Source organism: Aythya ferina, assembly GCF_964211825.1.
Source record: "Aythya ferina genome assembly, chromosome: 12".
In the NCBI taxonomy this organism is placed as follows: Eukaryota; Metazoa; Chordata; class Aves; order Anseriformes; family Anatidae; genus Aythya; species Aythya ferina.
In genome coordinates, this window is record NC_140308.1 from 1,412,892 (window position 1) to 2,532,729 (window position 1,119,838).

Consider the following 1,119,838-nt stretch of genomic DNA (forward strand, 5'->3'; position numbering starts at 1 on the left):
CTACACGGGGCGCAGAGGGGGGGGGGCCCTGAGGCGCCGCCACCTCACGGCGCTGCCCCCCGGTCCCTCCCACCCACCTGTCACTCACAGCCCCCCACCAATGAGCACCGCCGCCGCCGAGCTACGTCAGCCAATGGCGGCCGCGCTGCGCCCCTCCCTCCCCTTTTCCCCCCCCCCCCCCCCCCCCCCCCCCCTCACCCCCCCCCAACCCCACCGACGCGCTGACGTCGGGCGCGCGCGGCTCGGCCAATGGGCGGCGGCGACGCGGCGGGCCAATGAGCGGCGGCGTCTCAGCCAGCGGCTCGAGCGGGCGGCAGCGCTGCGAGCGGGGCCGGGCCGAGCGGAGCGCAGCGGGGCCATGGAGCGCGGGGCCGGCACCGCCACCGGCACCGCCACCGGGACGTGCGGCCGCTGCTGCCCCCCCCCGCCACAGCAGTAGCCCCCCGCCGCCCCCCTGCGCCCCTTTCAGCCGCCTCTTTCTCTCTCCTCTATGCGGCGGGGCCGGCGGAGCCGCCGCCAGGCCGCGCTCCCCCCCGCGCCGGGCTGCCTCAGGCCGCTGAGAGCCGGTAAGGGGCGGGGGGGGGGGGGGGAAAGGGAACCGGGGGGGGGGTTTTGGGGTTAAGGGGAGGGTTAAGGGTTAAGGGGGGGGTTGGGAAGGGGGGAGGGGGTGATTGGGGGGGTCTCCGGTGAGACCGGGGGGTGCCCGGTGGTGTGGGGGGGTGTCGGTAATACCGGGGGGTTATCGGTAACGGGGGGGGGTTATCGGTAATAACGGGCGGTTATCGGTAATGGGGGGGGTTATCGGTAATACGGGGGGGTTACCGGTAACACGCGGGGGATCCCCGGTGATACCGGGGGTTACCGGTACCGGGGGGGGGGTGGGCTCATCGGTAGGCCGGGGGGGTCCCCGGTGATCCCGGGGGTTACCGGGAGGGGGGCAGGGAGGGGGCCGCCACCGGGGGCTGCTCGGGGCCGGGAGCCGCGGCCGTTCCCTGCCCCCCCTCCCTCCCTTCCCCCCGTTACCTCGGGGGGCGTCGTGCTGCGGGGAGGGGGGGGGGCAGCACCGGGAGGAGAAACGGGAGGGAAGGGGGGGGGAAAACAATGCCCCGGGCCGCCCCTCTCGGTAATTTCCGCTTCCCATTTCATCAGCCCGGGGAGGCGTCAGAGCCCCGCGCGTGTGCGTGCAGCCCGGGCTGAGCCGCCGCCAGCCGGCCGGGCCCGGTCATTTATTTATTTATCTATTGCATTATTTAATTATTTATCTATTTATTTCTTTTATTTATTCATTTATTTATTTATTTATTTACCCCCCCCCCCTACTAGCTTCATCCAGCCTTTGTGCCCCCCGGCCCTAACCCTCACCCCCACCCCCACCCCCCCTCCCGGTGCTGCCGCCGCCCCCAGCAGCTGCCCCGCGGTGGGGCCGGGCCCGGGCCCTCCCCCCCCTCCCGTTCTCCCTTCCCCTCCCTCCCCGCGGAGGCTCCGGGGGCCGCATGTGCGAGGATTGGCTCGGGCCGGCGGCCCCCGGGTGTGTTTTGCTCTCCGGTTGCAGGGCTGGGATCCTCCCCCCGGCCGGCTCCCCGCACAAAGTGCTCTCTCAGCGCCGGGGGAGCGAATTCCAGGCAGGGCTGGGGGAGCTCCAGGCCCCCCCCCAACCCCCCAGCACAGCTCCTCGAGGGGCTGAGCTGGGGGCAAATGGAAGGAGCCCGGAGCTGCGCGGCTTTGGCCTTCTTCTGGTCCCTTCCCAAGACCGAAGGGCTTTATGTAATCACAATTCCAGCCTTTTTTTTTTTTTTTTTTTTGGGGGGGAGGGCGATTCACTCCCGCGCGCTTTGGGACGGCCTCGGTGCGCTCTTTTGTGCGTGCTCCACCAGGAGCTAAATATTTGCCTTGATTAACTTAAAAAGGAAAAGTTGGCGCTCGTGCAGCATGGCTTCAGCAGCACGTTCAGGGTGCCTCCTGGAGCACTTCTCCAGGCCGTGGTGGGACAAGGGCTGGGAAACCGTGGTGTGGAATTGGGGCCGAGCTCCATGGGGGCTTCTGTGAGCTGGGGGGGGAGTGTTGGTGCTGCCCCCAGCCCCATGGGGTGGTCCCTGCACGTGGGCACACGCTCGGGGCTCTCTGTGCCTCCATCCCCAAGCTGGGGGCTCGGCTCTTCCAGCACATGGCTGCTGCGTGCCTCCTCCCTGCCAGGTGCTGGGAGAACCGGGGAGGTTTGGGACTTGCCTCTAGGAGAGCTCAGGAGCTTTGGGACTTGCCAGGGCGCATCTTTGCTGGGTTTCAGCGAAGTTTGCTGCGAGCCCGTGCCGTCGGGCTGGCTGGGGCTTGCATCACCCCCAGCCCCGTCTGGGTGCGTGGCGAGGCTCCGGCTCGCAGCAGCCTGGGTCGCCTCTGCAGCGAGTGCTGTTAGAGCGTGGCTGGCGTGTGAGCCCTGTGGTTTCTGCCCCCGACTCGCTCCGTTCCCAGCTGTGTGTGTGCTTGTGCCTCCTCTCCGTGGTGGCTGCGGAGGCCTGGCCCTGCAGGCTGGGAGCTGGAGGTGTGGAGCGAAGCGTTCCCCAACTGGTTCTGCCATCCAGCGCTGCTCTTAGAAGTGAACTCTTGTCCCCGTCTCCATTTCATGAAAATGTGGCTCAGGGTGAATTGATTTATTTTTTTTACGTGCTGCTTTTTGGTTTTACGACGTTGTTACAGCGTTTTCTCAGGGTTAAATGTATGGGCTGTCCAACGTGGGGATTGGGTTTGGGGGGGGAAGAACACTCAAGCCAAAAAAAGATCACCAAAAAAACCCCCAAACAAAACCCCCCTTGATCAAAGTGCTGGCCTTCGGTTCTTCCTTCCTGTGTGGCAGTCGACCCGTTAAGCTTATTTCATTTTCTACTTTTGTTTTAATTGACTAAACCCCCCCGCTCCCAACGCCGTGGAACAAAGCGGAGCGTATCGCGGTGCCGTGCGGCGCGCTCTCTGCTCAGCAGAGCAGACAAATGTATTTCTCTGGGGTCAGTGCAGACCGGTCGTGTTAATCAATACTGCACCAGCAGCGCTCCGGGTGAACCAGATGGGCTGCCTACAACTGGCGCTGATTATTTTAACTGTGTAATTGTAACATGGCTGCGCGCTGACAGCGTTTCCTGCAGATACTTCAAAGCCAGGTTCCTGACGAGTCTATCTTGGCGGCGTTTAATCCGCGCTCTTTGTCTGGGTGTTGTGGCTTTCGGACACACGTTTGAAGCACTACCAGGTTTTCACCCTCCTGCTTTTTTGGAACGTTAGGGGAAAGCCCTGCCCTGTAATGAGGAGGTGGCTGGGGCGAGGGGATGTGAGCAGGGCGGCTGCTTCCTGGGGGCTCGCGGTGCGGATCCTCGCCGTGAGTAAGAGGAGGAGGAGGAGGAGGAAGAGCGCCGAGTCTCCGGGAGGAAATGGCGGTATTTATTTCGAAAGGGCGCCTGCTGCCCTCAGCGGCCTTGGGGGAAACGTCGGGGGCGGCGTGAGTGGCGGCTGGGCCGGCCTCGTGGTGGCTCGCTCAACTCCTCCTGCAAGGAGAGGCAGGCAGTTGGCGGGACCGGAGCTGCTTAATTATGTTTCATGAAATTAACGAGTGGCAGCTTTCTTGCGAGGCTGGCCCCACGTCTCGAGTACCTGAATTTCCGGCTCGGCAGTCTGCGCTCGCACCGCAACCCTGCCCTGCCGCGAAGGCTTCACGCGGGGAGGCCCGCGGCAAGTAGGGGCAGGTACCGGCGCTTCGCAGCGGGGCCGGGTAAACGATACCTGGGAGCGTTTCCCCGGTGCCTTTTGGTGCCTCTTCTCATCGCGTTGCCCTGGCAGGGCGCTGTGTCTGCTGCCTCCGCCGTGACCGGGAGCTGCGCGCGTCTCCGTTGGAGAAGGCTGCCGGGAGAAAGCGGTGTCTCCATGGCGAAGGTCTCGGTGTTTCGTGATAAACTTGCGTGTATTTTTACCCCGTCTAATTTAAACAGTCTGCACGACGCTTGGCAGGAATGATTTGTATGCGGCCTTTAAATATTTTCTCTTCCCCGCGAGAGAGATGAGAGGCGAGGAGCTGCCTTCGCCGAGGGCACGAAGCCCTTCGCTTCCCAGCCAAGTCTTATGTAATTTGTATGCCGCTGATGCGCCGTGAGAAGAAAATACTCGCGTGAACGTGAAAGGGGAGCCTTGTGGCCAGCTCTCCGCAACGGCAGCGCCCCGAACAGTGCGGGTTTGTGCAGCTCCAGCCTCAATAAAGCCCGCTTGAGCTCGGCGCTGTCCCGGTGCCCCGCTGTGACGCGGGGTAGGAAGCGTTCGGTGCCCGTGGGCCGGAGGCTGCTTCTCTGCGCCCCTCTGCACCTGTGATTTTCTGCCTTTCCCACGTGAGGACGGGTGCTGTGGGGTGGCTTCTTCAGCAGCTTAATTTGTCGGAGTCTGGGCGGCGGTGCTGGCTTCGTCTGTGACTCGTTGTAGGTGATGCCAATTTGTAATCCTTCGCAAGTGCCTGAAAAATAAAAGCAAAAAAGGAGCTTAAATGCTAAGAGCAGCGAAAAATCTGTTCGGCATGCAGCGTGCGTGGAGGAAGCGGGCGCATGCTCTGCGCTGCGTAGCCTCCGTCAGCCGGGCTGAGGGCTTTCAAAAATCTGCTCTAATTTTGATGCCGCGTGTGGAATGGCTAATCCCATAAAAGCCTCGCACCTTTGGCCAGATGAAACGCTGCCGTTTCTTCCCTTATTTCAGCAAAATATTTTTATAGACGGCATTAGCGCCGTGGCTCCAAGGGCAGCGCAGCCCTTCCAGGAGAAGGATGGCGCTTTGATCTGGCAGCTCTCAGGATCCATTTCCAGTCGCCGCGTTCCATTAGCTCTGTTTATAGCGCTGCCCTCGGACTCGCTGTGTTTATATGGCTCTTCGGGGTGTTAACGTTCCTGCGTGTGTGAGTTCTTTAATAAACTGGGGGAATAATTGGGGTCAGCAAAGGAAGCAGTCCTGTTCGAGGGCCCGTTTGGGTCTGTTGGGGGCTTCCCCTCGTTCCCGGGTGCCCCGTGAGCTGAGTGGTCGGGTGCAGGGAGCTGTGGGGTGGCCCCAGAGCAGGGCTATGGGATCCCATTGCCGTGTGGATGAGCTCTTGTGCTCCTTGTGGTTCTGCTGCTGCCTACAGAGGCCGAAACCGTGGTCTGTGGAGGAGAGACCCTGCCCCAGCATGAGCAAGTGGCTGGGGTAGCCAGAAGCCAGCGGTGTTTTTCTGGGTCAGGGTTGAAGGCGCTGTCGGGGCGGTGATGGAGCGCGTCGTGCCGTCTGCGTCGCCCGGCCATATGGACGCGTGCGGTGCCGGCGTTCCTGCGCTGAATTATTTATCTGCCCCAAATCTCCAGGCAGACTCGAAGAAAACCAAACTTAGCCCGTTTGTAGTTTCACAAAGCTACGGGTTGTGCACCAGCTCGGTGCTGGTAAACCCGAGCTGACGGCATTGGACACCTTGTGGGAGCGTTGAGGTGTCCGCTATGCTGCGTGAGACACGGCGCCCGCTCCTTGTGCGGTGACCAGAGCTTGGAGAAGAGCGTGGAAAGGGAAGGGTCGAGCACTTGCCAGCGTGTGTGAACGCAGCCTTGTCTCCACGAGGTTGGGAGGAAGCTGATGTTTTTGTTAGGTGTGAGCAGCGAGGAGGCCTCTGCTCTCCTCTTGCGTTGGCTTTACCTTGTCCAAGACAAGTTCTGTGCGTGTCCCTGCCTGGAGAGCGGTGCTGGAGGAACTCGGGGAGACCAGCAGCTGTGTGGGGGCCCAAAATCAGCTCCCCAACAACAACGTGAAGCTGTTAATGTTGTGTCACAAACATGGCAAGGTAGGAAGGTGTTACCCTCAAAAAAAAAAAAAAAAGAGCTCTGATTTGGAGGCAGCGGGTGCTGGGGAGCTGCCACCCCTGCGCAGCAAGGGGCTGGGTGCTGGTGATGCTATGCTGCTTGGGGCACCTCCCAGGGAAGTGAGAGTGCAGTCAGGAGCACTATTAGAAAAAAAAACACCATAGAATGGCTCTGAAGGAAAACGAGGTGAATGGAGACGTTGCTATCAACGCTAAATTCCTTAATTGCAGTTCGTGGTCCATCTTCGCCTTCAGCAGAGCAGACACGAAGGTGCCCCCTGCCCCCGGGTGAGCAGTGCACCCAGCCTTATCAGCTTATCTGGGCAGGAGTTCAGAGCCGTAAAAACCATATCCTGCTTGCACCTTCCAGCCTATCCTGTGACCTGCTCTGTGTAAACAAGCTGTGCCAGGAGCCCCGCGGCGCTCGCTGCCTTTCTGCAGGCCGGCTGGAGCGGGGGGGAGGCGGCGAGGTGGGGTCCCGGGGGCTGCGGCCCCGATGTCCCGCTGGCACGGGGGTCCTACGAGGAGCAGGAATTCCCTGCTGGACTTTAACCCCTCGGGCTGCCCTCTGCTCTGCGAGCTGGTGGCTGCTGCTGATGGATCCCAGGTGTGTGGGATCACTCAGCACTGAGTGCTGCTGGCTCGGGGACACGGTGATGGGGCCGCCCCTTCCCAGTCCTGCTGCTGGTGTGCGGGGTGCTCTGGGGGAGCACATCCTGCTGGTGCGTATAGCTGTGGAAATGCCACTGTGCCATTTGGTGTCCTGGGGTGGGTGCTGGGTGCGTGAGGACCCGTCCTGCCCCGCTGTGTGTCGGCAGGCCCGGAGCCAAAGGCGCGAGCTGGGTTTGGAAACATAAACCCTGCGCGCCTTGGAGGCTCGCCTTTGACTCCAGCTCGTGCGGCTGCTTGTCCTGCCCGCTCGGAAAGGACATCCGAGAACAGGCTGGGAGGAGGAGGGCAGCTGAGAGCTGCTGTGTCTCCGCTTTCCTTCCTCACCAGAGGCTCCTGGCGTGCTAGGGGCTGCACGGAGATCTCCTGGCCCCTGCTGCTCTGCTCTTCTGCCCCGGCCTGGGGTGCCCTGCGCTGCCCGAGCTGCTCTGCTGTGGGGCACGGCTGAATTCAAGTGCCTTCCCTGTGATTAGCGCTGGTGCTGGGGTGTTAAACGTGTTCTGTGGTGAGCTGAGTTGCCTTTCAGCCCTCCCTTGTGCAAGGGAGGAGGGGTTGGGGAAGAAGGCAGCTCTGTGGCTTTTTCCAGGCGTGCTGAGCAGTGCTGGTTGGTTCGAAAGCCCTAGGTTAGAGTCTTAAAATGCTGAATGTACTTCTGCAGCCCGTTCCATCTGCTGGCTTCTCCTGCTTCCCTCGCCATCTCCCTTCTGCCTCTCCCTCTCCTGGGATCTCCTCTCAGAGCTGCTGCGCTGCCTCCTCTGGCCCTCCTCAGCCAGAGCCCTCGGCTCTAATTTTAGCCAGTCTGCCTTTTGATGTCTCCTCGCTCCTCTTCCTGCCTTTCTGCTTCTCTGAGCTCATCGTGCGTCGCCGTCTCCCTGTCGAGATCTGGGCTGGGCCTTGGCGTGGTGGGAGGAAACGGCTCCAAAATGGGGTGGGCAGCCCAGGGGGTGAGGGGAGAGGGGTCTGGGGGCTGGGGGGGCTGCTGCTGTGCACAGCAAGGGGCAAAGGCTGCTCTGCACGGGGCTGTGGTGCCCGGCCCGATGGTGCTGGTGGCCTGGGGGGCTCAGCACCCTGCGGGCACGCTGCTTGTGCACATAACGGGTGCAGAATGCAACCGCGTGCTGGGGCAGACGTGTGGCCTGCTTTAAAGTACTTTGAAAGCAACGTTCAGCCCCTCTGCTGCTGCAGGAAGGAGCTTGGGTAGGGACGCAGAGATAGCAGCTACCGGAGGCTTGCGGAGGAGCCTAGCAACTGCTGCTGTGCTGTGAGCTGCAGATTTCTCCGGGCTGAGGCTGGCGGCTGTTCTCTGCGGTGTGTGGGGAGAGCTGCGTGCCTTGCTGGGCTGGGATCAGTGGCTGAATGAGCCGAAAGGAGAGCAGTAACGCTGCCATGGGCTCTGCACCAAGTGGTCCTCGGGGAGAGCAGAGCATGACCGGAATACACCTGGCTGTGTGCGGGGTCTGTGGGTCACCAAGCTCACCTGGAAGGATTCTCCTTACCCGGCTACTTCCTGACCTGCCTCAGTGCTGTCAGCAGTGGCAGCGAGCGATGAACGCGCTGCTCCCCCGGCGTGGCTGTGTGAAACGTTAACGCGCTGCCTCGCTTTGCATCAGCGTCATGATCCGCACGGGGCCCGGAGCCGGACTTCAAAGGAGGGAGTTTGCTTTATGGCTGAACCTCTGAGCAGTTTTATGCGCAGGGTGGAGCGAGCTCGCGGAGAATATTGCAGTTTTCCCACCGTCATAAAAAGTTATGATCCTCATGATTCAGGCGTTGTGCTGGAGGTGGAGGCAGGAGACAGGCTGCGAGGTCAGAGGCAGCGCGCGTGGAGCGAGGTTGGACGTGCCCATGCAGGGGACGCTGCCTGCCATGGTCCCAGCTCGCTGTGTGGTGCAAGCAGCACCTCGTGTTCCTCTGCCTGTCCCCGAGGACCTGGTGTTTGCCTTCCTCCCAGGGCTTTGTCCCAGTGCAGAGCCCCGAGCCGTCCCCATGGCGTGGGGGACACCGTGCGCCAGTCCCTAGCCTGATCGTCTTCCTCGGGCTCTTCTTTGGGCACGAGCCAAGGGAATTAAAAAATAAATAAACGGCTGCCAGTGAACTTTGCTCATGCTTCAGAAGATGCCCAAAGTCTCAGATAGGTTCCCCGGCAAGAAGGGCTGTGGAGGAGCGTGGGGTCACCTTTCTGAGCCTTAATGCTGAAAACCGAGGGCTGGCAGCGCGCTCCCGTGCCCTGGGCTGCCTCTGAACCGCGGCAGGGTGCGAGCGCTGCGAATCCTGGGGTATAAAACCCCCTTCAGCGCTCCGTCAGGAAGTTAGAGCTGATTAAAACAAGTCACTATTCCAGTCCCAGTCAGATCTCTATAAATATTCCGAGGGGCTTAGCCGCTCGTTTCAAACCTCCTCTCCTGGGATGAGGAGGCACAAACGCGCCCTTTGTTTGCAGCCCGGGAACGGAAGGATCGCCACGCTCGGAGGCAGTTCTATCTGCTGGAAAACCGCTGCTCTCAGGACCTGCCCCGTGTCCAAGTGCACACATACCTGCATTAAGGTGGCTCGCTTTGTTAGCAGCAAGGATTTTATTCTAAATACGTGAAAACTTGAAAAAAAAAGGGCTGGCTGCGATCCCCGGCTCCGGGAGATCCATTAGCTGTTACATCTCCCCTTTATTTATTTCTGTAAACACATGTGTGAATGTAAACACTCTTATCCAGAATGGCTTTGCAAATCTCCCTGCATTAACATATATTGTCATGGAGAATAATTTTCATTTAACCGTAATTTGCTTTATATTTTCCTCCCCGGTTGCTATAGAAACGCAGGCCGATGTGGCAGTGCCGACTGCCAGGAGCTGGGTTATGCGGTGCCTGTATAATGGACCTCTGCTCATCGCGCCCAAGGACCCGCGGTTACGTGCAGGAGGCTCTTGGTTTGGGTGATCTGGGAGGTGCCTGGGGTGCCTCGGCCCCAAATTCGGAGCGACCCAGGGTGCTGCTCTGTGCCGCAGAAGTTTTGTCGTGAGGACCGCCTGGGTGTTCAGAAGACCGGAATTGATATTTGCTGCTCTTGCATCAGCTAGGCTTCGTTTTCAATTTTCATTTTGTTTGCTGTCACAGCCTGGTTAGCATGTGCTTTCTGTGGCACCCGGTTCAGCTCCAGACCTTCAGCATTGAAACGCCGCGAGGAGATGTTCGTTAGCCTTACTGCGCGTAAAGATGGGCTCCTGGTAACAACGCGTGTCCTTCTGCTGGCTGCAGCCCCTCAGGTACCCGTTCCTCCACCCCACGCCCGTGGGGAAGGTTGGGGAGCTCAGCCTGCAGGGTTATCCCCGAGCACTTAGCCCTGCCTGCAGGGACACACGCTTTGGCTAAGCGTGGATAAGCGGGGCAGACACAGACTTAGTTTGGCTGTTGTGGGGTTTGGGTTCTGCACCCCTCCGTTTGGCCTCCTCGTGTCTGTCCCATGCTGCAGTTGCTGTTCCTCTGGACTCTGCCTTTCCTCTTGGTGGCATTGGGATTGGCTCAAATGGAGCTCGCCGTTCTGCTCACGATTCATTTTTGCTCACTGGGATGAGCTAAAGGAGAGGGGATCAGCCACCTGGGAGTTCCTTTGGTCTGTGCTCCCATGGCCGAACCCCGAAATGGTGACTCGGGAACATCAATTTCGCTTGCCTCCAGAATCAGATTCCCCCAAATGCGTGTTTGGTTGGGATTTAGGTCTTAAGGAAGATTTGTACGTTGGCCCTTTCCTTCCTCCCCTTCGTGGGCAGGCGCCAATTGTCCCTTACGTAACGGCAGATTATCCCGGCACGTGGATGCGCTCGGATGCATATGGGCTCACAGTCGGTTCTTGGTGCTTTACGGAAAGAATTGAGTAACATTTTGTTCTGTAATGCAGTATGAAGAAACCGAGCATTTTTCTGTAATGGCGTATAAACAAGTAGTGATAACATCCTATTTAAAGCCTTCGGAGGAGGTAGGGCTGAGGAGGGGAGGCAGGGCTGAATCAGTCCCTGTTTTGCTCAGTCCTACACGCCAGCTCGCAGCACGGCTCGCAGCTGTCAGGGAGGGCGAGCGAGTTCCAAAGGAGCTGCCGAGGGGCCTGGGCTGCTTGGGGAGCTGGAGGTGGGGACGGGGGACCCGTGGTGCTGGTGGAGCTGCTGCTGCCCTGGCTGCAGCCTGCGGGCTCTGCTGGCCGTCTCACCTCCGCCCCGCCGCTCGCTTCCCTGCCTTGTGCCGTGCCGGCGCTTCCTGCTGCGTGCCGGAGGCAGGAGTGAAGCGTGGTCAAAGGGCAGTCCCCGTGGAGTGGAAGGGCTGGCAGCGACGTGGCTGTGAGCAGGGCTGTTCCCTGGGATCTCACGGAGGCTCCTTGGTGAACTCTGCTCCAATTTTGTTCAACTTCAGCTACTCAAAAAGCGACTGTTCCACACCAAATGCTTCGTAACTTGCGATTATTTTACTCGAGAGTTGAGCAATGAAATAATAACACAGGGAAATGCTAGGAAGGGAACCGTGAGCTGGTGCTGAGCTGAGCTGTCTGCTGGGGCTGGCTCTGCGGTGTCGGCCTGCCCAGGGCTCTCAGGAGCTGCTTCCAGCCAGAAACCTTGAGCACGAAGGCAGCTGCCTTCCTTGACTCCTGCCCAGCTCTGGGGCTGGTATCGGAACAAATCTTCATGGTGTTTTTTTTCCCAAAGGTGCAGTGCTGAAGGGCTGCGTGATGAGTTGCACTGTGAGCACAGCCCTGTGTATAACCGGAGCGTGTGGTGGCTGAGTTACCTGCTGTGGGCTCCGTGGATAGGCTCTTAGCTGATTACTCTGTTAAACATTCATTCGTTACCCGAGAGAGCGGAATGGCTTCGGTGGCAGCGAGTATTTGACTTCCTGAAGCCTCGCTTTGAAGCTGGAAATATTTTCAGGTCCACTTGTTTGCGCTCAGTTCGGGCCTGACAGCTCGTCCGTTACCGTATCAGCGCCGCGGAGAAGTGTTAATCGCAGATAAAGCTTCCTAAAGCCCAACCGTCCCCTGCTCCCTGCTGCTCGCGGGCACCGGGGGTGACTTGGAGCCGGGGGGGAGCGCTGGGGGAGATCAGGGGAAGCGGGACATCGATGGGGAGAGGGCGAGCTGCGGCCTCCAGCTCCTCGAGCCCCGGCTTCTCCGGGGTGGCAGGAGGGAGAAGCCTCCCCCGGCGAACTTCAGCCTGGGAGATTGCCACCATATTGCTGCCTTCAGCTGCCTGCAGCTAAAAATACCCGTGCTGCCGTGCAGCAGGCGCTGCGAGAGTCTGCTCGGCTTTCCTCTTGAAGGAGGAGAGCTGCCTGACCGTGTGAGGTGCTTGGGGAATCGCGCGTTTGCTGAGCCGCGTTGCCATTTTGCTTCTTCCAACCCCCCAAAAAAAAAATAGGAAAAAAAAAAATGTGGGAAGAGTTGCTCTGGCTGGAGTTCCCTTTCTGACAACAATAGCAGAGCCGGGGTGGGGTGCGCTGAGGACTCGTAACGATGCGAAGTGCCCGAGGATCGCTCTCCCGAGCTGCGCAGACGTCCCCACGTGATGTGCTGGTGCTGTTTAGTCTTCTGCACGGCCAGCAGCGTTCCTGCGACGGGCTGTCGAAATAGTTTTGACCACTTCTGTCTCTCGTAAGCAGAAGTGATTAAGAATGCTTTGTCTGCACCCCATGGCGTTCGCTCTGCTGCATTCCCTCGTTCAGCCGTGCTCGTTTGGTTGTAATTTAGCCCTTTTTCTCTGGCTGAGGAAGAATGAAAGCCTACCAGACGAGCACCTATAAACAGTAGTTAGAGTTATTGCTACCTCTGCGCGCCGTGATTCATCGGGGAGGCAGACAGCTCGCAGCCCTGCCATCTCCCTGCAGTTCAGACACACTCGGATGTTGTGCTTCAGCGGCGCTGGCGGAGAGGCCTGGGCGGCGATGCGTGGTGCTGGGGAGGCTTCGTTTCCAGGTAACTCCCGCGAATATTGCGCGGCAGCGCGAGGGCTAGTTGGGGCACGGCGCGGGTGGCTGCTGGTGAGTTCACTGCCTCGCGTGGAACAGCTCGGGGGCTGGTGCCCTGGCAGCGAGCTGGGACTTGAATCCCTCCTGCCCCTGCCAGCGGGAGGCTGCGCTGGGTGCTCGGGCTGTGGGACACGCTGCTGGTGTGCGGTGTGGGGTGCAGCGCTCGCTCTTCTCCCCGTGCCAGCTCCTGCCTCACGCTATTTGGGATTTGTGGTGTTTGTCTCCTTCCGTGCCTGCCTTCACCTCGGCTCCCAATGTAGGGGCTACGTGTGCTGCAACTGCCTGTGCTTCTGAGGCCGTATCGGTGTGAGGTAGGGACAGGGCACGGGCACACTGAGCAGCCCGTGAGGAAACTGCCTTTAAAACAGGGACGGCGTGAGAGGGACTCAGGCTTAAAATTAGAACCGCTCGTGATGCGCGCTCGTAGTTGTTTACCTTGAACCATAATTATCTTATTTCCTGCGTTAAAATGTCACGTCAGCTCGCCGAAGCAAGATTTGATGACAAAGGGATTGTTTTTAGCCACCAGCAGAGCAAAGAACACTGCAAGCGTGCGTCCAGGGCTGCTTTTATAACCTAAGTGCTGCACGCTCGGGGCCCTGAGCTGGCTCTGGAGGCTGCGTGGGCTCACGGGTAGGCCGCTTGGCCGGGGATCAAGGGACTCCGCTCTAATCCCAGCTCTGTCCTTTTGTCCTCTGCGTGTTTTCCTTGCCACCCTCCGTGCGGCTTGTTTGCTCCGGGGCGGGCCGTGTCCACATTCCCCGGGCGCGAAACCCCTTCCCCAGGGGTTTGAGCACATTTTAACGCTCACATTTTTCGTGTTGCTCTGTGCAAGGCTGTGGGGGTGGCCGCAATGTGCTGGGCAGAGCGGGTGACCTGTCCTGGAGAAGCTGCCCCCGTTTTCTCCCTTTTTCCTCTCTGTGTGCGCTCTTGTAGGCAGGACGGTGACTCCCCCGACTCCTCCTTGGCTAATAAGTGTTTTTTAAGAAACGCCATGCCTGCATCCTTCTCACAAATCAGCTTTCAGGAGGGAAATAGTTGGGTTATTAATAGCAACCTGGATCCCATTTGCCACCGAGTTGCATGGTTACAAATACGCGACGCTAAAAGGTGACAAATGTGGCTGGCTCTTTTTTTTTTTTTCCTCGAGAATGCTCTGTGTCTTCTCAGCATGTTAAAACTGAGCAGGGAGGAAGAGAAATTGCAGACTTGTGTTTTTGAGGACAGTGGCAGTGCTCCTACCCTGGCAGCCTTGTCCTTCGCTTAGGACTTCCAGCGGGAATGGGAGTGGAGTGGGTGAGTGAAGGGCTCCTGGGAGAGCTCAGGAAGGAGGCGAGATGTGTGTTTGTCCTGCCTCACTCTCGTGTCCAAGAGGAATGAGAGAATGCCCCTGAAGTGTGCCCCAGCGGTGATCTAACTTCAAATTGCCGGTTTAATTGCACGGAACGCGCTTGTCTTCATTGCGTTGTTGGAGGCCGGCGTCGTGGAGCTTAACTAGGGCAAGGCAAAGCTCCCCAGAGGATTTTGTTTGGCTTCCTTGGGTTCAGTTCAGCACGGTGAGCTGTGTGCGTGCGGCAGTGCTGCTCTTCAGCTTCAAAACTCTCCTTTGAGCGTCCCTCCTGGTGGCTGTCGGCGTGTTTATTCCGCCGCTTACATTTTGGGTGGCAGCAGTTCCCCTGTCACGGGGCTATCGCTGCCCGCACGCGGTGGGTAGGGCTCCCAGGGCCCTGACAGACGTCAGCTGGAGGAGCTGGCACCAGGGCTTGTTTGCCAGATGAAGCTGTTGCAACGCTGTTGTAGGTACTCGTGGACAGGGGTTGAGTAATCTGCTGGCCGCTCTTTGGTACGGGCTGAATTTCTGCAGCCTTCTGCTACATGCTGTTTCCTAGTGCTAGATTAATTCTTTAGTTTTCCCATAAACCTTTCTAATTTGTCAGCATCTGGGAGTGCTATTGCTCATGCTGCTGACTGTAGTAGCACTGTTTTTCCTTCTTTTTTCTTGTTTGTGAGCCCAAGAAGAGCGTTTGTTGGCTTTGCCTCCTGCCTTTTACTTGAACTTGGTTTTTGCCGGTGTCTGCGTTGACCTGAAAGTCTCTTCCTGGGAAATGCTTTTTACAGTGTTTGCTTTTTGGCTAGATTATGCCCTTCGCTTTACCTGCCCACATGTATGCAGCTGTGTTTAAGCTTTTAAAAAAAAAAAAAAAAAAAAGTGCTATTTATACCAGCCTGGTGATTACCTGACTGCAGAATAATTGGCTTGGAAACTTACCCTTCAGATGGGGCCCGGCAAGTGTGTAGGACACGGGAGTTGCAATTTCTTCTCTTCGTTTTCATGCGAACTAAAAATAATCGCGGAGCAGTTCTGCTTTGAGAAGGCTCGCCGTGGTGCATCCCGTGCCTCTCTCCGATGGCTGAGGAGTTGACAGCGTGCTGCATGTGGAAATAACCAGCTGGAAGCTCCGTAGGCTTCGGCGTTGAGTTCTGTCTGGGTAGCTGACCAGTCCGGGTTAGACGACAGCATGTGATAGTGCTGGGTGTGTTTTTTTCCCCAGAAGGGCTTGCTCACAAGCGTAGTGTGTGCTCATTTCTCTGCTTGCTGCTAAGAAGTCCTTCAGAGCACGGCACAGGCTCTCTGAGCACATGGCACTGGAGCAGGCTCAGCCCTTTAGTAAAGAAACGAACCCGGATGCGCATCCTTTGGAAGAAATTCAACCAGGTTATGAAGTTGAAATTGGAGCTCTAAAAACAAAAAACGGTGAGGGTCTGGGGGGTTTTGGGAAGCACTGGGGTTGTTCTACTGGGACGTCTGCAGCTTGGGAGGCTGCTGCAGTGCCGGCACCCAACCTCCACCTCCCCATCACTCGCTGGAAGCTAGAGCTGTGCCAAAGAGAGTGGCGTTAAGGCTCCTTCGTGCACTTGCTGAGGGCACTGGATGATCTTTACGGTGCTTTTATGACTAGCAGAGTTTGTTTTTCGCTTGTGCAGACGAAATCACAGCATGGAAAGCGGCGTGTCCTCCAGCCCGGCGGAACGAGTCTTGTCTCTGCTTGCTGGTACAGAAGGGCAAGCTGGAGCCTTGAGCTTCGGCCCAAGGTTGGTTAAGGAAATTGCAGGAGCTGTATTTTGACTTAATACTTTCCACTCATCAGAGAAGCCACAGAAGGGTGGTAAGGGTGAAGGAGGAGAGATGAGAGAACGAGCTTGTGTGTTTCCAGAGCTCTTAATTGTGTGCACAGAACTGAAAAACCTGGTCCAGTGGAAACTGTTCAGGCTTGCTCTGCTCTTCTGCCACATCACTCCAAGAAAAAAAAACGAGTTACTTACAGTTAACTTTTTTTTTTTAACTCTGCCAAATACCTCTCGGGCTGCTTGCATGGATCTTTCCAGGAGGAACCGGGGGGTGGTTATGTAACCTGGGGGGTTAACAGTTCCTCCGTAGGGGTAGGGGATTCAGGTGTCTCACACTGGTTGTCTTGTTTCTTCATAATAAAGCTGCAATGTCAGGTAACTCCAGAGCTTGTTGCTCTGCTCGTGTGGTGGTTGCAAGGGTTAACGCCAGTGAGGTGTTAGGGGAGCCTTTTGCTGATAATTAGTTTTTTAGTCTAATGCCATTTCAACCCAAAATTGAAACGTTTCTGCACTATCTTTTGACCTACTGAAATGAATTGCAGAATTTTTATTCGAACCTCCCAAGTCTTATTTCTATAAAAGGGAACACAGAAATGTACCGTACACAAACGCCTGGGCACGTTCTCCTTCTGAGCGTGGTGCTCACGGTATTTATAAAGCAGCCAGCAGTGGTGCTCAGGCACTCCTCGGGGTCACCCCAGAGTATTTGGTGCTGGAAGCTCGCTCAGGCGTCTGTAACAGCGCGTAAATACTGGGAGTAGTGCAGCTGAATGAGCTGAAAACACCCAGGTCTTGAGGAGTACCCAAAACACATCAAAACTGGTTATTTGATGCCCCAAATCCTGTTTGTTTCCCTTTCATTGCAGGCCTGTAAATAACTCGGTGCTTCCTGAATTTAGACTGGTGTCAGCCCTCAATTTCTTGGGGACGGCGTTGTCCCTATCAGGCTTCCAGTTAAAATGCTGAAAGGACAACTTGGTTCCGCAGGCCGTGATTCAGGAACCACATCTTTCCCTTCATGCTTTTTTTTATGGGATAAATTGAGCCTTAGGCTCCTCAGCCCACACGTAGGTAGCTTGTTTTGCTCTTGAGGACAACGTCAACTTATTTTGTGTTTTTATCAGATGGCAAAGATGGCAGGGTTTTGAGCAATGCAGATGTAGCGTGCTTATCTGCAGGGCAAAATAGAGGAACTTGGAACCCAGGAATACATCGTCTGCTTAGCTTCTGAAAGTAAAATGCAACTCGATTGCTTAACGCTGGAGCTCTTCCCGTTTTGTCACACTTGAGCATACTGAAGGGTGTTTTCTTTTTCTGAAAAACAAAAGCGCTGGTGGAATGCTCTCTGCTTTGCTTTTCCACTTGAGTAATCGCTGCTGCGTGAGCATCGCTGGGTGCCTGCCGAAAGGCTCGCTGCCGCACGGGTCGCGGTGGAAGGCAGCGTGCACGGTGCATGGCCCTGGGAGCCCTCTGAGCACGGTGGGGTGCTCAGCCTGCCTCAGGGTGGTTCGTCTGTGGGCCACTGATAGTGCATGGGCAGTTGGGTTGAGGGCACAGCATTTATCTCTGATTCCTGCCAGTTCTTTGGGATCGGCTCCTGCCCTGCTCTGAGCGCTGCCAAGGGGCTGGCAGTGCCCTGACCGTGCTCTGCTGGGCCTGGAGGTCTGCGGGAGCAGCGGGACCCTCAGGGTGAGCTCTGGGCAGAGCAGGGTGACCATGAGAGGCTCCTTCCTCAGCACGTGGTGCTCCATCCAGAGCTCCCTTCTTGGGCTCATCTGCCACAACCAGGCAGGAGCACGGCCCCGCTGCAGGAGGTGGCTGTGGGTGTTCCTGGGAGCAGCGTGGGGTCTTGGTGCTGCCTGCTCGCGGGTTGCCGACTTGTAGGGTGCCTTTATCACTTCTGAAAGCGAGTCCTTCTCATCCCTAGCAGTGAGGAGGACGGGTGTTTGCAGGCGGGGTGCTGTGTAAGGCTGGGCCTGGCCGAGTTGCTCTCTGCCTGCCCATGGAGCGTGCGTTTCTGGACTGGTCACGGCCCTCGGGAGGCTGCGCTGTTGGACGTGCTCCTCCTCCTGCTCCCCAGCTCAGGTACTGGAGCTTATCTCAGAGCACAGCCGCATCGGTGTCGTGTGTATTCCCCGGTGTATCTTCTCAGTGAAGCCCTTGGAGAGATCCCTCATTGAAATTCTGTCTTTTCCGTAAATTATGTTGCGGGAGGCAGCTGCGAGCCGTGGAGCAGGGCTCTCCTACTCTCCGGGGATTTCTTCATTCACAAGTTGGCGTAAGCCAGGATCCGAACCTAATGCCGATATCATGCCACGCTGCTTAGTTCTGGATCACCACGGAGCCTGAATTACTGCAGGTCTGCTTTCAAAGCAAAATGCACCTCTTTGCTTCAAAGAAGTGCTAATATGGAGAAACAGACCTGCTTGCTTGCCGGGTCGGCCTCGTTTGGTTGAGAGGAGGCTTCGGGATGCGGCTCTTACTGCCTGCAGCACGGGGATTGCAAGGAGAACCTTCCCGCGTTGTTGATCACATTCAGGAATAACTGGGCTTATAAACCTATGAAAAGTGATTAAAATTGACCAGTGATCCTTTAAGTGACTGCATCAGTACGGAGGGGATGTACTTTCATTCTTCCTTGCGGCCACCAGCCTGTGAAGCCGCCTCCTGCCCAGCGTTTGTGGCCCTGCTGGCGCTGCTTGGAGGCAGCTCCGCGTACTCCAAGTGTTTGGTCCCTTTGGGTTCACATCTTGTGATTACATGGGGCTTGTCGACTTCAAACACTGACTTATCTCCTGTACAGACACAAGATAACCTTTTATTAAAGAAGTCTGAATTACTGGATCCCCAGTTTTTTCAGTGACTGCCAGCAGAAGCGGTGCTGCGGGTGAAGTTACTGATCTGCCTGGGAGCGCAGCGGTGATCGATAACTAATCACGGGGAAACTGCTGAGGACAGCACGGGCAGTGGCAAAGAGCAGGAGCTGGGGGGAGGCCCCACCACCCTGAGTTTCTAATGGTCCTGGCTCTTACCCAGGTGCCAAATTACTGTGTGCTAATCTGAGAGCATCACAGGCCTCGAAAAACTCGGCTGGTTTGGAGCTAAAATCTGGTCTCGTGGCACACTCAACCACTCGGTGCTTGTACCAGCACTTCAGCACGAAGGGAGACGTAATGTTGGCCGTGTTGTGTGGTGGAAAGGTCTCGTGCAGCTGGCTCAGCACTCACCCGAGTGCCCCAGCCGTGTGGTGAGCTCGCAGGAGCAAGAGCAAGTGCCCTGGTGGTGTTTTTGGGGATGCAGCTTCATCACTCCAAGGCGGAGAAGTCGGATGGGCAAATCATGAGTTGTGATTTAGGCTTTCAGAAGTACAGGTTGCTCAGAAATGCAAATTGCCCCTGATCCATCTGCAAGTGGGGTGCTGTCCACTGGAGTGTCTGCAGCACTTCATGGCACGTAGCTTGAAGCCTTGGACGACTTCATTAAAAAAATACACCTAATTGCACAAGCTTCTTGGCTTGGATGCGGTCACTGGCTCCATGTTACAATACCTAATGTATGTTTTGTGTCAGTTATGTAATGAGCAAAATCACTGTAGGCTGGGCAGCAGGTGTAAATAGACCTTCAAAACTGTATTGGCTTATTGTGGGATAGGATTCCTGTAGCCTTTTGTTCGCAATTAGTCCTTACCCACCAGCAAACAGCACTGCTGATCTTCCAGATAGCGCAGCTGGAGGTTGAGCTTCATTTTTCCCCTTTGGTTTATTATCTTCTATACCTGTTCCAGTGGAGAGCTCTGCCTAGAGCTGTGACTTTTTTGTGGACAAGAGTACAGAAAGTGTGGTAATGGTGCTGGAGAAGGTGCTGGGCCAGCGTTGTCATGGTGCAAAGAAAGCCAAACCGGGGACCCCGTTGGTGCCCCGCAAGTCGCTTTCCTTGGGAAAAGCGTGAGGGAGCTGCATCTCCCTTCATCTCCAGGGCTTTCCTGGCAGAAAAGCATCAAAGATTGTCCTGTGTGTCCTTGTGGTTGTCTGAACCAGTTCACCTGCTGCAGGATTTCCTTTCTCTGAGTGTTCCCTGGTACGGGGTGGGTGAGCTGCGCGGGCTGGGGCCCTCTGCCCTTCACAAGGAATGGGAGCGAAGGAGTAAACGCGGTGCTTTGCCTTGCTTTTTTATTGGAAAGAGCACACTTTGTACTTTGTAGTACCCAATTTGTAACTTTATATCGTGCCTTACATAAAATTGCTTGTTGGAAGTTCTCCTTTTAGAAGGAAAGGTAATTTGGAAAGACTCCGGGTTTTCCACTGCTGGCCGGAGCGGCGGCTCAGTCGCGTGGCGCGGAGACCTGGCGATGCGATGGGGTGGGATGGGATGGGGGATTTTGGCAGAAGGCAGCGTGTGCAGTTGGTGCTGAAGCCTTTACCCTGCCTGGGCAGAGCGGCACAACCTGGGGGAGGAAGGCCCAGAGCCCAGGCTTCGGGCTCTGCTTGTCCGAGGCAGACCCTAGCAGTTGGAGCCTGCAGCGTGCCGCCAGCTCCCTGCCTCCTCCAAGTTCCTTCCTGAGCTCTATGGAAGCGTAGCAGGAGCCCTGACAGCGCTGTTACACACCCAGTGCTCTCTGAAGCTCTGTGTTTTTCCCTCGGAGCACGCTGGTTGCTGCGGACCGAGGTGGGAGCAGAAGTTGGGGACGAGGCGTGCTGCACGCGGGGCTTTGCCCCAGCCCTCCCGTCCCCCTGCTGCCAACCCTCAATGCTCACAGCGGGCATTCTCCCTGCAAAAACATCCTTCAGCGGGGCAGCGAGCAAGAGCTGTTTAAAAATACTGAAGGAAAAGGTTCAGCTTGTAACAGATTAACTGCCCCTCGCAGGCAGGATCCAAAGGTGTGCTCCGAGAGGCGGCTGCAGCCCGCGGAAGCTGCCCGGGAGGTGAATCAGCACCAGTGCATGCAGGGCAGGTCCTGCTGGCCCCACGGCTCCCAGCACCCCCACGGCGTGGGGACCGGCCCTGCTTGGCCCCACGAGGCCCCCGGGCTGCTGCCAAAACCTCGGGAGCAGGGAGCTGCCGTGTGTGATCCGAAGGGTGGCTGCGGCTGCGGGACAGGGCTGGTGCTCTCAGCAGCTTTCTGTGGTTGTTTTCCTTCTGTTCGTGCAGACTTGTTGTCAGATTACTTCTGGATTAGACGAGGGATTTGTACTGAGCGGCCTTTGGGTACTCAAATGTAGCGTGATTGTATTTTGAATGAAATTAAATTGCATTTTTTTAATTTTTTAATGAAATAATTCCTGTGTTTTTCAGATTGCACAGCGTTTTTGGGACACACCTCTGTTGGATTTTAATATATGTCCTGCTAGCAACAGCTTTCAACTATGGAATCGGTAAATATTTGCCTTGCTTCTGTCCAACTCTTCTCTTTTATTACTTAATAAGTGCTTCTGTCCGTGCTGATGTTTTTTTTTAATTGTCTGTAATTTGTGTTTTCTGTGATTTGAAGCAAAATATTGCAGCTTCCATGGAGTAACTTATATGTGCTGCTAACCAGGATTATTTTATGAAATGCTCTTAGTTGTAAGATACCCTCAGATACCCTTTCGTTTGTGTCATTTGGAGCGTAGCACATCTCCCTTTGGATGCAGTGAAGGCAGAAGCTCCTTTCCTGCAGGGGCGAGCCCAGCTCTGGCTGTGCGGCAGCCCGTGGGGCTCGGCACTGCTGGGGCTGCTCGGTGTGGATGTCCTCCTGCTTGTGGTCTATCACATCCACTTTTTCTCTTTGTGGTCAAAATGTGTTTCAAAGAAAGCTGTTAGAGATGCCAGTTTAACAATGTTAGTCTCCTCACGATTAGTATACTTGAATCAGGTGGTGTCTGTTTCATTTCGGGCAGGGGAGCCTCCGGATGTGCTGAGGCTACACCTTATGGTCAAGATTAAGATCCCACTTTTTGGTGGCATTAGCAGATGTAGAAAGAGTAGGTTATCCCTGACTGGAATTCGGGGAAAACTTGTGGGTTTGGCCTGAGTGCTGTGCGAGGATGAGGGCTTGGTGCTGTCCTCCGAGCTGGTGGAAGCGCTGCTTCTGGTCCTTGCATTGGCGGCGCGGGGCCGGGTCCTGCTCTCCTGCACCCTGGCTTGTGGTGTGGGGCTCCCTGGAAGGGTGTCCTGTGCGTGTCCTAAGCGTGGTGGGTGGACAAGGCTCTGAGCTTCTGCCCTGGTGCTTTGGGTGCTCGTGTGTCCCCCCAGCGCGTGCTGTGATGGGGCTACCGGTGGTGCAGTCTGTACGATGCTACAGGCTGGTGGAGGCGTACAGGTCTGCTCCATCAGGTGACTTCACAAGCTGTAGGCTTCTTTTGTCCTGGGTTTTGAGGAAAAACCACTGTATTTAGTTTATCTATAATAGTTCAGAGGTATTCCAATGGAGACAAGACATTATTTTAGCGTCCCTTGGTGAATATTAGCAGTGGTAGAAGTGTTTCATGGCAAAACCAAACAGCCGAGGCACTGTGACCATCCCCTGCTGCCGCGCAGTAATTAAAGGGCATCGGGTGTGGGACCCTGTGCTGCAGCGTGTGCTCACTCTCAATTTAACGAGTGCTCTGCAGTTCCCTGGAAAACACAGCTGAATCCCAGCGCTGGTGGCTTATTACCCGTTGTATTTCAGAGTTTGGTGCAAAGAGTTTTTGGTCCGAGTTTCAGCCTAAGTGGTGTTTTGGTTATGGAGCACAAACCATCCTTTTCCAACAGGATAGTGTTAGTTACTGTAACTTTCATTTAAATTTACTAAATACGGACTAAATGACTTGCCCTGATGGATGAGAGGGCTGGGCTGTGCCTCTTGGGCCTTCTGTTGGCATCACCGACCTGCTGCTTGGCCACCAGCAGCTTCTGGGTTCTTACTGGGAGCTGGAGTCCTGCGCTGCGTCCATGCAGTGGCTGCCCTCGAGATGAGTGTGCCACACGAGCTTTTTCTCCACCTTCAGCCCCTGCTCACTGCGTGGTTTGTGCTTTGCTGGCATAAAGCCGTGCTCTGTTGCTTGTGGGTCCTGGAGAAGCCCGGTGGAGGAAGGCCGGCGATGTGTCGCGACGTGCTGTCGCGCGGCGCAGAATGGGAGCGTTGTTCGAGCTCGGGTGTTTCTCCCACTTCTGGAACAAAGAACGATCCTGCTGTGCGGGTTCCTGAGCCCTGGGAGATCACGGTTGAGTGACCTTTTACAATAAAACCAGCTTCTATCTGCTGCTCTGCAAAGGCAGACGATTGCATTGCCTAAAACATGTGTTGGTCGGGGTCTCGCCGCACTGCTCTTGACCTGAGCTTCTGGGATGAGGGAGATGGTGGGGCTGGTGTGCTGAGCTCTGAGTCCATAACCTGCTGCTGCCTCCCGAGGAGAGCTCATGCCCTGTGCTTGGCTTCTGTCCCTGAGGCTGCTGGGGGGACACCTGTGGATGGAAATGCAGGGGGCACAAAAGCAAATGTTACGAGGTTGTTTTGCTTAAAGCACCGTGTGCCCTAGCGTGTGCTGCCGAGGGCATTGAGTGGGCTCCCCTCTGCTCCTGTGGCTGTTATGATGTTGTGCTCTTAACCTGATCACCGAGGTACTCTGCTCAGACATCCAGAGGTTTGCAGGGATTGTGTGGGGCAGTTGGAGAGCAAGCCCAGCGTGCTGCCTCCAGGGAGGGGCAGGGGGCCTCTTCCACCGCAGGAAGTGTGATGAAAGTCTGAGATTTCTCCATCGTGGTGGACGGCTCCGTATTGCAAAACGCAGGGGTTGCTGCAAACCCGGTACCTTCGGTTCTCTAAACGACGCTCGGTTTCCTCAGCGTCCTGTGGTGATAGAGCCCGTCGAGATGGAGGAAGGGAGCTGGGTTGGGTGCCTGAGGTGCTGGCGTCACAGAGCCAAAATATCAGAGCCCCAACAAGGAGGCAGAGCGCTTCCTGCTGAACTCCTCTGCTTGGAGCAAGCGAGGTTCCCCACGTCAGCTTCTGGCTGCCTGTTTACAGCAAGGACTTGCTGCATTACACCAGGAGACCTCGGGGGCTCGGTCCCCACGCAGGAGCTGGCAGCTGGAGCCATTCACACTCTGCCTTCACTGGGGCAGCAGAGGGTCAAGGCTGCCGCAGAGACATCGCAGGGGCTTCTGGTGGCGGTTCTGGCGCTGGCATTTCACAGAGTTCGTAATGAATACGTAGGTGTGCGATTAAAAGGATGAATAAGGTAGTGCTGCTAAACAGAATTGCTTTTCAGAGCTGGAGCCTTGCCTTGTTCTGACCTCCCGAGAAGGATACAATTGTAGAGCCGAGGCCGGTAGTGGAAAAGCAATTACAGTACATGCTTCCAGAATTGAATTGTCCTCTGAAAGTCAGATGCTACAATAATGGCAGCGTTGTTTAGATGGAATGTGACTTTATTTAACTGCTTCAAAACATAAATACAAAACTCAACGTGATGATGAACAGTTCCCAGTTCTGGGGGACCCGAGAGCTCCCCTACGCTGACCTCCCTGCCTGGGGTGGGTGGGTTCTGTAGCCCCCGGCCCTTCCTGCACCCAATAATGGCCAGCACTGCGAGGAGATATGCACAGGAGTCAAATTCAAGCTCAGTGCTTGGAGTCCTGTCTTTGTCATAAGCTGAGGTGGCTCTCTGTGAGCCGAGGTTTCTTCGTGGGTCACAGGGAGGTGGGCGTCTGGACACACAACGCTGCTGAGGCCCGCAGGAAGGAGCTTTGAAATCCTTCCCTGCCCCAATGAAAAAGCTGCATTTTCAGATGTGATCTCAGCACAAGCATTTGATTTGAGTGTTTGAATTGCTGCTGTTACAGTTCCCTGTGTTTTATCAGGATTTGTTAAATTGCGAACGTTACTCACATGCCATTTTTGGCAGCTGCCACCTACGTGCCCTCAATTTGAGCGCACCTTTTCGGAGCAGTGTAGGTAGGGAGGCTCCTCTCTCGCGTGTCAGATGTTGGTGAGCGGAGCGCTTGCATTAATTCCCTCTCAGTAACCTTTCCACTGCTAATAAGCTCGCCTGGCACGCGTGCGTAGCAGAGCATCTTTAATGATCAGGTTTGAACCGAGCAGGAGCCTCTGTGAGAAACGCGGTGCTCGACTTGTTCTTTGGGTGCAGTTCAGGTCTGTGCGGGCTGTGACACAGAAGGAGGCTCTAGCAAGAGCAACCCACAGCCAAATACAACACTTCTTTCTTCCTCGTGATCTGTTTTGAGCTGGGCAAAGCCTTTGCCGTAAATACTTAGAGAATGAAAATAGTTTTTTTGACTCTACTTGGTTTTGAATAATTTTATTTTCGTGAAGGGGCTGTGCTCTGACTGTGATAATCCTCATTTTAAAAAAAAAGAAATACACTTTTAAGTTAGGATTTAGTAGCTTTATCAGCTGATGTGCTCTACCCTTAGGGATCACAGCTGTGTTCAGGAGCACGTTCATTACAGCAAGCTTTTAACAGGGAGGGTGCACAATTTGTTACCTCCAGAAATGAGACCACTTCTTCCACACAGGAAAGCTCCTGCAGGCTGCAGGGGCCCGGTGATGCATGGCGGCAGAATTTTGGGGAGGTTCTCAGCATGCAAAGCTGCCGGTCCCCACTTCCATTGTCGTGCTACAAGTGATGTTCTGGGCACGACCCTTCCAAAAGCAGGAGCTCTCCGAGGAGCCTCCCGCGCTGCAGCTGCTGCATCCGCTGCCGCCTCTGCTTCTCACCTGGTGTAGTCCCGGCGCACGTTCAGGAGCACCGTTGTGGTCGGTGCCCTGCGAGGTGACACTCTGGGCGTGAGCTGTGGGGCTCTGGAGTGGAACAGCAGCATTACACCAGGCTGGAGTCGCTTGTTTGCAGCAGATATCCATCACGCCGTGATGAAGTGCAGATGATGCGTTCGGCAGCGAGAGGTGTGCAATCTGTTCCTCCCCTAAGGAGCCCGCTGATAAGGCCGGGCTCCCTCTTGTATTTCTTGAATGAATAATGGCTCGGGGTGTTTGCCTTCCCTCATCTTTCGCTCTTCGAAATAATAGTTTAGTTGTTTCCTGGGTGGATTTGCCATTCAAAGCCCTCCGTTCTGTAAATTCTTGGCGTTCTGGGCTACGTGTTGGTGTTGTGTGCGTGCCGAGGGACTCGGGCACGTTGAGCAGAGCGGCCGTGCCCCTGATGTGCTGGTGGTCCTCGTGCCGTGCTGGGGACTGGTGGGAGCCTCGTGTGCGAGGGGCTTCGGCTGGGTGTGGGGGGTAACAGGCAGGTGCAGCCCCTCCGCCCCTGCCTGCTCGTAAAAGGGGGGGGTTGCTGTTGTTGTAAGCAACGTCGTTATTTCTGTTCCACAGTTAAATTCTTGACGAAGCTCCAATTGTAGAAGAATGGGACAACAGGGGCTGAAACCTGCAGGCTCAGCCTAATTCATTGCTAGCTTAATTAGATGCTGGAGATCTCAGGTATTCCGACGGCTTTTCCAGCTCCGTGTGTTATCCCTGTGTTTGAGCAGCTTGGACCTCTCCAAGAAAGCTTCGCTGAGATCATCTGGCAAGCGAAGGCTGCGATTGCTGCTTTGAGTTTGGGCTCAGCCTGGCCGGGCTGCTGCCTTCCAGCTGCGGAGGTGGCTGGGAGCAGGGGCTGGGGGCATCTCGCTGGGGTCCCTCCTGTCCTTGGAGGTGGCGTTGTCTGGGTGGGCAGGCACCCGACCCGGGGACCTCCTGGGGCAGCAGCCACGGGAAGCAGCAGCAGCACGAGGGGGCACAAGTGAAGCTGGGTGGGTTTGGAAGCCTCGTGGCACCAGCTGGAGCTCCCTGCTCGCCCCAGAGCGGACGTCTCGGCTGGAGCAGCTTCAAGTCTGGAGTTTGCAGCAGACCTCAGCAGCTCACCTTTGGTGGTGGGAGCCTGCGGAGTTGTCAATACCACTGTCTGTAGCCATCTGTTCCTGCCGCCAAGTCGCTGCAAGAATCACTCATGTTCTTTGTGTTTCGGAGGAGCTGGGGTGTAAATCCTCTCCCTCGTTTGTCCCTTGCGACGAGGGAGCACCGAAAAACGGCGTCTCCAGTGCTGGAAAGGCAAACCTGCATTCTTTAATCTCTCATCTAAATGTATTTGGAATTTAAATTCAGATGGTTCCCGATATTTGAGGTTACTTCAGAGCACAATAGCTATTTCGGATTAAGTCGCTGCGTGGGTCTCCCGTATCAAACAGGAATGTTCTTGTGCAACTTCACCTCGCTGGGGTAACTGCTCCTGAGAGCGAGGAGACGGTCGGCGTGCCTACGACTTATTTTAGGAAATTGCCACTGCAAATGAACGTTGTTTGCAAGGAAAACTGGTGGTGGCTTTTCGTGTTCCCTTATTTTTTTTTGTCTAAGTGAATTAATAACTCCCGTGGGCTGGATTTGTAGCTCTGGTGGCAATGAGGGTCGTGGGGACAGCAGCGTGCCGGGGCTGCTGCCATCCCAGAGAATGGGGACAGGGGAAGGGGTCTCGGGCAGCTGGCCGTGTGCTGCACCCCGTGTCCACAGCTGGGGCTTTGCTTCCAGGGTCAGTCAGAGCAGGCTGACATCAAATAGCCACACGATGGTATTTGGGACACGAGGTCCTACTCTCTGGGGTTGTCTTCAGCGCTGTCCCACGGCCGGCGGGTGACACCGTGTTTAATCCCAGAGGACTTCTCAGCCTGAGGACAGGTGCTCCTCAGGGCTTTTCCCCTCTGCCCTCCCGCATCGCTGGCATTCAGCGCGCTCCTTCTGCCTGCCCAAACAGCAGCGCCTCTGTCTGAGGGCTCTGGCCAGCAGCTGTGCAGTTCCCCAGCCCTGCACCCTCTGCTCAGCAGCCATCCCGACTGCTCTCCAGGAGCAGGAGCTGCCTCTGGAGCTTCAGCACGATGCCTGTGCGTGGGCTCTCACCGTATGATGCCGCACGGGGACGTGTACCCACGGTGTTCTGGCATTAGCACATGAGCAGTGCTCATGTGGAAGGTCGGTGTGGAAGGGCTCTGGTTCCTCTCTGTAGGTCCCAGCCTTGCTGCTGGAGCCCTGTAAGAGCTGGACTTCCTTTCTGTGTCACCTAGTCAGAAGAAAATTATTTTGTTGTCTTCAGTAGTTTCTACCTCATTCTTGTAGTCTTGCCAATATCCTGTATTTGTTTTGTGCAGGAAGCCTCTCAACTTTTTCTTAATTGGAGTTAAGTGCTGCGATAGAAATGCACATTTTGCTTGGAGATAATGTAGGAAATAAATACTCACAGAAATTTATTTTAAGTTAGTGGAAAAACATTCGGTGGAGAGCTTTGCTTTGGAGCTCGGAGCTGTGAGATTTCTCATGAAGGCTTCCCTTGCTGTTGGGCAACTGTGAAGGAACCGACTCTGCTGCTCCCGAGCTAGCTTGAGCAACCAGCCTCAGAGGCTGACAGTAAGCCGGTCGGTGATGTGTTGTAGATGATATTAATTAGCAGCATGACACAGATTTAATGCTGTACGAGAGTTATGAGGAACCAGAGAACCAAATGACAACAGGTAGTAAATAATCGGGCAAAATAAAATCACGAAAACAAAGATATGATGAAGAAATCCTGCGTCGTCTTCCTGGCAGCAGCTACAACTGCACCTGGCCCCAGCAGCTGGCCAGTGCTGAGGTTTTTCTTTTTTTCCTCCAATTTTTGATGGTGCTTTTAGACTGCTTACAGGGAGATCTGTGTCTAAGGGAGCTGGTAGCGGGGAGGCAGCGGCAGCTCTGCGGGCAGCGTGGTTCTGCGTGCTGCGATTCCCTTTCTGCTCCAGCTTCTTGGGTTCCCCGTGCTGTGATGTGAGGAGGACCCAGATGTGAATGCTGCTTATTTTGCTCATGCTGGGAAAAGAAAACAGTGGCGTGCCCTTTGGTCTGGTTAAAGGTTCAGTACCCGTCCTCCTGCCCTTGACCCCGTGATCTGCTGAAGGTAGGGAGGCTTCAAAAACACGGCACCAGGCGCTCGCGGGCAGCTTGGCGCGCACACACGGCTTTAAACGGCTGCTTCAAGGGCATCTGCGCCGAGAGCCGCGGCAAAATATCTGTTACTGGGGCTTATTCCCGTGGTCTGGAAGGAATGTGGGACGGGGACCAAGAGAGGTTTGCATCCGAGTCCCGCGTGGCACTCGGTGTCTGCCGGGGTGAGAGGAATGCGGGCTGACACCTCCCCTCCCACAGCAGTCCTCGGAGCTGTTTAATCTATTTTTCATACTTGCGAAACCGCACCAAGCTCTGAGACACTCCTGCGTGAGCTTAGGCTGTGATGAGCAAGAGGATTAATTAGATCTTCGGGACAGATAACTAGAGCAATGGGTTGTGCATAATAGCAGCCTGGAATTCCAGTGACGTGTTTGCGAGGAGCTGTGCAACGTGCGTGCCTTGGCTGCAGCGCCGGCGTTTCCCAACCTTGCGTGCCCAAATGCCCCCGGGCACTGGGGCAAAATTTAGTAAGCAAATCATGTGAACAGCAAGCTCGGCTCGCTGGGCGTGCGCACGCCGAAATAGCCGGCAGGGCGCTCAGCTGCCCGCCTGGTCGCCTGCTGCTGGTGGCTTCCACGTGCTTGGGTACCTCCCAGGTGCTGCTGCCGACCTGCTCGGTGTTTGCTGGTGCTCAGCAAAGAAATATCCGGGCTCAAACTACGAGGAGAGGGAGCTCTTGCTGCTGTCACACAAGCTGCCCGCTCCCAGTGTGGCCACAAAAATTCTGGCTCCTTGCAGAGGGCCACGGCGCTGGCTTGAGGCTGGTGTCAGTGCAGGGAATGCCCCTGCTCAGTGAATATTCCCTTAAAACAACAACAAACCCCACACAGGTGTAGTGTTCCCCATGCAGAGCTCTCCCTTCTCTGCAGAACTAGTTCCCGCATCCATGTTTAATTTACAGTAGCTCAGAGGAATGAAGAAAACACCGGGCTATTTTTGTGTAGCCCTCGTTAAATGTCTTTGGATCAACTCTCGGATAAAAACGAGGAGGACAGAGTGTACTGGGCAGAGAAGTCATAGATTTTTGTTAAAACCATAAGTGCTCATGGCTTCAGCATCCGAAGGTGAAAACTGGAGAGGTCTGACAGACACCCTCGAGTGACTGCAGTCACCGTTTGCACATCCAGTTCCTTTTCTGCCATGGTTTGTTGTGGCTTTGCCCCTTGATACAGAAGTTTTTATTTTAAAAATCTGCGTTTCTGGTGCTGACCATAAAGGGCTGCGCTCTGGAGCTTGGGAGGAGGCCCGGTTGGTGCTCAGGCCACGGTCCCGTGCAGGCTGTAACTAAAAGGTGTTGGAAGAGGGCTCAAAGCTGGATTTTTTCCTGTTGAAAATTTTGGGGATCCCAGGGAAAGGGACTCGATTTGGGTGCTTTCTGCCAGGTGAATGGGAATTGAAGGCTTCACCTCCCTGCGTTGGCCTAGTTATGAAGCCCTTGCCTGTAAACATCGACTGAAGCAGCTGAGAGTCCAGAAATTAATTAGAATTGCAGAGCAGCGTATGCTTTTCTGCAGAGCCACCTTGAATTTAGACATTAAAGGATGGTGATAAATCAGATAAACTGGGCAGGATATATATTCGGCTGTGCTATAAACCTGCTTTATTACTCAGGAATTAATTGATGACTTTTGACTTTTTTTTCCTCCTACTCAGCCATACTTTCACAAGGTATAATTAAAAAAAAAAAAAAAAAAAAGCTATAGTTTTACTTTTTGTTAAACTCTGCTGTTGTTGAACTATGTGTGGTTTGGACTTCAGCCCTCCAGAATGTTGGCAGGAGTTCCTGTCTGGAAATAAACGGTAATTCTCCCGGGGTTGAAAAACGGGGAAGGAAAGATCCATGTGCACGGAGATGATTTAAAGCAGAAGAAGTCAATAGACATGTTGATAGATCTATACATACACACCCCAAAGTTTAATATAGAATGTCCCTAACTTTTATTCTTGTCGGTTTTACGTATTTTTAGTTTATTGTAGAAAATCCTGTGTTTAAACTTCTCGTGCGAAGTTCTCTGCAATAGCTAAAACTGCAGCAATTGCAACCACCAAAACGTAAATGTTGTATTTGAATTCAGCTGCAAGGACGGGGAAGTGAACTTCACACCAGCTGCTCTGCTTTTTGCCCAAAAGCCTGGGTGCAGACCAGGTTACCCCGTGCCTTCCCTCCTCCTGCTCGTGCCCTCGCAGGGCTCGGAGCCGAAGGCACCGCTCCGCACATGTTGCTGCGAGGGCAGGGCTGAAATTTGGAGACCGTATCAGCGCCGTATGTGTGAGCTCTGAGCTGCTGCACCTCTGGTGCTGGCTGCTGACGCATGCCTCTGATGGTGTTGGTGTCCCGTAAGGGGATGTGAGCCGCTTGCAGCCTGTGAAATGCTTTTGGGGTGAAATAACCCCAACGCAGCAGCACCGGGGGCTCGGTGGCAGCGCTCTGCGGGGCTGTGCTCGTGCTTCTGCTTTTGTTTCCGCAGCAGGCGTGTTTATGGAAATAGATGCGTGCGGACACAGGCTGAAAAGGGAAATGTCTGCTGCTTTGGGCCAGGAGAACTGTCTTTGATCTTTTTCCTGGGCACGTTAAGGCTTTGCTAACAGCGGCCTTACAGCTCTTGTGCCGGGAAGGTCGATGCCTCGCCGGCGCTGGAGATGAGCGTGCATCCATCACCCCTTCAGGCTGGGCTCCCCCTCTCTGGGGCCGTGCTCAGCCCTGGCTCCATCCCAGGGCTGAGGGGTGTCCTTTGGGGCTGTGATGGCCCCGTGTCCTCTGCACGCCCTGGAAGCTTGCTCGCGGGTTAGATGCGAGGCAGCCGGGGAGCGATGGTCACGTCCGCATCTGTTGGGCATTCCCCGGCAGAAGCACAGACAGCGGCGCTCTCAGCTACTCATCTCAAAGGAATTACGTTCTTGTGGGAATCTGTGCAAACGCAGGACCGAGCTCCTAGCCTCGCAGTGCTGACTGTGTGCTGTTTAGTTTTGTTCCCCAGGCAGAGCAGCTTTGTTCCCCTGCATGGGTGACCGGGGCACGGCGGTGTCCCCGCACGTGCGGTGCCTGCAGCCGCGCTCCACTCACAGCAGGGCTGGGGGCCTGCAATGGGTCCACAGGAGAAGCAGCTTCACAGAGGCTTTTTTTTCATCGTTTTTCAGTCCTGCACCATGGGGGCTTGCTCCTTTTGGAGAAAGCAGATGTGAAACCGCTGGGGAGCGTGAGATCAGTGTGTGTATGTCCGTCAAAACGGGGAAAAGTTGGAACCTGCTTTCTCTGTAAGGACTTGAGGCCAGTAGCTCTGGGCTAGAACCATTTTAACAACCTCTCGGGCAGGGCAGAGCTGCAGATGTCCCCGTGGTTTGGGTTTAGTCGCCCCCTTTACACCTTCGTGACTTCAGGCAGCCGATGAGGCAACGCAGCACTGGAGCGCTGAACAAGGAATGTGTCTGGAAGTGGCCAGTGGTCATTCTGGCAGATCCTCGAGACCAAGGCTGCTATTGTTTTTCTCTTCGTTAAACAACAGTCAGGCTCATGCTGTGGCTTTTTTCTTCTCGATTGCAGTATAATGTTAGCTTTTATATATCCCGTGGGCCCACACCCGGGCGTGTGGTGGGCCAGCACACAGATGCATTGTTCGGGGTCCGGCATTCCAGGGAGATCAAATGCTCCGTGCCCCGCATCGGCTGCACATCTGAAACTGCTAAATCCCCCGGCCCTCCCGGATCCAGGTGCCATGCAATTACTGGGTTAAAGGCAGCAAGAGCTGCTGCTTCCAGGTCCTTTCTGTTTAATTCTGCCTGCTTTGATTCACTACAGCTGGTGGAACAGTTAGACTTGGTTCAGGCATGTGTGGAAGAGAGCTCATTTCATGCTTGGAATTGTAATTATGTTCTTTTCTTTCAAGCTGCCAGCAGTAAAAGATGTCTTCCAGTGTGTATTATCTAAATAAGCTGTAGTGTTTAAATGTTTTCTTATTTCATTTTAAGAATGTGGCAAAATAAATTGTGCTTACTCTTCTAGTTTTCGTTCTGGAGCAGCTGATCCCCGTAGCCCCGTTCCGCCGTGCAGGCGCGCTTGGCCCTCAATCATCTGTGTTGTGCTGCCCGTCCATGGACCTGCGGGCACTGCCCCGACTCACCTGGCTCTGGTTTCCCCTCCTGGGCACACCGAGGGCAGTGGGAACCTGGTGGCTGCGATCTGAGCCACCCCACTCACCTCCTGTGCTTGTTCTAACATCAGCTGGTGGGTTTTAGCGAGCTTGAGACCGCTCGATGCATGCGAGCAAGGGAGCACGGTGAAGACATCGGGTCTTTTTGTGGTGGCCTTTCTGTGCTCAGGTTTGCTGTGCTCATTGAGCCTTTTCCATGTCCCCATCAGCAGCAGGTGCTCCCTGGTGACTTCAGCCCGCCGGGAGGCCGTGGGTGCGATGCCACAGGGAGGCTTCCACGCCTTGCTCCCAAAATGCTCAGCTGTGTGCGGGGAGCACAGAACCCAGCCTGAGCACAGCTGGTTTTTAGCTTGTGCAGATGTATCTGCACCTCGGACCTCAGTGCCCTGGTGCTCAGCACCTGTTGCCTCTCCTCTCTTCTTCTAAACTTCATTTTTCACAGGGTATCAGGGCCTTCCCTGCAGGACTGTGCCTTGGGAGCCCATCCTCCTGGTGCTGCAGGCAGGAGGAGCGTGTTCCTGCTCCCAAAGGCAGCTTTGTTCCTCTCCTGGGCTCTCTGCGTGCGCTGTGACCCAGGCAAGTTGCTTTAGAGCTGAATTTGTGCCCTGGCCCTGGGCTTTTGACTTCCTCGCAGAGATAAACGTGGTTCTTAGACCCAGCTGTGGCAGCTTCCCTCTGATTTTGGGTGTCTGGAGTCAGCACTCAGAGCTGCTTTCCCGAGTCTCTGGAGTCCGTCTGCTCATCTTGTGGTCTCGAGATGAGTGCCTGATAGCCATTTCGGTGTCTGTGATTGACTGGAAGTCACAGTGGATAAATCTTTCATGATTGGAAACCACTTAAGCCACGAGGTGGCTGATGATCACTGGTTATTAGTGGAGAGGTTCTACCAAACAATCAGGGAGATTTGAGTGGCGGGGCGTGTAATTTATGACTTCATCCCAGCACCGTGGGGCAAGTCAGTGAGAATCGAAACAGTGGAAGAATTATATCTGACAGATATTTTAAAGAATGGCTCCAGTTAGTGTCATTTATTGCTGGAATGTGTGGACAGATCCCGAGTCAAAGCCAGATACGAAAGAGCATGCAAGAAAATGGAAATGCGGTATGCGGCCAAAGGCTTGCGAATTTTCTCACAATGGGCAGAAAGAATGCTCTAAGTTGTTCGCTTTTTTTTTTTAAGGCATTCTCCTTTGATAATGAAGTTTACAGATCCTACTTAGTGTTTGTTGAAATCCCTGCCTGAAGGGGGTTTGTTGGAGCCCAGAAATTGAGGGGCCTCTGCTGTGTCTAAGGCGCTATCGACACATGGAGAGCAGTTAGAGGAACTTCTGGAACGTTCTGGAAATTAACTTTCTTGCATCTTAATGAGTGTGGCAATGACCTATGGAATTGTCTCTGGGTTTACCTTTAAATTTTTGCCTAGCAGTGGCACGGCACGGGAAGGGGCTGTTGCCCTTTGCTCTTAAACGTACCTGGGCAGAAGTCTGCCCGCTGCTCAGTGCGGTCGGATCCTCCTCCGTGCATGACTGTGAAAAACTCCAGAGAACTTTTGGAAAATTCCCTTTTTTCAGGTGTTTCGTGGTGGTAATACCTCTACAAGTGCCAATCTCTTTTGTCACCGTTTGGCACTCGCCCTGGGCTCCCGGCAGGGGTTTCTCAGCTACTCCCCGTCTATTTTGCTGTACCTTGCATCAGTTTCTGAGCACAGCCCGGCACCTTTTGGGGGTCTGTGCCCACTTGGGGCACCCCAGAGGCCTCGGCACCCGCCTGGGGGTTACGGTGGGGCAGCTGGGTCCCTCGGGGTGCTCCTGCAGCACCCCCCGTGCCCGTCGCTTCTTGCAGCGGGCTGCGGCTCCGCGCTGCTGCCTCGCGGCCCTGGGGATGGGGAGCTGCTGGGTTCAGATGCAGGATTTCCTGACGTGAGCAGCGGCTTTCAGAGGGAAGCTGCAGATGTTCTCACTTCAGCCCAAGCATGACAGCTACTGGGGGAGCAGCTGGCTCCTCGCTGCCGCTGTCCCCAGCCGTGGCTGTGCTTGAGAGCCTGTTGGAGCCAGGTAAGCTCGTGCACGGCGTGACTGCCCGTGCTGGGGATGTGGCTGGGCCTGGTAGCTTTGTCCTGATGGAAGTTGGAGTCCTTGTGTTGGAAATGGCTGCGTGAGATCGCCGTCCTTGTGTTGGAGTCACTGCGTGAATAATTGCTGTCCTTGTGTCTGTGAGGGCTGTCCCGAATTCGCCTCCTGCTTCCTTCTGTGTAAATACGCAAAAGCTTTGGGTAAAAGGAAGAACTCCAAACTTCAATTTTTTTTGTGGTACTTGTCCTGTTGCTCACCCTCACGACCCATGCACGTGTCCACGTTGTGCACACCAGGGCGCAGGGCTGTGGGCCTGCCTTAGGGCTGTGTTTTGGGCTGTGAACGCATCGCGGTGTGGACCCAGGTGGTGCGGGGTGAGCAAGGCTGCTGGTGTTAGTCCCAGCTCCAGAACTGAAGTCCTTAGGGACTAAAGTTTGCTGCCAAGTCAATGGAAGACCCACAGGGGAGGAGAGAGCCTTCAGGAACAAAACACTTGATGACTTCTTGTTTTGTTGCTCTAGACTTGTAGGAACGGTGCAGAAGTTTTCAGAAGCAGTCGCGTTCACCTGACGCTTTCCAGGCTCGGTCTGCACGCAGAACCTGTCCCTGCTGTGCCTGATTCGTGCTCGATTTTTCCATCGCAGCAGAAGCTCAGATCACAGGTGATGGTGGAGATGCCCGTGCTCCCCCGCAGGCAGCACCGTGTGCGTGGCAGGGCTGTGGGCTCAGCCCTGCGCTGGGACAAGCCACATGCTGCTGCTGCTGCTTCTCTCGACACAAGTAAACCCAAAGTTTGGTGTGCTGAGGCAAGACTTCGGCCTCAATTTGGGGAAGTTTTGGTGCTGTTTAAAGAGAAACCCTGAGAAACGCCGTTGGCAGCCATGCTCTGGAGAGGAGGGGAGCACGTAAACTTAGTCTAAAGATAATTTATGGTTTCTAAAGCTGCTGCTGAGTAAAACTTTCCAAGGCTGGCTTGTGACCTAGCTATCATCAGTGCTAAAACTGAGAACAGTCATTTTAAAGTAGCATTTTTAGCTGTGTTGAGGGGAAGGAGGAAAATAGGCTACCTTACTTCTTAAGCGTTTAATCTGCTTTGGTTTTTGCAGCGCGTGTGCAAATTCTTTCAGGCTTGAATCACGGGGCAACTTGGTTAGCTGAGCCTCGGCTGGTTGAAGCCCCGCTTATCACCTGGTGTATCTTGTGTTGTTGCTGGGTTCGTTTTCACAGAAATGTGGTGTCAGGCGTGCACCAAACCCCTCCTCAGCTGTCTTCCTGCAGCAGAAAACCCGCGGTGGCGCAGGAGGGAGGACTTTGGGTCGCGTCGGGTTGAGCTGTTGGCAGCGGCGCCGCGCGTTGGCAGGAGCTTTCCGAGGGAGATGCTGAAGAGCAGAGGAAGACTTCTCCTCGTTTTGGCAAATCAGCAAACGAAACCCTAAATAAGTCACTAAACTTGGTTCCCTTCTGTTGGGTTAAGAGGAGCAGCGTGCTCCGAAACCCTAATCCTGGGTGGCCTGAGCCTGCTGAGAGCACCTTCCCTCCACCGTGGGCACTGCCCCTGTCTTGGCGTTGGCTCGCTGGCTGGCAGATCACTTTTATAACACTTAGAGGCTGTATAGCTTTAGGAAAACAGGATGTGTGCCCTGCCTTATGTTTTGGGTTCTCTTTCCAAGTATTTTTTTAGGGCTGCTGGAAGTGACAAAGCAGAGGAGCGCAGGAGCCTTCAGGGGTGCGTGCGGGCTCTGCCTGGGGCTGGCTGCAGAGCGGTGCCAGAGGCTGCTGGCAGCAGATAGAGACACCTCGGGGCTCCTGGCCATGGGGTGGCTGTGGGGGTTCCCCAAATTTGGGTTTATTTGCAGGCAGACAGCAAGGCAGGCGCTGATACGGTGGCTGGGTAACTGCCTTGCTTTCTGCCAAGGCCAAGTTCTCTATCAGCTCCTCGCCAGGAGTGCTGCTGAAGCCGTGTTCCAGTGCTGTCCCCCTTCCCCTCCCAAGCTGGAGACAATTAGGTTTTCATCTTTTTATTGAGCTAATTAATATGGCATTTCCTTCCCACAGAAGATTCTGGATTTTTGTTTAAGAAACTCTGTATCAGTGCTAACTGCAACCCAGGCTCTTCTGGGTTAGAAGATGGCTTCTGTTCTTCCTTGTGTCCTTCCTGCTGATGTTTTGCCTGTGACTTGGCATTTAACTTTTTTTTTTTTTTTCATTTCAGTTTCCCATGAGCACGGTGGCAGTGGCAGGAGAAATGTAGGTCAGGCTGAAAGTCCCATTCATGGCCCTGTTGGTCGGAGGCAGCGCTGGCAGGCAGGCGGGTGGCTGTGTGGAGGTGCCCGTGGGAGCAGGGCAGCGTGTGGGGTGGCTCAGCACCCCGAGGGATCTGTCCCACCACCCGTGGGGATGGTTGTGAGACCCATGGAGGGATCGAGGCAGGGAGAGCATCTCTGATGCTCCCAGCTGTGGCGGAGAGGTGGCTGATGAACGTGTGGGCAGTGGTTATGAGGGTGTTTTGCTCTTTTCTCGTTCTCAAATGCACCAACTGGAGAGAAACACATTGGGTTTCCTTCCTGGCAGTAACCGAATGCTCGGCTGCTGATGTACCTGGGGCAGCCTTCATCGTGCTTCGTAGGAGCTCACAGGTGAAGCTTTTCAGGCACGGCAGCTCTTAGGATGTTTTCTACACCTATTCTCAGCGGCTAGTCATAAATGAGCAATGAGTGCAGAAGAACTCGCAGGGTGGTGGGTGCCCTTGTCCCCCGGCCCTGCCTCTCCAAGGGCAGCCTCCTGCCTCAGCTCACGTTTCCCTCCCTGTCCTGTTCCTGCCTTTAAATAGTGTTTCCCTGCCTTTGAGCACAGCCACGTTACACAATGCTTCATCTCAGCCCGCCTGTGACCCTCAGAGGGCACCCGGCAGCGAGGCTTCTGGCCCAGGGACTCTGCTGGCCCATTTCTCTGTTGCTTTTTATTTTCCTTTTTTTTTTTTCCTCACTTTCTCCTTCTCCCATCCGCTCTTTTATAGCGCAGAGTGACAAGTTACTCGAGCTCTTTGCTATGTGTTGTGATTTCTTGCTTTCAGGGTTTCGCGTAGAGAGCACTTCAGCTTTTACAGTTCCCCGAGGAAGCGATATGGAGTTATTAAAAATAAACCAGAGCCGCCTCACGGCGCGGGGCTCGGCCTTGGGCTGCTCGTCGCAGGGAGCCTCGAGGCGGCCGCGGATTCTCCATGCCCGAGCCCTGATCCTTGGGAAACTGGGCTCAAAATGCACGTGGGTTTGAGGGAATGATGCACATTGCCTGTCCAGGGCAGCTGTGTGCAGCCTCTCCCCGGTGTTGTGCCCATCCTTCAGGCTGTGCTCAGCGCAGGCACTTGCTGACAGTCTCTAATTCCCCCTGTTCCTTTCCCTGTGAATCGTGTTTATCAGTCTGTCTCATAAACACACACAAAACTGTGAATCCTGCCCTAAACTTTAGGAATCTTTGCCCCAAATCTTAGCTTTCTTGCCGGTGACACGAGAACATCCCGGCCACCTGGGGCTTTCTGTAGGGAGCACAAAGCTGTAACGGGAATCGGAGGAGCGGACACAGGCTATTAAGAGCTTATCTTTTAATGAAGATTAGGCACTTTTTTTTCTCCTGCCTCGCTGGCTGTGGGCTGCTCTTTGATTTGAGCATCACCAGCAGAGAGCTGTGTGTGGTTGGGCAGCGCCGTGCTGCAGAACCAGAGCCACCCGTGGGTGCCAAACCCGTTCCAACAAGAAGCTCCAGCCCTGCTCTGCTTCCAGCTGGTGCTGAGCCCAACGCTCCCCAGCCGCTGGGATGGTGCCCGTGAGGAGCCCTGGAGCGAGGTGGGGGGCTCCAGCACAGCCCCCACCTTCAGGCACACCCCTGATCCCCAAATCTCCCTGCACAGCCCCTGGGTTTTGGCACACAGTTGTTAAGTCCTTTGGCTGGTTGGTGGCACGCTGGGGACCCTTGGTGGCACAGAGGCAGCCCAGCTGGCCCCCCAGTTTTTCTTCTGCTACCTTAAGTATTTTTAAGCTTTTGTCTCTTGCTTTATTCTAAAAGCAGTGTGGAGTTGAGGTAGGAGTCTGGAGCAGGGGCATGTCCCTGGGCACCATCACCTCCCGGTGGCTGCCCTCGTCCCCACCACGGGCCCGGTGTCACCGGTGCCACCGCCACCAAGAACCGAGCCTGGTGGAACTCAGCGGGGCTGAGAGCAGCGCCTGGAGAAAGTTAACGTCTGGCCATTTGAAGGTCCCCTTTGAACAGCAGAAGCTTGGTTTCCTTCAATTACTGACTGAAAGAAATGACCCAAAGTATGGCTGTGTTCTTTCCTAAAGCGCTTCAAAACATCCCACTGAAATAGTAGACAAATTGAAGCTGAAACATTACATTTTTTCCACAAATGTGGACAGGCTCCAGGACCATAAAAAGAGCTTGGAAAGGCTGTAAAACACATGTTAAACAATTTCTTACTTGAGGCACCTCTAGAAATATTTCTTTTCAAATAAATTAAATATTTAACTTGAAAACCCATCTTTTTTGAAAGCCTTTTTTGTAATTAGAAGCAGAATGTTTCTTCCTTAGCAGATGCGTATTAAGAGGGTAACACAGCAGCACAGCGAAGAACAGCTCGAGGTCCATAAAACAATGATTGTTCTTAGGGCTGGTGTTCCCTTCAGAAAGCAACTGTTTGACTTCACCGCTCGTCTTTCTTTTTAATTTTGATTGTGCTATATATCCTGAACTGCCATTAGGATGATAAATGATGGTAGGGTTTAAGATCTATGTAAAAAATATTGGGCAACGTAGAGGCTGTGTTGCTTTGGGGTCTAACTCCTGGTCTGATCAAAGAACCTGAACTTACGAATTGGTTGAAGTATCAAATAGTGAAGTCCCATTGTGCTCCCGTACCGGGGATGAAACAAACGTGGCTGATAATGCATATACACGATGATTAAAGCTTGAGAAATTAAAAAAAGTGCTTAAGCATTGGGTGGAAAGGAAGATAAACCAAAGATCTCGAGATGGGATGTATTAACCCAGCCGAAATGCTGAGGCTGGGGGTCCTCCCCGAGTTGCAGTCAAGCTGTCTTTAAGATCAAGCAGGGATTCGGGGGGGGGTGCTTCCTAACTGGAGATTGATTCAAGCTGCAGAAATGCCAGGGGTACGTCATGCGCTACGTATGGATTATTTTTGGGTTTTACAGAGGAGTCAATTTTGATATTTAAACTTTTCCAAATGTCAATTGTTTCTGTGCAAAATCTCCTCGCCTCGAGTGCTCGGAGCTGCAGCCCAGCCAGGGGACTCGTCCTCGTGCTGCAGCCTCCTCGGAGCCCCCGTGGTGCCCGGAGCCGCCCTGATCCGTCAAGCAATACCTTTCAGCATCTTCCACAACCACCAGCTTCCATCCGCAGGCACCTTGCGAAGAGGACAAAGTCCTGTCCTCGTTGCCTTTTCCCCCATCGCTTTGTAATGCTGGGGCTGCTTCCAGATGTTGGCACCTTGGTGCCTGAGCAGGGAGGTATCCCCACTCCCAGGGGGACCGTGCTGCTTGCTGCTCATCCTCTGCTCCTTGCAGTGCCCAGCTGCTCAGCATTCACCAGGTCGTGCGCTCTCTTTTTCCAGCGGGTTTCATCTCCTTGTCACTGTGGATTTCCTGCGAGGAGGGCGATTACTTAAACATCGCCGACTCTTTCGGTGTCGTCTCTCTGCTGTAGAGCCAGGCGCTGTTATGCCGGGTCCTGACGTGACAAGCAGGAGAAGTTCTCGGGACGTTCAAGCGCAGCTGATTTTAGGATAATTTCTAATTTCTAAGAAAAATCCCCAAATCATTCCCACCCCTTGGTGGAACAGGCGCTACCGCCGTGCCGGGGCTGGGCAGAGGAGCACCAACACTGGGTGCTCCTCCGGGGACCTCGGTCCCTCACTAGAACAGTGCCTGGCTGCTACTGGCAGGCGGTGTGGTCATGGGGCTGGTGCCTTCAGTACTTTTCCTAAACCCCAGCAGAACCTGGTTGACTTAATCTTTAATGGAAAAGCCGAAAACAGCAAACCTGCTGCTTTATATAGCAACCAGCCCGACCAGTTGCCTTGTCCCACCTCCTGGGAGGCATTGCTAAGGAGCTCGTTAGGCTGGATGCTTTCAGGGACGGTATTTAAGGTGTAAATGTGGTTAACCTTTTACACATGAAAGCTTGCTTTTAGCCAAAAGAGTCTCGTTGCACGCCCAGCAAGGAGGGCAGCCTGGAACTGCCCAGAGGTTTGTTCCCAAATGAACTGCTGCTTTGAGAAAACGAGTTGGTTTTTCAGCCCCTTTGTTTCTGAACCATCTGGTTTTTGGGTGAAACACAGAAAAAATACTCTTATGGGCACGGGGTGTTGTGTGTCTGATAGCAAGGGCTTTTATTCCTGTTTCAAGGCAGGAGGTAAGGGACTGTGCCCAGGAGCGGGCTGCTGCTCTCCAGGGCAGTGCCATGAATGTTCCTGCCAGCTAGCACTCTGCATTTGGGTCATAAAGCTGAACTTCATGTATTTTCTCCATCGGGATGTTATCTCAGGACTGATGGAGTGACCGTGACCCACGGCTGTCTCGTGGGGGGCTGCTGGGCTCTGCAGGCTGTGGCTCTCTGCCCGCGCAGCCCGAGGCTGCTCGTGTGGCACCGTGGGCATCGCGGTGCCCAGCCTCTGCCACCTTCGTAGGAACGGCTTTCCGTGGAAATTCTGCTTCGTGTAGAGCTCAGTTGGGGGCTGCAACTGAAAAAACACCAAGTTAGGGTGCGAGAGTGCTGCTCGCTCTGGTGGACGTGTCTTCAACATCTTCAAAAACTGCCCCAAAGCTCCTGGCGCAGCCCACAGCCAGGGCATGCGACTGCCGGGGAGATACCCCTGGCTCAGAAGGAAATGGTTTAATGGTTTTTTGAGGTTAATTTTGCAGGGAGCTGCCTCTAAGCATTGGCTCGGTGTAGTTGTGGAGCTCACGTTGAAATCCCAAGTAGCACCAGGCCTTGCAGAGGCACGGGGACTGCTTGCTGGGGGAACGTAATTTTGTCTCATGGAAAAAGCAGCGCAGAGAAGGCACGGGCAAAGAGTGGGTGCAGCAGGGTGATGCTGGGGCGAGGGCTGCTGCTCCTCCTGGTGCTTCTCCCTGTCTGTGGTGCCGTGTCCTGGCTGCACTGGGGCTGTCCCGATCCCAGTGGGGTCCTGGCCTGTTTGCTGGGAATGCTTGGGCTGCATGCAGCTCGTCCTGGCTCCCCTCCAAGCAGGAGGCACACGGCCACGCATGTGGCGAGCTGCTCGCTTCCTGCTCCGTCCAGGAAGCCAAAGCCGAGGAATTTCTCATGGCTGTTGATGCATGTAAATATACATACACAATATTTAAAGGCAGAGCAGCTTTTCTGTGCATTCAGCAGGAGCCAACCCGTACCTCCGAGTGCCGGGCTGGACGAGCAGCCCCAACGTGCAGCTCCCTGCTGGGCACGGGCACTCCTTGGGCTCCGTCCCTCCGCACCTGGCCGCCCGTGGCAGCTTTCCTGGCAGCGCAGCCCACGCCGTGCCCGTCTCTTCTCCGTGAGTCACCTTCAGCTGCTCCAACACGTTCCTGGTCCCTGGCAGAAAACGGCTCCGGGGCTGCTGGAACGCTGTGCGAGGGCCGCGGGTGCTTCCCTGCACCAAAACCTGCCGAGCTTTGGTGATCCTGCTCCTGCCTCAGCAGCGGTTGTAGAAATTCGTGTATCGGGGTGGAGGCAGCGAAGGCCTTTTCTGCACGTTGCAGTTCCTGGCACCAGTCTGAGCGTTTAATAGGCTTAGAGAAAGCTCAGTTCCATCTGGTTTTTCTGCTGCAGCGCAGGCTGAAATGCTGCTCATGGGTTGTGCTGGCACAGCTGCCCGTGGGCCTGGCGGGGTTGGGTTGGGGAGAGCAGGCTTTTTTAGAAAGAAAAAGGGGAGGGGGCTTTTTGGGTGCTTTTTGGGTGCTTTTTGGGTGTGATCTGCAGCGTGGCAGGTCGGTGACGGGCCAGAAGAGCTTGGAGGTGTCGCTTTGGGGCAGAACCTTTGAAGTTTGCTAGCAGGGGCTTTAACTCTTGGGCAGGTACTGAACGCCGGCTGGGGCTTGCCGAGGTCTTGGCTGTTTGCTTTCTGCTGAATGATTCACGCAGCGTGCTTTCAAAAACAAAACAACCCCCAAGGTATCGGAAGAAATCAGTGACGCGGGGCCCTGGTGCGGCAGCAGCGGGAGCCGTGACCTGCAGGGTGCTGGCACGCGGTGCTGGCGGTCAGCTGGGCTCTCCTGGGCTCAAAAATCCCTTATAGGGAAAATGGAGCAAACCCAGAAGGAGCTTCTGGGGATGCGGCGACAGAAATAGCAAGCGTTGGGCTCGGGAACTCGCTGGCGAGCGCGGGATGTGTCTGCGCTCAGCCTGCAGGGCTTTCCCCCCTCCCCACAAACGCTCCTCGCGTCCTCTTGTTCCGTTTGGACCATGGGATTTCTCTCTCCAAACGAGTCCCCGGGGGCTGAAGGCTCCCCTTTTTCCCCCCTCCCCGAGGGGTGTGCGGGGGCTCGGTGCCGCCGGGAAGCGGGGCAGGCTGCCGCTGCGCGCGCGTTCCCAGCAGCCGGCGGCTTCTCCCCGAGCAGCGAGGCGATTTGGTAAGCTTCCCTGCACCTGTCTGCTGCACTTTGCAGCCTCGGCGTCACAACGCCGCTCGTCATTCAGCCGGGACAATGTCCCCTTGTGTGCGGGGCTCCCGGCGGGGAGGGGACGGGGTGGATGCCTTGGGGCTCGGCCCCGCTCGCCCGGGGGCTTCCCGTGTGAAATGGGATGGGAAAACAGCTCCTGCCAGGGCCTCGTGGAGCACGGAGAGGGGTGTGAAGTGGGTGAGGAGGAGAAGGGGCTCCTGCAGAGCTGCTGGGCTCTGTCACGGTGCCTGCCTCTCCACGTGGTGGCTCTGCCCATGCTGAAATGTGACTTTGGGGCTGATTCGGTGCAGGGGGGTGGCACAAGGGTGGCTGGCACCCAGGTGGCCATGGCCGTGTGGTTCTCACCCAGGGTTTCTGTCCTGGGGAGATTCCCCGCTGGCTGCCCTCCTCGTGGGGACCTCCTCAGCCTGAACGTGCCACGAGGCCGGCACGTGGCTTGTTGGGAACAGAGTAACACCGGGGAGTGATTGGAAACCAAACAGAGGAGATCCTGATGCTTTTCCACGTTCAGTACGTCTGTCCTAAAGCACAGCAACGCGGCATTCCCAATTCTCCTCTGACAGCCAAGTGCTGGTGCAGCTCAGGGCTTTACATGAATGAGACCTTGGCGTTTGCTGGAGGGAACACGAGAGGCAAAGCCCAGACCCACCTGGGTCCTCGGCGCCTCCGCAGAAGCGCAGGTATTCCCACAAGCCGTTCCGAAGCTCATTAAGTAAGAGCTTAACGATCGGTAGCACAAGCTGGCATGCCTTGGGTAGTCAGAACGTTATTAATTAGCGTGGTATTTCTGGGTGGAAATGGCGATGGAAACCACGGCTGTGGAGCTCGCTGCTGGCTCTCGCCTCGTGCTCAGAGCTGGTCTGCGAGCGGTGGGGCCCCGACAGTGGGTACTGCAGTGAAATTTTAACACTCCTTGTAAGATAAGGAACCTTTCCCTTCCTAGCTTGTTCTAGATAAAGGAAGGAATAGCATTCAGCTGGCTGCCCCATGAGGAAATGGCTGAAGGAGAAATATTCCCATTTTCTTGCACCCTGCAGCCCCTCGGGTACGTTGCTGTGGGGCAGGGGATCCCCAGCTCGGTGCAGGTTTTAAATTCCTGGTGTGGAGCTGCAGCTGGGGGCTCAGCCTGCCCACGTGAGGGGCGAGGGAGGCTCTCACCCCGAGGATATCCAGCACCTAAGAGGTGAAGGAATGGGTGACGTGCAGCTGACGGAGGAGCCGTGGGCATTACCAGCTCCGGGGCGGGCTGCCCGGCACCCCGATGGCTCTTGGACCACGGTGGTCCTGGTGCAGATCCAAGCAGAAGCCTTCAGCCTTGGTGTCCACCAGCGGGGTGCTGCTGAGGTCACCCGGGGCTGTGGCCACAAGGAAGGGGCTCGCTGGGTGCTGGTGGAGCTCGGGGCACGTCCCTGGGTCCCCGGGTCCCCGGGTGGTGCTGCTGGAGGAGGAGGCGCGGGGCGGAGCAGCCCCGCTGATGCTTTCTGCCCTCGGGCCAGGCAGGGGATCCTGTTGTGCTCAGCCCCGGGGAGTTGGGAGGTGCTGCTGTGCCTGGGCTCCTCCAGCCGTGCCGTAGAGCCCCTGGCTCCTTCCTCGAAAGCCACCAAAATCCCGGTGTTGTCTGTGCCCCTGGAACAGGCAGCTGCGTGCTGCCACCGCTGCTCCTGTGCGAGCGAGGGCTGGAAATGGGCATCAGGGGGTGTAGCACGGGGGGCATCGTCTCTCATGGGGTAAAATCAGCTCTGTGGCTTGCTGATAGTGCGCAGTGGCACTGACAGAGGCTGTGGGATAAGCCAGGCTCCGATGTGTTGTGCCAGAGACCCGAATTTCAGTGCCAAACCCAAACCAAGCAGGAGAGCTCCCCAACCCCCAAGAAGAGGCGAGCGGCGCGCTTCTCCCTGCTCGCGTTTTGGCTCAGGAGGACTGAGGGTGTGAAGCTTCTCCTGGTGCTCCCTGAAGTTTAAGAGGCTGCATCAAGGGGCTGTGTGCACAGGCTGGTGACAAAAAGCCCCCCGAGCCCTCTCCGTGCTCCGGCTGCTGCAGGGGAGCCGCCTGGGCTGAGGGCTCCCTTGGTGCTTTGGCTCCTGCCGTAGAAAGCAGGGGCCGTGCCTGGGCGAGGGAGGTTTGAGGCTGCCCACATCACTGCGTCCTTAGCAGGAGCTCGTAATTGTGCCTGGCTTTCTGGATCCGGGTTAGGGGGGAGGAAGGAGGAAGGGGAGGCTCAGCTCCGTGCACAGCTCGCTTCCAGGCGCCCTCGGGGAGCTCCTCCAACCCCTGGGGGGTTTGGGGGGAAGCTGACTCCGTTGGCAAGGCACATGGTGCTGGCAGAGCATGGGGGCACCCAGCTGGGAAATAAATCCCCCAAACACCAATCCCACAAAGCTTTGTAGCCCAGCAGGGCAGCACAGGGGGTAGAGGAGGCTGCTGGTGCTGCTGGCTGGGAGGAGGCAGCCCCGTGGAGGCCAGGAGAAAATGGCTGTGCTGCATCCTCCTCGTGCCGGGCAGTGTTAGGGGGTGAGGGCAGCCCCTGGATGCCAAACACACAAATATTTTTGTACCCGGGCCCTGGGGGGGCCGTGCGGAGGCGGTGCCGGGGAGAAGGCCGCGGTGAGAGGATGGAGCAAACACAATCTTGGGAAAGATGAAAAAAAAAAGAAAAAAAAAAAACGAGTGGGTGGCGATGAGAAGGAAGAGGAGGAGACAACCCAGACGATGAAGGAAAACAGGATCCTCTGTGAGAGATGGGAACGCTGGAAGGGAGCCAGGAAGGAAGCCTGAGAAAATGGAGAGAGAAGCAGGCAGGCCAGCGCTGCGCCGAGCGTGTCAGCAGGTATTGCTGGCACCCGGCTGCACGCAACTGCGAGGGGAAAAACTGGTGACGTGCCTGGAGTAATTGGGAGATGTTTATTGGAGCCGAGCTGTAATTGCTGTTTGAAAAACTGACATTTTGTGAGCAGAGCTTTCCTGCGGGCTGGTGGCTCGTCCGGGGAGCTGGGAGCTGAGCTGGTGGTGGTGCAGGTGGCTGTGCTCAGGGGAGCTCCGTGCCCAGCGACTTGTGTTTGTGTTTTCTTCCCCTCCCTGCCAAAAAAGAAGGGAAAAAAGCCGTGTGGGAGCTGTGCTCGGCAGCGTGGGCAGGAAAGCCCCAGCCCCGTGTCCCTGCCTTCCTCCAGCCCCCAGTGCTGCTGGGCACAGCCCGGGGGAGAGCAGCAGCTCCTGCTTGGGCATCCCAGCCCCTTGGTTGGTAAAAAAAACCAACAAAATAACACAACAAAACCCAGATGGGTGGGAGGTTAAAGGTGATTCCTTTTTCTAGCCTCGCTTCTTGCAGCGTTTAAGCCAGACGGAGATGCTTAATGGAGCCTTTCCCAAGAAGCTGAAGCAGCGGGGCTGCTGCTGGGCCGTTTGGTGAGGTGGGGCCTGGGTGGCTTCATGGGAGGTGCTGCAGGGATCCTCTGCTCTGTGTCGGGCTGCCATGGGTGCTGGGTCGTGGGTACCACCCCGAAAAACTTGTGGGGCACCCTACTCCTGCTCGTGAGGAGCTCAAACGAGCCTCGGTGCCTGGGGAGGCTTGGGGCAGGCTGCTGAGCCTGTGTGGGAAAGGAATTTGCAGGTGGCTCCGCGCTGTTTGACTCGTCCCGGCATCACTGATAGTGAGGAAAGAAGCGGTAGGAGCAAAAACTTGAGCAAGGTCGAGATAAAGAGAATTGGCTGCGGTGTTAAGGATGAGCTCTGGGCAGTGGCCAAGTGCTGGCTGGCTCCAGGCGTGTCTGAGGGTCTCTAACCCATTGTATGACAGATTGGGGCGTGTGGACAGCGTGTGGGGCTACAGGGAAAGTCCATGTAGTGGTGAAAAAGAGGAATAAAAGTCTCTTCAAGAGCCTTCAGGAGTCCGTGTCTTGCATCCCTTCGAGCTTGGACTGCTGCGAGCTGGGATCTGTCTTCTCTTCTGTTCAAAATAGAAGACCGGAGCATTTCTGGTGTAGCAACTGAAAAAACAACGTGAAGTTCCCAACAGTTCTGTTTTCAGCTTACTCAGCCTGCAGCTTTCCTGCGCGGGGGATTCACAGCAGCTCGCGGCGTCCCTCCTGGAGCTGCTGCCCCACGGCACGTCGTCAGCGTGCGTGCACACTGCAAGTTCACTGCTGCAATTCAGAAACTCCTGAAATCTGCTTGTTCGAGTGCTGTAAGGATGTCTTTATAATAACTCTGGTTAACGTAGCTGCTCGGTAGCAGACACACGTGTGACTCGGGAGCTTCCCAAGCAGCTCCTGGGCTGCAAGTATTTGTATGGGCTCACCTCTCCTTAGAAAAACAAACACAAAATGAAAACTCCTTGACTAAAATGAGGGCCTGTTACTGGTTGTGCATTGCCTTACATTATTCGAGGTGTAATGATGGCAAGGAGATAAAGGTGGATGCTGAGGGCTGTGAGCTACCCAGTTAATCCCCATGCCCTCCGAGGAAGCCGTGCGTCGTGCAGAGCCTTCCCTCCCCCTGCAGTCACTGCTGGGCAGCTCCCAGAGCTCCGTGCTCATCCTCCACCATCCCAAAACACGACCGTGTGCTTGGCCTGAGCAGGGCTCGAACTGTTTGAGGTCCTGGCCCAGCGTCCCCGTGCCCTGGCAGCCACCCATGGGCGGTCGTGCGGTGCCGGGGCGCTCCTGGGGCACCCTCTTTCTCTCCCAACACAGCTCCTACAGCCTCGGCCTCTCTGCCCCCTTCCCGTGGTGGTGGTGTGATGCTGGGGGATCCAGAGGGCCGTGCCGGGCTGGCAGAGCCCTTTCCCTGAGCTCTGCTTCTCACCTCCCTCCCCACCTCCGGCTTTCCAGGCGGTGCTGCCCAGCCCGGGGCAGCAGCTGGGGGCTGTGCGCTCGCACCTGCCCTCGGCTGCCTGGCTCAAAGAGCTTCAAAATTAAAAGTTTAAGGAGCGTGCGTTAATTGGAGAACTGCTTTGGAGCTGGAGGAAGTCAGCTGGGAGAGCAAGGAGTCGGTCCTCGTTGCTGGTCCAGGAAAACGTGCTCGTGGAGGGCACACGAGGAGCCGGCACGGCGTTACCCTGGCCTGCGGTGGCCTCACAGCCAGGCTCCAGCATAACTTCTGCAAACTGTGCTGTCTGTCTGTCTGTCTGTCTGTCCGAGGGCTGCCCTCCTGTTCCTGATCCTGTTTTTTATGCATTTAATGTGCCAGCAGCTTTTTTTAATTGCTTCCACCTGGAAACAAACAGCGAGCGCTTCGGTGGAGGTACAGCGCGGCTGCGTTTCGGTGGGAGCCGGGGAATCTCTGGGTAAATAAGGCGAGCAGCTTCAAAGCCCTGCAGCTGAAAGGCATTGTTCCTCGCACCCTAATAAAAGTGGAAAGCAGGCAGGGGGTGGGGCGGCAGCGCGGGCTGCGAGGCAGGGATCAAAAGGACAAACAGCAGCAGAAGGCGGCGGAGGGAGGCACAAAGAGCCACAGCTGAGCGCGGCGATCAGGGGAGCGAAGGAACAATGGCACGGCCACGAAGCCGCCCTCCACGGCACCGCTGTGTGTCCCCAGCTCGGGTGCCCCGTGCCAGCCCCTGGCGGTTGTTCCCCCTTGCCCTGTGGTGTGGCAACGCTCTCCCCAGTCGGGGTTGCCCTGGGCTGGCTGGTGGCAGAGCCAGGGGACCGGGGAAGCGGAGACGCCGCCACCGGCTGCGTTCCCTTCAGTCCCACGAAGCCTGGGCTTCTCCAGCGGAGGGAACCCGTTCTCACAGCCCTCCTGCAAGCCCAGCTTTGTTGGTGGAGCCTGGAGGCTCGTAGCGTGAGCGTTTGCTGTAACGATTTGTGCTGGCTGAGGAGCTGGGAGCAGCGTTGGGGTGTGGAGGCAGCCGTGTGCGCGCCGCTGGGGCCACCCCTGTGCCGCCCGCCCCGAGCGGGGCCGCGGGCAGGTCCCAGGAGGAGCGGGGTGCCTGCTGTGGGGACGATCTGCTTGGGCTGTTCAAAGCAATTGCCACCAAATCCAGCCTGTGAGTGCTCTAAGGCACTGCCTGCATGCAGGGAAGGGCTGGCTTTGCCGGGCAGGCAGCTCCCGGGGCCCTGAAGCCTCCGCTCCGGCCGTAGGAGTTTCCAGACCTCGGCGTGATTGCGAAAATAATAGCTGGGCAGGTCACTGCGGTTGTATCCTGCTCCTCCCTCGCAGCCCGTGTTTGCTCGCCTTTGTTTGGGTCTCATCTTGCTCCGACTTGCCCCTGTCGGTGCTGCTGGCTTTGGCTTTCCAGAGCCAACGCTTCTGTGCGAGGGGCTGGTTCCGAGGAGCCCGGGCGCAGCCGGAGAGGCCTCGGCTTTCCCGGCCCACGTCTTGCGTGCCGGGAGGCTCGCTGGGCTGGGGCTGAGGGAGGGAGCTCAGGAGCAGCTGAACAGCCGCTTGGGGCCCAGGGAGCCACGGGTCGGGAGGGGGAGGGAAGCCGAAATGGATGCTGAAATGTGGAATCTGCTTCTTAAATTTCCTCCCTTCCCCGGAGAGGGCGAGAGCGAAGCCGAGCGCCGAGTGTTTGCCTTGGCTGCGCGCTGCCTGCTCCGCCGCCGCCTGCCTGGGGCAGAGATGAAGGGCGGAGGGTTTCTCCTGGTGGGAGCGCTTTTCCCTTCAGCAGCGTTCGCTTGTTTGTAGTCGAACTGCATTCAGAAAAGAATCCCGCATTATTGAAGGAGTGGGCGAGGAGCTGCATCAACTGCCATGGTAACTCCCAGGGCTTCACCCGGTGCTGCCTGCTCGGTGCCGCACCGACTCCTAACGTGGAAGAGTTTCCAGGCTCTTTCATTATTTTCTCTCCTCGTTTTAAAACAAACCAACCCCCAGCCCTCTGAGCTCCCTCTTCCCCGAGCTCCCTCTTCCCCGATGCTCCCCGTTCCGACCCGGGCACATCGGTGCCAGCCTGGTGCCTGCAGAGCGTGCTCCGGGCACTGCCCCTCATCGCACCGCCTGCTTGGGGCGATGGCACTGCAAACCCTGCCCTGCTGCTCTCTGCTGTGCCAGCGGGGAGAAAACACGGGCATAGGGGCACCGGGCTCTTGCCAAAACGCTGGTGAATTGGGATGAGAGACGGGCAGCTGGCTTGGGGCAGGGCTGCGGGGTGGCTGCAGGGCTCAGCACCTCGCTCTGCCTTGGGGCTGGCGCTGGGGCGGCCCTGGGGACCCCCGGGTGGCCCCGAGGCCTGTCCCTGGGTGCTCTCGGAGCGTGGCCACCAGAAATTTGGGGCTGCTCTCCAAGCTGGCTCCTTGCTGATGCCGGCGATGCTGCGAGGTGTCGGAAGGAGGCGAGGGAAGGAGGCGAGGCACGCTGCGTGCCGAGGGCTGGCCGCTCTCTGTGAGCAGGCGCAGGTTGCTGGTGCCGTCCCTCGCGGCTTCCTGCGCGGCACCACCCATCTTAGCTTCGCTCAGCATCCCAGCAGAGTTTAAAATGGTTTCATTCTGAATAATTTATCTCCCGGGAAAGAGAGAGGGAGGGAGAAAGGGAGAAAGGGAGGGAGGGAGGCGGCGGTGAGAAGCACGGAGCTGTTGGCCGGGGCCTGGGCTGTGCCTGCCCTGCTGCCGGGGGGCCGCGAGCCCCCAGCCCGTCCCGCGGAGGCGGCGAGCGCCGCGTCCCCCCCGTCCCCCCGCAGCTTTGTTTCTCCCAGCGTTTTTCTGGCAAACAAAAGCGCCCGCGTCCCGGGGAGAGGCCCGGCTTTGGGAGCCGTCCCGACCTCCTGACCCGCCTCTGCCGAGGCTCAGCCGCTCCTTTGTTTTTCGGGAGGCTTTTTCAGGGGGCTCCCCCACCCCTTTTTCCCCCCTTTTCCCCCTCTGCGGGGGCGCTCGTCCCCTAATGGTCGCGGCGCCGGCGAGGAGCCTCAAAATGGAGGCGGCTCTCCTCTCGCCACCTCCCCGTCCTAGCGCGTGGGCCTGCGCTGCCCTACTTCTGCTCGGGCTCAGGCAGCTCTTTTTGAAGCTGCACAAAGACGTTTGAATGCATTAGTTTACATGGAATTAATCTCCAGATTCCAAACATGCTTTCAAGCCGGTTTGGCCTTATTTCGCTGCGAAAGGAGGCCAGCTCCACGTTGTAGGCAGTAACTGTTGTAAGCGAGAGCTGAGCTGGAACGGTGAGAGACTAGCACAGGCACCACATTCAAGCCATTAAAAGGAATTTTTGGCTCACAGACAAAACAAATTGAAAAAAAAAATAAAAAAAATCTCATTCTTTGTGCACCACATCAGCGGTGACAGAAAAACAGAGCGAGGCTGCGGGGCGATCCTTCTAGTAACTGCAGGAACCCGCCGCGAGGGCTCCGAGCTGCAGCTCCTTCGCGGGAAAATGATAATAAAGAGTTAAAGGGCCCCAAAATAATGCCTCGGAAAAGCTGGGGCGAGGGCAGCGCTCGGAAGACGGCGCTGCTGAGGGCGGCGGGAGCTCGGCCCGGGGTGGGGGGGAGGCACCCCTGCAACAAGTGGGTCCCAAATCCCCGTCCCTCCGTCCTTGGGCAGCCGTGGTCCTGCGGGAGGGAGCAGTTGTCTGGGGGTGGGGAGCGCCGCCTTCAGAAGTGGGTGAGGTGGAAGCGAGCCAGAGCCCTGCGCCTTTCTGAGGAGCGCCAAACACTGATTTCTTTGAGAAGAGGTCGGTGCCTTTCCTTGCGAGCGCAGCCCCGCTAGGAGTGTGCTAGGAAATGGAAACTGCTCCACCAGGCAGGTTTTTTTTTTTTTTTTTTTTTCATCCTTTAACCAGGCAAAGATACACAAAGATGCTTATTTTGGGAGATGGTGGAATGTTTCTGTAATAATTTCAGCAAATTTTGGTTCACATAGAGCATCTGTAAGAGCAGCACACCCACAGCTTCATGTAATATGTTCTGTTTGTTAAAAAAAAAAAAAAAAAAAGCTTTCCCTTGAATTGGCAAGTGGTTTAACCCAGAAGAATCTATCCCGTGTTTATTTTTCCTCCCCGCTCGGTGTCTGAAACCTGCCAGGTTCCCGCTGCTCGTCTCGCTGACGGGCTCGGGGCGTTGCTGCCCGCTCGCAGACCCCGTAGGGAGCAGGAGCTGGAGGAAAACGATGGGAACCCGATGGGAACAGCACCTGGGGTGGCTCTGAAGAGGGAAGGGTTGCCCTGGATGCGGGGACACCCCTGCAGGGCCCCCGCGGCGCACCTGGCGGCCCGCTGCACAGCCAGCACCTCGCCTTGGGGAGGCTTCCCTCTGCTCTGACAATTCCCCCCCCGTGTTGGAGCGTGTAGGAGCACGTCGGGGCTTGAAACCCAATATGCAAAGCGCCGCCAGTAACCGGCTCCATCACATTCCCGGGCTGCAGCTCGGCCGCCTGCAGCACGCCGCCGCTTTTACGAGCTCCCCGTGCGAGCTGGCACGGGGCGGCCGGGGAAGGGGTGAGCTGGAGGCACGGGAGCGCGGGCGGCTCCTGGAAGCAGCAGCGTTGGGGCTGGGAGCCCAGGGCTGCTCGCTGCTTCCCAGCTGGTTTTGCACCGCCGTGCGCCTTGGCACCGTGGCGCATTCGCTCCTCGGAGGGGCTTTGGGCACGCGAAGCCCCCGCGAGGCACCCCGAGGTGTCAGCTGGCGAGCGTTTGGCCGGTTGCCCGTGGGCGAGCAGGAACCGGATTTGTCCTCAACGGATAAGCAACGGCAAGAAAACCCCAAGGTGCGCCTCGCTGCCTGCAGAAGTGTATTTTTCCTGTAAACAAGGCTCGTTGCAAGAAGCGTCTGCTGTCAGATCAACGGCGAGGAAACCGAGAAGCCAGGCAGCCAGAATAAAGTTTGGCTTTCTCAAACGGCAAACTGCTCTGCCGGGTTAAAACCAATAAAAAATACATTCAGGTCAACAGCGGTGCTGGACTGGAGCGCAGCCTGTTCGCTACGTCTATATGATGAAAAAGCCACCAAAATAGAAAAATTTCCTCATCGCTCGCAGGGCGGGCAGGAGCCGAGCGCACGCAGCGCGTGGCTCGGAGCGGTTGCAGCGCTGGAACAGGAAGCCTCCCTCCCCCTCCCCGCCTCGTGGACAAGCCGTCTGCGGAGCTGATCAAAAGGATGTAAAACTTGTTTACAAGATGTATGCAAAATATATTTGGGAAGGAGCGTGCGGGCTGCCCGGGCCGGGACGCACACGAGGGATGCGCGGCGTGTCCCGGTCGTGCGGGTTGGGGGTGTGGAGCCCGTGACCCCCCGATGCCGTAGGGCTGGGGAGCGAGGCAGGAGGAGCCTTCCTCTGTCCTGGTGCACCCGCTGAGCTGCCTGAACCTCGCCGTGTGCCGGCTAAAGAGGGCACAAGATGTGAAAGGCGAACGGTGCCCGAGGGACGCGGTGCCCCCGCGGCGCTGGGACCCATGGGGTTGTGCCTGGCCACGCGTTCGTAATCGTGGTTCTTAGAGTCAAAGCTGGGAGCGTGTGTTTGGTGTTGGAGACGTACACGGTGCCCTGTGGTCCTTCAGATTTTGGAATAAATGGCAAAAGGTATCTCTGGGTGGATGGTGGATCGGTGACAGGCCAGCGCGTGCCCGCCTGTGCGCTTCTGCTCCGGTTATGGGGTTGCTTGCCTTCCCCTTCAGCCTCGCTCACCTTCCTCTGCTTCTGTAAAAGCAGCACTTTCCTACCTCACAGGGAGTCTTAAGGCTTAATCCATTGTTTGTAAAGCTCTTTAAGATCCTTGTTTGGAAGCACTAGAGCCTGGAGGATTAAAAACAATTTATTTTTGTGTATCTTGTATAATGGGCGCCTCAAAGACTTGCCAGAGAAGAGGAATTGCCGGAGATGGCAGGTCTGCAAGGTAACCAGGAGGGAGGAAGAACAAAGAAGGCCAAAGCAGCGAGCTGCTTCCCCGCTGCAGAGCCTGCCTCGGTGCGAGCAGGGCGACTTTCCAGCCCCGGAGGAAGGCTCTGGACGTCGTCGTGCCACCGTCCTCCTAATCCCACTTAAGGACCCATCTGGTCGGTGCCGCTGCCTGGTTGTGAAGGGCAGCCCGCAGACCATCTCTGCCGTGCTGCTGCCCTTTGATCACACGGAGCACCAGCACTCCTTATCGTCTCCTCTGTTCTGTCCCCTCTGCCGATCCGGGCAGGATGCGTGTGAGGAGCTGGAGAACCATCCCGTGAGCCGTGGCGTCACCAGGAGCTGGCCCCGTGGCCACGCCAGAGCCCAAGAGCCGTTTACTTGGCCACTCGTGGCCGCAGCCTGCACGGCATCCGCGTGCTGAAGTGCATCATCGGGGCACCCCGTGAGCCTCCCGCTGGAAGTGGCCACGGGTGCTGGTGATGCGAGGAGCAGGCATCAAGGCAGCGGCCTCCAGGTGATGGCAAGGCACGTTCAGGACCCTCAGTGCCTGGTTTTTGTGGGTGGCTGCACGGGATGCAGGCTTCATGTCTGCTGTAGCCGGTTTGCATCAGCAGAACGTGAGAGAAGACAACCTGGGGAGTCCTGGTGGGCTGGTGGCTGAGATGATGGCAGCAAATCCTTTCGGCCTTGGGAACGATTGATTTTATTAATTTGAATTATTTCCTATTTTTGCTGGTTTTGCTTCAGTTACCTCCATTGAGGCTGTGTAAGACTTCCTAAGACTCTCCAAGGTTTTTTCACCCCAGGACATGTAGGGTGCAGCCCTGCTTCCCCCAGCCCCATCCCCAGCTGCTGCTCCGCGGGGCCCTTTGTGCCACCGGAGCCCCAGCAGGATCGATCCCCTCTGAACGAATTTCTCCTTTTGTTCTGCTCGATCCCGTGACTGTTAAGCAGTTTTAAACCAAGATTATTTTTAGGCTCCTGCAGCCTGAGGAGCGAAGCACGGGGGCTTTGAACTGGCACCAGGCTTCCTCCAGCAGGGCAGGGAAACGGTTTCACCCCCGACAAGCCCTTTCCCTTCCCGCTGTGCCACCTGCCCTGCCCCGAGCCCGCCTGTCCCCGCGGCCACCCGCAGCATCAGCCCGGGGCGCGGGGGATCAGCGCACAGCTCCAGATGCGGTGGGAGCCGAGCAGTTGAAGAAAATGTTCCATTTGTCAGGGTTAATCCCAGGCACATGCAAAGCCGTGCCCGAGCTCTGCCCCGTGCCTGCTGCTCGCAGGGACTGCGCCCTTACAGACCTCCCCCGCGGGCAGGGGAGGCTGCGGGGCGCAGGGATGGAGAGCTCGGAGCTGGGCACAGCTCCCGGCCCCGCACAGGATGAGCAGTCGTGCTGCGAGGCTGGCACCTGAAGGGGTAAATTACAGAGAGTTCGAAGCCTCTGCTCAGCGCGTGGTGGGAATTGGAGCTTTTACAACATTTAGCATTTCTTTCAGCAGGGGCAGGAGGACGAGCGGCGTCCCAGCGCCACCTGAGCAGCCGACGGTGCGGTGCCACCGTCCTCAGGCTCCATCCAGCCTCTGGTTACCCCTGCCTGGGGCAGCCCTGGGTGCTCCCGGGGGCTCTGCACCTTCCACAGGGGCTGCTGGAAACTCCCCACGTCCCTGCAGGGCTCTGGGCTTCGGAGGAGATCCCTGGCTGAGCAGGGGGGCTCTGGCTGCTTCGGCACCGCCGCTTGGTGCCGGGGCTGGTGAGCTCGTCTCCGAGGGTCCTGGCGGAGCCCTGGGTGCGCAGGGCTGGTGGCAGAGGGGCTCTTCCCCTCCCGAAATGTCTTCCAGCTCCAGCCTGCGCTGTGGCGAGAGGGGGAGCGAGAGAAGGGAACAACAGCATTAGCGGATGTAGAAGTAGCTGGAATGAGAAGCTTTTGTGCCATTAATAACAGCTCTGGCTGGCAGCCAAGGCTCGGAGTGTGGGATTAGCCTGAACAATCAAGACTGCAGGATCAAAACAAGGAGGCAGGAACAGCGAGGTCACGCTGCTGCCATCTGCGCTGCCGCAGTGGTGGGAGGGAGCGGAAGAGGGGGCTGCGCTGGAGGAGCGCGGCCGCCAGCGCCCCGAGCCCCGAGCCCCCAGCTCTGCCACGGCCACCCCGCGCCCGACGCTGGCTCCTGGGGTGAACGGCTCCCAAAAAATCCCCAGGCAGCCCCCCCCTAGGGCTTGGTCGCGCTCCTCTTCGCCCAGACCTCGTTCCAGCTCGGGGATCTGGCCGACTCCTGTGGCCCCTTTGTTTTTGGCGATTGTCTTCCCGCGACAAAGCCCGCGGCCTGCCTCCAAAGGAGTGTCACCGGGGGTGTCACCGAGTGTCACCGGGTGTCACCGCTCTGCGGGCTCTGACTGGCATCTGGTGACCCGGAGAGGGGGGGGGGGACACGGCCGGGGCTCAGCTCTGGGCTCTCTGGGGGCAGCAGCACCGCGGCTGAAAGCGCCCTTTGGAAAGGAGCAGCACGGGGCTGCTGCTGCAGGGCGACTCCGGAGGCAGAGCGAGGCCAAGCTGGGTCTGTCTCGCCCTGGAGTCGAGCAGATTCCTCTGAAAATCCTTCCCAGAGCGTCAGAAAGCAGAAGGATCGGAGCCGCGCACGCAGCTTCTCGTCTCTCCTTCCCTCTGACCTAGTAAATCTCAACTGTCCTGCGAATGTAAATACAAAGGCTGAATGCAGCGGGAGCAAGGCAGCGTCCCACCAACAGCCTCCCAGCTCTGGCTAAAAATATCTCGGTGCGGTGCAGTAACTCCCAGGCATTCTTTTGTCTGGCTGCTTTTGAATTCCCTAATTGAAGTTGGTTGGAGGGCAGTGCACCAGTTTCCTGAATAGCTTCGATGGCGATTGTGAGCTAAAAAACAAGAGCAAAATTGTTTTTCCTTTGTGCCGCCGCACTTTTGTTTACCTCCCCCCCCCTTTTTCCTAATCTCTGTCTTTTTCCTCACGATTTTATTTCGCGAGACGAGCGCATTCAATGCATCTGCGGGGCCGGGAGGCGTGGGCAGGGGGCCGCCCTTCCCCACCCGTGGCCCCACGTGCGCCGCGGGGCTGCGACGGCCGGGCTGGCGCAGGGATGCGGTGCGAGCCGAGCTTAACGTAGTAGGAAGCGTTAATAATGGCTCCTAATTGCCTACTAATAACTAAAGCTGGGGGATTTGGCAGCGGCTGGGATAGAGTTTTCTCCTGCAATCTGTCTGTTCCCTGCAGAAGGAACAAAGTTGCTTTGCAGCGGGGCATCTGCGCCGCGCCGCAGGCAGGGGGGAGTCCCGGCCCCGCGCCGGGCACGCGAGCGGTGCCGGGGGCGAAAGCTGCGGCGTGCTCCGGCCCCCCAAGGTCTACAAGAGGAAGAAGAACGCCACCGGGCCGTTCTCCTCTCCAAATCTGTGTTGTTCTTCATTTCAACTTGGAAATAGAGAAGCCCGGGCTTGCTCCAAGCCCTTGGCGGAGCGCCGCTGCCCCGGAAGGCGCACGCGGGGCCGAACGCAGCCGGGTCCCGGAGCTGGCGGGGAGGAAACGGCTGCGACCCGGCCTTGCGAGAGGTGCCGGCCAGCACAGGCAGCTCCCCGCTGCTTATCTGCTGGGGAAACGTGATAAACCGCCAGCACTCCGAGCTCCTCTGCGGCTGGCAAGCGCGCCGATGGCGCTTTCACTCCAGCCTCCGTAAATTCAAGGTCTTGAAATTGCGACGGGGATGGGGAGGGGGAGGGAGGGAAGCTGCTTTCAGCTGCTTTCAGCTGCTCCGGGAGCCGGGGTTTTTATCCAGGCTCTCCGTAGCGGGAGATATTTCCTAGCTGCTCAGCAGCAGCAGCGGAAAAACAAGCACAAATTTTTCTGTCTTCAGGGATAACTGCAGTGAAGCGTGCGGGGGGGGGGGGCACCGCGGCGCTCGCTGGTCCCGAAATACCTCCCCATCCCCCACGCACGTCACCAGGCCCCGGCACGGCCCCAGCGTGCGGTGCGGGGCCGGCACGGGGCCGGGGCACCGCCGGCAGCCCCTGGCCGCAGACGTCAGCACCTTCCTTAAAAATGGAGAATCTCAAAAAAAAAAAAAAAAAAAAGATAAAATACGGCACACGGGTATGAGCTGGCAGCCTGCACGCTGGGTTTTCTGGCTCCTGCTCTGTCACGGTGCAAAACCAGGGAGATGTTCCCGGGGGAGCCTGCGGCACGCGTGGCAGCGCAGGGAGCTGCACCCTGCTGCTCGGGGGCTCCGGCTTCACCTCGCTTCCTGCCCCATCCTGCAGCCCCCGGTGGGTGCTGTGGGTGAGAAACCCTCGTGGTCGGAGCCTTTCCTCCTCTCCAAAGTCGTGGCGTGGGCCTGAGCATGGTGCCTGGCTGGAAGCATGGGGCTGGGGTGCTCAGGAGGCAGGGCCAGGTCGCGGTGCCTCCATCACGCACCCGCTGCTGGGTCAGGTTTGTGCTGCTCGTGCCCCAGCTCCTCGCGCTGCCGTCGTCACGGGGGCGTTGTGGGGCTGTGGCTGGGAACGAGGAGGGCTGCGGGGTTATCTGCCGTGCAGGAATGGCAGGAATTTCACGGGGGAGAGGCGAGCTTTTCCCTTCCCAGCGCAGGGAAAGCCCATCTCGGTGGGTTACACCGAGCGAAGTGCTTCGTATGTGCCGGCGGCTCCCTGGCCCTGGGAGTCTGGGTGTGAAGTTTCCACCTGCCCCAAACGTTTTCGCTCTGACTCTGAACCTTAGAGGGGAGAGCTCTGGAATGGAAAAGTTGACGCAGCCTTATCTGCGGCGCAGCAACGGTGCTGGGGAGGAATCCGAGCCCTGGCTTATGTCAGGCTTGAAGCTTTCCCCTTTCTTTCCAGCAAGCTGCATTCCGTTGCCTTGGAGCCTCCCTTCACCGGGGGCGCATCCTTCGGGGAGCGTGGCTTGGGCAAGAGGAGAAGCCCGGCTGCGCTTCCAGGCGGCGCCGAGTTCCCCCATGGCCACCCCGGGAGCTCCGTGCAGCAGCCCCGGGTCCTTCAAAAGCTGTCACCCTCCCGGGAGGCAGCCACAGGCCCTCTCAAGACGTTAACCCTCACCTTCAGCAGGCAAATATTATCCTTGCAGGAGACAGCCAGGTCACCCGCTCCCCTCGTGCAGTGACACTGCTGCCAGTGGCTGATGCCCGGGGTCACCTTACCGGCACCGGGTGCCCTGCGGTGCGCGCCGATGGCCCTTGGAACTTCCTCCCTGCTCCGCTGCCGGCACTCCATTAGCAGGAAAAAAAAAAACAGCAATGCTAGAACTCGATTTGCCAGATGTGCTCGGAGCCCCTCATGCCCGATCTTCCCCCTGCCGCGTGCCGTAGGTGCGGCGCCGTGCGTCCCGCTCCGCTTGGTGCCGTGACCCCGCAGAGCGACCCGCGGCGGCGGCTGCGGGGTCACGCTGACATTGGCACGGTCCCACGGCTGCGAGCAGGAGCTGGAGCAGGAGCAGGAGCAGGAGCAGGAGCAGGAGCAGGACAGGAGGGGAGGGGAGGGGAGGACGGAGCCAGGCGCGCCTCGAGCCGCGGTAAGAGTCGCCCGCAGGCTGCGTCCACCGCCGGTCTCGTTCTCCGGCGAGACGCTGCCAGCACCAGAGCCAGCGGCTGCAGTTAATTGCTGCAGGGCCATCGCTCCCTGGTTTCCATTTGTCGGAAGGCAGGATGCATTTGCGGATGAATTTTGCAATTATCTGAGCCGAGGATCAAATGTTGTTTTTTGCTCTTTGGCACCGAGCGTTTTGCTCCCTGGCTGTGTGCAGCGGTGCAGAGCTGCGTGTGGAGTCGGGCTGCAGCTAATGTTACAGTTTCCTTCCTGCCACTAGCTACTGTGCTCTGTGCTCACGCCTTTCTGGAAGCCTCCTTTAGGGCTAGATATTCCCTGCTTGGTTTTGTGCTAAAGGAACGTTTTCCTGTGAAGGTTGGGAAAAAAGATTTTCCTTTTAACGTTGGGTAGATGAAGGAGGATCACCACCTATTAAAAACAACACGAAGTAGACCAACGTTTCAGAGGCTGAGCCTGCTGCAGTCTCGGCCTGCACATTTCATTGAGGAGAAGGCATTTCCCTGCATTCAGAAGCGTTTGCTGCTGTGACAGGTTGTGGGGTTGGGGTTGTGGGTTCAGGGCTGTGGGTTCCTGCTCGGGACATGCCCCTGAGCTTCTGGTGGGGCAGGGACCCGCTGGGGCCATCGGCCGGATCCTGCACGGCCTGAGCTGGTCCTCGCCCTGCCCCTGGCTGTGTGCAGACGGGGCTGGGGCCGGCACACCCCGGTGGGCACAGCTCTTCACTCGTTCAGATGGAAATTTACCATTTCGGAATGGCTTTGATTATCGTACGGAAGAATTGTTTACTGAGTGTACATATGCTATGCTGTCTCGATTCCGTGCCTTGCTAAGAATAGAAACCCAAGCATCACTCTGCGTGTCCTGCAGCTGTGGCTGCCGAAGATCTGACTTGCCCAAACGTTTTGTGCATTCGTGGCTCAGCAGCCAAGGGAGCTGCGGCTCCGAGCTGCCTCCGCTGCGCTCACACCGCTCATCAGCATCGCCTCTGGCAGGGCTACGGGTGCTGCGCGCAGGCCGAGGCTGCAAAAATAAACTTTTCACAACCTTCCTCTGTTTTTCTGCCTCCCTGGACTTGCAGATCCCCAGCAGTATCTCTGGGCACTCCCAAGGCCGTCTGCACCCTGGTGTTCTCCGTTTAATTGTGAGAGCCTCCCGGAGCAGCCTTGAGCCCCCGTCGCCGTCTCACCGTGAGCGGGGCCGTGGTACATCTGAGAGCTGCCACCTTGGTGCCCTGCCACCGTATTGCCTTGCAGGAGGCTCAGCCTCATTTCAGATTAGGACTGAGAAAAACCCAGGTTCCATTAGGAACCATGGCAAACGAGCTCGCAGGTTGTTCTAAGGTAAATCAATAATGCAGAGAGCCTCCCCGGCCGGCTCGAGCCAGCAGCTCATTTAACCGCTTCTTTTTAAAGCCCTCTGCAGATCATTCCCGTGGAGGCTGACCGGCATCTTGCCCCGAGTCCACACCACGCTCACCAGCAGCGTTAGCTCCTGGGTGTTTCCAGAAGTCCCCTGATTCCCCCGTCCCTCCCCGTGGGTGGCATCGTGCCCCCCGCTGCCGCGGTGCCGAGCGCGGTGGTGCCGGTGCCGCGCGACGGAGGAGGCAGCGACACCCGGTGCTGCGCATGGCCCAGGAGGGCTGGGCTGCAAATGATGCCTTTTCTGTGCCATTTTGGGGTGATTCGATGAACTTTTGCACTAGCTAACCGCCTCGTGGCACGTGGCAGTCCTCGCTTTGGCTGTGTAGTAGGTGCTGTCAGACAAAGTCTGTCATCCCTCGGAAACTCAGCCCTGCCGAGCGGCCCTTGGACTGGTTAATGGCTCCTACATGGGGTGAGGCTTGGCTTGATATAGGGCCGTGGCCTTAGGACATCTGTGACCTCCCCCCCTCGCTATTACGATCTGATTTTTCTCTTCAGCCCTGCTAAGGAGGAGATGGAGCTGCTAGAACATAATCTATTTTGATTACTAAAAATCTTCGCGCTGCTAATTTAGTCAGCTCGTACGTTACAAATGTAGGTTCTGTGTGTTCAAACTGTTCTTGGTTTTTTTTTTTTTTTTTTTTTTTTTTTACTTAATAAGTTCTCAAGATAGTTGCCATGGAAATAATCCTGGATTCGGAGCATACGTACAGCCCCACACGAAACCAGCCCGGTGGGAGCGGAGCCCGGCTGCCTCTCGCGGGGCTCGGCTCCTGCTCGGGAGCTTTATTCCCGATGTGGTGCTGCTCCCGTGGCTGGTGCAGCTTCCTGCAGCTCAGAGTTTTGGGCAGAATTCTCCCGATTCAGGTAGTGCAGAAGGGCTGTTGTCCCCCCTTCACTGCTGGAGCTGCTCTGCCCCCAGCCCAGCTTTCTGTGGCCGTCGGTGCCGTTCCTGTGCCGTGCCGGGGCTGCTCGCGCTCTCCCCGTGCCCAGCAGCAGCTTTGGGGTTGGGCACGAGGCTGGAGCTGTGCAGAGCCCTTCTGCAGCTCCTCTTCGTGCCCCAGCGGGGCAAACAAACCCGCTTCCTCCGGGCCTGTGCTGGCTTCTTTCTCAACAACTTCCTTTTTGTGCAGCGGTGATGTTTTTCATGAAATCGCTGTGTGGTGTTTTCAGATGTCGTCATCAGAATGGTCTTCTGCCTCTGAGCCAACTCTGGATGCTTCTCGTGGCTTAAAATAAGACCTCCAGGCCAGACCTGAGAAGTGCCCCGTTGCTCAGGCTGGAGCTGGGCTTTTCTTGCAGGAGGCACAGGGCAGGTGCCGGGGTGATGTGTGGGATGCCGACCGGGCTGCTTGGTGGACGGGCCGAGCGCTCTGTGCGCCGGGGCTTTGCCGTGGAGATGTCCTGGGGACACGCCGTGTTCACAGCGAGCTGATTCATGGTGATGCCCACCCGAAGGAGCAGCCTGTTTGAAAGCAGCTTCCAGAAGTGGCCCTGGTAAAAAGTTCTGTGGGGAGCAGGGGAGGAGGCGTGCTGGCGAGCTGGAGCCTCGGGAGCCTCCCCGAGCGGCTTTCTTGTGTGTTGGGTGAAAATGCGATGATTTTAGGGATAGCAGCTTGCAAGGCTCTGAGCTGGGCATGGAGTGCGCCCGTGCAAGGCAGGGATCAGATGCATCGTAGCAAAATCTGAGTTTTTTTCCTTTTCTTGTCCTTTTCTTTCTGGGGAGCCGAAGTGAGCCTTCTCCATTTCCCCTCGTGACGCACGGCATCGAGTGCCCTGGCTGTGGGACGCAGCGGGCACACCACGGCTCGGCCATCCCATGGCACGGGCAGCCCCAGATGGAGGTTTTGGGGGCTGGGTCCGTGCCTTACCCGGGGTCACAGCTCCCCACGGATCCAGAGCCTGCCGAGAGCTCAGCTCCGTGTGCCAGCGAGGGGAGGGACGGAGCGGAACAAAAATCCTGCGTCCTTTTACACTGCTCCGAGCGTATTAAATTAGCGAGCAGAGTGACAGCTGGGCAGGAGGCTGGGAACAATGAAGATAAAGTTAGCTTTCAGCGATGTGACCCTCTCCAGGCTGCGCGCCAGAAGACTATAAATAATTGATAGGAGCAACCACCCCAGCCAGCACGCTAATGTACCGAGCGGCTCACGGCGCGAGGCGCTGCAGCGCCCATTACATCACCGCCGCTCTCAGCCCGGGCTCTCCTATCAGCAATGTAATTTTACTGCTTTTAAATAATAAATTGCGCTGGGAGCTGAAACGCTCCTTCGCCCCATTCAAGCCTACCGGGCTGTGCAACTGCACGGCTGAATTTGACATCTGGTGAAATGCGTTTTTGAATCGAGCTGAAGGAAGTTGCTTGCAGCGAGGGTTTTGCCCCACGGTCTGCTCGAACGTGGGTTTGGGGCTGTCAGGGGCAGCCCGTGCCGGCCGGTGACTTTTGATCCGGTACCTGGAAGGGTTTTGAAGCTTGACGTGGGGTCAGTGGCCAAAGTTCACTGCTAGGGCCTGGGTAAAGTTCTCCGGTGTTGCAAGGCACAAAAATCCCCTCTGCGGCAGCGCGCGGCCCCGCGGGGTTCGAGCTTTCGCTTTCAGCATCGCTTGTTTTCGAGCTACAACCCAACGGCTGGTGTCCTTCCCCCAAGCCTTCAGATAAGTTTTGCAGCCCCTGCTGCTCTGTACCTGGGGGAAAATCCAAAATGTGCTTTGGCTCTTCCAGGGTTGGGGTTGGGATGGGTTCCCCTGTGATCGTGGCGATGCTGTGTGCGCTGCTGCAGCTTTTTGTGCCCATTTGTGTGGGTAGCAGCAAGGCTTTTGAAAACACAATGCAAAAAAATTAATGTAACTGCTACGGCAGAATTCGGAAGCATGAAAGGCTGTCCAGAAACGGAGAGGGTTGTATCTGGATGGAGGAGTTTCTCTTGGTCTCTTGGTCTTGGCTTCAAGAGCAGTGCTCCCCTGCAAAACGCCCTCTGCGTGCTCGGCACCGAGCGAGGGGTGGGTGGGAGCTGGGACCCTCTGCTGGGCATCCACTCACCTGCGTGCGCCCCTTGCGGGTCCCCAAATCTGTGCAGGGTTCCTGTGGGGCTGGCGGTTTTCACACCTTTCCGAGCACGACGTGGAGAGCTATTATTTCCGAATCAGGAAGTGAGCAATGTCACCGAGCTACCTGAGGAAGCGTAAGCTGCTTACGGCAGATTAAAGTGCCCGGCCACGTCGCTGTGCAATCAGACGGGGCGATGCTGCAATAAGCCCTGGCTAACTGGCTTACCTGCCCCGTGATGTCCCTCCGCTCGGGCACGTGCGCCCCAGGGTGCGCAGGGCAGGGCGGGTGCTCAGCCTTGGGTTTTGAAGGCTGGGCTCAACTCGGACTTGCAAACTCTCTAGGAGGGCTCTGACAGGGCAGGAGCACATAAAATGTGCACATAAAATGCGTTAAATCGTTTGTTGGTGCTGCCCGGTGGCTGCGCTCAGGGACCTCTGGTGCCTGGGGACGGCTCGGTCCCTCCCTGACCTCTGCTGAAGCCACCCGGGTGGCACTGCTGGCCCTGTGGAGCTGCGGTGCCAGATTTACTTTTTCCCATCCTGAGAGCTCTGCCTCATCGTCCCGCAGCCCAGCAGCGTCTCCTTCACATCTCAGGGATGGAAAGCTTAGAAAATGCTTTCAAAACGCTGTGAGATTTTGGCCTGCTCCTCTTCAGAGAGGGGCACAAGCGGGCTGCTCGCACCCAGGGAGAAGCTTGGATCCCACCGAGCTCCGTGGGTCTCAGCCATGGGACTCCAGGGGCTGGTCACTGCCTCGGGGACGGGACGAAGCACCTGGCACTGGTCACCCCGCTGGCACGGCTCCTTCTTCCCTGCCCCATGCAGATATCTCCCTGCCCAGGCGTTTGTCTTGCAGGGCAGGGGGGTGCACGTGCTGTTCTTGGCACCGAGGCAGAGCCGCTGCTGCTCCAGCACCGTGCGTGGCAAGGAGCTGGGGAGTAACCATGGCAGTCGCTGCTGAAATTGGTAACCATGGATTACAGAAATTAAGGGCATAGAGCAAAGAGCAGGATTATCTTGTGCTTAGCGGTTTTTGTGCTGATCAGAAGGCACTTCCCGACTTTCTCGTTTAGGTGAGCCGCAGTAAATTACCTGTAGTTAAAAAATAATGCTAATTAAATCCACGCGCAGTAACGATTAACACTGCTGATCCCGATTCTCTGAATTTCCTTGCAACTCTAATTGACAGGAAAAAAAAAAAAAGATACCTATAGACAAGAAAGGAGGGGGAAGTTTTTGCTGCTGGCTCCTTGCTGCATCCATCTTCTCCTGCAGCTGTCAGGTTTGGGTTTGCAGCTTCCCTTGACTCTTTTTTTTTGTTTTATTGTCAATTTAGGGCACTTCCAGGGAAGGGGAGCTTGCTTGGCCGTCCCTTTGCAGGTGGGCGCCTCGTTTCACGAGCACCCTGCTTCAGGAGCAGCTCCCTTCTGGTTTTCTGAGCAGGCCAAACACACACACACCCCCCTCAGGTACATTTGGGGGCCTTCACCATGCCTGGCGAGGGATTTTGGCTCCTGCTTTTCTTCATGTGACGACCCCAGCCCCCAGCTGTCCCCACGGAGGAGCACTGCCGGTGCCCGCTTAGCATGCAGGCCGTGTGCTGGGCACAGCAGATTTGCTTTGGAGTTCAGCGAGTGCTGAGGCTCGGCACAAATGGGCCTGCTAAAGGTATTTTTTGACATTTGGAAACCCTATTAAACCCGTTTCTCCCCCTCCTCAGCTGCCAGCTGAACGTGGAGGTGCTGCAGAGGCTCCTGGCGCTGCCCAGGCCACATCCCTCAGAGCGGATCGCAGAAGTAGGGGTTGAACAAAGCGAGGGAACAAAAGTTTTTTGTCCCCATGTCCTACCCTGATGGCTGGTAAAGGACTCCCTGAACGGGCAGCACTGAGCCAAACGAGGTACCGAGCGTGAGGCCAGTGGGATGCGCAGCCCCATCACGCTGCCCATACAGCCTTAGAGGAGCGAGCTCATCCCGTCCCGTCCCATCCTGTCCCATCCCGTCCCATCCCGTCCCATCCTGTCCTGTCCCATCCCGTCCCATCCTGTCCTGTCCCATTCCATCCGATCCTGTCCCATCCCGTCCCATCCCGCCTGCTCCTGCTTCTCCTCCTCTTGGCCAGGGCATGGGGCCTGCAGCACGACCTCGAAACCGAGTTCTGCCCCAGCTGCTGTTCACGCAAAGCAGTCGGAGTGCGGTCATCAGCGATAAACACCAGGAGCACCCTGTTTGTTTTTCACCAGCCCAGGGGAATGGCTTTATTTACACACAGCTCTGGTGAGCTGTGGGTACCGCTCACGGGCCGTAAGCAGGCGGTGCGTGATCCACCCGGCTCCCCTTCAGCCTTCTTCGTGCTGGTGGAGCGCTCTCCGGGCTCTTGCACATGAAATTTGGAGGTGGGTTTCCACGAGGCCCGAGCTCCTGGGATATTCTTTGAGGTGTGGGCAGCCGGCGCTAGGACAATGAGCCCGTTGTGCCGTGAGGTGCGTAATTACCCAGGTTTCGGGGGAGCGAGGACGCAAACAAGTTTGCATACATTGAATTACAGGCAGTGCTTTAATAGTACGTTTTTTAGGCCTTGGCTCCCCGCCCGTTTTTTTTTTTTTTTTTTCCTTTTTTTTTTTTTTTTTCGTGCTATTATCCTCTATTTACAGCTTTCAGCACCCAGCTGATGTCACCGCACATATGTTTAGAGCCGTTGCCACGGTGATCAGCTTCGGGATTCGGCAGCGCCCACGCGGTCCTGGGGACCGGCTGCGGAGCTGCTCGGCAGCGTCTGTTCAGCTCGGCGCATCGGCGCTTTCAGCTATTAAGAACCAGAAAACGACATTACCCAAATTTGGGGTAAACACGTTGGCCTCAGCTGGTCATCGGGCAGGTTTTACAGGAGCAGAGGCTTTATCTGGCGCGTTGAACCAGGTATGAGGACATTCCTCACCGAGAGTTCAGAGTTACCCGGCGCACAGTTGCCACGAGCCTGTGCCACTGCGCTGTGCCCATGATCCCCGCTTCGCCCTCACCATCTCGTGCCTGTCCCCGTGCTGCCGGGCCACCAGCCCGTGTGGCTGCGTGCTGCCACTTGCCAAACCTCCTGCTCCGTGGCCAGCCCCTCCGGTTCCCCCGGGAGCCCTCCGGTTGCTCCATGGTGGACCCGGGGAGCTCCAGGCGGTGCCGGCGGGGACGCACGCGGCCGCTCTCCAGCTGAGCCAACGCCGCCTCCGTTCCCTCGTGTTCCGCTCCAGGTGCCCGGCTCACGCCGCGTGATGTGTTCCGGTAGAAAGCACCCATCTTCCGAGGAAGCCTGTCCTCTGTAATAGAAATTAATTTACCTCCCTCTCCCCTTTTAGCGAGCGGCGTCAAATTGCCTTTACCGGCAGGGCTGGGATCCTGTTACCGGGCGTGCTGCTGCTTCTCAGCCGAGCAGAAGAAGAGCTCTAATTCATGGCAGAGCGACCATGAAATGGAATCAAGTTGCCCGCAGCCTGCACCAAGAGCTGGCCACCAGATTACATTTTAAGAGTGTTATAGGTGGAAACTCCTTTTGGGTTTGGGATGGAGTAAGAAATGCGTGTGGAGAAATCTCTCTAGTCCAAGGTACTTCGGTGTCCCTTAAACTGAAAAAACCCAACACAATGTGTGCCATTTGAACTGTGAAAAGATGTGGATATGTCTGTATAAATACGTATTTTTTTCTGGTCGCCCAGTGCACGCCAAGTGTTGTAGCTGACAACAAACATTTTCTTCCCCGGGAGATCACTTCTCCCGCTGATATTTTTCCCCTTGTTTTAAAGGATGCTTGCTAGCGCTTGACCTAGTTTGGCTGTCATTACCCCGTGAAGCGATGCGAGTGTTCACCTAACACAGCTACCTACATTTCTGTTCCCTAAGCAGGGCAGCACCACGGCGCAGCCGTGCGAGCCACGGAGCCACCCGAGGCACAGGAGGGAGCCGTGCAGGACCTGCCCCTTCCCTGCCCGCTCTCCACCGCGGGCAGCTGCGGGCTGGGAAGGGTGGGAGCGGGTGTGCGGGACTAAAACCCCGGTTACAGCTCCCACACCCTGCTGGAAGGAAGAGATTTAGCTGATGGCACAGGTGTTCAGGCACCGCCGCGGGAAGCAACTGCCTGGGTAGCTAATTTTAGCATAAAATATAAATCTCGTTAATTACTGACTGTGCGAGAAACACTTAGGTCAGGGCTGTGAGAAGGCGCTTGCACCGCCTCGCTGCCTCCAACCCACCTGCAGCCCGACGGGCTGTGCGAGGTGAGCCTGGAGCTATGGGGCCGTGCTGGGCACCCCACAGGGCTCCAGTGCTCTTTGGTGTCTTCTGGGGTGTCCCTGTGGGCTTGGAGAGAGGGCATCCCGAGCCCTCACCGTTCCCAGCACGCGATCCCCGGGCTCAGACAGGTCCATTTGCACCATTCCTGGCGCTGACTTTCCCAACAAGCACTCAGTCACCTTTGGATGGTTGCAGTCTTGCTGCCTGGCTTCCCGCGGGGTGGATCTCCGCTGGTCACCGCCGATGTTTCCAACGAGAACAGGGCAAAACCAGGCGGGCGCAGCGTGCCGTTCCTACAACCAGCCCCTACAGCCCTGCCTGTGCCACCGGGATGCCCCTGGGCCGGGGGCAGCCGCAGCAGCAGCAGCAGGGGCTGCAGAGGGGCCAGGAACAAAAGGGATCTGTGCCTTTCTCTGCGCCTTTCTCTGCGCCTTTCTGCGGGGCCGGAGGGGCCGGGGACATTGATATGCAGATGCGGCGTGGCGGAGCACCGCGGCCGCATTGTTGGGAAATGTCCACATGTCGGGTTCATGAAGCGAGGGATAAAAGGAGCTAAGTGCACTACGCTGTGCTGTACCACGGGGTGTGAAATGCTGCCGTGATGTAGCAATTTTCTAATACAACCCCACTGCCAGCAGGCCATGACCACTAAATTGCGCTGCTTCTATAAAATCTTGCCACCTTCCCAGCCTCCTGATTTCCCAGGGTGTGTTTTAAGGGGATTTTGTTGATGGTCTCTCCTATACTGCGAGAATGATACCACAAACGTGGGGCTGATGCGAGGGTGACTTCTGTCCGGCTCTCCAGGGCCAGGCTGGCGTGCACAAAGGCGACGGGGGCTTTGTCACTGCCCAAAGCTCTTCAGGCGAGGTGGTCACGCTTTGCCCTCGCCCTGAGAGCCTCCTGGCCCCGCGTGAGCACTTTGTGTTGCCTCGGCTTCTGCGGGGCGAGTGCTGCTACGTGAGCAGCGCTCCGGTGATGCTGTGAGCCAGGGCTGAGCCTTTATTTGTTGCCCCAGGCGGATCGCAGCTCTCCAGGGCGTCCCACGGGAAAAACGCTTTGCCCATCTCCTAACTTATCAGAAGAAAAAATGCAGCAAAAGGGAGGGAAACTCGGCAGGCGGTGCCGGGTGCGCGCGGCCACCCCGAGCGAGCGGCTCGCCGGGGTTTTGGGGTCGGTGCTCCACGTACGCTGCTCCTCCAGCTGCACGGCCACGGCCGGGGCTGCCTGCCAGCAGCAGGCTGAGCAGGAAAGCTTGACGGCTGGGTAAAATTAGAAAAGAGCTTTTTTTTTTTTTTTTTTAAATGGTGCATTGAGACGTGTGATTAGAGCGCTGACCTGCCGCCTCCGCCTCTGCTCCGGTGCAGGTACGGGGCCGCGCGCCCGGCTTCTCCCCGCGGGGTCTGTGCCAGGGGAGCCTTGGCCGAGGGCATGGGACGTGGCTGGGGAAGGGCAAATCCCACAGCAGCGGGTTGCCGAGGTAGAGCCGGGTGGGTTTGGGGGCTCAGGAGGCGATGAGTCCGGCATGGATGGCATTTTGTGTTGTGCTGAAATGGGAAAAACTCCGGTTCCTGCGTGTGACACAGCTCCACGCTGCCAGGCACATCCCTGACGGCTGCACAAGGAGGGAGATGTTGCTCTTGGTTTGCTCCTTCTAGAAAATCCTTCTGTCCTGCCCTGGGCCCAGCGCTGGGCTCCCTCCTGCCTGCTCCTAACAAAAAGCTGCCGCGGCTCCCGACCTCCCCTCCGCCGGGTGGCTGCAGATGGGACCCGCGTTCGGGGCTGCAGCCCTGCACAGCCGCCTGCAGATCGGAGCTTTTAGCCTGGGAATCTAAATATAGGCCCGTGTGATCAAGTGCTCAGGACGAACTCGAGTAATCCATACTTGGGGCAGCTCCAGGGCTTAAAATTCTTAATAGCCTCGTTCCCGGGCTCTGCAGCGGGCGCTGTGCTGGGCGTGTTTCGGGGAGTCAAGGTCTTTGCTTCTGATGGTTTCCCTCGGACAATGAGCAGCGGTAACAGCAGCGTTTTATTACATTCGTTTCACTCTTACTTTCCAAAGAATTCTTCTGATGCATTCAAGCCACCGGCCCTTTGGATGCTAATGGACTTCTGCTGGGATTTTGTTGTTGTTATTACGTAGCACCAGGGCTCCCATTCGCCGGGGCTTGGTATGAGGAATGCTGGGCCCTGAGACAATGCGCCCATTCAGGGCCCTGATACAATGGGGGTGGACCGCTTATAATGGAAATTAGCATGCAAAGCCCCGGCCTAATCAATGCCTTGTGCTGGGTGTCTGCAGGGCCGGGAAGTGCTGAGCTGTTCGGTGGGTGCTGCACATCACCGGGCTGCATCCAACGCGCTGCCCAAGCCGTGCGTCCAGAGCAGGGAAAAATCCCCTCTCGGAGCAACGGAGAGCCACGCTCTGTGATGTCCACAGCTCTTTCTGCTCGTCCTTTTTGGAGGGACAACCACCAGAAATGAGGCCCCTGCTCCCCTCCTTATCTGTGTAGCCCTGAGCAGAGCGGGGACACCGGGAGGCTGAGCCCAACGAGCCTGGTGCCGTGGTGTCACCGTGCTGTGTGGGGCATCGCTCGCCATCCTAGGGGCTGCTGCACCAGGCTGGCTGCGACCCTTTGGATTTCCTTGCAGCCCACGCGTGCTGCCCCTTGCTGCTGAGCGTCGTCACGAGCCCTAATGCCCTTCTGGGGGAGGACACACAGTGGGTGGTGGCACTGGGGGGCTAGGGAAGGCTCCAGAGCAGCGTGGCGAGGAGCAGGTTTGGGTCCTCCAGCACCCACATGTGCGGCACTCATCGTTCAGGTGCTCCTGCTGCTCTCCTTACCCCATCAGAGGGCTGGGGCGGCTCCATTTGACCAAATACCACGCAGATAACCTGTCCTGATGCGTTGCTTCAGGCACGGCACCACCAGAACTGCTCCTGCTCCTGCTCTGGGGTGGGAGCTGGCCCTGGGGACAGCTCGGACACATTCACACGGTGCCATGCGCCCGCTGATGGCCCTGCCGGCTGGGGTGGGCTCGCAGCTGTGCTGCGGATAATCTGCAACCTGGATAATCTGGGAGCGGGCAGCCAGCCTGATCAGTGAGCCTCGGGAGAGGCTGGAGGCTCTGGGGAGCGTGCTGCAGGAGGAGAGGGGACCGGCAGGCTCCCTCGCAGCGCAGTGCCGAGGCCTGGTCGGGTCGCACCGCGCTGCCACTCTCGGATGGAGCTGCACCCGTTGGCCACGCCGCCGAGATGACACAGGAGCCACGTCGTGGCCTGAGCTGCTGCCTGTGCGGTAATGCCAGCTACCAGAATATCCCCGTGACACCCCCACGATAAGCCTGAGAGTGCAGCTGGGCTTCAGAGCGCGTCCTCACCCGGCGGGGCCGTGCCCCGAGCTGCCCTGTCCATGGCAGTGCCGGCGCCTGGCCACCCTCTGGCATCTCCTCGTCCCATCAGGGCGCTGTGAACGATCCTGGGAGTGGTGGTGACAGAGGGAGCAGCTGGCACCCCGAGCCGTGGTCACCACCAGCAGTGATTTTGGTGACCAAGCACCTACTGACCCGACCTGGTGTTAATTTGGGATATGCTGTGGGGCAGGAGCTGGGTGCTGTGGCACCGGCTGTGTCCCCGCGCTGCTGCTCTCCATGTGCACAGCATGGCTGGGGTGCTGCAGGACCTGGCTGGGAGAAGAACAGGGGAAAAAAAATACAAAAACGTTTTAAATGTGGATAAATTCCTTGGTCTGCGTGGTAGTGGGTGGTTGTTTTGGGACAGCTGATGGAAAGGGGACGGAGCCACTGCTGGAGCGGCGGTTTGTGAGAAACAGAATAAACCTCGGCACCAGTGGAAAGCAGAAAAGTGTTAAGAAAAGAACTGGAGGCACCTGAAAACGTGCAGCATTGCTGTAGGCACTGAGGATCACACAGCGAGCTGAACTCGGCGTTAAGGTGTTGTGTAAGTTTTTAAGGCTCCTTAATGGAAGCAGCTGTAGCGGGTGGCTCTCAGCGGTGAGTAATGGGGAGCGTGACAGCCTTCCTCGTCTCCTCGCCTCTTACTGCGCGGGAGAATTTAGCAGAGAAATAAATGGAGAGCTATGAAACTCAGAGCCAGGAAATTTCACAGCGACAAGGAGTTTTAGGGTGCTCAAATAAGTAAATAATGCCCATTTTCCTAAAACAGCGCCAGGCGGTGGTCTCTACAAAGGGGCTACGTTGGGCCTGCCCCTGCGTTGGGCTGCGCCCCGGCACGGCTCGGGGTGCGTGTCCGTGCCGTGCGTGCTCCCTGCACGTGTGGTCGGGGACAAAATGTCATGGCCCGTCACAGCTCGAGATGGGGGGGGCTTTATAAAATGAGGAGAAAATGGTTTTCTGCATGACGGAGGGCTCTTGGCACCGCGCTCTGCGAAGAGCGGCAGCGTTGTCGTGGGTGATCTTTGGTTCCGTGTTGACTAAGACTATGGGAAGCTGTAGTGGTGATTTGAAAAGAAAAGAAAAAGAAGAAAGGAAGGCAGGCTGGATTAAACCTGCTGCTTAAAGCTCTTCTTCAAACCACGGTGGCTGCTCCGGGGTCCGAAGGGGCGGAGTGGTGCGGGGCAGCCCTGGGGAATCTTTTGTTCCGGGGAGGCCGAGGGGAGAGGGAGCAAGGAGAAAACACAGCACAGCCCGGAGAGCTAATGCCAGAGGAGCAGGTGACTTCCCTGAAATCCTTGGGCTTAGCGAAAATGCGCTGTGATCAGCGCGGGTCACGGGGGAGCAGCCTGCAAACAGCCCCGCGGCCCGGCAGGGCCTCTCCACGGCTTTCTCTTAATGCCCTGAGGTCTGCTGCCCTCCACGCAGCCCCCGCTGCTCTTCCTGACGAAGCCGAGTCCCCCCCCAGCCCGGGGGTGCCGTAGGGCCCAGAGAGATTTCTAAAAATCGGGGTAATGCCCCGAATTCCCCGAGCAAAGCCTCCAGCTCTGTATTTATGGCTTCGCTCTGTGTTGGTTGTGTGTCGGTGCGGGGAGGGGGCTCCCACCCCAGACCTGCGGCGTGGATTAAGCGATTTTGTGCCCCGGTGTCGCTAAATCTCTGCTGCTGCTGTCCGGGTGTGGGGGCGGGTTGCCAGTGCTGCTGCTGAGCTGAGGGCTGGCTTGAATCCCGAGCAAAACAGCAGCCGCAACACCTGGGCTTCACCCAGCGCCCAGGGCACCGTGTGTGTTCCCAGCAGGTCCCAAAAAACCCATTTCTGGGTGTGAATGGGGTAAAAAAGGGCAGAAAACGCCGCTTAGGAGCGCGCCTTCTGCTCTGAACGTACGAGGAGCTGGTGAGCAGGGTGTGGGGTGCTCCGGCCGCTCTGGCCTCCCACCCCTGAGGGTTAATTGCGAGTTAATCATTGCTGGGGTGCACTTTGAGGCAGGGGAGTTGCCCTCCCTCCTCGCCATGTGCAAGGGCAGGTCATGAAATGGTGTTAAAAAAGCGTGATAAATACACATAAATGCACACGTTGGGTATGCTGTCACAAAATGGTAGCTCTAATGCACGTCGTCCTACCGGCTGCGTGGGGAAGAGGCCGTGTGTGCGGGCAGCTCATTAAGGAGAAAGTTAATCAGGGCTCGGGGCTGTGAGGAGTGGGGCCGAGGCCCTGCAGAAGCGATCTGTGCGAGCAGGCCCCGCTGTACGGCTTCTGCTGCTCCCGCTCTGCTGGCAGCTTCGACGACGGCTTTGTAGAGAAAATTGAATTTCCCCTTTACAAGAACACGCTCGTTTTGGTAAGCGCCTTCCCGTGCCTCTACACAGAGGAGATCACCTTCAAAAGCGCTGCGATGCGAGAGATGGAGGCGGAGGGAGGAAAGAGCACGGCTGCAGATCGGTGAGGAATTAACCCCGGTTCCACTCCGGGCACGCAGCAGCAGAACCGCGCCGTGCCCAAACCTGCCCTGCCTCCACCGGGCAGCGGGCGGCCCCGACACCTCTCCGGGGTCCCTGGCAGTGTCGGAGGGCAGGATCCCAACAGGAGGCACCGTCAGCCCCTTCCCTGCAGCACAGCACGTCCCGCACCACCACCACCAGGATGAACTGGGATATCTGTGCCCATCCTCGGAGGGCGCGGGCAGCCGGCTCGGGGCGCACGCGGTGCCGTGGAGCCCAGATGTGTGCCACAAACATCCCGCAGCATCCCAGGGCTCTGAACCCAGCTCCGAACCCCACCGCTGGTCACTGTGCTCAGCACTTCATGGGGTGTCTGCAGCAGGGCTCCCCGGGCCAACCGAGCCCTGGCCGGCGACGCAAACCTCACACGCCCCGGGTTCTTCTCCCCCAGCTTCGTTTCGTGCTTCCAGACTTCAGTGTGAGCGACGAACCAAGCTTTCCCGTCTCTGGAGGGGAAGCATCACATGAGCTGGGTGTTCCTGCCGCAGCACAATGGGTCTGCAGCTTTGATGCATTGTCCTGAACTAGTTCTCGGCGGCGGAGGCTTTGGCTGCCCTACCTTGTGGTGGGCAGAGCCGCCTGCGAGTGCCGGAGGTGGGAGGGCTCCGTACAGCCCCGGGACTGGCGCTGGAGAGGAAAAAAAGCCTGCAAACAGGAGCCCGGGGCACCGGGGTCGCTGCTGCCTGTGAGGCTCGAGGTTGTCTCCTCTCAGGTTTAGGGACACGTTTGGGTTGGTTGGGGTTGTAAAAGCCGGTCTTGGTGTTGGACTTCCATACGCTGAGGCATGGAACGAGGTTGGACAGCACCGGAGCAAAACTGCTGTGGGGTTTCACTGCGGTGCGTGCCTGGGCTCCGTGCGTGCGTGTCCGTGCACGTGTGCGTGTGTATACACAGAGATAAGTGCTAGCAGCGTGTGAGAGTAACTTATTTAAATAAAACGACCCAAACTTCGCACAGCTGGCCCCAGGCAAGCTGCAGAACCCTCCCGAGCCTCCCGTCCGCAGACGAGCAGCAGCTGGGCTCACGCAGCACTGCTGTGGAGGACGTCAAAGCGCGTGGATTGTGTCCTCCTCCGAGGGGACACCGAGGTTTGGAGAGGTCTGTGGGCACATGGTCAGGCAGGGCAGGAGGTCCTGGACCCGGCAGCTGGCTCGGGCTCAAAAACGTGCGTGTGCATGGGTGGAAATGGTGTGTTCCTGTCCCGCAGCTCGGGGCCGGGGCGGCGAGGCTGGAGAGCCACGCACGGAGCCCGCTGGAGGCCGTGGGAACTCGCGGCCTCCCCGGGTGTCAGAGCAAAATAACATCTTGCCGTTGTGAAACACATCCCTGGCCTCAGCCCGGCCGGTTCCAGGCGAGCCTTTATCCCAGGGAGCACCCAGAGCTGGGCTGTTCCTTACGTTTTTTTACCCAAATAAATCGGAGAACCCACGTGCGTCCCTGCCGGAGGGACCTCCGGGAGAGGTGGGACCGCGGGGCCGCGGTGCTCCTGGCTGCCTGCCCGGCTGCAGGCACGGCTCCTGGCTCCTCTGGCTGCTCAGGGTGAGCTGCCTGGCTGGGGCTGCGTTTTTTCCTCCCAGACACGCAAAACCCTTCTTGTGCAGCCTGCTTGGAGTTAGCTCTGCTGGTCGCCGTCGTTACCCCGTGCTGTTTCGTGCAAGTCCTCGGGACTTTGGTTAAGGGAGATGGGTTTGGGCAGCAGCCTCCCTGCGATCACACCAGGACCGTGGGCAGCTCGTGAGCAGCTCCTGCACCGCGTGGAGTGGGGCGGCGGGGCCGAATCCGCTCCCACCGTCCTGCAGCACCTCCTCCGAGGGTTTCCCACCGCTGCCGATCCTGCTCCGAGACCGCAGCTCGCAGAACCGACTGAAACTACGGTTTTGTAACCTTGGCCAGAACCCAGCTCATCGGCGGCATCCAGCAATGTAGCAATAGCGAGAGGCAGCTGCACGGAGATAATTGAGGGAAGGGTTTGTGGGAAAAGCTGCTCCCGGAGAAACCGCACGGACAGAGCAGTCGCTTGTGGTTTCGGGCCAGGGCTCGCTTTTATTTCAGCGCCGTGGATCCTGAGAACGGGCCCGTCTGGAATATTCTGAATCCCAGGGAAGCCGGGCAGAGCTTTCCAAACGTAATCTGGTTGAAGAGCAGCACGCGGTGTAACAGCACAGCTCGGGGCTGTCACCGGGGTTGCAGCCCAGTGCCCAGCATTGGGGCTCTCACACAGGACACGTGGGGTTGTGCCTTGAGCTAGGAGGGGTCGTTTTGGGTAGCAAGCTGTGGCTGGAGAACCACTGAGGAGTTCAGCTCCTCAGGACAGGCTCTGAGCATCCTCCTGGCTGAGGCCCTCGGGGACGTGGGTGCGTGTCCACAGACCCACACCGCTCGGCACACTGAGCTTTGGGGCTGCTTTGCTTTATTCAGGGGCCTAAGAAACGCCAGGAATTTATCCTGCAAGTGATCAAAATGCTGATAGCTGCTTTAGTTCTTCTTGCTAGAAGTTCTTCTTGCAGGGACCGCCAGCTGCGAGCAGTTGTGAGCACATTGGGAGGGGTGACCCCACTGCCACGGTGGGGCTGGCACCATGCACGTCTGAGAAAGGCAGAAGGAAGGAGGTTATTTATGGTGGGGAGCGGGCACTAGGAGCCAGAGAAGGGACGAAGAGAGGATAAAAGATGTTCCCGGTGTAAGAGCCCTTGATAAGGAGCAGCATCCCCGTGCGAAAGCCAGCACAAGAGGTACCGAGCGTCCCGGGGGCAAGCAGGAGGGAGTTGGGGGCCCGGGGGCTTTGGGACCGGGGTAACCCCGATGTGACAGCCGGTGAGCTTGCTTCCAGCCAGCTGCCATCAGAACGGGGGCGATGCCGAGGTCTCGCTGCTTTCCCCGTCGGGCAGTGGCCGCACGGAGCCGCGCACGGCGCTGCGGTGCCTTAATCATAGCTAACCTGTGCCATCCCCCACGGCGAGGCTGCCAAACGAAACGCACACCTGTGTTTGCACTGCCCGGCTCGCCGGCCTCCTGCTGCCCCCGTGCTCGCCGCGGATGGCAGACGAGCTCGGACTTTACTCTCCCTGCACGGGAGGGCAGCACAAAGCGCGATTGTTCCTCGGCCCGGAAGGCGCGCGAGGCAGCTGGAGGCGCTCGGCACGAACCGTGGGGCCAGGGGGCAGGGGAAGGACCAGCACCGGGCAGCCAGGAGAGCTGAGAGCACATCTGTGGAGCAGCGTGAGCAGTGCTAGGACCACAGGATGGTGATGGCTTTTGGGCACGCAGCCGGCCAGCGGTTCTGGCAGCGCTCGGATCAGGAGGGCGATGGAGAAGCACCGTGAAAGTCCTCGCCTTCTGGTCCCGTCCCCACGCTTCCCAGCAGGTGGAGGTGTCAAAATCTGGATGTGATCTCTTTGAATTGTCACCTTACGGCGATTTTTAAAGATTTGAGGACACGTGTTGTTGTTTTTTTTTTTGGGACAGAGTCCTCAAAAGGAGTCTGAGTTTTAAAAATCTCGTGTTTCGACAGGGCTGGTTCCTCTTCCAGCCCTTCCAGCCCAAACAAATGTGTTGGATTTGCGCAAATAACGTCTGCGCCTCTAATTCCCGTCCTTGTGTTGGGAGTTTTTCTGTAGTGGGTAAGAGCCTCCAGCCAGCTTTTTTTCTTATTGTCTGGCATTTGAAGAAGTCGGCACAATCTTCCTTACCCAAGGCTGGCAGGGGATGGGCGAGCTCCAACGCACGGACCCCGGGTGGGAGATTCCTCCTCGTGGCTTCGGCTGGAAGTGGCCGGAGCCCGGCTGAGCTGCACGGGGCTGGCAGGGGGCACAGGGCACGAGGCTGTCCCGGGGCCAGCACCAGGAGCTTTGGCACCGTTTGCATTTTCTCTTGAGTGTCCCCGATACGAGCGTTGCTCATCTTTGGCCATGAAGACCTTGACCCGCGTGGCTCTGCTCGCTGTGCTCCCTGGGGGTCTCCCCTCCTGCGGGGCTCGGGGGCGTGTGGGCTGCTCCCATCGCCTCTTCCCAGCTGCCCCCCACCGTGTCCAGCAGCCGGCACGGCCTCCCCGAGCGCTGCTCCCCGTGGTGCAATGCAGGGGGGGGTGGACGGCTCCCCCCCACCCCCTCCTTCCTTTCCCTTTTGGGACCAGCGCTTCTGAGGTCCTCCCCAGACGCCTTTGGTCTCGGTGTGTGGCTTTGGGCTTGGCGTGCCCCGGGCGAACCCAGCAACATTTCCAAGGCTTCCTTGCCCCGAGAAGGGGAGAGGAGCGCGCGGCCGTGCGTGCGTGCCGTGAGACTTCGGGGCTGTACCTGGGGCTGCTGCCCCTCTCTTCGGCGACCCCAAGGGAGATGTGGGGGACCTGGTATTGAAAGTGACTTGCAGGACATGCAGGAGGGGCTGTGAGCGGGTCGCAGGGGCTGTTGGCACCGCGTGCAGCACACGGGGCTCGCACCCTGCCGAAGGTGGAGCGCGGCAGCGCCCTGGCCACCAGCCAGAGGCAAAGAGCTCCTTTGTTTTCCCGGAGAAGTGCGAGGGATTATATTCCGTTGAGCTCACTTGGTCTCCCACTTCTTATTGTGCGGCAGACATGTAATCATCTCGTTCGAGGAGCTTAGTTAATTGTTGACAAAATAGAAGCGGTGGCGATGGGGAGGGAGGCTGGGGGGGTGCTGGGGTTGGCCCAGCTTTGCCGAGGGGGGGTCCGGGGCCGTGCAGCCCCCCAGCCCGGCAGCGCAGCGCTCACCTCCCCGCACCTCCTGCGAGCAGGGAGGCTGCGTTGGTAATTGTTGTGCAAATGCAACGCTCCCTGCAAGCTGTGAACCAGGCCAGGGCTCTGTTTACACGGAGAGGCAGCCAGCTTTCCAAGCGTAATGAGTCAGCTCGCGGAACAGAAGGGGCGCAGAATTAATCTGGCATCCGTCTGGCCTTTTCTCAGCTGAGCAGGTTGCCGGAGCTCCACGTGAAGGGGTGGCTGCCCCGGCTGCAGGGAGCCACGCCGACAGCGAGAGCGGGCAGAGGCTTCGAGAAGGCGCCGGCGGCGTGGGGCTGGGTTTTGGGGTCGGCTGCTGGAGCAGAGCGAGCTCGTGGAGGGCAGAAAGCAGAGCTGTTGGCTTTGAGGCTCCTTGACCGAGTGCGCTTTGATCTCCAGCGCCAGGCTCAAGGCTTTGGAAATTCCACTGCGTGGACTTTGGGTGGCTGCTGGAGCAAATCCCTTGGGGTGGGCGACGGTGGCTCGATGTGATGAGGAGCAGAAATGCGGGGAGGCAGATTTCGCCTCGCCTCCTGCTCGTGTGAGAGCCAAGGGCTGGGGCTGCTGAATCTCAGCACCGCCTGCAGCAGGGGGACGTGGAGAGGCCTCGGTGCTGCAGGAGGAGGAGGGCGCCCAGCCCCGGGACTCCTCGCGCTGGCTGCGCCGCGCTGCGGGGCTGGGAGGGGGCTGGGAATCGCTTCTGAAATCCCTTAAAAAAAAAAAAAAAAAGCAACAACGCCAAAAAAACCCAACCCACAAAGCAACCCAAAGGGCTCTGCAGGCTGTGAAGCGTAAATGAACCGCCTGAACGACGGCGGGATTTCCAGGGCGCTTCTAAAAGGCAGCGCTGAGCAAAACACTGCTCGGGGGGACCCCCAACGCCCGCCCCCCTGCCTGCTGTCCCCGTGGGGCACCCGGTCCCACATTTGGGGCTGCCCCAGCTCCGTGGGACCCGTGGGGTCCGGGCCGTGGTGCCCAGCCCGAGCAGGAGGCTCCTGCCTTCCCCCTGCCTTCCCTCTGTTTCCCTTCCCTCTGTTTTCCTTGCCTCTCCCCGCCCCCAGGATTCCCAGTCTTGTGATGCCGCCCTGCGTGACTTTGTTCCTGGACAATTTCCTGCAATTGTAGCCGTGCAGAGAGCCAGCCGCTGTTCTCAGAAGTTAATGGGCGCAATGTGCAGCCTCGTCAGGTGGCGATTAGCTGGGGAAGAGTTCCCCAATGCTCATTGCTTGCGCTGCCTCGGTGCGGGCGCAGCCAGAGCCGTGCCGCAGGAGCTGCCGCGGGTCGCGGCGCCGCGCTCCGCTGCCGCACCGCTGCTTTTTAGCCCCTGCTCTCAGGAGAGGAGATATTTTTGTTCACCTAAAAAGGCCTCGCCGGCCTTGGCTGCAGCCCGCCTTTCTGATCCCTGTTCCAGCTCATGCCTCGCTGTATTTCAGCTGTCAGTTGTCTTTTCAGCCCTGTAACCAGGCAACACATGGCAGGAGCCGGGAGCGCTTTGTTACTCCCCGAACCGCCCGTACCTAGGCCAAGGCGCCGCGGCCGCGCCGGTGCGAGGGCGAGGAGCCCGTGGCCCACGGGAGCACTCTGCCTCGGGGCGTTTTTGAACCTCATTCCGAGAAGAAAGCACAGAATTGTGTTTGGGGAGCAGGTTCGGGAATCCGGCGAGGTGCGGAGAGGTGCGGGCGGCGCCGGGGGCTCAGCCGACACAGCCGGGCTCTGTCCCGTCCCGCGGCCGTGCGCTCGGGGCGATGCTGCAGCAGAGGAGCAGGAGGAGGCTGCTCTGTCTGGGCACTGTCCTTTCCAGGCCTCCCTTGCACGTGAAACAAGTTGGGTTTGCAGCGACAGGTCCCAGCCTGCTGCCGCCCGGCGGTGCTTTTACCCGCGTGTAGGTGCTCGGCCATCCCGCTGCTGCCCGGGGAGAGCTGGGTCCATCCCCCGGGACGTGTCCTGCCTTTCTTTCTCCCCAGTGGATTATCCCTCTGTGATGTCTGACTTGTCTTTTCCTCTCTCCAAACAGACGGTTGATGATGAGGCGATGGCAGCATAAATGAAGATCAAGTAAGGAAGGCAGAACGATGCCCAAGGGTGGGTGTTCTAAAACACCACAGCCAGAAGATTTCTCTCTCAGCAACGACATGGTGGAGAAACAAACGGGGAAAAAGGTAGCGTGGCTTCTTGACTTGCCTTCCTGTGGGGATGCTGCCCCTCGTGCCTGATGTCTTCAAGCCATGCCGGTGTTTCAGATGGCAGCAGCTTGCCTTGGGCTGCTACCCCCTGAACCCAGCCTGGTCAGGTCCTGGCTGGGCCTGAGAGGAGGCTGCTGAAAGGAGACCTGAGTCTAAGGGTAAATACATCGTGCTTCTCCCCTTCTGTCCCACCCCCCGATGCTCATTTAGTTCCCGACCTGCTCTGTGCCTCCCCTCGCAGCTTTTCCAGGCCCTTCCCAGCATAGGGGTAGCTCCCGGTAACCACTTAGACCTTAAAACACAAATCTAAGCCCACCCCTTTTGTGTTCTGCTATAGAAACAAACGCCACCCCCTTCCCTTTCACCCCCTTGCTCCCTCTCCTTGGCACTCCCCGGGGAGTGTTTGGCATCCCTGGCCGTGGCGCTGAGCTCTGTCACAGCAGCGGTGCCACAGCTCGTGCTCTGCCCCTTCCCCCAGCTCCGACGGGTGCTGCTGGCAGCGCTGCTTCTGTGCTCGGGGCGTGAGGTCGTGTTATTGACGGGAGGAGGGAAATGACAAACAGGCGGCGGGGAAATCCCAGGCAGAAATGCAGGTTTCGAGCACGCTCGTGGCATCGGCCCCGTTCCCCTTTCTGCTGCCGCGCGTGCGTGCAGATCTGCTCTGGGATCCAGGCCGAGGGGTTCGCTGCTCCCACCCGGGGAGGCACCTGGAGCCCAGGGAAGGCAGATCCGGGCTTTGTGGTGCCACGTCAGGAGCTTTTTGTGGGCGCAGGTGCGTCGGGAGGGAGCGGATCGGTGGTGCTGTGAGTCAGCGCCCATCCTCCTGCGCCCGCAGCTCGGAGGCCGCGCGTTATTTACGGGCAGGGAGCTGGAGAGATCCTCCGGCAAAATGACTCGGGCACGAATAACATCCTGCTTAACTTCGAAAGGCCTCAGCAGGGATGGGGAGCAGCCCTCCTGCTCCTCGGTTCCGCTCTCAGCAGAGCTCGCAGGGTTTCTCCCCCAGCCCCCGCGGTGCCGTGGCGCAGCGCCTCGCCCCGTGTCCCGCTGGCGCTGGGCTGCGGTGACTCAGGGCGAGAGCACGCGGCCCTCGGCCCTGCCGCTGTACCTGCCTGCCACAGAGGCCACTGCTCTGGATTTATCTCGCCTTTATCAACACTCACAAAAGGCCGAGTTGGAGACTTGGCACGGGGGGGCCCCCGGGCTCTCCTTCACCACCACCTTAGCGCGGGCACGGGACGGAATTGGCACGCTTGGGCCCTGCCCCTTGGCACCGGATCCTCCGTGCCTCTCCGCTGGAGAGCTGGGGGCGAGGGCAAGCCCCTCCTGGCTGTCAGGGCCCGGGGGGGCCCCGCTGGTGGCCTCCGCAGCCCGGCGGGGCCTTATAAGGGCTGCTGCTGTGCTCAGCCCTGCCCGGCCCTCAGCCGCCGGCTCCGGCACGGCCCAAAGAGCTGCTGAGAAGTATGCGCGCCTTATATGAGTAATTCCGCGTCTGCCGCGGCTCCGCAGAGCCCCAGCGAGGACGAGAGCCCTCGTCGAAACCATTTCCTGACGTGCCCGGGTCCCACACAGCTCGCTGTGGGCTGCGGCAGGGGATTTCTGTCCTGGGGGGGGAAATGCTTGACGTGCGCCTTCGCTGCAGGCTCGGACTGAACACGGAGCAGGACGGTGCTGGGCCTGGGTTTGGGGTTTGCTCTTTTTCTCCCTCCTTGTCCTGCTTCCAGCAGAGGAAGGGGAGCCTCCCTGCCTCCCTGCCTGCCTGCTGGGGCTCCTGGCGCCGCACAGAGCGCGGGGCACGCGGGTGCTTTGAGCCAGATGTGGGTGAGGCCGAGCAGCCCCCTGTGGCTGGAGGGGACTCGGCTCCCGCCAGCCTCCCCGAAGGAATTCAGATCCAGTCCTCTCCACGCTGTGAATGCTTTGTTGCAGCCTCAATCGTGACGTGTTCAGACTGCCTGAAACTTCACAAGCCATCCCCTGGTTTTGGAAAGGCCCCCGGGGACGCGGTGGCTCCACCACATCCCACACGTCCTCTTGGTGGCCAGGTGAATTCTGCCCGTCCCCACGCATACTGCAGGGCACGAACCCTCCTCTGCTCCCCGGTGGGACTGGCTGGGAAACGACGCTGTGCTGCTGCTGTGTGATGGCAGGAAAGCTCCCAGCATCGCGTGCCTGCTGCACGGCTGCGTGTGCTGGGCACCTCCGGCAGCACGCGTGGTCCTCCCGGCTTCCCGCGTCGCCGCTGCCTCTTGTCCTGCTCGCTGCTGGCTTGTGCAACCTGAAACACTTTCAACTCGTTTTGGAGAACAAAGGGCGCCGGGGATTTCCACGCAAGGCTTTGCATAAGCGGCTGGGATGTGAGTCAGGTTCTGCTGGTGGTGCCGCGAGAGCACAGCACGGGCGCCGCGCTCGGCAGCAGAGGCAGCAGTCCTGCGGGTCTGCAGGCACCGACGGCACCGCTCTGCTGAACGGGCAGAGGAGGAGGAGGCTGCAGGTACCTGGCCCTGCCTGGAAAGCCAACTGTGGACTCACCCCACTTCTCTGCTGGGCGTCCACATTGGCTTGCACAGGGTTGTGCGTGGCTCTCCGAGAATTTTGCATCTAAAAGAGCTACGTGGTTATTTTTGCCCTGAAAAAAAACTGAGTTTGGATAGTCAGGAGGCCTAGAGTGAGCCGTGCATGAGGATAGAAAGTGGCGTTAGTTCATATATGGCACAGATGACCCGAGCAGACTGTGCTGATCGGAGATGTTTGGGAGAAGAGGAGCCAGCACGGTGCTGCTGAGCGCCCTGCCCTCTGCTCCAACGCGTGGCGCCCGGCAGCAATTCGTGGTGCACCCTTTTGCTGTAGCAAGCCTGTCTCGAGGTGGCTCCACGTCGTAACTCCTTGTATTCATACAGTAAATCTTACTAATACCGTAACGTGGCGGTAGGGGATTTCTCCTGAAGTCACGGTCTGCTGTGTCCCCTTTTCAAGGTGTCTTTTCTTAGCAGCGACAAAGGGGAACCTGCTCTCGTTGCAGAGCTCTCAGCCGTGCCCCCCGTGCCCCCAGCTCCCTCCCCGGCCACCAGCAAGAGGCACCCGACCGCCGAGAGCCTGTGTTGCACGTGGGTGCTGCTACTCATTTCTCTGCAGCATCGATTCATTTGGATTTGTTCCTTCCGTGAAACCCGATTCTTGCACCTTTCGGGTGAATCACAGCTTAGCCGAGATGCGAGATGACCTAAAAGTGAAAACGGCTTTTACTCAAGAAAAGAACTGCGTTCTTCGTTACGAGATTGGAAATAATTACAGAAGTAAAGCTTAAAATAAGAAAACGAAAGCAGACATTATCTTCAGGAACGTTCCTCTCCAAGCTGCCTTCATTCCTCCGCGGTGGCTTCGCTGCAACCCCTGCAGGCTGCCTCAGCCGGCCACTGCTTTCCGGGGAGCAAAGTTTGGATCTTCCTTGCTCCGACTAGAATGAAAGGTTACCATCATGCTGCTGAACAAATTAATCTTCAAAGCGGGGCCGGGACTGCCGCCGCTTCCCTGGTTCCTCGTGGTTAATTCTGCCGGCCTGGCTGGCTCAGCAGCTCTGCGCGTGAGGGCGAATGCAGATGGAGCGCTGCCCGAGCTTGCCCGGCGTCGGGACTCACGCAGCCAGTTCCATTTCCACGCCGGGCTCTCCGCGTCTGGGAATGGGTTTTTTGCCCAATTCCCTTCTTCTTTGTGTCTCCTCTACTGGGGAGTTCTTAACAAGGTTGCAATAACTTGGTAGAATGAGCTGCATTTTGACCTGGGCCGTGCTTTTTCTTGTTCCTGAGCGTGCAGAGCTCCCACTCAGCAGTCATGCAGCGAACAACTGACCCAGCTTCTAGTCCCTGCAGCCCCCCCGCCTGCAGGCTCAGGCTTTAGCACCTCAGCAGCGAGCAAAGCCCAGCGGATTGAGGGAGTTTTAGAGCAGGTAGGCTTTAAACAGGTTGTTGCCAGTAACAGTTGGCAGATTTCAGCTTGCTTCTGCCACGCTCCTTTTTGCGCTTTGCTCCTTTGGCTCCGTTTGGTCCTTGCAGCCTCCTTGCAGCCTCCCAGGGTGGGCTGCGAGCCTCCCAGGCAGCGGAGGACACGGCGGGTGCGCTCCAGCTGCTCACCCTTTGAAGGTTACAAACAAAAGAGCCGCGGTTTTTGTGCTCAGCACAACTGACCTCTCGCTGGAGTTCTCACCGTGGAGCTGACGTCTGGGAGAAGCGCGCGGAGTCGAGGAAATCCCGCCACGGGGTGCCAGGGGCTGGACTGCATCCTGGCCTCCTGCTGCAAAAGCAGGCAAAAGGTTCGTTTGTACTTAAATACCGGGTGGGAAAAGCAGCCTGAAAGGTCTGGGTGAGGAACAGGAGCTACAGACAGCGAGCACAGCTGCCAAGGTGCTCAGCATCACCTGAGAAGCGCCAGATGTGACCGGTACCTTTGGAGCCCTCCAGAAGTACCTGCCTCTCTGTGAGCTGCCACCACATGGACCTGGCCGACCAGAGCCATCGGTGTTGGGCACGAGACTCCCAAATTGGCCTTCAGCAGTGGAAGAGGTGCTGGGAGTGCAGGGCTGCTGCTGCTGCTGCTGCTGCGTGGGCAGCCCCAGTGCTGCGCCCTTGTCCCAGCCCTGCCTGGCAGGGGTAGAGGTGCTGGGCTGGGGAATCCTGGAAGTGCCGTGGCAGTTTCTGAGGTGCACGCTGGGGCCGTGCCCTTGCTGTTGTTCCCACCCGGAGAAGGCAGCTCAGCACCACTGCTGAGCCGGGGATGCGCAGTTGCTGTTGGAGCTTGCGTTGAATTGGGGAGGAAAAGGGCAAATCGGCCTCGTTGCATCAAGGCGTTCCTGGAAGGTGGTCGGTGGGAGGGCTGGCTGTGGGCTTCAGATTGATGAGGAGGAATTTGGGGAGGGGCTGCGGAGAGGCCGACCTCTCCCCGTTCTCTCTGGGTTCTGGCTGCGAGCCGCTGCCGCTCCCTGGCCTCGTTGCCCTGCCCGAGCTGCTCGGAACTGGTGAGAGCAGCGGTGCGCAGCCGGCACCTTCGTGGCGCAAACCTAGTTTTGTCCAGGTCAGAAAAAATCAGACGACAGCACTGGAGCACGTGGTGTTCAGATGCAACCTGGGGCAGCTGCGTGAGGAAGAGGAGGAGGACGGGCGGTGGCGGTGCCTGTGGTGGAGCGTGCCCGGCTCCAGCCCCGCCAGCCGCTCCGCCAGCAGGAATCGGGCTGCTGAGCTCTCAGCTAGGTCCCTTTAGCTTGCTTTACCAAAAAAGGGATTCCCAGCCCCATTTTTTCAGGGCTTAGCTTTGCACTGGAACGTGGATGAGGAGGCTGAGCGTTGCGAGTGCAGCCGAGGAGGAGGAAGGAGCGATGTGTGCGGTGACGCCGTGGCCTCGTGAAGGCTGACGCAGGAGCCACCTGCCAGGAGTCGGCTGCAGGCAGCCTGGCTGGCGTCTCTAAATGCAGGAATTTCTGCTGGCTGCCAGCGATGCTCTTGTATGATCTGAAACATTAAGGTTCTTTATTTCATCTAACTTCGTACCTAGAGCCTGGGGTCGAGGTTTTGTTTGAAATCACGGAAACCGCTCGGTTTGGCCTCGCTTTTAGAGCAGCGGCACAGGGGTGAAACTGGGAGCGGATGCCTGAGCGGATAGCTTCTGAAATGCAAAAGCTGCAACTGCGTGACTTCGTCTGTGCGCGTTCTCAGCGCGTGGAGCCCCAGAAGTTTCAGTTCTGCACCAGCTTTCTCACTGCTCCCCCGCCGCCTGCGTCGCTTCCCGCGCCTTCGTGCGCGCTCGCGGTGGCTTTGTGCTCGAGGTAGCTTTTCCTCTTAAAATCCCAGTAGGAAGAAGCTTAGCATTAAGCAGCTAAATCCTTCAACCTGTGCTGCCCTCCCTTCAGAAGCGGGTTTACCTGCTGGGGGGCTCAGAGCAGTGTCTCAGCCACCACAAACCATTTTTTGGTCTCGATGAGTGGGTAGAGGATGGGGCTGGCAGTGCTGGCTGCTGTGCCAGCCCTCGGTGCCCTTTCCTCCCTCTCCTTTCCAGAGGACAAAAGCCATTTCTTTCCCCTGTGGCTGCAGGGGGGCTCGTTTCTGCTGCATGCACACCCCCAGCCATGCGGGAAGGGGAGGAAAAGCGTGTCAGGAGGTTGGGGTGGCAGTCGGCCCCTCCACGGTTTGGGGAAGGCGCTCGCTAACACTGCTAACCTGCTGTCTGCTTTCTCTTCCCAGGATAAAGATAAAGTTTCTCTAACCAAGACTCCCAAGTTGGACCGGAGCGATGGCGGCAAAGAGGTGAAAGAGAGGGCCACGAAGCGCAAGTTGCCTTTCACTGTCGGAACAAATGGAGATCAAAAGGACTCAGATACAGGTACAGGAAGCGCAAACCCCGCCGTGGAGACGGGAGCAGTGGGGCTGGTGGGATGCCCGTGGCACCCGACGTTCACCCGTCCGTACTGGAGCGCGGCTCCACACCTCCTGCGGTTCTGTAACCGGAGGGAAAGGTGCTGAGCAAGAGGAGAGCTCCTGAGATGTCAGGAGCTGAGCGGATCTGGGCCCTCGTGTTCTCAGTAGCACACCTAACGGCACCGGGGATGGCTCTGGGGGGCAGGAGAAACCCCGTCCTGGGCTGGTGGTCAGCTCTCTGCTGGTTCTCCCTAACCCAGCTGTTGAGCTGTGGCTCCAGCTGGCCGAGGAGCAGCACTGAGCCTTGCAGTGCGAGCTTGGAAATCAGGGAACAAAGCTGAGCTCCCTCTAAAAGCAAAAAAAAACCAGTTTCCTCCAGTTTGGAAGCTGGGAGGGCAAATTTGGGAAGGTCCCGAGCGCTGTCGTGGCCGCGCAGCTCCCGCGCTGGGCAGCGAGGACACGCGGTGGTGGCGGTGCGTCCCCGGGGCTGGCCGAGTGGTAATTCTCCTGTCAGCTGCTGAACTCCGTGTCCTGAGAGAAAGCTTCAAAACCTGAATTCGCGGAGCTGAACGCCAGCTGAATGGCATTTGTCCGCGTGGAGCATCACGGCGGTGTTCTTGGTGTGCGGATGGGCGAGAGCATCACGGGGTGAAAACACCACAGCGTGAGGCTGTGGGATGGAGGGCAGCCCCCAGCCCTCTGGGACCAGAGGGAGCCTGGGCTGGGGGCCCCCAGCTCGCTCCCCAGGGATGCGCAGGGGCACAGGGAGGTTTTTGGGTGGGGTTGGCTCCGGTGCACAGCGCGCTGTGCTCCCTGGGTGCGTGCAGGAGCTTTGCCTCTGGGTGCCGGGGCACGGCAGCGCTGATGTGGTTTCTGAACCACGTGCAGCACTCAGTGGAGATTTGAAACCCAAACTCACTTCATGAAGGGCTGCCTGGCCCTTGCGGTCACCGGGATGTCATGGCCAGGCTCTGCCAGCCCGCTTCCTGGGGGACCAGCAGCAGGTGTCTGCTGTGTAAAGGGCTCGGGGCTCCTTCTGGCTGTGGAAGTGTTAGAAATGGTGCTGCTGGAGGCATCAAGAAGGAAAAAATGGAGAAGGAGCAGGCGGGCAGGGACAGCCCGGTGCTGCTACCAGGAGAGGGTCGTGTCAGATGCATCTTCCCCGTCCCCTCCGGGGCTCGGCCGAGCCGTGGGCAGGGGAGCTGGGCTCGAAGGCACGTGAAAGACAAACGGGGGCTCGACAGAGGCTGGCAAGGTGTGGGCGAGTCATCAGCAGCCGATTCGGTCGAGACCAGAGAGAGGAAGTGACTCAGCCCCTGGCGAGGAGATAGCGGCGGGGAGCTGCAGATGCACGGCACGCAGAGCCAGGCCGATGCTGAGCAGGAGCTGCTTGCTCTGCTCCGAGGTCTTTTCCTCCAGGATCCAGATGCCTGAGGTGGGAGAGGCTCCGCGGCACCGTGCTCCCCTCTGGCACCACCCTGCTGTGACCGTGGGGTCCTTCTCGTCCTCGGATGGGCTCGAGGAGGGCTTTCCCTCAGGGGAGAGGCCTGTTTGTGGCTGCACAAGGGTTGCCCACCTCACACGGGGCCGGAGAGGTGCCCCCAAGCCTGTGTGGGGTCAGTCAGTGTCCCACAGCACCCCCCAGCCACGTCCTGCTGGCACACAGCTGGAGGACGAAGGACAAAGCTTTGGTCTCGAGCAAGGGGGCTGCGCCCCGCTGCCCCGAGCAGGGGCTGCTTTTTCTCTTCCCTTCCTAAACTTCGATTTCAGCCGCTGTGAGAAGTGGGATTGCAACATCAGCCCTGGCCGTGCCCGTTGTGGGGCCGACCGTGGAGGATTTGTGCAACGCAGCCGCGCTTCCTGGGCCTCCGCACGCGGGCTTTCGTGTTTGCCTGAGGACGCTTTCGCTGGGCTGCTCCACAGCCACGTGAAATTCAGCTGTAAGGATGTGGGAACCGGGAGAGGGCTCCTTTGCCTACAGTAGGATTTTTTTTTTCCCCCTCTTTAAATGTTTAAGCACTACCATGAAGCCTTGCCTGGGTTTCCTGCGGCGGCTCGACTGCCCTAGCACCGTGCAGCCGCTGTCCTCGTGGGGGAAAAAATTTTACATGAGTCTTTAAGCCTCCAGAATGCATGTTTCGGATCCAGCTCTGTGGGAGCAGCATCTCCTGCCTTCCTCCTCTCCCTTCGTGCAGCATCTCCCCGCATCCAGACAGCGCCGAGAGCCTACGTGCTGCCTGGCAGCAGCCAGACGAGCTCAGCCAGCTTCTCCCCAGCACTTCCAGCAGCCTGGGAGGCTTCGTGCAGCTCCTCGTTTCTGCGCCGTGCCAAAAGGAGGTTAGACATTAAAATAAACACGCACCAAAAAAAACCCCACAGTTATGGATGTGCAGGGTGCCAGAGTCCGTAGTAGGGTGCTGGTTGGACCCGGTGGTCGTGAAGGTCTCTTCCAGCCCTAGTGATTCTGTGATTCTGTGTCAGCCGTAGTGGGGACGGCCTCTTTAGCTTGATTTCGGGCTGTCGCTCGAGTCCCTCGGCTTCCTGTAGGGTGGAGCTGTGGTCTCCGGGCTTTTAGTCATCGTGGGGGAGAGGTAGGGCTTCAGAAAAATCTCCAGGGCGCTTTGAGTTAATTTTGGCTTCCGCGAGCTGTCCGGGGAGCTGGAAAGACCTGGGTGAGGTTGGGTGTGCGGGGCTGTGCTGCTCCCCCTGGGTGACCCCCGGGGAGGGGAGGCAGGCGCTGGGCCTTAGGGTGCCCCTTAGGGTGCTGCTGGTTCCTGGTGCCTCCAGCCCCGCTGCCTCCACGCTGCCCCTTGGGCCTGGGCGACAGCTCTGGGGCAGGTTTCGCACATTTGCTGGCAGACTCAGAGCACGGGTTTGCCCAGATCGTGTCCAAACCCTGCCATTGCTAAATAACACCCAGATTTGATTCCACTCACTCAAAATCACAGGCGGAGGAGCCGTCCTGTGCCTGTGCTCGCTGGTGCAGCCGTGCACTGAGTGCAGCGTGTGCTGCTCCGTGTGGGAGCGCATCACGGCTGAGCTGCGCAGCCCTGGCCTCAGCGGCGTTGCTGCAGAAACAAATGCCTCACTTTTAAAGTTCCCCGAACATCAGAGAAATTCTAATTTTGAACCGTTTGGTCACGCAGACTTCGGTTTCTCTGGCAGCTCTCGTGCTGGAGCCGAGGGCTTTGCGCAGCTGAGCTCTCCCCACCGCCTCCTGCAGGGGGAATGAGGGCAGCCAGCGGTGGAGGGGGGGACAGGAGGGGTTTGGGGGGGGCAAAAAGGGTTTGGGGGGGCAGGAGGGGACTTGGGGAAGCAGGAGAGGATTTGGGGAAGCAGGAGAGGAGGGTGCAGGGGCCGGAGGGGTGCCGGGGCAGGAGGGATTTTGCATTCCTCATTGCTGCCTCCAGCGCAGCTCCCGCTGCTTCCAGCTCCTGGCCAGGCCGGGAGGGGTGGATGCCGTGTGGTTTGGTAGCGCTGTGGCTTTGGGTCATGGGATTTCTGAGCACCCCTTGGTGTTGGTGTTGGTGTTACTGGGGTGTGAGCTGAACCAAGCGGCACCGCAGGCAGTGCTGGTGGGGACGGGCACGGCGCGGGTCGGGGTCCCGGTGCGGTGCCGGGCACGGAGCAGGAGGTGGCTCCTGCCCTGGAGGGGGGCAGCAGCAGGTTGGGTTCCCTCCCGTGCTATCAGGGTTAAAATCAGTGCCATCAGCCTCGGCTGTGGTCTGGTGGCATTTGGCATCTCAGCTTTGTGGGATGGGGGAGCACAGGCAGAGGGCGGGTGCGGAGAGTGTGGGCTGAGAGGCCCCGGAGCAAACAGCCCCATCAGCTGCATCCGTCCCCTTCAAAACCCAGACACGAAAGCAGCATCGTGCTCCCGAGGTCCTGAAGAACGAGGTAGGGTCCTCCTGCTGGAGGGAGAGCCCCACCAGCACCATCCCATGATGGAGGGTGGCCATGGGTCGTGGTGGCGATGAGCATGAGCGCAGGATCTGGCCTCGGAGCCTCCTTGGTGCTGATGAGAGCAGGGTACGTGGTGCTAATTACCGGGCTAACAAGCCCAATCACCCGGGTTATCAGCCGAGCCAACCCTCCTGCTCCATCCCTCCTGGACGTGGCGCTGGGCTGGCGAGGGGATCCGTGAGAAGCGAATCGCTGGCGGCTTCCGAAACGCATCTGCGTCCCCAGGCGCTGTTTGTGTGCGCCTCTGTGGCTGGCTTCGGGCGGATGTGTGCAGCTGGGGGGGGACTCGAATGGGCTGCGCTGCATCGGGCCTTTCTTCGGCTGCATAATTTCAGCCCTTTTACTAAAATAGTCGAGAAACTGTTCTCACCTAGCAACCGGGGAGAGAGTGAATGTCAGAGCTTCTCCGCTTCTCGCTGGCTCCATAATGCCGGCACAGTGCGCCGGGGCTGGCACACAGCAGCCTTCAGATCACCCTTAGAAACTCCCCGTGTGCAGCAGCCATCTGGGAGGTGCCGTGCGGGAAAGCAGGTCGCTCGATGATGGGAGCTGCCATAAATCTCCCTCCTCCCCCCGCCTCACCTCCTTAGCATGCAGAGGGAGAGGCTGCAGTGTGCTGGGTCTCTGTGAACCCAAAATCTATCAATGATGGCTTTTTCTCTAATACAAGAGCTTTTATCAGCGCTGTCTGCGGAGCGTCCTGCCCCCCGCTCCCGGAGGGGGGCTGCGCGGGCGAGCCTTCCTCCCCTCCTGCTCCTCCTCCTCCTCCTCCTCCGGTTCTTTCGGCCTCGTGGGAAATGGAAAGCGTGGACTTGAATTCTCCCTCGGAATTACTCCTGTTTAACACGGAGATTGCTCTAGCTGATAGAAGCCCCGGGGGTGAAGCCTGTCAGCCGATGGCCACCCCAAAAGCTGCGTTGACCCCCTTCTGCGTGGTCTGTGGCTGGGGGTGAGGGTTGGTGTTTGGGTGGCCGGCTATCTGGGGCATGGCATTAAACCTCTCTGCCTGAGCGATGCTCTTAAAGCTGCCGAGGCCACCGGGGGCAGGGCCTGCAGCTGCTCCGTCACCACTGAGCTGGGGCTGGGCGCTGGGGGTCCCTCTCCATCCTTGGGGCACCCCCCTGCCGTGCTGCCAAAGCAGACCCTGCTATGGCTTTCCCTCTCAGCTCCCTCTTGGCTTCCACGTGGCTGCCGTGCCACATCCCCTCCCGTCTCTACCCGGGGATGTTCACACTGCAGGGGCTGCAGCACGTGCGTGAGCTCCCTGGTGCAGAACGTGCCTCCTGCCTGCGTCGGATGAACCCAAATACCGGGTTCCTCTGCTCGCAAACCACCACATTATGGTCTCGGTGCCTTCGTGCCCACCCTGCTGCCCTCCTGCTGCCACCTCTCGCTGATCTGCCCGTGCCGCTGCTGTTCAGCCTGCTGCTGTCCTCCCCGTGCTGCGTGCCGGTCCTCAACTCCCGGGGCACCGCTCACACCACGCCGCCTTTCTCTCTGCCCACAGACTCAGGAAGCCCTCTCTGCTCGTGCTCAGCTGCCAGCAGCGTGCAGAGCCCGGGCGTGCAGCGTGCGAGCAGGGCTCTGGGTACAGAAGGTGTCTGCGTGCTCCGGCTCGGCGCTGCCCGTGCGGGGCCAGGCTGCTTCCCCTCGCTGGAGCTGGCGTGCGCCGAAACATCTTGTGCCCTGTGACTTCTGCAGTAGAAATGAGTCACTCTTACGCATGCCAGGCTGTGGATCAGGAAGGCAGAGGCTTGTGCGGTCTCTCGGGGGTGCAATGCAGTCTCCGCTGCTGTCTGTGCCGTTCTAATTTATTCTCATTGATCTGCTGTTTGTGTGCTCGCTCCGTGAATAAACTCCCAAATCCCGACCCGGGAGCGAGCCGGCCGGCAGCGTCCCCGCGCAGCGCTCAGCTCTGCGTCCCGAGCTGCTTATTTGGAAATGGTATTTTTCCTCCGGGTGCCACCTTATTTGCCTGTGCTGTCATGCCGGAGCCGTTCACACGGATGCTTTTTGCATTACAGGGTGCCACACACGGCAGTGGGGAGCGGGAGCTCGGCTGCAGCTCTCCGCGACGCCTGCACCGCGCGGCGCGCCAGCCAGCAACCTGCGAAGGTTTTCCCCTCGCGCCGCTCCCGCCTGGCTCCCGGCCTCGTCCTCACTCCCCTTCTTTCTGGGGCCGAGGCTCAGCCCTGGCTTTGCACCCCCCGTGGAGGCAGCGCCAGCGTTGCGTGACCTGGAGCTTAATTCGGACACGGGAGCCACCCGCGGGGCTTTGTCCTGGAAGGGCGCGCAGCAGAGCGGCGTTTGTAGCCCGGGAACAAGGAGCAGTTCCCCGGCTGAGGCTTGGCCCTGTGACGGAGAGGGAAGCAGGCAGCAAGGAGCTGATCTCAAAACGGGTCCCTGGTGGCAGGGCTCGTGCAGAGCCCTCTGTGCTCGCCCCTCCGGCGGGGCACACGCGTGGTGCCGCTGCTCGCACGGCCCTGCGCTCTGCCTCTTGGGGGGGGGCTGCCCTGCACTGCCTTTCCCAGCCTTAGCACAGCCTCGCTGAGGGGTTTCAGTGCCAAACAAATGTTTCACTCCTGCCTGCCGAGGTGTGAGTTTCCCTCGGCTTGCTCCACGCTGCTGCAGGGCATTGCAGAGAAGCGCTTACTGCTGGGAGCAGCCTGCAGGAGCCACTGACGCCCGGAGCTTGTGAGCCGAGGTCTTCGTGCAGGGTCCCCACGGACACCTGGTGACAGCCAGGCTCTGAGTGAAGATTTCCAGGCTGAAATAAAGCGGGCTTGCAGCAGGGCAGGGCCAGCGAGGGCTGCTGAGAGCTGTGTCACTGAGCGGGGCCACGTCCTGCATTCCTGCTGCCCCTGAGGCTGGCTGGGTGCTGCTGGAGCATCGCCTCGGGGTCGTTTCTCAGGGAGCACCACCAGGAGGAGGAGGCAGGGAGCAGGGAGGGATCCCCTGGTGCCCCCGTGGTGCCTCCACCCCACAGGGCACCGTGCTTGAGCCCAGCTCCTCGGCTGCTGCCTCAGCCCTCGGCACGGCGCGAGCAAGCGGGAGCGCAGCGATCGCTCCCCGGTTTATTTCTGTCGCCTGGATCACATGGCTTTAATGCTAAATGTTGTGTGGAGGAGGACGATTCTCCAACTGTGGAGCTAACAGGAGTTTAGAGGTTTGGGGTTGAACTTCGGAGTCGTTTTTTGGAAATGGCAGGCTCCTGCTGACTACCCGCAGCCCCCGGCGTTGCTGTTCTGCCCGGGACTCCCCTGCACACCCACACGGCCCCTGCCCCGTGGGGCCCTTACACACGAGCTGTACGTGTGTAAGGTGTGCCCCGTGCTGTGGCAGGGCTGGATGTGGCCGGGGCCTCTGCCACTGCTGGGATCAGACAGGGGCTGGCGGCACACACGGCTCGGCCGCGGGGCTCGGGGAGCTGCCCGGGCTGCCTGGTTTCCTCCCCGTAAGCACGTTGGGTTTAATTTTATTGTAAGCCATTCAAAAGCTATCCACTTGCCTGTGATCTGATTTCATCTCTAGCTCTGCTACCGCTGCCTGGGTGACCGAAAGGTGGCTTTGGAGGATCAGGCAGGGGTTCTCCCTCGGTGCCTGCGCGCGTGGAGGCGCGGTGCGTGCCGGCTGGGGCCAGGGCGGCCTCGGGTGCTGCTGACCGGCCCCGCTGGTGTCTGGACCCTGCACCCAAGGGTGCCATGAGAGCCCAGGCACTGCATGGCACCTGCAAGCACCCAGGGGCCAGCAAAGACACGGGTGGCTGATGTAAGCAGAGCCTGGAGTTGTGCAACCGGCTGGTTTCCGTAGCGAAGCGGCTCCCAGTTAGCGCGGTTCAGGTGCGTGGCTGGCGACTGGCGTGGGCCCAAGGCTGTTCCTGGTGCTGGGCTCCAGGGGATGACGTGGGGCAGCCGCGTTGTGGCTCCAGGGGGAGGTTTGGCACTTGTCTTCATGCCCAAACCCTGCTGGCTGCCTCCATCCAAACCGGGGGTGTGGGTGGGGACGGGCTCACCGTGCAAGGAGCCTGCACGCAGCTGACGTGAGTGGTGAGCTCTGCTCCAGGCACTGCGTCCCCGTTACACCACGGCAGGGGCACAGAGGAGGTGTGAGCGTGGTTTGCTCTGGCGTGGTGGCCGTGATGGAGGGGAGGGAGTGCAGGGAACGGGAAGCTCCTGCCCGTGAGGCTGAGGTGGTGGCACAGGAGGTCTGGGGTATTTGGGCTCAGTGGTTTGGACTCTGTGCCTAAAAACAGAGAGTGAGAAACGTGCAGCAGCGTGAGTTCCCATCCAAGCTGCTCGGGGTTGAAGCCCTGTAAATTGGAGAGGGTTATCAGGCATGTACTTGTCTGCAGATGCTGCTTTGAGACTCCTGTGTCCCCCCACTAACATTTCCTGGGATTCTCACCTCCAGCTCAGTGATGAGCGTGTTTAGATTCAGACTTCCACGCAGAGGACACGCAGCCACGAGCTCCCTCACCGACCGACCCGGTGCGGCGTTGTGCTGCTCAGGGTTCTCCAGCAGCATCTGAGCAGCCCTGGCTCGAGCCCACGATGTTTGAACCAGGACCTGCTCACCTGCACCGACAACTTCTGCACGTGTGGCCCCTGCGAATGCTGTTCCCGGCCCTCTGCACGCAGCGGGAGCCCTGCAGCCAGCCTGGCTGGGAGCGAGCTGTGCCAGCGCTTAGAAATCGACGGGAGCAGCGTTGGATTTTCCGCTCACACGCACCGTATCTTCCTTATGCTTTTTTGTGGGTTTAGGACAGTTGCCTGGTAGGAGGCACGCAGCTCGGCTCCTTGGCAAGGGATCGCGGTGCTGCTCTGCAGATCCGTTTGCTGTCTCTTTGCTTGGCTGGCTCCACGAAAGGAAACTTTCGTTTTTGTTCCCTGAGCTGCCACCTTGGAACTCGGGGACGCGTCCCCGCAGCGGTGCTGAGCAGCGTGCGGCAGCTCGCCGGGCAGGAGCACCGGGAAGGGCTGCCAGCCCTCCTTGCAGGGGGAAAAGAAGTGAGATTTGCATCGAGAAAATTGGGAAATGCTTTAAAGAGTCGAGCTGCTCGTGGGGCTCTGGCGTGTGGGCCAGCAGGGCTGGCAGAGGCAGCGCGGTGCTCACTCCTGGCTGTTTTGGGAAGGATGCAGCCGAGCAGCGTGTCGGCTAGGGGTGTGAGCAGCATGCCAGGGGCCCTGGGGAGGAGAGGACAGGTCCCCAGCTCCATCCTGGCAGGGCTCGGTCTGTGCCCGTGGCTCGGGTGCAAAGTCCTTGTGCTGCAGGGGTGAGGTGGCAGCGTTGCGGAGCTGTCGGCCCCTATCTCGTTAGCACTCTCTGTTGATGCTTTTAGATGCCTCCAGTTCAGTCCATGCTGTGGTGGCATAAGGCTGCGTACGCTCCCCGAAGCACCATGGCATGAAATGGAGGCTCCTAGAAGCAGGATGGAAGGTACAGTACCGGCGGTGGCCCCACCACGGAGTCGTTTCCTCTGCCCCTTGTGCTGCTGTTTGCTGGGGGGAGAAGGGAGCGGGGCAGAGCCCCCAGGAGCCAGCGCCAGGAGAGGCTGTGGTGGAGGCGGTGCTGCTCCTGCCCCAGGTCTGTCCTGTCCCATCCCGTCCCGTCCCATCCCGATGCATGGTACCAGAGCTGGCGGGCAGCAGGAGAGGGTGCCAGAGCTCCCACCGCAGGGACGTGTCCTTCACCAGAGGCTTTTTTATCCGTGAGAGACCGGGACGGACTCGGAGAGCTGTGAGCGCTCTGCTCGGAAAGGAGCATGGTTCCCGGGCGCCGCGATGCTCACGGGTTGTGTTTTTGTGTCTCGTTGCATCACAGAAAAGCAGGGTCCAGAGCGGAAGAGGATTAAAAAGGAGCCCGCCACGAGAAAGCCTGGCTTGCTGTTTGGAATGGGCCTTTCAGGAATCCGGGCAGGCTACCCGCTCTCCGAGCGCCAGCAAGTCGCTCTTCTCATGCAGATGACAGCCGAGGAGTCTGCAAACAGCCCAGGTGAGCGTGGGGCCAGCCCCGTGCTGCTGCTTCGGGGAGATGCTGCTCGGGGCGAGCTCTCTCCTGCCTGTTTCTGCCCCCTGTGCGAGCCCTCGTGGACATCTCCTGCTCCAAAGCAGCGAGCAGCGTGGCACAGCTGGGTGCAGGAGGGCGGCTGCGCTGCTGCCGGGGTCTGCCAGGCTCCGGGGTGCTGGGTGTGGGAGGGAGCGGTGGGAACCGAGGCAAAACAGCAGCCTCTGGTCTTTCCGTGTTCCTTCTGGGGAGAAGGATAAGGCTGATGATAGCCAGCGCGCACTGTAACGTGAGATGCAGAGCAGCTGGAATGTGTTTACCATGGATTTGGGATTTGGGTAATTTTTATCTGTTGCGTGACCCCCCCCTCTGGGGTTTTCAGAGGCGCAGCGTGCTGTCCGTGTGTGTACATCTGCGTCCTACACACACACGCTGCAGCTTTTAGCCGCCTGTTTTGTTGTTCTTAACGCAAATCTAGCTGCTTATGTTGCTCTTACTTGAAAACCAGCAAAAAGCTGTGTAGTCTTCAGAGCATTCAGCTGTTCCCAGAAAATGCGCTCCCCTCCCAAGGCTGTCAGACCTCACATGTGCTTGGTAAAAGGCCACTTCCCTTAGGAAATGAGGTTTTAGGGTAAGGAGCTGCATTGTCTACTCCTAAATCATGGGATTGCCTACAGTCTTTGCAAGGACTGCAGTTCTCTCCAGCGGGCTTTGGCAGCCTGCAATTAATATCTGTATTACACACACACAGGCTTTCCTCTGTCTTCACATCAACTTCAGAGGCTGTTAACTCTCAGTGCCTTCTGGAGAGCGTTTTGGTGGAGAGGCGAGATGAAACGCGTTGCAACAGCTCCCTCTAAGGGTTTGCATCTTGCTCTGAGCTGCACTTCTGACTCTGTTCTCTCCTCCTCGCAGTTGACACAACACCAAAGCATCCCTCTCAGTCCACAGTTTGTCAGAAGGGAACTCCTAACTCTGCCTCCAAAACCAAAGATAAAGTAAATAAGAGAAACGAGCGAGGAGAGACTCGGCTGCATCGAGCTGCCATCCGAGGAGATGCCCGGCGCATCAAGGAGCTCATCATCGAGGGTGCGGATGTCAATGTGAAAGACTTTGCAGGTAAGCAGCCCCGCACCAGGAGCTCTGCCCTTTGCCCTCGGGTTGGATGTGCCACCCACAGAGTGGCTCCTGCCAGGGGAAGCTGTTTCCTTACCACACAGGTTCGCTACTTGGAAAGGAGAGATTAACCAAAACCAATGAATTTGCCTTTAGGGGAGGAAAATGTCTTGCTGTCCTTTAAAAAAAGGAAACTACAGATTTCTAAGAGTAAAAAATCTTTGGAAAACATCCGCTCCTGTGTTGGAGTTTGGCAGCTGAAGTCTCGGGCTGTCCCGGCTGCACCCACCCTGCTCCTGCTGGGCTGGGGGTGCGGATCCCTGCTCCCCCCGGGGCTCTCTTGGCTCTGTGCTCTGCAGCGGGACCGGGACCCTCTGGGCCGTTTCTTGTTCCACACACGTGATGCCTGAGAAGTCTGGAGGAGGATTTGCAAAGGCTGTTTTAGCTCTTTTTTTTTTTTTTTAACTTAAAACGTAACAAACGTGCATAAAGACATGAAAACATTGGGTTTGTGGAGTCGGCGATCCGGAATCAAATGGTGATGCTGTCAGCTGCCTGGGTTTAAATACTGAATGTGGGGTGCTGCTGAGAGGAACCAACACCGCTCCTGCACTAACGAGGGGGCTAAATTAGCACGAGGCAGCCTCTCTTCCGGCACGTCCGAGAGCTCGGCTTTGCTCTTTGCTGTTCCCTTTGCACGATTTTTTGGCTATAAATAGCTGTGCGTGTTCCTCTGCCTGGGTGATTAATGCCAGCGCTAGACGGAGGTATCAGCTGTGATTAATTCCGGGCACAGGTGCCCCCTGCTCGTGCTCCCGGTGAAGGTAACGGGCGCGCTCCCACGGCGCTATCAGCAAAACACCCAAGGAGCCGCGCGCCTTTGCTGGGAAACTTCAAAACAGCTCCTGCTTAAAAATAGTCTGTTTGAACATGATAAAATACTGCATCCCGTGTTCTTCAGGGGTTTGTTTGAGAACGAGAGCCGCTGTTACTGTGGAGATGGGCTGTTTGGTTTCTCTCCGAGATCAGGGCCTGTTTTTTGGTGGCATGGCTGCTTGCTTTGGAAAGCACACGGAAAATATTTGTTAGGTCTGTGTGGGGGATGCTCCGGGGCAGTGTCTGTAGCTCGGAACTCAGCCCTGCTGTAGGAGGCCGTGTTTCTCTTCCAGACAAGTTGGAAGGGGAAGGGATTTGAGACCTGGCTCCCATACGGCATCAGCAAGCCTCCCAATTTCCTATCCAGAACTTTGCCCTCAGGTTTGCCAGGGCTGTGCCATTTCTAGCAGGCGGTCTGACTGCCCGTGGTGCACCCCGAGGGGAAGGTGGGGCTGGTCCTGCAGAGCTCCCCGAGCTGCAGGGCCGGGCTGCAGGCTCCTGGCGCAGGCAGCCGTGGTGGATGGAAGTTGCTTTTCTCTGTGTCTGACCCTCTCCATGAAGGTGATGCCCACCTCTCGGTGTCTGTTTGCTTGCAGGCTGGACGGCGTTGCACGAGGCATGCAACCGGGGATACTACGACGTGGCAAAGCAGTTGCTGGCTGCAGGCGCAGAAGTCAACACCAAGGGGTTGGACGACGACACCCCGCTGCACGACGCAGCCAACAACGGGCACTTCAAGGTTGGTTGTGGCTGGATTCCACGGCTCTCTTTCAATGACCTTTTCCTTCTCGTGTGCCAAGCAGCCACCTGTGCGAGTGCAGAGATTCTGGTTGTTTTGTTATGGTTTGCTGCTGATAGCCCTGTAGCGGTGAGAACCTCCTGCCCCCGTACTGCTCAGCATTGTACTTGCACAAGAGTTCGTTCTGGAGCACAGGGAGAGTGCATGGCTTTGCAGCTGGTTCTTCTCCGTGTTTTCCTGCCCGAATTGATTCATGTTGCTGGCCTTTGTCTTCTTACCGATGCCTGTTAGTGCCACAGGGCTTGTCCTGTGGCTGTCAGCAGGCTGCTCTCCAGCTTGAGCATGTCCCCTTTTTGTTTTGTTATATGTGAAAGATTACCAAAAACACCCCAACAGATTCAGTAGATCTTTACAAACACTTAAAGTCTCTATTTCCGTTTCCAGGTGGTGAAATTGTTGTTGCATTATGGAGGGAATCCTCATCAAAGCAACAGGAAGGGGGAGACACCTTTAAAAGTAGCTAATTCTCCCACCATGGTCAATCTGCTCCTGGGGAAGACGACGTACCCCTCCAGCGAAGAGAGCTCAACAGGTGAGGCTGACCTTTTTGTGCACGTAGGAGCGATGTCTATGGCCTGCAGCTGTCTGTTAATACAGAGACATTAGGAGGACAGGGAATTTAGGCTGTTTTCAGAGTATCGGCACGCTGCTGTCACAGTCAGGAGCCCAGCTTTAGCTGCACTGCAGGCGCCTGCCCCGCTGGTGCTGCTGTTGTGCCTGAGCCAGGTGGGAAACATCACAGGCTTCATTAGTGCTAATTGGAGGAAACGTTCCTGTCTTATGGGGAGTCTTGGCCTTACCCTATTTGCAGTCATAATCCTGTTAGAAAGTTTTTCCCTTGCTCCATGCTGGATATTCTCAGGAGCACGCCTCGCAGGGCTGAGAGGGGCTGACTGTTCCCTAAGAGGTCTTCCAGCTCGGCGTTTCGGGCTGGCAGCTGCAAGCTGAGCAAAGGCTGGGGGAGGAAAGGGGTGGCAGGGCTCCTTGCAGGCCTTAACGCATTGTTTTTCGCCCTCTGCAGAGACGTCAGAAGAGGAGGATGCCCCGTCCTTCGCTCCCTCCAGCTCTGTTGATGGCAATAACACAGACTCAGAGTTCGAGAAGGGTTTGAAGCACAAGCCCAAGGCCCAGGAGCCCCCCAAAACCATCACCCCGGTGAAGGATGAGTATGAATTTGATGAGGATGATGAACAGGACCGGGTCCCGCCAGTCGATGACAAACATTTGCTGAAAAAGGATTACAGAAAAGAGACTAAAGCAAACAGTTTCATTTCCATACCCAAAATGGAAGTGAAAACTTATACTAAAAATAACACAATTACACCAAAGAAAGCTGCCCACCGCATCCTGTCGGACAGCTCGGACGAGGAGGAGACCAGCGTTGCTGTGGGGACGGGGGAGAAGCTGCGACTTACGACCCACTCGATATTGCCCAGCAGCAAGATTCGGGAGCCTGCCAGCACAAAGCCGCAGAAGGAGAAAAGCAAAGTAAAAAAGAAGCGGAAGAAGGAGACGAAAAGCAAAGAGGTTCGATTTGGCAAAAAAAATGACAAATTTTGTTCCTCTGAATCAGAGAGTGAAAACGTGGAGAGTGAGGAGGATGACAGAGACTCTCTTCAGAGCTCTAGCTGTGTAAAGGACTCCAGGCTAGTGCTAAAAGAATCCTCCTTGTTTAACTCTCTGTCTGCCTCATCGACCTCTTCTCATGGGAGTTTAGGCTCCCAGAAACATAATCCTAATCTTACAGAACAGCACTCCAAGCACTGGAGGACGGACAATTGGAAAACCATATCTTCTCCAGCTTGGTCAGACGTCAGTTCCTTATCGGACTCCACAAGGACGAGGCTGACGAGCGAGTCAGACTACTCGTCCGAGGATTCGAGCTTAGAGTCGCTAAAGCCAGTCAGGAAGAAACCAGAGCACAAAAAGAAAAACAACCCACACAACACTGTTTCTGAGAAAAAGAATTCATTCCATAGCAATGTGGATGGAGCAATTCCAAAGCTGGACAAGGAGGGGAAGGTTGTTAAAAAACATAAAACAAAACATAAACATAAAAACAAGGAGAAGGGACAGTGTCCCATCAGCCAAGACATTAAAATAATCAAAACTTTTTCTTTTGAGTTTGAGGACTCTAAACAAAAGCCTGAGAAAGGCTTGATAGTAGAGACAGAAAATCCAGTCGAAAACAAATTGAAAGTGTTAAAGCATGAGCGAGAACACTGTAAGAAGGAAGAAAAACTCCCCAAAGGTAAAGGGGAGGAGAAAGAGTGGTTGTTTAAAGATGAGACTGGAAAATCCTCTAAAGAGGAGAAATCACTAAGAAAAGTCAAAGAGGGTAGTAAAGACATGAGCAAATCCTTCAGAGAAGGATTGAGTAAATCAGAAAAAGAGAAACCTGTAAAGGAGAAGTCTCCCAAAGAGGAGAAGCCAAGAATACACAAGGAGGAGAGAAAGAAGAAGTCAAAGGACAAGCAGTCAAAATCTGAGAAGAAGAATGAGCTGAAAGAGGAGAAAGTTGCTAAACTAGAGAAAGAAAAATCCTTCAAGGAAGAGAAGGAAAAATGCAAAAAAGAAAAAATGTACAGGGATGAGTCTGGCTTTGATGAGTTTAATAACAAAAACCAATTTCCCGAGAGCGAGGACACAAAGTTCAGCCTCTCGGATGATCAGCAAGAGAGGTGGTTTTCAGACTTGTCTTCTGATTCCTCCTTCGATTTCAAAGGCGAGGATAGCTGGGATTCTCCGGTCACAGATTTCAGGGAGATTAAAAATGACACCGTGGCAAAACTAATCATAGAGCCGGTGAAAGAGGAAATTAAAGACAAGAAAAAGGAAAACAAAACGAAGGAGAAGAAGGAATACAACGAGAAGCGTAATGAAAAGGACGCTTTCTTAAAGAAGAAGGACAGAGACTATGTGGACAAAAGCTCCGACAAGAAAAAGGACCAAACAGAAAGACACAAAGCTGCTCCTAGCTATTTGCCTGAAAAGGACAAGAAGAGGAAGGATTCTGCAGAGAGTGTCAAGGAGAGGAAAGAAAAAGATACAGGTGAAACCAACAAAGACAGAAAAGATTCCTCTGATGGCTCTAAAGACCGGAAAGACAGTAAAACAAAGCAGGAGGAGCCCTATCGAGATGACTTCAAAGAATATGGCTGTGAAACCTTCTTCAAGGACAAGTCTGATGCTGAGTTCAGTGGCAAAACCCTGGAGAGTTGGGAGCGGCACCATTCTGGGAAGGAAAAGGAGAAGAAAGATGCTCCCGACAAGGAAAAAAAAGAAAAAGTGAAGCCAGAGAAGTACAAGGAAAAATCCAAAGAAGGCGACAAGGAGAAAAGTGAAAAAGCTGCACCGGAGAAAATCCCAAAAGACAAAGAACTCGAAAAGGGTTTCAAAGAGAAAAAGGAAAGTAAGGAAAAATACAAAGACCTGCACAGCAAAGACAAAGAAAGGAAGAGCTCCTTCGACCAGGTCAAAGAGAAGAAGGAGAAAAACTTCGTGGATCGAGAGGACTTCTCCGAGAAAAAGGATGAGAAGAAAGGCAAGGAGAAGAGCTGGTACAGCATCGCAGACATCTTCACAGACGAAAGCGAAGACGAGAGGGATGATTACAGCCTGACTGGGTTCAAAGTCAGCGAATCTGTTGGGGGCGAAATGCACCGGCTGGACAGCCTGCAGGAGAAGGACGAGGGCGCAGCGGCTGAGAAGGAGCTGTACCCCGAGAAACACCGCAAGTACTCCTCCGACCGGCAGCACTCGGGAGAGAAGCAGAAAGATAAGGACTCCAAGGAGAAGAAGAAGGACAAAGGAACATCGGAAGGGGGGAAGGAGAAGAAGGAGAAGAATTCCTTTGAAAAACACAAAGAAAAGAAAGAGAAGGATTCCTCGGAGAAGTACAAAGACAGGAAAGACAGAACATCCATAGATTCCAACCAAGAGAAGAAGAACAAGCAAAAGCTCCCGGAAAAGGTTGAGAAGAAGCATGCCAGTGATGACAAGGTGAAGAACAAGCATAAGGAGAAGCTGGATAAGGAGCATTCCAAAGAGAAAAAGTCTTCGAAAGGGGGAGAGGCAGAGAAGAGCCTGTTGGAAAAATTGGAGGAGGAGGCTCTGAACGACTACAGGGACGACTCCAACGACAAAATCAGCGAGATCTCTTCTGACAGCTTCACAGACAGAGGACAGGAGCCGGGACTGACCAGCCTCTTCGAGTCTTCGAATCTCTCTCTTACCGATGCCTCTGAAGAAAAGTTCAAGGACGCCCTCCCGTTACCCTGCTTGCAGGACAAACTCAAGGAGAAGGAGCGACACCGGCATTCCTCATCTTCATCAAAGAAAAGCCACGAGAAAGAAAAAGCAAAGAAGGAAAAGACGGAGAAAAAGGAAAAATCAGATGAATTTAAGGACTCCAGTAGCAGAAAGGACTCCAGTCATTATGAAAAAGATTTCTCTGTGGATGGGGAGGCTTTTAGCACTTCCTACAACATGAAGGCAGAGCCTGATGAGGAACCAGAGAAAAGCATTGATTACTTATTTTCTGAAAAGAAAGACAAAAATGATTCTGAAAGAGAGCTGTCAAAGAAGGCGGAAAAAGAAAAGACTTATGGTTCCAGCGCCATCAGCACAGCTAAAGAGAAAAAGAAGCGAGATAAACACAAGGAGAAATGGAAGGAGGAAAAGGAAAAGCACAGAGACAAACACACAGATGGCTTCTTTAAGCATCACAAAGACGAGCCAAAGTCAACACTTAAAGAGAAGGACAGTCCTCAAGTTACCACCTTCAAGGACAAGTCAAAGGAGGAAAACCTCAAATTTGGTGAAACCAAACTCAAGGAGAAGCTCAAGGAGAACCAAGAGAAAGACAAATCGGAGTCAATAAAAATAAGCAACGGCAATGAAAAAATAACCCTTTCCAAAGACAGCGGCAAGAAGGATGCCAGGCCCAGGGAGAAGCTGCTGGGAGACGGTGACCTGATGATGACCAGCTTCGAGAGGATGCTGAGCCAGAAGGACCTGGAAATCGAGGAGCGCCACAAAAGGCACAAGGAGAGGATGAAGCAGATGGAGAAAATGAGACACAGGTCCGGAGACCCCAAGCTGAAGGACAAAATTAAAAGCTCGGAAGATGTTCGCAAGAGGAGTCTGGATCTGGCAACGAAGAAGCCATTAACGCTGGACACCCAGCTCAAGGACAAGAAGCTCAAGGAGCTGGGCCCGCTGACCCCCATCCTGTCACCAGAAAACAAGACCCAACCCGCTGTGGGCACGGACTCCAAGGACTGGATCACGGGCCCTCAGCTGAAGGAGATCCTCCCGGCCTCCCCCCGGCCGGATCAGAACCGGCCGACGGGCGTCCCAACCCCGGCGTCCGTCGTGTCGTGCCCGAGCTACGAGGAGGTGATGCAGACGCCCAGGACTCCTTCGTGCAGCAACGAGGACTACACCGACCTGATGTTCGAGTGCGCGGACTCGCAGCACTCGCTGCCCATATCCACCATGTCCATGAACGCCTGTTCTCCATCCTTCTTTGACAGATACGCCAACGTTTCGGGTGGCCTCCCCGAGAACCCGAGTCAGACCCCGACCCGCACCATACCCTCCACGAACCTGTATCGCTCCATCTCTGTCGATATCAGAAGGGCGCCCGAGGAAGAGTTCACCGTTGGAGATAAATTTTTCAGGCAGCAAAGCGTCCCGGCGACATCGAATTATGACTCTCCGGTGCAGCATTTAATGGAGGAAAAAGTTCCCCTTCCTTCTGTTCCCACCGAGAAGTTCCAGTGTCTGTCCCCTGGGTATTACTCACCGGATTACGGGGTTTCGTCGCCAAAAGTGGAGGCTTTGCACTGTCCTCCAGGGGCTGTCAGCGGAGTCGCCCAGTCTCCTGAAAGTGTCTTTTCTGGTTTACAAGCAAAATCCTCCCCTTCGCACAGAGACGAACTGCTGGCTCCTTCGGTAGAAAGTGCTCTTCCCCCCGACCTCGGCATGCCGTTGGACACCACGGAGGAGCAGCAGGCGACCGCCTCCATCATGCCCCCAGAACCCACCTACCTGCCACCAATCGAGGAAAACCATTTCAGTTCGGGTATACCAGAACAAAACAACATAGACTGGGATAACCCTCCTGCCAGAAACCCCGAGGCCGCGATGCCTCCCAGCCTGATGGCTAACGCAGCCGAGCACTCTGTCACCTGGTCCATGGGCTCAGAGCTTCTGATGAAATCTCCCCAGAGGTTTTCCGAGTCCCCCAAGCCTCCGCTCTGTTCCCTAGAGCCGATTCATCCTCCACCAGTAGCCTTCATTCCCACAGACACGTCCTACCCCGTTTCTCCGATTTCTTACCCTCTGTCAGTGTCCGAGCCGGGGCTCGATGAAGTCAAGGAAGATGCTGAGGAAGCGGTGCCGGGGGAAATAGCGAATGCTGAAGAGCAAGCACCGTACATGTCCCCCACGAGGTTAGACACATTCTTCAATAACTGCAAGCCTCTTCCAGAGGAAGCACCCGAGATACCTCCGGAGCCCCCCTGTGTGCCAGCAGAACCTCAGGCAGAAGCTGTTAGCGCGCCAGAGAACAACTATTTGGAAAACAACACCGCCGCCCCGGCAAACACAGAGGAGGCGGTGACGTGGCCCGATCCGTTCACCAACAACGAAGATGATTTGGACCTCGGCCCCTTCTCGCTGCCGGAGCTGCCGCTGCAGCCCAAGGACGTGGCGGAGACGGAGATGGCCGAGGCGGAACCAGTGGAAGAAAGCCCGGTGACAGCTTCAGAAACCAGCGCCGGCGTCATCAAAGCTGGCGCGCCTGCAGTAGCTGCCGGGGACGCGGAGGAGCCCCCGGGCAGCCAGGCAGCCGCTGCCCTGCCGCTGGAAGCAGAGCCGCAGGCGGAGGAGCAGAAATCGGAGGCGGCGGCGCAGGAGGCCACCTCGGAAGCGGTGAGCGGAGCTGAGGAGAAAGGTGGGGAGGACGCAGAAGCGCAGCCTCTCCAGCCGACCTCGTCGGAGTCTGCTCAGGCTGAGAGCAAGGAGGTGGAGGCGGTGCAGGAGGAGCTGTCCTCCTCCGGCGGGGCGCCGGACAGCAGCTCCCAGGCCTGCCCCCCGCCCGCGGCCAGCGCCGAGGGCAGCGCCGTGCCGGAGAGCGCCGCGGCACGCGCGGGGAGCCAAGTCTCTTCCTCCCAGCCCGACGCGCCTCCAGGGAACGCGCAAGCAGAAATTGTTGAACCGGTACAAAAACCGGTAGCAGAAGCTCCCAAACCGCCCAAAATAGAAGAGATTCCTCAGCGGATTACCAGGAACCGGGCTCAGATGCTCGCCAACCAAAACAAGCAGAACGCCGCGTCTTCTGAGAAGGAATTTCCTCCTGTTTCTGCGCCTGCCACGCGTGCCAAAGGCCGCATTACGGAGGAGGACGATTCCCAGACTCAGCACCCGCGCAAACGCAGGTTCCAGCGCTCCAACCAGCAGCTGCAGCAGCAGATCAACACGTCCACCCAGCAGACCCGGGAGATGATACAGCAAACTCTGGCAGCTATCGTAGACGCTATAAAATTGGACGACATCGAACCTTACCACAGCGACAGATCCAACCCCTACTTCGAGTACCTCCAGATCAGGAAAAAGATTGAAGAGAAGCGGAAAATCCTCTGCTACATTACTCCCCAAGCTCCTCAGTGCTACGCTGAGTACGTCACCTACACGGGCTCCTACCTGTTGGATGGCAAGCCCCTCAGCAAGCTCCACATCCCAGTGGTGAGTCGCCTCCCTGCTTCTGCAGCAGGTGCTTTAAAGCACAGTGTCGGGGGCTCTGCCCTCCCTTGCTGCCACGAGCACAGCCAGCTTGTCCCCTCGTGCACCCAGGGCGCGTGCTCACGATGGCAAAACCAAGCCTCAAGCCTCGCTAAGTGGATGGCTGCGTGGTAAATGCATCCTCTGAGATGTGTTTTTGCAGAGGAGACCTTAGGCTGTGCTTAGGAACCTGAGGTTTGTTCGGGCTTTAGAGCGAGTTTATATGAATCCACTGGGTTTGAGGCCAGAAGGCAAAATTGCTTTTACAGGCAGCACAGTAACTGGATAAAGAACCTAGGAGACTGCAGGAAAAAGAGAGCTGCCCTTAACTCCTGCCTCCCTTTTACCCAGCCCCGATATTTGACTTGCCGATAGCCCTCACTCCGTGGCAGTGGGATCTGTGTCTCGCTGCTGTGCCGCATGAACGGGCCTTGCAGACACAGGTGCATCAATAAACTCGGTGCTGCAGCCACAAATCCGGGCTCCGGCTGGAGGAGGAGGGTCAGGCCCTGCTCTCCTCCCTGCTGCAGCCCCTATGAGATACCCAGGTCTGGCAGGGTTCGTGTTGCTCGTTCAGAGCAGCGGCGCAGTCCGAGCGTGGGTTATTGTCTGCGTGAGTTCAGCCCCAATTTGCCTGCCACAGCACCGTGGTGGTTGTAGCCCGCGGTCCCTTCTGCTCCTGCCGGTGTTTCTCTGGCAGTCTCACCCCCTTGGTTGGACGTGCTCTACCCCCTGCCCTTGCTCGTGGCCGTGCCCTGTGCTGCCGTACCCCCAGCCCTAACCCCGTGCTGTCTGCCCGCAGATCGCCCCGCCACCATCGCTCGCGGAGCCCCTGAAGGAGCTCTTCAAGCAGCAGGAGGCCGTCAGGGGGAAGCTGCGGCTCCAGCACAGCATAGAGCGGGTAAGGCAGCGCTCCGAGGAGTCCCTGCTTGGGAACGGGTCCTGAATTTCCTTTGCTGGGGAAACCCAGGCTGCCACGCTCACTGCTCTGTTTGCTCTCCCCAGGAGAAGCTCATCGTCTCCTGCGAGCAGGAGATTTTGAGAGTTCACTGTCGGGCAGCGAGGACTATCGCAAACCAGGCGGTGCCCTTCAGCGCCTGCACCATGCTGCTGGACTCCGAGGTCTACAACATGCCTCTAGAAAATCAGGTCAGTGCCTGTCTTGGCGGCGAAGGAGCCTCTCAGAGGTGCTGTACACGATCCCGGGGCTGACGGGCTTTTTCAGATGGAAAAGATGGCTCCCAGCTGCAGGACTCGCTGCCCAACACCTCCCCTGCACGTGCCCAGCTTGGCCAGGCTGGCTCGGTTCCTGGGGGCTTGAGCTGCATTTGGTGGGCGTGCAGGGGAGGGAACACATCAGGAACACGGTGACACGGGGAGCACCGTGTCTCTGTAGAAGCAGAGATGGCTCACGTTTATCAGGGAGTCTCAGGACGCTCTGCCCTTCTTGATCAGGATCATTGCACATTTGAGGGATTTATTTTACTGCACTCTGGGATATCTTTACCCGCCAAATAACAGGGAGAGAGCCATTAAATTAACTCGTATCCAAATACCGGCTTTGGAAGGGCCAGACTGACGCACAGCCCACAGAACAAGAGGAATTTCTTCCTCTGCTTTCATGTGGTTCTGTGCCAGAGCTGGGAAATTGTGCTGGGTGCTGCCTGTGAGAGCAGAGGGGCGCAGCCACGGCCGTGCCACCCCGCCAGACCCTCTGCAGCCCCGCAGTGCAGGAGGGATCCCGGGCAGCAGCAGCATCGTGGGGTTCAGTGGTCACCTGGAGCCTCGATCCAGGAGCCTTGATTTATCCCTTGGCCATTTCCCAGCCACGAAGCGCCTGTGCTTCTCCAGCGACGTGCTCTCAGGTGTGAGTTGGAGATGGAGCGGTGCGGGTGCAGGTGCTGGGCTGGCACAGGTCTGCATGGAAAGCAGAAGCCAGCAGTGCCTGTGTGCGTGTCTGTCTGTCTGTCTGTCTGTCTGTCTGTCTCAGGCTGCAGCCCCTGGCCAAGGGCTGCAGGAGCAGCTGGGAGCAAGCAGCGCGCTGTTCTCCCTCCCTGCAGGCTCCTTTCTTACTTCTTCAGCCCTGTTTCGTCAAGCGTGTGCCGTAAGAGGGGTCTGAGTATGGCCTATTACACCTTTGACTGTTTAAAGTGAAAAAAAAAATATAAACAAATCTCCATGCAATTCCCTTTTGATGTCTTCTGCTTAGGGAGACGAAAACAAATCGGTCAGAGACCGTTTCAACGCGCGACAGTTCATTTCCTGGTTGCAAGACGTGGATGACAAGTACGATCGGATGAAGGTGAGAGGCGCAGGCGTGATGCTGGGAGCAGGTCCTGCTGCTCGGCGCCCCGCGGAGGCTTTCGGTGACAGCAGCCCCAGCCACGGGGCTGGCAAAACACTCGCTTGGCTGGGCTGGGCGCTGCTTTGGGAAGCTGTGTTTTTTGTGGTTTCCAAAAATCTGCTGGGCGCAGGCATCCCTGGATGGTGTGGGCAGCACAGCTGGTGGGAAGGGCTCTCTCCTCATCTTCAGGGGCAGCGATGGCAAGAATTGAATCCTGTCCTGGGACCTCTGCGAAGCAGTGGGGGCTTCCCAGATGTCCCGAGTCCTGGTTCCCTTTCCATGAAGCCGTGTGGGGTGTCCCTGGCTCCACGTGCTGCGCTGTTCCGTGTGATCCCTGCAGGTCCCCAGCCTTTGCTGGGTGTTACCAGCAGCGGGAGCTTTTCCTGCCCTGTCCCGCTCACCCCTCACCTCTGCCTGTTTTTATTTTCCCCCATCCAGACGTGCCTGCTCATGCGACAGCAACACGAGGCTGCTGCCTTGAACGCGGTGCAAAGGATGGAGTGGCAGCTGAAGGTGCAGGAGCTGGACCCTGCGGGGCACAAATCCCTCTGCGTGAACGAGGTGCCCTCGTTCTATGTGCCAATGGTCGACGTGAACGATGACTTTGTGCTCTTGCCGGCATGACAGTTCCAAACCAGGAGACATCACTGAAAACTGGCAAGGACGGGAAGCCCTCCGAGGTCGGGCGGTCGAGCTCACATTCACCCTTACCGCTTGCTGATGAATCCCTGGTCAGAGGAGGAGGAAGCAGCTATCGGCAGAAAACAAAACAATAAGAAAAAAAAAAAATTGCACTTTCTTCACAGCGCGTCCCTCGCTCCCGGACTGACGGCAGCTCCGCCGGGCAGCGGGCCGGGGCGCATCTCCTTTCCAACCGGCTGCTGCGGCAGGGAGGCAGCCGGTCCGCGCGGGCAGCGAGCACTCACCGGCGATGGGACTGGCAGAGGCGTGGAGGGAGGAGGCCAAGGACACCATTTGTGTGTTGCAGAAGCTGCTGAGCGGGGCCAGCAACCACGTTGATCCATGTACTTGTGAACACAGCGATTTCCAGCTCTCTGTTTTCCACCGCTCTGCGGATCTGCGCGCAGAGAAGCTGCAGTAGGAAACAATGGGGGGAGGGGGGGGTGTTTGAGTTTCTGTTCCATCCTGGGTATGTCTAAAACGAAACAAAAACGAAACAAAACAAAAAAAATGAAACAATTAGAAGCAAAAGACAGCGTCCGAGTTGGGCAGACGCGGCTCTGAAGGTGTGGACGGCGCCGGGAGGAGCCCGGGGGCCGCGGGGCCGCCGCTCGCCACCGCCCGGGAAGAGCGGAGGAAGCGGCGGGCGCCGCGTGCCGGGGGGCACGGGGGCAGCGGCGGGCGGGAGGTGGCGACGCAGAGAAAGGACTTTGCCAACTGTGTTTTTAATGGAGTAAAATCCATGTGGTTTATATATTTTTTTTTTCCTTTAATCTTGGGCATTTCGTTTCTCTTTCTGAGAACATAACTTGAAAACACTACAGAGCCAATACTCATATAAAGAAAAATTGTATCCCATAAATGCTGTACAGTTTTTATATACATTAACAATGTACTTTTGCTGCCTTCTAGATAATTTATTTTGCAACACATTACTGCACAGTTGTAAATAACTTATGTACTGTAACATCACTTTCAGTTATGTGTAAAGAAATAAATAAATTAATTAAAATTATCTTTGTATGTATAGCTCACCCCAGGCAGCACTCTGAAGGAGCCAGGAGGTGCTCAGTGGTGTTTGGAAGCCTCTCTGACGCACCCGGGCTGTGCACACAGGTCCCCTGACTTCAGTTCGTGCTGCAGAGACCCCCAGAGGCCAATTCCTAACCTTGGGTGGCTCCTAACCCCGTGGTGCTGCTCCTGCTTCAGTGCAGCCGGGTGCTCTGAGTCGAGGAGCTGCTGCTTTAGGGCTGCAGAGCTCAGAGCAGGAGCAGGAAGGGGGGAGCCCAGCACTGCCCCGGCCCTGCCATGGCCCCGTTGGCTGAATTCGCTCCTGCTCCTGGGGCCTCTCCGTAAGGGGCGAGGGAGGGAAGGGGCACGCGGCGCCCTGGCTGTCCCTCCTGTCACCAGCCCTGCACCGCTGGGGCTGTCCCCACTGCATGCTCTGTGCTCTGTGTGCCCGTGTCTGTGCCGTGGTGTTTGCAGGCAGCAGCCTGGCTCACATCAACCCATCCTGCTGGCAGCTGGGCCTCGAGCACAAGTGCTCAGCACCAGAGCTGGAGAGGTTCAAGTGCCTCTCCCACGGCCCCTGCGCCCTGCTTGCAGCTGCCGCCCGCCCTTGCCTGGCACGCAGGAAGCCTGGCTGCCCCCACCCGCCTCTCTGGCTGCCCCCACCCGCCTCTTGCTTTCTCTTTCCAGTTTTTCCAGGCTCAGACGCCTCGGCTGCTGCTTTTGGAACCAGGGAGGAGTTGAGCACGACGCGGCTCCAGAGCACTGCTGGGCTCAAGGGCATGGCGCAGCCCAGTCCTCCCCAGTCCTCCCCAGTCCTCCCCAGTCCTCCCACTGCAGCTCGGGCTGTGCCGGGCACACACAGCACGGGGGAGCGCCCACTGTGCTGGGACAGCCGTGCACGGAGCCCCCACTGCCACCAGCGTTGTGGCAGGTCGAGGAATCACCGGGTTCCTGGGGCCGGGGCCCCAGTGTTTATGGGTGCTGTGGCCTCACTGGATCCTAAATGGTTTTGACCCCAGCCCAGTCTGGGGTTGCCGTGTTGGGGTGGGCGATGGGCACCAGCTGGGGGGGCTGCTCCTGCTCCCTGGGGTGAGACGGGGCCTGGGGCATCTTCACGCCCAGCTGATCCTTTACCTAATGCCCAGCCCTGCCCTTTCCTTCGACAAATAACTGCAAAGTGCCCTCTGTAAGCACGGAGACCTTTCATCCACCAGCTAAAGCCACAGCACAACGCGCTCCCCTGCAACCCATGGGGGTCGGGAGCCTCGTGGTGAAGCCCCCCGGGGGTCCCCCCAGTAATTCGTGCCCCCCAGCCTGGGTGGCACAGCCTGGAGTGGTGTCGTGGCCGCCTTGCCAGCAGCACACCCACCTTGGGTTTCTCTCCCCATTTTTAAGTCCCGTCCTCGCTGTCCCGTGGGGGCAGGAGGTGGCTGCAGCTGCTCCCCAGTGCCTCATCCCAGGGCTGCGCAGGGGGGAGCACAGAGATAACGGGCACAAAGAAATTAAGGAAAAAACAAAAAGGCTCCTCTGGGGGCTCGGCTGCCTCCTCCCCCTTCCCCCTGCGCTCCCCCTTGTAGGGTTTTGTCCCGGAGCCCTCCTGGGGGGCCCCCAGCCCCTGGAGGCTCAGCGGGGGCCGGGAGCACCCATGGGTGCTGGTGTCCAGCCCGGAGCAGCTCTCGGCCCCCCCGGACCCCCGGGGAACAAGCGGGGTGCGCACGGGGAGGCTGAGCCGGGCAGGGGGACGCGACCCGGGCTGAGCTTGGGGGGGGGCGCACAGGGGTCGGGACGTGGCTGGGGGGATCCGGGGCTGGGATTCGGGCCGGGGGGGGTGGCAGAAAGGAGGGGGCAGGACCTGGCTCCGGGGGGGGGGGCGGTGCCGCGGAGGGGCCGAGCCGAGCCGAGCCGTGCGCGCCCTCACCTGCCCGGCCCCAGCGGGATGGAGGCGGCGGGGGCAGCAACCGGGGCAGGAACCGGCACCGGCACCGGCACCGGGGGGGGGGCACGGCCTCGGGGCCGCCGTGCCGCGGGGGGGTGGGCTCCGTGCTTGGCGCTGGCGCTGGGCTGGGCGCTGGGGTGGGCGCTGGGCGCGGAGCCCCCCCACCGCTGCCGCCCCGACGCCGCGCTCCTGCCGCCGCCGCTGCGCCGCCTGGCGGGGGCCGCCCTGCTCCGAGCCGCCGTCCCCCGCCTCCGCGGCGGCTGGAGCCCCTGCCAGCTCTACCGCTACCGCCACGGCCCCCCCGCGACCCCCGGCACGGTCCCCGGCACCGCCACCGCCCGCCCCGACGGCACCGGGCCCTGCACCCGCGGCTGGCATTACGCACTGCCCGCCGCCGGGCTGCGCTCCAACATGGTCACGCAGGTTGGGGGGGGGAATTTGGGGAGGGGGGAGGTGTTTGGGGGTGGAGGAGAGGGGTCCTGGGGATGGGGAGGGGGTGGGGAGGAGGGGTGTAATGGGGTTCCTGAGTTTGGGGTGATAGGGGAGGGGTCCTGGGGATGGGGAGGTTTGGGGGGTTTAGGGGGAGCCCTAAGTTTGGGGAAGGGGGTAAGGTTTGGGGTGGGTCTGGGGGTGTTCCCTGTGTTTGGGGAGGGGGGTCAGGGGGTGTTTTCCATGTTTGGGGAGGGGTTGAGGGGATCCCTGAGTTTTGGGGAGCTGGGGCACTCTGGGGCTGGGGGATCCTGGAGCAGGGTGGGGGATTCTGGGGAGTCCTAAGGGTCCCAGGGGGGTTGAGGGGTTTTGGGGTGTTGGGAGGGTTTGGGGGGGTCCCCAGGGTCTGAGATGGTCGGGAGGGGGGGCAGAAGGGGCCTGGGTCTGGAGGTCTCGGGGGGGCACCAGGCTGGGGGAGGCTGGAGGAGGTCGGGGGGCCCTGGGATCGTGGGTGCAGGAGGGGTCAAGGGGCGGCTGTGGGTTGGGGGGGCTGTGGGGAGGCCTGGGGAGGGTGTGAAGGGGACTGGGGGGTCCCTGGGGGACAAGCTGGGGGCCCCAGCGAGGGAAAGCCCTGGCTGTTCTGGAGGGCCTGGGGGAGAAGAATTTTGCTTGGGGGGTCCTGGGAACAGCCAGCAGACCCCCTTGAGGGGGGGGACAAGGGGTGGCTGTGGGGTGGGGAGCTCTGCTGTGCGGGGGGGACATGACAAAAACAGGGCTCTGGGGGCCACCAGCACCACCACGCTTCTGCCTGGGGGTGGGGGCCGCCCAGAAGCCCCCTGACAAAGCGTGGGGCTCGTGACCCCACCGGCGCCGTCCGTCCCAGCCCTGTGGGCAGGGGGGACTCTGCCGGGCCCCCCGTGCAGACACATCCCCGTGGCCCGCAGTGGGACCTGGTGTGCGCCTCGCGCTGGAAGGTGCCCCTGGAGCAGACCACGCACTTGCTGGGCTGGACCCTGGGCAGCGTCGCCGCCGGTCTGGCCTGTGACAGGTAAAATTGGGGGGTCCCTGGGGTGCTCCCCCCATGGGGCACCCGGCCCAGCTCACGCCCGGCCCCGCAGGTTCGGCCGCCGGCCCACCTTCGTGGTGTCCCTGGGGCTGGCGGTGCCCCTGGGGCTCGGCGTGGCGCTGGCCATCAACTTCCTCATGGTCCTGGTCGCGAGGATGCTCTTCGGGGCCGCGCTGGCGGGCGCCTTCCTCTCCCTCTACGTGGCACGTGAGTACACTGGCAGGGTTTGGGGTGCCGCGGGGTTTTGGGGTGCCGCGGGGTTTTGGGGTGCCGCAGGGTTTTGGGATGCTGCAGCATGCAGGGCGCTGTGGGACGCAGGATGCTGTAGGGTGCCCCGTGGCCATGGCACCCACGCTGCACCCCTTGTGCCCCCCCCAGGGCTGGAGCAGTGCGACCCCCCGCACCGGCTGGAGGTGACGATGGTGGCCGGCTTCTTCTGGATCGCCGGGGAGCTGCTGCTGCCGGGGCTGGCCGTGCTGTGCCGGGACTGGCGGGTCCTGCAGGGCGCCGTCACCATGATCCTGGCTCTGCTGGCTGCCTGCTGGTGGTAAGGACCCCCCCATTTTGGGGCTGGAGTGCGCAGGGGGCCAAGCCACACCAGGCAGCGCCCTGTCCCGGCACACCCTGCCCGGGGCATCAAAGCCGCCGGGGCTCTCCATGCTCCCCGGGTAAATGTTTGCTCAGGTTTGAAGCCGAGGGTTTCCAGGCACAGTGCGGCTCTGAGCCAGGCAGGGGGAGGTGGTGGTGGTGGTGCTGGGGGGGGGCCCAGCCCCCGCGGACACCCCGTGACACCGCCACTTGCCCCAGGTGCCCGGCGCTGCTGCTGGAGTCCCCGCGCTGGCTGCTGGCCACGCAGCAGCTCGAGAGGGCCAGGAAGACGCTGCAGGCGCTGGCCGAGAGCAGCGGCCGCGGTGCCGACGACCAAGGGAGCCTGGTGGCGGGTGCGTGGGGGGGTGCCTGGTGGGCTCCCCCCTTCCCAAACCGGCCGTGCTGGGGCTCCGTGGGGCTGTGCCGGCTCTAACCCGGTCCCACCGTGCGTGCAGAGCTGGAGACGCTGGCGGAGGGCTCCCCCCAGCCCCGCTACCACGCCGTCTGCGAGATCTTCAGCACCAGGGTGATCTGGAAGAACAGCGTCATCCTCGGCTTCACCGCGTGAGCAGCCGGGGGGACAGTACTGTGGGGTGGGGGGAGCGGCCCCAACCGGCCCCCCAACCCCCTTGCTGAGCCCCCCCCCCGTCCCACAGCTTCATCGGCTCCGGCATCCGGCACTGCTTCACCCGCAACCTGGCCCCGCACCTGCCCCGCTTCTCCTCCTACTTGGCGCTGGTGGGCGCCGAGGCGGTGGCCTGCCTCTTCCTCTGCCTCACCGCCGAGCGCTTCGGGCGCCGCGCCGTGCTGCTGCTCTGCACCGTGCTCACCGGCATCTCCTCCCTGCTGCTGCTGGCCCTCACCCAGTGTAAGGCTTGATGGGGGGGGCACAGCGGGACCGGGTGCTGGGGGGGTGGTGCAGGGTGAGCCCCCTGATGATGTCTGCTCCCCCCCCACCCTGCCCTCTCCAGACCTGCTGGACCTCATCGTGCTGACCCTGTCGGTGGTGGGCATCACGGCCTCGCACGCCGTCACCATGCTCAGCATCTTCTTCGCCAGCGAGGTGCTGCCCACCGTGGTCAGGTGAGGGGGGAGCCGCCCCCTCCCCAGGACCCTGTTTCCTCCCCCTCCTTCTTTTCTGAGTGCTTTTTCCCCCTCCCCTCCCCGCAGGGGCGCCGGGCTGGGGCTGATCGTGGGGGCCAGCTTCGTGGGCAAGGCGGCCGCCCCCATCACAGCCATCCCCAACAGCCGCGGCTTCTTCCTGCACCACCTGGTGTTCGCCTCCTTCGCCATCCTCTCGGTGCTCAGCATCATGCTGCTGCCCGAGAGCCGTGGCCGCGGCCTGCCCCAGTCCCTGCAGGACGGCGAGAGCCAGCGCCGGCCCCCCCTGTTCCACCGCCCCCCCCGCGAGGACCACCTCCCCCTGCTCGCCCCCCGCGGCATCCCCCACGACTACTCCCGCCTCGTCTCCTCCGCCAAGCGGGCGCTGGGTCCCCGGCACAGCCCCACGGACGCCCCCCCAGAGACGTAGCCGTGCCCCCCTCCCTGCTGCTGGAAGGGCTGGGGCGGGCAAGCATCACAGCGCTGGGACCCCCCCGGTGCAGCGGGTCCCCCCCCGTCCCCACGTGGCCCTGGGCGCAAAGCTCCGGGCTGCGAGCGGTGGTGGGGCTGGGGGCTGTGCGCCCACCCCCCTTGGGGCTGGATCCTGCCCCAGGAGGAGCTGTGCTGGGAGTCCTGGGGTGGGGGTGATGCCCCGGGGGGGGCTGCAGCTGCCAATAAAAGTGCCTTGTTTCTACACGGGTGGCTGGCGAGGCTGGGGTCCCGCCGGCCCCCTTGGTTGGGGTTTTTATTGGGAAGGGACCAGGGGGGAGGCTCTGTGGCCTCCCCCCTCCCCGCTGGCACACTGCTCGCACCATCAAGGCTCTGCTGGGTGTGGGGTCCCTCTGCTGCTGCTCTGGGTGGGGGGCACACGGGGGTGCAAAGACCCCCGCGGCCGGGCACCTGGTGCGTGCACAGAGCCTCCACCTTCGGGCACCTCGTGTGTGAGACCCCAAATTCCCCAGCCCCCCCTCCCGGCCCCTCTACTGCCCGTAGAGGTCAGCCAGGCGCCTGAAGCGGGGCCCCCACTCGCTCAGGTAGTCGTAGTCCTGGTCCTCATCCGTCAGGCTGGAGACAATGGAGCTGAGCGGGCTGGCGACGGAGCCCGAGCCCTCGTAGTCGTAGATGAGGGCGGTGTCGTAGGGGGGCACGCTGGGGTCGCTGTCGGCCGCCTCCAGCCCCTGCGGGGACAGGAATGGCATCAGCCCTGCTATGGAAAGGGAAGCAGGGGGGTGCTGAGCCCTTTCCCACCTCATTGATGAAGTCCTCGATGTCCGAGGGGCCGCTGGGCAGCTTGCGGGGCGCCGAGGGGGTGCCGGAGCGCAGCGGGGCGTCCCTGCGCACGGGGGGCTTGGCGCGGGGCTGGAGGAGCTGGGGGTGCCGCAGCTGGTTGATGTCGTAGGCATCCTGCGGGGAGCGGGACGTGTCAGGGCTGTTGGGGGCTGCGATGAGCCCCCCCAGCCCTGCCCGGGGTGCCCCCCATCACCTGGTCCTCCTCGCCGCCGCCCTGCTCGTCGTAGTTGAGGATGTTGTCGCGCATGTCGTCCCGCGAGCGCTGCAGCAGCCCCTTGCGCAGCGCCCGGCGGCGCCCGCGCACCCGTGCGGCCCCCAGCAGCGCCAGCACTGCGGGGGGGAGCGGGTGGGCATGGGGCTGGGACCCCCTCGGGGGGGGGACGGGGTGTGGGGTACTGGGCAAGGAAGGGACGGGGATGGGGCTGGGGTGGCGTGGGATGGGGATGGGATGGGGTGGGGTGGCCAGGACCGGGCTAATTTGATTTGGGGCATGGGATGGGGTGGGATATGGTGGCCAGGACCACGATAGGGTGATGAGGGACGTGGGTTGGGATGGGATAGGGTGGCCAGGACCGGGATGGGGCAGCGGGTTGCGGGGTGGGACGTGGCGATGGAGCATGCTGCTGGGATTTGGGTCCTGCACCGTGAGAAGGGGTTGGGGTACCCAGGAGTGGGTGGGGGGGCTCTGGGGGTGTCACTCACGCAGGAGCAGGGTGCTGCTGCCGAGGATGACCAGGAGAGCCTCCAGGGTGATGCCGACCCCGGCGGTGGCAGCGGCCAGGACGCCGTCCTCGCAGGTGCCGTCGCGGCCGCAGGGGCACACCGAGACGTTCAGCAGCTGCTGCTGCTCCCGGGGGGGGGTCCCCGAGTCCCGCAGCAGCAGCGGCAGCGAGTAGAGCCCCTCGGGCAGCTCCACCAGCACGGCCAGCACCGCGTGGGTCACTGCAGGGGGGGGCACAAGGGCTGGGGTGAGCGGGGACCCCCCCAGGCGACAGCGACCCCCCGAACTCCAGCCCTCCCTCACCATTGAAGCGGGTGATGCTCCAGTTACGGGCGAGCTGGGGGTGCTGGGGGCTGAGCTGGAAGTGGAAGGGGGCTCCGTGGGGGGGCCGGTCGTCGTCGGTGGCCCCCAGCAGCAGGCTCCCCCCGCGGCCAGGCCGCCCGCACACCACGCCGGCCGGCGGCTGCAGCAGGGGCGCGTGGTCGTTCACCTCCAGGATCTCGATGGAGAGTGTGCCGGTGGCGGACAGCGGGGGCTCGGCTGGGCAGGGGCGAGGAGCAGAGGGGTCAGGGGGTGCCGAGGGGCACGGGGGGGGGCTCAGGGAGGGCAGGGTGCTCACCATCATCACGGGCGAGCACCAGGGCGATGTACCAGCCGCCCTGCAGGAAGGCCGAGGGGTGCCGCAGCTCCCGCTTGGTGCGGACGGTGCCGGAGTGCGGGTCCAGCTGCAGCCAGCCCGCGGGGTCGTACAGCAGCGCGTAGCTGGGGGCACAAGGTGGGGGGTGCACCATCACCACCTCCCCTTCCCAAAAATACCCACCGCCGGCTGCACACCCGGCTGCCCAAACGCAGCGGGTGCCCAAAACGCAGCACTCACGTGAGGGTCTGCAGCTGGCGCGTGTCGGGGTCGCTGGCGGTGTAGGTGGTGATGGGGGTGCCCGGGGGGGCCCCCTCTGGCACGCTGACTCGCCGCGGGTTCTCGCGGAAGACGGGCGCCTCGTTCACGTCCCGCACCCGCACCTGCACCGTGGCCAGCGCCCGCGGGCTGCCCGGGGCCCCCGGCTCCAGCGGCTGCTGGTTCTGCACCGACACCGTCAGCTGGAAGCGGTCCCGCACCTCGTGGTCCAGGGGCTGCCGAGGGGTGGGGGGGACACACACATGGGGTGAGCGGAGCTGCCAGCACCCCCATCCCCGTCCCCAGCACCCCGGGTGCCCCCCTGGGTGCCCACCTTGGCCACGGAGAGCACGCCGTCGTTGGTGTAGGGGTCGGTGTGGATGGCGAAGGCGCCCTCGGGGTCGCCCTCCAGGATGGTGAATTTGGCCAGCCAGTTGGGCGAGCCGGCCAGGTCCTTGTCGTGCACCAGGACCCTGCCCACCTCCAGGCCGGCCGCCTGCTCCTCCACCTCCATGGAGAACTGGGGGGGAGCAGCACGGGGCTGGCACCTACCCCCCAGGATCCAATGTCCCAAATTGTGTCCCCCCCCCCCAGCCCACCCTAACCGCTACCTCCTCCTTGGTGAACTCGGGGGCGTTGTCGTTGATGTCCTCCAGGTAGATGACGGCCGTGGCCGTGGTGGTGAGCCCGTCCCCGGACATATCAGCCGCCTGCAGCGTCAGGTTGTACACCCCCACACTCTGCGGGGGGACCAGGGGAAGGCGCTGAGCCCCCCCAGCACCCACGGGGACGGCGTGTCCGCCCCTCACCATGGCTGGCCGTGCGCATGGACCAACCCGTGGCTCCTCCAGCCCCGGTGCCCCCATTTAATGCCCCCCCAGTGCCCTCTACCTCTCTGTCGAGGCCGGGCCGTGCGGTGCAGATCTCTCCCGTGGTGGCGTTGATGCTGAACATGCCTCCTGCGCCCTGCTCCAGGATGGAGAACCGCAGCGCCGCGTTGTCCGTCTCGGGGTCGTCGGCGTCGGTGGCCTCCACCGTCATCACGCAGGTCCCTACGGAGCACCCCCGGTGGGTGCCGGCACACGGGGGTCTCCTCGTGCCCCCCAAACCCCGGGTGGCCGCGGGGCCCCACCTGGCTCAGCGCCCTCCACCACGCGCCCCGTGAAGACGTCCTGGCGGAAGAGCGGCCGGTTGTCGTTCTGGTCCACCACGATGATCTCCAGGTCCGTGGGGTCCTCCAGCGTCACGCCGCCCAGGTCCAGGGCAAAAGCCTTCAGCTGGGGGGCACGAAGCAGGTGGGTGAGGGCTAAAGGGGGTTGTGGGGGGGCTGGGGGCTATGGGTACGCATGGCCAGGCCATATCCTTACCCGAAATCGGTCGTTCTCCTCCCGGTCCAGCATGGCGTTGAGGAAGACCTTGCCGCTGAACTTGTCGATGGAGAAGATGCCCAAGGGCTCCTCGTCCACCCCCGGCCCCTTGATGCTGTAGATCACCCCCCCCGGCTGCTGCTTGTCCGACTTGATCTGCCCAGAGGAAAGCAGGGCTGGGGGCTGGGGGCTGGGGGCTGCCCCCTGGACCCCTGGGGTTGTGGTGGGGGGGGTGCCTCACCCCCAGGGCAGGGTGCTTGGGGTGGGGGGGTCCCTGCACCCAGGGGAATTGGGGCTCCATCCCCTATGTGCTACATGGGGATCCCCTCGCTGGGGGGCCCTGTGCTGCCCCCCATAGGGTCCCCCCCCCCCAATTTTTTCCCCGCCTACCTGCACCAGGAGGTGTGGGATGCGCTTGTGGTTCTCCGAGACGCTGATGGGGGGGATCACCCAGGCCCTCTTCACCCGCCGGGGGCCCTCGTGCTGCCGCCAGCCGGGGGGGCTGCCTGGGGCTGTGCTGGCACCCTGAGAGGGGGGGGACACACCGTGCTGCCGAGCGGGACACGGGGGCTTCGTGGTGGCCACCCCCCCATCGTGGTGATGGGCACCCCAAGAAGGGGGCAGAAATGCCTGGCACGGCCCCAACCCATGTCAGCGTCACCATGGGGGGGGTCCGGGATGGGGTGGGGAGCACGGAGCTGGGGGGCTGCGACCAGGGCTGGGCTGGGGGCATGTGGGGAGACCCCCCCTGCTTCCCGCTTATCTGGGAGGCTGCTGGAGCTCGGGGAGGGCAGGGAGGGGGTGGTTGGATAATGGGGGGGTGGAGGGGGGGTCCCCGGGGGTCTGCTTGCCTTCTTTCCCCCCCCCCCCAAAGCTGTGGGGCCCAGGCCAGACCCCGACAGCCCCACACGGCTCAGGCCTGAGGCCGCGGTGAGGGGCACGGGGGGGGCTGTGAGTGAACAGTGGGGTGGGAGAGGGTCGGGGGGGGGGAAATCCGGCAGTGCTGCTGGGGGCGGTGAGGGGAGCAGCGTGTTTCTGAGCACCAGCCCCCCCCAATCCCCCTCTCGCCGCTTTCCAGCCCACACAGTGTGCCGGAGGCCCCCCCCTTGCCCTGGCCACCGCCACCATCTGTGGGGTGGGAAATGGCCCAGGAGGGGCGCGGAGCCTGCGACACCCCCGTCCCCATGCCCGACACCCCCCTCCCCATCCCCAAATCCCCCCTCCCCATCCCCAAATCCCCCCTCTCCATCCCCGACACCCCCGGAGACGTGCGTCCGCGGGGCCTGGGCCCCATCCCAACCACCCCCCACCCCAACCAACCCATTTTTTAGGGGGGTGGGGGTAAGTTTCAGCCCCCCCCCCCCCCCAATCCCTTACCCTGGCGCAGAGGGGGGCGAGCAGGCAGGCGAGCAGGAGCGGGGGCCCCATGGCCGAGCGGGCGCAGTCCGAGCCGCTCGCCGGCCCCGAGCTAAAATAACCGCGGGGCTGGCTGAGTGACAGCACATGTGCTGCCGAGCGGCCCGGGCCCCCCCCCGGCAGGGCAGCTGGCCCCACAGCCCCCCCCCGCCGCCCCCCGGCCCGGCCCGATGCCGCCCGGCTGCGCGCAGGGGGCCCGACGGGGCGAGCGGTGCGCACGGGGAGACCGGGAACAGGGGGGTCCGAAGGGCTGGGGGGGGTCCACGAAGGGGTCCCCGGGGGTGCTGTGTGTCCCCCCCCCTCCTCCTCTGCACGGCACTTTGGGGATGGGGGCTGTGCCCCCCTCCCCGCCCCGGGCAGGGCGCTGGGAATGCGGCAGCTGCCGCCGGGTGCGCCCCGGGGATGCCGCGACGGGGCGGGCGGAGAGCCCCGGGCCCGCTGCTCCCCCCCCCGAAAGCACGGCCCCGGCCCCCGCCCGGCATCGTCGCCCCCCTCCTGCTCTCAGTCTCCCCCCCCCGGGGGGGCTCTGCTCGCCCCCCGCCCCGCCGGGCCCCCGCGGCCGCGTTCCGGGGCAGGTGCGGGGCCATCTGGGCTGGCGGCGGGCGCTGGGCGGGGGCCAGGGAGGGCTGCGAGGGGGGGGCAGCGGCAAGGCTGGGGCCAGCACCAGCCCAGCACAGTCCCAGCCCCATTCCCATGCCACCCCATACAGCTCCAACCCCATCCCATCCCATATCCCCATCCCATCCCCATCCCATATCCCCATCCCATCCCCATCCCCATCCCCATCCCCATCCCCATCCCCATCCCCATCCCCATCCCCATCCCCATCCCCATCCCATCCCATCCCCATCCCATATCCCCATCCCCATCCCATCCCATCCCATCCCATCCCATCCCATCCCATCCCATCCCATCCCATCCCATCCCATCCCATCCCCTCCCGCAGCACCAGGGGGCAGCATCGCCCCGGCCACCGGCTCCGTGTCCCCGCACCCCGGGGGCCGCACCGGGGAGCGGCCGGGGGGGGGCCGGGCTGCAGCGGGTGCCTCCCTCCCCACCCCATCCAGCCCCGTTCCCTTCCCTGGGGACCCCCCGGTTCCCTCCCGCGCACAGCATCTGGAGAGCGCTGCGGGGCTGCTGCAGGGGGGGCAGCCCAAAGGAAAAAAGGCTGGGGGACACAGGGGGTCTTCTGCCCCCTCCCAGCTCCTCACCGAAGCCAAGAGGTGGCAGGGCTTCAGGTGGCCAGGGGACAGCAGAGGGGACATGGAGCCGTGCCACGAGTGGGTGAGCATCGGGCACCGGTGACCCCAAGGCACGGCTCAGCCCTGTCCCCATCCGTCTGCCCGACCCCATTTATCCACCCATCCTCCTGCCCTGCCACCCCACATCAGTGTCACAGCGGGGAGCAGCCCCGGTGGCCGTGGCTGGGGGTCCTGGCAGCTGACCCTGACCCTAATGCGCCGTGGCAGCGGGGCAGCCGAGCAGATGTTCCCTGCCACCGGCACCGCGGCGCGGGGGCACGGGGCGCAGACGTGATGGGCTCTGACAAGGTGCCAGCACCAGGCCGTGGGCTCATCCCGGTGGCACGGCTCCGTTCCCAGCAAGGCAGCACAGCCCCTGACCCCCCAGCCCCCAAAACCTGCCCCTCGAGCCCAGCCCAGCACAAGAGTTTTGGGGCTTGTGCCCAGCTGCGTCCCCAGTGCGGCACTGGGACCAGTCCTGCCCTAACGTGGGTGCAGTGGGGGAGCGAGCAGCCGGGAGCGTGGCGCTGAGCAGCGAGGTGCCAAATGCCGGCGCAGCAGCCATAAAGCCACCGGAGCTTCGGTTTTATACGGCCATAAAAGATAATGTCAGCCATAAAGCGTGAGCGTGGGGCCCGACGTGCCGAGCCGTGCTGAGCCCAGGGCAGGGATGAGTGGATGGGAGCACCCAGGGGACGGCCCCCAGCTCCCCGGGGACACCCCAACAAGGGGTGACCGGCACCGCAGGGTGCTGGCAGCTCGGGGCAGTGGGCCCATGGGTGCCCTGGGGTGGCTCTGGGCAGGGGGAGGCTGCAGCGGGGTCGGGGACGCTGCGGGATGGCCCCGTTGGTGGTGCCCGAGTTGGGCGGGCGCATTAAGGAGGCTACTTTGGGTTGTTGTTGTTGTTTTAATGGTTTTATTGCACGGTGCCGGGCCGGGCCTGGCAGGCCTTAATGAAGGAGATTGATGGCTTAATAGCCTGTAGCCATTACGGGGTAATTGAATGGTTGTGTACATATGATCAGACCGTCAGCGCAGACGTGGCTCGCAAGCAAAGTGACTGGAGCATCCCCGACGGATGTGGCACAGGGGGTGCAGAGCCCATGGCCTTGGGGACCTCCATTCTGTCCCCAATGTCTGGGCTGTGCTGGTGTCCCGGGGCCGCATCCAGCAGCGTGGGGAAGCAGCGGGGTCTCCAGGTTCCTCCAGCGGCACCAAGGCACCCAAATCTGTCCCTGGCCAACACAGCTCCAACCTGGGGCGTGGGGCACGGTGACCAGGTGCTTTAACGAGGCTCTTAATAAAATGCTGCCATCTGTAGGGAGAAACGAGCTGGAGGGGCTGGGAGCCAGACGCTGATCCCAAAGCCGGGGGTGCTGTGGCCACCGACCACCCTCCCTGCAGCAGCCACCCCCGGGGAGGGGACCCGGCGGTGCCACAGCCAGTCCTGTGCCGGGGTGCGAGTCACACTACTCATTTCAGTGTGTGACAGCCAGGTGTTTTACAGTATTTGCTACCTGTGATCATCCATCAAAGCAATCGATAGCGTTCCTGCAGAGTTTTATTAATGATCTTGTCACCAGGCTGGTGCTGGGTGCCTGGGGTTGTCGAGAATGATAGATCATTAAGAGCTTTTGCTGCTATTTATTCTCCAGTGACCTTGTCTCTCTCCATTGTTGCTTGCTTAAGAGTTATGAATGTGAGACATGATAATTTGATATTGATCTATTTGCTAAGTTAAAAAATTTACTGCATCGGTGATGTTTTAACAAAGGATCCGCTCGGTCCCTCCGCGGACCGGCGAGGGCTGACGGAGCTGGGCTCTGACACCGCAGCGCACGCTGATCGCCCTCCCAGGTGCTCGGGGCTCCGCCGACCCTAACGAAGATATTTAATCAATTACCCACGCTCCCCATCCCTCCCACCCTTCCTGGTGCCCCGTGGCTGGCAGGGTGAGCTGTGTCCCCCGCCCCGTGCCGGGGATGGAGCCGCAGGGCACGGCCGTCAGCCCCCGCGGTGACATCGATCCGGCAAAGCGTGCGTGAAGTCAAACAGGGACAAAGCTCCGTTTATGAAGGTAGGATCTATCAATACTGCCTGTCCTCCAGGAAATCGATGACCTTCAGACATGGGCGTGCACACACAGGCGTGCACGTGCAGTGTGATTTGTGCCACAGCTGCTCCCTGTCCCCACAAGCGGTGGTGCCAGCACCCCGTAATCGCCCCGTGCTGGGACCCGGCTGCTGTGGAAGCACCTTTGTGGTAGAGATGCTGTGGGTTATTCAGCACGCCCTGTATTTATTTGTGCTTCTCATTGCTGCTTCAGTTCCGTGGGGAAGCGGGAGGCAGCATTTGTTGGAGGCTGGAGGCACGGGGCGCTCGCTCGCAGCGGGTTATGGGGTGTCCCAGGGCACCCAGCCCCTCCGGCTCCCCCTCTGTGAGCCAAAGTTGGTGAGCCCGTGGGAAAGGGCAGAGAGGGAGGCAAAATCACCAGGCACTGCCACAGCTGGCTGAGGACAGGGGTTTAATGTGAGGAGTGATTTCAGCTGGTGACGAGCAGCACGTGGCCCGAGGCAGGGCTACAACAGGAATGGGGACGAGCACCCAGCAGAGGTAACGGGGAGCCTGGAGCCCTCCCAGCAAGGGTTTGGGGTGTCTACGGTGCAGAGAACCGAGCCCCACGCTCAGCCCTCACCTTTCTGCTTCTCACCTGTCCTACACGTGTGTTAAATGGAGCAGCTCTGTCCCATGAGTGCCTGCTGGCAGCACTCAGACAAAGGGGCAGTCCTGGCCTAGGATCCCCCCAAAATTCACCCCATTTCACTTCTGTGGGCAGGACAGCCCTGGTCCTCCTGCACGAGGGGTGAGCATTGCAGCTCTTCAGCCAAGGAGAAGAGCAGGCAGGGTGAATCTCGCTTTTATTGGGCTTGGTTTCATGGGCAGGAGCGCAGAGAGCCCAGACCTGCCCCTGCTGATCCCTGCTGGCACCCCACCAGCACCATTTCAGCCCTGGAAATGAGGTGGCAGTGAGTGGAGCACCCCCAGGCTCCTGGTCCCGTCCCGAGGCCGTGTGCTAGGCCGGGTAAAAGCGCTGCAGCAGCTCCTTCTTGTTGACTTTTCCCATCTGGTTACGTGGGATCTCCTCCACCACGATGAGCTCTGTGGGGATGGTGTACGGTGCCATGGTGTCCCTGCAACACAGAGGTGCAGACCATCAGAGCTGACCGAAAGCTGTGCTTCCAGCCCCTCCTGAGGCCTCACAAACACTGCTGGACCCACAGGGGATCTGCTCCGAGGCTTTGCATCCTGCCTGCTGCATCCAGCCCCATTGGTGTGGGCTGTGTGGGATCACCTTTGGTGCTCACACCCTGCCCATGCCCTAGGATGCAGCAGGTACCATGCACCCCAGCAGCACCCCAAAACCCTGCTCACCCCTCGCAGGGTGCAGGAGAGCCTCCAGCAAGGAGGCAGTGCTGTTAACGGGGACTCCTCAACCCTCCCCATTAGATGTGGCAGGGGAAAACAGCACCGTGGCACTAAATTGCTAAAACCGTGCCTGTCCCTGGTCCTGTCCCTGGTCCTGTCTCCGCACAAAGCCCCCCGGAGGCCAGCTTTGGGCTATGCTGGTGGCAGGGTGCCAGGCTGTGTGACAGCCCACAGGGCTCTGCCTGCTGCAGGAGGGAGGCTGAGCTCGGCGTGCCATCCCCGTGCCCTTTGTGGCACGCAGGGGGAGGCTCTCCTGCCTTCCGTGCCATGTGTCACCAGCCTGGGGCCGTGCCCAGCCCCAGCACCGCGCTGGCAGCGGCTCTAAGGCGAGGTGCCAAGTCTGCAGAGCCCTCACCCGCTGCCACCAGTACCCCCAGTACTCCCAGTACCCCCGGCCAGATGGACGTCTCCAGCTCGGGGTGGTGCCGGCAAGCGCGGCTGGGGGCCAGAGCTGTGAAATGAGTCACGCTGAAGGGGGACATGTGTCTCCTGCCAGGATGTGCGAGAAAAGGGCCAGGAAAATGTTAAGTGGCATAAAAAATAAAGGGGAGAGACAGGGAGAGAGGGAGAGGCAGACGGGGAGAGCTGGAGAAGTGCCTGCAGGGAGCAGGGCTGGTGCTGGGCGCACAGCGCCGTGGTCACCTCCTCGTAGCCTCGAGTGGGTTTTGCTTAAAGGGCTCTGGGGACTGCCACAGCTCCAGGGGTAACGAGGGCCATGGCCACAGAGTGGGGATGAAGGATCTGCCGGAGACCCCAACGTCCTTGCCGTGAAGCTCAGGGGTGAGCAGCCACCGTGGGCGCCGCATGGAGAGGCCACGGTGGCATCCACACCAACCCAGACAGACCGAGCCTGGCCACGAAGGGGAATCTCCGCTTGCAGGAGGACATCAGCATGAAGAAATAAAAGCTGCTGCTGGATTTGGCTGCCTTGGAGGAGCAGGAGCCCCGGAGAGCCAGCAGCCAGAGGGTTAAGGCGTGCACAGCACGCAGGGGTGGCAGCAGGAGGGACGCCCGGTGGGGTCCTGGCCCCTCTGCCCAAGCAGCGCGGGCGCAGGTTTGGTTTCTTTGTTCGCTTCTCTTCCCCCCACCACGCAACTGTTTAATCAGAGCAGCAGCCGGCCAGCTAGCATCTTCCCTGCATTTGCTAAATCGCAGTCCCCCAACTGTGATTTTTGCAAATCCAGGGGAAATCTTTAATTGGCTGGCTGTGCAGCCCCTGATGAAACAAGTGCTCCTGCCGCTTGCAAAATAGCGCCAGCCTCGCCAAAAATATCCGCAGCCTGGAGGAGGGAGTTGCCAGGAAAAGAAAGAATCTGCTATTAAATATTTTGCTAATGGAATATTAGCGATAAACCTGGTGATTCTGCTTCCTGGCTCCAGCTTGTGCTCTCCTCCTCCTGCAGCTGATGCCCCAGACCTCGTAGCTCTTGGACTGGTGAGCGATGGGGTGTGCCGGCTGACACTGTGCCGGGTGGCCAGCTGCTGTCTGTGCCCTGCTCTCCAGAAAGGCTCCGTGCAAGGCCAGTGAGCCTCGGTGTCCCCCCCATCCCCAAGCCCCTGGGAGGGGTTTCTGGGGTTAGCTGGGGCCCATTTATTCCCATTATCTCCCACGCTTTGCAGCCTCCTGGTAGAAGCTGCATTTCTCCCGTTCCCAGGACCCAAGGCACAGCGTCACTGCTGCCACCCCTTGTTCCTCCTCTGACACATCCCCAGGTGAGGGTGCTGAGCCCTGAGGTGCTGTCCTGGCCCTGCTGCCTGCCCCAGCCCTGCCTGCAGTGCCCTCAATGTGTGCAGCCCCGCTGCCTCTCACCTGGCCCACTCCTTCAGGGCGCTCACCGAGAGCATCTCGCCCCTGCGCAGCTGCACCACGGCGCTCACCCGCTGGCCCCACACCATGTCTGGGGGCCCGATCACAGCCACGTCTGCAGAGAGAGCACAGGACTCGAGGTGAGGAGCATGAGCAGGTCCTGGGGGCAGGAGGGGGCTCAGCACCACGGTGTGCTGGAGGAGCAGCGTGTGGAGGAGGATGGCATGGGATGCTGCGGCAGGAAAACACCAGGGGCTCCTCTGCTGCTGCCATTTCCAGGAGCAGAGCTTTGCCCCATGGAAAGGCAAGAAGCCTCAAGAAAAGCAAGAAGCCCCATAGAAAGGCAAGAAGCCCCACAGAAAGGCAGGAAGCCCCAGGGTTGGAGTGATTTGGAGTCAGCAGGGGGATGCGATGCACGCAGCGGTGTCGAGCCAGGGGCACTGCTTCCACCCCCTCGCACAGGGTCAGGCACAAGGTCAGCACAGATTTAATTACAGCCTCATTTCCAACCTCAGATGAGAGCTGCTGCTGACTTGGCACCCAGCGGTGAGCTCCGTGGCTTCAGCCCTGAGAGATGACTGGGGGCAGGTTTCAAATCCCGCCTGCTCCTCGCCCAGACACAGGGCTAATGATGGGAAGGCAGGGCAGCAGCCTCGGGGCACGAGCCCTGGGGTGGCCCCGTGCCAGCACCTCGGGGCCAGGACCCCACACAGCCCCGTGCTCCTCATGGGGCACAGCCCCGGGACCGTCCCACGGGGTTCCCACGCGTACCTGTGATGTGCGGGTGCGCGAGCAGCTGCCGCTCCACCTCCAGAGCGCTGATTTTGAACCCTCCATTTTTGATGATGTCCACCGAGGTGCGGCCCTTGATCCAGTACACGCCGTCCTGGTAGGCTGCTGTGTCCCCTGGGAAACAAAAGGGGCTGTGTCAGGACCGTGCCACCACCTGCTCTTGTTTCTGTCACCCCCCCATCCCGCACCCCAGGCTCAGATGGTGGCACCGCACGCAGGAATCGCGCTCAGCATCTGCAGAGCCCCCCGGGGTGGCTGCCAGCCTTCCCACCCAACAGCCTGCACCCCGGGATGCATGGAGGGGAGCAGGCATTACTTTTTTAGCCGGGGGAAAGGGAAGAAAAAGGCTGTGCAGCCACAAATCCTTTAACATGGAAGCAAAAAAGGAGCCAGCACCGCAGACGGACGCACGTCCCAGCGCGCTCAGCACAGCGCACAGCAGCAGGACCAGACTGTCCCCAGCTCCTGCCCGGCTGCTGGTGACACAAAATAGGGTGGGGGACGGTGTCAGGAAGAAGAGAGGGCCCGAAGTGAGACTTTGTCCTTCCTGCGGGGCGGGAGGCGGGGGAGAAGGCGCGTGGCAGGTGTGCTCTGGTAATTAGCCGCTCGCGCCGAAGCTGGGAAGATTGAGGAGAGAGGTCATGTCAGCACAACCTGGCTAAATGCTTAACAAGCTGTTGCACTTTGATAGCTCCTTAAGATGATTACTCACATCCTGCTAATAGAGCCTTTGCCAACCGGGGGGGGTGGTGGTGGGGGCTCGGGACCTCGCATTTCAATTTCAGAGCCTTGATGGCAGCGCCGGGGGGCCCTCGGCACTGCCCCGCGCAGTCTGTGTGCCCTAATGACATGCACCACCTCTGTGTCCATGCACCCGGCATGCTTCCCTTCTGCAGCTTTGAATGCTGCTGGCTGGGGCGTGCAGGCACGGCGACGGCTCTGGCAGTGGGAAAATTGCTCCCAGCAAAGGGTCTGTGGGCACCACAGGGCTGCGGCGCTCACCCCGGAGCTGTGGGTGCTGCAGGGGGGCACTGAGCCTGAAAGACCCCTGAGGCTCTGGTTAGGGTGCAGGCTGTGCAGGGAGCACGCCAGATCACTGGGTGGGCTCCGGGGCAGTCGAGATCTGGGGACTTTGTTGGGTAGCCCAGGGAAAAGCCTCCCCAGTGCCCTTCTGCTCCCTGAGCCCTGCGTGCTCCCCAGTCCCCCTCTCTCAGAGATGAGCTCCCCTCTCCTCTGGGGCCTCACGGTGTCACCCCACAGGTGATGCAGGTGCCCACTGGCTGTGCAGCTTTACAAATCTGCCTCCCAGCTCACCTCTGACACTCCACAAGGACTGCACGTGGTGCACGCAGAGGCAGCGAACGCTTGGAGCTTTGCGGTGGCAGGGCAATGAAAAATCACAATCAGTTCTGAAATTTGGGCCGTTCCCCAAAAGTCGTGTCCCCGTTCAGCTGGCACATGCCAACTGCCGAGCAGCTCCTCTCGCTCAGGTCAGCCAGGAAATGATTAATTGTTTGTGTAGTTGCCTGCCTTCCTCTTGGCACTCACGCGGCCGTGGATGTTGGGAGCTGTCTGGAATATTTTAAAGTTGTGAGAGAGTTCGAAACCAGGACTCTCTGGGTATTTGGCTGCTTGGGGTTGAAAGGAATTCGTGACTGCTGTGATAAACTGCCCTCTGTGTCCGGTATCACTGTGGCATGTGTGACTGACACAGGGCTGGAGAGCGAGCATTAATTAAAACGTGGGACAGGGGAGCCACAAGCTTTCAGCAGCGAGCTCGGGAGCTGCTTATACATGCAGAGGAGACAGGGAGAGGAGAGGGAATTCAGCGCTGCTTCAATGACATACAGTGCCCGTGCTGCTCTTCAATATTTAAGCACACCAAAGCTGCCACATTTGCATTTTTCTCCATGTCAGGGTGGGCAGAATGGCCCAAGCAGCGGGCTGGGCGCACGGGCGGTGGAGGTGTCCCCACACCAACCGCTGTGGCTACCCGGTCGGCTCACTCCCCCACCTTTCCTTACACCCAAATTCACAGCTGCACGCCCTTGAGGGGGTGGTCTGTAGGTGAGGTGTCAGCCACGGCTGATTTCTCTGCTTTTTAAAGCAAGCTGCTGCGGGAGCAGCTCGGGCACCAGGGTGGCAAACATCTGGGGCCGTGCGTTTCACCGCACAAAGCGGCACGCGCGACCCCGTGCACCGCCTGGCTTCAGGCACTATTTCCAGCTCGGGAAGTCTCCGTGTTTTGCTCACAGCAGAGGGACCCCGGCAGGATTTTGGGGCACGTCAGCACCACAGCAAAACCCCCGAGCTGGCAGCAGCCTGAGCTCCCAACCCCGCAGACTACCTGCGCCGGCTGTGCCGCGCGAGGCGGGCGCTGTGCCAGGGGTGGCGCAGGAGCAGGCTCGCTGTGCCGGGCGCCGTGCCAGGCTGGCTCAGCTGGGCAGCAGCTGGCTCCGGGCTGGCTGATGCCAGCATCCCTGCACGGCTGTCCCCTGCTGTCCCTGGCACGAGCACGGGCAGGGGTTGGTGGCAGCTGCCCCCGGAGGTGTGCGCCCTGTGCTAGAGGTGTGCCGCTGCCGACTGCCAAATGTGCTCCCTGTGCGCTCCCCAAGCTGTCACATCCCCCCCAAATGTTCACTGTGCAGCGAGGGGAGGTGACAGGTGACAGGTGATGGTCACTTCGGATGGAACATGGGAAGGGGGAGCTCAGCTCCCATCTCACCTTGGTCCCTGTGGCCCCCCAAACGTGGATGCCCTCCAGCCCCATCTGCAGCACTCCCAGCCCTCAGTGCATGGCAGGCGCCTCGTATCATTACCGTGCTCACGGGGAGCTCCTGGATGAGCTCTGTACCCCCCCTGTCTCTCGTTTTCTGTCTCCTCTCTCCTGCCCTCCGAGCGCCAGGGCCCTGCTGTCAGTCCTGGCACTGACAGGAGGGAGCTGGCTGCGCGTGGCGCCGCAGGGGCCGCCGTCCGCCGAGGACAGCCCCATTACCCTCTGCCCTGCACCATCTGCCACCAGCCGAGCACACCAGGACGGCTCCAGCGCTGCGCAGCCGGAGCGACAGAGCTTCCAGGCCAGCAGGGACCTCCCGTGCCAGCCAGACTGGTTAAAAGGATGCTGCTGTTTGCTTAATGGCTCTCCCCCACGTGCTGCCTCTGAACGGGGTGAAGAGCAGCGTTTCCAAGCCCGATGCTGCTCCAAAGTGCCGTGGCAGGAGCTGCTCGCTCCCCCCGGGTGTCTCCGTGCCCGACGTGCCCAGCCCCTGCTGCCAGCATCGTGCTCTGTCCCCACGGCTCCCCGCGTTATTCTGCTCCATTATGCAGGCTCCTGGCTCTGCGGGGCTGCAGCTTGCTGCTTCTCACCCCGCAGCCTCCAGGCGTTGTGTGGGTACCTCCTCCCGGGCTGGTGGGGGACACCGGAGGGGACGGGTGGCGTTTCTGAGCGCAGGATGGAGCTCTCCTGTTGTGAGACCACACCGCCTTCCAAACCACCTTTCTGCTGACCCTGCTTTCCGCATGTGGCTCCCAGCACGGGGACACGAGGGGTGCATGGATGTGGTTGCTAAAACACCGGGCTCAACACCTGCGTGGTCCTGCTCCTGAGCCACCCGTCACCTCTGCGCCCATGCGGCTGAACCGCTCCCAGATCCTCTCCTTTCCCCCCAGCCCTGCACAGGGATCACCCCGAGCAGCACCCAAACATCCCCATGCCCAGAACCCCCCCCAGCAGGGACACAGCAGCAGCCAGCTGCACAGGGAAGGAGCTTTTGGGTGATGAGACAGCTGCAGCCTGTGACACCACCACGTCTCCACCTCTGCTCCCCCGGGACACCTCCGCCAGGCCCCTTCCACCCAACAAAGCAGCAGTAGGAGCCTCTGTGTGCCGTGCAGTGCCAGCACCCAGGCACAGCTGATGCTGGCGAGGCCACGGGATTATTGTTTCCCTGACAGCAGCCGTCACTGCTACCTTTGGATGTGTTTCAAGACGCCCAGCGGGCATCTGTTCCGCGAGATGTTAAAGGCTGCGCCGAGCTGCATGCAGAGGAGGCTCCTGCACCAGTTGAGCCGTGGTGGGTGCCGTGGCGGGGCGGTCAGAGGGTGCTGTGTGTCACAGGCTGCAGGGCTGGGAGCCACCGGGAGGGACGTGCCCGCTGGCACGCTCAGGAGCCAGCTGTGGACATCCCCACCAGCCCACAGCCCGCGCTGTGACCACCTCGCACCGGCACGGCTCAGCCCTTGGGGGCCACGATCTGGCACAAACCACGCCACTGGTGCTAAGAGGCCTTTCCCAGACTGCCTTTGTCTTAAAAATGAGGCTTTTGGGTAAAGCATTTCTATTTATAGGGAAGGGCTGGCTACGGAGAGTCACTTGGAAATGTTCCTGCACTTCAGATGTGTGCCTTGCCCAGGCAAACTCTCCGAAGTGGCCGAGCTGCAATGAGGACCCTATTTCCCAACCCCAGCCCCAGAGATTTCTGCAGCGTTCCTTCAAGTTGCAAAATCCTTGTTGCAAAGACCAAAGAGCCCTTGTGGCCCTGCCAGCACCGTCCTTACAGCCTTCGGTCTGCTCACCTCCTCCTCCTCAGAGCGGAGAGGTCTCAGTGGCTGACCCGGAGCCCGGGCAGCCTCCCCAGGACACGCTGAACAAAGGCTTTTTGCTCCCAGGAGAGGAGCTACAGCAGCAAACGCTCCCCAGAGTTTCTGTGCTAACACCTTGGCACACTGGTCAGCTTGTTCCTGGCAAACACCGCAACGCTTCTACATCAAAGGTGTCCAGAACAAACATTTGAACTAACTATTGACCAGGAGACCGCTCGGAGCAATGAAACACTTAGCGACCTGGAGGAGTTCTGAGAGCAGGAATGCACAGGAAAAAAAATGAGAGGCTTCAGGTTAACACGGAGGACGGCGATTTAAGCCCATGCTGGATGCAGAGCCAGGACTGTGCTGGGAAAAAAACTGATGCTGAGGCACAGGCACTGCAGAACAGCGGTGGCATTGCCCTCGTAAGGGGTCAGGCTCCGGAGAGGAGAGGTGCTTGGCAGACCTCAGCCCTGCAGGTGGGTGCACAGAGCCCCTGGGGACAGGAGAGTGAGCCACCAGGGCTCTGGTCACCAGGGTGAGGAGGGTCTGTGGACGCCCCTGCCCCTCCTGCTCGCCGTGCCGTGGCGCTTTGCAGATCAAGGGCAGCCCTCTGTAACCCATCAGGAAACAGCAAAAGGTTTTGAAAGGGGATTTTATTTTGCTGAGGAACCAGAAGTGGGTTATTTCACCCTCCTGCCACGGGGAGCTGCAGAGCCTTGATCAGCTGCCACCGAGCGTCCCCCTGCGTGGGGCACAGCCCTCGCCCCGAGCAAATTGTGCTCCACGGGCCTCCTCCTCCCACCCCACGGTACCTGCGAAGTGATTTGCTCCTGGTGGAAGGTGCCTGCTGACCCAGCAGGTCGGAGCTGCTTGTTTAACAGTTTCCTGGCTGCCCGAGTGGCTCCTCCAGCTTGCAGAAGTGGCTGCACGCAGACGGCAGTGTGGAGAGCCCGGGAGGAAAGCAACGCCTGCAGGACCCCGGGGGTGCGGGGAGAGGGCTGGCAGGCTCTTCCCTGCCAGCAGGAGAGCGGGGTTTGAGCACTTTCTAATATTAATTAGACCTTTTCCTGTTAAGGAATCATGGCAGGTTTTGCAAATTAGCCTCGCCTTGCTGACACTTTGTGAAGAGCCCGGGCTGGTGCTCCTCGGAGAGCGCAGGGACTTCCCAAAGCCACTTTCCATGAGCCACGGACCTACAGGGACACAGAAGGGACGGGGACAGCCCCCACACAGTGCCCCTGGATGGGGTGGGATTGTTACACCCCGCTGCTCGGGGCGAGGAGTTTGCTGGGCTGGTGGCAGGGCTGCTCCTGCCCGAGGGCTGCCCGCACAGCCGGGCTCACGTCCCAATGCCAGCTGCTCTGCAATCCACACCCGCTCTTCAAGGAGCCTTTCAGCCTTTTTTTTTCCAATCCAAGGGAGGAATCCCCTGCCTCTCCTGCACAGCAACTCCTGATCCTGAGAGAGGAAGGGCAGAAGGAGGCACTCTGCCCCCTGCGTCCCCCTGCACAGCCCCGTGCCTGCAGAGCCGCCGTGCCACAGGGACGGGCAGGGGCCAGGCTGCAGCCCCTTGGGAAGCTTGAGTCGAGGCAGGCAGAATAAGCAATCTTTGCCCTTCTCTGGTGCCTTTCAGCCAAGGCTAATTAGGCAGAAACGGCACAGCTGGCAGGACAGCGGAGGGATGGGGGGAGCAGCCCTGCTCCTGTGCTTCTCAGGGTTGTGCATTGGCTCTGCTCTGCCTGGGAGTATCTCCCGCATGTCTCTCCCTCCACAGAATGGCTGTCGATGCTCCTGGTACATCCCAGGCCAAGGCAGAGCTCACTCTCTGGCAGCCATACATCAGTGATTAACCCGATGATTTATTTCCCAGGCAGCGAAGAGCCCGAGCTCTAATCCTGACACCCTCATCGGTTTGGAGAGCAGAGCAAAACCTGTGGGCTCACATCCCCTTGGCCTGAGCCGTGCTTTGCAGGCAGGCAGCATGGAGCTCTGCCCCAGGGCAGGACTTTCAGCAGAATGAATGCAGCCAAACGCGCACAGAGGCACGAAGGGGCACAGCCAAGGCTGTCGTGGCCATCCTGCAGCCGTGGGAGCAGAGCTGGCAGGCAGGGTGCTGCCTCTGGGCACAGCTCTTCTGGAGAAGCTGGGCAGGATCAGGCTCCTGCCCATGGATCAGGTCCATCCATGCTCCTTCCCTCTCCGACCACCAAGCTCCTGGCTTTGGGAGCATCCTGCAGCAACGAGGTCCATGCGCTCCTCGTGGACAAGCATTTCTTTTCTCAGGTTTCAGGTTTCCCTGCTCTTCCCAGGGCAGCTCAGCGTCTCCCAAATTCATATCACATGTTTATGTAGGTAAGGAAGCTGCAGAGCACGCAGTGACACCCCCTACCCTTTGTGCCATGCGCCAAGGAGAGGCAGGAGGGATCCTTCCAGCCCTGCCGGCACGAGCAGCCTGCACAGCTCCAGCCCCAAATGCTCCGAGAAATGGTGTCTTCCCTCTGCTGCAGGCTTCCCGTGGTTGGGAGAAGCCGTGGGAGGAGATACGGGGTGGACAAACACGTAGAAGGAGAGTGCTGAAGGACATCTATAGGCATTAGACAACCCGTCCTCCCTGCAGCGAAGCGCCCACCTTGAGGGACGGGGGGGAGGCTGCACGAGACGCGTGCGTTGCGGACACAAACCCTTCCCTCCCCTCCACACAATGAAAACCGCATCAATAGGTCCCCCATCTGCTCACATACATCACACACTTCACTCCAGTTTATTAGCTGGAATAAATCATAAATATTTCATTATACATCAACGACGCTCGACTCCGGGAAGGCGCAATCCATCACCTCGACACTCCTTGCGACCTGCCGCCATGCAATAAGCTTTCCAGTCTATTAAACAAGATTGATACAGTGTGCTGGGATGGACTAGGGGAATTTATTTATGGAGCGCTGGGAGAGGGAGGGCACCGAGCGCCTGGTGCCGCACGGACAAGCAGGAACCGCTGCCATTAGCCGCTTGGACCTGGGCAAGGGTGGGGAGCCGAAAATCTGCCCCCTAAAATCTCTGCTCAGCACCACCACGTCATCAGCATCATGAGAAGGGCAGTTCCTGCTTTTCTGTGGTGGTGCATGGGTTTTTCAGTGTTACAAGGGCTGTGTGTGCCCAGAAATACTTCCTGTAGTGCCAGGGTTTTGCTGCTCTGTGTGGCCTCTGGCTCCTTTTAATGCCACCCCTTCTCCTTTACTTATATGTGAAAATGAGATGTTCAACAGCTCCGTGAAAGCCAACAGCAGGCAGAGCAAAGAGCAACCAGGAGCAAGCCCCTCTCGGCCTCAAATACAACCTAAACACAACCAAGCCTTCCCTTCCCTATGTGCTGCTGCTGTTTCCACGCTGGCGCTCACGGAAAGCCCAGCACCAGCCCCGCAGAAACCTTCCCTGATACGCACCTTGCGTGCAGCTGCAGGTCAGCCCCCAATTTGGGGACTTTTGGGGACTCAGTCTGATCTACCCGGGGGAGATCTCCCCTCTCTGAGCCTCACCTGCCCTGGGGAGCAGCAGCAGCAGCCGTGCCCGTGAGGCCGTGGCAGAGGCTGACGGATGCTCAGCACGGCGCTGCCTCGACGCGCGGCGAATCCCCAGCCCCTCGGCGGCACGCCACGCTGCTGGGATTGATCGGAGGCAGCCTTCCTCCTGAGGGGGATTGACACAGCCTCAGCAAGGATGATGTATGCGTGCGTATCTATTTAATGAAATGCTAAATGATAGGCTAAATAACGGAGGCAACTTTAGCGTGATTTATTGCGGGGGGATGGATAACGTTTGTCACTGCTGACAGCCATCTTGGCTAGGAGCAGGCTGCTCCCGAGGTCACGAGCGCAAATTGTAGCTAATTAACGGCAATTAGCACTCCTGAAATTCTGGATTTTGGCCCGGTTTGCCTGCTGAGCAGCAGTGTGTGTCCTGTCTCACGCAGGTATCGGCCCTGGGCGCAGAAGGCTCTCCGCTCACAGCCCTTACACCCGCTGGGCCAGCAGGCAGGGCAGAGCATGGACAGAGCCCTGCAGCATCCTGCCCTTCCAAATGTGGAGCAGAACTGCCAAAAGATCAGCAACCGCAGCAGAGAAGAACTGGAGGATCGAGATAAAGCACCCCAAAAGCCAAGCAAAGAGAAGCCAAACCACCAAAGCCAACCACAACCAACGCCCATCCCTACTCTCACCGTTGTTTCCTTATGTCCTTGGACTCTCTCTTGAGCTATAAGAGGCCTCCAAAAGTTCCTGTTCAGCCTGATCCCCTGTGCGAAGTTCAAATCTCTCACTTCTGCTTTTTGCAGACATTTTCCACCCTGCTCAGAGCTGCTGAGTTCCCGGGGTGCGGCTCGCTGCAGCTGCGGGTGGCTGTGCGGAGCTGGCTGAGCCCATTTATCCTCACCCCTTTGCTTCAGCTGGTGAAACGCCTTCCCCATGACCAAAAATAAATGAGCTGCCTCTGCACGAGGACTTGGCGAGCTCCAAGGCACCGCTCTCGCCTCAGCGTACCGAGGGCAGCGCTGGGTTTGCGCCGCCGTCATTAATAAAGCATCAAATCAGCCGGGGGGGGCACGGGGGGAAGACAGAGATGAAGAGGGAGAGTTTGAAACTTCTTTAAAAAAAACATGCATATTAACAAAGCACCAATTCTTCATGAGGAAGCCGTCTCCCCTCCCCAGCACCTCCCAGGGCTCCTGTTTGCCTGGGCGAGGCACGAAGCCGTCGCACCGGGAGCAGGTTTCCGCAGGGAGAAGTGCCAGCACCGCGCTCCTCCGACCACAAACCCTGGGGGTGGCACAAAATCTGCAGTCAGGAGCAGCATCTCTGCTGGCACCGGCAGCCCTGACAGCCTCAGCGCGCTGGCTGGCAGCAGCCCTACCTATTTACCATCCTTTTCGCTGCCAAAAACCTCCGGCGGACCCGCAGAGCGGAAGAAAGGAGGGCAGAGCAGCAGCTGCAGCTCGGAGATACGTTTCTGTGGTTGAGAGCAGGAGAAGCAGCTTTCAGGAGCTGGCTGCTCCACTGCAGGTCCTGACCATAGGTACACGGTGTCAGGGAGCCCCAGCACTGGTGCTCTGGACACCCCCTTGATGGATCTCCTTGCAAAACCCATCCCAGAGCCTCCTCCAGGTCCAGAGCAAATCCTGAAGCTCTGCTTCACCCCCCTGAAGGCTTCACCCTCTGCTTGGAGGAGCTGCCCTGAGGGGTCTGGATGGAGACTCCTTTTCCAGAGGTGGCTTTCACATTCCCCAAGCTCAGCCCAGCACCGGGAGGCTGCTGCCTGTACTGCAAGCAGGATCTGGCAGGGTGATGGTGGGAGCCCTGGCGCAAGGGGCAGACATCCAAGGTTGTCCTTAAACCCGGAGCACGATGCAGGCTGCTCACAGCCTCCCCCCGAAGCAATACCTGAGAGTAAGAGGTGGCTGTCACGCTTTGCAGGCCACTGTCCGCTGAGGCAGAGCGAGATTTCGATGCTGCTACAGCTTTGTACCTGCATGAAATCTGGAGGTAATTTAATGGCTCACAAGAAAGGAAATAAATCTATTAGAACGGAATCGCTGTTTGTTTACGTATCTTGCCATGAACATCACCACGAGCAGCAGCAGCAGCAGGTGTATGTGCAAGCACCATTTATTTACATAATAAAGTTGCCAAGTAGATTTGTAGCTCAGGGGCATCCTTGCCTCTCCGTGCACGCGCCTAACTCCCATTAGCACTAATGGCAGCCGCTGTGTGCTCAGCAAGCCGAGCACAGACCCTCCGACTGCCCTAACGGCTCGTTCGAAGAGATGTAAGGCTGCAGACATCTCGATGTGTGGGCTCCTGTCCCCCTGACTCTGCCAGGTGATGGGAATTGTGAAGCAGCTCGGAGATGTTTCACGGTCCTCCCCATCTGCGAGAGCTGGCAGGGCCGCTGCCAAGCTGCATGTCCCGGGAGAGGAGAGGTTAAGCAAACGCTTCCCCTCTCTCAAAACTTCTGCAGAGACCCCTGGAGCATCCAGCGCTGGGGAAAAAAAAAAAAAAAAAAAAAAGAAAACCAGAAAAAAAAAAAGAAAAAAAAGCCTGGAATGAATTCCTGTCATGCTCTGCACAGGGAAGTTTGTTTGTATTCCGCACGCAGCAGAGCTGAGCCTGCTGTCAGAGCCACGCTGGGAGAAAGGGCAAAACCCTGCCGAGATGAAAGAATGCGAAGCACTGGTACAGCCTCCCCTGGCATTTACACCTGGAAAAAAAAATCACTCAAGGGCATCTCACAAAGAGCTGTGCTAATAAGGCACCGCTCGCTGACGTGCTGGGTGGCTGTGCAGCACGAACGGAGCTGTAGCGGTGCGGGGAACACCGGCAGCATCTCCAGGTACCTGGGAGGCGAAAGCTGCAGATAAGACAAATTTGATTTCCAACCAGAAATCCTGAGCCGTGCTCTCCCCCACGCTGCTCCCAGCCAGGGGCAGGGGGAGTCAGGGACCTGCTGTCGGACCGACAAGGAGCGCAGCTACTCCTTGTCTTGGCTGATAAATCAGCGATACCTTCACCTCTTGGCTGGGTTTTTAAAGGCTTCCTGAGCTTAATGCATCTCCCCGGCAGCAGGGCGAGAAGCCAGGATGATGCTCAGTGACCCTGTCAGGGTACCCTTGTACATCTCAGCTCCTTCACTGTCCTGAAGCCCATTCACTGCCAGTTACCCCTTGTGCCGTGCCCTACAGCCCCAACCCAACTGCAGGTAGTGTGCCTTGTGTCATCATGCAGATCTGCCTCTGCTCACCTGGGGACTTTTCTCCTGGAGCACCTGATTGATTAGAGCACCCTGCTTGGCACAGGAGAGAAAGAAAGACAAAGGAGAAGAAAGAAAGACAATATTTGCAGGCAGGGGTGGACTGACCTGCGGTGTCACCGAGTCCTGTAGCACCACACCTCCACAGGATTCACCCCATGGGTGTTTTTTCTGGTAACTCTATTTTGAAAGAGCAGATGTTCCGAGGAGAAAAAAGCACAGGAATGATGCAGGTCAATTTTTGTCCACTTTGAGTGAAAATCAGCTCTAAACACAGCTGTGGGAGTGCACCCAGGGAGTTGTGGTGGACATACAAGGTGGACCCCGGGTTGTACACCCAAGTGTGAAGCCTCGGGCTGTGCACTGGTAAGTCGAGGCTGTAGGAGGGCTGCTGATGGCTCTCACCAGAAATGCTCCTCACGCCCACGCTGACCGCAATGGGCAGGGGATGGGCGCAGCACTCACATGCACCATCCTTCTTTGTGCCCCGCAGTGCTCACCCGCTCCCAGCACCACCTCGTGTTTGCTGACGGACTCAGGGGACTCTCGGTAAACTCGCCAGGCTCATCTGAAGCTGGCAGCTCTCTAAAACCCGCAGATGAATAGACCCAGCAGCTTCAGCTTCAGCTGCAGACACGCTAATGGAGCTTGGAAAGCATCACCCACTGCGCCTCCTCCAAATTCAAAACCCTCTCCCCCCCATTGAGATGGGCACCCCAGCGGCTCCAAATGGCCAGCGGGCTTTGGCCGGGGAACACAAAGGCCCATCTCCAGACTGTTGTTTCGGGGCCTCGGGGACTGCTGCATATGGTCCCTGTTCCAGCCTTGGGCTGGCATCCGACCTCGTTACACGACATATGCCAGCAGACAAAGTCCTGGGCACCAGCTTTCGGCAGGGAGAGGAGAGCACCAAAAGGATTAGCAGGAAAGCCAGAGCTCAGCGGGGTTTGGTGGCCTTCTGAGGCCCATCTGCCCCTTCTCATTTCTGGGCCTTCCATGTCTGACTGCCTCAAATAAGGGGAGCAGTTTTGGGAGGGTTTTGGGGCTGGGACCAGGATGGGTGCACACAAGCACGGTGCTCCTGAGCGCACGGGAGCCCGAACACACCGATGGGCCTCACCGAGACACCCACGATGGTCCCAGTTTTGGGTGGTGGGACATTTCTAGTGCTTGGACCTACTGAAGGGACTTGTCCACGCTGCCCAGCTCCATCAGCTGGTCCCCAAAGACCTCACTGCTTGTTCTCCCCACCCCGCTGTGACTCTTGCACCGCCACCACCAGACCGCGGCTGCACGCCCTGCTCAGAGGGCACCACATCTCCAGGACAGAAAGCAGCAGATAAAACAGCCAAACCTCTGAACGCTCCCGCAAGCCAGACAGCCAAGACTTTGTAGGTTCACTCGTCATTAGCAGGAACTCATGGGTGACTGATATGACACAAGTAGGCTGGGCGGAGGGAGCCCCCCCGCTGCTTGCAGCCAGAATTACTGCAGATGGGTTTGCCCAGAGGACAAGCCAGAAAAGAAAATGGGTAAGTAAAAATGAAAAACGTTTTTTTTTTTTTTTTTTTTTTTTCGCATTAGCATTTAAATATTTATAGAAATCCCTGCAGACAACAAGATGAAAAAGAAAACTCAAAGAGTAATAAATAAGTAAGTGCTCCAAGGTGTGGCAGCCCCGCTGAACACGGCTGCCACTCAGCTGGTGGAACTTTGAAGAGCACGGCAGCCATGCGTGCATGGCTAAAAATAATAATTGTAATAATGAAAACCTTAGACTAAACCCCTTTGCTTTGGCTTCTGCCCTCTGCAGAACAGCTGAGGGATCAATTACACCTCAGCCAAAGACAGTACTACCTCTTCTTCTCAGCGCGGTGACCCGTCCCAGTCTCTCGTGAAACGAATTATTAAATAAAGCGGAGATAACGATGGGAGGATGTTGACTAAGAGAGGCAGCGGTGGGATACGGGGAAGGATATCTGCCTTAAATTGTTTGCTTAACTATCCAGGAGCCCATACTTTTGCTTACAGCATGATGCCATTAGTCGTAAGTAAATATGCTCTCAGTCATCTCGAGCGAAGCCCACAGGGATGACTTGTGGAAAGGAAAGAGCCCGGAGCGATCACGTCCTAGGATGCTCTGTCCCGGCTAACAGAGCGGGTGCAGAGCAGCAGGAGCCAGAGATGCTCAAAGAAAAGATGCTCAGCCCTTCTTCAAGCGTTACGGCCAGCCTGAAGTACAAACACCGACAAAAACATCACCACTTAGCAGAACCTGGGCTTGGGTCGTGCTGAAAATGAGCCCTCGCTTTCCTGGGCTGGGGAAAGAAGGAAATCGGGCTGCTGACTGCCCGGCTCACCCTGTAATCAGTTTGTGTGATTCCACCACCCTGCTCTGTGCTCTGCCGACGGCGAGGCTGGGGTATGTAAATCAAAGGCCAAAAGTGTTCAGCAAGCTAAACAGACCGCGTGGGCACCAGCAGAGTGCCTCAAGCAACAGGAAACAAGACAAACGAGGGGCGAGAGAAGGCCGGGGACACAAATCAGGCTGAAAAATGATAAATGGGCCGGGTGGAAGGAAGGTGTGTTTTCGACAAGCTTTTGAAGGGCAATTCCACCTCTGCACGCACCGCCAGCTCTCCTCGGCAGCACGGAGTGGCCAGGCTGCCCTCTGCAAACCTGAAAAGAGGTTGGATTTGGGGTGATCGCTTCAAAATCTTGTCTCTGTCTTACTCCTTTCCTACCCCGATGCTCTCCACTGGAGTTCTGTAAATCCACCCCCTCGGTCAGCTCTGCAGACAGCTCGGCAGTGTTCACCCTTCCTGCTGAAGGACTTCCCAAAGCCCTGTGGTCACGGCTCGCTGTGACAGTGAAGACACAACAAACCCTCCCCTCCCTGTGCCCGGTGCCTGAACCATGAGCACGGATCCAGTGAAAATCCCTGGGGCCCCGTTCCAGCCACGCTCAAGACGAGAGGGGTTTTGACACCGCCTGTAATAGGACCACGTCCCGACCTCTGCCGACTGCTCGGGGATCTCGCTCAGATGCTTTGACGCTGACCTTTCCCTACGGGGTTTTTAATTTGCCCCGGAGGAGACACGCTATTTATACAGCAGTAAGTAGCCACTCGAACAAAAGCTTTGCCAATGAGCCAGGAGGGTCTGCCAAGTACCACGAGGAAGATGATTGTTCAGCCCATTTCTTCCCCACGTCCTGTGCTCTCTCCTGCTGCCACAGACTTCCCCTCTTCGCCCCCTGGCAAGCCTGCAGTCCTCTTGCAGGAACCTGCTGTTCCCACGGACTTTCAGGTGGGGTGCAATCGCTCCACGCCGCTGGAAATCGGACTCGGTGCACTGGAGGTTCTCGAAAAAGCGCAGGGTTGGCATCCACGATGTTTGATAAAACTGGAGCAGGGCTTTGTAGGAGAGTAAACACATTCTGTGCCAAAAGCTGCTCTCATTTACAGCTACAAAAATCCAAAGTCACTCCGAGCTGCTGAAAATATCGGTCTTGCAAGCAGTCAAGGAATTACACGGGCTGTGTTTCACTGTGTTTGAATGATGCTTTGACTTTTAACCATCAGACAAAACTGACAACGTTGTCTCCTTATTGCTCAAGAAGAAGGAATAAATGTCTTTATGCTTTTACTTACAGAAACACCTTTTAAATGAGGACTGGGTGGGTGTGATCCCACCTCGCTGCTGGCCTGACTTCACTGGGCAGCACGAGGCTATCCCGTGGGTGCCTGCAGCCTCTGGCCCCATCCCATGCAGACCCAGGGGGATATCCTAAATCAGCACAGAGAGATGTGTTTGGGGTAGGTTTGGGATTTTTTTTTTGGGTGTCCTTTCATGTCCCTTCATTTGTGGATCCATCAGTGAAAAGAGGAGATGGAGCCTCGCACGCCTGACTCATGGGCTTAAACTACAGCACGGCTTAAAAAGAAGCTCCTTAAACCCAGCCTCAGAGGGAGCCAGCGCTTCATCCGATGGGCTTACCGAACTGATAAGTCACATCATCTGCAGCACATTATAATTAAGGCATCGTTTTCTTTAAAAATAGAATTTGCATTAACTGAATTTATGACTAGGAGAGACACTGCAAACAAACAGAAAACCTGCAGATTAGGATGCTAATGAGATGCATTTCTATTTATAACCTGCCTTGATCAGGCTAAAGTATTTCTGTTTCAGGTGTCAGTGCTACTCCCACAAATGTAAGCAATTCCCTTGGCAGGGAAACACCTGCTTGTCTCTGGAGACAGGCAAGTGCCAGGTACAAAAGTCGGTGCCAGAGGGATGAGGTGGGAGCTGCTCGCTGCTGCTCCTGCCCCTCTCCTTGCAGCCTGAGGGCAGGAATGGGTCTGGCCATCAGCTGCCCAGGGTGTTTCCTACAAACACCAGATTTCTTTGGGTGTTCCCCTCTGCCCGTGGGGAGTTCAGCCTGAAGGCAGACACCAGCAGGTCCCTGCAGCCAGCCCGAGAGCTGCTGGGCTTCTTTGCCTGCTTCGAGGGCTTCGATGCTGCAGCAGGAGCAGCGCCACGAGCCTCAGCACTCCGCACGATGCTCCCAGCTACACCGAGGCTTTTCCTGGCTGCTTGAGCTTGTAGAGCATCGCTGAGAGGCCTGAGCTGAGAGAAAGGTGTCTGCAGCAAGCACAGACACATGCAGTGTGCTGCTGCCCAAGCCTGGCAGCATTTGAAAGGCTGCCAGGACTGATGGGCGCTTCTCGTTTCTCCTGGTGATGTCTTACTCCAGATTAATTTCTTTCTTTTTTTTTTCTTTTTTTTCTTTTTTTTTTTTTTCCCCTAGATCTCCCTCTTTCACTGCAGAAATCCAGAAGGAATAAAGATACAGAAATAAAGGTCTACCCTGCTCTTCAGCCTTCGACAGCGCCATGTGGGAAGTCTTTGGGGCAGTAGGGATTCTGGTTAAAGTGAGCCTGGAGGTTTCGTGACCTGCACAAGGGGGTCTAGCCCAAATTCAGTGATAAAACCGGACTCGGCAATGGGAAAAACAGCCACAAAGTTGTTTTTTTTAAATGAGGCTTAAAGAAAGAAACTTAAAAGACATGAGTCATCATTTTGAAGTGTGCATCAAACAAGTTAAATAACTCTTACTTTCTTAACGACATATTAATCAAAGTGCATTGATTCCTGAATCAGATGCTGTGACCAACAAGCTTTCTATCTTCTCCATCCTGATGCATGCATTAAGAGAGTTTTACTCTGACAGATACAATATAGCAATCAATAAAATCTTATTATATGGGGCTGAGATACATGGATTTGTTGCAGGATTTATGCACTGCTTTCAAGCCTGGTGCTATTTCATGTCTCAGCCTTAACCTGTAATTGAAAATAAATCTCCCTGAATACACCAGATTCTAATTTTCTGGATGTGTGGGCAAACGTGAATGGAAGCTGGCCTTCCCTGGGGGAGCAGGCTGCTCTCTGAGCCTGTCGTTCCCTGCTGAGCACAGCACCGTGCTGCCAGATTCCTCTGCAGGCAATGCTCAGGCTCCTAAATCCTCCGTCCCCTTGTTCACAGCTACAAGCAGCTCGCTGCCTCCTGGGCAGGAAAAACTCAAAACCTGCCAGCACCAGAGCCTGGCAATATGATGGGACAGAAGAACAAAGATTGGGGATTGGGATGACCGCGGTGCTGGGAGCTGGTGTTTGTCTGCTGCCTTCCTCCAGCTCCCCGGGGTGTGCCCGGTGATGCCTCAAGGGCATCCAGGTTTGCTCTGAGATCACCTCCTGCCTTGCAGGACAGCTGCAAAGGGGTCTCAGCACAGCAGACAGACGGCTGCAGGCATTTCTCCTCCGGGTCTGCCTCACCCTCAGTGCTGCGGAGATGCACGACAGCAGGTGGATACCCAGCAGTCTCCCTGGAAATGGCCGGAGGGGACTTTGATCCAAGCAGCTCTGTCAACAGCGTTAATACAATAAAAATAATCAAATTCACTCGAATGGAAATGAGAGCCACGGAGAGATAGGCAGACGACGGTGCGAACCCAAGGAAATAAAGGGGAAGGGAGCAACAGTAAATCACCGATGCCACACCAGGAGCTCGGGTGCTTCTGAGAAGAGCTGAGATCTTGAATTCATCAAAAGGTCACGGCAGCACCATGCTGCTTTTCTTCCTGTAACACACACACACATATTTGGTCCTCCTCCAACTGCAGGCACGGAGCAGGCACATTGGCAAAGGGATCTCTGCACAGGCTCCCTGCTCGAGGCACACGTGGTGTTTGCCTCTGGTCCCCAGGGGGAGGAAACAGGTCTGTGATTGTTTCACCGAGCTCCTCGTCTCTCCCAGATTTCCCCAGAAGCAGAGCAGGGTGTGAGTGCTGGTGGCCAGAGCCTGCCCCATTCATTTTTCCTCCTGTCACGGGGGGGAACGGCCATCCCCAGTGCTCAACCTGATGTCGCTTCCTTTGGTAAGACGGTTTCGTGGGAGAAAAAGAGATTTTAATAAAAGAGCTGTCAATTGAAAAGGAAAATGACTGCTGCCATGCGAGTGTTGGGTCTTTTTTTATTTTGGTTCATGTATTTTCTGAAACAACACTCGATGGCTTGATTTACAGGAACTGCAACCAGAAACAGAACTGGCCCGAGGAAGGTACCGGGAAATAGATGGTCTGCAGCCAGAGAGGACTTAAAAATGAAAGATCCCTTTGTGAGTCTGAAACTGCAGAAAGCAGCCTGGAAAATGACCTGATGGAACACTTCAGGTGGTTTGCAAGTTTTGAGCATGACCTGTCACTGCGGGAGCACGCCTGGAAGGGGAGGAAGAGGCGATGGGGGAGGCAGGGAACGAGCTCTGGTGATGCATTCTTGGCTCTGTGTGTGTGCAAACTCTGAGTGGAGGTGCCCCAGGGTGCTGACCCTCAGGAAAAGCAGTAATACGTGCCCCACGTGTGGCCCTGGACCTTCCCAGATGCTGGGCACCCTGCCCTCGTGCCCCGTCCCCGCGCGGTGCCACAGCAGCCAGCAGCCTTTCTGGTGGCACAGGCACCACGAGGCGCAGCACGAGCAGCGCTCGTGGTTCCCTTGCAGTAATTACTCTTCATTTGCTGACCCGCTGCTTTTTCGGAGTGCCATTAGCAATCAGCAGAGTGCTAAATTCCAGCTGGGGAGTTACCCACGCTGCCTCCAAGCTCGCTCTCTCCAAATCTCGTCCCTGGTGCTGAGCGCGCACCTCTCTGTCCTTGGGGACCTGCACCCTGCCAGCTTGGTCCCCTCTCCAAAATTAACCACCTGAAGGCTGCCGGCAGGGCTGGGGGCAGGCAGGGCGAGCTGGCAGGTCTCTCTCAGCACCACCAGCCTTTTTTTCTTGGAATAAAACAGCCCTGACGGCCTGGCAGTGAGGAAAGATGGAGCAAGCAGTCAGGAGAGAGGGGAAAAAAAAAAAAGAAAGAAAGGCAAAAAGAGGGGGAATAGGGTGGGGAAGAGAATGAAGAGGCTGTCCTCCTCCCGAAGCTGCTACCAGGGGTACCAGAGGCTGCCTGCACGGGGGCTGCTGCCTGTGGTGTGTCCTCAGCACCCTCCAACCTGGTCCCAGCCCCAGGCGAGTGCCTCCGCTCCCCTCTTTATCCCCAGCTCTGCGTCTCCGCTCGGCGAGCGAAAGGGTTAAGTTTAATTTATACTGATTTCTATTTAATATCATTCTCTCCCCGTAGGAGCCGGCAGCTGTGAGCTGATTGTACTCTCTCATTATGCAGTCTGTATCACTAATGGCCTGTGACAAAGGCATGCCATCTTCCAGGCCTTACCCCCGAGAGCCAATTAAACACACATACTCCCTTCCTGTTTGCAGCGCATTACAATGAAATTAAACTGAATTTCAAAATCATTTTCTCCTAAAGACATCTCTTTGCAATAATTAATGCATGCTATTCCTTTGCATCTGAAATATTCATCAGGAGCCTTGACTACAAAAATTTTTAGAGCTGATTGCCCCGCACCCGGTGCTGTCTGCCCCTGCTCCGGCACCAAACGTGGCCCTGGCCTGGGATCAGGACCTGCGGTGACACCCCCGGCAGGGCAGCCCCGTGTCTGGTTCAGAGCAGCCGTGATAATAAATCACGGCGTTGTCACAAATTCTCAATAAATACGATTACAGAGCGGGCATCAGAAATCCACCCCGGTGCCCCTGGCTCGATGGCACCGCTAACGCGGGGTAAAAGGGGAATGGGAATGTCAGGGCTGCTTGTCCGTGAGGGCTAGGCGGACAGCAGGCATCCCACCCTCCTGCACTGCCAAGATTAGGGGACGGTTGGGCTCAGCACCACCAGACAAACGCGCTGCGGGCGTTTATCCCAGCGTCCAAACCGCTTGTGGCCGGTGGCAGAGGTGGCAGGAAGAAGGGTGGCCAGAGATACGAACCGACCGCTCAAACGCTGGGACCAGAGCCTGCAGAGCCATCTCAGGGCACCGCCGTGCTCGCTGTGGGCACAGGGCTAGTTTATAATTTAATCCAACTCGTAGAGTTGTCCCAGGGGATGGGAACCTCTGCCCGAGGAGGCCAAGCTCTAGCGCTGTGTGCGGCGCGCTGCACGCAGAGCGGGAGGCGTAGATCGAAGCACATCACTTATTCATGGTCTGTCACGTCTGTTCCGCTTGGGAAAAGCCTTCAGCACAGCATCCTCCTGAATTTGTTATCCCACATTACGGACAGGATCAGCCTCAAGAGTTCCCCTTCGAGGCCTTGCCGCCCCAGCCAGGGCTGCTGCAGGTAGGGGCAGTCGGGGCTACACCCGCTGCCAGCAGAGCTTGGGCATAACAGGATGTTTTTTTTTTTCTGTTTGCAAACATTAGATAAAATCTACCAAGGTGTGCCACAATATATATCATTGCTATCTGGATATTATCTTCTGGTGAAATCTGGTGAAATTTGATCCAAAGGAATCAAACACCAGAGGTGTTCCCGTTCCTGGAAACGTTAAATGTCTCAAAACCATTCCTTATTCCCAGTCCAAAGGGCAAACCCCAGGAACACCCAGGAAAATAAATAAATGAATAGATAGATAGATAAATAAATAAGTAAATTAATTAATTTCCTTTGCAATTCGGAAACATACCACGTAAAATAACATGAGCCCCAGATTCAAAACAGAAGGTCTCTATTTGGAAGACGCAGACCTTTCACTCAGAAAACTTTCAGAAGGTGACATCCTGGCAGTTCTGACACCTTCCCAAACTGTTCCCCAGTTGGGGACACTCACCATGATTCTCCTCCAAAAAGCTCATTTAAACTGGGCCACACCACGACCTGTTGTCAGGTGCTGAGGGGCAGGGCTCAAGCCCCCAGGAAGCGTGGTGCCGCTGCGCTGCGTTTCCAGCAGCAGCCCCGAACATCCCCCATTCCTTGGCTGAATAATTAGGGCCAGTGCACGTGAAGAAGCGAGGTGAACCCAGATCCCATTCTCCAGATACAGCACAGAAAACAACCCACCTCCCTGGTCCGGGCAGGGCAGCACAGTACCTGTTTTGAACCAGCCATCGGGCGTGAAAGCGTCTTTTGTTTCCTGGGGTCTGTTCCAGTACTCGCGGAACACCGAGGGCCCCCGGACGAGCAGCTCCCCTTCTTGGCCTTCAAGACCTGGAGTCACCTGCAACAAAGCAGGAGGGAATGTGAGGGAATTCAGCCAGGGAAATCAACCCATGTGGCAGCCCTAAAAATCCCCTGTCTCTGCTCGCTGCCCTGGAGCCCAGCGTGGTGCAAGGAGAGGGATGCTGGCAGGGGATCAGCAGCACGCAGCGTGGTTTGCAACCTCCAGGCTCCCTGTTTGGGGCATGCACCCCGTTGGGAGCCCTGTGGCCATCTCAGTGACAAGACCGTCCCTTCCCGTGGCAATTAGGATGAGAGAAAGTCACAGAGGTTTCATCCTGAAAGGCTCCCACGTCCCAGACAAGGACACGTCCCGTCCCCAGAGCTCTGCTGCCCTCCAGGCGTGTAGCTCCAGCCGTGACAGCAGCAAGCCAAGGGTTAGTGGCCGGCTCAGCCTTGGGAGTAGCAGCCACAGGGGACGTGGCCACCAGCTGCAGCACTTGGCCCTTGCAGCAACCTGTGGCCGGGCTGGCAGCGGGGACAACCCCTGCTCTCCCCGGGGGAGGCAGCACAAATAGATCCCCTGCTGCAGAAACGGGCTGCGGCGTGGCGAGGGGAGGGCAAACCCAGGCAGAGCTCCAAAGCGAAGCCAAAACTGAGCTTCCCGGGGAGCTGCTTCACCAGCCGAGGGAGGGTTTGGCCTCCCCAGCTCTTCTAGAAATATAAAATGGGCTAAAAATGGGCTACAGGCTCAAAGTCACAGCTTTCCCGCAGCAGCTGGGAGATCGGGTGCTGGTGGTGGCAGCACGAGCGCCTCGTGCCCCTCGCGGCTCAGCACCGTGCTCCTGCAGGCAGGAGGAGGCAGCAGGACGAGGCACAGCTTCTGCTGTGTTGATAGAAACCTTCGCTTCCCCAAACTGTCAATCTGACACTATTTATTTATTTTTTTCCCGAGGAGGTGGCAGGAAACACCATCTGATTTGTTCTCCGGGACGCGCGGCATCTTTCGGGCGCACTGCGAGGCGGCGGCTTCTAGTGACAGCTCAGCACCCTGCAAACCTGCACGAGGAGGTTTTCTATGGCAACAGGACCGAATCTCCTGCTGTTATGGAAACTAGAGAACCACGGGGAGGTCGCAGACCTGCCTGACATGGCACGGTGTTCCTCTCTCCTGCACGTAATCTGCTCTGCAGTTCCCAGGCTGGGAGATGAGGCAGTAGCGGCGCGGGTGTAGCAGTGCCTGTGGGACCGTGTTAACCTCAGATCCTTTGAAGGGAAAATGTGCAGAAACCCCACTGTGAGAGGTCACTGCAAGAGCTGCTGCAGCCCCTCGTGGAGCAGGTACCTAGCGGCAGCTCCCTGCCCCTCTGCACTGGGGCTGCTGCAGCACCGAGGTTCCTCTGGGACCCCGGAGTGAGCGGTGCCAAAAACGCGGCCACGAGGGAAAGCAGTAACAGCAGTGCTGGAACACCAAGCGGAACCACGGATCTTTGTATCTCTGCAGTCTTTGATGGGAACAAAGCTTTCCTAACGGAAAATGCTCAGAAAGCTGCTTTTAAGGCACCGTTTGTGCTTTAAGTCACGTCGTCCTGATGTGCTGTCTTGGAGGACGCGGTGACACGGGGCTTTCTGCACCAACAGCCCGGGCACTCCGCAGAGCTGCCACCTCCTTAAATGCCAGGAGCCGGACCAAGCCCCCAGAGTCCTCGCTGGGTTTTATTTCCACCACCTAGGAGATGCTGCAGGATAAAAAGCCTGCTACTGCTGATGAGGGGAGCTCAGCTGAACCATGGCAAGCTGATGATGGTGCCGGACCAGGGAGCCTCAGGGGACCTTGGAGAGGGAGCCTGAAGACCAGACGATGCACGGGCACAGAATCACTTGGGGTCTGGAGAGCCCAGGGCCAAACCTTGGCACCTGCATCCGCAAAGGGGCGCAAGGCACAAAGTCTGTGCCAGGGGGCTTGCAGGAGCCGCAGTGGATGGGGCATGCCAGCTGTTTTGCCACGTGGCCCTCCTTTTCCTGCTGGCCTGGCCATGGCACCACAAACCAAGCAGCTTCCCTGAGCAATTCTGTCAGCCCGGTGCCACCGGTTTCAGCTTTTCCCCCTTGGGAAGCACACCTGGGGAGCACTCCCCAGGCCAATCCCACCCCAGGCGCCCTCCAGCAAGCCCCCCTGCACCCCACTCACTGCACCCCAGCTGGAGAGGACACACTTAAATCCTCCTCACACCGCAGGCACTTTAATCACCAGTGTGAGCCCCAGCACCATTCCCTGGAGCCATCAGCCTGCCTCCAGCTCCCCAGAAAGGGCTGGGAAGGGGGGCAGCAGAGGTAAGCACCCGCGAGGACCTGCCGACAGCTGCCTCGGATTCCTCCACATGCCCTGCCAGATTTGATGTCTCGCTGAAGGCGAGCAGGGATGTGAACGTGGCCATGCCGAACACCTCTGTGCCCCCAAGGCAGGGCACGGCACCACCACTGCCCCGGGGACCAATCCTGCACGGCGTTTACCTGCCCGCCGCCGCTTCTGCTGTGAATCAAACCTTGAACGAGCTCCAAATTCCCTGTCAGATCGACTCGAATTTTGGCAGAGGCTCAACCCACGTCTTATCTAGAGCAGAGCTCCTTGGCAGCAGGCACCTCCCTGTTGTGTAATTTAATGATGTTATGGCTGGCTTGCAAACAGTAAAACAGAAAGGCCGTGACGTTATCTTAATAGGATTTTGCTCGCTGAACTCCGAATGTCACTGGCATTGCTCCCCGGCGTAGCGGAGAGGACACAAACCGCCCCAGTGCCAGCAGCCCGGCTTGCCTGAAAACAGCATCGGTAAAAATTCAGGGTTCGAGGCACTTTTCTGCTACAGCCTCTCGCCTCTGATCCCTGCTAGGACCACGGGTACGCCCCCAGCCAGCCGGCTGCATGGCAGGGAAGCGGGCGTTTCGGCGGCAGCGGCGTGGCTAGCTGGTTTGTTTCCTTTCTCCTCCAAATCTCAGCGGTCCCCGTTGTTGATACACTGCAACCGCGTCACAAGCAGCTGCTGAAAAGCATCAGCTTGCTAATTGCACTGATATCCTGGTCTCCGAGTGCCACATCGCGATGCACGTTTCGACTGCTTCCATGCACTCGAGCAACTTTAAAAGGGAGCCCCCCCACCCTGTGCCCCCGGCAGGCTGCTGCTGCCCCAGAGCTTTCCGCTGCAAAATGCACCCGGCGAGCTGAGCTGGGCCAGCCGGAGTGCCGGATAAGATTACATTTTCCACGCACGAAAATAAAAGGTTGTAATAAACCCTTTGAAGGGGTAAATCCGGGCGATTATGAACTGCAGGTTTTCGCCGCTTCCATTTTACCTCTTCATTAGCAGGAAGCGAGGGTGGCTGGTAAATAGCTGGGAATCCCCACTTGGCAAGCAGCCCTGCGATTTGTTCAAAGTGGCCATTTGTTTTCTTGTGGTCTCTGATCTGTGCTGTGCCCCTCTCCTCCGGGAGCTGCAGGAGAGGAGTTTCTAATGGACGGTAATGGAATTAGTTGCTTTTATGGAGGCAGACGTACGGCAGCACGGCTTTCGCTGGGAAGGAGGGGAGGCACGGCAGATGCCTGAGCAGAAACATGTGGGAGACAAAGCGAAAGTTGAAAGGCAGGTCTGGAAGGAGAGGTAATAACTTTTTATTAGACTGATAGAGCGGGGAGGAAGACAGACACGCTTGTAGGGAAAAAGAAAAAACAAAAACAAAAAACCTTCTTCAGGATGGAAACAGCAGCAGGATGCCACCGGTCGGCGTCTGGAGGAAACGGCCAACTTCCACCAGACCTCTCCTTCCCCCCAGCCCCAAAATAATTACCTAAGCCTCTTCCCTGGGTGAGCACGGAAGGCTCAGGGCTGCAGATGAGAGCACCTGCTCTTAGGGGTGCCCACCAGGGATGGCACAGCCCTCACCGAGGGGAAGCGCAGGGCTGGGTGGGGTGGGGGCAGGAGGGCAGCGCACGGGGACCCTTCATGCCCTGAGGGTCTTGCATCATTTTCCTTTCATTCCTCCCTGCTTTTCCTTCTATCCTTGGGTCTCCACTCCGTGTTTCACCCCTCCTACCCAGCCAGAGCCTGGTTTTCCTTCACAGCCCTCTTCCTCCACCAGCAGGGCTGCCAGAGCAGGAGGGAAGAGCCCAGCGCGCACGGGCTGGGCACCGTCACTGACACCAGGAGGAAAAGCAAAATCATGGACATTTGGGGGGAAAAATTGCTTTTGCAACGCTGCCTCCTCTGCCACAGCCGGTACCGTGCTCCTCAGCTTGGAAATACTTGGCGCTTTCCCCACCTTATAAATAAGTGATTACTGTAATCAAAATAATTAAGCAACCCAGCCTTTTAAGTGACTAATAGAAGACAATAATTTATACGTGCGAGGTTTATGGAAGTGATGGAGCCCTTTCAGCAGTTCTCACAGAGCAGTAACTTTTTTAAAAGCAAACAAGCAAACAAAAACCACACCAAAGCAAGGAAAATAAGGGAACAAATCCCAGAGGAGCAGCAGGAGATGGTCTCACCCGGGGGCACGCTTGGCACCAACTGCTCCCATTTTCGTGGCCACTTCTGCCTGCTCAGCTCGATGCTGGCAGCCTGGGGAGCGATGCCTGTCCACAAGCCATAGCTTCACGAACCCACATCCTATTTTTTCCCTGTCTTTCGCCACGCTCAGCCAAATCAACCGCAGCGCTCGTGCACGGCTGGGGAAGGCGGAGGATGGATGCCGTGCCATGTCTCGCCGCCTCCGAAGCCACCAGCAGCATTTCCAGATGTTCTCTGTCCCTCCGAAGACCCCTCACTCGCTCCCTGGGGATTTTGGTGGCCACGAGAGCCCTGGTGACACAGCAGAGCCTTGCCACAGCGCAGCCTCCAGCAGCTCAGCCCCCATAAACCAAATGAACCAGGGGAGCTCCTGCTGGGACCCTGCTTTTCTTGGTGCTGTGCCAGTCCGGGCCTCTGGGACCAGGGAAGTGAGGATGTGTTTACCTGCCTCCCAAAAGGAGGCTGGAGACCAATAATCTGCTCGACACCCCCTTTTAATCGCTGTCTCCCTGGGTCACATTTGTATGGATGTCCTCGAGGTGCGAGGCTTGCTAGCGCACTACCAAATTACCAGGCAATCTGATCTCTCATGCACATTCATAATTAAAAATTCCCTGCTAAGTTGCATGTTTTTGTAAAAGCATTATCTTTCCTATGAGCTCTGTGTCCTGCAGCATCCTGCAGAAGGCAAGCAGGAGGCAATTTAGACACAGAACAATTTTCCTCCTGCTGGAAAAAGGCAGATTTCTGCTCCTCAGGGACACGGCGCAGCGCAAGAAAAATAAAAGCAAAAAACAAAAACCCCAAGCCCAGACTGTAATCTACAAGGCCACATTGCACATCTGTTTTTGTAACGTTAACTTTTATAAAAGGGCTGGGAATAACACAATCAATTTACTTTTCATTTTGGAAGGTTATAAATTTAAAAGCAAGGCTGGTGCACGGCGGAGCTGGAACGCTGAAAGTTATTCTCAAAAAACCCAACCCTCTACTTACAGCAAATGCTGCTCCACTGAAAACGAAACTGACTGTATATATTTTGGGGCAATACCAATTTTTTAAAGTTACCACGCTGATTAAGTCCAGATGACTCCAAAAGAACCACGGAAAGCAACCCAAGTTTGGGAGAGGTCAGTCTTCCCTGCCGTTGCTCCACGGATCCCAGACTTCTTGCTCTATATTCACACCATAAATTAGCAGCGTAACGCCATTCCAGAAATGCCAACAGCTCTCCACTCTGCTGCTCTCATCCCTCTTGTTTGCAGGCCCCAGAAGATAATAAACGAGGCGAGATGTCAGCACATCTTCCCACTCTCTCAGCTCTGTTCATTAGAGGCAGGTTCCCGACGTGCATTCGCAGCGCCCGCTCTGATTCCGGGCTCGGGGGCAGGCAGGGTACCAGGCAGGGATTCAATTAGTGTCCCACCTCTGCTTCGTTTCTCATAAACCTCACTCAAAAGTCGAGGTCAGCGAGGCTGTGACGTGCTCGGACTGCAGACGGCCGTGCTGCCCAGCAGCCTCTAATTGCTTCCTGGTGCTAAGCAGCCCCGAGGCGGCCGCTGCCTCTCCTCCTCCTTGGCTGGAAGCTCTCTGGGGCACAGGCTGCCCCTTCTGCTGGGCTTCTTCAGCATCTCCCCCACCTCGTCCTTCAGCAGACGTCCCCGAGATGTGCTGCAGCAGCCACAGCCTCTGCAACCTGATGGAGAAATACAGCACGGGACGAGGCAGGAGCGCAGCCCCTTAGCACGTGGCTGAGCCCACAGAGCAGAGGGATTCGGGGGTGAGGCTGCAAAAAGGGAGCAGACACAGGCAAGGGGCTGCACGGGCAGAGCTGCTTCCATCCCACATCTCACAGCATGGGAACAGGAGCTCCCCAGCTTCCCAGGCTGGCCCAGTGGCAGACGGCTCTGATACAGAGAGAGAGAGAAGGGCTGAAGGCCAAAAACAGCCACGATGGGAACAGAGAAGAAGCCAGCCCTCATCCTTCATGCTGGGACAAGCAGGGTGCCAGCCTGATGGAGGGGACCAAGGAGACATCCCAAGGCAGTGGGAAGCCAGGGAGAAGTCCTTCTCCCCCTGCAAGGGGGAACGGATGCATAAAATGGTAATAAAGAGATTAATGGACAGCTTGAGGGTGCTGGGACCAAGGTTAGCCCAAAGGAAGCACTCGTGGAAGGAGGGTTGTTCCTGACAGATGGACTCAATTTGAATGCAGGAGGAAACAGCCTCCTGGGATGGAAGCTGCTCCTGTGATAAGAGGCTTTCAGCTGAGAAACGCAGGGACGTGGTGCTAGCGTCATCTCTACCTCCACCTTTACCACCAGGAAAAAGAAAAATACAGCTGTGGCCTCAAAAAAAAAACCATCAGACAGACAGGGAGGAGGCAGGAGTATAAATACCAGCAGGAAGGCAGTCACCGACTGTGTTGACTAAGGAACTGGATGTGGTCAGTAAGGAGCAGCTCAGATGTTTACGCAGTACTGAAAGCAGCCCGGGTAACCAAACGGACACTGGGGGGATGAGAGGAACACGGGGAAACAGAAATCATGGCTGGAGTATACAAAACAAGCAGTGTCCAACGCTCGGAGGGCTCTGGAAGGAGTTTTTGGAATAAATAAGGGCAAATGGAAAACAGGATAAATGTAGTGCTTGTTTACCTAAGGTGGATTGTGCCAACGACCTGAGGACTGATGTTCCAGCTGGAGGAAAAGCAGCAGACCTAATCCCAGCTGCCTTCCACAACGTGGTCCCCACACCGCCTGCCTGGGAGGTGGTTCCTGGTGGCAGAGATCACGACCTGAGGGCACGGTTTGTCAAAATGGCAAAGACCTAGGCGGGGAGGATAAAGCCTGAAGCATCCTGCGAGCCCCCGTGGTGGCGAGGCAGCCTCGCCAGCCACTGTCTGCAGCTCAGCCTGAATTTCACCCAAGTCCCACGCAACAATTTGACCCTTGGTGCAAGCATCCTGCAAGGCTTCAGCACCGTACAGCCCATCCTGCACAGGCAGCAGCAAGCCCCTGACAGGAGATGGAGGTGGGGTGCTGCAGGTGATGCCCAGCACCTTGGAGCAAGCCTGACTTTCCCTGCACCTCGGTGGTGACCACGCACATCCCTGCTGGTTCTAGGAAGGTCTCAGCAAACCGTGAGAGAGGTGGAGCCGCTCCTGGTGCCCTCTCCAGAGGATCCCCAGCATCTCAGAGCCCTGGCCCTGATATAGGGTGAGGGACTGGCTGTCCCCACGCCGTCGGTGGCACGGAGGGGCTGGCGAGCAGCAGAGAGCTGCTGGCAGATGGCGGAGACGCGGGGGGCACGGGAAGGAGGGGCAGGGAGATGCTGGTGGCTGCGGGGAGGAACGGCCGCAGCAGAGCCGGTTCCCGTCCAGGACGACAGCTTGCATATGGATAAACAACGAGATAATTACAACCTTGAAGGAGGGGGACGAGGGAGGGGGGGGGTGGAGAAAAGCCCGTGGCTGCAGCGTCCTCCTGCTGCCAGCTCCTGCAGCCCATACGTCCTGCACGGCTCCCCTCGCAGCCTCGGCGCGAGGAAATTACTCGCCATAAAAGCCCTGGCTGGAGCACGGCATCAGATACAGCTGTGAAACCATTTATCTATTGATAGACCCCTATTGTCGGGGACTGGGGCTTGGCTTTCGTGCGAGCGAGCAATTTGGAAAAGCGAAAAATAAATAAATAAATAAATAAATAAATAAAAAACCCAACAAAAATGACAACCCCCCCCCAAAAAAAAAACCTAGCAGCCAACAAACAAACAAATAAAGAAGGAGAGAGAGACAATACCCAACAGCTCGCAGGGTTTGCAGGCCTCTGCCAGCTGGGAAGCTAAGCGTATGAAATATGCATCGCACTGAACAAAGCGAACTGAAACGCTCAGCGCCGGGAAGCTGTAACCCTTTCCTGCGTGCAGGAGCTGGGCACGAGGTCCCGAGCTGGAGCTGGGATTCCAAAAAGTGAAGGGGAAAAAAGGTGAAAGGCATCGGGGTGGTGGGTAAAGAGGGGTGCTGATACCTTGCTGTGCTCGGGCTCTGGGGTTAAATACTCACTGGGGTGCCTTTATGGTCAAGTTTGGTGTTTAGGGACTGCTTCTTAGTGAGCTGGGGTGGCTCCGAGCAGGCGAAGCTGCTGCTGTCCCCTGATGCCTGCTCCCACACCTCCCGGCTCCCCAGGGAAGCAGGGGAGGAAACGCTTCTCTGAGCACTTGAAGAATGGGATCTCATCTCCCCAGGGGACCTCGCTCTGCACTGAACACCCCAGAGCTGCTCTCAGACTGAGGTGCAGCAACAATTAGCAGGTATTTGGCACGGCAGCACCTAAAAAAGCCTGAGCAAACTGGGAGTGAGCGAGCACGGGGCTCCTGGGTGCTGCAGGGAGATGGGAGGGCTGGAGCACGTGGGTGGGAGGCATCCAGCACTCTAATCAAGGGACGGGGAAAAAAAAAAAACGAATTGAGGCGCAAAGAGCTCCAGCAAACTTTCAGCTAAGTAGATTATTGATCTTCGGGGCATGCCAGGAGCCAGCTCTGCAAATTGCACCAGTCCCCTGCCACGAGCTCGCACAGTTACCGGATGGTGGGGCACAAAACGCTCCCCGCCTCGCCACCGCCACGTCCCCGGGGTCCTGTCTGCACCTGGCTGTGCAGGATGGCGACGTGCCCCAGGGGTGGCACGTAATGGCAAGCAGAGCTGTCCCAGTGCTTAACGGGAAAGGCGGCGTGAGCAGCTCGGAGCGGGTCTGTTGTGTGCTGCTGTCAGGAGGGAGCAGGAGGCTGAAGCCTCAGCCCAACGCGAGCGGGGAAGGCGCTGACCTTGTGAGGCTCTCGCTACAGCTAAGCAAATAATTTCCTTGGCAAACGCAGGCGCTCGCAGGAAGAGGAGGGGGGTTTCTGGCTCCTCGCAGCCCAGGCGAGGTGTGAACGCCTCGCAGATTGCCCTGACAATGTGCCTGACCCCGTCGCCGAGATCAGCTCCTCGTCACCGAAATCAGCTCCTCGCGGGAGCCGCAGGGATGCTGCGAAGAGACGGCTCAGAGCTCAGCTCTTGGCAAGGTGCTCAGCTCCTCACCGCATCCCGCAGGTCCCACCACGCTCCTTGGGGATGGCCTGCCCCAGAGCATGGCCCCGTGTCCCCCCCCACGGCCAGGACCTGCTCGGTGCTGGCAGTTTCGTTATTATCTGGGCAGGAGGAGCACAGATGTGCACCGCGCTCCCTGTGTACGGAGAGAGGTCCCTGCCCTGAAAGTGGTGTAATTGAAGCAGACGGCAGGCGTTTATTGCGCCGGCCGGGCTGCTGGGAGGTGTTTATTTCCTACAGGGGAACCAGCAAGCCATTACGTGACATTTGGTAATTTTTCATATCGTCGCTACCAAACCACACAGAAATGCCCGGAGTGGGGACACAGCCACAGACACGCTTATTGCAGGGCTGTGTACGTCCAGCCCCAACCCTGCTGCCACCTTCCTTCTTCCACCAGGACCCTTCTTCCATGGCAAGTCCACACCGCAGCTCTCACAACCTTAACCACTGAGCTTTAAGCCTTGGAGCCCTCCTGCAGGGGAGGTATGACACGGTGTGAACTTCTTACACCATCACCCACCGCCCTTGCACCATTGCCCTCACCTCCCGCCCCGTGCAGGGAGCTGGAGCACTTCAAAGGCTGGGGAGGAGGGAACTTTTTGTGACACGAGCAGAGAACACGGCTGAGCACTACCTGTGTGCCGTCTTCATCTCCCCGAGCATGGATGGTGTAGGAGCGACCACCACTCCTCAAAGTCTCGGTGGCAATGCACACCTCCACGCCAGGCAGCGGGGTCCCCACGGAACCTGTGAAGGCAACAGAACACGAGTGAAGCAGTGGACGGCCCCTGGGGAGCAAAAAGGATGCAAAAGAGCAGCTGCTCTTCTATCCATGGCATCTGCAGCCTGCGCTGGCACTAGAGAACTCCCTAGCAGGGGGTTACCCTTCAGGAAGGCTTCGATCACATCGTGTATGTCTGCATGCAAATGTCACGGCGCTGCAATCCTCCGTTTGGTCGCTGAGCAGGCAGTGCTGGAAATGCCTAGGAAAACAAATGTGTCTGCAGCCCTGAACAGTCTCTCTTGGCCAGCCTTTGAAGACATGAGCGCAGTTTCGTAGCTCAGTAATGAAGCTGTCTTTAAAAAAAAAAAAAAAAAAAAAAGAAAAAAAAAAAAAGAGAGAGCACCGTGAAACCTACACAAAGATGAGAAAAGAAAGAACACAATGATTGCTACAGTGGCTCACTGCTTCCCTATAGCCAGGACCTGACAGAGAAGGCAAAGGCTTAACGGGGTAAGAATTGCAAGGGATTATCTCAGTTTTATGAGGCATCAATACACTGTATAGAAAACATCACAGGAAGAAAGCAGAGATCAAAGCCACCACATTCTTCCACTGGGTTCAATTCTCAAAGCCAGGGTATCTGACACGGTGGCACAAACAACTGCTATTAAGCTCCAAGACAGTACTGTGACCACAGGCTCCCAAACCTGCATCCTGCAGGGCTTCCACCCTTGCTTTCATGTATGTTCCTCGTAGTAGGCATCTGAAGACCCAGCCCAAGGGGCAGCTTTGTTCCTGCCACCTCTGTGTGCCAGGGGGCTCCAGGCACAGCAGCAGCCAAGAGTCTTGGGCATCTGCTGGCTCAGCAGGTTTCACTCCGCATCTCCATGGCACAAGGTGGCTCTCGTGGCAAGATGAGGCTCGTGGCACTCATCCCTTTGAGATCAGCCCCAGTGAGCGTGCAAACCCGCACCGGGCACAGAGCATCAGCACCGAGCAACCTGTGGCTTGGGAGAGCTGGACAGGTTAAACTGGGAAGCGTGCTCTTTATTTTGAAATGATCAATGTTTCCATCTGCTTTCTAACTCTGCTCATCAGGCAGCACGTTCAGCCCAACACAGCGTGGTTGGGAAGTCCCTAGAGCAAGGTGAGCAGGACCTGGAGCCCGGCACTGCCTGCCCCTTGTTACCTGCATTTAAGGTGTTTGGGCTCAAGGGGCATTTTCCGTGTCCTGGTCTTGTTCTCCCATTCAGGCCCTGGAGGTCTGGTGTCTGACATCACGGTTTAGTGTTTGCTACATTGGTCAGTTGCCATGGAAATAGATGTGTCGTCGTAGCCCAGATTTATGGCATCCCTGCAGGATCAGCTAAGAGCAGATGGGCTATGAGGGAGTGAGATTTTATTGCAGCGAAACTACCCTAACAATTAGCAAATCTGGCAAGAAATAAACAGAAGCTACATGGCAGTTCCATGATGTGTGTCTGTTCAGCTCGAGCTTGCCTTCATCATTTGGGTCAGCTAACACGGACGGCCAGGTCCTTCCCCTGCCGTGAGCCTCACTCAGGCTGCTCTAGTACAGCCAGAATTGCTGCCAAAAGTCCAAGACAGGCAACTGCAGCAGAGCAGGGAGGGAGAGTGGGCTACATTCTTCTCACCAGGAGTTAAGTGCCACCTGAGGTGCCGTGGAGAGGTATTTATGTATTTTAAAGAGTCTGGTACCAGCCATGAGACTCCAGGACGACTCCAAGCGAGTTATAATTCATGGAAAACGAGCCAAATGTTTGCACGTCGAGCTTGCCAGAGCCACCTTCTAGAATTCTATGGGAACATTTTCTCCAGTGTGAAAAATACCTTGTGCTGACAGCCTCAAACCTAGCTGAAAGACGCGGCAAGGGACAGCAGGCAGACACGGCAAGTAAATGAAGTCAGGATTGCAAGTAAATGAAGTCAGGATTACAAGGCGCATGGAGGGGAGCAATAGCCAACACAGTGAACTGCCACAGATTTGGCAGCTCTGGAAGCCTTCAGATCATGATCAGATAGATGCAGCATCCTTCTTCACTGTATGCAGCTATCCTCCTCAGTGCAGAAAGGCGATGCTAAACCATCAGTGACCGCTGCTGGTCTTGGTCTTTGAGAATCAAACGTCAAAGATCAGCCAATGCTTTCAAACACACTTGAAGCCACAGAGAAGTCAACATATCCCCCATACAGCGCAGGGCTTTGGATCGCATTTACAAGTACAGCTCCATCAATTCATTTCTTATTTGGCTAAAGTAAAACCAACATGTAAAATAAGCCCCTCGTGGGGAGCTGTTTCCGTATGTTCTGTCTGGAGAAGTCTTTTCGGTAGTTAGGAAAAATGACAAACTTGGAAATTGACATCTGTAAAGGCTGAAAATGCTCACAGCATTGACTAGAGCTACACGAGCCTGACAGTATTAATAAAAACTGTGCAAAGGCAACGACTAGAGCTCCTCAAGCCCTCTGACACGTTAAAACACACACCACGCTGACTCCAACAGGTCGGTGCTTGGCTGAGCGGGTCCCAAAGGCACAGCCCCAGAGCTCCTGTCTTTCTTGAGACCTGAATCAAAACAGGGTCAGAACTCAGCCCTGCCTTCCTTCTGTCAGCAGCCACAATTCGGGGGGGGGGAACTAGGGAGAAATCCCTGCTTTCTCCTCTGGCTCCCTCCCCCTGCCCTTCCAGCTCCCTCCAATTTGCGCGCTGCCGAATGTTAAGAAATGCTGGCGGCGTGCCCACGGTGTCAGCTCAGCCAGCCTCCGCCGGGCTGCAGTCAGCAAGGAGTGACACTATTATTCTTCCACCGGTTCTCCTCTGTTTAAAAAAGTTGTCAGCTCTTCCCAGATAAATTTAATTGGCCCTGCGGTCTGTGTCCTTCGGTATCGGGGGACCTCGATGCTGTTATGTGCGGTGGTGTCCTGGGAGAATTGAAACAGGCCAACGATAAGGCACTCAACGATCTCACTGTCAACAATACACGGAGTCCCCGCTGTAGGAGCTATTAGCCGCCTCTGATCTAAACCTCCAATTAAAGTGGTGATTAGGCCCAGCGAGGCATTCTCTGTCCATGAATTATTCATCTCCCTTCACAGTAACAGCACCAGGGGGATTAGAATGAGAGCTGGTGAAAACAGAGGCATTTTAAGCAGGGTTTTAACCGTATACAAGCAAACATTTATCTTTCGAATCTTTCATCTTTTCTTCTTTTGGAAATTAAAGGCTCCCACCCTCCCCTGCTCCTTCAGATCCGTGCTCCGGTAGTGCCCCATTGTCCCGTGGGGACGCGGGCGGGCGCTGAGGCCTCTGCCCTTCCCCAGCCACACCGAGCGGGTGTAAGAGGGCAAGAGAGGCCCCAGGCCTCTCCTCGGAGGCAGGAGCTCACGAAGGAGAGGAGCAGGACCATGAGAAGACGTGAAGAAGAGATCACTTCTGCTCCGAGTGTGAGGATCTTTACCCCGAGACCTGCCTCTGCAGGCCGGGATGGATCACCGCTGGGACAGGCACTTGGAGCACAGCCACGTTAACTGCTTGGGCTGCCCGGTGACAGGCAGTGTCATCGTTCTAAGACAAATTTCTGAGCTGTCCACAGTCATCCCCGTCAATTTAATTATCTATTTGCTGGCCCCTTCAGCATGGTTTAAGGCACCGAGGGCTGCTGAGGCCCAGCCTCCACCACGGTGAGCTGCTGGCGGAGAGGGGCGGCCACCAGGCTGCTGCAAACGAGGACTCCTCTGCTGCTTAGCCACATTTATGGCATTATTTTTTTTTAAATAAAGCTTTGGGCAGCGCATGGGGCTGCGGTCAGCCACTGGCTAGCAACTTTCCTGTAACACTCAGTGTTGTCTGAGGTCTTTTTTGCAGTAAGCTCACTGTTCCTCCTGCTCCAGGCGCTGTCCCCAGCTGACTGCTGTATTTCTCAGCTGAGTCGTTCACACTGGGTACTCTGCTGTACCTGGTGACCTTACATCCTAGTCTCTAATGGGGTACTATATCAAAAGCTTTTCACAGCTCTGGTAAATTATGCCTCAGCTTCACCCATCTGCTTCCCAACTGACAATTCCTGAAATAAATTAATCAAGCCTATTCAATTATAGCCCTCTGCCTGTAAGGTCTCTGGCTGATCCACACCTTTGTCAGATTCTTCCCTCTCCCTTCTGAAGGAAGGGCAACCTTTATACCCAGCCCCTCTGCTCACAGCTCTATCAGGTTATTTGTCCCCAGGTCCCGTGCAGACCCCAGTACTGCCAGAAACTATGCACTGGCTTTGCTTGGGAGCACATGGACCCAGCTCCAGAATAAAGAATTTCCTGCCCTTCCTTCATTTCTGACTTGCCACCTTCAGTCTTATTTGCTTTCTTCCTTTGTCTCCTGGGAAATGTATAGAGCCTCTACTCATTGCCCCTACTAAAGATAAAGAAAAAGCAAACATCACCAGGCTGTGGGGACGTTTGAATGATCTCAAACCACACCATGACCCTGCAGCATGGGGTCACAGAGCTCATGCCTGTAGGAATTGAATTTTACCTGTCTGCTGCCTTCTCCAGCCTGCAGCAAGCACTGGCTGGGCTGGGGTGGGAGCGTTACAGTCACTCTGCAGAAGTTAACTACAGTTCATATTTCATGCTGCCCTCAAACTGTTCTCAGGTTCAGAGCCAGTGCTGGGCAAAGCTGTGGCTTCTCCTCACCCTGTGCAATCCCTTCAGGGGCACAGGTGCCACAAGCAGTCAGGACAGGAGTGCTGTGGGAAGCCACAAGGCACAGGACAGGCCCCCCGGGTAACAACAGTCCCCTGAGAGACCAAAACGATGCATATGGTGCCATGCGTGTGCAGACAGCATGTGGGGAGGAGAAGGTGGCATAGTGGTGGGCTGGGTTGCTTGGCAGACAGATGGCCACGTTTTTAACCAAAGGGAGGGTGGGGGCATTTTATATTTTTAATGTTTTAGATCAATTTATTTCTAGGTTACATAAAACTACAGATATTGAGGAGTCACCAAGTGTAGCTAGGAGAAGTGAGGGAAGACAAGGAGAGAACAGAGCCAGGGTGTACAACGAGGTGTGACAATTTCTAATTCTTGAAGAGTTAAGGCACTTGCACTAAAATAAGAGTGAGCAGACATCCTATTTTAAATGTTCAGTACTGATTGGTAGGACATGAGCTGCTCTGTGGAGAACCCTGTGTCAACACCCCACACAGATACAACTTCATAAAGCAGAAGCTGCAGACGCAGACCCATCACCGTGCTTGAACTCACGAAGACTTTGGAAATCGTAAAGCATCCAATATGGACCCTGCTTCTAGAACAGACCTAGCCTGGCTGGTTGGGCCGACTTCCACCACTGTGAGCTCTGCACGCACAGCTTTGCCAAGGCACCATGGGCAGTAATCCCAGGGAAAGCTGCCAGCCGCTTCCCACACACTCGTGGCCTCTCCTGGCTTCCCAGTGCCAGCTCCTCTACCAGCGCCATTGTTCATACCATAGCCCACTCCTGAATTATGGTAAATGGTGAATAATTCACAGCAAAACACCTCTGAACTGAGTCACCCTCTTGAGACTCCTACCTGGGACACGGACTCCATGCAAAGGGTTGGAAAGCGCCATCCCAATCTCCGTCATCCCATACCTCTCCAGCAGCGTGTGCCCAGTGATGCTCTTCCACTTCTCCAGGACAGGCACAGGCAGGGCTGCAGAGCCTGATACCATCAACCTGCACAAGAAACACCACGTAAGAAAGCATCCAAGATGACCTCTGCTCCAGGGAATTTGCATTCGAACACAAGGCTACATGAAGAACACTCCTACATAAAACCTTAAGACACAAGTTCCCAAAGCCTTTAACCAGTACCAAAGACATTCCCCACATACAGAAGATTCTCTGTCTGATACGGATTTAAAATTTAGATGGGACTGACTCCTAAAAGAGATGCTGCAGCACAAGCTTGGTTTGCGGGATGAAGTCCTTACTTCTGTGTTACATAGGGTGACACATACAGTAAGCATGCAGACCCCTTCTGGCTTTATCATGCATGAGTGGCTCATAATTAAATAATGTCACCCCCGTTCTTGTCAGGGAGACACTAAAGCACTCCAACCTGCCTGGAAGTGCAGAGAGGTAAAGCCAAAGAGAAAATTTGTAGACCCCCTGGTACTACAGCCACCAGCAGCCCCTGCCGGGTGCAGAGCTGAGAGGTGGAGGTGGTGCAGAGGGGCAGCGCTCACCTACCTGATGTTCTCCTGGCAAAAGGCACGCACAAAGTCCTGGACCTGTGGCTGAGAGAAATGCTTGTCGTAATACTCTATCAGCTTTGCATAGATGGTGGGCACTGCCATGAAGACGTTGACACGGGGAGCTTGGGTGCTTAGGAACTTCTTCCAAACCTAGAAAGGAAGCAAAGACATATAAAAAATGCACCTCGATATCAAATACAGAGGGAAGTGATGGTCATGGTGATTCCCATTTCATGGGAAATGAAATACAGGAATGAACAGACTTGTCCACAGCAAAGCCACCCCGGGCTGGTCAGAAACAGCCAAACCTCTGACCCAGGGTGCTGCCGAGGGATTCTGGCAAGTACAAATGTGTGTGCCAGGCACCTCACCCACAGCCAGAACAAAAGGAACCGTTCCCAAAAGGAACGGTCCCTGTAGGACCAGTTCCCCAGCTACAGCTCCTGCTAAACCTGCAGGAACCATAAACTGGGTCAAATTCCAGGAGCCAGCTCTGCTGGAGAGGAATGAAGAACCAGTGACCCCTGGCCCCTGCGCTGGCTGAGCAGCTCCACCTGGGAGCAGTCAGCAGCAGGGAGCGGGCATAAATATTGCAATCAGGCCTATTTCTTCCACACACCGTCGCTCTTCCCCCTAGGTAAGCTCTCCCCAGGACAGGAACGCTGCAAAGCCATCAATAAATAAAAGGCTACGGCCCGCTCAGCCTCAGTGCTAGCTGCCTCCTTCCCTTCTCCCTGCTCCTGCCCCGCTGGTGACAAATGTATTTCCTAACCGCTCCTGACACCGCGGCCGCCTCTCTCCTCCCTCCCGGCGCACGCTCAGCTGCACACAGGCACGTGCGGCGGTGGAAAAAAGCCTGAATTGATTGAAGGTGAACAAGTGCTTCTCCTTCATGCTGTCACCCTGGCTGCTGGTGCGCTCTGCCCCTTTCCCCTCTGTCCTGCTCGCTCGGGCTCCATTTCATCGCTTTCTACTCCACCGCGCCGGCGCCTCCTCTCCCCGCGCGCCCTCTCTCCCCGTCGTCTCTCACTTGGCTGCTTCAGAACAATCAGCTCCTGTGGAAACCCGCCAGCACCACGGTGTTATTCTTAATACAGCAGGACACGTCCAACAAAGGCACCATCCCACCCAAGAGGGGAGCGCCTGCTGCCTCCCAGCCCAGCTAGCCCCCGACGGGACCAAATGGCACGGGTTGGGAACCCACCAGGCACAAAGGGCCATGACCTAAGGGCACCTCCAGCCCCTTCCAGAGTCCCAGGAGCTGGGACACAAGCGGTGTAAGCCCTGCTTGGCATCAGGGAAAGCAGAAGAGGGATGCAATTTGCTCAGGTTGATGGGGTGACGTGCCCAGAGGGGAACATCGCACTCCCTGTTGGAGACGCATTGGCGCAGCCGTGCCCTGACACTGCAGTGCTCCCGAGCTGGGAGCTGTGGGATCTTCAGTGCAGAGCACCATGGGCTGTGGTCCTGAGCTCCAGCAGCAAGGCCTGCTGCTTTTCTTGCTCCGGGAACCCACAGGGATGGTGCCAGGCAGTGCGTTTCAGAGCATGAGAGCAGCTGAGAGTGGCTGGTGCTGGCAGTGGGCTTGAAAATACCCCACCTCCCCAAAACATCCCCTAAAGCAAGGCAGAACAGGCAAAGCTGCATTTAGAAGGATCCAACGCCTGCTATATTCCTTCCAGCCTCTTTCCCCAAAGATGTTTTTCTCTTCAATCCCCCTGGTATTTCTCCCATCTGAGGCAGCAGCACGGACAAGGACGTCTCCAAAGCTGGGGGCTGAACTTGGGGACCCACTCCACTCCCCCTGGTGGTCCCGAGAGCCTTGCCTCGGGCAGGGAGAGACAGGTGATGGCAAGCAGGGATCAGGACCGTGCCAAAGGGAGACAGACACTTGGGGCTGTTCGATCCTCACCGTGTGATTTGCCTTCAGAAGCTCAGAGCAGCTGTGGGGAGAGCGGGCAGACTTCCAGGCTGCCTGGCCACGCAGCAGAATTATTTTCGCATGCGTTTGGATTTAAAAAAAAACAAAACCACACACAAAAACATCACTCCAAAATACGGCAGACCTCTCCTGCACCCCAGAACTCCCTGTCCTCGCACATCTGCTCAGCTCCTGCCCCAGATAAAATCCTCTGTAGGCCCCCCCAGCGATGGGAGCAGCTCCTTCTGTGTCAGTCCGGCTCGCCCCAGCAACAGCCCCTTCCTGAGGATAAGCAGCTGCCTTTGGATTCGTGCCACCAGCCACTGCTGGGGCGATCTGCTGACAGCCAAACATCTCCACCTGTTCTGCTGCTGCTCAGCCAAATCTGGATCCCAAGCATGTGTTTTAACGGCACTAATCACCACGCCGCGGTACAAAGCTGGCACTCCCGAGCCCTCCGCAGACCCAGAGGCGTCCAGAGGCCTTGTCGCTGCCCAGCCAGCTGAAACAGCTATTTCTGTTTTATAACTATAACTTCACGGTTTAAGGGAAGGATCTGGGAAAGCCTCGTTACCTGGGACTAATCAATCAAGCCTGGGACTTGGACGGCCTCCAGCGAGAGGCCAGCTCTGCCCTCCCTGCACGCGGCACCCTCTGACGCTGTCAGGTCTGGAGCAGCACGCTCCATCTCTCCCTCTCCGTTACCCTACGTGTCACTGTCACCACATCCATTACCTGTGGATGGGATATTGGCAGCCCGTCACTCTGTTTTATTTTGCTCACCTGATACTCTCTGCTCAGAAATGCCAGCTCCAGCTGGACGCCCACCAGCCTGGGACCGGGCACAGCTCAGCGGGGTTGGGACCGGGGCTGCAGCTTGGCAGAGTCCTCTGGCCAAATGCTGAGCCTTCAAAACCATCAGGAGAGCCTGACGTGCAAGGGAAGCACCAGCCTTCAGATGGAGGATGTTCAGGAGATGGTGCGGAGCAGACCAGAACTCTTTTTATAGTTAAAACGGGCTATAAAACAAAATTTTTCTCACTGCAATAAAGGGAATAGCTCTCTATCAACAATAACAGGAGCAAAACCCCAAGGCAGGCACACAGCACTGTTGGCTCACAGGTCAGGGCTGCCTGAGCCAGCAAAGAAGCAGAGGACCTTCTGTTCCCAAGAGCCTCCTGACATTCCTGATTTTCCTCCCCTCCCACTGCACAAAAGCATATCTGGGCGATTCCATGGGCTGGCCAGTGGGATTTTGCCATCAGTAAGTGAAAAAAAAAAAAAAAAAGAAAAAAAAAAAAAAAGAGAAAATGACACCAGCGGGTACAAAACAATCCCAGGGAGGCGAAGCTGCAAGATTTTCCCACGTATTTCTTACAGCACGCAGATGGCACGATGGTGAGTGAGGCCGGAGGAGCAGGCAAGCTGCTGCTCCAAGAGATCGCCCTTCGAATGGGCTTAAGTTGAGCCAGGGGAGTTTTAGGTTAGATGTTAGGAAGAACTTCTTTACAGAAAGGGTTGTGAGGCATTGGAACAGGCTGCCCAGGGAAGTGGTGGAGTCACCATCCCTGGAAGTCTTCAAAAGACGCTTAGATGTACAGCTTAGGGATATGGTTTAGTGGAGGGCTGTTAGCGTTAGGTTGGAGGTTGGACTCGATGACCTTGAGGTCTCTTCCAACCTAGAAAATTCTGTGATTCTGTGATTCTGTGATTCCCTACAGCAGCCTCCCAAACCTGTGTCCAGATCTGCCAGCACCACCTGAAGGAAGAGATGCAAACAGGGTAGAAAAGGAAGAAAATATTTTTTTCTTCCTTCACGGAGCCCTTGCCTTCAGAGGGAAATGTGCAAGCACAAACTAGCCAGAAAGCACCAAATCTGTCAGTACCTGGGCACCTTCTAATGGTGGCAACGACCATAAAACGTGCTAAATCCAGCCAGACTTTGCCTGGTACAGGGCTCCAGAAGAAGCTGGCAGAGATTCACACAAAAATGCCTAAAAGCTGAAAAGAAAGTGACTATCAGCATGGATTTTCCCATCAACCCCAAGCAGATATCAGACAACGTGTGCCGCTACCTCTATTGACACAAACGGCAGCTCCCCTTCTATAAAATTACGGTATCATTTTTGGTTGTTATCGGATTTTTTTTTAAACCTTTTCAGGAGTAACAATATCCCTAATGCAAGGTTCAATCGTCCCTTTGCTTCCCTCTCGAGCTGGGAGCTGGCTCTGTGCTCCGCATCGATCCGTGCCGCGCCAGCCCACAGCCACATCCACGCGACCCCGGCCCTAATACCGGGGGCACAGAGCTCCCCCCCGAGCCTGCAGGGGCACGGGGAAGGGAAAGCAGGGCTGCACAGCCCCATCCGACACCGCTTTCCCCCGAGTGGAGGGCAGACAGATGCAGCAGAAGCCCGGAGAGCAGCGGTGGGAGCTCTGCCTTCTCCCCGCCGCCGCCACCCGGGCTGCGCAGGAGCAAGGTGCAGAACGGGAAACGTTCCTCTCTTCAAAGGGAAATTGGGCCCTCGGTGGCTTCAGCTCCTGTTTGTTATAACCCCGAACTGTTTGCGCTCCGCATGACTCTGGTTTTAATCATTTATTCATCAGCGTGGCTTGATGGCCCCTCTGCATTCCAGTCTGAAGCTTTTAAACCCTCACTACGCTGTAGGCATACTGAGAGGAGCAAGTGCTTTCCCTGGGACCCGGGAATATAAGTAAATATGACAGGCTCTGGTTCCATTTTTTTTTATTTTTCCCCACACACATCAAAAGACATTACTCCGTAACAGATGCTGAGGACAGACGGCAGATCTGGGGAGACGTGAAGAAAAACTATAACTTTTTAAAGCCAGGTCTGCGCGAAGCGATCAAACATAATCCGTTCACCAGTGACCCGCTCCTCCCTCCACCTACTCCTCTTTGAGTCTGCAATAAAATTACTCCTCTGAAGCCTCCGATTAATGGATGAAAAGACAATTGCCTTCCTCCAGCTGAAGCAGGAGGGAAAGCACAACCCCCAGCACCCCGAGAGCACCACCTTTTCCGTGCTTGGTTACTGGAGACGGGCGTCCTGTGCTCGGAGTTGCCTTGATTTTAAAAATAGACTCGGGAGGGCTGATGCTTGCAGAAGTGACAGATCCAGGGGAGAGGCTCGGTGCTGTGCTGTGTGCTTCTCCCTGCAGGCGACGGTGACTGCCGTGCTCAGGATGTCCCCGCGCAGCCCAGAGAGGCTTCCCCTAATCTGGTTGGCACGGATAGCAGCAGCTAGAGGGGCAGCACCCTGCTCACAGCTGTACCAGCCCGCTGGGCTTCAGGAGGAAGTCTGCAGGTGTCCGAGACAGGGCGTAACCCTACAGTGCTCCAGTGACCCCGCACACAACGCAAAGCCTCAGGGCATCGGGGCTGCAGCACCCTCCCACCGCGTGCGGGAGCTGCCACACGTGAACGCGTCGCGGGGGACGCAGCCCCAAACCGAATTCACAGGAAAGATGCACGATTTTGGTGGCTTTGCGTGTGCCAGCGAAAAGCAGGACAGGATTTTCAGAGGGCTCGTTCCTTGGAGGCACCTTAAGTCAGACGTGCCGTGGTGCTGGCACCGAACCAACAGCCCCTCTTGGAACTGCAGGGTGAGAAATTTGCATCCCGGCACGTTTACCAGCCCAGTGGCTGCGGGGCACAGCCACGGTTGTCATCCTGCAGGAGGCACATTGCAGCTCAGAACCTGCCCAGCAGAGCCCAGCGGGCAGCCCACACCACCACGAGGTCACGCAGAGTTGAGGTTTGTAGAAGCTCACTGGAGTATGCTTTTTTTTTTTTTTTTTTTTTTTTTTCCGTCGTGGTTTTGAAGATTTTTATTCCACCCCTACGCCGAAGACTGAAAAGAGCCACCAGGAGCTGAACTCGAGCTCAGCACAAATTCCTCCGAGGCTGACTCAGAGGTGGCCCAAGGCAAAGACAAAAAGTTTCTGTTGTCCAAACCCGGGATGGATCCTGCAGAGCAGCAGCTGCAGGATCTGTGGGGGGGGATCTCTGGGGAAGGGGTGCTCTGGTGCCTGCCGGGTGCAAACCCTGAGTGCAGAGAGGTCTCCAAGGAAGAGTGCGTGCTCATGGTCCTCCCCTGCTGCCCGGTGGGCAGCAGGCTCGTGGAGAACCCATTCCTTCAGCACAGACATCAGTAACCTCCCTGCTCCTCTGGCCACCAGTTTAGAGACACACAGAAATACCAGTGCCTTTAAATTTTCTAGCCCTGCACAACACAAACGGGGCAGGCCTTTGAAAGTGGGAAACGCCGGCTGCCTGCAAACAGCACGGTGCAGCTGGAGGAGTAAACTCAGCCTGGAAGCCAGTTCTGACGGGAGGGAGGACCGTTTAGGGCTGCTCAGGCTGCAGCCCTGGCTTCAAAGCGCGTTTCTGCCCTCCCGGTTCTCACGCTTTGCCGAAAACAAAAATAACACCAGAGCTGCCTCTGCCCCACACAGCTGCTGGGAGGAACGAGCTCTCAGAAGCCGCTCTCCTGCCTGCTGCCAGTCCACGTGCCCACGGCAGCAGAGACGTGGCCGTGCTCTGTGATTTTGGGTGATTTTGGGGTCGGGGCTGCCCTTTTTGAGCAGCAGACATGCTCCAGAAGCACTGGGTGCTGCTCCCACGGCCCCAGGGGGCACCCAGCAGAGGCACGCTGCAGCCCGAGCAGCACCAGAGGACTTGTGCACCACGTATGAGACTGTTGGAAATTAAGGGTCCATTTACAAGCCCGTTATTAATAAATGATTAATAGATGCCGCCGTATTTTTTAATAACTTACAATAAAAAGATGCTGCAAAAAGCTTAAGCAAGACAGTCCTAACAGATGGTGCTATAAAGTGAATTATAACATGTACAGTAGCTGGTGCAAAGTAATGGATGTCCTCATTTAATAAAAAGAATCTGATTTTATGCAGCAACTTTCACGCTTGAGGCATCTCAATACGCTTTAATGAGCCCTCGTGGCCTCGGCAATAGCTCGCATGCAGCCTTGGACATCAGGTGCTGTTTTAGCATGAGAGCGGCTGTTGGTCAGGACTCGGGGGTTATTCTGCAGTCTTGCTTTTTAACCTTTCCTTGGACGGCTCCCAAAAGCAGCCGGGACTGCCTGAAAGATGCCACCTCCTAACACTGCGCTGCAGGGGACGACAAACAAGCCTCGGTCCGGGGCTCGCAACGCCTTCCAACTGAGAAAAAAAAAAAAAGAGCGCTGTTACCGCCACCGAAACCAGACTGGCATCTGTATCTGCCTATAAGGCACGCCACAAATTATGTAATTTAATAAACACTGTAATAATAAAGTATTTATTTTGTATAATGAAGTGTTAGTGATTAGAAACCAAACACACATTGGGCATGCTGCTGCGGTTTCTCTTGAACCCATGCCAGTATCACTCAAGGCTAAATATGTCTGCAGCAGGTTGAGAGTAAGTTCCTAGCCTTGTTTTGATCAGCCTGTCAAGTGTTTTAGCTGCCATTCGGGTTTCTTTATATCACACTATAATTGGCTGCTTTCTCAAGGTGCAACGAAGAGAAAAAGCACACAGCAAAACTCGGGCTCCTTTTGCAAAATCCTCCACTGAAACTCCGCTGCCTTTCTGAAAGCTGATTTCGGCAGCAAAGGGCATTTTGTAAACAGCTGGTGGAAATAGACTGCAACTGAAAGGCAGCTTGCATTAAACTCCACAAGAAAGCCTTATTTACCCTCGTGTGCTTTCTTTGTAGTGCCGATCAAACCACTTTCGGCTCCCAGGGGAGGCCCTCGGAAGAAAAATAAAGGGAATTAAAAAAAATAGAAAAGCAAGTGACGTCCTTCGGAGCCCGGACGCACCCGAGAGCCCTCGGCACGCTGCGGTGGGGGCGCTTACCCTGCGCCCTCCCTGCCCAAGTTCATCCCCCAGGGCCAGCCGGGCTCCCTCCAGCTCTGTCCTCGCTCGCCCTTGGCTGTGGGTCCGGCGGAGATGCTTTGATCAGAGGCAGCTCGCAGGCATCCCGCTCCCCATCAGGCACCTGAACCCATCCTTCAACGTCAGCTCATTGATTCGCAGATGTCAGGGAGAGAGCAGAGAAAAACACAAGGGGTGGAAGGGACAATCCATCACCGGTGGCACAGGACGTGGAGAAACGCGCCCTCCAGAGGGCTTGGCTTTGCTTCCAGGCTATCGGCACGCTCCTCCGCCACCACACGAGCTGCCTCCGAGCATCGATGGGGGTGGACAAGGCTCTGAGCCCTGGGTTTGGAGGGGCACACACACCTCCCTGCTGCACCCCGGGCTGCGAGCACGGACAGGGCTTCTTGGGCTGACACCCTAAAGATGAGGGAAGGTAAATGTGGTGGTGACTATCGAACAGAGAGCACTTGCTGCCAGGAGACCTTGCTGCCCTCCTCTACAACAGCATCCTACCCAAAAAAAAAACATAAATGCAGGGCTGCCCCTCAGGGATCCTGGGGCTGCTCCCCTCAGAAGGACCGCTGCTCAGCCAGCAGTGGGGTTTTCAGGTGTCAGGGCCATCTTGCAGCGAGAAGGGAAGCATGCCTTTTCTGTGGTTGCTTCTCTGAGAGGCAGAAATAAGCAACCAAGAATCACGTGGCCCTGCAGCCGCTCAGATCAGAGCCTGGGCTCGCTGTAGAGCACCATCAAAGGCTTCTGGGTGTATCCTTCACACTTGCACTTTGTCCCTTTGGCGTGACAAGGCTGCCTGGCACATGAATGAATGTGAACAGGTAAAGCAGCCTGTTGAGTCACAAAGCACGGGATCTTCTCGCTTTTCCAAGCAGTTCTGTACCAACAAAGGTTTCCTTTCTGCTGCGAGGTGGCATCAGCACCCAAAAACCCAACTGCTCACCTGTGACACCACTCAGCTCGGAGCAAACTCCAGCATCTCTCACCACCATCAGCACCAGGAGACACAGCGCCAGATCCCAGGGGCCAGCAGCTGTAAAAGCTGTTCTCCTTCTCTGTCGGCTGCCCTGTTTCCAGTCCCACTTCATCCTCTCTTTAGCTCAGCTATCTGCTGCCGTGGGCAAGGAACAGAAGGGAAGCAGAGCACCAAGCCTGGAGTTTCCTGCCTCAGCTGGAGAACATTCAGTGCAGCACAGGCGTGCTTATACGTAAGGTTTCCCTCCTGCCACCTTTCCTTCAAAGCTGCAAGCAGCTCTCAATTTGCAAACTCACACTTCTATTGCCGTGCCTAAATTGACAGATCTGTTAACACTTGTACCTCTGTAGATGAAGAGCAACATTTCTACGTTGACAAGTATTAGTATTTCTCTTACCTGGGCTGCAAGAAATTCTAAAGCCCGCGTGCTGTCATGTAAAGTAATACAAACATTGAGGACAGAAGATTGGAATGGAAAACGCAAGCTACTAAAAATGAAATATCCAACAAACAGCATAGCTCCAGGCAGCACGGTGCCAACATGCAGGGGAAAAATCCAATATTTCCAGCTTTCTTCTCGGTGCTAGAAAATTAACAAGCCCTATTCCAGGTGCTGATGCTCTTAGCGGGTGTCTGGAAGTGCCCCCCCACGACCCAAGACCCCCAGCACATCGAGGACGGGCAGCGCGGCGTTACCATGACGTATGTCACACTCAAACAACTTGTAACCTCCAAAGAGCGCGTTTACCCCAGACCGAGCATCCAACTGAAAGTGGTTTTTAACAGTTTGTGAACCGCACGCAGCCGGTAGCTAAAGAGACTGGAATTGTTTAGGAACTTATCTCCAAAGTTGCTCTAATTACAATGCATGGGGTCTTGCTGCTGAATCTCAAAGACAACACAATCCCTCCAGGCTTACCATCTGTGCGCTGAATTCGGGTAACATGATGCATGTCGCTCCCACCCAGAGAGGACAGAGCAGCTTATTGATCACCCCGTGGACATGATGTAAAGGCAGCACGTGCAGAATCACATCCTCCTTCTTCCACTCCCATTTTTCAACCAGCCCCGTGGTCTGCAGAAGAAGACATACAAGGCAGCGTCAGGGCAGGACAGCCTCTCCCAGCCACGATCCCCTGTGTGCAGCTGGTGGCAGAAACCCCAGAACAAGGCTCAGGCACAGAGATTTATTCGTTAGGGTCAGCAGGAGCAAAATTACCACCACAAACAGAACACCAGAGGAACAGCTTCTGCATCTTTTTGTTATATGTGTTAATTTACATCGATGGCCTCCCTTGCTGCTGAGGAAGATAAGTTGTAAATGCTCCAGTAGGACCCACAATATTATTAGCCTGCTGCTGCACAGCCAAGGATGGCAGAAACATTAACCCAAAACCTAAGTTTTCCAGAATGCAGCTGACATGGCTTGGACACTGATGACATTGCTCTTCTAGCATGTGTAAGGGATAACTAGTGGGAGCAGGAAATCAGTGTCTCAAAGAGAAAATAGGCTCCGTGTTAGTAAAATAATAATAAATCAAACGTCTAGATAATTATCCCTTCATAACAGGGCATTTTAAAGTGTTAGGCCTCACGCTTCTGGGTAGAACAACGTCCTTCAGAGCCCAACATCAGCAACTGGAGAGCTTATTTCCAGCTCTCTAAAAATAAAAAAAGCATTCAAAGGGTGGAATTCAGCCGTGCCATTCACAGCCCTCTCCCACAGGGCAGGGAGCAGGTTTCAGCCTCTCCGCGAGGCAGCACAAAAGACGGCTCTCGCTTCGGCTGCCTCCCAGATGATCAGCATATTTGTGAGGGAAGGGATTCTTCGCCCAATATAGCCGAGTGCTGCCTCTATCCATCAAGGCTCTCCCACCACGCCCGGCGCTGCAGTATCTGCATCCGGAATGGCGCGAGCTCGAGGACGTGTCCGTGAGGCCCGGTGTATTCCCTGCCCTTTTTCCCTAATGGCATGAGCCTCTCTGTTGCAGGCAGCGATAACAAACTGGTGAGGCAGTCAGCAGGCTCGTTCAAACTTTTAATTCCTCTTGGCTCGGAGAGCTAATGGATTTTTTTGCCTTGGGGATATATAGCTAAATAATGCACAGACTTCACGCGGTACGGTGCTGGGCTGGGCTAAGTTATACCCCAATTATGGGCAAAGATACTTTCCTAGTCACAGGGAAGAAAAGAAAATTGCAAAGAAAGCAGTCCTTCTACAACAGGTCTCACCCCTTCTGCTTTCCAGGAAAGGAGGGAGGCCTGCCCCTGGCTGCAGCACGAGGGTCAGAGCCTCAGGCACCAAGCTGCGTGTGCTCACACCAAAAGCATTAAGGATTTTGAAGACACAGCCCCTGTGCAGAAATTAGGTCACACTCGGGTGTTTTGTGCCTCACAGCCCCAAATCACCTGTGAGGGCCAAGGCCTTTGCAACTCAACATGAGCACTGCAGAGAGAAAGCAGCACTCACCACGGCCTGCACGTTCTCATGGGTGCTGAGGACCCCTTTTGGTCTTCCCGTGGTCCCACTTGTGTAGATTATCATGGCTCCCCTGTCTTTCCAGGAGGCACAGGACGCCAAGGGCACGTCTTCCACTGCTGCGTGACTTGCAGACCCATCGCCACCAGCCTTAGGAAGTGGCAGAAGTGGGACTCCCAGCTTCTCTGCACTGGGGGCTATTTTCCCCACGTATTCCTCTGCTGCGATGACGAGAGCGCTCTGCGAGTCCTGGATCACGTACTCCAGCTCCTGCACGGGGTGCTTCTTGTAAAGGGGCACGGCTATGCCTCCGCTCATCCAGGAAGCCCACTGGGCAACCACGTACGAGGCATCATTGGGGCACAGAAACGAGATCCTCTCCTCCTCCAAGTCTCTGCTGGAGCACCCCAGGACCCGACAGATCTCCTGCGACAGGCGCAGGCTCTGGTGGAAGAGGTCCCTGTAAGTGTGCTCACCGTGTTGGTCAACGATGGCGATTTTATCGCCAAAAGTCAAAGCCCTAGTGAAGACGGGGGCAGCGTCACGGCTGCTGGCTGCCCGTGAGGTTTGTAGCCCCCGGTGGGGACAGGCAGCCCCCTTCTGCCCACGCAGCCACCACCGGCACCGCTGCAAGTCACGGCCGAGGCGTCGGACGGGCCAGCTCGCCGGGGGGAAGAGCAGGGAGCCCAGCATCCTGCCAGCAGCGCTTGTTTTGAAGTGATCCTGCAGAAAGCAATTATAGGAACAGATAAGTCTGAGCAGCAATTACCCAGGGGTTCATTCCCACCGAGGAAAAGTGGCAGCCTTCATTTGAATAATACCCACTGTATTATTAATGCTTCTGCTTCAGCCTGCTGGATCCCCAGCGTGCTAGGCCCTGCCCAGATGGAGCAGGAGGCAGAGCCCCGTCCCTCCGCAGCCTCCACATCCCCAAGAAACACTTTAACTTAAATTATGAAGCAGTTTTCATCAATCAGTAATATCAGAACACTGAATAATGGCTACTTGAGGTGCCGTCCTAACTCGATTTCACCAACATTTAAGGAAATTAAATTACAGGATTAATCAGCTCTCAATTGGCACTTTTCATTGTTTTTAGTAAACCAATGCCCGGCTCAAGTGCAGCAGCACAGAGCCAGAGAGACAAAATCCAAACCTCCTAAATTCTAGCAAGTGGAAACTTGCTGCCCTCAATTCACACCGAGGAACAGGCGAGCGCTCGAGCCCTGAGACCTGACAGCTCATCCATCACAAACGCCGCTTCAGCTCGGGAGCTTTCTTACCCAACAGTCCAACCAAGAGGTTAAATTCACGGGCAGCAGGAGCCCTCGCCACGCAGCTGGTGTTCCCAGCAAGCAGCAGCTGCAGGTTTGTCACCGCGCTGCTCACCGTGCAAGACTTGTGGCATTCAGAGCCTGGCTGAGCATCGGGACATGCTCAGCCACGGCACCAGCTCCAGCCAGAGCTCGACCCAGGCACCCAGCCTGGCCTCTGAGCCACAGCAAGATTTATCAATGGCGAAAATCCCCAGAAGTTAACTGGAGGGAGAACCGGTGCTGTTAGAGGCTGATCTTTATTAGAGGCCTTCCTTACAGGAAGATCAGGGGCTGGCACAAGTGCTGTGCGTCCTGCCTTTGTGCAGAGGCATCGATCTGCTCGTGAGAGATGGTGTAACTGGGGAGAAGCGCTCGAAACCTGCTCTTCACCTCTCTTTTCACCATCCCCTCCCTTTCCAAGGGAAAAGTCTGCAATAGCATCAAGCTATTGAGCGACAGAGGGCTGAGGAGCTGCCTCAGAAGAATCTCAAATACCCTCTGCACAGGGCCTGGAGCTCACCCAGAGCAAGCAGAATAATTCGTTTTAGCTAACACATCTTCACCATACAGAGACTGTCACCACCACCAGCAGGGGAGCAGAGAAGGGGAAAAGCAGGGCCGGAGCAGAGGTTTTACCCCGTTGTTTGTCCAGTGGCTACAATTAAACTCCACCACTGAAGTATATCTCGAGAGGTGCTACGAGGAAATAGCCAAGGACGACAGCTTCTCCTTCCACGGACGCCCTGGTGACAGTACGTGGTGTTTCCTTGGTGCTGCCAATCGTGACTTGATTTTCATAAAATTTTGATAAATATCTGTTAGTGAAATGGCTCGACTCGAACAGCCTCCCAGCTCAGCTTCCCACCATGGGGAGGAGCTGAAACAAAAAGGATTCAGAGAGCCGGCAGCTCCTCAGGGAAGAGCTGGGAGCAGCTTTGCTGAGCTCAGGCTGCTCGGATGCCTCCGCTGACAGCAACAAGTGTTGGCTTGTGCAGAGACGTAGCCGTGAGACCCGCAGACTCTCCCATCCACATTCAGAGCATTTCTCCCATCGGAAACTGCTCTGCACGTATTTTCTTTTGCATATCAACCTCAATTTCTGCTTCTGCAAAAGAAACTTGTGATTTACTGCGGAAACGTGGGGGGAAAAGCTTTAAACCCAGAGGGTGTTAACCGTGTGTACTCATGACTTGTACCACCAGGATGGAAAAAAACAAAAAGGTCATGACAAAGCTAGCATGACATCTTTCCATTTCTCTGCAGAGACTAAAATATAAAATAGAGAACACGGCCTGAAACCTCAACCGAGTCACCTCCACCCAAGCTGTGCCCAGGGCTGGCTCGCTGGCGAGACTTTCACGTCCCGGACGTTTAAGAGGGGCACTAATGGGAAGTGACCGAGTGCCAGGACCGCGCCGTGCTCCAGGCCAGCGCAGCTAAGTGCACTTGGCACGCTCGCTTTTCCTCGCCAGGCTCCAGAGCAGGTGTTAGCTGCTGCTGCTTCAGAACGGCGGCTTCCAAAAATTGCATTATCCCTGTTCCACCGCAGCGCCAGTCCAGATTTAATGGAACAATAAACGGCAGTGCCTTCAGCCGGGCCTGGGCATTTAGGGGCTTCGCAGAAGTGGTGCTGACTGCGTGTGTGTGCACAGCGACAGGCGCTCGGGATGGCACAAGGAAGGTCGCACTGGGCCTTCTTCCTTCACTCTGCTCAGCAATAATCAGCAGCACAAACGTTCCCTGGCTGTGAATATGTGAATTAGGCACCTGCCACAGATGGCAGAGGATGGCTGTAGCACAGCAGACGGGCGTTTGCTGCCCTAAAGAAGTCGGCTCAGCCCCAATCCCTCTGGGGTGAGGGCAGGGTGGGGAGCTCACGGCACCGTGCAGCCGCTGCTGGGAGCTGTGCTGGTCTCCAGGCTCTGTAGGTGGCAGGGCTGGGAATAAAACCCCAAACCCTGCATCTCCTCCAGAAGGGGAGCACATTACACCTCCTGCACCCCAATGACGACCTCTTCCAGCACTCTGGGAGAACCCCCCCACCTTGCCCCACGGTCCTCCAAGAGCAGAAAGGGGGGGGGAATTAAATCCCACCGCACACAGCCAGGACCAGCACAGGGCCCGGCCTCACCCCACGGGAAGCCCTGAGCTGCGGGCAGGGATGGGGGCGGTTGTCACGGTGCCATTAACGCCCCGCCACCGGCAACGCTGTGCCCGCAGCCACTTCCCGAGCGGCACCGGTGCACCCCCGCCTGCAGGCCCCGACCAGGCCCAGGCCCTGTGCTGCAGAGCGGGGCTGTGCCGTACCGGGCCATACTGGGCCATACTGGGCTGTACTGGGCTATACTGGGCTGTCCCCCCGTCCCCCCGCAGCCCCTGCGAGGCCTCACCTGGAGGCTGCGGCCCCGCGCCCCGGGGGAGCGGTCCGGTAACGAACGGGCGCCGGCGGAAACACCGCGCCGCAACCCGCTCGTTCCGCACTTCAAACGTTCCCCCCTCCTCCCGCCCCGCACCCGTTTTATGGCGATTTGACCCCAAAACATCCCCGGGGGGGTGTCACAGCGGGGCTCTAACAGCACCGCGTCACCCGGTGCTATCAGCACGGGGCGCGTGATGTCATGGCGGGGCCGTGACGTCGCGGCCTGCAGGCGCCATTTTGCGCAGGCCGCGCGAGGGCTGGGACTGGGGAGCAGGAGCGGGGCTGGGGTGTGGGGTGGCGTCGGCGGGGGCCCTGCAGCTCCCCCCTGGGGCCTTCCCCTGCGCCACGGGGCCGTAGCGGGCAGCGGGGCCGACCCCCGCCCACCCCCAGGTGTGTTTCCACCCGGGGGCCGCAGCGGAAGCCGGGCTCCCAGTGCTCGGCTCCTCATCACCACACCAGTCGTCACCACACCACCAGTTGTCACCACACCAGTTATCACCACACCAGTCACTCCTTTTTGCACAGCCCCTTCCCCGCTGCACAGCTCCCTCCTCGCCGTGCGGCCCCCTGCCCGCTGCGTAGCCCCGGCCCCGCTGCACGGAGCCATCCCCGCTGCACGGCTCGCTCCACGCAGCGTGGCTCCACGTCACGCAGCTCCTGAGGGAAAAATCCCTGCCTATTGCACAGCTCCCCATTGCAGGTCACCTTCCCCAGTGCACTGCTCCCCGTTGCACGGCTCCCCAGTGCACGTTTCCCTATTGCACGGCTCCATAGTGCGCAGTTCCGCATCGCACAGCTCCCCATTGCACGGTTCCGCATTGCACGGCTCTGCTTTGCACATCTCTCATTCCATTGCACGGCTCTGCCTTGCACAGCTCCACGTTGCACGGCCCCACGTTGCACAGCTCCCCATGGCACAGCTCCCCACGGCACAGCTCCCTTCCCATTGCATGGCTCCACATTGCATGGCTCCACGTTGCACAGCTCCCCATCGCACAGCTCCCTTCCCATTGCACAGCTCCGTGTTGCACGGCTCCACGTTGCACATCTCCCCATCTCACAGCCCCCCCTGTGCAGCGATGCTGCTGGGGGGCCCCAGCCACCTTCCCCCCATCCCGGAGGGCTCACAGCCACCATGCCCACGTGCCGCCCTGCATCTGCACCCGTTCCCCACCACCCCGGCCCTGCCGCCTTGCCTTCATTCTCCTTTCTGTACTCACCATCTGTCACTGCCTTCCCTCGGTCCCCAGCCACCGCACGCTGCAGGGATTAACCCCCCTGACCCAGGGAAACAAAGGGGGGGCTCTGATGGCACCAGGGTGCTGCTTGCCCCAGCATCCCCGCGATGGCACGGACAGGGTGCACAGCACGGGGACAGACCTGTGGCAGCCGTGGGGATGTGCACGGGGCAGGACATTCCTCTGCCCCTCTGGTTTGTGCAGGGACCCCAATTCGGGGCGGGGGGACACAGCCAGCTGCCCACACGCACAGCAGATGTCCACCCCGCGCCACCCTCTGCTGCTCCATCCCCCGGCACCTGCTGGCCACCAGCCATCTGGACCCCCAAGTCCCTGGGGATGATGCTCAGCGCTGTCCACCCACCTCCACCCCCACTGGGGGCCCCGTGGGACGTGTGGGGATTTTCAGGGACCGGCCGTGTCCCCATGCAGCTCCGTGTCCCCAGGCAGGCGTCCCCGAGGCCACCACGGTTCTCCCCACCCTCCCCGCGGTGGCTGGGGCTGAGCCGCGCACCCCGCGCCAGCGGGAGCATCCTCCCCATCGCATTAAGCAGCTTGCTGATTAATTATGGATCCAGCAGAAAGCTTTTATTACATTAGAGTTTACTTGTGGCAACATCCGTATTTATTAAAAAAAAAAAAAAAGGAAGAAAAAAAAAAAAAAAGGAACGTAATTACTAATGTGGTGTAAACAGCACTATTTTACGGGGAGGTTAATGCCTGGGGGGAGCTCTGCGGGCTGTGCTGGCTCCAGCCCGGTGCCCTGTGGTGGGGACGGGGACACGGGGGCACAGGGGGCTGCCACCGCAGTGGTGCTGGGGGTGAGGACGAGCTGCCCCAGCTAAAATATGGAGAGGAGGGGGTCAGACACACATCCCACCTCGCTGGGATGCCCTGCGGCCACGGGCACCGTGTCCCCAACCCGCGGGGGGATGCCCACGAGTGCCAGCGGGGCTCCCTGGGGACGGGAGCAGCGCGGAGCCACTCGGCGTGAAGTGCAGCCGTAAGTGCCTCCCGCGTCACGTGGAGAGGATAAGTGCAAAATGGCCCTATTATGATAATTGTGCGAAATTATGATTGATGGAGATTAGCTGCTTATTTGAGGAAATGGCAGGCGCACGTGTGGCGTGGCCGGGCTGCAGGGTGGGAGCCGGGCCCGGCAGGCACCGGTGATGGGGACACGGGGAGGGGGGGCGCAGGGACGGCCCCTGGGGCTCTGCCTGTGGGATGCCCCGGCCCCACCATCCCAGAGCTGCTGTGTCTGTGTCCGGTGGCTCTCACCACCTCATTAAATACATCCCCAATTAGAGGGAGAACCCGTTCAATGGGGATGGCATGCGGGAGCTGTGCTGTGGGGCTGTGCCGGGGGGCTCTGCAAGAGCAGAGAGCAGTGGGGCAGTCCCAGCACCTCCATGGCCCCCAGTATACAGGAGCTCCCAGTAAAGGTGGCTCTCAATAAATGTTATTTTCCATGAAGCCAACCAGGGAGCTGTGCTGGTGCTGGGCTCCCAGCCCATCCCTGCCCGGATATCCTTGAGCGCGCCCCTCGGCCTCGCGTGCTGAAGCCACGCTCCCGCTTGAGCCTCATCTCTCTTCAAAACTACACCAAGATTAGGAATTTAGGGAAGAAAATCAAAAGCAGAGAGGTGTGGAGGGCTGCAGTGCCATCACCTGCCCTGCTGAAGGCCGGGCTGTCCATCCCAGCTGGGGCACAGCTCGGTGCCACCCGGGGAGCAGCACGGGGACTCCACATCACACCAGGCCGCGGTGGCCGTGCAGGAAGGCACACGGCCAAGGGGACCCCAAAGCTGCCCACCCCTCGGCGCCGAGTCCCTCCTCCGCTCTCCCCTTCCCAATTTCCCGGGCCCCCCTCTCGCAGCAGGCGGATGCTGGGTAAGAGGTGTGTCTGCAGGATCCATGCTCGCCACGCAGCATCGCCGTGCCGGGGCTGCCGGCGTCGCCTCCCGCTCCTCGGGAAGGGCTCGCCCGCACGGGATGGGGATGCGGGTGGGGACACGGGGACAGACGGGGCCCAGCCTCCCCACGAGAGGCAGCAGGGCCGCAGCAGGGCCCCCGCACCCTCCACCAAGCGACGAGGACGTGGCAAAAGGAAGGGTCGCCAGTGGGTCCCCCATGGCCGGTGATGGCGGCGCCGCCAGATCCTTTCTCTGCCTTTTTTTTTTTTTTTTTCCCCTTTTCATCCCCCCCTCGTTTGGCTTTTGGCAGCGGTGCTGGGGAGGGCTGGCGAGCGGCAGCAGCCCCCCACCGCCCCGGCCCCGTGCCAGGGCGGGTGATGGCAGAGGGGCTCCGCTCAGCTGCGGGAACGTCCCCGCGCCGCACTCGCTGCCAATTTCCCTGCGAGCTGGCACCGCAGGCGGCTCCGGAGGCAGCGGCGCAGAGGCTGGGGATGGATTGTGAAAGGGAGCGAGGAGGAAAGGAAAAAAAAAAAAAAAAAAAAAAAAATGGACACATGCCATCGCTGGAGCGGCGAAGCTGCCAAAATGCCAGCAGGCAGCGTGGGGCCGAAACCCGCCGGAGGGGAGAGGAGGGTCTGAAGCCCGTCCCGGCGCGGGTGGCGGTGCATGGAGGACGGGCAGAACGGCGGAGGCGCCGCGTGGCTGGGGCAGGACAGGTGTTGGACGGTGAAGCTGGCGAGGAAAAAGGTATTTGCCTTCATTTTAAAGACTGCTCGGTGCATGCGTGAGGGGCTGGGGTGCCGTGAGGGCTGCCCGCGGCCTCGCCGCCCGTCCCGCGGCGCTGCCTGCACCGTGTGCCTCCCGGTGCCTATGGAGGCAGGCGAGGGGCCCCGGGTGCCGGGGGATGGCTGCAGGATTTGTCGTCCCCTGGCCGTGCAGGCGGGGAAGCTGCCCAGGGGCCGGGGCTGCGGCTTTGTCTGGTCGGGCTTTGTCTGCCGGGATGGAGGCGGCAGGGCTGGGACACGCGAGGGGCTGGCTGGATCCTGCCTGGCCGGGAACAGGGCACGACAGGAGGCAGGAGGCTTTCCCTGAGACATTTGGGAAGGGGGAGCAGGGCGGTGAGACCCCCTCGGCCCCGAGAAATGCAGCCCAAAGGGTCTCTGGCACCCAGCGAAGCTCTGGGCATCGCGGAGGCAGCGAGTCGGAGCCGGCTGCTGGGAGCAGGGCAGCACGTGCCCCAGCAGCGCGTCCGCTGTCCTGTGGGAGCTGTCCCCAGTTCCCAAACTGGGAGCAGGCTCAGGAGGGAACTGGAGAGCAGAGCTATGAGCCCTGGCAGAGCAGAGCCGTGGGGATGAGGCTGAGGTCCCCAGCCCAAAGGGGACGGTGGCCAGGGCACTGCCCTCACCCCCTGGCCAGGCTGGGTTTGGGGCCACGGGGTGGACGTGTCAGGGCTGCGGGTGCGTGTTTTGGGGTGCGGGCTGCGTGCCGGGGAGGGGGCTGCAGCACCGATGCTGCCTGGTGCTGAGCCCCTCGCTCCACCCTGACTTTGCCTGATGCTCTGCACCCACGAAGGACCCTGGCTCTGTCCCCTCCGCTCACACCCCACCAGAACAACCTCCTTCAGGGTCCCCAGCCCCGAGGATGCCCCATGCGAGCCTTACGGGGCCATTGTTCACAGCAGGATGAGGCTGCGAGCCGCCACCACGGGGCTGAATCGCGCCCCATGCTGCGGGACGCCTCCCCCGTGCCCCCCTCTCCCTCGTTTTCCTCCATATTTCACAGTTCCTGCTTCCTGCACAAGCCGGGGGTCTCCAGGGACTCCAGCCAGATGTTCTCTGCAGCACACCACATTGCTTTCCTAATGAAATATTCATGCAGCCTCGCCGCCTTTTGCCATGAAAGCCTTCAACAGCTCCCAGCCGTGGAAGCCCGGGGCAGGCAGCGCTCCTGCCACGTCCCCGGCTCGGCGCTGGCCCCTTGCTTCATCCCCTCCATCCTCTTCCTCCTCCACCTCGGGCTGAGCCTGCTGGCACAGGGGCTTCATCCCCGCTCCCCTGAGACCTTGCAGCAGGGCATCACCGAGGGCACTCTGCCGTGGGAACAGCGGTGTCCCCAGCCGGGGTGGCCCCGGTGCCGGGTCCCCGTGGTGGTCACCAGCCACGGGGCAGGGTGTGGGGGTGCCCCGGGGTGAAAAGGTGGCAAAACGGTGGCAAAACAATGGCAAAACAGTGGCAAAAGGGGGGAGCCAGCGCTTTGTCTGCCCCTGCTGCTCCCCGGCAGCCCGCAGCATTAGCGATGCCGTGCGCTACAATCCAATCAGGGTGTTTATGCAAACAATCAGGTTTTATGTTTGGGTTAAAAGCTTAAATAACCTTAATCAAAGGGGAAGAGCTGATATTGTCACCGGCGGGGTCTGCGGCTCGTCAGGACACCCTGACCTGCCTGTCCCCAGCTCCCCAAGGGGCTCAGCCCCAGCCAGCACTGGGGGCGCAGTGCTGGGCCCCCCCTGCCCGCAGCCACCCATGCAGCGAGCCTGGCACGCCTGCCCCTTCCTTCCCCTTGTCCAGAGATAATTAACTGAAACTCCAGAAGCGTTAATCAGCTGCGGATGAGCAGGTCTGCCCTCCTATCTGTCGGCACCCAGGCAGGGCCGTTAGCAGCGTGGTCATTGTGGCTCCCATCGCCCAGGGAATAATCACCAGAGCAGGGAAAGGGCCCGGCTGGGAGCATCCCTCTGCGCCCAGCACGCCAGAGGAGCAGCCTGCAGCTCTCGGGGACACCATCCAGAGACACATTCACCCACAGCCTCCCTGCATGGTGCCCAAGGGCTCATCAGCACCCCCATCCCGTGCCTTGTGCCATGCCACGCCGCCCTCCTCCGCTGCGCCCTCCCCAAATTCCTTCTTGGAGAGCACCCAGCGCCGCCACCATCCTGCCTCGTGCCACCATCTGGGCTGGACCCACGGCACCAGAGCCTCCTGGTGCTGGGAGAAAATCCCTGCAGCTCCAGCTGGTGCCTCGGGGGCTGTGCCATGCCCCGGGGGCTGTGCTGTGCCATGGGGTCTGTGCCATGCCACGCTGTCCCTGCGCCTCGCTCTGGAGGGCCGTGCCCGCCGGCGCTGCCTCCCCGCACACCCCGAGTTTGTCGCGGAGTAATAAGCTATGCATGTAGTGTAGAAATAAAACATGTTCTGCAGAACAAATGATGTTAATTTGCTGAGAGGCTCTGAAGCTGAGTATTAGCGAAATGCCTTGAGGGAGAGAGCGGCAGCTGTGCTGGAATTAATGGCAACGTGCCGAATTAGCACCGCTATGCATCATAGTCAGAGGGAAAAATTACCAGAGAGAGGGGGAAAACAGCCCCCCCCGCACACCAGCCTGGACCCTGCGAGTGCCACGGAGTGGAACCAGCCCCAGTGGTCCCGGTGCCCGCGGTCTGCCCTTGTCCCCAGCCCACCCAGCACCACCAGACCCGACAGCCTGGCCCAGGGAACCAGCAGTGAGCTCCTGCTTGCTCTGAGCTCCTCAGCTCCTCTGTGAAGGTGTTGTCAGGAGCTCTCAGCATCCCAAGGGATGTGCAACATCCCCCCGGGGTGCTCAGCATCCCTCTGGACCAAACCGAGCCATTGCACCCTCCCCAAGGGACCATCCCCAGCAGGGTCTGCACCTCTGCTGCTCCCCCACCCCTTCCCCTCCTTCCTGGGGAGCTGTTTCCTTCTATTCCTCATCTATTTCCTTCTATTTATTCCTGGGGGCTGAGCACCCAAGGTCTGTAGGTCCCCACTGATCACTAAGAGCACATCTGGCTCGTGGAGCTGCTGCAGCTCCTCCAGGCCATCCGTCTTCCGTCCGCCCGGCGTGCCCCGGCTACCAGGAGCACGCTGCAAATTGTGCATTACCTCCTAATGGACGGTTCCAGTAAAATCCACGCCTCTGATGAATATTTAACACCCACATCCGCCTCTGCTGCCCGGCAGGGGTTTTGCTTCGGGTATTCCCTCGGCGGCTGCCAGCCCAGGGCTGCAGAACTGGGTGCCAGGAGCACCCCAGAGCCGCTGTGCCCACGCTCCTGGGGGTCTCATGGGGATACCGGGCTGAGGGAGGGGAAAGTCCCCATGTACCCGCTGTGCCAAGCCCCTCTCCTGCACCACCACCTGGGTTTATCCCCCGCAGAGCTGAGCTGCAGCCCGTGTGTGTCCAGCTGTGAGCCTTTGGCCAGGTGGACACCGGGGCTGGTGACATCCCCTATAAACCACCTGTGTCCATCACAGCCGCACGATGCTCATCCCCAGCAGCTCAATAAATTCTTGCCCTGTTTTTGTCACCCTGACCCTTTTCTTTCTGCTTTTTGGTCCGCAGATCCCCAGCCCCGTGGGCACCGCCTCCTGTGGACCAGCCCCGCTGGATGCAAGAGCCACATCCTGGCCCTGGATGCCACCGTGCCACCAGCCCCGCTGCAGCCCTGGGGTGGGACATTTCCAGGGCAGGGGCTTGTGTCCCCTTGTCTGTGTGTCCCCCAGCCCGAACAGCAGCAGCAGCATCACCCAGCCATGCGAAGGACTACGGAATATGATGGAAGTGCCACCGGTCTGGTCCTTGCTGAGACGTGCCAGCAGCCACCCGTCACCAAACACGCTGGGACCCGGTGACAGCAACTGGAGCTCCCCTGCCATGAGCTCATCGGGTTTCAGCATCCCCAGGAGCGTGTCTGGACAGAAGGAGAGGCTCACCCACCCACCACACATGGAGCTTTACCACGCATGGCTGTCTTGGCACAACGATTTGTCCTGGGGACGATGCCAACAGGAGCGTGGAGGCTGAGAGCAGCGTCCCCCAGCGCGACCAGCCCGAGAGTCTCCTACCCCGTGTCCCGGTGATGCTCGGGGGTGGCCGCCCCATCCCCACCTCACCCAGGAGCTCGTTGTGCTCAGCTCCACGGCACCGGGGCCATCCCGACCCCGTACATCCCAGGACGGGGCTGGAAAACCGTGTGGCACCGTGTGGAAGCCGGTGGGGCGCGGGGCGCCCGGCCGCGGGGGCTGCCGGTCACTGCCAGGTTACATCTGCCGGGGCACGCAAGAGTGACTCCAGATGCATTAGAAGTGCCGTGCTCGAATTTCAATTTCATCGTCTCACAATCATTTTCAGGCTCCTCTTAGTGCCACATTAACGAAGCCTGCTCGTTTGAATGCATAATTAGCCCGAGCATTCTACCTCGCTAATTTCGAAGCAGGAGCAGAGAGTGGGGGGGGGGGGGAGGAGAGGGGGGGGGGAATTTGCATATTAATTTAGCAGAGGGAGAGAAAAATTGTTTACCACTTGCTTCTTGCTGTTGATCACAGCGGACTTAACTCTTTCCCGGGTGCCATCTGGAGCTGCGGAGCCGGGCGCCCGGCCGGCACGTGGGACGGGACGCAAAGGTCACGCAGCAGCAATTAATTAAATCCTCCCCGCGGCGCCGTGGCTGCCCGGACCACCCTGGCTGCTCTTGCTACTGGGAGCCAACTGGGAGCACTGGGGCTGCAGCCTGGCTGCTCCTGGAGGGGTGGCTGGGATGGAAGTGCGAGCTCCAAGCTGTGCCCCAGCACTCCTCCCGGAGCAGCTCTGGGGGGGAAAGCGTCATTGTCACCTCCCCAGGAGCACCAGGGAGGTGACAATGTCCCTGCTGTCCTCAGCATGGTGCTGGGCACACACAGGGGTGCCCAACAGCAGCACCCATCCTGCCAAGGGTGGCTGGGTCTTGGTCTGTGCCACGGACACCCTGTCACCTTCATCGTGTCCCCTCAAGGGGATGTCTCTGTCCTCATTTTTTAGCATCACCCACGCCGAGCATGGAGCTGGATGCTCACAGCTGCTGTTGGACATCCCCAAAACGTGGATCTGCCCTGTGGGTATCTCCATGCCCGTGGGCATCACACCCACAGCCTGCACACCCGTGGAGCACCCACGGCACGGGGGGAGCACCCTCGCCGAGCGCGGACAGCTCGCTGCACCGCCGCGGGCTGCCTTTGTTCGGAGTCTGTGGGCGTCTTGAGCCGGGGCTGGAGGTAATTTGTCTGTCTCCTGCAGCGGGGCTGTCATCTCGCATCTGCGAGCCGGTTCCATTTGCACTGCCATTAAAAAATCGCAGGTCTGACAGGTAGCAAAAAAATAAAACAGGGAAGAAAAGCCTAAAAAAAAAAAACAAACAAACAAACACACACAACAAGAGCATCGTGCGCTCGCTATATCTGGAAACAACCTCAAATCCAGGTATCGCTGGATTTGAGGATAGTCCCAGGTGTGGCAAGCCATCCTCTGCTCCTTGGGTCTGTGTCCCCGTTCCACCTGGGCTCCCCAGAAGGGTTTGGCCACCCCAGAAGGGTTTGGTCACCCCAGAAGGGTTTGGTCACCCCTGGAGAGCCACTGCCCAGGCCATCCATGTGCTGTCTGACCACACGGAGCCCTCCCAGTACACCCCATTTGGGGAACACCCTCCACCACTGGCATCGGGTCTGGCTCCAGCAGCACTGCACGGGGAGGCACTCGTGGGGATCACCCCACCGAGGCCAGGGGACGCCCTCACCATGGGCGTGGGGTCCCTCGGTGTCCTTGTGGGGTCCCTCGGTGTCCTTGTGGGGTCTCCTGGTGTCCTTGTGGGGTCTCCTGGTGTCCGTGTGGGGTCTCCTGGTGTCCGTGTGGGGTCCCTTGGTGTCCGTGACGCCGTGCTGGTGAGTCCCACATCGCGTGGGGCCGGCCCGCAGAGGGTTAACAGCTGATTACAGCCTTTGTCTCTGCATCAGTGTACATAATGCGCCCCGCATTTGCATACTGCAGTGTGCGCTCAATTAAAATGAACTTTTAATTTCTTCTAAGTAAATTACTTCTTCCCGGTACGTGACGCGCACAAATGTCAGAATAATGGGAGAGCCTTAATGAGCTGGGAATGAGGGGTGGGGAGGGGAGCGCGGGGCCCCGGCCCCCCGGGCCATGCTGCAGCCCGTGGTGTCCCCGAGGATGAGGATGGGGACGGATCCTGCTGGGGGACGGGGCCTTCCTCTGCCTCCCGGGGCCATCCCTGCTGCCACCACGTCCCCAGGCAGGGCAGGCCCTGGGTGTCCACCTCCTCAGCATCCCTGCAAGGCTGACCTTGGGGTCCTGCTTCTCTCGTGGCGCATGCTCACCCTGGAGCATCCCCAAAATGTTCCCCTGGGCAGTTTCTACACGGGGTGCCCCCAACGTGGGTGCCCCTGACCCCCTCTGCCCTCCCCACCATGGCTTGGGGGATGCTCGGGGCGATGCTTGGGGTGGTGCTTGGGGCATTGCTTGGGGGGATGCTTGGATTGATGCTGGGGGGATGCTCAGGGAGGGACACCAGAGCCCTGCATCCTGCCCCTGCCCCCTGCACGGCTGCGGGTCCATCCTCCCGTGTCCGAGGGCCGCAGACGCAGGGCCATATGGCAGGCGAGATTACTGGAATTTGATTTTCAGATAAATCACAAACCTGGATGAGCGAGCGCTGCTCCAGATGCATTATCCATAATCCCCTGGAAGGGAACCCTTTTGGAGGAGACGGTCCCGGGGCCAGCTTGGGAGCAGCTGGGTAATCCCAGCGAGGGATGCGGGGCTCTCCGCGTACACCCCGGTGTCACCGCGCTCGCCTCGACCCACATTTGGTCCTGCCGAGCCCGGGAGGGAGCAGATGGGGCCAGATGGAGTCACACCAGGAGCAGGCGGGCAGCAGGGCCAGCCCGTGCCGGGGCGCCCACGGGGCTCCGTGCTGCTGGAGGAGGCAGGAACGGGGCTGGGGGAGGCAGGGGGGTGCTGACAGAGGCCCTCCCGCTGCCAGCGGTGCCCGGAGCATCCCCACGCTGGCCCTTTTGGGGATGTGGGCACCATGGGGAGCCCCTTGGAGCATCCCCACTGTGCCTGCACATCAAGCCAGAGACACCTTTCTGCTTGCTGCACCTATTAATGCCTGGGCTTGGTGCACTTGCTGTCCTGGATCCATGCCCTGGGGGCACGCTGAGCTTTTGGGGAGCCTGGGTTTGGCTGCAGCTTTCCCAAACCCCAGGACTCCTCCTCGCCTTCAGAAGCAGCCCCCTGGAGCTCCCCTTATCCTGCAGAAATTCAGATTTAGGGACCACACAGCTTCTTCAAATAAACACCCCCCCTTGCTGGGGGAAGACGCGGAGCCCCCTCATCCCCGCTGTTTGGGTACGAAGCCACCTATTCCCCCGTGCTGCTGCTGACCCCGATTTCCAGCCGCAGCACCGGGTCGCGCTGGCCCCAGCCGGGCCATCCATCACGGCTGCACCACGGCGGAGAGCGAGCTTAACCAGGGGCTGGTGCCGATCGATAGGCGCATTAACCTGCGCCCGCGCTCCTCCTCCCCGGGGGCCGAAGGTGGCCGGGGCAGGCAGCAAATATTAATTCCTCCCTGGCTCCCGGAGGAAGGGGAGATGGGGAGAGCGAAGCTTTGTCTGGCCGTGCACTGCTGACCCAGTGCCGCTCCTCCGAGGCCACGAATTTCCCCCCACGGTGCCTCCCCCGGGGCTCGGGGCTCCCCCCGGCCCCTGCTGCTGGCGTGGGAGCACGCGGGAGGCGAGCGGAGCCGCGCGTTCCCCCAGCGCTGAAATTTACATTGAGCCACAAATTAATTTCATAATTTTTTCCTCTCTAATTATGCCAACATCTGCTGCGAGGCCCAAGCTGTGCACATGCATTTTAATACATCCCTCCCCCCCTGCCCACCCCCCCACACCCCCCCCGTGTCTCTCCCAGCACTGAACTTTTCGGTAATTATCGGCAGGAGAAGGGCTCCATCCGCGGGAGGGCGAGGCAGAGCGCGGGGAAGGCTGCGCCCTGCCCTGCTCCAAAGGCTTTGGGGCTCCTGCGTGCCATGGTGCAGGGAGCTGCAGCTTTTTAGGGGCTTTTCCTGCTTGTTGGGGGCTGTTTCCATGGCTGGGAGAGGGGAGGAGGAGGAGGAGGGGGTGGCAAGGGGAGGCAGCACTCGGCACGCTGAGCCCCGAGGATGCTCCAAGCCAAGGCAAGGAGCCCCGTGGCCACTTGTCCCCTTCCCCTCGGGATTCACCAGGACACCTCAGTCCTGTTCTCACCCAAATACCTCCAGCTGTGCAGCGGGGTCATGGGGTGGCCCCCCCTTTACCTGCAGCACCCTGGGGTGGTGCCTGGGGGCTGGGGGTGTCCCTGTGCGCAGCCCCCTGTGCTCTGTCCTTGTCACCGGCCGGTCTGGGTCACCCCAAAGCCCTGGCAGCCCCCTCCTCGTCCCGCTGCACGTCTGCTCCCACTCGGGGAGACATCTCACGGCCTCGCCAGCAGGTGCAAAAGGTCACTGGGATACCGAGTAATTAAAACCTGGCAATTACCAATTTCCAGCAGCGAGCTCCTGGCCCGCCGAGCGCTCAGACCATCCCCTGCGAGCTGCAGGGGAAACACGGGGGGGAAAGGGGGAACACGGGGCAGGCACCAGGGAGGGGACACGGGGATGCTGGGGCTTCACCTCCAGCACAAGCAGCTCGGGAACACCACCAGAGATCTCCTCACGCCTTGCCTACGAGGCAGGGGCTGTGCGTGACATTTCGGGGCGCAAAGCCCCCGCGCAACCCCAACCCGTTTGGGGACCCACGCAGCCGAGCTCCCCCCTGGGAGCTTCCCCTTCCCGGAGCGAGCCCACGGGTGGCGGCTCTCGCAGCAGCCCAGGTGTGACAGCAGGAGTGGGGCCGCGTCAGCCCCGTTAGGCTGCTGCCGCCCGCCTGACTCGCAGCCGGGAACAGATGGCAGGCGACAGAAGCTGCCGATGAATAATCCGCGGCTGATGAGCGCCGCTCCCAGCCGCCCGCGCTCCCCGCGCTGCCCCGCGCGCTCCATCTGCGCCCGACGCCTCGCTCGGGGCCCCACGGAGGGCGCCCCGGCCACCCATGGGTGCTGCTCCATAGCCGGGGCACCTCATCATGCTCCTAGCACCCATGGGTGCTGCCTTGTACTCAGGGCACCTCGCCATGCGCGTGGCACTCATGGGTGCCGCCCCGTACTGGGATGCCACCCACTACATGTATGGCACCCGTGGGTGCTGCCCGTATGGGGATGCTCCCAGCACCTGCACGCCCCCACGCTGGGGTTGTCCCCACTGCTCCATGGGTGCTGGGGCAGCAGGGTGGCCGGGGAGGGTGCTGGACCCACCCATGGAGGAGCCAGGCTGGGAAGGGGCTGCGCTGTCCCACAGGACCCTGGTGTCCCCGTTGTATTGGTGCAGGTGACTCAGGGTGGTGTGGTGAAGGAGAGGGGGCTTCCCTCCTCGTCTCACTGATGAGGTCCCGGCTAATTAGGGCTCAAGGGGGGCTGCTGCTGGGAAGGCAGCATCCCTTGGAGCCCCGAACTCGCTCCTGGTGAGCAGCACGTGGACAAAGTCCCCATCGCCCCTCTCCTGGGATGCTCCCGTGCCAGCTCCACAGGCCCTGTGCCCCCAAATCCTGGTGCCCAGCCTGGTCCCCGACCACCAGCACCATCCTGCAGCTCTGAGCCACCCCGGTCCTGCCGGGAAGGGGAGGAGGAGGCCAGAAAACAAAACGGTGATGGATGGCAAAGCTATTGAAGCGCCGGCGAGTAAACTCCATATTTTTAACGGCATTTAAATGCCTCCAAGCAGATTAATAAGGTCTAGGTAATAGCAGAACCAGTCTATATTTATTCTATCTTAAACGCCAGTTTGTCAGGCTGTATTAATATTGATGGTAAGGCTTGGATTGAGGACAGTAAACGCTGGGACTTCACTTTATCTCTCCCAAACAGGCTGCCTCAGACCCTTTATCAGGGCTGCGGCTGCCGCAGCAGCTGCCTCTTCAAGGGCTCAGCGCATCCCCTCTCCTCCCCCCGCTCTCTCTTTTTAATCAGAGGAGGAGAAGTTGCTGGCTTGATCGTTCCATTTTTATCTCTTTTATTTACTCCATTTTCATGTCTTTCAGTGCATATTTTATTCCCATCAAGGCAGGACCATTGATAGCTTAAGCTGTCCCCCCCACCACCACTCCTCCCCACACGGTGTGACAGGGAAGGACGAGGGGGAATCACGGGGGACTCGCCCCTCTGCCCTCCCCTCCTGCCCCTTGGAGCATCTCAGACCCACTGCCTGATGTCCCCAAGCACCCAGAACCACTTCCACCACCCGTGCTGACCCCCCAGCACGGCACGGGGCACGCAGGCACCCCAAAAAGTGCTTGGCGAGGAGCTGCAGCCCCGCGGGGCGCACCCACTGTGCGCGGTGGTGGCGATGGGACGAGGGGAGGCTGACAGGGGCCTTTCCTTGCGCATTCCCCAAAGCCCAGACTCCTGCCTGGCTGTTCCCTGGCAGCATTTGAAATTCAGGGCGTGCTCTGCCTCGATTATTTATACAAACCACCCAGCTGGGCGGCCGAGGGCAGCGGTGCCTCCCTGCTCGCAGCCCCGTGCGCGCACCTCGCCCGCTGCGCGCGGCACAGGGGAAATTTGCACGTCGGCTCTCAGCTCCACTGGTAATGAATGCTAAACCATCACAATAAATGCTAATCGCACGAGGAGGGCTGCAGCCTGCCACAGGTTTGGAGAGGATGTTCTGTAAAATGGTGTGGTGCTGGGGGGGCTCCGTTCCGCTCCCCGGTCCTCGCCCCGTGCCGGCGCCCGCAGCCCCTCGCCCGCCGCAGTGCCCGGGAGCAGCCAGCAGCCCTGCCAGCATCAAAGGGCCCCTCTGCTGGAAAACGAAAATCCTCATTAACTAATAAAAAGCCCATCGCTCGCTCTGCCTTTAATATAATTAACGGCAGCCAAGACTTCAATTAAGGTTTTATCCAAACTTCAAGACGCCACTCTCGCTCCGTAATTACGCCGGGCGGGCGCAGCCGCTGCAGCCTTTGCTGGGGCTCCCCGGCCGTGCCCACGAGCACTGGGGCTGCACGGAGCTGCTCGTCCCAAATAGGAAATGTTTGTGTGATCTCTCCTTGGCAGGACTCGGCCGCTTTGCCGGGCTGCTCTGACTTCAGCAGGGAAATATGCTGCCGGCGAGGGGAGGTGGCGCGGGGTGCTGGGAACGGGCCCGTTCTCACCGCCCTTGGGGCCGGGTGGGAAGGGCGAGGGGCTGGGAGATGTGGTGCCGAGGCAGGAGCAGCCCCAAATTTCCCAAAATGAGCAGCAGGGTTTGGGTGTACGGGGTTGAGCTCCTGGTGCCCGCAGGAGGATGCTGTGGTAGGGTCAGTGCCTGGCTGGGGCTAACGGCATCGCCTTCGTTAGCGCGGTGGGCAGGGGGAGCACTGGGGGGGGGGAAGTTCTGGGGTGCTCAGCCTGTTCCCTCCCTCCTGTCCACTTTTTTCCAAAGGTGGCACCTCTCAGGGCAAAGAGCAGGGGCTCTGTGGCTGTGGCACCAAGCAAGCCCCCAGCCCACACCCTCACACCCTGCCCGGCTCTGTGCCAGCGCTGCCATGGCCACGGTGTCCTTTTCTGTCTTTACTGACCCCAAAAAAGCATCCCTGGGTTTCCCTTTTGCAGCACGAGGCATTGCCACGCTACTCCCCCAGCCCCACACCGGTGCCACAGGCTGTGATTTGCAGTGCACGGGACCCTGGGCTGATTTTAGGGCAGGATCCGGGAACCTCACCCATTTTCCCCACGCAACGGCCTCAGCGCATCTCCGGGGATGCCAGGAGCCCCGGGGACGTGCAGGGACGCTGGGCACTGTGCGGTGAGCAGGACAGCACGGCTCCTGCCCCACGTGGCCACGGGCCCCTGAGATCAGTGCCACTGCCCCGGTGCTGGCCGCAGGCGAGGGAGAAGCCGGGCCAGGAGACGGCCACGCAGATGGCAGCGCTCTTGGAGAGCCGGGGACGGTAATCCTCCCTCCGGGCCCCATTATCATCTCTATCTGGTGAAAAAACTCCCGTCCTGGATGCATCTAATCCTAATCGCTCCCTATCGCACGGGGCCACTTCAGACGGGCCAGACGGGCAGACGAAGCCCCCCGGCCCTGCATATCTGCACAGGCAGCCCGCGGCCGGGGGGGGGGGAGAGGCCACCCCTCTGCTCCTAATCCCTCCGCGAGGGCTTCATTTAAAAGGGGATTTGCTGCTTATTCCCTCCGCGGGCTGAGCGATCATTACAGGGGTCAGCATCTGATCTGGGCGAGCCTTGTTAAAAAATAATAACGGCACGTTAATTTGGGGGGGGGGGGGAGGGAGTGGGGGAAATGCACCGGCGAGTTTCCAAGCGCAGAGGTTTTCCGTCCCGAGAGCGTGGCTGGGGCTGCACGAAGGGCTCTCTGGGGTTGGGGACACTCCCCAGGACACACATTTCCCCCCCTGCAAGCATCCCCACCTGCACGTTTTGCTCAGACCTCTCCGTGTTTATGGGGGAAGCCAATAGGGCCGGCACGGGGAGGTCTCCCGGCCCCGCCGGGTGCCTGGGGCTGCTGGGGGCTGGCTGGGATTAAATCCAGCAGGGAAAATATCCTGCAGCAGGTGCAGCTTGCGACAGGTCTGAACGGCTGCCAGCCGGCTCTGAAATCCCGAGCACATCTGCGCTCCTCACTTGGACACCAGATGGGCCCCGCTTCGTATTTTTGGGACGGGGTTGGCTCCAGGGGGGGTGCTGGGGCGACGATGGGGTCTGGCTGCCCCGGGACAGAGGCAGGGCACGCCCTGGGATGCTCACACACCGCCGGCATTCCCGGGTATACTTAGCCCTGTATTTTTAGCCTGTTTTGCCAGCTGGAGGCCAGACACTGGCTCAGGGAGTGGGGCAGCTTGGGGCTGCACCACAGAGCCCAGCGATCCCCGACAGCCTCCGGGTTCCCCTGAGCCCCGAGGGCACCCCACATCCCACCCATATCCTCACCCGGACGGGGTCTCGCCAGGCTGAGAGCTGCAAACCCTGCAAAAGGCCTGAGTCAACCACACCCTCTGCACCCCAACCCCGTGAACCACAGCCCCGTGCATCCCAACCCCAATGACCCCAGTCCCACAGGGGACCCCCAGCCAGCAGCCAGCCCGTGGCTGCTCCGCTCCCTGCCCGCTCCCCGGCGCAGCAGACGCTGCTCGCCAGCCTCCCAGCTCCCAGCTATTTTTAGGAGCCTGTCGGTGGCTAAATCTGGCACCGTGTGGGCCCGGGGCAGCCCCGGCGGCGTGACGGCTGCCGCCCTGCTCTCTCGGGGCACGGTGTTTCCCGGGGTTGAAGAGCAAGCCCTGACACTAAGCATGGGCTTGACCAAATTTTGCTGCAGGGTATTACCCCACCTGGGACCTGCACACCACGAGGAGAGGACGAGGAGGAAAAGGAGGAGGAGGAGGAGTTGCCTTCCCCCAACCCTGTCCATACCCAACAGGGCTGAGCAGACAAGCCATAGGACTACAAGGGGCCTGCTCCCTACATCACCCTCCATTCCCACTGCCCACACTGACACAACCCTAATGCTGGTACCCATCCTATCCCATCCTATCCCATCCCATCCCATCCCATCCCATCCCATCCCATCCCATCCCATCCCATCCCATCCCATCCCATCCCATCCCATCCCATCCCCATCCCCATCCCCATCCCCATCCCCATCCCCATCCCCATCCCCCTGCCTGTCCCTGTCCCCATCCCCAGCTCTTTTCCCTGTCCCAAAGCCCCACAGACCCCAGCGCAGCCCCTGGGGACGCTCAGGGTCGGTCTGTCCCGGGCGCAGAGCCCATCCCAGCACCCCGGCTCAGGGTGGCTGTGCATCCCCAGGGCTCACGGCAGCGTTTCTTCTCCTCGTTCCCCCTCCCCTCTCTCCCCCTTTCTGAAAATTGATAATTAACCTTTTGTCCATGTGGCTGTTGTGTTTATTTGGTGCAGGCGGCTGCAGGACGCTGATATGGAAATCGCAGCCGGCAGGCAGCTCCGCGTCCTCTGCGCAATCTGCAGCCGCGCACAGCCGTTGGGCAGAGATAAGCAGGTGCTTATTCACAGCCCTGCAGCTGCCTGCGAGGGCAGCCCTACCTGATCACTCCAATCTCAGTGAAAAACTACTTGAGGTTAGGCTACCGTGATGGAGAGAGCCGATAGGGACCGCGCGAGACAGCTCCCCCGGCTCCCCGACTTCGCCTCCGCCTGCGCCTCCTGCCTCCCGCTCCCCGCGTCCTCTCCACTCCGTGCGTCTCACTGCTCTGTCTTCCTCTTATCTCCCTCTCCACATCCCTTTGATTTTTTATTTTTTCTTAAAGAATTCGTCTTTGTGTTTCATGTGAACTCTCGGCGGCTCCCTTCTCCCCGGCTCGGCCACGGCTCTCCCTTTCATTCCCAGCTCCCTGCCTCGGCTCTCGCTTCCCCTTCCTCCCGTCCTGCACCCGTGTTTCCTCGGGGTGAAAGAGGCTGATACAGGCACGGGGGGGGCACAGCAAAAAGCCCCATCCCCTCACCCCCCTGCTGTGCCCACCCCAGGAAACGGCTGCATCCGGAGAGCGCGCGCCCATGGCCCCGCGCACCCTGTGCCACCCGCCTTGGGACGCAATCACCGCCTTGGGGTTGAGAAGATGTTATTATTTTGCTCATGGGTTATGGCTGCGGCTTCCTCTGACCTCGGGTTTCCCAGCCGGGGTGGCCCCATCGCCCCCGCCGTGTGTCACACCGAGGGGACAGCGTGCCGTGCCGTGCCGTGCCGTGCCGTGCCGTGCCGTGCCGTGCCGTGCCGTGCCGTGGGGGTTTCTTGCTTCCCTTCTCACTCCTGCTCTGAGTGTCGGGGCGGGGAGCGCCGCGCCTGCTTCTCCTTTACCACACGGGAAGTTTCTTCTCGGCCCCAAAAGCTCAGCTCTGACTCAGACAGAAAGCACCCAGCAGCACTGTGAGGCTCCACGGGAAGGGGTCACCTGCGCCGGGCACAGCCCAGGACCCCCGGGGTTCCCCCGGGTGGGGGCAGACCCCAAGGCCCCGCGTTGGGGCATTCCCCACGCTGCTGCCCCATGGCCCCTGCAGCTGCCCAGCAGGTGCCTGCTGGAGAAAACCCTGCTGCTGCAGGTGACGTGGGGGACACGGGGCCGCAGCTGGCGGGGATTTTTCTTGCTGGCCCTGAAAGCCTCTGGCTTTGACTCAGTGCCCCGGCACGCGCCCCGGGAGCAGCCCCTGCTGTGTGATCTCCCGCACGCTTTCGGTCTCTCTTTGCCTGTGCCCTGCCGCAGGGCGCCTTGGCAAACCCCCCTGGGCTGCTGATGCCGAGCCCACCTGGGGCCACAGGAAATAAAAGGGGAAGAAGTGGGAGCCCGAGAAGGGGAGGGAAACCCTCCGGCCCCAGCATCGTGCCCCACGCAGCCCCACACCACCGAAACCTCAGGCAGCCCTCAGTCCCCACGAGCTGACTGCGCTGTCCCTCCTGGCAGACCACGGGCATCCAGGGGGGAGCAGGATGGAGCTGAGCCCCCCGAAATCATGGGATGTGGGTCCGGGGCTGAGGCTGTGTCCCCCTGAGAGGCAGCAGGCTGGGTGCACGCCGTCCTGCCTGCCATGGAGCTGTGTGTCCCCTTGGCCCCGTGCTGGGGCTTCCCCTCACCCCCCAGCAGCACGCAGAGCCACGTGCACCATCCCCTGGGGCGCCCAGCACCGCAGTGCTCAGCCCTCCCCGCCCCGCTGGCAGTGATGCTGCAAACCAGTGGCTTCCCCTTCACCCTGCTCTGTGCAGCCCCAGGATCCTCCTCCCCATTTGCACCCCACCGTCCCCTCCCTGTCCCCCCCCCGGCGGCCCCAGGGCTGAGGGGAACGGAGCGGGGAGCCCCGGGAGCCATCTGCGGGAGCCCAGGTGGCCGTCGAGACACGCCATCTGCTGAGCCACCTTCGGGGACCGTGCAGGCGCTGCTGTATTTTTAGGACACGTTTCCTCCCTCCCACCTGCAGCCCGGAGCAGCCTCTCGGTTTTCTAACAAGTCGCTTCTCTCGCTTGCGGCTGCTCTGCCCGAGAGCGGCTGTTGGAGAGCCCCAACCCCAGCACTGGGGGGGCTGGCCTGGGGGTGCACGGATCCACGGCGCTGAAAGGGGGCTCAGCACCCACTGGGGGGGTCGTCCTGTGCAGAGAACAGGCAGGGAAGTGCGTGGAGCAGGCACCAGGATAGAGCACACACCAGGATAGAGCAGCCAAGGGAGATCCTTGTCCCCACAGCCAGGCAAAGAGAGCAGTGTGCTGCAACGGGGTGAGCCCCTGGTGCCACAGCGTGCACTGGGCATGCCGTGCCGGGCTGCACCACGCTGTGCTGGGCTACACGACGCCGTGCCAGGCTGCACCGTGCCATGCCGGGCTGCGCCACGCCGTGCCAGGCTGCACCACGCTGCCTGTGCCGCCGTGCACCTTGCTGGCCGTGCCGTGCCACGCCGTGCCATGCTGTGCCGTGCCTCGCCACCCTGCTGCGGTGCTGCCCATGCCGAGCTGCACCGCGCTGGCCCCTCGCAGTGAGGAAGTGAAGCCGGCGCGAAGGGGAAGTTGTTGGAAAGTCAGACCGGAATGGCTGATAGGGAAGGCAGAGCTGGGCTTGGTCGCAGATGGTTCCTGTTGGGGAAGGACACGGGCGCAGCTGCCCGGCCTCCCCCCACCCGCCGCATTATCACTGCCCGGCAGCTGTTCACCTTCCCCCTCGCCATGGGACACGGCGCTGCTGCCACCCCGGCCCCGGCAGTCACATGAACGGCCCTCACGGCAGGGCAGGCACCGTTCGGGCAGGACGCCCCGCACCTCACCGCGCCGCACCGAGCACGACGGTGCTCAGCATCCTCTTCCCCGGTGCAGAGACTCGTGCCTGCCCCAGGAGCGGGCTGGCTGTGCTGGGCACCGCTGATCCCACACCCCTGGGATGCCCGGGGGCCCCCCCAGGCCCGACAGCCACCCCTCCAGCACCAGGGCACCGGGCAGGACCGGCCAAGGTAAGGCTGAGGCAGCGGTGGGAGCAGGGAGGCGGGGGGCTGTGGGCGACCCACATGCACGTGGCGCGGTGCAGGTGACTTGTCCCGATGTCACACGCAGCCCTGGGGCCAGGCAGGTGCTGCCCAAGTGGTGCGTGGGGGTCCCCAGTGGGGTGTCCCCATGGGGCCGGTTGGAGCTGGCAATAGGGCAGGGGGTTGGGGCACAGCCGAGCTCATAGCACCAGCAGGATGGGGCACGGGGACCCGTCCGCAGCCCGCTCTGCAATTAACCTTTCTGTAATGAGCAATCAGCCGCGATTAGGTTTTATTTGCAGGGTTTAAATCCCCTGTTTACCCAGTGCTTGCTTTCATTATTGGGTCAGCAGCTCACGTGTGGCTCGGGAGCACATTCCCACGCTCGCTCCCCGGCAGCAGCCAGACCCTGCCCGCAGCAGCTCCGTCCCACCACGGTCAGGATGCGGCCCCGAGGGCTCCCCAGCTGCTTTTGCTGCTCCCTTGCAGCGTGACAGCATCGGGGCCAGCTCTGGGGGTTGGGACATCCCCATGCCCTGTGCTGGGCATCCCTCGGCACCCCGTGCAGGGACCCGGTGGGGCCGTGCCGGGCGCGGGAAGGAAAGCGGCGGCCGGCTGAGTCACCGGCGTTTGTCTGCCCCGAGCGAACAATGCTGGCCCTCTGCCGTGCTTCCCCTCACACACCCCTTCCCCTGGTGGCTGCGAGCCCTGCGGCACCATGCACCGGGCACAGCACCCTGCCCCACTGCCCAGCCCTAATAGCCACCGTGCTGGATGGGGATGCGGCCAGCTTGGGTTTGAGGACAGGGTTTGGGCAGCGTGGGGACCTCCCAGGTCCCCATCCCGGCTCCATCCCTTGGCAAAGGTGGCGTGGCCGGGGGTCAGGATGAAGCCCTCGCTGCTGAGCCTGCATGCTGGGCTGGGGACAGGGACATGGGGTGCTCCCAAGCTCCTTCTCCTGGGTGCACAGCAGGTGCCAGCGCTGTGCCCCTCTGATGGGACACCAGCACCCGAGCTCCTATTTGAGGCAGAGACACCCAAAATGCTGACACCTGGGAGTGATCCCCTTGTGGGGACACCGGTCCCTGCCCCGTGCCAGCACACAGCACCCCGCTGATGCCCCCAGCCCCACAGGGCGAGGGGAAACCCCCGATAACACGCGGGGCCAGCGGGCGCCGTTGACCGGAGGGGCGCAGCGAGCGGAGCCGTGCAGATTGCTGCGGGCTGGCGGAGGTGCCGGTTAGGTGCTTGGCAGGAGAAACGTTTATTTTGTTGGCCAAATATCTCGGCAAACTTCCTGATTTACTCGCAGCCAGCGAGGCAGCGATAGGGTTGGCGAGGCCGTTGCCTGCTCCTCGCTCCGGCTTCAGCGCGGAGAGCTGTTATCTCAGATGCACAGCGGGCAGGGAAGAGGTGGAGAAAGGGAAATGAAATACAACAGAGGTGGCACATTTTTTGCTCTTGATAACAAGCCCTGCTTTTAGCCTGGGAACTTGGAAACGATGCAGGTGGCCAGAGGCAGCCGCAACGTCCCCCGCTGCCACAGTGCATCTGGACCTTGTAACGAATCCCAGACCTCTGGGATGGCCCCGCCACGAGGCTGGGGCTCCCCATGGCGCGGCGCGGCACGGCACGGCACGGTGTGGCACAGCACCAACACCCTCCTGGTGCTGCTGCGCTGTCCTGGACAGAGCCGGAGCAGGGGCAGGCTGTGCTGGCCCAACTCCTGCTCGTTCCTATTGATTTTTGCAGGGACCCAAGGTGCTGGAAGAGCAGTGCAAACTAATTAAATTCCCACCGTTAAAGAGCACGGCGCAGGCAGCTGCAGCCCGTCGGGCGGGGAGCTCTGGCAGGCAGCCGGTACCTGCGGCTCAGCCAGGGGAGCAGGAGCAGAAACTGCACAGAGCTGGAGATGGGAGGGCAGCCGTGGAGCTTCAGCAGGGCCAGGAGATGCTTTCAGCTCCCCAGGCCCCTCTGCTGCAGGGGGGTTTCGCAGGGAGCGCAGGGACCCCACAAGAAGGACGGGGCTCTCGGGGAGGCTCAGCTCCTTGTGCCCCCTGTCCGGTCAGGGGACGTCACCGGGACAGGGAGCGGAGGAGCTGAGGGATCCTGTGCTGTGCTCCCAGTGTGCTGCGTGTGCTGGGCACCTGCTGGGGTTCTGCTCAGCACCTCTGGCACCTTCCCTCAGGCCAAGAAGGGGACGTGCTGCTGGCCGACTGCTGCTTACACCAGGGTGGCAGCGGTGTCTCCGTGGCACCCCCAGGCACCAGGAGGCAAGGGGCACGAGGCCGTCTCCACTTAGGACAGTTTCCAGGCACCCCGTGGCAAAGAAAAGCTGCAAACACGGCCCCAGCAGCCCCAAAACCTGGAGTTTTAAAGCATCCAGAGGGACGGCGACATATCCCAAAGCCTCCCAGTGTCTAAGCCAGGACGGAGATTTTTTGGAGGCTGCGGTGCAGGGCGCGCCGGGATGATAAGCAGTAGGGCCCGGTTTCCCTTTGAAAGGGAAGCAGGAACGAATCTGTCAGCCAGGAAAACATGATTTTTTTTTCCTTTTCATGTTCATGGAAGTTGTGCAGAAGCCGCAAAGCCCTCAGCTCACTCCCCACAGGCAGTGACAAGCAGGGGCTGCTCCCACCAGCCTTCATCCCAGCGGCGGCGAGGGCCGGGGCGGCAGCGGGGCGGGGGGCTGCGACGCCGGGAGCCCCCGCGAGCGGGCGCAGGGGGAAGCCAGGCACAAACGAAGCCCCTTTCTTAAGAAAAGCTGGCGAGAGGCGCTTCCTGAGCAGCAGATGTCCCCACGGCGGATGCAGCTGCGGCGGGCGATAGCCGGCGCGCGGGCGAGCTGTCTTCCCCGGCCGCTGGCTCCCCACCAGCCCCTTATCTCCCCCGCGCATTCCCTGCCAAATTGCCCTGCGGGGAAGGGGAGCACCAGCCTGGGCTCCAGCTGCAAGCAAAATGCCAAGGGGAGAGCGCTAGGGGCTGCAGGGGATGGATTTAGGAGCTGGGATTAAGGCCACCACCTCCGTGCATGCAGCCAGGGTGAGGGGCTCTGCATCACCAAGGGCTCACTTGGTGCTGCGCCGGGCTGGCACCCCTGGCACGGCCAAAGCACCGCAGAGAGGCACCCCGGGGATGCTCAGCTCCCTGTGAGGCTGCGTGTAGAGACGGAGAGACCCAGACGGGCAGCCAGACTCCTGGGGGTGACACAGGAAACCTGCGGCACGCCGGGGCTGAGCGCGGGCACGGCTCGGTGCCTTCGCCCCCAGATGAGCCCCGGCGCGGCGGAGCAGGTCTGCGCGGCGGCACGGGGATGACTCACGGCACGGCGAGGGGGAAGGTGCGAGAAACCAGCAGCGAGGGCTCTCTTACAAGGCTTGAGGCTTGGGAAGGGGGGACATCCTCCTCTGTGCACCCACAGCGGGCAGCACCTGCGAGCAGAAGCGGTGCCCTGCGGTGCCATCACCGCCCCAGGGGACCGCGGCACCTGGAGGGCAGCGCTGGTGGGCACAGGGCTGGTGCTCAGCGGCAGGAGATGCCATCTCTTCACCACAAAGGGAGCATAAATTGACACAACACGTGTGCTTCATCCCCATGCCAGCCGGCTGCACGCAGGTCTCGGGCTGCTGCGGGACCCACGCGTGTCCGTGGGGTGCGTGGCAGCGGCGGGGAGGGCTCCGGAGTGGGCTAAGGGGCACGAAGGGGTTAAGGCGGGGAAGTTTGCTCACTCTCGGCAGTGATTTAAACCAGACAGAAAGGTTCTGTCATCCATCACGCTAACAGCCAGATCATTGTGTTTTAAAGTGTCTGTAATTGCAGCAATACAGAGACTGGGAGGAAGATAAAGGCTGGGAAGATGCAAATGCGGAGGGGAAAGCACCAGCCCCCAGCACCAGCACCCAGCACCCGCTGCGAGGGGAACCCAGCCAGGGACAGGGCAGCCCTGCGCAGGGTTGGGGCTGGATCGGAGCACCTGGGGGTCACCTCGGTGCCCCCCTGCCCTCGCTGGGGACCGTGCAGCCCAGGGAGCACCCAAAAAAGTACACAAACTGACCCAGGGATGAGCGCAACGCTTTTGGACATGCCGCAGGTTTCATCCCCAAAATATCGCATTTTTTTGAGGTGGCCTCGCCGCCAGCTCCATCGTCATCCCCGGTGTAGCACAAGGTGACACTTCCCTACCCATCTCCTGTCTGCTGGGCTCCAGGGATGGCACAGGACGGCAGGTGACAGCCTGCTGCAGGCGAGGAGGTGGCACGGGCACGGCCACGGGTGCCCGGGTCTGTCCTGGCGGCCGAGGCCACGTGCGAGCGCGCCGGCAGGGCATTATTAACATTCAGACGAGGCCCGCCGAATAAAGCGAGCTAACACAAATGTTTATTTTCTCAGCGGTGAATTATGACTTCAATAGACCAAAATTACAGGCTGCGCGCACGGAATAGAAACGAGGCAGACCCTGCCACCCAAACGCCGCCGGGGGGGACGCGGCAGGGTCCCCCCCCTGCCCATGGTGCCCTGTGCACGTCGTGGTGCCGCTGCCACCGGCTCGTCCCACCATGGGACTCAATAGCATCCTGCATCTACACCCAAAATGAACCAAAGCTGGCAAGGTTGTAGCTGGTACCTGCAGGTCACTGGGCGCGGAGCCAGTGCTGGTCACCCTTGGGTTCTGGCTGGGCTTCACCCGCTGGACATTTACTGGTGGGTTTCAGCATGAATTTAACAGCTTGCAGGGCGTGGGGCGCACATGCAGGACAGCATATTTGGCTGAGAGCGTGGCCACCCCCACAGCTCCCTCCTGAAATTGGGGTTCAGCCTTGGGAAGCGCTGTCGGGATGCCTGGGTGCTCCAAGAACCGGGGACGTGTGCGCCGGGGGGGTGTTGCACCATGCACCACGTGCCCAAATTCACCCACGCCGTTGCATTTGCATGTGCCAGCCGGGGCTGCTGCTGCACGGCGTGCAGCTGTGCGCGGGGGCGGATGGTGCTGCGCCCGCGGGGCCTCGATGGTGGGGCCGTGGTGCTTCCAGTGAGGGGCTCCTGGGGCAACCCCAGTGTTCGGGGCAGGGAGATGCAGGGCAGGGAGATGCAGGGCAGGAGGAGGGCTCCGTGCACGGCAGCAGGAGCTGGGAGGGGGTGACCCTGCCAGCACCTTGGGGTGGGATGAGGCACCATCCTGCGACCCGAGGTGATGCAGGTGGGAGCTTGGACACGCAGTGGTTGTTTACTGGCCATGCAGCATTATTTACTAGCCACACAGCGGCCATTTAATGGCCACGCAATGGTCGTTTGGCAATTGCACAACGGCCACGCAGCGACCATGCGACGTGCACGTTGTGCAGAGCCTGTGCCCTCTGCAGAGGTGGTGCCATGAGTGCCCCGGCAGTGCTGGTGCCCCAGTGGAGCCCCATTGCCCGGCAGGGCCCTGCCGTGGTCCCCAGCGCCCTGCGCCCCGGGGAGAGCAGCGGATGAGTAATGCAACAAGCACCCGGGCGCAGGGGCTCCTGGCGGCAACTCGCAGAGGGAAGGCAGCTGCCAAGCCGAGTAATTACGCAAAGAGGCAGGGCTTCAGCTCGCAGGGAAATTAGCAGGGCTTGCGCTAGCCAGCAACAACATTGTAGTAGGGTTTGGGGGGGGGAGAGGGACGCTTTTAGTGCCCCCCCAGCCGGCACAGGGCACGCAGGATGGGTGTGCCGGGCACCCAGCGTGGGCAGGGAGCCACCTCCGTGGGTATCCCCGAGGTGCCGGTGCTGTGCGGCCACCCGGGGCAGCCTGGATGAGGCCGTGTGGGGTGGGGGGACCCCGAGGCCAGGCTGCGTGGGTTGCGGGGTGCCCGTGGGGCTCGCCCTACACAGACGTTTTGGCTGCACGTGGGGCTGCTCCCACTGCAACCCCGGCCCGTGGGCATCCCCGGGGCAGCTGGGGACGGAAGCACAGCGAGCACAGCCCCAGCCCCTCGCAGCCCCCCCAGTCCTTGGGGTGCCAGCCCCCTGCCAGCCCAAGCCCCACGCTGACACCTCCCAAACCCTGCAACCCCCAGCCCCAGCCCCTTGTTGCCCCCAGTATCATTTACACCCCCCAACCCTCATCAACCCCCCAACCTTTCCCACCCCCCAACCCTCGGCATCCCCCCAACCTTCCCCACCCCCCCGCAGCCCCCAACCCCCGCGCACCCCCTCCCACCCCCACCCCCTCTACATCCCCGTGTCCCCGCGCAACCCCCTCTCCCTTGTCCCCCCTCCCTCCCCCTAACCCCGGCTCCCACCGCCCCCTCCCCGACCGCGCACCGGGGGCGCTCCCCCCCCTTCTCCGGCGGCGGCGGCGGGGCGCCCCCTGCCGGGATCGGCTGCGGCTCGGTGTAAGGCGGCGGCGGGGGCGGGCGGCGCTCACTCCGGGGCGGGCGGGCGGCGGGGCGGCAGCGGGGGCTGCGGGCGGCCCGGCCCGGCACGGAGCTCGGCCGCGGGCGCCCCGGGGCCGGGGCGCGGCGCCGGGGGATGCGCAGGGGGTGAAGCGACCCCCGCGGCTCTCCCCCGGGCTTCTCCGCCCTCCCCCTTCCCGGCGGCGCCCCCCCTTCCTTCCCTTCCCTTCCCCTCCCCTTCCATACCCACCCCTTGGTGTCCGTCCCCGGGGGGGGCAGCGCCCCGACCCCCCGGGCTGGCGGCCCCCGGCGGCGGTGGCGAGGGGCGGCGGGCAGGTGCCGGGGGCGGCAGCCGCCGCCGAGGGGCCGCGCTCCGGTTCTGCCGGCCTTAACGGGGCCGGGGCCGTCGCCGCCGCCGGGGGCCGCCGCCGGTTCTGCCCGCACCGCTCGGCTCTGCCTCGGGACTTAGCGCACGCCGCCGCCGCGCCACAGCACGGTAAGGGCCGGGCACGGGGCGCCGGGGGCGCGGGGAGAGGGGACCGGGGGGCTGCCGGTGGTGTTAGGGGGCTGCCGGTGGTGTTAGGGGGCTGCCGGTACCCGAGGGATGCTGCTGGTGTCGGGGGATGCTGCCGGTACTCGGGGGTGCTGCTGGTATTCGGGGGTGCTGCCGGTACCCGGAGGTGCTGCCGGTGCGCGGGGGACCGGGATGCTGTCGGTACCCGGGGGTGCTGTCGGTGTCGGGGCGCTGCCGCCGCCTGCAGAAAGCCCCCGGTGCGCAGCGCTCGGGGGATGCTGCCGGTGCCCCGGGGGTGCTGCCGGTGCCCGGGGAACGCTCCCGGGTGCGCAGCGGTCGGGGACGGGGACGGGGACGGTGCCGGGGAGGCTCCCGGTGCCCCAGCCCGCTCCGGTCCCTGGCAGGGCAGCGGGGCCCGGCCCGGTTCCCCCTCCCCGGAGGCGACAGCAGCCGGGGCGAGGGCGCACCGCAGCCTCCGGCCGTGCCCGGGGGGCGCTCCCCGGGGGCAGGGGGCGGGCGGGGGGCGAGGGTCGGCGCTGCCCCGCTGCGAGCTGCGTCCGGGGGTCCGGGGGGAACGGGGAGGCTGCAGTTAGCCCGCCGCGCCCAGGGCTCCCCCCGCGCTGCCCCCGTTCGGCTGCTCACGGGCACCTTTTGCTGGATTTTTCTTTTTTTTATTATTATTTTTTTTTATTATTTTTTTTTCCCGTTAGCCGAGAAAAACTTTGCAACTTCCCTTCGGTGCCGGAGAGCTGCCGCTGCTGCTGCCGGGTTTCATTTTGTTTTTTTAATTCGGGGTCACGTGCGCCTTGACAGTGCCTTTGGATCTAAGCGATGGTCTCGTCTCTCGCTTAGAAGGAGCTCCGGAGCTCTTCCCTCTGTTGTTTTCTCTCTGTTCAGGAACAAAGAGATTTTTCTGCCTTTAATTAAAAGGAATATTAATCCCACGCTCCTTTGTCGAGCGACTCGAAGACGCTCTGCAGCCGTTCGCCTGCTCGGCACCTCGGTGGGGTGAGCTCTGCTGCGTTGCACGGAGGCAGCCGGGGCACGGAGATGCTGGGGATCCATCCCGAAAGCGCACAGCGAGCGCGGAGCAGCAGCCGGGCAGGATGCTGAGGGCCCCGGCGCCCGCCGCCCCGCGCTGGTGCTCGGGTGAGGAGCAGCTCGTGGCCCCGCGGAGCCCTGAGGCGCACGGAGAAGTTTGGGGGCTTGCTTTTGGGGAGCCTTGGGAAGGAGACCGGAGATGTGCTGAGCTGTGTGCGGCTTTTTCCCCTCCTGCTGCCTCCCGGCAGGCCCAGCTGTATGGGAGATGCGTGGCTGCGGGCGTTGGGGTGCAGGGAGGAAAAGCCTGGGGGGCACGGGCAGCAGGGGCCGTGCTCCCGTGGTGCTGGGTGCTGGCGCGGGGCTGGCCGCTTGTTTTGGGTGCGGCGGCAGCCAGGCCTCGCGTGGATGCAGGATTTGCCTCTTACAGCGAGGACTTGCAGGGTGAAGGATGCAAAAACGCTCTGGTGTTGTGTAGGTTCTGTGGGTTTGGAGGGTCGAGCAAGCTCCAGGCTCTGCCTGTTTCTGTGGCAGGCGTGGGAAGGGGGCTCGGGGCTGCGCTGGCAGCTCGGGGACCCCGCGGCGTGGCTGGGGTGGGCTGCGTGCGCCTGTCCTGGGTTTGCCGTGGAAATGGGCTCTCGGCTCTGCTCGCTGCATGCAGGCAGCTCAAATCCCCCTCGGGCTCTCGGGGTGGTGCGGCTCCCTGCCTGCGGCCGTGCAGCCTCCCTGCACCCCGGGGAAGAGGTGCGGGGTGCTGTGAGACCCCCAGGGCTGAGAGGCACCCCGTAAACCATTAAATATCTCTTAACGGGTTCAGGGCATTGCTGGCGAGCTGGACCCGGAGCACAGGGATACTGGCGAGGTGTAAGCGTGTGCTGGCAGCGGGATGTGTGCTCCTGTCCCCACGGCACAAGGGACACCAACCACAGCCACCAGCACTGGTTCTGCCCCCGGCCGTGCTGGCGCAGTCGCGGGGTGCGCAGCATTCGGGCAGATCAGGGCCTGATCCTGCAGCCGGGCTGGGAAGGAGCAGGGAGCTTGGTGCAAAGACGGGGTGAAATGGGGCGACCCGAAGCGGGGGCACTCAGCAGGGGCTTTGTGATGGACTGGGAAGGGCGAGGCCGGGCTGGGGCACAGAGGTGAGAGCCCACCGGGTGCCGAGCTGGCGTTAGTGCCCCTGCCCGGCTCTGGGCTTATTTTTAGATTTCCTGAAGCTTGTTTTCTGCCTTCCCTCCCCGCTCGCTCAGCCTCCCCAGAGGCAACCCCACCTTGACAAGCCCACAGCTTTCCTTCGGAAGATGCTGACCAATGTTTCCAGAAAGCATCCGAAGGATTTCCTGTTTATTTTTCAAAATTCTCATTAATATTTTTTTTTTATTTTTTTTTTTGTCTCCTGCGTTATTGCATTAAATCTCGCACGGGCAAAATTGCCTTGAAATGGAGCCTGTGGTTAAAAAGAGACAAAGAGTCAGCGACGCAGCAGCCCGGAGGCTGTGGGGATGCACCGCTGGATTCGGCACCCCCTCGGAGCCGTCACCGTCCTGGCGCCTCCGGGGCAGGATCTGGCCCGGCGTCCCCGGGGAGCCGGCGGTGCCTCGGCGTTCCCACGCTGCAGGGACCTGCACGGAGCTCCCCGCCAGCTTTTGGAGAGGGACTGCTTCCCTTCCCAACTGCTCCGTGTTTCCAAAGTGCCCCCAACCCCCTTGTTGCTCGTGCCACTTGTCCCTGCGCGAGGCCACCTCCGGACACAAGTGTCCCCGTGCATACGTGGCTGCAAAAATGGCACGGAGCGTTTCAGCCCGGGGCTCTGCCTGTTTGAGGAGCGCGTGGCTCTGCAGCTTGTGCAGGAGCCTGGTTTTGGGGTGCCCCTCCTGCAGCTCGTCACCAGATCGGTCGCCCTTTCGGCACGGACGCCGTGGCCTGGTGGCCTCATGGCACGCCGCTCGCTGCTGCAAGGAGGATGTGTGCGCACAGCAGGGCAGCCCCGAGCCTCGCGCCGCCCTGCGTGCCCACGCAAAGCCTGGTGCTCAAGCCCTCTGTTTGCTCGCCGTGTTTGGAGAGCATATTTAATTTCCAGGTGCGCGGGACAGCTGGGGAGCAGCGAGGGCGTGTGCGTGCCCACCTCCTCCCGCGCCCGCGAGCTGCTGGTGGGACGGGGCAGGCACAAAGCTCATGGTCGTGAGCCAGGATCCATCCTGTGCTCTCCCAGCACCTGGGGAGCGAGTCCCACACTCAGAAAGATGTAGAGGGGACGTGGGGACCCCACTCGTGGCTTTTCTCCCTCAGGCTGTCCGGTGGTGTTGTCCCACGCCGCCGTCGGCTTTTGCGCCCCGGCGCTCGGTCCCGAGACGGTTTTACAGGCAAGGCTGAACTGCACAAAATGTTCGACTTGTAAAATATGTAGCGTGAGAAAATAGCCTTTTCTGCTCTCCTCCTCGCCGCCGCGGCTCCCCCTGCCCCATCTGCTTGCTTGGAAAGCTTCCCGCAGCCGGGGAAAGAGGGAGGGGGGGGGGGGTGTGAGGCCGGCGCAGCTGACGGCACGAGGGTCACCCGGCGATCGCCGCCGGGACGGCCGGGCTGCAGGATGGTGCTCGCCCCGTGGGCATCGTGGGCACACCCAGGGTGTGTTTGGTCCACGATGCGCGGGCAGTGAGTCCTCTGCAAGTGGCCGTGTGGCTCCGGGGGCTGCTGTCCCCTGGGGATGCGCCGTGGGGACGGCACCGGGAGAGGTGGCCGGGCTGTGCCGCGGTCCCGGAGCGATGCAGGCACCTCTGGTGGGGTTCCCAAAATGGGGGGCGTCACGGGGAGGGCAACGGGAAATACCCCTGTGAGGCACCCGGCCGGGGGCGGGGAGGGAGCCGAAATCCCCGGAGCTGGCGACGAGCCATTGTTTTCACCAGCCACCTTAATCCATCATTATCTGGGCATATTTCGGATCCTTGCCAAGAGCAAGGTGGGAAGGGGGGGGGGGGGGCTGTAAGCATGCTTTCCCTATTCCCCTGCCATCCTTTTTGCTGCCTGTGTGTAATTAACAGAGTAATTAAAAACAGGATGAGTTAATTGGTATTCATTTATGTGGCAGATGTTTTTAATTGAGATACGAAACAATTTACCTGTTTACATAAACAATAGCAAATGAAGGCTTGTAAAACAGAGAGGGCTTTTTTTTTTTTCCTTTTTTTTTTTTTTTTTTTTTTGAGGAAAATCAGAATAACCTCCCTCTCCCTCCTTCTCCCTCCACCCTGGCTCCAGCTGACCGGCAGCTGATGGCTGTGGCCCTGGGGGGGCTGCAGGTCCTTGGGGGGCTGCTTAGGGCAGCGGGCAGGGCTCTGGGGTCCCTGATTCCCCGGGGAGCGCGGGCACCCCTGCGGTGCCCACCCAGCCAGGGGCTGCAGGGAAAGGGAAGGAAATTGGGATGTGCCAAAGGGAAACCCACCGTGCTCCCTGCGTGGGGTGGCTGGAAGTGTCCCAGGTTAGGGCACGGCTCAGGGCACCCATGGGTGAGGGCTGCCCAAATCCACCGGCTGCGTGGCGTGGTGCATGGCGTGGATTTTGGGGGAGCAGGGAGTGTGCTGCCCGTGGTGTGAGCATCTCTGAGAGCAGGGGATGCCCGAGCACCGTGGGGTGCCCGCAGTGCCGGGTGCGTCTGTGTGCTGCCCGGCTTCCTGGCGGTGGTGGCTCTGCAGCCACAGCTCCCCGTTTGCAGGGCGCCTGCAAGTGCCTCGCCGGGCCTGGAGCTGCCAGAGGCCAGGTTTCGTTTACATCTTCTGCAGAGGCTTTAATTAATTTGATTTCCTTTTAAAAGGCTTCATTTGTGCTGACTGGTGCTGGGGCTTGCATCGCTTCCCCGCTTCCCCCCCCCACCAACTCCTCCCGCACCCTGCAGCCCGGCTCCCCAAAATGTGCTGCTTCAGGGAAACCTCAGAAAGTTGTCAGAGCGAGGAGGAGACACCGGTGCCACCTGTGTGGGGTGGTGGGAGCCGTGTGGGGTCCCCGTTTCCTCCTGCACCCCTCGGCTCTGCCTGGATCCAGCCCTTGGCAGAGCAGCCTTCCCTCAGCTGGGCACTGCCAGCACCTCGCCGTGGGGTTCCCCATGGGTCCAGCGCCCCAGCCCCCACTGCTGCTCCTTCTCCACCCTGTCACCTCTTTCCAAAGCCCCCTGGGGACATGGGACACCCCGGCCGTGGCTGTGTGATAGGCCTGGAGGTGTGCAGCATCCTTCTGGCACACCACCATCCTGCTTCCCTCCCCTTCATGCGCAATTTGGGGGGAGCCACATCCTCCCCCACCGTGTTCCTGCCATCGTCACCATGTCCCAGGGGTGGGGACCTCTCCCCACGCCGGGGCTGTCCCCAGGAGCTGACAGCAGGGTGCTGGGGAGGGTTTGTCCCGTGCGCCATGACCCCGGGGCGCACGGCTCCGGCTGCTCCTTGGGGTGCCCACGCTGGGATTTGGGGCATGGGCACCCCCACAACACCCCCGTTCTCTGCTCCAGGAAGGCACCGGGGTGGCTGGCGCTGCGTGTGCCCACCCTGGGGTGCTGGATGGAGCTCGGGGGCGCCGGCGCCCTGCGGTTTTCCCCCACCCGTGCCCGGCTCGCACACGTGGGAGCGCGGCCGCCCGGCTGCCGGCGCAGAGCGCTGCCCTAACGCGGTCCAGATGGAGCGGCTCCGGCCCTCGCGATCTTATCGGGGAGTTGTTCTTGGCCCCCGTGGCACCAGCAGCTGAGCAGCAGGAATGCTTTCCTTTGTTTGGGAGGCAGCCTGGCTTCGGGGAGACGTCGCCTCCAGCATCTGGATTTCATTTGTGGCCATTTGGAGAGCATGAAGGATGCTGTTCTTTTAATTCCCTTTTAACCCCTTCCTCGATGGCAGAGCCTCGCCGGGAGGCTCGCAGGCAGCCGGAGCTTTCCGACAGCCTCTGCTGCACCGGGATGGCTCCGTGCCCACGGGAGCAGAGCGGGCACTGCCTTTGGGTGCCACGCAGCCACACAGGGGCTGGCATGTCCCTGTCCTTGTCCCCAGACACCCCAAGGCCTGGCTAAAGGGTGTGCAGAGAGCAGGGGGCACAGCAAGGGGATTTGCACCCCCAGGCTTGGGAAGCTGGCTGGTGCACGTGGTGCCCTGCTTTGGCACCCGCAGGGGTGGCAGTGGTCACGGTTGTGGCCGTGTGGCACCAGTGGGCACTGTCCCCAGCCAGCATGTGGGGGGTTAAGGCCTCTGGTGTGACAAATCGGGGTCGGGGGGTGCGTGGGGTTCGGCATCTGATTCCCACCGGGAGGCAGGGCGGGGTACGGCCCCGCTCCGGCCAGCGGAGGAGAAAATACTAATCCTTTTATTTTTATATTATTACTTATTCATCTGGGCTGCACAGGCCTAATGGAAACCAGATGTAGGAAAACAGACACAGCCCCGAGCGGCTGGGACAAATTACCCCAAAGAAAAAGAAAAAAGAAAAAAAAAAAAAAAGGGAAAAAAAAAAAAAAAAAAAGGATTCCAGTGGAGTTTGAGCGGTGCCGGGGAATTGGTGCCACGCTCGGAGGCGCTGCCAGGGGGGGCAGAGCCTGGGCACGGGTTGGCAACCGCCTGCCGCCGACGGGGAGGGAAGGACGGACGGAGGGACACGTGGCAGGACAGCAGGACACGGCCAGGCTGCTGTCACCGGTGCTTCAGAGCCTCACAGGAGCTTCGTGGGGCTGGAGGCAAAAGCTGGGGCTTCCAGGGTGGTTTGGCGAAGCGAGGGGCAGCGCCCTGCTGCTGGCACGTGTGACGCCGCGGGGACGGTGCCACCGGGGCGCACGGGTGTCCCAGCAGCCTGGCTCTGTTTGCTTTGGGCTTTTCTGGGCTTCAGCACCAAGAAATCCAGCCGTTCGGGGGCTCCTGTGCCCGCGCGGCGGTGTTTGGATTGCAAACGCAGCAGGAAAAACTTATGGCTTCAAGAGATGGAGGAGGAAAAAAAAAAAAAAAAAAGTGAGAGAGAGAAATAACACACCCAGACGCAGTTTCCCCTGGTGTTTGTTCAGCTTCGTGGAGACTTTCCTCCTGATGGGAAGCTGCGGAGCAGCCGTGCCGGCGCCAGGATGAGCGGATTTGTGCTTTTTCCCCCAAGCCCAGGCAGAGCCAGGCCCCTCTGCTGCAGCCCCTTGGAGCCAGATCCATGCAGGGAGAGTAGGGCAGGTGCCGTGGCACAGGGTCCCCAGGGTGCCACCTCCTCACCTTCTCCTCCAGCTGGATGAGCCCCGCGGCCTCCGTGCCGTGCCCCTGTTTGGGGGGATGCTGGCCAAGGGGAAGGATGCCCGGATCCGTGCTTTGCCAAGGGGCAGAGGGTGATGTCCAGGGGTGCTGAGCCGAGGAGGGTTTGGCTGTGCCCTGTTGCATGCTTTATGGATGAAGGGACTGGCTGTGCTCACACCCACCTCGTGGTGGGCTCGTGGGGGCCACGTGGACGGCAGCCCCCCGGCCGTGCCAGGGCTCCCCCCTGTCTCCATGCATCCTGGGGACACTCGGCAGGGGCTGGGCTTGGCAGCAGCATGAGGGCACCCGTGGGATGTGGGCTGCAGGCTGACCTCTCCTTGTCACCCTTTTTGTCCTCGGGGCCGGATCCTGCTCTGCTGGTTGGCACAAAACCCGTGCTCTGCATCCCTTCTGGTGCTGGAGCCTCGTGAGCCTGCGGACACATCTCCATGCGGGCAGCCAGAGCTGATTCCAGTCCGAAGCACTGGACCCACCACCTCTCGTGCCTCCCCCATGCCGGGGCTGTCCCTGGGGCTGTTACACCTGGCGTAAAGCTGCAGAGCCACACAACGGGCCCAGGAGGTGGGAGGGAGGCTGCAGGTCGGGGTGCGAGCCAGGCACCTCCCGGCATCGTTCCCAAACCCCCAGCATCTTCCAACAAGTCCCTTCTGTCCTGCCTGCAGGAGCCGTTCCCGAACCCCGTGGCAAGGAAAAGCAGAGGTGTTTTTCAAAGCATCCCGTTTATTTTGGCAGAGCCCGCAAACAAACTGCTGCTCCGTGGCAGAGGTGCTGTTTAGCCTTGGGGTTTCTCCTGTGGCTGGAGAAGGGAGAAGGGGGCGCAGAAAGGCAAAGCCCAGCACGCAGTGCCAGGATGGCCCTGCACACCAGCCAAGGACACTCACGCAGTGCCAGGGGTGCCGTGGGACCGCGGTGGTGACCTCCAGCCCTCCTGGCTCCCCGCTCCTCCCCACGTGGCATCAGCTGCAGGACGAGCCCTGCTAGCATCTTGCTCGGGACGAGGCCCCGATTTTATTTAGCCCGGACCACGTGCTCTCGCCGGGCTCGATTAATCTCCCGACAGTTGCAGCGGATTAGGCATGCGCGTTAGATGAGCGGGTAGCAGCCGTGCCTGGTGGCGAGCCCGCTGCGTGCAGCGGGGACCCTGGCCAGGATGGTGACAGACCTGTGCAGCTGGCGTGCTCGTGGCCACCTGGCATGGCACGGCATGGCATGGCACAGCATGGCACGGCAGCCTCTGGGCTGTGGGTGACACAGGGAGCAGCATCGTGTGCCACCCGTCATGCACCCAGGATTTGCTGCCCGTGCGCAATCCCTGCCCGGCACCACGATGCCCGCAATCGCCCTGGGGCTGGCGAGGTGCTAGCGGGCAGCCTGGGCACGGGATCCCCGAGGTCGCTGCTGGCAGGCGGGTGGCTTTGCAGGGATGGCAGCTGTGATAATGCTGTGATAATGTGCCCAGGCTGTGCTGTGTGCAAGGTGTGGAGCTCACGTGGCACAGGGCAGTGCCTACAGAGCCGTGCCCTGTCCCTTGTCCAGTGCCACACATCCGTGGAGGATTCAGGGCACCGTCCCCACCACCCCACAGCGACACAGGGCACCGGGCACCGTCCCCGCTTGTCCCCGCGCTCCCTCTCCACCTGGGGACCGGCGACACCCGAGATCCCCGAGGCCTTGACCCGCCGGGCAGGGGCTGTCCCCCGCGGCGCTGCCCCGCTCACCGCGCGCGCCCTGTCCCCGCAGATCCCGCGGCGAAGCGGGCCGCCACCATGCCCGACTCGCCGGCCGACGTCAAGACGCAGCCCAGGTCCACGCCGCCCAGCATGCCGCCACCGCCGCCGGCCGTCACGCAGGGAGCCACGCGCCACCCCTCCTTCACGCCCAGCACCAGTGAGTACGGGGACAGGGAGGGGATGGCGGGCAGGGGGGCTGCCCGGCTCCCTCGGCCACGCGCTGCCTTCGGGATCCGTCGCGACCTCGTTGCGCTGCGCGGTGCTGGCCGTGCCGTGGGGTGGTGATCCTTGTTGGTGTGCTGGAGAAGGGATTTGGGCTGCGCGTGGGCTCTGCCTGTCCCCAGCGAGGTGCTTGGGGACAGGGACGCCCTGGTTTCCTGATGCGTGGTCACCAAACGGGAGCACGGAGCAGCTGGAGGAGGCTGCAGGGCTCGGAGCTGGGCACGGCCACGTGGGTGCGTGTGGCACCGGGCGGTGCAGGGCAGTGTCACGGCTGGCTGTGGTGGTGGGGACCTGCTGGCTGTGCCCAGGTGACAGAGTGGTGGCATCAAGGTGCTCTGTAGGGACTGCAGGTCTCTGCACGCTGGCTGCCGCGGCCCTGCTGCGCTCCCAAGCAGATGTTCTCTAATTAGAAATCGGATTGTGCTCTCTGCGCTCTGATGGGTTTTGCTTTTTAATCCGAGCCCTGCAGCGGATGCAGGGCTCTGGGATCCGTGTGCGGGGCTGGTGCGGGCGTCCCCATCCTGCCGGTGTGGGCACCGCGTGGGCAGCCTGCTGCCAGCCCCACCAGGGCTCGGGACAGAGTTTTGGTTGTTCTTGGTCTCGAGGAATTTCCACAAGCTGCCCCTCCAGCTGGGGCTGGGCAGGGACTGTACGAGGAGGGGGGCATCCTCGGAGCCTTTCCGTGGGCTGTGTGGGGTCGATGGACCCGGTTCCATCCCCGGCACGTCGGGCTCCACGCGGCTTCGCCCGCAGGACGAGCGGGCCGTGCCCAACGGGACCCCCGGCCGAGAGCTGCCGCCTCTGCTCTCTCATCATAGCGTGTTTTATTTTGCTTGCAGATCGAGACGCTGGCCCTCCGACGTTTCTGCCTCGCGGCCGTTTTCATGGTTGCTTGAAATGGTCGATGGTCTGTCTTTGTAAGTAAAATGAAACGTACGCTCTAATGAGAGACCCGAGACGCAGCCTGAGCCCCCCTGGCCGGTGCCCCGGGCAGGGCTCTGCCCCCCCAGCCCCTCTCCTTGCCCCGTCCCAAGGATGCAAACCCCGTCCCCGGCCCGGCCGAGGGACACGTGCGGCGTCTAACTTAGTCACCACCTGTCGTGGGAATAAAAGCAGTTGTGGCCGGGGGTTATTTTCGGCACCTCTTTAGCGGGCGGCTGGGACCGGCCGGCCGGAGAGCGAGGGGGAGCCCGTGGAAGCAGCCAGGGCAGGCAGGGCTGCAGCACCCCGCAGCACCAGTACCACCAGGTCAGGGCGATGGTGGGAGCAGCACGGTGCGTGCCCGGGTGCTGGCGGAGGGGTTCGAGGCTGTTCTGCACAGGGGGGGACGGGCTGCAGGGTGCTGTCACCCGTGCTGCCCACGGAGAGGTCGCTGTGCCGAGGGCTGGCACGGGAACGGGGTGCGCCCTGCTGTGCGCCGGGGTCCTGCCCACCCCCTGGCGCTGGGTGCTGTGGGCAGCATCCAGGTGAAGGCTCCTGGATGGGCAGCGTGGGGAGCGCACAGCTTCTGGCAGCTCTTGGCTGCCGGGATGGCAAGGAGCAGGATCAGGCCCTCACCACAACCCGTCCACCACCCCTGCGCCTGCCACGCGCTGCCCCAGGGGCGCAGCAGCACCCCTGGGCACCCCAGGCCAAGGGAGGACACTGGTTTCTCGGTGCCCAGCGGGATGCTCGGGTCCCCCCAGCCCAGCGCCGTCCCCGCAGCGCCGTTCTCACCTCCCCTCCTCTCCGCTCGCAGTGATGAACGGCAGCAGCCACTCACCCACCGCCATCAACGGGGCCCCGTCCACCCCAAACGGCTTCAGCAACGGGCCGGCCACCTCCTCCACCGCCTCCCTCTCCACCCACCAGCTCCCACCAGCCTGCGGCGCCCGCCAGCTCAGCAAGCTCAAGCGCTTCCTCACCACCCTGCAGCAGTTCGGCAACGACATCTCGCCCGAGATTGGGGAGCGGGTGCGCACCCTCGTCCTGGGGCTCGTGGTACGTTCACCGGGCGCGGGGAACAGTTTTGGGGAGCCCCTGGGGCTGGCGGGTGATGCTCCAGCCGTGTCGCCGAGCAGGGCTCCTGGTTTTTAATTTGTGGATGGAGGTGATGCTAAATGGGGAAGAGGAGCCTCTTGGCGCTGGGTTGACTTAAATTCGGGAAAAACGGGGGCGTCTTGCAGGGTCTGCATGGTTCCCAGGGTGGGAGATGGATGGAGGGGATGCCACCAGCGTGGTTGTGGTGTGGGGCTGGGTCCCCACTGCTGGCACCACCAGCAAACCCTGCGGGGTTTTCCCAGAGCCGGTGGGGAGCAGAGCAAGGGAGCAGCACCAGGGGGCACAGGGTGGGCTGGGGGCTGCGTGCGGCCGGCGCTGAGCCCGGGCTGTCCCCGCAGAACTCCACGCTCACCATCGAGGAGTTTCACGCCAAGCTCCAGGAGGCCACCAACTTCCCACTGCGGCCCTTCGTCATCCCCTTCCTGAAGGTGGGTGCCCTGCACGGCCCCGGGGCGCATAAATCCCCCCCCCCCACAGGCAGTCCCGTCAGGCCGAGGCGCTCGTGGAGCTGTTTGCAATAACACACGGGGTTAGGCCCATCTGGAAACCATTTGCAATTCATTAAAAATCTCCCCCCCCCCTTTTTTTTTTTCTTTTCTTTAATTTTCCTTCTGATTTCGTGCTGACTCTGCACTGCCACCCTGCTCCGGAGGGATTCGCTGACTGCTGGCACTCCTGGCACCACGGGCACGGGTGGCAGATGTTTGAGCCTGGCATCGCTCACCCCTCGTTAGCAGAGGAGTGAAAAAAAAAAACGTGCCCCCAGCCACCTTTGCAGCCCTTGCAGCAGGAAGCCACCCCGCAGGGAAGGCAGAGCCGAGCAGGGCTGATCAGGGGGGGCACGGAGCCCCCCACCACCTCGCCAGGGGGTGTCCCCGAGGCCAGCAGCACTCCCCGTGCCGCCGGCCGCCCCGGCACCCTGCTCCAGCTGCTTCCACCTTGGGCTCCAGCTGCTTCTCATTACCCTAAGTGCAAGCAGCCGGGCGCGGCGTGCTTCCCAGACTCAGGGGCTTTTTTGGTTTTCGGGGTCGTTCCCTCAGCCGGGGAAGGGGCGGGAGCTGCAGCGTGCCTCTCCTCCCCGAGCGCTAACGCGTCCAACAGATGGGGCCTTGGCTGCCGATCAGCTGCCTAAAGAGAAAAGCAGAGCTGGCAGCAGCAGGGCCCGGGCAGAAATGTGTTTCTGCTGCTTCAGGGACAGCACTGGGGGGGGAGCGCACGGGTGCGTGGGCAGCTCACGGCACCCTGGTGCCCCGTGGGTGCCAGGAGGGTTGGGGGTGGCCCCGGTGCCGAGCGCGCACCCCAAAGGGCTCCCCAGAGCTGGGGGCTCAGGTCCCCAAAGTGAAAACTGGAGGGATGGGGAGATCGAGGGTGGCTGGGGTGGATGATTTTTGGGGAGCGTGGCTGTGCCGTGGTGGGCTCTGGACTCCTGCTCCCCTCTCAGGCCAACCTGCCGCTGCTGCAGCGCGAGCTGCTGCACTGCGCCCGCATGGCCAAGCAGAGCCCGGCGCAGTACCTGGCGCAGCACGAGCAGCTGCTGCTGGACGCCAACGCCTCCTCTCCCATCGACTCCTCCGAGCTGCTCCTGGAGGTCAGCGAGAGCGGCAAGAGGAGGACACCAGACAGGTGAGGGCCCACGGGGCGCCGCTTTTCGGGGCGCACCCCCCCGGCACGGGGCGCTGGACGCGGGAACGGGCACCCGGGCGCGGAGCTGCGCACGGATGCTCGGGGACCCCGCGGGGACCGACCTCTTCTGCACCCCCCCCTCCCCCCCAGGACCAAAGAGAACGGTTTGGACCGCGACCCCCTGCACCCCGAGCACCTCAGCAAGCGGCCGTGCACCATGAGCCCCGCGCAGCGCTACAGCCCCAGCAACGGGCTGAGCCACGCGCCCAACGGGCTGCCCCCCCCCGCCGCCCCCCTGCCCCAGCACTACCGCCTCGAGGACATGGCCATGGCGCACCACTACCGCGACGCCTACCGCCACGCCGACCCCCGGGAGCTCCGCGAGCGCCCGCGGCCCGCCGGTGAGCTCAGCACCCCCCGAGCCCCCTGGTTTGGGGAGGTGGGGGACACGGCGTGGGGTTGGGGGCGATGCCGGGGTGACCCCCCCTAATCCTGCGCTCATCTTGCAGCGGTGCACGGGGCGCGCCAGGAGGAGGTGATCGACCACCGGCTCACCGACAGGGAGTGGGCGGAGGAGTGGAAGCACCTCAACAACGTACGTAGAGCCCCCAGCCTGCCCCCCCAAATTGCTGCATGCACGGGGCAGCCGTGCTGTGCCCGCCCCGCTTTGCTCCCCACTCCCACCGTGTCCCCGTGTGGTTTTCCTCCCGAGCATCCTCCGCTCCCACGGCCCCCGGCACCACCCTGCAAGGCCCAGATTTCCCCCCAGCGCCCAGCATCGCGTCCCCCAGCCCCTCCGTTGCCCCCCCCACAGCTGCTGAACTGCATCATGGACATGGTGGAGAAGACGCGCCGGTCGCTGACGGTGCTGCGGCGGTGCCAGGAGGCCGACCGCGAGGAGCTCAACCACTGGATCCGGCGCTACAGCGACGCCGAGGACATGAAGAAAGGCAGCCCCCCCTCCGCCCGCCCCCACAACAGCTCCTCCAGCTCCGAGGCACCCCAGTTAGGTATTGACCCGGGGGGGCTGCAGCCCGGCCCCGGCCCCTCTCCGGGGTGCCCGTGCCGTTCCCCTGGGACCGGCTCGGCCGGCGGGTCGGGTCACGGGGGGGGGTTGCCTTTTGCTAACAGTGTTGTCATCTCCCCCCTGGCTCCTTCGCAGATGCTCACCGGGACTTCGCACCGCGGCCCCTCTCCGGTTACATGCCCGAGGAGATCTGGAGGAAGGCTGGTGAGTGTGGCCCCGCCAGCGTGCCCAGCCGGCAGCGTCCCCGCTGCGTCCCCTCCCCGTGCCCGCGGGGCCGGAGGGGGCTGGGAGCCCCCCAGGGTCCCTGCACGCCCCGTGCCACGCTCGCCCGCCTTCCTTCCAGAAGAAGCTGTGAACGAGGTGAAGCGTCAGGCCATGTCCGAGCTGCAGAAGGCCGTGTCGGACGCCGAGCGCAAAGCCCACGAGCTGATCACGACGGAGCGAGCCAAGATGGAGCGAGCCCTGGCCGAGGCCAAGCGCCAGGCTTCGGAGGACGCCCTGACCGTCATCAATCAGCAGGAGGACTCGAGCGAGGTGGGGCTGGCGGGCACGAGGCCGGGGGGGGGACGGGGTGGGTGCTGGGGACCTGCTCAGCAGCACCGGGGTGGCTGCAGCACCGCTGGTGGGGATGGGATGGGGAGCGTGGTCTGGCACGGGGTGTGCGTGGTCTGGGATGAGGACGCATGGTCCAGGATAAGAAATATAAAGTCAGGGATGTGGCACACGGTCCAGGATGCTGCTCTTGGTCCAGGATGTGACACAAAATCCGGGATGAGGTGCACGATCCGGGATGGGTTATGTGGTTTGGGCTGTGGTGCACGGACAGGGTTTGGGTACGGGGTTTGGGACGTGGTGCACGGTCCAGGATGGGGTGTGTGGTTTGGGATGTGGTGCACGAACTGGGATGGGGTACATGGTCCAGGATGGGTCGCACAGTCCGGGAATAAGTATGTGGTTTGGGCTGTGGTGCAGGGACTGGGTTTGGGTACATATTTAGGGCTGTGGTGCACGGTCCGGGATGGGGTATGTGGCTTGGGATGCGGTGCGCAGCCTAGGTACGTGGTTAGAGCTGTGGCACACGGTCCGGGATGCAGCACCCAGCCCAGGAATGGGGCTCTGCACGCCCCAGCACTGAGGTTGGCCCCCCGCTGTCCCCGCAGAGCTGCTGGAACTGCGGGCGCAAAGCCAGCGAGACCTGCAGCGGCTGCAACACCGCCCGCTACTGCGGCTCCTTCTGCCAGCACAAGGATTGGGAGAAGCACCACCACGTCTGCGGGCAGACTCTGCAGGGGCTGCCGGCCCCCGCCACCGCCCCCACACTGCCGGGGGGCTCGGCGCAGCCCGAGGGGGTGCCCCCCATGGCCAGCAGCCCCAGCGAGACGGGCTCGGGGGCCGCGTCCCGCGCCGGCACGCCGGCCACCCCGGCCCCGTTGGAGAGCGCGTCCCGCTGAGCCGCCCCCCCCTCCCCGCTGCCGCCACCGCCGCGGCGCGCCAAAAGAACCAGACTGCACTCGATGCAATTTCCTCAGCTACCTGACTCGTGTGACCTCCAAAACGACCTCTCTATCTCTCACAAATAATCCTCACGGATCCTCAAACCGGGCTTTAAGTGGAGTTTAAGGCAAACGCCGGTTCTTCTCTGTTCTCTCTTCGGTCTTTTGTTTTGGCTCTTTTTTTTTTTTTTTTTTTTTTTTGGTTGGTTTTCTAGCGTTTGGGGGATTGCTGTTCGTTGCTACCGGGTGTTTTTGTTTTTTTTTTTTTAATATATATATTTTTATATTTTTATTTTTCTCCTCCTTTCTGGATGAGGGGTTTGCCGCAGGCTGGCCGCGCCATGCGGCGCTGCCCAGGAGCTCGCTCGCAGGAGGAAGGAAACTTCTTTTCTTCGTCTCTCTTTCTCTTTTTCTTTTTTTTTTTCCTCTTTTTTTTTTTTTTTTGTAAAAAAAAAAAAAATAAAGAAAATAAAAATGAAAACGTCGGACTCTTTGGCTTTAAGTAAGATATTGTAAAAAAAAAAAAAAAAAAAGGAAAAAAAAAGAAAAATAAAAAAAAACAAAACAGACACCGCCAAGTCAAGCGGCGTGCCAGAAGCTCACCTGTAAACTACCTTGCTAGCTAGCCAAGAACAGACCAGACTCACCTCTGCTCCAAAGGAAATCCAAAAACGAGAAAGATCCAAACGTCTCTCCACTGCCAAAGTTCGTTTCGTTCTGTTGTCGCTTGCTCCGACGCTTCCCGTCCTCGCTGGCCGGGGGGAGCCCGGCACGCCTGGGGGTTGGACGAGTTTCTATCCTAAAATAAAGCAAAAAAAGAATTTTTTTTTGTTTTGGAAATAAACAGAGAAGCGCTCCCCAAGTGGCATGGGGGGCACGGGCAGGAGCCCCCGGGTTTCCCTACCTCTGCCCGCCGCCGGAGGAGAGGAACGAGGAGCGCGAGGGACGAATTCTGCTGCTCTCCCAGCCCCCGTGCGCCGACACCCCGGGGTTTTTGTCCTTTTTATCCGCTCCCCGCGTTGGATTATAATTTTTAATATTTTTATTTTTTTTTTTGCAACGATTTCCAGGAGGCAAGAAAAAAAATAATAATAAAAAAAAAGGCAAGAAGGCACCACCTCCTCCCTCGCAGAGGAGGCGGACAAAGACGATGTAGGAGATGCTGTAACTTCGCGCAGCGTTGTACGAAGCGCAGAGGACGGGAGTGCAATACGGAAAGTCCCACGGCTCCGGGAGGAGGGAAGGAAGCCAGAGCGTGCCCCGGCGCGGCCGGGCAGGAGTGCTGTACGTTAATGTGAATGTAAATAGCGTCCGCAGAGGTCCAAAAATAATAATAATACCGACGGCGATAATAATAAGAGACACTTTGCCAAATAAAAGGGTGATGAGAAACCACGGGAGGATGTGGTGTGTGTAGGAGCTAGGCTGAACCGAGAAGAAGTCGTGTGCTCGATAGGAGCTGTAGTTTTCCGCATTTGCAAAAACCATCCTGTGTGTTTGCTGGAGGCAAGGCGGGAGGAGGACGGGCTCGGGGCCGCTCGGATGGCATCGCGGGTGCCCTCGTGCCGCCCTCCTGCAGCAGGAGCTGACGTGGGGCCGTGCCGTGCCGTGCCGTGCCGCAGCAGGGCCCGGTGCACCCCGAGGTGACGTTTCCTGCCCCGTGCCACCAGCACCGAGCCCTGCTGCAGGTCCCTGCGCACCCCGAGACCTCGGGGCGTCCCCTCGGGGAGCGGGGTTCCCGCGCACCCCGCGCTGGGAGCGCTTGGCCGGGTGCCCCTCGAGCGAGCGTTGGCTTTATTTATGGTGTGACATATGTAATATTGTCTATTTTTCTTACGTTTCCTGAGAAGAGGTAATATATAAGGGTTTTGCAGATGCTCCTGCTGCGGGGCCGCCTGCTGCCCTGGGTGTCCGTCCCCTCCCCGCCGCGTGCCCCCTGTCCCCCCCGCACCGGGACCCTGCCTCTCTACCTCCGCCTCGCCGGGAAACCGCAGACGAGAGCATTTACACAGAGTCTGCTCTCGTTTCCACTCCTTTCTGTTTTGCTTTTATTTTATTTTTAATTTTTTTTTCTGTTTTCCTTTGTGTTTTGTTTTTTTTTTCTTTCTTTCTTTCTTAATAATAAAAATACCCTAAAGAACCTTGCATTGAAACCAAAAGCCGAGGGAGGGAGGGGGCGGGCGGTGCGGCGCTAGCAGACGTCCAAACCAGAATGACAGCTTTAACGTGTGATATTTCCAAAAAATAGCGGTGCGGGGAGGACGGTGGCCGTGGTGGCGGCCGGGGAGGCTCTGACCGGGTGCTTCCATGTTTTTTTTTTTGCCCCACACCGGTGCTGGGACGTGCACGGGGCTGGGGCGTGCGTGCCCGACGCGATGCCCAAGCCTTGTTTTTGGTGGCTTTGTGGCACCGGGTGCTGGCAGAGGGATGTGCCGCGTGGTCCTGGTACAGCTGCAGGGCTTGGGAACACCCCGGGTGCTGCGGGGCAGTTTGGGGACACGGGGGACAGGGTGGCACAGCCCTGTGCCGGATCAGGTCCCCGTGGCCACCCGCAGCACCCGTCTTGGGTTTCCTGGTGGGGGGACAGCCTGCCTGTGGTCCCCAGGCATTCCCAAATGGAAACCCCAGCTGAAACCAAAGTGCTGCCTCCCGGCAAGGCTCTGGGAACCCCAAATCTCCCCGGAATGACCCCTGGCACCGCCTGCCACAGCCGCCCCTCGCCCACCTCCTCCAGGGCATCCCCAGCTCCTCGGGGGTCCGTGCGCCCGGGTGGGTTTGGGGTTGGGGACACGGCGTTGCCTTGCTCCCGGAGCAGCTCCCGGGTGCTGTGCAGGGTGTTTGCAGTGGCAGGGCCGCCCGCAGCACCCGGCAGCACCCTGGGGTCTCCCCCGATGCCACCAAAAGGCACAGCCCCGGCAGGGAGGCATCGAGCCCCCGGCCCCCTGATCACGGCTGCGCGGGCAGCACCGGTTCCCAAACCCTGCCAGCCCTGGGGACGGGGACACCGGGGTGCGGGGGTCCCAGGGGCTGGGGGCTGGAGAGCAGAGCCCCCACCAAGGGCCGGGTGGGTTGGGGGGCGCCCACCCTGCTCTGCTGCCTGGGTTTGCAGGGCCAGCACGGAGAGATGACGCGGTAGGACTTTCCTTCGGCATGCTGTCCCCCCCCACCCCGTCCCACCCCAACCCCTCTTTGCTGTTTCCTGCTTTCTCTAAGTGTACTGTATGTTTGACCTGTGGAAGATGTAAACTTTATGATTCAGGTTATGTCTGTTCTTTACTCTGTATCTGTGTAATAAAGACGATTTAATATCAACCCCAGGTCTCCCTAGCATGCATGGGCTTGCGCTGGGTGCCCTCGCTCCTGCTGCCGGCAGCACCCTGCTACCCCTGTCCCAAGCCGGGCACGTTGGACCCTGGGGTCATGCAGTGGCCCCCACCCAGCCCTGGGAAGGGGGGTCCCAGCGGGGTCCCCCCCCAGTTTTGCACCACGCAGCCTGGGGCAGGCAGGCAGAGCTGTGCCCCATCCCCAGCGGGGTCAGCGGACAGGAAGGGCCGGGGGTGTCCCCACACCGGGAGGGTGTCCCCAAACCCATGGGGGTGTCCCCAAACCCGGGGGGTGTCCCCAAACCTGGGGGGTGTCCCCAAACCCGGGGGGGGGGCGCCACGCATGGCCGCAGCCGCCCGCGGGACTCGAACCCGCGGCCTCGGGGTCCCAGCGGGGCGGGGCGGGGCCGCCCCCTCCCTTCCCGCCCAGCCGGCGGAGGGCGTGGCCCGGCGGCGCGGCGCGGCCCGCGATTGGCTGCTGATGTGTGAAAGTGGCGCGCCGGCGGGAAAAGCGCACGTGGCGGCGGGGCACGGCGCGAGGGCGAGCAGCGAGCAGCATGTTCGCGGGCAGGGTCAGGTAAGGGGCCGGGGGCTGGGATGGGGCTGCCCAGGTTTTGGGGGGCTTGTCCCGGGGTGTGCCTATCCCTGGGTGTCCCTGAAGCACAATCGAGTCGGGGTCTGGAGGGCTGTGGGTTTTCCCTTCGCTCTGTGCAGCCTGGGGGTGATGCCTGTAGGGTAGGTCCTCCCTCCTGTTCCTTTTCCTTGGTGAGGTTGGGGTGTTTCCCACTTTTTTTTGCCTGTGGGAAGCTGCTCCCAGGTCCTCTACGTGGTTCCCTGAGCTGGGCAATGATTCTGGGATCTGGGATGTCTCAGTAGTTCTCCCTATTGCAGCTCTGGGGTTTTGCTGCGAGCCTGCCTGCAGCATTGAGAGCTTTGCAGGTGGTTCCTCCTCCTGGAAGTAGCCTTAAAGCCTTTGTGGGGCTGGCATTCTGTGTTGGCTTCTGTGTTACGTGGCTGCCTGTTGAATTGCTTTTTACCTCTGTTCCTGCCCAGTCCTCTCTTCCTGGACACTTCTGGGATCTGGTGGCAGGACCCGCCATCCCTGGCAGCAGAGGAGGCATCGTGGGGCATGGCGGGGATGGCAGCTCCGCACAAAGCTGTGGATGAAGACTCAGACCTGAGCCACCTGGAGGGGGACAGCGCGGAGGAGCTGGGCGTGCAGGACCCGGTGAGCATTGGGCTAAATGTGGAACTGCTTTTCCCCCTTTCCATAAGGGAACAGGAAACTTTCTACAGCTCTGTCCAACTGCAGGGCTGCATCACCGTGGTCTGCGGGTGTCCCCACGCCGTGTGCTGCTCACACGAGTCGTGCTTTGGGTTTCAGGAGCTGGAGGCCATCAAAGCCCGAGTGCGGGAGATGGAGAAGGAGGATGAGAGGCTGAAGGCGCTGCAGCTGGAAGCTGAGAGCCGCCTCATCATGAGCTCGGAGGCAGGTATGGGCTGTCCCTGGTCCTAGGCTGGCATGGGGCTGATGCAGGTCATACCCACTTGTACCTCCCACCTTTGCCAGCCAGCTGAGATGCACTGAATTAATTAAAGTCAATTAAGTAATGGAGTTTAGCACAAAAGCCCTATAAAGCAGTCACCTGGTGTCATTCTTTTTGTATGGAGAGATAGGGCAAAGGGGTGGAGGAGGCTGGAGTGGTGAGGTTTGGAAGTATGTGATGGGACTGTGGAGCTGGCAGTATGGCCATGCACCAGCTCGGTGGCAGCTGTGCTGAGAGCCACCACGAGCTGGTCCCTCTGCTGTGGTTCCATCCATGGTGACCTCATTTCTGCAGGTCTCTTCCCAAAGACAACAGAGGAGAAGATGGAGGTCGACCAGCGGTCCATCTACGTGGGCAATGTAAGTGGGACACCCTGGGGCAGCACCCACTGCCCTGCTCCCTGCCCCGGGGACCCGTCCCATCTCCCTGCTAGAGGCTGGTCCCAAACTGGATGCTTTGCTCCTGCTCAGCCCACACAGGGAACACGGCTTGAGCCTCGCAGCTCAGTGCCTGCCCGTAATCCTCAGCCACTTGCAGGTAACATGCTGCAAGCATCAGCCACCCCAAATACCCCGCTGGAAGCTGTGGGTTGTGCAGTGTTCCTTGTTCCCTCAAAGCGGGGCTCTCCCTTGGATTTGGGGTTTGTGGGCTGGGGGATTCAGGTGGAAGAGTCTCCTGAACCTCAGGAGATGGTGAGGCCGTGGTGGCACAGAGTGTGGCCCCTTGCTGGCTTGCCGAGGTGTGATGGTGAGCAAGGAGCTCCCTTGAGGTGCTCATGAGGCTGTGGTTGCAGGTGGACTACGGGGGCACGGCGGAGGAGCTGGAGTCTCACTTCAACAGCTGCGGGCAGATCAACCGCGTCACCATCCTCTGTGACAAGTTCTCGGGGCACCCCAAAGGGTCAGTGCTGGGTGTGGGGTGCCGAGGTTGTGGTGGGTCTCAGCCTGGCTGCCCTGCAGCATCGCTGCTGGTCATGGTGGAGGACGTCTCCTCCAAAGCCAGTGGCTCTGGGACTTGGCTGAAGCTCAACTGGAAATGGGTGCAGGGAATGGGTGGGTGGTGAAGGGGCATTCAGGCTGGGAGCTTGGCTTCAGCCCTACAGCAGCATCCTGCAGGTGCCTGCTTCCTAAAAACACAGAGGATGGGGCTGTGTGTGCAGAGAAGGCAGGGATTTATTCTATTCTTGGTGTGCCCTCAAGAAGGATGCTGCTGTCCCCAAGCAGAGCCCGTGCCGGGCAGCACGATGTCCCTGGGGCTCTGCTCACCCCTTCCCCTTGCAGGTACGCCTACATCGAGTTCGAAGAGAAAAGCTCCGTGAAAGCTGCTGTGGAGCTGGATGAGAGCTTGTTCAGAGGCAGAGTCATTAAGGTAGGAGCAGGATGAGACCCTGGGATGTCCGTCTGTCCCTGCCCTGCTGTCTGGGGCTTGTGCTGAGCCCCTGCTGCCTTCCAGGTGCTGCCCAAGAGGACCAACATGCCAGGCATCAGCAGCACCGACCGTGGGGGCTACCGGGGCCGCTTCCAAGCCCGGGGAGGGCTGGGGCAACGAGGGGGCTTCTACGGGGGGCAGCAGGCGAGGCTGCGAGGGAGGATGTACAGGTGAGGCTGGGGGGGTGTCCTGGTGCGTGGGGGGATGGAGAAGCCCTCTGGCCCTAGAGGTACCTGGGTTTGGTTGAGGTTAGCTGGGGCCAAAGGGTAAATATCTGCTCTGAGGGGGGCTGTCAGCAGGTAGCCGTGCTTTTTGGCAGCACCCGACCCCTGGCACCTCGGGCTGAGCGATGCCCTGGTGCTCCAGGACACCCTTTTGTTCCTGTCTAGGGGTCGGGCAAGGCTGTTGCCTTGGTATTTTCCATACTAGAAAGGAGGACTGCGCTGCCCCGGAAGATGCCAATGGGACTGGAAGGAAGAGATGGGATTGGAGAGACTTAAATGTGCCTACCCGAGCCAAAAAAAAAAAAAAAAAGATTAATTTAAAAAAAAAAAAGCCATCTGCCTGGCTGTGAGGATTACTGGCGAGGCAGCTGTGTGCTGTGCAGCTGGAGCTGGGCTGCCAGGGGGAAGACTGGATCTGCTCTGTCCACGCTTCGGCCGGATCCCTGCTGGCATCCCAGGAGGGGCTTAGGGGATGGGGTTTGTGTGGAGAAAGGCCCTGTTCCAGGGAACAGCGTGCCCTGGGATGGGAAGTGCTTCCCCAGTCCTCCCTTTCGTCTTTATCCCATGGGGGCAGAGCTGTGTTGGGGGGTTTGTAAGCCTTGTTTGGGTTTTAGGTGCGTGAATGCTGTGCACCCCGCAGCGGGGGGAGTCCTGTCCTGCTCGGCCCCTGAAGAACCCTGCTCTGGGTGCTTTCAGATCCTCCAGCACACGAAGCTTTCCTCTCTGGCACTTCCTTCCTGGCTATTTCTGCAGCAGCCGGGCCCTGTTTTCTCTTGCCCATAAGAAAATCCTAAAGACCTTTCCAAAGACCCCAAATTGGCGGGGAGAGCCTTGGGATGCAGCTCTAGGTGTGACTGCCAGGGAGCTTTTCAGCAGCTGGAAAGACTCAGAACTGGAAAGACCCAGCACTGTGGATTTCTGACCTCTTGGGAGGAAGATCGAGCCTAGTGATGCGTTTTGGGGTCTAGTTTTTTGTCTTGCTAGCTACTCCACCTCTTAAGAACCAGGGCAGGGAGAAGGCACCCCTTGCTGTTTGCCTGGAAGCCTCCCTCTCTCTTCTTTAACCAAGACCTGGGTGTCAAAAAAACAAACCTTCCCCCTCCTGCTTTGATTCCAAAGCCACAGGGATCAAAGTGTGCTGCTAATGCATCCTTTTGCTTCATTCCTAGCAATAGCAGCATTTCAAGATGGTCTGTTTTTGCAGATTTGGCCTGATCTTGCTCTTTATTCCTGGCACTGTTCCTGCTCTCTGTTTGGGATGGGTGTGAGCTCACCTGAACTCGAGGCTCAGCACTGCCTGGCCCTTGCCCTTCCTGCTGATCTTGTGTTTCTGAGCTCTGAATCTGCTTGTTTTTAAAGGCAAAACTTTGTTAAAAGAGGCGGGCTGGGACACCAGCAATCAGCATTACCGCGTGAAGTTCTGCATTGCGATGGGTTTTATTACGTAATTCTCACGCTAATCTTTCAGGATCCTTGGTTAGGGTTCCCCTAACCCAGATGCAACTGACTCCTAAAGCAGCTTTTCACAGCTCAGGGGGCACTGCCAGACTGAAATCCCACTGCTTTTCTTTTTCCTTTGGACCTCAGGATTTTTTTAAAGCTCGTGGCCTTAACTCTTCAGTTGATTTTTGCCCTCTGCCCAGTGCGGGCTGTGCTGCCGAGGCTGGCCTTAGTTTCTCAATCTGAGCTACCCTTGGGCTCAGGCTACAAAACTGGCTTTTTCTCAAGGGCTTTAAACCTTCTATGAGTAGCTTTGTAAATTACTGAGATTTAATTTTTAATAAAAATTACTTTGGGGTGTGCTTCTAAGTGGAAAAAAATGAAGACTTTTTATGTGGAATTGTTTCAGAGTAACAGCATGCAGCTGTGCCTTGTTGAGATGCTGGGAGGGGCTCAGACACTTCCATCTCCCATCATTTGGCAGGTTGTTGTTGACTAAATGTATTTCTGTTTGAGAAAGAATTGTCAATGTCACTTATTTTTAAAAATAAATGATTTTGCTGTGTGAACTTGATCTGCAGTGAGAGGCTGGCTGGGAGCTGACACACCATACTGACCTGGCTTTCTCCAGGTTTTTTGTATCCTTTGGAGCTTTGTAGCTATTTTTTTTTAATTATTTTTAATTGATTAGGTGCTCAGAGCAGACTGCTGTGTGCTGCTGGTGGAGCAGCCTAGGTTGCTGTACTTCTGATCAGGAGTGTGTGCTGGGAGCTGCTGGGATTTGCAGATAATCTGGCAGAAAACTTGTCCTGTTGGGCAGCTCTGAATTTGCTGTAGCTGCACAGCCTCACTGAGTGTACTGTACAAGTGATTGAGAGGCTGGGATGACCTTCTAGTCTACTTTTTAAAATATAAATACCTGCTATTGATTTGATAGTCTTTAATTAGATCAGCAGTGAGCTGCAGGAGGAGGAGATGTTAACAGATTAGTTTGGGATGAGCCAGGCATCTGCAGTCCTGATGTCTTCATCTGGGTGTGGGTTTATCCCAGCTGCACTACCTGTGCTCCCGGACCTGGCCCAGAATTACTGCTCAGTGTGCCTGCTCTGTTTCAGGGAGTGATAAAAGCAAATGCTGTCAAATCTGAGTCACCCACAGATCTTCCCCAGGAAGGTAAGATCAGTGCAGGGCTCCATCAGGTGCAAGGTGGTGCTGTGAGAGCAGCTGTTTGTCTGCCTGCCAGATCCTCCTCAAGCATGTAAGCAGTGGCTGACTGTAAAGAGACCTGGAGCCTTCTGATCTGTGCAACTTTCTCTTTCCAAGAACTACTGAAGTAAGTACATGCAGATCTGAGTGTTCCCAGTTAAGGCAAAACAGGACGAGGAGGCCACGTTTTTGAAATAAGCATTGCTTCGACTGTTCCTGACAGAACTGAACAGTCCTGAGCAGCAGCAAAGGGGGCTGGCAAACAGCAGAAGGGCTGCTGCTGGTGCTGTGCTCCTTCTGCATTAGGGAAGTGTTCTAAAACATGGGTACTTCTGAGGAACAGTGTCACCATCTCAGCTGACTGAAATCCAGGCTGACCCCAATAACAATCTCTTAGCTGTCTCTCGTGCAGCTGTGCTTGCTCTCATCACAAGCACAGCAGGAACTGCTGTTTTTCTACAAAGCCCAATTTCTACAGAAACATCTGAGTTACAGAGGAGCACAGCTGTGTACATTTCTGTGGGGAACAGGCCTCCTCTGATGCTGCTGACCTTCCTGAAGGAAGAGCTGGCTACTGCAGGGTACCTGAAGGCACAAGGAGTTGAGCAGGGACTTCTGTGCTGTACTTTGGTTTGCTGGAGTAGGAACGCACGCAGCGCTTGCAGGTGCCGAGTTTATTTTACATAGAACAGCTTTAAAATATGACACAGAACAAAGACCATATATACATCACTTTGTAGGGTGCGTTCCTGTACACGGGGGAATGCTCTCAACACTTGGGTGAGAATGGGCAGAGCCTCAGCACACCTGCATCATCATGGAGTTCACCATGTTATCAAAAGCCCTGGGGAAGGAAACGAACACAGCGTTAGAGGAAGCAGCTAGTCCTGCACACCAGCCCTCCTAACAATGCCAGCAGCTAACAATGCCTCTTGCTGGTTAATGAGCTGGCTTTCCCCAGGCTGAATACGTAGTTTCACTCTAACTACAGCGTGTTCTGTTGAGTAATTACTTTAATTAAGCTGAAGTAAGGACAGGGCTTATCCTGGCAAAGCGTAGTAGTTCTCTTGCCTAGGCAATGCAGACTCCCAGCATTATTAAAATTCCCTGTGAGATTTCAGCTTAGAATTGGGGAGCACTGGCCCTCACATGGGGGAGTTACAAGTGTTGAAGATCCCAGCTGTTGTCACTCCAGGATAAACCCTGGCCAGCTGCAGTAATTTACTCCATTTAACCCCCTCTATTTACCAAAGTTCCAGCTAATCAGGTAACTCTCTGCCCCCAGTGACACCATTTTCTCTGTTTTTAACACCAGTTCTGAAGTGGCAGTGAGACAGCTCTGTGTGACTTCTCAGGGGACTTTCAGAGTTTCCTATTAGGCTGTAATGACCCAAAACCAATACAGCTGCTCTCCATCTGAACTGGTCAAGCACAGGGGTTATGTTCCTGGTCCTGTTACACCACAGGTGTGCTGCAGGTCCCAGAGAGATGACACAGGTCAGTGTCGTCATCCCACACTTACCTGGAATGGATGCGGTCCCCGGGGTTGTAGAAAGGGTTGCACATTATGTCTGTGTATGAATTATGCAGCTTTCGGAACATCTGAAAAGGGAGTGCAGCTTAATTAATATTTTTTTCTTTTTGGTTCTCAGCACTTTATGAATAAGCGGAAGTAGCAAAAACACGGATGGGGCAAGTTGTGCTCCGATTTCCTGCACTTACGCTGCGGATCTCATTGTCTCGGAGCGCTGTGTTGGAAGAATCCACCACCATAACAAACTTCACCTTTGAGTTTGTCACGTAGCCGTAGCTGGGCAGCTGTTAAGGACCGTGCTCCTGACACACCAGAGGCTGGCAAAGCAACCAGTACAAGGCAGGAATACACTCAAAAAAAGCTGAGGAGAGGAAATATCTTGCTCTTACTGCACCCAGCACAGAACCAGGCCCAGGTGAGGTAAGCAAGACACCAGAGTGCTCCCTCTCCACCTGATTTCTGCCCCCTTTGGTAACTCCTGATCCCATTTGCTCCTCTGCTGGCCAGTAATGATGCCTTGCATTTTGCAGACAGCCCCATGTTAGCTGTTTGGTGAGGGTTTCTCTCTTCTGAAGAATGGTTTCATTGACCCAGCCACCTTATCCTCATTCAGGAGGCCGCAGTCAGAGGCCTGGAGGCCCTTTTAATATCAGGGACCCCAAAAGTTAACCCATAAATAAGGGCTGTTAGAGCAGATAACCTCTTAGGCACTCAGAGAACAAGCCAAAAAGCATTCAAAAGGTCACATTTTTGTGACAAAAACCCTGGGACAGCTGTGCCCCTGGGTGTGGATCTGAGAGAGGCTGCAGGGTGCACCTGGGACCTTGGTCCTGAGAGCTGACCCAGTGACACCACCATGCTCCTGCCACATTCATTAGTGCTATTAAAGAGTCCCAGCCTTGTTGTCGTTACTCACCTGCTTTAATTAAGCAGAGAATGAGGAGAAAGAACCATGTTTATGAAATGGTGCTGCTTGATGTAGGCCGAATGCCCATAGGGGTGAAGCCTGGCCACCCTGTTAGCAACAAACAGCAGCAGCAGCAGCAGCCAAAGTGAGCAAGGCACCGAGCCCAGCCCTTGAGGTGCCTGCGAACAAGGCTGTGAACCTCCTGCTGCTGCCTTTAAGGTGGCACCAAACAGCAAGAGAGCTTCCCCACAAGGTGCAGGCATGGTTTGGTGAATAACAGCACGTGGTGTGACTGCAGGGAGAGCGTGCCACGCAGGGGTTAGATCAGATGGTGTTGTAAAGATACACTTGGAGTTATAAAGATACACTTTGTAGTCCTCAGTGGGGTAGAGGAGCCCCAGGTACAGCTCCCTCTGATCCACCAGGGCCTTGCCCATGGCGGAGATCTTCTCATCCACCACATCCAGGGAGGTGTGCACCGTGTAGTGGAACTTCAGCTCGTTCTCCGTCGGAACGCTCCGGATGTAGAGGGGGTAGTTCTGAGGAGGATGACAAATTGTGCTCGTGAGGACAGGCTGCTCTGTTCTGGTGACCCTCTCAGGCCCCACAGCATGACCTAGACCCACAGCCTCTCTTAGGACCCATGTTCCCACCTGGCCCCGCTATCCTGTTGCCCCTCTCAGATCCCGTAACACCACCTGGCCCCACTGCACCACCTCTCAGGCCCTACAAACAGCCCTTCTCACCCCTGCTCTGGCCCCACAACCCCTCTGAGGCCCTACAGTCCCACCTGGCCCCACAGCCCCTCACCCCTGCTGGGCCTCCATAGCCCCACCTGTGCCCCACAGCCCCTCTGAGGCCCCATAGCATCACCCTGGGCCCCACAGCCCCTCTCCCCAGGTTGGGCTCCACAGCCTCTTTTGGGCCCCACCTTGAGCCCCACAACCCCTCTGAGGCCCTATATTCCCACCTGGCCCTATAGCACCACCCTGAGCCCCACAGCCCCTCTCCACTCACCCCTGCTTGGGCTCCATAACCCCCCAGCCCCTCTCAGACCCCACAGCACCACTTTGAGCCCTGCAACCCCTCTGAGGCCCTATAACCCCACCTGGCCCTACAACCCCTGTAAGGCCCCATAACCCTACCTGGCCCCATAGCCCCACCCTGTGCACCCAGCCCCTCTCTCCTCACCCCTGCTCGGGCTCCACAGCCCCACCTGAGCCCCCACAGCCCCTCTCAGACCCCACAACCCCTCTGAGGCCCTATAACCCCACCTGGCCCTACAACCCCTGTAAGACCCCATAGCCCCACCTGGCCCCATAACCCCACCCTATGCCCCCAAACCCTCTCCCCTCACCCCAGCTCGGGCTCCACAGCCCCCCCGCGCCCCCCCATCCCCCCCTTGAACCCTTAAATCCCCCAATATCCCCCCAAAACCCCCTCCCAGCCCCCCCCCTCCCCCTTCGCCCCCACCTCCTTGGCGATCACGGCCACGCACACCGCCATCTTGCCCCGCCCCGCGTCACGTGACGGGGGAGGGGGGTCACGTGAGGCGGGCGGGTCACGTGAGGAGGGCGCCGTTGCCATGGCGAGGGCGGTGCTGGGGCTGCTCTGCCTCTGCTGGGCCCTGGGCCGCGCCGCCCCCCCCAACCTGCTGCTGCTGCTCATGGACGATGTGAGGGGGCCGGGGGGCTCGGGGGGATGTGAGGGGATGTGGGGCGGGCGGTGGAAGCCGCCTGGAGGCTGTTGTGGGGCGGGGGGGGGCGGTGCTTGCCTCCAAGGGGGTGTTTGTGGGGTTGGGGGGGGGCTGTGTGGGGCCAGAGGGGGTCATTGGGGGGTCTGTGGGGTCGGGGGGGCCTGTATGGGGCCAAGGATGGCGTTGTGGGGCCGGAGGGGGCTGTATATGGGGCTGAGGATGTTGTTGTGGGGCTGGGGGAGGGGGTATATGGGGCTGGGGGCGTCTCTGTGGGGTCCTGGGGGTGTATATGGGGCCGAGGGGGGGTCATTGGGGTGTCTGTGGGGTCGGGGAGTGTCGTTGTGGAGCCTGGGGGCCTGTATGGGGCCGGGGAGGGGTCATTGAGGGGTATATGTGTGGTCCCATATATGTATATGGGACCGAGGATGTTGTTTTGGGGCAGGGGGAGGGTGTATATGGGGCCAGGGGGGTTTATATGGGGCTGGAGGAGGTCTCTGTGGGGTCCCAGGGGTGTATATGGGGCCGGGGGGGGGGTCACTGGGGTCTCTGTGGGGCTGGGGGATGTCTATGGGGACAGGGGGGTCTCTGTGGGGCCAGGGGATCGTTTTGGGGCTGGGAGTAGGGGTCTGGCAGGCTGGTCCCGATATCCTGCAGGGATAGGACTGGGGAGAACAGCTTCAAGTTGTGCCAGATGAGGGTCAGGCTGGAAATGAGGGGCCGTTTCCTCTCAGAAAGAGCTGTCAGGCATTGGGACGGGTTGCCTGGGGGGGTTGGTGGGGTCACAGCACCCGGCCCCGATCACTCGGCTGCTGTGCGGGGCAGCAGGGGGGCAGAGGCAGCGTCCTGAGTCACGGCCACGGGGCCGGGATGCGGTGATTCAGGCTCGTGGGTCGGTGGCACGGTGTGGAAAGGTTTGAGTGGAACAAGCAGAGCATTTCAGGGGTTGGAAGAACTTACCGAGGGATCTGCCACGCTCGGCTGCTTTCCTTCTCAAGTCCTTTCCCAATCTTACGTAAAAAAGTAAAAAAGATCTGAAGGCCCTGCCCTTCCCGTGGGGCACAGCTACCCCAGGGGACGTTTTAGTCCTCATTTGTGGATGTCCTGAGGGAAACACATGAGATTTCTCAAATCTTTATACATTTGAAAGCCTGCATTGAGGTCTTGTTGCTTGCCACCCTATGCCCCTTATCAAGAAGCTAAGTCGCCTCGTCAGCCCGTTCCTAATGACTGAGCAATTAAACCAAGGACTGGCCGTGCAGCTTACAAAAAATAATTGTCCCAACACCTTCTAATACTGGAGATGGACGTGGTTTCGGATGGGGAATATTTCCCCTGAGAATCTGTCGAGATGATCAGCCCGCTCCAGGAGTGTTGGGGGGGCACGGGTCCTGGTGGGGCTTCCGCGGGCTGTTTGTGGATGTGTACGCTGCTCGTGAAACCTGCAGCTCCCTGCTCTCTTGTCTTTGATCCCTCAGTAACTCCCGTGTGAATCAGAGCCCCCCAATATTCCTTTTTTAATTTCTTTCATGTCGATAAAGACACCGAAGAGGTGAGAGCCGAGGGCTGATCCATGGAACCCAATTTAACTCCACGCCCTCCGTCAGGTCCCACTGTTTAATTGCCCTTTTTTCAAGCCTCAAAATCGGGCTCTGCAGCTCTCCAGGAGTTTTCTTTTCCAAACTGGAAAAGAAAGTGCAAACGGGAGGCTCTCAGCTGGGCCCAGGCAGATGGTTTCCTACAGTTCTGGATACATCACCCCTCTCTGTTAGCTGCTCACCTGACACACGCCTGCGTTAGAGCCAGCTTTTGCGCTTTTTAAAGCACGATATAAGCTCTAGCAACCGTGGGGCCTAATTGCTCGTTAAGCTGTTCCCTTCCAGAACCTTCTGTTTGAAGTCGCTGGCTGTTATTGGTGCTATTACCCACTGGCATTCTCAGCAGCGAGCACAGGCAGCACGGCGGTGGCTTTACGGCCCTCCTGGGTAGGGATGCACGACCCTGCTGCGCTGGAAAGGCACAGGATAAAACCCCTGGCTCGCACACGATGCCCCCAGCAGGTTTTTTTTACAGCTGGCTTTTAAAATAAGCATTTTTTTTCCTTTCTAAGCTTTTCCTTGCCTCCATAGTTGAGTACACACGGGTGGACAGGCAGAGTGCTGGGCTCCAAGACAAAGACACGTGGCCAGGGACTGAGCAATTTGGCTTTGCAGCTGTGCAACACTGAGCAGATCGGGTGCAACTTCCTCCTTGCAAGTCTTCGGGCACTGCAGTAAGAGAGAAGACGTTAGGGTTCCTTATCCAGTTCCTCTGCAAGCTTTTAAATGTCCTCCAGCAAGCCGGTTATCTCACATGTGCCTCAGTTCCTTGTTTGCCAGTGAAAACTCGAATAGTTCCCTGCTTCATGGGGCTGGGGGAGAGCATTTTTATGACGTTGGTGAAGTGCTCCCTGAGTAGGGAGATGAGCACTATAAAGACAGAAGTGAAGGGATAAAATAAAGGTTTTATGTGAGCCCAGAAGCACTGGCATTTATGGAGGAGTAAAAGTACTTTTACGTCTTGTGCTGTGTTCTTTTTTTACAGATGGGTTGGGGGGATTTGGGAGCTTTCGGAGAGCCTTCGAAGGAAACTCCTAACCTGGACCAGATGGCTTCGGAAGGGATGCTTTTCATGGACTTTTATACTGCCAACCCCCTCTGTTCGCCATGTAAGTATGCTAGATGTGAGGATGCCACCTTCTGAGAAGCTTGGGATATTTGCCAGCCTCTGCCTTGAACTAGCAACCAAACCAGTGATTACCCTGGGGGCAGAGTTGGGGTTCAGTGCTTTGATCTTTTGTTTTGCCTCCTTTTTCTTTACTTTTTGAGTGGGAAGCCTACAATCGTAAGTTCATTCAAAGCGGTGTTGTAGTGATCGAATCAGTGCAGTTAAAGGATTTTATAAAATATTCTGGTTTGGTTTTCTAGCCTCAGTCATTGCATTTTTAGTTCTTTCTCATTCTGGAACAGACCAAGCAGTATTTAAGTGATTGCTGAGCAGAAAGGTACGAAGGTTGTCTGATTCCACTAACATTGGTGAGACTTCTGTGCAAGGAAGGCAGCAGGTCCTGTCCTGTTGTTGACCCCCATGGCTTGTGAGATTCCTGGGGAAGGGACAAGAGACGAAAGAAACAGTTCAGTTTGGGAAATAAAGGTTATTTACTTTTAATCCTTCCTTGTGTGTGTGTGTTCCCAGCTTTATTGGCAACCAAGAACTGAAATGAAAATGAGGAACAGAGGCTTTCTGTTTGGGTTTTCATTTAGCAAATCATTTGTCAACGTGCTAATGACTGTCCTTACTCAGAACAGGCATTTAATATATGCTGCAGTCATGCTAAGTCCAGTAGTACTTCAGCATCTGTTTAAGTGTTTGCAGAGTTCAGGAGCTGATTTTTATTGTCAAAGCTGGACAGCTTCTTTTTGTTCACTACTACGTGGCTTCCATTCAGGCAAGTTTGAAAACTTAGCCTTAGATATGAGCATGTAATTGATCTGTGCTAGGATTCCCTCTTAAATACACACACCAGGTATTCCTTTTTATTAATTTTTTTTTATTAATTACTGGGGTAGGAGGGCTGCTTTGGTTACAGCTGGAAATGATAACTTCTCAGCAGTGGGTAAAGTAATTTAACAGAGGGGCCAAATTTCAGTTGGGTTCATCCTGGCATAACTAATGGTGTTGTATCACAACCTGGCCATCACCTTGGCTCCCTTGGGAAGGGTTTGTTGTTGAGTTCTGATGTGAGTGATCTTAGCAGCTGGCTGTGGCAGGACACTGACACGCTTTGGTTGTTGTGTCCTCAGCCTGAATACAATAGTGCTAACTGTAACCAGAGTGCATGGAAAAAAAAAAAAATGTTTTTTGTTGTTGTTTGTAGCAAGGGCAGCGCTGCTGACGGGCCGTCTCCCGGTCAGGAATGGTTTTTACACCACGAATGGACATGCCAGAAACGGTATGGGCTTCATTCCCGATTCCTCTTGAGATTTCTCTCCGTGCTTTGTGCAAAGTTTTGCTTTGAACAAAGGCTTGGCTCGGTTATCTTCCCTTATGGGTCTTCCAGAGTGGCACAAAAAGATTACCATGTTAACTGCTGGTAATAAGCGTGAAATTTATTGCTTCCTCCTCATCAAGCAGAAAACCTTCTCAAATGAAGAGACACAAACAAGGCTGGTTGATCCGCTTGCTTCTGCTGGCAGAGAAGTGTTTCCTCTGCTTGGTGTAATTGGTGTCTGGTTAAAGAAAATCACACAGGGTGTGTGCTAACGCCCAGAGTAAAGAACAAGCTGCTTACAGTTTTATTCAGCATCTGGTTTTCTGCCCGTTTCAGAAAGGGCACTTTTATAGCCCCGTGGTGCTCCCAGGAAGGATTACCAGTACATAAAGTCTCTGGGTTGATTTTTGGTTCTGGAATGCCAGAAGCTGCGTGAGACCACGCGTGCTTGGGCAGGAGGCAGCAGCTGCGTGTTGCTTCACACACAGCTCGGCCATCTCCACCCTCACCAAAAACACACCAGAGAGCTGCAGACTGGGAGAGACCTCATTTCTTTCAGCTCTTGCAGCCTGAGCAAGTGTGTCAATCGTTTCATCTAGGAAAAAAATGCCTTCGTTTTAGGAAATATAAGGCAAATTTGCAGAAGTAAAGGCAGCTCCAGTGGATGCTTAAAGCACTTGTTTTCTTTATGATCCTCACCCCTCTTTCTGCCCTATTCATGGGCCTTGCCTTCCTTCTGTGATAGCAGCTCCTTTTTTTTATTGGTCGTGGTGTGTAGGCAGATGGAGATTTCCCTTTACTTGAGGTGTGTGTTTGCTGAATCAACTTTTCCTCTTCATCTCCTGGTCCGGGAAGACTTCCAGAGAGCGATATTGCTGGAACTTCAAACTAATTGCTATTTCTGATCCAGTAATAATGCTTCTAATGCTGGGTGGCCGTGAGCTGTTTGCTGTAGTGCTCGTAAGAGACAGAAAGACTTCTTGTTTGTTTGTTTTACGCAGCGTACACACCACAGGATATAGTAGGAGGAATCCCAGATTCTGAATTACTGCTTCCGGAGTTGCTGAAGAAAGCTGGCTACGTCAATAAGATCATTGGCAAATGGTAAACTTGTTTTAAGATCTCTTGCTTTGAGATTTCAGTACGTGTGTGTATGTATCATGAAAGAGCAGCAGGGCAACCAGAAGCGTAGGAGAAAGCCTGTTTTGAAGTTCAGACGTCTGCCTTTTGAAATTTGTGGTGGATCTTCCCCCCTGCTGTGATCAATTTCCAAACTGAGTGTTACCATTACAAGTACACGCGTAGATCCATGCTTATATATCAAGCCTGCGGCTCTTTGTGCTTTCATCCATGTACCACACTACTTAATGTTATCAAGAAGTGCCAAGATGTTTTCTGTTGGAACTTGCCTTCAGCACCTATGTGCTTTTTGTCTTTGGCAGGATGAGTGTATGGTACAAAAACAGAGATGCAGATGCTTGAGGACGAGCGGATTGATATCAGAGCTATGCTGAAGTCTGTTCACCTGCTGTAGAAGATCAGGGCGGGTAGGGAGGGACTTAATGAGGACAGCTGATACTTCTGGGTGTTTTAAAAGAACTAGAGGGCTGAGCCAGTACTCTCTGAACGTCGTCCTTTGGCTTTATTGACTTGCATGATAGTACGATAAAATCTTTGCAGATCTTGTGCAATGGCTGCGAAGGATTGGGAAGGAAACGCCTGAGAGGTATTCAGTTCAAACAAAGACCGAATTACGGGTGTAGTAGTTGAAGCTGGTACATTTGTAACATTCGAAATTCAGATGCGCTCGTGGGCTGTAATGGAATCCCACGGTGTCTGGAGATCTCCGAACAGTTAATTCACAGTTTGGAACAGTGCTGTAATAAATAAATGTATAAATAGCAACTTCAAAACTACATAGACCCCCGACGAGTACTGCTTGGTTAACAGAGTAATTGTTAATGAAGAGGCTTCAGACGGGATTAGTACCAGGGGGATACTGTTTAGGAAAGTAATGGGATACATTTTATTTAGCAGTTTTGCTAACAAGTTAGAGAAGAGTGAGATTGAATTGTGGTTGGATTCACCCATGCTGCTGAAATTGGAAAGAAAGCAAACTAACCTAAGACAGTGAATTATTTATTACCACGAATCCAAACAGCAGAGTGGCCATGAAGAATCGGATCAGTGGGCTGAATGCAATAAGATGCAGTTCAGTGCTAATAAATGCAAATTCATACACCCAGGGAAAAGAAATAAACAACGCAAATACAGATTGGTTCCAGGCAGTTATTTGGAAAACAGCAAATCTGGAAAGACCTGCAGCTGTTAGCAAGCAGCAGCCTAAATATGGATGTGCAGTGTGCTATCATTACAGACCCAAGAACTGTTGTACCGGAGAGGACTGGGGAATGATACCGTGCAGCAGGAGTCTCTGGCAGTTGTGAACATCACCTGCTTCCCAGAAAGATGTTTAAAAGAAAAAGAAAAAAAAAAAAAAAAAGGCAGCGTGCAATAGTTAATTTGGAGTCTCATCCCAGCTCCCTGTAGAATTATGGAGCTTGTAGAGATCTTAAAGTTTTCTGGCAGAAGATTTTGTATCTTTTTCAGCATCCCTTTTAAAAGCATCTCAGAGTGACAGTGAGTTCCACAGTTAAATTATACGTTTGCAAGTCAAGTGTTTTCCATGACCTTTTTAGAATTTGTTGCATCTATTTATTTTCATATTGTAAAAGGGAGAGAACAATCTACCTTCTGTATCTCAGTAATTATTTGATATGTTTTTCATGTTTCTTCCTTTCTAAGAAAGCCCTAAGAGAACTTACAATATTTTCTCTTATTCCCTGTTCTTGTGGAAACAGCCAGGAATAGCTTTGTAGTATTGTGTATATAAATGAGGAAACAGGAGAGTCCTGTACTGGAGATTTGCAGTTTTAGTTACATCACCAAGATACGATCATAGCTGGAATGATGATTATTTTATGCTTTAACTCATTTTGGAATAGCTCAAAATGACATCACGGATCGCTTTAGTTCAGGTAATGCATTTTATGTCCCTTTTGTTCAGAAAGCGTGCAGACAGCAATAGCACAAAACGGACAGGTTGCGAATGCAGGCTTGTGAGTAGAATCTGCAATGATTAAATAAACACTTGGGTACGAAGATCTAGAGTCTGAAAGGACGGGCATTCTTTCTTTTCAAGACAGAGAATTTGCAATTGAGAAATTGGGGATTAGAAAGGAGCGTCAGCTTGAAGTTAGGAGCGTTTTCAAGCAGCATAGATGAATGCAGCTGTCATTAGGAGTAGCTAAGTGTGCTTTAGGTTCACGTGTGTGTGTAAAGAACTCGTTCTCATTTACATTCAGGTCTCTCTCTACCGTTTTGGCCACATAAAGACTCCATAAAGGGAATGCAAATACAGTGGTATGTTTCATGAGTTTTCCCGTGTGTTTTTTACAGCTTAGTGGTATAAAAGTGACTTGTAGATCAGAATCCTCCACAAAACATTACGTACAGCGTTGCGGTGGCTTTGAGCAGTGTAGTCCATCAGTGCAGATCATCAACACAGCATGAGAGAAGGCACTGATAGAAGCAAATAACAGAAAACAGACTGGACAGTAGGCTAAAATGGGATGCATGGGTCTGGCATGGTCTGCATGGGTCCGTTTGCAACAAGTAAGATCAAGACAATGCTCTGCAGTCATTTATTTAATTAAAATGCTTGAAGTTTTTCTTCTTGGGCAAAGATTGTTTTCTTGCATGCCATTCTGATGAGATTACGGCACTGAAGCAAAAAATAGAACTTAAATTCATCTATTTCTTTTGTTCCTAGGCATCTGGGCCACAGGCCCCAATTCCATCCCCTGAAGCACGGGTTTGATGAATGGTTTGGATCCCCAAATTGCCATTTTGGACCTTATGATAACAAAGCAGTCCCCAATATCCCTGTGTATAGGGACTGGGAAATGATTGGCAGGTAATTCAGCTGCTTGCCTGACAGTTGTTTTCCAAAGCGTGACCTCGTTGCTGGTAATGCTGCTCTCCTTGCTCTCCCTGCTGATACTGCTGTGTTGGAATACAAGTACTGGCATAGCAAACCAGTTTCAGTGAAAAAGTGTTGGCAAAACCAGAAGCTGCTCCAGAATCAGGCAAATTTCCGGGCTTGGTTAGATGGCCAGTGACCTCCAGATGCTTCACCCCGAGCAGAGGACTTTTAGAGCATGTCACTTAGATCACATCTGAAGCAGGATGTTTTTAATAAGATGCTTACTACTGAATGCCCCCTCTGCTCTGCAGCTCAGCAGTAAGCTGATGCAGAAAAGATGCTTGTAAAAGCTCATGAAACAGAATGGCTCTTCAGAGTCCAGCACAAAGCTGATTTAATCCACTGAGCTCTGCAACAGCTACCTGCAGTGGGTACCTAGAGGAGGGGTATAAGAAAACAAACATGGAATCGTCTTTTTTTTTATGTGGCTGTCCATCTTCCTGAACTGAAGGTTGTCTCCAGGTCTTCAAGTTTAATAGCCACTGCTTAACATCCATGAACTAATCTAAGGATGGTCATTTCCATTGGAGCTAGGGCAGAAGGGGGAATACCTTGTGGAAAAATGCTCCAGGTAGATAGAAACAGGAGTCTGAGTGCCAAGCCCAACCTGCAGGTTGCACACAGACCGTGTAGGGATTGTGGCTGCTCTAGAGAACCTCTCAGAGATGTTTGCTTATCCTGTTGTGCCCTAAAGGCTTCCTGTGATGATTTCATTCCACTACTTCTCTTGGAAACTGGTTCCTTTCTGTACTGAAAGAATGCTTTATTCCTCCTCTTTGTAGTAACCTTTTGTCTGTTTGCCTAATACCATCCTAGGCTCCAAGCGTGCAGTATGTATGTACCATTCTCACCCATTTGGTTTTCTGCTTGGTGTCATCTCATTTCACATACTGTCATTCTCACGAGGTCTGCAGCCTGCCCTTCTTTGTGTAATTGATGTCTGAAGATGCTTCCAGCACGATGTTCTTATGGCAGCCCAAGTTCTGATTCCAGGGTTGCTCTATCTCAATGAAAGTTTCTGTGCTCTTCTGAAAATATCACATACCAAACAGCTCTCTATTGAGGGAGCACTGCCTTATATCCATGTTCTAATAGCTTAATATTGAAAAGCTAGTGTAGTGGCTCACATTTGTCCAAATCTTGCAGTTGTGATTCATTCAAATCTGGCCATTTCACTGCTTTCTCCCATAAGAGAAAAATAAGATGACATTCTTTTAATTATCTGAAGAGAATTGGCTTGTTACATAAGTTATGTTTTCACCTTTTTGCTAAGTAGCAACAGTGCCTTGCTTATATAAATAATGGGGGCAGGGGCAGCTTTTTTGTGTTGTGTATTCCTTAAGTTTTATTCTTTTTTTTCTCTCTGATTCATTTTATCTTAAGATATTATGAAGATTTCAAAATCGATCTGAAGACAGGTGAAGCCAACTTGACTCAGATCTACCTACAGGTACCATTTATTTCAGTACTGGTTTCTGACCCACAGTGACTTTATGCTTCTTTTTTTTTTGGAGAGACTTAGATGGCAGAGGATGATTCTGTTAAATTCATTTTTACTGTTGTTTACAGGAAGCTCTCGATTTTATTAGCCGGCAGCAGGCCAGCCAGCAGCCATTCTTTTTATACTGGGCAATTGATGCTACCCACGCTCCTGTTTATGCCTCCAAACATTTCCTGGGCTCTAGTCAGAGAGGACTGTAAGTCTTGTTTTTGTGTGTTTTGGTGGTTTTTGTTTATTATTACTATTTTATTTATTTATAATTAATATCTCATGCTGGAGAAATGGAAAATCTAGGCTGCATTCATTAGATCCAGCTATATAGATCAGTTCTCAAAGTGTGGGCTGAAGTACATGACGATATATATTAGTTAGTGAGAACTTTGGTTCTTTATTTTTGCTATAATCTGAAATGAGGATCATGAGACCGAAATGGAGGGGAGAAATCTAAGCTCCTTTGCCAGTTGTGTGAGTAATGAAGTGCTGTATGTGGCATAGATGAAGTTTTGGAAGCTCTTTGTATGGTTTGTGCCTGTTGTAAAAACTTATAAATCAGAGGGGCGAGTAGAAAAGCATGCACGAAAAATGCAGTTTACAGAAGGCAAGAGTAGCTCTGTAGGTGCTGTGAGCCTTGCTTCTGAGAGCGTGATTTCAAACCAGCATCTGTAAGAAAAATGGTGTAATTTGCTTCAAGACAACGGCAAAGTGGCGTTGCCTATATCTGAGAACTTTATAGCTAAACTTTTATCCATTGCTGGTCTCTGTCCAAGCGTAGCTCAGATCTGAACAAATTCTGACTCCTAGTATCCAGGAGAAGTTGCTCCATACAGGAAAGAGGTTTTGCAGTGACCCTGGCAAACTTTAATATGGTACCTGATGCATATGAGAAGTATTTCCTTCTGCAGGCCAGGTGTAAATTGTGTTCACTAAAAGCATTGTGGCTTATTGCAATACATTATGCTGCATCAGATTGTTCTTCTTTTGCTGCCTTTAATGTTTTTCATCTACTTTTGCCTCAGATATGGGGATGCCGTACGGGAAATTGATGATAGCATTGGAAAAATCCTAAAACATCTTCAAAAGCTTGGTATCAGTGAGAACACTTTCGTGTTTTTCACCTCTGATAACGGGGCTGCTCTCATTTCAGCTCCTAAACAAGGTGAGTCTCAAATGAACAAACCTGGACTGGGATTGGGAAATCTAGGTTTATATTTCCATGTGTGAACGGGGGGATGGAAAGAGACCTGTACCTGTTTTTTGGTGGGTTTTGTTTTTCTTTCCTTATCCCCTGTGCAGTCAGGAGAAGCCTCAAAGTTCAGAGCTCTCATGTGTAGAGTTAGCCTGATGGGTCTATTTATGTTCATTACTTCTGGCCACTGGTGGAGGAGGTAACTTTGGCCAACTGGACTTTGGCCTAACCTGGTGTAGCTGTTCACCTGTGTGCATTTCCACTTCGTGCTCCTCTGTCAGGGGGTGAATGTTTTTTTTTATTTTATTTAGGCCCACCCAGGCACAAAAACTTCATAGGATTTTTATTCTCCAGCTGCCAAACGCATATCTGAACTTTAATTACAGTTTGAGTCTCTCCCTCTTTAGATCTCCTGAAAAGTTATCAGGAAGAAATAGTATTTTTATTGTTTCTACTCACGTTTTCCTTTGTTTAAATGATTTTTTTTTCTCTCAGAGTCATTACAAATTGATTTTATAACCCACTCTCTTCTCTTTGGAGGCAGGCTGTCTAGTGGTTATTAGACCACAAAGCAGGGAGTATCCTGAGTTCTGATTTCAGCTGAGCCACTGTGTTTGACTTTGTGTGACCTGGAGTCAGTCATAGCCCTTCCCTGTTTGCTCTTCAGTAAGCTCAGCTGTAAGAGTGGCTTAAAAACACCAATATTCTTGCAAAAAAAGCCTTCCTAGCTCTGAGAGGGAAACATTCAGGGAATGTATAACTTATTTTTTTCATTCTCGTATCTGCATCTCATACTGGTCTGGTACTTTAAAAGGTTATGAAAAAAAAAAATACTATTTCTTCCTGAAAGTGTCAGATTTCTCTAGTTACAAACAGCAGTTAACATCCATAAAGGGAAGGAAAATGCTGCAGTCTTATCTGTTTTGTTTGTTTTGTTTTGTCTTTGTCCAGCTGACAGCAAGTTGTGTTTAATTGTCAAGTTTCTCTCTGTACTGAAAAGACACTCTTAAAATTCATCATAAAGGAATATTTAAAGAAAACAGCTCTGGACATCTTACTTGAAGTAGGATTCGTGCACAAATGAAAACTCATTTAAAACTAGCTTAAAATTTTTGTAGTTGCCAGTGTCCCTTTGAAATGCGTTATTGGCATATCATGGGTTTTATGGGTTTTCTTCTTTCTCTAGGAGGAAGCAACGGTCGTTTTCTCTGTGGCAAACAAACCACCTTTGAAGGTGGCATGAGAGAGCCAGCGATTGCTTGGTGGCCTGGACATATTCCTGCAGGAGGGGTGAGTATCTGCTTTTAATGATTCTGATCAGTCGTGAGTGAGCTGAAATGAACGGAAAGGTTCTTGCTGGATTCAGTGGGCTTTGGATCTGACTTTTAACACATCAGTCCAGCCACTTGCCTAAATAAGGAGCTGAATGCTACCCCTCAGAACAATGCCATTTCTGTTCATTAGCACAAATTTGCATCTCGAGTGTCTGTGATCAGCACTTCTGTGAATACCACACAGCCTGGTCGTTTTGTTCTCGTGGTCTAAACCCTTTACTCTTCTGGACCACAGTATTTTAGCGGGTTACGTAGCTGAACAAGTAGAAGTATAAACACAGATGTGTGTCCCAGTGTGGAGCAGGAGCGTGGTGAAAATGCACTCTCTGTGCTTTGAAGTATCAAGTGATTTGACCCTTGCAGCTCTTGCTTTGGTGTTCAATAAAAGTTCCTCTCGGGGAGGTCTAGATACCAGAATATTGCTCTTTCCTGCCTGTAGACAAATTCAGATATGATCCCTTCAAAATAATCCTCTGGTGGTACTACCAGCCTCTTGTCCCAGTTCTCATTAAAGAAAGATGCAATCAATTCTTCTGCAGGGAGGGCTCATAGTAAATAACACAGATTCCCTCCCCTTTGTGAGCACCTCTCATCCCCGAAGAATGTGATACTTCATTAACTGGGCACTGTGCTTAAGATTGCAAACTATTCATAAATAAAACATTTATTTTTCTGAGTTGCATTCCTTTTCAGTGGTTTAATTGAGTCAGGATAATGATAATTTATCATTTGCATTTAGGAGAATACCGTCAGATATCTTAGATCTGCAGCTGAGGGTACGATGGTAGTTAGGTTTCATCGCTTTTTAGAGTCCACAAAACCTACTAAGGATATTTTATTATTTTTTTAATTTGAAATGAAAACAATCTTTTTGTTTAAATTTAAACATTTCCATAAAGTCTTTACAAGCCAAGTACAACAGCCTTGGGCTAGCATATGAGAACATGAAACTGAAGCCGACTGTTTTGTTTTCCATGTCCAAACTGAATAATGTGCTAAAAGTAAACATGCATTATAAATGAGGACAAGTAAATACCAAATTTTTAAATTCTTTCCATTGTAGTAACGCTAATGGTAATTAGGAACATGAGCAGAGAAATCCGTGTGCCTGTTCATTTTCTGACTGTAACTTGCTGGTACCACTCTTACAGGTAGCCTTTTGCATGTAGCCAGAGTGTAGCAGATGAAGCTTTGTGTGGTGAGAAACCTTCTCGGTAGCTTGGTGTGATGCATGGCTTCCTGCTTGAGGTTACAGCTGAAGCTGCTCTCTGAATTTCTGTGAAACAGTCATTTCTGTGCAGAGCTGACGTGTCTGCATATGCAGATGGACTGACCAGGGCTGTGCTGTGAGGACCACGTGCATGCTCAGCGGGCTGGAGAGCGTGCGTAAGGCTTATGGGGCACGAAATTCCCTCCTGCACCACCGTTGGTATCATCTTTGGCACTTAAGCATGTGCTTAACTCCAAATTCTTCCTATCCTGGGCTCCAGTTTGTGCCTGCCAAGTGCCTGCGTGTGCAGGTGTTCGGATCCCAGGTGTCCTCTTGGACTTGGCTCAGGTACCCTGGGAAGCCTGTTCTGAACCGTGGCCCTGGGATGCGCTGCTTTGCTCCGAATTGAACCCCCAGTGTGATGCTCCTAACACGAAAATATGTAACAGCTACTTACATGTCTTTTCTGCTTGTATTCTTGCTGTCGAGGCTCCAGCAGTGATACCCACAGCAGCACTGACTGCAGGTGAGAGGTATGGCATTGCTTCTGTGAAATAGTTTTTGCTTCTCTAGCATGTAGGGTGCCTGGGGTTGCTGCTTCTTAATCTCCTCTTTGGACCTAGTAAGTGAGGAGACGTGTTTGCTAGTACATTTCTGGCTTCTTTTTGATATCTTACGGAGTCTGTAGCTTCAATACCTTCTTGACTGCAAGTTAAAACTAGTCTGTCTAAGTGGTGCGGAGTCCAAGTAGCTGTAAAATGTGGGAAAACTGCTTCAAAGTGCCTCGTTGCTTTTTCTTCTCGAAAGAGTTGATGGAAACAAAGGGTTGGGTGCCCCGAACCAGGGTGGAAGCACAGAGCTTCTCAGCACTGCCAGATGCAAAGCTTGAAGGGTCAGCTCATCCCTCCTGCACTGGGGCTGCTCCATTCCAGCCACAGAGGTTTTGGAGCCACGGAGATTTTGGAGAGCAGGCAGTGGGCCAGCCCCCATTTCAGCTGGCACAGCTGCAGCCAAAAAAAAAAAAAAAAGAGAATTTTGAGGCCAGTGAAATCCAGTTATTGGCTGGAAGGCTCATCCTGCTGATGGGACTTGGCAGCCTGGTAATAACCTCATTGATGTATTTATGTTTTGTTTTGTTGCTGTTAAAGGGTGCGTGAGTTTATTTGAAGGAAGGAGCATCTTTTTACATAAACAAAAGAAGTCAGGTGGCAGGACCATGAGCACTCGACAGGATATCGATAGAGGGGAAGGATAATTGGTGCAGTCGGCTGACTTGCAGTTATTTTGGGGAGAGGGATGCCTCGGGAGCCTGTGTTGCTCTTGGCATCAACATTGAGTTAATTCTGGTCCCCCGTCAGGAATATTTATTCGCACACAAACAGCCTTTCTGCAGTTTCTTCCTCGGCTGTGTTTTCCAGGTGAATTCACAACAAATCAGCATTTCAGCATTCCCCACATCACATCTGCCTTCTGGAAGGATCCAGCTGGAAAAAAAAGAAAAAAAAAAATCATATTCTGTTGGTATTTGAATCCTCCTCCTCCTCTTTTCCCTCGCCCTCCTCCCCTTCCTCTCTCGTGCCTGCTTCCTGAAGGAGAAAAGAACATATCAACCCAAAGACAGCATTGCAACCTTTTCTTCGCTATCTCCCATGGGGCGCAAATTGAAATTGAATTAGACAGGGATATCAGGTCTGCTCGCTGTGATAACTGTAAAAGGATTTTATTTAAAAACACCCTGACATTTGTTCACCCAGTTTCAAATATTTAGCTTTCCTCCTTTCCATTCCTGGCGGGGGCGACTTTATTAATTGTCGCCTTTGATTCAGAGTTAAAGCTTGAAAGCACTGATAACAGCAGTGGTGACTATTTCTTCTAGCGACGTGGCCCACAGCAAAAGGATTTCATTTTCTTAAAGACGTTATGTGTATACTGAGAGTTTATTAAAAAGAAGGGGGGGAAGGAGGGGGGAAAAATCCGTTCTTACGTGCGTAATACCGGCTGTTTCTCACTGATACGAGCAATATCTGATCTCACTCTTTTTTTATATATTATTTATTTTCTCTGGGCTGTTGCCCTCTCTGGATTTTTATTTTTCTTTAAGAAAAGAAAAAGGAGGAAAAAAAGGGAAAGGCAACTAGAATGAAAGAGCACTGTTGACAGGAGAAAATGGTAATTTTTTTATTTTTCTCTGAAAATACTTCAAAGTTTTATATAAATATTAACCTTTTTTCCCCACCCATTCTTCAGCGTGGTGCTGCAGAGCACAGATAAATCCAAGTGGCTGTGGCATGGGCATTTAATTTCCTTAAGAAGTTTTCTCTGCTTCATGGAAAAATGTTGTCTGAGACCAGAAACGTAATTGGATGATTAAAGAGAGTCATCTACATCTGGTTATGGTTAATAAGGGCCAGTACAAGAAGACTGGGGTGGCCCCGCAGGATTGTCACAGCGCGCTCTATAAATTAGGTGATATTAGAGGCACGAGTCTCAGGTCAGTGATTGCCTCTCGCAGCTTGTTATCAGAAGATTGAGGCGAGGGAATGGGGTGACAACAAGAAAAGTGCCTTTTGGATTTGCTGTCTGAATTGTGAGAGGCCTAATTACAAAAAGTCTCGGGCACCAGCCTGCCTGTGCCTGGCGTGGCAGGAACCAGGGAGCAGGCGTGTGCCGGATCTGCTCCTTATTAGACTCCGAGCTCTGCATATGGTGTTCTGCTGACCCCACGGCTCTCCTAAGACATGCTTGGGGGAAATTAGCCAGCAGATGAGCCTGCGAGGGACTGAGCATCTTTGCTGAGACCCTGAGCTCTTGTAATCCCCTTTGACTTCAGGCAGAGAGAAGCGCTCCCAGCACCAGTGTTGTCCTGAAGCTGTCCTGCTGTGAAAGGAGCAAGCTGATTTATTTATTTTTTTGGAACATGTGTGCACCGATTTGTAGGATTTCATTCTTTTCTGAGCACGTGCCCAAGAGGAGCCTGTGTAAGGAGACAGTGGCAGGAGCACGCAGCAGTGTCTGTGTCCCATGGATGATCCAGCCAGCTTCGGTTCAGTTTGGTTTCCCCCCTGGAGGGCTCAGTTGTGTTTCTTCCCCCACAGCTGTAAATCAGAAGATCCCGATCCTCTTCTGCACATGCAGAGAGAGAATTTCACGTGTACATCTGCTTCTTGTGAGGGATCTGTGGGTTCATCTCTGCTCATTGCTGCCTGATGCAGCAAAGCCCATGAACAAGGCTTAACTTTTAATGCCCAAGACGTTCCCCAAGACTATTGATTGGGGTCCACTGATCCAACTGCCTTCCTGGGTAAGGCTTTTCGTGGTCAGGGCTTCCTCTTGAGCTTCGAGCTTTGCACTTGGATTGCTTCGTAGGAGTTGTGAAAGCATTCTTACATGCAGCTTTAATATTGTGTGTTTCTGCCAACACTTTTTGATGAATGAAAGCCATTACAGTTTGAAATTGCTGTAATCAAGTAATGTGATATTGTAATGTTAAACTTGTAATCAGTTCCCTGCATGTTGCTCTCTCCAGGTTTTTTTAACTTGCTAATTCTTCCTTTAAGTATTCATTTTGTTCAGCCCAGCCCCTTAATGAAAGGCTTAGTATCCCAGCAAAAATAGCATTTTCCCTTTATTTTTTTTTTGTTTCTCTAGAGCGAGGGAAACAACATCTTGCCAATACTCATTTATCATGTTATCAGTTGTTATCATTTTCTAATAATTAGTATCAGCCTCCAGGCTGGGGGGTCTGTTTGTGACTAGAGAGAGGATTCAGAGATAAAAAGACTTTGATAGTCTCAGCGTCGTAATGTTCACACTGACATTAGCGAGGCTGCTGGTAGGACTTGGATTTCACTCAGAATGTGCTTCTGAACTTACAGATGTGAGCTCGTATCAGATGGCTTCTTGTCTCTGAACAAGTGGTGTGGCTGAAAAGGCTCTTTTCATGTCACATCTTGTGCTGGTGCATCCTGGTGCTAAACATGCTTGCTCTTGCTCTTGATTTGAATGTATCTGCTTCCATTTACTGTGTCGCTGGCTAATTAAACATTCTACTGCAGATAACTGTAGCATACCCCAAGGAGGATGGGAGCAAAGCTTCAGAAAGAATCAGAAGAGAGTTTTAGGTTTTTAAAACATAAATAAGACCAGAGAGATAAGTATGGCTTCCAATTAAAGCAAAAAACAAACAGGAAAACAACAACAACAAAAAATCTTTGTAAATCTCCTTTGGAGCCAAAACCAGATGTTTTTCTCCCTTATTAAAATATATACTAAAAATACCACAACTTTATAGTCCTCGAATTGTTGGAAATGGTTTGCAGATGAAGTCATTGGGCTCTTTTTGTTGTTATCCATCTATCCTTGTGCTTTCTGCAAACCCTCTCAGGGTATTTTGGACTACAGAGATGATCTGGTGAGGGAACAAATCAAGGACTTTTTTTTTTTTTTCTTTTTTTCCTTGTTTTAAATGTTGATTTTTCAATTCACAAGTGACTCAGAATTTGCTAAATGAGGTTGAACTCTGCAAAAAGATGCTCTGGTAGGTGGCCACATGGAGAGAAGTGAGAGGAAAGAGAAAAACGAAACAAAATGCAAATGCTTTTTGGAAACGAAGAAATATTAATCATCTCCTTTCGTTTTTCTTTTAATGTGAGGTTTGCTGGTGACTGCAGAGGGAGGTATTCTTAAAAGATGCTTAGCAGGGAAGGCGGATCAGGAAGCAATACTGCTGCCTGGGAGGAAACCAGCCTCTCATTATGGCTTTTACCGAAGGTCTTTTTGCAAAAAAGCGTTTCTGTTGATGTTTCAGGTCAGTCATCAGCTGGGCAACGTGATGGATCTCTTCACTACCAGCCTCTCCCTGGCGGGTCTGCAGCCTCCGAGTGACAGACAGATTGACGGCATCGACCTTTTACCTGCCATCTTGCAGGGCAAGCTAATTGACAGGTTAGTTACGAGCCCAGAGCTACGACCCTTGCCTCCTAACTGAAGTGGTGCCAAAGTTTGGATTATTTAAAAAAAAAAAAAATTTACAGGAATATTTAATAAGCTGAGCTGACACATATTTGCTCCTACTCAGTGAAGTGAGGTAGCACCAGAGATTTACCCTGTGAATTAATCCTCTGCTGGAGCAAGCGGAGGTGACATTTCCTGACACGCAGCGTATGCCATTCAGTGGAGCCTGGGGACAGATGCAAATGTCAGGGGGTTAGCAGGGATCCCTGAAACAGCATATGGCAACAAGGGAGATAGGTCTGGGAACTGTAGCCAGGGTAGGGGCAAAGATATCAATTTTAATACTGGAAAAACATCCAAGACTTTGGCTCTTTGCAGAATATAATTCCAGTTTGAGAGAGGTTGAAGTTAAAGGCTGGGCTGCTGCAGGTAAGCCAGAAGCCCACTTCTTCCCAAGGTCCTGGTTCTTTGGTTGCTTTTAGAATCAGAGAATCATTCAGGTTGGAAAAGATCTCTAAGGATATATTCGGATTAGAGACCTGGGATCTTTATGAGCATGGAGAAGTACTGTCAGCAGTTGGGTAGACACACTAAGATTTGACAGCAAATATCCTCGATGCCCTCTTTGAAAGGTTTGGAGGTCAAGCGAAATCTTTTAGTTCTGATTTTGGTAAGTAATTTGGCACCCTGGAAATCTGAATACAAACATATTCTTTGTCTGTGACACAACAAGGAAACATACACATGCAAAATGTTCTTTTCTTTGTTGGATGTGAGCCTTTGTTCCGTAAAATTCCTCTTTGTTAAAGCAAGGAATGTGTGCCAGTTACCTGAGAGTTCGTCCAGTGGCTGCTAGGAGGTGTTGCATGTTCCTCAAACACAGCCTATCACCATCTTTACATCCGAAAGTTTGTGGAGCTGCTGTGTCTTATAAAAGAGAATTTCACTGCAGCCACCAATCTCTTGCAACAGTGCCATTTGTGTTACAATAATAGTCACTCAAGGGCACGATAGCTTGCTTTTTTTTTTTTTTTTTTTTTTTCCCAGACCTGAATGGGAGGTCACAATTCCAAGAGCCCCCAAAACGTTGCAGAGGATGCAGTTGTAGTGTTGTGTTTTTTTTTCTTTTTTTTTTTTGAAGTTTAAAAGGTTAAAGCAATCAAGGAAAAAGAAATTGGTAACAACAGAATTTTGAGTATAAGGTGTAAGCCTCTGTCAGAGATGGATTTTTATTTTTTTTTAAATGCAAACCTAACCCCCACACCTTCAGTTCCATGGGTACATACAGCTTGTCACACAATCAGTATTTATGGCAATAAAAAAGGAGACTAATGTGTTTTCAAGCGTGGCATATTTGTTTGGACACTTTATTTTGTTAATGGGCCTGGTTTAGATCAGGTTCTGCATTTTGTCACGTTTCTCAAGCAGTCTTTATTTCACAGGCATTTCAGGTGTTAGGATGCAGGACTGGGCACTGTGAGCAACAGCATTTCCCCTTTCTTCAGGAGCAGTTCCTGCTGACAAAGGACAAAGGCTCATTTTTTGTGCAAGGAACCTGCAGGGGAGGCCGCAATTTTGCAATAGAAGAGATCTAAGGCCACTCCTGTCGTTCAGACGTGGAGATTTTAATCTTATCTTGTGTGTAGGGACTGTTTTTTTTCAAGGTGGCATCACCGGAGAGGAGTTTTTGCTTAGTGCCATCTGAATCAAAGACGAAGATGCCTGCCCTTACCACCGTGATAAGCAACTTTGTGGTCTCATCCTGTCAGCAGCCTGAAGCAGCCGGAGAGAGCGATGTCTGATGTCCTTGTGTGAAGAGCTGCAGCAACAAATCAAACCTCTCTCCTGCAGATAGCCCATTTCTGTAAAATTTTTTACCGTTCCCTCAAAAAAACGAGAGCACGTTATCAGGAAAACCAACGAGTGTGGTGCTGGGATGCCCAGGTAGTGCCCGTACTTGGGTGCAGACTGTGCTCTGCACAGGGGATCTGTAATCAGGAGAACTGTAGGGAAGAATTTGGATGTTTCAGTGATGTGTTTAGGTGATGCAAAGGGAAGTTCAGGGAAAGCAGACGGACAGGAGTTCAGTATGGCTGGTTGCCAGTTTTTTTCACATGGGATTTTTCTGAGCTGACACCCAGAGCAGGTCAGCAGCTGGTGTCCTCCCCAGCCATCCTGTCTGTCTGACAGCAACGGCATAGATCTCGGTGTTGCCATAAAGAGGAGTCTAAGCATTGCATATTCTGTGAATCCCTGTTTTTTTTTCACTCTCTGGCAGACGCACGCCACTTCTGAGACATTTGGTGTTTAAATCGGCGTGCTCTATAGGAAATAACAGGGTCTGATAGTTCAAGGATTAACAATCACTGGCAGCCAAGCTGTATAATGTTTCATTCTTGCGCCGTGTGAGCTCTCAACTTGATGAACACTTTAAAAAATGTTAATTGAAAACCTTGCAGTGGAGACTATTAGGAGGCAGCCTGTTTCTGACTGATAGCTGGATCGGAAGTCAGACGCCATTAAAGTGTTTGTCTCCCTTATCAGCAAGGCTGCGGCGGCAGCTGCCCAGGCCCGGCGTGTTGGTGTTTCTCATGCAGTTCTGCTCTCCCTTGCAGGCCCATATTCTATTATCGGGGCAACGAGATGATGGCCGTGAGAGTCGGGCTTTACAAGGCTCACTACTGGACCTGGAGCAACTCCTGGGAGGAGTACAGCAAGGTAACAGGACGCTGACCCTTGTCTCGTTCCTTTTCCCCTTCCCTGCTCATTCTCCTGGGGGGAATAACCTTTTACAGAGGAGTTTTAAACTGGGGGATGTCACAGAGCTCTTGCAAACCAGCCTTTTATCAACAGCTTCTGAAGAGCTACCAGATCTAATGGTACTGGTGTCACCAGCACGCCAGTACTGAAGTCAGAGACAAACAGAGGAAAATGAGCAAAGTCTTAAGTTGTTTTATGTGGCACTCACTTTTAGCAGCACTTAAATTTCCTTAATGTTAAGCTTCTTTCCCTGCTGAATTCTGAACTTTCCTGTGTATCCTTACAAAGTCTGGAAGCAAATTGGTCACGTACCTTGCAATATCTGGTGGAAAAGACTGAGTGTGCCCTGAACTATACAAATGGAGTAGGGCTGTGATTTGTGGTTTAATTTTGTTTGTTTGTTTTGGTGTTTGCTTGTTTTTTGTTCCTTTTTCCTAAATGGGAAAAGGAAAGCTGTAGGGACCATGCAGTGGAAAGAACAGCAGTCACTGAAAACAGTAGAGTACATATGTTTAATCTATTACCAGCACTCTTTGCAAGCCCGTATCACTCTAGAAGATGTTTTATATTTTGTTTGCCAAGTAGGCACTGCTTTTGTAATTTCCTCGCTGATCTTCTCACAATTAGATGTTAAGCGCTGTTATTTTTCTTCTTTTGTGTCTTTCTTGCCTCAGACTTGGGTACTAAACTCTGGGGCATTTCTTGAAAGGCAGGTTCACACATGTGCCTTGCTGATTATACCGTTAGCCATGAACTAAATGTATTATGGCACAGCTCTCAGCAATTTTGACAGCAGGCTGGTATTGGGGAGGAATTGTTTGTATGATTTATTTTTTATGTCTTTCTTTTTTTAAAAAAAACTTACGGTGGCTCCTCAAGGCATCACAGGTGCAGAAATAAGTGCTGATGACATTTATAGATGTAAAAGTGCGTGGTTTCACTGGGAAGTCCTGGAGGTGGAAGGAAGCACCAGCTCCGAGGGAATCATTTACACTCAGGGCTGTAAACGTGTGTGTTTGTCTTTTTTAGGACTGTATTGCTCCGGGAGTCAAAGTTTGTTTTACGTGGAGTAGGAAGGAAAGTTGACTCAAAATGCCTTGCACGCTCTGTGTCAATGCTAATACTGCCCGGCTAAAATGAGATAATGTATTTGTTGAGGTTTGTACGTGAGCAAAGCCCACGTGTCATATGTGGCTCAGCGTGGAGGATTTTCCTGGGTGAGAGCAACTGGGAGCTTCTATGTTCGTGTGTGTGAGTGTAGGAATGGCTCAGGCATGCTTTTCCCATGTGCCTGGAAGATAATGTCACACATGACTAATTGCTTTCTGTTGTAATATATGCACATACACACACCTACACACCTAGTTTGGAAATAAATAAATGCCTGCATTGATCTGAGCTTATTTGTAGATGTCTGGGTATGTGTGTGGCTGTGATAATGGGGAGCGGTTCCTCATTTCCAAAGCTCTCCTACTGCGAGAAATGGCAGTTGTGCAATTAAGGAATATTTATTTCTTTCTGAGTCTTTGTTTAACTGCTGTCTGATAAAAGTCAGCAATTATACTGTACATCAGAGAGATGATTAAAAATTCACTTGCTTTCCTGCAGCTTGTATCACATGTGGTTGATGCGGGTAAAATTGGAGCACATTAGTGGACAGACTAGCCATTAACAACACGCAGAGGAAGCTGAGGCTGAAATTTGTTCCAATTCTCCTCATGTCCTCGAGCCATTAATTACAAGCCTTGCAAGTTTAAAAATAGAAATAAATCAGAATGCAGAGCAGCTCCACAGTTCTGAGCCTTGGTTGAGGAGTTTTGTAATCTCACCTTATGATACGGTTGCCTCTCTCACTGCCTCGTGTTCTCGGCTGTTTTGGTACTGGATTAAATTATTCTGCCAGAATCAAAAAGGCCGATTTGTTTGCTAACCAGTGAGTTTCTTTTGACCAGTCACTTTTGACCAGTGGGTTTCAATCCATGCACGTGTGGCATTAGAAATTCTGCCTGTCGTCAGGTTTGCCGTTCGATAAATTTGATTTGCCATCCCATTAGAACTCCAGCTAACGAGACCTCGTTAGTTGTGTGATCTCCATGGGTGCTTATCTCGGTGTAAATCCAGTTTAAAGATTTATTAAACTTTCAAACGTAAAATTCTTCCTGTCCAAAGGGTCCCAACTCAGAGCTGGGATAAATAGCTGTATCTGGCTGGCAGGTCAGTCATTGGGAAGAGGGCTGGAGTTGGCCAGATGTGTCAAAACAGCTGTCTGCAGTTTTTTTCAAGGTTTGTTTTATGGGTAGTTGAGTATCTAATTATTTTGATGGATACAATGCACGTTTTAGCCAAACCTCCTTTTGCTTTCAAATTCCCTTGTTAATTGGCAGTGTGGGAAATCGGTGATTGATACAGAAATCGCGCACTGGTTTTAATCCATGCACTGTGCATTTTTGTGTGACTTTTAGATGAGATTATACCCTGAAAGCATCCAGAATCACATTTTCGTGTTGATATTGGAAAAATGTGAAATTGTTGCATGCCCTGGGTCTGAGCACAGTCGTGTCACTTTAGGACTACCAGACCTTTGAGGATTAACTAGAAAGAATGTGTGCAATGTTGGCCTCTAACCTGGAAAGCTTTGCACTCAAATGTGGTGCAAGTTCATTAAGTAATAAAGTATGTATGTACAAATAAAAACTCGACCAGAGAGAAGCAGCTTATAGAAAGCAAAGCCTTGGAAAGCATAACAGGCATGTGAGTACTTCTCTCTATATGGCACGTGGAGTATTTACACTGGAAAGGTCCCACACGAGCAGTGCGCAGGTTTATGGTCGTCCCACACTCCCATGACATTAGCATGCCCTTACTGGTCTGCGTCCCCTGCCTTATGGCTTGGGATTAAGATCTGTTATCTTTCACAAAGCTGAAGTGTTCTGTTCTGTTCCTCCTATTTCTTATTTTTTAACCCCCAAGCGATTTTTCCTAATTGACTCCTCTCATAAGCTCTTGCAGTCTTTCTCAGTGCTGGAGGACGCCCTGGTGCCATCTTTCCTGCTGCCTTAACGTGATTACTTAGGCAACTTGCGTGCTTGAACGGTTTGTCTCCTGGAAGCATGAAGGGAACACTCTTCAGAAGTGAGAGTAAGCGCTCTGTGGGGCATTGTTCCAGCAGATTTTGGGACAGGTGTGTCCTCCAGTGTTCAGGAAATACAGCAAAGACCACAGCTGTATCATAGCTTCACACTGCACCCTGGCAAAATTCAGTGATGTGATCGGTCTTTTCCCAGCACGGGGCAGAAGGGAACACAGAACTAAGGATAAACCCAGAGAGCTCCCCTCCTATACAGCACAAGACATGTGAGCCTCTTACTGGGGTGCAAAGGGGGTGACAAATAACGTGTGTGGACCTGGTGTTTCATGCACTGCTGTTTTATCGCTGCTGGTGCCCGCAGCAGTGATGCTGGGTGCGCAGCTTCCCGTTCCTAAACTTTTTGCTCAGGGTTTCCATTGTTTTGTCCATCTGATGGAAGGGAGAGGGACGTTTGATCGTCCTTGTTTGGACGCTGGGGCCTGAAAGAGGAAAAACTGGGTGTTCTCTGTGGCTTTACCCACGAGCCAGCAGAAGAAAGGAGATCTCCTCTCTACCTGCCACAGAGATTATCCAGCAGAGAATAGCTCCTGTGCCTTCCAAGAGCAGTGATGCACGAAGGAAAAAAAAGTAAATTAAAAAAAAAAATCGTGGTAAAAGCCCCCTGGTTCATTGGAGAGTGGCTGATAACATCAACCTTGCTGCCGTCAGCTGAGGATCTTGTCAGTAGTCGACAGCGATTTTTCAGAAGGGCCCCTGTGTCTGTAAGTGCTTGGGGTAGGTGCCGGTGAGAAGACCCCATTGTTTTAATGTGAAATGCCAACGGGGTTATTCCTGCACGGTCTGTCTGATTGCCCTTCTCGGCAGCGTGAAGGGATCGATAAAGCCTTTTCTGCAAGGGGGATGTGAAGTCAAGTAGAACCTCACAAATAATGACATTTGATTGTGGTCCTCCGAGCGCAGGAGCTGGCCATTGATCGCTTCTGCTTGGAGGCTCGCCGATCTGCCCATCTTCTGGGGGCTCTTCCAGACGCTTAACACATTAGGAGCAATTTTTGTTCGACGGGGTTGAAACTTGGCAGTCACACTCGGAGGTGTCTGGTCCGTCAGAGCTCCGGCCTGCGAGGCTTTCGCTGGGAATTGCCAGGGGAGCGAGAGCGGCCGCTTACCAGCGCCGTGGCGAGCAGCGAGAGGCAATGTCCCTGGCTTTAATTAACTGTTCTCTCCCTCTGATATGAGCACAGCTCTGCCGCTCCAGGTCTCGTGTGGTGGGACGAGGAGACGTGAGCAGGAGACGGACCCCGGATTTGCTGCGCCGCTATCGAAATCCGCAGCCGCTCGTCGAGTCAGAGCGATCTGGGATAGCGCCAGGGTGACGAATTGCCAGAGGGCTGACGTTGACACAAGTGGTGATTCCATCGCCTGGCGGAGAGCCCAAACTGGCAACCGGCTGTATTTGTCTCATGTCTATATTGACATAGCATCTGTGGTCCATTTGCTCTGGAAATTAAAGCATAAGCTGTGCAACCGATTGCCACTAGGTCTTACGAACGGAAAAACGATCCAGGTTACACAATTGCTGGGAAGAAGAGCAGAAAGACGTGCTCGCTGAAAGGTTTACCTGATGTGCAAGGAGTTTTTTTTATTTTTATTTAAAAAAAAAAAAAAAAAGGATTGCTGGAATTTCTCCTACAGCAAACAGCTCTGCACGGTGGTGCAAAGCACTGCCTGTGCGAGAGCTCTGGTGCAGAAGCCGAGATCCTTCTGGTTGCCATCTGATGCTCTTTTATTGGTTCCCGGAGAAGCAGAGCTGATGTGCTTTAGATAGGATCTTCTGGTTTGGCTTTCATGCTTTTATAGCTGAGGAGGAAAGCTCCAAGAAAAGCTTAAACACAGGGTGACCTTTCTACTTTGTTTGATCAGTGTTACTGTAAACATGCAAATTACCTTGGACTGTGTGCAGAGTGAAATATTAGGCATGTGCTTTAACTGGCTATTGATCCCCTGCATATTGTTATTAACAGCCTGCCAAAGAAAGAGCTTTGAGTAAATAATAACGGGCAGAGTGGGGTTTTGTTATCCTGGTGGGCAGGCAGGCGTGCCCACCTACCTCTTTGCTCTTTGCCACATAACATAACTTCACTTTTGAGGGAAGTTTGCAGTCCTGCTGGCAGTGATAGAGAAACTGAGCCAGCCCCTTGCCGGTGTAAATCAGGGCAGTTCCCCTGCTGCCCGTGGAACAAGGTGGCTTTTCTCCAGCTGAGAATTTGGTACATCTGTGTTTACTGGTAAAGCCTGAAGTGTCCTCAGAGGCTATTGGGCATGTCGGAGGAAAAAAAAAAAAAAAAAGGGAAAAATTTTAAGGAAGAGCAAGAAATGACTGAGAACGTTGATGTGATTTAAAATGGTCATCTAGTGACCATCACCAACAGGAGGAGACTGCCCTCCCTCACCAGGTCTGTTGTCCTCCACCCTTACAGGGGAGCAGAGCTGGTTTCCCTTCTGCCCTGCTGGAGGGCAGCTCCAGCTCTCCCAGCAAAAAGGGCTTTGGCACATCCCTTCCCCATCTCTCAGCAGCACCCGTGGCCAAATCTGCACGCTTTCCAAGCAACTAGAGGCATTATCCAGATGCTCCGGAGTGTGGGTTGTCTCATCGTTAAATGCTGCTCACATCTCGGGCAGCTTTAGTGTACACTGGTTTGGCTCCAGAAAATAAAAGCAATCCAGACTCGAGGATCCCAGACTTGCAGCTTGCTGATGGAGCTGACTTCTCTTTCCATCCTGAGAACCGAAAATGCTTTGAGATAAGAATCAGAAGAGAGTAGAGCTTGTGAATGATAAATTAAATGTTCTTTTCTGTCAAATGGGCAGAAGACCAAGCTCCACCAGCTGAGGCTCAGTGCGTTGCTTCCTGGGATGCTGGGCAGTGCCTTGAGAGCAGGGGAGTGAGGGTTATAATTTTATATCTTGTATTTTGCTCATTTGCCAATGACTGACTAGAAAGCATGTTGAGCTGTCTCTGTCGGTTGGATATTAGCAGCCACACACTACAAAAAAATAATAACAGCCTGTTATATTTGTGGAGATGAAGTTGAAAAGCCTCGGAAATTCAAAGTGTGGTTCCAGCAGCGCTTGAGGAGAGTTATTTCTGCGTCACAAAACAGTCGGTTTGGTTATTGCTTTCCCCAGCAGCCTACCTTTGAGCAGGGCATTGGCTGCTGGGGTTAGGGGACAGCTTTTGGCTGGAGGCACCAGGCGAGGAGTCGCAGCACCTTTCCGAGCATCCCCTGGGACCTGGCCTGGGCCGTGTTCTGGAGCCTCAGCCACAGGGAGCAGAAGAGGAAATGCAAACAGAGCAATGGATAAACAAATACCCAGGAGACTGAAATCTTTCAGACTAACGCATTTGCAGCTGAAGAGTATTGTACCAATTAGCAGGCTCTTAATTAAATTGCTTGTTTGATTTGCATCCAAATTATAATTTGGATGTTATGTAGGCTTTGATACCTTTTCATTAACTGTTCCTTTTGGAAGAAAAAAAAAACAAAAATCTATTTTTCACTCGGTTTCAGGGGCCTGTGGCATCAGAAGGTGGGAAGGTCAATCATTTTTGTATCCATTTAAAGTCCATTATTGGTCGGTCACTACAACCTATCAAGCAACTCTCTTATTTTTCCAGTCAGTGAGTCAGGAATCTATAGCTGTGTGCAGATAAATGGGATTTTATGGGCTTCTAACCTTCTTGCTTTATTGAAAAGCAGAATATTAACTGCTCCACTGACCAGCTGTCCATTAAAAACACGGGATATTTTTAGAAAATTGTTTGCCAATCAAATCCTACCCACATCTGTAGAGAGCCTTTCAGTTTGTTTGTTTTATAAGCAAATCCTGCAGCTGCCTTCCCACCTCCATTGAAATATTCCCACTTACCTTCTCTCCACGTCTCTGTCCGTGTCTCGGGGCATTTTGAGGCATTGTAAGGGCGCAGCGTGGCAGCTGGAATTGTAAAACCCAGCTTTAACAAGTCCGCTCGGTGCTAGCCCGTGCTGGTCTGTGGGGCCCCCTGCTTTATTTGCTGTTCAGTGAAATGAGCGCTTTACATTTTTTGCAGTTCCCAGGGCTAAATGAGCTCTGTTCGCCCCCCAGCCCAGGCTCGGGGTTATTAGGGAGCTTGGCATCTGGCTAATCACCCGCTGGAGCTGGGGAGACGCAGCCTGGCGAGGCGTGCGAGGGCAGATCTGCATCTGCTCTGGATCTGGGAGCAGACAGCTCGCTCTGTCCCTCGCCGAGCACTTGAACCTGTTGCTGCTGGCAAGCAGCGAGTCCCAGCCCTTGTGCCCTTCATGCTGCTGGGGAAATCCCAGCCTCTCACCCTGCAGACTTAAATGTTAGCAACAGGAATCTCTCCAGGCATAACGGGGTTCTTTCAGCACAGCTCTCAATCCCAGGTGAGTGCCTCAGTGCCAGCTTTGAGATGCTGCAAATCAGGTCAACAAATGCACCCCCATTTCTTTAAAATTAACTGGATTTTCTCTGCTCTTCAGTGAAGCAGATCCTTCAGGCCTGATGGCACGACAGGTTTTCAGGGAGGCTGGTGGGTGCCCACTGCCTCTCAGGGCGATGCCCCTCAGTTTGGCCAGATCTTTCCCCTGGGAAACTGCTGCTTTTTGGTGAGAATTGCCACGTGATCTGAATCCCTGGTTATTTCCAAGCCATGGAAAACCAAAGAGAAGAGATGCTTTCCCCATGAAAAATTCTTATGATTAAATGGTTTCATGTTTTTCGTCTTCTGTTGTGCCATTTCATTTTAATGAATATTTTATAGAGATTACTTTTTTTATAAGGCAAAACTGTAAGGCCTGCTTTAGCTTTTATGTCAGTACAGTGCCAATGTTGTCACCTTGTTTTACCTCATCAGATCAGAATACGTTTTGGAGACTAGAGTGGACTCTCTGGGTTTAAACCAATTCTGGGGTTTGTGGCTGTGTTGGAGTAAGATGCTGAAGAGAAAGCAGCACCAGCTAAAACGTTGCTCCCTCACCTGCTTCACCCCCGATGACCTCTTTTCTCCTCTTCACTGCAGGGCATTGATTTCTGCCCTGGGCAGAACGTCTCTGGAGTGACAACGCATACGCAGGAGGAGCATACCACGCTGCCGCTGCTCTTCCATCTGGGGAGGGACCCTGGAGAAAAGTACCCATTAAGGTGAGCAGTTAACAAAGATGTGCAAACCCTCAGCACCATCAGCGTTTGCTTTATGTGATTCATTTGCCTCAATAGCTGTTTTTTACAGTCTGCTTGAAAACTGGCCCAAGAAGCTATCGCTAGTGAGAACAGTAAATAAAAAGGACCAAATATTTTCAGTTGGTCGAGCTTAGATGGATGTGCATGTGTCCGTGGCTCCGCTTGTGAGTCTTGTTCTGTGTCCTAGCACCCCTGATGGAGAAGGCAGAGCATTTGCTTTTGGATAGAACAGAGGAACTAAGTGAAGGGCAGGTGTGGAACGAAGCAGTGGTAAGGAATACGTGCACTTGAGCTAGTCTTCTGCAATTCCCAGTGTGTTTTGGGGCTAGGGAGGAAGCATCTAGTGATCTTTCTTGCCATGGTGTTTTTTCTACACGCTGCACTGGAATCTGGGAAGGCAAATTGGGTAATCTTCCAATTTCCTAGCCCCTGCTAGAGGAGCTTCTCCAGAGAGTCTTTGCAAGAGGACTTTCTGCCCAATCCTTTTCCCTCTCTGGACTCTCCTGGCTATCTAAATCCATTTTCCTATAAGCCTACTATTGTAATATTTATCTCCAGCACACACCATGCCCTGAGAGATTTCTGTACGGATTTATGTAGCCATCAGCCAGCGCAGTCGACACATCAATCTGGCATCTCCAAAATAGCTGCCAAGGTGTCCCCACCTCCCTCCCGCCTTCTGCTGGCTTCAGTTTTACCCTCTGGCAGAACAAGATGCAGCCAGAGGCCTGCAGCCTCGTCCCTCACTAGTGGCCCTGCCTCAGGGAATGTGGAAATAAATAAAGGGAAAACCAGTGCTGCTGTGCCTGCCTGTGCAGAAATGGTTTTGTGCAGCAGCTTTACCAGAGAGATGTTTTCGGAGCTGACAGGGCTGCAATTACTCAACTGTTTTAAATAATTGAGTGGATAGACTCGCTCCATTACTTCCAAAAAAACTGAGCCTGTGCTGTCCACTAAGTGTTTTCACTAGAGAGAGAAGGGGAGGAAAAATATTTTCACTTCTCTCTCACTTAACAGACGAGCACCCTAGAGGTACATTATACAGCGTATAAAGCTCTTCAGAAGCCCAGCACGTTAGCTCTTGCTTTCTATTGCATTTCAGCACTAATGAATAAAGCAACTCTGCAGCTCCTGTATTTTAAATTCAGCTCAGTGAAATGATGCTACTGGGTTGAGATTCCAGATGAGATTATGCTCTATTCAGTTTAACAGCTATTTTATTTTAGGAAGATGGATGGATAGAGAAAGACCTCTTTTTCCTAAAATCAAACAAATGGTAGTGTTAAGTAAACTGTAGTTTCTCTTATTTGTGTACTCTCAAATTCTCCCAAATGTGAGGGAGAGGAAATCTTGCTTAAAGGGTGTTTGCAGGACACATGCTTCCCTCTTATTAGCTGTTCCTTACAGCGACCGTGGGCTGAGCATTGAAATAAATTCCAGTGTTACATCTGCAGTCACTTCTTATATGGCTTCATTGATTATTTTTTTTATTATTATTATTTTTTGGACACTCAAAGCTGTTTCCTTGATTGAATTTTTTTTACCAAGAAGAATACACGATTGTGGAGAGCTGCGATGTTGGTTAATATACAGACCGTAATAGAAAGCTTCTTCTAGTAAATGAATCTTCCTTTCTGCAGCACGTTATGTTGCTATTGTCTCCTCTCTGGTCACAATGGAAAACTCATGGGAAGTGGGTCTCCTATATCCAACGCGGTAATTAAATTATCCTCATTTGTGGAGCTGTTTCTGTTGTGTATTTTTATTTAGCTTAATTATCCCCCTTGGCAGCCAGCCTGTTGGGAGTCCCGACACTGATGTTTCTCAGAAGGGAATCCAGCATTCCCCTCCAAGCATGTATCTGTCTGTCCGTACATGCTGGCTGTATTCAGATCACTTCAGCTCCTGCCTAAGGTTTTTGTGTGTTCGCAGTCCGTGTTGGCCCCGCTCCTCCCTTCGTCCTCAGGCAGCCGTGGAGGAACAGGGCGTATCGTACAGCTCTTCCACCAGCGTGGCTCCTCTGGAGAGTCATTACGTTGCCAAAGCATTCAGAAAAAATTGTGTCGCATCCCTGATTTCTTGGTACCTTCCTCTCTTCTATTTAATTTACTTTTACTACTTTGCCTCGTGAAATCCACACTGGGTTTCGTTATTTTATTTTTGCTGCTGTTCTGAAGACTGGGAAGAGGCAGCACGGTACACTGATTTCCTCTGTTTCTCTGTCTGCTTTCAATCATTTATTTATTTATTTATTATTTTAGTGCTACCTTTCCTTCTCCCAAAGATGATTTTAGTCCTCTGCTATGTCTTTTGGCACAGGGTCGCATGCAAAACCACCTGTAAAGAGGTTTCATTGCTTCAGCTGAAGGACAGGTGTCTCACACACCTCCAAAGAGATTCTAGTGCTTATATATTTGGGCTCCTTTTAGGATCTTAGGAGATCTCAGAGCCAGGGCATCCTGGAAATCAATCAGATCAGTCAGCTGTGGCGACGCTCTTGGCTTACACTCAGGCAGTCTCATTTGAACAGGCTTTGGGTCGTGACACTGCGCACCAGGTACTGTGTGGCTTTTTCTAGACTTTGATTTCAGTTCATCTCCGAACGTGGGGATTAGCTTTTTCAGTCTTTCCTGGAGAACTAAAGGGATCGCTGCAGATTCAAGCCCTTTGAGATCTAGGGACAAGACGTCAAGTTTTCAGCTCTCTGGGTCTTGTGGTGAAGCAGGACAAGTCCTTCCTCTTCCTGACACAGCTTGCTGGATTTCCTGGAGTTTGCCTGGAAACATTATCAGCAAAAGCTTCTCTCCCCCAGGAGCACTTTTCATGCGGTGGAAAAAATGGTCAGGCAATTACAAGCAGCCCCTGTCATCATGTTGAGGACACGTCTGGCAGTCCGGGGCCATATGGCACCCTGCACTTCTGTTCCTTGACGTGTAAGATCGTGCACGCATCCCTGTGCATGTCTCTTCCTTCCTGCTCCTGCCCCTCTGTTTTGGGCTGGATCACCTCCAGCATCTCGGCTGCTGCCAAGGGGCATAATTGTGTTGGTCCCTGTTGCCTTGAAAAGATAATTGCTGACATTTCTCTGTCTGGTTTGGGACTTCACCCCGGCAGCCCAGCAGCTCCACCAGCTTTGCGTGTGGTTAGTCAGAGCTCACAGCAATGCCAGAAGCACGTTATGAATTCTCACGCTGCCTGAGCTTGCCCAAGGCATATTCACATCAGCACATCAGTGGGCTGCATGGGGCAGGATCCCTGTCCTGGAGCTGACCTTCAGGACTCATGTGTTCAGCATTAGCATCAGAGACATCCACTACCAAGCTTTTATCCCCCTCTCTTCTGCAAGGAGGAGGATTCTTCTGACAGCTGTGGGGTTCTGGAGTTGAGAGGAGCTTGGCAAGCTCTACGTTTGTATGGCTGCAGGATGAGGTAGGGCACGAACATGTCTACAGGTACTGATAAGGCAAAATTGACATCTGGAGAGGTACCTGGAATAAGAACACCTGCAATCTGAAGGTATATGTGGGCAGTCTGTTTCAAAGAAGGGTGGTTACTGGTAAATAATCTTTCTTTTGGTTGCCAGACATGGTAATGTAACTCTTATATAAGTAAGTTACCTTGTTATCTAGTCCTTGTCTAGAGAGAAATGAACTTTGTGTGTCTTGTCATCCAAGACATTGACTAGATCTGCGTAGGCTGTGTGATAGAAGGGTTTTTTTCCTCGTTTGTTTTGTAAGCTCTCAGCTTTTAAATCTAAATGAGATTGTGCGTTAAGCACCACACAAAGCAGAAGTGTTTCTGTAAGCCTAAGCAGTATTTTGCTCCTTCCCTAGATGCAGTGTTTGTTTGGTTTTCTCTTCGTATGAAAGCACTCCAACTGCGGGGTGCCTCTGGTACCAGATTTACCGGAATGCAGGGCTAAAAGATCTGATCACTGCCTTTCTTTACCAAAGTCTGTTACGTTCAGGGGATTGTGTGGCCCCTAAATCACACACAGGGAATTTGTTTCTCCATCCAACCTGTATTTGAGAAATTCAGTCAAATTACCTGTTGGTAGCTTCACAACCCATTGCCAGCTTTACTACCCACGTCAAATATTGTTGGATTTATACGCTTTTAGTAAAATACTCCATGCCAGTCAGGAAGAGGACAAGCAACAATACCTAGCAAAATCTGGCATGGCTAAAAATACAGTTACCAAAAGACACCACACAAACGGAAGGACAAAGTGCAGTTCAGGTCAGACTCCGAAGCTGCCAAAGGAGCTCATACCAGAAAGCTCTGAAATTGTCAGTTTGCACCAGAGGTACAAAACAAAGCCTTGATAACAATTAAGTGCAGCTCACACCTTGCCGGTACTCCAGCTTAATAGCGACTTCTGCTTTGAACTATTGGCTCTGCTCAGAACCGAGTTTAATAAATTGTGAATGTCAAAATCCCTATATTTTACTTAGGGCAATAGATTTTACTATTATGGAGGAAAAAATGGAAGTGATAAGGCTTGGTTGATGAACATAATGATTTTAGAACACATTAATTAACAAAAGAGCTCACAAGTGCCTATTTTGAGCAGATGGAAAATCCTGAAAATCATCAGAGAGGTAATTGCACTGGTTATGGAACCAGAAAAGACGGGGAGAAGCTCCTGAAGGGAAGCTAAAGGGGAAAGGATCTGATAGGAAAGCTGCCAGTCTCACCTTACCCATCAGGGCAGAAACCTCTCTGTTGAGAAAAGAGAGAGAAGGTGCAAAACAGGGAGAAAAAAAAAAAAAAAAAAAGTGTAACAAAGCCGGAATTTTGCCCAGGGGAGATGCTGACTCCTCATCTTGTTGAAAACAGAAGGAAATGGCAACAGCTGCATTGCAGGAGCGAATTCACTGCTGCCACAGGAGAGGTGGCTTCGAGGAGAACTACAACTGTGGAAACCGTGGTGAAGGGTGGATAAAAAGCCTCAGCAATGAACCTGCTGTCCGGTGCCTTACAGCATGGGCTACCCCGTGCTTTTCTATTTGATTCCTTTTTGTTTTTTCTGTGGCTTTGAGTCTCTCCAGTAACTGCAAGTTGCCACGTTCTGGAGTCCTAAACCTGTTGTCTGTGTCATCTATTGTACAGACTTTACATTCCAGATAAATTTAATAATAGGAAAGAGGAACAGAGGAAGACTGAGTAATGGGACAAGATCAAAACTTGGATACCATACTGCGGAGCAGCCTCACAGCACTGATAACAGATAAAACCAAATTACCTGAGCCTGGGCGTGAGTATTTCACAATTACAAACCAAAGTTTAATTAAAATAATTCAGTGAAGAAGGAATTAAAATACACAAATCGTTAGCCAAGTTTTGTGCTCTGCCCTGACTTCACGTGTGTCTGGTGAAACATGCTGCAAATCCGAAAGCTGCTGTGGAGAGCCCGCTGTCAGATTTCAGTGAATTGCTCTGCAAAATAACCACTGGTACGTTCTTCTGAATAATAACGTGGTTCTGTCACTGCCAGGGCCGAGATACGGTGTTGTGCCCCTATATGAATCATCAAGAAGAGCTAGAAATTAATACATCAAGATCTAGATTTAAAAAATGCTGAAAGCGCTCTTTGATTTCCTGTGGTTTGGGTGTATTCATTAGGTGGAGAATCGCCCTGTCCTCCTCCTCCTCACAGCTCAGGATGTCAGAAGACCTAAAGGCAGAGGACTGAGACGCTGCTTCAACACCGGAATCAGGGTGTCAGACAAACCCTTCTCCTTCCAAACCCGAATTTCACCGGAGGACATGGTGGGGTTAATAGCCGAGCAGGTTACACTCGGAGCTGTTTGGCGAGGGAGGAGATGGGAGCAGATTGCCAAGGCACAATTACACTAAATGAACTAAGCACAGGCCACACCTGTGCCTGGGACCCCGCGCTCGCCATCCAGCCCTGATTGGCTCCCCAGAGACTTCCCGGAGGTAAAGTGTCAATTAGTGTAATGACCCTGGACTTTGTCCACCCTGTGCGCTCATTCTGAGCGTGGAATAATTCTGTGTGCGCTGGGGGATCTCTTTTAGCAAACTCCTCACAACACCACCTGCTCACCCGCGCTGCTGCGCTCTCATTCTTCCAGTGATATTCCCAGCTCTCCTTCTGCAGGATTGTCGAGCTCAAATAGAAAGCACGGCGTGCCCTGGAGGCAGCGAGGTCTGGATCCTCGTTCAGGCAATAATGCCTGAACACCTGTATAGAGAATATTATTTTTTCTTGTCGTGGAGAATGCAGCAAGCCCTGCCCTTGCAGCCCAGTTCGTATGCACTCAAGGAAAGGATGGGACTCTGGTGTAAGAAGAGGAGAGGTTCTCGTCTCCATTAACAACTCAGACTGATTACCATGAAGCAATTATCCCCATCTTACATGCAGATTAAAGGCGTTCTTCCCTTGCAGATTTTGTCACGAAACGCATTTCTTTCATAGGGCTGGAGACAGCTTTAACCCACTGCATGCAGTCAGTAAATAATTCACAGAACATTGCGTGGATGCTGGGGCTTGTGAGGCGTTGTGGAGCTGAACAGCTTGGTCTGAGCAAGATCCGAGCTCCTCAGAGTGAGGAACGGGGACTCTCCAAGTGCTGTGATCCTTCAACAGCAAAAACAGCCACCAGCACTGTTTCATCTCGATGCTGGCTCCAGTGTCACTGCAAATGCAAGCCTCGGGTGAGTGCCATCCTGCAGGAATCGGAGACCAGACGTGCCTCTGGGTGAGAGGCACAGCTCCTGTGATTAACTGAGCCATCTGAAGCCGATCTTTGGTGATCTCCCAGCCTTGAATGACACCTTACGGCACTCTGTCGCTGCTGTGTACTCGGACACCAGGAAGACAGCTGCAATCGGATATGTTTTAAGCTAGTGTCAACAGGTTTAGTCAGCTTAAGAGCATGTTAAGCCCTACGGAGACAAGGTTTATAGGTTAGCAGTGTGACTCGGAGCATAATCTATACATGTTCTTTAGCTTGAGCCAGCTTTGTGCTTATGTGAGAAGTGCAAGTCTTTTATACGTGCCAAGCCATTTCTAGCATGCTTTGGGGAAGTCATTCAGCCTATGCTAAATGCTCAAATAATCTAAGAGTGGAGGAGCTGCAGGGGAGAGCAGTTGAAAACCACCAGGAGCTGAGGTTAGGCCAAGATTTCCTGTCGCTGCTGAGCTAGCTGAAACAGCCGGGAGCATCCCCAACACAGGAATTAAAGCAAGAGGATGATTTAAATGACGTGAGCCTACTTTGTTATGCTGCAGCGTTCACGTGGCTTAGGTTGCTAATGAGCAACAATGCTGTGAATAAATGTGGTATTCAAGATTACAGCAAAAAGATTTTATTTTTTTTTTTGCACTGCAACAGGACTGGCATATTTGGAGCAAAAACCAGCAGTCATGACAACATATTGTTTATCGTTCATCCAGACCACAGCTGTGTTTTCCAGTGGTCTGTCCAGATTATAGCTAATTTGGAATCGTATGTATGAAAAGCCCTTTCGAAGGATGAAATTGGGCTCTTTAGCACTTAAATATTTGCAAAGATGCTGTGGAGCTTAATTAGTTAGCAGCAACACTATCTTATGGGTCCACTTCCAAAAGATCTTAAACGCTGGAGAGATGACACGAGTATGTGACAAAAATACACACGTTAGGTGGTTACAAGAGCAGCAGCAGAAGGCATTAAATGATCAGATATCTGCGATATCTGTTAGACTCCAACAATTGATTGAAGTCTGTATTAATTCACATTAATCCTTAATACGAGGATTTTAATGAAGGGTGATTAGCGAGGGCTTGGAAGAGCTTCCCAACCCCGAAACAATAAGTGCGTTAGAAAATCTGAAAACGCTGCAGCACGCGTGTCTCCCTAAGCCACGTTTTATCACCATTTACATCCCTCGAGCGTGCAGGCTCTGAAATAAAGCCCGTGGCACCCCCGTTTCCTCCGGTCTCAGCAGAGCAGGCTGCAGCTCCCATGTCCAACGCACTGCGTCCACCTCTGGTACTCGCCCTGGTTTTGGGTACGCTCCCTCGGCGTGCGTGCCTTTGTTGCCTTTTCTCTCTGCACGCAGGCTCTCCCCTGTTGGCCGTCCTCTGTGTGTCACCAAGGGTTAGCTTGAAATGCTCTCCGCCTCTTTGAAGGATCTGTTTTGATTTTTTTTTTCCCAAGCGTGCTGCTGCGCTGGCAGTCCTGCGCATCTGAAACGCGAGCGGAGGGCTGCCAGATAAAATCTTGCCGAGCCGAAAGGCCGTTGTGCCACCAGGATGCAACGCTCCCACCTCACTGAGCCAAGCCACTGCTGCCTCGAGTGTCCTCAGCAAGGGCGTGAGTCACAGCTGGTCTTTGGCAGCTCCCAAACTTCTGCAGCCCTCCTTTTTTCAGCTGCCTGCCGTGGGAGCTGAGGTATGGGATGCACGGGAAGAGGAGCGCGCAAATTCGGGAGCTTCGCCGCAGCGATCTTTTAGGGTGATCCACGGGGATCTGATCCTGGTGATTCCCTCTCCCTCAGGATCCAGCCAGCTGGGTGTGAGAGCAACAGCTTCGTTTGCTGGAGCTTGTCATTTCCAATTCCCTTCCGCTTCTCTATCAGCAAAGCTCAGGCCCATCCCCGCAATCAGCTTCTCCCTGGACGGCTGCCGAGATGCGATATTTATAGGGCTTACTGGAAACTGTTGGCACATTGCTGGGCTTCGAAATGTGATTGTTTTTTAAAGAAGGAAATTAGCTGGAGTATGGGGCTGGTGGCCAGCTTGGACTGGAAGCAAAGGGAGCCTGAGGTCAGGACCAGGCTGCATTGTTCCTCTTTTATCTTCAGAAGCAATTTGCCGCTCTCTGTTTTTTGAAGTGGCTCTGAACGTGATGGGCAAAATGAGATCATTGGGAAGCCGTCCTCTGTTTTAGGAATACTTGAAATATTAGCGGAGTGCACCCCGAACTGCTTAAACAAGTGCCTACCGGGGTAAGAGTTTGGATACAAAGCTGGCAATTTATAACGTGGTATGAGGGCTTGGAGCATGACAGATGGGTCCCAGCTTGGAATAATAAAGCCCAAATGGAAGAATGTAGAGGGGCAGAACCCCGGGGTGGATGTTGCGAAACGGAGGAGGTATTCTTGTCTTGGACAAGTAACTTCTATTCTTCTCCATCTTCCTGTTTGCATAATGTTAGTTCTTTTTACTCTGTGTTTGTGAAGTTTTACTGGCTAATGGGTGGTTGCGTTTGAAAGCCTTCGCTTAAGAACACTCTTGAAAAACCAAGCATTGACATCGACTCCCTTCCCTTCCCTAAATGCCTCCGTGCTACAGAAAAGCCCTCGAAAGAGCAGAGGATGAAAATATCCAGAACTGGGTGACCTCACACGTGGCACAACCCCAACACCCTTCCTTGCTAGTGGCATCCCCCAGGGAATCAGGCATTTGGGGCCGTGGGGCAGGCGGTTTTCCAAGCTGAAGCCCCAGGCTGATGATCCGCGGGGAGCCACGTGCCTCTGTGCTGTGCTCCCCCGGGCTGGGCAGCTCAACCCTGCAGCCTCCAGGCCCAGCCAGGATGGATTTTGCCAGCTCAGATGCTTCATTCCCCCATGGACCCGTGGGCGGTTAGCGTCGGCTGCGTGTTTACAGGCTCTCCTTCTTTGCTATGGCCCAGAAAAAGGCTGACGTAGCTGAGCGATGTGGACGCTTTAACCATGCTCTGTCTCCAAACAGTTGCATTCTGGAAGCCCCGCTAATAACTTCCATCGGTTGTTCACGTTCTAGTTTTGCCAGTGAAGAATACCAAGGAGTTATGGAGCGAATATCGGCCGTGGTGCAGCAGCACAAGGAGACCATGGTGCCAGGAGTGCCACAGCTTAACGTGTGCGACAAGGCCGTCATGGTGAGTAGCTGAAACATCGAAAAAAATCTCATCTTAAACTATATTTTGCATTTAAAAACGTCACCTGATGTCGGGAAGGGATGGAGAAGAAGGAGGCTGTCCTTCCACAGAGGGGAGGGCTGGGCAATGTCTGCCAAGTCCCTCAGCATGCTGTGATAAACTGTGAGTTCCTTCCTTCGAGATATCACGGTATCGACAACTGCAGATACTTCTCCTTTCTAGTCCCCCCTCTGCAAATCTCACAAGTCCTCTACATTTCAAGTGGTGGGACTGAGACAGAGCCTCTTGTCTTTTTTTTGTGCTGTATCAGCGAGTATCTTTGGTGTAGCTCAGTCCTCTCCAAGTCCACCTGTGCCTGTCTTTTCCAAAGTCCTTCTGGCTTGAAGCAGGCCAAATGTATTTGCAGTTCTGCAGGCCAGTTTGAATTAAACACTGGAAAGTCACAGTTTACCTTTCCTATCAAACGCCACTTGCTTTGTTGTGAACCTGGAAAAAACCTGGATGGTCCATAGGAGATAAAGCTGTCGGATGACAAGAGGTTGTGTAGTTTTAAGGGGATGTGCCTGTAAAGACTGACACGAAATAGTAACAGGCGAAGTCTTCCTGACACCGAAATAATCTCCTCAAACAAACAGTGAGTACCCGCTGCTTGGGGTCTGCCTCCAGCCAGATAGAAAAGTGCAAAATGTGGAGCTGTCTGTTCAGTAAGAAGGCAAAGATCTTTTTTAGTTTAGTAACATCTTTTATTTTGGGATGTTAAGCAGCAAAAAAGATTTGAAGTACCATTGTTCCTGTGTTATTTTGTTATTCAACATTTCCCTTAACAAGCACTGTTCTGTGCACCTCTGGGACTTTCTGGGTTCAGGGACTCTCCCCAGTGCCTGCCAGACCACTTCACTGTAAGGGCATTTCTTCTGGGTGGACTCCAGCTCCAAAACTGCTTCATAAAGTGTAGGCATACACTGAACATCTCCTGGACTTCACCCCAAATCCCCAGCTCTCAAATTGGGGCTGCTGACGGTCAGTTTTCTCCCTGAACATACCTGGGGCAGAAGTTTTGCCTTTCCTCTCACCAGACCACAAGCTGCCTCTTCTGCTTTGGCTGTGGCAATGTCCTGGGCTGAGCCTAGGCCAGTCGTACCTGCCATCTATAAGCAAAAGAGGTTAAAGACTGCATCAAACCAGGTCATTCAGGCTGTCTGAGGGGGAGAGCCCTCCCCAGTGGGCTGGGTGATGCTCTAATCTCGGTAGAAATGTTCAAATCTCAGCAGGAAGCTTTTTTACATCACAGATTTTCTATTCGACGTACACTTCTAATTGGCTGATGACGCAGTCACAAAACTAAAATAAACAGGCACCAAGTTATTGTCTGCCTTTTGAGACCAGAATTAAAGGTAACCAAATCTTCTTGGAGCACCAGGATTGGTGGGGTTGGCTGGGCCCTAAACCTGTCTTTGGGGGGTGCTGGGAGATAACCATCGTTTCTTAATGCCATGCCCCAAAACGTCTTTGAAATTCTGCTGGCCCATCCGTAGCACAGCCCACCAGCAGTGGAGATGGAGCTCCTGGGGCTCTTACAGCCCTGATCCACAAAAGCTGACTTAAAGTGCAGAACTGAAGCAGATGCAGTCTGTTTTTTCCAAAAAAAAAAAGAGTATTTTCTTTGTTTCTTTGAATCTCTGTTGCTTCTACAGAGTGGTCAAGCATCTGAAATTCCCAGTGGTGCTTGCGCGTTTTAAAATTGAGGAGCAGAGTTAGAAATCAGCATTAATTGCTCCTGAATCATCTGAAGCCCTTCACGCAGCGCTGTGTGCTGCTCTGCCTGGCAGATAGCTGGTGTCTCACTGCCATCTGTTGTCAGCTAGAGGGAACAGAAACCTGCTCCGGCATTTTTTCTGGGGTTAAGCTTTCCTTTCCCTCCATAGGAACTTAATCCCACGCAAATGTAAATGACTTGAAAAAATAAATAGAAGGCGATGGGTCAGGGCTGAACGGACCTTTAGTAGTGATAAAACTCGCCCGTGGATGGGTAGACCTGAAGAGGAAGAGGGTCAGAGAAAGACCATAAAAGATTTCTGAAGGCAGAATGGGAAAACAGAGTTCCACCAAAACCTCATGATCTGTTTGCTCCTACAAGAAAGAGAGGAAATCACCAGAGTCCTGGCAGGCTGCATTTGTACAGGAGAGCCCACGGTACCCCAGCAAAGGGAATCGTCTGCTGTGTAACCATTTGAAGTCCTTCCTAAAGCCTTTGTGAACAGGATTTGGAGTTGGAAATGTGATGAGCCCAGCAGCATCAGTTGTGAGATGGGTTTTATTTTTCAAGGAGGACATAAGAGCATCTTTGTGAGAACTGAAAGGGGTCACTTAGGGTACAGGGCTTAGCACATACCTGATATGAATGCTTGACTTCATTTTTCTCTATATTTTGTTTGTTTCTAACAGAATTGGTCTCCCCCAGGCTGTGAGAAACTAGGGAAGTGCCTGCAGCCACCCGAGTCGAATCCTAAGAAGTGCTTTTGGCCTCATTGACCTTTTATGCAGCCCTCAGGAGCTACTCAGAAAAGCCATAACCAGCTGGACACGGCGTTTACAATGCATGTCTTCTCATGTTGGCACTCCTGTTTACACAGGAAGGGTGTGATGTATATGTGATATCATCATTTGCTCTTCCAAAAGGGCCAGTGTTTATATCGCTAGTGCTCAGGGTTTAGCCTGTACTCCTCTCTTGTTTTAGTTCTTTCCGTAAATGGTAAATTCTCAGTGAAGACTACTTCAACTCTAAAAGCTCTCTGGACAAGCACAACTTTGCTGTTAGCTCAGAATCACCACGGATGCACCTTTCCTCTGGCTCCTTCCACCCAACCTCTCAAATCAGTGCTCATGCGGATGCCCCAACGGCGGCCACGGGGTGCAGGAAATGTACAGTAGCCAGAAAACCCTGCCCAAACTCCCCGTGTTTTCTTTGCCTATCGCTTGTTGTTTTAACATTCGATTTCCATTGTGCACTCTTTGGACACCAGCCTGTTTTTTTCCCCGTTCTTCCTAAATTTGCAAGTACTGGGTGCAGCTTTACTGCTGAGCATCGCTGAGTGCCCACAAGTGCTCCCTCCTGTCCTCGACCAAGGGGTTGGCTCCAGGGACAACGCACACCCTGCGTTCGTGCCATCTGTAGCTGCAAACGTTCACTAGGTCAAGTTGTAAAGAAATTTGAAGACAGTGTTCCTGTAAGTATTGCCTTGTCGATGGCATGCAGCATGTTCTTGGGGAGCTGCGGGGCAGTTGTTCAGTTAAGGGGGTTTCTTCGTTTCCAAAAATCTAGGTCCAAATATGGTTTAAGTCACGCTTCTGGCCTCATGATCTGGGCCCAGCCCCAACTGCAGGCTCAGAAATGCCCGTTTACACCAGATGTTAACTCTTGACCCTGTTTGCAGTCTATGCTCTCTGAGGAATTCTCCTTGTGCAAACTTTCCAGGGCCTGGGTGCAGCACTTCTCTAAACAGAGTTCACGGTAAATGCAGATTCTTCGCATAACTTCACACTGCAAATTTCTCCTCTGATTTTGAGCCGTTTTCGCACTCCTCACTACTGCTAATAAACATCTCTTGGACAGAACAGAACCTAGCCAGGTTATTGCGGGTCTGCAAGAATGGCCAGAAGCAATCATGAACGCGCCGTTTGCACCAGTGACGGGTTCACTTCCAGCCCTCCTGTGTTTGAGACAGGACACATGCCCTTTCTGCGTGGCATTTTGCTGCCTTGGGACTATAAACAGTCCTGCTTCCATCCCAAGCAAAGCCTGGGGCTGGCGTGAGACGTGCTGAGAGCTTGTGTTAACCGCTGCGTTCTGCCTGCTGCGGGCTCCTCCACTTTGTGTTCTTACCTGCCCTGTAATCCCAAACACTCTTTCTCCCCGTTCCCATGATTTATGCTACCTGTAATCTCCTCGGCAGTAATTCCTCGTGTACGTCTGATGGAGCTGGATAATCCTGTAAGATTGCAATGAGTACAGCCCCTGAGTCAGCTCCTCGCACCCCATCCATCAGAATCCCAGCCAGCAGCGCCGGCTGCCAGCCCCTCGGAACCTCGCTGCCTGCTCATCTGCAGATGACATTTGTTTGCAGTCCAAGCGTCTTAGCTGCTCTGCCTCGTTCCTAATTGTCCCCGCTGGCATCTCAAGGCATTTTTCAGTTCACTCATAACATTTCTCCCTGTTCTGGCAGGGTGTCATTAGTTTTGAGGCTCAGCTCCCCCTGTTCTTGGTGGTGCTATTTGGTAGGAGGGCTGGCAGCAGCTGTGTGTCTGTCCACACACGAAACCCCCAGCTTTCCATTTTCAGGGTCTGAACCTCCTCTGCGTTAGTGCTTGTGTCACAGAGACGTGTTCAGAGCCCTGTTATCAGCAGATAAAGATCCCACCAGACGAGGGAGTCCGTCACTGCAGCTCCCTGAGAACTGCTGGCAGCTCTCGCATAGCTCTGCCCGTGTCTGCTGCAAACTGCACCAGCGCTTTGTCTTTCCACATGCTGCTTATTGAGAGATCCCAGCACAGGCTCACAGCTCACCAGAGCACTAGCCTGGACACGTTTCTTCTTCTTACCACTTGCATCGTGCACATTGTGAGCATACTGAGCGCCTGTTGCCCCGTGTCCCCTGCCTGCCACTTCATTCACTTCATTCTTTTCTTTTTCCCAGCTTGCAGTTTTGCAGCTAGGGCTTTTCGCCCCGTCTGCAGGGCTTGCTCGGACAAGCCGTCCTGTTCTCAGCCTGCTCGGTGTTTGTCTGGTTACCCAGCACCCGAAGTCGTCGTCCCCTGCTGACACAGGCGCTCGGTGCATGGGTGCTGGGTGTAAACTTTGCGCTTCGAAGGCTGGCTGCTGCCACAGAGCTGACCCGGTGCTTGTTTACTCATCTGCTTTGTGTTCATTTATTATAAAAGATCAAAGCTTCGCATGAAGAAGCGACTGCTTTAAATTTAAATAAGCGTAGTAGTTTTACAGCTGGATGGCTAGGAATTTTAAGTCCGTTCCTTTCCCAAAGATGTACAGATTTTAGAGTTGTGAGATAAGGAACTGATGAAAATAAACTAACTTATCAGCAGTGCACGATGTGGTTTGTCTGCACACACCTGTAAAACAACTGACTGACACCCTGCTTCGGGGTAGATTCACGGATGTGCCTTGCAGGTCACGGGACTGACTTGGGTTTAAAATAACTTGTTTTGTTTTCCCTGTATTATTTTTACCCTGGATCAATTTCGCAGCCCACACAGCTGCCCGAGCACAATTGGGAGGCTGGTGTGGGGACCAGGGCACCGAGTGGCTGCCAACAGCAGCACAGCCGCAGGGATAAACGCCTGGCAGCCTGCAGCTCTGCTGGGGGGCAGCTAAAAGCCCCCCAGGCACACCCTGGGGGACGAGGCAGCCAGCACGTGTTCCCACATCTGCCCTTAATAATTACCCAGAGCCCCTGATCCGCAGTTGGTCCCGTTTTGGGGGCATCCCAGGGGCTGCCTGGGATTGCGCACACGATCGCTGTGGGTCTGGCAGGATTTGCTGACCGACAGCAGTGGCTTCCTTCCCCGAGCTGCAAGATATAGGGGCTGAGGGGAAGATGATGTCAGCCTCACTGCTTCTTTGTGGCATTCCTTCCTTTGTATTTAAATGCATCTCCAAAATGCTGAAAGCTTAATATCTGCTCGGGCTGAGAGTCCAAGGAATTCCTCTCCGGCCTTTAATTTCCAATTAGCTGAGCGACTCTCCCTCCTCTGCCCCTGAGGCTGTGTTATCATCCAGCCCTCCACGCGGAGAAGCTCCTGAAATTGATGTAACTAATAATCGTGGCCAAAGTCCCCCTGCATTTACAGGCTGTGGCTGCAAAAACGGAGCCCTGATGTAAAAACCGGCAGCGACAAATGGATTATTTCGGTGGCAAATTAGTCTCTGCGGACCGGCAATTTGGGGATCTGAACAGTGGAATTGGAAAGCAGAAGATCAATTCCAAACACTTAGAGCCGAGGTTAATGCCCTTCAAGCAGCATTGAGTGCAGCGATGAGAGATAACGCGCCTTTGCATTTCAAGCGCGGAGCTGGGGAGCGCGGCTTGAAAAGTGAAAATGGGAAAGTTCGGAGCAGAACAAGAGCGGGAGATGCCCCGTGGTTGCTAATAAAACCTTTCGCAGTGTCTGGGGACTGAGTTTTCGGGCAAGTATTGAGGATGCCAGCGGGCTTTTACTAAAGGAAGTGGAACTAATGGTGCTGAGAAGGAGGTTGTGGAACTGGGGACGGTGGCTGCCATGCAGAAGCTTGGCAAGCTTGGCGCTCGCAGCTCTCAGTACCTGCTGAATCGAGCCTTGCCCAGCCGTGGTGGACGGCTTCCAAAAGCCTCCTGGCTTTGTGCAAAGTGAGGCAGCTGAGACGAAGCTCTCCTGGAGGTTTGAGAGCGCTCCTCCTTCCGCTGAGGGCATCTCCACAGCCGTCACGCGAAGTAATTCCAGCAGCTGAAGGAAAATGTTTGAAGGTGAGAATGGTTTCACTCGGGGACTTGGGGGGGAGCCAGTGCTGGGAGGCAGCTCGGTGCAGAGCTGCAAGCAGCCTCTCCAGCACTGCTGGATGAGAATCGCTGAGAATCTCTCCCCAGGGATCCTGCTGTGGTCCTCAGCACTGGGAAGCTTTACAGCCTGCGCTCCAAGAGTTACTCCGAGTGCTTCTTCGTACCCAAATAACTGTTTTGCAGCTGGAGTGCCTTGTTTGCCTTTTTTTTGACAGTTTTAATACTTGGAAAAAAACTTTTGCTTTTGTTTTCTGATGCTGTTTGGTGTTTTTCATTTGTTATCAGAAAGCGACACAGTGGTGCCTCTTGAATTAAACTGTTAGTATTAAAGAGCAACTGCAGGGGAAGGACTGAAATCCCATTTTTAGGTCCCTTCTTTTCGGTGGAAAATGTCTATTTTAGACACGGCGAGAAGCCCCTATTTGCTGGTTTTCTTCATATCCCCTGCCGCAGTTTAGAGTTTTGTTGTTGCTCGAAGTCTAGTTCGGATTATATAAATCCTAAATAAAGGGGGAGCCCTAGCCAAAAGCCTGTGGTCGCTTAGAAGAGCAGAAAACCCTCTGCCATCCAGCTTCTCAAGAGCCAATCTGGCAGCTGACGTGCGATTCTCTCTGCCTTTTTCCCTCCTGGAGTCACTTAACACCCTTCTGGGCGATACAGGGGCTGGTGGGACGATTCCCATCCGAAAGGGATGGGGACAGAGAAGCCCTGGGCCTCTTTGCCAGCGCAGCGAGGAACGCGTGCCAAATCCATTTGCTCTGGATCGGGCTCCAAACCCCCTCCTGGCCGGCTGGGGAAGGGAGATGAGCTCTGTGCCTTCTCCCAGGGCCTGATCCTGCCTCCTGCAGCGGGCAGGGGGTGCTGGGCGAGGATGCTGCGGAAGGGCAGAGCTGGCTGGCGGCGCCTTCGCCTCTGCTGGGGGAAACGAAGCTCGCTGCTCGGAGCTGGAGCGTCGGTCCGGGGAGCTGGCTGGGGAGCCGCATTCTTGGGCTGTTGAAATAAGATATTTCAAATTTGATTTAAAAAAAAAAAAAGAAAAAAAAAAAAAGAAAAAAGAAAAAATGGTTTTAAAGTGCATGCGTTTCTCAAGCTGAAATTGAAATCAAGCGTTCCAGCGGATTTGAGAGGAAAGTTGAGTTCCCGTTTCCCCTTGCGAGGCGTGTTGAAATTTCGGGCACTTTGTTCCACTTCACGCTGAAGTTTCTCAAAATCCCCTGACGGAACAGAAACTTCCGCGCTCAGCACAGCCCCGCTGACTGCCGGGGTAAGAATTAGCTCCCCAGCCTTCACGCACCCCCTTTCTGTGCTCATAACCTCAGTACCATCTCTCCCAGCAGGATCCCAAAGCCCTTTTAATCTCTGCATCAGAAGGAGAGGCAAGGACGGCGTTTCCCCTGCCCTGGAGCCGTGGGGGGGTCCGGCTGCGAGGCTGCGGTTCCCTGGCAGGCACCGAGCAGCCCTGAACCTCCCCGAGCCGCAAGCGGATGCTGACACCTCCCGGGTGATATTCCAGAACTGGAGTCCTTTGACATCACATTTGGAAATTGGTTCTAGGAAAGTTCTTTTTTTTCGGATGGAAAACTGCGGTAGGAGTCAGCGCTGCTGTTTGAAAGGTTGAACAATTACAGGGAAACTAATTTAGCTCGGATGTTAAAACCAGTCTGTGCTGGTAGGCGCAGTCCTTCGAAACGGGGGATTAACGAGGTAAAGTCGTGACAAAAGGTTTGAGGAGAGTTTTTAAACCTGAGCTGGTGTGTGAGGTAACTCCTGGCAGCTGAAGCCTTACAAGTAGGACTTGGAGTAACCTCTCACGGGATGGCTCGGGGTGGAAGGGACCTTACAGATCACCTCATGCCAACCCCTAGGGATGTCTCCTACTAGATCAGTGATCCTCTCTCTGGCAGAACTGAGGTGTTGGAGATTCCCCCCAGCTCCTCCTTCACCCAGCTTTGGGACGCCAAGGGAGCGGTGGGAGCCCTCGGCAGCCCGTGCTGGTGAGAGCTGCTGGTTTGGTGGGGTCAGGAAGCACAGAGCCCAGGAACCTCGCTTAGAAAACCCGGTGGTGGCTGCTAATAACGGTGGTGGCTGCCTAGGAGGGTGACAAAAATGAATTCAGTTGCATCTCAGAAAAAAAAAAGCATGATGAAGCCCCCAGCTCCTCCAGGGGTGCGAGCAGAAGGCAGGGCTGCCTGGCTTGGTGCTCCGGGAGGCTGCAGAAGGGCCCTGTCCCATCTCCTTGCTCATTTCCATGGGTAGGCAGAGTAATTCCATCGCTTCCAGCCGCCAGGAAGACGAGGAGCTGCTGGCCTAGCTCGCTGTCCGGTGTTGTGCTTGGGAAGCTCACAAGAAAATCCCTTCCAGGTCCGCGGGAGCAGGGCCGCGGTGAAGCCCCCGTTCCAGTGGACGGCCGCGTGCCTCAGCTGTGGCTGCTTCTCTGGAACAGCTGTCGGGATTCTTCTGGTGCCAAAGAGATAATCTGACTTCAGGGAAAATCTTGCTTTTGGAGGGAATGGTTGTGAAAGGAGGCACGCTGACCTGTGTGGGCTGGCTCTGGCAAGAGAGCCTGACGAGAGGGAACTGCTCTGACCTTCGGATGGCTCCTCAGCAGCCGTCCCTTACGCAGGTGCCCCGTGCCAGCAGGCCAAAGAGACCCACAGCCACCTACAGATGGAGTGGGAAGGAAAAAGAGCAGCGGAGGATTCGGCTGCAGCGAGCAAAGAACCGGAGGCTGGCACGGAAAGGGATGTGTAGGGGGGGACAGGCAGGATCGGGTGCCTCACAAACGGTGAGATGTGCCCAAGCCCGTGGCAGATGAGGTGTGGAAGAGGCCACCTTCCCCTCCTGTTGGCTGCTCCTGCTGTGCCTGACCTCATCTGGGAGCTGGGGGGACCCACAGGGTGTTGGGGGGACCCGCAGGGTTTTGGGGGGACTGATCCAGATGGAGCAGGGGAAGGATGCTGTGTCCCTTACCCCGCACACAGCCCTCGGCACCCAACCTGTGGGGTCTGCACCAAATCACTCCAAAACGGCAGCTGCTGGCTCGTCACCCCGTGGGACACACAGCACAGACGGGCCCTAACGGCTGTCCCAGGGGACGTGGAGCTGAGTTGTCCCCTGGCTGTCCCCAGGGACGTGGAGCCCAGTTGTCCCCACGCAGCTCCCAGCAGCGGGCACCCAGCTCGGCCCTTGCGGGACCTTTGCTGCAGCAGGGGCTGTGCCCAGCTGTGCCTGGAGCAGATCCAAGCCCCAGCTGCTGCCCCAGGAGATGTGGAACCGTCCTTTAGGGCTCCCGACCGCAGCGCAGGGCGCAGGGGAACACGGGGAGCACCCTGACCTGCCCCACCAAAGCCGAGCCGCTTATCTCCCCCGCTGCCAACCCAAACCACACACAGGCTTTACAAACACATGGGAGACAGAAAAAGCAAAACAACCCAGCCCAAAAAAAAAAAAAAAAGGTGCTAACCGGGCAGGGGGAAGGGGCTGCAGGGGCTTTTTTGGGCACGGGACCCCCTCCGGAGGGTCTCGGCGCGCCGGCTCCCGGGCACAGCGCGCAGGGGCTGCGCGCCCTGGGGCGCACCGGGGCGCACCGGGGGGCGCTGGGGCCGGGACCCCGGGGAAACCCGGCCCGATCCTGGGGAAATCCGGCCCGATCCCGGCGCAGCCGCACCGGGGAAGGCTCCGGGAGGGGGCACCGCCTGCAATCGGCGGCGGCTGCGCAGTGCTGGGGAGGCAATGGAGGAGAGGCTGAACGCTGTGCGCGCACGGGTGCGCTCCTTCCCCGACTTCCCTGTGCCCGGTGTGCTGTTCCGGTGCGCGGAGGGGCTGGGGGGGAGGATAAAGGGGTTGGAGGGGGAGGAAAGGGGTTGGGGATGGGGCAGGGGTTGGAGGAGAGGGGCTGGAGATGGAGCAGGGGGCCTGGGAATGGAACAACGGGGTTGGGGATGGAGCAGGAGAGCAGGGGGTGGAGAAAAGGGGATGGAGGAAAGGGCCTGGGGAGGGAGTAATAGGGCTGGGGAGGGAGGAAAGGGGCTGAGGATGGAGCAGGAGATAGGGCAGGGGTTGGAGGAGAGGGGCTGGAGATGGAGCAGGGGGCCTGGGGATGGAGGAAAGGGGCTGGGGATGGAGGAAAGGGGCTGGGGATGGAGCAAGGAGCTGCTTAAGGGGTGATTCAGCAGCATGGCAGGTCTGGGCGTGCTTCGTGGCTGCGGCTTTGGTCCCTCCCCAGGAAACCACAGATGCCTCTGCAGCAGCCCCGCTACCCATCTTCCCCCGTGCCTGCACGCCTGCTCTGCTGGGCACGCTTCCCCTGGGTGCAGCAGCTCCACCACGTGCACCTCTGGGTGCTGGCTCAGCGCTCTTCCTGTCTTTGCAGAGACATCAGCCCCTTGCTGAAGGATCCCGTGGCCTTCAGGGCTCTGATTGATCTGCTGGAAGATCACCTCAGGGCGTCTGTGCCCCGCATCGACTTCATTGCAGGTGGGTGTTCACTGGGACAGAGCACGGTGTGCTGGTGCTGCCCGGGTGGTCGGTGTGGGGAGACGCCTCCCCGAGGGGCCAGGAGATATCGTAGCCCTCGGGTGTCATCCGAATTACAGCCTGTATCATAGGTAACACCAGCAGGGGCTCTACCCTTGCCCCAGTACTGTGGTTTCCTGAAATACTGGTTTGGGATGTGGCAGACGTCATCTGATGATGCTGCAGTGCCAGTTTTGTAATTCAGTCCTTCCCTCAATAAGCAAAGAGGCATTCACTGAGCACCAAAGCCCAGTGTGCCATGGCTGGAAGGTCTCACGCAGTCCCCAGGGCACGGAGCTCCTGTTTCCAGCATGTTTTCCTTCTCAGAGGGTTTTATCAAGCCAACTGAAACAGGCTTTGTGGTGATAACACACTGCAGCATGCATTTTAAAGAGGCTGAGAATGAAAGTGCTCAGGAAGGTGCTGCTTGGACTGGGCGATAGCCCAGGGCTCGGGGAGCCTCAACCAAACCTAGCCAAGTGGCTCCTGATAACCAGGCTCTGCCCCTGGAGGTGCAAAGTCCCTGGGTGCGTGGCCGGACTGATAGCGGGGCTGAGCTGAGCTTGCTGCTGTAAAGAAGAGCTGGGAGGGAGGCAGAAAGGGCTGCCGAGCTGCTGGGGGAGTCACTGCCGTGCCCCACGGGTCCCCAGCAGCCCATCTGGGTGAGCATGGTGCCGTGGTGCACGTCTCAAACCCCATGAGGGCAAAATGCTCCTGCAGTAATTGTAGATGGCTTGCTTGCAGCACGGGAGGATGAACCTGGGGTGTCGCACGGTGGCTCTCAGGCGTTGGCTCTGCTGAGTTTTTCCTGCTCTGCCCCCCAGGTCTGGACTCCCGCGGCTTCCTCATAGGCCCCCCTCTGGCTCAGAGGCTTGGGGTGGGCTTTGTGCCCATCCGAAAGAAGGGGAAGCTTCCCGGACCGACCGAGTCCGTCTCGTACAGCCTGGAGTATGGCAAGGTAACGCCCGGGGGGGAAAAAGGGTTTTCCAGGCTGTGGTTGGGGCTGTGAGTAGAGGGGGCGATGAGGCTGGTGGAGGATGCCCCGGCCAGCCCCGATGGGTGCTGAGCCCAGGGGCATGGCACAAATTTTGGGAGCTCCCCAGGGCTTTGTCTCCACGCCACGCACCCGGGGTTGGTGTCGGCGAGCCGTGCTGTGGGTTTTTTTTGGGGGGAAGGCAGGATGTGGGATAAGAGTCGGTGCTAAATTGCTTTCTTTGGCTTGAATTCAAGGGCATGACCATCGAGCTCCCCCTCTTCCAGTAAGTGCTCTGGGTAAATGCCTTTACTGCATGGCTTCGGGGCCGGGCGCTCACCCCGTAACACCGCACCCCTTTGGGATGGCAGAGCCCTAGGCCCCGTAACCCGCTACGGCTGGTAACTAACAGCAGCAGGAGCTCCACGCTGCCACTACTCACGAGGTCTGTTTGGGCCAAGCCCCAAATTCATCCGACAAAGGACGTGCCTGCAGCTTTTCCCCACACCAGCCCTCTGCAGCGTGCGTTTTGGGGCTGATCTCGCTGAAGACGTGTCCGCGTTCCTCGCCGTGTGGGAGGTGTTTCCCTGGGAGGCAAGGCTAAAATGAGGCTGCTCTTTCCACCCTGCAGGCTGAACTTGAAATCCAGAGCGACGCCGTGGAACCGGGACAGAAAGTGGTAATCGTGGATGACTTGCTTGCGACTGGAGGTGAGCGAAACGCGGGCAGAGGGCACGGGGAACGCGCACGAGAGCTCCACGTGCGGGTCTGCCTGCCATCGCCCTGATTTCCCCCCGGGGGAGTGACTTTAACCGAGACTTTGTGCATGGAAACTGCCACCCCGTAACGCTTTGCAACAAGGGAGAGGGCAGGAGCAATGCCTGTGGTGGTTAAAATCGTTGTGGGTGCTAAAACTTGGGCTGTGCGAGGCGCAGGAACGCGCTTTGGGGTTAGCCCCGGGTGCTGCTCCTTCTGCTGACCCTGTGTGTCCTGCAGGTACGATGCGGGCAGCCTGCGAGCTGGTGAAGAGGCTGAAGGCGGAGATCCTGGAGTGCCTGGTGATCATAGAGCTCAAATTCCTGAAAGGGGTGGAAAAGCTCGAGTCCGTCCCCTTCTTCTCCCTGCTCCAGTACGACTGAGGCTCAGGCCGCGGACGGAGGCTGCAGGGTGCTCGCTGCCAGCCCCGGCCCCCTCCTGCGTTGGAGTTGTCGCTGGCTTGATGCCACGAGGGGGTGGGCAGGGGGGAACCTACAATTTCAGTCTGAACTCTGGGCCAGATGCTCCACGAGAGTAAGTCCCAGCCGTTTTCCAAGCCACAGATCAAAGCATATTCAGCGCATGGATCCTTTTTTGGGTTCATCCCGTTGGAAATAGGGAACAGACTGCCTGGGGGGACGGAGACCACAAAGGGGTAGATTTATTTTTTTTTATTATTATTATTTTTTAGGATACCAAAGTGAAAATGTTGCTGCTGAGGCAGGGCAGGGCTGAGAGCTTTGTGGGGTCCAGCACATGCTGTTGTTTGAGCCGTACCTGGCCAGCCTCCTTTCAAGGGGTTCCTAAAAAACTCAGAAGGTGGGCACAAGGTGATGATTTGTCTCAGGGGTGACCTGATGTACCTGCCACCGGAGGAAAAGCTGCCAAAGCACCAGCTGAGGCAGCGTGATGGACTGAGGAGGGTTCAGCAGAGCCCATCGCATGGTTCGGGTCAGCCCCAAGAGCAGGCAGGACTCAACGTGCCAAAATTTGCACCACTGAACACAGCACAGCCTGCGGCCCCGCCTCAGCAGGGGCTGAACCCACTGGTAAAATAAACATCGACTTCTTTTTATTTTTTCTAAACGGTCTCAGAGCTCTCCTTGCAGTAGCTGAAGCTGTTCCATACCCTCCTGAGCATCTCCCTCCGGTCCAAGCCATCAGCGGAGGCTGTGGTGTGCGCTCCCCACGGCCACCCCAAATGCTTGGAAGGAAGCACCAACCAGGGAGGCAGGATTTGGCCCTTCCAGGTATTTTTTTTCTCCCCACTCTGGCTGCAGGAGGGGCACCCAGGCTGATCCTGGTGGGCTTTCACGGAAATAATTTCCCTGCGCTGGGGATGGAGCGCACCCAGCCCCGTGCTTCCAGCTGTCGGGACCATGGGGGCTATTTTTTATCCCCGTTTTCCTGAAAAGCCACTTCAGCGCTGCTCAGGGAGCGCTGAGGAACATCAAACATCGTTCCCCCCCCCCGGGGGAGAAACCTACCCCAGGGCACTGGGATTTACAGCCAGCCCCTGCGTGGAGCCGGGCGAGGCAGAGCCTCGCACGCATTCTTGGCACGAGGCTGCGGGTCCCCGCTGCGAGGCAGAGAGGGGAAAAAAAGTCGGTTCCACCCCGAAGAGCTGTGGAAAAGCAGCTGCTCACCGTGGAAGCGAGCGCGAGCCCCGGCCGGTGCCAGGGCTGGCAGCGTGCGAGGCCAAGGGGTGACATCAGGGAACGTGGGGACACTGCCTGCGCCTGGGCGGGCAGGGAGAGCCCCCCCCTTGGTGCAGGCAGGAGGAAGATTTTGGGTCCCAGCGGCAAACGGGAGTTCCCAAAGGGGGTCTTGTGCTGAGCCCAGCCCCATACCCTCACCCCACAGCCTCTGCAGTGGGTTTAAACCCCCCCTGTAAGCCCCCAGGGTTGCTCCTGCTGGGAGTGGGGCTGGCTGCAGGCAGGGTGCTGGAGGAGGCTTCCTTGGGGCATCACAGCCAGCAGGATGAAGGATGGGCACCTCCCTGCTGCTTCTTCCACCTTTTTAACCAAAACCTGCGATTCTGAGCAGCCGAGGTGAGCAGCACCAGGCAGCCCCCTCCTGCCCCACAGCAGCTCCCCAAGCTGGGTGCACCCCGGGCAGGCACCTCTTGCTGCAGCCGGGACCCTCCTCAGAGCACCCATCCCTCCTCCCCAAACCCTACAACTGGTCCCCAGCAGGAGCAGCAGGAGCTGGGACCTGCCCCAAACCAACCCCCCGCTGCCTCCAGCCCTCTCCCAGCTCCCGTCCCGTCCCTGTGCCGCCCGGGGCCCTATTGACAAAAGCTGCATTCAGCTCTCGGCGAGCCCACGCTCACTTTTTCCAGTCAGTTTTTCCCCAGGAGTTGGCCGAGGACCCGGCCCTTCCCTGCGTGAGCGGCCGGGGCCCGGTGCCACGGGAGAAGCGCGGGGCGGCCGAGAGCCGGCTCGATTTAAAACATTTAATGCAAAGATGTTTGGACAAAAGTCCCGTCGTCGTTTCCAGCCGGGGCTGGAGATGCGCGTTGCCCTCGCCCTTAAAAACACAACAAGGCCCCGGAGAGCCAAAACAGCAATTGGGGACTTCTCCTCTCGCTCCTTTCCTCCTCGTCACCCTCTCTCCCCCTGCCTCCAACCCCAACACCGGTCCCTGGGGGGAAGCTCCTGCCTCGAGCCTTCAGGAGAAGGACCAGGACAGGTCAGAAACTCCTCGTCACCACCCCAGGACTGCCTGCCTTCACCTTGGGGTCAACTACAGCCCCCCGGGGACCCTGGCAAAGGAACTAGTTACAATTAATGCCCGCTCTCCTCTTCCTCAACCACCCCCGGGGCTCGCTACACCTACGGAGGTGATTACACAGGGGAAAAGCCCGGACCCTTATCGGGCTCAGAGCGCTTCAGCCTCCTTGGCCACCTTGGTGAGCCTCTCCACCACGAGCCCGAGCTCCTTGTTCTTGTCCAGCTTGATGTAGGTGTCCGTCCTGATGGCGTGGATCCCCACCCAGTCGGGCAGCAGCTCGGCGAAGAGGCGCAGGTGCTTCTCCATCTCTCCTACACAGGAGGGGGAAAGCAAAGCAGCCGGCTGAGATCTCCGCACCCCATCCCACCCCAAACCAACCCCCCCGGGAACCATCCCGCAGCCCCGGTGCGCTCCCCGTTTCCTACCCGCCGTCATCTGCGTGGGGAAGCTCTCGGCCATGCGGGCGCACGCCACCTCCAGGGGCAGCGCCGGCTTCTTCTCGGCCACGAAAACGTTGCGCAGGACGCGGGCCATGGCCGGCAGCCTCCCCAGCAGGGCCAGCCGCTCCTCCTGCCCCGCGTCCCGGGTCATCAGCGCCTGCAGCCTCCTCGCCTCCTTGGCACGGATCTTGGGGGAGGAGGGGAGAGAAGGGAGGAGAAGGGGGTCACAGGTGCAGGCAGGACCCCTCCGGCCACGTTTTGGGGCCAGGATGGAATTACTCACCCGCTCCAGCAGCTCCTGGGACACCCCCTTCAGCGCGCTGGAGGTGCTGGCAGGGGACGGTGCTTTGGAAACCACCGGTTCCCCCGCACCGGCTTCAGCGGTTCTCAGGGCCAGGTTGGCAAGAGCTTTTTCCATCTGCTCATGTGGAAGAGGGAGGAGGAGTTGGGTTGCAGCTGGGAGGAAGGAGAAGTTTCCCCTCCGCCGCCCCCACCTCCAGGGGCCACCCTGCAGCAGCCCGGCACCCCCCCCACACCCCTTTGACCCATCCAGGGGGACAGTTTGGTGTCCTCCATCTCCTCTCCCAGCCCAAATCAGCTCCTCCAGCCCCAAAACAGCCCCAAGGTGGTGATATCCAAGCTGGGCTCCCCCCTGCCTCCATCTTCCAGCTCTCCAAGGCAACCCTTCCCCACTCCTACCCATTAACATCCTCCCAGAGGAACCAGTTTGGGGTCTGGGACCCCCCCCAAAAAGGCAGCAGTTGGAGCCAGACCCCATCCCCGCTCACCTTGGGGATCATCATGCCCCGAGCTGTGCTCAGCAGCTCCTGGGCCGTGGTGATCCTCTCCTCCTGCGGTGGCCGCGGCAGCTCCACGGGGCTGATGTCCGGCACCTCGTCCACGTTGAAGCGGGGATGCCAGCGGGTCAGCTTGTCCTCGGGCACCACCATGGGGGGCGTCAGGCCGGCCAGGAACGCCTGGAGAGGGGGGCAAGAACGGCATCACTGCACCCACGGGCTCGTGGCCACGCCGTGCTCCCAGGAGAAACCCCAGGATTTTCCCTATTCTTCATCCCACAACACTGCCTGCCCGCCACGAGCACCCACAGAGCCCACGGCCCCATAACATCCTTCATTTTGGGTGCCACCCCAATGCTGTGGGTAGCACCCAGAGCCCCCCCGAGGCAGAAGGAGCAGGGGCTCACCGCGTGGTGCTGCTTGACGATGTTCACCAGGCTGCGGTTGAATTCCCTCCGGCGCTCCAGCAGGCGCGACGCCGAGAGGTGCGGGCGGCCGCACAGCTTCTCGTCTGCCAGGAAGAGGGGAAAGCATCACCTGCAGCGCGCCCCCAAAAGCGTTTTCCAGCTCCAGCTCCTCGGTGGAGGGAGCACAGAGCGCTCCGGACACCCGCAGCTCCCCCCCCGGACCCACCTTCCCCCAGCACGGGCTCCAGCGTGAGCTGGTAGTCGGACTTCTTAATGCCGCTGCCGAAGGTGGGGATGTTCTTCTCCTGGCGCAGCCGGTACGAGGTGGGGTACACCGCCTTGATCTGGCCCACGTGCCGCTCCTCAAACTGCCTGCAACGGCAGCAGGGAGCTCAGAAACCCCAAGGATGACACCAGGGAGCTCCGAAAGCCCAAGAGATGACACCAGGGAGCTCCAAAACCCCAAGGGACGACACCAGGGAGCTCCGAAACCCCAAGAGATGACACCAGGGAGCTCCAAAACCCCAAGGGACGATGCCAAGAAGCTCCAAAACCCCAAGGGACGACACCAGGGAGCTCCAAAACCCCAAGGGACGACACCAGGGAGCTCCGAAACCCCAAGAGATGACACCAGGGAGCTCCAAAACCCCAAGGGACGATGCCAAGAAGCTCCAAAACCCCAAGGGACGACACCAGGGAGCTCCAAAACCCCAAGGGACGACACCAGGGAGCTCCAAAACCCCAAGGGACGACACCAGGGAGCTCCAAAACCCCAAGGGACGACACCAGGGAGCTCCAAAACCCCAAGGGACGACACCAGGGAGCTCCAAAACCCCAAGGGACGACACCAGGGAGCTCCAAAACCCCAAGGGACGACACCAGGGAGCTCCAAAACCCCAAGGGACGACACCAGGGAGCTCCAAAACCCCAAGGGACGACACCAGGGAGCTCCAAAACCCCAAGGGACGACACCAGGGAGCTCCAAAACCCCAAGGGACGACACCAGGGAGCTCCAAAACCCCAAGGGACGACACCAGGGAGCTCCAAAACCCCAAGGGACGACACCAGGGAACCAGCCCCAGCACCTAAAGCTGGGAGCCCCAAAAAAAACATCAAGACGCTCTCCAACTCACTTGCGCATCATGTCCTGCACCCCCTGCTTGACCTTGGCGAAGGTGATGGTCTCGGCGCGGTTGAAGAGCATCCCGGCGATGGTGTCCACGCTGCGGAACATCTCGGCCAGCACCTTGTACTTGTAGGGCAGCGTGAGCCCCGGCGGCTGGTCCTGAGCGAGGGCGTGGAACCGCTGGTACGCGGGGAGCTTCTGGCCCCTAGGGGAGGAGGAGAGGTGTCAGGGCACCCCGCTCTGAGCAGGCGCAGGGAATGGGGCACGGGGACAGCCCCGAGCACGCACGGGGGGGACTGAGACCCCCTGGGATGGGACTGGGGTCTTGGAGAGCACCCCGCTGCCAGCAGGGCTGAGCTCGGAGCCGTGCGCCCACCCCGGTTGGGGCAGGTCCCCTCTGATCCCGTTGTCTGAGCACCCCAACGTGGGTCACAGCCTGCCCTGTGCGCCCTGGGGACGGGGTTTGGTGGTGGGGAAACATTTTTTGTGCTTTTTTTTTCCCCCAAAAGCCTCTCCTCACCCATCTCCTGCTGCTGCCGGAGCTGTTGTCTCCTGTGCCTGTGCTCCGCTCGCCGCCGCCTTGTCGCGGAGCCGCAGCTCCAGGCCCCGCAGGGTCTCCAGGCGGCCCCGCAGCTCAGCACCGGCCCCGGCGGGGATGGGAGGCAGCTGGGACGGGGCCTTCATCTTCATCTTCATCCTCTGCAGGCGGCTCCGCAGCGCGGCCAGGTCCTCCTGGGGGTGTGGGAACGGGGTCAGGACGGGCTGGGAAGGGGGCAGGGGACGGACAGGGACCCTGAACCCACCCACCCCATAACCACCCCCATCCCAATCCCAATCCCAATCCCAATCCCAATCCCAGTACCGGCTCCATGCGCGGGGCTTTCCGTGGCACGGCTCCACCGTCCTCTTGCTCCCGGTTGGGGGATCGCGTCCTGCCCACCGGGGGGGGCTCAGCCGGGGGGGGGCTGGCAACCTGCGGGACACCGGGGCTGCGTTAGGGACCGTGCAGGGAACCCCCCCGGGACCCCCCAGCCTCACACGGGGGGTGCCGTGGGGGCACACCGGGGGTGCTGCCACCCCCTTCCCGTGTCCCCCCGTACCGCAGGCAGCTCCAGCCTCTTCCGTGCCGATTTCCCCCCGCGTTCCCCGGTGCCGGTCCCGGTCCCGTTCCCGGTTCCCTGCTCCGCTTCCATCTCCCGACGGCTCCGTTTCCTGCCCGCCAGCCCCGGCACGGCCGGGACAGCGCCGCGGGACGGGGTGCGGGGCGATGCAGGCAGCGGCGGGGGGGCTCCATCCTCTGCCTCCCGGTGCACCGGGGCTCCCCCGGGGGCTGCCTTCAACCGGGAGCCGCCGCCGCGCTTGGCTGGGACGGTGGCGGCCGCCTTGGCACGGCCGAAGAAGTCGGTGAGGCGGAGCTGCGCCATGGCTCCGGTGCCGCTCCCGGTGCCGCTCCCGGTGTCCCGCTCCCGCTCTCCCGGTGCCGGCGGCGCGCGCGCGCCAAATCCGCCGCTCTTGGCGGGAACCCGCGCGCGGCCGCGGCTCCGCCCCCCCCCCTCCTCCCAAGCGGGTCACGTGGGGCGGAATTGGCGCCACGGGGCTCTTAAAGGCGCCGCGCTCCCCGCGCTCCGCAGGGGCTCCACGTGGGTGGGTGGGGAGGGGGCTCGGCGCTGCGCAGCGCGTGTGGGGTCGCGGGGGGCTGCCCGCTCGCAGCCCCTATAGGGTGGAGGTGCCCAGGGCGCTGGGTTTTGGCCGTGGGGACCCCCCCCAGGGGTGCTGCCACCGCTGCAGGGGTGGGTGCTGAGCTGGGTGCAGCAGGGGTGCGTGCCATGGGGCGCAGCGCATGGCGAGGGTCTTGCCCCAAAATAGGGCAGGGGGCCCTCAGCCTCGTTCCTTCCCCAAAACTCATAGGGAACCAGCCTGTAAAAGCTGCTGCTGCTTGGTGGCTGCGCCCCATAAGCAGCCCTTGGTGCAGAGGCTGGCTGCGGGGTCCCCATCTGCATGGATGGGAATTAATTATGGCACTGCCCGGACACGGAGCAGCGTGCGCGCCCGGAAAGCTCCTTGCCGGGCACTCAGGGCCGTGCCCGCAGCTCATTACGGGGCCGCTCTGCTCTCAGCACGGCTCTTAGCACCACGAGCCAGGCCGGCAAAGTGGAGCGGGGCCGGATTCGGCTGCGCGAGGCAGGGCTCAGGGGTGCCGTTCCCTGCGCCCATTTACTCCCGCAGCCTCCGCTCGGGGTGCTCGGGGCTGGGAGCAGGGGGCTGGGGTGGGCACCGTGCGCCGCCCCTTCCAGGATCTGCTGCGGGTTTGGGGACGCAGCCTGGGGCTCGTGCAGCGCTGGTCTCCAGTGCCATGGCCGTGAGATTTACAGCCTCGTGGTTTGGTGCTCACGAGGGTTTTATTTGTATGAGTGAATTTTTCTGGGTGCCAGCCTCAGAGGTGGCTCAGGTGCCTGCAGCCCACCCCAGCTCCCACACGGGGCTGTGCCCACGCCGAACCCATTTAGGGGGGTCCTTGGCTCTGTGCTGCACATGGTTTGGGGGCTGTAGTGATGTCCATATGGACAGGGCTCCTGTGGCAGTGGAAAGAGCCCCAGGGGAGCCCGGGATGGAGAGTGGAGCCCACCGAGGCAGGGAGCGGGTCGGCAGGGAGCCAGCTGGATGCCCGGCCATCGAGCGAGCGCATTCGGAAAACAGAGGCGGCGAAGCCAAAGAATGCAGAGAATTTTACGGGCTGATGCTTCCTGCTCCGGGCAGCTTCCAGCACTGCCTGGGTGCCGCGGTGCTGCCCTCGTAGCTGGGTGCGATGGTGGGACACGGGACGGGGCACCCGGCCCCACGGGGACACGGCTGCTCGGGGGTCCCGGGGGCTCCTGCCCCAGCTCCAGGACCCTGCACGGGCATTCCCAAACCCCTGTGCAAGTCGTTCAGCCTCAAGAATCCCTGATCGCACATTTTTTTTTATTATCATTACCCCGAGGAGCAAACGGGAGCCGCGTCTTTTTGCCGTTTTCACCCTTTTCTTGCAATTTCCCCGCTGCCAACGCCCCCCTACCCGAGGGCTGCCTGCGGGGCTGAGCCCGGCCAACTCGTGCCAGCGATGTCCGGGGGCTGCAGTGCCCACGGGCGGCGCTAGGCGGAGCGGGACCGGGCCGAGCCGTGCCGGGCCGAGCCGTGCCGTGCCGGGCCAGCCCGCCGAGGGGGCCGGGCGGCGCCGCTTTATAAAGGCGGCGGGCGCGGGGCGGGGGAAGCGCGGCCGCTCGCAGCGCTCCGGGACCGGCCACCGGGGCCTTGCCCAGCCCCGGCGGGGCGTGAACGGCACGGAACGGCACGGCTCGGCCCGGCACGGCTCGGCTCGGCACGGCATGGGCCGTCCCGCAGCCCCCTGAAGCCATGGAGCGGCGGGCGCTGTGCGCGGGGCTCTACTGGCTGCTGCTGCCGCTCGCCCTGCTCGCCGGTGAGTGCACGTGCGCCGCCCTCCGCGCTTCATATTTTTTTGGGGAGGGGGGTCCCCAGCTGATGGGGGGTGCCCCGATAAAGGGGGAGCTCCGGGGGGGGTCCCTGTCCCGGCTGGGTGCCGCGCGGGGGCTGCGCTGTGCCTGGAGGTGCGCTCCCCCCCGAGGGGTGCATGGTTTGGGGGGGGCGGGTGGTGGTGCCCCCCCTTTGCCCCTCGTTTTAACCCCCTCCGGTGCGGTTCCCACGAGAAGCCCCCGGGTGAAGCGGGGCCGGGACGCTCCGGGGTTGGGTTGGGTTTGGGGGGGGTGGGCAGCACCTCGGGGTCCCCTCGGAGCGGGGGGGAGCCCCGATCCCCTTCCCCACAACTTTTTTCCCCCCCCCCCTTCGGTACTCCAAGAGCCGCGCTCGGCTCCGCGCAGCCCCGGGGGCGCGCCCGCTGCTGCCGGCCCGGGGAGGGGGGGGGGGGGGGCGGAGGTTGGAGCGGCCTCCGCGGAGGGGCGAGGATGGAACCGGGCACCGGGGACCCCCCCCGTGTACCCCCCTTCCTTATGCATCCCCCCGTGGGTTTGGCAAAAGCCGGGACCTTTTGGCAGGGCGGGGGCCGGGAGCGCCACCGCCCCCCTCCAGGGCCGGGCAGGGGGCGCGCACCTCGGCTGCAGCCCCCGGTAGTGCGGAGCCGGGAGCCGCCTGGCTGCTGGCCTGGAAAATGCCCGTGTGCCGGGGGCTCTCCCCGGGCAAAAATCGTCCCTTTGAACCTGGGAAGCGTCTTCGGGGCTCTCCGTTTACCTTCACGTAGGCGCAAAGGAAAAAAGAAAAACCTCGCCGGGCTCCGTAAACAGGATTGTGCCACGGCCTCCTGGTGCCCGGCCGCGGGCTCGTGCCACCCGGAGAGCTGCGAGGAGCTTTTTGGGGGTGTCACCCGCTGCGGGGACCCCGGGACGTGTGTCCCACCGGGGTCACCTGCAGCCGAGCAGCTCCCGTCCCATCCCGGCTGCGTTTTGGGGAGCCCGGTGAGGGCGCACGGGGTCTCGCCGTGCCTCCAGGGGAGGCAGCCCAAATGGGGCGAGCCTCGCTGGCAGAGGAAGTCGGCGAGCGTTGAAAAAAGCTTCTGTATTTGCTCTCCCTTGCGAGTGACTCAGTGCATCGTGCAGGATGTGAGGAGGTTAATTATAACCCTGCCTGCAAACCGGGCTGGGAAGGTGGCCGGGCGCTGCTTGCACAAGGCCCTTCCAGCCGGGCGCATCCCCGGGGGGGGTGACACGTGTCCTCTTGGGTGCCACCCCGGCGCCGATGGCCCTCGTGCCCTGCTTCTGCTGCTTCTGCCCCGTGCTTGTCGCCCTGCTCCCTCGTGGCACGCCGCACCGGGGCCGGCCAGCTCCTGCAGCCACCGGGGGGGCATGGCACGGCGTTCCCTCTGCCGCACGCTCCGGAGGGGGGCTCGGTTAAATTTGGGGCCCCGCTCGGGCAGCGGCTGTCCTAGGAGATGAAACCCGCCCTGCTCGAGGCGCGAGTGACTCAGCGGGCGCCGGGGAAGTGGCCGTGTCCCAACGGGTCCCGTGCCGCAGGGGAAACTGAGGCACGGGGCTGGGGCTGCTGCCCCCCGGCTGGGAGGAGAGCCCGGAGGCTGACCTGCCTCCGGCCCTGCTGCCTTCCTTCCCCTGCAATTAGGCTTTTCCCCAGCGTCCGGAGGATGTTTGCTGGCGGCTCCCAGCCAGCTCCGTGCGGGTGGAGGCGCCGGAGCTGGGCCCCCGCGGCACGGCTCGGGGCACCCCCCAGCTTCCCACGGCCCCCACCTCGCTCCCAGCTGTGCCTTGGGCCAAATCCTGCGCGGCGTGGGGACGCAATAAACCTCAGCTCCATCCTGCCTGGCTGGGGTGGGTGGGGGGCACAGCCTGCTGCCCCCCCTCGCCATTTATCCGGCTGGTGCTGCAGCGCTCACTGTGCCGGTGGGCCCTGAGGCACCTAGGGAGCACGTCCCTGGGGGTGTCCCCCAAAAATTGGGGGTGCTGGGCTGGGGTGAGGCGAGGACACGGCCCCTCCTGCCCAGCTGAGCCCCCCCCCATACCCAGCACGGGGTTTTGGGGGTCCTGGTGCTGCAGGGAGCCGGTGCCCAGCTGGGCGCGTGGGCTGCAGCCAGCTGCCTCCTGTGGTCAGGTGCTTTTTTTAAATGAGGGGAAATAAAGGGAAGAGAAAAAAAAAAGTAAAAAAAACACACACACAGGAAAAAAAAAATGCCACCGATGTCTCCAAGAGCAATAACTCCATTTCCTCCCAAGGGCAGGCCGGGGGCTGGGCTGCGCAGGGGCTGGCGCGGAGCCTGTGCGGTGCCCGCGCTGCCCTGCGGCTGTGGGGTGCTTTGGGGGCTCCCGGGACCCCCCCACGCAGCCCCGTGGGGAGCAGCATTGGGGCCTGCTGGTGTCCCAGCTGGGCTGGGTTTGCAGGGGGTTGGTGGTCCTGGGGAGCTGGGCACGGTGGGGTTAACCCATGGGGTCCTCACCGTCCCCCCTCCCCAAAGGTCTTGGGATGCCCTAAAACATTTGGGATCCCCGTGGGGGCTGGGTGAGGGTGGGGGGTGTTGTTTTGGCTCCGGCATTGCCCTGTGGCATGAGCCACGCGTGGAAAATGTTACGGTGGCTCCAGAACCCCCCCCCCGTGCCATGGCAGCAGGGATTTGGGGGTCCCCGTTTACAAGTGGGGTGCAACCATGAGAGCAGCGCAGGTGTCCTGGTGCTGAGCACGTGGCTCTGGGGCCCCCAGGACGGCTCCGTCCCCATCCCCTGCAGCCCTGCTGCTGCGAGACGTGTTTGGGGGGGATGAGGGGCATGATTTTGGGGGCACCCTGCCTGTGTAGGGGGACAGATGGCACTGGGGGACCAGCGCAGCACCACAGCTGCCTGCTTAACCTCTCTGCTCTTTCTTCCTTCCGTGCAGATAAGGATTTGGGGCTGGAGGACCTCACTGTTTGTCCAGCAGCACTGTGGCGTCGTCAGGGCCGGCCCCATAACCCCGGGCACGGGGCTGGCATCGGGCACCCACCCCGCTGGTGCTGCGCTCCCCGTGCCGCTGCGTCCCGGGGCAGCTCCCGCAGCATCCCCGGGGAGCGGGGCCGGCCTCGGCCGCTGCGCTGGCAGGACTGGGAGCTGCTTTCCACACAAACAGGATGCAGAGGGTGAAACAGCCGGGCTGGTCCCTCTTCCCGGAAAGAGGAGCCGGGGTTAGGAGGGATGGGGCCAGGAACGGGAACGTGCCCGCGGCCGGTTCTCAGCAGGACGGGGCCGTGGGGGCACGGGGAGCCGTGCGCCCGGGGGCGTCCCTCGTTCTGCAGCTGGTTTGCTGGGTGCGAGGTGACACCCTGGGGACACCGTCCTGACCCCAAGGGTGCCCGTGGGGTGGGATCTGGCTGCGGGACACGGGGCTCAGTGGGGTCAGGGGAGCACAGCAGGGCGCGCAGGGAGGTCAGGAGTTTGGTTAATTAATCCTGGGTGGCCACGGGTCCCCGCAGAGAGCTGGTGGCTGCGTCGTGCCAAGCTGTGTGTGGCCGTAGTGCGTGGTCATGGGGGGGTCTCCATCGCTGGGGGGGTCCGGGGAGCCCCCTTGCCATGCGGCTGGGGATGTCTCCTTCCCAACTGAGCCCCTTCGACCCCTCCTGCTCTCCCCAAATGCCTCCCTGCTGCTGAAACCCGCTGCTGCTGCAGCCCCCCACATGGAGATCCCCTCCCTGGGGGTCCCCCGGGACCGATCCAGCCCGGGAGGGCCCCCAGGAGACCCCCAGGGGCGGCTGAAGGCCGGCGTGCATCGCGCCCAGCTCCCCGGAGCTGGGATTTCTCTCCTCCTGGCACATTCCTGCTGTTAACACTGCGAGTGCTCCCGGCTGCCAGCTCCAGCCACCGTGACGGATCGGCAGCGTGGGAGCAGGGCTGGCTGCTCCCGCGTCCCCCGGGGAGGGGGGGGATGCTCGGGAAGAGAGGGCTGGGACCACGGAGCCAGCGTAACCCAGCTGGGGGGTGCTCAGCCAAGCCAGATCCTGCCCCCCAGAGCCAAAACCCCATGGGCAGTGGGTGCTGGGGAGCAGTGGGTGCCGTGCCCTGCACCCGGCGGGCTCCTCGCAGCGGGGAGGAGCAGGCTCGGTGCAGGAGCGGCCGTCCCGGTGCCGCGGGGCAGCTCGCCCTTGGCTCTCCCTGCTCTGCTCAACTGGTTTTTCCCCCCTCGCCGGCACTTTCCCCCGCACCGTCAGCACCGCAGAGAACCGGTTTCCTCCTCCGACAGGGCTGGGAGCCACCCCGGTCCCATGGGAGCCACCCCGGTCCCATGGGAGCCACCCCGGCCACCCCACGGCGCCGGCTGGGTCCTGGCTGCTCCCCTGGCATTTGCTGGGTGCTTTTTTGTGCCATCCCTTCCCGGCGCTGCAGGTGACCCCAAATCCCTGCCACCACCACGGCCAGCCCAGGAGGGATGTCCCAAGCCAGGGCTGGGATGGGATCTGGGGATATTCCCCCCCCCAGGGACTGCTCAGGGTGGGTGCGCAGCGGGCGCAGCCCCGCTCGGGGTCGATCCCCGGCCTGGGGAGGGGGCTGCCTGCCCCCCACGTCAGCCCGAGCGGCAGCTCGCTCCCCGCCAGGCCAGCTCCTCTCGGCCCCATCGCCCGCTGGCGCGGGAAGAGGAATATTTGCTCCATGAGATCATGGCTTGCGAGACGCAGCGAGCAACCCTCGGCGTGCGGGGAGGTGACGCGCGCCGGGGTCACCGCCGAGAGGCGGCTGGTGGGACGCGGGGTTCCCCCCCCCGGGCACGGGGACAGGAGCCCACCCCGCGCCCCACAACCCTGCCCGGGGGCTGCTGGAGCCCCCTGGGATCTTGGGGGGCTGGTGGAGACCCTGCGTCACCCCCAGACGGGGTGGTGGGGAGGCTCCCGCACCGCTGCAGGATGCGCCGTCCCATTGAAACCTCGTAAACACAGGAAGGGCCGTGCCTGGCTCGCGGTGCGCAGCACGTCCCCTGGCACCCAGCCCGCCCCCCTGCATCCCCAAGGGACCCTATACCCACAGCGGGGTCCCCCCCGGGGCTGCCCCAAAGCGGGGACGTGTCCCTCGGGTTTGGAGGGGAGGGGACAGGGATGCCTTGGGATGCCCCCATAACATCGTTCCTGGCCAACGGGGGCTTGGGGGGCGTCCTGCAGCCGCTGTTCCCATCACCGTGGCCTCGTGGCAGCTCCTGTACCGGGATTGCTGCATCCCCAATTCGGGGTGGAGCTGCCTCGGGGTGTCCCCAGCCTGCGCTCCCCGTCCCTGGGGGTGGCAGCTCCGTGGGGCGCTGGCTCAGGTGCGGGGTTGGGGCCGGCCCCAGTCCCTCCCCAGCTCCTCCGATGGCTTCACGCCTGCAAGCAGGCTGTAATTTGGGTCTAAAAATAAGCCAGGGGGAAGGCGGAGAGCTGCTGGCGTGCCCGGAGCGGGGCCGGGCGCAGGTGAGGGGCTGTGGGTGGGGGTCCCAACCCGGCCGTGCCACCCCCGCCAAACTCAGCACCATCCTGCGTGGAAATGCGGCGGGTTTTCACATCGTTTTTGCGTCCCCATCACCTCAATCTCTAGGACTGCCCTTTGTTTCGGCCTCCCTGTCCTTTTTGGGGTGTCGGGGCAATGCCGCAGAGCATCCCGGGGATGCGAGGGGGGGGTCCTCGTGGGGTGGGGAGCCCCGGGTGCTGTCCCCGTGCCTCTAACCCTGCCCGTGCCTCTGTCCCCAGCCTGCCTGTTCCGCTTCAACGTCCTGTCCCTGGTGTACCTGCTCTACCTCCTGCTCCTGCCCTGGTTCCCGGGGCCCGCCGACCGCGCCGTCTCAGGTGAGGGCACCACAACTGGGGCTCGGGCAGGGGGTTTTGGGGCTATTTTTAAGGGGCAGGAGGGGGAGCTGCCCTCCAGCAGGTACCTGCCCTCATCCCTCTGTGGTTTCCCCTGGGCCGGGCGGCTCCGTGCGGCAGCCTCGTCCCGTTAATTATAGCCCAGTGCGGCTATTAATAGGCCTCCCGCTACGGAGTGGCCAATTTTGAGCCCCGGCCCGATTAACCAGAAACCTCAGGGCTGTGCCAGGCGGGCAGGGACGCACAGCACCCAGCCCTAAGCCCTGTTCCCAGGTGGAAACGAGGGGTGCGTCCCCCTCGGTGGGCGCAGGGGACGCCTTCCCCCCCCATGGCAGGCACCCGGAGGTGCCGTGCCTGTAGCCCTGCTGGCTCCCTGCCCTTCAGGCTGAAAGGTGGCCCTGGCTAAAAGCTCTGCCCTCTGAATATTTCATGGCTTTCCACGGCCTCCGAGCCCGGGAGCTGCTGAGCAGCAGCACGGTGGTTTATAGGAAAAAAACAAGCCAAGGGAGAGCTTGGCACGCGGCTGCAGGGTGGCCGTGGGCTCTGCGCTGCCCTTCCAGCGGCCAGGAAAAGCGCACGGGGTGGTGCCTGCTCCCCCTGCGGGATGGGATGGGATGGGATGGGATGGGAGGGGATGGGATGGGATGGGATGGGATGGGATGGGATGGGATGGGATGGGTGCAGGAGCCCGGGGCGCGCCGCACCCCGGTGCCGGGGAAGCGCCTCGTGCCACTGGGGCATCTGGGGCAAGGAGAGGGAACATGGCCCTGGGGTCCCAGCTCCCTGCATCACCCCGTGCCTCAGTTTCTCCAGGATTTCAGCAGGCAGGATGCTCCTGGGGAGGCTGTGCGGGGTGCAGGGTGAGAGCTGGCATCGCTGGCATCGCTGGCACGGCGGCAGCGCGCCCTTCCCAGCTCCGGGGGCGCTTCCCGGGGGTGCTGAGGGTGCTGGCAGCACCCGGGGTGGTGGGTGATGGAGCACCCGTGTCTCCCAGGTCACACCGGCCGCCTCCTCAAAGCTCTCCTGGGAACCAGCATCCTCTTCCTCCTCGCCCACTTCGTTTTCCAGATATGCCTCTACACGCTGCCCGCCCTGCTGGGGCCCAGCAGTGAGTACCCGTGGGTGCCGGGGGGTGCCCGTGCCTCCCCCCCTGCTCCTGCCACCCTGTGCTTGCAAGGGAGCCCCCGGAGGGGGTGACAGGGGGCAGGATCCCACCCTGCTGGGTGCTAAGGGGCTGCTGAGACCTGGTGGTTCTCTGGGTGCTGTGGGGCAGCGTGGCCCCCGGTGTGGGGCGGTCTCCTCGTGGGGGGCTGGTGCCAATCTCAACGCCTTTGTGGTTCCCTGCAGACAGCAGCTGGGAGGTCCTCGCCCAGCACATCGGGGTCACCAGGTAAGGGTTTCCCTGGTGCCGGGGAGGGGGCGGTGACGTGGTCGCTGCTAAGGGGACCCCCCCTGAACCCTCCCCTGTGCCCGTCTCTTCCCCCAGGCTGGACTTGGACGACCTCCCCAACTCGGTGCGCCTCGTGGCGCCCGACGTCGGCATCCTGCTGGTCTCGTCCCTCTGCCTCTGCCTGTGCCGCCGCCTCGTCCCCAAGGCCACCGCTGCCACCCGCGGCCGGCCACCGGAGTCCCTGGAGCCCCTTGAGCGGGTGAGCGTGACGCCAGTGCCCCCGGCAGCATCCCTCCTGCCACGTCCCGCCAGCCGGTCCCTGGGGATACAGTCCCGTGGGACACGTGGGATGCTCCTGGGGACCCGGGTTTCGGGTTGGGGTTGCAGCCCGGGAGGGGACTTTTGGCTGTGAGTGGTCGGGGACGGACCTCAGCAATGCCCCGGGTCGTCCCCTGCGCCTCCCCCTCCCCGGGGCCGGGGTGACTCAGCGGCGGAGGAGTGCCCGTGTTTGCTCCCGCGTTACCATAGGGATCCCACAAACAGCCCGGCCCCACGGAGCTGCTTTCCGTGGGGTGGCCGAGCCCCGGCTGCCCACGGGTGGGGACGGAGCCAGCGGGGTGCAGGGCTCGGGGGCAGAGCCGCCGGGAGCCGTGCCGTGCCGTGACAGTGCCAGCGGGGCACCGGGGCGCCGTGCCCTGTGCGAGCAGCTCCGGTGTCACCCAGGCAGACAGCCCCGTGCTGATGGCACCCCCCAACCCTGCTGGGACCCCACACCAAGGCTCAGCTCCATTTTTGGGGTGAATCCCACTAGTTTAGGGCTGTCCGAACCCACTCCGGCCACGGCCACAGGGCCGGGCTGTAACCAGAGCCCGGGCAGCAGCGAATGCCTTTGCTGTGAGCGCAGGGCCAGCGCGGGAGGCAGCCTGGAAAAAAGCTCAGTGCTGGGAACCTGGGTGCGGGTGCCAAGAAAAACAGCCGTGTTTCGGAGGCGCTTTCCAAACAGCTAATGAGATAAACACGGCCAGGTGCAGGGCCGTGCGCCCGCGCTGCTCCGGGCAGGGCGCCCCCGCGGCCGTGTGCCCCACGCAGCGGGGAAACTGAGGCACGGCGAGCAGCGGGGTGAAATCAGAGGGGATCCAGGCTGAAATCAGAGGGAATCCGGGTCGGGCTGGGGCTCACGCCGTGTTTCCTCTCCTGGCAGGGGGGAGAGGAGGACGTGGAGAGGCGCGGTGGCGCGGCCGAAGGGGACACGCCGCTCAGCGCCCGGCTGCGGGTGACGGCGCACTGGCTGCTGTGGGCAGCCGGGAAGGGGCTGGCCATCCTGCTGCTGGCCTTGGCCGGTGGGTACGGGGCCTGGGGAGGGGGGTGCACGATGGATTTGGGGGTGTCTCGGTGATTCTGCTCGCCGGGGAGGCGCTCGGCTGGAGGACGGAGGCGCACGGGGGTGCTCGGCCGCGCACTGACCGCCCGCGGGGCGCTGCTCCCCAGGGATCACCCTGCCCTCCGCCTCCTCCAGCGTCTACTACCTGCTCTTCGTGGGGCTGTGCACGTGGTGGGCCTGCCACCTCCCGGCCAGCCGCAGGGCTTTCGACACCCTCTGCATCCTCGTCGGCGTCTACGCCGCCGTCCACCTCCTCTGCCTCTACGCCTACCAAGCGCCCTTCGTCCAGGGGGTCTTCCCGCCCCCCACCATCTGGGCACGGTGAGTGGCACACAGGGCCACGGGTCCCCCTGCGTGTCCCTGGCTGCGTGCCCACGTCCCCGGGGATGTTTCACAGCCAGCACGGCTCCTGCTTGGCGCTCAGCCCGCTCCCGGCTGTGGATGGTCCCCGGGGAGGGCGGCTGGAGGCTGCCCCGGTGCCGTGCCAGGGCTGCGCGCGGGGACGGGGACAGCGCCGTCCCCAGGCAGGAGCTAACGCCCCCCACCTCATCCCCGCAGGGTGTTTGGCTTCAAGGACATCATCCTGCACCGCAACGGCTCCCGGCCCAACGCCCTGGTGCTCAACACCAGCCACCCCTGGCCCGTCTACGCCAACCCCGGCATCCTGCTGCTGCTCTACTACACCGTGGCCACGCTGCTGAAGCTGCGCAGGCTGGACGCCAGGGTGAGGGGCTGCGCGTGGCCGTAGGCACCCTGCTGCTCCGGGCAGGGGGTTTTGGGGGGTATGAGGCCGGGGGACGGGGCACGGTCCTGCTCCTGGATGCTGATTCTGGCTCCTTCCCCTCGCAGAGAGCGGCGGTGCCGGCGCAGCCGCCGGTGAGGGAGCTGGTGGAGCTGGAGAGCTGGCCCAAGGACACCGATGGCGTGGCTGAGGACACCAAGGTGGGGCTGGGGAGGCGGTGGGGGCAGCGCCCCGGTGTTCCTGGTGAGAGGGGGAGCCCCGCTCAGCCCTCTCTGCCCCCCCCCCCCAGCCCATGCTGTCCCCCAGCACCGGGAAGCCGGGCAGCGGCACGGAGAACTGCACCGTCCACGTCATGGGGGATGCGACGCCGCCGGGTAAGCCTGGCCCCAACGCCTCCCCCCTCCCTAAGCCTTGCCCTGCTCCCCCCTGCCTGCAGAGGGGCTCAGGGGGGGGCTCACAGCTCCTGCTCCAGGCAGGAAGAGTCCGGCGGAGCGGCTGCCCCTGCAGACACTGTGGCACGTCATCATGAAGCAGAGCTACGTCTGCGCCCTCATTGCCATGATGGTAAGGGCAGGGGGGGCACGGGGGCACCCCCAAACCTTTCACACCTCTCCGGGCAGCCCCGCATGCGAGCGGCCGCGTCCTGCTTCACCCCTCCCAGGTGTGGAGCATCACCTACCACAGCTGGCTGACCTTCGTGCTGCTGCTCTGGTCCTGCCTCATCTGGATCGTGCGGAGCCGGCACCACTTCGCCATGCTGTGCTCGCCCTTCCTGCTGCTCTACGGCGTGGCGCTCTGCAGCCTGCAGTACGTCTGGGGCATGGACCTGGCCCCCGAGCTGCCCACCCGCGTCGGCCTCATGAGCCTGGAGCAGCTGGGGCTGGTGCGCCCCAAATACCCCTGCCTGGACCTGGGGGCTAAGGTAAACCCCTCTGTTCCATCCCCGTCCCCCTCCCCGCGGTGCCCTCCTGTCTCCTCCGCTCACCGCCTGTCCCCGCAGCTCCTGCTCACCCTCACCTTCTGGCTGCTGGTGCGGCAGTTCGTCAAGGAGAAGCTGCTAACGAGGACGTGCCCGGCCACCCCGCTGCTGGAGGTGACCGTTTCGGACATGGGTGAGGGGTCCCTCGGGGACGTTTTGGGGGGGCAGCAGGGGTGTCCCGTTTTCCCCCCCCTAACCCCAAAGCTGAGCACCCCCGGGATGTGCCCGTGCCTTGCAGAGCCCAGCCGGCAGCGGGACGTGCTGAAGGCGCTGGGTGCCCTGGTGAGGGATTTCTACGCCAAGTACTGGATCTGCGTCTGCGCCGGGATGTTCATCGTGGTCAGCTTCGCCGGGCGCCTCGTGGTCTACAAGATCGTCTACATGTTCCTCTTCCTCCTCTGCCTCACCCTCTTCCAGGTCAAGGGGGGACACGGGGAGGCTGTCCCCGGCCCGGTGGCACCGTGCTCACGTCCCTTGTCCCCCCAGGTGTACTACAGCCTGTGGCGCAAGGTGCTGAAGGGCTTCTGGTGGCTGGTGGTGGCGTACACCATGCTGGTGCTCATCGCCGTCTACACCTTCCAGTTCGAGGACTTCCCCATGTACTGGAGGAACCTGACGGGCCTCACCAACCAGCAGTGAGTGCCGGCATCGGGGCGCAGCCAAAAGATGGGGAAACCGAGGCACGGGAGGGTTGGGTTGAACCCCCCAAACCCTTCCGAGGGGCTGCCCGTGCCGCACGGGGGGTGTGCATGGAGGTGTCCCCGAGCTGACCGGGCTGTCCCCTCCCTGGCCAGGCTGGGTGACCTGGGCCTGGAGCAGTTCAGCGTCTCCGAGCTCTTCTCCAGCACCCTCATCCCGGGTTTCTTCCTGCTGGCCTGCATCCTGCAGCTCCACTACTTCCACCGCCCCTTCATGCACATCACCGACCTGGAGCACGTCCCCGCCGCCGAGCCGCGGCCCCGACACATCCCCAGGTAGGGCCCCGCGCACCGGGGTGTCCCCCCCCATGTCCCCCATGTCCCCCGTGTCCCCCGTGTCCCCAGTGCTGAGCCTTTCTACCCACAGACCCGAGGAGCTGCACGGGAGCCGCCTGCTGCGGGGCGCAGCCGTCGCCGAGAGCGCCGGGACCGAGGCGGGCGATTCTGACACCGCCTCGCAGGGTACGGGTTGGGATTGGGGTGTCCTCGGGGACTGGGAGAGGGTGTGGGGTGGGCTGGTGTTCTACAAGCCCAGGAGGGGCCAGGGGATGGGATGGGTTGGGATGGGATGGGGCATACTTGAGCCAAGGAGGATATGGGGATGGATTGGGGTGTCCTTGGAGCCAAGGGGGATATGGGGATTGATTGGGGTGTCTTCGGAGCCAAGGAGGTTATAGGGATGGATTGGGGTGTCCTTGGAGCCAAGGGGGATATGGGGTTGGATTGGGGCATCCCCTGAGCCAAGGAGGATATGGGAATGGACTGGGGTGTCCCCCGAGACGAGGAGGATAAAGGGATGTGTTGGGGTGTCCTCGGAGCCAAGGAGGATATAGGAACGTGTTGGGGTGTCCTTGGAGCCAAGGGGAATATGGGGATGGATTGGGGTGTTCTCAGAATCCAGAAGGAGGATATAGGGATGTTTGGGGACGTCTTCGGAGCCAAGGGGATTATAGGGATGTGTTGGGGTGTCCCCCAAGCCAAGGAGGATATAGAGGTGTGTTGGGGTGTCCTCGGGGCCTGGGAGGGTACTGGGGTGGCTTTATGGCATCCACCAAGCCATGAAGGGACCGGGTGGGCGCAGGGCCATGTTGGGGTGTGCTCCCACCCAGGGATGGGTGCGGGGGTGTCGGTGACTGTCCCCGTGTCCCCGCAGTGCCCACCAAGTGGGGGCTGGTGCTGGAGCGCCTGATCGTGCTGGGCTGGACCTTCTCGGACACGCTGACCCGCGGGCAGGTCTTCGTGGGGCGCCTGCTGGAGCTCCACGTCCTCAAGCTGGTGGCTCTCTACACCGTCTGGGTGGCTCTCCAGGAGGTAGGGGCACCGGGATCCGGGTTTTTGGGGAGTAGAGGGGGGCTCTGCTGGGCACCCCGGGGTGCTGACGGCACCTCCCTGCCCCAGGTGTCGCTGATGAACTTCTTGCTGGTGCTGCTGTGGGCTTTCGCCATGCCCTACTGCCGCTTCCGCCACATGGCCTCGTGCCTCTCCACCGTCTGGACCTGCATCATCATCGTCTGCAAGATGCTCTACCAGCTCAAGATCGTCGATCCCAGCGAGTACTCCAGCAACTGCACCCAGGTGCCGGGGCGCCGGAGGGTTTGGGGGGACCCTTCCCGGCTCCCCAAGGTGGGTGCTGACCCCTGTGTCCGCGCCCTCGCAGCCCCAGCTCAACGGCACCAACCTGAGCCCCGAGGAGCTGGGCAACTCCACGCTGTACCGCGGCCCCGTGGACCCCGCCAACTGGTTCGGCATCCGAAAAGGCTTCCCCAACCTGGGCTACATCCAGGTGGGCTGGGGCGGGGGGCGGAAAAAGGGCAGGGTCCCCTCTCCCCGTCCCCATCCCAAGCACGGCGGAGCTGAGCGCCACCTCGCCCCCTCCCCAGAACCACCTCCTGGTGCTGCTGCTGCTGGTGTTCGAGGCCGTGGTGTACCGGCGCCAGGAGTACTACCGAAAGCAGCACCAGCTGGTGGCCCCCGTCACCGAGACCGTCTTCGAGGACGTGTCCCACGAGCACCTCGACCAGGGCCTGGGCAGCTGCGCCAAGTATTTCGTCAACTACTTCTACTACAAGTTCGGCTTGGAGGTGGGCGGCGGGGGCACGGGGCACGGGATGGATGCGTTGGGGTATGGGGTGGACGCGTTGGGGTACAGAATGGACACATCAGGGTGCAGGACAGACAGGTGGGGGTACAGGATGGATGTGTGGGGTGCGTGGGGGTACAGGATGGACACGTGGGGTGTGGGACAGGCATGGGGTGGATGTGTGGGGGTATGGGACAGGCACGTGGGGTGCATGGGGGTACAGGATGGATGCATTGGGGTATGGGATGGATGCGTTGGCATATAGAACGGACACGTGGGGGTACAGGATGGATGTGTGGGGTATGTGGGGTGTGGGATGGGCACAGGATGGATGCATCAGGGCACAGGATGGGCATGTGGGGTGCATGGGGGTACGGGACGGACACGCGGGGTACAGGACGGACACGTAGGGCTGAGCTGCCACCCTCCCGCCCTCCAGATCTGCTTCCTGATGACGGTGAACGTGATCGGGCAGCGGATGAACCTCATGGTGATCCTGCACGGCTGCTGGCTCGTCGTCATCCTGACGCGGCGGCGGCGCGCGGCCATCGCCCGCCTCTGGCCCAAATACTGCCTCTTCCTCGTGCTCTTCCTCCTCTACCAGTACCTGCTGTGCGTGGGCATGCCGCCCGCCCTCTGCGTGGGTAAGGGGCGTGCTGGGAGGGGTCCGGGGGATGGAATTTGGGGGTCTCGGGGGAGGGTGGTCACCCCGGTACCCCCCCTCCCCTCTCCGCAGACTACCCGTGGCGCTGGAGCCGGTCGCTGCCCATCAACTCGGCGCTCATCAAGTGGCTCTACCTGCCCGACTTCTTCGTGGCCCCCAAATCCACCAACCTCATCAGTGAGTGCCCCCCGCTGGGGAGGGGGTCAGGGGGGGTCAGGAGGGGCTGTCTGGCCACACCCACCGGTGGGCGGGGCTATAATGTGGGCGGGGCTTTGGGAGGTGCCACGCCCCTCTTGGATAATGCACGGGTCAATGGACACCCAACGGGGGAGGGGCTTGTAGCCATTTGGGGAGGGGCTTGGTTGAGGCCACGCCCCTTTTGTGGGATGGGAGGGGCTTTGCATGACCACACCCATTTGTGGGAGGAGCCTGATGAAAGCCACACCCCTCCAGGAGGAGGGGCTTGAGGTTGACCACACCTCCCTTTTGGGCGCACAATGCGCCCAAATCCACATCCATGAAATGGGACCGCCCAAATTGGGGGGAGGAGCTTTCTGTGACCCCGCCCGTTTATTTATCGAGGGGGCGTGGCCTCTGGAAGCCCCGCCCCCCTTTTGGCTGAGCCGTGTGCCCCGCAGACGACTTCGTGCTGCTGCTGTGCGCGGCGCAGCAGTGGCGGGTGTTCGCGGCCGAGCGCACCGAGGAGTGGCTGCGGGCGGCGGGCGAGAACGCGGACAGGCTGGACCTGGGCAGGGACCCCCACAACCCCACGCCCAACTTCATCCACTGCCGGTGCGTGGGATGGGGGCCCCGAGGGCGGGGATGGGACCCGGCGGCACTGGGACGGGGACTGGGCTGGGACGGGACCCGTGCCACCAGGGTGGTGACACCAGGGTGGTGCCCCCACATTTGGGATGGGAGCACCCCGAGGCTGTGGGGGGACCCTCTGGGGAGATCAAGTAGTCAAGGGCATGCTTGATCACGCATGGATTTTGGGATACCCATGGACTGGGACAAGGCACGTTGTACCCCAAGACTGGTTTGAGATGGGCACCAGGGTACCCAAGGGCTTTGGGACTCCATAACATGATCGGGACCTGCTGGTTTGGTTGGGGGTAGCACCCCAAGCTTTGGGACCCCATAACATGATCGGGACCTGCTGGTTTGGCTGGGGGTAGCACCCCGAGCCCAGGCGGTGCCAATTTTGGTGCTGGGAGGAGGCGGGGACCCTGCCCTGAGCGCCCCATCCCGCAGGTCGTACCTGGACATGGCGAAGGTGGTGGTCTTCCGCTACCTCTTCTGGTTCGTCCTGGTGGTGGTCTTCATCACCGGGGCCACCCGCATCAGCCTCTTTGGCCTCGGCTACCTGCTGGCCTGCTTCTACCTCCTGCTCTTCGGCACTGCCATGCTGCGCAAGCCGGCGCGGGCGCGCCTGGTGCTCTGGGACTGCCTCATCCTCTACAACATCACCGTCATCATCTCCAAAAACATGCTGTCGGTGAGGGCATCGGCCCCGGGGGGGTGCTCCTGGGGTCACCCTGGGTGTCCCCGGGGGTCTGACCCCGTGCCGTGCCCCTTTTCCCGCAGCTCCTCTCCTGCGTCTTCGTGCAGCAGATGCAGAGCAACTTCTGCTGGGTGATCCAGCTCTTCAGCCTGGTCTGCACCGTCAAGGGCTACTACGACCGTGAGCACCGGCACGGGGGGGCGAGTTGGGGGCTGCCCTGCTCTGCGTCGATGGGGTTAGGGGGATTTTTTTGGGGTGCTGCCTTACCTGCTTCCCCCCCACACTTCTCTCTGCTAGCCAAGGAGATGGGCAAGGACCAGGACTGCTCGCTGCCCGTGGAGGAGGCTGGCATCATCTGGGACAGCATCTGCTTCTTCTTCCTCCTGCTCCAGCGCCGCGTCTTCCTCAGCTACTACTTCTTGCACGTCATGCTGGACCTCCAAGCCTCCGCCCTGCAGGCTTCCAGGTGAGCCTGGGGGTTCCCGGGGGTCCCCAGGGGTGCTGGGTGCGGGTGTCCCCCCCCCACCTCACCATCTCCATCCCCGCAGGGGCGTCGCGCTGTTCAAGGCCAGCATCCTGAAGAGCATGCGCTCCCACCGGCAGGCCGAGAAGAAGTCTCTGGCCCAGCTCAAACGGCAGTGAGTGGGTTTTGGGGGGGCACCCGGGAGCCCCCTGCGCCCCCCCCCCAAGCGCCCTGCAGCCCAGCATCGCGCTGGGGTCCCTGGGGCCTTTGGGGAGCTCTGGAGCAGCCTGTGCTGCGCCCCGCAGGATGGAGCGGATCCGAGCCAAGCAGGAGAAATACCACCAGGAGCGGCTGCCCGCCAGTGAGGGCCAGGATGAGGCCAGGCCAGGTGAGACCCTACAGGGGGCGTCCCAAGCCCCCAGCCCCTCCTGCTCCCCCCCCCCGTAGGGGTGGCCTCGACCCATCGGCGACGTTTTGCCCCCCCGGCTTTCCTCGCTGAGCTGGGGGGAGACCAGCGGAGCCTGGTGGAGCGCAGCGGTGAACACCCCCTGTACACGCACAAACAACACCCCCTTACCCAAAAAAACGTCCCCCACGCCGGGACGGCTCGCCCCCCAGCCCCACTCAGCCCCCGCTGCCCTTCCACAGCGCCCGGTGGCCCGGCGGACCCTTCCCGGCAGAGGGAGCGGTGGTGGCGGCCGTGGTTAGACCACGCCACAGGTACTGCCCCGGCACGGGGCGCGGGCAGGGAGCAGCGGTGACGGTGCTTTCGGCGAGGTGACACCCTGCATGCCCCCCCCAGACCCCCACGCTGGGCATTAACCGGGCCGTTTTCTGCTGCTGAGCACTAACGGGGGGCATGGATGTGTGGGGTGCCCGCAGGGCTCGGCGCTGGAGGGACCCCTCTTTGGGGACCTTGGTGTCCCCAGTGGGGATCCTCGGGGGTGTCCGTGGCACCGAGCTGTGCCAGGTGGAGGGGACACGGTGATGGGGGCACCCCGTGACACCCCGTGCCGCCCCGGTAGTGCTGCATTCGGGGGAATATTTCCTCTTCGAGTCGGACAGCGAGGAGGAGGAGGAGGCGGCGGCGGCGGTGCCGGAGGAGCCGCGGCCGGGCAGGCAGAGCGCCTTCCAGGTGGGCATGGCAAGGGGCTGGGGGGGGTCGGCCGTGCCCGCTGGGTGCTGATGGCCCCCTCCCCAAATCAGCTTGCCTACCAGGCCTGGATGACCAACACCAGGACGGCGCTGCGGCAGCAGGAGCGGGAGCAGCAGGAGCTGCTGGGGGATGAGCTCGCTGCAGGTGGGGCTGGCGGACCCCAAAATGGGGCTGGGGGCCACCACGGGGGGGTACGGCTGGTGTTTGATCCTCGGGGTCCTGTAACAGGGCGTCGTCTCAGCGGGGTTCCCAGTGGGTGCGTGTGGATTCTCTGGTGTCTAAGATGGGGTTGGGTGCGAGCTGTGCATCCCCCTTGGTTTTTTAAAGTTGGATGGAGAGGATGGGGGACCAGGAAGCCACAAAAAGAGGTCACAAATAATGTCCCATCCCTTTTCGTGGAGGGGCCCTGACCTGCTGCCTGCCTTGCAGGGGACAGCAGAGGAAGGGAGGAGGCGCTGGAGTCGCCTAGAGAGGCCGAAGGCCAGGAGGAGGAGGAGGAGGAGGAGGAAGGATCTGGTAGGTGCTCAGCAGGACCCTGCCAGCCCTGGTGGGGTGTCTCGGGGGGGTGCTGAGCGGGTGCGAAGCCGCGAGCCCCTCTCTCCTCGCCCCGGCAGAGCGGGGCAACGTGCTGCAGCGGGCGCTGAACACCCTGCGCTTCCTCTGGGTGCTGTGCCAGGCCATGGTGGACGGCCTGACCCAGTGGCTGGACGCCTGCACGCGGGAGCACGCCGACATGTCCACGGTGCTGCGGCTCGAGAGATACGTCCTGACGCGGCGCCTGGCCAAGGTGACCCCCCCGGGGAAGGGACAACGGGCACGGGAGGGGGGACGGTGGCACCGCGCCGGCGCTCACCCCGTGCCCGCCGCAGGGCGAGGACGTGCACCGAGGGGTCCTGGATGAGCTCTACCTGCTGCCCCCCGAGGAGCCCCCCCCCGAGGAGCCGAGCCAGAGGGTGTCTGGGGGTGCGGACCCCCAAAACGGCGTCGCTTCCAGGCAGGTGCATAGATCCCCCGGGGGGTGCCCGCCCGGCGCCGTGGGGCTGGCGAGGAGCGCGCTCACCCGGCCCCGTGCCGTCCCCAGCGGGCGCGACGGAGCCGAGCGTGGCCGAGGGGCTGAGCCCCCCCCTGGCAGCCAGGAGCAGGGGACGAGCTGGGGGTCGCAGGAGGACGTGGCCGGCTCTCGGGAGCTCCTGGCCCTGCCGCAGAACCGCACCCGGACGGCCAGCGAGCTGCTGCTGAGCAGGTATGGGATGGACACGGGGACAGGGATGGGGACGCGGTGGGTCGGGGGCGCAGGCTCAGCCCCCGTGCCAACCCCCCCAGGCGGCTGTACTTCGTGGAGCTGGAGGAGTCGGAGCAGTTCTACCAGTCCCACAACCGCTTCCTGAAGCTGCTGCTGGCCCTCTACCGCTGCGTGGCCGCCCACTCCGAGCTGCTCTGCTACTTCGTCATCATCCTCAACAACATGGTGACCGCCTCCGTCATCTCCCTCTTCCTGCCCATCCTCGTCTTCCTCTGGGCCATGCTCTCCATCCCCCGGCCCACCAAGCGCTTCTGGATGACCGCCATCATCTTCACCGAGGTGGGCAGGGGGGTGGCCGGGGAAGGGGGACGAGGACACGACGGCACCATGACGGTGACCCCGGATGCCACCCGGTGACCCCCGCGTCCCCGCAGGTGATGGTGGTGGTGAAATACCTCTTCCAATTCGGTTTCTTCCCCTGGAACGGCTACGCCATGCTGGTGCGCAACGAGGGCAAGCCCTTCTTCCCACCCCGCATCCTGGGGCTGGAGAAGACCGACCGCTACATCAAGTACGACCTCGTCCAGCTCCTGGTGCTCTTCTTCCACCGCTCGCTGCTGCTGGTGAGCCCCGGGGCACCCGTTTCTGGACGGGCCCTCGCCGCGTTGGGCGCGCCCCATGGCCCCAGCGGGGTCTTGGAGGGCGTGCATGGGGCTGGGGGTGGCAGCAGCCACCCTGACCCCCGCCCTCCCCAGTGCTACGGGCTGTGGGACCACGAGGAGGACCCCTTCGCCAAGAAGAAGCCGGAGGCAGAGCGGGCGGAGGAGGAGGAGGAGGAGGAGGAGCGGCGGGAGGAAGCAGGACCCCCGGCGGTGGGCAAGGAGGGGGCGGCGCCGCCGGCAGAGCCGGGGGCACCAGGCGCAGCCACGGGGCCGGAGGGCGATGCCGGGGGGCCAGAGGAGGGGGCCGGGGATGCGGCCACCCAGCTGCGCTTCAGGAGGAAGAGGAAGAGGAGCAAGGAGACGAAGGCTGCGCTGGAGGAAGGTGAGCGCCACGTCCCATCGCTGAGCTTCAGGGGGTGCTGAGCGCCCCGGCACAGGGCAAGGCTCGTGGCCCCCCTGGGCAGGATGCAGCCCCGCAGGGCCCCGAGGTCACTCGTGCTGCGTCTCGCCCACAGGGGATGGCGAGGAGGAGGAGGAAGAGGAGGAGGAGGAAGAAGAGGTGAAGCAGAGCCACTCTCAGAAGAAGCTGAAGGCGCTGGGGCTCCGGGTCAAGCTCTTCTTCCTCACCGTGTGGGTGCCCTGCGGTGCTGGTTGGGGTGGGGGCTGCAGCTCCCAGCCCCCCTGGTGACCCCCTGTCCCCTGTCCCCCCCCCTAGGGCGCAGAACACCTACCAGCCCGTGCGTGGCTTCTTTCGGGACATCCTGCACACCCGCTACCGGGCGGCCACCGACGTCTACGCGTTCATGTTCCTGGCCGACGTGGTCGACTTCATCATCATCATCTTCGGCTTCTGGGCCTTCGGGGTGAGCTGGGGGGGGGGGAGCTCTGCGGGGTGGATCCCGGCTGCGGGGTCAGGCCGGGCTCTGTCCTCACCTCGCCGCCGCCATCCCCAGAAACACTCGGCGGCCGCCGACATCACCTCCTCGCTGTCGGACGACCAAGTGCCCGAGGCCTTCCTGGTGATGCTGCTCATCCAGTTCACCACCATGGTGATCGACCGCGCGCTCTACCTCCGCAAGACGGTGCTGGGCAAGCTCATCTTCCAGGTCATCCTGGTCTTCAGCATCCACCTCTGGATGTTCTTCATCCTGCCGGCCGTCACCGAAAGGTACCGGTCCCACCGAGCAGCTCCCAGGGCGCTGCGTGCTCCTTGGGTGCCTGAGGCCGTGGGGTGGTCCCTTCGTGGCCCCAGCCCTTCGTGGTGGCCCCGTATGGCCGGGGAAGGGCTGGGGTGGCCGGAGGGGTGACACCTCCCTCCCGCAGGTTGTTCAGCCTCAACACGGTGGCCCAGCTGTGGTACTTCGTCAAGTGCATCTACTTCTCGCTCTCAGCCTACCAGATCCGCTGCGGCTACCCCACGCGCATCCTGGGCAACTTCCTCACCAAGAAATACAACCACCTCAACCTCTTCCTCTTCCAGGGGTAGGGGACGCGGGGTGGCACGGGGGGGGGACACGTGGCCCCAGGTGGGCACACGGAGCCGTAGCAGCCCCCTCTCCCCGTCCCCGACAGGTTTCGCCTCGTGCCCTTCCTGGTGGAGCTGCGCGCCGTCATGGACTGGGTGTGGACGGACACCACGCTGTCCCTGTCCAACTGGATGTGCGTGGAAGACATCTACGCCAACATCTTCATCATCAAGTGCAGCCGCGAGACGGAGAAGGTAGGACCCCAACGCACCCGTCCCCATCGGGGTGTCCCCGGCTGGGTGCCCCCACTCATCCCCCTGGCACCCCTGCGCCGTCTCCCCGCAGAAATACCCGCAGCCCAAAGGGCAGAAGAAGAAGAAGATCGTCAAGTACGGCATGGGGGGGCTCATCATCCTCTTCCTGGTGGCCATCATCTGGTTCCCCCTGCTCTTCATGTCGCTGGTGCGCTCGGTGGTGGGTGTCGTCAACCACCCCATCGATGTCACCGTCACCCTCAAGCTGGGGGGGTACGAGGTGAGGAACGGGGGGCAGCCTCGGGGCTGGGGCTGGATGCCGGGGTCCCCCACACGTCCCCGCTGATGCCACGTGTCCCCGCAGCCCCTGTTCACCATGAGCGCCCAGCAGCAGTCCATCCAGCCCTTCACCCCCCAGGACTACGAAGCGCTGACGAACCAATTTGAGAGGCAGCCGGTAAAAAACAAATCCCCTAAGCAACCCCCCTGAACCCTCCTGGTTCCGTGCCACCCGTGCCCAGCCACGTGCCCCCGTCCCCTCCGCAGGTGGCCATGCAGTTCATCACGCTGTACGGCTACGAGGACATCGTCACGGCGCGCATCGAGGGCAGCTCGGGCTCGCTGTGGAGCATCAGCCCGCCCAGCCGGGAGCAGATGCGGCGCGAGCTGCAGAACGGCTCCTCGGACATCACCCTGCGCCTCACCTGGACCTTCCAGAGGTAACGCTGGGGTCACCGGGGGGGGGACACAGCGGGTAGCCCCCCGAGTCTGAGCCCTTTCCGCCCGCAGGGACCTGGGGAAGGGCGGCACAGTGGAGCACACCTTCGACAAGCACACCACCGACCTCCAGCCCGGTGCGCCCGAGCGCGTGGAGCTGGCCCAGCTGCTGCAGGGCACCCGCGACGCCCCCGTGTGAGTGTCCCCGGGCACGGGGAGGGGGCTCAGGGTTGGGGACGCCACCTGTGTCCCCAATTAATCCCCGCTTCATTGCAGCCAAGTGCCCAAGCTCTTCCCCAAATACATCCGGGCACCCAACGGCCCCGAAGCCAACCCGGTCAAGCAGCTCCTTCCAGGTGCTTTTTTGTTTTTTTTTTTCCCCCTTTACGCATTGGTGGGGGGGTCTCAGCCACCACACCGTGCCCTGACCCCCCCCCCTGTCCTCCCCACAGACGGAGAGGACAGCTACCTGGACGTGGAGGTGCAGCTGAAACGGGAGCGCGTGGGCTCGGGGCAGGGCAGCGACAGCTTTTTGGAGTGGTGGGTGGTGAGGCTGAAGGACGCCCCCCCTCGCGACGGCAACATCCTGCCCATGGTCATCTTCAACGACAAAGTCAGCCCCCCCAGCCTGGGCTTCCTGGCCGGCTACGGGTGCGTAAGGAGGGCACGGAGGAGCCGGGGAGGTGTGTGGGGGGGGGACACACCGGTGGGATCCTCACCCCGAAACCCCTTGCAGGATCATGGGGCTGTACGTCTCCATCGTGCTGGTGATCGGGAAGTTCGTGCGGGGTTTCTTCAGCGAGATCTCGCACTCCATCATGTTCGAGGAGCTGCCCTGCGTGGACCGCATCCTGAAGCTGTGCCAGGACATCTTCCTGGTGCGGGAGACGGGCGAGCTGGAGCTGGAGGAAGAGCTCTACGCCAAGCTCATCTTCCTCTACCGCTCCCCCGAGACCATGATCAAGTGGACGCGGGAGAAGGAGTAAAGGGGAAGGGGGCTCCGGCCCCCTCCCCGGGGGGACATCACCGCCAATGCCTTAACCAGCCCCGCGGGGGCCGCATCCTGCCCGGGGGGGGGGCACGGGACGGCGCGCTGGGCGAGCCCAGGCTCTCGCTTTTAAAAGGAGGAGCTTTTTGGTGTTTTTTTTTTTTTTTTTTTTTATTATTTTTTGCCTTCCACGATGCTTTCAAGCCGGCTGACCGGCCGAGAGCACCTCGTGCCTTCCTTGGGGAGCAGGGGGGGGGGCTTGGCCCCATGGGCACCCCGGTGTTTTTTGGGCAGGGGGGGGGTCCAGGAGCTGGTCCTGCACCCACAGGGCACCCCAGCTGCTGGGGGGGGGGGCAGGAGCCGGCCCCTCCCTGCTCTCCCCAGCCCCACAACCAGGTTGAACTCTAAAGCAATAGCCCCCATCCCCAAATCGGGGGGGGCACAGGGCCACAACCCCCTCCCCCCAACCCAGTGGGGTGGATGGCACCCCCCCAACCGGACTGAAAACACTTCTGACTTTTTTTTTTTTTTTTAAATCCAAATGGTTTATTTATACAGATATCTAATAAAAACAAAGCTGAGGCCACCCCAGCTTACGTGGGGGGGGCAGGAGCGGCGATATGATGCCCAGGGGGTACCAGCACCCCCAGAATAGGCACCCAGGGGGTCTCCTTGCCCCCCTGCTGTTAAAAAAACATTTAATTTGGGTGTAAAAACAGCATTTTGGGTGCCAGGTGTCACCGTGGCTGGGCAAGGAGCTCCAGTAACCCCCCCCCGACCCCACAGGACCCCCAACCCCAGTGGCTCGGGGCTCTGCGCCCCCCAGCCCCATCAGCTCGTCCCGGGCTCCTCCTCGTCATCCTCCAGCAGGAATTCCTGGATCTGCTCCTTCATCCGTGCCCTGCGAGGGACAGACCCTATGTGGGGGCCCTGCAACCCCCCCACAGAAAGGTGGGGAACCCCCTCCCCATCCATCCATCCCCTACCTGCAGCTCCTGTGCCGGGCTTCGGTGCGCACGTAGGACGGCAGCGTGGCGGGGGGGCCCTGGGGACAGCGGGACAATGGGGACAGGAGCCTCGTCCCCAATGCTCCCCGTCCCCAATGCGCCCCCCCAGGTCCGGGGGGGGGTCACCCCCGATGGCTCACCATTTCCTTGAAGGTGAGGCGGCAGCTGTAGCACAGCAGGGGGATGAAGGCAGCTCTGCTGTCAGCCCTGCGGGGAGAGGGGTGGTGAGCGGGGATGGTGGCACCAGCACTGTGTCCCCAGTGCCACCACCGTGCCCCCAACCCCGGCACCGTGCCCCCACAGCATCCCCAAACTCGCACACTCACCCGTCCCCTGTCTCCTCCGTCACCAGCGTGGGCTCCAGGGCCAGCTCCTCCTCTGCCAGAGAGCCACATGGGGACGTGGTCACACACTCGGAGTGCACGGCCACCCCCCCGTGTGTCCCCAAAAGCCCCATGTGTCCCCAAAAGCCCCTCACTCACCCCCATCAATGTCCAGGGCGCAGAGGCAGAGCAGGCAGCGCTGCAGCTCGCTGCTTGCCTCGGCGGGGGCCGCGCTCAGCTTCTCGCCTGTCCTGTGGCCATACAGAACGGGTGAGCGGGGGCACCCTGCCCGTGTGTGTCCCCCCCCACCACCCTAGGGTGCCGTACCTGTAGACGGTGCTGATGGTGGACGGGAAATCCGCCTGCAGCCCCAGGAGGAAGCTCTCCATCAGGCGGTGGATGCTGGTTTTCTCCCGGCGCTGGGCGAAGGGAACGGAGAGCGCACGGGTGGGATTTTGGGGATGGGGAGGGGGGAATCCCACAAATTAGTGCCCTATAGGGCCCGGCTGGGGGCCTCAGCACCCTACCTTGGTGCTGAGGGGCGGCGTGATGACGGTGGGGACGCCGAAGAAGTGGTTGTAGAAGGCGATCTCCTTGGCCATGTACTCCCGCATGGGCCGCACCAGCGTCACGTCGCCGTGGCGGCTGTCCACGAAACCCTACAGGAGCGTGGGTGGGGGGGTGCTGAGGGGCTGCCACCGAGCCGGGGACCCCCCCCAGGTGGCCGAGCAGCCCCCTGGGGGCTGTGCTCACCGTATCCACGGCGAGGAAAGCGCCGCGGCCCAGCGCCAGGTTGGTGAGGAGCTTGACGGCCACGCGGGTGCAGCTCTCGCCCGTCATCACCTTGGGGTAGCCCCGCGTGCGGGCGGTGTGCAGGATGAGGTGGCCCCTGGGGACACGGCGACACCGGCTCAGCCCCGCGGGTGCCACCAGGCCGTTAGGGCAGGAGGAGCCCCCCCTCCCTCACCGCAGCATCTGCAGCAGCTCCTCCTTGGCCGTCAGTGTCTCCGCCGCCTCGAAGAGCCGCAGCAGCTCCGCCGTCAGGGCGGCGGGGGGCAGGCGGGGGGCTGCCGGGTGCCCCCCGGGGCCGTGCTGGGTGCTGGGCCCCACGGATGAGGTGTCCCCGTCCCCGTCAGCCACCTCCTGCCTCTGCTGCTGGATGAAGCCCTCCACGGCCTCCTTGTAGGAGGGACAGGGCTCGCCCGCCGCCCCCGGACCTCGCCGCAGGACCGAGCCGGGCAGCTCCAAGGCCTGCAGGAAGAGATGGGGGGCGTTGGGTGGAGGCGGGCGTGTCCCCCCCCCAACTCATTGTCCCCATTTTGTGTCCCCTCTGGATCCCAGCACGTCCCTACCTGCTCCAGCGAGGCCAGGTAATAGGGGAAACCGGTCTCCTGCAGCAGGGCCTCCATCTGGGCCAGGTTCTGCTCCCGCTGCGCCGGGCTCTGCCCGCACACCGCTCCCTCTGCGGGCACACCGGGCGCGGGTGGGCAACGGGGGCACCCCCATGGGGGGGCACAACCCCAAAACGGGGACGGGGACGGGGACGGGACCGTGTCTTACCATCGATGTGGATGAGGCCGGGCACGAAGCGCAGCCTCTTGGCCGTCTCGCGGCTCAGCCCCTGGCACGGCAGTGGGGTCAGCGGGATGCCCTGCGTCCCCGGCCCCCCACCCCGAGCCCCCCACCCCGAGCCCCCCACCCCGGCCCTATTCTCACCTCCTGCACCTGCCGCAGCATGGCGCTGGATGCCGGCCCACCCGACAGCGCCAGCAGCACCTGTGGGGACAAAAGGGACAGTCACCGGCCTGGGGGTGCCCCCCGTGTGTCCCTCCTGTGTCCCCCCCACCCCGTACCTTCTCGCCGGGGAAGATGACGCGGTTCTTGCCCAGCATGGCGCGGAACTTGTGCACGAAGTACTCGCGGAAACAGGCGCTGCGGGGACAGCGTGGCACGGCCCTGAGCACCCCTGTCCCCAAGCCCCAAAGTCCCCAGACCCCGTGTCCCCAAGTCCTGATGTTCCCAAGCCTGATGACCCCCAGACCCAATGTCCCCAGACCCCGTGTCCCTGAGCCCTGATGATCCCATGTCCCCCAGATCCCCTGTCCCCCGTCCCTACATCCCCAAACCCAATGTCCCCAGACCCCATGTCCCCAAGCCCAGTGTCCTCATACCCTGTGTCCCTGAGCCCTGATGACCCCAGACCCCATGTCCCCGGTCCTCATGTCCCCTGTCCCCATGACCCCAATCCCCAATGCCCCCAGCCCCCTGGTTCCTGGTCCCCGTGTCCCCTGTCCCCGGTCCCCTCACCGGCAGAACCCATCCCCGACGCGGATGACGATGGCAGCAGCACTGTCCCCACACTTCACGCACGGCCGTGGCTGCCTGTGGGACACGGGGCTCATACTGGGGGGCACAGGGGGCAGCGACCCGGGCCCCCGGCGCCAGGACCGGGAATGGGACTGGGAATGGGACTGGGAATGGGGTGGGGACTGGGCCAGGGATTGGGAATGGGTATGGGATTGGGACTGGGATGGAGACTGGGACTGGGAATGGGACTGGGAATGGGTATGGGATTGGGACTGGGACTGGGGTGGGGACCAGGACTGGGAATGGGACTGGGAATGGGTATGGGATCGGGACTGGGACTGGGGTGGGGACCGGGACTGGGAATGGGTATGGGATTGGGACCGGGACTGGGGTGGGGACTGGGACCAGGAACAGGGCAGGGACAGGGAATGGGACTGGGAATAGGGAACGGGATTGGGAACGGGACCGGGTACGGGACCGGGAATGGAACCGGGACTGGGAACAGGACCGGGACCGGGTACGGGATCGGGACCGGGAATGGAACCGAGAACGAGATCAGGGCCGGGAACGGGACTGGGAACGGGAATGAGAACGGGACTGGGACTGGGACTGGGACTGGGACCGGGTACGGGATCAGGACCGGGACCGGGACCGGGACCGGGTATGGGAACGGGATTGGGACCGGGAACGGGAACGGGATTGGGACCGGGAACGGGTACGGGACTGGGAATGAGAACAGGAACGGGAACGGGACCGGGAATGGGAACGGGATTGGGACCGGGAACGGAACCGGGACTGGGAACGGGTACGGGATAGGGATCGGGACCGGGACTGGGATTGGGATCGGGTACGGGTACGGGTACGGGTACGGGACCGGGACCGCAGCCGCTCCCGTTCCGCTGTCCTCCCACCTGCACACCGCAGCAGGACGGCGCCGTGCGGCTCCCAATCCCACTCCCACTCCCGCGGCGCACTCCCCGCACCCTCGGTTCGCCTCACACATGGCTCCCCCTTCCCCTCCCTTCCCCTTCCCTTCCCCTTTCCCCTTCCCCTCCCTTCCCCTTCCCCTCCCGGCCCCTTCCCGTTGCCGTGCGGTGACGTCACGCGGCCGCCATGTTCCGCAGCCTGCTGGTGGCGGCGGCGCAGCGGCCCCCGGCCCCCCCCCCCGGTCCCCCCCGGGCTCCGCCGCCCCCGACCCCGACCCCGGCCCCGGTGACCCCGCTCCCCGGTGGTCCCGAGGCTCTGGAGGCTCAGTTCAGCTGCCCCATCTGCCTCGAGGTCTTCCACCGAGCCGTCGGCATCGCGGGATGCGGACACACGTGAGGAGGGGGCACTGGGGGGGTCGGGGGGGAACGGGGGGTAATGGGGTTAATGGGGGGTCACGGGGGGATTACCCATCCCCATCCCATAGCCCCATCCCATATCCCCATCCCCATCCCATAGCCCCCATCCCATCCCCATCCCATCCCATAGCCCCCATCCCATCCCCATCCCATCCCATAGCCCCCATCTCATAGCCCCATCCCATATCCCCATCCCCATCCCATATCCCCATCCCATATCCCCGTCCCCATCCCATATCCTCATCCCCATCCCATCCCATGTCCCCATCCCCACCCCACCCCATCCCATCCCATCCCATCCCATCCCCATCCCCATCCCATATCCCCATCCCCAACCTATATCCCCATCCCATATCCCCATCCCCATCCCATATCCCCATCCCATATCCCCATCCCCATCCTATATCCCCATCCCATATCCCCATCCCCATCCCATCCCATATCCTTATCCCGATCCCCATCCCATATCCCCATCCCATATCCCCATCCCCATTCCATATCCCCATCCCATATCCCCATCCCATATCCCCATCCCATATCCCCATCCCATATCCCCATCCCATCCCATCCCATCGTGCTGCAGTAGGGTAGAAGGGCTTGGGACACTGCAGTGGGGATCTGGGGTCACCCAATGGGGATCTGGGGTCACCCAACAGGGGTCTGGGTGCACCCATAACCGCAGCACACCCCTGACACCACCTCTGTGCCCTCCTCCAGCTGCTTTCTGGGCCACCCCGGCCACACATCGAGGACGTGGCTTTGCTTGGTGCCACATCCCGGTGTCACCCATCCTCCTCCCCAGCCCTTTTGGGGTTAGGGAGCTCAAGAAAGGGACCCCCCACTGCAGTAATCCCCCAAACACACTGCAGGCGGCCCTAAATGTGTCCTCTGGAGCTCCTGGGACCCCCGCACCCCATCCCAATCTGCCAGCCTGGGCAATTCCTCCCCATGCAGCTACTCCTCACTGGGTTTTGGGGTTCCCTGAGGCGTGTAGGAATCCTTGGGATCCCCAAACCCGTCCTGCACCAGTTTTGGGGTCTCACTCCCTGCTCTCCCCGTGCCCCCCAGGTTCTGCGGGGAGTGCCTGCAGCCCTGCCTCCAGGTGCCGTCCCCGCTCTGCCCGCTGTGCCGCACGCCGTTCGACCCCAAAAAGGTGGAGAAAGCCTCCGGCGTGGAGAAGCAGCTCTCGTCCTACAAGGCCCCCTGCAGAGGCTGCAGCAAAAAGGTAACGCGGGCAGGGGGGCTCAGCACGGCCCCAAATTGCCCTGCAAGACCACGGGGAGAGGGCTGCTGCCCCCCGAGGTGAGCGGGGCTGTGATTTGTGGGGTTTTCCTGCACGCTGAGGTTTCCCTGCAGTGCAGGAGAGGCCGAGACAAAGCAGCTCTGCTGCTGCTCCCAGGATTTGGGATTTTGCTCGAGGTGCTGGGATCCCAGCAGCTGGGGCTGGCTGTAAGGCCGTGCCGGAGCAGTTTGGGGTTGGCGCCTGTCAGCAGTTCCTCTTTTGGGAAGGAGAACGGAGCTAACGCTGCAATAACGCATTTATTTTTTGGCGTATGAACCCTGGGGGCTCGTGCAGGGAGCGTGCGACCCCAAATCTCCCTGTCCTGCAAGGAAGGAGGGGCTGGGCAGCATTTCCACGCCGGCGTGGGTCATCCTCTGCAGCCCAGAGTTTGCTCTGATGTTGGTTGGCCAAAATGCAGCCAAAATGTGGCCAAAATGTGGCCAAAACGCTCTGGTTTGGGGGAGTGGAGGCTCCGGTGCTGTGCCTGGCAGGGGGAGGTGTTCCCATAACCCCTGAGAACGTTTCTTCTCTCCTATTTCTCCAGGTGACCCTGGCCAAAATGCGGTCTCACGTCTCGTCCTGCGCCAAGGTGCAGGAGCAGATGGCCAACTGCCCCAAATTCGTCCCCGTTGTCCCCACGTCCCAGCCCATCCCCAGGTACCGTCGTGGGGAGGCGCAAACCTCACGGACGTTCCCCTCCATCCTCTCTAGAAACCCTAAAACCCAAGCGTGGGCTGGGGTGGGATTGGTCTGGCTTCTCCCACGGGCAGGGGGGACGCAGCAGAAGGGGGAGCAGCATCGGGGGTGGCCGGGGGAGGTTGGATGAGGTCGATCCCGGTCCTTGGCAGGGCTCTGAGCTTGTCCTCGCTCCCTCCAGCAACATCCCCAATCGCTCCACCTTCGTCTGCCCGTACTGCGGGGCCCGCAACCTGGACCAGCAGGAGCTGGTGAAGCACTGCATGGAGAACCACCGCAACGACCCCAACAAAGTGGTGAGCGGGGCTGGGGAGAAGGGGGAGAACCGCTGGGAATCTGGGAATCCAAATCTACCCCATGACAGATCCTGCCTCCTGCGCCACCAGCACGCGGAGCCGCTGCTGGAGGGAAGGCACAGCCGGGTTTCGAGCTGGTTGAGTTGGTTTTAAACCTTTAAATCTTTTTTTTTGATGGGATGAACCAGCTCTGTCCTACAACGTGCTGGTGCTGGGCTTGCTCTCCCCGCTCCTGACGAGGTGGGGAGCTCGCAGCTCCGGGGTCGTGCTCCTATTCCTGCATTTAACCCGTCAGCGAGCTAAAAGCAGCCTGGCCACGCACCCAAGGCTTTGTGCACGTGCTGTGCCCGCACAGAGAAGCACCCTGAAGGGAGCTGGAGGTGGCTCGGTGCCCACGGGTCACCTTTCTCCTGTCCCTGCCCTCCGCAGGTGTGCCCGGTGTGCTCGGCCATGCCCTGGGGGGACCCCAGCTACAAGAGCGCCAATTTCCTCCAGCACCTCCTCCACAGGCACAAGTTCTCCTACGACACCTTCGTGGTGAGTATGGCTGCGAGGAGGAGCAGCCGCCTTCCCCGCGTCCCACACACCGCCCCTAGAGCTTGGGAGAGCTCCCGGGTGCTCAAGCTGCTCGCTAGCACACACAGACCCAAAAAAAAACATCCCAGGAGGAGCAGAGAAATGTTCTCGCTCTCTCTGAAGATGTTTTTTTCTTCCATGTGCTCCGTTAAACTCTTTCCCTGAGGAACTGTAACACAAAAGCCCTTTTCTTCGAGGCTTCACGTGGGGGGACACGAGGAAGAGGGGGGCAGGGGTTGCTCCTCTGTGTGTGGTCGGGGTGCGACCCTGCAGCCTCGCGGGGCCCAGCGGGTGGTTTTCGTAGCCTCCTGGATTTCGTAGATAAGATTTCAGAAAAAGGAACCTCTGACTGTTTACGGAGAAGTACCCGCAGCCCAGGAAGTGATTAATGCCGTGTGACCTGCCTGGGGTGCTCGAGAAGCCTGTGGCTCTGTGGAGAGCTCTGCCTTTGGCCCTGCTTTCTCAGACAGGCTCCTTCGATCCCTGGCTGAGAGCAGGGGCGATGTCAGGAGGTTTAACCCAGGGACTGGGGCACAAATACGGGGTACCCCAAAGAGCGTGGTGTTCCGGGACCGTGCAGCCCTGTTTTCCAGCCCGCAGCTCCTCACCAACCCTTATTTTTTTTTAGGACTACAACATCGACGAGGAGGCGGCACTGCAGGCTGCTCTGGCTCTGTCTCTCTCCGAGAACTGAGGGCTGCCGCGGAGCTTCTCTTCCCTTCGGCCTCCCCCTCACGCCCCTTTTGCACACTCGACCTTCCCGCTGGGGCGGCACGGGGCTCGTGGCCCCCCGGGACCCTCCGCCTCTCTTCCCTCTTCTCTCCGGGCTGATCCCACCTCCCTGAAGAAGGTGGAGACCCCTCGGCCTCACGGCGGGGCGAGCGGAGACGTCGCTGCCGGGAGCAGAGAGGCGTCCGTGCCGAAGGGCTGGGATCCTTCCTCGTGTCCGTGCCCGGAGCATACGCACCTGTACCCAGAGCTATTTATCAGTAGATGCTTTTCGGCACCGTTCGTCTTCATGCTCTTTGTCGCAGTTCGATAGGCAGGTAAAAAAAACAAACAAAACAAACAAAAAACGACACCAAACGAGGCGTTTTGTGCAGAAAATGCCCCGGTTCTGAACCACGCCCGGCCACGGCCCTTTCTGAAAAGATAGAAGACAGCACGGAGCGGTTTGGGTTTTTTATAAACCCTGCGAGGTTATTTCTGGAGCCGTCGGTCTGTCCCGTCCCCCACGCCGCAGGCAGGAGGGAGCTGCCTCATTTTCCTGCAGCCCGGAGCAAGACTTTTGCCCTCGTGTGCCCCGTGAGAGCAGCGGGCTCGGGGCTGTCCCGACGCCCAGGGGAGCTCCCCAAACTCCCACCCTCCTGGTTTTGTACCGCCTCTTGCCCTTGGGTTTTTCTATACGAACTGGCAGGCTGCCTTTTCCACGTTTTGTAGAGCGGGAGCAGGAGCTCTTTCCTCTTTACGCTGCAATATCCGTCGCCGGGGACGAGAGTATTTTTATGGAACGTTATTAAGAAAGTCTATTTTTTAAGAAAAAGAAAAAAAAGAAAAAAGACTAAAAACGAAAACCAAACGCGCTGTGGATTGGGAACCGGGTGGGAGGGAGGAGCTGGACCACGGCGAGCGTGCACGTTTCCTCCTCCATCACCTCCGGGCTGCCCCCTTCTGCTCTCAGCTTCCCTGCAGGAGGTGGTCAGCGCCTCGTCGCTCAGCCCCACGGCTCCTAGATGGGAAGAGGAGCGGGCAGCAGCGTGCTGGGAGCTGCCTGGTGCAGGACCAGCTCTCCTCTTTGGGTTCTCCGAGAGCTTCTTGCGTGGCTCTGGTCCCCGAGCTGCTACCTCCTGGCTGGGCTCTGCGGGATCTCGCCGTGCTCGGCGGCTGGAGCAGCTCTTCCGAGCTGGCTCCTGGCACTGCTCCGGGCTCTGAGTGCTGGCGCAAGGCTGGGGGCTGGATTTCCTTCCTCTCTCTGTGCCCGCTGATCTCTCAGACGCTTGTAATTAAAACACGAAGCGCTGCTGGAGAGCCAGGACCATGGGGTTCGTCCCGCTGGGCTCGCACAAACTCTGCTGGGAATCACCCGAGTTGGATTTTTTTTTTCCTCCAGAACTGCAGCGCTGCTGGAAGCCCGTGGCCACAGAGATGGAGCGTGGCAGGAAAGGATTTCACCCAGCAGCTTCCAGCCCCTGCATCCTGCAGCAGCAGCACAAACCCTTGCAGGCAGGGCTGCTCTGAGGGATGCGCCGTGGTGTCCCCGTGCCAAACGTGGCAGTCCCCGCGCGGTGCCCAGGCACCCTGCCGCCCTTTTGGGGTGGCACCGAGGGGACCGAGGCTCACGGGGACATGCCCATAAGGCTGGGCAGTGCTCAGGAGGGCAGCAGCCCCCCACCCCGTGCGCTGAAGGGATGCTTCGGGGACCCCAAGGTGCTCGTTTGGGGCTGTGTCCCCGTGCCCTAAATGTCGGGGTGCTGCCGCTGCTGTGCCCTGGGGCTGTGGGGTGCCCGTGCCATTGGTGTACCCTGGGTTCTGCTGTCCCCATCCCTGCTCAAAGCATCCCTTTGTGGTGTATCCGAGTCCTGGCTCCCTCCAGCTCTGCTCTAGCAATACTGGCTTTTTCCTACAAGTCGTACCGAGTCTTTTGGGGTCCGTGGGGTCCCTTTGGGGCAGGCACAGACAGCGTCTGCTCCCCTGGCAGAGGGCAGGGAGGAGCGGGGGCTTCCCTTCCCAGCACCTGCCCAGCTTGGGGGCTTCCCCTGCTCCCAGTGGGACGGAGCAGGGGGATCTGGAAGGGACCCAGCCGCGTTTCCCCATCCCCTTTTTTTTGGCTGGGACTCTCAGGTTAGAGGGCTCTGGCCCGTGCCGCTCTGGAGGATCTGGGGCAGCGCCATGACCGCCTCCATCTCCCTCCTCCTCTTCCTTTTTGCCCCAAAAATGTCAGAGCAGGGGCAGCAGCGGCTGCTTTCCTACAGCACTTTAAGGCCGTGCAGGCAGCTCCTGCCTCTCGCCCCCTTGGCACGGGGTCGGGTCCGGCCCCGGCCGTGCTCACAGTGCTCCCCCCGACTTTTTGCATCAGGACTAGGACTTTTACTGAGACACACCGTTTTGGTTTGTTTTTTGAAGAAGAAGAAAAATAATCGACGATGTATTTGTAGCAAGCCATTTTTCTCAATAAAGGCAGTTTCATCCACGGGTGCTCTGGGTGTGCGGGGACGGGGCTGGGGGTGCACGCCACCGAGGGGTCCCTTCTGGGGGCTGCTCCCTCCGTTTTTACGGCCCCATCCCCTGCCTTATTAAGTGCTGCTGTTAATTGCAGGGCTTGGCGATGCTGTTACACGTCCCTACCGTGCCTGGTGCTGGCAGCGGGTCCTGGAGCAGGCGGGAGGTGCTGTCCCCATCGCTGGCACCGTCCCCAAAGCCCCGCTGGGCGCAGGCCAGGGCAGCGCCACGGGTGTCCCTGCCCTGGGTGCCCCGGGGAGGGGTCCTGGCTCTGCGCCCCCGCCAGCCGCCCGGGGTTCCCCAGGGCTGCAGCACAGCCGGGTGCCTCTGCCCAGTTGCTTCTTCCAGCCCGGGCACCGGCTGCGTGCAGCCCTACAAGGGCTCACCCCGTGCCCTGCTCGGGGCAGAGGCGTTGCTGCAGCTCCTGGATGCAGGGGAGACCCCCCCCCGGTGAGCCCCGAGGGTCATTGGGGTGGCCAAGGAGGGAGCTGGACCCGGGGATTGCTCCCTGCTGGGGGTGGGTTTGGGGTTTGAGCCGCGCACTGGGGGTGCTGGGGGTTAAACTGGGGTGAACTGGTCCTCGGAGAGGTGTTTGTGGGTCCCCACAAACCAAAGCTGTGCCCTAACCCAAGGGCAACACCCAGGGGGATGCTGTGGGCGGTGGGATCCCATTTGGGGGATGTGTAGGGTGGCCGTGCCAGGGTAGGGGACGGGGCTGTCCCCACCACGGTCCCCGTGCTGGTGGCCAAGGCCAGCCCTCGGGCAGCGGTTGGCGCCGGGGCTCCCCGGGGGGCTGCCCATGCTAATGAGCCCCGGGGGCCTCGTGGCACCTGCTGGCACCCGCGGGGACACGGCGGGGGACACGACGGGGACACCGAGCTCGCCTGCTGGCCCGGCCATGCCCCGTTCCTTCCTGGTGAAGAAGAAGCCCCCCAGCACCCGTGGCCAGCTCCATGCCCGTGGTGAGGCTGCCCCAGGGACCCTGGATCCGAATTGGTGCCTTGTGGGGGGGGAATTCCTGGGGCTGGGGGTGTGGGACCCTCCCCACCATCACATCCCACTCACATGGGGGTCCCTGTGCTAATTTTGGGGGGGCTGGCGGTGGTTGCAGGGTGCCACGGTGCCCCAGGGGATGCGCAGATTTTTGGTACCTCCAGCCCCAGATGTGCTGGGGGGGGGGGGGCTGTGGCATCCCCATTCCCTTTTTGTTTTTTTTTTTGGGGGGGGGAAGGACCATTTCTGCCCAGTTTTGCAGTGCACAGGGGTGGGCACGGGGGTGGGGGGATTACAATTAGGGGGGGGACAACTTGTTGTGGACAAGCCCCAAGCCAAGGGCAACCCTGGGGGGGTCTGGTGATGGGGATAGCCCCCCCTTCACCCCTCACTTTGCCCCCCCAGAACCTGATGGCTCCTGCTCCTCCTGCTCCACCCCCCCCCTGCCCGACCACGACCCCCTCCTCGCCCGCCTCTCCTTCCCACCGCCCCCCTCCACCAAGAGCCCCCCGGACCCCGCAGGCACCCGCAGCCCGGGCACCCCCTTGAAGGACAACCAGACCCTCAACCGGCTGGGGGGGGCGGCCGGACTGGGGGTCCCCAAGCCCTGCTGCCCCTTCCCGGCCCCCCCAAGGCGCTGGTTCAGCTGCGGGCGCTGCGCCAGGGCGTACGGCAGCCTGGGGGCCCTGAAGCTGCACATCCGCACCCACACCCTGCCCTGCGTCTGCAACCTCTGTGGCAAAGCCTTCTCCCGGCCCTGGCTGCTTCAGGGCCACCTCCGCACCCACACAGGTAAGGATGACCCCCCCCGGGTGCTCGCTGCTTCATCCACCCCCCCTTTTTCCAGCCCCCCTGCCTCAGTTTCCCCTGGCGCACAAAGCTCTCCGGTTGCGGGCACCCACCCAGCATCCCCATGCAGCACCCTGGAGCTGCGCAGGGGGGATTTGGGGTGGGATGGGGGTCCCTAAACACATGTCCCCCCCCCCAGGGGAGAAGCCCTACGCCTGTCCCCACTGCGGCCGAGCCTTCGCCGATCGCTCCAACCTCCGCGCCCACCTGGGGACCCACTCGAGCACCAAGCGGTACCGGTGCCGTGCCTGCGCCAGGACCTTCTCCCGCATGGCACTGCTGGCACGGCACCAGGACGGGGGGTGCTGTGGGGCAGCCTGAGCCCCCCCCATAACCCCAGAGAGGGCTGTGGGCACTGTGCTGTGCCGTGCCACACCGTGCCATGCCATGCCATGCCAACACAATGCCCCAAGGAAGGACTGGAGAGCACCACGGATGTCCCCTGCGGGTCACCAAAGCCATCTTCTGCTCCCCAACGGCTCCACCGCGGCCCCCAGGACTGGAGGAATCTCTTGGTTGTGCCCCCCACCCCGTGCTGTGGGCACCAGGGAGGGTTTTGGGGTTTCGTCTGCAGTCATTAAAAGCGGAGCTGGGCGCTGCGGGTGTGAGTGGCGAGGCTGTCCCTGATCGCTGCCCGGCTGGCATTGTGTCCCATCAGCACCAGAGCACCCCCCAGGGACCCCAAAATTATGGGGACCACGGTGTCCCCATAAATGTGTCCCTGCCTGGCTTTGTGCCCCAAAATCAGGGACTCAGTGGCTTTTTGGGCTGGGGTCTGCGCTGTGGAAGGGTGGGGGCCAAGCCCAGCAGCACCCCTTGGACAGTTTTTTGGTTGGAAACCCTAAAAATAGAAGCAGGGAGGTTGTATTTTTTTGATGGTGGATGTGACCCAAACATGGGGGCTCCGTGTGCTCCGGGGTGCCCTTGGGGGGTGTCACCCCCAGCCCCCTGTGCAGGAGGGGACTTCTGGCCTGGATGCTCCTGCAGCATTTTGGGGAGGGGGGGCAGGACACACCGCTGGCTTGTGTACCCGTGCACCCCCCAGGGACCCCAAAATTGTCCCCGAGCATCCCCAGCAGGGGGATAACTGGGCTCTGTGGGACCCCCCCACCCCACAGCGGTGGGGACAGCCCCGTCACCCTGGTGGCTTGGGGCAGGGGAGAGGAGGAGGTGGGGGCATTTTTGGGGGGGTGCCAGCAGGAGGGAGCCGCGCATCCCCCCCTGTGCTATTTGTGGCCCAGCCTTGCTAAATCGGGCCCCCACCTGTCCCGGTGGCAGGGGAAAGAATCCCACACCCCAAAATAGCCGCGTGCCTTTCCCGTGCCCATGGAAAATGCTTAGACATCCCGAGGGGGGGGCTGCTTGCACCCCGGCGTGGCCCCCGCCACGCCTGCCAGCACCCATGGGTGCCAGTGGGGAGCCCCCACTGTGGCAGCAAGGGGGTTCCCCAAATGTCCCCTGCTATGGGGAAGGGGGATGCTGCCCCCTCTGTCCCCAGTGGGTTGTGTTTTGTTTTTTTTTTTGGGAGGGGGACCCCAACAGAGCTGTCCCCACGGTGTCACCCATGTGCCAGGCCTGGGCCTGCTGTCACCTCCGGGCACGGGGACATGCAGGATGTTTTCCACTGCGGCCCCGGGGACAAAAATACCCTACAGAGGGTGGGGGGACACCCGTGGGGCCCTGCTGGGGGATACTGGGGCTCCCGCTGCTTGCCAGCCCCATGGGGTGCAGCACTGGGAACACTGGGAGTACTGGGATGTTGAAGCATTGGGGTACTGGGAGATGTGGGGGTGCTGTAGGAACTGGGAGCATCGGGATACTGGGAGTGCTGTGGGCCCTGAAGGCTCTGGGAGCATTGGTGTATTGGGTTTACTGGGAGTACTGGGGTGGTGCTGGGGTAAGTAGGAGCACTGGGGGCACTGGGAGCACTGGAATAACTGGGAGTGGTGGTGTATGGAGGTACTGGGCAATGGGGATACTGGGAGCACCTGGGATAACAGTGAAGAAGCGGGGTGTAGGAGCACAGGGAGCACAGAGCACACTGGGAGCACTGGGGACTGGTTGAACTGGGAGTACTGGGAGTGCAGCAAACTGGGAACACTGGTGTCACTGGGGTCAGGGCATTGGTGGCACTGGGGTATTGGGATAGAGCACTGGTGTATGACACACTGGGAGCGCTGGGACAGTGTCACTGGGGGCACTGGGAAACGGTCACTGGTCGCACTGGTGTCACAGGCCGCGCACGCAACCCCACCCCGCATGCGCGCCGCCCTCCCTCCCCTAAGATGGCGCCGCCCTCTCCCCGCAGCTTCACGCCGTCAGGGGGCGGGACCGGGCGGCCCGGAGGCGGGGCTTATCCGTGGTCCGATCGCTGCCATTGGCCGGCGGGGCCCGGCCGCTGCGGCCGCAGCCAATGGCGGGCGGGGCTGCCACGCGCGAGCGGCGGTGGGCGGGGCGGCGCCGTGCCGGGCTCGGAGGGATGGCGGAGGAGCGGGGCATGGCGCTGGTCACCTGCACGGCGCCCGTCAACATCGCCGTCATCAAGTACTGTGAGTGCGGGGCGGGGGGGCCGTGCCGAGCCGGGCCGAGCCGTGCCAGGCTGTTTTGTGCCGTGCCGAGCCGTGTTGTGGTATATCAGGCAGTATAGCACGCTGTGCTGAGCCGTGCCGTGCTGTGCTGTGGTATATCAGGCAGTATAGCACACTGTGCCAAGCCGTGCCGAGCCGTGCCAAGCCGTGCTGTGGTATATCAGGCAGTATAGCACGCTGTGCCGAGCCGTGCCATGCTGTGCTGTGCTGTATAAGGTAGTATAACATGCCGTGCCAAGCCGTGCCAAGCCGTGCCATGCCGTGCCATGCTATATCAGGCAGTATAGCACACTGTGCCAAGCCGTGCCATGCCGTGCCGAGCCGTGCTGAGCTGTGCCATGCTGTGCCAAGTGGTTCCATGCCGTGCCAAGCAGGGCTGAGTGGTGCCATGGCATGCCAAGCCATACCATGCCGTGCCGAGCTGTGCCATGCCGTGCCGAGCAGTGCCATGCCATGCCAAGCTGTGCCATGCTGTGCAATGCCAAGCTGAACCGTGCCAAGCTGTGCCATGCCATGCCAAGCCAAGCTGTGCCATGCTGTGCCAAGTGGTGCCATGCTGTGCCGAGCTGTGCCATGCCATGCTAAGTACAGTGCCATGCAAGCTAAACCATACCAAGCTGTGCCATACCAAGCTGTACCATCCATGCCAAGCCGTACCATGCCGTGCCAAACCGTGCCGAGCAGTGCCAAGCCGTGCCGTTCCCCACCATGCCACCTCCACCTCTCTTACAGGGGGCAAGCGCGACACGGAGCTGATCCTGCCCATCAACTCCTCCCTCAGCGTCACGCTGCACCAGGACCAGGTTGGTGCGGGGCCGCGTCCCCAACCCCAAGCACCGGGGGGGGGGGGGCTGCTGACCCCAAACCCCCAGCAGCGGGGCCGGGCCGGCCCCCCCCGGCTCAGCCCCATCCCGTACAGCTGAGGACCACCACCACGGCCGCCGCCAGCCGGGATTTCACCGAGGACCGGCTGTGGCTGAACGGCGAGGAGGTGGACGCGGCGCAGCCCCGGCTGCAAGCCTGCCTGCGGGAGGGTGAGTTATTTGGGGAGGGGGGCACGGAGGGAGGTCCCCGTGCTCCCCCCTCACCCTACTAACCCCATCCTTTTGCAGTCCGGCGCCTGGCCCGCAAACGCCGCGGTGACGATGACCCGTCCCCCCTCAACCTCTCCTACAAAGTCCACGTCGCCTCCGAGAACAACTTCCCCACCGCCGCCGGGCTGGCGTCCTCGGCCGCCGGCTACGCCTGCCTGGGTGGGTGAGCGGGGACAACGCCGCCCCCTCGTCCCCCTTTTACCGTGCCAGGGGACGGCGCGGCGTCCCCGCTGACCCCCTGGGTGTCCCGTCCTCGTCCCACGCAGTGTCGGCGCTGGCTCGGCTGTACGGCGTGGAGGGCGAGCTGTCGGAGGTGGCGCGGCGCGGCTCGGGCAGCGCGTGCCGCTCCATGCTGGGGGGCTTCGTGCAGTGGCACCGCGGCGAGCGGCTGGACGGCAGGGACAGCGTGGCGCAGCAGCTGGCCCCCGAAACGCACTGGCCGGAGCTGCGCGTCCTCATTTTGGTGGTGAGGGGGATGTTTTGGGGATCGTAGAAGGCTGGCGGGTGCTCCCCCCCCGTGTGGTGCGCCCGTGGTTCAAGGTCCCCGTCGCGGCGCAGGTCAGCGGGGAGAAGAAGGCGGTGGGCAGCACGGCGGGGATGCAGAGCAGCGTGGACACCAGCCCCTTGCTGAAGGTAGGGGGTGGTGGAGCTCGGTGGAAGGTTTTGGGGTGTCGGGTGCCGAGGGGGGCTGCGTGGAGGTGACCGCGCTGTCCCCGTGTCCCCCCCCACCCCATCAGTACCGCGCGGAGGCGGTGGTGCCGGAGCGGCTGTCCCGCATGGCTCGGCACATCCAGGAGCGGGACTTTGAGGGTTTCGGGCAGCTCACCATGCAGGACAGCAACCAGTTCCACGCCACCTGCCTCGACACCTTCCCCCCCATCTTCTACCTCAACGACGTCTCGCGCGCCATCATCGCCCTGGCGCACCGCTACAACGCCCACCACGGCCGCACCAAGGTACTGGGGCGCACCCTGGGGGGACAGGGGACGGTGGCTCTGACCCCGTCCCTACCGGCCCCGAGGGTCCCATCCCGGCCACCGACGGTGTCCCCATCCCCGTGGCAGGTCGCCTACACCTTCGACGCCGGCCCCAACGCCGTCATCTTTGCGCTGGAGGACACGGTGCCCGAATTCGTGGCCGTGCTGAGGCGCAGCTTCCCGCCCGCCTCCAACGGGGACCAGTAAGGGTGACCCCCCCTTCACTTTCCGGGACCGGGACCGGGCCGGGGGCTGACATTAAGCCCCCCCCCAGCCCCGGTGCTGACCCCCGGCCGTGCCGCAGGTTCCTGCGGGGGCTCCCGGTGGCCCCGGTGGCGCTGCCGGAGGAGCTGGTGGCCGCCGTGGTGGCGGAGCCGGTGCCGGGGGCCGTGCGCTACGTCCTGCACACCCAGGTAGGGGCAGGACGGGGTGAAAGGGGGGGGGGGCAGGACCCCAACCCCATTATGGGGACCCCCCCTCGGTGTCCTCCTTGTCCCCTGATGTCCCCCCGTTGTCCCCACAGCCCGGCCCCGGCCCCCAGCTCCTGCGGGACCCCGAGCGGCACCTCCTGGGCGCGGACGGGCTGCCCCGACGCACGGCATGAGCACCAGAGAGGGGGGGGGACACCGGTGACACCCATGGGTGGGGGGCACCCCAATGGGGACCCCTGCAGTGGGGTGGGGGCGCACAGCCCCTCCGGGACCCGATTTTGCCTTTTTTTAACCAAATAGAGCGTTGTCGGCTGCAGCCGTGTCGGTGTGCGGTGATGGGGGGGGAGCGGGATGTGACCCCCCCAGGGACCCCAGTGGGGTCCTGGGGGGGGACAAAAAGGGGGCGTGGCCTATGGGAAAGGGGCGTGGCATATGGGAAAGGGGTGTGGTTTATCGGTAAGGGGTGGGGTTTATCGGGGTGGGGTGGGGTTTATTGGGGAGAGGAGGGGTTTATTGGTAAGGGGTGGGGTTTATGGGGTGGGGGCGCGGTTTAGGGCCGGGGCTCGGTCCCATACGCGGCGCCGCTGCCCTTCCGCGTCCGAAGCGGGCCGGGCCGAGCCGAAGCGGGCCATGGGGCAGATCGAGTGGGCGATGTGGGCCAACGAGCAGGCGCTGGCGGCCGGGCTGAGTGAGTGCGGGGGGCTGCGGGGGTGGGCAGGGGGCTTTGGGGGGGGTGGGAGGCTTTGGGGGGGCTGCGGGGCACGGATCCACCACGCAGGGACCCCGGGGACCCCCGTGTTGTCCCCATAAGTGTGTCCCCGTGGTTTGTTTCGGGTTGTGCCCCCCCAATTTTGGCCTGGTTTGGGCTGGGGATGGAGGAAGTGAGAGGCAGCGGGGACGCGGAAGCGCGGGGGGGGGGAGGGTGGCACCCATGGGGGTGTCACACGGGGAGGGTGGCACCCCTGGGGCACCGTGTCACCCCATGGGGCTCACCCCGCAGTGTCCCCAAAGCTGGGGTCCAGGGGGGGGCTCGGGGTCCCCAAGTGCCATCCCCAGCCCCAATTGTGCCACCGCCAGGGTGGGGGGGCTCCAAAATGTGCCCCCCAACCCCAACCCGCTCATCCCACAGCCCCCCCCAGACCCTAAATCCAGGGGGTCCCACACACAGCATCACCCCGGCGTCCTGCTCAAAGGGTCCCCAGGCTGGGGGGGGGGCACACGTATCCTCTTGTGGGATTGGGGGGGCCACCAGTGTCCCCACTGTCCCCCGGTGTCCCCACAGTCATGCTGACCGGTGGCATCGTGGCGGTGGCGGGGCAGTTCAAGGGCTGGTACTTCGCCGTCTACGCCATGTATCCTTTTTTTTTTTTTGGGGGGCGGGGGGCACAGCGGGGAGACCCCTGCCCCAATTCGGCACCAGGAGGTGGATGGATGGGGAGGGGGGGGGCACACACGAATCCTCCCTGCCCAAATTTGGCCCCAAATCTCTCCGTTCCTGCCCCGTTTCCCATGGGGGCTGCACCCGGGGGGCTGATCCTGACCCACCGAGCATTGTTTTTCCTTGACCCCCCCGCCCCCCCAGCGCTGCAGGCGTCTTCGTCTGCCTGCTCGAGTACCCCCGCAGCAAGCGCAAGAAGGGCTCCACCATGGAGCGCTGGTAAGTCACCCCCCCCTCCTGCAGGAATCCCCACCCGGGGGGATTTTGGGGGTCCTTTGGGGCTGGTTTGGGGGGGTCCCGTCCTTTCTGACCCCCCCCGGCACCCCCCAACAGCGGCCAGAAGTACATGACGGCGGTGGTGAAGGTGTTCGGACCCCTGACGAGGAATTACTACGTCCGAGCCGTCCTGCACGCTGCGTAAGTGGGGGGTTTGGGGGGGTCGGGGATGGGGTGCAGCCCCCCCCGAGCCCCCCCTTGAGCCCCCCATTGTGCCCCCAGGCTCGCCGTCCCCGCCGGCTTCCTCCTCTCCACCATCCTGGGCACCGTCTGCTTGGGCATCGCCAGCGGCATCTACCTGCTGGTGAGCTTCCAGGGGGGGGGGATTTGGGGATTTTTTGGGGGCTTGGGGGGGCCCGGCTGGAGCAGAGGGGCTCCCAAAACCCCCCCCTACTCCACCCCAACCTTGTCTTTGCAGGCGGCGGTGCGCGGCGAGGAGTGGAGCCCCATCGAGCAGAAGCCCCAGGAGCGGCCGCGCGGGGGGGACACCATCAAGCAGCCCCCCAGCAACCCCCCGCCACGGCCCCCCGTCGACGCACGCAGGAAGCAGCCGGCAGAAGAAGGGGGCCAGGTCAACCCCATCCCCGTGGAGGCCGAATAATACCCGGGGGGGGCGCAGCTTCTGCTGCTTGTGGCCCCCTTTCCACCTCCACCCGCTTCCCTGCTGCGCCCCGGGGGCACCGTGGTGCCGGGGGGGGTCCCCAAATCCCCGGGGGATGCTCAGGTCCTTGTGGCCCCCCCGGTGCTCCCCAAATCTCCGGGGGATGCTCAGGTCCCTGTAGCCCCCCCAGGGCTCCCCGTATCCCCATGGAAGCCCCGGCTCCCTCCCCAGCCACGCAGCTCCGCTCGCTGCACCCATTCCTGCCTTGGTTTCATTTTTAACGTTTTTAGCGCTTTTTTTGCAATAAAACAACCAAAAAGTCCCGGATCCTGCCTGCGTCCGGCTCCCTGGTGCTCTGGGTGTGAGCTTGGGGAGGGGGCTCGGTGCCCAAATCTTCCATGGCCCCAGCTGGGGGTTGGTGACAGCTTTTCCCCGGGGGGGGCCATGCATTGCAGCGGCACAGCGTGCCCCCAAAACGCCCCCAGATCCATGTGGGACCTCCCCCAGCAGGGAAATTGGGGCCACGAAGGAGGTCTGGGGGGGACAAGGGACACCTGTGTCAACCCGTGTCCATCCTCTGCTTGCTGGGGACAAATCCTTCCTGGCTTTGGGCACCAGCGGCTGCTCCGGGGGGATCCCCAGCCCCCAGCACCCATGGGTGCCGCCAGGGCGCGTGGGGTGGCCCCAGCAGGTGGCGCTGAGCCCATGGGTGCCCGGGGGCTGAGCCATGGGAAAGGAGTGGGTGGCGGGGTGCTGCGGGTGCCGGGGGGGGGGACACCCTGCAGTGCTGGGTGCTACGGGGCTGAGAGATGCCCCAAAAACCCAGCACCCATGGGGGCAGCTGGCAATGGGGGCACCCGTGCACGTCCTACAACCCTGCACCAATAATTCTGCCCCCCCCCCCACCACGTCACCCCAAGTGGAGACGAAGCAAGCGGCGTGCCACGGAGGGTCAGGATTTATTTTTTTGCACGGTGCCGACGTTAAATAGCACACGGAGGGCTCAATAAATAGCTCTACGGGGGAATAAATAACCAGCGAGTGCCCAGGGAGCGCTCGCAGGGTCTGCAGCGGGGGTGATGCTGGACCCCGGGGCCGCTGCCTTTATTTTTTGGGGGGGAAGTCAGCAATAAATACGGGTTTTTTAAAAAAAAAGAAGCCCCCAGCAGGCGTCGGCGGCCCCTCGTCTCGGGGCAGGGCTCATAAATAACTCATAAATAAAAAGGTGGAGGTTTGGGGGTGCTCTAGAACAAGCACGGCGGGGGGGAGCGGTGACACGGTCACGCTTTTTGGGGGGCTGGGGGGGGCTCCACGGGAGCAGGGGTCAGCGCCCGGTGCGGGGCAGGACGCACGTGCAGCCCACGGGCACCTTGATGTAGTCCACCTCGAAGGTGACGAGGCCGGGGCCGGAGGGGCGCGGGCAGGGCTTGCGGCGCAGCACCATCATGGTCTGGTGGATGGCCACCGAGTTGAGCGAGGTGGTCTCCCGGCCCGTCTTCACGTCCACGCAGCCGTCGCAGAGGCACTCGGCGAAGGCCAGCTTGCGGGGGTACCGGTTCTCATCCTCGTCGATGCTGCAAGCGGGGGCACCCTCAGCATCCCACCACGTCCCCCCTTAACCCAAAACCGCGCCGGTGCCCATCCCGCGGTGGGATTTTTCCCCTTTCCCAGCCCGTTTTTATCCTCTCCGGGTACCCACCGGTAGCGCCACGGGGAGATGGAGCGCTCGTTGGGCTCGCTGCGGAGCCCGGCGCGGAGCTGCAGCGCGGGGCAGGCGCGCTCGCGGTGGTGCCGGCGACGTCTTCGGCGTCGGGCTTCGTCCTGCAGGCGCTCCAGCTGCGGCACCAGCTGCACGGGCACGTAGTGGTCCCAGCGCAGGCTGCGGCTGACGAAATGCGCGGGGGCCTCGCCGTCCTGCAGCTCGCCCGCGCTGTAGCAGTGCACGTGGGGAAGGTGCGGGTGGGCGCCGGGGCGCCGCAGGCAGCGGCACAGCGCCAGGGCGCTCAGCAGAGCCAGGGCTCCGAGCCAGCCCTGATGGAGAGATGGGGGTCAGGAGGCAGCCCCTGCGCCCAGCGCCCACCCGGCGGCACCCCAACCAGCCCACGGACCCCCTCGCATCCTCCCCAAGGGAAGCTTTGGGGTGAGACTGGGTGCACCCCCCAGTTCCCCAGAGCACCAACACGCACACGAGTGCGCACACCACGCAAAGAACAGCAGCCCATGCAGGCACAAGGCTGTCTGCACAATCCCAGCTCGCATCCATACCCCAAAATCACCCTTCCATGTGCACAGACACACGCAGAAGTACCGGCACCGAGATGTGCACGTGGATACACACACAAAAAAACCCCAGCTTAAGTGTGTTGGGGCACACCTAAACCCACAGCCCCTACACACACAGAGCTCCTGCCCCTCTCCGCACCCCCCTCAGCACACAAAACACATTCTCTACATATAAATATGTAAATATATATATATAAATATGTACACGTAATATAAATATATGTCAGTACACACACATGCACATACGGTGGCACCAGCACTTGTGGCTCTCGCACACAACATTTTTTATATATTATATATGTGTGTATATATATATAAAATGCATATGTATTATATGTATATGTGTGGCTCTCATACACACACACGTCATTTGGCATATTATGCATACACACACACACACACAATTATATATAATTTGACATATTATATGTGTATTTATATATACACACCGATATCTTTAGACGCACACTTATATACGCACACGGAGCGGCACCAGCACGTGCAGCTCACACCGAGGCACCAGGATACACTTGCACATGCACACACACCCCCTTACACACACATTTACACACACATTTACACACTCACTTGCACACATGCACTCAGCTGGTGCCAGCCCTTCTGTGCGCAGGGGCACGCACGCGTGTACCCGGTGCCACCCGTCCCCTCCACGCATCCAGCACCAGCTGTGCCCCAACGATCCCACAGTCACCCACACCTGCCTACACACACCTGTGTGTGTGCAACACACGCACACACACCCCCATCTACCCCTCCACACCCCCCCAGGTCCATACGGATGAGCAGCACCTCCACGCACAGCAGCCGCCAGCCCCACGTGTGCACCGGGACACCCCCACGCGCACCCACGCACCTTCCTCTCCCCCTGGGCGGCCAAAGCCCAGCCTCGCACACCTCCCGTACCCCATCCGCTCCTCCAAGCAGCCCCCACGCCCCCTCCTGTGCCCCCCCCCAAGACCCCCTGGGGTTACCATGGGTGGGAGCGGGACGGGAGGCACGGAGGGCACCCTGCGAGCTGCAGCCGAGTGGCGCCGCCGCCGCCGCCTCCACCTTTATATAGGGCTCGGGCAGGTGATGTGCACACACCTGGAAACTCCAGCTCTGGCTGCCTTCCTCCTCCCCGCGGGCCGCCGCACTTCCTTCTCAGCCCGGCGTGTCCCAGCCCTGCTCCTGGGGGCCCGGAAATCGTTTGCCCCCAAAAGGATGGATGGGGTTGGCGTGTTTTTTTTTTTGGGGGGGATAGAGGGGTGCGCGGAGGTGTAGGGATTGGGGGGTGGAAAAGGGGGTGAAGCTCGGTTTGGGTGCTTGATGGCGCGGTGCTGATGGGCGCGTGGCAGCGTGGAGCATCACAGGATGCAGGTCCCAGGAGGGTTGGGGTGGCCGTGGCCTGGCCGGGCACCCGGGGGCATCCGCATGGATGGTCCCTGGGCACCGCTCCCCCCCCAGGACCCTCCTGGGGCCCACGGGGAAGCAAAAGGCACCCTAATGATGGGACAGTCCCCGTGCCCCGTGCTGTCACAGCCCTGGCCCCATTGCGTAAGCCCGGCGGTGATATCACTGTCACGTTCCTGGGGCTGCCACAAACCCGGAGCAGAAATCCCGAATTGGGCAACCCTGGAAAAGGGCTGAAGGGCTGCGGCTCCCCAGGGCGCCCGGCGGAGAGGGCTCAGGCACAGCGGGGTCAGAAGAGGTGTTTTGGGGATGAGAGGAAGGTTTTCCCTGTCCCGTGTGGCTTTATAGGGGCAGGCAGCAAGGGGAAGCCCCCCGGGGCGCTGCAAGGAGCCCCTCGCACCCCATTTTGCTGCCGAAGCACGGGGAGCAGTTGGGGGTCCCTGCTCACCACCGAGGGGCTTCTATAACCATGGGTCCTGTTAGAGCAGCATTGCACGAGTCTAAAACCCTTTGGGGTGCAAAGGATGAGGCTCAGCCCGCAGCCCCTGTCCCCGCAGCACCCCAAAAAGCATCTTTGTGCTGCTACACACACGACCGAGCGCCCTGGCACCAGGCACCGTGGTCTTTTCTCCTGGAGATGGAAGCTGCAGGCGTTCAGCAGCGATGTGCTGCAGTGCCACCAGCCCTAAGCAGGCAGGGATAAGGCACGCAGGGCCTCGGGGGGCAGCGTGACAGCAGGGACCCCAAAAGCCTCCCCCAAAAGGGCTGGATGAGGGGTACCCCCCTTCGCTGGGTGAAACGAGCAGCGGGAGGGGACGCAGGGTGGCTCAGGAGGGATTTGGCCTCACTGATGCTGAACAAGGTGGAAGCAGGGAGGCTGAGCTGGAGGCCAGAAGGTCCCGTGGCACTTGGGGGGGGTAAAAAGGGCACTTGGGGGTTTACCTGGGGAATAAAAACCACAGAGGCTGGAAACAGGGATAGGGACAGGCCCCTTAAGGCAAGGGAGAGGGAGGAGAGGGGCACGCAGAGGACAGCGGAGAAAGGAAGAGCTGGTTATCAAAATACTTTATTTCAGGGAATATCCCTCAAAAAAAAAAAAGGGGGGGGGGAGGGAAAAAAAAAAACAAACAGAAAAAGGACCCTCCTCGTTAGACAGACATCCCACAACAGCTTCAGGGCTCCTTTTAAATCAACTGCAACAATCCGCTGCTTAAAAGAAAAGACAGGTTGTTTTCCCAATCAGGCTTCAGTCAAGAATATATATATATTTTTGTTCCTGGTGGAGGAGGGCGGGGGACAAGGTGATGTTGCCAGTAGTTCACAGCAGTTTTCGGCTCTCTCGTTACACAGTATTATAGAACTGCATTGCTGAAGACACTCAACACACAGCAGGGCTAACTAGGAGAATACAACTCAAGGCTAGCAAAGAGGAGAGGGCGGAGAGAGAGAAAGAGAGAGAGAGGAAGGAGTGAGAGCATCCAACAGGGCTGGAGTCCTCTGTGCATAATTTACATGGAAAAAGGGGGGTGGAAGCCCCCGTCCTGGTGCTGGCACGGGCTGCCCGGCCCCACTGGGGAGCCGGGGCGCACGGTCTCAGCTGACAAACTTCGTGGGTCAGGTTTTTTTTTTTTTCTTTTTTTTGGGCGTTTTTTTTTTTTTTTTTCCTTAAAAAGAATGGCGGCCAAAATAAGACAGAACTGCAAAATCCCAAAGTGGCCGCTTTTCCCACTATTTATAAAAACATGAACAGTCACTAAGGGGGCACGGCCCACTATACTTTCCCGGGGATTTTGGCCCGCTTGCGAGCGATGGCATCTTCCACGGCCTTCAGCTGCTTCAGGAGCTCCTCCCGTCGCGACAGGGTGCTGGATTTGCCCGTCTTGGCACCCGTGGGGCCGGGCTCGGTCGCTTTGCCCGGTACGCTCGTGACTTTGCTGGAGCTCTTGGACTGAGGCGAGAGCTGGCGCTTCCTGGCAGGGAGAGAAAGGCACAGGGCGGTGAGGAAGGCTGCAGGCAGGACAGGGACAAAATCCAAGCATGGGTGGAAGGAACAGGTTGGAGAGGAGAGGAGTCACTCTGGTAAACCGTCTCAAGCAGGGGAAGCTCAGCTGCCCCGGGGGGATCCCTGAAATTTCAGCTCAGCTCCTCGGCCGCTGGGATGGGGTGTGCCAAACCCTGCAGGCAACGCTGCCAACCCCGACAGCAGCAGGCAGGAGAGGGGCAGAAGCAAGGATGCGGTCAGCCCCGAGTCTGGAAGGGCTGAGGTTCCTCTCCAGCACTAGAAAACAGGACCTCGGGGCCAGCAGAATGGGGCTGTGGTGGCTTTGGTTTGGGAAGACACTGACACAGAGGCACTGAGGCTCGCTCACGCCCCAGGCTGGGGAGAGGGGAGGAGATGAGTCCTGCAGGGGGACAGGACAGGGCTGAGCCCGTTGGTCCTCGGAGCTGACCCCAGGGAAATGCAAAGTGGGCTACAAGGCCCGAGGAAGCTTTGGGAGGCACAAGGCCAGCGCTTGTCACCGCCCAGAGGCACCCAGGGGCCACGTCTCAGCGTCAGCAGCACGCTTAGCAGCTCGGGGTACAAAGAAAAGGAACTGGGCACCCGAGGCACGGGGAACTGGGCAGCAGGGGCTGCAGTTTCCCTCTCCCCAGCACCACACGCTCGCACCTAACCCACTTGGCTCCGCTTGCCGGAACCGACCTCAAGAAACCCCCCCCGGGCGCCGGTTCCTTCCCGAGCAGGAACAGCTCAGCGGTGGCTCCCGCGTGAACCCCTGAGCGCCTCTGGCTCCCAGCCAAGGAGCTTCGCGTCCTTCCTCTCCTCCCCGCGCCTCCATGGCAACTGGAAACTCTCCGGTCAGAGTCTCAGAGCTGCCCCAAGAGGAGGAAGGGAACAGCCAGGGAAGCGGGGCAACGGGAAGCAGCACGAGCGCTTCTCCGGCACGTGCGGGTCACCAGAAGCGCTCACCTTCCCCGTGAGAGCCTCACCCCACCCGGGAAAGGCTGGAGGAGAGCACAGGGCTCTGCTTTTCTCTGCAGGGCTGTTATTTGAGGGAGATGAGGGCCTCTACTTTGGCTGTGCTGCCCCAGCCTTGTCGCTGAGACCCCCACAAGCGCGAGCGCGCACTGACCTGTCCGCCTGCGCGGGAGATGGTTTCGTGTTCTGGCCCCTCTGCCGCTCTTGTTTGGGTGAGGAGGCTCTCCCGGCTGCCTTCCTGTCACGAGAGCCTGCAGGAAAATAAAAGGTGAGATGTTCTGTTTGTCACCAAGGGTATTACCTGCCCACCGTGCCACCTCAGCACAGACCACCTGGGTGCCCCATTATCTGCGGGCAGCTGATGCAGTTTGTGGGCACGAAGGCGCCCGAGGTGGCTCTGCAGCAGGCAGCTGATGATTTATCAGCTCAAGGAGCGCTGCGTGAGCACAGCTCTGCTGCTCCTAGAGCCAGCATCCCCCCGAGTGTGTTCAGCAGAGGCTGAAGGGAGCTGCCCCATCGGAGCCGTGTGGATTTGTGGACCTCAGGGGTCCTGCTTGGCTGCAGCGGGTTCCCCAAGCACTGATATCCCGGAGCACGGGGAGGAGCTACACCTGGAAGGCAGCCTGTGTGCCCCCGGGGCTGTCCTGAGCCCTGAGCACTAGCCAAGCTGCACGCCCTGCTGCCAGGACAGTAATTCCTGGGGCTGCTGATCTCATTTCCATCACTGCTCCGGAGAGCAAAGGTGCTCAACGGCCCGGCGCAGCCGCTGCCCGTGTTCGTTGTGTCAGTGCTCTGCTCCCGACACCACGAGGCGGCCAGCGCTGCAGATTTGATCACAGCAGGGTTATAGAGGAGGGAAGTGAGACTCAGCACAGCCACCGACAGCTCCGTGCTGCGATTTTTGAGCCTGGTGCCTCTGCTCAGTCCCAATTCCATCACGCTCGCCACTGTGAGGTGAGGCCGAATCGCTGCCGGGGCTCGTGTCCCACTTACCACTCTTTAGAAGTATTTTATGGTGTACAGACAACAAATCAAGTGTGTCATTACAGCTACAGCTATAAAACCAGCACGGTTTGCTAGATCAACCCGTTCGTTTGTCTGCAGCTCAGCAGTTGTTGTGAACTAGGTCCCAGTGAACTTCCCCCTCGCCCAGTCCCTCTCCGCGCTGCGGCAGCTGAGCGCACGCGGGCTGTGAGCACTCCATTTTTTCTGGCGAGCGCCCAGAGTCAACAAGATACACCTACAGCTGAGACAACGGGGAAAACAACATCACGTGGCGATGCTGGCACGGGATGCCAAAAACAGAGGCACCTCTGGCCACCGACTTCCCCCCCCTCCCCTTCTTTTTCAGCAGTGGCTGGAGCATCACGTTCAGGTCCCTCGCAGCTTGGTTTTCCAAGTGCTCGTAACTCCTGCCAAGGACTCGGAGGCAGGAGAACACTTGGAAAGCCTGCGTCTTTCTAATCACACAGGGCAGATCAGGTTGTGTCACACACAAGTGGGGAAATCGGCTCATTTCACAGGCTGGATGATCTAGCCAAGTACTGCACCCATCCCGGAGCCTTGGCAGCCCGTGCTCCCTTTCTAAGCACTGCCAGAAGCCTTATCAGGAGCCTGCGATCCCGTGGTGATACACCCCAACACGAGGTGAAGCCCCTGGGAAGGGAACAGCCTCATCCAGTGCCACGACAGGACACGGGGCAGCCTTCCTGGGAAGGACGGACGCGCACCTGAGGTGGAGGTGAGCGCGCCGTGCCTTCAAAGCGAGGGATTCTCTATTTTTTTTTTAATTTTTTTTTTACAGCGGAGGTGCACAGACACGGCGGAGCCACGGCGCTGGCAAGGCGCACCACAAGACAGCTCGGCACAGCCGGGCTCGGCCTGCCCAGGGCTGACCTCACCTCGCTTACTTCACAGCCAGCCCGCAGCGTCTCAGCGCCACCGCGGTTGTGCAGCACGGTGGCGAAGACGCCCGGGGATCTGGTGGCCAGCGCTCGCTCCAAGGCTTTGCTCGCAGGGAAACCCCTCCAGCAAGGGGATTCCTGCAGCGGGGGCTTTTAGGAGACGTTTGCCACCCGATCTGGGGTGCCTCTGGTGGCAGGGCAGGAACCCTGCCGGGGCCAAAACCCTCCTCCGGCCGATGTCTCACCTCTGTCGGGTGACAGGTTCGCCCGTTTGGCTGCTGGAGAGCTCGGCCTGTCTTTGTCTGCTGGCTCGTATCTCTTCCTGCTTCCTTTGTCAGCTGCCTGAATGGAATGAAGCAGACAACGGAGCTGAGTGGCCATTTCCCTCCGGGGAGGGAAGCCAACAGATTATTTCCTGCGGCGGCTGCCAGCGCTGCGCTGGCTCGCTGATGCAAACACAGCTCCTGTTCAACTCCTGCTGCGCTCCAGCCCCCACCATCCCCAGCACCGTGCGATTCCCCTGACACCATAAAATTCCCCTGCCACTGCACGGGAGCAGCAACAGCCTCTGGGGTCAACTCTGTGCTGTGTTTCGTGGCTTTTTTTGTTACTGACAGAAACGGGAGAAGAGCAGCGCTTTGGGGAGGCTTTTTCAGCAGCACCAAGGATGGAAAACGGCAGCGAGGCTCGGGGAGCTGTGCCTTGGTCCAGCACTGATTGTGCCAGCCCACAGCTCGGTGTAATTGCCTGCTCCTCCCCGCAGAGCACGCTTCGCAGCCCCGATAAAGTCACCTCGCGTCACGGCACGGGGAAGTAGGGAAAACTGCGGCCTCAGATTGCAACGGGAAAGAGACCATCAGGGAAAAAAAAGAAAAAAAAAACACCATTAAAACTATAAAACCAGGAACCCAGCCACGTGATGGGAGCCAACACCCTGCTGCGGCACAAAGCCCCGCGAGGTCAAACTCTCGCCTGATCTGGATTGAGTCTGTGCTGCGGGCACCCCACTGGGGCATCGGGCTCCGTTGGAAGTGGGGAGAGCACCAGGCGGGCTCCTTTTTGCCACTTTTACCTCTTACCACAGTTAATGACCTGCCAGCAGCTGGCTCTGGAGGTGCCAGGGGGAGGCCAGCTCACCGGGAAGCGTGCGGGGAGCACGCTCTGGGCGGGCAAGGCCCCACTGTGCCTTGGTCTGGCTGCCTGGGATGCAGCCTTGGAGAAAGCCGGGACCAGCCCTTGAAGCTGCAGCAGGAATGTGCCCCAGGGGAGCCGCCAACACAGTCCCGAGCCGAAGCCACCGCAGGGTGTGTGCTGCCAGACAGGTTCTGTGCCTCTCCAGCCCCAGCTGCAGCTACCCGCCCGAGCTCATCCCGACAGCACGGAGCCTGCAGCTCCCCTTCTGCCAGCCTGCAGCCCCACAGCACGGCCCCGTCCGCTCCTCGGAACCCCCGGGGTCCCTCCTCTCACCTTATTCAAGAGCGTCAGTTTGATCTCCTTGTGAGCGAAGCCTCCCTGCTGAGCCTGGGGGGCTGCGGGCTGCTGGGGCTGCAGGAGCTGCTGGGATTTGCTCCCCTGGGCGAGCTTGGCCGATTTCAGGAGCTGAGCAGAGGCGTCCCGTTTCCGCTTCTCCTCCTTAGCGCTGTCTTCTTTTTTTGATTTTCCTGTTGAAAGCAGAGCGCAGGCACGTGGCTCGCCACCGATTCCTTTCGCCTGCCTGCAGGGCGAGCGGGTGCTGCCCCAAGCACTGCAAAAGCCCACACCAGCTGGCGTGGCCTCTGGCCCCAAGGTCAGGAGATCCAGGAAACCATAATTTCCGCAAAGAACACTTAACATAAAAGAACAAAAGGCTCTTGCCGCCACCTCTGCTCCAGTCTAAAAGGGACAGAGGACTTACAGCCTGATACTGGAGTCATCCAGTTTTTTATTTATATATAAAACTCTCTATCACCATCACCTTGCAATGGTGAAAGAACAAAAGTAAAGGAGCATCAGGCAGGACTCCTGGGCAGGAAAAGGCATTTTTACAGCCACATGGACAAAAGGATGAACGTGTGTTTGCTCCACAGCCTCCCTTTGCCATGGTCTCACCTGTCTCTGCCAGACACTCGTGCCCTGCTGACTGATTTTCCTGGCGCCCGCAGCATCACCAAGCAAGCTGCACGCAGATCTCTGCTCCCCCCTTTTTCCCCTGTACCCCGTAGAGATGAAAAGGCCAAACCAGGTACCTCTACCTTTCTTCTGCTGCGCCGGGGTTGGGGATCGGGAGCTGGCTGAGGACACGGGGCTGGCCAGGTCCGCGTACATGTCTTCGGAGTCAGCGCTGCGCACGGAGCTGCTGCTGGAGGAGGCACTAGAGACAGAAGAAACGCTGCTCACGCTCAGGGACCTGGAAAGAGCCAACAAGCCGTTACAGTCGCAAACGCAACGAGAACCAGGCAGCGATGAGGCAGGCAGCTTTGTTTTAACTCCCCCAGTGTACCCAAAGAGAGCGGCTGGGATGTCAGAAAGCTCCTAAGGCGGGCAACATCCAGGGGAAAGACAAAGGCTGTGTCTCCTGGGGCACGGATAATATGAAAATCCTGAACGAGTTAAAGCCTAGAAAGCCCTGTTTATTTATAAACAGGATTAAGGCAAAGCTCAGCAGGTCACTGTTCCCCCAGGTAAACAAAAAGTGAAAGCAGGGTGTGCGCTACCACGTACGTGTCAGCGTTATGGCTCAGGTCAAGGGTTTCCTGGCAGTGCTTTTGCTGCACGAGTTTATTCACAGACCTCGAGTCCTCCAGCCCAAACCTCCTGCCCGGCTCCCCAGGGTACAGGAGAGCCCGGCTGCCTATTGGGAAGAGGCACACGCTGCCAGGAGTGGTAATGACAGGGAAGGAAGCCTCCGAGATGGCTATCTGCTAATGGATTCACAACATTCAAACTATCAGACAGTCTAATTCATCTAAGAAAGGCTTTCTACTTAGGAGCACGCCAGACAAAAAAAAAGCAGGGCTGTGCACAGGTGGATTTCCCTTCGGGGGCCCTGTCTCCCCTCCCCAAATTTTGCCCCAAATCCCAGCCAGCTGGGACGTGGCTTGCAGGGCTCCCAGCGCCGTGCAGGACCAGCTGTATCCTAACCGTGTGAATCTTCCCGCAGCCTCTCGAGCAGGTTCTGCAGGCCACACCGACTCCTGCACCCCAGCTGGCGAGATCCAGGCTCGCTCGGTGAAAGCTGGGCTGTGCACAGCTGCAGGGGCAGACCTGGAGCAAGCTGCCACGTTGCTACCCACGGGCATCCGAAACAGGGCTAAATTTTGAGAGAAAGTCTCACTGAAAGCCACAGCGTGACCGGGCGAGCCAGAAACTCCTTTGGGAAAGCTCCTGTGGCAGCAAACCTGGTTTGGGTACAGGCTAATTCCTAAATTCCCTCCTCATCCACACGCCCAGCAGCTGGCACGGCCCGGTGCCACAGGAGCAGCCCCTGCAGCGAAGCTTTTCCCATCCTCTCCTCTCAAGCCCTGGTACAGCCGAGAGCTCTCCGAGCCTCTTGCATCACCTGCCTGATCTGAGGAAGGTGACAAGCACGCGGTAAACAAGCCGGCATTTCTGTCAAATCAGGCGGATATTGAGCCTGGGAGTTTCACACGTGGGAATTAACAATGGTCGGAGCTAAAGCCCGTTTCATCCGCGGGCTTTAGGTGACAGGTCTGCTTCTAAATCCGTGCTTCACCACTGGGAAGCTTTGCGTTTCAAGGCTGCTTGGGAAGTTTTTGGGGATTCCGGGCGTATCAACAGATGCAAAAAAAAAAAAAAAATCTGCAGGAAGGACTTGAAAGGGGTTTACTTCACAACTCCTTCCTGGAGGGAATGAGCTGTTTACAAATCTCCCAGATTAACAGCCTTCTAACTACCCACTTGGGGCTAAATACAAAGGGAACTGGTCGTGCAACTTCACCAGCAAAGTAAAAATATCATTAGCTGGGCCTTTTAGGTCTCTTCTGACCTCCCTCTCCTGGCAGGCCAAGCACCTTCCCTAAGGACATTCGGTAACTGGAGGCAGCCGAGGCTTAGAACAGCAAAACTCCCCAGCCCCAGACTGTTAATTGTAACTAAATTAATTTATGGGGTGTTGGTTCCCCCCCACAACGAGATAAAACGTTAAACTAAGACCTGGCCGTCAGGAGAAGGCGTTTGGCCATAATTTGGGTAAACGTGGACAGTTCAGCACCAATTATTTCCTTGGATAAGCCACAAGGCCCCTGTCAACACAGCAGTACCACGATTTGGGACGTGGGATTCATAACCCCACACGAAGGGACAATCCTGGTCCGTGTCCTAGTTACCTACAGCCGCTGACACCTGAAGCTGAGGGAGCTTTCACTGCGAGCACCCGAACAATTACAAGGGGTTCTCATCCAGCCCCCGCTGCTTCAGCAGAGCTGACGGAGGAGCAAGGCTGTACCTGGACTTCCTGGACCCAGAGGCGGAGTGGGAGACTGAGGCAGACGACGATCTGGAATGAGATCTGGAGAGAGACCGAGACAAGGACCGAGATCGGGAACTGGATCCGCTGTAGCTGCTGGCGCTGCCGCTGATGCTGCCGCTGATCGTCCGCCTGCAACACAGCAAACCACAGCCTCACCCCGCTGCGCTGGGCGGCCACACGGGGCCAGAAGGAACCCTTTAGGGACAGTTCCACTTGTGTCCTGAACCGTGTCCTGAACCGTCTGAAAGGAGGGTGCTCTGCAAATGTCATCGGTTCAGGGGTTGTTCCCAGCACTGCTTTCCCAATCTCTTTTCTGAGCTGCAGATGTTTGATGCAAGACTGAACAACGCTCATCAGAGCCAGACAAAGAGGGAGCTGAAGGCTCCTTAGTCCCCTAGTGATGCCAGGAGCAAACGGTTCCTACAAAGAATTGCTATTTTGGGACTACCTTGTGTTTCAGGCTCTGTAAATAACCATATATGTTTTTTGAGTAACGCACCAGTGCTTGCAGATAGAGCTGTCTTGTTGTTGGTGCAGCAAGAACACAGGGCAGTGGAGGTGGTGCGGGTACATGCAAAAAAAAAAAAACCAAAACCAAAACCAAAACAAAACCAAAAACCAAGGCTGGAATACAAATATAAGGGAAAGTCACTTAAGGTATCCACCATGATTAGCTAGTTGAAGTGAAACAAGGTCGAACTGAAGGAGTTTCTGTGGAAAAGAAATTGTAACTGCTCAGCCCCAGGCCTTTTCTTTAGCTACTGGGAAGAAAAAGGAGAGGTAATGCCATGCAAAATGAAGAATTGACTCCAGACGCTTCCAAAAAGCTGAACAGAAAATGGATTTACAGCCCCCTGCAAAACACACTGATAAAAAGTACCATGCAGTGCTCCATGAAAAGCAACAAATGCCTTACTGCAGGCACAAAACATCCTCAGACTCCTCACGTGCTCATCATAAGGACGTCTGCATTAAATTTGGGCTGCATTTTACTTCGTGTCCCCCAAACTGCTGCTTCCACAGGCTAGGCAAGCAGGCAGCACGCCGCTATGTCAAATCCTGCAGCCTACGAAGGAGGCACGAGGAGTTTCAGCTGCGTTTAGCTGACTCAGAGCCTCTCCAAGAACAGGCGACGCTACCTGCATCTGCTCCGTACCACTTCTAAACACAGACTGGTGGCTGAAGCCCAATAACCACATTTACATCCAGACAAGTGCTCCCTGTCTGCAAGCTATCAGGAGACGCTCTCATTTCAAATGCAAAGGAACGAGAGAGAGACAACGGAAACAATTCGAGGACAGCCAGAACGAGTCTCTTGAAACGTTCAGACTAGTCGCACGGGATGAAGCCAGGAAGAGAAGCAGGGCAGGGGAGCCAGCAAGCTGCACGCCGGGCTCCGAGCACGTCACAGAGCTCCTCGTCCCCTCCAGCTGCAGTGCTGGAGGCCGATGAACCAGCTCCTGGACCACACAGGAGAAACAAACACCTCCTGCATCCTAGCACGTGTAAACAGGGCCCAAATCCTGACCCTCCAACACGTCTGATCTGTTCTCCAGACCAAACACGCCTTTGCCTCCTCGCTGCTCAGCCTCCACAAGCAGCTGCTCCAAAATAAGCCTTTTTTTTTTTTTTTTTGCACTGCAGGCACTGCCTTTTGGTCCATTTAACACATTCCACCTACTCCATCGCCCAGCCCCAGCCAGCCCTTTAGAGACGGGAGCTGTTTGCTGTGGGGCAAGACACTGTTGGTCACCCCAAACCTCCCCCTCTCTTCCCACTTCCTTCCTGCCCCAGGAAAATGACTTTAACATCACGAGTCCTTGGGACTGGGACTCCAGAGAGAAACCCAGGGCTTGCTCCATCTTCCAAAGCTCACTCCACCCCACTGCTTTCTTACCTCCTGGGTGGAGTCCTCGTCTGACGTTCCTTCCTTCTTGCCTCTCTATTATCCCCTGGTTTGGCTGGCTCTGGTGCAGCTGTTGTAATTTTAGCGAGCGGCTGAGGGACTGGAAGGGCAGCTAGTTTCTTCACAGATTTTTCACTACAAAAAAAAAAATCAAGCATTTTCATGGGCACGATCAAATTCAGCAGATTACAGAAAAACAGGCATTTCCAAAAGTGGTAACACACACTCACACTTGGTGCTGACCCATCAGCTACAATTACTGTAGCTACAGACACTTGAGAAGAAAGCTTCTGTCACAAACCACTCTGAAATACCACAGGTTCACTGAAAGGGATTTGTTTCCACTATTCTAAACCAAGTCACCTTTCCAGAGACAAGTTCCTATAAAACAGCCAATTTTGGATAAGTTTCCTACTTGCAAATCAACTCATGAAGCAGACTGTGCAGAGCACTGTTGTTCCTAAGCCATTTGAGTCTATACTTCTTCATCCAAAGCACATATACCTGCTTAAAAATCTGTCAATCAGGCCTCAAAATCAAACTGCACGTGGTTTATGCAAAAAATGCTCTCTCCCCTCACTCAGATTTGCAAGGTGCAAAGGAGCACACGCGTGGAGATGTCCCTTTGACCTGTTCCTTGCTTGCATTACCCTGCAGAACAGCGGATGGGTGACCACTACGCAATGTTCTTGTGACTTTATATGGCACCCACCACGTGAGATGGGAATTACTGTGGGACTGCTCACTTCTGGGCTCAGAGCACTCCAACCTCCAGTCTCCGGGCCGGTTACTGCTCAGCATTCCCTGCAGTGATGTCACACCTGCTATTAAGCGGGGAGGAGGCGGCTGTCTGCATACTAAAATAGAGACTGTTAATTCCACCTCTCGTGTTGAAGAATATCTGGATCCATCCCCTGCAGAGCACGCGATTAGGTACACGCGATGTTACGTGGCTAAACCAAGCCCCGTGCCGGTGCAGGCTGCTGGCTGGAGCTGTGTGTTACCAAACCAGCACCGCAATGCACACTGGAAGGGCGTAAAAACATTGCTGCAGGCAGGGAGCGTGTCCTTAAAGGGTTGACCCCTCTGAGTTAACAGGAAAAAAAAAAAAAAGCAGGTCAACAAGGTGCAAGAAGCCTGGCGAGGGCCATTGTCCCATATTCCAGAGAATTCAGGGGGATTCCCGTGGTGTAATTCATTCGCAGGTCACCTTAAAAACGGTGACATCACTACGGTGTTGTGACACCCTCCAACGGATCCACCATAACTTACCGTGCATTACAAGGGTTTGTGAAACAGCAACTTCAAGTATTTAAAAGAGCGGAGGCATAATCTGCTGAACAAACAGTCTCATAGCTACAACGCTGTTTTGATTTGTATCCAATATTAAGAGTAGACGAGCCTGACCCACTTTGTTATTCTAAGGCCGTGCATTAACTAAAGCCACGGTAGGTAAATGAAATAAACTGTCGCACAGCTCCTACGTAAGCGTACCTGCACACACACAATGTGTAAATAGCAAATTGTGCATGTGTTTAAACACGCAGGTCTCCATACACTTCTTAAGGATACTTGCACAGTTTAACTTGGTTTTAGTAAGTGAGAGTGCCATAATTTAATCAGCCACGCAAAGCTACAGGCCATTCCACAGAGGTCACGTTTTGCATCTTCCATTTCTTCCTTAAACTCTCAGGCAGGTCAGAAGGGTCTGACTCAGGTCAGGAATTCGGCTGCCGTTTGGAGGCTTTTCTGGGCTGTGTTATCAGAACGGACACAAAGCCTTACCCTTTACCAGCAGGTGGTAACAACTCCCCTTTAGCCTTCAGAAGCGGCTTGTGCGGAGATGGTGTTGGGGAAGGAGATGGTGAAGACGAGAAGGACCGTGACCTAGAAAGGAACGAGAGATCACTCAGCTCAGTCTTTGGGGCTGCAGAAGGTTTTCGGTCTCCTCAGCAGTGCACTAAGCCCACAACTCCCTCCTTCGGCTGGTGACTGCATTTGAGGAACTAGTCTCAGTGAGCCCGAGCTTATCCTAGTTTCGTATCTGGACTCTGCTGAGAACAACAGGTTGTGTCACCAGGCTGGTGGCAGAAGCAGAAAACAAAAGGAAGAAAATACGGATGGCTGCAAGGAAGAGCCACCCTCAGATATTCCACTCCAACACCTGGAGACTTTCTCCATATTCTTTCCTTGGGGGAAATATGTCTGAAGAATAGTCAGTAGGATTTTTGACTTGCAAGTTCAGCATGATTTGCTTCAACTCAGGCTGGAATGGGGTGGTTGGGGAATGTCAGCCTTCTCTGCTAGAAAACCTTGGTGCTTGTGTCTAGAACTATTCCCACCTGAGCCTCTCCTGGAGAAACCACCTCTCCAAATGAAGCCATGCACCCTCACCAGCTCTGAGATCCACTCTGGCTCTGTGCACTTCAGCCCTTAAGAAGTGTCTCCCATCTAGGGAGCCAGTTCTCCTACTATGCATATTCCAGACTTGGGAAACTGTCTGCAGGGGCAAGGAAGTGGCAGAGTTATAAACATGCCTGCGTTTAATCAGCATGGGACACAGGATTGTTACTTTGAAGTGTCAAGACTATCACAAGACAAAACTGCATGGACTGCTTTATTAAAGAAATGTGATTTGCCTCTTTAAACAGAAATCCCAGTGCTATAGACAAGAGATGCCAATAGCTTCTTCCAACCATCAAATGCAAATGATGGCAACGTTACGCTCAGCCAGGCTCCTACAACTGCTCCTTTACCACAAGGATGGGAAACAGCCCAGCCACAGCAGCAGGGTACACGTGGGTGGGAGAGCTGGGGTGGCTGACATCTCCTTCATTCAGCGACCGAAACAACACCCTGCCTTGCAGTCTATCCTATTTAGCTCACACAGGAAAGTATTTCAAATATTTTCTCTCGAGAGCTGGCTATTTGCTTTTAAGTAGCACCAAAAGTAGCTGCTAGGAAGCGTTTGGGACGCAGCGTACCGTTACCTGCAAAGAGCCATTACCTGGACCTGCTGCCTGAGAAAGAGCTGTGTCGTGAGGAGCGGCTAGAGTAAGAGCTGTAAGACGACGATCTGGAACGAGATCGGGAGGAACCTGACCCAGAATAGCTGGACGACCGAGAAGAGGACCTGCAAAAGAAGTATTGAAGTTCAGTGCCTCTCAAAAAGTCCTGGGAGACCGAGGAACGCTCTTCCCAAATTCTCAGATACTGCTCCAAAAGCTGCCCACCCTCTCCACAAAGGACTGCAGTCTTCCCTCAGCCCCCACCCCACTTTTTCTTTTAGAAACAATTCTGTTGCTGCTAGAGCCCTTTGCGTCCTTGAACAGGCTCCCTTCCCTTTAGCTAATGACTTTCCATCCATTTTTGAGACCTCCTTCCACACATTTTTACGTCTTTTCACTGGACAATCCTCCTGCTCGGCTGGGTCACACGTGTAGGAGAAAAGAGGGAAATGAGAGGTGCAGCGAGTCCAGTGAGAAAAGCTATCTGCTTCTGGAGGGCTTTGCTTTATAAGATCCGTATCTTCAATTCGCCGTGTTCCTCATTCCTCTCTGATACATTTTTTCCTCTTTGCAGGAGCTTCAAGTTCAAACGTTTACAGGAAATGGGTCCAGCTTATCACAGAATCACAGAATGATTTGGGTTGGAAGGGATCTTTAAGATCCAACCCCATCAAGGACAGGGAAAACCTTCCACTAGACAAGGCTGCAACTCCATTCTCCTAGATTCATGGCACTTCCTTCTGAACATTGGATTTTATCTCCCGTGCTCTGATTTCTGAGCCCCCCTGCAGCACCCTAGGGCTCCTGGCGAGCCTCCTTGACCCCAGTTCTCCCCCAGCAGCAGCACGCTCTTCCTGGAGCAGGCTCCCCTCCTCTCTCTAGCACTCCTGGAACGAAGATGCTCCAATTCCTACACCTTCCACCTCCTTCTGCTCCTATACAGCTCAGTTCTCATCTAGACGAGCTACGTGGACCTACATCTACGTCTAATTTCCCTTAATAATTATTTTTCCAAGGACCTGCTCCCCTTCTTACACCTCCTGCTCACAAGATAGAACCACACCACGTTCCTGATGCCCTACAAGGCCTGGACGTGATGTGCTCTTCACCATCACTCACCTTGAAGAGCCCGAAGCAGACGCCGACGAAGCGGAGGTTTTTCGGCGCCTGCGCGCGCGGCTGGGCGAGACGGAGAGGCCGAGCTTCTTTTTGGGGGACTTGGACCGGCGCCAGGGGTCCTTCCACTCATCCGCCCTCTTCGACTGCGCGGCGGTAATGGTGGTCGCCTCCTTCTCCTTCTTTGGTGGCTCAGGCTGGCGGCTGGAAAAGAAAAGAGGAGTTGAGATGCTGGGGTTGTTTTTTATGCCATAAGGCCAACAGGAACAGATGTCAGGAATTCATCCTGCATACTCGTACTCATTAAGTTCCACTGCGGGATGTACAGCATCATTTGGGGCAGATAAGTGTTAGAACAGCTATTGTTTTGTACAACAGTGACCGCAAGCCCTTCGAAAAGCAGCACCTGCAGTTTGGTGAAGCACTTTGTCAGGCTGCCCTGGGACCTGCCGGCTGCTTTCAGCTTTGGCTCTTTGCCTCCAAGGAGCAGAGCACAGACGAGAGGGCAGGGAACCCCAAAGCTGGTCCTTCCTTCAATTATGCCAGGCGGTTCGAAGTGGAGCAACCTCAATCTGCCCCCAGTGCACTGAAAATCCTGCACAGACCCAGGCTGAGGACAGCCTTGGGGCGTGCATCCGAAGCTCCATCCCAACGGAGCAAGGTGCAGGAAACAAGCAGCCGGCCCTAAGAGAAGAGCTTCAGCCTGAATCACTTTTGAATCACTTTCCTCCAGCTCCCTTATCAGGGCACCACGTGGGGCTGTGTCACGAGCCTCACCCCGGCCAAGGCACGCCGAGCCATTTTGACCCACACGAAGGGGACACCTACCTCCCGGGGGCTGTTTTATCACCGCATTATTTTATCGCCGCGTTATTCTCCAGGCGCTCACAAACACGGCTGGACGCGTGCTCTCCTGCTCCTGATAACCATGCAGATCTGTCAGGGCAGCCTAGACACCCAGACATTTCTTCCTTCCCCTTCTTGGGGCTCAGGCTGTATTTAACCTGTTTCTTTAACCTATTTTTATTTTTTTTTTCCCATTCCTTTCATTCTCAGGGCTTCCACTGCCCCTCTGAAAAAAAAAACAGCGCTAACTTTTCAGCATCCGCACGTTATAGTTCCTTAATGAGTTTCTTCAGGCCCGGGTTTTATCACATCTCTTATCTACGGATGATTTAACGTGGGTTTTTTCCTCACCCTGACTCTAACCTGCAGATGACTGGTCAATTACCTGCTCGTAACCTTCTTCGTCAGGTTTTAGGCAAAGTTTATGCTTGCTTAAAGGTTTATGAAGCCTATTGCGCTCATCAAATTACCCGTATAATTATGCCTTGATTCCTTTTCTCCAGCTAATGAACCCTCTCACTCGGAGGGTTTGGGGGAGGGACAGCACCTTCCAGCCCCGGGTTCAGCCAGTCCCACCCTATTAGTCACGGCACCGTGAAGCAACCACTCCCCACACGACTTCCTCTACCTTTCGAGATAAAAAAGCAACCTCCAAAGTTTTCTAATAATTCCACGGGTTACGTTTCTTGCCACAATTCGTTTTCAGCAGACGACGGGGTAATTAAAGCCCTTCATTAGCAGCCTCTTCTTCCCTTTGAAGGCTCCACCAGTCCCTAGGGAGCCGCATCACCTCCTGGCTTGGCGCTACCAAAAGCCGCCTTAACTCAGTTCAACTCCTTCCACCTCTCACCCCCTGCCAAACCTGCACATGCACACGGTGTCCTGCTCTTTCCCTGTCTTTCCTGATACAATTCCATCAATTTTACCATTTTTCCCATATTTATCTGCACATACAGAACGGTGGAGGGGAGAAACTCTTCTTCCACGTTCACCGGTCCCACAAATCTCACTCCAGCCCCAGAAGATGCTTCTGAGGGTGACGTAGCAGCACAGAAAATTGCTGACTGCCGACTAAGAGAGCCCCAAGCAGGCTCATGGCTCAGCATTATTCACCGGGATCTGCGTTTAGCATCATCACCCTTTCCAGAGCTGCTCCAACACACGCCGCGTAACGCATCGCTTGCAGTGGGCTGGTCTCGTTTGCCAGGGTACATCTGCAGCTCCATCTGAGTACCTGATCACGGAGGAAGACCATGATTCCAAACACTGAGATAGACCTGACCTACTAATTAGACTCTGATAAGGCTGCATAGCCCTCGCCAGGGCTGAGAGGGGAAGGTGAGGTACAGCCCTGTCACCTGGTGCGAAGCAGCAGGACAAACAGCAGCAGCAAGGAGGAGGAGAGCGCTGTGTGAGGATGCCAGCGGGTATCACTAGGCTGCGTCCCTCTCCGGTGTCCTCTCCTGGGGTTTTGGGAGATGCAGGGGGAATATTCTGCTGGCACAGAGGTAGCTCCCACCTTGAGACATGGATAAGAATCCCGCAGCAGGTCTTGGAAGGAAAAACCTCCTATAGAACCACTCCTTCTCTCAAAAAGAGCACAAATCTGCCCACATTCACAGCCTGGGTGCCGAGCCCCTGCTCCGACCCCACGTGGGAACAACTCACGCTTAACTCTAAGGCTTGGAGCAAAGGCGACTCGGAGAGCAAATCTCATTACTCGCACCCATTACCTGGTTTGATGCAATTCTCTCCCGGTGAAGTCACTTTCTGGAGGAGAGCTTTTTTTTTCCCCAGGAAAACCACAACAGAAAGCCTCCTTTCTGGATACGCTTTGCCTTTTGACTCAGCAGCAACCACGTCACCTTCCTACAGCCCCGAAAGCAAGGCGCCGCGCGTGTCAGGACATTTTCCAAGTCTTTCCCCGAGAGCTACCCGCGTGCCCGGCGTGCAGCATCACCAATAAACTTCTTCAACTTCACACAAGGGACCCGCATCCGATGCCATTTGGCTCGCCTCCCCCGGTGGAAGTCGGGAGGCAGAATTGAAAGTAAAGCTGAGCAGCTGCCAAGCTCCTCGCCATCTGCCTCCGAGTGATGTCCCGGTGACAGCCCAAACAGTTGGCAGCTCAATCACGTTCAGTGCTGCAGACCGACGGGGTGCACTCGTTGGGGTGAAAGCAGAGGCTGGGAACGGGGCTCACCGAGGAGAGGAGAGCAGGCAGGGAGCTGGCCCGAGCCCAGGGGGCTGCCCAGCATCACACCGAGCACCATCGCGGCTCCTGGTGCTGTGCTGCTGGGGGGCTTTGTGCATGGTTTGATCCCAGGGCAGGCTTCCTCCTCCTCCTCCTCGCTTTCATTCTTGTGACTGGGTCATTTCCACTTCCCGTCCCGTGCTGGATGCGGCACTGGTCAGAGCCAATTCACCTCCTTGGTTGAAGAGGGAGGAAAAATAAAAATCAAGAGCCGGTTTCCTGCTGGGTCAGCGAGTCCAAGTGGCCCGTGGTGGGGACTGAACAGCTGCTGGAGCTGGCACAAGGCTATCAGAGCGGGGAAGAAGAGAAACCTTTACTGTTTTGGGGTGCTGAGCCATGAGGTCAGGTCCTGTGCTTTACGAGCTCAGCCTCAGACGAGCACACTACCGGCTGGCAAAGGAGCCGCACGAGACCACGGCATGCGTGTGAACCCAGGGCTCCTTTTTCACCCAATTCCAGCTTTCAGGACACGTAGGAAAATCTTTGAGAATGAACTCCCTAATTAGCTGCATGACATCAGGTTTAAGAGCTGCAGAAGGAGGAAAAGGGGCTGAGAGGATGAAGTGGTAGCAGCTCCGTTTCCTTGCAGCGCCCGGAGCAGCAGCGCCGTGCGTCACCGGGGCACGAGCACGGTCCGCAGAGCGCGGCTATTTCCGACGCCCATTTTGACCTTAAAAGAGCTAAAAGCTTTATTTTCCAGAACGAAGACGTTAACGCAGAGTTGGCTGGGGCTCAAAGTACAGCAATCGAGCGGAGCGCTGGAGCCGAACGCCGCTTTGGCAGCGAGGAGGAGCAGCTCCCGACCGCCCCGTGCGCGGCTCGCGGCACCGAGGAGCCCGCCAGGAATTCGGAGGGGGGAAGCGGAGCCGCGTGGCCGAGCCTTCCTCCTCCTGCTTTTATGCAAATGACGCCGAAGCCTTTCTAATCTCAGCCGGAAAATAGGCTTCCCAGGGAAAAGTGCTTCCTTCCTTCCCCCCTCCCGGGGTGACGCCGCCACCCCGGGTAACGCAAACCTTATCGCTGACGTCGGCCTGGCTCCGGGGCTGCTGTTTTGGCCGGCAGCTCCGGCTCGATGTGCTCAGAGAGGAAAGTCCGGCCGTGCTCTCGAGCCCTTTCTTCTCTCGCAGGGAAGCGAGGGTTACGGCACCGGCACAAGCTTTCCTTTGGTCTCGGTGGAATTTTCCAGAGGAAGTGAACTCGAGGAACGGTTGGAGGCACGGTGAGGGCTCTGTGATTTCTGCAGAACGAGCTCCAGCAGAGCACGTGCAAACAGGCAGATTTTCTGTCTCAGCACAATAAAGTCACTCATCCCCAGTGCCAGAGAAATACAACAGCCCCCAAAATCACCTACAGCAGGAAATCCCGACCCCTGAATCCAGTGTTCATGCCTACGGCACAGCCATTCATCCTGGGGAGGTGTGAGCAGAGGTTTTGCTTCTCTCAAGGTGTTTCCATCTCAAGCAGGGTTATCAGTTGCTTAGAAAAAAAAAAGAAAAAGAAAAAAAAAGGTTTCTTCAAAGCCTGATGGGGAGAGGCTTTGAAATTAAATAGTGGAGATACGATCTGGAGTATGAAATCATCACAGCGGGCAGATAAACCTATCCGGGATGCGATCTGCCCCGAGGGCTGAGCATTTGACGCCTCGAGAGCCTTCTCCCAGCGGAGGTGCCCGCATGCAGCGATTCTCCCGTCTGCTTTAATAAAACCCAGCGTGTGGGATCTCTCCGGCAGCTCCAGCCCCCGAATGCCAACGAAAAACACATTCCTTGAGATCCACATCTGAGTCACTCGATGCCCTTCTTCATCTTGATGTAGGGTTACGAAACCCGGCTCCTTCTGCTGTGGCACAACCTCAGGAACCACGAAGACGAACGAAAAGTCCAGGCGACAGCAACGCTCCGTGGAGACCTTCGACAAGCTTTGCTGCTTTGGTTTGCGGAGCCTTTTTTATTATCGCCAGCTCCCCAAACGAGCCGGGAGAGCAAATAAAAGCTGAGCTAACCAGGCTCCATCGCTCGGGCTGGAGGCTGCGCCGCAGAAAAATGGGGATGTAAACAAGTTATCGCAATCCCTACCTGCACAGCATCACCTCGCAGGGGCTGCAGATCCCAAGGAGCACAAGCAGCAGCACAGACACGTCCTGCAAGCGAGGAGGAGGAGGAGGAAAACCCTTCTGAGCATCGCAGTGCTGAGGAAGGCACGGCAGGGTGGCAGCGTGCAGAGCAGGAGCCCAGGTCCCGCTGCAGAGGACAAACCTCCCTCCTGCCTGGGAAACCCAACGGCCTGGGGCTGCTCGCTTTATTCTCTTATTTTGCTGCACCCCAAGAAGCCGCCCGGAGGCCTGGACAGCACTTCTGTGCCTGCTGACAAACGCCACCGTTTCCCTTTGGTAACTTCTCGGGGATTTTAGGACTTATTTGGAGAGTTCCTGAGATCCACGCCTGACCTGGAAGCAGGCAGAGCACACATCTCTCTGCCCAGTCTGCTTTTCCGCCTGTGGCAGGACAACAACCACGAGCAAATAAAGGAGTTAAGAAGAAAGGGGACAACATTTCTACCAGAAAACCCAAGGACCAAATCCACCAGCTGACCCACACCGTATACAGCTGGAGGAGATGCTGTTACAAAGCCCTCTGGAGACCTGCATCTGCCTGAACGACAGCGGATTTGTCCCAAATCTCTGCCAACAGAACTCAAAGAGCAGATCCAGTGGCTCTGGTGGTGAGGGGGAGACCACCAGAAGCTATCGGGATAGGCGATAACGACCCCAGAACACCCAGAACTACAAATTCGTCCCTAAAACAAGTTCAGTCGGTTCGTGATCTCCCTCTCTCTCTCTCTCTCTCACACGCTCATGAATCACTCCATTTGCATTCCCTTCTTTTTGCCACTCCTTTATCTAATCAGCCTCCATTCTAACACTTTCTAACTTGCAAGCCCCGGGTAACCTGCGCTCATTGATTTGAGATTCCAGCTTCTCCTGCTCATTAAGGCGCTCACCCCGGGGACTAATAACGGCCTATTACAAAGGCAACGTGAACTAGCTTGAACAAGAAACCCAGGAGCTCTCCGAAAAGGGACTGCAGCCCTTCTGTCCCAGGGGCTGCAGCATTTGGTGGCATCTCAGGGGCTATCCCCACCTCGGGAGAAGCCGGGCAGAAGCAGAGGGCTCCTTGCTGGAAGGGTTTTCTGAAGGACTCGGGATCTGCTGCCCTTTCTGACATTGCTTTTAATTTGACAGCGTTCCTGCTTGCGAGTGTTATTTTTATTTTTTAATAGCTGCCTAAGTGCACTCCATCGACAGCCTCTAACCCAGCTGAGGCAGACTTCCTCCCGAAGGAGTACAGGAGGCTCAGCAGGACGTGCTCCCAGCGGGATGCTGCTCCTTGCCCTGCAGCTTCGCAGCTCCCCTCACCTCCTCTTCACCCTCCGCGATGTCTCTGAGCTCAACAGCCTCCTCCTCGCCCCACCTGGAACTGGCACACGGCAGATTTTGGACCCCGTATCACGCGCCCAGCCCAAGCTAGCCCACCTGGAGATGGCATTCAGGCCAGGCTGTAGGATAAACCTCCTCAAGAGCTGGACATCACCAAGTTCTCACCTTAATTTGAATGAAGGCGCACTTTGTCAAGCTGCTTTTAAGCCCAGAGCACAGCACCCCACGCATGGAAAACCCAGTGCTTCTCAGAGGGGAGGAAGAAACCGAGATCCATCTCAGCACCCCGGAGCACAGGATGGTCTCCTCTCCTTTTGCTTGGTCGACCACGACCTCGTGCTACCCACAGCAGGGCACGATCCTGCCGCCCCGGCCAGTGGGTCTGAATCCTCAGCACCCCTCGGTGCTTTGGCAACAAACCCAAGCCACACGACACCGAGTACGTTGCTTCACGCCCTGCTGAAATGCTCAGATTCACTGGGATGATGACGGGATAAAGCCCTGTGCAGCAACAGGAGGATTAAAGCTGTTATTTCTGCGGGCAGGGTCACAGCCCCAAGCCAGCGGCTCCCCGGCTGCATCCAGCGCTCGGGTCAGGACACCCCGTACTGCCCCAAATCCCCTCCAACAAGGCGCTCCGTGCCAGCTCTCTGCCCCCAAAACGCTTTGCACAAGAGCGAACGACAGCGGCAAGATGAAGAGGCAGAGCAGAAGTTTGGCACTCAGCAAAATCAGTCACAGCCCGGGGCACCAGAACTCGTTCTGGGGATGGGGAGCGCGGGGCCAGACAGCCGCCTTATCCCTCGGATCACAAGGTGTCCCGGCTTGTCTAAGGGTTCGATGCCTCAGGAGGGAGGAGGAGGAGGAGGAGGAGGAGGAGGAATGATTTTACTAGCGCTGCAATCTCAGGTTGTAAACTTCTTGGAGAGCTCGTCTTGGGAAAAAAAAAAAACAACCCGCAAACAACAAAGCACAAAGCGGCAACCTTGCTGCCTGCTCCTTGCACCAAAGCCTGATCCTTTTGTGACAATCCCACTCAAAGCCCGATCCTTTTGTGACAATCCCACTCAAAGCCCCAGATCTGCAGCCTCGTCTCTTAAAGGACCGAATGAAAAACATTTGCCAGGCTTTGTGGTGTGCGTGTGTGTTGTTAAATCCTGATCCTCCCCACCTGAAGCAAAGAGCCACGCACCAAGTCCTGCTCTCTGCTGTTCTCAGCCCTAACTCTGCTGCTGTTTAGAGACGGGATGAAAGTTTCCTCCCTCCAATGCAGCTGAAAGGAAACTTACTTTCACATCCCAGCTATTTGCTCTTCAAGTTTTCTTTTATTCCTTGCACCTCCACATTTTGATTGTCGCTGTTTGCTCCTTCCTGCAGCCTCTACGAGGGCGAGCTCCTACGCTGGCAGCCCGGTGATTAGGGCCGTGATTAGGGCCATGATTAGGGCCGTGCTCAGCTCTGTGATGCCTCCTGGTTGCAAAACCCCATGGAGCAGTGCTCCAGCAGGACAGGAAGCAGTCGGAGGAACACCAAGGGTGCTGGTGTGTGCCAGCCCCTGGCACCATAACGAGGGCACCTCGGGGGCTGGACCTGCCAAAAATTGGGATGCGGTGAGTGGGGAAAGCACAGAGGCTATAAATAGAGCTGCAGGTGAGTGTTGTGCCACCGTGGTGCATCCTGCTACCTGGGGAACACAAAAACAATGGCAAAATGTTTTATGCATTAAGCAAACTTGGGAGCTGCTGGATGCCCAGGTGCCTGAAGTGAAGCTCTGCAGCCAGCCCCAGCAGGAACGGGGCTGGAGGAAAGGTGAGGATGCTCCAGCACCCCGAGCACAGAGAGGTCTGCAGCCCGTCAGAAAGGTTGTGTGGGACAAAAGCACGCTGCCCAGGGAGCACTGACCCTGTAACTGTCATAAAGGCTGTGGGGGAATAGGGAAACACGAAGTGTGGGACGAGGGGATGTCTTCGCCAAGGGAAATATCAGCTGAATTATCAGCTCTCTATTCAACATCCAGAAATACAAGTGCTTCTCGCTGCCAGCTTTTGCAATGGCACAAAAGAAGCCAAAAGAAAGTCCTGCGTGCTCTGCCTCCCTCCTGGCTCTCTGCCTGGCCCTACAGGCACCTGCTCCAGCCTTACAGCACAGGTTCTCGATGATCCGCTTTTGGGAAGACCAGCAGAGTTAACGACTCAAGAAGCAAAGAGGCGTATCAAGGACTTGTTAAATTACCAAGACTTGTCTTCAGAAGGCTGTTCTGGAGAGACAAGAGGCACAAGTTCTTCCCCACAGCCCTCCCCGTGACCCAGGTGTCAGGGGGAAGGAGCAGCCCCAGCTTTGCGTGCAGCGATCCCGGGCACGGTGACGGCTCGTGACTAAGGCCCCGCGCTGCCAGCCGGCTGACGTCGCTCTCCCCATCAGCATCATGTGGGTCTGGGCAGAGAAATCTCTTCCATCACTGACCCAATGAGCGCAGAAAGCCACAGTCAATGTGTAATTAAAGCGCACAAATTACGGCTGTAAGTGAAGATGGTAATTAAGTGTAGTTCCCCGTATTACTGTAAGCATTGTGCCACGGTCACTGCACCGGAGCGCTCACGAGACACAGTCAAAGTGTTCCGAAACTGGGACTTCCTCTTGGAAAATAAGGGTCACCATCAAACACCGGTTTTCCCATGTAGGAATACAAACAAAAACCCTGTGTCAGATCCAAGACTAATCCCTTTTCCCACCTGAAACCACCCAGATCCACGTGGCATCTTGCTCCAGGCCTTCTGAGCCCTGCTCATCCTTACACCAGGCTCTTCCTCGTGTTCCTATTTCCCACTCTCCTCCAAGCCCCAGGAAGCAAAACACATCATCCAGAAGGGAAAAAAAATGCATCATCCAGAAGGAAAAGCTCCAGAGTCCTGGGAAATGCCTTCCCTACAGCTCCTCACCCCAACACACTTCTGTGCATACCATCATAAGGCTCCATCTGCTTTTGGTTCCTGAGGTACCAACGTTGCTGATCAGCTTCCCTGATGTTTTTTAGCAGGGAATGTGATTCTTTTCCCTGATTCTGAATGAAAAGGTGCTCAACATTAGGAATTCCCATAAGACAAGTTCCATATTCAGTTCTGGTATTTACACAATGCTTTACAAACAGGCCTCACGCACAGCCCATTAAGTCACTGTACTGGAGGAACCAACAAAGAAAATATTATGTGTTTTTGGAATTCCTAGGCTTTTAGTCTGTCTGGTTCAATTTTCTCTTTCACACAGGCCGGAACAAGAATTTTCAGAAAAGCTGAACAAATGGAGGCAGTCAGAGGCAAGAAACCCAACTCCGTACCCCAATTCCATCCTAACACCGGGCAGAAATTGGTTTCAAGACAAAATCTGTTTACCTCTTCTAGTCTCTTTTGGGAGTTTTATTTAATGAGACTCCAGATACTTCTGTTATCCACAGACTCCCAAACCAGCCCTGGTTCCTGTCAAAGGGCATTTGTCAAGGCTGCAAAGAGTCAGCACCATCTGCAGGACTCCCAGCTGGGGCCTCGGCCAGCCTTGCACCATGCCCTAACCCCAAGGGACCGGGGACAGGCTGAACATCTCCGTACCTCGGGGACTGACAGGGCCCTTTCAGCACCAGGTTACGCTCCCTGCTTCTTATCTGATGCTTTAGCTCCACTTAGTGGCCAGCAAGGCTCACGTAAAGCATCACCTTGCTCTCCAAACTACAGCTTGACTGAAGAGCTGCAGATAATCGGGGTCTTCTCCACGGATGTGCACGAACCCGGATCCGCAGCTCCATCAACACCAACCAAAACAAAGTCAGACCCGAAGCCAGCACTTACCTCGGTAGCAGCGGAGACCGGGGCTTTGGTTTTTCCTTCTCCTTGTCACGCTCCCTGTCCCTGTCCCGGTCTCGGTCTCTGTCCCGGTCCCTGTGCTGCCTGTCTTTTTCATCTCTCTTCACTCGCTCCCTCTCGCGTTCCCACTCTTCTTTCCTCCGCTGGCGCTCCTTGTCGCGCTCGCGCTCCCGTTCCCGTTCCCTCTCCCTCTGGCGCCGCTCCCGCTCCCGTTCCCTCTCCCTTTCTCGTTCCCTCTCGCGTTGTCGGTTTTCTCGTTCCCTTTCCCGTTCTCGCTCCCTTTCCTTTAAAAAGAGACAAGGAGAAATCATTGCAGCATTGTGGTAACATCCGAAAGCGCAAGGTTTCAAAGTGGCAGACTTAAAAGCAATCCCATATTCCCTCCCGCGTTAGGGCAAAGAGATAACCCCAGAGCTCGTTCCATCGCTGTTTCCTGAGCAGAGAGGAGCTGGGGAGGATCAAAGCACCACATCACATCCACCACGGTTATAATTGTCAAAGGCAACAACAGTCCAAGGCTAGTTTTGCTTATTATGCCCGTTAAAGGAACGTGTTGATGTTTACACGTATTTACCCATAGTGTTCATCATGCTTATAACCAGCTAATTAATTTTACAAACAAGCAGGGTGACATTAATTGATACACAGCAACAGTTGGGACAGGCTTCTGCAAAGCAGCAAAGCCTTACAGCAAAAAGAAAGCCACCTTTTTAGGGACGCTTACCAATGAGCAGGATTTATTCCTTCTGACACTGCTCTCAAGGCACACCAGTTTGCGTGAGGGCAGAAAGGGGAGGGAAAGGGTTCCAGGCCCTATTTCCACGGAGCCCTGCACCTCACAGCAGTGCCTGACTGCACCTGGGATTTCAGCAGCCGGGTGCTTTCCTCGTCTGACTCAAAGCAACTCACGAGCAACTCCTCCAGCAGCGGGCAGACGTGCAGGAGCCTCCGCCTGTCCACGTCTAATCCCTTCCTAGGAACCAACGAGGAACCCGTTCTCCTCTCAAATCATTTCCTGGAGGCTCCTGCCCTCCCCCAAATTTCCGAGGAAGGCTGCACAACGGCCTCGTGTTCAGAGCAGCAGCCGGGGCACGTGTCACTCAAGGTTTAGCTACCTGGAGGATTTAGATTCAGCAGCTTGGACACAGGAGAAAAATCCTAAGTGAGCTGCACTGGAAAGGGGCCGAGCACCTGGAAGAAAGCTGAAAGGGAAAGCGCGGAAGGGGTGTTATTACCTTACTTACTCTGTAGTTACGGTACGGGTCTGGGTCTGTGTACTGAACCCTGAAATTCTCATACTGCCCACCACGCCAGAACCGTTCTATGTCATAGTCATAATAGGGATCTGCATAGGGGTCAAGCCTACAAGGAAAAAGAGGGAAGGTTAGAAAGGGAAATCAACAAACGCTCCATGTTCTAGGTCAGGCCTTAAGTCACTGCCCTGACAGGAAAACCCACGTTCAGGGGAATAGGACTGTGGAAAGCGGTGCGTTCCCTACACAGCCCAAACAGACAGAAATGGTCTTTTTTTTTAAATGAAACTTATCCGAGAAAAATCACAACCCTTTCTGGATAAACACAAAAAGGACTGACCAAACCCGGCCTTCAAATCAATGCGGTAAAAACGCAGAAACATCGATTGCTTTTTACCAGCTGCTTCCAACGGAACAGAACCCGTTTTGCCCCATTGATTTTGAGCTGCATTTTGTGCCCCTGCACACAGAGCTACCTCAGGCTCCCTCCCACGGGCACAGCAGGAGCAGAACAGGGCCAGCTCCTGCTCCTCTGCCACCAGAGGTGAGGGGCACGTCCCAGCGCTGGCTGGAAAGGAAACAAAGTGCTGCTGAGCCTTCTGGTGCAAGAATTTGGGCTTTGGGGACAGGCTCGGCCCCAAACCCGAGGTTGCTCCATGCACTGAAGGTACCTGCAGTGGAAAACAGGCTCCGGCCCCCAGCATGCACGCGACACACCCTAGCTGCAAAACCCTAATTCCTCTTGGGGAGGAAGAAGATCTAAAACCCACCCCCTAAAAATGTGCAACGTGTCCTCCGTTTAACCACTTCTGTTAGGGTTATTTGAGGTTTTCTAATTCACGGACCCGACAACACGCAATCCCTGCCAGCCACCTGGAGTGACAATATCAGACCCGCTGTGAAGACGGGGAGGTGGGGACGGGGAACGAGAAACTTCCAGGGCCACAGAATGGCAGGGGCAGAATTGAGATCATAAAGTGAGTGCTCCCGGCTTGCAGGTTATCTGCAGTGAGGCTTGACTCGTGAGCATGGGAAATAAACGGCCTGCTTTTGCACCCTAAGTGCCAAATAGTCCAAACGAGGCCGAGATGGGAGAGCTGCCCAGCAAGTCAAGTGGCTACCCATATTCCTTTCGATGCTTTTAATATTTCTACTTCGCTGCCTGAAGTGATAAGCCAAGGGGAAGCATGCCAGGAACTGCCAATGCCTAATTCAGCCACAACCCCCTGATGCCAACCACGCAGCAATATAGACTCAGCGACATCAGGTGTTCAAAAAGAGAAAAAGTCTCGAGCTACACCAAAAAGGAAGCTTTTACTTTTCAACCCAGCTCAAATCCGAATCGCCCTACTCCCTTCCTCTGACGTTTGGGGACTTTCTGTTCATTTAAATAAAGGCCCCTGCTGTGCTTTGTGACAGTTACTGATAAATCAGTGCTTAAACCCTCAGGTGAGTAATTGGTGTCACCCCAAAATCAAATCCAGCCGTCCTGTCAATGCGCTGCCAGCCACACCTGATGGGGCAGCTGTCTGTGGCCTAGGAAGTTTGAAGAGGTGCAATGGAGAGAGGAAAGGGAACACTTTCGTACGGTTGCAACAGTACCGGAATCAAAGACCTGCTTACCCATAGTTAATGTTTTCTTTGATGTCCACCTCCCTATAGTTTTTCAAAAAAGAAAAAGGGATTTATGAACTATTCAGACATCTGCACAGGTCACAAGACAGTCCTGAAAGCATTTAATTAACATTCCAGCTCAACCACCAGTGCTTAGCTTGCTGCAAGGTGTCAACCCACGCGTAACGTGCATGAGAAAAATCACTCTTTCTACAGTGTGCAGCAGTAACAGCTTTGTAACTTTTGCCTCTATGCACAATTAATTTATTTTAACGCCACAGCCTGTTTATGCATAAAGATTCCTCAATTTTCAGAAATTCCACTTGTTTGCTTACTTCTGCTTAACACTGGCTACATGCAATATAACACTTTTTTCTTGACTGTATGAAAAAACAAAGCCCTAGACCTAAAAAGACAAATTGTTATGACTGTGAGGCAGTGGCATAAAACAAGCAGAAGACTCACTGGAGATGCTGGTTTCCATACACAACTCTAAACCAGATAAAACAGTTAATCCACATGAGCACTGGTGATAATAAAGCCCCAGGTACAACCGAAAGCCTTCTCAGAGGAACAGAAGACCAAGGCAGAGTGATTTCTACACAGGTAAAGAACATCAGTATGGGGCAACTGCTTTGTTACAGCCCGCAGAAGTGAGGAGATTGCTTCCTTTTTAAATCTGGGAGTGGAATTGCACTTGAGAGCAAATCAAAGCCTACTGAACAAAAGCTTAACCTGCTCTTTTGCAGTTTGTTTTTTTTTTTTTCCATCAATTCTTTCACTCAAAAAGATGGAGCCAAGCCTTGCAGACGCTTTGCTGTGAGTGGAAGTATTGCCCAAGTCTGTACGTGCAGGAGGAACAGGGGATGTGTGTGCAAGAGGGAAATGTGCGTTCACCTAACTCCTGCAGAACGCAAGCCTCTCTTTTCCATCCCACTTCTTGGCTTGAGAACTACCACGTAAATCTCCCAGAGCTGCCTGATGCCTCCTTGCTCCCGTTTCAGGCCACCTGCCTGCTCTCAATCATGTCAGGAGGGTGGCTGAGGTCTCCACCATTTTATGTTTTACCTCCTCCACCCTACAACTTAAGTTTAGGACGCTTGATTTTGCCCAAACGACGCCCTGGCAGCTAACAGTTTGCTTTCTGACCAGTGTCTTACTGAACAGCTTATCTGGGACAGGTCAAGGTGTTTTTTAAGCCCAACTCCTGTGCCAATACCCTTGCAAATAAACATTCAGCCAGCTGCAACAGCTCTGCCCTGAAGCTCTTGGGCACTGAGCAACTTTGCAACCCCAACTTCAGCATTTAAAAACTCTCAGGGATTGGAATAAAAGCATGAAGAGGAAGAAAAGTCTGGAGAATGTGCTGGTGTGAGGTAGGTACTATTCAAACTGTCCTTGAGGGACCACTGTGCCAGTGATATTAAAGGTAGAAAGGTGTAAAGAAGACTGCAAAGGGAAGAGAGTGTTTAACTGGTGTGAGTGGAGGCAGCTCCGGTTTGTAATCGTGTGCAGACTGCTTAACAGGCGTTGTTTCCATTTTCTGAGATGGGCATTCCTCTGATTTAGAGGCTCAAGTAACCTGAGGACTGCCACGCTGCGCTGCACATCCCACCCGTTATCCCACGTAGCAAAAACAAAACTGCCTCTTACGCTGGATCTCTGACATCTCTGGTGATGCGGTAATTCCAGTCACGGAAAAACTCGTTCTCTTTATCAAATTCACGCTCATCCTCTCCAATAGTCACAGTGAATCTCTTCTCCTCAAAGTCAGGCTCCTGCTCTTTTCTCATGGTAGCCTTTTTTAGTACCTGCCACAACGCAGAAATGAAAGCGCTGTTATGAGAGGAGTTTTCAGAGGCACAGAAATGGATGCGTTAAAAATGGGAGAAGCCTGCTCCAAATTCTTCTGCCCAGGTCTTACAAATGTGCATGATAACAAAATGTTCTTGATGCAGGGAGTGTAATTCACTGTTCCACCAGCTCAGAGCAGCAGCAGACAGGCACTAAGCTTCAAAGATGCAAATCCCACTGTAACGATCAGACACACGGATCCCATAGGTGCCAGAAAAACAGGGGCTGAGGAAAGAGAACCTGGACCAGCCTCAGCACTTTGCTTTGTGGAGGGCTCGACTTCAACATCCCTAAACTACCCCGGGCCACAAGCTCTCCCTTAGCTCATGCTAACATAAAAACCAGACCTGGGTGCCAGCTCTGTGCAATAACTGCTCCTTGCTGTTTATCACAGTAAGTTAAAAGGCAAAAGGAAGGCTCCTTAAAAAGAGGAAGACCCCACGTGCTCCAGAAGGAAGCTCTGCTGGCAGTCCGTTTACCTCTTTAGCGTGCCGGAGTCCTCTCTCCCAGGCACTTTCTGTTGGAGGATCTGGAGGGGGTGGAGGTAAGATTTCATCCACGACTGGCCCTCCCTGTTAGAAGAGGACGAAGACAGACATTCAACATCAGTCCTAAGCAAGCACACGCTTCTATAAACACCCTGAAGTACCTCTAGATACTTTGGAGATGCAGCAGCAGCAGGACAGAAGCTAGGACCTGCTTGGAAAATGATTCCCCTCTACTAGGGATTTCAAGATTACCTTTTAAAAATCACGTACCCAACAGATGTATTGAATTTTGCTCAAGTACCAGCCCAAATAAAGCCTTCAGCTCCTCCTCAGGAGCCAAAAGCTTGGTGCAGAAGCCAGGAATTCCCACAAGAGGGATCCATACCCAAGGGTTGGCCGGCATCAGCGGGTGAGGGCCGATAGGTGGTGCGCCGTTTGGGGAGAAGGGCTCAGGCTTGGAGATCAGGGAGTAGTTTCCTTTGTCATTCACCCCAGGGTGTATAAATCGACAGTTCATGCCCCACGTGCAATGACCTGTGGAAATACAGAGTTCGGTTAGATCCACGTGTGCCTGAACACCACAGCAAGAGTTTCTGCAGCCCCACAACCACTTAGAGCCCAAGGAATGACGCCGTTTCAGATCCCTGACCTCTCTTCTCTCTGAATTTGTTGAGCGTTACCCACTTGAATGTTCTTGCCACCCCCAACCTCTCAGAGAGGGCAGAGTGAAGAGATCCAGTTGCAAATGGATGAATGCACAAGAACCTTATTATGGCAGGGAGCAGGAGTGATGGGTGCACACGCACGCCGTTAAGCCAGCACAGTAATAAACCCATGAGCTCTTCAGGTCGTGTTAAAGACAAACACTTTAAGTCAGAACTCCATCTTTTACAGAAAACAATGACTCCAAGCTGACAGCAAGGAAAACATCACAGCGCGTTCAGAATAAACATCTCTCTGGTGAGGCACGAAGCACATCAAAGATTTCTCTCCAGCTGCCTCTGTGCTTGCCAGCACAACGCAGGAAAGGAGACGCTGCTGAGGAGGGCAGCAGACAGAAACCTGAGGCTGCTCCGCTCGTTAGCTTCAGTCACCAGCACGGCAACGCTCGGGGGGGGCTCCGGCAGGAGACAAAGCTAATTCCTGATTTTAATTCAGCTCGTTTTAGAAACAAACCCTGTTTTTTTTTCATCTGGCAATTCACTCTTCAAGCAAGAGACGTTCTGCAGATTTCACGGCAGACAGCCACACCGCAAAGGCATCGCTAGCTCTGCTCTCTCGGGCAGTAACATGTTGATCTCAGATGGAACAGAGCAGTTAACGCTGCCAAGGCCCAAGGAGGAACCTCCCAGATCTCAGCTGGCAAGGCAGCATGTCAGAAACCCACGCTGCACCTGAGTAAGGAGCACTCAGTCCCTGGAAACGCTCCCCATCGGTCCCAGACGAACCACGAGCTGCTGCTCCTGATCAGAGGTGTAACACCGGCTGCTTTTGTGCTGTCAAATATAATAAGAGCACAAATCCCCTCGCACGGGAGCTCAGCGGCTGCCAAGTCCTTTCTCAGTGACTAGCGAACGCCTGCCAGGAGAGGTCTGAGTGCAGGGGCTGTCAGACGCCTCCACCAACACCTCTCTCACCGAAATGTCACAGGGAATGACTGCCCTGACAAGCTGGGGGCTCTGCTACACGTGTCAGGGTGGCTGCACATCAAAAGCTGCCTCTCTGGAAGGCTTCCCAGCCAGTCACTCAAGCCACAGGGACAGATGCAGCCTCGCGAGGGCTCCTCAGACACAGCAAGGATGAAAATCTTCCCTCGAGGTCTCACGTGGACGGCTTCCGAGCTCCCTGGTGGCACTGAGGCCCGCAGGGTGCACGCAGAAGCGAGTGTCAACGTTATCTGAACTGATGCCAGCTCAACGAAATCCCGGGGCAGGAGATTCTGCAGCCTGAACTTTGACTCAGGCGAACGCCTCGGTGCCGTGTGTCACGCTGGGGATTGAGGAACAAAAAGCTCACCTCGCACAGGGACTTCCCTGTTCCATCACCGCGCCAGCACGCTGGGTGTCTCAGCACAGGCAGAAAATTCAGTGCCGGAAGAGGTTCAGGAAGCCAGGTGAGTGCTATCTGATGGTCACAGCGCTGGAAACCCCCCGAGCAATTCCCTACCTTGCAAACGCTACTGACGCAAGGGATGAAGGCTCCACCCTGCTCCCCACCCTTCTTTTAGTTTCCGATTTCAATAAATGGTTCGAGGATGATTGTAAATAAAACAAAGTAAATGAGTAAACATCCAGGGAGGGGGAGCTGGAGGAAGAACCGAGCTATAAGCAGCTCAAATAAGACAACTTTCTATAAAACCTGCTGTTTGTGCTAGAGAATTGCAAGGCATCTGTCACAGTCACACAAACTTCAGGGAACGTCTCATTAGGAAGAATCAAAACAAGTAAGAAATAGAATCAGTTAAGATTTAAAAGTCTCAAGTCCTTATTTAAGTCTCACGTGCAGTAGGAAATAGGTTATGTGACTTCCTGCCCCCATTTCTTCTTGGGGATCCAAATCCTGTTTCAGAATTGTAGTACCTGACACAGCACAGTGCAATCTTTTGGCTTGAAAAAAGAAAATAATAAAAAAATAACTGGGGCCAGCACGATGCCACATTATTTCTTGCAGGGAAACTATTTTCTATGTCCAATTAAAAAAAAGTCATCAGCGAATGCCTTTTAATAACTGGGGAAGCAAGCTGGATGTGGAATTAGAAGAAACAATTACACTTTGGCAAGGCGTCAGCTTGCTAAGAAATAACGAGACTTGCCACGTTGGTTTTCCAGGGAATAACATCACAGGACCTCTTCAAGCAATGGCTGGTTATTAAATCAGCCTGAGCAGATTTCTTCCACGCTGTTTTCCTTTATTTGCTTCTGCCGGGCTCACCGTACCTGGGCCTGAGGTTTTTTTTTGCATATTGGCTCTATGTAAATTCGGCATCTGGCCACCAAGGAACAGAAAGGTGGTATCAAGGATGCCTGGGGCAGGGATAATCGTGCAGACAGCAGCTTAGCAGCTGCAAAACCAATTGAAAAAAAACCTCCAGCACTTTTGGTTTTGCTTCTAGCACCACAGCACGCCGTTACCTTTCATGAAGAACCTGCAGGTGGGACGCGGCCTCACTTTTCTGTCGCTGGGATCTTTAACTTCTCCCTCCTCCAGGTCGTCATCCTGGAACAGACAGACAGACAGACAGGCTGACATTTCATGCAGCGACCTGACATTTCACCACACAGCAGTCACTGAAAGCGCACCCCGAGGCACAGCACAACGGAAATTCAATAAAAGGCTGTGATAAACACCCCGAACGTGCTGCTACGACCAGGAAAATGGATCAAATTCAGTGCTTCCACGCTGACTGCACAACCAGCAGGCGTTACGAACGTCCTGGTGCCATGTACAGACCAAGGGGCATCATTTTCCCCAATCTGTGCTTCCAGGCTCAAAAATGGTGTGGTGGATTAAGATATTAACATGCTCCAGATGAGTAAGGTTGGCTGATGGCACGTGGAAGGCAGTCAGGGGCAGCTTCACACAAATGAGACAAATTTTGTTACCTTTCCTTCCTAGGGGCGTGCACACTGGCAGCTACAGCAGCTCAGCTGGGCGATGCTGCCGCCCTTCTGAGCCTTCAAACTGCACCGTGGCACAGATGTTGAGCCCAAAACAATCCCTTTTTTTATTTAACTCAAAATACAGAGCTGAATTCCTGCATACGGGCACTTAATGCAACTAATTAGTACAGACAGGATGCACTCATATGCTAAATTCTGCTGTCACGGCAGCGAAACATGAAATGCTTCAAGGTTGAGCAGTAATAACCCCATGAGCTCTCCAGGAACAAAGTGGGATGTATTTCTTCCATGAACCTACAAATTGGCCCTAACAAAACTCGGTGTTATCCCTGCACAACACGGGGCCAAATTCTGGAAGCTGGAGGTTTCTTCAGAGGTGAAGAACCACCGGGGACGGGCGTGGATGAACGGCCACGGAACTCCTCAAGGGGAAAGAAGCTGGAAAGCACCAGCCTTTGCCTTTGTTCTCCAGGAAAAAAAAGGAAAAAAAAGAAAAAAAAGCCTTTGCTGCCTTCGTTAGGCCACACCTGAGAAGTCAAAAGAGCTAAAAAAGAGGGAACGATGCGGAGAAGCCCAAGTGACCTGAGAGCTGTCGGAGTTGGCTGGTGCGCTCCCAAGGAAATTGGTGATTTCTCCTAAAAGGCAGCATGAAATAAGAGCTGGGGGTCTCCTTTTCACACCCCAGAGGCCTTCACACCGCACAGCCATCGGAACAACGCCATGGCCAGGAGAAGATTAAGAAAGTTGTGACCTTGGGTCAGTTTAACAGCTGGAAATGAGGAAAAAAAACATTGTTTGTCTCTAAAGGGTCTACGGAGAGCTGGGTTAACAGCCTCTTGTGGGGCAGCCCTTTTGGGGCGACACAAGGAGCACTCTCCTGAGCGAGAACTGATCTTAAAGACACGTGGCTTCACATTCAAATCTGTATTTCTGTCCCCCCTCCAAAGACAGAAGTCTGGAAGCAGAAGAAAGCGCCGAGATTGAGGATTTTCCCCCAAAGCCGGGCTGGCATTCAGGGATGTGTGAATGGCATCAGCAGCTCGGCTCCTTTCACAAGGGCCGTGTGAAGGCTGCGCTAACAAAAGGGGAATTTTTATTTCTGGGGGGTCTCCTCGGAATCAGGCAGCTGGGAACCCCTGTTATGAGTTAACGTATGAAAACCAGACCGCGGATTCATCTCGGGCTTTGTAAGGAGAGCGCTCCTAAGAATGCCTCGGGTTCTAAAGGAAAGCATTCATATTTTAATCAAGAAGCAGGCACAGAATCAGAACTCCGGGATTTTCTTTTTCCTGCTTGGACTCTCCCACAGCACGCAGAAATTCCTTCTAACTGAATCAGAAACAGGCGACTTCCAGAGGCTTTCTGAAAATACCCTCACAAAACTGCCTGCAGAATGGGTACGGTGCAGAAAACCAACGTCACCTTTTAAGCAAAGCAACACAGAACTTGCCAAAGAACCATTAAAGTTAAAAAAAATAAATAAAAGGACAGACAAACTTATTTTTTGGGGTCAAAGAACAGCTGATTATGGAGCAAATGGTCATCTTCTGGTCCTAAGGGAACCAGGTAACCACCCACCTGTGTGTGTGCCACGAAATATCACGCTGCCCCAGCCTGGTCTGCCTGCACGGGGGCATTTTTGGCAGGGGCAGGGAGCAGCAGAGCCAGCTGATGCTCTGGGCTGTCTCAGTGAGGGACCTACCAGCACCAGCCACTTCTCTGCGTGGTGCCCTGCACTCCTGCTGTTTGGATTTAAGCACAGTGTTCACCACCAGGAAGGGTTTCTACTCTCCTGCCAGTCGTTGTGTCCTTTTTTGCAAGAGGGAGCTGGTGTTAGGCTACGTTAAATCCAGCTGCTGCACTGCAGAGCTTCTTACCCAAAGACAAACGGGGAAAAAACACTCAATTTTTTTTTTTAAACAGCCTGACACCTTGAATATGGAGCCACCCCACAGCTCCAGCCTCTCAAAGGAAGCTGCTGAGGCAGCTTGTGGTCCCCTAACCCCTTGCTAAGCAATTTGCTGTCAGCATCATCCTGAAGTCCTCCGAGAGCCAGAGCAGAACAGTTTAATCTTAAAGCACTGGAGCTGCTCCATATTGGGCAGGAAAAAACTTGTTTGCAGCTGCTCCAACAACACGTGGCACAAAATTTTTCTACAATACGTGGCAATGGGTGCCCTAACCTCTGAGTTTGGGGCTTGGCACACAGCGTGGTCTTACCTCCAAGGAAAAAGCTCGTTAATTTGGGACCCAGCTAGCACGCTCAGGTGACAGAAGGGAAAAAAGGCACGGCATCCGAGAGGCAAATATTCAAACAAGGACAGGGCCTCTGCCCCCCTCGGAGCAGCTCCTACTTACATCGATTTCACCGTCGTCAATCTCTCCGTCGTCTTCTTCTTTCTTCTTCTCCTTGACGGGATCCTGGCCGTCCTTCTCGTCGTCGCTTTTCCCGCTGGATTTCTTCTCGTCCTCGTGGGCGTCGTCTCCCTTCTCCTCTTCCTCGTCATCCTCACCAGCAGCTTTCTCGCCATCCTCCTCGGCGGCAGCAGCGCTCGGCTCCTCGGGAACCTCCTCGTCATAGTCCAACTCGTGCTCGTCCAGCTCGCGGGTGACGGAGGACGCTTCATCCCCGAGGTCGTTGGTGCGCTCTTCCTCCTCCCCCTTGCGAGGCGGAGGGCTCTTCAGCTCCCCGCTCCGCTCGTTGTTCTCTGAGTCCTGAGACTTGGCTTCGCTCAAGCGATCCTCCTCATCCGAGTGGTTCTCCTCTTCGCCCTGACTCAGTCCCCGGGCTGTGTCTTCCTCCTCTTCTCCCAGGACGCTGCCTCGGCCGCCCTCTCCATCGAGCTCCCGCTCCGACCCGCTCTCCTTCAGGGCTTCGTCATCGGAAAGCCGCTGGTCCTCCTCGCCGGGAGAGCAGGGGTTTCGCTCAGGGCTGTCGGAAACTTCCATCAGTACCCAATTGTCTGCAGAGGGTAAAAAAAACAAAAACAACAAAAAAAAACACTTGTTATAGAGAACAAGCTGGGAAACCGAGAAACATTTCCCTTGATTCGCCTTGATTTTTGTCTCCTAAAAAAAAAACATAGTTGAACTCATGAACACAGTTTATCTTACTACCTTCAAGAAGAAAACAGTTTAAATTACTTAAAGAATTTATTCCAGACTAGATAAGAGACCCTTAACACACAAGGGTAGAGCACGAGGCTGGGATTTCAGCTACAGGCTCTAGCAGGTGAGCTGCAGCAGCTCTCCCACCAAGCAATCCCTAGGAGTCCCACGCTGGCTTTCTCACCCCAGGCACACTCGGTGGTGGCATTTCTTTGCCACCAGCTTTTCAGACGTTTTTATAACCATAAGCACACGGCGCTGCAGACAGCACAGGCTCCCCGGGAGGCAGGGACACCATTTACAAAGATTCTGGAAAAAAGAGCCCATATTCTGTGAGTCTGGGATATACCTGCACTGGTTTTTACACTGCTTCCAGAACAGATATGAAAACGAGGATAGGATGCATTCATGAAAAATCCTGGACTTCTAATCAAGGTTAATTATTGCCAGCTAATCTCTACCTGCTTTATATAATAAGGAATCAGAACTTCTTCAAAGCAGCAGCCAACTTCTCCAACAGGCGCTTTTCCTGGGAGTCCAACAGGAACGTGTGCTTGGTATGAATACAGGTTAAAAATCCGACCTCTGCTTAGTGCAAGCATAACAAAATGCAATGGACACGGACGAGATGTAAAGCAGGGAAAACGAAAACAAAGCAGAACCCGTACATTTACTTCTTTTACTCCAGAACACGAACCAGGGATTTTTATCAGGACTGTGCGACCCAGGAAGCGGCTGAGCCCCGTCTCTTCCTGCTAAGATTACAGCTCCACAGCTAGACAAAAGCTCACGGTGATGAAAACCCCTGGGCGGCCAGAAGTGAAAAGCTGGAGGCCAAGCAAGGCTCACAGAAGCAGAGTTCGGGCTAAAGAAAAGACCTGGGATTATGAACCGACAGGGTTTCTTCACCTTACTGTGCATCGCGTTTTATTTCAGCCACTCCCAGCTACAGCCTCCCCAAAAGCACGTTTACTGCTGGAGCAACAAAACCACGGCATCAGCTGCCAGGTTTTTACCCGCTCTTTTTAGGATAAAAGCCACCGTTCTCTGCTGTGCTCCTCTGGTTCAGCACAGGGGGGTCGCTCTTGCTATCATGTATGGCAAAAGACAGGCAGGCTGAAGGCACACCAAGGACTGTCGTATTTATGTCCTGGGCACGGCCAGATGCGCTGTCATCGCTGCGATAACATCTCCTGCCTTCACCACAGCGAGGACATTATCAGCTGGTATTTGCAGCGAGCTCCCCAGATGAAAGCCACTCCGGAAAATCCTGCTCCTCACACCTTGGGAGCTTTGCAGAGGGACTGGGAATGTGCCTCAAAAAAATAAAAGCACAGAAACTCTCCCCGGAGCAGTACAAGCACGTATAAATCTTAGTCCCCTGTATCTGAGCTCTCCTTCAAGTTGTCAAAGCCCTGCACAAATATCAGCCAGTTAATAAATGTGCCCGATGGAGCCCTGGGGAGCAGCAGGGTCACGCTGGGAGCTGCCTGCGAGCTACTCCTGTTTCTCTGCACTCTGGAGCAAGTCGGGTTCTTCCTCAAAACCAAAGCTGTGCTTCTGCTGAAAAGTTAAAAACCCAAATTAAAAGACAGCAAGCGCCTCTGGGCAGTTAAACGGGATGGAACCTGAAACAAATCCTTCCTGAGCGCAGAAAGGTTGCTGCTGAGTTCATCAACGCTTTGCACAAATTGGTGCTGGCTTCGAGAGCAATTTTATGACAGCAATTTTAATTGCCGAAGCGCCTGGGAAGGTACAACTTCGCGCATCACACGTGGAAGGTCAGCCCTGAGAGGCCAGCAGGACTGTAAAAAGCTGTCAAGCTGGGATGCGCTCAGGAAATTTGTTTTCTGGTTTCTTCCAAACAAGCAGCACCAAAACAAAAGCTTTTAAGCAAACTAGATGCCTCCCTGCACTCGACACCGAGCCCCTCAGAGGGCTGGGGAAGAAAACAAATATGAATTTTTCACACCCCCAGCTGAGCTGATGAGCATAAAGCACTCACCTCCACCGGCAGCTGTTACGGGCGTTATTGTAAGCAACTGATGCACGGAGTTTTTTTTTTTTTATAATTTCCTATTCATTTCCATCAGCAGAAATGATAAGGAGCACAATCAGTGACAGCCGGTTGAAAAGAGCTCACAAAATCCAAGCAGCCTGCAAGATGCTTGATTTAACAGCCCCGCAGAGGGCTGAGCAGCTCCTCACCAGGTCACTGCCAGGGGTGAGACGGGGGCAATAACGTGCCCACTGCCATTCCTCACCCTGTGCAGACCCCCAGGACTGCAAGCGAAGGTTTAGTACAACAGAAACATCCTTACCTGCATTAATTAAGTGATTAATTAAGACTATCTTATCCCTGACCTGATCAGTATTACTTGTAGCCTCTTATTCGTAGAGAAAAACCATTTATCCCCAGTCTCTGGAATCCTGCAGGTTATTATTATTATTATTATTATTTTTTTAAATTCGTCTTTTCCTTTCCACTCTCCTTTAATGACACCTACAGATGAATACCAGGAAAATCTGACTACATGGAAGCCTTTTAAACTGAATAATTCTGACATAAATGGTAGAGCAGAAATCCATAACCTTCGTAACTCACAAGTTTGGAATTTTTGTGTCTTAAAAATTTCTTACTGTCTTCAAAACTGGCCACAGAAGCAAAAAAAATAATTGTTAAGCTACAGGAAATATTTTTTGACTTGTAGCTCAGTGGCTGGGTAACAAAGCAGGTATATAACAACACTTCTCACTTGGCAGTGTTTTATCTCAGAGGTATCTTTAAAACCACAGGTAGTTCAGGCAAAGATGACTTCGGTCAAAGCTGCTTTTATTGCAATACTGACTTCATCTGCTCAACTTTTAAGGCTCCTCACATCTGAAACAGACTAGTTCAGAACAGCCCACCCAAGCATTTTTCAAAGCTTGGAGAACCTTTGGCAGGCTTAAAAAGTTGGACCAGCCTTTCCACTGGGAGATTTTGGAAGGAGTGTAATGAAGGGGTGCAATTCTGGCCAAAATTGTGTCTTTTACCATCTCTAGAAGCACTCGTGGATGCCTCACTGAGTTGAAAACGCCTTAAAAGCAGCTCACATGATGTCTCAATAGAAAAATCGAGGACTTTGCAGCTGTCCCACGTGCAGTAAGCACACGCCAGCCTCCCAGCTGCCAGGCATGAGCTGGACAACGCTCGCTGTCCCCACAAAAGCCCCTCAGGTCGAGCAAAACTTCCCCTCCAGTTGCTCCTAGGGGATCTTTGTGCCCCCACCCAGCTCCTATCAGCTCGCAGTGGCCTGACCACAGCGCCTATTTTTGGCAGAATTTCTGTTTCTTATTGCTCTGTTTCCAACCAGAATGTGTTAAAGCTCTGAGCCATGCCTTAAATTAAGCTGGCAAAGCTAAAACTTTACACACCGCTGACTGCCTCGCTGCTGGAGGCAGCATCCTGCGGGCAGGCTGAGCAGGGCTAGCACCGAAAGGCCCAACTTCCCTCTCACTCAGCACAGCACCTGTAAGATACAGCTGGCAGCTGAGACGGGACCTGAAACCAATGACAGAAACTCCTGGGAAGCGTTACCTTCATTCAGCACATTTCCCCCTTCGAGGTTCAGCCACAAAAAGCTTTTTCCCAACGAACGCGGTGCAGGAGCCTACAGCTCAGGCGTTTCCAGAGGCACTGGGTACACTACAGAAAACTGGATCTTGGCAGATCCATCAGCTTCAGTCTTTAAATATTATAAATCGCCAGGCAGATGGCAAGAACCAAGCTCAAACCCAACCTCCACAGCCCCCTAGGAGCTACCTCACAGCTCCCTGGGTGGCCACAGGACAGATCCCTCTGGGCAGGGGCTAAGGAAGGAGCAGCCTGATGCAAAATCAAAATATTTCCATTAATGAGATGCATGAAACCATTGGTTAATGCAGGCCAGAAAAGCTCTGGAGCAGGGGCTAAGTCTAGCCACAAGAATGGGGGAAAAAATGATGAGTGAGCTGAGGAGAGTGAATGGGAAATGGCGTGGCCAAGCCAGAAGGGAAACAAAGCACAAAAAGGTTTTGGGGATAAAGACCTGAAAAACAGAAGCAAAATAGAAATGAAGGGCAGAAACCACACCGGGTGAAAATATGGAACAGCAAGAGGAGATAAAATGCCTTGAGAGCTGGGAAAGGAGCGTCACAGAAAATCAAACAGACACACGGAACAGCAGCAAAGCACCTGGGCCTCTGCTTGGAACGAGCCTCTGGTCGCTAACGGAGTTAGTTAGCTGACTGAAGCTCACCCTCCTCTGACGTCCTTGGGGAAACTCTGACTTTGAAGCTGCACAAGACACCCCAATGACCTGGCGGCTGTCAGGAAAGCTTTTAATGCAGAAACCGAGCCGCCTTTTGCTGGTAATTTAGGAGGATCGCTCGGTGACAGCCACCTGCAGCGAGCTGAGGTTTAAAGGTGAGCACAGAGAGCTCTGATCCAGAACGCTAACGCCAAGCCAACCGGTGCCACTCTCTGCTTTGTCGGGCGGGTTTGGGGCTGGAACCCGAAGAGAAAGGGAGCTGGAAGCAGCTGGAGTTTGTTTAGGGGTGGAACTGATTTTCCTACAGCTGGAGCACGTGGAGCTCTTCCTGCAGCTCCGTGCTAGCAAATGCTAATGGTGAGCGACCGGAGCCTCGGTCCCTTGATAAAAACCTTGATAAAAATCAAGTACAATTGCTCCTGCTTTCTGTGGGATTTGGGAATAATCATAAAATCTAGCTCTACTCGGAAAATTGGATCAGATGCCTTGCAGGCAGCTAGTGGGATTAGATCTCGACCCTTCTCCTTTAATCTGGGCAAACCTTAGGAGGCAGAATTCACCCCCTGGAGGTGTTCCTACAGCCAAAGCAGCAGCCGTTGCTGGAGAGCTGAGTTACTGACAGCAGCAAAGGGAGAAAACGTTACTGGGGGGGGGGCGAGAGGAGGGCTGGGAGAAGGAGATGGCCCTGCTGGGGCGCCTCGCAGGAGGGATTTGAGTCCCTGCAGCATCTTTGTGTTGCCCTGCACCCACCACGAAGCCTCCCCGGGGGGCTGCACCCCCACCTTTGTGGGACTGGGGGGGGACAGGAGGGGACCCTAACGCCTTACCTGGGGGGGAGCTCCTGCCAGGCCGGGCTGCGAGCGCTGCGCCCCGGGGCCGAGGCTCCTGCGGCAGTGCCTGCGGCCGGGGGACGGACAGACGGACACGGGGACACAGACAGACAGACGGACAGGGACAGACGGACACGGTCAGCACCTCCTGTGGCCACCCAGCCCCCTTAGGGCCCCCCCCCAACCCCCTTAGGGCCCCCCCCAACCCCCTTAGGGCCCCCCCAGACCCCTTAGGACTCCCCCCAACCCCCTCAGGGCCCCCCCCCAGCCCCTTTAGGCCTCCTCAAGCCCCTCAGGGCCCCCCCGACCCCCTTAGGATCCCCCCAGCCCCTTTAGGTCTCCCCCAACCCCCTCAGGGCCCCCCCCACACCCCCACCCCCTCACCCCAACCCCCCCCCAGCCTCCTCCGGGCCCACCCCTCCCAAACCAGGACCGTCCCCCCCCAAACCGGGCCCACCCCCCCCGACCCGGGGCCTTCCCCCTCACCCCTCCCTGCCCCTTCCCCTCCCCTCCCCCTCTCCTCACAGGCCGCCCCCCCCCCCCGGCACTAGGCCGCAACCGGCGCCAGGGCGGGAGGCGCTGACCTGGGCGGGCCGGGCCGGGCCGGAGGGGCCGGGCAGAGCCGGGAGGAGCCGGGGGGAGCGGGGCCGGGGCCGGGGAGCTGAGGGAAGGAGGCGGCGGCGGCAGCGGGGGGGGGGCGGCGGCGGCGGCGGCGCGCTCGGGCCGGGGCCTCTACTCGCGGCGGCGCAGGGCGGCCATGGCGTGACGTCATCAAGACGCGCCGGGCCGCGCGCAAGGAGGGGGAGGGGAGGAGGGGAGCGGGAGAGAGGCGACGCCCCCGGCCCGCCAGGCCACGCCCCCCCCCCCGCATCCTCTAACCACGCCCCCCTCATCGCCGGACCACGCCCCCGACTCGATTGACCACGCCCCTGACTCGCCTGACCACGCCCACTCATGCATGACCACGCCCACTTCTCGCCCCGGCTCGCACCGTCCCGCCTGGCCACGCCCACCCCGCAATGACGACGCCCACTCCCCGTCTGGCCACGCCCTCTCCCACCGTCTGGCCCCCGCCCCCTTTTAAAGGGGCACGCACCTGGGGGTGCCCCAGTGAGCACGTGGGGGTTACTGGGAGCACTGGGATGGTGCCTGGGGGCGTGGGGAGGGGCAGGCAGGCAGGGGGCGAGGGCTGCAGCCTGGTGCCGCCCCCCACAATGTGGTCTCGCCCCCCAAACTGGTCCCACCCTGCCCCCAAACCGGTCCCACGCCCCCTAAACTGGTCCCACCCCCCCCAAACTGGTCCCACCCCACTGTTGCCATCAGTTATATAGGGTGAGTGGGGCTGGGGGGCACTGCTGGGAGTGTGGGGTGGAGGTGAGGGGCTACTGGGGATGGGATGGGGGGCTATTGGGATGGGATGGGGGGCTACTGGGATGGGGACGGGAGGCTACTGGGATGGGGACGGGAGGCTACTGGGGACGGGCTGGGGGCTATTGGGCTGGGGGCTATTGGGATGGGGGCTATTGGGATGGGGGCTATTGGGATGGGGGGCTATTGGGATGGGGGGCTATTGGGATGGGGGCTATTGGGATGGGGGGCTATTGGGATGGGGGGCTATTGGGATGGGGGGCTATTGGGATGGGGGGCTATTGGGATGGGGGGCTATTGGGATGGGGGGCTATTGGGATGGGGGGCTATTGGGATGGGGGCTATTGGGATGGGGGCTATTGGGATGGGGCTGGCTGTGGACCTCTCCCTGGAGCACCGGGGTTACCCTGTCCGGGTGGGTGCCCCTATATCCCTGCCCCCAGCCCTGGTGCCCCCTTGTATGGGGTCGGGGCGCGGCTGCGGCTGTGTCTCTGTCTCCCCTTTGCCCCGCCGCTGACTCAGCCCCACGCGCCGCTTTGCGTAAGAGCCGTGCTGGCGGGGACGGGAACGGGAACACCGAGCCTGGCCCCGGCCAAAGGGCAGGCGCAACCCCTGCGGGGAAGCTGCGGGGCCGGAGATCCCAAACACCACCCGGAGCTGAAAACCTTTTTCCTCCCCCCAAACCCAGCGGGGTGCCGCCATGGATTACGCCAAATCCCTGAGCTTGCGCCTGGCCGCCCCCGTCTCCAAGTAAGTTGTGGGGTGGCACCGTCCCCGGGTCGGGCACACCGGGGTCCTCCCCGCTATGGCGTGTTGATCCCTATGGGGATTTGGGGTGCTGGAGGGTGTCGGGGTCCCCTTGATGGCTCCATATCCCCGTCCCCAGATGCGTCTCCGCCAGCGCCTCGATGACCCAGCAGCTGCTGCTGAGCCCGGCCCCGCGGCCCCGACCTTTTCGGGTTTGCAACTGGGACCGCAGCCTGCGCAAGGGCATCATGGCCCCGAGCCTCGCCGAGCTGCTGCGCCAGGTGAGCCGTCCGTCCGTCCGTGTGTCCGTCCGTCCATTTAGGGGCTGTCTGTCCCGAACCCAAACCCAAACCTCACCCCAACAGGCTCAGAGCGCCCTGCTGGCCCCCGGCCCCGTTGTCCTGGTGCTGGAGGAGGACGGCACGGCGGTGGAGACGGAGGCGTTTTTCCGCACCCTGGAGGAGGGCGCCGTGCTGATGGCGCTGGCCAAGGGGCAGACGTGGGCTGCCCCCAAGGTGAGCCCTGTGGGGTGGATAATTAGGAAACCCCCCCAATTATCCCAATTTCATCCCCAAAACGGGATCCGTGGGGATCCGGCGCGACGCTGCGCCGCGAGGTGCTTTGGATACGGGGGGGGGACATCCTTTGGGGACTCCCAACCCCACTGTGCCCGTAGACCCCCGGCTACCAGCTGAGCCTTTCCCGCAAGCCCCCCCGGCGGATCGACGTGGCCTGCGTCACTTTTGACCTCTACAAAACCAGCCCCCGGGACCTGGGCTGCCTCAACGTCAAAGCCACGCTCTACGGCACCTACAGCATGTCCTACGACCTGCGCTGCCGCGGCGCCAAGCGGCTCGTCAAGTGAGTGACCCCAAAAGGGACCCCCAAAAGGGACCCCAAAACGCCAGCGGGTGCTCACCCACCTCCCCCCCCTTTCCCCAGGGAAGCCCTGCGCTGGGTGCTCTTCACCATGCAAGCCACCGGCCACGTGCTGCTGGGCACCTCCTGCTACATGGAGCAGCTCCTGGACGCCACCGAGGAGCCCAAGGAGGAGGAGAGGAACCCGGTGCTGCCCCGTGTCCTGCCCCGCAGCCTCCCCCCGCCGCCGCCCCCCAAAAAGACCCCGCAGTGAGGGCTGGGGCGGTGGGGGGGGTCCCAGAGCTGTGCCGGGTGGATGCGGCCACGTTTTTGCGGTAGCTGTTACTCTGTAAATATATTTATTTAAGTCAAATTGGTGCTTCTCCTATTTTCCTTCTCCGCGTCCTTTCCCCTCCCTGGCTATAGGAATTGGGTTTTTTTTTTGGCTGCCCCCCCTGCTTGGCACAGGGCTGGGCCAGGCAGTGGTGCAAGAGGGCAGTGGGGTGGGGATGCTGGTGCAAGAAGCCCCCCGGGGAGCTGCTCTTGTAGGATTGCCCCAGGCTGGGGTGCCACGAGGGATCCTTGCATCACCCTTTTTTTGGGGGAGAGGTGGCTTTTTACCTCCCCTATAGGGCTTGGGGGGGCAGCTGGAGCCTCGTGCAGCCCCGTGCTGCCTCCTGGCCCCATGGGGACCCCAGATGCCCGCTGGCTCTGGAGCCACCCCGCTCAGCTACAGCACATTGGGGTGGTTTGGTGTAATTAGGGTTTAATTACAGATAGTGGCTCAGCTGCTCGTGTCCCCAACCCCTTGGCCAGGGGTGGCCCCAAGCTGGCTGCCCGGTGCCCCCCCAGCCCCAGGGAGCGGGGACGTGGCCACCTCCTGCTGGTGCCACCACAGCCACCGACCCCAAGCGCACCAGCCCCCAAAACCACTCACCTGGAGCCCCCAGCCCAGTTTTAGGGCTCCGGCACGGTGAACCCACGGCAGCTCCTCCCCTTCGTTAAGCAGCTAATTAACCAGCTGCCCCTCCAAGGGTGGGGGCTGCACCCCGGGGCCCCCAGCCCTTATCCCCCCCTGCAGGGAGGCGGCAGCGTGGCGGTGTTAGAGGGATTTATTTCTGTACACACGTATACACACAGCGCTCGCCTTCAGTGCTCTCCTGTCCCTGTAGTGTCTGCCCAGGGCAGAGCCCCCCCCCCCCCCCAACCCCCCTTGCCTCAATTTCCCTGCAGCACCGGGTGGAGGAGGGCGATGGGGCTGAGGTAGGGGGCTTTATAGGGCTGGGGGGTCCGGCCCCCCCTGCCCACACCCCGATGTCTTCAGGTCCTTGCGCTTTGGATGCGCGCAAACCCCTCCATCCGCTCATCCCCACATCAGAGGGATTCGGGGCGAGGTCTGGGGGCACCCAAGGCTCCGTGGGGCCCCCCCTTAATCCTCCACCCCCCCAAGGGTCCGCACACCCCCTTTACCCCACCGTGCACCCACCCCTGCCATGGGCACGGTGCCGGGCACTGCGCCTCTATGGACACCCCTCGGTCCGCGGGGTCCCCCGGCACGGCGGGCACCCCCCTGGCCGCTCCTTTATCCCACAGGACCCCCCCCCAAAAAAAAAAAAAGGCTGGGGGGGGCGGCACGTGCCCCTACTTGACGTGCTCGGCCGCGTGGGACGAGCAGTAGTACTTCTTGTGCGCGATGAAGGTGGAGAGGCTGCTGAACTTGATGTTGCAGAGGCGACAGTACCTGTGGTTGCCGTTGGGCACGGGGCCGGCCCCCCCTTTCGCCGGGGGGGTCTGCACCCCCCTGTCCGTGTAGGCGGGGGGCGTGGGGGGCTGGCGGGGCGGGGGGCCCTCCCGCAGCGCCTCGGGGGCGGCGGGCGAAGCGGGGGGCCGGGGTGAAGCGGGGGGCCGGGGGCTGCCGTTGGCGGGGGGGTCCCGCGCCTCCTTGCCGTTGAAGCTGTCCCGGCGGAGGCGAGGGGCGAGCGGGGGGCGAGGGGGAGAAGCGGCGGGGGGCTCGGGCGTCCTGCCGCCCCCGGGCGTCGGGGTTTCGGGGAGCCCGTGGCCGGCGGGCAGGGGTTTGGCCACGAAGAGCCCGTGGGCGTTACGGAAGTGCTCGATGAGGTCTCCCTTGACGGCCCCGTTGAGCGGGCAGTAGGGGCAGACGGAGAGGGGCACCTTGGCACCTTTGGGGTACCGCTGCAGCGAGTCCCCCCCCGACGCCCCGGGGTAGGCGGGCGGCAGAGCCAGCGCCTTGGGGGCACCCCCGGGGCTCCCCGTTGTCGGTGCCGCCTTCTCCCCGTCGCCGGCGGCGCCGTCGTCGGGGCTGCGGCCGCCCTTGAGCACGGCGGGCACGGCGCCCTTGATCTTCTGCAGGTGCTCCAGGGCGCCGGGCTGCAGCGGGGTGGCCGGGCACGAGTATTTCTTGTGGGCCAGGTAGCTGTCGAGGCTGTTGAAGCTGATGCGGCAAGCCGTGCACTCGTGGTAGTCGGCCAGCGGCAGCAGCGGGGGCGCCGCCGGGGGCTCGCCTCGCCGCCGCGGTTTCTTGCTCAGGTCGATGGGGCCGTCGGCGTCGGGGCTGGAGCTGGGCGACGGGGCAGCAGCCCCCGGGGTTTTAGGGTCGGGAGCCGCCGGAGGGGCCGGCTCGGCCCCGTGGATCTCGTAGAGCTTGCGGCGTTTGCGGGTGCGGGGGGGTTGGGGCAGGAAGGGGACCTTGGTGAGGCCGGGGCGGCGCAGCGGCGGGTCGTGGCGCGAGGCGCAGTAGAAGCGCTTGTGCACCACGTAGGTCTCGTGGCGGCTGAAGCGGATGTTGCACGCCTCGCACAGCGTCTTGCTGGGGTCCTCGTCCCCCTCGTCCCCCCCCGTGCTGCCGGGGCTCTGGCTGTCCTCGCTGCACCGCCCCGACGCCGCCTCCGCCTCGGGGGACCCCGCTTTGCCCTCCTCCGGGGGGGCTGCCGGAGGTGGCGGTGGCGGCGTGGTGGCGCGGCCCCCGTCTCCATCCCCAGCGGGCGTCCCCTGCCCCTCGCCCGACGCTGGGGCCAGCAGCGTCCCCGGGGGTGCAGCGGGACCCTTGGGTGCCCCGGGGGGGGCTTTGAGCTTGCGCACGCCGGGGGGGCTGTCCTCGGCCAGGTGGCGGCTGGAGCAGTAGAGGCGCTTGTGCACGTAGTAGTTGTTGATGTTGTTGAAGGTGATCTCGCACTCGAAGCAGGTGGCCCCTTTGGGCACCGGCGTGCCGGTGAAGAGGGCGGGCGGCACGGCGCCGTGGCCCTGCTTCAGCCGGCTGTGCACCAGCTCCGACATCTTCGCCAGGATCTCCGACGCCTGCGGCACCACGGCGGCGGCCGCCTCGTGGCCGAAGAGGTACTGGGGCAGGAAGACGGTGCCGCCCGCCGTGCCCGCTCCCGGCTCGCTGGGCACGGGGCTGGAGCCCGGCGTGGGGCTGGCCAGCTCCGATTTCACCTTCCCCGCGGGGAGGCTGCGGGGGGACGAGGCTCGGGAGCCGGCTTCTGGCTCCGAGCCGGGGCTGCCGGCCCCCTCCCCGCTTTTCGGCGCCTCCGCCTCGCTCAGCGGGCTGTCGGCGGGCTCCTCCTTGACGCGGACGGGCTCGCCGGAGGAAGAGGAGGATGAAGAGGAGGAGGAGGATGAGGACGGCCCTTCACCGGCGGGGGCTTTGGCCTCGCCGTTCTGCGCCTCGGAGGCCGGGGGCCCCGTTGCGGCGTCGGGGGGCGATGCGGGCTGCGGGGGGGCTTCGGGGCCGGGCAGGACGGCGGGCAGGGGGCCGTGCAGCACCACGTGCTGCGGCAGGGCCGGCAGCCCCTCGGGCAGGAAGGCTGGCAGGCTGCACTTCAGCACGGGTGGGTTGTTCGGCTGGCTCAGCCCTGCCAAGGGGGGGAAAAAGGTGTTAAAGGAGCTGGTGGGGGGCTCCGAGCATCCCACCCCATGGCGACGCAGCCCTCGGAGGGGGTGCTGGCACACGTCCCCATCCCGTACTCACCGGGGGCGAGGGGTTTGGCGTTGGGCAGCGCCGGTGCTGGCGAGTAAACCTCTCCCTTGGAGCCCGGCTGGCAAATCATGTGGTTGGTGACCAGGTGGCTGTAGAGGATGTCCCGCGTGGTGGAGATGAAGCCGCAGCTGTGGCACACGCCTGCGAGGGATGCAGGGGCATGGAGGGGATGCGGGGACCCCGTCCCCATCGCCGCCATCCCCCGGTGCCGCCGTCCCCAGGACCCGCAGGGGTTGGGTGGCCCCAACTCACCGTTGAGGGTGTCGGTGTGCACCTTGAGGTGCCGCTCGCAGTTGGCTTTGGTGGTGAAGGCGGACAGGCAGATCAGGCAGACAAACGGCCGCTCCCCTGCGGGACAGACGGGCGGACAGCTCAGCACCAAGGACCACGGGGACCACAGGGACACCCCCTGTGCCCTAACCAACACGCAGCAACCCCGCTCTGAATTTACGCTTTGCAAGCGAGCACCAGCAGCAGGGCGCTGCCCCAAACCAGTGCCCCAAACTGGGGGGGGACCCTCCTCTAACTGGTGACTGCGCAACCTCCCCGCCCCTTGGCGTCCCCGTGCCGTGCCGCACCGCTGTGGCTCCGCATGTGGATTTCCAGGGAGCTGGCGCTGGGGCAGCTCTTCTTGCACTGCGGGAAGGGGCAGACGCGCTCGTTGGGGTACGTCTCCTTGGGCTTCTCGTCCACGGCGGGCGAGCCCGAGCTCTGCCGGCTGGCGCAGTAATACATCAGGTGGGCTTGAAGGTTGCGCTCGCTCCGGTACCAGATCCCGCAGTCCTTGCACGGGAAGACGTCCTCTGCGGAGGGAAGGGACGGGCGGGAGGGGATGGGGCGAGCGCGGGGACGCTGCGCCCCGCTGGGCAGCCGGGGACCCCTCGGCCAGCGTTGCCCCGATCCCCCGCCGTGCCCCCCAGCCCCGGGGACTCACTGTTGACCACGGCGGTGGCCAGGATGGCTGCCATGCCGGCCTGCTGGGGCAGCAGCTGGATGTCGGAGTGCAGCGGGGCCGGGTAGGGTGAGTCTCCAGGCTCGGTTTTCAGCGCCTGGTTGGGGATGGCCGGCGGCTCGGCCACCACGAAGGCGCACACGGGCTCAGCCTCCCGCACGGCGCGCGTGGTCCTGCACCACACGGCTTCATCTGGGTATTGGGGGGGGGAGAAAAGGCGAGCAGTTAGCGGGACCCCCACCCCCGGATCGTGGTGTCCCCATCAGCAGCTCTGGCTGCGTTCCCCCAGCCGTGGCTAAGCCCCGGCTCGCCTGGAGGTGGCGGTGTCAGCCTGCGCCTGAGCTGCGCTGCCTGGCACAGCCCTGGTGCTGCCAAGGGTGCTCGTGCTCAGTCCTGCACCAACACCCGCAGTACTGCTGGCACCGAGCGAGTATTGCACGGAACCGTGCACCGGTGCTGGCACTGAGTCCTGCAGCCGTGCTTGCACAACTGCTCGGATTTACTAGTGCACCAATTCCTGCACTGGCTGCACCAATGTTTGCAGTAATGCATGCATCGAGTCTTGTACCAATGCTTGCAGTACTGCTTGCACTGAGTATTGCACTGAATCTTGCACCAATGCTTGCACTGAGCCTTGCAGCAATGCTTGCACAACTGCTCGCACTGGGTAGTGCACCAAGACTTGAACTGACGGCAGCAATGCTTGCAGCAATGAGTGCAGTGAGTCTTGCACCACTGCTTGCAGTACTGCTTGCACTGAATCTTGCACCAACGCTTGCACCGGGTCTTGCACCAATGCTTGCGTTAATCCCTGCACTAAATCTCGCACCAGTGCCCGCAGTATTACTTGCACCGAGGTGCTCAACTACCTGCAGTATTGCTCACACTGACTTGCAGCACTGCTGGCAGTGATTTTGCACCAACACTCGCACAGCTCTGCACCACCGCTGCCAGTAATGCCTGCGCTGAGGCTTGCAAGGTGCATGCACCACTGCTGGCAGTAACACCTGCACTGCGTATCGCGCTGCATCTTGCACCACCTCTCCTCGCAGCCCCCATGGCTGTGCCCCCCCGGCAGGTACCCACCCTTCCTGAAGATGACGGCGTTGGCGTCGGGCTCTCCGGGCACGAGGGGCAGGCGGGACAGCCAGCAGCTCTCGTCCCCCAGCACCAGCGTCACGGGAGGGCTCTGCTGCGGGCAGGGAGAGACGTGGGTGAGCGTGGGGACAGCGTGGGGACAGCGTGGGGACAGCAGGGCTGGGGGCACGGCAGCTCTGCCCATGCCAGCGCTGCGCCCGGCTTTGCCTTCCTGCATCTCTAATGAATATTAATGCGCGAGGAAGGGGCGGGCGGGGGGGGTGGTGGTTGGAAATTAATCTGCCTGATCCTCCGATGGCTGCCGCGGTAACGATATGAAATCTAATTATTCGTCCCAATATTTCTAAACCCTCCAACTCAGACTGACAGTCTCAGCCGGTTCGGGCCTTATCGCTGCGAGGAGCCGAGCGCTCGCAGCGTGATAAAAGCGCACGCGCGCGCGCGCACACACACACAGAGGGGCTGGCACGCGCGCGTGCACGCCGCGCTGGTGCACACGCAGCGCCCGCCCGCAGCTGCTGATGCTGCAGAAAGCGGCTCTGGAGAGCAGGGGGGGCACAGCATAAGCCCCCCCCCGTGAGTTTTCAGCTGTTGCTTTGCAGATTTGCTCCGTGCGCGGAGGAGCCGCGGTGCCCCCGCGCAGGTGCTGCTCCCCACGGAGCCCCGCAGCACCCCAGGGTGCTCTCAGTCTCCCCTCTGTGGATGCAGGGTGGGCTGCCCGTCCCGGCCACGGCCCCCAGCCCGCGCTGAGAAACCTCCCTTGTTTTCCCTCGAACAAAGAGGTCAGTGTCTCTGCGCTGAACCGGCCCCGATAACCATCAGAAACCCTATCTGTGCCGCATCCGCCCGGGCCGGTGTTATCGGGGCAGCCCCACGCTGCCCACCGCCACCCCCCCAGCCTTGAGCCATCCCCCCTGCTCCGTAGGGCCAGGTGGGCTCAGGGGATGTGGGACAGGCACCGAGCGCTGCCCCCATACAGCTGGCACTGCCAGAGGGGTTGGGCACCCTCCTGAGCGAGGGCATTTTGGGGAGCCCCGTGGGACCTGCAGGCATCCTCCTCCTCCGTCACCTTCACCCCGATCCCAAAGATGCCCAGGAGCCACCCGATGTCCCCAAGTCCCCACTAAATCTCCATCCGCGAGCTGGCATTTGGGGACACCCCCTTCATGTCCCCCCCCCTGCTCCTGCTGCCCGCAACAAAGGCGAAGGGACCCAAGGGCGACAGCCCCTATCAGGGACGGGGCTGCGATCCCTTCCTCGCTTCCCCCAAGCAGAGATAGGGAGGGAGGCGAGCGGTGGAGGAAAGCAGGGCTGGGAATCATCAGCCCGGCTCGATAAGGGAGCTGCTGAAATGGGAGCAAAAATATTTAGACAATAAATGAAGTATCAGAGAAAAGCCGCGCATATCTTTAAGAAATCAATCATCCTGTACCGGGCGTCTGGACACACGGCGCCAACCGGGAGATAGGGAGCCAAACTGGGCAGATAAGGGTTAATCAAGGATTTAATTCGGCAAAGATAAACGGGCCTGAGCTAAAAAAAAAAATATATATATATATATAGAGAGAGAGAGAGAGAAAAAAGAGTGAGGGAGCGAGGAGGAGGAGGAGGTGGGGATGGAGCCAAGATGAGAGCCCCGCCTGCGAGGACCCTGCGCTGGAGCTGCCCTCGCACGGCTCCGGGGAGGGGGCAGAGGGGAAGGATGTGGCCGTGAGGGGCCCCAGAGCCTACAGCACACCCGAGAACACCCACACACACCCTCACACCCTCACACTGATGTTCTCCCTCGGAGCAGGCAGCAGTGACCAGCAGCCTGGCTTCAGTGTGACACCAAACTGCCAGGCACCGAACCTGAAATCCCAAAGGGTGCCACCCCGCTCCTTGCCACCTCTCTCCGCTTGTCCCCGTGGCCACCGGGCTCCCCTGGGAGCCCCAAATCACCCCCCCGAGCCCCATCTCCCCTGCACTGTGTTTTAAGAGCCGTGGTGCAAAGGGGATGTGGGAGGGCGAGGGGAGCACCCCGGGTACCCAAAAGCAGCCGGGTGATGCCCATGGGGTCAGGGATCCCAGCACAGGTGCAGGGAAAATCCCTCCCCAAAGATTCCTCTCCCCAAAGCGCTCACTGCTGTGGGTTTCCCCCTTTCCCATCACTGCCCCTTACCATCTCGCCGTGCCCTGGCGATGCCGGCTCGCTGTGGATGCTGCCCTGGAAGGGACCCCAGGAGAAGCCCTCGGGGAGGCTCCGTCGGGCTCGCACCCGCTGCTCCCCATCCTGCACCGCCAGCTCCAGCTCATCTGCGGAGAGAAACCCCACATCAGCCAGGCCCCGGCACCGAGGGCAGCCCCGACCCCATCCCGATCCCAATCCCCTTCCCAAATGGTGCCCGGGGGGCATTAAGAACAGGAAGGTTCCTTTCAGGCAGGTTTTGGGGAGAGCAAAGCAGGGCTGGAGTGCCCAACCGGCCGAAACCACAGCCCCAAAGCTGGGAGAGCCCCGAGGGCACCACTCGGGCCCCGCATGCCCGCGCCGGGGGTCCGGGCTCGGTGCCGTGGCGGAGCGGAAGGAGCGCTTCCCATCCCCGCACCCAAAGTCGCAGCAGCTTCAGGGCTTAATGGCTTTGATGATCTGATAAGGCTCGGGTTTAATGGGTTAGATAACACGTTAATACACTATGAAGGCTGCTCTAAAATGTTTTAACTGTGCCTTTGTCTTTCGGAGCGCAGATAAGATGGCAGGTAACCAATATGCGGATGGGCGCGCGCTGGCTGCACCTCGCCACGCAGCGCCGCGGGACCCCAGGACAAAGGATGCTCCCCGAGGACAGCGAGCCACCCACGGGTGCCACCAGCACTGCGGGGCTCCCAGGGCCGCTCTGGGGTCCCCCAAAAGCCAGCCATGTGTCCCCAGGGACACTGGTGCCCAGCTCGTGCGCTCGGCCATGTCCTCCGAGGGCACCGCTGCACCACACGGGTCCTGTGGGCGGGGAGGAGGCTGCGCTCGTTTGGAGGCAAATTGCTTTCAGGGCTGGGAATGCAGGGAGGATAAAACGATCCCATGGCTGCAGAGATTGGAATCTGATGCGTTTATTAGCCGGGCTGACATCTGGATCCTCTCTGCGCCGGGGTTATTTCAGGTGAGCCACCGGCAGCGCTGGGTGCTGAGCGCGGGGCGGAGGTGCCTGCGAGCGCCCAGCCCCGCGGTGTCACCTCGAGTCCCCTCCATCTGGGGGGTGGGCGAGGAAGCTCTGTGCTGCCCTGGCTCTGAGCACATCCCAGGGGTGCAGCTGATGCCCCTTGGGGAAAAAAAAAACATGATCTGGCAGGGTTGGATGGGAGAAAAGGTCCGCAAAGTTGCCGAAGGTCCCAAAAGCTGAGGCATGCTGATGGGTACATCCCTCTCCACGACCCCACGGGGGCTGTTCCTCCCTGGCACCTTGCTGCCCACCAATTCACACTTCCAGCACCCAGTTATTGCCAGCAGCCGGCTCTTGCTGGCTCCCAAAACCACTGGTGTGGGCTCGGGGGTCCCTCGAGGTGCCTCCATCACCAGCCCGGCCCCGGGACAGCACCCCCGGGCTGCCTCGGCCCCCCTCCGGTGCTCCCCATGGGTTCCGCATGGATTCAGCTCATCTCTGGCTTTTGCCTGGCTGTCCCTGGGGAACGGGTCCCTGTCCGAGCCCAACTGCCACCCCCCCACCCCCATTGCACCCCCCTAATGCCCCCCTCCCCCCGTCTCAGTGCTAATCAGCGGCGTTTGGGTCAGGAGACCACGTCTCCGAGATAAGCGCGTTCGCCTGACACTTCCCATGTCAGAGCACTTCATCTTCTGTGTATCAATCCCCAGCAGAGAAAACACACAGGCGCTGATAAAGAGAAAACCGTTCCAGACGGGGGGACAAAAATAGAGCCGGCCCCGCCACCGGGATGCACGCCGCAGCGGGGCGCATCCGCCCCCGTCCCCCAAAAAATGCAGCACGGGGCTGGGCCAAAGCTGGGCTCCCGGTGGTGCTGAGCCCGGTGCTGGTGGCTGAGGGTCTCCGGATGGATTTGTGCCCGCACCCTGTGCACGATTTGGGATGCTGCTGGGAGTGGCTGTGCCCCAATTTGTGGGGACACGGGGTGACACGGGGGTGCCCAGTTGGGTTCCTGTCCCCGTGCTCCTCGCCAAAGGACAGCAACACCCGGAGCGAGGAGGAAAAAAAAGGTCTTCCCCAAATAAACACGCAGGGCACAGGGGAAATAATGGAAAAAAAAGGGGAAACGGGTGGCCTTGGGGATGCCACCCAAGCCGAGCACACATGCAGCGTCCCCAAATGGGGACAGCCACCCACAGGTGGCCTCGTCCACACATGAAACCAGCCCTGACAGGCCCAAATTCAACCGAATCGCCCTGTCCTCAAAGCGCCGCAGCAGGGACCCGGGACGTGCCAGGGCCCAGGCGGTGCCACCCCATGGGGACACTCGAGGTGACCGGCGCGTGGAGCCCGGCGGCCCCAGGGAGCAAAGTCCGGGTGCCCCGCGCTGCCCTCGCCACCGGCGCTCGGTGTCAGCACCCCGCGGGGTAAGAGAAGCGACCCCGTTATCTAATCTCGCCATCGGTTCCCGGCGAGGCGGTACCCCGCGGGCGGCCCCGCCGTTATCGCAGGAATTCTCATCTGCGAGATGATTAACCACGTTGGGCAGGGATGGGGCTGCTGGCTTCGAAAAGGAAAAGCAGCAAAAAGGAAGGAAGAAAGGGAAAAAAAATAACACCGAGGGGGGTTTGGTCCCAATAGGGGCACCTGCTGGGCACAGCACGGGGTCCCCATGGCAAGGGGACAGCGGTGCCGCTTGGGGACAATCAATCCCCTGGGGCTGGCGCAAAAATGGGGCTGGTCCCCTCGCCCTGGTGTTCACCCAGGGGCTGGCAGCTCCTGCTCGCCCAGGCCCTGTGCCTTGCCTTATCTCCTGATCGAGAGATTTCAGAGAAATAGCCTGAGCTCTGCCGGGGAGCAAAGATTAATCCCGTCCTCGCGCCGCTGCCGTCTACCGGTGGGTAAATGAAAGAGAAAGCTCCTGGGGCACCCAGGGCGAGCTGGGGCTGGGGTCCCAGGGGGGTGAGGATGCGAGGTGACACACGGCGGTGTCCCCATGGCCATGGCGTGGTCTGCACCAGCAGATCTGGACCAAAACCACGGGCATCCTTGTGGCAAGGCGCATCCATGGCGCAAGGGCAGCGGGTGGGTGAGGACGCAGCGCCGGGACCCACGCTGGCTCCTGGGTGCTCAGGAGGTGCAAACGCACACCCCCACGCACACGTGTGCACGCACACACATCCGATTTTCCTCCAGGAGCTAGCAGGAGAGAAGGGCTGCGCCCATCCCAAAAGGCTCCCACGTCCCGGGGCCTCCATCCCCTCGCCCCAAACGCACCCGCGATAACTCGAACCAAACCCTAAAGAATCAGATCTGCCCCGGGCTGGGATCTCCGATGTGAGGACTCCACGGTGTTTGCAGCTGCCTGGATACTATCTGGATAAATACAGCTATCAGGGAGTCATGAGACCGCTTCCCAGCACCAGCAGCACCACGCAGCAGGCCTATTAATACAGCACCCTGGCCCCTGGGGGGCTGCCAGGCCTGGGGGCCCCCACCCCAAATGAGACACCCCCCAGTTCCAAAAAAAAACAGAGAATGGGGACAAACGGGTCCCAAGCCAGCCCCTCTGCGCCCTCAGGGTTGGGGACCCCCGGAGAGGAGAGCGAGTCCGTCTGTCCATCGCTTGGTACCCGGCCTCCCAGCTGGGAAAATCGAGTCGGGGGGAAAAAAAAAGGAGCCCCCCGAGCCCCCAGCCCCGGCACCGCACGCCCCCGGCTGCTGTTTTTCGACGGCTGGAAGGCGTCGGAAGGAATAAATCCTGACAACTCAACTAGCGCAATGATGTGATGGCACCGCGCCGATAAGATGGAGGGAGCCGATTGGGAAGAGTCTTAAGCCGCGAACACGCAGCATCTCCACTCTTCACCTCCGCTCACAAAGGGAAATCTCTCCAAAGGGGCTAAGGAGATTATCCCGGCTTTGCCGTCCCGGGTGCTCGAGTAATCAGGGCAGCCTTGGGAACAACAAAGGAGCGAGCGGGGCTTAAATTAGAGCGGGCAAGGACGGGCGGCTCGGGGTACCCGAGGGTGCTGATCCCGGGGGCACCGTGGGCCAGCCCCGAGCCACGGGGGGAGGCTGAGCAGCCCCATAGCTTCGGGGTTTGGTCCTCACGCACCTCCCTTCCCCCTGCTGCTGGGGTTGGGGGGGGGATTTCTGCCCTTATCGCCCCGCACCATCGCTCGCCGCGTATTGATTTTTCGCCGCCCAACACCGGCGAGCCCTTATCGCGCCGAACCCTGACCCCGCTTAATGGAGGAGCTGTTACCTGCCCCCGCGGGTGCTTTACGGGACTGGGGGGGGTGGTGAAGGAAGGGTGCTGAGCCCCGCTCGCCAGCTGGCCCGCAGCTGGCAGGCGCCGCGGCGGTGCCACGCCGTGCCCGGGTACCCCCCGCAGCCCGGGGCGCCCTGCCCCAGCAGGATGCGTCCCGATAAGGCTCCCCGAGACATTTGCCTTTGGGGTGTTGCTGCAGCCCGCAAACGCACGGGGACTCGGGGACGAGGGTTCCCCATCCTTCAGGAAGGGGTGGCACGAGGGAGAGCTGGAGGAGAGGGATGGGGACGCAAAGGCAGAGCGGGGGCCCCCCCTTTCTTTCCCCCCCCCCCCCCCCCCCGCAGACAATAGCGGCTGCCCTGGCGTGAGATGCTATCGCGGCTCATTTCAGAGCTGAATGGGTGCCCTCCCAGCCAGGATATGATCGGCCCCGCAGCCCCCTGGGCTCTTTGTGGAACCGAGCTGGGCTCTGTGGGGGGGGGCAGAAATAATCAGAGGGACACAGAAAGCGCTCACGGAGGGCCGGGAGGAGGGAAAGTTTCGGGGTGACCCCAGCAAGGGGTGGCCAGAGCCCTGCCCAAGGGTTTGGCACCTCTTGAGTCCCTCGTCCCCGCTCTGCCCCGACACTTGGAGCTACTGGGACCCCCCCAGCACTGCCCAGACAGGGCAGAGGGGAACAAGGAGGTGCTGTGGGGAGCTGGGGGGCAGGAAGGAAGCCCCTGGGAGATGGAAAAGGGGAGCAGAGGGACCCAGGCAGGTGTACGGGGCAGATCCACGCCCCCCCACCCAGTGGTGTCCCCACACTGCCCTCAGCATCCCCCCCCAACCCATCCTCAGCATCCCTCCTCCCTGCGGCATCCCCAACCCTGGCAGGGTGCTGCACCCTGCAGGTCCCCCTCCGTGTCCCCAAACCAGGACAAGCGTCCCCATCCCCTCTGGGACACATCCCCAGCCCTGCCACCAAACATCCCGCTGCCTTCTGTGCCGGCACGGGGCTTGGCTTTGCTTCCAGCAGGCACAGGCTGGGCAGGGGGGCTCCTCAGGACCCTAATTTCTCCCCTGCGCCCCCCTCTCTCCCCGGCAATCTACCACAACCCCGACTATCTGCCGCTCGGCCCGGCTGGGGATGATAAAGAGAAATAGCTGGAATAATTTTTCCCACCCACACATACCAGCGCGGAGGGGAAGGGGGAGCGCGGCGGGGCGCGCGGGGCTGTCCGTCAGGACGAGCCGTCCCCTCCTCGCCGTGCCCTGCTCGCCCCGATAATAAACCTTGAGGTTTGCACACAAGCTCCAGGCTGCGAGAGATTATTCAGACAGGAGTCACGGCGCAGATAAACACAACCGAACAAGAGAGGGAGGCGAACGGGAAAGGGGAGGGAGGGGGGAGAGAGAGGAAAGGGGGAAAGAGGAAAAAAGTTTGCAGTTTTACTCAGATGCGGCGAAAAATAATAATAATAAAAATTTCCCCCGCCGTGTGCTGGAGCTGGCGCTGCACGTGGTGGGCGTGCAAGGTGGGATTTGGGGTGCAGGGGGGAGGCAGAGCTGAGCATTGCTTTGTAAGGGACCCAAAATCGTTGTCGCAGCTTGGGGACGGCGAAATAAACCCCCAAAAAAACGAGGCAGCAGCGGGATGCTGGGGCTCAGCGGTACCAAAACACCCACGGGGTCCCCGAGCGCGGGCACCGCGGAGAGGGCAGCGGGCACCGTACCTGGGCGCCGTGGCAGCGTGGGGGGGGGATGTGGGCAGGAGATAGATAAGGCCCCTTTGGTGCGGTGGCTGATCGCTATCAGCGGCGGCGTGCCAGGGAGGAGGCGGGGGCGGCTGCCCTGGGGTCGTGGTTTTTGGGGTGGGGGACACGCCAGCGGTGCCGTGAGGTTGAGGCTGTGCCGCTGTGGGGTCCCTCCCTTCCTGCAGCAAAAAGCTTCGTGCTACCTGGCCTGCCAGTGGGGATTCTCTGGTGTCTAGTATTGAGGTTGAGCTGCCCGGCCCTTGATCGTGGCTCTGCTCTCCCCGTGCCAGCACCAGGTTTGCAGCATTTCACAGAGCATCTCGCTGTGCGCCTCCAGGACATTCAGCTGGGCTCAGGACAGGAGGGGACAGTCCCACGCCCCCAGCTCTCCCTGCTGTAGAGGAGCCGAGGCCGCAGGTGCTCCCAAAGTCCTCATCACGGGCCCAGCTCCAAGGCAAACAACGACGAGTGGGAGAGATGGAGAGCTGGGGCAGGGGAGAGCACCGATAACGGGATGGTCTGGGGGACGTGAGTGGGTGCCAAGTCCCCCCTCTGACCCCGCTTGCTGCTGGTGGGCACGGGCACTGGTGATCCCCTCCCAGCACCTCTTCAGAAAGTGTCCAAAAACGACACGAAGCCACCAAAACCGTGGCCGGGGAGCAGCCCCACTCCGGCACGGCCACCGAAACAGCCCCGCACATCTGTAAACGCTCCCAAGTTGAGGATTATAGATTATGGTATCAGCTATTTGCATATCAGAGCTGCGAGCAGCCAGCCCACCCTGGCGAACAAGGTCATTGCAAAGATAAAAAAAAAAAAAAAAAATACTCAAAAAAATACTCCTCCTGCCCCACGGGGCCAAGGAGACCCAGAGAGAGTCCCCACACGGTGCTGCAGCGCGGAGGTACAGCAGCGAGGGGACGGGGGGGACATCTCCAAGCTGCTGTGCCACCCTGGGGCCTCATGAACCCCTTGGAAAAATATCCCAAGCTGTTGAGCACCCGCAGGGCAGCGTGCCCACTGAGCACCCATTACACGTGCCCGGAGGGCAGGGGGTTTGCAGACCCTAAGCACAAAACCCCCCGGCCCCCCGAGACCCCGCGGGGCGCGAACAAAGGCGCCCGGGAGCAGCCTTGCGCCCGCCCGCCCCCCCACCCCCCGCCACATCTTCGCGGCTGCCATTGCTGACATACGGCGGATCCTGCCAGATAAAAAGAAAATTCAGGCTGCTCAGAGTTTCCCTTTTTGCCAGCTCCATCCCTGATAAGTGCAGAGCCTGCAGAGCGCCTGATAGACGGGCTATCGCGGCGGTTGGTGCGAAAGGAACACCCTATCGCTGCAGCATCGCCGGACCGCCATCAACTCCCAGCCACACAGAAATTAATACCACTCCAATTACCAGAATAGAGATGGGCTGGGAGAAGGCGATAATAAAATCTCTTTTACATAAAGAATGCAAATAACCCGCGCTGGTTGAGGGGGGAAGGGGAGGCAGGGCCGGAGCGGAGGCTTCGCACCGCACGCCGCTCGTTTTGGGGAGCCCGCGGCGAGGGGTCCGGTTGGGCAGCGTCCTCCTGAGCACCCCGCTACGACCCCAAATGGTCCCACTTTTAGGAGACCCTGAGGTGGGAGAAGGGGATGGAGCTGGAGCTCGCTTTGGCCACGCAGATGGGCTGGGAAGGTTTGCTTTTAGGAGAGGAAGAAGGTCCCCAGTGAGGCATCGCGCCCACGGGGATGGCAGCGCAGGAGCCCCGCGGTCACGGGGACAAAAGGCCGGGGAGCAGATAAAGAGGAGCTGGAGCCTCGCAGCTCCTTCCTGCCGGCCGTGCAGGAAGGGATGGGGATTATCAGCGGGGCCGGCGCGTGCTTCCCCTCGGCTGGCACGGGATGGGGAGTGGGGCCGGGCGCCCCATCGCTGTCCCCCACGCCGTGGGGATTTCGGCAGCTGCCGGCACACGTGCGCTGGCCGCCGGCCCTTCCCAGGGCTCTCCAACACCCAGCCTGCCTGGGTGCCCACGAGGACGCAGCGTGTCCCCCCAGCCACCCCCATCACCGGGTTGGGATCAGCGGCGAAAGGCGATCGCTATCCAGCACCGAGGTCACCCCTTCCCGTCATGTGCGGCGGGGAGGAAACGCGCTGCTGCCAAAACGGCCCCCGGGGCTGCCGAGGGGACACGGGGGCTGCGCAGCACCCCCAGGGCAGCCACTGGAGTCCAAAAGGTGGCACGTGCACCCGTCAGGCTCGACGTGCTGCCGCCAGCCCCAGCGGGCACGTGCCCGCAGCCCCAATCTGCGGAGGAGCCCTGACCCTAAACCCATCGGCGCGGAGGTTTGGAGATAGCGGCGCGATAGGGCACGGGGCACCCACACGGCTGGCCGGCCCCCGCGCGGAGATGCCAGCAGGGAGATAGTTGGCTCTATTCGCTGCTTGGGGTTTTGATAAGCATCACGAAACCACTCGAGCTTCACTCTTGTGGTTGCCAGGATGTGTGCGAAGTGGCCTCGCCAGCGCGTGGCGGGGCAGGACAGAGTCCTCCCCGCGCCGGGGCGCGCCATGTCCCCGCTGCCTCCAGCCCGGCTGCTCCTGGCGTGGTTTTTACAGACCCGAGGGATGTGGGAGAACATCACCATCACCTCCTGCATCTCCTGTCCCAGCAGGAGCCTCGGTGCTCGCAGCGTGCCCAGGTCTCAGCCCCACGACCCTCCCTGGAGGAGAACACCCCAATGCCTCCAGCTGCTGCCCGCTCCCAGGACGCAGCACGGTGACCGGCCGGGGACTCACCTGGCCCATTCCAAGAGTTCGGCTCCTGTGGGTTTTCTCCAGGATCCGGCTTCTCGGGCTCCTTCGGACTCTCCGGGACATCTTTCGACTCTGCCTCTACAGCAGGAGAAGGGAGGCACAAGGTCACACGTGGAGAACTTCAGAGGCAGCCGCGACGCACCAGGGCGAGGACGCACACGGGGCTCGCACCCCAAAATCACCAAACCATGGCCACAGCCAGGCCCACATGGGGTCCCCACGGACAACCTGGGGCACCCAAAACCCCAGGTGCCCCCCATCCCACACCAAAGGGGCCACCAAAACACCCTGCCAGCCCCGGGGGGCACCCGGCTCTGCCACCACCCCCTCGGCACCGAGCGCCCCGCGCCACCCGGTTCGGTCCCGCTCCCGTCACGGCTCTATTTGTGGCGTACTCATAGCAACTTGATAACAATTATTTTTCTCCATTAACTGCTGTTGGAGATGCAGCAGATAAGGCCTATCTGCATATGACAGTGTGGAAGATTAGCGCCCAAAGTACATGTTTGCCTTCGCGTCCCGGGCGGATAACCAGCGCGGAGCCCAATCGATAGGCGCCAGAGCGAACACCCAGGGGTGACGTCACCGGCATTGGAGATTATTAATACAGGTGATAAGCGGGATGATTAACATCAAATAAATCAATCACCGGGTATAAAAGTCCTATTATTTTTGGCTATAAATCAAAGTGCCTGGCATATTGATTTTTATCCATCTCGCTGAAAGCTTTAGTGGCCGTTATTGCTGCTCGGCGTTATCTCTGCTATCACCTCTTTATCAAGCCAGGCTAGTGCCAGGTGCAGCTCCGCGCCCGGGCTCCCAGCTCCCTCGCCCCCAGCCCCGCTCCCCCATCAGATAACGCTCCCCGTGCTGCCGAGCAAAGTTTGCCTCCGGCCACCCCTGCCCTCCTGCCCCGACCCCGGTCCCGTTGGGGCCCCGGTGGCCGCACTGACCCCGCGCTTTTGGGGTTCGGGCGCTTCCCGGGAGCCTCAGCTCCTTCCCGGCCGGCTCCATTAGCCTTGCCCCGCCGCCGTTATCTCGCAGGGCGCTGCAAACATTAACTGATTAGGATTTGCCCCCACCTCCACAGGAAGGAACTTAAAGGATATCTGGGGACCGTGGCAGCCCGGCCCTGAAACGCGGCCGTCCCCGGGGTGGGGCGCGGAGCGGCGGCAGGCAGGCGGCGGCAGCGCGGGCAGGAAGCAGGCAGCAACGGCACCGCGGGGGGCTCCGGCCCCAGCCCCACCAATGTCACGTCGGATGCCAGCCTCGAGGGTCCCTCCGTGTCCCCACATCCCTCCCACGCAGCCATCGAGGGGGGTGAAAGGCGCTGGAATGGATTTGGGGTGATGGTGCTTGGTGGTAGCCAGCAATGCAGCTCACCTTTGGTTTCCAGCAGCCCCATGTGTGACTCCCCCAGCACGTTCCTGCCCCTGGGAGGGCTGAGATTGCTCCTCCCTGTCCCCATTTCCCCCTGCTGGGGTCCCCTCTGTGCCAGGGAAGGGCCACAGGAGCCCACCAAAGAGCATCCGTGCCCCTGGCCATCATCCCGGGACCACACAGAGCAGTGGGATGGAGCACCCAAAGCCCACCTGGGTCTTACTTAACCCCCTGCTAATGACGGGGCGGAGAATGCTTCATTAGCTAATTAACACCAAGCACCAGCAGCTGAGCCCACGCTGCGGGGAGCAAATGGAAAGCCCTGACGTGCTGCTCACCTTCGCTGCTGGGGGGGCTGGAGGCGTCGTGCTCGGCAGAGCCCTCCTGATCCGAGGCAGCCCCTTCCCTCTCCGAGGGGCTCTTCTGCCCCGCCGGGGCGTCCTCGCCTTCCTCCATCGCTCCCAGGGAACCTGCGAAACACAGAGGGGTGGTCAGTTGGGGGGCACAGCCCTGGAGCCCTCCCCAGGCAGGACCCTGCTCGCTTTGAGGGATGCTCGGGGGCGCAGAAGATGCAGGGTGGGCCCAGGGTGCTGTCCCGGTGGCACGGACAGGGACACCCTACAGCTCCGCACGGCACAGGAAGGGTGACCCCACACTGCCCAGCATGTCACTGATGCCCCTTGTCCCCGTTCTAATGGGGTTTACGGAACCACTGCCTTGTTCTAGGGTGTCCCCAAGGGATGTTTGGTTCTCCCCAGACATGGGGCTGGAGGAACGAGCCCCAGAAGCGAGTGGGGTCCCCGTTGCGCATCCCCCACGGCATCCCCACACCGGGAAACGGGGAGCGCGGGGCGGGTGGGTGCGGGATGCGCCGCGGGTACCCCACAGCCCTCGGCACGCTGCCATTGCCATGGCAACTCAGCATCCCACGGGGCCGAGAGGAGGCAGGGAGAGAGGAAGGAGGCCGGCAGGCGACTCGTGCCGGCACGCGGCGGGCACCGAGCGGCCAAGCCCCCGGCATCGCCCCGGTGCTCACCGGGGCAGGGGGAAGCGCGGCGGGCGGCTGCGCGCAGACCTCAGCCGCTCTCCGTGACTCCAGGCAGGGATATTTACACCGGGAGAACAAAGGGCCCATAATCTATACAAAGCAGACAACAATGAGCGTGAATAAAGAGGCTGCCGGAGAAGGGAAGGCAATTTATTCTAATTCTGCTAATTTCAGTTCCAGCACAATTAAAAAGACTCTGATAATATTCAGAAACAATCGCCGGCTAACAAATCGTTTCTCTCGCTGTAAATGAAACATTGTTAGGCTAATTTTTTCTTTCACGCCTTCGCGGCTCTCGGGCTCCTGATAAAGTTAACCCAACTCGTGCCTGCACTGCCAGCACGGGACGGGACGGGGACGGGGCCGCGCCTGCCACTCGCCCCAGGGTGCCCAACTGGGTGCCCCATGGCACCTGCCACCCTCCCCGAGAGGTGATGGGGTGGAAACTGATCCTATAAAACCTCGTTGGTGGGTAATGCACCGGCACAGGGTGCCCATGGGGATGGGGACACGGGGGGACAGGTGGCACCCGCGCCGGCCACGTGCACCCGGTCCCATGTCACCAAGGACACGTCCCCACATCCAGCGTGCCCCTGCGAGCAGCCCTACCCCAGCCAACCATCCCCAGGGGAGTAAAGCACCAGGGCCAGGCAGGTTAGAGGAAATACTGGCTATTTAAAAAAAAAAAAGGTGAAAAAAAAAAGGGAGAGAGGGAGAGCGAGCGGCGGAGCAGGGAGCAGAGCGTCATTTCTCCGGGATTGCTGGAAGCCCTGCACAGTTATCACCGCACACAGCCTCCCTCGGCTTGCCTGATCTGTCTATTCTTCATTAAGCAAATACGCTGAAATGGAAATGAAAACATAATAGCTATTTGATTTTCGGCGAGATATTTTGCATATTGGTTCAGTGCTGATAGTGGAATTTCATCAACTCCCTTTTTTCATGCTTTAAAACTGAATTACCGAGGCTGGCTTTACAGAGAGGGGAAGAGCCAAAAAATGCTCTGGTCCAAGATACTCCGCTTGGCGATTAACTCTTCTTCCTCCTCCCTCCCTTCCTCTCTCTCTCTTTTTTTTTTTTTTCCTGATAACAAGGAGGGATTTTTTCTTTTTTAAATGACAGCAATTGGAAGAATTGGCATTAGCCGCAGGCGACGCACCCAAGTCGCTCGGGTGCCGGTGGCGGGGTGGGCGCAGCGATGGGTGCCAGTGCCTGGCCTGGTCCTGCTCCACCATCACTCCCCTCCCAGGATGGGGGCCAGGACCCCCATATCCCACCACCAAACCTGCACCCACATGGCCACGTCCGGGCGCTGAGCCCCAAAACTGGTCCCCAGCAAGGAGGGGAGCAAGCGGCCGTGCGCCCCAGCGAGCGCGACGGCTCCGAGGGGCTTCTCCAGCATTGGGAAAATCACCATTGCCCAGGTAATGATTTGATCATTCCGCTCCAATTAAGGTTCTCCCAGCACAGGAACAATAAACCTTTTCTCCATGCCTTGCACTTATCTGGTAAATTAAATAAAAGGGGAAAAAAAAAAAAAAAAAAAAAAGAAAGAAAAAAAAAAAAGGAGGGGGACTTTTCCAGGCTGCCAAGAGAGAGACCCTGGACGCTCCAAAAGCAGGCATGCAGACAAGAGCAAAGCGATAAGAGGCCTCGATAACAGATAGAAAATAGCAACAGATCCAGACTTTCCCACCAGCTCTGCGAGCGGGGAGGAGGAGGAGGAAGAAGAGGAGGAGGAGGAGTCCCATGGAAGCGGGTCCCGGCCACCGCCCGCGCGCTGCCAGCGCCGCTGTGACCGCGCGCACGTGCGAGCTGGGGGCGACCCGTGCTCGCTTCTGCTTTTTTTTTTTTCTTCTTTTTTTTTAATTTTATCAGCACGCATCAAAGTCCAGGAGCTTATTTTATTTATCTTCTTAAAATAAAATGGATCTGCCGCTGCCAAGCAGGACGACGGCGCTCGGCGAGTTGGGGGCTGAAGGCTGACCACGTCCCCACGCCTCGCAGTGACCGCAGAGCCCTGGGCTGGGGGAGCACCACGGTGTCCCCTCGGTGTCCCCCCCGTGCCCATACACCCCAGGGACCTCCCCGGTGTCCCCAGCACCCCGGTGTCAGCGCTTGGCACAGCAGGACCACGGGTGCAGCCATGGGGCGAGCTGCTGGAGAGCAGAGAGCCGCCCAGTTCTCCGTCTCCACAGCATCCTTCAAGCTCCTCCTCATCCCTACGCTGACCCTGAAGTCATCCTCAAATTAAAACCGAAACAAAAAAATCCCCAAGGGGCCAGCTGAGGCTCGCCACCAGGTCCAGGTGGGCCCAAAGCAGCGCTCCTGGTTTGCAAACCCTCCGGGGACGCTCCCTGATCACGTCGCAAGCAGGGAGACGGGCTTGGATAGCACCTCTTTGGGGTGCCACAGCTGCCTCGAGATCCCAAAGCTCCCTCTTTACCCCCAAACCAGCCCAAAATTTACAGACAAGAGGCAAAGGGCTGCACTGCCAGCAGGTGTGCCCTGGGAAACCGATCCTCAAAGAGGGGCACCTCCACTCCCGGCTATGGCATCGCCAACTGGAGGTGCCCAAACCACACATTGGAGGCGCCCAAATCATACATTGTGGTTGTGCCCCCCCTCCCAGCAAAGCCCCCCCCGATTCTGCAGCAATTCGGCCAGGTCCGGCACAGCCCGGGGATTCCCCAGGGTCTCGTAGCAAGGTTGGGCTGCGGCCGCCCCGCAGCGAGCAACGCCCGGGGAGCAACCTGGGCTGCAGGGCGATCCAAAAAACCGCCGCTATCTGATGGGCCAGCGGCCCGTGCTTCTCACCCAATTTTTCCTGGTACTTATTAAGGTTTCTCTTCCAGCAGCCCCGATGTTCTGCGTGGCCTCGGGTGCCCCGGGCAGCACCAGAGCGGGGATGCCAAGAGCCCCAGCCGAGGGCAAACGAGGTTTTGGTGGCTGGGAAATGACGCGAGTCCCCAAAGGTCACTCTATCCAGCGGGTTATTTTTGGCTCCCTTTGGCTGATCTTTCCCATCTCAACCTTACCAAAATTACAACGTATTCCGTGGGGAAGCCGGGGATGGAAGCAGCGGGAGGGACCTTCCCGCCCCGGGGACCCTGTTTTGGAGGAAAAACGAGCCTTGCTGAGCGCAGAGCAAAACTCTCCCCTATCAGCCCCGGCGCAGGTTTGGAGCAGCATCCCCCCTCCGAGATATCAGCATTTTTAATATCAACCCCATGCACGGAGCTGATAATGTTGGGGCCAGCCCCAGCCGTACCTATCTCGAATTAGGAGCCCTTTTCTATCGCGCCCAGATAAACTCGCCCCGTGGCTCTTCTGTGTTAAAAGGGTAAGGAGAAGAAAAATAGTCGGGGAGCTGCTAGGCGGAGGATTTGATAGTTTGTGATCATTTTTTAATTATAAATTATGATTTCGGCTTAATTTACCTGGAGGGACGGATGCTGCAATGGCTCACGCCTGCGCCCCGGGGTCCGCGGGTGCAGGGCAGAGGCACCCCCATCCTGAGCATCCCTCCCCAAAAACGAGCAGCCCCCTTTGTTGGGGGGGGGAAAGAAAAGCCAAGCGGAGAGGCAGAGCCTGAGAAAAACCAGCCCTGCTGATAGGGGAGAGATTGGTTTCAGCCGGAGCTGCTCCCCCTGCCAAGTCCACATCCTATCTGCGCGGGGTGCAGTTACTTAACATTCATCACCGGCTGAACTCTGTAACTTTATCAGCGCCCGAGCATGGCGCCATCGCCGGGCCCAGCCATTCCCGGCGCTCAGATAGGTCCGATAAACTGCTGATAGATTACAGGAGATTGTTTCACTTCAGGGGACGCGATTACTAATACTAATAGCGAGGGAGCCCGCATCATATCAAACAGCCGCCGAGGGGAGGGGGGGGAGCGGGCCGCGGGGGGCACGGGAAAATAATGAGAAAGAAAATACAGGAACAATGACAATGAAGTGACTTTACGTTTCAGATGGGGCCGATAGCGCCCTGATAGATTTTAAGAGAGGAGAGCTTCTAATAGAGCCGTCCCCAGCCCCGGCGCATCAGATGGATAGGAGCAGATTGCTGCACGGAACGGGGACGCGGCTCGGCAGAGCCCTGCCTGGCTGCTGGAGGGGATTGGGGGGGGAAAAAGTGGGGGTCCCTGCGTGGGGATGGGACCCCGGTGGCTTGGGTACAGCGGGGAAACTGAGGCAGCACCCAGCAGGGCGCAGGAGGGGATGCGCAACCGAGGGGTGCCCGGCACACACGGATGGGATGGTGCAGCCATGGCAGCCCCCCTGCTCCGGGGGGGGCGAACAGGGAAGGATCCAAGAGGATCCTTGGGAAAGACCCAAAAGAATCCTTGGGAAGGACCCAAAAAATCAGGATCCGAGCGGGTGCACCCAAAGCAAGCTGCTCCTGCACCAGCTGCCTCGGCTGCTGGTGGCCAAAGGGACTTTTTCTGGGTGAAAAGCCTCAATTCCCAGATTTCCCCTCCAACATAGGGTAACGCTGTTCCATGGGGAACAGGGCCTTTTTCTGGGTGAAAAGCCTCATTTCTCATATTTTTCCTCCAGCGTGGGGTAACGCTGTTCCATGTGCAGCCTGCACGGGGCCCCAGCAAGACGGGACGCTCACCCACCAGCACGGCCCCGCGGACACAAGGTGAGGGCGAGGCCAGAGGTCAGGCTCTGTGCTAATCCTGCGACAAATTACCCCGGAATTACCCCGGAGATCCTCACCGGAGCCGGCCCCCACCTCTGGCTGCTGCTCGTGGGAAGCGCTTTGGGTCGCCGACTGGCGGAGCTGCTGCAGCCCCGTGAGCCCACCCCAAAGCAAAAAGCACCAGCAATGGACACAATTTTGGACGGATTTTGCCCAGTTCTGAAGTTTCCGTGCACAACAGCACCCGGTGAGGACACGGACAGAGGGACAGGGACACGGGTGGTGCTGGATCCATCAGGCACTGATGCTCCAGCTGGGGCTCCCTGCTGGCTCCCAGTCCCCCCAGTGCACCCAGTGCCAGCTTCCAGCACCACCCAGGACCGGTGCTGGGTCTGTGGCCACCGATACAGGGACAAGCAGGGATGGGGGGGCTCCGGGAGCAGAAAACACCCCTTGCAGGGCACGAGGCAGTCTGTCTGCAAGCAGCAGGGCAGCCTGCCAGCACCGAGCCACGGGACGAAGGTCACAGGAGCTGCTGGCCCCAAAAACCATCAGCGGGGCTCCTGCATCCCGCTGGCAACCCGTGCCCCGGTGGGTGCAGAGCCCCCCCAGCACCCTCCACAGCCCCCCAGCTCCCTAGGGGCAGCGCTTTGTGCCCGGCTCCACCAATAACGGGTTTGTGTCTGTGCAAACGCGCGCGCCTGGGCTGCCTTTTTTTTTTTTTTTTTTTTTTTTTTTTTCCTGTTCTTGGCATTTTGGTGGAGCGAGATAAGAGTAAAAAACAACAGAGCTGCTCGGAGAGTGAAAAAGGGAGATAGATAACGCAGATACCGACTCCTACACAAAACAGTCCTGGCTTTATCGCTGCTTTTTATCACAGTGCCTCTAAAAAAAATAAAGAGAACAGCCCAACTGGAATGGGGCAGCGCATTAAAAAATGAACTTTATACTGTTTGCTCTTTAGTTTTATATTTAGATGAAACAAACTTAGATTCTTGCGGTCGATACCTTTCCGAGCGCGAGGAACCAAAAAGTCTGGGAGCCCCATTTGCTCTGGCAGGGCTGATTGAAGAACCTCAAGGAAAATTTAGGAAAGCGCCCGATATGGGTGATTTTTGGGGTCCCTGCCTGCTCCCATCACCCAGCCCTGTTTGAGGCCACCGGGCACAATGGCTGGAGCCTCTGTAAGCTGGGATGGGATGGTTGGGATGGTTTAACGAAGCACAGCTCGTGCCAGCAGGATGAGGCCGAGCCCAAAGCATCCCTACAGGGCTGGGTGTCACCATCCCTTGGGGCTGAGCCCGTCCTCTGCACTCAGAGCCATGGAGTGACTGGCACTCGCAGTAAAAAGCTTGGAGAGGCACCCTGGGGTGCAGAGCCAGCAGGCCTGAGGCTGCAGAAGCGGGTTGAGACATGCAAACACCTCCCTGAGCATCCTCATGAGCAGCTGGGAGTCCACGGGGGACAAGCAGGGGACAGGAGGAGGGTGCTGGGGTGGCACCACCAGCACCAAGGTGGCACCGCCACGTGCCACAACCCCATGGCATCACCACAGCTGGTGACACCAAACACCCCCAGGAGGTGCTGTGAAGCTTGGCACGAGCAGGTCCCAGGTGGCCGAGGGTCTCCGTGCCACCGCGGGGACACAACCGCCTGTGGCTGCACCGAGTGGCCACGGTATTTTGGGAGCAGGAGGCACGGAGCGGCAGCAGGACCGGTGGCAGCACCAGGAGGTGCGCAGCCCCACGTGCTTCCAGCAAACCCAGTGCACATAAACCCATGCAGCCCGGCCCCGCAGCCCCAAAAATCCTTGGCACCCCTCTTTCTGGTCCGTCCCTGAGCAAGAGGGAAGGGAAAAAAAAAATAATAAAAATGGACTGGAGCTTTTTTCCCTCCCCTCGCACTCCCTTCCCTACCTTCTTTTTGAAAAACATAATTTATCTGTGTATTATCAAGAAATCCAGACACTTTAATCAGTGAGCTATGAAGTCAGTATTTCCATTCTTATCTAGCGGAGGAGTGGAAATGGAGAGCAGATAGGCAGCTCCGAGCCGGGCCGTGGTGGGGAATGTTAATGGGAGGAGCGGCAGAGCCATTGGCTACCGAGCCGCTGCTATCGCTGCCATTATCGGGGCGTTATCGAGGCAACCATCGCAGCGCAGTAATGGGGCCAGTTCAACTTTCCGCATTATCATAGGAGCTGCAAGTAGCACGAGAGGCCTCGCCTGGGAGACGGAGCAGCGCGCGAGCGGCCGAACTTCCCGGTGGAGAAGGAGAGGGGAAGGCACCGAAAGCGAAAAAAAAATTAAATAAAGCTCCGGGGGTGGGTGATGCCGCCCTGCACAGGGCGCACGCCGCGTGCTGGTGGCACCAAACGCGCCACGGGGATGTCACCGGCGCTGTCCCCATCCCACACGTCCCCGAAATCGCCGCCCGACCCCCCGCTCGGAAGGCGAAGACAATGCGGCCGCGTCTCATCAGCTGCGCAGATCGCGGCGGCGCGTTTCCTCCGCTGAATGGGAGATGTCAAGAAAAATATGTCGATGTGAGAAAGGGGAGATAAAGAATTATTTTGGAGGAAAAAAAAAAAAAAAAAAAAAAAAAAGAAGAAGAAAAAGCCGTGGAAGGCTCTTATCTGGAGTGACTCATAGGCACACACTCCTTAACCCTACTGCGGCCCAAGGTCAGCAGTTGCATTCCTTTCGGCATTTCATCCCTTCCCAAAAAAACATGTTGCTACAGGAACAATGAGGAGCCTTCACTGCCGCGGCAATCGGAAGAGGGAACTTTATTACCCCCGAAACACTTGAACTTTTCTGATAAAACACGAAGCAGGACATCGGCCTCGCCAAGCCGGAGCGTCCAAAAAAGTCCTGAGTCAGGCAGCAAAAACGGTCATGGGACGTGGCACAGAAAAAATAAATAAATAAGAGCTTGGCCTTCTGCTTCCATCCGTGCTCCTCTCCGCGGGGAGGGAGGAAGCCTCCTCTTCCCCCTCCTAGGGATCAAACCCAAGGTCCTGGGTGCCCGTGGGATGCGCAGAGCTGGCCAACAAGAGTTGGTGCTGGGTGCCGGAGGCATTTGTCACTTTTTCTTCCCAAATGCAGAAAGCCAGAAGGTTTCTCTGCTCCTGCCATCCCCCTGCAGTGCCCTGAGCCGTGCCTTTGGGCTTTCCCTTCTCATCACGTGGGAAAATCCAGGCTGATTTTGTTCCACGGCACCACCAGAGCTTGCGTTTTCTGAGGCTGCAGTGGGAACAGCAGCAGGCAGGGCAAGCATCCTCCTCCCTTGCTCAGAAAGGGCGTATTTGACCCCAAATCCACCAACACCACGAAAAAGACGGCAGCTCCATCCCCAGGCTTTGCCAGCACCGCTGCTCCCGGTTTGGGCACCTCAGGAGCATCGTCATTGTCACGGATGGGGGTGGCACTGACCCCATGGACGGCGCAGGGCTGGGAGCTCGGCTCCTCTGCGGGATGCCCCGGGGACGTCCCCATCACCAGCAGGCAGCAGAGGCAGACAAGGGCACGGTGATTCCTTCGGGATGCCACCATCAGACGGTGTCCCCGGGGCTGTCCCACCTGCAGCACGGCGCAAATCTCCTGCGGCACCCCCGGGGGAAACCGCTGCTCCCTTCCCAGCCCCGAGCGCCGAGCTGGCCGCCTCGCAACTCGGCGAAAGGGGAAGCTGCAGCTTGCTCGGTGGCCTTGATTCACGAAGGGAAAACACAGACCTTGCCCAACTGCACGAGTCCGGAGCCACAGCCTTCAGCCCCAGCAGGGGCTCCCCGTGGCTCCCTGCAGCCCTTTGGGGACGTCTCCATGGGGGTGGAAGAGCAGCGGGCACAAAGGGCAGCACCCATCCATCTCCCCACGGGCCCTGGAAGCCGAGCCCATCACGACCAGGATGCTGTTGGCAAACAGATTTTGCCGCGCTGCCACCCGGACGGCATCCCGCGTGCAGCCAGACCCGCTGCTGGGGGCTTTTTGGGGAAAAACAACCCTTTAACAAGGGGAGAAACCCCTTAACAAGGTCTGGAGATGGGCACGCCGCGAGGGGAGCACCCACGGGGCATCCCCTCGTTGGCACAGCCCAAAGACTTCGCACCACAGCGATCAAATTGCTCAGGGGGACGCAGGGACGAGCCACCCCCTCTGCCCCCAGCCGTGGGGACAGCTCCTCTTCCACACCTGGGGCCCATCGGGACACACGCACCCAAACCCCTGGCAGATTGGTGACCCCACAGCGGCTCTGTGGGACCCCACAGCCCCTTCCCACCTTCCAGCATCACCCATTTTTGGTTGAACCCCTCCACCCAGGGGCTCAAACAGGGGCTGTGGCTGTGGCCCTGCTGGATGTGTCCCACCCCCATCAGAGCATCACCACCTTACCCTGGGGACCCCCCCACACGCCACAGGGACACCCCAAGGACCACGATGGGTCCTCCCCATCAGATTCGCATCCCAAGGAGCCAACAGCAGCGGCTGCGGGGGCAGAGGTGCCACGGGGCTTGGCACCCGTGCCAGCACGGCTGGCACTGAGTCACGGCTGGCAAGCGCCTCCGAGGGGCTTGCACAAGAGGGGAGGGGCTGGCACGCAGGGTGGCAAGCACCCGTGGGAGCAGGACAGCCACGGGGGCCGGCCCCGGTCCCCCGGCATCGCAGAAAATACCGGTTTTGGGAGGCCGCCCCTGTCCTCGGGTCCTCCCTGCAGACGAGGCGGGGAACCCTCCCCAGCCAGCGGAGCAGCCCAGGGGGGGAAAAAAAATCCGCCACCCCAGCCAGCCCAACGCCCACCCGTCCCGGAGCATCCCTCCCCGGCAGGCACCCGTGGGGGAAAGCGAGGCACGGAGCAGCGGAGGCTGGCGGTGGATGGAAAAGTGCAGCAGCAGGGGAAAAAAAAAATATTTTAAGAAAAAAATATAAAATAAATCAGAAAGCGGAGGTAGTTAGTCACCTGCACGCTACCGAAAGGAAAGGACCGCTCAGAGAGCAAACAGCAGGAGAAGAGGGCAGGAGGCGTGCCGGGAGGATCAAAAGGCACGGGGTTACCACGCCGGCACTAAAAATAGGCTCTGGGCCGGCTACTGTAATCTTGACAAGAAATGCACTCCGGCTTTCCACAAGCACCCCGCTCCCGGGAAGGATGGCTCCCACGGCCCCGGCACGCAGCGCCCGCGGGCAGAGCTGAGGGAGGGAGGGAAATTAAAAAAAAAAAAAAAAAAACAACGAAAAAAAAGCGCGCACACACACAAAAAAAAAAAAAACACCCAAAACACACCACCGCCACCCCGTCGAGAAGGAGGCAGGGTTTGAGCAGCGCAGATCTCGCCCGCTATCTGACACCATCTAATAGCAATTAAAAAAATATCCCCACGCAAAAATGTGACTGCGCTGCAACCCCCCCCCCCAACAAAAAAAAAAAAAAAAAAAAAAAAAAGAAAAGAAAAGAAAAAGAAAAACAACAGCACCCAACCACCGCCGTGTGTTTGCTGCGCGGAGCAGGACGGGGCGATAGCGATCGAAAAAGAAAGTCAGCCCTCGAACTAATGCAACATCTGTAGGTGATAAAAGGCGCTGAGGAGAGCTCGGCTTCTACACCAGCCTTGTTTCGGAGCACCAGCATGTGGGGGGGGGTGAATAAAAACACACCCTGCGAAAGGAAAACACACATGCAGCTGCCCCCCATCAGATAATTAGAGCGCCTGCATTAATCACATTTGCAGTGGAACAAATTGTTGGAGCCCTTTTGCCCCTCTTTTCAGTGTTTGTTATTGTAGCGAATCCTGCTCCAGTCTGGTCGGGAGAGATAAGTGGCCCTTATCTCCCCTGGCAATCTTTATCAGGATGGAGATCGGGCCTCCGCGCTTATCGGGAGCTCAGATCTACTCTAGCTGAAAGCAGAATAGAAAGGGAAAAGAAAAAAAAAGAAAAAAAAAAAAAAAAGAAAAAAAAATAAAACACACAGGCAGGCTCCTGCAAACTACTACAAAAATGTTCGCTTCCAGTTAATTTAGGATGGGGGGGATAAAAAAAAACAACAAAAAACCAACACAACACGTATGTATTAAAACAACAGCACCCGGCGAGAGGCACATCAGCAGCAGGAGATCAATCTGCGGCTTATCAGTTCCCCCATCTGAGGACCCGGCGCTGTGAGCGCACGCACACGCAGCTGCCAGGAGCCTCGCTCCTCAGCCCCGTGCCCGCGCTCCCCTGTTTGAAGTTAATAAATATAACAGGCTATCGGGGCGAGAGATCAGCTCCTGCTCTCTATCAGCCCCTCGCATCTATCTACCAGCAGAACAAAAGGCAGAAGAAGAAAAAAAAAAAATAAAAAAATAAAACAAAATTAAAATAAAGCAGCAGCAGCAGCTGCAGGGAGGCTGCTGCGTTTTCAGCACTGCTGATGGAAAAGGGGGGGCTGAGCCGCAACCGCCCCCCCCAGGCACGGTCCCCTGGGGTAGGTATCAGGCATTTGGGCCCCTGCAAAATGAAAAAGGTTTTGGCACCAGCTGAAAAGCCTGCGGGGAGCTGCCAGCGGCTGGCAGAGCCCTCGTGCTGCCGGGGGGATCCAGGCAGCACCCTGCATCCAGGAGGGGGGCTCAGGACCCCCTCCCCAACACAGCCATCCCCGGGGAAAGTCGCTGCGTCAGGAAGGCTTGGGCACAAAAAGCTGATGGAGAAGGTTAAAGCAGCTGGTTAAATATAGTCCAGGGTCTGATCTTTGTCTTATCGCTCTTGGCGATCGCCCGCTCTCCCTGCGATCTCCCCTCCGAGCCCTTATCGGCGCTGCTCATCGGGCTTCAGAAAAAAAAAAGAAAAAAAAAAAAAAAAGAAAAAAAATATAATAATAAAAAAAAAAAAAAGAGAGATGAAGACAGAGAGAGAACATAGCGTCACTGAGGAAAATAAAATAAGCAGATATGAATCTGGAGGAGGTTTTAATGCTCCAGCCGAGATGATAAAAAGGATAGACTTTGTGGAAACAGGTCCGGTCTGTACATTAGAGGAGTCTGGTTACCAGAGCCCTGATTCATGCATACTTTCCCTCCTCAGGAGAGAGCAGTCGGAGGCAGCCGAAACGCGCTCTCGCGGCGCTCCACGTCTCTAATGACTGTTTTCATGTTGACACATACAGGAAGGGTTCCAAGCTTTCAGCTTTTAATCAGTTTTGGCCATCGCTGGCGGCCTGAGATCAGCCTCCCACTTTATCATTTCTTCACATCTCGGCAGAAAGCAGCCGGGGAAGGGAGAGCCGAGCCGCCCGCGCCCCGCCAGCGCGCCCGCCGAGGCTCAGCGCCCCCCCATAGCCCCCTCTGCCCCCCTCTCCGTGGGCTCCCCGTGGCCGTGGCACGGAGCCCACGGGCCGGCAGGATGCTATCGCCCCATCGCTGTCGTTACTGGGGCTACCGGAGAGGCTTCTCCTGGTTTTTCCCCCAGCTGGAGCTCGCGTGCTCCATCGCCACCAGGGATGGAGCCGCCCGCACGAGGGGCTTGGCTGCCCGGGCATGGGGAAGGAAAGCCACGGAAATCAGGTAAAAAAGGAATTATCCAAAAGGAAAAAATTAAAAAAAAAAATCCAGGAGGCAGCCGGGACTATTTTTAACTCTACCCGGGTAAAAGTCTAGCTGAGCTTTATCACCAGAACAATCACCCCAGGCAGGGAAACAGGTAGGTGCAACTCAGCCTTGCAATTATTTCAAGAGAAAGATAAAGCTGTATTATCACATGGTGGCCAGCCTTCCCTATCCTCGCATCTCGGCCTTATCGGCAGCTTCGATCGACTCAAGGGGAAAAAAAAAAAAAAAAAAAAAAAAAAAGAGAGAGAAAAGAAAACCAACAGAGAGGAAGGAGGGGGGTAAAAAAAAAAAGAAAAAAAAAAAAAAAGCAACCAACAGAGCCCGGCACCGAAAAAACTTCCAGCACTTTGCCCAATTTCTTGGAAGACGCGGCGGCACATCGCGGCATCGCGCCGGTGGGCACCGATAACGGGGCTCCGGGGGGGTCCTGGAGAGACACCCCCTGGATCCCAATCCCCCCCCAGCCCTAAGGAGCCTTTGGGTGCCGGGGGAGCCCCCACGGAGCTGGGGGAGCCCCGTGGGGGACGGAACCCCCGTGGGCGGCCCCGGGGAGCCCCGGCCCCGCTGCGGCTGAGCGGCGGGCAGGGGAGATAAGATCCCAAATTTGAGGCCGTCCCGACAGAGAGATCTTTATCGGGCCGGGACTCGCAGAGCGGAATATTTGTGAGCTTTATCGGGGGCCCCCATCGGGAACCGGTACCGGAGGAGCCACCGAGCTGGCGGGGAGGGGAAAAAAGGGGAAAAAGGGGAAAAAAGGGGGAAAAGGGGGAAAAAGGGGGGGGCGGCGGGGACGAGCTGGGAATGGGGAACGGGGCAGGGACGAGATGGGGAAGGGGGACGGGGAATGGGGTCGGGGAATGGGGATGGGGAACGGGGATAGGGAACGAGGGGGGGGGCGCAGCGGGCACAACCGGGACCGGGGCTCCCGGGGGAGGACCGGGGCAGAAGGGAAGGAGCGGGGGGGGGGGGTGGTGGAAAAAAATAAATATAAATTAAAAAAAAGCGAGGTGAGGCAGCACCGGGAGGGGGGGGGGAAACCGGGACTCACGTTTGATCTGCCGGGGGTTGCTCTGTTTCCTCCTGGACATCGCTCGGCGGGGGGCGAGCCCGGCGCCCCGGCTGGCTGCTGGGCGGGCGGTGGTGGTGGTGGTGGTGGTGGCGGTGGGTGGGTGCTGCTGGTGCTGGGGGTGGTTTTGGGGGCGGCAGCGGCGGCAGCAGCCCCCCCCCCACCCCCCGGGGCTGCTCGCATCGCCCGCCCGCCCTCCGCTGCCGGGGCCGGGCCGGGGCCGTGCGCGGCGGAGCGGAGCCGCCGCCGCCGCGGGATTTTTCTCAATGGGGCGCGAGGCCGCCTCGAGCCCGCCCCAGCCCTCCGAGGGGGCGGGGCCGGGCTCCGCCGAGGCTTCTCATTGGCTGGTGGCCGCTCAGCCCCGCCCATCTGTTCCCAGACGGACACGCCCACCGGATGGCGTAGCCGGCGCGCGCGCGCGCGCGCGCGCCGCGTAAAGGGGCGGGGCGCGGGGCGCGCGGTGTGGAGGGGGCGGGGGGAGTGGGGTCGCTCCCCCCCCCCCCATAGGGGTCCCATTTTTGGGGTCCCCGCCCCCCTGTAGGGTTCCCAAGGTCCTGCTGTGAGGTCTCAGCCCCCCCCCCCAATTTGGGGGTCCTGACCTCATTTTGGGGTCCTTGGAGCGTCTTCCGTGACCCCAGCCCCCCCAATTTGGGGTCCCAACATCAATTTTAGGGTCTTCAGAGTGTCCTGTGGGACCCCAGCCCCCCCAGTTTGGGGTCCTGACCTCATTTTGGGGTCCTCAGAACGTCCTCCGTGACCCCAGCCCCCCCAATTTGGGGTCCTGACCTCATTTTGGGGTCCTCAGAGCATCCTGCGTGACCCCAGCCCCCCCAATTTGGGGTCCCAACATCAATTTTAGGGTCCTCAGAGAGTCCTCTGGGACCCCAGCCCCCACAATTTTGGGACGCAACATAATTTTAGGGTCTTCAGAGCGTCCTGTGGGACCCCAGCCCCCCCAGTTTGGGGTCCTGACCTCATTTTGGGGTCCTCAGAGCATCCTGTGGGACCCCAGTGTCCCCTATGGGATCCCAACCCCTCCCCGGTTGCCCCTTTTGGGGTGCACCATGGGGTCCTGACCCCCCTTTGGGGTCTCCAGCTCCCCTTTGGAGCCACCAAGCTCCCCAAGGGACCCCAAGCCCACCTGGGACCCCCACCTCAGGGTGCACAGAGGGGCCCTAGCACACGGGGGGCCCATCCTGCTGTGCCCCGTCCCCCTCTGCATTGGGACCCTTGGGGCGCCTGCAGGGCGCTGCCCCCCAAATTTCGGCACCCCCCCAGTTCCCCTTCTTCCTCTCCCCCTGGCCCTTCAGATCCCACCATGCGAGGAGCCAAGACCCGTGGCCAACGGGTCTGCAACCAGAAAATTGCTGCTCTCAGGGAAAACCAAAAAAAATGGGGCCAAACCCAGACTTGGTGTGTCTGGGGGGGCTTTGCTGGGGCTGCTGCTCCTGGGACATTGCAGGAGCCCTCGATGGCACAGCATGGCCATGTCCCCTCTCCATACACCACTGAACGCTGGGTGTGCTTTTTTTTTTTTTTTATTTCCTTTTATTTTCTTTCTCATTTTTTCCCTCTATCATTTTTTTTTTCCTCTATCATTTTTCCCCCTCTTTTTTTTTTTTTTTTTTAAAGGGTTTTTAATTAGCTTCCTGTTTCAATGGTGGGATAATGAGTTTTAAGCGGCACATGATTCCAGTAAAGAGGTCAAGCCGGCAATGAGGATGTCAAAAGAAATTAAGTTAGGAATTAAGAAGAGTTCCAGGGGTACGAGAGAAACCGGCGAGGGCGGGCGGCGCGGCGGAGGAGAAGGGTTTGCTCTGCGCCCGCTGTCTGCCCACCCCCAAAAGTCCCAGCGAGGCGTGTGGGGTGGTTTCACCTCGTTTGGCCCCGAGTTGCAGACCTGGAGACCGCCAGAGCTCGGGGCTGGTGGCTCTGCTTCCAGCGCCTTGCTGCTCCCTGCCACGTGCGTAACGTCACCGAGTGCCCACAAATGTCCCTGCTGGGCCGTGACACCGGGTGCTGCCCGTCCTCTGCTTCGGGTCTGCTCGGAGATGAACCCCTGGGGCATTGGGGGCTCCGCTCCCAGAAGCCACCTTTGGGGTTTTATTATTTTGGGGTCAAGGCGCTGGGGCTGGCACCCTTGGGTGCATCCCTGGCTCAGCATCGCTATCAGGTAGCCGAGGGCGCTGGCTCACACCGCATCCTCCTGGGGATACCCTTCAGTTCATGGGATCATAGAATATCTGAGTCGGAAGGGATCCAAAAGGATCATTGAGTCCGGCTCCTGGGTCCCCAAAGGACCACCAAAAATAAGAAAAATAATAAAAAAAAATCAGATCAGGTGTTACAATGCACGCCAACAAACACACGGATCCGTGGGGCTACGGTGGGGGGCGAGCGGGCACAGATGGGGTTGGGCACCAAGTGGCTGCCTCTCACCCTGCAACGAGCAGCCAAAAATCTCTCAAACCAGTCAAAAAGCCCTCAAACCCACCAAAAACCCCTCAAACTAGCCAAAAAACCCCTCAAACGTGCCAAAGGCTGCCTGCAGCACCAGCCCTGCCCCAGGGACGAACAGGTTGCAGTCCTCACCCTTGCGCATTCCTCGCCAGTGTCCTTTTAATTAGCTCCTTGGCACCCTCCCAAGCCCTCCGAGATCCCCCCCGAGGCCTGAGAATTTGCAGTCGCTTCAGAAACCATGGGGCTGACGGCCGGATCCGTGCTGTGGGACCCTCCCCGAGCATCTCCCCACCCCATCGCCCCGCCTGGGGACCCACGGGTGCCCCTGCGTGGGTGCCACCCGCCGTGGCGCGGGGCCGGCTGCCGGTGACAGCACCACATCTCCTCGTGGGTGGCGTTTTTCTTCCTCTCCCCCCCCCTCCTCCCTTCCCCATCCCGTTGTGTTTGCGGAGAGATTGTTATAGGGGAACAGAATAAATAGCGTGTTTTCCCGAGGAGTGAATTACATGCCTGCAGAGCAGAGATAATGCGCCGGCAGCCGTTTCCCCCATTGTGCGCGAGGTGACATCTTTTTATGGAGCTGTGTACATTTGTATTAGTGCCAATTAATCTGGGGCGATATTATTAGAGACGCGGGGAGAGGATGTGTCGGCGGAGGAATGTAAATGGAAAAAGCTGAGGCGCTGCCTCGGCCATATTTTAGGGCCGAGGGGCGGGCGGCAGCGGCGCCGGGCACCCCGAGAGGTGCAGGGCACCCATGGGAGCTGTGCCGGTGGGTGGCACAGCAGGGCTCTGCCTGGGGCTGCGGGAACAGCTGCAAAAAGTCGGATTTTAGGCTTTGTATTTTTGTCCTAAAAGGGAGGAATTGCATCCGGGGTGCCCCCGCAGGGCTGGGTGCCGGGCGGGCCCTGCCACCTACCGGTGCGCGCAGCTGGCCCTGCTGCCACTCGTCACCTGCTGCCAGGTGGTGGCAGGGCGCAAAGAAATGGTGCCCCTTGCTCCTGGGGGGGCGTCAAAGCCCAGGGGAAACGTGCAGACAATCTTTCCCAACCCCATGCCCTGCTGGAAGCCCCAAATTCAAGGCTGGGGTTTGGGTTGGGCTCAATGATCCTTGGGGGTCCCTTCCAACTCAGGGTATTTTAGGGTTGTATCATCTCTTGGAGCTGTTTTTTTTTTTTTTTTTTTTTTTTTTTTTTTTTTTTTTTTTTGGTGGTGGTGGTGTTTTTCTTCTTCTTATTTTTTTTTCCTATTGGTTTCACCCCCAGGAAAATTCCCTCTGCAACCCTCCAAAGTTTCCCTGGGGGCCACATCTCCAGAGCTGGCACGTGGGGAGCACCGCGCCCCCATCCCGCTCGCTTCCACATTTTCAATTCGCACCCTTAAACTCGTGCAGGAGGCAATGGGTGCACGTGTCCCTGGCAAGGGAGATGTGGGGGCCAGGATTTAAATGCCTGCTGTGCAAGGAACGGCCAGATTTGACTCAAGAGCAACAAAAAAATCTCCAGCCCCTGCTAGCAGCGTGACAACCATGGTGGATCCCGTTATCCGCCCGGCACGGCGGAGAGGCTTAAAGCACCTACAGCTCGGAAACTTGGATGCAGGGCTTAGAAGAAAGGGCAGCTGGGTTCGGGGGGGAGCTCTAAGAGCAAACAGCAGCTGGAAAAAAGCCACAGCAGCGAGGATCAGCAGGGCTCATCCTTCCTCGCTGGCATCATGCTGGCGGGGGCCTTGCAATCCGCCAAGTGTCAACGGCGACGCGCGCGGGTAAATGCAAGACTCAGCAAACTCCGGGGCTTTAGGAGCTGATGGAAACTTGGGGGGGATTTTTTTTCCATCTCCCAGCTTGGAAGGGAAAAGGAAGAATTAAATATTCCAGCTGTGGCTTTAGCAGCTCGGGGAGCTGCAGGGAGGATGCTGGGCTGGTGCTGGGGCTCGTGGCAGCGCGCAGGGGGAGCGGTGCCTGGGGTGGGCATTGCTCGGGGCACGCAGGAGGAAGGTCGGGGCTGCTTCCAAACGGCATCCCCGCACCTTGCCCACCACAAACTTGTTGCTCCCGGTGGGATTTTATCCTCCAGGTGCCCTCGTTACGGAGCTGGGGGTGTGGGAGAGCTGCAGCAGCAAACCGGAGTGAAATATTCCTCTCCCCGGTAGGGCTGCAGCCCCGGTGAAATATAGGAGAGAGAAAACATAAAAGTCCCATTTCCAACTCCATAATATTTCCTGCCAAAACAAAGTAAAATGTGCTGCTTTAAATTTTCTGCAAAATTCTTTTGAGGTTATTTTTTTCCCTAAATTAAGCCATACTAATTATTTTCAGCCGCTTTATCTCCACTCTGCAACACACCAGGAGGGTGCAGGCGGCAAGCATTTTAAGCCTCCATAAACAAAAGAGTAGTTTGGAAAATAATTCTATCAATTAATCAAATTAATCCTGCAGTTTTAGTTACAAGCCCCAAGTGGCAAGGATTCTAGCCCGCGGTTATGAGCTATCTCTCATTGACAGCGTTTAAATGTTATGATTGCAACAGTAATTAAAGAATATAATATGCCCGGCTTTGTGTCAGCCTCCTACCTCCAGACCTCAGTGCGGCGCAGCAGAGGTCAGCTCGAGGACAAATTGGGGCTGACCAAGCTGGGGCCCCCCCCGGATAAGGCACCCGTGGGGCTGTGCCACAGCCAGGGTGTGAAATGCGCTGGGGTGCTTGTATAGGAGGAAGGGAAATGTTAGTAGGGTCTGCTGGCCATCCCGTGGATGTCCCCGTGGTGGGGACCAGGGTGTGAGGATGCTGGGGATGGGCACCGTGAGCGGGGACACCAAGCCCTCCTGCAGCTGCTTCCCACAGGACACCACAAAAATGTGCCAAGAGTCCTCCTGCGGCACCGGCAGCATCGTGGCCGGGTCAGGAAAGGGGCCAAGAACAGGGCTGGGGTCGGGCTGTGCCAGCACAGCCGGGGAGAAGGAGCCCACAAACGCCACACAAGACAGGGAAATTCTGTGAAAATATTGGAATATATTTGAAAAGATTAATCAGGTGTGATTTTACAGTACCACCCCATATTTTCATCTCATACTTTATTTAACAATATTAAAGAGGCACTTTAAAAGCACACATACAACATCATAAAACGGCGTTTCCTGCTCTCTCTCTGCTTCTCTGACAAAATATCAAAATAAAAACTTTTGACATAACACATTGCACCCAAGGTAAATTACCTACAATATTTTTATACAATACGAAGAATCGTAAAGGTACATATTAACAGAATAAAGCCTCTTTTTTTTTTTCTTTTCTTTTTTTTTTTTTTTCTTTTTTCTTTTTCCTTTTAAATCTGAAACAAAACAAAACAAAAAAAAAAATTGCAGGACAGACGCAAAGTACTCTGACTGTTCATATCACATCAGTGCATTACTTCACCTCCTTGACTTGGGAGTATTTCAATAGTATTTAGTTATCTTCCATGTCCTCGTTTGCACCTGAGATTACTTTCCGGTTCAGAAGTTCGGTTGTATAACGTGCTTGTCCAGCGTGACGTAACCTTCGCGACACTACGGAGTACCAGCATACAGGATTTTCCCTAACCTTTGATTTTCCTGCTTTGTTTTCTCTTCCAGGTAACGGCTACTTCCTAACGGTTCCCTTTTATTTATCTTATTTCATTTTTATTTATTTTTTTTTCGATCAAGGAAGTCTGTATTCACATTACGAAATAAGAATAGCACCAGTAACTGCATAGTAAAAAGCGGATACCTATATAGCCACTAACTCAATACAGTAAGATAGGTTTAGAAGTTATACCGTTGAGGGCACTCGGCCAGTACCGGTGCGGTGCGGTGAGTTGGCACAGTTTTGTCGTTGCGCAAAAACCAAAAAAAAGAACAAACAAACGACCCCACGTGAACAAAAACAACAACGAAAAAAACAACAAAACCCCCCGAAAAACCCTAAAACACAAGAGTTTGTCACAAGTGTAAAGGTGCAGTTTGCTAGCGGTGGCAGCTCTCCTCCGTGCACATCACCTACAGTGGTCAAAGGGTGGCAGCGGCGGTGGCCGCGCTCGGACAGCTCGCCGGCTGCTTCGGTATTCTCCTGACGACGTAGAAACAAATCCTTAGGGATGGCTGTCAGAATATGGGACACTTGATGCTTAATTTAATTTTTATTATTATTATTATTTTTTTTAATTGTATCATCTCTTAGGCCAGCTCCCAATTAAATGAATTGTACGGGATTATTTGTGCAAAATCTTCAAAAAAAAAAATTGGCTTTCTACAGTGTACTGCACCTTATGAATAAGACGTCTACGGAATGAAGTTCATCTCTTCAAGTACTTTGTACAAAGATAACACAGACACAGCCTCAAAAGGGTCTGAGATTTGCAAGTATCCTTATAACCTCAGCACTTCTGCAATAAAGCATTTGCTCTTGACGATTCAGTCTGCCCAAAGCGATTACAATTTCAGTTCATGAAAATCATCAGCAACATCAAAGTTCTAGCATTTGCATGATAAATCAGGTGAATTAAAGTAGATTAGTAGACACAAAGCAAACTATTTCACAGAGGCTGCAGTGCAAGTTCATTTAAGCTAGACAGAAAAAATCATGCTACACAAACGAATTTAATGCTTTGATAATTTCTCCCCTTGCAAACTCCGTGAAAGCAGCTGCGGATCACCGTAAGTCACTTCCATAAATTACTCTGAAGTCTCTCTCCTTAAAGGGATCTTAAAGCTGGTTAATTTCTGCCCGAAGAGTTGGCTGAGCAGGTTGTTCTGGGACTCGGCCGTGCGGTAGCTGGCCGAGCCGGCGGGCTTGGTGCCGCGCGCGGGGCGCGGGCTGTGCAAGGAGCCGCGCGGGGCCGGCGCCGTGCCCTTGGCCAGCACCTGGTGCAGGCTCTTCCCCAAAATGGCTTTCCTGCGCCGCACGTCCCCGTTGGCGTGCCGCAGCTCCCCCTTCTTCTGGTTGCAAGTGTCCAGGACCATCTTCTTCAGCTGGGTGCCCATCTTGGGCTTGGGGAGCAGCCTGTTGCCGTGAGCATCCCTCCTCCCCGGGGACAGGGCAGGAGTTTCGGCGATGCTCCAGTCGGCACGCTTCAGCTCGCCGCTGCTCTCGCTCCTGCCCGGGCCCGGTGCCCGGCCTTTCTTCTTCTTCCCGTCTCCCTCCATGTTCTCCCGGGAGCCGGCACTGCCCCGGTGGCTCAGGGACTTGTGCTCTTTCCTCCTCTTGGGGTGAAGCTTGGCAGTGTGGCCGGCAGAATCTCCTCGCAGCTGGTGGCCGGAGGATCTGCTTGGGTTGCCACCGTGGTCCCTGGTGCCAGCGCTGCTCTCCTTGGTGCCACCATCGGGCGCGGATTTGTCCTTTGCCACGCTGCCTTGCTGGCCCTCCTCGGGAGCAGCCTCACCACCAGGCTGGTTCCCCGTGTTTTTTTTCTGGGAGGCCGAATCTTTGGCAGCCCTGTTCAGTGCAGGAGATGCTGTCTTGTCCTTCAGGGGCAGGGGCTGGTGGGCAGCCTCCGGAGAAGTGGCTTTGGATGCGCCTTCCCAACAAGAGGCCTCGCTGGTGCTGGGGTTGCCCCATTGTGTCCTGTGGGTCTCCTTGGCCGGTGGAGCCTCTGCCCCTTGGGAAGGAAGCTCCGAGACCTTCTTGGCAAGCTGGAGAAATGGGATTCCATCCACGGCATCGGTGGCTGCATCAGGGTTTTCCAGCCCCCCCGCTATGTATTCGTCTTTGTTGCTTGCGCTTGTTCTTTTATGGGCATCGGCGTAGCCGCGCTTCTCGGTGAGGTGTGGAGGAGACAGCTTTTGGTCTGTGGCTTGGCTGCACGCTAACCCAGCCAGGTCAAGGCTAAACCCGGGCGAGTCCAGGAAAGGAAGCGGTTTCCCATCAAACGCTCCTTTCTCCAGCTCCTCGATGGAGAGGGCAGCGATGTGGCCGAGCTCAGCACCGCCGGCCGCAGCCTGCGGCAAAGACGGGGAGAGGCAGGGTGGAGGCGGCAGGGTGTCGAACTGGGATTTCTCCATCTCCACCAGGAGGTCGGAGAAGTCACCCACCAGGTCTTCGGTTTTCACGGGGGGTTGGGGCAGAGGTGCTGCCGGGTCCCTGGGTGCTCCAGGGAAGGGCTCAGAAGGAGGCTGGAGGCTGGGGCTCGCAGGATCCACCAGCTGCAGGTCACCAGCGTGGCCCAGGCGGTCTGCTGAGGTGCCGTGGGGAGCAACCTTCCTCTTCTTGCTCGGCGGCACGCCGTCCTCCCTCACCTTCTCCCTGCCCTCTTTGGAGGCAGCGCCGGGCCTCATGACCCCTCTGAATTTGAAAGTCCTGTTGCTGCCCGCAAGGTGCTTCTCCATGTGCCGGTCGTACTGCTCTTTCTTGGAGAAGGTGTAGTTGCACATGCTGCAGATGAAGGACTTCTTGATAACGTGCATGACGTCGGCGCAGAGCTCGCAGGCGTACAGCGTGGTGTGCTTGATCTCCTGCTCCTCCACTACCCCGTGCTCCTGGCTGAGGTGGTTTCGAAGCTCTTTGGTCTCCTGGTAGAACATGGGGCACTTGTGGCACAGGTAAATCTTCTGCAGGCTGTGCACCACTAAGTGCCGCTGCAGCTTGAAGGGCTTGGGAAACTGCTTGCCGCAGTGATGACAGTCCCTGGAAGGATCCTTGCAGTCGGGGTGCATGGGGACAGATTTCGGGGTGCCTTCGCTTTTTGCTGGGTGCTCCGGAGACGGACTGGCAGATGCTTTGGAGGAGCTGGGTGCAGGAGGCTTCACCTTGACGCTGCTGCTCTCCAAGGGCTCTTTCACCGCCTTGACCTCCTGCTCCGGAGGCAGCTCCCTGGGGCTCCTGCTCTCCCTGCTAGGCGTGTGCTTGCTGCTGGGCTCGGCGTGCCGGGAGGACCTGCTGGGCTTCCGACACATGATGGTGTTGAGGAATTGGGTGACGGCATCGTTGTCCTCACCGAAGCAGGCCGGCAAGCCCATCACGGATTTCTGTGCTTGTCCCTTGCGAGCGAACTGGGTGGCGTGCTCGCGGAGGTGCTCGTTGTACATCCAGACGTCGGAGATCTCCTTCAGGCACATCCCGCAGGCCCACAGCCCGGCCTTGTTCTTGGCGTGCTTCTCCTTCAGGTGGTCCCTCAGCTGCTCCCGCGAGCTGAACTTGCGCTGGACGCACATGTAGCAGGTGGGCGGCGGGGAGGGGTTGTGGGTGAGCTTGTGGAAATCCAGCTCCCCCAGCGTCAGGAACCACTGGAAGCAGACTTTGCACTTGTACTGCTTGTCCTTGGCCTTGATGGGGATGTCGCCGCGGTTTTTGCCCAGCTTCCCATCTTCTAGCTTACTTCTGCCGTGCTTGCTGTGCTGCCCCGGCTTCGGCTTGAAGCTTGAAGCGCCATCGTCCCCGCTGCCGGGGAGCTCTTCGCAAGGACCGAAGAAGCACACGTCCCTCATTTTCAGCTTGGCATTCAGCATCTCGATGTCGATGGTGTGGAATTCGGGAGAGCCTGAATCTTCGCTGCTCTTGCCATCGTAGGGCTCCTCCGCCAGGTCGGGGGGCTCGGAGCTCGTTTCTCCAAGCGAGTGCTCGTTCTCCAGGCCCACCGGAGCCTCAAACATCCCCTCGGCGGCCAGGCTCTCTCCTTCCTTCTCCAGCCCGGCCCAGATGCTCAAGCTGGGGCCGTTGTCCATGTGGCTGTTCTGGCACAAGAACGTTAGCACGTTGTCCTCCAGGTCAGTGACATCTCTCCCAGGGCTGGCCTTCTCGCCGTCCGAGCGCAGCGCCGTGCTGGCGGATCCACCGGGACCTGCTTCCCCGCTCCTCGCCTTGCTGCCGTGACACATGTTCAGCATCAAGGCGTCGTCGATGGAGATGGTTTCGTACTCGCAGGGGTCCTCCCTGGTGACACAGAAGGAGCCGGTGTCGCTGAGGTCGGACGCCAGTCGGATGGAGAAGAGGTCGATGGCACCCGCCGGCCGCAGGCTCACCTCGGTGACGGGCTTGGGCTTCTTGCTGCGCTTCCCATACACTCGCGTGCACTTCCTCCGGATGAGCTGCTCGTCTCGGGGGAACAGCTGGGAGAACGTGGGGTCGTCGTCGAACAAGCCCTGGAGGTCGGAGGTGGCCGCGTTGTCCCCATGGTGCTCCCGGCTCGGGGTCAGCTCTGCCTTCGCCCAGCGCTTCGGCTCCGCAGGAGCGGGGCTGGCTGCTGGTGGGGTCTGCAGAGCTCCATGCGTGGGAGCCTTTTGGGGGGTTTCCAAATCATTTGTCTGCACATTTGGTACCCCTGGGGAAGGTGATGTGACACCCCCTGGGGCACTGCTCCATTTCCCAGCGCTGCTGCCTCCCGAGCTGCCTCCTGTCTCAGCCTCCATCTCCTCCGTGCCATCACGGTGCTGCTCCTCGCCTACCTCGCCCAGTCCCTCCTCCACTTGCTTCACGAACCCCCCAACCCACGCTCTGCAAGCCTGCGTTCTTTCTGCTTCACCTGGCTCTTCCTCCCCCTCGGGACAGGGAGCCGTGCCCGTTCCTGGCTCCTTGCAGACCTCCTCTGAAGGCACCATCCTGTCGCCCGGGTCCTCCGCGAGCTCGGCTGCGCACGGGGACTGCTTCGCTTTTGGAGGGGATGAGTTGGGTAAATTTTGTTCCTCTGTGGAAATGCACCCGCCTGGCTCACGCAGGCCCTCCGTGACAGCGGGCAGGCTGGGGCTGAGGGCAGCAGGGGCAGGACCTGAGCTCTTCCCCAGCTCACAGGGACCATCGGGCTCGTGTCTGCTGGGAAATGCCTTTGCTTTTCTCCGCCTCACTTTCCTGTTCAGCTTCCTCTCGGAATTGCCATTTACCCCTCCGGGATCTTTGCTCTGGCTCCTCCTGCCCTTCTCCCCCTTCCTGCCCTGCCTCCCTGGGTCCTCTCCTGCCCCCGTCTCTGCGTGCTGCCCCTTGGCCTTCACCTCCCTGTGCGCAACACGCGTGCGGTGCAGCTCCTGGGACACCTCGAGGGATATCACGCTCAGGTCGCTGAGCACCCTGCTCACCACCTCCTGCATCTGCGCGCTGGGCTCCTTCTCCAGGCCCGTGCACATTTTCTTGGGCGTGTGTTCAGCAGCATTTGGCACCTGGGAGCCGCAGGTTTTCTCTCTGACAGCCTTCAGGCTCCTCCTGGGGACCTTCTGGGCTGCCCTCGACGTCTCGTCCGCAGGAATCAAGGTGGACCTGGGAGTCCTGCCTGGCTTCACCTGGTGCTTGACAGCTTTGTGCCGGGTCAGGCCAGGCTTGGAGCGGAAGGAGGCTGAACAAATGTCGCAGGTGACCTGGAGCCCGTTGGGCTTCTTTTCTTTCTGCAGTTCGTTTTGGGAAGGGCTTGGGGTGCTGTGACTTGTGGTGCCCTCTCCTTGGCCCATGTTATTTAGCACGCAACTCGCAGCTTCTCCACTGTGCTCAGCCCTGTGGCTCGTGGGTTTCTCCCCTTTTAAACTCTTTTCTCCGATCTCTGTGGTTTTGGAAGGATCACCAGTTCTCACCTCTGCTGCCTCTGAAGGCTGGTGGCCATTTGACTCGGCAGGACCAAGATCTCCTGTCCTTTTAAGCCCTCTACAGACAGCAGCTGGCACCTGCTGAACAACAAAACCATTGGACAAAGCCTCCGGTTCATTCCGATGCTTATTTCCATCATCACAGCAGTTCTCAAGCTTTTTCTCCCGATTTAGGTTCACCTCTCTTTCTGTGAACACCAGATCTGTGGTGGGTTGCGTTGGGTAATTCTGGGTTTCCAGAGGAATGGAGTTAATGACCATGTCGGTGATGGTGCACGCTTGGTTTTCCCTAAAATGAGATCCTGGCAGCACGACACCAGCACTTTCGGGCCCCTCTTTCCCACCCCGTTTGTGGCTGAAAGGCGAGCAGGGAGGCGAGCCGTCCTTCCTGCATGGCTCCTGGGCACCATCCACCTCCACGGCAGAGCCCACCAGGGCATCAGCGCGCAGAGGAGCGCAGGCTCTCGCCATCCCTTCTCTTTCAGGCTGCCCATAGCTTCCCAAAACACCTTCGGGGGACTGGCGGTGACCGTCCCCACCTGCCTCTGTCGGCGTGATCCCGCAGTGATGCAGCAGGGGGGGAAAAGCAGGGGTCCTGTTCCATGTCCCTTGCTCTGTTGGGCTCGGGGTGGGGTGGTGGGTGTGATTGCCATCGGCCTCAGGAGGACATCTGGTCACAAGGAATGAGCTCGAGGCGTTCAGCGGGGACCTGCTGTATTTGTTCTCTTCCGAGAGCTGACTGCCAAAGCCGGGGGATTCTCCTCCCTCGGTCCCACCACTCTGCAAGTATTTGGGGTGAGGAAAACCCATTGGCGAGGGCAGGCTGGCCAGAGATTCACCTGCGTAATGACAGCCGTTGGGGGACTTTTTCTTACCATTTCCTTCTCTGGGAAGCTTCGCATTTAATTTTGTGTCCTGCAGCAAACGGGGATGCGTGTGGGGCTCGTTGGAGGGGCTGAGTGTGCTGGTGGGGCTGGCGGGGGCACTGCCCGTGCCCACGGAGCCTGGTGCCTGCTCGTCCCGGTCAGCTCCCCGGCACCACGCTCTGCGTTCAGCCTCGTTTGTTCCCAGCCCCGCTGATGTTGCACTGCCCAGCGTTTCTTTCTCCATCAAACCACAGCTTAAATGGGATTGCTCATGTGTTTTAAATGCCAAGGCCGCTTTGTTTTTATCTTTACGCTCCTGCTCTTCCACGAGCTGATCAGCTTTCTTTCCTTGCCCTGGCGGTGGGGTCACCGCTGCGTTTCTTAGTGGCGAGAGGTCATTTTGCTCTCGGGAAGCACCATCTGCACGGATATTAATGTCATTTGCCTCCTCGTCTTCATTTGCTAAGTGCTGCAGCTCCGCCACATTATTTTGCAGCTCCGGGCCAGCAAATGTGGATAGTTTTGCACCGTAGGAGCCCACTGCACTGAACGGCTCCAGCTGCCTGCAGGCACCGGGGAATGGCACAGCCTCTTTAGCAGGGGCAGAGACGCTTTCTGCATTGCCAGGGACGTCCCCTTCCCCTGGGGCAGGGCGATACGCCTGATTTTCACCATCACCACCCTCCTCTTTCTGCTCCTGCTGGCCCTTGCTGGCAGCAGCGGGGTGGCCGGGGGCCAGCAGCACGGGGAAGCAGGGCATCAACAGCTCCTCTTCGTTACTCTTCACCGTCCGTGCCACGAAGAGCTGGAGCTGCTGCAGCGGGTTGGCGTCCTCGGAGGCTGATGTCCTCTGGGAGCTGCTCTCCTTGGGCAGGCTCAGCATGTGGAAGAGCAGAGCTTTGTGCTTGCTGGCTTTGTCGCCGTGCCCGGGGGCTGGCAAGGCTGCGGGGCTCTTCCTCTCCTCCGTTTCTTCCAGCAACGCAGACCCTCCGCCATCCCCCTTGAAGTCCAAGGAGCTTTTCACCATTTGGGGTTCCTTGGACTTGCCGAAGGGTCTTTCTTCTGCATCTGGGACCTCTTTGATGTGAGGCGAAAAGGGGAGGTCCATGGCTGGACCCGGCTGGAAGCCGAGCTCAGGGTTATGGTTTGGAAGATGAGCATCGAACTTCTCCAGCTCTGCGGCATCACCGAAGTGCTCACCCGGTTTCCCTGGCACAGGGAAGCTCTCTGCACCCTGCTTGCATGGCAGGGGTGGCAGGGTGTCCTTGTTGGCTTCGGTTGCCTCCCCCATCCTGGCACTGGGGACAGCAGGAGGGCTTTTTGCAGGGGGGTCCGTGTAGATGGGCACCTCAGCTGTGTCCGGCGCGCATGGGTTGGGTGGGCTTTTGGAGGAAGACTCATTCTCCATCCTTCTGGGGCCACTTCCCTCGGTGGCCACAGCTCCCTGCAGCTGCTCCCCGCTCTCTTTGGGGCAAAACCCATCCGAGGAGGGTGGCGTGCACATCCCGGCATCCAACGAGCCAAACGCCGCCGCGGGTCCGTGCCAGGGCTCCCTGCCTCCCTCGTAGCCACCACGGGCACCCGTGACCGCCGGCTTCTCGCCCCCCAACCTTTCCCCAGCACAGATCTTGGTGGCCAGGAGGCTCGAGGTGCCCAGCTCATCTGCCATGAACAGCCCCTTCTGGTGGCCCTGGTCTGCAGGCAGGGGTGGGAAGGGCTCGGCCGCAGATCCCCGCAGGGGTGCAGTGGGGTGATGCTCACCCTTTGGCAGGGCGGTGGGCGCCTCGCCGCTCAGCTTGCTGGTCTGCAGCTGGCTCTCCAGCTCCGTCACCAGACGCTTGATCTCCAGCTCGTCGTCAGACATGTTATTGATAAAAGCCACGTTGTAATCCGTCATCCTGTCCGGCAGTGGCAGAGGCAGCTGGGCAGCGGGCACGGCACCCTCCTCGGGGAATTTTTTGGCGAGTGGCTTGTCCACCGCCAGGCCGTGGAAGTGAGCCATGTCTTCTGGCAGCATCGGAGCCACCTCCTCCATCAGGGACCAGTCCTTCTCCGGCATAAACGGTGGGTAGGGCTGCTCGAAGGGCAGCGGCTTGCTGGGGGCACTGCTGGGGCAGGCGAAGGCTGCCACGTAGCCGTCCTTGCCGGCGGACACGCTCTCGTACAGCGGTGAATCGAACTCGGTCACGGGAAGCTCTCCAAAAATCGAGGAGGAGTCAAAGCTGAGAGGGGAGGAGACCTTGGTCTGTGGGGTCTCTGCGGTGTAGGGGGAGATGCTGGCGTGCTTCTGCTCAAAGGAGCCGGTGCCGATGTCCTCCCGGCACAAGTACATCTCATCCATGTGCGAGGACCCCAGGGCTGGGGGCTTCGAGAAGAGGTTGGCATCGTAGTGAGCAGGAAGGGCTTTGGGATCGAAAAAGGCGCTGTCACCACCGACGTACGGATCGGGCGCCTTGGCAGCCAGCATCATCCCCATCGCATCGCCCCCAAATGGGGCACCTGGTGTGGCAAAGCCCTTCCCAACGTCAGTGACCCCGTGCGCCTTCCCATACTTGCTGCCTGCTCCCGAGAAGGCAGTGCTGGTGCCACTGGGGCTGGGCTCGCTCCTGGATGGAGCCATCAGCTCTTCTGCGTGGTACTTCACTGTGTCACCCGTGTAGGGGGCAAACTGCTGCCTCTGGCCGACCATCGCCAGCCCGGCCGAGTCCTGAGCCTCCAGGCTGCCTTCTCCTGCCTGGTTTGCTGCTCCTCTGGGCTCTTCTGCCTCCTTCTTATGGGGGAGCCTGATGGGGCTCCTGCCCGAGGTGGCCGTGCTGGGGAGCTGCCCCTCCTGGCTCGGCGGCAGTGGCTCCTCCTTTGCATCGTCCCCTGCAGAAGCATCGGGTGCAGTACTTGGATGGGACCTGGGGCTTGCTAGCAAAGGTTTGGCTGAGCCAACCTGCCTGGTCCCCCGCGAGACGTCCTCCTTGCTTTTCTGGCTCTTCTTTGGGCTCCTGTCCTCGGGATGGCCCAGACCAGCCCGTGGTGTCCGTGCCGGGCTGCCCGAGTGCCTCCTCCCCGGCACGACTGCCTTCTCCCCCACCAGGTCGGTGGGACCAGCCTCGGTGGCCACGCTCACACTGGGATTGCTGCCCGTGGACGACTGGCTGCTCCTCCTGCGTGCTCTCCCGGCACAATCCCCCTTCTTGGCAGCCTCCGGACTGGAGACCCTCCTGTTCCCCGGTGCCTCCCTTTTCTGGCGGTCTCTCCTCCGGCTGTAGCTCCAGGCTGGGTCTTTCTCTTTGGCTCTCTCGCCTCTCCCCGGGCGTTTCTTGCTGAAGCTGTATTTGGCTCTCCCCATAAAGGCTGCCCCTCGCTTCCTCCTCCCGCGGAGCCTGCTGCACGCTGCCCCTTCGTCCTCCGAGTCGGAGACGTAGTCGTACTCCTGGAGCCGGCCCTCCTGGCTGGGGGGCTCCAGCCTCTCGTGGTGCAGGGGGGGCTGCGCCTGCTTGCTGCTCTTCGCGTGCAGCTGGTGGAGCTTGTTCTTCTGCTGCACGATCTTGTGGATGAGCTCCTTGCTCCACGTCCCGCTCCGGGGCTTCCTCTTCTTCCCTTCCTTCATGGAGAAGCGAGGTGGCTTGGAGCTCTTGGTGGCAGCGCCCTGCCCGGCCTCACTTTTCATCTGAGGCTCCTGGCTGAGCTTTTTGGGCTGCTTTTGGCCGGAGGCTGACCTGGAGGACACCGGTGGGACGCTGTTCTTCCTGCCCACCCGCAGCCTGGCCGTCCTCTCCTCCGCTGCCGGCTCCATCCGCTCGGCCTCGCGGGCCACCAGCCGCCGTGCCGCCCTCCCCTTGTGGCCGTGCTGCTTTCCTGCTCGTCTCTTCGCCCTCTCCCCCGCCGTGTGGCTGTCCTCATCACAGTAACCCTCCTTCTCCTCCACCACTGCGTGCCTGGGTTTGCTCTCCGAGGCCAGGGCTTCCTTCGCCTTGTGGGACGCCCCGCTGCCGGCGGCCTTCATGCCCGTCAGCTCCTCGTCGGCAAACACATCTATGAAGCTGCTGTCGATCTCTGGGTTGTCCGACTGGTACCCCAGGCCGTTGAGGGCTTCGGTGATCAGGCTGTCCAGCTTGGCATCGTCAATGTCCAGGTCGGAGGCGGTGAGAGGCAAGGAGCTGGCGGCGAGGCCGTTGAAGAGGCCGCCCTTCAGAGCATCCTCCTTGCCGTCGCTCTTGCTTTCCCCATCCAGCAGAAACTCCTCGCCCTTGTTCAGCGCCAGCAGATGTGCCTGGGGGTCTGGAGACAGCGGCAGGCTGGCCCCGGTGGTGGTGGTGGGGGGCTTGGGGAGTTCGGGGGGCAGCCCTCGTCGCCCCTCGGTTACCCGAGGGGGGTCCTTGGCCTCGGCGTGGGGCGCGGGGTGGGATGCGCAGAACTGGCGGTGCTCCAGGAAGGAGGCCAGGTTGCTGTAGTTCTGGTCGCACTGCTTGCAGGTCAGCAGCACGTCCAGCTGGTCCAGGCTGGCACTGCTGAGCGAGCCGGCCAGCAGGTGATGGGATGCGTAGGGCGGCGGCGGCGGCGGCTCCCCGTCCAAGCCATCCAGGCAGCTTTTGGCCACCTCCGCGCCCGCTTTGTGGAAGGGGCTCTCCGGGGAGCATTTCAGGAGGTGGTCGTCCTTCAGGGCGTCGGGAGGGAAGTGGAAGGGCTTGATGGAGTCCTGGGGGTGGTAGTGGAGCGAGCCCGAGGTCAGCACCTCGGAGGGGTGGAAGGTTTTGCTGCCCTCCTTGGGATGGCAGGGGTGGTGGAAGAAGGGCGAGGGGGCGAGCGCCCCGGATAGCTGGCCGTCTTCAAAGCTGGGGTTGAGCGGGCTGCTGGACACGGGGGACAGCGAGGAGCAGGTGCTGCCACAAGTGGGGTTGGGGACAGGGGATGGCAGCGGGGACCCGCAGGGCGAAGCTGCCACCAAGGCTGACGGCGGCAGGACCAACGCTGAGCCCGACGAGCTCCTGGAGGGAGGAGGAGGCGGCCCCGCTTGGCCCATGCTGTAGAAGAGGGCTTTGCTTCTCGAGTCGCAAGCAGGAGAGGCTGGGTCCTTGCCATTTTCGAAGGAAAAAGCTCCTGTCAAGCCGGGGTCCCCACGCTGCGCCCCGAGGCTCTCCCCCGACAGGAGCTTTTTGCCGTGATACCCTGGGGAGCTGTTTAGGGGGGGCCCTTTGTGGGCTTTGCTGCCCGGCCACTCCGGCGTGCCGAGGGGGAAAGGGAGCTTCTGGCCGCTCATCTGCCTCGACAGCTCCATCCTGTTCTGGCCGGGCACCGCAGAAGCGAGGTGTATTTGCTGCCAAGGCATCCTGGCGTTTTTCTGCCTGTGCTGCCTCTGCTCGGGGCCAGGCTGGCACTCGAATGAGAACTGGCTTCCAACAGGGTTTGAATAAGGTGCTGAGTTCTGCTCCATGGGAGAAAACGCCTTGGCGGCGCCCTCCCAGGCTTGCACGAGCCGGGGGTGGGTGGGCGCCGTAGTGGGAACGCTTGTCTCGAAAGGCACAGGTCCTGCGCTCGCGCTGCCCGCGGGGGAGCTGCAATAGGCTTTGCTCTGAAAGTGCACTTGGGAGAGGGAGTTTGGTGGCATATTCCTTCTGAGAGGGCTGCCCGGGAGCAGCAGCCGCGGGCTGGGCACACTGTCTTTGGCTGAGGCTTGCCCCTTACCGACTGGCTTTGGCACACTAGGCGAGTGTAAACTAGACGGAAAAACAGCTTGGTTTTCTTGGAAAGTGCTTGGGTTTTGGTCGATAGCACCAGAGGACGAGAGAGCACCGCTGGGGTCGGCGGGGTGCTCGCTCCTGCCCTTGTAGCACGGCAGAGGGCCGCGGTGCGGGGCGGGCGGCGGGGCCAGCAGCGGGGTGGGCACGCCGTACAGCCGGCCCGGGGGGCACGCGCCCTCGAAGGACCCGATGCCCGGAGCCTCCTCCTGCCACTCTCGGGGGGACGCGTGGAAGCTGAAGGCGCCGTGAGCCGCCTGGCCGGCGGCGAGGGCCACGTCCAGGTACTCGGCATCGCCGCGGTACGGCTCCTTCCCCGAGTCGTGCAGCAGCTGGAAGGGGAACTGGAAGGGCAAAGCGCCCAGCGCGTGGCCGCCCGCCTTGCCGCCCTCGGGGAAAGAGCTGGGCTTGACCCCGTAGCTAGCACCTGCGAAGCTCTTCTCCGGAGAGGGCCACGAGCTCGCCCCGTTCGCCTGAAACTCTAAGTAATGTAGCTGCCCATTGGTGCCGGGGCTCTTGAGGGGGATGCCGGCGGGGGGCTGCCCTTTGGGGCCGTGGGGCGGGCGCGGGGGGCCGGCGGGTGGTGAGGTATAGTTGGCGGAGGTACGGCCGGCGGTGGCCTCGGGGAAGCAGCGGCCGAAGCTCAGCTCCTCTTCCTCGGGGACGCCGGGCACGTGGAAGCGGTAGCTGCCGGCCGCGGGAGCCCGGCTGGTTTCGGGCACTTTTGGGGGGGTCACTTTTTGCTGGGGGTAGGCGATGCCGATGGTGGGGCTGGGGCGGGCGCTGGCGATGCTGAGCCGGTAGAGCTGGTGCTGGCCCCTGTCGCCCTTCCCCGCCCGGCGGCTGCGCTCGCGGGCTCTGCCCTTCCCCGGGGGGGACTGGGGGCTGCCCTTGATGCCTCCCCAGCCGCTCTCGCCTGCGAATTTGGGCTTGTTGTGGAGGGACTTGAAGTCGATCTTGCCCGCCTGCTGCGGCCGGATCACGGCTTCCCGCTGGCTGTGGGGCTCCTTGTCCTTGGTGGCGGGGAAGGGCGATGTCCCCTCGCCCCCGCCGGGCTGCGAGCCGCCGCCGAGCGCCCTGCCATCCTTCTCGCCGCAGCCTTCGAAGCCAAAGTCCTTGTCCTGCTCTTTGGGGCCAGCCTCAGCGTCGCTGATGGTGTAAACATGCTGGGTCTCTCCGGTCATGGTAGCCGGGGAGGGGGGCTACGCAGCCCCTCTTGCCCGTCCTGCTGCCGGCTCCTGCCCGCCCGTCATGGCACGGTCCTGCGGGGCCGGGTACGGGGATGGGGACGGGGTGGTGTGGGGTCCCGGGTGGCAGCAGGGCTCTGCCGCATCCTTTCAGCCCAGACCTGGAGAAAGGAAGAGAAAAACGGCAGGGGGTGAGCAGTGCTGGGGGGCAGAGGGGATGTGAGGTGGGGGGAGACTCTGGGACCCCTTCCCTTCGTGCTGTGATGGGGTGAAGCTTTCGGTGTGTCAGAGGGTGCTGGGGGAACATCACACCTTCACCGCGAGCTGCTGAGCCAGGCACTTTTTTCCTCCCCGGGAGGCTATTTCTGGGTTCTTCTCAGCAGCATAAGCAGAAAAAAGATGACAGAAGAGCTCCACCTACGGATTACCGGGAAGGGCTGGCGGCCGGGCTGGGAGCCGTGTCCCCAGGGGGGCCCCCACGTCCCAAATCTGGCAGCCAAGGCCGGAGGGATGACGAGTGCCCTCTCGGCACCCCAAAAATCAACCCCAGACCCTCAGGGCTGGGCTCCTGCCAGAGGATGGGGTTGTTTCCCAGCCGTGCTCCCCACGGCCACAAATTATCCCTGCTCCGGATTTTAGGTGCTGCTAAGTAGCTGAGGGTGTTAGAAAATCAGTCGGGAATTTACCAGCTGGTTTTACAAGAGAGGATCTGTGGGCATTAGGCAGGAAGCAAATGTCAAGAGCAGCTTTTAAAAAGCCCTTAAATTTTAGCCCCAGACATGGGTTACATTAAAGAAAAAAAAAAAGAAAAAAAGGAAAAAAATGAAGGAAGGAAAGAAGGAAAAAGGCAACTCCCCTTTTTGAAGATTCTCTTTTTAAGGAAGTGAAGGGATTTCTTTCTTTTTCCCTACTAAAAACACCTTTTTAGGGTCCACAAGCCTCGTGCTGCAGGGGTCGAAGCCACGTTACTGCCCTGAGCTTGGGAGGGGGCAGCAGGCTGCAAATAGGGGCGAGCCGCAGCTCATTAGCGTTCTGCTGATTAGCAGTTCTGTTAATTACCCAGCCCCGTTTCCACGCATGCCAGCTCTGCCTGGTGCTACACAGCCTCGGCGTTCCTGCCCGGGGAAGATTGGGGCAGAAAATGAGGGTTTCTGCAAGAAAAAGCGAGCGATGTGCTCCTGCAGCTCGCGGTGCCCCAGCCCTGCCCGCGAGGATGCTGCAGGGAGGTGGCAGCAGGCAGGGGGACGTTTTGGCCACTCGGCGAAGTGAAACAAAGCCCGGCGTGATGCGGGATGTTGCGCTGGCCAAAGCCAACAGAGCCCATCGGCACGCGGGGCTTGGGCTGGCAAAACAACGTGCCGCTTATGCGCTTCGAGCTGCAACTGTAAAGCCTGTTTGCTGCTGCTGCTGCTTAAATTTGCAAAGGCTCCTGGCCAAGATAACATAACCAAGGCCAGGGCTCGCTCCCTTATCACAGTCGCACTCTTTCAGCCGCATAAAGGAGCCATTTTTTTCCGAGGAAAGGCTCATTTGTGTATCCGAAAAGCTGCAGCGTGGGCACGGCGAGGGCTGGGGATCGCAGTTGTGATGGTGCCGAGCGCCAGGAGAAACAAACCCCGCGCTGGCAGAGGAGTTTGGAGGTGGGGAAGGTGGGGAAAGAGGAGCTGGTGGCACGCAGGAGCTGCTGGAGAGCCACGGGTGCCGGCTGCTGCGCCGTGGTGGTGGCAGAGCCTCGGCAGGGCATGGGGCGAGCTCACCCCATAGATGGTGCCTGGGATAAGGGCAAGGTGTAAATTAAGGTTTTGTGCCCCAAAACGGTGGCTGAAGCATCCCTGCAGCAGGGCTCGGGGAATCTGTCCCCACTGGTGGTGGCCCTGGTGTCCCACTGTGCGCACAGGACCAGCACTGGTTGTGTTCCTCTGGCTGTTTCCTCTATATTTATATTTATATTTATATTTATATTTATATTTATATTTATATTTATATTTATATTTATATTTATATTTATATTTATATTTATATTTATATTTACTCTCAGCCTGCTCCTCTGCCTGTCTCTCAGCTGGGCCCAGGCTCCTCTTTAGGTTTTAATTGCTTCAGCTGCTGGAAGAGGAGCTGGGAAGCGACAAGACAAGGGCAAAGGAAGTTTGCATGTCCAAAATGACTAAATAAAAAGTGATATTTCTTAAAAGACACCTGGCTGGTGGGGAGTCTCCGCCTGCTGGTGTGTGGGCTTTGGCTAAGCGTGGTGGGGACGTGGCCACCATGGCACAGAGCAGCGTCCATCCCACCTCCCCTGCATCGTCCTGGTGGTTCTTATAAATGCCAATCCTGGCAGCCCCTTTCCTGGAGAAAAGAGCCGTGGGTGCCACCAGCTCTGCTCTCAGCCAGGGACACCACGAGGGGACCACAGCGTGAGGACCGAGGTGGCCACCACGTCCCCAGCAGCTCCTTTGGGGCTCACCTGCCCCCCGCTCCAGGACACGGCGGCGAGGGAGCAAACGGCTGTGCGAAAACCCCCCAAAAAAAGCAAAAAAGGAAAAAAAAAACCTGCAAAAAGCTGCTGAAACAAAGCGGGAGGAGAGGGCTGAAACCACAGCGCTGCCTCTGCAGAACCCCGCTGCGGCTCCAGCCTTGGGCCAGAGGGACAGGGAAGGAAAAAATCTCGTGCCCTGCAGCGGGATGGGAGGACGGAGCCACTCGGGGCTTTTGGGCAGCCCTGGGTTCAGCTCTCGGCTCGGCGTCTCCCCTGCGTGCCCTTGGGGAAGTCATTTAATCGCGGTGACTCAGCTCTCCATCTGCACATCGCCCAGATAAACGCTCCCCCTCGCCTATCTGCCGCTTGTATCGTCTGCTCAGATTATCGAGGCAGGAACTGTTCTTGCCATTTCGATGGACGCTGCCCGGCACCGCGAAGCCCTGATAGGGCTGGGAGGTGCGTGGGGCTCGGCGCAAGGGGGTCCTGGTTAGGGTCGGGGGGGCCCGGTTGGGGTTCGCCCCCCCCTGTGGGTAAGCAGCGAGCCCAGAATTGGGGGCTGCTACCTTGGGGGTATCGGGGCCAGAGGCGCTGTGCTTCCTGCAGCCACAGCTCCCAGCTGATGGAGGTGGGTGTGGGAGCAGGTGGAAAGAGAAATTGCAAACCCAAACGGGCTGCATCCTCAGGGAAAAGCCACGAGGCAAGGCAGGGAGCACAAAAAGAGCCCGTGTGTGTGCATTTGCCCCATGTAGGGGCATTTTAGTGCTGCATGAAGGGCACCCATCCCATCCCATCCCATCCCATCCCATCCCATCCCATCCCATCCCATCCCATCCCATCCCATCCCATCCCATCCCATCCCATCCCATCCCATCCCATCCCATCCCATCCGCACGGCTCAAGCAGCCGCCTCTGACGGCGAGGCTTTGGCTGGGGCTGTGAAAAATCCCTTCCTCTTGTGAACTGGCCCCTTCTCAAAGCCGGGGCTGTTTAAACTTTCTGTCTCATGTGGCCGGGCTGCAGTGGGGCCGGGTGGCCAGAAAAGCAGCTGGGGAGGTCACAGCCTCGGGGGCTGAGCCCCGGCATCGCCGCAAGCAGGGATTCGGGGGTGAGGAGCTGAGCTCCTGGCTCCCAAAAATAGCATCGGATCCTGCGCCGTCAGCTGGCCGTACCTTGGCACCCCTCCGCCGCTCCGCTACTGCCGGGACTCACTTCCACCTCCCATGAAATATGAATTTCTTGGCTGCAAAGGAAAGAGAGAACTATGTCAGGAATCCGTGTTTGGCTTGGCTGCCGGCACCGTGGCTCCGAGCGCCTGGGCTGGGCTCTGGCAGGAGGCTGTGGAAAGGAGGGGTTCCCTCCCCAAAAACGCCCTGCCACGGCCACACCGAGCTGGGTGCCCGCAGAGCCAGAAAACCAAAGTGGGGATGGAAAAACAAAGGGTTTGTGTCCTCTTCTGCATCTCACCCCGTTCCCTGCATCCCACCCCATCCCCTACATCCCACCCCATCCCCTACATGCCAGCAGTACCCCCTGCATCCCAGCCTGCAGGCTCCTCGCTTGTGTTCCTACTTGGGAATGGGGGAAAAGGGCACTTTTACAAAGTTCAGGGGGTTTTCAGGGGTCGTTATTTCCCCGACAGCTCCTGGTCCAGCAGCAAAGCGCTGTGCCTGCTGCTTGGGCAAACCCAGCAGCAGCTCATCCCTCGGACATGAACCTGCCAATTAAAGAGAAAAGCACAACGGGGCCGGTTCCTGCGTGGCACAGCAGGTGGGAGCATCTCCTCGGGAGGGACACGATGCGTCCCTCATCCCTGCTTGTCCCCAAGGAAGGAGGCTGGGGACTGGGGTCAGCACCACGCTGGGGAGCGAAGGAGAAGGTTTGGTGACAGATGTGCTTTAGCTGAGAAAGGCTGGGGTGTCCCGTGAGGAGAAGCCACGGGATGCTCACAGCATGGGGGGGCTGAGCACTGGTGCCGAGGCTTGAAAAGGACCTGGAGGGGCTGGAAGTGATGCTGGTGTACACACACACACACACACGGATGCTTTGGTCTGGCTCTGTCAGGGCGAGGAGCACCGCAAGAGGCCGTTTCCAGCAGATTTTTTTTTTTTTTTCTGGCCAGATGAGGAGCTGGAAGGTTATTTATAAAGTTAGCTTCTTGCTCACGATGGTCAAAAATTGATTTTCTGGATCCGAACAGCTTTGAATTTCCAAGCTGGTGAGAGTCCAGCTTTCAATCTGGATCCAGATTTCGCGGAGTCCTACTCCTTCCTCGGCCTGCTCTCACACAGCCTCCTTCCAAACGAGCCGTGGGCACGTCCCTGCGCCGAGCCGAGCAGCTGCCCGGGCACCCCGCGGGATGTGGGGGTGCTGCATGCCAGGGTCTCGGCGCCGTGCCCAGGCTCCCTCCCAAATATCCGTGCCGCCTGAGCTGGAGGTGCTGGCAGGTCTGGAAAACACCCCCCAGGGCACCTCGGAGGCGTCCCACGGATGGAGAGGGTGGCGGAACGAGAGGAGGCAGGGAAAAGGGCTCAGCCCTGGCTGGAGGTCACCCCAGCATGCTGGCAGAATAAGAAGGGATGGGTGGATCGAGGCAACCCAGCAAAGAAAATCCCGTAACGCCCAACCCAGCGCCCACGGGAGCCTGGAGGTGTTGGGTGTAAACCAGCTGCAGCCCACCGGTCCCATCGCAAGGCTCAGCCAGCAGCTGCTGAGTCCTTCCCAAAGGCAACAAGCAGGCTGATGGCAAATAAATGGTTCGGGTCTGTTTTGGTATGGGCAAGCAGAGCCCTCCGAAGTGCCTGATTTCCTCAAGAATCCCACGGAGGAGGCACCTGAGCACCTCCTCTCGCCCTGCTCACCAGGACTGCGTGGGTTTAATCTCCTCCGGGGATCAGCAGAGGGGCTGGGACTGACAGCAGCATCTTTGTGGGGCGGTAATAAAGAATGACTATTTTGACATTTATTTAAGAAATATTAATCTTTCATTTTCCTTCTAAATGCTCCTGTTTGCTAAGGAACTATCTGTTACCTAAGTGCTCCGATAAATCTTCTAAGGTAAAATTACATGTTAGATGCTGCCAGAAGGGTACATTTAAGAATGCTTCCCAAATTATCAGCTGCATTAATCTTAATTACTTCGGTAAAAGTAGAGTCTGGCATTAGGGTGAACTAAATTGAACGGGTGTTTGTTTGTCTTTATCATATCACATATTTGAGATCATTTAACAGGACGCAGATAAGAGGCGCGGGGCAGCGCGGGGCAGGGCAGCTGCCTGCTGAAACCGATGGCTCCGGGTGACAAAGAGCAGCCAGGAGGGGACCGCAGGAGCAGCAGGACCTGTCTGGGGCAGGGCAGAGGAGCAGGGAAAAAAGAGATTTAATCCAAATTAACTCCTTAGGCACTGCTTGGAGTCATTAAGGAAGAGCAGGAGGCTCAAAGCTGGCTGGTGCCCCGCCGAGCACGGTGTGGGGGCTGCCGGAGAGCACCGGGGCGCGGGGTTTTTTCTGCATGGATCCACCCCGTTTGGATGAAGGAGGCACGCCTGGATGGGACCGGGCTCTTGCTGAGTGCTTTGCTAAGTGCTTCGGGGCACAGACACGGAACTAAGCGCGGGATTAAGCGCTCTCGTTAGCCAGGGCCTTGGAGAGGTATCGAGTGCTGTGGCTGCGCAATCGCTGCATCTCCCCAGGTCTGCGTGACCCGGGCAGATCTGCTATCAGCACAGAGTGAGCTTGCATAAGCCAAAAGGGGCTGGGGAGGATTTTCCTCTCCCTTTTTTTTTTTTTTTTTAATATTTTACAAGACCTTCTCCATCCACACCCCTGTGTAAACCATGACGAACGCACAGCTGCTTAAGGGGAGCCGGGGGAAGATGGTGAGAGGTGACGGCGCGCGCTCACGGAGGTGCTGGTGGGGGACCAGGTTTTGGGGAGCCCTGCTGCGACACCCAGGTGCCCCCAGCACCATGGGACAGGGAATGAGGCCAATGTCACCAGGCAGGAGCTGGGCTATCGGCGCGGCACGTTGGCTGCATCCCCCGTCCTGCTTTCCCGAGCTAGGGCCCCGCTCTGCACTTCCCGCCCAGCCTGTCGTGACCCAAAAAAAAAGGGGAAAAAAAAAAAGAAAAGAAAAAAAGAAAAGGCAATGACACCATTCCCAGGCCAATATCACATTTCCTTCCTCCCGGCAGAGCCTGGGTCTGCTCCAAGCTGCCTTCCCCTCCGCTCCTGCTCACAGCCCTGGTCAAACAGGGACAGGAAACCCGAGAGCAGATGAGAACATCACCGTTATTTTCACCCAAGCCTCATTTATCTCTGTGTCCTTTTGGCATCCTTTTTGTCCCCTTCGCTCCACGGCACGTCTGCTGCAGCGGCTGTGCTGGGGTTTGGGGGCCCATGGCCATGGTGCCAGTGTCACCCTGTGCCCCCTCCTGCCGTGCCCCAGCCTCTCTGCAGTGCCACCAAGGTCTTTCTTTGTGCTGGTCCCTTTCTCACCAAAGCCCACACGGGATGAATGTGGTGCTGGCACGCACCCGGGTGCACCCGATGAGCTAAAATCAAGCCCCCCAAACTCTCCCAAACCCAGCCAAGCTGCCCTATATCCCTCGGCGTGTTCCTGCGGCACCAGCAGCGCTGGCTCTTCCAGCCCCTCGCCATCGGCATCGTCGCGCCTGAGCCGTGCTGGAGCCAGGTTTGCCGCGGGAGCGGGCGAGCTCTGGTGGAGCAGAGATCAGAATCCGCCCCGCGCTCACCCGGCCTGCTCTGCCTTTGCATAGTCACACACACATCCATTGCTCCGAGGGAAATTAATTGGCTCGTGGCAATTAACACAGCCACAGACTTCAGATGAGGTGGGTGCCGTCTCCAAGCTCCTGGTTCCGCCCTCACTGGCTGCTGCGGCTCCTCAGGTGCTGGGAGTCCCCTTTCCATGGGCAAGTGGCTGGGGACAGCACTGGTCCCATCCTTCCCAAGTCTATTCCGCTGTCCTGTGCAGGACGGGTGACATCAGGTGGCAGTGGCCACCCCAGCCATGCCCATGTCCCCCCCAGCAGGGTCACCCCCGTCCAGCCCGAACTCGTTACCACAGGATCTGATAGGAGGAGACTTCGGCTAGATTTGGGGAGCTTTTAAGCTGTCAACTTTCCTATAATTGTTAGCGATGTTTTAAATAAGCTCTCCTCTGAAATTTTTGCTTCTGAAAGACAAGATTAATGAGCATTTCCTTTGGGGGTTTATTGCGCTGTTAATTATTCTCTTCCAGAAATTTGGTTCAGAATATTATCAGCTTTTTTTTTTTTTTTTTTTTTTTTTTTTTTTTCAATTAAAAGCGATAATAATTTGCCCCGTATAAAAGAAAAGCGGATTTTAAATATATACATATATATATGTGTGTGTATATAACCCTTTCCTGATTAAGTCTAATAGCCGAGCAGCGAGCTGAAGGCGGCGGGGGCGCGCTGCAGTGCGCACCCGAGCCCTGCAGAGGGAAGCAGAAGCCGGCCGCAAATTGCAGCGGGGCCCCGGGGCTGCTCCGAGGGGCCGGGAGCGGTGCTGAGACCCGTCCAGGGCCTGCGGTGCGATTCCGGTGCGAATTCGGTGCGAATTCGGTGCGATTTGGGTGCGACTTCCAGGCACCCAGCTCGCCAGGAGGTGGCCGGTGGGAGGTGGGTGCCGGTGGGAGCGCGCGGGGGGAGATGGCTGCGGAGCTGGTGCTTTGCAAACAGTGCTTGATGACCAAAAAACCAGAATTTCACCCCCAAAAAAGCCTTTTTGCACTGGGAAAGTTGTGGGGCTCGCAGCGGGAGGTTCCTGGAGATGGGACTGAGGTCTCCAAAGCGCAGCCTGGGCCGGGCACAAGAGTGTCGGCGGGTTCGCACGCTGCTCGCGCTCCCCAGCAGACATTCCTCGTGTGGCTCCCAAATGCAAAACATTCAGAAAATGCTCCGAATACAAATGCTTGCTTGGTGGGGGACGGATCCGATTACACCCAGGGCACAGGGGGGAGCAGGCCCACGCATGGCTTTGCTGGAAAACACCCTGCAGACTGAGCGAGAGCCCCAGACCACGTCCACTGCGAGGTTTGCTTTAACCCCAGGCTGTCCCTGCTGAAGTCGCGCAGAAAAATAGAAAGCGAATGAGGTGCTGAGCTAAATGCAAAGCTGGCTGGAGATGCCGCATCCTGGCAGGTATCTCACGGGGGTGGGCACCTCTGGCAGGTCCCCGGTGGGACACCCATGGGTGCGCTCTTATCCGTTCTCCTGGGGATGATGGAGACGTGCTTTGGAAGGCACCAGAGCGAAAGCCCTTCAGCTGTGGCTCTGAGCAGCACCCTGCATCGTGTACCCGTGCCCAGGTGAGAGGCACATCGGGGATCAGGTGTGCTCGGAGGCTCGGCAGGGCAGGGGTTGTGCTCCAGGAAAGGAGCAGGGCTGCACCGCCCTCTCCCCACGCTCCATCCCTCTGCCCACCCACGCTTGCCCAGCACACAGGGACCTCAAAATGCCCCGCCACGCACGCTCCCCCTCCCCACGCCCCACGTGAGCTCACACCCACGCCTGTCCGTGCCACACCGCGGTGTCCCAGTGTCACTGGGGACAACCCCCAGCACGTTCCTTGCCTTACCCACGTGCTGGCGCCGTCCCTGTGCTCCAGCCAAGCCCCAAGCAGTTTTTGCTGACCCGATAAGCCCGGAACAGAAAGCCCCACTGCATACCCAAAGCCTCCTGCTCGGGAAGCTGCTATCAGCGCTGCCGGGAAAGGCGAAGCAGGGCTGTGGGGCAGGGCAGAGCACTACCAGAGAGGCCAGTGCCTGTCCCCCCGCCCCAATGCTGCCCCGTTGGATGCTCACAGCCCCCCTCAGCTGCCCGGACCTGCAGCTGTGGCGCAGACCCCGAGACAAAACCCACGCACGCAGCCGTCCCCATCTCCATCCCCGTCCCCGCCAGCCTCCAGCGAGGGTTTTAACGCGGCTTCTGCCTGCCTGCTTAATTTACTGCCTCTTTCCTCCTTTCCTCAACCGATGTCCTCTGGAAAAACCGAACGCGACCAGGTCCGCGCTGCCCAGCCCCTTGATTTATGTCTGCTCCAGAACATTTCCCCATTGTTCGGCCAACGGTGTGCGTCAGCGCCTTGCAATCCTCCGCGCGGCGAAGGAGAAGCAGATGGCTCCTGGCCTGGGGGAAGGGGAGCGCCTGCGCGAGGCAGCGGCGGCCAGGCAGCGGGGAGGGGGCTTTTTGGGGTGTCCCTCCCCAAATCCGGGTGGCTGGAGGTGCTGGGGGGGCCTCCAAGCTCCCACCTGCCCCAGGGGCTGGAGCAACCGCATCGGCGCAGGGAGCTGCACCTGATGGAGGACACGGAGCAGGATGGGTGCCGTGGCAATTCCCTTGTCTTTTGGTGGAGAAAATCCATTTTGGCTTCCTCCACTGCTGGAAGACCAGCTCGCCATCACCTCCAGCATGTCGCATCTTACATCTGCAGGACGGGAGCAAACCCGCCTTCAGACAGGAGGATTCCCTTCCCTCTCGCATTTGGGGCTTTGCAGCAAACAGCCAGCACCAGAGGACGCAGCCCGGACGGAGACACCGGGGGGACGAAATATGCTGACAGCAATTCTTGCAGCTCAGCGTGGTGGCAGCGCTGACGGTGCAAACGCCGCGTGCCACGAGCTGCCGAGGTCTCTGCCGGGCTCCCGGCACGATGCTGCCTTCCCATCTGAGCTGCAAAACGCATCGGTGGAGCCGTGCCAGGCTTTCAGCCCGCAGCGGGGCACGGCTGAGACGCGAGTGCTGCGTTTTGGGGAGCTGCCTGGCACCCGCCGAGCCCCCTCCCATTTGCCTGCTCCGTCTCGCGGCGGACGCCGAGGCTGAGAAATGCCCCTCTGTGTTCTCCCCGGGAGCAGAAAAGGCTCGGGGGCCAAAAAAAACGCGCGGGGCTATAAAAAGGCCGATGAACAGAGGCGCATTCATGGCGCACTTCAATCGGCTGCTTCGTAAAGATGCTGGGAACGCGCGGGCGCTTTACTGGAGCCGGCAGCCCCAGCTGGAGAGCAGCAGGACGGCAGCGCCCGGCTGCCTCTGCCTGCACCAGGGGCCGGGACGGGTTTGGGGAGGGTTTGGGGGCTGGCATTAAAGCCCTGATGCCTGCACGGAAGGCCCCAAGGCAGATGTGCTCTGCCACGGTGCTTCGTGGGGTTTCCTCTCCCTTTTTTCCAGGTGAGACCAAGGTTTGGATGCGGTCCTCTCATGCCCACGTGTCTCCAAATTGGTGCCTGGCAGCGCAATGAAACCCGTGAGGATTTGCACATCCTGCGCCATAAAATGCCCAGGGTGGGCTGCTCGGACCAGGACTATTGCCGTGAGCCCTGCACAAGCACAGAACTTCATGGAGAGCCCCACAAAAAGCATTCTGACAAAGCGGGGCACCCGCAGCCCCCCCGGGTGGCACATGGGGAGGGGGCACAGCACCAGAGGTCCTTGTGGCTCTCGTGCCCTCTGACAAAGCCACGGCATCGCGGGATGCTGCGGCGAGCCCACCATCATCCAGGTGACAAATTTTGGTCCCCAAAGCTTTTGTGAAGTCCCTGTGCCCCCAGCACAGCAGGAGAGGGCGCAAAGCACAAAATAGCAAGGTGGGAAAACTCGCTGAGTCCCCATGCATTTCTTCTGCTTTTTTTTTTTTTTTCTCTTAATTTCCTTTTCTTTTTAAGCCGGCACCATCCGTGTGCAAGCGCGGCTGAATAATGCCAATATTCATCGGCGGGACAAGCCCAGGCTCTGTTTGCTTGGGAGGCAGGTTTGCTCCCGAGGCCCGCCGAGCGACAAAATCCCCTTCCTCACACTTGTGTATTTTTCTTTCATCAGCTGAGAAATTAGCGCGGGGGGTCGCGGAGGGCTGGGGGAAAGGCATGGCGCAAATATTTTCCTTTGGCTGGAGGTGAAAAAGCTGCGGGCACAGCGCCGTGCTCCTCGCCCTGTGCTCAAAAGATGCAAAGGGAGGATGAGGACGGGGAATTTCCCTTCTGTTTTGGGGCATCGCTTTCAGGCCGAGCAGGAAGATGCGTAAAGCTCATGGGCGAAGGAGGAGCGGGTCTGAGGGAAGGATGCTGCTGCCCTTCCTGCAGAGAAAACACAGATGCAGCAGCTCCGTGGGGTGAATCACCGTGTCGAGGTGATGCTGCAAATAAAAAGGAGCTGGAAAGCTCAGAAATAGCCCCAAAATAGGGCCTGAACCCATGCACGGTGGCTCACTGCCCCCCACTAAAGCTCACGCACCCAGTGGGCACCTGCACGGCCTGCAGGGAGCTGAAAGGCGCTGGGAAGGAGACGGGGATGGCTCCGAGCATCCTGCAGGTTGGCCAGTCCTGCTGAGGAACTGGGAGGAACTGGGGGAACTGGGGCCAGCACCCTGAGCCCGGGGCACGTTGTGGTGTCCTGGACCCGGCTCCAAGCTTTCCAGCGTGTCCCAGCGCTCCCCTCGCCTTCAGCCTCTGGAGGATTAACGAAAAAGAACAAAAAGATCCCAACCCTCTGGGAGCCTGGATAGAGGAAAAAATGTGTATTTTTGTATCCTGGCTGGAAAACGGAATTTTTCCAAAGAGTGACAATTTTTCACACACAGAAAAAACACAAATAAATCTCACTTCTGAAAAAAGGGAGAATCCCCCCTCCTTGGGGGTTTTCTCCAGCTTTCCAGCAGGGGAAGGGGCAGGGGCAGGGGCAGTGCCCCCCCTCCCAGAGCCGTCTCAGCCCACGATCGCTTTCCTTCCCGGCACAGAGCACCCCAGACAATCCCTAATGCCAGGGCCACCGGAAACTATTCGTTTCCCTCTGCTATTTAGCACCGAGCGACGCGGTGCTGCCGCAGCCTCAGCACGCCCCGCATAGCTGTGCAGTGAATTCACAGCCCGGCTGGATTTTTCCTTCACCTGGAGTTTCAATCCGGGGAGGGGGGGAGCACGCAGGAGCCGCTCGCAGGAGGATCCACGAGGGTTTTGCGCATGCAACGGGACGAGGATGGGGCACAAACACCCTTTATCCTCTCCTTGTGCACCCTCCAAAAACCAGCATGAATTTGGAGGTGGATTTGTGAAAGCCACCACGGGGCCGCGGCGCAAAGAAGCGCACGCAGCGCTCGCCGCCGTGCTCTTTTTTTTCTTTTTCTTTTTTTTTTTTTTTTCCTCCCTTTTTCCAACAAAACGGAGCGAGTAATAATTTTCGCACATGGTGCCGGGCGCGAGAGCTGCCGTAAAGTGGCTGTTTATTTCATTACCGAGCCGCCGGCTGCTCTCGGCTTCAGGGAGAGGGGGTGTTGGAGAGGGGGCCCCCCGCGCCCCGTGGGGTATCGCTTTACCCCGCCGCTTCCTGCCCAGGTGAACCCACACAAACCCGCCTGTGTGATGGAAAACCCTTCGGCACCCCAGCCGCCTCTCCCCCGAAAACACAGCCCGCGATTCAGCTTCCCTCCCCCGGCCTATCCGAGGCGCCCTCCTTTTAACACAGAAAGTGGCATTTATCTCGGGATTCCTCAAACCCGCAGTCCAAAAAGAAAAAAAAAAAAAAAAAAAAAAAAAAAAAGAAGAATTAAATATCCGTCTGCGCGCCCGTCTGTGCGTCTGGCTCCACCCGCACCCAAACGGGGCTTTTCCAGGGGTTTTGGTGGCCCAGGATGGGAGCAGCCACAGCAAAGTGGTGTTTTTAGCCCGGATTCCCCCAAAAGGGAGCGTGGGTGCAGGGGCTGGCTCGTGGGGTGGTGGCAGAGGTGTCACCACAGGGAAACCAGCAGCAGCCATCCCCAGCCTGCCCCATATGTAGTAGGGTAAAAAAACCCCTCCTGCATGAGCAACCCTGCAATAACAAGCAGGGAGCGCCAAAAAAAAAGGGATTTCTGGTGCTGAGTCCCCCAAAACTGAGCCGAGGCGAGGAGATGGAGGCACAGCAGGAGGACAACTCCCTCGTGCCCGCGTCCGTCCCAGCATCCTGACACCCAGCCTCCTTCCGCTGGCCACCCTTTAATCTTCCTCGCCGCGGGTTTCTAAACTGGGAATTACAGGAGGCGACTAGAGCAGGACTTGTTTTTGTTTTTTTTTTCTTTTAAAGCTCTTTCTCAAAAACACGCTACGAGGACAGCAAAACCCGCTGCCTGCCTCCGTGCCATCCACAACCACGGCGGGGGCTGCAGGGGGCGCGGAGGACTTTGCCCGTGGTGCCAAACCCAGGGGAGCCGGGGGGGTTGCTCGTCCCTTTTATCGGCTGCCAGGCTTCAGGCGGGCAGATCCAAAAATCCCTGGAAGGCAGGGCTTGGCACGGGGGGGAGCCCAGCTGCTGCCTCTGCCCTGCTGCTGTAATTACGCCACCAAACTTAGAAAGCAGCGGAAGAGCCGCGTGTAGCGCTGCAATTAGGAGGCTGTTTAATTGCGGGGCGCTTGTGTATTGTTTTCCTCTCCGTGGCTGCAGCTGCCAACAACCAGCCCAGCACCAGCACGGCAAACCCAGGCACCGGGGCTCCTCAGCTCGTGTCCCCGAGCACTGACACCGCGGTGCTGCACGGGGACAAGGGCTTGGCACCCCAAATCCGATCCGTCACAGGCGTACGGCACCAGCTGGTGCATCCATCCAGGGAAAAAGCCTCCAGAATTGTGTATCTGCTGATGGAAGGTGCTTTCTTGGAGCAGCAAACATCGCTCTCCCTCCGGGACTCCCCTTCTCCTGCCCACGGCATGCTGCCTGTCCCCAGAAGCGGCGAGGAATGATTTCTCCCTGTCAGCCTGGAGATTAAAAGGGAGCTATGCGTGGGAACCGGCGGCGGCAATGGAGATGACACAGGAGAGCAGCTGATTTATATCACGCTGCCCCTGCGCGCGCGCTGCGCATAAATCTGCTGCTTTTCATGGAAAAGCGTGAGTCGGAGCAGCTCCTCGCGACGCCGCTTATCTCCTCGCCGGGTGACTCAGCCCCGCAGCGCCAAGCTGGGCTCTTAGGCCTTTAAAACGAGCAGTCACAATGACTGAACTCTCCCATTTCATTAATTTCATCCCAGAAGCAGCTACGGTGATGCGAGTCTGGATGATGAGGAGCACCTGAGGCAGGGAGAAATCCCTTCTTTTTCTCCATCCTGCTCCCAGCGCTTTCCCCAAGAACCATCTTCTCCATTTGGGTCTTTTACCGGGCTTTGTGCGCAATTGCGGACCGCAGCTCGACGCCCATTTAAACTTTATTCTCCTCTCTGCCAGAGAATCCCTGGAAGCTGCTGCTGGCACCGGGCATGCTGAGCTGCACCGACCTCTTCCAGCTTTAACGGGGCCGGGTGCCCTCCTCCTGCCCAGCCCCAGCTGCCCACGCAGCACCGCTCGCCCTGCGCCATCGCCTTGCTTTGCCTCCCCGTGGGCGCAGGGGCTTTGCCGGAGGAGCCGGCTGCATCTCCCTGCCCCGTGCTCCTGCTCCTCTTGTTTTCACAGCTGACGGCGGGGCTGGGAGGCTGTGCGTGGGGATGATGAGAGGAAGCTCGCCCGAGGGGCGGGCGGCAGCTGCGGCCACCGCTGCCTGCACCTGGGCTGCTCGGGGACCCGCCGCGATGGCGAGCGTCACCGGGGCGGTGGCACGCGGCCAACCCGGCTGGATGGGCAAAACCTGGTTGCCTCGAAGCCCGGCATCACCAGGTGATGGGTGCCCAGACCCAGCTGGGTCTTGCAAAGCGTTGAAGAAGCTGCTGCTGCTTGGCCCGAGGTGGCCCAGGGTGTCCCAACCACTCCGGGCACTTGGTGGGAGCAAGGATGCTGCTGGGGGAAAAGTCGTGGCTGAGCCACACGGCGGGGAAAAGGCGAGAGAGCCCTTCCTTTAGTGAGCTGCCCTCTGCTCAATAATGTCCCAGGAAACATATATATTTGAGCAGACCTTCTGGGAGTTCCCTCATCCCTGCTGTCGGATGCTTCCCACCAGGCTGCGGATAGCTCGGCCGCATCCAACGCATCCAGAGCATCCAGCCAGCATCGCCGCACAACGACTGCCACCGGCGTGTCCCCCTCTGCAACAACAACAGGCGAAGAAAGAGCACTTTTGTTTCTTCCTCCTCTATTGACACAGCTGGGAGGGCTGGGGCCGGGACAGGGTTCCTCCTCCGCCCAAACGCTCGGCGCGTCGGCTTTGTGGCGCGTTGCAGTGGAAGAGAAACGTTCAGCTGCTCCCCACGGGCACCCTGCGGGCTCTCAGACCCAGGAAGGATTTGTCTTGGGAGGACGGCTGTGTGCAGCACACGAGCTGTGGATGTCGGTGCAAAAACCAACCTGGAGGAGCTGCTGAACCCGCCCTGGGGCTTTGCACCTTGCCGTGCCGCGCTGGCGAGCCCGCAGCCAGCTGGCCCCTCGTGGTCCCATGCCACACTGCTTTTCCCATTAAGGCACGGCCCCTCTGCCTTCGCTTTCTGCAGAAAAAATTCACTGTGCTGGTTTTTGATGATGTCTAACCCAAGTATTTCAGTGCCATTTCTTCGGAGCACCCCGATCAGCGCTGTGACGGCGTGTGGAGGAGATTCACCAATAAACCGCGGAGAGGAGCCGCACATCCCCCAGGGAAGAAGCCCCCGGTGCTGCTGTGCTTGCTGGAGGCAGCGCAGCTCCTGCACCCACCTGGGGGAACGGAGCAGCCTCGAGCATCGCCTCCGAGCTGCGGGGATCGGGGATTTGGGCACTGGGACGGGGCCGGATCCGGCTGCCCAGCGGTTGCGTGTTTGGTGGGTTTGCTCCTCTTCGCCTCCGGCCTCCGAGACGAGAGACAAATGCAAAGCATTCCTTTATCTCCCTGCCTCTCCGGAATGACAGGCAAAGCAATAAAATGCATTTTTTTTTTATAGAGCTGTAAATTTAATTTCCTTTTAAAGCATTTGCTTCCACTTAGAACTCAATGGAAATCCTGCGCTGCTGGCAGAGCTGCAGCTTCCCTGTCCTGCGATCAATGTATGGAAGCAGAAGGCTGCAGCTTTTGGATGAGCTTGAAAGTTTATGGAAGGGAAGATGGGCTGGGGGAAAGAGAAGAAAATTCTTGGGGCATTAAGGGCCTAGTTTCCATCTTCCTCGTGAACCTTTCTCAAGGGAAGAGCTTCAACTGCTTTGTGGTGGCCTCAGCAGCGCAATCAAAGCGGTTTCCGCCTGCAGCACAAAAGTTCAGGGCACGGCTTGCAAGGGGGAGAAAAATCACCATTTTCTGCCCTAAAACACCCACGGGGTAGTAGGATCAGTGCAAACCTAGGGGGAGCCCAGCAGGTCAAGGCGTCCAGCTGCCAGAAGCAGCACGGGCTGAGACATGTGTCCAGCATCCTTATGCCATGGGGAAACCGGAGTGGATTTTCCCTGCTTAAAACCAAACAGCAAGGGAGGGAACGGCGCTGGGACAAGCACCCAGGGCACGGGGAGAGGAACGTGAGCAGAGGTGTCATCCCACGGAGCAGAGCAGCAAGGAACCTGGGAAACCTCCGTGCTCCCAGCTGGATCCACGGCACTGCTTCGGACACCAGGGGCGAGGAGCAGGGTGCGTTTTGGGGGTGAAGTTGTGGGCAGGTGCTGGCCGCCCGGCCTGGAATCCAGGCAAATTGCCGAAGCCAAGCAGAAAGTTGGCTTCAATTTTCCAACGACCCAGACAAGCACAACCCTGCGAGCACCACGGCGCCGCGCAGCAATTCAGGACTCAGGACGTGACCCATTTCCACCGCCCCGGGTCCCAGCGGCACGGCCAGACGCTGAAAACCACAGCCACGACTGGCAGCCGAGTGCCCCAAACCCCACGGGCTCCTTGGAGCAGCAAATCTCCCGGAGCAGTCTGCTGCCATCAGGGAGCAGGGACGGGGCAGATTTGTGCCATGGGATGCTGCTTCTGCGAGTTCCTGACCCCGATGCTGAGCCGGTGTGCATCCTTCGCAGCCCCAGCCCCGTGATGCGCGGCCGGGGCGATCTGTACAAAAGATGTCCCCGGTGCTGGAGGCTTCAAAACCCCAGAAGTTTAAAGCGCAACATGAAGCCCACTTCAAAGAGCTGCAGCTTCCTACTTGATAACATCAGGAGCCTGGATCAAAGGCTGCGTCCTAGGAAATCCAGCACGGGAAGGGAAAATAAAATTGCTTCCTCCAGAGCATTCCTCGCTGCTGAAAATAAGCTGCTGGTTTAGGAAAGTTAGGCCGTCATGTTAAAATTATAAATGATGTCAGAGCGCGCTTCTCTAATGGTTTTGTGGGATATGGGGGTGGCTTGCCTGCGGGGTCAGGGGTCTCAGGATGCAGGTCCCAGCCTCGTCACAGCCCACAGAAGCAGCTCTTCGCTGCTGCCACAAAGCAAATCACACAAATCACTCCACAGCCAGGGGATGGGCTCGTCCCTGAGAAGCCACCAGCAGGGCTGGTGCCCCGGCACTGGTTCCATCCTGGCTTTGTGGATGTCAGCACCAAGACATGGGGGAAAAACAAACCACCTGATCCACAAAGCCGGCTCTGATCACACAGCATTGGAACAATCCCAATAAAACTCCTGGAAAAATCACCAAGACCCTGCAAGAGCACACAAAAAAGCCTCGTGGCAGCAGATCCCCTTTGCACCGATGACCACGTGTGGCAGCATTCGGGATGCTCAGCTGCACCCCGTGCCAAACGATGCTGCCGAGAGCACGGGGAATCACTGCTGGGACAAACCAGAGGGAGGTGTCCTACACGCACGTGCCCCTGATCATTTTTGAGAGCCCTCCTGCAAGCCTGTCCCCATCTCCATCCCAACGTGCCGGGATGCTTTTGGGAGGTCCCCATCCTGCGGGTGGGTGATGGCTCCCCACCTCCTCCTCCTCCTTCTCCTCCTTTTTCTCCTTCTCCTGCCCCCAGCTCCGCATCCTGCCCTGCTCCAGCGCGGGGACAGCGGCCCCTTTCTCTGCCGGCCGCCTCCGCGATGATTAGTGCCTTTCAGGAGCAGGCTGGTTTTTTATTTCTTTTTTTTTTTTCTTTTTTTTTTTTTTTGCTAGCCGGCCCCAGATGAATAGCTCTGGGCAGAAGCGAGCAGACAGCATCCCCTGTATTCCACGCTTCATATGAAAACCAGATGCCACGAGTATGGTTACAAATCAAAGCTGACAGGGGGACGAGAGGTTTACTTAGGAATTGAGAGAGGGCACGAAACCTTGCAAACGGGGCTACCGTTTGCCACCCCCCCGGCACACAAACCCGTCACTGCACCGCCCCGCGCCGCGAGGGGCTCGACGCAGCCTGAGAAATGCCACCAAGCAGCCCCTGGGCCTCACCCTTGCTTCCCGTTGGACTTTCTAAAAATGATAACCGGGAGAAGAAGCCGTTACCTGGGGAGCCCTTTTATTTTTGTTAGTTTTAACTTATCGCTGCCTGCATTTGGACAGCTGCTTCGGATTGCGCCAGGCGCGACCCAGCCGCGTGCGGGGCTGCGCCGGCAAAGCGGCGAGGAAAAACCTCTCCCAGCCAAGGTGGTGGCAGGATCCCGACGGGCACAGCGCCCTAATGAACCGTCAGCTCGCAGGGGGGGTTGGCGCTGATGAAACAGCCGGGCTAACGTTTAGTGACAGCCGCGATTTCCTAATCCGCCCCAGAAATAAATGGGAGCCGCGTGGAAGAAAAGTGCGGAGTTCACGCCCGGCCCTCGCCGGGGCACCAGCGATGAAACGAAACGTCGGGGTTTATAAATGAGCCCTGGGGGTAATTCCCCACCGGGGTGTGGGAATATGCAGGGGGAGGCTGCTCGGGAAATGGCTTTGGAAGCTGCAGGGCTGGGGCGCTGGGGATGGCGGAGGGGTGCTCTGCAGGCTGCCCGGCACGGCACGCACCAGGGCGCATGGCACACACAGCCAAGGGAATTTTTGACACCGAGCAATACTGAGACGAGTTGCTGCTGGCATTCAGGATCGATCCAGCCCCATTGTGAAGGTCTCCTGGTCTGGACAGAAGGCTGAATGGAAATCTCTGTGTGCTGAACCCTTCGTGGTGCTGGTGCCACTCGTGCAGTCGGTGCCATGAGATTTCCTGGCCGCAGACGACGCCACCCAGCAGACACGGGCAGCACATTGGATTGCAGAACCCACCAGGACACAGACCAGATCCGCACCCCGCGAGCCCTGCATCCATCCCCGGGACCCTGCTGTGAACCCAGGGTTATGAAACCCTCCCTGGCCAACGTTCCCGTCGGGGAGCTCCGTTTGGAGGAAGGATTCCTCTCTCCTGGGAGCAGCGGCTCTGCCGAGCAACCTGGCCCTGCCTCCCGGCAGCCCCCGCTGCCGTCCCAAGCCCAGGAAACGTTTCAGCCCGGGTGGTTGAAGCGAGTGCTGCGAGCAGTTGGCAGCGGAGATGGCTCGGCCTGGGGAAGTGCTCTGGGATGAGAAGTATGTGATAAATTAAGCTTACTACTATTCCCCGCGATCAGCCAGTCGCTGGCTTCCAGCGCGCCGCTGGCCAGCAACGTCTCACCGAGGGATTCTGGCCTCGCCCCGAGAGCCTGCGGTTGAATGAAAGCAGATCTTTTGCACCGGCGTCCAGAGGCTGATGCAGGCTCTCTCAGTGACAGAGAATTCACCACGGCTTTCGTAATCTCTTCCAAAGTTAATTATCCCCACTTCTAAAAGCTTTCCCGTTTGAATTGCCCAGCCTGCAGCCTCGGCAGCACAGACGGCTCAATGGGAGCCTCTGCCACCAGGAGCCTTCCATCCCTGCTGCTTTTTCCAGCCTGAAATCAAACCTCCCTGCTCTCCAACAAGCTTAGGAGATTCAATTCCTGGATTCTCCCTCCTTTTTTTTTTTTTTTTTATGCACTGAAGCTGTATTAAAGCTCGTCCCTAGGCCCTCTGCGGCATCGCACACTGCTCAGACTTGGGCTCACAGCCCCGACCCAGCCACTTTGCTGTTGGAGATTTGCTTCTCCAACTTCCACAGCACCTACAGGCTCCTGCAATATCCCCTGGTGCTCCTCCAAATCAGCAAACAAACACAAAAGCACCTCAAGAGCCCTCGCAGCCCACCCACCAGCACACCCTGCGCGCACGCGGTGCTCGGCGGTGCACACCCACAGCTCGCCCAGCCTGCAGCACCGCAGCCAGATTACAAACGCCTCAGAAATGATATCACAGTCAACTTGGCACAAAAACCTGCTGATTTCGTGCAAAGCGCAGAGCAGCTGATCGTCACAGGCGGTGGGGCTGGCAGGAAAGGGGGTGCAGATGGAATTAAACTGGGGAGCTGTGGCAGGGGGCACCCATCCCGGCACAGCTCAGCCACTCTCCAAAGCACGGCTTCACCTGCTCCCACCCGCAGCTGGCTTCAAGGGAACAAGCTCACGTTTAACCTGGCCGCTCGGGGTGATAGCCAGGGTGGGTTTTCATTAAAATCATCACCAGTCATCTGCACCAGTCATCTGCACAATAATTACCACCACCGCACCATCACCACGCTGTAATGTCACCATGCTGCAGTGTCACCAGCTGTTGGGGTCGTATAAATGGCAATGAAATGCTTCCTTTCCCTGGAGAGAGGCCACCAAAACACGCTCAGAAGGACTTTGCATGAAATAAACCCCCAGCCTGGCTGGAAATGCTACCGGGAAGCACGGCACTTGCTGCACTGCTGGAGCTGGGGGAAGTATTGTGGAGGAAAAATTACCCAAAAACACAGGTTGGAGCCACCGGAGATTAATGTCCAATGAAAAAAGAGAGATGCACAAAAAAAAGCCCAAACTTCCCATTTCAGGAACAACACTGGAGCAGTAAATATATATATTTTTTAATTTCTAAGTGGCCAACAGTCACCGTGACGACGCAGCAGGTCCTGCACACGCGGCCACCCCCCGGGCGGCCGTGCAGCACCGTGGTGCTGAGCGGCTCCTCCGGCAGCACGGGGGAACCCTGCTGGCTGTGACACCCTGCCACCAGCTCCCTCGCACGCCTCTGCACGCCGGCCAAGGCAAACACCATTGTGTCAGGAGCAGACAAGGGGCCGGTGCCAGCGAGGGCCGAACAGGCGGCTCTTTGTGCGCCCCGGCTGCCGGTTTAGCTCGGGGTTAGGGCAGCCGAAGCGTGCAGCTTTTCGCTCCGAGCCCTCGTTAATGGGTAGAGGAAATGAGCAGCGTTAGGCAGCAGGGCTGGGCTGCAGGGGAAGAGAACGAGGAGGAAGGCAATCCTGCGACACGGGGATCCAGCAGCGGCTCGGCGGGTCCTTGCACTCATCCCCTGCACCCCGTCCCCTGTATTCCATCCCCTGCATCCCATCCCCTGACACCCAGGGACACGGGGACCGTGCTGGGTAAGGACAGGGATGGTTCCCGATGTCCTCCCAGGCTGCACAAGGTGCACGAGTCCTTCTGGGCTCGTTTCATGAACGGACCGAAATGATTTCAGTTCAGTTCAGCCGCTGCAACCTCCTCCAGCAGCTCCTTCAGCTCTCCAAGCCCAGGCTGCCTCCTGGGCATTTCCTGCCCATTTTAAAAGGGTTTTGGAGAGAGAAGAGCGAGATGTGTCCTTGGCATCCTCCCGCCTCTCTGCTTTCAGGTTAGACACAGGGATTTTAGTGAAACCCTTGGCCCGGAGTGCCATCTCTCCCTGCCTGTGCTCATGGAGCTGTGGGGACTCTCCGGTGGCTGCCGCGAGGTGCCCAAGTCCCCAGTTGAGTGTGAGCAGCTCCTCCTTGCAGCCCGGCCCCTCACCCCATGCCCAGCACCCCAAATCTGGGCAGAGGGAATCCGACGGTTTCACGGGCACACGAAGCATCCCGTGTGCCACTGCCACGCTGCAAGGAACAGCCATGGCTCCCCGTGGCCCAGGAGCTTCACGGGCCCTTGTTTTGTTTTCAGCAGAGATAAAATGTCAACATTTTTAGGCACAGAGGGACGGCCGGAGAGCCTGACCTGTCAACATCCAGAATGGAAAACACGCTCGTCAAGTGCTTGGGATGAGGTTCTAATTACTCCCCACATACCAGCCTGCACAAATACAGCAGAGCCGTCCAAGAAAAGCACGCTTCAAGTACGGAGAGCTTTCCCCGGAGTTGAATGCGGTCTCCTTTTCCTTGGGAACCAGGTTTCCTCTCCTGCAGATAACAATCTGCTTCTGCTGGGGTTGCAGTGCTTTCTCCTGGCCCTACAAGGTGCTGGCTCCACGGATGTTTCACCCTGGAGGAAAGGAGCAGCACCCTTGGAGGCGATGGGAGTGGCGATGCTGCAGGACACAAGCTGGGCAGGAGCGACTGAAGGGTGCTGGGGTGGTCCTGGGGGATTTGGGGACATCCAGCTGCACCGACCCCAAAGGATGCTGCTGGTATCTCAGCTGGCTCTTGTTGTGCCCTGCGCCTTCCCAATGCGGGGTTCTGCACTCTTGGTGCAGTCCTGGAAAGGGGGATGTCTTTTTAAGGTGCTTGAAGAGGATGAGGAGGTTTTATAAAGTAATCCTCTGCCCCCAAAGCTCGTGTTGCTCCTCATCCGAAGTGCCAGATTTCCTCCTGCAGGACTTCAGCTCCTGGGAGGCCTTGGAAAGAGGAACAGGGAAGAGACCTGAACCTTGTTTTGTGGCACAGGTCAAAGCTCTTCATCTTCAGCAGCAGCTTCCCGGCTCCCACGTGCCCACCAAGCATCGCGCACGAACGGATACATCCCCAGAGAAAGGCAAACCCAGCCGCCAGCCCTGGGGTGGTGACCACGAGCAGCAGCAAGGCCGGGCTGTAGGGACAGGAGAGCCTTCAGAAAGCAGGGAGAACACCAGCTCTGGGCCAGCACTGCCTCGGTTTCCCCTCCAGCCTTTTCCCTGCCATGGGCATTTCGGTTTTCACTTGCCAGGTGACCCCCGAGCAATGGGGTCTGAGCCGGGGTGGGTGCTGCTCCCCAAAACGCTCCCATTTGCCACCCTGCCATCTCCCCAGAGCTTTGCAAGGAAGTTTCTCAAACCCCCCCAGGGAAGGAGAGCAGAAGTGCAGCTCCGTGCATCCCTCGGGGCCGCCCCGTGGTGCTCGCTGGGCTGTTTGCAGCCCCACGTGGGGGCCCTGCCCTCTGCAATCCATTTACCGCTTGGCACCGTGCGCGGAGGGCTATTTTTAAAAGGTATGCAACTGTCCCAGAAACCCCACTTTGAAGTGTGCTTCAAGGCTTTGTTGTCGTGAAAAGAAAGGGCTTTTTTTTTTTAACGTTTTGTAATTAAATGCAAACACGAGCGAGTTACTGGCCCGGGGCCGGCCGAGCAGGTCAGCTCTGCTCCAGCAGCTGGCTCTGGAAGCTGTCCACAGCTCGATGGACCTTCTCTCGGCACTGCACAATGCTGTGTTCAGCTGTCAGCTGGAAAAATTTGCTTCCTGGACGCTGATAAGTACCAGGAGAGCATGGGGTTCATTCTCTGCAGCCCGGCGTTGGTGCACGAAAAATGTTCCCAAAGCTGCCCAGGGTCAAGGCAGCCTCCAGCTGCTTGTGCCAACTGTGCCCCCGTGCTCCCAGCCTGCCTCCTCCTCCTCTTCCTCCACAAACCCCGACTTTGCAGCATCCCCAGGCTGGGCTGATGGGGGCTGTGAAGCCAGAGTCAGGCTGCGAGGAAAAATGAATGAATTCAGCACTGCTGGGAGAAGCAGAGGTCCCCTTGCGCTGCCTTCGCTGGGCGGTGATCCCAAGGTGTTCCTGTGCCCCAGGCTGCAGTCCCGCTGTTATTGCAGCCTGGGTTTAACCCGGGCTGGGGCAGGAGGGTGCTAATTAAACACGACAGCTTGACAGGAAGGGGCGTTGGATAATTCCTGACGTCTGGGCAGCGCTGCCCAGCGCCGGGGAGGGGGCCGGCGCTTCCCCGTAATTAAAAAGCAGCAGATCCCCAACCGAAAATGGATGAGGCTCTTCTTTTCAAGGGACACCGATGCCTGCCTGCGGCTGCATTTTTCACATGCCTTCCTTAGGAGATCTCTATCGAGGCAGGGTGAGGACGGGAGGTTTGAGGCCTGTGGTTTGCAAGCCGCTGTGCGTCACCCCGGGTGCCAGGAGCTGTCCCCGCGTGAGGGACACGGGACAACCCGCAGGCAAAGCCACAGGCTGGAGAAAGGTTTCAGAGCGCTGCCTGGAAAGCAGGTGGGCAGGCAGCAAGGGCTGCTGGCACGGGGGAGGACAGCCTTGCAAGGAGGCCAAAACGCAGAGCAAATACCTGCTGGCCTCCCTGCCAGAGCCCGGCACACGTGTGCTGCGCTCCCGGCCCCGCTCTGCGCCTGCCAGCCCAGCAGTGCTGGGAGCAGGTGCCCGTTAAATGTGTCCATAAATCAGACGGTGAGATTGCAAACCAAAAAAAAAAAAAAACACCAACAAAATCCACAGGAATAGCTCGGGGAAGCTCGGAGGACCGTGAAGGCTGAGGGATGCTGCATCGCTGCGCTCCAGAGGGACACCGTGGCTCTCGCACGCAGGGTTTTACCCCAGGAAACCCACACAGAGAGCTGCAATCCACCAAACCTGGGGTTGGAAATTACTTCTTCCAGCTCCTCTGGGGTGCGGAGAGCCCAGGACAGCAGTGGATTTGGGATTCCTGGGGTTGGGATGCTGTTCAGTGGCTTTTGGACCTGGTGTTCACACATCTCCTGGCTGTGCCACGACACGGTGCCGAGGCTGGTCGCTGTAGGGGCTCCAGCCAGCGAGCAGCAGGGATTTGTAGGGACACAGACAAACCCCAAACAGCCTCCTGGAGCCTCCTGGGGTGCACAGCCACCATCCCATGTCCTCGCCTGGCTGGAAGCTGCGGGAGCAGGCTTTGCTTGTGATAACAACAAGGCAAGAACGGGGTGAGACTCCCCAGGAAGCTGCATCCATGCGAGTGGGCGTTCGGCCACCAGGAGCACGGCCAGCTGTCCCCTCCAGGAGCCCTCTGCCCCTCTGTCCTGCTCCTTTCTGCTTTACAGAAGAGGCACGAGAGCATCGAGGTGCTGGTCCAGCAGCAACAGGGACGTGCTCGCGGGGGGAGGATTCATTAATCACAAGTCCCTGGACGAAGAGCCATGGTGACAGACGAGTCGGCGGAGCGCGGCGCACAGAAGAAACCCGACCGTGGCGAGCCCGCAGGGCTCCCTGCCCAAAATGTGCAGGAGAAGCCGATAACAAGGAGAAGTCCAGCTTCCAAGGCCGAGCAGACAGCAGTGCCGAAGGAGATAATGGTTTTCGACTCGGCAGGCAGGCAGACAGTCGATCCTTTTTAATAAAACTTTCGCGGTGAGGTATCGCAAGTTTCTTGGCAAGCCACGACCACGCTCCCTGCAAGCAATTCCTTGGAAGCCCAGCCCTGAGTGCACTTTCCCCACGTGTAAACGAGGTCTAACCCCACTCGGTCTGCTGCTGCTCCTCCTCGGACGTTGTTATCTCTGGGGTCAGGGATTAAAAGCTGGCCTGCAGCTGGAGGTGAGCCTGTGCGGCGTGAAAGCCCCGCAGTCAGGCGGCAGATACACGCAGGGGCTGATTCCCAGCTACATTAAGGCCCCTTTATGCTCCTCCAGCCACGTAAAGAGGCCTCTAAGTGAGTGTAAATTAAATTTAAGTCACTTTTGCTTCCTTTTTAAGGCCCCTTTACACTTCCAGCGTGGGGGAAAGGAGCCGTGGCGTGCTGGTGGGGGCGGGCGGGCTGCCCTCCAGGCGCAGCACGGGGCACGATGGGGACCATGGGGCGCGGGGCAAAGGCACAGCGGGTCTGCAGGAACCACATCACCACATCCCACATCCACACAGGGCCAAAACCTCCTTTGCGAGGGCGGAGCAGCTCCAGGTGTGAGTTCTGCACGTCCAGGAGGGTTTTTCCCTGACAGGTGAAGGTGTTTCCCCACGTGCCCTCACCAACCTGCGGCACAGGTGACTGCGCCCTGCTGGGGAGCACCTCCCTGCAGCAGCCCCGTTGGGGTGTCCTTTGAGCACCCCCTCAGAAGGTGTTTGCTGGTGGTGCTCTGCAGCCAATTCTTGCTTTTTTTTCCCAAAAACATGACCATGTTTTCACAGTGCCCAAAGCAATTCCTCCTGTTGCCATTTGCATGGCCGCTGGCTGCGGGAGCGGTGCCGTAGGGCCCCAAATGGCACAGCCCAGGTGTGCTGCGACGCTGGTGCAGCAAAACGCATCCTCAGCCTCTCCTCCGGCGCACGAGGACCCTGCTCAAACCCATCACCACCTCCCACAGCTGCACCAGGGGCTCTTTGCATTCCCCAGAGCCCCGCTGAGGATGAGGACGAGCATCCTGGCTCCCCCACAGGGTGTCCCGGGGGCTCTCTCCGGGTGCCAGCATCTCTCCTCCAGCACCGGTCCCAACAGGCAGCCCCCTCCCCAAAGCTCCCGGGTGCCTCCTCCTCCTCCTCCTCTTCCTCCTCCTGGGCTGTGCACATTTCGGGCACGCGCCTCCATAAGGCGCTCGGCCCCGAAGGAGTTAACGGAGCAGAGCGCGCCTCGGATTCCTCCAGCGAACCCTCCCAAGTCCCCGTATAACCAGACTTGGCACTTGGAGAAAGCTCCACAAATCCAGAGGCTAAAACGCGCTGCCTTCCGTTCGTCAAGAGAAGGCAAGTCCCAGCTAATTGAGGAAACAGAGCCTCCCCCCCCAGCCCCCTTCCAGCCTGCTTATTTATTTAGGGTCTTTTCTTTCTCTCTCTCTCTCTTTTTTTTTTTTTTTTTTTTTTTTTTTTTTAAAAAAAAAGTTCTTTTTCGGCGCAAACATTAGGAAAAGAAAGTGCAAATTAATTTGGTGGGGCACGGCTGCAGATTTATGATGCTCCCCAGCTGGCGAGCGCCGTTAACCCCATCGCTGCCCGCTGCAGCCTGTGCCCAGGGGGTGCCGGGGGGGGTCAAGGGGTTCCCTCCCCGCCACTGCCCAATTCCTCCACTCCCCACGCAGGGAAGAGGCAACGGGATCGGAAAAGCAAAGGAAAATTGTAGCAGGCGACTTTTTTATTAAAAAACCACTCATTTTTTCCCTTTCTCCCCACATCTTGCTGCTGCTGCAGAAGGTTTCGCGAGCGTACAGTAGTTGTGTTTTTTTTTTTTTATTTCTTTTTCTTTTTCTTTTTTTTTTTAAACTCCCTCTAACTACTGCACACAATTCAAAGGAAATCTGGGAAACCAAATTCTCAGCTCTCCAAAGCAGCAAATGGAAAGTCGCTTAAAGGGACTGCTGCCTTAAAGCGGCCGCGGCGATTTTCCCCTCGGCCTCGAAGAAAAGGGGTTAACCCCCCCACCAATCCCCCCCCCCCCGGAAAAAAAATAAAGAAAAAGGAACTGGGACCTGGCTCGGGGCCAGCCCTAGGGACAGGCGAGGTGGGGGGGATTGGGGATTTTTGGGTAGGGGACAGTTTGCCCAAGGGGGGATGCCCAAGGGGGGCGGCTGCTCCCAGGGGGACCCCCCCAAGCCTAAGACTGTGGCTCTGCAGGGAGAGGTTTCGGTGCTCTGAGCCCCCCCAGGGAGGTGGCCAGCATGGGGAGAAGAGTTAAAAAGGGGAAAAAATGAGGAAAAAAAAAAAAAAGGAGAAAAAAAAAATAAAAAGGGAGAAAAAAAAAAAGGAGAAAAAAATAAGAAAGGGAGCAAAAAAATTAAAAAGGGAGCAAAAAAAAAAAAGGAGAAGGAGGAAAGGAAGGGCTGACATCAAAGGCAACTTCTCTGCTCAGCAGATGAGCAGATCCATCCTCACTTCATATTTTTTGCAGCTGAACTCGGGGCGGGGGGAGCGGGATTAACCCTTCTCCTGCCGGGCAGCCGCGGGGCCCCCGCCGGTGACAGGGACGGGCTGAGCCCCGGGCGCAGAGCGGGGCAGTGGCGAGGGGAACGGCCAGGCTTTTTGGCTTTTTTTTTTTTTTTTCTTCTTTTTTTTTTTTTTTTTTTTTCCTTTTTAAAGGTCCGGGATGACACGAATAGCCCGAATACTTTGCAGCGCGGCGGCATCATTTTTTAGCGCTGACAAGCCTGGTTGAGTCATTGAATGAGCGAGAAACGGGGAGAAAAGTTGCATTCGGGGGGGACTCGGCGGGGCGAAACGCGGACCCGCCGGCGAGGCGGACCACGCAGGAGAAGCAAACCCTAGGAAATCGCCAGGGCTGAGGTATTAAAAGGCGAACGCTGACATGTGGCAAGCAGCACATTCGCCTTTCCCTCCCCGTCCTTCGCCCCGAACAAAAAATAATATTTACGTTCCACCGGGGAGCGAGCCCCCAAACGACAAAAGGGTGTTCACTCACCTCATCATAAGCCGGCCGGAGGGGAGGGCTGCATTCTCCTCGGCGACGGCTGGAAATTCAAAAAGTCGGGGAATTAAGAGCTGCCGTCTCAGCCCGTGCAGTTCCTCCGTAATCTGGGTATAAAAAGAGAAGTCTTCATTACTGACCACAGGCACGGAGCCGCGCTGCTCACGCCCCCTCCGAGCCGCACCAGCCAGTAGCGCACAGAAGTTGGGCTACGGGAGAAGGAGACGAGCCGAGCGGAGGCTCTAATGATTTATCTGCACCTCTGGTAGGGGAAAAATAAAAAAAAAAAAGAGAAAAAAAAATAAAAAGGGTAAAAAAAAAAAAAAAGGCTCTGCTCTGAATATGACACGGGAGGAAAAGTGACTCCGTGGTTTCGGGAGGGTGACAGACGTGAGGATGTGCCAAGTCCCTAAGGACAAGAAAAAAAAAAACACACACACACACCTCTCGAATCAGCCCTTTAGCCAGAGCCTTAATTAAAAAAGCTGCTCCAAAATATCAGATAATGGATTGCATTTTCAGGCCCCTCTGGAAAACCAGCTCATATGGCAATGTTTCTCAACTCCTGCCAGAGCAGGGAAAGCTGCCAGTTTTAGGTTACAATATCAAAGGCACACATCCTCCGCACCAGCAGCCTGCTCCCAGTTACACCGGAGTAAATCCAGAGCCACCCCGCTGCCCTCCCGGCAGCTGGGGCCGATTTGTGGCCGTCCCGGGGCGAGCAGGATCAGGCCCTGCCCGCCTGCGAGTTTGGCCCCTGCGCGTGTGAAAAGTGAAGAACCAAAAAGCCAGTTCCTGAGGGTGAGAGGCCGAGGGGATTGTCTGCCTCGCTGTCCTCTGACGGGAGTGGGTTTTGTAAAGCCTGGAAGCCGGGCTGGGGTCGGCACCACTCTCCGTGGACCGCGTCCGCGTTGCGCCGATTATTTCCGCAGCGCCGCGAAGCGCAGAGAATCAGCTGTCATCTGAATCACCTCGGCCATCACGCGGAGTTTCAGCACAAACCCTCGCCTGGCCGGTGTCCAGGCAGCCCCCGGACGAGCCCGAGTTTATTTACAGCAACCTCCACGAGCAGCCTTTCAAAAGCCGGGCTGGCTCCTGCGGGCGGGAATAGCGGGGCTCCAGCAACTTTTGGGCATCGTTTGCGATAAAGCGCGCACGGTTTTGAGTTACTCGTATTTAACATCTTCCTCTCGCTCTGTTTTTATTCTTTCCCAGAAGCAAACAAGCATTTCTCATTGTTGTAGTGAAACCTTGGCCATGCCATCAGACACCTTTCCATCCATGCTGCCCACACGAGGTTTTCGCTCCCGTTACGCCCCACGTCCTGCAGAAACCTGCTCTAGGGTAACGCACACCGGTTTGGGCCAAAAGCTCTCCAAAGGCCTGCACAATTTCAGCGAAGGCCTGTTTTGATAAAAACCAGGAGGAAGGGGCTGAAAAAGGCTGCCTTTGCCCGGCTCGCCTCCAGCCTGCTGGCAGCTCCAAATATGATGGGGGCGATGGGGACGGGCTCGTGCCACCATCGTGCCACCAGCCCGGCTCCCCCAGTGCCCCCGGGCTTCGGCACCACCTTGGCTATTGCCTTCCAAGGTAAGCCTGTGCAAGGCTTTTTGCAGGTTTGGCTGATGTGATGCACCACTTTGGGGGGAAAAACCCTTAAAACAGCCCCTCTGTAGCCTCCATGCATCCATAGGATGCCATATTCCAGGAGGAAGAGCACCAGGACACCAGCCTTTAACATCTATCTGGCAAGTGTCACCACAAAACACTGCATGGATGAGGTTCCCAGCACATCACCACATCCAGCAGGAGGGATGAAGGCAGAAAAAAGCTCATTTTAGCACATGAGGTAAGTCCCGAGGAACTTCCCCAAAGCCAGCGGAGCTACTTGGGGCTGAAACCAGTCTAGCAGCGAGCTGGCTCCGGATCCGTGGCGGGGACTTTTTTAGGAGACTCATTCAGAGGCAAAACAATGAATTTTAAAATACATGCTGTATTCATAGATTTGTTTTGAATCCGCTAACATGAAACCACTTATATAATTGTCGCAGAGCAAACGTCTCATTATGCACCATAAAAGAAGAAGTTCGTGTCCCCCTCCTCGCTAGGCTCTGTGCTTTTTGCTCTGGCCAAAATGTTTCTCGTGTAACATAAATCAAAGCCAGGTGCATCTTTCTACATGAAATAATTCGCTAATAATCGTTGCTTAAAATACAGATAGGGCTGTATCAAAATAAAACCCAGCCCATCGTTTGCAGGACTTGGACTTCACTTCTTGCCCAGGAGCCGTGATTTCCCCCCCAGGTGGTGAGGACCCCAGCTTCTGTTATACAAAAGCAAATGATGTTTGCACGAATGATGGGGTGAAAAAAGGCTTTGGTCTGACCGTAGCGTGCACCATGGATGCCTGATGCTGGTCTGAATCCGCAGCCCACGCTCGCACAGATTTGGAGAGCACGGGCTGGCCGAGCAGTCCTGAGATGGCCCCGGGGCAGGTGCTGAGCACCAAAGCTCAGAGCGGAGCCAGAGGCTGATTCACGGCTGGGAACGGCGCAGGCAGCACCACTCATCTTTGCCATTTGCTCGTTCTTTATTTCAGGCTTCTCAAAACCACAAGCCGAGCGACTACGGGCTCGAAGTCAGAGAGCAGGGTAAGGCAGATTGTGCCTGCGCCAAGGACATGGGGAGTGGCACCCCGGGTCCTGCTGCGAGGATTTGGGGACATTTCTGGACAGTGGCTCCAGAGTGGGCAACACAGCCAGGTAGCAGCGAAGCCTTTGTGCAGGCTGATCAGTGGGATGAGCAGGTTGAATAGCCAACAGCTCTATTTATTTCAAGGCCAGCAGTGTCTGCAAGGGAGATTTTGAAGCCTTGGCACGCAGCAGTTACCGCCCCTTGTTAAAAGCTTGTGGGGACACATCCTTGGGGGACAGAAGGAGCCCACACCGTCCCCACCACAGCAGAGGGTGCAGGAGCCCAGCCAAGCCACGGGGAGCACCCATGGGGTCCTGGCACCAGGTGTCACCACTGCTGGGGAAGGGACGGAGCCTTTCCAAAGCCCCTTTCCCTCCTGGGTGCTCCTCACCATGGTCCCCCTCCATCCACGCCTCATATTTGCACCCTTACACGGAGAGAGGACAACCACCTCGGTCAGACGAAGGGACAGAGCCATGGAAAAGCAGCGGCCCCACAAATCTGGCTGCTGAGCAGGAGAGCAGGGCCAGGAAGGCTGCTTTCATCTGCAGGGGGGCAGAGGGGGCGGCAAAAGCTGCGGCTGCTCCTCCTGTCACTGCTCCGCATGTCACTGCTCCGCGCTGATCACCGCCCCTTGCGCCCCGCCGTGCCCGAGCATGGATTGATTCCTCAGAAACTCTTTTTCTTGCTCTCATCTCATCTTCCTCCTGTAAAGGTTTTGCTGACCAGCTTGAAGGGAAGCCGACATACCCCAAACCGCGGGCTGCTGGGGCATGGCCATGCCCCGATCCCACTCCTGCAGGGGGCTTCTTCCACCCACCCTGCAAGGGACTTGGGGTGGCACCAGGACGTGTGGCTGCACCCGCTGCTCGTCCCACATCTGCACACTCACACGGGGCAAAGGCTCATGAAAAAAAACATCTAAGGTTATCGGTGATGCTCCTGGCTGCGCTCGTGCCCCACTCCAAAGGCCCCCAAAACCATCGCTGCCGTGGGTGAAAGCAGTGGCGTATGGGAACCGGGCACCCGCGGGCTGTGCGTGGGGAAACTGAGGCACGGGGCAGCGCTGCGAGTGGCTTTTCTAGCTAGATTTTTGAGGAAAAAAATAAAAAATAATAAAAAAACGATGATTACAGCAAGCATTTTTGATGGCAAATGGCAGGAGCGCGGGGCAGCGCCGCGCAGAGCCCTGATGCCAAGCCGGTGGCAGCATCCCTCCCCGGCCCTTCGCAGACATTCAAGCTGGGAATCCTGCTAATGAAAGGAAAACAGAGAGACGCTGCGGAGCGGAGGCCCAGGGTGTGGTAACTCTAGAAGGCAGCGAGGAGGCATGAATGAAACCTTTCACTGGGGGCCAGGGAAGCCGGTGGCACACGGGCCGGAGGAATGCGAGCGCCCGGCGCACCGAGGCGCGCGCCGCGGGACGGGGAGAGGCGGCCGGCGTTAATCAGCGGGATTAATTTGGGGCCGGGGCCACGGCGAGGAGCGGGACGCTGCGGCTCAGCAGCTCGGGGAGGGGAGCGGGAGGCCTTGCTTCCCAAAGGCTGACAAGCTGTCCTTATTTTTTCCTGTAATTATGTCTCTGAGGGATCCCGAACGTTTACATTTTTGTGCGAGCTGTATGGTTTATTCACCGGCCCGCTTCGCGAAGGGCTCCGCTAATAAATGGGCGTATTGAGGCTCGGCGCTTCTATACATTACGCTCCGTCCCCGCTCAGACAACCAGCCCATTTTACCCGGGCTATATCGTGAACAAATGATCCTCCTCCCGGCCCGAGCGTGCCCGCCGTGAATGGCCGCAGTGTGCGGGGCCGCTGCCTCCTGCCTCGCCCAGCACTTGCAGGGGGAAAAAATCCCCCCGAAAGCAAAAGCAAAGGGGTACGAGGATCCCTCCACGCTCTCTGCCCTGGATTATTTCACCCCCCTCCAGCCCCTCTTCCCACTTCAAAAATAAATACATCTGTAGAAAGTGGAGGAAATTATTCCTTAATGCTCCTGCCCAGAAAGCCTCCGGCCTCGCTCCCCTCCGTCCTCCCCCTGCGGCCAGAACAAACCCTTTTCTCCTGCCTCTCGCTGGGGGATGTTCCTACAGGGAAATGTTTACCCTCCCACACGCTCAGCTGGCTCGAGATTCTTTATCTGGAACCTCTCGGGAAGCCTCTTCCCAGCCTGAGCAGGGGGAAAGCCCGAGCGAGCTTGGGAATGGCCATAAATTGCCCTTACAGGATCCATGGCACACAGGAGACGAGTTCGAGTCTCCGTGCTCTCTGCTGTGCCATGCACCCATCTCCAAAAAACACCTCGTGCACAGGGGGTTTTGGGGAGCAGGGCTCATCCCTGTGATGTGCCATCCCCTGGTCCACTTTTATTCCTTTTTCTTAGAGCCAACACCTTCTCCTCAACTCCTTTTCCTCCTTGCTCCGTGCATCCTCACCCCGGGCACGGGGACGCACCCAGCACCAGCAGCACGAGGTGCAAAGCCCCAAACCAGAGCCAAGAGCTTCCCGTGCCCCTCATCCCTCAAGAGGGATAAACCCTCAGGGGGATAAACCCTCGGAGGGGGGGGGATGAAAGCACTTCTTGCAGACAGGATCATCCCGGCAGCGCAGCTCGCAGCGCAGCCCCGCGCTCCGACCACAAATAGTACCCCTCTGTGCCTCCGGCTCGCCGCGCCACGGACACATAGATGGCATTATATTTAGCTGGCCCCAGATCTCGGGCATAATATTTTTTTTAGCAGCGGACTAAATATTTTTAACATATGCAAACACGCATGGCTGAGGCAGCTACAGAGCCGGGACGCTGAGGGCAGAACAATGTCACCTTTCTACTGCCCGTCCCCGAGCCGACGGCTGGGCAGCTTAAAGGATGGGGGGCAAAGGAAAAGGTGGGAGCGTTTGGGGGTGAATTTTGCAATGGCACTGCAGGAGAAGGGGCCAAATTCCTCGGAGGTGGAGGAGCGGGGATGCACAGAGCTGCAGTTTGTCTCTCGGGCACGGGTGCCCGTGCAAACATACCTGCGTGCGCGCCAGGCTTGGCCGAGAGGAAACGTTCCCGGCTCTAAGCAAACAGAAAGGTGCCGGGTCAAACAAGTGGAGCAGAAAGTTCTGCTGTAGGTAAATAGGTCACTGTCAGCTCTCAGCACGGCCGGGGACGTGCCAGATGTCCCGGGCATGTACCCGAGCACTCCTACCCTCCTTGCAATGGGGAAACCGAGGCACGAGTCACCCCCAGGAGGTGTGTGCGTTTGGCTGCGAGGATGCTGTGTTGGTACCTACCCCAGCACGATGCCCCAGCAGCTCCTGGCCACCCCTAAAAGCGCTGTGCTCCCCACAGCCACCCCTGGGAGCTCAGGGAGACCCCAGGGAGGTGGCTGGTGGTGAAGTGGTTGCAGAAGCAGAGCGAGAACTCCCCACCGAGCTGTTACGTTGCACCACGAGCAGCAACTTCGGGCTGCACCATCCCTGCTTCACCAGCTCAGCCCAGCACAAATCCCCCGTTTCCATTCCTTAACTCTTCTTTTTTTAATTTAATTTTATTTTTCACCATTGCTATGGCAGGATACCCCTGTGCTGAAGCAGAGCAGGAGCAGGGAAACTGAGGCGGGGAGCGGAACCGGCGGCTGGTGGCTGCTGTCCTGCCACCATGCCATCCCCATGCCATCATCTGCATTTCTGGCTCCTTATCTCAGCATCCCAGACATTCCTCCTTGCTGAGAAATGTGGGTGTGAGGTGCTCAGCTCGGCTGCACAGCATCGTTTTCTGGGGCCCAGATGTGGGCAGGATGCACGCCTGTTCCCGGCACCCCGCATCCTCCTCTCCCCTTGCCAACAGGCACGTTTGCTGCGCTAAAAAGTACCAAATTGTCAAAAAGTAGAGCCAGGATGTTCCCCATCGAAATGCAAGAGCCAGGCTAAACAGGAGAGCCTGTGCATATTATTCCTGTCGTTCCTTCCACATCCCCAGACATTTGGCACAGCCTGCAGTGACCGAAGGCACCCACCCAGGGCAGTTCTGGGACCAGAATAGCAGTTTTTCAGCCCAGAACGGTGCTGGGAGCAAAGGGGGAACCCCAGGGCCTGCCCAGCTCGATGTGCTGAGCTGGGGGGATGGCCAACATGCAGCACAAGCCCCCAGCAGGGGACAGGGTTTGGCTGCTGGGTGACACCAGCTTTCTGCAGCTGGGAGCCGCACAGCCGACGTGAGGATTTTGCTACTTGGCTGTGCTGGCACGGCTGCGACGTGCGGACTGGGCTCAGAACTCGTAGGAACGTCTGCTTTAAAGCTTCCTTTTTAAGTCTAATAAAAACAACCAAAGCTCGCCTTGCCTTTTCTCCCGCTGAGCCAGAAAACTACATCCTTGTGCCCAGCGGGAGAAAACCCAGCAAAACCTGGCAGCGGACAGGAGTGAAACGTCCCCGCGCGGCAGCGGTGGCACCAGTTGCGCCGAAGGGGACCGCTGCGGGGTGGCACCAGGCTGGCACGTGTCCCGCTGCCCTGCCTCGCCCGCCGCCAGCTCTGCTGCTCTGCACGGCGGTCAGACTTTTATTTGGCTTGGAAATACGTGCCATGCCTGCTAGAAGCACGATGTTCCCTCGCAATTGCAAGCTGGGGGGAGGCCAGTGCCAGCACGGTGCCGGGGGAGCGGCGGTGGCGGCAGGGCGCAGGGCGCATCCTCCCCTCCCCTGCACAAACACGGGCTGGATCCAGGCCTCGGCACCTCGCAGGTGTGAGACTCAAAGGCTCGATTTTCTGGCTGTTTAGATGCTGAACGATTGTGGTTGTGCCAAGATAGGCACAACCTGGAGGTGGCTGCGCTTTGCTCAAGGCTTTCCTGTACCCGCCGAGGAGAGCGGGGGATGCGCAGCACCCGGCCAGCCCCACGCTCCCTGCTCCTGGGCCATGGCTTCATGCATCACAGGGGGCTGCCGGGGTGCAGCATCCCATAGGATATGGGATTTTCTCCTCCAGCATCACCGCTGCTGGCAGAACCCTGGCAAAGAGCAGGTGAGCAGTGCAGAAAGCAGCAGTTGGGTCGAAGCTGCGTGGTTTGCATCCACAGGAGGAGGATTCACGCTTCCCGTGGCTTTAGCATTGCCTCGTGGCCATGGCACTTCTGGTGCACACCTCTGCTTTGGGGTGTCCTCAAGGAATAAGAGCTGGAAGGGATCCACGGGTACCACCACGCCCCAGCCGTGGCCACCTTTCCCCTGCCACCCCGACTCCTGCCACCACGGGGCCACCTGCCGAGAGGTGTCACCACGTCGGCTTCTCCCATTTCTTGCTCTTTCACAGACCAGCCTCAATACTGGGACAGGACTGAGAAATTTTCATTTTCCATTTGCAACCGAGTTGCTGTTGGGTTTTCCAGTTTCAAAGCCTTGAAGTGAAACTGGTGGGTGCCACGTGCAAGGGCAAGGGGAATCGCTGAGCCTGCCCACCTGCCCAGATGGAATTTAATCCTTTTTTTTTTCCATTTTTTTTCCATTTCAAATTCAATTCCTCCTAACCTCACTTGGGCTTTCCTCCCACCTTCCCATTCTCCATCCCAGCTCCCTTTCGCAGACCCTCTTCAACGTGTTATCGTAGACGGAGCAGTTCTGCCCGGATTTTGCACAAGCGTGTGAATAAAAAGAAGTTTTTCCCAGAGTTTCAAGCACCACGAGCATCAAGGACATCACACCCACAGGAGGAGGACACCCCGCGGGTGCTCCCCCTTTCCAGGCAGCTCCCCTGCACGGGAGCTGAGAGGACACCTCGCAATCGCTGCCTAACGCCGGGGAATTGTTTAATTGTTTTCCCTCCAAATTACGAGAGAGGAAATGCAATATTTTTTTAGGACTTGCCTTTGCATAATGAGGCATGGCGCGGGGAGAACAATTCGGTATTTATGCTCAGCACAAACAGGATCACTCCAAAACTTTGCAGCCCCAACCTGAGCCTGGCCACATGTCAGGCATCGACCTGTCCCCAGCTGTCACCCTCGGGGCTGGCACATGCTCCCGAGGCTGCCCATTCCCCTTGGGGACAGAAGGGTGACAGCTCCGTGCTGTGTCCCACCCCGAGATCCTTCCTAAGGCTTGGAAGTGCAGGATGCAGAAATATTTATTTATATTTAATGCAGCATGGGGTGGGGAAAGAAAGAAGATATCCTCAGGGAGGAGGAAAACGCTCTCTCACCTTCGTGGTGGGAAACTGGAGAGGCAGGGGCATGGCAGGAGAACATCAGCTTTGCCCAGAAACGCCAGATTTCTGCCAGCACAGAGACCAAACCCTAGCAGGAATGCCAGGAGATTCATCCACAACATGACACTGGCTCCTGAACCATCGGTTCAGGGCTCCTGAGAGGTTTCAAAACCAAGGCGAGCAAACCTAAGGCACACCAAGGCAAGGCTGCTGCAGCCCCACCAAAGCCACGTGGGCAGCTGAAGGTGGAGACCAGACCCACGTGCCCCCACACAAAACCAGACCCTAATTTTGGACCTTTCTCCCCAAAACCTGCCCGCGGAGGTGAGACCTTCCCGACACGCGTTTCTGAGGAGCAGCAGCCAAGGCCAGCTCCGCAGCTGCACCCGCTGTGACGTTCTCCCTCCTCCAGGGAAGCCAGGGCATGGAGTGTTATTTACTTTCGGATAAACACTGACACATCTCCTGGAGCAGAAGGCAGCTTTCAAAATACACAGCAAAAAGGGGGGAAAACGAGAACCCAGCTCCCCAACCTAAACTTGTAGGGGGAAAATTTGCTCTATGGAGTGGGCTGGAGGCCGTGCCCCTGATCTCATTCCTTCCTCCCTCAAATCCTGCTTCTTCTCGTCTCCATCTTCTGCTGTTTATTCCCTCCTGCTCCCCTGCAGCCTTTTCTGAGCAGCTGCCCTTTGCTAGTAAACAGCGCGCTGCCCCGGGGCCAGCTTTCCCAGCGCTAAAAGCCCACTTATTTCTGTTTGTCTTGACAAAACAGTAGCAGATTTGTGCTATAAATCCCCATTAATGGAACAATCTATGTTGGCTCGTTCCCATTAGCACTTTCCAAAAGAGAAAACCCCTGTGTGCGTGCACATGCGTGTGAGCGTGCACACATCTCCCTCTCGCAGCCAGCAGCCAGGGCTTTAAACTCAAGATCCCCCCACTAAATGCCAAAATCTGTAAGCGGAATCTAAATATTTCAAATCCCCGCAAATTTAAACATGCCTATGCCTCGTTGCATCATTTTCTAGAAGGCTTCTTTCAAACAAAATCCCGATGCTTAATCCGTGCACACGCTGATCACGGAAACGGGGAGCACAGGAGCATCTGTCCAAAACACTCGGATACCCCGTAGGTGTTGCACAGGCACAAATCAGCTTGTAGCATCGAGGTGAAGGAAGATGAACCCACAATGTGTGTAGGTTCTCGGTGCATTGCCAGATATCCAAAATATCCACTGAAAACCAGTGAAATCTGCTGAAATGAATGAAGTGAGCTGGGTGAGCCCAGTGCCCTGATGCTCAGCCCCAGCCTTGCTCCACGCAGCACAACCCCACAGCCTGGTCTTCTCCAGGGCATCCTCCTTTTCCAGCAGGAGGAGTGAGTTTTGGGGAGCAGCCCCTGCATTTGACAGCAGACTGGCTTCAATATGATCTGATCTGTGGATCCCCGGCACGACGCAGCGGGCACCGAGTGCACCTCAGCTCGATCCCACCAGTCCCAGCCTTAGGAGATCCGTGAGCATTTGGGAAAGGGGAAGCCCATAAAGGGGTTTGGTTGAGGGAGAGAGCAGAGCAGGGGGGATTCCTTCGCTGCAGCCCCCTGGTTTTCGAGCTGCCACTGCAGAGCAGATCTTCCAGCAGCCTCCCAGGGGATGCCGCAGCAGCATCCATCGCTTGGGTACCAAGCAGCTCACCCGCAGCCTGCCATGTCCCGCTCTCACTGACTTGGCTTTTTTGAGCTTAAACCTCTTGATGTGGATAGGAAAAAAAAAAAAAAAGCACATGAAAAACCTGGTGGTGAAGGGCTCTGGGTGAGCACGGAAGGGTGTGGAAGCAGGAAAAGTGGCACCAGCATCCCAGTGTCCGTGCCAGGATGGGACCAGCAGAGCCTCCTGCCTCCATCCCCTCCTCTCCTCCCTCCTGCTCTGCCTTCGGCTGTGCAGGGGCTGCCTGATGGGACCCACTCGGGTGGGATTATCCTGATGGGATTCTGCTTTGGGGACTCATCCTGACGGGGTCCATCCTGATGGGGTTCATCCTGATGGGGACGCATCCTGATGGGGTTATCCTTGCGGGGTGCATCCTGGCGGGATTTATCCTGCTGTATGTTCGCATGTGGCAAACAGGTGGCGATGTTGTACTCCAGGATTTCAGCTTCCAGCCCCAAAAGCCGGGCTGCCGGCACAAAGCCGCTCTCGGAGCCTCCCCGGCCGTGTCCCCTTGGCCCTGGGGAAGGTGCCCCCTGCCTGGGCTGCTGCCACAGGAGCTGCGCCTGGGAAGCACGGACCTAAAACATCACAAAGTTTGGAGCAGAGAGAAAAATCCCCGCAGCAGAGCAGGGATGTGCCCTGTGCAACGACTTCTGTGCGCGGCAGCCAGCACCGTGCCGGAGCACGGGGCTGCAGGGACTTTTGTGCACCAAAGGCATGGGCACGGTAGAGCAAAAAAAATCGAGTTCTGCTTTTTTTTTGCACCCAGAGCCACCTGCACAGCCAGTGACAGCTACAGCCCTGCCAGCAACAGAGCCAATGTCCTTGTGTCCTGATGTCCCCTGTGCCAGAGTTTGCCCCTGACACTCCTCATCCTGCAGAAGAAAAGGAGGTGGAAGCTCGTGGAGAAACTCTGAGCCTTGCCTTCATCGCGCCTCCAGGAGATGCCCCTGGTGTAGGATGTGCTGGGCAGGTCGGGGAGCAATGCCAGGTCCCTGCAGATCAGTGGCATTTCTTCAGCAAAGCCCTTTTGGCCACGGAGTCCTCATCCTGGTGGCAGATGATGGAGAGCAATGGGAGAAGGGGCTCCAGGTGGCACCGGGCTGAAGGGCTCCATCCTGTCCCCAAGCACCAACCGTGCAGAAAGAGGCGAGTGTGCCGGGGAGGTGACAGCCCAAAATTCGGGGCGAGCCTCAGCAGGGGAGGCTGAGGCTGCAGCAGGAGGGCTGGGAGCACGAGGCAGCATCCAGAGGCACAGCAAGGACCAGCAGGATGAAAACGGATGGTGACGTGCAGGGTAAGAAAAGGATTCCCAGGGTGAGGTGAGACGGGCTCTGTGCTGTGGGATGTGCTTAAAAGCAGATTTAAAAAAAATAAATAAAATAAATCTTTTCCTGGAGGAATTCTCTTCTGCTTTTCCGTGTGTTTTTAGTGCCTCTCGTGCAAGGATCTCCGCGTTTTGCTGGCTGACCCCCAGCACACATCCCCAAGGGGCCATCTTGCAGAGAGGACACGAGTTATCTGAGGTCACAGCCAAACCAGGACACCTTGCAGGTCCCCTCCACCACCCCCAGATCCCATCCTCGTCCTACCACAGCGGCTGGTACCTCGGGAAAATCAAAGACACAGCCTGTGGGATGGCAAACGCCGACACTTTTCCTTGCAGAATCCAAGGCAAGCAGGTGGAAACGCTGCAGGTGGCAGCCTGGCCACCCTCCCTGTGCTGTCACATGGGGCAGAGCTACAAGCTCTGGCTGCTGCAGCAGGAAAAGTCCCCCAAAGCCTCTAAATTATGGAGCACACCTTGCCAGGAGAGCGGGGAATGCCCGGGTGGGTGAGCTGGGACAGACGGACATCTGCCACGGACACAGGCTGCCGATGTGGTTACTTGCACAGAGCTGAGAGCAGCAACAAATCCACCCGCAGGTGGAAGCGCCTCTGCTCGCACGATGCCTTCCAGCCCCTCCAAAATCCTTGGCAATCCTGGGAAAGCCTCCTCGGACACCACGCATGCAATAAAACCACTTTTTTTTTTTTTTATTTCTTCCCAGAAGTTTGCAGAACAAAGGCTAGCTTTGCTCTTGCTTGATATTCCCTCGAGCGCTGGCAGTGGGACGGGCATGCCCGAGAGCCAGACGGGGCTCCTGGGACCGCTCACCCAGCGCCTGCAGCAGGAAAGCTGCAGCTGAAACCCTCCCTGCGCCACCCAGACCTCGAGTTTCTGCACAAAACCCAGCACCGAGCACCGCCGGGATGAGGCCCTCCTTGCTCCTAGGCAATAATTCAGCAGCTGAATTATTTTCTAGCTGGCACGTGCTCAAGGTTCGAGGACCTGACCTGCAGTGGGGTGGCACAAGCTGGCTGGGGGTTGCAGCAGCGGTCCAAAACTCAGACAGGAACAGCTCAGGGCACTTGAACTGCCTGGTAACTAAGCTATTTTAAAAAAAAAAAAGCCCTAAGAACAGAAACACGTAAATCCCAGTTTCTTGCCCGTGTTATCTAGCAGCCAGAGCAATGCGCGTTATTCGAAACCGTCATAAATATTAGGGGATGTCTAATCTCCAAGGGCCAGCAGATTTGATGTGTGGATGCTGTCATCTAGGAACGAGCAGGGAGCAGCAGCCATGCACTACTGACTCACACGGCAGAGATGCTGGGAATCAGCTGCAGTTCCCCTGTTTTCATAATCTCACACATTTTATTTGCTTAAGGTTGTTGGTAACTGTTGCTTAGTAGTGGGCCACTGGCCCTTTAACACCTTTCTCCTCCAAGGACAGGCAGCCAAAGTGGCCGGTGGACAATTTGAGGGTGTTTAAGGGCCTTGTTTTGGGGGCAGCTCCTGCTAAGGGACTTTTGGGTCCCTGGGTGCCTCGGTCCCGAGCGCAACGCAGAGAAACCGCAGCGAAAATCACAGCAGCGGAACCGTTCCTGGCACGCCTGCTGGCTGCAGCACAACGCGAGACCCTGCCTTAAACAAGACAAAATTTGGGGTGTATTCAGCAAATATCCCCCCGAGAGCACAGGGCAGCCCAGGGGGGCCGTGCACGAGCAGGTCCCAGCACCCAGGAGACCTCCCCAGGGGTCACCGGGGACTGTCTGCACCCAGGGTCCTTCCATGGGACGCCGGCTCGCACCCATCAGGGCAGCACGAGGGAGAGCAGGAGGAAACCCTCCCTCATTTTTCTTGTATTTAATTAAAGCCACGATTGCAGCAGAAAATCTCAGCCTGCACAACGTCCCCAGGTGCCGAGCTGGGCGCGAAGATGCTGTCCTGCAGCGTGGGGCCGGAGCTGCGTTTCCCACGTGCAAGGGCAAATCCTGGTCGATTTTGGAGTGACCCTCATTAAGATTTTTTCCAGATAGAACTGGATCCAAGGAAGCACGGCGCTTCGGATAGAAGATTAAAAAGTAATCGTGTCGCCGATCTCGCCGGAGGTCCCCGGGCCCCAAAGATTGGGTTCTGACATTATAATGCTGCGATAGCGGGGATAAACTCGAGGGATGTTATTTAAGGCGGCGTTATTAGAAACGCGGCGCATCGCAGGAATTCACAGCAGCCCAGAAGCTGGGCGTCTGTCTTCCCCGACAGCTCTCAGTGTCACAAGCCGGGATGTCTCTGCAACGCTAAAAATTAAAACCATTTTGAGGCAGAAAACGCCAAATCTGGGGACCAACCTGGAGACCGGCGGAGAATCCGTCCGTGCGCTACGCTCGCGGCAGCGGCCGGGTCGTGCGCTCGTCGCCGGCGTTACCCCAGCACGTCGCACGAGCTCATCATCGCCTCGAAGGGGTTAATCACATCTGGCGAGGAGCGAAAGCTCTTCTGCATATTTTTCTTTCGTTTACCATAAACACAAATGCATGCTTTCACGGTGCGCCTTTTTGTAAATTAAACAACATCGCCGAGTCATCAGCTCCAGCGTGGAGTTGCCTGCGTAAGAACTGCTGGATGTAGCCTTAGGGCAACGGGGTAACTGAACCTCCTCTCTGCCCTAGGTTTCGGATTTATTCCACGAAAGCTGTTTTTACAGAAAAGGTAGGACCTGAGCCCGCGAGCCGCCGATGCTAACGTGCGCACGCTTTGAGAAAAAAAAAAGGATGAGAAAAGTTTCGCACAATTTCTCCGCCAAGCCCCGAAGCAGGAGGACAACATTAGTTAATGTTACTAAAACCGCCGACGTATTTTCAAAGAGGGGCTGCAGATCCCCAAAGGCAGCTGGGTTTCGGTGCTCCTTGTGGGATTTGGTGTCCCCAGGGGGCAGGATCTGCCCCTGCTCTGCCAGCTCTGCTGCCCGGCGCAGGGCTTGGGGCATCTCCGGCCCCACGGGGACATCTCCAGCCCTGAGATCCCAGCACAGGAGGAAACTTTCTGGCTGCAGAAGCAGAGCGAGCGTGCAACGCTGCCGCTTCCAACCACTGCTGCCACCAAAAAAGCCCAAATCGTCCCCTTCACCCCACCCCCGGCATCTCCCCAATCCAGCGGCGACACAGAGAAACCAAAGGGATTTTCCAAGAGCGTTCCCTCACCTTTCCCTCGGAGTCGGGAGCTGCCCTTTGCCGTTTTTCTAGGCTCTCTCTGCACTATCTCCAGTCTTCCCGCAGCTCCCCTGGAGCTGGAAATATCATCAGGCTCCGGCGAGGCGCAGAGCCGGAGCGAAGGAGCGCGACATCCAGGGGAGCGCAGCACAGCCCCGACCGCTGCCGTCGCCTCGCTGCGAGCCCCCGTCCACCTGCGCGGCCGTTCGTGCAGCCCAGGGCTACGACACGGCGTGGAGCAGGCATGAATCCCTTCGCTGGTGTCTGCTGATGACTTCACTTCATTAGCATGCTCCTGATAGTTCTCTCTGACTGTCTTTTACTGACTTTAAGGCTCTGCTAATCAAAATACTCTAGCGCTTAACTATTTCCTGGCTCCGGGGTTTCGAAAGACGAAGCCCCGCGGGGTAAGGAAAAGCCAAGGGGGGGGAGGAAAAACTCGAACTGCTTCGTGCCCCAACCTCAGCCCCGCTCCCAGAGCGGTGTGCGCCGGGGAGGTTTGCAGCTAAAGGGCTGCGCCGTGCGCCCTGCGCGCACCCGCAGCGCTCCTCTGCTGCGCGGGACCTTTTAGCACAGGCGGATGCGGCGAGGAAAGAGCCCTTCCACTTTCGGGGACGAGATTTCCCCCCCTGGAGCCGGGATGGTTTTATTTAAAGGCAGCTCGGGCAGAGGGTGCACGGGGTGCACGAAGCCGTCGCGGTGTGTGTCCCCGTGGGACGGGGTGGCGGCACCCAGGCAGGTCCCACGCGGTGCCACCCTCCGGCAGTGCCACCGCTGCGTGCTGGCGTGCAGGGGGAGCAGAGCAAAGCTCACTTGGTGAGAAAAGCTGGGTGAGAGGAGAAATGAGCAGGGCGCAGACACACCAAGCAGCTCTGGCACGTGGGGCAGTGCCGAGGCCGGTGCCCGGGACTCCAAGGTGCCAGCCCAATGGTTTCACACCGTGGTTTGTTGCTGGTTTGGAGTCCATGTCAGGTTTTACTTGAACTAAGAAAAACAGGAGTGGATTTTGCAACAGCAGGATAGAAAAAAAAAAAAAAAAAAAAGAAAAGAGAGACTGGATAAGGCTGTGTGCAGCCTGCCCTGGGTGCCTGCTGGGTACCTGGCTGCACGGACTGGTTGTGCACCCCATGATGACGGACAACGGAGTTTCCATGTGCGTGCACACCGGTGCCCAGCAGCGTTTGCGCACACACATCTGTGCCCATGCTCCCTCTGTGCATGCAAGCACCCGTGCCCCTGCACACGTGGATGCTTCAGCCGTGTGTGCACGCACACCCGTGCTGCTGCGTGGCCGTGCACACGTGTGTGCGCGCACACGGGGCGGGAACGCCGGGTTTAACCACTTCGGTGCTTGCCCCGAGCACCTTGCCCATCCCCAGCTCTGCTCCCCAGAAAAAAGGGAATAAAACCCCCCACGCCTGCGCTCTCACCCAATTAACGCCCCTTTGGTTATAACGAGCAAACCGGCCCCAAAAAGCTTTTAATAAAAGGGCTGACGTGCGGCCGGGTAACCCAGCGCGGAGCCGCCGGCGCAGGAGCAGCTGTGGGGTCCGGCGGGCTGGGGCCTGATTCATACCCAGCAAAATGAGGTCAGGAGCGGATGAGTCTCTGAACGTTCATTTCTTCACACAGGAGGTGACCCACATTTTTTACCACTGATTCACGGCTCAGCTGCAGACACGGCTATCTTTAGCCCCGGAGAGAGACACGGAGAGGCCGCACACCACTGCCAGCCCCAGGCCCCTCCGCAGAAGCCTTCTGGGGGCGATTATTTTTATGGTTATATACCTTCCCCTGCTTCCTACAGCTTCTCTTGGAGGAGAGCGAGACCAGCTCCAAGCACGGGTTTTCTGCTCCAGCTACAAGGAGAAATCCTGCCCCGGCTCCAGGGAGAAGGGCGCATCCCCGTGTGCCTCAAGACAGGGAGCACCCAGCGGGTGCCCACCCCACGCAGCCTTTTTTTGGGACCCGCTGGACCCGGGTCCAGCCACAGAGGGTCAGGAAATGGAGAGAGGGGGGTTCCAGCACCCCCTTGCTGCTGGTGCCACGTGGGTCAACGGGACCAAGGAGCTGCCAGCACCCACCTTGCAATTGTCCCCGAGATGAGGACCAGCAGCTGTCTGGTCAAACGCCCCGGTCACCCCCCCAGAAGACGGGGGCTCTGTTTATGCTGATAAGGGCAGAGGATGCTAAACAAATCTGCTTGCTGCTCCAGCTGGTCCCAGCCAAGCTCCCAGGCACTTTCCCGTGCAAGGGAAGGAGCCCTTGCGGTTGTGGCCGCATCCAGCACCCAGAGCGCAGTTGCACAAACGATAACATTTTAGCAATGTTTATCCTTCTCCTCCAGGGCGGGATATTTTTTTTTATCTGTTTTCAGAGCCCTAGAGCACATGTTTACTTTTTTTTTTGCGATGAGCAAAGTCTCCAGCGCTGGCGTGGGGGAGCCTCCAGCATGGGTGTGAGGGTAAGCCCGTGCTTAAAGGGCTGCGACTAAAAATGGCTTGGCTTTTTTTTTTTTCTTTTCTTTTTCTTTTTTTTTTTTTTTAAGCCAGGCCACAACACAGCAAACACCAGGACAGCAATGCACACGGAGCCTTGCTCCCTGCACCCCCCAACCTCCCTGGGCAGAGGCTGCCAGAGAGAAGCGAGCTTTAGGGCTGCCCCTAGATGGCCCAATCCTGACCACTGCAGACACGTCCTTGGCATAATCTTGGCTTCTCTTGCTGCTTTTGGTGGCCTCCCTTTGAAGGCAAGTGGCTCCCAACAATTCTTTTATGGATGTCAGGAGGCAGCAGCTTCAAAACCATAACCCCCAAGCGAAGGTGCTCCAACCAGAGGGAGCCCAGGCACGCATCCTGCTTGCACCTGTGGGGTAACCACAAGAAATCCAGCTCTTGCTCTGCTCAAGAGCTAGCGTGGATTAGCAGGGGGGGGATTTTAGGCTTTTCCTGACTTGTTTTGTGTGTGGAAACAAGCTCCATAACCCCTAACCCTGCCAGGTGGGGATGGTTGGTGCTCCCTGTCTGTCCCACGCTCCCTCTGCCCCTTCCCTCCCGTCTATATGGAGCATGACTCAACTGTTTCACAATGAGCATGAGTTGGGGAAAACCGGGAAAAAAACACATCCCCAAACCAGCAGCATGTGCTCTCTTAAATAATAAACATATAAAAATGTTAATTAAATCATGCTTTTCAACGGAGAGCGGTGGGAAAATGCTTTCACACGCTGCCGAAAGCAACGCAGCCTGCTTCTCCGTGCCTCCTCGCAGCCAAACGGATGCAAAGACCAAGCTGGATGCGGGGAGCACACTGTGCAGGGCTGTAAATTGAGGAAGGACACACTTCTCTTCTTCAGGAAAGCATCTTCTGCTCCGAGGGAGGATGCCAAATGACTTCACGTGCCATGAACGTCGCTCTGAACGAGGCTGTGGTAAACAGAGATATGAGGCCCAGATGTTCGATACTGGCCTCTGAGTCCGGGCGTCCACAGCCTCACGGTTGTGCTCACGAAGCTCGGGGAAGCTGCAGGCTCTGGGGCCTCTCTCCTGGGAGCATCAGCCCTCCAAAGGGGGCACGAGTGCAACCCCAGCCTTGCAATTTGCAAGCGCGACCGCGCTGCTTGAAGCACCAAGTGGCTTTCTGCTTCCCTCTGCTCCTCCCCTTGCTTGGACCCCTCTCTGCTTCCCCAGAGCACGCCCCATCTCCCCCAGAGCTCTGTAACGATGCCACCAGCAGCAATTAAAGAGGGATTTCTGTGACAGGAACATTTCCGGAATGAATCCCAGCGGCAGCACAGCTCCCTAGGAGGGCTCTGAGCACAGCTGCAGGAGATTGCCACTCGGAGGGACTTTATTGCCTGGTCACTCCCGGGGCTCTCCCTCTTACAGCATTGCTCACGCTGCTGCAAGCTTCTTGGGAGGGTGTCAGTGTGAGACGTGCCAAACTGTCCTGCTTGGTGCCATGCAGGCACAGGACCAAAACCCTGCACCTCCAGAACAACCCGCAAGCATCAGCCGTGCTCCTCCTGGACACCACAAAGGGTGAAAACCAAGCGTGGATGCTCGGTGCCCACCAAACTTTCCCACCCTGCGTAATCTTGACCAGGGAGGGGACAGGGAGGTGGGTGACAAGTGGCTCGGGGCCCCAGGGCACTGCCTGTTCCTTGCTGGCTCCCCCAGCAGCTCTGCTGACACTGCAGTGCTGCGGGTGGCCGGGTGCCAGGGACACCCAGGGAGCGCACGGCCGCGGCTCGGCTATCAGTGGGGAGCTCCTCGCCAGCTGCTGCCTGGCACAGCGTCTGCTCCGCTGCTGCTATTTAAAGCCTCAAGCACTCAGGGAAAAGAAAAAAAAAAGAAAAGAGAGGGAAATCACAAGGGAGACAGAGGTAAGCAGCAGTGAGAGCGGTGCGCATGCCGGGGCAATGTGTGCCGGCGTTTTCCATGGGATGCTCCCAGCTGGTTCCCTGGGACTCTCTTAATGCCTCCAGGTCCCTTTGCAGTCCTGAAGCTGGGAGCTTGAGCTCCCAGGGGGCTTCTACAAGTGTGACCATTCACCTTCCTGTGCTCTGCAGCCTTTGGAACCTGCTCGTAAAGCTGCCGGTAGGACAATAGCTGAGCACGAGCCCGTGGATGGGCTCCAGCCTGCGCCAACGGTGATGAAAAGCCGGAGGAGAAAGGATGGGGTAGCTTCCTAGAAACCCAACAGCCACTGTGCACATGGTTGCTGGAGAAGGGAGGAGGCATTCAGTGGCCTCTGTGTTGTGGGGAGATGCTCCGGGACGGCATTGAAGTGGGATGAGCCAGACAAAAGCATCCCAACAATACTGCTCCGAGACCAGACGTGAAACCCGAACAAAAAGCTGGAAGTCACCCAGCAGGAATAATAAGGCAAGTGCTGGAGCTCACTGACTCCCAGCTTCCCACTAGGGTTTGTTGCCTCCTATCACTTCAGACGGTGGCGGCTGACGAAGGTTGGCAGGAAGAAGTTTTTTGATGGAGGAATGCTTGGAAAAGCTGCAAACTTTGTTTTGCACGGGACTGGACCAATATTGCTGATGGTTTGCAGAGGGGGACTGAGGAATAATATGGAAACTAGCTTTTTGTCATCTAAGACAGAATCAAAAGGAGCTTGCAAACACCTGCTGCCCAGTTGCTTCCTACCCAGTAAAACGGACACGATCCCCTCTCCTCTCCTCCTTACATGACCCCACAGCACCTCTGGGGATGTGTTTGTGGAGACAGAGCTGAGGTTGTCACAGCCGGCCTCCAAGATGCATTTTCTTTGAAGAAAAGGGCTCCTGGTGCTGCAGGGACCGAGTTTTGTGATGCCCTGGAGCCCAGTCCAGCACCGACCCCATGTGAGCTCCGTCTTGGTGTCACCAGAGCCAGTGTTGGAAGCAAGCACGAGCCAAGACACCAGCACCAGGGCGCTGGGAAAAGCCACCTCCTCTGCTCCTGCTCCCTGGCACCCACCCGGCTCTCCTTGGTGTCATTCCCACATCTCAGAGCATCGCCATCTGATAGAGCCTGTATAGGATCAGGCCTTGGAGAAGAGCCACCTCTAAGCATTTTCAAAAATCAAGAGCTGTGCTAGTCTTTGCCTTCCTCTTTTCTTTCCTTTTTTTTTCTTTTTTAATTCTTTTTCTTTCTTTTTTTTTTTTTTTTGGCAGCTTTTTAATGCCTCCTACCACTACAAACAAAGGAAATTGCATTAAAAGGCACCGCGTTAAAATAGCTTTACGGGCTTGACTCTCACTGACACCTAGAGCTCTAGCACGTTTTGCCAGAGCGTGAATCATGCGCAGATTATCGGCCAGCGTTGGCGATTTCCATTATGCAGCCCAAAGAAGCTCAAACCTCCTGCTCTCTTTGCACAGGGCTTGGCACGACCTGCTCGGCTCCTGTCCCGCTGCTGGTATCATTTAATTTGAAATCCTTCCACCGTTGTGGTCCTCCAAAGCAATCGAGGCAAAGGTGGAGGGGGGTGGGCACAAAAGGGGGGAAAAAAAGGCGTTTTGTGGGGCTGGCCCAAGACGTGAAATAGAAATCTTCCAGCACGGAGTGGAGAAATCGCGTCTTTCAGAAACACACGTGGTCGTGGAGAGGGAGAGGGGTTTGTTTCTTGCCTTATTAACCTCAGAGCCAAAAGAAATTTGGTGAATTTTCTAGAAGTGGCATTTTGCTCCATTTTTAGGAGAATTCGGAGCAATTTAGTTCATCCATCCTTCCATGCCTGGCCCCAAAAAGCTGCTCCCCTCCGAGCACACCCGGACGTTTCAGCGCTCACCCACATCCACGCTTCCCAAGCAGACCCTCCCCACCATCCCGTCAGATGGGACAGAGAAAGCCAGCCAAAAAGAAAGCCATTTCTGGGATATTTCATAAAGGGTTGGTTTGTAATTTTCACTCTTTGACACATGCAACAGGGGAAAAGTCGGTGCTTGGAACCAGCGCTAGGTCAGAAGGGTTGATTTCTAATAAAAACGCAGTTATTGCCTGATTTTGGAAGGGAAATGAAAACGTTAAGCCTGGTCAGATGAGGTGTTTTCCCTTCCAGATCCCACCTAGGGTGGGAGGCAGGAGCACGGTGCCACCACGCAGGCAAGGTCCCTGCCCCAGGCACCAGCCACAGGTGGGGCCAATTCTGCACCCCCTGCTCCTGTGAAACATTCCCAACCCCTTCCCAAGCAAGAAGCACCTCTCAACAAGACCTCAGACCTCATTTTTCCAAGGCAGCTGTCAAATCCCAGGATGCTACCCCGATTTCCTTTATTTTTTCCAGGCGTAATGATCCCAACCATGCAGAGATAAGATGTTTGTGCCACCCGAGCACCTGGCTGCTGCCGGATTGTCATCTCACTTGGGGCACTGCTGCTGCTGACCCCCTGGAAAACCCCTCCCTGGGCGCAGAGCAGCCCCTGGCATCCCCAGAAATCTCACCTGGGGAATAATTAATTGGAAAATCTTTGTCTGCTCGGACCCACGCCTGCCCCACGCGCGGAGCAGCCTGGCGAAGATGCGGCGCAAGCTCCAGGCACGCCGCCCGGAAAAACAGCGCTGGATTTTTGTCGTTTTTTTTTTTTTTTTTTTTTTTCAGGTGAAAACCTGCGAAAGCCGGGCTCGAAGGGCAGGTTACCTGCAGCGAGCACGCGGCGGTGGCCGGCTGCCAAACCGCTCCTTCGCAGCCTGCTCCTGCTGAACTTTCCAACAGCCCGCGGCCCCGCAGCATCTCCTGCCCCGGCCGCTCTTCCCCATCCCACCTGCGCCAGCTCCCCCTTGCCCCGAGGGGCCCGGCGGCGAGTCGCGGCACGTGGGGCTTTGGAACGGTTCCGAGACGCTTGCCAAGCCCGAGAGAGAGCAACCCCAGCAAGGTCAGGGAGGAATTTTTAACTCGGCTGATTGCCGGGAGGCAAATCGGAGCCGGAGCGCACCTACGCAGGCAACGCGCAGGGATGAGATGGAGCACGCGGGAGCAGAGCATTAAAAGCTACAGAAAATGTGAGGGGATTAGCTCAGGTTATTATTATTATTATTATTTTTTTTTTTTTTTGGGAAATCACACGCTTTGCCAGGCTTTCTTGGAGTCCAACATTTTTGTACGGCGTCCAGCCTTGCCAGCCCCAAGCATGCAGAAGTCATGAGTCAGGGTTTGAAAGGCGAAGTGATACTGACTCAAAAATAATTAGACTGCAAAAAAAAAATTAAATACAGTTGCATCACTTGACTTCTTACCCTACTCTCCATCCCTTCAGCATGCTCTTGCAACACCTTTTGATGTTTCCACTCACACCATTTTTATTTGAAACGGATGGGTGCTCGTCCCCAGCCTTGCCTCCTTGATAAATCCCTTCCCTTGGCTTCCTCGGCCCCCGCCTCGCGCTGCCCTCCCTTCCAAGAATAATGGAAAGAGGAGACGGAGGAACTTTCCAGCGCCGCATCCAGCTTTGCCCGCTGCCAGATTATCATCATGATATTGTATTAACGTGCAAATCATGATTGCTTGCAATAAAAAACATGAAAGGAACAGAACACACGCGCGAGCAGGGAGCTGTGCCCGGCCAGCCCCGGGCAGGATCCAGCCCCGCAGCCACAGCCCCGATCCCTGGGGTCTCTGCCCGGTGCCTCCGTTTGTTCACAGGGCTCTGAGAGCTGCTGGGGTTGGTTGGATTTGGGGAGATCAGGACTGAGTCACATCAAATTCTTGCTGGTTTGCTTTCAAAGGCACGGTAGTCTCCAAAATGATCCCCTTTAGCAAAGCAAGCAGAGCCTCAGGAGGCAGGATTTCCACCCCTAAGCTGTTCATTTAAAGTGCTTATAGGTTCAGCCCTCTGACTTCTAGGTTTCCGCATGAATAAAACCCTGAAAATGGCAAATGTTAAATAACCACTTGCATTTATACAGGGCTTTCTATCCTCTGACAATCCCAAAGCTCCAGAGGTTGATGCTACTTTATAAACTATCGACTGCACACACACACACACACGCGCGCGCACGCGAATGCGCCGCCAACGTTATTAAAGGAACATTAAAGCTGCAAAAGCAAACACACCAAAGTTAGGAAATTCCAGAATTGCCGTTTCCTGGGCAACCTCAGAAAGCCTTCTTTGTGCATTCGCATTTTGATACCTGCTCTCCCGGCCGGCCCCCGCCTGCCCCTGCAACAAGCCCGCTCCTGCCCGTGCTCGCCCCTCGTGCGCCCTGTGCCCAGCAGGAAGCCGGTGCCGTGATGGATGGGTCCTCGCTGAGGGACAAAGAAGATGCTGGATGGGTTCTGCTGGGTTTGGGAGCTCTGCGCCCTCACCAAGCTTGGGCAGGTGTGGATGGGTTGTGTTGCATCCTCCACCTCCAGCACCATCAAGATTTGAGCACAGGAGGATGGAGACCAGGTCCCGGTGGAGTGGAAGGGCTGTTTTCAACCCATTTCCTTTCCATCCATCCTTTTCCAAATCTCTGCACCCAGCTTTCATCCTAAACACATCTGCATGGTGCCATCACGTGTAGGCTGGGTGAAGAACAGAGGGGATGAGACTGGCCGAAGACTGGATAAAAGGGACAAAACCCCATCAGGACTGTTTGGGACAAACGCTGCTGAATCTGTCCCCGAGTTGCCCTTCTGTTCTTCCACCCACATCACCACTGAACCTGTGGAGCTGCTACTGGGAAAGACTGGAGAAGCCAAAGAGAGAGGGAATTGCTTTAAGGACCCATGCAGGGCCTGGGAAAAGAACGGAGGCAAAGCATGGCTTGGGTGCACCCCGTGTGCACGTGTGTGTGCACAGAGCGCCCGTGCGCCCTCGGAGGTGTGCAAGGGGCAGCGACGCACAGAGCGCCCGCTGCCTTCATCTCTGCAACTCGCAGCCTAAATTAGCTCCAGGAAAATCAAAACAAGGTAATGAAGAGCAGATTTGGCCCTTAGCACTTTTTGTATACAAAAAAAAAAAAAAAAAAAAAAAAAAAAAAAAAAAAAGAAGGTTTTGGAAACTAATTAAAGCCCCGTCCAACGCAATGCCGTTCCGCATCCAGACTGCCATGAATGTGCTGGCGAGCGCCGCTGCTTGGGGACGGGGAGGCAGCCCCAGCATCTCCCACCAGCCTCCGGAGGCAGACGCTGGATTTATGAGGTGTCAGGGAGAGGAGGGAAGGGTGCTTGTGAAGGATCGTCCCCTTCCCATGTGGGAAACACGCTGCTTTTTAAAGCCGATGGGAAACCTGGATTTGTGCTCACGGGGAGCTGGCCTGGTGGGAACTGGTACATGATGCTCCTGATTAAAAAGCAAGGATGTATTGGGGCTCTGGAGAATGGTTTCATGCCTCTGCTGTGCAAAGATCACCAAATATTTACATTTATTACAAAAGGGACCAGCACCAGCATCGCTTCTGCAGGAGGGGTCGGAGAGGGCTGGAGCTGGGGACCACCCCGGGGCACCTCTGGCTTTTCAGCCACCCCCACCCTCGTTCGTGTTTCTCTTTTAAGTAGAAAAATGCTCATTTCCTGAAAAGCTCAGCAAAGCTATCCTCGAATGTGCCATGCTTTAAAAGCAGCAGAAAGTGAGGGAATGGGAAGTCAGGAAAATCACTGTGAAAGGGTCAGAAGGAGGAGTCGCAGCCTTGGGGGCTGAGGAGAGCGGGTGCAGCCCCACGCAGGTGTTTCATGGCTGATCCCTGGGCTGGGTTTTGCCAAAACCAACATGTCTGGATGGAAGGGAACACATTTTCATGCTGCGACGTGGATTTTGTTACTAATTTCCCTTAGTCTTGAGATCGGCCCAAATCACAGCGGAATTACAGGACAGGAACTTGGCAGTAGCCACGTGCCGGCATCCCCACGTAGCAGCTGAACAAAGCCCTTGCTGCAGCTTCTATCTCCAGACAACAACAGATAAAAATAATAAAATTGCAGGAAATTAAAAATACATAATGTTTGTCACCACTTCCACGCTACAGCTCTGATATATATATATTTTTCCCAGCAGAACCAGACAAAAGCCATTTTCTCTGCCTGTTTACTCTTGGTCAACCTTTTGGATTTCAGACCTTCTTAGGAGGAAACCCAGTAAGAAATGACCTTTCTTGAAGCAAATAAACCTCATCTAACTTCTTCTTTTTCCCATTTGTCTTAATGTTCTGCGTACTCGTTGGGATGCAGAGTTATTCTCCCTTTTTTATTTTCTTCCCCCTTTTTTTTTTTTTTTTTGCCAGTGGCTGAGTTTTCCATCATTTCTGGTAGCAAATTCTTTATGTTTCAGTTTGGTCTTTTGTGGCTTTGAAGCAGCAGCTCAAACTGCAGAAAGGGTACAGTTGGGCCAAGGAAATATGAAACATCGTAATATTTCTAATGTTAGAAGAATTTTTAAAAGGTTACATAGTGGAAAAACAAAATATGAAAAGCTTGTGGAAGGAAGGAGGTTCCTCGAATACTCCTGCCAGCCCCCCTGCTACTGCAAAAAAGGGCAAAAGAAGGGGGAAAATGTCAAAAATGCCCCCTAAAAGCAAGTTTCACCAAACAGAAGGAAAAGCATTTTAAAGCCTGCAAAACAGAAAAGGATCCAAAGTGCCAAGGAGGTTTTTCTCGACGTTTTTCCCATAGCTGACCTATTCTAATAATCATTTTCACTCTCTCCTCCTGGCACAGCAGCCCAAAGCCGATGTGTTTATGTCACTAAAGCCGCCTATGTACTTTTAAAAACTATTTTAATGGAAATGGAGCAGTAATGGAAACATTTCGATTTCCTATTAGCTCTCCTAAAGCCCTTTTACTACGAAAACCTAAACTTTGGGCTTTGGCCGTGCTGACAGATGTCTCGCTTTAGCTCTGCGTGCTGTTGGTTTGCAGGGCTGGCCTCCCGGTGTCCCCCTTCTGATGTCCCCAAGGGCCACGGGGGGGCACGCTGGCAGGACCCCGAATGCTGCTGAGAAGGGGACAGCCCTTGGTGACACTCGTGGAGCAGTTGGAGAGGTGTCCTCTGCTCTGCTCGGCGGGATTTGCAGGGTTTCTAAGCACTCCTCACGATGCTCAGCAAACGACAGCTCCCTGGGGCTCCTGCAAGCCTGGGCGCAAAAGGTGTTCCCTTTGGGTTGAGGGCACGGCATTTCAGGAAATATTTCATTTCTGCAGGCTGAAACAAAGCCAACGAGGAGCTGAGGCATCCGTGCTGCCTGTCAGCCCCGCCTGCCCCGAGGAAGAGGAGCTGGCAGCATCGGGCGACCCGCGCCAGCGCTTTTGGGCACGCGTTGTCCCTAAGGAGCTCTAATCAAAACCAGGCCCCGGCTCGTTCCCTTCTCCTCCTGGCTTATCAAACCAGCAGGATGTTGCCACTCCGTTCTCGAGCCAAGAAAAGCTCCCTTTCTCTCGCTTTTTTTTTTTTTTTTTTTTTTCAGCTGTTCTTTCGCTTGAAGAATGAGGTGGTTTATGAGGATTTTCTTCACAAGGGAAAAAATGCTTCAAAATATCAGACCGTGAAGGCAGAGAATAAGCTGATTTTTCAACACTTCAAAATTATGTCATAAAGGCCCAGAAAGAGGCTTTGGCTAATACATAAACACAGAATCCAATACAAGTTACAGAGTGATTAACTAAAACCAGCGTTTCCAGAGAAATAATATCTACACAAACAGCCACATGCTCTGCTAACTAAATGAGTAACAGCACTCCGGGCTCTGCCAAGTGTCCTTTTTGTTTTAATAAAGGGAAAAAAAAAAAAGATTTGAGTGATTGTCTCTTTCATATAAAACGCAGAAACAACTGTTGCACCCTTCGTGCCCAGCCTGGAGAGGTTTTGCATTTTTGGGGTGAATCCTTGCCCCCTTCCCTTTGCTTTTGCTTTGGGGTCTCTGCGCCTGCGAGCACGGGAGCAAAAGCGAGGATTCAGGCCCAGAGGCCAGCAGATGTGGTCTGATGGTAAGTGCTGCTAGGAGGAAGGGGAAGCTCCTCTTTATAAGCCCATTAATCATAAGTGTGGTCTCACTGGGAGGGCGCCAGGACGCGATGTTTGCTACCTGCTCCTGCAGCTGCAGGCAGCGCTGCAATAGCAGCTCCTGCTGCAGCGCACGTAGCGGTGGCCAAAGCTGCACCCTGCACAAGCCAACCCCTCCAAAAACGATGCTCCCCCCTCCTCTGAAAGTCATTTTCTCCCCCTGACAGGGGTGCAGCCACCCAAGGATGCTCGTGCCGGCTTCCAGCAGCATCTCCCGTGCACCACCGGCGACGGCGGCACCGCTCAATCCGCGTGGTTAAAAGTCAGGGGGGGGGAAATCCTTCTCCTAAGCGGAGGAGCAGCCCCTGGGTTGTGCAATCGCTTCAAATTCAGAGCAAAAGCTGGGCCCCGGAGGGAAGTTTCCTATGGAAAGATGTAAAGTGCAGCCCCTCCGCCCCCCCAGCCCGGCAAGGTGCCGTAAGCGGAGCCCGCCGGCCGCGGCAATGGCTTTAGCAGGGCACGTTCCTCCGTACAGCCTGTGCCTCCGGCCCCGAGTTGCCATGGAAAAGGGTGAATCTTTGAAATAAATAGTCTGTGCAGTGACGTCCCAGGTCGGGTTATAGGCTTGCATCATCTGATTTGCATGTTGTTCTCATTCCCCCTGCTTTTTTCTTTTTTTTCTTTAAGTGGAGACGAGCGCGACCCTCCCCCGCGGCAAGGACCCGTCTACGGCTCGGCTGCACCGGCTGAGCTTTCAGTTAGAAAGTTTTCCTGGAACAAAAGCAAGGCAGAAATGGGAAAGGAAGGCAGGCGCACCAGATTAAAGGTTAGAAAATGTGCTTTGAGCTTCAGCAGTCCCCGAATCCACAACCTAAATCCTCGCCCAGGAGAACAGTTAAGCACGCAGCTGAAGGGAAGCAGACGTTTGGGCTCTCTGTCATCCCGACACACGTAAACGCATCCCACGGGGTCACTGCCCCGACTGCTTGGGCACGGGGGGGGTCATAGAGGGACTGGGGCAGATTTTGGATGGGGCTGGGTGGGGGAACAGTGACCACCAGCAGATTTGGGGCAGGGGCTGCCCAGATCCAAAGCTCAGCACCTGGAAGCCATATCCCACCCCACGATGAGGGCAGCAAACCAACCAAAAAGGAAATATTCCCAAACTCATCCAGAATGAAACGCATCCACTTTGCATGCCCATCACCCTCCGTAAGCCCCTTGCACGTCTCTTGCTCCCCTGCTTGCTTTCCTGCCCGGAGCTGGGGGTGCAAAACAGGGACGGGAGTAAGGAAGTGGTCGTGGACCAGGTGGGGGATTCACAGGCTGGAAACCATCCCCGGGAAAGCGTGCACAGAGGCAGCAAGGACTGCGTGTGAGAAGAGGCAGAAGCTTCCCTCGGAAGACGTTGAGAGGCAGGAAAGCTCCGGAGGAAACGCGCGCGCTGCCAGCAGCGCAGAGGTGTGGAAATACAAAGCAATTAAGACAAATGGCAACTGCGAAACAAGAGCCTGCTGGACAGCGAGAGGCTGCTTACAACAAATAAATAAAACCAGAGCCTGATTGCAAAGACAGATATTCACGGGAGCCGCTGCTGCACCGAGACCTGGAGCGTTTCTGCAGGCAGCGAGCGCTCAGCGCGGCGCCGGGCAGGGACGGGGGCTGGAAGCTGCATGGGGACAGCACGGGGACATCAGCGGTCACACGGGGACACTGTGGGGACAACAGCAGCCCCAGCCTTCCTGCTGTCCCCCCACATGGACACCAGCACCTAGAGGGGCATCGTGGTGGAATATCCTACAAGCAATTAGTCGCTGCTCTGGTTTAATTGACTGCCAGCTTTAATTGCAGCACAGCAGGCTGTTGCCTCCACTTCCCCTTCTGGCGTAGATTTTGTCCCTCTTAAATTAGCTGTGTGGGAACAGCTCATTAACACGTGCGTAAGAGAAACTTGTTTAGGCCAGAAATAATCGGGTGCTGTCTGTTCTGCTCACGTCCTTCTGGCCATCTCGAAGCCTCAGCCCTGAGCTCCAGGAGATGTCCTGGATACCCAGAGTTGGAGGAAGCCCTTGGCCACGCTGGTCCCCAAGACCTGGCCCTTGCAGGAGGCAGCAGCTGGTCCCATACCAGCTCCCATCACAGCCCGAGCACCGAATAAGTGCCCTTTTTTCACGGAAAGAGGACCAGAGATAAAGCTCGCCATGAGAAGCGGTGCCAAAAACCGATTAAGCATCCAGGAGGGAGAGGCTTAGCCTAAGAAGCGTTATTTAGAGGAGAACAGGTACTGCAGCTGGATTAGGTTCGAAACGGACAGATTTGTTCGAGCAGCAAAATCTTTAAAGGAAAGATCTGCATAGGATAATAGAGTGTAAAAATGTAACGCACGCGAGCAAAGTCCTAATAACTTCCTAGAGTCAGTCAAGGGAATTTTGGGATTACTTCTCGTTTTGGCAGAAGAATAATCCCTAGGATAATGGCAGAAAGGCTTGGACGGTATAAGCCAAGCAAATGGGCTGGCTAAAGAGCCCCGTGCGAGATAGATGTGCCGATAAGCCGGGGTAGATATTATCTTTTCAGCACTAGCTCTGAGAAATCACTGTCTGTGCTCTTCACTTTCTAACAAACTTAATCGCTTCATGATGAACCGATGGCATTTCCCCTTCCATATGCTTTTGATATTACTTAATAAACCTAATTAGAAAGCAGCCATCCTACTGGAAAAATAACATTTCAGAGGGTTCCCTTTCCCTGGTTAGGAGCAGGCCACGTTACATAACCGGAGAGCTTTGCTGTTCCATATTACCACAATTAGGTTAAATTCCACTATTCATTTTTACAGCACACAGTAAAGCTAATGACGGGAATCACTTTGCAGGTAGGTAATAAAATGCCTGGCTGCCCCGGCTTGCAGGTAATGCCTTAAAAGATATTGGGGATTGCTAAAAAAAAAGGATGTCCTGAGCCCGAATCTCTCCCTGCACGACCGAGGCATTAAAGCCACGTCCGTCCTGTGCGCAGGAAGGAGAAAAGGAGAAAAAAAAACCTCAGGATAATTTGCAAAGTGGTGAGCAACGCTATTCTGCGGGATGCTGAGACAAAACCTGCCTGGATAAACTCTTCTGGGGTAATACAGAGGGGGTGGCAGCCAGGAGACCCCTGATGGTGACCCCAAATGGATGTTGGGGTGCGTTTTGGCTCCTACCTGCTGGTTCCCCCCAGCGGCGGGCACGTGCCCTTTCCAGACGATTGCAGCAGAAAGCAAAACCATCTGCACGGGTTTGCGGGAGGCTGACAACAACTAAAATACATTTCAGCCCTAATGCGAGGCACATTGCCGGCATCGGGGCAGGGGGCTGCCTGCAGATACCTCCTGCCACGCAGCGAGCCCGGTGCATGGAGCTGCAGAGCTCGCTGCTTCGCCTTCCTGCCACCTGGGGCCAAAAAAAGCTGACGGGATCTGGACCAACTCCATCGTCCTGGTACAGCCCCATGGTGTCACTCGAGGCACAGGATCCCTCTGGGCAAACCCCAGGGCTGGCACTTTAATAGCTGATGTCCCTTGCTCCAGGTGGGCTGCGTCCCCAAGGCGTGTGCTCGCACCCATCCTTCCTCTTCTGGTCCTTCCTCTTCTTCCCTGCAGTGGCCTGGAAGCATCTCAGTTTTTTTATTTTTTATTTTTTAATTTATGGCACATTATCCGACGGGATGCACTTATTACTCACAACCGACCTCCTCGTGCAGATCCCAGTCGACGATAAAGCTGCTGGCGTGCTCAGCCATCCATTAAGGGTTTTGTTCTCTTGCAGAGCAGTTTGTTTCAACAGACAAAAAGCTGGACCGGCTTTAGCAGCTCCTCCCTGATTTGGAGGAGATTGGGTTTCGGAGCCAATATCAATTTCAAGGCCTTTTTTTTTTTTTTTTACAATGTGTAGGAACAGTCCCCAAACCTGCAGGGTCTGAAGTGCCCCACACCAGCCAGCTCTTCCCTGCTGCAAGGGAATTCAGCCCACACGAGCTGTGGGACGCCTGGAAGGGGCTTGGGGCTACAAACGGGAGAAAACCTCAAAAGGGAGCAAAGATGAGGTTGGTTTTCAGCCCTCAGCTGCTTTTTAAGGCTGAAGATTTTCTTCCACCTTTGCTTTTGCACAACGGATTTCCAAGCTTATCACCGCATTCCACGAAAACAGAGATGAGCTCACGAGAAACGTGATCACCTCGTGATGATTTCGGGAGCACGCAGCCGGTGAACTCTGTTTTGTCGCTGAGGATATTTTCTGCCTATGTTTCACGACTGAAAACCTCATCTCGACCGTGGAGCTTATCTGTTTTTCCCATTGCCTGTTTCCACTGACGATCCTCAGTTCCTCTAGAAGCTCGGCAGCCAGGAGCGCAGGCACCTTTTTAGGCAAAGCAGCTTTAAAATCTGAATTCCAGCGCTGAAATAACTAAGTAACAGACCTGGTGGGATGCCTGGATCGTACGCGGGGCTGAGCGAGAATCATCTGGAAAAGGATGGGACGATTACGAAAGAGAAGACCTCTCACTGGTCGTTTTTAGCAACCAGATATAAAAGCGAGAAGGGCTGGAGGAGAGCTCAGGTGCATCAAAACAGGATGAGGGAGGATTTGGGGCTATTTAGAGGGCTTGGACTTGTGTTCAAAGACCTTTTGAGAGCCATTAAGCAAAAGAGGCAGGAAAAGAGACTCGGACATTTATTATTTTGTCTAGTTCCTGGGTTAGCTGAAATGAAACGCCTGGGTTTATCTGGAACCCTCGCAAGGTTTGGATCTCTGTGTACTTTATCTGTCACGTTTCCTTGAAGAGGTGAATTGCAAAATCTCCACCATTTCCCCCCGTTCGCGTAGGATGAGCTTCAGCTGCTGACTTCTCCCAGGGAGTCAGCCCCGGCCACGTGGGCCTGCAGAAGCTGGGCCATGTGATGGCGAGAAGACCTTTGGTTTGTGCCCAAGGTGACCAAATCCGAAAAAAAACCCAGCTTTAAACACCGAGCTCAGCCTAGCGGGACCCAGCCCGACAGGGGAGTTTCGCCGCAGCTCTGTGACATCCATTAAGTGACATAACCTTTCGAGAAGTGCATACCGAGGACATTACCTGGTGTTATACTGAAATATGGTACGCCAGCAGCTCGGTGTGCTCGTCAGGCATGAAATGAAACCCAAGCAGTGCTTTGGCCACGGAGTATGGGCAAAGACTTTCTGTGCTCACTGCACGGCACCTGGGTGATCACGGGGGGATCCCTCGGTCCATCCCCATCCTTGGAATCACATCTCCCACGGACGAAGAGCTCACAGCCACGGCTCTGCTCTCTTGGGGTGACTCCTGCTCCCACCACGGCACCGTGACAGCCAGCAGAGCTGGGAGGAGGAGGATGGGGATGAAGGATAAATGCTCCTATGCACAGACGGGGGGCACCGTAATACCTGGCTACATCACAAGCTATCAAAAGCAGCCTTTTACTCTGATTTTTCTGGCCCCAGCAATAACTGCGGTGTTGTTTTAACGCACCATCGAGTGTTTCACTGGGGATTGCTGGCGTGCTCGCACAAGGCTGTGACGGGGAGACAGGATGCACTAATATTTGCCAGTGAGACAGAACAGAAGACAAGAGATAAAGAGCAGGATTACGCATGGCGCACTACATGTTCACACAATAAAGAGCATTATTTCATTGCTCTTGGGACCGTCGTGCAAACTAATTAAAATGGTATTTCAGCATATTGAATTAATGACTCCACTGAGGGCAAGAAAGATCTTATCAGCAGGCGTTTTGAAACCTCATTTGCTTTCAAAAATGTGCCGGATTGGTAATAATCTCCACGGCGAAGTGGCAGAGTCAAGTAGGAGCACACGTTTTGTCAAGGTCGGCGCAGAGCAAGGCACGGCGGGGCGAGTACTGCACGTCGGGCATGGGTACTGCTCTCCTCGTGGGTATTTGTACCCTCTCTTTAGGTTATAGAAAGGGCTGCTGGCTGCAGGTTGGGGTATTTTGCCCAATTTGCCTCTCCTGAAGGCTCCTGTGCTGCTCCTCCAGCCACGTACGTCTCCCACACAATGCCCAGCTCAGGATGGGGGGACTCTGCTTTGGGGTCCTATTTACCTGTTCTGTTTCCTAGGCTGGAGATACTTCCCATACGACCGACATCACCTCCTGCATCACCTGCTAACACCAAACCCCATGGTGGGTAATTCTCACAGATACATCCAGCCCCTGCCCAGGACCAGTGGGGTTTTTACCCCAACATCTCCCACAAGAAGGATGCGCGGGACTCGCTGCCGTGTGCTACATCAAAATGAGGTTTTGTGTGTCTGAGGAATAAAAAAAAAATGATGTAAAACTCCTTGCCTCCTGCTGGCAGCCTGGGTTGGACCCTGGGGTGGTGTAGCCCACCATAGGTGATGCCACGGGCTTCACTGCCTGGATGAGCAGTGCCTCTGCTCAGACATCTCGCTGCCCCATCGCAGCCATAAAGCCTTTCCCATGGTCCCAAAGTCAGTCTCAGGGCGAGAATCAGTGCAAAACCAACAAAGATACACAGAGCGTGAACCCATGCCAAAAAGATAGATGGGAAAAACTCGCATTTCCAAGTGCCAGAGAAGACAATGAGACATAACAAACCTCTTTGTTTGGGAGAGGGTTTTCTTTAGGGAAGAGGGGAGAAGACTGGGAAGGGAATGGGGGGAATAGTAGTCCCTCTCACACCCACTCCAACAGTTGAAGAATTACATCGAAGCCAACACTTTTTCCTATCCAACCATCACATTTTGGTGCCAGAGAACTCCCCGTCCAGATAACCTCCCCCAGAAGGACATATCCTGCTCTCGCCAGCTTTCCATACACGAGATGAAGCCCCTCGCCCTTCGCTCTGCTTGCACAGAGCTGAGCTGGCAGCGGGGACGTGCCGGGGGCTCCGTGCCCACGCAGACCACCTGCAGTGCCTGCACACAACGCACGGACGCTTTCCCAAACCGCTCCAATTGCACGGAGGCTCGTTGGAGCCCCAAACCCCAACTGGGGATGTGTAGCCCCATGATAAATAAATCTGCATTTCTAGGCACGCCGTGGTGGGGTCAGAGGTGCTGCACACACGTAGCAAGGTCTGGCTTGTTGGGGCTGGTGGATTTTGAGAACTTTTGGACGAACATATTAAACCTCACAGATGGAAGATGAAACATGCGGGCGCGTTATAACGTTGCTTTAGTGCAGCCTTGCCCACGTACAATTTATTGCTCGCCAGCTTGTCCAGGCACTGCTATCAAACTGCCGTTGTCCCCATTGGAGGGAGGATGGGGACACCAACAGGGCTTGGGGACCCCACAAAGCAGGAGGGACCCCACAGAGCAGCAGGGATCCCACCACACACCGCTCCCAGTGCTGGTTTTTGAGGTAGCTGCAGCAGCAGCTCACTTTGGGATGTGAGATGCCACGGAAGGGGCCGAGCAGGTCCCTCAACCCCAAAATGCCACCGGGCTCTGCACGGGGCTGGGCAGCTCCCTCAGGATGCACAGAGCATCCTTCCCCTTCCCGACCACAAAAGCTGCAGTCGTTGCCCTCCAGTGCTCCCTATTGACTTGCTCTTGTTTCGGCACCTCCTCCTGCTAGAAGAAGCTCTCAGGGCTCTAAAATGACCCGGCTGGAGCTGCACCGTCCCCCTCCCGGGACGGATGGCCCAGGATCTGAAGGCGCATTGATGTGCTCGGTCTCCTGGTGTCTGCTCCTCGCCCAGCCCCAATTAAGGCAGCGCCGCTGTTTGTCCGCCTGAACTCTGCGCTCCCCACATAGTGGTAGGAATTTCCTGCTTCCTGAGACAGCGGCGAACGCTTCGCCGTGCTCGAGGTGCTGGCTTTTGTTCACGTTTTGGGGAACGGATCCTTGGCTTCTGCAAGAGCCACCCCAGAGCAGTGCCCAGCCCAGTCCTCAGCCCAGTTCAGTGAACGTTTGGCTGGGGCCGAAGGAGAGCCAGGTCCCTTCTCCCTCCTGCCTGGCCGAACACAAGGTTTTGGGGCCAAAAATAAAAGATGTTGGTGATGCACCAGTGCTGGGATTGCTGGGGACGGGAAAGAAATTTCTTCCAACCTAGAAATTCTGTGATTCTGTGAAATCCTTGCAGCGAGAGCACCCCGGGAGGGAAAACGTGAAGGCTTTCTGAAAAGCAGCAAACACTGCAGTGTTTGAGAGAGTTCCCAATTCAGCAGGATTTCATGGAGCTTGAGAACAAAGTCACTTTTTTATTTATTTATTTTTTTTTTTAAAGAAATCTTTCTCCCTGTTGCTGCTCTACTTCTAATTCTTAATTGAACGAGGCAGGTTCTTTCCTATTTCCAATAGGGCCGTGCAAAATTATGAGATCCATTAGGCTTTGCAAAAAAAAAAAAAAAAAAAAAAAAAAAGCCTCCTCGAATGATTTTCAAGTTCTTCCTCAGACCACATGTGCTCTATGGCAGGGTAATTTTGTTTAGTGTAATTCACTTGCGCTAATTTCCTGTAATTCTTGCAAGATATATGACTATAGTTTTTGGTTATTTTCCACATATATTCAACGTTAATTTCCCTCGGAGCAATATTTACGTGCAGAACGTCCCCAGAGACACGGGAAGGTTTTTGTTTGCAGGAACAGTGGAAATGCCCGGTGGATCAGATCACCAGCTCGCTCACTGCAGCTTTCAGCTGAGCTAGCAAAGGGCTCTTATCCCAAAACCCAGAGATGCTGCCTCTAACGCAGCCCCAGCTTTCCCCAGGGTCCTGAGGCTCTCCGAATTAGCCTCCTAATTAGCCTGGGTGACTTCATTTCAGCAAATTGCTCATAGCTGAAAAATGCTGTTTCTGGAAACCGCAAGCTGCTGGTGAGCAGGTTGAATGGGGAAGGCTTGTAGTTCGGTGGGATGTTCGGGGTCTGAAGTGGGTGCAGCGGGGTTGCAATGAGCATCCAGGAAAGCACAGGCATGCCCGGATGCATGGGCAGAAAACTCAAAACCTCACTTTTGGCCTCAAAATCTGAGCGAGCTCATGGTGGTAGAGCTTTCTTTCCCATCGCAGCCCCTTTCCCTTAAGAGAGCTCCATTTTCAGGTCGACACAACACGCATACCTGCCCTTATTTTTTTTTTTTTTTGGTCCAGCTTCTGATCTAAAACCACCAGCCGGCCACAAAGCCCCCGTTATAATTTGCTTTCACCTCCAGGTGGAGCGTTTCGGTTGCTGTTGCAGGGATGAGCCCCGCTCTCCCTCGCCGGCTGCTGCGGGGCCCCAACTGGACACGGCACTGCAAAAAAAAAAATCAAAAAACCACCACCCCATGCACAAACCCAAAGCACAAAAAATCACAGCCCTCTGAGTCACCGCTTTGCTGAGACACACGGATGGCAGCCAAGAGGTCTGCGCTCCCCCCGGGGTAAATGAATGGGCGAGGAGACCCACCACCACCATCCTGGATGGTGACAGAGAGAAAAATGGGCAAAAGATGGGATTTTTGGGGACGGCACAGCGCAGGGCACGCAGACGAGGGGCGCAGCACCTTCCTCACAGCATCAGCATCAGCTCCCGGCTCGACGGCAGCAGAAAGTTTCCTTTTTTTTTTTTTTTTTTTGCTGGAGCAAGCGTGCTGTTCCAGGGTGGATTTTCACGCTCCGAGAGGCAGAACTGGAAAGCCGGTCGCAAGCCAGAAAGGAAAAATTGCAAAACAGGAGTTTGGAGGAGGGGAGACCTGGATCAAAATCCACCCTCCTCACTTACAGGAAGGCAACTGGGAGAAAGCACGGTGTGGAAATGAACTTCCCAAAATAAAGGGAATTTAATGCTAACCAAAACACCCAGCCACAGATGAACTTAATCATCCCGAAGTGAGCGAAGGTCATTAAATAAACAGCGCAAGTCGAGGCGTTGAGGTGGGGAACACAGTCAGCCATCGGCTCTTCGGGAGGAAAAACAAACAGCGAGAACGGCGAGGCAAAAAGTTATCAGAAGCACCGAGACAAAGAGAAAAAAACAACAGATTTGAGGCTGTGCTGACACACACAAACAGGATACAAAGCTTTATGCTGCTGCACCTCCGGCTCTCCTTTATATCAGGCTGGCAGGAGCCCGCGTTTCTTGTGCAGTTGACCCAGGGTTCGGCTCTCACTAATGATTTTCACCTTCCTTCCTTTTGCTGTCACAAGAAAATCCGCACAATGAGTGCGAATAACTGCAGCTTTTGCGTAAATCCATCCTGGAAAGCATTTGGGAGCATTTTCCCAACGAGATCCTTGTGCTTGTGATGGGACAGGGCCGTGCCTGGCAGCTCCTGTGAGCAGAGGTGTCCCTGCCACCCGTGGGATGCGAGGATCTGCCCGGCCCCGTGCTCTCCAGAGCTCCTGATCTAGACCCACCGAGGAGGAGAAGGCTCCTGAGCTGCTTTGGGATGGAAATCGGATTTAGGGAGTCTGCTCTGCACTCGGCAGATCCATTTTCCACCTCCTGGATGTGGAGTTCACTGGTTTGAATGGGACACTTGCTAAATGAGGCAACTGAGCCAACCTTCTCTGTTACACCTGCACCACAGGAACATCTTTGTAATTACCAAGTGGGCGACCAGACGGGTGGTTTTCCTGATGGGAACAAGCCAGGGCCCCTCTGCACAGCCAAACAGCGCTCAGTGCGGATGACGGGATGCAAAACTGCTGCAGGGCCCTGTCTAAAGGTTTAGTCATGGAGCTGTCACTTTGAAACGCGAGGGAATAAATCACCCTGCCCAAACTGCAAGTCTGCAGCAAAGAGGTACCTGAACTGCAAACGCCAAAAATGAATAAATAAAAATCAGAGCTAGAAATTAGGGCTAAAATCGCCCCCGAGGGTCACAGGGGATGTGCACCTGCCTCTTTCAGCTGCTTGTAGGAGCACCAGCTCCAGCCCTTGGTGCCTGCACAGCCTCTGCTGGGCCCTCCCAGCTTATACCGAGTCAAGAAATCAGCAGGCCACTGGATGCCTCACAAACCCCGATAAAGGCAGCTATGCTATACAGGAACCAAACCCAGCGCCTACAAATTTCCGCTCCCAAAAACATTTTGATGATTAGCTTTGATTAATGGGGCTGCCAGAGGATCATTCATCAGTATTAACGAACAACATCTTTTTCCACATTATTTCCAACTCCCGAGAAGCTGGAAAGTGAAACGTGTTTCTGTTTTACGATTTTCTTTTTACTCTGCTTGCCATTTGCGCACTGGTTTGGTGTTTTTTGTAGTTTCATTTTTCCCTGCAGGAGGGAATTGCCATGAAGTTCTGGGTCTGGAAACAAGGCACAACCTCGATGCTGGAAACCAAAAAGCGCCGGGTCGCACGCGCACAGCCTCGATGGCCGAGATCTCTGCTGCTCGAGGGGTGCCCCAGCTCTGACAGCAGGGCTGGGTGCTGCCTTTCACAGCCTGAGCACTTGGGTTTCTCCCAGAGTCTCAGGAATTTCTCTGAAGGCGCAGTGTAACTGCAGCTCGCCCTGCAAGCAGCATCGCGGCACGGATACACGCGGCGAGGTTCTCATCTCTCAGCACCACCGTGCTTTTATTCATACAAGCCTTACCCTGAAAACCACTTTGAATAACTCCAGGTTTAAGCCATTACAGAGCCATTGGTTGGTAAATCTTTCAGCCTAAGATACTCGAACCCAAGCGGATCAATACAAGAAAAAATCAGAGAGCTACCTGCATAGAGCAGGCTTGCTGCCTTGTGACCTGCAGAGGCTGCAATAGCTTTCTGCCACAAAGACACCCCATTCCCCAGCTCCTGGCTGATGAAGCTACGTATTATAAACCACCATCATTTCATTTTACAGTTCAGTCCTTAATAAAAAGGCAGAGGCTCAACTGTTCAGCCTCAACAAATCATAAGGTGTCCAAGCAACGCAATACAGAATCTGTTTTAGAAAACGAGTTTGCCAGGAAAGTAAAGAAAGTGCGTATTTCACCTTTCCCTTTTAAAAAGGATATTTTGTTTGTGTGATTCATATTAGAATTTTAAATAAGAAAACGCTATGGGAGTACAATCTACATTTCATTTTCATTTAAGTATGCATATTTGGAGAACACAAAGCCATGCATGTGCACACATACTTACAGATACACACGTGTAAAACCTCATATCCTCATATCCTAACTCACAGTGGAACTGAGACTTTCAAACAAGCGTGCCCCACATGAACACGAGGGCATTTCCCATCCCTAGGGAGTGCCTGGCACAGGACCATGTCTGCCCCAGAGGTGCTGGGAGCTGATGCAGAGCAGACAGATGCCCTGGGAAGGGATGGGGCCACCTTCACAAAATCCTGCCTTTGGTCCCAGGCACGGGAGAATCACAGGGAAAATGTTCAGCACTTTGTGGGGTGATTTATCCATGTGGCAGAAATCAGAAGCTGTTTCCTTACCACTGTCTGATGAGGTCCCTGCTCTGGTGCAGCCTAGGACAGATCCGGTGTCACGCCGTGCTGCCCGCCCCGATGCAGCCCTGGCCTGTCATCTGCTGCCGGACACCTGCAGGAGAGAAAGAAACCATTAAGAGATTTTTCCTTTAGCAAACTAAAAAAAAAATAACAAAAATTTAAAAAATGGGGACAGCGCCTACAAAATATTAGAGCAGAAAGCTGATGGAGCGGTGGGGACCCGAGCTGCAGGAGCAGGGGAGGCTGCTCCTCTCCAGCTCCTCTCCGGCACCACCTTCCCTGTGCTGAATTTCTGTGCCCAGGAGGAGAGAGGAGATGACAATAAAGCTTAGGGAAGGGCAAAGTCCCTGCCCCTGCTTTCTGCTCTTCCCCTGTTCCTCTCCAAAGCTAAAACTGTGCAGTGCAGCCACCCACTGAAGCACCTCTTGGGGCAGACGTGCCCTGTCCCCAGCCTCCCCCTGCCACCAGCATGCTGGGCGGTGGGCAAACAGCACCCCATGCCCTTGCCACAGCGGGGTCAGCTTCCCCCAAGCTGCAGAGAGCAAAGCTGCCTTCCCCTGCCAGCTCGGGGTACGTTTCCAGCCCACTGGGCTCGCTTCTTGTCACTACGAATAGGAAAAAATTCTCCAGTCATCCACGAACAGGCTCCAGCAGCCCCTCCAGGTAATTCCTCGTGCTCGAGACAGCCCCGGAGAGCCATCGCTTGCCTCTTAATCCCCTGCAAACATCCCCGGGCACGGCGAGCAGGTTTCCCCATGCCTGCTCCTTCCCCGGAGCCCCAGCTCCCCGTGTCTGCGGTCAGACAAAGGCTGCCTCCAGCCCCGGCTTTCCGCAGAGTTTCCACTCAGGTCAATGGGCCCATGAAGAAGAATGACAGCAGAGTGACATGCCATGGCCATGACAAGACGTGGCTGGGAGGGTTTTCCCCTGTCAGCTATGTTATGCTCAACCCCTGGATGCTGCCCCATCCCAAAAACACCTCGCCAGAGCAGGGGAAGCCCCAGAGGTGTGCTCAGCTGGCGGCTCACCGCTCATTTCCACCTCCACGCTGTTGCTGAACTCATGTTTGTATTTCTGTAGATCGAGATCCCAAGGGTAAGAAAAACGAAGCCAACCCCCTGCTCCTCCAGCAGATACACGAAGACAGGCTCGTGTATGCTCCTGGGGCAATTTTCAGCGCAAACATAGAGCAGCCCTTCCCAAAAAAATAGAGAAAACCTCCTCCTGTCAGGGCACCTCCACCTTTATTTTGGCCTTTGGTGCAGTGTTCTCCACCAAGGTCATGCACGCACCCTCCCAGGGTACACTGACCTGCAAAACCTGCTGGAAATAAACCAAACCCAAGGCACGGAGCACGCTGCAGGAAGGCACAAACCAGAGCGACTGTGAGAGACGGACACAACAATGAGTGGCTCTCCGTGCACGTGCTTTTTTTTTTTTTGGCTAGGAAACACCAGAAAACAAGGCTTTCTGGATCTAAACGGCCTCGCTCTGCTTCAAGTGCTCTCCACTTTTAAAGCCTGCCTGCAGTTGTGTATATATTGCTCTATAAATATTTCATTGGCTCAAGAAAAGGGGAGTCCCCAGTGCAATGCCTTCCTTTCGCCTTCCTCCTTCCTCGTGTCCCATATGATGCTCAGGCACGAGCTGCCTCGGGCTGACCCCAAGCCCTCAAACTGCTGCCAGCTCCCCATGACAGCAGTGACAATGTCCAAAGGGATCACATGTTATAATTTCTAGAGCTGGGATCATCAGGATGCAGGTTTTTTTTTTTTTTCTTTTTTTTCTTTTTTTTTTTTTTTCCCCCGTAAAGAGGCTGGAAACAGAACTGTAAAAGATTTTTTCCCCCCTCTCCTAATCATCAGCTTGTTTGAGTAATGGGCAAAAAGCGTGATATCCAACCACCTCCTACCAAAACCAGCTCCAGCAGCATTCCTGCTGCATAAAAAATGAGGCTCAGAAGGTGCAAGGAAGGAGAAATGGGGCAGCACCCTTCTCGGGCACCTCCAGCTTGCTGCAGGCACATGGACGTGCCAGGTGAAATGCCCCTTTTCCCAGTGCATCCACAAATATTCACAGAGAGAAGAAGAATAATTAGCAAATTAAGGTTTCATGCCATTTGGGGCTGGTCAGGTGGGAGAGGCAGCAACACAGCAAAACCCTGGGCAGCCAGGATGAGAAGCACAACCCTGAGGTTTCTCCTCCGAAAGCCTTTTGGTGACCACCACCCAGGTCCTGCTGGCACTACTGGGTGTCCCCAGCTTTGCAAAGGGACTTCACAGAAAGGTTTTTGCTCTCCCCTTTTCCTCTCTCCCTTGGGGAGCTCGCTCTTCCTCCACGGTAATGTCCCTTGTGCTCCTCCCAGCCTCCCTCCTGGGCTGGATCTGTCCCTTGGAAGGTCCAAGCCAGTGTGAAGGATCCTACCCAGCCCATCTGCAACCAGCCTTGAGACAAAAAAAAAGAAAAAAAGAGCAGGTCCTACGCAAAAGAAGGAAAGGGAAGGAGGAGAGGGAGAGAGAAAGCATGACGCCAGCAGTTTTCGTGGTATTTGGCAGGGCTGGGAGCAGCGATGGCAATAATTTGACCGTAGTCTCCTGAAAAGTGCTTGTCACAGATTTTCCAAAGGCTGGAAAATACAGAGATATATATTTGTAAGTAACCACCAGCCCCAGTCAGCTCATCTTGACCAGCTACTCCACAATGACATTATTCCACAATGGCATAATCCTTAGAGAAAAACCACAGCATTCTTGGAGCCCAAACAGAAACTCGACACATGCAATACCTAATGCCAGAGTGTGCTTTATGCCCCGCTTTCCTATGAGTCATTTTCCATCCCACTGTCTGTCGAAAATGCTTTTTGTTTATTTGTTAAAGATCCTCTCAGTGGCTTTATTGATGACAGAAGAAGGGAGAGAGCGGGGCAGAGATGGGGCATCCTTGGGACCTGCCACTGAACCTGGCCAAAACGAAGCCAGCCACTCGGGATGGCCGCCGCAGCCAGATGCTGAAGGGACAGGGCTAGAAGGGGCAAGGTCTGTGTTTTTAAAACAAAGTTTTAAAAAGAAACCGTCCCAAAAAAAAGTGAATCCACTGCTCCATAATCCAAAGCAAAGGCTCGGCTCAGCCCTCACCTGCGTTAGCATTCATGGGAGGCAGCTCAGCATCGATCCCCGGGGCGCACAGCAGAAGGAAGGTAAACCACCCCCCATCTGTTTAATAAATACACTGAGTTGTGCTGTTTGATCAATCTGCACAGCCTCTGCAGCTCAGGCATTGTTTTCCAATTTGTTTTCCAATTTAATCTTGGCAAGACCCGTTGAAATGCTAGGAAGAGAGCAGCATCTTGTGTGGATGCTGCAGAAGCTGAGGGATGCAGGATGGAGCCAGGGCTGCTGTGAGCCTCCACCAAGCCAGGCAAAGGCAGAGTGGGTGTCACTGTGCCTACAGATCCCATCTCCACTAGAAATTTGACCACCTAAACCCCTCCACGTTGAGGTAGGGCACTTGGGTCTGCTGCCCCGGTCTGTCTTGGTGGTAAGGTTGCTTGATAAGCACGAGGCTGACCTTTCCTTCCCCTCCACCAGAGCTCCGAGGCTGTTTATAGACATCATGCTGGATTTTTGTGCTGGGTTTCAGGACTTTCTAAAGGGAAACAAGCAGAAGGACGTGTAGGCAGGGGGCTTTCTGACAGAGTCCAGCTGTGGCTAGCCAGGGGCTATGGGCAGGCAGACATCCGAGCTTGCTCCATCGCGCTCAAGCTACGCAAGACTGGCAGTCAGCAGCCCGCGGGTGGCGGGGCAGCCCGAATACCAGGGAGCAGCAAACAACGTGACCGCAGCCCGCCTGTGCTCAGAAAACACCCAAACAACGGCTGCACGGTCTGCAGGAGGCGAGATGAAGCGAGGGTTGTGATCCGTGCCATGAACCAAAGGGCCCCGGCAGACGCGCGTGCCACCGCCGTGAAGGGGCGCTTTGTGTGGGGCTCTCCCCAGATGGTGGGACTCGCTTTTCCCCTTAAAACTAATAATCACCCATCCGAAATGACAACATCAGGAAGGCCCCGGCTTCCAATAGGGGTTCTGTCTTCCCCAGCTTCAGCCCAAGACAAAGAATAAACTTAAATATCTCTATTTATACACGGGCATCGGGAATGCACGGCGCAGCGAGACAGCCGAGGCGGCTCCCCTGCCCTACCTGCAGTGCTGACAGCAGATCCCCAGTGCAAATGCTCCGTGTTTGCCTTACAGTCATTCCTAAACAACACGAGCAAAGGTCAAAACGGAGTTCCCGGAGCAGGGCACATTTGCTGTCCAGATGGTGACAAAATCTGAAGGCCTTTTCTGTGAGCGGAATGGGCAAAGAGACGCTCTGCAGCCCCAGTGTCGCTCTGACCCTGATGCTGTGCAGAACACAGCTGCTCTTTCCCTTGGGTTTACGCACCAGAAACGTGGTTTCCTTATCCATACAGTGCTTGGGCTCACATCACGCCAAGCCCAGCGATGGTCAGGGTCCAGCCCCTATGGTTGGAGTGCCGTGACCGAGTCCTGGTGCGAAGCTGGGGTCGGGAGCCCTGCCCGCAGCACAAGGGGGCTCCTTTCCAGTGCTTGGCACAAACCCTGCACGGCCGAGAGCAGTCCCACAAAACAGTGGGGGAAGAAGGGAAAACAGATCCAAAGCTGAGATCTACATCAGTTTACCGATGGTTTTCAGGACACTGGGATTAGCTTGATGGTTTCTAACACGCACAAATTAATTCGTTGTCTTCTTGTCTTTGAGCAGAAGGAGGCGAGGTGCTTTGGAGCAGGTTATCTTCAGCAGCAATAGCTGCACACCCTTTAGCAAGATGCTTCAGCTGGGGATTCCTGGTGTAGCAGGGCTGCACAAAGATAATAGGGCTGGTGACGAGGATCAGGGACCAGGGGAACGGTACTGCCCTGGCTTTTGCCATTTAGCACTGGAAATCCAGCTGTGCCCAAGCCATACCTGGCACTACAGGGCACTCAGCCAGCTTGGGGACTGTGCCCCAGGTCCCACATTGGGCAGACACACGTCACTGCTTCATCCAGACCTCAGCACAGAGCTCGACACCCCCGCAGAAAGCACAGTGCGAAATCTCAAAGGAAAAAGAAAAAGAAAACCAAAAAACCAACAGAGCCATGGCCCCAAGTCAAAGTGCTCGGTCCTATGTCCTGGAAGCGTTGCAGCAGACCGAGCACTGCAACCAGCCCCAGTTGTTTCTGTTTTGTTTTCTTGGCCTAATTTCTTTCAGGCTGTCAATAGCTGCATGTCCTCTGCAGAGCCAAGTATAAATCTAGTCAAGTCCTGACTTATCCGAGAGCAAAGAAATGTCCTTAGGATTTTTCTAGCCAGGAATGCGTGTGTTTACGTTGGCCCGAAAAGTGCAATCAATAGCCCTGGAACAACGGTGCTGTCCACCTGCCACCTCCTTTTTCTCTGTCCCATGGTGATCAAGCTTCCTACAACCAATTTTAACGAGTCCGTGCTACCAGGTGAGAACAAATGGCTCCGATGGCAGGAGAGCTGATGCTCTTCGAGCAGCGATTTTTATATCTCACTCCAAAAGCTGAAGCTAATGCAATGTGAAAACTATTACTCAATCACAGAGGAAAGCTAATTCTCCGGGACAGTCTGAAACATGCAAATATAACAATGATCTTTGCCATTTGCAACACAATGGAAAATTGCTAATAAAAGTTCCTATTGTGTCGGGGCTGTAATACTAACCGCATGGTATTTCTCTTTCCCTCCTCCCTCCCTTCCCCTTTTCAGCCAGGCAGCTAAAAATGGCTTAAAACTTCCCAGCTCGAATGCTCTCGAGGTCAAACAGTGAGGCTGAAGGATGAGAAGGAGAAGACCGGGGACCGGCTGCTGCACTGTGTGCTGCTTGCCCTGGGCTCTCGGTGGCTCTGCCCGCAGTGCTGCCTTGAGGATGGACTCACCCCAAGTGCAGGGGGCTGGAGCATCCCCCTCTAACCCCCGTTAATGTCACTGCGTGCTCCCAGCACCATGCTGTGGGGTCAGGGCTGTGAAGTCCAGCTGGCCTCCCCCGTCCCCAACATCTCCAAAATGCACCTTCCTGCCCACGCCACCGCTGAGCTTGCGCACCTGGCCCCCATATAACATAATAGGGGCCCTTTCCCCATCCTCACGGCCAGGGAAAGCTGTGTGCACGTCCATATGCTGCACTGACCCCTGCCTACACCCTTGTCCCAGCCCCGGGGAAGGAAGCACAGACAGGGATTTCAATCCGAGCCAGCACTTTCACAGCTGGATGCCTACAGCCGGGCTCCTTGCTCCATCTTTTGGCACGGAGACGGACCCGATTGCTTTACCACCCACTCCAGCACCTGCAGCTCCATCAGCTCCCTCCTTACGCGGGGTCAGAGCTTGCAGGGATGCCAAAGGAGGGGCTGAAACCCCGACCCCGAGCTCCCTGCTTCTGAGCTTCCCCGCGGGCCCTTCCGACTCTGACTCACTTCCTTCCTCCCCAGGTTTTTCGGCTCATTCAAGGAGGCTGCAGCAGCAGGACGGGGGTCAAACGGGTGAACAGAGGCAAGCACAGCTCACGCCTCTGCCCTGCTTCCTCGCGGGGTGTTTGCCTCTTCCACTTCACACATTTCCCCGCAGCACCCCCTAATCCTGCCAACCTCCGTGCCCCAGAGCATCGGCACCTCCATCCTGCCCCAAATTCTCCCCACGAGGGAAGTTTGGGATCAAACACAGGCAGGGAGCAGAGCCCCAGATCTCGACAAGCTGCAGGAAATTTACCCGTTACAGGGCAAGCGGGGGCAATTAAAAGATTTCAGCTGAAACCGGTGGCTTCAGCGCTTCGCCGAGGCAGCCAAAGGGCTTAATTTCTGCGTGTTCGTTAATAATCGCATTATTTACCGGACCCATGTGCTCCCCATTACCTTCCATATTCCGATATTGAAGGGACATCTGAGGCTGGTTAGCCTGTTTGTAACGGGTCCATCTTCAGCTTTTTGGTATTTCCTGGCTGGCACGGGACCAAATCAACACACCACTCTTTCCATTTAAAAAGAGTCCCTCCGAGGAACCGCGTCAAGCAATTACCTCCTTCAGCAATTCCTAGCACACGAGCCACCCCGGGACTTTAATATAGATTTTTAGGGAAAAAAAAATAAAAATCAAACAACTAAACTCAAAACCGAAAAACAACAATAGAAATTAAAACTCCTTGACCCATGCCGCTGTCCACTGGTGAGCTCATGCATGAAAAACAGTTTGGGAACTGGGAACACTTCACACGAGGAGGTATTCCAGGGTTTAGCTCTGTCTGGAAGGGGGTATTGATTTTTAAGAGGATCTGAGAGCTGCCTGCAGATGTCAGCTGTACGTCTGCAAGCGCAGGACGCGCTCCCAGCACCTGAATCTCTTCTGCTGGTTTCCCCCTTTAGCTTGCAGCTGTTGGGGGCTCAGGTGGAAGAAGCCACGTGAGGCAGCAGCATCCCTTCCTGGATGCTGAAGGCGTCTGCTCCAGCTGATTTAAGGGGCAGAGGTCGAAACCAAACCCCTTTTGCAGCTCTCTGTCCCGTGCCTCGGGAACATTACTGCTCCTCGAGGCGTAGTTTTGCTTTCCCTGCTGCCATTCCTACATTTTGTGGTGCTGGTGTTTAGCAAAGCCCTGCTTACGGTACGTTTCTTCTGCCCTGGGAATCTCAGCCTGGCTTCCACATCTGGTCTTCAAGGAGATGAAGCCTGGGAAAGGGCTTCCAAGTTCAGGCAGAGCGAGTGACTCACCCGTGGCTTCAGCACGAGCTGGTGACCCATCCTCAGCCCCAGACAGGCTTCCCCCAGCCAGCACGAGCCCTGGGCAGCAAATGTGCTCCGGCCCCAGCTGCACCACCCCTGAAGCTGGTCCCACAGCCCAGTCCACCAAGCGCCCTTCCATCACACCAGGAGGAAAAAACACCTCGAACACCACACAGATGACTTCTGCAAACCACACCTGGGGACCAACAGGCTGATTTCTGCCCCGAACTCACGCCCACGCACCCGTGTGAAGAAGAGAAACGTTTCTGGGCAGTTCGTGTGCCACAACCACAGCCCGAACTAGTAGCGTGTAGTGAGTCAGATCAAATCCTTCTCTAGGGCAGCCAACGACGGTCACAGCTGGGATCCAGCAGCTGACATGCGGGGTCTGAAGCTCTGTGAGAAGGCCTGCTGTCCTGCAGCATTGATGGATCAACCCACACGGGTTGGTTTTTGCAGGAAAGGGCACACCAGGGGGCTGGCAGAGCCTGCGAGGAAGGCTCAGATGCCTTTACCAAGCCGGGCAGAAGGGAGCTGCACCCCCAGGCGGGTGCGATGCGCATTTGGAGAGACGCTCCTGGAGGCTGCACCTTCTTCCACCCCACCACGTTCTCCCAAGCTAAAAGCCACGAAAACCCTGATAACTTTGCCTCTGTCCTTCCGAGGAGCCAGCCTCCTCCTCAGGACCTTACCCACGGTGCAGGCTGTGATTACCAGCAAGGATCCAGCACGGCACGAGCCCCTTGGTTGCGGGCAGGGGGACCACCACCAGCTGCTGCAGCTCGTGATCACCTTGAATGCTGCCAGATCCCGCCGGCACGGCTCGATAGGCAGATCTGCTGGCGTTTCTAACCTCTCCAAGGTTCACGGGTGGCCCAGAACATGACAAAATATTGAGTTGTTAGCAAAGCAAAGAGATTTGGGCTGCGGTTCCTGGGTAGGACTGCCAGATGTGTCACTTTTACTCAGAGCTGCGCGGGGTGGAATTGGCAGATCATCGCCGCTGGGGAAAAAGCTGGAGGGGAAGGAAAGGAAGTCAAACAATTTCCCAAGTCACCTGTTTTCTTTATGCCAGTGCTGCCAGCTTCAGACTGAAAAGTGCAGCCTGCAGATTTATCTTGCATTAACCAGGATCCCCCTTCCACTCCGTTCTTTCACCCGCTCCCTCTGCATCCCTTGACTTGAGCCACTCGCAGGCATTTCACACCTAATTATTTATTATCCTTAATGAACTCTCTCATGCGTCCAAGCCCTTCTCCTCCTCTGTAGCTGGTTTTAATTGGGCAGCTCCGTCCTCGGCGGCGAGGAGTTGTGCAATCTCCTGCACACATCTGCCACCAGCCCTGCTCCATCTCTCCTGCTATTTGCTTTAATCCCCAAAAATGAGCGCTGGGGCCTTTCTCCAGCCCGGCTGTTCAGGGAGAAGTGTCAGCCACTGCAGAGGGAGAGAGACCTCTCCAAGATAAAAGTTCCAGGCCGAGGCTTAATCAACACGACGGCCTCATTAACAGCACGGCCCAGATAACGCAATCCTTGCAGCGCTGGCATTCCTCCGTGCTGAGCAGGCACATCATAAATCAGGGGGAGATTGGGTGGGAAAGAAAAGCCCTGCGCTGTTCCCACGTGCCCCGATGGCACAGCTTACTGCCCCAAAGGCCCCAAATTTCTGCTGGGGTGGAGCACGTCCTGCAGGCACCCCCGAGGGCCAAGGCACCGGCCCAGCTCCCACTCGTGGAGGCAGCAGCATCGCCTGGAGCTCTGTAGCAGAGATGCTACAACCAATTTGCCCTGAGTAAAATCAGCCCCCGAAATCCCCACGGCATCAGATGTCCGCTTTGGAAAGCTGTGCTTAGAGCCTCAAACCCGATACAGGGTAAGGGGGATTTGGGCTTGTTTTCCTCGCCTTCTAGGGGCTCTTTCAGCCTGTCTGCAAATGTAACCTGAGCTCCTGCCTGGCCATCGGAGGCAGATAAATAAACGAGGCTGTGCCGCCCACAGCCTGCCCCAAAACCACGGTGTCCTCGCCCCAAAGAAGCCGTGCTGCAGAGCAGGCTCCCAGGAGCACAAAGTCCAGGCCCTCGAAACGCTCTGCAAGCAGGAGGAACAACAGGGGATCAGTCCTCGGTCCTTCAGAGAGGAGCTCTGCCCAGCAGCTGCCTATGCCACAGGGGAAAAAACTATTCCACAATGTCTGTTTATTTTCCATCCCTCCTTTCGAGGTAGCCTGTGATGTGTGCTCGCCTTGTGTGCGCTCTCAGCCCTGGTACAGAGCCACGTTGGCCTCTCTGGATGGGCTAAAGCATCATTAAGTAAACCCTGGTCTATAAGAGGAAGATTTCAGGGATGTTCTGGAGAATTCTCCTCACCCCACAAATGCTCACAGCCTCCTGATGCTGCCAGGGTCCACTGGGGGCTGAGAGATGAAGAAGAAGGCAGGGAGTTGTCTTCTCCTCGTAGCCCCCATCTGGAGGTGGCACCAGGGGGCTTCATCTCAGGAGCGTCCCAGCAGAGGCTCAGGGAGAGGCTCAGGGCAGAGGGATGGAAGGAAAGGCCAAAAGCAATCCACCAGCACAGCCAGTTTTCATTAAGACTGACTTCAGATTTGGCTTTCGTTCCCTCCTCATGTGCAGGCTGCTTTACATAAAAGGACGTTTTTCACCCCAGCAAACAGCATGGTTTAGATTTACATCGAGGCTTTGGGTTTGGGTCTGCTCTGCCTGCTGTGGGAGCTTACGGGTAACAAATTTTCCCCTGGGAGCTCTGGAGATGATGGAGACCTTTCCCAAAAAAGCCTCCTGCATGCTTCTCGGCGTCTCACCTTGCACTTGGCAGCTGGGGGAAGGCGGCTGCATCTACCTGACACCAGGCAAAAATCCCTGCGGTTTGGATGCAGGGCAACAGGCAAGAATTTTGAAAGAGGAGGACACAAAGAGTCCCACAGACAAAAACCACTAACATCCAAACAGCCTCGCGTCGAATGCCTCGCTGCTGCTCTCATGTTCCCCCAGCACAAGGCTCTGTTGAGTCTCCGGAGCTGTCGGGAGGCAGGCGGTGGCTCAGGCAGCCCAGCCAACACTGCTGCCTCGGCAGACCTCTTCGTTCACAGCCCTGTAATCAGAGACAGGCCTGAGCAAAGCCCCGGATCCGAGGACTTCTAAACCTGCTGGGGGCAGGAAGAATCTAAACCCAAGCCCCCAGGTTTGTGAGACACCTTGAATTTCTCGTGGGGCTCATGAACACAGTGGATATGGATTTTTAAGGTGCTTGCAGTCTGAACCAAAATGACATTTCAAGGCCCAGACCCATCTCCTCGGTTCATTTTGCAGCTCCTCTTTCACTTGAGAAGCAGTCGTCTCTCTCCTGCCTCGACAGTACTGATTTTTTCCATTTATCCCAGAATAACAGCGCTTCTTCTTCAAGTGTTACCCTACGGGGTACCTTGCAGAGAACATCTTGGCAGCCTGTAAAACCAAACTCTTCCCCGCAGCTCCAGCTGTGTGGTTTGCAGCCTCTGCCTGCGAGCAGGCAGACAGCGACCGAGGCAGATCTTCTGGAAACCCAGGCCTGACTGTCAGTGAGCTTCACCTCCATTTCCTCCGGGACTCTGGGACCTTCGTCATTCCAAAGCCCTTTTAAAATGTCATCACTTCAGGAGAGGCAGCCGGCGCTCCAGCCAAGGCGGGCCTGCTGGGTGATGGAGTGATGAGACGAAAGCTTTGAACTTTTAAACAGCCTGGAAAGCCAGGAGAAGCCAGAGCAGGAGCTTACATCACCCTATCTCGGAGACGAGCATGCACGGATTCTCCCCAGGCTCGTGTGTCGCAGCCACTGTCGGTCGGTGACGGGAAGCCAGGATGATGAGGCTCTGAGTCACCGCAGCGAGATGCTCTCCTGGGAGGAAGGAGCAAGAGTTTCCTCGCAAGAAGTAGTAATTTTTTTCCACCATAAATCTTCTAAGCACGGGGATGAGTCTGAAAGGTCACTGGGGCTTGGCACTGGTTTGGCACCGGAGCGCCAGATGGCTTTGATAGGGAGGAGAGCAGCCTGCTGCTGAGCTGTGCTCTGCCAACAGCCTTCACCTACAGCTGGACCTGCCTTCCTCACCTCCTGCTCTATGACAGGCAGAAGCCAAACTCGGGCTCTTTCAGGGTTGGAAATCCCGGTCCTACCTCAGGGAAGGGGAGTTTTGTCTGCATCTTTGCATGTTGCTTGTCTTTGTTTTGTCTTTTCCCTTCAGCAAGGGAGGGATTGCAGCTAAGGTCCCTGTTTGTGTTTTGAGAGGGGCTCTGGAGTGAGCAGTGAGCTCAACCTGCGTGTATTCTGAGCATCCTCGGTTGTCCCAGAGCTTCTGAATTTGTGGCAATGGTCCTGAGCACAGACAGCACCTGCACTTAGCCCCCATGCAGAGCTCACATCAGTGGGGTTCCTGGTAAGAGTCACAGTTCCTTCCGTAGGAGAATAATTGCTGTTAATTGAAGTCCCTTTACAGGGGTTTGGAGGCAGAGCATCAGCAGCAGAGGACATGCAGATAGGGAACCCTTCATCTGGAAATCCGCAGGAGGTTTGCAGCACTCCGTGATGGTGCTCACACCGCCCTGGCAGCACGGTACCCGAGCGGAAAGCCCTCGAATGCTGGAGCTCTGAGCATCCCCAGGAGTGCTCGGGAGGGTGGGAGACAAAACCCCAGGAAAGCAGCTGTGCACAGCTTTAGCCCAGCCAAGACTGACCTCTTCAGAAAGGCTAGTGCTACCACAGCCAGAGAATAAGCACAGTAAGAGCAGAGAGGCTTCGGAAGAAGGGAGAGAAGAAAAGCAGGATGATGAAGACAACAAAAAAACCCTTGGTGCAATTACCTGGTATTACTTCTATTATTAATTAAAAGACATGGGAACAGCCAGATGATGCCGAGATTAAGGCTGTAATAATGTCTTTCCAAGGTTTCCAGTGTCTCTCCTAGCTCAGTATTTTGTCACTACAAGTGGCTGAAAGCAGATGCCTAGGGAAGGGTTTAAGAACACAATAAACATGCAGTGATTTTTCCCCCAGAATATTCTCCCAGCCTCAAAAAAATATATATATAAAAAAAATTGCAGCTCAGAGATTTCCTGCGCTGAAGGAGGTGTTGTCTTTGTATTAAACACGACCCAGGGGATTTCTCTTCTACAAACCTCCCCATTGTCCCCTGGCTAATAACAGAACAGAAGAAAGAAGCATTTCAAACTGTATCGATGATTAGGTGTCAGCCTGACACGCAGGGAAAGAAATCTAAATGAGTTCACCTGCACCTAAAAGGGAGGTCAGAGAAAGCCCCGCTTCTGCCTTTGACAACAAAACCTCGGTTCATTAACAAAAGTTCTGCAGTAAAATCTTTCCCCTGACTTAATGTGACCGCGCTCCAACATCCTTGGAAGGATTATTTCAACACTACAGGCTGAATGAGTTGGTTCATTAAGCAGCAAAGGTTGACAAAACCCACGAGGGATTTCTTCGTTGACCGTTGTTATTACTTCTACAAAATGTCTCCCTTGATTTTTCAACCAGCTGCGCGCGAGTTTTTGCTTTGAAAGCAAACGAAGGGGGGACCCATCGGCACCCAGACACATCTGTGTGCAAGTGTTAACGGGCCTTCGGGGGTGAGCCTTCGGGCTGGAGAACGGCGTTTAAAGGCGCTGGGCGAGGAGGGACAGCAGGGGAGATAACTCATTCCTCTTCTCGCAGCTGGAAGTGGCCGCAGCTGGCCGCTTCGCCCCTCCACGAGGCCACTTTTACAGGGGATTTGCCATCTGCTCCGCGTTGTTCCCAGTGACACACAACCTGGGCGAATGCAGAATCTCGGGGGTGATGCAGGAAACGATGTCCCCCTCGCACATCCCGCCCTGGCTGGCATCCAAGGAATGCTGCTGAGGGGCTTTCTGCTCCGCTGGAGAAGCCGGGGAGCGCGTTCAGCGGGACGTGCCCGTGCAGACGGCTTGGCCTAGGGGACCTGCCTTAACCTAATTCCTCAATCAGGAATTTCGGCCTGGTTTAAGGAAGTTTCTTCGCCACTCAGTAATCATGATGGAAAATTCATCGCTCCGAGATTTTTTTTTTGTTCCCTACGCTGCCTCTCTTCGCCTGCCTTGGCACTGCTTCGTGTTATCTCCGCTGCGCATCTCGGCCAGGCGCTAGCAGAAATGTAAACTCCAGGCTGGTTGCAACATCTCCACGGCATCTGCCAAATACGAGCTTCTAATTTGAGGTAGGAAGCCGATTCTATCATGCGACGAACCTCCAGCTTGCTTGAGTACCCACCACATTTTTTTCGGGGATCATGTTGAAATTGGGCAGAAAAGGATCTAGAAGAAAATTACACAGCCTTGCAGCCCTCGGCTGGCGGTTCACATACCACCAGCATCACTCAAAATAACTGAGAGAAACACACAGACATGATCCTGCTCCTGCACACAGGGCAAGCACAACATAGGGAAAAAAAAATCAAACACGGAATGAACGTTCACATTTTAGCTTAATTTTTGATGGCCCTAAAAGAAAGCTGCTTGCACATGCAGCACTTTTTGGCAATGGCTGCTAGGCAAGGCAGATGTTGGATTTTTATTTTTAAATGTTATAATAGTCCTTTAACTAAAAACTCTGAGATGAGTTGGTCTTCCTCAGCCTCAAGGTGGGACCAACTGCATATCCCAGCCTGTCTGAGGACTGCCTGAAGGACTGGATCCAGACCCGGTGTTCCCGATTTCCCAGCTACTATTACTTGATCATGCCAGAAATCCCTTATAACCTTGGGGTGGAAAAAGCTACCGGTTCCAGCTTTGCTTTAGAGACATGGAAAAATGTATTTGTCTATGAGATATTTCCCTGTTTACTTATGTGTAGACCCATGTTCACAGGCACCTCTAGATAATGCAACGATACCACTAGATGTGAGAAACTCGTTTTATGGAAAAGAGCAGAATGGGAGTGACTGGAGGGGAACGTCTGCCCCAGCTCTGGTGTCCACCCAAACCCTTTAAAACAACCCAGAAGCACAGAGGCCTTCAAGAACAATGCGGTGTGTGGGGAAGAGCACCTAACCAAAAAGAGTGATGGGAAGAAGATTTTGGAAGAAAAAGGAGGAGAATGGCACCAAATCAACGCATTGGCAGGGCGGATGAAGAGAAGAGGAAGGAAAGAAGTTCTGCATCACACAAAGCTGCCAAATCCTTGTTTCAGTGGCACAAACAAATACATTCGGCCATCTCCATGCCCTGCCTTTGTCACTCCCACACGGTGTCAGAGCAGCTAATTGCCATTTAAACCACTAGCAGAGCACCAAATTAGTGTCAGGGCCTCCCGCACCCTTGGGCCGCTGGCTTGTTTGTGTAGCCCACGTCCCAGCGAGGAGGCCCTGCTCTTTGTTAATGAGGCATTTCAGCACCTACTCGGGATCGTTACTGGTCTCTAATGAGGGCAAAGGTGTTTGTGGTATTTGACCACTCGCCTAATTAGTTTATAGCACAAATGCTCCCCGCCGAGCAGGAGATTTATGAGACTGAGTTTGTCCCAGAGAGCAGTGCTGGGGGCTGCAAACTCCTCGTTTCTCAGAGCAGAGCTCCCACCTACCTGCTGTCCCCTGCCTGAGAACCCAAAAACCCAAACAGGGACCCATTGGGCAGCAGCAGCACCCCTAGCACACAGCTCATTGCCCCTGCACCCCGCGTGGGTCTTCCCTTCCCTCTGTGCATCTCCGGGGACACCAGCAGGGCTGAAGACTTTGCAAGCACCCACGTTCGACGACCCCAAAGAGCCTCAGGCGAGGTATTTTTCCCCTTGACGCATCCAGTGCTCAGCAAAACAAGGTCAGCTGCTAACACAAGAGCTCTTCGGGCTCACTCCCTGGCTTGCAGTCCCCTTGGTGGCCGTGGCCCTTCCTACAGAACTGCTGGCAGGTAGGAACAACCCCCTCCTGGCATTGCACAACAGACAAGGACAAAATCCTGTCCATGCATTTGTGGGAACACGTTCTCACTGCTGGGTATGGGGTGATGACACCGTGCGTTGGCTCATGGATAGGGATGGAGATGACTCTCCCAGGTCTTCATTCCCCTCCCTGAACCACACACTGGGTTTGCCTCAGTTCTGGTCCCAAGAGAGCATCCCTGGCACCACACGAGGTGGGAACAAACTCGATTCAACCCGTGCTTGCACAGCTCCTCCCCGCCCACGGCCAGCACTGACGGACACCAAGGCTAATTCCACATCCTGGATTTTGGTTGTTCCAGAGAGCACGCTGGGCTTCGTCCTTAATGAGAGAACAATTGTGGTGGAGCTTCAGAAACTGCTCACATTAAGCACTTCAGAAAAAGCATCAGAAATTCGGGGCTTTGACTCAATTGCGTCTGAAACCTTTGGGATTGGAAATCCCAAACGCCACTGCGGTACGGAGAGGAGCGCTACTATTTGTTGACAACCTCATGAAATTGTACACACAAAAATGCCCCGTTGACTGGAAATTATTTCCCTCAAATTTTTCAGCTAAATAGAAAAATGTTACGAATGCATCTTGGATTGCTAAAAATGGTTTTTCCTCGCTTTCAAGCATTAGATTCTTTCGCGTACATTTTTTGAAGAAGATTTAGGAGGACGTCCAATGAAGAAGCGGTTTCATCCTCCCTAAGAATGCTTCTCTTGAAAACTCCCAAAGCCCTAACATCTAAAAAATGTGCTCCAAATGAAAAAAAAAAAAAACAAAAAACAAAAAAATAAGCCCAGCGTGCACATGCAATCAGCCTCAAACACATCCAAGTCTCCCGCGCGGGATGCTGAGAACATTTAATGCAAGACACGTCGGAGCTGCTCGGCTCTGCCGCGGACGAGCCCGGTGACCCCGAGACTGTCCCAGGGCTGCACAGCTCCCCAGGGCATGAGCCCCGCCACGCAGCCCCCCTCCAACCACCTCTTTTCTGTTTGCCTCAGCGGGAAGAGATGTTTGTTTGGTTTTGTGCGTGGCGGCAAAGCTTAATGCAAAGCAGGAGCAAACGAGTGGCGGGACTTGCCAGATGCATAGCATCTTTCCTGCCCTTCGCCGGCGGCTGTGCTGATTCCCTTGGCATTTTTTTATTTTTTTTTTGTTCCTGCGAGTGTTTGGGCTGAGTTCATAAATCATTTCTGACAGTCCCAGTTGGTAACTTTGATGCCAGCCCATGCAGGAGACTGGAAGGCAGCATCACTGCTGCTAGGAAGAGGCTTAATTTGGCTGGGGTAGCAATAGCCCCCCACTGACAGCCGGTTGCCTCCTTTCCTCTTGGTGCCCATTCCTCTGATCCCAAAGGATATTTGTCATCACAATTGCCCATGGTGTCAGCAACCCCCAGCTCCTCTCCAAAATCCCATGGTACAGAAATAATCAGTGTCAATACAGAAATAATCAATCCTAATCCTTTAGCCCCGTTTTCCTTTGCTCCTGTATGGCCTCTGTTTGTCCACAGCATCAGCTTACAGAGGCTGCAAAATAGCTGGAGGACAAGTGGAGAAATCACACTTGTAAGGCAAATTCCGTCTGTACAGGACCATAAATCAACCCTTAGACTCTTCTAGCTTTAAAATATGTAGAGCAGAGGGCCAAGACGCGGCTGACAAAGGAAGACTGAAAGGACTGAGGTTGGTTTTGCCAGAAGGAGAAGATGACAGCTGAAGAAAGATGCAACAGCACTCTTCAGATAGGGAAAAGGCTGTGGCAAAAAGGGAAGGAATCAAACATGCTCCACATCCACTGAGTGTAGGACAAGACGTGCTTGAAGATATTCACCACTGCAGCCTAACAATGATTCATTCGCAGACCATGTCATATTCCTGAAAAGTCCCACTAAAGGCACATTTTGGACAACAAAGTAAAACCAAGCAATGTGTGCACGTTTCCCCATCACCCATGGCCAACGCATCCTACCAAAGCTTCTCAGCACCCTCAAAGGCTTTTTAGCTGTGATTTTATTCATTAGCTGGAGAAACGTTGGTGTTTGCTAATGGATCAAACAAGACTCACCTGTACAATGGGCACAACGGCCTCACATGCACAAGGACACGGGAAACATGCATGGAGAAATGTGACATAAAAACTACACGGCATTACCCTGTTTTCAGTTTAGCCCACAAGGACAGCCCCTTCTTTCCGATCCCTGGTTCATCAAGACTTAGGAGAAAGTCTACTCGAGTTGCTTAAATGGCAAGGGGTTCAGCATCCCTCTCCTACCGGGCTTTCAATTTAAAAAGCATTACACAGATGTAATTGGATTCAATTGCTACTACACATGCCATCTGGGGCAGCAGCCACTGAGTAATATTCAATATCAAAAAGATTGCGTTTGGCACAGCCCCTAATGAGGGCAGCTGCAGCAAGCCCCAGCCAAGAAACTGTCAAAAAATGACAATCAAAAATAATTATGTAAAGAGAAAAAAAAAAAAAAAAAAGAAAAAGGAAAAAGTGTAATTGCCACAAAGACGAACGAGCGATACGTTTACCTCATGTGCCCACAGAGGCTGTGTGTTTTATACCGTCTGCTTTAAATCAGGAAGACAATAACCGAGGGCAGGGGAGTGACGCAGAGCAGCTGCTGTCAGAGGGGACCCAAAGGTGCAAATTCGACGTGTCCTTTGCCACCAAGGCTAAAAAAGATGCCAAATATTGCCACAGCCCCACCGGCAGCTCCTCCTGATGAGACCCATCCCCTGCTTTAACCACCGTGGGGAGGATCGCCAACACACAGCACTTGCTCGGGAGGAGGACTTTCTCCAAAAAGTCTGGAGTTGTCTACACAAAACTGGCTGCACACCTGCTGCTGGCTCCTCTCCGTTTCCAGCTGCTAAATAATCGCTTAAGCTGTGGCTATGTTTATATCACACATTATCCTCCTTTTCTCTTGCCAGGTAAGCGCTCGCTGCAGCTTCCCAGGGAAGCTCTTCGATCCCTCGCACCGAGGAACGCGAGCCACGGCTGCTTGTCCAAGCACACTTCTTGTCCAAAGGAATGAGGCTGGGTGGAGGTGACAGCCTTCCTTCTGAAGTTTCAAAATAAAACACGCTAAAAATCCCAAACTAGAGTCATTCACTAACTAAAGCAAATCTGAACCGAGCTCCAGACTCACGGTGCCATTGCGCACATCCTCTCCAACCCCTGTTCCTGGAGAAACCACTGCAGAACCGTGGGTTGGATTTCAGTCTCCCATTGAGGCTTTGCTGGATCTTTTCTCCATGTCGATAACTGAGCCTCACCGCCCCGGTTCCCAGACATTACCATACCCTTACCAGATGCCTGGGCTCTTTTGGTCACCACTTGGATGCTAACCAGAAGTGGAAGACTCCATACAGGGCATCACCGACCTCCTGAGCTGCCCGATGCTCCCTGCACCTGGGTGTTAATTCTTCTCCTCTGCCTCTCCTCGTGGTGCTCTCAAACCAGCTGAGCCCTCCTGTGTGATCAGACACGGGGGGAGTGGATAAAGCAACAGCTTCCCATAGCCACGAGGCTATTATTCAGATAAATGATACAAAGGGATTTTAAAATTAGTCAATAAAAATGCAAACCAGGCACGATCTGGGTACAGCCTGCATTCAGCCACGGGGCTCTCCATTAATGTTCTCTACAGCGGGGCCAAAAGTGCACGCAGGGTAATTTATGCACTGTTACGGCCTGAAACCTTGGCTATGTATTCATGTCATCGATTCAAAATCTGCAACCAAAACATCCTGCACCCCAGTGGGAATGCATAATTTAGAGGTAGGAGTCTCTGCTTGCTCTGCTACAGACACAACTTGCGCTGACCACAGGGAAAGTTGCAGGGCATTATGCAGAGGGAAGAAGAGACCCAGAAAATAAATTCAAGCTCTCCCCTGCTTTGCAAGTCAGATTCTGGTTTTGTTTTCAATGGCTCGGAAGGTAAGCCTTCAGAATGGGTCCAAACCACAACACTCAGCTCCAAATCTGCACTTTCCCAAAGTTCAGGGGTGCGAGGAGCCAAGGTTTTGGTTTCTCTCAAGTTCAGGGAGGTGTGGATCAAAACACCATTTCTGGTCCATCTCTAGGAAGTGCCATACCTGCTTGGGGTGAGCAGGGAAGGCCAGGAGAGGGACGCCAGCCTTTCTAACCCAACGAGCCATGCACCAAGACCTTCATGCAGACAAGAGGTGAGACAGTCACTGGATGCCCCAGGGGAACCCCAGGAGAGGCCCCCAAGGGGTCCAAGAGGTAAGAAGGTGACCTGGCACTTGGAACCCCTCCTCACCTTATTTTTAATTTACCACATCCCTGCTTTCTGCCGCTAAAACAGCAGCATCTCCCGGCCTCCGAGGGGTGTCGAGAAGGTAAATAACAAGAGAGGCTGAAGAGCCTGGATACTCGTGTGTGGCAGCAGCCGCAGCTCATCACGCGAGGAGCTGAAGTTGTTAGAACAAGTAGCACTCCACATACTTGATCTTTTTATTCCCCCTCGTTTCCATTTCCTTACAATGGCTCAAAAGCCACCGGACGATGATGTTTCCCATACTTTGTCTAAACTCAGCGAAGAAAAAAACACAAACATTCAAGAAACATCTACTGAGCTGTTTTACTAATTGGCAAATGAGGCGAAAAAACTCCACCATACTTTCTCCATATGTTCCTAAGCGCATCGAGTGTTTACGATACCAACCACAACGTTGCATTAACTGTGCTCCTCGCAGGATCGCCGCACATAGCTGGAAATCACGATCCTGTCCTCAGATGGGGAAAGGAGACAAAACAACAGTGATTTAAATAATAAGAAATTAATAACAGCATCTAGCAGCAGTGAGCCTTTCCCGAACGCTTTACATCTCCCAAGTATTACACAAATTAAGGATTCCCACAAGCAACATGAATGTCACTCGATGCGCAGCTCCAGAAGGACCACGGGCGATGCTGAAGCATGAGGAATGATTTTGCAAACCATTTGTCACCCCAGCCTGCCCACGTCCCCCTTGGGAAGGTGGGAGCCCACCAGGGACAAGACTCAAAGCCCGTGCATATCAGGGCAGCCAGGAGCACCAGGGCCACGAGAGAATCATCCAAAGAGAGACAGAGCGGTGCCAACGCTCCTTCATGACAAAAGGGAACTCTAATCGCATCTGAAATAGGGTTTTTAACAGCTAAAGCCAGATCCATAAATAACCCGAGATTAGGGATCGCAATTTATTTTGCTTTGTATAATAATATCCAGACCCGACCATGAGAAGGAAATTCTGCACCGCATTAGCATCCTGCACAGGGCCAGCAGCGCTGGGCTCTGGCTGCGGCGCGAGGATGCGCAGAGAGGGTGCTCCTTGCAGAAACACCAACCCACTGCCCAGATTGTGCTGGTGGCACCGCTCCAGCAGCATGCATCGTGCTGGGTGATGGTCACCATCATGGCAAGGATGCGGGCTGAGCCCACAAACAGCCCTACACCAGCTACGGAGGCGATAACGAATGGGAAAACCGCCTGGAACCAACTTTATGTGAGCCTGGACGTAGGAAAATGAGGGCATAGAAGGGTTTCCAAGCAAAAGCGCACGTGCACTAACCCCTACGGGGAGGTGGGTGCCCTGCCTGCTTGCACAGAGGGGCTCTGCCTCATGTCAAGAGCACCCACGAGCAGAGCTTGCACTCTGCAACTCTGTGCCATCGGTGAGAGTTTCTTTACGTGGCTACGTCCAACACACTCCTTTCCAAGCACTCCAACAGTGGCTTTGTTTTCAAAGCTGCTGAACAGCCAAAAGTTTTGTAGAAGCTGTTGTGGACCGTGGGCACTCACCACCTCTGAAAATCGTGCCACTTATCTGCCAAACGCCCTGTTCAGCAAACACACGACAAGAACTCGAGCAGCTTCGCTGAGCAGAGGCAGCTTCGGCGCACAGGCTGTGTTTTGGATCAGCCACACGCAGATAGCCCAAAGAATTTCTTCTCTCTCCACCAAACTTTAGGATAGTCAGGTCCATGGGATCCAAAACACGCCGTGAGCTGCTGCAACCTGATGGAGGAGGCTTGGCAGAAGGCGGGTTAAGCCCCGTGCTGGCCCATCTCGAAGCCTGCGATCACAGCGATGCTTATTTAATATTTCTGCTACGGCGGTACCCAGAAGCTCCAGCATGGAGCAGGATGTCGTCCTGCTCCGCTCTGCACAAACCAAATGCTTTAAAGGCAGCAACCCCTGCTCTGAGGTGCTGCAGGAGCTGCACCAGCGGCTTCCCAGGCGCTCTGCGAGGCCAGACAAAAGCCATAAAAACCGGGCTGCGGGGAAGAACCAGGAAAGGGGTAATGTGATAGAAGGAATTTCTCCATCTATAACCATCACGACTCCATACGGTTGTTTAAAATAAGGAATAGAGACTGTTTTCTTTGTGGAAATCCTATGTTTATTATTAGTTATGCCTCTGAGTATAAATAAATATGTAATGGATTGCATATTGGTTAATTCCCTACATTGTGCACTTAATTGCTTCCTTGTTTGCTTTATACTTTCCACTCTGCTATATCCTCATATTTCAGCATAAGCTCATCCCTTCCACATTTGTTTATTGTGTCTACGTTTCCAGAAACTGAAAGGTCAAGAGAAAATATGATTTGTTATGGAACTTGCTAACACTAACACAGCTCCGACGTACAGTGCAGCTCTCTGCCCTGCCTTGGCACCGGCTTCCCCCGGGGAGGCAGCTCCTTGCTCAGACACCCACCAGCCTCAACGCCGGGCAAACCAGGTCGCTGAGGACCTGGAACAAGGAGGCAGCTTCCCTGAAAAGTCCTCCCCCCTTTTTTTTTTTCTTTCCTGGTACAGGAGGCTTGTGTTTGAGGGCTCTGCTCTCCTCCCCAAAGAGGACATTCTCCGAACCCGCAGGCCAGAGGCTCCTCGGGCAGGGATGCAGCCAAAGCTGGTGGCCTCCTGCCAGCCAGCACCTCCTCACCCTGCTTTGCTGGGGCTACCACGGGCTGAGAAATGAGTCAGCAGCCCCGCTGGCACGGCTGAGGGCAATTCCCAGCAGGACCAGTGGGTTTGGGGACGTGGATGCCCTCATGCACAAGGCAGAGCCGAGATGCTGCGTGCTGCGGAGCGCACTGAGCACCACAAGGAGACCCCCGGGGACAGGGACAGGGTCTCTCCGGACCCATAGCAGCCATGCTCTTTGCGTGGTTTTGAATGGTGAAAGTGTCCTTTAGTGCTGGCAGCCTCTCTATCTGCTCGCCAAGCCCCAGGAGCATGAAGCCCCCACCCTGGCTGCGCAAACCTGCTCACAGCAACCTCTGCAACCCCCTGCATACGCCGTGATCTTCGTCTCCAAAAGGAGAGGGGAGGAAGCAGCAATTCGGACGACGCACACCGCATGCCTTACTGCTGAAATCTTTGCAGACACTTTGGGACTGCATGGGAACGGGTTGCCATTTGGGCTTGTTTTGGGGGCAAAGCACTGCTGCTGCTTCGCAGCAGAAGCAGGGGTGGGAAGCGCGCGTTCCCACTGAGAGCATATTTCGAAGGTGAATGCATGAGGGAAGTTGCTCTGAGTTCATTATTGGAAGTCCAGAGAAAGACACGCTTTTTCCAAGCGAATATTAGATCAAGCTGACGTTTGTGCGCAGCGTACAGAGGCACCAGCTGCGGGCAGGGAGAAACGTGTCCTGCAGGACACAACCACACAAGAAGTGTGCTGGGGAGCGTGGCCACGTTCCCCCAAAGCATCCAGGACCAGGCAGACTCAGGATGGCATGGAGGGCCTCCTGATCCTCCAGGAACAAACTAGAGACAAGCATCACCTTTCCCACTGGGCTGTGTTCCTTCCCCAAAACGTAGACCTCCCGTAGGTACCTCCTTGGGCAAGAAGAAGGTGTTGCAGCTCTCAGCACCGTCAGGCAATGCCATGTGCAATGTTTTCCTACCCCATCCCTGAGGATGAAGGCTGTCACCACCACCAGTGCCTGACTAGCACCGTTATTTATTTTTTTTCAGACCTGTCCTCAGACTGTAAAGCTGCCCAGAGTTTCCAATAGGCAACCGTCTGTTCGGATTCCCACCCTCGGTCCGGTTAGTCCTTGTGCTTCTCCAAAACCAGGGCCAATTTCTGGTAAGCAAGCAGAGGCTTAAAATTCCTAGCTCAACCTTATTAGAGGTAAGGAGAAAAAATATTCAGAGAGATGAAGTGAATTCCTGGCTAATTCCTCGGGAGACCCAATCAATGGAAGACTTCTCCTCTCTGTTTATTTTCTTCCCAGCCCAAGTTCTGGTCTGTCGTCTTCCGATTCCAAAAACCTATTGCGCTCCACACCCAGGAGCCATGACATCAGAGGATATTTTAGGAAGACAAATTCGTCCCCAACCCAGGTTTGGTCTCGTTCCCTTTCCCTCACACAACCCCACAGCTCGCCGCCGAGTAAAGTCAAAGCTGGCTACTGGGTGCCAAACCTGGAGGTGAAGTGGGAATCTGAAAAAGAAGGAATTGTCTTTTCCAGTAATTTCCCTCAGAAGAAATAATATGCTTGGCTTGTCTCTGTGTTGATACAAGGGTGACTCATTAATCCAACAATGTGAGACTGTTTTAAGGTTAATGGCAGGCATCTAGAACTGGCACCGTGTCAGTTGGCAGCTCCCGAGCTCAGCTAAAAAATGCACTTTTATCACTGTAATATATCCGGAATGCAGCCGTACCTAAAGATTTCATTCTCAGACTCATTTTTTTAAGGGAAGGCTATTCTCAGAGTCCATTTGTTCCTGGCTCTGAGCTTTGCTAGAAGATTACTCTCGCAAACCACTTGTGCCCATTCTTTGTGTTTTTGGGGAACACCAGGGCTCGGTCGCACCTCTGCATTTCCTCGTTTTACCCCGGTTTGGTCTGACCCCAGCCTTTGGGGAAGATGTTGGACTTGGTCAGCTCACTGCAGGAGACCACAAAACTTGCTCAGAGGGAGCAGGAGTTTTATAACTCTCCCAGCACCATCCCTTGGAGCATATCTGGGAGCAAACTCTGCGAGAGGAAAGCCCCAAACGTCTACAGCCCTTCACCTGGGAGCTGAAAAACGCCGCTCTCTCTCCCCACAGTTTACTAGTTTTGCAAGGAGACCTCCAACAAAAACAACAACCAACAGTGGAATTTCTGCTATGAAGGAAAAAAACCAGAGGAGCTAAAATAAGTACTTCCACCCTTCCTACATCATAAAAAGGAGGAGAAAAAAAAAAAAAAAAAAAAAAAAAGGCAAGAATATTCTCCTCTTGCACGTCACCTCTGAATTTTCCTTTAACTTTTAAAAGATGTTTGCTTGGTTGGTTACAGCCATCCTGTGGACAAATGCCTACATCCTTACTCACAAACTGCTCCGGCAGAATTCCCAGGGAAAACAGCTGGCCGAGTCTTCAAACGCTTCATCCAGCCCTACCCACGCCAGGGCCATGCCGAGAGCTGCAAACTCAGCCCCCTCCAAGACAGCCAGGCTGCCATGACAAGAGAGGAGAATGGGGAAATTTAGTTTTCAGCATCAAAGGCTTCTGCTCCCTCCTAGGACAGGCGCTCGCCGGCTTTGAAGCGCTCTCCTGCAGCACCGCGGCCGAGCAGAAGGGTGATTCAAGCTCCACGCACCGAGCACCACAACGGCCACCCCGGGACCCGAGAGCCATCCAGGCTCGGATTTGCTTCCAGCAGTGGCGAAGAGCCATGGGAAGAGTATAAAAACCAGGAGCATGAAGTGATACTCCCCTATTATGGTCTATTATCAGCCTCCAGCTTTTTTTTTCTGCGTGGCGGAGACGGACCGAGCCAGGTGCTCTGTCTTCGCAGTTATTAGTCCCGGGCTCGTGCTCCAGCCAAGGGCCATATGGGGCCGGCCCGACGGTTCTCTGCGAGGTTTCCAAGTCCCATAACCCCGCGTAGCTTTGAGGTGCAGCCTAGCAGCGCTTGTGAAAGTGGCCCGATGAGCTTCGTGTTAGGTTAGGCCTCATTACACATCTGCTTAGCGTTTGTAGGACCATGCCTCAAAGCTTAGGGTTGTTTTTTTTCCATAGATAATGATCCTTTTTCTGCAAGGTTCCCAGTGACAGCACAATACATCATCCTAACCATGGGCAAAGCTCTCAAAATGCAAACCTGCTGCTGCAACTCTCCCAGAAACGCATGTAATATTTTAATCAGTCCTGTAATACCAGACTCACACACCTATGCGCTGAACAGACAACTCCCAGAGATTCGGGATTAGAAAACACAGCTGCTGGAAGGCTTTGGAAAAAAAGTGGCCTCTGTTTATTAAGCACAGGGAAGTTACAAAATGTAAATAAGCCCAGCAAGATCTCTCTGCTTTCCATCTTAAGAGATCTCCTAGCTTTGTCCTGAGGAACAGACCGTGGCATACTCCAGGACTTGTTGCATAGTGACATTCATTACAGGCTGCAAACCTTTATCTTCCTCTCCTGTACCCGCACCTGTTTTGCTGAATGCCCCATAAAAAGGTCATCAACAGCCCTGCCCCGCAGATCTCCGTCCACTGACAGCCACCTGAGGACCCTGTTGCAAGGAAACGTCTGCTGCAGGCTGAGCACAACCCTTGTTTCTAGAGGAAAGCCACTGGGACGAACAGAGAGAGACACTTGCTCCCAGCTGGGCATCCTGCACCTGAAGATGTTCAATTCTTGAGGTTCCAGCACCCTCCTTCTTTCTCTTACATCTGCTCAACACCTAAAACACCGATGCACAACCAGAACTCTTGGGCATATCTGAAATAACATAAAGCATTAACAACGCTGGACTTACTCCAAAGTGGATAACAGCATCCTCGTGAATAAAGAACCAACTCTGTGGGGCAGAACTGGGCAACTCCAATAATACTTCCATCACAGTCTTCATCATGCAAGAGCAGCCCATTTGCTGCTTCCCTATTCACCAACTGTCACGCCAAAGAAGCCTTCGCTGCAATAACCACAGCCTCACATGAACCGGTGTCAGCAGCCACCGCGTCACCGAGCTGCCACCAGTGCCACCAGTTTGCAAATCTCTGCCACAGTGGGAACCTGTCCTTGGCTGGGCACGACGGGTGCTGTTATTTGCTAAGTGCATCGTCCGTGCTGTAGGCAACAGCACTGAATTTCCTGCGCAGAGCCATACTGCTGTGCAAACACCTCACCTGCATGCAAAGGGCACCCCAGGTTTGCTGTGATTTTCCATTAGGCAGCAACATTTTCTGCTCCAGAAGCCCCAGGCGCTGGTGCAGGCAGGAGCAGAGCGGGCTGACGGCAGCAGAGGGCAGTGGTAGATTCACACTGGCCAATGTGTCAGGATGAAAACACAGGCACACGGTCCTAATAACTCACCCCATGAACTGCAGGCGTGCACAGCCGCAGCTGAAGGGTTAAGCCTGGAAACCGAGGGGAGCAGGTGAAATTAAGGAGGGCACAGAAACCATCAGTTACTGACTGCTTTGGCCCATATAGGTAGAGACTGCTGCTAGAGCTGCCTTTATCTCCATGAAGGTGCGTAGCCTGGGGTCAGCACTTTGCTCCAAGAGGAGAAAAAAATAAGAAAAAGTTTGCTCAGCTCCAGTAATGAGAATTTTTTTAATTCAGCTCCAACCACGGATCTGCTGGGGATGGAGAGGTGAGGGGGCCAGGCTGGGTGGAGGAGCCAGGGCAGCCCAGCACAACCTGGTCTGCTCCTGCAGCACACAAACGTTTCCCATTAACAGCCCCGCTCCTCTCACTCGTACGGGACTGAATTTTTACAGCTCTTCCAGCTCGCTTTATGAATGGCTTTTATTTTTACCGCGCTTTCTCCCCGGGCCGGAGAGCTCCGTGAAGAACAGCAGCAGCAAAAAAAAGGACAATTAAAGGCTTTTAACAGCTCTGGAAAGCCAGGCCACCGAGCATGCTAATCGCTAGCAGCTTTTCCTTGCTCCTCTCCCCGCGTTTTGCTGCACGTGAAGCCGGCGTGGTGTGCTTACGGCACGGAGGTGACAGCACGAGTGAGAGGCAGGCCAAGGAGGACCAGCTGCTCCTGCCAGAGCGCCGGGCTCCATCCAGCTCCGTCATCCCCATATTCCCCCAAACCCGAGGGAAAGAGCCCCCACAATGCCCAATCCCAGCCTCGGCAGCCCCCCGGCCACGTCTGGTGCCCCCCAGCTCCACGGTTCCCCCTCACGCCAGCCCCGACCCGGCTGTCCTCCAGCCCAGCTCCTCAGCGTGTCACCCTGACATTTCGCCGTTTCGGCTCCTAAGCAGACATCTCGGCCTTGGCCTGTGGCACCCAGCGAACAGAGAAACAGCTGCGGAGAGCTTCAGGCCAGACAGCAAAGCCCTTTTCTCGAATCTGAAAGGTCGGGAACTAAATCCATCTCACCGCAGCGACGGGCCCGACCCTTCCACTGCTGGTGTCTCCAGCGCGTTACTGGAGCCCTGCTGGGCACGATGCTGCTCGTGACAGACACTGGAGACCTGTCGGGGGGCATAAAGTCAAGAACCACACAGCCTCCGTCCTGCGAGTTCATTTCAGTGTGTGTGAAGGCTTTCCCTTTCACGATTTGGCCCCCTTCCTCGCTGGCCGCGTGCCTGTAGCTGGCAGTTCCAGCATCCCAGCAGATCCATAAATAATTCAACAGCTTGCTAAAAAAAGTGATCAATCATGTTTATGGTTCTGAAACATGTCGAAAACGTAGGCAGAGACCCAGAGTACCAGGAAGGAGTCAGGAGAAAGCAGAGGGGCTAGCATAAGGCGAAGCATCGGAGGGGCCGACTGCAATAGGACTGAGCTGCTCAAAAAAAGGAGAAGAAGAAAAAAAACCACCCAACTTTTAATTAAATCTTCAACAAAATAATAAAAAAACTTTTCCTTTCCAGCTGAGAATAGTTCAGGGCCCTAAACAGCCGTGTGAGAAGTTCCAGCTCGAGCAAAGCTTTTACACATCTTCCAGTAGCATATGCTTTAAAAATCACACAAGAGAAAAGCCTGCGTTTCTTTGGCTATTTGTGCCTATTTATTTCCCGGCTCGAGCAGCAAAGTATGCCACAGAGACAAATTTCAGCTATCCTTACGGCTACTGCTCCTCCACTGATATGCAAATACCAGCATTCAGTCATGCTCTTTTGGAAGTTTATTAGTCCATTTTCTACACCGCTGTTATTTCAGTAACGCCACCCGAACCAGAAATCGTAATTCCGCGTCCTGTACCGCGCCGATACGGGTGTAAAATTAAAAGCCTGCTTTCTCCTACAGACATCTCCGGATCTTTCTGGCAGGGAGACTTTTTGACAACCGCCTGGGCTCCAGCCCATGCTGCTGAGTGCTGTTTTTCTTTTCAGTCTTCCTCGCTTTGGCCGTTGTGCGAGATGTAGTGAAAAGAGACAGAGGCTTCTATTTTTTTATTTATTTACAGGCAAGCTATATGTAAAAGCAGGGGCTTACGTTAGCAGGGGAGCGTGCCAGCATTCCAGACCCTGCTTGTCATGCGTGCTGGGGAGGTCCCCCCCCGGCGCTGCTAGCAGGACACTGCCCCCGTTTTCCACAGGACCACACCAAAACTCTGGGGTTGAGGCAAACATTCCTTTTCTTCCTTATTCAGCAAGAAAAATGGGACACGGAGGCGAGCTTACAGCTGAAGCAGGCCTTCGGCTGCCCGTCCACCTGTGATGCTAACGTCAGGGTTTGGAGCAGGATAAATGGGTCAGGCGTTAGTGCCACATGCAGCATCTCCCATCATGGATTAAATGGCATTAGAGGAGGGTAAAGGCAACAAAGGAAATTGGGATGGAAGAGATCCCTTTATTCCTGATCTGCCCAGGTGCAGGCATGTTCACAGTGAAGCATCCCGCTCAGCTTGCAGTGGTTGAAGCAGAAGAATTCCTTCTGCTCTGTTGGGGACACGGTGTTAGACCTTAAGAAAACTCCCCCGACACTGAACTTCCTAGCAGAGGATGCTGGGGTTCCTGATACAACCCCACTTCTCATCTAACCTACAAACCAGAGGTGGTTCCTGGTCCTTTTCTGTCCTGTCCTCATGGTACCACGCTCCACGTGGCTATGGACAGAGTAAGATAAGAAGAAGCTGAAAGACTGAGAACATCTTGAGGTCCTTATGTAAACTGTCCTCCCTCTGAAGCAAATAATCCTATCCCAAAGTAAAAATAGCAAGGAGAAGTGCAGCTGCTTGCTAACAACAGGACTGACTTATTCTCATGGAAGCAGGCAGACAGCTGAGGGACGAACGCTGTGGACATTTTGGCCTAAGGAAAGAGGTCCTGACACATCTCCTAGACATTGCAAAATGCTGAATTACTCACCCTATTGACACCGCATGCTCCATGCCATTTATCTTTCCGTGAAGCACTAATATCCAGCTTTTTTCAAAGCCATGGATGGAGGGGACACCTGACAGCCTCCCACTGCCCAAGGTCCACAGCCTTATAGGACACATTCAGGCACGTGAAAAGGTTGGCACAAAGATGCCGTTGCCTCTCAGCACGCTGGTTTGCCACAGCCTCAAGCACCACCCTGCAGCACGCACCGTGCTGGATTTGTGGCCAGCCAGGATCACGTTGGTGCTCCGTGGCAGCATCACATGTGCCATCAGGTCAGCTAAGATCCCACAGTTAGCTCACAGCACTAATATAATTCAAGAGGTTTGATATATGTAAATAGAAAACCTCAGCCTCTTTTATTAGCAGTAGAAAGATAAATGCAAAGGAGGAAAAATGATAAAGTGCAAATTGGGCGCGTGTTGGGCAGCCCCCTGCAGGCTCCATCACCATCTTCCTTACATGCTTCAGACTGATGGCTTTTGGGGAACTACTTCACTGCCTGCAGAGTTTTCCTACACTGCCAGAAACAGGGGAATGGGGTTAGAGGTACCCTCAGTTCCTCTTGCACCCAGTCCTTCCTGGAATCCCATCAGCAGGGAGGCACGAAGCGCTGATCCCTCATCTGGCAGCGCATCCTCAGGCTGTGTCCTCCTCCCAGCCAGCAAGCAGGGGCCACATCTCTCCTGGGGACACCGGCAGGGACAACAGCACAAGATTGGCACCAAGGTTATGTTGTGCAATGCTCAAGGAGCAGGACTGGCTTTATAGGACTGGCAAAAACAAATGAAAATAAAAAGCAAAGAAGAAAGGAGAGAAACAGTGGTGTGGGTGGAGACACGGTGGCTGCACCCAGTGCCTTGCGCCCAGGAGTTGCACATCGGGTGAAGCAACAAAGGCACTTAGCAGGACGGGGTGTCAAACCCATCTGCAACACATCTCCTGGGCTGTGAGGATGGGGCTGGCTGCAAGCCTGAGAGCGAAAAGCTGTTTCCAAGATGTAATTGCCTCTGGCACCTTCTGTGGGGCGGGTGGGTTTAGAGGGTGCCTGTAATTCAGTTGCCTTCAAAGGATGAAAGAGACTCATTTCCTTTTCCCAAAGAAATAAAAATTGGAGGAAAAAAATAAAAAAAAAGGAAAGAAAGAAAAAGGGGAGAAAAAAGGGGAAAAATGGGAAAAAGAAAAACATCCAGGTAAGAGTTTCCTTTGGGAACAGAGTCCTCCAAAACGTAGGTGGTAGGACAAATAAGTTTCTGGAGAAGCTATACTGAGAACTTGGCCACGGGGAGCTTCCATCCCAAACACGCCTTATTGCTGTTGGGCTAGGAGGCGAACTGCAAGTCCAAAGGAAAGCAAAAAAAAAATAAAAAAAAATCAATGGAACTAAGCTTTAAAGACAGTAACATCCAAATGCTACTTGGACACTGGCAAGCACACGCTCCCTTTCAAACTTGAGGAGAAGCAAAAACAAACACGCTGCTACTGGGAACACGCTGGAGGTCCTGAGCAGGAGACAGGGAGAGGAAGCTCCTCGCCAGCACACACAAACACCCACAGAAGAGGAGGAAACACGAAGCACCCCGGGATGCTGACACCCGCCTCATGTCCCCACCAACCTGCCCGCTGCTGTTTCAGGGTGGAAGAATTGCCAGCCAGCAGCTGCCTGCCAGGAGGAGCTGCAGCACAATCCTAAGAAGCTCTGCAGCATCTTCATGGGGTCGGTTTCTTGCCACGTGCCTCGTGCATTTGCTCCCTACGTGGTGGCAAGCACCCATGGAATAGCACATTTCAGGTATCGTTAAGGAAGCTACACTACACCCACCCATAGGGTAAATGAGGGATTAGGGTAATTTAATGTTTTATGAAGCCAAGAAAACTCAAAAACAAAGAAAAAAGAAACAACCAAACAAATGATAAATAGGGTCTTAAAGGAGCAAAATTGCCACCCATTCCCCTACATGGGGTGAAGAAAGGTGAGTTGGGGGCTGCACTCGAGGTGGCACACAGGGCAACAGCTCCCCAAAAGGGTTTACGTTTCTTAATCCTCCGGCAGGGTTTGGTAGGAGGCTGAGTGCCTCTGCTGACCGCCTGCACGTCATTAAACACCTGGGAGTGCACCTCTGGCAGGTAATTTTACTTCCCCTCCTCCTCATCTGTTTTTTATAGCCCCCCTTGGCAAAGCATTTGACAGCTTCACGACCTTGAACGCATTTGGCTGTGCGAGGGAGGGCAGAGCTGGGGTTTCCATCCCCAGCAGGGGCAGAGGAAAACAAGGCAAGTCACTGGGGAAACGCAGGAGAAAACAGAAAGGGGACTTGGATTCCCCTGAACCAAAAGCCGCTCTGCTAGAACAAGGGAAAATCTCCCTGGTTGAGGCCAGCTGCCATCACACCAGCAATTAAACAGCTCGAGTTCGTTAGCAAGGCTCTGGCACAGAGGCAGCCGTGGGAGTGCAGCGGGGGGCGGTGGCAGCGCGGTGGTGACCAGCGCCATGGCCCTGCCAGCAGGCCATTCCTCCCAGGCCCAATTTCATCTTTGGCTCTTCTCGGCATTTTTTGGGTTTGTTTCCCGCAAGCATTGCAAAACTGCTCATAAAAATCACTGGGCCTTTGCAGGGTGCCTCGGGCAGGGCCTTTGTGAAGGCCCGCGAGCATCCCCGGACACACAGGGGGAGGCCGCACGGTGTCAACAGAGAAAGGAAAGGAAATAGTGGGATTTGTGGATGCTTTGCTCCTATAGATGGGTTGGTTCCCAGCCTTTCCTTAAAGGAAAGGATTTCCTTTGCTTCTTTTGGCAGTGAGAGATGTGGAAAGCCAGCACTCCCTCTGCTGAGGGGAGTGAGGCGAAAGGAGGGAGCATCAGGTCCTGAGAGCCAGGAGCATCGCAGACTTTTTAGGTCAGGTAAAGGTGTCCAGGAGGGTACTTCCAGGGGCATGGGGATGGCTGGATGGCAGATTCAGAGGACAGAAAGGTAGAAAAAATTAAGAAACGGTCACTGAGTGTTGCCACATGCAGCATGTACCCTCGTGATGTGTTCAGCAGCATCCTCCCTGCCCAGCACCGCTCACATCAGCGCCAGCTCCCGCGTACGGGGCACATTCCTCTTGAGGGGGGCACGGGCATGAAGCTGCCATCATAAAACACCATGAGATGGCAGGGGACTGGCTGATCCGGCCTGCAATACAAACGACTTGCCAGAGACCGGCAAAGAGGTTGTATTTCCTAAAAACATTCGCAGCCATCCTAGGAAGGGTAATTCCCATTTGTCAACTTGAGGCTTTCCTGGCAGTACCTTCTAATCTCTTGGCACCGCTTTGCGAGTTAGAGCAAACAGATGTGTACGGTCGCAGATCTAACTCGTGCATGCACGTCAGGTGTGCGAGCTGATCAAAAGCCTCCCACCAAATGTCAGGACTGCATTTTGATGACAAATTAACTTTTGACTAATTCTTCCAAGCGATCCGTTTCCCCAGAAATTATCACCCATTCATCAAAAGTTTGGGAACAAATTTGTCTGGGTTTCAGTCTGTAGCGTTTTGTTCTCTCCAGGAGGAAAAATCCCAGCTTTCCCTCGGGCAAACCCCATTTCCTTTTAGCTCCAGCACAGCACGATCTGCGTATGCCATCAGTGAAACTGTGCTCTCCTGAGCTGGAGGAATCATAACAAGTGGAAGAGAATCAGCAGCAGAAAGCTAAAACCACTTTTTTTTTTTAGCACCTCTTTTCCCTGAGCACTTCCACACAATTTATAGTATATATATGTATAAATAAATAAAAATATAGTGTATGTATGACACTTATGGCAGTATATCCACCTTAGGAGCAGAGTGGAGCCCAGCCAAGCTGACTGCCTACTTGAGCAGCTGGACAAGACCCGGGGCTCCCCACACCATTATGGGCAGCATCTCTCTGCCCACTCACACCCATGCCCCCTCTGAAGGTGCTGAGCTGCAGGTTTCACCCCCAGCAGCACCTCAGCAACCAGCTCAGCCCCACACCATGGGCACGAAGTGATCTCAATTCGTGCTTTTACCACCACGTCCAGCCCATTCACACCAACGCCGCTGAATTTCTGCAAGGGTGGCTGCTACGGCATTTCCCTTACACTGCTGATGGGATGGAGCCCGAGTCGGATGTGGATGTTCAGAGGTGCCTGAAGAGCAAGGGTTTTGCACGGGTTTCATCTGCTCGCAGGGGCTGGATGGGATGTAGCACTCCGATGCATCCTGCTGCCAACAGCAGCCACGCAGGATCCTGCGCAAAGCCCTTCTCCTTGCCGACTTTGCTGTTTTCGCCTCCTTACAACCCGGCCAGCAGCAGTTGTCTGTGGCGGGGGAGGAGGGTGTTGTGCAAAGCCTGCAGCCCCCGGGGAGCCTCCGAATTCCCTATCAGCAGCCAAGTCCTTTGGACAAGCTCCTCTGCACGCAAAGCTGCTGGGACAACCGAGGGCGTTTGTCAGCAGGATTTCCCTCACCGTAATTTAAGGCAGGCGTGTGCTCGGCGAGGCTGCAGCCTGCCTTCCTCCAACAAAAATCCCATCCCTGCTCTCTAACCGCTGGCTGCCTTGCTAACACCTAGGTACACCGTGGTTTAGGGACGATAAAACAAACCCTAAACTGTCACCCTGCTGTCACCATCAGCTGCAGCACAGGGTCAGGGAGCAGGCTCAGTGGTGATTCTGGAGATGCCTTCACTTGCCCACAGGCTTTATCAGCACGTGGGGGAGACCATTCTTCAATCTGTGCTGACCAAACATCACAAAAAAAAGGGCTTAAAAATGTCATCTTGATGGCTTTCATCTCCATACCCTGGAAACCCCTTCAGGACTTCAGAAATTTCTGAATTTCCTCTGCGACGTGCTCTTGGGTTGCACATGTGTGTGACATGCTAGGGCTATTCCTCCTGCCCTATAACCCAACTGAATAGTTCTTTTACTCAAGTTATTTTGTTTTCTTAACTTAAAGAAATCAAAAAGTGTTGAGTTTTTGATCTGGCACCACCTGCATGTGAGCTGCATCACCTACGCCTGCTCACTGCCACCTCCGAGCACCTTCTGGACCTCAGTTTCCCTTCCTATGTTTAATACCACCAAAGGAAAATGGGATTGTGCAAAACTAAAATGTAAAAAGCAACAGAAGCACTTCAGAAGTAGTAACAGACAGCCCCATCCCTTCACCCCAAAGCTAATATCCTTTACAGAGCTGTCTCATGGGGGCTTGAGAGCCAGAGGGGCAACAGTGAAAAATGAAAGAGCAAGACAGGTCTATAATTCAAACACGTAGTGTTGAACAGATCCGAACGGCTCTGAGAAGATACAAGTTTTTGCCTGATTAAGGGACTTAAGGATTTGGCCCACACTGCTTTTCTGAGCGAGAATACCAGAGGAATTGAGTCTTTAGGAAAGCTGGGCAGTTCCCCCCTTAAATCAGTTATCGCTGCAATCCACAAACAGCTGAGACATACGAGCCTTGTCACAACTGACATCCTAATGAGTCAACACATAATATAACAACAACAACAACAAAAAAAAAGTTGGCTAAGTTTTACCAGGCCAGGTGATGGAAATAGTTTAGTCACTTAAAAAAAAAAAAAAAAAAAAAAAAAGAGAGAAAAGAAAGGGAAAAACCTTCTGATCAGCTACAAATCTGAACAGGCAGCATCGGACGTCTCCGCACCAAAAAGGAAGGCAAGGTTGGAAAAATGAGTCTGGAAGGCCCAGAGACCGAATGTATTGATAGGATAAGTCAAGTTCGTGCTGCTAGGGGAGGAACACACCAATAGTCACTGTGGTTTTGGAGGCAGGGACTCGTCTAAACCAGAAGCAAAGGAGCCTCCAGAAAGACAGTTCCCCTTCCCTCTCCTTTGCTATCACTTAAAATACCAGAGGCCAGATAACAACACGTAACTGCTGACCTGTAGGCTCCAGCTTTATAGCACTTCTTGTCGGTGCTGTTACAGCCCAGAACGTTTTGCTTCTACTACAAAGACCAGAGAGCCATCAAACATTTAACGTGGGGTCCCAAACGCAGCAGCCCTGGAAGGACCAGCACGTGGAAGATCCTCCTGTGATATTCAAAACAGCCCTGCCTTTCCTCGGGGAGACTTGGGCAATCAGCTGTGACTGCTGAACCACCACTCGAGTCCCTCCAGCCCCATGCGTGCCCAGCAGCAGTGGGCACGGACCCGAGGGGCACTCAGAGCCATCACCCAGAAACCCAGCGCTGGGTCTTGGCTCTACCATGGGCTGTGTGTGCACTGGAAGCAGTACAAGCTGGGAGACCTCGGCACAGGACCACTACAGCACCAGGTATGTGAGCATTTGCAACGTAGGAGCACCCCTGGCTTTCAGCCAGACCTTTATCACCAACCCTACAGATAAATATGGTCGTGCACGCACCCGGTTGCAACCAGTAACTAGCGAGGGCAGGGCAGAGGGCCACCAGGCATTTTTCCAAGCAGTTGTACTGTTTGGATGGGAGGCAATCCGAAATTCCCCCCAGAGATTTGCAAGATTGCTCATAGGACTGCGAAGATTTATTGCGCATATACGACACAACTGGGATGCTTAAAAAGAAACATATTCTTTGTGTAATCAGCCAAAGAAGGTAGGAGGAAAATATCAATTATAGGAAGGGATTACATTCTGCTTTAATTCCAGTAAGAGTGAAAGCTGGGAACTGATGCACTTCATTTTTTCTTTACTCTTCACAAGCATAAGGCTTGGCAGGAGCACTCCCCGAGCTCAAGGCGAGGAGAGGCTGCTCGGGCACATCTGAGGCCTCTTGCAACTGCTGTCAGGGCAGGATGCAGAGCTGAGCACAGCTCAGCACCCAGGGCAGTGAGTGCAAAAGCCCAGTTTTCTATTTTTTTTTTAAAACTCATCCCAATTATCAGCAGCCCAGAAAACCCCAGCCCAGGGAACAGGCTCTGCTCAGCGCCTGCCCCACAAACCTGCCCCTATCCAAGCATCCTCATCAAACCCTCCTCCGAGTGGGGAAGTCTTTTCCAACCTGCCAGCTAGAAATCCACAGACCGATTCCCAGCATTTACGGGTAGCTTTGCGACGAGGCCAGCTGCTTTGCAAGGTGCTAAGAGGTTGGTGAGAGCCCTCACACCTTGCCAGCACACACATTGTGGCACCTGGCTCAGCTCCTACTGGGGGACCCGGCACCGGTGGCCATTCGAGCGCAGACCACCTCAAGACATCCCAGAACACAGCTTCCTCCGGCCTCTACAGCAAGCTCCCAGAAGAGGAAACACCACAATTTGCACTTTCTGACCTGTGCAGGATTCATTCCATGTAGACTCGGCAAGGTTTGCCATGAGCAGCCCCGAGTGTTGCAAGAAGCCACGGAAGAGGTGACGGCTTTGCTGGGAGAACCGGCACGTCCCGGCTGCTGCCGGCTGCGGCTGTCTAGCCAGCATCTCCCTCTCCCAGGCCTTGCTGTCTCACCCCCACGTATTTCAAATTCTTTTAAAGGTCTCGACTTCCCAGCCAGCTTTCTGAGATGCTGGGAATCTCCATCACTGAGTCAGGAAGTACCACAGATGGGTAATACCTCCAAAACCCAGATCCGACTCACTCCTGGAGCATTCCTCCAGCATGAGCACGGCTTGTTCTCCGACCACAAACAAGAGGACAGAGAAAAAAAAAAATAGGACAGAGAAGCATTGAAAAAAAAAAAGGCACAGGGGCATGAAGCACCACGACCTGCAGTCACAGCATGGAGGCAGGAGTAGGCTCAGGAATCATCAGCCCCTGTCCCTTTGCCGAGAGCCTCCCCGTGCGCTCTGCCAGCGAGCTCCAAAGCGCGCGCACGGGGGACGGAGATCTGAGGAACGCAGCAACGGCTTGTTTGTGTTCCCGCCTGACTGCAGCTGGATGTTGCTCAGAGGCAAAGCTGATGGGGACTTGATTTATTTATTGGATGATGTACGCAGTTCTAAAATATGGCACCGCACCCGGAGCTCCGGAGAGCCTCTTTAAAGGCGGACATAAATCAAAAAGCACGGCAGAAAGCACAAGGGCCACGCGGGCTCCTGCTGCACACCTTCTCCACCTGTCCCTGCTGCATGTGCCCCAGCTCATGGGGGCTCACAGGGGCTGTGGCCACCCCCCTTTGCAAACTGCTGCTGCCTCGAGCTGCTGCACGGGCACAGCCCCACGCCGCGGGACGCTGGCCCCCCTCCTGCAGCGCTTGCACAAGCCCCAGTTCACACAGTGCCGTGCGTGAAACCCACTCTGACTCATCCCTCACAGCAATTGCAAGCATCAAGGAAAACTGTAACCAATGTGCTTGGCCTTTTTTTAATATATTTTTATTTTTCTTCTAAGGATGATTTCCCACATTGGCTTTTGGCTCCTGCGTACGGTTCTGCCAAAGCTCACCCCACCACCTGCCTCAGACCAGGGAAAGGCACCTCGGAGGATTTGGGGCTGCCTTCTATTTACGCTTTGTGTCAACAAATCTTTTCATTTTTAATAACGTTGTCATCTCACCTATGTAAAATATGTATTAAAATTAAAACCCACAGAGTTTGGGTCTGTCGCTGTAGGTTAAGTAAACATCGCTTCAATTCGCTCTTAGTCCTATGGCGAACGCTCAGATTTTTCACATTATTCAGCCAAACCATTTTTATTAAAAGAAAAAAAAAAGAATCTACAGCAGAATAATACAATTCATGCTCAGAATATGCAGCTAGGCCATGAGCTCTCCTCGCTCCCAAGGGACAAGACACAGGATCGCGTGCCTTTCCCAGCAAAGCCCTGCCACGGGTTTAAAGCCCAGAGGAGTGGCTTGGTGCTGGACATCTGCTGCTTAATTGTCAAGAGCTGGAAGTAACCCAAAGCAGCAAGCTTGTCCTAGAAGGCAAAACCCTATAAAACACCCACACAGCCAGATCAGGGGCTGACACAGGTGAAGGATGCTCTGGAAGAAAGAATTTGCTTCCCCAGTCTCTTTTACACCAGCCACCTCTCCTCCCCATCCCTAAAATCCTCACCTCCTCAGTGAGGTGGATCTGGGGACAGGATTATGGTGGCTTTACGTGGAAAGGGCATTAGGAAGTTTATAAGATTAAACACCTTCTAAGCACAACGCACACGTGACCAGGAACCTCTCCAAGGGAAAACTTTACTTCCAACTTCTCACCTACAACGGAGAGAGAGCCCCTTTGCTCCCGCCAAGGCTGAAATTTAAGACTAAGCATGGATTAAGCCACAGAAAGAAATTCTTTGTCTCTGCAAGGTTGAAATCTGTGCAAACCTACAGCGGTTCCACGGCGGCGTAAAAGCAAGCCTCGTCCATCATTTCCTCCCGGAGTAAGCCCAACAAAGCAAGTCAAGTCTTGCTTCCCATACATGAACTCTAAACATAATAAATATTATTAAATTCCATTAGACACTAAAAACTTGAAAGCCTTTCAGGGGGAGGGGGTAACTCCTGACACGGGGATGATTGATTTCCAGTGGAGTCAGGAATGTGACGCTTGCTCAACAGAAGTGAAGTACGTGCATTTAGGCTTTTGTCCCCAGCCAGGAACTGCAACGCACGTGGCTCTGTCCAGTGCGGTAACTGGTGATGATGGGATCCTCAGCAGCAAGGTAGGTCCCGGCCAGCACCGCTCACAGCTAAGCCAACACCGCTGCAAGGTGATGGATGAGCCCTGGTGACCGCACATCTCCAAAACAGGGAGCAGAAAAAAAGAAAAAAAAAGATACAGTGCATACTGATGCTAACATGCCAAAGGACCTCGCCTTGTGTAACTCCTGCGTTTGAGCTGAAAAACATCCCTGTGTGCACACAGAGGCAGGTTTTAAGTCTGTTTGGATATCCTGTGGTGCTTTCCCACCTGGATCCTCAGGCAGAGAGAGCTGCCAGCAAAGTCCAGGTTGAGCGGCGCGCAACGCGGTGTGCTTATCTCACTGCTCCTTGGCTGCTCCTCCCCAGGCAGCGCCGAAAGCTCGGATCCCTCTTGGAGGACGAAGCTGGTGAGGTGCCATAACTGAACATAACACCAGGACTCCCACACGCTCCCCGGAGGCCGGCCGAGCCCAGCCCTTCCACCCCGGCCACGTCCTCGCACCGCTTCCACGAGTCTAAGGTTTCTCAGAACCGGCCCCAGATGCTTGGAAACTCGGGATGGCTGAAACAGCTCACGTGGCCTTCCAGCCTGGAAGGGCAGGAGAAACCAAGCTGGGGTTGGATAACAGCGACCTGAGAGCCTCCCACTCCGGCCAAGCTCGGGGAACGCAGCTGCGGGAAGCCACGCGGGGGTGAGCACCCCTTGCCCTGCTTTGCAGCCGAGAGCTGGGGAGGGAGATGCTAACGTGGAAAACCCGGCGGCGTGAGCTCCAAGATCCCAGTTCTGCAGCCAGAGGTGAAGAGCTGGGGACGAAGTCTCCAAGGTCTTGTTTTCTATTTGGCCAAGGATCTGTTGTGCGTGCTTGGCCAGCAAAGTGCTCTGTTGCACCCGAGGAATGGAGATAATGGAGATGGAAGATGCTGCATGCGTGCAAAGAGCTTATTATTAGCACTGCTCACATGTTGGCAGGCAAAAATGCGGGTCCTGCCCTGGGCAGGGCAGAGGGTAGCACATACATGGCCTGTTCTGCCTATTTTTTTTGGTCTGTAATCATCCTCTGCTGTCATTAGCGCTGTACATTCAATAGGAGGCTTTCCTGATGTTTGGAGCCCAGCCACAGCCTCCTTCCTTGCTGCATACACGAGGTTTTCCCCGCTGTCCTCACTGCTCAGCGACCTGAGCTGCCTGTCCTGGGAGGGTGCAGCTTCTGGGGAAAGGTTCAGCTGCAAGTGGTTTGCAAGCTGAAGGCCCCATCGAATTTGCAGCCTTGGATGTTGGGGCAGAAACTGGAGGCAGCTCCAAAGGCTTCTGGAGAGATGTTTGCAGAGAAAAGGAGAAAGGATTGGGTGTGGAATTGATCAAGAGCAGGCGATAACAAGGGCCAGGTGGTGCTGAGGTGCAAACTACACGTTCATGACCTGCCCTTACAGCAGTTTTAAGCATCGGGTCTCAGACAGAGCACACAGGAGCCATTAACTGAGTTAGCTACATCAGAAACCCTCTGCTTTCCCTGGACCACAACTGGCCAAATGTGGCTACAGGCCACTGCTCCTGCCTCTAGGTGACACACGGGTGACAGGTTTCACCTTTTCAGGCAGCAGAGCTCACTCACAAGCACAGAAGCCACCCACGTTCATCACCAGCATCTTTGCCTACATGGATAAATCCATTCCCACACAATGAAAAAAGTCAAAATATTACTGGAACTAAAACATCTGCTCAAAACCTACAAACGCTCCCCATCAAGCCCCATCACATGGATTTGGGGAGCTTCTTTTGCCAGGGCTGGCTGCAGGGCAGCATCCAGCAGGATGAGCCCCACTGCCCTCTGCAGTCACATGGCAGCTGGGGCTGAAGCTTCCTCCAAAACTCTCTATTTTCAGTCTTTTGTCAGAAAATGGAACATGCAAAGAGATTTGTGAGACAAACGCCTCTTAGGCACCCTAAGCTGTGGCACGTTTGTTGGCAGAGACAAAACCAAAAGGGTTAAAGGCACCGTGAGAACCACGCTGGGCTTGGTGGAAAACCCAAACATCACTGGCACAGGAGGAGCAGGAAAGAGGAGGGGAACAGAATCGATCCAGAAAGAGTTTTTTTGCATTTTTTCCAGGAACAAGTCTACCTCACAACTCCCCTTAGCTCCTGTTTTCTAGGGACACGCAGACATGTTGTTCTTCAAAAGTGTTATCTAGGCCTTGACTAGGCTAATCCCAGTTAACAGCAGCATTTCAGCTACCACCTCCCTCAAAGCGCAGTGATCTTTCTTTCTAGATTTCCTCTGCTGGCCCAGCAGCAGGTTGCTGTTAGCTTGTCCTGGGCTACGTCAGCGGAGGCTAAAAATAATTATCCTTAAAGGAAATCCAAACACTGCAATCTCCTCTTTCACTCACTACCTAATTAATAGTTTCCAGGTCACCCTGGCTTTCCGAGAACATCTGTTTGTTTTCATTTTGCTCAAGGAAAGTCAAAGCTGGCCTGAAAGGGGAATATGAAAACGTGTTTAATGTTTGCACAGTCTCCCCTCCACGGACGTATCTGGACGCGGGGGCCTTGAAGCAGAAAGGCGCATCCACAGAGGCAGAAAAACGTGCACGCGTCCGTGGTTCAGACAGATGTCAATCCCTGCAGTCACTGGGGTGTGCGGGCTACCTGCAGCTCTCTTCAGGAACAAAATTTGCAAAAATATGGGAACTAAATACAGTTGTGTAGAAAGAGACCCATGAGTTACCTTGAAGTCTTTGGCGGCATCATCTGAGGAAGGTGCACTCGGGCAGGTTTTTGGATTCTGCACGCATTAGACTTGGGCCAACACATGAGCACATCCACAACAGGAAAGGTCTTTTTTTTTTTTTTTCCCCTCCGAGTTATTCTTGCATATTTCCAGCCCCGCATTCTTTGCAGGACAGGACGCCTCGTATCATTTTGTGCAAACACAGCAAGAGACAGGGCGCAGGCTGGACGCTCTGCAGAAACACCACTGGAGCGCAGCACCCAGCTGGATCTGCACAAACCACCCAACGCCAGGAGATCCGTGCCCAGCAAGGGTACTGGAGGTGTGTGGCGAGGAGGAAACACCAGCATGGACAACAGATGAGCCATCGATAGGGATGGAAAATCATGCCAAGACAGACAACCTGCTCCAGACAGCCGAGGCTGCGGAAACCAGGGAAATGAGAAGTCAACAGCAGGAGATGAGCAGAGGAAAGCGCAGGGAGATGCAGCCTGCAGAGGGAGTCCCTAAATGAAAAGCCATGGGTAAGAAAGCGAATGGTGGCAGGGAGCGGGCTGGAAGATGACGGCGATACGACTGTTCTGGCGTCCCATACACCCAGGGACAGAGCCCGGCACCAGGAGCTCCCCCGGAGTCTGTCATCGCTTTCAGCGCAGTCATCACTTCACAGCGCGGCCCCGAGGCGGCTCGCAGGCTGTAACACAAACAGCACAGCGCTGAGCTTCGCGTCCCAGCTCATCTCCGGCCGTGGCCAAGGACGAACATTCCTGCGAGCTGCCTGCCAGGAGGCAGCGCACTGGCTGGGCCGGGAGGCGCTGACAGAAATTAAGCAATCACTCATTATTCTTCGTTGTCAGAGTGCCGTCCCTCCCAAGAACACCAAGTTCTTGGGTGACAGGCACTGGAAGGGCCTTTAGTGGCTTCCCAAGTGACATCAGCTGTGTAAGAGCTGGCAGCGAGCAGACACAAGGCAGAGCTGTGCGTCCCACAGCACCTTGCCCCGTGCTCCGGGTCACTTATGCCCTACGTGCCCGTGTCCTCCCCACATTTGGGTATCAAACCAGCATCCCTGTCTGGTCGGTGACCAGCACCCACCTGGGCTTCATCATTCTCTGCAGGAACTTCTCCAAGCCACAGGACAAAACCAAGACATGAGGCCAGAGCCAAGCTGCAAGGCTTTCTGCACAGCTGCCATAGTTGTTACACTGGCCACCCCGTCCTCCCCTGCCCCAAAATTTCCCCTGTGCTGGGGCAGCCTCAAGAATACACCTGGGGTTGCAAGAATAATCCTGCCTAAGCTCTGAGCTCACGGGATGTGATGGTGTTGCAAGGGAGTGGGTGCATCTCAGGAGTAATTACCAGGTTACCTTCCACAAGGCTGAATATCAGTTATAATTATCTTTTTACACTATTAAATGGACAGACAGTACAACCAGGACTTGCATTTCACCTCTTTTATCCTCGATTTTATGCTTTCACATCACTCCGCAGGCTCCCCAGCGCCTGGCTCTGATGTTTCTGCCCTGGCTGCTGAGAACACGGGCGAAACGAGCAGAGCGCCACACGGAGCAGCGTCACGGCTGTTTGTTCTGCTTTCAGAGGAGCCACATTTGAGAGCCAAGCCCCACGTGCCCTCCTGTTTACCGTGGGCAGATGGAAAAACACACGGCGCCTGCAGATGCCCGGGCTGCGGGACAGCACGTGTGCTGGATGCGGTTTTCCACGACGGGTGGAACATCACGGCAGGGCAGCTCGGACTCATCTCCCACAGATTTTCTCTGCCTATTAACGTTAACCGAGCAACCCACCAACATCGCAAAACCTTCACTTGACAGTTTTCTCTGGCACGGGGGAGACCACGGCTGAGCCTTGTGCTTTCAATTCCAGACCAGCACAAACATTTCGCATCAGTGTCATCAAGCAAGAGCCCTCGCGTCCTAACCACACTGCCCGAACCGCAGCAGGGATCCTCTTTGACCACAAGAAATACTTTATCTTGGAAAACAAGGACATGTGGAGGCATTCGAGCAGCTTACACTGCTGTCCTAATGTGCAATGTATTGCACAGCTTACAAAAGCACATCCTGATCTTCCTATACGCACTGCTGGCTTGCACCACGATTAAGGGCGATCTGGATCTGGCCACCTTGCATTTTAGAGCACCAGACCTGCGTGCACTGGAGTCCAGAGCAAAGTTACCATTGACCTCAATCATCTTAGGAGCAGATCTTGTCTGGGGACGACGGCTCTTGAGAACAGGCACAAGGGAACGAGCATCCGGGAGATGTCAGTGCCACTTCCCCAGATCAAAGCATTAATAAAATCCTAATTCATTCCCATGATGAGAAACTGCGGCAGAGAAAGCACCCATGATGTGGAGATTAGCACTGAGACTCGCAACCGGGCAAATAATAAATGCAATGATTCACTGGCTGATTCAAGGGGAGGGAGGAAGCTATATTTTCATTGGGATGATTATCCCCCCCGCAGCCAACGGAAAATAAAACAAAAATAATCCTTTAAGCTCAGGTTGACCAAAATGCATGACAAATCCCTTCGTTTTGGTTTGGTGCTCCGGATAATTTTTCTCTTTTGCAAAAGAAGATTGAAACGCAGGCAAGTTACAAAATGAAATGTTACTTCAGAATGGAAGAACACCAACACCTTCTTCTCAAAATGTTGAAACAAAACATAGCTGCCCTTTACCAAAAGATTAGCTGCTAGTGCCAGTTCAGTAAACAGTTTCAGTCAATCCCAAAATTGCATTTCTCGGCAACTGAACTATTCATCCCGAAAAAGGTTGCCCAGATCTACTCAGATTCCAAAACCCAAAGCACTCAGCTGCTCGAGCTAAGAGTAAAATCTCCATCGCCGCAACCAAGCTCATGACTTGGATCCTCTCTGAGCATTCCCAAGCCACTGGGGAGAAAGATATATTTAAGAATAACTTCAACAAAAGTTATTTTTTGGTGTTTTAGGAGAAAAGCAAGGGATGTGATGGTGGTTTGCTTCCTCTCCAGGACAAAAAGGGTGTGGGAGATGGGAATTTCGCCAGGCACTTACACAGGTTGAAGGATCCTGGTACGATCACCAGTTCCAAAACCACACAACCCCGTTAACCAGCTGTAAATGTTTCTACATCACCCTCTGCCTCGCCAGCCCGTTCTGTGGGCTTTTGCAGTGGAAGGGACCGAGGGATTTTATTGCAGTGGCTTTAAGGAAAAACATCTTGGCAGATAATAGTGGCAGAACCATAGTCCCAATTGAGTTGGGTTTGTTATGGTTTTATTTTTATTTTTGTAACAGTGTTAACAGCAAAATCTTTTCATCTTCTGGGAAAACAGCAAATGGTCTCTAATGGAAGGGCAGGACTATGACCTTGCCAATTAAAGTCCTCCAAAGCAGGCATCTCGGCACCCCGCATGTTGAGGCTTTTGCTCTGTTCCCAGCATCGCTTCCGCCCCAGCAGAGTCCAAAACAAGAGAAAAAAGCACCCAAACTTCACAGATTATACAGCAAACAAACATCCACACCTGGTAAAGACCTGCTTCTGCATGGAGGCAGCTCTCAAAAGGTGACACATGGACATCAGCAATATCAGCAACTGGTCTGGACCCTTCCTTAAGAACAACATCAAAATATCAAGCACGACCCTGAGCTCACGCCACTGGGAGCTGGACTTGATCTGAACAGATTCGGCAAGTTTGTTGTCGTTGTTTTAAATGAAAATACCACCCAGAAGAAACACAAGAAAAAAAAAACACCAGAACTTCTCACCAGAAAACTAAGGTTTGAAAATGAATGGTTCAGCTGGAGCTGTAAGAGGTTACACCTATGGCTTAGGTCTCATGTCTGACATGGAAATGTGACTAAATGTGACTGTTGCAGGTATGAAAATTTGCATAGTGAAATTTAATATACATATATATGTATATTAAGCAAACTTAGGGCCGTGGCTTGCTTTACAAGCAACGTTTTTTCACCGAGGAGGGGTCCCCACACCACTGCCCACGAGGCTCAGCCCTCCCTCTCCCCTTCACTCCGCTTCTCCCTCCCCAGGATTTTTCCACTCTCCATCGCTAGTATCAGCTTTCCCAACAAACTGAGAAAAGGGCTGAGCCCGGAACAAAAATAGCCATCATTTGACATCACATGCCCCAACAATGTGTCTTGGTAAGCGGGACAGATCCAGTCTCAGCTCCTGGCAGAGCTCCTCCTGGAAGAAGATGACCTCTCAGGCTAGGTCAGCATGGGATGGGAGTTTGCTTGCTCCTCAAAACAGAAACGTCAAAAAAATACTTCGGGCCTTATTCTGTTCGCATTTACAACTGGCTGTGTGCTGGGGAAATCCAGCTGATTTCCTTGGAGTTGCTCACAGTTTACATCACCACGAGCACGAGAAGAGTCGGGCCATTTACTGTGCGTGCTTCACAGCGCTGGCTCGGAGCCATAATGATCTGATCTCAATCTACATTTTCATTAGGCTTGTGGGTGGTTCAGAGAGAGGGTTTTATTGGGCTCAGAGACAATAGGGTGCAGCTGTGAAGTTTGCATCCGGATCTGAACTTGCAAAGAGTTCAAGTCCAGGTTTTTGGGTCAGATCCATCTCGAGCATTAATTTTCTAGATATCAAAATACCACCCTTGGGACTTGCAAAAGCAAGGCCAATTCTGGCTTACAACGGTGTAACAGCATTGCCCTCCATGGAGTCTGTCCTGATTTACACTAGAGGGAGATCAAAACTCATGCCAGGGCAGCAGGGAAGTTGTGCTTCACGCTCGCTGCCACGATTTCAGTGGACACAATAACATCTGTTTGCTCCAGCCCGGGGAAAATATACTAATGCGCTTCCCATCCATTGCTTAGCATTGCCAGAAGAACTCAGAGTGCATTCTGAGCTACTATTTTTGTTTTGGGAAGATGTGCACGACTCCTCTGCGCTCGCATCCAAATGGTCTTTTTCATCCTCCTCTCGCTGGCAGCCGCTTGCGCTGCATCTGTGCCTGCGGGGTGACCCGTGTGAGTGTGCTCTGCTCAGAGCTGGGGGCTGGCACCCACGGCTTCCTACCTGCTGTGCTTCAGCTCCTCACAGGTTTAATCAAAGCCTCCCGGGACTCTGAGATCCCCTGCTTTATGGAGGTTTTGCAGAGGGTGTTGCAAAAGCGCCGTCTGCGGTGATTGAGCACGAGGAGCTCTTGTGCTTGCCGTGAGCTAAGCTGGACAGGGACCAACGAGCAAGGGATGGATGGACAGTAAGTGGCCGCCTCACCAGTCAGGTTTTCAAAGGTTTAGGCACTGTAAGATGCAGTGGAGCTCTTCAGGCACTGTAAGACACAGACAAAACTATTTTTTTTAAACCTTGGTAGGTACACGTCTGCATCTCCAAACATTGAGTGCTTTTGTAAAGTAGTGATATAATATTTAAGCCTCCAATTTACCTTTCCTTTAGGGAATTTACCTTAGGAAACATTGCAGAAGTATTTGAGGAGGTCTCAGCAGACACTCCTGACTCCATTCGGAAACCTTTTGCAAGTCTGAGGCCCTGGGTGCAATGCTGTGCATCGCCTCCTGCTCTTTTGGGAAGGGTTCCCAGCTAACAAGTCTGCGTCACCTGGGACAACTTTGCTATTTGCCAACTGAAAAAATCTCTTTTTCAGTGACAGATTGTGTCCTCCTCTTAGTATCACACTCAACGAATTGCTTGCTTCAGATTCATACCCTTTGAGAACCCCAAACCCTTGGAGCATTCAGGTTTTGGTTCCCAAAGAGCCAAATGTTGGAAGAAAAGCGCAGATCAGAAACCTGCCCGTTGGTCAGTGCTGGAGGCAGAGCAACGAGAAGCAGCTGCAAAGCCTGCCCTGAAGCTACGAGAGATTGGTCTCATCTCAGGAAGCCATAAGCAAAACAAAAACTCTTCTCAGTGTACCAGCTTTAAAGGTCAGACTCTAGCGATGGTGCACATAGCTTCAGTCAGTTCCAAAGGGGATGATTACACCAGGATTTTCACTCCAGGACATGTTACTGTTTTTCAGTGAATCCACCAAAAATACACAAAGTGCCTCTCACAAGCAGGACGAGGAGGTGCAGGATGGGGCTGCCACAGCGGGTCTCAGGTCGCCTGGCTTCTCCAGGCCTGGAGAGGCTGGGGGATGCTACAAATGGGCCCCCCACGCAGGATAAAAGAGCGCTCTGACCAAATACTTGCACAAAACCATTAATAATTGAGCACCGAAGCATCTGCTCTATTTGGGAGGAACCTCCCAGCAGAGGCTGCTGATGGTTATATCGCCTTTGGCACACGGTGGGATCAGTGACACCTTTTGGCACGTACCAGCCACTCTCTCCAGCTTGGTGACCCCCCCAGGACCTCCAGCATCGTGGCTGCCCCGGGGAATTTGGCCCGGTCCGGTCGAGCACATTTGGTTTAAAAGGTCAGGCTGAGATGGGCTCGCACGCTCTTTATGTATGGAAACAGGAGGTGAGCGCAGCCATTAAACATGGCAAAAATACATCTTAGTAAGAGATTCTTGGACAGTCTCCTCGTCTCAAGGGTCTTCACCTTTGGCCAAGAGCAAAGAAAGGCTCGCTCCTGCTTACTCCATCTCAATCACTACCAGGGGCCCTTCTCCAGCTGCATAAAACTGATGCTGGTGGGAATTAACACGCACAAAAATTCCTGTGGATAGCCAGTCCATCCCCTCCTTACTACAGGGAAAACTTAGAAAAAGAAAAAAAAAAAGAAAAAAAGGAGAAAAAAAAAACCATCAACATCAGCACACAGGTTCAGGAGGCGGGGAAGCAGCCACATCACTGCCACTGAGCCACCAAGTGACCAGAGACAAATCCCTGCCTGCACCTCCAACCCTGCTCAGCCTCAGCTCCTTGGTCCGGATCTTCCCCCCCCTGGCACGTCGCTGAGAACAGTGGCACCCTGGCTGAGGTAAGGATGTTTTCTGCTGCTTTATCACCACTGCTCAAATCAAGCATCAGGGAAACAGGACAACGTGCCAGACGAGAGGACGCACCTCGTCTGTGCCACCTAACGCCACTGTGATTTGTGATCAGGTCACTGGGGAGCTGTGTGAGAGACAGTGATGTGCAGAAAATACTTGTCATTACCCTGACAAATTGGGAAAATATTCGTTCTCCAAATGGATTCCACTACTACAACAGAGCCATTACTGTCTGATTTGTTTTAGGCGAAGCCTGGGGGCAATGGTGGCACTGAGACTCCTAAAGGAAACCTTCACAGAGCCCAAGAACAGGAGAATTTAAAACATTTCTTCACAAATCTAACAACAAAACCAGCAGCCCTCACCGCTACAAGATCTCACAGAGGCCAAGAGGCAGAGGGATTCAAAAAGATTTTATAAAACAACAACATTGGGAGTTCTACCGTGAAGTAATGAGAAAAAAAAGTTTGGAAAAGCCATCCAGCCCCTCCTCTTCACAGCTTTGGGTAAAATTTAGCTCTCAAGGGTTGAACCCAACCCCTTCCTTCAGCAGGGAACCCCCCGCCGGTCCTTTTGGAGCACGAGGGTACCAGGTGGGAAGCCCCAGCTCCGCTGGGCCGGCGCCTGCACACCTGAAGGGGACATGAATCAGAGAAATAAAAGGAGAAAAGTCACCCGAGTGGAAAGAGCAGCAGCAAGCCGGGAGGAGTTTCTTCCCCCTTATTCCTCCCAAAGGAAGAGCAGCTGGCCCAGAGCGCAGGCAAATCGTTTTGCCCCCCCTGACCCTGGCAATCTCCCTCCCCTGTGCTCAAAACCCGAAATCCCACCGCAGGGCTGCGGTGCCAGCTGCGAGGAGCGGGGCAGGAAACGGAGCCGGCAGCTGCTGCAGCACAGCCCCAGGTAGGCAAAAAGGGAACAGCGCCCAGCCAGAGCCCGGCCAACATCTGGCTTCACTTTGTAATCGCCGTCGGTGCCGCGCACGGGGACGCAGAGCACCCACATCTTCCTCTGCATTTCTCTCTTCGGATCCTCGCTGCAGCCCCTTGCTTTCGGCTGCCGCGTTTTATTGGGTTTGCACTAAAAAGCGGTCTTTAATTAAACAGTCATCTTGTCTCTAGCAACTGGGAGTGTTTCTGATTGTATCGTGTTTAAAACCAGACCCCTGAGTCCAGATGTATTTTTCTGACACAAAGCAGAAAGCTCTCCCCAGAACAGTTTCCTAAACCTTTAATGACTTTTCTTCATGTTATTGCTTTTTTTTTTTTTTAGCTTTAGGGGCCAATACGAGGTCTTTGACACAGGGCTTGAAGCTGCAGCCCTGTTTGCCCACAAAGAGAAGACAACAGCAATACCAGGTTCCTGCTCGCTGCTTCACCAGCTTTGTCTTTTAGCCAGGTGCTGTTAAGAAAACCCCAATATTTTACATCCAGTTCAGTCTCTGACTCTCCAAATAGCAGGGGACAAGCTCAAACCTTTTCAGTGTGTGGCTAAACACTCAGATCCATCCCGTAGGGTAACCACACAGGTTGCTCTTTCTCCCACCACTTGTGTTTTTTACTCTGAGGTCACCAGCTCCCCTCAAATCTTCAGGCTGACACCAAACCTTTTTGCACGATGGATAACAGGTGCAAAGTTCGGGGATTTGACAGCCTGGCTTTTGGAAACCCTAGCTGGAAAAGCCATCAGCCCGGAGCACGCTGCTGCGCTCGCCTCGAGGTGTTTCTCCGAGGAACGGCCACCAGAAGGTGCGGAGGCACCGCGGCCCCAGCAGCAGCTGCGCAGCGGAAGCCAGCCGCGCGCTCCAATTAAACAGCCGACCTTTCACAGCCTTCGCTAATTGTCTGCAGGCAAAGGGAAGCACTGTCCAGTTAAGGAAGTTGGAAGGCTCAGCGAAAAGCTCAGGGAGTTCAGAAGGCTGCTGATGAGCGGATTATGTTACTGCTGGTTCTTAGACTTCCTTCCATAGGGACACTTACATATATTGCAGCCTGCATGGAAAAGCCACGCGCTCGTCAGACCGGCCAGCGTTTAGACCGTAGATCTAAAACTCAGAAAAAGGGATAGAAAGGCTGAGGCAAAGTCCCGTACAGCGTCACGGCACAGGGGCTAATAAATCTACCTTGGAGTTTCCAGGAACCCAGTGCATCTCAGTTGCACATCGGTGCTTTTCTTTCCAATGCACATTGTCAACACAATGACATCAACCAGCGCATAATCCCCGTCCGTGCACCTCTTGTCCAGCTCGCCGTTTCACTTGACTCACCATAAACATGCAACTCCCACTCTTTCGACTTCCACTGTCATTAATCTTTCTTCTTGGGAAAGTTTCAGCTATCAGCCTGCCTGAACCTAACGCGATGAAGTCATGATCGCGGAGCCGTCGGGGGAACTGACTCATCCGCGTGAGACCAGCTCGCAGATCTCCGTGCGCTCGCTCCTGGGCAGAGCCCTTCAGGAGGGCCGTTTTAAAGCACTGGTGGCTCAAACATTTTGGGGACAACTTAGCACAGATGCATGGGGAAGGCTCAAGGATTGAGTGGTGCAGCAAGACTGAGCATGGTGTGCATGAACGCGCAAACACCGACCTCCACGTACGCAGCTCTCTGCCAACACGCCTTGGGATGAGAGGTGAAAAAGGGGAAAAAAGAAAAAAAAAAGAAGCAGTCTCGTCTTCACGGCTCCCTGGGAAGGCTTAGCTTTGTCTCCTACTCACATGCTTCTGTGACAGTCTGAAGCTAAAGTTAGGAGGAAACCTAGACCGGAGGGGAGCTTCCAGAAGTGCTCTTTGGCACAGCTGCCTGGGAGCAGACGCACAGTGAGGATGGTTTTATTTGGCAACTGGCTTGTAGGAATATATATACATACACATATATATTTTAATACCTTTGGCAAATAAAGGATCGTAAAAAGAAAAGTTGGTTGGCCTTCCTGGCTGGGCAAAGAACATACTTTAGGTTAAAAAAAGACTCTTGATTGAACAGAATGAAATGAGAAAAGGTTTTATCTGCCTCTGAACCTTCCATGTGTGTTGCTGATGCCACAAATCAGTGTCAGTAGGAGCATTTTACTTATGGAAAGCAGTTGATCAGCAAAACATAGGCGTGCCACACCTTTAGGAAAACATATTAGAAACTAATATCTTTTCAATCAGGTCCAAAAACACATATTTATTAATCTGTTCTCATGATCTGGAATGAATTTCATCCAGCATAAATCACTGGGCTGACATTAGAAATGAGGCAAAAGAGCAACCACATGTTTCGCTTTGGAGTTGTTCTTTTTTTCCCCTCTCCCCTTCCCCTTTAATTGCTTGATGCTAATTCCAAAACCTGCAGACGTTGCCCTCCAGCTTCTTACTAGCCTTGGGATTGCACGAGCACTGTGACAATGTGAATTTCTTTCATACCAAGAAGAAGGAAACTGGCCTGATGCAGGTCTTCTCACAAGAACTAAGGCAACTCAATGGTGCTTTAAAATGAACATTTTTTTTTTTAAAAGCAACAGTAAAAAGCCTATTTCAGTATGATAGATACATAAAGTCAGTTACAGACTGTTCAAATAGTGCCACTTTGTAAAATGTTCATAAAGGTAATTGACCTGTCCCTTACATCGTGTAAATCACTTCAAAAGAGCTCCAGGAGTGCAGCGTTTGGCCAACGCAACGCGGTCCAAGAAAGAAAATTACCTTGCACGTGCAAAGGAGGTTTATGGACAAGAATTCCCCCATGCACGTGGCTGTCTAGGATATTTCAGTGAGGCAGGGGAACCGAGGTGTGGTGGGGTACACCCGGCCAACCTGCGTTTTTTGGGGATGTGACACTTGGCCCCGAGGCTGCCGGCAGTGAGAGCTCACCAAATTGTTGCAGGAGCAGGACTGGTGCTGGCCCAAGGCACGAGGAGTTACTGGGAACCTGCCCACTGACACAACTGGGCTTCGCACCAGGCACTCTGCAGGTCTGGAAAGATACTTAGGAGATTCCTATTCTTAGGCATCCACGTGCTTTCTGGCATCCCGTGAGGGGCCTACCTACATATATTTAATTTTTTTGAGCTATACTACTTCAAGAACCTAGTCCTAAACACAGTTATTAATGATGAGGTTATTAGCACAAAGATTACACCCTCATGATGTTTTGCACATGTTCCCACATCGTTTAATTGAATACTATTTTTATACGTGGGATTTCTCTCTCAAGAATAACCATTAGTGAAAATTCATTTGCTAACTGAACAACACATCTGCACTCAACTAGGGTGGTATTGCAAACACTGAGAGGTTTCCACACTGACTAAAGCTTGCATGCAAATTACACCAAAATTCGCCTTTCTGCCAGCATTTTTAAGGTGTTGCTGCACACTTTCGGGCAACCCACACTTTGTCCATGGACGTTCACGTAGCAGAGACAGGTGAAGCAATGCTGTTTGTATTACTATTTCCATACCATAAAATAAATGCGTGCAATGTTTTACAGCATGTAAAACACGCTACCTGAACCACAAAAATCTCTACCTTGGGGACCTTTAAATATTAAGAGCATGCTTAGGTACAGCTGCTAGTAAGTCAGAGGTGCAAAAATAAACCAGGTAGACACAAGTTCAACAAAAAGGAGAGAAGTCAAGAGAAAAAGTGCCTAGATAAGGGAGAAATCTTAGGGCTTCGAGCTCTCCTTCGGACATTTGTGCATCAGAGACCAGAGGATCTCTGCCAGCCAGCTGAGTCCTATTTATTTGCAAGTTGTCAAATCCATGCAGCCAGAAAAATAAAGTTGTTTTGGCATTTTGAGCCACATTTCACCAGAAAATTCCATGGAAAGATTAAGTTACATTAAAAAAAAAAAAAAAAAGTCTGTTTGTTCTTGACTTTTTTTTTTTTTTTTAATAGAAGCCATATTCAAGCGATAAGGACAAGCTGCATTTCAGTGCTTCCCCATCCTAGCTACCAACACCATCACAACAAAAAAAATGACAGAACATCAGAAATGCTCAGTGAAGGGCAAATCATTTTACCAGTCGCCTCCTTGACCTTCATCCAAAGGCTGAGAAACCCTCAAATGGCCCTACCTTCCTCGGGTATCTATAAATCCTTAAGAACCCAACCTTTAAAATCGGAGGGTTCCTGCATTGTGCAAGTGGCTATGGGATTAGGCAGTTTATAGCTGGCTTACAACCTTCGTGCTTTAATGGTTGCAGGTGGGAGAGCTCTGTACAGCTCCTCGCAGCCTCTCCCTGTCCCATCAGCCATCCTTGGCCAAGAACAGCTCCGAGATGCCTGCAGACCCAGGGGAGGTGCTGAGCGCTCCCAGCACCATCCCCGGAGCCTCAAAAGCCTTGGCGTGGGGGGTACGGCATGTGTTAAAAGAAGGCTTCAAGCCAGTTGCGATGCTTCATACTTTAATACCTCTCCACCCAAGCCTCAAAACCACCACAAAAATGAGAAACAATTTCAAAAATCAGGGAGAAACCGACCAAAAAGCGCAGCTGACCCGGAGCCTCCCTCCCCATGGCTCACCCCGCCAGGCACGCACACGAGCGGCCGACGAGCCGCGGCGCTGGGGCAATGCAAAAACTATTTGTTCTCCACGGCCTGACTCATCGGGGGGGGGAAAAAAAAATCACAAGCCATCAGCCGAGGCTTGCCCAGGTCTGATGCATTCGCTGAGCTGTCGGTCGGAACATTATACTCCGATAACACGTGGCTGAGAGGAAGCCTCTGAAGTTTGCTGTCATTTTGGGAAAGCATCCTCCTCCTCCTTCTCCTTCCTTCCCAGGAGGAGAGCCTTACCATGCGCCCAAGCTCCCAGTTGCTTTCCAGGCTTGCTGATGACCCTTGTGTTAGCAATACTTCAAAGAGCAGTGGGGTACGTCCACGTCCAGCAGCATCCTGATGGGAAGGGAGATCTGAGCTACTTCTGAAGCCAAGACGATGACATCTGCCTGGGCTTTCAACACCCAGCCCGGCATCTCTGCCTGCAGCTCAACAGCCCCACACCACCCACTGCATGCCCCAGGAACCTCAGCTTATGTCCACACGAGGCAGGCATGCCCCATGTCCCCTTTCAGCCACATCTCTTAATTTTATGCGTATTTATTTATATATGATAGATAACATCACAGGAAGCCCAACTGAAAAGCTAGAGAGAAGCTTGGTTGCCCAAGAATTACTGGTGATAGCCAGAATCCACATCCCATGTGGGGCGTTTCAAACTGACTTCATAAAAATCCTAAAAACATTCCTGGGAACTGGTTCTATCCAGGGACAAACATGCATCCAGTGAACAGAACTGAGCCCAAGCCGTCATGCTAAACAGAAGGGGAGGGGGGAAAAAAAAGAAAGAAAAGAAAAAAAGAAACCCTCTTCCTGAGTCAATAGCACTTAAAAAACAATTTAGAAGCTTCCCAGCCCTATGGATGTGACCTGAGCTGGCAAGTCTGGCAGCGCTCCGGTTCTCAGAACAAGCCACCACGAGGAGCACTGGTGTTGGGAATTTTGCCACCAAATAGAGAAAAAAAAAAAAAAACCAACACACTTAAATCTTTGTCATCTTCCTGTCTGTTAGAATTGAGGTTCTGGTTGTTTGCATAAGCTCCTGGCACAGACCCAGCTCTCTACAGTGTAAATACAGCCGCAGAACATGGGGCTTTTCAGAAGTTGTTTCTTCTGAACGTGTTAATGTGGCTTTTCAGGCAGTGCGAGATGGAGAAGGAGTATCTTCAAGGAGCCCTACGTTAGTTTGCTTGACATAAAACAGCACCACGCAGCAGCCAAGTTGTCTCGATTTCTGACTCCGACGTTCACCAGTCTCATTGGAAACCCGTTGCCTGACGCTGACAAGGGGAGTTGTTGAAATTAGAGAGGTTTGGGTCTTTCTAAGGAGGTTTGCAGAGACAGATTCCCAAAGCTTGCTCCAGAGGTTTGCCTGGCCCCTCTCCCAAACACTGCATGCGTCTAGGCTATCACCAAAATTCATTAGCATTTCCAAGGGAGATGGGTCTAGACCAAAGGATCGGATCCAAATATCCTTAAACTGGATACAAAATCCAAACCAAACAACTGAAGTTCAGCTTCACTTTCGCCCATCTCTCCTCTTACAGGAAGAGAAGAAACTCCACCTACCAACACCTCCAAAACGGGAAATACTTTAACATCTAAGTCTGCTGCTGCAGACATCAGCACATCCAAGCCAAAGCCCTCCAGAGATTTAACTTCAGAAGGAAATCGGCCATGTAGCTAGAGATCTGGGCAAGGACCCGGGAGACTGAAGCCAGTTCCACACAGGTACCAGGGTTAACCTCTGTCAGTCTGCAAACACTGCGTGCCCATATCAACCTCATTTTTGGAGCACAGACACTCTTATAAAGCAACTTTGGACTCCTCAACAAGCAGCGAGTGGAAAAACACGATTCAGATGTGCTCGAGACAGGCTACAGAACAAACTACGATTTGGAAACCCGACAACTTTTTGTCATATGGGCACATTCAGTTTTGGATCCGGAGCTGACAACTCTGGCTGATCCATAAATTGCATCCAAAGCTTGCGAGCACAATAGGTTGACACTTGTGTAAGCTCTCCATAATCCAAGTAGCAGATTCTTATCCAAGGCAAGCAATCTCTGAAGACTTGTCCGTCAATGCTTTTTAATGCTTCCTAATAAGCAAGCTTAGCAGTTTTGAAGCCATTAAGTTTGCAACGAAGGGATTTTTTCCCATTAATCCTGCCAAACGTTTCAGTTTGCAGAACAGGAGTTGAAATGAAGCAGCCAGGTTACACCTGCAGACAAGCAGCTGAGTAACAAGCTCGCATAATTCTCTTTCAACAGCACACACGTGTCTGCCTGAGGACTCTTTGATGAGCACGAGATGATTATTGTAAAGGCATCACGCTGGCAACACTTTATCAACCACCATCTCTTCTGGACACTCTTCAGTTTAATCATTACATAAACACACGCGTTATATGTATGATTTATTTTAGGTTTGGGCCAGACACAGCAGAGCACAGAAGCAAAGCTCTGCCTGGTTTGCTCAGCGGAGCGATGCTGAAAGGTCAAAGAAAGGGAACCCGAAGCGTGTTTGCAGCGGTGCAGTCTCAGGTTTCTAACACGTCTTTCACCTGGAGCAATCGAGCCAAGCGTTTCCAGAGCTACACCCTGGAAACCTCCCTGGAGCTGTGCCTGCTGCTGTCGGTCACAGCTACACCTCCATGAGGGTTGTGCAGCCACCGGTGTATCGGGGGGAGCAGAAAGCTCTTGGGGCAGGGGGTGCTGTGCAAGGTGCTTTCCAAATACAACCCAGAGAGGTGGCCCCTGGCCCAGGATGTTTGCTAACGGGATGGCACAGGGGATGGAGGATTTGAGGATGCTACAAAACGGGGCAGTTTGCTCAGCAGGGCCTGAAACCTGGCAATAGAGAGAGGGAAGATGAAACAGATTCGACGATATTAGCAGAAAGTTTCCCCAAGGTTGAAAGGCAGCAACAAAGGGGGTAAAAAAAAAAAAAAAAAAAAAAAAAAAAAAAAATTATAGGAAAATAAAGTTTCCAAAGGAGGAAGGGAAGCAGGTCTGAGAGAGGTTGGAGAAGCCCCCAGTTGCAGCAATGCTCAGGCTGGGCAGCAATCACTGTCCAAACCAGCCACTTCTGATCGTGTCAAGGTGATTTTCCAGGAACAGGGTGGGCTTGGTGCCGCGGGTGTCAATTAAACAAAAATCATCGGGCAGTGCTGCTTTAAAGGACGAGAGGCTCAACAGCTGCCTGCAAATTATCCTGCTACTTTTTGTGCAAAGAAAACCATTATTGAAGGTATAGAGCTCCTCCATTTACGTATGTGCAGCAGAGATCAAGTTTATGTTTCTCTTGCAACTATTAATATAAGCAACTAAACCAGCAGAGGAATCCAGGATCCTCACAGAGTCTTAAAACCCCAGAAATATTTATGGTCAGCCATTGGGCCTCGATATCTGAAGGAGTATTTCAAAGAGCGACTGGAGAATGCTCTTTAAAAGATCTGCTTGCCTCCCGCTGGGAATTCAGTGCCTGAACCAGGAACAAATTTTAAAGCGATGTCATATTTCATAAAGAGCAATATGGCACAAATATTATGTTTGTACATAAAAATCAGAGTTTTAATTAAAAGAAAAACATATAGAGGTCTTATCAGGCTTTTTGGCAAGAAGTAATCAATACGTTCAGTATTATACAACTGAAAATTACTGGAGTTTTTATTTTTTTTGACTTCATTTTTATCTACCCTGAGACACATTTCACAGGCGGTTATTGGAAAGCCCTTATTCTGCTTTTGCTTAAAGGAACAAGATGGATAATCCTCTTCACTACGTGCATTTTAATTGTGTCACTGTAAATCAGTCCCCTCAAGGTCACCGTCCCAAGTGCCCTTACAGAGATGAGCGCGTTACCTCTCAGCCTAAATCCAGCCCACCCCATGCAGAGCTTGGCTCCTTCCCCCGTTTTTGGCGTTGGCACAGCGCCTTCACTCGGCTGTGGTTTGTGCCGACTGTGATTCCAGCTAATTTCTCTTGGAGCCAAACTCAATGACTCAAGCATAGCGTGGTCCAACACATCAGCTCCTGCCTGGTTTTTGGTGGAAATCAAGCGACCTTTCCCCTTCTTTTCACATGGTTCCCACCCTAAAGTGTGAAACGACCTGCGCTCCTACAAAGCACCAACTTGGGATCAGTCAGCTCAATTTACACCTCTATTTGTTCTGTTTGGGGGAAATCTTTTAAAAGCCTGTTGCAAAAACCCAATGCACAGCCTGGACATGGTTGAAAAAAGACCCAAACTCTCAGATCTTTCCCTTTTTTGTCTTGCTGAGTGCCAATGCTGCTCAGGGAGAGCATTGCATCGAGAAGGCGCATGCATCACTGCCCTGTCCCATTGCTCAGTATTCCTGTTATTGCCCAGCAGAGTTCAATCTTCATTATAACAATTCCCTGCAAAACCACCCTATTTTTGCTGTCCTGATTCACTCCAGCCATTCCAGTGTCCTCCAAGAGCAGCTCCCAAAAGGATGGGAGGCCACACATTGCTTAGGGCCACGCGAGGCAGCAATCCCAGCCATAAAAACCAACCCTTCAAATCATCAAGAAACAGACCAGTCCCCCGTGCCCCTATCTTGCTCATACACCCCGATAAACCAACCAGTGAGTCAAATAATATTCGAGCAGGGTTTAGGCACCCCACAGTCATTATTTATCTCACAGCAGGGCTTTCCATGCCCTCCTGTGCCCCTCAGCAGGGATCTGCTGTCTGATCCCCCAGAGCAGGACAGAGTTTCAGAAGTCTGGAGATGACTCACGTCACACATATCAGTCCGGGCTTCTGGATTTTATTTTTATTGCAGCAAAATACTCAGCTTGCCCCGGAGCAAACCTATTAGTCACGCTCACTTCTGGGAACAGTTAGAGTCCAGAAGGGATCAAGAGTTATATGTGGTTTCCCTCTTTGATTTGATTATTATTCATCAGTGGTGAAATTCCTTCCTCTGCAGAATCCCTATCTGCCATGCATCCCTCAGATGGAATATAGGTCACCTAATTTCACCCTTGAAGAAATAAACATTTACTGAGAAAAATCCCTGTCAGATTGCTGAGAACCTTTTTGGAACAGCAGAAGCAGTTGCTCCCTAACCCCCCAAACCCAGCTCTGTCTCATTGCAAGTCAGAAACGCTCGAGTTAAAGCACGCAGCCTCCATCCTTTCAGGGGAGAGATATCCAGGGAAAACAGAAACTATTCAAAACAGCAAGTCGTATTAGCATAGCAGTAGAACAAGACCCAGACACTGATTAAGGGCTTTAGGAGGACCCTCGGGACTTTCTGCACGCACAAATTATTTGTTGTGCTTATTGCACCAGTGCTCTGCGATTCAACGAAGATAAAACTGTCTGCTATAACGTATAGGTACAGGGAAGACAGCAAATGGATCTCAGAGCAAACACGTGCGGTCCCTGGGATGCTCTGCGGTATGCATGGACAAATTACTTCAAGAGTGGCCAGTGCAAGGCAGCATCACCCCGAGCAGAGAGTTCCCAGTTCCCTTTCCAAGGCAGAGGAGACCTCTCGGCTCTGCTCCTCCACACGCAGAACAGGCATTTAAGCACTAGATGCAGCAAGAAGTCGATGCTTTTCTCATCCTTTCGTAGAACAACATGTCCTAGGGGAGAGGGGTGGGGTGTTCTTGTTAATAAGCAAAGTTAAAAGAAGATAAATTCAGCTCCAGCCCACTTCCAGCCATGGGTGCTTGTGGGGATCCTCCCTCTAAACTGCTCATCCCACAGGCTGCAATCATCTCTCCAAAGACCCTTGCCATTTCCTCTCCATCCAGGTGGGCAGTAAATCACCATCAGGAGGTCAGCAGTTCTCATTAACTGCTTCCCAGCAGAACGTGAGACTAGGAACAGGACAGGATGTTTCGAGCAAATGCTGACAGGTTTTTGCAGATTCTTTTTTTTTATGGTCGAAAAACTGCCTTTTAAGAAAAAGACCATTAAAAACATCGCTATTTTCTTCAATTGCTTTCCCTGGGATGTCAAGAATGTGAAAAGTTTTCACAGTTTTAGTTGGACCGCAAGTACCTTTGCATTAGAAATGTAAATAGCAACTTAATCTGAGCCAGATTTTTTCCCAAAGAGAGAGAATCCCTCAGCCTTCAGCCCATCCAGATTTTGTCTGACTCACAGCTAATCCAGCTAACTTCTGAGCTACCAACAACAGCGAGACAAAAAAAAATCACCGTGGGAAAACAACAGCTTGTTTTAGAGCCTCATCACCCAGAGCCGCTGCCTCTCAGACGCAGCATCCTTTAGCAATGGGGATGGCATTTGTCACTTCAAACCGGCACGACCCAGCCTTTCTTGTCTTGGGAAGCTAGGAAACATGGCTTGTGAAATTGGGAGAATGTGAATAAGTCTAAGAAATTAAGGCAAGTTGCATTGTTGCTGCATCTGCATGCTCCTCGGCATCCCGCAAGCACCCCCAAAAACACCACTTGGAAATGCAGCCGAGCTCCCATTGCTCACTCCACATCAGTCATTTCCCTACCAGCATTTTATTATCTCAGTTGTCTCCCAGTTCCCCAGTTTCAACCAGGACCTACAAGCAAAGACCACAACTGTCTCCAGTCTGGAGGCAGTGGAAGAACCCAGGGAGGCCCAGAGGCTTGCACAGAGGCAAAGTCTTGCACGCTGACCACTTGATGGATCCTGGTTCCTACCCAGCTCTACAACCCTGCAATCACCTGGACTACAAAATCAGCTGAACAGGGCTAAAATGTTTCACCTGATCTGCAATCTTTATCAGGTTTGACCTACTGTGATGTTTTAAAGCACTCAAATCCCTGCTTCAGGTTGGAAGCCATCACGGCAAAGCATCCAAGCTTCACAAGCAGGACTGCCCTCAAACTTTGTCTGCTCTTTTGCTCACAGGTATGTGCACAAAGGCACGTAATGAACCTGCAGATCCTCACATGCACAAATAATTACACAAACAATTAAGAGCCTAATGCAATATCGACTTGTATAGGCAAATAAATGGATGCACATCCAGAAAACTCCAAATTTCGTCCTCAAAACCCACTCTGAGAATGACTGCTCAGCTTGTGAGAGCAGTGCAGAGCTGGATCCTTATTTTATGCTGTCGGACACAGGAAGAGGATTAAGGAGAAAAGTGCTGTAATGAATTCTGAGAGGAAAAGCCATGCATAATTTAGTGTCTCGATCTGCTTTAAAGCACTTCCAGAAGACTGCCTTTTTCTTTTCTTCTCTCAGATTGAACGATAGCTATGTATCTGTCTGCATGTATATAGAGCTAAAATCAGCATATACTTTAGTAGGGCAAATAGGTGTGTATTTCTAAAGAAAAACAACACAAATTGGGGACTTTTTTTTTTAAAAAAAAAGAAAACAAATCCTTCAGCTAGACTTGCAAAGCATGCACACGCTTGCATTTCACAGCAAGGGTGAAGAGCACAAAGATCCTTTGATTCCGCAGCTCCCCCAAACACAAACACCCCCACAACCGCTGGGCAAGGCTCCAGCTGGAAACAGAGAAAACCCATTAAGACCAAACAAACAAACAAAACCCCAAAACACACACACACACACACAAATCCCCACCAGAAAACTGCCAAAGCCATCCCAACTCCCCCTCACCGCCCGCTCCCTCCAGGAACAAGCTCGCAGATCCCGCGGGCCGATAGGAAGAGGGCCAAGCCCCGCTGAGCTCTCCCCCCCGAAATATTTGGGAGAGGTAGGTGGGATGGGGGGCACGGACACGGCAGACCCTGGGGTGCTCATCCATGAGAGCACAGGGCTTGCTCTGACCTCCCAGCGCTCCCAAGCACGGAGGTTTCCAGCTGCCGAGTGGGTGGCAGGGCTTGGTGGTCCCCAGCCAAGCCACGGCAGACCCTCACCTTGAAGGTCAGTGCCTTCTTATTTCTCGCAGCTCCATTCTCCCTCGCTTTCGCCTCGGGGTGACGGGATCCCATGGGATCCTCCTGGTTCTCAGTCCCAGATTCCTCTCCGGGAACGCCGCAGCGATGCCGCTTGGCTTCCAGCTCTAGATCCCGAGGCAGCTCCTAGGCCACGTTCGCTCTTTATTACAGCATCCCCGTCGCCGGATCCCTGCTTTTTTTTTTTTTTTTTGCCAGAGGAGGGCTGTGCAGCCAGCTGACGCAAGCGGTGGGCGATCCGGAAGGCAGCTGCAGCCCCTGGGATCGCTCCCATCCTGCCCACTCAGCCCTGCTGCAAAGTGTCCACGGTCACTGGCAGGAGCAGGGACCTCCAGCTCCGGCCACAGGGAAGATGTGTCATTGCTGCATACTCCTCGGAGAGCCCAATGGTGCTGACAGCTTCTCCTCTCCCCCACTTTTCCCCTACCCGAGCCCGCTGCAGCTCAGCCCATCCTGGGCTTCAGCATCTAGAGGAGCCGTGGCGAAGTCTGCATCCATGTCATTGCACAAACACTCCTGGCACATAAACGCCTTCCTGTCTTGCAGAAAAAGCCCAGCACGTTCCCAAAGGCTGAAAAAGAAGACAGCAGCATGGACTGGTGCTGTCTGCATCCCTTTCTGCTGCTGGGAAGGGGTGCCCAGGAGATGGGAGGGTAGGAAACAGAGCCTACACAGAGCCTATTGTGGTGTGGTGCTCCTCTGAGCTCCCCCAGCCTCTTGTCACAGAAGAGGTGCCTTGGTCGGAGGGTTTGGAAGCCCACGGTGCTCACCACCCCCTGGTTATTTCACCCTTTTCTCATCCCCAAAAGCCCAAGTAAACCATTCTCCTTGGAGGCAGCAGGTTCAGTACCACCAGGAGAAGGGACACCATTGCTAACCATGGGGAACCACACAGGGAGAGCAATTCCTCCCAGACCAAGGAAGACAATAAGAGGGCACGATGGTGAGGGGAACCTCAAACTCATTTTGAGGTCAACCCCAGCCCCATTTCCCAATTCCTCTCCACATTCCCTGCTCCCTTCCCCACGCCTGGATGCTCACAGAGGGCTCTCGCACTCCTACCAGCAGCTCTGTCCACCCACCCCTCCTGCCCAGGCTTACAGCTTGCATTTACAAACAGCCTCCTGGGCAAGCCAGAGAGACCCCATGCTCCGTGCCAGCCTCCAAACTCCACCAAAAATCAGAGTTTCGACCTGATGGGAGCTCACTGCAGCCCTGCAAGCATTGCGACAGCTTCGGTGAACACACAAGATGAATGGATGCAGTGATTACTCCCACTAAACCTAAAAAAGGAAAGGTTGAGGAGGTTTTTTTTCCTCCTCCCTAAATTGCTCCATACATCAGTAACCACAAAGCAAACAATTGCCATCTGCAAGGAGAGCGTTCGCCTTGCAGGAAGGAGAGGGGGTGTGGAAAGTGCTCTCAGGAGAGGGCTCAGCTGCTGGAGAGGATGTTCCGATGAAAGACTTAAATCGGAGCTGGTTAAAAGGAGGCACACTTCTCCTCTGCCTTTTTTATTTTTGCACGCACTGGTATTTGTTACTGAGGACTTTGCAAGAGGGTAACGATGGGAATGAGGTCCGTGCCCCAAAGCCAAGAGCCATCAGCTGCGTTTTTGTAGGATGAAAAGCAGCACAGGAAGGGGGAATGACGTGCCCAGGGCCACACAGCACACCAGTGGCAGGCTGAAAACCGAGCCCTTAGCTCCAGTTTCCACCCTCTGTCTCTAATCAGAAGACAATTTTCCTTTCCGAGGCAATTTCCCATTCCATGCTTCTGTGCAGAGGCATGAAGCGACGGAGAGCCCACAGACCGAGGAGGAGGAATCTTGTGTTTTCTCCTGATTCATTAACATGCAAGCCATCCAGCATTGCTCAGCTGTTAATATCCGCTGGCAGCCCAGAAGAGACCAGAAAATACCTCATTTTCACAAGAGCACAGAAGATTTGGATGCTCAGAGAAAAGCAAAAGTGATCTTCGCTGCATCATCACCTTGATTCTGCCTTTTCCTCCACCACTTCAAATGAGGAGAATTCATTTCTAATTATTATTAATAACAGCAGGAAATGGGAAGCTGCAGGACGACCCCCAGACACAGAGAACCTCCAAGTCAAAACCTGAGCTGCCCTTGTGTGAGTTAAAGCTTGAAAAAAGGGATTTTTCCTTCTCACTTGAGCTGCAATCCTGCAAGGCACTCAGCCCTTGTCAAGCTCCCCTGGCGTCATCACCACATTGTGCACTGACAGCTGATGTCCACTAGGGAAAATGTATAAACCTACACTTTTTTTTTTCAGTTTCAATCTATGTAAATATGAATAAAGATGAAAACCTAGTCCCTTTTCTATTCTCCCACCTACATACCATCCATTTTCCACTCAAAGAATTACAGCACTTTCAAAAAATATTGAGTTATCCTCTAAAAAAAAGGAGGCATACAAAGTAGGTGACTGGTACCTGTGGAAACATTTTTAACTAATGCCAGTGAAAAAATTCTCATCCAAACCAAATCCAAAAGCATCCCCAGGAGTGATGCACAAGGACAATGCTACACGCTGACCGATAGTCCCTGTATTATTTGGTTTTTGTTATGCAAGACTTCTAATAATGCTCACAATGTTAATGCTGTTTTCAGAAACTGGTATTTTACTTGCAGTGGCCCACTACAGATATAAAAAGAAACAATTTGTGGAGCAAGCTTCATTTACATTTTGTATATATGTTAATATATTATATATTACATAATATATATGTTTTCTTCCTAATTTTTCCCTTTCTACACTGAACAACCTACCCCTAAAATCCATTTGCGAGGAGCCTGTCCACAACAGGCAGGAGCACAGAGATTTCAGGCTATTTTTAAGCAAAGGCAGCCAGTGAACTAAGCTCCTGAACTCACCCTTCTTTCTCCTGCACCATTCCCAGCTAAGATCTATGGAAATGAAAGGACGCTGGCCCTTGCAGGAGGGGAAAAGCAAAAGCTGAAAGCTGCTGCACACAGATGCATCCCAGCCAGCAGAACCACACACTTCGGTCACCCCGAGCAGCATGCTTTTGGGATTGGGTTGGTTCCTGACATGCCATTGACCAGGCGCAGTTTTATGAACAAGGCGGAGATCAAAGGTTCATTTGTTCGAGTGCTGAGCCATTCGCAACATCTGCTGGGCTGTTATTCCTCAGAAGTGCTTGGGAACCCTGCACAAATACATTAGCTGGAAGGAAAGAGCAGCAACATGTCTCCCTGCTTGGTTCTTCACAAGATGCATGTTTTTTATAGCTCAAAACTACACATTTTTCTTTGGACACAGCTTGCTAGGATGAGCAGACAGTTCAGAAAAATGACCCACGCCCTGAAAATCTTTTATCGCCAGCATTTCGACTGAAGACAGACATTTTTTTGAGGTTAGAAAACCCATTTACTTTTGAGCTTGTAAACTTCTACCCCTCTCTGGGAATCCAGGAAATTAGAAAATACTCTAAGAAAGAGGTTTTCTGAGGAGCTTTATCCAGTCTAGAAACACAAAGAGGCTCCCCACACCGCACGGATTTGGGACACAGGCACTCCCCAGGCTCAGGATGCTCATAACATCGACGCCAGCTCCAGCCCAAGCCATCCCCAGCCTCTTGCTGCTGCGTCTGAAAGAATAAAATAAAAAAACAGCCCCTGGCACTCTGTTCCCAGGCTGTTTTTGTGTGCACTCACACACATCCACAGCACACGAAGCCAAGCTACAGCCTGAAAGCACTTCAGGGACGGGGTGCTCCCACGTGCAGTGTGGTATAAATGTCGATATAACACAGCACTCGTGCAGGCTTCTAGATTTAAGCTTTACGAGGACATGCAAACAGCAGCAAAGCCCTGGAGCTCTGCCTCATGAGCACCAGCTCTTACCCTGTGAGTTGCTGTCCTTACACCTATGTTGGTGTCCACGAGGCTCAGTGGATCCGCTCCGTGGCATTTTCTGAAGGATGGACACTTGGAAAGTCTAGCACACTTGGAATTCGAGCCGTTAGTGCTTGCACACATGGTTGTAACCACAGAAGGTTCAGCTGCAGAACGCTTTACAAGAAGTCATGAGAAAAGACAGAGCCCTGCCTGTGCAAAGAATGAAGCGGAGGCGCAGGAAAGCGCAGCGCAATTTACCACGAGTGCCCTTTTTACCTTCAAACAAGGGTTCATGTGTCCTACGGGCAAAAACCACTGTGACCACAAGTCTGCTCAGTTTGAATTATTGTGTGAAAAGGTCCTCTTACAAGCCATGGAGGTCTGTCACGGGGTTAGAGCAGCAGACGTTTTATAGCCTTGCTGTTGTTCAGGCAGTTGACTTCATGGCAGAAAAGAGACTTCAGGATAACGTGCAAGAGAAAGTTATTCTTGTATACCTTTTAGCCTATAAATATCGTCGACCCAAGCTGTGAGGTCCTTCTGCTGGCAAGTTTTCAAGATGCTATATGCAAGGAAACTGGATCCCCCTATCCACGATCAAATCCAGTCTGGTTGGGGAACTCGCTAAGTAAGACAAAACACGAGCCTGCTTCCAAGTGTACTCAGCTCAACTTCAGAGCTCAATTACTAGCTCGGTGGTGATGGGAGAATAAAGGACTTTAAAATAAAATGGAGGTGAGTGTATCAAGGTCATTGACAGAAGGAAAAAGAAAACTGAAGAAATGAAGGACTAAAGACAGGAGGAGGAAGAAGTTCTCCTCAAACACGGAACAGAATCAAACAGCAAGTTACTGGGAGGGTTTGTGGACACCTTTAGTACAAGCAAACCAAAAACTTTTAGAAGATTCCCATTTAAAAGCTTTTTTTTTTTTTTTTTTTAAAAGAGAAAACAGAGATACACCAGTATTGACAAAAACATGGAAATTTCAAAGCAGCTACAAATCATGCACTTTTCTTTCCATAATGTTAGTTTACTGTACAGTCAAAATTTAAATACTAAATTTCTGACAATATCAAGATTAAAAATTGCTTCTTCTTTTAGTAACATCTTTGATAGACTCCATTCCACATAAGTTTCCTCAAGTACGCTGTTACTCACCCCATATAGGGCTTTTTTTTTTTTTTTTTTTTTTTTTTTTTTTACGAGACACAGAAACTTTTCAAGAAGAATCATTTTAACTTCTTTTCCAGCTATTTACAGTCATCATCCATTTACGAGCCAACATCTCAGAGGAGCTGGCTCGCAGGAACCAAGGCTTCACCTAGAATCTTCTTTACAAGGCTTATTTTGTGCTTAGTGGATGCATTCGACTTTATTAGAAGCGATAAATATCTGGTTAGAAACAGGACAGAGAGAAAAGGATGCAATCAGGAAAGGATGCAGCCCAACTGAGAGGAAAGAAAGCTGAAGTGACAGTGACCTAATGTTTTTATCACTTTCCAATCTGCATTCAAATCTTGTCCATACTGAAAAAGACGGGTAAGGATTCTGTGCAAACGAGATAAATAAATTAATAAAAAGAAGGAAAGGATTACTTCTGTTAAGTCAGATTAAATTTCCGCATGGGAAGGCAGGGCAATGATGTCAGTGCACCTCCTGCTTTCCATCAACGAGACACACTGCGTGCATATCACTAATTACAGGAGGACCCGGGGCAGCCGTATATCACAGAACTATATGGCACAGGAAGGTTAGAGAAAAGAAAGAAGCTAATTTCCTATTCAAATGCAAGGCATTATTGCAATCTTTCTGCATTCAAGTACCACTTTCCTAGTCCTCACAACCCCCGTGAAGTGGTGATGAATTATCAAATTAGTATTTTCCAGAGAAAAAACCTAAGCCAAAAAAGAGCTCTAAGCCAAAGGCTAAATCCCAACTAATCCCTAAGGCTTCCTGACAGGCCATCCCATGGAATTTGTTCTTCCAGAGCTGGATCCATGCTCAAACGTGCTCCGGATCTGACAATTAACTTCCTTAAGGAAACATGTTTCTTCCTTCCCTCCACCCTTTGCAGATTATGGTTGGTCTCGATGCTTTGTGAGGCTGCAATAAGATGCTGAAGTCTTTGAAGACCTCTATTGTGCAGCATTTGTTGCTAGCATTTGTTTTCATGGAGCCTTTGCTGTCTCGGTACCAGAAGCATCTTCAGATTTACTTGAGGAACCAAGCGATGGGCTATTAAATTTGTTAAAGTGACTTGCCCTAATGCAGAGCACAAGCCCCGGGCTCGAGGCTGTGCTCCCAGCGAGGTGACTCACCATCGAAAGAATTTGGTTTCCTTCCAGGCTCTGGGAACTGGTAATGGTACACGGAGCTAATGGCTTAAAACCCAACCCACATCAATGCAGCCCAATGAGGCTGCCATTCGGGGGGTTACGAGAAAGGAGCTGGAAAGCTTTTGGGCACCCCCAGGAAAGGGCCACCAGCACTGGCACCTTCCTTGGCCAACTCCTTTCTGCTGGTATGAGGGATTTCATGAGCTGTAAGACCACCCAGGAGGCATTTTGGCAAACAGGACACATGCACCATGGCCGTTCAGGAGCCAACTGGGCTCAGGAGGAAAGCAACATTTGAGTGTTTGCCACCAGGAGCCTCTCCTTGGGGTGCTCCAGACAAGGACCACGCAGCCAAAGCCAGCCACACCGACCCAGACACTGCCGAGCACATCTGGGAGCCCAGCTAGCAGGAGCAAAGCAGCTAAAAACAGCTGGATCAGGAAATTAAAAGGGGGAAAAAAGATCAAGCTGCCACACTGGAGCGCTCCATCAGGCTCAGGAAGCTTGCAGAACGCAACTAAAAACGCAAAAGGTTTTGTTTGCTGTGATTCGGAGACAAAACACGCCTAGCCTTATCTGAAAGGATTGCTGCAAACCCAAAGCAGAGCCTGTGCCTTCCTAAGCAAACACCGAGGAGACCAAGAAAACAGAACCAGAGACAGTTCATCGCAGCATTAGCTTCTCACAATTAAATCCGCGTGTGTTTGTCCAGAGCAGCTCGCTGAAATTTAAGCAAATAGAGGCAAACCTCAAAGAACAGGAGAAATCTCACTGCATCCCCGAAGTATGCAGCAGCGGAGATGTTGCAAGGATGCCAACTGGCAGGAAATGAGGAGGGAACACAGTATTCCTAAGAAACCTCCTCATTTTTCCCATTGATGATCTGCGCCAATCTAAAGGAGCAAGGGGAAGAGGGGGGGGAGCTCAAACCTTTCCCCTAAATCAGGGTAAGAGGGAAAGAAAACACTGTAATTTCAAAATGAGCAGACCACACAGTAAAGGAGAAATAAAAATAGTAACAGAGAAAGCGAGCTTATATTCCCTCAGTCTTTATTCCCCCAGTCCTTCCTCATTTAACCGTTTGTTCAAAGCCGACCGGAGGAGAAGCACCAAGCTCCACTCGACAGCAGTTTTCTGCCCGTGGCCTTTCCATGCTGGGGGAGCGAGGACAGCCAGGCGGCGATGAAAACTCACCTCCAGACCAAATCCCTGAGCTTCGGGATGAAGGAAACGCAGACGGGTGGTCTGATGCTTTGTGCAGAGGAGGAACTGCAGAGGTGTGCCAGAAATTGGTGACATTTTAGATAAAAGTACACTGTCCTCCAGAGGAAGCAGGAGCAGGTGTAATTAGTTTTCTCCAAGGCTGCCCCAAGCCCTGAGACAGTTTTTTGGGTAAGCCACAGTCCCACTAGTGACAAAGCCCAGGCTGGCCAGCAGCCGAGCCGCCTGTTGTCCTCTCATCGAGGCTTCTGCCCTCGTGGGACTGCGTGGAAAAACATTTATTTAGCTATTGTTGGCCACGGGGAGAAGCGTGAGTAAGGAGGAATTCGCTGGAGCTGCTGCACCAGAGGTATGGACCAAAATCCAAGGAGAGATCAAAGTCTCCCAGGTGGCCTGGAGAAGACAACTGGGAGAAATGCCACAGCCTTGGCTGAAAGCTTTGAGAGGACTCCCCTGGAGGATGCAGTAAGGTGCTGGCTCACCAGGACAGGCAAATTTCCTCCAAAAAACCCCACTGAGAACAAGTTGCCCCAGCAAACCAACAGCAGCTCTGAAGGGCAGCTTCCCTGGGAACAATAGGTGGAGGCAGCTCGCCCCTCGGCAGCCCGAGGGCTGGTTTAGATCACCAGCAGCTCCGAGGTTTGGTGTTTTTATCGGCTTTCCCCATCACCCACTGGAGGGGTCCCCCAAACTCATGGTGGATCTGGTGGGGAAGGGCTCTGCTGCAGCAGGGCAGAGCTGGGGGAGCTCAGAGAGCTCCAGGAAAGCACCAACCTCCCCCACAGGGTGCCACAGAGAGCTCGGTCTGGAGATCTCCTTCTGCAAATCCCATTTCACAAGCAGATGTTGCTCAAAACCCCCGGGGCAGCCAAGTGACTCCGAGCACTTACGCTGGGGCAGCCTCTGGTCCGGGCTGCCTGCTCGGAGAAGGAGCTTGGAAAATAGCCTCAGGGCCAGGCCAAAGAGTTTCGCTGACACGAGAAGAGCTCCAGCAGCTTTCCTCGGGGGAGCCTGAGCTCACCCAGCATGCCAGAGCCTCGCGCTGCTGCCACAGTAGGTGGTGGGGTCATCTCCTGCCACCTCCCCAGCTGCGTCCCTTCAGCAGATCCACAAACGCCCCTCACCAGCTGCACTGCTGACTCAGCTAGAGCAGCTGAACCCTCGCCAGAGGTGCTTCGAGCTCATTCACACCCCCTGCTTAGCTCGGGGAAGAGCAACCCACCAGGGACATCTCAAACACCAGCTGCCACTTGTGCACCAAGCTTCTGCCCGTGCCCCATTTAGGTGCCTGCCCTGGTACCACGGGCAACTTCCCCTGAATTCCTGGCACGTTTCTTCCACGCCAAAAAAAATAAGCTATTTTTTTTCAGAACTGTCAAATATCCTTAAAAACAAATCCCTCCTGGGAGCTAACCAGGAGGCACTCACGTGGCAGCAACCCCTACGACTCCGAACCCCGCTGCGACCGCGGCTGTCAGAGGCAGTCCCGGCACAGCTTGTCTGTTTGGTGCTACCAGCGCCAGCTTTGCAGTGGGGGGAATAAAAACAACAAAGCGCTTTGTATACAGAAGCGTTCCAGAGTCGGACGAACACGCACTGGCCCGCTTTCCTGAATCCCAGCCCTCGCTCTTGTCACCCTTTGCGTGCGTTTATCCCCGCGGCCGCGGGACCGCGAGCCAGGCCCCAGGCTGGCGCGTGCCTCGGCAGCAGGGATCGCAGGACGGGGCTGATACTGCTGCTGCTGTCAGGCCCAGCAGGATTCTCATCTCCCAGAGGGAGTTGTCTTAGCAGTTAGCATTTTTTTTTTTCCCCCATTCTAGTATTTTATTGGAAATCAGCTGAAGCCAAAGCTCTGGCCGCAGCGCTAGCTCAAGCGCTCAGGCTGAGTGCTGGTGAGCGCCATGGGGAGCCCTCGGGGGGCTCTGCAGGGACCCCAACCCCATGGGGACACACCTCTGAGTTCCCCCAGGTGCCGTACCCCTGCTGCAAGAGGGTGAAACAGCTGCATGGAGGCCCACCGTGAAAGGAGCTATGCCGTTGCAGCAAGGGATGCATCCTGCACATACCTTCAGCAGTTAATTAGGCCAGCTCCACTGACAAGCACCACAGGAGCTGTGGCAATGGCTTTCTGCAGGACAAGATAAGCCGTTGGATTCATCCCAGTCCCCCTTTAAAAGCTTATTTCTAGCTGCTCTGCAAGCCATGGCTTTCCAGAAGTCCCCCATCCCAATTCACCCCCCAAAATGCTTGTTCTCATGAAGGGGATCCCAAAGGAGCCCCACACCTGGCTGCTCTGACACATGGGGTCCCAAAAGAGCCTCACACCTGGCTGTTCTCTCTTTGCTCAGCTGTCTCAAGCTGAAAACTGCCCCAAAATCCTCTCCAGCTCCCTTCAACTCAGCCAGGGGAGCTAGCACACGCTGAACCACCACCTCCTCCTGGTGTGCCACCGGGCAAACCCAACACAACGCTGCCCTTATCCAGGCTGGCATCAGCCCCACTCACACTGGGAAAACCCAGCCACGGGCACTGCTCGATCCCTTTTCTCTGGGGTCTGCTCGCCCTTTGGCAGAGCCCCCAGGCTGGTGGTTTTGGCCACCTACAGCATCCTTTGCTTAGCTGCAGGCAAACTGCAGCAGCTGAAGGCAGCAAAGGCAGGCACAGCGTGGTTTGATGGGGGCCACACTCAAAGAAACCTTTCTGCAGGAACACAGGCTGCTTGTAGACAAACAGATTTTAATGGACAGATCCCCTTTGCTTCTCGGTTTATGTTCGCAGCTTGACTTGACCTCTGTGTACAGAAGTGGTCTGAAAGCTTCCCCAAGCCATTTATTTACACCTACAAACCACGACTTTCTCTCTTCCACTTAAAACACCGGAGCACTGCCAGCAGTGCCTTATTTTGCTGTTCCCCAAGACTGAAATGTTTGTTGGGTTTCGGGAACATTTGGGACTGGAAATACGGCCACCAGACAGAACCGAGTTGGGACTAGCCTTGAGGACGTGCCCTTCCTACAGCTGCATCCGAGCCAGGAAAAAAAGGGAAAGACCTGAAGCCTGCTGGAAGATGGTGCCACGCAGTGCTTTCTCCTACAACTTTGCCTTCTCCTCCTCGCCCTGTAGCTCTCCTTCACCCCATTTGCACTTTGCTCTGCTCGCACTCTGCTTCTTGTTCTGTGTAGGTGCCACACTCAGCATGACAGATCCCAGCTGTGGCCTCCAGGCACTTCCGCGACAGCATCGAATCACGTTTTTAATCATACCAAGCACATCTAAAAAGCTGTCACGGGAAGTTTTAGCACTCCATCTCCTAAGCCACTTTCCCCTCTGCTATCTAAGATATCCAGTACTGAACGGAGCTCCCGGAAAGCGTCTCACCAGGATGCAGGGTTGAAGATGAAAGTTTTCTTTGTAAGCATCTAACATCTGCACAGAATGCCCTTTTTGGCTAAAAACCTTACAGCTTATTCTCATCTCATACGGGATTGAGATGTGGGGAAGGTCTGGAGGAAGCCAAACAGCCCGCACCAGAGGCAGAGCAGAACCAGAACCATCTCCCCAGCCCCCTCCATCACTTCTCCCCATCCAGATCTCCTACCAAAAACTCAGGCAAATAACGAGGAATTTCTTACCACCCCTACATTACACACGTGCACCTCTTGCTTTGCTCACCTCTCTAACTTCATGGGCTCCCTTTGTACATAGCTTAGCTGCTTTCTGATCACGTTACCTGCAAGTATCCTCACTCTTCACATACCTTCATGCTATCCCTGTCACATCCAGCCAGTTGCTGCAGCAGTACTGACCGTGGCTCTGCTCAGGCTTTGCACCCACCTGCGAATACACCAGGATTAACCCACCGTATGGCCTGGGGTCCTCCCCGAGGGGAACATTTTGTCCCACACCTGCCTACGTGCCACGTCCCTGTGCCACCCTTCCCACGGGAGCTGCCAGATGAGCGAGGAGAGCCCAAGCCCCTGGTGTCACAGCACCCGTGTTCACATCACGCACCCAAACACGCTCACACTGCCCCAAATCATCTCCTTTTGGTGCTCTTGTGCACACAAGGGTGACAGCTGTCGAGCTGGGCACGTGCACGCACACAACCCGGGGCTCATGGAGTAATAAGCACGGAGCACATTGCTGTGAAAAATTAGCCCTCGGAAATTCCTCGCTGCGGGGAATTCAGCTGGACACGGAGACCTTTCTCTGACATGAAATATTCAGCGCTCCCGCGGACAGGATGTGGTAAGGCTCTCTTCCCCCTCTCCTCCTCGTCCGAGGAGCTGGCTGCAGATCCTGGCTTTCATTGCAACACCTTTATTCCCCCTGCGTCCTTTCCCAGACAGCGGTGCTCCCTTATGTCACAGCTCCGACCACGGGATGCTAATGCGATGGAACAGCTCCTAAAGGTCAAGGCAATTAGCTGATGCTCTCAAAACGTCTGGATTCCTTCAGGATCCCCCCTGCTCTCTCTCCCGCTGCAGCAAGGTTGGAATGAAGGAGAGGGGGGGCAGCCGAACGCCCGGCTCCAGGTGCAGCCCACCACAAACCCCTCTCAGGCAGCTGAGCTCCCCTGCGGGCATCTGCTAAAGCCCCCCATGAAAGCAGGAGCAATCAGGTGGTCATGACACATGGAACCGCTGTCAGGAAATTTCTCCACCGTGGTTTGAGGTTATGTATTTCAATATTATTTTCTTCAAGCTCCCTCTTCGTTTCTTGAAAATAATCAGTTTGCTCGGATTCTTGTGGTGAAAAGCTTCCAGTAAGTTCCAGCGTGGAATCCAGGCAGAGGGACAGATTATCTGCTTGCAGTAGGACACCTCACTTAGAGCAGCCTAATAACATAAAAATGATATATTTTAAGTCCTGCTCCCTCAATAATACCTTTTAATGTACTCAACTTATTTTAACATTATAAATAAAAGTGCTGGCACACACCGAGGTTTCTTTTGGAAGGGGGAGCGCCGCGCTCTCCAGCTCCTTAGCCTCTCCGAGGTTTGGTTGCCAACCTCAGAGCTGGAACTCCAAGTTACTTTAATAAGCAAAATATTCCATTTTCCATGTATTGTTGCTCTTCAGCATGGATCCAGTTCTTTGGGAGTGACGATGAGAAGCTGCAGATTTCTTCAGAGCAGAAGGCGAAGCTCATCAAAACCACACGGCAGCTCTGACTGTCGCCCGGGCAGCTGGCTCCGTCCTTCCCCAGGAGAAGGGGACCAGCTCCAGGGTGCTGTGCTGGTCTCTCATCTCCATCAGCTGCTGCTGAAGGGTTGGTCACTCCTTCCACACTAGCCTCCGTGCCACAGAAGCCAAAAGATAATTTCGAGCCCACATCCCTCTGCTGTTTGGAGTCCCAGAACTCTGGAAAACTGGAAACCCAAGCCCAAAACTTGGTACTTTGAGCTCATCTTTTAACGTGGGAGGTTGGAAATAGCCCTGAAAAGATACTATCAGTGGTGTTTTCCAGAGCTTCATGAACGAAACTTTCTCTACTTTTTGTTTTTAATAAATCTAGTGAAGATTGGAAGCTCCAGGGGATTTTTCCACAAGCACTAACACATCGCCTACATCCCCCTTGGATGCAGGTCTGTTGCTGCAGGGATGGCTCACGCGGTGCTGACAGAGCTAAGCACCTCGTTCTCCAGGAAAGAAGAGCCGAGAGCCTTCTGCTGGAGGGAAGGGAGAAAAAAGAGAAAAAAAAAAAGAAAACTTGGCAACTTTGAGCCGATCGGGGAGAACGAGGCAGTATCACTAGCACCCGTATCCACAGATGGCCGAGAATACAAATACCTACTCATAGCATGGCCCCAGGTGGACCAGCAACTCACGATTGCCTTCAGGCCTTCTGGAAGCAGGTTGGCTCCCCGGATAAATCGTTCTGCTGCTTCCAATGACTTCATCACGAAGAAGGGTGGCCCATGGGCTTGCGGGGATTGCTGGCAGCCGTGCAGAGCCGCTCTCCAATATTCCCTGGCTCAACCACCTCCCCAAGCCCCATTATCTCCAGTCGTGCACAGAGCTCATCTCGCTGCTCCATGTAGATTCCCCAGGCACCGGCTTCCATACGATAGGTTTTTCTTTTGCCAAAAAAACACTGAACAACATTGACCTCCACGTTCTGGCATCACCGCTTCTCATGGAACACGCGTCTACTTTCACATCCAACTAGGATAACTGAGGTTGTTTTTGTTGTAATTCTGATACAGCTGCATGAGTGAAGAGTCATAGACGGAGCTGTTATGGAGTAATTGACCTGGTCCGCTGCTCCCCAGAACGATGATCGCTAGCAGACCAGCTGAAGAGTGGGTGTGGAACCGGCGGAGCTAAACCAAGGGGTCCCCACCCCATCAACTTCTCCTTTCCCAAGGGCCCCGCGTTAATAAAACAGGGTGTGTCGGTATTACGCCAAGAAACCAGAGCGGGATGTCAGTTGCATAAAGCGGGTGAACTGCTCCCGTCCTCACAAGGGCTCGGGGTCTAATCCCAATGAGAGCAATTGAAAGATGCCCTGGGATGATGCTCTTCCAGCATCTGCACAGCAGCCCCATTTCAAATCAGCCCATTCAGGTGTGTCCACTCATTCCTTACCTTATCATATTGCTTGGGGCCTTGTGCTTTCCAACCAGGCTTAGTTACCCAAAGGTCCTACACCGATCAGACTCACAAAGCACACAGCATACCCACCAGCGAGGGAACCGAGTTCACGATCAGCATTCCTTGGTGGGACCATAATATAAAAGCCACTCATCATCTGTAGCGTCCACCCCTGGAGCTGAAAGCAGAGACTTTTGGAACGGGCTCAGTGCAGCCGTCTGAGCGGGTGCAGCTGCAAGCCCCTGTAAGCTTCCCAGCCGTGCCGGTGATGGGCAGCTGTGGGCTGCTCTGCTGAAAGCTGGGTCTGAGCAGAAGTCCAGCACTGTGGAGAAGGTAAGGTCCATCTCAGCAAACATTCATGTTTTGAAATGTGGCTTCGATCCAGATCAGGGAAAAAAAAAAACACACACACAAAAAACACAACCAAAAATCTTGAGCTTTCTGCAAAAAGACAGCAAAGTCTAGGGAAAAAAAAAACAAAACTTCAAGTGAAATTAAATATTTCATTTTACACTCCATATATGCGTAGAGTTGGGTACTTTCTTTTCACTGATACTGAAATAAAGAGAGCATAGAGCAAGGGCAGACCTGTGCAGTGCCAGGAGTTGGACTTGATGATCCTTAAGGGTCCCTTCCAACTCAAGATATTTTATGATTCTATGATTCAATACCATTAGAAAAATATTGTACCGTTTCATTTTCAAATGAAATGTAACATTTTCAAACCAAGATGTCTCTCCTCATTCTCAAGACCTTCTTTCCCCACAAAAAGCAGCAGATTCCACTTTCCAAATCACACTGAGGGTGCCTTACAACTGCTATATCTCGGCCAGCCCTCCAAGCTAACAAACACATCCTGATCCTATCAATCCTTGCGAGACTTCTGGAATGGTTTTTGTTTACAGAGGCAAGACCTACAGCAGGACACTCAAAATATTTCATATTCCGCTATGCTGCAGTGCCTTCTTGACTGGCACGTTCAAAAACATTTGGAATAGATATGACTGGGATCGCGAGCCTTGTCCTGTCCTGGGGAATCCGCACACAAAGCCAGGAGTGATAAGAAAAGGAAGGAAGGATGGTGAAGAGAAGATATTCTCAAGAAAAGCACTGGCATTGTCCAGAAACAGGAAAGCCTCACTGTGGGAACTCTTATCCTGTTTCATACATGTATTTGAACTTAACACTCTGTGCAGGAAGGCTGAGCTCTACAGCAGCACAACTAACATCAAAGAGTAACTCCAAGTGCCCTAGGAAAAAACAAACAATAAAAAACCCACACCATCAAGCAGAAATTCTCCCAAGTTCTGCTCTTCATTCATTCCTGCAGGCAAAACCAAATATACTTTGGTCTCACAAGCATCTTGCCCAACAAAAGTGAGGGGAGAAGGATGCCGGTGGCTGTATTTCATCACAGGAGATTTACAATATTTCCTTCTGGAGGCCCTCGCCTACATTTGTGCTACACTTACCAGCCTAGGATCTCCCATGGGAGTGTACCCCCACAAAATTGTCATTTTTACACTCAGCCCAACAACAAATGTTTGCGGTAGGGAGTGGTTGTCCTGTCAAAGCTATCAGCAGTACTTGCAGCATCTCCTTATCTCAAAAATAAAGGCAGTGGAAGCTGAAACCAAGCAGGGGAGATGCGGGGCTAGCTGGCTATCTACCAGCCAGATACATCGCAAAGAAAGGTGAGAAAAGTTAATAAGTCATGCTAGTACCTCGAAGTTACCTGTCTTACAAGTGTGTTGCTGTTGCTTTGATACAACATTGTGCTACACGTGCTAAGAAATGACCATTTGATGCTCATTAGTGCCTCAGAAGCACAGACTCCCCAAATTATTCTGGATTCCTGGAGAGTCTGGGAGTCAAACTCATGTCAGCCCATTAAACAGAAAATATCAAAGCAACACTCAGTAATCTAGGTTCAGTTTGGCAGCAGATGATGATGCTGGTTTAGTTTCCCCTCTTAGGAGGAAAGCAAGAACAGGGAAAGACCAGAATAGATAGCTTTCTAAAAATTAAACCACTTGGACACACAAATGGTTATTTGACCACACGTCTTTTGTTATTTATCCTCCGGCTGCTGCATGGCCTTTATAGCCACCAGTAACACACCAATGTACATGTACACACCCACACACGGTGCTTTTCAAAATTAACTGTTGGGAAAACATCTGCAGCCGCAGACTCCTATGCACAATCACACCACACTCTGAAACTCCAAGCTCAGTAAAACAGATGGACGGACCTACAGAATAAGAAAGAGGTTGAAGATACGTATACACATAACCCACACCTAAACTAGGTATCCAGTTGCCCATGGTGATCTTGTATAATTCTTTCTGGAAGACTCACAAAAGAATAAACAGATCTTAGCTGGGTTGAAGTCAAGGGCATCTTTTGGACAACAGCAAATGGGACGCAACAGAGGACATTTGTGGCAAACAAAGGGGACAAAACCTATAGTCTCAATCCTTCCTCCCCTCCAAAAGCTTCCAAGAACATCAATCCAAGATCAGGCTCAGAGGGCACAGACTTGTTGACCTTCAAGATCATAAAAACTGAACTTCTCTTTGGGTAAATTGGCTCGGGATAGAACAAAATCTCTGAGTATTAAATTAATGGAGACTTGGGACAGCAGGTTGGAAGCCCTGACTTCACAAGCAATCAGCACCAGACTTTGAGGGAGAATTAAACCCTCCCCATCTCCTGCCCCGGCTTGGAGATGAACATCACCAGGGACTTCTTCCTTGGCTCAGGAGAAGAGTATGATAAGGAAAGATTTGCTCACGTGCACATTTTTGAGATCTCAGTGTGTTCAAACTTGGCTATACTTCGGCACTTAAATACGCTCCAGACCTGGATGGCTCAAAGGGACAGCACTGTTTGAAATCTCCAGACCTCCTGGAAATAAATGGAAAACTTTTCTACTTAGCATGCAGAAGGGTCAAGAGTGGAGCATGTGTGCAGTGCGTGAGTGTTGAGATGTACATTTAGGAAAATCGATTTGTGCATCGAAGTTGGAAGGGTCGGGGCCTGTCTAATCGCTGAGGGACCAGCTCCTCCACCCCCATCGCATAGCGGGGAGGGAAAACGGGGGGACTGCAATGTTCCACACGTGGTCCAGGAAAACCAAAGTCATCCAGTTGCCCTTTCCAATGCAAGATGATGGATGTGAAGTAATGCGTGAAGCCAGCAGAGGATACGTCCCTCCTTGCAGCGAAGGGGAAAGGGGGAATTTGACTGACTCAGAAGTTTGCTGTCTGCTCTGCCATCTGCTCCTGGAACAGCAGGATCGTACAGCGGCCATCACACAGGGCTTGTGGAAAAGTTACAGCGTGGTGCCAATCCTCGCTGGCTGGAGTTTTTTGGGACTATATTTAGCCCTTTTGGAGAGAAAAGGGGGTGTTATTGGTTGTTACTAGTAGAAAAACATGTGATTCAATCAGTAATGGCATTCGGTTCCACTGGACCACAGCATCATGTGATTCCTTGCAACATCCACAGCTCCCCGCTTCTAACTTCCCAAGCAATTTTTAGCCTTATTTTTCTTATTCATTGCACGCTCCATAAAACACCGAACAAAAAAAAAAAAAAAAAAAAAAAAAAGACTCGCTGCATACCAAAATTTAGATCCACCATGCCCCATGCAGATCAGAGCGGAACAGCTTGGGATTGGAAAATACGATCTGCTGCACAATAGGATTTAACGCATAAATCTATGATTTCACTGGCACAGCTGCTGTTTTGTAACATCAGACCAGACATCAATAAGGAAAGAGTTTGCTGGCCCTGCGAAGGCCTATCATGTGGCTCAGCTAATTAAAAACTGACCTAGTCCATGATCATTAAAATGTTGTAATCACATGCCTGCAAGAGATTAGATGTAGAAACAGACCTCCCCTTGCTCCCAGAGATCAGCAGCTGAGTAAGTCTAGCTGAAGGGCCTGATGCTCAACCCTTTTTCTAAAGGCACGGGCTTGGCTTTTCTCATAGACAAGGACCGAAAAGTTGAATGTTCCTTGCTTCCTCTTGCTCCAAGACCATGCCTTTACCAGACACGGAGTCAGTATCGCCTTCAGATCCTCTGCTCTCACAAAAAGAGGCCGCTTCCTATATCACCAAAAGCTTTTTACTTGAACTGGATCGCAGCCAGGGTGCTAAGGCTAATATATCTTAAGCAGTGCTAGAAAGGTGATTTAGGTAGGGGCGATAGCATCAGCTATAGGAGGACAGATTCCAGCCTTGGCACTCAATCCCTGACAGGTACCTGAAGACAGAGAAATTGATTTTCAATTCTCTTGAAAACTTTGCACTCCTTCTTACATTAATCTCTGAAGTACGTACACTCAGCAGAATGGGAAAAGTTAATTAAGGGCAGATGAAAGATGATGGAAGCAGAAGAATGGATAAGAGGGGACAGATAAGAGACAGCAGGCTCCTCAGAGGATGGTGAGAAGTTGCACTGGGAACCCACTGGCTTATGGGATTCCTCAATCCCCCCAAATCCCTGAGTCTGTCTGCTGCTTGAAACCCTGGCTCACAGAAGAAATTCCAAAGGTAAAAATATCTTCTCCTCAAATTGCTTGGATATGCCAAAACATTACAGCCATACCTCCTGTACTGGCTTTTTGGGGCTCTCTGCCTGCATTCACATTGTGAAGAGGAGGAAAACTCTCCAAATCATGAAAGTAAACAAAAAAAAAAATCACGCTCAGACACAGAGGTAACAGTTTATTTACCTAATTGGCTAATAGCAAGAAATACAAAAATATATTTCTTGAATTTGTTAGATTTTGATCATCATACTCTTAAATGTTAGGGTATTGGGTTGCTGTTTTCTGAGCCTCATTAAACTCACATCTCAGGGGCAACCTGTGGAGCTCACAGTCACGCTGTGACCCTGCAAGGTACACAAGGCCTTCAGACAACCCAGCTCGCTGATTCAGTTTAACTGGGCATGTATTCTGTTGCACGCTCTGAGAAAGAACATTTAGTCAACTTGTCTCCTTGCTTTATACCCCTTCCAATGACTTTAAAATTCATTCTGAGGAAACCGCTCCAAAATATTAAAACGCTAACCCTTTTTCATTTCTCTTGCCTCTGGATTCCTTCTTATTTTGCTATGTCCCTTATGAGATGAACTTAATAGAATGGAAGACAATATTTCAGGCAAAGGCATTCAGCCGATTTATATAATGGCAAGATATTTTTCCATGTGTTTTGTATGCCTCTTAACACTTCTGTTTGCTTTTTTTAACCACTGTTGTGTAGGGAGCCAAAGGCTACACTGAGCAACCACAAAGAAGTTTAAGTACTTCTTCCCGATTAACATAATAAACTTAGAACAGAAAAATTGTAGAAGCAGCTCCAATTATTCCCTCTACTGTGGCTTACTTGGCATTTGTCAGTGAAGAATTCATTTCTTATTAGCTCCTTTCAGCTTCCTCCTAGCACCCAAACAGCGCTCCCTTCCAATGCCACGTTGAAGCTGAAAAGGTGCCAACAACAAAACCATGTGGCCAAAAGGCTACTGCAACTCCCAGTCCTTCTGGCCTACTGCTGGAGGCAGCACCGAGGAGGAAATGGATGATCCACTTAGAAGGGAGTGTAAAATTAAGCACAGTGCACTTATCCAGGACTTACTGGGTGGGAAAGAGGGAGTAAACACCAGGACAAGAAACTCTACGTGTACTCAGTACTTTCACGTTATCTTAAATTCTTAAGATAGTCCAAAAGTCTTTTCTTAAGAAGTTATTTGGAAGTCCACATTCATAAATGTGAAGACTTGGACTACAGACCAGCATAGTCACCAGCAACACACTGCAAAAGCAGATGCACTAAAACTGTTTTGAATTTGTTCGTTCCCCTTAAATAAGGGCTCAAGGCCTTTCACATATTTCCATGGAATCAAAAAAAAACCCAACCACTACAGACATTTAATTGGATAATGGGAAATCCAGGTTCAAATCACACCCAGGGCAGTCAATCTTCAGAAAGCTAGAGCACACCAGGGCAAAAGGCAATGCTCAAAGATTTATGCAAAGAAGAGCACACAGGAAAGCAGGAACTGGCATGCCTATATTGTGTGACAAGTTCTAAAAATTGGTCTTAATGAAGCTTTATCTTACATGTATGAGCTACAACACTGAAACATTATTGTTAATTTTAGCCAGAAACCCATTGTTTTCTTTACAAATCTTGACAATTATTTCAAATTAACATCAACTCAGCTGAGGCAGACGATGCCTTCTGTGGCCTGGTTTATGAAAAAACTGTTTGACTTGGGATGTAACTTGTATGGCTCTTTCCTCCGTTGCTGTACAACAGAGAATAATATTGTGGTACCTTCAGTTACCTGAAAGTGGTAGAAAAATCTCTATTGATAAATATAATCACCAGGACATCCAAACTGAGTTGTGGGGCTAGACCACTTTTAAGTATACAAATTAATATTGCATTCTTGTTTTGTTCTCTAAAGCCTGTTAAAAGCTGTAGTTCTCAGCTCAGTGCCAACGTGAGTGACATTATTTCTTGGAGAGACATGCATATAGACTGGCACCAAGTCAATATTTACCCTGGATCACAAGCATTTTATGTCAGGATTTCAACATATCACTCACAGGCAGTTCACAAACCTCCCAGAGTGTCTACTGAAGGAAGTGTCAGCTCCACGCCAGGACACTTCTACCCCACCGTGTGCCAGTCACAAGTGGAAATATTGCATCTTGCAACTGGGAAACTGGTTAGGGTAATGTTTCCTACCTCATCCTTGGATTATTTCTAGTCACGTCTCTCTGGACATACTCCATCTACTGCCTTGGCCATCCTTTCCTCTGTTAGCTCCATATGTAACCCACAGATCTTCTGCTCCCCACCCTCACGCACCCCAATCCCCTGTCCTGGAGGGGCAGCTTCCTCCTCTCTCTCTCTTCCAATATCAAAAGGAATTTTAGATTTCTTCGCTTGGCTGGCTAGTCACACGTCTTCAAAGCTTGCCAGAAAGCTCCTTTCAAACCTCACCCAAGCAAAGTGTTTGTTTTTTTTTTTTTTTCCCTCCTATTGCTCTTCTCTGCTATTTCCATGCTCTATGCAACGGACACATTGCAGAAAGCTACCTTACTGTTCTTGCACTCTTCTCCTTTATTATTAAATGCAGTCCTTCCATCGTTCTTAAAGCAGAAAAGCACTTTAATAGAAAGACCAACTCCCAGGAGGCTGCTGGATTTACTGAGCATTGACAGGGCTCTTGGTGCTCTGCTAATACAGAAAAGAAAGAGGAGCTCCTTCTCTGAAACGCACATGATCTAAACTGGAGATGACAGGATTATGGCTGTGTTAAGCAGTGATCTGGCTCCGCACAACCCCCAGAAGATGACATGTTCCCAACCCTTACAGCACTTAGAGGCCAAATAGATGTACAGTATAAAACAAGCTCCAAAGGAAAGGTTTCTTGGAGAATGTTTTTTTTCTTAGATATCTAGGCTCCGGTTCAGCGTGTTATTTCAGCATCAGACCAGTCTCGCTGGACGCACCGAAGTTCGCCCCATGCCTTAACCTAGGAATGTGCTTCAGATGCACTGCTGAACCGTGACCTCCTGGATTATGTGGGGTCAGAAAACACACTTACAGCAGGGGAGACTCTTGAATCAGACTGATAGAGCACAAACCAAGATCCAACCTCCCAGCTGTGTTGGGCGTTTATTTTCATTTTACTCTTCAACATCTCATCACTGAATGGTGTCATGCAAGAACTGCGTGCGTACATCCAAGAGGCTCGCTCTGAGAAGACCCAAATGTGCAAAACAAGCAACTGAATTTAAGAGCTGTTTTTACATGGAGGACAAGCAGCCAGATCTGGAAGCCTCATTCAGTCTGACTTGTAGGCATTAAGGAGCTCCAAAGCTGCTATTACGTGACTGTGCCGAGATCTCCCTGTGTTCAGTCCCACTTTCTGCAGTGCTGACCTCTGCATTTGGCTGACCATTAGGTACAGACCAAATCAGCATCACAGGCACCGTGGAGATTGCATTCAATGAGATGTAGCCCATCAAAAACAAGAGTCAAGAAGAAAGATTTACGTATCCTTTTTTATACTTGCAGAGTTTCTAACACCAGGAGCCATATACCAGTCCAGTGATATTTCTTAAGGCTTTTAATTCTAAATCCAGAACTATTGCAGACCCCAGTCACACCACAGTGCAACAACCTCCACCATGCTCTTAAGGCAAAGGAAGTTCCCAAAGGCAGAGCAACAAATAGCACTGAGAGCTCCCGATCTAAATAATTACCTGCTTTGAAGACCTCAAACACGAGAGGGGTTTGGTAAGGGGTCCAGTCCTTCAGTGCTCTAGATAACCATGTTATAAAGAGCTATTTACAAGTTTAGTGCAACCTCTATATTAAAATCAACACAAGTTTTGTCCCTCTGCATGTCTATTAAACAGCACTAAACCCACCCCTTACTAAAGGAGAAAAATCCTCTATTTCGGTCCACTTCCATTTGTTCCTGGTACAAGTCACTGCTGCTTATTTTTAAGAACCTAGCCCCCTATTTGAGATTTTTAAATTGTCTTTTTAAAACCAAAAATGGTTAAATATATGAGACTAAAGGAAGTACACCCAGAATCCATACCACTTCTGGGACCAAAAGGCAGGGAAAAAGCACCCAGCAATGCTTGAAAAGACTGGCACTTTCCCTGCTAAGTTGTTCTCATGTTTCTTTAGCTCTGCAAATAGCAATGCTGTTGCACAATACGCAAAATAGATGTGCTTAGAGACTTTTTATCTTCGAAAAGAATAAATGCGTTGCTTTCTGATAAGATCAAAAATCCACAGAATGGGAAAACTCTAGGAAGAAACTAAATGCTATAAAATCCTGGAAAATAATTAATAGATTTTTCTGTGCTTTCATAATAGCATTCACTTGGGTAACCATAAAAAGCGATTATTATGGTAATAAAAAAGGATGAATAATTTATTATAAATCACAGACAAACCATTCCCTTCCAGAATTCTAAGATGACTGCATGCATATGAAAATAATCTCTTAAATGTGCATGCTTGCTGTAACTGTTGGGACAGAAATCATCTGCTGTTCTCTATAGTTTTATCGGATTTCTTTTCTCTTTCCCAAAGTTTTCCTAGGGAATTCAATTAAAGTGGAAGCATAAAACTGATCATATTGGCACCCCACTGTATCTGCAAGATTTTTTTAACCTACTTCTTACCATTTATTTAGCACAAGGTTCTGTTTTGTTGTCTGGGGCTTTTTAAAACACGCAGAAGAGGTTGGGGGAACTTCACACTGAGACCCTCCCCTAATACCAGCATCTCCTTAAGAGATGAAACCGATCCCCAGCATACATTTGCTTGTAAATCTCATCAGCAACAAGTGCTCAGAACCTCAGGCATCTTTTTATATGGACTCACCATCACAGCGACTGTAACCTGTGAAAACGCAGGGAATAAAGCAGCTCCTCTCCCCATCTCAGGTCCCGAGAGGGATGTGCAATACCCCTGTGGTTAGTAGTGTAGGGCAGATGTTCCTCGTTACAAAAGCCACCCTCCCTCCATATCTGCTACAGCAGTAGGCTCGACAGGAGCCCTGAATTATCATAACACAGGGATTACCACCGAGTACAAACAAGAGAAAAATAAGTGAAGGTCCTTCCAAAACAAACAGCCGTAATTCAGTGTTTGAGACCTAACAAATTACCTATCGAGAAAAGTAGAAGCTAAATCTTAATAAAGCGTAACTGCCTGGTTTGGATTTCACAGATGCTAAAAATGTTTGCAATCTGGAATTAAACTAGGCTAATCTGAACCGTAAATATGAACCATAATTTGGACTATATCTGTAACCCACTGGTTCAATTCACAGCTCATTTTTCTAGAGTTCAACAAGCTACACATAAACCTTAGAGAACGAAAAAGAATTTGGTTAGCGTCTAATGTAATCTATTAAGTCCTCACACACAGGCCATAATAAAATTCAATTTATTATAGTTTGTAAAATGTGATTCCCCCCCGTGATAATTAAAAAGATATTGTAATAAAAGTCTTTAGTCCTCATGTGCTCACATTTGTCAAGATGCGATTTTTATCGGAGCAGGATTATAAGGACACGGAATCGCTCTTACAGCCTTTACGTGCGGACGCAGCGGGCGGGGAGCTGGTTCTGGTGTTACATCAAAAGCAGGAAATTGAGAGCTCGGTGCCCTCTGCGTGCTGCTGGACCTCCTCGGGCCACCACGGACCATCCGTGCTCCAGGGGCACGAGCCCAGCCTCTGGGTGAGGACAGCAGGGCATCATTCAGCGACGCTGCTGCCACCTGGAGATCTCTGCACCCCTTCCAATATACACAGGTCCTTGGGCTGAACAGCAGGATTAATGCCAGTGCTCTGCTTTGGATTCAATAGCAAGCTCAGAGCAGAGCCCCTGGTGTGTAAGCAATGGGCAGAGGGATCGGAGGCACAGTATTGGCCCTTTCAACCTGCACAGTTGGGTTTATTCAGGATCTTCTTGCCCGGTTTCCAAAAGAAAGAGTCTAGCAGCTTCCTGCTTAACTGAAGAGATGTGCATGCCAAGTCATCTTCCCCTGACTCAAGCAGGAACAGAAGGAGAGTTTCCTTGCACACGTTTCCAAGCCTACCTTCGTAGCCAGCACTCTGCCTGAAAAACCTCTCATCCTCTTGGCATCTTCCTGGGGCACAGCACCGCTGCTCCCGGGGCTTTTTCCTGGCCCATTTTCCCGTTCTGACACATACAGACCCAGCCCAGCCAGGGCTCCAGCCCCACGCTCACGCTGGGAAAACCCTGCAAGCTATCCCATCAGCTCCGTGAGGCTGCTGCTCTGCGGGGTGCTTTGTTGTGCCTGTTCTCTGAGCCTAAAAAGAGCTTCGTTGCTTTTCCCATGGAGCCAGCGTGGATTTCCCTTACCGTGAGAAGAGGAGCAACAGACCACAGATGGCAAGGCTCACGCTGGAAGCTGCATCCTCATAAATATAAGCAGGGGCTGATGCAAGGAGTAAAACAGGACTGAAGGTAGGGAATGCCATCATTGCAGTTTACTGCTTCCAGAAGGGAAGATGCTGCACCTTGCACACAGCCCTGCTGAACAGAGCCTCGCTGCCAGGGGTGACAGCCCCAGCTTCACCTCTTCTGAGCATCCTGGAGCTGAACATCAAATCTCAGCCATACGAGGAAGCTCAAAGGGAACCAGACTGCAAGGATACAATGCCTTGTCTAAAACACATCACTCTTCCTAAAAATCAGGCAAAACCAGCCAATTCCAGGAAGTACCTAAATTTAGCATGTTGTATTTAACATGCATTCCTCCACCTTGTGAGGGATTTAATAGATCCAGACATAACACATGACAAAAAAAAAAAACAGCTCTATTCTCTCCTTCCACAGCACCAGCAAAATATGGTTATAATCTCCTACAAGGTTTCTAAGTCTTATCCCTAGATTAATTATTTCTAAATATGCTGAGAAAGCAATCACTGCCCTACCCATGCTGATCCCAGGGCAGGTTTTCCTATACCAGCACTCCGCACGTTGCTGCAGCCAACCTAAATGCCAAACCATGACACAGACTGCTCCATAAGTTTCTGTTCATATCTAACTGTATACAAAAATGTAAAATCTCTATATAAAGTATTTCAGTGCTTGAGGCAGGATACCTTTACTCAGACAAGTGACTGGAGAAGCAGAAGATGGATCAGAAGAACCGTTAACTATTTGGAAGAGCACCCAAGGAATCCAAATGACTGATTTATTTCTTTTTTACATAGCACCAGGCCAGGACTGAAAGGAAAATCATACTAAGAGCTACACAGGGGACAGCGTAAAGGTTCATCTAATTTGTGGAATCTACAGCAAACCAAGCACTACAACTTCACTGTGCATTTAAAACAGCCCTGCTATGATCTCAAGTGATAATGAAAAAAAACATGTAATATAGCTATTAATGTTCAATCTTTCCCTTTGGCACTACTCTGAAATCATGTTCTACACCTTAATCTCCGGCTTCTCACACATTAGCACCGTTGCTGCAATCTGGATGCAAATCAGTGCTAGCCATAGCAAGTGAGCCAGAAGAAAGCAGGTGAAACCTTCGGGCATTTCATCCCCCCTACTAGAGGGAATCAAGTCACTCCGTGCATTGAGTTATCAGATGAGAAAAATTTAAAGGAACGTGGTTGCTTACATAGTTCAAATTATCACTACTCCAAAGCCTCTACGGCCATCACACCACACAAAACCAGGGAGAAATGAGCAGAGCAATGCATGGTGACAGGGGGGACATCATTTCTGACCGACACTGCGATAAACAGCTAGTTCGGAGCAGGATTTTTATCTCCAGCTCATCTCCGTGCTGCACACAAGAGGGCACTGTTCTGTAGGCTCAGGGGATGGAGGAGCACACGTTCATCGTGCGCTGCAGATGAGATTTGTTGTGCTTGCGCCAAGCAATTAGACCTTCTCTGGAGAATTAGCTGCGGAGCTGGAAGCAGACCTGCCAATTAATTCAGCATCTTCAAACACCTGAGGTGATTTGCAGACACCTTTGCTAACCAACAATACCCATTTCCCACCAAAAATGAAAAAAACTCAAGCCATTTATCTTACCACATTTATCACTGTTAACACTTTTTGGAGGTTACAAGATCAGAGCCAACTCCACAAAGACACCAGCTCAGTGCTTATCAGCACGGAGATCACACATGGCACGAAGAGCTTCAAAAGCCCGAAAGGTCCAACCCGGGCTGGATAAGCAATGCAAGCTTGGCTGCGTATTTGAGGCTGAATCAATCTCTAATTGAATCCAGGGGTAAAGCAACTGGCCAGAAATCAGTGTGACACCACAGGGCCTCAAACTTGTACATCAGGCAGAAAGGAGGTGTCAACACCCCGAGCGTCTTGGTCTGCTATCAAGTGCTCGCAGAAGTGGAAGGGACAGAAGCAACTGCTGGAGTCAAAGAGGCGAAGCAGGGAGCAGGTGTAGGGGAGGTTACAAAGCCCGCAGAGCTGTAGTTCCTCCAGACTAAATGCTGCTGAATTCGTTTTAGGAAAATCATTTCAGCTTTACCTTGGCACAGGCCACATGGGCCATGCTTTTGCCTTTGTCCCCAGGCTGCCACCCTTCTGTTAGCTGCTGCCTTTGTGACAGTCTCTCCCCTCCGAGTGCAGGAGCACAACATTTCCTACAGCCCTCCCTCCCCTGCAGCTCACCCAAGCCGAATTAAGAGGAAAGACGTTTTTATTATTTAAACACAGGCATCCACCCGCCTCCTGTCAGGACCCAGTTTTAGGCTTCTTTATTTCTCCCGCAGCCCGCTGACAGATGCTGCATTCCTCCCGCTGCCGTGAATCTCTGCAACAGGGGAAAGGCAGAGGCAGACTGGGGCCTTGAAACATAAGCGAGGCAGGAAATTGCTATCTGATCATTTGGTATAAAAATAAATGCAAGTGCAGCTTCTCTGAAGACAATAACATTGTTCTCACTGAGGAACTGGGACCAGTGCCTTCATATCCAATTACCTGCACCCCAGAGCATTTTATTACCCCCTTCCTCACATTATAGCTTTCTAAATCTTAGAGGTAAGAGGCCAAAAAGCCTATTTATCTAGTCATCGGGGCTATTTTTCTACAGATTTCCTCCTCGCTGTGTGCCAGAGGAAGAAGAGCCCCTCCCCATACAGAGGGTGCTGGTGGAGTTGGATGCCCCGGCCGCATGCTGCTGGGCTGGCAGGCGCTGGAGAGCGCAGGGAGCCCAGCACATCCACATCCCCCCGTCCTATTTACTGAAGGGACTTCCCAGCAGAAGTGTTGTATAAAGCTTCTGGATTAGAGGCATCCTGCGAGTGCCAAGTCGATCGTCCAGTGGAGGCTGTTCTTCTCTTAAGTAACCTGAAGACGTTCTCCGTCCAGCAGCGCTGCGAGTTACCAAGGACAAAGTGCATGCCTGGAACAAATCTTTTGTCCTTAGGTAGCCTCTGAACTTCCTGAACTCATCCGAGCCTACGAATCGGGAGTTCATCTCTACATGCCACACTGAGGGATATTCATGTCTCCCTTGCCAATGCTCTGTATTACTATGGAGTCATTATATCATCAACTGCGTTTCTGAAAGATGTTTCAAACATCTGGTTAGCTTTAAATGCACAAAACCACATGCACGCATCAGTATTTTTCACGTTAATCTGTTTCTCCCGTGGTTATGAGGGAACGCTCCAGCAGATGAACCCCGATGACTCCTGATTGATGATGGACGTTCTGTTTACATTTCAGCTGACAACACCAAGGTATTTCCTCTCCAGCTGCAGCCAAAAACAACAGCGGAGAAGAACGAGCACCACCAAACCCCCTAATCACGAGTCACGGAGCCTGAGCCCGCTGTCTCTGGGCCACATGAGCTCCAGGGGTAATAACATCACAGCAGCAAACACCCAGCATCCTTCATCCCTACTCCAGAGGGATGCAGATGGATAACATTTTACCTATTGCTTAGAGGCACTTACCTCTGATCTGGAAACCATTTAAACCAATGGCCAAGATTAAACCAGAAATCAAAGAATCTCCTGCTTACTCAATTCCATTTTTGCTTCTATTATCACAGAACTTGACCACAAAGCAAGGTGGGCACCTTGCGGGCTGCCAAAAATGCACTGCAAGTTTAAGTGTCTCCAGGAAACATAGCTGGGATCAATTCCCCAGCTTCACCACAATATAGTTCTAATCTGGTACTACACAAGAAGTCATCACAAATCCCTTATCTGACCTGAAAGTGTTTTTCCATATTTTTCACAGAATCACAGAATTTTCTAGGTTGGAAGAGACCTCAAGGTCATCGAGTCCAACCTCTGACCTAACGCTAACAGTCCCCACTAAACCATATCCCTAAGCTCTACATCTAAACGTCTTTTGAAGACTTCCAAGGATGGTGACTCCACCACTTCCCTGGGCAGCCTGTTCCAGTGCCTCACAACCCTTTCAGTGAAGAAGTTCTTCCTAACATCTAGCCTAAAACTCCCCTGGCTCAACTTAAACCCATTCCCCCCTCGTCCTGTCACCAGGCACGTGGGAGAACAGGCCAACCCCCACCTCGCTACAGCCTCCCTTGTTTATTTTTGCTATAAAAGGTCTAAAATATTTGCTTTCTCCAAAGGAAGTGTTTCTTTCGGTAAATGAAATAATGGGCATTGGGGGAGTGGAGAAGGGGGAAGATTCGTTACCACTATGCCTCAGAAGCATCTCTTCTGATAAAAACTGAGAAATAAAATGGTACCTGCAATGTAGATGTCTTGAGGATCAGACAGAAGTGAAATGAAGGAAAAATCCATCAACAGTTTCCTTTGCCTTGGAAGAAAGAAAAGCTTGCCTGTGCTTCAGAGCTCCTGGAGCAAGGTATGAAACTGCCACGGACTGCACAAAATTCGTTTTGTAATGACAACTCAGCATACCTAATAACAAACTACTTTAATAACCAGATCAAAGACTGGCCAAATAATTACCATGCTCTCTGACAAGAGAAAACCCCAAGCCCTGTGGCTGGTACCACAGTTAGCACCACCTGCTTCAGTCCTTTGGTGAAGGTACAAGAGAAGAGATGAGGCAGGCTGCACCGATGCTCCAGCCAACAAGGACACAGTCACGTTTGCAAGTCAGTCTCCCCTTTTAGCATAAAGAAACACCAGCCCTTTCCACTGGAACACAACAGTATTTTCTAAGCTTTATGAACAAATGCATTTGAGTCCTGCAGGGACCATGATATCATCACACCAGCCATTACATTTCACCCAAGCACCGGCTGTGTAAAGCCCAGGAACTAAAGCCCTACAATTACAGCTTCATTTGGGTTCTGGCTAAAGCACCTGAGCACGCAGGCTTGATTTGACGAGCATCAGGAGACAGTAAATCCTCTGTGGTACTCATATTCAGAAACACGTGCTTTGTATCTAAGTCTGAATGTGTTGGTTTTAGCTTCCAGCTAGGATTTACATTATAACTTTTCCTTTTGTTTCCAAAGTTTTCTCCCACAAAATTATCCCAGTGCATAAGTACCAAATCACTTCATCTTTTTTTCCACAAATTCAGTAGATTAAGAGCTCTTAAACGTCCCACTTTCCCCAGCTCTCAAATCATTTGCCTAGCTCTTTTCCAAATTGACTTTGTTTTTTAAAAGGGCTGTCAACAAATAAAGACGACCAAACCCACAGAGCTCGGTGGGAGAGCACAGGGCCCTCCTGCACACACAACCCAGCGTCACTGCAGCCTCTGCTTTGCCAGCCTGGGACATGGGGAGCTCATTCAGTTACTGTCCTGTCCCCTTCACCAAGACATATATTTCTGCAGCAGAGTCACAAGTGCCATAGGTGCCCCTTGGATGTAGAGCTACAACCGCATCAAAGCGCATTTTATGTCCATGGCCTGGGTTTGCCAAGCCTTCCAGACCGCGTGGCATTACTTCTTTGCTCACCACTGCGCCCTTCCCAGCCAAAGCATGAGCTGTACAAAAGCTTTATCAGCAGTAATTTTATCTTGACTTTAGGTTGCTGATGAGACGATGGAATAACAACGTGCCAAACTCCACAAAGCCCAGCTAGCAACCTCTCTTATTTCATAAGGGTTCCCTGATGATGACTTTTTTAAATGTATCAGCCAATTCTTAATCCACTTGGTATGTGCGCTTGATGCTGTAAAAATGCTAATTGCTTTCTTCAGCTTCAAGTCCAGCACTTCCAAAAAACTATCTAAATGTATTTCACCTACCTTTGTCAACCAAATCTTAAAAGAACGGGACAGGTTCTGTTTGACAGTTGGCTTCCATTTATGAAGTGTCCACCAAAACCCACATTTGTTTAAGGAACCACAACTGGAACAGTTTATTAGTGCTTTCTTCTCCTATACAGGGAAACTCTCAGGAAAACAGAGCAACCAGTCAAGCAGTACTGGTTGAGTCAATTGGGAAGCCCAATCTATCTAGGTAGAAAGGCGAGAGCTGCTTTTCCCCGTGCTTTGCAAGAAGAGAAGCAGAAAACCAGATAAAAGCATCAATCAGTGCAGGGCACTCGGAGCAGAGAATTTGGGAATCCCACGAGATAATTATCACTCAATACCATCTCTCCAGAAGCACAGCCATTAACTGGTAATTGCTTCAAGAACACTCAAAACCGAAAGGTAAATAAAGTCTTCATGTTTCCCTAATGTTGGGCTGTTCTCTGCTCATTTATCCAGCAAATCCAGCTCTTAGTTTAAGTCATAACAATCTATAAACAGACCGTGATTCTTCCCCAAGTTTCTCCACCGTTTAGCTCTGATGAATAACTTGCACAGGCAAAGCCGAGCTGCTATGGACAGCAACGAGTTGCTCTGAGCCTGGACTACCAGTGCCACTCAATTCATCACCCAGCCCAGATGCTTTCATTTCTGTCCCAAACCGGACGATGAAAGGCGTAGATAAATTACAAGTCCTCCCAACTTGCTCACCAGTTGCCCACCAAGCAGCTATAAACATTCGACAAGTCCCTTTGGTGAGTAATCGAAAGAGAATTTGCAAATGGCCGTGCGAGCGCTTCAGACGTGGATTCTCTTGTGAATATTTACTCGCGCAAGTATGCAGCGTGATGTTGCTTTCCCACAAGTGTTCCTGCCAACGCAATTTTGCTCATCTGAAGCAGTTGGGGAATAAACAAAGAAGCGTGGTCAAAAAATACCAGCAAAGCAGATTAGCGAATTATAGATGGAAAAAAGTTCACGGAGAACGGTCCTGACGAGGAGTGGCTCGGTGCCTACGCGCCGCGTTACTTGCCCAGCTTGTCTGATTTCCCTCTGCACAGGAAGAGCACAAATTTGACTCCCTTTCTTCTCCCCTCCACGCTTTTGCAGCCAAACATGCATTTTCCAAGTGGAAATGGTTAAATGTAACATATAGTAGTAAAAACCAATAAGAAGACATATGAAAACTATCACATAAATGGGTGAAGCACTTCGTGCAATTTAATTGTGTAGCCAGAACTCAGCAGTGCCTTGGTCTCTGCGGTCACCAGGGAATACCATAACTCTAAAGTGATGAAAAGAGTTTGACAATCAGTTTGACAAAAATGTATTGCAGTATTTCAGGCACTTCAAAAAGTGGGGGATGTCTCAGGTCATGCTTGGGGCTTTCCTCCTGCCACGCTGCATCTGCAACAAGCTGCAGCTGGAAGTCAGCGCAAGCCCTCTTCACAGGCACGGTACTGAAGGTTGTGAGAGCGCAACTGAGATCAGCAGGGCCCTTTATCCAGCCCTAATCTCATGCTCCTCAAAAACATATATTGTTAATAATATAAGGGCTCCATCTGAGACATTTTGCAAGACCTCCTTGTACCATCCAGTTCAGCCAGAACACCACAATACCCAGTCCCTATTTCCATGAGTCCCATCACCTCTCCGGTTCCCATATGCAGAAGCATCTTGGGGCAATTTAAAGATCTGGGACCTTTCTAAAGTGGTATTAAACGTGAAGAAATATCAGAAAAATCTTGCAACCTAAAGCACTTGTGATGAAAGAAAAGGAGCACCTGGTGCAGGTGTTCAGGAGAAGAATTCACAGTGGACAGAATCAGTGCATTGAATCAATATTCCTGCCCAGAAAGAAACAAAGAAAAATCTGTATTTTTCAGAATATAAAATAAAAACCTCTTAAATCATTAAAAACTTTCAACAGAATAGCTTTTGAGCACACTTATTAAGAAGCACAGGCAGTTTTTTGTTTGCTTTTCTTTAAAGCAGCCATGAGCCTTACTCTGCCCTATAAAGGAACAGCTATTAAGTTCTGCATTGATATTGATCATTCAGCTTTCTTCTATCCTCCAAACATAACAAATTTGTCCTAACAAATAGAACGCTTGGAAGAAAAATCTGAAGCTTTTAAAAAGACTTGAACGTGGAAGTTTCATAAGCAAGCTTCTTCAGCAGCTGGTTCCTTTATGTCAGCATCAAGCCCGCCAGATAACTTCTTGATAGTGCAAACCCTAGCAGCAACCACACATTCCATTCACCCCACAGAAATTTGTAAAAACCTTCATGAAAGACCATTTTATTATTATTTTGTTTTAATCATTTCAGCACTAAAAAAAAAATAAATAAATCAGAAACAGTAAAAGTGTTTAAGCAAACACGTGAAGCTTCAGGGACAGGGTTGGGATTTCCATTAACAGCATCCTCCAGAAGCACAAGTGGCTTTGCAACCAACCCATTTCATTTGAGCAGCGAGAACAGGGTTTGAAACTCCAGAGCAACTAAAAGCCAGGTAAGCTGCTCATCTGTTGGAGATCAGAAGGTTTTTTCTTGCCCCTGCAGCGTGTAGACAAGCAACAGCTGGCCAAGGCACACTCAATCCATGCTGCTCACCCAAGGCCACCTTGAGTCATCTCATCCACAAGTTTCCAAACATCAGACGCATCATGTCTCAACACCCAAAGGCTCACACGACAGCAAAAATTTTATCTATTTCCTTAAAATTAAAGGATAAATCCCAAGCCACTGGGACAGCAGAGAAATCCAGAGCACAGCTATCGATTTAACCCAGAACCTCCGTCAGAAGGCAAAGTGAAGTACCCCTCCGTTTATTTATTTATTGTAAATCTCGGGATTTGTAGCAACTGACTCATGATTTCTAAGTGTGCGGGGCTGGCGGAGCCGCAAATCCTTTTGACTCATAACCTCGGTGGGGGAATCCCCAACTGGCCTTCCCTCCCGCCCTGCAGGGCTGATGCAGAGGCAGCTTTTACCAGGTTTATAAACACGTCTGGGAGAGAACGTGCCTCCCCATTCATTATGGCCATCGGAGACTGCTCTGAAACGTATCTATGGCAAACAGAAAGCTATTGCACAATAAACAACGCCGAGTGTCCCGCTCTAATACGGCCAGCATTTTGAAATCGTACAAAGAATGCTGAAAAGATAAATATTTATGGGGTTTGATGAACTGCAGCACTGCGCTAATGAAATCAAGACTTAAATGTGCTTCGACCGTCCTCTGCCCAAAAGGAGAGAGACCTCACTGTAAATATTACTATTCAAAAGGAACAATTTATAGGCTGCCTCAATAGCAGAGAGAGATCAAAGGCAGATAGGGGAACCTTTTAATGGAGCTGCAGCAGGAATTGGTGGAACAGCCACACTGACCCCTTCCTCCTCCTCATCGGTACCCTGCTACCAGCACCGACCTGCAGAGGAGCACCTGGGCTGTGCTGACCCCAACACCACACTCATTTCAACTCCATCTCCCCAACCACGGGAGTCGAGCCAAGGAAGTTCTCCTGCATTTGGCGACGGGGGATCGATTCCTTCCTGAATCTGTGATGGTTCAAATCCATGGGATTGCAGCAACGCCTGGTTTTCAGTCTCAGGTTAAGGACGGGGCGGCCGGTAGCACTGGGAATTTGGTCTCACCAAGGCACCGAAAGGGCTTTGAGATTCTGCAGCACAAGAGTTACAACCGCAGAGCAGCACCGAGGCGCAGCTCGTTTCCAGCGAGCCCTTACTGCGAATTCACAGGCTGGACTCTTTTGCAGACATCCTGCTTTTCCCACCCTATAAAAAGCTCTTCCAGAAATTCCATATAAACGCCTTTCACATTGCATTATATTCCCCCAGCAAAAACAGCCGGATAAGAAATGCCTGCCTACGAGCGTTATGATCATGCTTTTAACACGTCTGAACTTCAAAGAGACCAAACAGCAAAAAGCTGCTCATCCCAGCAAATATTTGCTCCGGCTCCTACCTCCAAGTGTCTTTCAGGTGTCTGATAATCGAGTTATGCCATGAAAAATGTGCAAATTAAAGGATTCCCCAACTGTTCTTAGGTGGCTGATAAGCTTCTTAACCACTGACCTTCTAAACCCCCGAAATGATCAGCAAGTGAGATTAAAAAAAAGAAACAACATATGGTAGCACACCCGAACGCAACGGTCTTAAAAGGAAATAAAAGCTCTCTGTAGACTCCACATCCTCTAACTCCATTCTGCGAACAGATAAAAGCCACATTGTAGTCCAGTCTCCACCTAAACAGCGAAAGCAAAATCTAGGTCAGCGTCCTCTCCTAGGAACTGATATATTAATCAGTGGCGCTTCCAAAGGGGTTTTTGACTAACGCAGTGTTTTATATAGGAACTGGCAGCCACCACCTTTTGCAACTCAATACTCTCTCAAAGACTCCGAGAGCCAAGAGTTACACTCGGAAAGCACTTTTAAGCTGGTTGGAAAAACAAGGCTGGTTTCGCCTTTATTCAAAGGAAAAAAAGAAAAGAAAAAAAGACGAAGAGAGAAGGAAGAAAGATTACGCCATGGGTTGGTAACGGCAGCTCCAACGCAGATTTCCCTACCCTGCTCTTCCAAAGTGAAAGGTGACCTTTGGAGGTCCTCGAGGTCCTGCAGTGAGCAGCAGCAGACCCAGGAGCACAGCCACCAGCCCAGGACCTGCACTGTAAGCTGCAACCGTCCTGAGTGCGATGGGAACCGTGCAAAACGGGAACCAGCCACGGGAAGCTTGCTGGGGCACTAGATTTAAGCAGGACCATCTCTGCTGGCTGGAAACTCAGTTTCTCATCCCAGCTTTTCAGGACTAGGACTCAGGACATGGTTCCTCTTGGCTGCAATGAAGGAACTTCAATTTTCCTGCCCAAACAGTCCACAGAGACGTCTATTAGTTTTAACATTATTTGGTGGAAAAGAATCCGAGGTCCGGCGTGAGCCATTCGCTGCCTCCAGAGAGGCAGGGGGAGGCAAAGTGGTGGGAGGGGAGCCTTTGCTATCCAAAAAGAGAATGTTTTGTCTCCATTCCATTCAAAAGAGAAAAAAAAATTAAAAACTCATTCTGAAGTCTTGTTTTCATTCCTCTGTGAAACTAAACCACATTTCAAACCCCTGCGTTTGTACAGAGCAGGAGTTTGCTCGCTGGCCATTGATAACTTCCACTCCATCATCAGCTCGTGCTGCTGTGAGCCAGGGCACCAAGGTTTGTCCCCAGCACGTTGGAAGCCACCACAAGGGAGAAAAAGCAGGGACAGCCCGGCCCTCTAGTCAAAAGCACAGATTCTCTTATCCGTCATGTCTGAGCCTTCCACACCCCAAAGCCTTTTGGCCTTAGAGGATGCAGGTTTTGACCCTGGCTGAGCTCCTGCATGCGCTGCAGCAACAGCAGCTGCATGATTTAGGGCAGAGAAATGCAAGAAACTGAGGGTCAAAGGAAGCAGGTTGACATTGCCACCCAAAATGAGCAACACTACAGCACCTGGGCAGGCAGATTTGGTGCCAACTTCTGCATTCCCAGGCTGGGCAGGACATGTGCCATCTGTGCCTCCATTTTCACTCCTATTTATGCAGTGGAAGCAACATTCAGGGTTTCCCTTGTTGAGGGCTTGCCTTGCCACATGCCACAGAGCAGCTAAATCATGATGCCTTCAGGGCAACGGGAGCCATCGGGGCTCTGCATAACCCTAGCTCCTGTTGGTGAGGAACCCTCCTGGGACACCTGCACGGTGCTGAGAGGGGACACCAGGAAAGAGCTGCAGGCATGAGCTGAGTCCTGCATGTCCGATTGCAGCCATTTAAGGAATAAAAATAAAAATATATGATCCAATTGGTTGCACTGTGTCTCCACACATGCCTGATACTGCTCCTGCTAACCAACACAGGTGCTGCTTTCTAGAGCTGCAGCTTCAGCCACAGGAGATGCAGTAGGGGGAGGACAAGACTGGGGGGCCAGCCCATGGGGATGTATTCCTTCTCAGGCAAGCATCCTTCCTGCCCCATTTTATTTTTAGGGCATTAGAGGAGGAGCTCCTTGTCACACCAGACTACACTACGGAACATATCCAACACCCAAATAGCCACAAATAGCTTCTGACCTGCTATCACCCATGTGCATGGGCAGGAAAAAAGCCCTGATGGGGAACGTGCCTACCAAAAGCAGCAATGAAGCAGTTGCACCCAGCTTCCCGTCCTGGATTTTGCAAAGGGTTTTGTTTTTCTACTTGCATCAGTTTTATGTCCACCGTGCTGGTTTTATTACATGCATCTCCCTCACTCTTCTGACCCAGTATCTCTTCCAGAGATTGCAATCTCACTGTATGAGCTATTTATCTAAAAAAAACAAATAAGGAACATTTTCAGGCTGTGCCATTGCTTGGGAAAGATGTACTTTAAGTTAACAGCTTGAATTAATAAGCCAGTAAAACTTCAGATGACCTTCTTTGTTGTTCTTGGCACTAGAGGAAACATCAAGTCTTGCCTTTTCCCTTTCTTTGTTGTGAGCATGGCAGAAGACAGGTGAGCAGAGAGCTGCTTGCAGCATCATGTTCCATTTCAGTTGTGATCTCTAACAAAGAGAAGAAAAACCCCTCTCCTTCCCTAAAAAGGCTGCTCTCAGAGACAGGCTTTTACTGAACGATCAGCAGTATAATTATATTTTAACTGGGCTGCCCACAAAGGATCAGGGTACAAACCATCCACCGCATCCTTTGCTGCAGGAAAGACTTGGCATAGAGCATCAGGGACAACCGAGGCACTACCAAAGTCACATTTCAACAGGCTCCCAGTATTTTCTCCCAGCACAACAAGCTTTTTTTTTTTTTTTTTAAATTAATTTATTTTTCTCCTCCTCCTCTTGGTCAGCTCTCTGCAGACCCTGCCACTGGCTTGTGTAGGAACTCACAGACGAGCAAGGCTTTGGGATTTGGCTATTTTTCCACCTTCCTTTTATTATGTGCTGGAAACGCTCACTTTCAAACAGAAAGGACACTGATAACAGTGCTTAATCCTCCCTATCTGGGAAGGAACACGCCAATTCTTATCCTTAGTTAGGCCACAAAGGTTAAGGCATCTGTTTAGGACGTTTATGTGCACAGCCTGAGATTTACTGTTTATTTTTCTATACATGTTTGGTGGCAGAGCACTCCACTTATTGCAGCTGCAACGAGATGACACTGCTGGGTAAAGGAAAGCAAGAGACTTTTAGACAAAAGCAAGGCAAACATCACAACCTACTCCAAAGAACATTAAATCCGAGGAAGTCTTCTCTCAAACAATTTCCAAGGGGTTTGGAGCAGCCCCAGAAGCTGCTTTTCATCCGCAGCTCACAATGATTTTACTAGAGAGAACAAAAAGCCTTTTTGTTCCCATTTTCCAGATGTGGAGAGCGAGGAAGAGAGAAAGCTGATGCAGAGCAGATCGCAGTTACAAAAAAAAAATAAAATAAAATAAAATACAGTAACGCAGAGGGGATACAAACAAAACTCATCCTTTTCACAAGGAGCAGCAAGGGCTTGCACTTGTTTCATTATTGCAACATCGAGAAGTCAATTTTCAGTGGGAGAAGGTTGCTGCTCTCTCCACGTGACAGCAGAGCAGCAGAAGGTACCAAATAATCACGTAATTATTTAAAACGGCAAGGTGCAATTGTCCTCAATCGAGTGTACAGGAGTGCAAGGAGAGGGACAGAAGAGGCTAATAATAACATCTAGCAATTAAAAAAAGAAAAAAGACCCTCAATACAGCCACCTGCCAGCATTTGGAAGCTATAAGAGGCTTGTAAGCAACCCCACGCAGACGTACCTTTCGATGACACTGAGGAGCACTACACCAAGAGGGACGAGGTGTTGGGAGAAACAGAAAGGAAAACTGAGAGCTACGTTGCTACCAGGGAATAGCCCTCTGAAACCACAGCAGTTTCTACACTCTGAGATTTCACAGACCCAGGGCTGAGGGGCTGGCACCAAACATCGCTCAAACAAGAGGGGAAGGAGCAGGATGAGCTTCCCACCCGAGGCAGCCGCGATCCCTCCTAACCCGGAGCGTGCAGCACAGTAGCACCACTGAACCGAGAGGGAGTTAACCCAAACCACAGCTCAGCCTCCCACCCACACACACGCACACCAGGAAATCACAAACCATTAGCATCAAATTGAGGCGGTTTCGGGACACCGAGGGGAAAGACACCTCACTGACCTGCCGGGCTCACGCTGCTGCTCCAGAAGCCAAGGAGAGAGCTGGAAGGTGCCAAGAGCTCCAGCCAGGTCACCGAAAAGATGGCAAACTTCTCAAGGTCAGCACTAATCCAAGCACAGCACCTTGCAACCCCAAATCCTGGGTGCCAGGAGAGACCTTTGCAGCCTCCTAGGAGGAGGAAATTCACTGCACATCTTCCCAGTCCCTCACCAGTCTTGGTGAGCTATGAAATGAGAAATAAAGAGGCAGCTCCAGCAGCTTCTGCCCTATTAAAGCCACCTGGCAGGGGGGAGGGCAGCCAGCACTCATCTCCTGCCTGGTGCCAGGTGGGGAAGCTGGGCTGGGCTCTCCCCGTTTATCTCTTTCAGCTGCCCCTCTTGCCCACCTGGGAGCTCCGGGCCACCTCTGCACACCAAGGGCAGTGCCAGGGTGAGGGCTGCTCTCATGCCTATGGGTGCCCTTGCCTAGAGTCACGCCAGGAGCTGGTTTTCAGCCCTGCTCCCCGTCTATCCATAATATGGATGTTGTCCTCCCCAGCACATCAGCTCTGGGAGCCCAAGCAACGTCAGAGCAGCTCCTGCAGCCCCTCACACGCAGCACAAGCAAGGTGCTCTTGCAAATGCTTCTGCAAGCCTTGGCTAAGAGGAGCCGGGGTCTTCATCGCATGCTGCAAGGAGCTTCCCCAGCCCTTCCAGAGCACGCACGGGAGGCTGTGCATCCGTACACGGACCCCAACAACAACCAGGATGCAAGAAGCTCAGACCTACACTTGGCTTTTCAGTTGTGGGCCAGCAATGCTGTGAGCAAACACATGATATGGACCCTGAAATGTGCTGAGCAACTGCCTGCAGCTGTGCTAAATCCTCCCCTTCCTCCTTCAGTTCTTCCTTGTACTAAAAGTGAGGCTGGACACACACCAGTGCCCGTCCACCCCACAACACTTTTCCTATTGCACCCCACGGAGCTGGGCTCCCCCCAGCCAGGCGTCAGCTCCCCTTGCCCAGCTCAAGTTTTTGGTATTTTGTTTTTCTCCAAATAGTAATTAAAACAAACAAAAACCTGATCGTTAGTGAGTGAAGAGCTGCATCTGAAGCATTTCCCAGCAGGGGCAGGCGGGTGCTTTCGGACAAGCCCCACTGCCCACCTCCCAGACCAGCAGCTCATGAAACTCCCCGGGTTTATCCCCCAGGCAGAGCACGGCCACGTGCTGTAAAGCTGCCTGATGCGGCCCCTCCAGCAGCTGTAACCACGCGTGCCCACCTGCACCTCGGTGCAAACTGCTCTGCTTCAACGAGCAATTTTGCTGCTCATCACTTGTAAAATCCCTTACGACCAGCAGCTGTGAGTGTGTGCTGCAGCTGAAGCGTGTCCTTCTCTGCCAAGCTACCCCATGGGGAACAGGCATGTTTCTCCTCTGCCTTCTTCCACCCAGGTTTCTTCATTTTTGTTCATTTTTTGCCTGTTTCTGTGTCCTCAGGAGAGAACAGGAGAGTGCTGCTCATTGAACAGGGCTGCGAGGCTGAAGCTCAGGCCATGACAGCATGGGATGGAAGTTATCAAACACAGCTGCCTTAATCCTCTCCCAAAGGCAGCCTTGGAGTTTCTCAGAGCCTCCCTGAAATCCAGGAGGTGCCCTCACCAACGACCTATGGAGTTTGGGAGCAGCACCAGAGCCAGGAATGCTGCTCAGAGGAATCCCTGCGGCTCCAACCGGGCTCCCTCTGCCTCATGGGTGCTCCCGATCCTCTCCTGTCCAAGCTTCCCCTTTCACAGCCTCCTTTTTCTTTCTTCCCCTCCTTTTTGTCCATTCCTTCCTTCTTCCAGAGGCGGCCCTTGATGCCACCAGTCCCCTTGCTGTGCTCACAGGTCCCTCACCCCTTGCTGCTACCCAGGACCTGCTCCCGCAGCTCCCCGCTCCCTGATAATTCATCAAGTCCCTGAATCACACCAGTACCAGGATGCTTGACTGAAATCCCAACCTTTGCTAACAGAGACAGCCTCTGTAGCTGGGTCCTTACTTTTGAAACTTGCTTTCTTGTGACCCAGAGCAGGGCCAGGCCATCCAAACACCTCCCTGTGGGCACTCTGCATGGCCCCGTTTGGCTTTAATGCCTAATCCCATTGCGAGAAACCTTTGTTATGCTTTGCTCTTCCCAAACCTTGCACGTTTTGCTGACTTTGACGAGTTCGTGGACGTGCAGAAACTGCAGAAGGACCCTGAGCAATCAGGCAGGAAAGTTTCTGGCAGGCAGGGACCCGCAGCTCTTCTCCAGCCTGGCATTTGCAGGCTGACTTCTGGGATGTAGTTCCTATGGAGAAACCTTTCACCGCGCGGTAACGGTGTCAATTCTGCTTCTGGAAAAGCAAAAAAAGGTTCAGAATTGCCAAGATTCCTCGTTCCCCAGCAAAATACGGCCAAGAGAAAGCCAGCTGTGACACCCCTACAAATATGCTCTATATGAATGCTGGAGGGTTGTATGGAAACTGGATAGCACACCTCTGGTATTTGCAGCGTATGCATTTTTTTCCGAGACCGAAGCCCATTTCAGGGGGTTATAAATCAGCCATAATAAAAATTATTTCTCAGCACAAAGCACTGCCCAGCAGTAAATTAAAAAACTTGTCTTTTAAAAATCATTTCGGGTCGTGCTTCCACAGGTTCCCCTCCTGAAGTTTTGTCCCCCACCTGCCTGGTGCTGCAGAGCGGGACCACGCTCCCGATTTCGAATGAAATCTTCCCAAAAATGGGCTCAGATTCAACTGCCTGGGCTTGACCCCCGGGAAAACAGCAAAGGGAATGCCTGCCCTTGGCAGGTCAGCTGTAATCACGCTGCTAAACCCTGCAGAGTGTTTGCATACCACCGAGATAGGTGTGCTGAGTAAATACTTAGGAAGAGCTATCTCTGCAAGCATTAATTGAATTTCCCAATCATTCCAGGCTCAGCCGTGGTGGAGAGCAGATTTTCAAAAACGCCTGGGGGATCTGGGAGCACAAACTACTGCGGGTTGGCGGAATCTGCATTTCTCACCCTGTTGGTGCCTTCAAATGACAGTTTTAGGAATCGGCACGGCTTTTTGTCCTCCTTTTCCCTGCTCAGAGATAGCAACCGGGGTCCCCAGCCACCTTTCTTGTGAAGAAGAGGCCGGTTTTGCAGTCCTGTAGCAGGGTTTGTAACACAGGGCCTCTTTCTGCTTACAATTATATGAATTTCTAGGTTGCACATCAGGCCATCCATTACATCTCCCATGCAGAGGGGAATCTTTGGGGCTATGCTTTTCTTCCATGTGTTTTTTTAAAAATTGTGCTTTTATGAGGATAAACCAACACTCAGCCCTGTTAACTGTCGGGGAGGATTTCCTTCTCCATTCTCCTTCTGCCCACGTAGGCAGCGTTTTTGCAATGTCAATAGCCAGAGCTTGCAATCCCAAACCGCTCCTGACTCAGAAAGCAGCAGACGCAGGCTGCTGCGGGGTGAGTGCTGAAACAATCTCTAAATGCAGATATAAATTCCATGGGAGAGAGGACACTGAACGGGGACAGGGGTGGTGGCCCAGAGCACGATGACAGCGAAGCAGCTGAGCTGCAAGTGAAGGGACCCCGCTGAGGCTGCGGGCATGGTGCAAGGTCTCACAGCAAAAAACGAAGCAGAAACCTTGCACAAAGTGTGCAAAATGCCATGTAACATAAATAAATACATAAATAAATAAATAAGAGGAGACAGACAGCAACCACAGCTGCACACCAAGCCATCCATCCACTAACAGGGGACCCCGGCCAGCCTGGCAAGCACTAGCTAACAATATTTTCCCTGTCCAGCTTTGCACGTGAGCCACGCCAGCCCTAAATCAGTGCATTCCAATTAAATTCCAATTAAAAGCCACCTAAAATAAGGAACTGCCATCTGCTTGATGGAAAGTGATAACAGGAGAGCTGCTGGGGCCAGGAGCCTGCAGGATGCTGCTCAGTCACCCTAAAGCGAGACGACGGCTGGAAGGATGGATGCTTCCAAAATCAGCCGTGCACGTGCCAGGCAGGTCCCCAGGCACGGCGCACTGGGAATTATTAAAAGTGCAGCCCTTGGCAGTCATCAGCAACGGGCAATTTTCAGCCAGAAACACCAGGAATCTGCAAAGGCACCTCTTCATGAACCACAATGACCTGCAAATTCCTCCTTTTCGTTTGGGCTTCCCATCACCATTTGTCTGCCCCGACATCGTTTTCTCTGTTCCTTGCTTTCCTTTCATGGCACACGACGACTTTGTCCTCGGCTTTGTCACATTCTTCCCACCTCTCCAAAAATAGTCCGATTTTTTCTGCTTTACGTTTATTTTTAGCCATTTCAGTCCTGTCATCAAAGCAGAGGCAGCAAACATTTTAAAAGATGTTTATCTTGATTTAGGGGCCCAACTCTGACCTCACATAGCATGGAATAAACTGGGAGTAAACTGCCTGAAGTCCAAGAGGTATCGAATGTGTGTAAAAGCAGCACCGTTCTTCCCAGCAGGAAATGTTGCCATAAATTGTCCCGGTTTCAGTCTTAACCTTACTGAGAAGGAGCTAAGCCCATCACATGCCTGGAAGCCGATTCGGTTTTGTAAAATCTGGCAAAACCGATGGAAATGCCATTTGCAGTCAACCAGCTAGCTCTGATTGTCTATTAGGAAAATCAGTGGGCATGGTTAAAAAATACAATGTGCTCCGCAGTACAGCATCGTTTGCAGAAAATGCTTCAGACACGTGAAATACATCACAATGCTTGTGTCTCTGGTAGCTGAGCAGCTTTATCTTACAGGGCGAGTGCCACACATGTGTGCTAATTGCTTGACAAGACGAATTCAATCTCTTCCAAGCAAATAGCAGGGAGTTTGCAGCATCCAACCCCCCACCTGAAGTGGCCAGGAGGGACGGAAGGGAGCACGCCTGAGCTTTGTGTCTGCTCCTTTGCCTCTCGCCCATCAGCAAGAAGAGCAAACACTCATTTTCAACACGCTGCCTCTTCCTCGTCGTGAGCAATTTCCAAAGCGCCCCGGCTCCGCAAAGAGGAAAAGGAAAGGATGTGCTGCAGGCTCAGCCGCCGAGGAACTATCCGGACTGAGCAAGCAGCTGGTCCGAGAGGCACGAGACCACACGAGGCTGAGCAGAAGGAAATGACAGCACTAGGAGCTGTCATTTCTGCAGCTCGCGGGACCACACTCCACGGCATATGTGCGGGGTGCTGCCCTGCGCGAGGCACCCATCTGCAGCGCTATCGGCACCAGATGTGCAGCGCAGGCAGCTCGTAGGCTCGCCCTCGGTTCAACAGCAGCAGCAGCTAGCACCTGAGGTGGGGTGGATTCGTGTGCGGAGCAAACATCTGCCAGCCTGCCAACGGGGGAGCCAAGAAGCAGCGGGGGAAAGGTTGAAATTCAAATAAAACTCAATCGCCAGCAAATGGGAAAGGTCAGACGGTGCCACTGCAGCGCTGTGTTTCATTTAGTTTTGGACGCGGTGCAAGGCGGTCTTTAAGGCAGGAACGTAATGCTGGTGTCATCGGATTTTTCTTACACCACACTTTTGCAACTGGCAGTGGAAATCGGGCCGGTCCAGGTCCCCTGCACAGGGAGCTGGTGCGTGGCGAGGCTGCTCGGCACATCCCCTCACAGGGCTGCACAGCACAGGCACGTTCTGCAGGCAGCTCCGGAGCAAGCCACATTTCTAAATAAATACAAACCTCTGAACAACAGAGGTTGGGAAAGCAGCTCCCGGAGAGCTACGCTCCTCATTTGGCTGCAGGAGCTGGGGAGCCCAGGAGAGGATGCTGCCCGTTAACTCCCAAATCCCTGCCCTGCCCGTCCTCACCTCTGCTGCTGCAGGGACCCCCACCTTCTAGGACCCCCACCAAAGCCCAGGCATTTCTCAGCTCGCACAGTCAGCAACTTTGGGGCTCTCGGAACTTTTAAGTAGTGCCCTAAGCTTCAGAGCCTTTTTTTTCTAGGGGAAAACAGGCAAATTTGCCTTCTCCCGGGGATTTCTTGTCCCAAAAGCAGTCCCAACACCTGCCTGAGGGGTCTTGCAAGGGTTTCCCTCGGATGAGCTGCAGAAAAAAATGAAAGGAAAGAACAAGAAGAGAAAACAGAGCTGGAGAAGGAGGAAAAAAGCCATTTTCAGTCCCCAGCCCAGGGGAATTTCACGAGGCTCAGTCTGCACCAAAGCTCTGTCACATCTACAGCCCAGCACCTTCCCCCAGCCCTCCAGCCCATCACCAGTTTTAACAGCCTGGGCAAGCCCCACAGACACCCAGGGTACTCTGCCCTGTTCCCTGACACTTTTCAGCTGAAATCCAGTTTGCAGCATTATAAAATTCCCACACGGGTCCATCCTTCCCACCCAGTGGCACGACGGAGCGGTGCTGCCCGTGGCCGTCAGCAGTGGCAGCAAGCAGATAAGGGGTGTGCTTGAGATGCAGGAGGCTTGGCGGGGTCCAGGGGGAGCAGTAATTGATGTGGATTTCTTCCAGCTCTGGAGTTTGCAAAGGTGAGAAAGCAGAACAAACAAACAAGCAGCAAAGAAAGGATCTCTGCGATCTTGGAATAAAATTAAGCCGGGGAAGATTTCAAAATTTCGGTGCTTGCATCACCCCTTTCTCATCTGCCCTTGAACAAAGACAGATAGTGCAACACCTCTGAAATAAGAAAAAATATTTAAAGTGTGATATAAGTGCTGCTAGCGTGGGGCAGTAGCACAAGATGTTTTATCTCGCTCACCAGGACCGAGGGCTCATTAATCATGCTGCACTATTCTGCGCACCGTATCTTATCTGCGGCGTGCTCCCTGTGCTCTCTGTTACAGGACATTTGTGAGCAGGAGTGACAGCAGGAAAATATCGATTAATATGATTATATATTAAGGTTCGTCACTGAAATTGGTTTATTACTTACAACGATGTGAACACAGGCACTGCTCTGCCCCAGGAGGCAGCCACCTCCTGGGTGGGATCTGTCTGCGGAAGAGCATTTAGGATACGGAACAGAAAATCCTGCAACAAGGAGTAATTTAAGCCCTTAAGGAAGGTGGAGTACGAGGGCACAAGCAGGAATTAAGACAGAAGAGCATAACGTCCCTTCTCTCTTGGGACAATGCTTACAGATTTTTGGAGAGCATGACTGATAGAAGACCCTAATTCTTCATCAGAGGCAGAAGAAATGTCATTTGCATGCTTTATGGCTCCCAACCATCTAATATTGTTCTTTATGTTTTGGTTTTTTTCCTAACTGAATCTCTCAGCAGGTGTTTCCATTCTCCAACACGTTAACTGTTGTGTGTGCTTATGATTCTTAGTAGTCTATGGAAGGAGAAAACCCAAATTCCTATCTCCCATCCAAAAACACATCAACAAATCGTCCAGAACAGGGCTTCTGATCCAGCAGGAGAAGTCCAGCTGACATCAACCTCGTGTGACACAAAGCCTGAAAGGAAGGAGCGAGCCAACCTCGTTACTCCTGGCGCATAGACACGGCCACAAAAGGAGAGAAGGGGTGGCAATGAGCTGAACGGGGCTGAGGATCAGTCTGGGGGGGCTTTGGCAGGGAGGTGACACGAGTTCTGCCAAATTCTTGAGCACGGCTCTGGGAGGGGTTGAAGCTTTTTGCACCTGCGCTGTGGAGAGCCGCCCGCTGCACCCACGGGTGCTGCACCCACGCCAGTCGCCACCGCTCCTATGGCACGGCAGAGCTCTCCATGGATGACCCAGAGCATCTGAATAATGCAAACCAGGGGTTCGTGGGCAGAGAAACGGCGTGTTGGTGAAGTAATGACCTTCGAAGAGGTGGAGACTTATGAGTTATGAACCTATCACTGCTCCCCCCACTGCCTCGCTCATGTATACACTTATGCAATGATTTATTTGCATCCTGCACGAAAACAAATGGATGTTTTACATATTTATATCATAAGATAAACCGATATTTAAACTGATCAAAGACAGCGGCAGATCTGGAGGCGATTACAGCAAGTGTTTTCTTAACTGAGGTCACGCTGCACTTGGTGCGGGCGAGGCTGCGGATCTGCTGAGCACATGTGAGCGCGCGAGGAAGGTCAGCAGATAGAGGCGCGCACGGAGCCCCGGCTTTCCAAGAGCGCTGACAGTTCAAGCAAAACTGAACCTGGCTCCCCGCGTCAGGCCTCGGTAATTACAACAGTGGTCAAGGGGATGAATACCGTACTGCTTGCAAAATTAAAAATTGAGTCCTTATGGAGCTTAAAGCCCTTCGTCTCCAACGGGTGGCAGATCTGTCCAGCGGTTTTGGAGATCTCTCGGGGGATGTGCGGATTACTGGAGCCCCGGGACTATGATTTCATCAGTTCTCATCCCTCAGCTGAGCTGCAGTAACGGGCTGGACACGTCCTCTTGAGCTGCTGGAAGTGGAAAGAAACACCGTAGGCTGCAGGCGAGTGGTCTCCAGCCCGGCTGACAGGCGGTGACTTGTCAGCCCGCACCGCCGCGGTCGCCTGCAATCAGCCATGGAGCGTGATAGATCTGATGGGTGGAAAAAGTAATTGCCAGATTGCGAGGCACAATGGCTTCTTTCGGTCCCAGATAATGCTCCTGCGGTTTTTCCAGGTGCACATTCAAAATCCTCATAGCCAGGGCTCTGATTTGAAAAACTGCAAGCTGTCTGCGGCAGCAGAGACTGATTTAATCCTGCAGACCGAACCTGGCACACCGCAGGCTGGCCTTGGAGGGATTTTCCTCTCCCACGTCTCAGGTTACGCACTGCTTAACCTCAGCGTTGGGCAGGTGCCCCCGTGGAAACGGGCAGAGGATAAAATGGATGTCACACTTCCACTTGCAAAGCCTTGCAAAGGCCGGGTGGAGGCTGCAAGACCCAGGGAGGACTGGCTTGCTGCAGCTTGGTGTCTCGCCATCGGCGTGCCGGGGGCGCACAGCCCCTCGGAGAGGCTGGGATCCCGCTCCCGGAGACATCTGGGTCCCCACTGGGCCGTGCTGCTGCCGGGAGGGGAACGCTTCTCCTTCTGTTAACGTGATGTGGAACTGGAAGCAGCGCAGTTATCTTCCACCCCCTTGTCAGCCATTTCCTCTGCCCTCTCTCCTTTCGGCACGGGGGTCACGGCAGGGAGGGCAGCGCCTGCAGCTCGCGGTGTCTGCGCAGGGCACGTGGCGGTCCCCAGGCTGCAGCACCCAAGCAAGGACATCCCTAATGAAGATCTGTAATGAATCTTGGGGCACGAGAGAGTCCTTTGCCCTTCTGCTCGCTCCCTCCAGCAGCCTGAGCATCCCTCCCTCCAGCGTTGGTGGCTGTGATGAGAACACGCTCGCCGAGCCCCCAGAGAGCTGGTTATCAGCCTGTCTGAGGCGGGATGGGAAAATCAGCCACAGCTGGCTCCAAGGGGCGCATGTAACCCCTGCTGCTGTGAGGTCTGGTTTAAAGCACAGAGCAAACAGCCTCGCTGCACATGGAAAAGTCCTCCAGACGCTGAGAGTTCAGCAACTGCAGGAATTTTTTGCAAGTCTTTCCTTTCGGTACCTCTGAAGGTGACTGCAAGGCCATGGACTCGATGGCCAAACACCTCGGTGACACTCCTGGGTGGATGGAGCCAGGTGCCAGGCAGCGAGCTAAGAGCCGTCTCCTCTCCCCTGCAGTCTCATCATCCCTGAAAAATGGTGAGGCCTGAGGATTTAACAGAAAAGCTTCAGACTTGTCTTTTCACTTCCTTTCAGCAGCATGAACAGGTTGGAGCAATCTGTCTCGCTGCGCATAGGTCAGCGTGACTGCATGTTTGCAGTCTCTTCACCACAGAAAAGCAATTATTTGGTCTATAAAGGGATTTTGATACAAAATATGTGAAAGAGCTAAGACTTCCTGCAGCCAAATTCCTGCATAATGCAGAGAAGAGCAGACTTCAAACAGCATTTCTCAGGAAATCTCATGTTTCCCGCCACCTACGATCACCAAAAAGGGCTCCCTACGAGTCTTCTTGCAGCACAATCCCAGCGTTGGCTCTGTGCATGTCTGTCTGCACCTCTCTCTACCCTAAATCCTGTTCTTAGGGAAAAACCCACTCCAGGTGAATGCTCAGGTCAGGCTCATTGCTTGGCCATACCTTGACCTGTTTGCTGAGGCTTTTGGAAAAGGTGTGCAGTAGCACGGACAGTTTTGGTGGGGTTTGGTGAGGCGGACACCAGCCCTGTGTGACGTGGCTGGAGGCCAGCAGGCTCCACTCCCCATCAGCCAGGGAAAGCCCCTCGTATGCTCCATCCTTGTGTTTCCAAGACTTATTATCACCAGACTACATAGGAACAGCCTGTGCATAACCAATCCTACAGAAACACGGCTTGGCTGCAGTGGAACAAGGGTGGAAATACACCAACCACCCGATAACAAAGGGTTTTCAGCCACCCAGCCACCACGGTTCCCCTCTCATGTGTTCTTGTTCAGCCTCTGTGCTCTTGGCAAGTCTGGTCCCGTCTTCCCATCTGCATCCCCCCCAAACCACCGCAAAGCCCTCGGAAAAGGACAGATCTCATCCTTCTTATCTCAGCTTTGTAGACAACATTTATCTTCCCTGACAGAAATCAACTTGGTTTGCGAGCGGGGAGACAAATTAAAAGGCCGCGAGACCCAGGAGGGCCTGGAGTGCTGGAGCTCGAGCTTTTTTTTGGGGTGGAAGGCTCTGGGATCAGCATTTGTTTCCCGTTTGTCCCTTCGCATGCGGTGCACTGTGGCCCTTCAACGTGTCAGTGTTTGGGGTAGACAAAGCAGAGCCAACGTTCACGTGGAGCGCAGACCTTTTGGGGCACAACTGTGCCGTTTGTAGGACGGGGGCCACTCCGTCCCCACAGCCCCCCGCCCTCCCCGGGCCGCTGTGGCTGTCCTGCAGCCACGTTTCTGTTGGCTCCCGTGCCGGCTGGGCTGCGGTACAGGGATGAAATAATATTTGGACACGCTTAGTGTTAACAGCGAGGGCTCGCTCGCAGTAGCGTTGCGTGCCGGCAGGTTGCGCAGGGTTTCAGGAAGATGAAAGGCCGTTTGGTTTGTCCTGCTTCATGGGTGGAGAAGGGTTTCGCAGTCCAAAATTCGATCTGGTAAGCCAGGATAGGATCCTCTGCCATACAGTGCCCTGCTCAAACTGGGAAACGACACTAAAATGGTGGGTCAGGTCCTTAAAGCCTCGCACCTGTGGAGCAAGAGGGGTTTTGGTGGAAACCCAAATTGCTGGGCTGCCAGAATTGGCCCCAAACTGATGAAAGAATGAAGGCATCCTGGGCATCTCAAGGTCCAGCACGTCTATCAGCTGGGACAATTCAATGGGTGCCAGGATTCAGACAGTGCTGAACTCCCCCCCTTCTGTGGAAGAAGTGTGGCAGCAGCTTCAGTGATGGCAAGTGAATCAAAGCAAATTCCTGCCCGAGACAGAGATCCTGGTTTTGTAGACTTGGCCCATTTCTTTAGGAAAAACTCTGTCCTCCCACACCCTGCACAGCCTGGATTCGGAGTAGAAAGGGAGTGAGCATCTGTCTATAATGACAAGAGACATCTGACGTGCTGCCTCTGCGCACTGGTGAGCAACTGTGCTTGCATCAAATACCTCGTCTTGGTTCACCCACGGTCTGCACGGCTTCCTTCAGCACGAACGGACACAACACCCGGCTCAACAAACGAGCCCACTGCACGCTCTGCGCTGTGCCAGAGATCTCCAGCCAGGCAAAGCAGCCCAGGCTCAAAAAAACACAGTGTCCTGCCACGGAGAGGGTGTCTCCGCTGACCTTACTCTATCAAAGCTTCCAGGTTTTGTTTGCTTAAACTCTAAGTTCCTTCTTTATGGTTCCCTCGAGCTGACAGACTCATCGCCGCCTGTGCTCCAGAAGTGACCCAGCGCACCGAGATCAAATGGCCAGACAGACTCTGCGGAGGCCAAGCCAGCAACACGCAAAACAGGTCCTAGGAGGTGGTGAAACCAATTCGCAAGGAAACAGCCGAGAAGGCGGCTCCGGTTGTAAAAAGCCCCCGGGGAGAAGTTTCTGAGCGCGTTACTCCAAGCCGAGCAGAGCCAGCTGAGCGGTGCAAGGAGCCCGGGGCTGGGTTTATCCCAGCAGCAGGTGCAGCGGCACGGCCCCACCAGCCAGATCCGCCCGCACGGAGCACGGCGAGGCAGCTGGAGCCTTGGCACGGGCGGCCCAGCGGCACCAAGGTGCTCCTGCACGCGGCTGAGCTCAGCCTCCAAAGCCAGTCACCCGTGGGGCCTTCCGGCAAGGAGCTGCTCCCTGCCAAACGGAGCCATTTGCGCTTTTCCCTGCAATTAAATTAACATTTGCAGCACCGATCCGTGAGATCAGTTCTTTTTTTTTTTTTCCTACCATGCCCATATCCATGGTGCACCGGCTACATTTCGAGTGGCACAGCGTTTTGCTTACAGGACAATTTGGCTGGTGGACTTTGGCAGCAGTTTTCCAAAGACTTGAAGAGGAGCAGGCACCAAACAGTCATAAATTGCAAGGGGAATTACGTGCACAAGTGCCTCAAGCTCCACGGAAAATCCCAGCTGCCTTTAGGAAGGGACTGATCTGAGACACTGCTCCGAGTTACCGCACGCATCCCGCTGAGCTCAGGTCCAGCAGAGCCCAAGGTCCAACCTCTATGGAGACCTTCAGGGTCCTCAGAGATGTGGGTTTGTTCTCCACCACCCTTTGAAGGCTGCCATCACACGTTTCACCTGCTGAAGCCGGGGTACAAAATTTTTCCCCGAGCAGCCTCCGGTCTTATGGCATTAAATTCACAGCTCGAGGGCTTGTCCTTTAAAACATTTCCAAGAAGCCAACTCCGAGCAGTGGGAGTTCACCAACTCTGCAAACGAAGCTGCTGGAGCCTGACTTCACTCCCGAAATTAGAAACGATTTCTTTGCAAGCGGTGACCTTAAACGACACGCACAGGGCAATGCGCTGAACCCATCCCGGAGCCAAGACGAGGCTCCAGCTCTTCTGGTTTCCGTTCCTCTCCCCGATCCTGCCGTCCTTCTCGTGCTCGCTCCCTTATGCACTGGTGGAGCACGAAGCCAAGGGCTGACACCTCCAGCCCTGACAAGCTCCATGCACTCTCTTCCCACCCCACCTGCTCCCGCAGCGCCAGCCACATCCCAGCCCGGCCCCGACACCGTGAAAATCCTACAAGCCAACCCGAGTTCAGCTCCTGTAGGGGCTTCCACGGGCACATCTGCACAGAGGGAATGAATTAGCTGCTTCCCTGAAATAACTGGTGCACAAGACAAAACAACCCGCTAGAAAAGGAGGCGGTTGCCACCCGCTATTGCACAAGCCCAGCTAAAAAGAGGAACCAGCTCCAAGGCAGAACAGGACGGAGGGAGGCTGACGAGGACGAGGGTTGGGGTTGAGGGGCAGGGACCCCAAAAAGAACCAGCGGTCCCCTCCCTCGACCTTGCCAAGGGGGAAAGAGCACCGCTACCTCCCAGCAGACAGCAAACTGGGGAGGTGACAGAGCTGCTCCTCGGTGCCAGCCCCGTCCCCGTGTGCCCCGCGTTAGCTGCTGGGGAGGGAGCTGAGATCGCAGCCCGGCTGGATGCAGGCTGGGGACGCCTCGAACGCTCCTGGGAAGAGCAGCCCCGCTGTGCTGAACGCGGAGCTGCCATCAATTTTAGTGCTATTTTTCAGAAATTCCCACTGCTGATGGGAACGAAACCCACATCCTCTCATGGCAAGGTCTCCGTCCATTAGAGCAGCAGGAAATGATGAGGCACGCTTTTGAGGAACAGAGGCCCTGTTTACATAAAGGGCCAGGGTAGAACAGAGAGAATAGTCACCACAGGGTTGGAAAAGAGGCTTTGGGGTGTGGGTTGGCCATTGAAGTGCTCAGGCATGGCAAAGCTGAGAGGGATACAGCTTCCCTTCAGGTAGGGAACACGCAGCGCTTCCCACTCACTGCTCTCTGATGCTTTTTAGGAGGCAAAGCTGTGGAGTGATGCTTTAGACCTGATCCTGTTTCTTACAAAGGTCTCCACAAACGTCTGAGAGACAAAGCAAGAAGGATTTGAGTCTTCTCTACCGGTCTGAACCAAAAAAATAAAAAAATAAAAAGTAACACTGTGTAAAAATTATCCAAAAAATCTGTATTACAAAAAAATCATCCCCTGTTCACCAACCTCAATGGCACCACCAGCAACTTCCATCCCTGTTCCCCATACACCTCTCTCAATCCCTGCAGACGGACCCACTGCTCCCTGCCCTGCCATCCGTTTCCCCAGGCCCCTGTAATTTCCACCCTAATCCCCATCCCACGGCACCCTCTTGCCAGGGCTGCTCTGCACCCTCCCCGGTGCCCAGGGGTGGATTTACCCAAGGTGGTAGCTCCAGGACACACATGGGTGCTGGGCTTCCCTCCCTCCTTCTCTGCAATCACTTCCCAAACGCTTGAAGAGCCCCAAAATCACACTGCAGGAGTCAGCCAGCAGCACGCACGTCTGGAGGTCCCCCAGTCTTATTCCAGCAGTGTGGATGAGGAATAGGAGATGCATTTCCCCCTCCCTGCCCCAAGAACTTAATGCCTGGAGCAAAAGAAGAAGAAAACTTGGGGCCAGTGCAGTCATCAATACCCTTTGGCACCCAGCGCAGGATTCCTCAGCTCAGACCAAGCCCAATCCTGCAGCAAACCATTCCCAGCCTCGCAGAGGCACAGTTCAGCCCTGTGCAAGGACACCCGAGGTGTGTGTGTGAAACTTTTCCATCACCTGGGCTCTGAGCAAGGATGCTGAGCAGGGACTGTATCACCGAGGCTGGGCAGGACTCTGCCTCACTTTTCCTTTTGAAGGGCTTTTCTCATGTTGTCTGAAACTTTGGTTTGTTTATCCATCTGGTTGTAATTCTGCTGAGGTTTGGGTGTTTTATAGTTAATGAGAAATTGTTTTCTGCACCCCGAGCTATTGCGAGTGGGAGAAAGGGTGGGGGCTCTCGGAAGCTCACGGACAGCTGAGCAAAGCCCATTGCCTGCGAGGCCACTGAAGTTTTGAGTCACGGCACTGGGGTCCTCTGAGGGGCCTAGAAGAAGCCTCTGCTCAGCCCAGATGCCATTTTCCTCCTCCTTTTGCTCCACCAGGCTTCCAGCAGGGAGCCTGCTGTCCCACGCAGAGCAGACACGTGCCATCCGCCTCTCCCACCTGGCTGGGGATGCTCTCAGGTCGTGCATCACCAGTCCCCAAATCGCCCCGGGTTTGTTACAGACCCCAAAATGACTCAACGCTAGACCTGTGCTACAGTGAAAGTGAAGAATTCCTTCATTTACCAGAACATGAAGATTAATAAAACCATTACTGTGCTTTAAGACGGGCTCATAGGAACTGAAACACATCCTCGGCAACCCACGCATCGCTTTGGCTCCCTTTGGCTTCTCCCTCTGGGTCTTACCCAGCAGAAAAGCTGCCTGGTAGCACACACAGCTCTCACAAGAGTACTGGAGCTTACTCAAGACCTTATCCTGGGTGTTGTATCAGCACAGCCTGTCCTTTTCTAACCATTTTCTCCTCCCCATGGGTCTCCTCCTGATTCATATCTCCCTGCCTGTGGTTTCCTCTAGTTCATGAGCTCAGTGCTGCATCAAGATATCAGCTTCTAACTATTTGCTGAAGGATTCATTCCTCTCGCTGCCTGGCTTTAGAAATGCTCGTGCCCCTTGGTCATGGCTAGACTGAGTCATTTTCTGGCCAGACATAGCAAAACTCTGCTGAATGGACAGGCGAAGCCTAAGGACCAGCTTGGTCCTTAATCTGACTACAAACAAATCATTCATCCGCTGTGAATGAAGTGTTCCCAGCAGAGAGAGGGGAAAAGGTCCAGACTTTACTGCACGGCCTTTATGCACTGAAAACTCTTTCCCAGCAATGCATGCACTTCTTATGGTTGTCCCCCTCGTGTTTTATACAGCTGTGTAAGATGGCAATGTCTTTGGCTCACTGGTTGCTCAGGAGAGATGCTAAATACAGCAGCGACACAGGTTGTGTAACCTCAGGTTTGGGGTCCTGAGATTGAGTGGCTTTGGAGAATTTTAATAAAACTGGCAAAATGCTGGAATATAACCCACTGGGAGCAACTCCCTGGGAGGTGCTCACTGCTGGAAGGGGCTGGGGAGGATGCTGGTGGGTCTGTAATCCTCCCTCAGCACCTTGTGCCACTGCCAAAGGCGGAGGAAGAGGGGACGGAGCGGGTGGCATCACCTTGCCACTCTTTGCTTTCATGAAAAATGTGTTGGTTTCAACCCTTGCCCAAACTGCAAGGAGTTTCAAATCCTCAGCATCTGCTCCCTTGCTGGTGAGCTCTTCCGAGACCTTCCTCTAAGAGCACTCTTGGCTCTCTCCTCCCCAGGGTCTGACTCCCACAGGACCCAGATTCACCAGTCCAGAAGAACCAGAAGGGAATACCAACAGACAAACACTGACCTGGCTTCATTTTGGCCGCCACTTCTTTTAAAACTAAATAGGGCATCTGGGTATAGCGGAGTTATCACAGGAACAGAGTTAAGTCATAAATAACAGCAAAAGCAGAAAGAAATTAAGACGTGTGGGCAAAGAAGAACAGGCGTGTTTACAGCTGAGATCTGGAAGGAGATAAGGAGATGAAGGCAGACGCTGCTCCAGATGGCAGGAGCAGCAGGGAAGAAATGCTGGCACACGCAGCCCTGGGGCTGCTTTAAGCTGAGCATGTGGTGACCTGCTGTCTAGTTCTTTTTGGGGGTGGATCGTTGGTGTTTTTTTTTTGGCCAGGACAAAAGCAGAACCCACAGCAATGCAGCAGCGAAGAGGCACTTTACCCCAAAAGTGGGAAAGAGACAAAGCCCAAGGCAAAACCCAAAGCCTCTTGAATTCTGCTGGCAAACACTCCCCTGGTTCTGCTTCACACTTTCGAGGCAGTACCGGTGGGTGGAAGCCAAGGTGGACTCTAGATATTTTGGAGATAGTTTTTCATGTTTTATTATTTTCTGGGGGATCAAAACAAACCTTCCATTCCTTATGCCTCTGGGAGCTCGAGCAATATAGCAGGGTGCTGCTAGACCTCTGGAGCTAATTAAATCCAAGCACCGAGCCCCGGCAGCCGGAGCAGGCTTGCTGAGCTTCACTGATTATGTCAGCGCTGCCTAGGTATCTGCTCAGCAGGCTTTCTGGCTCACAGCACGTCCTGCAAAACCCCCTGAGGGTCCGTCTCTGGATATGAAGAAGCCCAGGGCAGAGAGGCAGTGGGTTTGTGGGTTTTCCATACCAGCAGTGCCTCGATGGCATGCCCAGGCTCCAAGCCCCACGGTGCTGTCACCCTAAGGACAGGAGCAGGACACCGTCCCCAGCACAGGGCGGGCAGGGATGGAAGGAGCTGAGCCAGGCAGATCGCAGCCACAACCCCGAGCTCGCAGCAGGGAGAGGGAAGGCTCCTGGGAGAGCACCGGGATGCTTTTAAGGAACTGGCCTCAGTGACTTGCCAAAGGGAGGTTTACATCAGAGCCTGGACTGGGCCCATCCTCCTCCAAGCCCTTTCCCAAGCGACTGCTCTGCCTTACGCAGAGCAGGGCCATGTGCAGAGCTCGAAGCTGTTCCACAAAGCGCATCCATGCCAAGTGTCCCAGTGCACCCCATTTGATCCGGCAGATCTCACCCACGTTTCCACTCACACTGAGCAAATGGTTTTCCAGATGGCACCACGGAGGGAGACAAACCCGGACACAGCGGAGGAGCCGCGTGAGGACTTGTGCACGTGAACGGGGGCAGCTACCAAGTCTGCAACCGAGAGCAAGCGGCTTGGAGAGGAAAAAAACAACAGAATTAATAAACCTCCTTTTGTTCTGCTGGGACCAGCTGAAGGAGGTTGATATAAAAACGCGCAGAGAACTGACACGGAGGGAGAAGGCTCGCTTGCCTGCCAGTTGTGTTGTTCAAATCCAGATCGCTCTGGGTAAGAAAACAAAACCCAAAGCCAAGACCAGCCCCGCACGGGGCTCCACGCTCACATCCTCATTTGCATTTCCCCAAAAAAATGCTGCAGTGCAGCGCCTCAAGGCCTTGAGAGCTCACACCCACCCCTAAGAGCCACTGGTGGAGCCTAGGTGGCCCGGCTTGGCCACTGGCACCCGACCTGGCCACCGGCACCTGGCGCCTCGAGCCTGCCCCGCGCCCTCGGGTGAGCGCAGCTCCCGCAGGGTGGAAACTCATCAGCGTCCTCCGCGGCTCCCTGCTGATTGTTATTAATGATTTTTAATCTCACGCTAAAGAGGTGAGGCCGCCAGCGCCGCGGGTAACAGCTGTCTCTGATTAACTCCGCATCACGGAGTCGTTTTCATTTGGAAGCCCACAGCCAACTATAAACTCCCTTTGGAAGGCCTTGGTGCCATTGTGTGAAAGGAAAAAAAAAAAAAAAAAAGAAGTAGAAATCTCAAGAGGAGATTAATTTATCATCTGCTTCTTGCTAACGTGTGTCCACAGGATGAACCCCTGTCACAAGACAGGGGAAAAACCAGCCTTTGTCAAAGCCAATCTGGAGATTTCCTCAATCCCCGAGGAAAACAAATATCTGCTAATCTCAGAGTCTCTGGGCCAGAGCTGAATATCCATTAGCCTGGGCTAAAGCCAAAACTTCAACTCTAGCCCTCTGCTTTTCCTTGTTTTTGTTGTTTTTTTTTTTGTCTTTCAGTGAAGGGGCGAAGGCGGTGCCTGCACAGCACCAAATGTGAGCCTCTCCAGCCCGCCTCCCTGCGGCACAGCACCAGGGCACCGTGGTTGGTGGTGGTCCCCTCCTGGGGACCTCCTGGCTCTGCCAGACCCCCCTGGGGACCTCCTGGCTCTGCCGGAGCTTGGACACGGTGCCACCATCCCGACACGGCCACCGCTGCCACCTCCCCTCGCCTGGGATCCCAAGATCCTCGGATCCAGCCCCCTTGGCCCCGCTGTGCCAAGCTGCCCGGTCGCATGGGTAAAAACCTCTGTGGTTTGGGCCAAATTTTAACAAGGATCTTTAGAAGAGAGAAGGTGGTGATCGACCCCTCCAACACATCCTCCTTGGCCCTCTGAGAGCCAGGGAGAACTTCCAAAGAAGCAACTCTGCAGCGGAGCAGACCACACAGATGTAACCAGCTGGGAGAGAGGGCTGTCATTTCTTTTATGGCTTAGTTTTAACCTGCAGATGATAATTCTAGGAGGGGTGATAATTCATCTCCTTACCCTTCCTTCTGCCCAACCTTAAACAATATTCTCAGAGCCAGAGAAAACAGTCCCCCGGGTAACTCCTGAGTCTGTACGCCTGCTTCCTACATCCCAGGACAGAGCCTTCAGGTGCAAGCAAAACCACCACCAAGAAGAAAAAAAATAAATAAATAAAAATAAAAAACGAACAAACCAGAGATTTGCCTCTCCAAAGCTGTCACTTGTCCAGCTGACGCCAGACTCCAAGATGCTACCATGGCTCTGATATGTAAAACCTCCACAAGGAGACAGTAAAGGGTGACATAACGTGCCAGGACCCCTCTTCTCTTCTCACACTCACGACAGAGCCACCTGGTGAGCACATGTGCGTGGCGCCAGCCCCCGGTGAACAGCACCAGGCCAACCGTGCCGCCAATTTGGCGTAATTTTGTTAAAACCACAGGAGAGCTTCTCGTAACTCAGCGAGGGAGGACGGGCACCCACAACGGGGCTACTGCTCCCGCTCTTGCTACTGCCAAGAACCACAGAGCCCGAGGCACAAAGCCCACAGCCAGCCCCAGCACTGTGAGACCAGGCTGATAAAACCTCATCCACTCATCGCGTTTGTCGGGGAACTGACATTTTTTGCATGAAATTTCAGTTTGTTTTGAACACAGCGGTTGAATAAGCATTTTTGTGTGATTATCTGTAAAGAAAGGCTCAAGGTTTCCTTCAAAATGATTAAGGTGTGATTTTAAGGGGGTGAGAGGGCTCTACACGTTGAAGAGTACAGACCTGTGCAAGCTTCAAGTCTGTTTTGGTCTTGCAGGCTAAAATTATTGGAGTTCAAATCACTACTATTTTTTGGAATAGCACCTGGGAGGAGGTTTAACCCCATGTATAAGCATAAGTAATTTTAAAAAGGGAATTTTAGTAGTTCTGTTCTTCCAAGGAATATAACTCCTGTAATATTAGCAGAATCTGGGATTACTAAAATGGTGACAGCAAATTAGAATTTAATTCTCTTCTCACCATTTCCTGACTTCTGATGCTTTTCCTACCCTGGAGCATGAGATGTTGCAGAAGACTGGAGGGACGGATGGAGCAGAGGATGGGACGGGGACACAAGGCAGGGAACTTGCCTTCAGATGGCTTCCCTGCCACCACCAACTGATTCGCATTTTCCAGTTCTGCTTGTTCTCACTTTTTGGTCCGCACACGCTGGGAACAGAAACACTGGGAGTTCCCAGAGCCACAGCAAAGGGGGTTGGATTTTTTCCCCTCACCTCATAATTTGCATTTTTATTTTCTTTTTGCATTGCATTTTATAGAATTGTTTCCATCAAATAGCAAAGAAAACGTTGGCTGCTGATACCTGGATATAGCCATAGTGCCTAAGGAAAGCTGGACGCTGAAGGGACCCAGCAAATTAACTCGTTCCTGTTTGAGCAGAAAGCTGGCACTGTTAGATGCATCATTGTTAAACACGAGGGGCCTAATGCGAAACAGCAGCAGGAGAAGAATTAACAGCCAGTTCCTCGCAAGCTTTCACTGGTGTTCCTGTTTGATCCTTAATTTATGGTAGGGCCAAGCCATGCGAATTGCAACAACCATTTGTAAGGCACCAATTACTTGGCTCCCGAGATGCAATCAAACAAATGCTCATCTTCCATCTAGAACTACAGAGAGGTAGGAAATAAAAGAGATTCATCTGCTTACCTTGCTTTCTGAAACATCCCTGCCTATCCCTGTGAACGCTCACGTGCAGGTGATGTTTATTCTCTAGCAGGTGATCTCACAGGCTGGTGCGCTTCCAAAAGTTTTCTCAGAGGGACATGACAAAATCGCCTGATCTTGAACTACCGGGGGTTCAGAGTGCAGGGCTCCCTGCAGATCGCTCACTTGTGAACCAAACCTGTTCTCCAGGGGGAGAGCAAAACTGCCTGGTGAGGACGACTGGAATCAGCTTTTGTGTCAACGTGCTTTTTCTGGCCATAGCTCCGCCTCAGAGGTGAAAATAAAATAAATAAAAGCGGTTAAGAAACAATTGGAAACAGTTGATTTCTATTAAATTCCACGGGACCTTTCCTGAGCCATTGTTTTCAAGATGTGTCCCGTCTTACAAGATCAGACGCACAAACAGGTGCCCAGAGTTTGGTGAGCACACAAAACCCCTTTAATAAATCACACGTGCACGCGCTCGATTATCTACACGCAACTGGTTTTCATCTTTGTGCATTTGTCAAAACAAGAATGTTTTCCAGGGCAAATATCATTCCTTTTTCGAAACGTCCCATCTGTGGATTGCTGCGGAGCACGGGAGAGGTTTGCTTTTCCCAGTTACCTCCCCAGACCCTGTGACAGCAGCCCGTAAACACCTGAAAGCCTGCTGCTGGCAGACTGATCCGAAGCTCCAGACAGCAAATCCACACCAGCATCACGTGTCCTCAGGGTATGAGGGCAAGTGAGAGAGGATGCAAACTTCATGCTCTTGTGGACGTGGCTAAGGAGTCTCTGAGTGATGCAGGGAACAGACTGGGAGGACTCCGTGTACGGCTGTGCGGGTGTTGAGCATTTCTCTGAAACCTCAGATTAAATTCGTAAGGAAAACCTCTCTATTAGGCAGAAAGGTGCAGCCCCACCTGCCCCTGAGTTTCTGTGCCAAGGAACATTTTGCAGACTAAGATGTTATAGCTGGTCATTTTGGGCTTATGTCCTGTTTATCTAAAACCCCAAAGAAAACCATAAAACCTGGTGAAAATAAATCTATACTATAAAGCAGATGATATATTTAAAAATAAATAAAAAAATCCATGCTGTCCTCATTCTGATCTACCCAGGATGTCAGATCTACCCGAGGCGCTTTGAGGCACACGTGTAGGAGCACTCCGGGTTAGGAAAACATCTGCCAAAGAACCTGTCCAGCAAAAAGAAACCCTTCAGCCTGATGTACCATGATCAGGCACGCTTGAGTACGTAACTGTCCCCATGAGAAGCATAACTGGGGAACAGAGAAGGGATTCAGTGCTCGCTGTCTCAGTCTAAACTCGTATATCTGTATCAGAGGAAGCACGTGGGTGCTGCTAGGACTAGGGCAAAATGTCCCCACGTGGATGGGAACAGACCCCGAACACAGGAGCTGTCCCAAGAGTCCCCAACAATCCTTCCGAAGGGGCATTTTGCTCCAGACATGTGATTTTCCTTAATTCCCCCTCCTGAGCCATTCTCAGCCCCCGGGCTGTAACAGGAAAACACGTTCCTCCACAAGCACTTGTGGGTTATTCCCAGTCTCACACCTTCTGCTTTATTTACTAAATCTGCTCACCCTCTCAGGGAAGTGAAAATCACCGCAGGCGCTTTGCTGCCGTCTGGAAAAGGATGCAGGGAAGAAAGGGAAGGATTTGCTCTGTGTCCAGCTAAGCATAAGGTCCCTGCATCCTCAGGAAATAACTGCTATTACCTAAATTTCCTAGGGAGGCAACTATGAGCTCTCCCAAGTCCTCCATCCCTCTCCTCCTCCTCCCACGTGCCACTTGCCTTTCTCCCTCGTAGACTTTTTGAGGCAGGGTGCCAGGACAGACCACAGCAGCAGCACGAGATGTTAAACAGGGTGGGCTCTCGCTGCCTTGTTTTCTGGCCTGAGGCCACCGAAGCAGCTGGAAAGGAGCAAGCTGTTTATTTACCACGATGACTCTGTTAAGGTAAGAAGAAAAGGCGAGGAGCCCAGCCAGGGAGCGAGACCCTCGGCTGTCACAGCACTGAGCCCGGGGATCTGCTGCCAAGCACAGCCTTCGTGACAAAGGCTATAGGAAGCAAACGTACAGTGCAGTTAGGGTGCACTTTGGGAAAACAGAAAGCTCTGCTGGGGGGTACTGAGAGAGCAGCCAGGAAAAGCCAGGGCTAGAAGTGTAGGAGACTGCCAGGACAAAACTAAGTAGTATTTTGTAGTCAAAGACATCTGTTCCTTTATTTTCTGTCCTTATAAAGATTATGAAAAACAAAATCCACTGAGTGCTGTGGAGGACAGAGCATTCAGGTTGCTGCTTGCTCTTGCTGTGTATTCGCACAGTAACACACAAATCTTGGCACGAAGCATGGCTTGCCATGAAAACCTCTTGCCACAATGTCAGGGGTAGATGAGAAGCAGGGTCCCCACATCCAGTGTTTGCAGAGCATAAACAGAAACAACAGAAAGTGCCACTTCCACGGCTTCTTTTGCTCAAGAAGTGAAGGTTGAGCCCCAAGAGCTCAGCCCCAGAGTGAGCTGAACATGAACTAGTTTCCATCCTACCAAGGCTCCGAGAAAGCTGGAGAAGAACTGGACAAAAGGCACATACAACTCCTTTGTCCTGGTAAATGCAAGCAGTTACTAACAAGCTCTGCTGAAAGAAATGCCATTTAGCCTGCAGTGCGACTTCATCCAGGGACAAAATGAAAAAAAATGGCAAAATTGGTGCCGAGCCTGTATCTCCTGACACTACAATCCATTTTCCTTTCCATTCAGCACGCACATCGCTGTGTGGCATCTGCTCTGATCGCTTACTTTTTACTGTGTAATCACCAATAATCATTTCTATGTGCTAGGACTATTAGGCACGGTTGTAAAATGATTTCCTACCCCTGTGAGACCATGCAATTGGATACCTTGTGTGCTAACCCATGAATTTTATCTACTTCAACATATACAGGGGCCTGAGGCCTCAAGGAAATTAACAATCCAAACAAATTCTGCTGAGGTTTAAAAGATGAATTATTTTAATAATACCGAACTTACATTAGGTTCTGGTTTGGAGACAGCTCTCTGTAAAATCAGGCAAAATGTTTCATACAAAGAGGGATTTGACTGAATTTCAGCTCAATTGTCACATGGTTTTCTGTCTCCTTTCCCTGCATTGCTGATTAACAAGATTATTTATGTCTAAGCACAAGTTTAGCCTCTTTTCCTCATCCAGCAGCTTGTTCTTTCCACAGAAAAATGAAAGTTAGTGGCTTAAAAATATAGATAAAAAAACAAACCGTTATCGCAAGTGACTTTTGCTTCTGGCACTTCAAAAGCTGTTCCTCGTTTTGTTTGCTTTGCTTGCTTTCTTGCTTTTTTTGTCTCCCTCTTCTTAACAGAAGACTGCAAAGGTCAGACCCTACCATGATCTATATGCCTTCTGCGGCACTTGGCAGCCAGAAGAAGCAGACAGTTCCTTAAGAGAGGTCGCAGTCCAGCCTCGGTACGATCTGTGGTGTAAACAAGGCAGGGGAGCCCTGACTCACAGCCTGAGTGCGAGGGAGCAGGCGTCGCTCCCACGCGGATCCCGGAGGCAGAGCAGCAGGGGAAGGTGCACAACGCCTCATAAATAGCAAAGAAGTGAACCGAGCAAAGGGTGGGCGTTGGATCATGCATGCCACAAAGGTAAGGAGCAACTCTGCTCTCTCACACTTCTAGAGAAGAAACCAAATAAAATAGCTCACAGGCAAGAAACATTCCTATGGGTGACAACCCTCTCAAGCTCCTATAAGCCCTACAAGCCCTACCAGGTGGCTCGTGCTCCTCAGATGCCTGCCCAGACCACGCACGTGTGCATTTGCCTGTGAGCAAGTGAATGTGAGTCCAGCATCCAAATCTAGAGAGCAACAGCTTTGAAAGGACAACACAGACAGTGCAGAAAGCTCTTCTCTGTTGCTGTTGGACAGATCTGGTGACCTCCATAATCGCCGTGATCTCATGCAGCTCAGGCTGGGGGTGAAAGGCAGTGTTCGTGCAGGAACTACCCAGCAGCTAAAGCCCAGCCACAGTAACAGCAGCAAATCCCCTGGCTCAGGATTACTTTAGGAGTTTCCAAAGGTAAATACACCACAAAGCAACACCAGGGGAAGAAAGGGAAGGACTCTGGCTTGCAGGAAGAACAGCACCACTTTGGTGTGAAGAAGTTAGTTTTCTCCCTAGCAATTCACTATCATCACCAACACAGTTAGTTCATGGTTAAAAGCGTGGGTCACAGTATTTGCCTGCAAACAGGGCCATGTCCCTTTCCCAGTTACACGATGCGAGCTCCAGCTAACCCAGTAGAGGTTTGTTCTCAGCTGGCGGTGGTGCTGTGGGTGAAGCACGGCTCCAACCTGGCTCCCAAATGAGAGCAGACGGTCACTGCAGGGAGCCCGGCCACCCTGCCTCTCTCTTTTACCCAAAAGCACTTCCCCTCGCCACGGCTCCCAGACAAAGCTCCAAAAACTAAAAGAAACCAGCTCCCCCTGCCCCAGGCTTTCTGCTTTGGTTTCAGTCTGGCAGTAGCTTTTTAGGTTCCTTCTAGGAAAAGAAAAAGCCACCAGTGGTAAATCCAGCTCCTTCCAGGCTCTCTGTGATGAAGCAGCAGCTGCCTACACGTGGTGGTCCTCCCTGCTGTGTCCTGAAGTTACCAGAAAACTCTCACACTCCCCACTGCTCCTAAAAGCTCTGTGAATATGAGGACACTGGCATTTCCGCTCTGGATTATCAGCATTTCATCTCTTCTTGGAGAAAAAACCTGTTTCAAAAACCCCATGCTGCAAAGCATGACTGAGGTGCACTAGTGCACGTGTGATGCGCTCTGTGATGTGGACTCTGCTCTGTGCCCAGCCTGCACAGGACAGGATGGGGAGATGTGCAGCATCTCTGAGATTCAGGCTTTAAATTATCCACATCAGTGATTCAGTTTTCCTACCTATCAGCCAAGCTAAGACCTATCTCCTTGGCAGAAAGGAGATCCCAAATTCAGTCCCTCAATCACCATCTCTTTTCTGATGACAGTCAAACCTGAATAGAACCAACGACAGGACTTACACCTGAGGACACCAACGTCCACGTGGCTGTAAGCACTGCACCTTCATGTGGCCAAGAGCCTCACGGGGTATATCCCAAATGCTGGAGAGGAGGAACAGGACGGAAGGGCTGGGAACCGTGCTGCATGTGAAGGGGTCGGTGCTTTCGGTGGTCCTCCCGCTGCACACTCACACTGGTGTGATGAGGCAGGGCAGGGGGAATTCCGTGCTTCGTGAAGGTGACGAAGGCAGCCATCAGTCCCGTGAACTCTGGGAAGGACAAGTCTCCGCAGGACAGCTGTGCGTGTCTGATGTCCTGCCAAAGGCGTGTTGGCGTTCGCGATGGAAAAAGATCTTCAGCACTAGCTGAAATCCAAACTGCGGTGTTGATGAATTACAACAATATATATCTGCAAGACCCTGTTTTATTCATGTATAAACCAGGATCACAGAACAAAGATAAAGGGAACTCAGCTGAATTCAGTCAGCTGTTTAACTGAGTGGCTGTTTGCATAGCTTGAAGTGGAAGCCTCATTTCTGGGAACACACGAAGCTAAATCAAAGGAAAAATTTGCAAGTGGATTGCAGGAAGCAACTCTATACTATTGAGAGAATGGACTAGATAAAACCTAGAAGGGCATGGATGATCTATTCATGATGAGAACAGACACAATAGCCATATAATGATGGTGCTGGACAATGAAGTAGGTGATCTACATTTAGTCTTTTGTCCAGCTGAAAACTGCACATGGTGAGATATTGCTTCAAGCAGCTAAAGGACTGGGCTTAAAATACTGGGAGGAGTTGAATGACTTACTTAAGTTGGTCTTGGCTTCATCTCCCTACCATAAAAACAAGTGAATTTAAGATGCAGGATAAAAAGAGGTAGCAACAAGTGCAAAAGAAATAGAAAGTTTATGTACGTTAGCTGTTTATAGCAGGAGAATGAGTCAGTCTATCCCAGTAGTTTTCATTATGACCCAGATTAAGCCTTCAGTGAATCTCCACCTTGAAAATGGAAAAAGCCTCTGTATGTGATATATAAATAGAATTTTTCCAGACACATGAGGACAAGAGCTCAGACTAACTGGGCAGACATCACCCACAATGTAAAACTACTGTCAGGTTTTCTTATTATTATTATTACTTAGAAACTGACCTTATTTATGGCAAATGTTAAGAAGTAGAATCACGGTTGAAAGGGAAAAGTTGTGTATGTTTACTTGCTGCAGGATTCTTTATTTCATACACTCCAACGTGGTGCAGATTGCTGGTTCCCCCTCTGGGATCTATAAGGCTGTATAAAAGGAGAGTTCATCTGTCATGTGGCCGACTCTGCTTGATGTAAATCCCCAAAGAATGAGTAACCCAGGCAAGGATGACAGCCAGGACACACTGAATCGATGGTGACTACACTATTCCGAATCCGGGCTTCTCCCACGGGGGCTTGCGTGGGCATTATGGACGATTGCCTTTTATCCCAAGCCTTGTGTCCCTTCCACAATCAGTACAGCTCCAGCCTGCTACTTCCACGTTCCTTTCGTCCTATGGCTGACTTGCCTAGAGGATTATTGCTTCCCTGGATCCAAGAAAACATCAGTGAGGGAAAGGGAAGACAGCTGCTAACGCACAGCAAAAAGGAGCCAAGCGTGGAAATACTTCCTGCAACTCTCAAGAACCCCCTCGGCTACAGCCTGCTTGCAAAGGGACTCATTACCTATAAAACTGAACTTCATTAAAGGCAGCTAAAGGAGCTCTGGGCTTTCCCTATAAAAATGCATTGGATTCCAGGGGTGTCTGTGATCCCTACCAAAGCCCAGCAGCTGTCCACAGCTGCTCCCTCCGTCAGCCATGCTTTGAGAAGGTCGTGCACAGACGAGTTGGAGTAGGGTTGGTGTGCTAGAAGAAGGCCTCTGCTAAACAGCACTGAGTAGCTGGAAGCAGATTTATGAAACTTGCCATAAGAACTGCAAATGCAAGGCAGCACTGCATGGCCTTGATACCTTCGATCAGTCTTCGGATGGGGGTGTTGATTTTTTTTTAATTTTTTTTTTTTACTTCTTTGTTTTTAGTGCCCTGGCTCTAAGCAACTGCTGAAAAATTGAGGCCAATAGTAAAAGAGAAAAAAACAAGTAGTAAAAAGTCTCACCAGAGCTGAAATCCATGACAAATGAATCAAACACAAAGTTGACTGTAGTAGCAGACAATAGTGTTAGCTCAGTGAAGGCTTCATAGAAACAAGAGACAGTGCTGCAATGGGAAACACAAGCATGGAGAAGAAAAGGGGAAACGGTAACTGAAAAGCAGAGGTGCACAAAGCAGTAAGGAGCCAGGAAAAGCAACAGAAGCACTCAGAAGAAAGTAACTGGGAAAAACTCACAGGTTGGTGCAGAAAGCTTGGTGTTACTAATGGCAGCTGGAACTGGCAAAGATGAAAGTTATTATGGACTAACACCACGGTGAGTGAAAATGTGCAAAGAAATGTAATCAGCAGGCACTACTGCATGAACCGTATCGGCCTGGGTAGAGAGAACAGCTCCTGAAAGTGCAGAATGAAGCAGAAAGTTATTGTCACCTTAATTCAGAAACTGGAAGGTTGGAAGTATTCGCCATTTGGGGAACAACAGAGCAAGGAAAAGAATCAACAGATTTGTTATACTCACAGGTTACTGCAAGAAAAAATATGCATACACAAAAAATTACAAGAATACATTAAAAAGGCACATTTTCCATTAGCTACAAAGAAGGATTTTTATAGAGATGTCTGATGCCAAATGTATTTCTGTGCTTGATGCATCAGCAGTGTTCTGGCAGGTGCCCCTAGAAAAATAAAGTGCATGTTTGTGGGTATTCAACACTCTCTTCGAGACACTTTCCTCAGCCTGTCACTTGGGTTGAGTTCAGCACCAGAGGTGTTTCACTGGAAAATACAACATATTTTTGTTGGTGTATCCAGGAGAGTTCCAAAGTCTACAGAGCTGATGCTTACATCTGGGGAAAATCTGCAGAAAAAGCATGACAGAAGCTCCAATTCACTTTGGAAAGAGCTGGAGCTGCTAGGCTGAAGCTAAATTCCAAGTACTGGAAATAACGAGAAGATATCAGGCAGAGCAGAGCTTGGCTAGAGGTACCCGGCTGCCACAACAGACGAGGAGGAGAGTCAAGGATTTCCTGGAATGACAATGTGCAAACAATGCTGCCCTACTTCAGCTGCTCAAATTAGCAGCCTGAGAGCGCTACTGTACAAAAAGCTGTCCCAGGGAACAAAGGATGCTCATCCTTGCCTGAAAAGGCAAGGCTTCAGTCCTTCTGTGCCTTCCGGAGAGGGTATTGGCACGGTCCCTGTCACCAGCGCAGGCAAAACCAAGACCTGTGCATGCATACCTTGGTTCCATAGAACTAGCACGCCCAAAGTGTGATGGAGATTTTGGCCACAGTAGGTTTTTATATGTTTAAAAACAGAAATCCTTCCTTGAGGACAGGCCAAGAAGGACCGCAGAAGCACAGACAAGTATTTGATGTGATAGGGAAGAAAAAGCCAAACGAGAGGAAGTTTTCTGAATGGATAGGGTTTGGGCAAAAGTCAGTGTTCATCAAAGCCAAGAGAAAAGGATGTTGCATTAATCGAGACATGATGAGATAACAACTTGGACAAGAGTTTGAGCTGTGAGGAAGAAAAGGTTGAATGGTTATGGCTGAAAACACTTAGTATAAAAACAGGAAAACAAAAAGATGTTTATTGGCCAGAAATAGAAGGAAAATCAATCCACCACCTGAGTTGTATCAGCTAAGACAAGTCCTCCCAGGAGACCTTCCTTCCCCTCCCACTTTGTGCAGCTTCCTCCTTCCCTTCCCAGCTTTCTGTTATCATTTGGATGTGTATCTTTTCTTATGCAAAGGACTTGAACAAGGAAAACAGAGGGCTTGTAAATCCGCCTGCCCAAATGTGGCTTTTTGATGTCTGGAGTACAGAGACATGCTGCTGAAATTTATGGTTTCCAAGGAGGACTGAGAAATTTATGTTAGGAAAATGTGACTGTCATCTTAGTTTATCTCCCAGTTTTGTAATGGAAAACAGGCTTTCTACAAACACATACACACAAAGCCCAGCATGAAACTGTTTATGAACTGGAGCGCATTAACCAAGAACCATTCCATAAAGACTGGCAATAATAATATTAATAATGCAATAAATCACACACCATCTCCAACATCACCAACCACCTAGCAGAGGAGAAGGCACCCCGTTGAGAAGCAAAGCAGGAGCACCTCTTTCCTCTTCCATCCTTTATTCTGCCTGTATCAATTCAAAGAATTTGGATCCTTCGGGCCAGCAGACTGACCACAAACACCCTGCAGTCCGTACAGAAGCTGTTGTACATTACACAGGCAGCAAATAAAAATGCAGAGCAACACCAGACTTACTGAGGACGCTTCAAAGCCTTAAAGTGACAGCTCCAAGAAAGCCAACCCCAGGCACGTGGATTACCTGAATATGTTCAGTCCATTGCACTGAAACAGGCAGATAACTAGAGCAACTCAAACAATTAGCTGGAAGGAGTTAAGCCCTGAAAACAGAAATGTCCTAATTTGTATATTAAAGAACAGACAAATTTGCATTCTTTCTAAATGAGTGTGCTTTTCAGTCCTTGGCAGTTCATTTGGAGTTTTGAATTTACGGCAGGAAACAATATAGATTATGCTTCAGACAGCCACAGTTTATTTCTTGAGACCATTTGCAAAGAAACCTAAAACTTGCATTAAGATAAAGAGCATCTAATTGATCTGGTACCGAATAATTTGAATTCAACGCTACCTCAATTTCTGAAGCTTACACCAAGCCATTTCAAAGTATTTAAACCATTCTGCAAGCATTTAGACAGGAAGCTTTTCTATACTCACCCTGGAGGAAGTGATGGCATTATTGATATATGTCCTGCACTATATTAAATGTGGCTGTGGAGTTATTTATGTGCTTTTCCTGACTTCTTTTGACACAGGAGTTGATTGCAGTGCTGTATGATTACGTCTGCATCTCTGAATCTTTCTTTCTCAGCTGGAAAGTCTCAAGTTCCAAGCTGGGATTCCCTCTCCACCCCCTTCTCATATACTTAACTCTCCTTCTGCTGGAAGTGTCTAGTAAACATCCACAAAAAACCTCTTAGGTTCCACAACAGCAGAGAGGGAGGAAGTGGGCAGGCTGCATTTTAAGAGAAAAAAACACATTTTCTTAGATGCTCCCTGATTTTTTAACTGTGCACTGGAAGAAAACACTTTTAAATTATGGTCTTTTTAACTATGGACCCTTAGAAATCGATCCCAAAGGACTGGGTATTTCAAGTCTTCTTTATTTTTATTTTTTAATTGTTTTTGTCTTGAATACTCTTTCTTATGATCTTTATCAGCCCTCCTCTCCTCCCTCGGCTCCCAGACCACCTACAGACAGAAGCATTGTTCATTAGTAAGACATTTGCTGTCGGCTAAAAACAAGCATCTGTGTACTAGAACCTATCTCATTTCTGGTTTAGGGGTTGCATCTAACCCAGCACAACCCTCATATGTTGGGAACTATGGAGCAGACAGGGGAATACGTGCTCCTCCAGCCACGGACACTTAGGCAGAATGAAAGAGCTGCCACTGGCACTTGATTTCTAAGCCAAAGGCTATCTACGAGACAGTCCTGTGATCTCTTGCAGCCAGGCATCCCTGCCACTACCCATTCCCTATCACCTTATTCAGGATTTTTGCAGATCAATAGGAAGATTAGAAACAGCACCCTACAGCAGAGCTCAGGTGGCCGAGAAGGTTTTGAGTGACCCTGGCGCAACGTGCTAGTGCTTGGACGGATACTAAAAACCCTCTGGTGACTGGCTTGTGTGTTTTATTCTTGGGTTTAATTTTGAACAAATCACCAGATTTAGATTCAAAAAGGTGTGTTTTTGTTTGTTTGTTTTGTTTTTTTTCCCCAAAGATCTTGGCTATAAGCAGTTAGGTATCTCCCTGCTGACTGCATAGAGCAGTCCCATTGCTAAGACTATTTGGGTATCTCCTCACTGCAGGTTTCAGACACTGCAGGAAACCAGGCCATCAGCAAAGCCCTCAATCTTTTCCACTTTTAACTCGTACATTTTAATTTTCTGGCTTTTGAATTTAGGATATTTCAGACATCATTGGGCTGTGCTTTATAGCATGTGTGTGTTGGGAGAGAAGACAGGCAATGTCCTCAGAGGTTTCAGAGTCCAGAGAATGGGTTTAATGACTATGTCCTTTACTGCGGGGATATATTTTTGTGAGAACAGCTATGCTGCAGACTGTAGGAACCATGGGCATCCCCTGGGATAACCCTTGTACACTTATCACTGAGTCCAGGCTTCTGGAGATCAATGTGTGCTCCCACTATCGGCATTAGGCATGCCACAGCATCGTGTGGCTGCGTTTGGTGATAGCCTACCTTCTCAGTGGCAGCCCATCAAAAACAGAAGATACCTAAAGATGAGGAATCCGCCTCTCTTGACAGTCTGTTCCAGTCATTAATCTTCTTTCAAACTTATTGTCAAACACTGTGCCACATTTCCCACCTGAATTCAACCGGCTCGTGGTTCTTGCAATTCCCTCCCTGCCCAAACCGAAGAGCTCATCACTAGTCAGTGTTTTCTCCCCATGAGGAACACTCTCATTAAGAGCTTTTAAATCTTACCCTCTATTTGCCCAAGTCTGTGCACTGATTAAAGCAGCAAAGATTTAGGGGACTCAAAGCCAAAAGTCTGCAACTGTGAGGGAGCTCAAATCCAAGCACATGCTTCTCCATCAGGTTCATTCCTGCAGAGCACAGAGAACTCCATACAGTGAATCTGATCAGAGAAAGGATGCAGGTAAAGACAAAATAAAAGCAAAACCACACACAGAAAACCTTCCTCAAAATACCCAGCCACTTATTACCTATGAAGCTTTGTTAGGCCCAAGTGAGCCACATTTGCTGAAAGAAAGGAATCAGAGTGGAAAAGCGTGACAGTCTGTGCAAAGACATTCCCAGGGGTCAGTTTCATGCATGTAAATATTCCTACAAAAGTTGATTTTCTGACAGAAAAGATTAATGCCTTCCATCTTTTACAAAAGGGAAAAAAAAAAAAAAGAAAAAAAAAAAAGAAAAATAAGATTTTCACGAAAACTAAGGAGCTACAAAAACTAAGGACTTTTGACACAGAAGAAATCTGCATCAAAATGAACGAAAATGTCAGAGGTGGAAAGTGGGGAGATGCACTCTTCTTTTTGCTGGATGTCTGAAATTCCGAGAAGAAAAGTGCTAGAGGAGCTCCAAGTTTCATTATAAAAGTCAGCTTAATGAAACACAAAAGAATTTCAGGCAGAGCCCAAAACTGATGGGATACCCTCAGATGCTTACAAGCTATTTAAAAACATAGTAAGGCATAGTAAGATGTTTAGAAACAAGGCAAAAGGCTTACACAAATTACAAAAATTAAAAGAGAAAAAAACAAAAGCAGAACTTGTAAGTCTCCTTCTACCCTCCACCCTGCCCCTGCCTACCTCCAAAGCTGCTGTTCCTGCGATAAAAGGAGGATTTTTGGTCAATACTGTATTTCAAAAAAATGAAGGACTTCTCTCTGTGGACCACCTCCCTGGGCTGCACGTTTAGCTGCTGAGAGACAACCTGGATGAATGGAAAGGGAGGAAGGGATTCAAACCAGATCAACAAACAGTTCGTTTCTCAGCTGTTCCTTGATTCCTCCCACCTCCTCTTTTATGAACATTTGGGCTTTTTTGTTTTTCTTCTGGTTTTGCTGAAAAGAGCTGGGAGCCCATTAGAGCAAGGGGATTAAGAGAGTTGAAGTAGGATTGAGTAATAAAATTGCTGTTAAATAACAGCAATTATGCAAGGCAGATGGCCCCAACGAGAGAGCACAGTTTCAAGCGAGCAGGGACAGGAAGCAGAAGTAAACTCGCTCTGCTTTAGAAGCCTCGTTTGTGTCCGATTAAATCATCCCAGCCACCGATTGCTAGAGAAGAGCTGCCCCAGGAGGGTTAGGACAGGGGGCAGAGAGATGGAGGCATGCATTTGGGGAAAAAAAGGCACTAAATGGCAAGTTTAGTTGATGTTTAGCCTAGGCTGGGAGTTTGAGCTGAGCTCTCTGTGCAGCCCATGGTACCACCTACTTGGGTATTAACCTGAGTGCCTGCAAAGGAAGTTTTAACTTTGCTGCCACCTGGGAACACGAGGGCAAAATCTGGTTATTAAACTGAAAACGTTAATAATTAATGGCAGTCACAATTTCCAATTGTGGCTTTTTTTTTTTTTTTAACCTCTGAAATAAGGCAAGGAAGGGAGCTACTTCTCTGTACACAAGGTAATGTCTACAACTGCTTCTTCTGTTCAATGCAGTACAGAATCCAGCAGCCCGAGGGTGTATGATTTATTATTTTTTAATTGAAGGTAGCTGGCCAACCTCCTCTGGTATGATCGACGTAGCAAAATGAATATTTTTCTTCTTGAGATTAAAAATAAATGCTGTAGAAGTGGGGGAAATAAAAAACATCAAAACAAAGTGGAAAGAGGGGAGAGGGAACTTTTAGCCCTAAAGTAGTAAGAGGTGAGCCAACCCCTGGCAAACTCAAGCAACAAGATACCCAGATAGATATGAGTGTATACATACATATTTCACACACACATACACACCCACCCACCCACACAAAGCCAGCTAAATACCCTTTTTTATTAGTCAAATGGTGTTGGCCAGCTCCCCATTTTTCCCTGCTTTACCAAGAAAGCCAATGGCAAATTTAATAATTTAGCAATTAAAAATTAAAATAATTTAAATATACATACAGGAGATTTATAGATTTATTTTCCCTGTGATAAAAACATAAGAGTAAAGTCCCTTTTATTTCATTTGGCTTGCTTTAATTCTCAGATCCTGATTTAATGCACTGAACAGTTTGGCAAGCAAACCCCAGTGCATCTTGAACACAAATCCCAAAGACTCCTTAAGGAAAGCAGAGAATCAGTGTGGACAACAGGGGGTTTTACTGTTTTCAAATTAAATACCATAAATATCTGCGGCACAGTGAGGGACAATGAACAGACTGTCCTTAGAGCTGGCATCACAGTGTAGGATGGAGAGATGTCAGGCTAAGTTAGCTTTCCATCCAGGTTTTTGTCAATCTGTTTCAGAACTGGATAAAGTTTCCATTAAATAGTATGAAAAATCTGGAAAAAAAAGAATGTTTACTGGAAGATTATATAGCACACATTAACTTATGCTCAACCCAAGCTATTGGACAGAGATGAAACTGGATAGTTTGCTTACACATTCAAAACCACAGATTAACCTGAGGGACTAGCAGAAGCACAGAACTTTTCCCTGTCTGCTAGTTAAATGAAAATACTCATACAGATGAAAAAATCCTAAAAATGTCATTTTTTGCACCAAATATAAAATTGTATAAAGTTTAATTAAAGGACATTTTTCCTTTGCCAAATATAAATTTTACAAGTTTTTAATAAAAAAAAAAATTGAGAAAGCTTTCAGAACTAGAATTCACTTAAGTTTAATAAAACAGCAAAAAGGCCAAGAAAGGAGACATACGCTCTTGAATGAAACTTCCAATGTGAAGCTGTAGATGTGGAAAAAAAGAGGTTTTCATCCAGTTTATCACATTACAGAAGACTCGATTAGAAGTCCCCAGCCCCTTTTGAAGGAGGATGAGTGTTAACCCCTTGCCCTGTGTTTCCCATCACATCCTGCCCACTTTGTCTTAATTCCAGCTCTGCACAACTCCTCGCCACCCTTCCATGGGCTCCTGCCTCCACTTGCTGGGCAGTTAGTCATACTTTTATGGGGTATAAAGCAAGCTCTAAATACATCAAACCTTGTTTTAAAAACAAGGAAATTAAAAGAAATTAAGTATGTCAGTTCGTAGCAGCACATAAAAGAGCAATCTCAGTTTACCCCAAACACCACTCTAACTGATTGACTTTCTTATTCCTGGCTTCATTCAAGGAAATGAGGTTTGACTGTCGAGTACTCATCTAAATCAGCAGGGCTTACAGAAGTGCTCTGGGACTGCAGCGGGTGAAAGAAACCGTCTTACTTCGTATAATGGGAAACAGTTTTTGCTGAGTTATAGCTATGGCTCCAAATTTTTCAATGTCTAGATAATTAGGAATTCAGAAGGAAAACTGATTACCAATAGAAGGTTGTGCAAAGTGAGATTCTACAGCAATTCTTTTTTCTTTAGATATTGGTTTCCTCACTCTATTTTCTAACATGAAACTCCAGAGCAGTTCTCTGAAGCCAGTAATAAAGTACACAGCCACCAGAGCATACCAGACGCATGCCAGGTTCTCCATGATGGAGACAAGCACTAGAACAACGTCTTGGCCAGCATTCTGTGCTTTGTAGGCAAACCATCAACACTGAAATGCCTAAAAATATGCCTAATGAAGGCATTACAGTTTATTTGGGTCACAGAAGGGTGCTCATTTTTATAGTTTTGTTTTTGCAAAGACAAAACATGTAAAATTAACATGGAATAAAAGAAAGAAAGAAAAAAAAAAGAACCCACATCCTTACTTTTTTTAGACCACTTTCTAGTTCTACAACCCATCAAAACACAACACTTCGATTAATTTTTAGATCAGGACCACAGAAGTCCATAAAAAAAGGTGGATGCTCCCTCTTTTACATGGGATTCAAGCTGAATAGATCTGAAAGATGACTGCAGTGGTACTGTACTGCACATGCAGCCACAACCACACGTTGGGAATTTTAGTACATCAAGATAAATGATGAGATACTGGCGATATTGAAAATAACCAATGGGACCACCAGGGTAACCAGATGCTCTCTTCTCCCAGAGGCTGCATGCCTAAACACCATTACACTAAACAAAACCCATCAAAATAGCATTGTACAGGTCACAAGATGAATTAAACTACCCAGCTGATTGTACTCTAACCTTACAAGAAATGTCCTCCTGAAGACTTGTGGTCATGTGTTCTCAATAGCTGCCTTCTGAACAAAAGTAGTATGAGGAGAGAGAAAAAAAAAAAAAAAAAAAAAAAGAAAATGGTTAAAAGCAGCAGAGGCTGTGAATAACACAAGGAGACACAATGAGAACTCATTTCTAGCTGACCTACCAGAATGGTCAAACAGTCTTCGTGGGCAGAACTACCTCCATGGCGACCCAGCACTGATTCAGGGAATGGAGAGCCAAGAAAAACCCTCACTGCTGCTGCAAGACTTTCGCTCTTTGTCTTAAATACTTTTAGTATTTCTTATTGTTGGCGTGTTTTTGTTACAAAGATCTCCGTATGAACATGCTCTTAACACTTGCACAGAACCTCAGATTTTTCATAGTTACAAGGATGTCCCAGAAAGGAATTCAGTGCTGAATTTCTCTTCTCGGGAATGACTTATTTGTACATGACACAACCTGTGATGTCTAGAAAACACATAAAACATTCTTGAAAAGAAGTCATTTCCTCCCTGGACAAAGCCGTAAATCCTCTGACAACATAAAATCTACAAAAACAGAACAGGGACAGGGATTACGCATAGGAATACCTGGCTTGGTGTTGAAGTCTCTTTTCTTTGAACTATGAACACAGCTTAGACTACTGTAAACATTGACATAACCGAGAAAAACTCATGTCTCTAGGAACATGCGGTCTGAACATCTGAATGCACAGGAGGGCCTTAACGAGGTGCTCTCCTTACCTATTGATTTCAATTGATTTGTACACTCTCCATTCCACACTGGTGAAGATTTCCTTCTCCTGAAATCTACTGAGTGTTATTTCACTGCACGGCATGCATCTACAATCACTTTTTTCGCAGAAGAGACTTGAGCATGCATCAGTCTAATGTCTAAAGGAAACCCCTCCTGAACTCAAGCTGTTCCTCATATGCTTGATCTTCTATGTGAGCTGAAAACGCAAAGAGAAGAAAATTCTCAATCACAACACAAAACAAAGACAAATATCCCTACGGCTTCTATTAAGTGTATGTGTGGAAAGGCACTGTAGCTAATATGAGTGGAGCAAGACAGTGGTATGGGGCAGCATGCAGCAGATTTGCCATCTCAATCCTTTCTCAATGTCATTTCCAAGTGATAAATTATTACTGAACAACCATGCTAAAATGTACAGGCCTTGCTTTATTTTTAGGCTTCCATTTGGATGCCAAACTCTTTAAACATCACCCAAGTCTGGGAAACACTATTAAAAAAGAAACTGAAGCATAGCCAAATTCTTAGCCTGTCACAAACATTGTATTCAATAGCTGTGGTTCGGTTTGCATTGTACTTGTGCGTCAACAAATACCCTAGAGAAAAGTGTGAATTTACATAAAGTGCAGTACTTACCAGGGATAACATTCCCAGAAATTGGGTGTGCACAACCCTTCTTTTCAGAAAAATGTTACCCTGAATTCAATCATGTAGGATAGCTACATCCCATTCATTAATACATTAAATTATGAACCATATATTGACAATAACCATAAATCAACTCAGTTGAAAAAAACAAACACAAAACAACCCCTCCCCCAGTAAATTTCATACTTTTCTAAGGCATGCATGCATTATTACGATAATCAGGTTCTAGCAAACACGTATCCTTTCCGTGCTATCTTAGCAAATTTGAAAAGGCATTTTTTGTTGAAATCAGTATCACATTTCCCGTAAGTTTCGATGGAGAGAGGCTTTCACCTTCCTGTTGCAGGTTGGATAACAAGACAGATATCACGAGTTTTGCAACCCAGCTTTTTATGGTTGAATTCCAAACTGAGGTATTGCCACAAATAGCTGGACAAAGACGACAGGAAGTACTAAAATGGAGAGAGCTCAAAAGAATTGTTCACATTTGTTTAAAAAAAATGATTTCACAAATTCCTCGTACAAAATAGGATTTGCAGACTCAAAAGCTTAACTATCACATTTTCCTTGTACTGGAAATTCAGATAATAACATTATCTACGATTGATATCTTCCTTACAGACTTAATCTTACTTCTCAGTTGACAGCAGGGCTTGCCAGATAGCATCTGTCTTCAAATACTTCAGAACTACACTGTTACACCACAGTCCGGTCAAACTGTACTCGTTCCTAAAGTAGAGAGCAACTTAGAGCTGCACTATTCATAAATACACATTTATTTTTCATTAGAAATGCATAATTACAGCATTTAAAAGCATTTTCCCCTAGAAAAGTAGTTAAGCAACAGTACAAACAAAATTGTTAGTCTTCTGCAAATACATTTGTCATTACACTGAACAGAAAACAACAGCAAATCGCTAATACTTGCAGTTATGGGATTTTTCTTTCTTTTTTTTTTAAATATTTTCCATTTTTGTTATAAACACCATAGCAAATAAAAAAGCTGTTTAAACAGTGAAAAATATTTGAGCTCTTGATCTTCTATATGTGGTAAAGCAAGTATTGCAAAGCAGCAATACACTTCCTAAGATATTTGCAGACATTCAAATGGCGTATTTCACAGAAGAAATGACAGGATGAAACATTTAGTCTCACTGTTTCGTAATTAGTTCTCTTTCCAAAATTATCTTTTTTTTTTCCTCTTTAAATATACCTAAGAGCAGGCCGTGTAATTTTTCTGAAGGGCACATTCTCAACAGCTGCAGTGACGTAGCTCCAATTGCAGTAAATGGGTCTGACTTATTCCAGGTGAGCACGAACAGATCATCAGAAACCCGTGATTTGCAGGAGACGTATGAGGTGCGACCAGTAGTCTACCAGGCATTTCCATTTTCCCGTTGCTGCATGAGGACTACAGCACTTAACTTCCCGCTGGGGTTCACTGGCATCTCGCTTCACACAGCTTGTCGCAATTTTCTTATTGAATTTGGATTGCTCCGTGTTCTATCTGCATTTCTGGTTGGATTGCTGATTGAAGGGTATCGGCGCCCTGTAAAAGGAAACACGAGATCAGGAAATCAATATCAAAATATTTTTCACTGATGCAGCCAAAGGAACACGAATGGATTATACTAATACAAAGTTTCTGTATGTACCAGTACAAAATCAGCATGAGTAGCAACTCTGTGCTAGAGTTGAAGTGGGAACGTGCTTCAAAAGGCACCAGAATGACCAGAAGAACAGAATGGCTTCGTACAAAGACTAAGGAGACCAATGTCTTTCAGGCTGGAAAAAAGAGGGCTGAAATAACGAAATCATTAGGACCTATAAAATCATGAGTTGCACAGAGAGAGCAAATAGAAAAAGTTATTTAATTCTCTTCTCAGAAAGGAACCACCTCTTAAAAGAAACAAAAAGAAAGCTGTTTCTTGCCCAACAGGTGCTGATGCCATGGACGGTCTTCTCCCAGTACACCCCATGTGCTGGCAGCTCAGGGGCTACAAGCTGGAGCTGAACAGTGTCAGGGAAGAAAAGTCCATCAAGGACACTCACAGAAAGGCCTGAAGGAAGTCCCTGAGTGACAAAACCGTGGTAGGGAAGGACAGTACAATAATCTGTTTGCCCCATGCTTGTAATTTTCCCTGCTGGTGGAGGATACGGTCTAACAAACTGCTGACCTTACCCCTGCAGTCACTCCTGCTCTGTGTGAAATGAGAATACTGCTACCAAACTGACTTTTTTCCTCAAAATTCTTCCTAGAGGCCTCAGATTCTACTCGCTTTCCAAGCAAAAGCAGTCCTTCATGGAAGAATTTAAAGACAATGAAACAGCTTGAAGAAGTCTCATTAAGGATGAAATTGCCATGTACTTTGGAAGTATAATCCTGTAGCAAACTGTATTTTTAACCAAGTTAGTCGGAGTACAAAAAAATGGATTATCGAGCACGTCCCTCCTGTACAGCTATAAAATGAAGAGCATTTAAGAACAGCTGTATTGGCTTGGATAAAGTCCATCACACCCAATAATCCTTCCCCTGATAGCAGCCAATACCACGAGCATAGATAAACTACAAGAAAAGGGCAAGCACTTAATGATATTTTCCTGCACACTCCCACGGATTCCAAAGATCTGCCCTTGATGGATTTTCCCTCCATAAATTCACCTAATCGATGCTTTATATAATGTCCTGGATACAGAAGTGTTTCTGGGGAGATAGTTTTTTTTACAATTAAGTCTTGCCCGAAGCCTAGTATTGAAACCTGATGAACCACAAAAAAAAACAGGGATGGAAACTCAGCTGGATTTTCTGTCCTTTAGCTTTTATTATACCATCACTACTTATTTATTCAAACAAAACCATTGGAGGTTCAAAGTTATAAAGCATTGCTTCTAAACTAAGATTTTGTTGTGAAATTTTTGCCCCATCTTTTTCCTTTGCTGCCAGTAATTGCACAGCACAATAGCTTTTCCTATTCAACTTTATAGGTAATTTAGCATTTATTTACACATCCAATAAATTAGTGAGTAATTATGATTGCTAAATTTGTTAGCAGGTAAGTTTTAAAGTGGCCATCAAAGTTTTCTTTCATATTAGAAGGAAACTTTACTGAAGTAAAATAATTCCCAAATAATAGTCATAACAGCAATACTGAATATTTATCCAAAGTTCAGGCCAGAAGTAGAAGACAGCCCAAAGAGATTAGAAGAACAATTGAGGTTTGGAGTTGTGCTTTTTCCAAAGCTAATGAAATCTAACACCAATATATGAAATTTGAGCACAGAATTAATCCAAATATTCTCTGCTGTCATCACATTTTGTACTTCTAAATTCGGCAAGTTGGTATAAGCAAGTATACTGCTGAGACACAAAACCAAGCTAAATCTAAGTCTTGAAAAATAAATCTGGTCTCAAACTATGCCTCTGTATATGCATTTGCAATTGTATGCCTGCAAAAAAATGTTATAATATTTATAGTTTGTGTTTATATATGCGCTTTAAGGGCACGAAGGGACTTTTGGAATACCAGCTATTAATAATTCTGTCTACAGTTAATTTGCAAATGCAAAAATCATGCTTCATATACTAAATTGAAGTGTGCATTACTATCTGCTTCAGCTGAAGTCAGAGAAGGGATTCATTTCAAATAGCCTCTCTTTTACCTTCAGGCAGAGCTTTCAAGAAAAAGAGGTGAGAAAACTGGCGTCTTGTTTCAGACATTCAATAAAATTCATATTTGTGGTGTTTCAAGCATGGAATTTGCATAGGGCATGGCATCCAACTCAAGCAGATAATTAACTCCTCTTTACAAAGGATGAATTGATAAATAGATTCAAAATCACTGAGAACATCTCAGTACCTTGGCAAAGAAGCGTATGAAAACAGATAAAATCGTTTCTACAACCTGAGAGATCCATTTAAGACTTTTGCCTTCTGATAAAAGATCTTTCTAAAATGATGTACGACTACTTCAGCCAAAAACCCTACTGGGTTATTCATATAGCTCAGGGTAACGCAAATACCAAGTTGGTTTCTCCAATTCATTAACAGACCCTTGGTTTTCAGTTTGTGTAAACTGATGAAATATTTATGGTAACCTTATTTTTAGTCTGTTTTTCCTTTCATACTCTTCTTATTTCACATTCCTTTTCTGTTTCTCTCCAGCTTTGTATAAATCTGTGGTTAACCACGATTTTAAAACCTAACACGGTGCAAAGTGTCTCTGAAGAGAAAAGTAGCTCCTTTGGTGGCTGCCAGCTGTGTGGGAGACGGATGCTGATGTTTACAACCCTAACCTCCTGCCCATCAGAGGTGGGAGGCAAGGAGGGAGGACAGGCACAAGGAACAGACCCAGTCTGTGGACATTAAATTTGAGAATTTCCAAGGCCTGGGGTGAGGATAGCAGCATGTGAGGAGAGAAACACCTTGCTAGCTGATGCCTGTGTGCATTATTAATTGTGTGGGACCAGCAATGCATTTGGTACTTGAGGACTTTAGCAAATTAGGCACAACCCCTGCAGCAACACTCTGGTTGTGTGACAACACAAGTGACTATGAATAAATTACTGAGGAGGCTTGAGGATACTGGTAACAGAGACAAACGTAGGTAAGGGGGAAAAGTGTCTGTTAAGGACCCACCTACACGAGGAGATTAGCGTATCACATGCTCGCGTGCCAGGCAGCCTACTCCTTTTTGGCAGGCAGCATCATTTTTCTGAAGAGCACTTTCTAGCATCCATGTGGGGAGTCAGCATGGACTGGGGCAACTCAGCAATATGTCAAGCAGCAGCATCTTTTGTTTGAGGGTGTAATTTGCTACTGGAATAGCTAATGTGCTCTAACTTCATACACCAAACTGACCTGTGGATTACCCTTCCCGTGGAAGAAGCACTCGGCACCTTAGTTTTGTGCACAGAAACTTTGGGCTTGATTCCCTTGATTTCTTTTGCAAAATTTTTTTCCTTGAGAGACTCAATATCCAAAAGTTTGCATCCAGATCTGAATTCTCTACAGAACTGGGAATGTATCAGACAAAAATCCACTCTAAAATTGTCTGTTGAGGACAGCATTATATGCTGGCTAGCAGGCAAAAGTATTTTTCAAAACCACTAGGCATTCTCTAGAAAAGGAGCCCACTGCAGTTGGGCTCATGGAAGAATGTGTAACCATCTTCAGAAAAACTTCAGACAACTGTTTTAAGTCAGCATTCTCGTACTGTCACCAGACATGGCTTCAAGCTGATAGGAAGCTTTTTCTAGGCTCTGATACATGACAGTTCAAACTGATTTTTTTTTTTTAAATACACCTCCTCCACCTTAAGTGAGACAATCAAGTGTTCACTTACAATTGCAAACATTGCAGCTCCTGTGGGAAATCCAGGCTGTGGATCAAAATAGCTGGAAAACTGCTGTCAGAAAGGGAATAACATTTTTAAAAGAAACCTCAGTCTGAAAAATACTTTTTGGAGGGATTCCGAGTAAGTTTTTCTCCATGTGCTGTAAACATGGTTCTCAGCCTTCAAGGGTGCAGAAAAACAATGATGGCCAAAATAACTATTATCTTAGGGGCATTGAGCAAAAACATTGAAGCAGGAATAGTCAAAGACCATTTCATACCTTTAGGAAAATTATGTCTGTTATACATCGTTATTTTATTTTCTATGGGTTGGAAATAAGATCATAAACTTATTCGACACCATTCATGCCTTTAAGAAAATGATGTTTCTTACTGCAAAAGATTTTACATTTTTAGTTTGGAAACGGGATCATAAAGTTATTTGGACTGCAGCATTTGTAAATAGGTATATAGCTCATCTGCCAGACATTTCAACCAAAGTACTTTGAATGATAAATATATAGATATATATAGTATATACATACATACACACACTCATACATACTTGACTAGTTGCAGAGTGGTCTGTCACTGGTGTGAGCTGCACATACTGGACTTGGATATCGCTGCCTTGGAGTGGGGATCCATCAACACCTCCTGACGCAGGCTCCGCAGACGCAACCGCTATCAGCTGAGCGCCCTGCAACACCTGCGAGCAAAGCAGTGGAGAAAGCAGCTTGTAAACAGCCACGATCAGTAACGCGTTATGAAACATCTAACTTAAAACAGATGCAAAATCAAAGACGACTAAAGAGAAACACAAGGAAACTTATCTATCAGTAAGAGTTACTTTAAAGCACATGGGTTTCCCAGAAGGACGTGGGACACACACGGAAAGATTCTCGTACAAGATGCTCGCTGCACTTTGCCTTACGAGACCTGGATTCTTGCAGCTCTTTACTGGAAGGATTAATAAGCACCGCACCCAGAAATGTTGAACTCTCAGATGATCCCTAGCACGAAACAGTCTGTATTCTACACGTACCAGCACTAGCAAAGAAATAAATCATCCTGGAGGCCTACGCTAAATATGTCAATTTTAATATTAATATATATTTTTTAAACACTGGAGTAATATCATTTATTACCACATACAGAATGAGACAATTTTAACAACTAATAACAATTAGCGCGCTAATCCCCCAGGCTAATTGCTATTATTCTCTGGCAGCACCCAATTCCCCTGGTTTTATTGTGAGTCCTACCTAAGGAAAAACATGATTTGTAGACTTAAAAAGCCCTGTGGGGGTGGGAAAAAAAGGAAGCACTGCTTTTACTACATGATATTTTAGTTAGGAAAACTGGTCTGCTTGTTCTCATCAGCCTCAGATGGACACGGGCAGCACCATGGGCTCAGGACCTTCGGTGCTCTGGTTCCTCGTATGAGCAGGCGGTGGGAAGGCAGCAAAGCTTTGCAGGCAGTGACCACTGGAGGAAGGTGGTTTAGAAACCTTTCTGCTTGGTTTTACGATGGTAGAAAGCAAGGGGGAAAAAAAACAGGCACATTTGGCTTCATTTTTATCGTCCTTGCACCTTCAGGTTATCAAGATCAAAGGGTGGAAGGCAGGTTTGTTGGGGGGAAAAAAGAGCTTCTTGCTCAGTTTTGCTTGCTTAGGCATGTGCTGCCTCCTTGCCTGGAAATGCCGTGCTCCTATGGCTGGGAAACATTTCAAAAGATTTCTCAAATCATTTTGGGATATTTTTATGGCGAACTGCTCACATCTAGGAACTCTGGCTTTCAGAAGGCTTAACAGTTACTGCCCTCGTGATAAATGACGCCTTCGTAGGTGTTGAAAAAGATAACTGATGAAGGATTAACAATTCTGTTAATGATTATTGCAAATACGAAGTGGGATGGACCGAGCAGGTTGCACTAAGTGTGTGATAATGTCAATAGCACACAACCATCTTCCTGAATAATATTTTTACTGTTACATAAATACAGACTCGGAGCCAAGATACTTACTCTCACAGCCAAACGCATTCAACTTTTGACAATTTATTACGGCAGTGTTTATATTCCTATTGCACATGAAGGTGTAGATGTATGAATTACTGCTAATTAGCGCTCATGGTCTCTGTGAGCTCATGTGCTCTCCACATCTGCATTTGGACTGGTCAGGACTGAAAGTCCCCTGTGACCTCCAGCAAGCAAAGAACAGTTGATTCATCTAAAACCACTTGCTTAAAAACGTTATTGTTATCAGATTAATTTTAATTTATTCCTAAAAATGCAAATCAGAATGAAACTCATGTATGTAAACAACATTAAGTCCCAAAACTTATTTTGAAAATCCAGCTGAAGTACACAAATTCAGTTTCCATATGCTGTGAACAGCGTATTTTTTTTTAACTAAGGTATTCAAACCACAGCAATAAAAAGATGTCTTTCAAACGAAGGGAAGAGAACAAAGAACAAAAATAACATACTTAACAAAAGTTTTTCTTAAAAGTATGATTTCTCAGCTGATCGGAGGGTGGGTGGCCATGAAGGAGTGGGCAGACCAGAACTTCTCCTGGGAGTGTGGGAGGCAGAAAAAGGTGACCTCTATAAACGACCTTTGGGGTGTTGTCAGCATTTTATAGGGATCTTGGGTGTTCTGAGATACAGCAGCACCAAGCTGCAGAAGGATGCTACGTTTTGTTTTCACAGGAGTAAGCAAAATTCTCTTGTCCTACAGTGTTTACTTTGGAACTGCATGGTACGTATTGTCAGAACCACATCACGGTCTGTCCCATTGACCAGGTTTAAAATGTGTTTTATCTCATTAATTTCTGAAGCTCAAACCTCAGAAAGGCTATGAACAACTGAACCAGCCCATCATTCTTGTATACAAACTGTTTTACAACAGTGAGGGGTAAAACTTATAACCAGCTTCTGCACTTTTTATGCTCTGCACTTTTTAAAAGACCTCACTTTTATAGTATAAAATCTGACTGTATTCAAGAATAGAGCAGGGATAGATACATGCACTGTGCTTGCCTTCCAGTTGTATAGCTTGAGAAAAACAGGTTGATAAATTAGAGAAAGGACAAAAAACAATTTGCAGCTATTCAGTATTCAAGAATGGGAGGCAAGTGGGCACGTAAGACAGACTCATTGCCAAACTGATTGGGGTTGGCAAACCAGGTGATGGGATCTGCGTCGGATGTTGCACTATGTTTATCCTCCACCAAATGTCTTCTTCATTTATTTATTGTTTCCTACAGCTACAAAACATCCGGCTGTGGAACCGGATCTCGGTTTTTAGGGAGCAATGAAAAAAGAAGCATGATGAGAGCACAATGCATGTTGTGAAGAAGAGACAACAAACTCCATCTAAAGAGCTTTTTACTGCTGGATTCACATAAAGCAATCAACTGTGGAAGACACACCAAGCAGTGCGGTTACTTTGGGGTTTAGGGAAAGTCATTCTTCTACCAGCATATTAGTTACAGAAAGAAAGCATGATAGGATGCTTGGATGCCAGCAAAAGAACATTTTTTCAAAAATGAGAACCATTTTGCTTCTTCAGGCTGCTCTTTGTTTATTTGTCATGCCCAGTCTACTTCTTGTATGTTTAAAATCACTTCCAAAAAAAAAAAAAAAAATCAGTCTGGACTTCAAAAATTAAAAGCAGAAATATCCAATGCTGAAAAAGCCTTCTTCATGTTCTCCGCCTCACACATGCTAACATTAATAGTTGTCTTATGTTTCCTTAAATACCACCTAGCTTGTGTTTGTGGCATAACCTGCACAGCTCCTGAAAATAAGATACAAGTGGATGAGAGCAGAAGGGAAGAACTTTCGTCTTAATCAATCCTCTTTTTTATACATATAAATTTTTTTTGGTAGGAGATTCGGAAATAAAGCTGGGTCTGTGATCACGATGGCCCAGCACCTTGTGTTTAATCTGCTGAGCCAAAGAGGGATCAAACCAAGCTGAGGCTCAGCCTGGAACATTTGATCCCCCTGCATGTGGCTGAGCACCTCTGTGTCGAACGTGACACGGTGACCTACAGCACGCTAAAGATACCACTTCACTAATCACTTTGTATTCATAAGATAACACAATTTACAAAGAATCCCAAGTGTATTCGGACAGGAAAACCCACCTGAACTGACATTAAAGACAACAATAAATTACATTTTCTCTAGGCGCTACTGGCAATTAAGATAAATTTATGATATTTCTCTCTTAACTTCAACATAAGCTAGAAGTTTATTTTGCTGCAGAACTAAGACTGAAGTCACACTTCCTAGTTCCCACACACAGAAGTATTGAGAAATGTTTTCACAGAATCACAGAATCACAGAATCACAGAATTTTCTAGGTTGGAAGAGACCTCAAGGTCATCGAGTCCAACCTCCAACCTAACGCTAACAGCCCTCCACTAAACCATATCCCTAAGCTCTACATCTAAGCGTCTTTTGAAGACTTCCAGGGATGGTGACTCCACCACTTCCCTGGGCAGCCTGTTCCAATGCCTCACAACCCTTTCTGTAAAGAAGTTCTTCCTAACATCTAACCTAAAACTCCCCTGGCTCAACTTAAGCCCATTCCCCCTCGTCCTGTCACCAGGCACGTGGGAGAACAGGCCAACCCCCACCTCTCTACAGCCTCCTTTAAGGTATCTGTAAAGAGCAATAAGGTCACCCCTGAGCCTCCTCTTCTCCAGGCTGAACAAGCCCAGCTCCCTCAGCCGCTCCTCGTAGGACTTGTTCTCCAGGCCCCTCACCAGCTTCGTCGCCCTTCTCTGCACCCGCTCAAGCACCTCCATGTCCTTCTTGTAGCGAGGGGCCCAAAACTGAACACAGTACTCGAGGTGCGGCCTCACCAGAGCTGAGTACAGGGGGACGATCACCTCCCTAGCCCTGCTGGTCACGCTGTTCCTAATACAAGCCAGGATGCCGTTGGCCTTCTTGGCCACCTGAGCACACTGCTGGCTCATATTCAGCTGACTGTCCACCATCACCCCCAGGTCCTTCTCTGCCTGGCAGCTTTCCAACCATTCCTCTCCCAGCCTGTAGCTCTGCTTGGGGTTATTGCGCCCCAGGTGCAGGACCCGGCACTTGGCCTTGTTAAACTTCATGCAGTTGACCTCAGCCCATCGGTCCAGCCTATCCAGATCCTCCTGCAGAGCTTTCCTACCCTCAAGCAGATCGACACACGCACCTAACTTGGTGTCATCTGCGAACTTACTGAGGGTGCACTCGATGCCCTCGTCCAGATCATCGATGAAGATATTAAAGAGGACCGGCCCCAGCACCGAGCCCTGGGGGACGCCACTAGTCACTGGCCTCCAACTGGACTTGGCTCCATTCACCACGACTCTTTGGGCCCGGCTATCCAGCCAGTTTCTAACCCAACGAAGCGTGCGCCAGTCCAAGCCAAGAGCAGCCAGTTTCTTGAGGAGAATGCTGTGGGAGACGGTGTCAAAAGCCTTGCTGAAGTCAAGGTAGACCACATCCACAGCCTTTCCCTCATCCACCCAGCGCGTCACTCTGTCATAGAAGGAGATCAGGTTCGTCAGGCATGACCTGCCTTTCATAAAGCCATGCTGACTGGGCCTGATCGCCTGCTTCCCCTTCAAGTGCTGCATGATGACTCTCAGGAGGATCTGCTCCATGAGCTTTCCTGGCACTGAGGTCAAACTGACAGGCCTGTAGTTTCCTGGGTCTGCCCTCCGGCCCTTCTTGTAGATGGGCGTCACGTTTGCTAGCCGCCAGTCGATTGGGACCTCCCCCGATAGCCAGGACTGTTGATAAATGATGGACAGCGGCTTGGCCAGCTCCTCTGCCAGTTCCCTCAGTACCCTTGGGTGGATCCCATCCGGCCCCATCGACTTGTGCACATCTAAGTGCCGTAGTAGGTCACCAACCAGTTCTTCATGGATAATGAGGGCCACATCCTGCTCCCCATCCCCTTCCACCACCTCAAAAAGCCTAGCTCTGCTTGCATTTGTAAAACATCCTTCTTTCACAGTATGCAAAGTGCTTTATAAAAACAGATATCCCCATTTCTTTAACATAGAATGGTCCAAGAGGAAGAAAATTCTCTCAAAATCACATGTTGACAGGCGGAGAGACAAAGAAATGTGAAAAAGGACAGAGTCCATAGAGAGGTTTCAAGTGGATCCAAACAAACTCCTCTAATCTGCAAGCCCATGCTTACCCTGATAAAAACAGGATTTAACTTCAGCCCTATAACTTCGGTCAGCCTCATTTAATAGTTTTGTTCTGGTTGCAAATGCCACAGATTTTATATGAAACTATAGCAAGGCTGCAAAAATTAAAGACATAAATGGATCGACAGCTGTATGTAACAGCATGAGTGGAGGAGCAGGGAACAGAGCCTTTAGCAAAAGGGGCAGGTGCAAGTATATGGCTTTTCTTTGGCTGCTCACTCGGCTCCCAGACCAATACTTTGTAATTAACTTTGTAATTCCTACCTGCCCTTGACCTTAAAATAAAGGAATTGTGCCACGACAATTAGCAATCTGCCCTGAAGATGAACTTCTCGTCCCAACTCCACTGGGCTTCCCTAACATCCTGCCTCCCTGCTCCAAAGCAGGTAACAGAATACAGTTAAACTGAGAAATAATAAACTTCACTTCCAACAGAAGCCATTAATTCACGCTCTGAAACACACAGAACAAGAAGCTTGATGGCAGCCCTCCCTTTCCCATAGGCACAAAAGCAGTGCCTGACATCCAGTTTCCCTCAAGCTAACTTGGGCAGGTGAGAGCTCAATCAACAGTAAGTCCTTACAATTAAGGAGCCTTTTTCCTTAAAAAAAAAAAAATATATATATATATATATTATTTTATTTTTTAATATATATATATATTTTTTTTTTTTTTAAAGTAATTCAGGAGAACGTTTGGAGAAAGGACGTGTTTGGTAATTTGTCTGACCTGATCTTCACAACCCTTTGTGTCCCAAGCCTTGCTACCTAAAAGCTTGCCATGCTCCCTGGTGAAGACAACCTGCCCAAATTACAAGCATGGAAGAGCCCCTTCCCTCACTATATCCACCAGCTTTCAGAGTAAGCAAATGTTCCCTAACACCTTCAGAAAGAAATGTAAGTGCATTTCTGTTAGTTTTGATTTTAAATGGCCCTAGAAATGCCAGAAGGAAAAGTCTTTTGCTCAGATGTTCAAAATGAAGTGTGAACTCCTGGCATCGCTAGCGACTAACAGAACCGCAGTCTCTCTGACCACAAATTTATTTTCCTTCAAGTTCTATGGCTGTCGATAACACAGAAGAGCTGACAGGTTGGATAAAATGAGCTAAGGGACAGACAGATCCCTCCCATGCACTCAGTGCATCCTGTGCCCACACACACGTTACCTGTCCCTCCTTACAGCAATTTTAACTCCCACCTATCTGTGCTCCCACTGATCTGAACCTCTGTGTTGCTTTTCTGCTTCCCCACTTTATTTTTTTTCTATCATTCTCTTTTCAAAGCCTTGATGGTGAGGAACATGCGAGACACTGAGCCTGGAGGTCCCAGCTTTCTATTTTTGGTTCCCTTTTCAGTGAGTTGCTTGCCATGTAAAACGTGGTAATAATAAAATTAGTAGTAATAATGAAAACCAGCGAGTTTCTCTGCTCTCCTCCTTTCCATTTTTGCCCATAACTAATAGTTCCATTCAACATTCAACTGCCAGGGCAGGAAATAATATTACTACTAATAAAAAAAGATTAAAATATAATAGGTTTTCCTTCAGTTTCTTCCAAAATCTTTCAAGCATAGTTTCCAACCCCGGTTTAATTCGTATCACATCCTCTCCTGATTTTACTTATCATTGACAATTATTCTTCTAGATGGCCACAACTTTTAAATTCATTCTTTAGACCCCAACCTGCAAAACCAGAAAGTAATCGGTTTGGGATAGCTGAAGTTTGTTTACAAAAATGAAAAATAAAAAGACATTCCTCAGGCTGGTCCTTGCCAGACTGAGCTTGCTAAAACACATTCTTGCTACTGTTGTCGTGTGCTTTTTTATTAATTTAGGCAGGCACATATGTTTGCCTACCTATAAAAATCTCAAAAACAAGACTCGCTGGGATTTTGGTGTCTTTTTGCCGTAGTTTCTTTCCATTGCTGCTTCAGGAATGCAATAAAAGTGGTCATTTCTTTAAAAAATGAGACTTTGAGTCACTGAAAGGGTGGTTGTTTATAGAAGGTTCACATCTGAAAATCCCGTAACATTTGCAGACAGCAAGCACCATTTCAGCAAACCTTGAACAAAAGAAAAGAGTTGTGCATAGGAAAAAGGAAGGCCTTTGATGGCATTTGCTAGCTAAAACATTGATAAAAGGACAGTTTGGGCATAAAAGTGTATGGATAGCAATGGTTTTAAATGATTCCTAGAAAATAAAAAATAAAAACCTGTCTATCATCCTCCTACACTGTCATCATTGATGGTAATACCATGTGAATATATTCAAAGAGCAAGCACAGCTCCTTCCTCCAAATGCTAGGAAGCTCTGCTGATTAATATGTTCACTTAACTAAGATTCTTTTAAAGAATCTGATTCTTTTAAAGATTTCTTTCTGGAGCCTTAAGGCTAAGAACATCCACTGTACAGAGTGCCAATAAAGCATTTCTTTAGTAGGTTTACAGGTTTATAGATGTGTTTACCTGGGGAAACTGGGCTCTATTTAGCTGCAGGACATATATCTTTGTTATCAGAAAATCAGTGAGCTCCTTGAAAACATCAGAGGTTTGGTCTAATCAAAGGCTCAGTCACCTTGGCGTTTAATAAGGACTCCGGAACAGATGATGCAGAACGCCAAAAGACTGGAGCTGATGGAATAAAAGCTTGGTTCCTTTCACAAAGGCTTTTTTGGTTCCTAATTCCACTTGATGAGTCAGAGAAAGACCCAACACTAGGAAACAAATCCAGTATGGAATACACTACAGTCTAATGGAAATTTGGTAATCTGTCTCTTTAGGCTATTGGTTCAATTTAACCAAGGCCAACTGTATCAAAAGGCTCTTACCTGACAGTGGCTGCTGCTGTTATTTTGGTGATTTTACAGTCCAGTTCCAGTAAAATGAGCTTTAATATATTAACACAACAAAAAGGAGTGGCAGCACGAGAAGGGATGACCTAACCTGTTGTCAAAGAATCACTCATCTCCAAGTTAAGATCAAGCAGTATTATCCGAAGACCATAGCTACATTTGCACTGCATTTGCCTATCCCACACATACAGAAAATCAGAATGTGTATGGTCTGATAATGTATTATCTTCCCAGAGCAATAAATTCCCATTGAATTTTTAATCCTTCAGAACATGGAGTTGACAATCTGGACCCAAGGATCGCTACATCCTGCTGCATACTTTCCGTTCTATATTTAAAATTAAACAGTATTTTGATAGAATTATAAGACAGTTTTAGGACTAAGTTTTATCTTCCAAACTTTAAAAAAATATATTAACAGCAATAAAAGGCTGGAAGTTCCTCTTCCAAGAAGATAAGGAAGACAGATGGCCCCCAGTGTCTCAGAGAATAGCTGCAGCTTTTCTCTTTCAGTAACTAGCGATGAGAAGCACACAGAGGTATAAGTCAGTGCAGGGAAAACGCAAACCTTCCTTTAGATCACTTACTGGCAACCCTTTCTTAAGGGGAAGCCTCTAAATATGTGGCCTCTAGCCTTCTTAAGGTGTATTCTTACTTGTGGTGTATGTCTGACTTTGAAGTACTGAGATAATAATAAGGCGAAGGAGAAGGCCAAAATATATACCACTGATGTTTTCTGTAAATCATTACGTATTTTAATTTCTTATTTTTCAAGCCAAACTTATTGTAATTATCATTTTGCTATTAGCAGCCTCACCACAAGAAAAGAAAGCCTCTGGGCTGCCATGTGCACTCCAATACTGTTTCATATCCAGCCACCAGAGAGCTTCCAGAAATTCACAGGTTTTTTACTGTCACAGAGGGCTGAGTCACTGTCTCATTTGTCTTACATAGCTTAAACTAAAGATTTTTACATAAAGCAATCTCCATGAAAAGCACAACTGCTTTTCAGGCTACATCTCATTTAGAGGACACCCCATCTTTATTCTAAATGCTTCAATTAACTGAATACCTCGTAGCATCTTACAAACTGCCCCATCTTCTATGTCTTCCCTATATTCCTTGCAGGAAAACATCTGGGAGGTGAAAGAATATATTGCATCCTAGCAAGCAGGCCACCGAACCTCCAACATTATCACTTCTGCAGTATTTGTTCTTAGCAAAGCACATTGCTTTGCATCTGGCTTTATTAAAAGGCAGCTTGAGTCAATCGTATCTGGTAATCTAGGTCAGAGTGCAAAGATGACCTGTTACTTTCATTACTTAGCATTTAATTACACTGCCATTACATATCGCTAATTATTAATTTTCTTTTAGACCTTTCATTAAAATACTGAATAGCATTAATCAAAGATATTTGTGTGAAAACACTAGAAAATACAAATTGGAAGGTTTAAAATTACTTTTGCAACGTATCAACTAAATTATTTTGAATAAATTTAACCCTGACTACAACCGCTTGCGATAGAGCTACATTTTCAAATGATCACGAAGAATTACGCTGTCAGTCAAGCTCACAGAAACAAATAAAGTCTATTTTAAATGAAATAATGCTAATTTACATGAAGTATGCTAACATGTTTTAATTCTTTACCATGTTCTGAATTCTAAACTCTTTCTTGCAACTGGGAATATTTATTGAACTAAAAACGCACGCATCATAATGTCTGTGCCCAGATGGGCTACATCAAGAGATCAAAGTGACTGATGCCAAATAATCACGGATTGGGCTACACCAAGAAGAAAAGAAAAAAAAATACAAGTTCTGATAGAGCCAGTGGTAATGAAGTGATGACTAAAGTCAGAGTCCCTGAATCAAGTATCCTCTTTGCATTTTCCACCCCCCAAAATCAAATTGCCCCAGTCACCTGTCCTCTAACACTGTAGTGTGTATGATAAGGGCTTTGCAGAAAATTACACTGCAAGAACTTCAGTTAAAGTAATACATTCACTTTAACATCCCCAACTATTTCTTTTAAAATAAAAGCATGTTTGATCTAATGTAACTGGAAATGATATAAAAAGGATTTGCTGCTCCTAAAGATTGTGATAGCATTCTGAAAGTAAAGATCTAGTTCATAAAGCTTAACTCTGAGTCATTCTTTACCCCAACAACCACCTGTACCTAAATTTGCTATTTATTTCCTACATAAAATGTGCCAATACAAAAATAAATTCAGCATATATAAAAGTCTAACATATAACCGCTCAGAGAGAGAGAGGAACACTCCCTGCTGTGTATTTCTAAGTGTGCTGAATTGAACCATGCAAAATGTGACCTTAAATCTGTCAAAACTTCATTAACTAACACCCCTGCAGAGCCATATAACCCAAAAGCACCTCCTTTAAATTCCCCAAACTAAAAGCCATGAAAACTGAAACTGATTTCAGCTCTACCAAGTGTGGAGAAATGAGGAGAATAATTCCAGCCTACATTTTTATCAGTGGCATTATTTCCTTGCGTAACGAATAATAAACCATCTCATCTGCTTGTGCTTTGAGCACATAGTACAGCGCAGCTTTACCCAGTAATGTCTACTCTGAGATTCCCTTAATGTGCCTGTGCAAATCCTGGAGAAATGCACGAACGCAAACTGCAGCTATTGTGGTTAGTTAAACAAACTTGACAGAAATCTCCGTCTTTTTGGTTAAAGTGGTTGGATTGGGCTAGGTAGGTGATGGCAAGCTGCAGCTCTGATAAGCACAGAGGGCTGAGATGCACAGAACTGGATCGAGTTTTTGAAGGGAAAAATGTGCAAGAGGTCCATCATCTTTATTAATATTCCCTGTGCAACTTTCTCTCTCTGTAATAATTTACCATAATTTACAAATAAATAATCTGGAGCCTTTGGAAAGTGTTCACATCTAATTTGTTATATAAACTGTGGAAACATAAGGGGCAGGAAAAAAAGCAAACAATAAAAACAGTTAGTTCATGTTGTCCTTTTTTTTTTCCCCAAAAAAACCTGAACACCTGCTCTCACCAGCACACTCCCCTCGGCCATTTCCAAAGCATGGTCCAACTCCTGTAAGTGATCTGCATGCAGACTCTCCACAGACTAACAGCTCCTCTGAGAAGTGGGTGGTAATGAAGAAAAAAGGTAATCAGTGTAATTAAAGCTTTATCTTTGAACTATTACGCTGGTTGAAAGGGATGCAAATTTAATTACTATGAAATAAAAGCCTAAATCAAGCTTTGTATCATGCGATCTAAGTACAATGAGATTGTATGAAGTCTTATGTAAGTAGTTCAAATTTACACCAGCTTTTTTTTTTTTTTTTTTTTAAATTCTTTGAACAATCAATTCCAAAGGTAAAATGACAATACCATACCCGCCAGCATCAGAAAATGGATACCAAAGCAAAGAAACGGGTATAGTCTCAAATGCTTTGGGGTCACATCTCACTGACATCAAGTGGGGTCCTTCTGTTCATTTTATGTAGAGCTAAACCCAGGCCCCATAAAATGATGTAAAATAAACCAAACCAAACCAGAGACTTTCACTGGAAATACACTTCAAAACTAGCACATGTGTAAAACTTGATTATAATTAATTGGCAGTTCAGCTGCAGATGTAATTTCAGTAAAAACTGCCTGGATACGGAAAGAAGAGTTACCTCATCTCAATGCATTGTATCGAACTGAAGAGGGTTGTAAGGAAATCTGTGTTGTACGTGACTCATCCTTTGTATGAAGATGCTCTCAGGAAATCACCCACCGAGGGAAGCTTCTCAAAACAACCCTGTGGTTAACTAGCAGCGCTCTTCAGATGGTGAACTTCCCAAACTGCAACCTACAATCTTATTTCAGCTGTTATAAAAAGACGTTTTTGTGTATATTTACCTGCTGGAGTTCCCTCAATCACAAAGTCTGGGTATTTCTTGCTCACCTTCTCCTCTAAAGGTGAGGCTCTGGTTACTCAATCTCTATTCTGAATCTCTTTTTAGGTTAATCAGCATGTTCCTTTATTCAAGCTACACAAGTGCGTATGGAAATGGGACTGCCAGATTATCAACCCACCAAGAATTATTTCCTACATCTCAACCACCTTTTGGCAAAAAAAAGAGAAAAGGCAGAAATACATAACCAAGCATTTCTGCTCAGCTCAGCCTTTTACGTTCTGCTACAGCTTGCACAATCTTTTGAGTTAATTCACTCTAAGAATGGTAAAAATTATTCAAATCTATACAATTGCGACATTTTGCAATGAAATGACTTACTATCAGTAGTAAGTACATTCAAATCGATGGAACTACTTCCAAAAATAAGATTTTTCAAGAGCAGACAATTATGTGTCCCTACAATAATTCACTATTTTGAGAATAGTAAAGAAGCTTTTGGCGTAATTTTTTTTTTCCAATAGAATGTTATTTTTGGGCTTTAGTCAACATACAACTGAGTGCTATTAAGAAACGGTTGGACAGTTCAGAGAAAAATACTACAGTGTCAAAGAAATCTTACTAAGCTGTAGCTGCCGAGTGCAAAAGCTCAAGAAAAGTCAGACGGGGGTGACCCAGACTCCCTCCGACTGACCGGCACTGATAAAGGTTATTCAAGTGAATAATAAATGGTGACTCACACAGCATCTGGCCGGTGGGAAATTTTTTGTTGTGACATAACCTAGCCAAGAGGGAGAGGATAACTTAGTCCTCCAGGGCTGTCTTCCTTTACATTCTTGTGTGACAAGTCCCCGCTAGCCTGTAAACGTAAATATGGCTTTAAATGTCACCCCGCTGGTCTCGTCCGCCAGCCCCAAATTCCTGCTGGGATTAGTTATGCTTAAAACAGAAGGTCAAGATAAATGCTGAAGTACTTAGCTTTAAGACAAACGTATACCACGAAATTCTGCTAAAGTCTTCAGCCAGCTTCAGCAGAAATAACATCCAATCCTTTCATAAATAACTTCAGAGCAGAATTTGGGCTCTCGGTGCTGCTGAGAAGGTACATCCCCACCAATGAGACCAGTAGTAAATATGCCACTTAAAAATAACACGACCGGATCGCTAAGGATCTACCAGAATCACAGACATCTGTTATTTTGCTTGAAAACGTCTAAAACAATTTATCGGTTTCCACTCGGAACAGGGACTTTGCTTTGATTCCAGAAAGAAAAGACATTCGGGGGGGGAACTGCAAATGTTTACATCATAACTGGCAGCGACTTTTTTTTTTTTATATATTTTTTGGTAAGTACTAGCAAAATAACATCTGAAAGTTTGGCTTTTGTTGCTCGGGTAACAAAACACTGCTCCTACCATACACTGCAGCTCCTATGAAGTCGGAGAACTGTGGATGGGGGAAAAAAAAGCACATGTGACAATGGCACAAAGCCTTTTATCCTCGGAGGAACAGAAGAGCTATAGTATTGCAACGTTCAGCAAAAAGTCCTAAGGAGAAGAAAATGAATGTGCTACCTCCTACACTTTAATTACGAAATGATGTAATCAGCTCCATTTGTATCAATCAGAATCAGAGGCGCACAATGGCTTCGGAGGAGAAAAAGGGCAGGAGCAGCCACGGGAGGAGTTAACTGTAACCCTGCCTGAGCCATAAATCAGGACTTGGAGACAGGTATAAGCAAGTAGCTGTCAATTAAAGAACGCTCAAGAAAGAAAGTGGCACTCGTGGGAATTGCCGGAATTACATTAATAAGTTTCTCACAGAAGACACAACGCCGCAGCTATAACGAGCCCCTCGATGAGCCCGGGACGGAAGGGAAGACGTTTCCCATTTGCATAGGCAAGAAGGGGAGATGGAACTTGAAAGTCTCGTGGCCTTGGGTTTTGCTTTTTCACCCCAATCTCAAGGAATGTCAGAGCTGTAGGACACAACTACCAGGAGTTCTGCTCGTGTTATAGCAGGGTGTAAATGTGCATGGGCAGTGCAGAGCCCAGAGCCACGGTTTAGGGACACGGACACTGAGAGAGAAATGGATATGCAGGTCATAAAATTGCAATTACTTTCTTAGCAAGTGTCAAGTGTCTTAGTTAGTAACACGTGCGTACTTACGTGCTCATCAGCTTATGTTTTGAATTAAAGTCACATCAGGTTGGCTGTTAAAGGCAGCTGCTCGCCCCGACGGCTCAGCGCGAGGAGGAGGAGGGAGGGAGGCAGGCTGTGCCGCCGCGCTTGACAGAAGACCTCAATTTCTATCCCACAGCCTCAAAGATAAGTGCTCTATGCAAACGTGCTGCAGTCAAATCATTTCCATGCACGACACCCTTCCAGTTATTTAAAAAAGAAAAGGATGACCAAGAATGAATACATTCAAATACAAGGCCCTAATCTACCCACGTACACAGGAAGATTAAAAAGAAAATCTTTTTGAAAGTCCCCAAACTGTAATACAGAAACGTTAAGCTTGTAAAAGTGGATGCTTGCAAGCTCCCAATTTCTCTTCTGACACAGAAACGCATGAGATTAAGCTACTTCTCCACACCCAGAATTTAGGCTACAAACAAACAGGAGGTGGTTATTTTAGAATAAAAACCATACAAAACACCTGGACTTCTCACAATACCTGTACAGAAGATTACAGGATAATGGTAAAACGAGAATTAACATACCCAGCTGGAGCTCTAATCTTGGCTTTTATCTAACTGTAAAGCTCATGTAAAGAGAATCCAAAATAACAGGAACTCCATCTACATCACTGAAATTATTAGCACTGAAAAAGACAGCGTCACAGTAAACAGCTCGGTTTGTTCCAAGGAAGACCAAAAGTAAAAGCAGATGTAATATGTATGGTATAAGCTCTGTATCATGTTTCATCTCCCCCCCCACAAAAAAAAAATAAAAAAAATTTCATGTCAAAAATATTTTCAGACAATAGCTCTCAAACAAAAACAATTAGGAAAAGATGATTGATTCCTTTTATTAAGCTGGACGTTCTTTCTTATAAGCACTGTCATTTTTAAAACTCCAATCTTTTTGACAAATCGAATAATATGTTCGAGGAACACAAATCGCCCTCCTCTGATTTCAATCGCAGCTCACAGATAAGACATCAGCTCTATGGACTCCGCGGGAAGCCTTATCGTTTCTGCTCAGCTCGTCCATCAGAAGCGCCCTGCTCAGCCAGGCAGCTTCACATGTGCTTTCTCTTCAGCCGGAGCACTAAGTGGACAAATGTTTATAATACCCTGGAGAAGAGCCTGGGAACTGGTGCTTCTTTCACACCAGCCTTCACAAGGCTGGAAACATGTTTTTTCTAATTGAAAGTCATAAAATGAAAATGAATCCTAACAGAGTGGCAGTTTGTTTGAGTAAGCTGCGTACTACATGTTACGGTAATGCAGATGAGACTTTCTCAATTTTGCAAATGAATTCTTGGTTCCTGAATTAATTTCCTCCTTTATTTATTTTGCTCAAGTTGGAGCCAGTAACCTGACATTTAAGAATTATACAAATTCTTTAAAATGTGAATTGCCAGCTACATTCCAGGTTGAGAACACAAGGGAAATCCTTTTTTTTTTTTTTTTCCCTGATAGTGATTTTCAAAATTAATTTTTTTGCTTGCATGTATTAGCCCTCGGCATGAAGTTCTGCAACGCTGGGAAAGCATTTTCAGAGAAACTAATGCTACAGATGATAACCAAGACTCAGCTGTTTAAATTCTGAACAAAGAAGAATAAAAAGTGGTTGTTTATCCACTTCACTTCCTGCACTGCTTAGAAAACTATATCAAGTCATTCTAAACACATTAGGTAACACACACACACTGTTCTGCTATAAATCATTAAAATCGCTTTGTTTGGGGGGAGGAAAACAATTGGCACAGTAGTTGAGTGCCTGTTTTCCCTTGTGAGTTAAACTTCAACCATATGTCTACTGTCAGGGCAATTTTACCCTTCACGAACACCAGGCCCGGGACTTCTCCAAGGTTTTGTGCTCTTATCTGTGTCCGCTGTCGTTTATTTGCCCATTCTTTCCCATTTTTTGCGTTCGTTTTCCACTCCAGTGCTACCCGTGGCAGGTGATTACCGCGGGATGTAATTACAGCAGCCGCCCATCGGTATCGCAGCCCCCAAATCCTTCCCCGCTTCGCTGTAGGGCCGAGGGTTTCACCCAGGTGGAGCTTCCAGACATTAATGGCCTGTGGCTGAACTTGAATCGGGGTCTCGCACACGGCAACGAATTTTGCTACCAGCTGAGCCTCCAGGCCAGCCAAAGGTCTCTTCTGTCTGACGGGATATCCAGAGAGCATTTGCATACATGTTCAATTTTCCGATCATCGTTGGGATTTTTATTTTTTTTTAAATATGTTTTTTGAGCATCTCTCAATTTGATTTTTTCTATTTTTTGGTGAGAAAAGGGAGAGGAAGATGGAGTGTGAATTTGAAGCAGACTTCAATGAAAGCTCTGGACCCAAAGCTATTGTTTTCTTAGAGCACACATCTGGTTTTCCCCAGCATACTGCCAGTTCTGTAACTCCCTTTAATACCCAGCTGGGATAATGTAAAACTAGCATATAACCTAAAATAAATGCTAGAAGCACATTTTTTCGTTCGGTAATACTTGTATGCATTAAGTTCAACTTGCCTAGCGTTCTGCCCACATACCGAAAAGTTTGTCTCAATGAAGGAGGAAGAGGGAGGGGAAAATCGCACCCCGACCCAGGCACTGTGCGTGTGGCCACACAACTGGAAACGACAAGGAAAGCTCACCAGAGCGGTATAAAATCTTGCTTTTAAAAGGTTAAAATTACTTCTTTTTTTACAATCGAGAGGCGAGGTTTTAAAGCACAGACATTTAAAATGCGGTTTGCTCATAACATCAGAAAGAAATTATCAAAGAGTCTAGCACTAGCATGCTGCAGGAATGTTCCCCGGGCTGTTGACAATCTTTTCCCTGACCAGCTTGAAACTTTCTTCTTTCTAGTCCATGGGAAGTAAAACGTCTGGTTCGAAATTTTTTTTATTCTTAGGAAACTAAGCATGCTGCCGCGCATGGAGGAAATTGCTGAACAAAGAGTGCTGAACCTACAGACCACTCTTTTATATAAAAGCATCTTCTTTTGGCAACTTTGATGGCCAAAACATAAATCAAAAGGCAGGCAGCAATAAAAGTGACAGCCTGATAACGTTCTCCCGAAGGCTGCTGGTAGGTAAGAATGAAGCAGGTATCGCAGCGAGCTCAGTTTGAAAGCAATTGGTAAAATGGAACTAAAGGAGCTTAAAGAAGGGTCCGTAAAAGTTATTCGCTCCCCCAGTCCATTAATGCATGAATTATTTTGATTTAGACTCTCAGATTTTTACTCACACAATAACTTTACATCCTCCAGCCTAAGTCTGACTCTGTATGGCTGGCTGTTCTTATGGAAATGAATAAAGGGCTTAAAATGAATTCAGCATTTTAGAAAAAAAAACATTTGGACTTGATCAAATCTGGTCCTGATACAAATTACAGTACTTACAAACCAGATCTGCAGTCCTCACGTGGTTTCGGAGACTGTCTTGGGAACATGAAACGCCAAGATGCTATTAATACAAAGATTCCATATAGCATGCACTCAAAAAAGCATTATTTTCATGTCTCATACAGAGCAAGCTTTTTTTTTTTTTTTTTTCTGAAAAAATCAACATTAGGCAAACAGACCCAGACCATTAAGGCAGCCATCCTGAATGACCCCGCTGCCGTGTACCAGGCAGGGGGACTGCCGGCACCCACTGAGCTGCTCCCGCTGAGCAACAAGCACAGGCTCAGGCCCTAAAAGCACAGCTAGTAAGGAAATTTTGGAAATATTTCCTCTTACATTTGTAAATCCTTCCCAACCACCCATACGTTCTTGGGAACCTATTTTCTTCCCAGGCACCAGCATTTTGCTTTAGAAAAATCCTTGCATCTCACTGCAATCACAACAAAGTGCGAGGACTCCAAGTGGTGTACCACCAAAGTCATCTCGTGACCTCCATTAAATTCATGTTTCGTGCTTGGAGTTGCTTTTATGGGGAAACGGGAGGAAATAGGGGTTAAGGAGAAGGAGGTAGCAAGTGCTGCTTAAGTACTTTCCACAGCAAGAAGATAAAAGCTTAGGAAAGAATAAAGGGGTAAAACAGAACCTCCAAGTAGGCAGAGTATTTATAGCTTACAAGCGATTCCCTCTGATGCTCTACTTATTTATTTACCTACCGATGTGCCTACTGCATTTTCCCACATGTACAATTCAGAAATTACATCATACAAAACACAAAGAAACCCATTATATAGGAAAAATAAGCCACAGAGGAGATGAGCAACGAAATGCCTCTGGAAAAGATTCAGTTAAAAACGTCTTCTCCTTTCAACCACAGTCAGCTCAAGAAACCTCTTTAGTAATTATTCATCTTAGCATTTGAGATAAATAATTAACTATTACACGTTACAGAATGTGAGAAGCCAGTGTTATAAAACAGCAATAATGGTTAATAATTCGATTTTTAAATTTCAGTATTGGCAGCCAGGATCTAACAGGCACATGGCGAACAGCTACACTTTTCTAACAGTTCAGAGAGTCTACACTTTGTGAAGAATGTAATCTTCAAAATACAGGCAAATGAACATTTCTAGCCATGTTCATAACAACAACAGCCTCCTCTATATGACCAACCAGGGATTTCATTTAATTGCCCGAGTGTGCAGACAGACAGCTGGAAATAATGAGAAGAAGATGGCTCCGAAGTCAAACGCACGAGCTACGCGTGGCGAACGCACAGCACCTTGCACCAGCAGGTTTGCCACGTGCAGATCACACTCGGCATCTTCCCCCTGCTAACACAGAGAAGAAAACTTCTGCATCACCCAGGGGTGAGCCTCTGCCTGCAGTCCCCAGATTTTTTTATTAGGGCTCAACGATACAGCGCTTTGCTTCTCTGCACAGCTGGGGAGCAGCCCTGAGCAGAACGGCGAATTCGGATTTAGTTTTTGCCTCTAAAAACCAGACAAATCTCACTTGCCCTTTCAGCCTGCAGCTTATCTGCAGAGTTTTCAGCTCTTCTGCCCTTCTGAAGCTCTGTGGATCTCCAGAAGAGCCGTGGCAAACATGAGCACTCTTCTGGCTAATGACCTCCTGGATTGCTGGCCACGGGTCCGCGCCAGACTTTTGCTAAATACTGTACGAATGCCAAAATGTCAAGAGGTAGCTCAAGGAAAAAAAGCAACAGCTTTTTTGGTGAGATACCCATAAATAACACTTACAAAAGAAATACTATAATTTGAACCTTTGACAACCTCTGGTATTTCTTTGCTAGGTTCAAAATGTGTCGCAGTGCTGATTCCTGCCATTGTAAAAATGCTCTGCCTTTGTGAACCAAGCCGCTGGTGACATTTGCTGTGGTCTTTTCCGAGAGCCCCGCAGCCAGTCCTACCCCATTCCGGGTGCTTTTCACAAAGAGCTCCTTTGAGAGCACGAGCAAGCTCCGCACAGATTGATGCACGTCTTCGAACCGTTGCAGATCTCGTTACATAAAACACAGCTCCAGTTGCTGACATTCATAAATGAATTTCTAGTGCATTAGGGCACAGGAAAACAGTTTCATTACACAGTTCCCTTTGGGCTTTTCAGGGTGTGTAACGAGCAAGGGGGTGAGACAGCAGCCACCTACCGAAACAGAGCAGCTCTGTTGCTTTCCTCATGCAATATACGATGCTGTCCTGAACAAATCCCTTTCTATTTCTCAACAATAAGCAAAACTATAAATTAGAACCCTTATTAACATTACCACTGCCACTGGTTACTTCTTCAAGACAGGTAACAAGTGCTAATCTTCGTGAAGGCAAAGGTTAAATTAAAAAAAAAAAAAAAAAAAAAAAAAAAAACAGTTAACATTGCAAAAAATGTCTGAAATTTCTTATCTTGTTAATTACAAGGGAATCAGGAGTACTTGGACACTGCAAACAACAAAATGGCTCTGTACTGAAAAGGGATAACATGAAAATTACTTAGTGTGGACACAGGTACAATGATGGCCCAAAATGAATCTGAAAATGTTCATTCATATGCAGGGAATGTGTATCTCAGCCTTCATACACATTTCAGCTATCTATCTATCTAAAGAATCTGAAGTAAGGATGCAAAGAGACACAAATTCCATTAAAGAGATTAAAAGAAAGTTCAAAGCGACCCAATCTATTTGATTCTCAACAGACTACCTTCAGGATAAAAATTATGGTGGAATATTGATGACAGTCAATAAAAAATAATAAAAAATCCAGCTGCTAAGCACTGCTGTTACTCTAGTTATATAAAACATGGTAAAAATGTATTACTGTATACTAAGATAAATATAGGGCACAGTGGATAAGATTTGTATCTTGAAAAATAGCTGAAAAATTGGTAGACGTGTTGATGAAATATTAGATTCCAAGATAATTCAGCAGCAGATAGATCTGCAATTATTTTTTGGTGCCAGATTCATTAAAAACTTAGAGGGGTGAGGGAAGTTCTGCATTGAGAAACAATTTGAAATAGTTAAAATCTGAGAAATTACCCTAATTTCTACACGAGTTATAAAGTACATCAGCAACTGATGTACTTACAAGCAGCAAGAACTTCTCCTCAGACATACAGCTTGAAACACTTGACCAGGAGCTGGTGGTGCAGTTAAAGCAATGCTATCTTTCAAAACCTTCCATAGGAATATTTTAGATAGACAGATAAAATTCAACATACATCATATTCATCACTAGAGAGGGAAAAAAGGAAAAGCAAACATTAGCTTTATTGTTTTTACTGGGGCTGGAAATTAGATTTTGGATTGAAAGGAAAGGACAAACAGTATTGGGGTCTTATGTCTAAATCTCTTTGCTCGTTGGTGGATAACCGTGAAGGGTCCCGTCCAAGGAAAATAACGAGCCCGACCCAACAAACCAAAGGGTGAGAGAGGCTTCAGTCTGCGTGATATTAAGGACACATATCATGTTAAATTACGTGCTAATAAAGAGGCAGCTCCGAGCTTCACAGACCACAAATTTCTCAGGCTGATCCAGCGCTCTCGATGCTTCTGGCCCCGATCCTGCCCTGGGCTCATGCTGAAGCACCAGCAGGTTTTGGCCACCGAGCGAGCACAGCCAGGTTCACACCCACTGCAGCACAAACCCCATGCCACGGGTCCTCCGTTCCCCATCCAGGCACCCCATCTGAGCAGCTCCCTCGAGCATTTTTTTTTTGCAGACCTGGACTCGTAAAGCCCAAGCAGCCCGAGCACACGCACAAACGTGGCTGCAGCTGGGCACATCCCCCTTGATCCCCCAAGACCTTTGCTGCTCGCATCGCTTTGCCAAAGCCCATCCCTTCCTCAGATGGGTTTGCCAGCAGCAGCAAACCTCCAGAGCCCGACAAGGCTCCTGCTGCTCCTGAGGACACAGAATTTGTGTGAGAGGCAGAATTTACCTCTGCAACTGCCTGCTTAGCCAGAAAAGGCATTTTTCGACTTAATTTAGCAGGCCTGCCATGCAGACCAGGATGGAGAAGAGCAAGAGAAAGAAAAGCTTGTTCTGTTTTTTTAGAGAGCGTAATAAAACCTTCAGCAGATTGATTTACAAAACATGCCATGCTACTTGGAAAGCCAAACCAGTTTTAATATCGTGATGATTGAGTGTATTTAAAAGGCAAATGAAAGGGAAGAAGAGTTTGCTTCAATATGTAATTAGATAAAATCTGAGACCACAAAAGTACAAAAGCAAATGAGTAATAAGCTGCTAATCTCCCAGACATTTCCAAGATTTTACTCACTCAATGGTAACAGAAGTGAATGGTCCCAAAATCTCTTTAATAGGATATAGTTACTGTTGGTCAACTATGACTAACACTGCTAAAAGCATCGGATTAATAATTTTTTGGAATTAGACAAATTTTCCTGCCTTTAAAAGTTATGCTTTAAATTTCTTTAAAAGCAGCATTGTCTATTTTTATAAAAAGCCAAGAACCTAAAAGGGAGAATTTTTATTTAATACCTCCGTCGCTGTTACTTTCTTGATTTACGGGGCGGCACCGTCACCAAAAAATGTATTTGAAAAACTTCAGGATTTTGAAATATCTGGCTAATGGGTGAATAATTGCTGAGGAAGTCGATGACCTAAGTCCCTGGTATCCCAGGTAAATAGGAACTGCCCAGATACACAATGTTCCCAGCAGAGAGGCCAAGGCTATGGAAACTGGCTCCGGACAAGCTGCGTGTTTTCGGGAACGCGATGCAGAGGAAGGACCGGTGGAAGGACTCCTATGGGACGTGCTGAACTGAGGGAACGTTCAAAGCCTACGAAAGATTTATTATATAACGAAACCACCTGATTTTTTTCTGTGTAGAACACAACGCGTTTCCAATTTAAAGAGATACCTAACGGGTGTTAGCTTCTCTTCGGAAATATTGAGAGGGCTGTCATCAGAGTCAAGATTTTTGCAGCAAGCTGGGAAAGCCTTGCAGACACAAGAATGAGAAAATACCAAGCAAATAAAATGACAGATCCATATAAAAGCCTTGACCAAATACTCTGAAGGACAGACCACCGAGCCCAATTCCTAAAATTGCTTAGAGAAGAAGTGAAGAGAGAACAAGTCACTTTTTCCCCCATAAACGGGAAAAACCTTCAAATTTAGGTACTTGACCTAAACACTCCTGTTTTACAGGGCATCCACAGCTACAGTATCAGGTTTTGCCAATATTTATCTTTGCAATTGAAAAAAAATATATGTTTTTCTTCCCTGCATTAGCAAGAAACCCAACACTTCACCACATCAGCTCTCCCAGTGGCCAAGCACTGTGGGCAACCCAGGAGCCCCCAAAATCCCCCCAAGCTGGGCACCCGGGGGCTGGCTCAGCACAGACCCCTGGGGACCCAAAGCCAAAACTCCAGGTGGGTCCCTGGTCCTCTCACCTCGTTTCCAGAGCAGCAAACAAAGCCCTCTTACCCAGTATCTAACTAAATGCTGCCAAGGATTTTATTTTATTTTTATTTTTATTTTTTACAAACTTTGTAATTTATTGCTCTGCGTTGTTTTATTGTAATCGTAACCTTTTTCATTAGCTTGTAAATTAACGACGTGAAAAAAAAAAAAAAAAAAAAAAAAAGAATAAAAAGCAAGGATGAAGAAGAGATTCCAAAGTTGTCATGGATATTTCTGTAATGAGAATGTTTTGAAAGCAAGTATTTATTTTAGCCAAAAACAAATTGCTCTATGTTCCCCTGCCTCTTTTACATGCAGATGTAGGCAACTGCTAGATGAATGGAACATTCTGCAGCTACCTAACGAGAAACAAATATTTCTATTGCAGTTATGAAAATTAAACCCATACTCATTAGAAGACACAAATAGCTGACTTCAGGCTATTCCTGCTAGGGTTTGGTCAACATTTTCAGCAGGGATGCGAAGAATCCGTGGAGTACTTCTACAGCCTTTGGACTTCAGCTGGCCACAAACAAGTTTTTCTCATGGAGGAGTGGATTTACTGTACAGGGACGCACGCGTGCCTTAGCTAGAATCTTCATTTAGGAATTTGCACATCAAAAAATACCACAGAAATACTACATGAAAAATAATAGCTTGTGCAGACTGTAAAGCAAGCCCACAGAAATCATGGAGTGCCGAATTTGCCATCACCGGGGCAAATTTAAATTCTGCCCTCATGGGTGGGCATCCTATTAAATAAACGAGGAGCCGCCTTGGATGAAGAGTTTGCATTCCTGCTCCTCAGGCACGCTGAACCTACAGCCCATTGCTGGTGCACAGCCTGCCAGGACAGTTCTGTATTAATGGAGAAAATCCTAAAAAGGGCACTTCCTAGCCTATCAGTCCTTGTTTCTTATTTTTGTGGCACACTGAAGACAAGAGGGGCTCTGAATAAGGTAGCAAAAATGAGACATGGGATAAATATCAGGGGAGTTCCAGTGACGATGTTAGCAACTGATAAAGCTTCCCCCATTTCTTTCTTTTACAAAACAGGTGACAATCTTGAAATAGATTGACGTGCTGTTTTACATCACGTGCTATGTTACGTAGAGCAACATGCAATGCAAATACTTTTACAAAACATTCAACAATGGCTGTGGGTAAAAATATCACAACAAAAATAGTAAAGACACACATAGTATAATGTTAAAAAATAGCCTGGCTGTTTTCATTGGATTTTATCCCCTTCTAGGCTCTCCTGAAAATCCCAACCGTCATAAACCAGCCATTGTATTTCAGACAACCATGTATTTTGCTGAGCGTTGTTGTTTACTACATTACACACATCTGTGCGTGCGTGTGTGTGAATAATTGAAAATAAACAAGCGACTTGGTCAGCTAAATGAAAAGTCGCCCAAAACGACTGCGTTTGCAACATAGCAAAGGAGAATCTGAAACATAAGAGGGAAATCAAATGCATCCCAAAGGCTTTGGAACAGAACTGCCACAGCCGTGTCAAGGCCTTCTGTGCACCCAGAAGCACGCGACGTGAACACGGAGAAGCGCTCATCGACCTGTGCCACGTGTCGGAGCACTCTGAGGTTACACGTGAGCGTGCAAAGCTGTGACCTTCCCTCAGCTGGCTCAGACTGATACGGGCACGGGACCGAAGACTTCAAAAGAATTTTCCCTGTGTCGTTCTGTGCATAGCAAAATGCATTTTTGCTAATTGCCCGCAGAAGAACTGGAGGGGTTTTCTGTTATTAGTCATAAGCTCCTCTGCAAAGGAGGAGGGCTCAGATGTGATCTGAAACACAGCAGAAAGGAACCAAGCCATTTTCCTCCAAAAGCAGGAAAGCTTCTTTGGCTTCTTCCCCAGTAAAAGCAGGACAAAATCTATCATGAATAAGAGCAAAGGCTCAAAAATGCAAACAAGAAATCCAGAATTCGTAAGTTCTTATCTTTGTTCCCTATTTTAGGCGATCTTGGGCAAATAATTGCTTCCATCTCCTTGCCTGTACAATAAAGTTGTTACTGCTTCCTCATGGAGACTTTTGGAGAATTGGCTGACATAAAGGCTCGAAAGATGTAAAACAAGGGCATGAGCTGCTACCAGCAGCTACAGACATCTGGCAGCAACTCCACTGTCAGAACTGCACTTAAAAACAGATTTAAAATGGGGAAAAAATCCCTTTCTCTCCTGGAAGTAGCTAACCAATTCACGTATGCCCCCAAATTTCCTCTGTGCGTTGTCTTTCTCCATTTTTATAGGATCCTATGAGTCTGTGCTGCATCTGAGATTTGTCCGTGGCTATGTACTTAGCCATTGTTGGAAATATTCGTATAATTACTGCCTGGGATTTCAGGTTTGCCATTAACCACGCTGCTGATTTGTATGGCAGTAGTCAAAATTCTACTGCTATACTGTAGGTGCACACAGATTTGGGTGTTTTTGTACTGTAACTGATTGCCATTAAGGAGAAATAGCAAAGAACTGTATGTAGAAAGGGTAATGTGCAAAGAAAACGTCCTCAATAATTCATGCACTTTTGAAATTATAACACTAGGACCCTGTAACACTGCATGCTACCTGCAGGCAGTCCTTCGAGATTTCTTCCTGACGCCTGCTGAAATGCTGAAGGTGGAGTAACATCAAGTAACATCAACAAGATGCACTGCAACAACAGCTGAAATGTAACATCTATGGCTTTTAAATCACACACCACCGGGTAAAAACAGTTTTGCTTTAAACCCGATACGATCTCACAGACTATTTCCAAGCTGATTTGTTAGTCCTACTTCATTCAGCAGAAGGCAATTCCGATGTGCTAATTATGAATATTTGCACAGCACTTAGCTCAAAACTGTTCTGAAAAATGAAACCAACACAAAATCTGTGCAGACAGAAAAACAAAAAGCTGACACACATGCATATATCTATATATACACACATAATAAAAGGATTTTCTACTGTTTTTGATGCTCTTACATCCATTATATTTGCTGAATATTTTGTGGTACATTACTGTCTGCACAGTGGTACCTTCAAAAGCTTGCTTCTAGGAAATTTTTTTTCTAGGAAGTTTCTAAAAAGCACAGAACTTTTACCTTAAAGTAATTAAGCCCAAGGAAAGAGCCCAAGATTTTGAAAACCAAAGATCAGTTTTGTTTGTGGAATCTTTGCTTAATTTAGCATATTTTGTGGTCTGAAACTTAATTTTCTCTCCTCACTGCTCTGCTTACAACACCTGGTCTGTACAAATTCTTCTTTTCATCGTCTTTATTTTGTTTAGCCTTTTCTCTCATTTTCCCATAGTTTGAGAGTCTTCATGCCTTTTTCCACAACAACTCTCCGAGAGCAAATATGTCAAGGTTTATAAAGCATTAGCTCTAGCCAACACCCAGTTCATATGTGTTTTATGGCACTGTGTAGAACATACTTTGTAAGAAAAAAGAAAAAAAAGGGAGTTTTATCTCCTGCTTGATTTCATTCTTTGATATTATTTTCCTTGTTATAGGTGACTTGCAAGAATAGCAAATAGAAGGGCAAAACTCCAGCAAAAGATGTTCTTTTCGTGACAACAAAGCCCTCTCCTCTCCCTCGGCTCTCCCAGCCCCGGGAGCACTGCTTAGCACGGCTCCAACCTATGAAAAATTAGTAACAAATGCTTACGTTTGTCAGAGTGAAAATATTTCCAATACTCCGTGTTTTATAGGATAAATGTATATATATGCATACTTAGATGTATTTCACTAGCTTGCCCAATTAGGGAAAGTGGTTCAATATGCTCTTAATTTCTCCAAAAAAAAACGTTTTATATATATTTTTGTTAAGTCCTGTTGTCAGCCATGCAGATTTTTGCCAATTTGAACCAATTTCTGCCTCTTTGCAAACCCCCTGGGGCACTTCACACACATTTCATTTCTGGACGCTGAATGCCGAGCGGACACAGAGCGGACTTGAAGGGATTTCAGGGCGTATTTGGGATCGCTTAAACCTTGAACTGATAAGGCAGAGAGAAGGCAGCAGCCTGGAGCGTGAGTACTGCAGGATTTTGTCAATGCCATGGAAAACAAGACAAGGTAATCCACCTTTAAGCACACCTAATTTCAAATTTGCATTGCTTGACGTGCCATACAATAGTTTCAGGGAAAACCACTGCAGCAATATGTACGTACCTCAGTAATACATCACCCCGAGCTGACATATCGCACAGTGACAAGCAGTAACCAGATCCTGGATTCGGCTACTAACAACTACTGAGCCTCCAAAGTACAAAATATTAAGAGATTACAGTAACGAAATTTTTGTAGCTGGAGCTGAAAATTCCAAGGGCTGATCCAGCTCCTGTCAAATCAGTGGCAAAATTCCCAATTGCTTGAAATGGAGTAGCATGAAACAAAAGCATGAAGAGCAAGATAACTGATATTCACAGATCAATTTACTCTGAAAAGCAGTTTGGCTGAGAATACGAGTATCAGATGCACGAGTTGGGCCACTTGAGACGAGCTGGGGAAAGCCACGATGCCCTCCCCAGCAGTTGCGGGAGCGTGATGCAAGCCCCAGAATTACGGGGCAACAAAGGAAGTTGTGTCCTGCCCGAGTCCAGGGAAACCATTCTGCAAGTGCGTAACTAAATGCTTCTGCTTTGCTATCTGCACCTCCTGATCGCCTGTCTTCAGAGAACATCAGGAGAGCTGCAGCCCCGGGTGAGTTAAGGCAAAATATGTACATGCGTGCACACACACAAAAGCTTGGATCTGTTTTTTTAACTGCAGAGTGACACATCCCGCAAACAGTGGGTTTACATCAAGTGTTTTGTTGCTGTCCCATTGCCTACAGAGACTAAGCAAACCGAGTGGCACTTCAGGTCGGCTGGAATTAGTCAGTCATGGCTCAAAAATGCCTCCTCTTCCCGTGCAGAGCACGCTGTCCTGTGTTTGGAAATATAAACACTTACGAGTATCTATAACAGGACACAGAACAAAAAAATTTAAGTGAATAAACGACGTAAGTCCCTCAGCATATTTCAAATAGCTTTTATTAAATCCAATCTAATTAGACTCAAAAGTGAATCGAGATATATGAATTAAATCCACTTGAATTCTGTAAAATACTGTCCACACATGGGCTTATTACAGTTTAAAATAATCCACCAAACATCTAACTTTGGGTTAATTTAGATAAGCTTTTAGAAGTATCTTGTAGTGAGAAGCCACGCAGAAAGGTTCTCTCTAAAGGATGAGTTCAGTAGAATTATCAAAGGTATTCTCATACACAAATCCACAGTTTTGGGATTCTGCTTGTAAAACATAATATAAAAATGAATCTATTCACATTTTTAACACAGACTGAAACACACCACCATCACCTGCTACAGCCACGTCTTTACTGCTGGCAACATTTACTAAATACTTGGTGCAGGCACCCCCGGACATAACATCCACCCAAGCAATCTTCATTAAATGTAATGAATCTCACACTTGCCCTGTTATTGTTCAGTCTTCCAAGCCAGCAAAGGAGTGCCAACATTTGTAAAAATTACATGGGAAAGTTTTGTCTGTTTTTTTTTGTTCTCCCCTGTAATAAATCTGACCTTCCAGAGCATCATCACAAATGTGACTGCAATCAAGGTCCACAGCAGGCATTTTTCTCTCTAATGCCATCGCATTTCCCTCTTAATTAGAGAGCTGTATTTGTTGTATATAGTAAACCCGTGTCCACTGGCTGTAATCCTCTACTTTTGCTCTGTCCCCCTCGGAGACTGCCACAGAGAAGGCCTCCCTCACATCGCCAGCCTTTTGTAATAACGCCTGGACCATGCTGTGCTTTGATACTTTGGAAGCCGGCCAGTTCCAGCTGTAACTCTATTAGTCCTGTATATTACCTCCATCCAAACAAATCTCTCGGGGTATTCCCCTCGCTCCGGGAGGCGAATGTTCCTGGAATGTGGAAACCGATGCCAAAAAAAAGCCCAGGTCTGGAGTTAAAACCAGCACTGTCCATTTTATGAGAAAGAGATTGACTGTGCCCCCGAGATAGCAGCGTGGGTGACACACGGAACCGCAGGGGACCTACTGCTTTCTTCCTCCGTCCTTCACACCTCCAAAATGTGAGGTTCAATAAAAGAGGGAAGGGAAAGTCCTGAGGCTGAGTCCTGGAGTGTCACTAAACCACAAGTACGCAGCCCACTGCTCTATAAATCATCCGATGTCAGGGCTGCACAAATTGTTAACGCTATGGCGATGCGCAGTAACGCAGAATTAGCATGCGGATCTCCAACATCTTGAATTGATACCATCTAAGGCACAACACAGCCTTCCAAGTGTTAAAAGCAGAGGGAGCCAAGAGCACTTATGTCTCACGTTTTCCATTTATCAGCTTACATTCTCTTTTGAAACGCCGCCAAAACAAAATCTAAAAAAACTCTGGCTACCTAAAAACCTCCTACAGTGAATATCCTAACATAACCATCAAGTACGTCTACACATTTTCAACAGTCTGAGAAATTACTGAAAATTTAATTAATAAAGTCATTAAATGTTTAAGCTTTCCTTTTCTCTGAGGAAGTTGATGCCTGTCCCTAATGAAGAATTATTTTCTAGGAGATTCCTGGGCTCTGTTTCTGGTTACAAACACTTGTAGCTAATGGCAGCAAGAAATAATTACACAAAAAAATGTTCAAAAGAAAGGCTTCGTTTAAATACATTATGGTCTCATGTCAACATGTTTTGTTACACAAAAACTGGAACAAAACCGACCTGGGTTTTCAATGCATCGGTGTACACAAACACACCGGCTGAAGTCAGGCAGGAAAAACACGCAGGGTTTGTGTAGGTTGCGTACTGCTGATACCCGTACTCACTTTGACAGCTGTGTCTTAGGGATTTTCATTCACTAAAAGGCAAAGGCTAGACCCCAAAGCACAGGGCTGAGCCGCAGCTCTCATTTATCTTCCTCTCTCTGAAGCTGTAAGATCACTCGCCTTCCTAGGCACAATCCCCACCTTTTAACTTCCACCTTTTAAAAGAAACTTTCAATGTCATCGTCAATATTTTTTACAAGGAAAACATTAACATAATTTTAAATATTCAAGGAATACGAGCGCAAAAGCAATCAGAAACATTCCTTGTCCACTGTGCAGAAAACCACAGGACAGACAAAGCACAATTGCCTGCTGAGATCGTTGCTGGAAGAGGAGATTTGTCCTGCTCTTGCTGTCCTGGGCCTCTTTTGGCCAAGTTTCACCTTTGCCAGACTTGCAAGTGATGTACAGTTGTTTTCTGAGACTTTACTAGGGTGTTTCTCGGAACTAATAAACACCAAACCCATTTTCTTGACTCATTATGGCTTAAATTTTATTTTCCACTAATTCTGGTAGGGATGGGTTTCCATAAGGGATTAATTCCCTGTGCTACCTAGGCTCTCCAAGATTTCTGTTTCTGTTTTAGCATGCAATAAAGGAATACTTTTGCTTGCAAGGCACACTGTCATTAGAAGAGAAGCTACAAATTACGCTGTCTATTGCAGTTGGTATCATTCCACTTTGAATGGCAGATTATTACCAATAGATACTTCTGGAAGTTGCAAAGCAGAACATTTTTTCCTATAGGATTTTTTTTTTTTTTAATGCATACAAAATAATACATTCCCATTTATTTTAGTCCTTTGTTATCCTGCTTTTCAAAAGAACCACTTCGTGGAAAAGATGGAAGTTATTAGAATTTCTTTTTTTGTTAAATTTTCAAGAACACAAGGTTAAAGTTGAAAGATGCCACTGCTATTGTTGGCTAGCTGTTTGTGAGTTGTCTGAAACAATATATGGAGAGATCGTTCTATAAAAATGGCCTTTCATTTGGATAACTGTAATACAGACTTGTTTGGCAAGTGCTTTCACGGGAAAACATTTAACAAATATGATTTTTTCCATAAAAAGACACAGACTGAAAACAGAGATAAGAGTATCCATGTCTATGTGTAAAAAATATATATTGTAAAAACAGAAAAACAAACAAAAAATGCCACTAAAGTCCCTTTAGCTCCTCTGTAGCCCTCCTTAACAATAAGTACCTTTGAGGAGGTGCTTGGCTTCTTCAAAGCCTGAACCCAGTGACTTTGGTGACTCTGGATACGGTCCAAAGCTCGTCTTTTCATTTAATGCCAAGTTTTGAACTGTCGCTTCAGTACAGCAGACAGACACAAAATACCAAAGAAAAAACTTTAGCAGTTCTCTAGCACCCTGCTACTGTTATTTTGCCCTTTTAAATCCAGCTGCAATAAATCTCCAAGCCCCTACAGATATTGGTTAATTGGACCTTAAAATTTGGACACAAAATCACTGCTTGTTTGGATCGGTTTTCTTTGTGTTACTGCAGTGATGTTTCAGGCAAATGGTGATTTAATTGGTAAGTAAATTTATTTGAGCTGAAATTGTATCACGCTGAAAACAAAAATTTAAAAGGGAAAAGGGCTTCAGCCAAAGGGAATCTTTAACTCCCCAAATTTTACCTGTTTGTGAGGGCTAGCGTTCCCATCAAATGGAAACCCTCTCCAATTCCCTCAAGGACTGATGGACTAAGGATGACGAGGAATGACAAGTGTTGTTCTTAAGGATGCGAGGATAGCTTAAAGATAGGGTCTGAACTCTCTTAGGCTCCCCTTCTCCCAGCTGTAAATCCACAATATCGCACGCAAAGGCAGTGATTTTTTTTTCTTTAAGCAGGCTCAGTATTTTCAGCTAGTAACACATACTACTCTGAAAGCATTCGGTCACAGTTGTGTACCAACAAACCATGCATAGCAAGACTTCATGTTCAGTTGTAGATCAAGGAACTGAATTTTGTTTCAACTTTATTTCACATAAACTGTGTTAGGCAAATCTTGTCTATGCTTCTATTCCTGTCCTAACAGAGTACAGGAATAATTACAGACACAATTAGAACTTAAGACTCCTTACTCTGAATTCTCTGTCCTCAGTTATTAGCTCGTACATCACCTGTACGTAATTGCACACATTACCATCCACACATAATTGAAAATGAGTTGATAACCTATTTTTATCTGCAGAGATAAACAACACTTACAAAAATAATTCTCTTCATTCCCCTGAAGCCTAGCAGCTACGGAAATACACAACATCCAAAATAAGCATCTCCACTTTGAAATGAATTACTTTTAAAATTTTTGTTATGTATTTGAATATGGGAGGAGGAAAGTTTATAGTCTGAGCTCTCTTTTGGGTAAAATCTACCCCTAGTCTGCAAGTGCAAGTTTGGCTACTATGGGTTTGCTCACCAGCTTGTTATTGTCTGCCTGAGGTCTGTGATAAAACAGTATAAAATGAAGACCTGAACACAAAGGTCCTAAGCACAGCTGATAAATTAAGCTGTTGTATACAAGGTTACTACCCAAATCTACAGAGACCCCGAGCGTCTGCTCCAAACCGTACAGCTTCACCTTTGGTGTCCTGCCTGAAGCAGCTGGACGTTGAATGCTTCTTGCCTGAGAGCATTTAATACAACTTACAAAGAGGGAACTATCTAGGCAGATGTATCCAATTCCCCTCAAGTGATTTAACAAAATTAATTTAATTCGTCATGAGTGTTTTGAATGATTCCCCCCACCCCCCAGAAAAAAAATAATAAAATAAAATACCAGAAATCCAGAACTTACACACAAGTTAATAGCAACAGACCATATCTACAAACAACTTATAAGAGGGAAAACAGTCCTCAGTTCAGCTGATGTCATATTTACTAGTGAAAAAAAAAGAATGTGTTACAGCAATTCACAATACTTTCAAAGAGTACTGTTTACAGAACATATTTCTTCTCAAGTGTATCTAAATACAAGTATAAAGATAACTTCTGTTGAGAATGGTAGCTAGTCAGAATATTTGCAAAAGGGTAAATCTGTAGCCACGAAGTCCTTATCATCCTAATATTAAGAAAAACACTCTGGGATTTTAAAATAAATTTCCAGGATCTATTTATTTTTAATTTAAACTCAAAGAGATGGATGGCATAGAGCAGAAACTTCTGTAAGACAGTCCAAACCAACTTAGCAATACTTAAGAGAAGCTCAGCAGCAGGTGAAATTCATCCCAACAAGTGTGAATTAACACCACCCAGGCTTACAAGTTAACTATGCTCATTCAGGGAAAAGAAATGCAGATGAACAGAGGTTGTAATGCCAAACTAAACAGATGTGGAAGGCGTGGGAAAGGAGGAAATTACAGATATTATGCCATTTTTCAAAATGGTGTTTAGTACACTGCCTTTATGTATGCGTTCAATTTTAGCTTCCCCATCTTAGCAACAAAACAGGAGAATAATAAAGAAAGTGGCCCAGTGAAAAGTGATAAAATATACCATAGACCTAACGGCTCTTTCATGTGGAACAGAGGGTGGAAAGTTTACAATCCCCAATAAGACAAATGGGCACGACAGGCTGCATTTGCTGCACTCTGGCACTGACCAAAAAAGCTCACCTTACATTTTAGTGACTTAGGTCAGCATCGTAAGACACTTTTGCTTTTTTGCAGCACTTTAATTAGCTTCCAAAAGCAACCTGACAGTTCTGCCAGCTCTTGTAGCAGGCTTGTTTTATGTACCCAGTACCATCAGCTCTAGTTATCAAAGATTAACTTGGACCCTGCAGAGCCGAGAGATGCTGCTGGAGCCTGCTCATTATAAAGGAACCGCTGCTGTAACGCCTGAGCACAGCAGGGCGAGCTTTGGATAAAGAGCACGAAACTGCTAAAGGGAAAAAAAGTTGTTTGGATAAAAAAAAGAATATTCTTTACATAAAGCCACACTTGAAATTCACATAAAAGGTTTCCGTAACATTTAACTTTCAATTTTGTTCACTGCTTTTGCAAATTAAGAAAAATTCCAAACTGAATTTGAGCCACAGATTTATATTTTTTTTTTAAATTAAAGACTTCAACAGAGAATTCAAAACCATGTTTAAGTGCTGTAATTGAAAGTTAAATTCATATGCGACAAGTACATTGGAACGCACTAAAGTGTTGCATATCTTTAGCAAAAGAATGTATGCTGACAGCTAAAATAGCTAAGAACAATATTTGTTAATTTTGGTCGATATCAAAACTTTTTTAAAAAGCAGTATTATAAATTTCAGAGCCTGTCAGATGAATGCGCAGCACCCAAAAAAAGAAAATGGGAAAACTAAAAGGCAGTTACTGGACAGTAGAAAAGTATGTAAATTCTTACCAATTTCAGGCTCCCCACTATCTCAGGGCGTGATGCACAATCTAAACTAAGTGTCAGGAAGAATTCCTCACTCTAAAATGGCTCATCTATAACATTCCTCCTGAAACGTGAGCACTCTCTTTACAGCAATTCACTATCTGCTAGCTAAAATTTTCAAGATGCTCATTCCAAATACATATTTTTTTAGTACTTTGCTGAACGGACTTAAACATTGTCAACAGAAATAAAGCAGACACAGCTGGAAATGCAGCTTGGACAAAGAAAACAAACACATGATATACTCGAGCTTTTAGCATGCAAAATTCTTAATTCAGTCAGTCTCTCCTTGCCAGGCAGGTATAAGACAAAATGCTGTTTTATAATGTCTGTCTAAAACTGATAAAAACTAGAAAACTTCCATCTTGAAGTTTAAAAAAATCTCATTCTTCCTATATACAGTATGTATTTTTACACTAACATCTAAATAATGCTTTTTCAAAACCCTGTAACTTCTCATCCTACAAACATCAATAATCAGACTAAAACCACCAAGACAGTCCATGGAAAAAAAATCCTCATCTATCAGTAAAATCTGCAGAAAGTGATTAAAAAATCTGTTGCTTTTTTTTTTTTCTTTTTACCCATCTGTTTCATATCAATATCTTTTTCAAAATCCTATAGCCTAGACTAAGACCAGCAGTAGTAAATTAGAGTATATTTAATGTAAGCTCATATATTTTACTAAACAGATAAATCCTACCTCCACCCATATAGGTTTAATTTTATTTTATTTTTTTTACAAGGTAATAATAAATAGGAAAATACTAACAGAGAGTATATATTCAGCAGGGTATTTTTGCATTATTTCCTTTAATCCATTATCCTGTGGACAGTTTTTGGAGCATTCTTCAAAATAGAAAATGTACGTTATTAATGTAGAACGTTGCCCAGGGAATATATTACATAAGGGAGCAGAAAAATAGTCAGCATACATTTTTGCAGGTGTTTTCTACTATTCCTTAACAAAAAAAAAAGAACATCCAATCTGTTCTTCTCTTTGTCAGGAACATGTTAAGCTTTGCAGCGATCAGCGTTAGGGAGGATATAACCAGGTGTTCCCTTTCTGCATTTAGGCAGGTGGCTCTAGGATATTCTTCCCAGCATAACGGACAGCTAATACAGAAAATTAAATTAAAAAAAAAAAAAAATCACTTACAAATTACGGACTAAACCCCAGTGATATCTTTTGCCAGGATTCTTTTGGAACAGAAAATGCTTCCCTGCGATTGAGATCTGTAAGCCACAGGGCACTTTATGTGTCTGATGCACCCTCAGGGCCATGCGTGGTGGCACGGCTCCACGTGTACCACGCTGCTGTGGAGAGGCAGGGAGCACTCATCAGGGCAGTTTTGTCATCCTCAAAACCCCCCAGGAATGCCAGCTTCTGAAGGAGAGGGCTTGGAATACGCACACCTATAATTTATCTCGAGTTAACTTAATTACTGCAAGGCGAGGTCTGTCTCTGCAGGAATGGTGCAGGTGCTGTAAAAAGCAGCGACATTTGTTCTTCAGTTCTTGGAGTTGCAAAAAAGAGCAATTCTACCCCAATTAACTGAACGCAGCCTTACACGTGTTGAACTAGACGAGCTTTTCAGTAATACAGATGCTCTGTGCCCTAGCGTATTCTAGTAGCTGACAGAGAGGCTAACCTTAATTAAGAGATTACTTTAGGAATTGCTAAATGACTTTTCAGCACCCTGCTTTTTCAGACACCTGAGCCTTGCCAAGAGCAGTCACTTAAAGGCCTTCTGGGTCATAAACGAGCACAGCAGCTCTAGAGCTGCACACCTCAGCCAGGAGGCTCACACTGCTTTTTTGCTGCTTTTTTGTGTTGTTGTTTTTTTTTTTTCCCCTTCTGGAAAAGCTCAACACAAGCAGCCAGGCTGACTGCGAACACGTACAGGGCAACATGCAAACCGACCTTCCAACAGCACCAAAAGAGCTCCACCCCATCAGCAGGGAATAACGTGCCAATAAAAAATATGATCTGCTTCTTTGTCTGCTATGGATCCTCACAAAGGGCTTGGTCATTAGTGACCTTAAATCACTAGCATGAAATAATATGCTTATTAACTAATTAATCCAATCTTCTGGGTTCCAGATCTTTTGGCATTTTGCTTCTGTAGCTAGCACAGATGACACAGCTGATAGAAAGATTCTGCCCATTGTTAGGTTTTTTTCCTCTTGTAAATATTCTGTACTTTTTTTTTTATGATCCCTCACATGTTTAATAAGGCATGCAATGACCTAGCCCTTCTTCACTGCCACTCAAGTCAAAAGGACACATGTGCACTGTTTGTATTTTGCTCCTGCAGAACATCTTGGAACTTTGGCAGTTCTCAATGTGCAGAGGAGCTCCTGCTTTCTCAGATGTGCTGGGGAAAAAAAGAGAAGGTGAAAACATCTGAATATTTCTTGATCTGTACAGCTACATGTTCTGAATCGTGGACTTTTACTGGAACAGGCACCAAGCAAAGCTGCTGAGGGCTGCTAGTGGAGTTGGAGCAGTTGCTGTCACTGAGCTGCTCTCATGTTTTACGATCCAGCTCGGCGTTACAACTGTTACTAAGATCCAAGGCCAACACAATCCCCAGAGGCAGAACGCATTGGAAGTGTAGCTGCTATCCAAACGTCTCCCTCGGGGTGAACTTCTCTGGGCCTTGAAAAATAACTGAGGAGAAACTCAAAGGCCCATGCAATGCTCTAAACGTTATCAGAAGACAATCACCAACGAAGAGGCAGATACTGACAAACCCATTATAACAGCTGGTAGTAACAAATGATGCTGACACTGGAATTGATTGGGAACTGATTCCGAAGATGCTGAGATTTCAGGGCTTTCAGTAACTTTGGTCAACCAGGTTTATACAGCAAAAAAATGATTCTGTAAACCTGCTGCAAATTCTTTGCTGCTTTACTCTGCCGTACCATCGTTGTACGGTCAAGGATGTCTGCATCATACGTCGCTGGTGCTCTTAGATTGGCAAGGAAGGGATAAAAGCATAGGAGAAAGCAGCTGGGCTTTGCAGGATTGTATACATTGGTTTTCTGACACAATCCTTTGCTGTTATCTTTCTGGAACCCTGCTTATGTTTAATGAGAGGAAGAGGACTACACAGCTGGAAGGAAGCAAATCTGCTTCTTGAGCTCCTTGATCATAGAATCATAGAATCATAGAATCATAGAATCATAGAATATCCTGAGTTGGAAGGGACTCCCTTGCCTCATGTTAACTCTGAAGAACAGCATGAAGGTGGCCCACCCTATGTTTCCTAGGCTGCCTGAACTCTTTTCAGGAAGTCATGGAAATTTGGGTTTGAAGTCAGTGTCAGAATTTGTTCAAGAGACCTATACTAGTGTAGCATCTCGTTGTTGCAGGTTTGGCAAATGAAATATCTGTGGACAGAGGTCTTGCTGCAGTACAAGGCTCTCTCCAGAAGAATAAAGGTACTCACCACCCTTACCTATCACTTGGCTTTTCCATGCTCAAGGCAGTACTTGGAAACCACGAGACAGTAATTTTGCCCCACTTTAAAAGGATCTTAGAGGTTGGCAGTGACAATTGCAAACCTAATTTCCTTGTCCTAGCGGATAAAAGCACCTAAAGTGACGTAAACAGCATAAAAATCTCAACGCATTACATCTTCATAGGAGAGGTAAAAAGAAGTAGATGTTGCCCGTTAAGCCCCTGGCATGCGGCGCAGGCAATTACAGAGCTGACACCAAATACAACCCCACTGTTTGGCGGTATGAGGTACATGAAAGACCACAGGGGAATAGACATACAGATGGATTTTCATGACATTAAGACCAACATGTTTTACAAGGGAAAGTAAAAACAAAACTGCTGTGCAAAAGCAAAGGCCAAATTAAGGAGGTATTTTGGTTTCAGGCCTGGGCACAGAAGAAGAGGGGCCAAATACTTTTTCTGAAATTAAAAGAAAACTTTCTTCCTTTTCTAGAACCATTAACTACATTCTTTTCCATGTAAATTAAGTCCAACATTTACAAGAAAAACATTCAGAAAATGAAATACAAATTTGTTAAAATAAATCATCTAGAATTATTTGTAATAAGAATTTCTGCATAGGAAGTTACTCATTTATAAAAAGCGACTCTTCTAGAACCCTAAGAAGTTTATTTTTAATACATATTTTTCAAAAAAAAACATACCTGGTACACCTGGCACGCAACCAAGTCTGTAAGAGCGTCCAATCAAGGGGCCCAACAGAGAGACAGAGGCACAAGGATGGGAGCTGGAATGTGCCTGGGTCTTATGAACTTCCTAACCCCAGCGTGGATGTCTAAGGTTTGCTGGCTTTGTTTCGTCTATCTCACCGGATGCTTTCCTTGGCACCGATACAGGTGAGTTTTTTTGCAGTCAACCAGATCGGTCTTCAACTATAAAATTTTGAACGCTTGTGTTGATGTTAAAGAGAAGAGCTCTGACTGAAGCTTTGGCTGGGTTATTAAATTCTATATCTTAAGAACCTAATAAAAGACAAAAATAGCCTTATAAATATTTATAATTTATTCTTATTACATTTTATTTATTACTGCAGAAAGTAGGAACCATGGAAAATTGCACTGAAGTCATCAAGCTCAGCATATTATATGTGAAGGGCCATTTTTTACATTCTGGAAACCGATAAACAGAAAGAATTCTAAGTAAATCTTTTAAAGCTCCTAATCCAAGACAAACATGATGATTATGATTGCAGAAAGCTCCTGCAGGGCATTTGTAGGGTACTCTAATAGTTTCATGTGGTAGAAATAACCCATCTCGATAGGACAGCAGCTGTAGTTAAGAGCTCGAGCACATCTGGTTATTTTACACATCCAAAAAATGGCTTCTTGTTCAGACATGCAATGACCACTTAAAAAAAAAGCAAAACAAAGTATTTTCCCTGTAAAAATGTTTTCACGCTGGAACTCTGAGCTGTACCATTGCTTTTTACAGTGGAAGTAATGGTTTTCATTGGCGCACGCTGCTACTACACCCCGCAGAATTACGGGGCTTGCTGCGCCTCCTCCTGTGCCAGCAGCTCTGGGGAGGATTCAAAGCTGCTGCGAGCTGCATTTACTGCAAGGACTCTAACCAACAAGTGAAATGTCAGATCTGCAATGTTTGTCACTATTTGTAACACAAAACTAAGCTTAAATACATGCAAGAAGGTTATTTGCCACTTGGTCTTAAGCCCCACAGAGAGGACCAACTTCCTCGAAATTCACAGTGGAATTTGAATCATGGCCAAATTCTGCCCTCCAATGCCTGCTTTCATGGTAACTGGTTTAGGTTTCTCTTGCTGAGCAAGAAATAGAAACAGGTCATGATGCTGTTTAGCACTGGATCATGATGCTGTTCAGTAAATTTTGATTTCAGTCAGGAGATTCCTTCATTTTCTATAACCTGGAGCTCTTTGCTACAGGCACCATTATCCCTTCCAGATTAAGCTGATTTTGAAGCTGCTGAAATAAACCAGAAGTGGCCAGCAAATGAAACAACAATGAGAAAGCAACAAGCTTAGACTTCTCTCCTCTGACTTCTATGTACTTAACCTGAGTTATACTCTGCATACTTGAAGAAGGAAGAGGCTTTTTTTGTGAATCACCTTCGTTCTGAACTTTTTGGTCTTAGCCTCCTCATAACCTTGAAAACCAATAATGATAAAATTCCAGAAATACTACAGAGACCACAAGGGCACTTAACTGAAGTGTACTGTTACAGATATGACATTTAGAATCAGGCCTGGAGTTGGCTGGACAGATTCTCTAATATAATAAAAATAGCCTTTTCTTTCCCACATTTTACTATCTGTCTTTGTTTATTCAACCATTCAGCAAACCCAGCTGGATCACAGACATTGTCATCAAAGAAACATTCTAGGTCAGCCAGAAGTGGATGCCAATTGTCTAAAAATAAATAAAGGCTTTGTCACTGGAGTATAATTTTAAGGCCCTTGTAATGAATAATGGAGAAGAAAATCTTTCCAAGGAAGTGGGATACACTGATTTTAAGCAGAAAGATTTCAGAGTTAATCTGAAATTCACAGTTTTTATGCATTCCAGATAACCTAATTTTATTTTACTTCAATAAAAACGGTACATAGAAGACCTTATTAAGAGGTTTGATATTGGTTTTAAATACTTAAACAGCTGCAGAATACCTTAGAAGAGAGATGAGACTAGCAATTACCTACCACATAGACAGGAAAACAAACACTGCGGTGCACCAGTTTTCTAAGGGTCACGACACAGCAGCACTGGGATAGATTTTACACTTTCTAGCTTTTCAAAGATGCTCTAACAACTACTTCAGCCCTGTAAGCATAGTAATTTACTTGAAAGCAAGTACTTCTCATCTAAAAATAAATTTCTCTACAAATTGTTTTCAAAGCTAGCTCCTCTCTGGAGAAATACAAAAGTTTTCCAGCTTACATTTATCCAAGTCTGATCAGCAGAGACAAGATTTTGTCTCAAATGTCTATCAATGAAGACAGACACTACTAAGGGATGTGGAAACTCACTGTAAAATTAGAATTTTTGCTCTATTTATTGTCTTCATTAACTCCTACATAAAGCATTTTCCAACCAAGCATTTTCAGCTCAAGGTGCCTTAAGGGACAGGGGTGCTGAGAAGATACATTTGAGGTTTGCTTCCACCCCGTGGAATTGTGACATTACTTTTTATATTGGGCAGCTTGAGATGTCAAACAAAATTACTGTAAACATGAGAGCAACATGCTACAGGTATGTACTCACTCTTTCTTGGATCAGACCAAGCTGGCTTTGGATAATCTCAAGTTACCTTTTCACTACTGCATTAACCCACTGGAGAATCCTGAAGAGTTAAAAAGTGGTGCTGGACACATCGAGAACTGAAAAAAAAATGCACTCAAAAAGAAGTGGCATTCAGATGAACAATTTCCAGATTATTGTTAACTCAATCTGTCAATTCACCAAAGTTAGAAATACCAAGAAAGCCTATAGGCTTGATGTTGGGTGCTGCAGTGTCAGGATCACTTACAAAGAATTAGAAATGTTGCCGTTTCAATTTTTATTTTTATTAGAAATGAATGGGTTTGCCTCCAAATCTTTCAGCTTGTTAGAATCAATTCCATCTGGCAAAATTAATACAAGTTTTACTACGAACACAATATAAGATGATAATTTATAAGGCTGCAATTTTAAAATCATTAAGCCAGATTCTAGACATGAATTCTAGATTCTCTTTGTTTATCTCCCTTTCACACACAACAAAGGAAGAACGGGAAGGTAAACTTTCCAAGTCCAGCAACGAAAAAAGAGTGCAGGTTAATGTGAACCCTTGCCCTGTGATGGAACTGACTGCACATTGTATGAATCCACGTTGTGTGAAGCATTTTGTATGCAAAATCTTTGGACTGGCTCAGTTATTATGGCAATAAAATCCTACACATTCAACTTTATAATGCAGAAATGTCACATTTTTTTGCAAACTGTTAGTGGCTATACTCACTCCTTCATACTACCAGTGACGGTACATTTTCTAAAGTTATGCTTAGCAATAGCAGGCACAGGATTTGAGGAGTAGTTTTGGCTTTCAGTTCAGCACTCAATAGATTATATGACATTAAGGGATGGACTAGATCCCCAAGAACCATAAATCCAAGTCCTAAAACAACAAAGTATGTCAATATTTCTTTTAGGAATGAGAGTCGCTAAATTGATCTCCACCGAGATGTTTTTCTCTTGTTCAGTATTTTGAAATCATCAAGATAAAATGTCCAAAGAATGACATAGGAACTGAGCAAGATTCAAGTGAATATAATCCACTGCTTCTTATAAAACCGGGGAATTACTGAACACATTGCTATACTTTTGGCATTGCCTCTGTGAGATATAAGTTCTCTTATGGTTCTGACATCTGATATTGCTGTAACATGCATTAGAAATGATGTTACATCTCTTCAGGAGGAAATCCAACCAATTTCTAACCTTCCAAATGTTGCAGAAATTGTTCATAATCTAATGCAAACTATCCTGGACAAATCTTTTTTTTTTTTTTTTCTAATTGGTTGGAACTCTACAGTTCCTTAAAATAAGCTTCCTAACAAAATACCTCTTTACAGTGCTCTAATTCTGCAAGTGTTACTACAACTCAAAGTTTCTTACATTTCTGAAAGCATTCACGATAAAAATAGTCTGAAGAAAAAAAAATTAAACGGGGGGAAAAAAAAGAAAAAAAAAAAAAGGTTTTGCACGTTTTTCTCATCAGGTTGGATCCTAGTTTTCTATTTAAGCTATTCCAAGAAAGAAATGATTCACACTCCCCAAGTTTAAATGCTGAGAAATTTATGGTATCTTCCATCCTCACCCTGCCTGATCCAAAGAGCCTGCAAGCAATGGGAATTAAAAGCCACAGCAATGACAAGAACGTGAAACCAATGCTTCCCAGCCTCTCTGGGAGAACACGTCGGATACTTGTGACCACAAACTTGCCTTTGTTTACTCTGTTGTGAAATACTTCATATTCTGATCAGTTCTGTGGTTGCAAGAGGCTTAATGAATACAATCTGCTTTAGCGATAATACACAGACTGCTGTGAAGACAATTCCCTGTAAACATTGATATATAAACAACACCATAAAGATATAAAAGATAAAGGCTGTCTGAAGCTACTCTAAGAACAATATCATAGTATTGACACAAAACAAGTGAAAATATTTATCAACAGACCTATCCCTTCAGAAGGAAGAAATGAAAGCAGTAAGGACTCGGCAATCATCATTTTCTCCTGCTGATGAGATCCAACCAGGCAGCACTCAAAGGGAAAGGTGACAAGATCATGCAGGTTGTTCTGCACAGCTGCTATGTCCCTTAAATTAACAGAGCAGCTGAGGAGGAAAATGTAAGGATCTGGATCAACCTGGCATTGTGTGTGGGGCAGCCAGACTTCCACTGCTTTGCTGCTGGCCTGGGGAGCTCAGCAACATAGAAACACATTAAAAGATTTAAAGAACAACTTTAACACAACACGCAATAGTTACAGCCAATCTTGTGTTTAGCAGTTAAACATTGTTCTGTTAGTGTAACGTGCCAATGCTTGAACCTAATGGGCTCTCTTAAAGCACTGGTGTTGCTCACGTAATGGGGCTTGCTCACTTGTTCCTTGCCTTGACATTCATAGTTTCATCCTCCAGCACTCGCCTATTTGAAATATTTTCTGGCAAAATCACTTTTTTTCCTCCCAGGAATGGTGCATCTATCTTCTGCTACTGTACACTGTGCCTGCGTGGGTCGGCTCTCATGCACGAGCACCAAGCATGCTCATGAGACATCCCTGCTGCTTGCAACTGCTCCTTCCCATTGCAGACCCAGTGTCATTTTCATGAGACAAAAACAAAAATATTATTAATGCATTAGTCTCCTATCCTTCAGTCCAATGCTGACATCACTTTCTGTACAGTGCAGGCATTCTTGTTTTCATTATTCCCTTGAACAAAATGTCAAGAGGTGACATTCAATGCTTCATCACTGCTATTCTGCAACTTTACAGTATCTCGCACAGCTCAGGGTGCAAGGTTTTTTTCATTGATCTGAGGCTACTGTAAACTTTCTAGTGCTCTCTGAAGATTTGTTTTAATCCTCGGACAGCCATAATGCATCTTTTTTAATACTTGTTTTTGAGCAGAAGAAATGAAACCCCAAGTTTGCTACCTCTAAATAAAATCTCTAGTCACTAAAAGGCCTACTGAATTCACACGCTGACACTGGAGATAAGTTGCCTCAAGCCTTCTGCTGTAATTAATAGCTTTTACTACTTTCTGCAAGATCCCATCCTCTGTGGTAGCTCTGGCAACTACAGGCCACATCGTGTCTGAATCTGGACGGGGGTTTGTTTGTGTAGAGTTGTTTTTGATCAGGTTGACATGTACTAAATTTAACTCTGGTCTTTGTTCCACTGTGCTTTTGGCTAAAACTCCAGAAATAATGTCTGCAAACAAAATGTCTAAGAGTTTTCTGTTTCATTGGCTAATCATATATCTGCAGTCAAAAAAATAATCTTTGTATTCTAGTGGGATATCACCCATTTGCTCTATTTGGCAATACCAGTTAGTGGCTGATGGTCAGCTGGCCTCTCAGAGACAACTCATGAAAACTTTTCACATGGCTGTATTAAGGCCAAAACCTCCTCCTCTGTCTGACGGTACCAGTGCATAATTTATTTAGCAACTGCTACCTACTGGTTCCTGGCCTTCAGTCCCCATTACACAGAGGTAAAAGAAGTGCACAAAGGCTTAGGTCAGCTCTGTACTATCACAGTCCTGGGGCTCCCTATGGTGTGTTGTTTTTTTTTCTTTTTCTTGTGTTTTTGTTGTTGTTGCCTTTTTGTTTGTTTTGGTGTGGAGGGGCTAGGGAAAGATTTTCAATCAAGTCCATAAGTCATTTTTACCCATCAGCATTCACAGCCTGCTGGTTCAGACTATTTCTTACGTAGGAACCTCCTGCTTCGGACTAGAAGCCTTGTTGTTAACATGACCTTTTCTCCACACCCCTTGTTCTTCTCTAATTGTGTGACCCTGCAGGATCTGACACGCTACATTACGATTTTTTTTCTCTCTTCTTTTTAAATTCAGCTATGTGTTGCCTCTTCTGCAATCCACTCCTCTAAACACCCAGACGCAGCCCCCCACTCCCACACTCACTAGGCCAGCACCTGGCGAGCCCAAAGCGCACAGGAGCTCCTTTGTGGCTTCTCCTCGCCCTTGTGCTCACCCAGCCTCCAGACATCTTCCTCTCATCCTCCCAGTCCTCCCCCAGTGCAGGAGCTGACCTCCACCCCGAGCATCTCCTCAGCTTCAAGCACACGCCATCTTCGGCCTACTCCGTGGGGCCCTCTCCTCCACGCGAGCTCTGGTGTCCATGAGTCAGTCAGTCCAACTCCGGCATATTATTTATCTCCTTTCCTCCCTGCTGAGGACATATCCAAATATAGTGACAGTGCTGCTGAGACTCAGAAGAGATTTTTCTAGCACATGAATGCAGCCGACACTGCTGCAATGACCGTGCGCCCAGTCAGTAAATTCTTCTGGCAGGCCAAATTGCCCCCCTGGGCTGTCCGTTGGCCATCACTGCTATCAAAATCACGCTGTAATTTTCAACAGAGCATCTCCAGCACTGAGCTGGACTCAGATGATAATCTGAGAAAACAGTCACTTTTTAAAAGATTAAAATCCATATAAAAATGGAATTTTGCTTTTTATGGGCCCTCGTTACAGGCCTCCCATCTTTGTGAGGAGGCAGAGTTACTGGATTAAACAAAACAAAATGTTTAACACACACAGAGCTGGGCTCCAGCTCTATGATCCATGTGCTTCGTGGCTTCAGGTCTCTCCTCCTGTGGCGTTTTGTATTCCACACCACGCCTGCAGCACCAGACCCGTGCAGTTTCTGCTACAAACTGAGCGCCTTGCTTTGATGGACAAATTCTACCGCTTTGAAAAGCATTTTGCTGCTGAGTTTTTTTTTCCATCAGATTACAATCGCGATCTCATCTCTTATCATGCTAAATCACACTAACAACAAAAAACCTTCAAAATTGAAAAAACGGCTCTTGAAAGTTTGATTAGTCAAAGGATTTTCTATGATTTCAACCTCTTTTACTACATTCTGCCCATGAAGGTAAAAATAAATCTCTCCCCTGTATTTCAGATCTTCCTGGAATGCAGCACTGCTCTAATTTCTTCAATCCAATTTCACAGTTACATTTTTTTTTCCCTTTCAGTTGAAAGAAAATTGCTAAGTGCATCAAGTGTGTCAAAACCAGCTACTGCTGCCCAACTGCATTCCTTTTTGTTGTACTCAGTCCATTCGGGCTTAAACGTTCCTGAACACCTAGCACATTTCAGCTCCAATGCATGTTGGTTTAAATCCTCCATTCTCCCACTGAGGATATCCTCCGTTTCCTTTTTATGCCTGGTACAACATGGAATTCAATGATCCCATGAGATTTCTGAAAGACTGTATGTGTTCATTTGTGTGTTTTGATATATATATATTTATTTATTTTATGTTCTGTTCCAAGTTGGCAGCCCAAAATAACAGCATACGGTTGATAACCCTCTACACATATCTTGCCTTGAAAACTCAGCTCGTAAAGGAGCTGTCCCTAATGCCATACCGTGCTGGTCAAGGAACATTTCAGTTCTGCTGGCTGAAATTAAGCATAATCATTAACTCTAAATCCATCACCTTTTTTTTTTTTTTTCTGAGATATGTACAACTGGATCACATTTTAAGGTTTATTTTTTTTACACATTGCACAGTGATGTAAAGCTATAGGATTCGATATGCAAGAGCACAATAGTGGTCTGTTACTTGGAAAGCGCAATGATCTGGCACAATTAAGTTTGTTTTAGAATATAAATATTTTAGAACTCCCACATTGCTATCAGGAAAGGCTGTGCAGGAAGGATTGACTATATAACATGGGACTGACTTGTAATGAATAAAGATGGTATCAACAAGGACTGATTCAACAGAGACGATGGTAACACAAAAATAACAAACCACCAAGCAGGAAATGAAAACAAAAAAGTGATGCTCCCTTATGTTTTCTGATCTCAATTACCACTCGCTCTCAAATGTTGTAATTTTTACATGAAGTCATAACTTGAGATCACATTTATGGTGTTGTGCCAGAACCTTTGTGTTCCTGCCCACATTGGGATAAAAGAGCCGAAAGCCTGGCAGAGAGCAAGCTGCTGAAATTATACCTGGCAGTCACGAAGGAACCCGAGGGACTGAGTTGCCCAAATCACTCTGAATTTGAGAAAGGCTGCTAGGCTTTTGAAACCAGTTGAACAAAAGTGGCACGAGCATACTTCAAAGGCGCTAGTGCAGTATATTCATGAAGTTTCAGCAAAAAGCACAACCAAGAAGGAATGTCAGGCCAGGAAGGAGCCAGAAAAGCAGCCTTTGATGGGGCTATGAGAACCGAGACCAGGGGAAACCAAAGCAAAGCCAAAATAAGAAGATCCTTAAAGAGCCAAACTTTTCCTGGAGCAACTGAAGAAAAAAGATGCCAAAGACTATCCTGAGGGAGAAACAAGTCCCTGATTAGACATATGGAGACATATGGGGAGTAGAGAAAGTCTACTTTTTGACCTAAAAGAAACAGTTCAAAAAGGCTTCAAAGAACGGCACATAAATGATGTTTTTATTTAAGCTAATTCTTAAGATGTTGCCACATAATCCTAAGAATAGAAGATCCATGCTGTTTTTCACAGAAAATAAACCTCCAGAATCAAAATAATTCTAAAGCAACTTCAAATTTCCAGCTAAGATGCAATTAATATTCCAGTATAAGAGAACTCTGTGCAAAACTGCAAGTCAAGAGCTGGCTTCTGTCAAGCTTCTGCCCTCAAAAACAAAGCTTCCTTGCTTCCTATCAAAATAAGAAATAGATGCTTTCAAAATAGAAAAATAAGGTTTATGCTACTTTTAGTGGATACATCTAATACAACTATTTAAAAAAAAAAGATCTGGGAACTCCTGTCCATCTGTATTTTTCCCCCCCTCTAAAGTATCTTTCTCAAAACAAGTCTCTTAGCTACAAAACTTCAATCTTTGCATTATCTGTAACAATCACAGATAGGAAGTAAACAGCATAAGGTTCGAGTAACTTTCTCTCAGAGTGCATCACCTGCTCAGCGCTTCTAAGGGACACAGAACTGTGCTGAGCATGGTCATAGCTGAGAAGTCATCTTTATTTCTTTTTAAAATTCATCTCCCATGGCACCTGCAGCACAGCTACGTAGGCTACATGCTTGGGAAGACAGATTTATATGCGTTTATTCTTCATTTCACAGGCAGAGGGACCACATATGTTATTAAATCTAACAGACAACTTCAAAAAGTCAAGATCTTGCTGCTTACAGAGCTGGGCACAAATCATTCCTTCTGCTAAGACGCTATCCACAACAATACAGATAGTGTCACTTGAACCATAAAATGTAATGGCCCATAAAACTAAATACATCAGAGGCACACAGAAGACAGCTACCATTATTATTTCTATCATTGTGCAAGTTCACACTTTTTAAAAAGATTATTCTAAAACAGACTGGATTTTTTTTTAAACAATACAAAATAATTTTGACTTTCATTTTTCCCCTTTGATATATTTTGGTTTAAGTATTGAAAAATTAAATCATTTTTGTGCATATGTATATGTTTTCACCCCCATATATTCAACATGTTTACTTATTATTCTGCAGCTTTTCTCAGTGAAGCAAAAACAGAAAGAACTTTCTGAATCGGGAAAGCGAGGAAGTCAGGGGACTTTTTAGCTTTCAGCTTTTGCACTCTGTCAGGTTGAAAAAAGCGAGGTTTTTTATTTCATTCAAACATTTTGCACCAATTTCTGCTCTAATAATAATTACAGTAAAAATGCAAACAGATGACAAATCAATTTATCATCTTCATAAAATGTTTTACTTGAAATGGAAAATACAATTCTCAATAAATCCAACATTTGGAATTAATATACCATTTGTATGAATTTAGAAAAATTTCAAAATAAATGTCAGTTGTTGTACTGACATCAAGATCTGACTTTAATAAAAAACAAACCAATTAATTGCAATGGCTGAAGTTTGGGACATAAGTTCTTTTCTTGATCAGTACTGTTTGCAAATGCTTGGAATAACAGCTGCTGGATGCCATGTGTCATTACAGAATTTCATCAGGGGAAAACCACCAACTTGTTAGTTGCATTTTCCTGGTCTGAGGAAAACAAATTTAAGAAGACATTATTCACTTTCAAGGGATAATTTAAATAGCATGGATTTTTTATTTTATTTTATTTTTTTTTTAAGGAAATATACTTTCGGCTTTTACAGTTATGCATTACTCTCAATTAAAAGGTTTTTCATTACAGGAAATTCTTAGGACAGAAAAATACTGATTTGTCTGAAAATTTAAAGTAGTTAAGGAGAGAAACAATGAGGTAGGTCAAAAGCTTTCTCAGTCGGTATTGACATTTGAGAAGCTCAATTCCACTGTTATAATTTCACAATTTTTATTAGACTTTAGATAGAGGCTGAAAGGAAAGGCTCTTCTACTTAATATTTCAGGCTGGGAAAAGTTATAAAATGAGCAATAAATGAACCTATAAAACAATCTGTCCTAGTCTGATGTAATAGAACTGGAAATAAGATTAAAACTGGGTTAATAAGCATGGAATGTCCTTAATTTACTCTTGAAGATGCTGGCTTCCAACACAACACAGAAGTCATCAGCCTTCACCAAAGCTAACAAACCCTTAATTTACTTATTGTTCACTATAGTATGATTGCACACTGAAAGTGCTACAAGAAACAAGGCACTAGTGCTGCTACTGCTGGCAACAAGATCAAGAGCTGTAACATCGTCCCTTTGGTCAACTACTTTGCAACATTCCACAAATTTTTTTGTTCCTCTGACTCTTAGATTCGCTGCAAGTTTCCATCACAGCTTTCTAGAAAAACAAGGGATACTGAATTGTACAGCACAGAAGGAATTTACAATTCAGTGATACTGCAACTTCTAGCAGTGTAGCAAGCTATTAAATGTGCTGCTCTACTATAAAAACATATGTCCAGAGAAAAAGAGGGGCCAATTCTGAATTCAGATGTTCTGATTTTATAATGGCGTCATTCCTTTTTTGTTAACAGTCTGTCTCGATCTAAACTATCATCGGTGGCCAAAACTCTGCTCTGGTAAAGGTCAGTGACAGATTTTTTTTAAAATCAAGTTTGACAGCAGCCTCAAAATATATTCCACTACACTCCCGTAATAGTGAAAAGTACTCTACTCAACACATGGAAAACTACAGCATGCGTGTATCATCAATAAAAAAAACTCCAGAAAGTCACACGGTACATCAAGACCTGTATTCTTCAAAGCAAATGATGTAAATTAAGCTTTCCCAAAGGAAAGGAGAACTTCTAATGAAGACATTTGCAGCTGATGTACCTAGTAAATGCTTTTACATAATCGTATTTTCTAAAAGAACAGATCAAAGTGTCCCTGAACAGTTTTACCTACCCATTTCTGGTTCAATCATTCAGAATCCTGAATTTCCTCAACTACTGCTAATCTACTCCAACAGCATACACAGACCCAGATGAAGGCCATCGTAATTTGGAGAATCTATGGAAGAAGGATCTGTTCCTCAGGTTTTGGGCTTCATTAACTTCACGAGTGATTTTTTTTGTTGTTAAGAGTCCAGTGTTGAACTTATTGGACACCAAATAATAGTAAAACTCTTAGCATCACTTGGAAAAGAATTCAGCCAGTGCAAATGTTCCTGACAGTTCCATTCCCATTATTCAGGATTAAGTCATATTTCGTTTAACTCGGAACAGATGATTCACTGATCGCTCCTTTCCCCATGTTTCTGATAGAATCTCTGAGGTATCACCACTGACAACGAAAAATACACACCAAAAGCTAAAATTATTTGGTATTTTCCTATACACCTTTGAAGATCAATGTCCCATTTCCAGGTACTACACAGATACACAGACAGAACAGATACTTTTTTTAGGAGACCTGCAGTCTGGGTTCATACCAAAATGCAACCCAGTAGCACACAGGTGGGTGAGACATACACAGAGGGAACTTTGTTGACAAAAACTTTATCTTTGCTAATGAGTTTTTGCATATTTCTGTTTGCAACTCCTTTCTATCTCCATACAAGCCCTTTTACCAATCAATACGGTCTCTTTTGTATATTGAGCTATTATAAAATAAATTAACCTTGAAGGAAAACACAATCCCACCACCAAAGCCAACAACAGAAGTCACTGTGCCGTTGGTGAAACAATCTCATTCGTTTTTCAGAGCATGGTCTCTGGTTTGGTGTTTCTTACAGCCTTCTGCTCTCTACGTGCACACCTCCTTTGCTCACACATCCAGCACAGCAGATATCCTACCCTTGACACACACACTACAGTCCTCCTACTGCTATTGACACACACACTACAGTCCTCCTACTGCTATTCATGCAAAATGCTTTAATACCTGCCTTTCTGTTAATAAATTCTCCCAAAATTGCACAACACACCTGGAAATTAAAAGTACCAATTCATATTGTTTTCACTGCTGGTTGTTTCCTCTCCTTACCTACTGGCACCATTGACATTTTGCCTCTGTCTGAGCCTGATACATTAAAGGAACTTTTACAACCCTCATTTTCTTGACCATTGAAACCAAGGAACTGACAGCTTTGGAGTCGACACTGCAGTTCCAGCTCTGCAGCAAAACACAGGTTGTGTTTTATTTCCAGGACTAAGTGAGATGGGCTGGATTTGAAGACAGCATCTCCTTCTGTGTTACTGCTGCGGGACAGATACCTCATTTCAGTGTCATTACCAGCCACTTGTAACAAACCAGTAAGTAAAAAATCACACTAACATGATAAATAACTTGATTATAACACTTGCTGCTGGTGAACTCTGCAATGCTTGTAGGGTTTAACACAAATATTTAGCACCATTCCAGAAGTATGGAATGATATGTTTCAAAACAGTTGTAATAATAATAATAAATGAAGCAATATATAAAACAGACTCATTCATAGGTCCTGGTTGGAGCCCAGGGTTTCTATCAAAGAAAAAGAGTATCTGTGCATAAAGCACAACTACTACTTTTTGCTTCCAGACCAGTCAGGAACTGATAGCTCTAGATGAGTAATTGATGGAGCCTGTATACAACAATTAATCCCAGCAGACTGGATCAAATAAAATCAATCAAGTTTATAATTTAAAGTACTTATTCCAGAAAGAAGATTTCTGTTCACAGAATACAAAAGAAACGTCTAAAGCATGCTGCTGTGGATGATTTTCCAAATACACTTTTTTCCAAATGTTACTCTCAGTAATACAGAAAGATTTTCAATACACTAAATATATTTCAGATAATTAAAATAGCATCTGAGCTCAGAACTGAAAGCTGTGCTGCTGATACGGGATTTCAGTCTCTAGAATAAGCCACAAATTGGTCATTTTGTAGTTTTTTAATGTCAGAATCTGCATGAAACGAACATTAACTGTTAAAAATATCCAACTGTAGAACTAAATGGTTTGTTCTAAGTCAGCATACAAATCACAAAGGGATGCTCTCTGATCATCCTTCTTCAATTAGGTATTTGCTCAGCTGCTTGAAAAAATTTTAAGAATTTAAAACTCTGAAAAAGTGGACTGAAAATATATTGGAACTATGGAAAGGATTAAAACCAAACAACAGACATGCAAAGTCTATCAGCTGGTGAAATCTCACTGTTTAACATTATCTTGCAAGAGCGCTGGAAAGTCCATGTAAGCCACACAGGTTTTTGTCTAAAAGATAAGCTTGTTCTTCATTTGCAAACGAGTCACTGTGGTTTAATTTTAAAAAGGGATGGCTGTTGTGGCCATACCCTTCAAAAAAGTAAACGTTTTAAAAGAGAGAACACAGAACAGGGAAGCTGTTTCACTTTTTCACACATTTCAATTGGTCACAAAAGATTTAATAAGTCATGACCACCATTTGTGAAACACCAAAAAAAATCCCACAGATCATTTAACGTAGGCAGACAATACAGAAATCTGGAGACAGGTCTAAATCATCAAGATTTACTGTTGTACTTAACGCGGTGCAAAGTTTAACTGTGTTTTAATGGCCTGAACTCTATACCTGCCATTTAGCAAGCTGACAACACATACACATGCACGCAAGTATTTTGTTTTTCATCGGGATGAAATGAGATCTCTCCGTGCCGAGCAGATAAGCAATCATCAGGGTCAGCCAGCAGCAAGCAAGTAGTTGCTATCCAGCTAAGGATATATAAAATATATGATGTCAACCCATCACGGGCACTGACAATCCAATTGTACCGTTCATCCCCCAAATTTTACTTGGGCTGAAATCTGGAACGTGGGACAGTGATTTCTGAAAACACACATGATGCTAGGGGCATCCCTCCTACTGCAAATAACTGAGCAGGGAACTATTACAACATGCAAAGTGATGGGATAAGGACCTATTTGCAGCATAAAGACGGGGCTCATATCACATGATGAGAAAAATCATAAATGAAGAGCATTAAAAAATAAACAAAACAAAAAAGAAATGATTTCTGTAGATTAGCACAGCAAGATAGCTTTGTGATGACTGCTATTCTACAAGCAGAGATTTTTATTACCAAAATCTCTAATAAGAGACAGCTTAGACCTATGCCTTCTATGAAGGTAGAGAAAATTATTTTTCCTTATATTTAAAAGATTATCGCTTCATATCTCATCTCTTCTTATTAAGTTTACAGCAATATTAAAACAAGATTTGGGTGAATAAAGAACATAATATACTCCAAAATAGAGAACATATTCTTTGGAGCATTATAAATGCTCCTGTCTGCTTGAATGGAATTTTAATGGAACAACCCACCCTCTTAGGAGAAAAATAAAAAAGATGACAGAAAATATTATCCTTTTCCAAAACCTTCATTAAACAGCCTTGCTTTACAACCACCAGATCACTCTGCGGACTCTCGTTCAGGGATGGTATCAAAGTACCTATAAGTGATCCACAAATCATCTTTATTAATTTTTCCACCAACCAGAACACTTACACAAAAAGAAACAAATAATTTGGAAAAAAAAAAAAGTAATATTTTTCAGTATTAAAATAAGCCAGTTTTAACACATCCCTGCACACTTTACTACTTTTGATCAGTAAGCCAAAGAAAAGCAACTAAGTTTGTGATGTGAGAAAGGTAGGAGTGCAAGACTCGATAGGTCATTAAGATATTGTATTGGGAGCTGGGACTTCTGAACAGAAGACGAAAATAGTTGTGTGACATAATGTCTAAATCTCGAGAAGCGCTAGGGAAAAGCTCTATGTTTAAAACACAGACATTATATTCTGCTCTTAGAGCCAACTATCTGCTGGAATTTACTATTTGCTCCCAAAACAAATCTTTACCTGCGTCACTGAAATGAAGCATGAAAGCAGGGTCAAATTTGAATCTTCTATTATTAATGGAAAGCTATTTCCTTCATGTTGCACTTTGCCAAAAGCTGAACTGACTAAAAAAAATGCCATAAATACATTAGAGATTTTGCTGCTCAAGATTTTGTTTACTTTGCCTTGAACAGAGGATTTTTTTTTTTTTTCACCATATGAAGGTAGGCTGGGTCCCAAATTAGAAAAGACCAAAAAAAGCAAGGCAAAGCACTGTGCGGCTGCTGAAGTGTAGTAATTACTGATCATCAAAACATGGGAAAACGTCTTAAATAAGCTGACTTGAAAGGTTCCTTACCCGAGCCGCATCCTTCTGCTGCTTTGGCTTTGCACGGCCAGCCTCCTACTTTCTGATTAGGGAGACTCACTTTGTAATAAGACTTTTTGTTGCAGCTTGCCTAAATTACACTTGTAGATTAAAGCAGAAGGAAATGGTTAGATTTGAAATGAGAAATAGCAATTTGAAATGTTTACATTTGTCCTACATACGCAGTTGAATTAGTTCAGAGCAGCCCAGCGCTGCATCATGCGGAAGAAATTTCTCAGTCTGCTGGACTAGGCCCACACTCCTTAAATCTGACAGGACAATCTCGAGGCAAGATTTGAAGTTTACATTTAGACTTTATCTCGTTCATAATTCAACTGGTAAAACAAGAAGGGCTTTCGAAATCTCATGCAAGTATTGTGGTACCCAGGGAGCATTAGTGGACTTCAGAGGAGACCCCGAGCAGAGGGCAGGCCTGACCAAGGTTTCCTGAGCCCACATCTTAAAAGAGATGCTGAGCAGCAGAATGACAACAATTAATGACCTTTAACAGACTGCAGCACATGAATAGCTGCACACCAAACCCAAAGTGCACTGTAACAGCAGCTTAATACGTGGTTTATCTCCAAAGTAGCAGTTCCTTTCTTCCATTCCCGATAAACTTGGTTAAGCCTGTTTCTTTCTTCCACGTTTCCTTCCTTTTCAACATGTAAAATCTACTTGGATATGTACTGGCACAACAAAGTACTATTTCCACTATTACATTTAGAGGAAAATGTCACCACAATAGATCGGTTCGTTCTCGCACTAAGGGGACTGACATGCAATAGCTATTGCTTGTGTCATCCCACACGTGTGCAGTGAGCTTATCTTTTATGATTACTTCATCACCACATAATAACTGCTTTAAAGTCGAGGGAAGAAAATGCAAATATATGTTAATTTTCAAAAAAATCATCTGATCAATCCCAACCCAATGTGAATTTAAAAAAAAAAGTTAAGCCAGCATTCAGGATCAGCAACCACCCAATGAAAAATTATTTTCCTTAGCTGGGGATATCATAACAGTAAATAAATTCATGTAAGTTGTTGTTATTAATAGTATTAATTTAGCTGGGTAATGGTGCCACTCCTCCCAAGCAAAACTCCAATGAAACAAAACCAAAACCAAACAGAGCGGTTGTATATTTTCTGCACGTCATCACAGAGATTCATCTTGTCTTGTCTGCTCTCCCACTGGCTTAATGTAAACTTGAATAATAAATGGAAAACAGGCAAAGAGTCTAGAAGTCCTTGCTAAGCACTCTGAAAGCACTCTGAAAAGGAGTGAATATTTATCCATCATGATGAATGAAATCGGGTTCAATTTCACGAATACCAAACTGCTCCAGGGACTGCCAATGTATAGCCGTTACATCTTGGACCAGAAAAATGTAGTAATGAACATGTCTTAGAGTGGAAAATGGAACACCTGACTGCCATCAGGGCTTCAAAGATGACTACATTTGAGAATGGGCCATGCTGCTGGAAAAACAGTTTTCCTCTTGACCCAGTTCAGGATAGTGTTCCTGGGGATGCATCAGGCCAGTACGAACATCGCCGGCTTTCTCTGTAAAATAAAGCAGTACCTTCTGGCACAAAAAAGCGCAGACAAAACCAAATACAGCCAGTTTACTAATGAAACTTGTGACCCAATAAAGTCAGCAGGGATGTGATACTGCTGACTCTCTGGTATAAACGATATTTTTTTACTGCCTTCCCAGCAGAACGCATAATTAATCAGTAAGAAGTTGGGGACAGAACAACGGGTAGAAAAAGAACTCAAATCTCAACAAGGTGAAGGAGACAACAAAATCATAGCAGCGACTAGTTACCCTTTTTGTACACTGCTTAAAATTTGCCAGGGTTGCCCTCCTACCCCCTTTTAAAAAATCTTTGTATAGGAAAGGAGTTACAAAGCAACTTTTAGCAGTAAAAGTCACGAGAATTGCTATATGTGGGCAGGTTAATGCAGTGAAACTTCTACTGAAATTAAAAAAAAGAAAAAAGATTTCTGCCTTTTCTTTACTTTGAATCTATGAATAATAAATAAAAAAAAATAGCAATCACTTTTTTGTAACAGAACATTAAGGACCTTTACAGAGAAAAATAAAATACTTTACACGTTTTGACATTTAAAACCATAAGAATAAAAACTGAAACAACTTTCCAGTCATTGTGGCTTTCAATATCTGCTACAGCTTTCTGCAATGTCTGCAGAACTTAGCCATTCAATAACTCATTTCTGAAATTCCACATAATTATCCAGGAGAGAAATACAATTATACGCAACAAGTAAGTACACGTGCTCATCGTGTTTGAAAAAGTACACTCACTTCCAGGCTCTCCAAGGCAGCTGAAAGGCAGAAGGATCGCTTAACTCAGTGACACAGATGTGGACAGAAACGGTCCCCTCCTCACTGGATTAGAGTTTAAATCTTACCAAAACAGAATCCCTGGATTTACAACACAAGTGGTTTTCAAAAATGGTACCTCATCTACAGAGCAAGGCCTCATTGACTTTCAATGAGCTTCTAAATCACTCAGCGTTTTCTCTGAAAGTGGATAAATTATGTTATGTAGTAAAACATATTTGGCGTTTTCAGTGAAAGATCAGAATTATTTTTGCATTCTGCAACTACAGAGAATGTATTTTTCCATTAACATATCGTAAGTAGCAGATCCCTTTCTGCAATTTAGCTCATAGTTTCTTATATTTTCTTGATTGCCATTATGGAACTGCGTTTTCCCCAATATCATCTCCTATTATTGAGTAAAGAAATTCATTGTTCTGTTGTCAAATATAACAATGTGCAGTGAGCTACTTGTAACAGAGCCACAATGACAAGGACCATGGAAGATCAGCTGCTATACCACTGGACAGCATCATACCCTGGTTTACAATTACAAAAGAGGTGCAAACCTTCTACAAATGCATGTTAAATTCTATAAATTCAATACCTAAAATCCTCATAAAGTTTGTTTTTTTGTTTTTTGTTTTTTTTTTTAATCCATACAGATCTGTAAATTTTAATATACTTAACTGTTTTAAGATTATTTTTCTTGATTTTCATTTCCTAAAATACCTATTTAACTAAAGTACTACCTTCTCTAGAAGACTAAGTTTTCAGAACTTAGAAGTCTGGAAGTCTGGCATGTATTTTGGTTTATCTGCTAGCAAGAAAAGAATTTAAAGTGGAGAACAGCTCTTCTGTAGGCTGCCAAAGGAGTGTATGTGCAACAAAGGACAATCCTCATGAAGAAAAAAAAAAAAAAAGGAAACATTGCAATTAAAATGCTCGTGCTAAAGTTTAAGTAATCTTACTTTATCCATAAGTACATAGTGCTTCTACATCAAATTTGCATAAAGCACGTTTTGTTCATTTTGTTTCAAAATCATTCTGTTCATTTTTGCTCCTAAAAATACAGCCGACCTGCAAGACTTCAGTACAACCTATTACCAAAGAGTCACTTAGAAATAACCAGTTACTTTTTCAAAACCATACAGGCAGTGTCTGAGTTCCAGCTGCACTATATTGGGTCTTTAATTTTGTTGTTTTTCTTCTAACAATCCTGTTTGTTTCTCTGTGCATATTATTCAAAGCAGATGTGCTGAAACAGGACAAAGCTTTTTCAATCTACTACTACAGCTGGTGCAGAACGTAAGGTCGTCTTCCTCTCCCTCCTTCGCACACAAGCACACACGCGTGCACACACAGACCCTATGTCAGCAATGCATGCAGAAAGACTCACGCTGTGAATGTGTCTCTGTCCCCATGGTACGACAGTTTACAAGGTTGATGTCGGAGCAGCACATTCCCTGCACTTCAAATTTCCTCCTCATTTCTTAGTTTTTGCTGAGAAGGTAGCTGACAATCATCTTAATACTACTGCCCTCTACTGTTTAAAAATTAGGGCCAGGAAAAAACACTCCTACATTATAATCATTCTTGACCAAAGAATCCCAATAACAATTCTTAGTATTTTTAAATCCAGAACTTTTTAATTAGATCCATTATATGAGAATTGAGAACTGTGAAATACGGTTCTTTTCTCTGTTTCAGATAATATGGTATTATTGAAGTTGGTAATATTGATAGAAAGTGCAGTATCTATTTCCAAAGGCAATCAGAATGCATATTCTGAAAATACTTTAGACGGTTTCTCTCCCAATGAAATAACATCTGCAAAACGCATAGAAGTGAGCAGAAGCCGAGTTAATATTTCAACACATTTTTGTTTGTATAACTGAAAATCACGCTCAAGTTACGGACTAAATTGGACGTTAAAAAACCATGGTGCCCTCGCTAAAAGCCAAGTGTGAGCATCTCAGTAATTATCAGGGAGGTCAAAAGAGGCTTAACGTAAGCTCCTAAGTTATTTCTTCTACAAACAAACCTATTCTCATTTTAGTTTGATCTGATCGCAAGTAACAGTCCCTGGATTTTACGTGGAATTATTAGAATGAGCAGGGTTTCTTCTGAACATTTGGAACCATTTCTCTCTTTTCCATCGCTCAAAGATTTAACAGCTTGCCCTTCGCTTCAGACTACAGCAGAGTACAGAAGTAGGACAGATGTTTCAAACATAGGTGGTGAGGTCATATCTCCTCCTGCGCTGTATTACAGGGTGTGCTGCGTGTATTGAAACCAGATCTGAACAAGACATCAGATTCATTCTCCTCCTGAGGACATTACAGACAAGCCTTCGCTGATCTGTTTCTCATACCCGTGTATATCCTAACTTTTAAGGCCCAACAGCAGCTAGCTGCTACTTTGCAGCACTGGAGTCTGCTGTATTTTCTCCATCACAATGGCAATTTTGCAAGAATCTCTTTTCTGATCGTGGATTCAAGAACTCTCTTAACAATCATCACGCATATATTGAGGATGCTTTTCTAAAGCTTACTTGGTGAGCCACCTCCACAGCCCTGCACCTGAACTCTCCCAGATCTCAGAGCTGCCCCAAAGCCCACAGCAGCAAGGTCAGAGACAAAGTTCAGTAGGAGATAACATCCAAATGCCTCATGGAGCAGCAGAGAAATGTGTTAGTGTTATTAAGGTGACCCCCTTGCTCTCTAGGTATACGTAACTCAACTGTTGTGGATCCATCTCAGTGCACCACTGATTACAAATTTATCTAGAAGAGACTGTGTCTACAACTATTTAAGATGTCAAGTTTCTTTCTGAAAACGGTAATGAATCAAGAAGCAATTCTACGTGTTTATTTCATACACACAGGAGGAAGAATGAGAGTACAAAAGCAATTTACATTTGCTAGCTTTTTGCTGCTAAACCCTAGGTACTGTTTGTTCTGGATTCTCCTCATTATTCTAACTTACCTACAGATACTGATACTTGAGATTAAGTGAACTAATGCTGCTACTCTTATTAATTATTTGTTCATTGAGCAGAACAAATTATCAGCTCTCCAGTAATATATATGATCTTATTTTAGATTTTAAAGTGCATTAAATTTTTAATTTAAAAACTAAGGCTATTAGTTGAAGATCATTTGCCTGGTGTCATTTTAATTAATTTCTACAATGGAGAAACACTGGCTGTGCAGATGTAAAAAAAAAAATGAGTGTCTAAAACATGATATCAAGGACTGTCAAACTGCTGAAGTCGGCCTCTTCTACCCCTCTACACCCCAATAGATTTCCAAACTGTGTGGCACCACGTCAGCACAGCTTCTGCAGGATGCACACTCAGCACCTCCTGGGATGCAGAACATGGAAGTTCACAAAGGAAGAAAATGATGAAGTTCAGGAAAAAGGAGGCCAGGTGATCAGAGGAAAGAGGGAGACACATCAGAAAACTTCTCCTAATTCACAAGTATAAAATGCCAAGCCCACAGAAATCCCCACTGGTCAAAGGCTTCAAGTGTTAGTTAATACGAAGTCTAATTATTTTTGCAGTTTGGTATTTTTATTAAACGTGCATTGAAATATGAAGCTTTCAGCTAATAGAACACATGTGTAGGTAGAGAGTTTTTCTTTTTGGCATGATTTCATTAGTTCCATGAACAATGATGCCAGAAAAACAAGATCTAAATTCAGTGCAACTACCAGGACGGACGATTCAGAGTGGGGCTGGGGGGGAGAAAAAGAAATCAACAACTGCAACACTCTGCAGAGAAGCTACCATTTACTGCCAGCATCACAAGGCGTAAAACATATCTATCACCTTGGAGGGTTTACTGATAACATTTCACAGCCAATTTATGCCATTTTTTACCTCTGTTCTTATGAAGTTAGCAGCTCCATGCTTTGCAGCCCCGGCTTCTTGTAAACCTTTAAGTTGTGGTTCAGAGCAAAAACCTGCATCAAGAGGCAGACCTAAACCTCGTCTGAACAGGCAGAATATTGGAAGGCTGGGAAGTGTACGATAATACATGGGAAACAGAAGAATAAGATGAATTTTCAAAGGGAACACTATGAAGCCAAGCTGAGACCTAGTACTATTAATAAGTACATATTGGTCAGCTAAGAATATTTGATAGCTGACTAAGGTCTCAAATGTGACACATTACTCACTTTCCCTATTATCAATACTTTTTGGTGTCCCCTGGCAGAGTGCACTGGATTTCCTAACGAGGAAAAAAAAGACCGTCTCCTGAAAAGTAATGGACAGGTGGGAAAACCACAGAAGTCCTTTTGATCACAGGTCATGTACAGATGACTGCAAGCTACTGGATTGTTTGACTTCCATTACCACCAAACCGTATCATATGACAGGTTTTTGTGCTCTTATCCCACTGCGAGTGCCAAGGAAAATGTATTAGTTTCAACTTCCATTCTTAAACCACAAACAGAATTTAGTTTAACTCATTTTCCTTTGCACTTTTTTTATGAGCTAATAGCTCAAAAAAAGGTCGCTCGGCACAGATCAGCTGATCAGCAGAAGCCAGTCGAGCCACAGAGCTCCCCTCTACCCCCTGGCATAAAGCGCATGCAGCTGCTGCAAGGAATCATGTGAGTGCTACTCATCCACTTCACTGCAAAACAGCCCCACAGGGCTCCAACTGCTGCTGAAGGTTTCAATGTCAAGCAAAGAAAGGAGATAAAATCCCCTAAATAGTTGCTTGCTCCTATTTTTTTTTGGTCCACTGGAAAAGCATTAAGCAGCGAGTGCTTTTGGAGGTGCTTAAAGGTTGCTGTGGATTACTGCAGATGCCAGCTGAAGCGTGACAACGCCAGGCTGCCAAGTCCCATGGGACAGCAGGTACTCTTCCGCACTAAAATGCAGCTGAGAGCATGAAGAAAAAAATAAAAGGTTCCTTAGAAAAGCTGGATGCAAACTTCACTTCCTACATAACAGTCACAACCACTTAGTACCAAATTATCTCTATCGTATACACAGTATGTAATAGCACTGATGCCTTCATACAGATAACCTACTGACGTTGATTTCAACAGAAATCAATTAAATCCTGCTTTTCTTCCCTATCTTGTGTATACTGTCACACACTTCAATGAACAATGCACCCATATAGATATACCCACATGTGCACACACATTTACAACCAAGCCCTTTGAGAACACCGTTTTTCCAGTGCAGCTTTATTTTCCAGATACTAATGCAACTTGGTCAGATGATCACCAAAACCCACAATTTATGCGCATTTGGGTTTTGTAAGCTTTTTTAACTTCATAAGTATTTTAGCATGAGACACAGCCGAATGTTATTGTTGTATGAGAGGACTCACAGGTCCCTGCCTAGCAAGGGGGATTTCCAGGAAAACATTTATCATCCAAGCATTTCTCTCAAAAACAGCCTGGATTTGCAACAATTTTCTAGACTACATTATTTGTTTTTATGTGAGAGATGTAATTTGTGGCATACTTGTTATGAATATGTATTATTTAATACACCAAATTCAAATTAATCCATACATGTCATTGTCAGAGATATATACCATCACCCAATATTAATTTTCTAAGACAACATAGTTTTGATAGCAGTATTTTACTCAGAAGGAAAAGTGAAGATTAAGTTCTAAAACAAAGGTTCTGACATGTCTCCAAAAAATCACCTTTCTTAGTCTCACTTCTGCAAATGTATTCTTGATTAAATTCTCAGTAACAAGCATTTCAAGTGCAGGGGTTTTTTAATCTTGATTTTTTAAAATACAGTTTAGATTGCTTCCCCATATAAAACACTGTATGCGGTCAAAAGTTCAGAGTACCAACAACTTTTCAAGGCCTTAGAGTTCAAGAACCTTTGTGGTCTAAGCCTTTTCAATTCAGTGCAGTACTCAAGTTCTAGCCATATGTCTCACAGCTTATTATTATTCAACACGAACAAGAAGAAACATAACAAAATTTTTCAAGTGGCCTGGCTAGAAAGCTTCCTACCAGAATATTCTTGTGCTGTGGGTATTGTAATAATTCAGCATTTAGTAAAGTATGTCTGAGATCAGATGTTAACAATTTTGCCAACACCTGACATGGAAATTCTGCTAATTTAAACATTTACTGACTCATCACTCAAAGCAAAAACTTTTTTCTTACCTCATGTATGCATAAGCACCTAATAAAGCCATCTTATCAAAAAGAACAAAAGCAGATGTGAAAGATCAGTTTCTCCCAAGACAGCCATATAATGAAAAAATAGCTGCTTAAAACTCAGCAATAAATGTTCTTAGGTTTGCACAGACTGCAGTCCACATCTGGCCACAGTGACAGTTGATAACACGGAAAAGAACATACTGTACGTAATATAATCAATCCCGTTAGTAAACATACGAGTGAAGAGGCCAAAGAAAGTATAAAACACAGGGATAAATTATATTGCAGGAGGAATGATATAAGTTTGGTCAAATACTTTTAGTCCACAGACAAAATACTAAGTTTGTTGTCTCATTTTGCAAGTTTTTATTTAAACAAAGGCCAGAACAGATTTTGTTCTCTAAAACAGACACCAGTAATGCCAAATCATTCCAATTGCAACAATTATAAAGTAAAATGCTGCTTAAAACTCAGCTCTGTTCCTACCTGCCCGTCTTGACCAACATGAACTTGATGTATCTGTAGGTTTCCCTGTAAAACAAGAGCATTGACAATAAATACAAGTTGGGAATTCAGAAAGTTCTCTATCCTGAAAAAGGCCTGTTTCTCATCTCATTATTAAACAACTTCAATATTAAGGAAACCTATTAATTTAGGAAATTCTTCTGAGGGCTATTTTGGCAATTCAGCTACACTTCAATGCTCGGCACTTTAACCACAGAGGATAAACAGACTTTTAAAAAAGCGAGGAGGTTTTTCAGCACCCGCATGTTTTCATTTTTGAAAGATAGTGTGTAATGTACAGCACTTTCATGCAAAGTCTGATTGTATGGCCTTTGCGGTAAGATTTTCATTTTTACTTATTTATATAAAACTGAAAATGTAAGTCAAAGCCTTACTAAACTAGAATTAGCAGTGTAATATTTATTTGTATGGAGTGCTAGTCACTGCCTATGCTAACATGTTTTTGATATCGAGTTTTGATAAAATAAAGGCAAATATAGTTCTACTACAGGAATTACATCTACTACAAAAAACTCTGAATCATGTACTTTAAAGGAAACTGTAGCTACAAAATCTAAAAATGAAAGCAGTGTCATTACAAACTGAGTTTTTATTCGTATGCTCAGAGATGCCTTTTTAAAAGCACACAGATTAAGAAAAAACAGTTACTCTAACACCAAGACTTGCAGTGAAATACAACATTCCAGGAAAGAATTTTAGTTCTTTGATTTGCATATTTTCTACATTTTCTTTTACTGGCAACACATTGTCCTTTTTGAAGCTGTGTACATTGCAATAAATTCAAAACCAGATGTCTTCATCTGTCACAGACAAATGTAGTGCTTAAAATTCTTACATACAAGAAACTCCCAACCAATGGACGCTGGTGTTTAAACCTCAGGATCATTTACAACTAGTAGCTGATGAATCCGATATTTTTTTTCCAGGGGCTTTTTAAACTGCTTCAACTTCATTATAGCACACTATGCATTCCCAAAACAGTCTGATCCTTCCTTTCTTCTGTAGGTCTGACAAGCTCTGTCAAGACTACTGCCTTTAGCTGTAATATTTATATAATATTTATTATATTTACTCTGCAGTACCTCCCCCTGTGTCATCAGTATTCCTCCTCACCATAAGTGGTTTTATGAGATGTTATTTAGGGTACTTTGGAAATGGATTAAACTAACCCACAAGCAGATATGCTTAATGTTGAGTTAAAAAAACTCTACAGGGAAATCATACAGAGTAAATATTGTGGTCTGTATTTATGCTTAACTTTATTTTGCTATTCCTTTTTCATATAAACAAACTCTAAGAGCAAAAGACATCTGACAGCAGCCTTTGCCATTAGGAGTCTCTTTACATTCCTAAATAACCAACAAGACCCTCAACTCAGGTAAATTGAGATGGCTTCAGTTGTTCTGCCTGAGTGGGAAAAAAAAAGTTGAAATTGGGGGGTTCAGTATTGGATTTATCCATTTCTATTCTCCTGTACTATTTTTATGGAAAAAAAAAATATGAAGTGCAAATACTGCACTGCCAGAATACTTGATCCATAATGAAAGTAAATTCACTTCAATACAGAATTTATCTTAATAGATGTAGTTATCTTAATAGATGTAGCAAACAGATTTATCTTAAAAGATGTAGTTTGACTGTAACACACTTATAGTTTTTCTGTAACACTCTGGAAGTACTAAAGGAAAAAAGGTCAAGGGGAAAAAAAAAAAAAAAAAGACAAATAGCATATTGCATTTACTGCTGGTGCACACATTTTATCCTGGCTCCAGCTCACTTCTACCCTTGCAGTCCATGTAGCATGCTGCAAGAGTTCCCAGAGGTGCAGTTTTAGAACTGGGACCCTACGTCCAGGCCACTGCCTGCTCCATAGGTACCCACGTTTTTGGCTCACCTCACTGTCCTGCGTGATCTGGACTTGCTCGCCTTGAGGAACTTGGGCTATGTGGAGATGTCCCTGCGGGATCCACAACAAAAAAAAGACACCAGGAAGCATCAGAAGAAAACCAAAACTAGAGGAAGAAACTAATAACTTGGATTCAATACAGCTTAACATATTCTCAGTTGTAGATGGAGGCAAAATACTTACTAAATGAAAAACATTAAAAATTGCTTTCAAAAAGTGTAACCACATTTCACCATATTTTCATGCAAAGTATAACTGAAATGAGTTTTGAAGAGAAAATCGTTCATTTTCATGTAGGAGGAAAAGGAAATAGACACAATAAATAACATTTATGTAATTAAATAATATTTCTCTACAAAAGAAGCATCTCCAATTTTTGACTGATACACAAAATATAGGACTAACTTGCTTTGGTAGATTAGCTCTCCTAAACCTGTGTGTTCAAAACAAGAAACCCATTTAAAGAACTTAGAAACTCAGTTCTCAAAACAGATGTGACAAAACTACTCACAAATAGTTACTCTTAGAAGGTATCTGTAAGAATCTATAACTCTTTATAAATTCACAAAGTTATGGTGAGGTACAGTTCCATGCTAACAACCATCTCCCAGGCTGTTATAAATTGGCACAAAGTTATTAATTTGAATGCAGTTCCACTGGCTTATATTAGCTGAGAATCTGCCCTAACGGTTTTAATAAGGTTAATGCTTTGTGTTGCTGGCCATACCCGCCACTTCAGAATGGTATCGTGCCTATCATTTGATCAAAACGTGGATAAGAAAGTGGAAGGAATTCCTCATGCACCCTGACCAGCCTTGAGAAGTCAATGCTACTATGATGTACCTGAAGGGAGATTGGATTCTAAATAACCTCCTTCAGGGTTTATAAGGCTTTGTGTTCATTTTAATATGCTTGCATGAGACAGAGATTAAAGATAATCATTTGGAATTCTGTCAAAAGCTCTTCTTATTTTATAACGCAAGAACAATTGCATGTGATTTTCAAAGAAACACAGATCCCTCTATTTCAAACAGTTTCATTTCCTTTGGAAGGAAACTGTCTATTTATAGGGAGAAAAAACATACTGAAAGTATCACTCTGACAATAGAGACTGTATATAAAATTAGAGCACAGCCCAGTCCATGTTGAGATTAGAATCACTTTCCCTCCTTAACATCAAGCTCTCAGGGCTCCCAGGAAAAAAACACTGAACATCTAAAAGATCCATTTATAGTATTTCCAAATAAGTGATTTATTTTTTTTTTTTGTCTGGGGAAAGGGGGGAAGAAGGTGACTTTCTTCACCTTTGTATCACGCAGCATTCCGAAAAAGAACTGCTCACTCATCGTTTGCAGATACATTGCTGGCCTTCAAGGACAGTGTGTTTAGATTGTCCACAAATTCCAACAAAATCTTTTTGAATCGTAACTCTTGAAGCCTATAGCTATTCAGCAAATCCTTGGCATTCAATTCAACAGTATAGATGACTACTCCCCTACTAACTGCTCAGACTGACCTATACACATCATTCCCTTGAATTGAAAAAGCAGTACCACTTTCTTATGCTTCAGGGATATCCCCATATTTAAGACAAATGATGACAACCCTTAGGCCATGGGTTGCAGTGGATAAAGAGTCTTTGATAAAGAGTCTCGTGGTCAACAAATGTCAATATTTATAATTTTCACTTATATATGCGTATCTGAATGGATACACATGTAAAGGGCTCAGCTAACAGATGTTCAAAAATACTTTAAAATGCAGTTATTTTTAAAAATGAAAATAAATGAATCTGACTCTACGAATCAAATGTGGTTTTGTTTTGAAAGTCACTGTCAGAACTACTTCTTACATGTAAATTGTACACTTTGTAGGTCTGATATTATTATAGTAACTGTGCAAGCAAATGGCCAAGTAGAGACTTGACTACTTAACTCTAGTCAGAGTAATCAATATGCATTTATCTGTAACAATTTTGTGAGCAAATCCTGCACTGAGATTTTTGCAAAAAAAAACTTTAAAAGTTGTGGGTTTTTTTTATAAGCCTTCAATGTTTATTTTCTGAAAATCATGCTTAAGAACTGACGATAGGTCCTTTCTTAAAAATAAAATAAATAAATTTCAACTGAAGCAAAGTCTGCAGTAACACAGATTGTTTAAATAGAATAATGTAGAAAAGGTTGAGTACATACTACTTGGACTTGTCCATCTTCTCCTATTTGGTGGATCTGGACCTGCTGAGCATTGGCTAGTGCATAATGTAGTGCCTGGGGCTGGTTCTGTTGGATCTCATTAGAAGCTGAAACTGCACTCTGCGAACCCTCTGAAAGAGACAAAAATGCAGCTCTATTATATTTGCAGATCTCATGCCAGCAGCCATGCAACAATGCATACTTAAAAACCGTGGAAAACAAACGCAGTCAGTAAGCAGATGCAGCTCATTTATACCTTAATATTCTTTATGCATGGTCACTGCTCACCCACAGATTTGCTACAAGTTCCAGTGGAGTCCCAAAAGTTATTTCGTCTCCAAGAAAGCAAACATCTAAAAGCTATCTTTTGAATCTAGATTAAGGGTTCTGCAAATGTAAAAGTAGTACCACAGGAAAAACACACGCATTTTGTAGGCAGTTTAACACTTTCTTATGTGCACCTGTGTAGCTGAGAAATATTACCGCTTATTTCACTATAATACCATGCTCTACTACTAGTAAAAAAAAAAATGTGCAAAAATCACCCTCTAAATCATCTCACAGCTGACTCCCACAAAGTCAAATTCTATGATAATGTCTCAGTTTCCAAAATCCCTGATCTTTTTCATGTTGACACATACAGACTTTGTTTCCCTCTCCAAATACCGAGGACAGAACATGAGATGTCCCAGACAGAGAGAAGCCTCAGCACTGCAGGCATGCTGTCTCAAGGGAGAAAAAAAACAAAACAAGCAGGTCAATTAGCAAAAAAAAAAAAAAAAAAAAAAGCAGGTCAATTTCTGGACTTGGATGAAATTTAAACACTACCTCAAACTGGAAATTAAAGGGTTCTGAAAGTGCTCCTAGTGAAAATGTATGCAGAGGATAAGACCAAAGGACCTGACCACTTTCTTCTGGTCACTGTGTCACTCACCAGGAAAATCATCGCATGATTTCAAGAGGAAAACAACTTGCATTAGAAGTTGACATACTGCATATTTACTTACAGGCTTTTTGGCTTCAGGGAAAAGAGCATCATAAATGTAAGAGGCAAAATGCAAGTAAAAAGAACTAAAATTGTTTTCTAATATACAACCAAACTTTTTTTTTTTTTTTTTTTGAAACCTGGAGTTTTTATGCATTTGGGGGTCAACGATATTGAGACTAATAATGTCTGTACTAAGAGGTTGAACTGGAATGGGAGGGAGAAGAGGCTGATTGTGTGGAATCCACCACCAGCAGGTGACCACCGCGGGATACCCCTTTTCCTTTTAAGGGTCAGGAAAGGCAGTGGAGCTTACAGGACAATGACACTTCGGCAGCATGTGACAAGTTCAAGTACACACTGCTGGGAAAATCCTTGAAACATCCCAGTATCATGCAGATTAGTAAGATTCAGCATGAGTCCCAGTTTTGTTGTTTGTTTTTAATCTGAGACAACTGGGAGAACAGGACGGTCGTAACAGTCTTTTAGAGTAAGGAATATGAAGCAAGGCTTTTTATATACAGTATTTCTGTAAGCAGTTTAATGGTTTTCTTTTGCTATGCTACGAAAATATATCATACGAAATCTTTGAAGTGCTACGTTTGTTTTACAATTTTTCGAGAGTATTTATTGCTCTGACCATGACTTATGCTGCATGGTAACATAAAACACATTAAGATCTAACACGCAGTAGCATTCAATACTACAGGGCTTTCAAACTGTCCAAATACAGGAAACTGTAATGAAAATATTTAAGAAACAGTGTCACTCTACTTCCATTGTAGATAATTTTCTTACAAGATGTTATGTATTGTTTAAATAAAGACTACAAGGGCCTCATCCTGCTCAGAGATGATTGATGGCTGACGTGTTGTTTTTTTTAAATGTGATGGATGGTTACTGAACCAACACACCAGGTTCTGGTTTTCATAAATTTTTAATACCTCTACTTAATACCCTAAGATTTATTCTGGAAACAGAATGTTACTTTCAAAAGACTGAGCTTTATCCAATCATACAAATATTTTACTGGAAATGTTCTTTAATAAAATTATCCATTTGTGCTTTTTTTTTTTCATCATGTCTGCAAATGTTTGTGGAAAAACACAATTCTGAGTTTAAGTCTGACCATGGGAATTGGACACTAATTCAATACCACTGAGCTAGTATTTACTTATTTGTTGAAAAGTTGAGTTGCCTAAGAATTCAACTAAACAGCTGTAATTATGTCAACAATCTGCAAATATGTAACTACAACCAGAGCGCTAATGCACTAACTCAGTAAAACATAACAAGTCCATGTTTTTGCTATCTATTTAATACCTTACATTTGACTAGTAGGTAACTCCAAAAAAATACATCATTTCTTAAATATAGCCCAGTCGGTTACTGTACAATCCTGGTATTTCCTGCACTGTTGTACGGTATTGCTGTGAAGAATTCAGGACTGGATTAACAAATCACGACTGGTACAAAAGTCCTGGCTGCGGTATGAAAAACTGCAGTGGCAGCCAAAGAAAAATGTGATTTGTTCAAATTCTGATACTAGATCGTTATGCAAGTTTCCTTATGCAATTAATGCTTATTTTTTATTTCATAAAATAGCATTTTGCGAGGATCCTAAATGGCTAAGAATGCCCACTGTAACTCATCTTGCTTCTCACAGGCTACTGCTAGTCCGTACAGCTGTGATTTCATCCTCCCAGTCTCTACTAAGTAACTCAACAGCTGAGCTGCAATTCACCATCTGGTCAAACCATGGTGTCCAAATACATCATCCTTCATTTAGATGTGTGTGTGTATATACATAACTTCATATATTTGAGTGTATGTATAGATACGCATATACATCACTAACCGCAAAAGTGGACTTGGGACATAAGGCAGGTTAGATACTTGCTTCACTTCCAGATTTAATAACTTTTTTCACAGTACTTTTCCTGTAGCCTCAGCTACCACTACACAAACTGCAATGCTGTACTTCTGAGCACACGCTAAGATGCATTTATAATTAGTATTCATTTTCTGATTGGGAAAGTGATGCAATGAAGTGAAATCAAAGAAATAAGCACCAGCAGGGAAAACATACATATATTTACATATGTATTATATGCACATATTGAAATGCATTTTAAACTTTATTTAAAAACCATCTTTTGCTTCACAGATGCCAGAAATTATTAAGCTGTTCTGAACTGGGAAGAGAAGATATGCACTGAATGCAGTCACACTGTACATCTTACCTAACCTACTAGGGTTACCTACAAATAGTTTTCCAGTTTGATTTCAGTGCAACAGCCACAGTCTTCCCTTCCTCCTCCCCCCCCCCCCTTTTTTTTTCTTTTTAGGAATAAAGAAGAGGATTGAGCAGTGTCTAAAAACACATCTTTTATATTTGTTTTTCTCTAAATATCTGACCAGACAAAAGTAATATTTATCCATTTTTAAACAATCTCCATTAAAAATAAACACAAACATGAATAGCACACAGCTTGAATAAAGGATACGTCAACAGTTATAAATCACTCTCATGTAAACTATCTGGCTTCACATTTACAACTTTGATATATTAGAGAATCCCTGGCACTCAGAAACTGCACAGCTGAACTCTTGCTGTGAAGTCTTCCATTGCACTACTCAGGGGTACTTCGACATCAGCCGAATGGTGTATATAGTGCCAAGACCGAGCTCCTGACCTGGGGCATCCCCAAAGCACCCTCCGTGAGAGGGAAGAGCTTTGGGAGCGACCCAGACAACAGAAAATGCTGCACTGACCACTCCACAGGTGGCTAAGTTGTGATACAGGAGAAAAAGAGAAAAAAGTAACTGCTGAAATATTCCTTCCTCAGAAACTGAAATTGGACTTTTCACATTTTCCATTTATTTACTGCGTCTGCTTGTGAGTCAAAGAAAATTTAGCCTCAGTAAGTCTGTCTTGTCAGACAAACGCTCAGGAGTTGGCAAAATCACCCTCCGTAAAAGTTACTCGTCACATTTTTCAAAGCTAATCTTTCTCAAACATTTCAGAACAAGATTAGATTTGTCAGACAAATGTAATTTGTAACTGTTTCAAGAGTATGTGTTTAACTTTCAGCTCAGATCAATTTTAAAAATTCCTCACTTCAAAGACAAAACCTTTGGCATTTTATAATTCCTTCCTATTCTCGTTATGCTTCGTATTTATCAGTTGAGCATCTGGCTTCTCATTTTGGAAGGAAACGTAGGAGGTACGGATTCTGCAGCAGACAGGATTCAAGTTTAGTCTCCTTTCTTACGTCCTGTTACTCAAACCGGGTTTACTACAGGCCTCTCAGCTCCATGCTTCTGTGTACAACCTACCTTGTGTTTTCTCACTTGCTTGATATCATTTCCTAACAAGGAAAGGTTAAGGGGTAGACAGAAGTAGTCTTCAAAAACATGAAGTAGGATAAAGCCTCACTACTGAGCAATTCACAGAAATGAATCTGTATCCTGTAAGCCATTATCTCAGCCTGACTCAGGAGTGCTCCAGCACTCCAATTTTGCAGAGCAGCATTGAAGATTTGGCTGCAATACCCATTTTCGCGTGTGACATCTTGGCAGAGCTGAGCCCTTCAGCCCAAATCTACATGTAAATCCCAAAGTCATAGACCTAATTAATAATTCCAACATGGAAAATTGCGATAACAGCTTTAACAATCTTAAGAGAAATTAAAAGAAAGGGAGAGATGGCACTCTTCAATTAATCCTCCTCTCAAAAAACTCATTTCCTCCTCCCTTCCCTCCGCAGACTGCTAACATTTTTAAAAAGAATATCTAGCTAAATTATCATGGCAGCCATGTGTACAACTCCTATCAGAAAAAACGAGGGACAAAAGCACACATTAAAGACTAACACGTTGGCTCTGAAAGGAGCAACTCACTGCAGTTAATACCTCAAGTCCGACAAAAGGCAATGGCTTTGAATGGAAAAGACAGGAAAAAAACAGGAAACAAATTCTGCCTGAATTTAACTGTCTGCTACAACAACTTTATGCAACCCATAAATCTTGTGGCTACTGTAAATCTGCATAGTCAATTAAATGTAGAACAATCTTAATGGATGTCTTTGAGGGTGAAGGACAGAAGAGGCGTTCATTCATCTTTTCCCACCAGCTTCCTTAGCCATGTTTTTTGTCTGCAGATCACTTCCTCTTCAGCTCTTAACACTCGAACAGTATCACAGAAGTACAGTGCTAAAAACTTGTCAGGTCTATGTAAGGACGATGTGCTCAGCCTTTTGCTTTCCATGGCATTTCCACAGCTCATTTTTCCTTATGATAAACAGAAGAGGGAGGAAATCTGTTATCATTTTTAACTGCACAATGCAAATCAAAGCCACACGCTACATAAGACTTTTACGCACAACGAGCATAAAAAGCCTCAAAGTTTTGACATGTCCAACAAGTGCAGAAGAAGAGCAACCCTTTTTAGATGTAAACATTTCAGAATTATTTATTGTGTGTGCAATAACTCAATGCTTCTAAGAACCACAAAATCACAGAACAGATGAGGTTGTTAAGGACCCCTGGAGGTCACCTAGTCCAACCTCCCTGTTCAGCTAGCACAGGTTGCTCGGGACCGTGGCCAGCTGCAGATGGAGTCTCTGCAACCTCTCTGGGCAACCTGTTCCCATGTTCAACCAACCTTAAAATTCCTCAGAGCCAGAGAAGCAGAAGTCAGGTTGCAGAAGGGGAGTTTCAGACTGTTGGTTTTTTTCTTTTAATTGCTTCTGAAGAGCAGCTCTGTAAAATCAAGTCCCCTAACTCACAGGAGAAGTCCAGCAGAGCAGTGATCATGCTGATTTGACACTATTTCAAGAACACAAATACTATTTAAAATGATACGTAGAGATGTTCAACAATTTTTCGCTGCCAAACAGAAAAGTATGAAGCTATTTGAGACTTTTAGCACAACATTTAAGGAAATATTCTGGTACACACCAAGTTGGACTCGATGATCCTTGTGGGTCCCTTCCAACTCAGGATATTCTATTATTCTATGATTCTACATAGGAGAACAGCGTTTCTTTACAACATTTGAAGAAAGTGCCAATAACTTCCTGCTGATTTAAACATGCATTTTTACAGTAAGGTATAATAGAAAGCTACCTTGAAAAAATATTGAAAAAAATACTACTTCAAGCCAAATAACTGTCTTGGGTTGGAGTCTTTTCTGGTCCACCTTTTGGTCCCAACTTTAACACAAGCTACAATATATTACAAGTTCATAATCAGAAAAACACTACCAAACTAAGGAAAAGGTTCATGCAGGGAATATGGTGTTCATTTATTCACACTCAGGCCCTCAAAATTATATTTAAACATCCCAATGATGTTTTCAGAATAGCTCAAATGAATGGCAGACACCACAATACTATGAACTTACTCAGGGCATCTGTTGATGGCAACAGAGCATCTTTAAAAAAAGTGCTTTGTAAAGGCTATGGGAAAATCTTCTAGAGTATGCCCTAAACCCTCCCTGGGAAATTATCAACATTTTGTAAATCAGAGGGCTTAAGTACTCCTACAAATAGGTGAGGTTTATCATATTTAATCTGGGGGTGCAATGTGTTCTTTAGAGCCCACGAAGATGTTATACCAGAATCTGTGCTGCACATCCGTGCATCCTTTGCAGCCTTGCATCTTTTTGTGTAAACACAACACAGGAATCATTCACAATAATTTATTTGTTCGACTTTAAGTGCTGCCTTTTCAGAGAGCTGCTGTATTTCGCCAAACAGATGAACAACCAAAAAGCCTGTTCGGTACGTACCGACTCGGTGGACCCAAGCACGGGTATTCTGCTGGAGGGTGCAGCACCCAGGAGCTGACCTTAACAGCTCCAACTAACAATAGTGGGAAAGACAGATTCTCAAGTAGCTGAATTCCAGACCATTCAAGGCTCACCTTAACTTGCCCCCTGAAACAAACGCTACCATAAAAACTGTCTGGGTTCATATGTAACACTTTAAAAAGCCATATTTGACAGCTATGTTGTCATAACTGTGAAATACAGACCTCCTTTACTTCAGAGCTGTGAAATATTACTTCTCTTTCCTGCTAGCTGGCAGCAGGAATTCTGCTATATCCACTATACAGTGGATATAATAAAGAACAGATGCCTGTGAATTATGATGCTGTAATTCCATCGAGGGCTTCCAGAGATGTCAAACCACAAAGGCAAAGTCTGAGAGGTTCACGAAGTTACCTGAACAGAGCAGTGGAATTACAGCCCTGTCATGCAAAAGTTACCTCCTCAGACAGTGTGTGAACCCCTGTGGTTGCCTTTTATCTTTTCTTCTTTTCCCTCATTCAGCCCTTAATCCCAACCCTCCTCCTTTTCCTCATACTTCTTTCTTCAGGTGAAATTCCTTTCCCACCTGATTTTGGAATGCTAATTAGTTTTTAAAGGACCGCCCGGTTCGGAGAAGTGGGCTGTTTTTCTACTTTTTCACAGTGGGTGTGAAAGCAGTGGTGAATTCAGCTAACATCTTTATAGCCTCCCAGAAAACGACGCCAACGACATTCTGAGTAAGAGCAATATTTTAAAGAAAATTAACAAAAAACTCTGAATCCATGGAACATTTTCATGTACCATTACCAAAGGCAGCTGTTAATGCTATTGCCAGTACTCTACTTTTGGCTGCACAGCTTATGTATATATATATATATATATATAGTCCTGCAAATGACATGTCAAGATGCCTTAGCTGACCTTCATCAGATTTAGGACCAAAGACGTCTTCCTAAGGACCTGCAGTCACCAATGTGCTATCCTGGGGACTGGGGAGCTGAGATGGGTGAGTGAGAGGCCCAGGTGGCAGAAAACCTGGGTGTACAACCCAAAACACCACGGTGACTTCTGCAGAACCACCTCCTGCGTGTCTGTACCATGCTGCTCCTGCCTGCTCAGACAGCACGGGTATCTGTACCCATGACAATTCATTCACAAATTGGGTTTGTGAAACTGCGACCAGTCTACAATGAAAACAACTGCAGTTTTCAGCTTAGCAGAAAACAAAACAAAACAAAAAAAACACCACCTTACAGCCTTCTAAAGTCAAGAACTCACTAAGCCTGATTCTGTGTTTTACGTCTCTATAACGGTCTCCCCAAATCTCCAAACCAGGAGATTAAAGACAGGAGATTAAAGATCAACATTTTTTAATAATAAATCTCAACAAAAGTCAATGGGCACAGCCTAATGAGCTCAGGCCTATAATATCAACTTACTACTGCATTTTTATTCTAAAGAGACTGAAAATAAAAATCCCATCAACATATATAGCTTATGGTTATCATTAGGTTGATTAGTTGTTTTAATTTGAGGATTTTGGATATGATTCCCAGTTCCAGCACATAAAATTTTCCACTGAAAGCAGATTTTGGCATTCTTTGCATGAGATACAGTGGTTAGTGTTAACATGCAACCAAAAATTTTATGCAGGCAAATAAACTTACTTCCTTTTCTTTGGGCTCACTTCCAAAACACTGTTTTTAATATATGCTGTACAAATGTCCCATAACACTGCTTTATATTAAAAGCGTGAGCCAGAAATGTCCTATGAGAACACTTCTTAGGTCAGTATTTTTCATTTGTTATTATTATTCATGCCTACGCACCTATGTGGAAATATAGAATCAGCTACAACATATTTAATTTCTTCAGAGGAAAATATTTTATGAACAAAATTTAGCACGTCCTACTAAATAGTGTTAGCACACCGAGGAAGATTTATTCACTTGACTCCACTTATGAACATCAGTTGCAGATAAATATTTTGACCTTCTACCCAAAGATTAACATGGTAAGATATATATACGATGCTGCACTTTGTGAATTCTTTCAGTTAGCGCGTGGGGAAAGACAGTCCCAACCACACTAGTGAAGCCAGGAGCTCAGAGTATGTACAAATCAACAAAGCTAAAATCTCACGCACACCAGAACATACTACACTTTAATTTCTGACAAATCGCTATTTTACTACTGTTTTAGTGACAGTCTCCCTTCTCCCTCTTCTCTTTATGAGCAAAGACAAACCTCTTACTTCCCTTCTTGGATCAACACTGCACCTCAGCCAGGAGAGTGACTGCAATCTGTAGGTGAAACAGTATGGTATGTTCATGCTGCAAGGGACCGACTATGGTACAAGCCCCAGGAGGCTATCAAAGATTCTGAATGGACCAGAAGGTGGCTGGCTTGCACTGAAGCCCACAGTGATTTAACTATGAGTGGCTGGCTTCAATTAGAAAACGAATACTGCAGTCACTGCTTGAGGAGCACTGCAGACATATGTTCATACTGTAACGGAGAGGCCTTCTTGCCAATGATAAATGGTACTTCAAGAAACATATGCAATAATACAAAATTCACTGAAAAAAAAAAAAACGAATTGAAAGCGTGGGTTTCTCTATTTATATTCTTTACATAAAAATACTTGAATTTGTCAGCAAAACATGCACCTGTTGTAACTATAGCTTAAGATAAAAATTGTTGCAAGGTATATTAAAAAACAAATCGCATTATTACTATAAGTTTCCATGTCTCTGGAAACTTTTTTTTTTTATTATTATTTTTTTACCTGAACCACCGTAAGATGATGACGAAGGTGTTCGCCTGGAGAAGCTTTTCACGGCAAGACTCTGGCCTCGCTGCTTCCGCCTCCAGGCTGTTCGGCATTTGGAGTCTATGCTTTGCTTGATTCGATACCAGTCGGATTCTGTGATTCCAAATTTATAAAATAGATGACCTATAATTAGAGAGAAACACAAAGGGATGGAAACTAGCACAGATTTATATGTATTATTATGTATTTTCAGGAAAATGCATGGATGACACACACTGTCATACACACAAGGTTAACAAAATAACAGAGCAGCTCTGCCTAAAGAAATACAATGACATTAAGAAATATGCCATAGCTATAAAGTGGTGAGATTTCAACAGCTATTCACAACATTAAGTAATCATACATATGTACACAATTGTGTATTTAGAAGTGTCACCACTACAAAACTTCCCAATCTACTCTATCCAAGGAAACTACACTTTTATATTTTAGATAAGCAACACTGAAACAGAAGGATCCAGCCCTCCTAAACCAAAACTGGATAACGTTTTATTGATTGCTGATAGTGCCCATGATATTTATGCACAAGTACGACGCCACATAGAGCTTCACGTAAAACAAGCTCTTAAAGCTCAGTGCAAGATTCATCAGAATCCAACAAAAACACAGCACAAAATTCAAATCTTCTGAAAATGTTGCTACTACTCTTCAGTCATGTAAAGAGCCACATTCTGCACTTTCCAGCAGTTAGTGCTAAGTTGCCAAACTGTTATAAAAAATAATGTTGACTTGTGAGTTGAACTGCTTGAGTATTTTGAAATGAAGCTCATGCAGATCGAGTCCCGCTGCCAACTCAAACCCGGTTCATTAGTGTCTGCAACCTCTGCAATCGAAGTGGAAGCCTAATTGTACAAGAAATGGAGGAAAGCTACGTTTTTGGGTCCAAAAATACTCACTTCAACATCTGGACAAATGGTTTAAAATTGAGAAGGAAATATGTCGTACATCGATAGCTTTTTCAAGGCACTCCTCATACTGCTAGAGACTTTTACCGTTTTATTGTAAGCCTTACAGTGGCTTCTATTTTGCTTAAAGCATTTTGAGTTGAGGACATTTGACAGTATTAAGAGAAATTTGTGATTCTCACAACTACAGAAAAAACACACACAAAAAATTAAATCCAAAGGTTCAAACTGTGAAGTAAACTAGAACTATCCAAACATTCAACAGTCTTTACAGTTCCATTACTTTTAAGCTTTTTGGATTTAGATCTGCGATAAAGCAGTTAAAAATCAATCCAAAGCTGTAATATTTGTTTTTACTCATTGTGGCTCTGCTTGAAGGACCCCTTAAGATTCTTGTATTCCTTTTGGTATCAAATGTTTTCCGTACGCTGCAAAATAAAACCATCTTCTCAACCTACTGGGTTTGCAAATTTACTCTCAAAGAGGATCCTGAAGTACTTGAGTGAAGCAGTTAAATGCATGCTTAAGCTGTCGTATAGCCCTCTGAATGGGATACAGGCTGTTCACGTAGGACAACAGATTTGAAGCTTAGGGCAGCAGAATGCCAGGTTTCCACTAACTAGGAGCTCTGCACTTTAACTGAGCTGAGAGTCCTCAGAATCTGAAATTCACAGGTAACGGATCTACCATAGGCAAGAGGAATGCTGCGTCTCTCAATCGTTTTTCAATCACCTATTTTTTCATGCTCTAAGTTATTTCACTAGAGATTTGTTCCAAGAGCAATTAGAACATAGAGGAGGAAAGCACTGGCATCAAAAAGCCAATTCAAAAACTCTTTTAAAAGCCCAAGATTCCTCACTGGCAAGTGACGGCAGGCACGTTATTTAGAGATTGCTTTACAACCCCTGCATTATGTCTCCGAAAGGAGGGTGGGAGTAGGGAAGGAGGAAAACCAACCGAAATTATCATCTGCTGCTGTGCAACAGTTTCCTTTCCATGGGTGTCAGCAAAAGGAAAGCACATACTGTACTGTAAATACTGCGACCACATTTCTCCGAGTGCAATCTATTACTAATATGCACTACACAGAGAAATGGGTTTATAAATCTTTGCAGTAATGTCCAATAAAAATAGTTGTGTTTTAACTCTTTCTATGATTGCAGCTGTCAGTACATACGAAGTACTTGTGGAGTCCTACATAACCACAGAGCATATGACTGTGTTATTTTGAACAAGTGTCCATATTTTATTCATAAATACATTTTAATGGCTTTCATCTTGCAGGCTGCTGTTAGAAAAGTGACTGAATTGACTGCAGGTCCAAGAAAACTCTCACAGTAAAGCAGCCTAGCTAGGAATTTTAACTATTACAGTGTAATCCAGGGGATATTCCAGGGGATGTCACTTAATTCAAACAGAAATTAATGGCGATATAAATTATTTAGGACATGACAGCCTCGTGTGCAGTGTGCTCTTCATACTAGGAGACCCAAGGCCTATAGGACAAGAGCTCGAGAAAGATGATGTGTGCCTGGTGAGACATAAAATGATCCAAAAATTGCTCTATAGATGGAAGACAAGAAAAGGCACTCTACTTATTGACCACAAAAGCTGTAATTTAATTAACGTGGACAGAGAGACCACCACCTTCATGGAGAGACTGCAGAGGGGATAACAGACGACAAGCTAAATGGGGCAGAGTCAGAGAAGTCAATTTTAGACTAAAGAGAGCCAAGGAATCAGGCACAGACTGTCAAAGCCAGGCGTATTTCTTTTCCCTTATTCATGAAATTCCTACTTAGCTGTTCCTGGGGTCACAGGCGGAAAACTGGTACAGACGACAGGGCTGCTGTCTGCACAGACCTTCCCCAAACTGCATGCTCCGTCACAGCAACTGCATGTGCAAATCAGGCATGAAAAATTAGCACTTAAATACAATGATAGTTGACACAGAGGTTAAATGAATTTCAGATGTCGAGATCTATCTAGCCGATACTGTAATCTACAGCGTTACTCTATTAACGGGTTTTTAGCGGCTACATTTCACAACAGTCCACTGAGAGCTGATGGAAAACCTCATGCTATTGACAGCAGGGTGTTTTTGAAGTACATACACGTCCTGAGAACAAGCTTCACCATACCATTAGAAATATGAGTTACCTACGGTAGAGAGATCCATCCCAAAAACATGTGCAAACAATATTTGCAAACGTAAGGGTGCTGACTTTCTGTTTTCTCCCCATAACTGATCACATGCACGAGAGCTTTCAGCTCGGGGGCTCGTTCTGAGTCTGTCAAATGCCAAAAAAGAAGTCTAAAAGGCAGGAATAAGGCAAGATACTGCCAAGGAGACTTTTAACTTGGGGAAGTCCTTATTGGAAAAGACAGCAGTGCTTCAGTGAGGAGAGATTTGACTTTTTCAGAACATTTACTAGTCAAAAGCAGCATGAAGCGTCGTAATTTGTGAGCAGCACAGTATCCGTGAGCCACATAACAACCCTGATAAAAACACATTAAAATACGTTCAGCAATATAATCCAGCACTTTGGCAAAAAGACAACGGTGCTTGGGAAGACAGATGCACATATACAAGAGTGAAGCAAAGGATTTAGATCACCAAAGGATGGCTGGCTGTGTTTTTAGAGATCTTTTTATTTAAGACAATGGCTGGTTGCTGGTCACATCCAAAACAAAGGATGTGATTGTTTTTAAATACTCAATGTCCGAACCTTGCTTTCTTTGGGAACCTCTCTTCCTGGAAAAAAAAAAAAAAAGAAAAAAAAAAAAAAAGAAAAAAAAAAGCTTTCTATGAAAACACACCAGAGACTTAAAATAGTTCAGTTATTTTAATAGATTGCAAGAGCTTGAGCAACTTCTATGAGCAACATAAATACCAGCAGCAGCTTGGGAGACAAAAAGGTCTGCACAAGGAATTCACAGAGACACGGAGCATCCAAAATGCACAGAGGAAATCGCTTTGGATTGCAAGAACCAACACTCAATCTTACTGAGCAAAACCTGAGGAGGAAAGCACGTGTGCATCAGGAAAATTAAATAAATCAGCGTTAAAAGTAGCAGGTGCATCGTGCTAAATGTAGACCCTAGATTAGAAACACAGCACTAGTTCTGGCTAGGTTTTTGCTGCAGTTCATATAAAGCTAAAAGAAACAATGACGCTAAGTTCTAGAATGCTCCTTGTGCACCACAGAATAAATCTTTTTGTGGTTTGTAGAAAAACAAGCTGGGAAAGACAGTGAAGACGAGTTAGTGTAAACACAGAGATCATCAGCAATGATGTTTGAAATGACTGTGCCTCCCCAAACTTTGGGGCAGCTAATGTACAAAATGTTTGTTTCTCAATTTTCATTATTTATTTTTTTAAGAGAAAAGAACAGGACTAATTAAGGAAAAAGTGAAAACAATGTTCCTGAGAAAGTAATCCTCTCTTTCTTAAAGGTCAAAAGTCAGGCAGCAGACAAAGCAATCCACAGAAACCATTAACTTGTAAAGAAATTTAATTAAGAACAAATTGAGGAGGAAGAGAAGGCATTTGTAATATCAAAACCAGACAAGAAATATTCTATCTTGATACCACACTCAATATCAGCCTGCTAAAAAAACAAGCTTCAGTTAACAGCTTGCATTTAGATATTGCCGTGTCCCACTGCTTCCCATTCTCCAGGAAAAACATTTTTTTAGGAAAATTAAAAGGTAAATCGTCCTATTCCTGGACTTGGCAGAATTCCCTTTGCTGCCATTTGTACTGAGATGGCAGAGATTCTTCCTCGTCTATCGTTACGTTTTGAAAGAATAGGGAAAGTGTTACCCACAAGGGTTACCCCTGGAGAACCTACAAAATGTGTAAAATACAGACTTCTACATTAATGTGCAATCCGAACAGACTTGGTTAACCGTTCTTTCCACTTTCAACTTCAACATTATTTTTAAAGTCTACAGAAAAAGCAAGAGGGTGTCACATTCAAAATTCAAATTCAAGCGATTAAACTGATAAAGGGAATCGTTTTTTTAATTGGCAAGAATAAGATGGATATCATGAAAAATAAGGGCTTCGGATTTTGCCTGCACTTAATCATGAAAAGGGGCGATTATTTGGGGTTTTGGCTAATAAAACACATTTTTTCACATAAGGCTCATACATTTGGAGTTCTTTTTATTAAACAAATAGCGTATGACAATGAAATCTGCTATACTAAATACTTGAACAGCGGAGAAAAAATTAAGCACCTCTGAAGTTCCTTCTTGCGCCTTCGGGCTTCAATTCCTCAAATATAATTATGGTCATGCATTGGCCATATTGAAACAATTTTAAACGAGTCATTGTTTACTCCTCTGACAGCTGGGAGGAGGCATGGGGCCGTACGATCCCCACGGCTGGGAGGTGGCTCCTCTGAAACCCAAAAGTGCTTGGGGCTGGACAAAGGGATGCAGAAGTGGAGGGCATCCTCATTCATAGAAAACTGGTCCCATTTCACCTGGTGGATGGAAGAATTTCGGCAGCTTTTCCAGTGCCATGTGCTTGGTGACCATCAGTCAGGTCCCCAAATGAGCCCTTTGCTCTGTTCTCTGTTTCCACTGTTCTCAGCCACAGGCTAAATGACATCCAAAAAGAGATGGGGGTGTCAGTAAAAAAAAAAAAACAGGGGAGAGGGAGGAGGGAAAAACAATTCAGCTACCAAACAGTGCCTGTTTTCCATTTCACTTCTACAGTTCCTTTAACTATTAAATTCAAACAGCTCTAAGTATATAGACTATCTGCGACTACAACTTGCACCCTTTACAATACAAATTATATCCATGGGGTACACACGAGAAGTCTCAAATACAACTGAAATCCTATTCTACTACACAGCTAAGGAAGGGTTTACTAAACCTTCATTACCAACCACTGTAATTTAAACAGTCAAATATTGAAATATAACTGCTAGGTGCTGGTGAAATCTGAGCTTTTTAAAGAAAATTCCAATCGTCAGCTTTTAAGGAGAACATGCCCCGTTTTCCTAGGTGCAGAAGACATGCTTTAAGAGGATTTGTGTAAATAAGATCCCGTGCAAAGTGGATTATTCTACCGTACACTTCAACTAAGTTAAAATAATATATACACCTCAAAATTGCATGTTAATCAAATCCCTTTCCACCTGGACAACAGAAACTCAACTCTATACTAGAGATCATAGGAGGAGTCTCATCTTCAGTAATTTTAGGACAAAATGTGTTAAGTGCTAATCTTACAACAAATACCCACAAATGTTTACCTACGGTACGAAAATTAAATCTGTCATGGCAAGAAAGTAAGGAAATTCCTAAATACCATTAAGGATATAATTTAAAGAGCAGGCATGTACAAGGTAAACACTCCAGATGTAAAAAGTCTCGGTGAAGTCACTGGTTTGCAATGTAAGCCTGTGATTATACAATTTAGGGAGTAAGGACTAACATTAGGGACACCGAAATATACGGTCTTTGGAGGAGCGTATTGCTCAGCATAATTCTGCTGGCTTCCAGATGCCATCGTGATGTGGGGTTATATAAATATATATGTCAGCCCATTAAGGAACCAGATTCTAAGTATTGTATTTCCGTAGCTTTTATGAGATAACTGGAATAGAAGCAGAACTACACTACAAAGCTCTGTAAACTGAACTGACATCAGTGTAACAGTGTCCTCTTCCCACTCCCCAAAACCACAGTAACAGAGGTCTCACAATTACCCAAAATGTATCGGACCAAATTCTTCAAGCAATGGGTTCGGGTGCCTTTTAGGATATATATTATTTCTAGTGTAAGTGGAAGCAGCATGTTTTAGTTATTTCAGGAAAACTAACAACTTACGAGTTTTTGATAATAAAAAATGAGCTTTTCTCATCTCAGCTGCTAAAACAAAGCCAAGTTCAAATTCAGTATCTGGCAGGTAGGAACACATTCTGCGATGAAAAGGGTGCATTTTAATGCACCACCATTAGAGAAAGTAAGAGGAATTGTTAAACTACAATCAGCAACTATTTATAAAATACTAATTACGGTGTTTAGACAATCTACTGATTACAATTCTGTGCAGCTAGACACTAAACCATTTGGAGGAACAGGCAAGAAAGTTTTCAGAAATAATGTCAAATTAGTCTATCACATGTGAAGAAACATTTCAGAAATCAACTTGTTTAAATAACTACAAAACAGTGTAAGAAGTGTTTGTACATAGAGGCTGGTGTCTCAAATAACACATTAAAGCGAAAGTGGACTGTTCCCTGCCTCGATCCTTATAACTTTGCTCCATCAATCTGTCGCTGCATATCCGACAACTTGTTGGATGCAGACAGAGCTGAAACCACATTTAATTTTTGCATTTGTCTCAAGCATACCAGCTTAAAGGCCTTCTGCAGACAAGACACTTTTTACGAGTGCTTGCTACAGGTCTTTCTGCTTCAGCAAAATACACTGCCTTCAACATACAGATTGGTGCTGGATGGGTTTTGTTTGCTTTTCTTTTTAATCAGTACAACCCAAAAGGCATGAGATTTCTTCCTCTGTTCTCTGTAAAAATGCAGATAGAATATCTTATTTTAAGAAAATTTAGGGCATTTTGAAAACTGAATCTAACATGAGAAAAGGCAGCACCCTCTCCATGCTAACGTGCAGCTCTGGCTCATATTTCAATGCACTGTGTTCCTCTAAAGAGCTAATAACTAATTTAAGCCTGAATGCTATCTACTAATATCCAATTATCAAAATAGTTAATCTTAATTTATTAAAAGATAATTTGTCAGAATATTTCACTAATATTTGTTTAGAAAATTTAGCTGAGTGTTTTTTTTTTTAACGAATTCCAGAACAAGTGAAAATAATAAATTAAAAACTGTTTTAAATGCCCTTTGCTCTACAAATTACAAAGAACCATCCAAGTCCATATTCCCTATCAGAAGTTTCAAGAACAAAAATATGTATTTTTTTAAGCATTTAACATCTCCAAATTCCACCAATTCCTTTGCTAAAGCAGAAGAGGTCCTACAATTGGACACCTTTCCACCTTCCTGCAAAACCAACCGGTCTATTTCTATTTATTTTGCCAACTGCAGAACCTGTCTTACTTTGACTCTCCAAAACAAGCCTGACTCTTTGCCATAAGCATGCAAATAATGCCATCTAGTGGAGCATCAAACTTACCACTCTGGCATGAGACGGCAGCGTTTTTATCCGTGCCTGTGTGTGTTTGCTCAATCTCTGACTCCCCTGCAGCAGCGCCAAGTGCTACAAAAGGTTAGCAGAGCTGCAGAAGCAGAGGTCTGCTGTGAAATGGAAGGGAGCGAATTAGTCGCTGCAGAAACCGAGCATTTTTGATGTTCCTGGTTGCATGCTGGATCACACTGCATGCAATTTCCAAGCAGTGTTACAGCGGTGGCCATAAGGCATTCCCATAGGGATTTTCTGATTACGTTTCTCTGCTGGTGACAGCATATTAACAGCTGTATATACGTAACCATTTCATAACTAGTGCAATTATCAAGGATATGAAATGCTTATAACTCCTTAAACGAATTAACAAACTCCGTAAGAAAATAATTCTGGACCAGATCAGAGGGTTTATACTCTGAGAATACAAAAATCTTTATGTTATCTACTACAGACTTGCTACAGCTCACAAGTTGCATGGAAGGTACTCCCGTGTGATAATAGATACACGACACTCTCTTCTATTTTTCTTTTCTCATTTTTAAAAGGAAACACATTTCTTGCTCCGAAAAAGATTTTGCAAATCCAAAGACAGAGCAAATAAAACAAAATACCTTGAAAAAAAGACAGAAGATCTATGTTTCATTTCCTCCCAAAATATATATATATTCATGCAACATTTGGGTCCCAGTATGAAACTGAAATCACATACTTCATATATCTATAGCAGTACAGCTAAAAATTGCAATGGCAGCATTCCATACAGACTACACAAGCATTTTCATCTGCAATGGCTTTTCATAACGATTAGGACCTTAAAGACGCCAACACTTGTTCAATTACCCTGCCACTAACAATCTCCTTCCAAATAAAAAGCCTCATGCGCTCACGATGACTATTACCTTCCTTCCGCATGTTAAAAATGCACATATGGGATACCGTGCTTTGGAGACTTCAAAAAGAATTTACCTTCTAGTTTTGCACGTTCAAAATCTCAGAGCATTCATTTATGATCAGACTGAGCGAGCAAAGATCTTACTTTTTCTTTTACTTGCTCCTGGGGAGAACCACTCCTGTAAGGTTTATCAGCCACCATTTGGCTTTGGAAGGGAACGTACCCAGGTAAATGATGTGTTTATTGCCAAGGGATCAACTTACTGCTCGAAATCAAAGGCTGATGCTGAAAACAAATGGAATCACCCAATTTGAAGCAATAATGCTTCGTAGAAATAAATGTTTCTGATGTTAAGGAGCCGCTGCCAACAATCACACGTCGGGTCATTTTTGATATCCACACAGCGTTAAGGAGAAATTGATGAAACAGCTGTTTATCTTTTACACAGCAGCACAGTATAATCTGACAGAACCCAGGGCAAAACCCAGGGAAAAAGGAGGGTTGTTGCTTTAAAATCCCCCTTCCCGAGACATCCCGTTACATAAGCCCTCGCCGCAGTGCCTCAGGATCCCATCTGGATGGCAAACGCCACCACACGTGCCGCCAAGAAAAACTCACTTATGAATCAACAACGAAAATTTCTCCCCTTCCGAAGGAGCTTGTGGATTTGGAAAGGCCTGGCACCACAGAAACCTGAACGCTGCGGGAATTTATTTACATTTTACTTGCAGGCGGATCGAGGCATCTCCCCACTTCACTTTTTAACCCTTATGCAATGAAGAAAAGAGTTCAAAGCAGGAAAGGAAAAGCTATGCAACTTTCTGGCGTTCCGTTTACGAGCCTTTGTGAAATCACAGCTCTCCTTGAACGCGGCAATGAGCTTTCCAGACGAATGTACATTATTCTTGCACTGATCAATCCGCGTTTGGTGGCTGAGCTGCTTTTCCTCTCAAAATGTCAGGGATCAAATACTTTCTTCGACTCTTCGCGTCTTCTAAAACCACACCATAAAAATTCACTGTTGTCATTTATAGGCCTTCAATAGTAAAGAAACTACTTCTTGACTGGAGCTTACTGAGAGTTCATTGGGACATTTTATTTACGCAGGGACTGAGCCCGAGTGGTAGTGGGTAACCACCAGCCTCCAGTACAGATGGGGACACCAAAGAAACTCCACATCCTTCTGAATCAGACCCCAAGGGACACCACCACTGCACGCTGCAGCAACTGTCCTGCAGACAGCTGTAACCCTGGAGGAGTTCCAGTGTGGAGAAATTAGTCCAAAGCTAACAGTGATTAGTACAACTGCGATGCGAAGACTCTTCCTTCTCACTTGTAGCTTCATAGCTGGGATGGATCCACAGCGGTGGTGAGGAAGATCCCTGGACATCACACTCACTGCTAATTACAAATGGTCCAACATCATAATCCTTGCTGACATCAGGGCTTGAGGATTTTTATTACGAATCTACAACAGCTTTTGAAATCCACATAAACTCCCTTGATTTTCATAGGAAAAGCACAGCTCTCATTTGACTAAATTATCATATTTGTAGCAAGAACTTTCACAGTGGGCACATCTTTTTACTAATTACACAGTTTGGCCCTTTTTACAGTACACCCTCCTGAAGCAACGTTTAATATGACTGAGGAAAGTTTTTATGATCGTAGACCGCTCCGAATGTTTTTAGCTGCCTCTCAAGAAGTGAGGAGCAGGGCACTTCAGCACGTACTTGAAACGAGTCTGGCCAAAGTGGAAAAGCATTGACAGGATGGAACAATCGTGCTTCGGCCATAAAGAGATGGTCCAAGTGACCTCATGTGTTAGTTTTCTTCTTTCTCTAGAGCCTATGAACTCACAAGTGCTTGACAGCACATCATGCACAATCAAGTTCTATGCAGTCACAGTTGCAACTGACAGACTAAGCAGCTGCTTACGTTCAAGAATGGAAAATTAAATTCATTGTTTTTACAATGCAAGAACAACAAGAGAAGTGTGAGAGGGGGATAGGAAACACCCTGCCAACAATTTATTTCTTTTTCCCCAAAATCGCCACCTTTACTTCAGTTTATTAAAAAGTAACTGGCCAGGAAAGTAATCGAAATCTACATAAGTACCCAGGAAAGAAGAAAACAACAGCCAGCTTTAAATTATAGCGCTTACATAAAGTCAGTAAGCAAGTGCCAGCATTGATGCCATTTATGAGAACTGCGGTGCCGAGATAAACTCAATGGGTTCTCATATTATCTTCTTGCCTAGCCTCAAAAGAGGTTATCACTTTCCTCCATGTGGCAGCATTTAATTGATTCACAAAGCAGCAGCTATTTGGAACTGAAGCCAGACTTTTGCAGCTCTCAGGAAGACAATGCGTTTGCAAAAAGCGGCACTGCTGCATCAAGGCCTCTCCTAAGGGTTCTGTACAAAAAAAAATAATGCTTTTTGGATATAAGAAAAGCATAACAGAACTGATTTCTTTCACCTCTTCTCAATTAGAGATGTGCTGAACTCTCAGACTCTGCTTCTCGCTCTCTGCTTGAGGTATGAGATGGTTCAACACAACTGCAAACTCCTCCTCTCTTCCGAAGTTCTCACCATAACACAGCCACCACTACCACACAATTCTGAACGAGCCATAAAACAGCTTTTCCAAAATGTCAGATGGATATTGTCCACTTGGTGAGGATCAGGGTAGAGGTTTTGCATAGCGCTTAGCTCAGGAGAACCTGCTTCAGCTTCCCCATTTGCCGCAGGCATGATGCTGCAGATTTGGGCAAATCCTTGTTTGCATATATTCAACCCTTTGAACTGTAAGATGAAGTTTGTCCTACCTCTAAGCCATGATCTGGCAGTTGAGAAATGCACTATAGCATCTAATAACACCACAGTCCTCAAAGGAACAGGCTGAAGCGAATTTATATTTCCAGACTGCTGCAGCCCACAGTATTTATTACTAGGAGAAGAAAATGTTGGCAAAAAGTATTTCCAGGGACCACAGGATTAGCTCATCCATGTGGATACAAACCACACAACTTCTCTTCAGAATACTATAACTTGGAAGATTAATGTGCTCTATAATGAAGAAACAGAGGCACGGGTTAAACAGAAAACATCAGCAATCCTCAGCAAATTACTAGCTTGAGTACTACCACTAACCCACTCCTCTTACCCCCAACCTACAGGGAATTCAGAGCATGACGGATTCTTGAGTGAGCTGCTCTGTCAAAGGAGATCGATTGAAAGTACAATTAGCTACGTAGTCACAACCATCCAAGTTAAAAAAAAACAAAAAACAAAAAACAAACAAAAAAAAAACATCAATTTCTGGTGCTGATCAAATATTATAGATAGGACAAAATGCCAATTTTTAAAAGTTTGAAGTTTTCTTGAAGTTCTCCAGCTGCCTCTTGACATAATTCAAGATCCAGCGGTGTCAACGACTGCTGATAACCAAGGCTTGTGGCTATCTCTGTTGCAGCGACACGCAACAGCGTTTTAAGCCACTGTATATATACTATATATTCTGGCAGGTAGCAACTAGTACGATGTTCATAAGTCAGACACATGTGAAGCCAAATTATAAACAAGTAATGAAAGGAAGACAGAGAGCAAAATAAGTATTATAGAGATTACGAAGGACTAAGGGGGGGGGATAAAAGAATGGGCATAATTTAGAAAAAAATATAAAATAAAAAATGCCTTTTGCATTGCTGTAAGTGGAAAAATTAAAAAAAAAAAAAAAAAGAAAATGCTAAAGACATTCTGTACTTATAGTATACACTTTCAGTAACTGCAATGTTTATTTATATAAAACATCCTATAATAATGACAAGAGTCTGCAGTATCTCATAAAACAGATCGACTGGTGAGAAATATTAGAGCTAACAGCTTGTCTACGAGTTGCAATTTATTACCTTTCCTCCAATACTTAAAAGTATGAGGATGTTTATGGAAGATGGAACAGAAGTGTGGTATATTTGTTCTTTACCCTGCACTGTTATTAAGATCAAAATCTTCATTATAAGCAAATGAGAAGCTGAAACAGTAGTGAATTCCTGTGATGAGGGGATTTTACATGACAAGTTACAAGTTGCTTAAACTGACCCAACGTGCATTATGTTTGGGTTATGGGCATGGATATATATATACAAATATACATACGCTGATTTAAGCAGCATACTCCACACAATCAAGCAGGACTCAAATGTGTTTCCTATTAAACAAACGTGGGTGGTCTGCCTCTCCATCTTAAGCAGTGTTGTGTCAATGACTTTCGTAAAGCAACACAGTGCTTAACTCTATTTGAACAGCTTTCTGAAGAGGACGGAGCTGTATTTCATTCTTCTGTCAAAGTGTATTAACATCTCTTTCAGCTAGTAAAATAGAGAGATGGTACCGTCTTTACTGGAAGCGATATTACAATACAACAGAAATAACAAGCTTCCGTTACCAATTTCTTTATATTCTATGATTTAAAATGCATTCGAAAAAATATAAGTTGTGCCACATGAAACAGAATATGCATCATTTACTTTGTGATTAAAATTGAGATTTTGTCATGAAATATTTCCAGATAATACTTTTGTCCTATGCGATTTAAATAACAGGGGTTTATTCTGGATGAAATAAATGTTAACTCATGAACTGAAGTCTGCAAAAATTCACTCTAAAAAGTAGTCCTGGAAGCAGACAGGAAAACTCAGCAGAATAGTACTAATTTGGCTATAACACTACTCATATATCTTTCCGTCCTTTACCACAGTGCCCTCTCCTTTGCGGGTACTAGTCTTTCTTGTTTTTTCCCATTAAAAAAAAATGTCCCTATCATGAGAGTTATTTCAATATTCCTAAATACTTCCCTGAGCAACAGAGCGTATGGAGCCAACAGAGGATCTCTGGTGCCCAATAACACAACAGAACCACGGGCACAGCCTTCCCTAACACGATTACTGAATGTATATCTCTTTCCCCCACCCAACTACTCATTTTGCATTTAATTTCTAGATACCGAGCTTCTCTCCTCTCGTCGAATTTGGCCAAAACTGACAGATATGTTAAAAAATGATGAGGGAGAGCCTGCAAAATAAATAAATGCAGATGCAAGAGGCCTTCACAGAAATGATGTACGAACAGCAAAGTTACACAGGGAATAACTAACATCATTTTCTTTTCATTTTATTATTTATATTTTAAAAAATAAGGATGGGTGATTGTTTTTTTTCAGACTCATTTGTGGAGATTGCTATAAAATCTCAAAAGGGCTAAACCTGTATTTTTTGCTATACAATGAAAAAAAAAATTGCTGATGTTCTTATATTTCACCAGAAAATGTCTACATTTTTAGTAGGGCTGAAATAATGAGCTACTTAATGACATATAGTGTGTTTAAGTCATTTTGGTTTCTTGCCTAAAAACTTTCAATACCACTACCACCCCACAAGCAAATTTATACCACAAATGAAAACTTTTACTTCAAAAGATAAACTTTCATCTCTCCTGCGGTAAACCCTACGCAGTACATCAAGGATTTTTCATAAACATACATCTCTTCATTCTCTTAGCTTGTGCATATTATTCAAAATATTTTCTATTAAATATAGATTTGGGTTGGCGTTTTCCTTCTAGAAAAAGAAAAGAACAAATACCCTTCCACTGACAAACTTAAAGAAACCTGAAACAAAAGAAAAAAATCCTTTACATTGGTTTGTGCTTTGCTAGCTATGATTGGCAAAGGCAAGGCTGATGACATTAGATTCTTATTTCAGCTTATAATTAAATTGCTACTTTGATGCAACTTAAGCTAAATTTATTTAAGTTTAAAATAATGCAAAGTATGACTGCTCAGTGCAAAAGGAAACCACATTGTTAGGACAACAACATAATTTAGTTCCCATTCTAGCGCTGCACTTGGTTTTTGGTACGATTTATGGAGGAATGATCACCAATAAAAACCAGATGGTGCGGGGACTGATAAAGCAAAGCGGACACAACATGGCAGGGCTCCTCTCACTACCTCTCTGACAAATGTTAAAGGATAAAATCGTGGCACAGCTGAACTCAACCAGAGTTCTGCCACTGAACTGAGCACAGCCAGAAGCTCCTCCTTAACAGTCACGAGGCATCCACTTGCATGGCAGCAAATTCCTAACAGGGCTTCTGCAACCTAGTGTTATTTTAACTTAATTAGTTGGAGTGGTAACATAATACACATACGTTACTACAGCCTGGTCTTCTGCTGCAGGTATGTAAAGACAAAAACTGGCCTAATGCAGCAGACTGCATGGCTTACTACCTGTTAGTGTCCCTGAAATAGCAAACCACCAGAAATGAAAACAGGTCAATAGGACTCTATTTCTGCAGCTCACTTCAGTGTAAAGAAAGCAGAGCAGTATCATCATCAAATATTCTTCCATGTAACTATCAAACACATTGCCCTAACAGAAGCATAAAAACAAAGCATCAGATTCTTCAAACACCAATCAAAATAAGCTCTCTGGCTATGTTCTTAAGCCTTAATTGGCATTTCAAATTGGCAATTGCATACAAAACACTTCAGTATAACAAATTATTCCCTCTCTACTAATCCATTGGTGACCTACATAAGATGTGACTATAAAGAGCAAGATTTACTGGCATATAAAAATCTAGTTCAAGTAGTAACGTTGGTCATTTTTAGACACTCTCAATTCTACGCTAACATTTCAAGTTCTGTTTCCTCTACACAGCACGCATAATAAAGGTTTCACACAAGCTGAAGATTTGTGTCAGATACTTGGATGTCTGGGAGGCCTTCGCTTACCTCCTGTGCTGTGAAATATTTACACCATAACACAGGGAAGGGACTTGGCTGTCCTCATTAATGTATTCACTGAGTAATCCCCTACATCAGAGCAAGATGCATACATCCAGATTCTTCTTCACTCCTAACTAGGGGCTATGCCTACCATATTCTATATGCAAAACACATTTAATTCCTTTCAAATTGCCAAAAAATGCATCTGCAATGTAAGTAATATCTGTTCATTACTGCATAATAGCTTTAATAAGCAAAAAACTCAAGCACACTGGAACTACATTAGCACTGTGTGCTATCAACATGCACTATCAATTAGCACTGTGTGCTAATGTGGTTATGAATCCGCAGACTATGATACTTAATCTCTCCTTTAGAAGAGACTGCAAATTTCCTCCATCTCAACGTCAGCAAGTCTTCTGAAATAATACACAGAAATTAAAAGAAACTGAGATGCAGGACCATATTATTCTGAATACTTGAGCAATATTTAAAAATAATATAATTTTGTGGTTTTTTTTTCTTTTAAGACCTGTTCCATTTTAGCCAAAGTAATATTTGTCAGCTAGATTATTTGCTACACTTGGTGTGTTTGCAGCTGGTAGTTGCAAATAAATCTGAATTCAGATTTCAAGATCGAGGAATTTCTGGCCCACACCAAGCTAAAATAAAGCAGTCCATTAGGACTCCTTCATAAATAAAAGCTAAAAAAACATCTGTTTGGCAACAGCGACAACAATACATGTCCCATTCTCACAAATCGTAGCGTAACTGCAAGTAGCCAAGTTTGTCTTACCTATGCAGAATAACCTCAGAAGTTTCAGTATCATACTCACAGCGAATTCCGTAAATCATGAGAGGATCAAGCTGCTTCTTCCCATGCTTCCCCTGGCCCGAAAGGTTGGAGATGGCCTGGATTTCCCGATGGAAGAGGTAATCGAGCAACGTCAGTGCCATCTTCTCGGCTGTGCGGCAGTTCGTGCTGATGTGCAGCATGTCAGCAGGGGTGATGGGGCAGCGGACCCGCATCTCAGGATTATTTTCATCTCCGAGCCATGTCCCGTTGGGGTAATCCTCTAGAAACAGAGATTGTGGAAATTCTAATTGTGGCACAGAATGAAAAAGTCAAGTTCAAGTTAACATTTTGTAAGTTATCACAAACTCTTTCAATTTTCTTCATAGTCACCACAAGCTTCTTTCAAATCTATGGCAACTGACAGGTTCACAAGATTAGCTGCGGGTAAAAAGTTATTCTCAACTCCACATCAACAGTGACCAAAAGCAATTGCCATTAACATTCTGGCCTACAGAAGGAACTGGTGCAATTAGCCCCAATGTCTAACTTGCTCTCAGATATCTTTTTAAAGTGTCTCATATTAGAAGCTAGAAGCTAAAGGAGCACGTTGTATTCACAATGTTCTCATTCTTTAACAAGTTAGTCATCTCCTAAATCTTAAGATTACCGTAACCCATAACATTCTCAAAGTATAGCTAATTTCAACAAGCTAGAAGCTTTGAACCACATTTCTCCCCCAAAAGAATCAGATAGAAGTCAGCTTAACCGAGATTAGAAATTAAAGACGTTACAATCAATGGCGCGCAGTAACTTTTTTGATCACTTACAAAAAGAGTATTTTAAGCTAAAGCAATCATTCAAAACACAGCCAGAGATCCCAATCACAATTTTGTTTTTCATTTAAATTTACTGGCCAGTAGTCTATATTATTTCCAAAACACACAGCTTACCATGGAACAGTCCCAGCATAAAGATAATGAATCAATCACTAGTCATCTCCCAAGTGCATCTTTCCTTCTAGTCAACGATGAGATCATTAGCAGCACAATATATTTAATTTTTACTCATTGCCAGAACTACACTTCTCTCTGGGTGTACACACATACACACTTATCTATATATATCTCTCCAGAAGATTTTTGAGTTTGCCCCAGTGACTCAGTTTGGGGCGGGGGGGAATCTATTTATTTCCTGAGAAATAAACTTACTAATTTTTGGTGGCAATGCCAAAAGTTAGTGGATTCAAGACTAACCAGGAACTAGAACAGAGCTCATAAAGATAATCCATCACTAATGGAGTGCAGGATGCAACAGACAACACAGGATGATACGCTTATTCCAAATAAAAGCAGAATTTTCCATACAAATCTTGACAATTCTAATAGGAACTGGGAAGAACAACATCCAGGATGCTATTTCAGTGTTCACTGACACAGACCATTTGGATTTGATTTATACGTTTGCTCTTTGTGGAGTAAAACACAAAACTTCCCAACTTTGGAGTCACTCAGTCCTTCCACACCAGAGCTTTATAGAATTTTCTTGCCATTTCACTACCTTTAGAATGGTAAAAATGTGAAAAGAAAAAAACACACACACACACACACACACACACATTCGATTCCATGACTAACCTTTCACAAAATGGCTTTAAAGTGGAGTTTTAGGGTATATACAATGTCACAAGTTCCCATTTTCCATAACCTTTCTAGTCACTTAGAAGCGACACGATTCCAACAGATGAGCCCTTTCCATACTGAACAGGACTCCCAAGTAACCAGCATCTTGGTTTCCAAGAGCATGTAAAAGTTAAGTAGCCTACATTTTACTAGACTACAAGCCAAAAATGTGCAGTAACAGATAACGTAAAAGCAACTCAAACACAAGGAACACTTCTTCAACATGACCTTCAGGTGGGGTCATACCACATGTCAGATGCAAGTTTATTGCAATGAATAATGACAGCATGAAGCAAATGTTGGATTATGCAATACCAACATAGCATTGAAAATAACAGATTGTCAACTACAATACTGTGTAAGAAAAAAAACATTTATCACTGATACATGTAGCAACTAGTCCCTCAAACTTTTTTGTTGTTGAAATCAGGACTTAATGCTGTTCTGAATATATTTTTATACATTTGCACTTTTATATATACGTGTGCGTATATGTATATAAAAACCTTGTACCACCCTTTTTATTCTCAGATACGTGATAGGGCACGCTAGTGGTTTTCTGTTCACAGTATCAGGTGCCATCAAAGAAAAAAAGGTGGTTCCCATTAATTACGATTTGTTTTGAATGCCACTGTCTGGCCTCACCACAAGTCTGGTTAACATTATCAGGGAAAATAACATTCTGTTCCTGAAGACAAATTGACTGTTTGATAAAAGTTTGGACAGAACTGGCAAGCAAAGATGTCACTGGTTAGAAGTGAAAGTTTTTCCAAAAAAAAATCTGGGAAGCCTGCATAAAAGATTGTACTTGCCATCAAAATCTTATTACCTTACCAATTCACGCACTTCCTATTAGATATAAGCTAGTAATACTTACGGAACATTTTTATCTGCAATTGTGTTTAACGAATGCTCTCAACCTACATGAACCAAAGATTTTGCTAAATAAATCAGTGGGGTTTTATTGTTTTGTTGTGTTTTTTACTGGCGCCAAGTTCAGAACATACTGTTTTTACCACATGCAACCATCCTTTTTTTTTGCTAGCAGCCTGGAAAAAAAGACACTACCTTGGTATTCTGACCTATGAACCCAAGCTCCATGTGAAATTCTCTCCTGTATTTCAGTCCTGCTTCAAAAGCCTCACCTGAAAGCTCCCTTTTGTCTCTATATCCTGAAGCAGAAATACAAGTAATCTTTAAAAAAGAAAAAAAAAAGCAGCTTGTGTGAAATTACCAGTGGTCATTACACATATCTAGTCAATGTTTACTCCAACTCTTCAATTCATTACAAACTAAACCAGTTTGGATGCCATGTTAATTCATTTCCCTATGTTAAGAGTGCAGTCTTCTGAATGAAATTCTTCCTGTCAAACCGACCTGTGAAACAATAGCAAAATGCTGATGGTAAAGACATGATTCAGAAGAGCGTGGTAATATAACAAAAGATTCTGACTACTATATGTATGCACACAGTCTTCTCCCCACCTCTCTCCTTCATATACATTTTAGGTGACATAAAAATATCTAAGTAACCATTGCCCAAGCCTTAAAAGCTGAGATTCAGACTGCTTTACAATCTTTTTTTACTAGGGGAACTTGCATGTAAAGTTAAACGTTGTTCTGCTTTCTCATTGCAGCTACCTGAGGGCACAAAAGGTAAAATACTCCTTACCACAGAAGATGATCTTATTCATACTAAGCTGTCAATACATCTGGCACTTTGCATACAGCAAATACGATGATATTGACACCAAAAATAATGGTGAGAAGAGGAAGCACGGGGCCAGTTATGAGGAAGGCAGAACTGCAATGTCATTTGAAGTTTCTAGCTCTCAAACCTCCTTTTATGTCTACTATCACAATTCTTTACGTGAATTATCAGGCATTATATATAATATCTAGATAGAACCTAGACAAGTCGGGTTATTTAGTACATGCATTGTAATAGTCAGATACTAAGTGAGGACTCCACAAGGCACTGTACAACCACACACAGCAGTACAGCTGCTTCTACTCTTTAGAGACTACCGAGAGACAAATAACATATGAAGGGCTGGGGAGGAAGAATACAATCAAAGAACACACTTTTCTTAAAAATCATCACATGTTCATCTGCACACCAGTGTAAACACACCCCTTTTTGTTTTGCCCTGCAGGATTTTTCTTTCATTTATTTTCCTAATGGCCTCATTATCCCACTTAAACTCTGGAAAGGAGCTACACTTTGTGCCTATGTGCTTTGAGGAAAGGTACCTCCTTGCATTTCTGTATGCCACATATTGTACCATCTGAGAAGTGGCTCTTGATCATTTCTACTTCAAGTGTTAAAAGTCCTGATGTTTCTATCTGATTTGCTCTCTGTTCTCAGAAACTCATTTCAATGACAGACAATCTAAGTTTCTAACTCCTTTTCACTGTTTTTCCAAGATCTGAAAATTTGCCTTTATCTCCATTCTGCCAAATCCAGACTAGTTTGCTTTTCAATGCCATTTTCAAATTATTTTTTTTTACCGTATTAAGTCCATTTCTTTTATCTCACAAAACAGCTGACCATTCCTGTAGTTTCAGCAAGCACTTGCGAGGAGATGAGAGGGAGGAGGCTGGGGCTGCTACGCAAAGAAGCGCCATTATGGAAACAGTACAATGGAGCTTTAAGGTTAGTATCAAAAACCCTATATCCAAAGAACAATAGCCAGACAAGAGTTACTGTGGATTTCAGGCTTGCTTTTGATGCATGTGTGTGTTTTCCCACGTCAGGAGGTGGCAGACCTTTCACTGTTGCTCACGCCTTTCCACTGGGACACATTCCCCCAGTCCAACACAGGAGCACCAGCAGTAAGAAAAGAAGCAAAGCTAGGCTCCCTCCGCTCACTTGGTGTTGTCAATCATTCCTTTAAAACAAAGAAAGACAAAATAAAACACCTGCCCACATAAATATTTGAATTAACACGTTCCATTCTTTGGTGTAGCTGCGTTTATTTGACTAGCAAGGCTGGGTGCAAGCCTCGCATCTGCAGCAGAGAAAAAATGACTCTGCTGCGGTAGAAAGGCAGAAAAATGACTTAACCTCAAAACAAAAATAAACCCCCGTTTCTAGAGAAATTAAGTAATATTTTGGCTGATGTGCAGGAGATTCAGCATCTTTTTAAATAAACTTTTGTCAATTAGACTGAGTCATTTGCCCCTGCAAGAGTTCATGGGGTAGTGATTAACGGAGAGAATACGGCACACGGACTTTATTAACTAAGAACCATTAAATAGTTAAAAGCAGGTTTAAGCAACAGAATGACAATCTTGCTATATGGTAACATCCAAAGCTAGCTCTGTGACTTACAGCTTGTATTTATAAAAAAGGTAAAAGAGCTAACTTTAAGGCTATGTTCACCAAAATCTCAGCACAAAGATCGGCTGAGACACCAGTCTGTGGTAATAAGCAGGGTACAGCACACGCATCCGTGTTACATCTGACACATGGTGGTAAGCTATGCCATGACAGAGTCTGAAAATATATCCTGCACTCATGTTTTCTTCTGTTTGCTTTGAAACACAACACACAGAAAGGAAGAACATACCTGTGCATGTAATACCAAAGCATACTTGCGGAAGTAAGTGCTGTGGTGTGCACAGAAGCCTCAGCCTAACATCATTGATATTACTCTTTTGTTATAAACAAGGTCTCAATTTTAGTATATGGTTAAATCTGAGCGAAAAATAGGAGAGAAATTCTCTGGCCTTCCATGAACTATACAGTAAGTTTATTTAACAGAAGTAGAAAGTAAGGACTATGTGATCACCTGTCCTTTAAAATGACCAGCTAAAAAAATGCGATAAAATTGAGGAAATTAAAACCCATGGATTTAGAATTTGCTTTTTAAACCCCTAGAGAAAGAGTTTCATGTCAGCAAATCACATCTAATTTAGTTTCCTCACTTTGTTTGTTGCCTCTTTGCTATATTTAACTTCACAGAGGGGACCAGAGTGTTAATGGCAAACATCACCAAGAGAGACACCTGAAAGAAACCATGATTCATGTGGTTGCTCCCAATAATCCTAAATATCAACACAAACCAATTTCTATATTTTTCTTCGGCTTTAAAAAGTCACTGAAGTTCTGGAGGTCTGATCAGTGTATTCACATCAGCAATATATAATATTGTTTTATGGTGTTAAAGGTTTGCTCTGAAAACTCATTCACATTGTCTGTATCTGGTCATAAGGAGCCCAGCAGGAAGAGCAGAAGTGCTGCAAGTGATACTATAAAATGCAGGATTTGATCTTAACAGTGAACTGAAAATCCTGTAGGCAGATAAGTCTTGGCCACTTAGAAGTAGCTGTTTGGAATCACACTTGGAAATTTGTGAGCTCTATTTAATACTACTATTGTAAAATAACTGTTCCACATGCAAAGTTGAAGAGACAGATTGTGACTAAACCATTTTCTTTGGAAAAAAAAATATTCATCCTTTAATTAACACACTGTGTAGACCAGTTCTCCCTTCTCCAAAAATATGTTTACATTCTACTTCTAATTTTTGGATAGTCTTGAAATGCACTAAGAAGAATGTCAAGAAAGCAGATATGATACAAAACTATCACATACGGTGCCAAACATCTTATGTCCGTTTACCACGTGCAAAGTTCACTGAACCGAATGCTAAATGAATGGATCTTGCTGTTTTATTTATATCAGTTAAAAAACAGCTTTCAAGGAGCTGCTTAAGAGCTTTTTACATACTTGGACAGTGTGTTGCACATACTAAGGACAGTATGTTTCTTTCTTAGTAATTTCAAAGCCTTGGCTTTAGCTTAGACATTTCAAATAAGATTTGCTTTTAAGGCAGTACAGTAATGCTGAATGGGGCATTCTTATGCTACAAAGATGAGAGGTCCTACTTTCTTTCATATTAAAAATAGGACAGTAACTCTATTGTCAAAGGAACAGATTTAAAAGGCTAACATAATGCGAATTGATGTTTCAGCAACAGATGCTCCACTTGTCTGTACAGTAGGTCACAGACCAGATATTTTAAATGTAACCATACTCCAAATATGTAAAAAATACTATTATAATACTCCTTATATCTTGAAATCCCTTATATCTTGAAAGCAATATATAGCACTAACCAAAATAATGCTCTCATCCTAACTCTTAGAGATAGGTGTGCAAGTATAGAATAATCAGTGCCTTCAGATAACTTGTTATCAGAATTATTTAACATTTGAGCTTTGTTCCTGGACTGACACAGCTGTTTAAGTTACCATTTTTCTCCACAAAAACTGCAAAAAAAATACAAAATATTATAATTTCTGTTTATACCGGTATTCTAATGGGAAATTTTGAAGAGCAAGTTCTTGCAATGTTTGCCAAAATAAAATTCAAAGCATTCAGAGGAAACAGAAAACCATCCAACCACCACAAAACTAATTTATTGAAAAATTAAGTAAATACTTCTGGACATTATCCATTCTTTGCTTTCTGCTGTTTGCACACGTTTAGTAAAATAGTAAAACTATTTAGCACAAGCTCAAGACTTATCAGAAAGAGCTCTTCACAAAGTGCTAAGTGTGATCTTTTATCTGTGAATACCACGCAGTTCAAATGAGAAATCACAAGTAAGCAATGACCACACTTCGACTGTTTCCTATAAATCCAAGTGCACAATACTCTTAAATGACAAACAGTTGCTGTGGAAGGTGTTATGTAAGAACAAAAAAAATAAAAAAAGGAACACCTTAACCCTGAAATTTTATAATCCCAAAATAAGGCAGGAGAAATGGAGAGATTACAGAGAGGTGCATGGGTCACATTCAGATGGTAGGCACCAACAAGAGAGAGGTAACAGCACAGTGATATCTTACCCATTGCTAAGCTTTCTGTAAATACCATGGGGAAAAGGCAATGTTGTGAATAACTACTATGGACAGTAATGCATATATAGCTATAATGAGCTCCTCCTAAGGAAGAGAAGTGAAGAAAACACAAAGTCTTTGCAAGAACATGGAATGCAAGATGATGTCAGGGTTAAAATGACAAGTTTGGAAAATCATTTCAGTAACAGCTTTCTGAATATAAGGCCAGAGAGGAGGCCGTACAGTAAGTAACTAGAACTTTGGAAAAGCAACTGTTATTTCCATCTCAGATGTTACCTATTAAAAGGACATGAAAGGTTCCATTTAAGTGTTGATCATTTGAAAAATCTACTCACCGTTCTTTACAAAGCTTACTTGCTCATAGTCACTCAATCTTGCTTTTCTTCACCTAATGTTAACAGTCTGCAGTTAAAAACTTCAGACAAACATATTTGAGAATGTTAGAATATTTTTTAACAGATTTGTGGTGAGTATGAAGTGCACATGGCTGCCAGGTTATAGCTTAGTCAACTGAAAACCAACCCTTGACAGGATTACTGCCACATACCAGTACTAGAAAATTTATTAAAATCAGAAAATAATATAGGTACTTAATATCAGAGGTTTAAAACTTCTGTAATTTAAAACTACTGTGGATCTAACGTTCTTCTTGGTATTAGTTTCTGCGGTAGAAGACAAAAATCCAGAAGAACGCAACAGTATTGGAACCAAAGTTTTCATGAAGAGAGACGACATGAGGCCTTACTTACCACGTAATCACCAGTACTGATACCTTCAAGAAATACAAAGACCTAGAGAATCAATTCACAACATAAGTTCTGTGAAAGAACATGAAATATCAGCTGTAGCATTTTAGGTTGGTGGAATCCAATCCAGAGTCTCTACAGACCTATATAAATGTACAAGAAATCTAGAAAGCACAGAAAAATAGTCTCTCTCAAAATAACTAACACTTTGACCTGTTTCCTTCTATTCACCACCCTCAATATGTAGGAAGTACAACATCTGAAAACTGACTAGGGAAATAGGAAAATAGTGTCAGCTTGTCATTAAGTCACACGACAAACTCCCACCTAAGCATTCAAAAAAATCAGCATGTTTAGTGTATAAAACTTAATGGCTCTCCCACTCCAAAACCTCATCAATGAACCTAATGAAATGACTTCCTCTATTTTCACTTTTCATAATTCATAGTAAATTGGAGGGTGTCTATTTCCTAAGTCACACAATTTGGCCTGCCTGAGAAGCATCACCTCCATTCCAATCACAGGAAAACAGATGGATAAACTATTTAACACACACAACTAAATGATTATAAACACAAATGGACAAACGCGTTTGCTTTGTGTTTTTTTTTAAAAAACTGTTCCTTAAGATCTACAACAGCTGATTACCAAAACAGCACACACAGAGACACAAAGCCCAAATGATGATGTTTTAAAAATGTTCTTCATTAATCAGTCGCTCATTGTTTTTAAGCCTAATTAGAAAACTCTAGATACAAAGAGCACAACTTTGTTTAAACTGGGAATAAGCTGTATCAAAAACTACAGGGAAAACATTCATGTCAAAATTCACTGCACTTTCAAGAAGAGCAAAAAACACATCCATCAGTTGCTGACAGTTCCTTGAAACAAATCTTAGTGATACATGTTTGTTTCTTATTCCATTAAACGTGAAAGATGTTTAATCCATGCTGGGAACAAAAAGTTAGGACAATGAACAAGAAAACTTCCCTAAATTTTCAAACAAAGGTTTCCTCCAGATTGAAGAAAAACCCTACAGTACCTCAGGAAACACAGAATGAAAATGATTGCTTTTGTTATTTACATTGTTTTCACCTACGAAGTCTTTTCAGAAAGCCAACCTCTGTCCAAGTTGTTAGAAGATACTTGCACAGTAAAGTATTTTGTTTAGAAGTTTGATGTGTCATGCTATAACTCATACTTGGTTTTATTTTTACCCCCAGAAAACATTTATGCTAAAGCAGAGATGTTCATGTATTTAGAAAATGGCTATTACACAAATGACTCCTAAAAAACATGGGAACAACACCAAGAATTGGGCCCCATACTTTTGTATTAATTGGTTATATTGCCTTTCTATTCCTGAAAAAATAAGATCTTCTAAACTAGCACACAGGATTAAATGCTTTTTGAAAACAGCCAGCAGAGAGCAAATGATGCATGTATATAAATCTATTAACTAAATTCAGAAAATACCCAGAAGCTAATGCCACGTTCAAGGTCAGCTAAAGACAGCTATAGGTATGGCTTCGTTTTGCTTTCTAGACACAAGACAACAGGTGGGATTCCTACTGAGAAAAGGGCTGAAGTACGCCGTTCTCATCCCCTTGCATTTTAGGACCAATTGAGATTCCTTTGAGCAACCCAAAGGCATTCAGAATTCTTTCCCAGACAACAAAAGCAAACTGATGGGTGCTGTAACTTTTACCTTTTACTGCTGAAGAAAACAAGTCTGCACAACAGACCTATTATTCTTCATCACTTCCTTTATTAATAATTTAATTTGTGACATACTGCAGGCTAGTTTGCTTAGCATTCCTTCTGTGCAAGCGGTCCTCTCTCATCTTCGTGAGGGCAAGAAGAGGTAAGTGTGGGGGATCACTAATCTGATTTCTCAAAGCATTCATCAATCTCGGAGAGATTTCTAATGGATGACTGTTCTAAAGGTCTGAAGAAAAATCAGATCTGAAGACTTTAATGGATTAGCTGTTTCTGCAAAATTTACATATACAACAATTGTATAAAACGCTAACATCACATTTGTCTGTGCAAATCTGTGCCAAACAACCAAGTCAAAAAGGGCATTATAGAACAAATACTCTCCTAATGTTAGAAACTTTGCTCCTGACATAGCTGACGCAGAGCTGTATGAAATATTAACAGACTCCACAAAGAGTTTATTGTCATATAGGAGTCCTGCCATTCCGGGCACGATGGTACCAAGAACACTCAGTTTCCACTTGGGATATTCATTTGTTGATTAAAATTATATAAATATTCCTCAAATTTTCCTGATTTTAAATCTAAGTCAACACAGGCAGTGTAAAGTCTGATTATCCACCATAAAAGCTTCAAAGTACTTTCCCTCTCTAGAAGCATACGGTTTTCTACCTCACACAGCTTTAAAGCTACAGAAATAAACCTTAAAGAACAGTTCTGCTATAAATACTGAGCTATACGTATGCTTTATAGTATTACAAATACAGCATATTCTAATGTTGGTGTTACTATCAGATTTCTCTCAGAAATCCATCAGATTTCATTAAAATTCCACAAAGTACATTTCCAGGAAAACAAAAATCTTGATAAATAAATACTTCAATTTCCATTAAAATAATACAGGATAATAATTTGCATTACCTTGAGCAGTATCTGCACCATAATAATTTCATCATTTATATTTGTGCTATTCATCCTATCAGTCATATTAAAGCAGCAAAAAATAAAAAATTTGAAAGCCTGCTTATTCGTCCTTCTCTTTGCCTCCTCCATAGAAATATATAATGTGCTTTACTGGTCCCATTACTGGCACTCAAGCACAGAAAGCAACATCTACTTCCAAAGATCTCAGTGAGCATGCCTGGCATTCAGCCAGCTCCTATAACCAGAGCGTTCTGAATTTACATTCCACTAACTAGGGAACAATGGAAGGAATACAGTTAGATAAATTAGACAAAACAGAGAGGGTCAAAGAGCCAAAAATATTACTAGAAACGTCTTCTGACTGCTGCTTCCACTTGACCAATACAACTCACACCTTCCCCATACTGGTTTCACCAATTTGGGAGACAATAGGTAACTAGAACCCAGCTTGTAAAAATGAACATTTTAAGATTTCCCAGTTATCAGACATTGATCGAAACTTGAGCAGAGAAGTTCCAACTATTCCCTAATCCTACGAAGTAGATAATTTAGACTAAATCCTTCAGATTGCAGAAAGCATAGAATAAATTTCCTCATGTGATATGTTCAAATTTATTGTAAAACAATTTATCGTAAGTTATCTTCATCTAAAATTGAGTCTCTTATCCCATCTTATTTGTGATTGAAATATACCAAGTAATATTCATTTTGATATTTCCAACCACATATATTGAAATATCTTTATAAGGCTAATTTAAAATTCACAGATTTCACTAAATGTGATTTCTGTGTCCAAAGTCCTACAGTAGAAGTTTCAGAAAAAATGGACACTACACACTATCTTGTTGAGTGTTCATACGAATATCCTTACAAAAATTGTTTACAGTTGCTAAAATAACTGCTTTACATTAATAAGCATTAGAAGAGTGGACTTAATTAGAGAAAAAGAGTCTTAATTAAAAGTGTTTAAGATACGAAGCTATACTGCTATAGCGAGGCAAACTTTTTTAAATTTTACAAGTGATTTTAATTAACTATTCTGCCTGTAAAGGTGGTATAAATATATATATATATATTAATTCAGTTTATTAATCGGTCCTAACTGATCTTGTTGTACTGCCTACCCATGCAAGGCTGGACTTAGGATGCAATCTCTGAAGCTCCCAGTTAAATCTTAGTTCATTCCCCATCACATTGACTTTGCTCAAGTAGCCTTGTACTTAGATAAGCATACCTTCAGAGTTCAGCGTAATAAGGGTCACATTGTTCCCAATACTTTGGCTTCCTAATTGTCCACTGTTGGAAACTGAGTCACTGGCCTCAGAGCCACTCTCTCCGTCTTCGTTGTGACTGTCGTCATGCCCTGGGACTTTCACCACTATCGTGTTCTGCCTACGTCCAGGAACAGCACTATGGAAAAAAAAAAAAAAAAAAGCATGTAACTTTGGAAAACATAATCCTTGATCAGGAAAAAAAAATCATTATAAGGGAATTAAAAACATTATCTGACAAAATTAAAAGCAGTATAAAAGAGTACTCCTTTAGCAAGCCTTCTCCTGTTTATACCTATGGGCTATCAAGCAAAATAAAATTGAAGGAAAATAACAGAAAAGTTTTAGGTGCACCACCAATAGAAATTGATGCAAATTGATGCAAATTGTCCCAGTCCCATGTGCAAAAGTTATTTCAATAGTTAGTAGAAACATATTATTTAAGAATATTGTCTAACCAGAATCTCCAGTTCCACTTAATTGAAAATTTCCTTTAGATAGTACAAAATTTAACAAGCCTCACTGGGCTCCTGTGTATTCTTTATTCAGTTGGTTAAAAAAAAAAGAATATTGGCACATCCTCAAGTGATTATGCGTCCATGTAAAAAAATATGTAGCTATAGGCATTCTTTCAGTTGTCAGCTCTTAACTAACACTGAACTAATCCCAGATCCTCCAAAAATGTTCTCTGCACATCAACAGTGAAGCATTGCTGTGTACCTTTACTGCTGATATGGGGTTTCCCCAGGCAGCACTGTCAGCAGGACGCATTCAATTAGTACCTGAATTTATTCTATTTCCACCACCACCATTACTTAAAACATTCTTCATTTTCCCTTAGAGTTGCTGCAGACTGCTACTTATCTGTCAAAGGAGGGAGTGAAGGGGGAGGATTCCCATAACTCCTCCCTACGAGGAGCAGTAGAGGGAAATGGGGTTATTTAGCCTCGAGAAAAGGAGGCATGGAGGGCACCTTATCACTCTCTACAACCACCTCATCCACAACACTTGGCAGTGCTAGGTTAAGGGCTGGACTTGATGATCTTGGAGGTCTTTTCCAAGTTATGATACTAACTTGCTAAGGATGTCCAGAGAATCTGTTGCTCTGCTCAATGGCTCTTCCTGCCCGACCATCTTGGCTACGATTGAATTCTGCCGGTCGTTGTTCAGTATTACTGTGGTCTGGGGGACAACACTACAAGACAAAAATCAGAGAGGAAAATGGAATGTGAAGGAGAAAACCTTTTAAATAATACATTAACACAGTCTTATTGTTCACACAGCCTACTTAAAGAACAAGGTTTAGAGGCAGTCTCTGTTTTTCTCCCAGCATCGTGGTTATGTATCAAATGCAAAAGCTGGTAATCCATCGCATTTGACATCTGTATCACTTTAACTACTCATAATTCTTTCGGAGGACGGACAGCTTCAATGGAATTATATAAAAGTCCATGACCCCTGGAAAAGCGATAAAGAATTCATCAACTCGAGATACACAGGAGGAAGGCTGCAAACCACAGCTTCAAAGAGCCACCAAATTCTTTTGAAAAGTCTGAAAGTGAGCATTTTTAGATATACTACAGCCAACTTACACAGTAATGCAGCATTTTTAGTGGGATAATTCCTAGAAAAAAAATGGGAAAGTATTTATTGCATAATCAGATAACGAGCTTAGTGTAAAAGCAGTATTGTTTGCCAGGGCTGAGGGCTTTGGGGGCTTGGAAGGAATGGTGGTACTGGGGGTATCAGAGCAGAACATGAACAGACTAACTTGAAATAATAACAAGACTAAATATTTCTTGTGTGCATTTCACATACAAAAAAAAAAATCTAAAACAACAGAAAAGCAGTTAGTGTGTGAAGCAGGGAGAAACCAAAATGCCTTCCCTATCACAGGTGATGACAATGCAAAATAAAATAACCAGAGAAGTGCTGCACGCAGAAAGTGCACTAAGTCTACAATATATATATTTAAAAAAAAAAAAAAGTAAATACCAAGTAAATAATTGTCTTCATCATGCAGTTTACCATTTAATTTGGTTTCAGGGATTACCACCATTATTCCCACATCACTACTCTAAGTAAGACATCATTTTGATATTTAAGACTGTTTTTACTGTGGTCATGGTAAACTTACAGAGAGAAAGAACTTAGAAGAAAAATTTGCATTTTAGTGACAGAGGCAGCTTTCTTCTTTCTCTTTGCTTCACATGGTAAATATTCCGCTAGTGTTTTTGCTGGTCCAACATCTCAAACACAACCGATGGGCATTTATTTTTCTTAACTGTATTCCTTGGCTAATTGTCAAAACGCAAATACGAAAGACAAATTGAACAAATCTGATGACAGCAACTCTGTTTATTTCAGCTGCAACAGAGCGCCTGCTTGCATGAATATTCATGGGTCTACATAGGACTAAGAGCTACAATATCCAACACTATGGACCTACAGAAAATAAACTGTCATAAGAGCTAACAATTAATGGATCTCAACTTTGGCTCAGCTAAAATGGCTAACCATGGTTTTTATGGATACAAAAAGTCCAAGGGCCTTAATGCTCTGCTCCCCTCTTCCAGAAATTCTATCTGTTGCTAGTAACAAATGGGATTCCTTACGGAGTGCCAATGATCTGTTGGCCTGCAAACCTCGTGAAGCTCTGGAAGATGTTTGTCTAATCATGAACAAGTACAGAGTGTACTATAGCTTTTCATGTGTATGTGAAGTTCAAATTCTTAAGCAATAAATTGGTTGTTTTGTTTTGTTTTTTTTTTTTTTTTTTGGTTTATTTTAGTTGCTATCTGCAGTATAAGGGCTTATGATGCTTTACTAGTCACCTTTCAACATGAATTCTTATTAAGAGAAAATATGTACGTTACTAGAGACGGAATTCTCCTACTTAAAAAAAGGCAACTTCTATCTATTTTCCCAGTATCAGCACCAAACATTTAAAGAAAGAAACACACCAAATACTTGATAATATGCCGATACGTGGCAGTGTTGGCAGTTCCCCCAGCCTAGCAGCAATCTGTGTTTTCGTCACATTTCCCAAATCGCCCAAATAGCTTTAAGTTTTTACAGGCCAGTTTAAAATGTTCAAAAATTGTATACTTCCTTTTAGACATTGTTCTTTATCACCATCTTTCTCCCGATCATTTCTGAGTGCCTTTTTAAAATGTCACTCACCAAAGCTCATTTTTAATGAGCACACTGAATAATTAATTGCAGCTGTAGAAATAAATTCAATAAAATTCCATTTACAAACTCCCTCGGCTTTTGCTCATATTAAGTTTATATTTGGGGAAAAAAAAGTCTTAGCACTTAAAATTGACATAAAAATAAGAAAAAGGTGTTTTTCTTGTTGTTGTTGTTTTTAAATAGCGTTCATTTTTTAAGGAACACAATCTGGAGAGTTAAGCCAGATGGCATATAGCTAATTTAGACTAATTTAGAATGAGGAAATGTTTTACTATAAGCCACCAGCACAGATTTACGCGCTCTTCAATGCATCAATGTATGTTTCAAGATTGCTTACTTAAATTCATAACCTTTTTTTGTTTTAGGGGTAAATTTGAAGAGAAAAACATCCATGAAAACATCGGCTCCCCTCTAAGCATTAACCTTTCCTAGTTAGTAGAATAGATTGAGAGCACAAACCCACCACCACAGTTGTTTGGGGAGGAGCCACTAACAAAACATACCATTTTACTGACACTTATTTTCCTGGCTAAACAGCACAAAGGCAAAAACAGACACCACAAACACAAGGAAAAATCTCTGTAACAGGACACAGCAACTGCCAACTTGTCCATCAATTGTTTTACATTTGGAAATGAACAGAAACGAACAAGTTGTAAGGATTCGGAGAATCCATAAACCAGTTTGGAGAGAAAACTGAGTCACACAAAGCACAGTGGTAGAGAATAGCTAAAATAAACATCCATTTGGAGATGTTCAACACAGCACAATGCATCTACAAGCTCTAACTAATCTTTCTCAGGGATTAACCTGAGTAGGAACTCTACATCTGGTTTCAAAATAACTGAATGAAGCTTCTTGTCTATTACCAGGAATCGTTAGGGGGTGGATAAAACATCTCCTGTGCTCTGTATCTACTAACACACAGGCTCTAGTAAAAAAAATAAAAAATAAAAATTGATTCCATTTTGATCCCAAAGGAGAATTAATTTATGTTTAATGCTTAATTCTGAAAAATGATGCTTCCTCCAGGAGCGTGCACAAGGAGGATGCAGCAGCCTTTTTGTTCAGATCCTAAGCGTTAACCAAGGAACCATCTTTCTGGTCCCCGTTCTGCACACAACAAGAAGGGCCACAGGAGCTGCTGACCAGTTCTGGCAATGATGCATCACCAGGCCAAAATTTTGCAGAGCTGATGCTGTGAAACTTGAGCAGCTACTCCTCTGGAAGAAAAAGAAAGTAACAGTTGGGACCAATACAAAAAGGGGGCCATTATGCTTGCAAAAATGAGAGTTTCACAGTACTCCTTAGACTCCAATTTCTAGACAGACAAAATGAATATCCACAAGATTCCCTGCAGATACGGGAATGTGCTTCCCAGTAATTTTCCTGTTAGGTTTTCTATTCTCTGTTTTCAGATTTGTTTATTTTAAAGAGACAGCAACAAGAAATCTGCTGAACGTACACGGCTTTAAACAAGGAGTTCTATGTTAAGTCAAAACCCTGGGCCAACCTTAAACGATCCGGTAGAGGAAATCATTAAAACTTATTACAGCCTAATGTATCCTCATATTGGATTACTCTAATTTATTTTCTCAGAGCCCATACTGCAGATAAATCAACTGTAATCATTACTTATGTACTAAAACACAGATAACGAAAATCATGGAGAAGGGGGAGGACAGCTTCTGATATTCAACCCGATCCCAAATGAAGCAATTCTTTCTATCAGTGCTGCCAGTACTATATTCATGAAGATGATGGAAAGAAAATATTAAAAGGGGTCACAGGGAGTGCTTCAGAAACCCAGTGTTGTTGCATAGGCTTCAGTAGTTTCCATTTATGTTCACATATTCCTTTCCCCATAAGCATTAGAACTTGGAGAGACTGTTCTTGGACACAACTGAGTAAAAAATTTAAAAGGCATGATACTTGTAGATAGATTTATATTTGGGGATTTTTTTTTTTTAATGCCATTAAATAATCTGTTCAATTACTGGAGAAAATATTCCTAAAAGAATATATATGCCAGATAAGGATTTTCAAGTGTGTATATTTAACCTCTGACTTTTCTTTTTTTTTTTTCTTTTTTCTTTTTTTAATATAAAAGAACTTTCAATCTTTTGTATAAGAGCATTCCTGCCAAAGGTAATTCTCAATATGGAAAAAACGTGTGAGTCAGATATGATCATTAGTCTTAACTCTTGGCATTTTTATTGCCAATAACCCATCAATCACATAGAGCGCAGCCAATGACATAAAAGAACTTGCAGCAGTACCAAGATGACGATCTGCTCCTCTTCCCAGACGAGGCTCTCACTTAGCAGGAGAGAAAAATAAAACAGAAGGAACTCATTGGCATTTCTATGTTCCACAAGGTACAAGATAAAAAGGGCTTCTCCAAATGGATGTGAATGAGTTTCGGAAAAACAGACTGAATTTCTCGGATGAGAAGTTATTGTTCTTGTATCTCTGCACACACTACTATAGCCAGTTAACAGAGTATTTATAGCAGTCCTCAGGCAGTTCAAGAAAAGAAAGAGAAGAGCCCTCTGCTCAGACCATTTCTGTGTCTCCTTTGAGTATGTGAACATCTGCAAACAGGTAAAGACGACCTTGGAGACAGAGCTCAGCTCACGGACATTCAACCAGCCACATCCACCTGAACTGCTCTTTCCTGTCTGTCCCTATCGAAACGCTCTGCAGGCACTCCAACACCCACACCGTGTGCGCTGCGTATCTGTAAGGCAAGGCTCACGAGGGTATAATTCTCACCTTCCTCTGGCGTATATATTAAAAGGAGATGCAGAAGGAAAGGAGATTAGGCAGAAGGTGGAGTTACTGCTGGCAAACTGCTTGTTCCAAACACAGCCTCAAGGAAAGCAAGTCTGGGAAAGAGACCTTGAACACTAATATTTTCCATTTTACGGCTGGAGACTGCCCTGTTCTGTTTGTTTCTTTTCTCCCCTCTTACTAACACTTGTGTTCATCAAGAACACCCACCCTGGATCTTTTCATCACCATTAGGAAGATAATATTACAATGGTCCTTCCTCTTCCACCTGCTGCCTTTGCCTTCTGCACATAACAGTTACGACTCTCTACCCAAATAAGAATGAGAAAACTGACATTAATTTACAGTATGGTATACATAAAAAAAAAAAAAAGAAAGAAAAAAAAAAAAAAACACAAAGCAGCAAAGCATACACAAAATTACACTGGATTTACACCAAAAAAAAAAAAAAAAAAAAAAAAGGAATGCAGCTCCTCATGTCCTAGAAGAGAGTCAACAACTAAATCATTCACCAGGCTGAAGAACAGTAAGATATCTGCTATAGGATAGAGCACACTATGTGGGCACTTGCACAGTTAAAGTTTTAATGTCCCTAAACCATCCAGTCACCTAGCCATAGCCAACTCCCAGAAAAGCAGCAGCATTATCCATCATTTTCAGTAACAGCCCAGTCGTCCAAAATTATCTTTGGATTCTATGCATCTGGAATATCATATAAGAGCAGACATTATAAAGATAGCATTAATGATTACATCCCATACAAACACAAGCCAAAGTACACCAACCATCACAGGAGAGAGATTTGTGTATCTGAAAACCGAGAAGGCTGTAATCAATTTATAATAAAGACAAAGCAAATGCAGCATTCACTAAAACATACTGTTAACATTTTAAGATTTAACACAATGAATTTCCAGCTCAAACATACGAGCTAGATGTTTTCCAAGTTACAAAACATGTCTCTGCAGAGCTTATGGTACTCAACCCTACCTACAGAGACAGCCTCTGAATTGGCTGACAGGCTGAAAGATGAATTACTGGCTTTAAGACCAATTTCATCGACCAATTTAAAAAGCTGTTAAAATGTGTTGTGGATTATTCTGCTCTGAGAAAAGCCACGCTTGTATGACCAACTGTCATCATTCATAAACGCAAACATCCATTCCCACAGGCTCACCAGCTAACCAACAGCCAGGCAGTGCTACAAGAGACCCGAAGAACCTACCTGCCACTTCCAAGCCCAGCTTGGTACTTTGCAGGTGTCGTACAATCTGTATGCACACAGAAGCAACTCACACTTTTTTTTTTAAACCAATTTCTCTTATTCTGAACAAAGACTGTAAAAATTAAATGCACAGTGAAAGACAGGCTACGAAGCATCTTTGGACTAAGCAGATACAGAAAAGCAGCAAAAACCAGTGCAGCCAGGCCATCTTGCAACCAGCATAGATGGGACTGAAAAATCCTGTCACCAGAAATGGCGTTAGACTTCTACTTTTAAACACGGACTGGAAAAGGACAGGTCATGACTTTTAATTAACAGGTTCATACAAGGCTCTTCAGAGATAAATGTACTCAAAAACATAAGAGCAAAGATTTTTTCTTCAGATAATTTATACGGAAATTTACAGCTGTTACCCTTCTTTGAGCCTTTATGTCCTGAACCACAGCTAGATTATGCAACCTGCTGGGGATTGTATTAAACGTGAAACAAAACAGGGTGATCTCTAAGCAAAGAAGCAGTCATATTCGGTAACAAAGTCTGTGAGCCATATTGACTGATCTTCAGCAGAGACACTGTGAAAGAAATGATTTACTGCAGCCGTAGTACTAAAACAGAATTTACTACCTGGTTAGAAACCACGGCATGAAACTAACGCAAAGACTGAACTGACAGTCCACACAGAAGCAAGAGAAAGCAATGAAAAGGCAGAAAGACTGAGAGCTTTTAGCTCTGTGTTAGATATACGCTTAGTGGGATTTATAGATGTCACTAGGCAGGCTGGGCTTTTTGCTATCTGCACACTTCAACACAAATACCTTCATGAATTTGGCCCAAGATCAAGAATAATTCCAGGAATCTCTAAACCAAAGCAAAGTGCACTGACTAAATACAAGAATTTCTTCAGTAACCTTCCATGCCCAATTAGGAGTAGAAAGGTTGGCAAAAGATAACAAGGATACATCAATAATTTATCACAGTTCATTAAAAATGTGCAGAACGTGAGACTTGTGAAAAAAATTATGAGATTTATGAAAAGGAGATTGTGGTGGCTTAATACTTTAGGAAAAGTTTACTTTTTCTTAGTAAACACACACCTAGTCTGTGATGCTGCCTGTACTAGGTACGTTCCAAACAGAGAGCAAAAAGCACGTTTTTTCTGCAATTGCAAATGCGCAAAGTACTGAAAGTGAAATAAGAACTAATCTAACACACATCTTATAACCAACACATCAAATGGCTCTATTCCTATATTCCTACAAGCAGAAAAGAGGAAAAAAATAACTCATCCATATATATATTATAGAAAACACCTGCAATGCTAACACAAAGTGCAGCTAAATAAGGATGTGTCAGCAAGGTTCTTTGTGTAGAAGGGCAAGAAAGGAAACCCCTGAGGAGCCAAAAACCTGCCCATCCACTGAGAGTGCCAGCATGTGCAATCAAAATAATGTAGACCAATTTGTTAATTAAACTTTGTTAGGTACCCTTCTATAAACTATTATAAACTACAAACAATTGTGCAGATGTTATGGTCCAAAATCAAACTCCAACTATCCTGGTATGATCCATTATTACACAAATGGCTACATTTACATTTCTTTTTCCAAGTTGTCTTACAATTTCTAATATCTGCATTAGAATAATCACACTAAATGGGCAATTTCAGTCTTCAGCTTCATGATTGTGCTGCTTGGCTTCACATTTAAATCATATATTATTTTTTTTCCCTCTTTGATAGAGACTGCTGCATTAAGCAACAGCAAAGACAGGGGAGAGAAAAACCAAGGGCCAAGCAGAGCAAAGCTCACTGCATTAAAGATGAAGTTCAGTAAAAGTTTGCAAGACACCTTCTTGAACAAAAGACATTAAGAAGGCCCAGTGAGCACTGCATTTTCAATGATGTACAACCATGAGGGACTGCATCGCTATTTTCACTTCTGCAGAAGAGGATTTAAACCAACACCGCTGTTTCCAGCGTCAGAGGCCACCTAGAATAAGCCTGACTTGTGTGGCTCGAGAAGTTTGGGGGTGAAGGCAACAGTGTTATAAACTGGCTTTCAAGAGAGCAGTTACAGTGAGTGAAGCCTCCACAGTCATCAGATAAACTGCAAAAAATTACATTAGGTTCCTGCAAACAGAACTAAAACACAGAGAGACGGTTCAAAAATAATTTTTAGTGTATATTTCTGTTTTTCTTGCTTTCTGTAATTACCCCACTAGTTATATCCACTTGCTACTACACACATTTTTATAGAAAGGCCAAGGATGCTGCTACTCTGCGAGCTGGTACTGAATCTTCAAATTCCATATACGCTAGATGGCTGTCAAAGAAACACCATTCTTTACTTTTTATAAATAATACAATTTTAAAAGATATTAGGAGCAGATTTCCTGTCTCAAACTCCACCCTTAAATATGGAACAAAGAGACTGAGCTAAAGATATGCAAAAATGTACAGTTCCCCAGAAAGGAAAAATTCTGTTTGGAAAGACATTCAGATTCCAAACTGTTTTTTACGTTTGGAAACGTATCAGTTAAATAACATCTGCTGCCAAGTAAGGCAGATGGAAGACTGGCTCCTCGCCACCTCACCAACCTCACCGAGACCTTGCGAGATGTACGGCTGTTTCATCCTGCTGAGGCTCTGAATCCATCTACAGCTCTTTTCCACCTTGCTTAAAGCAAAACTAGGGACTCTCCAAAAAACACTGTGGGTTATTCTTTTTAAAACTATACTGATGTATCATTTTCCGTAAGTAAGAAGACAGGTCGTTTTTGCCAGCTTTTTAAAATAGCACTACCGGTACATTAATCTGGTGTGAACAGGGATGCAAAGTACTTTGAATCACATCTTGGAAATGAAATTTGTCCTTCCAAAGGAGGAAGGAAATTCGCCCCCTGCGATCACAGATTGATGAGGTGCTCCCCTCTTTATTTGTTCTTGTCGTTCTACTCTTGGAAGCAAATACCCGAAGTTACAGCAAAAATTTCAAGGGAGAGTGCTCCTAAGCACTGGATTTTTGAACCCTAAGCACCTTCAGACACTAACGTGAAAAATATTTCAACTCTCAAAACTGGAGTCCACGTGAATATATAAGGCTTTTCTGCCCCCTTCTGTTTGTTACGTTTGATATATTACTTTGTAAAATGTATAGTATGCAACATATGCTTCCATAATCTGGTGTGCTGTGTCAAATGCATTAAAATTTACAGAGCTTCACTAAATAAAATCCTAACAATCTTTTTCACCCATTTTACAGCAGTCATGGAGTAAACACTATTCCCTTTCATTAAAAACAATAATTCTTTGCAAATGTTTATTTAAGAAAAAGGAGCAGCGTGAGCCATACAAAGGCATTTGTCCTGAAGCAAACTGCAACTGATGTACTCTCTGCCTTTATTTCTTCAATGCAATAGCTGGCTGTGTTCACAGAACCGTAGAATTAAGGTAAATGTTCTGCTCTCCGCAGCAGTTATCTAATATGACCTTATGGGATTTGGCAACGGCGTAGGTCAGCCTACCTTTTAATACTTCTATAATTGGTTTTAAATGTTCTTAGATGTTAATTACACTAGTAAATGTCCCCCCTAATCCATGTAAATAACTCAAAGCCTTTTTGATCTCCATGTACGCCTCCCTTTTTCATTCTCAGATACTCTTACAATTAAAGGGTGCTGATTTCTAAAATGTCTTGACACGAGGGGCAAATTCCCTGTGCATTCAGCACTCTCATTTCTTAGCTTGCTCTTAAGAATAGTGATATATTGCACCACGAGGGGCTCCATGCAACTGATTTTCTGTTTTTGCGCCATAAATTTCACTGAAGTCTGGGATGCAGAACGAAGTTGCTGTATATTAGCTAAGTGGGAATAAATGCTTACCCACATGTGGCTCAGAACACACAAATTATTTCAGATGTTTCAAAACTCCCCTGTTTAAAGGATTTCACATCTGTCACATGCTAAGAGCAACAACCAAGAAGTTTAAGGTATGATAACACTGCAAATTGTCAAATACTAAGCTTCCCAACACATCCGCAAGATCGAAACCCTTGTCTAAAACAAGAAGAAAGCTTATTACCTAAATTTATCACCTTTATTTTAAGTGCATATTGCTGAAAATCTTAGCTATCATAGTGGTTTTTTTTTTTAAGAATTCAAAATCATACCCTTAGTTTTGTTTTGAGCCTCATAGGCATATTTTAATCACCATCACAATTTCAGAAAATCCGCATACTTTGCATCTATTTCTCACACAGAAATTATCAGTCGCTACTTGCTAAGCTGTCATCTGAATCGCTGGACCACTACAAACAACATTTCATCAGAAACCATTAAGTTAAGAACATATGGACTGGGAAAAACAAATCAACACAGTTCAAATCTTGGTCACTTCAAAAAGTTTTTATAGATTAGGTCTATATCCATGAATTATTGAACTCTCCAAAACACAGCTGAAATGTTACTATTAAATTGTTATTTTAATTCTATAACTGACCTTGTATTCTCAACCTAAAGGCTATCTGAAAGTTATATACTGTTTCTGAACTTATCAAATCCCACCAACAAATTACTAAACACTTGGCTCCTCAGTATCTTAGTGCAACAATAATGGAATGTGAAATTCCAATGAGAACACTGCTGTACAAACTTCTTAAATACAAGACACCACTTCTCCCTAGTCCTGCATGAATTTTAACTCCCAATAGTGGAGGGATTAAATGTAAGATACACTGAAACCAATGATACATGGAATTTGGAGCACTTGTTAATGCTCTGTAACAAAACTCCAGACAGGCTCAACCAACAGACGAGCTTAATTTCCAAATAGCTAAGTCTCTAGCACACGCATCCAAAACAAGAATGATGATTGTTTGCAGCACTGCTGCTGTAGATCGTACCAGATAAAGCAAATAGCAATAAAAATCAGAGTCATGAGAGTCCTAAAACTATTTTTAATATAATCATGTAGTGGTCCTAACTGCAACGAATCACCGAAGTTCACTGAATTTGTAGCGAGTACTTGTACCTGAAATGCAGACTTCAATGCAGGTAAAAAGATGTTGATCAGTATTATTACAACTGACAACCAGAATCAATCTAAAGATGCTGAGGCTAACAAGTTCTTTTGAGAAATTAGGAGACTTTGGAAAGCATTATAGTATTTTTCAGGGAATCAAACATTTAAGTATTTTGTTCAAACTGCAGAAGAAGAAACTAACAGTATGCAGCTCTGGATAAAAAGATGTCAGGAAAGATCGGCTGCCATCTAATTGCAGAATTCCATTATTTGATTACTTCAGTTTTATCATCCAAACTGATTTTAAGAGAGAACTGCGGTTTTCAGATAAACATGTCTACTATACCTCCAGCAGTTATGTGGGGTTTTCAGCCATTCTTTTACAAATTTCAAGCCACAATTCTTCCAGGCTAAAATACAGCTAAGCATTGGCTGGCATTGTAAGGAAGCAGTAGCTAATTTTCGTCTTTTAAGAAAAACATAGAGATTGCATTTCATGCATTCAGCTTGAAAACACACACAAACGCACGTGTAAGCAACCCTTCTATCACCTGGCTTTGCAGTGAGAGATTTAAAATAATAATAATAATAATAGGTGGCAGAACTGAAAACAAAAGCCACAAAAGGCAGGAAAATAACAGCATTTTGAGCCAATCAGTGCAATTATGAATGGCAGTTCAAGTCCTAACTCCCTTAGTTAAACTTCAACTTAGTCTAAAATGCTATTTTTAAGCTTATTTTGCTTATATGTATGTGCAATCTTAAAAAAAAAAAAAATCGAGATTCTAAACAAAATCTTAAAGAATAAATATGCTCTAAAGTCTTGATTTAAAAAAAAAATTATGATCTTTAGATATTGTTATTGTTAACTTTGTTCCTTAACCGGGAGCGCGCCTGAGATGACCATGGTGACAACAGGTCCCAGACAATCCCAGACAATTCCCCACAACCAGGCAGGACCCGCACAAAAGCCGTTCAACGCGAGGGCAGCACGCTCATCCCCAGCTCTTGATGACACAATCCCATTAATTATAAACAGAACCCTCACTGGCTGAAGCTCCAGATATGACACTCCAGCCGTTAATTTAAAACAAGTTTGTTTGCACACAATACCATTGACTGACAACAGAAAGTGGCAGGGAAAGTTTGGTAATTTATTGATACCGCAGGGTCCAGTCCAAAACAATGACAGAAGTTCATCTGTGTTTTTGTCAGCCACTCCCAGACTTCAAGGCCTGTGCTGAAGACTCCGCTGGAAAGCGCTCGAACACAAGATATTCCGAAGGATAAGTAAACACTGCTTGCTTACAGAAAGTGACAGGAATTTCTGAAGACCTGATGAACTCCAGAATGTTTCCAGAGAGCCTCCTAACACATTCTGATTACCACCCCAAATAACTGACTGTTTTCAAGATATTATCAATAACAACTGTTTGTCTTTTTTTTAAACCTGGCTTAATTTTACTTTTTTTTTTTTTTTTTTTTTTTTTTTTTTTTTTCAGGCTGACTGTTGAGCTGTCTTGGGGGCTGAATAAGCTACCAGACAAATATTTTTCCAGGCCGAAGTTCAGTGCATGAGAACAGGCTCACGGCAGGCAGAATAATGTACCTGCAACTTGAAAAATAAACCATCTGCCATACATCTTGCAGGGTACTATAGCCCTCAATACACGCTTTGTTTCAAGCCGTGGTAACCTTAAAAAAATCCTTCCTGCAAATTGAGTATCTTCAGACTTGAAGCAAGCATACTTCCACTAAGGGAGAGTTAGCTTCTAACTTTACTTGAAGGTATTAACAATCCAAGAGGTTTATAATGCTAATCTATTTGTCAATGAGTTTATAACGGAATGAAATAATAGCCATGAATTAAATTCAGAGAGTAGTTTACATTGCCTAATGAGTTGCAGAATCAACCAAAGAAAATGTGGAAAAGAGGTTAACTACATATCCCAGAGCCTCAACAGCCACCATTTAATAAAGGAACTTAAGAATGACTATTCTTGTTAAAAGCCAGGAGTAGCACAGTTTTGCCATAAGGATTTTTATTCATTTTAACAAAATGCAACAAAAATGAAAAAGCTATTCAACACCTGACAGCATGAAATTAGATTGGTTAAGAGGGTTGCAATTCCTAGGAAAAAAAAAAATATATATATATATATATGCACAAGAAAAATTCTGGCATTTGTTTTTTATACTTATACTTGGAATAGATTATTTTTCCCTTTTCCCCTAAAGGCTCTATGCAGGGGGCAACAATACTTTTGGGAAATTCAAAACGAATGTCATACTGTAATTTTTCTCCCTACTCCCACGCTGCTTTACAACTTCATTTAAAATCATCTCACTTTTCAGTTTTGTATTACTCACCTGCAGAACCACTTGTAAACAACGATACACCAGAAATACAAATCTGCAACTGCAAGCAGAGTGGATGAACAAACCCCATTCATCAAACCTTACTACGCCCTGTTGATTAATCTTAATCATAAAGCAAACACGTTAACAAACTACATCTACAAAAATTAAGCAAGTTCTTACATCCCATCTGGTACACAACTGCATCAAAAGCCTTCTCCTGTAAAAGAGATGTAAAAACCTTGGTTTGCACCTTAAGACAAAAAAAGACAAATGCTGTTTTCCAGAAGCAGCTGACTTAAACTACCAACACTGCATTTAAATGCAGTCAGATCTATCCGAAGCAGCTTTATTTTAAGAAAGCGTCCAACCCGTTAACAAGTCATGCCCAAGGATACCGTATCAGGCCCTTGCACAAATATTGAGTGCATTAAACTCTGCAATTCCATTTAACTCTCCAGTTCCCATTAAAGACAAAAATATATGAAATTCTATCTCTATGCTTAGTGATCGGTATCCTTAATCGGTCAGCCACAAATGCATGTAGTAAAGAACCAGATGTATGTGGTCTGTATTTCAACTTTACCATAACAAAGGTTCAAAGGAAATATTGGAACTAAAGAAACTCTATTTACATACGAATTTCCATATTTCATCAGAAACATTTTTATCTTGAAGAAAATAGCAATTTAAAATTTAAATCCTCTCCAAAATCAATACATTTCTAAAACTGTTACTCTCAGTTACATAACGATAAAAAAAAAAAAACACTTAAAAGTACAGTAGAATTGCACAATGTAACTTTTGCAGAAAATATCCAGAAAAACAAATGATGGAAGGTTCTGTGAAACCAAAACAAATTCCTGTGTTATCTAAAGCAATCAACCTGAACCATTTATACTTGGGCTTACCCACGCAGAAAAATGATTAATGGAAAGATGCTGACAAAAATAACAGTTTCTGGACTGAAGTCTTTCAGATGAAATATTTTCTTTAAAATGCGGATAAAAGATTTTAGCTGCACTGTCACACGCTGCGTTCATCAACTTATAAATCTCAGGACCTGGGCACATGCTCCATTTCAGACTTATCATTTGGGGCTGCCATTCCGACAGGCAGCCGGCACTGCACCAGCTGTGCTATCGAAGAAGCTTTCGGCAGCTACTGGAATTTCTGACCATGGCAATACCTCATAAAGAAAAGTAATTAGATATTTTTAATAGCCGTATTGCCAGGAAATGTTGCAGACGGAGGACGAGAGACAATCACTTCCTGGACGGGGAAGCGGGGCTGTACGAATGCTTCACGAAGCTGGAAAAGCTGGGATCACTGGGACAAGGCACTTACTCCCCGCATCGACTCATTAACTTACGTTGCTACTGTTCTTGGCTCTTTTCAAGCTCCAAGTTTAACACGACCCTGTGCAATCTAAGGATTTGTGTTTTGAAAACTTCCGATGGTCTTTCTAAATAAATGTGGAGAAACTAGGCTTATTTAGTTCTGCTCTTCATGTAATAACTCACGGAAATACAGCACATCACATCTCCAATTCTGCACGACTTCCTTTAAAATGTTTTCTCCTGTTAGTTTTTGCTGTAGCTTAAGCTTCTTTCTAGGAGATCTAAAAATTAGCCTGCTGTTCCTGAGTATCCCAACTGCTCACAGAAATTACTCTTTACACAGGCCCATATATCCTTTACTTTCCTGCATACCTGCACTGCAAGTAGCTGGAATATAACGAAGTACCGTAACTGCAGATCAGCATCAAAAACAGGAATGAAAGAACTGAGCACGGTCCAGCATAAGTACACCTTCACGGACACAAAAAATCAAGAGCAATAGACAGTACTCTAATTTCTGAATACAGCATTTCATAATTTTCCAAGAAACATCAACAAGCCTTCAAAGTACACATACCCAGAAAAGGATGCTGGAAGATTTCCACACAAATCAAGCCTCGCGTGCGTAATAGACAGAAAGCAGAGTAAGACTAAAACGTACTGCACTTCTGTCCTGGGAGCTAAAAACATGGGGTGGTTCCAGATTTATTGCAAGTCTCCTTGAAAACTTCTGCTTCGTTTCCCTAACAAGAGTTTGTAAAACTTGGAAACAATAGCTTGGCACCAAAAAAAGGTACAAGTTATCCCTGTAAGTCAACATATTAAGCTTTCTAGAAAAGGCCATTTATCATCGAACGCAAGTCTGACAACCATTACCAAAGTTACACTGCTGCCTCCATAACACAACTGGATGGTCAGATGATATTTTATCGACTCCAGCTCATCAGCAGCCAATATGTAACAGCACCACACACATTTTAAGACCCCACATCATAGTCACAGTGCTCAGATGTGAATTTACCTGTTGCACTGCAACTACACAACTCCCCCACCACAAGGTGAGCCAGAAAAAAGCCCCTCTGTCTGAGTTGTCCTGGTTTTCATCACTTGATGACCTGCACATATTTCCAGCTGACAAGCCTTAAGAAATTCATTGAATTTTAAAAGCACAAACACAACAGAGCAATCAAACTGCATGAATTTATAATGCACAGTCCACATGCTTTACTGTGTGCACTGCTGTAACACACATTTTGATCGTATTAAATCTGCACTAAATTAATGCAAGCAACTAGAACACCAGAAAAAAAAAATTTAAAAAAAAAATCACTCTAGAGTGGAAGGAGAGAGATCACAAATCTAAAGGTATTTCTTGAAAAAAGGTAAGAGTCAGCTGTACAGGCATCTGCTTGACCTGTCTTAAGTACCTACAGTATTTTTGTTGGTATTATTGTGGCAGAAAAAGGAGATGGGGGTTGATGAATCTCATTCAGATGCAGAATCTATTATCCAAAACACTAACTGTGGCTGGCAGCTCTCCACTGCCATCTGCAATGGAAGGGGAAGAGGAAACAACACGGAGTTGATACAACATAACAATCCACATAGGTTGTGAATCAGAAACAATGAACAAGCCAGGAAGGCTTTTATGAATGAATGAGAGACAGGAAATTCAGTGAAACATTCCATCCCTTTGAAATTGAAGTGTTATTAACGCCAAAAAGACCTGCAAGTTAAACACATACACCCCTGTTTTCTTTTGAGTCACATAGACTGCTACAAGAACAAAAAGCTTAGTGAAAACGCTTGTGTAATATTTCAGTTACTTGCTCTATGAGCCAAACAGTTATTATAGGTACTTAATCTCTTTTGATATGGAATTTAGCTGTAATTGACCTTTTTCACATATCATAGGGAAACTCCAAAAGCATGAGGTAATGTAGACACGGGACCTGTTTAAAGAAAAATTAAATGGAAGAAGGGAAAAGGAAAATATCCAGTGATCAAAATGATCATGAACAGCATACGAAAAAAGGCCAATAAAGGAATTCTGGAGTACCAACACTGTATGTGGACATCTAAAAAGGAAATCACTTTTGGAAAAGTATGAAAAACGTGAAGTGTTCCTAACTAGGCAGGTGTCTGTTACAGCAAAATAAGCAGACTTCAAATCTACACTGAAAATAAGAGATATTTGAACTTTTAAAAAGAGATCAAGAACCACATCAAGTTCTTTATCCTTTCAGATTTTTCAATACTGATTTGGTACATTTCTGAAAACTAGACTCTGTTCATCACAAGTAATCACTTTCGGTTGTGGGGTAACAGGCAGTCTGCATTATACAACAGGTACAACTGCACGAGCAAAGTGTTCCCTCTGAATGTAAAATCTCCAACTTTGAACTTCTTGTGGTAGCAAGATTATACTCCATCCTGTTTCATAAATGCATGAACTGCAAGATACCATAAAATGTGACTATGAGCTAAGATACACTCTTTAACTTAGAATACCTATTATACAAATAGCAATACGAAAAGTAAATATATATATATATATATGTGCAGCAGTTAAGTGTATGGTGGTATAACAGAAAAAGGATAGTGTTTGTGGTTTGTTTTCTTACCTCACATGGATGCAACTCAACATAAAGGAACTAATTTTTTCTATAGAGATGTAGAGTAGTGCACCTGGAACAGTGCACTGAGCAAAACGTATCAAAAATACATACAAAATATTTTTCAGCTATTAACAAAGTTCAGAGTGAGTGATGAAATATCAGAAGATTGAAAAACAGACTGACAAAAAGCATATTAAGTTCATGTATGTTGACTAGAATGGTATGATGTGAAAGTTGTCTATGAATATTATGCAGTTGTAATGGAAAATAAAAAGTCATTATTTAAAGAAGTATTAAGTTTTTCCTAGCTGTAGAAATATGAATGATGGAAAAGTTGTAACACAAAAAAAGTCTCTTGATCATCATATTCCTCTGGCTGGAATAATACCCATGGTAAAACGACAGGCACATCAGTATTTAAGATATTTAGAACCATATTAGGCAACTCATAAAGGTACTCCAGGTCAAACCTTCCCTTTCATCACAGTGGATTAGATTATTTAACAGATTTTCCATCTCCTACTTCTAACCCCAAAATAAACATAAGTGCTATTCTACCAGGAGTCTTTAGAAAATAAGCACATATAATACTCTGCTGTATTTCTGTCTGATAAAAGTAAAATGAGAAGCAATCAGAATGATGAACTCACCAATTCAAAACAACCACATAAATAAAAGTAAAGCAAGTCTACAAAACCCATCTAAAACAGATGATGTGACTTTTCCAGAGATGGATGAATCTGTCTAGTTTAATTCAAAACTAAATGTGGAAATAGTTGCAAACTGTCCGTGGACCGGTGCGACATGATCAGTCTTATTCTAAGTAGAAGTAACATCATGAAACTGGTACAAAAATTACCTCTGAGAAAATAATTCTACATTCATAAGCAGCACACCAAGTTCCTGACAGCTATAAAGAAAGCTGCAGAGCCTGACGCCAGGGAAAAGGATTTAGGTTATTTTAAAAAGCACACTGATGAGTAATCTATTCTTTTCTTACCATCGTACTTTATTGCAGGTCTGCGTAGCGCCAAGAGGAGAACCTGCCACCATGGGGACTTGGATGGGGCTGTGCTGTTTGTTCATGACAAGATCCAACTTCTCTTCCAGTGATTTACAGGTAGCCTCTAGTGCCAGCAACTTTGCCTCAATGCTATCCAGTCGCAGGCATATTGTCTGATTAATGGAATACAGGAATGACTAGAAAGGGGAGAATACAAGAGAAACTGCTTTTAAAGACTTACACGTTTATCTTCAGCAACATACACATAAGGAAGCTCCAGATAAATGTGACTGGAAAACAATTCTAAAGGAACTAGCAATGTGCCTAGTGACTAAATTCAGCCACATACAGAACCGATGACATTCAGGAGCATTTTAATATTCTCGTAGTCTTTCAGATCTTTATTTAGAAGCCAAAAGCACCCAAGCCAAACACATTTTCACCTAAGCACTTTGTTACTATGATTCCTTACACCACAAAATCATTTTAAATCACATGCCAAAGCTTTTCATTCAATATATTTAAAAACAAAAGTATATAAATCAATGAAAGCATCCTTCTGGATAAAATTAAATAAGAATTTCTTTCCTTGTCCAAACAGATACATTTGGATAATTACAGTGGAATTGTATCAACACAAATCACATCAGGGACAATAAATGCCACTCATTTCAGTTTTCTCCTGAACAGCAAATCAAGAAAAGCAAATAAACAAACTTTGTTTTCCTAAGCAATTTTATTTAAAAGAAAGCATATTCCACTTGGTTCCCCTTGGGAAAAAACAGGCTATTGAAGAGTAATGGTACACACACTCTCCTCTGCAAACAGCAACTGTGCCATCTTGTGGCCCTCAACTACAAATTACACCCCATCGAGCTGCTTTGCAGTGCTGCTTCCCCCCTGCTGTCTTAATACAGAGCTTCAGTTTCTATGGCAGAATTTCTAGACAAAATTACATACTGCTTAATGTGCATGGCAGTAAAATACAACTCACATGCCTATGCTCCAAGACAAAAACATTACTAAAACACAAGAGAGAGCAGCATGGGAAGTTCTGCAAGTACAGAAGAGCCTGAACCAAATATAGCTCAACTCTTAGGGGAACATTCTTAGCTTAAAATAATAATTTTAAACATGCTGAAAGTATCTGCATAGTGTAATAAAAATATATTCAATGTATTTAAAATATACTTATTACAATACCTGGGTATTGTCATACAATATATCAAATTTATTCTTAAGGGTTGAGATTATTCACTTCATCAAAGAAGATGGAGCGATGTTTGAGCTACTAGAATTATTTCTGATTAAATTTTATATTGCTTATGAAATTTTTGCTAATGATTTTCTACCAGGAGATTAGCCAACTATGCAGATTTTAAAATTTATGCAGAAAATAAACACACAAACATTTACAGGGATACATTTCCAGTACTATGCATGAGCATTAGTTCATTTGATATCATTTCCCCAAGAAAAATAATTTAATTGGCATTATAAGTAAAAACAGAAAAGGGTATTATTGTAACCTTAATAGAGGGATCCTGGCAGTTAATTTCTATCCGCTGACGTTTCAGAGTAGGCTCTACGTCATCGTCTGTCACTTCATGATTCTCCAACACAACTGCAAAGAAAAATAAGCATGGGCATAGCTTATAATACAAGAGGTAAAACTTGGATTAAAAATATATTAAATGGACAAATCAAAAAATATGAAAGGAGTTAACATATTGTATATTTCTATTTTTTTTTTAATGCTTTCTCTTAAATATATATGATAACTTACTTCTGGCTTCTGAACCCTCACACTCTGCAAAACTGTAAGCAGTTCTAATTCTGCATGAACGCAGGATTTCTCCCACAGAATCATAGAATCATTAAAGTTGGAAAAGACTTCTAAGATCATCTGGTCCAAGCTTTACCCTAGCACTGCCAAGTCCACCACTAAACCATTAATTTCTCTCCAGTAGCGATTAACTAAACCCTGAAAATTTTCCAAAATAAGTACTTGGTTATGCAGACCTATTGATCCCCAACGCTTTTAATCTAGAGGTAAACACTCTGAAGAAACAGTAACAGAAGTGTTCTGAACTTAGAACTGGAAAACCTCGCTGGTAAAAGGAAGACGTACAGCCCTGAACAGTGTCAAAGTCAGAGCATCACCTGAAATGAGCCCAGGTTCAAGGTCCTTTATGAAATCGAGCAAAGGAAAGCTTGTTTAAGGTTGACCACGCTACAGGTGATAATCCTTGGATGCCCACCAAGTTATGAACTAGGCTGGGATAGGTAAGTCTCACGTTCTCCTCCATCTCTTTGGGTACATTTCTGAAAGAACTTTTCTGTTCTGCATCAGAAAAGTATTTTTAAATGTGTTTGTGTTTTCTGTACCTGCAGTTACTGTTCTTTCTGTCAACACTTACTCACTTATACATGACAGCATTGGATTAATGCCTGCAGTTGATTTCAACATGTTTTCCCTTAGATCAAATTCTAAGTAAAGGAAATCACTATGCTTGCTTTCAGAAGTGTTTTTCAAATTTACTGTCATTTTGCTATAAATCCAAAGAATTTTAACAATGTTTGAGAGAAGATATTTTACAAGTAAAACAATGATTCATAATAGATGGGTGATAGTTCTTATTCAAGGAAAAGTCTCAAACATGGATTTGGTCTGAAATAAAAAAAAAAAATTCATTTTGGCATATAGAGTTTTGGCAGTAGTCTACCTTTGAAGAAAAAAGTCTCTAAAAGAAAAGCAAAAAAAAAAAAAAAAAATTAACTTGATCCAAAGGGTACTAGAAATACATAAGTAAAGATGTCCAAATTCAGTAGGAAGTCTTAACAAGTGGCTCTCGAAGTAAATATTGCAGCAGCACTTTATATTTTTTTAAAAAGCATCTCAGCAGTGATTTCCACCTTGTAAATGGGTAATCCTAAACATTATCTTTCTCATGCCATAGCTACCACCCCTACTGTACCTGGGTTATCTGGAGTCAGGTCTTCAACAGCAATCTGAACAACATCTGCCAAGTCCTGTTCTGACATCATTCAGAAGCAGGCTGCGATGTCCCGTCACACACCACCGCAGGCCCCCAAATAAGTGATTTTACGAGACATGCAATCCTGAAAAACAGCAGCAAGAGGAGCGTTAAGACCTGATATAGCCATTTGGCATTTATTTTTTCATCTTTCCTCTACAAAAGGAGAGAGAATTCTTAAGGGAAATGACCGACGTAGAGAAAGGATCATACTATGGTGTGAACTGCTACTTTAATACGGGCATCACCCATCTCCATAAACTTTCTACATTATAAGTAGGCTGAGAGCACAAGTTTTCCTTTCTCATTCACCTTGCTGCACTTTCCCAGTGGACAAGGAGACCAAGTAGCATCAGAGACTGGGCAGCTCATCAGTGTAAAACACAAAAGAAAACATTTTCTTTTAAAATGATTAAAAAAAAATAAAAATTAAATGTCTAAAAGAACATTCAAAAATTGCAGGGGTTTAATTTGCAAATTATTCCTTAGCTCTGGGGAGTGATCAGACCTAAGTGTTGATGTTGCAATAGCATATGAAGTTCCCAGACCACACTGGCTACTGCAGTCTGTACAGATGCATATGAACACAAAGTCCTACCATGAGGAAATTTTAACGGGCACCTAAAATTCAGGGAGAACAGGAAGCTTCTTTGCAGCTAGTTACAAGCAGACTTGAAACAAAACTTCTTTTTTTGGGTACTGAACCCGCCTGTTTTTTCCACAATTCAATTCTGATGAAAGCATTTTCAGAATACGGCCCTGATTTCTCAGCCCTGCTCCCCTGCAACCCTCTGTCAAGGTTATTTATTGGTGTTTTAAGAGAAACCTTCACCCTGTAAAATTGAATTAAAATCACTGGAACCATTTGTACCTCTGCTTTCCCACAGTCATAAAAGGATGGACAACGAATACAAGGAGATCAGTCCTTTTTTTTCCTTTCTAACCTGAAGCAAAAAAACCACTAGCACAATAATTTAAGGTTGACCAGTGGAAATGGTAACTCATCCCTTAACATCGACGCTGAATCACCTCCAGCTATGCATAAAGATTTTCCTCTTTCCCTCTTCCACTCGAGCACAAGAAAGCCATTAAGCCAGACAGGTGGAGCACGAACTTTGGAAGAGGGGGACAGGAGGTGGAGAAGGGTCTGCGTGTTGTAAGAGCCCAGCTCCGGAGGACTCCCCACGCATCGCAGTTGTTTACTCCAAATCCCAGCGCTGCCAACACTGAGTCATCTGAAATTGGGATCGTGGTGAAAAGCTGTCGGGGCCGCGCAGAGCGTGGCAGCCCGCCCGAGAAAGCTGGCAAGGCGTGCGTGCACATGGATGCCATTTTGGCAAATCGCATTTGCCATTTCTGAGAAATCCTGGTAGGCGGCCAGCCCTAACATAATAAAACAGCTGTGCTGGAGTTACTGTTTCATAATGGCACATACTGCAAGGAACACTGCCCTGCCCTCCATGTGAAGAGGGCCACCACTCCAAACAATAAAAATGGACAAAGTAGAACAAAACCCAACTTTTAACACTTTGTCTATTTACACCATGCTAGGCTTCCCCGATGCTTCACGTGTTGCTTTTTAACCAGCTTTATCCACAACCACACCACTACCTAATAAGTCATTCCAAAGGATTTTTGATTTTCTTTTTCTTTAAATCCATTCTAACACATATTTAGCCTTTCAAATCTCATTCTATAAAGTAGTGAAATGAATTAAACCTTTCTGCAACACACAAACTAATAATTTCACACTTGTGACCTCTGTTCTCCATCTCTTATGGGTCATAGTCTGACAGTATTCGACCACACATCAGAAAATAAGTCCTGAAAGATTCTGTCAGTCTTTAAACAACAGCACACCAACCAAACTGGGACTGGGAAGAGAGCTATTACACATACACAGCAACAATTCTTCGTAACAACAGTATTTATTTCCATTTCAACAAATTTTATTACAATTTCAGGAAACCATACACAGCAATGAGCCAACACTGGGACAGAACACAGTTCTGCAGTCACTCCAGGCTGAACACAATATCCTTCTGCTGTCACCAGAGTCAGTGAGCTCCTGGATCCAAAAATGAGGAGAAAAGAGGTATTTGTTGTTAATGCTAGACGGGAGGGTCCTGAAAGCAATGCCCAACTGAGCTCTGCTGGGTACCGCGACCACAGCAGCTACCACAACTTGAAAACGTTCCTCTGAAAACTTCAGAATTTCAATTCACAACAGAAAATGTCAGCAGCGGGCTATTCTGATAAAATTTAACAGGATTAAAGTTAGAGTTAGAATTATATTAATACCTTTAAAATGCCTCAGTCAACAAATTCAGAATAACAACTTCTCCAATACATTTTCCACATATTTTACTCAATGAAGTATTTACCAGCATTTCCTGAAGCAGAACACTTCCTTTCTCAAAATTTGTCTTTTGTGTTTGTTTTTTTTTCCTTTTTTTTTTTTTTTAACCCCCTCCCCTTTCATTCTCGTGGCTGAAACCCCAGTCCCCATTCATTCTAAACTAAATGCCTGTACATTGGCATTGAGAACCCAGTGCTGAAATATTACCTGGACCAAATACTAAGGTATAAGAAAAATAAATGCAAACAAAGCCGGGAAGCTCGGGATAAACCCAAGAGGAATGGCCAAACTCCCCGTTTCCAAAAGCCTGGAGCGGTGCTGCAGCCTCCTGCTGCACTACAGCACTCGGGCACCCTCATACCTTGAGCTGTGTGTGATACAGCTGGGGTAGGTCAGATAAAGTGCTCCAAATATCTCCGTGAGTGCTCTTACTCAGAACTGATAGACCCAAGACAGATTTAAGATAGCCTCTGTTTAATTAAGGAAATATTTGTAAGCAGCCAAATGAAATTCAGGGCACCTGGATTCTAGATGAGTTTATCCACGCATGAGTTTAATGCAATTTAATTAATCTGTTTTAAAACATTCATTTAGAGTAATTCTTCCGAGCATTCCCTTGTAAACAAACCTATTTGCTGGAGTATCTGATGGCTTTACAAATTGTAGGGCACCAGTCCAAGGTGTATCATCAAAATCAGCCAGTGACTTGTTAACATACAAAAACGTGCACCAAACAGAAATCTTCTCCCTCGTACTCACTAGTGAGGGCAAACACTATATTTAAAGCTAACAATCATTATTTCTCCAACGCCCTGCTCTGCACAGTGTTTACTTGAACTCCTCTTCTTTGAGCAGATAATTCGTGCCTGCCTGGTATTTCTCAGTGTTATTGATAAATGAAGAAAATTCTGTCTTGCTCAGCAGGTGAGGAATAACCTAATAAAAAGCAATAATTTAACAGCACATAGGGTCAAATGCAGGAGCTCCCAGCCTCCTTTACACCCCAGTTCTCTGAAGCTACAGGCTGTCAAAATATGAAGTCAAAAACTATTTTCGACGACAACCAAAAAAAACACATTTTACACTTCTTTACTACCACTAAAAACGATGCAGGCGAACTCTAATCATTCTTAGCTTCTGTTTAGCTTTTGTCCTTAAAAGGGAAGTAAAAACAGTGTTTTATGTAAATTTTAGAGTAAAACTATGCCACAAGCACAGGAGGTTAACAGCTTAAAATTGAGTGTAATATACGTGCATATTTGGTTCAGCCAGAGATGGGAGAAATTCGGCCCTCCCAAGACATGACAAAGTCATCCCCTACCTAGGAAAGCAAGGACAGGGGCCCTAACAATCTGCAGGTAGATACCTAAAATAAGTACCAATAACAACTACACTACGCTGATGGACTCCATGACCAGCTTAAAACGGAGATGGCAATATACAGAAGGGAAGAGCTGCTTCAGAAACGAAGGATCTTGAAATTTCTTTGGAGTGCAAAATCTCGCAGGGAGGCAGAAATTCTTGAACATTGTTGTGAACACATTGTAATTATTATTGGTCGTATGCATATGTGCACCTGTATACATCATTCCACCTGGTACAAGGCACTGGTTTGCCTGGATGTCTGCTTCTAACTCTGCTGATGCGCTGCCCTTGACCACAACCCCAGCACAACCCAAGCAGAACACAACCAGCACAGTGCTGTGTGTTCAGCCCCACTCGGCACGATCCAGCTCAAAAAACCCAGCAGTGGCTGTGTGGTCACATCCACCAGAAATTCGAGCACAAGCTCCCCGTGGACCTTGTACAAACACCACACTGGCACAGCTTTGATGGAATTATTCCCAAAGGAGCTAGGAAGGATGTGTTAACACCTATGGCAAGTGCACTTTCAGGTGCTTCAACACGTAAAGAAGCCTGAATCCAATTTTACCGACATACAATCCCATTGAACTTAGCGAGCCTGCCCATATGGGCTGGATATACTTAAGTGCTTGCAGATTCGGGGCCCTAAAGCAGAGGTCAGTTTCCTGCATCACTGTGAAATTACTCAGGATATTGGTCGTAAATGCGAGGCACGACTTGTACGGCTCGAAACCCAGCGAGCATGAAACGAGAGCCACTCAAACAGCGCAGGCAGTATGCAGAACCAGATGTCCCACGTTTTATTGCTTGCGCCCAGAGATGGAGAATCTTTATTGATAACATCCCTCCAGAAACAAACACTTGGGTTTAAAGACCAGGCTTCTAGAGCCCTTTTCCTATGACCTACATAAACGTCTCTCCCATTCTCAAAGAGCTTCTACCCGTGAGTGGAGGGGGGTGAGACAGGCAGCCCAGGTGTCCTTTTACCTTTGTCTGTACCCATTTGAGATTAGCAACTTCTCCCCCAGTAACCTCTTCATGCATCTGTCTTCCTGCAATACTTCAGGCTGACTTCAGGAATACCAAACAAGTGCCTAACGCAACCTGAACTATTTGGGGCAGATCTCAGCTCTCTACGACAACTACAACATCAATCAAAGTATTCTGCTTCTGTGCCACAGCAAGATCCAAAACATCGTGCAGATGTTAGGCATGGATGTGGTTTTGGTGAGATTACCAGCACGCCTTGAATGCCTGCAGAGTGCTCTCTGACTAACGAAGACAGCTCCAAAGCACACCTGAACTCCTCCCGACCCATGCAGCCATGGACCTTCCGACAACAAAACCAGCCTGAGAAAGACAGTCCAAGCTTGGTCCTGTAAATTTGCTGTTCTGAAGTACCACTCGGTAGTCCTAGCAAACTGGCAGTTTAATAATTTCTGAACATCTCGAAGGTCCTTTATTGAGAAGTGACTAGGAGCTGGGGAAGGGGGTGGGAAATGAGGACTTCGCCTGGAAAGATGATGTTCCAGAAGTCACTGGTATCTGAAACATCACCAGCTATGACATGAATGAGCCTAGCACTCATTCAGAGCAGGCAGCACCCCAAGCTCTTGCACCACGCTCGTTTCCACAAGCAGCAGGGCAGAGCAGGACAGCAAACAAGCTTCACCCACTGCTACTTGAAAATCTGCAGAGGCAGCCAAGAAGCTGGCTGAGAAAAGCCGCGGGGTCCTCTTCCAGTCCCAGGAATCCAGCTTGGAGGATGGGTACAAGCAGTACAAATGCCTGTTTTATTTTACAGACATACAAACGCAGTCTTGGTCAGGTGAGTCTCCTCCGCAGCACAGGGATCTGTGTGATGGTCATGAAACTTGGGTTCTTGCACAAATGACCAAGGGACCACATTTTCCCCCAGCAAAGCCCCAGAGACTGAAGCGAAGTTCATCACCAAATCTTTCACCATAAACTTGCTCAAGAGACGATTTTAGAAAACACAATTTCTATCAACTTTGAATTTCATTACTTCAGGAAAAAAAAGTGCACGGATAACAAAACTTTTTGAAACTTCATCGGCACAGACAAAAATCATTTTGAGAAACTTTAATTTTTTTTTTCCCATATGAAGTGGAAGCCAAAAAGCTAAAGTTCTTTAAGACTACATGACACATTTATAGGTGCTTCCAAGCTAATGCTACTGTGTACTTGTCTAATATTTGAGACACTTCCTGTATAACTACTGGTTCAACTCAAAATGATTTTTTTTTTCCTAAGAAATACAACTATGGGCAGACTAACAGATCTAGGTAGCAGCTATTGACACATACAGACCATTAAGGGACGCCCCCAGATCTTTATTCTGCAGGTTTAGGTTTGATTCCTGCAGACTGAACCTTGAGGACCATCCCTAACAACAGCTAGAGAAGTACATCGAGTGCAAAGAAGGAACACGCCATCAAAGGGGGCTAAAAAGGACATTCATCCACTCCTGAGAGTAACTGTAACTATGCTTTGAGGCTGAGGACAATTCAGCCCAACCAGCAGGAACCTGCTCATGTGTCTGAAGAAGCTAAACTTGCCTAATTCACCAGAAGAAGGAGAAAAATATACTGTGTGCATTATCCAAATAAAATGTACTGGTTTAAAATTCAAGTTCTCTCAAATGTCAGGAAATAGCAGTGAAACTTCACTCTGGAGGTTCCTAATGCCTAGAACTATAAGGAATACACCCCAAAGATCAAAAAGAGGACCTACAGCTGCAGTGACAGCCCGTAGGTCTATAAATACTTACATACTTGTAAGAGTAGCAATCAAATGGTAAACTAACAACATTAAAAAAAAAAAAAGACTTAAAAAAAAAAATGTATAGCCTTGTAAAGCAACCCAGTGAAATAAAATAAAGCAATTACTATCTGTTGAGCAAACAGCCCCGAAGAGGCATAGCTGGGCTTTTAACAAGGGAATATAATCACATGCACAAGACAGGACTGATCTCGATCTCTGGTCTTCAAAACTGAAGATTTTTTCCTGTTATTTAGGAATCGAAGCACATTGCCATGCTCCAGCCGAAAGCTTAAAGCATTATTTGTTATCAAGGAACAGCAAGGAGCTTATTGAGGAATATTTCAACAGAACATATGGTAATTTAATATTTGCATCCCCTTTGGAAAGCGGAAAATAAGTAACATAACAAAAGGGTTGCAACTAAAAATAACGATTTTTAAAAGCTATCAGATGCTGCCGGAAGAGAGGAGGAGGTGAAAAAAATGACAATATTACAACACTTGCTAAAATTTGCTGAACAAAATGACAGTTTCTGAATATTGGCCACCTACATGGTGACTTACACCTGACAAAAAGCATTTGCGTGTGTTTCTAAGACAATTTCATTAACTATTTCAGTAGTAAGGAGCAATCCCTGAAGTTTACCTCCTGCTTCATACCTTAATTCTCTCTATTCTACTACAATTGTTTGCCTAGATTTTTTTCCGCATATCTGTCAACCTGTCTTATTTTAAACTGATTTTCCTTTTGCAGTGCAAAGTATACAGCTGAGATCGAAGGATGGGAAACAGATTTTAAGGAAATTAGCACAGCTTTCAATTTATACCTCTGAAAGCCCCGTTTTTCCATTATGTTCTCCAATTATTTCCGCATCACAAAGTCATTTTTTCTCATTAAAAATAATTCTCTGTTCCCAAGCAAACAGCTTAACAAACAGCATCTCAGCATATTAAATTTTAAACGACCACTGGAATAACAAGGCTTATTTCATTCGATGGAATTACCTGAGTTATTTTCGAGAAACCTTGGAGAATATTATTTGCTCTAAATAGTTAAAGACATCAGTAAAGTCAGAGTGTTTCAAACTGAAATCACAGCAGTAGGCAGATCAAACTAGGCGCTGGCTGGCACTCATCTTCTCCGGTTTAACAACATCCATGCTTCTCCAGCATAAAGAATCAGAGAGTTCTGTACTTAAAGCCATGTAAAAGATCGCTGAGAGGCTTTAGGTAGCGCACAAATGGCTTTTATGTTCCTGGAAGCAGACAGGCTGCAGAAGTGACCTGTCGTTGCCTAGATAAAACAAAAGCAACAGCAACCAAGCCCTGCCCCTTGGCCGGCAGCCTGGTGCTCGAGCCACGCACAAGCCTCGAGGAACACATGTGCAGCTCCCGCATCGTGGCCACATCACGTTCCTGACAGCACGCTACGCCAGCACGGCTCGCTGAAAAGCCCCACTGGTGGAATTCAAACCCAAAGAGGTCACTGAAGGAATCATCCCATCCCCTGCTGCTCTGCAAAGGAACGGCGCTGCTGAGGCCACTTCCATCTGGCTGACCCGCTCCGCGTCCAAGGCTGCTGCCGCCCTCCTGCCAAGAGGCTGGGCACACATCTGCTGGCAGATCTGCGTGGTGGAGCACAGATGCTAAGCCACAATTCTCTCCTCTCATCGCCACATCCACTCACCGTTGTAGAACCAGCTCTTTAGAGAGGGAAAATGAACGTGGAGCAGGCTGTGGGAACGAGACACGCACCTGGCCCTGGCCCCGTCCCACATACTGTGAGATACCCAGCTTGGCGCTGCCTTTTTGCAGGCAGAGACGCTTAAAACTGGAAGATTACAGGATTATTACAGGATTAGAAAGTTTCCCTTTCCCTTTGCAAAGTTACTTCGCTGTAGCTTTTGAAGGTTTTGCCCTGGAGAGCTATTCAGCCCGAGCACAGGAGATGCCCAGGACAGCACCTGCACTGACACACGGGCTTGCCAGGACCCTGAAAAGCACCCCAAAGATTTCACTTCAGTCTGCAGATCCTTGATGTCTGGCTCAGGCTCAGGGAAAACTTGTGCACAAACACTTAATTCTTCTGTATTCGTCTTATCTCAAGCAGAAACTTGATAACAAAAGGGAATAAATAACATTTCCTATTTTTTCCTACCACGTGCGCTACTGGTCTATGTACTTGAAAAAAATTCTGGTCTAGCACTTCTGGTGGAAGAAGCCAATGCTGTTACAGGCTCCTACTATCAGGAAGCACCGTGGCCAACAAAAGATCTACAACAACAAAAAAGGTAACCTGCTCACTCAGAAGTCTTAACAGATTTCCCTCCTGCAACCACTTAGAAAAGGAAACATCCAAGCTCCCAAAACAGACCTTAGCATTGCTTTAAAACACAGGGATAACGCTATCACGTTTTCAAATTCTTACAAAAATATTTATGAAAATAATGTGAAGAGCATCATGTAAGTAGAAAAGCACAGATAGGTCTTCTTCTGAAATACTTTCATCACTACAGTCCAACCCTGTTTTGCCATTCCCCCTCCCTCCTCCAAAGAAAAAGGTAATTCCAGCGTTAGACGTGCAAGAGTATCTATCAGTGGGCCCTTAGAGCTAAGGTGACACACGTAGCAGACGTGTTTATAAGGAGCAGGGAAGCAAGTGGTGTTTTTCTTTACAGTTTCTATGAATTCACACCATGGGAAAGCAGATGTGCATTTTTTTTTTCAGCATGAGATAAGGATGCTCAAATTTTCAGAGGAAACCTTGACCATAACTTATTTTTCCCTTAAGTAGTTTGGGTTTCTTCCCTTTAAGTAAAGGTTTTTTTACAAACAGGAACCGAGATAAAGGAGTTTTGTCCAACATACAATGTCATAAATTATTTTATTTGAAGTCCCAAATGCAAAGGATTTTATCGAGTTAATCTTTTTATGCATGCCCGCTTACTGTCTTCTCATGCAGTCTAACAAGCGGCGAGCAGAACTAAGCGCTTAACAGTAGCTTTGAAAAAAGCTAGAACTGCAAGGAAACAAGTGTTTGACGTGACTTTTAAAGACATTTTATTATTTTTATTTTTACTTGAAGAAAAGAGTGTGATTTAGCTTTTAATGAATATGTAAAGACCAGAAAACAAATAAAATTACTTCAGTAGATAACAACTATCAGGTTCCAAACTAGAGGAAATCAAATCTGTGGGAAAAAAATTTATTGGCAAGGTTTGGCATACACAGACATTTTGTCATTCTAATCATTTGATTCACATTGTCTCCTACAAGTAGCTCCTGCTGTTCTGCTCAACTCACAGAAACCGTTTCTGTAGATCTCTAGGGCAAGAACTTCTGTGCACAAAGAAATGCCCATCTCCTCCTTCTAAAATGAATGTCATCAGAGAGCTTTTAATTTGCTTGCTAAGGAGCATCATAGGGACTTCAACTGAAGCCATTCTTCAGTGAAAGATACGAGGACATGCAAGTTCTGAAAAAATAAAGGACGTGTATTCTTCCTGCACAAATGATGCTTTACAAGTTCAGGGCAAAGCTGAAGACCAGAGATGAGGTGAAACCCTTGCAAATGTGAGCATGTTACTGTAATTAACGTGAGTCTGAATCCCACAGCCGAGGACCAATCTGCAAACTCAGGGTAAACCCGAAGTAGCTCTCCCCGCTACAAGGAGGTGCGAGCTCATCTTTCCTCACCTCATCTGTAGAAAACCATGTAAAACGTGTATGTCGTCCTGTGCTAAAAACAGCCCAGGCAGGAAACACAAGCCCTCCTGCAGCACTCTCAGCAGAGCACATGCTGACGGAGCCCTGTCAGCTATGAACGTTGGCAGTCGGCGCTCGCCGCGTTCCTGCTGTACTCCCAACACACCCCACTACTCCTTTAAGACTTAAAACCCGTTCTATAACCACACCATTAATACATGGCTTAATAATTAAGGCTCTAAAGCCAGTTTCTGTTATGATAAAAAAAATATAAGCTAAAAACAAAGACAGAAGTTACAAAATATTTTCATCCTCTAAAGCAGATGGAATATTAACGCTTCCAGAATCCAAACACCATCTTTCGCTCTGTTTGATAAATTAGCTAGACGTTCTTCCTAACATCTTCTCATGCATTACTGAAAACTGAACTGCTGCCAAGAAGCCATTTAATGTATGGAGCAAGGCTCTTCCAGTTCCAGGATCACATACTCGTTATTCTGGTCAATTTTTATGGACAACCATTTCACAGGTACACTAATATTTCCTAACCTAGTAAATCCATTGCTTCAAGAGGCACCATTACAATGTTATTAAGACAAGTTTTTTTATGCTTGTTTATTTTAAAATCTTATTCTAAGTACTCAAAATCCTACAAACACATTTTATCTTTGCTTCTTGACAGGCTGAAGCCAAAAGGGTACTGCAGCTCAAGTAACCTCAAGCAAAAGGCAAAAAAATATATATATTTATCATTTTACGATAAATTACCCCATTATCATTTTACTGCAATTGAGAGCTGCTCCAGCTGAAGCACTCAGTTGCTAAAGCCCCTCCAAACTTGTCTCCTTTTGAAAAAAATAATTCTTCCCTTGAGAACTCTAAAAATAAACTGATAGTAGAATATACCCACAGCAGGATAAAATTACTATATTTGGTAGCGTGCACAATTTCCCACGATACGGGGATTAAAAAAATAAATAAAATAAACAAGAAGAAGAACCACTTGAAGATACAGAGGGATGAGAGCTGTGATGGGGGCTGCTCTACCACACCTAGCACGATCAGGGTGGAAAACCCCAGCCAGGACCGTGACAAACCCTTTCCTCTGACAGGGGCAGGGCACGGCAGCCCCTGCAGCAGCCCCCTGAGGGGAAAACAGAGGCAGGGGCTGGGGCTGCCCCTTCCCTCCCCCGTCCCCCTGAGGGCCGGGGGCGCACCCCGGGCTGGGGAGAGGCCTCGGCCGGGCTCCCCGGGGAGAGGCAGCCAGAGCAGGGCCCGCGGAGCCCCCGCACGGCGCGGGGACCGTCCCGCTGCCCGGCTGAGGAGGAGGAGGAGGCCGCGGCCTCCCCCACACGCCCCCCCCGGGGCCTCGGCCCCTCCCCGGAGCCGCCGCCCCGCGGGCCGGGTGCTGGCTTGGCCCCGTGAGGAGGCGGCGGAGGGGAGCCGGAGCCCCTCGGGCCCGCCGGGAGGCCCCCCGGGAGCTCGGCCCCAGCCGGCCGGCGGCGGGGCGCCGCGGTTACCGTGTGCGGGGCCCAATTCTCGTGGTGTTTGTCGGGCGGCTGCGATAATGGCGTCCTTCCTCGCGAGACGGCTCCGGCTCCGCAGCGCGCAGGCTCCGAGGCGCCGAGCCCGCTCGGCCCCCGCCCGCCCCGGCCGCCCGCGCCTGCGTGCCGACCGACGGGGCTCGCAGCCGCCCCTCCGCCGCCGAGCCCGCCGCGCCGGACTACAAGTCCCAGGGGGCTCAGCGGCCGCTCCTCGCTGCCGGCCCCGCCGGGCAGGCCGGGAGCTGTAGTACGCGCGGCTGCGGCGGGGCGTGCTGGGAATTGGAGTCCGCAAAGCGGCAGGCCCGCAAGGCACACAAGCACGCTTCACACGCCTTTCTAGCACCTTACTCGCACTTTACCCACTAGTTACTCAGCCTTTACGTGTTGCTCACACCTTACTCACACTTTACCCACTCGTTACTCAGACCTTACATGTTCCTTGCACCTTATGCACTCCTTACATATTCCTTACTCACACTTTACCCACTCGTTACTCAGTCTTTACATGTTGCTCACACCTTACTTGCACCTTACTCACACTTTACCCACTTGTTACTCGGACCTTACGTGTTGCTTGCAGCTTACACGCTCCTTACTCACACTTTACCCATTTGTTACTCAGATCTTACGTGTTACTCGCTCCTTGCTCACACCTTACACACTTCACATCTCACACTCCTCACACACCAAATGACCCTCATGCCCCTCACACACCATATACCCCTCACACCCTTCACACTCCTAACATACCTCACACACCTTACATACCGTATACCCCTCACACTCCTCACACACCTCACACCCCTAATACACCTCACACACCATATACCCCTCACACTCCTCACACACCTCACACCCCTAATACACCTCACACACCATATACCCCTCACACACCTCACACACACACACCACACACAATGCCCTCCTTCTCTCCCCAGTGTCCTGCTCCCCAGACACACACCCGGCCCTGACACAGCCCCGAGGGCTCCCCAAGACCTCCTGCTCTGACTGGGACACCACCTCTGATGCAGACTCTGCCAGGATGTCTGACAGTGCAGCAAAATAAACACTTTGTGTGGCGGTGCCCCCAGCCCACGTTCACATACTGCTAGGCACAGCACTGCAAACCCTTCTCTGGCAGTGTCTCAGGGCTGTTGCAAACTCCAGTGTCACCTCTCTTCTTTATTATGTGTTTCCAGGCCTGCCAAGCAAAGTAGCTGCAGCATTTGGCCAGTGCAATTGTCAGCAAGCAGCTTATATACGTATCTGCGCCTCAAGAGCCTCCCGCAGGGCGCTGTTCATGCACTGACACGCTGCCTTTCCCTACGCCTTTCGCTGGTCCTTCCACTAAATCCCTCCCTGCTTAAACAGATCCTGAGCGGATGATGGGATGATCTGAATGTGAGCTGTCACATTAGGGAGAAAAATGTCACCACGCTCAGAACGCTGCTGAGGAATTTGGAAGTGGGAATTTGCTAAATTAGCTCAGCAGTCTGATTTTTCTGTTGCCTTGTTCCTGCATTTGCTATGAGAACAGAATGACTGGGCGAAGGTGGAAAACCTTCTGTTAACCTTATGGAAATGACAAAAATATGCAAAAAGCATGAAAGCAAGCACGGAGGAGGAATGTAAGGAGCTCTTAAAGAAGATAAAAAATAGATTACTATTTCCTTATATACCACAGAGATGCCCAAACAAGACCATCACTAGATGTCATTTTTCAGCCTCTGCATGACCAGCAGTGACTTTCAGACTTTCACATTAAAATGTTCCTCATTGAGAAGCTTAATTCAGCTCTGCAGTGTCACGGTATGTGATTGAATCCATTCTGGTTCTGCAGTAACTGGCTGTGCCAACATCTACAGACCTACAGTTTGGAGTCGATGCTGTGGTTGTTGGATTAGTGAGCTGAAGTGCTGTTCTCGAGCATTGTAGATTTACTGCGTTTAAACTCAAGTTGTCCACTGCAGGACTTTTTTACATGTGTAAACAGTGCAAGCCACAAAAGCACTGGTTTCTCAAGTGCTTCAGACCCCAGGAAACAAGCAATTCCTCCTGCTCATCTGTCCAGGAGCTATGGGGAGAATCAGAGAACAGAGCATCTTTCAAGCAGGGAAATTTATCCTGACACAGGCATGTGCCCTGTGCCTTTCTTAGAAAGACATAGGAGTAACTGCTTAAACTGGTGCTTCCGGTATTAAAGAATTATCACAAGCCTAAAAATTAAGAATTGGTACTTTAACCCTTGCCTCTGCTTCCAGATTTGCAAATGTTCAACTGAGTCCATGAATTTATTTAGTGTGTTCTTCTCTTTCACAAGCAGATTAGGAAGTTCAAAGGTTAAACTACTTTTAAAGTGACTTTTCACATAGAATTATTTCATGCTTTGCTGCACAGATTTGCCCTGTAGCACATTTGGCAAACTCAAGCAATTTCCAGGTCCCAGCTAGAAAAACAACTGTAGAAATGTCAGTGAACGATCTCTGCTGTGGAAATTTGATAGCAAAAGCTTTTGCCATCATAATCTGAATCCATCATAAAAACTGTCCTGTTTCCTCATCAATATGTTCCCTTCCAGAAATTATTAACTTACATTCTGCTAAGGATGTATAGCTCCTCTCTGTATAGCCAGAGAGCTTGGCTAAAGTAACACAAAACAGAAAAACTTTCATTGTCATAAACCAATTACGCTATTCACCTGTAGCCATCGAAGTAACTGTAGGAAATTCTGGCAGGATCCAGCTGACATCTATATCTTTAATCACAACATAATAAAAATAAAACAGCAATTTAGCACTAAGACAGGATACAGCACTACCTCCTGCTGGAGAGTCAGGCTGTTCTGATCATTACAGCGATCTCAAATTCCTTTACTTCTTGTAAGCATTTTGTGTTTTTTCCCTCTTTACCAAAGATAGTGCTTTAGATTTTTTCCTCTCATTTCTTCCACAGCAGGGAGAGTTCCCTTTTAAAATGTTAAATTACACCAATAAATCATGACGAGACCCTGCTATCACAGCCTTGCTCCCCTTGAGATTCCCACAGACAGGTATGACGAGCTCTTCACACAGCAATGTGTACGACAGAAACACTGATAAACAGCAGAATAAAGAGGATCTTCCTGCTTACAACCTAAGAGCGGAGACCTACTCTGTGCTTAAACTGGAAGGGCCAAGCTTGGCTTTTAGTCTTTAATTTAGTCTTTAATTTACAATACATGAACAACTTACCTAAGGATAACCAAGTGTTTCCCATGATTCATAAAAGCTCCTACGCTTTACGAGCTTTCAGAAATGTGCTCACCTGAGCATTTGTGCAATAATGGATTGAAATTCAGTGTAGGACCCCTTTAGTGAATGAGGGCTTCATGTTACCATGGAATAAAAGATTGCTTCTGAGCAAGCACCAGGAAGAGCATGATATGCTCTAAGTTATGTTCTGATTTAAACCATGTTATCTTCTTCAACTGCCCATGTCAAATCTCCTCTTATATTCCCTCCCTCTTATAAAAACGAGTAAGAACTTTGGGTAGTAATGCATCATTTATTTTTTTTATATAGAAGAAAATACATGCTGTTGACTTATTGTCCCAAATTAAATAACGAGGTATTTCTTTATTGTTTTACTTCCTCACCTTTTTCATGCTCATTTTTCAGCCTCTCTCCCTCTTGCATTTTGTATACGTGCTAAATTTTATCTGTCACATTATGAAGAATCATTTGGTTCCAGGAAATATCTAGCTTATTTTACCTTTGTATCAGCATTCATTTACTATTGTTTCCTAAGGAACTTGCTGTTTTCACATGTTTTTGTGTGGATCAAAATAAGATTAGTATCTCATTCATTGGTTTCCTTTTTTTTTTTTTTTCATGGCTAGAAGAAAAAACTTACCATAGCATCAAAGGTAAAAAATTAACACACTGTGCACACAATTTTGCAGCTGCATCAGCAGTAGGAAAACAAAGGTTGCCAAACAAAGCGTTTGTTTAAACAAGTGACAGGCATTCATAATTATACTCACTGCTGAGCATGACAATATAGAAACAAAGGCATGAAGAACACCGAAGATGTGATTAGGACATAGAAGTAACTCCAGAGCATTTGCCATAGGAACTTTGAAAGAATAACTTTCCTTTCCACAGATAAATATCCTGTGCTATCCTTGATCACATACTATGCTATTACATATATATAAATACAAAATAAAACTCCCTTGAAAATTCCCTGTTTATTCAGTTTCTGGTTGAGTTACTTTATTACTTTTCTTTATCCTAACTTTCATAGCTGGAGAGGGATGGAAATAATGTCCTTGTGAACACAGCATGCACTGTCTTGTGACATGGTGGTACTTAAAGTGGTTGAATGAATATAGAAAAATTTGTATACTTTTTTTTTTAAACAGGGTTAATACTCATCCTATCTGTAAACTTGCTGTAGCATCTCTCAATTATAAATTGATAGGAAATCTCTGCTGTTGAAACCTGTTATCAGTTTTCTTCATGAGAGTACACCCTTCCTCATCACTGATTCTTCAGATACCACACCCATTTTCAATACTCTCAGAATTAGTCTTTAATTGTATTTATTTATTTATTTATTACGGAAAGCAGGTGAGGATTATGTGTGTGTTACTCCTGAATCTACTTCTTCTAGCTCTATGACTTATGGCAAGACACAGACATTTTCTGTTCTGACTCTTATCTCTCTTTGTTTCTGCTGAGTAAACTACATTTCACTCCCTGAAGATACTCCTAATTTTCGTGAGTGAGGATAGAAGAAAAGGCTTCTTCTTTCTTGAATCAGGGAGAAAAACATTGTTCCCCATTTGGTTACCCAGTTGGTCAAAGTTCACAGTTGTGTAAGGTCATCTGTGCCAGACTGAGAAATAAGATGAGAAGGGCCAGGCATGATCTCAATGTTCTCTTATTTATTTACATACTGTTCCATCTCCCTTTATACATCATGGAAAAAAAAAAAAATGATAGGAGGCTATTCCCCTTCTCAGAAATCTGTCATTCTAACAAGCTCTGTGTTCGTACTTTGCCCATCTGTGATCTTCCCAGGATCATGCTCACAGCTGTTTCTGCTGCCCTTTTACCTCTGTTACATGGCTGATATCTTTGCCCAGTATTTGCTTGTTTGCTAGCTTTGTTCAGGTTTGCTGCAGTCCATGTTTACTTGGTCGGGTACCATTATTACCATCAGTCTTTCTGAATCCACTAGACATTATCTCCTAGTCCCAGACCCACATTTGTTTAAAATTATTTGCAATGTAGCCTGTTTTTCAGGTGTTAAAGGTAAAACAAATTAAGTGTAAATCTTTATCAGTGGTGGGAGTCTCATCAGCAAGTTTTATGTAACAGTGCATTTGCTGACATGCAGGGCAGTGGCGTTGCCATTCAGAGCAGTCCCAATGAGCCAGATGGGCTCAGGAGTTGTAACAGAGACAAATGCAAAATCCTGCATTTGGGCTGGTGTATTCCTATGCCTCAGCACAACCTAGGGACTGAGAAGCTCTGGAGAGAAGCACTGTGGATCCTGTCGGCCAGGCTGAGCATGCATCAGCAATGCACCTCGTGGTGCTGAAGATTAACAGCTCAGAGGGTTGTGTTAGAAAGAGCATGGCCAGCACGTCAAGACAAGTGACCATTCCCCCTCTCCTAAGCACTTGTGAGAACACATGTGGAATGCTCTGTCCGTTTTGGGGCTCCTGTTGCAAGAGAGAGAACAAAAAGCTGGAGAGAGCAGAGGTGGTTAGGGGGCCAGAGGGATCAATCACATCAACAAAAGTTCTAGCAAGTTCTGGACATGAAAGAAAAGCTCTCCTTCGGCTGAAGTAATATGTAACCCATGGGAAGCGCGTGCCAATCCACAGAGAAATGAGTGTTAAAGCCCACAGAGAAACGATCTGACTGCTGACAGCTACCCCAGGTAGTATTTTTAGCCACTGCAAAGGTTTCCCACGGACACCTCGCAGCTTCCTACTCTTTGATTGATCATCCTGTCAGCTGTTATAAAACAATAACTACATGAGGAAAATGTTAATTATGAAATCACTTTGTAGCTTTCTAACTATAGTAAAATTGTAAGCCTATTTTTTTCCCTGGAATTTTTGGGTTTGGCTTGCCAATGTTGCAAGTAAGGCAATATTAGCACAGGAACACCCTTGCAAGCATAATGCCAGGAGAAACAGATTTCTTCAGAAACTATGGCTGAAATATTCTATGGATCAGGAAATGAAGAGATTTTTTCCTCTGTCTTCTCTGAAGTCTGAATTCCAAATGGTGCAGAGACAGCACGCTGGGCATAAAGATAAAATATATTGTAATATGGACTCCTGTGAAAGGGGAACTAAGTGCCACGTGGCCAAGAAGCAAAGCCAAAAAATGGAATTGAAAGATGGGAAGAAGAGCAGAACATCTCAGGTGTAACGGCTTCCCTTCACATTGTTAATGTGCTCACATCTGTTTATACTCTGAGCTGTCTAGGCTTTGCACTTCAGCAAGGAGAACACGTTTCTCCCCAGTGGCTGCACTTAACTTCCATAATCCTTGTCCTAAAAGCAACAAATTTTTGCTCCCTGCTGGTTCTGAACTGAGCTTGGGGCTTCACAGAAACAGCTGTAAATAATAAAGTACATAAAGTGCATCGGCCACTTTTCTTTCAGGAAAGAAAGCTGTTGATTCAGAGTGATTTGAATAGTTCTTCAGTGGAATCAAAATGTTGATAAGGTTGTGCAGAATTAAATGAATACAGAATGTACATACTGGCAACCCTCGAGTAAACATCAGAAAGAAAACAAATATTGATCCTGTCTGTCCAGTCTGAAGGCCCTTACAGTAAAGTCAGACGGGTAGTGACAGCAAGAAATTTCTCAATTTTCACTTCTCCAATTTCTGTGAAAACTAAGTATGCACATTTCCATTGTATCCAGTTACACTCCAGGTATGTGATTATCCACAATTATGAGAAAACCAGAAGGCTGATTTTGCACTTTTTTTTTGCAGGCAGAACCCTTGGCTAACAATGGCTTGCTCTTAAGACACCCTGAGGCAGGCAGCTGAAGTAATAGACAACAACCATTAAGAAAGACTCTCCGACATAGCTGGTGTTGGAGTAGTAACTAACACAGACAAGCCTGCCACTTTAGGATACTAAAGAGGATTGCCTAAGCCTAAGCCTTGCACTTACCCACTGGGCAGTAAGAAATGATAGATACACACGTATTTAATGAAAATGTCAATGAGCAAATAAGTTTCTAATTCAAAATACCAGTATTTGTTATGTAAAAACACCTATTGAAAAATTATTTACATGTCATTGTATGGATTAAGAAAGGCCTGATTTATGTCAGAATGTCAACAGTCTCATCGTTTCTGCTTGCTCTGTCCCTGATAGATTCTGCAGCTTTCACAATATGCATTCCAACGTGCTTAACGGAAGAAAATGACCACATGAATTTTACAAATACTTACGTAAGAATTATTAAAGGCCTCACAAAACCTGAGGCTGAGGTTGCCAATTATAAGTCTTAACGGTCTTGATGAGGCTCACCAGGAGCCTCCACCACACCACCCATGGCCCAGGAGCCCCTTTAAGCTCAGGCTCAGCCCTTTCAGCTTTGTTGCTGGGGTACTTGTCTTCAGGCTTGCCTTTGGCCCTGTCTCTAAGAAGGACTTCGGCCCCCTGTCGTTGCTTGCATTTGGCCCTGTCTCCTTTTGCTCCTGTCCAGGCTCTCAGGTTGGACCTTGGACCTGCTGCTTGCTGCGTTTGGGACTGCTGATGGACACTGAGCTGTGCCCAGCTCTGCCTGTTGCGGTCAGCCCCTATGGGATGGCATCCAGCTGGTGAGGGCACCGACTGTGCTGCGGTCACTCTTAGCTCAGAGGGATGCCTCTCGTTCCCTGGTGTGCCCAGGCACCCTTTTCTGATGTCATTCCATCTTAATCCTGTGGGGCCTACAATAATATGTAACACTGCAAAGAAGTCCATGGAAAATGAATTGCTTGGTCTGCAGTTAGGGCAGGAAGGCCAATCTGGTGACAGAAACATCCCAAAGAAAGTGGGAGTAATTTAAATACAGCACTAAAGAGCTACAGAGATCAAAGATCTAAAAGATCTACAGAGTTAAAGTGAGTGGGTAACCATGGCTCTTTGGGTCTGTTTCTGCTTCTAACCTCTAAGAAATGATCCTTCTTATGGGACACCTTATAGTTCAGAAGGAGTTTCTTCACCTTGATGGTGCAATAGTACTGTATTATGTGCTAGGAGCTGAAATGCTTTTCTGTGGGAGGCTGCTCCGCCTGCTCTGCTGGAGGAGGCTTTGTATCTATGAGATTTCTGCAAATTCCTCAGCTTGAGCGGTCATTGCTCCTCAGATCACAGCTGTCAATGATAGCAACTGTTAGCTATCAGCATTTGAAAGAATGTATGGGTGAAGAAGTGATAAGAAATCTCTCCTTGCATACAAAAGAGTGGGTTTTGTGACCCTTTGGTATTCTTGGAGCCACATGAGAGAAAGCCTGGAAAGTGCACAAATAATTACCAACTAGCCCAGCCTCCAACTAAATTAGAGCCAATGAAAAAAGCCACTCCAGGGAGAAGTTGAAAATTAACTGTTTGGTTAGCTCCCTCTCTCCAACCAGAAAAGGGTGCTCTCATTTTTTTTTTTTATAAATAGGCCTGGAGATCCCTTGAAGCTGTATGTCCACAGCATTTTTTTCCTCTGTGTTGATAGGTTGCTAGACTCCAGAACACTCCTCTGGCTGTTTGATTAGCCAAAGTTTTCAAGTGCCAAGGTGATAATAATGAATAACGTGAAGACAAATACTCTGGTGCATTTATACAAGCAGCTGAAAACTCTCTGGAATCCGCCAGCACGACTCTGCAGCCTGGCTACCTGCACTCATAAAGACAGGAATGATGCGTGTAAGTATTTCATTTTATTACCTGTATAAGAGAGATGCAGAGGTACAAAGATAAATGTAATTGTTGCTCTTCTGTCAGGTAACTAAAAAGGGAAATTTGGGAATGTGACTGAGAGATTAAAGAAAAAAAAATGAAAAGAAGGAAAGAAACTAGAGATAGAAATACCTTACTTTTTTAAATAGACTTTAAAACAATTTTGTCATGCAAGGTTTTGACTGGCTCCAGTGAAATCTGTAATTATACAGACTTTGGGTAACTTTGATAGACACTACAATGTTCAGTTTTGAAAATAAGGCCCTACAGAAGTACAAACCACAAAGCCCTTGAAATTTGGTGTCTAGGAGACCTACAGTGAATGACTTACTGAGGTGCTATATGTGCATAAACTAAAATGTCAAAGGCTTAGTTGTTTAAAAAGCTGATTAACTTATCTTCAGATATGACTTGTGGTGAGGCCAGCCAGGGATTACATCTCTACTCAGTCGTGTGGAGATAATGGCAGCTGGAGCAATAGTACAGGTTAACATTTTACATCTAAGAAATCCCTTTGTATCCACTATTTTTCCTCTGCAAAAATATTTAGCTTACTTTTTTCAAAGAATAGCCATATTCCTCCTTGAAAACTGCAGTGTGATTCTCCTCTATTTCAATTATCAAACAATAAAACTTGTATTTACTTAATGAGAAAACAGCTGATTTTATCTTATGCGGCAGCTATAATGCAAAGCAGACTAGCACAAGGCTTTGTTTCTCCTGATAGTTACAAGAAATTTTCAATAACTGTCAGCGTTTAACAGCTCTACACTTGTAAGGACATTTTGGAAGGTGACACCACAATACTTTCTGCCACAAAGTGACCAGCATTTCAGAAATACTGATAGATTAGCTGCCTAGTACACTGTGCACTGCGTATACATTCCCAGACATGGAAGCTGTATGTAAGATATAGCATGCAAGTTTCTCTATCACTCACAAGAAATAATTTAGAGCAGTTTTTATGACTATAGAATTTATACAATATTTGTCTGAGTTCTCAGTCTAAATTTTCCCTTTTTTACTAATCAGAACAGAAAATGCATGTTTTATTCTGAAAATATAATACAAAATGGGTATTCAATCAAGTAACATAATATAGCATTTTCACCTTCATTAAAAAAGTACCTTTAAAATCTGTAGATGCCCAATTCTAGAAGCAAGATTAGCATTAGATTTTGTTGCTAGTGAAGTGTCCACAAGAAAGTACCATTAACATGTTCTTAATGCAAAACTTAAATCGCTTATGCAACCATGACAGTATTTTTTCCTTTTCTGACCTGTTTAGAGTACTTTCTTAGTAATACAATAACAAAGGCTTCTTAAAGTTTCTCCGTTATCAGTTTTTTCCACTTACAAGCATGTTTAGAAACTTGTTTTTCATTAATAATGAAAAATGAAGATATTCATCTAGTCAAAGAAAAGTCCCACAGTAATATTTATAAAAACAATGTTTCAGCCTTACAAAACAGGTGCTTTTTTACAAAGTTCAGATTAAGTGTATTAACTAGGTGTACGCAGTAGCAGCTTTTCTAGTGAGTTCAGATTAGATGTTCTAATTAGAAGCCTATACAACTGTATGTAAGACTGCAAGTCCAATGGCTTCCAATTGCAGAAGCCATACAGAAAATATAAATCCAGACCCTTCATTAAAACAGTAATGAAACCTAAAAATCAGCAGTACAGAATCCCTATGCAGAGTTCCTCACTTTCCTACTTGTTTGGTATTAATATGCCACAAAACCTTAAGGCCTACAGAATTTAAAACTTCAAAACTTAATTACTGTTAGTGTGACATTTCTCTTTAATTGGTAAAAGTATTATTCTAGGAAAATTATTTGAAATCCTTCGGTGAAGTAAGAAGGCAAAGTGGAGAAGGGCTGAGATCTCTGTCTTGCCATGTGATGGAGAAACTCATTATCTTGGGGGTTATCCATGGTCCATCAGTCCCCAATAAGGGGCTAAATGATGCCGTGTTTTTTTCCTGTGAATACTGGTCTCTTGGGAACTGCACTGAGAAATCAAAACTCAATTTGTGCAACCAAACGTTCCAGGAAGAGCTCATACAAGGCCGTTCGATCACAAGACCACTACTGATTAAATTAACTACAAATGCTAACTGTTTTTACTCACATTCCTCTTCAGTTTAAGACAGATGCTATTGATTACTTAAATCTTTCTCTATTCCATGACATTCATGCAGGAAATGCCAAAACAAACCGATTCAGAAAAACACCATCTTTAGAATGGTTGGTTTCAGCTGCCAGTGAATAGACGCTAGCTCTGAATAAGCCAGCCTGTGGGTTCCTCCATCTGGTGGCTAGACCCCGTGCATAACATGCGCTGAAAGCAAAAAGCACATTCAATTACATTCAGCTCTGCACAGATGACAGCATAAACAGCCCGTTCAGCAGCGAAGACTTGGAAAAAATGGTCCACGTTCTGAAGCCTGGTAAAGTTAGGCTGCTGAGCTCTTAGTTGAAGTCTTCGATATGAAGTTCATCATTTTCACTACCATGTTCTGAATTTCATCTTTTACTTTCCCCCCCTACCCTTCCCACTCACAGGAAAAAGCTGGGTGGTGATAGCTCAGACTTCTGCTATGACAACAAATAATACATAAAACAATGCAAAGACTGATACTTCCCCGTGCCTCTTCTGGATTCCCATTGTGACCCCACGAGTAAAACACTATTTTTCTGCAATTCACTGGGAAAGAACTGTAGAAACAATTCTGAGATCGGAGAATATATGTAACAGTTTCTAATGATGTGGAATACTGCATGGATGCCTGTAGTAAGCTCTGTGATATCTGCTAACGATAGATGGAAGTAGTAGTTTCAGACACCTTTTAACAAAATAGACAAGGAGTTGCTGGAAATGTTCTCCGTACGGATTTTAAGGCTATGGAGTACACCCTCATCCTAATATTTATTGCCAGAGCAGAACTGAAAGGCTTTTTTCTTTCCTATCCTTTGAGAAGAAGGTACAAGAAAAGCAGAATCCTTCCATTCATTTTTAAATGCCCATGTACAGCAGCGACACACGATCCAGGTGTGCCATCTCCAGGACTGCACGTCCAATTGCAGTAACCAGACGCGAATTGTCCATGAGGTACCTTCTAAGCCTGCCTGCATAATTTTAGCAAATGTTTTTATACGGAAAAGATAAAGCCCCTATTTGCTTTACCTTGCCAACTGAAATTACCTTCTTCTTATCTGGACTTAGCCTCAGCCACTGCCTTCTCATCCAGGCTCCTATCTCAGCCAAACATTCTGGAAGCAGAGAAAAGCTCAGCATTTCACAATCTGCTGCTGCTTTCCTGTTGAGCTTAGAGTACTCTGTCAGTTGCATCCGCTTGATAAAAAGCATTGGACTGTTTATCAATAAACTGGCCTACATCACAGTCCAACTCTGACATCAATTCAGCAGAACTTTCAACACCTTGTCATGATGAACCACAGCCAACCACGGCTGTTATCATCCAAAATCTTGATTCATACTAAAAAGCCTCAAAGAAATCAACCTATCTTGGATTTCCTCTGTAATATTCAATCCAAGTGGCTGAAGCAGAGCCATGGTCCTTTAAAGTTTATATGGTTCTTTACTGAGTTTCAGTAATGTTTGTTTTTATTTTTCTAATTCAGAATGTGTTGCTATGGAAAGCACGGCTGCTCGATTTAGGACAAAAACACATTTCCTTCAAGTGGGTGCGGTTTCCCAACTGCCCCCACAGTCCTGACCTCCCTGTTCTACTTCAGAGCAGGGTGAAGCTTGTTTGAAAGCCCCTATATGAACAAAGTGCTTCATTCAACAGCTCTTTTTTTTTTTTTCCTCTTCCCCTTTTTTCCTTTTTAAAGATGAAAACCTTAAAGAATAAAACCCACTAACGCTGAGTCACTTTATCCCTCATTCTTGACAGCTACCTGAATAAGTTTTGGTACTCTTTCTTCTAATTTTATATCCCATATGCGACAACTCTCTCCTCCCCACAATACTTGAGGGAATTTCAAATAACTGTACTCTATTTTGGCTTTGCCAATCTAGATTTAGTAAACCATCAAAAAATGCTTTGTTTCTTTAAATCAAGTTCACAGTAGTGTAAATTGGCAGTAATTCCTTTCATTTAACTGAACTTATCCTGGATTTTTACCACAGAGCTGTCACCTTCAAGATGCCTTCTTGGAAATCATGTTATAAATTATAACAATCCAGTAATATACACAACCTCTATTTTAATCTGGATATTTACTCCCACTCTGAAACTTCTGATACTTGCATCAATGCTAAGTGAACTTTCTAATGATTATTCAAAAACAAAAAAAAAAAATCTGTTGAAGTATCTATAGCAGCAAATAATTACAGAAAACATTTCAAAGTACAGAGCCATCCAAACAGTGCCATTGTATCTGCCTCAACTGGGAAAGGTAGGAAAAAAGAACAATGCAAATATAAGAAGCCTTCAAATACTGTAAAATTAAATGGAACATCACGGTGTCTGGCTTGAAAGGTTAAAAAAAATCTGTTTGTAATAGACCTCTCTTCATGGGTGACTCGCATCTTGGTCATTTTTGTTATATTACAGTATGCAGTATTTACTGTAACTGTTCTGACACTACCATAGATATGCATGTAACAAAAGTAAATAACAGACAAGACCCTTCCTCAATGAGCTGATGATACATGAGGCACGCTTGAAGTACAAACTGCACGCTATCTTAATTCTCACATTGCATTTACATTTGCCCATTTAAAACAGACCTATTAGATAAGATTTTTATTTTGCTTTCCACAGTGCTTCTATATCACTTTAACTCATCCCATAGGCTAATTGACAAATTTCTGGTTGTTGGGTTCCTCTTATGCAGACAGCATGCTCAGTTCAGGAACAAGAGAGGGCATAGATGAAGCCTCCCAGGTGGTCCAGAAACAACAATTTTGGAACACATAAGAACAAAAGAAACATATTGCAATTCTGGCTGCTGTTGTTCTCTAGCTTGCTGCATGACAGCCATGCCTGTCTGGCATAAAACACCTCCCATAACTGGGACGCTGCCAAGGAAAAGTTCTGTTTCTGAAATAGTCTAGAAGAGATTATTTTGGCCATTCTCCCTGAGTGTTGGGAACACAGTTTAGGGCTTATGTTTCTTTTTGCACCTAGTTATTGCTTTTGTCTGTAGTTTCCAAAACAAATAACACCTCACTGCCACGGAGCTTGTATTTTGAAGGGTTTTCTTCAACCCCCTAGAGATTTTTTTTTTTATTAAATGTTCAGGCTTTACTGAAATTTATACTCAGAAGTAGCATGCACATGTAAACTGGATGCAGCATTTGTGGATGATTCAGAAGGGAAACAAACGTGTTGTGGGGCAAAGTTATTTCTTCTTAGTTTTGCAGCTGAACAGCCAATTGTTTCGTGCACGCCTATGCTATGAGAGTTTTCCTTTGGCTGTGTTGTTCAACCCACAAGAACTGACTCACTCTGCTCAGCTTAGTAGCTCTATACTATTTTTTTATATTTTCAAAACCTTGCAGGATCAAATCCTCAAAAAGCTTGACAAAGTTTGGTAATCTTAAAGACACTGTGTAAAGGAGACTAGTGCAGTTTTAGGCTTATTTTTAATTGCTTTTCCCATACATAAAAGTGATAGTTACACAGAAATCAGGTTATGGTTTCTGCAACAATAAGCATCTATACTGATATAGAGTATAAATAAATTAGTTAATATGTTAGACATGACTTTTAAGTGGCCCAAGAATGCTAACTGCGATTCAAGGACACGTCACAGAAGAATGGAACGTGAAGAAATGACAAGCTTTTTCTGTTAACAGATAAGAATAAAGGTGTATCTCTTGTTTATACCCAGTATTAAAATTTCTGAAGCTTTTACAGTGTTCCCTGCTGCAGTGAAGTGTGAAGCTCATGTGGGCTGTCCTCACAACCAGAAGCTACCTGCTGTTCATAAGCAGCTTCAGCAACGAACGCATCTGACCTGTGCTGAATACAAGGGCATAAGCATAAAACTACTGAGCTGTTATTAAGCCTGAATGAATAATGACCTTTAGGAGCAGCAACTGTTTTCAATTTTATCAAGTACCTATCTCTTCTTTTTAAGTTGTAGGAAGAAGCTGTGTGTGGATGGTAATAAGCTGCGCCATCCTGAAAAGCACTGACAGACAAATGAAGAATTCACTGTGTTTGCAGCTGAATACTAAAAAAAAAAAAAAAATACTGCACTTAACAGAAAGCGTACCTAGATGTGGGTGGAAGTAAAATGAGCTTCAAACCCAGATTCAAAAGATCTGAATACTTGTATATGATCACATTGTCTTTATTCATCTCCCGATGACAGGTTGTGTGATCATGTAGCCATTCAAAGCCAATCGCTTGCCAGATTTTGACCTCTTTTTACTCAGTTCAGGGGTGTTTTATAAATACTGTAGTGTGGATGCAATGGACACTTCTTACACGGCATTGCAATCTCCAAAAGGTAAATAAGATTTGCAAAATGTTTTTAATAGACTAACAAGTAAATATGATTCAAAGCAAGTGGTAAGATGTCGAGTTGAGCATTCTGCTCCTGCCTGCCCAGTGGACCCAGCCAAAATTGTAACACTTACGTCATCTCTGTGCTATCACCAACGCTATCAGCTTTCTGTGGACTTCTCTTGTTTGCTTTGTGTGCCCACTGGTAGCTGTAATACAGAAAAGGTGCATGAATTAACCAAGATTTTAACTAACGTTTTATCTAAGGCCTGCCTCAGGCAGTTTCAGACAAATGCTATATGAATTGGCCCTTCTTACAATCCTTCTAACAGGCGTATTTCTCAGCTTTTGGGGCAGATACTGGTAAGTGAAGTGGCCATAATGTTAACTTTTCAATGCATGATGTGGGATGGCACCGCAGGGCTCCATCTGTGGGAGAGGGATCAGGCTGGAGGCCTTCCTGCCTTCAGCTGGAAGAAACCGAAGCCTGCAACTGGCGCAAAACTAACTAAATAAGGCTATTTGCTAATATCCTAAGGCGTGTTGGCAAGCCCTCGCAGTTTTTACCTCAGAGGAAATACATGTTTTGGACGAGTCACACACATGGGTTAGCTTGACCATATGGCTAACACGCACCCACAGGGAACCACAGTGTCTTCTCTAGCACTACCCCAAGACACAACTAATCTAAAAACCCATATTAAAAAAGTCCCGGCCCTGCAGATGCCGCTTTCCCCGCTTGGCTTCGCCTCAGGGGCAGCGGGTGGCGCTGAGGGCGCCATGGCGGCGGGCGGGGCGCGGGGCCGTGCCGGAAGGGGCCGCTCCGTGCCGGGCAGGGCGGTGGCGGCGATCGGCGGGGTGCCGGGCGGTTCTTTACGGTTCTGTACGGTTTTGTGTGGTGCCGAGCGATGCTGCCGCTGCTACGCCGAGCCCTGGGGGCCGCCGCTTCGTGGCGGGGGACGCGACGGTGCAGCTTGGGTGCCTGCTGCTCCTACCGCCTGCGGAACGCCCGTGAGTGAGTGCCGCCGCCCTCCCTCATGGGGGGCACGGGCGCCCTTTACTCCCTCGCCTGAGGAGAGCAGGGCTCAACCCCGAACCCCTTCGCTGTCCCTGCCCGGTTCCTTGCCCCTCTCCGTGCCGCCCCTGCCCTCCCGCAGCCCGGCTGAGGGCTCCCCGGGCGGGCGGGCAGCGCCCGTTCCCCCCTCCCGGCTGTCCCCGGGCCCCTCAGGGTTTCTCCTCGCAAAAAGTTTAGCCTCGCTTTGTCTTCGTTTCCTGCGCTGAAGCATCAGGAAATGGCAGTGATGGTGACAGGAGGCGGCTGTGGTGCTCTGGGAGGATATTTTGGTCCCCGCCGCTGCCTTACCTGCGTGCGGTGACCTTGTGCAGGCCGATAAAGTTTGCCACTTGTTGAAGGAGCCAGTGAGTGGTTTGATAAAGTGAGTGGTTTGATAAAAAGTTCAGTTTAAGGTAATTTTTTCACCTTGTAAAGGGCCATAAAGCGGCTGTGTTGAAGTGGCCAGCAGCACAGTGCTTTGGAGCCATGGTATTTTGGGGTCGGAGGATGGATAAGGCACAAAAACCTCTGTGGGTCATTGGTGTCTGGGGGTTGCAGGTGAACAAGTGCTCCCCAAATCCACACAGCTCTCGGTTGTGTTTTTAAGCTGAATAAAATCCCAAGCAAACCACGTAAATGCATCTACCCTGCTTGTGAAAGCTTGAAAAGCCCAAGCTGACCCCAAAACTGGTAGTTTAGCATTTTCATGGTGTCAAGATCAGCTTTAGATCCCAACTGCGTAAGAAGCTCTTACTCAATATTGCTGTGGGTGCTTCAGGAGCACTGCACCCTCGGCACTGCTGTAACCCCTGAGCACGGGTACGTAGGCGAGGGACTGGCACCTTCATGGGAGTATTTCTGCGTTGTAGGAGTCATCCTGGCTGGTGCCCTATGACATAGGTTAATGGCAGCGGTGTGTAAAGAAAGCTGAAGCGGTGTGGTGAGGCTCTGGCAAAGTTATAAAGCAGAAGCTACCTTAAAGCCCATTTGCAATAAGAGGAGAATAATTTTCTGACAAATAAAGGGGACAACTTCTTCGAAGAGCATTTTGCAAATGGAAAAGGTGTCACCCCAGATACTAAGATCTAAGTCGAACTAAGGCACTTCCCTGTGTAGCTCTGAGTCACACAACTGGCATGTTTTTCTTTCCTTATTTTTTTTTTTTCTTTTTTAACTTTCATGTGCATCAGCTGACTTGAATTAATCCCTTGGAGCCAATATGCCAAACCACCTTTTCTTGCCAAAAATTCTGAAGTGTTTAGTTGTAAATTCTGGAATCGTGCGTTAGAGGCTGACTTGACTCTCTTCATTATCTTCCAGTGCATCCACTTTGGCAGAGTCCACTTTCAATTCCTGGGGGCAGTCGACAGTCTCCTATCAACATCCAGTGGAGAGATAGCGTTTATGACCCCTTTCTGAAGCCTCTGAAAATCAGCTATGACCCAACAACGTGTCTTCACATCTGGAACAACGGGTATTCATTCCTGGTTGAGTTTGATGATTCTACTGATAGATCAAGTAAGCAAAACTCAGATCTATTTAATGTGTTGTTAATGCTTCAAGTGGAGAAATCTTTGCATGCTGTAAAGCCTTGGGTTCAATAAAAACATCACAAACGTTGAAAATGGTAGAAAGCTTTAGCTAAACACGGGTTTACAGTGATGGGAACTGTAATATAGAAGTTCTGTGTCTAACTTTTACTGTGTGTTTATTACCATGGCTGTTGTGCACAGATCCTGTTGTAGGGTGAAATTTATTCTTACTACACAAGCCCTAATGCCCAGCCTTTTGATAAGGTCTTGTAATAACACAGCTTTGCTTACATGAGTCAATCTTCAGTCATATATGTGTGTATCTACTTAATTTTAAATGAGGTTCCATCATTCAGCTTTATTAAAGTAATCTGCCACTTATCTCTTTTGGAACGTTAACAGATATACTTAATGCATGTGAAATAACTAGTAGCAAAATGACTTTCACTTGGAAAGCATACATCCTTATCTCAGTAAGCTTTTGTAGGTTTAAATAATACTGAGCTGTGACCACAGGGAGCAGGTGCAAGTGTTCCTGTTGCTATAGTCTAAGCATAAGTCTGTGCATGTAAAATCCAATTATGCATTCCAGCAATTTGTTTTGAATAAGCACTCTGACCTGAGCAGCTAATTTCTTTTTAATGCTCAGTAGAATTAAGTGATTTAAAATCAAGATATTGTTACCAAATTCCAGTTTGCTGGCAGATTGTTCCTTTTGAAACTTGTTTACTGAAGTATGTTACTATTATACATAAAGAGGATATTTTGTAACGGTAGGTGAAGTGGTAGTGGTTGGTCAGGGATATTGAGAAACACCATGATTCATGTCAATTATTCAGCTCGTCTTGGAGGGAGGAATTGTGGGACCCTGGGCAAAACTGAACCTGTTTGACTAGAGGTATTTATGTTTAAGATGATGACTGCTTACCATGAGAGATACTAAAACTTCTTACGGGATTTTGCAGTGTTCTGGGGAAGGATGCTTTCAGTGTGCTAATGGACAAATGCTGTGTCCCTAATGTCAGTATTTTTGGTTGATATTTGGGCAGAGGCTGATAAAACAATGCAGCAAAAGCAGTAGTGGTAGAATGCATGGACCTTTCAGGGACTTGTGAAAAGTGTTCTTGTTTTTATCTTTTCTATTGATTTTGATTTATAGCTGTGCACCCAGGAAGTATTCTCACCCTTGTTCACTTGAGGGCTATGATAAGTAATGAAGAAGCCATCTGTTTTTACAATGTAAACTTCAAGTGCATTAGTCAGAGGAGAGATTAAGATGGAGATGCACTAACAAGCTCATCAGTGATTTTTGCTTACTCATTTTAGCTCTGTTTTGCTTTTAATTTAAGTCTTTCACTTTATACAGCCATACCCTGCTATCTGTTGATGCATTCCTGAAAAGTGTAATGGTTTGCAGTTCCGTGGATAACAAAGTCATTTTTCTCTGCAAGAATTGAAGTACTAGAGGGGAGTTGCCAGCAGGAGATTAAGAAACGTGCAATATTTAAATACACAGGAACAGTATTTGTGACAAACAATGCAAGCATAAGAGTATTGAGACTGTCAATTAGAGGGGGGCCTTTTAGAGGCTGAGTATTCAGAGTGCATCACAGCTCTGAAAGATCTTTTCTGGTTTATTCTCCGCTACTAAACACTTGAGGTAAATCTTTATGTGAGCATTCTTGCTGCCTCTTTCTGGATGGCTGCCTTTTCATCATCATCATCATCTTCCTCAAATGAATTAAAGCCAATGAAGGGTGATGATGGCTGATGATGGTATTGAGCAAATCAGTGATAGAGTTCCAAAGTGATAGAAGCAACAGGTTATGGGGTGTTGCTGTATAAATGGCCTGGTTTCCAACTGCCTGCCTCTCTCTCTGCCACCTTTCTCTTTACTATTGCTATTTCTCATTTTTCTTTCTGCCAGCTTCTGTCTAACAATAATAGAAATCTAGAGAAGGAAGTTTATGAATGAACGAACAAGAAAAAAGCAACAAAATTGAAACAGAAGATGAAAGTGTGCGTCCAGGATAGACAAAAAATGCCCAACTCCTCAGATGAGGCAAAACAAGGCTTTGGCAAAAGATGAAGGTAGTGCTACAAGGGGGTGTTTGCTTTTGAGCAGAACAGGATGAAAAAGAGGGTGTGGAGAAGGTATGTACAGAATGTGGTCCTGTCTGTATGCATGGCTTCCTCTGCAAAGAAACAAGCAGCTGATGTGATTTTTTCCTCTTACTATTATTTTTTTGTTTGTTTTTTTAAATCTTCTATTTTGCCTTAAACTTATCAAAACTGTGGTAAATTGAAAGGAAATGGAAGGTGAAAATGCTGATAAAGGGATTGTAAGTTCCTGTTTCTTTCTTGTCACTTTCTACTGCCTGCTATAAGAACTTGATTTTCTATATACGTGTGCCTGTGCCCACCTTGTGAGCAAACATTCAGGTGAATGTGATTATTCACATGAACATATGCACAGATGCAAACACACAAGTGACTAATCAGGAATTGATAGTGTTAGAGCACAGAAGCCTTAATTCTGACTTGGGGCTGTGAGCGTCATCTCCATCCCATCACTGAAAGTTACCTTATTCCACTGTGATTTTTTTTTAATGATGGTCAGTTTTGTATTTCTGTTAAGAGCTCAGGAGCAGTGGATGAGGTTTAATAAAATGTCGATACGCATGACTTGTTTGCATAACATGCGTAACTATCTAGTTAGAATTTCAAAACTTCTGGCATTCAAAAAAAAAAAAAAGGGGGGGGAAGCCTTTTAATGCCTCTCATTTTTTTCTCCTTAGCATTAAACTGATTAACTTCTTTCCCGAAGTAGTGTTGGGATTATGTACTTTATACAGTAGTTTGCTATTAAATTGAAGCATGTTGTACAGTTAAGTAAAAATCAGCAAACTGTTCTTTACAGCTATGTATTTGTTATTAGTCCTTTGGAAGTAGTTACAGTCTCTAATTTACCAGATGCTCTGATGCAATAATTAGCAGGAAGACTTTGCTGGGTATTCCTGGTTCAAATAGGAGGAAATGAGTGGGGGGGAAAAAGGACACAAAAAAAACAGGCATAGTGCTTTTTTTTCATTGATGTGTTTAAAAAATCATGAGGCTTTCACTAAGATAACTGTTTCAATTTTTTTTTCTTTGAGCAAATTTATTTGAAGGGGGACTTTAATGTGCTACTTGTCTGGACAATTCTAAATCATATTTATTAGTGTATGTCTTGTTTTGTTTCTTAGTAATCGTCGGAGGTCCCTTGGAAAACCAATACAGGCTAAAGCAGTTCCACTTCCACTGGGGAGCTATAAACGAGTGGGGTTCGGAGCACACAGTTGACAGTAAATTTTACCCAGCAGAGGTATGATGAAAAATCTTAACGCGGATACCAGAGTCTACATCTCAGGCTGTCTGTAACTATTGTGCTTTTTCAAAAGGTCTGTGTCTGTAAGGAATTGCAGCTTACTCTTAAGGATAAAGCCTGGTAGGTGCTACAGCTCATCTACCTTTGTGTTACTAAGCTCATATTGACTTAATTTTCTGGAGGAGAACTCGGGCTTAAAGTAAACATGAGCCCCGTGACTGAAAGTTTCAATGTTTTCTTCTCCCTGAATGCCCACAGTGGTAGCTGTGGGACAAGCCAATAGCAGGCAGCAAAGCATAATTGCTATTCAAGCTCTGTCAGGATGGAATGGCACAAATTACTTGCCTTTCCTCCTTTTAAAGGGGAAAAGGATCACAAAGCAGACTTCTTCACAGTCAGGACAGGTATTTGTTCTTGCTTAATGAGCTCCCAGGTCCCAGCTGATGTGGTGCAGATCTGGTGGACAGCAAATGCTGAGGTAAAATGCACAAACTCACATCTTGTGTTGTTTGTTTGTTTGTTATTTAAGTGCTTTACGTCTGAACTGCAATAAGCTAAGAGTTCATGTGAAGTGTAGGATCTCTTCTTGACAGTATGGTGAATGCACTGCATGTCACCTGATGTCTAGTGGACGTCCAAAACTTCCAATCCTTGCTGCATTAAAACCACTTTGCTTATTATTACTGAACATGGTTTTATGCTTTCTAAACATTTATTATTACTTAAGGTGGTTTATTATTAATAAAGGTTTATTATTACTACAGGAAGGCATCCCTGCCTGTGGCAGGGTGGTTGGAATTAGATGACCTTTAAGGTCCCTTCCAACCCGTACCATTCTATGATAACTTGCAGCACCCTTCAGCACAGCTGGGATTTTTAATAAAATCTCAGAAACCTTCTTTCAGTTATTAGATAATACAGCAGGAGAGCTGGGTATGTCAGGAGCCTGGAGCACTATGGAGTTTGACAGTTTAAATTCTGAACTGGCAAGACGGAACAGATCATGTCATAAGAGTAGGAAGGAAGAAGAGAATCAATGAAGGAAAGAGTTTCCAGCAGATATATCTAAGGAAGGTTTCCTGTTGTAAATCTGATACATGCCAGAGCTCTGAGAGCATGAGGAGTATCACAAGTACCTGTAAGAAAAAAAAAATATTAAAAAATATATATAGTCATCAAAAAAGAAGGGCAGTACCATTATTTTCTAATAACACCTTGGTCTTCATTTTTGTGCTCCCTGATTTCTGTAGTAGCTGACTGCAGTGTTGCAAATTGCCCAGGACCGAATGTAGCAAAAATCAAAAATCAAATTTCTTGATACCATTGCCGTGCAGTCTGCATGTGCTGATTTCTCATTCATTTGTATTTCAGCTGCATTTGGTACACTGGAATGCTGTTGTATACCCAACTTTTGAAGAAGCTGTGATGGAAGGCAATGGCTTAGCTGTTATTGGAGTGTTTTTAAAGGTAATTTCACTTTGTATAATAAGCTGCAATGATACCTTCTTAGTTTTAATTTGTTAAAGCACAGTTAGTAAAATATACCTCTAGATGGCTTTTTTGATTGTCTCAAAGTTCTGATTAAGGCAGATGTGTAGAATGTAATGCATATTCATCTTTTGTAGCTAGGAGCACATCATGAAGGGCTGCAGACCTTGGTTGATGCCTTGCCAGCAGTTAAACACAAAGTAAGTGTTTTCAAGGATTCCACCATTTATCATTCAACATAGCTAATGGTTATTCAACATAAATGATAGTTTAGGCATAACAAAATGCTAGTAAATGCTTTAAGTGTCAGAAAGGGGGCTGATTGGTGTATAGGGTAAGTTATTGAATATACTGGAGAAAAATGCTATTTTTAAAGGATGAGATTGTATACTTTCCAAACATATTGGTTTAAGAAATGGTGCTCTTGAGATTGTATCCCCTTAGAAGAGCATGTACGTGTTTAATATTCTCCTCGTTGAAGCTTTCTTTCTTCTTCTGTGAAAACAGACACCATTTTTTCTATTTTCTTTTTTTATTTTTATTTTATTTTAGAAGGAACTTTCTGTGTTGTGTAAAGTGGTAGTTTGTTTCTTATGTAGTTAAGACTTCCTGATTTTTGTCTGGTCTTTGAGGAGATAATATATTGTCTGCTAGTAAAATTTTAAAAACTGTGAAATTTTCTGCTAAGGCAACGTGATTTTATCTTCATAGCTCAGTTCTGACTTCTGCCAGGAGAGGGAGTGCTGTGTCTCTCCGATCTCGTACACAAGCAGTTCGTGTTCCTCCAGGTGTTGATTCCATTTTGAAAGTACACAGAAAAAAGACGTGTCAAAAATATTTCTGGCTTGCAAGCACACTCAGTTGAAGTTGCTGTACCATTATTTATTGCAGTGAGGCTTGTTTTTACTGCCATAAATATTTGTTTTAATTCAGATATAGTGGAAACCCAGCTGAACGACAAACAAGTTGGTTCAGTGCAAAAAGAGACTTAAAAAATCAGTAAATATACATCCATTATGGAAAATATAGTATTTTATAGCATCTGGATTTGAAGTAAACTCAGGATAAGGTCTTTAAAAATAATAATAATAATATCAAATGTTAGTTTCATTGAGCTGCATGTGGGCTTCTCTGAAAGGATTCTTGTTTCCAAAGGATGTTGGTCACCCAACAATTCATCAACACTTGTTTTAAAATGTTTGAATGCCCCTTTTGCCTTGCCAGCCTCATCACTTGACTTAAGCACCAAGCCTTAGGAAATATCATCCTGGTCTGGCAGAGGAGGAAGGACAGTTGATAACTGCTCTGTCTTCACGCCTTTCTTTCTCACATGATGAATGAAAATTCCCACCCAGAATCTCTTATCCAACTTTCTATTTTAAAAAAATTCTTTACTGCAGTATTTCTTATTCTCAGTGCGAAACTGATAAAGCCTATCTCAGGATAAACAGGATCTTCCTTCCCTGCATTGCCATTATATCCAGGAAATACCCCGGGAGTAAAATGTTTGTGTAGGAAATCATGGGTTCTGAAGCTCCTATATCCTGACTGTATCTCACTTGTGGGAGCACACAGTCTTAGAGACATGAATAATGGATGTGGTTTAAATAGAATTTTAGTCCTTTTCCCTCTCCCTTCTGCCTAAAATAATTTAGTGGAAAAACAAAACCAGTATTGTTTGTGATCTTTTAAGCATATATTCTCTGAATTTATTCCCTCATTCATTCTTTTTATGTTCATGTTTGCATCTGACTCTCACACAGATGCAGTCTGTTGCTTCTTTACACACCTTTTTTCTTCTGTGCTGAATTCCTAGTGTCTTGCGTGGAGAACAGAAATATTTAAATGTTTACTCACTAGCTGCCTCTGCCTCAAACCCAGCTTAATAACTTGTTACAAGTTTTAGGTTTTAAATTACTGTTTTATGTAGATTATTACTAATATTCACAACACATAATTTTGCACATATGACATGTACAGTATTTAATCTCATTGTCATGATCTTTAAATCTTCTGTCCTTTTTCTTTTCTCAAATTGCAAATTTTAAAAGTAAGTTCTTTCTGGGATTTAGGACACTGTAATTGAGTTTGATGTCTTTGACCCCTCCTGTTTGATACCTTCGTGCCCTGATTATTGGACCTATGCGGGCTCTTTGACTACTCCTCCACTTACTGAATCAGTCACGTGGATAATTAAGAAGAAGCCAATAGAGGTCGACGAGAATCAGGTAAATCTCTTTCTAACATTTAATGCCATGCCTGTTTAGCTGTCTGCTGCTGCAGATGCACAGAAGTAGCTGCTTCCCAATACTAGTAACTTTGTTTATATACAGAGATCAGCAGCTGCTTCACCCCAGTATTTGTGTGTGTGGGGGTATCCTGACCTTAAAAACAGATACTGAAAGACTTAAGACCTCAGCAGTAAGCAGTTTAAGATGCTTTTCCAGGTTCCCAAACAGTTGTAGTCTGATCTCTGACGAACAATGCCTTGTACTGGAAACCATGCCTTAAACTTATAACGTTATTTACTAGAAAAATGTGTGATTTTGCTCTCTTTACCACAGTGCAGTCCTTTTTGTGGTAGGTAGGGAAGAGAAAGGGCAAATTTTGTGAAGTTCTGACCTCCGCTCTTTTGTGCGTATTCCTGATAGTGTGGCATTCGCACAGAAGTCTTGCAGAGCCTTCAAGGGCTAATTCTCTGTTCTTCCCGTGGGCAGGCTCTGAAGCTACCAAAGGGTGGCAGCTCTGAGTCATTCACATGCCATTCTGACAGCCAAAGATAGAACTCCCATTAGGTTTTTTCCTTTGCCTTTTTGTAGGCATGTTTACTTGGTAGTTGGCTGTAATGTCCTTGATTTATTTATTTTTAAATACATTTATTAAACTTCCTTTTAAAACAGATGAAGGTTTCAGCAAATGCTACTTCACAGAAGTTAGTTCAAATGGAGGAGCTGATGATCAGTAGTCTGTTCTGACACCAGCCCTAAATTGTTATCATATGCCCTCTTGTTTTTAATTTTAGTACTTTGTTGTACAATGTGATGTTATTCCTTGGCATGAAATAGATGTAGAGATGAATAAAAAATGGTCAGAAGGAGGACAACTGTATTTGTTATTGGTAGTTTTCAGGATTTTTTTGTCTGTTCAAAGAAGTGGAATAAATAGAAAGGCCTTACAGCATGGAACAAATCTTGGCGATGGTTGCAAATAAGTAAAAAAGAGCTATGATCCTATCTACTTTTTTTTTTTTTTTATGGTTTGAGGCACTGAAAGAAAGTTTCCTCTGCACTGTCCCTGTGTTTTCTATTTTTATTCTTTTTTTTTTTTTTTTTTTTTTTTGAGACTTTGGTTAATAATGAAATGCAAGTGGAATCACAGGAGGCAAAATACTTTTTTTTAATAGAACTTCTGCATGCAGCTACACCATCTGGGAAGTAAAATCTTAATCCTGAAGAATAAGCATGTATGTGATCTTAATGCTTTAGTATATATAAAGGAACAGGATGGCAAGAACTGAGGATTGTAAGACAGCAAGGAGAACTGAATGCATAACTTTTTTTTCCAATTCAAACTTTTACTCATTTTCTTGCCTCTTCTTCACTCGTTCTTTTATGGCATAGAAAGATGTATAGTTGACTTAATGTTGTATTGCCTTTGTGCGCATTAAAAATCTGATCTGCTGCACACTTTAATCCCCAGTTCTCAACCACTATTGAGAACAACAGCTACGCAGGTTGTTGCTTGTTGAGATTGTCTCTTTTCTGGGTGTCAACATACGCAACAGAACTCCAGGAAGGGTGCAAATTAAGAAGTTGGGAGAGATTTAATTAAAGATAGCATAAGTTCCAATGTTCAAATGGGAATTGGTTCTAAGACCTAACACATTTGAAATCAAGTTTGCCTAAAGATGGCAGGTGATCCACAGCTCCTCTTCTGCATTGATAAGGATGATGACATAATCTTTACCAGCAGATGACAAAGAAGCCCCAGAAGGCCATGCTAAAGTTTCTCAGAATGGGAATGTAATAGTACCTCTGATAATTTCCAAGCAGGAATGACTGTGTGTTGTCATGTACTCCAAAAATTCTCCAGTTAGCAAAGTCACAAAATTGGCCATTTCTCATTCTCAGCTGGAGGCGTTTCGGATGCTGCTCTTTACTTCAGATGGTGAAGAAGAAAAGAGGATGGTAGACAACTTTCGCCCTCTTCAGCCATTAATGAATCGAACTGTCCGTTCATCCTTCCAAAGCAGCCATGTCTTGAATATGGAAGCACAGCACTCGGACCATGCCCAGCAGATCAGACCATAGATGGCCCATGAAATGCCAGTCCAGACTGCAGTAACTGGGTTTTACTTTACTTTGTAATTATTTTTTCCTTTTTTGCAGCATGGGTATGCCATGCAGTTTCACACTTAGCTAGTTTCAGTTCTGCTAAGTGCCATTTTTTTCTTTTCTTTAGGTAAACGATAGAAACTCTTAGCAAATTTACTCACTTGAAAGCAGGGATCAATGAGGAACTATTTTGAAAGTTAAAGGGGGAAAAAAAGGCAGGAGATCTTCTTCCTCTTTCTGTCTTCTGAATTGTTCTGTCTTTTCAAAAGCTCTTTCAGTGACTTGCATGAATTAATAGTCCCAACTAAAAACACTTTAGCAAGCAGATAGTGTGAAGAAGAGAGAAGTCTATTAATCCTGATAAAGCTCCTTTGTGGAACTGAGTTTTGGGAAGAGAACTATCATCTCTAATCACATACACAGAGATGTTTTTGTCTTTTTCCTTTTTTTTTTTTTTTTTTCAAAACAACAAAAAAGACTTGGTGCTCAGAATGACAAGAGGAGAAGGAAAAAACTGGCTTACAGAATCTAGCCTGTTCCTGTTACATTGACTGTAAGACCTGTGTTTGATATGGATGATACAGACTGTCTGCTCTATCTGTACCCCAAGCCAGATGCCTTTTTCGAAAACCTTGTAACAAATGGAGAAGCTTTTGATTTTTGCAGCTTTTACTTTTCCGTGGTGATAATGTGCCAGGAGAAGAGATCAGGAGAAAAGAATTTGCCGGTATCTCAAGACTGGCAAGAGCAGTGAATTAGGTGAAAATGTCCTATGGAACCCAGGAAATTGATCACATCAGGGGAAAACAAAATTGGATGCGTACCAGCTGATCCCCTGCTCCCTCTCAGTGGGATTTGGGGGAAAATGTTAGTTTTGAAACCTAATTCAGTGCTAGGAGAGCATGGACAAAATGTGGCATTCAAATACCTGAAAGATTTTCTTCAGCAACTTGTAGAGCACTAGTGCACTCTTTCCACAGTTCTGTCTTAAGCTTCTCTTAAGAGATACCTGCCTTCATGACAACTGGGGACCAAGTTATATTATAGCACCTTATGATAACAAAGTTAAGTGATGGTTGAAACTTACTTGTGGACCACACAAATTGTTGTGTAAGTTGCCAGTTGTGGAGCCTTATGCTAAAGTTCTGGTCCAATTGCCACAAACGTTGTCTACCTCTGAAGTATACTGCTAGCCATAATTTTCTTTAGTGCACCTTTCTCAGTGGCTTCTTACGCTTTACTGTATTTAACAGTGTGCCTGTGCATGAACTTGTGTACAAAATGTACAGTCTCATTTTCTGATGAGGAACACTTCTGTCTGTAAGCCCATGATACAATCTTAATTGGTCCGCTTCTGCCATTAAGCAGCACTGGTTGCTGGTGTCACTCAGTATGAACGATGCCAGGACCCTAGCTTGTCAATGATAAATTCAGAACTTCGAAATCAATGCTTTCCAATTCCAAGTGTTCACTTTAAAAGCACTTTAACACTTTTCAGTGTGACCCTAATGATTTTAAAGCTTTTGAATCTTGTTTAACCCATTAAGTTCCTGCCTTTGCTTCCTTAATAGCTCTACCTCAGGCGTTTGCTGGATTGCAACAGTTGTGCCTTTCTCCTGGGCAATATAAAGTGTGCCCACTTAACTTTAAGGTGACTACAGAGTAAAGACAAGAAAATCTCTCTCCATTCCCTGTGTAATAGTGTGTAAATACATATATCTTCACTGCATAGTATATTTAAAATGGCAGGACGTATCTTTAGTTTCATCACATTTTCCAAACCCTTACAGCTTAGTTGAACTATACCATGTATGTCTTCGGCATCATCAACCAGATCTTTTACTGTGTTTCTGGTGCACAGAACCATATCAATAATGTTTTTTTTCCAGAGAATGACAGGTTCTAAAAACAGTTTTAGAAGAGACATCTGCAGATGTGAAATTAGGAAGAGAATTCTTTTACTTTCTGTCTGAGTGTACTCAGGATCTAGTCATTGGTAAACTGGAGGTTTTCTTTCAGTGCCGTTCAAACGTGTTGTGTTTTTTTTTTTCTGAGCAGGACCCCTGGGAAAAATGGCAGTGATCGAGAACTGGCTGCCTTGCAAATTATCTTGTATGTATTTGAGATTTTTGTTTCCCATTATTAGCAGTTAAGATGACTTTGTATTTTTTTTTCCTAACTTTTACATTTAAAAATGCAGGTGACTCAACAGCACTAAGCTAGATATATGTAGCCTGCATCAACCAAAATCTTTAGAACTGCTGCCTTATAAATATTGAGGCGGATACAGTAAAGGGAACTGAAATAAGCTCTGTGAGATCAGTGAGAAACCTACTATTTGCTTTACTGGTGGAGGAAAACCGTTGGGATTATAAAGGGAACAACCTGGCCTAATTTGGATCATTTGAACTACCAGCTAAAAACATACATGAAAATCTACCGTGCTTAAAGTTGCAAGTTAAGACAGCATCTCTGAATTAGTACATAAACTCCCTTATGAGGAATTCTTTTCTTGTGGTTATTAGTTTAAGTCCTTAAAAACAGTCAGACCCTCCCTATCACAAGGGAATGGCTCTTTTTTAAAAAACTTCATGCAGTTGCTCAAAGTTTTGTAGTTGCCTTGGTAATTTTGACAAAGTTTTTCATCTGATCTGCTGAGCTTGTTTCACCAGCTAACACAGCTTTGCTGGCCAGTATGTCAATGCAAAATGCACATTTTGTTCTTAGGGAACTACCGTGGATAAATGTTTAATTTTCAGATGTTTTGTTATGCTGTAGCATGCTCATATTCAACTAAGTTCTTACTGGTCATGTTTGCTCCATTGAAGGAAATTTCCTTCCTATTTGGGTAAATCTCTTTAGCATGTTAACCACCATGCTGATGTCTGAGATGTTGTTGAATACTCTGTTGTCAATGATCTAAGACAGAAAATTCTCGTAGAAGTTTACTTATTTTGTTAAAGTATTGTCATGGAAGTTTTGTTAGCTAATAGGTATATTATCTAGTCATACAGTTAACTTATACTCCATATATTTATATAAAATCGCATCTAAATATTCTGATATAAAATGAATCAACTTCAGTTTCAGCACTGAGTTTTGAATATGTGTGGAAATGAGGTCAGCATAGAAAAATTTAACTGGACTGTGTTACAAAAATAAGTGTTATGGGGATTTTCTGTTACAGTTACTGGGCTGCTTAATGAGTAGGTCTTGCATTGACATGTTAGTGGTTTAGAATCTCCAGTACAGATGGACAGTATCACTGCTGCAGTGCAGATTCTTGTTGAAATTAGCAGACCAGTAATGAAAAGAGAAGGTTTCCTTCATCTTTTTTGTTTGTTTTTTTAGTTGTTTTTCTTATGTTTGTATCTTTTTCCTAAACTTTTATGTTACAATGACTGTATTGCCCTTGTGAATGCTAACTTCAAGGAGAATAATTCTGCGTGCATGCACGTGTATACAAAATTGTAGATGGGATATAATTCTTTTGCCTTATTCTTCCAGTCATGTATGGGGAAAAACAATTTGGTTGAATCAGTGGATGTTAGCTAATATTTGTAGTGACTTTGCACAACTGAGTTAAACTGTTTGACAGGTGTCTGCGTAGGAATCTTCAGGCTCTCCTGTTAGATGGTACAATAGAGAAGGGTCAAAACAGACGATTGTATTTGTCATTGCAATAGTAATCACTTCTGTTACTTAATACTGTACTGGGAGACATTCCTGTGGCAATAAGTATTATGAATTAAAGACTGTAGAGGAAATCATTTTGAGGAGGGCTTGTTGAAATGCGAGTAGAAGGCTTTTGAGCATAGGTCTGTGTTGGTCAAACCTCCTTTCAGTATTTAAGTACTGCTCCTAATAGAAATCTTGTTCTTAGCAACTTCATAGATGGAATGATTTTAATTGGCATTGGATATTTGATCCACATTCCTACATTCAAGAACTTTTGCACCAGTGCACTTCAGGTACAAACCAACACGTACGTGCAAGCAGTCTTTTGTTGTCTTCTGTTCTGGATGGCTTGCATCGGTATTCTTACTGCAAGTCTGACAGGAGTGTATCTTTTGGCTGTGAAAGCTGTAGAAATTAAGGTTGCTTTGATCTCACAAAAGTTTGCTGGGTTTTAATGTACTGGAATTGTATGCTGCATACTTTTGAAGGAGGGTCCCTTGGTCTGTTCAACTTCATAGTCAATAGTGTTTGTTTTAAAATTTGAATGCCTTAATTTTGAATGTCTTAACTTGTACGTGTTGGCACATCTCTACTTTTTCTTTCCTTTGTGTATCTAGTTTTCATGGCAGTTATTACATTGTATATTTTAATGTATGTAATCTACCTAATCATAATTGACTAAAATAATTGTCTTTGTGGCCAATATATGTAACGGAGAATGCTTTTTATTCTCCTAGGATACAGGCCTTTCTTTTCAGTTTTTACTTGATGGAAAGAAACTTGTAGCTGCTGTGTTTTTAAACTGTTAAATTAGTGTGCAACTATGCAATAAAGAAACAGAGAAACCTGTGTCTCTATTTCATTGTGTAACTAAGCTCTCCAAGCTAGAAAGTAGATTTTCTGTCAAGAAAATAATATAATTCATCCTTCAGAATGAGCCAGTTCATTATGAGCGGAGTCTAATCAGATGTCAGACATGGTGATACTTCAGTCTGTGACAGCCTGCTGAACCGTATTGTAGTTGCAATGAAAGAACAATGACCTCTGTGTTGCAGCTGCACTGAGGAAAGGATATCTAATTGTTTGTTACATTCAGCTAGATGCAACATGCTGTCTAAAACAGGATTGCAACTTTCTAAGCTCTTTACTAAGCTACCTTGTTTGATATTTAGTATTAAACTCGACCTAAAGAAACTGTCAGTGAATTTTCTTTCTCTATTGTGTAATTAATGTTGATAAAACTGAGTGGTCTGATGTGTGGTATAACTCAGAGTTTCACGTTTAGTGTTTTTTGTAGTGCTTCTACCATTAGATTTAAGAATGTTCTTGAATAACCTTTTAAAAAAAAATAAAATGAATTTTACCAGTGATAATTGACTAATCGAGTAAAACAAGTATTAATTCGTCTACCTGACTCACAGCTAGCCAGGCTTAGGGTCTAGGTGTCATACAGATATGTTATGCTAAGCTGAATTTATTCAAATACGTTTCCACTTCTGATAGAAGAGTTAGGAGGCTGTGTTCCTGGTTAAGGAATTCAACCCTAAAAATAGTTGCAGACAATACTTCTATGTAAGGACTCCAAAACTGTGGTAGGCAAGCCATTTCAGTAGGAAGAAAGATTGGCACAGGTTAAGAGTAATGCCAACTCCACTAATACTATTTAAGGGTTCAAAAAGCTAACACCACTTCTTTACCTGGCAAAAAAAAAAAAAAAAAAAAAAAAAAAAAAGCTTAGATGCTCTTGCAGTAGCATAGCAGCTTGAGCAATTGGTTAAAGAAGTAGCTTATTTGGTTCCAGTAGGCTGTCTTATTTTGATCAAGGCAGGTCTCCTGATAAATGGTTAACAACATGCACATTAATTCTAACAAATGACCAATTTACTTCTGGTGTTGGTAGTTATTTGCCTTTCTGACAAATAATTTTTACTGACTTTCTTTTTGATGTGACAGACCTGAAGTACCTGAGTATTAGCATATGGAGAACTGATTGTATAATCAAATCGTCTTCAAAGATTGTGCAGGATGACTTGAGGGCCTGAAGAGATTTAATGTTTGCAGTTAGAACTGATAATACTACTACTTAGCACTTGTGAAGCGCTTTGAAGATGTAAAGCACTATCTGAACACACCTTAACACCGCAACTGCGATGGAGAAACAGTTGCAGAATTAACTCTGGTTAATATGCAGTAGAGCCAGGTATGTGTTGACTTCAAATGTGGCAGTTCAGTGGCAATTGTGCTAGTACTCCACTGCTTCTTGATCCCAGGATTTCCAAACAGAAATGATGTCAAAACTGAGCCTGAAGCCTGCAAATTCTTGGCTGCCAGGCTGTTAATAAATTCCCATTTTGGAAGAATTGGATGCAGAGAGAAAAAGATAACTTGGTCCCATTGTTGCAAAAGCTAGTGGAAATTTCTCTGACTTAGCTGTAATATCAGGAGTAAAATACCTATTGGCAAGCAGCTGAGTTATTTGTCTTTAGGTAAGAACCTGGTCTAGAGCACTGGTGAAGTAAATCTCTTGAATGTTTTTGTTCACTCAAGTTTGCAGCTAAATTTGGAGCACGCATCCTGCTCCAGTTCCAGTCTTGTCTGCTGGATCCTCGTGTAGCGAGGCTAACACCCAGGCAATCCTGTATGTAGTAGGCACTTGTTTTTTTCCTAACTGTATAGGCCTATGAATGTTTTGCCTAGGATAAATGAGATATGATGACAAGTAAATGTTGGTAAATCTTACTTTGTAAAATAATCCGTTTAGATTGCAATCATGTAGCCCGGGTGACAGGGCTAATGTTAAGCTAGTAAGCTGAAAAAAATACTTGAGATTTTCAGGAAAATTGTGTGATATTGTCCACAGTGTATTGCTGTGTTTTTTATTATTATTTATGATTACTTTTCATAATCTATACGATCTCTTCGGGATCCCATTTCTCTTTGAAAACTAGAACAATGTGCTCGGTGCAGATGAAATTTTTGTCTATGCTTTCTCCCTAAATAGGGATGCTTACATAAATCGAGGAGCGCCTGGGTCCTTATGCAGTTGTGGTGAGCAGCCAGTAGGTGTCAGCTTCTGATAAGTGCTTCTGGATGCTGCTTGAGGATCGAAAGGGGTCATGATGCCAAGTACCTGTGCAAGTTACCTGCAAGCACTACTAAAGTGTTGCTTTTTTTCCCAAAAATACAGATCTCACGTTTCTGAGGTGTCTTCCAGAAAACTTACTGACCCACCCTAGTGCCTGTGCTGATGGGTGTCAAACTTGCAAGGAGGGGTGTGGTACGGGCAAGAAGGACATCAACCTTGGGTTTGGGAGCTTGGGCATGACTTCTAGTAGGACACCGGGACTCGCTTGCTGAGCTACAGCTCCTCAAAGGTACCGTGTCCAGCTCTCAAGGGCAGCTTTTGTTGCGCAGAGTCCAAGCTTCCAGGCTTTTTGCCCGTATCTCCTATCCTAGAAGGACAAGAGGCATTTGTTAAAGAATGTGTTCCTCGGGCAATGTTGTGAACTTGCATCCAAGGACATTCACGAGGCAATTCACTGAGACAGGGGCATAGAGGTTGCTTGTTCTGCCTGTGTGCTTGCCAAGTTGGCTTTAAAAATATATATATGATCTTTCAGGTGATCGATGAGAAATGGCAGGCAGCTTTCTGCAGTGCCTCTGCAGAAAGGAGAGTGACACAGCAGCAGGCCCTGGCTCGGTGTCCGTGTGGACAAGGCTTTACACCGGCGGCAGAGGCAGGGGGAGACGCGAATTTTGCCGAATTCCTGGCACCGAGCCCCGCTGTGCGTGAGGCACCCGGCGGGCGGCGGCACCACCGCCGCCTCCCCTCCATCCTCCTCCTCCTCCTCTCCTCCTCCCCTCGGCGAGGAGGCCGTCCTGCGGGCGGCTTCCCCGCCTCGTACGAGAGTCCCTCCCCGCTCGCCGCCCCCCTCGGCGCCTCACAGGGCACAAAAGGGGCGGCTGCATGGTGGCGGCCCCAGCGCCCGGCCGCGCCCGCCCCGCTCCGCTCCGCGCCCCGCTCCGCGCCCCGCCGCCATGTCGGGCAGCGGCGGCCCCGCCGGCACCGGCAGCACGGTGAAGAAGAGGAGCCCGGCGGGCTCGGCTTCCTCGCTGGCACAGGAGGAGGAGAAGCAAGCGATGGAGAAGATGCTGGAGGCGGCGGGCGGAGGGGCGCAGGAGAACGGCTGCGCCCGCTCGCCCTCGCCGCCCGCCGCTGAGGCTGAGGGAGAAGGGGAAGGGGTGGCCCTGCAGCGCTCCATCACGCTGCTCAACGGCGTGGCCATCATCGTGGGCACCATCATCGGCTCCGGCATCTTCGTCACCCCCACCGGTGTGCTGCGGCAGGCCGGCTCGCCGGGCTTGTCTCTGGTGGTGTGGGCCGTCTGCGGGGCGTTCTCCATCGTGGGGGCTCTCTGCTACGCCGAGCTGGGCACCACCATCACCAAATCCGGCGGGGACTATGCCTACATGCTGGAGGTGTACGGCTCGCTGCCCGCCTTCCTCAAGCTCTGGATAGAGCTGCTCATCATCCGGCCCTCCTCGCAGTACATCGTGGCCCTGGTCTTCGCCACCTACCTGCTCAAGCCCATCTTCCCCACCTGCCCGGTGCCCGACGATGCTGCCAAGCTGGTGGCCTGTCTGTGTGTCCGTAAGTAGCCGCTGTCCTGCTGCACGGCCCCACGTGTCTCCTTGCTCACCAATTTCCTCCTTGCATACAGCAAAACCTAGCCACAGCAGCTGGCTCTGTCCCCGTGCTGGTTGCAGCCACGTTTTTTGGCTCGGTTTTGAATGATGCGAGTGGAAAGCACGGCACCATCCCAAATAATTCAAGCACGAGGATTCCCTAGCTGGCGATTTTGGCCTAGGGAGCCCCTGTGATTTGGGACATGCAGCAAGCGCACACGATAAATGCGGTGTGGGTTCGGTGCGTGCGCTCGGATGGGATTTCTGCTGCCCCCAGCACTTCGGGGCTGCTGTGTGTGGGTTGGGGTGGGAGCTGCTGGGGCTGGGGAATTATCTGCTGCCAGCAGTTGGTGCTGAATGTGGCCTGTGCTGCACCACCCAGCTGTTTGCTGAACCGCTTTTGAGGCATTTCTCAGCTCCATGTGCACGGACACCATGCTTGGAAACTGGGGTTATTGCTTTCTTTTTTGCTAGCAAATGTTAATTCCTGTGAGCGGGTGCCTCACAGAGGAGTTCATTCGTGCCACAATGAACTTAACGGCTGCTCGTGTCTCTGCTGTGCCACGTGCTGCTGCAGTTCTCATCTTTTCTCTGGTATCTTGAGGTCTGGGGCTTTGCCAGTGAAGCCCCATTTTGTGTTCCTCTGGCAACTGCAAAGTCACCCCATCCAGATCCCCCATTCTTTAAAATCTGGATGTTTTTCTGCCTATCTTCCCTTATTTCCTAGCCAGTCGGTGTTCCACTCCACTGGTAGTTGCTGTGCCATTGTAAATAAACATTCAGAGAGGAGCTATTCTATTTATTTATTTATTTATATAAAACATTTATTTGGTGTGGGAAGTTAGTCGTGTGATTTTTATTTTCTGAGGTTGTGAAGAGAAGCCCGTTTGTGCTGTCCAAAGGGAGATTGTGTTAGAGTCCTTCACCCTCTGAGGATCGCAGGCATTCACAAGTTGTAGCACGTGGTCTTTGCGGGAAGATATATTATCTGTAAATGTCTTCATACACAAGGGACCAAGTCTTTTGATAGATACTGTATATGACTAGCCAGCAGATACAATAACATAAGCAACAGCAGGGCAGCAAACTGTACAATAATTAACAACATAATCAAGAATAATCTACTTTTCATCTGCAGGAACTCTGCCAAAAGAGCTTGGTTCAGGTGTCTCTGTTCCCATTTTACTGGTCAGAAAATAAATACAAGCTTAAAGTAGAGTTGCCTGCAGCAAGATCTCTTCAGAGACAGGGCGGATTGCATCATGACACTTCTTGATGCCAGCTCTCCTTCCCACTTTTTCTTCTCTAATAAATAGTTTAAGTTTCTGCAGCTTTCTTATGCTAGCAATTAGTAGTTTTCCCGAAGCAGAATTTGTTCTTGACCCTTTACCTTGAAACGCCAAAGAAAGAGTTGCTGGTTCCACAAATCTGCGTCATTTCCATGTGTTTCTTCTTCAAGCTTTACTCCCACCACCCCTGGCTACTAGTTTGTTTATGCTTTGGGTTAAATCTTTCTTTGTCTCCTCTGCTTTAAAAGGTTAGTTCATCGCGCATTGCCTTCAGCAAGTTAGTTCTCTGCAACTTTGATTTCTGGAGTTAGCTTTCCTGCTGTCTGGTGCCAAAACCACATCATGAAATGGGAACAATAAACGAAGTAAATCTGGTCCAAGGACTAAGCAAATCACACAAAGCTACCACGGACTAACAAGCCGCTTGCTACGTGGTTGTCCCAAGCATGCCCCTACCCAGTGACTGTGTTTTTTGTTGGTTCTTTTTTTCAGGAGCTTTAGCATAGGAAATCTGGTCATACACTCTAGAGCATACGTTAATAAGTTATCTGAAAGGGAAAGCATGGTTTGAGAAGCAATGGGGGAATTTGGGGCCCTGAACAGTTGATGACTTACGCAAGCAAAGCCCAGCCATCTAAAACAGTACCAGCTGTATTCTTTGCAAAAAGTTTGAGTGTCAACATAAAATGTAATTGATTGTATGGTTTCTCATAAGAGGAGAAATACAAAGTTACTTGTTTCCCCTCCAGGTGTTACTGCTATTGAACAGTTGAATAAATTATGTGTTGTTCAGTATTTGCCACCATGGAATGCAGAAACTGAATTCCTAGGCATTAAGATAATCTGAATAAATCACAGTCTTGAAAGAAAAAATATGGTTGGAAGAGGGAATTTTGTTCCTCTTAACGTGCTGAAGAAAACAAGGTGGGTGGTAAGTAGAATTTAACTTCAAAAAGGTATTTTCTGAAATCAAGATTGTAATCTACAGTCAGTTGGTATGCGAGGCATATTCCACAAGACATCACGGATGCTTAATTAAGGTTGTCAAATAAAAGTGTGAGAATTCATTACAAGGAAGTCTTCCTGTAGCAAGATGGGTCAAGCAGTTTGTCGTTGGTGTGGCTTGTTTTATGTTCGCTGCAAAACACCCAGTGCTCCCTAGGTGTAAGAATTTGCAGGTAGCTTAATTAGTGGTTTTGAGGCTGTGGGTTACTTAAGTAGCTTATGGTCATATAAACTGCATGTCATTTAATGTGAAAGATTAGATCTCTGATACTTCTAAGGCTGATAAATCATAAAAAGCAAATGCTAAAGGAAAACAAATGGAAACCCCACCTGATATCTAAGTATTTTTAACAGAAAAAGTTTGTGAAACTGAGAATTTTTGGATAGGCATGAAAATTCAAGAGCCATTTGAATTCCCTTAAATATGATCTCTTGTAGACCAACTTTTCCCCTTCTAGAGAAGATGGACAGAGAGTTACGAGGTGCTGGCTTCTCATAGTTGATAACATAAATATTGACAAACTGATAAACCTTAACAAAAATCATTAAAAATCACAGAGCACAGCCCAATGCTTGTGTATGTTCTGCAGGTGGCTCAAGGATAGGAAGTTTCAAATTATCCGGTTAAAGATAACATACATAGTTCTTACTTCCAGCTGCTAATTTGAAGATTTTCAACATGTGATAGCTCTTTGAACTGTAGTACAATAAATTTCCTGTAGAGAAGGGAGACGGGATAATGTTGTTTCCAGACATGAACTCATTCTTGCTTGGTGTTTCACAAGTGCCTGAACTGTTCTTCCTACACACATTCTTATACACAGCCTGCTTCGCACCCCTTGTGTGCTGCATAACAGGTTATTTTATACTTGACAACATAATCTGCTCCAGAGAAGCTTGAGAAACTCTGCCAGTTGCATATAATTTTACTCTTGATCCCCAATGTCAAATGACTGATTTGAGTGTTAGCTTCTCAAGCCTTTTATCACTTATTAATTATATATGCTAATCTGGCAAGAATAACCCCAGTATTGCTGCAGCCATATCTGCTGCTGCCAAAGCTCCAGTATTTTAATCTTCCTGCAAAGTTCTCTAGGCTTCCTTTGCCACTTCTGAAATATTACTTTGGGCACTCCTTCTGCTAGCGTGGAATTCCAGCAAAATGAGCACATACTTGTCATTTGTCTCTCTTGTTATGAGCATCCTCATAGTGGAGGAATAGTAGCAGTCAGTGCAGAGTTGAGTTATATCTACCAGCACGTGTCATATGGAAGCTTAAGTGCCTGCCAGCCCCTTGAGTGCATGGTGAGTTAAAGGAGAATAGCATCAAATCCAGGGTCTGGCAAAAGTGTGCAAGCACGTGCCTTGAATGCTTGCCAAATTATAGCTATAGTCTATAAGTGAATATTCAGTGGCAGCATTTCAGCTAGAAACCGCATGTGTTGAAAGCAGGAACGTCTTTATCTGGTACCGATGTTTTACTTGAAACAGCTGGTCAAACAGCTACCCAGATTTAAAGTGAAGCTGTAGGTGGATTTTGAACTCATCAGCTATTAAATGGTAAGTAAAGCAAGCATAAAACACCTTATACGTGTCTAAGATGGGTTTATTCTGCAGTGTTGATGCTTGGAATTAATCTGTCAGGCCAAGCGAGGTGTAAAGCTCTGAAGGCTATTTTTTCCTTTTCTTTGAGTAAGGTGGATTCAATAACCAAGCTGTATCTGTAAATGTGAACTTGTTTGATCAGAATGGAAGGAAGGGGTCTCTGTAGGATCCCTACTGTACAGCTGATGTTGCAAGACAGAGATTGCTTTCTTAAAATCTGCGTTTAATTAGAGAGAGTAGCATTAATGAAAATAGCCCCTGACACTAGCAGGACTCTCCTGAAATGGATGAGGGCTTGGAGGACTCTTGTAACACAGCAAGCAACTACTGCATTTCTTGGCACCCCTCTCTTGGCTCTCGCAACAAATGTCCCATTAAATTTTATTGTATTTGAATGATTTACATTACCACTGAGATCCTTTGGAGTCTTGCTCTTCTAACATGAACAAATTGGGAAGGCTTTTTCAGAGAAACTCCCCATAATCAGTCTAATTCAAAGCAACATCGCGAAGTATTTCAAGTATTCCGGTAGTCTGGCAGTCCCAGTGTGTCCCAATCCAAACGCGATGGACGAGGAAGCAGTTTCTTGCCAGGCAGCCTACAGAGCTGAATTCTGCCCCCCTGCCTGGCATAGGTAGTGGGATTTTCACTAAAACCTGCCTGGAATTTTTCATTAAGTTCGTGACCCAGGATTTAGCACTCAGTGCTTAAGGCCAGCCACCCTCCTGAGGATTTGTGGAACCTAATTCAGTACAGCGAGGGGAAGGTGTGTAGCATAATCGTGATCCAGGTAAGAATCTGGAGTAGCTGACCATCTGTTTTGCAAGGATGGTGACATCTCCGTGGGGCTTAACACGCACATAAAATATTAGTAAGGTTTTGTTTGCCGTTTAGAAGATAATTCATATGAAATTATGGTAATCACGTGCAGCTTGAGATCCAGGCTCTGCAGTATCTGCAAACCTGAAATTCTTCATGGAGCTCTTCCTTTGGGCAGTCCCTGGTGCTGCCTTTCTGCCCTGTGCTGCACTAGTTTGGCACAGCTCTCAAGAGATTGCAAGTAAGTGCTTGTTAATTTAATCTTGCAGAGTTCTGGAAATTTGAGGGTGTGGATGCTTCTGGGAGCTGTGATACATGACGAAATACTCACGTTATTCCCCCTTGGTGCTAACTTCTCTGTGTGCCTTTCCTGAGCCTGGTACAGCACCAGAGGCTTTCTGGAACTGAAAGTTGGCTGAGAGATGGAGCTGTGACAGCAGTCAGCTTTACAGCCCCTCTCTTTGTCCTGTGCAACACGAACTGAAGTGAGAAGCATTCCTTTCCCCAGGGTGGTGGTTCTTCTGTTCTTCCCACCTTGTCTGGTGGTGGTTATTGTTATGTGCATCTTGTTGCTAACCCTCTTCTTCCTCTGTTCAGTGTATAGATACCTCTTTCCTCATTTTTTTTTCCACTCTGTAACCAGTGAAAGCACCGACTGTATATAGCCTCCATGCCACACACCACATTTGTTGGCTGAAGCTAGCCAAAAGGGCTGCTTGGTAGAGGCATCCAGGGTTCATGGTCTCAACAGGGAGGTGGCTCTGGAAAGGATCCCTCTTAAATCCAGTGGGAAGGCAGCCTTTGCCTTCTTTTACCTGTCACTTGTTGATGTGCTTATCCCCTAATTCCTCAGCATTGCTGTTCTGGGAGGAAAAATGAAAAGGAAACTGCTTCCAGGTGTGATTATTATTAATACAAGTTAATTTTAACATAGACACATTCTCTCTGGGGCTAAGTGCTCCTTTCCAATAGCCTCGTTTCTCCACAGAGTGGTCCTTGAAGAAATATCTGCGGAGGTTTCCCTTCTGCCTTTTCTCTCCACCAGTGTGCAGGGCATGAGGCTTCACCCAGTATCTATCAAGCTGAAATTTCCCAACCCGTTTTCTGTGCACACCCTTGTATGCGTGTCTGGTGTTAGGCTGTGCTACTAGAAATAGGTACCTGAGGCTACAGGGAGGCTCTGTAGCTTCACAGCTGCCTGAATGTAAGGTGGTGTTTTTTTAGCCTTAGTAAATAGTTAAGGTATTGGTTTCACAGAATGGTTGAGGTTGGAAGGGACCTCTGGAGATCATCTAGTCCAACCTGTTTAAACTACTGTAGTCAGTGTAGTGCCCTTACTTGTTTGTACTATGTAGAGTAACTCTTATTTTAGACGCGTCTAACCTCTCGTGGGCTTAGGCAGCAGTTCTCACCAGGCAGCGTGCTCTCTTTAAAGCTTGTGGACTACTTTGTTTCTGTGCTATGTACTGGTGTCATCCCTGTGGCTTGCTTCTTGGTGGCCATGTGCTCAGCTTGCCTTGTCTCTGCTTGAAAATTGTGTGCACGGCCCCAGCTAGGAGACAAAACATGTCTGCACTTTACAAAGAGGGGAAGGAGCAGCTCTGGCTTTAGGATGCAGCAATAGAAAGGAGCTGGGAACTGTTCTGTAATTACAAGGAGAAAATTAACATCTCATGGCAGGAGGTAAATGGAAGCATCATCTTAGGTTTGTAAGGACTAAGTACTTTAGAAATGTGTGAGATATAAACAGGAGTTACTGCATGATTCATCCTCTGCGTGTGGTCAGCATTACAGTCCCTGTTTTCCTGGTAGGAAAGCTGAGGTGGAGCATTTCTCTTCATTCCTCATTCTTTCCCACAACATGTTCCACAAATTTCCCTGCCCTACATTTCCCTTTCATTCCGGTCTCGAAATATCATGAATAGGAATTCATGGGTAACTTGCAGTAGGTTAACTAAATTTATATATTAAAGCAAGCTGCTTAAATACATTCATCTTCATTGTAGAGGCGTATACAGAATTATATAGGAAGTAGGAAGCACTGCAAACCATGACAGGGAAACATACAGGAAATAAAATAAAGAACAAAACTGATACTGTGCAAGGCTCCCCAGGTAGTGTGTGACCTCACGCAGCGTGAAGGCAGCTGTACCAGTATCTCAAGAGCTCTTACACCCATTTCAGAAGCACTTCACCTGAAAAGCTGCTAAAGATCTTGGGAAGGCATTAAGCAAACACTCCCAGTCAACAAGTCACATAGGCTGCTGGAATCGGATCCTTTTTTCCCCATGAATGAGGATGAGTGCACAGGGCCGTAGATCTGCTGTTCGTCCATTTGCATTTTTTCAAATGCAGCCACCTCGAACGCTGTCTTTACTCCATCTCCGGTCCTTGGCTGCCTTCCATTACCCGTTGCAGCCCTGCCCTCTTCTAGGGAATAATTGCCAAGACCATTTCATCATAAATGCCGAGCCCTGGCTTACCTGTATTAGGGCTCCATTCATGTACTGTTTGCGTTGGGCAGAACTACATGCTCCCACAGGGGAGCTTTACTATGTCCTGCCCTTTCTTTTTAGACACGGGAGATGTTGTTGCATATAGTGCATTCATCATGGCCTTATTCTGTGCGGGGACTGTCACAATCCCTTTCTGTATCAGCTTTGTAGGGATTTATTCCCATTGTCATACAGAAATCATATCTGGGAGGGATCTTGGAACTTGAGACCACAAATGTTCAGAGGAATATGCCCATAAAATAAGAGGGAGTGGGAGTAGAGAAGATATTGTGCTGGATCCTATGTTGTTTTAGTCAGTTTATCCTTCGTTCCTATCAGTGCAAGGGGGAAATCATCCAGTTATGCCTCTGAGTGCCAGCAGAACAGGTTAAGTGACGTGCCTGAAGCCATTTGGGACTACTAGGACAGATAAATAATTGAAACCAGACCCTCTGTTGTCTTTATAAAGCCAAATGTCTCCTTGAAAGCCCCTGGCTGCCAGGTCCTGTTACCTTCCCCGTGCCAGGGGTGGCTTGAGTGGCTTGTAGTGCAGCTCCCCTGGGAGCCGGGCTATTTCGTACGAGAAGTCACCAGAAGAGATGAAGGGATATGTAGTACTTTGTATGTTCTGTCTACAGCTGAGTATCTTCTTCATTTCTACCAAGGATTTAAAAAAAAAATAAAATAGCACCCTCTTTTACATTTCAGATCTCTGCAGCACTCTCACTCCTGTTATCCCAATTATGTGAAGCCTTTGGAGAGGGGCTGCTGGATCAGGCAGATGGTGTCACTTCAGATTGTGCTGAAATTCTTATTCCTAGACTCACTCCTGAGAACAGCTCCGATAGATCACACCGAAGGGCTGCCTTGCTGCCGAGCTGGTTTCTGACAGCTGCCAGCAGCAGTGGCTTTAGGAAGGGTGCTACGGAAATTAGGGCAGCGTGGTCTGATCTTTCCCTGCGTTGTATCATGGCGCTGATTTATAGAGTAGCTGTGACTGTGACTGTGAAGCTTTCCCTGTTGTTCATGTAAAGCAGTTCATTTCAGGTGAGTGGAGAAGCGCCAGGAGTCCCTCAGCCCCTGCTTCACAGGGCAGCACCTCAGATTAAAGGAATAAAAAAGGGGTAAAATGTTGTGTTTTAAGAAACCCCAGCCCTCTGGTCTCCTGAGAAGTTTAGCAACCACTGGAATTTGTGTTGGAGTTTTACTGAAAAAGCACTTGGTCTGTTGCTTCATGTCGGTGTCTGTACGAGTCTTTCTAGTGAGTGAGACTGTTTTTGTTTTGGTTTTGGTTTGTTTTGTTTTAGCCTGTCTGATGTTGGAAAACATTAAAGTGTAATAACTCTACCACACTCCTTTAGGAAAGACAAATATTATTCCATGGTGGGAAAAGCAAAGCAGAGAGATCGTGGCGTGAAGGACCCTGAGTCATGACTGGCATGGAAGATCTCAGCCCTATTCGCAGTCTCTGGCCCAAAGTGTTTTCTTATTTTTCCAAAGCCTGGTTATCTGGCACTGATATGTTTCTGAGGGCTGAATACAGAAGCTTGTGGTGCTTTTCAGTTTGGGATCGTGTAGAAGCTCTTGCCTTTTATGTACACTGCTGCAGTCCCGCAGCCCAAGCAGCCGACTTCATACAGAACCAGAACATGAAAAACGATCCAGGCGAAGTCGGTAGTTACCGGGGAGGCTGAACCAGCGATTGTCAAAGAAACAGAATGCCTAAATGGGGAAGAGAATGTAAATGGTGCACCTCCAGGGGCTGCCCTCGCTAACGGGAAAAGTGTGCTTTTAGATGGGTTAGCTCATCCTTTAAATATCCCTCTGTAAACAAGGGGAGATTTATTTTTAGCATAATCGCTGGTCGAAGTGAATCCTGGATCCTCGGTTCCCTCCCCAGCAGGATTCACCAGAGGTGTTTTTGGGAGACGAGCTGTCCTGTGTGCTTAGTGTCATTTCACAGCTTCCTTCTCTCCTCTTCCCTGCCTCCCCGTTGCACAGACACCCAGCAGGATGACCTTGCTATCTATTTTAGTGTTTTCTCCTCTCCTGTATATCTGTATGGACGTGTCTGGGTCTCTTGCTGCAGGGTGATAGAGCCGTGGCCCTGCTAACCTGGCACTGCCGGCCTGGTGCTGAAAGGCCTCCAAGGCCGCGCACGTGGTGTCTGCGCCGGGGCCTATCTGCCTGGAGCAGCACGTGGCGGGGGGGCTGTGTGATAGAGGCAGCGTGACCGGCCTCAGTGCTGTTCCTCATCGCCTGCTCTCTGCTCTGTGTGGAGGCAGGTCGGACAAAACGAAGCATATCGGCCCAAATCAGGCAGGTCGGCCAAAACAAAGCAGCTCGGCCTTGCCACCCTGGGTCAGTTCGCTCTCACCAACTCCCAAGTGCCCAGACTCCCAAACGGGCTTCAACTTGATGATCCCCAAAAAATTGAATCTAAAATTCCTCATTTACTGCTGCCTTTCGTTCTTGTAGTTTAAATTGGATCCCTTGCTTTTCTTTGTGAAGATTTCCAGCTCTCTTTTTTCCTAGCTTTATACTCTTGTGTTCAAATGATGTTAGGTCCTAGGGCTTTGCAAGGGAGAGGAAAAAAAGCCAATGGTCCTGAAAGGAGGCACCTGGGACATGCCTTCTGCTGCACTGGGACTGGCTTTGTTCTTCCCCACCTAAAGATCCCCTACAAGCTTCTTCTACAGCCCTTAGCTGAGCAGTACATGGAAGCAAAAATCCTCTTAGCCTGCTGCATATCGCCGTTGTGCTGTGGTCATCGCAGGCTCTCAGACCTGTGTGTGAATGACTGATGCAATTTGCATCCCTTCTTGCCTCTGTGTGCTCTGAGTCACCAGGAAATCTTGTCACTCCGGGGTGCTCACTCGAGCGGGAACCCTAAATTTAATCATTGCTGTCAGCCACAGAAACTGGAGTCCCTGAAGACTGGGGCCTCTGATGCCAGCCATGGGCACATCTGAGTGTTTGTAAGTTCTAGCAAGGCTATTCCTGGGCTCTGGGATTTCCTGAGCAATTTCCACTGTGTCTGCTTTCTCACAGGCCGGGCAAGATGCAGGGTGGCAGACGACTGATAAGACCCTTTTAAATGTCAGTGCTCATTCCTCCTCCCATCATTTTACTTCTCACTTTGCATTTTTTTGTGCTAGTCCCACTCGTGCCCTGCCTGGAAAGCAGGATGGGAGGCTGTGGGAGCATGCCGTTGCTCTGAGCTGACAAGCAAAAATTGGAGAGAAAAAAAAAAAAAAAAAGGAGAATTGGGGTTTTCCCTGTGATGCTCAGTGCGTGTCGGGGGTCTAAGGGCACAAGCCATCCAGCTCCTGGTATTTCTGCCTTTATCAGCCTTCTGCCCCCCTGTTCTGAAGCACCCCACATGGCTCAGCCCCATGGGGACAGGCTTTGGGCTGGAGCCTGACCTGGTGAAGGTGCGGCTGAGCCCCCTCTTGTCTCCTCTGGGGACTGATGAAGGCTGAAATACCTGCACCAAATGCTCTGGGCTTTTAACTGTGAGTACAGATATAGCCGATAACCTCTGGAGGGTCATCTGTGTCCAGCCTGAATGTCTGGGGGAGCAGCTGCTTGGCTCTGGCAAGGGCAGGGGGGGTCCTGTGAAAACGAGCTGCAGGATGTGGGAAAGAGCCTTTGCCAGAGTGAAAGGGAAATGGGTGGCAGGCATCTGAAGGACCGCAGTAGCCGGGTTTTATTCGAGCACATCCTGTAACAGAGCAGCACTGGTTGCCTTGCTCCGTCCTCTCCCAGCTTTAGAAAAACTTGCCTGGCTCCTGCAGAGTAAAAATACAAGCTGCAACCTGAGTGGGAAAGGATCAGAGCCCTCAGGGAGAAGCCTCTGGCTAAAGAGGGAAGGTTGACGTCCATCCACTCCTCCCTGAGCTGCTCGGTGACTGGTTGGCCCTGGGGGCATGTCGCGGGCCGTGGTGGTGGTGGTGACAAGCCGGCTGGCAGGACGTCGAGGGGACAAGGGGTGGCTTAGTGCACGGGGACAAGGAGGAGGGGAGGGCATCCAGCACGTGGGGCACTGTCACTCTCTCTGTGACATTTGCCCGTCTCTGTAGCAAGCTCCGGGGAGCAGGAGATGACCAGGGCACAGAAATACCAAGTGGCTTGGACAATCAATAAAGGTTTTAACCATTATTTTCTCCGAAGCAGTTGAAACTCAGCCAGTAAGTGCTGTGTTTGGCAACAGCTTGAGGATTTCATCAGATCTGGGTTCCCTTCCCTTTGCACTGCTGACCTGCAGGCTTTTTTTGTTTCATAGGTTGTTGATTGTGTCAGGGCTGCTTGCTTTTCTTTTCTTTTGTGCAGTGGGCAGCACAATGTGGCCTTGGTAGCCTTCTAGGTGCTATTGTTAACCAAGTAACAATATATCACTTCTGGAAGTTGTCCTGACATTTTTGTGGTGTTTCCATGCAACATTAATTGGATCAACTTAAGAGGGATTGCAGCTGAGTACTTCGAGTCTAATGGTTGCGGTAACCACTTTTATTTGTATGCCCTCAGAAATGTACTTTCCAGTGCAGAAGGGCAGTTCCCTGTCCCAAGGGGTGCATGCACCATTCAAACCGCCTGCTGCAAAAATGAGAGAGAGAACAGAGAAGTACATAGCTGCAAAGTCTTGGTTTTTGACAAGTTACTATTTCAGATCCCAAACAAAACAACTCAAAACTTGAAATTTGTTACTGAAAACGTGGCAAATTTTTGAAAAAGAACACAGAGTTCTGAACTTCAGGCTGAAAGAAGTCAGTATGTGATCCTCAGTGACTGAAGGCTGCTTGTGGCTGGTGTGATATTGGAATGGTCTCGACTCTGTCAAGTCACTAGAAAAGAGCTCCTGAAACCATTGCATGTAGTTGCACTCGTGAACTTCATGGAATGTGTTTGTTGCTTTTTTTTTTTAAGAGACACTTCACATTTGTTTAGGTTTTGGCGAAAAGCAAATACCAATTTGTCATAATTTGTTTTACTGAAAGCTGATGTGTCTCTTCTTGTCCATTTCTTTCAGTGCTCCTCACAGCAGTGAACTGTTACAGTGTGAAAGCTGCTACTCGTGTTCAGGATGCCTTTGCTGCGGCAAAACTGCTGGCACTGGCTTTGATCATCATTCTTGGCTTCGTTCAGCTTGCAAGGGGTGAGTACATTTCCTTTTTCTTTTGAATGTGGTGTGTAGTTGCAGCAGAATCTAGGAATTGGGGATAAAACCCAACAGTCCTGTCCCAGGTATTTCAGAGCTAGCAGAAGTGCATTGCAAGCATCTTTTGATTTCTTGCATGCTCGTCAGGTGTTTCCAGCTTGTGCTTTGTAAGGGGCTGAGTGCACTTGTGCATTTTATTTACAACATTTTTTTTATTCACCTCACTGAAGTATGGAACATCTCAGGCAAGTTCACAGGGAAAGCCCATGCTAGAGAAAGGCTCAGACAGCTAGCTCAGCCAAGGCTGCAGAAACCCGTGCTCTCACTGTATAATGAACTCATTAGGACTCTCAGCTGACAGCAGCATTCATGCATGTCAACTAACAACCAAAAAATGTTTATAGAAATGGGAAGATAAAGCAAGTTTTCTACCCTCCCCCTTTTTTTTCTTTGCTTATTTGCTTTATACACTTTAAAAATCCTCTCAAAATCTAGGGAGATATTTTGTTCCAAACTCCTTTGATTAACTAACCTACACAGATAGGCTTTACTGTCTGTTGTTTTGTTGTTGTTTTTTTTTTTTTTGTGTGTGTGTGTGTGAGTTCTGTTTAAAACAAACAAACAAAAACATTCAGGGAATAGTACAAACCCTACTTGTTCAATGTGGATAAAAGTAGCTATATAACAAACATAAATAGACTATGGATAGTTCCTCCTGTCTCTGTACTAGCAGGGGGGCGGTATGTGTATGCACGTGAGCATTTTAATTCCTGTCTCAGCTATGGGAACAAGTGCTGTCTTTGCAGAATTTCTTGCTTTATCAGAGGTTTTATTTTCTTCCAGCTCAGTGCTTGCACTCAACAGGAACCTTGTTTGAGGCTTATCACAGAATATACCTCCCTCCTCTTCATATCTCCCCAGACTGCTTTGCTGAACTTTTCCCCCTCTTAGAAGGAAAAGTAAAAATAAACCTTTGATAGTTCTTTACACCATTAGAAGTCTTTACATTTTTTTTTTTTTATTTGAAGATAATAATCTTAATTTGCATTTTCAGAATCACCTTCCCTCCTTCTGTACTGATCTTTGGTCCTTCTTCTGAGGGTAAATCACTCTCCTGGTCCCTCATGTAGATATATATGTTAATTCCATAGGTTTATAAGCTGTAAACAAGATGAGAGTTTAGTCTTGTGTATAAACCCCACCCTTCCTATATTCCTCTGTCTCAGCAGCTTTTTTATCTACTGATAACTTGTAATCTTTGTTTTTTCTCTTCTCCCAGTATTATAATACGTAGTCTTTTGGCTGCCAGTGGTACATCTGATGACTTATGAATGGAGTCTTTTGTGCAGTTCTCCCTAGCAAAGATGTCCTGGTTGCTGCTTTCTCGTGCCCTTAGCTGACCCTACAAAGTGCACAGCTCAACAGGATAACAGGCCAGCGCTGAACAAATGGCTTTCACCTTTTGTGCTGCCTCAGAAAAGCTGGTCTATGCTAAAGCCATAGCATGTTTGAAGCTGCTTCCCTCTGTGTACATCTTTTGGATGGAGGTGTTATGAAACCTATTACAGTTTCAAGTTTGTGGTGGGTCTCAAGACGTACTAACTGTGACGTATGTGTGTGTTGCCATTTAGTCTTCTGCTAAATTAATGTATAGCTGACATTTAGTCTTCTGTTAAACAACCTTGCCACCTAAGACAGAATAAAAATTACCACAGTCAAAGGCAGTAGTTAGATTTTAACACCTGAAGGCAAATAAATTTTCATCCTGTGTGTGCACACCATAATCATTGTAAAAGAGAGTGGATCAGGCTGGCAACATGGGCATCTACAGGGGACATTCCTTACAAAGCCTGCGTTTATATGCCCTCCTAAGTGACACACTACTGCTTGTCTGGGTTTCTATTTTACAACCTACTGCCTAGGATTCTGCCCATGGTCTTACATGGATTTTATTAATCTCCTTATGGAAGTTGCAAGCTCTCTGCTAAATCATTAAGAATTTGCAAGCTCCCTTCATATGCCCTTCCTCTTAGCTTTCACATACATGTGTCTTTTGCAACTTTCTGTTTTTCTTTAAATTATGGCAGATAACACTCTTATGTAGCAGGGATACATCAGGAAACTGTCATTTCTCTTTTTTTTTTTCCTTCAAAGGAGAACATACTGCCATCACTTAAAGCATACTAAAAATGGGAAAACGCTGCACTGTTCTCAGTCTTCACTTGGATGAGAAAAACGAGTGCAATCTGTGAGTCGAGTGAAATTTTAGATTAGCTGTTAGAAAAACATTTTTTAACTATACTGCAGAGCTCAAGTAGATTGTCCAGAGAGGCTGTGAGACTTGTTTCAGCAGAGATTTGCAACAGCAGGTTAGTAAACATCCCTCAGGAGTGGATCAAGTAAGGCGAACTTGCCTTGGAGCAGGGAGACAAAGTCAGTGCGTTGGAAGCCTTCATGCCAGTGCTCCCTGAGGTTGTGCTGGGCACTAGTAGCACAGTGAAGAGCTGCTGGATCTTCTCCAGGCAAAATACTACAGTCTTTTCTACAGTCTTCAAAATACTTCAGTCTTTTGAAGTGCTGACACTTTAAAATGGTAAGTTTTTTCTTCTAAAAGCCCAATTAACCTCTGAATAGGTGGGTGATCTGAGCCCCTTCGCCATGGCAGTGTCCTGCTTTTTCAGCTCCTGTGTGTGCCCTTGTTTTCTTTTATGCCACTCACAGTGCTCCTTGGACAAAGAGGACTCTTAGCACTACCCCTACGAGCTCTGAAGGTTCAGTCCCAAGCTGGCAACGGCTGCTGGGGTGAGATACACGCCAAGTGGAAAATCCTCCTGTGGCGATTTCTCCGGTGCTGAAATTTCAGCGGTGGAGGGGTTGCGTGTTCCCATGACACTCCGGGTAGAGTCAGAGCACAGCCGATTAGCGTGCTTGAATGGTTGCTTTCCCATTGCTGTTTTGTGTTTACAGTATCCATAAACAGAGGAGCAATGCCACAGTTTCTTGCTCAAATGTGGAAACTTTTGAGACTTCACAGAAGTATGTCCTTCTCTGCATTGACCTTCCGCCTTCAGCTTTTGTTGTTTTTACTTCTTGTTATCTTGCCATTGAACATTTTCATTATTTTCCAAAAAGCAGTAACATCTCAAGACAAAGAAGTATGTGGCAATATTACCACACAGATCACAAGCAAATCCTGTGTTCTTTCTGTGGACAGCTGTTTCATATCTTCTTTCATGCCCTCAGAAGGAGGGGAGAAATTGGTTTCCTACTTAAGACAGCCTTTCAACTTCTTGAGGCTTGACTCAGTATAACTGATCCACTTGGGACGCAATTATTTCACTAATATAAAAGTTAAACTTTTAAAAGCCTTTGTGTGACTGAAGCTGTGCTGCTTTAAAAGTTCAGTGTCCTGGCTTTAGCCTATTAGTGTGTAAAACCTTGTATTTGTACCCCCATCTGTACAGCCCTCCAGTCTGTACCACCCAAACAGCATAAATAACTCGTGGCATAGACAGGATCAGCATTTTTTTACTCTACTCATAGAAAGAACAAGGATTTATTTTTTTTGCTTGTTGTTGTGTTTTAGCAGCTCTCCCAAATTGCCTTCTGTCAGCCTTGTCTTGTATTTTTTGACCATGCTATGTACCTGGTGAGCAGGCAGCAGGACTCAGCTGGGAGTTGGGGTGCCTGGGACTGGTCAGTGCAGCCAGTTTGGAAGGTGACTGAGGGTTTTAGGGTTGTTCCTGTGACACACAGGTGTGTAGTTGGGTCCACAGCTGTGCTCTTCATACCCAAATCACCCTGCAGGTCATGGTGCAAAGTCACCTAGGAATGAAACCATCGAGAAGCGTGCTGATCTTTAAGGATGCACTCATGCTTCTTATATGTAAGGAAATTCAGCAAGTTCTCATATAAAAAAAAAAAATCTAGAATCGTATCTCAGAATTACAGGAATACTTGACCTTCCTTTGTGGATGTTTTAGGGTTCCTTGACCGTGTATCTAACCCTGAGCAGCACAAGCAGTGAGGTTTCTGGCTGCTGCACAGTGCTGGGCTACAGACCTTGCTGTGACTCCTGGCCAGAAGTTCTGTTTAAAAAAAATGAGCTTTTGGGACTCAAGGAAACAAAACGTGACACTCAATTAATTTTATTGAGGTTATTGTCCCTTTTCCCTCTTAACGCCTTATTTCTGATCTTAAAATTCTTGTCTGCAGTGCCTCAAGTGCCTGTTTTGCTGGCGACAGTCAGCATTGTCTGTCTAGCTCCCTTCGTTGTGCTTGTCGGAGGCCAGCAGAGCTGCATTTGCTGAACAAGCACAAGGTGAATTAAGGACAAAGTACACAGGTTTAACTCCAGACATTTGCCATGGAGAATTTTGACTAGGCAAGGAATCTTGCTTTTCATGTTGCCCTTTCTTTAAATTGGTGTGTGTAATATTAGCCAGCACTGGCACAGCCCCCACCGATATTGTTTGCCCTTTCTAATGGGGTATTTAGGGATGCCCTTCTGGCTGGCAAATTTTAAACTCAGCATGGGAGGGTTTCTAAAAATGCAGAAATGAAGATCCAACCATTCAGTCATGAATTAATGTGTTTCGCATGTCTGTGAAGCCTAATAAAAATGCCATTTAAGTACTCCAGCTGCAGAGCAACATCTTGGTGCTGTGTGTGTATGCACATCTGGGTGGTACTTTCATTTTCAAATCCTTTTCCTAGAAAAAAAAGCCTATTTGATCTCTTTCTCTGTGAGGGTTATTTTGCTAGTCTCTTATCCAAACTTTTTTTTTCTTTTTTTTATTTGCAGTGTGTGTGTGGCTAATCCTGTGATTAAGACCTGAGGGAGTTTACTCCCTCTTCCTTTCCTCTGAGGTTTTCTTCTCTGCTGCCAGTGGCAACATCAGCTGAATGTCCAAGAAAAGCCACTTGGGCCAAATCTGTCACAAGAGTCAAGGATTAAGCAGATAAATTCAGCAAACAACAGAGGAGGGAATACAGCTCTTAGCTGAGAGGGTAGGATTTCTCTTGAGGGGTCCTGCTGAAATGACAGAACTTGCATTTCATGGCAGGTAATCAAAATGTTAGGCTACTCCAAGCCCCTCACACACAGATACTAGGAGAAAACAAGCGTTGTCATTGTCTGAATTGTCTTTCTTGTGTACCTACACTTTGTCACTCAGACATTTAGAGAGCACTAAGTACTTAGCATAGCTAAAGAAATCTGCCACAAATTTTCCTTTGACCAGTTCTCATAACCTCTTACGTTCCTAGGGTAAACCCAAGTATGAATCTGAACAGCAAATCAGTATTTAGGTGTTTGTTTTTAGGTTTTGTTTTGTTTTTTCATTTTCTGCCACACCAGTCATGGCCTGTTTTTTTGATAGCTGAAGTTAGATGCAGTGGGCGGCATTGTCTCTCCATGCAGCAGGGTGGCTGCTGCGTCGCTGTCTGTGCTCAGAGGGAGCAGCTCGCCCAAGGGATGGCTCTAGGACACAACCCAGGACGTGGGAATCTTCTGGTGGTGGAGCTGTAGGTGTCTGAGATGCATTTGGAGGCCAAAACCAAACCAGATGGGTGTTTACCCAGATGGATCATGATTAACTTGCGCTGTAGATCCTCTTTGGCAGAGATGAGGCAAAGCCTATGGTTAGTAAACGTTCCTCCAGCCTTTGATTGTGTCCCTACAAGTTGGGGCTGAGGCTTGTGCACAAAAGATTGCAAGAAGAGTGTGCCCTGCAGCTGCCCGTGCTGTTTCTTGTTATATTGGCATTCAGAAATTCATATTTCATAATTCCCAACAAAATATTTTACTAAGACTAAGCTTTGAAGAAAAGCACAATAGCTTCCCTTACTCACCCTCTTGTTAGCAGAGAGCACGGAAAGTGGAAGCCTGTGCTGAAGGAGGGCACGAACAAGGAAGCTGGGAAAGCTGCCAGCATTCTGCACCTCTAAATCACATCAAGCACATGTTGGAGATTAATCAGGCATCTTAATGCTGGAGGGCTGATACAACACAATTATGTTTTATGGGCCTCTCACTCTCTAATCTTTGATTTCATCTCCAGCCAAAGGTGAATTCAGATGCTGGGGCCAGGTGGGCATGGCAGGTTCGTGTTATGCAGCTTGCCTGTTCTGGTTTGGTGGTTCGTTTCTGCTCAGCCAACTTGTTTCTTGCCCGCTCTGCCCAGAAAATTCTTGGCAATTATGGATTCAAGGATAGAGTTCAGCTTGCTGGGGCTTTTGTGTTTCACAAATGTGAAGTTGCCTGTCCAAAAATAAATAAAATGTATTTAATGACAACAAACAACAACAGCAGCAACAAAATTCAGAAGCAGTCGGTGACCTGTGCTGCTTGTTGTGATCATCGTAAGCTTGAGAGGCTCTTCTTGCATGTCCTGAAAGCTTGGGTTTTAGTAACGATGATGTGAACTGTTTAATATCTTATGTGGAGGTTCATAGCTGCATTAACTCCTCAGGGTAGAAATGTGCCTTGACATCTGAAAAGCTTTTATTCCAAGGAGTTATGGATGTAGCACGTTACGTGTTGCTCATGTTGGTTATTCTGAAGGAACTGCCAAATACTAGGCTGGATGAAGGTAGGTGTCTTGTGTTGGAGCCTAAGGAGTGCATCTTACATGTGCCCCAGGGCACCCTGCTCTCTCCTGTTGTGAGCTGAGTGGGTGTTGAGGCAGCTGCCATGAGAGGCTCTGTTGACTTCTCAGTTTTCCAAGAGCAGCTATCCCAGCGATGCAGACGTATTTATGTAGAGAGTAGCTAATACTTTGGTATTTGCACTTTGCTTCTTTGCACCTCTGTCTGGGTGTCCTCACTCGAGTCTTCGGGTGCAGCAGAAGCAGTTGTTGATGCCTAAGGTGTATCAATACAGTCAGCAGTCGTGTGTGTGCATGCATGTGTTGTTTTGCCTGCATTTTTATATTGATCCTTTCGCACTGTTAATGGCCTTGCAGTTAACAGCCTTCATTTCTGATTCAAGGAGGTCTGGGTGACGTGCTGGTGGTCTGTCCTGCCCAAATCACAGAATCACAGAATTTTCTAGGTTGGAAGAAATGTTCTTGGCTGTCTTGCACATCAAGCTGTTTGGCTCTAGTTAGCCTGTCTTTGCCTTCTCCAGTCTGGTCAGGTGGCTCAGTTTTGTTTGTCCTTCTCAATCCCAAGTTTCTATGGATGTGGATTGAACCCGTTGTGCAAATAAGCAAAGAAAAACCAAGCTTATGGCAAGTGGCTGGAAACCCAGTGGGTGGTTTGTCTAGGGTTAGCACCTTGCTGTTCATCTACCCTGATCGGGGTAGACAAGGAGGCATTTAGGAAATACCTTTCTATCCAGTGCCGAGGATCAAAGCGTCCCTGTTCTTCCAGGGTCTCTGCGTTGCCTCAGTTTTCTGGCTGCTGGACAAGGCATGGGATGTTCTGTGCCGTGCACCTGGCTGCCTGCAGTTCAGCCTCACTCCAGGGCTTACAACGCTGCTCCTGGGTCTGCTTATTTATGTTTCATCAGCAAACGTTATGCTGCCAGACACGGAGGTTGTGAAAATCCAGGAGGTGTTTGCACAAGAGGAGGAGGGTAGAAGCAACGCTGGTTGTATCAGCGAGATGCAGAGGAGGTAGGAAAGGTAAATAAAACTTGTCTGGCTCGAGTCGTGCTCTGGTGGACCACTGCAAAAGGAGGAGCTCAAAATATTGGTTCCTCAGCTTTCAGAAACTTCTCAGGAAGATTTTGTCAGCAGTTAGTGGATGTAGGCAAATTCCCGTGGTATTTAGGAATTTCTCAACCTAGGAAGGTGAGTGGGGGAGTCCTCTCCCACTCCTGTTAGTGTGTGTACACAGCTCCAGGGAGCAGCTAACTCTTTTGCAGACTCTGGACTCCCTGAACGCCTTGAGGTCTGTAATAGACCTGGTAGGGTGTTGTGGGGCGGTGAATCCAGCAGCACGGACCCTCAGCTCCAGCCCAAAGGAGAAATAATAGCTCCTTATGAATGGTATTTACAAAGCACTGGGAGGAGAGGCGTTTTTCCATAAAACAGAAGGAAGCAATTGAAATGAGAGGTGCCATAACTTGTCCACAGCCCGTGATGAGAATCAGGAATGTATCCCAGGAGCTCTGGCTCCTCCTTGGATACTCTCTGCTGGTCCAGGATTTCCAGAGGTGTCTTTCAGACCGTTAGCAAACACCCATAAACTCGCCTGCTACAAGGCCCAAGTTTAAAAGCTGCTGTACAGAACTGTGTAATGCAGAGCAGGAAGGCCAGCAACAGCAACTGGGGAGAAGCAAACAGCTTCTGCAGCTACCAAGTGGGCACGTCCTGGGGAGCTGCAAGCTGCTGCAGATGCTCTCCTAACCCTGGCGCCTGCGAGCTCCTTATTGTCTTGTTTTTCTGACTCAGTCAGTTGAACTTTCACTGCTTTTCCCAGGAAGTGGCTCAACAGCTGAGTGGATCTTCTCCTTTGGGTTTTTTGTTTGTACATACAACATATTTTTCCCTGGCTCTGTTTCCTCTGCGAGGGAGATGCACTGCATGCCCCCACCGCACGCCCCCTTCTCCTGCCGAGTACTCTCCATGGCTGTGTTCCCTCCCCTTGCTGTTCAGGCAAGTTAAAAATCCTTAATTATGATTAACGGCTTTCTGCAACAGAAGATTGCTTTGCTGTTAAGACTGGAACGGACACGACGGAGGCGCAAATGAAACATTTCTCAAAAGAGAGGGTCTGAACATGCCGCGCGTGGCCTGAAATAGGGCCCTCCCGCAGGAAGGCCCCAGGTGACCCATCGCTCGCTGGCGCAATTACCAGAGTCTTGGCAGCTGGCAAGATCAGCAAATGGGGTTTATGTCAGAGCTTGTTACTTTAATTTGGTTAATTGTAGAGCAGAGTGCAGTCGAACAGCCAGTTCAAACCAGGTTTCAGATCACCAGGGTGCCAGGCACGGGCAGGGCACTGCCTGGAGAGCGGCGGCGGCTGTCTGCAGAGCCGGCAGCAGCAGCGTGGCACGGAGAGGATGCAGGAGCCCGGGAGGATGAGCAGAGCTTGTCTTTGCCCACAGCAAAAAAAACAAAACAAAACATCCCATTGGGCTGGGATGTGCTCACTGACAACCCCCTTGCTCTGTGGGAGCAGTCGAAGCCGTGCTTGGCAGTCTCGCCTGCAAATTTGTTATTGTTGATTTGATCCGAGGTCTGTCTGGAGGCTTCAACTGGGTACGTTCAGGCTTGAAAGAGGCAGATGGGGAGCGTTTGTCTGGAGCACAAGTTCATGCCTCCGTTTGGAACAGCAGGACCTCTTAAGTGCTTGTATTTGAGAAGAGAGGTGAGACAACCATGCGGCACCATCCAGCCCAGCGTCCCCAGTCTCCAGCTGTGGCCAAGAGCAATTGCCTGGGGCTGAGCGTAAGAACAAGGGGGACATGGTGGAGGTCAGGGCTAGGTGTGGGCACACTCAGAGCTTACCCACTGTATTTTACAGCAGGAAGACATCTGGCATTCCTTTCTGGCATAGGTGCTGGACTTTGTTGGTTTTTGGGTGTGTGGTTTTTTTTTTTTTTTTTTTTTTTTTTTTGCCCCAAGACGTGTGATGTGGTGCTAGTTATGTAGTTATGTCTGCAAATGTATCACCGGCAGGCACAAATGATTATCTTTCTGGTGATCTGCTGGCTGGCAGGGCGGGACAGGGCTTTGTAGTGGTGGCAGGAGGGGATGGGGCTCAGCCAACACGTCACCTTCAGGGCAGGCTTGATAAGGAGCCCGGGCTCCTGCCATGCAACCAGGAAGCAATAAAGCATGAAGGGAGCAAAAACAGTGGCAAAGAGGCATCGCGGACACCTGAGAATAAGACCTTGTCCTTTTGGAGTGGGAAAAAATGTCAGGTCCTCTGGTTATTTAATCATTTGCCACCCCTGGGCCAGGGGCTGCAGTGAGATGAGTTGGGTGTGTGTTAGGACGAAGTGTGTGATTAATTAGTTATGTCCTAATCTACCCCTGCATCCAGCCACTGCCTCCCCCACCCACAGTGCAATGAAACATCAGACTTTGTTTGTCTTTCTTTACTCCATGCTCCATTTTCCCTCTGTTTGTTGGTGTGTCCTGGAGGCAGACTGTCCCGACGCGCAGCCAAATGTCTGTACAGCTCAGCGGGCCACCAAACAAGGCATAGACTCTTCCTAGCCTGGGGGCTACAGATGCCTGCTGTCCCCACGTGGCTGGCACTTCCTCAGTCTGGTTTCGGGTGATCTTCTCCTCCCTTCCTGGCCAGCTGCATGAGAGCAGCAGCTCAGCCCTTCCTTGGTGGCCACAGCACACAGCTTCTGTGCCAGGTTTGGGAACTCACAGCACAACCTGCAGATGCATTGAAAGACAGAACAGTTTTAGCTGTGAGCTTTTCTCTGCGACAGAGGCTTTTGGTGGAAGCTGTTGTCCAGCTGAGGACAAGAAGTGGAAGTCTGGCCCTGGGGGATGATGCTGTTTGTGCCCTGGCTCCTCCTGGATCGGTGAAGGTGGTGATCCCTTGCCTTGGGTAATCTCTTGGTCCTAGTGAGAGCTGGGTCACTGGCAGAGCACAAGCAGACCTTTGAGAGGAGACATCCCGAGGGCTGTCTGAAATGCCTGGAGATCTCTCCTGCTCTCCCAGGCCATCTGTGCATGGTTCCAGTAACTAATTATAATCACTGTTAATGAAAAGTGTATCTTATTCCCTTAACAAAAGACCTGGAAAGAACTAGGCTGGTAATTATTCAGGAGGTGCAGAAAATAAACTAAGGGAAGCTGAGGCTGAGGGATCAAGCAGAAAGTGATACCATGCACACCCACCTCCGGCTCAGCATTGTTGTTCAGAGCCAGGCCAGGGCATTAATGCTAAATTAAGATTATATGTCTGAACCTGTAAGCCAGGAATTAAGGTCAAACTTGCAGCATTGCATCAGTCTCTTTGTGTTTCCACCCAGCTCTCCTGTTTCAGTACCTCATTTCATTCAAGCTCTGGCAGCTGGGCCCTGCTTTGTAGCCTCTATCAGTTTCTTGGCTGATTTTAGACGAGTCACATCAGTGTTTTATCTCAGTTTCTGTATTTTCCTCTGCCCGCTGCCCTGGTTTTGTATCTGCTATTTTCATACTATTGCTACCAACTGTGGATGGGGGAAGGAGGATTCAGAGCCCTGGTTAGGACTGAGCAGGAGGGAGAAATGAGGTGAAGAGGAGCGATGGAAAGGATGGGGAACAGAGCCTGAGGGACAGGGAGAGAGGGTGAAAGACGAGATGCAGTTCTGCCATGCACAGATCTGGAGCAGCGCCTTGCAAAGCCCCACGGATGGAAGGATGCTCCGGCAGTGCTGCAGCCCTTTCCCCCTGCTAGGAGCATAATGCCACGTGGTAAAAGGTCTGAGCATCCATATTATGTTACCCAGCATCTGCAAACAGCTCTTGGCGGCATAGAGGGGTGAAACTTCCCAGTGTGACACGGAAAGAACGTGCCATTTGAGGAAAAAATGCCTTATATTGTTAATAACCCTTTTCTTTCCCCAGAGGAGAGTGCGGGGTACCGTGCGCTAAGAGATGAAGGGTTAAGCTCCAGACGCTGCTGACTGCCATGTGATGCAGTTGTTTGGGTGATTAGTAAAGATCCCTGCCCTAAGAGGAATCACAAGGGCTGCGAGAGGGCTCCCTGGGTGCAGACGTGTGGTACCAAACCCTGCCTCGCTCCCCTTCCTTCCTCACCGAGGGAGCGAGCGCTGCCTCCGCGGAAGGGAGGGTGACTTCGCCAAGCCAGGCGCGCACGGAGGCTCCACATCAAAAGGCAGGGAACAAAACACCCGCAGGGCATTTTAAAGCAAAATAAATAAACCTTTGGCTGCTCTGGGAGACTTCTTACCAAATGTACAATTGGGACCTCTATTTATGGCTTTTTATTTCAAAAGCTGATCCATAACAGGAACTTTTGATACTCGAGCCCTAAAGAAGCGAACTTCAGATATTCGAGCTCTGAAAAATCTGACTTCCCACAATCAAAGGGACTGCCGTAACCCTCTGCTTTATCAGGTGGCTGGAGGAAATCCTGGGTTTTTATCGAACGAAAGCAGCTTTCAGTTGAGAAGACAATGCGACAATATCTGTTTGCGTAGCATCTTCCAGCCGGAAGGTCCCCAGAATGTGTTTTTCTTTGCAGGGAGCTATCTGGGAGATTACCTTGGTGATAGCACGGTGCCGTGTGAGAAAGTTTGAGTACTTGTTAACGGCTGGCTGCTCGAGATGGTGCTTTTGGGCCTGATTATTTGGTGCATTACACCGGCTGAATTAATCACTGTAAAACTGGAGGAATCAGCACAATATACATGAGTGCAGGTGCTCCTTGACACAACCCAAAATGCATCAGCAGGGTAACCAAGTGTCTAACAGTGGTCCTTTCTTGTTTTTCTTCTCTGCAGGTGATGTGACAAGCCTGACTCCCGAGCACTCCTTTAAAGGCACAAAAGTGGGCGTGGGGAACATCGTGTTAGCTTTGTACAGTGGTCTTTTTGCCTATGGAGGGTGGTAAGATGCAGTCTTCTTCCTTTTTTTAAGTGTATAAACCTAAATGCTAGTGTGCTACGCTAATTTTAGTGTAGACCTAAATGCTGTAGGTCCTCCCTTTTGTCCCTAGCTTGTGTTTACACGAAGAGTGTGATCCAGGACCTTCCATCTCTTGTTAGCAGAGCAGAGGCAGCTAGCTGCCCTGGGTTTGCCCAGTAATTTAAAAAGTCATTCTCCACAAGCAGTTTCCAGCCAAGTTAGAGAAGCACAAAGAAGTGGCAGTGATGGTGGGATTTAAAAGAGGCAGTAGATTATGGGTTGCTCGGTTTATCTCCTGGGTGATATTAAGAAAAAAAAGCAGGAGAGTGGTTTTATCTTGTAGAGGAGGGATTTGCTGCATACCAACAGATTTGGGTACTGCAAAGCAGAGACTGCTGTGTCCATCTCTGACAGCACCCAACTACACTTTGTTGTCAGCCTCATTGAATGCTTCCAAGCTCAAGGAACCTGCTCCATTTGCGGTGAAAACAGGCTACTTGCAGCCATCCCCATTGCCTGGAGGGTGACTCTGTCACTCGTGGGCCCAGCTTTTAGCCTGCAGCCACCTCTCCTCTTGCAAGGAAGCTGGCAGCATGGTGTGCTAAATCCACCAGCACTGTCCAGGCTGTGTGCTTTTGCAGGTTTTGTGCTGTAGACCTTGAACTAGGCATCACCCATTCTAAGTTTTACAGCAAGGTTTGGTCTCTCTACCCCACCTAAAATTCCCTCGCAGACATTTAAGATGAAGGGTTTCCTTTACTCATGGACTAACCAGACTTTATCACTGTTCTTTTTCAATTACAGGAATTACTTGAATTTTGTTACAGAAGAGATGATAAATCCCTACAGGTAGGTGTGGGTCTTGCGATGATTTCTATGGGAGGAAAACTTGTTTTTCTTGGGAAGGCCTTTCATTGTGGCTGTCTTGTGCATGTAACAAATTGCTAATCAGCCCAGAAGCCAAGATCTCTTTCTAGGGAAGTGGAAAATTAGATAGGCTAATAGCATTGTTCTTCCCTGGATTAGGGGAATAATAATCTCGGTATGAGAAGGGCTGCTGCTTACACAGCTTTCCTGTACTGCTGATGTTATCTCTGTTGTTGTAAAGCCCTGTTTCCTTAGCATGGCACCTCTCTGAATTACATGCGAGGAAGAGGCACTTACGGCTTTATTACTATCTTGTGTAAACTCCCCCAGCAGTGTTTGTACGTACATGTATTTGTCATGTGCTCTTCCTTTTCTGTCAAGCATTAGGCCACCTTCTGCACTGTTTCTGCCTTCCAGAGCTTTGCAAGGGGACCTGATGAGATGGAGATGTGCCTCACCAGAGTGAAAAATAGCTTTTGCTTGTAGGGAAGTTGCAATCCTTCTGTCAGCATGGGCTTTGGGATCAGTTGTGCAAGAGCCCATTTCTGGCTGACCCTGGCAGTGATTAGTGCTTACTGGGAAGTCTAAGATTTCACATGTTCTTTCCTTGACAAACATTTTTATAAAAAAAAGTTTTTGCAGTTTGCAATTATTTTCTTGTCTTCTGAATGCAGTCATGGTATTTGACTTTCACCTCCAGTGGTGTTTTTGAACTCCACTGGACCAATTGTATGTAGAATCGAGCAGGCTTTCCTCTTTCAGTTTCTGCGCACAAATGAGGTTAGGCTATTGGGAAAGGCAAATTTGTACCAACACAGCCTCATCTATACAGGCCTGCTCAGCTTGTGTTTGAACCCACTTGCTTTGAACTCACTTGCAGCAGGCAGCTGCACAGAGCTTAGGGCCTAAAAACTGCCCACTCAGTCCCTGATCTTTCCATCTCCCACAAGAAAGCCACCAGCACAAACGCTTCTCTCTTGTCCAGAAGAATGTATGTACTAATGCTGCTAGCTGGGAAGAGACATGGGGTTTTAGTTTTAATTGATTGCCTTTGCAGTGGTCTTGGATTGCTGCTTGCCCAGACACCCAGAGTCTCTCCATGTAAAAAGTCCCTTCTGCCATAATCCTTCACTCTACATCTGTCAGCCTCCAGGCTATCGCTGTGTGGGCATTTTCTCCTCTCCTGGAGGAGCAGAGTGTGGTTAGAAACTGTGTAAGCTGAAGAGCCAAAGGGGAACAGCATGGCTTATGCCAACTTTAAGTGAATGCAGAAGGGCTGCAGCACGAGCCCTTAGCATTCCCTGGCATCAGTGGCTCTACCCCAAACTGCAGAGCTCCATTACAATTTATATTTTCTTTCTAGAAACCTGCCTCTGGCTATCATCATCTCACTACCTGTAGTCACTTTGGTTTATGTGCTGACAAACTTGGCTTACTTCACCACCCTGTCAACGGACCAGATGCTGGCGTCCGAAGCCGTGGCCGTGGTAAGATAGGTGCATTGCTGATATGACTCATCTGTTTTTCAGGGCTGCTCAAATCAGACTTGCAATCTCTGCGTACGTCTCCTAGGTTGTTCCACGCTGCTCATGGCTGATTATAAAAAATAAAAAATAAATGACAGGAGATAAAGAGCAACTGTGACGGGAGCAGGGAAGAACAGCATGCTACCAAGTGGCATTAATCTCACACAATAGTGAGGGTGGATGGTCAGTTAGCACTGCTCTTCATTTGTAAATACACAGGGTTGCTGCTGGCTGCATGACTTACCATCAGTTATCAGAGCATGATGCTTATGGGAAAAGGTCACTCAGTCAATACTGAATTAGACTGTTCTCTCTCTGTATCTTCCTTGTTTTAATTAAGAGAGGAAGACAGTACTTCTATTAATTAAAATGGCATTGTGGTCAGAAATCCCGATTGCTTCAGAAGTGAGCAGCATGGTATGACCTTGCAAAGAGTGTGACCAGGATTGTTCAGTGCTTCAGGGGGAATCTCCTGGTCCAGGGTAAGTTAGCCTGGGCCATCAGGTGACAGCATGACACCCTTCAGACTGGGGCAGAGCCCCAGCTCCAGCCTGCAAGTACCCTGTGGGGAGTTACTGGAGATACCAGCCTGCGTTGTGGTACTCTGGTTGTGTTCCTTCGCACATCTGTTGAAATCAGGATGATTGTGATGGCCTGAAACTGCAGTGAAGCAATGTGGGGTCAGTCTGTAACATGAAACTATGACTGGGTCACTGTATTTATAAGGAGCTGTGTCCTAGTGTCCTTACTCAGCTCCACACGTGCAGTTGGCAATATCCGAATGGCTGAATCTGCTCGCAGTTTTCATTTGGTCTTGAGCTTTTGGACAACTGTTCCAATAAATCTTGTCTCCTGACCCTGAGGGAAAGGCTTTCTGCTGGTTTTTTGCAATTCTGTAAAATGCTTTTTGAGGAAGGAGGAGCAGCAAATGGCGAAGTAGAAAAAGCCTTAATAGCTTGAGCCATGAAAGCATGTTAATTGTTCAGATTTCTGTAAATGTTAAAGCTTTGTAGGCAGCTGTGAGTTCTCTTGGGCGTTCGGGTGTGACGGGACTGTCTTGTTGCCCCTCCTGTTTAGGACTTCGGGAATTACCACCTTGGCGTCATGTCCTGGATCATACCCGTCTTTGTTGGCTTATCGTGCTTTGGATCCGTTAATGGATCTCTCTTCACTTCTTCCCGGTACTACTTTTGCTCAGTTTTGTGGCATTTGTTTACAAGCAGTGGTTAATGCCTCTTGGTTTGGAATAAGTGTCCTCTGAAGAGTGGCTGTGGGTAGACACAAAGTCTAAAGGGTCTGGAGGCCATGTGGGAAATGATGGGGAAAAAAAAAAAAAAAGGCTTTAAAATCATATCCAGTTTAAAAGAAAGCCTTGCAGTGGTCTTAGTTTTCTGTCCTCTGGGCAAAGTCCTGTTGAAGTTATTAGAACATAAACAAACACAGGCTTGAACCTCAGGAAAAAAAAATGGTTTTAATGAAAACCAGAAACTTACGAAACTTCAGGACTGAGAATTTCTCCAGAATTAGGAGAAAGGATGGGGCAGGACAAGGACTGAGGACGTTCCAGGTCTGACATGCATCTCCTGGGTTATCTTAGGAAAGTCACGTAATTGTTCACTCTGGAAAGGAGGATATAAACGTATGATTTCTTGCGTTCCTTGCCCATCTCCAGACTTTTTTAAGACAGATGTTTTCCAGTGTGCAGAACACTGGGGGCTGACCCTGGAGGGCCCCACTCTTGAACCAGTGACTACCAAAAGAAGGCACAGTTGGCATCATGCAGTGCACCACTAAGGTGGAAAACCTGGAGTTTGGGCATTTCAGTCTTGCTGCCTCAGCACTGTCTAGGCTGATCTCGAGCTGTCCCTGCTTGTTTTGTGTAGGAGACAAACCCCAGCCCGGGGCTAAAGGTTGCAGTGGTGATAACTGCTCTGTCTCCCTCACCTCAGGCTGTTCTTCGTTGGATCCCGAGAAGGACACTTGCCTTCCATTCTGTCTATGATTCACCCTCGGCTTCTCACTCCCGTGCCATCCCTCGTCTTTACGGTAAGCACCCGGCTTTGTGATGATAAGCATTGACCTGGCATTGAGAAAAGCACTGGGGGAACGATCCCGTCAGAGTATTCCGAGAGGGACTCCAAACACAGCCATTTCTGATTTTCCTTCGCATCATATCCATATTCCACTTCTGTTTTAAAATCATTCCAAGTACCAAAATTGCATAAAATAAGTTTTTAATAAAAAAAAAAAAAAAATCAACCTGCTTCTTTTCGTGGCAGATAGCTCTTGTAAAATTCCCACGTTTAGTGCTATAATATATGTGGTTTTGCCTACTTTTCCCTTTGCTAATGGCTTTTATTTTTCTGGATGCAGTGCATCATGACCCTGCTCTATGCCTTCTCCAATGACATCTTCTCAGTCATCAACTTCTTCAGCTTCTTCAACTGGCTGTGTGTGGCTCTGGCCATCATTGGCATGATGTGGCTGCGTTACAAGAAGCCAGAGCTGGAAAGGCCCATCAAGGTGAGAGCAGTGCAGGAATTGCCCATCAGGTCCTCCCAGTATTGGGTCTTCTAATTTGTGCTCAGAGGGAAGGCCCTGCCAGCTTGGAAACGGCTGGTTCAAGATGTTTGAGTGCTCAGAGGCTTCACTGGGGGAAGTCCCCGAGCTCTGGGGAAGTCCCTTCTCCGCTGCAGGGGAGGTGCAGCAAGAACTGCTGCTTTTCCTGTTTGGAAAAGGGACCGGGATTGCAAGGATGTCGCCATCAGGGGAAGAGTTGTGCAAGCTAATGCAGGTGTCCCAGCTGCATCAAAATCTGCCAAAAGCAAATCTGGGCACTCAGTGCCCAGGGGATGAAGATGCTGTGGCCTTGGGAATATCTGAGTGAAGGATGCTGTGGGTGGCAGAGCTGTGGGTGTTCTGGTGGGGCAGCCCAGTGGGAAGCTCTCAGTGACTAACATATTCCCCAGGACAAGCTTTGGGCTGCGGCTCTCAGTGAAACGCTCTGTACCATCGTGGAATTCACTTAGAATAGTTTAATAAAGCGGACAAACCCACGCCTGAAGAGATGAGAGCTTTGTTCTATTTGTCCTTGGCCAGCTTGGCAGTACTGCATCCCGTCTGGTAGGAGGCCAAGATCATGTCAGCCACAAGCATGTCTGCCTTCCTTAAAGGCATGTTTCTCACTCACCCTCCCGCCCCCGAGCACACTCAGGTCTCTGCCAGGCAACAGGGAGCCAGAGAGAAACAAACTCAAGACCTGTATCAGTGCCTTCGCAGAGTAACTCTTTGCGTTTCCTTTGTTTTTCCTGTTGTTGTTTTGTTTTTTCCTTTTTATAAAAACTACAACAACAACAAAACCGAGGCTGGTCTCAACAGATGTCCTGCTCAGAGCAGTGTAGCTGAGTCCCCTGGGAAACGAGATGCAAAGGCTTGTGCTGTGGTTGGTGCTGAATTTGATGCTGTTGGTTCAGGTGCTTTTTATAAGAAATCATTCAAGTATGGAATTGAATGTCAAAAACTGTGCTGAGAAAGGCTCGTGCTATCTTAGCAAACTACGCCTCCATGTTTTGGTTCACTCTGAGTGCCCACGTTAGGTGTTAGCCTACTTCAGTCTTCTCCAGGACTGCTGAGGAGTGCTAGCTGACTTGGTACCCTGTGGCAGTTCAAGGTCCCAGTCGCCCAGTTCAGAGCACTGGGACAGACAGAAGCCCTGTCCACAGAGAGTCCGTTAGTGGGACATGAAATCCTTCCCTCCCCAGGATGGAAAAACTTCACTGGAAAGTTTTCCCTGTTCCCCTGATACAAGTTCTTACGTGTTCTTTGGGTTCTTTTTTAGGTGAACGTCTGCCTGCCCATTTTCTTCATCCTGGCCTGCTTGTTTCTCATCGCTGTTTCCTTCTGGATGACACCAGTAGAATGTGCCATTGGCTTTGCAATCATCTTAAGCGGGATTCCTGTTTACTTCTTCGGGGTCTGGTGGCAAAACAAGCCCAAGTGGGTTCTCCAAGGCATCTGTAAGTATTACTTGAGGAAGGGCAAGGGTGCAGCCTTTGGCGTTTGCTCCAAGAACAGCAGTGCTTCCTGGTGAGCGTGCTGCAGCTCGTAGCACTGGCTCCCGTCTGTGTAGTGGAGGCTTCAGTGTCTTGGCTCTGATCAATGTCTTTTTAATGCTAACAAGTTTTAACCTGATGATTACCTTATCTACCAAGCACCCAAAATGCACCTTGACTTGTGATAGTTGCAAAGTTTGGGCCAAATGCCTTTTTTCTTTTTCTTCTCCTGGCGAACTGGGTGTTGTTTTGTAGTGGAGCATAACTCAGTGAACCCATTGTTACCTTCTGCCTCCCGTAAAAGCACAGAGTCAGGCCTTTATCAGCAGAGAATAGCTTTCTAGTGGCATTGGGAGGGCAAAGAAATAACAGCGTAACAGTTTGAGCACAGTTAGCCAAAAATTTGAATGCTGTTAAGTTGGGAATTGGTCCCAATTCATCACTTAGCCAGTGCTAATATTTCTGATCGAGTCAAAGCTCTCCTAGGCATCAAAATGTGACAGCAGAGTAGAAGGAAGAGAAAATCCCATGTCTTCTGAATGTTTTCTCTTCTGAAGATGATTTCTAGGTTATCTTTGTGTAAGGTTTTCCAACAGCTGGTACTGCACCGTGGTGTGTTTTGAAGGGATGGAAAGATTGGGCTTGGACACGTAACCTCTGTCTGAACACCTGAATCAAGAAAGTCAATCCATGTTGTCTAAGTAACTAAACTCTACCATCTGTCTCCCAGCTCTCAAACAGCAGGCTGACCTAGAAAAGCAGACTAGCAGAAATGTCCAGCCTCAGCTGGGTGCTTTTTATGTAGAAGAAAAAGGCATTAAACAAAGCTCAGCAGTCCTTATCCTTTTTTTTTTTTTTTTTTTTTTTTAACCCCTCACTCTTTTTTTTATTCTGAGTATTAGGCTCGGTTCCTGGAAAAGCCATTTTTTGCAGTGTCTGGTTGACAAATTACCATATTAATTATTTTTTACCACCAAGAGCTTTTGAGGAGAAAATATTCTGGGGACACAGAATGATAATCCTGCAAATGCCCCATTAGGAACACGTCAACTTTAAACATGTGTATATACATAAGTTGTAGATGATTTGATCACCTCTGACTAATCTGAGCTTATTTTTGCTTGCGTGTATCTAGAATTGTGTTAGTTTTACCTGGCAGGTCTGTTTAGGGGTGTCCAAATGCACAATGAAGCAGCAGAAAACACAGGTGTGGTTGGATGCCAACCTCCGTAACTAATGGGTGGAAAAATAAAGTTACTCCAGTTGAGCACCTCTCCTGTATGCACTTGGAAGTGAAATGCTTCCCTTCCCATCTCTCTGCCCATGGTATCCTGCGTGGCAGTGTGAGGCAGGGGGCTCTGCCTTGTGCTCAGCACGCTGGGCTGGTCGTCTCCCAGGTTCTTGAGTCTAAAGAAGCTGTGCACATACGGCCAAGGTTTTCAAAACTGGAAGGAGAACTGTCAGCTCATGTTTTCTATGCCCGTTCCTGCTATTGTGCCTGACTCAGTTTGGACTGTTTGCAGTTCTGGCATCCAAATGCAGTTACCATATCACCGTGCAAGTAGAAACTGGTGTTGAGAAGTACAGGAGCCTCTCAGGGCAGTGCAGCATCCTTGCTGCAGTCGCAAAGCTCCCAGTGTTACATGCTCAAATTCTAGGCATGAGTAGAGAGCAGCCTGTGGGTCATTTGCTTTCACTTCTTAAACTGTATTTGGACTCATCCTGCTCAGAACCAGAGTGTGTGCTCTGCCCCTTTGAGGCAAAGTATAAAGAACTGAGTCAAGATGTGTGTTGGGCCCTCCGTGTGCAATCTCTTTGACCCATACTTTGCTTTCTCCCCTGCAGTCCACGCAACTGCCGTGTGCCAGAAACTGATGGAAGTGGTTCCTCAAGAATCATAAGCAGGAAAAGCAGAGACATTCAGCTCCAGGAAACGCACAATATTATTTTAAGACGACACAAGGAGAAAACACTTCTGATCCCTCATAAAGAAAACCCAGGCATTGGAGCACCCCGGCAGAGCTGCTTCATGTCTGACACCATGCCACCTGCCCTGCCTTGCCTCCTCCAGCCTTCCTGTTGCCACCTTTTAGCCCGGCAGATGAGCAGCCCCGAGAAGTTCTTGGTACGAACATGGACCAGGAAGAGGAATTCCTGCTGGTGGCTTCCAAGGGGTCCTGCGTGTCCGGCAGCAGCGAGTCCCATCGGCCTCTGTGTGTGTGTGTGTGTGATATTGAGGACTGTACTTCAGTTCTGTGTAGGGTAACTCATTAGGGTTTTTAAACCTAAAGTTAGCAGCGAGCTGTGCATCCCCCAGGCTGTGGCGGATCTGCTCTCGAGCCCAGTTTGAGCATCACCAGCTGTGCAAAGGTGCCTGTGTCAGGGCTGGGGCTGTGTGCTGAAACACAGCTGCAGGGTGGGCCTGAGCCCGAGTCACCTGCCTTACCTGGTCATGGGGGGGTGGTTGAGAAACTAAGGTTGTTTTAAGGACTTTGGCTGATGTTGGTGCTTGCTCACACACACACACACACACACACCTAAATGCCTGCTGCTGGATGCTCTGGGCTCTGCCCACGTTGCACCACCAGCAGTGATTTAGGCGAGACAAGGCAGAGCAGAATTAGTGTCAGAGAAATGGTGTGAGGAGGCCTTGCCTGACTTCCCTTGTGTTCCTGAAACGAGCACTTGGGGTTCCTTGCCATGGCTTTTAACTCTCAGACCCAAGCTATCTCCCTGCTATTGAGCCAGTTCTCTGGGATGCTCTCCACCAGAACAACCCCGGGGCCCTGTGGATTAGCACTGGGTCAGGCACAAGGCCCAAGGGTGGAGTTCTTCCCAGGAAACCCAGGGAATTGCACGAGTTAGCAGAAGGTCAAGACAGCTTGCTCACTCCGTGTTTTCCGTAGGTAGGCTGTCATCCAGCGTGGGATGAGCACCATTCTGCTCTGCAAGTGGCCCTGTTCGTTGCCCTCAGCGTGATCGACGCTTGCCCCTAAACCAATGTCAAAGATAAAATTCTGGTGGGATTCTCCTGGCTCGTTTGCTGGGAACTGCCTGCGTTGCCTGTCCCCGTGCCCTCCGTTACGCCGTGTTACCAGTGCCTGCAGGGGAGATGGGACCAACCGGCTCTGGGGGGGGCAGAAAGGGGCAGATATCCCCAAAAGGCTGGAGCCTGTCTTTGATCTTGGTCTGCTGTAGGTTGCTTGCTCTAAGAAGCAGGGACCGGAGGCTTCCTGAACAGTTTGCTCGTAATGCCTCTGCAGTCGAGGTGATAGTCAATTGGAAATCCAGTGCATCTTGTCCCTACAAGTGAGCTGCACTAGTCTCTGTTACAAATCTTCTCTGTGCTAGTGCTTTAGAAAATAGGTGGTCAATTTTTTTTTTTTCTATATATTATTTTTGTAAACTAAGCTGTTTGGAAGCTGGGATCCTCCAAGAGCTAATGCTTCCTACTGGATTCTCCTCTTAGCATAGAGTCATTTTGGAAAAGAGGCATTAAGGACACCAATGGTACTAGCTCATGCTTTGTCCTTTTAAGAAGCTCTTTGGCAAAAAAAAAAAAAAAAAAAAAAAAAAAGCATTTATGTTCTAGCAGGTGGCAGCTTCTGTTCCAGGGCGTGTGACAATGACCACAGTTATGCCAACAACTATCCACGTGCAGCTCTTTGCTATTGCTTCACCAAGCACACACCTTTGCTTCGAGGCAGGAATAGGTGAGACAATCATCATGCTGAAAACCTTTGCTTATTCCGTGGCACTACAGTGTAGAGATACCCAAGCCAGCTCGACTGCACTACAAATGTATTAATTTAGAGCTCTGCTCGAGATGAGTTAAGCTATGGAGAACTGCAGCTGGTTTGGGTATGTCTGCAGTGCAGAACTACCCAAAGTTATGGCCAGTGCGTGGCTGTTCAGGGACCTACGTGCAATGAATTGGAGCATCTCAGAGCCTGTGGAGAGACGTTTGCATAAATAAGGTCATGAACCGTAAAACCTGAGCTCAATTTTCCCTCCTTACAAGGAATCCTCTTCCAGCTGAAGGCTGAGATGTTTTTGCAGGGAAGTGATTGGAAATCACTCCTTATGCTGAACCTGTTTCATGGCTAAAGAACCTGTCTCTCACCTTCCACGTAGCCTGCATTTTTGGGGCTGTAATGGTCTCAGGACTGGTTTCCTGCAGAGGCTGGATTGAATTTAGAGGCTCTCTGTGCTGATATATACCAGCAGAGTTAACTTGTGATGCAAAGGAAATGCACCTCAATCCAACGTAAATTAACAGTCAAGTCCAATCCACAGAGAGCTCAGAAATGGGTCCAAGTCTCCCAAACATGTGGGGATTGCTTGGTTTGGGCATATCTCTTAATGAGTTTCATCAGTGATGAAGACCATGAATAAAAAACATCCTCTTGGTGACCCTTTCACACTGGTTTTAAAGAGGAGATGTCACACTGAGATTTATTTTTTTATTAACTGATCTTAATTAAATCCTTAACTGGCTTGCTTGCTTTTTAAAGAACTTTGATTGTTTTCCACTTGCTGCTGAAGATCTTCCTTTCGTGCTACTAACCTGCTGGCTCTGGCATCGATGTCATAGGTTTCGTGGTGACCTCGCCAGCGTGTCCATGGCAAGAGATGTATAGGGAGGATCTGAACCAGGCAGCAGCACAGAATCATGCAGATGTTGAATTTGGTCGGCCACAGCTCAGATCTCAGCCTGGTTCAGGACAAAGTTCACCTTTCAAAGCCTTTTTATCCCTGTTTTTTTGAGGCTGATAGTTCCTCTCCACTAGAGCCTGGTGGCATGGAGATAGAGGGGGGTTCTTTATAGTTCTTTATGCTAGAGATTAAGGAGATAATGAATAAGGGGGTAAAACTGAATTTCATTTCAAAAAGCAAACCCAACTAGAGCAATTTCTCCAGTGGGTGGAACTGCTGCTACCATCTGCTGTCCAGGGCAAAAGCTTTAACTCGAGCCAGCGAACGGGAGTGTCTGCTGGCCGTGGTCAGTGGGCTTTGGTGTGGAAACAGAGCATCCATCCCAATGGGAGACCTCCTCGCTGCTCGTTTTCCTCCAAATGGGCCTGGGATGCCTCGCTGGGGGTGAGGGGAGCAGTAGAGACCTCTCACGGAAAGTTTCTCATCGTTCCCAGAACTGGATGTGGATTTTTTTCTGGTGTTTTTACTGTTTGCTTGTACTCTCTTGAGCCTGTGATCAGTCACCCTGTCGTAAGCTGTGCACAACCCGCCAAGGGAGGTGAGCCCTCCCCACAGAGGACACCTACAACCACCGTGACCGTGCGTTTGCCTTCCCCCACAGTAGCTACAGTTAAATGAGGTACCTCGTGGCTGTATTTCATGTGACAGTGTTCTTGCAAACACGGCCCCCAGCTCACCGTAGCCCTCGTGGCAGCGGAGCCGTGGGGCCGTGGCTACGTTTTTCTGCCAGTGATTGCTGTGCCCGCAGTTGGTCGTTGTGCTAATCCCCTTTCCATTATCACTCTTCTTCGATGCAGCTTGGTTTTGAGTATTTTAGAGTCCCGGGGAGTCCGTTGTTAGGGGTATTTGTGGAATAGCATCCCACAGGGGTTGGTAACAGCGGGGTGGGAGCCGGTGGCTTGACGCGGGTTCCTCTTCCCAACCCAGCTGTGAAACCTTCCCCCAGGCTGCGAGGGGACCTGCCCTGCCCAGCCCTGCAAAGCGCTCCCGGACAAAAACGGGGAAGCTTATTTTTGTTGTTGTTTTTTAAATTTCCGGCAGTATTTGCGGCGTTTGCCATCCCAGACACCGTGTTCTGGTAAACACGCTATTGTTTTTAACAGCACCCTCTGTGGACAGCGAAGTTCAAAGGGACTCTGTCGCTTGAACAAACATTAAAGACCCTTCAGCTGGATGGAAGCCCCTGCGAGGCCGCTTTGTTCTTCTCCACATGCTCTCCTTGTGGGCGGCTCGGGCAGGGGAATAAATTGGGGCTCCTCTGTGGGTCCATGCCATGTGCTGGGCTGTGCCACGGGGCCCGGAGGGACAGCAGTGTTTGGGCAGGGCTCTTCCTCACCACGCGGTGCCGGGACGAGATGTCTGCAGCTTTCCTCTCAGTCTGCGGTGGTGCCTGTGCCTTTCACCGAGGCTACAGCATTCTCGGGCTTTAATAAAAATTAAGATGAAAACAGCCAAAAGCTCTCCTTACACAGCGCTCTGGCTGTTCTTGTGGGACGCCAGCTTTTCCGTCAGTGGGTTTTGTTGTTCCATTCCCAGTGACATCAAAAGGGAAGGTGCAGAACCGCCGGCCCCTGGCGGGGTTTGGCATTTAGAAGCGGCTGAAGCCACGCTTCGTGCTGCGGCTTGAGAAAGGGCAGCCCAGGGGTGATGCTCCAGTTCCCTCTGGGGCTTGTGCTGGGTTTTGTCAGCGGTGCGGCGACCTCAGCAGAGCCCTAAATGGGAACCTCGTGTCAGCCCATGGAGCCCCACAAGCATCTCTGGCCATGGGAAGGCCGGCACGGCTGGAGCTGGTGGCATTTGGCTGCCAACCAGGGCACGAAGTGGCGATGGGAATCAGCTCCTGCAGCTCCTCCAGCGCCCTTACCCGCATCAGGGCATCCCACGGGACCCCAGCATTAAGAGATGCTCGAGGGGCTCTCCTCTTCTGCTTGTTTCACGAGCTGAGGAGTCACACCCTGCGCTGGTTTTGCCCACACTCACCAAGTTTTGTGGTTTACACGGTCCAAACTGGAACCAGCAGCTGGGGGGGGAGCTGAGGGCCCTGCATGGAGCTGGGGGGGACGAGAGCGAGTGGGGCTGGGCAGAACCAGGAGCTCCCAGCACCGTGCAGGTGGGAAATATCGCTCAGGTGAGGTCACCCCTAAGGAACCGATGTCCAGAGGGTTTTCTTTGCTTTTTCTTTGCCCGTTCCTTGCGTGAGAAGGGGTGTTGCTTCCTCCAGCTGTTACGTGTTGATGAGAATAAAGAAAGTATTTTTTTAAACACTGAATTAATTTTTAAGTGGCCTAAAAGAGACTTTCTATCTGCACCAAAATGATTCCTGTCGGGTGACGTTCGTCTCAGCGCAGGGGCTCGGCGAGCTCTCGGATGTGACCCGGCCACGTCTCCTGCCTGGGACGAATTTCACACGCAGAGAAAAATCCTGGCTCGCTCAGAGGGCACAGCAGGCTCCGTGTCCCACCTAAAGCCCTGCACAGGGCCAGTTTTAGGTGGTACCCGGACCTTGCACCAGCCCTCAGAATGAAAACCAGGGTGAAATTCACTTCTAGTGAGTAATCCGACTTTTCGGCGATACCTTTCTTCTAAAGTTCATATTTTTGTTGTGTGCTATTTTTTTTTTAACAGAAAAAAGAAAAAAAAGGATTTTAACCTACAGAAAGAAAATGTAGATCTGATTTACAATTTTGTTGTATTTGGTTGCTTTAAAAAAATATTTTACTAATTTAAATGTTGCTGTAGATGACACTATTTATTTTAAAGGGTAAATATCTTTTAGTCTTAATACTTCTACAGTAAATGCTATTTACAATGTTTGTGTTCCTGTTAACACAGCTATTCCACAGCTGACCGAGTGCTGGTCAGCCGGTAGTAACTTAAATCAAATTGCCTTGTAAAACAAAATGTCTCCTGCAATGTATTTTTTTTTTCTAGTATTCTTGATTCTTTTATGTCTGTGGTTAACAAATCTGTTAAATGTTTGGGTTGTTTTATGTTTTGGGATTTTTTGTTTGTTTTTTTTTTTAAACAAAGAAAGCTGAATTACAACTCTCTCGTTGCTGGTTTTTGCTTCCAAACCTTTGATTTTGCACGAGGTTGCCTTGTTCATCCCGCATCCACCCGCTCTCCCTGCATGCACCTAAGCCCTGGGTTCCCAAGTGTTCCTCTCCAAGCACAGCATCCCTTCCTCTGCCAGTCCCCAGCCTCCTGTTTGAAGCCCAAGCTGCCCCTTTCTGCTTTTGCATAACACAAAGGAGGCGGCTGGGAAGCTGGGTGAGCTTTGTGCAAGAGGTGGGAGGAGGAGAAGGCGATGCCCTAGTTCCTGGGCTATGGCTGCAGGGGGGAGATGCTGCTCAGGCTGCTGCTGGAAGCTCACAGCCAAAAGAAATGCCAAGCAGCAGGAGGATCTCAGACTTTGTAAGGGAAAAGCAATCCTCTGGTGTGCTTCCCTCTTCCCCATGTCCTTGTTTGCCAGGGATGCTCCGTGGGCTGGGGTGACGGGAGGTGACGGGGGGCTCGGGCACAGATGGGGGCAGGTGGGAGGGCTGCGGGAAGGCTTGCGGTGATCGGGTACAGAGGGAAGAGCTCAGAGATCCCTCCTGAAGGAGAAGGTGGTGCTGACGCTATTCGTCTGACACACATGCAGATGCCACTGGGAAAAAAATGGGCCCAAAATGGAGCTTGGAAAGGCTGCCAGGAAAACCCAGCAGCATGGGGTGTCTTCGGTGATGCCAGCCCACGTTGCACTCATTGATGCTGAATTTCAGGCAATTCAGCCAATTTTTTGAGAACAATTAGAGAATTGACAAGCAAGGTGATTGCTGATTTGGTAGTGCACATAGTGGCTGCTTCAGAAAGCAACAGTTGGTGAGAGAAGGCGTGGTGTTACGTGCCAAAACCTAACAGCCTCCACGGCACCCGCCCAGTTAAGTGCGGAAGCATTCGGCTTTAAATACATATTGGTAATAAAGGAGAAAGTTAGAGGTGCAGAAACGGGAGCGCCTTCACAAGACTATTGTATGCAACAAGGGGCACGTTCTGCATTAAAGCTCTTAGTGGAGGAATTGGAGTAATCTAAGGAAAACCTCTCTAAAAGCCAGCGTGGCCAAACAGCGGAACAGAGCGCGCCACCGCCATCTGAAAGAGATCCTTCAAAAACTGACGGCTGTGGCCAAAGAAGGAAAACAGAATAAACTCCGGTAAATTAAATGTAAAAGCTCGATAAGACAAGTCAAACGTGGCATTCACCAGTGACACCAGCAGCATGAGAACAAGGAGGGCTCCAAAGGCTGCAGGAAGCCTGCCAGAGCCGCAGTGGGGCCGGTGCCGCGCTGCAGACAGATAAGGCGGTAGCGGAGAAATGAAATGAGTTATTTGCATTCATGCTTGCTACAGGCTCGCTTGGAGAACTTCCCGTGCTGGAGCTTTTCTTCGTAGGGAGTGAGCCCGAGGAGCTGCTGCCAGATAATGCATCGTGCTTTGGAGCAAGGCTCCGGGATTCGGAGACCTTCAAAGCCGCAAAGGGCCCCAGCAGGCAGGTGCACGCTGCTCCTGGACACGTGGTGGAAGATCCAGGGATAGCCTGGGCCTGTTGTAAGGAGCTGTGATAGGGGCTACAGCGAGCAGAGACACAGAGAAGAGCATCCTAGGGTGAATCCAAGCACCCATCCCGAGCACAGAGCTGGCAAGGACGCCCCAGCCACGGCAGCGATCGAGGACTGGCAGCTGCGCAAGCATGGGGTGAGCGCTCGGGCAGACGGCCCCAGACAAAGGCAGAAAGCATTTTGTCACACACAGCAACGTTAATCATGTGCTCGGTGTCACAGGATGTTGTCGAGACCAGAAGTATGTGCGCCTGAGAGTTCAAAAAGAGCTCAGACAAAAGGGTTTGTTAGGAAGCGCAACAGCCCCGGTGCAGCCGGTGCCTCGGGGAGCACTAAATCTCCGCGTTCCCAAGGCTGGAGGGCAAACCGGGAAAGGGATCAGTTCCTGCTTTGTATGAGCTTCCCCTGAAAGCTGGCTGCTGGTGGCTGCAGGGGACGTGGTGCTTTGGCCATGCGGCGGCTCTTGGCTCCCCCCCAGGTGTCCCCTCCCGTGGTGCTGTGCCTTTGGGGACAGCTCCGTGTGCCTGGGGGATGGATGGATGGGTGGATGGACGGATGGCAGACGTTGGTTTGCCTCCAGCAGCAGGGAAAGCCCCGTGCTGGGCTTTGCCCAGGAAGGCTGAGCTGCAGGGGAGCCCCGCGTGGATCCAACGTGATGCCCAGGCGGTGCCCAGCAGCATCTCCCCAGCTCCAGTCCTGCAGTCCTCTTCCCTCTGTCCTGCTGCTGGTGATGTGAGGGAGAAAGCAAGGACATGCAAGAGAGGGCCTGATGTTTTTTTTTCCATTTTTCTCCCCCAAAGCAGGATCAGCTGCATGTTTGAGTGGCCCAGAGAGAAGCTGGGGGGTCTGCCACCAAAGAAGCGTGAGCCCTCGGAGCAGCAGGTAGAAATGCCTCTGCAGACGGGAGGCATGCCCAGAAAAAGCAATAAAAGGGTTGTTTATTTGAAGAGGGGTGCGAAAGATGAAAGGCAGCAAATCTGTTTGCTTTGGGATGAAGCTGCCTCAAGGGCGGGGTGTGACGGGCTGGGAGCTGCTTCAAGGGCGCAAAATAAAGGAATGAAAGGAGCTGTGGGGAGAGCTACCAAAGGGATCCTCGGAGGCAGATAAACTAATACAGCAAAAATATGATACAGGTATGAGGAAAAATCACCAAAGGAGAGTCGAGGTTGGATTTTTGCAGCAAAATACACTGGGCAACAAAATCAGCCCCTTAAAACTGAAGCAACAGAAGTTCTGCTTGGAAGCCCTTTTTTAAAAGGGAGTTGTGAGGAGCTGCTGCTATTTCACCTGTTGCACAAGAGCCGTGAAATAAAGCTGGCTCCTCGGAAGGAACAAGCTGGGGGGGCCTGCACAGCACATGCCGGTCTGTCCGGATTTTGCTGGAGACCTGGTCAAGGTGTCAGAGATCAGCAACGCCGGATTACTGAAGAGCAGGTTTTGTAGATCTCAGACAAAAATATTCCTCCAACCCTGAGCACCAGACCTTGAAATATAACAGATTATTTTTTTTAGAGACCTATAAAGCTTCCTCCCCCTGCATATTTCCTGGAATGTGCAAGTTTTCTGCATGTCTCACAGTTTTCATAGTAAGAATTTTCATAGTAAGATCTCTTTTTCAAAAATAGAGAAAAATAATGAATGAGAAGGGATGGATAGACTGCGCAGAAACACCTCTTCATACAAATAGAAGAAGAAAAGCTGTGCAGGAGTATCCCAGCTAATTTCCCTGGGGCACCTGCCCCATCCTCTCCTCCCCATCCTCCTCTGCCATCCCCGAGGAGCTGCCTGGCTGCTGCCCTGTGAGCTGCTGGCCCCACACAAGCCCCTGGGGATGGCACAGGAGATGGCAGTGGGGTTTTGGGGCCCTCTGGCCATGCCCAGCCATGCCTCGGTTTCCCCAGCTTGAAATGATCCTCCCTGCCTGCCTGGAGCAGAAGAAAGGTGCTGTCTGCGCTCGGTGGGGCAATAAGCGCTGGAAATTCCCCTGGGCTTCATCCAAGCTGCACAACGAAGAAGATAAATACGCATCCAGCCATCCCGTGACTTGAATCCCGCATAGAATTAGAGGCAAGAGAAGTCAGAGAAGACGATTCCTCTTGCCTGAGCCTCTCGCCCCTAATTCAACGGCTTTGTCCTGCCGCCCTTCTGGGGCCCCCGTGCAAACGGCTCAGCCCCTGGGGCTGCAGCCTGCCCTGTGCTGCATTCCTGGCTGCTCTGCGGGGCTGTCATCGCCTGCCACCGTGTCCTGCGGGGCCAGGCCAGCTCGCCAGCGGTGCCAGGGACACACACGGGTCGCAGAGCTGCCCCGCTGGCTGCGATGTGCTTGTCCTGGCTGCCTGCAGGCTGTCGAGTGGCTTCACGTCAGGCTCTGGCACGAGCAGATGCCTCTGACTTTTCAGGCTGGTCGTGGAAGAGGAGAAGGTCTTACACGCCTCTGCCACCGCGGTTTCTGTCCCTGCACTGTGCCAGGCCCTTTGCAGAGCTCAAGCTTTGAGGAGGGCATCATCAAACGCCTCTCCAGCCTGCTGAAAATGAGGTATTGTCTGTACCGGCCCCAAGTTATGAATCTCGTAGCCTCCAGAGCAGTCAACAGCATTATCACGAAAATGAGTAATAAAAATAAAATGCGCAGAGCCTCGTGCGTGCTCTGTGCCATAAACACACTGCACGGCCGTGGCAATGTGCCTGTGCAAACCCTCGTAGTGTAGCTACGTGCTGGGAATACGGATGAATTCTCTCCCCTTCGGACAGTTTTCTGGCTGGTTTGGTCAGCCTGGCTCCGGGTTTCAGGGAGGTCATTTTCTGCTCCGACTTGTCTGGGGAACCGAGGGCTCCCCGCACCTCCTGTAACCGCTGCGTGCCGCGGAGAGCTCGCCCCTCCTGCCCTTGGGCTTGGGAGAGCTCAGAAATCACGTCTGGGCATCTCAGGCATCTGGAAGAGGGGGATTTGTGGTGCAAGGAGGTGCGGGGAGGTGCTGGTGCACGTTGCCTGACGGGGCGGTGGTGCTGCAGAGGCAGCGGATGGGTTGAAACACAAAGCAGCGATGTCTGGAGGGGCTGGGGAGGGAGGGTGGCGAGGCTCTGGCTCGGCCAGGAGGGACTGAAGCCACGCAAAGCTCGGCGTGAGCAAGGGCGTGCAAAGCTCGTGGGCCTGCAAGGGCTTGAAGTGGGGTTAGCTGCTGGCCCCGGCTTTCATTAAACAAAAGTCAGCAGGACGATTGCGTGTAGGCAACGAGAGCAACCACGCATGGAGCCTTTCTGCGCCGAGTCTTGTGAAAATCAAGCTGAGCATTTTGGCTGTGGGCTAAGGAGAAGCCTCGGGATGCTGCAGGGACCACAAATCACCGGCACACCGGGCATTGCCACCGCGGGGCTGTTTCACCACGTCCTGCATGCATGTTGGACATCCATCTGTCCATCCATCCGTCTGTCTGCAGCGTTCACCCCCACGAAACAGCATTTAGCCTCGTGCCAGCATCGTGTCTGCATCAGGAAAAAGCCCAGACGGACCAAGCTGCCTGAAAGGCTTTTCACAGAGGCGCTGGCTCTCCGCGACGCGAAGTTTAAGCTCTCACATGATGTGAGATTGCTGGTGCAATTCTGCAAAACCCAGCACTGGCCGGAGGCAGCGGGGCCACAGGGTGGGAGCAGGAGCGGAAAGGTCTGGCTGAGCAGCTGCTAATTGGGCTTCTCGTCCTCAGGTGGAGAAAATAATTGCATCCAAAGAAAACGCCAGCTCCTGCAGGAAAGCCATTTAAAGGCACAAAAAGCGGGTGCAGATCAGGCGCCGTGTGACTGGAAATTGCCACCACTGGTAACGTTTTATTTTTAGAGTGAACACTTGGGGATGGAAAAATCCTTTTGTGACCGGTCTTTGTTTTCTTCATGTACCTCTCACAGGTTCTAGAAAAACCCAAAGGCCTGGCATTACCTGATTAAAAAGCCTGCAAGCCTCAAGCCTCTCCTGCATGGTTTTAGCTTCCACGTTTGAAATTCATACTTTAAGTTAAAACATGAAAAACTTAAGCAAAAATAAGACTTTTTTTTTTTTTTTTTTTTTTCCAGTACCCCGTGGAGTTTCTCAGCGGGTGCTCTCACTGCTGAGCAAAGGTTGACCAGGTTTTGTAACCCAAACCTGAGAGCAGCTCCCGTACCCCGGTCAGATGAGCTAAACCCCAAAGCTTTCCAAACATCCCCAATGGGATTTTCTCCTGGCTGCGTGGGCCCGATACCACAAATGACAGCAAAGCTGAAAACCGCTCTCACGCCCCCCCAGGAGCTGTTGCAGCAGGAGAAGACCACGGGAGCCATTTCGTGGCCAGCTGGGGTCGTGGGGAAATGCTTCCCCCAAAACCTCTGGCTTATCCCTGCAGGAGGCTCTTTTTTTTATTTATTTTGCAGGAAAGGAGCCTTTTACCCGAGAGGCTGCGCAGGGCAGAGCTGTAACGGTGTCACAGAAACGGGCTCCAGAAGGGGATCTCCTGCAGCAACAAGATTTCCAATGATTTAAGGCTTGCCGTAGCCTGTTCCCCACCTGGGCATTGGGGTAAATCCTTCATCCTGAGAGAATTTGGAGACTGGAGCCAGCTCCGTTGATTCACGCAGGGGTTAGGTGGGGAAGGATGCTTTCAGTTGTTTTTTCTTGCCTTTATTAACCAAATTCCAGCCCTTTGGTGGAGCTGCGCGGCCTCCGTTGCGTGCCACGGTCTCCCCTGCTCCTGCGGTGGGGCAAGCACTGTGCTGGTGATTTGGGGCTGTTTGCTCTGAGCATCATCATGAGGGCAGGACTGACCCACAGCATCCTCACCCCTGAGTGCGATGGCTGTGGGGAAAACCGAGAAAATTAGATGAAAGGAGATGACATTAGAGAAGGAGTCTGAAGGCCGGTTAACCCCAGCCAGGCAAACTGATGCTCGGGGTTTGAGGATTATCCCCATGCTCAGCTCGTTGCCTCTCCCCAGCAGCTAACCACCGGATTGTGCAAACCCCGCCGGCCTCCAGGTGCAGTGGGGAAAGGTGAGGGATTTGGTAGGAACGAGGAACCCCAGCGGGAGCTGAGCCCCTCGCCAGGCAAGCCCGTGCGTGGGGAGAGCCGCCAGCATCTCCCCGTAGCAGCTCCGCGCTTCAGAGCTCTGCTGGATCCCTTTGCTCCGCATTTCCCTGGTTTGTACCCATTCCCACTGATAAATCTGTAATTAATCGGGCATCCCGCAGCAGCCGACCGTCCCCGCACGGCTGAGCTGCTCCTCGCCCCAGCCCTGCAGTGTGACAGTTTTATCTTGTGGGAAAACACGAAGCTGGCCCGAGTGTCAACAGCCTCCATAGAAACCCCGCTTACGCCTGCGATCCTCACCAGATAGTGCCGGGGAGCAAGCAGCAGATAGATAGCAGAGCAAATATTGGCTTTGCAGCGCGACCCGATTCCCCTTTGCTTCATCAGCAGCGATCGTGTGCGGGGTGTCAGGCTGCTGCCCACGCGGCTGTCTCCAAAAAAACCCCTGTGCTTTCCATTTGGACAGCGCAGGAACCAGCCTGACGTTACGGTATCGCCGTGACGTGTTTCTTTCACCTCCTTCCGTGGTTTTTGTCTTTTTTTTTTTTTTTTTTTCTGGTAAGAGCAATGGGACTGTGGGTGAGGAAACCGTGACGGTTATTTCCGAGAGAGAGCAGTACTCATTCGGTGAAAGAAACCCTGCTCACGGGTGTGAGTTTCAGCAGGACTGCAGCTTGAGGTTAAAATCAAACCTTTCCTTTGAAAAAAATGAGTCAGTGGTAGATAGATAGATATGGAACCATCACCCATTATACCGTGTCTGTGAAAACACCCTGAAACGTGTTCAGAAGCGGACGTGATGCCATCCTTGAAAAACTAAATCACATTAATTGCTGGGGTTTGAACCCAGCCAGACGCTCACTGCAGGAGACCAGGTTCATGCTAACGGTGGGCTTTGTAAATGAGACACCGTGCTCAAAGAAAAGAAGAGTTTTATCTACATTTCATGATCCCTACATTGCTAACTGGCCCTAGAGGGACGTCTGTGTTTTGGGGGCTCACAGGGGAGCAGCTCGGTGTCACTGCAGCCACATGGAGCATGCGCCTTGTGTGCCCTGCTCCGTGCAGGGCTCCTTGCACCCACCACAACCACCGAGACCACAGCAAAGCCCCGAGCACATCCCAGCAGCTCCCTCTCCGTGCAGCCTAATCCTTGAGGAGAACATTTCTGCCCAGGGGTGAGTGGTTAACACACCCAGGCTTACCTCCCTAAGCCAGGGAGAACGGATAAATATTTTCTTTTCTTTTGCGAAACCACGAGGAATTTCGCCAGGGTCATCCATTCCCGAGGGCAAACGTTTGGCGTGATAAGGGGTGCGTGGAGCTATCTTTATGGAGGGGCCAGCAAAACCAGACTGAACTGGAGTGGGAGAAACCAAAGCCCTGCGACGTGCATTGCTCAGGCTGGAAAAGCCCCGTCGGAGCAAGGAGACAGCTATGCCACTCAACAGATAATCTGACCCTGCTGCCAAGCACTATCAGGCAAAGCAATTGCCAGGCAGTTGTGGAAAGAGCTGATCACCCAGCAGTGGCTTTTTGTGAAGACAAAACAGAATTAATTTAATCAGCAATGGAATTAATTTAATCAACGTGGCTGTTATCAGGACCCAGGTAGGTGAAAAACAAGCACTAAGGGTCACTCCCTGTCCGTGACCTCCTCAGCTGTACAAAAATGCAGAAGTTAGGCATGGGAGAAAGGTGAGAAATGAGGCAAGCCCAGCTCACGGAGTAGGCTGCAAGCATCTGTGGCACACACTGGGTCTTAGAAATGTCTTTGGAAACCTCACAGGCACCCCAGAGAGTCTCCTCATGTCTCTCTGGCCTGGCACTTGGTTGTCTCACGTCCAAACTAACCCTTTATCAGCTAATATGCAATAAGCCTCCTCTGCCTACAAGGTAGGGGATGGAGGGGGGGCTGACGTCTCCCCTTCCCTACCGAGGGAGGAAAAATGGGGCCTGGGAGCACCTGAGTGGGAGCATTGTATGGTGACTGCAACAAAAGCCAGGCTAGACACTAAATCCTGCTCTGCCCCTGGCAGCCGGCATATTACCAGGGCTGTTGTTTGCCTCGTGATGCTGGTGGTTCCTTCTCTGTTAAAGAAAATGCTCCTCTCCCCCAAAATGTTGCCATGTCTCATGATGAAGGGGTCTGTAATGGGAACTGAGGCTTGGCTAGGTGCTACGAGAGCACTATTAGCACTATTAAGAGCACTATTACTCTTAACAAGCAGATTTCCAATTTGCTTGCCAACAAAAATTAGGGCTGGTACCCATACCCACTAGGGTTAGTCCAAGACATCCCTGGATGTTTTGTGTGTGTGTGTGAGCAGCTGCTGGGGTGCTCCAGGTGCCATGGCACAACAAACCTGGCTGGGTGAAACAAATGAGCTCAGGTTTGTCCTTGGGGCAGGAAAAAACATTGCATCGAGTCCCCACTGGAGCCTCTTCCTTTGCCACCAGCGAGCATTTCAGAAGAGGTAGGGGCTACCCCAAAGCTGGAGAATCTGAAAGGCGATTTCCTCGCCAAAAAAGCAACCTTTGAGAACCTGAGCACGTCGTGCTGCTTTCCTCCTCGCACCCTGCAGGGCTGGGCTGCCCGTTTGCTCCAGGAAGAGCCGCAGCTGATGCAACGTCTCAGCAATTCTTGCAGCATGGAGCAGTGGGAGCCGGCTCGGGGCCCTTCTCTGCAAAGGAGCTGACATCTGCTGGGACAGGAAAGCCATTGCAAGGCTTACTACATTCCACTCCGGGTTGCATCAGACTCGGAACTTGAATAACGAGGGGAAAAATTGGTTGTGTACATAAGGGCTGGAGGTTTGATGGTGTTTTTGGCTACTTTGCTCCTATGAGCAACATGACCATTGCTGTCCAGAACTCACCTCTCACCCCAGGCCTTCTCTGGTTTCCTTTTACTCACTTTTTTCTACCTTGTTCACCTAATTATTTAAGCTTCTCTTTAGAAATGGCAGTGGGAACTCAATGTCTGGGGTGCCATGGATGGGGCTGAGCCCCAAACTATGCGGCTGGACCCAATCTTCCTACAAAACCCCGAGCCCAGGATGAGGTGAGCCAGGACCTGTGCAAGGACATTGGCATTTAAGAGGAGTGCTCTGTGTCATCTTTGTACATGAATGAGTGGAACTGTATCTAAACGTGCTCATAAATAAAACAGGAATACAGCAAAGCGACCTTGATGACAGGTGAGGAAAAAGAGTTCCAGCTGATAACAGCCAGACTCCATCCCTGATACCGCGAACCCTAGTGCCTTACACAGGGACCATTAAGCATCTCTAAAGAAGCATAGGTAGCCTAATTAATGGCTCACTAGCCTAATTAATGAAGATCCAGGGCAGACATAGAGGCAGACTAAGATTTCTGCTTTCTCATCACTGCCTTGGGAATTGGCACACTGACTTGAGCAGACTGATGGGGTGCAATGTCGCAGAAAGACGTGACAATAGCTGGACACAGACCGTCTGTGCAGCTGCCGGAGCATTTTAATCAGGAGCAGCTTCAGGGCCGGGCTGGTAAACGCTGCCATGGCTCAGCGACACTGCAGACACCCTCACACTTGAAATACCACCACCAGAGCTGCTCTGATGGACCAGCGAAGGCAAAGACCAGTCCCTGTAGCAATTTGTGTGATAGGATGTTTGAAAAAGGACAAGCAAAAGAAAGCAGTGACACGTGCAGAGGAATTCTTCTCTCTACAAGGAAGTTTGCAAAGGCTGATTTTGACGATCATTAAAACCTTAGCTCCTCCAAAAATCCCGACCTCCTGTGCCGACATGCATACGTTCGCAGCCACGTGTGTTTAAGTTAAATTTGCAAAGCCTTTCTTTGAAACCACTTTCTGGATTGTGCTGCTTATCGGTTGAAAAATGTGAAAGCCATGCTCAGGAAACGGCGCGAGAGGGCACTTAGCACATGGCAGCTGCTCAGGGTGAACAGCTGAAATAATTTAGCAGTCTGGTGCTGCTCACTAGAGGAAAAGGTGCGTGCCCCACGACCAGGAACCCTTGGCACTGCAAGGCAATCAGCATTCACGCCTCCCCCTTGCAGGCAGTTTCAGCTGTTTTACACAAATCAGGAGGTTTTTAATCCTCCCAGTACATGGCCACTCTTAAAACGCTGATCAGTCTTCTTGCTGTGCTGAATGTTTTGCTGCTCCTCTGTCCCATCCACCTTCAAGGCTGGAACCAGTGCTTGTGCAAAATGACCTTGTCCTGAGATGCAGAGCCATCTCCCACAAATGAGCATGGTGTGACACTGAAGAGTGAAAAAATGCAGCAGGAAATACATATTAATACTTACTGTCCAGTATCTACCATGCCTCTCATCCTGGTGCTTTCACTGTGAGTACATTCGTTAAAAATGAGTCAAGTACAGCCAGGCTGGGCAAGCTTCACGTGTGCAGATATGGTCTGGAGGGGTTCACTTTGACGCTAAAACCAAACTTTAGCCCAAATTTTAGGTATTAGATGCTCATTTTAGTGTTTAAATCTTCTTTATTGATGCACTGGTGCTAACAATTAGTGCCCTAACACCATATTTGTTGAGTATCCCCGTCTAGAATGTGCAAGATTGCTGCATCATAATTATCGAACAAAAATGGGAATTTCTAAACAACTCTCCTGCTCTGTCTTGCCTTTTAATTCTTTCTCTGCAGGCTTCTTTTCAAATACACAGAAAGCCAATGAAGTCCCACTGGAATGGCAAGAGAAAGGGCCTATTCAGATTCACTGGAAATTTGTAGCTTCAAGTGTGACAATTTGCTGATGGATTTAGCTTGATATCCCCTGGGATCCGTACCTGAATAAAGCTACTCTTTGTACGCCCCTCCAGGGAAGGCTCTGCCTTCCTCTGCTTCCTCTGTTTCCAAGACATAAAAGCACCAATTTCAAAACAGAAAATACGGGAAGCCCATTGAATGAGATATTATCAGCTTCTGGTTATAAATAAGCCTGAATGGAGCAAAGCCCTGTCGTGGACTTGCAGCAGCTGCCTGCTTGGGCTGAATCCAGTCCCAGGTGATGTGCACATCAGCAGGGGCCGAGGGGCCTCTGCTGGACTGTGAGCACAGCCAGGATAAAACCAAGGCTTCCCGATGGCAGGGATTTTCTTCAAGGTGGGCCTTGAGTAGGCACATGCCCTTGACCCTCAGCCGTATTTGCTTTTAGAGATGTGTGGCTTTGAAATGCTTTCACCAGAATCTGTGAAGGCATTTTTTAATGTGATTCTTTTTTTTTTTCCCTTCCTCCCTATTTTACATGTTCAGAGCAGAAAATTTGCAGCTCAAACCTGGAGAAGACTGAAGAACCTGTTTTTTGATCTGTTACCACACACTATTGTGGTGTATATATATAAAAAAAAATACTTTTTCCTGGGTATCCTGGCATTCCTGGAGTACAAGCAGCACCACGGTTCTCTCTGTTCACTGGGCTTATCTCTGCCCTCATCTTTCTATAAGATCAGTGTCAGGATACTCTTAACACAGGCTCTTCCTAAAATTGCAATGCGTTTTTGGTTGTTTTAGTTACTGTGCTGTCAGCATGTCCTCCTGTTTAATCTGTGCCGTTAATTCCTTCCTTGCTACTGGCTTCAGAAAGCATTAACAAGGGAAAAATAAATCAAGTATTAGAGCACAAAGAAGACTTGTGGGAAAAAGCTTTGGAGTCTTTTCTGAAGCTTTCATGCCTGTTATTCTTTACTTTGCTGATACAGCTGGATTTACCATCCTGTTGAATGAGCATATTCCAGACTATTAAAAAAAAAAAAGTAAACCCACGTGTTCTTTGTATAGGTCAAAACTGGATGTGGGCTGCCAGATATAACAGCACAGAACACTTCATAGCAACAGAATGAAATGTGCAAACACTGGCAGAGTCAAGCTTATGCCATGTTCCTTATCAGCACTCAGTTCAAAACCCCCAAACAAAGCAGAAACAAAAACCGAGACGGAAATCAGAGTGTGTGGACATCTGTGCTTGGCAGCCCGTGCGTGTGCGCCTGGGCTCAGCCATGTTTGGGAGCACACATCTGCCCTCCAGCTGGGTGAGGATGTTTGTGTGAACGTGTAGGCGTACATCCGTGCATGCCGTGTGGGAATGTGGTTTGCTCAGGGTGATGGGAAACTTGGGGAAAGAACTCACCTAAGTCACTTCTGGAGACGTAGCTTCAAGTCTTGGGGCATCTGTACTCTCACCTCACTGTCTTTAATCTCCTCTACACAGCCAAGTGTCCTTTAGATCCTTTCGAGGAAAACACATCTCTTAACATTTACACCATGGTGGCTCTGGGGAATATTTATCCCTGAGAGGTTCACGCCATGGTTCATGCTTATATTGTGCTTTACATTTTCACAGCGCAGTGCAAAGTTTTGTTTGTCCTTTCATCCTCTTTGTTTCCACACAAACCATGAGAAACCAGACAGTATAGTTCAAGAGATCAGAGAGCTCACACCAAGACTGTTCTGCCCCACGTAGTTCCCTGTGTGGTGACTAGCTCCAAATGACCCTGAGCATCTGACAATCACAAATACGGAAAATAAAGTTTTGAGAGTGGAATTTGAGCTCACAGAGCTGAGGATCTGCATGCTCGCTTATAGAGCACGTTTGGTGAAGAGGTAGCCTTTTCCGTTTCAAAGTCTCCCAAAAAAAGAGTTCGAAGATTTGGCCCCAAGGGGATCCAGTGACCAAATTCCTGGAGACATCAAGAGGGGACATGTTTTCACACACTGGTTTCTTTTTGAGGTTAAAGACCAAGAAACAGCAGGGGGACTTCCTAGACTGTGCATAGAGCCAGGGAACTCAGCAGAGCGCTTCTAACTTGTTGGCTGAGAAACTGCCCCGTTCTCTTGACCTGGTCTCTTCGTGGCTTTCTGTTCACTTCCTGGGTATAAACATTTGACAGGCTGCAGCTTTAATTGTAACCACAGTGTTTTCAGAATGACCAGAGAAACAAAATCCTGGTGAAGATGTACATTGTCCGCAACCTCAAAACATTTTCCCAGCTGTTCCCTTCTCCCTTCATGCTTCGGGTTGTTTCCAAGATGTGAGGTTCAAGTGTAGGCAGATGTTGAAAGCACGGGAATTTTACTGCAATTTCCATGGCACATACTTTATGTTTCGGTTAACCTGTGAGCATTGAGCGGTACTTTCAGTGGATATCCATGATGGTTTTGGGTTAGGCAGTGGGTTGAACAGTAATGAAAACCACCCTGCCTCTAGGCAATTCAGGCTTTTGTGGGAATTCAGTGAAAAATGTAATTGTACTCCTCTGCAAGTGAGAAACAATAACAAAAGTAATTGTAAAGCACGGTGGGATGAAGGAAACTTCCAGCTCAAAGATGTATTTGAACTTGAATCATGTTTACAGTGTATGCGCTGGTTACGTGTTCAAAGTCGGTGTTTTCCCAGAAATTCTACCCGGGCTCAGCATCTATGTGAAATACCACATAAAAATATGAATTGTTCTTCTTCTCCATCATTGAGGGATCACTAACCAGCAGCTGCCCAGCATCGTTTTGCAGCACCCGCTGTTTCTTTTGGCTCACCAACATGACAAACTCTCTTTCCATAACTGCTGCTGAGAACGAAAACACTCGTGCAGCCCCCAACCCCCCAATACTTCCATCCCACATTTTACTTTTATTTTTATCCAGTGCATCCCCCCCAAGGCTGAACCCTGGGGCCACCCACAGCCCCTCTGCTTCCATTTTGTGTGAGGGAGGGGGCCATTTTGTGGGTTCAACTGCCTCTCCTCAGGGGAGGAACACAAAAAAATAACACAAAAAGGGGCTCGGACTCGTGCGGGTGGTTTATAGGTAGTGTGAGGAGCTGGGTTAAAACCTCTGCCCGGCGCAGCGGGGCTCACAGAACCGGGACAAGGCAGCCCAAGCTCGCCGCCCTCCCTCAGCCCCAACCCGGAGCTGCTTGAGGAAAGGCAGCGGGGCCACCAGGAGCCGAGGCGAGCCCAGCTGAGCCAGCCGGGCCTGCAGAGGGCCCCCGCGGCTCGGGCAGGAGGCGGGCCGGGGCCTGGAAGCAGCGGGCCGAGGCCGGCGGCGCTGCCCGCCCCGCGGTGCACCCAGGGCGGCGAGGGCGGCGAGGCGAGCGCGGTGCTCCCCGCGCGGCCTAGCGCCATGGGGAAGAAGGGGAAGCGGGAGAAGAAGGGGAAAGGGGCTGAGAAGACGGCGGCCAAGATGGAGAGGAAGGTGTCCCGCAGAGCCAGGAAGGAGGAGGTGAGGGGCGCTGAGGGGCTCGGGGGGTTTTGTGGGCGCTGCTGCATTGGAAGGGAGGGCTAAAGTGGAGGGGCGGGTGGCTGAGGGCACCTCGGGAAAAAGGAGGGTGCGAGAACGAGAAATGGTGATTTAAATTGCCTTCCATCTCCCCCAGCCTTTTCTCGGGGCCTTAAAAGCGAAGGAAAATGTTTCAGTGCTCCCTGCGTGAGTGCAGCCTTGTGCACAGCTGCAGGCAGGGAAGGCGCCGGCGCTGTGCTTGTGCTGGCTGCAGGGAGAGCTGCTGCCAGGCTGCAGGGGGGAAAGAAATCCCCAGATTTTGGAAGTTTGCTGGGATGCAGCTGCTGCCAGGGAGGGGTTGGCTGATGGAGGTGGTGAGCACGGGGCTGTCGGAGAGACTTTGGATCAGAAACTCCCCCTAGCTGCCGGCCTGCTTGTGCCCTCAATGCTCGGTGTGTCTGCAACTTTGGAGGCAGATTTAAATCTAATTTTTATTTCCTGGAAGGAAGTAAAAATACGTGTAGGTTTCACTCCAGCTAAAGTATAAACTGGCAGTAGACAAGAGTTTCCCATGCATTTTGGGCAGTTTTCCATTGCAGACAAAGAAGATGACAAGTTGGGTTGTAGCATATATTTGAGGGAGCGAACACTGGTTTTGTATGGTGTGCAAGTGGTTCTGTGCTTATGAAGGAACTTATGTCTGTTTTTATTTCCAGGAGGATCTTGAAGCCCTGATAGCAGAATTCCAGAGTTTAGATGCTAAAAAGACCCAAGTAATTGAGACAGCCTGCCCACCGCCCTCACCCAGGTAAGAGGTTGTGTGGGACTTTGGCCATCAGTTATACAGCTATTGATGAAATTTATTTATGTAAAGTTACTTGCTGAGAGCATGATGTCTGGCTTGGCTGATACCTGGAGTTATAAAATACATGGTATACTGAATCCCTGAGTTAAGAATGTGACCAAACACATTTTTTTTAGTCTTAAAAACCCTTTTTAATCATCCCACCAGTACAGCTAAGGAGACAAAACACTAGTAAGTTCAAGGGCTTTGCAAAATGAGAGTTAAGAGGAACCTTTGGATTTGGGCTAGGAAGCTGAAAGGATTCACAAGGATATGCTGTGAGGGACAAGACACTTGATCTGTAGGCCTGGGTGGTGCTAGGTTCTGTATGTCTGTTTGATGTAGCTTGTTAAAAACCCCTCTGTGTGATATCTTTTTCCTCCCCATATGGAGGGACAAGTCAGTCTCCAAACAGTGAATAGTACTTTGGTGGGATGAGTGGTGAGCAGTGGTGACTGCAGAAGAATGATGCAGATAAGTTGATGTGAGACAGCTCAGTTCTACTTAGTTATGTACCCTCATAAAACTAATTTTTGTTCTCGACACGCCAACATTAAAATTCAAGAGCTCACGTCAGAAGGCATGTTAAATGACAGTGTAACGTGTGCTCCTAAAATAGGAGAAGGTTTCAGACAGTGTCAAATTAATCTTGCTGAAAGTTTTTAAGAAGTTAATTTCTTTGGGGAGTTTTTCACCCTGGGGTGAATATCACAGCCTACTAATTTGGCAGCTGATGGAGAGACTTTTGTGTCTAGAGGGCTGAAGTGCTAATGCTAGCTGAGTTAAAGGCTGCAAGCTTCTGAGTTTTACAAGTCTTAACATCTACTCTTTTGGTCATCCTTCTTTTGTTTGCAGGCTGAATGGCTCCCTGTCTGCTCACCCTGAGAAAGACGAATTGATCCTTTTTGGAGGTGAATATTTCAATGGCCAAAAAGTAATGTATACTTCAATTTTTTTCTTCTTTTTTTTTTTTTTTTTTCTGCACTCCCCCTGCCTTTTACTGTAATTTGCATGGGTCTCATTTGAAGCGAAGATTCAAAGCAGCTGTCATAAAATATGTATTCGTCCCTGAATGAGAGCAAAATAGCCTTTTAATTCTGCTGTGATACTGTCTCATGCCTGAACAGTTGGCAGGAAGGAGACATGCTAGAACCCATTAAGAAGTCAGAGTGATTGTCTCAGCATCAATATTTCAGGGCTTCATAATTTCTCCAGACTTAATAGTAGCCATCTCTGACCCTCATTTTTGATAACTGTTGAAGAATCTCAGCCTTCCACCTTCCAAAGCGAGATAATTCTGCAGTTTTGCAGCTGGCAAGGGTTTGCTTGCCTTGGAGATGTGTACAGTAGCAAATAATTGCAAGTGGGAATGCTTTACTGAATTTCTACAAGTTGCACGTGTTTATTGTGCTCCTGGAGACACATTGGCCTTTTCAGTCCTGAGAAGTGCAGACTGTAGTTAGAAAACTCAAGCCTCCCAGTGTTATTTGCCCCCTGAGGATCATCCCATGTGATGTGCTGAACTAATTCTGTTTGCTTCACTACCTTAAGCTGTTACTGTCTCTGGAGTTGAGCAGCAGTTTGGACAACTTTAACTTGCACAGCTGTATTAAGCTCCAGCTTCTTAAGCACTGATACCTCAAGCTGTCAGAGTCTTAACCAAAGGTTTGGGAAGGAACAGTCCAGTTTAGTGGAGGAGGTTGTTGCCCTCCTTCCCTGCCTGATGGAGGCTGGTGAGCTGTTGCTTTTCAAGACCAGGTTGGATGGGGCTTGGAGCAACCTAATCTAGTGGAATGTGTCCTGGCCCATGGCTGGGGGCTTGGAAGTAGATGATTGATAAGGTCCCTTCCAACCTAAATCATGCTGTGATTCCACAAATCTTAATGGGAAGCTGGAGCTGCATACCTTCTCTGCCTAACTCACAGATAACCCTCGGGGTGCCTATGCTTGGACAGACTGATCCTGTCCAACAGAGAGCTGTGGTGATCTCTATTTTTCTTTTCCTCTTTAACAGACGTACCTCTATAATGAACTGTATGTTTACAACATCAGGAAGAACAGCTGGACTAAACTAGAGATCCCCAACCCACCCCCAAGGCGATGTGCTCACCAGGTAAGGTGCAGGGTGCCAAAGCAGCAGCTGGAATTGTTTTAATGCCATTCTGAAGACTTACTTTTTTTACCAAAGGTTTCTTTCTGGCTTCTCTGCATTCCCTTTGTAATGGGCTGCCAGTGGTGTCATTTCTCTTGTGCTGAGGCTCTTTTGAAGATGGGCTGTTGTGCTGCACTATATGACAACCAGCTCAACCATCCAAAATTCCAGGATAGCATTGGATTTTCAAAACACTGATCAGGTGTAACTTAGAATTTGACCGCAGTGCTATGGGTGGCTGGGTTGCTGTGCATGATTAGTGTCGACAGGCCTGCCTCTGTGGACACTACAGATCCCACCACTCCAGCAGTGTGAAAGACCCGCCAGTGTCAGCTATCCCTGATAGCACGTAGCAGTTGGGCTTTGCCAAGTGTCCTAGATGCTCTGTGGTGTGTCCTGCCTTTGGCTTGTGATTATTTTTTCAGTGGCACATGAGCCATTTTTCTTTGTCTGCAAATTCAGACAAAATTATCTGAATTTTCTCTGGGATATCGTGAAACTCCCCTAGACCTTACCTCTTTGATGCCTCTGTGATGAGCATCGCTGGCTGGTTGTGATGTGGAAGGATTTGTTTCTGTTTATGTGAACACCTGCACGCAGAAACTGGATCAGAGACTTGTATTTTTTGCAGGTCTTTGGCCCTTGCCAGCTGTCAGATAGATTATCTTGCCTGTTGCAGCAAGTGGCTGGGTGACTGGTACAGTGACTGGTACATTTGAAAAGCTGCCATACAGGATGCGAATGTTATTTTCCTACCTGTGGCCAAAGCTCTTTAGAGCTTCCTGGTAAGATCCCATACCCTGGCTAGGTTTATATTCCCTTGTTACTCTGTGCCTTAATGAAAGTCTTGCTCTGAGTTTTGTGTGCTTTCTTTAAAAAGAAAGGCTTTGACTTGATATTTGGGCAACCTTGTGGTGCTTAAAATTGATCTTGATTTCAGAGGCCAAATTCTACAAGGAGGCCAGAAATTCAAATTCTCATTCTCTGAGATGAAAAGGAAGGAGGTTGCCTGGTGGGTGTGGAGTTGAGAGGCTCTTGTTTGTGTGTTGGTAGCCAGCAGGTGGCTGTCTAGAAGCTGGATCAGAGCTGAGCGAGAAGGCTGTGCATCAGGGAGCTGCAACTGGATTACAGCAGATATAAAATGAGAAACATACCAGAGGAGTCGTGCTTCAGCAATAAGTTTTCTGTCTGATAATTAATTACAGTCACACAGGAGACAGTTCAGCCTCTTCAGCTGAATGGCTTGTTGTCTTCCCTGTGACTTTATTTTTAACACGTTTTCTGCATTAGCTTAAAGGTAAATAGGAGTATGTCTATGCATGTTTTCAGTCTTATTTGTCATCTCTGGTCTCTGACACACAGTCCTCTGACTTATGCTGGCTTCATTACATCAGCTCAATACAACAGCAGAATAGCCATGGATGGCTGCTGTCAGTTTGAGCTGTTTGAGGAAAAGGTCTGGCTGTGTAATGAATTCAGAGCCAGCTCTTCACAAGGTCACACGCAAGTATGAGCAGGCTGTTGTCTGTACCTTCACTTAAGTTTTTAATCACTAGATACCCTTGAAAATCAGGCATGCATCCCCTTTGCTTAGCTAACTTCATGTTCCCACAAACCCTGCTTGCAAACACACCCAGTGTTGTGTCAGGTTTAATTGTTGCATGTACAGGCTGGTTTGTGTCAGGGCATGGTCATACGTTTAATGCTAGAAATCTTTGCTGCTTGCTGGAAAAGACAGGCAGGTAATGAAGCCCTTCAAAATAAATTGGGATAACAATATTGATTCGTGAGGGTACCCTGGAAAAAAAAGTGTGGAAAAAAGCTTAGATTCCTTTTTGGGATTCCTGCCTTTTGCTGCTTAGTCCCTATGCAGATAATTCCAGCTAAGTGGAGTCTTGCTTTTCGCTTCCTGCCTCGTAACTGTCAGCTTGTGTGGCAACAGGGTGTTTTGATGCTGCTCTGTGCAAAAATAATAAAACAAATCCCTTTGATACTCTTCTCTCTGCTGCTTGCCTCAGTCAAAGCAGTAACAGTCTCCTTTTGTTCAAATACTGCACGCTTCCTTCTGTGTTTGTTTTTTTCCTTCAGATAAGAGCAGTAATGCCTTTCAGGTCTTGGAAGGCATCAGGTTTGGACTTGCACTGCAGCTTGGCTTCTGAACTGTTTTTTGTTTCATAATCTACAAAAAATGGTGGTGTGTAAAGGGCGTTTATGCACTTCATGGCCTTTTCCAAAAGACTTCTCCCTGCCTTACTGTGCCTGCCCAGTGTTGGGATGTTACATGTGTTTTAGAGGCAGGAAATGCCCCTGTTCCTCTGATGGCCTGGGGTTCAACATCCACCAGTATGGCTACTGCACGATGCTTTTCACATGACTAAAGGATGGGTGAAATGTTGCTGAACCTTAGCAGTGAAGAGATTTCCTTTGCTGAACAGAAAGATTTGAACTATGTTCTTAAACCAAATCCCAAGATACTTCTTAGAGAAGCTTGAAAGTGAGTTCCTTGGCTCACCTTCCTGTGCCATGGGGAAGGTGTGCCACACAATGAGCAGCTTACATTTAAAATTCCCCTTCATTCAGTCCCAGCAAGCTGCTTTTGCCAAGTACTTGTTTACTCCTTGGTATTTGATGGCAACTGTGCCTCTGACCGATAATGTTCTCCTGTCTCTGGTTCCTGCACTCTAGTCTGATCCTGTTCTTCCTTCTTCTCCTGACAGGCAGCGGTGGTGCCCACAGCTGGTGGGCAGCTCTGGGTGTTCGGCGGGGAGTTTGCATCTCCCAATGGGGAGCAGTTCTACCATTACAAGGATCTCTGGGTCCTGCATTTGGCTACCAAGACCTGGGAGCAGATCAAGTAAGTGGTGTGCTCTTGAGTCAACAGTGTTGACCTCTTGAGGAACTGTGTCAGCATGGTCTGAACTTGGTTCCTGCTGTGGTGCTGTGATTTCCCATCTGTCCCTCGAGTACAGAGGTGCCCATGCTGGAAACAGTGGAGAGGACAACCTCCAGAAAGAAGTGCAAATGGGAGATGTGCTCCAAGCCCATTGAGGACAAAAGCCATTTTATTTATTAAGTGACTTTTGGAGCATGGGTGTGTTTGGGTGTTATGTAGCTGAAGAAAGGAGTATCCTGAACAGCACTGTGTCTTCCTAGCCATGCTGAGTGTAGGCATCCAACTTGAAGACACGAGTGATTGCTCCATTTGGGCTCCATCTGGGCCTGTGCTCGTGGCTGGGCTGTACTAGACCTTAAAGGATCTCACCCAGTTTTACCATTGCTTGAGAAGACAGCTTGTTTTCTCCATAAAGCCAAGTTCACTCCTGATAACTGGCGTTTTCTGTCTAAAGATTCCTTGGGATAAACCAGTAATTTAGACCCATCAGGGTAAGTATGTGCCAGAAGCCCTGGAAACGTTTGACAGGAGTAAAGGCACCTAAATATCTTCTGTGGATCTGGCCCAAAGTCTGATAATGTTTCCTTAACCTTTAGCTTCTAGGTTTTTCATATTTACACATGAGAGGAAGAGTTCTGGTGGGTCACCTGGTAAAACTGAGAGGCAAGAGATGTGGCTCTAGTTCTGACTTTGACTCAGACTTTCTTTTGGGCTTTGGGATTGTCTTGGCTGCAGAATTAGCCAGAATGCAGCCTTGGCTAGGCTGAAGCTCCTGCACAGCTGACCCTTGAGGTGCCACTGGGGAAAGCAGCAGCTTTTAAATGTTTACTCATCTGCTGTTTGACCCTTCAAGCTCCTGAGCGTGAACTCCTTGTTCTTGGTTCTGATGGAAAGCCCTAAATCTGCCTGGGCTGATCAGTTCTTGCCCTGCTTACAAAGTGCAGGTGCCTGTCATCTGTGCCTGTCTCTTCTCGTGCGGTAATCGAGAGGGTGGTTCAGGGCTGAGCTATGCAGAAATGGATGCCCTGGCTCTGCCTTGGCACATGCCTGAGGCCACGCAGTGACTCATCGTGCCTGGTGCCTGTCTGCCTTTCACCCCCCTGTAAAATGGGAGCACTGGGATTGCCTGACGAGGGGAATTGGGAGGTTTAATTTTGCTCATGTTAACGTAGCACGGAAGGGGCTCTGGCATGGAGGGTGTAGGGGAGTCAAAGAGCGAAAAATCCCAAGGAGTCCGAACCATGCAGGGTTGAAAGGATGCTCCACAGCGCAGTATCCTGGCAGCAGCAGCTCTGCGAGAGTCTGGGGATCATCCTTTTGAGTACCTCTGGGAGGCTGAGGGAAAACTGCTCTGCTCCTCAGCGGCTGGTTCCTGTCTGTCAGTGTGATTCTTGGCTCCAGACCTGGCAGCGTTAATCTAATAGCAGCTGTAATTTGTCATGTTACAGGAAGCCGGGTTTACTCTAGTGAGCCCTGCTTGGCTTTGAGAAGTGGGGGTGAGAGCAACTCTCCAGGATGATGGAGGGCTCTGTAAGAGGTGCAAGGCTTAAAAAGAGCTGTCAGCGTGCAGGCTGCTCTGCCTGTTGTTGTGAGGCAGAAGCTGACAGAATGACAGTGACTGTACCCCTCTTGGCTCCCCCAAAATAACTTCTGAATCCCTTGCTCAGCCTCAGCCACATAAAGGGGATGGAGCTCGAATGTATTATGGCCCTACCAGCTTCGTGAACGCGGGCGGGGGAGAGGAAGTGATGATCCCCATCGAGTCCCTGCTGAGAGAAAGGGTTGACATTTCAACCAAACTCTGGGCTGAAAAAAATCCTCACCAGAGAGCAGTGTTAATACCCAGCTGCAGGGAGAGCGAGGGCGGGAGATTGTTTCTTGTGAGCCATCAGAGAATCCAGATGAGGCTTCGTTAGTTCCACCAGCCATGGCGCAAATTGTTCTCCTGTGCATTTGCAGATGCGTTGCTGTAGAGCTGATTTAGGGTTATCCACTCCTGAACCAAATGCTGCAGTGCCTGACCTGCTTGGGAAGATGAAATCAGGTAGTTACAAGGCTCAGCTCAGCCTGCATCTTATCTCATGTGGTACAGTAGCCTCAGGGATGCTGGATGTACTGCAAGAGCCTCTGCTCCCACCCTGGAGCAGGGCATGAAGTTTGCACGTGCTGCAAGTTGCAGGACACCTCCAGCAGTCCCTGGCCCCAGGTGGACTAAACCATGGCAAGAGAACTTGTTCAGAGCTTGTGATGGGTTATTATGGTTAGTGAGGAGGGAAACAGGTTGGTGAGGTGAGCTCCTACCCCTGTGATAAGCAGGAGCAAGTTCTAGGTGCCGTGCTTTTCCAGCCACCCAGAGTTGCCTTCCATCCCTGGGTGCTGGTGGTCACATCACGTTGGCTGCCGTGACACAGTGGAAGGATGCATTTGGAGACAGTGATGCTTTGCTGTCTCTTAGTAGGTAAATGGGTTGACATTTCTGAAGTGAGCATCGTAAATTCTATGAGTGAAAGTGCCCTGGGGAGGTGATCTTTCCTTCCTCTCTGCCCCGTGCAGGATCAACTCCGTTTGAACTTCCTGGGGCATTTGGGTGGACAGCTGTCCTTCAGCCTTGCCATAATTTTGAAAACACTCATGCCCTGGTTCCAGTGTTCGAATAAAACAAAGTGCATCTCCTCCCCGTCCTCGGGCAGAGCTCCAAGAGCTGCATTAATTAGGGATCTGGTGGAGGAGGCTGTGAGAGGATGTCTTTGTTTTAATGCTAACCTGGCTGAGTGTGAAAATCAAGTTTCTGCTGCCTCTCTGTTTTTCCATACAGCATCATGATGACAGTCAGCTTGGGGAGGGGAAGAAGAAAGGACAGAGATGATTGTTGAGTTGAGTGAGGGATTTCTTGGGGCTTTTGAAACCCTTGATTTTTAACATATACTGCATTGCACTTCCTTCTAGTTATTCCATCCCCACACCTTAGATTTCAGACAACTGTATTGTCCTTCCCGGCCCACGGTTTGTGCCAAAGACCGTCCTGGTGCCGTAAGAAGCTTGACTGTAAAACACTTTTTGAAGAGAAAACCTTGAGTAACTCACCCCTGTTCCATGCCTAAACAAAGGCTGCTGGGGAAATGGATCTCCAGTATCTCCTAGAGCAGAGCCACAGTCCTGTCAGTCAGCTCGACAGTTAAAAACTGCAGGCAGCTATATTCACTTGCATTTTGTGTGCATGAAGATGGCCCAAATGCAACAAATCCCAGCTGGTTAGAAGACGTGCCAGTAACTGACTTTGGGACCACCTTATCATGTTTGTGATCCATGAGGTTGCGTCAATGCACGAGTTTGTTACTCTGCCTTAGAGCTAAGCAATATTTTAATCTAATTGCCTCATTCCTTCCTAGAGAGAACATCTCTGTTAGCTCTGTGTGCACTCCCTCGAAGAGAGATGGGGAGTGTCACACGTTGGGGTTGTACTTGGGAACTGGCGGATCCCTCCTCTGTGTAGTTCTTTGTCTTGCTTATGAACCTGGATAGCTCCCTTGCCTTTAATTCTGGAATGCGGATGATACTTCACAGTTTGGTGAGATGTGGTGCTATAAATATTTCAGGGTAGCATTTCACAAGCGTATGTTTAACGCTGTTTACAGAGAGAAGTGGAGCAGTCGCTGCAGTGCAGGATGCCTTTCAGCACAGGTTTGTTTATGACTGATGACTGTTCTTGCTCGTGTGCTCTTTGTCACCAGGAAGATCAGATCCTGCAGCACAAGGTAGAAAGGTGCTACAAAGAAGAGATGGGTAATTTGGTGCAGACTTCCTCTGGCAGACCAGAATTGAGCTTGTGAGTTTATTCGTTGGTAGATGAAGATCCAAATGCATGACTGTTGATTGACTTTGCAAAGGATTTGGTTTGGGGGTTCCGTGCCTTATGGCAATTGTGTTTTCACTTGTGTACCTCCTAAATAAGTATACAAACATATGGGTGTAATGTCTGCGTGCCAATGAACAGAATACTTGTCATTTGCATTTACAACCATAAAATACAGAACACTGACGTCCTGGGTTTCAGCTGCCTTGTGTACTGGAGAATAAAAATGCCTCGTACTGAAATGCCCACTTACTGGGATGTTCTGTGCATCATCATCATTTTATTTTATTTTTTCCAATGGAAAGGTATGGGGATTCTTCTGAACTTCCTTTGGATGGAGGAATGAATTAAAAGGTAGCTCACTCACGCAGCCTGTAGACACTGTGACATGCAAGTCATTAATTCTTGAATCTGGGGGCTGAATTCAGGTCTGTAACATTACTATAAGCCCCAGAGTAACTCCACAAGCAAAAGCAAATTCCTTATGGAGCAGTTTTGATAAGACTTCTGCTTACATGTGTAGAGCCAGTCCTTATCCAGACTTATCTTTTGATCTATTTTTAAAAAAAGTCTGGAGAATTTACAGCTCCCTCCCACATGTCTGCTTTCTGGTGTCAACCCCAAGAAGTAGACTATTAATCATAAAGTCAGCGAAGCCATTTCCAGAATGTTTGTTTTGGGCCATGAGCAGTGACACAGGTAAAAAGAGACAGTCTGTGTTCGGGAATCAAGGCTTCAAGCTAGCAGCAGGCTCTTTCTGGAGTGGCAGCGTGGCTGTTTGCTGCTGCCACTCTTGCTTGGCTGTGTCATGCGTTTTTACAGCGCTGTGTTTGGGGAAGAAGGACCTATATGAACTGGTCTATGTAAAAATACTTTCTAAGAGCAGTTGTTGCTAGTGTAGAGGGCACCTCCTTAAATCAAAGTGTATAAACAGGCCTTTGTAGCTGATTCCTGTATGGTGTGTAATGCTGAAGCCAAGGAAGCTGAGATGGCAAATTAGAGCGCAGGATGAGGCCTTCTGAAATTGTTTCAGCATCTGCTCTTGTAGCTTGTATTGCTTGCCTAAGGAAAGTGGAGAAGTGCCTTATAATTGAGAGCAATTGATGCTGGTGCCAGTGAGACTTCTCTGAATTCGGATCAGGCCCCAGCCTGGATGTTTTTGTTTGTGACTTAGAGTTAATTGTATGCTTGTGGGAACTTGTTTATTAAAACACATGCATCAGTGAATAAACGTTTTACCATTCAGAATTGATTTTTGACTTGCAGGAAATGTGTTTGAGAAGCAAGGCAGAAGATGTTCTCTGAGAACAAGGTTTTATTGTTAATGTAGATTTCTGATTCCTTTTTTCCTTTAAAAAAAAAAGAAAAAAAAAAGCAGATTTTAAAAGGTGCCATCCTCTGGAATAATAACATGGAAGCTTTGTTATAGAAGAGAAAATGATTTCAGATCTTGATGAAATTAATACAAGAGGTGATGTTCTGCAGGGTGGTACTTAAAAATCCAGTAACTGCCTAGAAAACCCTACTCTCTGTTAGAATAAAGAGTCCAAGCAATCAATATTAATTCAGGCGTACCCGAATGCTGCTGTTCTGCTTGGAGCTCTTCATTAGGGCTGGTGTGAGATTGTCATTTCTGATGGTGAATAAGGGCTCTCATTTTCTCTCTCCACAGAAATCTATCACTGCTCTTTACAGCTACCCGCTGCCAGTTAAAAGCAGAGCAGTAGGGTTGGGGGTTTAGGTTTTGTTGTTTTCAGTGCAGAGCAGGCTTCTAGGCCCTGCTCCTGGAACCATTTAACACGTGTTGATGCTGCCTATCGAGAAATCTTTTTGGGTTAGGTGGTGCTAACTGCGTGTGCTTTGGGAGGCTCCTCAGCGAGACTGAAAATGTGACAGATTAATCCCTGGGGCAGAGAACACACAAAGCAAAAACCCTTTTTTCTCTGTGTTTGGCCTGAAGTTTCCTTTGTTCTGAGAGATCTTGAAGGCTTCTTTGTTCTCTGTCTCCTGTGAAGCTCTGCCTGTGGATGAACATGAAGGAAGGTGCATCTTCATTGCCTCTCAGGAATGCCTTTGCCAGCTGCCTGGCTTTGCCAGAAGCTTTTGGATGTGACAGATGGGGTGATGTTGCTTGTTCCTGGAAATGGAAGTGGCATATTTAACTGAAAGGTCATGCAGCCTTGAATAGAGCAGAGCAGCGATGCTCCTGTAATAAGGAAGATAATAGCAATAACTTGTTTGGCTGCAGTGCCTTTGTTCTTGAGGAAATTGAAGTGATTTACACTCTACTCCCTGGTTTGATGGTATATCCTAGCTGCAGGTAGGTGAGTGAAGATGGTGTGGATAGGTCATTTCCTATGACACTGAAGGAGAGTGGATGTCAGAGCCAGTTTCTGGCTCTTACCTGGTACTTAGAGAAAACATCTCTGTCTGGAGTGCTGTTCTTGCAGTTGTGGGAGTTAACTGCTAATCATTAAACTCTCCTGAAAAATTACCTCCTGAGTCATAGCAGAAAAGACTTCAAATCTTGGGTACTGTTAGAGACTAGATGGCTTATCCCTAGGAATAAAGCTGTTACTGCAGAATGCCTGTGTGGCAAATACCAAGTGTTAGAGGCAGAGCACACGTACTGTTCTGGAAAAAAGCATGCATCTGTGTTAAGGCAGCAAAGTTCCCCCATGGTTGGACGGGCCCACTAAGAGGAAAGGGAACTCTGCTGATGAGTGGAATTTCTTTGTCTTTCAGGGCATCAGGAGGTCCCTCTGGAAGAAGTGGGCATCGAATGGTTGCTTGCAAAAGACAGCTGATCCTCTTTGGAGGTTTCCATGAGAGTGCAAGGTGGGTTACTGCGGGATGATTGGAAGTACTGAATCCTCTGCAACAGAAACAACAGAATTTCACAAGCAACGGGAAGCTGGGCTTTAATACAAGGATTTTCCTTAGCAATAGTTAGCAAACTGTATTGTTATGTTAGAAAGAGAAGTGATCTTGTTTTTAAAACCTTCAAGTGTTTGAGAAACCACTGTGTCACTTAGATAATCACTGAAGTAGCTCCTCATACTCGTAACTAAAGCTGAGTACATCCCTTTTGGCCTCTGCCTCCCATCAAAGAGCCTTCTCTTCCTAGAAGCATCTTCCCCAGTAAGCTCTAGCATACCGTGTGAGGTCACAGCTACTCTGTCATGGGGACCGGGAAGAGAGCTGAGCTACATATTTTCTCAGAGATGCTAAGCTGCATAAGTGCAGTCCCTGGGAGCACAGCACAAGTTGTAAAGCCTACCCTAGATTTGGCTAAGTGCTTGGCAGTTTAACTGGTGCAGGGCATTTTCCACTAGCAGTATGTGAGTTGGCTAGTTGAAAGAGAGCGTGTGTGTGTGTGTGTATATACATATTTACTGTTTCCCTCACCCCCTAGACAGACATAGCATTAATCTGTTTTGATCTTTTTGTGTTCTGGTTTAAGTCACCTTGGTTTGTGTTTCCTGGAAAGAGTTGATGAAAGCTCTGTTGTAGTAAGGAATAACAGAGGTAAAAAAAGAACCCAGAGAGGTCTTGCTTAAAGGAGCTTTGTTAAACGCATATTGTTGCACTGAAATAGTAACCTTCAACTGAACAAATCTTCTGTGTATTGCCATGGCTACAGCAGGAGAAAAAGCCATAAATGCAAAGAGTTGAATAAGGTGTTGCACCTCTTCAGAGGTTCCTGGTGCTGTTCCTGAAGTGATGTTTTATCCTGTCCTAAATGATGGCTATTGCAAAACCTCACGGTGTGCCAATTTGCCCTCTGCAGAGACTACATCTATTATAATGATGTATATGCCTTCAACTTGGACTCCTTCACCTGGAGCAAGCTGTCTCCATCGGGGATTGCGCCTGCTCCGAGATCGGGATGTCAAATGGCTACCACTCCTGAGGGCAGCGTCATCATCTACGGAGGCTACTCCAAACAGGTAGGAGGGACTTTGTGGTAAGGCAGTGCAGCGCTTCCCAAATGCTAAACAGAACAGTTGGTGGAAAAGCTAAAGGGCTAAAATGAAAACTGAAATGTGACGAATTCAAATTGCCTAATTAGGGCCAAAGCGATGGTCTTGACCTGTGATGATTGCAGGGTTCTGTGCTTTGAGTGCTAGGAGAGAGCAGTGGGCTTAGCACGTGGGAGGGTGGAGTTCAAATCTCTTCTGCTCCTTCCCTCTGCTCTGTTTCACGAGTGCTGTCTGCAGTGCAAGGTTTGGTGATCACATTGTGTAACTTGCCACTGCTCTGGCTGATGATATTTGCTCAGCCAGCTGCCAGATGTCCAAAAACCAGTGGTAAAGAGTGCGAGTTAGCCTGTGGGTGTGCCAGCTCGGAGTGATTGTGCAATTGTGCCCTTGCAGTGTTCATACACAGGGTTGTTCAGGCTGCTGTGAGCCAGTACTGCTACCAAAAGTGGCCTCTTGTCTTCTAACTGTCCCTTTGTTCATTCAGTTGTCCTGACCGAGGAGCCGACCTTGATTAAAACTAACATAGTTTTCCTTCTAATCTAATCCAGCATGAAGAGGTGATGTTACGGAGGTAGGAATAAGCAACTGGAAGAAACAGCATTTTTTGACAATGGTAGTGGTTATTGCCAACTTAAGGCATTCTTGGGCAGTACTCATCTGTGTGGCAGCACTGCAGGAGCCTCGCATTTTCTTGGATCAGGGAAAGAGTTAAGGCTGCAGCACTAGTTAACAAACTCAATAAGCCAAAGAAGACTTTTGATGAGCACCAGGCTTCCTCTGCTCTGCTTCTTGCTTTGTTAATCACGGTAATTTATACCGGGTAGGCCTTTAGACCATATGTCCTCATTGACCAAGTATCCCTGTCTCCATGCTGGGATGGAGGAAGTAAATATTTCATTGAGCAAAAGGCTCCTGCGAAAGCTTTTAATGTTACGAACGCAGACTGAAGACCCGGATCCTGCTGCTGCTGTCTCTGTGGAAAGGCATCGCTTCCAGCAGTGCATCGCTGGGGGAGGAGGACGCGTTGTTCTTCTGATGTGAATAAATGAACAAAGAAGAAAAGCAGGGGAAGAGGAGAGTAGTCTGTCTGTATATTTAGAAGCATTTGTGCCTCCTCACGGCCTGCGCTTAGGGCTCTAACTCCTCAGAGGCGCATTTGATTAAATAGCAGTAACAATACGAAGGCATTTTCTACCCAAAAGGGCTTTGTCTGCTTCCTGTCTCTGACTCGTTCCCTCACTCTCGAGGCTGGGGGAAGCTTGCATGCTCTGCCAGGTGTGGATCTCTTACAGCTCCTGGCAGTAGCTGGGTTTCAGGTGCATACCGAGCCCTGTGGAAACACAAAAGTTGACGCATGTTTGCGGTTCTGCTCTGCTTTACGAGGGTGGGCTCTGTTGCACAGCTCTGGGCAGTTCTGAGCTTATAAAAATGAAGCAGAAGGGATAGGGGAGTGCAGAGCTGCCCTCAGCCTTTTGCTGTGACAAATAAGCACTCAGCCTTTATGCAGGGCACTGTGCGAGGATAAGAGCTGGATGCAGTTCCTCTCCAGCTTGGAGAACAGCTTTTAGATGATAACAAGCACTCGTTATGCATCTCCTTCCTTTGTAATGTAGCGAGCTGAGTCTGCTGCTCTCTGTCGTGCCATTCCTAACAAAGGCTTTGCTTGTGTCTTCTGCAGCACAGGTGAATTTTGGGGCAGGAACGGTGCAGCCAAGCTACAGACCGACCCAAGCACTGGACAGAATTTTCTCTGTAGCTTTCTTGAGATGCAAAGGCACCAAACTGCAGTGGGCAGTTCTGGTGCACTATATCCCGTGGTCCCGTTAGCCCTTGTAAATCTGCTTTGAAGTGCTGTACCAAAATAGCTGTGTGGTGGGGAATAATGCGTGTTGCCAAAACAAAAAGAGACGTAGGCCCAGGAGATTCGTAGTTATGGGTGGAATTGTAGGTATCTGTGTACCAGGCTGGCTGTCAGGGCCCTATAAAGCCAGAGAACCACTGTTGGCTTGCAGCCCAGAATGTTTCCCTGGTCAAGTCATCAATCTGCCCATCTTCAGTCAGGGCAGCAGGCGCTGTGAGCTAGGAAGGGAAAAGCAGAGAGGTTTGGTCCGTGCCTTCCTATGCTGGAATTGGTCAAAGAACTGACCACGGAGGGTTGGTTTTCAGTAATGCCTTTTGGCATTACCGTGTTGCTAAATTCCCGTGATGTGACCTCAATCATCCCTGGCTGGGGAAATGGAAGCAGAAAAGATCAAACGGTGTGTGTGAGGCACTCTGGTACTCGTGGACAGAGGCAGGACAAGAGCCCTGGTACCCAGACACGTTTGCCTGTGCCAGCCACTCGATTTTGCTGTCCTTGAATGTTCAAACAGTGAATATCCAGGGCGCAAGTGGGGAAAAAGGAAATGCGAGCTGGGCAACCCTGAGTGCTGCTGAGGTGAGATGTTGGTGCACAAATTGAACGAGAGCACGCCTGAGACTTTCAGAACACCATCCTTAGCACAACGGTGTCCTTGTGTTCATGTTTATCACTTCTAGACTGAATATTAGAGACAACTCCTGTGGTCACTTACAGGATTGCTGAAGGTGGTGGCAGCCCTGCCAAAACGTACCCCAGAAGCCCCTGAGATGCTCAGCCTCGCTCGTCTGCTGATCTTAAAGATGTCCTCGCCTGTTTCCCTTGCTGGGAACGGGGCTTGCTGCAGCAAGCTGCATTTTTGGCTGAATAAAGCAGCGAGACCTCTCTATTGCTAGGCAACGTGAGCACACTGTGCCTGACTGGCACGGCGAATGCAGCCGGGAGGTGGTGGAGGCTAACGCTGCTCTACCTTGCAGGTGGAAGCAGCCTACGAGCCACGGGGGGGCTGGCACTGCGTGTGTGCAGGGCTTTTGGATGCCAAAGTAGGCTAGTGTGTGTTTTTTTCTTCTTTTAGTGGTGAGCTCTGCAAAGCTGAAGTGGATTCTGCTGGGAGATTGCTCGTGGCAGGGCTGGAGACTGAACGGCAAGGTCTTGTGGGAAGCATTCCCTCCGCAGTTCTGCCTGCTAAGGGCTTCTCTTAATTGGATGTATTTTGCCACCATTGATCTCTTTTTATTAGCCATGTTTAGCAGGTTATACACGGGGAATCCCAAGTCCCAGTCTGCTCACGAACATCTCTCCGTGCTTCAGTTTCCCTGCTCTTTGAAGGGGGATAGGCATAGCTCTTGCTGTTACAGGAGGTAGAGGTTTTCAGCTAAAGCCCATAAAGCTCTTTTAACTTGCTAATTTACCTGTATGTGCAAACAAGTGGGTGTCCTGGTTGCGAGGGGATTGATCTCTCCAGTAGCAGCGTACTGCTTGCTGCTGGAGCGTCTGCTTTGGAGCCAGTGTGAGCTGGGGAGAACAGGCATCGCTTTGACAACAAATAACTAACTCCCACTCCACCTCATTGGGGTTTTCTCAGCCCAAGAAGCTTTGTCATGTTGCATACGCAGTGTGTTTACTACAGGGAGCCGTGTGGTTTTCGGGAGAAAAATGATGCAGTTTTCCTGCGCAGCCTGTAGGATAGTGAAGCCAACAGCTCTCAATAGATGTTGTTTCCCCTTCTTCTGTGCAGACAGTACTCATCTTGCTGTGCTTGACAGCTGTGCATCTGCACCCCTCAGCCTGTGTGGCCCCTACACATAAGAACTTGATCTGTGCTTCGTATTTGAGGACAAACAGCAGCCTACTTGGGATTGGAAGAGAAAAAAAAGGCCATTTCCATGCCTGTTAGCAGGCATGCACTTTGCAGTCGCTGGGCTGTGCTTCAGTGCTGCAAGCTGTGAGCCCCTCTGCCCATCTCTCCCCTCTCCTCTCCTCCTTCCACCCATCTCTGACAGCTCTTTGCTCAGGTGAGGTTTGGAAGGGTGTTTAAGCAAGGGTCAGATGAAAAAGGCTGCTGTAGCTCAGCTGTCCACAGCCTGCAGCTCGCTGGTGGCTTCTGCTGCTCGAGACCTGCGTGACGGAGACAGCAAAGCTGTGACATTGTCAGAGCCTGGTGTCTGCTCTGTGCAGTGACTCACAGCCCCTGGAACTTGAGAACTACTACTGTAGATGCCACAATTCGTGCACTGCCAGTCCGTGAAATTGGTGTACGTAGAGCACTGTTCCTGGAAGGTGTTTTAATGCCTTCTTGCCCTGGCAGCGTGCTCTCAAGGTTTTGCTCAAAGTGGGTGGCTCTGAGCCCCTCCAGCTGTGTCCCCAGCTCCTCTAGGGATGCATCAGGACTACTGACCAATGCAAGATGTTGTCTTGCTTGTTTTCCATGTGCTAAAAAAGTGGCAGCAGCAGCAGGAGTTGTCACTGTGTGTGCCCTTCCTCAGAAAACAGGCCTGTCACTGATGCTTCATCCTGCAGGCTTCCTGTCCCTGGTGTGCCTGGTGTTCTGTGGCTGCGGGATGGGAGGCAGAACAGAGCAGTTGTTGACTTCATTGATGTGACTGCACAGAAGAGGATCTCTCCAGCACAGATACCCTGTCATGGAGGCTGAGTCTTTCAGCGTGCTGATGGGATGCTTATGTGCACGTAGAGAGCAAGAAGACCCAACAAATTTCCCCTGACAGACCCTGGTGCTTGAGTTTAAGTGAAGCTTCCCTTTTGCTGCGCTGTGAGTAGCGTTCTGTTTCTCACAGCGCTTCGTTATCAGCCTTCCCCAGGGCTTTTCAACATCACCCGAGTTACAGCATTGCTGTGCAGTGCCTCAAACACACTTTGTTCCCCTTCCCTCTCTGCCTTTCTAAGAACTCAATGTCGTTCCTAAGAGCCTTCTTCAGGGTGTGCTTTCTGGAGCAGGGGGCTGTGTAATAACAGCACAACGTAGCCTGCAGTAACAAAACCTGCCGAGTGCAGGGCGCTGGGTTGGGTACAGCACGAACAAGATGACACCGTGGCATGCACCCAAAGCTCTGCTCCTTCTGGAGCACTGGTCTCAACCCTCCCAGCTTCTGCCAGGATCCACTGCCTGCATCCAGCCCAGCAATGCCATCGCCCCCAGGAGGAAGGGAATGACAAGGAGGCAGGAGCTGTGCATGAAGGATGGGTGGGTAATGATGTTATGAAATTACCTCCTAGGGTGGCGTTGCACAGCGCTGCTTTCAAATGGTGCACGTTGCTATGAGCACTGGAGTGCAGGGGCTTCCAGTGAGAGGAGCAAGGGAAAGCTGCATTTTAAATGATGCCTTTAATTACTTCACCTGGGGCTTGATCCTGCTCTGGCTGGTGTTGCCTGTAGTAGGGCTGGAAGTGGGGCTGCTTCTTCTTTTTCTGCCTCAAATACTGTTAATGACAGCAGCAGTCGTGCTGTGGGGCAGAGCTGTCACCTCTTGTTGGAGTGGGATGGATACTGGGCTTTGCTGGTCACAGGTCTGTTCTTAAACTTCAGTGTGCAAATGATGCAGCACAAATGCTCGGAGCTTCTTGCTCAGCATCCCAGAGGGCCTACAAGCCCTGCTGCAAGTTGTGTGTGGCACTTTGGAGTGGGTATCTGCTCTCCCTTACAGCTAGAGGAGCAGAGGCACAGATGTTAAATTACTCCCTCGAGAGCACCTGATGCTGGCTGCGGCAGAGTAAAAGGCAGGATCTCGGGTTTCCTTGGTGCTGCCCATCCTTCCTTTCTTCTGTAAAATCATCCCCTGTGATAATTATTTTCCTGGGTGCCCAAATTCCTGCCCTCACATCGCATCCTGCAGACTTTGAGCCCACAGACCCCAGGATGTGTCGCAGCCTGGTGAGCACAGAGCGGAGGGAGGCTCCGGTTGGCACAGGCAGGAGTTGCCTGTGGTTTGTTACACGTCTCCCACTGCTCGCTTGTAGGATGGGACTGAGTGAGACGTGCTTGAAGTCATGAGACACCAGCCTCCGTTTGTCCCTTCTGCCTGCCTCCCTTCCCTCCTAAGGCATTCACATTGCTGCTGCTCATCACAGAAGGTAGCCCTGGTTTGAATGCTAAAGCTGTGAGCTCTGGAGGCACAGCGTGACTACCTGTGTGGCTTCTTGTTGACCCTATCAAAATGTGTGCTTTGTCAGTGTGGGGATATATAGGAACACATAAATTCAGGCTGTGTTCGGGCTTTTCTGTGGGGTGGTGAGCTCAGAAAGGCAAGTCCTGATTTGGGTGACTTTCCAGGCCTTGAAGAGTTGGGCCTTCTGCGGTTTTGGGCATTGAAATTGTTTTGCTGAACGTCCCTGTCTTTCCCTTCTCTGCAGAGAATTAAGAAAGATGTTGACAAAGGCACCCTGCATACAGATATGTTCCTGCTGAAGGCTGAAGGTTCAGGCAAGGAGGAAGGTAAGCTGCTGCTCCAGCTAGGAGGGCTGTGCTGGAAGTGATGCTGCAGGACTGTGAATGCAAATTCTCTCTCTTCCGTTGAATAAGAGGCCAAAAGCCCCAAACCCAGGACAAAATTTCCCTTTTAATTAAGAGCACTATGCCCCCGTGTTTGCTTTGGGGCTAAACACAGCAGATGGGTTGATTTAAGTATTTCTTTTTTCCCAGGAGTAGTTAAGTGCATTTATATACCGTGACTCTAGCTTAAAAAAGAAGAGCTAGAGTGGAAGAAACGGGAGTTACTGAGAGAGTTTAGAGAAGTTACATCCTCCTTTTTTGCATGTGTGCTGCAGAAGGAGGGTGGGCCATCACACATACAGGCTGCCATTCCCCACCACTGTGCTCTGCAGAGGGAAATGGGAGATCCCCTCATTCCTCTGCAGACTGCAGGCCACGCAACTCTTCTGTCCCCTTCTCCCAGCCCGTTTTACAGCCTGAAAAGATGAGGCTGTGTTGTCTCTGCTGAGCAAAGCTTGCTGGCTGACCAAAGGCTGTAGGGAGTCATGGTTCTCATCTCCAGGTGACTTGGTTCCAGAGCTGATGTAAATGGGAGCACTGGCACTGTGCAACAGCTCGGGGATTGGAGCTGTTTGAGAAACTTCTGTGAGGAACTGGCAGAGTTAGCGGAGGGAGGTTGGGGTGTACTTTTGCTTGGAGAATCACTTCTAGCTCGCAGCATCGTCTGTGTTGACATTTCCCAATTGGCCCCGGAATAGTCTGAGATGGACTGGAGGGTCTCCAGGCTCCTTGCATAACGATGTGAGAAGCTCTGGCCTGCACAGGCAGCTTCAGGAAAAACTACAAGGAAAGATATTTTAGGGACTTTTTTTGGTTTGCGTGTGGGAGGGAATTAAAACAACATTTTGAAATTCTTGTTCTCTGGGACATTTTGAACACTGCTCTTCTGTTTCTCGGCAGAAAATCCGTGGAATTCCAGAACTTTTCCCACTGGAAATTCCTGCTTTTGAGAAGCTCTTCGTAGTAGTTATGGGCCATCTATAAACTCTTAAGAAAGAAGATTAGGATATGATCTCGTGAGATTACTGAGTACAGGGATACTTGTACCACCAAGGGTAGTGCTTGGTTGGTTGGTGGTTTTCTCCCATCTATCTGTGAGTGTCCTCAGAAATAGGAATTCCATCACTTCCCTTAGGAGAGGGAGTATTCTGTCTTAGGCTAAAGGAGTAGAACAATCTTCTTTGGGCTGATTTTCTAAAATGTTAAAGCTGTGGCTGATTTCTGTAAACCCAACCAGCTTGAAGTGGGACTCGGGGAGGCAGGTTGGTCACATACATTGTCTGGATTCCAGACCCTGCTTGCATTATGTCCTATTTATAGTTTAGCGTTTTGAAATTGTGGTTCCTTCAGAAATGCAGTGCCTAGCCAGTGCATATGCTTCTGCCAGCCTGCATTTTAGGGATTTACTCTAAATCCATGGTAGAAAGGATTGGAGCAAAAGCAAAGGGCTTGGAGCACAAGCCTTCTTCTATGTACCTTTTTTTAAACTTTGGGTCTCCTTACAATGAACCGTGCTTGTTCTTGGGGGGTAGTGATGCAAGTTGGCAGGTAAGGTACTGTAGTAGAAGGGGCCTGTGGAAAAAATTGGTGTGATGTGATCCCCATGGGGTAACTGAGGTACCTTTCCTTGGTATCCAGGGCTCTAATCAATCCTGGTTTGAAGTCCACCTTCCTGTAAAGGTGTACATGCCTTTCAATAGCCCCTTTATTCCAGAAGCACACCGTAAAGATAGCTCTCTGAGCTTGCTTTTATTGGAAACATAACTACTTCCTAAGAGTAGGAGAAAAGTGAGGATTAGTTGGGTGATTGAAGTGGAAATGCAAGTGGTGTTCTGATTAACGTTATTGTTGAGCATGCACAGTGCGGTTCTGAGTGTCTGAAATGGATCAGGGAGATGCTTGCAAAGATTGCTGGAGAACTGAAGGGTCTGAAAAGATGTGAAAATGGTTTTGTTTCTCCATTTACTGCTGCTCATGTTTGTTTTTATCTGTTACCAGAGAAGTGGGCATGGAGTCGGCTCAACCCGTCTGGAGTGAAACCCACTCCCAGGTCTGGCTTCTCCGTGGCGGTGGGTCCCAACAACCGCTCCCTCCTGTTTGGAGGTGTGCACGATGAGGAAGAGGAGGAGAGCATTGAAGGGGACTTCTTCAATGATATTTATTTCTACGACATCGGGAAAAACCGCTGGTTTCCTGGACAGCTAAAGGTCTTGTTTTAAAAATAATACAAATGTCTTCAGTTCTTTCTCCTTCATCATTTGTAGCATCTTTTTTGGCCCCATGCAACTTCCTTGCAGTCCTTCCCCATCACGTAGCCCCTTGGGTTTTCCATGCCCTGCTTTCACACTTCTGGGGACAGAGGGAACCTGTGAGCCCTGATGCTTGTGCCGTGAGTGAGAGTGGTTCAGGAGGCAGCCCTGTTCCTCTGAGAGTCAGGCTGCATGTGCCCTCTTGTTGTGTAATGCAAAATGAAGCAAAGCAGCATGAAAACATAGTTCCAGTGTTTTACTAGAGGCCGGCTCCCAGTCACGTGTGTAAGTCTGACGTGAGCTAGTTCGGTAAAAGCTATTCTGAAAAGATCTTGTGCTGCACTGAGATAATGGCCTCCCCCTTTTCTCCATTGTTGATGAGCTGCCGAAAGGGATGGAATATTAACCCTTGGCTCATAGGTACTTCAGAAATGCGGCCCTCAGGTCTTCAGCTTTGTTTGAACCACTCTCAAGGGGGAAGCAAGGTGCAAACGACGTGGTTGAACTTCTTTCTATCCACCCCCACTGTTTCTGGCTTTGTCCTCAAAAAGGAGAAGTCAATCACATAATAACAGGCAAACATCCACTCAAATGTTTGCTTCTGCTTTCCTAGCTGACTGTTTTCTAGCCTTTTCGTACGGTACTTTGAAGACCTGGAGTGCTTCCTGATAATGCACTGTAATTTAGCACCCAGCAATTGTTTCGATTTCACAAAATGGTGGGTTATTTTCTCTTGCTCCTGTCATAGAACAGTGGACTGTGTGTGTGCACGTGCACGTGTGTGCCCAGCTGCAAGAGAGAGAGCAAAAATGTTGTTTTCCCTCTTTCTAGCAGTGCTGCTGTTGATAGAAGCAGCAACTCCACGCCATGGGTTCTCCAGGGGTTTCACTGCTGTTTGTTTTATGGCTGGTAGAAGTTCATGCTGAGTGGAAGGTTGTAACTCTCACCTGAGACTTACAGTTCTAGTGAAAAATAATTGAATTCACCCCCCTCCCTCCCAACAGCATCCACAGTGTTGTATTAACTGCTGTATGAGCTGTTAGCTGCACACAGTTCACGTGCAGTCTCCCTCTGCTCCTTGTTCCTATTAACAGGGACCCAAGTCAGAGAAGAGGAAGCGAAGACGTGGCAGACAAGCTGAGGCAGAGGGAGCTGGAGATGAAGAGGTGGAGAAGCAAGCCCCGCAAGGCCCAGTGGAGATAGTCAAAGAAGTGGTGGCAGAAGATGGGACTGTCATGACGATCAAGCAGGTGATCTCTGGGCCTGCAGGAGAGAAGGAGAGGTCTGAATCGGAGGAGGAGGAGGAGGAAGATGGAGCCTTGAGCCCACAAGTAGAGCCGTGCCCACGTTCGAATGCCATGCTGGCGGTGAAGCACGGGGTTCTCTATGTGTACGGGGGAATGTTTGAGGTGGGCGATCGCCAGTTCACCCTCAGTGACCTCTACAGCATCGACCTGCACAAGATGGAAGAATGGAAAGTGCTAGTGGAGATGGATCCAAGTAAGCTCTGGTGGTGGGATGTCTGTATGCCTTTAGTGTAGCAAAGCCCAGGGTGTGGTTTCCAGCAGTGCTGTATTTTAAAAAAAAGGACCTGTGGAGTTTCCTCAAGGGATGGTGATGAGCTATGAACAGTGGTTCTTTCTAGATAAGAAATAGCTTGGAATTACAGGATATGCAGTGTCTTATAATTAGTACCACTGCAGAAACCTGTCTTGTCCAGAGATTTGCAATGACTTCAGAGAGTGAGCTCTGGTCTGTCTGCTTTGAAAACCAGGGCATGTAAACAGAGCATCTTTGTTCACTGGGGAAAAGTTCTAACCTTCTCCCTGCCCTGGAAGCTCGCAGTCCACATGTGTGTAGCAGGCAAAGGGCAGAAAGGAAGGAATCTCTTAACTGTGGACCTGTAAAGTGCTTGGGAGGAGACTTGACTCTTGTCAGCATTGGCATTAACCAGCTTGTTTTCTGCAGCTGTCCTGTGCTGTTTAATTCTTCCTGACTCTATTAGGTCTCTTCCTGCCGTCCCCTGCTGCCTGTCAGATCCAGGCCCTGTACAGTGTGTGGGTCTGCAAGGGAAATGAATACAGCAGGACTCTTAAGGAGCATGTCTGACCTTGCCCTGGCTCCCTCCGTGACATTTCTGGGTGTAGGAAGCAGGTTGTTATTTATTTCTTCTCTTTTCTTTCTAAACAAAGAAGCACAAGAATGGCTGGAGGAGTCAGAGTCGGATGAAGAGGAGGATGATACGGAAGGTGCAGAAGGCGGGGAAGAGGAAGAAGAGAGCTCTGAAGAAGAGAGTGAAGATGAGGAAGGTAATGATTAAGATGAATGTTTACTTCATACTAACATAAAGTGTGTTTTGGTACAAAACTTGCTGGCATCCAGGTCAGATTTTCAGCAAAGTTTTCATAGTACATGGTTCTCAAAGGGGATAGGAGAAGTTTCTTTGGCTACTGAGAGGTTTTTAGGTTATTACATTTAAACACGTAAACTGAAGCATAGCCTCGGATGGGTTGGCACATGGGAGAGCAGATTGACTTCATTAGCTGTTTGTGACCTCTCTTTCTCTCTTCCTCCCATTGTGTACCAGGAGAGGAGCAGCACCCATCTGTTCAGCCTGATGAGAAGCACGCCGACTATCTGTCCAGGACGGAGCAGTATTGGATTAAGCTAGCCCGGAGCAACATGGGCCCAGATGCCAAGGAGAAGAAGGTGGTGAAAGTGGCACACGCCATGGCAAAGACTTTCTATGAAGATTCAGTCTAGATGATGTTGAGGCTGTTCTGTGAGTGCAGAAACATGCTGGGAGCAGTGGTTAGCCCCACTGAGATCAGCCCGATGTGGCAGGCAGGCAGCGTATCCAGAAGGCTCCCTGGAACTCCTCAGGGCTTTGTCTCAATATGCCTGGTTGGTTAATGGTCAATGTGCTGTTATGCCCCTGGAAGTTATGGGAGGATCTTGAGGAACAGGATTGCTGTCCAGGCAATTGTTCTTCTGAGACTGGAGTATATAATACTGTCATCATTTGTTCAAAAGTTGTTTGGAGGCTGTGAAGACAAACTGCACATTACAATGGTTCTCTAGTCCCATATTCCCACCCCTTACTGGGGCCAGAACTTGTCCCCAAGGATGTTTATAATAAACTTCTTTGGTTTGTTACACCAACTTGGTTTTCTCAGTCCCATCTATTTTTTTTTCTCCTTTCTGCCAGCTTGTGGAAGAGGGATTGCTGCCCCTTCTGTGAAATATGCAGGTAGTGGTAATAAGATGCACCAGCAGCCTTGAGGTGTGGCTGCACCGTCTGGAGAAACCTGAGAATCCTTCCATAGGTTGTCTGTATGAGAGCCACTGTAAATCCTGATGGAAATTACAGAAGTGTCTTGCTTTCTAGTATTAGCTGTAACAGTTTTTTCTTTTGCTTGTGGAATTCCCCACTTCAGTTTCTCACGTTAGCCAAGAAGCAGTTGTCCTACAAGTAAACCCTTTATGACCAGTGAAATGTCCTGCCTTGAGACCTGATGGCATTTTGAGGCCAGGAGGAAGTGGGCTCACACTCCACGGATTTTTTCATCCCTTCTTCCTTGACTCAGCCCTTCTCAAAGCATCTCTCTCTTTGCAGCAGAGCTGTGCCATTCGCCCATAGAGACAACAGATGGGATACGAGCGTGTCTGTTGCAGCAGGCAAGTGATGACTTAAGTTGACACCAGAAGGCACTGGCTGTCCTTGTGCAGAGAAATCCAGGGTGCCATGGGTATTCTTTTAGCAGGGGCATCACCAGGGAGCCAGCTCTCAGGAGAGCAGTACTAGGTCCTACATGGCTAATTAGAATGTAATAAAGACTAAGTAGAGCAGGCTGCCCATGTGATTTAATTGTCAAGGTAAAAACATGTTTGATAGGGAGGAGCCTTGCATAAAAAAAAAATAATGGGAGAGGTGCAAACAACTCATTTATAACTTAAGAAAGAATCTGTAGTGCTCACTTGGCTGACTGCATCTTTGTTTGTGTGACATCCATGGGTTTCTGTGCAAAGTTTTGGGGAATCTGCCACTGAATTGCATTTGACTTTTTTCCTTTCCTCTCTTGTTTGAAACTAGTGGGTTTAAAATCACAGCATCTGCGCACAGGGCTCCAGTCCAAAGGCCCCACCAGAGAAAGGAACGTGCACTTTTTGCCAGATCTACTTTATAATTTTTTTTCCCCCTTTTGATTATTTCTGATACAGATACATGCCTGGAAAGAATTTTTCCCCTTCGCTGAAACCTGGTAGCGCTGTGCCAGGGCTGAAGAATAGTTCTGAACACTGCTACTGCTACTGCAGCCACAGGGAAAAAATTCTCCCTCCGCCCTTCTCCAGTACAGAGAGTTGGATGAGGGAAGCAGATGCATCAGACGAGCTGCAGTCTGTGCAGCGATAGTCTGAGGTTTTTCCTTTCATCTTTTGCTCAAGGGCTCTGGAACGTAGTCCTGGTTGTGCTCAGTGCCAAGCTAAGGATGACTGGGGAAGGCACAGAGTGGAAGTGACAGGCTCCCGAGGAACAGGAGGCAGGTTGGGCCAGCTGTCCTGCTCCCTGCACACCACTGGCCTCGCAGAGCACAAGGAGAAGAGGCTTTGGGGTGGCTTGGAGGGGAGATGTTGGCTTCCTGGGGCTGTCGTGGCTGAGCAGTGAGATTGGGCTGACCCAGGAGTGCAGTTGGGTTCAGTTTCTCCTGGTTCTGGGGTTTTGGGTGAGCCATCATAGGCGGAGGTTGGTCATACAGCCTGGTGCAGGAGGTGCTGGTGGCCATCCTTAGGCTGCGTGACAGGAGGATGCTGGCCCGGCCTGAAAATTGAGGCTCAGTTGTCATTTCTGACAAAATGAGCCTGTAGCGCCGTAATTGGAACAGCCTGCGTGGGGACTGAATCCCACACAGCGTCCGCTCTCCCTGGAGCATTTGCAGCCGTTGGACTTGAGACAGAAATTAATTCTGGTGCATCTGCAGCCACTGCTCAGCAGAACAGACGAGACAAATGCAGCACTCCCTTGGAGCCGTGCAGCCAGCGACAGCCGCAAGATGTCTGGGCACGCTGGCCCATCTCGTGCTGGTGTAACTGTGGAAGCCTTGGAAGCTGTCACGTGTTGATTCAGCAAATAAAACCTCTGATAAAAGGTAAAAGACTTCCATGGTGGAAAGCTAAGCAGGGAAACCTGATTATTACTACCATCCTAAGTGCCTACAGGGGAGGCTCTGCCCTGGACTTAAATTTAAGCTCTGATGCTTTGATACCAAGCTGTAATGGTACTTTGGTCTTCTGGACATTGACTGAGAGTCCACCGAAGCCTGTTGCTGGGTCAGATAGCCAGTAGTTTTTCATATATTAGGACCAAAGGTACCTTAAAAAAGGAGGGAAGTATTCTGCAGGCGAGCATCAGTGAAATGACTTGCCTAAAATGATACCCAAGGGAAGGGCTGGGCCTAGAACTTGGTGGAAAACGAGGAGCTGAGAAACTCCAGCAGTGTCTGTCATAGGAATAGTTATTCTTGTCTGATATGTGCAAAGAACAGCTTGTGCCTTTTTTTTTTTTTTTTTTTTTTTTTTTTTTTATAAATGTATGAACACCCAGATAAAATTCAATTATTCCTTTGGCATCCTTCAGAGCATTACATTTGCCCGCCTTGTTGTAAAGGGGTGAAGACGTAAACATTTACATAGCAAAAAGAGATCTCAATTTATTATATCTGGAAACAATTTTTTTCAGCTAAAAGAAGGCTGAAAGTTTTTCTTTTTATTATTATTATTTTTAATTTTTTTACCTTTTTGAGGAAACTATTCAGTAATTCCTTTTCTTTTGGGCCACACGCATCCTGTAACTCCATTGTAAGTGACACAGTGAAATCAGATTTTTCTATCCCATTTACATGCACAGCTAGAAAGGAGAAACGAGAACAGGGAGAGTGCCAGCTGGAATGCATTTTACTTCAGGAGCTGCAGGAGAAGCAAAGGCTGCAGGAGAAGGTGAGTGGTTTCACGTCTAGCTCAAGCTCAGCTCGCAGCACATGGGATTGCTTCTCCCCACATCAGTGTGGGTGTGGAAGCACATGAACCTTGCTGTGCCGTGTGCCAGGGAGCAGCCAGGGTAACTGAGCTGGCCCAGAGGTGTGAGTGCTCTGTGTAGATGTGAAGTGGGACAGGGAACACTGCAAGAGATTTGACTTCTGCTGGGAACCAGCTCTTGGGCCAACAGCTGCAGCATCCTTCACCAGGAACCCAGGGTGACTTCGCGTGATGGGTGACCAAGAAAAGAGCTTGGGGTCGTGGTCTGTGCTGAAGGGGCTGAGGAGCAGTGCTGCAGCTTAAACAGGTAATTCTCACAGCTTGCCCTTCTGACAAGACCTGGGACCTGACACCAAAATGCAGCTGCTGCTGGGGCGGGTGGTGGCTGCTTTTCTGCAGGAAGGAAGGGGCTGGGGTGTTGGGGTCCTCGCCCTGTTAAAAGAAGTGAGCCTGGCAGGGAGCCCGAGTCCTGCTAGGCTCAGTGCTGTTAATGGGGTACCCAAACTGGGGCTGGAAGGCAGATGACAGCCAAAGACAGTTCTAAAAAATTCCTACTTTTCCTCGTTTAACTTGCCAAAGCCTGTCAGGACATCCCAATAGTCCATGGATTTCAATTAAGCCCTTCATCATCAATACAACATTATTTTTCCTCTCTCTTTCTGTCGCAGCCTCGAGTTACTTATTTTTTTTAGCAGTACCAAGGCTTTATAACTCAGCACAAGAGAACTAGCTGCAGCAACAGCTCGCTATTTCTGCAAGATCAGGCCCAGGAGGCTCACCGCTCGCAGCAGCCAGGGCTTGGGTGCAAGCGAAGCAGACGCCAGATGGGCTGGCGAGAAACCAACGTGCAGGTGGGCAGAGGGGCTTTGTTCCTCCCTTCTTGCTTTCCCCAAAGCCGTGGTGTCAAACCAGCTTGTTCACAGGGTTGTCCTGGCTGGAGGGTCCCCACGAGGGATGTGCAGCCCTCGTGTCAGCTCCTGCACTCAGCACAGGGCAGGAGGAGCGGCTGGTGGGCTGCTTCCTCCAGCCCCTCCGCTGCAGGAGCATAAAATCACCGCTGCAGCCTACAAGAGGAGATAAACCTTCAGCTGTTCCCGTGCATCTGCTGGCATGGACATAAAACAGCAGGGATGGACACTTTGCACAGATTTATACGCCACAGTGACGGATGTTTTAATGTGCCTTAGGTAGATATGCGTGAGTCCGGGGCTCATAAGACAGGGAAATATGCTGAATTACCTCTCTCCCTGGGCTACTTCTCAAGAATATTTCTGGCCTTGGGCAAATGTGAAAAGCCCAGGACTAAGATAAATTGCTCGGCTCCCCGTGATTAATAAAGGTGCTGTTATTTTTAAACACATGATGTGGGAGCCAATTAATATTAGTCTTCGGCTATCTCTCATGCTGAACAGGCCTCAGCTCGACCAAGGATTTATCCCAAGGAATAAAGAGATGAAAAATCTGAGTTGCGTTTGCTGTGCTGTGTCTGCACATAACTGCTGGTACGTGGGCAAGAGCAGGAGTAACTAGTTGGCCACCAGTGTGAAGAAGCTAGCCATGAAATCCCCAGTACCTGTCCTTGATTGATAACGAGAGGCATTGATAATTGATAACGAGACACATCTAAATATCATACCATGTTTGCATGTAGCTATTTAACCTGCTCCTGGCAGGACTGTTGTGTCATGCAGTCAACCAAAATGCACAAAAATCCTTCTCCAGAGTCGTAATGAAGACCTGAGACCAAAATTACAGAACACATCGCAGAGTTTCTGGGGCTGCAGCCCCACTGTGGCATTATTGGGTTCATCTCAGGCACGCAGCAACCATTTGAGAGCATAAAAAGGTGACTGAGGACCAAAACAGAAACACCAAAAAAAATCAATGAGGTACCAAGAGGATGGAGACTTATCATGGAGTGACAGGAGGTACATCGGTGGCATCTGCCCTGTCCACCCATCGCCCTCTGCCTGCAAGGGGAAGGAAGAAAAACTGCGACAGGGAGGGAGAAAGACCATGTAAGGCAAAGAACTGAATTTAACTGGCACATGCTCTAATCCTTAGTTTATTTCTGGTTAAAAATATAGCAATCCAGTGCAGTGTAATAAGAAATCTGCTGAAAAGGTAGCAGAGAAACAGCTAAAACAGAAGCAAAGCAAAGCTGAGGCCGCGTTCAGGGCTGATCCCACAGCTCTGGGTGGGAAATGCCGGGCAGGGTCCCCCCCACATCCCACCCCGCTGTGCAGGGGCTGCGTCCTGCTGGGGACACCCGGCGGGGACACCCGGGGGGAATTTGGTCCCCAACACGAAGGGAGCAGCTCGCCGAGCTCCCAGGCAGGGCGAGACGGTGCTCGTGGTGCCAGGGCAGGGGAGAAAACCCTGCGGGAGGGTTGGGAAGGTGCCGGGACGCCGGCCGTAGGCGCTCCGGTGATTGGGACCAGAACAGCTCAGAACAGGGATACGGCATCTTTAATGAGTATGCATATTATCAGGGGGGAGACAGGGGAGGGGAGAAAATCAAGGCAGGCATATTACAAAGATGGTAGAAACGAACAAATTAAGTGACATAGAAAAAAAAAAAAAAAAAAAAAAAAGAAAAGAATACATCCTTAGAGGCTGCCATTGCCAATGACGTTTGTTTTTTGTTTTTGTTTTTTTTTTTTCCTCTTTTTTTTCTTTTTTTTTTCTTTTTTTTTCTTTTTTTTTTTTTTTTACAGGGACATGTTGGAAGCTGGAATATACATCCTGCATTACAAAGTGCAAAATACTACATGCTCAGAGCCCAAGCATGATGTCTGAAACAGTCCACAGCAAGATGTAAGAGACAAACCCACCACCCTCTCCCTCCTCTCTGGGACATGCTCCAGTGCTCCTCCCCAGATGCCTTTTGAAAAACTTTTTTTTTTTAATTTATTATTTTTAAATCTTATTTCGCTTTGTTTTACGTTATACTAGGTGGGTCGGAATCGAGCCCTCTCTCCCCGCCAACCTGCTCCCTGGCACCTCTGTGCGTGGACGTGTTTTGGGATGGGATGCTCAGCGTGGAGCTGTGCTGCTCCTCGCGGGTCGGCGTGGGCTTGGGGTGGGGGGGGATCTGGGCACAAATTCTGACCCAGGAAAAAGTGAACAGAAAGCAGCCTGGGGTGGTTTTCCAGCCCTGCCGTGAGGGGGAGCAGCCTGGGAGGAGGATTGAAGGCAGGAGGGTGGTGGGGCCGCCGCTTGCACCTTCCCCCATTCCCCCCCTGCCCCATGGGGTTTTGCAGAACACCCCTCGCGGCTTGGTTTTAAAAACAAATAAAATGGGGCCGGGCGCCCTCCTCCCGTCCGTCACATCCAGGCAGGGCTCGTGCCTTCCCCGCGCTCCTTCTCGCCTCCTTCTTCCACCGACTCTTCTCCATTCGTGACAGGAGGAGGGAAGAAAAGCACCGGCTGCCTGATTTTGCTTTTCTCCCCCATTTACTTTAATCGTTAAAGCTGTTGTGGATTTCCCTGGGACGCTCAGCCTGGAGCATCCCAGGACCCGTACACACGTGACACGAAATCTCCCCACGGTCCCCTCGTCTAGTCTCCGTTTTGGGTTGGTTGCCGTTGTTACAAATATATTATTATCATTTTTTTGGGGGGGAGGGGGTGAGGGGAAGGGAAATGAGGTTTTATTTTGTTGGGATTCCTTCTCATCCTTTCCAGTGTTGGGGGGGCAGAGTGTTGATAGCATTTTGCCATGCCACACAGCATAGTGTTATACAAGCAAAGAATTTTGGCTAAAATCCAAAAAACATTACCCAGGAAAAAAGGCAAACTGTGAGTGAGACTCGATCGTTTGTTGTTCTTCTGTGAAAAGACTTGGAAATCGTCGTAGGACAGTTCGAGTTATGATTTTTTTTCCCTTTTTTTTTTTTTTGTTGTTGTTGTTTGGTTTTATGTTTTTTTGTTTTTTTTTCCCCCATTCATACATGTAACTGTTATTTTTGCAAACAAGACAGTCTTGAGTTAGATGAAAAAGTTAATAAACAAAATGGCGACTCCGATATTTAGTAAGATCACCATGACTACCAGAATGGGAGCTGAGCCCTGCAAGAGAAAGAGAAGGAGACGAGTTAGGAGGTGCCCCGAAGGTCTGCCCATGGCCGGGGATGTGCACCCCATAGCGCCTGACCCCAAAGCACCTGCAGGGCCTCGAGGCCTCTACTGGGGCAGACGCTGGTGCCATGCATTAGCCAAAGTGAGGTGGGGGTCCCCATGTGAGCTCCGGACCCCCTGCCTGCCAGGCAGACCCCCAGACCTACACCCACCGCATCCATCCAGTGAGACAGCTCGTGGAGGCCCCCATGTCGTGCACATGGGAAATCTGGCCTTAATTAATGGCCAAAATCGCTTGCTTAGCCGAGGTGGTCAACGAAAAGAAAAAGTAATAATAATATGGGATTTGATGGTTCCTTGGGGATGGTTTGGAGGTGGCTCCAAAGGACCCTTTCCAATAAATGCAATTGATTGAGCAGGTAACCTGCTGATGGCAAAGGGCAGGCCACTGGCGGTCCCCTTTAAGGCAACGTTTCAGTACATTTTAGGATATTTTATAACTTTTTCTGAGGTTGATACGGACCAAATTCCACTCTTGGGGTCTACATGGGAAACATCCCAGCATGGCATCGGTGTGGGAGCACCTGCCTGTGGCGGACACAGAATCACCTAGGTTGGAAAAGACCTCCAGGATCACCTAGTCCAACCTCTGACCTAACACTAAACCTCCCCTAAACCACATCGCCAAGCTTGTGATACCTTTCTGCCCTGGCATTATCTCGCCCAACATTATCCAGTTCCCTGTGGGCTGCTTCCCTGAGCTCCCATCGCAGCTGATGAGGATGTGCCGGACCCCCTGAGCACCCCAGGAATGATGGAAACCACCACGCAGCGCCAGGATTGCAGAAAACACCCACCCTGCCCTAAAACATTTGCTGTCCTAAAGCGTCGACGTGGCTCGCGGCAGGGTGAGCGTGCAGGTAGGTGGCAGCTATTTCTCGGCGCAGCTGGGATCCTCGGCTATTCCCCCTGCCATGGAGCTGTGCCAGCCTTAACCCACTGCAATGGTGCTCAGCACCTCGCTCCTGCCCTGCGCCTCTTGTTTTTTTTTTGGGGGGGGTAGCAGGGTGGGTGATCTTTGCGAGCCAGTCCTTGCGCCAGCCTGCAGCACTGCTGGAAATTAAAAAAAATAATAATAAAAAAGAAGGGATCCTTGCTGGCCGGGGCTGGTTTCTGCTCTGAGCAGGCTGATTCAGTTCGCATTTGGGAGTGGGTGGGAGCGCGGATGCTGGAGCTTGCTGGCAAGGCATATTTGTAGCTTAGCAACAGGGTCAGGGGAAGCCAACCAAACGCGGGGATTGCAGGGAGCTGCTCCTGGCAGCCAGGTATCCACGCCTGGCTGCTTCCAGCAAACCTCTCCGCCTGCACCACGCCAAGCCTTTCCAAGGCAGAAAGCACCCCCCTGCTGCCACTCCTCCCCTCCTCCCCAGCCCCAGGGTTGCCAAGCGCTGCGATGCGCTCTGTTATTTACTTTCGGGGGGGGTTTTAGCTTCATTTCAGAAGATTAGCGGGTTTTACGATTTTTGAGCCCGTGTTAATGCAATACCAGATTGCGAGCGATTATCGCTGTCATTGTTTCTGTTGGCAGGGCACCGCCGAGGCACAAAAGGCGTTTGGTTCCTTCCACCTCGCAGCCAGGGGAGGACGGAGCTGCTCTCGTCCCTCCATCAGCCTCAGTCCACTCGCAGCTTGATTTCCCCTGCCCAAGAGGCAGTGACCATTTCTGGCCTTGCTCTGCTCTGACACTTAATGGTCTCAGTAACAAGCAGCGCACAAACTTATCCACCAGCTGGCATGAGCCTGGGATGCTCTGGAGGTTGTTACAGGGCTGGATGCCCTCTAATTCCCTGGCATTTGAGCTTTGCCCTCACAAACACAGACGCTTTGGGATGGACCTGCAGGCCTGACCAAGATCACAACCCTTTGGTACCTGTGGGTGGTGATGGGGTGGGATTTATACACCGATTTATACGCCAAAATTGTGCCCTCAGCCAGAAAAATAGGGGAGTCAACAAACCGAGCACCGTGTGCACGCTCACAGCAACTGGGTTCCCATGCAGCCGGTCACATAAACAGCTTTGGGCCTCTGAAGCTTCTGGTTTAGATCCAGTTACAAATCCTGCTGCACTTCTTGGTGCTTAAGTCTGGCTTATTTCTGACTCGTAAGGTCTCTGTGCCTTCACCTCTGCTCAGAGCAACGCCTGCCCTTCTCCCCTTTGATGGCAAGGCTGTCCTGGGACATGTCACCAGCTCCCAACAAGGGATTCCTGCTTGGTGTCCGTGCAGAAGACGAATCCCTTCTGCTTTTCTGCTTTGGCAGAGGGCTTCTGCAGAGCCCAGCCCGGCAGCGGGTCAGCGAGCTGCCTTTTCCTGGAGCTGCAGCCAGCGTTTTGGACCTCGCAGCCCTTACAATGCTATGCCACCTACAAGCCACCGACATACAGGAATGAGAGAAATCGCCCTTGATTTGCAACTTTGCACGCTGCTTTCATAGCTCAGGGGTGCTTTACCTCATCTTTGGCCTCTCTGAGCCCTAGAGGAGCCCAGAAAAAACCCCGAGGCCAGCGGCATCTCAGGCTCTGGGCTGCTGGAGGTTGAGCTCCTTTTCCCAACCTGAAGTTCGTGTGCCACAGACAGCAAGCAGCCTGCAAAACTTTCCTTTTTTCCTCCTTCATTCATTATTTTTGTTGAAGATACAGCACCTTTTTTAGCCAGGAGCTGCTGGGGGCTGTTCAGCCAGCCCTGTGTGCCGTGCAGGAGCTGGAGCACAGCACCGAGATGCTGCCCATTTCCCAAACAGAGCCTTCAGGGCCAGATCCTGCCTTCCCAGCCCGCAGGTAGCATCCTCTCACCCAATTTTAGCTTCTAAACCTTAGATACCCAGGCTATGCTAACCCTCGAGGCTGTCTGTAGAGTGATGTGAGACGAATTCCACCCAGCACGGTGACCAGCCTGGCTCGGGGAAAGGAAAATTAAACCCAGCTCGGGTGGGCTGGGATTTTAGTTTATTTTGTAATAAGCTCCCAGGGCTCCTCTGCAGGATGGATAAGGTACACCAGTACCTGCTAGGTGATGGGGTGCTTCTGGACAAACGGGGATAACCTCCAAGGACTCCAAGATTTTTTCCAAAGCTGAAAGACCTGGAACACAGATCCAGAGCCGTGGAGACACTAAAATGTGAATAAGCCTTCGTCACGGCACAGCAGTAGTAGCGGTGCTCATCGCCGTGGAAGTAACGAGTGAGAAGCATCCCAGCGAAGCGGTGTGAGCTTTCCCAAGGTTTCCTTCAGCCTCTCATTTCTGGCACGCTTTTCGCAGCTCCGACTGAGGCTGCAGCTGAGCACCACCACCTCTGCCCCACCGTTCGGTTTGTTTGTGTTTCTTTTCTTTTTTTTTTTTTCCTTTAACTGCTGTGTAGCAACTTGAGTCTTACTGGGAATACAGGGGACAGCTGGTTTACAAATAAAATTGTGGCATAATTAATTTAAGTATTAGCAATCCATTATTACCTGTTACTGCAGCTCTGTCTCTGCCATGGAAACCAGAGTGCAGGTTACCTAGGAATCCCTCTGGGATCTATTAAGTGTAATTACGAAGGACTGGGATCAGCAAAAAGTATACAGGCATTGTTTTCCAGGCTCAGCACTACGAAAGTGCTGAAAACTCCGCAGCTCCACGACATTTGTGCTGAATTGTCACACAATTGCCAGGAACAGGCTGCTGCGAATCGGTTAAGGAGCATTTATCAAGAGAAGCAGAAGGGACTGGCCTCGCCTTCTCCGATGTGTTGCTCGGGGGTCGACGGTTTTAAGGTTTTGGTTTTCTTTTGGCCAAAAGCTGGCAATGGAGCCCAACTTTCTCAAAGCTAGACAGCAGCGTGGGGCTGGGCTCAGAGCCCTAAAATGGATCCGGGATGACAAAGTCGGCGAGGGGCACCCTGCTGCTACATCAGAGGGCTCCTGAGATTAAACGGGCTGGAAGAGGATGCTGTCGAGCTCAGCCCTGCATTTCTCTCTGAGCATGATTTACCTTGTGTTGTTACGAGTAATGCCGTGATGTCTGCACATCAAGGAGAGCGGTTTCTGGTTATTATTTAAGAGGCAACGACCCCCAAACTCTTTGTGCACGTGGCAGCTCCTCCTGCACTTGCTGCGGTCCCTGTGCCGGTGCCTCCCTAGGCAGGGCACCCATCTCCAAGGGGTGACAGCGATCAGGTGGTGGCAGGGCTGATATTCCTCCTAATTCCCTTGTAATTAAGCTTGTTTGTGTGTGTGTGCTGGGCCACAGCATCGGGTTGTGAACCTGTTGTGAGTTTATTTAGACGAGGTGAGAGAAACAAGGAAAACCCAGGCACAGCTGTGTTAGGAGACCTGGGGAAGGCTCCTGATGGGGAAATAAAGGAAAAATCTGAAAGGGAAAGCCGGAGAGGACCACAGGGTTTAGTCCCAGGGATGCTAACCACAAAAGCACCCCCAGGCGCCTTTCCCAGGCTGGTCCACACACAGACAGGACATGCACACAGCATCCCGAGATGCAGGTGAACTTCTGCACTCCAGACCCTCTGGGCAGCTTATATTCCAGCCGAAATTCGGGGATGGGATGGGGGTGAGGGGCGGGGGTCCCTGCCCAGCCCTGCCTTTGCTGCGCTGCTGCGGTGCCGGGGCTGTGCCGGGGCTGGCTCTTGGCAGAGCGCGGCGCTGGCTGCAGATTGGCTGCCTCCTCCTTGCTTTCCCCAGCGACAGGGAAACCTGCTCAGAATCTCTGGGTGGAAAATACACCCAACACGCAGACAGCAGGAGAGAAGATGCTGCAGCTCCCCGAGCCCCTCTCTGCCATCCCCGGCTGGCGCAGGGGGGTCTCTGCCACCCTTATCCCCGCAGAGGGCTTGCAAACTTCATTGCCAACCCCAACCCCGCAGCTGTTTCCTCTGGTTCTTTGCAGCAAACAGCTGAGAACGCTGAGATTTTATCCGGCAGCATGTGACAATGGAAGAAAATGCCGGGGGTGGCTGGGATTTTGGGCTGCTGTCGGGCTTTCTCGGTGGGATGAGACAGGGGGATTTTAAAGGGCCGAGTACAGAGCCTGCTCGCGTGCCCGGGGAGTTTTCCCATTGCCTTTAGCGAGACCACAGAGCATCCCTAGGAGTCTCCATCCGAATACCTGTGATTGCTCCTGAAACGAGGGCAGGCAGAGGAATCAGGCTCCGTGCGTGCCTGAGCGCTGCCCTTTCTCTCAGGCATGCTGGGGACCTGTGTGCCCGAAACACTTCTGTTCCTTTTTGGGAACTGCAGATGTTCAGCACCTGCAGGAAAGGGGCGACATGCTTTTTATCCCCTACCCTAAAAATACGACGTGCTTCGTGTTGATGGATAAAAGGGCTGCTGGCATTTTAGAAAGCCTCTTTCCCCTTCCAGCGGCTCAACAATTCCTTTTTTCCCTTCCTGTTTTAGATCATCTCAAAGGCTCTAGGAGGCTGTGAAGTGTTCAGACACAGGCTTGAGCTTTTTGCCTCGTGGTTCCTTAAGGCCAGAAAGGACGGTGACGTTCGCATGAGTCCCTTAATCCAACAACACCGACACTGGTCCGGGCACGTTGCTTTCCGATTTCGTCTGCCCAAGCGATGACAATTGATGCGAGTTTGTTCTGTGCGCACAGGGGTCAGTGCACACGGAGACACGGAAAGATCAGGTGCCCTCGAGTGTGGTTTTAAAGCGTTGGTGTGACCGCAGCGCCGGCTTGCTGACCCTGAAACCCCACCGTCCCCTGACAGGAGCACCAAGCAGCACTGAATTTCATCAGCGTTATTGAGCAGCAGCCTCAAGAAATGACCTTTGTAAAAGGAGTCTTCAGTTAGTGATGAGCAGCCCCCATGGAGAGGGGCTCGGGGAGCTTCTTTTTAAGGGAGTGGTGAGAAATGACCGAGAAGACCAAGTTCCTGGAGCTCATATGGCAACCCTTTCTGGAGCGGTGCAGCTACCCGGAGCTGAGAGGTGCCCTTTTGGGGAGCCTGGGAGCTGGGGGCTGTCTGTGTGCCTGAGGCAGGCGGGGAGCAGGGAGGAGAGGCTCCAGCATCCCTCCTGAGCGAGGCTTCGGGGAACACGGGGGGCTGTAGTTCTGCAAGAAAATATCCAGAGCACCAACGAGAGCCCCCTGGGTGCAGTGGTTTTCGCAGGATGGAGACTTCCCCTCCTCTTCCTCAGGGATGTCTGCGCTCCCTGGAGGTAGAGGTGCTGGGTGGAAGGTGCAGGGGAGGTCACGGCGGTGCGCAGGAGGCTGGGACACGTTGGGTGGCACCTCCTGGTCCTCGCCCTGCTGGTGCCACTGCCCCCTCCCCGCCCAGCCGCTGGAGCAGCCCCCTGCTAGCGCAGCGCAACTCTTGCTAGAACAAATTGTTGCTGGCATTGTGGGTTATTTAAATCCACATATTATCTCTTCCTCTGTATTACATTAGCTTCCTCCCAAACCTTCGCCATCTGTTCCACCCTCGGTTATGAATGTGAGAAAACTGAACATGCTGCTTCGCCGCTACAGCACTTAAAAGGATGATGTGCAGCCTAATGGCTTTTCTGGGTGCTTTTACACGCAGTCTGTGCCCGTTCGGTGGTGTCCAGTGCCCGCTGGACGTAGCCATCAAGGAGATGTCACATCAGTGGCTGTTTTTCCAAAGCTGCAGCTGGCTGATGTGTGCAGGGGTCCCTCAGAGCTCTGGTTTCTCTCCGCCCCACCAAGATGTGTCCTGCGGTGCTGGTCCACCAGCAGACACCCTGCGTGCAGCGCTTGGTAAATGCTGTGTGGGTGCTTGCGAGCCTGCGCCGAAGCTTGCAGGATGAATAGGAAGCCAGCAAGCTACAGGGCTGCGTGTGGGGGTGATTTATCCACAGCCACAGCAGGGAAATTGTGGCAGCTCGGTAGCTGAGCCCTTCCTGCATCCCGGCTGCATCCCCCTTTTTCTGCTTCTCCCCCCCTGGCTGCAGGCACCCAGCACCTTTGCCCTGTGGGCAGCAGGGGGGGGATGCTGGAGGTCTTGGAAACAGCAAGCAGACGCTGCAGACCACCATGGCCAAACTTTTGGAGAGACCGATGAATATCGCCTTTTATCAGCCCTCTCAAACAGCCAAAATCTCCTTCTGCCACCCTGACGGGGTGAGGGGGCTGCTCTCAAGGCACCCTGCAATCACCATCAGCCTGGGCTGGGAAATTCGTGGAGCTCAGGCTCCTCCCGAGGCAGGGTCAGCTCCCTCCGAGTTGCACCTGAGCTGCAGATGTCCACGCCGTCTTTGCACCACCTCCTCCCTCCCAGGCAATTCATCCCAGCCCTCAGCTCTCCACTGATGGCTAATAGCTAACCACTGCCTCTAATGCTCGAATTTAAGCCCATTAATTCCCTTCATCAAGAACAGATTATTCCCTTCCACTTCGCAGCAGCTGTGTTACATGTTTGAAGATTGCTTTGTCTCCTCTTCTCTAGCCTGAACAACTCCAGCTCTGCCCAGCAGCCAGTTGTTCCTGTAAATCTCCAGCGAGCCCTCACCTCTCCCAAAATGAGGAGCCCTGAGTGCTCCTGCACCTGCTTCTGCGTTTCACAAAGGAAAGGAAGGCAGGCTGAGCCCAAGCCCTTTGCAATGTGCCCTGCTCCGTGACCACGGTACCCTCCTCCAGGTGGCTCAGGTCCCCAGCACAAGGTGACAAGGCCATGGCATCAGTCACACAGAGGTGGAGAGATGGGGAGACGCCGCAGGTTGACACAATGCCTGTCTGCCAGGGTTTGAGCAGCGATCTCATGTTGAGTTATGGGGTCGTGTCACATTATGGGGTCATGTCACAATACTGGGTCACGTCACAATACCGGGTCCTGTCACACTCTGGCCAGCGTGACACTCAGTTGCCATCACCCAGCCACAAGGAAGCATCACCAACCCCTCGCCTGCTCCCACCTTTCCCCCAGGCGAACGCCCCAAGCCCTCCACCCCAATCCCCCACTGATAATCTCTGTTTCCCCCAAGACATCTTGCGCAGGACACCCCAAATCTCCTCCCAGCACACACTATGCACCACAGGAGGAGGGAGGGGAGGCTCGAGGTGCAGACGGGGACATTTTGGGGCTCAGTTGTGCCGGCAGTGCCACCTCCCTCTCCGCTCGCTGTGGTCCCACGACAGCTCAGCACCATTTTTCCCAGCCAGCTTTCCACACACGGCTTTGCCTACTTACCGTACTGGATTTGAGCGCATCCCCATTGTCCTCTTCAGATTCTAGTGCAACAGGTAAGGATTTCTGTGGCGGGGAGAAGGTTAAGTCCCACCTTAGTAGCCGAGGCTCAGCTTTGTCCCCGAATCTCAGGTTTTCCAGTTTCTGCACCGTGGGCTCGGCGGAGGAAGCTGGCCTGAAATTCTCTTTGTTCTGGGACTTAGACCTCAGTCTCTGAACCCCGAAGCCCCGCTCTTCCCCGCGGTGGTCATCAGCCATGCTTCTGCAGGGTCCCCCTTTGCTATAGTGTCTTTTTTGGGTGTGAATCTCTTGCATATAAGAATCCATCCTCATGAGGGGCTTCATCTCCATCTCGTAATTGCTCATCTTCTCCTCGTCTAGCTCAAGCAGCTTGGAGCTCCCTGAGCTGTGGTTGTGGGACCTGTGGTGGGAAGTCCAAGAAACCGTGGCCGGGGAATCTGTCCACCTCTCTCTTTGCTTGTGGTTGGAGGCCGAGTGTTTGTGTCCTCCGCTCCGGCCTCTGTAGTCTTCGGGGACGGAGGCCGACCCCAGCTGGCCGCTGCGCAGCGCCCCGCTTCGCAGGCCGCGCGTCCCGCCGACCTTCTCTTCGCCCCAGCTGTTGGGGCGCAGGTAGTCCCCGCCGCGCCCCTCCAGCAGCATCTGGATCTCCCCACCCCGCTCTTCGTCCACCGAGACCTGCCGGGAGAAGTGCGCGCTCTTGTTCCTGCAGGAGCCCAGCGGCGGCGTGGACGAGGGGCTGGCGGGGAAGCTCTGCAGCGGGCTGTCCTCGGGGGTCAGGTCGGACGGCGTCGTCCCTTTCCTGTAGAGCTCGGGGCTCTCTTGCTGCAGCGGCGTGCCGGTGGAGAGGACCTCAATGTCGTCACTCGAGTTCTGGCGCTTGGGCCGCTGGCATTCAAGCCCTTTTTCAGGGAGGAGTTGGGGGAAAAGAGAGAGAGAGAAGGGAAAGAGGATTATTTCTGTTCTGTGGGTGCCCGCCAGGTTTTTGGGGTCAAAGAGGGGGTCTGAGAGTGTTGGGTGGCAGGGGAACTGCAGGCTGGAGCAGGACATGCACTATGCACATCCTCCTGCTACCAGACCAAGGGAAAAGACTGCTAGCATTACACCAGACCCACTTACACCTGCAGAGTGGTTTGGCTTTGGCTGCAGGCATTGCAAAGCCTCTGGAGAGGGGGAGATGGCTTTGCCTTCTTTTCAGCTTCATTATGCACTAGGGTTGTGCTTCTCACCCTTTTACACCCCCCTGGCTGCACTATCCATTTCCAGCTGATGTAAACAGGCTCAACCACTCCTGCTCCTTTAGCACCCACAGTTTTCGCCTCTCTTGCTGCCCTCCATCCATCCACCATCCCTGCTCGCTTGGGGACATGTGCAGGCATTGCAAATAAAAGGACTCACAGCAGGCCAGCAGCCCCAGAGAGGTGGGAAGCTGCTTGCATGGTGCAGTCACTCCCTGGCACCCCAGATCACCATTCTTGCACTTTGCACAGCCCATTAACTCCAGCCCTGCTGAGGGGTTATGCTGAGGGTCCACTGATGGTTTTCCCATCAGCTTGTTCCATCGGCTCAGTTTTCAGGCACACGAGGTGAAGAAGGGGATTTTTTTTCCATGTTTTCCCATGGGGATGCTCCCACATGGGCAGATGTGTTGCATTGGTGGCTCCTCCAGTTAAGGAAAGAAAAAAAAGCACATCAACTAAAGCAGGACTGCCAACGCATGGGCAGCTTGTCCTTTTTGCCAGCACAGCCTTCCTGCCCCATGCAGCTGAGCAGGGCATGGATATGTCCCCCCTTGCTGGGCACCGTGGAGCCCATCCTGGTCCCTGCAGGCTGTGTGCGTGGTGGTAAAAGAGCGAGGACAGGAGCAAAGCATTGTGCTCGGGGTGACACGAGTCCAATAACACCATCAGCCCTTAGTGCACCTCACTGAATGTACTCCGACCCCTCTGAGCCCAGGGAACACCAGGGGGCTGCTCCCTGGGGGACGGGGATTTAGGGACGGGGACTTGAAGAGAGGTTGAGTGTCTCCTGCTGGAGGTGGTCAATGAGTGGGAGGCGTATTGTTCTCTGGACAATTAAAAAATCTGCATTGTATTAGTCCTTCGTGAGACATCAAATTATTTTGAAGGGGTGCAAGCTACCACTGGTTAAGTCTCTTTTCACCCTCTCAAGGCATAGCTGTTCCCAGCTAAAGCCATGCTAAATTATGTGAATAATTTGATAAATATATTAACTGCCTAATGCCCCTGAAATGCATCTAATTGCAATTGCTATGGCTAGACAAGAAATGAGTCTCAAAAAAAGGGAAGAACTCAATTTCTCACCGTGGTTTAAAAATAAATGCTCTGAAGTGCCTGCTCTAATCTCTCCGCTTCTGCCGAGCAATTTTCTCTAGTGCATCTTCTTGGGGAGCCGCTGGGACGTGCTGGCAGCGAGGGGCTGGATGTCCCCATCGGGGCACTCACAGGGGAGGCGAACAAGGAGCAAGGCTGCCTGGAAATTTCCCGTCGAAGCAGTTTCTCGATGGGAAACAGGGGCTTCCAATGGCCGACGAGGTGTTTTTGGATGATTTGCCACGGGAAATCCTGTCTGTGTTTTGGGACGGTGCTCAAATAGCTCGGCCCTTGTTTGTTCCCTGCGTGTCTGGATTTCCCAGGATTTATCTGGGGGCCCTGGGCACTCCTATTACCAGTGGGAAAATGCAATGAAGGAGAAGGGTGGAGCTCAGCCCCGCTGTTTTCAAGCAGAATAACTCTCTGGGAGCTTTCTGGGGAAAATACAGACAGGTGGGCTTGTGGCTGTTGTGGAGATGGTCCTGCTCCTGCCGTCCTCCTGGCTCACAGGTGGGAAACTGAGGCAGGGAGGGAATAAATGGCTACAGAGGAGAAAGCTGGTCGTATAGCTCAGATAAAGGCAGCTACTGAACGGGGCTCACCCAGAGCCGCCCTGCTCATCCCAGGCTTTGACTGATCTTCCCCTGTTTGGCTCTCTAGAGGTGCAGGGCCTTGAAAGCTTCCCACCAGCTCTGACCACCCCAAAGCCACCCTCTGAGGGCACAGCCACCCCCAGCCTGGCCCCACCTCTGCTCCGTCCCCTTGGCACCAACCCCAAAATCCCCTGGCTGCCCCAAAGCCTCGCTCTCCTCCAGCATCCTTACCCTGGAGACCTACACTGGAGATCGCATTATTAAGCATCCTCTCATCCTAAATCTTCCCCATCCAGACCTGCAATGAGCTGTTGCTGCCTCTCCTTCTCTACCCAGTTAATCCCCTGGGGTTTGCAGCCCCAGACGGGGCTTGGGGCCAAGGGGTGGCAGCGCCAGGGGGGTGCAGGCGGTTCCTTGCAGAGGAACACGACAGATGCAGGGTGCTGTCTTCCCGGCGTTCGACACCCGAGGATGTTCAACAATTATTCCGGGCTAAAATTAGCCAGGGAACACGTGATGTTCCTGGAAGAACCGCCGTGAGAGCGCTACGGAGGATGCGGAGCACCAAATCTGGATTTCCAGCAGGATGGAGGCAGCCGTGCCCGGCCACGGAGCCTTCAAAGCCGAGCAAGTGACCCAGGTTTTCCCAAATCTTGGATGGAAGTGTTTTTTTTTTTTTTTTTAATGTGCTCTGAGTGGAAGCTCCTTCCCCCCTCTCACCCAGGCGTGACCCACGCAGCCAACGCGAGCCCCACCGCAAGCCGAGCCCCGCGTCCCCGTCTAGCAGCTGGTAAAAAATGCATCACCTAAAAATATCTTTTTCAAGAGGTGATTTAAACCAGCCGAGTCTCTCGGCAAAGAGGAAATGGAGATGAGGAATATCTCAGGGCCGAGGAAGCCCCAGGGACCGTGCAGCCCAGCGAAAGAGCTCAGATCTCCAACCTACAAATCGGAGGTCTGCAGGGGGAGGCGTGCCGAGGGGTGTTTGCAGAGGGCTGCGCTTTCTCCTGGCCAAACCAGGCTGTGCAGGGCTGGCAAAAGATGCCAGCATCACTCGGCATCCCTCCTGCCCGGCCTCGGCCACGCTGCTCCTGCCGGGGACCAGCACCCAGCCGCGAGTCACCAGCAGCAGCCCTCAAGAGATGAAGATGAATGAGCAACGTTCAGCTAATGAGCTGGAGAGGGGGGATAATGATAGATGCCTCCTAATGAGGGATCGGTGCAGGGAAAGTTTTGAATAAAACCATTCACATTTATTAATTACGATGTTAATTATTGCCGTGGGGACTTGGATCTCTCCCCTCCTACCCCTTGCTATGTGCAGCCTTGGTGGGGCAAATCCTCCCCGGGCTGCACCTCCCCGGCTTGTCCTCCCCGAGCCTGTCCTGGCACCAAACCTCTCCTCTGGGCACAGGCTGCTCCTCTGCAGCTGGGAAAAACCTCGTTCCTCGAGAAGAAAAGCTTTGAGCAAGCCGGAGAGAAATTTTGGAGGTGTCAGAGGGAAGGAAAATGCTTTCAAACCTGGCTCTGTGCACATGCAAGTGCATGAAAAGCCATCAGGCAAACCCTGAATGTGAATTCCCCGACACCTCTGTGTGTGTGCAGAAGGCTTGCACACCCAGGTGAAGGATTAGAGAGTGCACACTTACAAAACCCAGGCTTTCAGAAGAAGGCACAAACCAGGCTCTGGAAGCCATGGGGGTAAACCTGTGCCTGCCTTCAGGATCATTTGTATTTGCATTTTACTTTCAGAGCTCTTGGGTTGTTTTTTTGTTTGTTTGTTTTGTGCAACCATCAGAGCCTATACATTAAAAAAAAATGGGGCTGTTTCAGTGCAAAACACCAAGATCCCTGCAACGCCGTGACTGCACAGGGTGGATTGAAAGACCGCCGATAGACCCCTGCAAGCCAGACCATGCCGGGCACATTTTTGCCGGTTTTATCACAGAATTTATCATTATTTCCAAACCCTGATGCTGTGCGGGGCCGGCCGGCGTGGCATCGTGCACTGACCGTTTTCCCTGTGCTGGAAGGAAGGCGAAAACTCTTTGGCAGTGATCCTGGCGATGCGCGCTTCCTCCTGGGCTTTCTGCGCCGCCGTCACGGCCGCCTCCGCCTTGGCCCGGGAGTGGGAGGTCCTGCAAGGCAACAGAGAGACAGGGATGTGTGAGAGGGGGGTCACGGCAGTGCCTGGGGGTTTCCCTGGTCCCCCCCCAGAGATCCCCACCAAAAAGGGTGATTTTGGTGGAGCTGTGCCCAGGGATGTCAGAGGTGTTGGCACATGTGGCCCCGTTGGGTGCTCAGCTCTGAACAGGGATTGCGGAGACTTTTAGTGGGGTTTTGGTGCCGTGGTTGCAAAAAGGGCCGTGTTAGGTGCATGGTGAAGCCTTTGGGCTGCAAAGCATCCACAAGCATCACTGTGGGCTTTCTGCAGCCCGGCACAAGGAGCCTGCCAAGAAAACCGCCCTGCATCACTCGGCCGAGCCTTAAACCAAACCTCTGCCTCTCTCCATGGTCTGAAGGTGAAGAAAGGGGTCAGAGCGAACACAGAGAAACCCAAAGGGCATCCAGCAAACCCCACAGGGCCGTGGTGGAGGAGCTACCCCAGGGAGCAGGATTTCTTTGGGAACAGGTGATGTTACCTCTATAACGTGTCGCTCCCGTCAGCCTTGGGGGTTGAATTTCTCAATTTCCAGCCAGCATTTTTTAACCCAAATGCTCACTTTCGGGTGAAAAAGACTGCCACCCCTGCCAGCACATATTGTGCGTAAAGCCAAGTGTGTAAATACAAGCAGGGATCTCCTCGCTGGGGGCGAGCGGCTGCCCCCTGCCCTCATCCATCCCCCCCAGACCCCCAGGTGCCCGTGTCTGATGGCTCCAATCTCGCCCCCCGCCCCTCAGCCCCGTTCCCGTGCTCATCCCCCGGAGCAGGTTTGTCCCTTCCCCTTCACTCAGCTCTCGAGGCACTTTAAAAAACTGCCTGTTCCTATCCGCCCCGGTGCAGGCAGCGTTATAAATAGCTCAGCTGATTTCTTTTCCCTCCAAAAGCAGGCCCTCCATCTCCTTTAATCATTTTTTTTTTTTTTTTTTTGCGTTCTGCTGCTCTCTGAATTCCCTCTAATTTTTCGACATCTGCTCGGAGAGGAGTGCCATTTCTGACAGGCTCCTATAAATGGAAAATGGGGCCAGCAACGTGCCTCGCGCCGCACCGCGCCGCACAAGCCGGGGACGTGCACGTCTGTGCCCTGCCGCTTCTTCAAACCCGGGCAGGATGCCATCAACCCCTGCCCCCAGAGCCACCCTGTCCCTTGTTTTTAAGTGCTGGCAAGTTGTTTTTGCTCCGGGAAGTGTTTTATGTATATAAATGGGCTGCTCTGCGGTGGCTGGGTATGCATACAGCCCCTTCTCACAGAGGTGCAGGTCTCCCCAACCAACGCAATGAAAAATTGGTTGAAAATGGTTCAAAACCTGGGCTGTGAGGGGACAGCCAGGGCATTTCCAGCTCTTCTCCATGCTCCTGCAGGGATGGAGGGGTGGAGGAGCATGTCACTGGCCCATCCCTTGGCAGATACACCAGATCAGCCCTTTGAGCTCTGAGCATCTGGAAGAGGGGGGATGCAAAGTGTTTGACATGGATGTGGTCAGTGCAAAAGGCTGGGGTGCCAGTCCCATCGATGAAACCACCTCAGAGCCAAGAGCAGTGCCAGCTGGGGCTTGAAATTTGGATGCTGGCTCTCTGAGGTTGCTACAGGGCCTGGCTTTTTCCGTGGGGGCTTCCCAGTGGTCTGGCTGTTGGCTCCTGATGTTCCCCCACCCGTCTCTGCCTCAGTTTTCTCCCCGGTCTGGGAGCTGTTGGGGAAGGGCCCGTCCCTCCCGTGCCACAGCACATTCTTACGGCAGGCTGCCCGTCCCCGCTGGCCTGCTCCAAAGGATTAATAACGTCTGGTGGTGTCTGGACCGAGCTCAGCAGGCAGGATTACACGCCGCCTCCCGAATCTCCTCCCTGGGGAGGCAGCTGGAGGCAGCGATCCGTCACTTCTTCCAGGCTGGAAGCAGCGCGTGCCGCCCGCGAGCAGACCTGGGGACAGGCGAGGCAGGAGGGCACACTGGAAGAGCACACAAGGAGCATCCTCACCACACTCCCCTCTCCTGGACCTGGGGATTCCCATTTCTCCACCAAAATGGGCCAAAAAATCCATCCCTTTGGGGAAGACGCATATCCATCTCCGGAAAACTCACTCTGGTGACTTCATCTCCATGGATCAGCCCAGGACGAGCAGCAGTTTGGGGGTTCAGCCCAGGCAGAGTTAAACCCAACCCCCTGAATTAAACCATCCCCGATCTGAGATGCTCTCAATGCCCACAAAGCTGATACAACTTGGAGCACGGCGCAGAGGCGCAGGCAGGCTTAATTGTTTGTAATGCTCTCTAAGATGCTTGCAGGAGAGGCGCCGTTGGAGTGAAAAGCAGAATTATGATGATCTATACATTGCATAATAAAATACATAAGTATTCCCAAATAAATGCAAGTAATCCAGTTAGTGCTCGCATGACTTTGTCACATACTAAATTTAACAGCTGTCTCCTTTCTATATGCCTGCTGCTCATGGCGTGCACTAAATCTTAATTCCCCAGCTAATTGCTTGACTTTCTTTCGGTGTAAAGCGGGTCTTTCTCCACGGCACACAGAGAGCCCTGATCTACTCGCGCTTCGCTGTCACAAACGAGGATTTCTGTGGGATTTTGGCCAAGTCTGAAACTGGACAGCGGGTCAGAGGAGCTAAATCCTAGAACGCAGGGTCAAAATGAGGCTGAAGCTGTCCATTTTTTTACCTAAGGTGTCTCCAATCCTGTAGGGAGCCCCCTGGACAAGTGCTGTTGTTGTCTGTGGGGACACGGTGCCCCTTGTGCCCCGTTTTAGCTGTCTGAAAGTCGTGCTGGAAGATGCTCTACTGGGTTTCCTCCACCATCCATAGGGCAGCACCCAAATCATGCACACAAAGACAAAGGGACTTCTGAGGATGGCTACAACCCCTAAACCCCATTTCAGCACGCCAACTGACCCATACTGGAGGCATTTTGGTGAGGACGGGGCTGGGAAGAGCAAGAGGGGCGATGCTGGAGGTGGTTTGTAGCTACCAAACCCGCGGGGCCGTTCGGTCCACGGCTGGTTTGGGCAATTTTCCTTCGTCCTTTTGTGCCAAGCTGACTCACTGTGCCACGAGGACGGCCGGGCGAGTGGTCAAACTGGCAGCAGGAACTGGCAGAAGGCAGGGGGAAACCGCAACCGCGGAGATTTCTGCAAACCTTTGCAGATCTCCTGCGATTCGGCCAGAAGCGACAGGGGAAGGGATAAGACCTGCGAGCGGCTCGTAATGCCAAGTTTATCAGCTCCGGCTAATCTATACGAGGCTGGAATAAAGTGATCGGAAAGGAAGGAGCTGGCTTTTCAGGAATGCCAGCCGGGCTTTGCGTGCACAAAGGGCTTTTGCTGCAAAACCGATGGCACCGTTTGTGGCCCCCAGCAGTTTCAGGAGGAAAACCCAGTAAAATCGAGACCAGGCGAGGCTTGAGTGGGGTCAGGGCTAACAGAGTGCTTTGGTAGGAGAACAAACGGTTACAACGCTTAAAAAATTAGGCTGGAAATTAGAGCAAGTTTGTGGACCATCGGGAATATTTCTGGAATGGAGTCGGGTCTGGTGAAGTGGTAAAGGTGATGCCTATAATTGCAGGGTAGTGGTGACCTGGTGTCACAAGAAGGGTGAGCTGACAAGAGGCTCGTCCTCCTTGCTCCTTTTTCTCATGTTCTTAATGAAAACCAGGCTTTTTATTTTTTTTCCCGAGAAAAATAAGTAACAGACTTTTCGAGAAAATGTATGTCCTGGGCCAAAGGCAATTGAGTGCTGGAAGCAGGGGGAAATTTGCATTATTTATGGTTTAAATGTGAAAAAAGAAAAAAAAAAAAAAAAGCATGATACAGGCAACATTTCTGGACAAGGAGATCTGATTCCCAAAATTCATGTGGCAGCTCTAGCTGGGGGATTTCCATTCCGCAAGCGAAGGTGTCCCCTGCTCAGTGGGATTTGGGCTTGCCAGGGAATTACAAAACTGCTGCTCTCCTGCGCCTGCTTGCCGGGATCCTGCTGTGGGGATGGAGATCCCCAGCTCTCCCCCATCCCATACTGGGAACTACTGGAGACCCCTAAGTGCCTTGGCTTTTCCCCCTTGTTTTGCATTTGCTTGGCTCAGGTGGAGGGGCAGACAGCCCGAGCTAAGCGTCCAGCCCTTAGAAATGGAGGAAGGAAGCCGAAACCAAGCTCCCTCGGGACACAAAGCTCTGCAAGAAATTCCCCCGTGGCAGAAATCTCAATTTCACTGCGTGCGAGGGAGCCCAGCTCCCATCGGCGTCCCCTCCGCAGCCCCTCCGCTGCCTGGCTCTCCAGCACAGCTTTGTCGCAACATCCGACGGTGCAGTGATCAGCTGAATGGAATGATTAATTAAAACATGATTGAAATGGCTCTCGAAGCCTTCTTCTGTGCAGCTTTCTCTTTTAACAAGACCTCCCCGTGCAATGCAAAAAGGAGCAAACCCTGCCTTCTGTGTTTTTGGGGAAAAATAGCCTGCACGTCCAGGCGCACGGAGACGGGCACCCAAATTATTATTGCTATGGGTAACAGAAGCCAAGAAACGGGCTGAGTTTGGCTCTGGCACCCAGGGGTGGCAGGACAGCCCGGATCCTGCACCCATCACTGCAAATCCCCTCACATGCCCTCTTTGGTGATGTGCCAGGGGTCCTGGTCCTCACTGGGGACACAATCTGGGGACCCTGCAGAGCAGCACCGCTCACCTGTCAGCATCCTCAGTGAGGATGGAGTTAAGCACCCGCTGAGCTCATCCCGGGACACAACAAACGGCCTCGAGTTCTCCTAAGGGGCCGGCCTGGCTCCATTGAATTCACTTTGTCTCTCAGGTCAATATGTAATCAGGCTTTTTTTTTTTTTTTTTTTTTCCCTCTAAATGCATCTTTATCTTCCTACAGGAGGCATGTTTTCTCCCTCCGTTACAGAGGGTCATGTATTTTTCAAATGGCAAAATCCAATTAACACACGCTAGCCGCAAGAAAATACTTCAGGAAAAAATTCAGTGAGAGCATTCCTCCGGGCATTGAAGTCTCGGGGCTTTGCTTGCCCCTCTGGCCCTGGTGACCACCTCTTTTTGGCACTCGGTGGCCGTGGTGGCCACAATGGGGTCGGCCACCCATGTGAAAAACCAGGCTCGTGTGAGCGCAATGCACGCAGCTGCGTTGACTTGGCCGGGGTTATTTTGCACTCCCACCAACACAGCTGGGAGCAGGATCTGGCCCTAATTGCAGCAAGCTTAGATGCACCGAGGGACATAAAGCAAAAGTCCCCGAGTGATCGAAGCTGGTAAGCAAACCCCAGAGCTGGGGGGAAGAGGGCGAGTGCTGGTGCGAGCCCCTGCCATGGCCACCCCATAGCACCCCCTGCGTGGGATCCATGGCTGCGACCAGCCCCGGGGCTGTCTCCAGCCCTGAGGTTTGGCTGCTTTTCCTGCTCTCCTCGGTGGGACAAACCGGGCCTGAATTATTAATAGCTGCTGCAGACTGTCTGGCTTCTACCTCTGCGGGAGCAGCGCTGATTTAGGGCAGAGCGCGGCCGCGCGATGCTGCTGGGGAGGGCTGCAGAGCCCGTCCTGCATCCCTCTGCCCCCGGGCTTCGGCTCAGCATCCTTCAACAGGCATGCCAGCCCGCAGCCAGCACCCTTCTGGCCCCAAAAGGCTTGCTCGATACCCGTGGTAGCTGCCACCCAGGGCTGGGCTCTGTCTAGACGCTTCCTTGGGGGAGTTGGGAGATGGCAGCAATTAACAACCTGTTTGTTATTTTCCCTATCTGCCGTTTATTGCCCTGATAAAACCCACTCTCAATTCCAGCTTGACTCTTTTCACGGCTCTCCTGGCTTGGTTGTTATTGCACTAGGCTTGCCTTGAGTGATTTGTGAAGGCAGTAATACAGTGCCGGCACTCAGGGGGTGGAATATTAGACACACCAATTAGCTATCTGTGCATAAATCCCCATTTACCTGCTTATCGCCAGCATATTTCCCTTGCCCGCTTCCTCCGTCTGCTTTTCCCTTTCCCACCCCTCCCCTCTTGCTGGAATCCCTAATCAAGAGGCAGAAAGCAGCTAATGTGACCTCTGACATGACGTAATGCAGCCAAAAACGTCTGCTCTGTGCAGCCAGACAGCGAGCAGGTGCCGTGCATAGCAAGGAGAGCGCCTGGCTGCCCTGCTCCACGGCCAGGCAGCCTGGATCCGTCCCCAGGATGGAGATTTGGGGTGAGGGAGCGAAGTGCTCCAGCCTGAGGGCTCTGAAAAGCTGCCCCGAAATCACATTTCAAGCGAAAAGTTCCAAAAAAAAAAAAATAAATCAAGCTGCTGAAGCCTGAAAAAATACTCGATGCAGCTGTTTGATGTTGCCCAAGAAATACAGCCCGATGTGGAAAATACCTTGGTCAAAAGCCCAGATCCGATCCTCCCTGTGGTTTGACACAGGGGATGTAGCGCCGCGTGGGGAAGCCGTTCCCACCCAGCATCGTGGGGAGCCCGTGCCCCAGCTTGGGGCTCTCCCAAATTCATGGGAATGGGGATGGGGCCAGCTCCCATTTAGCCTCTCGCTCCAGGCTCCCGCGCCAGTTCTCTTCTACCTTTGTGGTTTTGGAGCTTACGAATGGAGAGCGAATTCGCCGAGGCATCATCTGCCCATGCAGCGCCTGGGATCCTGAGCTGGGTCCTCCCCGGTGGGGACGAGAGCCCCTGAAGGCTGTAACACCACCTTCCTCTTGTGCTCTCCTTGCCATCCTCCCAGATTGGCCATGGGGATGCTTGTATTTATATTTTTATCCCTATCATTGCTCAACAAAATGTGCCCAGCACAACCAAACTGACCTAAAGGGGCTGGTGGATGATTTGGGTACCCAAAGGCAAACATGCCACCGCTGGCCAGGACGTTCTCCAGCATCCTCCCAGTGAAGGGGTGTGCAGAGCCAGGCAGACCCACGGATCTCCCTCCCTGTGGCTCTCCTTCCTTTTCACCTTTTGCCCCCTGGCAAGGGCAAAGCTGATGGGTCTTTCACACCGGAGCCGGTGCGCAAGCTGCCGCGAGACGTTATTTACAGCTCGTGAGATAATTAACATCTGGAGAGGGAGGCTCATCTCCTGCCATCTGTCACTTGTAATGAAGCTCCGGAGGATGCAGGTGAGTGATGCCAGGCAGCACCTGCCCGTCCCGGTGCTTCGGTCCCTGCCACGGAGCCGTGTGCTGGAGCTGGGCTTTGCCTCGCAGGAAGGACAGCAGCGACGATGACCACAGTCCCACTGCTGCCCCAGACCGACCGAGCAATGGAGAGAACAAACTCCAGCTCTGGGGATGGATTTTCCCATTTTCCTATAAATTGGGAACAGATGAGGTATCGCAGCGATGCTGGGAGCTTTGTTAGCTTCTGGAAAGTGATGGTTGGTGATGCAAAAGCTGCAGGAACCCACTTGGAGTGGAGCGTGGGAAGAGTTAGCTCCAAGAGAGGGAAAGAAATGGGCAGGGAGATGCTTCCTTCTTTCCAGCTGCTGTGGTTTGGATGGGGCAGGTTTCCATGTTTTTGCTGGATAATTGTCATGTACATAATGGAAAAGGCGACTGCCCATTTGGAGAGTGCGAGAGGAAATGGGAAACGCTGACGTCCCTCCCCATCCCCTGCGCTCGCCGGGCGCCAGCAGACAGCCCTCCTCGCACACGTCTCAAAGGCACGAACACGCCACAAACGCTCCTCCAACCCCGGGCAAAAAATAGCGCGTTACAAACGATCCTGCCACTTCCAGGCAGGAGGCAAAACAGTTTGGAAGAAATCTCTAACAACCTTTGGGGAAAAAAAAAAAAAAAAAAAAAAAAAAAGGAGAAGAAGAAGAAGAAAAAGCCCAAGAAAAAGCAAACGAAGGCACAAAATCTCCAAGGAACCTGGGCAGAGCTGGATGCTCTGCACACTGCAGATCTATACCGCCTGTACTAAGAGCAAAAACAGCACGGCAGAAAAGCCCTCCATCAATGCCGCATGCGGGTGGAGATTTTTAAATGCACAACAGGCCAAGTTACAGCTCCCACAGCAGCCGTAACTCAGCCTGCTTGGACACGTGAAGCCTTCGGTTTGGCTGTACACGCTGCTGCCTGGGATGGCTCCGGGCTGCATCCTGCGTCCCCATCGCATCGCCGTGTCTGACTTTATCCATCCACCTGGATTTACCGAGGGGAGGAGGGAAGGGGTTTGATGGGGATCACCCCCAGCCACTAATTGGGGCCGAGATTCTTGGGATGGGTGGAGGCTGGTGGGCAAAGCCTGGTTTGGTGAGACCCGGAGGATGCCTTTGCTTGGCAGGGCCTGCCCGTGCTGCAGGACCAAAGCTGGAGGGTTTGGTGAGCCATCAGCATCCAAAGCCATCGGGCTCCCCAAAACAGCCCGTTCCTCCCAAATTTCCACACGGACCTCCTCAGCTGGTGGCTGCCACGCGTGGGATGGCGTGGGGTGGAAATGTCAATGCCAGAGGTGCCAAACAGCACGGAGAGAAACTCAAACAGGGCGAAGGGAGCTGGGGGAGCCTCCTCCAGGCACAGCCTGGCCCTTTGGGAAGTGGAGGGATCTCTCCCTACAGCCGAGGGAGAACCACTAGGGATAAGAGAATTTGGGGAATTCCCCCAAAAACCTCCAGGTGAAGAAGATTACAGACAAGCAGGGCAGATCCACCAGTTTAATTTCAGTTTCATTTCGATGTCTAAAAAAGAATGAGTCAACCCGAATCCTGAAGCAAAACAACAGAACCACAGGGAAAAGTCTTTTTTCTTTCCCTAACCCTTCACCCCTTTCGTGTTTTGGCTGCAACGTTCTGGCAGTTTCACAAGTTTTGGTCACCTCAAGCAAAACAGACGTTTGGCAAACAAACTTCCCAGGCAATTATTTTACTTTTTTTTTTTTTTTTCCTGCTTTGGGAGCCACAGAAGCCTGAATGAGGAAGGGTAACTCCGATGGAGACGGGTGATCCGTGGCGTGCCGCTGGCCACACACACCTTTAACCCGCCAACACTCACCAGCACCACCACCATCCCCATTTCAGAACAAACTGGAAAAAAATAAAACTAGTCCAGAGCCAGCGAGGGACTTGCTTAACTGAGCTTAGTATTTTAGTTCCAGCACGGCCTGGAGCCAGGCCAGGGCATGGCCTCAGAGCGCTGACGGATGCTCTCCAGCTGTTGGAGGAGAAGTGTGAGATGTCCACCCTCACCCTCTGGGATTCCTCAGCCACCTCCAGCCCTGGATGGTGGCCCCCAGCCACTCCTTTCTGGGTGGTGGGACAAGGGACTAAGGGATGGGCTGGACGGTCCAGCCCTCTGGGTGATGGAAACCATCGTTTCTGCCAGCAGGGCTGCAAGGGATGCGCAGAAACCAAAAATCTGCACCTTGCTCCACGCAGCCGGGCACTGGATGATTCCCTGCCTCCTCCTGGAGCCAGGCACCAGCCACGGGCACAGCTCTTGGTGCCTTTTATCACGTTCAGCCTCACCAGGATGGAGCTGGGGGAAGGCAGAGCCAGCCCCGTGTGGGATGTGGCAGCGCCGTCTCCATCCCTGCTGCCACATCCAGCTCCTGCATCGCTGGCCGTGCGGGCAGGCACCATGCATGTTGTACCAGAGAACTGGAAACACAAAAAAATGCCAACCTGGAGCAAAAATGCTCCCCCCCTCAAAGAAAATAAATGCTTAATGCCATTCTGGAAGGCACCGAGTGGGGACAAGGACTGGGGTTCAAAGCCCTGCTGGTCGGAGCCCCGTGCAGTGTGAGTGCTGCTGGCTGCAGCCCCAAGGGCTGTGGGAGAAAAAAAAAAATACATCTTCTGCGTTGCCACAGCAACGAGCAGCTCCTGCCTGCCTCAAACTTCAGAGCCCACCCAGAAGATGCTTTCCTCACCTCCGCTTCCCTGCTGCCCGCACGGGTTCCTCCTCCCTGGTGCCTGGGCAGAGGCTGGGAGCCCACAGAGGAGCTGCGCCCCCCAAAAACCCCACTCCTCCCGAGGCGCCTCGAAGCCTGCCTGCTCCTGGCTTTGCTCCACGGATGCGGGTGCTGTGTGTCCCAAGCATCCTGCAGCATCCCCTGGATGGGATGCAGCCTCTCCAGCAGGAATCCTTTCCAGTTCCCGAAGTCCAGCGTGCTCCGGGGATGGCAGGCAGCCCCAGGTTTGCAGGTCTGAGGCAGAGCCCGTGAAAATTTCCACTTAAGCAACCAGCAGCACAACAGGGAAAGGATTTCAGAGCCCGGCTCTGCCAGGAGAGAATCTGGGTTTTTAATTATTTATGCTTCACCTCCGTGCTATGGTGATGAGAGAGACAGAGCAGACAGACAGATAGCAGGGAGCAGGCTGCAGCCTCCTTCCCCAGAGAAGCCATTTGTAGGATTCGGGTGAGCTGGAGGGCTGCAGACCCCTGCCCAAATCCTGCTCTGCTCCTCTCCCCTTGGGAAAGGGCCTCCATGGGGTGGAGCACCCACAGGAGCTGTGTGGGGGCACGGATGGGACGAGGTCGATCTGGGCTGTGGCTGCAGTGAGGGTCACGTCCCTGGAAGGGGCAGCGGAGGTGGGGTGGAGGCGAAGCCAAAACCACAGCAGAGCGCGGGGCACGGCCGTGTCACTGCTGCGAGGGGATTTTAGGGTGCTCAGCACCCCGAAGAATCGGGACCTTCCTTAGTCACAACTTTAAAGGGATAATCAGTCGGATCCAGGGGTTAAATCTCCCCGGGATTTTCAGGGGGGAATTCGCTTAGCAGGGTACGCGGTCAAATCCTTTAATTTCCTGGATTAGGAAGCCAGGACAGCTTGTCATTTGTCCTGCACAGAGGAGGTGACAGAAACCCCATTGTTCAAGGCTTTCCAAACTCTCTGCAAGAGCACCAAGGGACCAAGAGCCCCCATCTCCAAATCTCTGGTTTTGGCAGAGCGATGCTCAACAACACCAAGGAAAACATCCCGTATTTTTACCCAGCTCTGCATTTTCATCTCAGTTGTGCTCTCGATGCTGCTTTTGCCTCTCTCCAGAGAGGGGAAGGAAAGGAAGACCGGGGGGGACGGGCGCACGGAGATTTTGGGGTGGTTGCTGCAGGGAAGGAGGTGGGTGGGAAGCTGGGGCGGGAGCAGCGCAGCCGGCAGGAGCGCATGCCAGGGAACCGAAAATGGGAGCTGGGAGAGGAAAAAAAGCAAGGCGGCCTCTCACGAGATGGGAAAGCAGCACCAGGGCTTGGTGCAGCACAGGGACCCCAAACCTTCCCCTAAAAGCCTGGGTGCGCAGCATCAGCGGGGTGATGGTGGGGTGATGCTACATCAGCACCCCGCGCTCGGGCCCTGCTGCAGGTTTCTGTCTGCCCCCGCCAGCTACCGGGGTGAGGATGAGGAGGGAGGAAGGCGACGGGGCTGCGAGCCAGGCAGCTGCGCAGGCTGGGGGAGGATTCCTCCCTTCCCTCCTGAAGATCGCGGAGAACAGCAACGCTGCAGTTTCTGCTCGTTGAATAGGCAAAGCAGCAGGAAGGAAAAGCAGAGGATGGGTTTCTTTATTTTTTTTTTTTCCTTGTTGCTGGCTTTTTCTTTCTTTTTTTTTTTTTTTTTTCCCCCCTCTTATGAAGGGCTGCTTCACCTGTCACACCTATGGGGTGGCAGCACCCTGCTCCCCCCCCATCAGCACCAAGAGGCCTCACCATCCTCCCCTTCTCCTCCTTCCCCCATCCCGAGCTGTAGGATGCTCCTGCCTGCCCCACGCTGCCCCACGAGCTCCTGCCTGCCCCTAACACGCTGCTGGGGAGGCTGAAACCCCCCTGCACTGGGCTGGTTCTGCCCCGCAGCTCAGCCCAGCTAAGCTGGTAAAAGTCCTGGATTAGAAACCGGGCAGATGATCCGGGCTGCTGCGCCTGGACGAGGAGGAGGAGGAGGAAGATGAGGAGGAGGCAGACACCAATTTGGGCTCCCCAAAGCTGCCCCCCGCCTCCTGCCCTGCTCCTTGGGGATGCTGGCCGCACATTTGTCCTGGCCCCTTTCCATCTGGTCCCACTGTAAAGGCACCAGCACATCCATCTCTCCCATCCCAGGGTGTTTCCTTCCTCCTGCATCCCCCAAGCCCCTCTCCTGCTCCCCCCAGGCTATCGCAGCCCCTGCAGGGCCTGTGGCTGACCCGCTGGGCTCCTTGTCACCACTCTGCCCACGTTACTGGGCGAAACTGGGAGCGATTAGAGGGCAGCTGGCAAAACCCACAGCCAGCTGCTCTGCTGGACTCACAGAAGGACCCTGCTGAGTTGTTTTTTTTTTTTAAATGGGATTACTTTGCAGAGCATTGCTCGCCCCAAAGGCACCCAACTTTCCATCCCGCCCATGTCCCCGTGCAGCATCCCTCTGCCCAGGCAGCGCGGTGGCAGCTGGGGACACGCAGGGCCAGCCCTGCACGAGCGTGCCAGCTAGTCCTGACTTCTGACACGGCCACAAAAGGGCTTAACGCCCTAAGTCCTGTCTGAGCAGGAAGTTATTACATCGGCGTTGCAGGAGGACTTATTTCAACACTCACGCTGCGGCCAGCAGGGCCCGCACGAGCCGGAATTGGGAGGGACGGGATGCTCCGGGAAGCTCCAGGGCTCCTCTGTTCCTCGAATGCCCTGGTCCCGAGGTGGGAATTGTGCTCGCTGTGAGTCAGAGGTACCCGTGTGGTCCTGGCTGACAGCGGGAGGAACAGCAGCTGATCCTGATCCTGATCCTGATCACTGCCACTCGTGCTCGCCCCGCTCTGCGTGACACAGGGGTTGTTTGGGGCAGAGGAAGCGAAAACCCAGCCTGCTGCGAAGGGATTTACCCCTGCTTCGGCTGCTCTCAGCCTCCAAAACATTCCCTCTGTGCTTTTCTCCCTGTCATGATGTCCTCAAGGAAAGGATGGAGATAAGGGATGGAGGGTTCACGCTGTCCTGGTGGCTACCACAAGATGCCACCGGTGACCCCATCGGTCCCAAATAAATGGGTGGTGGTGATGTCCTCTCCCAGGCAGCCCCTTCCCACAACTGCCCCCCGTTTCAGCTGCTGGCTCATCCCCAATATCCCACCTGGAGGAAGGGGACACACAACCCTTGGGGGGGGACGCAGCGCTCCCCTTACCCCACACCCCTCATCCTCCCCGGCTCCATCCGCAACGAAAACCCCGCCGGCGGCACGAGGGGGGGAGACGGATGCAGGCGCCCCGCGGCCACCCCCCACAGCAGCAGAAACCTGAAATCAAAGGCAGCCAAGTACAATCACAACGCTGCAGGCACAGGCCTGGGAGAGCATTAAGCAGCATTATGCTGGCTCGGCATACTGCTGGTAGTGGCATTACCGCAACTCAGAGTCTTTGGGACCCGAACTGCAGAGTCTGTTCTTTGCTGTGGCTTCTGCCTGGGCTGCGTTTCCATTTGCTGAAGGAAAATACCTGCTCGGCTCAAACACAACCTCTTGCACTTTGCTGTTCAGCTCTCCAGGGCTTTTCTTGCCTTCCTGCTTCCCTTTGTGTGCCAGGCGGGGAGGGCGGCTGCACCCCCACCGCAGCATCCTGAAGGAGCTTCAAAACGTGTTCCTTTACACAGCCTTGCTGCCAAGTCATCTTTATTCACCTTCCTTCCTTCCTTCCTTCCTTCCTTCCTTCCTTCCTTCCTTCTTTCCTTCCTTCCTTCCTTCCTTCCTTCCTTCCTTCCTTCCTTCCTTCCTTCCTTCCTTCCTTCCTTTCCTTCCTTCCCTTTCTCTCTCTCTCTCTTTTTTTCTTCTCTCCAGTTTCTCTTCCAGAAGTTAAATGACACCATGCTAATTTGCAGCCTGGTTCCTCCTGAGAATATCGAGCTTAATTATATTTTTCTCATCGTCGGTGAATGGCTCGGCTATAATTACGCCTGGAAGCGCGTTACTTAGGACTAACCCAAAAGCCGCATCCCCTCCGGGGTGCAAGGGACCGGCAGCTCACGACGGGCCCCATGAACCCTGTGCTGAGAGCAGAGCTGAGAGCAGCTCAAACGCCATCATCACACCCATAGCATCACCAATGGCCCTTCCATCCATGATCCCAAAACCCTGACCCGTGAGAGCAGACAGACCCGTTGCCTTGTATTAAAACCCCTGAAGTCCTCTGTGGCCACGTGTATCCATCCTTGCCCAGCAGCTGTGCCAAAAATCAAGGCACTTATCCTGGCTGGGTATTATTATTATTATTTCCAGTGCCTAGGGACAATTTAGGTATCACTATTATTGCTACTGAGATGGGATCTGGTGTCTTCAGTGCATCCTTCCCCTTCCAGGTGGGCTCTTGCCTCGTGAGCTGGGAACGCAGCACCCCGCAGCACGTTCATTTTAAACAGGGAAAAACCAGGCTCCTTCCCAATCTGTCTCTAAAAACTGGTGGTTAATACCAGTATTTGTTTTTCAGGCCTGATCTGCGGCTCTTCTCACCCATTTGTTTTACAGGAACTATTTCAGCGAGCGGGCGATGTAAGAGGAGAGAAAATATTCTTTCATTTTAATTGCACTGAAGGAAATTTAGGAGAATCACCCACCGAACCTAAAGACTACTCCTTAAATGAGCTTACTTTCTGTGCCATAGATAGCATTGTGCTTTGTTCAGAATAAAACAACTTCCAGAATCCAATTTACTTGTCTTCAGTACACTGTGTTTTTAGCCTACTTTCCTCAGGAAATGGGGCTTACTTATGTGATTGTGCTGTTTATATATCTATATGCCATCACTCCCACACTAATAACTTTTGAACGTGTTGGCCAATTCCAACCAAATTTGACAGAGCAGCAGAGTTTTCAAAAATACTGAATTCTTACAAATTTAATGAAATACGTGGGTGGGCACATATTTTCCCCCACCAAGGGAAAGGCTGCACAGTGAACTCAGCCATATTATTAGACAGAAGAGAATACACACACACAGGGCTGCCATAAACCCCCCGGTGGCTGGTAAGCCAGGGCTCTTGTTGGTCTCAGATGTGGGACATTGCACCTGTGAGCCCCAAAGCATGAAACGAGCATCAGGATTCCTCTGTCGATGCCTCTACTGCCTATTTTTTTTTTGCACTTGTCTCAACTCGGACGATGCAGCTTGGTGTGGGCACTGCAGGAGAGTGTTAAGCTTTAAAATTAGTCATATTAATTATGTGAAGGCCTTGAGAGCTGGTTGTAGGTTTGTAAAACCTTGCTGTCTTCTGCTTCTGAGTGCTGGGATGCAGCCGAGAGACTGTCCATGCAAAAAAAAATATTAAAAATAAAATAAAATAAAATAAAATAAAATAAAATAAAATAAAATAAAATAAAATAAACAATGGGGAAGAACTTGAACTGAAAGGCTGTGGGTTGCAGACACTCTCCCCACTTTCCATTTCAAGGTCCTTGGGCATCTCCTTTGCAAACACATGAGTATCCCAGACCTTGGAGCTGATCCTGCACCGTCCCCCTGTCTCCAGCACACCCTACACCCTGCAGCACTGCCTGAACGTAGCCCAACAGCTTCGCTCTCTGCTGCTGAGTGCTGGGGCTTCAACGTAAGCCATGAACACAGACAGCAAAACCTCCCGGGACGGGTGTCACCCGCGGATGCTCGTCCAGCTAATGCACAGCGTGCGTCACGTTGGAGCCTGGCTGTCCCCAGCTCGCCCAGCGAGGGCTGCACTGCTCTGAGGATCGATACGGGGCTTTTCAGCACACCACCAGCAGCCCTCGTGCACCAGAGGCAAGGTCTGTGCCGTGAAAAGAGCAAATCCTGGCATGGCTGAGCTGTCTCCCTTCCCTGTGTGCCTATTCCAGGGTTGGACGGAGAGGAGCAGGGCTGCAGGATGCGCAGGGCAGGATGCTCACGAGCATCTGCTGGCAGCAGCCCTTGGGGCGATGCTAAACTTGGGCTGCTTCTCTAGCACTCGGTCTCTGCTGGAGCATCCTCGAAGCATTGTGCTCCCATTCATTTATTTCTTTGCATCTTCATTGATGATTAAATACCATTTTTATTTTTTTTGTTTGTTTTCCCTGTGCACGCCCATGGCCACAGCTGCATCCTCCCTGTCTGCTACAGGGGCACAAGGTATTTGTGCCGTGGCATTGCTGTCAGATTTGATTTTTTTTTTCCCCTTCTCCTCCTCTTTCATAATTAGGAGGTGGAACATTATATGCCAGGAGCTCATTAAAGCATTTCCAGTGCAGGGGGGTCACGTCCCTTCCAGCTCCTGCTCCTGTGGCTTTCCAGGACCGGTACCGCCTGGGGACGGTGGATGCTCAGGGTCTCAGAGCCTGCATCCCACAGCACATTAGAGCTCCTCATTTCCAGGGTGTACAGAGGTGTTTGCATCCCCGGATCACATGGAAATATCTGCTCTTTCTGCTGCTCTGCAGTCTGTTTCCTACCTGGCATTCTAGTGAGGTTTTTTTGGGTGTTTTTTTTTTTTTTTTTTAAAAGCTTTGACAACAATTTGGTACAACATCAGCTAGAAAACATCATCAAGCCAAAATATCCTCCCAGAGCAGGCCTGGGAGTCTCATTCACATTGCAGATCAGTCATCAGCAGACATGCTGATAAAGATTTCAAGTGTGACTCTGAATACAAATGATCCAGACCCAACAATTAATCCAGCACAGGAGGCTGAGGAGCTGCCTGAGTTTTTCCCCAGCCCCATCCCCTTTTCCCCAACCACATAGCGCTTGCTCAGAAAGCAAAAGGAAAAGGCCTTGCTTTAACAAACCATCCCCAAAAAGTGATGCAAAGGGCCCTGATCTCAGCAAAAAAGCCTGTCCTTTTTGGCTCACCTCTCTTCTGGTTACTCACTGCAGGTCACCAAGCTCCAGGCACGGTTTGGGAGCCAGGCACTTGAGTTGGATCCTATTTCAACTGAAATTAGACATCACCCTATTTTTTTTTCCCTCTTCTGATGGTTTTCAGCTGGATCTGGTAGGGTACTGGGGTACTGGGCGGCTTCCTGGGGGTTGTAGGGATTGTCGGGGCATTCGGACCTGCTGCTTTCTAGCAGAACATCCTCCCCAAGCATCAGCTGCAGCCAGCAATTTGACTGCTTTCCCACCCAAAACCCCTTTCAGGAACAGAAATGGCAGGGAATCCTCTCGGTGCAGGACTTGGGGTGGTTTCTTTGGGCTGTGTCAGACAAAGGCTATGGGGAAACAGCATCACAGGAGCTTTTCTGCCTAGGGCATCGTCCTGCCTATTAAAGAGGCTAGGGAATAATGGGTAAATAACCCAGCACATCACAAGTGACCACATGTGCCACAGGGTGACCCCAAAGTGCCATCCCACCACGCCACAGCCACCCTGACGCACAGCCCCCAGCGCACGCACTGCTCTGGGCGCCCCACCATTGCCTTGCCAGCTGTTTTGGGAGGGTTGTGCACCCGCAGCCTGCTTGAGATGAGCAGGAGGGATGCTTCACCCCATTTTAAGCAACACCCACCAGGTCCAGGCAAAGTATGTATGGCTCCAAGAAGCAGCCCAACAGCACGGTCCACATCGCACCGACCACCAGCAGACCCCCACCACAACACCTGTGTGCCTCCAGCAGCTCCCACCAAACATCCCCCGAGCACCTCCAACACACCACGCCTCCCCAAAAGCCGCAGCCATCGGGACCCAGCTGCCACCTTACCTGGAGGCCGCGATCTCCGCTTTCTGCTTGGCGATGGTGGCCGCCCGCTCGGCCGCCTCCACGGCCCGATCCACCTTCTCGCGGATCTTGCTGGCCCGCAGCGGGATGAGGTTCTTCCTCTTGCCGCTGACCAGGACGTTCTGCTTGTACTTGCCCTCCTCCTTGGTGCCGTCGGGGAAGGTCATGCAGCCGTAGCCGTGGCGCTTGTTGTTGGCCCACTCGCCCTCGTACTTCAGCCCGTCCGAGCGCTGGCTCACCCCGAAGCCCGACCGCTTGTCGTTCTTCCACTCGCCCACGTAGATCTCGGTGGTGGTGGCGTCGATGTCGTCCTCGATGACGGAGAGCTCGGCCTCCCCTTCGCCCAGGCTGATGGTGGAGTTGATGTCGCTGGCGGTGGAGCTGACCGTGCTCATCCCGGCCTCGCTCCGGAACGAGCTCTGCTTGCTCCGCTGGCTGGCCAAGGAGCTCTTGGACTCGGACTTACGGAGCTTGAGCCCGCTCAGCAGCGACCGTCGGAAGATGCCCTTCTTCTTGCTCTTGAGGATCTCGGCGTCGCTGTGGGCCATGAGGACGAAGCCGCCCCGGGACACGGCGGGGCTGCCGGCCACCGCCGGCGAGGAGTCGGGGTGCAGCGCCGTGCCGTTGGTGTGCTCGCTGCGCAGGGAGTTGATGGACGTCCTCAGGGGTGACCTGATGACCGCAGCCATGCCGTAGGGAACGCTCTGCCGGACGCCGTACCCCTGGCGCATCCCTCCGACCCACTGGCCCTGGTATGTCCCTGTGGAGAGGAGGCGAAAGGAAAGAGGGGGTTCATGGCGAGGCATCCTGAGGGTTGGTAGCAGCATCAACCCCCCAATATCCCCCCAAAACCCATTATTATTGGGAGAATTTGGAGTCCCAACAGCAAAGTGCAGCACTAGAACCCACCCCATCACCGTGGTTGTAATGTCACATTGCAAGAGGGGAAAAGAAACTCAGGGTGGGTCTGTAGCACACACTACAGCTGCAGCACAGGGATGTTAGGAACCAGCCAGGGCACCGGGGCACACGGAGCCTTCCCTAAAGGGCCTGCCCCTTAGATCCAGCCTGAATTTGTAAAGGGATCAGGCAGGGAGATGGGAATTGTAACCAGGAGCAGAGTCCAGCCCCGTCGGCTGCCAGCAGTGATCCGAGTGGATGGCATATTACCGTGCGTTTATTTATACACACAGCGCCTTTCAGCCAGCGTGTAGCAGGAGGGAGCGGCTCTATAGAAATAAAGGCCTCACGGGGAGACATCCATGTGGTTATTATCCTCAGAAACGTGCCCCTGCTTGAACTCCTCCATTTGCGTGGGCACTCGCTGAGTTACTTAACCGGCAGTTAGCGGGCTGGGACGCACGCAGCTCCTCGCCGCGACGCCGCTGCTCCGGCGTGCCGAGGGCTGTGCCTGCCCCAGAGCAACTGTACTGGAAAACGGGGCCAGAAGAAACCAGTCCGGGTGGGAAAACACGACCCGGGAGCCATCCCTGCCCTGACCACCGAAATGCGTGGTGGTAATCAGCTCTCCCTGCCCTGGGTTTATAATCCCTTCCCATCCCGCAGCACGGCAATTGGCACGCTTTGTCATTTTATCTCGGGCAGTTGAACTGTGGAGCTCGTTTGTATTCTTAGGTCAGCTTAATCTTTCGGGGGCTGTCTCATGATGCGGTGATGCACCGCCTGGCTGAGCCCTCGCAGGGAGGATTTCAAGCCCCAGGCAGGCTCCTTGCCTGGCCCGTGCTTCTGAGCCCAGCCCGGGGCGATGCTGGAGCAGGGCTGGAAGCTGCCAGCACCACGCAGTGTCAGGGCAAGGGAGTCTTAAACAGTCTTAAAATAGTGAACCTCGTGTGAATCAGACCGAGACGGCCCTGATAAAAACAGCCCAGCAGATCACCTCCGGCTCAGTCCGATAGTGACTTTCCAGCCCTTCTCCGCACGGGATGATCTTTGCCCTTAGCAATCAGCACCCATCAGATCCACCTGAGCTGTCTCTTCTGGCAGCAAAAATATTGTTCCCTGAGACATCCCCGCCTTGCTGCAGCGATTTCCCTCCCAGCAATTTCCAACAGCCCAGCAGAAAGGTTTAATAAAACGGGCAGTGCTGGCTGTCCACATTGCCAGCCTGGAGAAACCCACTGCAAGGAGCGATCCCAGCACTGGAGCCGGGGCATCCCGATGCTCCTTTTAATTCCTCACCCTGATCTTACCCCAAGGCTCCCTTAGCAGGGGTTATCACTCACCACTGCTTGCCATTTCCAACAAAATGGGAATTTTCACCATCCTTCTGTGTGTTTAAATGCGTTTCACTCTCAATTTATACATGGGGAGAGGTGGAAAGAGATGAGGGCTGCTGTTTTCCCCAGTGCTGACTGTGGTTTCCAGGGCCCCGTGGTGAGCTGGCCCCAACGACCAGCACCCAGAGGCTCAGGCACCCACTCCTGGTGCTCTGATATTATCCCTGCCTACCCCCAGAAATGCTGGCTCCAAGCAAAGACTGCCCTGGAGAAGGGAGGCAGGGCCAGGCAGGCAGGATTTACTGAGGGTTTATAGGATTAGTGCTGGGGAGGGAGCAGTTGGGATTACGGCGGCACTGGCAGGGCAGGGCGAGGAGCGGGGTGCTTGGCCATGGGGAGAAGGATGGGGGACAGACAGCGGGACGGACAGCAGAGAGCACAGTGGGGATGCTGGGCATGTCCTCGGGTTGGGATTGAGCCTGTGGGTAAGGGGGCAGCGAGAAAAAGCCCTGCTTGGGGTCTGTCGGAGCTGCCCTCACCAAATCCTGCCCCAGTTTTCCTCGGTGACCCCCTGGCCCTGCTCCCCAGCCCCAGGCAGGCCCTGGGACCCCTCCACCTCCGGGCAAATCCCCAGCTGGGGAACCAGAGGAAAAGGAGGCATCGTAAAACAGGCAAGGCCCCGTGCTGCAAAGCAGAGGCAGCGGCAGGGAGCAGAACAAAGCCGGCTCGGAGCAGGCGTGACAGCGCGGCGCAGCTGGAGCAGAGGCAGCAAATTGGTCCCAGCAGGTCCCAGCTGCAGCGAGTGCCTGCGTGCCTCCCCAGCAAGGCCGAGGTGCCCGGGGAAGCTGTCGTCTTTGCACGGCCTCACAACCTACTCCGAGGATTGCACGGCTGCCAGCAGCAAGTGCTGCAGCTGCTTGGCAAGGGGGAGTTTTCTAAGCACAAGATGTGAGGAGAGCCACCACATCCTTCTCCTGGCCACGAAGCAGGTCCCCGCGGAGTGTTCCCAAGCCCCAGATTTTGTTTCTGTGGCTGTTGTTGCTCTCCTGAGCACTTCCCCAGCTCACCTCCCCAGCACCCCTCAGGACATCTGGCCACCTCCATGGGCAGCGCCAGTTGAAGGTGCTTCCTTCCCAGGAGCTGAGTTCTTGGAGTTCCCCCCTTCCTCCCTCACCCATCAGCACTCCTTCCTTCATCTGACTTCGTTACCTTTATCAAACCCCTAAATAGCCCAGGATTTGGCCACGAGTGCTGGAAGCACTCCGAGCCATCTGATCTGCATTGCTAAGCACCGTCACCTCCTCCCCTTGCACTGCTCGGCTTAACCTCTGCCCTCTCACATTTGCAGATCTGTGCACAAAGCCTGATCTCGCAAGGAGCCCGGAGACTCATTCTCCCTGTAGAGGAAACAGGATTTTATGGCTCTCCACACCCCACGACGGACAGGCTGTGGCTGTTTCAGAGCCAGGGAGCTGCAAAGTGAAGTGGGGCTGCAATGGGGAAAGTGCTGCATCCCCAGGGCTGGGTGCAAGGCGCAGATGGGACCAGATGCACAACAGGAGAGCGCTGAGCAGCCAAGGTAAAACATCTCAGCACCACCATCCTGCTGGAAAGAGGGACGGATCCTGCCCTCCTGGTGTAACCACTCCAGAGGGATTTGGCCAAGAACAAGGTGACACCAAGAGAAGCTGGGGTGCGGGCACTCACATGCCCCAATGGGAGGGGATAACCCAAGACTGGGGGGACACAAATCAAGTTTTCCTGAGTGACTGCTCAGCAAGAAAACTTCCAGAAAACAGCAGATGGAGTGTGAGAAAGGAAATGGGATTGTAGGGAAGACGAGGAAAGTCAGGAGGGGATGGAAACGTGGGGAGAAGAAAACGGGCGATGCCGTTGCTGGCCACTTCTACTTGTGGTTTGTAGCCTGTCCTTCTCTATTTATTTATTTATTTTGGCTCCCTCCCGTTGGAGCAGGGCTGGGTGGTTTCCAAATGGCTTTTCAAGCTCCTGCAGGAGTTTCCATCGCCCTCAGGACCACGCAGAGCCCCGTCCTCAGCCAGAGCTGGCAGGGCCAAAAGCAGGAAGGGAAAAGTCTCCGGCTCCCAAGCCTCGTCCCCAAGTCTCGGGCAGCTTGTAAGTTCTTGAGAACTGACAAGCACCGAAGGGTAATCTAATTTGCTGCAGCTATTCAGCGCTCTCTCAGCATTTGGCTCAGGAAGCGAAAATCCATTCTGGGAAGAGCGCAGGGAGCCCACGGGGCCGCTCCCGTTGTCCCCATAATGCCACCAGCCCCGACAGCGGGGTTTGCCCCACGGCAGGGGTGAAGGATGGGCGCCTTTTGGGGAGGCGAGCAGGACCCTGAGCAAAACCTCCGTGTTCCCTGCTGGAAACAGGGATCACGCAGCAGCACTCCAGCGGCTCAGCCAGGAATTGGGCAGTAATTAGCTCCTGTTTGCACAGCGAGGCTCTGCAGACACCAGGAAGAAAGGCGTGTCTCCGCTCCCTTCCCCAGCTTTGCCAAGGAGTTTTGGGGTTTTTGGCTGGAGGAGGAGACCCGTCCCCGTCTCCACCTCCTCTCCTGCACCTCCTGCAGCAGGGTTTGTGTGGGTGCCCGAGGGCTGAGGACCGTGGGGACACAGAGGGGGCTGGCACGAGGTCTGGTTGAGGTTGGGAAGTGGCAACCAGAGCACGGCTCGGTCTGTCCACGCAGAGCACGCCAGCCTGGGACCTCACCTCACTGATGCAGTTTGTGCCAGGTACCTTTAGCAAGGTGACATGAGAGGGAACAGAGAACCAAAATGCCTCCAAAATGGCCTTTTTTTGGCCCAGATGGGGACTACCCACAGCACTGCACCCAGCAGGTGATGGTGAGGAATGTCATGGGGTGGAAAGTGGCTTTGCTGCTTGCTGCCCTGAGCCCAGGGGCTGCCTTCCACCCATCCTGCTTATGGTGAGCTTGTGAAAACCAACGAGGACACCCAGGGGAATCCAAATTTTAGACAAATAGGCAGCACAAGGGGGTTCCTTAGGGCACACCACACCAACGGGGAGGTTTTGAAGGACGCAGGGGGTAAGATGGGCTGTCTGCAGCCCAGTGGCACCCATGGGGCTTCCCTTGGCCAAAGGTGGGATCAGCAGCTTGTACAGAAACACATCCTGCCTCCAAAACGGTGCTAGAAGGGGGCAGGACATCAGGACTTTGGGGGCTGCAGTGGCTGAATTTTCATCTCTCCCTCCCCCCTATCCAAGGCGCTGGCATTTTGCAGGCTGCTGCTGAGTCCTTTGGCTCCACTCCAGGAAAATCATTAAGTCGGAGCTGTCGGGATTGAAGCCTGCTCCCCGGCTCATCCCTAACCCAGGCGGCCAGCTCGGTGTCCCACGGGACAGAGCCCCAGCAGGGGCACAGCACACGGGAGGATCCGCCTGGCCTTGCTCTGCTTCGCTTCCTTGCACCAAGAAATTTGGAGGCTCACGCACCATGGGGCAGACTTTAAGGCTGAGGTAAGAAATTTAGGGTTAGGATCAGTGCAGGGGATTTCCAGGTGAGCTCGGATCAGATGTGGCTGCCCGGGTGGTTGGTCACAGACCACGGAGCAGCAGGCTTCAGCAGGCAGGTGTCTCTGCAGCCTCTGCCCCTTCCTTGAAGCTCGGCCAGTGCCGCTCGGTGTGGTGGCCGTGTTCAGCAGAGGCAGCCATCCAAAACTCCCAGCTTGCCCGTGCAAGTCAGCAAAATTCGGAAATGAGGTCTGAGCTGTCCGAAGCACCCGTCTGCTGTTCGCAACCCAGCAGAAGCAATTAGGCCTTGCAAATTGCTGGTTTATCTCGCGGAGGATCCTTCCTGCGACGCTCACCTCCTCGCTTATCGCTGAGCCCCGCCACGCATTAATTAAAGACATGCGACGGCAATAATGAGGCCGATCCCGACCTGCCACACCAGGAGCAGGTTTTACAGATATCCGGGAGCTGGGTCTGGGGCAGGATTCATGCAAGCTGCCCAAAGAGCCTTGCAGAAACATGGAAGAAAAGAGGGCTGGAGGACGCCAGCAGCCGCGCGCCCTTCTCCTCGTGTGTTAGCACAGCCCCAGGACCGGTGGGGTGGCGATGGGGACATCTTCTTTGGCCACCTCAACAACCGAAGGGCCTGGCTGGTGAAAAACTGGAACCAAAATGTGCTGCCTGCTCCTCCTGAGCATGCATGTGGGTGCGTTTGCTGCCAGTGCACCCCAGAGCCGCCTGTCCTGCAGGGACAAGGTGCCGCGCCGCACGGCGGTGACTTGCATATCCCGAAATGTTTTTGCTCCCCCAAAACACCAACCTAAATCCCACAGGCACCATACAGAGGGCTAGGACTTGCCAGCAGCATTGCCCGTGGAGAAGGGTGGGCTGAGGGGTGGGGAATGCGTGCAGCGCCTGCAAATTGCCTGCCCCCAGCCCTGCCGAGGGTCCCCGTGCCTTGGCCATCTGCAGGCCCTGCTGAAAACCTGGAGATGTTTCTGCTGGGGCAGCCTGGCCGTTTGTTTGCCAAAAATACGCTCTGGTAAGTGCTCACACAGGGGAGAGGATACAAGGTATGGATTTTTGAGTATGCAAATCTGATCTGCAGGCACAGACACGTGATGGATGTTAGTCACCGCCTAATGCCAGGCTGCACGCAGGCAGGCACCATGGGCAGGGAGGTCTGGGGGGAGAGAGGGATGGATGGGGGATGAGATGGGAAGGGATGAGGGATGGGAAGGGTAGAAAAGGGTAAGGAAGGGCAGGGAAGGGTAGAAAAGAGTAGGGAAGAGTAGGAAAGGGTAGGGAAGGCAAGGAAAGGCAAGGGTGCCTGCCTCCTCCTCGCTGGATGCAAACAGAGACAACTCTGGCTGAAACCCCGCTGAACGGGACTGCTCAATGGGCCCACTGGGAGATTCATCGGAAATGCAGCCTCACGTGGTGGGAATGCATTATCTGAGGCTATCAGCCCCATCCAAAACCTGGCCAGCCCTTTATCTTCACCCGCCCCAAAGGTCCTTTGCCAACAGCTCAGAGATGGGCTGGATGAGGCTGCTCCCCTTGCAGCATTAATGCGCACGGTGATGGAGCACCGACTGCTGCTTTCTGCACTCGTGGCTGGGAAATTGAGGCACTGGGGCTGCTGCAACCTGAATTTATTTTCCGGGGGGCTGAGCGGGGCTGGATGTCGCAGGAGGGATGGCAACCCCGCCACCATCGCGCCCAGCACCTTTATTGCAGCTAATGTGCTCCTCTCACAGAGCAGAGGGAAATCGGGCTAATGCTTAGCCCGTTAATCCCCCGGCGCTGTAATCCTCCTCACAAACTCTCTGATCTCACCCCATTTCTCAGCAGGGCTCGCAGGGGTTAGGGTTAATTCCTCGGCACCCGGGATGGGTGCTGCATGCCGGTGCTGGGGTTTTTTGGGGGCTGCATCCCTGCAAGGTGTGGGAGATGCTGAGTGGGACCCAGCAGGACAGAAGAAGAAGCTGCCCGTTATCCTAAAAGTTGCAATTTATTGGAAAAATCTGTGTCTGTGCCAAACGCTGGGCTGTTGTCGGGGTCGGGCAGCAGGATGTGCATCAGGAATCTCCAAAATGCCCAAATTGTTCAACAACTTCTCATCGTGCAAGGCAGGGCACAAAAAGGGTCCTTGGTTTATCCCAGCTGTCTGGTTTGATTGACTCATGTCCTTGTTGCGTTCGTTTTTGTGTGAATATTGGCAAATTCAGGTGCCGTGCTCGCCGCTCGCTCATTCATGAACATTCCTGATGCTGTGCTGTGTGAGAGGAGCAAGTGGAAGCTCTTCAGGGGATAATCCCGGGAAAGGAGTGACTGTTCTAGGGGAATGATCACGCATCGATTGCAACTTTTAAGGCTTTTCGTTCAAAGGCCAGAGTCTGGGAGGAGAAGCCAGTATTAAGCCCCAAAATACAAACATTTTCCATTCCTTTCCTTTTCCATAAAAAAAAAAAAAAGTTAAATACTCGGATTGTATCTTAAACAACGCACTGGAGCGGCAAAAAAGTGCCACAGCCAGACCCCAAAAGCTGCCAAATCTCACACGGCAGACCCCAGACCAGCTCTGTCCCCTACAGGACCAGCACCAGCACCATCCTGCCCGGCTTCTACACGTTCATGCCTACGGTGACACAGATCATCCCCCTGCATCAGCGCTACCTGACTCAAGGCATTCAAAATTAATCAGGTTAATTTTAAAATCGAGGCTTTTTTAAACAGAAGGCATTTTTAGCTCCTGTCTGCTGGCTCCCGAGCCTGTAAGAATGACTTTTCTGCAATAGTCTGGGTGGGAACCTTCTTTCAAAAAACTGAAGCTGAAAATCTTGCAAAAATCACATGATCCCGCAAGCTGGAGCTTCAGGGAAGAAATGTGCTGCTACAGGAGCAGATGTCCCACAGCCACGAGGAGCCCCATGGGACGTCAGGTCTGCTCCCCCTTGGTATATCCGAATACCCCACAATTTGCTTTAACAGCCACAAGGAACCCTGAATAAACCCACACAGCATCCCCACGGTGGTGGCGTGCCCCATTTCTGCATCCTGGAGCCAACATCCAGCGGGGCCAGGAGACCTCAGGTTTCCCCCAAAGGAGCCCAGAGACAAAGTCCCGTTCCCAGCAAGGCTCCCACCGACCCCACTGGAGCAGGATGAGGCCCTAAACCACCACCAAGCAAATAAAAGGTCCTCGCATTTTCCCTGCCCTTTGGCTCAGGTCAAGCCCTCTTGCTAACAGGAGAGGAAAATGTTCCCAACCAGCCTGAAATACTCAGATGGGGAATTTTCCGAATTGTTCCTACGGGGCAATCTGAATTAAAAAAGCAACAAGAGTTTATCTGGCTGTCATGAGTTGTCAGAGACCATGAACACGAATTTGTGAAATGATTTTAGATTTGGGCTTCAGGACTCAGCATTAGCAGCCGGGCAGAGATGGGTAAGGGGGGCAGAGTGCCCCAAGGTGGGGGTCCCACGTTGTCCCCTGGGCACCACGTGCCAGACAAAATACCACCGTGGGTCTCAGCCCGCCTGGCAATTTTTATGTCCTGTACTTTTCCCTGGGGTCAAAATCCTTCTTCTTCTGTCCTGAGCTGTACCTGAAGCTAAGCAGCATGTTCCAGTGAGATAAGTAATTAACATGAGTTCATAGCATTTATTTTTAATGAAGCCGGTCAGGAGCTTCATTTAGCATTTCGATTCGTTTCTCCACATTCGGCGCGTCCTGATGTCTCAGTCGTTGCTCTCCTGGTGTCACTGCTGCCTTGCAAGCATCCTCAGTACCAAATGCAGATGGCAGGATGCTTTACAAACGAATTGCACAGCTTTCCTTTAATTACCAAGCTCCTGGGGGGTCAATAGGACCGGCTAGGTCCATGTCTGGGTTCTGCAGGAACCTGGAGGATGGAGGACCGGGGCACATTTGTATTTGCTTGCTGCCGCCCACTACTTGAAGCGCATCAACAATTCGCTCCCAGCAGCAAAATAAGACGAGAGCCGATACTTTTAAGGTAATTCCGACATCCACGCTATGAATAGATCGAGTGGAAATTCGCCCTCGCTAGCTGCTTCCCTGCAGCTGTAGAGAAACCTGTGACAAACCCCGGTACGGGGGGCGGTGGTCAGCCCAAAATGACCTCTGGGCTAAGGCAAGGGGGCTGCGTCCCCTCCCCGGACAGGTAGGTGACCCTGCAGCATCCCCGGGTCACCCCCCCTGAGCAGCCCTTTATGACACCTGCTTTTCCAAAATAACTCACGTTTTCATCCCATCAACCACTTGAAAACCATCCGGTTTGTGGCTCCCAGTGCTGTGAGCGGCTGGAGGGGTCACTGGTGCCGCTGCAGGGGGACTGGTGACACTGGGGGACACGGGGCACAGAGCCAGCACGGCTCCAGCCCGGCTGCTCCCACTGCACCGCTCCCCGCTCCCCACCGCTTGCAAAGCACGAAGATTTGCCAGCCCGGGCCAAGAAAACCCACTTGCCTACTCACACGGTGCTAACAATGAAAACACTAATTATATTTCACTCACCTATCAAAGGGATGATTCATGGAGGTGAGTGGGCACGCAGGATTACACAAGACGAGCGCCGAAGTGTGACCGCCCGTCCCTTCGGGGTGGCCCTCCCGAAAAGTGGTGCTGCACAGAGCCCATGGGGTGGGGTGGGCTGAGAGGAGAAGGGGCACAGCCCCAATGAACCAGGACACTTCCAGGCTGAGGATCTGCTCCCCAGGGGCTGGCAGGCAGCAGGGACCCCGGAGAGGGGCCGCTCCCGGTCCTGGATGCCAAACGCTCAGCTGGGATGGGCAGGGAGGGGACAACAGCTTTGTCAGGGCTGGAATGGGTGAAAGCAGGTTTGGGGCTTCCTCCTCACCCTCAGCCCCATCTCTTCCACTCCCCCACCACTGTTTCAGCAGCTAAACCCACACCCAACGCACGGCCCAAGGCTTTCTCAGGAATTTCTGTGGCAAGCCTGTGGTCAAGAATCAAACCGTGCCTTCAAGGTCCCTCTTTCTTCCCCCAGGATAAAATCACGGAGTGTTTCCAAAGTGCCATGGAGTTACAGAAAGGTATCACGAGGCCAGAACCAGCCGAGATGTCTCCTGAGAGAGCCTCCAACAGGAGGCCTCCACACCTTGGGTCCGGAGAGCTTCCCCACCAGCAGCTCCATCGCTGCTCATCCTGCTCCCTCTCGCCCGAATCAAGGGACCCGTGCAGCTGCCAACCTGTGGCCAGGCTGAATCCAGCCCACCAAACGAGCCTTGCAGCTCCAGCACCTGGCCGAGGCAATCCTCAGAAGCCTGTTTTATGTAATACCAGCCTGCTGCTGGATGGGGCAGGAGATATTGGGCATTTTTGGCAGAAGAACGAGGCTGCGTGGACGGGAAGGGACGGCGCATGCCTGTGCCACAGGTGCACGGACATAGGTTGGGCGTGCAGCGATGCCATGGAGATTTGGCACGGAGCTGGCTCCCTAAAAGAGCAGAGGGGCTTTATTTATGCCCGGTACATTATGTTCATAAGCAACCACACAGCTGGGGGCAGGCGGATGGCGGGCAGGGGTCCGAGAGCCCCGGCGGTGCGCTTTGGGCAGAGCACGTGCGCGCACGGAGGGGCGAAGCGGCGTCGCGGCGTGGGGAGGCGAGGCGTGCGTGCACGGCGATGAGTGTGTCGGCGTGGGAGGTGTGAGCTCGGCAAGCTGCACGCGGGGGCAGCGTGCGTGCGGGCGCCAGCACCCGGCGTGGGGGGGCGGCGCCTGGGGCTGCCAGAGGAGCCTGGGTGGTGGTGGGTGGCCGGGGGGGACACCGCTTGCCATAGCCAAGCCAAACGCGTCGACGTGTGTGCATGGGGCACGCCAAATATTGTTTCCCCAACAGCACTGGCAATGGCTGGTGGAGTTTCGGGATTGGCCCTTACCCACTATCATGCAGGAAATGGTAAAATTGGAGTGAAAACCACAAATTCCACGGCATCTTGCTTCCTAAGCCGTGCTGCGCATTTCGGGACCCATCCCCTAGCCCTGGTGGATGTGCTAAAAAAAAATAAAAATGCAAGGGATGAATATTTATCTGTGGGTGGCAAGTGACAGATGCTGGGGCGAGGATTCTAGGATGCTTCAGTTTGATGGAGGTAATAACTCGAGCAGATTAATGAGAAACATCCTTCCCAATAGTTGCCTCCTCTGTGCAATCCCTATGCAGTTGCCCTGGCTGCACACATCGGCTTCTTGTACCCAAACACACAAAGTTCATTACGGTTCGGTGTCCAAAAGGCTGGAGATTTCCACCCAAAATTGGGAAAAGCTCCCTGGCTACTTGCAACCGAGTTCATGAAAGTGCATCCTCGGCCGGGCTCCGCTGCGCCGCGGTGGCTGCTGGCACAAAAGTGGGGACCGCGGGCATCGGGGCGAGCAAGAGCCCGGCCGGGGTGTGCAGCATCCATCCCTGGTGCCAGCAGCCTGGGCACAAGCACCACGGCTCCAAATTGCCCCAGCACCACCATCTCTTCATCCTAGACTGCTTTGCAGAGTCCTCAGGGAACAGCATTTTGCTACAGACCTCTTCTCCTGCAGATCTTACACCTCCTCCTAAAATGACAGGCGTGCACTAGACATTTTCTGTCCCAACCACGGAGAAGCCAGCCTGGCCTGACAAGATGGAAGAAGCTCTTAGCTTCTGGTAGCTTCTCAGAAACCAGGAACGGCTCGTTCACCCCACGCTGGGGATGCTCCCCAGGCTTCCCAAAGCGCTGCCGTGCTGCGGCCGATGAGGAGCAAGCAGGGCTGAGCCCTGGGTGGGGACAAGAGCGCGCGTGGGGACATGGGGACGGGGCCAGCCCCGCGACAGCCAGCCCTCGGAGACCTGTGGTTCGTGCAGCTCCTGCCCGCCTTCCTGCAAATGTCCCCGGCAGGGGCTGGGTGCCGGCGGGGGTGCAGCGAGGCGGCACGCGAGTTCAGGGCACGCAGAAAATCCCCCACATCCCCTCCTGACCCTGCCGAAGGCGAGAGACCGTGACTGTGCTCCCAGCGAGCTTTCTTCCCAGCCGAAGGGCTGCCAGGATTTCGAGATGACTCGCAAAGACAAACCCACCGGCTTCCAGCTAAACCCCCAGCACTATTCCAGGCATCTGAAACAAAAGGTTGCGGCTCTGTTGCAGCCACCGGTACGAAATTATCCTTAAAAATAAAGAGCTCGTTCCACCTTTCCCTCAGGGAGCAGAAAAGGGCAGCTGCAGGTGCCATTTAATCTCGCCTCCCTGTACCAGCACCGAGCAGCACACTGGGGTTTTCTAGAGAAAGCTCTTGCAGCACCTTTCAGGAAGGCTGCGATGGAGCTCAGCAACACTGCAATTTCCTGAACGTGGCCCTCCTGGAAAACGATAACGCCTTAAAAACAAATAAAAAAAAAAGGAGCCAGCTTTAGATGAACACACTCACCCAAAAAACAACGGGGCAGCACTGCTGAGAGCCCCCGGCTGCCGGCAGGTAGGCCCAGCTCGTATTATGGAGGCAGTTCAGATGGAAGTAGCCACAAAACATCAGGGAGGATGATACAGCCACTTACGGCACAGCACCAGCTGGTTTTCCTAGTTTGGCCTTAAAGCTTGTTAGGCCAGCAATTTTTGATCACTCCAATTGGGTTTTCATGTTTTTCCTTTAATCCTCGCTTCCCCTCCACGTCTCGTTAAGCCGTGTTGATGGCAGAGAATAGCTTTTGTGATCCCTCTGAGCCCCTACGCTAAGCATTAAGCCGTAAACTAGGAATGTAAGACTCTTGTCTGAATTAAAGTCTTTTGCCTGGTATGATTTATTAAGTTGGGGGGCTGCGTTTGGAGGGGCTGCAAGGCAGGGGGTGCACGCAACGACCTCGACCCCTCGCCAAAAGCATTTGCAGCAAAGGAGCTGCTCCCCCTGCTCGCTCCAGTCCCCTCTGGTTTGCTCCAACCACTCCATGCCAATCCTACAGGTTACAGTGGTGCAGTCATCACTGCGAATCCCATGTGCAACTCAGGTCGTCTCCCAGCAGCTTGGCCCACCCCATCCTCCCACCCTGTGGGCGAGGGCTGGGCATCCCCCGTGCCCCAAGGCCAGCACCCCAAAAAAGCCTCCCCAGCGTCAGAGGAGAGGGCCTGGTGCTCGGAGGACATTTGGGGCTACCTGTGGCAAGGAGGTGCCACGCTGGGCTGGTTCCTCATCTCCCATGGGGTGCGAGCATCCAAGCACCCCTGGCTCCAGGAGGGCAGGCTGCAAACTCCCAGGGGCCGGTACCCACACATCGCATCCCGCCCCGGCTCGGAAGGGACCAATGCATCACCTACCTCCATCCGAGTAGGTCTCTGTCCCGTAGCCATCCTGTAATCCATTGCTCCAGGTGCCTTCGTACTTGGCCCCGTTTCCAGTGCATTCTCGGACCCCGTACCGTCCCTTAAATCCATGGGTCCACTCGCCTTTGTACACCCACTTCCCCTTGCTCTCCATGCCAATGCCATGGCGCTTGCCCTGCGCCCAGGTGCCCTGGTAAGTGTTGCCGCTGGGCCAAGTGTAGACCCCCAGCACCTCAAAGCCGTGACTCCAGGAGCCCGAATATTCACCTTGACCCTTCGGGCCGGTACAGATTCCGTGGCCATGAGCCTTTCCGTCCTCCCAGCCTCCACAGTACGACCCTCCATCGTCAAAATTAAACCTTCCCCCACTGGACATGCATGTAATTCGGTTTGCAAATCCCCCAAAAGGTGAAAAAAAAAAAAAAAAGAATGCAGGAAATAAAACGGGAACGATGACTTGGAAAAAAAAAATAAAAAATATTCAAATCAGATCAGATCAGATCGAAATCATGCACCAGATCCAGGCAGCTGCTTAAGCCAGTTTCTTGTGATTATTCATTCTCTGGGAGTATGTTCGGGATCAGTTCTCTCTTCCCCTGCTGTGGAAACAGGATCATTAAAAAAAAAAAAAAAAAATAGCAGCAAGAACAGCAGCAGCTATTGGGTTTTGGTGCAAACGACTCCACCTAAAAACCATCCACGGCAGGGAACGGGGGTGGGGGCAGGAAAAAAAAATTAAAAAAGGGGGGGGGGGGAAGGAAAAAAATATATATATATGTATAAAAAAAAAAGAGGCCAAATGCCAAGAGAGCGAATTGATGCCCCGGCCGGCTGCGGAGCCCGGCGCCCCCCGCGGGGCAGGGCCGCCCCCCCCCGGGACCCCCTCGCCCCCCGGCCCGGCCTGGGGGGGCCCCGCGGGCGGCTGGCAGCGGCACTGCGGGGGTGGCGACCGCAGCCCCCCGCCCCTAAAAGCCCGGCGCCTCCTGCGCTCCCCGGCAAACCTGGCTGCGGCTGCTGCTGCTGCTGCTATTGCTGCTATTGCTGCTACTGCTGCTGCTGCTGCTACTGCTGCTATTGCTGCTGCTGCTGCTGCTGCTTCTGCTGCTGCTGCTGCTGCGGTGGCCGCTGGCCCAGCCCAGCCCAGCCCGCATGCCGCCCCCCCGGGGGGCTTGGGGTGGAAGGGGCGAGGGTCTCCGCTCGCCCCACGGCCTCCCCCTTCCTTCCTTCGCCTTCCCTTCCCTTCCTTTCCCTCCCGCGGGGCTAAATCCTGCTTAGGAGCGAGCGGGGATCCTGGGCTCTCCGCTCTGCCTCATCGCCAGGCTCCGGGTGGATTTAAAGAGACAGCGGCTGCGTCGCCACAGCCTCCTGCCCCCCTCCTCTTCCCCCCTCCCCCGGCTTTATTCCTCTCTCCCGTCTCCCTCCGAGCCTTCCCCACTCGTGGCCGGGACGCGAAGGGGGCGGCCGGACCCCGCTGTGGGGCCAGGGGCTCCCCGGGGCGGTGCGCGCCGCAGCGCCGATCCCAAATTAATTCAGCTGCCCTCTCCCTGCGGCATCGCGCGAGGGTCCCCGGCCTTGGGCTGGAAGGAGAGAGGCAGCAGAAGGCCCACGGTGGTCAAATCCCAGGAGTGTTTTTGGGGCTGGGAGGAGGAGGAGGAGGAGGAGGAGGAGGAGGAGGCAGGAGGTGCAGCGCGCCTCGCGCCTCTGGGGCGCACGGGGTCCCCGTCCCGCAGCGCACATGCTGCTGGCAGAGCACGCCACGAGTTTGTCCGTGTGTCGGCGTGTTTGCATCAACGCATGAGTGCGGCGAGGCTCGGGGATGAAAGGGGGGAGCTGCGCTGGGCAGAAATTCAACCGACGCGCACACGCGCCGGCAAAGCGAAATCTGTGACTTGTCCAAAAACGTGGTGCTTCTGGAAAATATCCCCGCCTCGCATGCAGCGGCTCGTGGCTGCGTCCTGCCAGCCCCACTGCTGTTCCTGGTGCTAGTTCTCAGCCCAGACTCGGATTTGAGACCTGGCTGGGCAAGGAGGCCAGGAAAGCAGCCCTGGCGATGAACCCTGTGGGATTTCAGCCCACGAAAATCCCCCAGCAGAAGGGGCTGGGTGGGCACTTGCCTCCCGTGCCCACCTACGGGGACCTCTCCAGCTCCAGCCTCCCACGTGGGTGTTTTTCTGTCTCAATGCTTTTTCCTTGTCCAGTTGCTGAAGCACAAAACCTCCCTCGTCTGGGGGAAAGGCTTTGCCAGAGCTGGAGGGATGCGACCAGAGTGGGTGGAAATTCTCCCACTGAAGCCTTTTTTCAGTGGAAAATGTCTTCTCAAACTACACTGAGTCCTTCATGAATGCAGTAACTGTGCTCTGTATATATTGTGTTTGTTTTTGTTTTTGTTTTTGTTTTTTTTTCCCCAAAATCACACACTTCAGGTACTGCATTTTTTGACAGCTGCAAACTCCCATTTTTTTCATGAAGAAAGACGCTGGGTGGAAACCTCCAAACTCTCCAAGAAAAACGCTACCAGGGAAATTACTTCAATGCAGATAACATTTTTGTCTGAGCAAAAAAAAAGAACTTCCAACCCCTTTCTGTTGTTTTCTCTGCTTTTGTTTGTTGGACTGTTTTTTTTACATGGTTATAGTAGTTCTACATGTTAATTGGCATGTTAATTAATAACCATCTATTCCTTCTGTGGAGCACAAGGTAGAGAGACCAGAGGCTGTGCCGGTGCACTCGCCCACATGCTCTCCATCCCTGACCAGTGTGGGGGCTGCTCCTAATGAAATAGGGGTGTAAGGCACGAGGATGTTTAATGGCACCTTGCTAAAAAGAAATCACCAGCGTCTACCAGGATGGTTCATGGTTTAAAAAAATATATATATATATACCCCTGCTGGCAGACAAATACAGAAGGAGGCCATGGGAATGCCAGGGGAAGGGTCTGGGTGGGTGGATGCAGACACCAGGGTATGGTGGTGGAGTATGGCACAGCCATGCTGTGGTTCCAACCCTATCCCCCAAATACATCTGGTTTTCCAGAATATACCCAGAGGCCAGGAATCAGTTTAAAATAAAATCTCTCGCCACATTATCTGCAGTTTTACTGCCCTGGGGAGTCCTTTCCAGACCAGTTAGTATCTCCTGTGTGCCGCTGGTGTGCGGAGGCTAAGGGAGAGGAAATTCAAGGTTAGATTTCACACCAGCCCCAAATACCAGCAGGATTTTCCCTCTCAAAGATGCTCTGACCACCAGCAAGTGCCAAGTTCATCTCTGCAGCCGCTGTGCCTGGGGCCAGGCTGCCCTGCCACAGCAGCAGGAATCCCCCAGTACCTCTGCCGAGCTCTGGAGACATTTCCCTGGAGGGTACAGGCAGCATTAAATAGGACTGGCAAGTTTTTTGAAATAAAATATATATTTTTTAAATCAAAGGATGCAAAGAGAATTATCTGCATCAGCAGAGCAACAAGACCCAGCAGAGGGGGGAATTTCTGAATGGCTCAGACCTCCTTCTCCAAGGGTATCTCCTCCCAAGGGTATCTCCTCCTCCAAGGGCATCTCCATCTCCGAGGCCACCCCCTGAGCCAGGAGGGATGCTCCACGCCAAACCTGGCAGAGCAGGGGGGAAGCAGCACCGAAAGCTGGCCTCAAGTCATGAGCGACATGGAAATAAATGATCTGGAGCGTTTCTGGATCAGTATGTTGGGTGAGAAAGGACAAGGCAAGGGGTGTCTGCAACAGACTGCCACGCTGCAGCAGGGGCTCAATGCGATCTGCTTCTTTAAGCAGCCGTGGCCGTGGTGTCTAATAAAATCCTGGTGACCACCAGGGACTTCAGACCGAGTGATGTGCACGGGAGGTCTCCAGCTGATGGTATTAAAATGTCCTTAGAATTTCGGAAAAAAATATAATTTCCTAATGCAAAAAATATTGCCTCCAACACGAGGGAATTCCCCATTAGACCTTGCCCTGACAGGTGAAGACGAATTTCGCACTGAACGAGGCGCAAAAATCATGGCTTGATTATATTTGCTATGTGCAAATGAAGCAAAGCTCAAAGCGGTTATATTTATATATACTTGGCACTTTAAAAGGTCCCGTTTCACAAAGCAGAAAATAATTACAAGTCAAATCAATTTGGGGAAAGAATTTAGATGAAAAATGTGTTGAAAAGGGAGAAGCCTTTAAGGATATTTAACCCCCAAAGCAGTAACGCAGACAGAAATCTTTGTTAAGAGAAACAACATGGCTTGGAAAGGAAGTGAAAGAGCCGCCAAGACTAACACATAAAACATAAACATGGAAAAAGAAGAAAGGGGAAACTGGTAGTAATTAATAAACCTCAGATGCTGGGGAAATTAAAGACAGAAGGAAAATTTCCTAGAAAAGGAGCCTTGCAGTAGCATCGGGCCAATATTACACAGAAATGGGAGGTTTATCAATAACGTAGAAAAGGCAGAAATGTTTGGTGCAAGTTTCTTCCTGGTATCTGGCTGAAAGAAGTGCTAATAAATTCATAACATCGAGTTTGGTGTTGTTAAACCAGCAGATCTGAATAACTCAGGGGGTTATTCAGTAGTAATAACTACTGGTAGTAACTAAAGGAGTACAGGGGGTGAACAAAGAGCTGTCCGGAGGGTTAATGGGGATTTTCAGTAGGTCTTGGAACAGCCTCTGAAAATGCTGGAGGATTTTAGGGCTTTTAGCTCGGGAGGGTCCTCCGACAATTAATGGAAGCGCTGCCACACAGCTTGGTAGATGAAGAATTCAAAGAGAGCAACACGGTGAATGGTGAAGGGGAGCTTAGGGAAAATTGATGGTGATAAGCTCGCCGATGAGGTTAGAGGTTTGTTTGGTAGAGATAATCGTACCCAAGGTACTGCCAGCCTTCTGCACAGCCCTTGGCTCGGTCCCACGCAATGGGCTGATTGGGAAGCGGCACAAAATCAACAGGGCCTGCATTAAATAGACTGAAACTGCGTAACTGATGGGGCTCCCACCTTGGCTCCCAACTTTTTTGAGGATTGCTGCATGTCTCTCCTGGCTTGGATGGGTCACAGCCACCACCTCTCCCAGACCAAGCAGCCGTATTCCCAAGGTCCGATGACTCTGGGTTGAAATGCGCAGCCTTGGGAACTTGCTTGGTTTTCATTTTTGCTTCCTGCTCATTTCCTCCTCCTGTTAATTGAATTCCAGGAGTATTCCGTCACCTGAAGTTGTCCCCAAATTTTCTCTTATCTACTCAGTCTCCAGCTAAATTACCCCCAAACCAATTAAAGAACAGAATGATATTGCAGCAAGCAGGACTGTTGCTAATCTTCCGGTAGGTTGCAGCTTATAAAAGTGATTGAAATGGTTGGAAATTACATTACTTGAAGGGGGTCAGCCTTCCAGTTGTAAGTAGCATTTTTCTTTTTTAATATGTGGCCGCTTCAGTGCTAATCATCTCTCACAGGTCAACAAAAGTCAAGACCTGGGTTAACCAGAAAGAGAAACTCCTGCGTGTCCTTGGGTTTAATACGGGTTTGCGAAGAGCTCAGGAGAAAACGATGAAATGTTTTGCATTCTGCAATAACACTCATCGTCTCACAGGGGAAATAGGTTTGCCGAGAGAGGAAGGACAGGGATGGCTAATGGGCATGTTACAGGCATGTGGGCAATAAATTACTTTGATTGTCTTCTTTGTGCTGGGCATGGGCTAAGTGCATTTGCTGGTCACCGAATGTATCGCATTAACCTGCTGCATACAGTATGTGTCTGTTTATCCTGCCAATTACTGCAAATCTAATCAGCTTTAGCTGGGTAAAAATAGAGCCAGTTTCCGCGTGGAAGTCAAGAGGCACAAAAACGGCAGCAAAGAAGCTGATCCTGATCAACCGAACACATGGGAGGGAGGAATCCCAGCGCCGGCAGCGCGAATCGTGGTGCCAGGCTTTCCTCCTCCCGGCCAGCCAAATCTCTCCACCAGGCAGCCACGGTGCTGGAAGGAGCTGGGGAGGCCGTAGAGCTAGGAGCTGGGGAGCCAAAAAATAAAGCGAAGGGAAAAGTGTGATTTCCCTCTTGTTTTCAAGCCCATGAGTATCATTCGCTCTTTTATGCCACCATATCACCCTACTACAAATATACGTCGAGCTGCTTGTTCGCTACCAAGCCCAGACCCTTCTCGTGGTCCCCGCTTTGCAGGACCAGCCTGCCTTGCCCTTCCCATTGCAGAAAACCTCTGCAAGCCAAAAAAAACAGCATAATTTATCCCACAGGACTCGGCTTCCCCTCCATGTTTCCCATCCCGCTATTCCGCCTGGCGCTCGCACCGTTCTCGCCGAGGTCTGGCATCCACCTTGGCACGGCAGAAACCTCAAGACGATGAATTTTCTGCAGAGCTGAAAGCAGCTCGTAAATAAAAGCAAAGTAGCCGGCCTTAACCAAACAAATCACGGCCTTCGTTTCAAGCCTTTGGGTTTGATGTCGGAGACCAAGGAGCGGGAGCGCTGCCGATAATTACGGGACATCTGTCACCCGCGTGTTCCTGCTGGTTTTGTCAGGAAATGCGGCTGACATAATGTGACGAGAAGAAACCTGCTTCGGAAAACGACTTGGCGTGCTGCTTTTCATCTTCCTCGCTGCAATGTGCACAGGCTGCTCCTGCCTGGCGGTGGTGGCCCAAGAAGCCAGCGTGGACCTGGGGCACCTTGTGTCTCATGGCTTTCCCAAATCCACTGGCCAAAGCTGTGCCCCCTCCCTCTGTCCCACCGTCGTCCTGAGAAGGGCTTCAACATGTGTGGGATTTTAAAACAATACACAACTTGGAGAATTTTTTTTGTTTGGGGCTGTTTTCTGGAAAGAACTTATTTTTACCAAAAGACACAAAGTCATTTTATTTATTTATTTATTTATTTTTAATTCTGAAATATCTCATTAAACTCCCTGCCTTCTGGAGCTGAGGGTTGTATGCATTGGCTTTCTCTCCAAAATGTCTTTCTCTTTTTCCCAGGCTCCAGTGGGCTAAAGACCATAACCTGGTTTTGCAGATGAGGAAACTGAGGCAGGGACAGTGGCAAAGCCCTCGGTCCTCTGCTCTGCCCCTTCGGCATCTGCCCTCGCTCGGACACGCAGGGCTTTAGGCAGGGCTCTCCTCTCCTCCCTGCCCCTCGCCCTCCTCAGCAAAGCCAAACGTGCAGCCAAAAACCACAGACACCCAGAAATCAACCAAGCACCAAGGTAGTTTGGCACCTGATTAGAAAGCTGGGATGGTTTTCGGTTTAATGGAGAGGCTGATGTGCTTACTTCGATGTGAATAATGAATGTTTGGAAACGCTTTGAGCAACGGGAACGGTAAGGACAGGGCACTTCACCACGCTCAGACAGCCAGTGGCAGCAGTTTCCCAGAACTGTTTGGACTCTTGCAACAGAGATTTATAATTCATAACAAAGAGAAATGTCTTTCATTGAAGCATGAAGGCACGGCAATGTAGAAGAGCTGACGTAACTCATACTCTATTCTTATGAAATACTGTCATGCCAGAGTGTCTGAGGATCTTTTTTTTTTTTTTTTTTTTTTTCTGAGCAGATAAACAGCTATGTAGGGATTTGTTCCATATTTGATGTCACTTCTCAAACAAGGTTTCTTTTTTACATCCCCCTTTTTAGGGCATTTAAGCAGATGCAGCCTGCACTTTGCAATCTGGACTAGTGTATTTACACTGCCTAAATACACGAAACTCCCTTGCTTTCCAAAAAAAATGGAGTAAAAGCTACCCTACATACCTCATAAGTTGTGTTTAAAAAACAAACAAACTTCCACAAAACTCAAAGCCAGGTTAGTGGGGTTTCCAGACCTGCTTAAGGAATCAGCATGCAGGATTCAGGAGTAGTTAACAACTGGCTGTATTACACGGTACCTATCAACGTGGGATTATCCACCAGGAAAAGAAAGGGCGAGGGATAAAGGAACATCACCCTAGAACAGCGAGACGTGCAGAAATCAAGCCACAAGAATCCGAAAACACCAGATTAACGCGGCTGTCACTGTCAAAGAGCATGGATGAAGAAGAAAAGGATGTTTCACTTTCCACTGGGATCAAACACGCACCTTGGTCCTGCCGACACCGGGGATCCCATCAGCACCAAGTGCTGAGAAATCCCTGCTGGGAGCTTCCCTTCCCTCCGCCTCCCTTTGGGGTTAGGGGATTTCCATGAGCCTTTTGGATGGAGAAGGGTCTCAGACTGAAAGTTAGTGCCAAACAAATGCAATTCCTGCCTTATATCCTACATCCCAGGCCTGGCACCTTTCTTAGTGAACCGAAGACCACGCAGGGGTCTGGGTTTTTAAAGTGAGGGCTCAAGACAAACTCTGGAGTGAAAAGCCTTGGAGTTGTTTCTTAAAATTGAAGATTTGGAGGAAACTGGCTTTAAGGCCACCTGCAGGCCCCCAGTCGATTTCCAGAGCTGCTGAGCACTCGGTTTTGGTCTTCAGCTCTGAAAGCATTGATCCAACATGCTGCCCTTGGCTCTGGATGCTGCAGAGCATCCTCTGCATCCCCTGCTGGGCTGGAGGCGCTCAGCCCCGCACAAGATCCATCCCTAAATCTATGTGCAAATCTCCAAAACAGCAATAGCTCATGGGGAGGGCAGCAGAGGGGCACGTCCCAGTAAAAAATCCCATCTGGGGAAAAACTTGAACCAGCTGGAATAAAATCTGGGCACAGCGGAGGTCAGTGAAGGCTTTGCCCTGGGTTTGAGCGGGGTTGGGATCACACTCGGTGCTCTGCCAGCAACAGGCGCCTGTTCCGGTGTCCCAAAAAAAACTCTGCAAACCAGAGCAGGCTGCTGCACGCTGCCCATGGCTTTCATCTGTCTCGAGTGTTTCCTATGTTTGTTTTCTTGGCCAAGCCCCAGGTTTGCCGAGCGCTGCACAGCACACGCTGCCAGCCCGCGCGCCCTCTGGTTTCGTCCGAGGTGGTGGGGATTTTCCTTCCCCGTCCCCTGTCCCACACCGCCGAGCTCCTTCCCCATGCTCCCATCCCCAGATTGGAGGCTTCTTCTTGCCCCTCGGCCACCACGGGACCGTAGCTCTGCATGAACCCCAGCCAGGCAGCTGCCACCCTTGTGACCCCGAGGAAATCACCACATGGCCTCAGCAAGCACCAGCCCTCAGCCACACTTGGTTCTGCTGAAAAATCGCTGTCTCAGACAAGTCACTTGCTCTTCCACCACCCATTTCATCATCTGTCGGCCAGAAATAATTCCTGGCACGTGATGCCAGTTTACAGGTCCAGCAGGACCAGCCTCCTCCCAGGGCTGGGGAAAAAAGAGCAGAAATCAGGCTTGTTTATGGGGCCCAGGGTTGGCCACTCATCCCATCTGCTCCGAGCTGCCCGCTGGGGCTGGGACAGGACCAGGTGGCTCCAAATGTTGGCAGAAATCCCCAGGAAAAGCTGTCAGGGTGTGACACAGAGCCGAGCCACACCAGGCTTTGGGATCCAGCCACACCAGCCTTTCCTTCCCATTGCTGCTCCCATCATTTCCCAGCCACCAACCCCAAAGTGTCGTAGCCCCCAGTTAATTTGTCCACAGGACGGATGTGCCCAGCACCACACCACGAATCCCTGCAGAGGCACGTGGAGAATGAAGGTGCCTCATCTCCCAGTGCCAGGCTGCTGGAAGTAACCAAATGATCTGAATAGTTTTTTTTTTTTTCTTTTTTTTTTTTTCTTTCTTTTCTTTCTTTTCTTACTTTTTTTTTTTTCCACAAATATTCAGATCTTGGGATCACGTTTCAACAGGTTCAAAACCAAAAAGGCGTCTTTCAGCCATCCCTACTGCGCTCTGTCCCTAAGTCAGCACTCCTTTTTGAAACCCCAAGATAAAAATCCCCTCTTACTTTATTTTATTTTATTTTATTTTATTTTATTTTATTTTATTTTATTTTATTTTATTTTATTTTATTTTATTTTATTTTAATGATTTCTCTTTCACACACTGGGCAGGGTGGAGAGCCCCCGCAGCTCCCCAGAACACCCTCCACCTCCCGCCCATCTCCAGCCCCAACAAGACCCCTCATGTCCAGGCTGGGCAAAGCCAGCTCTTTGCACCCCCATCCTTTTCTCCTACACAGGGACAGTCTTAAATGGGGCCTCCTGGACTTCAACCAACTTTCTCCAGCCCCAAACGAAGCCCATTAAAGACCCCCTGATGCCCCAGTCACACATGGCTGTGCAAGAAGGGCTTCTTGTTGCATTTATTTCACGTTAGAGCTGTCCCATCAGCTCTTCCCCGCCTGCATTTCACCCTGGAAGTTGAATTACTTTAGTTGGCCTGGCCGGGCAGCACAAGGAGCGGGTCCCAAAAAGGGCACGGATTTGCCTGGTCCCACAATGTACAGGGCAAAGTCACGTTCCCCATGATTTCTGGGGTGTGCAGCAACAGTAGGTTCCTGGCACCCTCTAATGGAAAAGACAAGTCACTGAATTGCCATTCCTCCGGCCTGCGAGTATTCTTGGCTCCTGCCTTTCTATTTTTAATCGAATATCCCAGTAAGAGCTCCTAGGGAGCTCGATGCACCCCACGGCATTGCGGACCCGTAAGATGTGCTGAGCAAATGTCAGGGCTGCACAGGGGAAGGAGAGGCTGCCCAGTGCCAGTCCCCAGCCCCGGCAGCCAGCACACATTGGGATTGCTGCTTTACTTATGGAAATGCGAGGCGATAGCTGATCATCTCTGACATTTTGTGCCTTGTTTGTGAATTTAAGACACGTGCCCTGGCCTTCCCGTTGTCCCCCCCTTCCCTCGCCGCATCAGTAGGGTGGCATTTTTGGGGTTGGTTTTCCAAGCTTGGCATCCTGGATGCACCTCATATCTCTGCCCATGTTGAACTGGGCTCTAAACAGAATTACTGCTTGAATTTTCTTTATTTTTTTTAATCTCAGCGCTCAGCCAGCGCCCTGCCCAGCAAAGCCTGGCCAAGTGCAGCTCTGCCCGCCGCTGCCCTGCCGAGAGAGGATGCAGAGCATCAGTAGGACTGCAGCCTTTTCACACCATGCCCGGAGATAAATAATATAAGGTAGATCACTGTTTAATGCAGTAAAATCTAGTTTCCAAGAAACATCCACCCGCAGCGGTCTCAAAGCTCGCTGCGGAGAGGTTTACAGACGTAGCCGCGCGTAAGGCGGAATTTCCCTTGGCAAAAAAAGCTCCAGGAAAACATCGACAGGGAAAGAAAAAAGCAAAGTGCCCCGAGCCTGGCGAATGTGCCATTGCTGGCAGCAGGTTTTAACGTGCCCGTGGCTCCCCGCACATCTGCCTTACAGCAGAGAGCACAAACCAGGGCCAAGTGCCGGATCTGAGCGCACTGCAGGGGACCGGCATCCCCAGGGGAGCGCACGGGACGTGTTTTGCTGGTAACTTTGAGGCACAGTCGAACACAGAGCTCTGGAGGTGAAAGCTAGTACTCGAATTCAGCAGGTCGCTTCTGAAAAATCCCTTTAAAAGCCTTTTACTTTGAGAATCCCGGTTTCCACAGCAACAAGACACACAGCGCTCCGCAGAGCCGAGGGCTATAAATAAACCCCAGATCCATAGTTGTGATATTAGCTCTGAGGGCCTGAAAAAAAAACGCCTCGTGGTAAGGAAGGGAAAGGATCGGTGCCGAAAGGAAGCACATTTAATGAGGAAAATGTGGCTCCTCGCTCGGCACACACGGCAGCTTTGAACAAAGGAAAAGCCACGCGGTGAGATCCTGCCTGTTCGCATGGTTTCAGAATTGGTGGGAGCGGCGCCTTGCAATCTCTGCCTTACTCGGGCTTCACCTCTGCCCCCCAAATGGATTTCTTAAAAACAAGAAGTGGCCTCTAGCCATCGTTTCGCTGCTTCTGGGGGAGCAAAAAAGCAGCCAGCAAAAGGCCAGACCTCAATGGCCTTATCCCTGTTGAACGTCGCCTGGCACACCAGCGGCTGCGCTGCCTCGGCTTTAGGTGCTGCCCCTATTTGAAAAAGGGGTTTCTACGCCTGCTAACTTTAAACACAGACCTAAATCCTACTCCTTTCTCTGAACCGGGCCCGCTGGCTGCTATGGGACTGCCTGCAGGGGACGATGCTATTCCCCGAGACACAGTCAGAGGGCAGGAATTCGGATCCAAGGCAGGGCTGTCCTTACCCCCTGACATCCGCCTCCGAGCAGAGACGCAATCCCACAAGGGAAGATAAATATTAGCTGTGCTCGAAGCAGGGAGGAAATTAAATAACTATCACATGGCATAAAAACAGGCTTGTCAGGGGAGAAAGAAGTGGTGGCTTTGAGCTCGCGGAACAGATTTGTATACAGTAGTGAGGAGGAGGAGATGAGGAAGGAGAAGAAAGGAAACACAAATCAAAGAGTTATTTGGAGTTTCCTCTGCTGCAGACAGAAGGTCCGTGTTATTCAAACAGATGTACTGCATGTCACCAGTTTTCTTCTGTTTGTTATTTTAAGGATGGTCTTAGGAAGAAAATAAATTCCTCTCCGAGGCTCTTTCATATCCATTTTAGGCAGTCTGTGGAGAGAAGCCCAAGGAGTGGGGCTGAGGAGATTCCTCCAGGCTGAGCTGGTGGAGCATCCTCTGCTCCCTCCCCGCTAGGGGATTTTAGGGCATTGCTGGGAGGGAACCCAGCAGCAGCTCCACCTCGGCTGGGGCAGAAACCCACCTCCAGCCCCGAGAAGCTGCCCTGCTGCTGCTCACTCAGCAGAAGGACCGGGAGGAAAAGTATTTTGGCACAAATATGGGCTTGGGCAAAATCCAGGGGATCCTACACGTGCCTGCGTGTAAATGGGTGGCAGTTCTCTGCCCGGAGAAGTCAAGTCTGCCTGGGGCTGGGGGGACATGGGATGGGGGAAATTCACTTTGGTGCCATCCCTTCGGACCCAAAGGTGCTGCATTCAGAGCAAAACTGCACCGGGAGAAGGTTTTGGTGGGAAAGCGACACCACAAACGTTATCCTTGTGCAGAAAAAATGAATAAAAATAAAAAAAATAGATGGCTGGCTGCAAGTTCTGGGCTCAGAACACAAATATTTAATTGCTGCACCTCCTGCCCTAGTGACATTTCTGGGTTGATTCGTGATTTCCAAAGGGTTTTCAAGATTTTGTGCCCCTCGGTACCACCTAGCCTGGGTAAAAGCAAAGCCAAGGACATAAAAACCTTCAGAAAACACATCAGGCACAAGACACATGGGACTGCTGCTGCTTTTCTTTACTGCAATTAAGTGATCCTCATGCAAGACATTTTGGAATTAGCCCTCTTAATAAAAATAAATAAATAAATAAATAAATAAACACCAAAAGCTGGAATTGATAAGCAATAGTAAAAATAAATAAATTTTAAAAATAAATAAATAAAGAATTGCAGAGGAAGCAGGCACCAGGCCCACTCTCTGGGGGCTCTGTCCTGCTCCCACTGAAATCAAAAGGAGATCTGGAGTTGGCTGCAGCGGGAACAGGAACAGTCCTTAAGGCACTAATTAGTACAGCTGGCTGAATAATGCATAATGAACAGTTCATTCAGCTAATTTCATCTCTTTTTCTATTCATGAATTGCCCGCGAACCAATCCCAGTTTTCCCATTTTGCTCGTCGTTCCGGAGTTATTTGTGGGCTTATGCAGGAAACAACCCCCAGCGCCCAGCACCGTGTCAATATTTGGTGTGTTCGCAGCGTGGGGCCGGCAGGTAGGGCAGAGGACGTTCCCTCTCTTCCCCGAGCTGATATTTCTGTAGCTGAGCGGCGTGGCAGGACTTTCAAAAGTCGCCAGGAAGCGCTGAACTTTACATTCGTTTTCGGTAAATATTTGTGCACGCTCCTTTCTTCCTCGGGCGTTTTAAACAGCGCGATTCCGACCAGAGGCAGAGAGACAGGAGGGCCACGATGCGAAACCCCCCCCGAGGAATGTCACTGGGATATCCAAGTAAATACTTCCAGATTTGCTTTTCCAGCTGTAAAGCTATGTGGCTGCAGCAAAGAGCTCGTGCACATGGGGTAACGGCTGAGATTTGGCATCAGCCCGTGCAGGGGGATGCCCCGGGAGCTGCACGTCCCTCCTGTGAAGCCCCCTGCCCCAAAATCCCCCTGCCCACGGGGCTCCTGCAGCCTGGAGCCCACGGCAGCCCAGCAGCTGCGCTGGCTCAAGGCAAAGGGAACTGAAAAGGATTGCAAAACACAACCTCGTTTTGTAAAGAGTCACCCGAATGTGACTTTCCTGGGGGGAGATGAAAGAGGAGAAGAATCCGGAGCAGGAGCCCAGAGGAAATAGCAGTGATTGGGACGGCGGGGAGGAGGGAGGCTGGCCAGGGCAGCAGGAGCTTCAGCAGGGGCTGAGCCATCACCATCCGTCCTTCCAGCCCCACAGGACAGGGAGGCAGGGGCAGAGAGGGGCAGGGACACCCGAGGATGTTTCTTTTGCAGCGGTTTGTGAGCTGAATGCGAGGAGGAAGGGAAGGGAAGGAAGCCGGGGGAAGCGTTTTGGCAGCCCGGGGCTGCGGGTTCTCGTGCTGAGGCAAACCCCATGGGGAGCCACGTGAAGGCAGAAAGTCTGCCCAGCTCCTGGGGCCAAGCAGGGATGTGCCAGGGGAAGGGACCCAGGGTTTGGGGAGCTCAGGGCTCACTCGTATTTTGTCTTGTGAAAGGTGACGGATGAGACGGGGTGACAACGGATGGGGTAGCTTTTTTTAGGGGAAGGCGAGCCCTTAGGAAAAAATAAATAAAATAAAATAAAATAAATAAAAAAGCCTTGTTGGAAGACGTGTGTGCCTGCCAATCTATCCGGCAGAGGGCAGTGCCACTTCCACACTCGTGCACACCCGCACAGCCACACGCCCTGCACATCACCGCCAGCCCCTCATCCCCCTGCTGTCACCGCAGTCCCCGCAAAGCCGCCTTCCAGCAGCCCCTGGCTGAACCCAGCGCTCTCATTTCAGGACTCGGAAGGCGTTTGGCCACGAGGGATGCTGCAGGCCTGACATCTGGCCTCATTTTTTTTATTATTTTTTATTTTTTTTTCCTTTTCCCCAAGCCCACGTGATATTTTTCTATGCGCTTCAAAGCCGGGGTTTGTTTGGTTTTGGTTGGTTTTTTTTTCTTTTCTTTTTCAAAACGGAGAGCTCCGACTCCAGCATCTGTGCAAAACCTTCCAGGAAATCACCCGTGGGCACAGAAGGGCTGGAGTGGACGTGCAGCACCAATATTCATCTTCCCCCCCCGTGTAGCAGGCGGCAGGCAACGCTGTGGCTGCTGTCACTCGCTGCATCCCAGCTGAAAATATGATGGGGGAGTTCAGGGGAGGGCTTGGGGATCAGAAAAATTCACTGAAGCTGAGATCGGGGGGGATCTTACGGTGTTGGCCTGCCAGGTTTTGGGTACGTTTGCCTACAGAAGTTGGCTTTCTCTTGGCACAGTGTCCCGGGACAGCCCCCAAAAGGAGGAGAGCTGGCTCTGGAGGGCAGAATGCCCAGCACAGCGAGCTCGTACCCAGGGAGATCTCTGCGGCTCTGCGAGGTGTTTTGCTAGAAGGCTTAGCAAAAACACTTCCAGGTTGCATTTCTGGCAGAAAGGCCAAGATTCGAGCCATGCTTAGGATGCCTAAAAATGCCAAACATGCAAATATTTCTGCCCATGTGCTGCCGAGCATTGAACAGCCTCCTAAGGGAAACAGAGAGATTTTAAAAGCTGATTCACAAATGCACTAAAAGACCCCCACGGGGGAGCCCTGTGGGCTGGAAGCAGCGGACACGAGGCAGCTCGGGGTAACTCAGCAGCACTTTTAACCAGCAGCCTCCCAAAGGAAGTTCTCCCTCTCATTTCAATGGGTAGAGATTCTCCTCCCCTGTTAACTCTCTGGATGGATAAAACTCTGAAATAGCTTCTTCTACGCAGGGTGTAGTCACCTCCCTCACACGAAACAATTTTAGTTAATTTTTATGTTTTTGGATATTCCAGCAATGTCGCATTGGGTCAAACACACAAGAAGAAGAAATAATCCCGGAGGATTTGGCAGAGGTTGAAGCCAAAGGAAAAGAAGCTCTTCAGCCGGGCTCCTTGGTGGAGCAGGATCGAGGAAACCTGAGTACAAGAATTCAGACCTTTAAGCTGGCAGGTGAGGACGAAAGCAGACGCGTCCAGTGTTGGAAAAAAAAATGGACCTTCTCCTCTTGCCTGACCAGGACATTCAGTAACAGCTTCTCCCTGTGCTGAAAACCTGAGAAGAAGGAAATAACCACACTCTCAGTCGTTATTTACTAATTATTCCTACAAGGGGTCTTCCCCAGCTGTTTGACTCGAGCGTGCACAAGCGGAATTTGCCCCAAAAGAGAAGGTGCAGGGAACAGGAGGGGTTTGGTGCAGGGCGCAGGCTGCACAGGGACCCCAGCACGACCTTCACTCGCACCCCGCTGCCTGGAGCAGGCGGTAACATGAGCTCCCACAAAGTTGATTTATTTTGCTGAGGGTGGTTCCTTGCTCCGCCGCTGGCTAGCCAGGAATTCTTGGTGGCTTGTGACAGAATTATATGTCAGGCTTCCTTCGGGTTCCCGAGGGCTTCGTCCAAAGCCACTTCTAATCAGAGGAAAGGCTCCCAGTTCATGCGCCACGCTTCAGATTCGAGTTTGCCTTCGTGTCTGGCATCAGGATGGGCAATTTCTGCTCTGGCTGTAAACCACAGCAAAATTCACATCTAACTCGCACTCAGGCACAGACTTAGACCTAGCTCCCTGGCAGAAAGGTTGAAGTCTCCAACTTGCCACGGACCAGGCGATGGTCAGATAGCTGACTTTGAGCACGGCGTAGTGCTTTTGGGATTAACACTGGGATAAAGCCGTCGATCCAAGCAGCAAGGCCACCAGAGGACTCGGCGTCCTCAGGCCGAGAGCCTGGGCTGCGCTTCGATTCAATGCAAACCTTTCCTAAGGGACTGGGAGCGCTTCCTCTGTTTTCTTGCATATCCCTTCCTCCGAGGGACAATACCGGGCACGGCAGGAAAAGGAAGTGCAGATGGTTTCCACCGCCCGATGGATCGCTACAAGGAGAGCACACAGGGAGAGGCTCGGGGATTTTCAAGGACCCTCTCACAGCAGGATCCTGCCACACAGAAGCGGGGTTGTGTAGCTGTACAATATAGGGCATTATGCAACCCCAGTAAGCCTCCTGCGGCTGCCTACTCCTGCATGTCAGCGGGACCTCAATAAACGCAGCCGATGGTCCACGATATTCCGAAGGGAAATAAAAAAAGGATAAGCTACCCGTATTTGGAAACTTTTTGCAATTCGTCTTGGCAAGGTGTATAATGAGATTTGCAATAAACCCTTGCCCAAAGGAAGACACCTTTTTCTCTTATACCAAGAGGAGCGTTCGCACAACTCATGCAAAAGCAAGCGGCCCTCGTGTATGTGTTATGTCCATCCCATAAAGTTAATGGCATTCAACTCAAGACACAAGGTAATGGAGCTTAAGGAAATATCGACATTAGCTTGTTTGTTTGTCTGTTCTGCATTAAATAAAAGGCCCAGTCCCTCCTCCAAGATTACAATCTATGCAATTGAGGGCTGGAAGCAGCCGTTGCCTGCCCGGGGCTGCGTTTAGATGTTATTCCTGGGCTTCTCCATGTGAAGATCCCCACCCATCTCGCTGCTGTGCCACGGGGCTACAACAGGCCCACAACTGAATCCCACAGAAAACAAAAAGGAAAAAAAAAAAAAAGGAAATTATGCATCTGCCTCCCGGCTGCTGGATGCCGCCCGTGCAATCTGTAGGCAAATCCGGCTCCGAGGGCAGTAAATTGCCTCAAATTTTGCATTGTATGCACTGATGCTGCCGCCAGCCAGAAAGCTGGTCTGGAAGAGTGGGAACAGGGGAAAGAATTACCATTTTAAGAGGGCTTTATGGTCTCTTTTGTTTCTATACTGTGTTTAGAGACAATCTGAAGTCAACTGCCAAACTGGCTTTGTGGAGGTGGCTTGGTTTGGCGAGGCGACTGCTGGTGCCAAAATTTTTTGGGGTTTTGGCACCGGCCCTGCCACCCCCATGCGCCAAATTTTGACATCGTGAAAGAGGAGGATGAGGGAACATGGTGCTGTGGTCATGCCCCTGGTGTACACATGGCTCCTTGTGGCTGAAATGGGTGTTTTTTTGACAGAAAGTGCCAGGAAAAGGGCACGTATTGAGGGACATGGGAAGTGATGAGCACAGGTGAGGGGGAGTCAGTGCACCTGGAACGAGAGGGGACGTGGAAGGGCAGATGTGACTGAAAAAAGTCAGTGAGTCGGGATGGGAGAACCACTAAAAAACTCCGTCAGGATGGGGGACAACTGGGTCAGTCAGTCAGGATGGGCGCCCATGACAAAAGCCAGTCAGGACGGGACACCCTGAGGGGACAGCACACCAGGAGCTGTTTAGACACAGCCCCAAGCCAGGGCCCATGGCCACAGGCCCGGCCCCATCGCCACAGGCCCGGCCCCATCACCACAGCCCCCGGCGGCTCCAGCCCTGTCGGTCACGGCCTCAGCCCAGCCCCTCAGGGCCGGCCCCGGGGCTGAGCCCGGCCCCCTCCGCCCCGCCGCGCCCAACCGCCGCCTCGGAGCGGCCCCACACAAAAGGCGTCCATTCCCGCCCCTCCCCTATTTAACGGCCCCTCCAGCCAATCAACGCCGGGAGGCGGGGCCAAACCCTACCGCTCCACCCCCTCACGGGCCGGGAGGCGGGGACGAGCGTGCCCACCCACCAATCGCCGCCCGCGAGTAGCGCCCTCATCCAATGGGCGGCGCCGGTAGGCGGGGCCGGGCGGCGGGGTCAGGCCGGGAGTGGAGGCGCTCCGCCGCTCCTTTCTCTCTCTCCCCTTCCCTCCAGCTCCGCTGCCGGCCGGGGCCTGCTCACCGCGGGATCCCTCCGCCGCGGCCCGGCGGGGCGTGCGCGTGCTGCGGCCGCCCCCCCACACCCTTTCGGAGGTACACCTCCGCCCGCTCGCTGCCTCACCGGCCGGGGACTACTTCCCTTGGCCGCCACCCTGCGGGACGGGGCCGGGCCCGGCCGGGGGATGGCGGCGAGCGGCTGAGGCCCCGCGAGGGATCAGCAACGGGCGGCGGAGCCCCTCTCCGGGCCCTACCTCAGCCTCCAACCCCGAGGCCTCAAGCGCTGAGGAGCCCGGCCCGGCCCGGCCCTGCCCGCCGCCGGGGGCTGCCCCTCAGCGCCGGGCCCCCGGGGCCCCCTTCGGCGAGGAGGGGGCCGGGCGGGGGCCTCGGGCTTGCGGTTTGCCTCAGGGGCTTTGGCCGGGGCCCGGAGGAGCACGATGGTGGAGAAGCGGTGCCCGCGGTTGCAGCGGGACGGGGTGTACCGCTGGTTCTCCGAGCTGCCGTCGCCTCAGCGCGTGGAGTTCCTGTGCGGCCTGCTGGACCTCTGCATCCCCCTGGAGCTGCGCTTCCTCGGGGCCTGCCTGGAGGACCTGGCCCGCAAGGACTACCACTCGCTGCGGGATTCCGAGATCAAAGCCAACAACCCGGCCGACCTGGGCAGCCTGACCAACCTGACGGACGAGGTGGTGCGCAGCAAGCTGCTGGTTTCCCTCGCCCTGCTGGGTTCTGCCCACCGTGAGGCGGCCGGGGTGCTGTTCCGCACCCTGACGCACATCGACTCGGTCATCAACAACTACGGGCTGCAGCTCAACGAGGGCCGCACGGGGGACGAGTTCCTGTTGCTCTTCACCATGGCCTCCAACCACCCGGCTTTCAGCTTCCACCAGAAGCAGGTGCTGAGGCAGGAGCTCACCCAGATCCAGAACATCATGGCCAGCACCAGCAAGAACCCCAGCACCTCCGCCCTCAACGCCGTGGCGACCTACCCGGGCTGCCACAAGGTGGGTGTCCGGCTGGCCCCGTGCCTGCTCGGAGCCTTCGGCTGGGATTTTAAACCTCCCTTCTTCCTCCAGGGGCAGGCGTTTTGGTAGTAAATGGCAGCCCAGGGGGCTGGCAGAGGTTGCTCGCCTGGATGGTGATGGGGGCGGTGGGCTGCGGGTGAAATACAAGGGGTGCGTGGAGTTTTTTGCAGGCTCGTGGCACTCGGTGGGAAGGGGTTCCCAAAATGATGGCCAGGCAGCAGCATGAGCATGAACTGACTGCTTCTGGTCGTGCTGAGGGGGCTGCCCTGCCACTTGTGTGGAAGACCAGCAGTTTATTAGGGGAAAGCCACATCTAATGTCTCTGGACGTTGGAGCAAGCATCTGGTTAAAACCATTCCCCTCAAGGAAGCTGGAAGGGAGAGGCAGCTTGGGAAGTAGCTGTCCAGGGGCAAAGGCGTCTTGGTGGGGCTGGGTTTTGGTTAGGGGAATGTGATGGCCAACGGTTAGGGTTTGATGCTGAACTTCATGAAATGTGATGGTCGTCTGTCATCGCGGGGCTCCCCGTTATTGATCCTGGTGTCAGTGGTTCGCCACCATTAACTTGCTGTTCGCTCATTCAATTGCCAGCAATTAAGCGAGGCAGTAACGAGATATGTTACTGACCACTTAAGTGCTCCTCGCCTGCTACCAATTAGGGAGCCAAACCGGCTCATTGACTGAATTTAACCTGCTTTAAAGTTCAAACCGAGTCCCAAGGCAGTGGGTGCGTGTGAGCAGCTAACGGGCTGCAGCTTCTGAGGATGTCCTGACTCAGCCAGCAAATAACCAGTTGCCCTTCTGTTGGGAAAGGTGCTGCATACCTGGGGGCTACAAAAATCCCCATATTGTAGTAATATCCTAAATAAAGCTGTTGCTGAGGGCTCGGTGTGGGTTCCATTCAAGTTGAGCATCAAATCTGCCTGAGACAAATTTATGCTTCCCCGAATACAAATTTTCTTCCATTTTATGTTTTTTTTGGTGCTGCTGCTTTAAGTTTAAACTTTGGATGAGTGTTATTAAACTCACCGTTTCTCCTTTTATCTCCCCCTCCTGCGTCTTTAAGCAGTGCTTGTTTCTGACCCTGTCTTTTAAGGGGAAGGAAGAAGAGAGCATGGGAATGCCTCTCTGTTCAGTTTAAGCCTGCATGCGAATAAAATATAGATGGAAAGACTACTTCATGCAGGACGTAAAAGGGTATAATTAAAACCAGAGCGAGCTTCCTTACAGACAGCTAACTAACTGCAACTTCCCTAATTCAAAAGATGCGTGGACCCTGGGTCTGAAAGGGAAGGTTGTAAATCACTTCGGAGTTCTCCCAGAATAAAATGAGCAATAAAAAAAAAGATGAAATTGCACGGGCAGCAACGCTTTTTTGGAGTATCCTTTCAAAGCTTCCCAAGCAGCGCTCGTTCTGCGCGGCTGAAAAACTCCGGCGCTATTTAAGTCAATCTAAGATGGACGGAGAATCCATCCTACCATTTCTCCTGCCAGCAGGAAAGTGCACGGTACAGTCACTTGCTTGTTTTTTCTTCCGAGCACGTTGAAGGGTTGTCTCTTAAACACACATTTTTATTTATTTATTTTTTTTTAGAAGCTGGTTTTGAAGAAAACCGGTAGCTAAATATAGACCGAGTTCAGAGGGAAGCAGAAAAGGTGATTTTTGCTTTCCCTCTCCTGAATGTGCGCTTTGTTTGCACAGATGCAGATTTCCCTCCTTAAAGGTTGTTGAACTTTGTAGATGTTGATAGCTGGGTGATTTGGCTGCTTTTGGAGTAAGTAGTTGGCTTAAAACGCGACTTGGATGAAGTAAGTGGAAAAAAACAATGTCTTTCTCCATTCAGCCCTGCTTAAATATGCACAAATAAATTCCAGCGCCGTGCGCTTGGATCTTGTGATGTTCCCAAGTTCTGTTGTGACAATACTTGTGTTGTAACAGCACCTAGAGAAAAACAATGCAGATGTCAAGAGAAAGTGAGCTGCCCTGGGCTGCCGCCTGCCAAGTCCCGCGCTCTTCGTCCTCGTCAGAGCTGGAGGAGAATTTCTTCCCTGGAGCCAGCGCTTTCTCGTCACTCTTGCTGCTTTACTACAGCTCGAGCTGTGCTGAGCTGATCCCCGCAGCCAGCGCTGTGTGAAGGCTGCTCCTGAATTCTCCAGTGTGAGTCTGTTCGAGCTCAGCCTTTGGAAAGGAGCTGAAGTGGTCCTGAGAAACTCTGGGGAGCTGGATGTGCAATGGCATGCGGATAGGGAGCTCTTTGTGACCAGGGCTGCTCATCCTTCAGCATTTCCCTTGGGCTGAGTGTGGGAATAGGGGCTGGTGTGTGTGTGATTACCTGTATCTGTGTAACTAGAGCTCTGATCAAATTCTTGATGAGTTACTTATAACTTCTTTGTTGTGTTTTTTTTCAGGGAGAAGTGACAAAAAAAGTAGTTAGGTCATTGAACAGTGTTTTTGTTGACTTTACAGACACAAACGGAAATGTTCTCCTTCTGTGCAGTCCATCCCATTAAAATCTGTCCCAGCTTGGTGTGAGCTACAGCTTTTTTCCAAAGGATTGCAGCTTGCAATCCTCCTTCCGTCTCTCAGCTCTCTCGAATATTACAGTAACCTCTCTCCAAAAATACTGTGTATAAGGTAGTCAACTGCGACCCGTTGATACAAAATTACTGCACAAATCTCATGATTCAAGTTGCTTTTGGGGTAGGTAACAGCCCTTCGAGTTGGTTAGCGATACAAATCGCTGCTTTTTTGTTGCCTGACTGCTGCAGGTGCTGAACGCAAGGAGACTCGAAACAGCTGCCTTCAATTTTGGGTTTAACTTTTGATTTAACTGCACAGGAGAACATGGCTCTAAGTAGGTCAGTAATTATTAGATTCACGGTTTCTGCTTGATAGTACGAAGTGAACGTGAAGTTTCCCCGAAGTAGGGAGAACACTGCCCTCTGTGCAACAGAGAGCAGCTTTAGTCTGTGTCGGAAAATGACAGCTGCTGCCCCTTGCCCCGTATTTTCTCTTGGTTTTGGGTGGTGTTAAGGCTTGCGTGACTTGAGGCGTGGATTCCTCAGACTACGTCTATGTAGGCATAAAATCCAAGGCTGCTGTATGTTTTTTAAAAACTGAAATGGTGCAAATTGCCTTCAGATGCAGCCCAGGCATACATCTCAAGAACCTTTTAAACCCTTTGTTCCTATGATTAACCGTAATGGGTTTATTTTTTAACCGAAAATGATGCAACTGAGAGTGTTCAGGCGGTTCCTGTGCCTCGGAATGTCTTTATTCAGCTGTCTTTGATACCTTTGCCACAAAGGCAGAGTGCTTTTCTTGTCGGCAGTCAGAGCCCAGCATCTGAAGGCTCTCTTCTGCGTGGTGCTGTGGGTGCCTGCTCTCTTCGTAGAGCTGGAGCTGGGCTCATTGGAGCAGATCACAACCAGGAGCCAAACGTCTCCTGCCACAAGTGTGTGCATCCAGCTGCACGGCACATGGTTGCTGCTGAGTTGGTGCCCCGCAAGGAGAGGAGAAGTCTCAAAGCTGTCTCCAAACATCTCGAGCCACCCATTCAGATTTTTACCCTGTACAACTTGTCAACTAACGCCTTTTTTTTTTTTTTTTTTTTTTTTTTTTAAACTGTGGGTGAAAATGTAGGGTTTATTCATTCTTGGTTGGTTTTTGGGCTTTAGCAATGCTGTCTTTACACAACCCCTTGCTCTTGTCTTGTAGATAATGATCACCAGGACCTGCTTGGACTCTGGAACTCCTCTAGACATGAGATGAATCTCTGCATGGGCTGATGTTTTCTGTGAGGTCTAGGATCAGCTAGTAACGCTCTGGACATCCCCAGAAAAAAAGAGGGGAAGTGATTTGTGAATCTGCCACCTTGTGTTGCTTAATCCACTCAGTAAGGCCGTTGTGTAAAGCAAGGGAAATAAGATGAAGCTTTGGCCCCTTAGCTCCTGCTCTGCTGGCTGTGAGCTCCCCGGTGCAGTCAGGCAGCGGTCTGGTTGTGGCTTCGGCTGCAGAAGCAGGGTCATAAATAGCAGGAGGTCGGAGTGCTTGTTTGCAGCTGAGAGGAAACAGGAGTCAGTGACACTGCACTTCAGGACTGTTTCGGGTTGAGGGCTTGTGAATGGGAAGAGGGGCTCCTGCCCAGTCAGCTTCCAAATACTGCACCCACGTCTATTTCCAGTTTATAGCATAAGATGCTATTTTTCTCCTCTGTTAATTCCGTAGGCTCATCTAAAACCTAGAAATAACTGAAGGGTGGGGACTGGAGCTGTGTAGAGCTGGTGGTCTGTTCCCTGTTACCTTCGCTGTTTTCTCAGCACCGTTTGCTGCTGGTAATTCAAGTTCCATCTTCAAAAATCCCCGGATTCCTATTTCATCTGTGGAATGATGAGCTGGAAAAATACTACTTGGTAGGTCGGAGCAGAGTCCTTACAGCCCTCACAGAGTAAGCGATCCAGCTGTTAAGTGATCTGTCAAGTGCCATTATGGCTCTTGTGCTGGCTTTGTAGGGATGGAACAAATTATGGAAAAACTCAATTTTAGCTTCCTGAGCAAGAGAAGGTATTTCACAGCTTTAGTAGATTACCACGTTAATAGCAATTGCTGGCTAGATCTAGGTGTTTATTCATTGATACTGGTGGTTGCTCTCTTAGGAATGATTGCATTTTCAGAAACAGGTGAAAATCAACCTGGGGAGCTGCAGAGGCAGCTTGCAGCTGGTGGTGGGTCCCAATCCTTCCTGGGTATTTAGTGTTCTGGGTACTTGAGGCAACGTGGATCACACACACTGACTGATCCTCCAGTTAAGGAACGTGAGGTTTCCAGTTCTGGCTCCTTTCTCACCAGTACCCTTGTTTGGAAGTTGGATCCAGCTTGGTTGAAGTGGTTCGGTCTTGGACCCGCGATGATTTCAGGAATGAGCTCAAAATATAAGGGAATCCTTGGAAGACGGGGGTCTCGTGCAGTAACGGTATTCATTACCACCAAATTCATTTTCTGTAATCATACGATGTTGTATGATGGACTTGATTTTGAGAATCTAAATGAGCGCGCTTGGAAAATGGACTTCACATCCAAACAGCAGGGACAGAGCAGCCAAAAACCCCCACCACACTTGTGTTGAGCTAATAATGTTTTTTTCCGTGAGCTGTTTTCCCTTTTTTTTTTTTTTTCTCAGGCTGAATGAAGTTTTGTTTCAGGCGAGCGTTCCACTTCACTTCTTATTGACTCTTCTCTAGTAATGGCCTGGTGAGTGTCAGTCGTCAACCAGACGACGCTGAAGTAGGCCTCATCTCTTCTGCAACAGAAAAAATGCCTACCAGGAGGTGCTGTGCGCCTTGAACCTAATTGAATCGGCGCACAGGCTGTGTGTGGATCCTGCTGGGAGAAGCAGAGCCAGCAGCAGCTAACCACACCTAACAGGCGTTCCAGTGTCTGACTTCAAAGGTGCTGAACAGCATCCTTGTTTGGGAGTATTAAACCGTATGGTTTAGGGTGTGTTTTTTTTTAAAAAAAAAAGCTTGAATTGCTAAAGCTGAGATCCTGTGATCCTTTAGGTAGTTACTAGGTACAGGCAGTGCCTGTTTCCAGCAGGCTGGAGCTCTGCTTGTTCCTTGGGACTTCTCAGTGCCACTGTACCTGTGATAATTCTCTTAAATCTGCTCTGGCGAGGAGCAATTTAGTCCCATTGCTATGATTATCCCCTAATAAGTGTTTGAAGGGATAAACTTTTTAACAAGTGTGCAGGCCAACATGCGGTTTCAGGCTTTTTGCAAATAGCTCCCGTAGTCCAAAAATAAGATCAATTGCTTAATTAAAATGAAGCTCTTACTCTTAGAGACCTGCCAAATGATGATGATAAATAGTAAAAGTGATCGCTTCTCGTGTGTAATATGAATTCTTGTCCGTGAGCAGTTTTATTATTTAGGTGGATGCTGAGGAGGGGAAGGAGAGAAAACAAATTGCTTCTGCCAACCTCGTTAATTTGGTGATGCTGCAGAGGAGATCGGGGTGGCGATGAAAGTTCTACCGGGGAAATGCTTATGGCCTCGTTGCTTGGACTGCAGTCCTGCAGATCTTAGAATTGCCTCTGCTTGTCCTTTTTCCTCCAAATATATGTCCTGGCCCTGTGGTGGCAGCTTCCCATCCCTGCAACGGCAACAGGAGGTCAGCAAGCTCCAGGTCAGCAGTGTTGACATTGTAAAGGTTCATGGCATCAAGGACAGAGGATGTGTGCAGCAGGTTCTGAATCCTTGGGAAGTTTAAGGTAATCTTCCCTTCTGGCGACTGCTTTCAGCTTTTGGGAGTGTTCAGATGAAGAGGCAGGGAGGTACTGGTACGTCAGGGCTGGGATGCCGAGCAGGATGGGTTCTCAGGGCTGACCGTAAGGAGCTCTGTGTTTTGGTTTTGAGGTCTTTTTGATGGTTGCTTGGCTTGTAAGATTCAAATTTGAATTGTTTTCCTTCAAAGCAACAAAGAAAACACCTATCTTGTCATCTGTCTCTTCTGAAATAGGCGAGGTGTGCCCCAGGGCTAGAATTGAAGAGCTCTGTGCTAGCGGTGTGGGTGAGCTGCTTGCACTCACGTCCTGCCCAGTCAGTTACAGCAAACCGTGGAAGATCAGGTAGATGAAACAGGCTGTTTTGTAGCTTACTAAACTAATGCTTTTGTAAAGTTTTCTCTGAGTTTTTCCCACCAGAGTTGAAGCTTTAACTCACAGAGCATCTCTTCAGCAGGAAATCCCCCGTACTCTGCCTGTTTGGCAAGCTGCTGTGGTTAACTGTTGGAGATTGCATGGGGGTAGCGAAAAATGCTGCATTAGCTAAAAGTAAAGAGTTCTGAAACTACACTGCGCTGCTTTGTTTGTTTGGCTGACGGGGTAAATGCTCATCTTTGCACAAAATAGTTGCCAGGTGTCTTAAGTGTTCCTTATGGCTGCCTCAAATGGCATTCAAACACAGCACAATGTGATTCAAGTCCAGTTACCGTGCAGCAGATTTATATTCCTAGTATTAAAGTGTTCATAATTCTTTAAGCAAAGGATTTTTTTTAGCGGAGCTCAGTCTATAAAGCATAATTCAGACTTTTTCGGTCCATCTGCTCTCGTGAATTTGTAGCGGAGCCTTGTAGCAGGTGCATGATTATCCTGTAGTATTTAAGTACTGCATGCCTCATTTCATCCCAGTAATAGTCTCATAGGACAAAAGCAACCAATCTATTATCCTGTTTTATTGTGAAGAGCCTCTTCACCCTTTAGAATTCAAAGATGGATACCTTTTTTAACCAGCTTCCTATGAGAATAGGTGCAGGACCTTTTGTTTCTGTTGAAAATCAGGGACGCGTCTGACCTGATGGCGCCTGGTGCTTCTTTTTTGATGGACACCCTCAGAACTGCATGAATTTCCAGCACTTCGAGCTCTATTTAGGTTCAGCAAAGCAACAAAACGCATCCGAATCTGTGTCGAGGACTTCACGAGGTGTGTGAAAAGTTAGGGATGTCTGTGGGAGCTTCTTAAACATTCTTGGGAAGATCAGTAGGACCCTGGAAAAGGCGAATTCCTTAAAATTTTGTGAATTCTGGTGTGAGAGCACACAGGTATTTCTACACAGAAGTAGAAGCAGAACCGGTGCCTGAGGCTATGCTTTCACAGGCAGCTGGGCACACTAATGGCTTGTTGCTGCTCCATCCTGCTCCTTCTGGTTTTGCAGTCTTGCTGTTGGGCTGCACATCCCCGTGTTGCTTGCTGTGCTTTCTGGCTCAGCCTTAATCTATCGAACAGTCTCTTGCGCTGGCAGACTGATGCTGGAGTGTTAGCAATGCAGGTTTGTTTTTTCAGATGGTTTGGGAACCCGAGTTACAGATCTTGGGTTGGCAAAAAGCTTATCTGCCTAAGCATGCAGGGGCTGTATCCTTGCCATCAAGCTGGAGCGTTAAAGACCTTGGTGTTAACCTCAAACTAAGCTGCTGTTAATGCTCGCTAATATGAGACTTGCAGGAGTCAATGGAGCCGACTGTTTTCTCCCTAGCATTCAGTATTCCAACTCCTGGGTGCACTCTTGCGTGTTACCTGCTCCGGCCTCAAGCACGAGGGCCAATGTCAACCGTGAAAAACATTTTTGGAAGGGGAATTCCAGTGGCAAGCAGTGGCAGAAGCGCCTCTGTTGGACTTTCCCAGTACTTTGCTGGCCATCTTTGAAATCCGAGCACCACGTGAACAACTTTTCCTGCACAATGAATTGGAAAATGTGTTCCTGTGTGGCTTTCAGCTGCAGCCATAACATCTTGCTTAGCTGACTTTGTTCTTAAATCTTGTTCACTCTTTTCCTGTGTAACGCATGACCTAAATTTCATGCCTAAATAGGTATAGAAAACGGTATTTTATCCCACTTAATTTTTTTTGAGCGAGTTCTGCGCTGGGATCCTATATCATTGTTTCCTTGAATTATAGGTCAGGTTACATTGTAGGTAGCAAGCCATGTTGGTTTGTTAGCGTTGGCTCCGTTTCAAACTAAGTCAGCAAATACTTTGCTATTAAACCATATATTTTCTGCGTTCTGTTTAGTTATCCTTAAAAGGAACGCCTAAATGTTGTTTTGCTTTAAAAAAAAATAATTCTCACCGCATTAAGTTTGACCTCTATCAATCCTGTTCTTTTTATGAAAGGCTTTCCTGTGTTAAATAGCTGCTAGGCGCTGTCCCTGGGGAGCACAGCTGATGCTTCCTGAGTCTGGCTTCAGAGATTTTGCATTTTTTGTATTGACTTCAGCTGTCCTGCTGTCTTGCTGGTGGCAGAGCCCAGTTGAGGCAGCAGTCATTGAAAGAGAAACGGCACCTGCTGAGGTGTCTGCTCCTGGTCGTTTTTGTTATGTGGCCTTTGCTGCCGGCTTTCTGCTGGGTGAAGGATTTAGGAGAGCTTTCCAGAACCTGTTTTCTCTTTCCAGAACGTGCTTTGTCTTTCCGAAGAAAAATCTGTGCCTGTTGGTGCGTCTGATGCCGAGGAGGAAATCGCTGCGCTCCACCGAGAAGGGCGTTTGGCAGTTAAAAAGGGAAAAGTGTGATAATGGTTGAAAGTCTGGCCGTGACTTCTTGACATATTTGATATCCTCAGCCTGCGAGTCCACAGCAGTCATTTCTGGTCCTGGCTAACTGCTGGGGGCCTTGGGGGCGATGTGATCTGGGGTGTGTGGTGGGAAGGATGCGCTCATCGTAGCTGATTTTGCTAACTTCACTAGTACGGAGCATGAGGCACAGAAGAATTTGGGCTGAACCTCAGCCAGTCATTGGGGATGATGAATTTTCTGTGTTACTTTTGAGCGTGGCTACTGCTTTCTCTTGAAATTCAAGAGGCAAGCTAGCTTTTTAATCTGGAAAATCAAAATTTATCTGTGAGCCAGGTGCTTTGCTATGGAGAGAGAAGGCACAACCTTAGAGCTGAGTAGAAAAAGGTGTGAGAATCTCTTCTGCACCCATTTGAGTGCATCTTCTTGGTGAGCCCACGGGCCACTGATGTTGAGATAAGCCCTGAATAACCTAATGAAGAAGGGGATGTGTGTATCACGGGGCTCTTCTCCCCGTCCCTTCACAAAACACAGGGCAAAGTCTGGAAATAGGTGTAATGAAGAATCTTTTATTGCTTTATCTCTCCAGGATTGCTGTTGTATTTGGTAAGTCTTCGTGTCCTGTTTCTGCTAATGAGCTCAAAAAGAATTTAGTTTGAAAATCCAGAGTCTTCTCTTCAAACGCCTGATGCTGTGACCCCTTAGACCTTGAACGATTTGCGACTGTTTCTGCTTTTATAGGATGTCACTTCTGTGGTTTGTGAGGATATACAGCCTGCCTATTTCTGTCTTCTGTGAAAGTTAGTGCCTTACTGCGGACTCTTACCGCTCGAGAAAACAAGCCTGTAGCAGTTCTGGACCAGCAGATCCTTATTCTTTAATGGCATCCTGCCTTTCTTCAGAGATATTAGATCCTAAAAGGTCCAAAGCTCAAACCCCGAAGCTCACCGGAATGCCTTGCTTTATTTAGAAACTAGTTCCTTGTTAGAAATTCTGTTTTTAATCAGGAGCTGGTGCGCAGCCCAAGGCAGGGGTTACAGCAGCGTTTAGATACGGTGAATATTCCTCCTAGAAGCTGTCTGAAACTGAGTTTGTGCAGCTTGGTTCGGTGAAGTCCTTCCTGGGCATCTACTGTTAATCTTTCACGAGTGTTTCTCCCGGCCCTCCAAGGACAGTAACTTCAGCAGTTCACAGCTGATGGATTGTTCCCGTGTTTTTTTTGGCCTCCTCGTATAAAAAGGCTGTTGCATCTTTGGAAATAAATCTCTGATTTGCGAAATATGTTTCATGAATTCACTTTTCGCAAACAAATCCAAAGCTTTGCGATATTGGTGTGTTTAAGTCAGTGGAAAAAATGATTTGCAGCCTGGAACAAAAGTTCTGAGCAGGCGGAGATTCGCTTGGTTATAACACCATTCAGCTCGCTAACGAAGGGCTCCATTTGGAACTAATCAGAGCTTTGTGATTGTTCTAGGCCAATTTGAAGCTGCTTCGCTTTGATGTGCGCCTGAATCCGAAAGTATATGAGCTCAGTCAGGACATATGGGCTAAATTAATCTCTACCGAGCATACAAAAAATTAAATCTTCGTGGAAAGAATGGGAGGTTATTTATAAACAACATGCAGATTTCCAGCTGCACGTGATGCTTATTGTAGGGACAGTGGAGAGGAGGGAACACAAGAGGTTTACTAAGATATTGGGATGAAAACTGCTTGTTTAGAGACTTTTCCTGAAACCACGTGGCTATGTTCTTATCCACTTTCAGGTATAATTTCTATGTGCTGGTAGTTCTGAATGCTTGGAATCTGGTTATTTAGGATAACAGAGTCTTGCCTGAATCTCATTTTTGAGCTTTCTCCGATATTTAGTTGCCCTTCTGAATCCTTCCCTTGCTGGGAGGACGGTGGTGACATTGCTCAGCCCGCTGGAACTTCCTCTCAGCAGCAATCCGCTGGAGTGAGTTTAATGAGCTCCAGGAAAGAACCAGTGTGAGATAAGCTCTTTGGAAAAGGCTGACTTTGGCAAGGAGACTTAAATTATCTCCCCATTCCTTCAAGCTTAACGTTTAATTGGTCGTCTTTTTAATGCGCAAGCTTGATGCTAGGTTTTTCTTATTGGTGAAAAACTGCCAGAGAAGTGTACAAATAAAGTTTTTGGATCAGAAAGCAGACTGAAAGTGCTGAAGGGGGTCAGGTGCTTGTCGTCCTGCTTTCTCCTGACGCTCATCTGTCTTTCTGGATTGATTTCTTTGGTGCACATGTAAGCTATTTTATGAATGCAAGTGTACCAAACCCTCCACTTGTGCCACTGCCTTAAAATGTGCATACAAGTCTATAAATGTCAGCCTTTCAATGGAGCTTACAATAGCTAATTGTATAAAATTAGGAGATGCTATTTTTGACTCGCATTGTGCATTCTGACTGATGTCGATCTGTAAGGCTAATGGCAGGGCGAGGATTGTTTTAAGTGTACATTGTCCCAGCTCCTGATGCTGCCTCAATTAATCAGGGGCTGAGCGAGCCGGGTTGGATGCAGGGAACTAGTCTTGGTCTTGGTTACCATCAGCGAAGGGCAGTTAAATCAAGATGCACTCTTCCTCCTGTGATTTGTGAAAGGCCAAAATCACTGTTTGCTTCTGATCAGAGCTCTACATACTGCAGGATTTTACATTAATTTGAAATGTGGCAATTGAAATGCAAGCAGTGCATTAGTACGAGTGCTGTTAGTAGCCTTAACTACCTCTTTACAGCACATTTCCCTCTTTCAGCTGCTTACACCCTCCCTGTTCGGCGCTGCTAATGTAACTGTTCATCCACTTCTGCTTTTCATTACCTAGAAAACAAGAGAGTAATTGCCTTGCTTATGAGGCAGGCGTTGAATGTTTTGCCACAAGTAATAGATGTTGTTGTGTTGCTGCATAATTGTGAATGGCCTTGTGGACAGCAGCTAAAGTGGGCAGTGTTCAGTTCTGCTTTTTCTAGTGACCTGTGTTTTTTTCTGTATTTTAAGTAACGGTGGGAATAGGTTTCTTATGGTAAACGCAGTTTATAAGGTACGTATCAGGCTGTGAAGTCTGTTTTGATGATGCAGCCTACTGCCCGGGCATCCTTTGTGCAGTTCTTCGTTGAAATCTGATCGTGATAGCAGTCTTTCAAATGGCAAAGACAAGAATTAGCTTTTCTCTAAATTGGACTTTGTTCCTCGCAATCCATGTGGAAACACTTTGAAATGCCTTCAGTCTGCATCTGTGCAGTTGGATGACATAACTTGAAAATGACGGCTGCTTTTCAAGAGCCCTTTTTTCCCCCAAGTTTTCTTGCTGAAGAGTTAAGAACTGCAGCGCCGAGAGGTTAATGGCCCTGCAATATCTCCGCGATTGACTGCTGTGTGACTATTGTTTAAAAAAGAATTATACTTTAAGTAGCTTTATAGATTATCTTGGCTAATCTAGATTTGTGAATAGCTGCTGACTAAAACAACTTCCCTGAACTGTTACTTGTGGAATATCAATAGTGACGCCGCTGGGTTTTGGAAGCATACATCTCACCGCCTTCAAAGCAGCCCTGTTCACCCTGGAGGAGCGTGCGGGGTGTTTGAGCACCTCAGTTTATTAAACTGGATTTTTGTTTTTCTTTCCAGGTCACTCCAAGGTCCGAGACCCCCATAAACAGTGTCAGTAACAGTTTGGAAAACGTCCTACATACATCAACACATTCCATTGAGGAGTCATTACCCAAGAGGCCTTCAGGGAAACACTCCAAAGGTGTGTCCTTTTCTGCATGCCTGCTTCCCACAGGGGAAAAAAATCTCTCTTTATGGCAACTGGCATTTCTTTAATCAATTGGAGACGAGTTTTGCTACTGTAATTCTGGCTTGGGTTGAGTGAAGGAAGGCAGAAGGGCAGATTTTAGGAAGTGTTGCAGCACGGGTGAGAGACAAGTATGCTTATTCTGCTGGGAAATAAGCAGGAATGTTGCTTGTGGGTTGAAATACCAGCTGACCTCTCACCAAGTGTTATATTCTCAGAGTGAATCTCTGCCACTCCATCTCTCATCCTCGTCGTAGCAGGTTATATCTTGGATGAAGTGTAGGGCGATGCGTTGTGTTACTGAAGAGAAGGCGTTCAAAGCAGCAGCTAGGCTGCCACTTGCTGCTTCTTTACTCTTGGTTCCCAAGAATGTTTAAATGAGAAACTGGGGGAAGAAGAGGGGAGTATAGCAGAGCTCGAGCCTTTCTCAGCACGCTTTTGCCTCCTTACTTCCAACCTCAAAACCCTGAATGTTGGTACACAAGAAGCTTTTTATTTTTGACATGTTACGTTGCTTACTGACCTGGCTAAAAACGGGGCTTAAATTTGAGTTAAGAAGTATGCATTCGGTTTATACACTCTGAGCTGTGATTATAAATATTAAAACATCTAGGTTAAACAAAAATGCTCTTAGTCACATCGTCATGCATTCAAAAGGCACCGTTCAGTGAGGATGTTGTTGGAACTGCAAGCAGCTGTTTGTGGAGTCGAGCTTCTGTGAACTCTTGGTAGGGTTAATAAAAATAGCTCTATGGTAGAATTAATGCAGGTGAAATCCACCATCACATCAGCACTAGCACTTTGCCTTCAAATGTCATTATAAATGTTGTCACAGAGCACATAAATTGTTCTTAGATTTACAGTTAGTTTTCAGCGTTTTGCTTCCTCGTCTGCCACTGGCTTGCTGCATAACCTTGCAAATAAAAATAGCTTACTACAACTTATGCCTTGAAATTCTTGATCATAATTTGTCTTCCACTTCGTGTGGAAGCAGAGGATCTGATAGGGTTTGGAAACAGTTAAACATCCCAAGGGAATGTCATTAACTTGCCTCTGCTGGACCTCCTTTTGTGACACACTCAACTATAATCCCAATAGCTGTAAGTAGCAATCATTTTTTTTACAGCAGAATAATGCTGTAAGTAGCTGTTTCTCCAGCTGTAAAAGCTATCAGGATAGGAAAAAAAAATGCAACACTAAGCAGAAGCATGGCTAGGATGGTGGCTTTCATCTGATAAAAATAGGACAAGGTTCAACACTGTTTTCATTTGTACTCAGTGATTGCTGTTCCAGTACTATATATGCCAAGATTAGTCATGGTATGCTGTGAAAATTAATTATGTTTTCCTCTGATCTGTTTTTCCCTTATAGGATACCTGCTTAGTTTTCAGGGACCGTAGTTTTTTTAATTTAGAGATTGCCCTGGTGGTAGCTGGTAAAAGGAGCCATGGAACAAATACGGTTGTTTTTACTGCCTGATACTCTGCTTTCTGGTTCACCGGCAGCAAAAATTACTTTTGAGTTCTCCTGGATCTATGATAATCTGTATGGTGGCTCTTCTTAAGGCTGGAGTACAACTGAGGATTACTTGTCAGCCTGGGGCCACCACGGAGCTTCTCCGTATTTCTAATTCTCTTAGCAAATAGCAATCTCTTAATTTAGTAGGATCTGCTAATTTTTTAACCTGGAGTGCATGAAACTCTATTACAAGAATAGGGGTTGGACAGATTGCTCGACCAGTTGCATAATTCCAAAACAAGACTCACTGGCAAATATCAACACATCTTGAGAAGACATTTTCTTGTTTGTGGCCAGAAATAGCGAGCTGCTTGGGTTTGTTGTTCTTGGCCAAATACTAGAGCTGGAGGTGTCTCGGTTAAAAAGGCTGTGGCTGAAGCAGAAGAAAAATGAGAGGTCTCACTGAAGATGCACTCTCCGTTGCGTTGGATTAGAGACAGAGGTTGCATTAATCCGATGAATGGTTTTAATCCTGACGTGTGGAAATTCAGTGCTATCACTTCCTGTAGCAGAGCAGTGAGTAGCCTTGTAGTAGGCAAGGCACGAAAGCCATCAGTGCTGTATTTTCCCTAATCCACACCTTGAAACTACTTTTTAGGTTCACGTATTTCATCTTTTGCCATGGGAAAGAGCTGGGGAACAGAGTATACTGCTGAGAACCCTAACAAACTGGTGTAGGTCTGCCTGCACGTGTTTGCGTTAAGTGGCTGGCTGGAAACATTCACGCATGCTTCACCTCGAAACTTGTCAAATACTCAACTTCTGAATAATCACACCATCCGATCTGCACAGAGTATTGCTGCCTTGGGAAACAAATATTTAAAATGAGCAGCAGGCTGGGAGCCCATATCCTGCACCTTTCATCTCGAGGCCCCTCTTTGGGATTGCTGTCGGGCATTGGGGTGCTGGTGGGGTTTTGGGACTGGTGGCCCCTATATGGCAAAAGTCACTGATTTCTCTCTGCTGCTCATTCGGTCTCAGCAAAAGCCATTTACTCTTCTGTGCCTTTTGAGATAAGCACGGCAGCAATCTGCTCTATCTGGATTTCATAAAATCAAGTTGAAGGATTGAGCCTGTGCAAGTTGCATCAGTGCAGATGGGCATTGGCGCACAGTGGCGTAGGTCTTAGGAAGGCAATTTGTTGAAATTTGCAGTAGCAATGTGCTTTTTTTCTTATTTATGGTCAGTGACTGGATCATTTGAATTCGTTTTCACAGACGTGGAAGTAATCTTAACTGGAGGTAGCTTCGGGAAGTGGAGCCCTTCAGTCCTCGCAGGGACTTACCGCTTTTGTGCTTGTAAGCTGCAGGCAGGTTTATTTACAGGCTTGAAGCTATTGACAGGTCTCACTGGGCAAGGAGAAGTGAGGCAAGTACGGATAGACTCTTGTGTTACGTGTTATTGGAATTTCAGCAGGGATGTGCTGCTAGCTCTTTCTCTTTTCCCCGGTTTCCAGATTGCAGTGAGGTTTTAAATGCGCCTTTAACGCTGATCCAAGGGAAGCAAGCAGATCCAAATGCAAGTCGGGCATTTTTTGCATACTGGGCGAGCAGTGCCACGCCGTCCTCCTCGTGTAGCCTGAGGCTTTTTTCTCCGAGACTACAAGAACTGAAGTGGTGCAAACGTAGCTGCAGAAGGTGTCGATGTCTGCTTGATTCCAGTTCCAAAGATGAGATTTCGTGCTTGAAATTGCTTGCCTGGTGGGCATGTACGTTCAGCAGCAGTGCAGCTGTGCAGGGATGGGCCTTTCTGTAGGCAGCCTTGTGTTGCTGAGCACAGTGCAATGAAGTAAGTGTTCGTGGAGGGATTCTGACAAAAGCACCAAAGCTTGCCTTAAATTCAGGATTTTATTTCCCTTTTTATAGGGAGCTACCTTAAAGCTTCTCTCCGAGTAGCAAGTGACCCAGGTGACTGAAGGAGGTCACTGGTTGAAAATAGGATATTAACGAGCAGCTTTTGTTTTGCAGCCAATCCTGCTACGGTAGGGAATTTCAGTCCCTAAGCCAAAGTCCAGAAAGAGCTCGTTTGACCTATGGGAAGTCCCATTCACAGAGCTAATTTGTAACAAGCCTATGGATCTAAAGTTCTGACCTCCCGCGGCCGTTCCCGAAGGAGAATAGTTACGGTAATCAAATCTGAATGGAAAATTCAGCTTTAAAAAAAAAAAAAAAGGCAATAGTAATTTCCTGTACACCAGAGATGTTATTAATTACTTGCTGTAATGTTCCGAGCAGAGCGATTTGGCCATTACATGGATAGCACTGAAGGCAAGTAATACTTGGTGCATGTGACATTTCAGCAATGTATTAAACATGGTCAGTGACCACAGCATATTTTCCAAAGGCACAGTGGAATAAAGTACATTACACCAGATGTTGAAGTGCAGAACAAAAGAATCTTTATTAGAAAGGCGACGTAAGCTGTGCAGCGTTACAGTACGGAGACTGCAATCTAGGGATGCAATTCCTCCTAACACGGGGTGAAATTTTGATTTGTCAGAGCCCCTGTTCTGAATTTTCTGCAGTGAAAGTTCTCTGTTGGTGTTTTTAAGATGTTCATTACTGTTACGAGGCTTTGCAGGTGGCAGTTACCACCGTTTTCTTCCACAAAACAGACTGGGAGATGGTTTCCTTGACTGAACCAGCCTAATTTTTGTGTGAAGTGACAAAAATTCCCCCATTCTTGCTTCCTGTCGGTTTAAATTATCTTTCCTTTCTGCTGTTGCCGCACAAAACCTCAGAATTGTCTCCGAGCCAGTCTGCTTTCAAATGAAGCAACTGTTGAAACACGATCCTTGTACAGTGAAGCTGAATCAAAATTCTTGCGCCACATGCATCTAATGATAGGCACAAACTGCTTTCTGGGGATGGGGAGGAGTCGAGCTTTGGGATGTGAAGTGGGTACAGTGGGCTCTGTGCTCCAATCCCTCCTCCATTTAGGAGTTCTGCTGAGCACAGGAAAACTTCTCACTTAATTGAAGTCGTGCTCCCCGGCCACATCAGGGATCCTGCGGAGCCTCAGCAGTGACCCGGGCTAGAATAAATGCACATGGCTAAAAGGAGAGAAAACCAAACTTTCTCCAAATTGCATCTCGCTGATGTATTGATCTAATTTGGGATTAATTTGGTGATGTACAGTGTGTGCTTGCTTGCACTAATCCTCTTGACCTCAGGTGGTGTGAGTTGCAGGTAGGTTAAGCTGCTTGTTAGGTGCAACAAGCTGTGTTATCTAAACTGTTCAATTAAAATAGTTGGCAGAGACGTGTGGTGTAAGCAGTCCAGAACCTCTTACAACTCCTCTACTACCTAATTTATTTCCCTCAGCAAAATGTATTTGATTCTCTTTGTCTCCCACTTCCTTGACTCATCCTTTTTCCACAAGAAACTCAACCGCAGGAGCTCTTAGTAAATGACAGTCAACAGTCTTTTCCTCCAGAAATGTTTGACGCCAGTTGTTCAGCCTATTGGGGGCAGAATGAAGATATTTGGGGTAGGGGAAGCCCTGAGATCCTTTTGGTCCAGACTTAGCAGTGCTTTGTTCTGTCTGCTGTGTAGCTGGGCAGTTCTATTTTTAAGTGCATGCATCATCTCCAACAATACTGGGTCAACCACTGGTAGGGTAGGGCTTATAGAAATATTTAGGCTATGGTAATCCTTCAGGAAAAATCTCCCTGGACCAACTGTATATAATTTTTCACCTGTTTGTGTATGTCCTCGTTCGTTTCATCGTTGAGGTAGAGCAAGCTCCATTTCTAAAGCACAGCAACGTAGTTGGTGTTAGAGCACACGCAAGGCATCCCATCCCCAACTTCTGTCTCTACACTGGTTTAGAGGATCAAGAATTTTGAGTTAATTCTAGCAGTCAAGCCCAAGGATTAGTGTACTTGGGAAAAAACCAAGTTTAGCTGTTGCGTATTTTTCCCCGCTGCCTGAAGATGGCTGCAGAAATCTTGCAGCTTGCTCTTCTGCCGTTGGAGTTTGACGAAGTTTGGAGGTTTGACTTTGGAATAAAGGAAATAATCGTGTTTTAATTTAGTCTAAAAAAAAATAAATAATATTGCGTTTCGTCATAAGCTTTTGGTGATTGTGCCTTTGTAGTTGTGTGCCTCTCAGGCAGGCAGGCACAAAAACCCACCAAAAACCTTCAGAGGCAGGGCCAAGTGAAGGAGCTCACCCTGTGGCTGCGTCAGAGCTGGGAGCAGGGCTCTGAACTCCTGGGGCTGTGCTTGGGCATGGTAAATTTATGCTGTTAACTGTTAATAAGTTAACTTTTGCACCCTAGAGGCTGGAGTCAGTATCTGTCTTCCTTGTTGCCTCCCTTTCCCCATAGCAGGATGTGTCAGGGGATTGAAATTTCAAAACTTATTGTGAGGTGGGGAATAAACGAGTCATGTAGGACTTAAAGAAGACAAAAGTGAGCATAACTGCTGGGTCTGGTTTCCTGGCAATTCCTGCTGCCATCTCATGGCAAGGAGCTCTCTGGGAGAAGACGTTTGTCTGTGCCACTTGAAGACTGAGCAAGGGATGTGTGAAATGCTCAGAAATGCTCAGCTGTTCATCACAGCTCTTTAGAAGTTACCACCCTTTAACATCTGGAAATGTCTGATTGAGTTCACTTATCCCGCTGCTGAGTTAAACAGCGATACAAGAATTAAAAATAATTGGCTTGATTATTCTAGGTTTACGTTTTCCCTAAACTAAATTGGATCAAATAATCGATTCGGAGGAGAAAATAGTAATGATTCACCTGCATTCTTGGAAAGCAGTCTTCTTGCCTATTTTTTTCTCTCATCGGTGTACAAATATCTGAATAACAATGTTCTATCAACAGGTAGCTGGAGGTTTTAGAGGTACGTGCATATACAAAATAGAGATGTTAACTCACAGATTTTTGAGTCCAGAACTAAAAATGCATAGGAACTTCAATTTTCAGAGGTTTCTTGTCTTTTGCTATCAGCATTAGAGCTCTCGTGCTGGAGCATTCTTCTGCGGATGTGGGAGGCTGGCAATTTTCGGAGGAATCTGCCACCACTGCAAGGAAAAGAGAGCAGATACTGCGGGACTTGAGATAACGTTCCAGAAGTCGGTGGTATGGGGAACTGGAAACAATAAATCCTGGTTTCAGGCAGGGCAGCAAGTCCCAGGAGGAGATGCGTTCGTTCTCCTTGGTACGGAGCAGTGACGTGACACACTGGTCTGGTTTGAAAGCAAGAAGGTGGGTGGAAAGGAAGGATGAGAACATTTCACTAAGTTGTTTACTTTGCCAGCAATTTTCTTTGCTTCCTCTGCTATTACTGCAAATATTTCTCTGCTCTGCTTCCGTTCCCTTTCATATGAAAGTGACCTTATTTTGTACATGACAACGCTGTATTTTCATAGAAGTGATCATGATTTCTCACATTTAGTACTTGGCATGAGGGAACAGATGGACTGCAGGAAAGAAACAACTAATGTAATACTCGAGCTAGGGAGAGACCTTTTGCAAATGGTAGCTGAAGGACATGGGCAGCAAGGGGAAGAAACTGTCTGTGTTGTTTTTTTTAAAAAAAAAAAAAAACAAAAAAAAACAGAGTTCTGCACTTTGGCTACCAGCTTCATAGGTCAGAAGACAGTGGGTGATTTTTTTTAGACTGTAGCTTCAAACTCAAGAGTTGATGCCCCGAGGCCTTTGGGGATTCCTGTGCAAGAGGAATTTTTCTGGGAGAAAACACTTGGCTTTGTTTTTTGTGTGGTCAGACAGGTTCTCTGGCCATGCTTTGTAGATTCAAACAAGTTCCTCCCCGTTGTTTTGCTTGAGTCCTTAAATATTTGTTTCTTAAATATGCCTTCAACTCAAGTCTCCATTGACTGGTAAACAAATGAAAAAATAGTGATACTGACATTTGGTTTGTTTTCAAGAGAAACAAGAGAGAATAAAGCTGAAAACAATCAAAACAGTGCAATTCTGGGTGTTGGGGTGGCCTGAAATTGGGTTCCTCGGTTCAATGCAGGCTTTTCACAAAGTGCATCTGTTGAAAAATCCCAGAGCAGCGCCAGATATTGACACCTGGCTTAAAAGATTTGACAGCTGTATGGGTAGCAAAGGCATCTAGAGTTGTGTGTGGGTTGATGGCGAAGAAGGAATTTGAGAATAAGATCTCCTTTAGGGATTGCAGATAGTGGAAATGAGGGGAACTGTGGGGTCACTCCGTCCCGGAGCCGTGTGCTGCAGGGCATCTTGTGCTTTCCTTGAGCATTTGGTGCCAGTGCTGCAGGATGCATTCCTGGGATTAGGGGAGCCGTGGCTCCCATCCATATGGTGTATCTGTTACTGTGTCACACCAGGAGCAGAGGAGACAAATGGTCAGCTTTGGCATTGCTGAGATGCTTTGTCAGATTGCACTTCTGATTCCGTTTTCTCTTGTTCTTTTATGCTGGGTAATCACAGGTTGAAACCATGCAAAACAAAGGTTTTAATTAAAGTAAATTGCGTTTCTTTGGTGCGAGGAAACGCGAAGCCAAAAGGTTAATGCTTCTTTTATTTTTTTTCCTGACTTGTTCTCTTATCTCTGGAAAGAAGCAGCGGACTCGCTGCGTTACTGCACCGCCGAGAGTGGATGCATTTCATCAGCGTATGGCGCAGCTGCTATTTTTAACAGTAACTCAAAGGGGTAGCCCTGCTAAAATTACATCATTAATATACACAGCTGAAGGGAAATGGCACGAAGCACGACAGTGCCTTAGCAGCTTCTCCATTGTGTCTTCCACTTGCGGGGATGAATTATTCAATGGGCAGCATTCGAGCAGAGGTACGGTTGGGTTTCGTGCTCACAAAGCAAACACTCCTGTGGCATAGGTGAATTTGGTCTGCGAAAACATAGGTATGGAGTAAGTATTAGTGGCTTGGAGAGGTCAGAGTCTGTGTTCCTTCCTTCCTTTCCCTGCTGTGAAACAGCTCCAGGATTTGCTAGATACCCTGCGATTGTGCAAGATGGCAGGCAGCTACAACACGAACTGTGTTTTGTTTCCTTCGGTTCTTCAAATTGAAAAACCTCGTGGCAAGCGTTGGAGAGTCGCAGCTTCAAGATGTTGAGGATTTTAGTGGTTGGGGGTTTTGTTTCTGTTCTTTCTGCTTCAGTTCCTGTGCATTCTCACTGGCTTGGTAAATACTAATAAAAATCTTCTTTGGTCTTCTCTTCCCTTTTGTATTTGCTACATAGATGTGTTACTGTACAAGTATTACACAATTGTTTTTGTATCTCAAAATAAGCCTAAATGCTGAATTAGAACTTTATTCTGTCTTTGAATCGCTGGTCAGACCCTGTCTGGGATCCAAAACGAAGGAACAATGTGTTGTACCAGAGTGAAAGGAAAGCAGAATATTAAAGCCTAGGACCAGAGACCTGAAAATGTACAAGGACGTAATTGCCAGCAAAAGGAGAACCTCTCCAAAGTGGTTGTGCAGAGGGATATTTTTCTCACCGAACTTAGCACTTGAATGCATTTGTGTGGCTCTTGGCAAGACTGCGTGTACTCAGGGCTCTGCCTCTTCCAGATCAGCCCCTTGCTCTGGTGTTTTTACATAGTATGCTAACAGGGTTTTTAGCGCTGTTAACATGGTTTTTGTCCTGTAATTCTTTGAGAAAACAACAGCAAAAAAATGAAGCCGATATCAAATGACTTTGTCCTTGCTGCTCGTGCTTGTTATTGCAGCCTCAGTCATGAGTTTCGAGATACAGATGCTGCCTTCAAAAATGCAGAAGGGAGCACGTGCCTGTTTACGGGGCTGGAGCAGCTGTGTTCCCCCATAAAACTCCCCGCCTGTATTTGCGTCCCGGTTTGAAACGCAGCCTTCTGCGGGGTGGACGGAGCCGAAATCGTCCGGCAAAGGTTGGAGCAGCCGGCCATCTGATCCCGGCGTCCTGGTGCTTTATCACCAGATTGCCCTTCAAGCCAGGGCATGCTGGCTGAGCAGCTGCTCTGCTGGAATCCCACTGACAGGGGCTCTGCTGGATATATGGTTACACCCTGCAGCCCACAGACCTGTAGGAAAAAATGTGTAGGATATGTAATGAAAAAAAAAAAAAATAATAATGATCAGGTCCCGACTTGCTGATTTTTAAGCTCGAAACCTTGCTGGGGAAATCCTCATCGGATGCAGTTGTGCCTGATTACAGCTGGTATGCAGTAGGGAGTGGGTCCCTAAGAAAGAATAATAATAATAGATTGTAATTAAAATATGACACGTATTTAAATAAATAACAGAAACGTATTTAAATAAATAACAAAATGGTGTGAGATGAAAAAAATAATGTGTAGTAGGGATCTTAACACCTCCTCATCGCTCCCCTCTTCGCTCCCATTCTCTTCTTTTCCCCCCCTGATGGTTTGTCATCAGCTGAGGATGCTCCAAGATGGCATCTTGTGTTATTAGATGGCATCTTCTTGTTTTATTCTCTGGTGGGTCTGGTGCGTTGGCGTGAGGCTCAATTTGTCCATCTGTATTTAGGACCCAGCTCAAAACTTCAAAGCAAATGCCAGCTCAGAAAGATTCCCAGCCGTGCTGACTACCTGAATGTGTCATGGTTTTTCCCCATCTGGTTTCCTTTCCCTTTCTAAGCTCAGCATGCATCTGGTCTGTGTAGACGGACGAACTTCAAAGGCTTCAGCTGTGTTAGTTTTGTTTCCTCTGGTGGTGTTTGGGAGTTGGTGAAGCCTGGGTTTTGGGATTTTAGCACAAACTGAGTAGGGAAGGGGTTTTCTGCAACACCAAAAATGTTTTTCCATGGAAAACCATCTTTGCATCATTGTAGACAAATAAAACATTCAGCTTAGAAATATCTGGCTTGTCCTGAGTTTGGGGGGCTTCAGTGAACCAGCTGCCGGAGAAAATCATTTCTAGGGAAGAATAAACCAGCATGACACTTCTCTGGGGTGAACTAAACTCCTTTTAAAAAATTAGAAACAAAGCCAAGATTTGTTTAAAAGCAATCTCTTAAAGAACAGCATATAAAATAATCAGTTGGTCAGATAAAACCAGACTAAATATATAACTGTGTATTATTTATCCAGTAAGTAAAAATATTTATATGCAAGGTTGAACGTCTCTCTTGATTGCGGAGATATTTTTACTAGCGTGGACTACACAATTAGATATAGACAGCCTGTTTATTTTAATTGCCTAGAGAAGAATATATGCTGGTGGTTACCGAAGCTGCCTCCAAGCCCAGCGTTTGTGCTTATGGTCACTTTTGCAGATGTACTCCTCCAAATGAGCCGCACATTCCTCTGCGAATCTACTCCAGGTACATTGGAGAGGATGAGTCACTGGGCCAGATTTTGAAGTAAAGGGATCCGTAACTTGCACGTGCTTCTCTCGGTTGTATGAAAATAGTTAATCAGATGCAGTTACATGTAGAGTTTACCAGCTCGGGGAATTAGGCAGTAAGGAGGTTTTACAAATTAAAATCTGGAGCTCTTTGAAAATAAGCGGTCTTCCACCCGTCAAGCAACAAAATCTGAGCGCGTGCTTCATCTCAGGCATGGTGACGACTGCCTCCAAATTTGCTGCAGGATACCTCCAAGCCTTCAATGCTTACCTAAATTTGTATCTGGAAATGCCGGGGTGTTTCCATGGCATTAAAAAAATGTAGTTAAGGATTCCTTCTGGATATGCTCTGCCTGTCGTAAGGAGATGCACCTTCACTTTTAGAGCTACTCGTTCAAAACCAAATTACAGAATACATTTTACCTATTGCTAAACTGGCCTTAATGTCACTCTTACAGCCTTTTTTTGTCTCTGCATCATAGCTTTCTTCCTGTCCAGAGCTCTATTATATATATTTCAACAGCATATCCCTGGGAAGTGTGTGTTTCAAGGAACAGCACCTGCCTAGTGCCATGCGTTGGCGTTCAGATTTAGTAAGGCAGCAGAGCTGTTACACAAATATAGCCAATACAGCAGCCTTTCCTGAATAATTTATTCCTTAAAAGTCCTTTCTGGCATTAGAAAAGAAGAAAAGCATCGTGTAAGGCGGTTTTCAACCCGGTGTCCGTGGCAGACAGTTCAGCAGCAGCAATACAAAAGTTAGCGCTCTTGGCCTAAAGGACTTGGTAAGAAAAACCTTCAAATTAGTGTCTGAAGCTGCATCTCGATTCCGAAAGCAGCTGGCTGATTCTTCTGGGCTTTGCATTTTCCTGTCCAGATGGGAGTCTTCTCCAGCCTGCAGTGCAGACAGCTTTTTGTTTTATTTAAGCTTTTCAATCCAGTGAAGTTGCGAAACCATTCTTTAGGTTGATTGGCTTTTGTGGCCAGCTGAAGTGCTGACAGTTATCATTCAGCATTACCCAAAACAATGCATGAAGTCAATTAAAAATTTAAAAGCGAAGATATACAGATATTTTTTTTTAGTCTGTCCTTTTTTGGGAGAAACATAAGGTTCCTTAGCTGGCAAGTTAAAGAAGCCAAATTGAGGAAATAGCAGTAACATGAAAACTACTAGTTTGGGGGTGAGCTGTACAGTCCCAGCGTATTATGCTTCCTCGGTGCTGCCAAATGCAAGCTAATGTTCTTGATTTTCTTAAAAAAAAAAGCTGTGTAATTATTTCCTGTGGAATATTACAGTTCATAGTCCCCAGTCTCTATAATGCAGTAAAGTGACTTATCGCTTAAACTCGTGTTTTAAGTCTGTTGGTTTTGATATTTAATACTCTTTATGTTGGAAGAAGCCTCCTTTCTTATAAATAAATGCCAGTTTGAAGAGCATTTCTTCCACTTAATGTCCCTCTGTGACATGGTTGCTCTTACAATCCTTTTGTTCTGTCCATAAAGCTTTGATTTCCAACGCCGTCCTGTCCACGTTTGTATGGGCAGCAGCCACCCAGAAGACTTGCCTCGAAGCTAGCAAAACTTCTGTTTTGACTTCTGCTGTGACTCTTTTAAAGCAGACATCATGGAAAAGCTGCTGTCTGTTCTTTTACTCATAGTTTGGGGAATACCAGCAGAAAAACAGGCTGTGAGCCCTGTTACGAGGCTGAATTGGGTCCTAAGAAGTCTGCTGGACCTTAAATTTTGGTGTTCTTTTTCCTCCTTGTCACAAAACCACCCGTCTTAGAGGGAAAGCTCATCCTGACTGATAAGGAATCACAAAATGCTGATCTTAAAAGTAAGGACCAACAAGTGGAAGTGCAAGGAGCAGTGAGGGATGTGCCGTGCTTCCTAACTGCTGGCTGCTGCTGGACCCTGCTCCATCAGCCTCAGGTGCTGGGGATGGGGAAAGGGAGAGGCCCCTCCTGGTTCCTTGCTAAATATTCACTCCTTTGTTCTGCTAAATGAAAGCTGTGATGCTAATTGGTCCTGTCTCCTCTGAATTTGTTACCGAGGCAGAATTAATTCCTGCAGGATGCTGCGTATGACTAGCTTGGTGATAATCACAATGACTGCTCCGGTTGGGGTGCTTAAACTCAGAGCATCCAGATTAGGCTTGTTCCTACCACTCCAGGGGGTACTTCCCTGCTCTGCAGAGGCTCTTTCTATCTACTTTTCCTGATTAAAAAATAAAAAAAAAAATTAACCCAGGTTCAAAAGACATTATCAAAGTGAGCAAGGAATGTGTTGCTGCTCCATGCTCATCAGCTTACTGGGAGATTGTTTAGTTTCATCAACAGCATTTAATCTATATTTATCCCAAGTTCAGCTTGAAGAAAGCATTATGGCTTGGTGTTTATCTGCTGAAGCAGTTCTCCCAGGTAATGATATCCAGGGAGGCCTTGTAGTAGAAGTCTGAAGGAAAGGTGTGACTTTCAGTAGTGTTTTCAATGATGTCTGCATTGCTGTGGTCATTGCTAGGTGTCAGTACTGTAAATGTACTGGTCTTCTTGCTGGGATAGCCTTTGATTTTCTGGACAGCTCAGACTTCACAGAAGCTTGGTACCTAGTCTGGGACAAAATAAAAACCTTGTTGTGCTTTCATATGAGCCACAGGTCTTCAGCATCCTTTCGGAGAAGGGATGTAAACTGGATGTAACGGATGGTTCGATTTAGATCTTTCTCAGTAAGAAGGGGCTTTATGCTTGCATAAAGGCTTTGGGATCCCTGAAGTGTCCCTATTATATCTCTTCAGATGATGTTTTCTTAATCCCTAACTGCTGCATTATGTGGGAACAGGCTAACCTCTTAATAAACAACACTGATGAGTTCTGAGAGTGAGATGCCTCATGTCTCTCATTGCAAAAATGATAACGAAAGGTCGATCCTACGTGACAGATCAGGATAGTTAACTGCGGAGAATTGCTTCACCCTTTTCCACATTTGATTTTTTTCTAGAAATAGTAAAGATCATTCTTCAAAGAGAAGCACTCGTTTCCTTATGTCTTCCCTCACTTCCAAGGAATACTCGGAGTGGGTCTTGATGCTCTCAGATGGCAGCAGCTTTCCCCCTGGTATAGCTATAAATAGACAAGCTGAGTGATGTGCGCCTGTCACTTAAGTTAAATTCAACTCTTGATGCTTTTTAATTGTTTAATGTACTTGCATTTGAAGAACACAGCATATAACCTGCCTCTTCATGGCCTTTCCCTCCCCGGGAGCAGAGCAGCTGTAAGTACAGACCTTGCTTTGCATCTCCTCGCTGCGTGATTTGCACTCTGGCCCGTCAATGTTTTGATGCAGATTGGATGTCTTAAGAGGGATGGTTAATGTGTCATGAAGCGGTGCAAGGTGTGCTCTTGCTGGCTGCTGAACAGACCAAAGTTCAGGCTGAATGGTTTCTGTGTCATCCTCTTAGTGCCTGGTGATTCACAGCCAGCTAGGTCCCAGCCCAAAAGCCAAGGGACACTCTGGGACACCCTCCCTTCCTTCAGCCTTTCTCTGGAGACGTTTCATACAGATCTACAACACCAGCTCTTCCTTACCTTTAAGGACAGAACCATTTCAAGCTGTAGTACTCCAATTTGTTGAAAGGGCTTGTGTTAAATAAACATGAGACTGACCCAACGTGAAGTTCTGGGGCACACAAATAGCAGAACGATGCTGGCCAACACCTGGGTTACTTTGCTCCCTTCTCCCCAATTCCAGCTTGCTGTTCATCTTACAGACTGGGGCCAGCAGTTTCTATATGTGCTTTGAAAATCTAACGTTTGATTCCGCAGGTGCTCTTTGGGCCTGCAGCATTGTACTTAATGCATAATTTAAGCGCTGAGAGGTAGGAGGTAAGTGAAATAAAATGCATTTAGTTGATTAGGAAGCTTAGTCTTGCGTGCTTGTTGCAGAAGACGATCAATGGATTTGCTGGTGAGAGGCAGAATGTATCTTAGTTTTTTCCTACTCCATCACAGCCTAGACAAAAAGCTTTCCAAAAGATCAGATCTGCAAAGGCAGGAAGCTTTCAGGGAAAAAGCAGAGAAAATGCCCTCTTACGCTGATACTTGTGAGCAGTTTCTCAGCTCCCATTCAATCGATCAGTTGTATCACCTCGTTTCGTCTGCCTCGTTGCCAGAAATGTTGTGCAACGAGCAAACAGCTCAGCTCTTTCCCCTGCTTTCCCCTCGCTTTTGCCCGTGTATGTATGAGAGTAAATACTGGTGGCTTTGTGGATTGGGTAAGGCAGCTTCGTGGGTTTTAGATCCGAGTTTTTGTGGAGTCACTTGGGATTACTTTGTCTCATGAGCAACAGTAACTTGAGTAACTCTGCTTTCAGAGGCATTGCTTTATTTTCGAAAAACAAGAGGAGATGGCATGTGAAACTCTTGGTGTTGCATTTTTGGTTACCACTTCTGTATAAATAAGGATGTAGAATGGATTTTACTAGTTGTTGGTTTTAGATAGAACTTTTCAGCAAAAATTCAGTTGTTTTTTTTTTTTGTTTGTTTGTTTTTTGTTGGTTTTTTTTTGCTTCTTTCCATAAGAGAACTTCATCAATGAAAATAAATCTGTAGGTGCAGAAGCACCAGTTAGGATTAGCTACTTGGCTGCCTATATAACACAACATGTAGGTTATTTATGATTTTTTCCTGTTTAATTTGGTAGACTTTTTTTTTTTTTTTTTTTTTTTCAAGTATCATATTTTGAGAGCTGCCTGGGCTCAACCCGGTCTCTTGACAGTTAAATTTTACCATCTGAATTCCAGAGAACAATGCTTACCTTTGCACCGCGTGAACTCAACCTACATGCAGTGATTTAGTAAAGGAAAACAAGGAGCTGTTTATGTACGGAACAGAAATCGCTTGCAGAGTGTAGTAAAGTCTTCTTAGGGGTTTCGATGTCTTTAACCCAGTTACTCATCCTGGGGTGCTGGGGTTAGTGCTGAAATACTGGATATTAAAATGAGTTAGCTTTAAATCAACACCCGTTGATTTAAATTCTGTTGAATTTATCTCATTTTTGGGGTGGAACACACATTCTTAGTCTGGATTGAGACAATCTGTCTGGTCTTTTCACCAATTAAGTGGCATTCTCCAGAAGTTTAAAAAGGGTGGTACAGGTAACAACACCCCTACAATGGTATATCCCTACAAAGGACTACCAAGGTGACTTCTAAGCTCACATCTTCTCAGCTCTTGCCCATGTCCGCTGCCTGTTTCATGCTGTCCTTGACCTGCTAGGAGTGCCCGGCTAATCCTACAGCGCCTGAATCCCTTTCCCCTTGCTGTAGCTGCTACCTGGGGAGGAGAAGGGCTGAGATCACCCTCGCAGAGAGAGAGGCCAGCAGGGACTGGAGTCCTGAAGCTGAGGTTTGGTACGGGGTCTGCAGGGGGAAGGAGGCGGCTGGATTTCTGCCTTCGTGGGAGCATTCAGCTGATCAGATGACGGTGCACTAACCTGCAGCCAAGTGGGTAAAAGTCTCAGGAAAACAGAACTAAATATTTCACCTGGAACGTGTGGTACAAGGGAAAAGTACCCTTTGGAAAGGTAGAAAGAAGACTTGGGAATCATACCCATACCGTGGAGGAGCGGCTGTTAAGATCCAAGCTGAGCTTTTATAAACTGGCTTGTAGTTTACCTCCATTTCGTTGTGTGTTAGCATACAAAGTTGGAGTATATGGGTACACACATGGAGTAAGAGCCTGAGAAATGGTGTGCTATGTACCCCCTCAGTCTGCTCCAGCCCTGTATTGCTCCAGTCTCAAACTGGATGAGCTGGGAAGGGGAGGTTGCGATGCTGATGTTCATTTTAACTTCCTTGGGACCCAAGTAATCCAAATTGTGGTGTGCTGCTGCTTAGCCTGTTTGCACTCACAATCAGTAGCATACCTCAACCAGCAACGGCGTGCTCACGATTCTGGAGGGCTCCTCAAGACGTGGCTGGGAGCTGGTGGCAGAGATCTTTTCTCTTGCAGGCTGTGGTGTGGTAGAAACTGGAGCATGGCAATGCAGCATCTCCTCGGGTCCTGGGCTTCCAGATTTGGGACCACTGTGCAAGCCCTCGTGAGCTGGGAAGCTCCTGTCTTATCTCCCTGGCTGTGTTAACAGCTGTGCTGGCAGGACCTGGCTGTGTGACATGATTCCCACTGCATCGTAACCAAGTGTAAAGGATGTGGACTTAATCGCAGAGCGGTATTTGCTTTGGCCTCGGCGATAGCATTTCGAATGCAAGCTTCAATAACTGATGCAATTCTGGGTGCAGTTGGTAGCCACACGAAGAACATTTCTCATTTGTGTTCAGAGGAAAGTAGCAAAGTAAAACAATCTCCCCCCAAATGCCCGAGGAAATTTGATTGCAGTAAATCTCTGCTAGAGAATGAAGATGTTTCATTCTGTCGGCTGCCCTTTCAAAGCAGAGTTCAGGAAAAGACAAAGGTTTGTGTAGTTCAAAATTAGATTTTGAGTAACTGTGAGTATGTGGGAAGGGCTGTGTGGGTATGTCCCCGTACTCTGCGCTCTTCTGAATGAGACCACAGAAGTTGTACGCAGCCACAGCCTCGATGGGAGCACCTCCTGCAAACCTCCTTTGTCTTTTTTTTTTTTATCCCTTTTGTGTTTCATTTGTGACTTCATCCAAATCTGTTTTGTGTGCCTGTTGTAGTTTCCCGGATAATTATGGATATAGCTCCATCACAAAGTCTTCTGTGCCCCCTTCCTCGAGCAGGTCAGAAAGCCTAGCAGTGGGTGAGATGCGTCCACACGCACACAAGCACTTCTGTTAGCTCATTTTACAGGGAAGTGCTGGAAGAAAGGAGCAGACAAAAAGGAAAGTATGCCTCCCACAGATCCCCTAGCATGACAGTAGGCACCCTTCCAAGCTGCTCTGGCTGCTTCCTGCCCCATGCCCAACACCTGATGTGAGAGTGGACCCATGGTACTCATGAATGAGTTCCCAGTGATTATTTCCAGACCAGAAGCTTGGATTTAAGGTAGTGCAAACATGCTTGCCCTGGCTATCTCCTGAAATAGAAATATCGACTGGTTTTTTATACCTTGGATGGGGAAGCTTGAGCCTTGCTGAATTCAGCATCCTGAAAATACACCAGCCTTTTGGGTCCTGAAGTCTCTTTGGTTTTTCTGGTCGTGGAATCATTCACAGTGACATTGGGTAGAGTCAGCTCTTTGCACAGTTTCCCATGGTTTTGAAATGAATACAGTAAAAATGTTTCTTTTTTTTTTTTTTTTTTTTCCATTTTTAGACAATTTGTTAGACAGCAAATTTAAAATCCACCGGCTCCTGCTGGGTACATGGCAGCTTTTTCTTCCTGAGTTTTGTCTGATTGATTTTTCTGAATAAAGTTAAGCTGCATGGTAAGTCTAGAAAGGCTATTTAATAAAATCAACCACCAGTTAAATAATAATAAAATAATAATTCAAGAGCCCACATAACAAAAACATCCGATAACAAATTAAGCAAAAACTTGATTATAAGACTAATTATACATTTTGTATCATTAGCTACTTGGGGCATTTTTGCAGGTCATTAGAAACAGTTTGGACAATTGTCCCTAGCAGCACGTTGCAGCTGCACAATGAACTACATTTCATGCTCTGGAGCAGACCTCATCGTACAAGATTCAGTGCAGGGTCACTGCAGAAACATGTACCTAATGCTTCACCTTGCTAATTGCAATCATTTTCCAGAGGATAAACTCACTGCAGCAGATGATATTAACTGGGTAAGCTCAGGCAGAACTTTAGCACGCAGAGGTCACGTAACCATCAGCACAACAAAATCTAGGAGTTGAGTTAAAGTTTGTTATTAACCCACAGAGTAAACCAGAAATAGCTCCATTTTATATCGGGAGGTAATCCTGCGTTGCTTGAATTACTGTAGAGGAGTAATGAATAGATAAAAGAGATGGTGTTTGGAAATTCAATAAAGCAACGCTGGATTTACTGTAACTGGCAAGTGCTGAGTAACGTTTGCCACCTTCCTGGCTTTCTTTGTCCTACTCCAAAGCATACTTTGCTGCAGCTGATGCCAGTCTTTTGACATTTCATTTCCTTGCTCATCCTTCAGCAGTTTCACCAGCAGCATGGCGATACCCCACACAACATCCACCCTACCATTTCTCTTTAATTATAACCCCAAAATGCATATTCCAATCGATATTTTCTATATTTTAGCTGATATATTTAACATCACAATTAAGGGTGCCCTGAATTCTCTTAAATCAGTATATTAAGGTGTAGATTTTTCTTAAAATTGCAGGAAAACCTCTGAACTATGTGCATGCTTAAATCTCCGTGCTATCCAGATAGCTCATCAGTATCTGGCATGCCACAGACGTGTTCCCGTGTAACAGCGTGGTAGTACTGTGAAAGCAGCTCGGAAACGCCAGAGGAATCCACTGAAAGCTTTAAGGGGAGCAAATCTCAACAAAAAGGATAAGATAGAGGAGAAAGTAGTAAGTAGTAAATTGCCGTTCTTCGTAAGCATAGGGATTTGTGGCATTGTAATTGGGAATTAGATGAAGAAGGAATGGCTGAGGATCCTAAAGGGAGTGCTAATTCTGGGTATCAAAGAGCAGCATAAACATCTGCACATCTATTTAAAACTTGGTAGTTCTAAAAATTTTAACTGCAAATAAATAAAACTCAAAGAGGAGGTCGGTTAAACAGCCAAGAGCTAGGTGGTAACGTTTTTAAATGACGGGACACAACAAAAAGGTTTAAATGGACAAGGTAAAGCCTTGGGATTATTTCATGGGGAGGAAAATCAAGCCCCGGGTTGGAGATGGAGCGCCTTGGCCTTGGGAGTAGGCTGCTTATGTTATCAGGGAAGAGAAAGATATATGTGATAAACGCACCTCTGAGTCATACAGGTGACATAATGTATAAATAGTCTTGAAAACAAGTAAAAACGTTGTCGATTGTAGTTCCCCAGAAACAAAATGTCAGGCTCTGGCTTTCGCTCCTTTGAACTGCTGCGTGGAAATGTAACGCGCACAGCGTGCGGCCCTCCCGGCACCTGTTGTTGGCAGCTAACGTTCCCATGACTGGTTTTGTCTAATTGCTTTTGAATTTTTAAGCCGATGCAATTGAGATTTTATGAAAAAAAAAAAATAATAATATGTGTATCCCCACGGGTGCAGGCACGAGACAGGAGGAATTACAGGAGCAGCAGAAAGGTGGTAAAATAACCTTGGTAATGGTTAGCATGGTGAGAGCTTTGATGTGTGTGGGAAACGAGAGGCTGCAAGGAGGTGGCATTTCAAAGACCTGACACCGAGGGCTGGGTCTGTAAAGGTTGCACACACGTGGAGATGGAGGCAGCGGGGTCTGGGCTGTGCAGCCCTGCCCTCTGGAAGATCCTGGTTTTGCTTACAACTTCCACAAATAGCAATAATTGAGGCCGAAGTTTCCCGTCAACCTGCACTCAAGGAGAAGCCCTGATGTCAACGGAGCAATAAAAAAGCACTAAACTTGTAAAACCAGCCCCTGAAAACACGGTTTTCGCCGGCGGTGCGTCAGGTTCCCCGTAGCGGGATGCTGTTTGCTACGTGACGTTGCTCAGACAAACCCATCCCCTTGTGTCGGGTCTGGTGGCGTGCCAGCGAGTGCTGTCATACGGCCAGGAGGAAATGAAGAGCTTTGCACTTGGTCTATTGTTTGGGTGGTGGTGGAAATGAAGCCTTTCTAAAGCTGGAATGGAAAGCAGGTTCAATGGGTATCACCTTCCCTATCTGCCCTCCAGTGTGCACCTGAAGCACTGCCGCCAGCCGAGTTCTGGCCCTAGCTCGATTAATCCCTTCTGCATGCAGCTAAAAACATCCTCCTCATCCTTCTTATCTCTTTGCTTTTCCGCAGTGAGTGTTGAAAAAGTGGAGCTAAAGGGACTGGCACACAAGAAGAATGAGAGAAATGTTGAATATTCCTTTGAGGTAAGTTCTGCTGATTGTTTTTGTGATTTATTTTTTTTTCCTTTGAAAGAAGGGAGGATAACACTTAAAAAGGAGTTAAAGCAATTCTCAAACATTGTTAGATCCCAGAAATTGGTCCTCAAGGATAGGTGCTTAGTCATTTTTTTTTAATCAGTGATTTGTAAGTAGTCGTAAATTGCTGTTGATTAGCATATGTAGATGTCACAGAGATTGACTGGTAAGTGGGACACAGGCAAAGAAATAAATCACTCTAATGCAGCCAGTTGTGGCAAATGTATATTTTTAGGAAAAAATCACGCCACACTTGCAGAAAATGGTATCTGTGTCCTGGAATGCAGAAGCTAACAAGAATGTGAGTCTTAATCTGGACAAAAGAGAGAAGTCAGGCACTCAGGGCAGTTGTGCGGGTATGGGAAAAGAGGCAGAATGACCATTTATCTCCGTATTCAGCAGCGAGAGGAGTGTGAGACTGTGACATATGTTTCAGACGTTGCTGGTTTTAAAAGGGGTGTTGTAGAGTACAGAAAATAGCTATGGAAATTATTCAAGGCTTGAGGAAAATGCCATGCAGCGAGAGACTTAAAGAATTCCACCGAAAGATGACTTGAGCATCATAGAAGAGTGTTTTTAAAGGGAAGAAAATATTTTATGGTAAAGGAGTTGTTAATGTAGCAGGAAAAAAAAAAAAAAGCATAACAGGAACCGTTGTCTGAAAATTGAAGCCAGACGAATTCAGACTGGAAATGAGAATAGTTCTGCTGGAATGAGAGTGGTTAGCCACAGGCTGCTAGGAGAAGTGGCTTTTCCCCTTTTTGACGCAGCTTTTGGGGCTTCAGTCGTTGCTCACGGTTCCTGTGGGCCTATGATTTCATTCAGTGAAACCCTGTGTTCGTAGCGGAGAGCTGTCAAGAAAGAATGACAAAATGCTTTTGTCCCCTCCAGTCTGAAGAACGTATTCCAAAATTCAGAACGCAAAGCCCAGAAAATGTCTTTGGCTTACTTAATGAGGCATCAAAGCCAAACAGTTGGTGAGAAAGGGAAAACCTGAAAGAAAAAGGACAGTAGAATTTCAATTATCTACAACTTTCACTAAAAAGAAAAGTTTCTTTCAAACTGAGACCCAAGCCAGAGCACCCGTTTGGCGTCTTCGTGTGATGTTGACAGCATTAACCTCTGCTTGTCTCAATTCAGGGATAATGACTGTGACTGATCCAAGTGTCATCAATATTAGAAAGGGTTTTTGATTTTTTTTAACATCCTTCTGAACGATATCGTTGTCTGGACTCCAGTTGCGTACTCGTATTTTGTGGAACGTCTTTTCCTATCATAAATTCTTCTATAAATACCAGAAATGACTTTTATCGGTGACAACATTTCACTCGACGGCTTGTAACTAAAAGAGCCGTCCATAGTTTGGCTGAGCTAATAAATTTCTCTTTGCTTGGTTAGAAACCTAACTGCTAAATGTTTTGTTGAGGAGCTTGGGACCAGAAGGTCAATAGATAGAGCAGTTTTCAGCCTTGGCGTTGCTGTTGTTCCCTGGATTTACAGCTCATGTTACTGTTTTGTACGTATTGGAAGATAACGAGATAGCAAAACACCACTTCTAACAAATGTCAGGTTTTTTACAAAACTAGAAGGAAAGAGAAATATCTCCTGTATTTCCTGAAGCTTCTCACCAATCTTAAAAAGGTATTAATTCATCGCAAACCTTAAAAAAATGAGGAGAAAAGGCTTTGCAAAACCAGAAACTGCTCAAGTTTTCTTTCTTCTTTTCTTTTTTCTTTACTTTTGTGTAACAGCTCTGCAGAGAGGAAATTCCTCCATTATGTAATCTATTTTGAAATCCTCTCACCAGTCTTTTTGGCTGCATTCTGGAGGCTGGAAAAACTGTGTGTATGTTTTCAGTTGTCATTGAGACTAGCGTCATGTGAGAAGATGGCTTCCTGCTCCTCAAACACATAAACCCAGCTTCTTCCCATATGTAGCTGCTAAAGACTCGAGTACCTGCCAAACCCTTTGAATTGGGGATCTTATGTTTGAGGGGGCTTGCTAGTTTGCTAGCAATGCTGGCCACTTGCATCCGACCGTCTTCGTGCCAAAAAGCCCTGTATTTTGGCTCGTATTAATAACCCACCACCCAATAAATGCCTCTGCATTGAAGAATGTGATGATTTAACGCAGGGAGCCTACAGGAAGAGATACCAAACTGCTTCCTTTTGCTAGGGCTTGTACAAAATGGTGCTGTCCGAAAAGCATAGCTAGGTAACTCCAGGTTTCGTGCTAAAAGTTTTGCTTTTTGGCAGCAGGATGGTTTGCTGCCACCTTCAATTCTTCATAGGATATGGAGTAGGTTAGCTCTAGGTAGGCACTGTTGTGAGGAGTTGCTCGTGTTGCCCATCAGCTCGCCCAGAGCAGCTGTTTTCTGTAACCATCACAAGGAAAAAAAGTTCCATTAGCGAGCAGTCTGTTTTAATGCTGGATGTCTGCAGCGTGCCGGGGCTGTGTAAACTCCAAAGTGCTTTTTTAAGAATTCAGAGTAGTTGTTAAGTGTAATAACAGCGCGCCTTGGGCAGCGAGGGAGGACTGAGTAATAGTTACTTGTGCACAGAAAGTTTTTCCTCGCTGATGTCACAGCAACAGGGATGTTTCTTGCAGCCTGTGGCAGTCATCTGATGCCCGTTAGGGATCTTCTGAAAGCAGACTGAAATCCCTGACTGCTAGTTACTAAACTGGATGCTTTTTACTCCTCCAGGTCCTGTGGTCTGATTCTTCAGTGACGTTGGTAACCAAATCATCCACTGAAGTGACTGAATTTATTTCAAAGGTAAAGGCGATACGAGCAACGCTTTGAAACGAAGCGATGTTTTGTCTGAATGTGTAATTTCATTCAGAGACATTTTCGAAAATGTGCTGAAATAATACAGATAAGTTGAATGCCATAAAACGTTTGACTTCTAAATTGCTGTGCCTTGTATCTCATCCGAGTAATGAGTCTTCTTTTCACTTACTATTTTTAATATCCTCCACCTTTAGCTGTCTCAGCTATATCCAGATGAAAACTTGGAGAAATTCATTCCTTGCCTAGCTGGTCCAGATTCATTTTACCTAGAACGGAACCACATGGACCTGGAATCGGACCTTAGGTATGCTGCTTTGTTTGGTTTTCTTCTTGATACGTGGCTTTTTTCACCAAATGGAAGAAAGAAACAAAAATATATATATATTGCGTTGATATTCTGAATTACTCTTAAGAAATTCGGGCCTGATCTTAAGCATTATTTCTTGATGATTTACCAGTGTTTGAGATTATTGTTGTGTTTGTTTTCCTTCTGTTTCAGAAAGGTAGATATGCTTTTATAAAATGCCTTGTGCATATTTGTAATGGCCGTTAAATTGTTGGAAGTCATTAACAGAAATTTCCAAAGCCCTACATGGTACCTCTGTACATTACCACAAATCACCTGGCTATTATCTAATCTAAAACACCATTTTAAAGATCACCATCTGTGGCAGTTCACATTGGTTCTCTCTTTTTTAAATCCTGAAATAGTTTTGCTCGGAGAATTCAAAGGGCTGAAGGTATTTGCAGCTACAACTGTCTTTACCTATAATAAATATTAGATGACATATTAAAATACTAATTAACTTTTATTAGAGCTTCTGCTGAACACCTATTTTCCTACATCCAGACAGACTTTTGTCCACCACGGGTAGAGCCCCAGTGGCTATTTTTCTCTAGTGAGAGCCAGCAGGTGCATGCCTAGATTATTTTTCATGGCAAACAGCGTTCACATTTCAAACAATCCCCTCCGCGCTTCGAGAATCACAGCCTACCGAGGAGAATTTGGTAGGGTAAGAGGGAAAGCATGTTGCTGCTGCTGCTGTTTAGCTAGCAACAGTCTCTACAAATCTAGGTTAATAGAGCAGCAATCTGCGTTTACACAGCAACGGCTGTCTGTGGAGCAGAAAAAGAAGCTGTTTTGCTCAGTGCTGCATATTTGAAAGATTCAGAAAGGAACTGGGATTTTTCAAGGTGGAAAGCACATTCATGTGTCTATAGTTGAATTAATTTTTTACTCAAAGGCTTTAAAAATGAGAAACCCAAAGTACAGTCAAAATGATCTCTATTTTGACACCTCTTTATACATTTGCAAATCATTGGAAGGCTTGGAAAAAGGCAATCAAGCTTGCATAACAATAAGAAAGCTAGTCACGTTGACAGAAGACACTTCATACATTACAAAGTTTTGGGAAACTGCCTTTTTTTTCTCCCCTGAAGAAGCACAGCAATCCCAGGGAAAATGTGACATAAGTTTTAGAGCCTTTTTCCTCTGCACTGCCAGAATCTACATCTGCTGTTTATTTCGAGGAGGAGAAAATTAAATAACCGTAGATACGTCTATATTTTCTGGTCTTTGGTTTCAGGTTTTTGAAAGGAAATTTTCACGTTTGTACTTAGAAACGTGTGTTGAGTGTTCCAGTCAGATGTAATTCTAAATTAAGCATATTTGACTGAAACATTAAACAGAGGGAAAGAAACACAAAACGGTGACATGGGTGTAAGAAGTTTTAAGGATGAGGATCTGTGTGTGTTCCAAGGCTGCTTTGAGACAGAATTTCACGTTAATTTGAAAGGGCTTTTATGTTCCTTAGCATCAATTTCAAAATTTCATGTGCATGTCATAAGATTAAATAGACAGCTGGAAATCAATTGTAACAAAACGGGGTTTTATTTGTTTTTGATGAACATGCAGGTATTTGGCACCATTACCTTCCCATGTGGTGAAAAACGACCACGTTAGAAAGTTTTTCAGCACTTCATCTCCTTCACAGCAACTTCAGAGTTCAAGTAAGTTTTAAAAAAAGATTTTATTTTATTTTTATTTTTTTACTGATATGCATTTCATAACTCGATATTATTTTTAACTTCGATTCCTTGTTTTTAGATCCTGGCAACCCCTCCCTTTATAAAGTAGGAACTACGCTGGGAACATCTGGAAGGTGAAATGTTTATTTTGACTATGTTCATTCTGTTTAGTTGTAAAAACCTGTTCTATTAGTAATTATTTGTCTTCCCTTGGAGATTTATTTGAGCTTTTATAGTCAGCTGTAGAAGACTGTCAGAAATTCTATCCTTAGCGTGTGGTCAGCCCAAAAGAGTTTTGAAATCAGCAGTGGCTATCTCATCTTAAGAAATGTGTGTGTTCAAAGACGAACGTAGAGAAGCCTTTTGGCCGGCATTACCTGAGAGATTAGATCAGATGATTGCAGGATTTCTGCTGGCAGTTCAATCTACAAACACATTCTAAGCAGTGTTTCTGAGAATGTTTTAAACTAATAATTGGCATCAGCACTTCAACGTTGAGCTGCAATGTTGGATGACTTTTCTGTGATCTGCTGCTTACTACGTAAGTCATATTGGTCTCAATTATGTATTTAAAGGGAGTGATGATTGTTGAATTGTAGGCACAGATCTGGTCATCCCTAGCGTGAATATTTGTGGACAAAGGGAGAGTAGAGCATCTCTGTCTACAGCACATTTAAACGTTTCCTTGTATAGCAGTTTGTCTGCCAGAGGGAGAAAGGAGAGTGACCTCTTCCAAGTCAGACTTGGGAAAAGAGGAAGAGAAATATTCTAGCCTTTTGTTAGGAAACTCAGAACCCTACTCATTCTTTTAAGAGGCAATTTTCATTTTCTTCAACAAAAAACAGAGAACACGTCAAGGAGCCAGCATTGTGGGTTATTTAGCCACATCCACATGTTAAAAAAAAAAAAACAATTCCATATATTAGATTTGTCAAAGCTGAACCATGGCCATTCTTTCTAGACCTTTTTTTTTTTTTTTCAGTCACAGAGAGGTGGTAGAACATGTACCATTTAGGATTATGGAAGGAAATGTGCTAAGCTTTTAATGTTTGCGATAGACTTCACGGCTTTTATTCTGCTGTTGTACAGCATAGTTACAAACCTTTGACTTGGATCGAACAGCACAGGTTGTACCAGAACTCTTGAAAGTGGTAGATTTATATTGCCAAAGTATCTGAACGAAGATTCAGTGTGCTAAATCAAATTCTGTTTGTGTTTTGCAGACCTGTATGTGGCGTGGCTGGCATTCAGTCTTCTCAGAATCATGTCCAGCACCCAGCTGCTGCCCCCGTTGCACTACCCCACTGTTCCCATTCAGGAGGTACTGGCTCATCACTGGCCTATCGCAACCAGATGGACTCCTCTTCACCCATGTTAATGTCTTCCAGTCCGCAGACCCCTCAGACACAGGAACAAAACGGGATCTTAGACTGGCTCAGGAAACTGCGGTTGCACAAATACTATCCTGTCTTCAAACAGCTCACGATGGAAAAGGTAGGGCTGTGTGTTGGGTAAGAAAAGGGAATCAGCTTTTAACTAATATTCTGTAGTGTGGAAGGAGAGGCAGCAAACATCTGTGTTGAGAATCACAGCAGTTACCAGCAAACGCTGTGAAGGTTTGCAGTCTCTCGAAGCAGTCATATTGTGATGAAATCCTTCTTCCTATTTTTGATCGGCGTGGTGCCCAGGGCCTGGGATGTTAGACAGCTGCTGTATTTCAGAATTCTTTATTGAATGCTTGAAGATCCAATTGCGTGCTGACTTAGGGGCTCTGCTTTGGCTCCCTGTTCATCCCTTTGATGTGCAGTAACAAAAATCTGTTGTTTTTTGTGTGTTTTTTCTGCTTCTTCACTGTTGTTTTTTTTTCCCAAAAATATTTGGTTATCGTTCTTTTTCAAAATAAATCCAGAGAGACTTCTGACATGAATATTGATGTGGGTGTGTACCTGCGAGTGAATGCTAATTTTTTTTCGTCAAAAATCTTTTGGAAAAATAAACGTTTATTTATTTGCATAGTAAGACTCCTGAAAGATCCTAATGTCTGCTGGATTTCAACTGAACAGTTACAAGTACTGTTACAGTATTTATCCAGCTCCAGCTGTAAGGGCTGTTTAAGATTCATGTCCTCTTACTGTATTTTAGCCTTGAACGCCCTCCGGTGGACAAAGTGCTTAGGTTGAGTCAGGTCTAAATTGGAAGAGCTTTGTGAAGGTTATAGTATGGTGTGTGTATTTAACTATAATCTCTTACCAGAGTTTTCTGGTTTGATGTTCTTCATATGTGAGGGGATATATACTGTGCGTTTTTCTTCAATCAAGTAGGAAAACTATGGATATTTTAGTGTGCTGGCATTTTCCTGTTTAAATTAAAGCATATATAATTATGCCTACTTTGCTGGCTTTAATTTTTATTTATATCATAAATGTATATATTGATTTATTCTATATATTTTATTATAAAATTAACTTCAGAGTGTGTTTTCAAATAAACCGAAGAGATGATTGCACATCGATTTCTGTTTTAACTGACATAACTGGGAAAACTAGAGTGATTTTTAAGAGAACTAGATCCTTAAACTCATATATAGCACAAAGTCCTATTTTCATAAGTATGCAGATTGCTTTGTCTTTATAGTGAATAGTTACTATAAGCACATACCTAATTAAATTTAACCTACAGATGTTCTTTCTTTCATTCAAGTCCCCCACACTTTTATTCTACGCTGATTCTATAATTTAAAACTGGACTTGAGTTTCCTTGAATTAACATGTATTATAAATGGCTTTAAAGCTGCTTTTCAGAATTGATGATTACTGAAAATTGTAAATAAGAATATTTCAGGCTGTTAAACTAACCACATGTTTTTCTTTCCAAGTTTTTGAGTCTTACAGAGGAAGATCTGAATAAGTTTGAATCGCTCACTATGGGAGCAAAGAAGAAGCTCAAGACCCAGCTAGAGTTGGAAAAGTAAGTGAGGAAAAAATTGTTTTATTAAGGTCATAAGTTATCCAATAAAAGTTTTACAATGGCCTTTTCTTCCAGACCATAAATCTACCAGGATTCCCACCTGTAAATATGGATAATGATTTTTTTTCCCTTAATCTGCAGTAGCGATAGTTGCTTGAAAAGCTCTTGAAGCAGAAGTTTACTAGACCATATTTTATACTCACTGTTCTACTGTTGCCTGATCAGGGTTGTGTAAGGATAACATAAAGAATTTGTAAATTCCATTTTAAGAGGCCATGGCAACCCAACTGTAACAGATATGCATGGTGACAGCTCTTTAAGGAGGGGAACATTTTTGAAATAATTTACAAAAGATACATGCAGTTACATAGGATTTTTAAAATTTTCTCTAACAGATATTGTAAAGCAGATGCACAAACCACATTTTATATTTAGTCAAGTTCCATTTGAACCATGCCTTAGAAAGTCTTATGAGCTCAGAGCAAAATCATGTCAGTGGAAGGTGGAGGACTGTATATAGCCTAAGCTGAACTTAGGATCACAGAACAGCCCGACACCCTTCTCACCTTCAAGATTTCAGCTCTGTTTCTTTCCCTTCCCCTCGGTTTCTCTGCTCAGTTGTTTGCTTTCTCTGCCATTTCTTCCCTGCGAGTAATTATCAAGTCTTTGTGCCCATGGAACCCTCTCATGTTTTGTCAGATTTAATGATTTGTGCATAAATATTTCTTAGTAACAGTACTGCAGCCGTGATGGTATACACAAAGCCGTGCCTGTGGGAGGGAGATTCAGTATTTTTTATTGGGTTGCTGCTATTAGAGACAAAGACAGGCAAACTTACTGGGAACATAAACCTCTCTTCAGTACTTTTTGGTCTTGTTTTTAATAAATAGCTGATATAACGAAGCGTCCTCATAGGGTGGGAGGGAATCAGGAAGGCAAGTCTCCAGGCTGTCGACTTCGCAGGTTCAGGTGGAGTTGCCAGATGACACGTACACAGAAAATCAGGATGCCCAGCAGGATTTTTTCTTGCTAAGACCTGACAATTTTTTGGCTCCCAGTCAGCTGGGATGAAGCACAGCTACTTCAAGAGCTTTCTCGGTGTCCTGCGGTGACCCGCGCCAGCTGTGGCAGCTGCAGGCGCTCAGGACTCTGCTGCCTGCTGGAGCGGGGCTGCACGTTGCCAGATGAACGCCTGGAGAATTCGGGCTTCTAACACGCTTCTGGGACAAAGGCAGGGCTGTTGCAGTTTTATGAGCACAGCAGTTGTTTTATGTCGTGAAGGTTATACAAAGAAAGGCAGTGCTCTGTGAAATACTACCAGCAACTTGGGGAAACTGATGGAAGAAATTGTCCGTGTTTTTGATATCCCTGCTTAGAGGGAAATGTTTGTTCTGAAGCTGCTGCAGTTACTTAAAAAGCAATTAAAAATCCAAATCCATGCCCATTTATCAAAGCTCCTACACAACATTTTTCACTAGTCTTAGATTTTCTGGTGTTCGCAACATTAGAGGTTTGAATCACATTTGGCTTTTCTTTGGTTTTGGTGTGCCTGGCTGTGTCTGGGACATGCCTACAAAACATGTGATAAAATGTAGTCACCATTTTGTGATGTTCTACCTTAAACAAATGAAAGCCTTAGCATTATAATCAGATGACAGAAAGGCTGAAGTAACTGCTGGCAAGCAGCTAAGTTCAAGGTTGATATAATTGCCAAATGTTTCCACGTGAAATGAGCATAATTTCTTGAGATTATTTAATGGGCTTTGCCTGTTTCGGTTTCATTCAGAAATTGATTGGTCTGTTGATGTGTTTTAGTCAGTTTTTGTGTCTTCATACGTTTTTCTGTCGCCCCACAGAGAAAAATCGGAGAAGCGGTGCCTAAACCCCACAACACCTCCTTCAGTTACCAGCAGCGGTGTGGCGAGGGTTCCCCCCACAACGCACGTTGGGCCTATCCAGAGTATTCGTGGCAACCATGCTGCAGGTAAGAAAGGAGCAGAGCACAGTGCTGTGCTCGCAGGGCTCAATACATCCTTGTACAAGAGCAAGCTCATCCTCTTCCTGCTTCTCCACCAACCTGTCGTAAGCTTCGTCTTCCAAAAGGCCATTGGCTTAACAGGGAGCAATCAAAAGGTGCAATTCCTGTGTATGTGGAGTGCAAGAAAAATTATTTGTCTCTCTGTGGCTTCCATGTGAATGGCTAGCTACTAGTCAGCGATGGCTAACACCTCCAGACTCCTGCTTTGTAGCCAGTGCCTGTCTCTCTGTAAATCTTGAGCACCTTTATATGTTAGCTGGTGTTGTGGGACAGTTGTAACTGGGTCTTGCCGAGCAGGTCTCCCCATTTTTGTTTGCATTCCCTGATTGCTCACGCCCGCTTTATCCGCAGAGCTGCGGGTGGACGTGGATCAGCCAGCCCACCCGCTGCCCCGGGAAGGCAGCTCGTCCGAGTACTCCAGCTCTTCTTCCAGCCCCATGGGGATCCAGACGAGGGAAGAGAGCTCAGACAGCGCCGAGGAGAACGAGAGACGTAAGCAGAAACGGCCAGGGAGGGTGCTTGTGTTGGCCAGCTTGTGGCCTAGGGAAGCAGTTGTATTTATAGACGCAATATTTTCTGTCCCTAGGTTTAGAGATCCACTTAGATGGTTCAGAAAAGGAGAAACCCGTCATGTTACTGAATCATTTCACTTCGAGTTCGGCCAGACCCACTGCTCAGGTCTTACCAGTGCAAAATGATGCAGGCTCCAATCCGTCCGGTCACCATCCTCTGCCAATGCAAATGATGTCAGCGGCCTCTTCTCATATCACCCCCATTCGGATGCTGAATTCAGTGCATAAATCAGAGCGCGGCAATGCAGACATGAAGCTGCTTTCATCGTCTATGCATTCACTTTTATCTTTAGAAGAAAGGAATAAAGTCTCTCCTGGACCGAGAGGCAGCATAAAAATGGAAAAGAGCTTTGGGAATACGGTAGTGGATGTAATGGCTGCGTCCTCTCCCCATCAGCCCTTGCAAGTGCTTTCCGGGGCTGCTGAGAGCAGCTCACCCACGTCTACCATTAACTTCGGTCCTCGAACCAAAGTCGTACACGCTTCGACTCTGGACAGAGTGATAAAAACAGCTCAGCAGCCAGGATTGATAGTAGAAACGAGCACTGCTGCCACGGTAACATCCAGCACAGTCTTCCACGTGGCTCGTCCACCCATCAAACTCCTGGTGTCTTCTTCTGTTCCTACTGATTCTGCCATTGCCGGACAGACTTCCTGCTCCAGTAATATGCAAATAACGGTGTCCCCTGCAATAATAAATCCCCGGACTGCTCTGTACACAGCCAACACCAAAGTTGCCTTTTCTGCAATGAGCAGCGTGCCGGTGGCGCCGATGCAAGGCAGCTTCTGCGCAAACAGCAATGCGGCCTCGTCCAGCAGCCACCCCTCCACCTCGTTTGCAACCATGGCCAATTTGCCCAGCTGCCCCGCGCCCAGCTCCAGCCCCACGCTCTCCTCCGTTGCCGAGAACAACTTCTACAGCAGCAGCAGCAGCAGCAGCAGTAGCAGCAGCAGCAGCAGCAGCGGGTCAGCAGGGAGCATCCCGGTACCAAACCAGAACCACCACCACCATCACCACCAGCAGCAGCAGCCGCAGCCGCCGGGGTGCATGGTGTGCAGCTCCTGCGGCTGCAGCGGGAACTGCGGTTCGAGCGGCATGACCGTCAGCTACGCTAACTATTTTCAGCACCCGTTCTCGGGCCCTTCCATGTTTACTTTCCCGTTTCTGCCCTTCAACCCCTTGTGTAGTAACGGCTACATCAACACGCAGCAGTACAACAGCAGCACGACCTTCCCCGTGGTGCACACCGCCTACAACAGCGGGATAGCGCCGGACTCCGTGATGGCCGGGCAGTCGACGTTTGCGGTGCCGCCGATGCAGAACTTTATGGCAGGGACGGCAGGGGTCTATCAGGCACAGGGAATGATGGGGAACAGCAACGGCTCCAGTCACAAAAAAAATGGGAATCTCTCCTGTTACAACTGTGGGGCCAGCGGGCACAGAGCTCAGGACTGCAAACAGCCTCCGATGGACTTCAATCGACAAGGTAACGGCGGGCGGAGGGGCTGGCACGGGGCGCAGCTCCCATGTCGATGGTGCCGGTGCCGTATCCTCCTGCAGTTTGCACCTGCTTGCATAAAAAAGCCTTGTTGAGCTGCATTCAAAGCGGTGGAGCACACACTGAAGGTGTTTCTGGTGACAGGTGGCAGCAGAATTGTTGGTGCTGCTTGTACCTTGTAATCCAGGTCATTTGGGTTAGAATCACAGGTTCCCCTGCAAGTTGACAAATTGAACGTCTCTGTTGCCTCTTTCCCTTCTTCCCAAAGCAGTTAGATAAATGAAATGCTCAGATCCTTTGGAAAAGTCTCCTGTAGGAGTTTGCAGCTCTATTTATTCTGCATAGCCTGTTGCTTACGTGGTTCTCCTGCAGAGGTTTGAAATCCTTAATTCTGGGTGAGAAGCAACTGAGAGAGGAATGTTAATTTACCAAGAGCACTTTGCAGCCCCGTTTTTCTTTGTTCTTTTGGTTGGCTCATTGTTTTGAAAGCGTTTGCATGTGATACAAACTTAAACATGAACTTTGACTGGAGCAAACAGCACCAAAGTGCTCCATTTTACATCATGCAAACGTCCATAGCAAACGTCTGTATTAGTTTTTATATGGTGCAGGCAAGACCTCAAATATTTGATCATTATAAATTAACAAGTGGCTGATTTTGAGGCAGCAATTAGCAGCAGTGCGAAAATGTAAATAATGAATGGAGTTTCTGGGTCTAATATTTTGATAATGGCTGGTGGGGAAGAAGTGACACTGACTCAGGCAATCGGAACTGAGAGAACTTCAGAGACGTGGTCTGCTGTCTTTCAAAGCTGCATTTCATTGAATTGACCAGATATAAACTATTTTTGCCATCCAAACTAATTTTTGCCAGCCCTAAAACTGCACCTAAGCCAGAGAGTTTTTCTGTGCAAAGCTGTGCTTTGAAATTCATTTCTCTTGGTTGGATGTTAGTCTTTTCTGCAGCTTCACAGGGGTGCTGCAAACTGGCGTTACGCTGTAATATTGCATTAAAAGTCTAATGAGAAGCAGGTTCTTTTAGAAAGTTCTGAGATGTAACTGGTTTGAAAAGCTTTATGGTGCCTAATCTTTCTGTTTCCTCTCCCCCAGGTACTTTTAGGCTGAAATACGCTCCTCCCTCTGAAAGTCTGGACTCCACAGACTGACATTTTATCTGGCAAGAAAATACTGTAAGCCATGGAGATATAAGGAGACTGAAACACAAAACTGAGACGTCCAGTTGCTGTTAAGCTTAATGTATTTTTTAATCCAAAGGTGCTTTACTTTATTAGACTAGGTAGAAAATCTAGCTTAGGGGTGCATCGAACCCATATTTGATTGCCAAATTCATGCTTGGATCTTGCTGTTGGAACTTCTGACCACGTGTCATAGGACCGATGCGGACTGGATGGATGGTGGAGCTGGCCAGCTGCATTTTCTGTTGCAAGTACAACATCCTATGTACTTTTTTTGCTGGAGAATGTTGCCATACGTGGACTTTCTGAGGTGAAACGTCAAACTCCAGGGCAGCTACATTCTGAAGTGGAAGCTGGAGGCGGAAGGTAGGAGTGGCCGTTCGCCAGAAGGACTTTGGCACCCCTGGGCTAGGTAAAATGTCTACTTTTTTTCAAAAGTGATCAGGCACTAATCTCTGGGATTTTTAAGGATTGCACTACAGAAGAATGTAAAACTCTTCAAGCTTTCTGCACTTTTAGCAGACAGTGTCACTCTGAGACCAGTGCAAGAGGCAAAGAAGTTCCAACTTTTAAAAATTGGCACCAGCAGGCTATGTGGCTTACACTACACGATACAAATCTGAAGTAAGTCTTTCCTTCCCCTTCCAAAAGAACACACGCAGCAGTTTGGGTTCCTTCTGGAAACAAACTTGTACTTCATTGTCTCACTTATTGCCAGGTAGTGCTGGGTTCCCAGCAGTGGAATAAGCTTAGTTTCCAAGGGTCCAAGTCCCAGAGACTCCAGAGTCATAAAGGCTTCAAGGATATTTTCCTGTCATACACAAAACAACCTTTACGTCCTGTTACTGTATATAGGTCTCTTTCACAGAAACCTTATTATTCTGCTTTTGTAAATGAATTTTAAACCATCCTAAAAAAAAAAAAAAAAGAAAAAAAAAAGGAACTCTGGCCGCAGAGTTTGTAAGCTTTTGCTTTACTTTATATAAAACAAAACCTTTGACTCCTACCCCGAGGCTTTTGCTACAGGATTCAGAAGTGGTAGAAGTCAAACATGTAAAAGGTAGTAAACTTCATTATTATCAAGACTTTGAAGGATTTATTGTCAGCCTCCTTCGTTGCAATAGATTGTAGATGACTAGCTTTGGTGTTAACTACTTAGCGTACATAATTTGTGGGTGACAAATCTAAATTAGGACTTGAGAGGAAGCCAAACAAATCCTGAACTGCTAATTTGAAACAGTTTGGTCCTGTCTTGTTGAAAGGAGATACTAATCCTCGTGGCTCACCCGCGGAATCTGACACCATTAAATGGGTGAGGCCTTCTCTTGAAAATGTCTGACAGAGAGATATTTGCATCCTGTAATTTGGAAGACACCTTTAAAGTCTGAAGCCTTGTTTACACCTGGAGGTGTTCCTCACACCAGGTCACACCAGGATGAGTAGTGTCCGTGTAGTATCCGTGGTGGTGCAGGGGACTTTCGCTGCAGAGCGAGGGAAGCCCCGTCCGTGCAGAGCTGCTCAGAGATCGGCCCGTAGCAAGGAAAGAGCTGTGTGAGGGGGCTGACAGCCGAGACTTTCCTGGAGCCCATCAGTAGGGAAGATGTTCAGGGCCACCCCCAGTCCTGCTCTCTTGAGCGAGGACCGAGGAGGCGAGCGATGTTAGCGGGGCCAGGGTGAGAAATCAGCATCCCCAGAGGATGGCAAAAACCCGAGCTCAGCCCAGCTGCCTGCAGCTCGTACTGCTTTTGGCTTCACGGAAACCAAAGTCTCAATTTGCTTAACGTTTGGTTAAAAAAAAATAAAAAAAAAAGCTATTTCTTACTCCTATGCAATGAAAACGAACCAGATTTGTGTGTTCTCAGCCCAGCTCACACTACACGCAGTGCCGCGCGCGCCACGGGGATGCTTCTGTTGGCTCTGCCTGCTTCTCGAGGTTACCTGCAGTGGAACGAGCAGCCTTCAGACCTACAACACTAAAGTGATGAAAACTGACAATGCAATTTACTTTGCCTTAATGAGCTTGAGACAATGGTAGGAACAATCTGTCATACTGTATTGCGCTGAGGGAAACGTGCAGTTTTCACTGACAATGTTTACTATTTCCAGCTTTGAGGGTCTCTCCAGTGGCCTGGAACATGTGCTGAAAGCCAAACCTTAACATTTTTTTCACTTTTTTTAAAACAATATTTTAAAACGGAATTGTATTTAAATAATCTGTGTTTCAACACACGTGCAAGTGTTAAAATCCCTCTCAAAACAGCAAAAATCAACAGCAAAAAAGAAAATATTTTCTGTACCGGTTGCATTTTGTTTTAATGCCCAAGGCTGGGAACATAGTCTTGTCTAATACTCATCACAGAGTTGAAACCATAACAAAAGGACTGTAAAACTGAACTTCTATCCAGCAAACTGTTTCATTCCTATCTTCAGAGCTTTCTTTGGGATTGTTTCCTTTGTGTAAAGTTAAGGCTGATGTTTCTTAAAGTGGCTTACGTGTACTTTTAGGTAACGTTTTGAAATGGTGAAGTCTGATTTTAGAGTACGTTCAAATTCAGAAGTCTTGAGTACCTTAAAGCAACGTGAGTGTGATAGAGAAATGTTAGACGAGCCAGCACCAGTTAACGAGCCTTCCCTAAACCACAGCGAGTTGCGGCTTCCGATCTGCTGGCAAACGCTGTCCGCTTTGTACCAAGAACAACCAAAGTTGGTAAGTCTGAACAGAGCACTTTAGTTCCATTAAATAATCCTTAATCTGTTTTTAAGAGGCCCAAGTCCATCTCCCCACCCCATGCCCCGAAAAGTTCGGCAGCTCATTTTAGAGTAGTAGTTCCAGCTTCACTGGCTCAAAGAATCCAGTTCTTAAAACCTATTTTTATATATTGAAAGATGGAGATTTCAAAGTATGCTATTTATTCCTATCTTTGTCCTGAAAGTATAAAAAGAAGTAGTTCTCAAAATGGATTTCACTGTGGAATAGAAATGATTTTAAGCGTAAGGCGGAAGGGAATCCCGAGTCCTCTCCCTGCAGGGGCACAGAGAAGTTGGTGATGAGTCTTCCCTCCGGGGCAGCGAGGGACTTGCCGTGCGTTTTCAGATGTTTTCCTTTGGGGAGTGTTGGTGATGGAAAGAATCGAAATAGAATGGTATTTCCAGCAGACTCCTTGCACTGGCAGTCTCCAAGTTAAGCATTAATAAATACGTCATGTCCAATGCTGAGCAGTGGGAGAGCGAAGGAGGAGGACTCATTTTAGCAAGCAAGGTATGGATCAGATTTTCCATAACATTTGTACTTCAAACAACACGTCACACTTTGCTTTTTGTGAACCATTTTCAACAGTCTGCATACCAGGGTCACTAAATCTTAGCAAATTAAGTGGCAGATGTCCAGTAGCGGTCTAACACTTCGAGCTTCATTCCCCCAAATTCAGTTCCATGCTAATTCTCGCTGGCAAGCTTCAGGGGGAAGGTACTCAAAATAAAAAAAAAACAACCCCGTAGTGAGTGGTATTTGGCATAGCAACACTCCTTCCCGAAATGAACATGACATCACCCAGAACCCTGCCTGCGGGTGAGCTGGCTATTTTTGGTGTCATCAGAGCCAAAGAAAGTTTATTGGAGGTCACGGACTGAGCGCTGGGGATTCGCGATAGCCCTGTCGGGCGCGGTGGATGCAGGCAGATCGGGACCGAAGCCGAGGTAACGGAGCAGCGGCAAGAGTCGAGAAACTTCTGCTGGTTGAGGCCACGGAAACCCCAACCACCCCCCGCCCCCTCGATCTGTGTGATAAACCCTTGGAACTACCTGTTTGCTCTCTGAAATTCTCCTGACATAAGCAAGGAACGTGTTGGTACCGATGCAGAAAGCCAATCCTGTGTGTTTTCAAGTGCAGATTAACAGCTTCTCTTGGACATAACTTTCCACTAGGAATGAAGGAAACTCCTGCTCCCATTTGAGCCATTTCTTTTACTTCGGTCAATTCTAGTATTACAAATTGTGCATGTAACTTTATAAATATTTTAAATAGTTTTGTAAATATTTAATATTCAGCTAATTTGATTTTGAATTGTAAATGTCAAGTATTCTGGTATTGGGATTTTTATGTTTTATTATACTTTGTTAAAAGTAAAATTGTACATTTTTAGAATGTTTTTATCTGAGTAAATTTAATGTATGGAAAATAAAGAGTTAAACAGAATCCCTCTTTCTTTTTTTTTTTTTTTTCCTTTAAACGGGCTTCATCTCTTTGGGGGCTCCTCCAGCTTGGCAGCTACCAGGGTCTTTTTTTATTCCATTAACTTCTGCTGTCTCTCCGCCCCCAGACATCTGGCTGCGAAGCACAAACCCATGACAGCGCTCGCAGAGTTGATGCAGGGAAGCCAAGATCCTCGGAAGCGTTTGCGTTTGCCCAGATGAGGGAGATGGGGAAGAGCAGAAACAGACGCTGGGGGTATGGAAACACCCCCGTGCAGCCTCTCCCCCTTCCCCAACTGCTTTATGGGGTCGTTCTACCTGCAGTGCCTCCTTCCAGAGGGTGCAAACTCCCTGGGTTGTTACAGGTATCTGTATTAAAAGGCTTCAGGACAAGTGTGAGCATTATTAGCAGGACCCAGGGTAAGTCCTGTGCATCCTGAAACGGGCAGAATCACACCTCTGCCCTTCCCAGCAGGCAGATTTTGGAGAAAGCTGACTACAAATAACCACGCGAGGCATGATGAAGTTGGGATGTAATCCATCCATATCAGCACTGTATTAATTTTAAAAAAGCAACATTTGTACAGGAATATCAGTCAATCACGTCGTAATTACAAGTATGGTTGTCAGTTATGAGTTAAACAATTTCTTACACAAACAGAACTAAACATAGAACAAGCTGCATTTAAAAGTTTACGCCGGAATAAAAACACAAAGAACATTAAAAAATTTGAAGTAAGCATCGTGACCAAGATTCATGCAAAGAGGTGTAGGTAGGTACAAATTGTACACCTTATTGAGCTAGAGTGCCAAGACGCAGTAGTATTGCTTCTTTTTCCCCCCTTATAGTAAGTTAGCTTCCAGTAACAGATGTAGTTAGTTCACAGACACAGAATATACACGAGTAATCGCATCCTGCTACACTTCACTTGACAACAACCTAGAGGAAAAACACAGGTCCTACCAGATACCTTTCCTCTGCACAGGCTGCCTCCCCGCTCAGGGCAAGGAGCGACACCAAGCTTTGCCAAACCCCATGCAAGCGGCAGGAGACGTCAGCGATGGTAAGAAATAAACTCATTTGTTCGTCAGATCTCGACAGCAACTCCTGGACGTCAAAAAAAATAAAAATAAAATGCTGCTAGGAGCAGATCTCCCTGACCCCGCCGGCGGTAACATGCAAAAGAAGTGACAGAATGGCTGGGCAGCAAGGGGTCGTCCTTCCAGTAGCACGGCTGAGTCCAGTGCCGGGCTGCAGGGTGTAAAGCAGCCGCGAGCGTTGCGGGCGCTGCCCGTGCTGGCTCCCTCGGCTCCCTGCACGCTCTGCGGGGCGAGGGAACGGCTTCTTTTGGAAGCAAGCCCCTAGGGACATACAGTGTCTCACACAGGCATTGGAACTTCATAACAGACTGGAGTTTATTTCAACGTTACCTGTCCAGGTGGGTGTTGTTTTGTTTTGTTTTTACAGTTAACACTTCCTAAAACTACAATAAAGCTGTGGTGTTTGGTATGAGTTATTTCAGAAACCGGCACCGTTTCCTAAGTCGGCAGTGCCACAAGAACGGGAGACAAAAAGAGTTGTGCTCCCCCAGCTCACCCCAAGCGCTTGCCTTAACGCGCTGCAGCACTGACACCAACCTCATCGAGCTGCAGAAGACAAAGCTTTGGAACGTTAAAACATAACTCGCTCTCATTAGAAGCCTTCCCATTTAAAAAAAAAAGAAAATATATTTATATAGCTTTACGGAATCACGGGGAGATTCTCCAGAAAACTGCCACACGCAACACTTTAGCTCCTCACTGGTGCCTGTTTGCTTGTTAAAGTCAATCGAGTGTCCCTTTCTTTGCAATTGTCACATGCACAATTGGGTTCCATTCAGAGAGTCCAGAAATGTAAATGTGCCTGTGTGGAATATTACAGCAGGTTTCAAAGCTGGAGGTGCTCGTCTGTACTGTTTAATAGTCACAAACAAGGCAAGGGAAGATAAGACACCTGCTAAAGCAAGACTATGCTAAGGTACTGAGAGCGGAGGTGACATCCGTTTCTTTCCCTGGGGTGTGTGTGGGGAGGAGTGGGGGTGACGGCCGAGTTTAAACCAGGATCCTAGGCCAGAAGCCGCTCGCGTGTCCTAAACGGAAGGTTGCGCTCCGAAAGTCTCCTGAGAGGCGTACACCATGTAGAGGAAGCCGTCCTCGTCCTTCTCGCTCTCGTACACCTCGGATATGGGCGTGGAGACGCTCACCATGCTGTGTCCGTTCACCAGCAGGAAGAACGCCTGGTTGGAGTTCAGCTGCAGGCGTCGCCTGTGAGGGGGAGGCCGGGGGAAAGGGGGTGCAGAGAGGTGGTTAGGTGTTCCCACGCAGGCGGGCAGAGCCAGCAGGGCCCAAACAAAGCCCCCCGCAGACAGCCGTAGGGTGTCCCCACCCAGAGCTGCCCTGCCCTCACCGAATTCATTCAGTTCCCACCCCAGAGCTGCGTTAAATTCACCTACCCGTGAAATTCACACGCATCCCGTGACAGAAATCCTTATTGCACCACAGCAGGAGGGCAGCAGAGGATCAGGGAGAGGTGCTCCCTGCCAGCACGGCGCTGGGGCAGCAGCAGCAGCCACCCGGTGCGCCCAGCAAACACGCACGGCCCACGGGACGGGCGGCTTGCTGCTTCCTCGCTGGCACCCCGCTGGAAATACAACCCCAGGCTGACCTTGGGGATGCAGGCACACGCTGGGGGCAGGGCCTGAGCCTCTTAAACTCGCTCTGTCAGAGCTCTGTTTAACCTTTGAAGTGTCTTGCTCCCCCCAGGAGGAGAAACAGAGGAAGAGCAGCGAGAAACAGCTTTCCAGGCTGAGTGACACAGCTGACACCTGCCCCGTCCGTCCTGGGACACAGCAGTTCTGCTGAACCTCCTGCTGAAATCAGGCTTGCAGAGGGGCTGAGCAAGCAATAGAAACTCAGATATGTGGAAGTGCAACTAAGGAAATAAGAACTGCAGATGAGCGGGGCTGCCCCGCCGAGGAGCAGCTACCTGTGGGAAGGACAGGCCCACGTGGCTCGCTGGCTGTGCTCCAGGCAAGGGGCTGGCAGGGGAGCAAGTCCAGCCAGCGCTAAGTCATCCGTCCACAAAGCCAGAGGGAAAAGGAGGGGAGAATCCTGCACCTCGCTGACAAACCTCTGGCCTGGGGCCTTCGTTAGAACTCCTTCGTTAGAACTCCTACATCCAAAGCCCCATCTCTCTTTGTAACCCATTCAAGAGCCGGGATTTGCTGGAGGCAGTTTCTGTGGAAGCCTGCAAGGCAGGAGCTGTTTGGCCACGTGGGCCAGCAGTCAGTTTTTACAGCTCGTGTCCTGAAAGAACCTGCTACACCGTGACCAATGGAAAGCAAACGCTGGTTTGCTGCTCGCTTCCGAGTTTACCACTTGAGGACTCGCGCTAACCAAACTACTCCTTGACACCACGCCAGGAGAACCGCACTGCTAGCAGGATTTCTGACCGCACAACTTCTCCTCGAGGCTTATTCCCCCTTTGCCTTTTCTTTTAAGCAGCGTGGAGCCAGTCTGTGCAAACAGCTGGGCCACCACGACACCAGAACAGGGGCTTTTTGGGCCTGAACTCTGCCACTGAGGGAAACCTCGCTTCACACTCAGAGGATGCCAACATCAACCCTAAGCAGCAGCTCGGAGCCCTGGCAGCGAGCCCAAACTCCCCCTCCAGTGTGGGAAGAGGCAGGCACTCCAGAGGGCGACTCCCAGGCAGAACACCGAGAAGGCAGCCCAAAATAGGCGAGCAGGAAGCACTGGGGCCCTGGAGCTGGAGCACCCAGGTCAGACAGGGGTTGACAGCCCCAGAATCCCTCCCGCAGCGCTGGGCAGCAGTTATTTCTCTCCAAAGCAAGCTTAACAGCTCAATTCGTTTCAGATTTTTCCCCAGCAATGCCAAAGGAATCACACCTTCCCAGGAATTTGTCCTGGTGGTGGTACAAGCACTTGTTTACATAATTTTTCCCTTTAAAGGGTTCCCAAATTCACACACCAGGTGGGGAATTAACAGAATCACCCCCTTCATGTGACGCAACGAACACCGAAGCCAGCATACTACCTGATAATTTTGATTAGCTCGCTCATGTTGACATGATCCGGCACCAGGAACTTGGTCTTATCCAGAACTGGAAGCTGCTTCTCCCCCTTGTACCGTTCAATGATCACCTGGAGAGAAACACGAAGAAAGGAGCAGATGTGAAAGGCAGAAACAGCGCCGGGTCCCCTCACTTCCACCCCCCTGTTAAACACAGCAAAGTAACGTGATGCTGGTTAGATTCCACTTCACTTCATTTGTAAATGCAACACCTCAAACCCAAAAAGGCAAAGTGACAATTATTGTCACCTGCACCTCTCATTCTGTCTGCAAGAGACCTTCCACGGTGTCTCCAAGGCGTGAAACAAAGCCACTTTTGCAGGGCATAAAGCCTCAGAGGAGATAATTTCCTCCTCGTAATCTCAAGGCTCAGGAGCCAGTAATTCTGCCAGGGCTGCTATGGAGTAACTACTTAAATTCATGAGGAAATCGTAGATTTGCCAATTTAAGCAGCACCCTGCCCAGCAACGGCACACGGCTCCTGCTTTTAAGGAATGAGCTCAGAATTCTCGCACCCCCCTTCCCACAGCTGTGGGGATTTTGTTGCTTTTAAATCGAGGGCAGCTACGTGACACCATTCCCTTGGATCGCTCCCATGCTCACGGGGTCTGGCTGTGGTGATATTCCAAAGCTGCACAGGTGAAGAGACATCGAGCCAACTTCATTACCTCAGGGAGAAGGCTTTCTGACATCGGTTTAAATAAATACTGGCTACTTCTGGAAAAATATTCGCAGTTTTTAATGGGGTAGACCAGGAACAACGGATATTTCCAACAGCAGAATGGAAGATGGGAACAGCACAGGAGCAATTTACCTTCTAGCATGGCACTGCCATCCTAACTCACCCAGAACTGCTACTGATAACGCAGCAGTGACCCAAGCTAGAACACGACTGGCAACCAGAACAAGCCCCCGGGGACCCCAAGCAGGCTCGTGCCACAGCTGCCAGCACGCATCACTGCCTCCTGAGCAAGTAGCTTAGGAACCTCCGAATTTTTCCTAGTAGTATCTCCACGGCTGACCTAAAATGAGAGGTTTGCTGTAAATCAGTGGCTTTCTGTGCGCGGTCACAGAGCTGGGGGACTACGGCTGAGCGATCTGTGAAAGGTGGATGAAAAAGCAATTTTCTGTCAGGAAGGAGATTGCTGCAAAAGGGCCTTTTGGGAAGGCTGCAGACTGCAGAAAAGTCAGAAAATCTCTGCTATAAAGTATTAACTGGTCCCCACGCCCAGCAGCACGGCAAAAACAGCAGCGGTGGCTTAAAAGATGAAGCAGCTTCAGGTTAAAGCGAAGCCGAAAACTTTTCAAGTTTATTTCACGTGGAGGCAGCAGCCACTTGTGAAAACCCTCGCGCTGGAACTGCTGCTTGCCAGCGGTTTGTTCCCTCCGAGGGGAAATTCTGTCACCATCAGCCCTCAGCACTGAGAACCAAAGGTGAAGGCACCCAATTGACACCTTTGCTCTGCCTCCCAAGATCTCCGAAACCCTTCCCAGTGCCACCAAAAGGCCAGCTTGTTGTTTTTTGTCACCCCCAGCAGCGAAGAACTCATCACAAAGTCCTTTGCTGCTACGATTAATGGTGTTCTTGGGACTTTAGGCAAAGCACTGCCAGCAGGTCGGGAGAGGTGATGCTGCCCTGCTAATCAGGGGGGCAGTGTCCCTTCCTGTGGTCCCCGCCTTTTGCTTCCTAGGATGCTTTATTTGCATTTCTAACCCAGAGGATGCCATAAACGAAAGAAAATAAAAAGTTTAAGCTGCATTTGGAGCTGACCAGGTAAGGAAAAGTGAGGTGAGGGCCCCCAAACTGAGGTGACCCAACAGTAGATGGAGAGGGTTGAAAACACACAGCACTCCTGCAGACCTCCAAGCTCATTGCTCTGCAGGCATTTCAGTCTTTTTCACTACAAATTTATGATGAAAGCCACATCAGTCTCTGAACCACTTTGCATTTTTCTCCATCAGCCTGTGCAGACTCTTCTTTCAGGGAAGAAAAATACATCCACTTCTGAGATAAGAAGAGCTGAGCGCTCTGGAGAATCTCAGAGCTCGCTCTGGGCGTGGCTTTCTTTGAAACTGCAACAGGCAGCACAGGAAAGCTCCATTTCCTCCAGTCCCCAGCCAGCACCTTGCTGTAGCGTGCTGCCTGATGGTTACTAGCCTGAGAATGCTTCTGAAATCCAGGCCGAACAACCCTGAGCAGCCAAATGGTAATTTGGACATATCAGGACAGCTCTTTTACAGGTTTCTACCCAGGAAAATTGAAAAACAAAACAAAACAAACAAACAACAAAAAATAAGGTCAGAAATTGAAGTGGCAGGAATGAGACTTACCGGTATTTTGGTAGGATGCTGCTCTCGAATCAGCCGTACATCTTCAACTCTTTGCTCTGGAAGAGATCAAAAAAGAAAAAGGCTGTTCAAATACCCACATTTAATGCTGTCATTAATTTTTCTCAAGCACTGAAGAGAGGACCTGCGAGTTAATAAAGGCCACGGAAGTAAAATCAGGAAAAGCAGTTTTCAAACGGCACAGCACCATCGAGAGCAAAAAACTCTCCTTTGACAGGTGACACTTTGCTCTGTATCCCAAGGTGTCACCAACTGCACGCACGCTGGCTGGGTCTCCTAGAAAGCGTTACAGGACACGGATCCCCCCCACACCTCTCGTTTTCTGCCCACTAATGCAGCCACAATCCCATAAATTTATGGCATCGGGTTACACCACCCAAGCTAATGACTACATATCCTGTGTTATTTCTGCAAGATCCCAGAAGAGGAAGTTGTCAACAATTAAAATTTGAGACCTAAGCCTCGCTGAAGCTGGGCAGCATCAGCTTACCCGGCAGGCTCTAGTATTACCCAATTACAGCTTTCTGTTTTGATTATGCTGCCCGCATTGTTGCAGAAGCCGTTGGTGGATTCGTGTGTACCTAGACGTTTCGCTGCTATCTGTGCCAGTTTTCGGGATAAAGTTCACCTCCCCTCAGACATAAATATCATGGCACAGATATTATAAACCGGGCTAAAGTACAACCGGGAGCCAAAGTAAACAGACGCACTTGCTTTCAGAGGCGGTTGCATCTGCTTCCACCCTACTTTCAGATTCGGTGAACTCAAATGTTAACCTCTGCAGTTCTTTTTGGAGCGCTGGGGCTTTCCAGGCCGTCTTCTAAACATCTCTGAGGGTGACGGTGCGGTGTTGCATCACAGGCTGACCACAGCGAGGGAGAGGTGCTGCTCACGGGAGAGGAAGCACGGTGGCATGCTGCCGGCCCCGTCTCCCCGCTCTCCATCAGCCCACATTAACTCCGTGCGCCTTTCACGAGCCCGGCGAGGAAATGCAACTCACGTGAATCACGGTTTGAGGCTGGGCGTGAATCAAGCAGAACTCAGGCAACCAGTATGCGAAGCCTTCAGCAGGCCGAGGAGGCTCCAGAGCCATCCCCAGGCACCTCCCGCTGCTGCGGGCCCTATGCACCAAAGCAACTTCAAGGCTCCACACCTCAGAGCCCGAGCCACGCACGCCACAGAGCAGCATTAATACTCAAAGGGCAGGATAGTAGCTAATTAAAGTCCTTTTGAAAGATGAAAATAACCAGCAGCACAGGAGACACGTGGAGGGAACGAGCCCAGCCACCAAGGCAGCTGGCAGAGAGGAGCTGGGCTGACTTGTCAGCCAAAACAGGTTCGTCGTGGCGATGTTATCCAGCACAGCTCCTTGAAGCAGGGCAGGCACAAGCCCAGGGCCAGGCAAATCGCTGAGATTATTGTACACGGCGTGTTCAAACCCAGGCTTCGGTCAGCCTCAGATAAACACAGTTCTCTGACGACATTAGTTGCAGTGGCAACTGCTTGGCTGCCATCCTAGCTGAACTTAATACCTGCAGCAGAGGCTGTTGACAGGGTCGAGACCAGTTTTGGAAGACTCCAAGAGAAAGGGGCAGCTGAAACACGGGCTCGGCTACACCAAAACCCCGCCGGCTTCAAGGCAGGGAGCAGCTTACATTGAGCAGAACAACAAAGGCGAGGGTGGGGAGGACAGAAAGCTGTCTTAAGCAGCTTGACTCCAAGCAGAAAGGAAAGAAGGAAGGGAAAACCTGCAGCGATGCCTTTTATCCATTCCGGTTCACAGAGGGGTGGGTGCCCGGCCGTGTTTCAGGCCACAGAGCTCCATGGCCTCTGTGCTCCCACCCTGGGTGCTGGCAGCGCCCTGTCAGGGCTGTCCTTTCCAGCAAGGCGCTAATCTCCTTGCCCCAGCCAGCGTTACGCAGCTCTTTTCGACGCCTCGCTCCTTCCACCTCAGGCCGCCCGGAGCACCAGGCTCCGGCTCAGCCCCGGCTCCTCAGGCCGAGACCCCCCCCGGGGACCGGGGGCTCCCCTCACGAAGATGGCGGCAGGCCCGGGGGGCTCCCCCAGCACCCCACGATATCCCCCCGACCCCTCAAAAACACGATCCCCGAAGGCCCGGCTCCCCCCGCCTCGCTCTCCTCATCCCTCATCCCGGCCCCTCCGCAGCTCCGAGGCTGTGGGGGCAGCTCGTTGTGCTCCCCCCCCTGCTCCCCGCTCCCTCCCGGGGCTCACCGAAGGTGCGGCGCTGCTTGAAGCTCTTCTCCGAGGGCATGGCGGCGGCTCGGCCTCCGGCCCGGCGGCGGCTCCTTCACGGCAGCGGCGGCGGCGGCCAACTGCGAGTGGCGGCGCCCGCCCCTCACCGCCGCCCCCAGCGCCTCGGCCGTCAGCTGATGGCGGCGTCACGGCCGGGGCGGGCGCTGCCGGCAGCCGGGAAGCCGCCGCCGCCATCCCGAGTGTGGCGCCGCCCGACAACGGCCCCGCGCTGCGAGGTGGAGGGGGGACGAGGCCGCCCGACATGTTGGGGCTGAGGGGCTGTGCCCCCCCCTCTGGGACGCCTCAGAGCGCTTCGCTGTGTTGTGCCTCAGTGATATTGCTATGGGCACCTCAGAACGCCCTGCTGGGTTGTTCCTTGGTGATACGCTGCCATGGCTGCCTCGGAACGCGCCATGTTGTGCCTCAGTGACACTTCGCTATGGCTGCCTCAGAGCGCCCTGCTTTGTTTCCCTCATGGACACACCGCCATGGCCACCTCAGGGTGCCCCCACCATGGCTGCCTCAGAGCGCCCTGCCGTGTTCCCCCTCAGAGGCACCTGGCCATGTTGTTCCTCAGCGACACACTGCCATGGCCGACTTAGAGCACCCTGACATGTTCCCTGTCAGAGACATCCCGCCATGGCCTCCTCAGAACAGACCACCATGTTGTGCCTGGGACACTTCACCATGGCTGCCTCTGAGCACCCTGCCATGTTCCCTGTCAGAGACACCCACCATGGCTGCCTCAGAATGCCCCACCATGTTCTTCTGTGACACCCCACCATGGCCGCCTCAGAGTGCCCCATGCTGTTCCTCAGCGACACACCACCATGTCCCCCTTCAGCTACACCCTGCCATGGCTGCCTCAGTGTCCCTTCATGTCCCCCTTCAGCAACACCCCGCCATGGCCACCTCGGGGTGTCCCTCCACGTCCCCTCCCAGCAACAGGCAGCTGCAGTCCCCTCAGAAGCAATCAGCACTGTTTGTTTATCAAGGTAAGCACAGCATTTGCTTTCTCACAGCCCTCAGCAAACTCTCCCGATGGTCGTTGCCTTTAAAAGATCATCGAGAGAGCCTTGCAGGGACATGGGTCGTCTCTGGTGGCACCGTGGGTGTTGGGTTTGTTAAAAACACGGCAAAGGAGACGTTCAGTGCTTTGCCCTCTCCATGTCCTTTCCACCTGCTCCCTTTCCTCTGTCTGCAACCCAAAACATGAGCTCTCTTGACCTCCGTGCAGAGGTACAAGTTCAGTGATTTGCCCTCAGCTTGCCACCAGCACACACAGTCATGAGGATGAAGAAGGTTTCTGTAAAAATTTTAGAGTAAAAAATTTAGAGGCAGGTGTTTCAATCCGCTTTCAAGCCTGCAGCCCAGTCACATGCTATTTGTCAGGAATTGATTAGATCGCAAACAATTTTAGTTGCAAGCCAAGTTTACTAGTGTTCATCCTGCAGACACCGCGTCTTGATTAAAAATGCCCAACTGTTTCCTCCTTTAGCAGCTTTCTGACACAAGCTGTTGGCTGTAGACTTTCAGCTGCCTTTCCTTCCCCTTCTCTCACATATGTTCGAGGCACTGTGTTTTGAAATATAGGAGTGATTTTGCAGCAATAGTACTACACAGTCGCACTGTACAATCCAACTTGTGCTGCTGAAGGTACAGAGAGCTGCAGCCGGCAGCATCCTTACCGAAACACGAGTACAGGGAGAAAAATTGGTTTCCAACCAGCATAGAGATGCTCAGGGTTTCTACCTTTGTTGGAGTGGAACAATACACTGGAGTGACAGTGATGTTGTGCTCACACTCTGGAATGAGGGTTTGTTACCTAATTTTATGATTCAGGGTCAAACATTTCCTGTGCCTAGCTAATTATAGGATGAGGCCATGAAAGAAATGACTAACTAAGGGAAAAGAAAACAGCCCGAAGGTGTGTGAATGCTCACATCAGTGTCCAGAGACAGCAGGTGAGACATAATGGATGACTGTCAGAAATCTGATACATCCAAAACAATCCCAAATTTCTGTTTCGGAAGAAGTTTATTCTTTCTTAATTAAATTGCTGCCTTTTAAAAACTTATTCTTTGGCAAGGACACCCCACCATGCTCTCAGAACTGATACATCTCAGGGACTGCTGCACTCTGTGACTGCAGACAGGTGGATGAGCACTGAAGAAACCACTCAGTGTTTTTGCTGAGGTGTCCAGGTGAGTCCCGGAGGCAGGCTGAACAATACCGAGTGCTATGTGTCACGCGGTTTTCATCCATGCTACCAACTGTTAGTAGGGCTGCAGCTCAGACTGAAAGCATCCATATGGTGCTTAGGAAGAGCCACAATCAGAGTATCTGCTGACAGGCTGGGCTATCACATGTTCAGCTCATGAATAATCTGCAGAGACTGTGAGAAGGGAAACTTAGATCCACACTGCGACTTGCTTGACCTTTCCTTCTTCATCGCAGCCGTAGCCTATGTCTGCATGTCGACAGCACAGACAGCTGGCGAGTCTGGATTTGAGAAAAGTGTTAGGCGCAGTTGGAACGACAGCATGGACATAGCTCTTGGGACAGGCTCTGCCTAAGCACAATTCGACAATGAGAAAATGTTGCTTTTGAGCTGCAGTTGCTCCAAATTTGGTGACTACACTGGAGCAGAGCCCTTTAAAAATCTAGCCAACGGAGCATTTTTATTATTGTCTTAGTACACTTTACAAAGCATTTAGTCTGACGGCGAGGAGATGTAGCTGCAAGAAGACATTATATAGTCTTCAAATATGCAAAAGGTTGCTGCAAAGCAGGAGGGAATTAGCTGTTCTCTGCATGCAGTGAGTCTAGGACAAGAAATAATGAGCTTATGTCTTGGGAAAGGCGATATGAGTTAGGCACTGGGTAAGGGTAAGAATAGTTGAGCACCAGAACAAATTGCCTAGGAAAGCAAAGAAATAGTCAGACATTAAAAAAAAATAGATTAGTAAGACATCTATTTTGAACAGCTTAGGGAGAATTGATCTCATCTTTGGGAGAGGGCTGGAGTAAATGATCTCTTACGCTACCTGTCAGCCCTATTTTCTCATGAAGCAAGAGATGTGATTTGCCCAGACTTACAAAGCAGGTCAAAATGCAAGCTGGGTTTGGATTCTAGCTCTGATCCTCCTGTTTGCATCCTATCCAGCAGGCTATACTGAATTTTCAGGCTGAAATACAAAAAGTCAGGCTTTTCCAACTGTTAAATATTCAAGATTTTTTTTTTCTTTTTCTGTTATTAAAAAAGCCGTATGAATGGTGGCTCTCTCTTTGAACCCGAGCTGATATTTACAGTGTTTCCCTGGGGAAAAAATCCCACTTACCCCTAGATCCAGAGAGAACTGAGTTTCCATATCAGCTGCTTCCCAACAAAATGAATGTATTTCACAATCAGAATTACAAAACATCCCCTCATTTCTCTGGTAAAACAGTACTGAAAAGGCTTTTTATAGTGTGTAGACGAAGCTATTCCTCTGCAGTGCTACACCCTTTCTGGAAGAAAGCACTTTAGTGTCTAGGGTTGTTAGCTCAGCAGCTGTCAGTAGTATTAAATTCACCAGACATATGGAGAAAGACCACATAAAATAAAGGGAAGGACACTGTGCTGAGAGGAACTTGCATTCTCACCTGAATCAAAATGCCTTCCCTCAGGTACTTTCACATTAATTGTGTTTGTTGGTCTAGCTCAGCTAAAGATCAGCGTGAGACTTTTTTTAATACAATATGCAACTGTTACCCAGCTACTAAGGGAGATTTTCAGACAGAATTGGATCAAATTGTTCGCAGTGACTTAAAATAACTCCTCTCAATCTTAAATTTGTCTTATGACGGTGACTATTTTCCATTAAGACAATCCTAACCTTCAAGTTTCTCTGTGAAAGTTACCCCCAGAGTTAGAAGAATTCTAGCAAGAAGGGATGAGAAAGCCCTCAGAGGCAAAATCTCTCTCTTTTCTGGGGCTATAAAAGTGTAATATGAGAGAAGTGAAACTAAATAAACCACTCACAGACCATTTTCCTGTGTGGTTTTTCTCTGAGGTTTAACAACAGATGTGCCTATTCCTCAGTGGGAACACTGACGCTGTCTCTTTCTTCTAGCTGGGCATCTATTTCACAAGGCTTTTGGAGTATAGCCCTTTTGAGATCATTAGCCAGATGCTTTTTTCGATGGTAAACCCAAAGTAATACACGGGCACATGCAGTGCCATCACAAAAACATCATTTTCTTAGAATCTTGGGCAAAAAACTCATTGCACTCTCCATACAAGAGGTATTGCCCAAGACCTATGTACCGTAACCCTCATATCAGTTACTGCTACTGTTGTTCCAGCAAACATTTCTTGGCTTCATGATCTAGTTGTCAATGGGAGCTATTGGTTTCAGAAGGAAACACAGTAAAACAGTTGGTGTAAGCAAAAATAATCTGTGTTTATGGACTACCTTTCGCTCAAAAAGATCCATAACCTCTTGGCAAGCAGTAAGGACAGTGCTAGGGCAGGAGGAACAGCAGGGAAATTGTAGAATGATACAGCACGCCACAAAATCTTCCACTGATTTTTAGCATGCCTAGGATTAAAGGATGTCCACGCATTTTCAGTTAACTGAGTGGTACACAGCCTGTGGCCTCAGTAAACATCCTCCTTATTTACATCGTGAGGAACCGAGGCATGCAGGGATTCAGAGGGCTGCCTACGATTGCACAACCATTGCTCAGCAGCCGACCCAGTAATAGCACCTCGAACACCTGACTGCCTGTCCTGTGATCTGTCCCGGACCCGATAATGCTTCTGAGAACTGAGCTGCCAGAGGTGTTGGGCACAATGAAACTCTCCAGGCTGGCCCGTGGCCAAAGCAGAAGGAACAACAACTGCTTCTTGTAAAAGTGCCGTAAAGTTTTCGGTGTCCCCAAGCACTCAAGACCCCAGCTGGGCATTAGATGAATACTTCGTTAGGAGGATGGCTGAGGAAAGACCATACCCTCTTTCATAAACAGAGGGCACTGAGCTCAGCTTAAAAGAAGGAGGATGCAAAACACTCCCTGAGTCATCGGCAGCAACATTTTCTGGATTTTCCCTGAAGAGACCTGTCTGTCCACTCTTTTGTCCTGCAAAATCTGGTGAAATCAAAGCTCAGTAAAGAAGCAGGTGGGGAATTCTGAAATCAGGGCGAGAAGAGCTATTTTCCAGCTTAAAATAGCAAGGAAATAATTTCTGGGAATGTATACATCACCAAAAAATATAGATATTTGTTCTTTCCATGGAAATATTCCCTCTTCCAGGTGTCCTGCCTCCAGGTACGTATTACAAAGCAGTAATCCCACTGCAGGTTTGTGCCACATAAACATTCTGCGAGTACTGCGTGTGGCAAATGGGGTTTGTTCATCTGGCTCAGCTTGCTCCTCTGTCTTGCCACAGTTTGCTGTCCCTCTTGCCAAATGGAAAATAAATAATTCTCTGCTAGTTGTTCGGGGTATAATTGACTGGATACGCCATCAACTGGCACATCCCTGCTCAGACTGGGAAGGCATAAACACTTCAGGATTACAGAAAATGAGGACACCGACTCTGGGACCAATCCAAAGCCCTTTAGAGTGAGTGTGAAGACTTTAATTGACTGTAGGGAGAGCTGCATCAGCTCCTTAATTGCTGAAGAGAAATGGAACAATGAATTTTCCCTCTCAGCGCATCCTTTTTTGAGAGCCCTGTGGTAATGGCTGAAAGCTGCCTGCCTGAAAGAGCAGTGCTGGAGAGCTCCGGGCTCTTCCCCTGGTCGTGTTTACAAAGAAGGGTGCTCAGACGTTTGGTAGCGCCACGCAGGATGTGAGACGATGATAATGCACCTTTCCTGTGCTCCCTGCTGTCACAAATAAAGCTGATAGATTGAGGTAACAGAGGAGAAAGTGCCAATTTTGTAGTCTGATGGCAGGGCGGTAAATGCTGAGGTTTTAAGCCTCTGCTGGGCTTTGCTCCCTGCAGGCCACATCAGTGCCTCACAGAGCTGGGCTCTGCCTTTCAGCACAGCTTTTTCCTCTCCTTCCTCCTCATCTGGAGGAAACGGGCATGGGGCAGTGGAGTGCTGTAGGAATTGGTGTGGATTTTGGTGAGTTGCCCTGCTTTCTGCTGCGTTGGGCTGGAAAGGGGTCAGTGGGCCAGTGGGAAACGGATCAGAGGGCTGGAGGGGGCTCAGCATCCGTGGAGCCAGGGCTGTGGAATAAGGTTATATGGGCCAGGTAGGTGAGGGGAAGGGAGGGAAGGTAATTAGGCACAGAAGGAACATTCAAAGGAAAAGAAGAAAGCCCGGATAAAAATAGAAAACCCAGAAATGGAAAAAAGCAGGGAGGAAAGATGCATGTGCCGTAGACTGCTGAGTTTCTGCTTGAGGCAATGTCATCAAGGACGTCTTTCGTTTCATGCACGTGTGCATCCTCGCCATCGGTCCTTTTGCTGTCCTCTCCAGGAATCCATCAGTTCCTGAACAAACAGACACGACAGGGCCTGTGAGAGCCGTGTCGGGAAGCTGGAGTAGCAGGCTGAATGCAGTGTAACATGGGGGGAAATTCATGTGATTCTATACAGGTGGAAAACAGCTACAGACAGATTCCCAAGCCGTTGATTGTTTTGGGTGACTCATTGCTCATGTGCCTCGTTTTAGGCCCTCGGAGCAGCTTTTCTTAATTTAAGCAGAATTTGGGCACTCAGCTTGCCCGTCACCGCAGACCCAGAGGATGAACCAAGCTATGCAAATGACGGCCTCATCCTGCACGTGAGCTAACGAGGGGGGCAGGAACTTGGCTCAGGCTGCATGAAACTGTGTGCTTCCTCATCTTGTGGTTACAGCAATTTTGTTCCTGGTGTAGCCTTGAAGCCTGGACTCGTCATCTATCACCTGATGGCTCTGGAAACACCAGATGGATCTTGGAAATCGGGATGTGGTGCTGGGGACAACAAGGCTTGTCCACGAGACCCCTGGCAAACCCCTCAAAAATGTTCAGGGCACCCGAGGATCTCTTCTTGGGGGGTCTCCCATCCGAAATTCCTCCTCCTCCTCCTCCTGGCAGTTGCTCACTCTGACCAGCCTCCCGGCAGTGACTCCTGCGGGTGAGGCTTGGAGGTTTTCGGCATCGGTTAAATGTCTGCTTTCCCATCTTTGTCCGATTTCTGTATTTGTAGGCGGATCGCTGTGGTGACTGCAGCTGAGGCAGCCGTCAGGGGCCTCTCCTGCCGAGCACTTCAGCGAGCACAGAGTTATTTCACCACAGAAATCCCAGGTGAACAGCCACTCTTCAGAGCAGAGAGGCGAACGAGGTTGGCGTTAATTTTTGCAATTACATGAGAACACCTTAATTTCCTTGCAAGCGTGGTGCTCACAGCGCATCCCCAGGGAGCCCCCAAACACTTCAGGAACACAACATCAAGGCCACATGGAAACATTGTGAAAATAAAACCCCTAACAAGGTTTATCTCGTGGAACAGCACGAGAAAACATTTACAAGAAGGGCCCGGCCTTCCCGTCAGAGGGGCTGCCAGCGAGGGCAGCGCCTCACAGCGGCGGGACGGGGCGGGCGGCGCCGCCATAAGGGCGGCGGGCGGGGAAGGTACATCGAGGAGCCTCGTTAGCGCAGTAGGTAGCGCGTCAGTCTCATAATCTGAAGGTCGTGAGTTCGATCCTCACACGGGGCAAGAGGGAGTCCTCCTTTTCTACCCCCATTTCAGCAAACAGAACCGAAAATGTGCTTTTCGATTTATTTTCGTCACATTTTATTTCTTAATATTTTGTAACTTTTAATATTTTTATTATTAACGTTGTTATCATTTATATTTTTTATATTTTTAACCCGTTTCTCCCGCTCCCCCACCCGCCAGAGGGCGGCCGACTCCCCCCCCTCACCCCCTCCCCCGCCCCCCACCTCCCTGAGGCGATAACGGCCGCCGCGCGCCCGTTACCGCCGGGGGGGCGTGGCCACACCCGGCGAGCCCCTCTCCGATTGGCGGATCCGCGCCGAGTGGGCGTTGCCCTTTGTCCGCCCCGCCCCTTCCGGCGCTTCCGCCCCGGGGCTCAGTGCGGCGGCGGCGGCCGCCATGGCGGTGTGCGCCCGGCTGTGCGGCGTGGGCCCGGCGCGGGGCTGCCGCCGGCGGGGGGCGGCGAGGGAGCAACGGCGGGGAGGGGACGGCGACAGCGAGCCCGACACCGACACGGAGCCCGAGGAGGCCTCCGGGGTAGCGGTGGCTGCGGAGGACGACGAGGAGACGGAGCGCATCGAGGGCTCGAGGCCTTCGGCGGGCCCCGCTGAGGCGGGCCGGGCCCCGCTGTCGCTGCTGGAGCTGCCCCCGGAGCTGCTGGTGCAGATTTTCGGTTCGCTGCCCGGTACCGACTTGCCCAGCCTGGCTCGGGTCTGCACCACCTTCCGCCGCATCCTCCGCACCGACACCATCTGGCGGCGGCGCTGCCGTGAAGGTACCGCCCTGGGGAGGGGGCTACGGGGGCTGGGGGGGCTCGGTTTCGGGGGTAGGGGGTGGGGGAGCACGGTTTAAGGGGGTTGAGGGGGGGTAGAAGGATGTGGGGGGGTTGGGGAGTTCGGTTTGGGGGCTTTGGGGGGGGCTAAGGGGGGCTGGGGGAGCCTGGTTTGGGGTGGGGAGTTGGGGGAGGGATGAGGGGTACGGGGAGGTGGTTGGGGGGTTGTGGGGTGAGAATGGGGGTGTGGGGATAGAGATTGGGGTTTGGGTTTTGGGGTGCAGCCCCCGAGGAGCAGGAGGCTCCCGAGAAGGTTGGGGGGGGTGAACCCCAGGGGTGCATGGGGTGTGAGGGGCTGGGCAGCAAAATGGGAGGGCCCTGGGATGGCAGTGGAGAGATCCAGGCCCTGGGAGATGTTGCTTTCAACCCTACACAAATCCTGCAGATGGGGGAATTTTGGGTTAAAGGGATAGGGAAGGAGCAGTCTCTGCAGTCGGGCTGCGCTGGGAAGAAGGGAGGCACCAGGCATGCAGCCGGGAGTCTGAGGAGTGGGGGCTGCGTAAAGGGGATGTGAGGAGCCCCCTGTGTCTGCAGGAGGTGGGCAGGCTGGGTAGGGCTGCTCATCCTGCCCTGGCTCGGGATGTGCTGTGCTGGCATCCCAGGGGCTCCTGGTCCGCATGTGCGTATCCTGGGGAGCATCTTGGAAGGGCGCTGTGCTGCATTAACACAGAAATTAGGGGATGTGTTGTGTCTTGGTGTGTCCTGCTACCGTTAGGCTGCGGTTCTTACTCTTTACTCCTCACCTTTACCTCCCGTCAGCATGACTCTGTCCCATTCTTTAATCCAGCGGCTGTTAATCCCACCTCCAGGTCCTGTCCTGCTGCGCTCATCCATCTCTCTTCGTAGCCTGGTCCTGCCAGGTGCATCTGCTGCCAGCTCCTGGAGTCACACACATTTCCTTGTCATTTCCTTTCTGTTTTTAACACCAGGAAGGGCATGAGGATGAAGGATGTAGGTATGGCAGGATGGCTGTCTGCTGTAGGCAGCGGGATGTGCTCAAGTGCATTAAACCTTGCAGGGATGAGTTCTTGCTTTATCAGCACTATCCAGGAACCCCTGGGCAGTACAAAGGCTCTGCCTAGAAAATGTGCACCAAAGCGTTCTTATTTCTTCGCTCAGCATGGGGTGATCCCAATAACTTAGCGTTTTGTGGAGGCAGGCTAATAAAACAGCATCATTCTCTCCTTGTACTCCTCTGCTGATGCAGGTTTGTGCACTTCATGAAGGGTTTGCAAAACTTCACCAGTTCTCAGTGCTTTGCACAGTCCTGCACATGTGTAAGTAATTACCATCGTGGCAGTACTGTGTCTTTGGATGTGTGCATTTGTAAGTATAAAATTGGTCACCATTTCAGGGACCTATTTTGTAGTTAATTCCTGTGCTTGTGTTTCAGTGGTACTGCTGCATACACTCAGCTAATTTGTGTTCAAATGTGTGCGACTACCTGGTGAGATCAGTTACCTGGGTACATATCTGTACATATCTGGGTACAGATATGGACTTATTATAAAAATTTAAAATATTATATAAATACCCCTTTAAAATCTAGAAATTCTGACCTGTATTTCCGTATAGCAGTACAGCACTGACTATGTGATAGTCAAACACCAGATGTAATTAATTACCTTTTATAATCTCTTTCAAAACCAAGGCACTTCCTACCTAAGGACAGTTCTTAATCACATCCCTGTTTCTCTCTGAGTTTAGCATGACGTGTCTCATTGTGAAGCTGCAGGTCCTAGAAACAGAGCGAGAGCACAAGTGCCAGCCACTTCGTACCCTTGTCTCGGGTAGGAGCAGCGCTGGGTGCGAGGGAAGGCCTGGCTGTTGCCCAAATCTGCTGGGGCACTCAATCCACTGAGAGTTGGTGTCCTCCTCTTGTGCTGTCTCAGTTTTAGAATACTCCTGCAACCGTGTTGTGGCTGCTGCAAACACCCAGAGGGCTTGTCTGGAAAGGGAAGGAGTGGCTTGTGCTGCTGATTGTAAACCAGGAGAGCGCTGGGACTAACCAGGAGCAGTTGTGTAACACTGGCGTGGCTGTGTTGGGACTGTTGTCCTTTTATCATTGCAACTGCTTGGGGTAAACAATGTCTCTGAATTGCTTCTTTGGCAGGAAGAGAATTGCAGCGGCTTTCATGCATCCTATAAATAGGAGGCTGCTGATCTCTGCAGTGGGAGCAGAGTTAAAGCACGCTTCACCCGTGCTCGTGGCCTGACCTACCTTGATTAACATCTGAGAGTTGATATTAATCGGTAACCACACCTGGAAACAGCCCAGCTGTTCACAGTAACCAGATCCAGAACTTGCCTGAAAAGGCTTTGGACTGTCACAACCATCTCCATTAACTTCTGAACATGCTGACAAGCGTCAGCCAAAGGTGTTAGAGACGCTAGCCTTCAGCAAGCCTTATAGACAGAGGTTCCTGGGCAGGAGCATGGGAAATCTGGTTTGTATCCTCAAAGAGGGGGTTGCTGGATGGAGTTTAGCTCTTACAAGACTCTGGAGAATCCATGCAGGAGCGTAGCATGCAACTGCTCCCACAACAGAAACTCTCTTTCTTGTGGCCTTAGTAAATAAGAAAGTGGCTTTTATGAGTCACAAGGCTTTAAACTCCCTTCGTGTGAGGTTAACGCATTGCGTGGTGTTTCCTTGGTGAACCGTGGTAGGCTTTTCTTCCTCTTTTAACACGTTCTTTGTCAAGGAGCTGTCTAAAAGCCAGAGGTTTGCTGTTTCTCACTGCTGTGGCAGTGCACAGCAGTTATCCTGCAAAGGGTCTCAGGTCTGTTGCGAAGTTGTAGATCTGAAGCTCCCCATCTCTTTCCTTCCCAGTTTCCACAGATGCTGTTGTTTGTTGCAGACCATGACTCCTTTTGGTCAGCTCCTTGTTCGCAGTTGCAGAGCGTGTCAGTGGTAACTACAAGCCTTCCCCTGGGGGAAGTGTTTGGGAAAGCATCCCGTGTATTTTAATCCGATAGTTCAGCCTTTGGAAACAAGAAGCCGGTTCCAAATTCGTCCCCCCCGGTATTTCAGGGATGCTGTCCTGGGAATCTCCTGTTTTCATGGTGGCTAAAATAATCCTGGAAGTTTCTGTGCCTTCTGTAAGCGTGCATTTATCCGGGGCTAATTAGAGTACTTGATTAGTCAGGGCACAGTTGAAACGTAGCAGTCCTAAGTGTGTCAAGCCCTTGCAGACATCCTCATTTCCTCTGAGTTACAGATGTCCACGTGCAGTGCTCGGGGCAGCTTTCTGGCATTGCCATGCTGAGAAGACACAAAGGAAAAGCAGTGGTTTGATCTTTGGTGTGAGTGCAGGCTTTCTTCCCTACACTGGTTGACAGTGGTTTGTTTTTTTTTATATAAAAAAGAACATGTTTTTGGCATCCAGGGAGAGAGAACTACTTGTCCAACAGCTGCTCTCAGAAAAACTGTGTATTTATTTATTTTTTAAGATAGTGAAAACGCTCCCTGTGTCCAGAAGATTGTATCAGCTCGTTACACGTGGGGGCTACCTTTCCACGTCCTTTAAATTCCAGCACACGTGGCTGTGGAAGCAGCACCCTGTCACCATGTTTGGCAGGTCTTCCAGGAGCTCGTTGCAAACCTCGTAAAGCAGACTTTGCAGCTGGGCAAGCAAGGACTTTAAAACCAATTTCCAGCCCCGTTTTTTGAAGCAGGATTAAGCGGGCAGTTTCTAACCGTATAAAATCCGTGTGTGAATTTCTGTGGCTGTTAACTCCTTAAAATACTCAGTGAGCTGCAGCACCGAGGTGTTTCTGTAACAGAAATTCCTCTTCAGTGCAGTTAAGCATTAGGAAGCACGAGTCCTTTGTGGCTTTCTGGGAAAAGGCTTTCTTCTTTATAAAGAAAACCTCACCAGTTCTATTTTTCTGTAACTCTCGAAGCTCTACCTACCAGTAATTCCACATCCCTCTTGTCCTCTGGATTAAAAAGAAAGGGCCAGCTTTCTTGCTGAAGACCTTCAGAGTTTTTGTAGGCTCTGGGAGCCAAGAGATTTATTTTTCTCATCAAGCAGCTATCATGATGTTAACAGCTCATGAGTCAGAAGCACTGAGCTGCTGCACTTAGCCAGAGTTAAGCCATCAGTCTGGGGTTTCGGCTGCTTGCAGTTGGGTTTGCTGAGCAAAACAGTAAGGCAAGCCTTGGGTTTAATGTCAAATAGTGTGGAACGATATCGATGTTTGTCTTTTTTTCCTTGAAGGGAGCTTGAACAGAACACCCAATCGTTCCAGGAAGGATTTCAGCTGCAGAACTTAGCAAATGCACCTTTATCGGGGTTCTTGCTTTCAGAAAATTTCCCTGCAGGTTGTCAAGGGCATGAGGCTGGGGCAGAGCTCTCCCATCAGCCCCGTTCCCCCTGCAGCCAGTTGTTTGGAGGTGCCTGCTGGAAGTCAGTCTGTCCTCGAGCTGCGCTGGGACTGCAGCTGAAGTGATTTACAGCTCTAATTGGGAAAATGCTGCGAGGAGTCAGGACCTTCTAGAGGAAGGCAGAATGTCACTGTGCTGGTACTGCTGTCGGCAACGTGGAGAAGTGCCATTTGGGCAGGATCCTCTGCGTGTCTCCTCCCTTTCTGATGCAGTATGAATACCTTCAGTGACGCTGACTTGAAGCTAGCTGCAAGGCCTGCTGCAGAAGGCACGCATCTCGCGGCTGCTGTGGCCAGGTGAACGTTTGTTTACATGGAAATTGCTGGCTGTGTACAAACAGCAGGCTGTAACCCCGCTGCTGCTGTCACCTTAGAAGATCTCCGACTTTCTGATCAGCTGAGGAAACATACTGTTCCCTCCATCCCTTTGATGTAATTCCCAGACACATGCCTGCTTGTGTCCAGAGGCAGGCTGGCGGCTGAGAGCCTCGCAAAGCCCTGCAGGAAGGGCAGACAGGATGACTGCAGGCTGGGTCTGAATTTCCAGCCTCCAGCAGAGCTCTGCTTTCCCAGATCTGCAGAAGGGCCGTGCAGGGTCAGCTGGCAGTAGCCCAGCACTAAATAGCTTGTTTGTGCTGGGCTGGATGTGCCTTCCTGCAGGCTCGGCTGTCTGCTTGCTGCCTAATTGTGCCTCCTCAGCCCACCTTGGGTTTGGTGCACGTAGAGCTCCCTCTGTGGCAGTCAGCAGGACTTTCGCAGTGGCCTTGTGCATCTTTTAATAAAGGGCAGTGCTTTTGTGCCTTCTGCCTGCTCTTCTATCGAGCTTGCTGCTTCCCCAAAGCAATGTCACGCAGGACGCGCGTTCCCCGGAGGCAGCCTGACAGGGAGCTTCGTGGGTGCTTTATCATCGTGTCCCACAAGCGGGGTATTTATAGACTGAATGAGGCTGAATTCATTCAGGGAAACTTCTGCTGTGCTCATCTGTGAAGATGAAGTCCCAGTTTGCAGCAGGTTAGCGGTGTTTGGCAGCCCTGCTGGGTGGTTGTTGATTCAGGGCGGCTCAGCTGAGGATAAGCTCGGTGTTTAATGGTTTGATGAGGGTCTTTGCAGCCCTGCTCTCGTATCAAATGTCTGACAGGTGTTTGGTATTGCTGGGGGAAGCTGCTGTTTGATCTGGGGGGTGGATGTCTTTGATGTCAAGGAGGATAGCTCGCCGTACAGAGAGCTAATGGGGTTGCTGCAGCAGCCTGCTTTTTGTTGCTGATGATTTTTTGGGATCTCCCTCCTCTCATTTCCTCCCTCTGGTCTTCTAACGATTTCTTGCACTGAGTGCTTGCTTTTTTTTCTTTCCTTAGAGTTTCTTAGAAGTTCGGTGACTTCCTGAAAACAAAACGAGATGATCTCATTTTCTGCTTCAAAGCTGCCTGTAAGGTCTCTGGATTGCTTTGTTTTGAGGGCGTTCTGTAAGCAATCAAAGCCGTTCGAGCGTACAACAGACCCATCTCAATCTGATCAGCTTTCCAGTGTAACCATATTGTACACGCTGATGCCTGTTTTATGTCTCCGTTTCATTCTTTTTAAAGGCTGTGACCTTTTCCTTAGGATCCTAATAAGCTGTTTTCTCTGTTGGGTTCCTCGGTGGAAGTAAATAATTACTACACACGACCATGATTTGATCTAAATGAGCAGACATTCCAAGCTATAACGAGTACGTCTTCCACACTTCACACCCTTCCCAGACTAGGTGTAAGCTGCTGTAATTTTGTGGTGTTTGTGTGTTCCTTATGGTGTGTTTGTGGCGAGCATTGCTTGCAAAACGTATTAGGCTCCCGATCCCAAACTGCAATGAAATTACATCCAGCTTCCCATTTTCTCTGCAGAAGAGCAACGAGATCCTGGACTCAGGTTGCAGCTTTCAAGAATGTCCTGATAAGATCCCGTTTTTGCTCAAAGAGTAGACGTGGAGGTCCTGGGTAGCAAACACCTTTGTGCCTGAGCTATGTTACCTGTGTCGTTGCAGAATACGGCGTCTGTGAGAACCTGCGGAAGCTGGAGATCACCGGGGTGTCCTGCCGAGATGTGTATGCCAAACGTAAGTGGTAGAGCTGGCGCAGATCCGCGTGTCCTTGCTTAGTACCAACTCTGAAACCACAGACATGTTGGGTATTTAGTAAACTTTGACAGAATAAGCTAGTCAGAATTACCTTCTAATGGCAAGGGCGTCTGTAAAGTTAACATCTTTGGGATTTTATTTAATGCTGAGAAATGGGATATCTACATGTATGTCCCCCATTCCTTTAGTAGGGAAAAGGCATGGAATTTAAGTTCCCTATAGAGCATAATGAAGGTTTCTCAGTCTTTCCAGTTTGTTTTATCCTTTTCAGATCTTGCTAAGGATTAACTGATACTTTTCATAGCTGCAGGCTGCCCATGCCCTAAAGTACCGAAGCCTTGATCTCAGTGGAAGGATGCCATTATGCTAGCAGAGGGAAAGAGCAGTCAGTAAAGGGGTTGAGCGTGACTTTGGGCTGCTCCTGAAGGAAGTGTCTGTGTTTTAGGGATGGCTGTGAGTGGGACCCCAGCTCCTTAGGCCTTCTGCAAGATAAATACACACGGTCCTACAGTGGGGAGCAGGGTCATCAGAGAGGAGAAACTGTCTCCCTGTCCCCAAATCTGGTCCTTTGCAGTCAGAAGCTGAGCTGATGGCTCTGAGAGCTCCCGTGTCAGCACTGTCGGGCTGTGTTATCTTGGTTGCACCACCACGAATTTTGTAAGGATCTGTGGTCCTTGGGATAAAAAGAGAGATTTAACCTGTGGCACTTGAACTGTGGCTTCTGGCTGTTGAGATCAGGTTTTGTTTTATGTAGCAAAAGCAGTAACTGTCCCAAGTTGTATCACGAGAAGTCTCTGTGGGCTTTTCAGAGCCAAAATCCACTTCCACACGTGCTTTATTTGCTGAGCCTTGAAGCAGCGATGACTTCAAGCATTGATCTTCATGCTGGGAAGGAAGAACTTCTAGGTTTTAATCCCATCTGTGTTAGACTCGCTGAGCATCCACAGGCAAAATTACTTCATCGCCTACTGCCCTTCTTTCCCTGTCTGTGCACGTGAAAGGGAGCTGCCTGATCTGTCTGCAAAGAGCTGCACTTGACACGAGGACCACCTCTGCGATAGATTTCATTGCATTTCTGAAGAAGAACCGTGCCCTTATCTGTTCAGCAATCCTAACTAGCTTGGCTGCTAGCTAGGAATGGCCAAGCACTACTCAGGGTGCTTGGCAGCTCTTTCTGGCTTTTGGGGGATGCACTGTCTTGGCTCTCCTGCTCAGGCTCACCATTTTACCTTGCTGCAAACAATTAGTGGTTTCGGAACAGCTTCCTGCTGGTGTGACCCCATTTTCTCTGCTGTCCTGTAAACCTCTCTAATTGCAGAAGAGTTAATTTGGGGCTACTGGCAGAACTCACACAAGCTTTTCTGCCCACTGAGCGTGCTTCTACAGGAAATAGTGTGGGAAATGAGGGACGGAGCTTAAGTGTTAGAGGGCATGATTAATGCAACACCTAGGCTATCATCCATGTAGCTACTTGTCCTGAGATGAGACTGGGGGCCCTGATTTCACTTTTACTTCCCTGGATGCCAGTTGTAAATGTTGTCTGAGGGAACCTTGAACATGCTAAATTGTGTATAAGCAATTCTGTCTGTCTGGGCTTGAGGCTGGGGCTGATGGAGACAAATTGGTGCACCACAGCTGGAAGTAAAGCCAAAAGGGAGTTGGCCCAGCCTGCTCACAAGGTTACGTGCTGGTTACGGTGGAGCCGAGTTCTCTGGTACTTACCCTGCTGTGTCTGTTCAGGTATAAACCCACGGGTGAAGTCGGGGCGTTTTATGAAAATCCTTCCCGACTACGAGCACATGGAGTACAGAGATGTTTACACCTGCCGTACGTACCTCCTGCTGGTTGATGCTTCCTGCACTGAGCACACACGAGATGCTGCATGGAGTGTGACTTTTTGCTTTAAGCAGATTATTTTGGGGTGGATCTTGGGGCTGTACGGAGGGCGTTGTTAGTCAGCTCTTTCTGCTGCTCATCAGTGGAGTGGTCTGACCCTTTGGAGTGAGGAGGGTACACAGTGAGGTCTTCTTTTGAAATGCTTCAGGTTAAAATATTGTCCTGGCCAGTCCCAGAAAGAAGGGTCAGTGAAGAACACTCAGTCAAGGAGCACTTGCTCTGCTCTTTGTGCATTGCCCCTTTCTTAGAAAGCATTCAAATACCCTGGTCAGGACTTCTGAAAGCAAGCCTAAATAAACTCTGGACTGGCAAAAAGCCTCGCCTCGATCCAGATGAGCTGCGTTCAGGCCCACAGCCCTTCCTATACTAATTCCATCCCTGCACAGTGAATCCTTTCAGCCACCACCCCCTCTCTAGGAAACACTGTTGGTATTTCGGAGATTGTGATCTGCATTCTTGATCTCAGTCAAGAAACTACTCTGGGTCAACTGTTCTTTGCCTCCTGATTCCGTGTTTAGGGCAGATTACCCAACCTTTCAGTCTGATGCTCAGTCCTCTGCAGGAGTTGGAGGGAGCAGTGATCAGATTAAACCCCTGGAGGAGGCCTGGAGTGCTTGGTGTTTGGAGGGGGTGTTCAGCTGTCCCCTGTTCCACAGGGGGAGGGTAATTAATAAGTTCTGCAAACTCAGGTAACTAATTCACTGCTGCTTAGGAATGGAGTTTTTCCACACATGCTAACAAGCGGAGTGGATGCTGCTGTTTAGACTTGCCTGTGCCAAGGACAGCTGAGCACGGGCCACACAGATGATCTCCAGCAGCCCACGATGATGGTGTTTTTCCTGCGAGTCACAGCAGATGAGCAGCAGCAGTGCTCAGCAGGAATTTGGAGTTCTGGCAGTCCTGCCCGTCAGCACCAGCCGTGTTCAGGAGCTGGGGGGGGTTGGAGAGGCTCCTCCAAAGCTGCCCCTCGGGATTTGGGCTTCCTTTGTAGGTTGCTACCCGGGTAATTGCTGTGAGCGTGCAGTTTGTGGTGGCCCTGAAATGGCATTTTGTGCTGTTCCCTCAGCTGTGAATCCTTCAGCTGCAGCCCCAAGCTTCTGAAGTCTGACCCTCTTTCCTTTAGGGGCTTGATGTATTACTTGGGGAACAGCCAGTGCGTTTTACGACGTGGTTGCCTGGTTCCCTCTTTCCCCACCTGTGTGTTAAGTCTGCTGCCAGGATTTGGCGTGTGAGTGCTCCCCAGTTTGTGCTCGTGCAGCGTTAGGTCAGCTCAGATCACTTTCCTCGGGGTTTTCTATGAGGGCTGACACTTTGCTCCTTCCACTAGCAGGGCAGTTATTGCTGGCTGGGGGGCTGTAACTGCTTGTCTTGGTATCTTGCTGCATCCCGGGAGCCTGAGTTGCAGTAGGTCAGGTCTTCTCCAGTCAAAGCAAGCCACCTCTGCTTTAAAAGCTGCAGAATTCATTGAAAAACCCTGTTTTTTTAATTTTATTTTATCACCCTCAAACCTGGAGACAGGTAATATAATAAGATCTAATTAAAACAGTAGCATATGAAAGCATCTACTGTGCTCCTGTTTTAATAACCTGTTCCGGGGCTGTAACCTGTCTGTTCATCCCGCTGGTGTTTGTGGTGTGCCAGCTCTGTGCTGCTTGCTTGGACCTGCTCTGCATCTGCTCAGTGTCACTTCCTTGCCCTGTGGCTGACTCTGGTGGCCAGCACAGGCGTCAGACCCTTCCTAAGCAGCCTCCTGTGGCTGGGAGCTTGGGCATTCACTGCTTTTTTTTCCTAAGCCCTTCTTCCCCAGCTGGATTCAAGCTGCTTTTTCATCTGGAGAGCTTGCAGGGCTGTGCGGCAATGTGGATAACGCCCAGGCTGGGTGGGGGTTGCACTGAAGCTTCCCGTGGATGTATTTTTGTTCCATTTGGCAGGACGTGGGCTCAGAAATTTGGATAGGCGAGAGGCTCCTTCAGGACTGAGAAGAATTGGAAGTGCACATAGCAGAGGAAAGCCTTGGAGAAAGACCCAAGCGCTGTTTTCTTTCGAGGAGTGGGGAGGGAAGCAGCTGTCAGATCCATCCATCTCCTGCCACCGAGTGCCAGAGCTGGAGCTCGACGGGTTGTCCCTGCTGTGGATAGAGCTGGAACCCAGAGGCACTACAGCAGGGAAAAAAAACAGCCAGAAAAATGGATTCAGGCTTTTGCTTTTCCATTTGTTCAGGCCTTTAGCTAAGTGCCAGCCCAGTAACTTCTTTCCTCTGGAGGCTGCGCAGCTCTTCCAGCCTCCTCCACAGCCCCAGGCTTGCAGGTGACGGGGCAGCTGGTGAGTTGGGCTGTGCGTGAAGCAGCCACGGTTCCAGACCTGCTGTAGCTCCTGGAGCCGTCTGTTTGCTCAGAGGGAGCAAAAACAGGGCTCACCTTGCCAGGCAAACACTTCCCTGCTCCTGCAGAGCCCGCTGGCAGCAGCTCCCAGGGGGCTTCAGGCATGAGCTGGGGGAGAATGAGATAAATACTCCCTGCTTTGTATAGCTTAGCATCGAGTTTTCTGCCCTAAAAATAAAAAAAGCTGGGTTTTATCAGCTCCACGGACAGGGTGGAGCAAGCAGATTGCGGCGGGTGGAACAGCTTTTACGCATACCAGTTATTAATGTGTAACTGCTGCAGCGAGACCAGGAGACGGGGAATGTGGTTCGCCTGCTCGCCTCCGTGCTGTTTGTGCTGCAGTTGGCTCGCTGAGTGAAACCAGGCCATCGGTCCTAAATTGTTTACTGCACTGGAAAAAGTTTCCTGCGGGCCAGTTGGCAGCAGCTCCGGACAGCCCTCCCTGCTGTCCTAAACCTCGGTGGAAGTTCTCTGCTTCGGTGCAATAAAAACATCCCCACGGTTCTTGCTGTCCTGGGTAGTTAAAGGAACAAAGCTGCACTGAATCTCAGTTCTTCCTGTAAAGTGATGTGAAACAAAACCCACTGCTCAGCCTGTTCTGTAGGTTAAAAGTGGTTGTTGTGGCTTTCTGAGTTGGCCATGAGCAGCGTTGTAAGGTCGGTGTGGTGTCTCCTTGCTGTGTTCTTAGAAATTACATGCACCCTGCTGTCCCCACACAAAATGCCAGGCTGTGCATCATCCTGTATGGAGGCTGCTGGTCGTTTTATGGACAGAATTCATGGCTGTGGTTGTTAGGCATGGAGGCAAGCAGCATCTCCAGGCTTTTGTTAGGGTAGTTCTGTAACAGGCTTTAGATCCTGTTCACTGAAAACTTTCATATTTGACCTTCATTTTTGGCTGCTTTTAAGGACACAACCCTACAGACAGGTTTGTCTCTGCAAGGAGGGGAAATTCTTTCAAAATACTTGAATTTCCCTGTCCCTTGCTGCCTTTGTGTCCTTATTTTCTGTTGTTTTGCAGTCTGAGACATCGAGTACGTTTTTGGTAGCTGGAGGTGGCAGATACTTTTTGTTCTTAGCTCTGGGTATGGCATGTGATTTGCATCAACAGGACCGTGTTGCAAAAGCTTTCTGGTTGTTCCTGCTGAGGTATCAGGTTGTGTCAAGTCCTGGAAACGAAATCCTGCCCCTGCAGCGGGGCAGAGCTTCAGAGAACCTCAAATCCGTGTGAACTTGTGGGAGGCCTCAGCTGAGAAGCTCCTCGCTGCGGCTGGGTGCAACCAGCTTTCACTTCCTTCGTCAGGGCTGCTGGGGGGGTATTTGGGCAGCGTTGTGTGCGGTTTGTGGTAGCCTGCCTTTTTCTTTCTTTTCCCCAAATGCCGATTTCCTTAGCTCGATGTGCTCACGTCAGTGTCTCGCTGTTCCCTAGTGCTGCACCGGTACCGCCACATCTTGGGGTTATGGCAGCCGGACATCGGGCCCTACGGGGGACTGCTGAACGTGGTGGTGAGTACCTCCCTCTGGGGCTTGGGAGTAGAGGACTGGGAGCCTTCTGTGTGCCACTCTCTAGTCCTGTTTGCCATCTGCGTGGTAGCAAGAAGCCTGAACAGCCACCACTCAAGCTCATGACGTGTTCCCAGAGGTTGCTTCTCGGATCCTTTGATCATCACCACCTTTATGCGTTCAGTCCTTTTGTTTTTCAGCTGCACTCCAGACAGCCACAGGAACAAACAAAAACAGGAGGAATGTTTCAGGGCAAGGCTTCATTTGGTCTAATGCTGATATTCCAGAGGCTGGCATGGGAAGCCATTCCTTCTGCTTTGACTACAGCAGAGACTTGAGCCCATCACTTTCACCTACAGCTGAGCATCGTGCAAAGGGTTTTGCTCTTGTGTTCCTGTGGTTTACCTTATTATTTTTTTAACCAGCAGTGCCTAAGCCTAATGCATCAGATAGAGCAATACTGGTGCAAGACCTGTGGAGGCTGCCACTTCTGGTGCTCTTCTCTCTGTATTGTTGAGAGCTGGGCAAGAAGCTTGCCTGAATCCCTTATGCTTTGCACCAGGGCTCAGTAGGTGACAGGTTGAACTGTAACATAACAAGGCCAGTGCAGCTGTGAGGTTTTGCAAGGGTCAGTTCTGTGAGCTGGTGTAAGAGTGGCCAAGTGCACCAATGCTTACATGATTTCATGACCTTATAAAGGCAAGCGTGCCTCTGTGGCACTGCTCTGCTTTTGTCTCACGTCTTGCTCTTTAGAAAACATCTTTTTCTCTGAAATTGTAGGGCTGGAGGGGAAGGATTCTGTTAGGCATGCAGGAAGAGGGCTGGCACTTGTACCTCTCAGCAGAGGGGATTGTTGCTTCCTGTGCTGTCTGTGAGTAACGGAGCCAAATAATTCCTCATCCAAAAAGCACAGATAATCATGAGAAGCAGAACTCCATGTGAGTATCTGCCAGCATGAGCTCTCAAACCAATTAGAGCTTGACTTGCTGTGTGGTCTCTTCAGTGCAGTCTCCCTCTCCGGATCCTGCGCTCCAAGCATCCGTCACAAAGTCCTTTGCGCTAATAAAAGCCTGATCATTTTCCGGTGGTGCAGAAAGCCTCGTAAAGAAACCCTCTCCCTCTTCACCAAGGGTGTGCTGCGAGTGCATATGGTCTGGTTTAATTGCTGGAAAGCAGTTTGGAAATGCAGCAAGCTGTTCTGCAGCTCCTGCCCTGATTGAAGAATAGACCCCAGATTTGTTTGCTGCAAATGTCACAGAACGTGGGCAATGCTGACATGGTGTGACTTGTTTTATGTCCCTCTGCAGGTAGATGGCCTGTTCATCATCGGGTGGATGTACTTGCCACCTCATGACCCTCACGTGGATGATCCGATGAGATTCAAACCTCTCTTCAGGATTCATCTCATGGAGAGGAAATGTGCGACTGTTGAGTGTATGTATGGTCACAAGGGGCCTCACAATGGTCATATCCAGGTGAGCTTTTCTAGGATTTTACACCTCATGTGTCCTAGGGGCAACGTGTGTGCACACACCTTGGATCTAGAAGTAGATTCAATATAAAATACATGTTTTTAAAAGGATGTGGCCTTCCGCACCTTGTTTTATGTGCGGGTTCCAGCTTTATCCTCATCGTGTCTTCCAAGTTGCATGGGCTGCTCCCTGTTCTGAATTTGTCCACTGTCCATTAAGGCTGTTGTACTTTCTGCTGTAAGACTGGAGCTGGGTGGGGGCATTGATAAATGTTCTTGCTGAGATAAAGGATACACAAAGAGGCTTTGTCCAAGCAGGGATGCAGACCTGGTTGGTTTTGCAGCATTAAGATGAGACTGTGGGAAGGCGACTTGGCATCATCCATTCAGTACAGTGAATGCTTTGAAAAGCTTCCTGAGGGGTTGTTTCCTCTTCCTTAAAATAGAAAGCTCAAATAGAGAAGCAACTTGAAACTAAGGAATTTCATTAGAATGCGCTGGGGTTTTATTGCTTTTATTTCTCTATCCTGTAGCTGATGCACTCGATATCACTTAATGGTATCTCTCCTGTGCCAGAGTCAGTAACACCTGTTTTGTAAAGCATGTGCTCTAAGCAGTCTTAGCTACATCATCCCTAGGCATCTCTAATCAGGTCTGTAACCTGCTAAATTCTCCTCCGTGCTAACTACAGATCGTAAAGAAGGATGAGTTCTCCACGAAATGCAACCAGACAGATCACCATCGGATGTCAGGGGGAAGGCAAGAGGTAAGAGTGCTTTGCTAAGAGCCTGGCTTAAGGCTGCTTGTATGCCTCCTCTGTGAAGATAAAGCACTGCTGCCTTATCTGAGCTCTTAGCTAATATTGGGATCTGGGAGATGGTCTTCAGGGTTCCAATTTCTGTTTATCTGAACACATTTGAAATTTGAAAACCCAGGCTCGTAGCCTCAGGCTGATTTACCCTGAGCTTTTTTGTTTGAGTGGAATTGTTTGTGACTTGAATCAAAACGTAAATCTGCCACACTTAAAGAATTGCAGGGTCTTGGGGAGCCCCTTCTGTTTGTGCCAAGGGGCAGTTTAAGGTCACAATCTATGAGATCAGTTCATCGTTACACCTGCAGAATGCCTGGGTGGAGACCCTTGCCTTACCTCAATGCATGGCAGGGTGTCAGGATGGAAACTGTCAGCTAATAAAATCTTCCAGGTAGCAGCATTTTCTGCCAGGAGCCCAGCTAGCTAAACATGACACGTCAGTTCCTCCGAAGATATGCTGTGAGGTGTCTGCCTGCTAGCAGGAAGCAGCTGGGTGGAAGGTTTAGTTCAGTGTTTGCTGGTTCTGTAGCAGATGAGAAATGCGTTAATACTTCCAAAGCGCTGCGTTAAGTATGTGTGGCATTATGGTAATTGGAGGATCTGGCTTTAGAAGATAAAGCAGGTTTGGGATATCACTCGGCAGGCTGCTATCTTAGCGTAAGCTGTTATCATGCTAACTCATGTTAGGGTATTAACTTGTCAGAGCTGGTGCGGAGGTACTTTGGGAGACTTTTTCAAAGGGCCCTTTGGATTTAGATGCATTGTTATTATATCAGCAGGATTTAACCTCCTAAATCTTCAGTGCCTTTCAAAAGCTGCCCCTTTTATGTTCAACGTGCCAGGACAGAGCATGGGAGTGGGCTTCTGGGCACACAAATGGGTTTCTGCAAGGTAGGTCAGGACATAAACAGTAGATCAGCTGCTTCGCAGTAACAGATGATGCTTATGCTTTTATTCTGAAGAGACACACTGGCTCTACCTGAGATTTATTTGAAGGGAAGCATATCTTTATTGTGTAGGGCCTTGCAGATGTAGGGCAGTTACCCTAATGGCTGTGTGTTAAGCATTTATTCCCAAATCAGGCACGATCTGCTGTCAGAGCATGTGCCCTCTCTGTGGCTCACCTCATGAGTTGTGCTGCTGTGGTGAGGTCACGCTGGGGTACTGCCCCTCTTTCAAATCCAACATCTCTGTCTTCCTGCAGGAATTCCGGACGTGGCTACGGGAAGAATGGGGTCGGACTCTGGAAGACATCTTCCACGAACACATGCAGGAGCTCATCTTGATGAAGTTCATCTACACCAGCCAATATGAGTAAGGGCACCAGCTCTTCTTAGGTATTAAGGCTGCTGCGACTATGAGACCACATTAGATCACTTCTTCTGAAAATGGGGTGCTTGCAGTGATCTTTAACAGCCGAAGGAACATCCCTGTGTAGTTTCTGTGTCTGCAGGCTCTGTGCAGACATACGGTGAAGCACAGTCCTCTCTGTTTGTTCAGAGGGATGAGATGTAATGAAAGCAATACTAATAAAGTTCCGAGTTCTTTAAAATAACTATGTGCAGTAAGATGGTTTTGAGCCATCTAACAGTGCTTAATTTGAAGACAGAGAAAATATCTGTGATCCCAAGGGGCTTTTTGCTTATTTTCCTTGTTAGTAAACAGCGTGCTTGGTAGTGCACTAGACAGGAATTGCACAGTCCCTGAGAACTTGTTTTATCTTTGACTGTCACGCCAAACTTCTAATAGCAGCCACCTCACTGTAGCACATATTTAAATATGCTTCACTCCTAGCTTTTCCAGAAATGCCAGGGAGTGGGGAGGTTTGCCGTGACCTTGCTGCAGAAGCATCCTGGTGTGCTAACAAGTGCTGATAGAGGGAAGTGGAGGGTTGGTGTGTTTGCATACATCTGAGTGCAATCTGTGAAGCTCGTTGGCAGTGCTGAAAACACAGATCCCACCTCTGACTCAGTGACGACCCGAAGCTGCCTAGAGGAGCAGACTGCAAACACATTCTTTGTTTCCAGGGGTGCTCCTTTAACCTCCCTGACCTTTTCTTTTTTTCTTTTTCCACAGCAACTGCTTGACGTACCGACGCATCTACCTCCCTCCTAGCAGCCCTGATGACCTTATAAAGCCGGGTCTCTTCAAGGGGACGTACGGGAGCCATGGGCTGGAGATTGTCATGTTGAGCTTTCATGGAAGGAAAGCCAAGGGGACTAAAATCACCGTGAGTACATTTTCCTTTCTCTCAGCTGCTGACTAAAATGTTGTTTTATTGATGCCAGGATCCACAGGAGAGAGGTCTCTGGAAGGTAATCAGGTGTTGCCGCCCCAAAACCTGTTCCTCATGGGGGTTGGTGGCACCAGTGAATCTGAACATGTGCAGCATAGCTAGAATGAGCTCTGCAAAGTTTTTTCGTGCTGCTACCTGGCTCTCTCTCCTTGTTCTGTCCCTACCAGCTGCTTTCTGAGAGCAGCTGGTAGCAGGTCACTGGAGATCACTTGTGCATCTGAGGAGCAGGTATCAAATGTTAGATGCTCTTCACTGAAGCCAGCCAGGCTAGTGAGCTCCTTCCTCTCTATAGAGGGGATTTGTGACAAAATGCAGATGCTGCTTTGACTTTTTCATCCTTGCAAGTACAGCCAGACTTGTAGCATGTGATGTAAAATTCTGTTTCTGGGAGATGCAGACAGTTCAGGGAACAAAGAATGAAGCCTGATGCCTTTTCTTGCCGATGTGACAGTTGTGGAATAGGGTAAGGCTGCAACCATCCTGCTGCTCCCTTTCTCCAGGGAGATCCCAACATCCCAGCTGGCCAGCAGACCGTGGAGATCGACCTGGCACACCCTCTGCAGCTCCCTGACATTGAGAACCTCCGCGATTTCAGTGAGCTCTCCCGCATCGTCCTTGAGGTCCAGGAGCAGGTGCGTCGCGAGGAGCAGGAGGAGGAGCAGCGGCAGGAGGGAGAGGACCGCTCCCAGCAGGCTGCCTCCCAGCCCGCTGCTCAGCCCCAGGGAGGAGGAGAAGGTGCTGAGGGAGAAGAGACTGCAGCTGGGGCCGAGGGGGCAGCCCAGGACAAGGCGCCAGCTTCCCAGCCTTTTGTGCTGCCCATGGGAGTCATATCAAGGAACGAAGACTATCCCCGGACCTGCCGAGTTTGGTAATACATATAATATAGCCTACTTGTGCCAGTTACTTCTTGAAATGGAAAGAGTGACCTTTGAGGCACGTGCTGTATTTGTTTGTGCTTTACCTGCACGCAGATCTCCGAGCCTGTCATGCTCAGGCTTTCCTCCTCCGCTGTCTTATCTCCTATGCTCTTGTTTGATCTTTTCTTATCGTGCTCTCATCTCCAGTCCCGCTTCCTTGGTAGATCTTTATCCTGTTAACTTCTCAAAATAGCTCCTCTCCCGTATTTTGCCTTTTTTGTTTTCCTCCAAGAGCTGCCTGGCTCATCTGTTTGGAGATCTGTTGGAGCTGCTTCCTGTTCCTGCGTGTCATTTGTGTTCCTTGGCTGTGGGAACACGGTGCTCTCTCCCACCCCTCCTTGGCGTCAGCTGCTGGCTCTGGAAGGTGCTGAGCACCGCAAGCAGTTGGTGCAAGTACTCAGAGAGCCTCGATGAGTGAGACCTGGAGTCAGGGAAGCAGCACACTAAATGAAGTGTGGAAAAAGAGCCCAAAAGCTGAGGCTCAGGCAGGTGACCTTCAGCCAAACATCTGTGCTGGTGGAAAAGCCTACCAAGAGCTGGTTAATCCCAGCAGGCCCCTGCTGTCACAACCAAGCTGTGTTTGAATAAAACCCAGCTCCACCTGCTGCTTGCTTGGAGGTTAGACTGACCTTTACTCCTCGCCAGCTCCTGGTAGATTTTTCTTTTTTTAGATTTTCTTTCTCTCCCTTCCCCTGGGTTTGTCACAAGGCTTGCCTCTCTGGTCACCCTCTCCGCATGCGTTTCCTTTTCTGTGAGGATTCTCTGGGCCTAGGTTGAATTTTGAGTCCCAGAAGTGAATCTCAGCTGGAATACTGGGCTGAACTACAGAAAAAATCATCCGTGGGGTGCAGGTGCTGATCAGAAGGCAAAAGCCTCAAGAAGGCACAGATGAATGTACATAGCAATGCAGGGTTTTCTTTTCTTTGTATGGTTCTGCAGTGTTTTTTGTGCTGTGTAATAGAAATGGGTGATTTTATAAACTCCCTGCTCTGTAGCACCCATCAGCACGTTTGTCAATAGCTTCGTCTTAGTTTTTATTAATTTATTTATTACTATTTTTATTAAATATTAGGTATTCATGGCTGTTGTCAACTCTTCTTTGCTGTTCCTCTCTCCCTGCAGCTTTTATGGGACGGGGCTTATTGCTGGCCACGGCTTCACCAGCCCCGAGCGAACCCCGGGTGTTTTTGTTCTCTTCGACGACGATCGCTTTGGATTCATCTGGCTGGAGCTGAAGTCCTTCAGTCTCTACAGCCGGATCAAGGTCTCCTTTCAGAACGCCGAAGCGCCTTCCCGGGAGGCTTTTGATGAAATGCTGAGGAATATTCAGTCGCTGGCTACTTGACGGGTGATGTGTGATGGACAGGGCTAGGGGTTGCGAAGGCTGCTGCACTCCCCAGCCAAGATGGGATGGGGATTCCTCGTTCTCGGTACCTCTGAAAAAAAAAAAAAAAAGCATGCACTTTTAATAAAGCCTTTTTACCCCAAATGTACACATCCCTGTTAAAATATCCGTGACTGCCCTTTTCTCCCTGTCACCCCACACTGCTCCCCGGCAGTCCTTGGTACCCAGTCTGTAACGTAGCTTTGTATAGCTGAAGGGATCCTGCAGAGGAGGACACAGAGCTTTGTTACTGCAAAAAGAATGTGCTGCAACAAAAATAACTCACGGTCAGGGGTGGATCAGAGAACATCTAATCGACTGGATGGACACAAACCCTCTGCTGTGACCATTAGCAGTCTCCCATGAACGAGCCCTCCTTCAGGGAGGGGACTTTTTGAAGCCTTTGCTGTGCTCCTGGCCAATCTGTCCTGCTGGGAGAGCTGCTTTACCCTCCTGACAACCTGCCTGGTCCCCTGCTGCAGGCTGGCTGGCTGCCTAACGAGAAGTTGCATCGGTGGTGACAAAGCACATCCTCCTCTCCAGGAACCTTTCTCTAGGTGCAGCGTCATCAGCAGGGGCTGCTTTAGTGTACCTGCATCCGTGGCTGAGTTATCAGAGCGGGTAGTTTCCTTCTGAGAAATTCCCCCAGCGTGGCAGTGAGGAGGTTGGCAGTGCACGTGGCGTTGCCGTGGCTTTTCTGGAGCTTGGTGGCCGTGCTGTCCCTGCAGCTGGGGGTCTCCCTGAGCACAGAGGAGAGGATTCTTGTTTCTTGGAGGTACACAACTGGAAATGAGTGTAAGCTGCAGGAGCTGATGCACTCAGAACTGGTTTTGTACCTGAAAAGTTCATCTTAGATCTTGTAAAATGGGGCTGAAAACCTAAAGGAGGAAAAGTAAAGTGAAGTGAGCCCAAATGCAGCCTTTTTGACTCCTGCCTGCAGTGGGTAGCAGCAAGTGCCAATGTTACTGGTGCTGACGTGCCCCCAGCTAGGTGTCATTCTCGTGTCAGGTTGCCTTGCACAGTCTGAAGGAAAGATGAGGCGTTTGTATGTTGCTGTGGCTTGTTCTGGTGCTTCTTATGGTCGGTACTGACAGGTTGGTGCTGCTGCTCCGCTCACAAGACCTTTCTGTTCCCTTGCTAGTTGTGCTCGTTTCATCCCCGATGATTGCTCCTTGCACAGAAAGCTCCTGGGCTTAATTTCTTTCCATGATGCCTGTGTTCTCCGTGGCAGATCTGAGCTCTGCTGGGAGCTGTGGGCTGCTGCCGAGGGAGCCACGTTCCCCACAGACCGGCCTTTGCAGCAGCGTGCTGTAGGAAAATCCTGGCTAGTGCTAATCTGCAAGCTGTGAGTTGTGCTTTAAACCATCTCAGTGTGTTCTGTTGTTAATCCTGTGCAGGAAGAGGTGACGGGGTCCTTGTGTGAGAGCAGCTTGGAAGGAAGGTCGTGGGTGCAAGTGAGAGAGAAATCCTTTGGATTTCTTCTCTGGCTGTGGGGGTGAACTACACGTCTCTTCCTAATACCAGCTGCATCAGTTTGTCTAACAAAACCCTGTCTTTACATCTTCTGCAGGTTTGGGTTTATAAATGTGTCTGTACACGCCTTGTGGTGAGGATTTGGGCCCCCTCTTACGGAGAGGCTTCGGCCGCTGCCTGGCTCCACGGGCTGCCAGCAGCTCTTTATTCGCGCTCTCACAAGGGCTTTTTGCCATTTCTGGCTCTGAGTGTTCCCTCAAGCTGTGTGAGAGCCGAGTCTCCAGCAGGGGTTTTGAGCAGAAGGTCACGTCAGTCACAGGATTAATTCCTGTCTCTTTGGATACGGTTTCACAAGCCTCTGAGAATCTGAAGGTGATTTCGGGCGCTTTTTTCTTTGCTTCCTGCTGCCTCGTCAGTAGCAGAAATCCTGCCTCTGCGTTCCAGGTGAGCAGCTGAAGTGCTATTGCCCTTCTGGTGAACAAGCTCTGAGGAATTGGTTCTGAGCAGCCTGCTGGAGGTGTTCCTGGTGGTGTCAGCAGAGGGAAGAGTCGGCTTGGATCTCAGCCCAGCCCCACGCGGGGCCAGGAGAGCTGCTGGAGGGAGAGGCAGGGTGGCGGTTCTGAGCCTTGGCACAGGGACGCAGAGGTGAGCTGAAGCTGAAATGGGGCACCTCAGCCTCTTGCTCTGGCTGATGAGCTGTGTAAGGGAGAAAAGCACGTGCTTAATGCTGCAGACACAAGTTTCCAGCTTCGTTATGCAAATCAGGGATACCTGAAGACATTAGGAGCCTGTTTAGCACCCGGGTGGCTGGTTTATCTTGGAGCTCAGTGTCAGGCTGGTGCAGCCAGTGAGAAAGCTGTTTTGGGCTCTCCTAAGAGAGCCCCTGGTGATGAGAGAGGTCCCTTGGGCAGCCGTTGTAATTGTTTGTCCTAAAACCATCTCGGCTTCCATTGCTATTTTATCTGTGGTCCTGATTTGTGGGTTCCTCCTTCCTTCAACATCCCCGCTCACCTGAAAAAAATAAAAATGAAAATGAAATTTTACACGGCTGTCTAAATAATCAAGGTTTTGGCTTTCTCAGCTTGAAAACCCAGCCTGTCCTGATGCACTACAGGCTCTTGGCCGGAGCCCTGAGTCCCAGCCCTGTAAGTCCAGCTGTTTTTGTTGCTCTCCTCCCTGAACTTGGATACCTGTTGGGTTTGCTGAGTGTGCAGAGGTGTAGGTGTGATTCCCCGCCGTGCCATCAAACGCTTCTCGAAGTCGCAGCTCACCTTTTTCCTTTCTATCAGGAGCCTGCTGGGGCTGCGAGCCCTCAGGCAGCAGATGGCAGGAGTGCTTTGCTCAGGTCTGGTCAGGGGGAGGACCTGTCGGGCTGCTCTCTGCACGTCTTGTGCCTCTGCTCTGCTTCTAGCTCGTCACTCCTGGCCCTGTTTGCTGGCAGAGGTCAGGATCTGCCTTCTGGAGGCCAGACCTGCTTGTCTGCCCGGGGAGGAGGCTTTGCAGAGGCAGGGAGTGCTGCGGGAGCTGCTCAGACGTCAGCTCTGCCTTTGTAGGAGCACCTTTGTGGTGCGCCGACTGGCCTCAAAATGTCAGTGTGCCAGCCCTGATTAGAGGCAGAGCTGCTAGTACACGGTGGCTTTATTCTGTCTAGAGCAAAGGCAGATGAAAAGAGCAAATTTGGTATTAATGCTTCCCCGTTCCTTTCCCTTCCCCTCTTCTACTCCTCAAAGCCTTGCAGGCTTTTGTGTGGGGTATTTCAGGAGCGGATTTTCTCCGCTTTGAGCGAGGAAAGCTGGCAGGATGGTGAATCTGGAGAGACTGGCATAAATATTGTGTGCTCCTGTGCCTCTGATGGGCCCTTTGGATCTGTTTGTGTCAGAAAAGCAGAATGAGGCCACGGGGAGTCCTGACTTCAGCTCTGAAGGCTTTGGGAGAGGGGAATGAGCAGGAGGAGCAAAATTTTGGCACCTGTAAGTGAATTGTTAAAATGGGCAGGATTAGCAGTGTGCCCAGGTTTGTGGTGGAGGCTGCCAGCTGAGCAATTCTGCAATTCTAGCAGCAATTTCCGCTGCTGCTGTGCCCTTCTGTAGAAAAACTTGGAGACAATTGTCTTTACATCTTGATTCCAGATGCTGGGGAAGGTGGAACTCACCTTGTCGGGGTTAAGAAACCTCTTGGTGGAAGGATTTGGGAATAAAAGCCTTTACAATTAGGTTGCAGAGCAGCCTTGCCCAAATAACCACAGCAGGACCTAGGGCTTAATTCTAATTTAGGAGCATTAAGCAAGTGACTGACGTGCTGGAGCTGTGCGTGCTCTGTTGCCAAAACACGGGGGTTTGGCCAGCTGGAAAACAGAAGCATCAAAGATCCACCCAGTTTGTTTGTGCTGGGGCTGATTTCAGAGCTATAAATACGCCGTGATCAAGCGCTGTGGTTGCAGGAGCCCTATTTCAGTCTGCACGGGCTCGCCAGGTGTTTGTTTGGCTGGAGGAGGATGGACAGAATTACTTCAGCTTTGGCTACCAGCCTCCACGGCGGCCACTGGGGTGGCAATTCAGTAGGAAACTTGTGCTGGGGAGAAAGCAAATCCATGTGGAAGCTTGCTAGGAGGTGTAAAATATAGGGGAAAAAAAAAAAAAGCAGGCAGCTCAGTGTTTGCTTTCAGAGAAGGACGGCTTTGTATTGCTTTTTATTAATTAAAAATGAGTGGGACTTCATGGGAGTGTTGGGTGTTGCGTGGAAATGGGTGGCATAACCTCGGCTTGCTCGTTTAGGGGGTGATGATGTATGGACTGTCTCGTGGCTGCTTGCTCGGGTGGCCAGCAAGCTGCTGCTGCGTTCAGCTGCCCGAGGATGCCCTGGTGGGACATGGAGGTGGTCGAGGTGCGTGGTCAGGCTGTGCAGGGGGAGATAAACCACCACCACGTGAGTGCCACCGCCCTTTTCTGTGCTGAATTAAAATGTAGGACTCTGGTTTTCGCTTGGATTGCAGCCTTTTTGATTTTTCAAGGAAAAGAGCACTCGGATCAGCTGCGTTCGTTAGCTCCATTAAAGCAAGCTGCACTTTTTTTCGTGGACTAACGCTGCTCCTTCCTCTGAGCAGGCGTGCCCTGTTGGTGTGTATTTGCACTCAGCGCTTCAACGTGACACCAAGGGACTAATCTGGGCACCTCCAGCAGGCTCGGCGTGCAAACAAGTCTCTCCGAAGTGGCTGTTATTAAAAACGAGGAGGAAAGAGCAGAGCCCTGCCTCGCACAGAGGGCGGTGCAGGGGGAGAAGGTGAGCTTTTCTTTCCCAAATGCCATTTGACATCCAACACCTCCGCTTTCGTGCCACAGCCCTCTGTGTGGAACACGATAACAGGAGTTTAAATAGCTCGCCTGCCCTGCTGGTTCCCCCAGCGGAGGGCTGGGGCTCTGCCTGCCCTTTTTTTTGTTTGTGGGTGTGAGAGGAACGGGGCCATATGAAAGCCAGACGGGACTTTGCAACGCTGGGCCTGCTTCATCCCAGCTATCAGAAAGCTGAGCAAAACATGTGTGTTACTTTTACACCTAACCATTATAACCCCAGGAGCCTTTTCCAGTTTCAAATAATAATAAATAAAAAAAAAGGTTTTGTGAACTCATTTGTGTGCTTCTTTTATTTTTTTTTTTGTTATTCCAAATAAAGGTTTTGTCTGAGTTGCACCTTCCTGCTGTGCAGCACCCTGTCTTCTGTCTCCTGATGAGTTAATTTCTTCCTTTTTCTTTTATTTGGTGAGCAGCTAACCTGACCTCCAGCATATGGAGGGCACAAACCTCAGCTGCAGAATCCCACCTCTTTCCTAGTCCCTGTTTTCTCTTTTTACCCCTATACCTACCACATGCAGCTCCTGTCCCGGGGCGCATGTGGTGCCCAGCTCTCCCTCCTTTTCCAAAACAGTGATTCTGCTGAAAAAGCAGAATTTGGACTTGCTGGGGAGCTGTTCACCCTCACGCTGTGGGTCTTGTGTCTGGGTGTTCACAAAGCCATCTGGAGGAGCCCCCAGGTCCGTGCATGTGGCCCCAGCGCTGCTGGCAGCGTTTTTCGGAAGCTGGGAGTTGTGCTTCCAGCCTCACAGCTTGCCTCTGCCAGTGAGTTTCTTGGCAGAATTGTTGAGAGCAAGTTTTGGAAACGGAGCACCGAACTCTCAGCTCTTGAAGTTCACACGTGGGCTTTTCATGTGGAACTGGCTCTGCCCTCTGCAATGCCACTGCTTAAATCCAGGCAGGAGGGCTGGGCTGCGGGTCCTTGAGTGTAGTCAGCTGTGCCTGTGACCTCTTCCCTTTCATTTTTTGGACCCCATCCTTTACATCAAGTGTTCGAAAGGCGACCCCGCAGCCTTTCAAGCCTCAGCAGAGGAAAACAGTAAAACATTTCTAATAAACATGCCCTAACTCCCACCAGATGTTTGGCCTTTGAGGAGCGTGAGCGTAGTTCCTGAAGTGGCAGCGTTTGAACGCCAGCCCCACACAGCTCCCAGATGCTGGTTTTTGTGACCCTCCCTCCCCTTCCAAGGCAGGTTTGAACATTTGGTGCTGAGCACCTCAGCTGGCAAGGGGCAGTGCTCCCAGCTGCAAATAGGCTGAGGGAGGGCGAATTTTCCCCTCCCTGGGAGGGCGATGGATGTGACAGCCACATCCCACGCTGGCGTGGGCGCTGTGTTTCCAGCTTGTCTTTCTCCTCCTCCTCCTCCTGGGGCTGCCTCTGCCATTCGAGGTGATTTGTTTTTCCTCCTTGGCTCATTTCTAAAAACAAAGCTTTATTGTTGGAGCCACCCAGAAAGGTGGCTCTCCCTCCTTCACGCTGACAAATGCATGGCCAAAAATCACTTCCCTGCGCGAGCCCCGCTGCTGGCAGCGGCTGGAGATCTCACACCGGGGCCAGAAGGGCACGTGGAGGGGGTGCGAGGGCAGCAGCAGGCTTCAAAGCTCCTCTTCCATGCGATGCTGCTGCCCTGCTGCCAGCTGCCTGCCTCTTTCTGTGTGTGTGTTGGCTGCGGGGAGGTACACGCTGCAGCACCTGCCCTGCGAGCAGAGAGAAATTTGGCCCAGGTGCCCTGCAGGCTCACCTGGAGCACCGGTGTGAGCCCAAACCTCCAGCCCTGATCTCCCTGCTCCTTCAGGAATCGGCTGGAACAGAGGTTTTTATCCCATGTTGCTTGCAAAGATTTGAATTTTTCACTGTTTCACAGTGAAAAAATTCACACCTCTCCCCCCAAGCCCTTTCCTTCCTTGGACAGGGGGGCACCCTCTGCCCTGCCTCGGGACAGACCCCCGGGGGCAGTTGGAGGCCCCACAAAGGGTTTGGGGAAAGGAGGAGGAACCAGCCCCGCGTTTCTCCTTGCTCCCAGGGCTGCTGTCTCCTGGCTGCAGGCCTGCAGAGGCACCAAAATGGGGAAATTTCAGCTGCCCAAACTCTGCTCTCCGCCTCGCACCCTGCTGCCGGGAGGAGGATGAGTAATTTGGGGCGGCTCTGCCCGCCCAGCTTCCCAGCAGGGCTTTGGGTTTGTGTGTTTTTTTTTTTTTCCCCTCTTCATCCTAACGCGAAAGGTTAATTAGTGGCAAGCTCTACACGGCTAATTAAAGCCAGACGAGATCTTTCTTTGGCTCCTCGGAGCTGTCAGCCTTTTCCTCGCGCGCCGCCGTCCCCGCTGACGCAGCGTGCGCTAATTAACTCCTGTGCCAGACCCGGGTAATTGGGCTGCCCTTGGGGCCGGGCACTGAACACCACAGCCTGACCCCCCCCTTTGTCCCCCAAAGCCCCCCCATGCTCCGTGGGGGCTCCACGCGTGGGCGGGGGGCGCAGCAGGAGCCGGGGGGGGGGGGCGCAGCGCTGTGCGCCCACCAGGGGACGCCCTAAGACCGGGTCGGTGCTGCGGGGACCCCTTAGGACTCAGCACCTCCAGGACCTGGCCCTTTTGGGACCCGAAAACCCCAAGATTTGGCACCCCGGGAGATGAACACCCCTGGAAATGGGTGCCTGGGAGCGGGCACCCCTGGAGCTGGCACCCCCAGATCTGGCACCCCCACACCCACCCCCTGGGAACACATCCTGGTACCTGGCATCCCCAAACCCGGCATCCCCAAACCCAACATCCCAAGACCCAAACACCCCCAAAACCTGAGCACCCCCTGAGTCTGGCACCCCATGGCACGAGCACCCCTGGCTCCAGCCACCCCACCGCACGGCCACCTCCGGCACTCGGGACCCCCGGCACATCCCCAGGATGCTTTGACCCCCAGGGACCCGGCTTCCACGCCTGGAGGATGCCCGGCCAGGGCCCGGGGAGGAGGAGGACGGTGCTTTCATGGCTCCCAAAGCCACTGGGAAGGGTTGAGAGGGGCGATGAGTTGCTGATATCCCCGGGAGCGCAGCGCGAGGGCAAACAGAGCGCAGGCGGTGAAGGTCAGGGAGGTGGATGGAGTCTGCCGCCGCCAGCATCAGCTCCCTCTAAATTATTTAATAAGCAGCTCGCCTGCCAGCCTGATGTGTTTCCTTCCCTGCAGCCCCAGCGAGGCAGGGAGGGGACGTGCCTGCTTCTTGCTCCACCACCCTGTGCTCTGTCCCGCTGTCCAGCCTGCTGGTTGCAGTGGTACTGGGGGGTCCCTGGTGCAAACTGGGGGAGACTGGAGTGGAAATCTTGTTGTAAAATGCTCTAAATTTATACTTGAAGTCACCTCAGCCCTCGTGTCTCACCTCTCTGCGGTGTTTTTCTCAGTGGCTGGCTTCTTCCTGGGGCTTTTTCCCCTTTTCTCACCCCCTCTCCCTCACCTCCAGGAATGGGAATTAATCCCAGAGGTTCCCCCTGCAGCCGCAGTGCCTGGTTTGGCCCCACTGATCCCACCTTGTTCCCCTAACACCATCCCTTTCCCAGTGACCTTATTACCTGCTCCTGTGCGTTCAGCCCCCCCTGGCTCCCCGCACATTAGGGGGTGGTTTGCCACCAGGTGCCCCCCGTCCCCAAATCCTGCTGGGGGAAGGAGCCCCGTGATCTCCTGCTGTACCAGCAGGGCTGGCGCTGCCTGGCTCAGCCCCTGGCTGCAGCTGCTAATTAAAAACAAACGAGGAGGGGACGGATGGCAAGCGATGCACTCCATCGCTGCGCCCGAGCCACTTGATTTAAGAGCGCTGCGACTCGCTCGGATGAGTAATGTGGAAATTAAATTTTCTGCGCCTCTGGGAGGGAGAGATCTTGGCCACGATTCCCGCTCCTTCCAGAGCACCTCGCTCGCTGCCTTGAGGTGCTGGAAATGGGAAATGCAGCCCCGCGGGGACCCTTCCCTAACGCGTTTATTTCATCCACGGCCACATCTTGGATCGAGCCGGTTCGCCGGGGAGGGGGGAGAAGGTGCCAAATTGGCCCGCGCCCCGCTTGGTTCCTGACACCAGGGCAGCTGGAGGCAATCAGCGAGCGGGGGGAGCCTTTTCAGCCTTTTCCTCTCCAAAACAAGCAGCTACAGCAGCGAGGGGGGGAAATTGGCTGGGAGCAGGCAGCCAGCTCGGAGCCAGGCGGCGAGGCTGTGCCGTGCAGTTGTACGGCTCCGGCTCCTGCTTTGTTTTCTCTAATTGCACAGCCAGGCCTCCAGGGCACAGCCTGTTTCCAGCCGTGCCTTGGGACAAAGCCTGGTGCTGCGGGGCTGGGACTGGGACGTGCTGACCCAGGAACAGCGGGGAGGGCGTCCTTGGAAGGGGGACCCGGCTGGTTCGGGCTTTGCTGGGTGCCCAGCGAGCTGGTGCAGAGCCCCTGGGCAACCCCAGCTCCTTTTGCATCTGCTGCCTCGCCTGGGGCACTGAGGTGGAATTAGAGCCTGGCAGGCAAAGCCTGACCCTATAATCTCCCCCATATGAGGGAAGGAAGGCGCAGGGATCGTTCTGCAGGGCGGGCTTCAAATGAGGCGAGCCGGGGATCGGGATGCGCGCCGAGCGGCTTCACCACCCTCAATTACTGACCCCACAGTTCTGCAGGGTTTAATGACCAAAAAAACCTCCTTTTTGGTGCATTCAGTGCTCGGGTTTGGGCACTGCAGCTGACGAGCTCTGGAAAGGGGACGTGAGGGGGGGACGGCAGGTCTGCAGCTGGTGCCTCCATCCCAGGGAGGTGTCACAGATGTGCTGGCAGCGGGACCCCGCCGCACGGGGCTGTCGCCAGCACCCGGCCAGAGCAGCTGTGGCTTTCCCCAGCCAAATCCCCGTGTCCTTGGGGGACAGAGGAGCCACCATCAGCCAGCTCTGCACCCCCACGGCGCTGCAGACCCCGCGCTGCCTTTTTGCAGGTGCCCTTTGGGTGCCTCCAAGGGTCCCCTGGGATGCCAAGGCACCTCCCCGGCCCTAAATTGGCACCGAGGGCACGGCAGCTCCCTGCCATGGCCAGCCCCTGCTCGCAGCTTCCCCCAGCCCATGATGGGGTCAGATGAGAGGATTTCAGAGCTCCCTTTTGCCCTCTGAAGTGATCATTCACGATTCTGTGATGCCCTTCGATGGATGCATTTTGCCCCCCTGGTTCAGTGCCCGCTGCCAATTTCCCCGCTCCTCCAGCTGGAGACGTGCGCAGGGCCAGCAGCTGTAACCAAATCTGCAGCTTTAACTAAAACGATCTTGGGTTTTACCAAAAATTTGCTGTGAGTTTGGCAGCCGGGGAGGACCCTGCTCCATGGGCTCTGGCCACCTTCCAAACTCCAAGACAGGGCAAGGGCAGCGGCATGGCCCTGGCACGATAGAGGGACCGAAAACAGCACCCGAAGGTGAGCGCAGGGGGAACAAAGCCTGTCCTGAAGCCCTGCAACAGCCTTGAGGCTGCTGACGTGCTGATAAGCAGGTGTTGTTTGCCTGCGCTCTGGAGCAAGCCCATTTTATCTCTTCCTTGTTCCAGCTGGGGAGAAAACGCCCGGCAGTTTTGCTGTAATCCGGCACGGGCCCGCCAGGCCTGTTTTTTTTTTAATATTATTTATTAATTTATTTTCTTATATATTTTTTTTTTCTTTATTCCTGCAGCACCTGGAGACCTCTGGGAGGTGCCAACAGGATCAATCCCAGCTGGGACCGCAGCCCCCCACCCCTCTCCCCAGACCCTTTCCAGCAGCACTGGTGGCTCCGTGCAGGACCAGCCGAGGCGAGCGGTGTAAAATCAGTGCGTGGGTGCTGAGAAAACCTGGCTGGCACCCACCCCAAGCCACTTGTGCTGAAGGAGCCAGACACCGAGCTGATTTCAGCTGTTTTATTAGCAGGGCGATAGCACCTGTGAGTTCAGGGGCCTCGGCCACTCGCAGGGTGTTTTTTTTTTATTTTTATTTTTTATTTTTCCCTTTCCATAACTAACTGTAGATCCCCTCCTTTGCCTTGCCAGTGCCCTGTAGTGCTGCTGACAGCACCAGACCCTCAGCAGCTCCTCCGGAACGACATTAAACTTAAACCAAATCGTGTTGTGCGCTACAGTGCGGATGCTCGGCTGCGTTTTCCTCTCCTAACGATGGAGGCAGTGGGAATTGCAGCACCATTAATTCCTCCCTTTGCCTCCCGTGAATATCCACAGGCTCTCCCCTCGCCCTTTGCAGCGGGTCGGAGGCTGCTGCAGCCCCGTCCCCTTTTTGTAGGGGCTCGGTGCTCGCGGCGAGGCTGGGAACGAGCCGGAGCAGCCTGCGACCAGGCTCTCAGGGTGGGAAACTGCTGCTGAGCGGGCAATAAAGGTTATTAAATGTCAGGGAGAAATAAAGCTGCCTTTTTTATTATTCTCCTCCCCCCTGAAATGGTTTGGAAGTGCTTTGTGCTGCAGCGGGAGATGAGGACCGGGGCACGGCACGGCGATGAGGGACACACGGCAGAGCTGTGGGGGTGCTGGGGCATCACCTCTGGGGATGGTGGGGGGAAAGCAGCACCGTGGGGTCTGGCCACGGCCCAGGGACCGGCAAAGAGAGGGTGAAATGCTCGTGGTGCCCTCCAAGCGGGCAGCTGGCTCGGGGATGTGCCTGGGAGCTGCTGGAGGTCACCTCCTTGGTGGCACAGGGCTGGCACCCGGCGTTGGCACCTCCTCAGTGGCACAAGGATGGTTCCTGGTGTTGGCATCTCCTCGGTGGTGGCACAGGGCTGGCTCCTGGTGTCACCTCCTTGGTGGCACAGGGCTGGCTCCTGGCATTATCAGGGTGCAGGGGTGCTGGGGATGGCACACAGCCCTTTGGGGAGCTCCTGGCGACGGTGCACGGTGCCTTGCGTCGGGGCTGGCACCCGTGGAGATGGAAAGGCACCGGTGGGGGCTTCATCACCAGCTCACCTGGATTGTTTTCTGCTTTAACAGCGTAGCTTGAATTCCTCGTTGTGGCCATAAACGCTTGTAAACACGTCCCTGGGGTGGGATGGCTTCGTCTGCCCCAGGAGTGAGCTGAGTGCACGGGGCATCGCTTTTTGCCATCACACAGGCTGTGCTCATGAATTCCTTGCTGGGCTGTTGCCCGCCGTGTGGCAGAGCTCTGCACAAACAGCCCCACTGCTGCTGCTGGCTGCTGGCACTGGAACAGGGCTGAGACCCACCAAAGGGCTTCAGGAGCGCACCGCCGAGGTGGCTCTGGGGGCACCATGCAAAATGATGTTGGTTTGCATCAGTTTGGTGAATGTGAAGGAATCCTCACCCCCAAAAGCTGGATATGGGGCTCAAAAGGTGGCTGCTGTCCCTGTCCCCGTCCCTGTCCCATTGCCGAGGGCTGCAGGAGCTCGAGGCGAAGCCGCCTTCCTTGGCTCCTGGAGTTAATTTAATTGCTGCTCTCTCTTCTTGGTTATAGTGCTCATGAGTATGGAAGCTCTTAATGCAGAACAATTAGGGATGCAGTTCCCTGCGGATGGAGCAATTTCCTGTTTTGCTTTTTTTTTTGTTCTGTATCCAAAACCAGAGGACTGTCTGCATCTTGTGCCGAAGCCAGAGCCTCCTGAGCTCCTCTGAGATGGGAAACGCAGACAAAAAACGAGCACGTTTTCACAGAAACGGCACATCAGAGACCCCACACTCGTGGGCGCTTGCACTCAGAGCACAGCTGAGCTCTGTTTGCTGGGAAATATCAAAGTGTGATTAAAAAATAGCCTCTCTCTAGCCCTCTCCACCGTGCTGCCGGCTTTGAGCCACCTCGGTCACCTTCCCCTCGGTGCTGCGGCTGCCAGCGGTGTCCAGGGGGACACAAAGTGCCCGTGGCGTGCCCAAACACCCCGGGGCTTTGCAGCCAGCTCCTGGGGAGCCTCCCTGCCTCCTGCCCAGCCCCGTGACGCCGCGGCTCGGGGAGCTGAGCTGGCGCTCGCCGCCGCGACCTTTGCGCTCTGCGCTCCCGCGGCTCCCAGGGGTTTGCTCCTCACCGTGCTCCTGCGATTCGTGTTGGAAGTGGCCGGGCTTTACCAACAGCTCTGGCTGCTCTCCCCTGCCGTGGCACAACTTTTGGGTGCCCTTCGGGTGATGGGGAGGCTGCGGGGTGATCGCAACATCTCCGCCCTGCCTCGTGTGCGCCTGGTGCGGCGCTGAGCCCTTCTGACGCACGTGGTGCAGGAGGGGGTCGGGAGCTGAGAGGGCCCCGGGGGACTCGTGGGGGCTTTTTCCTGCGTAAAGGAGGCAGCGGTGAGGATGGTGCATCTCTGACAGCCCGCTGCTGGTTCCACGTGGAGGTAAGTGGCGATGTGGCCGTGCCCCTTGCAGCCTCTGGGAGGTCTCAGGGGGCTGAGCACCCCTGAAATGAGCTGTGGGGAGCTGTGCTGGACACTGCTCTGTGCCAAATCGCAGGGGCTGCTGGCTCATTGCTGCATTTTCAGGCTCCTTTCATCTCCAGCATCCCAGCTGTGATCACCACGCGAGCGGGAGCTCAGCGCAGGCCTTGCCCCCTCCATCTTTTGCGCTTTGTCTCGACGAGATAGAGAAAAGCCCGAAATTTAAACACACACAAATGCCAGCAGAGGAAAACATGCAGTGGTGAAAGAAGCAATGCCTTCCACCCAGCAGGGACCCGCAGCACCTTCCAGCTCTCTCAGATTTGGTACAAACCCCAGGTTTCCATCCCCACGCCAGCGGAGCACAGCGTGCCGAGGCACCTGCATTCCCCCAGCCCTCTGTGAGCAGCAGGAAGCTCCGTGGCGGTGATTCAGCCAGGAATAAGGAAACGAGAGGGATTTCCCAAGCGCTGTGCAAACAGGAGCGTTCAGCATGGGAGGGCCCGGCTCTCCGCCACCAGCAGAGATTGGATTAGGAGGGATTTGCGGAGGGCCAGCCTGGCAGGATGGCTTCCTTGGGCGTTTAGCAGCCAGCTCACAACCTTGTGGGGCGTTTTATGGTGTTGGTTGGGTTTTGTGGGGCTGGGTTTGCAGGGCTGTGCGGTGACAGCCCCTCCTGGAGGTGCTCCTGGGCTGGGGACGGAGGGGACGGAGGGGACGGAGCCGCCGCGGTGCTGCGTGGCGCTGGGAGGGTGCCGAGGGAAAGGGCATGGCCGTGTGCGAGGAACCTGGCAGCCTCCTCGCCCTGCAAATCCGAAGCAAATCCCTTCGCCCGTGAAATCTTGAAGGTGAGATGAAAGCGGGGCTTGGATGACCACGTAGTGCTGTGGGATTTTCTCCATGCCACGTGCTTCTGAGCTGCTCGGCTGTGGCTGGACACGGGCACGGCCACAGTTAAGGGGCTGCCCCTCTTCTATGGGGCTCAGCTCACAGCTTGGGGTCAGCCCTGGCCCCATGATGTTTGCGTGCAGGGCTGGATTTGGGGTTTTTGTGCCCTTGAGCAGCACGGATGCTGTCGGTGCCAGCGCGCTGCGCTCCTCCCTGCGCTTCCTCCGGCCCCGCTGTTCCCTTGCAGCAGGATTTTGCATCACATCCTGCCCCAAAAACCTCGGCTCCTTTCCGGAGCTGTCGCCACCTTCCCCTGCGCTTTGTGCCACGTCCTCGAGGGCAGGCAGCGGGGCTTGCCCAAGGGCCCCTTCCCCGAAATGGAGAGGTCCTTCCCCTCCTCTCCGCTCCTTTTTCCTCCTCCCTGCCCCTCTGCGGGTGCCGGGGAGCCCTGGGGTGTTGCGAGGGAAGGGAAATAGGGCCGTGTTTTTACACGCCGCCTGCAATTTCCGAAGGCAGAGTTAATTATAATCATCGCCCTCAGCGGACCGCTAATTAGCGATGCTCTCGGCTTGCTGCTGAGCTCTGAAATTTGTCCCGGCCCCGTGGTCTCCACCGGGGGGGGGGATGATCCTTATTTTGCTGCCCCCCTAAAAACAGGGGATGCTTTAACTCATTGCAGGCAGGTGATGGGGTCCCAATGCGAGGGCTGAGAAGTTTTAGGGTGTGGGAATCCCCCCCCCCTCTGTGGGGTTTTTCGCATCTCTTTGCATTGAAGACCCCCCCTCCCTGCTGTGAGCACCCCAAAATTGCCACCTGGGCACGTAACGCCCCACCAGGGACCCCCTTCCCACGGGTCCCACGTCACCCATTCCCTGTCCCCCACCCCTCACCGGGGATTTTCCCCCCACGGTGCTCGGGGCAGACGCCAGGCGGGGTCGGGGGGAGCGGGGCCGGGTCACTGAGCGTGGGCAGGGGCAGGCAGGGGGGGACCCCAACCCCACAGGGCTCCAGCCTCATCCCACCTCAAGCTGCTTTTCCCCCGGTTCCTCCCCCTTTTCCTTTTCTCCCCCTGCCTCCAATTTTTATTTTTCCCTGGGGAGAAGCGAAGCAGGCAGCTCACAGCCCTCAGGAGGGGCTTGAAAAATGGGGGGGGGGGGACACCAAAAAACAGCTGAAGGTGATGGAAAGGGTTGGGAAATCCCTCCTCGATGGGGAGAAATTTATATTTATACGCTCCGTATTTTGGATAGCTGCGTGTATGGAGAAGTGTGGGGGGGTCCTGTTTGTAGGGTGCCCACCGCAGGGCATGGGGAGGGGGCCGGGGCGGCTGTGGGGGAGCCGTGAACCGTGGCGAAATTGCACAAAGGGCTCTTCCTTCCCTCCTTCCTTCCTTCCTTGCTTCCTTCCTCTTCCTCCCAGCCGGCGCCGCAGCAGCCGCTGCGCTGTGTGCGTGCCTGCGTGGGCGGCCGGGGGGGGGAGAGAATGGGGACGGGGACGGGGATGGGGACAGGGACGGGGCATGCGTGAGCCCCTCGGGCCCCGCATCGTGCCCAAGGTGCCCACCACGCCGATGCTGCTCGCCCCGGGCGATGTGACGCTGCTCCTGGGCGCAGGTAAAGCGATTTATTTTTGGGGGGAGGATGCGAGCTGGGGTGGGGGCAGCTCTGCTGAGATCCCCTGCAAGGACAGGCCTCGTTGGGGTGATGTGAGGAGGGTTTAATCCATCGTGTTCCCCCGTTGTGTGCTGGGTGAGGGGCTGGAAATGGGGGTTGTGGGGTGGATGGCTCCGTTTTGGGGCTCCCTGGGGTGTGTGTGCATGGGGGGGGGGGATGTCCTGGGTGCCCTTTTCATGGGGTGGGAGCTGTGCCATGCTGAGTTAGAGCTGGAGCCGCTGCTGGGCACAAAAAGCTGCCTTAGGTGCAAGGCAAGGGCTGCTCAGGAGACATTTAATTCCCCCCCCGAAGCATCAAACCCCCGGGGAGCTGCCGCCTGGTGCCCGGAGGCAGCGGGGCGAGCGGGGATTTTGGGGTCCCTGGGGCAGTTTGGGGTCCCAGGCTGAGCGAGGGGGTTTTGGGGAGCCAGGCGCAAAAAGGGAGCCCAGCAAAGGGGCTGGGCAAGGACAGGGCAGGATTAAACCCCGATAACACAGCCCCTGTCCTTGCTGCCCGCACGGGGAGCTGAGCTCGGGGCGGGGGAGTTTGGGCTCCTGCGAGTCCCAGGTTTGTTTCAGCGAGGAGGGGTCTGCGCCTGGAAATATCCCCGGGCCACTTTGGGAGGAGGCCCCCCGGATTTGGGGCATTTGCAGGGCATTTTGTGGTTTGCTTGGGGCTGCGGGGGGGTGAGCGGGGCTGAGCAGGACCGACCAGTTCCCAGGAGGAAACAGGACGTTCCCTTACAGCACCGGGAGCTTTCCTTGGCAGGAGCCAAGCTTTTTGGCCACGGCACCTTCCCGCAGCCCAGCTGGGACACCCGGCTCCGGGACACCCAGTTCTGGGACACCCTAATGCAGGACACCCCCATTTTGGCTGCCTGCTGGGCTTGGGGTGCGCTGCGGGGGGTATCTGGGACCCTAATGCAGGTCCCCGATGGGCTGCAGCATGGAAAAGTGCCAGGGCTGAGCAGTGCCAAAAAAATTTCCTCCTGTCTTTCCCCTTCCCCCCGGTGCGGGGTGCAGATGGGCTGGGGGTCCCCAGCGGCTTCCCGAGCTCCCTCATTGAGCTTTTGGGAGCAGAGGGACCCCAGGAACACGTCCCCATGGCTCCAAGAGGGCAGGCAGAGGGTTTCCAATTTAATGACAGCGTTGAGCTGGAAGTTTCCCACTCGGAGCAGAGGCTCCTGCCCACGGGAGAGCATTGCTCCCTCGGCGGGAGCACCAGCAGCCTCGGTGAGGCTCTGGGGCTGGTTTTCTCTCTCCTGGTGTGCCATTTCTTCATTATTTTTTTTTTAGGGGGTGAAGGAATTTGGCTGCACACCCAGGCTGGGTGGTCCCGGCCGGGAAGGATGCGCTGGGAGCAGGCTGGGGGCGAGGAGCGGTGCGAAATGTCAGACAGCTTCCGAGAGGTTTGGGGGACGAGTCACAAGCTTCCAACCTTTTTAAAATTAAAAATTCAGGATAAGTTCAGGTGCTTTCCTGCAGGAAGCACCTCCTTCCAATTCCCCTGCCCCTCGCAGCCAGAGCCAGGCGTTAACCTCCCCTCCTTAAACGCTGCTCACGCTGGCGAGCCCAAATCTCTCGGGAAAGCTCCCCCTTTTCCTTCTCCTCCAGAAATCCAGCCGAGCAGATCCGTGCCTTGGGATGGCTCCTGGAAGGAGGGACAGCTCCTGGAGCTGCCTTTCTGCGCCTGCCCCCCACCCCGGACTGCTTTTTCTTGGTTGTGGTGCTCCCTGGCTGCTGTGCCCTTGGGGAGATGCAGATTAAACGTGTTCCAGCAGCCCCTGGGGGATAGGGATGTGCTGGAGGATGCTTGCTGGGAGGAAGGCTGTGGTCTGCCTCGCCTGCCTGGCCGAGCTGGGTGAGCAAAGAGCCCGGGGGCTGCCGGAGCTGGGTGATGCTGAAGCTCCTTGAGCTGTAGCAATGCTCCTGAGCAGCCCCAAGGCCTCTTTTTATCCCTTCTGCTCCCAGAATCAAAGCAGTAATGGCTTTTTAGGAGAGTGAGGCCCCAGGCTGTGTGCGGGCGGTGATGGGAGCTGGGGTTTTGGTCCCTATTTTGGCTGTTTTCCTCCCAGATCCATTGCGCAGAGCAGTGGCAGCGCTGCGCAGAGGGCACGGGGCGGCCTTTGGGCTCCTTTGGGCTCCTGGAGCTCTTCTGGGGGGCTGGGAGAAGCAGGATGGGCACCCGGCACCTTAAAGCACCCTTTGTGCCCTTGGTTGGGTGGCAGTGTTTAATCATGGGCTGCTGAGCGTGTGGTTAAAGCCTTTTGGATGTCCTGGAGCAGAGAGGGGCTCCCAGCGCTGCCCGCAGCCCCGGGCAGGTCCCCGCTGAGCTCGTGAGCTGCAGGTACCCGCTGTGAGTCCTGGACATTGCTCAGATCACACCCCAAATTCTCCCTGCTGGAGGGCCAGGGCCTGTGCGTGATGAGGATGCCAGGAAAAAAAATAAATCCGTGTGTTTTAGAGGAAAAGCCAGCTCCTGGAGCCGGCGCAGGGGCCGGCGGTGGCAGCGGTGCCACCCGCCTGCTGCACACACCTGGCACGGCCTGGGGACGAAGGGAGGAGAGTTTGGGGACAAAACACGGCTCTGGACGACCTCTCGAGGAGGTCTCGGCTCCATCCGTGCAGAAAGGACGTTGCGGATGCCCCGGGAGGCCGGGCTGGGGGTGGATGGATGAGGCAGGCAAGTGGCCAGCTGGTTTTTTTTGGCAACGCCTGCTCTGCTGCCCTGGGAGGACGATGCTGCCGCTGGTTTGCTGCCTGCAGCAGTGTCCTTGCAGCTCCTCCTGGGTCCTGGGGCACGGAGACACCGGTGCCAACGTCAGGGAGGGTTGGAGAGCAGGGATTTGGGTTCTCCTGGCCCCGGGGGCCGGTAGCAGAGGCTGTGGCCAGCATCCCCTCGCCCCAAAGGGGCTGGAGTCTTCTCCAGGGATGAGACTCCGGGGGTGATGACGAGCATGTTTGCTGCCTGCTGGCTTGTGCCGGCCCAGTTTCACCCATCAAGCCACGAGATGTCACGTCCCAGAGGCTCACGTTGCCTCTTTTCTGGGCTAAAGGATGAAAAACCCTCCTAAAGGGTGCGGGGAGCACGTGAGCACCACGGGGGCTTTACCGTTTCTGTGGGATGGGGAGCAGCCCCCTCTGGCCGCCCGGGGTGCCCCTGTCCTGTCCCTTACAGCTGCTGATGGGCACCCTGGGGACCTGGGGGCTCCTCTCCCTGCTGGTTCCTGGGGTCGTCCCCTCACTCTGGTCCTTCCCCTGTCCCTCAGATGCCCCGTGGTAACCCGTCCCCATCGGCGATGGCCTCCACACCCCGCTGAGGAACAAGAGGACGAGCACCCAGCCGATCCGACCACCACCACCCCCTCCCCGAGACAGCCATGGAGGCCCCCCTGGAGGTGCCCGTAGGGAACCTCATCGACTTCGACACCGAAACGCCCGCCCGTGCCCCCTCGGAGCCTTCTCCCGGGGATGTCCCCAGCGGCAACGGGCACGTGGGGGACGTGGCCGGGGAGGAGAGCGATGCCACCGAGTCTGCGGACAGCGACCATGAGGCGGGCAGCTCGCCAACGCGCTGGGGCGGCCGCCGCCGCTCGTCCTCCGCCGAGTCCTTCTCCTCCAGCCAGAGCACCGAGTCGGCCAGGGACGAGGCGACGGCCGAGCGCCGGGATTTCATGCGGCACTACGTGGAGAAAATCTTCTCCGGGGGGTGAGGGAGAAGGGGAGCAGCCCCCGGGGCCCCTCGCCGCGGCTCGGCGCACAGCGAGCGTGAGGAGCAGCAGGGGCGCTTGGCTCAGCTCGGGGGCTGAGCGGGTGTCTCTGCTGCTCAGCTTCTCCTCTGGCTGTTGTGGTTTTTTTCTTCTCCCTCCTCCCTTTTGGCATGCCTCCTGCCTGGGGGGGAGAAAAGAGCAGCGTGAGTGGGAGGATGGCAATAAAGGATGCGCCCCGTGCCAGCCCCTTGTGCCAGGACGCTGCCAAAAGGGTGCTGGGTGGGAGCTGAGCCGTCACCCTGCCGTGCAGGGGGTGCCGGGCACGCCCTCAGCTCTGATGGCTTTTATTTCCCCCTTTTCCCATTTCAGGGAGGATCTGGACCAGGAGGAGAAGGCCAGGTTTGGGGAGCTGTGCAGCGGCGAGGACGGGAAGGGCAGGGAATGGTTCGCGAGATACGTCAGCGCCCAGGTGAGGGGGCAGCGGGGCAGCGCGTGCCGGGGGCTTGGGCAGAAAGCCGAGTCCTGGGGGATCTGTCGGTGCCCTGGAGCTGTGTTTTTGGAGTGCAGGGACTTGGGGAAAGGGAGGACTTTCAGTGCAGAGTGAATAAACCCATCTCAGATGCACGATCGGTGCGAGGTGGGAGAGGAGCCGCCTGCTCGCCTTGGAGCCAAACGCAATCAGCACCCAGAAACTCCCCGCTCCCTCCCTCCCAAACCAAAGCCGAGGTGCACACCGTGCTGTCTGAGCTTTCTGCCCAGCTCCCTGCGCCGGGATTTGGGGGGCTGAAGCCACCCGTGCCAAACCCAACCCCGCTTGTGCCCGCAGCGCTGCAACTCCAAGTGCGTGTCGGAGCCGACCTTCTACCGCCTCATGCAGTCTTTCGCCCTCGTGCTCTTTGAGTAAGTCCCGGGGGGATTTCGGCTTCGCTGTCATCCCCCCCCCCTGAGATCAGAGCCACCTGGTGCCATCGCTGGGTGTCCTCCTCAAATCCCCGCTTTGCTCCAGGTGCCACCAGATGGACGACTTCAGCCCCGCCAAGAACCTGATGACCATGTGCTTCACCTACTTCTACATCGGTGAGGGGCACCCACGGGTGCCAAGTGCTTCGGGTGCGGGTGCCGAGCCCGCTGCCCGCTCTTTGGAGGTGGAGGCTGAGCCCCCGGTGGTGTTACCCCCCCAGGGAAGAGCCACGCGTTGCCCCTGGAGGCCAAGGAGAAGCCCACGGGCAGCATCGACTCCTACCTGAGGTCGGCCAACAGCTGGCTGGCCGAGAAGAAGGACATCGCCGAGAGGCTGCTGAAGAACACCTCGGCCAGGACAGAGAACGTCAAGGGCTTCTTCGGGGGCCTGGAGACCAAGCTGAAGGGTCCCGCGGCCAGAAAAAGCCAGTGGGTACCCCCGGGGCAGGCAGGGGGCCCGGGGAGGTGGAGGGACGCCCGAGGTGGGGTCGTAGTGGCCACGGGGAGGGGGTTTGGGGCATGGTCCCGTGGGTTTTTACGCTGGGCACCGGGCACCTGGTGGCCTGGGAGCCCCGCGTCCTCACGGGGATGGGGGTACGTGGGTTCAGGGGGCGGTGGCACCGCTTTTGGGGTCTCCTGTGTGGCCTGGGTGCGGGGCTCTGCTCCTCTGGCTCCTTTTCTCGGGGGCTGACACTGGTTTCTGTGCCGCAGCGAGGGTGAGGACAGGCCGAAGGAGAGGCTGAAGAAGACGGGTGAGTGGAGGCAGAGCTGCAGAACGGCGACAGCACCCCCGGAGCGAGGGTTGGAAGCTGTGGGGTGGGCAGAGGACGGAGCTGTCTGTCCCAGAGTGCCCCAAAGGGGCTCCAAAGTGCCCCAGCACCCTCTTGGGACAGCCATGTCCCAGATCAGAGCTAATTCCTGTCCCCAAAACGCAGCCAGGGGCTCACAAACCGTGCCATCGGGCACTGAGGGGGGGACACGCGGGGTTTTATGGCGTGGTGGGGTGGGGGGTGCCACCCGGTGTGACTGCCCTGTCCCCACAGTTTCCGTGCAGAGCCCGGAGGAGGAGAAGAAAGGGGAGAAGATCTACCTGTACATGCACCTCAAGCAGCAGCCCATCTGGTAAAGCTGGGGCCGGCTGGCTCGTGCCCGCCTTTGCCCCTTTGCCTGCGGGATGGGCAGCGCGGGGGTTTCCCCCAAAACGGGGCCAAATTCGCCGGATTCGTTTCAGCACCTCCCAGCCCTTGGGATGGGATGGGATGGGAGGGAAATGGGGGAAGGATGTGGGGTGGCCCCACTGATGCCCCGTCCCTCCCCGCAGGCACAACCTGCGCTTCTGGAACGCCGCCTTCTTCGACGCCGTGCACTGCGAGCGCAGGAAGCGCTCCCCCACCACCAGGTAGGACCCTCCACCCCCAAAAAAACCTCCCAAGGATGGGGATGGGGAGGTTTTCCAGCTCGTTTTGCATCCTTTTTCCCCAAAGGAAGGCTTGGATAGCCCAGGTGGGGTTCAGCCTGCTGCGGCTCGTCCTGCCAGCAGCTCCTGTGCCAGGGGAGGGGACGCCCTGGTCCCCACAGTGTCCCCAAGGGGGCCGTGCAGGGGGCAGGCGTGGAGCACCCAGCGTTTTGGCAGCCCCTTTCCCAGCAGTGAAGGCAGACCAGGGAGCAGCCAGCCCTCCCGGCCCCAATCCCCGACCACGACAACCCCTCGGGATGCTCGGCCGGCTCCATCTCTCTCCTCTTTTTTTTTTTGCTTTCCTTCCCCAAACCGACCAGAAAAAAAAAAAAAAAAAAAAAAGAAGCTGTCGAGTGGCGACGCAGCCGGGACCACATTTGCTTCGATTAAGCCCCAAATTAGCAGCAGCAAATGTCTCTTCCTCAATTAATCCCAGGGCTGAGCCCGGTGAAGGAAGGAGCTTTGGGAGAGCTCCCCGGGGAGCTCCGAGCACCTCGGGGGGGCTGAGAGGTGGCGGCCACAGGGGGAACGGGGCTGGGGGTTGAGCCCCCAGGGGGCTGGCACCCTGCAGGCTGGGTTTGGGGTGCCAGGTTTGGTGTCTGGCCACGGCAAGGGGCCGCGGGGCGCTCGGCGGTGCCTTGGTGGCCGTGTCCTGCCCTGCAGGAGGAGGTTTCTCCCCTGGGGAGGGAGGGCAGGGGCCGGGGTGGGGAGGGAAGGCGACAGCACTAAACTCCTTTTTTTCTCTCTTTTTCCCCTCCCTCCGCCTCTAACCCCCTCTCTCCGTCTGTTCTTCTCCCCCTTTGCCCTGCGCCCGTCTCTCTTGCATGACCCGTAACACGCGACTTTTCTCGGCCCCGTTTCTGCTTCTGCTCCAGAGGGGACGCTGGGGAGGAAGAGGAGAAGAGGTGCGTGCCCGCCCGCATTTCTTCCTCGCTTTGCCTTCGCCCCAAACCCCTCCCCAGCCTGGCTGCTTTCTCCTGAACGCTGCTTTTTGGGAAGAAACCCGGCCCCACGCGAGCTGTGCCGCCCCAGCCGGGGACCCCCTGCTGCTGCTGGGGACCCCGGGAAGCTGCCACGGGAAGGGGGCTGTGTCCCGGGCAGGTTTGGGGCACAAAATGGGGAAAATCATCCCCCTGTGTGGGGAAATCTGCCCTCGCTGTGGAGGAGGCTGCGCGTTGCCATCAGGAGCACGGCCTCTGGGATGCAAACTCAGATCAGAGCCGGGCGCTGGGTGCTGGGATCGGGGTGTCTGCAGCAGCTGATCCCAAAAACGAAGGGCTCCGGGCCATGGCAGCAGCAGGAGGGTGAGGGCAGGGGGATGTCCACGTGCCGAAGGCGTGCACAGGAGCTGGGTGACTCCGATTTTTTTGGATGAAGCCTGGGGAACCGCGGTGCCGCTGGGGGCGAGCGAGGCTGAGCCGTGCCAGCCCGGTGGGTGCGAGCCCAGGGCACATCCTGGGGGTCTCCTGGGCAGGAGCTGGCAGGGAGCAACCCCTGAAGGGGCTGAGAGGCTTCCCTGGGCCAGCACAGCAAAAAAAGAAAAAAAAAAAAAAAAAAAAAAACCACACAAAACAAAACATAAAAAGGCAGGAAAAAAAGTTTCAGACCTGCTGCTTCTCACAGCGGGCCAGTGAGATCTGTGAAGTTCCTCTGCCAGATCTCAAAGCCCCTCAATCTGATTCTTCTGCTTTCTTTTCAGCCTCCAGCGCTGAATTTGATTTCTTTTTATTTTTTATTTGCTGTTGTTAGCTTTATCTTGGAGAAATTACTTTAAAAAGATCGTTTAAAACATCCCATATGCGCTTCCAGAGCTGTCCCAATACCCGGTTCAGCCGCTGTGACCAAAGGCTCAGCTCAGCAGCTTTCTGAGGCCGGGGTTGGGCTGGCTTTGGTGGCAGGCTGGGTGAATCTCTCAACCTTTGGGTGAATCTCTCATCCTTTTCCAGTTTCAGCAACAAAATTTTGCTCAATCTCCCCTATCCCTCTCCTTGGGGGCCATTCCCACCTGGCAGCACCTCGGTCCCGCTCGGCGTGCGCTCCTGCTCGGTCCGCTCCAGCTCTCCTCCTCCTCCTCCTCCTCCTCCTCCTCCTCCTCCTCCTCCTCCTCCTCCTCCTCCTCCTCCACATTTATATATTTCTTCTGTCCCTGTTTCTCCTTGCCTTTCCTCTTTTCCCTGCCTGTCTCCTCACCTGATTTCTCCGCGGGGGGCTGGCTTCCCCCTGGAGCTGGGCTTTCCCCAGGGCGCATGCACTGTGCTGTGCCGGCACCGCCTGAGCCCCGCCGTGGTGCCCCTGCTGCCCTGCTCAGCATGACTTTCTGCCCCAGAGCCCCCCCAGCGGGACCCCCGTCCTTTCAAACCCCCCTTTTCTTTAAGGAGATGATGCTCCGGGTGCGTTTGCCGGGGGGCGCGGCAGAGCTGGGGCACCCTCGAGGATCTGGGGATGTGCTGTGATTTGGGGACCTGGCTTCAGCTGCTGAGTGGGGATGGGATGGGGACAGGTACGAGGGGTACAAAAACCCTCCTGCAGCACTGCAGAGGGGTGGGGGTGTTTGGGGAGCAGCTTTTTGGGGCGCTCTGGGAGCTGGAAACCCCATGGCACTTTGGGGAGAGGTGCTGCAGGTGGGGCTGCTCCAGGATTTTGGCCCTGCAAGCCCCCTGCTCACCCTCCCATCCCAAAATGAAGGCACCACGAGTGCGACGCGAGCTCGGTGCTGGAGTGGCCGTGCTATTTCCTAGCTGAAGAGGACCTCGTCCCCGGGTACCTCTTCTTTTGCCCCAAAATAACAGGTTGGGTGGAGGCGTGCGCACCTGAGCCCATCCAGCACGGGGCGCGCTCCGGCAGCCAGCGGGCCCGGAGGTGTCCCCGTGCCCTTGGTGACACGGAGAGGGGGATGCAGGGGGTTCGGGGGGGTCGGTGGTGCCAAAGGGGCTCGTTCCTTGCAGGGAGAAGTGGTGCCACATGACGCAGGAGGAGCGGGACGACAGCCTGCGCTTCAACGAGAACATCACCTTCGGGCAGCTGGGGTGAGCGGGGCGCAGGGACAGCGCCGTGGGTCCTTGGCAAGGGTGGTGGGACGCTGTCCCCTCCCTCGGGGACATCCCGTGTGGTGGGGAAATGGGGCAGAGCATCCTCGGTGCTCCTTGCTGGGACCTGCTGCTGCCCTTTGCGTTGTCGCGCGCCCGAGCATCATCAGCCGGCAGCCGGGGAGGAAGAGGAGGGTGGCGGGGAGGGAGGGAGGGAGGGAGGGAGGGAGGGAGGGAGGAAGGGCAGCCTGGCCCTGCCCTCGCTGAGCATCTCCGCCCTTCCTCAGCACCTTCATCCACAACATGCTGGCGTTTGGCCTCAACAAGAAGCTCTGCAGCGACTTCCTCAAGAAGCAGGCGACGATCGGCAACTTGGACGAAGGTAGGGGTGGGATTTAGGGGGGGGGGGGACACCCCTCGGCCTCGCTGGGACGCTCCGGCACCACCCCAGCTCCTCTTTCCTTCTCCTCCCCAGAGCAATACAAGCTGCTGAGCGACCACATCGAGCAGATGGCCACCGAGTAGCCGCCCGGCCGGCACGGCACAGCGGCAGCGAGACGGCGGCCGGAGCAGTTGGGGAGAAAAAGGGGCCCCGAATGAATCTGGGCTGCTCGGGGGTCGCACACGCGCTCACAGAGCTGCCCCCCACCTGCATGAGCATCCCCCAACCCTTAGAGCTGCGCCGTGGGCAGCCCGTAGAAGTAGGAGCCAAACAGCCCCCGTCCCTCGCCGGAGCCTCCCGCGTCTGTTTTCGGAGCAGGCGGACCCAGAAATGGGGTTTTGGTCGGGTAAAAACAAGCGGACAAAGGGAGAAACAAACAAAAAAAGCCTAAAAAAAAATAATAATAATACAAGAGAGAAAGCAAGATGAAAAAGAAAGCAGCTGCTGCAGCCCCCCTGTGCCTGGGGACTTCATTGCTGCGTCCTCAGCCCCCTCCAAAAAGCTGCTTGGGGGCTTCAGTGCTCGTAGCAGTGGGGTCTGGAGCAAAATGTTGTGGGGTGAGGAGCTGCTGAATGCGTTTGCTGCTCGATGCCTTCTCGAGGCTGGTGTGGACGGTGGAAAATCCGGAGGAAATGAGGCTGCGAGCCTCCTGCATCCCCCCGCAGCGAGGCACCAGGTTGGCAGCACCTGGTTCCAGGGGGCTGTTAAAGGAATTAGGGGTTTTGGGGCACTTGAGGGGCTTTTTGTCCAGGGATTTGGGGTGCGGGGCACGGCAGGAGGGGCTGCTCGGGGTGGGCAGGAGGTCGTGCTGCGCTGCGCAGCGGGGTGGCACTGGTGGCTTCCCTCGCTGTGTAAGGTTCCCTGGGAGGTGTGGGGAAACTTTTCTCTTGGGAAAACCACCCTACAGTCTCTATATGGCCCTGTGCATGGAGAGCAAACAGCATTTGTGCCACACCATCAGCCTCCACCCGCAGGACACCAGCCATGGCCTCAGGCAGGAGCGCAGGGCGAGGGGGCAGCGGTGCTCGGTGCCAGGCTGTTTGGGGGGACACAAGCAGCAGCTGGGGGGTTCCCTGTAGGGTTTTTCCACTCAGATTTGCTGTGTTTGCTTTTCCCTTCACCCCACACCCTGCTGTGACCTCCAGCACCGGGGCAGCCGAGGGCTTGTGGTGTTTCCCCGAGGGCTGAGCCAACAGCCCCGCACCGGCTGTGCCTCCCCCGGCCCTTTCCCTTCCCCATCACACCCGGAATAGCCTTTGGGACCGCCGCACCCCAAAGAGCCCCGTCCAAACACGTCTCCTGCTCTGCTCCGGTGACTGCAGCTGCCTGGTATGCAGCCCGGCAGGTTCTGCCCAGCGCCTCCTTGGCACGGCTGCTGCGGGCAGTTCGGGGACGCGGCCACAGCGCCGCTTCGCTCCGGGGATCCTGAGCTTGGGCTCACCCCAAAACTGCCCTCAAACATTGGGGTCCCACGGGAATGGGTTTCAAGGGGCTGCTGGTGCAGGTTTCCCCGTGCTGTGTCCCGTAGGAGCAGGGTTTTTCCCCGTAGCTCTGTGTCCCCAGTGGCATTTCCTTGCTCTCACCGGGGTGCGGCGAGGGGGCTGCGGTTTGATTTTCCCTGCTGGGATTTTGGGGCTTTGGCACCCGTAATTATGGGGCTGGGCTCTGCTCCGTGCTGGGTCTGAGGCAGGATCAGTCCCAGCGCTGCTTTCCCTGGCTTGCTGGCCGTCCCCAGCCCCAGGACCTGGGCAGGGATCCCCAGAAGGGTGTTTGTAGGGTGACCGCTGCCCCAGGGTTTGCACTTTGCGCCTGATGGAGAGGAGAGGTGGGGGCGCGTCTCCACTCGGGTCTCCCCTCAGTCCCGCTGTGTTTATTTTTTTTTTTTCCAATGTAAAAAAAAAAAGTTCAGCAGTGAAAAATATATTATTTGCATGTGTATTTTTCTAATAAATAAATAAATAAATGAAATACCCTCCCCTACCCCAAGACCATAAACCTGTCAAGACCCCCTCGCTCCTGGGTGCCTGCAGGCTCTGGGTTTATTGATTTACCCGAGACATTTCAAGGCTGGGGGTGGAGTGGGGTGACGTCCTTAAACCCATCCCAACTGGGACTGCGTGAAAAATAATGGGGTGAGAGGGAAACTGGGATAAATTGCCCCAAATTGTCCTTGCTCAGCCCTGAGCTTTAATCCTCCGGCTCCTCTCCCCGCCGCCTGCGCATCCGCACAGTCCTGGCTGCCTTCCCCAGCTCGGCTTCTCCCTTTTGATGACCCAAAAGGTCATTTTCTCTTTTTTTAATAGAGAAAAACTGACTCACCTTTTCAGGCACCGTCAGCGTTTGCCCTGCAGCCAGCTCGGCGTGCGGATGAGATTGGATTTTTATTTCCTTCTCCCCCTCGCGCTCAATCTCTGCCAGTCGCTGCTGATCTGGCGCAGGAGCTGGGATCCTGCTGGGGCCCCGGGGCATTTGATTTCGCTGTATTTAAAAATCAATTACTCAGTATTATCTTATTAAAGGAAAAAAAGAAGATCCCTTTGATTAACTGGGGCACCCTCCAGCCTGAGCTAGGAACCCACGTCCCCTCGGGTCTCCGTAGGGCCACGCTGCCCTTTTCCAGCCCTGCAGTGCTCTTTGCTCCCTCGGTGGCCACAGCAGGGTGTCACGGGCACGTTTCTCTCCTGGGAGCATTTGTGGGGGCTCGTTTGGGCCCAGATCCTATGGAAATGGGGCAGTCAGATGGGCACTGAATGCGGTGTGGGGTCCCATTGCTGCTGAGCGTGTGGGTTTGGGAGCGAAAGGCACAAGTTTGTGCAGTAGCAAGCAATAGTTAGAAGGGAAATAACCACAAAAAAGCTTTTATTTGTTGTTAAATTACCCTCCCTGGAGCATGCCATGCAGAGAGGGGGAGCCCACCAGCCCTGCAGCCCTCTCCGAGTTGTTTTATTTGGGGTTCTCCTTGGGAAAACACGGGCGCAGGCTGATTCTGGGGAAAAGCCGAGGCCGTGGCGTGGCCTGTGACAGCTCCTGCTGCTGCCCTCCCCTAAATTGCTTTTCGGCACGGGAAAGGAAGTGTTTTGCTCCCTGCCCTTGCGCTGTTTGCTCAGTGTGGGTGCACCCCGGCACCTCCGGCTGCTGCTTTTGCTGGCTGGGCGCATCACGGTGCTGTAGGGAACCCAGAGGGGAAACAAGGGGCAGCTGCTGCAGGTGGCTCCCCGTGCAGGACGGCTCTTGGTTGGGCCAAAAATGCCCTCCAGGGATAAAAAGGACGTTTGCTCCCCGGGTGCCAGGGGGGTTTTATCGCATCCCTATTAAAGCAGTTCAAAATCTTGCCATGAGAACACTGCCTGGGAGCTTTAACTGCTCCTAACAGAGGGGATTCAAGGTGGGGTTGGCTGTAAAAGCACCCCCAAGCTGGCTGGATTTACGGCTGTTCAATCCCCCTTTTCCCACCCCTCGCAGCCCTTCCAGGCGCGGGCTTTGCGCCGCAGCCCCAGGAGCTGAAGGAGGGGACCCCCTTCTTCCTATAGCCCCCCCCCCGGGATTTACGGAGCCCCCTTTTTGGCTCCGAGGGGTCGGGGGGATGCTGCTGCCCCCCCCCCAGCTGCGGGGTGCCCGGTTTCGGAGCCCCACCAAGTGTCTGCGGGGGGGAACTGCAGCGCGCAGGGCGTCCCGGTGCCGGGTGCTGGGGGCAAGCAGAGGGGTGAAAACACCCCCAGCACCCCAAAAAATCCCTGGGGGACGTGGCTCCATCTGCTCCCACACGGAAAAAAGCCGCAGAGGTGGGCGCAGAGCAGGAGTCCTGCATCCATCCAGCTGTGGCTGCAAGGGGGCCCCATCCGGAGGCAGGGACCCTGCGGTGGCTGTGCCCCGGGGGGGTCCCTTTGCTTCCCCAGGCTGGGGGTCCTTGTAGAGCCCTACAAGGAAGGCATCACCATGAGTTTGGGCCTCTTGTCCCATGGGAAGTGTCTAAGGACACGTGGCAGACTCGTGTCCCATCACAGATTTAGGCTCCGAGGGACGCACCCCCCCACTCAAGCATTTGATTTTATCCTTCCTGAAGGCTTCGCAGCCGAAACGGGAAGATTCCCGTCGAGGCAGATGACTTTTTATTGTCGTGTATGATAATATTATTATTTTTTATTATTATTTCTCCCTCCCCTGCCCGTTTTACAGCAGCACAGGGACGCGGCTGGGAAGCATCGCAGCTCCTGCTTCGGGGAGGGGGGGCTCTCGCTCTGCTCTCCCACCCCACTGTGTCTGGGCAAGGTCACTGCAGCTCCTTGTCCCAGCTGGGAGCACAGGTGGAGAGCTCCAGGTGGCTTTCCCTTATAAATAGGGCAGGGCTCTGCTCCCTCTGCTGCTAGCCAGGATCCCCAGGGGGCATTTTTATCAGCTTTTTCTACAGCTTCCCCAATGAAACTGGGTGTTTTCTGCTGTGACCATGAGAGAGAGAAGCCCCAGGGATCTGGGTGAGAGCCGGGGCCTCTCGTGGCACCTCCACACCAGGATTTTTTCTCCTTCCTTTGGCTAAACACAGGCAAACAGCTCCCAGTCCTCCTCCTGCCCAGGGCTGGGTGCTCGAGGAGCCCTGCAGGTACACCCAGGGCTGTGGCACAGACAGAAAAAGGATGGCCGTGGGGCTGGCAGCCAGCAAAGCCTCTCCTTCACCGAAGGGAGGCAAAATTGTGCAGCTTTCCTGGGCTGGCCTCTCCCCCAGCATGCTGACGGGGCTGTTTGTGCTCTTCTTTTATGATCCGCAGGGCACGAGGGAACTCGAGAGGATCCAGATCCTGACGCAGGCAAGGACAAGGATGCTTGGCTGTGCTAACAGGGAAGCGAGTTTCCCAAGATGACACCGTGTTCTTTTTTTTTTTTTGTTTTCTTTCTTTTTTATTATTATTTTTTCCCTGCTTGCTGGCAGCGACAGGGTATAAAAGGATCCTGAGCACCGCGTGTCTGGTGTGAGTGTGCAGGGCGAAATATTGGACGTGCTGGATAAATGAGCAGGGGGGAGATGTCGGCCACGGGGGGGCTCTGGGTTGTGTTTGTACGAGCAGAGCTGCCAAATGTCCCCGTCCCCAGCTCTGCAGGGATGCCTGCACCATCCTGACCCCGGGGGCATGGTTAATCCCCCAGCTGGGGCGGCCTCGTGGCTGATGGAGAGGACGGAGAGCCAGGGGGGTGCTCCTGGGCTGCACCCTGAGGCTTGGCCCCCGCCTCCCCTTCATTTCGGGGGGATGCTGAGCCCTGCTCCGCACATCTCCCAGGCTGTGCTCATTGCCCAAACAGCCCGGAGATGCTCCATAAAGGGCTTCACCTCCCGGCTCTGACTCAGACATCAAGCGCAAATATCGTGCGGCCCCCCCCGTGACACGCAGCTGAAGCTTGTGCTGTGTTTTTCTGGCCGGTTTCTCGCGGTCGCTCGGCTGGAAAGCTCACTCAGGCAGCAGCAGCAGAGCATTTAAGCAGAACACCGTGGCTTTTCCTGCCTGGCCCTTTGCAGCTGCCAGGGAAAACCAGAAGCTCGCGGCCCTTTGCTGCTCCAAAACTCTCATTCCCCGCAGGGGGGGAACACCCCGCAGCTCATCCTCGGGCACAAAAAGCCCCCGCTTTATGGGCACGGCACGGCACGTGTCCCCCTGCGGCAGACCCGGCTGCGTTGGGGACAGGCTGTCCCAGCCTCCTGCTGGCTCTGGTGGCACCCGCAGCCTGCGGGGACAGCTTGTGCCAGCGAGGACAGAAAGCGTTGTGCGACGCGTTTCGCTCTTGCAGCGCGCGCGTGACTGCGCAACCTTCCCCCCCCCCGCTGCCAAATTCATCCTGAGGTTTGCGGCTCTGAAAGCCAACGCGTCTCTTTCTTCTTTTTAATTGCTATAATTTGTCCGGCTCTCATCAAGGCTCGGCTTTGAGCCCCCCCACCCCGGTGGGTTTATTTTGGGCTCTGTGCTGCGCGCAGAGCAAGAAGCGCTGCGGACCCGCGCGGGGCTCGTTTCGGAGTCGTTCCCGTGCCCCCCGTGGGACTCCTCTGGTGGATTAAAGCTGTGTGGGATCAGAGGCAAAAAACCACAGCCTGGGAAATTTCTGCAGAGGAGGGAAGGGGGGAGATTGCTGCTAGCAGGCGGGCGGCGGGGCTGATTGCTCCTCTCGTGCTGGGGCTCATTAATGGGGGGCTGGATGGAGGGCAGAGCGCAGCACACACAGAAGGTTTTGGGGCAGGGGCTGCTGCCCCCTGCCCAGGGAGGATGTTTGGGGCCATCGGGGTGCTTGTCTGGGGGTCCTACCTGACCCCAGCATCCTCTTGTGGCAGCCAGGCCCTGGGATGCTTTTCTGTCTGTCCTGGGGAGGAAGAGGAGTGTGGCTGTGCTCCCCGTGCTGCAGAGGGGTGGGTGAGGCTGCTGCGTGGGCACGGCCTGGAGCAACGAGGTGCAAGGTCAGAGGAAGGAGCAGCTGAGGAAAGCGCCTCTCTTTCCGTGGAAGAGGCTGGAATCTGAAGTGCGCAGGGCAGGAAAAGCTGCAGGCTGATCCTCGGCTGGGAGCGGAGGGCACGAAGCAGCACGGATCCTGGGATGGGGATGGGATGGGGATGGGGCTGTGGTGGGACACGTCCCCCATCCCCTTCTGCTGCAAGCAATGCCCCAGCCCAGGGGGACCTCCCAGGACCTGCCCCATGTCCCGGCTCCCCACACCCTTCCCGGGGTGCCCTGGGGTCCCCGCAGCTCTCCAACACTGGGGACCCCCTCCAGAACCCCTCGGCTCTTTCTGTGGCATCTCTCAGCTCTGTGCGTACATCCCCACTGTCCCCGGGGTCCTGCCAGCAATCCCCCCCCCAGGTGGCCTTGTTTTCACTTGGCGAAGGCGGATGGGAGCCACCATCTTCCGAGCGCCGAGCGTTTTTAATCTCCTGCTCCCGCTCCGTGCAATTAACTCGATTCCCTCCCCTCGTTTCCTGCAGAGGTTTAATTAAAATGCATTGTTCGCCTCACCAATTATTTGCTCTGTCCCCCGGATAACCTCTGTGCAGCGGCTGGGTTGCTGGTGGGTTATTTTATTTTATTTATTTTTATTTTTTTCCAACCCCCCCCTTGTTGCCAGCCAGGTTTCTCCCCTCTCCCCCCTTGCAGCCTTTACCTGCCCGGGTGCTGAGCACCCCCTCGGCGCTGAGGGGGGGCCGAGGAGCAGCGTGGCCCCGAGCAGCTGAAACAACAAGCCCTTGTTGACTTTCCTTTGAGCTCCCCGGCCCTCGGCAGCTGCTGCTCCAGCAGGTGATAATTGAAACCGGGCGCCGACCTGGACGGCGGCAGGGCTGCAGATTTCGCTCGGATTTCGTCCCCCGCCGGTCGAAAAAAGGCACCGAGGCTCCACGTGGGGACAAGAGGACACAGGGGGGGTGCTGGGGGCTGCGCCCCCTTTAGCTCCGAGCCCAAAATGTGGCCGGATTGGGACCCGCAGGGTGCAGCCCCCCGAGGTGCCGCGAGGTCACCGAGGGAAGGGGAATTATTTCCTGGAGCCCTGCGTTTCGGGGAAGGGGTGCTCAGCATCCTAAAAATAGCGGGGCTGGAACTCTGAGATATTCCTGGCCAAGCAGTGCTTGAATCTCCAGGCTGAATCTCCGAGCTGTTCCTGGCCACGCCGTGCTTGAAGCGGGGCCAAGGCAGCTGCTGCCGGGCGTCCCCCCCGGCACGGCGCGCAGGTGGCCTCGGCGCTGGGACCGCAGCCGAGGTTTTGAGGTTTGGGTGAATTTCCTCCTGCTCCCTGTCCCCCCTGGGGGGCTTCCAGAGCCGGGGGGCACCCGGAGGTGCCACAGGGTGAAATCCCAGGGGATGGGGTTTGCTGCATCCCGGCAGCACCGGGGTCCTCCCCAGCGGGGATGGGTGCGCGCACCCCGCAGCCCTCAGCAGCTCCCTGCGCCGTGTTTTATTTCTTGGCATCGGCTCCAGGTGTGAGGTTAACGGGGCAAACTCACGCTGTGGGAGTCCGTCTGTCTGTCTGTCTGTCTGTCTGCCACCTGTGATCCGAAAGCCGTGCTGCTGCCGTGCAGATTGCAGCCCTTTGGGGTTTGTCCTTGCGCTCTCCCCAGAACCACCCTCTTATATCCCACTTTATTTTGTCCAAAATGATTTACCCAGAGGGTCCTGCTCTAGCCTGGTCCCTGCGGGGCATTTCTCACATGTTTCCGAGCGTGTTTCTTGTTTTGTTTTTCCAGGCTGGAGCCCCACACGCCCGGTTGTTCCCGCAGCTGTGTGTGCGCCTCGTAATTGGGAGCTGTCGGCCGCGCGCCTCTCCCGTGCAGAGCAGAGGCCTGGACGCAGCGGGCGGGGATTGAGCCGCGATCGCTGCCGCCGGGGTGAGAATTTGAATGAAAATTTCATTTTTTCCCCCACAAAGCGAGGAAGCAGGCTCCTGGGAACGTGGCCACGAGGCCACCCTGACCTGGCCTTGCATGGGCCAGGAGCGGAGCTGGGGGGCTGCAACCTCCCCTCCGATCCCTGAGCCCCCTCCTGTGGCATCCGAGTGTTTTTGGGGGGGCGCACGGGTGGGTGCACGGCAGGAGCCCCCGGTGCTGAGCCCCAAACCCTGTGGAAAGCATTTCCAAGGAGGAGCTGTGCTGCTGGGTGCACAAAGGGGCTCCGAGGGGCTCCTGGGCCAGCATGCAGGGCCCTGGCACGGAACAGGGCCCATGGGCAGCTCCTGATGCTCACCCCAATCCCAGCATCCTAAACCCTAATCCCAACCCTAATCCCAACCCTAATCCTAACCCTACCCCCAACCCTTTCCTGGAGAACCCGTGGCAAATCAGGAGCTGCCCGTTTTCGTGCCCCATTAGGGACGGGTGGCACTTTTGGGGTGATCCCTGCCCCGTCCCACAGCGGGGTGGGTCAGTGCCCCCACGGGGACGGTTTTCCTGAGCGGCCGCCAAGCCCAGGGAGCCGGCCCACCCCGAGCAGGGGGCGTCTATTTATGGGCTGAAAAAGGAAAAGCGTCCAACTGCCAAAATTGGCAGCGCATCCCCTGACTATAATAAACAGCTTCCCTTCCAAGGTCCCTGGCTATTTTCTCTCTGTTTTGGCTTGGCTAGGAAGATTTATTTTGTTTGCTGCTGGGATTTTTTTTTTTCTCTCCTTCCTTCTTTGGAGGCACTTAAAGAGCACGAGACCCCAATCCCATGCTGGGTTGGTGACCCTGAGTTGGTGGAGACAGCAGTGCCACCCACTCCTGTTGCATCCCTTAAATTTGGGCGTTTTCAGGTGGATTCAAAGCCCAGCACAGACCTGCGGGACTCAGGGCTCCGAGGACGTGTACCTCCAGGATATTTTATAGGCAATAAATCCCAAACAAACAGGAAAAAAACCCACCAGACCTCTGCAAGGGGTGAGCTGGGTGCCGTGGGGGCCCCCGGCCAGGCCATGGGCTGAGCAGCTGCACAAGGCAGGGTGCGATGCCGAGGCTGTGTCAGTGCCCCGGGCTCCTTTGGTGTTTGCATTCCTGGTTCCAAAATAGCTGGGCGAGGAGGAGGGGGGTGGATAAATCCGTACGGGCGCTTGTTTTGGAGACCGATTTAGACACAGCCTCACCAAATGGCCTGGAAAGCCCGTGTCCTGCCTGGTCCCTGAAGCCCCCACTTGTTAAATCACAACGAGCAGCTCAGATATTTGGGAGCAGAGCTGGGCTTTGGGTACGGCCCCAGCACCAGGCTGAAAATCAGACGGGAGCCCCCGATTCCCGTGCGCCCCTGACCCCGCTTCCCGGCGCTGGCTCTGCGGCGGGGTTCAGGTGCTGGAAGCAGCTCTCCCTCTTTCTGCCTTTGCAAACCCACCCCAAAGCCGAGCCCTCCCAGATGTGCTGCCAACGCGGCGAGCCAAGGCCCCCCTCGGGCTGATCTCGCCGGGTTCCCTCCTCCCTTGGCTGCTCTCAGCGTTTATTCCATTTATCTCTGGCCCAGCCGCTGCTGGCGGTGCCAGGGCAATCCATCAACCCCCCCTTCCCCGAGGCGCAGTGTGCGCGCCCCCACGGCCAGCTCGGAGCCTGCTGAAGGCATCGATCCCCCTGCTGCAGGGCTGCAGGGCCGTCTGAGCTGGTGCATCCCCAAATTAACGGGGGCTGGCGGTGTCCCTGGGGGGGGTGGCACCTCCCTATGGCACCCCAGGGCTCCGTGCGTGACCCCAAATGCTCATCTGCAGCCCCAATTTCTGAAAGCATGAAGATGTGGGGTGATCCTGGGGGGGTGGCTATGCCAGGAGCTCCTAAATGTCCTGGTTTGAGCCCCCTCTGCCTCTCCCCCAGGACAGGGGGTGCAGCCCCATCCCGACCCCGCACGGGGGCCATGCGCCTGAGCCGTGCGCACTGCGGGGAGCAGGATCAGCCCTTCCTCGCCCCCACCCCTAGGGACGCACGGCCCCGGCGGAGGGCTGGGATGTGTCCCCAGCGAGCTGCAGCCCCAGGAGCTGGCGCAGCCCCGAGCCAGGTTTGGGAGCAGGGCGCAGGAGGCTGGCGAGGGCTCGCCTTGGCAGAGCCACGCGGGGAACAGCTTGCGGCACCGCGCTCCCCCCGCGGGCGCCTGCTGGGGTGCGTTCCCTAACCTTTCCTGCCTCCGTTCCACTCCTGCCTTTCTCTCTCTCTCCCTCTTTTTTTTTTTTTTTTTCTTTTTTTTTTTCTTTTTTTCCTCTTCCCCTAACTGTAAATGCGCCATAAAAATGGATCAAATTGCTTAAATCACTGTCATTAAATCAGTGTGAGTCCCCCCTCCGCCCCTGTGCTCGAAGCCTGGCAGAGAACATTTGTTCCAAAGGCTGAACAGCCGTCTTATTGCTCTGAAAGCATATTTGCTGCTTGATGGAAGGAGGAGAGGGGGAGAAAAACAGCCTGCAAGGGGAGAGGGAGGGGGGCCAAATCACCGGGGCCTGCTTCTCCTTGGACACGCGCGCTGGAGGGGGGAGCAGGGGCCGTATCCTGCGGGCTGGCTCCTGGGGAGGTGGTGTGGCAACGTGGGGACACGGGATGGGGACAGCCAGGGGCTGGTTTTGGTGCTGGAGGGGGTGCTGCAGTGGGGTCAAGCAGGGAGTGGGACACAGCTCCCATCACCATGGGTCCGGGGAGGTGATGTGTCCCGTGTCTGCCACCTGGGTGCCACCAGCACCCCGTGGCGTGCTGGTTATTGGGCTCCCCAGCCCTAAAACCTCCCGATTTTGGACTGGAGGGGAATTTAATGAGGTTGGAGGTGCCGCTGTACGGCTCAGCCACCCGTTTGGGGCAGAGGCGAGGCCGAGCGCAGGAGCTGCTGCGTGCTCCCCGGGATGGAGCCGCGCGGGGGAACGCAGGGAGGCAGAAATGTTCCACCCAGGTGGTCTGGGAAATCCCCGCGGAGAGAAGGCAGGGCAGAAAACCCCGAGCAGAGCTGGGAGCTGGAGGCGGATCAAAGGCTGGGATGGGGAAGGGCGAGCAGCTCCGAAAGGCACCACCAAGCCCAGCCCGGAGGCATGGGAACGCTGAGGCTGAACGTGGCTCCCTCCCCATCAGGACGGGATGGAGAGGTGGGAGCAGCCTCAGGGCCGTTGCAGGAAGGGTGTTTTTCCTCCAGCACCACGATCTGACCCCAAAGATGCTCTGCAATGGACCACGGCGGGGTGGATGGTGGTGGAGCACCGCAACCATCACTCACAGCACCCCGGTGCTGCTCAGATCCTGGCCCAAAAGCCCTAAAAAAAAACACAAATCTTGGAGGTGACGGCACAGGGGCAGAGCCGGTGGGTCCGGGGAGCCTTGCTCCTGCCCCTGCCCTGGATGCAGTAGCTAAAAGCCGACAAAGCCGAAATGCAAAGCAGCTCCGAGGGCTGGAGAGCTGCCCGCTCCGTGCGCCGCCAGATTAAAAAGCACCAGCTTGCAAAGGCTGCCTGCGGGGAGCTCAGCCTGCCCCAGGCTTCGGGAGGAGCTTCTGGGGCCAAAGGGGCACGGAGCCCTGCGGGGAGCAGGAGGGAGGGGAAGCCTCAGGTCTGGTCCCGTTTGCCTCTTTTGGGGACCTCCGTGGGGCAGCGCCTGGCCGAGGGGGCTCTCCCAGCTGGATGCTCGTCCCCCCCCAAGGGAGATGCCTGTGGAGGTGACCCCCGAGCATCCTGCTGCTTGCTGGGGATGCCCAGGACTGATCCTTGGCCCTGGTGTAAATCAGAAATACCTCCCCAAAACTTGGGGTAGCCCCTCCTGGTGCTGTGACGCTTCCATGTGGGAAAGCAGCGCCGGTGGGGCTAATCAGTGTTTATTTAAACCCATCGAACTCCGCAGAGATGGGCAGCTCACCCCTTCACACCTCTGCTCTGCTTTCTGAACCGCCTGCGGGCAGCCGAAATGTCTCTCCAAATGCACTGATGGAAAAAAAAAAAAGGATATTAAATCAGGGGAAGCAATTTCAGGCAGGGGCTCATCTCCGCAGCCACCACCAAGGTAAGGAAATCGTTCAGCTAAAGCCAGGAGCAGCGATTTTTTTTTCCTTCTGGATCCTCCTGGAGCAAAGCTCGGCTCACCCCGTGCCCAGCTCGGGGGTCCCAGTCCCACCAGTGCCCTCCCAGCTTTGCAGGGAGCTGGGTCCCAGCCACAGGGGCCCTGCTTTGGGTTGGTGACTGTCACGTTAGGGGCTTGGCCACCTCCATCTACCAGGGAAGGGGATGTCTGCCAAGGAGGAAGGCACAAATAGGGCCAGGCAGCGTGCTGGGACCAGATCCAGAGCTTGATCTCCCAGCTGAGCACCTCAGAGACCCGCTCAGCTCCAGCTACCACGTCCCACAAGCTTCTACAGCTGAGATTTCCTCGCTTTCCACCCCAAAAACGTGCCAAAAAGCAGAGATATTCCACCAGCTCGCGCAAAATCCATCTTCCCATGAGCCTGAAGGATGTGGGCAGGCATCACACAGACATTTCTGCCCCGGGACGGGGACAGCAGCGGGGCGCACGTCCCTCCCGGTGCCGGCAGTCGCTAGCGCGGCGCAGCCCCGGCGGAGAGCTCGCAGCTCCCTTTCTTGCGGCTGCGTGTTTATTGCTTCCTGGTGGGAAGGCCCACAGCTGGGACGGATTTGCTCAGGACCTTGTCAGGGGGTTGTGGTCTCGAGTGCTCTTTACCTCGGCCTGCCTCTAATCCTGCATTTTGGCTAAATTCTTGGCGAGGTGGCTGCGCGCGGCGCGGCACGGCTCGGGGCACTGCATCTCCTGCTCCTCCTGCTCCTCCTGCATCTTTCAGGAGGCCATCAGAGCGCAGAGCCCACCGAGGTTTTTACCTCTCCATCCTGGCCACCAGCCTCTCCGTGAGCTTCCCCAAGCTGTTGAGAGGCAGCAGGGCTCGCAAGCACTGCTGGTTCCCGTCCAGGGTGGAAACCCTGGATGGGAGGCACACGGGAGGAAGACCTCGGGGAGGAAGGAGGCTGCAGCCCGGCTCTAGCTGCCTGGGAACCTCTCGGGCTCTGGGCTTTATCCTGCTGAGGCCCCGGAGCTCCCACAGCGTGAGTTTGGCTCGAGCTGCACGGTGCAGCGTATGGATCCAATACAGCTTCAGCAGAGCAGCCCCCCAGCTCCAGCAGATGCAAAGTTTCGAGGAAATTGTGGCTTTTTTTTCGCATGTGTCTCGAAGCTCTGCAGCCAAGCAGCATCTTTCCCCTCCACCTCCCGCTCTTGCTGGGAGGTAACGGGGCAGCAGGCTGCTCAGCTCTCCTCGGGGAGGGGGGTTTGCTGCCTTTTATTGTGCCAGCGGGAGAAAAACCCCGCTCGGGTTTTTGTACCGGGGGTGGGAGCGAGGCAGGCGTGATGGCCGTGCTCATTCCCAATTAAAAGCTCATCTGCTGCAGCCCTCTCCCGACCTTCAGCCTGGCAGACTCGTGTTCTCCCAGGGCAAGCAGCCCTCCTTTCCTTCCACTGCGCCCGAGATAACGCCCTGTCTTGCTCAGTCATCGTGTCTTTATCTTAACCCTACAGATTTTTTCCCTTCCCTAGCGAGCTGGATGCTTTCTTAATGCTTATTGACAGGGTTTTGTGAGCACGATGTAGGGCCTGGATGCAGGAACCCTGCGGGCTCTGCCTGTCCCCAGCACCCCGCAGCCGATGCCACCGCCCCATAACCGGGGTCCCAAGCGGCTCCCCCACCCCGCAGACCCCACAGCACCTCCCCTGCCCACCCCAGCATCCCTCCTCCGCGTGCGTTTCGGAGATTTCCAGGCCAGCAGCCAAAATTTGCAGCCTGGGAGCTGCAGGTTGCTGGTTTCTGGCTGAGACGGGCGAATCCTAGGGCAGAGGGAGGGCTGCGCGCGCTGCGCCTGCAATTACAGCTCGGGGCCGAGCAAGCTGCGGACTTTGCCTTTTGCTTGGCAGCCTCCGAGCCGCTGCTTGGCATCGATTTGTTTGTGAGAGGGGAAAATATTGAGCTCGGAGCGGGGGCTGGCTGAGAGAGGCACCTGTCGGGATGGAGAGCTGCTGCCGGGGGGGCAGAGGAGGGAGGTTATCGTCCCCTTGGGGGGGTGTGGATTTGATTTATTTCCCATAAAGGATCTGTCCCCTTTATTTCCCATAAAGGATCTGGCTTGGCTGAGGGTCTGCAGGCTCCGGGAAGCAGCAGCACACGGGATGGGATGAGCTGGGGAGCAGAGGGGTGCTGAGCACACCCAGCACCTTCAGTGCACGCGCCCTGCACACCACGGGGACACAGATTTTCATCCCCTTGCCATGGGGTCATCCACGCCACCCCCTCCAACCCCCCATGCGTGCTGCACGCTCTCCTTTTTCCCATTTTTTGCTTTTTTCCCCCCAATAACAGCAGGGGGGGCCCTGCTGCGCTCCCTTCCCCTCCCTGCGCGCTGGGTGCCCCGAGGGGTCCCTGCCCCAGCTCCGGGTGTCACAGCCGGGCTGTCCCCGCTGTCCCCAGCCCTGGGCCACCAGAGGGCAACAGTGACCTTTGCAACCGCCTGGCCCCAAGGTCTGGGGCCGAATGGGGGCTCTGGGGGTCCCTTGGGGGGCGAGTGGGTGCGGGGGTCCTTCCCCAGGAGCCAGGGGCTCTCCTCGTCCTCTGTGGGGAGCTGGAGAGGGTTGGGGAGGGTTGTGCTCGATCCTATCCATGGCATCCCAGGTGGGCATCGTTATCCTAGATTTTGGGGTCCAAGGTGGGCATCGCCACCCCTCAGCAGGACCCCAGGTGGGCCCCATTACCCCACCACAGGTTCTATGGCAGGGGGAGCTGCCCTGTCCCAGCTCTGCTCCTGGATGCCGAGGGTCTCGCTGGTAACGTGTGCTTCATCGTGCGTCCTCCAACCCCATGGGCATGGCTTCAGGTGAGGAGCACTGAGCTGTCTGGGGCACGATTTGTGTCTGTGATGCCTTGGGGAGGGCTGAGCAGCACGAGGTGGGCGCAGTCACACCCAGCTCAGCTCTAATTTGGGGACCGAAGCACCACGGGTGCCGAGGAGCCCGAAACTTAGCCTGGCTTTGAACCAACCCCCCAAATTTCCAGCCGCAAACCTCTCTGCAATTACCTTCCCGGAGCAGCCGGCAGCCTGAAGCTGGAGCTTTTTTAACAACCCAGCTCGGAGCTTTGGCCCTGCTGAAGGTCAAAGCCAGCGCGGTCGTTAGCGATCGCATCGACTTCCCATTAATGCCACGGTGCTGCAGGGCGAGGGGGGGGGCTGGCGGCTGCTGTCCTGCCCCCACCATCCCGGGGGGGGTCCCTTCGATCTGCCCGCAGCCGGGGGAGCCCGATCCATTTTCTGTGCTGAATGGGAAATGGTTGAAAGGCTGAGCCTCAAATTAGCTATCGACTGGCTGCCGAGCCTGCTGCAGGTGGGGGCGCGCTCCCCATCGCCGTGCTCACGCGTGTGTGAGTGTGAGCGGGCACAAGGGGGGTGCTGGCTGTGCCAAGGGGGTGCTGGCACCCCTGCTTGTGCATTTTGGAGCACGCAAAACGATGGCTGGGCTCGTGGTCAGCTTTTCCCCAGGGAGCTGGAGCCGTGCGCGAGGCTGTGCGCTCCTGCTGGAGGCGAGGCGGCTCGGGCTGCGACCCGGCTGTCATGCTCCGGTTAATATTAAACCATTAAATGTGCTCGGCTCCTGATAGAGGGGCTGCTCCGAGCCTTAACCCTGAGCCTGCTGATCTCTGCCACCGAGGAGCACTTTGGGGAGCAGCAGCACCCTCTCTGCACATCCTCGCTGCCGGGGCCGTGCTTGCTCCACTCCTTTTTCCCCCTCCAGATATTCCCTTGCCTCTTTTTTTTTCCCCTTTTCCTGCCCCCTTCCCCGGTCAGAAACTCAGGGCCACCCCGCGGACTATATTTTTTGAAAGCCTATTCATCCCAAATCCCGTGATACCCCACCAAAACGGTGTTTGAACAAACTGGAAATTGTGCTTTAAAGAAAACACAGCTGTTTAATCACAGCCCGGGTGCGAGGCAGCCTCTGTCATGTGAGCGGCAGGAGCTGGGTGCTGACTGTGTGTTTGGCCTCTGATCCCCTTTAATCTCCGCAGTCAAAGGATTTGGGTTTGATTCTCTTTTTATTTCCCCACCCGGCCTGGAATCTGCAACCAATTTGTTGTTGTTGTTTGGGAAATAAACCCCAGGGAGCGGGGCTGGATCCGGCACAGCCCTTGCCGGGCTCGCACCGGCTCTGCCTCCGCCACGGCTCCGCCGCCTCCTGCCTACCCCCGCGCCAAAAATCTGGTTTCCCTTCGCCCCGTCCCGCTTGGCTCTTTTTTTGGCTGCTCTTCCCTCCCCGCCCGCGAGGAGCCGATGAGTTTTGCATCTGCTGCCACATCTGTTTTACCCATCGGGGCCGGGCTTCAGCTGGGAATGGGAGCCCGGAGGCGAGCCGGGGCTTTTGGAGAGGTTTCCTCTGAGATCCCCCCCCCCTCTCTCTCTCTGGGAGGAATTAAGTGCGAAGAAATGCGCGCCAGCAGCTGGGCACCCCGCCGGGGGCTCGGAGCCCTTCGGAGGTGATAAATCTTTTGGGGCACGGGGGCAGCGATGCTCGGAGCGAGCCCAGCCCATGGGGTGCTGCCGGCGCCCACCCGGGGCTGGAAATGCGCCTGGGGCAGGATGAGGCCGGGCTGCTTCATGGTGATTTTCTTTGGAGCAGGAGCATTTGGTGAGGCCTCGGTGGTCGCCTCGTGGGGAAGCGGCGATGTTTTTGTAGATGAAAGCCCCGGGTTTGGCCCTGCTACGATTCCACCGCCTCCAGCCCTGGGTTGAGCATCCGCGGTGGCTTTTTGCCGGAGAGGGATCCAGGAGCAGCTAGCAAAAAGAAATAAAACCCCAGATCTGGATGGAAGGAAGAACAAAGCTCGTGGGCCATCCCAGGACTGTCCCCGAGCTGTGGTGGCAGGGGCTGGTGCCCCAGGGGATGAGCTCCTTGGGCTCCAGCAGCTCGCTGCCCCCCTAAATGTGATTTGGGGTGGCCCCATGTTGCTGGGACACCATCCAGGAGCCTGGTGGCTCACTGGGGCACGTCCCAAATGGCTGCTTGGCCCCCCCAGGACTTGTCCCCTTCTGGTTTCCCCCCGGGGGCTGTACCAGCTTTGCTTTTCGCTCCCCTCCGCCGCTCGCGCCCTGTGCCATAAGCTCTCCAGTCAAACATTAAATCCTTTGTCTGGTTGGGAGCGCGGAGCAGACCATTTAGGAGGAATTAGTGGTTACATTGAAAGGGGAAAATAAGGGCTCCTGGGTTAAATGCACTTTAAATGTCTTAATAATTGCAATTGGCCAACTTGTTCCTCCCCGGAGCCAAAAGCCTGTAATATGGGAAGCTTTTCTCTAATCAAGAGCAGCACTGATACCTTCTGGAGGAAGCCACATAGGATGGAGAGAATTATTTCCCCGAGCTCAGCCACCCGAGCTGCCTGTCTGTCATCACACCGCCACCAGCCCAACCCATGGGGTCACCACCGCCACGGGGCTGGGCACGGCTCCGTGACACCTGTGTCCCCACAGACCCTCTGCTGCGAGCCGGGGGGGGCTTTTCCCTTGTGGATCAGGACCCCCAGGTTGTCCCCAAGCTTGGCCACGCGCTGGTGCCATCCAGGTGGCCGCAGCCCGGCGCTGGCTCCAGCCTCACCATCCATCAGCAGTGACAAGCTCCTGCTGCAAGGAGCTTTTGTTGGCACCACTCGGCACCGGGAGAGAGGGGGGGGCTCTGTGGCAGCCCTTTAGGGCTCGGAGCAGCCCCCCCTCTGCCTGCATGGGGAGGGAGGAGGTGAAAAGGTGCGGCTCGGAGGGGGCTGGAAGCGAAGCGGCTTTTAATTTATAACGTGGCCGAAGGAGTAATGGTAGCCAAAAAAGATAAAGATGCCGGAATAGCTGGAATTCTCCAGCCGCTGTGACTCCGAAGGGTAAAACCACCGGAATGTGTGTGTGTGTGTGTCCTGGGGGGGCCGTGCCAGACCCCCAGCACCTCCCCTGCCCCAAAATGGGGAGGCTGCAGGGGTGCTGGGGGTGGTGATAAGCCCCTTGTGCCTGCACCACTGCAGCCTTCAGGATCTGGCCATGGGGGTGCAAGGCTGTAGCTGCCCTCATTTCCCCCCCACCTCCCTCCCCAGCTCCCTGCTGGGTTCGGTGCCCTGCGGCTGGGTGAGGGCAGGCTCGGAGGCGCTGGCGGCGAGGAGCGGGTGCCAGAACGGCTCCGTGTTTGGGCTCAGGGTTTCTGTGAAGCGCAGGAGGAATTGAACGGCTGCCCGAGGAGGGCGGTTCGGGCTGTTCCTGCCCTGGAAAGCAGAAAGCACGGGGTGTGTGTGGGGGGTGCAGCTCCTGGGGAGCCAGCAGAACGGGAGCAAGCAGCCCCTCGTGGCGCAAACCGAAGCGGGGCTGCTCACGGCGCAGCCCCTCGGTGCTGGGGGTGGCGAGGGGCTGTAAGGATGGGGCTGTACGGATGGGTTCTGCCCTTCTGCGAGGTCTTCTGCCTCTCGTGTTTCTCGGCTGGGGGGTAACCTTCAAGCCAGGCTGGCCTTTAGCACCTGGCCGCATCGCTCAGCGCGCGCGGGGCTGCTGCGCCCAGGGCGAGCGCGCTCCCATCTGCTCCCTTCCCTCTTCCCCGGTCCGGTTACAATAGCCCATTCACAAAACCAGCCCGGGTCATAAACCAGGGGCACGGGGCAGGGGAGGAGGGAAAGAGCTCTGAAAACCCCCCTATAGATAGGGAAAACGCCAGCAGAACCCTCAGTGCTAGTGGAGAAGGAGGGGGGGAAAAAAAATGCATCCGTGCCCACGGCGCTGCTCAGGGGTGCAGCGATGCCTCGGGTGGGGGGGTTGGGGATGGAGCTGGTGCCGTCTGTGCTGCTCCTGCAGCCATCTG

General features: G+C 51.9%; 30 protein-coding genes and 8 long non-coding RNA genes across 72 annotated transcripts; 24 read left to right on the top strand and 14 right to left on the bottom strand.

The window, feature by feature from the left end:
- The first annotated feature begins 362 nt into the window (after positions 1 to 362).
- ANKRD11 (ankyrin repeat domain containing 11) lies at positions 363 to 111,906 on the top strand. 2 transcript variants are annotated; one of them, XM_084533000.1, is made up of 13 exons: positions 363 to 566; positions 20,932 to 21,011; positions 81,248 to 81,392; positions 87,644 to 87,782; positions 97,601 to 97,771; positions 98,699 to 98,902; positions 100,372 to 100,514; positions 100,959 to 101,106; positions 101,596 to 108,326; positions 109,165 to 109,263; positions 109,368 to 109,511; positions 110,572 to 110,664; positions 111,145 to 111,906. In XM_084533000.1, the coding sequence occupies exons 3-13, from the start codon at positions 81,306 to 81,308 to the stop codon at positions 111,328 to 111,330; spliced, it is 8,145 nt and encodes a 2,714-aa protein (XP_084389126.1). In that variant the 5' UTR covers positions 363 to 566; positions 20,932 to 21,011; positions 81,248 to 81,305; the 3' UTR covers positions 111,331 to 111,906. The 2 variants fall into 2 exon arrangements, with proteins under 2 accessions (XP_084389126.1, XP_084389127.1); XM_084533001.1 differs by lacking the exon at positions 363 to 566 and adding an exon at positions 12,135 to 12,457.
- Positions 111,907 to 114,315: 2,409 nt separating this feature from the next.
- On the top strand, positions 114,316 to 118,212 carry SLC22A31 (solute carrier family 22 member 31). The gene is made up of 9 exons (XM_084533005.1): positions 114,316 to 114,757; positions 115,708 to 115,811; positions 115,882 to 116,036; positions 116,208 to 116,376; positions 116,637 to 116,770; positions 116,873 to 116,981; positions 117,074 to 117,285; positions 117,389 to 117,500; positions 117,588 to 118,212. Exons 1-9 carry the CDS (start codon positions 114,335 to 114,337, stop codon positions 117,946 to 117,948), a joined length of 1,779 nt encoding a protein of 592 aa, XP_084389131.1. The 5' UTR covers positions 114,316 to 114,334; the 3' UTR covers positions 117,949 to 118,212.
- Positions 118,213 to 118,375: 163 nt separating this feature from the next.
- On the bottom strand, positions 118,376 to 123,219 carry CDH15 (cadherin 15; the record flags this gene model as incomplete). Its single annotated transcript, XM_084533428.1, has 14 exons — positions 118,376 to 118,696; positions 118,767 to 118,922; positions 119,002 to 119,138; positions 119,511 to 119,750; positions 119,833 to 120,069; positions 120,149 to 120,291; positions 120,407 to 120,660; positions 120,759 to 120,944; positions 121,036 to 121,164; positions 121,316 to 121,476; positions 121,557 to 121,701; positions 121,792 to 121,947; positions 122,182 to 122,316; positions 123,169 to 123,219. The coding sequence occupies 14 exons, from the start codon at positions 123,217 to 123,219 to the stop codon at positions 118,499 to 118,501; spliced, it is 2,328 nt and encodes a 775-aa protein (XP_084389554.1). The 3' UTR covers positions 118,376 to 118,498.
- Positions 123,220 to 125,350: 2,131 nt separating this feature from the next.
- On the top strand, positions 125,351 to 133,971 carry LOC311443110. The gene is made up of 2 exons (XR_014697082.1): positions 125,351 to 126,525; positions 133,433 to 133,971. It is a non-coding gene; the product is annotated as an uncharacterized lncRNA (long non-coding RNA).
- Positions 127,350 to 183,214, bottom strand: ACSF3 (acyl-CoA synthetase family member 3). Its single transcript, XM_084533006.1, has 10 exons — positions 183,116 to 183,214; positions 179,401 to 180,132; positions 177,850 to 178,005; positions 168,105 to 168,259; positions 167,443 to 167,588; positions 161,765 to 161,877; positions 151,408 to 151,534; positions 130,513 to 130,647; positions 129,745 to 129,856; positions 127,350 to 127,639 (listed from the first exon to the last, which is right to left on the bottom strand). Exons 2-10 carry the CDS (start codon positions 180,100 to 180,102, stop codon positions 127,522 to 127,524), a joined length of 1,764 nt encoding a protein of 587 aa, XP_084389132.1. The 5' UTR covers positions 180,103 to 180,132; positions 183,116 to 183,214; the 3' UTR covers positions 127,350 to 127,521.
- On the top strand, positions 142,441 to 149,771 carry LOC311443366. Its single transcript, XR_014697236.1, has 3 exons — positions 142,441 to 143,450; positions 146,731 to 148,654; positions 149,603 to 149,771. It is a non-coding gene; the product is annotated as an uncharacterized lncRNA (long non-coding RNA).
- An 8,839-nt stretch (positions 183,215 to 192,053) lies between the features above and the next one.
- On the bottom strand, positions 192,054 to 193,895 carry LOC311443298. Its single transcript, XR_014697201.1, has 2 exons — positions 193,782 to 193,895; positions 192,054 to 193,071 (listed from the first exon to the last, which is right to left on the bottom strand). It is a non-coding gene; the product is annotated as an uncharacterized lncRNA (long non-coding RNA).
- A 3,322-nt stretch (positions 193,896 to 197,217) lies between these two features.
- On the bottom strand, positions 197,218 to 202,890 carry LOC311443299. The gene is made up of 2 exons (XR_014697202.1): positions 201,103 to 202,890; positions 197,218 to 198,020 (listed from the first exon to the last, which is right to left on the bottom strand). It is a non-coding gene; the product is annotated as an uncharacterized lncRNA (long non-coding RNA).
- Positions 202,891 to 203,090: 200 nt separating this feature from the next.
- CBFA2T3 (CBFA2/RUNX1 partner transcriptional co-repressor 3) lies at positions 203,091 to 229,807 on the top strand. Of its 7 annotated transcripts, none has more exons than XM_084533732.1 (12): positions 203,091 to 204,184; positions 220,101 to 220,247; positions 221,152 to 221,229; positions 222,051 to 222,292; positions 222,691 to 222,780; positions 223,794 to 223,975; positions 224,126 to 224,376; positions 224,485 to 224,570; positions 224,790 to 224,985; positions 225,138 to 225,206; positions 225,349 to 225,536; positions 226,163 to 229,807. In XM_084533732.1, the coding sequence occupies exons 1-12, from the start codon at positions 204,115 to 204,117 to the stop codon at positions 226,451 to 226,453; spliced, it is 1,890 nt and encodes a 629-aa protein (XP_084389858.1). In that variant the 5' UTR covers positions 203,091 to 204,114; the 3' UTR covers positions 226,454 to 229,807. The 7 variants fall into 7 exon arrangements, with proteins under 7 accessions (XP_084389858.1, XP_084389857.1, XP_084389860.1 ...); XM_084533731.1 differs by having other exon boundaries at positions 203,092 to 204,184; positions 225,346 to 225,536; XM_084533737.1 differs by lacking the exon at positions 203,091 to 204,184 and adding an exon at positions 210,638 to 211,050 and having other exon boundaries at positions 225,346 to 225,536.
- A 538-nt stretch (positions 229,808 to 230,345) lies between these two features.
- PABPN1L (PABPN1 like, cytoplasmic) lies at positions 230,346 to 235,031 on the top strand. Its single transcript, XM_084533011.1, has 8 exons — positions 230,346 to 230,395; positions 230,872 to 231,046; positions 231,203 to 231,311; positions 231,660 to 231,724; positions 232,159 to 232,265; positions 232,646 to 232,733; positions 232,818 to 232,963; positions 233,183 to 235,031. The coding sequence occupies exons 1-8, from the start codon at positions 230,376 to 230,378 to the stop codon at positions 233,220 to 233,222; spliced, it is 750 nt and encodes a 249-aa protein (XP_084389137.1). The 5' UTR covers positions 230,346 to 230,375; the 3' UTR covers positions 233,223 to 235,031.
- A 1,291-nt stretch (positions 235,032 to 236,322) lies between these two features.
- On the bottom strand, positions 236,323 to 239,635 carry TRAPPC2L (trafficking protein particle complex subunit 2L). The gene is made up of 5 exons (XM_084533012.1): positions 239,578 to 239,635; positions 238,471 to 238,643; positions 237,386 to 237,473; positions 237,186 to 237,265; positions 236,323 to 236,507 (listed from the first exon to the last, which is right to left on the bottom strand). The coding sequence occupies exons 1-5, from the start codon at positions 239,608 to 239,610 to the stop codon at positions 236,462 to 236,464; spliced, it is 420 nt and encodes a 139-aa protein (XP_084389138.1). The 5' UTR covers positions 239,611 to 239,635; the 3' UTR covers positions 236,323 to 236,461.
- A 10-nt stretch (positions 239,636 to 239,645) lies between these two features.
- On the top strand, positions 239,646 to 284,121 carry GALNS (galactosamine (N-acetyl)-6-sulfatase). Of its 5 annotated transcripts, XM_084533007.1 has the most exons (14): positions 239,646 to 239,779; positions 242,381 to 242,504; positions 243,714 to 243,788; positions 244,829 to 244,931; positions 247,660 to 247,803; positions 249,256 to 249,322; positions 249,442 to 249,569; positions 250,390 to 250,529; positions 251,746 to 251,849; positions 257,911 to 258,047; positions 260,672 to 260,774; positions 268,985 to 269,106; positions 278,900 to 279,017; positions 281,463 to 284,121. In XM_084533007.1, exons 1-14 carry the CDS (start codon positions 239,690 to 239,692, stop codon positions 281,547 to 281,549), a joined length of 1,542 nt encoding a protein of 513 aa, XP_084389133.1. In that variant the 5' UTR covers positions 239,646 to 239,689; the 3' UTR covers positions 281,550 to 284,121. The 5 variants fall into 5 exon arrangements, 4 of the variants coding, with proteins under 4 accessions (XP_084389133.1, XP_084389134.1, XP_084389135.1 ...); XR_014697083.1 differs by lacking the exons at positions 268,985 to 269,106; positions 278,900 to 279,017; positions 281,463 to 284,121 and adding exons at positions 261,846 to 263,997; positions 264,101 to 267,463; XM_084533008.1 differs by lacking the exons at positions 268,985 to 269,106; positions 278,900 to 279,017; positions 281,463 to 284,121 and adding an exon at positions 261,846 to 267,463.
- Positions 284,122 to 289,172: 5,051 nt separating this feature from the next.
- Positions 289,173 to 292,898, top strand: APRT (adenine phosphoribosyltransferase). Its single transcript, XM_084533013.1, has 5 exons — positions 289,173 to 289,377; positions 289,941 to 290,044; positions 290,908 to 291,041; positions 291,688 to 291,766; positions 292,053 to 292,898. Exons 1-5 carry the CDS (start codon positions 289,301 to 289,303, stop codon positions 292,193 to 292,195), a joined length of 537 nt encoding a protein of 178 aa, XP_084389139.1. The 5' UTR covers positions 289,173 to 289,300; the 3' UTR covers positions 292,196 to 292,898.
- A 1,355-nt stretch (positions 292,899 to 294,253) lies between these two features.
- Positions 294,254 to 298,832, bottom strand: CDT1 (chromatin licensing and DNA replication factor 1). Its single transcript, XM_084533988.1, has 10 exons — positions 298,416 to 298,832; positions 298,178 to 298,288; positions 297,836 to 298,047; positions 297,323 to 297,520; positions 296,416 to 296,561; positions 296,190 to 296,293; positions 295,774 to 295,962; positions 295,269 to 295,403; positions 294,971 to 295,172; positions 294,254 to 294,856 (listed from the first exon to the last, which is right to left on the bottom strand). The coding sequence occupies exons 1-10, from the start codon at positions 298,737 to 298,739 to the stop codon at positions 294,693 to 294,695; spliced, it is 1,785 nt and encodes a 594-aa protein (XP_084390114.1). The 5' UTR covers positions 298,740 to 298,832; the 3' UTR covers positions 294,254 to 294,692.
- Positions 298,833 to 300,584: 1,752 nt separating this feature from the next.
- PIEZO1 (piezo type mechanosensitive ion channel component 1 (Er blood group)) lies at positions 300,585 to 323,164 on the top strand. The gene is made up of 51 exons (XM_084533014.1): positions 300,585 to 300,772; positions 306,509 to 306,604; positions 307,617 to 307,730; positions 307,970 to 308,012; positions 308,109 to 308,271; positions 309,214 to 309,352; positions 309,501 to 309,714; positions 309,952 to 310,117; positions 310,243 to 310,335; positions 310,425 to 310,509; positions 310,608 to 310,699; positions 310,797 to 311,057; positions 311,136 to 311,247; positions 311,353 to 311,531; positions 311,601 to 311,749; positions 311,909 to 312,088; positions 312,180 to 312,274; positions 312,966 to 313,123; positions 313,211 to 313,387; positions 313,470 to 313,595; positions 313,693 to 313,893; positions 314,332 to 314,536; positions 314,629 to 314,733; positions 315,195 to 315,348; positions 315,811 to 316,054; positions 316,144 to 316,240; positions 316,358 to 316,526; positions 316,609 to 316,698; positions 316,829 to 316,911; positions 317,172 to 317,243; positions 317,549 to 317,658; positions 317,730 to 317,823; positions 318,109 to 318,195; positions 318,294 to 318,466; positions 318,549 to 318,673; positions 318,761 to 318,922; positions 319,003 to 319,261; positions 319,357 to 319,545; positions 319,678 to 319,966; positions 320,100 to 320,214; positions 320,300 to 320,447; positions 320,538 to 320,752; positions 320,908 to 321,066; positions 321,157 to 321,304; positions 321,396 to 321,584; positions 321,669 to 321,761; positions 321,851 to 322,023; positions 322,094 to 322,216; positions 322,298 to 322,377; positions 322,474 to 322,672; positions 322,758 to 323,164. The coding sequence occupies exons 1-51, from the start codon at positions 300,709 to 300,711 to the stop codon at positions 323,005 to 323,007; spliced, it is 7,506 nt and encodes a 2,501-aa protein (XP_084389140.1). The 5' UTR covers positions 300,585 to 300,708; the 3' UTR covers positions 323,008 to 323,164.
- Positions 323,165 to 323,526: 362 nt separating this feature from the next.
- Positions 323,527 to 327,656, bottom strand: CTU2 (cytosolic thiouridylase subunit 2). Its single transcript, XM_084533015.1, has 15 exons — positions 327,558 to 327,656; positions 326,647 to 326,721; positions 326,193 to 326,271; positions 326,056 to 326,115; positions 325,900 to 325,960; positions 325,692 to 325,801; positions 325,307 to 325,590; positions 325,093 to 325,228; positions 324,867 to 324,998; positions 324,667 to 324,758; positions 324,499 to 324,590; positions 324,343 to 324,394; positions 324,157 to 324,223; positions 323,996 to 324,054; positions 323,527 to 323,910 (listed from the first exon to the last, which is right to left on the bottom strand). Exons 1-15 carry the CDS (start codon positions 327,647 to 327,649, stop codon positions 323,841 to 323,843), a joined length of 1,461 nt encoding a protein of 486 aa, XP_084389141.1. The 5' UTR covers positions 327,650 to 327,656; the 3' UTR covers positions 323,527 to 323,840.
- Positions 327,657 to 327,759: 103 nt separating this feature from the next.
- On the top strand, positions 327,760 to 334,029 carry RNF166 (ring finger protein 166; the record flags this gene model as incomplete). Its single annotated transcript, XM_084533196.1, has 6 exons — positions 327,760 to 327,965; positions 329,058 to 329,214; positions 329,816 to 329,928; positions 330,149 to 330,263; positions 330,693 to 330,800; positions 331,468 to 334,029. 6 exons carry the CDS (start codon positions 327,760 to 327,762, stop codon positions 331,531 to 331,533), a joined length of 765 nt encoding a protein of 254 aa, XP_084389322.1. The 3' UTR covers positions 331,534 to 334,029.
- A 927-nt stretch (positions 334,030 to 334,956) lies between these two features.
- SNAI3 (snail family transcriptional repressor 3) lies at positions 334,957 to 336,221 on the top strand (the record flags this gene model as incomplete). Its single annotated transcript, XM_084533429.1, has 3 exons — positions 334,957 to 335,020; positions 335,457 to 335,843; positions 336,040 to 336,221. 3 exons carry the CDS (start codon positions 334,957 to 334,959, stop codon positions 336,219 to 336,221), a joined length of 633 nt encoding a protein of 210 aa, XP_084389555.1.
- A 2,135-nt stretch (positions 336,222 to 338,356) lies between these two features.
- On the top strand, positions 338,357 to 341,306 carry MVD (mevalonate diphosphate decarboxylase). Its single transcript, XM_084533973.1, has 10 exons — positions 338,357 to 338,449; positions 339,221 to 339,291; positions 339,408 to 339,522; positions 339,601 to 339,741; positions 339,849 to 340,048; positions 340,141 to 340,215; positions 340,320 to 340,538; positions 340,647 to 340,762; positions 340,864 to 340,972; positions 341,083 to 341,306. Exons 1-10 carry the CDS (start codon positions 338,380 to 338,382, stop codon positions 341,161 to 341,163), a joined length of 1,197 nt encoding a protein of 398 aa, XP_084390099.1. The 5' UTR covers positions 338,357 to 338,379; the 3' UTR covers positions 341,164 to 341,306.
- Positions 341,307 to 341,539: 233 nt separating this feature from the next.
- On the top strand, positions 341,540 to 343,632 carry CYBA (cytochrome b-245 alpha chain). The gene is made up of 6 exons (XM_084533975.1): positions 341,540 to 341,678; positions 342,273 to 342,342; positions 342,573 to 342,647; positions 342,762 to 342,845; positions 342,927 to 343,008; positions 343,123 to 343,632. Exons 1-6 carry the CDS (start codon positions 341,621 to 341,623, stop codon positions 343,303 to 343,305), a joined length of 552 nt encoding a protein of 183 aa, XP_084390101.1. The 5' UTR covers positions 341,540 to 341,620; the 3' UTR covers positions 343,306 to 343,632.
- Positions 343,633 to 344,629: 997 nt separating this feature from the next.
- On the bottom strand, positions 344,630 to 346,126 carry IL17C (interleukin 17C; the record flags this gene model as incomplete). Its single annotated transcript, XM_084533430.1, has 3 exons — positions 344,630 to 344,879; positions 345,005 to 345,336; positions 346,070 to 346,126. 3 exons carry the CDS (start codon positions 346,124 to 346,126, stop codon positions 344,630 to 344,632), a joined length of 639 nt encoding a protein of 212 aa, XP_084389556.1.
- A 2,120-nt stretch (positions 346,127 to 348,246) lies between these two features.
- ZC3H18 (zinc finger CCCH-type containing 18) lies at positions 348,247 to 390,565 on the bottom strand. Of its 9 annotated transcripts, none has more exons than XM_084533025.1 (20): positions 390,414 to 390,565; positions 389,827 to 389,896; positions 383,958 to 384,562; positions 381,111 to 381,195; positions 378,365 to 378,513; positions 377,971 to 378,063; positions 377,291 to 377,448; positions 375,647 to 375,679; positions 374,015 to 374,132; positions 372,756 to 373,054; positions 362,384 to 362,584; positions 361,264 to 361,389; positions 360,042 to 360,143; positions 358,248 to 358,391; positions 356,327 to 356,479; positions 354,108 to 354,268; positions 353,350 to 353,543; positions 352,128 to 352,224; positions 350,133 to 350,229; positions 348,247 to 348,971 (listed from the first exon to the last, which is right to left on the bottom strand). In XM_084533025.1, the coding sequence occupies exons 3-20, from the start codon at positions 384,546 to 384,548 to the stop codon at positions 348,773 to 348,775; spliced, it is 3,000 nt and encodes a 999-aa protein (XP_084389151.1). In that variant the 5' UTR covers positions 384,549 to 384,562; positions 389,827 to 389,896; positions 390,414 to 390,565; the 3' UTR covers positions 348,247 to 348,772. The 9 variants fall into 9 exon arrangements, with proteins under 9 accessions (XP_084389151.1, XP_084389150.1, XP_084389146.1 ...); XM_084533024.1 differs by having other exon boundaries at positions 374,006 to 374,132; XM_084533020.1 differs by having other exon boundaries at positions 354,114 to 354,268; positions 390,414 to 390,478.
- Positions 390,566 to 391,770: 1,205 nt separating this feature from the next.
- CIDEC (cell death inducing DFFA like effector c) lies at positions 391,771 to 393,175 on the top strand. The gene is made up of 5 exons (XM_084533044.1): positions 391,771 to 391,947; positions 392,084 to 392,225; positions 392,310 to 392,459; positions 392,621 to 392,805; positions 392,887 to 393,175. Exons 1-5 carry the CDS (start codon positions 391,898 to 391,900, stop codon positions 393,074 to 393,076), a joined length of 717 nt encoding a protein of 238 aa, XP_084389170.1. The 5' UTR covers positions 391,771 to 391,897; the 3' UTR covers positions 393,077 to 393,175.
- A 721-nt stretch (positions 393,176 to 393,896) lies between these two features.
- ZFPM1 (zinc finger protein, FOG family member 1) lies at positions 393,897 to 425,789 on the bottom strand. 4 transcript variants are annotated; one of them, XM_084533038.1, is made up of 10 exons: positions 425,502 to 425,789; positions 411,509 to 411,640; positions 409,773 to 409,868; positions 401,011 to 401,144; positions 398,838 to 398,943; positions 397,734 to 397,943; positions 397,378 to 397,602; positions 397,052 to 397,147; positions 396,791 to 396,940; positions 393,897 to 396,674 (listed from the first exon to the last, which is right to left on the bottom strand). In XM_084533038.1, exons 1-10 carry the CDS (start codon positions 425,539 to 425,541, stop codon positions 394,444 to 394,446), a joined length of 3,420 nt encoding a protein of 1,139 aa, XP_084389164.1. In that variant the 5' UTR covers positions 425,542 to 425,789; the 3' UTR covers positions 393,897 to 394,443. The 4 variants fall into 4 exon arrangements, with proteins under 4 accessions (XP_084389164.1, XP_084389163.1, XP_084389162.1 ...); XM_084533037.1 differs by lacking the exon at positions 425,502 to 425,789 and adding an exon at positions 415,257 to 415,534 and having other exon boundaries at positions 398,838 to 398,940; XM_084533036.1 differs by lacking the exon at positions 425,502 to 425,789 and adding an exon at positions 415,257 to 415,534.
- ZNF469 (zinc finger protein 469) lies at positions 422,178 to 654,420 on the bottom strand. The gene is made up of 11 exons (XM_084533035.1): positions 652,867 to 654,420; positions 652,666 to 652,741; positions 650,773 to 650,934; positions 649,257 to 649,380; positions 648,409 to 648,530; positions 646,614 to 646,911; positions 513,894 to 513,999; positions 473,941 to 474,053; positions 448,930 to 449,000; positions 429,239 to 445,442; positions 422,178 to 425,169 (listed from the first exon to the last, which is right to left on the bottom strand). Exon 10 carries the CDS (start codon positions 445,276 to 445,278, stop codon positions 432,673 to 432,675), a length of 12,606 nt encoding a protein of 4,201 aa, XP_084389161.1. The 5' UTR covers positions 445,279 to 445,442; positions 448,930 to 449,000; positions 473,941 to 474,053; positions 513,894 to 513,999; positions 646,614 to 646,911; positions 648,409 to 648,530; positions 649,257 to 649,380; positions 650,773 to 650,934; positions 652,666 to 652,741; positions 652,867 to 654,420; the 3' UTR covers positions 422,178 to 425,169; positions 429,239 to 432,672.
- Positions 654,421 to 654,562: 142 nt separating this feature from the next.
- BANP (BTG3 associated nuclear protein) lies at positions 654,563 to 801,057 on the bottom strand. 4 transcript variants are annotated; one of them, XM_084533041.1, is made up of 14 exons: positions 800,921 to 801,057; positions 789,129 to 789,273; positions 787,680 to 787,774; positions 786,148 to 786,347; positions 767,674 to 767,793; positions 766,562 to 766,737; positions 754,429 to 754,668; positions 737,769 to 737,936; positions 728,182 to 728,312; positions 725,978 to 726,040; positions 724,045 to 724,089; positions 660,002 to 660,145; positions 659,447 to 659,506; positions 654,858 to 655,653 (listed from the first exon to the last, which is right to left on the bottom strand). In XM_084533041.1, exons 2-14 carry the CDS (start codon positions 789,196 to 789,198, stop codon positions 655,582 to 655,584), a joined length of 1,584 nt encoding a protein of 527 aa, XP_084389167.1. In that variant the 5' UTR covers positions 789,199 to 789,273; positions 800,921 to 801,057; the 3' UTR covers positions 654,858 to 655,581. The 4 variants fall into 4 exon arrangements, with proteins under 4 accessions (XP_084389169.1, XP_084389167.1, XP_084389166.1 ...); XM_084533040.1 differs by having other exon boundaries at positions 725,978 to 726,049; XM_084533043.1 differs by lacking the exon at positions 659,447 to 659,506 and having other exon boundaries at positions 654,563 to 655,653.
- Positions 801,058 to 808,569: 7,512 nt separating this feature from the next.
- CA5A (carbonic anhydrase 5A) lies at positions 808,570 to 832,690 on the top strand. Of its 3 annotated transcripts, none has more exons than XM_084533406.1 (8): positions 808,570 to 808,791; positions 809,682 to 809,872; positions 818,767 to 818,964; positions 822,224 to 822,342; positions 823,717 to 823,812; positions 823,971 to 824,033; positions 825,906 to 826,061; positions 827,964 to 832,690. In XM_084533406.1, exons 2-8 carry the CDS (start codon positions 809,752 to 809,754, stop codon positions 828,141 to 828,143), a joined length of 933 nt encoding a protein of 310 aa, XP_084389532.1. In that variant the 5' UTR covers positions 808,570 to 808,791; positions 809,682 to 809,751; the 3' UTR covers positions 828,144 to 832,690. The 3 variants fall into 3 exon arrangements, with proteins under 3 accessions (XP_084389532.1, XP_084389531.1, XP_084389533.1); XM_084533405.1 differs by lacking the exon at positions 808,570 to 808,791 and adding an exon at positions 809,134 to 809,566; XM_084533407.1 differs by lacking the exons at positions 808,570 to 808,791; positions 809,682 to 809,872 and adding an exon at positions 817,243 to 817,403.
- Positions 832,691 to 835,766: 3,076 nt separating this feature from the next.
- On the top strand, positions 835,767 to 875,656 carry SLC7A5 (solute carrier family 7 member 5). Its single transcript, XM_084533197.1, has 10 exons — positions 835,767 to 836,496; positions 848,774 to 848,899; positions 861,327 to 861,432; positions 862,255 to 862,299; positions 863,681 to 863,804; positions 864,921 to 865,024; positions 865,793 to 865,889; positions 866,217 to 866,366; positions 867,682 to 867,859; positions 869,741 to 875,656. The coding sequence occupies exons 1-10, from the start codon at positions 835,884 to 835,886 to the stop codon at positions 869,794 to 869,796; spliced, it is 1,599 nt and encodes a 532-aa protein (XP_084389323.1). The 5' UTR covers positions 835,767 to 835,883; the 3' UTR covers positions 869,797 to 875,656.
- A 14,400-nt stretch (positions 875,657 to 890,056) lies between these two features.
- KLHDC4 (kelch domain containing 4) lies at positions 890,057 to 916,002 on the top strand. Its single transcript, XM_084533367.1, has 12 exons — positions 890,057 to 890,504; positions 891,218 to 891,309; positions 892,201 to 892,279; positions 893,360 to 893,458; positions 896,215 to 896,351; positions 902,989 to 903,081; positions 904,034 to 904,193; positions 910,453 to 910,534; positions 912,590 to 912,798; positions 913,935 to 914,340; positions 915,033 to 915,149; positions 915,428 to 916,002. Exons 1-12 carry the CDS (start codon positions 890,406 to 890,408, stop codon positions 915,601 to 915,603), a joined length of 1,749 nt encoding a protein of 582 aa, XP_084389493.1. The 5' UTR covers positions 890,057 to 890,405; the 3' UTR covers positions 915,604 to 916,002.
- A 2,623-nt stretch (positions 916,003 to 918,625) lies between these two features.
- On the top strand, positions 918,626 to 922,756 carry LOC311443295. Its single transcript, XR_014697198.1, has 3 exons — positions 918,626 to 919,180; positions 919,569 to 919,724; positions 921,591 to 922,756. It is a non-coding gene; the product is annotated as an uncharacterized lncRNA (long non-coding RNA).
- Positions 922,500 to 968,558, bottom strand: JPH3 (junctophilin 3). Its single transcript, XM_084533366.1, has 5 exons — positions 967,932 to 968,558; positions 953,853 to 954,630; positions 936,117 to 936,241; positions 931,163 to 932,079; positions 922,500 to 922,944 (listed from the first exon to the last, which is right to left on the bottom strand). Exons 1-5 carry the CDS (start codon positions 968,311 to 968,313, stop codon positions 922,864 to 922,866), a joined length of 2,283 nt encoding a protein of 760 aa, XP_084389492.1. The 5' UTR covers positions 968,314 to 968,558; the 3' UTR covers positions 922,500 to 922,863.
- A 13,102-nt stretch (positions 968,559 to 981,660) lies between these two features.
- LOC311443196 lies at positions 981,661 to 985,460 on the top strand. Its single transcript, XR_014697118.1, has 2 exons — positions 981,661 to 981,736; positions 983,889 to 985,460. It is a non-coding gene; the product is annotated as an uncharacterized lncRNA (long non-coding RNA).
- A 1,304-nt stretch (positions 985,461 to 986,764) lies between these two features.
- ZCCHC14 (zinc finger CCHC-type containing 14) lies at positions 986,765 to 1,040,421 on the top strand. Its single transcript, XM_084533198.1, has 13 exons — positions 986,765 to 987,792; positions 1,000,512 to 1,000,635; positions 1,021,411 to 1,021,484; positions 1,024,240 to 1,024,311; positions 1,024,521 to 1,024,630; positions 1,026,242 to 1,026,336; positions 1,026,434 to 1,026,488; positions 1,027,578 to 1,027,848; positions 1,029,230 to 1,029,321; positions 1,031,178 to 1,031,305; positions 1,031,711 to 1,031,851; positions 1,031,946 to 1,033,418; positions 1,034,541 to 1,040,421. Exons 1-13 carry the CDS (start codon positions 987,229 to 987,231, stop codon positions 1,034,594 to 1,034,596), a joined length of 3,255 nt encoding a protein of 1,084 aa, XP_084389324.1. The 5' UTR covers positions 986,765 to 987,228; the 3' UTR covers positions 1,034,597 to 1,040,421.
- MAP1LC3B (microtubule associated protein 1 light chain 3 beta) lies at positions 1,039,339 to 1,047,677 on the bottom strand. The gene is made up of 4 exons (XM_084533199.1): positions 1,047,531 to 1,047,677; positions 1,045,281 to 1,045,336; positions 1,042,914 to 1,043,020; positions 1,039,339 to 1,041,121 (listed from the first exon to the last, which is right to left on the bottom strand). The coding sequence occupies exons 1-4, from the start codon at positions 1,047,568 to 1,047,570 to the stop codon at positions 1,040,947 to 1,040,949; spliced, it is 378 nt and encodes a 125-aa protein (XP_084389325.1). The 5' UTR covers positions 1,047,571 to 1,047,677; the 3' UTR covers positions 1,039,339 to 1,040,946.
- A 7,953-nt stretch (positions 1,047,678 to 1,055,630) lies between these two features.
- Positions 1,055,631 to 1,075,345, top strand: FBXO31 (F-box protein 31). 2 transcript variants are annotated; one of them, XM_084533207.1, is made up of 10 exons: positions 1,055,632 to 1,056,022; positions 1,062,486 to 1,062,557; positions 1,064,319 to 1,064,405; positions 1,068,284 to 1,068,360; positions 1,069,665 to 1,069,832; positions 1,070,520 to 1,070,594; positions 1,071,844 to 1,071,953; positions 1,072,716 to 1,072,869; positions 1,073,436 to 1,073,803; positions 1,074,975 to 1,075,345. In XM_084533207.1, exons 1-10 carry the CDS (start codon positions 1,055,647 to 1,055,649, stop codon positions 1,075,195 to 1,075,197), a joined length of 1,710 nt encoding a protein of 569 aa, XP_084389333.1. In that variant the 5' UTR covers positions 1,055,632 to 1,055,646; the 3' UTR covers positions 1,075,198 to 1,075,345. The 2 variants fall into 2 exon arrangements, with proteins under 2 accessions (XP_084389334.1, XP_084389333.1); XM_084533208.1 differs by lacking the exon at positions 1,064,319 to 1,064,405 and having other exon boundaries at positions 1,055,631 to 1,056,022.
- An 11,649-nt stretch (positions 1,075,346 to 1,086,994) lies between these two features.
- Positions 1,086,995 to 1,100,973, top strand: KIAA0513. Of its 7 annotated transcripts, none has more exons than XM_084533217.1 (13): positions 1,086,995 to 1,087,019; positions 1,087,280 to 1,088,364; positions 1,094,212 to 1,094,651; positions 1,095,022 to 1,095,121; positions 1,095,479 to 1,095,552; positions 1,095,659 to 1,095,729; positions 1,095,834 to 1,096,041; positions 1,096,324 to 1,096,364; positions 1,096,656 to 1,096,734; positions 1,096,934 to 1,097,011; positions 1,100,014 to 1,100,094; positions 1,100,382 to 1,100,476; positions 1,100,570 to 1,100,973. In XM_084533217.1, exons 3-13 carry the CDS (start codon positions 1,094,323 to 1,094,325, stop codon positions 1,100,617 to 1,100,619), a joined length of 1,206 nt encoding a protein of 401 aa, XP_084389343.1. In that variant the 5' UTR covers positions 1,086,995 to 1,087,019; positions 1,087,280 to 1,088,364; positions 1,094,212 to 1,094,322; the 3' UTR covers positions 1,100,620 to 1,100,973. The 7 variants fall into 7 exon arrangements, with proteins under 7 accessions (XP_084389343.1, XP_084389339.1, XP_084389340.1 ...); XM_084533215.1 differs by lacking the exons at positions 1,086,995 to 1,087,019; positions 1,087,280 to 1,088,364 and adding exons at positions 1,090,762 to 1,090,904; positions 1,097,944 to 1,097,973; XM_084533216.1 differs by lacking the exons at positions 1,086,995 to 1,087,019; positions 1,087,280 to 1,088,364 and adding an exon at positions 1,090,762 to 1,090,904.
- Positions 1,100,974 to 1,107,613: 6,640 nt separating this feature from the next.
- Positions 1,107,614 to 1,109,577, top strand: LOC311443491. The gene is made up of 2 exons (XR_014697287.1): positions 1,107,614 to 1,108,593; positions 1,108,743 to 1,109,577. It is a non-coding gene; the product is annotated as an uncharacterized lncRNA (long non-coding RNA).
- Positions 1,109,578 to 1,115,753: 6,176 nt separating this feature from the next.
- On the top strand, positions 1,115,754 to 1,118,834 carry LOC311443642. Its single transcript, XR_014697371.1, has 2 exons — positions 1,115,754 to 1,115,835; positions 1,117,631 to 1,118,834. It is a non-coding gene; the product is annotated as an uncharacterized lncRNA (long non-coding RNA).
- The last annotated feature ends 1,004 nt before the right edge of the window (positions 1,118,835 to 1,119,838 follow it).

What these genes read in the sequence shown, in the direction of transcription:
- ZNF469 (XM_084533035.1), bottom strand. Translation starts at nt 445,278, where the DNA reads ATGACCGGAGAGACCCAGCATGTTTACACCATCAGCGACGCTGAGGCT.
- JPH3 (XM_084533366.1), bottom strand. Translation starts at nt 968,313, where the DNA reads ATGTCCAGTGGGGGAAGGTTTAATTTTGACGATGGAGGGTCGTACTGT. An exon ending in GCGGAGATCGCGGCCTCCAG is followed by an intron (nt 936,242 to 953,852) that starts GTAAGGTGGCAG and finishes GTTGCCTTGCAG; the next exon opens with GACCTCCCACTCCCGGGCCA. An exon ending in ATGCGCTCAAATCCAGTACG is followed by an intron (nt 922,945 to 931,162) that starts GTAAGTAGGCAA and finishes TTTCTCTTGCAG; the next exon opens with GGCTCAGCTCCCATTCTGGT.
- CA5A (XM_084533406.1), top strand. Translation starts at nt 809,752, where the DNA reads ATGAATAACGTGAAGACAAATACTCTGGTGCATTTATACAAGCAGCTG. An exon ending in TGATTCTACTGATAGATCAA is followed by an intron (nt 818,965 to 822,223) that starts GTAAGCAAAACT and finishes TTTGTTTCTTAG; the next exon opens with TAATCGTCGGAGGTCCCTTG. An exon ending in GTAAATTTTACCCAGCAGAG is followed by an intron (nt 822,343 to 823,716) that starts GTATGATGAAAA and finishes TTTGTATTTCAG; the next exon opens with CTGCATTTGGTACACTGGAA.
- CBFA2T3 (XM_084533731.1), top strand. Translation starts at nt 204,115, where the DNA reads ATGCCCGGGGGCCCCCCCAGGCCCGACAGCCACCCCTCCAGCACCAGG. An exon ending in ACCGGGCAGGACCGGCCAAG is followed by an intron (nt 204,185 to 220,100) that starts GTAAGGCTGAGG and finishes CTGTCCCCGCAG; the next exon opens with ATCCCGCGGCGAAGCGGGCC. An exon ending in AGTGGAAGCACCTCAACAAC is followed by an intron (nt 224,571 to 224,789) that starts GTACGTAGAGCC and finishes CCCCCCCCACAG; the next exon opens with CTGCTGAACTGCATCATGGA.
- ANKRD11 (XM_084533000.1), top strand. Translation starts at nt 81,306, where the DNA reads ATGCCCAAGGGTGGGTGTTCTAAAACACCACAGCCAGAAGATTTCTCT. An exon ending in ACATGCCTCTAGAAAATCAG is followed by an intron (nt 109,512 to 110,571) that starts GTCAGTGCCTGT and finishes TCTTCTGCTTAG; the next exon opens with GGAGACGAAAACAAATCGGT. An exon ending in ACAAGTACGATCGGATGAAG is followed by an intron (nt 110,665 to 111,144) that starts GTGAGAGGCGCA and finishes TCCCCCATCCAG; the next exon opens with ACGTGCCTGCTCATGCGACA.
- BANP (XM_084533040.1), bottom strand. Translation starts at nt 789,198, where the DNA reads ATGATGTCAGAACAGGACTTGGCAGATGTTGTTCAGATTGCTGTTGAA. An exon ending in AAGATGGACAAGTCCAAGTA is followed by an intron (nt 726,050 to 728,181) that starts GTATGTACTCAA and finishes TTTTTGTTGTGG; the next exon opens with ATCCCGCAGGGACATCTCCA. An exon ending in ATGTTGGTCAAGACGGGCAG is followed by an intron (nt 660,146 to 724,044) that starts GTAGGAACAGAG and finishes CTTTGCTCGCAG; the next exon opens with GTGTTGCAGGGCGCTCAGCT.
- CTU2 (XM_084533015.1), bottom strand. Translation starts at nt 327,649, where the DNA reads ATGTGTGAGGCGAACCGAGGGTGCGGGGAGTGCGCCGCGGGAGTGGGA. An exon ending in CGCCGCCCCTCAGCACCAAG is followed by an intron (nt 324,759 to 324,866) that starts GTAGGGTGCTGA and finishes CCCTTCGCCCAG; the next exon opens with CGCCGGGAGAAAACCAGCAT. An exon ending in GCCTCACCTTCAAGGAAATG is followed by an intron (nt 324,055 to 324,156) that starts GTGAGCCATCGG and finishes CGCTGTCCCCAG; the next exon opens with GGCCCCCCCGCCACGCTGCC.
- PABPN1L (XM_084533011.1), top strand. Translation starts at nt 230,376, where the DNA reads ATGTTCGCGGGCAGGGTCAG. An exon ending in CATCATGAGCTCGGAGGCAG is followed by an intron (nt 231,312 to 231,659) that starts GTATGGGCTGTC and finishes TCATTTCTGCAG; the next exon opens with GTCTCTTCCCAAAGACAACA. An exon ending in GGTCCATCTACGTGGGCAAT is followed by an intron (nt 231,725 to 232,158) that starts GTAAGTGGGACA and finishes CTGTGGTTGCAG; the next exon opens with GTGGACTACGGGGGCACGGC.
- SLC22A31 (XM_084533005.1), top strand. Translation starts at nt 114,335, where the DNA reads ATGGAGGCGGCGGGGGCAGCAACCGGGGCAGGAACCGGCACCGGCACC. An exon ending in CCAAGGGAGCCTGGTGGCGG is followed by an intron (nt 116,771 to 116,872) that starts GTGCGTGGGGGG and finishes CCGTGCGTGCAG; the next exon opens with AGCTGGAGACGCTGGCGGAG. An exon ending in GTCATCCTCGGCTTCACCGC is followed by an intron (nt 116,982 to 117,073) that starts GTGAGCAGCCGG and finishes CCCGTCCCACAG; the next exon opens with CTTCATCGGCTCCGGCATCC.
- KLHDC4 (XM_084533367.1), top strand. Translation starts at nt 890,406, where the DNA reads ATGGGGAAGAAGGGGAAGCGGGAGAAGAAGGGGAAAGGGGCTGAGAAG. An exon ending in CAAGGCGATGTGCTCACCAG is followed by an intron (nt 893,459 to 896,214) that starts GTAAGGTGCAGG and finishes TTCTCCTGACAG; the next exon opens with GCAGCGGTGGTGCCCACAGC. An exon ending in AGAGAGTGAAGATGAGGAAG is followed by an intron (nt 915,150 to 915,427) that starts GTAATGATTAAG and finishes ATTGTGTACCAG; the next exon opens with GAGAGGAGCAGCACCCATCT.
- PIEZO1 (XM_084533014.1), top strand. Translation starts at nt 300,709, where the DNA reads ATGGAGCGGCGGGCGCTGTGCGCGGGGCTCTACTGGCTGCTGCTGCCG. An exon ending in GTGGTTAGACCACGCCACAG is followed by an intron (nt 317,244 to 317,548) that starts GTACTGCCCCGG and finishes CCGCCCCGGTAG; the next exon opens with TGCTGCATTCGGGGGAATAT. An exon ending in GGTCAAGCAGCTCCTTCCAG is followed by an intron (nt 322,378 to 322,473) that starts GTGCTTTTTTGT and finishes TCCTCCCCACAG; the next exon opens with ACGGAGAGGACAGCTACCTG.
- CDT1 (XM_084533988.1), bottom strand. Translation starts at nt 298,739, where the DNA reads ATGGCGCAGCTCCGCCTCACCGACTTCTTCGGCCGTGCCAAGGCGGCC. An exon ending in TCGTCAAGCAGCACCACGCG is followed by an intron (nt 295,963 to 296,189) that starts GTGAGCCCCTGC and finishes CCCCCTCTCCAG; the next exon opens with GCGTTCCTGGCCGGCCTGAC. An exon ending in CCCAGGAGCTGCTGGAGCGG is followed by an intron (nt 295,173 to 295,268) that starts GTGAGTAATTCC and finishes TCCTCCCCCAAG; the next exon opens with ATCCGTGCCAAGGAGGCGAG.
- CIDEC (XM_084533044.1), top strand. Translation starts at nt 391,898, where the DNA reads ATGGATTACGCCAAATCCCTGAGCTTGCGCCTGGCCGCCCCCGTCTCC. An exon ending in TCGCCGAGCTGCTGCGCCAG is followed by an intron (nt 392,226 to 392,309) that starts GTGAGCCGTCCG and finishes TCACCCCAACAG; the next exon opens with GCTCAGAGCGCCCTGCTGGC. An exon ending in AGACGTGGGCTGCCCCCAAG is followed by an intron (nt 392,460 to 392,620) that starts GTGAGCCCTGTG and finishes CTGTGCCCGTAG; the next exon opens with ACCCCCGGCTACCAGCTGAG.
- TRAPPC2L (XM_084533012.1), bottom strand. Translation starts at nt 239,610, where the DNA reads ATGGCGGTGTGCGTGGCCGTGATCGCCAAGGAG. An exon ending in TGGCCGTGATCGCCAAGGAG is followed by an intron (nt 238,644 to 239,577) that starts GTGGGGGCGAAG and finishes CATCCTCCTCAG; the next exon opens with AACTACCCCCTCTACATCCG. An exon ending in GAGACAATGAGATCCGCAGC is followed by an intron (nt 237,266 to 237,385) that starts GTAAGTGCAGGA and finishes CTCCCTTTTCAG; the next exon opens with ATGTTCCGAAAGCTGCATAA.
- ZC3H18 (XM_084533024.1), bottom strand. Translation starts at nt 384,548, where the DNA reads ATGGAAGTTTCCGACAGCCCTGAGCGAAACCCCTGCTCTCCCGGCGAG. An exon ending in TTGACGACGGTGAAATCGAT is followed by an intron (nt 381,196 to 383,957) that starts GTAAGTAGGAGC and finishes TGTCTGTTCCAG; the next exon opens with GATGACGACCTGGAGGAGGG. An exon ending in ACGAGGACTCCACCCAGGAG is followed by an intron (nt 356,480 to 358,247) that starts GTAAGAAAGCAG and finishes GCTGTGTTGCAG; the next exon opens with GCGGACGATCAGCGGCAGCA.
- GALNS (XM_084533007.1), top strand. Translation starts at nt 239,690, where the DNA reads ATGGCGAGGGCGGTGCTGGGGCTGCTCTGCCTCTGCTGGGCCCTGGGC. An exon ending in TGACTCAGATCTACCTACAG is followed by an intron (nt 249,323 to 249,441) that starts GTACCATTTATT and finishes TGTTGTTTACAG; the next exon opens with GAAGCTCTCGATTTTATTAG. An exon ending in GGCTCTAGTCAGAGAGGACT is followed by an intron (nt 249,570 to 250,389) that starts GTAAGTCTTGTT and finishes CTTTTGCCTCAG; the next exon opens with ATATGGGGATGCCGTACGGG.
- ZCCHC14 (XM_084533198.1), top strand. Translation starts at nt 987,229, where the DNA reads ATGGTGGAGAAGCGGTGCCCGCGGTTGCAGCGGGACGGGGTGTACCGC. An exon ending in CCTACCCGGGCTGCCACAAG is followed by an intron (nt 987,793 to 1,000,511) that starts GTGGGTGTCCGG and finishes TTTTCTTTCCAG; the next exon opens with GTCACTCCAAGGTCCGAGAC. An exon ending in ACGCTGGGAACATCTGGAAG is followed by an intron (nt 1,026,489 to 1,027,577) that starts GTGAAATGTTTA and finishes TGTGTTTTGCAG; the next exon opens with ACCTGTATGTGGCGTGGCTG.
- KIAA0513 (XM_084533213.1), top strand. Translation starts at nt 1,094,323, where the DNA reads ATGGAGGCCCCCCTGGAGGTGCCCGTAGGGAACCTCATCGACTTCGAC. An exon ending in TTCGCCCTCGTGCTCTTTGA is followed by an intron (nt 1,095,553 to 1,095,658) that starts GTAAGTCCCGGG and finishes GCTTTGCTCCAG; the next exon opens with GTGCCACCAGATGGACGACT. An exon ending in CTCAAGCAGCAGCCCATCTG is followed by an intron (nt 1,096,735 to 1,096,933) that starts GTAAAGCTGGGG and finishes CCCTCCCCGCAG; the next exon opens with GCACAACCTGCGCTTCTGGA.
- APRT (XM_084533013.1), top strand. Translation starts at nt 289,301, where the DNA reads ATGGAGGAGAGGCTGAACGCTGTGCGCGCACGGGTGCGCTCCTTCCCC. An exon ending in GTGCCCGGTGTGCTGTTCCG is followed by an intron (nt 289,378 to 289,940) that starts GTGCGCGGAGGG and finishes CTGTCTTTGCAG; the next exon opens with AGACATCAGCCCCTTGCTGA. An exon ending in ACAGCCTGGAGTATGGCAAG is followed by an intron (nt 291,042 to 291,687) that starts GTAACGCCCGGG and finishes TCCACCCTGCAG; the next exon opens with GCTGAACTTGAAATCCAGAG.
- FBXO31 (XM_084533207.1), top strand. Translation starts at nt 1,055,647, where the DNA reads ATGGCGGTGTGCGCCCGGCTGTGCGGCGTGGGCCCGGCGCGGGGCTGC. An exon ending in GCGGCGGCGCTGCCGTGAAG is followed by an intron (nt 1,056,023 to 1,062,485) that starts GTACCGCCCTGG and finishes GTGTCGTTGCAG; the next exon opens with AATACGGCGTCTGTGAGAAC. An exon ending in GGGGACTGCTGAACGTGGTG is followed by an intron (nt 1,068,361 to 1,069,664) that starts GTGAGTACCTCC and finishes GTCCCTCTGCAG; the next exon opens with GTAGATGGCCTGTTCATCAT.
- MAP1LC3B (XM_084533199.1), bottom strand. Translation starts at nt 1,047,570, where the DNA reads ATGCCCTCGGAGAAGAGCTTCAAGCAGCGCCGCACCTTCG. An exon ending in CAAGCAGCGCCGCACCTTCG is followed by an intron (nt 1,045,337 to 1,047,530) that starts GTGAGCCCCGGG and finishes GATCTCTTCCAG; the next exon opens with AGCAAAGAGTTGAAGATGTA. An exon ending in AGCATCCTACCAAAATACCG is followed by an intron (nt 1,043,021 to 1,045,280) that starts GTAAGTCTCATT and finishes GTTTCTCTCCAG; the next exon opens with GTGATCATTGAACGGTACAA.
- CYBA (XM_084533975.1), top strand. Translation starts at nt 341,621, where the DNA reads ATGGGGCAGATCGAGTGGGCGATGTGGGCCAACGAGCAGGCGCTGGCG. An exon ending in TACTTCGCCGTCTACGCCAT is followed by an intron (nt 342,343 to 342,572) that starts GTATCCTTTTTT and finishes CCGCCCCCCCAG; the next exon opens with CGCTGCAGGCGTCTTCGTCT. An exon ending in CCAGCGGCATCTACCTGCTG is followed by an intron (nt 343,009 to 343,122) that starts GTGAGCTTCCAG and finishes TTGTCTTTGCAG; the next exon opens with GCGGCGGTGCGCGGCGAGGA.
- MVD (XM_084533973.1), top strand. Translation starts at nt 338,380, where the DNA reads ATGGCGGAGGAGCGGGGCATGGCGCTGGTCACCTGCACGGCGCCCGTC. An exon ending in TGCGCGTCCTCATTTTGGTG is followed by an intron (nt 340,049 to 340,140) that starts GTGAGGGGGATG and finishes GTCGCGGCGCAG; the next exon opens with GTCAGCGGGGAGAAGAAGGC. An exon ending in ACACCAGCCCCTTGCTGAAG is followed by an intron (nt 340,216 to 340,319) that starts GTAGGGGGTGGT and finishes CCACCCCATCAG; the next exon opens with TACCGCGCGGAGGCGGTGGT.
- ZFPM1 (XM_084533036.1), bottom strand. Translation starts at nt 415,410, where the DNA reads ATGCTGCTCCAAACCTGCGCCGGGGCTGATAGGGGAGAGTTTTGCTCT. An exon ending in CGCCGTCATCTTCAGGAAGG is followed by an intron (nt 397,944 to 398,837) that starts GTGGGTACCTGC and finishes CCCAATACCCAG; the next exon opens with ATGAAGCCGTGTGGTGCAGG. An exon ending in CGCCAAACCCCTCGCCCCCG is followed by an intron (nt 396,675 to 396,790) that starts GTGAGTACGGGA and finishes CCCCCTTGGCAG; the next exon opens with GGCTGAGCCAGCCGAACAAC.
- SLC7A5 (XM_084533197.1), top strand. Translation starts at nt 835,884, where the DNA reads ATGTCGGGCAGCGGCGGCCCCGCCGGCACCGGCAGCACGGTGAAGAAG. An exon ending in CTTCGTTCAGCTTGCAAGGG is followed by an intron (nt 848,900 to 861,326) that starts GTGAGTACATTT and finishes TCTTCTCTGCAG; the next exon opens with GTGATGTGACAAGCCTGACT. An exon ending in AGCTGGAAAGGCCCATCAAG is followed by an intron (nt 866,367 to 867,681) that starts GTGAGAGCAGTG and finishes GTTCTTTTTTAG; the next exon opens with GTGAACGTCTGCCTGCCCAT.
- ACSF3 (XM_084533006.1), bottom strand. Translation starts at nt 180,102, where the DNA reads ATGCTGGGCTCCCTGCTCTTCCCCCCGGCGAGCTGGCCCGTCCGACGC. An exon ending in GCATGGAGTCCGTGTCCCAG is followed by an intron (nt 161,878 to 167,442) that starts GTAGGAGTCTCA and finishes TTGCCTTCACAG; the next exon opens with GTTCCGTGGGGACCCCGCTG. An exon ending in CGCGCACCCGCACATCACAG is followed by an intron (nt 129,857 to 130,512) that starts GTACGCGTGGGA and finishes CTCTCTCTGCAG; the next exon opens with ACGTGGCTGTGATCGGGCCC.